The sequence below is a fragment of the Schistocerca serialis genome, chromosome 1 (genome assembly GCF_023864345.2).
Source record: "Schistocerca serialis cubense isolate TAMUIC-IGC-003099 chromosome 1, iqSchSeri2.2, whole genome shotgun sequence".
Lineage (NCBI taxonomy): Eukaryota > Metazoa > Arthropoda > Insecta > Orthoptera > Acrididae > Schistocerca > Schistocerca serialis.
The window spans coordinates 734,562,928-735,716,360 of NC_064638.1; the positions used below are offsets into that span (position 1 = coordinate 734,562,928).

Below are 1,153,433 nucleotides of genomic sequence, written 5' to 3' on the forward strand. Positions count from 1 at the left end.
TCCTTTCGGTGAACATCGCTTTGCAAATCAATTAGTTCGAAATGTAAATCTGAAGGCGCACTTTCAATATCCATCGAAAAAGGTTTCACAAAAACATCGAGAATTGGCTGCAGGTAGGTAATTTCCTGAAACAATAACAAGGCCAATGTTAATAAATGAAAGTAATGTAAGCCGTTGTTTCGAAGTACTAAAATGCGATAGATTTTAATAAACATATTATGTGTACTATTGGTTTTAATGTAATGTTGCACTTGCATATGTAACGCAATCTCCTTTATTTAGCTGTATGTCATATACCGGCACATTACCTGGAATCGGTCGTTAACCGCATTTTCAAGGGATTGTAGCACCTCGACGTGTTTTTCAAAGCGCGCTCCTTCCTGCACAGTTGCTGTCAAACAAAAACATAGTACCGTTTTGATTAGAGCGGTTATAAAAATCAGGCTGTTTTAATAAAGGTACAATTTATATCTCGCTTACCTAGTTCAGGAAAGTGATGCGTATTTTTCTCTGGAAGGTTGTTTTTGAGGAGCTTCAGTTTATACTGGAAAGCGTTTATTTTGCTGATCATATCGTTGATGAGTTTGTTTTCTTTTTGGAGTTTCAGACTTAAATCATTTAGGAGAGCCATAATGTCTGCTAAAAGTCCTAAATCAGCTACCCATTCAGGGTCATGAAAAAGTGGCTCCGGACGTCCTTTTCTCTCCAAAAACTGAGCCACAATGTGGCGTAGTCGAAAAATTCGGGAAATCACTTTCCCTTTGCTCAACAGCGCACCTCAGCGTGGTAGGGAATATCTGGATACTCCTCTTCAAAGGAAATCAAAAATTCTTTGAATTGACGATGAGTGAGTCCATAAGAACGAATGTAGTTCACGATACGCACCACTACCTTCATCACATCTTGAAGACCGATAACTTTCGCACAAAGAGCCTCTTGGTGTGCAAAACAATGAACGGAAGGTAAATTCGGCATGTTAAGTTTTTTCCGCAGTAGGCCAATGAACCCTTTTGCTTTACCGCACGTTGCTGGTGCCCCGTCCGTGGTTACGGAAAACAGCTTTTCCCAAGGGATTCCTATTCCTTCAGCTGCCATTTCAACAGCTGCTAAAATATCCACCCCTGTAACAGTGTCCAGGGGCTCTTCCGTTACATGTAGGTCGTCGTCCACGCCACGCAAAAATATTGCTAACTGAGCCGTGTCGTTAATATCCGTGGACTCATCAAGTGCGATGGAGTACGCTACGAAGTTTCAATTTTGGCTGCCAGTTGTTCATGCAAATTCTCAGCAATGTCGTCGATTCTCCGATGAATTGTCATTCGGGAAAGTGGTATTCTGCTGTACGCGGGAGCTAATGTGAGATTCATTGTCTCTACTACGTCCAACATAATGTTTTTTATTAATGGCCCGTCCATAAATGGCCTCCCCGCTCTTGCTAAACGTAGAGCAACTTTGCAACTAGTTCTGAGAGTCCTTTCGCAACACCCCTCATCTTCTTCACCCTAACGTAGAGAAAAAAAGATATGTTAGAAATAATTTATGCATAAACGAAAACTAAGGAATCTAAACAAATGTTATTTCGTTTCGCATGACCTTTAACCAAAATATACATGCTAAAGTACTTGCAACAAACCTGGTTTGTAGATACAGAATTCTCTTCTGCAAGAGTTTGCAACTTCCGTAATTGTTCCTCTTTGGCATCCCCTGTTAGATCACTATACTTTTATGAATGCAATTTGCTGTAGTGCCTTTCAATAGACGATTTTTTGACACACGTAATTAGTGTACCGCAGATTAGACATTTGGCTTTATCGTCACAACGCACAAAAAAGTAGGAGAGTTCCCATTCCAGTTTAAATTGACTTTCGGCAATTTTCCCTTTTTTTGGAGCATATGGTTCCATTATTCCGGTAATTGTCTTGCGCTTACGTATTCCAATGTTGAAGCCGTCTGGCAGCGCATTCGGCAGCGCACAGCGTCAGCCTCACCTAGCAAGCCGAGTTGAGGCGAAGTATGCCGAGTTGAACCGATGCACTGTGCAGGCACTCGCTGCACCTCGCTTTGCACGCGTGCGGTTTTCCGTGTTTGTGCGGCCCTGCATTAAAGTGTTGTTTCGAAGTGATCGCGTTCCTTTGTGTGCAGTGGCCAAATTATTATTGGAATTTTGTATTACATGCGAAACAGTTTATTGTGGTGACGAGTGGGTAGCTGCCACAGGTTTTTATTCGCAGCTCTGTTACCAATGCAGATTAGTTTCAAAAATTGCTTTCTTCCTTACACTTTCAAAAAGAACTATGGCAGTGATTCCCCGGACCAGGAACCACAATAAACGATTAATCGTTATACACGCAATGGTTACATGCTTATGCAGTGAGTTTTCGCATTCTCCAACTGTACAAAAGCATTACTTTAATTCAGACGACGCATTGCAACCGTTACTCCAATATTAACTTCATTTCTTAAAACAAATATCTCTTGAATTACAAAATGTAACTAAGATAACTGAAATATCTCTTCATTTGCTTCTGTTTGTAACCAGGTAGTAGTAGTAGTAGTAGTAGTAGTAATGACAGTGATGGTTTTTCAAATACATTCATACTAAGTGTAGAACAAAGATTCTTTATTGGACAAGTATAATCAAAATAAGCTATTGACTACTGAGGAAACATAGAGACAAATACTTGACTTGCTCAACAACTAGAAAATTTAGTTATTACGGCCATGATTTCCAACATACACGCTGTAGAAATGAGACAGTTACATTTATATGAGCCTTCCACAGACCGGCTGTGGTACCACGGCCTTCCGCCTTTCCATTCCTACTCTGATGCTGCAGAAAAGGCAGGAGACACTCGAAATGAGATGAGCTGATTACCTATTCATGAACGTGGCCAGATTGCACTCGTGGACGCTTCATAGAATTGAAGTCTCCATAGGATCAAACTTTCATACTACTCGGTCCAGGACCAGCGGTTAATAAGGCTGCATGATTGTTTTCATATTCCAAAATTAAATAACTGACCTTCTAAAACTAATGCATTACATTCTTCAGGAATACTAAGTATATTCACTTTTTATACTAATTTATGAAGCAGCCTCTCTACGTTTCCGTTTATCAATCGTCTGAACTATTTCGAACTGACAGTCACTTGTAGCCACTTGACTGAGCCAAAAATCCTTTGAAAAACGTTACTGTGAGCTCGTATCTTCCTAAAAGGCATATATGACACATCGTAGCCTATTTCTGCATAAATTGCTTTTAGCCTACGGGAAACTGTGTTGAAACGCAGACAACTGGGTTAGAGTGTTGCTACCGAATCTGAACAACCCACTCGTTCCACCATAATAAGCTTCTTTTCCACAAACATTTCGACAGTCAACGAGGGCGTTGCTTCTTTTTCTTCGGCTTCTGTACCTTTCCTGCTTCTTTCTTCAAGTGGTAGACATTATGTCTTTTTCAGTGCCTCTACTACGAGGGCTGTCCGGAAAGTAAGTTCCGAGTGATCGCGAAATGTAAACTACAGTGAAAATCAGAAATGTTTTATTTGTAACAGTTAGCTGCACCTTCCAGCTACTTCTCTACGTAGTCGCCGTTCTCACTTAGACATTTGTCGTAGCGTTGTGCCAACTTTCCAATACCCTCATCATAGAAGGAAGTCGCCAGTGCTTTCCGCCAATTCTCTACGCTGGCCTAAAGATCGTTGTCTTTGCCAAAATGTTGTCTTCATAGCCAGCGGTTCGTGTGAGCAGAGATGAAACTCAGAGGGAGACAATTAAGAGCTGTATTGTGGGTAATCAAACATTTCCAATTGAAAACGATGCTGAATATCTTTGCTGCCCCTGCAGAATGCGGCTGAGAATTGTCTTGAAGAGGAAACCGCTCGACAGTTATGTAATGTTGGCAGTATAGCTTCAAGGGAAATTTCTCACCAGGCCCTCGTACTTGGCGGGAGACACTATTTTCTAGACATCTTTACGCGCTCGCTGTGAGATCAGGAATGAAAAGAGCGACATAATGCAACCTAGGGTCATACTAGAGACACTGCCCAACACATCTTTGCAAAGCTTTATCGGATTTTCATAGTCGTTTCCATTTCGCGACCGATCGGAACTTACATTCTGGACAGCCCTCGTATCGTTATTTGATCTCTGCATCTCTTTCTTGGTCTACCTTTTGATTTTTGTCCATATTCTTCAATAATTTATTACTATTTTAGGTATTCTATTTTCATTTATTCTTGTGACGTGATCCCTCCATTTATTCTGTACTGTATGATTTGTTCGTTTATTCCTTTGTAAGCCGAGCCATTGTCTGATTACTGTGTTTCTAATTGTATCAGGTAAACTTTAGTCAACTGCTCTTTTCCGCAGCTTGTATCCTCCGTTCAGTTCCAGCTGTTATTGTCCAAGTCTCACTCCCGTAAAGTATAAATGGTACTGCCGTTGTTTTGAAGAGCTTTACTGATGCTTATTTTCCTACCATTTTATTTACTGTTTTGTATATGGTTCAGTTAATATAACTGAATCTTTCAATTTTTTCGCTGTCTTTTTCGTTTGTGAACGAAATAGTTTTTCCCAGAAAGTTGAATTCTCTCTCTCTCTCTCTCTCTCTCTCTCTCTCTCTCTTTCTTTCTGTTACAATTTTGTTTGGGACCGGTCTCGGCCTTGAAAAACCATGACTTTCGTTTTTTGGATAGAGATTGTTAAGTTATAGCTCTTGGTAGTAACATTTAACTTATGAATGGCTCATTGAAAAGTGTACTCTTTGAAAGCTATAAGACGTTGTTCATCAGCAAAGGGTGTTCTCGTTACATAATTTCATTGGTTTAAGTTACAGGTGTAAAAAAACGATTGCTTTCAGCCATTGTCTCAGATTATGATCAGTATTTATATTCAGTGTAAGAGACAAACAGCCTCTTTGCCTTAAGCCTAAATTTGTTGTTACATTAACATTCTCTTTTCCAGCACTGTCAATTTTCGTGTCTTGGTGTATTTGTTGCATAACCTTCCATACATAATTGGTGGTAAACACTATACGAACTCTGCTGAGGGATTGAAACTGTTTGTTGGGACTGGAATTCGTATCTTTTCATTTCGCGGGAAAAAAGTTGGCAGACTGAAATTCGAGTCCGGTCGTGAGACGAGATCAGATGGCTGACTTGACAGAACGTTATCTCCAGAGAGATAAAGATCCAAATTCTACTCTCCAAGAGGCACACAGTAACCTGGTCTCTAAAGCACAGTTAGTTGTGCGGGTGAAGGCACAATAACACTGTTTATTTTTTGTTCCTTTTTGATTTTCCTTCTCTGTTGGAATTTAGAATCCTGTCGTTACATACTGTCGATGGTCCTGCTTTCAGGACCTGCATGAAAGACGTAGCTTTGAAGTTTTTTAAGGAACCATTCTTAAACTGCCATTTAAATGTCCACTAATCAAAAGCAAAGAAAATGTAAATCAGATGAGCGAACTGGGATCCGAGTCACGACGGAACTTCAACTCTCCAGTGGGGTTGAAGTCCAGCGGCACTATAGAAAGTGAACAGATTCGTATAGTATTGCTGTTGTACCTATTACGACAACCATAAACACTGGCTATGTGTCATAATGGCTCTGAGCACTATGGGACTCAACTGCTGAGGTCATTAGTCCCCTAGAACTTAGAACTAGTTAAACCTAACTAACCTAAGGACATCACAAACATCCATGCCCGAGGCAGGATTCGAACCTGCGACCGTAGCGGTCTTGCGGTTCCAGACTCCAGCGCCTTTAACCGCACGGCCACTTCGGCCGGCTGTGTCATAATGAAAGCACAGCAAGTGACGTTGAAGTGTTTTTACGCTGCAACGCAATGCAGAATCCTTGGGAATGTGGACGACATAGCCTTCTGAAAATACTCTTTGGAGATTACTGCTGCTGAATAATGCCAACTTCTGCGTGTCGTCTCTCATCTCGTAGACCCGAATCGAGCACTATGGTTTTTTTTGCTTCCATAACAGATGTGGCTGTGTCGCAACGAACTAAAACAGTTGGAATGGTCAGAAACATGTTTTTTACGAATATGGTAGCTTTATGTCATTACACGGGAAACACTTGTATTAAACCTTACACTGTATCTTCTAACTCTAATAGGATCTTTCGTTTTTGTTAGGTACAAAGTAATATTCTTCTTGCATGAAACAGAAAGTCTGTTGTCGGTATTAAGTCACTTTGTTGTGAAACATACGTGTTGTAACATAAAGAATAAAAATTTTATTCCAAGCAAAACATAGATTTGCGTAGCTGTCATCAAATCCAGTTGAAGCTTCTCAATTAAATAGCTGATTGGTTCGTTACCTTTTTACCTGATAGAAATCTCACTAGTAAATAAATCTGTTTTCCATACCACATGCACATTTTGAAAAGGGCTTCAGTTTATTTTACGAACATTAAATTTGTACTAATTTCCTCTCTCTGCTTATTGATGTGTCACTAAATTGCAAATAGTTACTTTATTTTTGCATCGTTCTCCTACACTCCCCAATTCTATCATTTAATATTTTTTTTTATTCACCTCAGATTTGTGAAGTTCATTCATTTCTCTCGCAGATGAAAACTTCATTACGTCCGACAGTTTCTGATGTCACATCGGTTCGCACGTCTTTTCATAGGCTGTGGTAATGAAAGCCGTCACCCGACGGAACGTAGCGTTCATCACGGGGGGCGCGCAAATAGCAGATCGCCTGGAACACTTCCCTAACTCTTCGTGATGAATGTTGCGTTCGCCCTTTGTTGTTGTAGAGTAAAGGCTGTCCGGCACTTACTTCAGCTAACAGTAGTAGTTTCAATTGCCAGTGATCTAATGTTGTTCAGTAATGGTCTAAATTGCACTGACTGCGGGATTTAATAACGGTTGGGTATTAAGGTAGTCTACACAAAATAAAAACGTGTCAGCTGAATACGACCATTTCAGGAGGAAAAGAACAAACGCCAGGAAGTTGTTGTGTCCACCATTACGAAGAGGAAACATGAAATAAAGATATGCCCTATTCTCATTTGTTTGCAAGTTGCAGTTAATAATGTTTGCTACGTCGTCTATATGAATGTACATGCGTCTTTACTATTTCAAACTTCTCAGGCGTCTTTTTGTGAACCATTAGATTATCCTGATGAAATATTTTTTCTGTTGTAATCGATGTTAATTTTCCCAAGTTTTTCATCAGTTTGTTCCAGGAAATTAGTATTGAACATCCAGTTTCTGTTTTATCTTTAGAAACATGATGCCTGTTGCCTCTCGAGAAACACTGGCTTTTGCTAGCCGGCAGATGAATCGACTTAGCCTCACATCTTCTGCCACCTAATTAGATTGTTACTCCATTTGTGGAGTAAAGTGGTTGCCGCACAGTCCATCTACAAAATTAAGACTCTGCACAGAATCAGGTGGATTCTTTTCAAACCCGTGTAAAAATTACTAAGAGACTAGTTTTCGTATTTGTTCTGCGTCATAATTCCTGCACAGAGCTTTCTCGCATTTTATTCTTTAGGCAGAAACTGCAGCATTCTTTCTCCTCAAATGCTTGTGGCCTTGAGGCATTTTACACACCTCTAATTACCGACCGTCCTTCAACAAGCTGCCGGCCGAAGTGGCCGTGCGGTTAAAGGCGCTGCAGTCTGGAACCGCAAGACCGCTACGGTCGCAGGTTCGAATCCTGCCTCGGGCATGGATGTTTGTGATGTCCTTAGGTTAGTTAGGTTTAACTAGTTCTAAGTTCTAGGGAACTAATGACCTCAGAAGTTGAGTCCCATAGTGCTCAGAGCCATTTGAACCATTTTTCAACAAGCTGTGTGCTTTCTCGGTAATTCCATCTGTGTTGTCAGCTTTCAACCGTGGTTCTCGTCCATCATCTCCAACAAAAATACACTGACGGAAGAAAAATCGCAACACCAAGGAGGAGTTGTGCGGCATGATCGAAAGTTAGTAGGCGTGTTTCTACGCCTGAAAGATGTCTATTCAGTTTCGCACCAGCCGCATAAGAGAGCACTACGAGGGTGCAAATCCGGTTTGCTTTAAATACCCGCTGTAACGGTCGTGAGCGTTATTTACTTTGAGACTGGACGTGGTGAGTTGATGTTAGTCAAGAATCCTTTAAGGCGACAAAGACGCCATTATCAGCACCTCACTGAGTTGGAACGAGGCCGTGTAATAGGGCTACGAGAAGCTGGATGTTCCTTCTGCGATACTGCGCAGAGACTTGGCAATACGTGACTGCTGGCAGCGGTGGTCACGAGAATGTACAGTCGCAAAATGACCGGCCTCCGGACGGCCACGTGGCACTACCGAGATGGAAGACCTTCATGTTTGGCTTACGGCTCTGGCGCACCGTATTGCATCTGCAGCAGCAAATTGAGCAGCAGTTGGCATCACAGTGACGCAACGAACGGGTACCAATCGGTTACTTCGAGGACAGCTCAGAGCCAGACACCTTGTAGTGTGCGTTCCACTTACCCCAAACGACAGCCATTTGCGACGTCAGTGGCGTAAGGCGAGAGCTCATTGGAGGGCAGGATAACCCATCACACTCTACAGAGTGTCGACATGTTGGCTTGACCTGCTCGGTCACCAGGTCTGTCTCCAGTCGAGCTCGTATGGGATACCATCGGACAACTACTCCAGTGTCCTCCACGAACAGCATTATCCGTCCCTGTGTTGACCGACCAAGTGCAACAGGCATCTCCGCACCTGTTCAACACAAAGCATGCGCGTTTGCATGCTTGCATTTAACATTTTGGCGATTACACCGGTTATTAATGAACCAGCATTTTACATTTGCTGTGGCTTATCTCACGCTTACATTAACCTGTGAACTTGCAACGTTAAACACTTAAATATGTTACCTAGAGAAATGTATTCCCAAAATTTCATTGTTCTACATTAATTATTTCTCGGTCTTGCGATTTTTTCCGTCTGTGTATGACCAGATAACTGTGGCCGTTACCAGTCTCATACCATTATCAATTTTCAGGCGTTGCAATATTCTGGGAATTATAACAGCCTGAACATCATGAAATCCACACTAAACAGAAGCCGAAGACAATCACGTAGCTGCGGAAGAAGAGGGGACAAATATCGAATGGAACACGTAAAGAGTTCACACAAGCATTCTGAGTTACGGATGCGCATTAATGCTCGAGTCACAGAAACAAAGCACACGGTGTGATGAAAAACTCTATCAGCATTCGAGTTCCACGAAAGGCAACTCTAAAAAAGTGCACTTCGAAGTTACACCGCTCCGAGATTTGATGTAGCTGACAGACCTCCTTGTACCGGCAGTGTGCCCGCGCCAGCACGGCCTCAGCAGGCACGCCACCGCCCTTTGTGTTCCGCAGCAGTGGCGAGCAGCCTCACTGTATGGAGGGAACGTGTTCCAAATAAAAGTGGCTCTGCGAGAGCTCTCGCGTGGGACCCCTGCCGTGTGATTACGCTGCTCGGGGCGCCGTAAAACGCAGCGCGGCAGCGGTAGGTACTCCAGGCGGCGCGGCGCCCTGTCCACTTCTTACTGGGGACCCGCCGCTGCTCGCTGCTCCTGTAGACTTCTCACTGTGCGGCTGCGTGCGCTCCTGAGAGTGTTCCTCAGCGACGCAGACCTCCTCACGAGAAAGGGGGGGGGGGGGGGGGGGGGCACGGACACGAGGTATTACGTCACAGCAAGCACAGCATGGAAATGTGCATCTCCATATTTTTGCGGCGCAATAATTGTTCCAAAATATTTCGGGCGTGCAACCGCATGAATTTCGTTTCTCCTTCTGATATTTCAGCTGTATACCGTTCAGTCATCTTCAGCGTGACCCAGTCTTTTAAATCCCCGGACCGCGTCACTGCGCATGCGGCCACAGACACAAAGGGCGCCAGAGACATTGATAGGCGGCAAAGAGATAAAACAAATGCATGAAAGTAGATCTGTGGCTGCAATCATTTAGGTAAGGGCCATAGTCGAAGTAAGACATTCTGCGAATTTTGAAAAAGTTTCCAACGAAAAATAGGGGTCGCCACGATTTTGCGTTTGATGCGTATTACATAATATGTTGCTGCGTATGAAACTTCGTTAACATACTGAATTTTTATTTAGATTTGGGTGGAGGTCTCTGTCACCAATCTCTAGAAAATTCATCTGACGTGGCACGCTCATTTGCGATAGCGCCGCGCCAGCGACAAGGCCAGAGTTAAATAGCCATAACATTTCTTATATTTCATAAACGGTTTGAGATATCGATATTAGATTTTGGCAAATGATAGCACGAAAAGAGGAGAGTATTTTTCCGTATGGTTATTATGCAAAACTTCATTATCTACCGTATTATTCCACTAACTCCTGGCTTTTTCGATGTAACGTAGAAGTGAACATCCTCGGATTAGTGAAACAACTTAAATCACTTAATAAAAGCAAGTCTTGCTGTCCAGACTGTACCAATTAGGTTCCTTTCGGAGTATGCTGATGAAATAGCTCCATACTTAACAATCATACACAACCGTTGCTCGACGAAAGATCCGTACCCAAAGACTGGAAAGTTGCACAGGTCACACCAATATCCAAGAAAAGTAGTAGGAGTAATTCACTAAATTACAGGCACAAAATGGGTCAAATGGCTCTGAGCACTATGCGACTTAACTTCTGAGGTCATCAGTCGCCTAGAACTTAGAACTAATTAACCCTAACTAACCTAAGGACATCACACACATCCATGCCCGAGGCAGGATTCGAACCTGCGACCGTAGCGGTCACGCGGTTCCAGACTGTAGCGCCTTTAACCGCACGGCCACACCGGCCGGCTTACAGGCACATATCGTTAACGTCGATATACGGCAGGATTTTAGAACATTTATTGTGTTCCAACATTATGAATTACCTCGAAGAAAACGGTCTATTGACACACAGTCAACATGGGTTTAAAAAACATCGTTCCTGTGAAACACATCTAGCTCTTTATTCAAATGAAGTGTTGCGTGCTATTGACAAGGGATTTCAGATCGATTCCGTATTTCTGGATTTCCAGAAGTCTTTTGTCATTTTACCGCACAAGCGGCTCGTAGTGAAATTGCGTGCTTATGGAATATCGTCTCAGTTATGTGACTGGATTTGTGATTTCCTGTGAGAGAGGTCACAGTTAGTAGTAATTGACGGAAAGTCATCGAGTAAAACAGAAGGATTTCTGGCGTTCCTCAAGGTAGTGTTATAGGCCCTTTGCTGTTCCTTACGTATGTAAACGATTTTGGAGACCATCTGAGCAGCCGCCTTCGGTTGTTTTCAGATGACGCTGTAGTTTATCGACTAATAAAGTCATCAGAAGATCAAAACAAACTGCAAAACGATTTAGAAAAGATACCTGAATGGTGCGAAAAGTGGCAGTTGACCCTAAATAACGAAAAGTGTGAGGTCATCACATGAGTGCTAAAAGGAACTCGTTAATCTTAGGTTACACGATAAATCAGTCTAATGTAAAAGCCGTTAATTCAACTAAATACCTAGGTATTACAATTACAAACAACTTAAATTGGGAAGGGCACATGGAAAATGTTGTGGGGGAGGCTAACCAAAGACTGGTTTTTATTGGCAGGACACTTAGAAAATGTAATAGATCTACTAAGGAGACTGACTACACTACGCTTGTCCGTCCTCTTTTAGAATACTGCTGCGCGGTGTGGGATCCAGATAGGACTGACGGAGTACATCGAAAAAGTTCAAAGAAAGGCAGCACGTTTTGTATTATCACGAAATACGGGAGAGAGTGTCACAGAAATGATACAGGATTTGGGCAGGACATCATTAAAAGAAAGGCGTTTTTCGTTGCGACGGAATCTTCTCACGAAATTCCAATCACCAACTTTCTCCTCCGAATGCGGAAATATTTTGTTGACACCGACCTACATAGGGAGGAACGATCACCAAGATAAAATAAGGGAAATCAGAGCTCGTACGGGAAGATGAACCCTCTGCCAGGCACTTAAATGTGATTTGCAGAGTATCGATATAGATGTAGAATTATGTAATTTTTAAGGGCATCGACAGCTGGTGAAACGAGAAACGTTATGGGTTTTGGAAAAACATAACTGAAGACATTACACCGGCCGGTGTGGCCGTGCGGTTCTAGGCGCTTCACTCTGGAACCGCGTGACCGCTACGGTCGCAGGTTCGAATCCTGCCTCGGGCTTGGATGTGTGTGATGTCCTTAGGTTAGTTAGGTTTAAGTAGTTCTAAGTTCTAGCCGTTTTGGCTAATCTGTAACGTCATATGATACAATGTTTCTTCCCAAATGGTTATGCTGTGTTCCTAGACAACAGGACCCCTGTCCACACAGCTCCCATCGTCCAGAACTGGTTTTGTGAGTACGAGGATGAATTTTGGCCACTACAGTCACCAGATATAATTATTGAGCTTTTGTTGTCTAATTTGGAGAGAATGTTGCGTCATCGCCATCCGCCTCCATCGTTGTTACCTGGGCTTGCCACTATTTTGCAGGAAGAATGGTATAAGATTCCCTTGAGAACCGTACAGGACCTGTATCTATTCCATGTGAACTGGGAGCTGTTCTGAATACAAACGCTTTTCTTACACCGTATTAGGCATGGTAATGTCTAGTGTTTTAGTGTTTTCATATTTTTGTCACTCCCTATATTAGTCTATTTGTTGGCTACGTTTTCATTCTCCGTCGTATCTACATCTACATATATACTCCGCTAGTCACCAAGCGGTGGGTGGGGGAGGGCACAATTCGCGCCAAAGTCATATTCCCCCCTCACCCCCCCCCCCGCCCCCCACCTCCCTCTGTTCCATTCACGGATCGCGCGAGGGATAAACGACTGTCTGAACGACTCAGTACGATCTCTTATTTCCATTATCTTTGAATCGTGAACATTTGGCGATTTGGAAAGTTGGTGGTAATAATATATGCTCTACATCCTCGGTAAATATCGGATTTCGGAATTTAGTGAGCAGCCCCTTCTGTTTAGCGCGCCGTCTCTCTGCAAGTGTGTCCCACTTCAAACTTTCTATGAGATTTGTAACGCTCTCGCAATGGCTAAATGTACCAGTCTCGAATCTTGCCGCTCTTCTGTGGACCTTCTCAATCTCTTGAATCAGACCCAAAGAGTCCCATACAGACGAACAATACTCCAGGACTGGACGAACTAACGTATTGTAAGCTATTTCCTTTGTTGCAGGACTGCATCGCTTCAGGATTCTACCAATAAACCGCAATCTAGAGTTCGTCTTACCCGTTACTTGTATAGTCTGATCATTCTTTTTGAGATCATTTCGAATAGTCACACCCAGATACTTGACGGACGTTACCGCTTCCAAAGACTGGACATTTATTTTGTACTCGTACATTAATGGGGATTTTCGCCTTGTTATACGCAGTAGGTTACACTTACTAATATTGAGAGATATCTGCCAGTCATTACACCACACATTTATTTTCCGCAAATCCTCATTGATTTGTTCACAACTTTCGTGTGATACTATAAGTGGAAACACGTTTCAAACATTTGCTAGAGGAGGTTTCTCATTGCAGTTGCCACTGCCCTAATATCAAATTCTTGTCGTAGATGTATTGTATAATTGACGAAGTATTTTCCATCTTTTACGAAATGCATGAAGGGCAGCTGTCAGCTGTCTCTATTTATTTCAGTATCATAAAATGAATAATGAAGGACATGCCGAAAGCTGCCTGTCTTGCATCTCATTAGCTACTTAGCTGTTGAAAATCGCTTTCAAAAATATGTTTATTTCCATTATCAGTTTCACAGTACCCCGGCTTTTAATCCGTTGCTATCGTCTTACTTGTCAGGTCCAAAACAAATAGAGCTGTTATTGTGTTTGCTGTGTCTATATGGGAGGCTCTTTTACTTCTCAGCTCGGTATTTTTGTAGCCTTCCCTCACAGTCATGGTAAGTTCCATAAAGCTGAATCCAAGCGCTACAGCCTCAGCTTACTTTTGAAACTATCAAACTGTTATGCTGCTATAATTATGTAAGAACTGGAGGCAAACAAAAGCGTCTGTGCTGCATACTTAAGTTTAATATTAACCTTAGGCGTGGTGTTGACTATTGGCGCTCGTCTCGGGATCTTCCGCCGACGGCTGTTTAGCGATTTTTCTGACGTTTCAGCAGCACGAGTGGCTAACATTGTTAAAGATTCACTCTATATTGCGACACAAGTAAAGGAAGCAGGCCCGAAAGCCTCAACAATTTTATGTTAACGTTCCTCTTCAGCCAATTTCCTCCATATGCCGCTTCAGTGTTCCCTCCTTTAATGAACACCAAGTCCCGATCGCTGTACTGCCACACCGATATGTGCAAATTTGATTGACGGCTGCAGTGTATGAAGATTCCTAAAGAACAAACATGCGTAACCAGCAACGAGTGGAGGGCTATGTGTTATTACTTTACCATATCTGTGTTTCACACAAGACTTCCACCTTGTTTATGATTACATTTTGATCATATCTTCCATTGGCACCAAGCTTAATGTTTACGTCAGTAGGCATAAGTACCAGTTGTAGTCAGTTTTCTTCTTTAGGAAGAATCTAGTGTGAATATCGGAACGTCATGTTTCAGTCAATCACTGACGTGGCTAGTCTACCAACAGTCCATAGTACAGGACTTTGCTGACAACTCATGTAATAATACGGTACAGAGAAAAGATATGGAGGGGCAGGAGAACTGCACTCAGCAAAATCATGTGATGACAAAAATTGTGATTACCACGCGTTTTACTTGAACGTACGATTAGGATCGGTTTCTCTTCGGGACATTCCACGAGTCCGTTCAGACATTCCTCCCTAAGCTTAGCTTGCGGTTCGCTAGTGTTGGAGATGATGATATCCTACACCCAATACACTTCCCGCAACCGCTTCACGCTTCTTCCGTGAGATTCACGTCAGGGGACTTGCGGAGTCACCATTTTGCATTGCAGTACCGTGATGATGAGCGATTCCCTCTATAAGATGAGAGGAGCTAACTGCACTGTAGACAGTCGTACATACGTCTGATGTCGAAACAATATGGTCACCCTGTGACATATTCTTTTGTAGGATTGGTAGCACTGTTCTTGCATTGGTGATGATACCAGTCGTGCTATGGTTTAAATCCAACTATCGTGACGCATTATGTTTCCGGGTTCATATCATGATGCTCGAATTCTTGCTGAAGTTAAAATTGCTCATTACATTGGTTCAGTACTGACCACACGTCATCACCCTGCTCTGCTGCCACAGCACACAACCACGACGTTAAGTTCCTTACTACAATACGACGCAGCGACTGGTGCTGTGCGGTAGAACACAACGCACGAAATTTGTAGTGTACACCCCAGCACAGTGAAATCGCGAAATAGTCGTTACTGCATCGTTGCGATGCCTGTCGAAATTTCTTCAAGCAGTGGCTTAAAAACTTCAATTTACTTAATGTCGGACAATGTATGACGCATATGCAGTGCCTCGCGCTAGCACAGTAACAACTAGAGTTGAAACGATTTTTAGAACGAGTTGGTGTATTTGATAAAATACAACCTTTGTTTTAAACCGTTCAGTACAAGGTATAATTGGTTAGATTGGCAGTTTTAATGCGCGTAAAGAAAAATAACTTATCAAAGATGTTACAGTGGATATTTTATTTCTGAGATACATTCTATAGTCAAAAACTTAAAAATACGTTATTATTCTATATGTAATTCCAAATTGTGTGTAAGCCTTACTTGTAAAATCAGGAACAGAAAATAAAGTATAAGAAAACATCCTACAACGTCTACCTCACGTAGGCAATGTACATGGTAGCAAATTATGAAGAAATAATTTTCATTGAGAAAGGACATGAACAAAGCAGTTACCGTTTAATCTCTGCAATAGAAATAAATCTACTTCCTGGTTGTTGTTGTAGTTCCTGAGACTGGTTTGATGCAGCTCTCCATGCTACTCTATCCCCTGCAAGCCTCTTCATCTCCCAGTACCTGTTGCAGCCTACATCCTTCTGAATCTGCTTCGTGTATTCATCTCTTGGTCTCCCTCTACGATTTTTACCCTCCATGCTGCCCTCCAGTACTAAATTGGTGATCCCTTGACGCCTCAGAACATGTCCTACCAACCGATCCCTTCTTCTAGTCAAGCTGTGCCACAAACTCCTCTTCTCCCCAATTCTATTCAATACCTCCTCATTAGTTATGTGATCTACCCATCTAATCTTCAGCATTCTTCTGTAGCACCACATTTCGAAAGCTTCTATTCTCTTCTTGTCTAAACTATTTATCGTCCATGTTTCACTTCCATACATGGCTACACTCCACACAAATACTTTCAGAAACGACTTCCTGACACTTAAATCAATACTCGATGTTAACAAATTTCTCTTCTTCAGAAAAGCTTTCCTTGCCATTGCCATTCTACATTTTATATCCTCTCTACTTCGACCATCATCAGTTATTTTGCTTCCCAAATAGCAAAACTCCTTTACTATTTTAAGTTTCTCATTTCCTAATCTAATTCCTGCAGCATCACCCGACTTAATTCGACTACATTCCATTATCCTCGTTTTGCTTTCGTTGATGTTCATCTCATACCCTTCTTTCAAAACACTGTCCATTCCGTTCAACTGCTCTTCCAAGTCCTTTGCTGTCTCTGATACAATTACGATGTCATCGGCGAACCTCAAAGTTTTTATTTCTTCTTCATGGATTTTAATACCTTCTCCGAACTTTTCTTTGGTTTCCTTTACTGCTTGCTCAATATACAGATTTAATAGCATCGGGGATAGGCTACAACCCCTTCTCACTCCCTTCCCAATGACTGCTTCCCTTTCATGTCCCTCAACTCTTATAACTGCCATCTGGTTTCTGTAAAAATTGTAAATAGCCTTTCGCTCCCTGTATTTTACCCCTGCCACCTTCAGAATTTGAAAGAGAGTATTCCAGTCAACATTGTCAAAAGCTTTCTCTAAGTCAACAAATGCTAGAAACGTAGGTTTGCCTTTCCTTAATCTTTCTTCTAAGATAAGTCGTAGGGTCAGTATTGCCTCACGTGTTCCAACATTTCTACGGAATCCAAACTGATCTTCCCGGAGGTCGGCTTCGACCAGTTTTTCCATTCGTCTGTAAAGAATTCGCGTTAGAATTTTGCAGCTGTGACTTATTAAACTGATAGTTCGGTAATTTTCACATCTGTCAACACATGCTTTCTTTGGGATTGGAATTATTATATTCTTCTCGAAGTCTGAGGGTATTTCGCCTGTCTCATACATCTTGCTCACCAGATGGTAGAGATTTGTCAGGACTGGCTCTCCCGAGGCTGTCAGTAGTTCTAATGGAATGTTGTCTACTCCCGGGGCCTTGTTTCGACTCAAATCTTTGAGTGCTCTGTCAAACTCTTCACGCAGTACCATATCTCCCATGTCATCTTCATCTACCTCCTCTTCCATTTCCATAATATTGTCCTCAAGAACATCGCCCCTGTATAGACCTTCTATATACTCCTTCCACCTTTCTGCTTTCCCTTCTTTGCTTAGAACTGGGTTTTTATCTGAGCTCTTGATATTCATGCAAGTGGTTCTCTTTTCTCCAAAGGTCTCTTTAATTTTCCTGTAGGCAGTATCTATCTTACCCCTCATGAGATAAGCCTCTACATTCTACTTTCTGGTAGATATTAATATTAATCAGCTTCGTCTTCACACGGTGACCGAAATGTTCACTTGACCAATGTACGTGGGGTTCCACTGAATATCCAACCAGTTTTTAGTTGTACCTGGAGATAGTGTGTATCGTAGTGGGGTGTGAATTCGTCCGTGAGCGGGCCAATTATGCTCACTTGCTGCTGAGAAAGGTGGTACATTAAAAATTCAAGAAGCAAATGGAAGAAGTGGTTGTTTGGTACAAAATCTTTGCACCATCCAGAAGGACATACATGTTTTGCAACAGTCCATGAAGCATTCTGTTGGAAAAAGCCTACGGCTGCCCGACGTAACGCCAGATTGCCCTAATAACACCACTGGAATATATCAGTACTTCACTAATTGTTGCGATAAAGTCTAGATCCTGCTTTTCCCTCTCCTGACTATGAGTTTCCTTCGTAAAACGGGGATCCAATATATTTGCCGCAGCGTGAGCGGCTTTACATGCATAGTTCTGCGTCAGCGGTTACAGCTTCTTTAATGGAAGATTTTTCTAGTGGAGAAAGTCTATTACATTCTATAAGTCAGCGTCTACTTCGCTAGAAATACTATTGAACACTTCATGTACATCGGAAAATTCAGCAGTACGACTGCAACTTTGCGTATGGCTTATGATATTGGTTACAAGAGACGCCATGCTTCATCAAATTGCAGCCGTGTTTCGTCTGATAATACAGGAGCCTTACGTGTTCCGTCGCACCCCACAGTTGGGCCTACAATAGTTTCTTACACAGCCTCTTATTATCATTCGTAATTAAACAGTGCCGCGCGGGATTAGCCGAGCGATGTAAGGCGCTGCAGTCATGGACTGTGCGGCTGGTCCCGGCGGAGGTTCGAGTCCTCCCTCGGACATGGTTGCGTGTGTTTGTCCTTAGGATAATTTAGGTTAAGTAATGTGTAAGCTTAGGGACTGATGACCTTAAAAGTTAAGTCCCATAAGATTTTACACACATTTGAACATTTTGAATTAAACAGTCCAAGCAAATCACAGTATCTGCCCAACGGTTTGGTGATGGAAACTTTAGTGTCACAGAGGCATGCCTGTATTTCTCTTTGCTCTTAATAAAGCGTGGGGGACATGGCACTCCTTACACAATTTTTTCTATTTTCTTCACTAGGTGGAAGCACTCTTTTAGCGTTCTCCGTGACTTTGTGTTCTTTGTTAATAAGTAGTAGGTAAAATATTTGTACTAAACAGCACGTTCAGGACATGTGTGTATATTGCTCCTCTACTATCCTGTTTCACAAATAACTTCACTCAGTTGCGACGCGATCTACTATGCAGTTTCCCTTTTCTCGCCAGGTCGCATACTTTTATACAATATTGGCTAAGGTGTTGTCACGATAAAGTTCACGACATTATTCACTGATACATCAGACCATACATCGGAAATCAATGTAAGAGTAGTTTAACACTCAAACTTCTGTATGACAAATGTTTTCACAAATGATATTAGGCAGAAAGCAAAGATGTGCGAAGCGGGTGCCGACTAGTATGCTTTTCGCCAATATTTCGAATTCAGCATAGATAGTGGAGCAGCTAAGGCATACATAGTCCTAGCAATGTCACTATCAGTTCCCTGATGCTTATCCTTATGCACAGATGAAGATGTTTGTGGTGAATCTATCGTATGTTGTTCACTGAGAGGAGAACCAGAAGGTATTGATATAGCATAGGTGAAGACGCTGTCATTGATACATTAATATTCTGCAGCACGTTATTTGCTGACTTTTTTTTACTTGCGGTGCATCATCAGAAGCTACCCATTTAACAAACTGAGAGCAATGATCGCGTATGGGAAGACGTTCTTTTAATCGTGATGCCAGGGCGTTATGTTATTTACTTTTTCAATATTTACGCATTGTCTCTGTTTTACCATCAACTTATCTCACATCGAAGTGATTCCACACCTTTGGTCGTGAACGCATTCCAATAGCTAAACTAGCCAGTTTGACTGAGCCCGATAGCTCAGCGTAACGTCAATTGAGGCGTGTCAGCATCTTTGTTTTTGCTGTGATCTGCATTCATAACTAACTTATACTGAGGTGACAGAGTCATGGGATAGCGACATGCACACATAAGACGGCGGTAGTATCGCGTACACAAGGTATAAAAGAGCAGTGCTATGGCGGAGCTGTCGTTTGTACACAGATGTTTCATGTAATAAGATTTCCGACCTGATTATGGGAATTAACAGACTTTGAACGCGGAATGGTAGTTCTAGCTAGGCGTATGGGACATTACTTTTCGGAAAGCGTTAGGGAGTTCAATATTCCGAGATGCACAGCGTCTAGAGTGTACCGAGAATACCAAATTTCAGGCATTACCGCTCACCACGGACAACGCAGTGGCCTAGGGGCTTCACTTAACGATCGAGAGCAGTGGCGTTTGCGTAGAGCTGTCATTGCTAACATACGAGCAACACTGCTTGAAATTAAAGTGCTTCAAGTGGCTCTGAGCACTATGGGGCTTAACTTCTGAGGTCATCAGTCCCCTAGAACTTGGAACTACTTAAACCTAACTAACCTAAGGACATCACATATATCCATGCCCGAGGCAGGATTCGAACATGCGACCGTAGCGGCCGCGAGGTTCCAGACTGTAGCTCCTAGAACCGCTCAGCCACCCCGGCCGGCACACTGCTTGAAATAACAGCAGAAATCAATGTGGGACATACGACGAACGTATCCTTTAGGAAAGTGCGGTGAAATTTGGCGTTAATGTGCTAAGTCAGCAGACGACCGATGCGAGTATCTTTGCTAACAGCACGACATCGCCTGCAGCGTCTCCCCTGAACTCGTGACCGTATCGGTTGCACCCTAGACGACTGTAAAACTGTGGCTTGGTCAGATTAATCCCGATTTGAGTTGGTGAGAGCTGATAGTAGGGTTTGAATGTGATGCAGATCCCACTAAACCGTGAACCCATTTTTTAAAAAAGGCTCTGTGCAAGCTGGTGGTGGCTCCATAATGTTGTGGACTATATTTAGATGGAATGGACGGGGTCCTCTGTCCACTGCACCGATCATTCACTGAAAATGGTCATGTTCGGCTACTTGAAGACTATTTGCAGCCATTCATGGACTTCATGTTTCCAAACAACGATGTAATTTTTATGGGTGACAATGCGCCATGTCACCTATTGCTGTTGGCTTGAAGAACACTCTGGTCAGTTTAAGCGAATGATTTGGCCACCCATAACGGCAGACATGAATCCCATGAACATTTATGACACGTAATCGAGAGGTCAGTTCGTGCACAAAATCCTGCGCCGACAACACATTCGCAATTATGGACGGTTATAGAGGGAGCATGGCTCAGTATTTCTGCAGGGGACTTCCAGCGACTTGCCGAGCCAATGGCACGTCAGCCCGTCCGGTTGGCCGTGCGGTCTAACGCACGGCTTTCCGGGCGGGAAGGAGCGCCTGGTCCCCGGCAGGTATCCGCCCGGCGGATTTGTGTCGAGTTCCGGTGAACCGGCTAGTCTGTGGATGGTTTTTAGGCGGTTTTCCATGTGGCTCGGCGAATGCGGGCTGGTTCCCCTTATTCCGCCTCACTTACACTATGTCGGCGATTGCTGCGCAAACATAGGGGTTACACTCGTCTGGTGTGAGACGTTCCTTGGGGGGGGGGGGGGGGGGTGTCCACCGGGGGGCCGAACCGCACAATAACCCTGGGTTTGGTGTGGGGCGGCGTAGGGGTGAAGTGGACTGTGGTAGTCGCCGTGGGGTTGTGGACCACTGCGGCTGCGGCGGGGACGGAGCCTCTCCGTCGTTTCTAGCCCCCCGGTTAACATGCAATGCAATACAATACAATACAATACAATGGCACGTAGAGTTTCTGCATTATTCCGGCAAAAGGAGTTCCGACGCAGTATTAGGACTTTTGTCACCTTAGTCTATGCAGACCTTTCGACTGTGGCCTTTGTCTCTTCTAGTTGTTTTCCACGTTTCGTTCTCATACCACATGCTGCTGTATGGCCTAGCATGTTGCGTGACAACCGGGTGAAAAGAACCGTTCCTAGAGGTTATAAACAGTTTAAAACAACATGTTTATCAATTCAGCGTTGTTAGACCGTATTTTTAGTCTCTGCTGCCAACTTCCAGCCATTTACAGCTCGTAAGTTACCTTGTCACTCCTGTTTTACGGCTCGCGAAGGTGACTGGCTGTGGCAGGCGGCTCTGACGGCAGTGACGCGGGCGCGGCGCGCCGTAAAAACTTGGCTCAGCAGCCGATCCGCTTATCGGTGCCGGCCCGGAGCTGCAGCTGGAGCGGTAACGGCGCCGCTTCTGAAGCGAAGCGGGCCCCGCCTCGCGTAACGAGCGCCCTGAGCAAACACTCCACGGCCGCCGCCCTCGCGTCTTATCGGGGCAGCCCTGCGAGCAGAGGATCAGCGGCAGCCGGCGCTTCCGTCACCGTGGCGAACCCCGCTGCACGGAGCGCGCCGCGGCGGGCCTCTACGGCACGGCCTACACAAGTTACGGTCGCGCGGACAAGATACTCGGCAAACACCGTGCGGACGTTTCGCTTCTTCCTCACTCATTTATAAGCCGTTGGGCACTTTCGCCTTCTGCTGAGAAGTATTTTCTCAGACGTGCTCGAAACAATATAAAGTAGTTGCAAAGTTTTGTATGCCCTCTTGAAGTCGTAATTCAGAGAGCACTCCCATTTTGGGGGGGGGGGGGGGGGGGCATCGCCACCTAAAGCAAGTCTTGTTTAAGGTGGCGGCTTGTCTGCAAAACCTGGAACATACAGAATTCTCAAGGAAATTGAATTTCCTCGATCTCAAGGAAACTGAATTTACTGGAAAAGTCAACGAATTCTGAAAGACACGGGTAATTCTGAAAGGCTATATCGTGTGCTTCAAATTAGTTGGCATCTGACGTTTAAGGGTCAAAGTAGGGGCGTCGTCGCTACAGGTACTGTCTTGAGGAAGCCGCCACAGTACTCTGCATTCCGTGGCGACAGTAAAACACTTTAAAGTCTTTATCTCCTACGAGAATGACGTACACAGTGAAATTCACGTATGATGTGTAAGTCTGTCGCGTCTCTAAGCCTGTAAAAAATCTGCGCTTCACTTTTATCTGCATCAAATGTATGTTAAATGTCTGTAACGGATGTATTTTTCCCGTCAGAAAAACAGCTTCAAATTCATCGCGTCATATCACTCAAAGCACTTACCTTATCAATAAAAACGTTTTACTTTGGTTACCAAAATACCCCGCCTGGCAACGGAGTTTACTAAAGTCGCATCTCACATCGCATCGCATTCCTTGGCATTTAAACCTTCAAGAACGTGGAAACTTCAAGGGTATCTTTTGATGAAACAAAGTCTGCATCCTCTCCTTTTTTATCAGTCTCCAAGTCTTTAATTGAAATAAACTGCACGCAATAACACCACTAATCGTATCCGCGCTCCTGCTAATCCCTCCTTACCATTTGCTGAATACTTAACACATCTCTCAATAACACCTTTGGTTTTAAAAGACATATTTATTCCTATATTTCTTCTACTACTTTTTTATTTTGTACTTTGTCTGTGCAGTTAGTTTGTAACATTCTTCGGTTCTTCTATATTCCAAGTACATCCACTTTATTGTTCTGAAATTTTCCGCAGTCCATGAGTTCAGTTTCATTTCCGCACAGTCCTGTGCGCTAGATTTGCAGTTTCAAAAATCTTTATCATCAGTTATGTGTCAATATTTGTTCTCTACATTTTTCTGTCAATATTGGATACTTATTGAAGGGAGTTCTCTTCATACTCGTCTCAGATATGTTCCTGCGTATTGATTTAGCGAATGCGGTATTTCTTGTTAAATTTTACAGTTCTTGTAATTTGTCGTTTTGAAATTTGGTGATTAGAGGGAATTTTTGAATTTTTGCGATTAGAGTGACTCTTCTCATTTCTAGTACTTTTCATCACTTTTTCATTCTTGTATTTATTCATAACTTTTATTCTGTAGCACGTAGATGACTATTTATTTACGCTGTCCAGTTACATCAATGTGACCACCTGTCAAAAGCCTGAATAACAACCTTTTGCAACCTGAGACGTGCAAGAAGAGAGTCAGTGAGATTCTGAAACGTACCGACAGGGATATGGAGCCCTGACGATTCCATTGCCGTGGCCATCTGCGTTAGGTTTCTTGGTTGAGGGTCCATGTCACGAACAGGCCGATCAAGGTGGTCCACAGATTCACGATTGGGTTAAAATCCGTGGAGTTAGGTGGCCATGGGTGTACGGTAGACTCAGTCTGAGGCTCTTCGAACCACGCACGTACACTGCGAACTGTGTGACACGTTGCATTATCCTGCTGGTAGATGATATCATGTCGAGGAAAAACAAACTGGATGTAGGAGTGGATATGGTACCTAAGGGTAGATTCATACTTGTGTCGGTCCATTGTGCCTTCCAGAGGGAATGCCACTAAAACATTCCTCAGGACGTAACGCTCCCTTCTCCCGCCTGGAGCTTTGTTGCAGGGTGTTTGCTTTCAGATGTTTCACGCCTTAAACGCCACCGGCCATCTCTCCGATGGAGCATAAAACGTGTCATCTGGAAAGTCACCAGTTTCCACCAGTGGACGTCTAGTTGCTGTACCGGCGTGCAAATTCCAGCCTTGGTCGCCGATGAACAGCACCCGGCACGGGTACCTGAACCAGGCGCCTGCTGCCCGGCCACATGAGCAGCAACGTTCGCTGGGTGGCCGTTGGGGAGACGCTTTTGGGAGCCCCTTGGTTCATCTCGGCGGTCAGTTTGTCAACAGTTGCACGTCTGTTCGCCCGTGCACGTCTCTGCAGTCGTCGTTCACCCCTCTCATCTATGCACCACATTTGCCTCGGCGCTGGTTTTGGATTGGTATTCTTCAACTACGGTGGCATGCGAACAGTTTACAAATTTAGCCGTTTCGGAAATGCTTCCACCCTTGGCCCGAAAGCCAATGATTGTGCCCTTCTGGACGTTAGATAAATTGCTCCGTTTTCGCATTACAACAATTGCACTGCTTTATATACCCTCTGCTGCTAGTGCTGCCACCTGCCGTCTGTGATTCATTATTACACGTTAGACGGTGGTCACATTAATGTGACTGGACCGCGTAGTACGTCTTCCGCATCTCCCTTCTCTACAAAAGGGCCACGTTGTCCGAATAGTGGTGCGAAGCTTACTGACCATGTACTGGCGAGAACTTACGGAATATGTTGTATCTATAAACGTGTATCTGACTTGGAAGAGAATTCCAAACTGTCCATATCACTTGAACATTATTGAGTCAACATGAGATTTTCGTTACTATTGTACTAACGAATTGAAATATGCAGTGTGTGTAAATTTGTGATTCTGTGTGTTCTCATAAACTAAATGTATTTAATGTGGGACGCACACATTCGCCTGATGCAGTTTCATAAAAAGAGCGATGCTGAAACGAACGGCATCCCTCTGTGTGACTGCAGCGAATTCCGAATATCCCGAGGAAAACGATGAATTATCATGGAGCATACTATGAGGGACAATATGAACCAAATACATGTCTTCAGATCTGAGATCTTTCGAAGGTTCATTTATCAGAGCAAACCAGTCATTTGTATCACACTTTTTTTAATTTTTTTTCTCCGAACAGAGTAAGAAGGAACTCTTCAAAGTACTAGTATACTCCGAAAGTCTCCTTTCTTGGATTAAAGGAGCAGCAGAAATCTGACTGGAGCAGAACCTGATAAGCGACGACAGTGAATCCTGTCTTAGCAAGGCCGAAATCCAGCGCTTAGCAGGCCGGGGGCGTAGCGTGAACCCAATGACTGTGGGGCAGCATCTGAGCCGTGTGGCGGCTTGAGGATCGCGTTTTTAAACTGTTATTTAAGTTACCTCCAATTTCGAGTGCGATAAGCTGTAACAATTTAAGTAATTCTTTGTAATTTGGCTCAGGTGAACCATCACAACAAGAGCTAAATAAAAATCTGCTGGAAGAACTAAGCTACTGTAAAAGTCACAACAGAGACCGTAGACGTAGCATCTTCCTGCAAAAAAATGTTACGCCTCTACCGTCGCCGCTAAAAAAAACAACTGAATTAAAAATAGCATTACCAAGAACTTGGCTTCAGCAACTATTTAAGAACTGTGCACCATGCAAAGCTACTGAACATGAATGGGCACATTTTCATGTAAATTCTTTCTGTAAAACCAACGATTGATCACTGAACGAAAACATAATATATTCTCGCTGTAAAATTACAGAAACTGCGCCTCGAAGTATTAAACTTCCTAACAGTCTTTAAAAATATAAATGATAACTGAAATACTTGTAGCGTGGCGCTACAGCAAACAGGCGAGCTCAGAATCGATGCAAAAGAACGACTGACTACATTATGTTACGATGTCATACTTGTCTCGATTCTTGAGAAAACAGCAGCTGGTTGTGGGAGCCGCCACGCATCTTGTTTTTGATGCCTGTTCCGCTCCTCCGCCGCATTCACTTCAGGGCACTGCATCCACCAGAACGCGTATCTGGCTGGCGGCTCGGATGTTCTTTCAATATACATGCGCTATTTTTAATAAAGGGATTATTTCCCACGTATCCCATTTCTCCTGTCACTCAGCAACAGTTTGAGAGATTTCATTATCTTCTGTTTTATATTTGAAATTAATATTTTAGCGGGGAATAAGAAAACGAACGTAACGGAATTGTTACATTCGTCAGATCATTTCTCATTAGTCACCTGAAGATTGCGGGAAGCCTCCTTGCAGAAAATTCATGCAGAGTCGTCAGCTACACCTGCGACATAAACGAAAGCTAGTGGGCTTCTGTATATGGAAGATGCCGTCTATTTTCATATTTAATGCTAGTCGCGTAAGAGGGCCGCTAATAGCGAGACTGTGAGGATGCAAATCAGCTTTGCTTTAAATAAGCGCTGTAACGGACGCGATCGTGATTTACCTTTGATATTGGACGTGGTGACTTGATGTTAGTCAAGAATGCCTTTAAGGCGACAAAGACCCCATTATCAACAGTTCACTGAGTTTGAAGGAGGTGTTGTAATCCTTCTGTGATACTGCAGAAAGACTGGACAGGAATGTAACCACTGTACATGATTGCTGGCAGCGGTGGTCATGATAATGTACGGTCGCAAGATGACGTGGCTCTGGACGGCGACGTGGTACTACCGAGAGGGAAGACCGTCATGTTCGACGTATGGCTCTGGTGCATCGTACTGCATCTGCAGCAGCAATCTGAGCAGCAGTTGGCGCCACAGTGACACAACGGACTGCTAAAAATCGGTTACTTCGAGGACAGCTCCGAGACACACGCCTTGCAGCGTGCAGTCCACTGACACCAAAACACCACCATTTGCGACTTCATTGTTATCTAGCGAGAGCTCTTTAGAGGGCAGGCTGGAGATCTGTTGTGTTTTCTGATGAAAGCGTGGTGATAGTATGTTGGTTACAAAGGTGGCTTTTGAGAGCCTGCATCCAACCTGTCTGCGTGCTACACACACTGGACCTCCACCTGGAGTCATAGTCTTAGGTGTGATTTCGTATGACACCAGGAACACGCTCGTGGTTACACCAACGATCCTCACAGCAAGATTGTACGTCACTCTGGTCATTCGATTGTTGTGCTGCAGCCATGAACAGCATTCAATGAGGTGTTTTCCAACAGGATAACACTCGCCCATATACAACTGTTGTAATCTAACAAGTCGTACAGAGTGTCGAACATGTTGCCTTGGGCAGCTCCATTAGCAGATCTGTCTTTAACTGAACACAAAGGGGATATCTTCGGATGACAACCGCAGCGTTATCCACAACCATCATCAACTGTCTCGTACCGACCGACCAAGTGCAAGAGGCATGGAACTCCGTCCCACAAACTGACACACATGTACAACACAATCCATGCACGTTTCCTTGCTTCCATTCAACATTCTGGCGGCTACACTCTTTATTAATATATCAGCATTCCACATTTGCAATGGCTTATCTCAGGCTTACATTAATCTCTGCTCTTGCTGTGTTAATCACTTAAATATGTTTCCTAGACAAATGTATTTCCGATATTTCGTTACTCTAAATTAATTATTGTTTGGTGTTCTGATTGCCGGCCGGGGTGACCGAGCGGTTCTAGGCGCTACAGTCTGGAACAGCGCGACTGCTACGGTCGCAGGTTCGAATCCTGCCTCGGGCATGGATGTGTGTGATGTCCTTAAGTTAGTTAGGTTTAAGTAATTTCTAAGTTCTAGGGGACTGATGACCTTAGATTTTACGTCCCATAGTGCTCAGAGCCATTTGAAACATTTTTTTGTGCTCTGAATTTTTTTTCCGTCAATGTATTTGTATCTCATAAATATACGGCTCTTTCTGTCATTCATACTTTCTAGAGCTCATCAGAAGCCCTCTGTGGCATGCAACATTCCTCTCGGTTCATTTAAAATCGGAAAAATCTCCAAGAGATCTTCTTTTCCTAGGAATATGGAGACATATCTTCATTTACTCGCGTCCCAAAGACACTACAAACTTCTAAGAGGAGAAATTTTCGGAAGAACACCTATTTCATTCAGCGCCCTTTTTTTAGGGCCAATAGAATTACCCCTGTGCAGTAGCAAATGCTGCTGGCGCACACTAGTTTAGTGTGTTCGTAGAGTCAAAGACAGGAGCCAGGTAATGCACGAAACAGCCACCTCCATATTTGGCCATCAAAGGAAGGAATGTGTAGGCGTAGTGGACTACGCACAAAATTGTAGCTTCAATCCGAAAGCTCTCCGCATTGTTTCGTGAAGTGAGCGCATGTGACACTTAGTGATCCTCCCGTTCTTACGGGAAGCTGAACCACGGTTGGGCTTTTACGATTGCTGCCTCTGGATCACGGGGTCCCGGGTTAGATTCCCGGCCGGGGTAGGGATTTTCTCTGCCCGGGGACTGGGTGTTTGTATTGTCCACAGCATTTTATCATCATTCGTGCAGTGGCTAGATTGGACTGTGTAAGAAATTGGACTGCGAAAAAGTCGGGACTTTGTACGAGCGCTGATAACAGCGCAGTTGAGCGCCCCACGAACCAAACATTATCATCATCTGAAACTTCCTGGCAGATTAAAACTGTGTGCCGGACCGAGACTCGAATTCGGGACCTTTGCCTTTCGCGGGCAAGTGCTCTAACATCTGAGCTACCCAAGCACGACTCACGCCCCGTCCTCACAGCTCTACTTCCGCCAGTACCTCGTCTCCTATTCAGATGGTAGAGCACTTGCCCGCGCAAGGCAAAGGTCCCGACTTCGAGTCTCGGTCCGGCACACAGTTTTAATCTGCCAGGAAGTTTCATATCAGCGCACACTCCGCTGGAGAGTGAAAATCTCATTCTATTATCATCATCATCAGTTGGGCTGTTGGTATTTCTGCTGCGGATTAAGCTTCGTGCTAGCGTTGGGTTTCACGTTCTCCTTTTCCTGTAAACACAAACAAGGCAATATAATCTGGACGCACTCACCACAGTGTTCAGTAAACTGTTAGTCTTAGACATGACGCATGAATTTCACTAGAGAAGGCCCAATCCACACGGATGGTTTTTGAAAAACCCTTTGGCGCCTACGCACCGGTAATGTCAATGTCTGAAAGAGAGAGCATTCGAAACAAATTAAGAAATTACGAATACTAACTAAAAAGTAGCATGATTTATGGAAGGTACAAAAATTTTACAGATAAGCGACAGCAAAAAGGAAATTTACTAAAATATCTGAAAGTGCAAAATAACCAATTGCAAGATCGTACCAGAAAGATTTTTCGTGGTAAGAATGAATCTATAACTTTCAATCGCTGTCATGTTGTCATGAAAATATTATGAAAATTTAAGTTAGAATAAGTGTTACGAATGCTAGCCTCGAGAAGAAAGGAGAAACAATAAATATACGGAAACGTATGAATCTTGTGAAAACATATTCTGATTACCTTTGGGCCGCAAATATACCTCGATGTGCAGCTCAACGCTTAGGGTGCAAGTTACTTTAAAGGGAACGCAATAGACGGGAACTTAATCCACATATCGGTTAATTACCGATAGTCTGGTACACCCAGAGGATTGGGTTTAATTTTTAGCCGTTATTCCTCATCAGCATCGTCACATGTCACCTTAAGTTTGTAACTACAACGTACTATAAACACTGTCGTTACTGGGCTTCAGTGAATCTTCAAGAGTTAGGATTCATTGAAACACAACTAACAACTTGTACTTTCGGGCTCGCTAAATCTGTCATCCTCGGAAATAAATGATCTTCATCTTTCGCAGAGCGTCGGTCGTACCCAGTGGATCATTGCCAACAATTTCAATCCAGCTTTTGTCATTTTTGTTCCGTAATGCAGCAACAACTATTGTTATTGTATCTATACCATCTGTCATCAGTCAGTATCGTAGATACTGCTGACAGAGCGCTTCAGTATTCTTCATTGAAAAGCTGCCTGAAGTACCAATACTTGTTGCAATAGATGACTAAACTGTATTCGAGGCGGACGGCAGGGTTTTTTTGCTTTTTTTCGATGGCGTGTCGGCATTGGTAGGGGTCGTGTGTGGAACAACCAGCGAACCGCCGAAAATAACCAATCACTGAGATAGCGCGCCTCTAATCCGGCTCTGGCCTGTACGAGTAATGGCGGGTCACGCCAGCCGGCCGGATAGCCCAAGACAAACGCGCCGCGCGCCAATTGGCCGGCGCCGATCTCGCTGGCTGAACGCTGCTGTTCTTCCTGGCCGCAGTCAGTGACTGTCGCATTTTGGCTACTACTAGGCATCGCTATTTCCATACTATGATATCAAGCGAAGGTGCAATCTGCGTGTTCTACATAAGTTCAAAATTAGCCTTCGTTTTCGTTAAACTAATTGTAGTTTTTGCGTTCCGTGGGTGATGCAAGTCATATCTGTCGCCACGGTCTAGAACTTACTAACTGATGTTCATCAGTACATATATCTGAGAATATCTGGTATCACGCGAATCTTTTACATCAGTGGCTGATATTATTACTGTATTATATAAGTCATTAACGTGCTTAATGCAAACAGGCACAAATGTTACTTGTTTGAAAATGCTATAGGGAATAGAGGAAGATTGCAAGTACGAAAACAACGTAAACACAACCCAAACCTGTCTTTTTTATTTTCAGACTGCACCTTCAACTCAAAGAGAAAACAATAGAACAATTTAAGGCATCATAATTTGCCCTTCTGTGTGCTTGAGTCAGTTTAAGATGTGAATACTGGCCATACGAGGTGTGTGAGGAAAACTGCGAGTGATCTGGCAAAGCCGTGTTGTTCTGCTTGTGTAGATGGTGTGTTCATCCCTACCGGATGCTCAGTCCGAATTTCAGCTCTGTAGAGCCATCGCCGGCCTGGGTGGCCGAGCGGTTCTAGGCGCTACAGTCTGGAACCGCGCGACCGCTACGGTCGCAGGTTCGAATCCTGCCTCGGGCATGGATGTGTGTGATGTCCTTAGGTTAGTTAGGTTTAAGTAGTTATAAGTTCTAGGGGACTGATGACCTTAGAAGTGCTCAGAGCCGTTTGAACCATTTAGAGTCATCACGTGATTTTTGAGAGCACCGTCAGTGAAGTTGTAAATCTTTTGTGCGCTGCAAACAGCAGAATTTAGAGCAACTTTATGCCTTCAAGTTTTGTGTTGTGCTTGGGGAATCCGCGAATGTGATCTTCGAAATGTTGAAACAGGCCCATGAGGAAAATTTCTTATCAAGAATACAACATTTTCGCTGGTTCAAATCATTTTTTGGAAGGTGGAAAACACGTTGAAGATAAACCTCGCTCAGGGAGACCTTCAACTTCAAAAACCGATGAAGACGTTGAACGTGTGCGTTCTATTGTGAGATCAGACCGACGTTTAATAATTAGGATGATGGGCGACCTGCTAAACACAGGCTAAGGAAAGGGGTGAAGCGAGTGAGATCGTACACTGTAGTCAAGTGGATGCTGCCTGCATCATGACAACGCCCCATGTCACACGGCCACTTTAATCATGGAATTTGTGACCTCAAAAGGCATCCCTGCTGTTCCACAGCTCTCCCCCCCCCCCCCCCCTCCTCCTCCTTCACCTGATCTGAGTCCTTGCGAGTTTTTCTTTTCCCGAAACTGAAAAACTTCTTAAAAGGATGCCATTTTGAGACTCTATAGAACATTCAAAAGAATGTGGCCGATATGTTGAACCCCCCTCCCCCTACCAGTTGAAGCCTTTCAGCGTTTCTACCAAGACTGGGAACATCGACTTCACAGGTGGATTAAAGGGGACAATATTGTTGTTTGAAAAAAATAAAAACATAGATTGATAAAAAATCAGTCTCGTTACTTTTCTCACTCACCGCGTATTTTTGAACGCTAACCTTTGTATTCAAACTGTGACTGGTAGGTGACGCAAACGTTTTAAGGGAGTAATTGTATTATTTTGATGCTAGTATGCCTAACTGCTTCGTTGTCTTTAAGAGGTTTAAAGATGTGTACCATATGCAACCCTTAGTACCCCTTTTTCTGTAATGGATATTTCGTAAGCGAAGAATATTATTTCGAATGAAATCTATGAATGGAGTTACACAAAATTAAACTAACATTCCGAAAGTTTCATCAAAAATTAGGAATTGTAAGCAGAGATAAAGTTCTGAACTTAATAGTTTAGAAGAAATGTTTCAGTACTTCCACTCAAAAATTTTAAATGTTTTTCCCTTTAGATACTGTCTTTTCCTAACAATACAGTCGTGTGCCTTGTGGTGTTACGTTTATTTAATTATTTTAATTGTAGGTTGACGATGTTTTGTAAGCTATACAAAAATATCTCTGCCCATCAGTGAAAATCAATGTGGTAATTTTATTATATATACAATCTCCGCTTCTACCCAGGCTCTCTTCTCAATTAATTTTAAAAATGCAGTTGCAGGCTTTTTTATCGCCATGAGAGAGAAAAGCTGATAGGAGAAAAGCAAAGATTGCGACAGTGATTACATTCTTCAACTTCCTCTGCCGTCATTTAAATCAAATATCTGGCTCTGGTCGACAGAGACACTATATATACTGTATACGCAAAAAACCTTCTGGATGTGCAGTATTGAAATCCTTTTACTCACATGAAAATCTGACCAGATTCATCACCAAAATCAGTCTTTACTTCTAATTTAAATATGCCGTAAGTCTCCCTCTAAGTTAGCAGTGGCGGTAAATAACAATATATCAGTCTCATGTTCTGCACATCAGTAAGCAGCTGCTGCTTGAGACTAACGTTAACCTTTATTCACCTCTAAATAACTCTGATTATAACTCAAGACGATCACAGTATTACGAAATAGATTCGCATTCTGCAACTATGCATTGAAGTCAGCTCTTCGTGACATACGAAAATTTGTGTCGGATCGGGATTCGAACCCAGATTTCCCGCTTATCGCGAGCGGTCGCCTTAACCACTTACTCTGTCCGAGCACTCCCGCAGCACCGATCCAAACTTACACAGGTCACTTAAGTTTGCACATTTCGTGATTCCTGCACAGGGAGAGTCAAATTTTATGCATCCGTGCCTCGACGGCCTAAAATGACGATAAAATTTGCCTCTCCCTGCGCGGGAATGGCAAAATGTGCACCCGTACGGTTTGTGGACTCCGTGACATATGGAAGTTTGGATCGGTCCCGGAGGCATACTTGATAGCTGAAGTTTTTAAGACGACCGCTCCCAATAAACGGGAAATCTTGTTTCAAGTCCGGTCCAGGATAAATTTCTATGTGTCGCAAAGAGCCGACGTCAATGCATCGACGCAGTATGTGAAGCGATTTCGTAATGTTTAACACAGCTGTAATCGTCAGTGACAGCTTCTGTTCTTTCGGACATGCGTGCATGTCTGAAGGGCATTGTATTTTGAAGGTACGGGCACTGTATAAACATAGACATTGTAACCTTCCTACATCCAAGAACTATCAAATTTATATGATATCTTTATTGGAAAATAATAGTTGAAGTTTTTATAACGAACGGAACGTCCGAGGGCAATACGAGCTCGCTTCCCCGAGGAGCTACGGACTTGAACGCGTTTGTAGCAGGTGATCAGCCACTCCGCACAGCTCGCTCTTCGGAGGCGTCATGTTTTCTCCCGCTGATCGTCAGTTTCATTTGTAGATGAAAGACTACTTTAAAACATAATCAATCTTGTTGAAATGCACAGTAAATACATTGGTCGGCTGGTGTGCAAAAAGTGTTGCAAATGAGATTGTGAACCTTATGAACCTTATTTTTGTTGCATTCAGCATGACGAAACTAACGTAGATCATTCCGAATCAAATCTCTGAATATTATGGTGATAACTAAACAGTTAAACTTTCTACCACATTGAAAGAAAGAGGGAAAAAGTAACAACAGCGGAGTGAGGTGTAGTTGTTCGCAGACCAACCACTTCACTATTCTTCTTCCAAGTTGTCTTCATCAGGTGTCCTCCTTTCCTCGAATATATGAAGCAAAAAAACAAAAAAAAGCGAAAAACGACAACAGAAACATTCTTAAATAAAAATACTGAATAAAAACTATATACTTACCATATTATTCTTGAACATCTAGACCGACGTCTATTCTTTCTGATACCACTATCACTTGTCCCCATGCCAATTCCACTCGCTAATGGTGGTTGTCATTTAACCGCTCTATGATCTCCAATTTCTAAAATTTTCTCGTCGTTGTCATTTCGCGAGACTCTGTGAGAGGAAGTAATACGTTGCCCGACTCTTCTTAGAACGCAGGCTCTCGGAATTCCAACACTAAACCTCTCCGTGATGTCCAATAACTTTGACACCGTTGTTGATTGCGCATCTCCGTAAGGCACTCGCGCCAACTATATATTGCTTTACTGTGCTTGTGCGTTTGTAACTACTCTGATGTGCCGTTTTTTTAAATGTGAAACGAAGCCACGACGCCCGTAGAAGATGGCTTCCACGTAATGGGATGAAACGTTGGTATCCTACGAAAATCCACTGCCATCGGCATAATATTCCAGGAAGATATTATAACTGCAAGGCTCTTCACTATCTGTGAAGTCCTGAATGTCAGCGAGGGTATTTATACAAGGGCTATAAGGCAGGAACGTATCTGACATGCAGCCTGTCGTATCGTTTGTTGAAAATGTGGTCGAACCTAATTCCGTCCGTGCCACGTTGTCCACCACAGACTGGACAGACAGTACATACATGGACCAGCGCGAAATTGCAGCAGTGAGTGCTGCGCAAGCAGGTGGCTAAAGGGCTGGACGCTCTCCTCAGTCTGTGCATGTTGTAAGGCGTCTGGAGCTGTCGCATGAGCAGGCGCCCTCACTCACTCGTTACTGGTGCTCCTCTTCAGAATACTCATTCCGTTTTTCCTCATTTTTAATGTAATGGGCCAACTATTTTATTTTTTAGTAAAGTAAGTATATTATCTTTCCAGTAGTTACTGTAAGTTTTACAGTTATTTACACCCGCTGCAAAGTGACGGCAAAAGTTAGTTACGTTCAGTTTTAGTCAAATGGTTCAAAATGGCTCCGAGCACTATGGGACTTAACTTCTGAGGTCATCAGTCCCCTAGAACTTAGAACTACTTAAACCTAACTAACCTAAGGACATCACACACATCCATGCCCGAGGCAGGATACGAACCTGCGACCGTAGCGGTCGCGCGGTTTCAGACTGTAGCGCCTAGAACCGCTCGGCCACCCCGGCCGGCCAGTTGTAGTCTCTTACGTACAATTACGTCTTGTGCTACGACCCACTACAGACTCAACAAGAGGCTGAGTTTTACAACTGCGGTTAGATAAGTGGGTAACGTATTGACGAAGTAATTTACGAAGATCGCAATTAATCTTCCTTTTGGTGATCTTGGTACCTGTGCCAGAGTCCCTCGGGAAAAAAGGTCCATCGTAAAGACAGAAAACTCCCCAGCCTCTCCACAAGCATTACCAGCTGCATGTAACCTCTTACAGTTTTTCCTAACGAGCATTTTGTTTTTTTACGTACTAGTGCGTCTATGGTTGCTACGACACGATCAGACCGTATGTCAGATTGCTTTAATTCTATGCACTAATGTATGGCACTATGCAGACACAAGCAGTGGTCCAAAATACTGTATTATAGATTCTTGGACCGACTCTGTGAGTTAAAATGTCCCAAAACAGGAAGGGGCCGACATGACTCTTACGTCTTGAATTACAGCAGCGCTCCGTACGTTAATTATAGGGAGCTTAGTGTACAAATAAAACCTGAAAAATATCTTTCTGTAATACAGTTTCCGTAGTTGATCAGTGCATAATGTACTCTTCTAAGAGATGTGATAACATTCGTCAAATCAGCACTGACTGCAAATTATGATCGTTTCCTCGACTCTGCAAAATACTTAGGGTTGAAATTTGACAGACAACTGGGATATAATCTGTGATTAACGGAGCGTGTAAGAATATTTCGGGCAACGAAAAATATTTACATTTTAGAAAAGAAGGAACACTAAGAGTTTGGAGAAAGTGTCAGTCATTAGTATAGTGAAGAAAATCGTCTACTTCCGACTAATTCTGGTGATTGTTTGCAAATGTAGAACCTGTATCAAATTTGAGTACCGGAAGCAATAGGAAATTTTGGAAAAGACCTGTCCAATTTGGAAGGATATGTTTAACCTGCGCGAAATCTTCGTAGAAATCCTCAGAATTCTGTAATGGGTAGCAACTACGGCGAAGAAATTGTGCGTTGCGTAAAACCTTGCTAACTGATTCTTCGATGAAACTTCCTGGCAGATTAAAACTGTGTGCCCGACCGAGACTCGCACTCGGGACCTTTGCCTTTCGCGGGCAAGTGCTCTAGCATCTGAGCTACCCAAGCACGACTCACGCCCCGTCCTCACAGCTTTACTTCCGCCAGTACCTCGTCTCCTACTTTCCAAACTTCACAGAAGCTCTCCTGCGAACCTTGCAGAACTAGCACTCCTGAAAGAAAGGATATTGCGGAGACATGGCTTAGCCACAGCCTGGGGGATGTTTCCCGAATGAGATTTTCACTCTGCAGCGGAGAATGGTTCAAATGGCTCTGAGCACTATGGGACTTAACGTCTTAGGTCATCAGTCCCCTAGAACTTAGAACTACTTACACCTAACTAACCTAAGGACATCACATACATCCATGCCCGAGGCAGGATTCGAACCTGCGACCGTAGCAGTCCCGCGGTTCCCGACTGCAGAGCCTAGAACCGCACGGCCACCGCGGCCGGCTGCAGCGGAGAGCTTCTGTAAAGTTTGGAAGGTAGGAGACGAGATACTGGCAGAAGTAAAGCTGTGAGTACCGGGCGTGAGTCGTGCTTCGGTAGCTCAGATGGTAGAGCACTTGCCCGCGAAAGGCAAAGGTCCCGAGTTCGAGTCTCGGTCGGGCACACAGTTTTAATCTGCCAGGAAGTTTCATATCAGCGCACACTCCGCTGCAGAGTGAAAATCTCATTCTGATTCTTCGATGGTTGCTTGTTAGGACAACTTCACGTTTATAAATAAAGAGCATAAAATTGTGAATACTCTACAGTATTAATTTATTTACTATGTACTTACTATGTATGTATGTACGTATTCTGTTGCTTTGTCATATATAAAGGATGTAAACGATTAGTGTTTACAATGTACCATAGTGGTGTAGGGGAATTCGAGACGTCACATTGACCTACAAAAGCTACCTGAGCTGCAGCGCATGCGCAGCGTGCGAGCTTTTGAATGTCCTCTCGCCCTTTTACGCCACCCGTTTAGGGGTCTTAACCGTATGGAGCTAAACTCGACCCTGAATACTAAACAGACCTTGTTCTTGCACTTACAGATTGTAAAATTAAGGTTTGTGTAAATCTTAGGTTAATATTTTGATAGTTTTAACAGGGTAAAATTAGCAATTAAATCGTATTGTTTTTCCGGTCTTCTTACTACGAGACTATCACGCTTGTAAGGGTCAAGCTTGGGTCAAACGTAATTAGTTTTTGCATAACGTGTATCACAGCTATTTTCCTTTCATTACATTCACGATAAAGTGTCCTATACAAAACTGTTAGTCTCGAATTCCCCCACACTACTGTGGTTCGTTGTAAGCAGTTACAGTTTTCACTCTGTAGAACTTGTCAAAAGTAAATGTATTTCGAACTATGCTGCATTTGCCAATAATATGTTTCACTCTTTTGTTTATCAGCTTTTCAAGCTATTCCCCATTACCACTACCTGTCTTCGCAAAAATGATTTTGCTGCCTGGGACGTTTGGAGAAGTATGGTTAGAGGAGGTAATATACAATGACGGGAAAAAAAAATCACAACACCAAGTAGGACGTGTGCGACATAAAACGATAGTTAGTAGCAATGTCTCTACAGCTGAAAGATGATGTCTATTCCAATTTCGCGCCAGCCGCATACAATGGCGCTAGTAGCGCCACTATGAGGCTGCAAATCAGGTTTTATTGTAATACACGTTGTAATGGTCGTGACCGTTAGTTATATTTGACATGGTACGTGGTGAATGGATGTCAGTCCACGACGCCTTTAAGAAGAAAAAGGCGCCATTGTCAATACCTCATGCAGTTTCAAGTAGATTGTGAAATAGGACTATGATAAGCTGGATGTTCCTTCAGCGATATAGCAGAAAGACTTGGCAGGAATGTAGCCACTGTACATGATTGTTGGCCGCTGTGGTCACTGGTCACGAAAATGTACTGCCGCAAAGACCGGGCTCCGGACGGCCACTTGGCACTAGCGAGAGGGAAGACCATCGTACTCGGCGTATGCAGCAGCTATTGGAGCAGCGCGCCTTCCACCGGCCCAAACCACCGCCATTTTCTACTTCAGTGGTGTCAAGGGAGAGCTCATTGGAGGACATGGGGGAGGTCTCTTGCGTATTCCGATGAAAGCTTGTTCTGCCTCGGTGTCAGTAAAGGCCGTGTGTTTGTTGGATGAAGGCCAGTTGAAGGCTTGCAACCAGTCTGTCTAGACACACTGGACCTACACCTGGAGTTAAGTTCTGGGGTGCGATTTCGTATGACACTAGGAGCACTCTCGTGGTTATCCCACGCACCCAGACTGCAAACTTGTACGTCAATGTGGTGATTCGACCTGTTGCGCTGCCATTCATGAACAGCGTTCCAGGGACTATTTTCCAGCATGATAACGCTCGCCCACATATTGCTGTTGTGACCCAACATGCTCTCGAGTGTTGATATGTTTTCTTGGCCTGTTCGGTCACCAGATGTGAGTCCATTCGAGCACGTATGGGACATCAGTAGACCACCAGCGTCACTTTAAACTGCATTAACCATCCCTGTATTGACCAGCCGGCCGCGGTGGTCTAGCGGTTCTAGGCGCTCAGTCCGGAACCGCGCGACCGCTACGGTCGCAGGTTCGAATCCTGCCTCGGGCATGGATGTGTGTGATGTCCTTAGGTTAGTTCGGTTTAAGTAGTTCTAAGTTCTAGGGGACTGATGACCATAGATGTTAAGTCCCATAGTGCTCAGAGCCATTTGAACCATTTGAACCTGTATTGACCGAGCAAGTGCAACAGGCATGGAACTCCATCCGAAACTGACATTCGACGTCTGTACAACGCAATGCTTGCAGGTCTGCATGCTTGTATTCAACATTCTGGCGGTTACACCGTTTATTAATATACCAGCATTTCACATTTGCAGTAGCTTATCTCACACTTACATTAACCTTTGATATTGCACTGTTGATCACTTACGTAGGTTATCTAGACAAATGTATTCCAGAAATTTCGTTACTCTACGTTTATTATTTTTTGATGTTACAATTTCTTTCCGTCGGTGTTTTTCTTAACTTGAAATAGGATCTGGTCTCAAGGAATTTCGAGAGGAAGGTTCTCCGCTATCGCCTGCCCGTGAAATATACCGAGCGTTTCTGTAGCCCTGTTAATGTAGATTAAAGTAGTGGGATACATATAAGAAGTAAAAGGAGATGCAATGAAAGCGTTCTCCACAGTGATTTAGCATTCCTCTACTACTGTTGCAGTTAGGACAAGTGCTTTCACTACAGCGGAACTCGAGGCGAGTCGCTGCTGGTTGAGCATGCGCATTGCAGTGACAGCACGGGGCTAGGAGAGCGGATCTCGCTCCAGGGGTCCCGGCTTCGGCGCCCGCGCTACCCGCTGCTCCCTGGCCTCTGCCCCTGCTCCCCGGAGCGCGTAATGAGCCGCCGCTAGCGGACAAAGCGCGCCCACAGCCACTCACACCCGCAGCCCTGGCCATTGATCACGTTGTTCCTATCGCCATTGTCTCCCGCTGAATGCCGCGTTCTGGGCGCGCGTTTCTTTTGTCCGCGCCGGCCCTCTATCATTATTATTTTATGCCTCATTTTGCAAGTATGCACTGGACCCGTTAATTCCATTCGCGATTCTTCGCCCATAATATTGTTGTTTTTACTTGCGTTTCTGCGATATTTGCTGACAATGCCGTTCGTTTTTTGTCCAGTTCGGCACAGTGCGGTAATTGCCGAACCTATGATTTGCATTTATGAAAATGTTTGCGCAGAAAACTGGCACTAGGCTCGTGTCATTCGTGAAAAAGTTTTATTATAAAACAAAGCCACAATTCACTGAAGACGTTTAGAACAAATTTCTGCTAAAAGTTGCGCGTGTACCTCTGCTGATTCTCGTTTTTAGTTCCTATTTTCTTACCGTTCCCTGTCCTCATAGAAAAGGTATTCTTGTTTATAAAATCAAAACATTTTCCCCGAATCTATGTCGCACTAACAGTGATTGAGTGAGCAAATGGGATGAAAATACGCGTGCTAACACGGTTGTAGTAGTATCAGATGTCAAAGTCGCGTCAGAGCCAGAAAAAAAGAACTAAAAGTGGCGCGTACCGAGCTCTGGATCTTACGATTAACAACTCCTCCCTTACCTGCTAAGGCACCAAGATCCGCATAATCTTCAGAAAATGATACTCTGAACTGTCAAAACTATGGAACTGTTAGGAAGTGACCGGGTCACTCGATAATTGTGAGACATTGGCTACTGTTTTGGCGCACTCTGTGAGCGTTCTGTTCTCCACCTTAGTTGAACACTTAAGTAGCACTCCCGCGCTTGTAATCTGCGGTGTTGTCGCCGGAGCCGGTCACTATCGCCGGCACGGACAGAAGACAGCTTGTTTGTGTCGGGACTTGCGTGAGCAGCTCGACAGCAACATATCGGAAAGTAAATCGTGTTAAGCAGGTACTCAAAATGGTTCAGATGGCTCTGAGCACTATGGGACTAAACATCTGTGGTCATCAGTCCCCTAGAACTTAGAACTACTTAAACCTAACTAACCTAAGGACAGCACACACATCCATGCCCGAGGCAGGATTCGAACCTGCGACCGTAGCAGTCGCGCGGTTCCGGACTGAGCGCCTAGAACCGCTAGACCACCGCTGCCGGCTAAGCAGGTACTGTAATCGTTTCTGTTAATAAGAGAGGCGACCAAAAAGTTTCCGTACGAAAGCCGTACACTACAGAATCGGTATGCCAGTCAGGGAGAATCGCCATGAGCACTGGGGCAATCATCACCCTGACTCACAGCCCCCTTTTCTAAGGGACCGAAGCCGTCATAATCGCATGGGGAGAGGTCAGGAATACATAGCGGATACTCGAGTGTCTCCCAGCTGTCCATAACTGATGAGGCTGGCCTCCCAGATCGACCGGCGTCTTGTGCCAAACCGCGACCAGCACGGAGCTGGGCGCACCATTCCACAACGGTGGTTTTCGACAGACACGGTGCCCCATACACATTCTTGATTCTCCGATGGGTGTCTACCGATGTTTGCCTTTCGGCAGCCAAGAAAAGAATAATAGCACGGTGAGCCTGTTTGGACGTATTTGGTAATAACGCCGCCGTAGTTCACGTTTCCGCATTTACCGCATGTACATTGCAAAGACACGAATGCTACCCTAATCCCTGTACTATATATCGGTGCTTATATACCCGCATCCGAGTCGCGCTACATTGCATATACGCTGCAGCATCGCCTTCAAACGGAAACTTTTTGATCTATCTATCTATCGCTTGACCCTTTGCCCCGCATTTTGCACGGGATTGGCGTGGTTAAATCGGATTTGGCATGTTAAACTGAAGGGGTGGCCGGATGTCCTTCCTACCGCCACCCCGTACCCCCTGGGACGGAATCAGAGTACCCCAACTGTCTGCGTCTACTGTAAATCATGGAAAAGTGCGGATGTGTTACAAATGTCTGTGAGTCGTGTCACTGAGGCGGGACGTGGGGACCAGCCCGGTATTCACCTAGAGGGATGTGGAAAACCGCCTAAAAACCACATCCAGGGTGGCCGGCACACCGACCCTCGTCTTTAATTCGGCGGGCGGATTCGATCCGGTTCCGGCGTGCTTCCCCGAGTCCAGGAAGCAGCGCATTTGCTCTCGCGGCTAACCTGGTGGGTAAAAAGGAAACTTTTTGATCGCCCCTTATATTTTATTGCAATGTGGTTTGTGTATTGTGAGGAATCGGACAGAAGTATTTTCATATAAGTTGCAGCCAAATGAAAATGATACAGATGTTAAAAACGGTAAGTAAACTATTTATTATTCCAAAAGTAATCGCCATAACTGTTAATGCATTTATCCCACTGTGACACAACAGAATCAGTACCTTCATAGATAAATATTTGCGGTTGCCCACGGAACCATGTGAGCGGTCCCACATGTTGCCGAAGTTGTTTCGACTACGCTGCAGAAGTTTCGTTGGGAAGCCCCTGCACATCCTCCATACAGTACGGATCTTACACCATGCAACTACCATATTTTTGGAGCCCTGAACGAAGACGTATGTCGCCGTCGATTTGCGTCGGACGAGGAGGCGCAAGTTTGGGTACAGTCATGGTTCCGTAGGCAACCGCAAACATTTTTCGATGGAGGCACTGACCGTGTTGTCTCAGTTACGGCATTTACTTTCGAAATAATAAACAGTTCACTTACTTCTTTCCATCTGTCTCGCTTTGATTTGACTGCCTCTTACAATAATAGTCTCTAGATAAATGACCTGGCAGACAGTATTAATACTAACCTCAGACTTTTTGCAGATGATGCAGTAATCTATAATGAAGTACTGTACACATTTTGAATCAAATCTTCAGAAGATTTCAAAGTGGTGCTAAGATTCGCAACTTGTTTTAAAAACGGTTCAAATGGCTCTGAGCACTATGGGACTTAACGTCTAAGGTCATCAGTCCCCTAGAACTTAGAACTACTTAAACCTAACTAACCTAAGAACATCACACACATCCATGCCCGAGGCAGGATTCGAACCTGCGACCGTAGCGATCGCGCGGTTCCAGACTGTAGCGCCTAGAACCGCTCGGCCACCCCGGCCGGCAACTTGTTTTAAAATTTCGGAAACGTAAAACTGTGGATTTCACAAAAAGCTGTAAAGTAGTATCTTATGACTGTAACACCAGCTGGAAACAGTCGACTTGTACAAATACCTGGGCGTAACGATTTGTAGTGATATGAAATGGACCTGTTGTCACATAGCGGAGACAGGTGGCTGGCTTCGGTTCACTGACAGGATACTGCGAAAAATGCAGTCAGTCCACAAAGGAGACTGCTTACAAATGGCCTGTGCGTCTTATCTTAGAATTTTGCCAAGTATGTGGGACCAGTACCAAATAGGATTCGCAGAGGACATTGAATTTACGCATAAAACGGCGACACGAACGGTCACTGGTTTGTTTGGCCTACGGGAGAGTGTCACTGAAATGCTGAAAAACCTGAACTGGCTGACGCATGAAGATAGACGCCAGGCATCCCGCGAAAGCTTGCTTACACTCTTCCGAGCGCTAATAGTAAATGAAGAATTCAGAGAGACATTTAAGCAGCCTCCTTCCCGCGTTCATTGCGTGACTGAAACGGACGGAAATCCTAACACGTGGTACCATACTAAGCATACCCTCTGCCATGCACTTCACAGCTGTCTACAGAATGCAGTTATGTATGTAGATGTAGATATTGTCGGCACTGACAGGAAGATAAGCTACGAGAATACAGTGCAAGTATTTATGTGTGGAAATGATTCGTGGACCGTGACCTCCAATACGACGGCAAAATTTTGAATTTTAGAGCTACGAGGACGTGCCGAAAAGTCATGTCTCCCAGTTCTTTATATGAAAATTCCTAAATCTTTTTAAATAAAACCAATATTATCAACACTTCGTATTTCTATTCTTGAACCGGGCGGAGTGGCCGAGCGGTTCTAGGCGCTACAGTCTGGAACCGCGCGACCGCTACGGTCGCAGGTTCGAATCCTGAATCGGGCATGGATGTGTGTGATGTCCTTAGGTTAGTTAGGTTTAAGTAGTTCTAAGTTCTAGGGGACTGATGACCTCAGAAGTTAAGTCCCATAGTGCTCAGAGCCATTTGAACCATGTCTACATTTTCGTTTCTGAAAATAGTCACCTTGATGACGAACACATTTTTCCCAACGAAGACCAGTTTGTTGATATTGTCACTGTAGAATGTTTGACTTTATTGACCGAGCCACAACTTCCCCTCTGCTTGCACCGCTTCATCACTATCAAAGTGAAATCCTCGAAGGTATTCTTTAAGTTTGGGAAACATGAAAATCGGATGGATCCACGTCTGGACGATATAGGGATAATTGAGAGTAAATCCAAGGTGTCGGATTGTTGCAGATGCTGCAGCGCTCTTGTGTGGTCTGGCATTGTCACACTGGAGAAGAGGGTGCTCCCTGTGTGGACGAACTCTTCGAATTCGAAGCTGGATTGCAGCACGGTCTTTCTCACGCACCGAAATAGTTAACATTACACACTGTCATCTTACATGCTACAATTCGGAGCCTTCTTGCGGCAGAGGGCTGCAGAGATGTACACATAAAGAATAAAGATATAAATGTTAATAAAGATTCTTTTATTTACAAAAGAGTTTTCACAGCAAAAATTGAGAGGCATTACTTTTCAGTGTACCATCGTACATATGGTGGTACGTCAAAGCGCGAACTAATTTCCTAGAAGGTAGTCTAGAATGAGCGTCAGATGACGCTCAGCGCTGTTAAGACTTTCAGCCAAATGATGACACAGCAGAAGCATAAAGCACGACTGGCTCTCTCTCCTCTCTGAGCGATACGGAAAGTCGGCTGTACAAGCGCACCTCCTAAGACACATCAATTGGGACTCGTATAGTGGAGCCCTGCGATCTCTGGTCATCTTTAGATCGAAATGTCTCACTGACTCGGCGTGAGTACCCAGGTGCCGTGGCACACTTCCCAGCGACCTCCGTTGGAAATTCGGGTCACGTGCCACGCTGAGAGCACACATAGTGATCTCTGCCAGCGCCTCCGGACCCTCCTACCCCTCCTGCGGCCCATTCGCAGGGTGAGATGGGAGCTGCTGAAAAGTATCCCAACAGACTCCTTACCGGAAAAGGCTTGTCTTCTGTTCGAGTATCACTCGTTGTTTTCACTCTACACCGTGTACTAGACTTACCACCTCAGTTGCAGAACAGTCATAGATATCGAAAATTATGCTTACGCCGAATCCATTAAGCCAATTCGGTTAAGAAATATGACAGTCTTCATTGGTTATAAAAAGCCTGACTTTATCAGGGACACATTTTTTGGTCTTCAACCTTCTCTTTATATCTCCCTATAAAAGAGGAAATTACTTTCAATAAACTAGTGGTGCACTGGGAGCGTCTTTCCATTGTCTGAAATTAATATTCATGGAACGAAATTCCTGAGTTTAGGGCTCTGCTAGCAAGGGTGTCCGTGTGTCACGTGCGATGGCTTACCAGACCAGATCGGATTACTGTGCAGCAGACGCAGGGCAGGATCCCGGCGCTCACTGCAAACTATGCAGACTCTCACACAACTGTTTCCTTGCCGAAACAGAAACTGGATTCGTCACTAAATACATAACATCACATCGCATTACATTGTACCTCAACTACATGGTCACCGTCTGATGCAGTTTAGTGCAACCTGGCACCAGTGCAAAGCACCTACATTTGATATGCATCGGTGGTAACACAGATGTTGGTGGCAGAAAGAATGAAGCATCTGTGAATAGTGCAGGTACATAGCAGGTCATGTGACAGGGCTATGCTACGTGTGCCTGGAGCCTGTGAAGATAGTGAAGTAGGTGAATCTACATAAACTTGTCGGAGTAAGATGCGATCTCATTTCTGGGTTTCGTGACACGCCGGTCTGGAACTAGGACGTCGAGTTTTCGTGTCTTCTTCTGCGCACTGGACCCAGAACTCCCGACGACTCTGCGGAAGACGACATGCGTTAGTGGTATTTTTAGAAATTAACTCCTCTCTGACGGCAAAGTAATATACATGGCGGCGCCTAACTATTTCTCATCAAATACATTTTGCCTCGTTTTAGACATGTCTAAGCTCTTCATATCAGGGATTCTAGTAATAAAGACGAACGCATTATCACAATTTCGTAAATGTCCGACTCTCAGGCGTCAAATTTGTTTTTCTTTTTGTAGTGAAACTAGATCACATTTTTGCTTCCCAACTGCAGATGTATATGAGATAAATTCAGTGACACAGCTCTTTGGTACGCTTACTCATATGCTACGAGGGAAAATACATTCAGTATGGGATTTTTTTTCTACTGTTAGAATGAAACAGTGCCCGAAGTTAACTCTACGTCGATGCGTGAATGTCACGGATCTCTTACGTTGACGGCGCCAGTTTTTCGTGGAGAGTGCCTTGAAATTCCGCAACAGCCGTGCAAAAATCCCCACATTCACTGTATTTTTAATCCGTAATTTCGTGTAAAAATGTTTCAAATGGTTCTCAGCACAACAGGACTTAACATCTGAGGTCATCAGTCCCCTAGAACTTAGAACTACTGAAACCTAACTAACCTAAGGACATCACACACACCCATGCCCGATGCAGGATTCGAACTTGCGACCGTAGCGGTCGCGCGGTTCCAGACTGTAGCGCCTAGAACCGCTCGGCCACCCCGGCCGGCAATTTCGTGTCAGATCTACAGAAGAGATATAAGACTGAACTAGCCTTACGCTAATTTGCTATTTTGTTCCAAAAAAAGTACCAAAATGCTATTTAAAAAATGTTGAAGTCAGAACGTTAATTTTTAAAGAACTTGCGAAAATGCGCTGGCCATCATTTCATGAGATTTTGGCCGGCCGGGGTGGCCGAGCGATTCTAGGCGCTACAGTCTGGAACCGCGCGACCGCTACGGTCGCAGGTTGGAATCCTGCCTCGGGCATGGATGTGTGTGCTGTCCTTAGGTTAGTTAGGTTTAAGTAGTTCTAAGTTCTAGAGGACTGATGACCTGAGAAGTTAAGTTCCATAGTGCTCAGAGCCATTTTTTGAGATTTTGGTCGCTATTCACCCAGGAGAAACGAAATTCCAGGTATCTTCCGCGAGTGAAAAGTTGATATGGAAAAGTTCGACGCCTCTGTGTGTGTATATGAGTGGTCTTGGATGTGGACGTGAATATGTGTGTGTGTGTGTGTGTGTGTGTGTGTGTGTGTGTGTGTGTGTGTGTGTGATTGTTTTCCAATACAATCCTTTTCCAACTCAGTCTTATAGCAATACAGCCTAGAACGCTTTGAGTAATTTCAACATTATTTGGAAAATATATGATCTGGTATGTGGAAAAAATACTGTGAGACAAGACATCGCTACAGAGTAGAGTATGGGTATGGACTTTCAGTCAGATTCGGCACACATGTCATGTCATGTGGAAAAAACTATTATCTGGATACGTCATCCCTGTTAGCTCTAATAATGTAGTAGGAAGGGAATACCATGTAAAAATAGTATAATGGTCGTATCGTTTTCTTGGTCGCTGCGCTAATTGCTGACAGTCCCGTCCTATTATACAGGGGGTCCCATGTGGAATGGCCAATGTTCAGGGATGTAACTGCAGCGATCATCCGAAGTAAAAACTCTAGTAAACATGGGCTCTATAATGCGTACCTCAAGAGCGATGAGCACTTGTTCATCTTCGCTATTGTGAAACACATGTGCTGCACAGAACAAGTGTTACAGTTCTTAAGTATACATTTAAGAGCCCTTGTTTACTAGACTTTTTTGCTTCGAATAATCGTTCCTGCCATATCCCTGCATGTTGACTGTTCTTCCTGGGAGAACCTGAATGTTTGGCTCACACGAGTAAAATCGGCAACGATTGAAAATCAAGTACTTACTTATAAACTGACTAGTTACTTATTAATACACAGTTCAGCTGGGCAAAGAAAGGATTCGGAGTTGGCGATATTGAAAGCACAATCCCAGCTTTCGTGGGTACTGGTTGGAAAGAAAAAGAAAAAAAAGCGCGAGAGCTTTCGGCGAGTTCTCCAGGTCGAAATATGTGCCTGGTGTCTTTTGTATATCATTACATTGTTTTACTGCTGCTACACTGTCTTGTTTGATGTCGACATTCGCTGAATAGGCTGCAGTGCAAGGCGCTCTTTAGTCAGCGCCTGAAGCAGTCAGACAGGCAGAAGAGAGGGAACGCACTAATTAGCCCACTTCAGAAGAAGTACGGTATGTGTGATCCAACCCATTCTCTGTTTAAATTAAAAGCATATATGCCTTACAGTATGCGTAATAAATAAGCACTAGAATTATCCGTCTCATTAAAAGCTTGTTAGTTTTATGGCACCACGTTAATTAAGTTTGCTTCAGACCGGAGATGTTGCGTTTATTATCCTAGTTAAGAACAACATTTTCCTCGATTTTGTTGCTGGCAGAAAAAAGTTGTACGCTTGCCTCATAAATATCCTACATCACAAAGCGGTGTTATGCACTCATTTATTTTAATAATTGGACTGATGTTGGCCGAATTATTGACCTTGTGAAAGTGTGGAGTAAGTCGCTAAAATTGATAAAACGAAGTGCAACGGTGTTAGAATGGGCAGAATTTTTATTTATTCTGCTGCAAGTCACAAAGAATGGGCAGTATATCTGGCGAGGCAGCAGGCACATAGAGCCAGGTGGACGGCCGTTACAGCAGCAGTGAAAAACGATAGTTCATGTATTTACTACATACCGTACAGTAGGAGACGGCTAGTGCCCAGAGTCGCCATGCGAGCCAGACGGCAGAGGTGAAGTTACGATGCCAGCGTCTTGCGGGTGTAGGGCTGCGTCAGGCCCAGGCGTGAGGCCAACATGCAGCGACATGCAATAGTAAGCCGGTCACACCGTATGGTTCAGATGCGTGGCCCAGTGCGGCGAAGGCGAACCAAGGCCCCACCCTAGGGTCCAACGATAGTGGCCCGCACACACAAGCCTGCATAGCAGAGTGTATGCACGCAGGCTAGGGTGCAAGTCAGGCCCAGGTGCGAACCATGGACGCCTGGTTGGCGCCCTGAAGTCGGCGGAAGTCAGCCGGCAGGTAGCCCCCGGCTGGAAGACACCAGTTCAGTCCCGGCGGCCTCATGAAGAGGTGCAGCCTGTAAATCTGCACGTAGCGGAGGAGGCGTTTAGTAGCAGTGTGTTGGTTGACCCACATCAGGTCGGTGACTGGCGTGGAGTACCTCTCGGAGCTGGCTGCAGATGGCGACAGGCACTGCATAGCTGGAATGGGTGGCACTCAAGGTAGCTCGTCACATCCCTATTATGATAGGACATCATCCTTCCTTGTGTAGACCAAGGAAGTGGCGCAGTTTCAGGCTCGGACGTACAGCAATCCAGGTCACCACTGCGACGGTCTGGTTTCCATACTTAGCTGTGCCGACAGTATTCCAGCTCTGTCAGTAGTATATAGGCTGGACGCTTGGTAGCCAGCTTTGCTCTGTTGTCAGAGCGGGGCGTTCCATCGGGTCAGCTCGAGCTCTCTACAGCTTCGTGCATCAGATTGCGGCGACAGCTTTCCTTTTGCTTGGCCACGTGCTAGACGTCAAGTTAACTGCAGTGGCGCAACAAAAGGTAATTGTTGAAATTTGATAGAAGAACCGTAATGAGTATTTTAATTATAATGGTTGGTGATGGGAGCGTCCCAAAAAACTTATTTGGAACAAGTACATACTTCGATGTGTTACCCAGTCCATTCTCCTCTAGCTGCACTCGAGCAGCAGAAAGCCACTTTCTTACTGTTTGTGTGTGATACGCGAAAACTGTGTGCTGGACTGCGATCTGGAGTCGTACCCATAGGTGGCTTTTGCGTTTAGCGCTTTTCCAGTTGTACCACCCGATAACTCTTCATGGCCCAACTCCAAACTGCCACTGTCTCCTCTGCATTCGGGGTTCTGTATTCGAGCCCTGGCCTGTAACCCAGTTTTTACTGCCCACATATACCCAATGCGGAGTTCACTCCTTCATGAGGAAAAAGGAATTACACCTCAGGTGCAGCCCTAATGCTTCCGTTGAGTCAAATTCTGCGCTGTGGTCATTCTCTCAGAGATGCTTCTCTGTCTGCTTCGTGGACAGAATCGAAAGGGCGGAGAGGAGCCAGTGACAAATCCAGGCTTTTTGTGTGCCTGTGAGGTGTAGTCATGTATCTAAATAGGACAGCACACGGCCGTTAAAGGCGAAAGATCAGGCCTGCAGTTTTTGGCAAATATTCAACCAACATGCATTTCGTCCAGAGTGAAAACAGTTTCATTAATTTCTTGTAATATTGGTCCACAGCTTTTACAGTGTTCTTAAATAACGTTACATTCGCTTTTAGCTGTTACTGGTTTTACTTCACTACTGCAGTTTCGGCATTTGTGCCACTTTCAAGCATAAAAAAACGTGTTTTGAAAAACATAAGATAAACAGTATGTGCAACCAATTTTACAGTTTTTAGAATTTACATAATTACAAGGCATTATGTTATGTCATAGAAATAGATTAAAAATAACGTCGTTCTAGGACTGTGTTATTCCTACTAGTAATACAGTCATTAGTTTTTATTGATGACGTGAGTAGGTTCGTTATTTACTTGTTACTAGAAGTAAGCCAACGTGAAGCAGAGATAACAATGAAAGATGTATCTACATCAAAGTAGAACTAGTCAGCAACGTTATGATACTCCATTTTATGCATTGTAATCTTGAGCGGACCAAGTGGACTTGCTAGTAGAACTGAAGACTGCCATTTATGAAAAGGAATGTGGTAATATTCTTAACGCGCAAGTGAAAGACAACGGAACGAGATTTCTTCAGGGCTTTTGAGAATCATTTCGACAGAAAAAATTGCAATACTTCTTTCACGATATAGTGAAGTGTTTGACGACCGTAGACAACACACCTACGGAAGCGTCGGCTTGACACACTTGGAATGCACAGCTGGTCAGCAGGACGCGGCCTGGTGCGCGGTACAGTGTGAGGTGGTACGACTGTGGACAGAAGTCGGCGATTTCAATCCGTGACGAAGACCCACAGGCCAATGTGTTTTTATTCTGTTTTATTTTATGAACCTAGCAAATGTGTTGATAGACTTTATTGTGGTTTGACCTCAGGAGTTGAGTTTGACAACCTGATGATGAGAGCATTGTTGAGTTGCGGTAGGATATAAAACGGTTGAATGCTACCATTATGAGTACAGAAATATTACAAACGCTACCTCACATCCTTAAAATGGATAGTATGAAACTGCAATAACAATATTTTAATATATTTCTGTGACATACCATCACATTTTTAAGGATATAAATGTTGACAAACTGCAAAAATTAGTTGTACATGTTTTTATTCTCACTTTATCTTTTCCAATGCTATTATTATACTTTGTAGACTCTTGAAAATGGCACAAATGCGGAAAATACAATTATGAAATAAAAAAGTAACAAGTTCAAGCGAATACCGTCGCTTAAAAAAGATTCATTTCAAATTCTTTTTGTTAAACTCTTCCAACTTAATCTCTGCAACTTTCTGGATTTCTCGTAAAAAGTGTGTCTCCTTGGCTTTCTCGCTGGCTGAAGATGATTTTTGATTCGGAATTCACATACAGCTTGAACCTACATCTATTCAGTCAGCTGTACTACTATAGTAGCTGGAAATGCGTAGCTCAGGGTTAATACAGTGTGTAAAACCTTATGGTATATGAGATATGTTGCAGGTTTTCTGTGAGGGCAGATGAGACTTCATACATGTGCTATGCACCTCACTATGTGTTGTGCAGAATACAAGGGATTCAGGAACTCAGAAAATCTCTCTTCGACGTTATAATTAGCAGACATAATGCATCTTGACGTTTTCTAGTTCTCGAAGGAGGTAACTGGTGGCTAAGACATTGAACGGTCCACTGCTCAGATCCCCCTCTGACCACTCGATTGTTCGTTTTTCATTGTTTGCTTTGAACACTCGAAGAGCACGGCGATGTGGTTCCTTAAACGATGCTGTGGTTATCTACTCGTAATTGTCCCCATCTTGTCACCTGCATTTAACACTCTTCTCGATTTCGACGGGACAATAATTTTTTCTTTCGTATTGGAATGTTTATTGTGACCACAGTTCTCATACCTTTAGTAACATTCTTCAAATGCGTTTCCCCACAATCCAGTATTCTCTAGTATTCTGCAATCAAGTATTATCTAGTATCTGCAAACAACAGAATCCAACATCCGCTTACCAGCGGAAAAAAGATCGGAGATTTCTCCATCTACATCTACCTCCACAAACATACTCCGCTGGCCACCATATGGTGCGTGGCAGAGTATACCTTGTACCACCAATAGTAGTTTCCTTTCATGCAAATAGAGCGAGGGAAAAACGACTAGATACGCTTCCGTATGAATCCCAATTTCTCTTATCTTATCTTCGTGAACCTTACGCGCAATTTATGTTGGCGGTAATAGAATCGTTTGGCAGTCAGCTTCAAATGCCGGTTTTCTAAATCTTCTCAGTAACATTATTAGAAAATAACGTCGCCTTCCCTCTAGGGATTCCATTTGAGTTCCTGAAGCATCCCAGTGATACTCACGAGTTGTTGGAACCTACTGGCAACAAACCTACCCTCTCTGAATTGCTTCGATGTTTCCCTCTAATCCGACCTGCTAGGGGTCCCAAACACTCGAGCAGTACTCAAGAATGGGTCGCATTAGTGCTCCCAACAAGCAGAAGTCGACCGTTCCCCTTCCCCATTGCAATCCTTACATTCTCGTTCGCTTTGCAACGTCACGCCTAGGTATTCAATCGACCAGACAGTGTCAAGTCGTTCACTGAAAAGAACCATCCCATTTTTCAAACGATTTCGAAGCTAATTTGAATCGCTTGATTAACTGTTATGTTATTACTTAGGACCCACATAGTCTACGTAATTTTGTCTTTTAAGCTCTGCAATGTGATTTTCAAAAATTTCGTGTCAAAGTGTTTGCTGACTGTACGTCCATCCATTGGCAAGAACATACATCGTCGATGTGCTTAGTAGCAACTTACAGACAATTGGATAGTAAAAAGAAGCATCAAATATATCATATTTTCTAATGTTAGAAACCTATAATAACTCTGTTTGTCATGCTGTTAACTTTCTATGCGATTGTTTAACATAATGACATCTAATTACTAACTAATTACTGTAATTCACAATACGAAATTAAACTGAGATTATAAACGAAGCGTGTATTTAGTCTACTGGATTATTTATTGAAATTCCGCCTACACTAAAAAATAATGGATTCATACCTGAAGCGGGAAACATGGTAGGAATACTTCACATATGTAGTTTCAATGTAGTCAGCAAAAATGTAATCAGCATTGTCTATTTGAATCATTTCACTTATTTCTCCATTAAAACGGCAGATATGTATTTGGCCTCGTATCGTATTTCACGTATTTCAATTGCAACCACCGAATGATAATGTTTTCTGTAATTTTAAACAACTTCTGTGACTTTAATTAATGAAATTACTATGTGTAACAATGTTCCGATTGTCAATGAAAGTATATACGACCCGTGAGAAATCGCGCGAGGGGGCCAATACAATGTCAGAATTCGAGCTGCACTGTGTGAGGTTGCATCAACTCAAGAAATAAACAGCATTCAGAGTTCTAAATCTGAGTGCACCTGGATCATTTTTTGACATTTAGTGTTATTAGAGAACGATGATGCTCTCTGGTCCGTCACCACTTAAGAAATTTGTAGGAAGAATCAGCTGCAGGGGGGCAACGAAAAAAGTTATTTTCACACCAATATGTTTTTTTAACAATCTGAGTTACACCCGTCCAACGTCAAGAACTTTTATTTCAGCTCTCTTCTTCAAGATTAAAATTCGTAAAGACTTTTACTTTAATTAATTAATTTATTTTTTTCGCCAATTATTATTCCCAGCAAAGCGGTTACAACGCAGCACAACCAAAGCTCTATTCGCTCATTACGGGATTGTTTTTCCTACTTATCTGCACTGACGTACATTTTTATACCTTTAGAACCAGTTGCCATTCATCACAGCATTAAGAAATTTAGTCTAAGTTACCTTGTATTCTCGTACAATCACTTAACTTCGACACCTTACCGTACACTACAGCGTCATCTGCAAACCATCGCAAATTGCTGCTCACCCTGTCCGTCAATCATTTATGTACATAGAGAACGACAGCGGTTCTATCACATTTCCCCGGGCCACCCCTGACGATACATGGTCCTATTACTTAAAAAGTCTTCGAGCCACTCACATATTTGGGGATATATACCGTATGCTCGTACCCTCGTTAAGAACCTGCAGTGGGGCACTGTATCAAATGCTTTTCAGAAATCTAGGAATATGGAATCTCCTTGCTGCCCTTAATCCATAGTTCACAGCATATCAAGATATCAAGTGACAAAAGAGCAAGCTGAGTTCCGCACGAGCGGTGATTTCTACAACCTTGCTGATTTGTGGACAGGAATTTTATCCGTCTCAAGTAATTTCATTGTATTCTGAGAATATGCTCAAGAATTCTTCAGCGGAGCTCCGCCATTACATCAGTGATGCAAGTGAAGCTACAAGGCGATGAAATCGCAAGTGATCAACTGTCATATAAAAGCCTTTCACGCCATTTTCACAACACGCAACTGATACAAAACTATCTGCATCCTGTACAGGCTGTGATATCATAAAAGATCAACCACAAGAAAAAAACTGGCAGAAGACATCAGTGACATCGGTTTCCGGCCATCCAATGCCCCCCCCCCCATCCCCACCCCAAATACCACACCAGCCACTACAGTAACAAACAATGGACAAAAAGTTCTAGGTTAATCTAGCTTTAGACAGTTTATTTTTAAGTAACGTTTCTCTGTATGTTTCCATGTATAAACGCCTGAAGATGAACAGAACATGTTCGAAACGCATTGTATTAAGTTAGATTAAACATAAAACAAAAAATAAAAAGTGTCTGGTAACGGAAATTGTAAATAAATAATAATAAAACTTCAGTTTTTCTTTTGTTATCGTCTGTTCCCACATCAGATCGGTCAATGAGTGACGGGGGTAGAAGCGATCAACCCGCGTATCTAGTTTAGGAAGGACCAGAATTTTCTCGGTTTCTCGGCTAGATCCTTTGCTAACGTAAGACTGGGGTATAAAGTTTATATTATACATTTTTATATTTATATATTACACACTTTTTTTGTTGTTGTTACGCTTCACGCTTCGATCTTTTTACATACTCACGAATCCATACTAACATTTGCCTGTCTTCATTTGCGTGTTCTCTTTTGAAACGAGAGAGCTACATTCTTTGCTTCATCAGCATTTTCCAAATTTTGTTATTAAACCGCTGTGGATCTTTTCCGACCTCATCCATTTACTCGGCACATATTTCTCCAGAGCGCGATTTATAATCTGTTTAAATTTGGCTCATAATTACTCTACCTCCTTTATACTGGATTTAAATTATGTCAGTTAATTGTCTAAGTGTGATGCTAACAACTGCATATCGACTCTTTGTAGTTAAAACGCCCTCCTAGCCTTCTTGTTTCACTTATCAACTTCAATAACCATCGTCGATATGATATCATGATCACTAATCCTTATCTCTGTACTGACATCATCGTTAAGGTCAGGCTTGTTTGTGGCTACAAGGTCTGAAAATATTTTCATTGCGGATGGGTTGTCTAAATGTCTGTTCAAGACAGTTTCCAGAAAACATGCTCAAAATTACTTCACAAGACTGCCTGTACGTGTCACCTGCAATGAATCCAAAGACGCTCTAATTTTCACTCTGTAGGTTAAAGTCGCCTCCATCTTATATTACATGATCTGCGTATTTCCGAGCTACTGAGCATAGACTTGCTTTGAATGACTCTAAAACTGTCACGGCATAATCGAATGGCATGTAAAACACAACGATTAACTTGCTTTCATCTAGGCCTGTTATACGCGCCCTCATAACTTCACAGCCACACTCAAAACCTGCGTCATTAGAAACATTATTTTTGTTGACTGCAGTCTCCTATGGTGACTAATCTGTCTTTCCGACACAAGTTCCGTGACTCGCTAAATACTTCAGTGCTTACAGCGTCGAGTTTAAACAAGCTCTTGGTCCCGAGAATAATTTGAACGCGACAGATTTCCTCGAGGACAGTAAATTCGGGTACTTTGTTAATAATGCTTCGGCGTTAAAATTTTGAACCAGCTTTAAACGTTGTAAGTCCTATTCTGCTTCTTCCTTCCTCCATCTGCAGGTATTTGTTCACGTACTCAAATTCGTCTCATTCGAAGAATTTAAAGCAATTCTGTAGACATGATTTCATTTCAGTACATCAATTATGTGACTAGAGATCCACTGAAAGACCTTCGAAAACTTTTCTCATTCAATTCCTATGTAATTACAAGGGTTCTACATGGCTAGAAGGACATATTGAGAAGTGTTAAAAGATGTTGTTCCCAAGGAAAAACGCTATTTTAGCGTTACAGACCTACATAGAAATTGTATTTCATATGTACTTCACTCTACTTTCTTTCTTTTTTCAAAAAGTTTGTTATTTTATTAGCTTATAAGTTTCCTACTCTACAGTTCCAAAAAACAGTGAATTAGTTTACTTAAACCTCAACTGTATCATTTGCTTGATGTTGTAAACTCTCTACAACGACATAGATGGAACAAAGCTGTAACACGCATACGTACCTCCCTTCACATTTTGCTACAGAAGTAGCAAGTCATTTTTTACAATTTTTATCCGTAAATGGCAGATTAATTTGGACCTCTGGAAACTACAATTTCTAGTGGGCAGAGACTGTGAATTGTTACCCTGTTGCCTAAGCGAAAGAAATGGTAAGGCTAAGGGATTTTGAAGTATTGCTTGCCTGTACCGTGGAGCACGCGGCGGCCAGCATTCGCTGTTCGTTGTCCGCTCGCCGAATGTTCCACATTTGGCAGAACTTTAGGCGGTGTCTCCCTCTGATGTATGGATGCTTTTACTCCCCTTGTCTCCGCGTCCATATTTCTCTTACAGCCACTTCCCGTCGGCACCGTTTACTTTACGTTTTGCATTTCCGGAATATGTCATCCGTGAATCGTTTTGATTGTCTTTTTTGTGCTCAACTTCCTGCTACACTAAAACTTTGTTGGTAGTGTTACGCATAAATTCTGTTAGAAAAGAAAAATATTCCTACACTGACTTAAGAATCGTTTCATATTTCACCCAGTCGTCGTAATTATCTTCTTCCATTGTATGTTTGCACGATAAGACTACGGACAAAAACTCCAACGCTTTTGTGCGCAATTCATCCTCTCCCCCTGCCCTCAGTATGAAGTAAGTGTCCACATTCACCTGGTGGTGATGTGCTAACTTCGTCCTTTGCACAGGCAGCATTTTCCGATACTGTCTCTATAATACTGATTGAAAAAGAATGATGACACGAACTGTGACGTCCACACGATTTCTACAGGCAGCAGTGCTGATACAATGCAGAACGGCACGCACGAGCTATAATATGGATCCATTCAGCCTCTCAAGGACAGCTGAGTAGCAAACTGTAGTCCAACCCCGGTTTCTATAACTCATGTCAGCAGCTAAGACAGCGGTGTGCTGAGTACATCGTACAGCTTCCAGTACAGTTTACCAACGTTGCCTTGCGGCAAAGCATGAAGGAGTGGTGCATCGATAGGTCAACATCTCGTAGGTTTAACTTCAAGGAAGAAAGCTTAGACGTTACTTTGAACTTAAACATACGCTTTGAGGGAAGTTGTGGTCGTTTCTCGCGATCTGTCTCCTACAACTGCATCTGTGTTTCGTAATAGCTGTAGATGCGCAGCTGTTGCATTGGTGTCAGTAACAAGCAGTACCATGTCCTTGTGATCCGAACGAAAATCGTCGAGTCTTTCAATGTGGATGGAGCCTTCTCGACTCTTTAGGGCGATGAGGTTGATGTTTGTTTGCATTTTCAGCATGAAACTATAAAAAATTATTGAGACACCATCCCACAATACTGCTACGAAACATTCTGTCAGTTTTGCCAACAGCAGAGAATTTGTATTTGGTAGCCAAGTTGTTCGTGAATAACTGTACACGCACTGCCCACACACATCTTCAATTAATTAGCAGTATCACTTGTCAATTGGAACACCCGACTGAGAGTGGAAAAATATTGTATAGGGAAACTGCATGTAAAGCAGCGTGTAGGTAGCCATCTAAACGTTAGAGCGATAATATTAGAAAGAAATAAAGGTAAGGAAAATATTATGTTGGGCGCTCTAAACTCTTGATAATAATTGCGTTTGGCTCAATGGCCGGATGCAACTCTTTTAAATGGACGCCACTTCGGCGATTTGCGTCTCCCTAATCAAACCCAGTTATCCAACAGTGGAAAGAGAGGTTGAAGTTTAAAATGGAATCCGAACCACGTGTCGTTTCTGGCGACTTCTGACATCGTCGAGAGGTGAAGGTTAGATCACAAGCAGACATAATTTCCGTGGTTCGGCCGGGATTCGATCCCGCGACGTCTCGGTTTCCTGTTCCACGCAGATCCACCACACAACGAGATCAATGTCCGGTGTAGAAAAAAAAGGAAATAAAAGGAGTTAGATTATCATGAAGACTTACATGAATGTTATTCTATACGTGATGGTCCATTGTTGTGCCCAAGAAAGTCGCCAACGGCAAATAAAAAAATAATAATAACTGTAAATTATAATAAATCGATCATGGCATCGATGTGATTCGTACTTTCGATACGGCAAAGACAGTCGTCTGCTGTGGACGTTCTCTAACTACCTTATAGCACATCGGTCCCTGCCGTTTTCGGATTCTGTACAGCAAAAAACATCCGGTTTCGTAATACGTCGTTAGCAGGGAAAATACATATAACAGATCCAAAACGAATTACTGCTGGTGCAGTGTTATTGTAGTATCATTTATTCAGCTGTCTTTTATTCCTTTTGGGGAGTATTGCAAACACTCAGTCGTACTTCGCGAAGAAGAAAAAGTAATGAAACCTATACACGCAGACAGACAGTTCCCGGTGACAGTATTCCAGTTTGCGTCATTGAAGTACGCACTGGCAAACGTCATTGTTCGGGACCAACTTTTGTCGTTTGCTCTCCCAAAGCGACCTTTACAACAGAGCAGTATCCCCAGTCAGTCTTTGCAAGTCGGGTAATGTAGGGCTAATGGAATTCAAGCAATATGTCAGTCCGTCAACTGCCAGCATCGGGATGTTTTCTGTAACCTCAGAGGGGAACGTGTTTGGAATTCCCGTTGTAGTTAAGCATCAACCGCTCACAAGGGCCGGTGTCCACCATGTAAATACACTGGTGTCCAAAATTAAAGCAACAAGCCGCTATCCCCCCCCCCCCTTCCGTGTTGTGCCTGATTCACGATACAACCGACTCTCTGCTGTGGAGGCAAGAGAGTCGCAAACTGACATGGCCCGAAGGCTTAATGTGCATCTTTCTGTTGTTTCTCGGATGTGGCGACAATTTACAGAGATCGAAACAGTATCCCGAAGACCAGGATATGGCTGACCACGCGTGATATCAAAAGAAGAGGACCGTTATTTGACCGTAAGGGCACGACGGTACAGCTTTTGAGAGGCGGCATGAGCCCCCTCTCATATGTCTATCTTACGATTTTCCTCTCTAATTGCATGCAGTGAAAAGTCGCTATTCCTTCACACGCGGACTTTCCACGCAGCGTCTCTCGTCACCCGGGTGGTCCGGTGACAGGCGGGCTCTGCTGATCTGGAAAGGGTTAAGCCGACGGGTGTGAGGAAGTCAAGTGAATGCTTTGCAGACGCCGACATTGTCAAAAGACACGCCCGGAGGGGTCTGAAGTAGCGGCTGGGCTAGAGGTTCCGTTACTTCGCAGAAACTTAGCGAAAACACTTTCTGGCGGGCTACCAGCGAGGCGTGGGAATGACTTGTGTACCCAGGCAGTTGTGGCGGGAAAATTCTCGCGCTTTCTGCAAAATAATAACTGTGATTGGCTTGCTCAGGGCATAGCTCCGTGACGTAGCAAAATCAGCGCAGAGTTTGGCGCCAAGAATCTCCATTGGTGGAATGGTAGTGCTCCGGCAATAGAGTGGAATTTTCCGCCGGTTTTCGAGTTGCTGATTGGAACGTTTAACCACGGCCACTGTCGTGGGGGCGGGAATGTTGTGTGTTTGGCCCGTACGGGTGCTCTAGGTAGTCGGCTCTCGCCTTTCGGTCGAGGACGTTGAAGCAACCAGCCATCGCCTCCGGTACGCCAAATCGTGTTCTTGCAGTTAAGAAGACAGATTGGTAATGTATGTCTGCAGCACCGGCAGACAGGGATTTTCCTAGGTGATAATCAGAGCTCAGCAGAGCGTGCCTGTTCGTATTTTTCTAACTTTGTTCTGTCTTGGATAGCACCAATTAATGTTGGGTTGGCTATGTGTTTTCTCTTAAGATTTGAGTTGCAAGGAATTGGCTCCACATACCACTTCATCATAATCCTCACAATCTAGTTTAGGGACAACTTCACATTCACAGCATTTGTTTGAGTATCCAATTTGAGCCAATTTGATGTATTGTAAATGTTTCATGTGTTTTTGTTTATTATTTTGTGTTTAGTCTTAATAAATCATATTGTTATTTTGGACAGAACTTTCATTCTGTTAATCGGTAGAGCAACCCTATCATTCCTCACTATGTTAATAAAACCTTCGCTTATTTAACTTATTTATCAAATTAAATTATTGCAGGTGCCAAACTCTCTTCTACTCTACTGGCAGGGTTGATTAGAGCCAGTTCGCGTATTTTTTTTAATCCTTGTGCAACAGCAAAAGTCGGAGTTAGAATAGGGGGGGGGGGGAGGGGCTTAGAGCATCATTTACATATGTAGATTCTAGAAGAATTTAGTGTTAAATACCCTGCTAGCCCCGGCACCTCGCACCTTAATACTGCACAGCAAGTGGCACCTAACCTCGCAGCATCCACTGGACATGTTGTATCGAGATAAACGGAGTACAGAAGGCTTCGGCAGAGTAGGCTTTATTGTCGGAGACCTTCTGTATATGTACCTCTGATGCGTCTTCATAGAAGGGAACGTCTAGAGTGCAGTCGTTAACATGCCACCTGGTTGGTCGAACAGTGGGCCAATGTTCTTTTCGCAGATGAGTCCCGATTTCCACTGGAGAGTGATTCTGGACGCATTCGCATCTGGAGGGAACGTGGAGCACGATTTCGGAATCTAAACATCGTAGAAAGAGAGCTATACGAGGGTATCCTTCATGGTGTTGGCAGGGATTATATTGGCGACTGGAACACCTATTCATGAAATTGCAGCGGTGGATCAGCAAGATTTAACTGCTGTCATGTATCGCGACGAGAGCTTGGGACGTAATGTGCAGTTGTTGCGAGGTGGTCTGGCCCAGATTCGTACCGACAGACGATGATGCCCGACATCTTAGAGCACAGGTGGTTGATGTCTTCTTGGAACCAGAAGATATTGCATGCATAGCGTGGCCTTCTTGCTCTCCTGACTTGAATCCCTTAGAGCATATCTGGGATGCGCTAGGGAGACAAGTTGCATCACATCAGCATCCACCAACGACTGTCAAAGACTTGCGAGCAGCTCTGCAGGAAGAATGGGCTTTATTGCCCCAACATGAGACTGATGACATCACTCACAGGGTGCCCAGTAATCGTCAGGCCTTTATTGCAGCCAGACTTGGTAACACCCCATGCTGAGCACATTAACCAGTTTGTGGAATGTGTGTGCATATCCGTTAAGTTGGAAAAAAACTATGAACATTTTCGTCTACCGTTATGCATGTTGCAGTTGTTTACGTTCTGTGTTCTTTACATTGTTTCTACTGTACTATCACCTGTTTACAATGTTTTAGGAAAATAAACGCAATCTCGCAAAATTTCCATTTGTTGCTTCAATTTTGAACACTAGTGTAGTTAAATGTCACTGGAATCGCATCAGACCGTGAATTTTTTTATGTTTCTGCTGCTCTCACCTGTAACACAACTTGCCTAAAACGCCCACCTTTACTTGTCTGAACGATCACAATCATTGTTTATTATAACATCAGGAACTGAGTACAGGATCGGTCACTAGGATCACTAGGAATATTAACAAGCGTTGCAGCAAACATTAAAAAAACGACATTTCTTATTAAATTTGGGCAGAAAGGAAAGAAGCAGCTACAAAATTTGTCAGTGTCTTATATTAAATACTGATATTTTATTTAAATATTGTTCTTACTATTACTGTAAAAACAATGAACACATCTGCCGCCGCCGTCACCACCACCAGCACCACCACCACCCACCCCCACCCCCACCCCCACCCACCTCCACTACCGAGCGTAGAGGCGCAGTAGCTGAGACTGGAACGTACTCCGTAACAATAGTTTCAAATCACCATACAGCTATCCTGATGCAAGCGTTGCATGGTTTCCCGCTTTCAGTAAATGATGATGCAATCTCTTTCTTTTTTTGTCTTTTTTTCACGAACTGAACATCTTTCTTTTATAAGCTGGACATCATGAGACTGGAACATTACTTCTACACTTTCTCTATAGCTAAGAATCACCATATTCGTATAAATTTAGAGAGAGGCATTTACCAATATGTTTCCATAATGTTAACTACAATTTCAGTAATAACTTGGGGAATAATTTCACAACGCCTTTGTACTACCTTCGGCACGTAATGAATTGGTATTGTTAGGGGGGCTATGCAAAGAAACAAGTGAGACAGCTATTCTTTTACAATTGTAAATTAACGAAAGGGAGTCCAATAATATTATAAGGCAATATTTCAGGGCAAATGGCAACTTTAATTGGAATATTGCCTCATTTTAGATGCATAGATCACAGACATTTTCGTAAAACCTTATTTTTAGTAACACAGTAAGACACTTCATTTTGTTGTTGTTGCTACCCATTTTAATATTAAGAGCGAAGATCTGGTTTAACGGCGACTAGGCGTCGCTGGATACGCACTATTTGAACTATTGCCTCCAAAGGCTTATGGGAACAGATTGCAACATTTACGGACAGCGGACTGGTGACAGTATGGGGAGAGCAGCAGAGGTGCTTTTGATCAACCGTGACATGCAGTAATCTGAAAAAAGAAACCATTGAAAACCCGTCCTCTTATTCTTCTTTTTTTTAGGGGGGGGGGGGGGGACTAGATAACCATAAAATGAGCCAAATAAAAGCTGACGGCTTTGGTTATGCAGCGTGGGATGGGTCGTAGTAGGAATTTAGGTGGCGGAATACAGTTGGCCCGGTTACTTCTTGTTATTGTTTGCCAGTGCACGTGGAACGAGTGCTGAGCGCACACCTCGAGTCTCGGTGAAGTGGAGGGCGGGCGCCGCACTGGCACGTGCCAAAGACTCGCCGCGCGGAGCGGGCAGATGGCTGCCCCGGCCTGTATTATTCGCAGCGGCCGCCGCCTGGGGGCAGGGAGGGGGCGGTAATAAAACGCGCGGGGCGCGCCGTCGCCCTCGTGCAATATTCACCGCCGACGCGGACGTGGCGGCCACGGTGCCTGTTGCCCTGTGCGGCGCGGCGCGGAGCACGGCTCATATGGCGCCCGCGGCGCGGATCGTGGTGTCTGTCGTAGCCGTGCCGCGTCCGCCACCCATTGAGAGCAAGGCGGGGCGGCCGGTCGCTCCACCAGGGGGGACACGACGTTGCATGGGGGGCGGCGAGGCGATGCGCCGACGTGTAGGGCAGTGCTGCGGTTCTTCGGTATCAAACTGCGCGAGGTAGTTCTGTCCTTTGACACAACGTAGGTCCGCAAAGTACTCTCCTCAGGGTTCACAAAGTAGCGTGTTCTTGCAGGGGGATCACTTCGGCTTAAATTAGTGAATCTAGAAAGTATCGGGTTGCATCATCTTGTAGCGGGGGTGGGAATGGCGGTGTAATTCTTCCTCCTATCTATGTAATTATGTAGTTATGTAGTTCTCAATTCGTTCGAGCAATCAATCATTCATAATAGGAAACACAATCATAACTCAGTCACTCAAAATGATTCAGAAATTTTACTTGTTAGAATGAAATCAGGCGATGATTCTTCTTCTCTGCAGGCTCGTGCTTTGCGGCAGTCTGCTAATCTGTACAAATAAAATGCCTCATAATTTTGGGAGCGTTGTATAATCAGTCGGGAAACCTCAGATCAAGCGGATATTTCGCTTCGGTGAAGTTTAACCTTCCGAAGAAGTAATGGAGCTCTTGGATTATTAAATGCAGGTTCGTATCCAGTCTTTCGGAAGTTCCCTTCTGATCAACAACCACGCAATATATCGATGAATATCCTTAATTCTCAAATGTCAAATGCACACATTTCGTATGAAGGAGCAATATATATATATTTCCCTTTTAATCGTACAATTTCGTATCAGTTATCTTTTGTCATAAATCTCAATATTCAGATTACAATTTTTCAAACAAAGCCTCAGGCTAATCGGCACGAAGACAGTCTCGTTAGCTTTTTTCTAACAACCACCAGAGAGAGTACTACAAAGAATAATTATGCGCTCATGGCATAGCTATTGTATGAAACTACTTTGCGCATGGATTCTGCGAGTATGAAGATAGAAAATTAGTAAACGTAATTCAAGGGTAGAATTGTATCAGAATAATTCATCGATTATAAAGAGATATTACAGCGGATGTAATTATTCTCCCCTCTGCAGGTCGCGATGGCACGAGTTCCTTAGCAGAGCAGCTGGTGCACGGAAGTACATCTACATCTACATGGTTACTCTGCAATTCACACTTAAGTGCCTGGCAGAGGGTTCATCGAACCATTTCCATACTACTTCTCTACCATTCCTTTCTCGAATGGCGCGTGGGAAAATGGAACCCCTAAATCTTTCCGTTCGAGCTCTGATTTCTCTTATTTTATTATGATGATCATTTCTCCCTGCGTAGGTGGGTGTCAACATATTATTTTCGCATTCAGAAGAGAAAGTTGGTGATTCAAATGTCGGAAATAGATCTCGCCGCAAAGAAAACCGCCTTTGTTTCAGTGACTGCCACCCCAACTCGCGTATCATATCAGTGACACTCTCACCACTGTTGCGCGATAACACGAAACGAGCTGCCCTCCTTTGCACTTTTTCGATGTCCTCCGTCAATCCTAACTTACAAGGATCTCACACCGCGCAGCAATATTCAAGTGAAATGTAGACTGTCTCTTTAGTGGGTTTGTCGCATTTTCTAAGTGTTCTGCCAACAAAACGCAGTCTTTGTTTCGCCTTCTCCACAATATTAGCTATGTGGTCTTGCCAATTTAACATGCTCGTAAGTGTAATTCCTAGGTATTTAGCCGAATTGACAGCCCTTAGATTCGTGCTATTTATCGTATACACCAAATTTATCGGATTTCTTTTAGTACCCATGTAGATGGCCCCGCACTTTTCTTTGTTTAGTGCTAATTTCCACTTTTCGGACCATGCAGAAATTCTCTCTAGCTCATTTTGTAATTGGAATTGATCGTCTGATGATTTTACTAGTCGATAAATTACAGCGTCATCTGCAAACAATCTAAGGGGGCTGCTCAGATTATCACCTAGATAATTTATGTAAATCAAGAACAGCAGAAGGCGTATGACACTACCTTGCGGAGGGCCAGATATTACTTCTGTTGTACTCGATGATTTACCGTCCATCACTACGAACTGTGACCTCTCTGAGAGGAAATCACGAATCCAGTCACACAACTGAGACGATATTCCATATGCACGCAATTTGATTAATAGTCGCTTGTGAGGAACGGTATCAAAAGCCTTCCGGAAATCTAGGAATATGGAATCGATCTGAGATCCCTTGTCGACAGCACTCATTACTTCATGGGAATAAAGAGCTAGCTGTGTTGCACAAGAACGATATCTTCTGAATCCGTGTTGGTTATGTTGTATAGCGGCTAAGTAGCTAGTGAGATCCACGCGTGAACGGTGGACCCTTTCTAGGCAGCACCCTGAATTCGATAGAAGTCGGCCCGCAGGTGGTCCCCCAGCTGGAAGGCACCAGTTCGACCTCCGGCAGCACCAGGCCCAGGTAGCTCGTAGTTCGCAGCTAGCGGAGGCGGCGTCTAGTAGCGACAGCTATATGACTGATTTCAGGTCGGCGTCTATCGTTGAGCACCTCTCGGAACGGGCTACAGGCAGTGACAGACACTGCAGAGCAAAAACGGGCTAAATTTGTAGTGGCTCGATCCGCAGCTGTTTTGCCTGGACATCACTCTTTGTCACATAGAGCACAGTAGCGTCGCGATGGACGTGTGATAATCCAGCGTCCACTGCCACAGCCTGGCTCCCATTCTTTGCTTAGTCAGCATTGTTCCAGCCTTGGCAGCAGCGTCGTGGCTGGATGTATGGTAACTGTTGTAGGCTGGGGCCTTCCATCACGTCTGCTCGGCACCTATTGCGATTTTTCGCGTCAGACCACCGTGACAACGTCATGTTCGCTTGACAAGGTTTTTCAACTGTCAACTAGAAGAGCAGTGGCGAAAAAAAGAACTGTACGCACCTAATAATTCAATAAAACCACCACCATCCGTTATGGATCAGTCGATTTTTTAAACATCACATGATGGCTCCTAGAAACTGTGATCGTACAAAAATTTTCCCGTAGTACTTCTGCACTTCTGCTATGTCGTATAGTGCTAAGCTTGAAAACAAAATGCATATTGCAGGGGCCTTTTCCCCTAAAGATGATACTCAAGAAAACAGTTGTCTTTGTTAGACGGGCTGTTAGCCTGTAATAAGTCTCTTGCTGTTACCGGATGAAACTGGACTCTTCATATACCTAAGTATGTTTCTAATGTTGCAATAAGTATAACGAGGACATGACATATATTTTCCACTGTAGATAAATAAAGTCTTTGAAACAGAGTATACCTCTCGTCTACACTTAACCTTGTGTGTCTTAGAACGGATATGTGGCTCACCTGAAGGGGTGGCACAGTGGCTAGCGTCCCCGCTCAACACATATGCGCCACGTCTTCGAAACCCGATTAACTCTTTTTCTATGTTTTCCAATTTATTTTGAAATGACGTTGTCCTTATTCGTCAGCTAATAGTATGTCTGCTGAATTACTTAAAAATAATAAGTGAATGTAAAAATATTTGAAATTGTTTTCGATAAAATTCTTATACGTAGTGTATCTTGATTCGTAATCTGTTGCAAGCGCTAATTTTCGAAAAAGCGATCCGTTACGCGTGGTTTGGCGCGAAGTTCGCTGTCGCAATCCTAACATCGCGCGATGCTCGTAGTGTTCCTAATTTTATGTTTCGAATGTTTTTACCATCCGTATAACCAAAGGGAATGCACAAAATCTTACTGAAGCATTAATATAAGAATTAAGAATGAAATACAACAATAATGGGAATTTAAAAAGATTGTACCCTGTGAATGTTCCACACACGCTTATAATATGTACTAAATGTATGACACCTATTGTGAAACCCAATTGTAATTTGCAATTAATATAACGCACTTCTATCCACTAACTTGTGAGTATAGTGACCTTCTGCGGACATGGGTAGATAAATGGAAAAATAAAATAAATAAAACAATAATCGCGTTTCGAACACAAGACACAAAACTGAGATGCCGATGCACTAGCCATTGTGCCACCAGTTCGGCTGAGCTTATCCCACGCTAAAAGCGACACAAACTACGTCGAAAACTTTGACGGTCGTTTTCCCACTGACTTGGAAAACTGAGGATGGCACCTTGCATCGTGTCAGTTGTACTTCGTTCTAACAAAAAGTGACATGCCAGAAGTATTGTGATGTTTTATTGGAATTGTTATTTGCAGTGACAGACCTGTACAAATTTCCCGTTTGTAGCATAGGCAAAACCATGTATTTCTACTTGTAATAGCGTACAAGTACAAAATTAATGCTTTGTGACGAAGTACTGGTTCAAATGGCTCTGAGCACTATGCGACTTAACTTCTGAGGTCATCAGTCGCCTAGAACTTAGAACTAATTAAACCTAACTAACCTAAGGACATCACACACATTCATGTCCGAGGCAGGATTCGAACCTGCGACCGTAGCGGTCGTTCGGTTCCAGACTGTAGCGCCTAGAACCGCACGGCCACTCCGGCCGGCTGTGACGAAGTACTGCTGTCATCTTCAGTAGACTCACGTTTAGAAGAAGCAACCCTTAAATACACTCCGTAACAAATTTAAAGGGTCATTTTTTAAAATCCTCTGTAACTCTGCATACGCATGGCACCTTTCGATGTCAGTCTCGGGCTGGCGACGCTTCAAACAGCAAGGTGTCGACTAATGCGAAAGAAAGCCCACAGCCTAGAAATTCGTTGTGAGATGTAAGGTGGGTGAATTGCGTCATATAGGCACCAGATTTCACCACAGTTCTGCCCAACCACACTATGTACGTGTAACGCGATCTAAATTCTTTACACCCCTCTTATCCACATTGAACCCCTTCGTTTGACGCTACCACACCATGCACGTGTAACACGATCTAAATGTCTTTACATGACGCCTCAGCGATGGAGGTTAGAACCGCGACACTCAGCGTTGAAATCATGTGGTTTTCTTACGGGTAGCCGCTCACAGTCGACTCGATAAGGCCTCGGGGTGGTTGCATAAAGGGCTTCAGGGAAACCACCCCTTCTCTTGGGGTGTTGATCCCTATACATTTCGCGGTCTGAAACGACAGTACCCTGTGCGATAAGCAACATGACGATGTTCGATAATACCGCCACCCCAAGGGTATTTCAAACCTACTCTATGGGCATTGTGGGCTGACCCCTTTCGTGTGTAGTGCGACTGCAATTTTTGCCTGGTATGCAGGGTGGAACCACTAGAGAACGTTCAATACCTTGATGCAAAGCATAAATACGTTTCAATGGTTTTTCATCCGTCGTTCTTCGCGCCCTATTATGGCGCGATCACAGGGGGTGGCGCGTGAGGGGGTGGGAGGTTCAACATTATAGATTTATAGATGTGCGTGAATAAAACGGCAATGGATCCCGCTAAGACCACCGGTTCGGCAAAACCCTCGGTGCTTCCCGCGCACCATAGTGTAGCACATTACAAATGTACCGGCCAGAATCCAACCTCATGGCTGCTAAAGCGCTCGAGGTTTAAGCAACACTTCGCCCCCCACCCCTGGGTGGTGTTCGTCTCCTTCAAGCGCTATAGCAAAGTAGAATATGTGTAGAAGTTTCTGACTGGTACTTATTTAATGTGTTCAGCTAAGTTGAGTGGGTGGCACCGTGGGTGTTGCCGAACTGGGGGGTCTCAGAGGGACCCTTTGCCGTTTTATTCACCACATCTATAATGTTGCAATCTTTCAGACATATTCGCCTAACTGCTGATTGAAGTACAAAGGTTGTCGTGTCCTGTGTGGGACAAGAACACTAAGACTCCTCAAATCAAATTGGTCGACGGAAGCTTGACGTAGCGGATCATGACCTCCAGACAAACTTAATGGCGGAAGGCAAATGCTTTAGCCTTAAAATTCATCACAATAACAAACTGAAAGTTACAGGACATTTTTTCAGATCACGGGCCAAGCTACGATTCACCGTGTTTGAAACACTACAGTACCCTCGGCAGAAGCAGGGCTCTTATTCCATTCCGCCCACCATGGAGTATTTGTTCATTGCAAGTCAATTCTGAGCTGGTTCCTTTAACAAGGGTACGGCCCATGTGCTTACACATTCTTGTCATATTTGGGCTGGTGCTCCAGCTGTAATGACCTATGGACGTCGAAGAGCCATTCTTGGTGAAACTTCCCTCCTTTCAGAGCGTATATGATATATGCTAAAGACTCGTCCTCATTGTTTATATGATTGGCAACTTGAATCTGAGCAGCTGTAGGAGCTAAATTCAGATACCTTGTTTTAAGAGAGAATCACTAACAATTCAACTTGTTTTCGTGGAACTTTGGATTAAGTCTGATACATACCCACGTTTATACTGTTTATTTATTTTAGGTATTATCTCTCATGATTGTAGCCGGACTCCTTTCTGACTCTGGAGTTACCGCTTTTCAAGAGGACGAATAACTTCTGCCGTAGTTTTATACACACTTTTGACCTCGATTTTTAGAGTCATCTTGCGAGACTCATACAAGAGGTTATGCTCTTAGGTATCCAGGTGAGTTATTCATTACATTTTATGCTCATTGCATCGATTCCCGGTTCCTTGCCATCTTAGATGCTGCATTGTGTATCTCAACAGTTACCCTTAAGAAAGTGAGTAGTGCAGTTGTTCGTATCGTGGGTGTAACGGGTATAAGTGCAAATACTTTTATATGAGGTACGTTAATATGTATGTGTTTATTGTGTCTTCCCACAAACATGTCACAAACTTTACGACCTGGTCTTTCCTGCACAGTCATACTACACCATTAAGTGGACTACGCTGGTCAGTATAGATTAACCGTTCTGTGTCCACACTTCAGCACCTGACCTGCTGCCCAAGGAAAAATAAGCATTAATAGTTTGCTGTTGCCACATGTACTTGGAGGCACTTATCAATCGTAATGGATGTAATTATTAGTCTTCAAATGACGTAAATACTGATGTAATATTGTTCATTACACCCTCCTTAGTCACAAAAAAAAGTATCTGCATTTGTACCGTGTGTAATGCAAAAAATTGCAGTGAAATATCCAGTTGTCTGCACAGGAATCTGTCTTTACGTTTACAGTAATTTATTTTTGGATTGTTTGCTTATTATATGTTTGTCCCCTAGCCTATGTTTCCCGCAGACGAAATCCGAATGTTCGAAATCGATGTTCGCTGACTACAGGTAGTTCGCATGTAGTATTTACAGGTTTTCAATGACATTAGCCGTATTTGGGTTCAAAAATGGTTCAAATGGCTCTGAGCACTATGGGACTTAACTTCTGAGGTCATCTGTCCCCTAGAACTTATAACTACTTAAACCTAACTAACCTAAGGACATCACACACATCCATGCCCGAGGCAGGATTCGAACCTGCTACCGTAGCGGTCGCGCGGTTCCAGACTGTAGCGCCTAGAACCGCTCGGCCACTGAAGCCGGCCCGCATTTGGGCATCGAAATGGAGCGATGATAACGGGTAAAAATTTGTGCCGGACCTGGACGAGGATTAATGCATGGTGCGACAGCTGGCAGCTTTCCCTAAACGTAGATAAATGTAATATAATGCGCATACATAGGGGCAGAAATCCATTCCAGTACGATTATGCCATAGGTGGTAAATCATTGGAAGCGGTAACGACCGTAAAATACTTAGGAGTTACTATCCGGAGCGATCTGAAGTGGAATGATCACATAAAACAAATAGTGGGAAAAGCAGGCGCCAGGTTGAGATTCATAGGAAGAATTCTAAGAAAATGTGACTCATCGACGAAAGAAGTAGCTTACAAAACGCTTGTTCGTCCGATTCTTGAGTATTGCTCATCAGTATGGGACCCTTACCAGGTTGGATTAATAGAAGAGATAGACATGATCCAGCGAAAAGCAGCGCGATTCGTCATGGGGACATTTAGTCAGCGCGAGAGCGTTACGGAGATGCTGAACAAGCTCCAGTGGCGGACACTTCAAGAAAGGCGTTACGCAATACGGAGAGGTTTATTATCGAAATTACGAGAGAGCACATTCCGTGAAGAGATGGGCAACATATTACTACCGCCCACATATATCTCGCGTAATGATCACAACGAAAAGATCCGAGAAATTAGAGCAAATACGGAGACTTACAAGCAGTCGTTCTTCCCACGCACAATTCGTGAATGGAACAGGGAAGGGGGGATCAGATAGTGGTACAATAAGTACCCTCCGCCACACACCGTAAGGTGGCTCGCGGAGTATAGATGTAGATGTAGATGTAACGCGAGCGGCCACCTTAACCACCTTGACAATCCGACCCAAATTCCCAGCGCGTTGCACACTACTAGCGTAGTGACGCCGCCTACTCATGAATGCTTTTAACTCGCCATTTCGTATCCCCTCAAGAGATTGGGGCTCGGTGTGCATCTGCACTGACGTAATGGATCTGTGGTCGTCGCACCTTAAGTAGTTTGCATGTTTCGAGTTTGGTCACCCCAGCCAAATATCGGTTTTTCCATCGTTAACTGTGTTACGTGAATGTCATCTGCAAATCAGCTGTTACAGTTTCCGATTTGGTTTCCTCTTCAGTAAAATATAGGAAGAGGATAACTTGTTGCTCAGTATAATATTTCTTCTTCTCCCCTGCGCAAAAAATAATTCCTTTCAGAGTAATCGATACATTACAAGAAAATAACATTCTAACAGTGTTTTAATAATGGTAGATGGTAGTAAATATCGATCGCGGAAGAGGAAACCCGACAGCTAGAACCGCATCACAAGAAGCGACAACTGAGTGTTTACATGACCATACAGAAGTAGTGTTGTGGAACAAGATGGAAACCCCATGTAAAAGTAACTAGTAGATGAGGGACCAGCAAGCACTTGTTTTATTTATGGGTAGGAGGAGGAAAAGGGGTGGAATGCAAAAAAAAAAATTACAATTCGTTTGACTGTTGATTCAGATTTTGGGCACTAATCCGACTATTGGCTCCAAACATGTGTAGTTACAGAGTTGCAGTCCCTGATCTCAAACGTGACATCTGGCAGTCTGTACCAACTTGAAACAAAACTGGGACATTCCTGTACCGCCCAGCACTTCCCATTGTCGTCACTTAGTCGTCCGTTTCTTTGGGACGTGGCTACACAAGGGCTAATGTACGGACCAAGTTCGCCGCACAGGTCCGCTCTCGTTAACCTTCAGGCCTTGCGCAAACTTGGGAAGTTTCGTGCAGAGACTGTCGGCGTCTAATTAGCAAACGAGCGTTTAAAGTGTGGCCCTTGAATAGCCGTGCTTCCTGGCGCCAACCCATTGTGCTCGCGCCGCAGCGGCGGCGCCGGCACAATGCGCGAAACACGGCGTCCGGCATAAACAAGCCGTTGTATACGCGTTGGCCGGTCGCCTTGGCCGCGTTATCTGCCGGCTCGCCGGACACAATCGGCCTGTAATTAGAGAGTGCCCCGCCGCTAATGTCCGCGTTAATTCCCCTGCAGCCGTGACCGTGGGGGGAGGCAGGCTGCCGCCGGGTCAGCACTCGGCGCTGCTACGGCTGCCTGCAGCTAACGCGCCGGCCGAAACGGAGCTCACCTCGCCAGATATCCTTTCGTTGTTGGTTGCTTTCGTTATGCCGACAACGAGAGCGCCCGCCTTCTTATCCGCAGTCGCTATTGCACACAGTAATTGCTGTGCCAATCGAACTGGAGGTTGTAAGGGTACTTCTATCGATACTGCTACGATGTGTCGAAGCTTACCCTTACCCACCTCTCCTATATCCAAGATCACGCGTGGAGCGCGGATGTCCCATTAAGTAGAGAGTGAGGGCGAGCTTTTGTCGCGTGCAGAAAATGTGCGTAGGAAGTCAGCTACGGAGTGAAATCACGGAGTGAATGGGCATATTTCATCTTTCTTATACAGAACTTAAACTTTCCTCGCAATCCATATTTTGCGTGTGGGAACGTTGCCCGATTCGACCGAAGAGAACAGATTTTAACTCAGTTGACGGTTATTCTGCAACTGCACCTATATTATTACTCTCCAGTTCACAATTAAGTGCCTGGCAGAGGGTTCATCGAACCAACCATTTTCCAGTTACTTTTCTCACGTCCCACTCTCAACCAGCGCACGGGAAAATTGAGCACTTACGTCTTTCCGTGCGAGCTCTGATTTCTCTCATTTTATTATGGTGATCATTCCTCCCTAAGTAGCTGGACGCCAAAAAAATATTTTTACCATGTGAGTACAAAGTTGCTGTCTGAAATGTCATGAGAAGATCCTGCTGCAACGAAAATCGCCTCTGCTTTAATGATTGCCACCCCCATTTTACATTCGTATCTGTGACAGTGTTTCCCCTATTTCGTGATAATACCAATCGAGTTGCAACAACTCTGTCATTCAATGCCAAGCCGAATAACTGCTTGGATGGGGGCCATAACTGGACCAGCGCGTTATTGTCATGCTCAATTTGTGAAACTGAAATTGTAATCATTTATTTGTCTGCATATCTACCTCACTTCTACCGGTTCCCGTCCCATTCGGATAATTCCTTCGTGTTGCGTCGTTTCTTTTTTATATTTTTTTGGCTTAGAGTATACTGGCAGTTTTTAACTGCTGAAGTATTGAAACAGCTTGGGCATTTCTTTAAATAGTACGAATCACGTTTTCTAGAAGCATTCGACAGTCTTTGAAGAGAAGAGTATAGTGATATTATTCTTGTAGAAGTCTGCATTGGACCGGCTGGTGTAGCCGAGCGGTTCTAGGCGCTACAGTCTGGAACCGCGCGACCGCTACGGTCGCAGGTTCGAATCCTGAATCGGGCATGAATGTGTGTGATGTCCTTAGGTTAGTTAGGTTTAAGTAGTTCTAAGTTCTAGGGGACTTATGACCTCAGAAGTTGAGTCCCATAGTGCTCAGAGCTATTTTGAGTCTGCAATGGAATCGTTCATAGGAACAGGGAGTAGGAGGGGGACGGAGTTGAGCTACATACGGAGCTACGACTGCCGCCACAGTGCAGATTCAGTCACACCATCCGATATTTATATCACAGGCATATTTAACTAGTTAACTCCGACACGACTGCGTATTCTCATCTTGTTGAGAGTTGCCGAAGCGGTAACTAAAGACATCATTTATGTGGTGCAAAGCGTGTAGGCACTCACAGTATGTAATAGATCACTCTGTTTCCAGAGGCGTGTGTTACAAAGCCGTTGCACGCGCTATAGGCTGCGGCCGCTGCAGCGTAGCCAGAGGCGTTCCCGCTGCTCGCGTGTCAACATTCCCTCAGGACACCGTGGCCAAATATGAATAGCGTGGGGAGTTTGCCGGCGGCGGCCGCGAGCGCAGGATTCTTGGTAGGCTGTGCGTTGTTTGCCGTGTGTGGCGGCCTCGAGTCGCGAGCCAGTAATACAGTGCTGCAGCGCGCGGCGCTGAAAGCCGGCTGCGGGCTCGCGGACCGCCGTAATGCGACGGCTGCCCAAATACGAATACAATGCGGGATCTAGCCAGCCGCCATATTAAACTGGGACGGCCATTGTGCGGCGCCACAGTCCTAATTCGAGTATTAAACGCCAGCTCGCATGCTTTATGCGAGCGTCTGGAATGCGCCCGGCTGTAGCCTGCGGACCGCCACCCCGAGGCGTCGCCGCTCTCGCTGGCTATCTGTCGCTCTTCTTATAGCTTGTCGCTCGCTCTTAGGCACGCAAAGTAGCTGCTGGTATTCGTGGTGTCCTGCCTAAAATAGCTGCTACGTGGCTGGACAGAAATGCCGCCAGGCATTGGGACAGCAGCAGGAGTGTTTTCATCGATAAGTCTCTGATAACTAAAAACAAACGTATTTTAATGTTTCATTTTCGCCGTATCTTTGAAATTTATGCGAAGTAACGTCAGTTTCAAAGTTCAGTTAATGAATTTGTATGGCGCGATTGTTGTTAGTTTTACCCTAAAATTATTGTGATTCCACCTACCTCTTTAGTGTGGATGACCTACCTTAACTGTGTGTTTCACGGATCTACTCATATGATAATAAAGCGCTAATAACCACATTGTCATGTGCCCTAGACCCCAACAACAAAAACATAACAGGCCGCCGGCCGGGGTGACCACGCGGTTCTAGGCGCTACAGTCTGGAACCGCGCGACCGCTACAGTCGCAGGTTCGAATCCTGCATCTGGCATGGATGTGTGTGATGTCCTTAGGTTAGTTAGGTTTAAGTAGTTCTAAGTTCTAGGGGACTGATGACCTCAGAAGTTGAGTCCCATAGTGCTCAGAGCCATTTGAACCATAACAGACCGAGTTTTTGAGTCAAGAACCTTCCAGTGTCGTAGATAGGCGTATATTCTGCTAGAAGAATTTGTCACTGATAATGAGGAATGACACCGGTGGTTTCAGCGAGCTCTGGACCGACTACCGTTTCACTTAAAATAAATACTCTGTCCATAATTTAAGGAGTACAAATATCTCTAAAACAGTTCGATAAACCGACTGGAGTAACATCATCATTTACACCGTTTCCAAAATGTAAGCATAATTAATGAACCTGAGCGTAATTCGTGGATGTAATGTTTGAGGATTAAACACGGTGTTAGAAGATTTACTGAATAAGCGAAAACTTAAGCACAAGGGATTTTCCATACAATATCGTGAAAAATATGTGATATGGGAAGTTCTCAAAGAGAACATACATATTTCTAAAAAACTACAAAATCAGAAAATCTCTTCCAGAACAAAACACTGGTTAGCGAGAGACATGTTTTCCGACATTTGCCACGCATGTTTCTCAACGACGTGGCATGCTCTCGACTTCTCTTGCCAGTAGCTCCCGTTCCTGGGAAGGGCGCTGCGGATGTTGGGAAGAGTGGCACACTGCGTTTCGTTCCCACAGAGCGTCCCACACAAGCATTGATATCTTACATTTGGGCGTTAGCATTATTCCTGTAACTATCAACGAAGATGTTCCTTCCGTAAACCCATCCGACATGATGCATTCACAATTCTACACGACACTTGCACGAAACTGATTCCCTTGACGTTCGTTTATTGTATCCTCTACCAGTCTTACCTGACACGAATGTGCAGCAAGAACTGAGCTGCAAACTGAAGCGCGATTCACCTGCGAAGGTCATATTTCTTTATTCATTCACAACCTATTCTCGATTTGTTGCTTCAGTAAACGGGCCCATGGCTGCACTGCCTTAGGAGAACAAACATTGCTAGATGCTTGGCGCACGGACTAACTGCCCTCAGCGTCCTATACAGTTTCGTCGGGAAACTACCAGTCCCGAGGCAGCTCTGACGGCAATTGTCTTACAGACGTCAGTAATTTTGTCGTGCAGTTAAGCCTCGTTATCGATCCTGTTATGCAGTCGTTAGTCGTAGTCGACGGCCTTCTGCATATGTCATGTTTCAAGGCATCCAGACATACAAAACTAGGTTACAAACGACATTTGCTGATAATGCGTAGGAAATTTGACGAAGCTTCTGGTACCCTCAGTACAAAACCCCGTGAAATATTGTAGGACTAATGCAATGGTTTTCGTTGTCTTTAAACCATGCACCTATTCTGAACAGGAACTACTCCTTTCCTGCGCAGTTAGCACAATTCCAGTTCGTGCGTAAATCTTTTACGATAATAGGCCACCTTTATTCTCTTCATTTTGCGCTTTCCGTGATTGTGCTTCACATTTGGTCTTTAATTTAGCACGAGAAATGCAAGTTCAAACTGCGAAAGACTTACGAAGCCACAATACCTATTATGAAGACAAGGAGCTTGTTGGAAAGGGAAAAACATCGATATGCCCATGGAAGGTAATGACTCCCCCTGCAGCTGCAACTAAGCGAAACTCAGATCAGAGAAAATCTTGTAATGATATATTCTACGACAACGAAAATTGTTATTTCCCGGAAACTAAGGCCAAGACAAAAAAGATACAAAGCAGTAATATTTTGATCAGAAAGATTGCCCTCTGATGGAACGAGCTGCCAACTCAAACGAGTTAAAGCCTTCGTAGGAGTAAAGCTCATTGGATCCACGTTTCTCGCAAGAAAGGCTATTTCCGAGAGAAATTTGTTATCAGAAGTTTGTGCTTGTTTTTTTTCAGGTTCTTTCATACGTACAGCAGGTGTGAGTAACGGCGGAAACTCCGATCTCTGGCCGAAAGATATTGCGTATCAGACCGCGCCTCGTTTGCAATACAGCAGGTTCTGATACTTCGGTCATGCGTTTCCATTATCTGAATTCAATTTCTCGTAGTCAGAGCATTTTATGGCCCATTTGACTCTGCACGCGTTGGCTGGGGACTACAATGTGTAGCTTGTTTCCGGAATGGCAGAATCAGACGACGCATGCTGGAAATCATGCTAAACCAAACTGCACACTTACATAAGAAAACTTCAAGTTATTGTATAGTCTGCATTTAAGGTGTGTTTGTGATAATCACCAAAGACGGAACTCTTGCGACCTCCAGACGAGTTCTAGCAAATTACTTGCTTCGGAGTACACTGAAACGCTAAACGATCTTTAAACTAAGACCTGTAACATCTTTGCACGAATAAATTATTTCGTCTTTTCATACTTTTTCTCAAAATCGTTTCATTTTTGTCTTTTTGGGACATTAAGCGTTTCCTTTGTTCATTGCTGGTCATTAAAATTGCAGCAGTGTGAAGAAGGCCTGCAACTAACGTCAAATTCCCGTGAAGTGTATTAGCTTTGAATATGTAAATGATTAGCATTCAGCGAAAGAGATTCATGCGTTAGCGAAAGGTATTGCCAAAACACGAGAAATATCTGGTCTTACTGTGAGGATACAGCTGAGGCATCAAAATATGTCGGTGGCTGTCAGAAAGAACCATACGAGATTATTTTACCGACAATCAGCTCGCTCCCCAAAGAATTACATGAATTTGATCACAGGTGTCACGCAAAAGATAGCTTAATGGAGTTTTATTTATTAAACAGCGTTGGACCTAGCATAAATGCAGCTTGGGTGCAGTACCTCAAAAGATGAGAAAGAAGAGAGTTTTTTTTTTTTCAAACAATTAAATGAAACAATGCTCACTATAAAAACCCTACTAACTGCAATTTGCTGTGGACTTCAGATTAAACACAAGTACACAAGGACATGAAATCTTTACGTTCATTGAGTATTAACACAAATGTACAACGGAGTTACAGTAACAGCACCTTGGCAAAGAACGGGTAATTAAGTGAATAAATTAAAGTCAGCACAACATTGGGGGGGGGGGGGGGGGAGGGAGATTAAGTTCGCGCAAATTGCAGTGTGAATGCCAAATGTTAACAAGAGGTGGGAAGAAAGAATTACAGACAGGATCTTTCATGTACCCACTATTTGATAGTGCACATACTGAGATCGTCACTGCTAATGTCTTAACTTGAATTAAAGACGTAAAAGCCTTAACGTCAATCTGAAAATTCCGTGTACATTATATCACATTGTGTGCGAACGCTGCAGCGACTCACCATCTCCAGCGTTACCGGTGCCTGCGAGTGGCGGCTGCGAACGCCGAAAATTCTATAAAGTCATCTGGCCTGCACCGAAAGGTGCTTTCTCTCGGAACCCAGAAGCATCCCCCGTCGAGTCTCGGATGGGAGAAGTCCAATAGAGTGCCCTCAGCAAGAAACAGTGCTTTTTGACTGTGTGTAATTTTGCACACCAAAAACAGTGAGTCTTCGGAGTGGCGGCCAATCATGTCTGTTATAATATTGTAACAGTCTCCCTTCCATACTCACTTTAAACATAATTATCCAGTTGTTTGCGGTATTAGTGTCCGAGTTCAGAAACAAGCAGCTCCTTATTCTAACCATCTATCCTGTCTCGTGTCTTCTCCCACTCTAGACTTTATTTATGTTATCCAATGGTAAGCTTTTACTAGTTCTTAACACAGTCAACGACGACGTAGTTAACTTAGCGCCAGTGAGTTCTGTGTTCTGAAACACACAAGCGCCGCATGGTCTCCCGTCTCACTCCACTTAAAAGATGTTTATCTTTGTATTGCTTTTTCAGCAGACGCAACACTGTGCCCTGTCGTTGCCTACTTGTGGCGCGTCTCTTCATCGTCACTGGACTGCCCATGTTAAAAACACGGTCCAATGGCTTCCCGTCATTTAGGACTCAACACAGACGGTGCCTCTTCTGCCAGCATGCAGTGGCCTACGGTCCCTCTTAACGGCTTTCCTCCCTGCAGGGCTGGCGTCTGCTCAGCCCGCTGTCAATAACACTACCAACTACATCCAAATATATTTCCAGGCTAAGACTTTAACGTGGAAATATTGTAATCAGATCTCGCAATCACTGACAATAACTTCTGCCGTATTTGTACTCTCGTTTCTAGTTTGCGGTTAATTTAGATTGGGTGGACCTGGTAATCGTTTGGAATGTAATTGTAGTAGATGACAGTGTCACCACAAACGGTCACGTAACTCTGCGTATAGAATCGCTAAGCGGGTTGGAGGCTTCTAGTCGATCACTCGTCGACTAGTTTGGTGTGCCACTGAAGTCAGCAAAAAGAAAGCTGAAGTTTCAAATTACATCATTCACACAGGAGGACTGTACAGACTTACCATCATTAGATCGTCGCACAGACTCCAATATGGACGACACAGAAATAAACGGCGCCGAGAAGCAAAAGAAAAGGTTGAAAATAAATAAGTCACCAGGGAGGGACGGAATCTCAGTTCGGTTTTACAGAGATTACTTTTCGACGTTGACCACGTACGTAGCTTGCATTGACGTTGAATCTCTCCCAAGTGATTGCAAGAAAGCGCACGTGACTGCCGTATATAAGGAAGGAAAAAGAACGGACCTGGGAAATTATAGGCCAATATCCTTAAAATCGGTATGCTGCAGAATTCTTGAGCCTATTCTAAGTGTGAATATAATAAATTTTCTTCAGACAGAAAAGCTTCTGTCCAAAACTTAGCTTGCCCTTTCCTCCCACGGTAACCTGAAAACCATGAATGAAAGGCAATAGGCGGATTCCATATTCCTAAAAATCCGGAAAGAGTTTGACACACTGTCCCATTGCTGACTGTTAATCAAGATCGGAGCTTACGCAATAGGTTAACATATTTGTAAGTGTCTCACAGACTTCTTAATTAATAGAAACCAGTAAACTGCCCGGGACGGCGAGTTTTCATGAGAGACATCAGGAGTGCCTCAGGGTAATGTGATACGACCGCACCTATTCTGTAGAAACATGAACAGTCTGACAGGTTGGGTGATCAGCAAACTGCAGCTGTTTGCTGAAAGAGCTGTAGTGTACGGGCAAGTGTCGTCGTAAAGTGGCTGCAGATAAATACGGGGTGACTTTGACAAACCTTCTGTTTAATGTGATAAATGCCAGTTTGCTGTAAATGTAGAAAAATGTAGATTAATGAAGATGAGTAGGACAAACAATCCTGTAAAGTTCGGATACAGTGTCAGTGATGTGCTGCACGATGCAAAGCGATATGAAACGGAACGAGCACGTAAGGTCGGCAGTAGGTAAGGCGAATGCTCATACTGGATTTAGTGGCAGAATTTTGCGAAAATGTAGCTCACATATAAAGAGTCCGCATACTGAACACTGATGCGATTCATTTTGGATCGCCACCAAACACTCCGGCCCGGATTAAAGGAAGAATCGGAGCAACCCAGAGGCGTGCTGCTAGGTTTATTACTGGTGGATTCAGTCAACAGGCAAGTATTACGGAAATGCTCTTTGAAATCAAATGGGTGTGCTGGATGAAAGACGACGCTGTTTTTGTGAAATACTATTGAGAAAATTTAGAGAATAGGTGTCTGAAACTGACCGCTGGACGATTCACTGCCACCAACGTAGATCTCGCTTAAGGATCGCGAAGACAAAATAAGAGAGATCAGTCTTCGTACGGAGGAGCATAGACACTGTTTTTGCTTTGCACAGCTAGCTAATGGAACAGGCTAGGAAACGACTAGGAGCCCGACGCTAACGACAATGTACCCCCCACCATGCACGGCATCTTGGCTTGCCGAGTACCTACATAGATGTAAATGAACCGTATAGACTAGGTAAAAAATGTCATGTGACTAGGGCCTCCCGTTGGGTAGACCGTTCACCGGGTGCGAGTCTTTCGATTTTACGCCACTTCGGTGACTTGAGCGTCGATGGGAATGAAATGATCATGATTGGGACAACACAACACCCAGTCCCTGAGCGGAGGAAATTTCCAACCCAGCCCGGAATCGAACCCGCGCCCTTAGGAATGACATTCTGTCGCGCTGACCACTCAGCTACCGGGGGCGGACATATAGTAGGTAGGGGTGACCGAGTGACGACGTTTACCTTCTGTAAATAAAGAAAGATTACGCCACGGGTTTGTCATTCAGAAATCATATTTGAATGTTGTTTGTGAGATCATCGTCTTACAGCTCGGGTGAGAAGGAGACGCAGCACGTGTCGGAATCCGACAGCGGCTGGATCGTGGACTACCGAAACAGGGCCGCGATATTGCTGCTCGTATTGATAAGGATCCCACGACTGTCACGTGGATGTGCAATCAGGGGGTTCGGCAGGGCCATACTGAACGCCATGCACAATTTCAACGACTCCAAGCCAATTGCAATGAGAGGGGAGACATGCGGTTCAATACAGCGACGTCACGTACCTTGTGTCAGAAAATGATCTTTGCAGCAAGGCAAGTATCCACATGGCCAGCGGGACGACATCTGGAGCACCAAGGACTTCCAGCACGGCGGCCGTTGCAGAGGCTTCCCACGATGCGGCAGCAGACAACAGCATGCCGACTGTGGCGCGCCAGAGGCAACACTGGACGCAGGAGGGGCACCATATCGTCTTTTCAGAGTGGTCCTGGTTATGTGTGCGGCATCCCGATGCACAAATCAGAGTATGGAAGTTCTGGGGATAAAGAACGTTGCCAGACTGCATTCACCATCGGCATACGGGCCCAATCCTTGGCGAGGTGGTGTTGGCACAGTCTAATATTTCCATTCACGACATTCTCCAGTGCGAAAATTGTTACCGTTTGCCAGCTGGAGCAACACTAGCGCTACCAGCGTTGAGAAATCAGACGGCTACATGCATCGAAAGGATAAAGTTTGTTTTTAATTATTTTCTACTTAATTAAGGAAATAGTTGTTACATTTTTGCGTTCTATGCGATAGTAAATTAAATGAATTGTTGTGAAATACACGTAAAAACACCCGAACCACGCCGATTTAATGACCTAAGCTAGAACTTATTCATGAAGAAATACTACAAAATATATTTATCAGCGCGTACTCCACTGCAGAATGAAAATATTATGCTGGACTTTCGAATATGTGTATATCTGCAGCCTATTCCGCTGAAAGCAAGAGAATATAAACACGTATTTCATGTATGAGTAACATAGGTTTCTGTTGTTGTTTATTGTTATATCGTAGGCACTTTCCTTGACAGTTAACAGAAATATGGAGTCTAATGAGTCACCCATTGTTAAACTTGACTCGATATTTTAATACACGATTTGTTTTGTAAATGTAATAACTTTTGCTTTAAAAGCAAACGTGTAACGTTCATGCCGTTAGTTGCTCAGATTTAGCAGTTGTTGTGGAATTAGGTACACAGTATGATTATCTCTGGCTCGCATAGCCGATAAAATGGGGAACAATTGCTGCACTTCTAACGTTTGAAGACCGGTGGTTCTGTTTTATCTTAAAGGTTCCCGTGTCATTCAACAAGGTAACGCAAGACCGTATCTCGCCCTTGCTCTACTGACTTAACTTCGATATAGAGGGTGTTAGATTGTTGCCTTGGCCACCACATCCTCAACATATCTCTTTAAAAAGTCTTGTCATGGGTTTCCGAGAGACTAACAAGAAAATGCAATTTATGAACACTGGCGTGGAACTAAAGCGGCATGGAGTGAACTACTCGTATATGTCATCTCTGTTCATTTCCACTCAGTACCCAACTGTGTTAAAGTTGCTGTTACTCCCAGAGAAGGTAGCGCTGTTTACTAAATTTCACCCCCTAAATTCCCCAAATACACCTACAAATGCAATCACAGATTCTTGACACTATACTTTATAAGCACAATAAGTAAAATTTCGTTATTTGCTTGTGGCGCTTATTTAATGGCCAGCTGTGTACGTTAACCTACATCCGCTCTGTCATTTTTCACGGGTTATGAGTGGCAGAGCATCGCCAGTCACAATTGAGAAATTTACATTTCCGTTCTACTACTACTACTACTACTACTACTACTGTCTAGCGTTACCTACCTGGGATGCCAATGAGGGCTGTAGTAGAAGTTCTTTCTTTCTAGGGATTTAGACAAATCCCAGTAAGCTGACGGTTTCTCAGTTGGTAATATTTGGAAAGCTATTTCCAGGTCCAACACTCGCCTGATAACCAAGAGACGTCTGCAGAATCTTAGTTGAAACCAGGATATTGCATTTTTTCCATTTTTTTCGAATTTTTTTCGAACAAGGTTCATCGAGACCACTTCTTCTATCACTGTTGATTGGGTCCCCTAAAATCAACAGATCACTTGTTCACCAAATTATAGTTGACGCGTTTTGGGAATAGCCCATCTGAGGAATTCCATACAAAATGTCTTCATGCTAATAGTTAAGTACATCATCACATACGTATGTTTTCACCATTAGTGCGCAACCTAGTGGTGAAAACGTACGAATATGACGCAATATTTACTATGAAGAGCCCGCATCTCGTGGTCGTGCGGTAGCGTTCTCGCTTCCCACGCCCGGGTTCCCGGGTTCGATTCCCGGCGGGGTCAGGGATTTTCTCTGCCTCGTGATGGCTGGGTGTTGTGTGATGTCCTTAGGTTAGTTAGGTTTAAGTAGTTCTAAGTTCTAGGGGACTGATGACCATAGATGTTAAGTCCCATAGTGCTCAGAGCCAGCCTACTATGAAGACATTTTGTATGACATTCTGAAGATGTCCTACACCCGAAATGAACAGTAGACGATCTGTTCATTTCAAGCGACCGAGTCAGCAGTGGTAGTTGTATCTGAGTGATTTAGCCCCTCATGTCGTTGATTAATGCAATTTCTTTTGCCCTTATGCAGTTTCCCACCACAGGGACAAGAGGATACAATGAATCTCTATTCGCTCCTCATTTTTTTACAGTTTAGTTGATAGAATGGGGGTGACTCCTTATAGCGGAAGTATTTAGTATTAATGAAGCTGATATTATCGCTGATTGCTTTTTTTCTGAACTATGTTGTTCAGTGTTTTGTTTAATAAACGTAATATTCTGTACATGTATTTTTTATTATAAGATTTGTGGAATCAAATACCTTGTACCACTCTGTGCGCCGATTTACCCCTCATACTGCATTTTTACCCGCTATATCAGGTAAAATGACGCAATGTGACAATTATCAGTTTTTTCCGAGAAATGTAGCTGTACATTTATGCTTTTAAGATATGTTACAGTAAACACATCCGACCAGTGTTATACGAAAATTGGAGCCTCTAGGTACTACAGAATAAATTCTACAATCGAAATGCCTTAGGTGCGCCAAATTCCCCACTCTCGTCAATGTGTGACTTTTATCGAGACACAGACTTTCTGAATACATCAGCGGCGATTGGGTTCAGTTCACCGTCTACCGGTCATTCTAGTTCAGTGCCAACGTAACTTTTCCCAGCGATGCTGCAACGTGAAACTGTCGGTGAATAGTATTGCGAACAAGTGACAAACGGCCGAACAGCGCCCGTATCTGACCTGCATCAGTATCGATACAAATGGCTGCGACCTTTTTCTTTATTAGTTTCCAACGGCCACCGATGTTTGCTGGGGATTCGCCAGGCGATTTTGCGGGGCGCACTTAGTTTAATGAATCTCGACTGGTGGTGTTTTGAACTGCGGTCCGTGAAGCGTGGTCCCGGCCGCGGCAGTCCGTGGCCCCGCGCCGCAGCACATAGCTCATCGGGCACAGCCGCAGTGTCAGCTTGCAAACAGGTCTATCGTACCCTACCCTATACTGCCCCGTCCTGGTGTGCTGGGCTGCCCGCACTGCGACCCCACAGACCAGCCGAGCGTTCCAAGTTAACGGCTGTCGTCGCTGTCCACTTGTTTTCAAATCCTGCAAAAAGCTAGCGCGGCTACCGTGCCAGAATCGACAGTTTGTGTTGCCAGCATTTACCGTTAAGTTTTCACGCTTGTCGCATTATAAAACGGAAACACACTCACAGGGAAAAGCTGCGTTCATTTTATCAAGAACCCTCCTTGTTTCATTACCACTGCATAACCCAGAATCCATTCTTCATTATTTAATTAATGCGTCAACGTATTGACAATATCTGCTCATATAGTGCTGGCCATTAAAATTGAATCACCAGCAAGGATACAAAGAAACGTAATTTGACCTATTACGCTTATACGGTATAGGAGGAAAAATACATTTTCGTATCTCGAGAGGAAGTTGAAGGACAATTTAAAGAAGTCAGGGCTTATTACTTGAGTAGACACAATAGACGAGAGAAAGCAGTGTGGGCTGCTTGTAGTACTCAGCCAGCAGCTCGGCTACAGGCTGGAAGTATTTCAGAGTAAATCTCAAGGAAGAAGAAATAAAAGTCAAACTGAATTCAAGATAATGGAATTCTACTCCAGACCTCTGTGGCTACGACCTCGTTAGCTAATTCCATGTCTGGCTCTGAATTCGTGCCGACATAAGCCTGCTAACTATTCTTCGGGATCTATTTCATTAGCATCGGCGGCATGCCGATACTAGCAAACTGTCGTAAGTCCGAGACTGGAGGACGAGCGATACAAGGGACCTGTACTCCCAGGGTTTCTTAGACCACCATATGAGAAAGTCATTGCACGTTCTTCTGACGTTTCTCTGTGCTCGACGAGGCTGGAGTCACGTGCGCAGTGCAGGTCGCCCGTCATCTGTGTGTACAAGGCCAGTTTCTCACTTGACGCCAGTATGTCGGTTGACTGGGAGGCTTGTTCAAACGACCTCGCAACGCTCCAGCTGGTTCTTGCTGCCAGACCCCACTTACTTCCTCGGAACAATTTCTGAGTTGGATACTCTTTTCCTCTTACGGGATCGGGGCTCACGACAGCATGATTAATTCTTAGGTGATTTAGGGGTATATATGGTGCGAAATTTAGTATACAGAATTGCCACTTCTGGCCGCAATAATGGCTCTCGCGCATCTGGGCATCAAGTCGAACTGAGCTTGGATGCTGCTTTGCTGCTTCATCCCAATACCAGAGGTCATTAATCGTAATGGCCAGTGAGTGGTGACGGGCCAGGCTCTCGGCAACCTATGACCAGATGTTTTGTGTGGAGAACATGACGGCCTGGACGGTATCTAAACAGCCTTTGTATCGAGGTAGATCAGGACACCAAGGGCGACATGCCAGCTTTACGACATATTGTTCAAACCTCTTACGAGAAGACTTGAAAACATAAGTTGAACATTATCATGGCAGGCCCAAGTAGCTTTTATCGAACACTGGACTACACTTAAAGGTGGCTGCTATTTTTCAACTTAGTCACCAAGTCTGTCTAAACAACGGTCTGTACGTCCTACCAGTCATTCAATTCCTCCGCTCCTGGGCACACAGCCATACGAGAACAGTGAACGTCGTCGTCATATGAAAACATGCAACTGCTGCGATTCAGTTCCTTGTTCATGTCGTTAGTGGTCAAATCGACAGGCTTCATTGCTTATAAGCATCATCAACGTCTGCGCGGTCTTGGTCACATTGTCACCATTTCAGTACGGCTTGACGTGACATTGGAATTTGGTCCGTATACCGCCATAATTTCACGATGAATCGATGTGCAAGCTACACTTTTGCCCACAAGGATCTTAGTGCCCTGAGTTCTTCAGCTTTGGAGTACGTTTCCAGTTGCCGTGTTATTCACTCCCACACTGATGCGTCTGTTACCCGTATCGCAGCAGGACTGTGCCTGTAGAAAAATCAGAAAATTAGTCTCCTCTGACATTACGCTACTCTTGTTGCGCAGTAGTTTTGGCATGGGAAGACTTTTTTTTTTTTTAATTATCCTCGTAGGTAGGGCGTACCCACTAGCCTTGAAACGTTAGAAATGTAATTTCTGCTGCCAAAATTACTGGCTATCCAACTAGAGGTGATCTTACTGTGTACCCACTGTCTATAAATACCATCACGTAGGTGTTGGGCACATTTGGCGGTGACGCATGCAGTCTTGACAACGTTCGTTCTCTTCCGAGCCTCCACACTCGGATATGGCCATCTTGGTTTTGCACTCAGAGCCAGGACTCATAATAAAAGGCGATATCGTGTCACACCTACGTCAAGTACTGTCGCCTCTGTGCTCTCTCTGCTACCGCGTCCAAGGAAGCCACAACACCGGTCGCCGTGCTGAACGTCCATGGTGCTGCAGACGACGTTGGGCAGACCTTGTGGATACTTTCCTTGCTGCAAAGAAGCTCATTTCCTGACATTATGTACTTGACATGTAAGAACGATGCTGCATGGCCGGCCGAATAGTATGTCTTCTCTGTCGGTCGCTAGTCTCGTGGAGCCTTAGGGATCCTGCAAGATGTTGATTACCGCCCTCCTGGTCCCTTCGATTCTACATTCGCATGTCAGTCAAGACCTCGTGGTCTTAAGAAAGGAGGGAGAAGCTCGGTAACAGAGTGTAGCAATTCTGGGGCAAGCAGAAGAGAAACTACGAAATTAACCCGTGATGGAACGTTGGTGCTGTGCGACCTAATTGTTAGGAGTGAAAGAAAACTTTGAAACCTAGCACTCCTCTCTATTAGTACCAAAGGGACCCGCGAGCTAAAAGTCCGTATCCGTCAGGCGGATGACCGTCAGCAGTGCCACATGCAGCGCGCCACGAGACATTTCGGACATTTCTGTGCTTCATACGGGGGAATACTGCACATGTGTATCACTCACAACTGCACGCATTCCATCTCCTCCCCCCAGACCAACTAATGCAATGTTAGACTTGCCGCAACGTTAAGAACACAGAGTTTCAGAAATGAAAACTTCAAAGCACTCAAAACAGCATAAAGCTCCTAACACTTACAACTATATGTTTATCTCGTACATGACAAAAATAAAGCATTGTACCACAGTAGTGAGGAGAGAAACACTTCATACCTCAAACGTCTGACACTGAATAAAGAAGGGTAAAGGGTGAAACTTGAATAGAAAGAGCTTAAGGAAAGTTGTTTGTGGAGGAAGACAATAAATGAAGTTCTATTGAGACGGGAAGGGACACAATATGTAAGACAAGACCGAATTTCTGTGGTGGCAATACACGAATGAAAAAAGGAAGGAAGATTAGTGGTTAACCTCCCATCGACAGCGAGATCATTAGAGACGGAACACAAGCTCCAATTAAGGAAGGACGGGGAAGGAAATCGGCCTTGCCCTTTGGAAGGAACCATCCCAGCATTTGTCTTACGCGATTAGCGAAATCATGGAAAACCTAAATCAAGATGACCGGACAGGAATTTGAGTCGTCGCCCTCCCGAATGCTTGTCCATTGTACTAACTGCGTACACGAATGAGGTAGAGTAGCACAGCATGCCTGAGCCACTCACCTCTCCTCAGAATGTGAACTGTCTACTTGGAGAGGACGGTCTATATACTTGATGACTTGCCGTGGTGCTTTTGTGTTGTTTTTTTTCTCTTGGACAGGCACCTTGTGTCGTTGCGAGTGTGGTGTCTGCCCCCTTGAATGGACCTGCGATCTGTGAATTAGTCTCCCGTTAAAGGATGAGGCGCGGCTTAGCCTGAAAAGGATCCTCGCCGCCTGGTCATAGTCCGCGTGTTATATCTTCTCAATATTGTGGAAGTCATTGACGTGGTGGCACCAGTATTATCGTGTGGGTGAAGTATCATGTTAGTTGTAGAAAGCCACTGCAGGTGTTCACTAGCGATATCTACAGTCTACACGGATGATACTGCGAACATATGAGTGTCCTTTCCGTGGTGGATGTGACTGTAGATTCCATCTAATGGATGATAATGTCAGCTAACCAGAGCTTGCGTGGAGGACGATTACTAGGATCTAATCAGACGTGGTTAACTCGTTCCCCAGAGTTGAGCATGGTTGGTAAGCTTTATGTGTGACAATCGCAGTCCTAACACGGTCACTACGTACCATTGCTGAAACCCAGACGGCTTTTGCCTCACAATGGAAGGCGCTACTGCAGGCCTTGTTGTATGCTATTGGGGGGGGGGGGGCATGGTCCATTCTGTACTGTCATACTAGGGGTTTCTCACCTCTTATTGCCGGCCGGGGTGGCCGAGCGGTTCTAGGCGCTACAGTCCGGAACCACGTGACCGCTACAGTCGCAGGTTCGAATCCTGTCTCGGGCATGGATGTGTGTGATGTCCTTAGGTTAGTTAGGTTTAAGTAGTTCTAAGTTCTAGGGGACTGATGACCTCAGTAGTTGAGCCCCATAGTGCTCAGAGCCATTTGAACCATCACCCCTTATTGAGGTGCTATATTCCACATACAGAGACATCATTCGCGGTAAGTGCTACGAACAGGCCACGGCTGGTTTTCCTGTAGGTCTCGTAGGGTTATGACTATTATGTGTCACAATATTTCCGCGGCGTCCCTTTCCGCCTGCACATTGTCTCTCTGTCTCATGTCATTGTTGGAACTTGAAAACCCTTTGACTGATACACACGAGGGGGTACTATTAAGTTGAAAGAGACTACAAAATAAGTTAAAAAAGTAACAAAATTAATTGTTTTTAAAGTAAGGACTATCCACAGAATAATAAAGTTTTGCAGACCAAGGTCATGAACTTCAGGGGGATTTAGCAAAAATTAAACATAATGACCAAGACCACCTGGTCTCAAGAAAGAAGAGAGGATCTCAGTCATAGAGTGTAGCAGTTAAGGAGGAAGCAGAAGCTGCGGTTTACAGTACGCTACATTAATTAAAAAGGAGGAGGGGGAAAAGAAGAAATAGAGATGGAGGGATAACCTGAAAAGTGCTTGCTCTGAGAGCTCTTGTTCTTAAATGTTGGGTTAATGTAGCTCATTGTCATATTTTGAAGTGTTTTCCTTTAAGTACTTTTTCTTTACCAATGTTTGGACTTAGCATAGATTTCTTCTCTCTCGAGCGCTTTAAACGCTGTGAGAACTTGTAAACTAACAAGTAGGAATATCGACTTGAGTGTTCTCTGGAAGAGAGGGTTTGATGCTGATTGTAAACGTTTTGAAGGAGCGAAACATTTTAATGAAAGCAAATACCTGTGAATAGGAGGAAGAATTTTTTTTTTTACTTCCATTAACAACACAGTGAAGGAACGTTCGATTAACGCCCTCCTGGCGCAACAGCTACGAAAGGAGGGGCGTGTATATGTTGGAAAGCGGCGGCGCCGCCCAATCCATTAGGCGGGCTGATGGTTGGGGGGCGGCGGGGGAGGTGGGGAGGGAGGAGCAGTAACGCTCTGCCGCGCCGGCTAGCGCCAAAACACCTCGCTGCCCGCTTCCATACTGCTGTACTGGCTAAAGTCAACCTAGGCGCCAAAGCTGTTTGTCAAAACCACACAACGTGGGCATCCACTACCCAGTTATAATAGGTGACCGCTATGAAGCAACCTTCATTACCGTGTTTTCTATCAGATGAGAGGCATACCAGTACATCAGTCAGAATATCGAGAGACGTACCTGTATATCAGCCAGCACTTCTCAAGGGCACTTCTTAATTTTACGTGAGATAGTTGGTATATACAGGGTGATTCTTACGTTTAAAAAAACCCGAATTGACTTAGATGACGCTGAGACGAGTAATTTAATATGAGACATGTGGGATCGCAAATGTCTGGAAAAACCCGAAAAGTGGATGACGAATGTTGAACACGTGATGTCACCAGAGACGTACCTTGCAGCACGTGCAGCGGTTAACTCTATCGGTTTGTCGCACAGGATCATCCCAACTCGAGTTAAGTATTCACATCAGTGTAATTCCGGACCTACGTGCTCAGGGTTCGAGTTTTGCGTGTGGCAGGAAATAATTTTTTTTTTTTTCATTGCGTTAGACGATTATTTGTTTACATGGTTCGAATTTTGCGTGTGGCAGGAAATAATTTTTTTTACATTGCGTTAGACGATTATGTGTTTACATTGGGCTAATTTCATTTACCGGTTTCGCGGTCCCCGCAGGTTTATTGCAAAGTACAGTACAGGAAAAAAATAAAATAAAAAACACTAGCGTATTGCATCACAAATAAATGGGCATAAGCTTCCGAATTGCGTCGCTACCAGTAAATGACCTTACTAAATAAACAATAAAAGGGACAAAGCGAAAGAAACTCAGCCAGCAAAATAATACTGTAACTTCTGTGTTTACAACAGATAAGGTTTGCAAAAGATGTTCGAAAAAGGAGTAGCCTAGCGGAGCGATGTGCAGCACTACCTGCTACGGGCGAGGGTAGGGTCGACAAGCCCAGTAGCTGCAATGGCTGCGAGGTACGTCATACGGTAGCGTCACATGTTCAACATCCGTCACCCACTTTTCAGGCATTTCCCGATATTTGCAATCCCTGCGTGTTTTATATTAAATTTTTTGTCTCAGAGTCATCTACGGCTCTTTGGGGCTTTTTAATCGTTAATAGGAATCGCCCTGTATATCATTTGGATAAGGCATACCTCACTTCGTGTAAGACAGACGTTAATCTAGATATGCAAATTAAGATTTCCGCGGCCTGTTAGTGCAATAAAATTTTCGCGGGTTTCTCGCGCGCGTCAGTTCCGTGTGAGTCCACGACGCTTCGCCTAAGATGGGCGCGGAGAGTTGTGTCTTTCGAATCGTTGCAGACACAGTGTGAATCGGCGCGAATCGCGAGAAAGTTGTATTGCAGGCTACAGTCTGTAGTCTGCGGCCGCTGTCTTCATGTATTTGACAGATAGTATAGTGTGTACAATAATAATTATATGGTGATAAAGATATGGCTAAATTGTTCTCGACAGCTGTGTCGAACCGCCGACTATGGCTACTATGGAGTCGTGCAACATTGCTTCAAAACTGTCGTCGAGTTTTTACTCATCTTTCATGACGGTTGTACTTTAAAGATCGCCGTTGTTACAGGTTTATTTAGTTCCCTGGTGACGGTGCTGAAAAACGAAGGTATGTCATTAAAAAAATAGCTCTGAGCACTATGGGACTTAACAGCTGAGGTCATCAGTCCCCTAGAAATTAGAACTACTTAAACCTAACTAACCTAAGGACATCACACACATCCATGCCCGAGGGAGGATTCGAACCTGCGACCGTAGCAGTCACGCGGTTCCGGACTGAAGCGCGTAGAACCGCTCGGCCACCGCAGCCCGGCATGTCATTAAAGAGTGCTTTCTAAGAAAGCCTTAAACTATCCCTACCCGGTTGAGTGCGGTACCCTCAAAGGTACTGCCAATTAGCTAGTCGTTATACATAAGATTGAAAAGAAAATCAAACACACCGAGCGAGGTGGCGCAGTGGTTAGACACTGGACTCGCATTCGGGAGGACGACGGTTCAATCCCGCGTCCGGCCATCCTGATTTAGGTTTTCCGTGATTTCCCTAAATCGCTCCAGGCAAATGCCGGGATGGTTCCTTTCAAACGGCACGGCCGACTTCCTTCCCCGTCCTTCCCTAATCCGATGAGACCGATGACCTCGCTGTCTGGTCTCCTTCCCCGAAACAACCAACCAACCAAAGTCAAACAAATTGGGATTATTTTCTTTGACCTCGACTCAGTGCACTAACTTACCAAATTTGAAGTTTCTGCTAGGACTGAAAGATCGATAGGTTTTTAATTAATCATGGACGTTCATGAACGTGCAGAAAATGTTCGAATAAAACTGAAGAATATTACCTCTTGAATCTTCGACTGTGGATTTTTAAAAAAAACTAATCGTTACTATGTGTCCACCGGTTGAAGTAATATGCTGTCTCATGAGTGACCCCTGTTGCCGGATTTGTGAAATATGAAACATGAAGAAAGTTTAACATGAAAAACGCAGTAATTATGTTTTCATCTGAGAAATCACAATAGCATCATGTAAATCATGTGCGAGGGCGCGATGAAAAGTAATGCCTCCGAATTTTTACATGACAACACTTAAAGACATTTAAATAAAACAACGTTTATTAATGTTCTACATTTTTATTCTTCTTGTCTGTTTATTTATTTCTAAACATAGTCACCCTTGCGAAGAACACATTGTTCCCAAAGACCAGTTTCTTGATACCGTCACTGTAGGATCTTTAGCTTGTTGACAGGGTCACAACCATATCCCCGCTTCATCGCTATCAAAATGAAGTCCTCGAAGGTGTTCTTTAAGTTCTGGAAAGAGATGAAAATCGGATGGGACCAAGCGGGGAATATACGGACGATGATCGATGACAGTAAACTCAAGGCGTCGGATTGTTGCAGATGTCGCAGCGCTCCTGAGTGGAATGGCATGATAAAGGGCAGCGTGCTACGTATGTGGACCAACTCTTCTGCGGTTACAAATTTGATTACATCACACTGTTTCTCACGCACCGACATACGAGTAGTTACGTTACGCACCGCCATGTTACAGGTTACAATTAGGAGCACTCGAGCGGCAGAGTGTCGCAGTTCCCGTCACCTAAGCGGGACAAACCGACCGAGCAATATGCGTGACATGTAATACCTCAACAGACATTGAGAACAGTAAAAAATTCGGAGACATTTCTTGTCAGCACGCTCTCGTAATTACAAAGATCGAGATCTATATTGTTTTCCAACACATTATGATAAATTTAAGATTATAGTTGATAGCTCTTGAAAGAGTACTCTAACAATTCTAAGACGTCACGAACGTCTCTAACTGGACGAGAAACTTTGTTGAGCATAAACTCTCATTGGTTTTGTAATGATGACCACGTGGATGTAAATGTACCTACGCTTGCCTTGATGAGTGGGCTTCAATGATAGTGCGAGACAGAAGATACTAACCGCATCAGCTGCGTCGCATCCGCGCTGGAAATACGTCTGCTTTCTCGCTAATATTGCTAGGGCAACATGAAAGTGAAGAAACCAAACAACTCATGTAAATTCAAAGTTACATCGAGAAACCTGATATTAATCTTATACGGAATAATTCCGTGATGATGTTAAAAACTTTCAGGGATGATGGGGAAGCATGTACCAATTCGAAGCAAGGGACCCTGGCCCGGAAACGACAGAGTCGACAGTTATAAGGGAAAGTCATTCTGATACACCTGACAGTGGAACACATGTACCGGTCCAGTTGTTGCTAAAATGATACGGTAGGCAACTTTCAGACATAGTATGGACCAAAGCAAAAAATATCTCGTAACACATGTCCTCTAAAATCTATACCTTACGAGCTATGAGCACTTGTTTATCTTCGATACTGTGAAGCACCTCTCATCTACTGCAAGCACTTAGGTTTTCGGAGATTTGGCGAAAGTAGCATGGACCAAAATACACTCCTGGAAATTGAAATAAGAACACCGTGAATTCATTGTCCCAGGAAGGGGAAACTTTATTGACACATTCCTGGGGTCAGATACATCACATGATCACACTGACAGAACCACAGGCACATAGACACAGGCAACAGAGCATGCACAATGTCGGCACTAGTACAGTGTATATCCACCTTTCGCAGCAATGCAGGCTGCTATTCTCCCATGGAGGCGATCGTAGAGATGCTGGATGTAGTCCTGTGGAACGGCTTGCCATGCCATTTCCACCTGGCGCCTCAGTTGGACCAGCGTTCGTGCTGGACGTGCAGACCGCGTGAGACGACGCTTCATCCAGTCCCAAACATGCTCAATGGGGGACAGATCCGGAGATCTTGCTGGCCAGGGTAGTTGACTTACACCTTCTAGAGCACGTTGGGTGGCACGGGATACATGCGGACGTGCATTGTCCTGTTGGAACAGCAAGTTCCCTTGCCGGTCTAGGAATGGTAGAACGATGGGTTCGATGACGGTTTGGATGTACCGTGCACTATTCAGTGTCCCCTCGACGATCACCAGTGGTGTACGGCCAGTGTAGGAGATCGCTCCCCACACCATGATGCCGGGTGTTGGCCCTGTGTGCCTCGGTCGTATGCAGTCCTGATTGTGGCGCTCACCTGCACGGCGCCAAACACGCATACGACCATCATTGGCACCAAGGCAGAAGCGACTCTCATTGCTGAAGACGACACGTCTCCATTCGTCCATCCATTCACGCCTGTCGCGACACCACTGGAGGCGGGCTGCACGATGTTGGGGCGTGAGCGGAAGACGGCCTAACGGTGTGCGGGACCGTAGCCCAGCTTCATGGAGACGGTTGCGAATGGTCCTCGCCGATACCCCAGGAGCAACAGTGTCCCTAATTTGCTGGGAAGTGGCGGTGCGGTCCCCTACGGCACTGCGTAGGATCCTACGGTCTTGGCGTGCGTCGCTACGGTCCGGTCCCAGGTCGACGGGCACGTGCACCTTCCGCCGATCACTGGCGACAACATGTACTGTGAAGACCTCACGCCCCACGTGTTGAGCAATTCGGCGGTACGTCCACCCGGCCTCCCGCATGCCCACTATACGCCCTCGCTCAAAGTCCGTCAACTGCACATACGGTTCACGTCCACGCTGTCGCGGCATGCTACCAGTGTTAAAGACTGCGATGGAGCTCCGTATGCCACGGCAAACTGGCTGACACTGACGGCGGCGGTGCACAAATGCTGCGCAGCTAGCGCCATTCGACGGCCAACACCGCGGTTCCTGGTGTGTCCGCTGTGCCGTGCGTGTGATCATTGCTTGTACAGCCCTCTCGCAGTGTCCGGAGCAAGTATGGTGGGTCTGACACACCGGTGTCAATGTGTTCTTTTTTCCATTTCCAGGAGTGTAATAAGAAAGAAATGTCCTCTAGATATAGGTTCTGAAACGCATACCTTAAGAGCTTTGGGCACTTGTTCAGTAGAAGATATTTGTTTCATTGTAACGAAGATGAAAAAGAGCTCATAGGTCTTAAGGTATCCACTTTAGAGCCCATATATACTGGACTTCTTTATTGTTCATAACTCTCAAAGTTGCCTACCCTATAATCTTAGCAATAGCGGTACCAGTACATGTATTACACTTGCAGAGGTAACAGAACAATTTTCGCTTACAACTTTCTACTGGACAGTTTCAGGATCAGGGTCCATTACCTCAAATTGGTACATTTACTATTCTCGTCATCCCTGAAAGTTTGTAGTATCATCAGGCAATCATCCTATATAAAGGACGTTATTTGCTCAGAACCATAATGTTCCTCATGACGGTTGTTGTGTGCCTATCGTAGTAAGTAAATGTACGCGCAGCTAACAAATTTAACAATACAGTCAATTAACTTATGTTAATTGTTACACTTTTACATTATAATAGAGGAAATTGTCTTAAGCATTTTTCTTTGTTTGGCTATAAAGTCAGTTGACTGTTGAGGTCATAGCAACGAATACCATTACGTATATGCTACCATAAATATGTGCTTGAATGCTAATTCGTATGTCAGTGAGTGATTATGTTCGATTGCATTATAATTTTCAAGTAAATAAGTACAGTTGCTCTGCGCACGAGGTGCTGCATTATATCAAATACAGCGTTATAATAACGTCTGAGATTGTTCATATGTGTTTTTTGGCACACCAAATTATTTGTGAGGCGTTCCTCAAGTTATTGGTGCAAATGTTGTACCAGACTGTTTCCGTTTTCCTGTATCCAAGTGGTTATTAATTCCACAGAAAGGGAGGTATATAACCTCAGCTTAGTCCGACTTGCTTATAGTTGTATTACTTGTATATACATTGGTGGGTGGGGTGGCATAATAACGTGCCACTGTAATACAGGTCTCTGCAGTAGATGGCGTGCTTGGGACGACGGCGACTCTTGATTGGCACCGTTCATTGTGTGTGCACATATTAAAAGCAGACGGCAGTTACAGATGTGATCAGTAACTATGTGCATGGAGAATCACCTAAAACTTGCACCGCAAATATTGCGGAATTCGGAAGTGCTACTGATGTGCGGTTTTCATAGAAACGATTGGTAGTACAGGATTTTGAAAATTTCCCACACCGTCACGTGTATAATACCTGTGGCAGCACACATTAAGAACAACACAAATGCATACACTAGTTATGTGGATTCTGACCATTAACGAGACAGCTGACTATCACATGTGGTGTTCAAAATGACCACGAGCAGTGGCAATATACGCTTCTAGTCAGATACGGAACGTCTGCTGCAAACGTGCTAGTATTTCACCGGAGATGTCCGAGCGGGCTGCAGTAATACGTCGTTACATACAGTATCAAATGGTTCAAATGGCTCTGAGCACTATGGGACTCAACTGCTGAGGTCATTAGTCCCCTAGAACTTACAAGGGGAGGCCGCCAATTGTGAAATTCAGATTCGATTCATACTGTGCATAACAAAAGCTCATGGCCAGAGGTGTAATGTGGCAAAGCACCAAGATGCACTTCTCAGCCGTTGCCGAGAAAATCGACAGTTAAAAGAAACCGTTGCGGTGAAATACTCTCGACGAATAATAATTCTCTACAGCGTCGTGGCGCAGCGGTAAGCTCTCGGGTTCGTGATACGAAGATCGACGGATCGAATCTTGCGCCATGCAATTTTTTTTATTATTAGTTTTTTGTAATTCAAATATATATATATATATATATATATATATATATATAATTAATGAATTGCTTGTGCATGTTGGTGAAGGCGGATCGCTCCCCAATTGTACCGCCTCCATTTTTCCGTTTTTTTTAACAGGGTGTACCAAAGCTCTCCCGTCCGCACTGATTTTCGACAATGTTATAAGTTGCGCTAGGGACCGCATCTACCTTCTTTCGAAGTTAGCAGGCAACTACGCTGTTATGCGGCGGCTCGTGTCGGCCCATTCAACATCTGTCATTCAAGTGTAACGAGCGAGTAACGGAGTTTATATTTCATACCTGCCACGGCAAATTTGTGTTCGTGGGGTCTCTATTCTAATTCGAACGTTTGACTTACGCTATACGTATTCGTTTCGGAATATCGTTTCTACGTCTTCCGTTAACTATACGTGGTTAACATTATGAAGACAATTAATAACATTTGTGAAAAACAACTTTGTTTGCGGAAAACATAATGATGTTCGAAGTCGCCAATTTTTCTACGACGAACGACTTTCAACAACTTATTATATGCATAATTGTTGCAACCGATTGCCGGGAATTATATATATTGAATTATAAAAAACAAATACTAAAAAAAAAAGTTGCATAGCGCGAGATTCGATCCGGCGACCTTCGCATTACGAACCCGAGCGCTTACCGCTGCGCCACGACGCTGGAGAGAACTATTACTCGTAGAAAGTATTTCACCGCAACGGTTTCTTTTAACTGTCGATTTTCTCGACAACGGCTGAGAAGTGCATCTTGGTGCTTTGCCACATTACACCTCTGGCCATGAGCTTTTATTATGCACAGTATGAATCGAATCTGAATTTCACAATTGGCGGCCTCCCCTTGTTAGAACTAGTTAAACCTAACTAACCTAAGGACATCACAAACATCCATGCCCGAGGCAGGATTCGAACCTGCGACCGTAGCGGTCTTGCGGTTCCAGACTGCAGCGCCTTTAACCGCACGGCCACTTCGGCCGGCACATACAGTATCATCGGATGTAGTTGGTATGTTCTTGTAGGCAGCGTTTTTCAGCTTTCCACACGGAAGAAATTCTATAGGCGTCAAATACAGGCAGGTCAAGGTACAGGTCCTCTCCGTCCAATCCAACGATTTGTAAACAATTCGTGAAGACATGCTGTAGCACTTCGTGCACTACGGGATGGACAGCCATCATATTGGTACCACAGGTTCCTCTTAGTCTGCAAGGGAACGTCTTCTAGCACCCGTGGAAGGTGGTCTGTCAGGGGACTACGATACTTGTGTGCGTTCAGTGTTTCGTCTACCAAAACCGAGCCTATGAACAGATGGTCATTATCCCACACCACACGTTTACACTCCATGGACGCTGACATTCCACCTGACGAAGCCAACGGGGATTGTCAACAGACCAATAATGCATGTTACGACGGTTCACCTGGCCATCACTGGTAAATGTGACTTCATCACTGCTCGTGTGCAGAAGTTAATCGTTTCCATACAGCACCTAGTGGAGACAGATGTGATGGGATGGAACCTTTGTCGATGGAGAACGTGTAGGACACGTGCCTGATTCATGCCAATTCCTCGTGCGATTGCGCAGGAGCTAACGTGCTTGTCAACTGTGACAGTAGCAACTGTTACTTTGTCTGGGTTTTACACTACCACTTCCACGTAACTGGTTGAAGAGGTTGATAAATAGTTGTTGAGGTGATTTACGTCTATTGGGATACATTGCCGCTCACACCGTACAAGAACGGACTGTATTCTTCCTACACTCTCATAACACCACGAACATGTTGGATTTTCTGCATCGTCCACTCACGACCTAATGCTTGGACTGTCACACGCTAATTGACTAGCAAGTCGTAATGCGCTCAAGGAACACACAAGCACACTGCAAGTAAAAATAGCGATATCGTACCTAGCAACTACTCAGGTTGACTGATACAAACAAGTGTCGCTGTGGAAACTTTTCAACATACGTTATCTCGCAAACGATTTGCACTAGAATCCTGCAACAAACACCACTGACATTCTAATTTACCCTAGGTTTAATTTGGTAATGTTTCGCTTAAGAAAGTGTATGTTTGCACAAAAATACGCTTTCGAAGTATTATTACAATCTGCTTATTGGCTAACAATGCGAGCCCCTTACTACCAGTCCATTCTGTGAAAATTGCACATAAATAGCACTTTCCATTTCCGCAATATTTATGGCGCAAGTTGTAGGTGATTCACCGTGCGTACAGGAGGGAGTCGGCCAGTTGCGGTGTTAGAGCGCAGAACGGGAGGCGAGTGGCGGCTGTGGTGCGGCCGTCGGCTTATTAGCCGCGGGCCCAGACGCCAGCTGCCGGGCTACGGGCGAGGTCGATGGCCGGCAGCCGGCAGCCGCCTCCCAGCCTCTGTGCCGGATCTCCGAGTTCCGAGTGCCCGTCTGCCGGACCTGCTGCAGACAATGCCAACAGCTGCGCTACAGAACCAACACCCCCTCGCTGTTCTCGACCACACGCCATAGTTCGCTGTGCGTTGCGGACTTGCGTAGTGCTGCGGTGTTACTGGTTTCTTTCAGTAACAAAATTCTAATACGTTGCTTTCTTTTGTTACAGGTAAGTGTGATCTGCAATGGAGATGGCGCTGAACAACCCTGAGGTACCTGTGAATGACGGTCGGTGAGTATGTAAACACTCTTCTCAAGAAAAGGTGCTGATGGTCCTGCTCCGTCTGCTTCTTGCAGCAATGTAACGCGCTAGTTTAAGGAGAGGCCTTTCAAATATGACCTGAACCCCTACCCTCCCCCCAGGAGATCACCGTGGCAATTTTATTCCCTCACGTTGGCTGGAGGTGGGAAATCGGAAACCTATTATGGGTTCCAGGTGATTAAGCATTCAACTGCTTGTTACTTCCTTGTTAAAAAAAAAAAAAAAAAGTGTAATGGCAATTGAGGACAACTAACATGGATTCAAAGAACCGAAACGAACGCGCACAAAGGAGGACAGAAATGGTGCCGTACCGTACCATATTACTCTGGTGTGTCAGTTTAGCGCCTGAATTGTTAACATTTATTTCTGCACGAGGTGCTGTAGCTTGGGGCGCTTCTCAAAGCTTCAGCGTGACACTGCACTCAGGTGACAAAAGTCATGGGATACCTCCTAATACCGTCGAGCTTATGGCTGGCGTAGTGCAATAGCTAGACGTGCCTTTGACTTAACAATTCGTCGGTACTCCCCTGCAGTAATATTCAGCCTTGCTGCCGGTATGACTCTCCATAACTGCGAAAATGTTGCCGGTGCAGAAGTTTGTGCACGAACTGACCTCCCTGTTATGTCCCATAAATTTTCGATGGGATTCAAACCGGACGATCTTGGTGGCCAGATCATTCGCTCGGATTGTCCAGAATGTGCTTCAGACAAATTGCGAGCTGTGAGCCGGTAACATGGCGTATTGTAATCCACAAAAAAAACCATCGTCGTTTGCAGCAAATGGTCTCGAATTAGCCAATCATAACCATTTGCAGTCAACGACCTGTCCAGTTGAATCAGAGAATCCAGTCCATTCCATGTAAACACAGCCCACACCGCCGGCCGGTTTCGGCATGGATGTGTGTCATGTCCTTAGGTTAGTTAGGTATACGTAATTCGAAGTTCTAGGGGACTGATAACCTCAGATGTTGAGTCCCATAGTGCTCAGAGCCATTTGAACCAACCAAATTTCGCTTCCCTATCCTAAAGGATACGTTCGTCGTGCGTCTTCATTGATTTCTGCGGTTATTTCACGTAGTGTTGCTTGTCTGTTAGCACTGACAACTAACTATACGCAAAGGCCACTGTTCTCCGTCCCTTAGTGAAGCGCGTCGGCCACTATGTTGCTTGTGGTCAGAGGTAATGCCTGAAATTTGGCATTCTAGGCACACTCTTGACACTGAGGATCTTGGAATATTAAATTCCCTAACGATTTCTGAAATGAAATGTCCGATGCGTCTAGCTTCAACTACCATTCTGCGTTCAAGGTCTGTTAATTTCCATCATGCGGCCGTAATCTCGTCGTACACCTTTTCACATGTTCACCAGAGTACAAATGATAACTCCGCTATTGTACTGCCTTTTTATACTTGTGTACGCGCTACTACCGCCGTCTGTAGATGTGCACATCGCTGTCCCATGACTTTTGTCACCTTGGTGTTCCGTCACTGTGTTTCCGATGGAGGCCGGCCTCTTTCGTACTTAGACACACGCTTTGAGAAACTCCTGGTGAAAGCTATGTTTTCGTTACCTCCATATTAGGCCTTGCTACCACTAGTATTTCACAAACACAAGGTATGTAAACAAAATGTTCGACGAGTGCTCCAGTTTGTTGCTGTGTCGTTACACGGAATGCCGTTTGAGTCTACCCAAATGGCGCGATAGAGTTTCTTTCGAAAACAGAACCATGAATTCTGTTTTACGAAATGTGATGGTTCCTAAAAATAGGAAAACAAGAGTCGAGCTACAGTAGTAGCATTATTTACAAAAAAGAAATGTCAATTTATTAGGATCTCCATTCCTCTAAAAATCTGAAATAACTAAATGGACGGTTTCTCTCGGTGATACAGTGTTACCTTAAGTAAACGATTGAGCTACAGAATTACTATGTGTAACTCAAACATAAGATTTTTTAACCGTTTCTAGTAGAATTGGTAACGTCTCCCCCCCCCCCTTTCACTCCCTACACTCCATGGAATCGGACGCCCATGTACCAGACAGCTTCAAACCTCTGATTGTGTTGAACATGCGACGTTAAGCATGCAGAGCTTTACGTAGATCCGTAAGCGAGGAAAAGCTTAGGAACGTTTGACATTACGTTTAAAGATTTCTTGGAAGTTGCTAAGTTCTCTCATTATCGAGGTACTGGTCAAGTTTAGTTTGGATAATTTACGCTCCGTTTTCAGTAAAAGCTAGTTTTTCAACCAGCTCCGTATTTATGAAGTCATATATCATGAACTACGTATCGTGCAATAACAAATTTTGCCGGTACAGACATTCAGTGGTATATGTGGGTATTGTTTGCAATATGTGTTACGAATGAAGTTAGTACTAAAGAAGATACGAATTTAAACGTGATGCCTGATGCCAAAGTTTTGATGGGTGAACGGTGAAAATTTAGTAAGCGATAAACGTATTTCCTTCAATTATTTTGTAGATGGTTTCAAAATAAAAGTTGCCAAATAGTTTGAAATTAATTATGAAGTATTCTCAAATACTGGATAAATTTAGTCTGGGTAATTTGCGTGTCACAAGTTTCCCTGCCTCAAGAAATGTACACAAGATGCAGCTTTAATACTGGATCTACTATGTTCAACCTGTAAAGTAAGATTGTACCTCTCAGTCAGTTGATTGTGACATATTATATTTTTTAACTCGGTCAGTAATTATATGAAGTACTGAAACTCAAATTTTTACTGACTCTGTAATCTGTTAGCCAGACAGTCTGCAACTGAAACTGGGTATTCTAGTCTTTTAGTAGTATGGATTATGACTTTCGATTTACGAACAAAGCAGTTACATCGAGTTGTTACTCAAATGTGGTAACTGGTTTCGGGTGAATTGTACGATCCTCAGATTTAACAAAAAGTATACAAATATCAACACTCAGACACGTTACGACACATGTTTTAAGATGTTCCACAATTGGTGCATTACTTCAGGTTAATTCTGGTCTCTCTGGAACTCGTAATAATGGAACAGGTTTGTCAACAAAAAACAAAGCATTACTGAATATGTAATTATAATTACGCAGTTACGAGGTAGATAGAGTTAATTCTCAGTGCTTCAACCCAATGTGCCTTCGGTCTGACGTTTTATATTCCGCGTTGTACCATTTGAATCTTTTGACTGAAATGACTTTTAATCACGTTAACGATAGTTGTGACTTGCATTACGCAGACTAATAGCCGTGAGGAACCCGTAAATACTGTCCAAAGTGTATTCATAATTTTATACACAAATTAAATGGATAAACTTTCTTACCGTTCCACAGTAGCAGAGCCCAATAATACGAATGGATACTTAGTACGTCTGATAAGAAATTTGGCTGAAATTTGTTAAAAATAGAGATTTTTGTTACATTTTTGGGTCGAGATGAATCACGTGCCATCTGAAAGTTTGTTTCCCTCAAGACCACCTCGCACTGTAGAGAACAGGATTGAGGGCAGTTGGCATACAACTGTTTCATCGTTGCCGAGTGAGGTGACACAGTGGTTAAGACGCTGGACTTGCATCGGCATCCTGATTTAGGTTTTCCGTGATTTCCCTAAATCGTTTCAGGCAAATGCCGGGATGGCTCCTTTGAAAGGGCACGGCCGATTTCCTTCCTAATCCTTCCCTAACCCGAGCTTGCGCTCCGTCTCTAATGACCTCGTTGTCGACGGGACGTTAAACACTAACCACCGCCACCACTTGCATCGGGAGGAGGTGGCTTCAAATCGCCGTCCGGCAATCCCGACTTGGGTCCGCCTTGATTTGTCTAAATCGCATAACGCTTGCTCTGGAAGGGTCACGGCCGATTTTGCTTTCCATATTTGTTCTGTACAAGTTTATGCTCCGTCTCGAGACTTCGTCGTCCGCAGAACGCTGAAACTTAATCTTCCTATTCCATCGTTTCAGTTTCACAGGACATTGATTTATGTGTCAAAATACAAACTTACACCCCACATCTCGCACTTCACTAAAGTAAAACTCATCTCCGTGCATCTGTTAAGTGCACATTTCGACACAATTCTGGTTTCATTTACCGAGTTCTCTTAATGCTCGCTAGAACAACTGCACACGTGTGAGGGAAAGCACAAAATATGAAAGTTGCACAGAAAATTTTTAAGGGAATGGGGTTATGTCCATACTTACAAAAAAAATGAAGCCGTAAACTAAAAGGAAAAATAATGGTTCTCATCGCAGCACGCTTGGGCAGAGCGTCTTGCCTCGTTACTATCTAGCACTCCTGCGTCATGAGAAACAACTGGCGTTGGTAGTTTCGAAACGCATTCATTAAAATGAGTTCCATATAAAATACAATGCTTTTACACACTCTCCAGTGAAACTCCCATGTCATTAAAATGCCAAAACTGCTCTTGTTAGATGACAGAACGTTGAACTCAGTCTCCGGACCTCAGAAGAAATTATTGTGTGTTTGTCTGTGTGTGTGTGTGTGGGGGGGGGGGGGGGGGCTGACACTAATACCGCACCCTTAGGTTTGATGCTGTCACAAGTTAAAAATGGAATGACAGATCGCTGTTGGTCGTTGACACAGGGCGAGCAGCTGTGTTCACGCTGCTCCTCTGCATTCAGTTTCCTCATTCAGAGAGTACTTCGCACATTTTATATCAACAATGCCAGACCACAGAATAGCGACATACTATTTCGAAATTATCTGTAGATGTCACCCAATTCCGGTTGACTGACGTCGTTCCTTCCTGAGAGTGTCTTCTTGCTTGTTATGTCGCATTTCAGCTTTAACATTCTTCAGCAGCGGCATATTTAACATGCTAGTCATTTTGGGTGGTAATGGCTTGCAAAAATAGAAACTCTCAACAGAAAGAAACGCCCCAAATGCTTCTCGCTGGCAGTGATGCAAAACCGGGAACGTAAGAAGAGCATTCACACCCCTGCTACCGAGCTAGTATTCCCTGGAGACTGCACATGAAAACTGGGGTGACGTGCGGCATCGTACAGAATTTATCTGTGCGCTGAAGCACCAGCAGACGCGTGGCGAGGGAGGAATCGTGCGAACACGTGGCGGGCGAACGGTTGGAGGCGTGGGAGAAGCGGACCCTCGTCAGAGGAGAGCCGGCGAAGCCAATTAGTGGCTGCACGCTGGTGAAGAGTTACTGCCAGTCGCTGCAGCGAATATTTTTCGCCACCCGAGCGAGGAAATTCTCTCGCCTTCCGTGGCAGCTGTGATAATACAAAGAGCTGCATTAAACGCGGCAGCTTTAATTATTCTGAATCTTTTTCGCTAGTATCCCCAGTCAGCTACAGTCTCGTGCCCGAGAGGATGGAATTGAAATTTCCGTCTGGTCGCGCAAATCTGTGTTTTCCGTGGTTGTCCTAAGTCCTTTCATGCTAATACCAAGACGGTACTTTTAGCGCGGTCACGGTAGTTCCGTATCTTTACCCAGCTGAGTTAGTGCTCCATAAGTAACAGCCACGGAAACAGCAGGATTTTAAATAGAAAATAGTAGAAAGTAGATCTGAAGAGGCGAGCTAGATTGGGTGACATTTGGAAGTTGATAAAAGAGGGAGTGGAGTGGCCATGACAAATACCGGGCAAAAAACTCGCCACCCCAGGAAACGTCGCGCCAGTGCCGTGTAACATGAGCTGTAGCCTTTAACGGACTCAGTTCGACGAGGAGAGGAGTCCAAAATTTTCTTCATCCATTCCATAGTCATTTGAAGCCATTCATTGGTAGCGGGCCAGTCGAGATGCAATGGCGTGAGGTGTTCGTCGAACCACGAACGTATGCGTACAGTCCTGTGATCACGCCTGTTACTCTCTTGGAAGTCGAGACTGACCACAGCATACTGATCATGAAGATGCAAAAGAAAGGGCAACACTTGGTTATATGAAATGTTGAACTAATCATCGTGGTTCATGTTTGCGGTGACCTGAAAGAGTGGGCGCATGGTACGAAAAACGCTACTAGAACATCACAGAATCACCTGCAGCCTGAACTACACGCTCCACACTTTTCGCGGAAGCTCTTTCTTTCAGTCGTTTATACCTTTATCAGTCCTTTTGTTGTTTTGCTGTTAACGGAGATTCTTTTCGTGTCTTTCTTTCGTGACTTTCCTCGATTTTATATTATAACAGGGTGGTATTCATTTATGCGTATTAGAAAATCTACGGTCAGTAGCGCTCAAACAAACAGATCATGCAATAAACGACTTTAACGTACCGAGTATAGACTGGTACGTCTATGGATTCATTGCAGGGAGTACAGACAGGCAGTCTCGCGAAGTATTTTTGAACACTTTTTTCTGAATAGTGTCTTGAGCAGCTAGTTCGACAGTCCACACGCAAAGGAAATATCTTAGACGTTGTAGCTACTAAAACGCCGCACCTTATAGATTGTGTTAATATAGAAAAGGGGATTAGTGATTGTGGTTTCATTACAGTGACTACGGTTACGAAAGTTAATAAATCAGTCAAGAAAGCTAGGAGATTGTTTTTGCTAAAAGAACAGATAAGGAGTTGTTAGCATCTCACTTAGACAATGAATTGACATCACTTAGTTCCAGTAAGATGGACGTAAGGGAATTATAGGCAAAGCTAAAACAGAATGTAAATCGTAGTCTGGAGAACTATGCGCCTAGTAAGTGGATTAAGGACGGAAAAGCTCACCATGATTTAAGAACGAAATTCGGAGAACTCTGAGGAAGCAAAGGCTGTTGCAGTCTCACTTCAAAAGAGAGGGCACAAATGATGACAGGCAAAGATCTCTGAGCGAAGCACACAACTACCACCACCACCGTCATACCTTAGCGAAAGATCTGGCAGAGAATCTGAGAAAATTCTGGTGCTATGTAAAATCACTAAGCGGGGCTAAGACTTCCATCCAGTCACATGTTGTCTAGACTGGTGTTGTTACTGAAGATAGCAAAACTAAAGTTTTATATTTCGCGTTTAAGAAATCGTTCATGCAGGAGAATCGTACACACACACACACACACACACACACACACACACACACACACACACACACACACACACACACACCGTCGTCTGACCGTCGCGCAGACTCCCGTATGGACGACGTAGTAATAAGCCTCCCAGGCGTAGAGAAGCAACTGAAATAATCGAAAACAAATAAGTCGCTAGGTCCGTATGGAAACCCAGTTCGGGTTTACAGGGAGTACTCTAAGGCAATCACAAATCTCGCTCAGCAAAAGGTCGCAAGCGACGTTAAGAAAGCGAATGTGTCTCCAGTATCTAAGAAGGTTGAAAGAAATAACGGGCCCACAAAATTACAGACCAATGTCCCCAGCGTGAATATGCTGCAGAATGCTTGAACACACTCTGTCAGGATATAATAAACTCTCTTGAGACTGAGAAGTTTATGTCCATGAATCAGCACGGTTTTAGAAAACTTCACACGTGCGAAATTCAGCTTGCCCTCTTCTCACATGATATTCAGCGTAGTATGGATGAAGGGCAACAGGCAGATTCTGTATTTATAGATTTTCGGGAAACATTTGACACGGTGGCCCTATGCAGACTTAACAAAGATACGAGCATATCGAATAGGTTCCCAGATGTTTGAGTAGTTCGAAGGCACCTTATGTCATACAGGGTGGGGCAGAGTTCAAAGAAACACAGCAGAGGAAAGGAAAAACATGACTATAGCAAATATTGAAAGTGACCACGATTCACCTCGTGGCACTTTTGTGCCCTGGTCACCAAATTGCTGAAAGCGGTTCGAAGATGAACTGCTGCAATTGCTGCCATCTCATGTGAAATGTTCTTATGCATTTCTCGAAGACTATGGGGGTTGTTGCAATACACCACAGACTCGAGGGCTCCCCACCCAAAGTAGTCGCACACTGACAGATCAGGTGACCTGGACGACCACGTAGGGCCACGACTAGACTGACCTCCGCCAACAGCTCTGCCACGTGCGAAGACTGTGTAAATGTGCTCTAGGGTTCGGCTGGCTGTTTTGAGCCGTTGCTCCAGTGTTGGAAGTAACTGTAGGTCTTTTCATCCTCTGATAATGCCGCCACAAATGGTTTCAAAATGTTGGCAATGTAACGCGCCGAAGTCAGCGTCTGATGAAAGAGGGTGGACCACTACTGCGGCGTATAGACACTGCACGCCGAACCCCAAATTTCTGATCATGCAATAGCTTTTCGTGAAAGTTATGCAGATTGTCTGCTGGCCAGAACCTGTAATTCTGTGAGCTGACATAACCACTCATGTGAAACCAGGATTCATCAGGCATTAAGAACAGACCCATTTCCAACCGTCGCGCGGACTCCCGTATGGACGGCGTAGTAATAAGCCTCCCAGACGTAGAGAAACAACTGAAAGAATTAAAAACAAATAAGTCGCTAGGTCTGGATGGAAACCCAGTTCGGGTTTACAGGGAGTACTCTAAGGCAATCACAAATCTCGCTCAGCAAAAGGTCGCAAGCGACTGGAGGCGCTAGGAGCAGGAGCATCTTGTGGTTTTAATGCACGAACAACAGATAGTCGGTAGGGGTGCATGTGTAGGTCCAGGTGGAGTATTCGTCCACATGATCGATGCGATACGACAGCATCTTGCGACAGGCATCGGGTTGATTTGGTAGGCCTCTGAAGCATTTTCTGGTGAAGTGCACCCACATTTTCTTGTGTGCGGGGATACGTTTCGGAATGTCCTTTGACTTGTTCAAAACAGATCCTGTCTGACGCTATTTTAGGACTAAGCACTCTTGCTGGCACTTCGACATCATTAAACTTCTCAGCAAACAACTGACCACACGTTTTTCACGACTTTGTTGTCACTTAGCTTTCCACATCGAACACCCGCTACACCACCATGAGTACCATCGTTCCCTTTGCACTGCTCCTCCCCTCGCACTGACACAGGCCGTACTACGCTCTGAACCGGTGTGCATCACGTGGCGGAGGTACACGTGGTGTGCGCGTCACGGGGTGTGTTTATATGCAGACATTCACGTCCAATTGTGCCCACTCGTCTGGGACATTTTTATTTGCAACCCCACTGAACAAGCCAGTAAGAGACAAGGGTACCATCAGGAGTATATGATTTGGCGGACAGGGTGGGCAGCAATCTGCACTTCTTTGCTAATGATGATATTGTGGTGTATGGGAAGGTTTCGTCGTTGAGTGACTGTAGGAAAATACAAGATGACTTAGACAACATTTCTAGTTGGCGTGATGAATGGGAGCTAGCACTAAATGTAGAAAAATGTGAGTTAATGCAGATGAGTAGGAAAAACAAACCTGCAATGTTCGGATACAGGACGAGTAGTGTGCTACTAGATTCGGTCACGTCGTATGAATGCCTGGGGGTAACGTTGCAAAGCGGTATGAAATGGAACGAGCGCGTGAGGATTGTGAAAGGGAAGGCTACTAGTCGAAATCCTTTTCTTGGGAGAATTGTGCGAAAGTGTGGTTCATCGGGGTAGGAGACCGCATGTATGGCGCTAGTGAGACCTATTCTTGAGTACTGCTCGAGTCTTCGGTATCCACACCAGACCGGATTAAAGAAAGACATCGACGGAATTCAAAGATGGGCTGCTAGATTTGTTACCAGTAGGTGCGAACAATACACGTATTAGAAGAGATGCTTCGGGAACTCAAAAGGGAACCGTGGAGGAAAGGCGAAGTTCTTTTCGGGAAACGCAATTGACAATATTTATAGAACTTTCATTTGAAACCGATTGCAAAACGATTCTGTTGCCTCCAACATGCATTTCGCGTAAGAACCACAATTTTTTAATTAGGGTTCGTACAGAGGTATATAGGCAGTCTTTCTTCCCTCACTCTATTTGCGAGTGGTACAAGAAAGAAAATGACTAGTAGTGGTGCAAGGTACCCTCCGCCACGCACCTTAGGATGGCTTGCGGAGTATATATGCAGATGTAGACGTATATGAGTATCAAATTAATCCTGGCGCGGACTCGTAGGTTGTGCATCAGGGGATGGTGTAGCATGCAGAGAAGAATTTTTCATTTTTTTTTTTTTTAGTTTATTGGTCTTTGGTCTTAACTGTTTAGCCAGAAAAGTGAGTAACTGCAGATTTAGCATACCTTATCATATATGCAGCATAGGCATTAGAAATTACATTAATTTCAGGTAAACTAAATGGTACAGTTTGTACATTCACACACCCAACACAGTCCAATATCTTACGCTGGAATATTTGTGTCTGACTTATAACTGGATATCCGCTTCTTGCAGAAACTGGGTGATACTGAGATAGTCCGATGTGGTTAGCTGTCGAAGAAGGTCCGTCACAGATGTAGGTTGGGGAATTCCTGCTCTGATCAAGGCCTTAAGAAACTTGCAGCGTTGCCTATCATAACATGAACACGGTTGAGGACTGTAATCTCAGTTGGTCGGCCTCAGTAGTACGGAGATGGCTGAACTTCCATCCTATAAAGAAGGGTAACAGCCGTGACCCAGCCGGATGCGCGTTATAGTTGTGGTATGACGCCTACACAGCTTGACTTGGGAGAGCCAAATTTTCTCCGAATACTCAGCTATATTGCTTCATAATGTCTTCCTCTGGGCTGTTGTGAGTTCTCCCACGCCTGTGACCATTCTTGATGGCCCTTTTTTATTATGCCAGAAACAAATTTGGTGTGTGAAAGACAAGTGTAGTAAGTTCTGTGGTGGTCAATTCACTCTAATCAGCCGATTGCTGTTGAGCGGGAGGGCCGGGCCACATAAGCAACATTCACGTTTATAACAACACTTTTATTAAACCTTTCTTTGGCAAAATAAAATTTTATCTTTAAATTTTTGTGATAAGGTAAGTTAGCAAAAAACCTTACAAGCACGGGCAACCGCCCTCTTCAAACAGCATTAATCTTTAAACAAGCATTAAGTGACTCGCAAATTAATTAAATTCTGTACACAGTAAAGCTCCCAAAAGGAGACTACAATAATGAGATAAACTTTAACCAATAATGGATATCACAAAAAAATTTTAACACAAATTAAAATACAAACAGATACGCCCCTGTGTGACACATTTTCAAAACAGGTGACGTCACATAGGCACGGGCTAATTGAAGTAGCAGAAGCGGGGCCCACTGGACCCAGACCAGAGGCGGCTAGACCCAGAACCCACAGCAAGCGGGCGAGCTGGACAGGGTGCCGCACACAGTACGCTATAACACACAAATATTTTATGAAATGCTTTACAGATCCAAATCAGGGCCGCACGACTCGATTCGGGTAATGTGGCCGAGTCCAGTTTCCACACTACAAGCCAGGTTCCGTCTTGCAAACGTGTTAAACACACCACAACCTCTGCGTCGTGCCCCGGCCTGCTCAACCACGCTCGCCTCCTATTCTCACGCGCCGCGCGGCTCTCCGGCTGTCCCTCTCTAGCGCCACACGCCCGTCGCGGCCAAAAGCCACGTCAAACGGCCGAGCCCAAAGATCACACCATGCCGACCCGATCGATCAATCGATACGAGCCAGCACGGCTCAAGTGCGGTCACCAATCACACTTTGTTTCGCCAGGTGGTGCGCCATCTAGTTACATGAGACACCAGATAGTCCCTTGATCCATAATAACTGGACACGCTTATGGTGACTTTCACACTGGTAGATTATCTCTGTTACATTGAGCACTTGGCGGTTAGTGTTGGAGCCCCATTGCTGCTTTTCCGGGTTTTCCAGTGCACTGCTCGAATCCATGACAATAATGATATCGTCGAGCTGATTTGCTGATTACTGAAGGGCTTCCTTAATTGCAAGAACTTCGCCGGTGAAGATGCTGGCTTCCGTCGGTAGCTTAAACATAGCCCAAGATAGTGGATTTCCGCAGAAGTAAGCGAAGCCGGTGCACCCTCTTGGTTTGGAGCCGTCAGTGGATATTTTCAATGATGAGGGCCACGTTGATGCAATCAGATGGGTAACACCAGTAGAAGTAGTGAAAGTTCAGTTCGACCCTCTGGACTGATAGAAGATTGTGGGTCGGTAGTTCAGCGCTTCGTATTTCAAGCTATATGCAGGAGGCAGAAAGTCGTTTAGGACTCGACATACCCATTGTCCTAAATGAACTGTTGGCGCTGCTCTACGAAGGATAAATTCCTGGACCAAGAAGGACCTCCGGAATTAAAGGGGTATCTCCCGTGCCTCCATCAAAAGGGCATTCTCGTGTGTAGAATTCATTGTCCCAAGGCAGATGCGTATGGCACGGTACTGCAGAGTATCGATCTACCTTGGTAGAGATGTCGAGGCATTGTCATATAACGTGCACGTATAATCCGGTATCGGAGAAAAGAAGGGGGAAGTGAGCTGTGGAGTGTTTGGGAGAGGCGGCAGCGCCCTGCCGCCTGCTTCGTTACCGGCGGCCGGTCATTTGCAGTGTAAACAGGCGCCTGCTCGTGGCGCGCGCCCGCGGGCGGAATGCCAATGCGCGCGCCACCTGCAGCAGGCGTGGCCGCCCAGTGCTAACGAGCGCCGCCTCGCGCCCACTGGCTGCCGCGCTGGAGGGCTGTGCCGGGCGCCTCACCTGCCTTCATGTGCTTCAGCCTTCCTCTGCAAGGCGAGCGCACTTTGGCGGTCATCCAGGAAGCAAAGGTACGACAGTAAGAGGAACTCGTCAGAAGCTCACGGACTCGCAGACAAGTTTGTTGGGGTGGCCGTTTCACGCAGCGGATATTTAGATATTCGTTTTATAACATCAAACGCTCCTTTCTTCCTGCAATATAATATTTACTTTCCAGATGCGTCTCTCGATTTACAGTAAGGGCATCTTCGATTGAATTTTTAGACACTTCTCTGTACTGTCAAAAATCTGCGTTTCCCATTATCTGGAATTAGGTTAGAGGTCGCAATTCCACTTCACTTCCAAAAATTCAGTACGTATGCTCGCATAGATCTGGTTTTCTTGTTTTCACATTTCTTGTTTCCCGTTAGTAAATTGTTATTTGAAGCCAAGTAGACAAATAGATCTTATTTGATTGTCCTTTTAGTGATTAATGTATATGTTGGCACACTTGTCTTTACAAACTTATTACTTTCCTTATCTCACAGCTTCTTCTGTGTGGTCCCGCAGACATTACTCTCTCTCTTAAAACATTACATAATTCATTTCTTCTTGGAACACGCGCTCCCTCTCTTTCACTTACCCGAACGTTATCGTTCATGACAGCCATTCACACACGAATCACTATACTGTCCAACCACAATACTGAACAATGATTTATAGCAGTTGAGAATGTCCTGTTAAAGTGACTCGTAACAAAGGCACGAGCTTTCCAGAAAGGTACACACACACACACACACACACACACACACACACACACACACACAAATCAGGCCAGCCTACTTAGCAAAGAGTGGAATGTCGGCCGATATAACTTTGTTCTTTCATCGCAGTTCCAGAATGGATAACCAGTTCTTGTCGGATCAGCAGTGAGATGTTTCACGTCATTTGGTCAACGAAACCAAGTGTGAAATCGAGACAACCAAAACGACGGCCGGTGTGGCCGAGCGGTTCTAGGCGCTTCAGTCTGGAACACCGCGACCGCTACGGTCGCAGGTTCGAATCCTGCCTCGGGTATGGATGTGTGTCATGTCCTTAAGTTAGTTAGGTTTAAGTAGTTGTAAGTTCTAGGCGACTGATTGCCTCAGATGTTAAGTCCCATAGTGCTCAGAACCACTTTTTTTTTAACAACCAAAACGTCTCGATGCGAATGCGTACCAAATTTTCGTAAGGGGATACCAAATTTTCGTAAGGGGAGGGGAGGTGCGGCCTCTACCTTATGAGCTGGTCAGAGGAGACGCAGATACAGCAGTATAGACAAGTAACTCAAAATTGAATGGAAGATGAGCTTAATGTAAAAGGCGAAACGCTTCTCGATAGTGATCAATAAAAACGCGTATAAATTTATAAAATGATAGTTTAATTTTTATTCTGTTCGCACAAATTTGCAATAACGTATCTTATCAGCTACTTGATCCGCTGGATAGCCTTGTATATATAGTTCTTTTAAGTAGTTGTATTGCAGCATTTTCTTTTATGTTGGCAAACTGAAATGTCGTACGCGAAATCGGTTTGGGCAGAGAAAATCCATGGCAAAGTGAGCATGGCGCGGCTGCTTCGCGCGTCTACGACGAACAATCACATTTGTTTTCATTTCTATAGCAACGCCCCAATGTAACCCCAGTTCCAGGCGATTGCGGTTTTTAGTCGGGCGGCGCGCTCATTCAAAAGGCCTTTATGGAGGTGCCACTTCACATATCACATCAGTGCCAGTGAACTCGTCTGGGCTCGGATTAAAGCAGAGGCTGATGAATGAAGCTGGCACACGTTGGACAGCGACAGCGAAAAAAGCGACACGAATGTCTACGTGACTACGATGAACTTGATGTTTCTATTCATCCTCAAGAAAATTAAAGGTAAGATCTCCATTCGTTATTTCGTACGTGGCCTTTGTTGTTACTGATAATTCTAGTAGGTGTGAAACTATTTTATCAACAAATACGTACCTTCTGTACCGCGGGCAACCTTTAGAAAACTAGACACAGCTACGTAGCTTAGCAATGACCCAGGCCATGAGAACCCGAGCTGCTCCTAGTAGGTTTTGTACTAACAAGGTTATACTGACCATCTACCACACCTACTTTCATCTGAACGAAAAAATTACTGTAGGTTACTGAGTATCTTCTTTCTACCGAGAATTGCTGTGCAGTCTTATACCAGTGAGCGATTATCATACTAACGTACGTATGAGTCTAACTGTCCTTCGACGGTGATGTCAATGTATACAAAGCACAAGCCGGATTGGACAAAGAGAGGGAAAGAGTTGACAGTGACCTGGCTTACATAATGTGTGGAAACCTTGAGAAACGTAAACTCGCTAGGCCATCTGCAAAAGATTTATATACGTTGGACAAGATTATTTCATTGCTGATGTTATGAAAGACATGCAATCAATGATCCTGGGGTAAAAATCTCTCGAATGAACTGGAAACTTCTCCAGAAGATAGCCAGGAGCGTGATTCACTTAACTAAAAATTACGAAAACACAAAAGTTCCTAGGGAAGGCAGGTAAGGCATGAACCGAAGCGAGAAAGAAAACAGCACCTGAAACGAATGCCGGAATACTGGGCGGCATTAAAGTGCGAAAACAGGGAGAGTTGAATTGACGTTGCCACTAGTTGGCCGAAACGAAGGTAAAAGAAAAAGTAATCCATCGATTTAATGGAATGGAGAGTGTCTCCAGAAGAGGTTACTGGATGAAAATCAGCAAAAGTGAAGCAAACCTAACCGTGTGTAATTGATGTATGTCACGTGGTACTGAGGGAGTTTGACCAGAAAATGAGATACTAATAGAAGGAGACGGATTTTGCTATTCACAGTAACTGACGATGACGGGACTAAGAGGATATATAATGTAGACTGACAGTAGTAAGAAGACCTTTCCTGATATTCTAGGCGCTGCATTATGGAACCGCGAGACCGCTACGGTCGCAGGTTCGAATCCTGCCTCGGGCATGGATGTGTGTGATGTCCTTAGGTTAGTTAGGTTTAACTAGTTCTAAGTTCTGGGGGACTTATGACTTCAGAAGTTGAGTCCCATAGTGCTCAGAGCCATTTGAACCATTTTTTTCCTGATAAATATCGAACGTAAGTAATGGAATCTTTTTATGAAAGTATTTGCTTGGAGTGAAGCCTCATATGGTAGAAGAAAGCAGAAGATTAAATAGATAGATCGGGAAACAGTTCTAAATAGAAATCGTGGAAAACAGATGGGCGGCAAACCTTGACTTAAAGAAGGTATAGGTTGAGAGGACACAAATAGATGCGTGAAGGATTAATTAATTTTACAATGTAAGGGAGCGTGAAGGATAAAAATTATAGAGGGAGACCGAGGTTTGACTACAGTAAGCAGGTTGAAGTGGATGTACGTTGGAAAGGTAATGCAGAGATCATGAGGGTTGCACAGGATAGACTAGCGTGGAGAGCTCCAGCAGACCGGTTTTTGGGAAGATGACAACAACAACAACGACAACAACACTTTTTGCGCTGCGTTGTAACCGCATTTTTTGCAGTATTTATCCTCGTGCCGCCACTTTGCAGCCACATGAAGTTGATGAAGTTCGTCTCATTGCGGTGGCAGTGTATCTGCCTCGCTCATAAGCTGCAAACTTCTCTGGCGGCTGTCAGTGAAGTGTGGCACGCGTGCAACTCACTCAAACGCTGCAGGTAGCGGCGCTGGCTTTGGCAGTGTTTACTGAAGCGTTAAGGTTAACGAAGCCGCCGTTTTAATGAAGCGAGGGTAGCTGGGAAATCCTTTCATTAATCAGACGCCGCCAAGGCGCGCCCGCCGCCGCCGCCGCCGCCGCCGCCGCCGCCTCCTCCTCGCTCTTTTCGACGCCCCCCTGTCTCGCGCTCTACTAACAGCCTCGTTACATTTTAGAATGCAAATGAGCAACGCCGCACCGCTAGGGTCTATCCTCTCCTGTTTGTCGAATTCCACACTAACAACGTCCTACTCCCTGGGACCAGTGCGTTCAGTTAGCAGACCCATCAAATGGCAAGACTTCCGTTTCTCGAATCCCCTTATCCCGTAAGGCCTTAGACTGCTAGCTACTGAATACTGAGAAACAAATCAAGGTCCTGGGCGGATTTTATATATACTGTCGATGTGGACGCTACCGAAGCGGAGTGCACCGGCTTACAAAAAAATTGTCGCATGTCAGGGTGACTTCGTACACTTACATACCGTCGGCGGCTATGCATATGAATAGAACTGCAATCGTCTGTGACAGGTAGAAGGGCCACCAGAGTTCAGCGCTGTTACCAGGCCTGGTAGAGAATACAAGGGGCGTCAGCAGCGCCATATGTTGAGTGATCACAGTGAAGGACACGAGGATGCCGCTTACTCGTGTGAGACAGCGTTATCAGCAGCTGACAGAGGTTGAAACCGGCCTCACTGTGGGTCTCCATTTGGGTGGCTGGTCGTATCGTGAAATATTCACATTTATGCAGCATTCGGATGTGACAGTGGCCCGATGTTGGTCTGCATGGGAATGTGAGGGTAGGCTCACTCATCGTCAAGATCCGGTCGACCACGTGCGAGCATCAAGGAGAAACGCCGTGTTGCAGACCACGCACATGGTAACCCCTTCACGTCTGCGCAGTTAACCCCTTCAAGTCTGCGCCAGCTATCCGGGAGCAAGTAATTACTCCATGCAGCACCATTAGTCGGAGATTAGTAGGAGACACACTAGCAAACTATAGTCCCATGCGTAAGCTGCTATTAACATCACAACACAAACGGCTGCATTTGGAGTGATGCCGTGACCGAGAACCGAGAACCGTGGACTTCTGATGAATGGCATCGCATTTTGTTCAAGAATGAATCGCGGTTCAGGACTTCTCCGCATAACCATCGTCGTCGAGAATGGCGTGACCCGTGTAGAGGTACCGTCTTCCGTTTATCAACAGGACAGTGCTTGTCTACGCATGGCACATGTCCCCACGAACTATCTGTGTGATACTGATGTACCCTCGCGGCTGGCAAGATCTCCAGCTCTGCCCCCGACAGAACATTTGAGGGAGCAACTTGGACTTCAGCTCCGTCTCAGTGCCAGTATGTAGGATATCAAGGACCAGTTAGCAAGAGTTGTGCGCCAGCCTGCATAAGCAGAGGATACAACGGCTTTATGGCACCGTTCCCAACCGGATTAGGGCATGCATCCAGGTCGGAGGGGCGCAATGTCGTACTGATACATGGGCTGATAGGGCCAAGTTCTTTTTAAATTTGATTCGATTTTGTAATCACTGGAATAGCATCACAAATCTTTTCATTTCGTTTCCTGTTCCCCTTCTGGGTAATGGGGGAAATTAGTACAGCAAAAGATTAAGGAACCACTCGTCTCGCTCCTCGCTGATATACTTGTGGGAGAGGGAGTGCAATATTAAGGAAGGAAACAATGGGGAAAAACTTTAGTTACTCATCAACATAGAGGTTATTAAAAGCAAGGTACTAGTCTGGTTTGTCAAGCATAAGCAAAGGCATCGTAAATAGAGTTCTTGAATTCACCATCCCGGTATTCCTTCGAAATAAACCCACAGGAAATGTCCATCAGGACAGATTTTCAGGGATTGCTACGCAGTTCCCTTGAAGACCATATCAGAGTCTCACCCACGGTGCCAATTAACTTGGCGATGAGTAAAATGAAAGAGAAGTGTTTCATTACAGCATAGTAAAGTGTCTGTGAATGGGTTACACAAGAGACACACGTTGAAGTCCACCCTAGATGGACAAACTCTACAATAATGGCATATAGCGCCTCCGAGGATACTTCAGATGCTGCATTCTTTATTTCTTATGCTAAGTAAAATAAACTAGAAATATAACAGTATGTGATAATCAAAATTCTTCTGGGTGTCGTACGCCGTGATTGTATAAAATAACTTAATTATTAACAGTCAAACCAATGTTTCTACCGTATTTCAACGGCCTTCCCTAGGGAAAAACAGGTTCTAGTGGAGGAAAGGTGCATCTGTGTTTTTGCAGACAATCAGTGTCATTACGTCATATTTGTGCAACGTTATTGGCCGTAGAATATAACAGGCTAGTCATCACGAAAAACGAGAGGGTAGGAAAGAAGCTACTCTTGGACTAGCCGCCGAAGCCTACATAGTTGTAACTTAGTGCTTCACCTGAACGACAGTCATAGACAATCGTGTACTTCTGACGCACAAAAGAAATTGTCTGACAAACAGTTTCAGTGCCACGGTTGACGAAATATTCCGCCATTCCTCTGGGTTCAGCATCCTCAAGTTGCTTGTACTTGTAATAGCGTTACTTTCTTTGCAGGAGTCAAATATACTGTATAAAAATTAACACGCCGTGGCATTGTCTGCATTTGTGTTGCTGACTCGTGAAGTAGAGATTTCTAGAGATGAGTTCTCCGGATTACTTATTGTCGGAAAAAAATATTTTTTTCAAACCTAGTTTGTCTTTAATTGATTTCATCTTTGTCTTTAGTGCAGAATGATAAATGTTATTAACAGCTACTTCTTGCCTGCCGGTTTCCTGTCTGGGAGAATCACCCATCCCCAAAAAAGTACTGAAGAGCCTCCATCGTTTACCTATGGAATCAAATGCTTTTTAAACCCTGTGTCCATTTAGTGCTATTCTTATTACCTGTCATAAAGTTCAAGCATGTTAATTTTCTGTTGTCGTTTATAAATAATCCATTTTTAAAATATTTATCATGATTTCGATGCTTTACGCTTTTCACTGGTTCGACTGTGTACATCCACCTATCCTTCCTAGTCAACTGTCCTAGACACGCTTACTTCTTTTGTCCCCGTTATTACTCTTGCATTTTATATTAGCAATTAAATTTGTAGTTTGGGCAAATTGTGGTGAATGAAGGAACATACGTTTCTGACAGTCCTTAAGGAATCAGGGTCATGCATTTATTGTCTTATTACTGAACATATTCGTACTTACTCAATACCAAACAATACTTTTTGCTTCACTCCAGTTTATTTCTGAATCCATGCATTTACGCTTTAGTGAGCAGACCCCTTAAATATACGACCAAGGCTGAAGGGATATAGGTAATAATTTAGGTGGTCAAGCAGTTGAACAAGGTACGAATCTCTTCTCAGTAGCTACTCAGTGAATTCGTTAGGTGTCCTAACAGTCTTATGCACGAAATATAATGTTATATCTGTACCCAATTTGGATCACAGTACGGTTAGTTCTTAGTTCGTGTGCTTATCCTACTAATTGAAAATTCCTTGATCCAAAATTTTCAAGCTTCCTTGTGATTTGTTAGTTACTTGTTAGTTCATTAATTTGCTTCCACGCTGTATTCAACTTTCAAATACCTGAATGTAGGAACAATTTCCGAAGTTCTAAAATATTTGGTTCACGTTGCAAGCGTAATTTTTAACGCTAAAACTTTTTAAGACATCATGTAACCACAGTGTTAACAGTGGCCACCAATGTCTTGATGTCTACAACGGAGCAAGACAGAATTCTTTTTTTAAACTTCCTAGATAGTGGAAGCAGCACATTTTGTTCCTAATTTCTAGTTCTTGGCTCAAGAGAAGAAAAATACGGTATAAATTTTGAGCCTTTTATTGTGAAAATGAGTCATTTCGTAACGGCTAAAACATTTGAATTTATGAATACCTTTAGCAGTCATCATATATGCGACAAACGATAATACAGTGTCATCTACTGACCTTTTGTTGCGTAGTTTGAGCGAAAAGTAATGCCGTTTTGTCAAACGGAAATATTCTTTGTAGCCTTCAGGAACAGTTGTAACATTACCGGAGACGCTGGCAACTAGCAGATCTCTTCGGTCAGAGTTATCTGCCGCCGAAAAATCTTCCGCCCTCCTCACAAGAAGTGAAGCGCGCTGGAGTAGCCTGAGTTTTGACAACTCTCACTTCTTCGGCCTGGCAGTGCTCGCCGTTAAGCGGGGGCGCTGGCCATTAGTCGGAATGGCTGTTGCAGGCGCCAGCCGGCGCTGGGGGCTGCTGTATCGCAGCCTGAATAATCTCTTTCCGGGCCACGCTGTTAAAAGGCGGGCTGTTAGCCCCCAGGTGCTGCATTGCGCCTCTCTTCGCCGAGAGCAGATAATCAAATTTACGCGTGCTCTGCAACCTCGCAGCGCGCAGCCGTACCCACAAACACATGAGAGGCAACACCCCACCCCGCTTCTGTCCGTAGCAGTCCTGCCGGAGACGAGTTTGTGGCCTGCGTCGCGAGCGAGGGCGTACGTTTCAAGCAGAGGCTTTCGAGAGGTAAGGCTAAAGGCTAACACTTAGCACTGTGATATCTGTGCTCACAATTAAGGTTTCACTCCCCTCCCCCCCCCTCCTCTCTCTCTCTCTCTCTCTCTCTCTCTGTCCTTCCCTCCCCCACCCTGTCTAAAGGTACCGCATAGTTTGTTTCTCACTTCATCAATTTACTGGAGTCCTCAGACGTGTCCTCATTTTGTACTGCCAGATGGTGATCGTAAAAACACAAATTTGACATTTTTTGATCAGGTGTGCTGACCCCAAAGGTTCTTACAGTGTACAGCATATCGTTTGGCGATCCGGAAATGAATAGGGGGAATTTCTAAGATATTAGCTAAGACTGTAACACCGCTACCAAAACAGGAATTTCCAGGAAATTAAGTACTCATATTATCGAGCTGCTTGGTTTTGGCCCGAAGTATTTCTACATCTACATTTACATAAATAGTCCGCAAACCACAGTACGATGCGTGGCAGATAGAGCGTGGGGAAAAACGACTGTCCAAAAGGCTCCGTATGAGCCCTAATTTCTCGTATCTTATCTTCCTGGTCCTTACCCGTAATGTATGTTCGCGGCAGTAGAATCGTTCGGCAGTTAGCTTCAAATGCCGGTTCTCTAAATTTTCTCCACAGTGTTTCTCGAAAAGAACGTTGCCTTCCCTCCAGGGATTCCCATTTGAGTTCTGGAAGCATCTCCATAACAGTTAAGTGTTGTAACAAATGTAGCAGCCCGCCTCTGAGTAGTTTCGATGTTTTCCTTCAATCCGACCTGGTACGGATCCCACGCACTCTGACAATAAACAGTTTTATCGGGCACAAAAAAGATTTCTTACGAGGAGAACCCGGAAAGTGCCATCACCCGATTTCCCAGAAACGTCGCTCAGTGAAAGCAGGGTCAAAGTAAATGAACACGTGTTTCGGCTTATCCTTTGATATCCGACCGTTTCTGGAAAAACGACGAGGTACTGTATGTGCCTTTCACGGTGCGATAGTCTCAGATAAAATTGTGGTTCGTGGCTACCGTCGTGGCTTCTTAGTTTTGCGGCCCGTCTTCGAAAACCGATTATTTCTTTCGATTTTTATTTGTACACCCGTATCCGTGAAAAATTACTACACGAATGTTTCTTGTTGTATATTGATATTAACGTTATCGTTATTCGTCTTCTAGTTGTATGTCACATGAATGAATTATAAGCAAAAAAAAAATTTCGGAAAAGTGATCCGTTATGCGTAGTTTGCCGCAAAGTTATTACTAACGCGAGAAATCTTCAGCCATGTTAACGACGTTTCTTTCCCAAGTGTCCCAAGCAAGATTTATGCGAAGAAATGTCACTGTGGCAAACCTGCCTTTTCGTGTTTCGAAAGTTTCTACGATCATATCATCCACGGCAAGGCGCCAAATCTTCCTGAAGAATAAACAATGAATAAAATATAAGAACTGATACGAGAATGAAGTATCAGAATATGATAATTTAAAAATATTGTAACACACACGCGCACACACACACACACACACACACACACACACACACACACACACACACACACATACATAATGTATATGTAATAAATATTGTATACTTATTGTGAAAACCAGTTGTGTTTACAATTAATATAACGCCCTTATGTCTCCTATTTGATAAGAAACACTTGTGTAGTAACTTCCTACGGACATGGCTAGATAAATGAAAACAATAAAAATAAAATAAAATTAAGACAATAGTCGCGTTTTGAACACGGGGCACAATATTAAGAAGTAGCGACGCTAAGCCCTGAGCCACCATTGCGTCTGCGAGGTAAAAGGCGCACAAAGCTCCTTGCAAGTTTTTATCGTCGTTTTCGCAGGATTGTCGAGTACCTACGGATAAGCCGAGCACGTGTTCGCTTATTTTGAACCCCTCTTCCACTGAGCGAAGTCCCTGGGGAATCGGGTGATGGCAATTGCCGTGTTCTCCTCGTTAGCAGATCTCCAGGAATAAGATTTATCATTTAACAGTTGGTGAGGATATATATTCTAGTGAAACACGAAAAGTTTCGAGGCATACTAATTATATCTGATATTCACCGAGAAGTGACTGTTTAAGAAATATAAACTAAAAGAGGTGGCGTAGTTGTGAACTGTGAGTCGAGATGGCATCTCTGCTAGCCTTGAACGCGATTATTGTCAAAATAAGCCATGTTAAAAATTATTCAAAACGTCGTAGTTGCTTATTTAGACAAGCAAACCAATTTATATATTCTGAAGAACTACACACTGTATTTTATTTACAGTGCCAAGTCAAATGTGCAAATATTTAAATCAGTCTTATAATTTGCAAAAGATGTTACTTTCAGAATGATGGTTTATATGTATTTATGGTGAGTCACCTTAATGACATTCTGATATACGATTACAATGAAAGCCCTTTAATTAAATCTTGTCTCTGAGCCGCGGGGGTGGCCGCGTGGTCTGAGGCGCCATGTTACGTTCCTTGCGGCTGCCCCCGTCGCAGGTTCGAATCCTGCCTCGGGCATGGATGTGTGTGATGTCCTTAGGTTAGTTAGGTTCAATTAGTTCTAGGGGACTGGTGACCTCAGAAGTTAAGTCGCATAGTGCTTAGAGCCATTTGAACCATTTTGCCCCCGTCGGAGGTTCGAGTCCTCCCTCGGGCATATGTGTGTATGTGTTGTCTATAGCGTAAGTTAAGCGTAAGTTAGTTTAAGTTAGATTAACTAGTGTGTAGGCTTAGGGATCGATGACCCCACCAGTTTGGTCCCGTAAGACCTTACCACAAATTTCCAAAAAAATTTTCTTGTCTCTGATTCTGTACCTTGCATCTGTCTTCCTTGCACGTAGTGGATTGTTTTTATTTTTATGAAATAATTGTTTAGCCGCTGACACTTCTTCGATAAAATTATACTTTACCACAAGAGATACGTCGATAATATCATTATACTTTGTAATTCTGTTGTCTGGTCCACCCCCGTTTTACAGCATTCTTAATAAGGTATCATATTTATAGTTCTATTCAGCAGTCCAAAGCATTCCAATAAATGCATACATAATGTTTCTTGTAAACATCTTGCAGATTAACTATAGTGAAGTAGGACAGTGTTCTTCCTACGTGGACGCCGTGGAAACTGAAATAAATACTGCCTCAAAATTAACATTGGCTAAGTATAACAATGATCAGAATCGTCAGTTCGGTTATGAAGCGACGAATGGAGGGTTAAAATTGCAGAGGGAGACTAAGATTTAAATACAGTAAGCAGGTTAAAATGTATGTAGACTGCAACAGTTAAATGGAGATTAGGCGGCTTGCATAGGATACATTAGCCCGAAGAGTTGCGTCACCCAGTCTTCGGACTGAAGACGACAACAACAACAACATAAGGAAAGAGTATTATACAAACTGTAGCACACAGATCAAAATAATAAAAAACCAAAATAATAAAAAATTGCCACCAAAAGACACTTGTGTCAAAACAATAAGAGTATGACACTGCAATCTAAACGTTGATAAAACAGCGATTTATTCGGAACGCAACTGAATCAAAGGGCCCTGGAAACGAAAGTCAAAGGGCATATTGAAGCGGCATTCGTGTCATCATACATAAAGGTAGCTGTGTTGCAATAGAAACTGTTAGCGTAGCACTTCAAACAAACAATTATGATTCAGCTGTTGCTGTGCAATGTTGGAGCAGTTATCAGGGTCACACGTCCTAACTCAAGCTGCTTAGGTGCAGTGGTGTCAATACCAAGCAGAAATTTTTATTAATACTATGGGATGTGCTAATGCTCATTGGAACAACCACTACTGATAATAATAAGATTTAGTATCTGTTATTGTCAACTAAATGATTCGGCTGAGGAAACGGAGTAGTGCTGGCCGGTGTGACCGTGCGGTTCTAGGCGCTTCAGTCTGGAACCGCGTGACCACTACGGTCGCAGGTTCGAATCCTGTCTCGGGCATGGATGTGTGTGATGTCCTTAGGTTAGTTAGGTTTAAGTAGTTCTAAGTTCCAGGGGACTGATGACCACAGATGTTAAGTCCCATAGTGCTCAGAACCATGTGAACCATTTTTGAAACGGAGTAGTGAAAACACAATTTTAAAATTATATCCTGCTAAGTAAGTGTAGTCACCCTTTTTATGTTCACTGTAGCGTATTTATATTGCCTTATTCCCATTCAGCAGGCCAGTTAGTAGAAGTGTTGAGGACATCACATCTTCTTTACTACACTAGGCACATTCACTGATGAGCCAGATCATTAAGACCACCAATCTACTATGGATATAAACCCGTTGAGGCGATAGCAGCGTCAGCTGACGAGGAATGACTGCTAGTCAGACACACGCACCGCGCATGTAGTATCAGTGAACGTGCTATTCATATGTAGAATGGGGAAGGCGAGCGATCTATTTGAGTTTGGGCGAGGGCAGCTGACCCGGAAGCTGGGCACGAGCATTTCAGAAACTGCGCGACTTGTCGGATGTTCGAGGGGTATTGTGGTGAGTGTCTAACACGTGGCGAAACCAAGGTGAAGCCACACCTGACGTCGTGGGATTGGGCAGCCACCCCTCATTACATATGTCTCTCGTCGCAGTTTGGGCACACTGGTAAAACAGGACAGGCCTTACTAATATCAGACTTTAATACTGGGCAGAGTACAGTTGTGTCTGAACACACAGTGCAACGAACACTCCTGACGATGGGCCTCCACAGCCGACGACTCATGCATGTGCCAATGTTAACACCACGACATCAGCAACTACGACTCAAATGGGTACGTGACCATCAGCACTGGACGTTGGCGCCGTCGCAGAGCGTTGCATGGTCTGGCGAATCCGAATACCTTCGTCGTACCTATGGGATGACGCGAATCCGTCGTTTCCGAGGGGAACAGCTCCTTGACACCTGTACTGAGGGACGGAGACAACCTGGCGGCGACTCCATTATGCTCCAGTGAGCATTCACGTGGGCATCTATGGGTCCAGTGGAGTTCATGCAGGTCACCATGATGGTCAAGAAGTATCGTACACTAGTTACCGGCCACGTGCATCCCTTCATGACAGTCATGTTTCCCGACGGCAGTGGCATTTTTCAGCAAGATAAAGCGCCATATCACAAAGCCAGGAGTGTGATGGAGTGGTTCGAGAACACAGTGGCGAGTTTCAACTGATGGTCCGGGCCCCCCAACTTGCCAGGTCTGAAGCCGATCGAACACATCTGGAATGTGATTGAACGCAGTGTCAGAGCTCATCGCCGCCTGTCCGGAATTTACGGGGATTAGGTGATTTGTGTGTGCAAATGTGGTGCCAACTCCTTCCAGCGACTTACCAACGCCTCATTGCTTCCATGCCACAAAACGCCGCTGCTGTTGCCCGTACCAAAGGTGAACATACCGGCTGTTAGGTAGGTAGTCATAACGTTCTGCCCGCATCTCGTGCTTGTGCGGTAGCGTTCTCGCTTCCCACGCCCGGGTTCCCGGGTTCGATTCCCGGCGGGGTCAGGGATTTTCTCTGCCTCGTGATGGCTGGGTGTTGTGTGCTGTCCTTAGGTTAGTTAGGTTTAAGTAGTTCTAAGTTCTAGGGGACTGATGACCATAGCTGTTAAGTCCCATAGTGCTCAGAGCCATTTGCCATAACGTTCTGGCTGATCCATGTACGTACGTCTGTCATCACGGTCGTGTGTCAGTTTTGCCTCTTTTTTTTTCGCCTCCCGGAAACGCAAGCGGTGGTTTCTTACGTTACTGCCCCTCGCTTAAAAGATATAAATTGACCATTTTTACATGTGAATAGTGCGTGTTTGGAGTAATATCACAGCTACATATTTTTGGATAGTCTGTTGACACAAAGCAAGTAGTTTCTTTCTCATATAATTATTTTTTTTTCCACACAATTTTCAGCAAGTTACGATAGTTATCCATAGATGACAACACTGCAGTACATTAGCGCAGGACGACAATTCAAACTACTGTACTAATAAACCATAACAAAGCTATAATTCAATGTTCGAGCTTTGTTGTTACGAATTGAGTCACACCTTATAGGTTAAGATGTGTCGGCTGCCACGCACGCTCAGTGAGCAATATTTTTTAAAATTCTAAATGACCACAGTGTGTACCTAACTGATGGGCAGATCGGAGAGTAGGAACAGTACTAGCGTAATACTCTCTCTCTCTCTCTCTCTCTCTCTCTCTCTCTCGCACACGCACACACACACACACACACACACACACACACACACACACCTCATTTTCATGCTTCGCGTCCTTCTCACTTCGTCATGCTCCGCCATTCTCCATTACTACTCTCATTTTCGTACTGATATAATAATTTTCCTACCTGCATACACTCTTTTGGGTAAGTTTCTCAGTTTATAGTTCTAGAAAAACTTTTATCTGTCCTTTGCAGGTCTCTTGTCATATTTCAGAGATCCTCTTTCGCTTTCGTACGCTAAAGAAACGTATCTTACGGAAGAAGGAACCGTGCAACAAATTGACCCCGATTATTCATTCTACGACTGTCTTACTCATAGCCTTGTTATCTGACAGGAGATTTACGACATTTTATACCATATTTCATGGTATTATGGTTTCAGTTCTTCATTTCCAACGCTGTATGCGTTTGGAACGCCGCCCACGAACCCAAATCTTGGCCTGCTTGCTCCATCGTCTTTGTAAAAGTGGATGCAAGAGAGTTATTCGTTACTTTTTCATTCAAAAGGCATTCAAATCCTCATATTTCACGTATACCACCTCTACTTATTAATTTATTATGCGGAATATTTATACCTGCTTAACAGGGCAAGCCACATAAGACGCGGTTCTAGGCGCTTCAGTCTGGAACCGCGCGACCGCTACGGTCGCAGATTCGAATCCTGCCACGGGCATGGATGTGTGTGATGTCCTTAGGTTAGTTAGGTTTAAGTAGTTTTAAGGTATAGGGGACTGATGACCTCAGATGTTAAGTCCCATAGTGCTCAGAGCCATTTGAACCATTTTGAACCACATAAGACGAAACATTCCTTTTATTTACTGATCGGGTCCAGATATCGAACCGACGTTTCCAGCAAATGATAGTATGCAGAAGGGCATGCGATTCTGTTGCTTGATTGTTTAGACATTGAAGTATTCCTGTAAATCAAACGGTATACTTTTTTACCGCCATCCGAAAGCTCTTGCAAAGACGAGTAGTATGGTATAATGCTTTTTAATCCTGTCCTTGAAATTTTTCATAAAGATTGATAAGAAAAGTGCATTCGGCAATGCTACGCAGTTGCGAAATATGTGTAGGAATTGGATGTAAGTTCTAATGTGGGATATCTCAGGAAATGGTATCAGGACGCATAATTCTGCTCCTCGTTGCGACTTCGCCCACTTTGAAGTTATGTAACTCGACGCTGTAATGAATCGTATAGAATATGAATGAAAAAGTTGTCGATGAGTTCTTACTTCAAATTTTACACGATACTGTAATAAACATTATGACAGATATAGACTATATATTTTTCTAAACGTTAATATACAGTTTTTCTGGTAAAACCGCCTGCGAAAAATTAAATGTGCTGTTCCGTGAAAATGTGCGGTTTCGTTTTCTTCCTTGCAGTCAAAACCTGTACATTGTTGTTCCAAAAAACATGCAGCCTATGTTCGCCCTAATGTTTATCAGAGTATCACATAAAAATTTGAATACAACCGTTCAAGAAGTTTTCAAGGTTTTTTTTTTTTCTGAAACCTACGTTTCCCCGTTATATATTAATATAGATAACTGCTAAAATTTAAGAGACAAGGCGTCTGGAATCTGCGTTTTCGATGTAAACAACGCCAAGCATGGCCCTCGTGCAAGGTTCTATGGTAATACACAGCAAGAAGATTTGCCAAGGTAACAAAGGCACAACAAACATCCCCTTGGGCCTGCTCCATACAAACGAAACATGAGGTCACATAACAGTTTCTGTAAATGGAATTTGTATTAACATTTAACACTATCATTTTCTGAAAACATCGCTTCGGTATGTTCAGCCTTTCAGCAAATAAAAGCCTTACGGGACTCGCCCTGTGTGTGTCAGCCATGGACCATTTTAATTTCGCGAACGAAATCATGGGAAGGAGTAATGAATTAGTACTACTTGCCTGGGACTAACAGACTTGAATACTTTTGCCTCGATTTCAACCAAATAAACACGGTCTTGATTCAGCAAATATCATTATATTGAATAACTTTCGTTTGACTTCGCCAGGATACTGGATATTCTGAACTGAGAGAGAAGCTAGGCAATAAGCTACAATTTCACCATTATCTATTCTAGGTATCCTTAGAGGACTTTTTCAGATCCCTAAACTGGAAACAAATAGGCAAATAGTATGCTTGCGAGATTCTCCGATGTACGCTGTAATCGACTGTGATTATTCGTACCCAGGTTATCGGAAAGGCATCGATTCCGAAAAAATTCAGCGGAAATGATGTGAAAAGTGTACTGTCGATCCTTAATAAGACAAGTATGTACACTGTCTTAACAACGAATGAGTGTAAACACACGTAAGTAAAAAGATTAATTTTGAACAGTTAGACGAATTTGTCATTAATAAAAAAGAACTGCAGCTTAATGAAATTTTAATTATGTAACTGTATAACACATTCCCCAGTGTGAAAGTTGGCACATTTTTCTTAAAATCATTTGGTTTTGATTAAATTTAAGCTTACATTAGTATTACGCATATGATGCGGGAGCTAATTTGCATAGGCTGGTGACACAAAATCAGTTACTCAAATCTAACTAGATATTCAAAACAGTAATTCTAAGTGAAAGCATTGAAGAAATCAAAAGTGACCGAATCACTGGATTACGCGATGCGATAATAATGAGGTTGTGCAACCTCACTATAATCTTTACTGTTACTAATATTAAGTAAGCAGTCGTTCCAAATAATTATAATTCACTCTCAGGAATATAACAATTAAATTTGAATGACTTCAAAACAATAACAAAGTACGAAGGCAGCGCCAAAATCCGACAGCCAAAATATCGATACGTAAGTTTACCAAAACCACACAAAAGTAAGTAGTATAGTTGAGACAAAAGGTGAAATTCATTATGATGTGTCAGATTCAGTAGCTTTCAGTAGTTATTACAAATATTCCTTTCGAAAATTATGAATATTGCAGTTCAAAATTTATGTAGTGACTTTAATTAACAAGGTACGAACTTCCAATCAAAGATAAAATTTTAGCTACACAGTCTGGCAAAATTATCATCTTTTAAGTCAACATATTTTTTCACTCATAACGTGATGGTTGGAATTCATTATACGATTTTGACTCTGCTCATGCTGACGACGACTTGGGTTATAATCACTGTAAAAATATGGTTCCAGTTCATATAAGTGCTGTGTTATCCCAAAAGCTCCAAAACAATGACAAGCGTTTTACAAAACTAATTCTCTGGAATGATTCGATCTCACCTTTTGCGAAGCTGTTGGTGCAACAGTTACACTAATCATGTCTCGTCTTGTAATGGCAAATGTTTCTTATGCCTGTTCTCGCCAACTGTGTTTTCTTTTTAATGCTCTTGAAGCCTCCTGGTAAATCACGAATATCCTGACCCACAAAAATTGCATAACTTCTCGCAACCACGAGGCACTGCTGCACGCATAGTCGCTACGCTAGGGACACGTATTTATGCGTCCACTTTTACTTGCAGCTGATTCCTTTTACTGGCTGCTTCTCTACGTGCGTATTGGAGAGAGTTTCTTTTATCCATTTAGGCCATGGATATATAATAAAGGGAGCCGTTATGACATCACATACTTGAAGCCGACATCCTCCATGTTAGTTCCCCAAACATTATCCTCTGGTGGAAGTGTTTTGATAAAAAATGCCAGGTTGCGTCATTTACGGGTGTACTAATCTTTCTGGTTATAGCCTAAAGCGTAAAATAATCGTATTTATTTCGTAAGCAGACTTTTTTAAGCAATACCTTCCTTTGTATACATCAGTTTGTTCGCTGTTTGCCTTTACCGTATGGTTTTATTTCTGTAATTAGCTTTCCTATCAAACACACTCTAAATGCTCTTTTGGCGAACGCTTTGAAATGGAAAGATTGGAAACCGACCAAACTTAGAAAAATATTCTGTTCCCATTTTCAGATAGAATGCTGGATTACGAAAACAACCTTTTCATATCAAATACTTCACTGCTTGATTATTCGAGATGTGTAATTACCGAGGTGAGATCCGTCGTATTCCTAGGTCAATAATCTGTTAAGACCAGAAAAACATCTTGCTTTATTCAAGAAAGAATTTAAACATTTTCTGTTTGAAAGAACTGTGCCTTCACACGACAGAAATTAAAGACAAGAAGGAGTCGTAACAAAAGTCTGCTAATGTTTTGGAGGATCTAACATGGCGTCGCCGATTTCAAAGCAACGTATAGCATAAGCTGTTGCACCATTTCCCCTTATTATACCTCCATGAGTAGACATTATCATTGTGTCTATACGAAACTACAACCCTTATATTGTCGATGTGTCTACTTTACGAAATTTACAATAACTTTTTAATCTTTATAACATTCGTTTCTCATGTTTTCCATAGAATCAACTCAATAGTGACACTGATCATATACAGGGTGTATCTAAAATGTATGTGGAAAATGAGAGTGTTGGTAGAATGGGCCATAACAGGCATATTTCACATGTCCGCATCCATCAGTACAGTCGTTGAACAGCGTCGCGCGCCGCCAACAGGGAAGCAAACAACATGCCATCCGAGTCGTCATGGTAGCGGGTCTGCAGGGCAACGTTTTCAATGTGTTTGTAGCATCAAGGTAAATGAGAAGTTTTATGACAACTATTTGAAAACAGTTACAGACCGTGCTCGAAATTACGCCCTCCTCCTTGAATGCACGCCGTGCGACGACGCTGGAGTGACTGACGCACTTTTTCAAACACTCCTGGCAAAGTAGAAATTGTATCGGAGACTGCCATAATGCGCGCTGTCAGCTCTTCGTCTGTCTCAATGGGTGTTTCATAGACAACGTATTTCAGGTGGTCCCAGAAGAAAAATTTAATGGGCATCCAGTTCGGGAACGTGCAGGCCCTGCCAACGGCCCACCGCGCTCTATCCAGTTTTCACCAAAGGTTTCATCCAAATGCATTCACACTGCATTTGGGAAGTGCGCATGTGCAGCATCGTGTCGGTACCTCATTCGCTGTCGCACGTTGAATGGGACATGTTCCAGCAACTCGTAAAAAGATTAAATATCTGTTTGCGTTCTGTCGCCGGGAGGAACATGTGTGGATCGACCACATTATCGCCTACCAAGCCGGCCCAAATTTTGGCAGGGGAGCGATCTTAATGACCACGAACGAAGGCAGTTTTTCCCACACATGTGGCCGTTGAACATACGCTCTCGTGTAAATGATGCCTCATCCGTAATAAAAGCACACGGTTCGGAAAGTCCGACTGAGTGGCACACATTTCAAAAACCCTGGCAGAATTCAGTTCGACGTGGAAAATCGTCAGGGTTAAGGGCATAAACCTTCTGTAGACGATAGGGGTGCAAATCATCTTCATGCACACACGCCCAATTGTGGAATGGCTTACAACCATTTTCCGTGCAACACACCCCGAGCTTGTTGCGGGTGTTTCCCATCAGTGCTAACGCTTCCTCTTCGAGCACTGGTGTACGCACTGTGCGTTGACAACCGCGTCCTTCAGGCCTTCGCATCTGTACGACAAAATAAATCAACCTGGTTTCGAAGTACACCTTAAATACAAATGTGCCATTACGAGAACGGACCAGTGGAAAACGTACCTCAAGTGAACCTTTCCGTCGTAGGGACCTGTGGATGGCAGTAAATGTGTGTGGATCTGTCACTCGACGATTCGGAAACCGCCGAACGTACAAACGTTGGCTTCGCCGCCCCGGAAGCACAGTGCATTGGTGCCCTCTCCTCTCAAGAATAGCGCTCCATTTCCTGTCCGCTCCACTCAGAAACACACAGAAGACTGTCTCTGATGACAGACGGACGCAGGGCGAACCAGACTCCGCAGTGTGCTCAGGTGCTGCCTTCTATGTAACACCTATCAGACAGGCGTTTGCACAGCCAAAAGCAACACGTTCACGTCCCGCTGAGAGGCGGGAAACCCGTAGTGTTGTCCCGCATGGAATATCCGCAATTATGTCGAGTACGATATTTTGCAAATAAGGGTCATAAAACTTCAACCCGACGTTTCTTTGACCTTGATGTATCACAAATACATTCAGATCGTTACCCTGCAGAACTGATGCCAAGTCGGCTTGGATGGTATGTTGTGTGCCTACTCTCTTGGCGGCTCGCGACGCTGTTCAAGGACGCCTAGCGCCGTACGCTAAGGGATGGGGACATGGGTTGCTGTGAGAAATATGCTTGTTGTGACCCACTCTAGCATCCCTCTCAATTCTTACATTCATTTCATATACATCCTGTGGAACAAAGACACATTGAAAAAGTTTACATTCGTTAATGGAAAGAGACTTTAGCAACTCAAACGTAATTCTGTATCATAGTGTAACATAGTGCGTTTTTCAGTTGTAATTTAAATTACTTTCGTTCCGCTGATGGCACTGTCCAGTTTGTCCGCACTGCAGATGCATCTTCATAACTAATGGAAGAACTTAAGAGAGCGTGTTTGAAAATAGGCCTCCATTACCAACTCTGAAATCAACTCAGCGAAAAGCAAAGAGTATAAATTAACAGTAAAGCTACAGAGCGCGTTATGGGTTTTTTTTGTACTTAATGCAGTTGAATATGATGACTGGATGAGTAGAAGAAGAGTAATGAAAGAGTAAAAATATCGTGTAGTGCCTTTGGTGCACAAAATAATTTTTTTCTAAAATAAGACGTCAGTGTTCAAAATGGCTCGGAGCACTATGCGACTTAACATCTATGGTCCTCAGTCCCCTAGAACTTAGAACTACTTAAACCTAACTAACCTAAGGACAGCACACAACACCCAGTCATCACGAGGCAGAGAAAATCCCTGACCCCGCCGGGAATCGAACCCGGGAACCTGGGCGCGGGAAGCGAGAACGCTACCGCACGACCACGAGCTGCGGACAGACGTCAGTGTGTCCGAAACAAAAAGCTTACAGTCCATATGTATTACCAATTGCGGCTTTTGCCAGTTTAAGATGGAAATTTAATACTTTTCTTTTTAACTGAGCACTGAATAGTTAGAGCGCCTGCTTGCTTGGAAATGCCAGAAGAAACAAAAACAGTAAAAGGAATAAGACAAGGAACCCGAATGGAAAGTGTCAGTATGGGTATAACTATAACGGGCGTTCAAAAAGAAACGAGCCGGAGTCTGGAATGCGCAGACCGGTGACAGTAGAGTACTATCGTGGCGTGTGTAACGAGGTGTGGTTCCGACCAGAACGTGCACGTCACATAACTATACATAGGTAGCAGCAGCATGCGCCTATCGTCCAACGCAGCCAGTCGCATTGCAAACAATGACATGGAAGCGTCAAATGAAGAGCATAGAGGTGTTGCGTTTTCTGACAGCGGAAGAAGAAGGAAGACTGGTCATTCATCGACAAATGTCACAAGTGTACGGTGAACGCTGCATGTCCCTTGCAAGGGTCAAGGTGTGGCACAAGCGCTTCAGGGAAGGACGGGTGTCGTTAGCCGGTCTGCAGCACCACACTGCGTTACCGATGACATCTTCCAGCTGGTGGATGCACTCATTACCCAGGACCGCCGAGTGACAGTGAAAGCCATGGCCGCCGTGGTCGGATTGTGCGTCGGAAGTGTTCGCATCATCATGGAGGAACGACTGCACATGCACGAAGTGTGTGCCCAATGGGTGCCCCACAGTCTTCAACTACACCAGGAAGCATGTCGAATGGCCCACTGCCTTGCTCACCTGCAGCGCTATGCTCGGTAAGGGAATGCTTTCCTGGCACGAGTGGTGGCTGCAGATGAGTCATGGTGTCATCGCATCGAAGCAGAAGCAAAACGACAAAGTCTCCAGTGAAAGCATCCAGGGTCAGCACCATCAAAAAAAACCAAGGCCATCCACACGAGTGCAGGAAAGGTTATGCTGACGTTCTTCCTTGACCAAGATGGCCTCCTCCTTATTCACTTCCTGCAGCACGGCACAACAGTGAATACCCAACGTTACTCGAAAACCTTGACCACTCTTCGCCAAGCGTCAAATCAAAACGACCAGGCGATCTCACCCGTAGAGTCATTCTGCTCCACGAAAATGCAAAGCCTCATACGACCAACACAGTCGCGGCACTCCTGCAGAAATTGAAATGGGAGGTTCTCGGCCACCCTACATACAGTCCGGACCTCTCTCCCTGTGGGTACGCCATTCTTGGTCCCCTTAAAAAGGCTCTGAGGGGCAAAAGATTCACGTTGGACGACGACGTCCAGCTGTGCGTGCGAAACTGGTTAACATCGCAGCCCCGGGAATTTTATGAGACAGCCATTCACCGCCTTGCGTCACAGTGAGGCAAGTGTGTCTACACCCAGGGTCAATACTTCTAACTTACAGATACTGATTTTTGTAATTATGCCTCCTGCTCGTTTCTTTTTGAACGCCCCTTGTAAAATAAAATGAAGGCAGAAGTGACGTATTACCAGAACAGTGGATGGTGGTAAAATTTGCAGGAACAACTTGGATGCACGTAGCTGAAGGTCGTTATGCATGGAGGAGGCGTTTATCCAGCAAAGTATGTCAGATTGATTATTATTACTACTATTATTCCGTGGATGATGGTGACGGACACTATATACACTCCTGGAAATGGAAAAAAGAACACATTGACACTGGTGTGTCAGACCCACCATACTTGCTCCGGACACTGCGAGTGGGCTGTACAAGCAATGATCACACGCACGGCACAGTGGACACACCAGGAACCGCGGTGTTGGCCGTCGAATGGCGCTAGCTGCGCAGCATTTGTGCACCGCCGCCGTCAGTGTCAGCCAGTTTGCCGTGGCATACGGAGCTTCATCGCAGTCTTTAACACTGGTAGCATGCCGCGACAGCGTGGACGTGAACCGTATGTGCAGTTGACGGACTTTGAGCGAGGGCGTATAGTGGGCATGCGGGAGGCCGGGTGGACGTACCGCCGAATTGCTCAACACGTGGGGCGTGAGGTCTCCACAGTACATCGATGTTGTCGCCAGTGGTCGGCGGAAGGTGCACGTGCCCGTCGACCTGGGACCGGACCGCAGCGACGCACGGATGCACGCCAAGACCGTAGGATCCTACGCAGTGCCGTAGGGGACCGCACCGCCACTTCCCAGCAAATTAGGGACACTGTTGCTCCTGGGGTATCGGCGAGGACCATTCGCAACCGTCTCCATGAAGCTGGGCTACGGTCCCGCACACCGCTAGGCCGTCTTCCGCTCACGCGCCAACATCGTGCAGCCCGCCTCCAGTGGTGTCGCGACAGGCGTGAATGGAGGGACGAATAGAGACGTCTCATCTTCAGCGATGAGAGTCGCTTCTGCCTTGGTGCCAATGATGATCGTATGCGTGTTTGGCGCCGTGCAGGTGAGCGCCACAATCAGGACTGCATACGACCGAGGCACACAGGGCCAACACCCGGCATCATGGTGTGGGGAGCGATCTCCTACACTGGCCGTACACCACTGGTGATCGTCGAGGGGACACTGAATAGTGCGCGGTACATCCAAACCGTCATCGAACCCATCGTTCTACCATTCCTAGACCGGCAAGGGAACTTGCTGTTCCAACAGGACAATGCACGTCCGCATGTATCCCGTGCCACCCAACGTGCTCTAGAAGGTGTAAGTCAACTACCCTGGCCAGCAAGATCTCCGGATCTGTCCCCCATTGAGCATGTTTGGGACTGGATGAAGCGTCGTCTCACTCGGTCTGCACGTCCAGCACGAACGCTGGTCCAACTGAGGCGCCAGGTGGAAATGGCATGGCAAGCCGTTCCACAGGACTACATCCAGCATCTCTACGATCGTCTCCATGGGAGAATAGCAGCCTGCATTGCTGCGAAAGGTGGATATACACTGTACTAGTGCCGACATTGTGCATGCTCTGTTGCCTGTGTCTATGTGCCTGTGGTTCTGTCAGTGTGATCATGTGATGTATCTGACCCCAGGAATGTGTCAATAAAGTTTCCCCTTCCTGGGACAATGAATTCACAGTGTTCTTATTTCAATTTCCAGGAGTGTATTTTTTCCATCTTTAGTTAAAATTAAATGCTGCAATCAAATAAAATATAATGCATAAAATTTTATAATATGTCTAGATCGCTAAGAATATTAGAAGACGATTGGTTGGAACTATTATATATAGACATCTTCAAGACATACAGTAGTTACCCCAGCAGCTCGTCACAGTTGTCCACTCAGAGTTTAACATGGCTTGAAACCAGTCGCCTTAAATAACTGTAGCGATCTAGATAAATAAAGAAGTTATGCATTACACTGAGATCGCTTGCTTCTCAAACCAAATGTCTTAGATTTTATTAAATAAAATTAAGTTTCTCACTGTACTGTGTCGCTAACGTAAAGCTCAGTATAAACTCAAGAGTAAGGATACTAATTTAACTTTATCTATAGATATTTACGTTTCAGCCGATAACGAAGTCATTACAGACGAATTAGCTTAGTTGCTAAAGTATCTGAGGATAAATTGATAAAGAAGCCATCCCAATATTCTCATGAAGTTAGTGAAGAGAACTACCGAAGACATAGATCAAATGTCGACTGTACGTATTGCGCCGAATCCGTCTTAGTATAAGCACACCGATTTAAGGCATATCCTACTTGGAGCGTAAATTAAGCAGCACCAGATGTCGTTAGTGTATGAGGGAATGTCGGCTGCATGACTTCCAGTTCGTTTAAAATAATGAATGTACTGTTTACCGTTATCAGCACGAGTGAACGAGTATCGCTTACAGTAGCTCGTTATTTTGTCATTAATGATTGTCAGTGTTTTTGGTCCCGTCTGCGTTTTCGTAGCCAAAGTCACTAACACACGTGACAGCGAGAGACATCTCCACAAGATCTCAGACATTGTCACATTGTTAGAAGTTATTCATACATCCAGGGGGAACACTAAGTTCCCTTCTGGTACTTTTGGAGAGAACCAGGGTGCGCCCTGCCGCTTCCTTTCACTTCATTTCCGCAATAGCTCATGCGACGTTGGCAACAGTGGTGTATCGTAGTCCAAACCCCACGACTAAAACCCAAAATATTGTCAAATAGGACAAGCGCTGCCTTAGACATTGTGGTGGAGTAAAATCTGTACGTTTTTCAGAACCCTCTTCATAGACTCGACTAGCATCTGAAGTGGATCCCGCAACACGCACCACTAGGAAACAGGTACATCATCATTTAGCGATCTGTGCAGCGCGTATCAGTAACTGCGAAACTGAACACTAGCTACGACTGCGGTGGTCAAAAAAGTGCTAGTGAATCCCAGGCCTATGGAGAGCATGCTATGGTGGCACGAATGGAGAAGCACGTTAATGGGATTCGACGGAAATCCATGTAGCTAGTGAGTGACTGAGTACTGTTTAATGGAGTAAGTTATCAGAACAAACTGGGGAGTACGAAAGCTGCTCACGTAAATACGGTACAAACTTGTTTACCTGAAACAGCCATACCGATATGAGTTTCCCAGTGTGAGCTCCCATCCCTTCTCTCTCTCTCGCTCATTGTGTGTGTGTGTGTGTGTGTGTGTGTGTGTGTGTGTGTGTGTGTGTGTGTGTGTGTGTGGTTTTGGAGCTTACGGGAGCTCAACGCCGAGGTTATCAGTGCCGTTACAGATATTAAGCGAATGTGGACAAAATGGCTGCCGGCAAATCTGCCGCTGGCCTCTGGTCCGAAAATAAAACACAGTCTAATAAAATGTAGCGCACAGGTATCTTTACGCCACAAGCACTACACTTTGCCGGCCGAAGTGGCCGAGCGGTTCTAAGCGCTACAGTGTGGAACCGCGCGACCGCTACGGTCGCAGGTTCGAATCCTGCCTTGGGCATGGATGTGTGTGACGTCCTTAGGTTAGTTAGGTTTAAGTAGTTCTAAGTTCTTGGGGACTGATGACCTCAGAAGTTAAGTCCCATAGTCTCAGAGGCATTTGAACCATTTGAACCACTACACTTTGAAGGGTCGTCGCGCCGGAGCAAGAAGCCATGCGTCATAGGGCTGTGGCTATGGGAAGATGAGTAAGGAGGACCTCGTCCTGTCGACGTGGATGAAAGGAGGTACGCCTCTGCCGCGTTGTGGGCTTTTCTAGAAGCAGCTTATTGTCTGTCTCTTCCAGCCACTCATCCTCCCATCGACACAAGACTCTGTACTTCAACAGCATGCAGTGGGATGGCGCACTGAAATGACAGGATCACAACACGCCTGCTTCGCTGCTAGATTCGCTCTTTCGCTCCCCGCATTACCCGTGTGCCCTGGTACCCAGCAGAAAGACACCTCCTTCCCCAGTTCGCCTAGTATCCTCAGAATTTACAATACTTACAACATACTCACTTCGCAAAAGCTATTACTAATGACCGATTTAAATAAATTTTGTATTACTATTACAGACAACGAATATAAGACAGCAAACTGGTGATGGACGTGCCTAGACTGTACTTACTTAATAATATACGTTACCGTATAGAATTGCACATTCTGTCTTAATTTCATTGAAAAATTGTTTGTTGCTTGTAATGTTAAAACTATTTAATGTATTAATGAATGGCACTCACAGGTTATAGTGGAAATGCCGTGTGGATAGGGCCTCCCGTTGGGTAGATCGTTCGCCGGGTGCAGGTCATTCGAGTTGACGCCACTTCGGCGACCTGCGCGTCGATGGGGATGAAATGATGAAGATTAGGCCAACACAACACCCAGTCCCTGAGCGGAGAAATCCCCGACCTAGCCGGAATCGAACCCGGGCCCTTAGGATTGACACTGTCCCGCTGACCACTCAGCTACCGGGGGGCGGACACAGGTTATAGTATAATCAACTATCTTACATTTGCCACCTTGTTTGCATTGGTAGCACCTCAGGTTCTCGTACAGTTAACTTGTTAAGGAAATTAGTTTAATATTGCTGTAACTTGCGTAGGTTACTTCGTATAAAATCATAATGGACTCTTCTCATTAGCGTGCTCGGTTTGGTAGCTTTGTAGGTAATTTAGCATTACTGGATCGTGTGACACTAAATGTCCAAGGTTTCTATGTAAGCATGTTTGTTTCAGTGAACATTCTCAAAATGACAGCCCCTCCTTTCTGTGCGTACCGATGTGACGTATCTTGACGGCAGGGCAATCCACAGCGTGTTCAGTGTCTCCCGCGCCTTGCCTTTTACGTGTTAGCACAGGCAACAGCCAGCAGTCGAGCTCAAGCTCCGCCCTTCGGGCTAGACTGTCACCTCTCCTTCTGACAGGCGCGCGCGTTTCAGATGGGTCTTCATCCGTTATGTTACACCACGTTTTCCCCCATAATTCCTAACACGTGCGGGCATATATCATCTTCGCACGCCAGTACCTGCGCTTCTATTTTGTAGCCCATTACTAAAGTTTGTGAGCCGACTTACTTAATGCAGGCCTTATCCGCTGCAGAGTATAGAGGGTAAAATTTGTAAAGTGAAGTTAATTATTACGTTTTTATTATTTTATTGAGGTTATTTTCATTATTTATATTCCCGAGTTGTTATAGTTCGATGTTTTTTTTTTTTTACTCCATTTCATTTTCTTTGAAGAAGTGCTGTAATTGTTACAACGTTTTGTATGAATTTTGTTAATTGACTCAGAGGTCGAACTGAATAAAAATTAATCGAATAAATAATTAAATTGTTCTTCTCATTTAGGATGAGTAAAGAATCATTACGAAGACGCAAAATTGTATAGTTCAATATCCCATCTACGTAAAAGAGATGGAGAAAGAACTGGAAGGAAAGCATCCTTGGCCTTTTTGAGGGAACTATCAATGAACCTGGTCCGTTGAAGGACCTATTATGGCATTTGTCTGAAACGATTGTGGAACACCTCAGACAACTTAATCGGGATGGCCGCTCGGGGATGTGAACCATGGTCCTCTCTTATACAAGGTCAATGCCTTAGCGGAAGTACCTCTATCTAGTCTTCTGGGGAAACCACGGAGATTAAGATGGCTATACAGGAATTTGAATTTCGCCGCTTCTGTAAATACATTCGGTGTTGCCACATTGCTGGTAGGCAACATGGTACATGCCTGTTTCTCGTGGTGTTTTGTTCCTGAAGGCTATTCAGCAGCATTATAGGCAATACTCTGCTATCCACGTGAAGGATAGTGATTTTCATTTTACAACGTTTCTATGTACGGAGGAGTAAACTCCAATGCAAAATGTGTGGTTTGGCTAAATGTAGATGGCGTATATCATAGTGCCGTTGCAACATTAGCCCATTACAGACGTCTCTTTGTTAATGGAAATATAGAACGTCTCGTTAGAATCTGTAGGCTATAAGTTAGCGTGTCCGATACGGAAGACACGAGTTCGAATTCCTGTTCAAAATGGTTCAAATGGCTCTGAGCACTTTCGGGCTTAACATCTGAGGTCATCAGTCCCCTAGAACTTAGAACTACTTAAAACTAACTAACCTAAGGTCATCACACACATCCATGCCCGAGGCAGGATTCGAACCTGCGACCGTAGCAGTCGCGCGGTTCCGGACTGAAGCGCCCAGAACCGCTCGGCCACCGCGGCCGGCTCGAATTCCTGTACTGCCTTGAATTTCTCCTTGGGGAGTGGAAAGGAACGACGCCCACTATTCGCCGCAGTGACAGTGGAGGAGCTACTTACGAGAGATGTAGTGCCTCCGACTCCGAAACTCGACGTTAACGGTCGGAAGAGCGGTTTGCTAAAACTAACTAGCCTCTCCAATACTGCAACACCGCCCATTGTCGCGTAAAGGCAGAGAATGACGCAGCCGTTATCCGGCTACAGCAATTGGGTCCGTGGGCTCGGTCGCGAACTACTTACGTACAGCACTTATCAGATGTGGTAATCACTTTCAGAAGGAACAGAAAAGTGCAGACGAAGAAGAAGGAAATGGAAAAATGTTTGAACATGTTAAATAACGTTTTGCCCAGTGTGAACACAAGTTCTGCATTTTCTTTGTAATCCATTTTGTATACACGTGTCGACTGTTTGTGCACATTCCAGAAATTCACATGCGGATAAATCTCGTTACAAGAGGAAGCGTAGCGGATTCTTTCCGCCTATCAAAACGCTCGCAGGAATTTCTAAAATGAGGATCTAAAGTTTTGGCGCGAGATATGTGCGGATACTAGTACAGGCGTTTTTCATAGCAGCTAGTGCGTGGACTTTGCGAAGAGGAAGTTATTTATTTACTTCACAAAATTAATTGAACTTGAGTTGTACTGAAACCGCTGAAGAATGGTATTAAAGTGAAATTACTGTACGCGCACTGGCGCGTTAAACGCGATAAACGCTAATGCGTTTGATGAAGTCTGCAGTAGCGGTGAACAAAGTACCGCGAAGTAATTATAAATTTTGCAGTTTTGTTTCGTGCGATAAACTCTACTAGTTGTATTCAGACTCCTTTCGCGTTTCCCATCACCTCACACTGAACGCCTTCCTAAAACAGTCATTTCTCCTGTATGGATGACACGCGTAGTGCTGCCATTTCCACCACTTTGATGGTAACAGAAAGATGCGAGGGGACGTTGTGAAGGACTCGCTAGCTAGGAACCTGGCTTCGAGCCTCAATTTCCCACAGTTTCAGTCCTCTGATAGCGCGACACTAAGAAACATAATGTTGCACGGGATTTACTCATTTGAACACACACACACACACACACACACACACACACACACACACACACAGTGGATATCGAATTCATGTCTCTTAGCTTCCTGCCATCCTGTCAAATCATCTACACGAGAACAACTGACGGAGCCATGTAATAGTGCCGAAATTGTCACATAGAAACTATATGGAACTGCGTGGCAGTTTCTATTTTTGACGCACGTTGAAGATCTATACGTCACTGAAAAAAGGAAATTGCTGAGGAGAAAAGGAAATAAAGCCAACGACATTTGCTCTTGTGTTACTTGCATAAACTAAAATCCACAAACAGTGCCAAACAGGCAAAAGAATTTCGAGTTTTACGGCGTACCTAGCACTAATAATATTTTAAATGAAGCATTGTAGCACCAGCTTGGCATGAGTTCACTATATGAAAAAAATCGTCATAACTTCTAAACGGTTTGCGCTAGGACGTTCAAACTGCATGGTTGGCGCGAAGCATGATGGGAATTAGTATGTGAATATGGTTTCGTTTAGCGACGAAGCCCCCATTCATTTGGATGGGTTCGTCAATAAGCAAAAACGGCTCATTTGGGGTACTGAGAACCCGCATTTCGCTATCGAGAAGTCTCTTCAACCTCAACGGGTGACTGTGTGGTGTGCAAATGTCCAGTCACGGGATAATCGGTGCGATATTCCTTGATGGCGCGGTTACTACTAGACGGTACGTGAAGGTTTTGGAAGATGATTTCATCCCAATTATCCAAAGTGAACCTGATTTCGACAAGATGTGTTCATGCAAGACGGAGCTCGACCCCATCGAAGCAGGAGAGTGTTCGATGTCCTGGATGAGCACTTTGGGGGCCGCATTCTGGCTCTGAGGTACGAAGAGGACATTGGCATGGGCCTAGGTTGGCCGCCATATTCTTCGGATCTGAACACAAGCGACTCCTTTTTGTGGGGCTATATTAAACACAAGGTGTACAGCAATAACTCCAAAACCTCTGCTGAGGTGAAAACAGCCATTCAGGATGTCTTTGATAGCATCAGTGTTCCCACACTTCAGCGGTCATGCGGAATTTCGCTATTCGTTTGCGCTGCATCATCGCCAATGGTGGCAGAAAAATCGAACATGTCGTAACCTATATCCGAATATCTGTAGTGAGGTTTACACGTTGAATAAAGTGTGTGCACGCCGTAGTTTACGTTTTTTTCATCTCGTTCAAGAATTGTCACCCTGCAATTTTCTGGCAGCCTTAGATGAACATTTTTCGGACCTCTGAGATTCACACTGCTGGAATAACATAAGAAGACGGGCTACTTCATATATAATGTGCATTTTTGCCTAATAAACAAATCTTTTGATAATTGCTGTCCTCTTAAAATAGCGTGCGGGAAAAGAACTCGAGTCCGGGACATTGCCCTTGTAGGGCAACACTTTCAACAGCTGTGCTATCCAGAAACGACAAACAATTCCTTCTTACATCATCACATCTACGAGTACCTGTGTCCTGCCTTCCAGACTTCGCAGCAGATATCCTGAATACTTTGCTAGATTGGCACTCATGAAAAAAGGATACTGCGGAATAACGGCCTAATCACAGCCTGGAAATTTATTTCCAGAATAAATCTTGCATTGTGCAGCGAAGCGTATGGTGTTTCGAAACGTCTTAGCAGATTAAAACAATATGCCAGACTGGGACTCGGACCTGAACCTTGCCTTTCGTGCCCAGTGCTGCTTCTGGCTGACCTATGGAGGTACGAATCTCGATTTGCCCTTATAGCATCACTTTTGGAAGCATTATCCGAGAGAGGTACTTTAAGAATTAAAGCAATTATGGCGGGTCCTGTGTCGTGTGTGGAAAGGTCAGCAGAGAAGAGTCTTACCACCGGAAGACGAGGTTCCAGTTTCGAGTGCCAGTTTAGACATAGCTTTGGTCTACTAGGAAGTTTCAAAATACCTCACAGTCCGCTTCAGAGTGCAAATTTATTCTGGAAACAAATTCTGTGCTGCTGTATTGAAAACTTTTGACTTCCCCTCTAGTTTGCAACGGATACTTGTCGCGTGTTCTTCCTGCCATTCGGGACTGCTTGTGCTGTTTAATGAAGTGATCAAATAGTTTTATCATAATCCATTCCAAAAAGCAAGATAAAACCATGTGAAACATCTTGGCAGTTTAAAACTGTGTGCCGGACGGAAACTCGAACTCGGGACGTGAGGACGGATCGTGAGCCGTACTTGGGTAGCTTAGTCGGTAGAGCACTTTCTCGCGAAAAGCAAAGGTCTCGAGTTCGAGTCTCGGTTTGGCACACAGTTTTTATCTGCATGGAAGTTTCACATCAGCGTACATTCCTCTACAGACCGAAAATTTCATTCTGGAAACATAAGATCACTTTTTCCGTTCGTACTGTCTGCACCTTTGATTCTGTCACGTCTGGTTTTCGTGAATAAGATTCGTAAACTCCTCGGCAGAGCTTGCCGCCAGTCTGTAACTGCTTCCTTCCAGGAGCGACGCTTTTGCGATGAATCTTGTGGATAGTGTTACGGACTACAAAAACAGTAACGTGTTAGATGGTTCTTACTACTCGACCACGATATTATTGCACTTAGTCTCGCGTGGCCGTTATTGGAAAGACATGGTGAATTACAGTAAATAAGTACAGTGGTGACTAAAAAAAATGCATTGCATTGTGAAAGATTTCAAGAGAGTTGTGCATGTGCTATCAAATGCTTCAGCATGTCCTCGTGAAATATCGCAGTAAAAACTCACTATAAGCTGACCGAACGCCCTCACGCCAAGGTTCACTAATATTGTGATCGGCTAATACCTGCCTTAACACTCGACAAACACTGGGTAAACACTGGGTATCGACACCCTGCGCCCTTCACTGGAAGTTCGTATAAAGGCCGCCATCCCCATCAACAGACAGGGCCCGCTCCAACATGGCGTGCCATTTAGCGGAGCGGCCGCCCCTGCGTGACGGTCCTGGGTTCGGCGCCGCGCTGACTGCTGACACAGGCTGCTAATTGGCTAGAGGCAGCGGCAGAGGCGCCATTACGCCGTGTTGACGCACTGCACCCCCGTACGTCCTGGTGCGCAACGCTGGCGGCTCAGCCGGTGCAGTATTTGCGGAAGGTGGCTACAGTTGTTTGCTCCCTCCTGCCGGGGCTTTACGTTACTTTGTGGCCGCCCCCATCATGCGTTTCACGACGTAGCAGTTCCATCCCCTGTCCAAGATGTTTCATTAATACAAGCTGTGAACAGCTTCTGTGGAACTAATAAATCGGACACTTACACAAAAAAATAAGATCTAAATAGGTTTTTGAGCGCGCTACGAGGTGCAAGAGAATTTCTGGCCAACATAAGTCTGTTAGTATCAAACATAGGCCTTAATTTTAGGAAGAATATTCTGAGAATCGACGTTTGGAGCATAACACTGTACTGTAGTGAAACGTGGACTGTCGGAAAACCGGAAAAAAAGGGAATCGAAGCATCTGAGATGTGGTGCCACAGAAGACTGTTGAAAATCAGGTTGACTGATACAGTACGGAGTGAGGAGGTTCTCTGCAGAATTGGCGAGGAAAGTGATAAATGGAAACACAGATAAGAAGAAGGGACAGGATGGTAGGACATGTGTTTAGATACCAGGGAATAACTTCGATGGTACTAGAGGGAGTGGTAGAGGGTAAAATCTGTAGAGGAAAACAGAGATCGGAATACATCCAGCAAATAATTAAGAACGTAGGTTGCAAGTGCTACTCTGAAATAAAAGAGTTGGTGATTTCAGATTCGTTTATCAACGCTGTATTGGAAACCGTTAGCGATAAAGCTACCAAAATTGAGATTCACTCAGGCATTGGTAAATAATACTGTCTTGTAGAGACCAAGCTGTTTACATCATGTTCTATATGACCTCTGAAATGCCGGCTGTTGTGGCCGTGCGGTTCTAGGCGCTTCAGCCCGGAATCGCGCTGCTGCTAAGGTCGCAGGTTCGAATCCTGCCTCGGGCATGGATGTGTGTGATGTTGTTAGGTTAGTTAGGTTTAAGTAGCTCTAAGTTCTAGTGGACTGATGACCTTAGATGTTAAGTCCCATAGTGCTCAGAGCCATTTGAACCATTTGAACATCTGAAATCAGATCGAAATAACGTGCTGTATGAATCTACATTTACATCTACTTAGATACTCTACGAGCCACCGTACGGTGCGTGACCGAGAGTCCCTGTATCACTACTTATCATTTCCTTTCCTGTTACACTCGCAAATAAAGCGAGGGAAAAACGACTGTCTGCATGCCTTCGTATGAGCCCTAATTTCTCGTATCTTATCTTCGTGGTCACTACTCGCAATGTATATTGGCGGCAGTAGAATTGTTCGGCAGTCACTTTCAAATGCCGGTTCTCTAAAGAACGTCGCCTTCTCTTCAGGGAATTTGAATTCCCGAAGCATCTCCGTAACACTTTCGTGTTGTTCGAACCTACCGGTAACAAGTCTAGCAGCCCGCTTCTGAATTGCTTTCATGTCTTCCTTCAGTCCGACCTGGTACGGATCCCAAACGCTCGAGCAGTGCTCAAGAATAGGTCGCGGCAGTGTCCTATACGCTGTGTCCTTCACAGGTGAACCAGTCTTTCCTAAAATTCTCCCAATAAACGGAAGTCGATTATTCGCCTTTCCTACCACAGTTCTCACATTCTAGTTCCACCTCATATGACTTTGCAACGTTGTGACCCGATATTTAAATGACTAGACTTGACAAGCAGGACACTAGTAATACTGTATCCGAACATTACGGGTTTGGTCTTCCTACTCATCCGTATTAACGCACGTTTTTCCACTTTTAGGGCTAGCTGCCATTCATCACAACTGTAAATTTTATCTAAGACGTCTTGTATGTTCTTAATCACTCAGCTTCGACACGTTAACACGGCATCATCAGCAAACAACTGCAGATTACTGCCCACTCTGTCAGCCAAATCATTTATGTACATAAGGAACAACAACGGTCGTACCACTTTTGCCTGGGGCACTCCTGACGATACCCACCGATGAACACTCGCCGTCGAGGACAACATACTGGGTTCTGTTATTTAAGAAGTCTTCGAGCATCTCACATATCTGTGAACTTATTCCAAATGCTCGTACCTTCGTTAACAGCCTGCGATGGGGCACCGTGTCAAACACTTTCCGAAAATCTAGAAATACGGAATCTGCCTTTGCCCTTCATCCACGGTATATCATGTGAGAAAACGGCAAGCTGAGTTTCGCACGAGCAGTGCTTTCTAAAACCATGCTGATTCGTGCTCATAAGCTTCTTTGTCTCAAAGAAGTTTATTACATTCGAACTGAGAATATGTTCAAGGATTCTGCAGGAAACGGAAGTTACGGGTATTGGGCTGTAATTTTGCGGGTCCGTTCTTATACGTTTCCTATATACTGGAGTCACCTGCACTTGTTTCCAGTCGCTTGGGACCTTGCGCTGGGCGAGAGGTTCACGATAAATTCAAGCTAGGTAAGGGACCAATGTCGTCGAGTACTCTTCGTAAAATCGAACTGGGATGGAATCCGGACCTGGTGATTTACTTGCTTTCAAATCCTTCTGTTCTTTCTCTACGCCAGGTACGCTTATTACTACGTCGTCCATACGGAAGTCTGTCCGATGGTCAAATGATGGTAATTTGTGCGATTATCCTGTGTAGACGATTTCTTGAACGTTAATATTGGTGTAAATAACTGTTCCCGCCTTCGTGTTAACTGGATCTTTTCCTAAATTTGCTAAAATAATTCTACATCTACATCCATACTCCACCTGGAGGGTACCTTGAGTACCTCTATCAGTTCTCCCTTAGATTCCAGTCTCGTATTGTTCGTGGACGTCATTTAACTTAATAAATAAATAAATGAAATGCCACAGATTTTTAAATAAATGCACTAAAAACTTCAGTTACTGAAAACTGCAGAACTATACGTAGAGCCAACCCCATAGCTTGTCTCCGTCGAGCCATACAGGTGTCAAGGAGCTGTTCCCCTGGAAGACGACAGATTCGCGCCCTCCCATCTGCGCGATGGAAAAGGTATCCTGAATTTATCAGACCATGCAACACTCTGCCATTGCGGTAACGTCAAGTGCCGGTGGTCACATGCCCATTTCAGTTGTATTTACCGATGACGTGGTGTGACGTGTTAAATACACCCACCATAGGTCTCGTCAAACACCCAACTAGCCGTACAGTTTACGAAATGCTCGTGCTGAGCCTCCGAGCCATTACAATCTGCCCTCGTTCAAACTCGGATAGCTCGCACGGCTTACATGATCTGTGCGTGTGTCTGACTAACAGCCATTCCTCGCCATGTGACGTTGCCATCGCCTGACGGGTTTATATCGATAGTAGGTCGGTCGTCATAATGTTTTGACTAATCATTGTGTGTAGAAGTATTAATAGCTCAGATTTCCCATTATGGCTGCAGCCATATGTTATGCTGACAATTAACAGTGCTAAGATCTGGTTGAAAGTGAGATAAGCACCTTTTCAGTAGGTCAGATCTGCTGCCCGAAGCGAGTAGTTTCCGCAAGTCAGCGTGACGTCCATTAGTCGCAGTGCGGCGCTGCGCGCCGTGTGCTGCCCGCCCCACGTCCAGCTACCGCGCTGCGGGGCAAATTGAGACGCCGGCTAACACGAGAGGTTTATTTGGGAGGGCGGCGACAAGAGTCGGCAGGCGGCGTGATTTGTGGCGCTTGGCGGGGGGCGGTCGCGGGAACGTATCAGCAGGGCAGAGCAGGGCACAGCAGAGCAGGGCAGTTAGCCGGCGCCGCGGTTATTTTTCTTGCAACGCGGTCGCCGGCCGTTACTCTGATATATGGCGGTATATCTGGCGCAGGTTCCTCTCCATTGCTGAAATACGGCCACTAAATTCCGGCTTTTCCGCGGCGGCTCGCGCGATCGCATACAGTCAAATTTGACTGTCCGCCCACCAGTTTCCCGCCAGCTGCGGTATCCTCAGATCCTCACGGTCTTCTTCCTTCATCCTGCTACACACTCGTATACTGTGTCAATTTTCTCGTGACAAGTTTCCTACGTTCCAGCTTGGGTTAATGCTGCCGTTTGGTACTTTGGTATCCCTCTGTCAAGCTTCCCTAAATTGCTTAACAATTCCGTTTTACGCCAACGTTCTTCTATGGTGATGAAGGAGACTGATCGTCAGGTCTTTGTATGTCCATCTTTATACACATAATTGCGGAACTTCGACTGGCCAGTGTAGAATATCGAATCAAAACGCCTTTGAGCCGCCTAAATTTACAATTATCTGTTTGAGCCATCAGTTTCGGCAATATTTTACGCCATCTTCAGAGCCCCTGACCGACATATAGGAAGATTCCCACCCCTGGTCCAGTCAAAATAGGGGCTAACATTCAGTGACTGGTATCGTAGATTTTTGACACAGCGATGATCGGAAGGATCGTCGTGTGAAAAATCTACGGGTGCCAGTCATTGAATGCTGGCCCCTAGTTTGACTGGACCGAAGGTGGGACTCTTCCTATACGTCGGGCAGGGGACGTGAAGATTGCGTAATAATATCGCCGAAACTGTTGCTCAATAAAATAACAACTGGATATTTAGACGGCTGAAAGGTGTTTTGATTCGACAGTCTGATCTCAGGTGTTCATGCCACAGTTTTCGTGATTTTTTTCAGCTGTGGCGAGTAGCCTAGTATCGTTTGAGGAGATATGATCATCCGCATAGTAAGAGCTTCCGTGAGGCCTGGAAAGCATATACAGGATGGGACCTCCTGACAGATTAAAACTTTGTGTCGGACAGAGGCTCGAACCTCCTTCACGCTGCGGCTAAGCCACGTCTCCGCATTAGTGTTAGCCTCTGCGTGGATTAGCACTTTTGTGAAGTCTAGAAGGTAGGAAATGAGGTACTGGCGGAAGTAAATGTGTAAGGGCGGATCATGAGTCGTGCTTGGGTAGCATAGTCGGTAGAGCGCTTGCCCGCAAAGAGTGCAGCTTGTCTTACGTCTTTTGCTCGTGGTGATATTTTTCAAACTGTTACTGCACCAAACCATCGGACATAGGTAGCAACATATGTATTTATTTATTTTGTTCAGGATTATACCCTGTTGCGTAGCGTTCTAAAGGAGGAAGCTTTTTGTCACTACCATTCTATCTCTTACATTTACAATGGATGAAATAAATCGCCACACTCACAGTTAAAACAAATATTGTTTTTATAAATACGTTATCACTTTTACTGTTACTGCCACTGCCTCTATTACGTTAAAGCACCCCGTCTTCAGGCCACAAGTGGCCCATAGGTACCATCCGACCGCCGTGTCATCCTCAGCTGAGGATGCGGATCAGTACACCGCTCTCCCGGTCGTTATGATGGTTTTCTGTGACCGGAGCCGCTACTATTCGGTCGAGTAACTCCTCAGTTGGTATCACGAGGCTGAGTGCACCCCGGAAAATGGCAACAGTGCATGGCGGCCCGGACGGTCGGTCACCCATCGAAGCGCGGGCCACGCCCGACGGCGCTTAACTTCGGTGTTCTGACGGGAAGTGGTGTATCCACTGCGTCAAGGCCGTTGCCCTCTATTACGTTACCTTCATTATTATTATTGTTACAACTATTGCTATCACTGTTGCCGCACTAACTAATCACTTCTGACTACTTAAAATAATTTTTAGTCATAGATTGCTCACCTTGCTACCATAAATACAAGCTTTTGTCTACGATAACAACTGCAGCTGTTGTTTCCTGTTTTACCAAACATCTCCCCACCCCCCTTCACAGTCCCATGAACTTAATGCTAGAGTAGTGAAAAAAATCGGCAGTGGTCGTTGTAATCGAAAAGTGAGCATTGTGACGCACTCTCTCTCATACTGGCATTGCTGGCCGCTTCTTTTACTTATTATTATTATTATTATTATTATTCGAAACGAGACGGACCCATACCACATAGTTGGACACACTGAAAAATTATGATTTTTCGCATTTTCCGAAAGAAACCATTTTTTAACGAAGGAAACATTTCCACGGAACGATAAAATATTTCCTTAGAGCATCAAACGGGAAGCGAATTTTCGTCTTGGCCCCCGTTATTCATAGTGCCTACCGCAAGTGACGGTCAGGTAGAGGTTTTTAAAAGTACTGTAGGCCATATTTGTTGTTACCGAAAAAGAATCACGTGGGGGTCACGACACTGAAATGTGGAATGACTCTTATGGTGCAATTTTTTAAGCATTTTCAATTTAGTAAACGTTTTGGGTATTCGCACTTTGCATGGGACGTCGTCCTGAAATTTGACAGTGGTTCTACAGAGCACCTGCTCCCCATTTCCCAGCTGTGATGTCCACACTGCGGGGATATTTCACCTACACAATCAACTCTACATCCTAAAGAGGAGGAGGATGAACGCCGTCGAAACACTATAAATTTTAGCCGCGCAACCCACGACAGTGGTGAATACGGCAATAACTACTATAGTGGATACCTAATCAGCATCGAAAAAACAATTAGAATAGCCAGAATGAGATTTTCACTCTGCAGCGGAGTGTGCGCTGATATGAAACTTCCTGGCAGATTAAAACTGTGTGCCCGACCGAGACTCGAACTCGGGACCTTTGCCTTTCGCGGGCAAGTGCTCTACCAACTGAGCTACCGAAGCACGACTCACGCCCGGTACTCACAGCTTTACTTCTGCCAGTACCTCGTCTCCTACCTTCCAAACTTTACAGAAGCTCTCCTGCGAACCTTGCAGAACTAGCACTCCTGAAAGAAAGGATATTGCGGAGACATGGCTTAGCCACAGCCTGGGGGATGTTTCCAGAATGAGATTTTCACTCTGCAGCGGAGTGTGCGCTGATATGAAACTTCCTGGCAGATTAAAACTGTGTGCCCGACCGAGACTCGAACTCGGGACCTTTGCCTTTCGCGGGCAAGTGCTCTACCAACTGAGCTACCGAAGCACGACTCACGCCCGGTACTCACAGCTTTACTTCTGCCAGTACCTCGTCTCCTACCTTCCAAACTTTACAGAAGCTCTCCTGCGAACCTTGCAGAACTAGCACTCCTGAAAGAAAGGATATTGCGGAGACATGGCTTAGCCACAGCCTGGGGGATGTTTCCAGAATGAGATTTTCACTCTGCAGCGGAGTGTGCGCTGATATGAAACTTCCTGGCAGATTAAAACTGTGTGCCCGACCGAGACTCGAACTCGGGACCTTTGCCTTTCGCGGGCAAGTGCTCTACCAACTGAGCTACCGAAGCACGACTCACGCCCGGTACTCACAGCTTTACTTCTGCCAGTACCTCGTCTCCTACCTTCCAAACTTTACAGAAGCTCTCCTGCGAACCTTGCAGAACTAGCACTCCTGAAAGAAAGGATATTGCGGAGACATGGCTTAGCCACAGCCTGGGGGATGTTTCCAGAATGAGATTTTCACTCTGCAGCGGAGTGTGCGCTGATATGAAACTTCCTGGCAGATTAAAACTGTGTGCCCGACCGAGACTCGAACTCGGGACCTTTGCCTTTCGCGGGCAAGTGCTCTACCAACTGAGCTACCGAAGCACGACTCACGCCCGGTACTCACAGCTTTACTTCTGCCAGTACCTCGTCTCCTACCTTCCAAACTTTACAGAAGCTCTCCTGCGAACCCTGCAGAGTGAAAATCTCATTCTGGAAACATCCCCCAGGCTGTGGCTAAGCCATGTCTCCGCAATATCCTTTCTTTCAGGAGTGCTAGTTCTGCAAGGTTCGCAGGAGAGCTTCTGTAAAGTTTGGAAGGTAGGAGACGAGGTACTGGCAGAAGTAAAGCTGTGAGTACCGGGCGTGAGTCGTGCTTCGGTAGCTCAGTTGGTAGAGCACTTGCCCGCGAAAGGCAAAGGTCCCGAGTTCGAGTCTCGGTCGGGCACACAGTTTTAATCTGCCAGGAAGTTTCATATCAGCGCACACTCCGCTGCAGAGTGAAAATCTCATTCTGGAAACATCCCCCAGGCTGTGGCTAAGCCATGTCTCCGCAATATCCTTTCTTTCAGGAGTGCTAGTTCTGCAAGGTTCGCAGGAGAGCTTCTGTAAAGTTTGGAAGGTAGGAGACGAGGTACTGGCAGAAGTAAAGCTGTGAGTACCGGGCGTGAGTCGTGCTTCGGTAGCTCAGTTGGTAGAGCACTTGCCCGCGAAAGGCAAAGGTCCCGAGTTCGAGTCTCGGTCGGGCACACAGTTTTAATCTGCCAGGAAGTTTCATATCAGCGCACACTCCGCTGCAGAGTGAAAATCTCATTCTGGAAACATCCCCCAGGCTGTGGCTAAGCCATGTCTCCGCAATATCCTTTCTTTCAGGAGTGCTAGTTCTGCAAGGTTCGCAGGAGAGCTTCTGTAAAGTTTGGAAGGTAGGAGACGAGGTACTGGCAGAAGTAAAGCTGTGAGTACCGGGCGTGAGTCGTGCTTCGGTAGCTCAGTTGGTAGAGCACTTGCCCGCGAAAGGCAAAGGTCCCGAGTTCGAGTCTCGGTCGGGCACACAGTTTTAATCTGCCAGGAAGTTTCAATTAGAATAGCGTCGCATAACATCCTTGTCATCAGTAGCTATCACTCATCCTAAGCGTACATGTAAAACAACATGAACTTGAGAAAGCTGACTGCTCCTTATCGTGTACGATTTCATCTTTCGTTTCGTTTGTAGTTGCAAGAAGACCTTCCCGCAGAGTACTGAATCGTGTCGTGCCGCAGGGCCGCCCCCGCCACGGCTGGCATCAGTGAGCACTCGCCGCCGCCTGCCAGTCCCTCACGGCACACCGGAGTGACGCGGTCCGCCCTGACAGTGACGGATGAAGTCCTGTAGTCCGGGGATCTGGCGCGAGCCCACGTCACGCAGGTCCGGCTGTGTACGTCCTCTACAGAGTAAACCCAGGCATCCGGAAAAATTTCAGAGATTACGTGAGGGGTTTTTTTCTGAATATTTCCTGTCAGGGACTCGAGATCTTCGGTGGCTCATTGCAGAGTAAGGTTGTAATTATTTTCGGTTCGCTACCTCAATTAACTTTGATTCTGCGAAAATATTCTCACAGCATTGACAAATCTAGTAATGTAAAATCACTAAAAAGTACAGATTACTTGTACAGCACAGAGCACCGTGAGGCAGATCCGAGATGGGGCTGCCACCGCTGCACAGTCAACATAGCCACCTTGTGCCGCTCTTACAATGCGTTCAGTGAACCCATGCAAGCTTGAGGGCAAAGAATACATCGGGGTGATGCCTCCTGATACCGTGTCGGGCCTCCTTTTGCCCAGCGTAGTGCAGCAACTCGACGTGGCGTGGACTCACCAAGTCGTTGGAATTCCCTTGCAGAAATATTGAACAGTGCTGCCTCTTTAGCCGCCTACGATTGTGAAAGTGTTGTCGATGTAAGATTTTGTGGCGGCCGGAGTGGCCGAGCGGTTCTAGGCGCTACAGTCTGGAACCGCGGGACCGCTATGGTCGCAGGTTCGAATCCTGCCTCGGACATGGATGCGTGTGATGTCCTTAGGTTGGTTAGGTTTAAGTAGTACTAAGTTCTAGGGGACTGATGACCTCAGAAGTTAAGTCACATAATGCTCAGAGCCATTTTTTTAAAGATTTTGTGCACGAACTACCCTCTCGGTTATGTCCCATAAATGTTCTATGGGATTGATGTCGGGTGATCTGGATAGCCAAATCATTCGCTCGAATTGTCCAGAATGTTCCACAAACCAATCGTGAACAATTGTGGTCCGGTGACGTGAAGCACTGTCACCCATATAAATTCAATCGTTGTTTGGTAATATTAAGTCCATGAATTGGTGTAAATGATCTACAGGTAGCCAAACATAGTCATTTCCATTCAGTGATAGGTTCATTTCGACGAGAGGACCCAGTCCATTCCATGTAAACACAACCTACACCATTACGGAGCCACCACAGCTTCCACAGTCCCTTGTTGACAACTTGAGCCACACTCAAACCCTACCATCAGCTCTTACCAACTGAAATCGCGACTCAGCTACCAAGGCCAAGATTTTTCAGAAATCTGTGGTCCAACCGGTATGGTCACGAGCCCTAGAGCGGCACAGCAGGCGATGTCGTGCTGTTAGCAAAGACTCTCGCGTCGGTCGTCTGCTGCCATAGCGTAATAACGTCAAATTTCGCCACACTGTCCTAACAGCTAGTTCGTCATACGTTCCACATTGATTTCTGAGGTTATTTCTCGCAGTGCTGCTTGTGTATTAGCACTGATAACTCTATGCAAACGTCACTGCTGTCGGTCGTTAAGTGAAGGCCGTCTGCCACCACCTTGTCCGTGATGAGAGGTAATCTCTGAAATTTGGTGTTCTCAGCACACTCTTGAGACTGTGGGCCTCGGAATATTGAATTCCCTAACGATTTCCAAAATGGAACGTCCCATGAGTCTAGCTGCAACTACCAATCTGCGTTCAAAGTCTGTTAATTCTCGTCATGTGGCCATACACACGTCAGGGAACTTTTCACATGGATTACGTCAGATAAAAATGGGCAAGAAATCGGATCATACGTAGTTACTCTGTAATTATCCACTGGACACCACGAGCCCCATACATCAAAATTCTGCAAGACCACTACGGTCGCAGGTTCGAATCCTGCCTCGGGCATGGATGTTTGTGATGTCCTTAGGTTAGTTAGGTTTAACTAGTTCTAAGTTCTAGGGGACTAATGACCTCAGCAGTTGAGTCCCATAGTGCTCAGAGCCATTTGAACCATCAAAATTCTCAGGAAGTGTCTCTGACAAAAAAAAAAGGCTCTGAGCACTATGGGACTTAACTGCTCAGGTCATCAGTCCCCTAGAACTTAGAACTACTTAAACCTAACTAACCTAAGGACATTACACACACCCATGCCCGAGGCAGGATTCGAACCTGCGACCGTAGCGGTCGCGCGGTTCCAGACTGTAGCGCCTAGAACCGCTCGGCGACCCCAGCCGGCTGTCTCTGACACATGCTGCGATATTTTATCAGCAGAGCTGTATAACGACAGACCCCTAATTATGGAACAGGCATGCAGTGTTCCATTGTTGAATGCAGCGTGGTACACAGACAGGGCATGAGTAGCCAGATAATTAGTATGTAAATTTTCTCTATACCAAAGTGTCAAAATTACAGATAGGAACTTTTTTATCATTTAATCCCACAGCAGCACGCTTCAAGATGCTCAGATGTGCAAATCGAAGATTTTTAACGCGAAAATTCATCGATAATATTAACGTAGTAAACTGCTCTCAGCTGAGGATTATGTGATGACATAACAGGTCTGTATCATAAAGCAACATTTTTCGCCCGTCGCAGCTGAAATTTTTTACGTCAAGCGAGCAGTGTCAAAGTTGTATTCGCTTTTGGATCGGTGCCTAGAACTCGAAACTCTGGTTTCAGAAGACACACGATGGCACTTGGAGATACCGGATGATGTTTTCTTAAAGAGGAGTTCCTTTGCTTAGAGATCCTGGACATTTATGGTTTGCTTCTGTCTGTGTATTTTCCCCCCGATACGTATTCAGCGCTACTGCCGTAAACCATCGTTATGGCTGTTTGTTGTCTCCGAGGTTTCTTCGCTCGTTGCGTAAGGATGATTTTCGCTCGTGTGCGCCCGAAGCGTACTGCCCGACCGCTACGACTAACTGCCGGTGCGAAGGAAGGGAGGACGATAATATAAGAAACGTAGGAAAGGAAAGTCAATATTTTCGTTGTCAGAGGCACCGTTTCACTGTTTCCACATCGGTGTCACGATGTTTTCCTTTCCTACAGAGCAGAAAATTTCACGAGCGAGCAGCTCCAAAAGTTGAAAGAAAGTGGTCTATCTTTTGTATAAGGCGGTGGCACGTCCAAGTCGGGGCAAAATATTTCTTACTGTAAGCAATTGAGCTGAGCGTCGAGAAAGCTTCTCGGAACTGAAGATACACTGTCCAGTAACGTGGATATGTTTATATAGACGGTGTATATTACAGTAATGTCATTTGATGTAGAAGAGTTTTGTAACTAATAATAAGTCATAAACACTAGCGAATTTAGGATACACCTGTTTGTAAGGTAGCTATCTGTACCTGTTGATAAGCCAGGTAAAGCAGCTGTTTGTTAAAATCTATGTGTGTAACTGTATTATTAGCTCACCACTGTCCACCACACGTTGAAAGTATTCCGTATGTTTCCCCTTTTTTTCCAGACAAGGGATAAATTGCTCCTCGAATGTCTCCGCCCGCAACTTGATATCTCCAAACTCATCCTTTTGGGCTCGTAGATGAAAGCTAATTTCGAAGCAGTAAAGCAGTTGATTCTTGATCTTCTGGCATACCCTTAATGTTGAGATCTTTGTTTCTTGTCTCATTCCCAACGCACCCCATGTAATAAGGACACTGAGTCTAAAGACATCGATTTCCTAATGGCTTAATATAGATTCAAGACAATCTTCGTAAATTTTAATCCATTCTGTCTCCTTTTTCACAGTATCTTCGTAGTATTGCAGCGCATGGAACGACACTTTGGCAAATGGTAAATAGTCTCGTCTGTATATTCCTTATCCCATGTCAGCATGGGTGTAGTGAATTTCTCGGCCGGCCGAAGTGGCCGAGCGGTTAAAGGCGCTACAGTCGGGAACTGCACGACCGCTACGGTCGCAGGTTCGAATCCTGCCTCGGGCATGGATGTGTGTGATGTCCTCAGGTTAGTTAGGTTTAAGTAGTTCTAAGTTCTCGGGGACTTATGACCACAGCAGTTGAGTCCCATAGTGCTCAGAGCCATTTGAACCATTTTTTGAATTTCTCATGCTGTTGTTTTTCCTACGTCGTTGCGCGTCGTACCACTTCATTTGAGTGTACAAAAGGGTTTGACAGAAGTATCTGGCCCCAAAGATATTTTTCTAATGTCTTAGAGCAACGGGGGCTCTTATGGTCTCAGGTTTCCTCTCATCGATTAGATGTTTGCTGGTATCATCCTTCCCGAGAGATTAAAAGTACGGTACGCTTTTCGCGGACTGGGTTACAATGTGTTGGAGGTAAAAGGCAGAGATCTGGATTATAAGTTCATAAGAAGTACACTGTTCTGAAATAATATTTCACTCCGCAGATTAGTAGTTAATGTAGTAAAACTTCCTGATAGACTAGCAAGCTTCTCAGAGCCGCAACAATGCTGTTACCAAATGTACGACTGACGGTCCAAAGGCATTTTTAAACTGACAGCGAGGTTCATATGTGACACTGAGAACGGTTTCCACGATTACAACCAGTCGAGATAATTGTGAAACAACAGGAGTTAATAAAAATTAAATCAAGGGTTTTCCCCTATACACGTACCTGGAAGGATGTCAGCGTGTAATCGTTTGTTCAGTATCAATCTATAGTGACTGCTTTGTCAAACGCTTTTCAGAAATCTGAAAATATGAAAATTTCCTTTGTTCATACATCTGCCACTTGCAAACTTTTAAGCATGACGCTTACATGAGGAAAACAGGACGCATTTAAGGCTCTTTCTTAATTAATGGTACGTACCAAATAACTATTTTAGCTCATTGCGATAATCCGTAGGAACATCACTCGAACAACACACCATTCTCTCTCTCTCTCTCTCTCTCTCTCTCTCTCTCTCTCTCTCTCTCTCGCACACACACACACACACACACACACACACACACACACACACACACACACACACAGAGAGAGAGAGAGAGAGAGAGAGAGAGAGAGAGAGAGAGAGACAGGTACGCGCTCACACGCACACGAACCTTCTGACGTTTACTTTCCGTACTGCTGTTGGTACTCTTACGAACGACTCAATAAACTGTCATTGTTACTAGTGGTTTACTTTCAATTTTCGCTGCATAAATAGACCTGTTAGCATATGTTTGTTTGCGCTCTCGCTGCAGAAACCGATTGTGTAATGCCGTTTACACCACCCTGTCTGCCAGAGAGAGTAAATTGACGTGTAACTAGAGACAACAGAGGCGCGCTCTCGCGCCATGCTGTGTCTGACCTATTTGTCTACTGCGCACTTTAACGTGAACGTCGTGCTTCATAGCATGTTTGGTGGTTTGATTACCCACACTCCAAAAATCCAGTTTCTCTTATTTTCCGTTCCGCTTTGTACCGCCATCGGTCCTATTATCAACGAACATGTTTCGGCATTCAGATGATTCAGAACAAACAGTCAAACTCACAAGTGGAATCTGCGCATGTGACTGGTCCTCTTAAAATCTAAGCGCAATTCTGCTACGTTTTTGGTCAGAAGTGTATTCGTCGCTACCTGAATGCTTTGATTAGGCCGAGTCTTCGTGAGTGTCACTAGACGGAGAAACTGTGATGTGGTAAACACGTCGACAACAGGACGCCAAGAATGTAATTTGCGATCAGATAGACTGTTCTTCGTGTCCTGCTGCTCCTGTAACACAAAAAGAACTCGCGCCGTAGCTGAGGTCGCTGACGCAAGCTTGTGCAGTGGCGCTCGAGCCGGACGTAAGCCGGTTCGAATTCTGATGATGGAAAAAATTTTTCCCGCCTATATTTGTCCATTAAGGGGAAAATAGATGATGGCGTTAAGTTCCTGATCACCAGTATTTGCGCAAATGTCCTGGATCAATTTCCAAACCTCTCCGCAGTGTCTCATGAAGTGAGCATGTGACACTGTTAACTGTGGTTTGTACCTCGTTAAGCTGTGCGGGCCTCTTCAGTGTTATTCGTGAGCAGCAGGCTGTGCGCCTGCACCGGCTTTCACCATCTGCCTTCTCTCATCATTATCATGCAGGACAAACATAACACTACACAATACTCGCATCCATTACACTCACCTACACCCGATTAATACGCACACGACAGACCTCTCATATATCCGCAAGGAAAGAGGCTAATGTGCGCAGAGGAAGAACGCCCTTCCCGCCAGAGGGCTGGACCAACCGTGAGATATCACGACCAACATCGCCAAACGACATTTACATTTTAACGCTAAAAGTAGTGGCATATTTTCGTCTGAAAATACGTACGGCACTCCTTTCGAACTTGAGTTTACGATGCAGCCGCTTCATGTTTGGTATCAAGCGTCCTCACAACAGCATCCGTACCTGAGTTACTCATATTTTGGCTCCTGACGCAGCGGATTTACTTGGAGCTTGAAACTTGAATGGTTGGTTTACAAATGAAACAAATTTAGTACTGAGAGCGTTTAATCGATATTATAACACCACATGAACGCCTTGTAACGTGTACTCTTGCATAGCGGTACTACAGAAACGGTCATATCTTGTGAGGAGAGACAGCGTCTGCATACTCTATGTGCGTTTGGTCGTTTTCCGAACTCTGGCAAAAGCGTTACACACTGGCGTGAGCGTTTCAGGTCTTTCAGGGCCACACTATTCCTTTTACATAAGGGGTGATCAAAAAGTTTAGTTCGAAGGCCGTACAGTCCAGAAACGGTATGCCAATCAGGCAAAATCGCCGTAGGCATTGAGCTAGTTATTCTACCGTGGCACAAGTTTGAAGACACACGTTTGGTAAAACACTGTGTCCAGCTAAATGAAGAAACTCTTAACTGTCTGCTGCACATACTCGTCCGACAGGAATCGCCGACCCCGCGAGGCCTTTATTGAAGTGACGGAAGGCTCACAATCGCATGGGGAGAGATCAGGAGTATAGATCAGGTTCACATGGTTCAAATGGTTCTGAGCACTATGGGACTTAACTGCTGTGGTCATCAGTCCCCTAGAACTTAGAACTACTTAAACCTAACTAACCTAAGGACATCACACACATCCATGCCCGAGGCAGGATTCGAACCTGCGACCGTAGCGGTCACGCGGTTCCAGACTGTAGCGCCTAGAACCGCACGGCCACTCCGGCCGGCCTATAGATCAGGTGCTCTAGGGTCTCCCCCTTGAGTAGACTTAACTTCTGCGTTATTATGAAGCAGCAACTCCTCTTGTCGCAATTTTACCGGACGTTTCGTCTCGATTGCACACCGTAATTTCTCCAGCATTGCGTAGTACCGTTCCTCGGTGATTGAGACACCAGGTTCCTTGAAATTAGTAAGCAATGGGCTCCGGTAATCAAAGAACAGGGTGAGCATCGCGACCAGCAAGAAACTAGGCGTACCATTCGGTTTTCGACATACTTCTCCCTAAACTTTATTCGTTCTTTTATGGATGTCTGCCGGAGTTTGGCCTTCGGCAGCCAAGATAAAAATAACAGCACTTTGTTCCTGTTTGGGCGCATTTCGTAATAACGTCGTCGTAGTTCACGTTTTCGCATGTACAGCGCACACGTCGGAAAGACGCGAATGCCACACCAATCTCTTGCCTGCATGTCGCTGCTTCTACACCTGCATCGGAGCCGCACTACGCTGCATATACGCTGCAGCAACGCCCTCAAACGGAAACTTTGGATCGCCGCTCATATAATTCTTCTAGAATACACGTTTTTACTAGGAAAATGGTGTATAAACTGAGCGAAATACCAAATTTATGGTTCATATAGACCTTTAAAAAGTAAGGCTGTCAGCAACAGTAAGCTTTATTTGCATATACATTGTTGTTCTAGTAGTAGTAGTAGTAGTAGTAGTAGCAGCTTTATTCATCCGTAAATCTCTTTTTACAAGGATATAGGACATGTCAAATTATTTACAAGTTTAGATCAATTTAAAATTAGCTAATTCGTATACACATACACATACACCTACAGACTTCTAGTTAGAGACTATCATTAGATTTACTCCTGGTGTACAATACTTTTTCTACAAATAATTTATTACACACACACACGCACGCACGCACACGCACACGCACGCGCGCGCGCGCACACAGTGGTGATCTCTCTGCCATTTCTCTACCACAGATTCCCATTTGCTATTCTGAAAAACTGAGTCAGCATCCCTCTATAATGAGAGATGTTGAGCTCAGAAAGAGGAAGCGGTGTTAGTATTATGCTATGCATAGCTTGGGGTAAGTTTTTCTAGAAAAGGAAAAAAACATAATGTGAAGGTGTTATGTGGCATGATTTATAATCATTATCATTATTTATTTCTATAACTTTTTTTAACCAGGCCCCTACTCTGTTTTGTCTAAGTAATCCTTCAGTGTATAAAATGTATTGCATAACAGGTACTTTTTAGCTGCCTTTTTAAATATGTCTATTTTTGCAATTTCTTTAATCTCTTTTCGTAGTTTATTGTACAGTTTTATACCTCGGTAGAAAACGCTGTTTTGAGTTTTATGTTTATTTTTTCTTGGTAAATGTGAGTTGAGTCTAGCTCATGTGGCATGGTCATGGACAGAGCTGTGTGTGCAGTAATTACCAGTGTTATTTTTGATGTGTACAACTGACTATTAGATGTATTCACACAATTCACACGGAGCAGTTAAAATTCCCAGTGTTTTGAACAGATCTTTACAATGAGCTCGACTACTATTTTTCGTTATTATTCTTATGGCTCTTTTCCGGAGTTTGAAAATTGTGTTCATATTTTGTGCATTTGCTCCCAAAAAAAGAATGCCATACCTAAGAATTGAGTGTACATATGAATATATGTAACTGAAAGACACTGCACGTTACACACTGGTGATAGGATTCGAAGGGAATAACATGCTGATGACATTCTGTTTGCAAGTACCTTTGTGTGTTCACACCACTTCAACTGGGAATCAATATTCATTCCTAGAAATTTAGCGTTTGTTACATAGTCTATAGAGGTACCATCTACATTTAATTTAATATTGTCATTTTCCCTCTTCAAACTGAAATTAATGGCATTAGTTTTCTTAATGTTCAATGTCACTTTATTACTTATTGACCAATCGCAAACTCCCTTGAGAGTTTCATTTCCTTTCTTTGCAAGGAGTTTTCTTATTTTCTCAATGACTATAATATGGCTGTCATCGGCGAAGAGAATTTTTTCACCATGAGTAACACAACTGGGAAAGCCATTGATGAATATCAGAAATAGTATTGGTCCTAATATGCTACCTTGTGGATCCCATATATTAATGTATTTTGGTTCTGATAAGTGCTTTACTAAATGTTTAGATCTATTTGAAGTATGTGTTATCTCTACTCTTTGTACCCTATCTGCTAGGTATGATCGAAACCAGTCGTTAGCCACCTCTCTTATTCCTAATGCTTCTAATTTATTTAATAGAATCTTGTAGTCGACTGTATGAAAGGCCTTAGAAAGATCCAAAAATATGCATGTGACACACTCATCTTTTTATCCAAGAGCATCAAGTACAACTTTTGTAAATTCTACTATGGCTGATTCCATATCTTTGCCACTTCGGAAACCAAACTGTGATACGTAATTCAATTATCTGTCTTTCATTATTGCTTCTATTATATTTGAGAATGGTGACAGCAGGGAAATGAGCTAGTAATTTTCTGTGTCTTCTGCTTTGCCTTTCTTAAGCAAAGGTACAACTCCTGCCTGTTTTAACTGCTCTGGAAATGTCCCTGATGTGAAGGATTCATTTATTATATTTGTTAAGGAGCCTTGTATAATCTCAATGCATTGTTTTTAGTACACACATTGGTACTTCATCTAAGCCTAGTGAGTTTTTATTTTTTAGTTTTTGAACAGTTTTATTGACTTCATTCTCTTTGGTTGGATGTGACATCATTGTATTTAGTGCAACATTATTTACAGGTGTTATATTTTTTTTTGGGGGGGGGGGGATTTTTGCTGTAACTTCTCTGCAATACTTGAAAAATGATCGTTTACATAGTTTGCTAAATGTTGTGGATCATTTATTACTTTATCCCCCCTCCCTTAGTAGTATGTCATTCTGTGTTTGTTTGCCTCTCTCCGTTTCCTTTCTTATAACATCCCAGAGTGCTTTGCTTTTATTCTGTGCATTGTATATTATTTTGTCATTAAATGGCTTTTTTGCAGCAATCAGCACCTTCCTATAGATCGTTTTGTATCTATGAAGAATCCTGGATCATTGAGACTCTTTTTTCATGGAACTGAGGTGTTTGAATGTTTGGGTGGACAAGTTTTTGGAGGTACTTCTTAATACCTGCTGTTATCCATCTGTTTTTGTGAGATGTTGATTCAGAGATACTCGCACATGCACATTCGGTACTGGGCATTGTTACTCTCGCTATTAAAACTAAGTTAAACCTGACAAAATAACTTACCAGTTATTCGCGGAGCAACACAAACGAAACCAAAACTCAGTTATTGAGTCACTGCGTCCGTTTTGTAGGTATGAACAGGAAATCAGAAGGATCACATTCGAGAGAGCTTACCATTGCTTGCGTGACACAATAGAATCACGTGCAGTGAAAAAACACTCGGGCAGTTATTCGTTGCACATTTTGAGTTGCTGCAGTGAAGGCACCTAGTGGAAGCATTTTGTTAGCGGAAACCGCAGTTCATTACGCGTCTCGTTTGTCGAGCGAGCTTAATTAAACGGCGCGTTGAAAAACGGCTGCATGCTTCAGCTAACAGCGACTGTTGTTTCTGGCGACACACGACGCTAATCAGTAAAACTCTTCGTTAAAACTAAATGCACATTATGGTAAACATTGTGACAGAGAACGCCGTTTCTAGCCCCCCTCTTCAAAGCGAGCTGTGCTGTTGACCGCCATGTCTCTCAGCACTCTGAGGGCGGCCATCTGGCTGCCATGCAACCCAACATCTCTTCTCGATCATGGTCCGCCTCCGTATAGCTTTGTAGACGTCATGCGACTTCATCACTCGCATTAGGCTAAGACACGGGTGTTATCCTGCGCACCTGTATCGCTTGATGATTATCACTTCTGTGACACTTGGAGAAGGACTCAACGGCAGAAACGGATCTTAACCTCATCACATTGGTATGTTCCAAGTACATGACTACACAATCAGTCTAGTATAAGAAATTGGTTGCGAGAGGTTACATCCTCCCCACCAGTGTTCCTGTTTTACTCCATCGTTTTGATAATGTAACTTGCTCACAGACTATTTGAAAGACACCGGCAACCAAATTTGATTTATGAGTTGCCGAGGTCTTCATTTTCAAATGGCATCAGCCCGGTTTGTAATCAGGAGCGTAATTTTGCGTTTTAATTTCTGTACAGACCTCTACTTGTACATTAAATTTTCATTGTTGCTCTCTCGTACAATTAATGTCTTTGTTCTACTGGCAGTATTGTACAGACCTTGGTTATATTGTGTTATATTGTGTTTGTAATTTTTTGTGTTTTACTTTAAGAGCGTATGCATGTTTGTAATGATGTTGCTGTATAGCGCTGTTTGTAATTCTGCTCCATTGTCATTGTCATCACTGCCGCCGACTGTCTGGTGTTTATCTAATTGCGCTTTTATTTTACTTTAACAGAGCGTTTGTATGCTAACTTTGTAATTTTGTGTTATTCTGCTTTTTTGCGATTATGTTTCTTTGGCACATTATAAACCGTTTTTGGCTGTATGGTTCTTGTAGCTCAAAGCCAAAATTAATTTCTTATTAAAGTTACTAAGTGTACTAGCAGTACCTCTTAAGGTGCTACGACTCAGTGAAGCCTCGTACCCCAAGAACCGTCCAACAGTTGGCTTCCGACACACATGATTTTCTGCTACAACTTACAGAACCAAGATGACTCTCAAATCGAATTTTTAGAAGATTATTTTCTATAAATAAGTACAAATAGCAAAATAATAGGAAAACTGGTGTGCTAAGAAAGTTAGGTGTATTTATCATTTGGTGCCTACTGTGCGAAGAGTGAGCCAGATTATTTCCATACTGACGGAGAGTTTTCACACGGTCAGATAATGATTTTAGTCGGCAGTTAGGCCTACTACTGGCCTGCTTCTCCCTTTTTGTCTGATTTACGCTAAAGGAGAGAGACATAAAGCATAATGCGTTCAAGTTCATGCCGTTCATAGGGAAGTTACTTAGAGATAGATGGCAGTCAAAAAACGAGCACACCCCTTAAAGAATGACGACGACGACGACGATGATGATGATGATGATGATGATGATGATAGAATTAAAAGAAGAAAAAGAAGAATAATAAAGTTTCAGCGCCCAGTGGATACTGGTTCTCATTAGACTTGCTATCGCACTAACACATCACCATCCCCTCTCTTGTTCGGTTCTTACTGAACCTCTTCTCGTAAATGCTTGCTTTATGAACAGAACATAAAAATAAATAAAAATTCTGAAAAAATGTCCACTTTTTCGCGAAGTGATCTGTTCTAGAAGTAAGAAACAAAATAGATCAGAGGAACATTTGTCTCACCTCTGAATGACGGTCGAACTCATATACAGCGAATGAGTTGCCGATTGAGAATGTATAAAGTTCGTTGTTTATCTTTGTGGTTTTAAAGAGAACTAGAGGATATTAGTCCGGTGGAATTTCAGTCAGTGGTCCCCTTAGGTAACTGATTTATGAGCATCTCAGCTGCTGTATATGATTTAGATCATCATTCAAAAGCACGTCAAATGTTTCTCTAATCTGTTTTATTTCTTTCTTTTAGACAAATCATTTCACAAAACATTTTACCTTTTTTTTCAATATTTTTATTTTTCTTCCATTCGTCCATTCCGGTCTTGCGTGTGTTAACTCGCCGCATAACTCAACTCGTAGTCGATCAGCTGAAATAAGATTAGTGCACAGGCATTACTGTACTAGAACATACTTCTAGTCCTCATTCTATTTTCGTGTATAAATATGTTGCAATTACTTCTAATTTTCTTGCTTTATAATTTTGCCATAACGTGTTCATTCTGTTAAGAGTTCTCGTTTTGCCTTGTAATACAGGTTAAAAATTTCTGTTGACGACGTAGATAACCTGTCTTGCTTTCCGTTATAAATTAATACTGTATAAAACTGTGCAGTAAACACGTTTCTCTTGAAACATGCTGTGAGTGACGGAAAAGAACGTTGCGGCTGCACGAGACTGCCGCTTATCAATGTTTATTTTACTCGCTCGCTTCCCTAACTGCAGATAAAGCAATCCCACTAATACTTCATAGTTCGTTAACTCTGTTCTCCCATAAATTCCGGTATCCTGTTTCGGTATGTCCGTGGCCTGTGAAATATGGATTCCTCTGTATTGTTTTTCTTGTCAATAATGTCGTTTCCTACTATAAACTATTTGTGTCTGTATTAATGTCTTGTTCTTCCTTGTGACGCTTTACCTGTTGTCACTGCCTCTTAAATCCTTTGTCCCATGTTGGTCGATGTCTTGCCACGCGCAGCAGCTTAACGGACTAAACCCTTTTTCTTCTAGTTTTTCTCATATCCATTCCGCATGGAAGTGAGTAAACTGATTGTACATCAAAGGCGCAGATTCTCGAGTTTCTTCTTCTTCGTTCGTTTTTTCCTGTAAAATGTGCACACTAATGAAAATGTGTTCGAGAATATTTCTTTGGACCAAAACGACGGAGTGAGAATTTGACTGTAACCTTTCGGAGCAATACATTTCCTTCCACACACTAGTCCATCGTTTTAGTGACAGAGCCGAGTGGGCCAGCGGTAGGATGACTGCCAATTACAGGACGTGTTGCCGATTCCAGAGACAAAAAAAATATTAGTCCTTCAGATATTCATTGCAATATCGTGAGAGAGAGAATGTTCCTATTCCCCCGAAGTGCTATTTAACGTTCAGGATTGCGGCGAACAAACGTTTATTACGCTTAAAGATTTCAGCTATTCTGTGGGCATATGCTTTGATTTGTGAATTAACGCAAACACTATTGTCTTCGTGTTGTTGACATGTAAATTGTGAAGGACCTGGAATTCTTAAGTTAGAACGAACGGTGTACAACGCTAATATTCGTAAAATGTTTCCCAGCGGTGGTTTAGAAAGTTGACATCATTGATACAAATTCAGATTACAACTGAATCTTGCAAAACTTCATCTTTGTGCCATATTAACATCTTCTGTCTAAGTCAGTACAGTTGTGTGGGTGTCCAAAATTAAGCAGAACTGATGCAAACAAATTCCGTGAAGGAAGCAGCGTACCGTCGTTATAAATGACGTCCGGTGATAACTATATAATACCTGTTGGACAGATGTTGGCGATATTTGGAATGTACTCGATCGACGTACGTATTAGGAGTTGTTGTTGTTGTGGTCTTCAGCCCTGAGACTGGTTTGATGCAGCTCTCCATGCTACTCTATCCTGTGCAAGCTTCTTCATCTCCCAGTACCTACTGCAACCTACATCCTTCTGAATCTGTTTAGTGTATTCATCTCTCGGTCTCCCTCTACGATTTTTACCCTCCACGCTGCCCTCCAATACTAAATTGGTGATCCCTTGATGCCTCAGAACATGTCCTACCAACCGATCCCTTCTTCTAGTCAAGTTGTGCCACAAACTCCTCTTCTCCCCAATCCTATTCAATACCTCCTCATTAGTTATGTGATCTACCCACCTTATCTTCAGCATTCTTCTGTAGCACCACATTTCGAAAGCTTCTATTCTCTTCTTGTCCAAACTAGTTATCGTCCATGTTTCACTTCCATACATGGCTACACTCCATACAAATACTTTCAGAAACGACTTCCTGACACTTAAATCTATACTCGATGTTAACAAATTTCTCTTCTTCAGAAACGACTTCCTTGCCATTGCCAGTCTACATTTTATATCCTCTCTACTTCGACCATCATCAGTTATTTTAGTCCCTAAATAGCAAAACTCCTTTACTACTTTAAGTGTCTCATTTCCTAATTTAATCCCCTCAGCATCACCCGATTTAATTTGACTACATTCCATTATCCTCGTTTTGCTTTTGTTGATGTTCATCTTATATCCTCCTTTCAAGACACTGTCCATTCCGTTCAACTGCTCTTCCAAGTCCTTTGCTGTCTCTGACAGAATTACAATGTCATCGGCGAACCTCAAAGTTTTTACTTCTTCTCCATGAATTTTAATACCTACTCCGAATTTTTCTTTTGTTTCCTTTACTGCTTGCTCAATATACAGATTGAATAACATCGGGGAGAGGCTACAACCCTGTCTCACTCCTTTCCCAACCACTGCTTCCCTTTCATGCCCCTCGACTCTTATAACTGCCATCTGATTTCTGTACAAATTGTAAATAGCCTTTCGCTCCCTGTATTTTATACCTGCCACCTTCAGAATTTGAAAGAGAGTATTCCAGTTAACATTGTCAAAAGCTTTCTCTAAGTCTACAAATGCTAGAAACGTGGCCGGCCGAAGTGGCCGTGCGGTTAAAGGCGCTGTAGTCTGGAACCGCAAGACCGCTACGGTCGCAGGTTCGAATCCTGCCTCGGGCATGGATGTTTGTGTTGTCCTTAGGTTAGTTAGGTTTAACTAGTTCTAAGTTCTAGGGGACTAATGACCTCAGCAGTTGAGTCCTATAGTGCTCAGAGCCATTTTGCTAGAAACGTAGGTTTGCCTTTTCTTAATCTTTCTTCTAAGATAAGTCGTAAGGTTAGTATTGCCTCACGTGTTCCAACATTTCTACGGAATCCAAACTGATCTTCCCCCGAGGTCCGCTTCTACCAGTTTTTCCATTCGTCTGTAAAGAATTCGCGTTAGTATTTTGCAGCTGTGACTTATTAAACTGATAGTTCGGTAATCTTCACATCTGTCAACACCTGCTTTCTTTGGGATTAGGAGTAGGACTGGGAAATATAGGCTCACAAAAGGTACACTCTAAAAAGTTAGACTAAAGTCTGACCAATCTATCACTAACAAGCCAGCACAAAGATATCTTGAGTGGCGAGTTCACTGGGATACCATCGAGCGTACAGTATTCTACCAGACGTAAGGGAACCTGCGAAAATAAATTATCCAGTTTCTTCGAAGGAGATGACTCACTTTTATGTATACAGGAATGCAATCCCGACAGCCCTTACAGATGCAGTAAAAGAAGCAACGACGTGTGCCGTTGTGCAGTAATTGTAATATCTAAATATGTAATGGTGCTTTTCATCTTTGGGGATTACACACGATGAAGAGACGGCATGTAGTGTGTACGGGATATCCATTCCAGGAAAGAGCTGGGAAAGTATACTAGTATTAAAGTTTGAAAGGAATCTGAAGATCGGTAATGACTAATAGCACTGTAACAAATAAAATTCAAGGAATTCTACTGTAATTAAATTTTTCAGAGTTGATAATTAAATATCCAATTTAAAAAATCTTTCCAGATTACGCCTACTTCCAATATGCCGTGTGGTGTGTTGAGGCACTACTTGTAAAGATCTCTATGCTCGACAAATGCGTCAGTACTCGGAGTGACTTCATAGAGAATTAGGTATCGGGCACAGTGTGTGTTCGGCTTCTACAACATTGTTAATAATCATCTCTGTGTAGAGAAGCGTTGCCTACTATCCGAGTGAGTGCCGTACTACGTGCCATTGTCTCACTTTACACTCGCCTCGGCATTAAACGCCGACGACACGGCCGCAGCAGGAAATTAAACGAGGCAAGCGCGGAAATTCTCCCTATTTACAGGTGAAATATTCAGCAACTGTAATTTAAAGTGCGCCGCCGACGGCAGGAAAGCAGGTCACGAGGCCCCGCAGACATGAAGATGGGTGATAAAGAGGTGTGTGTGTGTGTGTGTGTGTGTACTGGAAGCCTCGGCAGGCAGTGCACTACTGGTATGCGCAGGCCAGGTGGCAACAAAAGATGGGGCGCAGTGCGGGGGGTGGAGTATCGGCGCGGCGTGGGGGCGGCGGCGCACAATAGAGGCTCGGCGCCCACGCAGTACCGCCGCCAGCGGCGCCCAACAGCCCCCAGCGCAAACGCTGTTCTCGATTACTGCAGAAATTTTATGAGGGCCACGCCCAGCTGTTTTAAGAGTGTCACCTTCAGATACTTTTTTCAACGACTGGTGGCTGCTACTTTCCCTCTGTTGCCGGCCGCGGTGGCCAAGCGGTTCTAGGCGCTTCAGTCCGGAACCGCGCGACTGCTACGGCCGCAGGTTCGAATCCTGCCTCGGGCATGGATGTGTGTGATGTCGTTAGGTTAGTTAGGTTTAAGTAGTTCTAATTTCTAGGGGACTGATGACCTCAGATGTTAAGTCCCATAGTGCTCAGAGCCATTTCCCTCTGTTGTTGTTGTCGTCTTCAGTCCGAATACGAGTTTGATGCAACTCTCTACTCAAAAATGTTCAAATTTGTGTGAAATCTTATGGGACTTAACTGCTAAGGTCATCAGTCCCTAAGCTTATACACTACTTAACCTAAATTATTCAAACGACAAACAGAAACACTCATGCCCGAGGGAGGACTCGAACAACCTCGAACCTCCGTCGGGACCAGCCGCACGGTCCATGACTGCAGCGCCTTAGACTGCTCGGCAAACTCTCTACTCAGTCCTGGGCAAGCCTCTTCATCTCCCAATAATTGCTGCAACCTACATCCTTCTGAATTTGCTTACTGTATTCGTCCCTTTGTCTCCCTCTAAGATTCCCTCCCCCTCCCCCCCCACCCCCCTGCGCACTTACCTCCAGTACTAAATTGGTGATTCACTGATGTCTCAGAAAGTGTCCTGTCAACGGATCTCTTCTTCTAGTCAAGTTGAGCCACAAATATGTTGTCTCCCCAGTTCTCTTTAGCACCTCATCATTAGTTACGTGATCTATTCATCTAATCGTAGCACCACATTTCTAAAGCTTCTATTCTCGTTTTGTGTACACTCTTTATCGTCCGTGTTTCACTTCAATACATGGTTACACTCCAGACAAATAGCTTCAGAAAAGACTTCCTAACACTTAAATCGGTATCGATATTAATAGATTTTTCTTCGGCGGAAACGTTTTTCTTGCCGTTGCCAGTCTGCGTTTCATATCCTCTCTACTTAGCTAATCATCAGTTATTTCGCTGCCCAAATATCAAAACTCATCTACTTTAAGTCTCGTTTCCTAATTTAATGTCCTCAGTAAACGCTTTGCTTTTGTTGATGTTCATCTTCTTTCAAGATACTCTCAATTCCGTTCAACTGTTCTTTCTTTGGTTTCCTTTTCTTGTTGCTCAGCTTACAGATTGAATAACATCACGGATAGGCTACAACGTACCTCACTTTCTTCTCAACCACTGATTGCCTTTCGTGCGCCTCAACTCTTATAATTGACTTCTGGTTTCTGTACACGTTGAAAACAGCCTTTTGCTCCCAGTAATTGACACCTGCCCAATTTCAAAGAGAGTATTCCCGTCAAAAGCTTTCTCTAAGTCAAAAAATGCTATAATCGTAGGTTTGCGTTTTGACACCGGCCAGGAGAACGGTGTGGTGGCGACAAGCCCCTCCGTATCCGCAACCGGTGACGCCTAAGGGCTAAGGATGGCACGGCGGCCGGAGGGTACCGTTGGGCCTTCAAGGCCTGTTAGAGCGGTGTTTTTTTCCCCCTATCTTGTAAGAAAAGTCTTATGGTTAGCATTGCCTCGCGTGTTCCTACACATCTCCGGAATCCAAATTCATCTTCTCCGAGATCGGCTTATGTGTTGCAAACCTGACTTGTTGGACTGATATTTCGGTAATATTGATACCTGTCAACACCTGCTTCCTTTAGAACCAAACTTATCTCTGTTATTGATCAAAATACTGCTCATTAACACTTATGTACGTTCTCATTCTCTGAAAAGACATGCCTAAATTGATACTCCACATTTCTTGAACACATTCTTTCAACATACCACTGCAACCAGTGCAGCCTCCCCATAAAAAAAATGGCGTCTGGTATTTTCTTTGGTTGTTACGAATTGTTCTTTGGTTGTTACGAACAACAAGAAATTACAGTTACGCGGATCACCATGTTCGCGAATCCTCACGCTGCATTAAAATTTTGTGGGACTTCACCTTGTAAACAGGCTTCTCGGTGTGTTGGATAACATCGTAAGGAGTAGAGAGCAAGGAGCTGGCCAGTTTAGAGCACCCCCAAGAGTTGACGTGGGCGTTAGACCAGCCTTCGCGAGCTGTCCCATTCTCAGCATACCCCTACTGGAGGAGACTGGAGTTACCCTGGAGACCCCCATCGTGACTCGACAGCTGCAAACTGGGAACGCAGCTTCTGATAGCTTCGAGGTCTTGTATCGTTCGCAGCAATTTATCGTGCCCCCACACTACATCTACATCTACATCCATACTCCGCAAGCCACCTGACGGCGTATGGCAAAGGGTACTTTGAGTACCTCTATCGGTTCTCCCTTCTATTCCAGTCTCGTATTGTTCGTGGAAAGAAGGATTGTCTGTATGCTTCCGTGTGGGCTCTAAATAAGGTACATTGGGATATATGGGAACTGAGGACAGCAGCAGACGTTCGAGGACATGTTGCTGGATCCGGCGGATATGCGAGTTTGGGACTGAAGTACTACTCTGAGTAGACCTGTATGTAAAATCCTTGTAGAGCGCAAGGGTGTCGTTTTGCAGTTACAGAACTACATCTGCTTTTTTTCTTTCTTTCTTCCGACACATTAGCGACCCGGAGGGAATGTCACGAGACACTTTCCTCGAACATCTTTAATCAGTCACAGTGCGTTGCATTGGATACCAGAGTAGTGTACGACGGACATACTCGTAGTTTAACTTTTTCGTCTATTTGATCATTGTAAGAGACGGGCACAAGCGTTACCTCTTTCACTTCAAGTAACTGAAAGTAGCATGTCGACAGTGGTCATATGGTGACATTTTCTTCCCACATCTGCGAAGTCATTTCTTCTAGATGGATAGACCTTTATTGGAGAAGCTCCATGTAACAGACTTGTACTTGGTACCTGTTTAAAAGTGTGAATAGAGGTGTCCCCCTCACCACTCACTGTGGCTTTTTTGCGTATCCTTTGTCGAACGTTTGGAGTATGAATCTAACCCAGCCCACCCTTCTGTTACGTCACTGGAAACATTACCCAACGAACTCATTGCTCACTGAAATCTAAATGTTCGTGCTTAAATGTTTGTCATTGAGTCAATCCGATGTTTAGTAGCATTTTCACCTCCTCTCGTTCAATAACTTTTCTTGCGGTACCAGAATCCCTTGCGTCCATACCGTTGCATAGCGCCCAATCTCCAGCACACGGGTCATCTTCGAGAGAGTCCCATGTACCCGAACTCGTCAAACAACTTTACAGAGTCGCCCACCTTGCAGCACACACTTCCTAAAAACGTGTGTTAGGTAATATTGGCAGTCTTCTACAATCAAGCCTTTATTCATATAACTGTAAAAAGAGGGCGATGGTAGAAATCTAGTCCTTAAAATACCTGAAGTCGTAGTGGTAAGCTGAATGTAGCAAATATTTAAGTAACGTCAGAGGTGTTGAGTTATTGGAACCGGCGTAAAAGTTTGCGTTATGAAGTGTAATATCATTCGCATTTACATAGATGTAATGTTATGATACTCCAGTTTCTGCCTACATTAAACTTGTTGCCCGCATTACTTGTTACATAGTAACGTTTGTGCTGTTAACAAAAATTACGAGTAATTTGATGTACCCCGACCGAATGCAGTCACTAAAGTACTGGACTCGTATTCGTGAGGAGTCCTTTTGGTATCCTCATCCGGCTGTCGTTAGTTAAGCTTACCATGGTCACTTAATATCACTTCAGTGTGGGACGGTTTCTCATCATGTCTACAGAGGACCCTTTTATTCTGTCTGGCTTCGATTACGACAGCATTGTTTACGGTAATACAATAAAATCAATCTTGATAAAACTCGATTATTGGGTGATTCGTCTTGTTCTTGGACCCATGAAATAAACGCCTGCCAACGCACTGCTAGTGTTAGCGTCTGCAATGCAGCTAACCATGCGACGACAGATGTTGTCTAATATTTCTCTCTCCTGTAGGTCTTCGATATTTGATTGTCTCTCCCTGAAGGCAGTTTAATTGTGGGGACTCAACAGGCACCTCGCAGAAGAAGAACGAACCGAGCTCCAGTGCCGGTCCGCAGCTATGAGAAAAGGCGACATGTGTTACTACTGGTTCTACAAGACACGAAAGTTCTTTACTTTCGCCCTTCGTTTGGCATTTTCTCCAGTCCAGCCCGTTGTCGTACTTGGCATCCGATCTGGAAAAGGACGCGAACATCCATCTCTACCTAGAGCATTTCCTTTTCCGACATTGGACACAGTATGCTTGCATCTACACGGATGGCTCTAAAACTGAGGCGGGTGAGGGATACGCCCTGTTCAGCCTCACTAGCGCCACCTACTAAATGTCTGTACTTCCGCCAGAAAGGTCTGTCTACGCGGCGGAGCTATTGGCCGCCAGTGAGACCATTTGTTATGGTACACAGACGTTAAATCCGGTACTGACCCTCATCGATTCCCAAAGCGTGCTGCGGATTCTACAGCATCTGGCATTTGACAAACAGACTAACAGATATGTGTTGGCTGTCGTAACAGACGCGCGGACGTACGGAGCACAAATCGACAACTAAGGGAGCTGTTTATCACGACTGGAACTTTGAATGGCACATATCCCCGCACTATAAGAGCGGCCGCCTGGCGCCTATACAAGCGAACGTATCTTCTCGCCTATGGTTCGCTTTTTAGACGTCGCATGACTTATCATTCGCACGAGGCTGGGACACGGGTGTTACCCCGCCAACCTGCACCGGTTAAAAATAATCTCTTCTGGACAATGCGGTAAGGATTTAACGACAGTGACGGATCTTGGCGCGTACCAAGTACTCGGCCGCTCAAGCGGTCCTGTGCAGGAAACTGGTTGCGAGGGTTTGTGCCCTCTCCACAATTATAGCTGCTTTAGTTTTCCGGTTTGATATATGTAAGTACAATTTGCTCGCGGACTATTTAAAATATGCCAGTATCCAGCTTTAAACTGTATCTTGCTATGGGTCTCGTCCTCAAACGGAATCAGCCTGGCTCGAAAACTGAGCCGTAATTTTGTTTTTATTTTGCTTGAAGAACTTATGTTTGTAGGTCAAACTGTCTTTATTGTTCTATGTGAAATTTACAATTCTGTTACTATGGCACTGATGTAACTACTGGTGACTGTATGGTCATTGTTGCCCAAAGGCAAAATAAATAAATAAATAAAAATTTAAAAAACTTTCCATCCCTTCTTGTCTTCCGGAGGTACAGCTCCATCTCTAGTGCCGTCTATGTTAAATTCAAGCCATACTTTTGGTTTAGTCCAGTACAATAATGATGTGCTTGTAATGCTGTATTGCACTTTTCTCGACGACTCAAATTCCTAGTTATGTGTGACAATGCGAACATTTGAAGAGTTTTAAGATGTACTCAATATTGACTGCCGCATTTCTCATTATTATTAGGTATTGACTGTAGACCCTTCTCCTCTGTTTACCTTCGCGGCTATTTCCCCTACTGAGTCAGCAGAATCTGTGTTTTTACGCTTCTGTGCCTGATGCAGCTGTTCCTGGTACGGAGGGATCGTAAAAAGAAAGAGAGAGGAGTAATGAAATGGGATTCGAGGGTCGCGCAACAAAATTTGCCGTCACTTTTAGAGAAGGAGAATGCCTGATCAAAGAAAGGAGGCAGTCGTGCAATGAAGAATTCTCAGAGCGGGGAATTCTCTGCAGAGCCGTTACTGTGTTGATTGCATTCCGCGCAGCACCCTGTTAGCGGTCCCTGCCCTCTCAGAGAGGGTGATGCGGATCCCAGGTACACTGTACAGCGCACCGCTCGTTTCTCGGCGGCCTGTCAGCTGTGGAGTGCTTCGCGCCCAAGGCTTTCCGCCTGCCTCGTCAAAATGAAGTTTCTCTCCACGTCAGAGACTTTCGCCCCTGCTATCAATTCTGGACTACGGATCGGTTCAGAGAGGTGAATTAACAAGAACGTAGACGGCTGCAGTTGAGTGGGGATTATTTCAAACAGATTTCCTTACAGTACAGAATCGAATTAGGCATGTGTCTCGCTCATGGTATGTCCGCACGCTCGTTCGAATGCAGTATGGGCGAAACTGACATCATTGGTGAATTATTGTGAATTTCACTAAGCTCAGTATTTTTCCGATGTATTATGCGACGTGCATATGGTTCAAAATGGCTCTAAGCACTATGGGGCTTAACATCTGAGGTCATCAGTCCCCTAGAACTTAGAACTACTTAAACCTAACTAACCTAAGGACATCACACACATCCATGTCCGAGGCATGATTGAAACGACCGTAGCAGCAGCCCGGTTCCGGACTGAAGAGCCTAGAACCGCTCGGCCACAACGGCCGGCGCAGCATAGTGTTGTGCTGTAGTTGATAATGGAAAGGAATGAAAGGGCAGTGGTAAATGACATACTCCTCTGACACTGACGGTGTGTCGACTTGTAACTTTGCAGGCTGTCTGCTAATGTGGAAGTGTGTTAATTGGTCCTGTGTTCTGACGTGAATTAATTTGACACCCTCTAAAATAATGAATTCGGAATTCAATGACTATTAAATGAAACAAGAGTTAGAATGAATTCGGTTTATTACGATAATACGATAATACTATAATACTCAAGCACATCTAATAAAAGGGCCTGGGGTAAGATTCTTGTAATAGCACATAAAATGAAACAATTGCAGTCGCGAAGTTATACCATGATGGTTGTGGTGTCAGTATAAAAGACAGATCGTACTAGAGAAAGCAATGTATCGCATATGTGGTCGGAGTTGGAAGCAAACACGTCATTTTAATCTGAAAACAAGACATTGGAGTGAAGCTTGAGGTTATTTAAATTCTATAAAAAGGAATCTCGATCACACCGTATCATACTGTAGGTGGAAGCTGAGGTGGCTGCAAAATCAGTCATTGGCGGCACGAAAGACCCTCACCAACGGCTTAATTCAAGTGAGCCGGAAATCTTTCGAATTTCCCCAGTTCATATGCTCGGAGACGTCCCCGAAAAGCGTCGCAGGTGAGCGTAAGTGAAGTGTGACAGTGAAGGCTTGTCAAGACTGTCAGCGATCAAGAGGTGAAATAATTTTGTACCGAATACTTACTAAAATAAAAACCAGTATTTCCGCGTTTTGCATTCTTTACTCTGTCCTGTCTGGCTGGGCTACGGGTATTCCAGCGCAGACAAGCAAAAATATTCCTTATAATACAGTGGTGGCCTCTCCTCAGTTTTTGTGCAGGTGGTTAACCAGTAACGTTTGTCTTACAATTTACTGTTGAAGAAAGACGTCTCAATCGGTTCCTGTCTCTCTCTAAGGCCAGTGAAGTTGGTCCTTGGCATCACTGTCGAGATTCTCTCTCTAACTTCCGTTTTATATACATTAGTCAAAGCCTCGCAGTCATATTGCTTAAACATTTCGTTTTTGTGAAGGCAATGTTCGGCGGCGTCCCACGCTTTCAAAGGCGCCCGACGCTCCAGGTTCTCACTCCATTATCTAGATCTTATCTACATCGTACGGTGCATTCCAAAGAAATACATTCTGCGTTTTGTGCCCAACAGTGCCTTCATGGACCTCGCTAAAAGCAGTGTTCCTTCTCTTTCCATCTATGAGTTGTTAAACAGTCGCTACTGGAGCCCCTACGCCACAGGTTATGGCATCTGTGTTGCTGTGGTGCATACGGTGCCCATTTGCTGCACTGCAAAAGAAAGTCCAGACTTTATGGCCCCACCTGGCTCATCCTTTCGAGAACTCCCTCGAGGGCGGCTCCTGTGGTTCCTGTGTCCGCCAACATGACTCGGCCGATGGCCTGAGCACTGCCACGTTACTCCAATGTTCTTCCAAAGTCCTGTTACTTATATCAAGCATGCAGTTTCAACTAAAAGTGAAAATTGCATTAATTAACGTCTGACAATTGCTGTTACTACCTCTCTCGGTGTTTATTAATTATTCGTATCTCATGGGTCTTTATATTCTAATTTTATACCGGGTGTTCGGAAATTCCCGTCACAAACTTCTAGGACACGTAAAGTGAGAGGAACCGATATCCCGAAAAGTCATCCAACGATGCTTACAGAGCACTGAAGTTATAGGCATCGGCGCCTGTAAAAGTATGTGTATACAGGATGATTCCATGATGATGATACAAACTTTCAAGGATGATGAAGACGGATAAATGTATCAATTTGATGGAAGTGTCCCTGCTTCGGAAACGAAAGAATCGAAAGTTATAAGCGAAAATCATTGTGCTATCTCTGACAGTGTAATGCATGTACCGGTACTGTTTTTACAAAGAACTTAGTGTATGCAACTTTCAGAGGTGGTAGTATGGACCAAATGTCCAGTAAACATAGGCTATAAAATGCAGATCAGTGGAGCTATGAACACTTGTTCATCTTCACTATTGTGAAACACGTATCATCTATTGAACACGTGCTGATAGCTCTTAATATGTGCATATAAGAGACCTTGTAAAGCAGACATTTTTTGTTTTGTTTTTGTTTTAATCCATACTACTACCTCTGAAACTTGCCTACCCTAAAATTGTAGCAACAACAGTACCGGTACATGTGCACTACTGGTCATTAAAATTGCTACACCACGAAGATGACGTGCTACGGACGCGAAATTTAACCGACAGGAAGAAGATGCTGTGATATGCAAATGATTACACCTACAACGTGCTGACATGAGGAAAGTTTCCAACCGATTTCTCATACACAAACAGCAGTTGACGGCCTTGCCTTGTGAAACGTTGTTGAAATGCCTCGTGTAAGGAGGAGAAATGCGTACCATCACGTTTCCGAATATGATGAAGGTCGGATTGTAGCCTATCGCGATTCCTGTTTATCGTATCGCGACATTGCTGCTCGCGTTGGTCGAAATCCAATGACTGTTAGCAGAATATGCAATCGGTGGGTTCAGGAGGGTAATACGGCACGCCGTGCTGGATCCCAACGGCCTCGTATCACTAGCAGTCAAGATGTCAGGCATCTTGTCCACATGGCTGTAACGGATCGTGCAGCCACGTGTCGATCCCTGAGTCAACAGATGGGACGTTTGCAAGACAATAACCATCTGCACGAACAGTTTTGTTCACAGCATCATGATGGTCTCATCCTTGTGTGGCGTCATCGCGGTGAACGCACATTGGAAGCGTGTATTCGTCATCGCCATACTGGCGTATCAACCAGCGTGACGGTATGTGGTGCCATTGGTTACACGTCTCGGTCACCTCTTGTTCACACTGACGGCACTTTGAACAGTGGACGTTTCATTTCAGATGTGTTACGACCCGTGGCTCTACCCTTCATTCTGTCCCTGCGAAACCCTACATTTCAGCAGGATATGGCAAGACCGCAGGTTGCAGGTCCTGTACGGGCCTTTCTGGATACAGAAAATGTTCGAATGCTGTCCTGGCCAGCACATTCTCCAGATCTCTCACCAATTGAAAACGTCTGTTCAGTGGTGGCCGAGCAATTGGCTCGTCACAATACGCCAGTCACTATTCTTGGTAAACTGTGGTATCGTGTTGAAGCTGCATGGGCAGCTGTACCTGTACACGCCATCCAAGCTCTGTTTGACTCAATGCCCAGGCGTATCAAGGCCGTTATTACGGCCAGAGGTGGTTGTTCTGGGTACTGATTTCTCAGCATCTATGCACCTAAATTGCGTGAAAATGTAATCACATGTCAGTTCTAGTAAAATATATTTGTCCAATGAATACCCGTTTATCATATGCATTTCTTCTTCGTGTAGCAATTTTAATGGCCAGTAGTGTATTTCACTGACAGAGGTATGTGAACGGTATTCGCTTATAGTTTTCGACGCGTTCGTTTCCAATACAGGGACGCTTACCTCAAACTAATACATTTATCCTTGTCGATCACCCTAGAAAGTTTGCATCATCATCACTGAATCACCCTGTACACATACACGTTCACAGGCGCCGGCGCGTATGATTTCGACGCTGTACAGCGTCATTGGATTGCTTTTCAGGACATGGATTCGTATTCAAAATATTATGTACTCACTCCCCTCCATAAGTCCTACAAATTTGCAACGAGAATTTCCGAACACTCTGTATAGGCTAGAGGGCAGTTCTGCAAAACAAAAATGCTAGCAGAAAACAGGCTTAATGGTCCTCTCAGACTACTAGATCATCGGTAGCACAGTCACATGCCCTGATTCAAAGAGAGACTACGGACATGTCTGCGGCTAATCCCAGAACGCTGGTTCATAGTAGGGCGATAACCAGCTGCACGTCAACACTTCTCCCCCCTTTCCGGGCAAATCGCACAATGCAAACATCTTCTGTCCAAGGGATTCCAAATTACTACCTCCAAATCAAGTGCCACTGCAGTTTAAGATATTGGTCTACTGTTTATAAAACAAAAACCTAATACAGTATATATTTTAAAAACCGGAACACATTAAGATTGCTTTCATAAATTTCAATTTCTTAACATTTATTGTTATATTTCCCATGTTGTCACATTACGCATCATACAACTGCCATATAGTCCCTGAGATGTGGTGGGCTCTACAATGACAGGTATTTCAAGCGATGCCATACTAGTTGTTATTCGACCAAGAGTGTTCGTTAAAATTTATGAATAAGTTTCTCAGAGATCACTGCCAGTCATAATTCTTGTTAACTTTATTAAATTCTTTGGGCTATTATGCTTCTCTTGTTCCGCAAATAGATCGTAGCACTTGTCAAAACGGACTATATTTACTTTAAAAAAATGGTTCAAATGGCTCTGAGCACTATGGGACTTAAGATCTAAGGTCATCAGTCCCCTAGACTTAAAACTACTTGAACCAAACGAACCGAAGGACACCACACACATCCATGCCCGACGCAGGATTCGAACCTGCGGCCGTAGCGGTCGCGCGGTGCCAGACTGAAGCGCCTAGAACCGCTCGGTCACAGCGGCCGGTTTTGCTTTAAAAACTATGTGTATTTACGTTAAATGAATTCGCTGTTGCGAATAAGGACAACATCAGCTGTAGAATGGAATGACGACAATGAAAATTTGTGCCGGACCAGGACTCGAACCCGGATTTCCCGCATATCGCGAGCGGTCGCCTTACCATTTGGCTATCCGTGAGCGACTCATGGCCAGACCCAAAGTTCCATATGTTGTCAACCATGTGTCTACGACCTATAGTCGTACATCCAATGTATATTTTCCCGTACAGATCAGACGTTGCACTTGAAAGTCGCTGGCCCGGTATCAGCAGATGAATATAATGTTACAGTTCTGTGTTATTCTGATTACCATGCAAAGTTCCTTTAGACATACATGCATGTGTCATATACAATTAACTTTAAGTGTGAACTAACACACCATGTTTGTGCAAGGAAGTACAAGACCGAACTCACACAGTTCACCATGCAACCACGTCTTAAAAACCAGCAAAAACTGTAAACACCGGTTTTAATGTGCGATAAAATTGACGAAAAATGTGACAAACCGTAACTGGTCCTCGCACTCATATTATATCGTAGTGTGAAATCATATACATCAAGTGTGCCAAGAGTTAAAAATAACTTGCCAACCTAAGACAAGTATAGTAGGTCTCGTCTTGCCTCGTGTACCTTCTCATTTAGTGGATGGCGAGCGCGTATTTTATACGACAATTTCAAGAAAGAAGGCGGGATGTGTGTTATTTTCCCTCATGGGGATCTAATCACAGTTCAAGATCCGCAGTCCTCACATTGCAGCACTTATACAGACAAGCTGAGGTTAAATCTAATTGTAAACTTTCTATCTTCTTTAGGTCCGCTTGTTTTTTACCTGAAGATTTGACTTTAAGGTCACGAAAACTGTTGTGACTGAGTGATTAATAAATCAGTTTCTTGTGGCAGTTGCTGGAATTTCATTAGGAAAAATGAATTGCTACAGCTGCGGTTGCGTCACATACCACGTGATGTGTAGCCTCCTAATTTACACTGAGGTGACAAAAGTCATGGGACACCTCCTTTTTCTCGGCGTAGCGCAGCATCTCGACGTGGCATCGACTCAAGTCGTTGGACGTCCCTTTCAGAAATATTGAGCCATGCTACCTCTATAGCCGAAAGTGTTGCCGCTGTAGAATTTTGTGCACGAACTAACCTGTCGATTGTGTCCCATAAATGTTATTTTGGGATTCATGTCTGGCTATCTGAGAGGTCACATCATTCATTCGAAATGTCCAGAATGTTTTTCAGATCAGTTTGTGGGTTGGGTCCATGGTTTCATGGGTGGCGCCACACTCGAACCCTACCATTGCTCTTAGTGACTGAAATTGGGATTCATCTGACCAGGGGTCGCTTTTCCAGTCGTCTAGGGTCCAACCGATATGGTCACGAGTCCAGGAGAGGCGCTGCAGGCGATGTCATGCCGTCAGCAGAGGCACTCGTGTCGGTCTTCTGCTGCCACAGCCCATTAACGCCATATTGCGTCGCACTGTCCCACCATACGTTCGTCGCATGTCCCACACTGATATCTGTGGTTATTTCAGGCAGTATTGCTTCTCTGTTAGCACTGAAAACTCTACGCAAACACCGCTACTCTCCGTCGTTAAGTGAAGGCCGTCGGCCACTGCGTTGTTTGTGGTGAGAAGTAATGCCTGTAGTTTATTATTCTCAGCACAGTCTTGACAGTGTGGATCTCGGAATATTGTATTCCCTGACGATTTGCGAAATGGAATGTTTCATATGTATGGCTCCAACTACCACTCCGCATTCAAAGTCTGTTAATTTCCTTCGTGCGGCCATAATCATGTAGGAAACCTTTTCACATGAATTACCTGAGTACAAATGACAGCTCCGCCAATGCACTGCCCTTTTATACCTTGTATGCGCTTTACTACCACCGTCTGTATATGTTCATATCGTTATTCCATGATCTTTGTCACCACAGTGTAGGTTTTCCGTGATTTCAGGGATATGCCTGGAAAATTCCTTTGGAAGGAGACGGCCGATTTCCTTCCCAGGTCCTTCAAATAATCCTACCTCATGGTCCATCTGTAATAACCTCGATGTCGACGTGACGTTAAACTTCTTTTTAGAAATGACTGTTGTTTGCAGTGGCGTAGCTTCGATACCGCAGACAGCCTTCTCTGCTTCGTAGGTGAAATCAAGCAACAGCGCCGCCGGTTGTCAAGCACTCTGAAACGTCTTGGACCGTAAAAACTTGAGTGCGTTCTTGCACTAGTTTTCTTTGTAGCCGAACTCTGTCGTCCAGCATGGCTAAAAAGTGCTATTTATCCAAGACCTGCATCTAAATTTTTTTATAGTATAGATATCGCTGGTCATGCCGACAAGTTATTATAAAAGTGCAGCTACTCACGGAGGTCCGGTGTGGGGTGCAATTATCGTACGGTAGCGAAACTTGGTATATGTGCTAATGCCTTAATGCGGAACCAACTTGTGGTGGAAAAAAATTTTTACTATCAGGTGCTAATCTGCCGTTGCACAGCATCACAACGATGTCATCGTCGTTCATATTGAATAAACTGCGTAAGAGGCGGTTAGTAATGAAATTAGAATTATTTCTTTCTCGCTTTTTTTCTCTTTTCTCCCCATTTCCCGTTCCCAATCCATTACATAGGCAAACGTTTCTGTACTTCTTTCTCGCATTTACAGTGCCAGACTTCCACCTGGTAACCAACATCGGAACTAATTTTTTTCCAGCATAAACCGGTTCGGCATTAACTCACTAGAATGTCTACCAAGAGTCGCTGCCGTACGATAATTACAGCTCACACTGGACATGTGTGAGTAGCTGCACTTTAATTATAACCACCCAGTACCATGTCTCAGAGCCTCAAGACACAGGCGAGATGTATGCCTCGCGGAATAACGGCACGGGCACAGGAAAACAGCGGCGATATAAAAAATGTAGTGGGCGCTGGGAGTCGAGCTATTCTGTAAGGGCATGACACAAGAATATCAAACCTCTTATCTTGGCGTGAGCGCTTTAGTGCACAGTAGGTCGCTTAGCGTTGCTGGGCCCTACATCCACGTTACCAGAACACCACACCACCATGTACAAGTCGCTGCTCCGACCAGTACGCCGCTGTCGTGTCGAGCAACACATCGAACTTCACAAACAGGTAACAGAGCTTCCTGAAAATCGCGCATTGCGGCTGGCACTCCACCTGTCAAAGGTATTTCTCTACCTCCCCCTCCACCCAATCTCCTTCCCGCTGACTGTGCTTGTTCCTTAGACAACGTGTAAAAGGTTTCTGGCTTGTAATCGTACTAGAACTGGCATCGATTGGTGTACCACAATGTCAAAACACAGGTTCCAGCAGGATTACACGAAGTACGCGCGTTTATGAGATTAGTGGGAAGAACTATCCTACACTACGTGTCCCACATTAAGGAAGTTCTCTCGGTATTATTTCCCCTTTTTGAGATTAATCTCGGCCATTTTTGAAGAGTAAATACCTGCTGCCTGTCGAAGTTGTGTAGTCATTCACACGTAGCAGCTGTAAGAACTTGCATCCCGATAGTGCTGTCCAGAAGCTAAAGCCGGTACTGCAAGCTAGATTCGATTACCACTGTGGGCGGGTGCTCCCCACGGTCCGCTCCTCTGCCCCCGAGTCGGCAGCGCGCCCACTGCATCTGCGGTTTGCCTGCGCGCTGCGACAACCCATGCAGTCCGACCCAGCCTGCACGGCAGGAACAACCTACAGCTACCCTCCAAGCTTCTCCGATACACATCTTTGGACGCTTGCCAGCCGTTATGAAATGGGGAAGAAGATCCTTTGGTTTCCGTCCGTATAAGGTCTTCCAAATTGAAAATGCATGTAGCAGATAAATATTCCATTTTTGCTCTGATTGTATCTCTGACAAGTATAAGCACTGATTTTTAGTGATGTAGCGCCAATGACTTAGTGATGTGCGTCCAGCAGAGCAGCTAGAATTTCCTAAATGATATAATTCAGTAGATCTTCTTTACCTCTGGCAATAAATAAATAAATGAATAAATAAATAAATAAAATTCCAAAATTACTGCGTCATTGAGCGAGAGACTTAACATGATTTATTAGAAAATTCAACATTTATCTCCTGTTGAGCAAACATACATACCACTGGTGTGGTTCCGGGTGCTCTGCCGAGTTGTTTCCATTTTGTGCACAGTATTTGGACAACCGGCCCAGCTGTCTCATCCTCGTGCTGCTAATTGTGGTACTCGCTGCCTCGACTCCAGCGAGACTGTTGTGCGTAAAATGGGAACAACAGCTCTGCTGAACACTGGGAAGCATACCACTAATAAACGACGCCGAGAAAATCTGAGACGGCGTCATTATCTAGTGCTAGTATCCCCGCCATTATCCTAATTGTAAACCATCTTAATTTCAACAGCTATCTTATCTCTGTTTTTAATATTCTGTGAATAGTGCGACCGTCTTCTTAAAGTGTTGATCGTCTTCTCAAAGTGTTAGAGATGTGATTCTAGTCTATTCTCGATGTTGGTGTTTCGTCCAATTCTTTGGAAACTGATCTTCCAACAAAATTTCCACACTTCTTTTTTTCGCTTTTTTCTCTGTTAATCTATCTAGTTGTTAACAAAACTATGTAAAACGAAGAGCATTTTTATAATTTTATATTCTAAATAACAGTGAATTTAAGGACTCAGTTTATATAAAAATGAGAGAGATTAGGTACGATTTTAACCGAATTTCCGTGCAGATTTCGTTTCTTTCAATTTTATATGCGTTAACGACATGTGTCTTAGTCGATTTTAGCAATACGTAAACGTTTAATTTTCGTATTTGCAGTACTCAGACACGATACACGTATACTGAAATATCTTGCTGCTTACATCGGCTGACTGGACAGTTTCTGGTAACAGCAGTATGTCTCCGACGCGGCTTTCTTTGTTCTTGTGCAGTCTGTTAGTCTAGACGACGCTAGCAAAATAAAGACTGGATGGAAGTGAAGGCACCAGGGAGCAGCAACTGCATCCGGCAGCGCCGCCCTCTTGCGAACTGTCACGCCGGACTTACGAGGTCGCATTGTAGTGGCTGAGTCCCCCTCGTGTTCGCTCGCGCAAAGCTTTGCCAACGGCTCGGTATTTCCTTGCCGAACGGCGCGCGGTCGTTGTTTCTAGATCAACGACGCAAGCAGGCTCGGCCGCTAGCCCGAGCGAAGGCGGAAACGTCTCTAGCGTCGCCTTTGCTGAGGTTTCCACTTTCTCCGCCTAAAGGGGAACAATTTCCGTTTGTCTTTCTCTCAGCTATTGCTCATTTAACCGAGAATAATCAGAAACAAAGTGATAGTGGCAGGTAACATCAATCCACCTCGCTTTACGACGAGACTCCATTATTTTAGCAAATTGATTTATTGAACAAAAATTTAAATGAAACGATTGTAAGGCATTGATGGCCCCCGAGTTGCAAATCTTTTCAGTTGACGCCACATTGGGCGAGTTATTTGTCGACGATGATGATAAAATGATGATGACAACACAACACAAAGTCTCCGAGCGGAGAAAATCTCCAGCCTGGCTGGGAATCAATTCTTGGCCTGTCAGACGTGTTGACCACTTGACTAAAGGGCCGGACTACTCGACAAAAGAATGAAACCCTTGAAAGATGGTCATCAACATGGATGTAGCTCTTCGATTTTCGCATAAGATGGCGTTCCATCGGAATTACAATATTCGTTACGTCATTAGATGCCCTGCATGTCTATAGAATTGTGATTATTGTCGCAGCACATCGTACTTTTTAAAAGTATACGTGGTTACCAAAGCACACAATGATTGTGTCACCAATTTTATAACGTAAATAATTGTCGAGTGCCATTATTGCTGTTTTTAACATTAATGAATGAACAACGTCGTCACACAGCGTTACTCACTTAGGATCCGTTTATACACAGAATCATTTTTTCCACCGTTTACAAACATGATATGATACGGAACAAAAAATGTCTTATGAACTTATCCCTGGAAACACATAGTTTCAATGCTAGAGGCCATTTATTCAATCACACATTGTTACAGAGGCTGCGTTCTACTACGCGCTGCATAATGCAGCCATAGTTACAGTGTGTGTTGAAAATGGTTTCCATTTGCTTCAACACACACTTGTACGCGCCATAGCATGTTCTGTCTGACGCGTTTACATAGGCCAGGCTGCATCCGAACAATGTCAAAGGCAGCATGAATACGCTGCTCCAGTGTCTCCAAATCTGGAATGGACTCTGCATACACGATACTTTCGAGATGGCCCCTTAACCAGAAATCGCACCGGTTGAGATCCGGTGAACGAGCACGCCATGCAACTGCAACTCCTCTTCCGATCCATCAACCAAGGAAGACACGATTGAGATGCGTCCAGACTTTAACGGCCAAGTGGGCTGAAGCACCACCATGTAGCAGCCACATAACCCTCCGAATCATCAGTGGCACTTCTTCCAGCAGGGGAGGCTAAGTCCCGCGCAAAACACGCCAATAGTTCCGGCCTGTTAGGCGACGTGGAAGGAAGACTGGTCCCAAAATACGGTCGCCAGTTATCCAAGGCGACGTGGAAGGAAGACTGGTCCCAAAATACGGTCGCCAGTTATCCAAGCCCACACATTCCGGCTGCACCGATGCTGAGGATTCGCTGTCACTCTAACATGGGGGTTCTGCATACTATGCCAGAGATGCATATTATGAAAGTTGAAGACACCACTCCGAGTTAAGGTGGCCTCATCTGTGAGTAGGATGGATGACACAAATCATGGAATCGTGGTTGCCTGGTGAAGAAACAGTGATAAAACGGCTCCCGATGTGGAAAGTCCGTCGCCATTAAGTATGTCTCCAGTAAGCCCTGCACACCCTTAAAGTGATAAGGATATTAACAGTTGTCATGGAGAATGTTCCACACGGTCCTCTGGCTTACCCTGTATTGGCGGGGCAACTGCCTGTTACTGACACGGCAGTCGCCTTCCACAGTGTTAATCACATTTTCCTCCAAGTCTGGTGTCTGAACATTTGGGGTACGTCTTTCGTGATTTCCCCCTCCCTGAAACGACCCTGTACCAGGCCAACGGCGAAACGCTGTTGCAAACACTGAATGAATGTTGTGGTTGTTGTCGGCGGGGATAGGTCCCCTGATACAATGCCATTTCCCTTTCCGTAAGTGAACACCATGTCTGCAAGCCCTCGATTCGAATACGGAACCATTGTGTACAACGCTATATCACCTCCACTACAAGGTGATTTAGCAAGAGAAGTGAATCGGTTACAACAATACTAGTTCCTATGGCAAGAGAGGGCGCTAAGGCATGCCGTATGAGAACAGTACCGCCCTTTAAAAGGAAACCATGCACACTGTAAATGTGTCTGCATGGTATAGCGTGTAGTATCAAACTGCTGTCTCTATAGTAAAGTATAATTGAATAAATGGTCTCTAGCAAGGAAACCATGCAGTTCCGGACATAAGATCATCAAACTTTTTTGTTCCGTATCCTCTCATTCAACGTTCCGTAGAGTTTGTACACGGTGGAAAAAGTCACCCTGTATAAGAGAATGGTCTTTCTGTGAAACCTGTAGTACCTTTTTGATCCCCGAGTATAAGAAGATATACCGTGGGAAGAAGGTACGGTTGACACGTAAAACCAGAGCGCAACTGTCGTGAAACAGCTGTTCCAGTAACAGAATGTACGTGGCCCAAGACTTTCTCTCACCTTCCATACAGAATATTCCTTGCCGCCATAATTAAAAGCATGCTATCGAACGTCCTAACAGACTCACTCAGTGTACTCTTCATCATCTCGCCCTGTGCAAACTATTCGAAGGCAACAAGGTTATCGTTATGCTAAACAGAATGTGACTTCAAAATGGTTCAAATGGCTCTGAGCACTATGGGAGGTCATCAGTCCCCTAGAACTTAGAACTGCTTAAACCTAACTAACCTAAGGACAGCACACACTTCCATGCCCGAGGCAGGATTCGAACCTGCGGCGGTAGCATTCACGCGGTTCCGGACTGAAGCGCCTAGAATCGCTCGGCCACCGCGGCCGGCAGAATGTGACTATAAACACCGACTAGTAAACAACATATTGCTCAGAAAAGACAGTCAGTCATTGACGAAGACAGTGGTGCTAAAATAAGGGATGGCTGCCGAACAAACAGAAACAAGGTGCAGACAGTTCATTCTGTACCATGGCCGTCCATACTGCAGCTGTGTAGCGCGTTGTGTGCGCTAACCCTCCATACTCCCTGGTTCAGTGGACGGGAGCGCTAACCGGTAGACTCACCTCATGCATTAATGGCTAGTAATAAACACTCAATAAAAGAGGGTACGCTATGCAGCACACAGGAGGTCCAAATCATCTTCTGTTAGAAGAGTAGTCTCTAAATTTAAAGCGGTCTACTAAACGAAAGACACCACATCAGTTTAATCTGAAATAATTTAATTTGTAATAACAATTGTGTATCGTTTTTATGCTTGAATAAAATATTTGCAGTCAGTGGACACTGTACTGATGAATGTACAACATAATTCGACGATTCAGAGAGCTGTGTCTTGCAGACAATAACGGTACACTCAACACTCGAAGTAGAATTGTGACAGACAGCAGCCACTAATCCGAGACGCAAAACTCAGTACCTCGAGCAACTCGTAAATTGATGGGAGTGCAAAGACAGACTCTTAACTAGTGACACCATCATCACGTGTGATCTCTTGGACCATTAGCATAGTGCGCTATAGAAGGATATTTCCAGTTCCATTCCAAAATGAATGTTTTGAATTGGATCTGATTTGTGTTTGCGTGATTAAGTTATGGTCAACAGTGGTGATTAAATCATCTTCAGGATACCAGTTTCTATATCTGTTCTCTGGCAGACGCATACGGTGTTTGGAGGTGGTTTCACTAAACAAATGTGCTTGGAAAAGTTTCGTGATTCACTTTTCACAATGATTTTGCCCATTTCACTAGCTAGAACACGATCTTTCTGGATCTAAAAGCTGAAACATAGTACTATTAATGACTCTGGTGCGCCAAAAAGGGCAGCGACATCGGCCAATCAGTTGGCATTAGTTTTCTGCACTCTCCATATGCAACCGTGGCATACCTTTATCTATTAAAAGTTTAATCAGTTTAATTGAGCGTCTACAACTACAAAGCCGTTTCGTAAGTCGACTACTGTGCGAACAAAATTATTAAGAGCTACAAGATGTTGTTCCGCCGTACTCCTTTGAAACTAGAGGACAACGTATGCTTCAGCGTACGACAGTTCTGCAAATGGTCCAATCCGTATGCTGATACATTGATTTTTCCACTCTTGCTGTAGTAAATGTAATGCCACTGGGAATACTCTTGTGGAAACTGGCTCTTGTTCTGTTCCAACGTAATTAAGTCAGGGCAGAATCGATGCAAGGCTTGGGTGGCCGGCCAGTGGCACGAAACGAACTCCGCTCCGCAAGACTACAGTGGCAGTGGTTCGGCATAACGAACTTCTCGTAGCGGGACCGAGCTGCTGGCTTCTTCTCGTTACTGGTATCGCATTTAAGCGCAAATAGTCTAAATTTTCTTATATAAAATTAAAATATGAATACTGCAACAAAGCAGCAGGCCTATCTAAGAGGTTCGTTTTTACTGACCTCAAGCAATTTTTGTGCAGAACCACAGTAAGCAGTGGAAGGAAATTGCTTAAGGAAATTAAGCGATCAGGATATAGTATTGCATTGAGATACTCTGTTTCTGTTATAATACTGCTATAACGTGCCTTGGACAAATATTGATGATGAGGACTTGGTCATGCCGAATAATCATTGTAAAGGTAACACCCGACCACACTGCACGTATACACGTTCCGATTAAGGTCTCACACTCACCAGAAAAGGACACTGAACGCCTGAAAAGCAAGAGAGCGGTTGAGGCCACCAGAGGACAATGACGTAAGTGTCGCAAGCGGACTTCATTACATCCTGCGCATGGCACCAACTGTCAGCTTCTTACCGTGAGCTTGGGAATGTTGGGAAGTCTTCCCACTCAAACAATCTGATTAATTCGTACGACACACTCGTGTGATTTTATCCACGTTTTCTTTTTTGGGACGGATAGCTCCTAAGTCACTACACAATTAAAACAAGTAGTAGGATGTTCACTGCGGCAGCCTTCAGTATATATTTAGTCGCTGTCACCTCTGGAATTGAGTCGAGTTTATTTTCGTCCAACAAGTTTTTACGATTTCAAAACTTGTTTGCTTGCGAATCGATTCAGTGAACAATTACGTTGGATAGTTATGGGTTTCTTCTTCCATAGCTAATGTTCCACGAAATTCGGAAACGAAAAGAATATTCTTGAAGCTAAATTACTGTTCTGAAGGCTGCATGAGCTGCTACAACAAGAAACGAATTGGTTTGGTATGCACGATTCACCTAGCTCGATATGCATATCGAGGATTTTAAAAGATGACCGACAAAACCGCATCAGTTCGGGCCACAGGCGAAACAGCAGTTCTGGGTCCGCACCTGCTTCGATGAACCTCATTCAGCAAACAGAGATCTAGGGGTGTGAGTAAAAGAATGATTTGCATTTTTTGCTGAAGTGCATGAGTTACCACAATCTCAGATGAAGAAAATACGTTAGCAACCACAGTTTGGTAGGAAGGAAGAAAGTACGTCGATGAGTTCATTATAGATGGATCGCAAGCTCTGTTTGCGGAAAGAAACCGCTCATGTGCTCCTCGAAGAAACCATGTCGGCATTGGCTTTACTTCACTTGAGAAAACAATGGAAACGCCAAATATGGATGACTGGACGGGGATTTCAAACTCAGTTCTGCGAATGCAATTTCACTATTCCATACCAGTGCGCCACCTCGCTCTGAAGCAGTACGATGTGTAAGCTTCGCGTCAGAATCGGAGGGAAATGATCAGAGTGGGATATTGTTGCACTGATCGTCCCGTGCGCTGTGTTGTACGATGCGCGACTAAAGTTTTGCAGTGGTGTTGGAGGACACGTGTTCGGTCCCCTCCCTCTTTCCCCGGCCTATGGCGCCACACTGCAGTGTCGCTGTCCGCAGCGTGGCGGGGTGCACTACCACCACCATCTAGAGGTGGCTGTACCCTCACTTTCCTGCCGTGTCCTGTCCTGGAGCGGCCGGATCGCTACCGCCCCCGTACGGCTCCCATTTCCACAAAACAGCTTCTGCGTGAATCGATAGACAGTTACAGCTGCGACCTCTCGGCCAGCCTCTGATCTGGCTCTGTGCTCACTCCTGTCCCGCGGGAACCTGCATTAAATGCCAACTTACCGTTGACAGTTGGCGCCTCATCATTTTCTCCAGATTAACAAGGTCTAAATGTTACAACGTGTGCTGCTGCTCACAGAACATCATCCGCCATCTTCTTGTCATAGGCGTTGGTTGGGTGTCTAAACGCATTGTAGCTTATGTACTCGAACGCACAATGGATTTTTCACCTTTCCATTTCCTTCCAGCCGGCCGGAGTGGCCGAGGGGTTCTAGGCGCTACAGTCTGGAACCGCGCGACCGCTACGATCGCAGGTTCGATTCCTGCCTCAGACATGGATGTGTGTGATGTCCTTAGGTTAGGTTTAAGTAGTTCTAAGTTCTAGGCGACTGATGACCTCAGAAGTTAAGACCCATAGTGCTCAGAGCCATTTGAACCATTTCCTTCCACATAGAAGTACAACGGCGATCTCTCTACAGGCCGCAAGCTATCCTCATTGGCCTTTATTGTGCCAGTTTCTTGAGATCTCTGTAGTCAACATGAGGATCGTCCTGGTAATCTGGCTAACATGTTTGTAGTTTCTCTTTTAACTGTGTTCCTTATCGTACACGTCTCCGTACAATAGTATAATAGAGAATTGTAGAGGCGGCACGGTGTCGCTAGGAGAAGATATTTTATTTCATAATCTCTTTTATAAAACACAATGCACGTAGTGTATTTCCTATATTACAATGACCCGTGTAAAAAGCACGTAATCTAAGCTTTTCTTTATTCATAAAAAAGATGGACCAGGTATAGGATTAAATCTTCCCTTTGGAAACCTGAGATGTCACAACCTGCTTTCTGTTAATATGTGAATAATCGTAATCACAATATGTTGGTTTCTGTATGTAGTGATAGTCCGGTAATGAGTTTTCCCTTGCAGTGCACATGTCTGCTGACAATAGCGCCTGGATATAAAACATTCAGACTTTAGAAAGAAGTTCTGTCTTGCTATATACATGTTTATTTGCGGTGTTGTTATACATCTTTCTTAGAGAATCACCAACTTGTGTTTAAATTCGATTTCTGTATCTCGTTCTCAGCAACAGGTCACTCAAGTGTTTCAAGTCATCGACATTTGAGAAAATGAAAACGAAAGAAGGTTAAGTGTAACATAATTATGAAATATGACCTCAAGTACCATTGCAAATACTCTAATCCCATCATGTATTGTTTCGAATCAGATTTGTTACACAGTTTATGAGATTTTTTTTTACTGCGTTCCGTCTGCGCGAACTTGCCGTTACAGCTTGGGTTTTAATGACAACTCAAATTTTTTCCCTAAACTTTAGGGTGAATTCGACAACAATTTACTAACGAATTCAAGTGTTGTAGTGTAGAAAACTCGTATTTTTGTTGTGCGTATAAACTCATATTTACACCTTTTGTATGACAGGTCATAATCGGAGCCAGATTATATTTCGTGAACATTTTGGCAAAAATACCTGTATTTGTCGTATCTTTAACAACACAGGAATAAAAAGATGAAAATATTGCTCACATGGCAATGTTTCAGGGAATATTGTCACAAGAGCGGCCGTCACGGAATCAGATACCTCAAAGTCACACCCGCTCCCTGCAGTCTTCCGGGCGCTAATTGTATGATTTGCCCGCCTCATTGGTTTGTTGTCACAAATACACTGTTAATAGCGTAGCAGGTCAGCGCCAACTAAATGTTCTGTGTTACCGTGCGATATCTTGTGTTCAAGTGTCGTTTCAGTCTTCCGTGGAACGGTGCATTGACATGATCTGGACAGAGCGAGGTGGCGCAGTGGTTAGCACACTCGACTCGCATTCGAGAGGACGACGGTTCAATCCCGTCTCCAGCCATCCTGAGTTAGGTTTTCCGTGATTTCCCTAAATCGTTTCAGGCAAATGCCGGGATGGTTCCTTTGAAAGGGCACGCCCGATATCCTTCTCCATCCTTCCCTAACCCGAGCTTGCGCTCCGTCTCTAATGACCTCGTTGTCGACGGGACGTTAAACAACACTAACCTAACCTAACCTGACATGATCTGGCTAGGACCGAAACGCAGCAGCAAATGGCCTACGTATATAGCGCTACTCCGCTCGATGTGTGCGTAGTGCGAAAATACATTCGGAAACAATCTAAAACTGTCGTTTCGAACTTACTGAAGATTTTTTACTGATCTGGCTAACAGTGAAAAAGCTAAGTATAATGTAAATTTTACGCAAGTTCATAAAATGACAACAAAAGATTTTGGCATTTCCGAATCGACTGTGTTCCTTATTAACAGTGCAGTAACATATCAGCAGAACATCTAGATGTGAGCTCTTGTTTTGATTCTCCAAGAAAGGGATGCAAATTATTCTGACTCTGAGACCTGCATTCTTTGTCTTCTCCTCTCACTTCGCCGCGTAGTCTAGGGCGTTTAGTCACGGTTCGCGCGGCTCCCCCCCCCCCCCCCCCCCACCGCCCTCCTCTCTGAGGTTCGAGTCCTCCCTTGGGCATGTCTGTGTGTCTTGTCCTTAGCGTTAGTTAAGTAGTGTGTAAGCTGAGGGACCGATGGCCTCAGCAGTTTACTCCTGTAAGACCTGACCACTAACTCTCACTTCGTTTATGATTCAGGAAGAATAATGATGAACAGAAATTTTTAATGGTTTACAGGAACACGGCAGCAGCAAGGGGTTTTTTTTTTACTTCCTGCTTGCTGAGGACAACAGTCTTGCAGAATACATCGATAAAACAACACGATAAATATATTTTGCTCGACTTCAACGTAAGTATTGTCCGCCCCCGGTAGCTGAGTGGTCAGCGCGACAAAATGTCAATCCTAAGGGCCCGGGTTCGATTCCCGGCTGGGTCGGAGATTTTCTCTGCTCAGGGACTGGGTGTTGTGTTGTCCTAACCATCATCATTTCATCCTCATCGACGCGCAAGTCGCCGAAGTGGCGTCAAATCGAAAGACTTGTACCCGGCGGACGGTCCACCCGACGGGAGGCCCTAGTCACACGATATATAACGGAAATATCACTTACAATTATTTTTGTGTAGCGTATATCTGCTGTTGGGATGGCGGATGTAGTGACGAAGGGTCAATACGAGCGGGAAATAAACAAATTTAGGGATGTAGGGAATATTGCCTGGTGTATTAAGGCGAGCAGTCGTAACTAAAATCCTGATATCAGCATACAACTACTCGCGCACTGTCGCGCACTGAGTCCCTCGTAAATGAAATGTGTTCATACGTGACACAATACAGTAATGATGCCTCAAAAATGGTTCAAATGGCTCTGAGCACTATGGGACTTAACTTCTAAGGTCATCAGTCCCCTAGAACGTAGAACTACTTAAACCTAACTAACCTAAGGACATCACACACATCCATGCCCGAGGCAGGATTCGAACCTGCGACCGTAGCGGTCGCGCGGTTCCAGACTGTAGCGCCTAGAACCGCTCGGCCACCCCGGCCGGCAATGATGCCTCATATGTTACCAAAATTAATTTCGTATTTTTCTTAACAATTTTTTCGCAGGAAGTTTCTACAAGATTCGACATAAAAGCGACAACATTTATCGTTACACAGGCGGGATGGTTTCACACGTCTTACGGTATCATTTTGTTTTTAAATCTAGGAATACTTTTATATTTTCATGATAAAATACGTATCACAAGCATCTATAAACTTTGAAAATGTTCATATATTACTTTCAGTCCAAATATGTCAGTGGTTCTGTTTTTTCGACAGGGTAAAGTAAAAAAAAATATTTTTCTTCAGGATTCCTTGTAACGTAGCCTTTTTTACTTTCTTTCGTTGTATCTGGCAAGGATCTTCTTTCGGAAAGTACTTCATCTATTTTATTAAAATACAAATTTCTAATATTTTTTCGAACTTTTTACCAACATTTGAAATTATCACTTACCGGAAATGATTTAGGAGGGTGAGATGACCTTGAGGTGGCTATTTCCATGACGGCTGCTGAATATTCGGTTCGCTGATTGTTGCGCGAAGTCGATAAAACGTTCTCGAAGCCAACAAAAGCAGTTTCCTACGTAATAAACGTTGCTCGTGGTGTTCTAAAAGTTCCTCGTAACGTGTGAAGTTCTCAAGAGAGTAAGCAACTCGACAACTGCCATTTTGTTTGACAAATGGTTCAAATGACTCTGAGCACTATGGGACTCAACATCTGTGGTCATCAGTCCCTTAGAACTTAGAACTACTTAAACCTAACTAACCTAAGGACATCACATACATCCATGCCCGAGGGAGGATTCGAACCTGCGACCGTAGCGGTCACGCGGTTCCAGACTGACGCGCGTAGAACCGCACGGCCACACCGGCCGGCTTTTGTTTGACAACTCCGGGAACTATGACCGGCCGGCCGGTGTGGGCTAGCGGTTCTAGGCGCTTCAGTCTGGAACCGCGCGACCGCTACTGTCGCAGGATCGAATCCTGCCTCGGGCATGGTTGCGTGTAATTTCCCTAGGTTAGTTGGGTTTAAGTAGTTCTAAGTTCTAGGGGACTGATGACCTGAGATGTTAAGTCCCATAGTGCTCAGAGCCATTTTTGAACTATGACCGGATGCTGTGAACAAAGACAACATATTTCTGCTGGCAACAGATGGTGCTTCACACATGGCTTAAGCAGCCTCTCTACCACAGTTTGGCGTACGTCACTTGCCTTGCACATGTGTTACTTAGAGTTGCAGAAAAGGTGCGATCAAATTAAGCTAATGTGGAAAATTTAACTTCCTGTGCAAGAAAATCTTTGTTGAAGCTCCGCTAGGGGTGCAGAAATTCAAGGAACAAGCACCTTCACCGCCCCTGCCCTCTCAGCCTGATCTTGCATGACGAGATTCCTGGCTTAATACAGCTAAGTGTTACTGCACCAACTGCGTCAAAATAAAGACAGTCTTCTGTGAGACAACTTTTCAGTAGTATCAAAAACCATCATATGACTGGAAACTGCTGGTACATAAGTGAGTGACGCGTGGATATTGTGCAGCGTAGGCAGAATGAGTTGAGTCTAGCACGTGGTCATGTGGCTGACAAAGTGAACAATAAAGTACATAGTGTTCTCAAGGGGAATCTGGATATTCCACATTGTTCAAACTTAGTGACTGTCTTCTGGAAATGGCACAAAATTTGAAGACAATGACCAAAGTTGGCCTGCAGTGACCTCGCCACCTTCAGATACGCTCCTGTGATGTACAGAGGAGCTTTTCCCGGTACAAAATTACCCTATCTGAAGATGGAAAACCTAAACGCAACTTTTGATCCAGTGCAACTCTGCAGAAACTGAACATTGACAGGGCGTTTTACCTAATTTGGAATAATTTAAACAAATGGTGTGCAGTATTAAAACATGTTCTTATTGTTACGATAAGTGTTGTTTTCACTGTACTTCCTGTTTTTTCTTTGTTTTTTTTTTCAAACACATGCAGACATCCGAAAAATAAGTGCTAGCTAACGTCAAACACTGCAAAAAGTAAGTACTATACTCACAGCTTGTCCAGAAGTGAATTTTGTATTACATTGTATAGGGTCCGGCAAAAAGACGCCTAATATTTGGAGAGGCTGCTGTGTGAGTCGTGTAGTACTTACGCCATGGCTAGGTGAGCGTTGTGCGTTTGTTGTGGAGGAGTGTATTCGTAATGGTCTTTCTGTGATTACTACCCGGCGAACATTTCGAATTGTGTTCGAACTTGACCAACATGATTCCGTTCACGAGGCAAAAACTATTCGAGTTTGGCTATCAGAGCACGACTGAAAAGAAAATCTGCCGGCTGACCTCAGACTGCAACAACGCCGGAAAATCTAGCGCGTTTGAGAGCGTCCGTCCATCAGTCGCCAAAATCTTCAGCACTTAAACATGGACTGTCTGACATCAGTATGAGAAGAATCCTGCTCAGGGATCTTCACATGCACCCACACAAAATCATGGTTACCCCAGAATTAAGTGAGAGGACTCGCAGAGCTGTGTGTAAGGAAATTATTCGGGAAATCATCCTTGATGGTGTTTTAATTTCTGATGAAGAGAACCACTCCCACTTATCAAGTTCTGTAAATAAAAAAAATTTCCGCTACTGGGCTGCAGAAATCCTCAGAAACTTCACTGACGACCACTTTACAGCCATTGTGTGACAGATTGGTGCGTCGTTGCTGAATTTGGTGTGTAGCGTCCGTGTTTTTTTCGAAGAACATGCCGTAACGGTAATGGTTAAGCCAAATCCCTACTGTTACAGGCACAAAGAACTGTGGGCAACTTCCGGGAAAGGCTTGGTTCAAATGGCTCTGAGCACTATGGGACTTAACATCTGAGGTCATCAGTCCCCTAGAACTTAGAACTACTTAAACCTAACTAACCTAAGGACATCACACACATCCGTGCCCGAGGCAGGATTCGAACCAGCGACCGTAGCGGTCGCGCGGTTCCAGACTGAACCGCCTACAACCGTTCGGCCACGGCGGCCGGCTCGGAAAGGCTTCGTCAGTGTGTCAACAGTGGAGGACGCCATTTACCGAACATAATTTTTAAAACCAATTAATCTAAAACGGCATAGTATAGAGCCCGCCAGAAAAATGTATACACACTTTAAGGAACGAAAAGTATTGCTTACGTGTTTATTTTACATTTTATAATTGATCACACATGTTGTACAACCTTCAGTTTAGCACATGGTTATTTTAAACGTTCAAAATGTTCACCGTTAGCGGCTATACACACAACAGAACGACGAGCGGTCGCCGCAGCTACGTCAAAGACAGTGGAGATCGCTGCACGTGTCGCTGTAATCTCCTGGCGAAGTTCCTGCAGCGTGCGTGGCTTACGTCGAAAGACGTTATCTTCCACAGTCCCCTAGAAGTAAAAGTCAGCAGGTGTTAGATCTGACGACTGTGGAGGGAACTCAATGGACCCTCTTCGTCCAATCCAATGCCCCGGAAAATTGTCATCCATGAATGCTCGTACGGCTAGGTGGTAGTGTGATGTTGCCCCATCCTGTTGGTATTAGACCTCTTCATCAGCTCCATAAAGTACACGTATACCTGGCAAAACTGATGTGCGTAATGTTTCCAGGTTCACTTCTCCAGTGACAGTAGCGTCGTACTAAGCCCCTAGTTGGTAGTCCATGCGGATTTTCCGGTGCCCAGCACACACTGTTATGCTGATTCGCGGTTACGTTAAGTTTAAATTGTGCCTCGTCACTCCACACTACCTTCATCGCAAATTGTTCATCAGTTACCATTTGCTGATACCATTCGCAAAATTGCATTCGGCGACCAGCATCGTCGTTATTAATCGCGTGCAGTAATCGTGGAATGTGAACTTTCCGTTCTGCTGCTTTCAGAATTCTTCGTACACTTGTACTGCTAACCCCCACTTCACGTGCACTTAGCGTAGCAGACTTCTGTGGAGAATTAACAAACTTTTCCAACATGGGAACCGACGAAGCATGACTTGTAGCTGTACGCTGTTTCCGATCTTCCTTTGTGAACATCTCGAATCGTTCTATGCAATTCTAACTTTTCAGTGATGCGTTTAATTCTCAGGCGGGTTGGCGGTTCTGTTTCAAACTCCCGCCTCCACTGACGTTGCACATCAACGGCATTATCAAACTTCAGAAACCACTTCACAAAACATTTTCGTTGCTCGAATGTCAAGCGTGCTCCAGCCATCTTGTTTTCTTAATACCAAGATGAAAGTACTAACATCTGTTGAGCCAAAAACCATACTAAAACACACTCATAACTCAAATCTAACGACAATAGCGATCTCTCGATAGAGCTTGACAAAGAGTGTATACATTTTTCTGGCGAACTGCATTTTTTGTTCACAAATAAGAGTACTTCCTCAGTATCTTTCGTTGTAACTGGCTTTTGAGATATGGGAGGTCTTTTTGCCGGACCCTGTGTATAGAAAAAGAAGTCAGAATGTTTTTGAATAAACTTATATAAAGCCATATTTTAGTTTTATTGTCATATTTACATAAGTTTTAGGTCACAAATGTATATTTCTTAGGTCATTAAAATCTGGGCCCTGCTGATCACATACTTGTTGCCAGTATTGGTTTGCAAATAACTCTACAACAGAATTCATTTAATTCACCTTACTTTATACAGAGTGTTTCCGTGCGAACGTGCATAACAGAACATAGATGATGCTCCACTGAACAATTTGGGGTAGCGAATCTGATCAGAGAAGCCAGCTGAAGGAGATAATAGGATTAAAATCACGACACTGTGTATTTTTTTTTATATACGTTAGTTACAGTCTGCAAATAGCGTCATTGACACAAAGAATGTGCCGTGCTGAAACTGGCGGCCAACCTCAGTGCAAGCATGACATCGGCGAACAAAATCCTGACGCCCTGGCAAATATCCCGGGTGTATTTCGAATTACAAGGCAGGCAGCTACAATTTTGGCAACTAATTTCATCTCTGTATCCACTAGGATCTCAACCGCCCCTTACAATCCAGTGACCAGGAAATACTTCTTAATAATCAGGCTTGTCCTCCTCGATTCCATGCAGGAAATAAAGAACGTACATGTAAATAAACACCACAGCACGTGTAAACTTGTGTACCTGTTAGTTGTAAATACACTGAAAAACAGTAATGCTAGACAAAGCTATAGACAAGTATACTTCCATATCTCCTTAAGCTGCCTTCTCCGGTCTTAGATTTCCTACCTCAAATTATTCAGTGGAACATTCTCTATGTCCTGTTACATTATGCACGCGCTTACGGAAACAGCCTGTATATACATGGCATGAATAAGTGAGCATATGAACTCTTAGTATTTCTTTTGTGTCGCGTCCTGGTATGTAAATGATCCATCAGTTGGTGGGTCGTCCTGAGCTTAGCCAATTCATATCGACCTGGTTATTATACATTCTTCTCTTAAGCAAAAGTGGTAATATGCAGATTTTCAAGTTAACAACCGAGATTATGCTGCAGACCCTTTTTCCTAAGACTCTACAATCTATCGGATATCCCTCGGTAATGTACCAATTCATTTGAAATATTGCAAACTTCTTTATCCGTCTTTCTCTCTTAGTATTAGGGCCCCACATCTATACAGTAACTGATTGGTAGAGGCAAGTTTTGGAGCCTGAGGAGAATGGTATTTCTCCAGACTGTTAGAAAAGATTAAGTCAATTTGCGTCTGCTAGATTCTGTATCATTTCCGTTATCTCGACAATAAGGCTACCTAGATATTTATAACAGATAGCTCTTTTGAATTATGTTTTCTATAACTAGAGAAATGGCGTATCTGTTTTACTGATTAAAAGGTATTATATTCTTTCTTCCCTCCGTGTAGCACAGTGTTCATGGTAATTTTACTTAGATTCGAATAATATTTGTGAAATCTTCCCCTGAACTGCTTGGTAGTGCTGTCATACGCATCTTCTTGTCTTTGTGTCTTGTCCTTATCGCGTATCTTCACGGGGTCGGCATGTTAATCTGGATTTGGAATTGTTAATAGTAGAGGGTCGCCACGTTTGTGATGTCATTTGCATATGCTAACACATTGGTTTCCTATCTCGTGCACTGTGTACTTGTGTACAGCAATACTAACGAAATAGCGTTCTTTTGTCATTAACAAAACATTTGTGTGTGTGTGTGTGTGTGTGTGTGTGTGTGTGTGTGTGTGTGTGTGCGTGCGTGCGTGCGTGCGTGCGTCCGTCAGGGAGAGAGAGAGAGAGAGAGAGAGAGAGAGAGAGAGAGAGAGAGAGAGAGAGAGAGATATTATGCATGCGCCCGTCCAACTCGTTAGGTTTGTCTTCTATTTGAACTTTATTGTTGACTGTATTGCGCATCTATCACCATGCTCCCAATTCCCTCGGGGTGTTGAACAAGATAAAATTACTGGACATTGTCATAAGACTCGCATAATTTGATGAAAGCGGCGAAAATGGGTTTCAGAACTCTCACTACTTTATCCAAATTAACTCCATTGCAACTCCTTTTGGTTGATTATCTCTCTACCTGAAACCGTGCCTGATCATCACCAATAACATCGTTAACAAGAGGCTTCAATTTATCAAACGAGATTGCTGAAGGGACATTGTGAGGCATACACATAGTAGCAACCGCCCCCCCCCCCCCCTTCCTTCCTCACTCCAGTTGTTACAATCCGATTTGTTACTCTTCTTTTGTGTAGGAATAATTTTCTGTAACTGTCATTTTTCTGCTATCCTACATATTGTAGGAGTAGGTTTATACATTTGGCCGTTTACCCTTTTAGTGTTTTCGATTTACATTACCTGTTTTCAAGTCTATCTTGGTGGCTTCAGTTTCATCCACCATTCTCCACAGATGAAAACTGTTTTATGTTCCTTTCCGTTTCCCAAAAATATTCGTGCTCTCTACCCAATATTTTCTCTGTGTGGGTGTCTGTCCCTCTCCACTGTTCATAATCAATGGCTCGCTACTGTATCCATTACTTTCCAACCTTATGATAGGCAATATTTGTCAGTTACTCATATTCTCACCCGTTTTCCCTATCGTCTTTATCATGATCATCTGGAACCCTCCGAGAAATTATAGGTGTATCGTGTTTTCATTACTGAATGATCCCTTTCGGCTCACACTGACTGTCTGCTTCGATCCCAAGCTCCACACAATCCATAGAACAGTTTTTTCTTCGGTCTCGTCTTTTCCCTAATATTTTCTCTACTCGTATTTTACCATTGGTTGCGTCTCTCGTTTGTCTCTAGCAATCTGTATGCGTGTATCAGCCCTACCCGAGAACTGGCTTAAGCTTAGACAGTACTTATCGAAGTAATAATAATTTTATACACTGGAAGCAGGAATTAAAAAACGACTTCATTCACAAATGTCCGTGTTTTATTAAAAAATAGACGATGAATTTCGGACTGTGTGTGTCCATTCATATTCCTGTGATGAGGTTTTATGTTAGGTCATGAATTTCGTAAGTAAAACGCGGAAAATATGTGCGAAGTAGTGGAAAAAATGAGCAGTGTAACTCACACTTCATTCAAGAGCACAAATAAATCATGTATTATGACAAGTTATATCTGATGATGGACCCACAGGATCCGAAATGCGTCGCGTATTTAATAAAACACAAAAATTTGTGACTGAAGGCGGTTTTTAATTCATACTTCCAATGTACTGAATATCGCCACGTTTAAAGCTGCAAAATATGGATAAAAATTAAAGAAATAATTATTCTGGTTCATCATGGTTTGAAGAGATCATATTTGAGAAAGCGCGTTACCAACATTTTACTGCAGTGGTTTACATTGTTCGGAAATGTCACACGGTTCGTAAGTATTCGGAATCCCTAGATTCCATTGACAACAGCTAATGAAATTAAAATATTCGCCCGAACAGGGACTTGAACCCTGGACCCTTAGGTTAAAAGCCTAATGCTCTACCGACTGAGCTATCCGGGCTTCTTAAGGGATACTCTTCCTATGAAGAAACATATCGATTGATAATCAGTCGTCCTAGTGGAGCAGAGAACCGAGAGACTGAACATGATGGCAGCGCATTGTCTACAAGATTGATGTTGACCTACGCGTTGTCAGACGCAGGCGAGCCGTGATTCATTCCCGCTGCTTTGACGTCACCGCAGCGTGTCAGAAAACGGACGCGGGGCACTCTCCAGCAGTCTGTCGGGCGCATTGTGCGCGTTTCGTGCGCAGCAAGCCGTTATATCGGGAAATTGAGCCTTTCATCGCATGCGTCCGCCCAGGCGCTGTGTCAATAATTCATCTTATTTCCGTCAGCGGCGCTGCGATCGCGGCGCTCCGCCCCGCACTACTCCATTCCCGCGGAGGTGTTTAACTTGGCGGCGAACAAATCGTTGGTTTCGACAACGATGCTAGCTTTATCCAGCAGATTAAATTCCAAAGCCTCTCAAGCATTAACAACACAGGCAAAAAGAACCGGCACAATTTTTCTCCAGAAGATTATTCTGTCTGTGTAAAAGCCGACTGCAGTTCCCAGTGTATTTGGAATCCCTGCATTATCTTCATGATACATGTTGCACAAGAGAGAGACATTATTTCACATAATATGGTTTTAGATTCGTGAAAGATTATAGTGAGGTATGAAATGCAACACCTGCTACATAATTCAGATTATTTTTCTGCCTACATTATTTAAAGAACATTAAAAGGTTGTAATTATTTTAATACAATACACATTTTTCGATATCTGTTACAGCCACTAGCAACAACAATAACTGATCGCTTTTATTGCTTCAAGCATCCTAACTTGCAGCCTCATAATGGCATTTTTATTCACTTTAGTTTACGATCTCGTTTGTTTACTGTTAGTATTACACAGAATTTCCAAGACTGGTTAAAAATGGTTCAAATGGTTCTGAGCACTATGGGACTTAACTTCTAAGGTCATGAGTCCCCTAGAACTTAGAACTACTTAAACCCAACTAACCTAATGACATCACACACATCCATGCCCGAGGCAGGATTCGAACCTGCGACCGTAGTGGTCGCGCGGTTCCAGACTGTAGCGCCTTTAACCGCTGGTGTTCCATGGATTGTCCCGGGGATGATAGTGGTGCCTATTCTAGATTCTGTTGTAGACACATCTTTAAACAGTTGGGGGTGTTGACAGCACCTTCATAGTAAATTTACTCCCTTACGAAGTTTGTCAACAATCAATCGCAGATTAACATTGATAAAGATAATATGTCATGTTTGATAGTTGGCCTTTCTTTGTGCCCAAATTTGTTTCATCATTTCAGAATGAAGTATCTTTCTTTCATCAGACCACGATGTTCCAGTCCGTTTTCGAATTTCTCTCTGACCAACTTTCCAATCAAATATCTTTTGTCTGAATGTTTTCCTGTCTGTAAGGTCTGCCTGAGTTACACCGGCTGTTTTAAGATCCTCCTTAATCGCAGCAATCTATTTGATTGGCTCAGTTTTGGCCTTACTTCTGTTTTCGTAGAATTCTACTATTTGTTTTGTCAACCTAGTGGGTGTCATTCTTTTAATGTGCTCATAAAATTAAGTCTTCGTTTTCTCATGTCACCATGTATGTCTGTGTATTGTTCTATTTCTTTATTACTTCTCAGCCTTTAAGTTTCCCCATAGAATTTTTGGGCCTAATATTTTCCTAATAATTTTTCTTTTAAATTTCTTCAGTATTCGTCTTCCTATTTAAAATTAAAGTTTCTGCTCCATAAAGACATTCAGGTTTGATTACAGTGCTGTAATGTCTAAGTTCACTGAATTTAGAAAGTGATTTTTTATAATAAATATTTTGTGTTAATCTGAATGCAGTTGCCATCTTTTGAGAGCGAACTTTATTTGAAGCTTTTTCCAGACGGTTTCTTGGATGATTTCCCCTAAATTTTACACTGAGATACACTTTTTATTTTTCCATATTTCGTGTTCAAAAACTTTGGTGCTTGTTAGTTGCATGCCATGTATTCCGTTTTTTCGAATGATATTTGTAGTCCTGCGTTCAGTTTGTTATTGAACTGTAGTAACATCCATAGCTAAAATCGCCAGATCGTCTGCAAAGGCGAGGCAGTCTACTCTAATATCACTTCTACCTAACTTGATTGATTGGTCTATATTTTGAATCGATTTTTGCTCTCGCCATTCTTTAATTACCTTTTCCAAAACACAGTTAAACAGTAATGGAGAGAGTCCATCTCCCTGTCTAAAACCAGTCTTTATTTCAAATGGTTCAGAAATATCTCCCATGAATTTAACTTTAGATCTAGTGTCGGTTAACGTTTCTTTAATCAGTGTTAGAGTTTTATTACCTAGCTATGTTCCTTTAAAATCCACAAATGTACATACACTATTGTTGCTAAAAATCCTTTGGTGTCTGAGGATTAGTTTTAAAGCAAGAATTTGCTCCGGACGGGATCTGTTTGGTCAAAAGCCTGCTTGGTATTCACCAATTTTAGGTTCTAGCTGTTCTTGGGCTCGATCAAGTAAACATTGCGAGAGGATTTTGTGTGTGACTGGGAGAAGAGAGATTCCTCGATAATTATTAACATCGGTCCTATCCCCTTTTTTATGCACTGGATGAATTAGGGCAGTTTTCCAGTCCTCAGGTATTTTTTCAGTTTGCCAGATATGTCCTATTAGTTGAGTGATCTCTTTTATAGTGTTAGGGCCTGCAGATTTTAGTAATTCTGCGATTATACCGTCTTCTCCGGATGTTTTATTGCTTTTAAGTCTCTTAATTTGTTTAACTCTTTCGATTTTGTCAGGTGCTTTAGAGTTAGGGTTGGTGTTATTAGTTTGCTGTGGTTGGAATTTATTCGCTGGTTCTGGACAGTTCAATAGTTTTTCAAAATAATTAGCAAGTACGTTACAATTATCCTGGTTGTTGAGAGCCAAACTGCCATTTTCATTTTTGAAGCAAAAAGACGTTGAGGTTGGCAACCAGTCAGTTTCGTTTTGAATGTTTTATAAAAGTTTCTTGTATTGTTCTTTTGGAAATCTTTTTCGATTTCCAAAAGTTGCGCATTTTCGTTGTTTCTTGCACTCTGTCGGATTAATTTAGACGTTTCTTTTCTCGCAGTTTGAAAGGTGTTGTGCCTTATTCAGTTTTGTTACTATTCCAATTTTTTAATGTCTCATGCCTAGACTTAACTGCTGTTTCACAATCCGCGTTCCATCAAGGGTGTTTTTGTTTCTTTCGAAGCGGAATTAAATTTTGTGCTGTTTTGATGAACTTATCTTTTAGGCTTTGCCAAATGTTGAATTGTTTTTTGTCAAGCTCACTTGTTAGACTTTGGGGTTATTTTAGCAGTGTCAAATTTTGGGATAATATTTTTTGTTTTGAAGAGTTTCTGAGGTTGAAGTTTTACTTTTATTCGCATTAGATAATGGTCAGAATCAATATTATCCCCTTTCCTATCCTGGACATTTAAAATTTCTTTGTACTTAGGACTCCAGATTGCCAAATGATAGATTTGAAATTCCCCAATAAATGTATTGGGTGCCTGCCAGGTTTTTCGTTGAGAAGGGTTCTTTTTAAAATGTGTTGACATGATTTTAAGGTTAAAATTTTTGCATGTTTCAGCAAGTCTTTGGCCATTTTGGTTTGTTCATTTATGCGCAGGAAATCCACCCACCGTTTTCTTACATTTTTTCTCATTACCTAATTAAGCATTAAAATCACTCATTAAAATTTTAGCATGGTTTGAGGGAATTTTCGAGATGATGCTTTCTGATGTTTCCCAAGCTTCATTATCTTCATCAGGTTTTTTACGGTTGTTCTCATTGACTGGCATATGGGCATTAATTAAAGTGTATACTTTATTTGCGCATTTAAGATAAATTGTCATTAGTCTATTATTAATGGGTTTGACCTGTGTTGTTGAGTTTAAAATATTTTTGGTGACTGCAAAAGCAACTCCCAGATGTGGCGCATTATAAAGTATTCTTTTATCAGTTTTATTTTTAAAAAGACGATAATTGCCGAAATTCATGGTGTTATTGTCCGTCATTGGTATTTCTTGAAGTGCCAAAATTTGAACCTTCTGTTCTTTTAATGTATTTCCCAACATATGAAGTTTACCCGGTTGCAAAGGTGTTTGTATGGTAAGTGTTCCAAAAAAATTATTTGTTTTGGTTTTAAGTTGGCCAGAGGACTCCGACTTCCTCTGCTGAATCACGTTGCCTTTTAACCTGGCCCCCCAGAATCCGAAAGACCAGTTGCGCCAGTAATACCGGCGGTGGATTGACCACCTGGGGTAATATTGTGATTAGTAAAATGCTCCGTGATGATTGTACCTGGAATCAGGTGGGGTTGAGTAGACTCATTGAGTGAACTCAAAATGTTCCAGAACATGATTTTCTGCCGCACCACTGGTGAACAGACGCTGACCACTTCGCCGCTTGCTATAAGAGATACGCAAAGAGGATTTGGTTCTTTTTTCTCCATTAGGTTCTTCCGCTCTCTCTGCCGTTGGGAGTTAGGATTCCTCTTCCGCCTTTGAGACCGTTGACCGGGCTTCACCTGGAACCCTGGGCAGGGGCCTCCCAGGGTGCTACCATCCGGAGCCAGATGGGCCCAGGTATTTTTACGAGGTGTTACTCCTCCCCCTCCTCCTTCCTCATCGCTTGCGAAATGAGGCCCCGCGCTTGGGACCGGCAGTATTAAATATAATACTGTAAGGAAAAATGTCTTCCACTATTCATCGCTCAGTCTCATTGTGGCACAGAAAAAAGTGAAATATGAATCCATAAAAATTGTTGAATGCTTACGACGTGTACAACTGGTTCTGTTCCATAGAAGAATATCTGAATGTTTGCTACTTTAAAAAAAAATACACAGAATCTTGCATCTATTGCGTAGTACATTACTCATGATGGAGTATTTTCGATAGTCTATAGTCGCAACAACAGGCGATCGGGGCCTGTAGTCATGTACATTTCATTTCATACCTGTAATCTTACACCTGCTGATGTCTTAACTCTCTCTAATGCTAGCGTTTACAACACTGTTTCATAATATGAAAGTGAACTACAACTTAATAACAGTTCAAGAGAGAGTGTACATCCATTGTAATGGTATTCCACCACAGCTGCTTCTTTATGTGCTTTTTTTAGAGTTCCTTACCCGAATTGGTAAAAACGGAACCCTTATGGGATTACTGTGTTGTCCATCTATCTATCTATCTGTCTGTCTGACTGTTAAAAATCCTTTTGCAATGAATAGTTTATATCCCATACTAAGGTCTGCGCTATCTTGGCAATGTAAAAAAATTGAAGCTTCTAAATCAGTGCAATCTAAAGACACTGCCATTTATGTCACATATTTTGACACTCGCAAACATACTCATCAAAACCTATTCGGCACTTCCCGTTGACCTAGAATCGTGAAATTTGGAAAGAAGGAATGTTTCACAGTACAATAAAAGGAAAAAGCCGAAAATTTTTAATTTGTAATTATGTCCACGAAATAACATTTCTTTCTTCATTTGTTATCTGACTTCAGAGGTAAAATTGAAAGATTCTCGAAATTCTTGGAATTTCCGGGATCGATATTTTGCCAGTATCGATGTCGATAACAAGCAAAAATCCTCTAGATTCTCGATTCCCGGGATAGGTGAAGTGTCTGTATACATAATTAAGTTTGTTCGGATCTCTCAGAGCGCAAATACTACCCGTACCTGGCCAATTTATTATTTATTGCTACGGGTTTCGATCATGAGTCGTTTTCGAGCGTTACCTAAACATAATCACCGTATTACCAATGTGACACACACACATACACACACACACACACACACACACACATATATATATATATATATATATATATATATATATATATATATATATATATATATATTTACGCAATAAGCAGTAAGTGTTATTTTACAAATAAGATGAACTTCTTTATATTTGTACAACGTCTTTTTATTATTGATCTGTGTGTCAGAGATATGGTTTGGGTTTAATTTTTTGTCTTTGATGAAAATCCATTGATATCGTTTGTAAAATTTTGGTAAAATTTAGAATTGTATTTTGTTTTGAACTCTCCATCACCAATAAAAATTTCGTTGAAGTTTTCAATATTCTTTTATTTCTGAGTTCCGTTTGTTTATTTAGGATGTTGTTTGGATTTTTCGTCAGATACGTGTAGATTTCTATTTCTTCCAATATGCTCATGTAGCTTCCTGTTTCGGGTCTATGAAGAATGTAAAAGTCGGCCACTAGAACGTAAACCTTTCACGTTATGATAGATAGTGCGATTAGAGTTCAGCGTATTAAAGAAAACATGGAGACAAAATTAGATAAAATTAAAACTGTAGCCGTTAATAACGGCTACAGTCGTAACGTAGTCGAGAAAATGGACGGAAAGAAATACAGGGGCAAATCCACAAACTAAAATGAGGAAATAACATTAACGAAAACACTGCCATAGTGGGAAATATGTCGTCTGCGTAGATGAGTGGTTACGTGCTTGTCTACGATGCAGCAGGCCCGGGTTCGATTCCCGGCCGGGTTGCAGAGTTTCTCCGCTCGGGGACTGGGTGTTGTGTTGTCCTCATCATCATTTCATCCTCTTCACCGGCGCGCAAGTCGCCCAATGTGACTTCGACTGAAACAAGCCTTGCACTCGCCGGAAGAACTTCCCCTAGTGCGGCCTCCCGGCCAAATGCCACACGCTGATTTCCATTTTTTCGCAAAAAATAAATATAACATTTCGTAATACTGACGTTAAAATTAGTTTGTTCACAGATAGTAAACTAGGAGGAAAATAGTACACAAAACAGACGAACCTAAGAAATGCGACGTTAGGAATATACAAAATTAAATGCAGTAACTGTGATAAGATCTATATCGGGAAACCAGGACGAAAATTTACAGTAAGGCACAAAGAACAAAGAGAGAAAAATGAAAGCAACCTCTCCACATTTAGTATATATCTTCGAGAAGATCAACACTCTACAGTGTACATGAACACTAATCTTTCTGTTCTTCATAGAGAGTAAAGAGGAAGCCACATGAGCATTTTGGAGGAAGTAGAAATCAACATACATCTGGCATAAATCCAAATAACATCCTAAATGAAGAAAAAGATCTCAGAAATAAAAAAAACACTGAAAGCTTCCATAAAATTCTTATTGGTGATAATTCAGAATAAAAGACAATACTAAATTTATGAACTTAATGTGTAAGTAAAATAATATATCAAAGCTACATATTACAGATTTATATAAACATATGTACTGATAATAACTTGATTACGTTTGGGCACCGCTTGAAAGTCAGCCGTGACCAGAACCGCAAGCAGTACATAAAAAATGATACATAGAAAAGCAGCTTTGGTGGAATATCATTACAGTGCGTTACATGCAACTTATAGCTGCAGAATAGTGTACAAAAGATATATTCAAGAAAGGGTATTTCCCATGGCAACGTTTAAAAAACGGCAGAGAAGGAATTTCACTGCAAAAACTCCCCTTTTTCGCAGCAGCGTTCTCAGAATACTTAACCTGACCCGTGAATGAAACCGTAGTTTAGTTTAATTTTTCGCATGTTCCGTGGATCATATCCGCCATAACTCGTCATAATATGGAACATGTCAGTAGCTTCACAAGTAAAATAAACTTTCGCTGTGTAAGTATGACTCCATGCTGGAAGTTAAGTAACAGACTTTTTGTTTTACTCTGCAACTAAGCTTGATAAATGTAACCCAACCACATACTTACTCAGAAGATGCTTCGAAGGCCGAGCCGGCCGTTGTAGCCGAGCGGTTCTAGGCGCTTCAGTCTGGAACCGCGTGACCGCTACGGTCGCAGGTTCGAATCCTGCCTCGGGCATGGATGTGTGTAATGTCCTTAGGTTAGTTAGGTTTAAGTAGTTCTAAGTTCTAGGGGACTGATGACCTCGGATGTTAAGTCCCATAGTGCTCAGAGCCATTTCTGAAAGCCGAGATTAACCCAAACTAATATGATACACAGTCGTAGCTGTTGATTTTTTGAAAAACAAGTGACCGTCCCCCGCAAACCATCTATCCATATGGCTGTGAGTGTTCTAGCAACGGTGGAGTATCTCAAGAACGTATAAGAAAGCTCAAACCCGGAATAGACTTTGCTATGGCTTACTGAACGAATATACACTGCGGTTTCAGTTTTATTTCGGAATGTCTTCGGGTACGCATTGTAGATCTGGCTTTGTCGGAGGAACAACGACGGTATTTACGTTTGGTGAACTTGGGAAAGCGAATCTAGTGGTTCGTCACTCTAGCTTGCTAGTCGAGACGAAAGTTCAAGGTAGCTACTATTTCGACAAGATTTTTGGACATGCACAACGGGAGCAAGATTTTTGTTCACGCACAACGGAAGCAAATGGTTTTGCACGCAAAAAGCATGTAGTAGTCTAGACCTGGTCTGAGACAACAGTAAAAATCCATTCTACGACCCCTGGCTGCAACTCTTACGTACTGGTTTGTTTCATTGTAGAAAGAAACAGTTAACACAAAGATCGACAGAAAAAAACCTCCCGTTGGCATGAACATTATTACGGACTGAGCAGCAAAATGGTTCAAATGGCTCTGAGCACTATGGGACTCAACTGCTGTGGTCATAAGTCCCCTAGAACTTAGAACTACTTAAACCTAACGAACCTAAGGACATCACACACATCCATGCCCGAGGCAGGATTCGAACCTGCGACCGTAGTGGTCGTACGGTTCCAGACTGTAGCGCCTTTAACCGCTCGGCCACTTCGGCCGGCGACTGAGCAGCAGCTTACCCGAAGGATGATAGGGGACACAATCGACTGTGATCTTGCTATAGGAACCACCCCAGCATTTGTCCCGAGTGATACATAGAAATCAATGGAAACCAGTATCGAGGTATCTGGGCAAAGCAATTGAAACCTACTTTCACAACACGAGCCCTGTTTCGGAAGTGATGTACTAACAGAAATTTAGACTGCAGTCTAACGAAGTTGTGTGATGTACCGATAAGAAAATTCAATAGATTGCTAATTTCTTGATTCTCTTTCATGACCTTTTCACTGTCAGAAAGTAAAATAGTTGTTCAATCGTTGGACAGCATTGGGTCGTTCCTCTTCTTATATTTTATTCGGTAAGTCTTAAAGATAGGAAACTGAAGAAAAAAATTATTCATCGACTTGGTGCAACTTTTCGTAATGGACAAGCTAACAGTATAACCTTTCAGTTTGGTCTCCGCTGCCGTGAGAGAAACACTGACTGCTCCGAGCAAAAAGGTTTGCGACCATAAACTGTCCACGTCAGAATAAATCTGGAGGGGCCGAGCTGGCCATGTGTGACCATCACACCGTGTCTATTCAATATTGTGAGTTGTGCACACGATATAAAGTTGTGCTCCGCAGAGGGCTGTGACAGAATAAACTTCCTAACTGTACTGCAGAAAAAACTCAGAATATTTTCATATTTTTATGGAAGCCTGTGGCAACTCCGTGTGCACGAATGATTTATATGCCCAGGCGTGCTGGATTGACGCTCGATTACTTCCGACTGAGACGCCTCACACAGACGTGACGTCAAACCTGGTTGTGTGCTTTTGACCGCCACCTATCTCGATCAATACTGTACTTATTTTGGATTAAACTGAATATTAGAGTTCGACGTACCGTCGACGCTAAAGTCATTGCTTGGGATCATTTGAGACGGAGTGCAACCTTGCTTGAGAAGTAACGGGGGGGGGGGGCATAAGAATTGATCCCAACTTATATCTTATATGTAAAGCGATTCAGGGAAACAACAGAAAACTCAGAAAACTTGACCAGGCATGGCAGCCCACAGGTTTGAATTGAATCTTGTTCTTAACGAACGCACGTGCGATGTCTTAACTACATACAGCGCCCCGTCTCTAAGAGGGTGACGAGACTCATGGAACAGTTCTGACTAGCCACTACCTTCAGTTGGAACATATACTATGCTTTCACATGCAGAACACTGTTTTTCATATTTAAAAAAAAAGAAACAAGTCGTTTAGAAACACAAATTTCTCGAATGAGAAGTACAGTAGAATAAATTTGTAGATAACTGAGTTGCTCCTGACAGTTATTAAAAAGCAAATTAAATATTTGTATAACTTCGTCAATAAATCTTGCCATGCAAGTAATAATAAACCAGTCTTTTCGAATGTTTTCACTTCACAGCATCGTAATGAGATTAAACTTCAAGCCTTTGAAACTTTTCCTCTTCGGGACACTTCGAGAATTCTCGTACTTTGATCGTACACCTTGTTTATTTCTAAGGCCAATAAAATTTAAAAAAATGAAAAGACCTTCTTTTATTCAATGAATTCTTCAATTTAAATCATAACTAATAACACAGAAACCAAAATAAAATTTTAATAAATAATTAGTATCGTCAAATGTCCAAAAAGGCAATGTTTATAATAGTTTTTCGCCGAGTACTTCTCATTTCCCGTGGAACCCTGGTGTTCCGTGGAACACAGACTTGTAAACACTGCACTACGTACCTACATGGAGTTATTTTTAGTTTCTGTGACAAACTACACGCATAGTAGGATTCTGTCACTAGAAAACTGTATGCCAAACAAATTATCGAATTTTTCTCCTGAATATGCCTAAATATTTTGCTGAGAACCGCAGAGAAACAACATTTTATTATTTGGGCGTTGGAAAACGCCGTTTTGATAATATCAGAGTTACTGTAAAATCGCGTACACAATTAGTAAACAAAACCATATTCTACGAAAAGTTCCACGAAGACCTTTGTAAAATATGACAAAAAATCGCACTATTGCGCAAAGATGATTGAAAAAGTAAGCAAGCTCATTAACGGCTTCGGTAAAGTTCCAGAACGTAAAAGATCCTGTCATTGTACAGCTGTCGGACTTAAAATCCCCAGACCTTGCACCACTGAGAAATAACTCACTTCATTCCGGTTGGTCGGAGCCAGAAATGGCAGGGGCCATACCTCACGCATAGGATTCACAGAATACAATGTAGAAACTTCTAAAATTCCTTGAAGGAAAGACGGCAAACAGTAGTAGTAGTAGTAGGGAAATGATAAACATTGAGAGGACATGTATAATAGAATTTAGTAACAGTTGAAATACGTTTTTGAAAATCAAACATATATTTGATGAAGTTAATAAAACTGAAATAACATTAGAATTATTTGAACTGCTTTCAGAGTCTTCGCCGATGGAGGGTTTTGTGACAGGCGTCACTAGAAATTGCTTATCAAATGGATCAAATGGCTCTGAGCACTATCGGCATGCCTCGGGCATGGATGTGTATGATGTCCTTAGGTTAGTTAGGTTCTAAGTTCTAGGAGACTGATGACCTCAGATGTTAACTCCCGTAGTGCTCAGAGCCATTTGAACCATAAGGTTGTGTGTTTTGGAGCGATTATAAATATAACGAATTTTATATATTTAAGTGCTGCATCATATTTTATACCTCGATTTGAATAATGTAGTGATTGAGCATGGGAGGGGGCGATGCCGCCGGTCCACGTTTGTCTGCGCAAACAATACGGTAGTGGCAGCGGAAGTTGGGCATTTCTTTTCTGAATACTGTCACATGCTTCCAGTTGCTGTGCAGTATTCAGCCATCTCAAGCGTAGTGCCAGTTATGACGATAAGAATTCCAAGGACAACAAAACACCCAGTCCCCGAGCTGGCCAGGAATCCAACCCGTGCCCCATAGCTTATCAATCCGTCGCGCTGACTGCTCAGATACCAAGGCGACTGCTCAGATACCTAGGCCGGACTGCAGTGCAGTATTGAGTTCGGTTAACATGATAACGCCTTTCTACTCACTTTTACAACTAGTTTAAGACATTCTGTTGCGTCAAATTAACATGTCGCACAAGGAATTACTGCGAACAATGAAAATGCGTCCTAATTGTTACGTTACCGGTCGTCTGAAAACAACCGCTTCGAGTGGGGCATGAGGTTCTCTGGTTGCTTGGTGCTGTTTGTTGCTCTGGTGCAGCTACAGACTTATTTTGAGAATATTGTTACAGAACTTAATGATGAGTAAAATTCTGTATATTTTGAAAACTATAGTCCGATTAAAAGTACTTGATAGTTGATACTTCACGGGCTGGAACTGGTTTCCTCCGATAAGAGCGCTCAACACCATGCCCAAACCGTTCGCCGTTGTCGAACTGCCGTTAACAATGGCCCACCTTGTCCGAATTTCTTGTTTGTTGTGTTTGGATCCCAAATCCTAGATCTGGCGCTGTAATTACGTACTTCATCACACGTGACACAACAATAACGACACGCGTTTCGTACACAGAATTAACCAAACACTACTGATCCTTCCACACTACACGCAATTCAGCGTTACTTATACTGTTGTTATAATCACAGAGACCTTCTTACCTTGGAAAAGTCTCGCGCGACATTAAGTGAAGCCAAATTTTTGAAGGCTGGGATTCAGGCTATGCTACTGGAGTATTAGGGTCATTAATGTAACACCTATACACTATCGCTGTGTCGTAGAGCAATGGTTAGCATCGTGTATAAGGTCGTAGGATCGAAACTCGTGGAATGGAGTGAATTTTTTTATTTCTAAGTCTAATCAAAGACTTTCATTATTGTTTCTATTCAATTAATTAATTTAAATGTATTTTTTAATTTCTAATACTTTGCCGCATTATTTTGATTATCTTATTGCTTTTCTTATTTGCCCTTATTTTTCCTTCTGTAATTCTTTTATCGTTTGGAACCTGCCAGTATCGTCTATAATCTACAGACAAGTGCTAAACAACCATCGGTTGGTAAAGCAGCAGATCGTGAAGCCACTGTGAGGATAGTTCCAGGTAACTAATGAATGATAGCGAGAAATTACAGTTAGTTTTTTAGCCCTGAAAAAGAAAATTTTCTGCCTTGAATTTGCTCGTTGAGGTTACCTGAAATCGCCGGGAACAGAGCGATCGTGATTTTAGTTCTGCCACTGACTGCTGACCGCCATTTTCTCAGATACATTGCAGATCACTACATTGTGGTTATACTAGAACATGAGTTTAAAAATTCAGGGCTACAAAACTCGTCCGCTGCCGTAGTTCAGTCACTGGCCACTTAAAATCGGCTGTCCATAGAGCATCTCGCATTCCCGTCATACCTCGCGACGGCCACTAGCTACATTTCTCCGCGTTACACATTAACAGCATTTGGGAAAACACACGCCGTGTTTGTGTGTCAACTATAACCGTGCGGTAGCCGCCGGCCGATGAGGCAACGTTGGACCGGCAAGTGAAAGACGTCATATATCAAGTGATTTTAATCGAACTATAGCTAAATAACATGTGGGTGATTCAACCATACTTCGTCCGTCGTGCACCATTTGTACTTTGAATCGGAAGGTCTTTTTGCCATGAAAGACGTGATATTTGCAAATGAAATGGGTTTCTTTAATGTCTCAAAATTTAATCTGTCTCAAAAATGGTAATTTGCCTAAGTTGCAGATAGCTTCTATTTCAAAACGTTTTTATCTTGTAACTGGCTTTTGATAACACTTCTTCTTAGTTTGATTTATGTACTGATTGTTGGCGTCTAGTAGAGCAATAATGTAACATGTAAACAGTTAAATATGGTACTGACAAGATTGTTTCGATTGCAATGTTTTTAAATTTGAATGTAATATTTGTTCTTAGGTATATGACCCTGTTGTACCTAGATCACTTTTTCACATTTGGAAAATCGTTACTTTTCTGGAGTAGTTTTTTTTAGTTTCATTAAAATACTGCAGCAAGTAAATAGTGAATGCCATCATTTAAAAACAGAGAGAGAAAATAATTCAAATTCTATTACAAGACTGGCTGGGAACGAAACTTTTCAAAGTGTTTGAAGATACAACAGTCTTTCCTTTTGTTCTACATTAACGTTCGTATACAGACCACAATGATATTTTTCTGCCACGTGATAGAATTCTTACTGTCTGAATCACGTCAACTCGAAGAATTACAAGCAGTGGTACAGGGTACCCTCCGCGACGCATCGTACAGTGGCTTGTGCAGTATCAGTGTAGCTGTAGATGTGAAAATGTAGTTCCTCCATTTTTGCCACACGTCTCACAACCACGAACTCGCTGTCTGGCGGTCAACATTCACGTTTCTGTTTGCATGGAAAAATGTTCACCCCTTTCATAACCATATTAGCCGATGATTGTCGAGATAGTGAGGAAATAAAATGTAGACTGGCAATGGCAAGAGAAGCGTTTCTAAGGAGAGAAATATGTTAACGTCGAGTATAAATTTAAGTGTCAGGAAATCCTTTCTGAAAGTATTTGTATGAATTGAAGCCATATATGGGAGTGAAACATGGACGATAAACAGTTTGGACAAGAAGAGAATAGAAGCTTTTGAAATGTAGTGCTACAGATGAATGCTGAAGATTAGATGGATAGATCACGTAACGAATGAGGAGGTACTGAATAGAATTGGGAAGAAGAGGAATTTGCGGCAAAACCTGGCTAAAAGAAGGAATCGGTCGGTAGAACACATTCTGAGGCGTCAAGGAATCACCGATTTAGTACTGGAGGGAAGCGTGGGGGTTAAAAAAAGAGTGAGTCCAAGAGATGAATACAGTAAGCAGATTCAGAGGGATGGAGGTTGCACTGGTTACTCGGAGATGAAGAGAGTTGCACAGGATAGAATAGCATGGAGAGCTGCATCAAACCAGTCTTTGGAGTGAAGACCACAACAACAACACCAACCAGGTTCCAAATCGTTATGGAAGATTTATGCTCAGCTATATTCAGCTTATCTCAACACAGCTGTTTCTATAATTAACAGAGGGCATTTGTCATGACATTAGTTATTGTGAGTAATATTCATTTTTTCTATTCTCTTTTTAAATCATTGCATCTTTGCTGGTTCAGGTGTTTTTCTGTATCAAAATATTCTACTGTGCCTCACTTTTATTAGGTTATGCTACGTATTTATTATTAACATATTTATTTCTGGGTATGTAATAGTTTCTCCAAAGGGGTTCATAATTTTCCTGTAGGCAGTATCTATCTTATCCCTAGTGATATATGCTTCTACATCTTACATTTGTCCTCTAGCCATTCCTGCGTAGTCATTTTGCACTTCCTGTCGATCTCATGTTTTAGACATTCCCTTTCGCCTGCTTCTTTTTTTTACAACATTTTTATATTTTCTCCTTTCATCGATTAAGTTCAGTATCTCTTCTGTTAACCTAAGATTTCTACGAGCGCTCGACTTTTTACCTGCTTGATCATTTTTCATCTCTCAAAGCTACCTGTTCTCCTTCTACTGTATTCCTTTCCCCTGTTCTTGTCAATCGTTCCCTAATGCTCCCTCTGAAACCCTCTACAAACTTTATTCTTTCAGTTTATCCAGGTCCCGTATCCTTAAATTACTGCCTTTTTGCAATTTCTTCAGTTTTATTCTGCAGTTCATAAACAGTACGTTGTGGGCAGAGTCCAGCTCCTTGATGGAACAAAAATATTTAAGAAATTCGACCGATGAGAGGAGGATAAGTGGTAACTCCTTAATCACCATATTTTGTTCCAGCCTCCAAAGCAGGATTCCGACGTTCTACCTTTGTAAGTAAGAGGCACTGTTATGATAAATTTGTATCCGATGCGGACATGGAAAATGGCTGTAGTCATCGTATAGCTTATCAAGTGGAGCAAACTGTAAGCCTGCTCAAATGGCTCTGAGCACTATGCGACTTAACTTCTGTGATCAGTCGCCTAGAACTTAGAACTAATTAAACCTAACTAACCTAAGGACATCACACACATCTATGCCCGCGGCAGGATTCGAACCTGCGACCGTAGCGGTCGCTCGGTTCCAGACAGTAGCGCCTAGAACTGCACGGCCACTCCGGCCGGCTGTAAGCCTGCACTGAGAAGGAATAACTTCTCGTCGACTACTAGGTTATTAGAGAAGGATTAAGGACAGAATGGATGAGGATCAGTGTGCGATTTTTGCTTTTACCAGTTGGGGGGGGGGGGGGATGTCTTAGGGGGTTAGTATAATTATATACGTTACTAGCTTGGACCGTGGCGTTACCCATTGTTAAACAGTTATTTATAAATAGATGTTAATGCCGAAACTCACTATTTACGCGTATGCACTAACAGAAATGCACTATCAGAAAAGCCATCCCTTGTTATATCTTTAAAAGTACATTATAGGTAAAGCTTATTTACAAAATCATCTATCGACAGGGGATCTCAAGTTGATTCCGTATTTCTAGATTTCCGGAAAGCTTCTGACACCGTTCCTCACAAGCGACTTCTAATCAAGCTGCGGGCCTATGGGGTATCGTCTCAGTTGTGCGACTGGATTCGTGATTTCCCGTCAGGAAGGTCGCAGTCCGTAGTGATAGACGGCAAATCATCGAGTAAAACTGAAGTGATATCAGGTGTTCCCCAGGGAAGCGTCCTGGGACCTATGCTGTTCCTGATCTATATAAATGACCTGGGTGACAATCTGAGCAGTTCTCTTAGGTTGTTCGCAGATGATGCTGTAATTTACCGTCTAGTAAGGTCATCCGAAGACCAGTATCAGTTGCAAAGCGATTTAGAAAGGATTGCTGTATGGTGTGGCAGGTGGCAGTTGACGCTAAATAACGAAAAGTGTGAGGTGATCCACATGAGTTCCAAAAGAAATCCGTTGGAATTCGATTACTCGATAAATAGTACAATTCTCAAGGCTGTCAATTCAACTAAGTACCTGGGTGTTAAAATTACGAACAACTTCAGTTGGAAAGACCACATAGATAATATTGTAGGGAAGGCGAGCCAAAGGTTGCGTTTCATTGGCAGGACACTTAGAAGATGCAACAAGTCCACTAAAGAGACAGCTTACACTACACTCGTTCGTTCTCTGTTAGAATATTGCTGCGCGGTGTGGGATCCTTACCAGGTGGGATTGACGGAGGACATCGAAAGGGTGCAAAAAAGGGCAGCTCGTTTTGTATTATCAAGTAATAGGGGAGAGAGTGTGGCAGATATGATACGCGAGTTGGGATGGAAGTCATTAAAGCAAAGACGTTTTTCGTCGCGGCGAGATCTATTTACGAAATTTCAGTTACCAACTTTCTCTTCCGAATGCGAAAATATTTTGTTGAGCCCAACCTACATAGGTAGGAATGATCATCAAAATAAAATAAGAGAAATCAGAGCTCGAACAGAAAGGTTTAGGTGTTCGTTTTTCCCGCGCGCTGTTCGGGGGTGGAATGGTAGAGAGATAGTATGATTGTGGTTCGACGAACCCTCTGCCAAGCACTTAAATGTGAATTGCAGAGTAGTCATGTAGATGTAGATGTACATACAGGTATACGAGGAGAATTCAAAAAGTAAAGGCACATTTGTGAAAAGCTGTACTTATTCTGATGATAGAAAACTGAAACATGCGTTATTTTTCTGCGTAACCTCCCTGGGCTTCAATGCAGTTTTCACGACGTTTTACGAGTTTTTTTATTTCATCAGAAAATACGTTTATCGGTTGCATCTGTAACCAATTTTGCACCGCAGCAATGACGTCTTCATCACTTTCAAATCTTCTTCCCTGTAGTGCTTCCGTTAAAGGTCCAAACATGTGAAAATCGCTTGGAGCCAGGTCTGGACTGTATGATGGATGTTCCAGCACCTGGAATCTCAACTCCTTTATTGCGTCGGCTGTCCGTTTGGCAGAATGTGGGCGAGCGTTATCTTGCTGCAGGATGACACCTCCTCATAGTTTTCCACGACGTTTGGATCTGATTGCAGGTTTTAGTTTCGTACGCAACACATCACATCCACCATACAATACAGACCTGGCTCTAAGGCCTCGTTTACACTGGGGCGACGTGTTGCAACATGGTGGCATGCTACGGAAATGTGGCGTGAGTTGTCTTGTCATTTAGTTCTAAATGTTTTGAAATGCTTAACTACTACATAACACTTTTTTCAAAATTAATAAGCAAACATATTAACAGTATTAATAGTAAACTTTCAGTATTCGGTTCCACAAATTTAAATTATATGTAAAGTTTTACTCCAGTGCGTGGGAAATAAACATCCCAGGTTGGGATGCATAAACTAAAACCAGAGGAGTGGATGGTCTGATACAGAGGGGGGGGGGGGAAATCCCCCCCCCTTCCCCCCCTGCAAATCGCACACTGATGAGGATTTGGCAGGAAATCGACCATGGCATTTTCACAGGAACCATCCCCCGATTTTCCTTGAGGATTTACAAAAACCACAAAAAAACCTGATCTAGATGATTGGACAGAGATGCGGATTATGGTCCTCCCGACTGTGTGTCTAGTACATTAACCACTGCGTCACTTCACCTCACTGGCTTTTTAACCCCATTCATACTTTTGCTCCCATGTCGTTCGTAACAGCTTGACAGAAGTACCATCAAATTTAACATTCACTCATTACAAACATCAGTACCACACAATTACCTGCTTTCGTTGACCTATTGGGATCTGGAGGTAGCCAGAAAGAATCCCCAAAACGAAAGAAATTTTCGTCAGCAATATCTGGCCGAAAGGGGGAGGAAAGGGGGCAGCGCATAGTATATTATAATCAGACTTTATATCAGTTCCCTTTGTTAAGTCTCAGACGCAACTGCAATGTGCCACGATTGATTATACTGATTATGTTGGATGCGAACGCTGTTTAATGTGTTACGGTTATTAAGTGGCGTCATTTTTTCTTTATAAAGCTATAATGATTAGACATGTTTGTACGTCTTATCAAAATTTGTTGATTTCGACCCCTGTCACCATCATCAAGTGACTAATACTTTTGTAACTCCGAAAAATGTGAGTTTTACCTAAATATTTCTGATTTATCCTTACCCATTAGTCAAATGAAAATGTGCGCACAGGACGTAATCGGCTGACTGTATGAGACATACGCGTACGTTATGCTTGACAAATTTCGTGGAGCTAGTACTAGGTTTTACCCACTCAAGTTCCATGCATATGGTTAAACATGCATGCCAATACAGAAACGACACTACACTGCACAAGTTCTCAACATTAGTACGTAATGAATGCATCTTCGACATACTCCTTTGAGGGAAGTGTCACCCAGCAAACGAGGTACGAAAGGTATTACATAAATATCAGCTTTTTATTTGTTGTGTTTGCTTATTTTGCAAATGTAGCAATTATGGACCTTCCATTTAGTGTTTCAGTGTTCACGGAAGACAAGTGTGTTCTTTCTGGAAATAGTTCACAGTACATCGCAAATAAACGAAGAAACAGAATAAAATTCAAATGAAAATTGTTTGGCGTTACTCATTGTTCGACAGCTCGGTTTCGAGATAAATATAAGTTGAATTTTTCCTACTTAACCACAAATGCACGCAGTGTAAAACATGCTGAGGACCTACCAGTTGAAGAGTCTGGCGCTAAAATCTGTACGATAAAGACTAGACTAATGTGTTCTTCCAGGAGGGAATATAACTGTGGTTTGCTTAGATTGATTACAGAAATTGCATAACTGACATTAGCGGCTCACATTGGACGTCTTAATACATCACGGCACAGTTCGGGCGAAATGCGTGCAGTTGTGTGATGACCGAACAATCCGTTCCATCTCGTTTCATTACTAATGTTGAATCCAGTGAAAGTCGGCGGTGAAATGATGAACTGCAGTAGAAATTGTAAGGTCATTGACACTTATCAGTAAAAACGAACAGGAATAACAAAACGCTTCTCAAATTGAAATCCATTCTGGATTGTTCATTTATATGAGAGACTTTGCTCCTCCAATGAATACTCTGCGATGACTATATTGCAAATAAGTGGTAGGTACAGGAGGGCTAACAGTTCATTAACACAGGGAATAATTTCATTGTAAGTTTACTAACACAGTTATTTGTGCAAAACTTTCGTATCTGCACGGTTCCACATCCTCCTCCTCATCTGCAAGTATCGATTCTCAAGTGCAGTTGCATTGTGATCTTTTTAGTACCGAATTCTGGTCGACTTGAAATGTGAACGCACCACTGATGCACTAGCTTCAGCACATGCTCCCATTCGGGTTGATGGACGTCGACAGCGACGGACATCCAAAACAATTTTCACCGAAGAGCTTTCTTCATCCAAAACACTTTTCAACGAAAAGCTTTCTTCCTGCAATTGTTCTTCATCAAACACGGAACGGCGTACAATGAACTGGTCGACGCACAGACTGTTGTTCTCCTCCCAGGACAGTCACGTGGCTATCACGCTGCAGTTCGCATGAGAAGCACTATTACCACATAAATGATCGGTGTGGAAGGGTCAAATCTTAAATACCTTATCATCTTATTGTTACACGTGTTTAGTTCAGGTGTAGAGGGACTTCCTGGCCACACTGTTCAGTGTTGCGGACGCACTAGTTTAATGAAACGTGTGATTAGTTCCTTCGAAGTCACAGCGATGAGCAGTGTTAGCATTCGGAAGCTCAACCCTCGTTGCTGTGGCGCGCCACTGCAGTGTGACACATGTCCGCGATAGCAGTGTGGAATGAGGTATGTGACACCAGTCCTCGCCACGTGACACCCTCACGTCAGAGCAGGGCGCCGCAGTGCAAGAGGGGACCGCACCGCCATATGTATCTGGCAGCCTCTGCCGTGTCACTGTCACGCCTGTCTTCTCGTTCTGCTTGGCATCCACCAGTTTGTCGGAATATCTCTGCAGCTAAGTGCACCTGATGGTTAAAGTACCCATCCATATTTATATAATACCATGTACTCTATATTCTCTAAATCGCGTGTACTAAGGGCCCTAACACACGCTCAGACATTTATTTGCACAGACAAATCGTTGTGTCTGTATGAATCGTCGACTGAAAAATTTGTCTGTGTTACTATCTGTGATCTGCCTGTGCGAAGTCTGGCGGCGCTCGAACTGACGCAGACCAGATGTGCTGACCAGATGTAGTTATTTAGTACTTCACGCATGGACGATAAGTCTTTAGAATGGCTTGGCTCAGCAATGAAGGTGATATCACAGCAAATACTTTCAGACAAGCATAACTTCCGCCAGTTACCAAGTACCTCAGTGTTACTATAAGTCTTGATAAGCACTCACTGACTTTTTCATTACAGTGTCATTTCTCCTTATACAGAATGCTCCAGGAGGAATGGGCAGTGTTTAAGGATAAGACAAGAATGATCATTAGAAGCAAAAATTTCCAGTGATCACGGCCTCTTAAATGCATACCTTAATAGCTGTGAGCACTTGTTCATCTTCGCAACTGTGGGACACATCTGCTTACAGCTCTTAACGTATGCACTTTAGAGCTCATTTACAGGGTGAATCACTTAAAACTTGGACCGTAAATATTGCGGAAATTGAAAGTGCTATTCATGTGCGGTTTTCATAGAATGGGCTCTTATTGTTAGCCAATCAACAGATTCTACTAATACCCAGAAAGTGTATTTTTGTCCAAACGTACACTCTTTTTAATGGAACAATCCCTATTGACATTAACAAACTAAAAGTAGCGTATATTATAATGTCAGTGGTGCTTGTTGCAATATTCTAGTGCGAGTTTTTTTACGAGGTATCGTGTTATGAAAAGTTCCTAAAACGACACTTGCACACACCAAAGTACAACATATATGCATACACTAGTTATGTCGATTCTAACCAGTAACGAGACGATTGATCGTCACAGGCTGTATTCAACATGACCACCGGCAGCAGTATACGCTTCCTGTCTGGTATGGAAAGTCTGCTGCACATGTGCTTGCATTTCAGCGGAAATTTCCGAGCAAGCTGTCGTAATACGTTGTTGTATATCATCGAACGTAGTTCGTATGCCCTTGTAGACAGCGTGGTTCAAAAATGGTTCAAATGGCTCTGAGCACTATGCGACTTAACTTCTGAGGTCATAAGTCGCCTAGAACTTAGAACTAATTAAACCTAACTGACCTAAGGACATCACACACATCCATGCCCGAGGCAGGATTCGAACCTGCGACCGTAGCGGTCGCTCGGTTCCAGACTGTAGCGCCTAGAACCGCACGGCCACTCCGGCCGGCGTAGACAGCGTGTATCAAGTTTCCGCCTACAGGTGTCAAATCCGGGGAATGGGCTGACCAAGTTATGGTTCCTCTGCGTCCAATCCAAAGATTTGGAAACAATTGGTGAAGACATATTGTAGTACTTCTTTCACTATGGACTGGACAGCCATCGTGTTGGTACCACATCTTCCTCCTAGTATGCAGTGGAACGTCTTCTAGCATATGTGGAGGATAGTCTGTTGGGAGGCTGCGATACTTGTGCGCGTTCAGTGTTCCATCTATGACAAACAGGTCCATGAGCTTATGGCTCACCATTCCACACTCCATGGACGCTGACGTCCCACCAGATGAAGCCAACGGGGATTGTCAACAGACCAATAGAGCGTGTTTCGGCCGTTTACCTGGCCATGATTGGTAAATGTGGCTTCATTACTAAATAAGATACATGATACATCTGGAGTACCCTGTCTTAATGGCCAAGTCCAAAAGGTGTTACACTGCCACTTTCACTTAACTGGTTGAAGAGGTTGCCGTCTAAACCGTAGAAGAACGAACTGTATTCTTCCTACACTCACCATACACCATGAGCATGTCAGCTTTTTCTACTTTGGTCCCATCTTCCACTCACGGCCGACAGCTTGGACTGTCACACATTAATTAACTAGCAAATCGCGGTGCACTCAAGGAACACACACACACACACACACTGTAAGCAGACATAACAGCAAAGTACTTAGCAACTACGCGGGGGCCGTGCGGTTAAAGGCGCTGCAATCTCGAACCACAAGACCGCTACGGTCGCAGGTTCGAATCCTGCCTCGGGCATGGATGTTTGTGATGTCCTTAGGTTAGTTAGGTTTAACTAGTTCTAAGTTCTAGGGGACTAATGACCTCAGCAGTTGAGTCCCATAGTGCTCAGAGCCATTTGAACCATTTTTGAACTACGCGGGGTGGATGGCATAAACATTGTCAGTGTGGGAACTTTACAAAATACGATATCCCGTATACGACTCACGATAGAGCCCTGCAACAGACACCCCTGACATTCTAATTTAGCCTACTTTTAGTTCGTTACTGTCAGTGGACATTGTTCCATTTAAAAAGAGCATGTTTACACAAAAAATACACTTTCTAAGTGTTTATTGGCTAACAATAGGAGCCCCCGACCACCAACTCATTCTAAGAAAACCGCGCATCAGTAGCACTTTTCATTTCCGCAATATTTGCTTTGCAAGTTTTAGATGCACTAGACTTTTTTGCTTCGAATAATCATTTCTGTCACATTCCTGAATATTCAGCATTCCTCCTGGGACACCTGGGCGCCGTGTAGCACACTACAATAACACAAAGAATGCCTCTTATTAAACCAGTCTTCTTTTTTAATTTTTACCTGCTTTAAACGATTAAAATGCGAACGTTTTAGAAGCCACTCTTTTGTCCACCTTATCTGCACCGATCTTTTTTGTAGCTTCCGATGTAATAGTACTAGACAGAATAAATATCTTGGAAGCAAATTTACTTAATTTTGCCATGGCCGTAAAATACTCTGCACACTCTAGCTAGTGATTGAGAATTGTGAGAGAGCTGTTTTGTGGCTGGCAGGTGTAAATACGAATTGAATACCGCGGACCGGGTGTGTAGACGATAGTTGCAAACATTCTTTGGTAAGACAAACCTGAAAGTCTAGAGGACTCTATAGGCTTCGCTTTCTACACACGTTTCACATCGTCTATCCCGTATGTTAGGTTCAAATGGCTCTGAGCACTATGGGACTTAACTTCTTAGGTCGTCAGTCCCATAGAACTTAGAACTACTTAAACCTAACTAACCTAAGGACATCACACACACCCATGCCCGAGGCAGGATTCGAACCTGCGACCGTAGCGGTCGCGCGGTTCCAGACTGTAGCGCCTAGAACCGCTCGGCCACCTCGGCCGGCCCGTATGTTAGGTATCTGATTTGTGAGCTTCCTTTCCCACTCTGCGATTTCCACACTACATGGTTTCATCTGCTAATTTTTTTTAATGCAATGTCTCATGTTAACAAGAGACATCGTACAGGAAAAGCTTAACGGTTTTAATTACACCATTTGAACGCACAATGTCGCGGCATTATGGAACTATAACATACTGTAGGGTGACAAGCTGCGTCAAATGGTTTACAACGGACTGAGGTCAGTCACTATGGATAGAAAAGCGAAGAGCACTACTAAAACTTAAAATAGTACGCTTTAAGCGATATGACGCGCGTTGGAGCGAAGGAAGTTTTAGTAAGCCCTGTCTCACGTTTTGTTTTTCTTGTTAGATTCCCGCTTATGGTAATAGCTTTCTTATTTCTGTTTGTATGTGTGTTTCATTTCAAGCTTTTGCCGCTGGGTGTGCTGTGCTCAATTAAATTGCTTAAGTTCCTTCATGTCGAAACTATAGGTTTCTTTGAAGTCTGATTTCCGAAAAATTACAAAAAATTAAAGACAGTTTTCGGTTTCCAACATTATTATATAGTTTAATCAGCATTATGCTTTTTTACAAAATCAGTGTTCCATTTGAGGCGTCTTTCAACAACGAAAATGTCCAAATAAAAAAAAAGTATACCGGCACTGTAAATTTATACTTGCACAGTTCCTGTAATGTGGCGACTCTGTGTATAGCTTTGGCAAACATGTCAATATCTACGACAATGATTAAAGCAGAAGAAATGAGCCAAAATTTGTATCACGACCGGGACTCGGGGAAAATTTGATTATAAGATCTACTGTCAATATCGTTGCACTCTGTTCACACATTCAAATGACGTCGTCTTGTCTCAGAGATTTGTGTATTCGAGTCGGGATAAGAGCACTCGTGCTTCGCAAATGTTAAGTATCAAATACGCTAAATGCCCGCATGTATTTACAAGTAGTGGGGGATAGAGCATGATACGGTGTTTTATAAGTCGCCTGGAGATTTTAACTACCAGACTTGCACAGCCTATGCAAACTGAAACAAGGGATGTAGCGCAGTAAATAAGACATTCGACTCATACCTTGGAGAGCGCTGGTTCAGATCTCCTTCCGGCCGTCTATATTTCTGTTTCTGCAGTTTCCCGAAACCGTTTTAGGTGAAATCTGGGCTGCTTGCTCTGAAAAAGACACGGCTGACTTTCTTCCCCAACCCGAGCTTGTGTTTCGTCCTAATAATGCATGCGAGGCTGGTAATCGTTAAGAATTAATGCAAGGCAAGAATAATGCAGAACAGCTTTCTGACGAAAGACGCTTTACTAATTTAAGTAATTGTTAGCGGCTGAACAGGAGTTGTTGTTGTGAAGTAAGTAAAACTTACAATTTTTCAGATATTCATTGTAAAACTATTGAGAAACTGTTGATATTCGTTAGCAAACATGAGGTCATTTTAAAAACTGATATTGCAGATTTAATTGCTTTGGTAGATGTTAAGTCAATGAAATTTACACTACGCTGAAGTCATTGGCGGATATTGAAATAAACTGACTCGCAACCAAGATTCGAAACTTCACTCTCTTTATATTCTTCATGTTCACAATGTTTACACTTCACTATAAATACAACGTTTATAGTTTTCGTTACATCTCTAACAGGTTCCACAATAGTCGTTCTTTTCTGTAACATAGGCAATAGGCTGAAAATAAATGTCGGTGAACCAAAGGATATTTTTGTATTTGTCCTAATACCCCACGGGTCTTATACCGTTCTATATACGGTAACTATTACCAAATACAGCAAAATGAAACCAGATGTGTGGTAGGTATTTAGCAACGAACACTTATTTCCGAGCAGACACGTCTTCTTGCGCGTGCGAACCTAACTCGTCACTCTTCTACATTTTCGCTAACTGGAAAAACTCGTTTAATAGTAAATCTGTTTTAAAAACAATCAAAGGACTGGACGCAGAGGGAGTGACTGTAAATGCACGGTGCCTCAATTAATTACTTTTTATTCGCTTAGCCTGCTTTAATTTCAACCTTTTACCTCAGCTGGAAACGGTACCGTGTGAAATACGCTCTCGTGCTGCCCGAAATTAGGCTTAAATTTTCTCCTCATGTTACGCCTGCTGGAGCTTAATTGCGCTGGGTTTCAACAATTTCCCGCCGGCTGCAGACCGAGTGGGTAAGAGGATTGTTTTTTGCGCGAAGAATAGATTCCATTAGTGCCGATATTCAATTGAATCTTGGATAATGCGTTCGCAGCCAAATTTAAGGCGATTAAACGATCGAAGTGTAAGATGCGATATCTATAATACAGCCAGGGTTTTCAGAAAAATCGGCGGATTCGGTCAGGAGTTACGCTGGCCATCCCGTTACAGATTCGCGGCTCTAGTCGTGAGTTTTTTTTTTTGGCTGACAACGCAAAGTGCGCGTTCGTTTTTGCCTGTTGTTTTTTTTTTTCGTTTGAATCAGAGCGCACAGTAATCTCAAATTTAACCAAAATCTCGCATCGACTCAATTCGTGCGTGTGTTCTTTTTACTAGCTGTGTCCTGCTTTGTCACAAATCGGATGTGTTCTTGCTCAGTAGCGAAAATGGTTCTCGCCTGGAGTGCAAAAGGTACCCTCATCAAGTCACATTTATTTTCCGTTTCCCGGTGCTTTTCGCATTATTAAACCACAATAATCCAATAAAATAAATAAACCGTTTTAATATATGTTGCTCATGTGTACGATTTTGTAGACATGCTAAGGCACTATCTTTCGCCGCGCGGGATTAGCCGAGCGGTCTAAAAGGCGCTGCAGTCATGGACTGTGAGGCTGATCTCAGCGGAGGTTCGAGTTCTCCCTCGGGCATGGGGGTGTGTGTTTGTCCCCAGGATTATTTAGGTTAAGTAGTGTGTAAGCTTAGGGACTGATGACCTTAACAGTTAAGTCGCATAAGATTTCACACACACACACACACACACACACACACACACACACACACACACACTATCTTTCATTGGCTAATATAGTGTCAGAGTACGAGCTCCACTTTACAAGAACGGATACTGCAGAAACTGTGTACCCCGGATCCACTAAAATATAACCCCAAAGATTGCCCTTGAAATCTTGAGTAAATTAGCATACTGAAAATTTTTCTGTGCACCTGTTGATGGAGTTCTAGTAGACCTGAACTTACAGTTGCAGTTGTTGTTGTTGTTGTTGTCGTCGTCGTCGTCGTTTTTACTATTGAGATCTTCAGGCCAAAGACTGATTTGCTGGACTTACCTACGCTGGTATATCCTGTGCAAGTTTCTTCATGTCTGCATAACTACTGCAACCTACATCCAGTTGAAGCAATTCAGAGGTTTGCTGCTAGATTTGTTACCGGTAGGTTCGATCGACAGGCAAGTTCCGTATTATAGAGCTGCTTCTGGAACTCTAATGGGAATCTCTGGAGGGAAGGCTACTCAGGAAAATTAGAGAACCAGCATTTCAAGCTGACTGCAGAGTGGACCTACTGCCACCAACGTACATTTCGCGTAAGGATCACGAACATAAGGTACAAGAAATTAGGGCCCCTAGGGAGGCATAGCGATGGTCGTTTTTCCCTCGTGCTATGCGATAGTGGAACAGGAATGAAAATGACTACTAGTGGTACCACGTACGCTCTAGCACGCACCGTACGGTGGCCTGTGGAGTGTTTTTGTAGAGGTAAATGTCGATGTAGATGTAGAACCTGCGTACTGCATCCGAGCCTTACTTTCTCGCTACAATTTTTACCCCTCCACACTCCCGCCGGTTACCTAACTGATCATTCTTTGATGACTCAGAATATGCCCTATCAACTGATCCCTTCTTTTAGTCAAGTTGTGGAATAATTTTTTTTCCACCAAGTCGGTTCCGTACCTCTTCATTAGTTACTCGACCTACCCATCTAATCTTCAGTATTCTTCTCTGGCAGGCTGCGTACAATAGCAGTCAAAACTATGGTTGTGCTGGCCCGGGTGGCCGAGCGGTTCTAGGCGCTACAGTCTGGAACCGAGCGACCGCTAAGGTCGCAGGTTCGAATCCTGCCTCGGGCATGGATGTGTGTGATGTCCTTAGGTTAGTTAGGTTTAAGTAGTTTTAAGTTCTAGAGGACTTATGACCTCAGGAGTTAAGTCCCATAGTGCTCAGAGCCATTTGAATCATTTTGAACTATGGTTGTTTTATTATATATGACGCAATCGCACACCCATACGCGAAAACGTACGCACTTAAGTATGAGATTAGTTCAGGCTAAATTGTACAGTTAATTAATTGGTTTCGCGCCAGACTGATTGCAAAAAGCGAACTAAAACATACTACAGTGTGCAGACATTTTTGAAAGAGAAGATGTTAGGAATGTGATAGGGAAACATTGGGTATCAGGGAGTGAAACATTAACGGTGGTGAGTATATATACTAAACTATTGCAAATAAGCACAGACAATCTGAATAGCTTTACAGACGAATGACTGGCTTTGAATGAGTAATATTTACCAGCTGCTCAAATGGTTGTAAGCACTATGGGACTTAACACCTGAGGTCATCAGTCCCCTAGACTTAGATGTACTTAAACCTAACTAACCCCTTGGACATCATACACATCCATGCCCGAGGCAGGATTCGAACCTGCGACCGTAGCAACAGCGCGGTTCCGGACTGAAGTGCCTAGAACCGCTCGGCCAAAGCGCCCCTTCCGGCTGCCCAAAGAGCAAGATTTTCCCAGGTCATTTTGTGTGGTCAACACACGTTATATGAGCGTACAAATTCCAGTCTATAGAAAGACGAGGTGTAAGGGAACTCTGAGATAACAACGTTCTCCAGGATAGGTCGATGGCATGGTGCAGGCAGTAGCGAGAGTTGGACGGCCGGCGCGGCTCAGTTGTTTCTGATCGCCGGCTAGGTGTGTGGAACGTACATCTATGGAGAGAACATAGTCTACTGCGCATGTTCTCGACATCAAACCGGGCTACTCACGAGATTTTGGGACCATGCTGCTTGTCTACAATTTGTGCCGACAGCGAAACTTTAATGTTACACGTATTCGCTTTGTTTTATGTACGTTTCTGCATTTTTGACCTGTTGTAACATTTATGGTGCAGTACTGTCGTTGGTACGGATGTAAAGACAAGTACCGGTACGTGAAAGGAGGACCAGTTACTTTTAATACGTATGTACAAGAGACGTTTAATTGTAAATGGTGTATCAATATGAAGCACTCTATACGTTGAAAAATATCATGACAAGGTATTATAAAATAGTGTAGGGATAATTTCTGCTCATTTATGGCCAAGTGTTCACGAGACAAGTGCTATATAAGGTTTCGAGTGTGTTTGAGTAATCTGCAAGTCAGTGTATGCAGATAAAATTTCTACTTAAATCTGATAAATTTCCTGCATTTTATGCAGGTTCTCATACCCTTGTAAATAGCTAAGTATTTCTGCATAAGAGCTTCCTACACAGTGTCAATGTAACGCAATTAATTACAACAGATTCGACGCTGTCACTTCTTTTATTACTCTAAAGTTCGAGCATTGATCTTGCAATTTTATTTTATTTTTTATTTATTTATTTATTTATTTTTTGTGCGTTGTGTATGGTTTTCCTTTGCTGATGAGATGGCGAAAAAATGTCATATATTTTACGTGTCTATAAAAAGTAGAATCGTAATGAAAAAATGGACAAGCAGGTGGTGCACATCGCTTATCGTATTCCAAATTTCGTTTTTTCGTGACGCTTCGGCGCCATCTACACACAGTGTCTCTGTAACGTAATTAATTAAATTGAGATTCGACAATACGAATAAGTGCAATAGAAAACATAGAAAAATATTGCTGGCAGTCACGTCTTATCCCGTTCCCGAAAAAACGCAAATAAAGTGGAATTTGAGCTATGATACTGTGACGGAAAAACACAATATCGTTGTTCCTCATATCTTTAAGCCAACTGCAGCTCCTAGTATCAAACTGTTAAGATGTCTGTAAAATGCATATACAGAATTTCACGGTGCTTCTGAAGGACATTTGTGTGTAGCTGCGAGGTAATAATACTCAATAACATACGTTAAGCTCTGTAGGGCTAAAATGCGCCGTTCCAAAATCATGTGACTTGAGCTGCAGGAAAGGTTGCGGCAGAATTCTCGTTCTGGCATCCGAATGCTCACTCCATAAGTACAATTGCAATATATAGCTCAATAATTTGTAATCATCCTCTTCCGTTGACATACTCAAGAAGTCGCATTTGGTTTGTAGGCGCTATCTGTATTCCACTGTAGGTTGTTGTTTTGGATTAATATAGTCGTACAGCCACGATCTTTGTCTTAAATGTCGTATAACATAGTGCTCCTGTAACGCAACGTTTTTTTATACACACACACTTATAAATATATACAGAGAAAATAAATAGGGAAGAACCTGGGGTAAAATAGGCCAATTCTTTCCCTTTTTTTTTTCCTCGAATCGTTTCAAAAGCACGCTTCGCCATAGAACCATTTTATGTTACTGACAGAAAACTAACTTTTACAACAACTTAAGAAATAACTACAGCCTAATGCTCATGACTCGGTTTACTGCGAATTAAGGCAGACACTTATAACGTTAGTTAGTATTAGTCCTTTTTTAGAGTGGTAACTTCGTCTTCTCGCAGACACGAACACTGAAAATTAGTCTCACTTCCACAATGTCCTGCCGTCAGTGCTGTTTTGTAAGTAGAGCGTACTCTAAGAAAGTTTCGCCGACCTCGTTGCTATACATCAGCGATCGTAAATTCAAACTTGAGGACTTGTAACGAGGAAAATTCCATAATCAGGGAAGTTACTCATTCAAGGCGACAGGCAGTTACCGTCTCAACTCGTGACGAAAATTTCATAACTTCAAGTCGTACCAACTGTTCTGTAATTCACGCATATCCGCACATGACCAGCTTTCAGATAAGTGTCATTCATCGAGTTACGCAGGACTCGCAACTTCTGGTGTGTCAGAACATGTAAAGCGTTATGTACTTTATATCACCAAATATGGCATCAGTACTTTTTTGTAATTTGAATTTATAACTTTACCTTCGATAGATTTTTGAAAACTAAGCAAATGAACATCAAGCTCGACAAGATTAGATACATGGCGCGCATTGGGCAAAGCCTGGGTCCCGTGGGTGGTAGGGCCAGCTAAATCGGTGCAATGCTCGATCCCAAATGCCCCGACTTCGTTGTTAATGCTCATCCATTATCATTCAAGCACATCGATATGCAAATCGCATGCTACAGCATTGAGACATTCCAGTACGGAGAAATACAAACAATAAGTAGCGAAAATTCCTCAAAACCTCGAAAGGTGCCGAGAGTAGAACCGATTTTTGTTTCGATAGGGTTGTGTGGCACCAAGAGACCTTTCAGATTGTTCAGTCATACATTGTTGATCGAAGCCGAATATTTTCGTCAAGTGCAGTCTGTCCTCCACATTAACCCGCGAAGCACAGATACCGTGCGACCAGTCTTCCAGGAAACAGCCTGCAGTAAAAGAAGAGAAACAAGATACTTTGCCGAATGCTTCGGAATAAGAAATCTGTATTACTTCGGTGAAATTACTACTTTACTTTGACTTACGCTCTTTATTCTGTCTGTGAACTTGTGTTCTGCGGGGGAAATGCTATTACAAAAAGACAAATCCCTCGCAGATGTCGTCGGTCGTGTGAAGTCTCACGTGTGTCCACGAACAGAATCCACGCATCTGTAGCGGTCGTCGGCGCGCCAGACAAATTACTCTACGTACAGCACCACTGTTCAGTTAGGAAGCATTTAGCGGCAGACCCATATGTATTATCGGCATTTTTACATTTATAAAAGAGTCCCAATAAAAGTCACCAGCCTCGCTTTGCCGCACGAGGCGAGGTTAAACTAGTCTCTACTCGAACATCAATATTAAATGCCCTGCAGCAACACAACTGCGTTCAGAAAGATTTCGTACACCGCACAGTTCGTAAACTTTCTCCAACCAGTTACTTTCAGTTTCCACTGAAATATCGAAAAATCCATTCGTGGTAAAGGTTTCAAAGCTATATAGGTCGAGAACCAACCCAAACCGCAACATCGAATATCGACGGGAGAAAGCAGGTTATAAGCGTTTTTCAAACCTCGTCGCACCCTGCAGGTCCGAGGTTTAGAATGTTGTTGTTGTGGTCTTCAGTCCTGAGATTGGTCTGATGCAGCTATCCATGCTACTCTATCCTGTGCAAGCTTCTTCATCTCCCAGTACCTACTGCAGCCTACATCCTTCTGAATCTGCTTAGTGTATTCATCTCTTTGTCTCCCTCTACGATTTTTACCCTCCACGCTGCCCTCCATTACTAAATTGGTGATCTCTCGATGTCTCAGAACATGTCCTACCAACCGATCCCTTCTTCTAGTCAAGTTGTGCCACAAGCTGCTCTTCTCCCCAGATCTATTCAATACCTCCTCATTAGTTATGTGATCTACCCATCTAATCTTCAGCATTCTTCTGTAGGTTTAGAATGGGCCCGAGTTATTCCTGCCTGTCGTAAGAGGCGACTAAAAGGTGTCTCACACTTTTCAGCCCTATAAGTTCGGGTCCCATTTTCTGGTTTGTCCTACCACTTTCCAAATTCTACAGAAGTACGGGCCATATGGGGAAGGACGCCTTACGTGGTGCGTGAGTTATCCATAGTGCCCTTAAATTGTATCTTCTGAACCTCCTGTCATGGCTTTGCATCTCCACCTGCAATTCAACTATTTCGGCTAGGACACTTTCCGGATATGTCATCTTTTTCCGTTGTCTCTTGTCGTCTTTCACCCCATGACAATATTGGATTCCTCGGCGCCCAATATCCAGCACAGTAGCCAGCCCGTTGTGGTGGGGCCATCATGTACCCGTTAGGCGGTAGCCCCCTGACAACAAAGGGATCGCACTGCTGATGCCTGAACTGAAAACTCCCCATGTAAGCCAAGGAGTAGATTGCCCATCTTCATGAGGCATCTGGACTCCCAGCAACAGCCACCATGCCAGGTGGCCTTTGCTATGGCTGGGTGGCGCCTGTGGTGAGAGCGCCCCTAATAAGAAGGGGTGGCATCAGGGCGGATGACCCGCAATGAAGCGGACTAAGTCATCTTTTGCTAGGGATCGAGTGGCCCCAGCAGTCTCTAAGAAAGGAAATGTTTATCACGACGCTGACAGGTATGACCCTAAGTCGTTCCCCTCCCTAACAACACCTTGGGAGGAACGTAGGGCTTCAGAGCGACAGGATCCCTATTCGCCACGTTACTTAGTTTGCAGCGGAACTGATGGGTACTCCTGTCTGGAAACGAAGCATCTATCTTTTGTTGAGCACCTAGAGGATAAGTTTGGGGAAGTGACAGCGCTGTCCAAAATGCGTAATTGGACGATTTTGATTCAGATGGCACCCCCAACCCAGTCCCGGGTGTTACTCGCCTGTGTCAAGCTGGATGATATTCCTGTTTCAGTCACTCCCCACAAAAGCCTTAATTTGGTCCAGGGTATTATTTCTCAGCCGGCCGCGGTGGTCTAGCGGTTCTGGCGCTGCAGTCCGGAACCGCGGCACTGCTACGGTCGCAGGTTCGAATCCTGCCTCGGGCATGGGTGTGTGTGATGTCCTTAGGTTAGTTAGGTTTAAGTAGTTCTAAGTTCTAGGGGACTAATGACCTCGGCAGTTGAGTCCCGTAGTGCTCAGAGCCATTTGAACCATTTTTCGCCAGTCAATAGCGTCATTCTGCTTGTTCTGACAATCACGAATAATTTGTGTGGACGCTGAATCTTTCGGTGTTGACTTGGTAATGCAGTATGTGTTGTGCGTCATCAATAAAATAAATGCTAAACGACAAATACGTATATACGCAAAAGCAAGAGCCCTAGCATTAGTATCTCATGGTCGGAAGCGTCTTCACGTGGAGGACGCCGAAGCCAGTTTCTAGTAGCCCACTGCAGGAGAGAGAACAAACTGGAGTTCCTGGTTTAAATACAGGGAAGAGACGATCAATGCTTCATAAAATTTCTTTCTCTATTTTTTTCTATTTATTTTAGGAAGCCATCACACTGATCTTCATAGGTGCGTACTGGTCTATGTCAAGTGGACAAGAACTGAAGAATGGCTCCCTCTTTGCAAAATGGTTCAAATGGCTCTGAGCACTATGGGACTTAACATCTGTGGTCATCAGTCCCCTAGAACTTAGAACTACTTAAACCTAACTAACCTACAGACATCACACACACCCATGCCCGAGGCAGGATTCGAACCTGCGACCGTAGCAGTCGCGCGGTTCCGGACTGAGTCCCTCTTTGCATCAACTGTGAAAAAACTTGCCTGTCGCCTGAATCATTTTGGAGAAAACCAGGATTAGGATCTCCTATGCTCCAGTACAGAAACCTTTTATCTAAAGTAGCCCAGTATGGTGTTAGATGGTATAGACGGATTTAAATTTAACGCTTATGGGGGTCTGAGAAAGTACGACTTGAAATAGTGTTTACAATAAGGTCACACAGTTGGGAGAGGCCACACAACGCTTTTCATTGATTCTTCCTGTGTTTGCAATTTTTGGGTTGTCAAATGTATGAGGGTTGCCCGGGAAGTAATCCACCGCATTTTTTTCGTCAGCCGAAAACAATACTACGACCGCGAAACGTTACGTATGTATTATTTGAAGTCTCCTGAGTGAGAGCGCCGAGTTTCCGTCACTTCCGACAGATAGCGTAGCTGTAGTTGCAGGAACGTTTCAAAATAGCGTCTGTAGGTGTTATAGGTTACAAGCAACGTGCCGTTATTGAACTAACTATGCGGAACATCCACGAGCGCTTGTGCAAAGTCTATGAAGCATCTGCTGTCGACAGAAATACAGTTAGTCGCTGGGCACGGAGGCTGACGTCATCAGAGGGCGGTTCGGCGGAGGTCCACGATTTGCTGAGGTCGGGGAGACCATCTACGGCTGTCACACCTGACAGCTCTGGCCAAGACCTTCGGACTTCCACTTGTTTGGGCCATTAAAAGATGCCACTCGTGGAAAATATTTTGAAGACGATGAGGAGGTGATTCACACAGTGACCAGGACAAGGGTTGGTACCTACACGCCCTTGTTTCACGCTAGAGGAAGGCCACAGAATGGAATGGGCTTTACGTGGAAAAATAGGGTCTGTAGATAAAACGCCATTCTTTCGTGTGTGTAATTCTCATTATGTTTGATAAAGAATTGTTGAAGAAAAAATGCGGTGCACTACTTTCTGGGCGTTTCTCGTATTATTTTTCGTTTTATTACCTCGCAAAGCAAAATCATGCACGAGAACCTTTACTGAGAAGTAAAACCGCAACAGCCTGCTGTACAAACATCTCGTTTTCCTTCGCACAAGTAGTCAGTGCTTCACTTCCACTGTTGTCTGATACATAGTGTCATACTAATGAAGTAGAGCAATTATTGTAGAAACAACTGCGGAAAGCGACATCACATTCAAATATAATTTTAGCGCATAGAAGCGCATTCCAAATTCAGTGGGTGTTGAAATGCCTATCTCTACTACGAAAGCCTGAACTAACTATTCGTTAATATTTTATTAACTTGTTTGGATACTTGATAAACGCTGTATATCCTGTCGGCTTAAGTTAGTAATTAACGAGAAGGTTTAAGTAGAATTACAGAACCTTACTAGAAGTGGTTGTATTAGAACAAATATGACGCTGCTACAATTTTAACTACAATCGGGACATCCAGCGAATTATGACAATGAAATTACACTACGATATGATTTGTCGTTCCATTAACAAATCACATTAAGAGCTACGCAAGTGTTTCAGACCAATGCGGATAGTAGCTCGAATTTCTGGACCTATTTAATATCTTAACCATTTCAGCGACAAAAAAGGCATTTAATACATGTTCATTGGCCATCCAGATTTTTCGTAGGCGTAAACTTTAAAATTATTAATCCAGCTTTAGAAAATATCGAACATCGTTCATTAAAAAATATTTTAAATAATGTTCAATCTCTTTTTGTCATCACGCGCTAGTGCCTCCGCAATTAGCAGAGATCCTCATTTGCACGGCTGTTACAACGCATACAAGCCCCTGAAATGGTATCTGGCGCAACGGGATCACCATTGCAAATAAGACAAGGCTTCCAGAGCAGCCGGTTGTATAATTAATGAGAGTAAATACTGATAGCCGCGGCCGATTACTTTTTAGGCGTAACCCACGCTAATAAAACATTTATCAGCGGCAAATGTCACATTAACTATGACCAGAGACGAAATTTAGAATTTTTCATTGACCAATACGACCCACCACCAGTACATCGGAAAATTTTCATACCGTAAACAGATTTTATCTTGGTAATTTATATTGACAAAGATTTGGACAGAATTGACATGTAATTGCGTTGTGTCAATTTCCGACAAAGCTGCGGATACCCTCGGCATTTTTTAACACTGATGGGAGCTATTTTTGAGCAAAATCTGTGTATCGAAAGAGAACTAGTTTGGCGAGTCACAGTGTTGTTTAAGTTAAGCACGTAATACGATTGCCCACGCTGGCTGGTGCCCTTCGAAGCATATCCCGTAGACGAGGAATAAAGTGTTACGGAATATCGTACCTGAATATCTGCACAGACACGTCTGAGGCTGCCTAACAATTCAGTCGGATTGCCTACGTAATATATTTTAGACGTGACGAAATACATGGCATTTGAAAGACAATTTAAATCTTTCTTCTTTTTCCTGGCCTTTTTTGCTCTCTATTATATCAGCCCGGTATTTACCTAATCGGATGTGGGAAAGCGCCTGAAAACCACATCCATGCTCTGGGCGGCACACCGGGCCTCCTCCTTGCTAATCCGCCGAGTGGGTTCGATCCGGGACAGCGCGCCTCCCCCAATCCCGGAAGCACCGTGCCAAAGCGTGCGGCTATCCTGGCGGGTTAAAGGACATTTTAAATGTACATTTTAATAGATGCGACAATAACGCAATAAAGTGTGCCAGACAGTGTTAGTTCCCCAATGTAACTTAAATTAATGTACCATCCTAGCAATAGTCCCGTGCAAGATCCAATTCAGATTGAGTAGATTAATAAAAAAAATTGTAACAACTTTCAGATGTGTGGTTATTGTTTGTTAGTGGTTGTTATCGCACAACTTTATTCATCAACACACTTGCGTCTGGCGTCCAGCTTAATACATTAAGGTACTCCAATTTCGTGATCTACTCCATTATTTACGAAAGAGAATTTTACTAGCGGATCCGAAGCTGATAGAGCATTTGTTTTGGAGACAGACGTCCTATAGCTACAGTTGTTCATATTTTAATTACTCATCTTTCGTACTTTTCAACTAGTTTATGGGTGGCAGCCTCATTCTCTAGTTTTCGCCGGCCAGGGTGGCCGAGCGGTTCTAGGCGCTACAGTCTGGAACCGCACGAACATTACGGTCGCAGGTTCGAATCCTGCCTCGGGCATGGATCTGTGTGGTGTCCTTAGGTTAGTTGGGTTTAAGTAGCTCTAAGTTCTAGGGGACTGATGACCTCAGAAGTTAAGTCCCATAGTACTCAGAGCCATTTTTCTCTAGTTTTCCTTTCTACCATCAGTGAAGCAGTGAGGCTGGAATGCGGCTACACCGCTCGCTGGCGGCTTGGGTGAGGCTGCGACTCAGAAACTAGTTACAAAGAACGAAAGATAAATAATTAAAATATAAGTGAGCTGCAGATGCGAAAATTTTGTTTCCACAACAAATATTCCATTATGATTAGCAAATAGTTTAATTTTTTTTCCATAAGTGACTCCCTTATAGTAAAATAAACGGCCATCAGTAGTTACACTAACCCATAATTTGTCGAAATGTATTGCATCAAATAGAAATTTGATGATCTGATTTGTTATATATTATTTATGGACGCTTTTTCTCCGTATAAATTTCCCTCTCTTCGGAGCTTCGAAGTGTATCGCGTGGTCACCCTTTATATTGTATTAATGAATGAAGTTACCAGCAACACCAATTCCTAGATGCTAAAATCAAATCTCCACATTTGCACAACGTGGACACAGCAAATAACGTAACGTTGACAAACGCAGACGCTTGATACGTTGCGTGGTTCGACTTTATATGCTAATGTGCGCCCAACGGCGTCTGACATGACGTTGCCGCTCTGTGTCGGATGTTCACGTTAGGGTTAGCTAGAACCGACTTCTATTCTCAGGCACATTAAACAAATCGGCGTACAAAGGAGTTCCTACATAACATCTAGATCATTCGAAGTGGAGCACTATCTCAGTTGAACAAGAGAAAATGGAAGAGGACTTCACTGAAATCAAAATTACCGACTGGACAGGTATTTGAACCACAATTTTGTTCACTGTTTTCCAGTGTTCAGTACCTCTTCTTCAGGTCCGTGTCTTTTGATTGGGTGGATGTTTTTTGACAGCTGTTATTCAGATGTGTTTTCAGGAAGCACTTAAAATGCGCAGCTAACGTTTGTAGATTGTTTACTTTGCACGTATTAGCGTTTCAGTGGAAATACAGTATGAATAGCTGTTTTTGATTGTTACAAGGGGACACATCCACAATGAAATCGTAAAGAAAACCACAACACTTCTTAATGAACGTTCACTTTATACAGTTGACTTCTGACAGAGTTTGCAATGTTGTTATTGTGTATCAGTTCTTGGCTAAACGGGGAAACAGATTTTCAAGTTAAATTTCCTCTGAGATGATAAGATGTACACATACGCTTCGTAATTTTAGTTCTTGTTTTCGAAATACCCCACTAACATCCTTGAGGCAGTCATCACACCAATCGACACTGAAAACAAGGGGCTGAAGATAAGGTAAAAATCCTTGAAAGTCATTGCAAACAGTACTGTTAATACTTAATTTTATCCATTTCTCTCAGTGTTTCTCCCATAACTGTGTTACTTTCGTGAAGTAAAGAACAATCGTCTTCAATCACAATCGTGATTTTGTATTTTTCTTTCAACGCATAAATGTATCTGTCAAAGAGACAGTTAAAAGTATCAGAGAGAACCATATTAAACACAAACAGTAACCATACCAGAGATTTCAAAGTCGATCGGTCTGCTTAAACTAGTACTATCCCAAAACTACTTCTCTTTAAATGATAAAATGTGCCAACAGAAAGAAGGCTTAGCTATTGGCAACAAGTCAAGCCTCCTGATGTTGCAGTGAGGCACGTGCTTCTTGTTCTAAAGAATCGCATTTTTACGTGTGTAGACGTTGCAGTGCATACAGGGCGCGTGCACACGGCCCGCCCCTGTGTGCGGTGCGTTGCGCAGCAGGAGGCTGGCAGCAGCGCGGCGGCCCGCGCTCAGTGAGGTGGTGGTGGTATGTGTGTGTTGCCAGTGGCGACCGGCGCGCGGCGTCAGTCGGCGTCTGGTCCGCGCGCGGGGCGGTACGCGGTTCTGCTGCGCTGGCTCACTGCCTCGCTATTCGCCCGCAGGAGCCCGCGCTTCCGGTAGCAGGGCAGTCTCGCGACTCGGTCTGCGCGTGATTTTCTCTACACCGTGAGCCGTACGGACGCTCCAGCTGTGCGAACAGATAATAGACAAGAGACTCGCCCTCACAACGAGATGAACGTTAATCATTTTCAGAAGAAACAAGAAACTATACTGCAGATGTACAAACGCTCAGTCATTGCTTAAGGACTGTATTGACACAAACAGTAAAGTGGAGCAGGAAAGGATTTCGTAATTAAACAAAGTGAAGTAAGCTGGGACTCGGCATTCACAGCCCGTTAAGCGGTCAAGACAGCGACCTTTTGCTTTGTTGCCTGAGACGTTTCTTACAGAATCAGTGGGCCTACGACGTCCACACTTCCTTTCAGTTACGTCCTTGGATAACAAGTGCGTTTGTTTGTACTCCAATGGAAAACTTATCTGAAGTGCTGCCGACGTGAAAGATTTCCGATGTAAGACATAAGTAGAACGGTTAGAACTGATATCGATTGAAATAAATGCGGATGTAGCTCTCCGTCCGCATTCCGGAGTTTCGCGAAAGGAATTTTATGATTATTTCTATCTCACGTGTGCTAAATTTCTATCGTACATCCAGATCCGTTATTCAGATTGTAACTTCCAATCTGAGGTATCTAACGGTGATAAACCAAGCTTTATAATCTATCGAGGCTTGAAATTTACAAATGGAGAGTGTCTGAGAGTTAAAAGTGCGCGAGTGGTATACTGGTAGACGTATACAACAATCGATACAAATTTCACGTCCGCTGCATTATTACACAAAGTTCATCGCCACCCGTTCGGATTACTGGAAAATCGTTTGTGGATTGTGAATCAGTGCAGTGTCTTAGCTAGTGTCGCTTAGTTCATACAGGGAAGATGCACGCACGTGTCTGTGAAACGTCCTGCAGAAATTGTGCAGCGGATCCACCGCTCCGGTTTGTCAGGTGACTGGGATACCGCCCGACATGCTCTGCTACGTAAGTCCTGTGATACACTTATTCCCTTTGTGACATGAGTACAGCGTACAGACTCTATTTGCCACGAAGGTTATACGAACCGTCGTTGAGATTTCTTTCAACTCATATTACATGATTAGCATTGTTAGCGTATAGGAATGTGAATTCTTGTCTTTAACCCATATGTGCAATGATCAAAACTGATGTTGCGAACAACTTAGATACTTCTATAAAATAACTGCAAGATTACGAAGCTGCTTGTTTAACCGAGGCTTTGGCACAATACTAGTTATTAAAGATGCTACGTTTTGAAGAGCATCTGAAGTCCGCTATTCGCTTCTTTTCGTAGCCATAGTTGCCGAACAGTGTACAATTTGACACACCACAGTAAAGATACCTTCAAAACACGTCATTTTTAGTATAATTTGTTGTGATAACATGTCGGGAATCGTAGAGCGATCACAAAGTTCCATTAGCCCTATTGCGTATTCATAGACGGTCACATTGAGTAAATGTGGGAAGGCAGAGGGCAGTTTTGAGGTAGTGTGACCATCCTTTATTACTTATTCAAATGTGTGTGTGTGTGTGTGTGTGTGTGTGTGTGTGTGTGTGTGTGTGTGTGTGTGTACCATCGTTTGCTCAGAGTATGATTCTCCATGTACGATGTGGAATTCTCCTGACATCCCCGGCGTGATGGCAGTAAATGCTCATCGAACACCATCTTTATGTCGGTTAACTGCTTCGTAACATACGGCAGTAACCTTTCATTTAATGAACCGCCATAATACATTGTCGCAAGATGACAGATAAGGACTTCAGGGTCACCACTCCAAAGGCGCAAGCAAATGGACCGAACCACTTATCAGGAAATACCTCATTGAGATATTCTGTAACGGCAATAGCGTAATAGGCTGGTACTCCATCCTGCTGGAACCACACACGACCGAGCAGTCGCCGATCTCGCAGATGTAGAATAAACAATTCATGTAACATGGCGCGATATGCAATGTGATTCACAGCACCGTGAAAGAAATATGGAACCATCTAGTCGGTTGCAGACACTGCACCCTGTGGTGGATTGTGTTCAAGTTTTTCGTAAAAATGTACTTTACTCGAGAAATAAATGTTTTTCGCTTTTGCAGTGCGGTATATTGCACACTTGTCCGGGAAAAACGTCTCCCACCTTGAAGAAAGAGCTGTAAAGAATTCAGGCATTCGACTACAAGCATTATGACGTTTCTGCGTGTCATTATCACTCAATTAGCTTACAAACGAAGGTTTAAATGCCTTTAGCTGCAAATCATTCTTCATGTATTTCTGCAATGTCGAGCATGCAACTCCCAATTCCTGTGACCCCTTACGTTTGGAATCGTAAGTTTTGGTACGCAAGGTTTCCCGAAAACTTGCAGTGAAATCGTAAGTTTTGGTAAGCAGAGTTTCTGAAACTTTGCAGTGAAATCATGTTGAATATTTCTCTTTTTTCTGTGTGTGGTCGTTCATGAGCCCATTTGTTCATTACGATCAATTTCTCCATGGTGTAAGTGCACTCATCAACCTTGGGGATAATGGGACTTTAGTGAACACTTTGTGCTGTGTATCCTATATTGATTCTACTGCCATTTTTACTATTACCAGTTGCACTGATTTTGCTGTTTGCAAGAAGAAATGCGATTAGTTTGGCTCGAAAGATTTCCTGTTTGAATTTTATTTCCCATATTTTAACGTATTTATCTCCACCGGTTCCCATAAAATTATCTGTACGTTTTTCTTAAAACTTAACTATATGCAGGCCACGGGCGATATATGTCCATACATGAAATTAGAATCGTAAGACATTTCCAATTCCAAGCACATCAGTACATTCGCTGATATTGCATACACTGCAGTGTGTACCTATGTGATTGCATTTACTGTTAGTGTTCTAGAAGGTGTAGGATATCGACTTTTCACAAGTGTTAGTAAATAGGCTGCTGTTAATTCTGAAAGCCATTGGTTCGAGTCCCGGACCAGTCAGATTAATTGAAGTTTCCATTGTTTTCCACAATCACTCGTTCGAAACCGAAATGGCACATTTAGCACAGGAAGGTAAGAATTTGAAGAAGTTCTATTTTTCCGTACTTGTCTAGAACCAGATGTTTCTGTAGAAAGATGGCGGTCTCTGCAGTTTTCCTTAACTATTGTTGGAGAAAATCGAGGCACTATTTTTGTGTCCTCTTGGAGAACGTCTGAACTACCGATATCACCTCTGGTAACACTAAATTCGAAGTGGAAGAGTTTTTTCCTTTTTTTCGCGTTTCTGTTTCTCGCCAATTTGTGCTGGGCGAGTTGTGGAACACTGATTTCATTTTAGCTGTGACTGAGTCTATAGTAATTACAGTTGAGTGTGGTGTGTGAAAGATCTACCATTTATGGTATCTGCAATACAATCAAGGAATAAATACTGAAATCTTGTTCGAGAACCATGCGTTACTCCGTAAACCTTACAAAAGCAGTTTTTCCTTTAGAGTGTGCGAAGATGTAATTTATCTTTTGTGAAAATCATCGAGTAACGTTTACATACTTTTGCAGTTCAACAGTACGTTAAGTTTTAGGACGTACTAGCGACGAAGAAATACCTGAATTACAACCCCCGGATGTTTCTATCTTATGAATAACGTGTGGCACAAAACCATGCAATCGTTATGGTTATAGTGATTCAGATTTTAAGAGCCCTATCAGAAATTGAAAGTAAACTTACGGTGCTACAATTTATGTACGATATTGCCCTGCTGGCCGCTAGTGCTTCATTCCCTCCATTAGGTGACTTTGGACAATGTGGCAAGCAGTTGTCTGTAATGTTAACACGACCGTATGATTTCGTGTCCCTGAAATAATACACAGTATGTTTCCATTTGACATGATGATGCAGTTTGTGTGATACCTAGTATCTCTTAATATTTACCGTAGTCACAGTTTTTTACGACGTGTAACAGTTGCATTCGTTAGCATTAAAACAGATTTTATTAGAATATGAACATTACTCTGTCATACGTATTTAATGTCACCGTAACATAGTGTAAAATTTATATGTATCTTTCCTAACGGAAATTCAATGCTCTCCCGAAAGCGGAATAGATTCAGTGAATGCACACATCAATTAATTACGATTTCCGTTTGAAGCGTTAATCGTTTGCCGGCAGTAAAAAGGGGTTTGAGGCAATGGAAGGAAATGTTAGAGGAAGCAGCGAATTGTGGGAACTGAAGAGATTGTCGTGGATTTCCTTCTGCAGGGAGATGTTACAAAGTTTCTCTAGAGTTACGGAGAAAAGAAACCTGGCTATAAATAAATTTTGCCGTTTCCTCTGAAAAGTCTGAGGAACTTTCAGAATATTCAGATGAATTAATTCTTCTTGCAAGGAGGATGTTGCTCTTGGGCAAGACTAACAAAAGCGGTATCAGTTTCACGCTGGCTTTCGCAGTTCAGATTTCTTACTTCTTAACTGTCGCTTCTGCGCTCTGTGCTCTTCTATATCTTACTCCTCAGGGATGTAAGACTTATAACTTCTGTTACGTTGTGACGTTAATTTCATTCTGTGCCAATGATGTTTCTGTGTCTTGTGGCAGGTCGTATAATCGGCAGTGCCTTAAGTGAACGTCTGCATAATACATAAATCTTTGAATTCCATATTGATCCTGACTTAAATTTCACACACTCCCTCAATATTTTGTTTAGGCTAGCTGTATTTTATCATGTGTTTTGCCGTTGTTTATGAATTATTCGTATCTTTAAATGAAATCCTTTCGGAAAATGTGATAGTGGTAAGTATTACCCTCGCAACACCGTTCTGTAAGTTGTAAAAGTTATATTACTCTGTGCATTCAGGTTTCAGATGGACGGAAGAATTCTACTGCAAGAATATGTTAGTTGATAGGCTGCGTCCAATAACTAACTACTTCTGTGTTCAGTTGCTCTCCGTAGTGGATTCGTATCTGTAGGCTATCAGTAGCTACACTCGCAAAATTTCATTGTTTTCGCAGGAGTCTGTTAGTTGAATTTTAAAATACGGTCTACTCTAATATTCAGTATTATATGGTTATATGAATGATTAACTTAAGTAAGCTAAAAAATTAGATCACGTCAGCAAGTCGCTTGGACAGAATTGTATATTTCACAAACTTTCAGCAACTGAAAATGAAAATCAAGCTTGCTCATCAAATATTGTAGTGTACTGTTACTCGCATGTTACTGACGAAAAGTAAAAAATTCCATACGTCATGTACATACCAGAATTTACAAATCAAATAAATTATATACTCAGCTCAATCACCATCTACACATTTCCGTAAAAGTCAAAGAGCGAGAACGTTTTCTTTTCCGTTGTTCATACTGTGTGCTTGAAGTAAATTGATCGCAAATTCTGCTTTTCAATGGTAATATTTTGCCATACCGAGTCTCATTTAGATTTATTTTATAGTTCTTTTATGAAGAAATACGAGGTTCATAACTTTAGTAGTGGAAACGATTTATTTACAGCTCATACAAAATACATACCTGTTTCAATGTTTTGCTGACCTTCAGAGTAGTCGCCAGCATTGTGTATAACCCGTTTGCCAGCGACGTGGAAGTCGTAGTACAGTCTTAGCAGTGACAGTTGTGTTGACAGTTCGAGCGGCGCGGTCTACTGCCCGACGAATTTTTAGCAGTTCTGAAGCGAATGCCGTGAAGTGTTTCTTTCAGTTTAGAAATCGAACTTACAAGGGCTTAAGTCTGGGGAGAGCAGTAGGTGGTATAGCACTTAGCAACCCCATCAGTCAAACAAATCAGTAACAGCTTGCTCCTTACGTGCTTGACCATTGCCCTGCAAAATGATGGTCAGATCCTGCAGAAAGTGTAATCATTTCTGTCTCTATGCTGTTCATTTTTGGAACACAACCTTCGACCAGCTTAGAGGCAGAAGTGATGACACTTTCTGCAGGACCTGACCATCATTTGGTGTGTTATCTGCTTCTTCGTATTACATACTCCGCAAGCCAGTTGTACGGTGCATGACGAATGGCACGCCACACCAATATTATCGATTTCACTGCCTACTCCGTTCGCGCATTGAGAGACTGAAAAAATGACGTGTCTGCATGCCAGTGTATGTACCCAATCCCTCTTATGTTATTCTCACGATCCCTACGCGAGGTATGAGGTGGTGGGAACATAGTGGTCGCACAGTCTTCTTCGAATACAGGTTCTCTAAATTATCCAATGGGAATTCGTGAGAACTACGTCGACTTTCTTTCAAGGATTCCCATTTAAGCTGCGCTTTGGTACGGACTGTACCGACGTGTTGCGATCCTAGCAGCCTGTCTCTGATTTCTTTCATGTCTTGTCTTTCCAAGTCTGTTGTCTTATTTGCTTGACAGAGACTCCAAACACTGGATCAGCAATCTAGAATTCGTCACACTAGCGTCTCGTATGCGATTTCCTTTGTAGGTGCCCAACATGTTCGCCACTAATATTTTGATAATAGTTGTCGCTTTGTTTCTGCGTGGACATTATCGAACATTTTTCACGTTTAAAGAGACCTTCTGGCCCTTACACCAAGTGGAAATTTTATTTCAGTCTTCCTGTAATTCCGTACGATCGTCCAACGCTGGGTAAATTGAAAACATCAGATGCCCCATTACTCTTCCATGGTGCACTCGCAGTGCAACTTTAGTTTCTGTGGAGCATTCTCTTTCCAGTACAACGTACTGGGTTCTGTTAGTCAAGTAGTCTGTCAGACTGATCAGCCGCTCGTAGTGGGGAGGGACGTCGCAGCGACACTCGCTCTCTGGTGACTGGACCGAAATTTTTCCTTTTGTTTTATGCAGCTATTTAGGGTCGTATTTATTTTTTTCGTTTGTTACAAAATCGACATTGTATTCTCGATACAAGTCTATGATAGTGCAAAACAGCACAGTCATTCTTAGAGTACTATACGCGTTACAAAACGTAAAAAGCAGTGTGTCTGTACTGTATTGTTGACGAAATTGCACGTACGAAATTGTTTTCTAAGAACCCATTGTTATTAGCAATTCATAATTACAGGTGAACGGCCGACCGAAGTGGCCGTGCGGTTAAAGGCGCTGCAGTCTGGAACCGCAAGACTGCTACGGTCGCAGGTTCGAATCCTGCCTCGGGCATGGATGTTTGTGATGTCCTTAGGTTAGTTAGATTTAAGTAGTTCTAAGTTCTAGGGGACTAATGACCTCAGCAGTTGAGTCCCATAGTGCTCAGAGCCATTTGAACCATTTGAACAGGTGAACGATAATCCGCAGCAGGTTGTTGGACCTTTGCGTATTTCATTTGCTTTCTTGTTTGTGATCGGTAATAATCTTTGGAGTTGGTGCAACGATTCTGCGTTCTGTAATTCAATACTGCAGCCAATAATGTAACAATGTTTCATAATCGCCGTATTCACTGCATTGGGCATTAAAGGCATATTCACTGACGAGTAGGCAACTTTCTTTTGATCGTAACGCTGTATGCAAGTATTTGTGAAACACGTGTGCAGGATCTGTGGAACACTTGGTTTCCCTTTTAGTATCAAATTATATGCGAAAATATTTTTAGGACATCGCATTCGTCGTATTTATTTCACAATTGCAGTTTCGGCCTTTGAGTCATTTTCAAGAGGTAATGCAGAAGATTTGGCTTCAGCACGTATCAGACTTTAAAATACTCCGACATGTATACATATCATCGTCAAATGTAAGACTTTTCTCTGTCCTTGACGATGATATGTATATATGTTGGAGGATTTTAAAGTGTGACATGTGCTGAAGCAAATTCTGTTGCAGTACTACTTTGAAAAGGCCCAAAGCCCGAAACTGCAATTGTGAAATACACTGAAGAGCCAAAGAAACTGGTACACCTGCCTAATATCGCGGAGGGTCCCCGCGAGCTCGCGGAAGTGCCGCAACACGACATGGCCTGGACTCGGCTATTGTCTGAAGTAGTGCTGGAGGGAAGTGACACCACGAATCCTGCAGGGCTGGTTGGAAATCTCTTCTGAACAGCACGTTGCAAGGCATCCCAGATATGCTCAGTGAGTCTGGAGTTTGGTGGCCATCGGAAGTGTTTAAACTCACAAGAGTGTTCCAGGAGCCACTCTGTAGCAATTCTGAACGTGTGAGATGTCGCATTGCCAGCTGGAATTGCGTAAGTCCGTCAGAATGCACAATGGACGTGAATGTACGCAGGTGATCAGACAGGATGCTTTCATACGTGTCACATGTCAGAGTCGTATCTAGACGTATCAGGGGTCCCATATCACTCCAACTGCACACGCCCCACACCATTACAGAGGCTCCACCAGCTTGAACACTCCCCTGCTGACATGCAGGGTCCATGGATTCATGAGGTTGCCTCCATACCCTGTACACGTTCATCCGCTCGATACAATTTGAAACGAGACTCGTTCGATCAGGCAACATGTTTCCAGACATCAACAATCTAATGTCGGTGTTGACGGGCCCGGGCTAGGCGTAAAGTTTTGTGTCGTGCACTCATCAATGGTACACGAGTTGGCCTTCGGCTCCTAAAGCCCATATCGATGACGTTTCGTTGAATGGTTCGCACGCTGACACATGTTGATGGCCCAGCATTGAAATCTGCAGCAATTTGCGGAAAGGCTGCACTTGGGTCACATTGAACGATTCTCTTCAGTCGTCGTTGGCCCCGTTCTTCCAGGATCGTTTTCCGTAAGCAGCGATGTCGGAGATTTGATGTAATCTTGATAAGTTGCCATTGTAGCAGCAGTAACCGATCTAACAACTGCGCCAGACACTTGTTGTCTTATATAGGCGTTTCCTACCGCAGCGCTGTGTTCTGCCTGTTTACATATCTCTGTATTTGAATGCGCAAACCTGTACCACCTTCTTTGGCGCTTCAGTTCCTACAGTCAGTGTCGAATATGATGCACTTAACAAAAATTCCACACAATTGTGAACCCCGACCGTGAGAGGTTAAAAATAAGTCAGTTTCCCTACCGCTACTTGATATTGAATCGTTGCAGCGGATCATGTTACAGAGAATTCTGATGGAACGAGTCAGTTGATTCTTTTCAATAACATAGAATATGGTATCGATTCCAGAATTTTTACAGATTGGAACTAATGCTAATCTGTCGTATGTCTCTCTCGTTATACAGGGTGGTCCAAAAGTCCGGAAACACCCTCATAAAATTCAAATGGAGTAGCAAACAAGGAAACAGAGTCCCTACACATGAGGAACTGGAAGGGGGAAACTTTATACGCTATGCCACCAACGTGGCGGCCATCTTGAAATCCGCCATCTTGGATTCAACTCCAAAATTTCAAATAGGAGTGTGGTCATGTGGCATATCAAACAGATACAGAATTTCACCAGAAAAACAATGCCGTTGTTATTTTAAACATAGCTTTATTCATTCTCGGGTTATAGCCAGTTACATGTGGCAGCCGTGGGACGCTCGGCAGCATGTGTGTTATGTGCCGAAGAGGCATTCCACAGTCCCGAGAGACTACCAACAGTCATAGGAATGGCTCGATATGTAGTCCATTATGTTGGATTGTTAATGCTATCCTCCGAACCAAGTCCTGATGAACTTTGACCAACACATCTGGCTGAATTTGACCACACGCATCAACAATGCACTGCTTTAGATGATGCAAATCCCGTATTTTCACAGAATAAACCAGTGCTTTGACATGACCCCAAAGATAAAAATCCAAAGGAGTCAAATCTGGTGAACGTAATGGCCACTCCACAGCACCCCTACGACCAATCCACTTTTGAGGGAACTGCACATCCAGGTATGCTCGCACATTGCGCCCATAATGTGGTGGGGCTCCATCATGCTGGAAGAATTCCGGAAATGCCCTGTCCTCCGTTAACAACGAGGGAAACACTTCTTCAACCAATAACCTCAGATAACCGTTGGCTGTTAACGTACCATCAATAAAAAAAGGTCCAACGACTTTCGTACCCCACACACCACAACAGACCAATCACTTTTTTTGAATAGACCGTTTTCGAAGGATCAATCCAGTGCGGATTTGTGTCGGACCAGTATCTGTGATTCTGCTTGTTCACTTCACCATTGATAAAGAAATTGGCTTCATCACTGAAGAGCACATGATAGAGGAAACGTGGGTTTATCTGCAGCTGCTGTGTCACCCATTTTGCGAATTGTACCCGACAGTCTGGGTCATCCTCGTTCAGGTGTTGGAGCAGCTGAATTTTGTACGGGTGCCATTTGTGCTGCGATAAAATTCGCAGTATGGAGGTACGGCTACCCCACATTCTTGTGACAGGCGACGAGTACTCCGTTGCGGACTCTTGCTAAATGATGCCAACTCGCTCACTGTTGTTACTTATCAGGCATGGGATAGTCACTTTGCACCGTTTCAGCCTCCATTTTATGACTTCTCAGTACGTAATACTCACGCTGCCGAGAGTCCCACTGCTGCCGCAAGTAATTGGCTATAACCCGAGAATGAATAAAGCTATGTTTAAAATAACAACGGCATTGTTTTTCTGGTGAAATTCTCTTTCTTTTTGATATGTCACATGACCACATTCCCATTTGAAATTTTGGAGTTGAATCCAAGATGGCGGATTTCAAGACAGCCGCCATGTTGGTGGAATAGCCTATAAAGTTTCCTCCTTCCCGTTCCTCGTGTGTAGGGACTCTGTTTCCTTGTTTGCTACTCCATTTGGATTTTATCAGGGTGTTTCCGGACTTTTGGACCACCCTGTATTTTACTGCACTGTATATATTTAAGAAATTTAAAGCAGCAGTTTATTCCCAACTGGGGACGCCGTCTGTTGCATTAGTAGCTGGACTGGTGTCGCCTGAAAAGAACCGCCTCTCTACTGTGGGCCGGATCCAAAACAACTCTCGGCGTTCCTTAGAGTGGAGAATGAAAAGAGCAAAAATAATGAGTACAAACCTTCAGCGTTAGAGACATTGTACATATCATCGCGTCTACTCAGTAGGCACCTGAACAAATACATACACTAGGCTTCATGTTTTTTATCTGGGACACACCATCCCATAATTAAATTAAAAATATTTCCCAACGCCCGGTTTTGACCAAGGTTTTCGTGAGATTTCTCTAGGTTGTAAGGCAAACCCCTCCCAATTATTCCCAATTGGGACTGCCTTCTCCCCTCCAACAGCTCGCCTGGTATTAGGCTGAAAATTCCCTGACTCCGCAGCTCGCTCTACCTTCAGGGGTAGGAAATAAAAAGTAATAAAAAAAACACGTTTGAGAACCTGCAAGTACTATAATTCTGTTTTTGACTTTAAACTTTTAAATTAAAAAATGAGTTACGACTAGAGTGTCACTGATTTCTCCCATTTTGTAGAATACTAAAATTTAGTTAACGCATATGATTCGCTTTTTATGAGTAACAGTTCCGAAAAAGGAAAACACCTGTACGAAGAAAATATGAAAGGTCATACAATGACCGAAGTTGTGGTGGAAGTTAGGTTGATACGTAGAGTTGCTTGATGTTTTTATCTGTTGGGCCCCGGACTAACAGCAACGCACTTAAGGGACATATTTTTCATCAATAGGCACTGCTCGAAGTATAGGTAGCTTGTTTGAAACTAGACAAGTGTGTTCGATACAATTTGAAACGAGACACGTCCGACCAGGCAACATGTTTCCAAACATCAACAGTCTAATGTCGGTGTTGACGGACCCGGGTTATTGATTGATTGATTGATTTCTTTATTAATCCATGTAACAATTTACATTGTGTGGATTTCGTCAGGAAAATCATATACAATACAATATACCTACAATTTATACACATAAAATTAGTATTTACACACATTTTTAAGGTATCTTACATTAGTTTTATATCCTTATGTAATTTTCTTATAGTACTGTACAATTCTGGATTTCATATTATAATTATTTCCTCATATATTACAATGCAGGTTCCTTTAATTACACTGCATGTTTTAATTCGGATAGTCCGTTACGGCGTAATAACTTTTATTTAATAAAAAATTTTTTAGTTTTGTTTTGAACTGTCCAATTGTGTCAATATCTTTTATATTTTGGGGTAATTTATTCAAGTGTTGCGTCCCTACAGAGCGAGACGGAACACTTGTTGCGGCACCGGACCCACATGCAAAAGGAGACGGGTTTGAATTACGGCCTGCCCAAACAAATTTTAATTTTTCCTGCCGTTTATCTTAATCCCTGAAGTGAGCACCGGGCTGGTTCCATTGAAAAGGACACGGCCGATTTCCTTCACAAAAGTATCCAAAATGGTGGAAGATTGGGATTTAAACGTCCCGTCGTCAACGAGTAGAGATAGGGAATAGGCTGTGCTGTAGAAGAATAGGACGATAAATCTACAGTGTCGTCTTACAGGAACCATACCGACATTCAGCCTAAGCGACTTAGGGAAATCACGGAAAACTGAAACATGGATGGCTGGCCACCACCGTCCTCGCGAATTCGAGTCCAGTTTGCTGACCACTGCGTCTTCTCTCGACCCAACCATTCGCAGTTTTGACTTATATTTCATCTTTAGTGACCCCGTTGTGGACTGGACCATAAACTCCGGTTTTCCGTTCACCCACTTACAGTATGTTAGCTTCCGCAGACGAAAATGTAAAGCATAAACGGCCTTGCTGTGCTGGTACTGCGAACGGCTGAAAGCAAGGGGAAACTACAGCCGTAATTTTTCCCGAGGACATGCAGCTTTACTGTATGATTAAATGATGATGGCGTCCTCTTGGGTAAAATATTCCGGAGGTAAAATAGTCCCCCATTCGGGTCTCCGGGCGGGGACTACTCAAGAGGACGTCGGTATCAGGAGAAAGAAAACTGGCGTTCTACGGATCGGAGCGTGGAATGTCAGTCCCTTAATCGGGCAGGTAGGTTAGAAAATTTAAAAAGGGAAATGGATAGGTTAAAGTTAGATATAGTGGGAATTAGTGAAGTTCGGTGGCAGGAGGAACAAGACTTCTGGTCAGGTGATTACAGGGTTATAAATACAAAATCAAACAGAGGTAATGCAGGAGTCGGTTTAATAATGAATAAAAAAATAGGAGTGCGGGTTAGCTACTACAAACAGCATAGTGAACGCATTATTGTGGCCAAGATAGACACAAAGCCCATGTCTACTACAGTAGTACAAGTTTATATGCCAACTAGCTCTGCAGATGATGAAGAAATTGATGAAATGTATGACGAGATAAAAGAAATTATTCAGGCAGTGAAGGGAGACGAAAATTTAATAGTCATGGGTGACTGGAATTCGTCAGTAGGAAAAGGGAGAGAAGGAAACATAGTAGGTGAATATGGATTGGGGGGAAGAAATGAAAGAGGAAGCCGTCCGGTAGAATTTTGCACAGAGCATAACTTAATCATAGCTAACACTTGGTTCAAGAATCATAAAAGAAGGTTGTATACATGGAAGAATCCTGGAGATACTAAAAGGTATCAGATAGATTATATAATGGTAAGACAGAGATTTAGGAACCAGGTTTTAAATTGTAAGACGTTTCCAGGGGCAGATATGGATTCTGACCACGATCTCTTGGTTATGAACTGCAGATTGAAACTGAAGAAACTGCAAAATGGTGGGAATTTTAGGAGATGGGACCTGGATAAACTGAAAGAACCAGAGGTTGTACAGAGTTTCAGGGAGAGCATAAGGGAACAATTGAAAGGAATGGGGGAAAGAAATACAGTAGAAGAAGAATGGGTAGCTCTGAGGGATGAAGTATTGAAAGCAGCAGACGCTCAAGTAGGTAAAAAGACGAGGGCTAATAGAAATCCTTGGGTAACCGAAGAAATACTGAATTTAATTGATGAAAGGAGAAAATATAAAAATGCAGTAAATGAAGCAGGCAAAAAGGAATACAAACGTCTCAAAAATGAGATCGACAGGAAGTGCAAAATGGCTAAGCAGGGATGGCTAGAGGACAAATGTAAGGATGTAGAGGCTTATCTCACTAGGGGTAAGATAGATACAGCCTACAGGAAAATTAAAGAGACCTTTGGAGAAAAGACAGCCACTTGTATGAATATCAAGAGCTCAGATGGAAACCCAGTTCTAAGCAAAGAGGGGAAAGCAGAAAGTTGGAAGGAGTATATAGAGGGTCTATACAAGGGCGATGTACTTGAGGACAATATTACAACTTGACTAGAAGAAGGGATCGGTTGGTAGGACATGTTTTGAGGCATCATGGGATCACAAATTTTGCTTTGGAGGGCAGCGTGGAGGGTAAAAATCGTAGAGGGAGACCAAGAGCTGAATACACTAAGCAGATTCAGAAGGATGTAGGTTGCAGTAGGTACTGGGAGATGAAGAAGCTTGCACAGGATAGAGTAGCATGGAGAGCTGCATCAAACCAGTCTCAAGACTGAAGACGACAACAACAACAAATGTACCGGCGGACCATGAATTTAGGAAGATTGTATAATGTTCATTATTCACATTTACGTTAATATTTACAAGTCAAAATATAAATATTTGCCGTTTTCCACGGCGCTCGGCCACGCTATAAAGACAGTCGACCGACCGACGGAGGGTCCATTCACGCGAAGTCCTTACCTTCGCCGCGGCGAGTGTACCGTTCCCTGACCCTGGTGGGGTATTCTACTGACCATTGTCCTACAGCTACAGATACCACCAGAGAGGGCAGCTCTCTTCAGTGACTCGGTCGAAAGTAGCGAACGAACATTTTTCTTGCTACTTAGAATTGAGGTACCGACTTAGTTCTAGCGTCTCAACCACCTGACGGATCACAGTGAACAACGGCAGAGTGGGGGAGTGCGGACGTTAGCCAGCACAATATGATGATGAGGGATTGCACGCAAACATCTCTCCTCCCGTCACCCGCCAAATTTTTCTGATGGAGGTGCCCACCACCGCTAGCGCACGATCCGGGTCGAACGTTGCTGCCACAGCACCTGTGGTATACACATAACTGCCAGGTATATGATTGCTGAGGTGCGAGAAATCCCAGCCGACTGTGGATCACGTTGTGTAAAATGAAGCCACTGACTTATTGCCTAAGTAACGATGTATAACTGCCGAAGGATTAATTGTTGTATGTCTGTTACTTGTTGTTCAGTGCTGTATTGAGTAGAATTTTGTGTCGCACAGTTTGCGAGTTTCGAGATGGCAGAGTTAGAAGAGCAACGTGTCGCAATGTTGCGTGAAACTCGAGAAAACCTTTACAGAGACACAGAAAATGTTGCAAGAAGCCTACGGTCATGAGTGCTTAAGCCGTAATCGGTGTTACGAGTGGTTCACACGGTTAAAATGGCCGGACGGAAGTTAAAGATGACTCTAGTTGAGGACGCCATTCGACGTCTACCGACGACGCTTATGTCAGGAGCGTCAACGAAATTGTGCGTTGGATCATGTAATGAAATCCTGACACATCATCTTGTAATGCATCGTGTTGCCGCCAAGTTGGTCCCACAGCACACTGGTCAAGACCAGAAAGTCCTTCGCCTCGTAATTTGTGGATCGCGCAAATGAGAATGAGATGTTCCTTACGAGAATCATAACTGGTGATGAGACGTGGGTCTACGCTTATGATGTTCAGACCAAGGTTCGACCTTGACAGTGGGTCTGAAAAGGCTCTCCAAGACCAAGAAAGCTCGTCAGGTCAGGTCAAATGTCAAAGCCAGGCTGATAGTTTTACTTTGACGTTGAAGGATAAGCTAATCATGAATTCGTGTCACAGGGACAAACTGGTAAGCGATGGTGCTATCGGAACGTGTTGCGACGCATGCGAGAAAACGTGAGAAGGAAACAGCCTGAAATTTGGTGAGAAAATTTGTGGCTCTTGCATCACGATAACGCACTCGCACATTCATCCCTGTTGGTGCGCGTGATTATTGTACAAGAAACGAAATTACTGTGCTGCTTCATCCTTCGTACTCTCCAGACCTAGTCCTTGCGGTTTTTTTTTTTTTTCATTTCGAAAGTTGAAAACCCCGTTAAAAGGACGGAAGATTTATAACGATAGACAACATAAAAGAAAATTCGCAGTCAGTCATTCGCGCTATCCAGGAAAAGGCGTACCAAGACTGCTTCCGGAAGTGAAAACGGCGTTGGGAGCAGTGTATCAGTTGTAGAGGAGAATATTTCGGAGATCATGCACAATAAGTAAAACATAAGCGTAGATAAATTTTGTGAGCGAAGTTGGCCTTTAGTGGCTGCTCGTACTGACGACAGTTAATTGCAGTTATTATTGGTTCCAAAGGCTCTGAGCGCTATGGGACTTCATCAGTCCCTAGAACTTAGAACTACTTACACCTAACTAACCTAAGGACATCACACACATCCATGCCCGAGGCAGGATTCGAACCTGCGACCGCAGGGGTCGCGCAGTTCCAGACTGTAGCGCCTAGAACCGCTCGGCCACCCCGGCCGGCACAGTTATTATTCATCTGACATATTACCAGTTGGCTTTCTTCTCGTGATCTTCGGCCGTCGTTTGCATGAAGAAATATCATTAAACATAGTGACAATTTTGTCTTACCCATTTCTTTGTGTTTGTAATTCGTCCATCACCATGATTACCTACATCGTTTCTCATTTCAGTGTGTCTCATAAATTACATGGTATCTAGCCTTTCAATTCCACACCGGCGCATCGTGCCCTGTAGCTCTGGATACACCTCAGCTGCTCAGGATGTCCTATTTTAGATATGTCAGAAAAAAATGCCACTGTTGTGTTCAGGAAGGGTACTTCGCTTTCAAAGCTTCTCGGGTTGAAAAGTGATTGCAGCGCTACAAAAGAGCCTCATTTGCGTAAAAGAACGCCCGTCGAGCAACGCAAGGAGAGATGGCAGTTCAACAGATGAGAAACCTCACTTTTCCCTCAGAGGACACTCTTCCCTCAGAGGACAGGTAAACTTGAACTTCTGCGCTGCAACCTATGTCAGCTCAACCTGTGGATATCAGAAGGGCGGCGCAATTCAAAATAGCTCTGATTTAATTCGGGTTCCAAATTCCTTGTGTTCACTGTTCACAGGTGTTAACTTGGTCTTTCTAGATAAATCCCTTCACTGTAAGTATAGCCGTAGCAGTGCATAAAATGTACAGCACTAAAACTACGCTACTGCTACAGCTGACATATTTGCGCCCATGCTGCGTTCCCTCTGACTCTAACCCTGTCATTCTGCAGATAATGTCCACGCAATCTGCATATTATCTGACGGAACGCAGAATCGCGTTATCTCAGTTAGGTACCTTTTTTGAGGCAAGAGATGTGATCCAAACGAAATGTACTTCTCTTGAGGAGTTTGGCGTTCTGTTATTTGATTTCACCGTTGGCTGACCTTCTGGTTGGTGCAACCGATAACTACAGGGAATCAAGCGTCATCATAAACTCCTTCACCGAAATTTGCACTCCAGATAGACACAGGCTGCACGGGCGTAATGTGGTGGTGCGCTGCCTTGCTGGAAATACATCAGTCTGATCTGCAGTGAAATACCATCGTCACCAGTCTGGTAAAATACTATACGAGTAGATTAAGTTCAACTGTAATTCATCCATTTTACTGCCGGTTGAGTCCGTGGCTGTGGATTATATTATTTCAATAAATACAGCAGCCAGCCATGATGTGGTGAAGCTTTCGACAGATGTATTGGACAGTGTCTCTAAAATGCCCGTCGATCGCATCAAGCCGCTCTTTTCAGTTCTGAGCGCATAAAAATGGCTAGAAAATAGTGTCTTCTGCTAAGGCTGAGGGCCTGTTCGCCTGATGTCATACAAATCACGTTCGTATTTTCGTGTAGTGAGTGATTTTTCCTCGTTTCAGAAAACAGTGTTTTCGTCCGCTGACACGTAAATGTCTATATGTGAAATGTTGCTTAATCGATAAAAACGCTCGAATTCATTTTTGTTGTAACATAGCATTATATATTTAGCATCAGGTCACATGCGAAAACATTTTTTCTTTAACAATATTGTTTACAGACATTTAACACATAAAAATGAAAGTTGTGATTATGTGTTGATTAAATTTACAATATTTACAAAACACAGTAGGTCACAGGTTTATGACCAATGGCTGAACATACACAATTGATGCGTTGGTTGCTAACAGGAATTGTCAGTTGTGTATGTTCAGCATTTGGACATTGCTTCTGAAACACCTGTTTCCAAACTACGCAGTCCTTCCCTCCAAAACATTGCATCACTTCACAATTTTAACTTGTCGTAGATTATGATAGTGAATTGCTGTGAAAGAAAGGAAAGAAATAACCTTTTATCCTAGTTTGTATGCTTAAATTTTGTTGGTGGAGTGCCTTTTGACAGCAAACGTAAGAAAATACGTAAAAAATTCGTAGTGCGATCTAGATGGCTTAAGATTTTGAAGACAGAGAACGATTTTTGGTATATCATATGTATTAACTCATTGTACTCGCGCTGCAAAAGCTGGCGCAATGTCTGTTGTCTGGTATTATTTGCTAAAACAGCGTGTCAGCATAGCTTGTTACACCGACCCATTTTTCAGACCCGTTCTGTGATATTTCCTGTGTCAAGTGGGCTGTCATGGCAAGAGGATACGGCCAAACAACACTGTAACAACGCAAATTCCAACATTCGCCGGAACTGTACGCCTCGACGAGGTCGTTTGGTTCAGAAATTTTGTAGCCCGCTGCTCCTGAATACGCGTCTTGATCCACATCATCCGTGGGAGAGCAAATTGCAACGCACCATAATGATCTGGTTTATATTTTTTTTACTTTTTTTAAACTTAACGACAGTCGTTAGAGGAGGATTACTCTAACCCTACGTAACGACTGCAGTAATGTCGCATCACGCCAGGGTTGTGAATAGCGTCGGTAAACCGTAACACCCACGTCATTTAAAGCCCCGCTGATCAATCTAACCTCTGACCTAAAACCGAAATGGCTACCAGACTGCGTCCACTTTAACAATCCATCGATGTTTATGGAATAAAACACAATTTTTTCTATTTAAGAATAATTGAGGATAGTTTTTGTAACAGGGGAAAGTTTGGAAGAGTTGGAGAGAAATGCTAATAGACGATGATTTGTGTTGGTCGGTGAGATGTGTTGGATGGCTCAGCTGGCTGTTTCAGCGTAATTTCTCAAATCAGAAGTTATATTTGTAGGAAGTTGGTAACTGTATAAATACTCTTTATCTTGTAATTAATAAATTGACTGCCGGAATTTTATTATTCAAATTTTGTAGCATTGCGCACGAAACGTTGGTGTGGCAGTAAGAGTTCCGATCTGCACGCACTTTTAATCTGTCAAGAAAGTTAAAATCTATTAAGCAACTGTTTTACTTTACCATATTCGTCATGATAACGAATGTAAAAACCAGTAGAATAATATCAAAAAGTTATAGTTCCCGCCTTATCCTTTACTTTCATGTTAAAACCAACTTAACAATAAAATGTTTTGCTATGACTGGTGGTATATTTGTTTTCGTTTAAAGAAACTCTGCTCGGTACTACGTTCCGTGGTGACTACATAAACTCTGCCGGCAATGAAGCACTTACATGTGCTTGACAGCTATTATGTCCGCTGAAGTGAATTCGGAGCTGTAAATTAAATTTATGTGCAAGATATAGTATCGAAAGCAGTATTCATCAGCGCTCTTGGGCTGTGAACGTCTATTTTTAAAGTTATTGCAGCATGCAGCGTGACACATCAGGAACATGGAAAAAGACGTAAATACAAATGATACATTAAACTAAGAAATAGTTGTTGTATACAAATATCCAGTGCCCTTATCTATCATCTATATTCATACTCCGCAAGGCACCGTACGGTGTGTGGCGGAGGGTACCCTATACCACTGCCAGTCATTTCCTTTCGCCAGTCTCTGTGGCCTCACGGTTCTAGGCGCTTCAGTCTGGAACCGCGCGATCGCTACTGTCGCAGGTTCGAATCCTGCCTCAGGCATGGATGTGTGTGATGTCCTTAGGTTAATTAGGTTTAAGTAGTTCTACGTCTAGGGGACTGATGACCTCAGATCTTAAGCCCCATAGTGCTTAGAACCATTTGAACCATTTCCTTTCCTTTTGCACTTACAAACAGAGCGAGACAAAAACGACTGTCCATATGTTTCCGTACGAGCCCTGATTTCTCTTATTTTATCTTCTTGGTCCTTAAGCAGAATGTACGTTGGCGGCAAAAGAATCGTTCTGCAGTCAGCCTAAAAATTTTCTCAATAGTGCTCATCTAGAAGAACGTCGCCTTCCCTCCAGCGATTCCTACTTAAGCTCACAAGGCATCTCTATAGTATTTGCGTGTTGTTCGAACCTACCAGTAACAAATCTACCAGCCCACCTCTGAATTGCTTCGATGTCTTTCTTTAATCCGACCTGGTGCGGATCCCAGACATTCAAACAGTACCCAAGAGTGGGTCGCACTAATACCATACAAACGGTCACTTTTACAGATGAACCATGCTTTACATCGGTTCTCCCAATTGATCGAAGTCGACCATTTGTCTTCCCTATTACAGCCGTTAAATGTTCATTCCGTTTCATATTGTGTCAAGCAGCACACTTCTAATGCTGTACTCGAACATTATCCGGTCAAGCCTTGCTGGCGTAACCATGAAAGAAGTCGTTTGTATAAGTCAGGCAGTCTCTCACTTTGTACTCATCTACAGTGTGCCTGATGGTCTGGTTCGGGGCTCCACAATCGCAGGGATTCCTTACCTAATTTTTGCGGGCCTTATACACGCACTCCACGTCCTGTTCGGATGCATTTTTATGTACTTCCGCTCACGCCGTGGGAGTACAAAGCTCTTGTGTGTCTGTACAGGGTCAATAAAATGTCTCACTTCAGGTGGTGCATTCGTAACCCAAGCTTCACGCAGTTTGCTGTCAGTGCTAAAGTTGCTATCAGCAACCAGTTGCGCCAGTCCCAGGAATGCATTTCTGGAAAGAAGTAGTTTTCTTTTTTGTCAATTCGGGAATAATTTCATGAATGGTAAATTAAATTTTGTTCATTATTGTGGAATATTCTTTGAACAAGACTTCTTGTCTTCTCAACTGAGAAGGGGCTGTGTGGCTGAGTGTCTGAGTGTCGGAAATCAGTACAGTGGAATAGTTCCCAGAGATGATTCTTATGCTTCTATAGAGCTTGATTGTCTATATTATTTACGTGAGGGCTGTTCAGTCACACCGAAGCACAGTTTCAGCCACGGAAAACACAAAACCGAGCTCAGAAGCTCAAAGCGCATCATTTAGAACCACTCAGCTTTTTTTTTCATGAGAATTAATTCTGCATTGAGATATGTGATATTAGCTCCTATCTTCCACAGTTTCTCCTCTCTGCATTTGAGGTAAGAGGGAGGGATGGAGGAATACAGACGTTAATATCTGAGCGACGAGTTAGTCATTAGACAAACAACACAAACTCTAAGTGCACAACAACGTAAGAGAGACCTGCTTTGTCCTTGTTAAAGGAAGCATCGTATCATTCACCTCCATTGAAGAGCTAAAGGTGAATAGTCGGACGTGAATCCCGCTCTTCCAGAAAGCGTGAAGCAAGAGGACACGCAAACTCAATCGGCACTGCGAGGCAATCGGGCATTGGCCTCAGCCGGGCAGGAGCCGACTGCCTTTCCTAATGGAGCGCGAAATCGGCCTCGGCAGGACAGTCGAGGACGCGCACGTGATTAACGGCAACAACGGACAGAACCGCCGCATTACATTTTCCGCCCCGTGCACACAGCCCAGCCCAGCCCAGCCGAGACGATGGCTCAACTACGGTGCCCGTGACGGTTCACAACTGTGACATTATCGTACCAGTCCGAGCTCTGCTCTTCCACCGATATCGGGGCAATGTAGACACGCCTCATTTGTTCCCAATTGGCGGCGTGTTCGTCCTTCGAGGCTGGGGTCGTTGTGCACTGTTTGCAGGGGAAGCTTAGCCATGCTAGCAGTAGATAAGTCAGTTGAGTAATAGGCATGTACAATACTGGAGCGTGAACTCTTCATGTGTAGCGATCAAATTTTTGCTGTAATTGGACTCGCTCTTAACTCTGCTATTTAGATATTAATCATGTTTTTCGCTCATCAGAATAATGACGAACCTGGAACTCCGCCATGGGACTGGCTTTCTTTCAGGCGATCGCTCGATGTAGACAGTCGTAGAAGACGTTGATTATTATTTTTCCCCAGGAGAAGACAGTTTCATACGCAGACTGGCAATGTGTTGGTTATAGACTGCCTCGAGATTGCAGTAATTGTGTTTCGCAGGTGTTTCATTCTTGTTGCATCCACTAAAGCAAGTCCAGAGCCCAACATCTGAGGTATCAGGGAAGCGAATCTCCTCCCGCGGAATATTCGTTGAGGTACAAGGTAGCTGGCTTCCACGCTTTGCAACACATGTGGTCATAGAACGTGACCTCTAAAACAATTATATGGGCAAGCACAGTATGAAACACATTTACTACAATAATATAAATAAACAACACTCAACTTTCACTGTCGATACCCGTAAGTGCTTGGCACTGGCGTTAAAGTCCTATTCTTAAGTAGCTTAACACGCAGGATGTTACCTATTTAATCCAGAGAGATCTGTTTGGGCTGCTGGTTGGTTCAAATGGCTCTGAATACAGTCCCCTAGAACTTAGAACTACTTAAATATAACTAACCTAAGTGCATCACACACATCCATGCCCGAGGCAGGATTCGAACCTGCGACCGTAGCGGTCGCGTGGTTCCAGACTGAAGCGCCTAGAACCGCTCGGCCACAGCGGCCGGCCTTGGGCTGCTGTCTAGGACAGTTATTAATCTGAGTTGCACTAGACACTCGACTTTTGCCTGTCCGATGAGCACTCGTAAGTAGCGTCTTGCTATTAGGGCGGCTGCTGATGATCAGTTGCTGGAACTCTAGCACGAAGTACTGATGAATCGCAACTGTGGAAGTGTAGGAACTACTCGGTTCACTCACATCAGTCCGCGACCGGCAGAATGATGTTGCACCTGTGATCTCTTCAGCGAAAGCAGAAAACCAGTTGCGGTATGAGCGCCTCTGTGGCGGTTGACGGAACTAGCGGTGGATGGACCTGAACCTCGGAAGGCTTCGTGGCAGAAGCAGTAATTGGTTTCAGATTACGAGCGGCGTCTAGGCGGCGACTGTTTTGAGCCTTGAGGCGCCAGCCGTGAAGTATGCTTGGTGGCGCCCGCTGGTTCTGTCACTGTGCGTCGTGTGGCTGCGGACGCAGCAGTTATATTCTAAAGCATTATCAGTAGTCGCTGTACAGTTCTGGTTTCGCCTGCAGTTTGATCAAATAAGACCAGAAACATTATGCACGTCTGAAAGGGCGGTCTTCACACTTGATCCCAGAACTTTATTACAGATGTGTATGGATCAATTACCAGGTTCAAAGCAGTGTGTTTATCATCACTCCATTATCCAGATAGTACTACATCAATATGGACACTATTTTTCTTAATTCATGTTGGGAGAGCTAAGACAGCTCACTCAAAATACGGGCAAATATATCGAGGCACGATTGTCACTAAGCGGTAAACATGAGAAATTTTCTGGTATACACCGATTATTTGTAACGTTGATAGCTGCCGAGTTAATACACTGGTTTTTCTTCGAAGAGTGTTGGAACTTGATCCAAAAGTAAAAATAAAACACTGACGCAAGTCAGTGTCCCACTGTCAGGAGACAAGTACCCCCAAATGCCTGTCCTACTGTACCGAATGTAAGGCTATAAAGCAATCCCTGACTTTGGTAAAAAAATGTCTAACCCGAGAAGAGCGTCCAGCCATTTCGGTTTTCCTCAGTTTCTTTAAGTCACCTACTTCTTCCGTCATCCTTTAACTCAGCTAGTGGTCCGTCTCCAATAACGTTGATATCGTAGAAATACTTAACCGTTAAAATTAATGTAGGGTAGTCTCTGTTTGTTGTGTCATTTTACGTCTGCAGCTACTTCTGTATGACCATTCTGCAATTCGCTTATGCTTGTCAGAGGGCTCATCGAATCACATCACTCTGTCTGAACATTTTTTTTATAGAGAATATTTTTTGCTGTTGGTGGCTAGTTCTTTGAAGAGAAGTTCGGTTTCCTGGCACTTCCTGCTGCTGAAATGTCTCTTTAGTTATAATCTTAATTTGTTTTCTTTTTTATCTTTGTATTGACTAATTATTATCACGTACCAATTATAATTCCTCTTCTTTTTTTCGTTTATTTTCTGTTTTTTTCCAGTATTTATTGATCTCTTTTAGTTCCAGCGTTTGCCCTCGCGAGGCTCGATGTTAACAGATATTACTCTTCTAAAGCGTTCTGTCTCTCGTTTACCCGACAAGCAACTACAGTGAACGGAACAGAGTGCAAATTGACACTAAGCCAAGTATGACGAGGGAACATTCATCGTCTAGATACAGTGCATCATTCGCTGTGTCCTTTAACGACTGCGGGCATATATTGCGCATTCTTCCCGTTTCGGAAACGAAAAGGCATAAAACCTTATGTCGCCTCTCGCGGAACAGTGCTAAATGTGTCATGCGGCACCGTAACGCGCCAGCATAGCGCCTCTCCGCTGGGGAACATTTCGCTCGTTTTACCAGCCAACCGCGAGCATAATTAAAAATAACGAATAAAGCTGGGATAATAAAAAGCGAATAGAACGAGGGGGGCGTTTGGGTGTAGAAGGGGGGGGGGGGGTCTGAACGCTGCACGACCAAAGCGCCAGCTACGCACAGGGGGCAGCTGCGTCCAAAGCCGCAAGCGCCGGCTCGCTGGACGTATAAAACAGTCGACAGGCGGGCCTTTTGTCGCGCTCTCGCCATTTCTGTGTTTTAATCCCGCGGTTGAAAATTAAAGGCGGAGGTAATAGCTTTGTGTATCGGACGGGGCTGTCAATAGTCGGTTAATCAGCTGCCGCCGACCACAGCACAGCGGTGAAAGGTCCACTGTGATGGGCTGCGCTCCCGCCACTCACGTCACGCTGCAGGCTCCCTCCAGGTGGTCGAGCTGGGACCATTCTCTATTTTCCCGTTTGTCAAATCCAGCGCCTCGCTTTAATTGGGTGATTTTTCGCAGGTACTGGGAGGAGAGCTGTTGGCGAATAAATTGTGTTACCTTCCTGCGGATTTTGTCTATTTAACTTACGTAGGCGAGTTTTGGACTGCGCAGGATATAAGCAGGCAAACACGCAGCGAATAAAATAGAGGATCCAATATCTTGTAGATTTTTGGCACACATGCGAAGGGTGGTCGCAATGTTTCTACGTCATCTCGGAAAAAAATCTAGCTCCCAACATGAACCTTGGTGACAGCGCTAGTCCTCTGTACACATTCACCATTCAGTGGACACATATTTCTTAATGATGAATGACTCAGCTGTGACCGCGGCTGCAGCAGTCTGCTTTCTGGCTGTTTAGGAAACGTGAAACTTTCCACCTGGAAAATGGCTTCATTGTCTTTCTGGAACCGGTTGCTACACAGTGATTGCTTCATCCGAGGAAAGAGGAAGAAGTCACTGGGTGCCATGTTGTGATAATATTAGGGAGTCATACAAAATGTGTGTGTCGTGTACAGAATCAGCTGGGGCATTCTCATGAAGCACGTATCTCTTCAACAGCCTCCTGTAACTTAAGATATCTGTGATGGTTTTCCTCCTAAGAGCGTAATCTCTTAACATCACACCCTAGCAGTCTCAAAACCCTGAGCATCAGCTTATCCGATATGGTTGAGTATTCCACTTTTTCGGCAGTAGTGACTCCACACGTCTTCAGTGCTTGCTTTGCTCCTTTGTGTGGGCATAACAGCGCTACACCCAGCACTTTTTCGTGACGAGTAGACTGCTAAAGAAGACATCTGTATTGGCCTACCACAGCTGTAACATTTCCACTTCTCCCGCGGTTCGGCAGGCTTTTAAAAGTGGGTAGGGGATGTCGCGGCAACCAGCAGACGACGGCCTTTGTTGTCTTGTTTAAAATGTGCATGATATTGAAAACTTATGCAAAGGTAATTTTCACTTTTTCGACAGTCGCCTCCATTATGAAACGCCTGTCTTTGAGCTCCGCCTCACTTGCGTTTCCCGGTTCTTCACAGAGGAGATGGTTTGCCAGTTCGTTCTTCTTCTTTCAGACTTACTTAGATAACTTGAGGGAATTCAGCAGGGTGACGTCGTCGACAACCGCCGATATTTCGACAGGTGACCGCCCTATCATTTTCAAGGCGAAACTGCAAGAAGTAGCATTGTGCAAGTCAGTTTAAAATCTCGATTGCAGAGCAATACAGGAAAGATAACACACACACAGCATTATAAACACTAGCGGCACCACACAACCAAAGATGGCTGATGCCAAAAGTTACCCATAGTCTCAACTGTTTCCTTCATAATACTACCCCAATGCCACAATCTCTGTGTTGCTATATTGTGTAAGATCACTAGTGCCAAGACAGTGTTCTGCAGTAGCCAATTTGCTGGCTGTTGTAAGCCTCTGTGGCGCTTACGCTCGGTACACCGGTCCTCCGCGGTCCTGATAGTCTAATGTCACAAGCCATAATTGCAAAGAACAGGATAGATACCCGCCTTACTCAAACCAAGATCGTCCTTAACTGAATCTAAAAGGACCCTGATCCTAAATGGAAGTCGGAAGACGCATTTCACAACATGTTTCAGCAAAATATGACCGATCTTTTTCGAGACGCTCCCTGTGAAAGGCTTTTGTTCCAGCTCGGTATTTTTGTCACTCACCCGGTGCGCGTTGGCCTATAGCGCACTATATCCAATCTGACGAAATGTGACCTCAAGATTGCTTAACTCAAATAGCAAACTCACGGCGTCTGAAATGCCATGGGTCCTGTGAACCAAGGTACGAAATACCGCTTCATGCTGAGCCGGATATTAACAGAGCACTTGCCCGCGAAAGGCAAAGGTCCCGAGTCCGAGTCTCGGTCCGGCACACAGTTTTAATCTGCCAGGAAGTTTCAGCTATCAGGTTGTTGATACAAGTCAGCGTGTGTAGACTTCCTATAAACAGCATGTCCCGACGAACCAACAACCTTCCTCTTGACCAACACTTGAAGGAGCACTAGGCAGCCACCCTTTCCCTCCTCCATTGTGAAACGAATATGCGGGAGGATTGAATTCAAATGTTGTAAAAAGTCGTTCAAATTCTTACGCCATAAGACCAAACAACGAAAATATCCAAGAATTTTGAAGCAACTAAGGAATTAAAAAATTACAATTGAAGTACCGACTACATATCTGAAAAAACACACAAGTTTCAAAGTCACCGACTGCAAAGCACATTCGTCAAAGTTTTCCACAAACAAATCGGCAATAATAGGTGACATCAGGCTTCCCATCGCAAATTCATCTCTCTGTTCATAATAAAAAAAAAAAAAAAAAGGAAGTGGAAATCAACACATGACGAAAAAGGTTCGTTAGTAGCAAAACACCTAGCTACTCTGTTGAGCTCATTGGCTGGTCGGCGGATTTCTTACGTCGATTACAGGGAATGCGTTTGAATGACTGCGATATTCTAGTAAGTTTTGATGTGATTTTTCTCTTCACTTAAAATCTTGTGGACTCCCCCCAAATAGCTTGCTGACAGCATCACCTTGACGAGCAAAGAGCGTAAAATGTTCGCTGCCGGTGCCAGGCTGTGGAGAACGCAATCTCGGCCTGGACTTTTTGCTGTCCGGTTTATGCTGGCAGCAGGACGACCTTTGGCTTCCCAGTGGCCCCTCCCCCTCCGCTGTACACGTGACGCCGCAAACCGGTTCCCGGCCCTTTGTCACGGCCGTGTTGTGTGGCGCGAAACCCCAGCGCAGTTTTCGTTGACCTGCTTGTTCGCCACGCTGCGGGAATTAAGGTGAAGCGAGTTACACGGCTAATTATACGCTAAAAGCTTTTCTGTATTGACTTTTCAGAGATGTTCCTTATTTACGGGGACTATCCGACAAGTAATCCTCTTAAGCCTGTAAATAAAATAGTGGCTCAATAAAGGAAAATTTATTAGAAAAATATTAAGACCGCACCTTTGTATTACTCTAAACAGCCACCATTCAGCCTGAAGTATATGTAGTCCCTCGGCAAACTGAAGAGTGAGCGGCTTGTCTCCGCTCTACCAAACTACGTCACAAGGAGCAACTGCAGTCTGTTTCACAGTGTTATAAAGCCCTTTCGGTGCGCTCCTTTTAACCCTTAGCGACTATGGATGTTGACAGGAACACGGTTACTATGGAGTGGTCTCTCAGACCGTCTTTTTATTTATAATGTGCAAAGCCACTGTTTTGTTGAATTTATATTTTCATGACTTTCTGTTGTGCGTTTGCATTTTGTTTTTATTTTATGTATTAGTAAAATCACAGCACATAGTTACCTCTCTAGTCACTCGCAGACTGTCATTATGGAGATAGTATCACAGACTCACATCATAACTGTATGGAAAAACACATTTCGGATATGACAAATTATGTTTGGAATCAGCTTTGAGTTTACTACTCATCGCTTCAGCCTTAAGAGTGATTATTCCACGCCATAATTCTATCAAGAGAGAAATTTCGTCAAATTTTTATTTTAAAAATCATCACGAAGAATGTGATTACCTTATGTATGCTTCTGAAGCCCTGAATAAAATTTTAATTGCTTTCAGTTTGCCTTCAGCCAAATCGGCACACCTCATTGTTGACGTGGATGATATCTTGTTTTCCACTTCAAACAAGACAACAAAAGGCTGTTTTTAGTTTTTCAAAAAAATATTTCTGTGTTTGAGGCTCATTTCTTCGAGACTTTTCGGCATCGTTTGCAGTCCAGGCAGCTGCAAGGCAAAGTTGAGTTGCCTTGTTCTTACGTTAGCTAGCGATCTCTGTTTTATCCATCGAAAACATCTTTCTATTCTTACCGAAGAAATACGCTTCTCCATTGTCATCACCTGTCACATCTAGTTTTCACCAGCATATACCAAGCTAACCATCGAAGTGTGGTCGGAAAATTCGCTCTTTATTGTCAAGACTGGTACGCCTTCGCCGTGGATATATATGTCGGAAAACAGACAGATGAGATGTAAAAAAGTTTTGTAAACTTGTGCTCTAAAATTTATACCTTAAGAGCTATGAGTACTTGTTCACTGATCCATACTATCTACTCGCAAAATATGAAAATCAAAAAGCTTGCAGTGGAAGAGATGTGTTTCATAATATCGAGTATGAATAAGTGCTCATTCATCTTAAGAAATGGGCTTTAGAGCCATTGTGTACTGGAAATTTTTTCTTGATTTGGTTGCGGAACCTGTTCCTAAAGTTTATAGGTGGTTTTTTGAAACACTGTATATCAATTGAACATAGGAAGAAAGAAATTTCTTGTGACAAGTTGTAGTGTTAATGTTTAAAATAATATTGCCAATGCACAGAAACTGTACAAACTCGGGAAGACTTCAGTACAGTAATGTTAAATCACAGATTTTTTGCACTATAGCATTATTTAGGCTCTTAAACCTTAGCGTGTTTCCAACACCCGCGCTAGTATTAAAATTCTAATACAGTGCGCCAGTCCATAAGGCGTAAGCGGTCAGTGGAGAACAGTATTTTAGATGTGACTGTGTATTTCTGTTGTTTATCGTGGGAAGTATCCCACGAATTGTACAGCAGTTGCAGCAGGTCCTAGTGACACCTGGCTACATAATGCGCAGTCTTCTCGATCTGCCTGCTGTTGACGTCGGAATCTGATCATCTGTCCCCCTTCGGAGTCTGCCCGCCTACCTACTACTGCCGCTGCTACTGCTGCTTCTGAAATCGGACCGGAGGAAAACGAGTTATGTTCGGCTGATTCTGTTTCGCGCTTTCGACCGGCGGCAAAATGAGATTACATCTCCGTTTTTTGTTGCTTTTATGTACCCAGCTGGCTACCGTACACACTGCAGCGAAATTACAGCAGTAGCTTCAGGCCCTTTTGGAAACAGTAATTGTTTCTCCTTTGCGGGGAAATTACAAATGTAAAGGAATGTTTTTCTTTTTTTAAATAAAAATGTCGTGTTATTGTATTCCACATATCCACCACTGAGGTATGATTCGTTCTGCTGCAACGTTCACAGTCGTATCAAGTGTCACACAGCAGAATCCATTGGGAAATCTCACGTTTCGTACTGTAGTGCTAAAGAGGTACAAAATATAGGTACAGAAAATTTTTCTCTTAGAAACTCCAAATCTGACAGACGTCAGTCATTCATCTGATGCTAACCGCTTAAGCGACCGAAGTGGCGGACTGCCTAAAAGACTGGACTCGCAATTAGGAGGAGCTCTTAAGTAGTATATCTGTGCGTACAGCAACCTTTGGCATCCGAAGTGGCCGTGCGGTTAAAGGCGCTGCAGTCTGGAACCGCAAGACCGCTACGGTCGCAGGTTCGAATCCTGCCTCGGGCATGGATGTTTGTGATGTCCTTAGGTTAGTTAGGTTTAACTAGTTCTAAGTTCTAGGGGACTAATGACCTCAGCAGTTGAGTCCCATAGTGCTCAGAGCCTTTGGCATCGGTATGCTAACAGCCTCAAATGATCAAATGGCTCTAAGCACTATGGGACTTAACATCTGACGTCATTAGTCCCCTAGACTTAGAACTACTTAAACCTAACTAACCTAAGGACATCACACGCATCCCTGCCCGAGGCAGGATCCGAACCTGCGACCGTAGGAGCAGCGCAGCGGACTGAAGCGCCTAGAACCGCTGGCCACAGCGGCCCTGATAGCCACGCTTGACTGTCAAGAAGTAGTAACAAAACTACCTACTACAAGCTGTTTGCTTGTAGTAGGCCTAATAGGCATTACATATTGGTAATTCGTGAATTATAATCTGTCGTGTTATAAAAATGACCATTTGTGCCAAAACAGTCTCGTTTATTTGGTGAGTGTTACAACTGCTGCAATATTAGGCAGGCCTACTTCGTTTTATCTAACAGACAGTGACGAAATAAACGTAACCAGATCGAGAAACCACACCAGTCTTGGGTACTATTTGTATTAACAGCTTTTTCAGTATTAGAGAACGACATTTCTTTTTTCATGTAGCAAATCGTTTGACGAACTTTGATGAGGTAATAGATTCTTTCCCAGAAAGGAAAGCATGCAATGTAAAGCTGTAGCAAGATTAGAGAGAAAAAAATGGCAGGACTTAAGGATTGAAGAAATGTGCACTGTCTTGCTTGTCTCTTGTCTTTTTGTCATACAAAACAGCAAGTTGTTAGCTAATAGGCAATAGAGAGTGCAAATTTTGAAGACGACCGTCTAGAAGAATTTACAGGCCAGAAGATCAGACATTTATGTCGTTGTTAAAAATTTTACTGGCACATTTGTGTTGTTGTTGTATCCGGATCACGATCCAGCTACTGCCGGGTCTGGGTGCTGACGAGTCCTCTCCAATTGGCTCGGTCCTCCCACCAATTTTCTTCCTCCACTTGCTCCCAGGTCACACCTCTCCTTTCCACAGATATTCTCACTCCCGTTCTCCACCGTGTTCTTGGGAGACCGCTAGGTCTTTTTCCATCCATCTTTAGTTCTTCGCCGGCAGCTGTGGCCGAGCGGTTCTAGGCGCTTCTGTCCGGAACCGCGCTGCTGCTACGGTCGCAGGTTCGAATCCTGCCTCGGGCATGGATGTGTGTGACGTCCTTAGGTTAGTTAGGTTTAAGTAGTTCTAAGTCTAGGGGACTGATGACCTCAGATGTTACGTCCTATAGTGCTTAGAGCTGTTTGAACCGCTTTTTAGTTCTTCCATAATTTTGGGAAGTCTCTGCCCACGCACATTTGTGTGATTTATCTTGAAGTGTAACACGCACAAAAAAGATCAACATTATATGTGAAAGCTTAACTTGTCTTGCAGCTTATTAATCTTGGAGACTAATATTATATGTGAAAGCTTTATATATATGTATATTAATTTGTATATATATGTATATTAATTTCAACCATTAACTTTTACTATTTGTGTGTTTGCGCTACATAACAGTGATGTTGCTATTGGCTGACAACATCACGTGTCCTATGCTCAGAATATCCGCTGTCATCGGCTGGCGAGATCACGTGACATGAGCTATGAATGGCTTACAAAAGCGCGTCGGTTTTTGTTGGTATCCGCGTTTATACTATAGTAATACGAAAATATGGAGTGTACATGTTGGTGCACATCAAAGATCCTTCCAAAGCATGTTTTTTTTATTTTATTATTATTATTATTATTAAATGAGCCGGGGAGTTCTACGCCGGTGTATAAACCATAACCATTCAAAGGATTGATAAGTTTTACAGTCACTTAACTGTCACTTAATACGGAAAATGTGTGTTTTCTCCCGGGAGAAAGTATATTTTTAACCGGGATATCCGGGAATTTTTTTTCCTTGTCCGTGCGTACACACTGTCCAAGAACTATTTTTCAGAGAGGAAACAACGAATATGAAGATAAAGTCAGAACGCAAGGGAGAGTTCATTATTGACAGTTCCAGTCGACGTCCAGTTCATAATTGACAGACCACAAGTTCGAATGGGGGAAGGATAACAACCTTTCCGAAGAAACCGCCGCAGCATTCACCGCGATCGCACGGAAAATGTGATGCTGGATGGTCGAACGAGTTTCGGACCGCCGCTCTCCCGAACGAGAGTCTTATCAGTGAAAAAAATAGCAGAGCGACGTACCAGCTGTTGTTCTTTCTATACACCATACACGAATACAGTGGGAAGGTAGCTTAATGTGTGCTGTGATAAGAAGCATCTCCGGCTACTCACTTTGAAAGTAATTCAGACATTATACATGTATACACAGCTGTTGAACAAAATGACTAGCAGGTGCTGCGATGTAATACTCATCCTGTTATTACGCGACAAGCTGCCTGTGTCAGGTGATATAATGCAGCGGTTATTCAGCTGACTCGCGTCATTTTTACCCTCTCTGCAGAAAACGACGACTGTAGTGGCGTATAGTGGCTCTTGGGAACGAAGAAGTGTACCTATTACCTTAATAGCGGCCATCAGTCCTATTCTGCAACGAAATGCTTCCCACAGTGCGACAGCGGAGCTGGAGCTTTATGCACGACATACGTCACACGTCACTTGTGCAAAAACATGCCCGCATCTCGTAGTCGTGCGGTAGCGTTCTCGCTTCCCACGCCCGGGTTCCCGGGTTCGATTCCCGGCGGGGTCAGGGATTTTCTCTGCCTCGTGATGGCTGGGTGTTGTGTGCTGTCCTTAGGTTAGTTAGGTTTAAGTAGTTCTAAGTTCTAGCGGACTGATGACCATAGATGTTAAGTCCCATAGTGCTCAGAGCCATCTGAACCATCCATCTGCAAAAACATTGCAGCGTGCGTCTAGTTCGTCTCTTGGAGCGGCGGCGCGTCGCATGCAGACGGCCAAATGACTTGGGGCTAGGTAGGGAACTGTGGCACGTCATATCATCCCAAGTGCTCTCCTTCCGTCCTCTCCTCCTCCTCCTCCTTTCCTTTCGGTCGCATCCCCCTGAAGGCTTGCCGTAGCGCCTGACCTGCAGGTGGCCTGCAACTTCCTTGTTGCGCCGAGCTTTACTCAGCGGACGCGACTGCAAAATAGTTGCAGTCCCTGCTGAAAACAGCCTTTCACTTCAATCTCACGCTCTTCTGCTCCAGTTGATTACGGTACTCTGGCAGTGTCTCTGCTGTTTATGTTTCCAAACTTGTTTGTTTATCTTGGCGCACATGGTCTTCATTCTCTTCGTATTGGTCGACATGTGTTTTATTGTTTGGGCTGTATCACCAGGCGATCGTTATTAGACTGCCTGCATTACAGAGAGAGAGAGAGAGAGAGAGAGAGAGAGAGAGAGTGAGAGTGTATGTGTGTGCGCGCGTGTGCGCCTGTTAGGGAGGGAAGGAGAGGGGCTCTCGACTGACTTGCAACTGTATCTTTATCCGTTATTCTGGAACCGTCTCTTCACACTAGAAACCAAGTTTTGTCACTCTTAATATGTTGAAAATCCTTAGCTTTACTTTACTCTGTAATGATCAAGCTTACGGAATTTATATTAGAAGCTGGGCAAATCTTTTTATGTTTTTACCTGCCAGCGTGTTTAGGCACCTTTGAATCAACATCGATGGATCTCATATTTAATGTCTGATAAATCAAACTGACGTTTGGGCAAAATCTAAACAGCATTGTTTTTGCCATGAAACTTCTGATCTGGAAGAAGTAACGGAATCACGCAGGTGTAACAAGTGAGTAGGGCACACAGAGACCAGAGATTAAATCTGCGCCGACGATGAAACGTGACAGCGTGTAAAACGGGACGTACTCCTGCGAGTCTCTCGGTGTCGAGTGCCTTCTTCGACGCACTGCCCAGTGCGAATGACGCACTCTTAATTTCCGCAGCCTCTTTGATGAATGAGTACCAGTAGCCCCTAAGCGTTACTGCATTCTTGTGTTTTTGAGGTATAAAGACGGTAAGTTTCTGGAATCTTTGATAGATTTAATATATTCTGATCCTGATACCGCTTGGACCCATGTCATTAGATGAGTGATGTATCTGAAGGCATTATTCGATTCATACTTCGTTATTTAGTCTCACATCATAAAATATTTTGTCAAATTCTATAGTAGTATTGGAGCGCATACTTCTTCCATAACATCTTGTTGAATTGCTTCGACAATGTTTGACATGTACACGGAACCGATGAGTACACTTGACTGACTTTCATTTCAATTGCACCATCAGCGGAAGTCTTCGGTAAATCGTATGTCGCCGGCCGAAGTGGCCGTGCGGTTCTAGGCGCTGCAGTCTGGAACCGCGAGAACGCTACGGTCGCAGGTTCGAATCCTGCCTCGGGCATGGATGTGTGTGATGTCCTTAGGTTTGTTAGGTTTAACTAGTTCTAAGTTCTAGGGGACTAATGACCTCAGAAGTTGAGTCCCATAGTGCTCAGAGCCATTTGAACCATTTTTGAAACTGTATGCCATGTTCCATATTTACTTAGAAACGGTCAGCAGTAACCAATATTTCCACGTGTTTCATTCCATCAGTGTGTTGTCTTTTTCCCCATCGACCTCAATGCTTCTTCCGAGAGAGTGGTGCAGGGGCTAAGGCATTGAACTCTTCGGAAGGAGACTGAGTTCCCTACCCACAGAAAATGATTCATGATTTTCATGAATTTCGTAGTCCATTGTACTCGATTCCTGGATAACTCTAATGTAAATTAGAATTTGATTCAACGCAGAACACCGTATCCGGTCAGCAACTTTCAAGTCGCAGACCTACAGTAACGTAATAAATATTCCGATAAATCAACTCTAATTAAAAGTAATAGATGCAAACTATATTCACTTTCTCTGTATCTCGTGGGTTAGTCTTACCTACTAATTGCAGTGGCGCAATTAACAGTTTTTGTTTTCCACTTATTTGACTCTACGTAAGTACAACCAGTCGCGTCTAATTCCTCTTCCTCGCTGTTTCTCTTTGGAAGCTGCAGAGATACTCACAGCTCCATCTCAGATTCTCGATCCAATGTTGCACTAGCTCATCACCAAGACTTTAGTTCTCCACCGTCCTTCTGTGAGCCCCCAGCATGATCATCTTTAGTAAATTGTATGTAGTATCATCGATTACAGAAACCCGACTCTGTGTACTGCCCACTGTAAGTACGCCACTGGCTCTACCACCTACTCAAGTAAAAAATTTGCTACAATAAATTACCTGTTACAACAGGGAGATAGTCCCAGTCGTTGGATGAGGTTTCTGTCTCAAAGGATCCGATGTAGCTAGTAGTAACAAGATCCCTGTAACAGGCAATCGTAGACGTGTGTATTATCATTGCTTTAGTGAGTGAAAGCTGCCTCACTAGGATCCCAGATATGTTTGTCCCAATATCACTCACAGGAAAACGCCACATTGGTCACCATACATTTCGAGTTTGCGTTCGTGATTGTGCACATATATAGGAACCATAGGTGTCTGCGCAGTCTAAATCTTCATCTACACGTATACTCCTTGGAGGGCGCGGGGTTGCGTAGAGTAATTTGTGTATCCTGGTAACTCCTATCCTTTCCCTTGTCCAGGCGCAAATATGCCCTGGAAGAACGATTGTTGGGAAGTCTCCCTGTGAACCCGAATCTCTCTACTTTTACCTCCATGTTTTTTTTTTCGTGAGATATAGGTAGGAGGAAATAATATATTGCTTGACTCTTCTAGGAACCTATGCTCTCGGTATTTCATCAGTAAGCCGCGCCATGAGGCGCGCCTCTCTTGGAGCGTGCGCCATTGGAGCTGGCTGAGCGCCTCCGCGACGCTTCCGCGCTTACTGAACGAGCCTGCCTGGCGACGAAACGCGCTGCTCTTTTCTGGATCCTCTCTGTTTTCTCCATTAATCCTATCTGGTAAAGCTTCCACACCGAGGAACAATATTAAAGCATCGGTGGAGCGGGAGTTGTGTAACTTACCTCCTCCGTGGCTGGACTACACTTCCTGAGGATTCATCTAATCAATCTCTGTCTGGCATTTACGTTTTATATGGTCGTCTCACTTCAAAACGTCCCGTCCGCATACTCCCAGATATTTAACGGGTGTGACTGCTTCCAGTGATTGTTCGCAGACATGAAATCGTACAGTAACGGTGTTTGCGCTCCTTTATGCACAATACGTTACACTTGCGTATGTTCGAAGTGAATTGTCCATCCCTGACTCACGCGTCGATACTCCATAGGTCTCCCTACATTTCTTTAAAACGAAATACCTCATGGAGCTTCCTACCATATGGAATAGGTCATTTATATGTATTGTGAAAGGTAATGGTTGTGTAACACTGCCTTGGGGTACGTCAGAAGTTACTTTACTTCCGAAGATTTGTCTCGGTTAACAAAGAGAACATGTGTTCTGTTGCCAGGGACTACTCAATCCGATCACAAAGATGTTCTAATATTCCATAGACTCGTATTTTATGTATTAGGCGGCAGTGAGAACTTGTATGAAGTCAAAGAAGGTGACATCAACCTGGGGAGCCGGTATCTACTGCTTTCTCGCCTCAGACTAGCCACACAGCCAGTAATTGTAATCTAAATGCTGCGCAGACGGTTCATCTCATACTTGGTGTAGACCTCGTGGTTAAGTATAGCCATAGTCAGCTGGTACGAACCTGCAAACCTCAGTTCTCATCTTATCCTCCGTCACCGTGGTAAGGTACTGTTTGTAGCGTGGTATGTCTTTGAAGGCATAGTGGTACGTAAATAACGAAGGCGTCGCTACGGAGCGTGATGGCCAGGCGGGACGCGGGCAGGTAGACGGCTTGTTTTTCTGGTGCCTCGCAGCCGCAGGTGCACGCCGCTCGAACTTCCATTCTCTCCACGGCGAAGCGACCGGCGATTGTTCGTGAGGGAGCCGCTTTTGTGTCCGGTGCAGAGGTCCAGGCGGCTCTAGCGCTTTTTCACTGCGTAGCGCAGTCGATGCTTGTTCACAGAGCAGCTGAGGGCGCTCCAAGGAGACTCGCACTGGCTCAGGTAACGGTACACGTCCTTAGGTGTCGCAGCGCCAGAGCGTCAGTAAAGTCTATATCATTGTGGTGGTAAGATCGCCCTACCAAATACTTTGCATTGTCAGCGCATGCCCTACCCTGTTTCCTTAACGGAGCAGAAGCAACGTAGATAATATGTGCGTAAAATAAATCAAGATTGTACAAAACGATTCCATTAGCAATCACTTAAGAGATTCCTCTTATCTTTTAAAAAGGAACTGCTTAAATGTTTTTACAGTCGTTATGTCGTTTTAAACTCCGATAATTCATACCATATTACCCAGCTTTTTATCATCGTTTTTTCTCTCATATGGTAAGCCCTGTTTCTATGCTAATTGATCAGCGAAACCGATATGCAATAATTGTATGTAAAATTGATTTTCCTGAGGGCTCTAGGTGCATCGTCAGTTTGAGTGAATGCAAACCTTACTAATATATTCCAATTTCAACAATTCTAAATACTACTGTTCCTTTGCTAATGATTGAAGTATTTGGCTGGCTGGAGCTGCCATGTTGGATTGCATTCACGTACGAACCACGAGACCACCGCCTTACTGCTTGTTGTTGGGAACAGAATCTTGTCGGCTCGATCCTTAGAGGTGAGCTGCTTGCGGATACACTGGACTTGGTCGAGTCCTTCTGTGAGTTCGATACTAACGATTTGCAATTTACACTAGTACTTTTAATACGTATTTACAGGATTCCCGTTTTACACTTGACATAATATTCATCATCTTGTGCCCTGCAGCGGTATTACGATACGTTTATTACTTGCAATCCAATACACGCACCAGTTGCACTTTTGATTGCCGCGACCGGTTTCAGCACCTGGATGTCTGTCGTCGAGAGAATACACAGACAGTTCGCGTTTGTCTGTCTGTCTGTCTGTACTGCTACGACGATACACCGGTTTCGTTCAGTGAAAATAACCAGGTGACCTGCGGGTCAGCGAAATAAAAATTGGCTAAAAGCATAATCTTACTTGTCATGACGTCTTACTCCAAAGACAAAGCGAGAGACACGAATATCTATAGTAAACTTGCATTTCGCTATCGTCCTATGGCGTGGCAGCACTCCTACAGAAGATATGATCATTCGCGAATACCCTCATAGATCCAACAGATCATTAAAATAACTTGTCAACAGTATCCGCTTTGTTAAATTGCTTTGGTGTACTCACGAAATTACCTTTATATCTATCGATTTTTTTGTTCTAGAACAATGTGTTGATTTCTGTCCTCAAGGAAGGCCCGAATACAGGCACCAATCTGGTATGATTCGTTCACTAAATGACAGCCCCCCTCACCCCGAGTACGGGTCCAGTGTGTACCGCCTCACGACGAAGAGGGCTGTCAGGCGACTACCACACGGATACCCAAATCTCGTCCCAACTGCTCTAAATGATAAATGTACACATAACATACGAAGATACATTTCAAATAAAGCCGACGCAGTCGTGAGGTGTACAGTGCTCACGTCGCACTCAGTACCCACCTTGATTTCTTCATTTGTCTGTACCGGAAACCAACAGGACTATGTATAAGAAAAATCGGCTGATGGACTGGGTCGCGAGGCTGGTGGGAGAGGAAAGTCAGTCTGGCCTGATTCCTCATCGCGACCGGGCGTCTTGCCGCTGAGCTGTGCACTGCAGAAATCAAGACGAGTCTGTTGCACTGGTCCTTGAGTATTTGACTCTTGCGCGGTTCTTTCATTGGTTTGGTATTGTGGATCAAAGACCAACGTTGTTGCTGTCCATTTTGTTTTCCTTAATGTATGTTACCAGACGACATCGTTGGTTTCGAGAAGATATACTTTGAAGTTTAATTTTGATCGTTATTATGCGAAGCCTTGTGCAGTTGAGTTTCACACTTTTGTTGTTGAAAAAGTTGGAATTTCTTCACATGATATTATTGGCGTAGGCCTGCACCGAACGCAGTTGGCTACTACCGCTTACGTGGAAATTAAAGACTCGCGAATATGCAATTCTGTAACTGACGAGACAGGAGCCACCACGGAATTTATGCACGCTGACAGAAGAGTGAGGTTAAGATAACATCTTCCGGTTAGGGGCTGCGTACCTTAAGAGTATTGGAATCTCATGTAATGATGCAACCTTAAGTGAATACGAAGATTAAAAATGGCTCTGAGCACTATGGGACTTAACATCTGAGGTCATCAGTACCCTAGAACTCAGAACTACTTAAACCTAACTAACCTAAGGGCATCACACACATCCATGCCCGAGGCAGTATTCGAACCTGCGACCGTAGCGGTCGCGCGGTTCCAGACTGAAGCGCCTAGAACCGATCGGCCACAGCGGCCGGCAATACGAAGATTAATTTCTGTTGTTAAGGTAGTGGGAGATAGTGGGGTAACGCGTTTCTCTCGCCTGTTCTCAGTCAAGCTGGACAAGTTAAGATTGATTTATTGGAACGCGCCCCGTCATTCATAAACGTATGTAGCTGCCGTGCATTAGTTACCCACTACGGACAGACGAGGACAAGTGCAGTATGCAACTCCACTGAGCATGTGCGGCGGCGCATGGCCCAGCAAACGCTCTTGGACACGATCGAGTACAGGGCCGGCGCTGTCAAGATGCCACTGATATATGCGACCGTGCCTGGCGTGGCGTGGGGTCACAACCCCCCTCTCCCCCGCTCCCCATCCACCCCCTGTCCCACCGCCCCTCATATGTAACGAAAAACGAGAATGTCTCACAGACTGAAAACTTGGAAATGAACGTTGAGTCAAGACATATATATTACAGTCACTGGAAAATAGGACGTACAGAAAATGCCGAAAACTGTGCAGTTCTCCAACCGAAATCCGTACTGGATGACGTAAATAATGTGGAAGCGGACAGTAATACATCTTAAGACTTATGTTGCAACACCCTTTAAGAGTAGTAGGAGAAGAATGGATCATCCAAACTGACACTCCCACACAAACAACAAATAGCTTTAAATCAAGTTGAATGACAAAGAAAAAAATTAAATGATCAGATGGCACTGATAGCCGGTAGTCTGCACCTGGGGAAGGTTGGCCACCGAATTGCAATTTTTTTTTTTATTTGGCGCCATATTGGGCGACTTGCGTGTTCAAGGTGCTGATGACAACACAACACAGGGTCCCCGAGCGGAGAAAATCTCCGACTCGGCTGGGGATCGATCTCGTGTCTTGCTGCATGGTAGGCAGACGCGTTGACTATTCAGCTACGGGAGTAGACGGACAAAGAACAAATTCACGACGTATCAAAAGGAAAAAAAACATCGCTGATAATTGAAGAATCAGTCAGGACAAGGAAGACAACGGAAGCAAACCGTCTGTTAGTCCAAGTAAATGATCAGACATCGCAGGAGTCCCGGCAGCCAACAGATTCAACTCGGAGGAGGAGGAAATCTGAAGACAGAAATGAAGATGAAACAATAAAATATTAGATACACATGACTGGACAAAGGAAATGGAAGCCAAGGAGGAAAGTACACATCGACAACCAATACCTTTACAAATGTTGATCGTTACTGGAAATGATGGCAACACCCATTAATCGAATCAATCCTGAGTCATTGTGGTAAACAGTGGAAAATCAATGTTATGGATGTATTAAAAGAGCTAATGATCGCAGTTCCTTAGATACCATGCTTTAATCAAATTTTGTGTGTGGCTGTCGGTAACTTTGTCAATTATATGATCAATGAAATAGGATCCCACTCAGTTGAGGTTTACTATACTGGATTTTAATTCTGTGAAGATCGTAAGACAAATTTTGCCATTATGATAAAAAATGGCATTTCACAGTCAAGGAATAGATTAACATTGTAGTACGATACTTGAAGCAGGACATACGAGTACATTCTATTGCTAAAAATACTAAACAAGGATGAATACCACATCCTAACCGTTTAATTATATGTTATCTGTATGAAGAATGTTTGTAAAATCCATGAACTATGTGCATTGCATGTTAATTTGCTTGCAGCTCGTTTTAGACTGCATCATGTGCTTGATTTGACAATTATTTCATTTTCGTCAATCCAACTGCATATATTAACTTCAAGAGAAGAAGGAATAATTTATTTATATACATTTAATTTTTTTCTCTGAATAACACAGTAATTTAATGTGGAATGATATATATTTCATTATTTATTTAAGTTTCTCTTTATCATGAGCACGAGCGAAAAAAGCTCCTTTTTTTATGAAGATTCAGTTACTTTAAGAAGCGGAATTTATTTCGATTATGGCATTTTTTTAACCGAATAAGCAATTGTTTATTTTGTAAAGAGGCAAATACGTTACTATGAAGGAGCTGGTATTTAAGTTTTTGCAGTTTCTCTTCTTGATAATCAGCCACACAGAAAAATGTGGTACAGTGTCACATTAAAGATCGAAAGGTTTGGGGCTCGAACCGCGGTCAGTGTTAGGATTTTATTCTTTCGTTCACCATTTTGTTCATCCCTGCCAATGTTTGTTAATGCGAAGAATTCCGAGAGCAGCATCGTGGTTCGGAGCCCACTTTAGACTGTAGGTCCCACGGTGACCGCCTCGAAATGTCAGTTCAGAGATAAGCTGCATACGTTTCTACACACTATCGTCACCTTGATATCGACGGTTGCTGGATGCGGTTAAGAACGAAAGCTGTGCACTTACCTTCCCTCTGGCATTCAGATGTAGTACATCCAGAATAGTTACTCGAGCATGATTTGTCTACGATTACCAAGTTACGAATTCTGCTGTTAACTTTATATTGTGTGCTGTCTGTTGATTGAATTCACTGTGGATTGTCTAGAGCAGGGGTTTTCGCGGCTCCCAGCGGCGTCGCGGCCTTAGAATAGGGGGAAGGGGGTGGGGGTTGTGGTGATTGTATGAAAAAAATAATGTGGTTTATTTGCTTACTGAGTAAAGGAACGACGTGTGCGCTAATAGAGCTTTCTAGCCGGCAGCCAGTGAAGTGTTCTTACTTTGGCAGTCGAATCGTATTAAGCGACTTACTTGCTTTTATTCAGTAATAGTGATTTTAAAGGTTAGTTCTGACGAATATTGATTGCTTTTAATTGTTTGTCCCCCGTGATACGGTTCAAGTGGTTCAAATTGGCTCAGCACTATGGGACTTAACTTCTGAGGTCATCAGTCCCCTAGAACTTAGAACTACTTAAACCTAAGTAACCTAAGGACATCACAAACATCCATGCCCGAGGCAGGATTCGAACCTGCGACCGTAGCGGTTGCGCGGTTCCAGACTGTAGCGCCCGTGATATGCTTTTTTCTCTAACAGTGTGGGAAAACTTTGAACATAAGTGCAAAACGTGATATTTCAAATATATCATGCAGTTCGCACACGACACGCGGCCCAAAATGAGGTGTTCTAATAACAACAGTTATTCATGTATTAATTGTTGACGTAACCAATTTGTAATGTTATTACATCTTATTGTTGCAACGAAATCAATGGAAACGATGAGCTTTGTAGTTCATGAACAAATCCCTTATCCTTCCGGACCTCTATCTGCAGGGCTCACATTGAAAAGGTGTGCTGCGTAAAGAGTATAAGAACTGTCGCACTGCTTTACGAGTACTGGACGCATTTGTTACATCCTTATTATTGTAAGTTTATTAATGGCCATTATACTTGATTGAAGCCGAAAAGTTCGCTTTGCTAATTCTGCCCGCCCTTGGAAAAACTTGCTAGTTAGATCGGCGCTTGCCGCAGCTGCAAAGGGTCCCTCAGGGAGACGGCGATGGCCGTTGCTACTGCAGTCAATAGACGATGCTAGGCTTGTCGCATGGCGACCGCACTGCGCACCGCCTTCCGGTAGGACAGCCGGCCATCGCTCATTGCCCGCGACACGGCGGCTGGCGGCCTGCAAAGCGGTCGCAGGCGCCCATGCTGTTACGAGCCTCTGCCCCAGGAAGATACACAGCGGCGTAACTCCATCACTCGCATACACACTCGCTGGACCACTGCTTGACACACGCTATTTCCCTCGCAACGGCGCCTTGACAAATGTCCTCACGACCTGGGCTCAATATTTAGGATTCAAAAAGTGGTTCAAATGGCTCTGACCACTATGGGACTCAACATCTGAGGTCATCAGTCCCCTAGAACTTAGAACTACGTAAACCTAACTAACCTAAGGGCATCACACACATCCATGCCCGATGTAGAATTCGAACCTGCGACCGTAGCAGTCGCGCGATTCCGCACTGAAGCGCCTAGAACCGCTCGGCCACCGCGGGCGGCATATATTTAGGATTAAGTTGTTGGAAACCCGAAAATGCCGTTCCGTACTGAAACCTGGAACATTTCTGTGGCGGGCATCCTGTTAAATTGTGTTAGTTGAGGCTGCACGGTATCGTGTACCCGTGCTGATATCTCTACATTCGTACATTTCTCTTTAGATAAAGACCGTGCCAGATGATGAACTCTTGTCACGCTTGACTAGGATTGGTGTGATTCGTTGTTAATAGCTCCAGGATGGTGGGGAAGAACACGTTCAGCTGTCGATACTTAACGCTGCTGTATCTCTTGCGTTGCTACATTTCCGCCCTCCAGTTATTAAACAATTTATTACTAATTTTCTTGGTGCAGGTAATTCTTTGCACTGTACCCTGGTTTCCTCTACGCAGCCAATACAGCAGCTTTATACCTCGCTGTGGAGCCTGTGCGGTACATACCCGAGAAAACAACAAGATTCCTAATACACGTAATGAATGCATCACTGGCACAGGTAATTTTTCCACACAGATTAAAATACTGTGTGTAACTGGTAAACCACTTTGTTAAAAAGCTGAGAAGAAAGACAAATAATTATAGTACAGTTTCCATACAGACGCCTTTTCCCAAAACGCTCTAAAAAGTAATGTACTCAAGAGAAATCTCACATGTAAGTAGAAGAAATTTACTTAGCGCATCACAGTGTGGATTTCAGAGGGGTATGTATACACTCACTCACTCAATATTATAAGCGTTAAATGATGAAATATCGCTAGTTGGTATTTTTTGTGATCTTTACAAAAATAAATCGTGTTACACTCTTAAAAAACTCAAGTTTTTTCCACACACCTTCAAAACACAATGCATAAAGCTGTATTGAATAATTCAGTCAATGTTGGAAGGAGAGAAAATGTTAGTAATTGCGGACATATCATAAAGGGAGTCCCAAATGGTTCAAATCTGTGTCCACCCCTATTCGTTATATATGTGGATGATCTTCCACGTAACATTCATCAAGCAGAATTGATACTTTTTACAGAAGATACTAGTGTTGTAATAAATCTTAGAGATAAATAACCTAATGATCCTTTTTAGATATTTATTAAAATGGTTCTCTCAGAATGGACTCTTCCCTAAATTTTGATGAAACATACTATGTTCAGTTCTATACAACGAACAGTCATGCCAACAATTGAATGAGCACATGAACAGGGGCCAGTGCGTACTGTAGAATGCTCAAAATCTCAAAATTGTTGGGTTGATGAAGACGTGAACTGGAAGAAGCATAATAGCTTCTCAAACAGTTAAGTCCAGCTACTTTTGAATTTCATATAATTGCTAGTTTTGCCAGCAAACGAGTCACCCTCCTTGATATTTACACATTAACACATTTACACTCAGTAATGTCTTGTGGGATAATTTTCTGGGGTAACTCATTACTTAGGAACAAGTATTGATTGCAAAAAGCGAGCAGTAAGAGTAATGTGTGTTCGCCCGGTCATCGTGTAGGTACTTTTTCAAGGAACTGGGCGTATTAACTGCGCCAGCACAATCATATATTCGCAGATGAAATTCGTCACACATAATCCATCAAAAATAGAGAAGCGTAGTAATGTCCGGTACAAATTTTTATTTAAAACCTGATAGCCTGTAAAAAATAAAAATAAAAAAGAAGGAAAGAGGAAAAAGAAAGGCTAGTTTGTAAGTGTTGGTAACATGGATGGGACCAAAAAATGTGTTCATTGATGTTAACACTAATTATGTAAATTGACTCGTTCCATGTCACTTCGATGAGGGTCGTTCAAGTGATCAGTCGAACTTAGCTAAGTTGAAGCAGTGACTGGCAGCTCTCGCCCGCCCCCTACGTCGCGAGATGCAGAGCCGCTGCGTCCACACTCCAGCTGCGGAGTCTGTAATCGCAAAGGAGATGAAATCATAATATGCGATTAAAACTTAGCAGAGCCTACCTCTTTTGCAGTGTCTGCTTAATTAGTTTTATACAACTGTTTACCTTTCTTCCGCCAAAAATGATTATACTATGAAAACGTTTTGTTTAGTGTCTGCAAAAACTGTTACGTACCTCCAAGTAGTTTGTCTAGTAATGGGTGTACCTCTGTGTTTTACTATCGAGTACCTGGCAGGTGAACCGTTTTCCCTTTTGTATAACTTTTGTGTACTATAAGTGAGTTTATATGCAATGATAACTAATTTGTTACGGATGCACTACTGCCGTATTTGTTAGGGGAAGTCAGGTGTTCTCCTTTTATACAGTCTTGGGGTCACCAGAAAGTACCACTAAATATTCCAATGCAAGATCATATTCGTTGCCAGTGTTCCGCGCTAGCTCCAGAAATAGGCGACCTAGAGGTACATCCTAAAACAGGTTCACGGATTGAGGCTGTGATTACCCACTCTCTTATGCTTTTCAGGGCCTTTTCCTTCGTGGCCCGTTCGCTGCTCTAAATATAATGACCTTTCTAATTTTACAGAATTCGTGTACGTGATAAAAAATCACTTTTTTGCCGAAAGCAAGTTCTGCAACTTGGAGATACCTTAAAGGTTTGATAGGCTGGTGGTATCACCGCAGACCAGCAGACAATAGCATATTTGCTTTCCTCTGAATGGCTCGTTGAGATTCATTTGCTATAGCAGCAATAAAAACCCAACGTGGGAGATGTATCTGTTACCTTGGAGACTTTTCTTGGAGACTTAACGTCGGAATTTGTGTTTTACAAGCTCCTAAACTTTTAGGGCATTCTATAACGACAGTAGAGGATACTAAAATGAATATTTTAACGTAAGAAACCAATGGTGATAAATGAATATTTCTGTAGTTCTAGAGGTTGAATAAGGAGTGCATGATAGACACGTCTTTGCAAACTGCCTACGTTCTAAAACAGACTTCTGGCTGCCGCATAGACGTTAATGTTGCTGCCTTGAGAAATAATACAAAACGGTCTGAGGTGTGATACGTTCAGGACGTAGTTTACCAGTGGTTACAACTCACGACTAGCTGTCGAAGATGGAATCACTCGTTACAGGAACCTGTAGACACATACCTACTACATGGTGCCACAGGATGAAGTGCCATGAAGGTTGAACGGACATACAGAGAGAAATTTCGTGATTAGCGTTATTGTAACTGGATAAAAAATTCGTTGATAGTACAGAAGGAATAGAATCTTTCAAGCTACAAAGAGCTGACAAATGTTTTCGACGATTAAGTGTCCGCACATTAGAATTTTGTAAAGGTGTGGCAAATTTTGTAAAGGTGTGGCAACCCTATATAGGAGCCATTTTGTTACCAACGGTGCAGCGTGCACTGAAGTGCAGGCCTGCCACCTTCCGTGGCTGCGTCGAGGCCTGTGGCAGCGGCAGTTTCCTGCCTCCTGCGCGACGCAGTCGATTCGCTGTACAACTGACTGCTACGATGCGTGGTTAATTCATGAGTCACTTATGTAGGACATGAGCTACACAGTTTCTTCTTTAATTTCTAAATGTTTGCTGATTACTGTAAACTGATTTGACATCAATCGAAAAGCACATTCAGCCGTTTGTCATTCTTTCGATAATCTGAAATTGTACACTGTTGTAGAAAAATTGCGTTATATTCTCAAGGAATGAAAATGCCTTGTCCACTACTAGGAAATACACTACTTCACTAACTTCGTGTATCTGTGCTAGTACCAGTTACTCAGCTGTTCCATTATTAATTTTTGCCTGTAGCTTACGGTTTATATGTTTGCCATCTATGTGGAAAATGTGCGTTGTGGAAAATCCACTTAGTTTCGAGAATGGAAGTAATTTTTGTCAATGTTTCTTGGAAAAAAAAGAAGGAAGATTGGGTTTATACGTCTCGTCGACATCTATGTCACTAGAGACGGAGCACAAGCTCTGATTGTGTCAAGGAATGGGAAGGAAATCGGCTGCGCCATTTCAAAGGAACCATCCCGGCTTTTGCCTGAAATGATTTAGGGAAATCACGGAAAACTCGAATTTGGATGGCCGGACGCGGGTTTGAACCGTCGTCTTCCCGAACTCGCCACCTCGCTCGGTAATGTTTCTTGATTAAGCTCCTGTAGGTAAATAGGTTGGATATATTTCCATATTGTACGTGTTAGTTCTCAAACAGTTTTTAAGACTTTTCTTGTTGCTGGTTGTGTAGTTGCTGCTAATGCTTTTGAAGGACTCGCCGGAAGCGAAGTACCCGAAAAAAATTAATCTGTTAAAAGTTCGACCATCAGAGCCGCGTGGGTGACATTACGCAGTTGTCACGAAAATGTACTTGGTTATGTAGGTAGTGTTTAAACGCTATGTTTAAGCAAGTTCATAAGGAACAATTACTTCCTTCATCACACCCATCGTCGTTTACCATGCAAAGAATTTGGCTGTATTGTTTTCTGTTAAGCCTAAAGTAATTATTAAACTGGATGTCAGAAAAATCACGGGTCAACACGAAGTATTACAACCTGAAAGACTATACAGCAAAAGCAGATCTTCAGTGTCAAAATGAGATTCGGATTGTGAACTGCAAGACATTTTATTACAGCGAGAGTCTTCCTGTCGTGGTGAATTCCTAGCAAAGGCAACCTGTGAGGTAATGCGCTACCACTGTTATGACTAGCTCACCCGGCTGTCAGTGCGCCATTGTACCTGGTGCCGCGGGTGTGCCCCTGCGCAACTCTTCGACCCAAGGCACAACCATAGCCTCTGATCGTACCAGTCCACTGCCGTTAATCCGCCGCTTGGATTAGATTTGGGTTTGGCTTATTTGTTTGTCTTCGCAAGCTATGGTGCTGCGCGTTACGAGCAGGTAAATAACGGCCATTAACTCAACTAATCCTGCAAAACTGCTTGTGACATCTGTATAATAATCAATAGCTGCATCATTGGCGGTGTTGCTAGATAATTCTTGTTTACACTCAGGTGACAGAAGTCATGGGATACCTTGTAATATCGTCGGAGCTCCTTTTGCCCGGCATAGTGCAGCAACTCATTGTGGCATGGACTCAACAAGTCGTTTGAAGTCCCCTGCAGAAATATTGAGCCATCCTGTCTCTATAGCAAAATTGCGAAAGTGTTGTCGGTGCAGGATTTTGTGCACGAACTGATCTCTCGATTATGTCCCATTGTTGTTCTGGGATTCACATCGGGCGATGTGGGTGATCGAATCATTCTTTCGAATTGTCCAGAATGTTTTTCAAATCAGTTGTGGGTTGGGTCCATGGCTTCATGGGGTCTGCTCCACACTCGAACCCTCCTATCAGCTCTTACCAACTGAAATCGGGATTCATCTGACCAGGCGTTTTCCAGTCGTCTAGGATCGAACCAATATGGTCACGAGTCCACGAGAGGCGCTGCAGGCGATGTGCTTGTCAGCAGAGGCACTCGTGTCGGTCCTCTGCTGTCATAGCCCATTAACGTCAAATTAGGCCGCACTGTTCTACGGATACGTTCGTCGGATGTTCCACGCTGTTGTCTGTGGTTATTTTACGTAGTGTTGCTTGTCTTTTAGCACCAGCAACTCTACGCAAACGCCGCTGCTCTCGGTCGTTAAGTGATGGCCGTCGGCTGTTGCGTTGTTCGTGGTGAGAGGTAACGACTGAAATTTGATATTCTTGGCAGACTTTTGACTTTGTGGATCTTCGAATACTGAATTCCCTGACGGTTTCCGAAACGGAATTTCGCATGCGTTTAGCTCCAACTACCATTCCTTGTTCAAAGTATGTTAATTCCCGTCATGGGGCCGTAATAACGTCGGAAACCTTAACGAGCAACGGGAGCCTGTGGGCGCCTCGTACCAAGTTACTCGGAAGGTGTCCCTGAACAACCTCTGAAAATTTGTCGGTGGAGTTCTGGTTCACCCTGTGTATACTTGGTGTCCCTTGTAAGAGTTGCCAGGCGCATTTTCTCTGTTGTTTCGACAGATATTTGCAGTTTAGTTTTTGCAGCGTATAGCTGGAGTCAGCCCAAATAAATACTGCTCATTACGTCATTCATGCGACACCCGGTGTACGCGGAAGGCGTCTTGTTTTTTCCCCTTTATGAACAAAATAATTTTTAAATCGGGATTTTACGTGTCCACTTCGATAGAACGATCCTATATCAATCTAAAGCCATATTCGTTTAATAGATATGTATCAAGAGGAGCATTCAAACACGAAGAGTAACCAGTACTCTAACAGCTACTGAGCAGCGTTGCTGCTTTGCGATAGCAGTCAGCGCAGGCTAGGTCGCAGTTGGAATGTTTGCTTTTTTTAATGTTTTACTGTCCCTGTTAGTACATACCGATAAAACGAATATCGCTTTAGACTAATTTGGAGTCGCCGTATGGTATGAGCACCTAAGATTCGTAACGGGAACAGACTGATGCTTTCCGTGGATTGTCGAAATACCAAAGATAATACGTCTAGCGACTCTTCAGAGGGACACCCGGTTTATATAAGAGACGCATGCCAGCGTTTGAGGTGCACCATAGTCTCCTTTATTTTTTCTAATTTGGCTCTCAGTACAGAAATGCTAGAAATTGCCAGAATGTTTTCCATTTCCTCGATTAATATTTTATTGATTTTACATGCAATAAGGAGCGAGGCTTTCTATTGATGCCATTTGGGCAGCGTGCGTCCTAATGGATAGCATCGCGGGTTAGTAAAGCAAAAGTTTTAAGTTCGATCTCAGGTATCCGCATCGGATTTTCCATGGGTAGGAAGGTCTGCTACGGGACCCACTCAGCATCGTCTGGTCCAGTGGTCAACATACAAGTATTTTTAAGCGATCACTTCACATCCATTCAGACGAATGCCGGGTTGCCTATCTGTCACTTTTTCAAACAGTTAAATCATGAAAACACACCGACCAGAATTCGCAGACAGATGACGTGCACAATATTCGTGAGACAGATTAACACGATACTCTGGTGTCAAGCAGAACATTTGCGACAGAACAAGTGCCATGTAAAGCAGGATATTGATAATGCCCGTTTGCGTGAGTAGGAGTGTACCACATACGCTGTGTGGTGGCTCTGGCAAGACACCATTCAATAAGTCTTGTAAGTCGGGCAGCTTAATATACCGCTTGGACGATGGGAATAGTTTCTGCTGTAGCAACAGTAAAACCCGAAGATGTAAAACAAGTGTCTTTGGGAAGTAGACACACTTCCGATATACTCGAATTGTTGACTATCACCGATGTTATCACGCCGATACCGGAGGTCTTCCAAACATAATCCCGTCGATTATTCCCAATTTCATGACGACGATTGTTAACGTAATGAAATGCCAACGGACAGAATGTCGCCTCCACTGGTAAGAAGAAAAGCTAGGTAGGAATTTAGCGTTTGAAAGAGAATAGTATACTGTCAGTTGTTGTTTCTGAATGATTTTTTTACCCATCCAGCAATATGAAGTGTTTACACAGCCACGAAACATTTTAATCGCATCTTGACACAAATGTCAACTGCTGTAGCTAAATGCAAATGAATCCAATGTTGTTTAAAATGCATCACGTATTGCATTCCGAACTGTGACAAAGACTGCCAGGCATACAGTTGTTTCGTTGTTACTGCTGATGCAAATGTTTGTTTTGACAGCTTCAGCTTGCAAAAAAAAGGTAAAAAGGAAAAAAATCTTAAGCATACACCAAGAGCTGAAAAAGTTTTTCTGTGAGACCTGCAGTCTGTTGTAGCAGAAGACACTGCCATCTAGTGAGGCGTAGTGCGGAGGTTGAGGCACTGCCAACGACAGAAGCTGTAACCTCAAACGAAAAACTTAGAAAAAAAAGAAAAGAAATTTGTAAATGCTGGATAGGAGGACCCCGAAGTACATAGTGCATTAAAACCTTCGAAGAACCGATGATTGGGAAGGTTGACTGGAACTGGAAATTTATTCTAAATTCAATTTGTCGTAAAATATCTGTTCAGATGTAGCTAAATACATTAAAAAAATTTCATTGAATTTGTAGAGTTAAATAAATTATGTTATTTTCTCTGGATGTTCTTCTAGTGATGCATATTTAATCTTCATATTTCATCTGGTTGAACGTAATCTTTGCCATGAAGACCGGCGTTAACGCAGGCTGTTCGAAAAGTAGTGCCAAATTGTGGGAAAACGGCGGAAGTTACGAATGTAATTGAAAGTGGTCTCATTTGTGTGCTTCATATACTTGAATGCCATGTTGCATGTTCTTAAATACTGTTTTCACATTTGTTGAGGAAGTGCAGTAATACTTCATTCAATTTCTTCTCTAGGACTCCCTGTAGCTAATTTCTAGACGCCACGTTACTGTCGCATACACAAAGTCCTCGGTGAGCATTCTTTAGATTATTTTAAAAAGCTTATAAGGAAAATGGTCGTTAATTAATACATGACACAGAATTAGGGCAGCTCACTAGTAGGGCGGTACCGCAGTAAATGTACCACTGGCTACACCGAAGTAAAGCGGTCGTCAGCGAGGCGCACGTCATAATGCGCCACACATTTCGTGCATCGCTTGGTTTAATTGATTTGACATGTTTGAGCTACAGACGCAGGTGCCGGCCAGCACACAGGGGACGAAGTTAATTTCCAGACGTGGGTGCAGCATTGCGCCGCGGCTGTATTTCACCGCAGTGACGTGTTGTGACCATTAATCGTCGTTTCCTGCGACTAGCGAAATCCGACTCCACGCCACTGTGGCGTGTCGCGTTACGTTTCCCCCAGGAATTTATTTCGTCACGATATCAGCGTACATTGTTTCAGGGTATTAAATCAGCGTGAAATGGGCGTGATCGCCCTCACCACATTCCCTTACGTAAATTCCGTACAGTTCGGCGATTTCCTCACGTTTGATAGTCGCTGAACGCCATTTTTTCCCGTTACGAAGTTTTGAAGTCCTGTGCTTAACCTCCATCTTGTTGACAGTTATGACAATTCAGCAGAGTTGAACGCTTCCTTTTATCTACCCTGTTGAATGGTCTATCCACTGCATGCATGTAGATATTACAAGAACAAGAAATGTTCACGACGTTTCTCAGAAAACATGTACGATAACTTCATAATCTATTTTCTCGATCATCTCTTATTTAGCTAATGTTTCTGGACGCTTGAACTAACAGCCAACAATGCAGGTCTTCCACTTTTGATACCATACTTGCGTTGAAGAATTTAAACACTGCGTTATGGTAATGGTTGTTGCTTCAAGGACATGAGAATACATACGAGTCCTAATCTTTTCAATATTACCCAGAAATGGCGTTTAGCAGTAGCGAGTCGTTGAAGTGTTTTTTTCTGAGAAGTTCGCCGGAAAAGGGACTGCTACGTTGGAAATAACGAACAAAAAATTTTAAAAATTAGTAACAAATAAAATGTTGTTCTGAATTACGCTTAATGCTTCTAGGAAAAACAACCTACTGTCTACTGTCCTCAAGTGCAGAGAATTTGTATGTCAAGTGCGCATAAACAAATCTAAAGCCAAATATTAATATATGAGTCAAAGTACAAATCAACACCATACTCGATGCTGAGCTTCGGGATCAGAGCAGAAATTCAGTCCTATTTTCTTCGTAGAATTATAGTGTAGGTGGATTGTCGTTTTCTTTATGTAGGCCTGCTTGATCAAATGCGTCTCTGTATCGTGTTGAACATTGTAATGACGACTTGTGCAGTGTATTGATAGTTTGTAGGAATGAATGGGAAGGAGAAGATGAAGCCGGAGGTAGGCAAATAGCCGACTTGTCTCTGTCAGCATGATTGGGGCAACCGGTTTAACGTCCCCGTTCGATGGACGGATCAGCATCAACAGTTTCTCGTGTCTTAAGATTTTGCTGAGAGTTTTCTAAGATAATCCAGAGCATTATGCAGTAACTAGTCGTACGACAGAGGAGTGCCCTACACACAGAAGGAATAACCCACCGTCTGCAAGATATTGACCTCACGTGACAACAGTGTGGCTCACGTGACGTGTGTCACGTTGTCTCCAACGATAGCTGCTGACTCAGATACTGGACGATTTATATCCAGCGTTTTACAGATAAGGTGTTTCCCGTGAGCTCTGGTCTGCCTTCCAACTTCACCATGTCGTATACAGTACACACTTCCTTGAAATGGGACCAAGAGCCAGGAGTGTATTTCCAGAATGAATTTCCGCTCGGCAGCAAAATGTGCACTGATAAGAAATTTCGTGACAGATTAAAACTGTGTGCCGGACCGAGACTCGAACTCGGGACCTTTGCCTTTCGCGTGCCAGTGCTCTACCAGCTGAGCTACTCAAGAACGTCTCATGGTCTGCCCTCACATCTTCACTTCCGCCGACACCTCCCCATCTTCTCTTCTGTTGTGGTAACTCGTCCTTGGATCTCTGTTGGAGGGGAATTTAAGGCAAAGGTCCCGAATTCGAGTCTCGGTCCGGCACACGGTTTTAATCTATCATGAAGTTTCAGGAAGACGTTATTTCCCTTGTGGCCAAGGTCCGGTTGCAGTCAGTAGAGGTGTAGTTATTGGCGCTTAAACCAAGAATGACAAACACTGAGTTAAATATTCCGATAAGGTCTCCCTTATTTTACCATCGCAAAGTTTCCCGCGAGACTTTTGCAGGCCGTTGGTGGTAATATTACGATACGGGAAATGTTTACCTGTGTTTTACTAATGACCCCGACAGTAATGTTGTTGACCACACAGTCTGTGACGTCTACATCTGCCTAGGTCATGTTTTTCTGAAGCACAGATATACTGCGATTTAACTGGCATTGTCATGAATTTACCGTATATGTGTTGCATAAACACATGTGGGATGGATGTCATTGGGAGACGGGTTAGATGACACACAGCAATAGTATGTGGACATACAAAATTAAAACTTTTTCATTGGCATTTGCGTAGCTACGGACTCCACAAATCGAATTACAGCGGGAACACGACAAATTTGGACACGAAAAGGCGAAGATGGTAATGTGTGGAGAGTCTGGAAGAGCCTTGCATCCGGCAGATGATGATAAATGGCTAATTGTGATGGCAATTATGATAGTGATGACGACTTATGAATGAGAGTCAATTCATACAAAAGGCGAACTACAACTCTAGTAGGCGTTTAGTAATAGTATTCTTGCTGGTCATTCTATATATATGTGCTGAATGATGATGAAATAGCCGGCCGTTGTGGCCGAGCGGTTCTAGGTGCATCAGTCCGCAATCGCGCTGCTGCTTCGGTAGCAGGTTCGAATCCTGCCTCAGGCATGGATGTGTGTCATGTCCTTATGTTAGTTAGGTTTAAGTAGTTCTAAGTTCTAGGGGACTGATGACCATAGATGTTAAGTCCCATAGTGCTCAGAGCCATTTGAACCACTTTGACTGATGACCTCAGAAGTTGAGTCCCATAGTGTTCAGAGCCATTTGAACCATTTTGTAGCCACCAGTATGCATAATATTACTTAGTAATATTAGTTCATGTTCAAACACTAGCCTAGCGTGGACGATAAAATAAAGACGGTGGAATGAGGCGCTCTAGATCTCGTCAGTATCCTACGTGGCTTCGCCAGTCCGCCCGGTGAAGAGGCGCGCAGTCATTGCGACGTCAGAGGTGGCTGTTCTACCAACTGGAATGAGGCCCGCTGTTCCGTTCTGTTTACAGCACGCCTAATTATCGGGAGCGGAAGGAACTGCTGCAAGTTGGCGGAGCGAGGCATCGCGCGCCCTGCGGCGTGTTCTTAAATCAACGTCTGGGTCTGTCTGCCAGCAGACGGGCGCCGGCTGCCGGCTGCGCGCTGGCGGTTGTCACGTGATTAACTTCCCCAGCCGCTCGCCTTACCGCCCAACTTTCTGCCTTTAATTAAAACGGTATCGCCAGACAGATGGAGGAGGCAGAGACAGAACGGGGGCTCGGTTTCACACCTCAAGACGGGCGGGGGGATGGAATATCCAGTGTCGTTCATAAAACATAAACTTTCGGCGCCGGTGTGTGGTAGCGGTGTGAGTAGGATGGAAGCGGGGAGCTCCCATTACCTTTACATAGTCCACAGCCCAAGAGAAGCCGCCGCCAGCGGATGAAACTTCTTGTATCTCCGACTGCAACTCAAATGCAGAAGACGGGAACTAACTGTGTTACTGACGACGTTTGGTAGTGCGGTGATGCGGCGACCGTTTCCTTTCTTGCAATACTAGTGTACTGTTTGACTTCTCCTGCGCCCTTTCTTCTATACCTAAAGTTAAAATGGAGCAACGTTTGTTAAAATTTGAGGTGAGGAACGACGGCTGGACTGTTAACTAGCAGTGCTAGCGAAGAAGGATGGGTGTGAGGTGTGTTTCGATATCGCCTGAGACATCTACCTTTGTTGGAATATAAACCATGTGGTTTTGATCTCCAGTTTGTTTTGTAAAATTTTTCGACTGTTGAACGTGAAACTAAAAAACTTCGGATCTCCTTTTGCAATATTTATGGTAAGTAAATAGTTGTAGTTTGACTCAGTGGCTATCATCTTACAAATCAAAAGGTTAGTTATTAAGACTTATAATTTAAAACAGCAGCTAGACACAAATGTGCTTCAAAAAGGTTTATTTAAATCAGGTCATCATCTCTTGTATATTTATTACAAATGCATCCTCAGGTGGCTCTTATAGATTTTCATGCTTTCCTGCTGGGCTTCGTTTTTTAGTGGTTACAGGTTTTGGGCTGCGGTGGTCGCACAGAAATATGACTATAAAACGAGGCTCCTGCAGTACCGTAAAGAAAGAAGATCTATGAGAGCCATCTCTAGATGGATTTGTTATCAGTCAGAAACTGGTTAACTGTATGATGTAAATAAACTTTCTTGGACCATACTTGGGGCTCCTTGTTGTTTAAACCTTATACTTGTACTACAGTCACGGTTCCTATAATGTCTACTCTCGACAAGATAGCGCAAAACGCCAAGCTTTCAATCCTCTATAGCCGTATGATTTTCTCTGTCGCTTAACGCTTGTTATGTTTGTTACCCAGAAAAGTACCAAGCTGCACAGTCGTTCAGAGTCCACTTTAATCTGTAGGTCCCCATATAACTGGCTGAGTAAGTCAGTCCAAAGGTCGAAAGACAGCAGGAGCGTACAGCATCCAATAGGACGATACCAAGTAAAGCATTACGGTGTTAAAAATTTTTAAAACTGTCTTGATGACAACTTTACTTTTCTTAAATTCTTGTGACGCCTTACTCTGTTAATTGCTTAATTTACTTATCCCGTAACACATTGAGGTGACGAAAGCCGTAGGATACTTCTTTTTCCCTGCGTATTACAGCAACTCGACGTGGCATCGACACAGCAAGTCGTTCGAAATCCCCCGCAAAAATATTGAGCCACGCTGCCTCTATAGCCGTCCATAATTGCGAGGGTATTGCCGGTTCAGGATTTTGTGCACGAACCGACCTCTCGGTTATGTCCCATAAATGTTCGATGGCATCCATGCCGGACGATCTTGGTGGCCAAATTATTCTCGAATAATCCAGAATGTTCTTCACTCCAATCGCGAACAGTTGTGGCCGGTGCCATGGCGTATTGTCTTCCAAAAAAATTCCTTTGTTGTTTGAGAACATATCCATGAATGACTAAAAATGGTCTCCAAGTAGCCGAACATAATCAATTCGAGTCAGTGATAGGTTCAGTTGGACCAGAGGATCCGCTCCTTTCCATGTAAACACGGCTCACACCATTATGGAGCCACAACCAGCTTGCACAGTGCCATGTTGACAACTTGGTCCATGGCTTCGTGTAGTCTGCGCCACACTCGAACCCAGCCATCAGCTCTTCACAACTGAAATCAGGACTCACCTGACCAGGCCATGGTCTTTAGTTGTCTAGTCGTCTAGGGTCTTAACTGATACGGTCACGAGCCCAGGAGAGGCGCTACAGGCTATGTTGTGATGATTGCAAATGCACTCGCGTTGATCGTCTGCTGCCATAGCCTATTAACGCCAAATTTCACCACACTGTTTTAGCGGAGACGTTCTTCATACGCCCTACTGCGGTTGTTTCTGTTAGCACTGACAACTCTACGCAAACGCCGCTGCTCTCTGTCGTTGGGACCGATGATCTCAGCAGTTTGGCCCCTTAAGAATTCACACATCTCTGTCGTTATGTGAAGGCCATCGCCCACTGCGTCGGTCGTTATGTGAAGGCCATCGCCCACTGCGTTGTCTCAGGTGAGAGGTAATGGCTGAAATTTGGTATTCTCGGCACATTCTTGACGCTGTGGTTTGCGGAACACTGAATTCCGCAGCGATATCCAAAATGTAATGTCCCATGCGTCTAGCTTCAATTATCATTCCCGCGTTCAGTGTCTGTTAATTCCTATCGTACAGCCAAAGTCAGGTCGGAAACTTTTTCGCGTGAGTACAAATGACAACTTCGCCAAGGCACTGCCCTTTTATACCTTGTATACTCAATACTATCGCCATTGGTATATGCTATCGCATGTATTTTGTCACCTCAGTGTAATCATATACAAACCGCTGCTTGTTTTGATTTCATTGAGACATGGCTGTAAGAGACAAAGAGCGAACAACAAATACCAGAACTGGGGAGGACACGTGCATGGTGTTGCTACTTAGGAGTAAACACTGCGCAGGTGACTGAAGAAAGGACGAGAAGAATTGCTTGACAAGGGCTAAAAAGGTGTTTTTTAGCAGGTGAAAGCTAGCCATTGGAAATGTTTATCTAGAAAAAAGTGATGTTCTTAGAGCAGTATGTCTGCAACGCCATATTGTATCTTAGTGAAATGTGGACACTAAGAAAAACACAAAGAAAATACTTAATGCTACAGAAATGTGATAAACATTAAGTGTGCAAAACCTTTGTCAGAATAAGGAATAGATTATGGTGGCGTGTATTAAGAAGTCCACCGAGCGAGGTGGCGCAGTGGTTAGCACACTGGACTCGCATTCGGGAGGACGACGGTTCAATCCCGTCTCCAGCCATCCTGATTTAGGTTTTCCGTGATTTTCCTAAATCGTTTCAGGCAAATGCCGGGATGGTTCCTTTGACAGGGCACGACCGATTTCCTTCCCAATCCTTCCCTAACCCGAGCTTGCGCTCCGTCTCTAATGATCTCGTTGTCGACGGGACGTTAAACACTCACCACCACCTCCACCTATTAAGAAGTCCAAGAATAGTTTGCTTTGTACTGGAAGAAGTGAAAAATGGGCCTCAATTGGGGGTGACACGAGACTAAGAAACTTCGGTGAAGCAGGCACTCAGCACTGAAACCGTTAACACTGGTTCAGAACGATATTATGATTCATAACAGTATTAGACCACTCAAGATACTGATAACGTCATGGACCTCAACCCCATGTGCAAGGTTTTGGCCTCAACGCACCTTGCCCGCTTTCATGTCAAATTTTGCAGTTTCTTAGTCGACATGATGAAACTGATTGCACCTCGTCTACACCTACCGACAACTGGTAAAGTGAGGTGGTAACGGATAATGAGCCGAGGACGTCCTCTTCAGCAGTCAATTACACAACCACGAAGGAAGTAATCGATGTACTCCTATCTACAATAAAAAGGTTGCTTAACAGTAACGAATCCAAACGTGATGGAATAAGAAATGAATAATGGGATATGAAGAATGAATGTTGTAGTTGCAAATGACCCGCCCGGATAGCCGGACGGTAACGCACCCGCTTCCGGGTCTCTAACAGGCTCACCGGCGTGGAACTGAATCAGCCCGGCGGATTAATGACGAGAGCCGTTGTGATGGCCAGCCAGGATGTTAGGTTTCCCACATCCGAGGAAGTGAATACTGGGCTGGTGCCCACGTCCCGTCCCTGGTACATGGTTCGCATACACTGCGAAAGCGTTCACACACCTTCGTATGGGGTAACATTAGACGCAAACCGATTGCGTACAGACATTCTGTCCCTGAAGGAAGGCGTGGCGACAGAAGGACCTCCAACCACCGTCTGCCACTAACACTCTCAAATCCTGATTGACATGCAGACCCCGCGAAGATACGTCATAAAGCCGAAGCAAAGAAGAAAATGAATTTTGTCTTGGCAAAGAACGGAGTACGTAGGGAAGAATTCGAGAGAAGGAAGGGATGTTTAATGGCCGCCAGCAATGTTGTAATTAGAGACGCAGCACAAGCCGTCGTTAGGCGAAGAATTAGGGTCGGCCTTGACTTTTTCATTTACAGGGAAGCGTCGAGGCTTTGGCGTTCAGCGATTTAGCGAATCCAAGGATAACCTAAGCTGGATGACCGGAAGGGATCTCAACTGCTGTCGAATGTGAACCCAGTGTTCTGCTGCTGCACCACTTCGCTCGGTGAAGAATCGATTGAAGAAGGGAGAGACAATACTGAAACTTATTTGCTTCACAATGTTTGTATGAAACGTCTTTAAACTTTTTAAATAAAACAAGAGTTATTGACATTCTAAATCTTCACTCTTCATGTCTACGTATTTGCAGCTCTCTGCCGCTAGAACGAATCGAACTGCAGCGTGTAACATGGCGGTGTGTGACGTAACTACGCCGGTGCATGATAAACAGCGTGGTGTAATCGAGCTTCGAATTCGAAGAGTTCGTCCACACATGTAGCACCCTCTCGTCCAGACCACAACGAGCGCTGCGACATGTACTTTCATAGTGATGAAGTATCTCACGCTGGGAGAAATGTGTTCGTCGCCAGGGTGATTATGTTGAAAAATAGATATGCAGACATTAAAATAAAGATGTAGAATGTTAATAACGTTTGTTTTATTTAAAAAAGATTTAGGAGTTTTCACATGAAAACATTGTGAGATATTACTGTCCAGCACGCCGTCGTACTAGTTCTTCTTGGCGGATATCACCCCTATCGTCATTTGATGTGACAAATAGTGGGAGGAAATTGTGTACCCTATCTGTCTGGGAATCTTGTAAATTTCGTTTCGTATGTTTTCGTGTTTTAGCTGTATTTAAGTTGTACGTGTGAGAGCAAAACTGGGAAATAGCCCTATATTTGAAGGCTTTGGGAAAGCGGCTGGTGACACCCAGTTTCCATTCGGATCTGGCTCACCTGTTTTACTCGCAAGCTAGCGCCCTGCACATTAAGCCGTACGAGCAAATCTGATTTACATCTAAAATACACAAAATAAATGTTGTATGGGATAGTAAACAGTTATACTTATCCTCTAGCAGCTGACTCTGCGTGTCGCCTCCTGTGCGCTCGGCCACAGATGGCGGAACGGCCTCAGCTGATAGGCGAGTGGTGTTTGCCGGCTGCCCCTGTGCCGGCAGTCGCCGCAGCCGGTGCCCCCCCCCCCCCCCCCCCCTACCGGTCTGCGGTGCGCCCAGCACCCAGCACGTCGCCCGATACGTGCAAATCGCGGCCGCCGTGCCAGCAGTAAATACGCTTTTAACGGTCCACCGAGCTATATACTTAATTTATGGCGGCGCCTACCCCTTGCTTTCGGAAATAACGCCCGCGCTAGTGGATTCCTATTAATGGCGTAACTTCTCGATACCGACGGTGAAAATGCAGCAGCGAACGACGTAATTGCCCTAACTGCAGCACGATGTGCTGATGTGCGGCCAGTTGAAAATTGTTTGAATGCTTATAAATTTATAGTTACAAAATAAACTAAAGTTAGTCAGGCATAGTCATCTCAAAACACACTGGGATAGTTAGAGTACATTGATAACAGTCGTCAAATGCTTCTATTGGGAAAGCCGTTTAGTGCTTTCCGAGCTCATTCCTCAACTCACAAAAAGGAGAGTAAGATTGAGGTAAAGTGGTCGTTAAAAATCTGGACACGTATTAGGAAGATCGGGTTTCGATAACCGTCTCTGTAATCCAGATTTAAGTATTTCGTGGATTCCCTGATGGTTACTTCGAAAAGAGTACGGCCGAGTGCCTTCCCCGGGACCTTTTCCCAACCCGGCCTTCCGCTCATATTGTAGTGACCTCGCCGTGGACGAGGCGTTAAACCGTAATCTTCCTTTCTTTTATACACTTTATTGTCAGCAGAATGTCATATCCCAGCCAGTCTCCTTTTCGTACGTCATTACGTGTCACAATGCAGGTCCAGACCAACTATTGGCACAAAGAGACTCACTCCCCTGTTTGATCATTTGGGCGAAGTCTATAATTCGAGTCAATGAAAGGAACCAAGTTAGTGTTGCATTCTTGGCTCGCCACAACATGAAAACACTGGCGTACGAGGGAATGTACGACTTGTTCAGAGATGAACCACGTTCTCTGGGAAGCAGAAGACATTTGACATCAAATAATAATGCGTAATTTATTAATTCAGGTTTCCGTCAGAGTTGCATATAATATTTCTATTAGTCACTAGTTTCGGACATTTTCACTCATTCTCAAACCATTATCTGCATTTGTAATGTTTCACTGTACATAATACTTTGTGTTTCGAAAAGGACTTTACAACTTGAAGAATTTATATGAATTTATTGAAAGAATATATAGAGCAGGGTTTAGTGTTATTTTGTAGGGAAACACACTGGTTTTTTTTTTTTTTTTGTTTTACCTTAAACTAAAGATGTTGTGTGTGGCTTCCGTTGTTTATCCTGCACACACCCCATCGGAAGTCAGTTAACTCGCTATAGCATTTCAGGTGTAACTTGCTCTGTGGTGGCGTAAATTCTTGCTTTAAGTTCAGATAGAGAAGCAGACACAGGAGGGACAAACACGATATCCGTGATGAATCCCCTTAAAAAAGAAAACGAGTGGTGTGTCAGGACTGGGGAACGTGGGGGCCATGCAATTGGCACAACATCAAGGCCAATCCCTTGACCTGGAAAGCGGTCACTGAGAAAATCCCGGACGTCAGCCAGGTTGTGGGGTGGTGTACCAACTTGCATGAAGCAAACATTTCGTTCTTGGTTGTCCTCATCGATGTGTGGCATCAAAACTTGTTGTAACATATCCAGATACACTATCCCGTCGATGGTTCTGTCACGGAAAAAAAGGGACCGTACACTTCGTTCTTGCTCAACGCACAAGAAACGTTCAGTTTAGGGCTATCACGAACATGTTGCACTGTTTGATGTGGATTTTCACTGTCCCAAATCCTACAGTTATGTGTGTTAACTTTGCCACTTACGTAAAAAGTCGGCTCTTCAGAAAATATGATTTTGTCCAAGAAATGTTCATCCTCGTGTAATCGGTTTAACATACCCGCACAGACGTTCTTGCGAGCAATTTTATCAGTGTCTTTTAGTGCTTGTACAATCGTGAATCTGTACGGTTTCAGATGCAAACGGTTTCTCAACACACGCCAAACAGTCGTACGTGAGATTTGCAGTTCGCGAGATGCACGCCGGGTCGATTTAATAGGGATGTTGACAAAACGTTGTCTCACTAGCTCAATGACGTCAATGTGCTTGGACGACCTGATGATTTCCCATATCTTACCGAGCACCCAGCTTCTACAAAAATTTATGCCACTCTTTAAATTGTAGGCCTACTAGGACGATCTTTAGCGTACTTGGTACGGAAATGAAGCTGAACTCTTGTCGCCGACTTCGATTCTTCAATCCAAAATCCACAGCTAGCACGCTCGGGTCCGGTGAAGGCAGCCAATCAGCCCTCTTTAACGCAATTGCGGCTAGCGCTCCTTACGGTGCGATTCGGCACTAGCGAACTAGGCGAGACAAAACTTGATGTATTTCCCTACAATCACCTCTGTAGGTATGAATTGATTTATATTAATTTTCAAAGTTGTAAAGTCCTTTTTGTAACACCCTATACATTTAGTTTTATATCGGGTCAGTGTAAGAAATGTTATTTGGCTGTATTAGAGAATTTTCAGTGTACGAAGGTAGTCATAATATAGCCAGGTAACATTTGTTATATTGATGTGATGTAGAAACAAATGCGTTATATACAGTGAAACATTAGAAATCCAAGTAACTCTTTAAGAACGAACGAAAATGTCCGAAACTAATCACTATTTTATTTAATATTATATGCAAGACTGACGGAAAACTTAATTAATAAATTACAAATATATGGATACCGCCACAGTGCTGGATTACGTAATTAATCATGCGTTTTTCTGCTCTTAAAACAGAGTGAGATAATCGCTGCAGCTTACATAAAATTAGATGTACGTTCTCGAAATTTGACTTTTCGTAGTCTGTCTTTATTGTGCTTAAAGGAGACAACTATTTCTGCTTTAAAGGTCTTTAGGTCTACTTGGATGATGGTAAACGTCACTGGCAGACTATCTTCATTTGAAAAATTTCCATCTACGTGACTACTCCGCAATTGACAGTTAAACACGTGGCAGGGGGTTCATCGAACCCCTTAAAGCTGTTTCTCTAGCGTTCCACCCTCGGAACAGCGCGCGGGAAAAACGAATACTCCAGTCTTTCGGTCCGAGCACTGATTTCTCCTACTTTATTACGCTGATCATTTTTCTCTGTGTACGACGGCGTCAACAAATTATTTTTGTATTTGGAAGAGAAAGTTGGTGATTCGAATTAGTGAAAAGATCTCGTCGCAGCGAAAAAGAGTGTTTTAATGAAACAATCTGCCCTTCTTTGAACTTTTTCGATGTCTTCCGTCAGTCTTACCAGGTAAAGAGCCAATACCGCGAAGCAGTACTCTAGAAGAGGAAGGACAAGCGTAATGTAGGCAATCGCATTGATGGATTTGTTGCATCTTCTAAGTGTTAACTGTCAATGAAACGCAGTTTCTGGTTCGCCTTCCCCAAAACATTGTGTGTGTGTTCGTTCCGATTTAAATTGTTCGTTATCGCAATTCCGACATATAGTTGAATTGACAACCTTTATATGTGTGTGATCTGTTGTGTAAACCAAATTTAACTCATTCGTTTTTAGTACTCATGTGGACGACCTCATACTCACTCTACATTGTTTAGATATAGTTGCCACTTTTCACGACGTGTAGATATTCTGTTTAAATCATTTTGCAATTGCTTTTGATCTTCTGATAACTTTACTAGACGGTATACTACAGCATCATCTGCAAAAGTCTAAGAGGGCTGCTCAGATTGTCCCCTAAATCGTTTGTATGGATTAGGAACAGCAGAAGGCCTATAACACTTGCTTGTGGAACGGCAGATTCACTTCTGTTGTACTCGACGACTTTCTGTGAAGTACGATGAACTGTGACCTTGTGAACCATACACTCGTGAAACATACACCCTTAGAACTAAACAAGTACGAGAACTTAAATCAGAAGAGCAGTGTCTTTAATGATATGGACCATTGACCCTATCTTCACAGAAAAATGGCTTCCTGGCGTCGAAAGACACTAATATTGAATGCTCAGTATTTGGCAATTTGATGCTGAAAATTAGTATGTACTTATATAAACTGCAGGCGAAGGGTGTAAAAAACTTTTTTGTAAAGTCGGTTGACTTTGTTGGGTGAGAGACGCCAAGGGGAAGTACGTATAGAGGTGGGTTCGAAAAAGCTGTCAGAGAGGACGCTTGTGCAGGTCACATCACTTAGACGATTAACAATGAAACGCTAAGCTGTAGTGGTGCCCTGAAACTAATGGGGTGATACCCGTAGAAACATAGTAGAGACTGTGCTCTAAAAAACCACATGCGTACGATGGAAGACTTGTAATAAAATCTTTTCTGTCTCTATAAATTACGCAACATTCTTAAATATAATACTCTTGCGCAATTTTAAAGCATGAAATTTGTTGGAGTTTCCTCTCCCCCCCTCCCCCCTCCCTCCCTCTCTCTCTCTCTCTCTCTCTCTCTCTCTCTCTCTCTCTCTCTCTCTCTCTCTCTCTCTCTCACTCACTGTACAATAGATAGATAAAGAACGCGTCGAACGCTATCGTGAGAGACTGCTAGTCAGTCCAAACCCTAGTAGATTTCTCACACCCTATAAAAAACGGGCGGTACATAATGACTATTGCTTTTAAGCGGTTTTCCATATGTTTCCAAACAAATCCCGGAGTGCTTCACCGCCTCACCTCAGATACACATCACACATACAGTCAAAACACCAATATAAACCCAAAAATTTGCTCTATTCCGGTCAGATGGTATAACTTCCTTCACTACTTGCGTTAAGCCATGATGTTGCGATGGAAACGAAGTCTAATCGTAGTAACGAAAAGAATATTAAATGCAGAATACGAAGCGGCTCCAGATCCGTTGCGGGAGTAACGCTAAAAAACACGATAATGCCAATGTTGGACACGTTCACGAGTTTCCAGTTTCCACTGAAGTAGTCCGTAGCCGGCCACAAAATACCCATCTCTGAGCTCGTGTGCACTTTTGTCTCCTGCATGACGAGACCGTTCCGCAGGCCTGATACCGTGAAAAGACCCCGCATCCCCTCTACAACCTCCCCCCCCCCCCCCTCCCCTAGAGCCGGTAACCCACCCCGTAATAAATCAGGCGCGCGCTCTCTGGCGGCCACACCACACACAGGGATTCGGCGCGGCTGGCACCTTCACTCCCTGTACAAGAAAGCGTGCCGGCCACTGCCTCTGTTGTCGATGCCGGCCCCTGATTTATGTCCTTCCGTTTGTCTCTCCGCTGGCAGCATCCTCCCTACATCGCTAAACGTTCCTCTGCCACAAATTCCGGTGCTCGCACTACCACAATTCCGTATTACAAGCACCTGACGCAGTTTTTTTAATTTGTCGTTTGCTTATCCATTTACGTTATGTACACGGGTGGCCTAGTGTTGTGACCGTAGAAAATTTTAATTTTTATTCTTGCTTTTGTGAGCATAATAAGAGTCCAGGCTCCATAGGCAAACAGCCAGCCGATATTAAGAAATAGTCCACCAGGACGTAGGGACAAGATAAGCAGTGGAGGCTGCCGAGTATGGCTTGTTGATCAAATAACTTAGTGTTTGACTTCCTGCCACAGGAAGCAGCATGACTCAAGCTTGCGCAATGGAAGACGCAAATACCAGGGCGATAATACAGCAAGAGAGAGAGAGTGTCAGTCACGTGCGGAAAAGACTCGTGTGGAACCAAATTAAGTTGTGTGCAGCAAGAAACGAAAGAGTCGTGTGGAACCGAAGGCATTCTTGCGCATGCCGACCAATTAGAAACGAGAGTGTCGTATGGAACCATAGGCATTCTTGTGCAATCCGATTACTTAGAAATGAAAGGGTCGTGTGAAACAAATTAACTTTTGTGCACCCAAGTACATTAGAAACGAAATAAAAGGCCAGGCAGCGGAATAGCTAGAAGCAGAGATTGAGATGCAGATTCAGAGCCAGTGCCGGCAGTTTGGAGATTCCGCAGCGAGACGCCAGCGGTGCCGAGTAGGCCCAAAGCAGCCGACACAGCTGATAAAGACTTCAACTACGAGAAAACGGTGGTAGACTCTGGTGGACACTCAGGAACTGCAGGTCAAGTAGGATTTTTAGAGTTTCGTTGGAATAGTGTTGAACAGGGGCTGTCAGTCTTCGTCTCAATTACTTAGAGAGATTTCAGTGCTAACCTAGAACAAGTGATTGCTTTGTACTTGTTTCTTACATGTACTGGCAATTAGCTTTGAATTAGCAAGTCCGAATAAATAGACTGAATCTTACAAAGGGGTTTATGGTCCAACACCTCACATAAGTATATGTGAGAATAAACTTCATAGAAACTAACCAATCTTTTCTGCCTATTGCAATTCTGTAACCTATTTTCAGGGAACTTATTTGCTTCAAACCAAAGAGATTCTCTCCCTCTCATCTCCGATATAAAGGTTGACACCAATTTATAACTAATCCATTGTCTTTAACGTCCCGATTGCGCTACGCAGTTCGCACTTACTTCATTCTGGTATAGTGAGGCTGTGCCGGGACGCGACACTACATACAAGCCACACCTTTCAAAAAGATGATAAATTTTTTGCTTTGCTTGGGTTAACGTAATCACATTTGTGTCATTTGCTTTGTTCCTTCCTTATCAAACTTAAGTCAACACACTCATGCCAATTGGTGATTTGTGCATGTGGTTCTTGCATCATTTTCTATCGTTTTAAACCGACTTTTTGTGTTCAGGGGTGTATTTAACGATTGCAATTAGAGCTTGGCCTAGCCAGGGGCGTGTTCATAGCTGTCAGCGAGGATAAAGTCTGTGTCTAGCAGAAATCCCGCGAGGCGGTTAAGGACACTGTGGTAACGATTAATCGCTTTGCTCTGTATCCGACTTCTTCTTCGTCTTCTTCAGTGTCATCCATTGCTTTTTCTCGTCTCTTCTACAGGGGTCGGCATCGTTGCATGGGTTGAGGCAATGTTTGTGGTAGTCGGTGGCCGGATGCCCTCCCTGGCGCCACTAGTCATTACTAGCCCCTCCCCGCATCCCCAGGACGGAATTTGGGTACCCATCTAGCGTGTATCTGAAAAGAGACGTGAGTGGTTGTCGATAACAGGCGTGGCGGACTCGATCGGGGCCAGGTTAGCTTCCTCATATCACAGAAGTGGCGCTTTAACACGCTCGAGTATCCGGGCCGGTCGTCTGTAGCCGGGAGCTTGTGGAAATGTTTTCCTTCGGATCTCGGAGCCATTCACAATACGTGCTGAATGTTGCGATCGGGCTCTACTAACTACGCTTAAGACACGTTGCCCGTTAGCTTTTGTCTTGGGTTCTTCGACCGATGTCTGTTCTGTAATTTTTCTGACGTTTCTCCAGCACAAGTGGTTGGCATTGTCAAAGCTTCGCCCTCCACTGGTGGTGGTGCACTGGTAGTGGAGCTTTGACATTGCCAGCCCAGCCACTCGTGCTGGAGAAACGTCAGAAAAATTAAAACGTCTGCCCAACAACACGAGACAGAAGCCAACAGGCGACGTGCCAACAAGTGGCCACGAAAGTCTTAACAATTTTGTATCACGCTTAAAAGTTAAGAGATTTTGTGGTGACATGAGGCGTTCCCCAGAGACACTAACTGGGATATAATAACGCGAAAATTCCTGCTAGAGGCAGCACTTACCGCAGAAGGCTTATTAGGTGGTAGAAAGGGATTGGGCGTTCTCAGTGGGTGGTAAGTCAACCGTTCTGCAGTGCAAACCAAATTGACCGAAAGACGTGAAGGCTTAAACAATTTTGTGAATATCTTGGAGTTCCCGAAATCTGGGAGTATTTTTGTGGGCAGCTGTTACAGCGTTCGTATATGTAATTAGTTTGCGGTGTCTTTGTACTAGTTCTTCAGCTATTGGATAGCTGAAGGTGGTAGGAAAGACGTACTTAACAATGTTTAACTGAAGCTAGTAAACTGCATTTGTTTCCGGAGCAACCTGAAGGGTTTTGATTTTAGTGACACTTTCCATCTGCGTAGCTTTGGGCTGGTATCCCGTCCCCCCTTTCTCCCTGTGTGGAGTATCTGTGGGAGTCGCAAATAAACAGTTGTAGTTTTTGCATTCACTGATAGCTGGCCATGTGGTAATAGTTATGCAGGTAGCTACAGGATATTTATCAGTTCAGCTTTTCGCGCGGGTCATAGCCTGTTCGGCGACTGTTATTGAGACTGTTTTCAAGGATAGTAATGCCGAAAATTTACGCGACTCCGACAGTAATCTTTAGTCAGCGGTGCAGTACGGCACATAATCTGCCTTTTGCGTCGCACGTCCCTAACAGCGCGCATATCCCGGCCACGGACCCACGTGAGACTTAGTGTGACGCCACATCATTACAGATAATGAAGAAAGGAAACTTTCACTGTACACCACCTGTCAGTCATTGGCATAACTCCTAGCTATACAATGAGGAAAAAAGACTACCAGCTTTCATTGAATATCAGCACTGCTTCATCCGTTCAGTCGTGTCGTAGCTGTCAACTTCAAAGTACACTATATGACAAAATGTATCCGGACACCTGGCTGAAAATGACTTAAAGTTCGTGGCGCCCTCCATCGGTAATGCTGGAATTCAGTATGGTGTTGGCCCACCCTTAGCCGTGATGAAAGCTTCCACTCTCGCAGGCATACATTCAATCAGGTGCTGGAAGGTTTGTTGGGGAATGGCAGCCCATTCTTCATGGAGTGCTGCACTGAGGAGAGGTATCGGTGTCGGTAGGTGAGGCCTGGCACTAAGTCGGCATTCCAAAACGTCCCAAAGGTGTTCTATTCGATTCAGGTCAGGACTCTGTGCAGGCCAGTCCATTACAGGGATGTTACTGTCGTGTAACCACTCCACCGCAGGCCGTGCTCGATCGTGTTGAAAGATGCAATCGCCATCCCCCTATTGTTCTTCAACAGTGGGAAGCAAGAAGGTGCTTAAAACATCAATGTAGGCCTGTGCTATGATAGTGCCACGCAAAACAACAAGGGGTGTAAGCCCCCCTCCTTGGGAAACACGACCACACCATAACACCACCGCCTCCGAATTTTACTGTTGGCACTACATACGCTGGCAGATGACGTTCATCGAGCATTCGCCATACCTACACCCTGCCATAGGATCGCTACATTGTGTACCGTGATTCGTCACTCCACACAATTTTTTTCCACTCTTCAATTGTCCAAGTTTACGCTCCTTACACCAAGCGAGGCGCCATTTGGCATTTACCGGCGTGATGTGTGGCTTATGAGCAACCGCTCGACCTCCCGCCTAACTGTCATAGTACTTGCAGTGGATCCTGATGCAGTCTGGAATTCCTGTGTAATGGTCTGGATCGATGTCTGACTGTTACACATTACGACACTCTTCAACTGTCGGCGGTCTCTGTCAGTCAACAGACGAGATCAGCCTGTACGCTTTTGTGCTGTACGTGTGCCTTCGCGTTTCCACTTCACTATCGCATTGGAAACAGTGGACCTAGGGATGATTAGGAGGGTGGAAATCTCGCATACCGACGTATGACACAAGTGACACCCTATCACCTGACCACGTTCGAAGTGTGTGAGTTCGGCGGAGCGCCCCATTCTGCTCTCTCAACGATGTCTAATGACTACTCAGGTAGCTGATATGTAGTACCTGGCAGTAGGTGGCAGGACAATGCACCTAATGTGAAAAACGTATGTTTTTGGGGGTGCCCGGATACTTTTGATCACATAGTGTATCTTGTCCCTAATGAAGACATCTCGAATATCTTTTATCCATCTACATAATGATCGATTGTTAAAATAACACTACCCGTGTAAGCAGTGGTTTACTTTAGAAACCAGCCGTCTGTCTGGCTGATACAGATTCCGGCTTCAATCTCAATTCATGCTTTGCGTTTGTGTCTGACAGTTGTATGGCGTTACTCGTTCTTAAGATGTACTCCTGCAACCAGTATACATTCAGATAAAGATGGCAAATCTGAAAGACTGGTATTTCATGGTGGTTTATACAGGTATCTATCTCTGATTACAAAATCTTCATTGTTTTGACTGTAATCCCGTAAACACTTTCAACAACTATGATATGGATTGGAGTGATATATACAATCAGTAGAAGTTATTACAGACCTGAGCCGACAATTTTAGTCGGGCACAACCCTATTTTAGGCTTCGTATGGATTATGAGCCAGCCAGTGCTGAAGACAGTGGACTCGTCTTTGGGTGGAACTGAGTTTATTCCGCCTGCGGCCCTCGAGATTAAGTCTTCCCGTCGTTTCCCTAAATCTCTTAGCAGCAATTCTCTTTGCAACTATTCCACTGCCAATTTCGTCCCCCGGTATTGCCAGGTGAACTGGGGGAATGTGTACAAGACCCTAGACTTTAGCCTTTCCTCCGTTTCCCTGCTCACCCAGCGAAATAAGAGTAGTCTGTATCTGGAACACATACGTACGGACAACTCTTGATGTGAGCCACTGGAGATCGAAGGGCGACATTGAAATAGTTTTCACACCAAAGGACAATTTGTCACATTCAGTTAATGTAATGGTACTGTATCTGTTGTGACGTTACGAAATGAGTTTCGTAACGTCACAACAGATGCAGTACCATCACATTAACTGACTGTGACAAATTGTCCTTTGGTGTGAAAACTATTTCAGAAGCACAGTGGATAACACAGCAGCCCAAAAGTACCCAGTTTTTGCTCACAACATGCAAATACGAATACTTCGTAAGTTCGAAAGCGTTAAGTGAATCCTGAAAACCCCTTTTGCTGCGAAATACATACCAGAAATAAAAATAATGAAAAAAATACAGAAGTCGACGGACAATTATTCACGAAATGTATACCCAGATTTTTATTAGAAATGCAAGCTGTATGAGGACATCCAGATGAGTTATTAATAAACGTCACCTTCTGTGTGTCGAGACAAGTCAAAGCACTGTTTAAAAGAATGGTACACAAAGCAGAACATTCCAATAAGACGCAGGTGTTTGATTTGTTGGAAGTCAAAGAATAACACTAAAAAGATAACGATGGTTGTGGCAGGAGTGTTTTTGCGACTAACAGATTCGAGCACGGAAATGATATGGTTATGTACGCTAACAGCGAATGTTGCTAACGGTTGGTCGCAAGATGAGACTGCTAATGGTTTGGCGTTTGTTTATTTTTATTATTATTAGTATTATTATTGTTGTTAATTCATTTCCCCAGTTGGGGGGGGGGGGGGGCATGCTGGCAGCTCCTGTTTCCGTACTTCATCCTTAGGTGTACAATTTATGATGATATTATGGAAATAAAGATGTTTTTACATTAAAATTTGTGGTTCTGACATGGGAGTTGATACGTAAATCTGAATCATATTCTGATTTATGATTCGCAGGTGTTGATGGTGAAGTTTTGTGTTTTTCTGAAGGTGATAATACTGGTGCTGTTGCTGATGGAGTTGACGGTGCCGCATTATTCCTATTGGTATTGCTACTGCTTCTGGTAATCGATTGATACGCAGGTAGCTGCGATGAGATGTAGCTTAGGAGGTGGGAACGCTGGAGGGGATATATGTTTTGGAGGGTAATCGTGAGGAAGCGGATTACGTTTTCTGCCGTGGAGCTGGACAGAGGGAATTTCCTGGATAGACGAGGGTTATCAACTGAACGTAATGGGACTGTAAGTTGGGTAGGAGAGAGTGTGGTTGGGGGAGTAGGTGGGATGGAACTGGGGTATGGAGATTGGGGTAATGTTTGAGGTAGTGGGACTCCTTACACTGAGGGCAGGTTGTGGCAATCTTAGGAGAGGTGGTCGCTGTATTTGAGTCTCGTGGCTGGGTCGCGTCGGCCTTAATACTCGCCGACATATAGTACTACCGCAGGAGTGGACGTCGTCGAAGCGTTGTGTTCCGTAGAAGGCACGCGAATCTAAATACTTTAGCACCGGAGCTTTTCCAATGCATTGATACAAATTACACGTCGCGTCTCGTCGTCGATGCGAGGAGCAGTAACCGTGGAACGACCGCAGTAGCGCACCACGATCGCGTGCGGCGTGAGCTGTTGCGTTGTGTGGTGTCTGGCCTGGCTGCGGGCTCGGGCTTTTCACCTCCACGCGTTTTCCGGAGCGCGTCTCCAGATGCGGCTCGCGACGCGCGGAAATTCATTCTCATCAATTACTCTTTGTATGCGCGCCCTTGCAATCTCGCCGGCTTTATGGCGGAGGCGCGGCGGCGTGCGGCGAGCAGCAGACGTTGCCTCTGCTAAAGAAGAGAAAGAGGGCACAAGCACCAACGCGACGGCTGTGGGAAGTGGAAGGGCGAGAGGAGGTGGTAGCCATGGCTACGAATGTCTCGCGACTGAGTTTACTGTGCTCGGTTTCATCGCCTAAGTCGGCAGGAGGAAGACGTAACACTGCAGAATGTACGACGAAGACCGTGTTAAAGGTTTCCGGCAGGTATGGAGCTGCTGAGACGGATTTCTTTTATGTAACGTATCCTGCATCCCTTTGAATTAATGAAACTAAATTTGAGGTACGTGGTATTAACAGACCCACTTTTATTATGGGCACCTAAATCACTAGGCCCACGGCAACCAGGAGCGCAAGACGACGAGTATAACAAGGAATGTATTATACATTTGAGTGATTTCACCACATTAATTATCAGACAGTGTAACAAGAATTTAAACATGAAACAGGAATAATGTTCACATTCTGAAGAAAACATGAAAATTAAGCGAGAGTAGGGCAGGGGACGAGAGTAGGGCAGGAGACGTTGAATCGAACAAAATTTTCCAAATAATGACAGGTCGGAATGCACCATTGTGGAGTTGCGACTATAAAAGACAGGCAGTTGTCGATGAGGCCAAAGTGTGTGCATTTAAACTAACTTGTCCCAGTTAATGCCTGTTATGCTACAAATACCGTTTACTAATTAAATCATGATAGTGGTTTAAGCTGAACATTGGTAACCAAACAAAATTTAAATTCGTATCTTTTGCTAGTTACGTTAGACACAACTTTCTGTGCTATTTACTGGATAATGATTGTCTATCAAAACAACTACGCTGAAAGTAATGCAATGTCTTTCATTGCTTAGTTGGACGCACCGGCCTTCTAGACACACTTATACACGTTAGCGTACCGGACGAACTTCCGCGCGCTTTGCGCTGATTGGCTGTTGTTTTATGGCCATAGTCCCACAACGGAGCATTTCCGACCTGTGATTATTAGCAAAGTTTTACCAGATTCGACGTCTAATATCCCGTTCTGACCCTTGGTGTACTGTAGGGGTGGCAACTCGTAGTACACCATTGTGTGGTTGGTGACTGGACTACAGGCGAAGCTGAGGGTGTAGCATCCCTCTCTCCTAAACAAGAGATAATGGAGACACCTCGCTGCATGGTCAGTGGCTGTGACTTAGGTGACAGCCGAGGGTGCGGCACCTCCTCTTCCCCAAGGGAGAGAAGGAAGAGTAATATTGGAGGAAAGTGGCTCCTGAATGGAGGAGGCATCTCTTGACAGGGCGATAGATCGAGGAATGGGTGGTGGCGACGGTGAAGCCCTGGACCTGGAAGTGGGGCCGAAGACGGAAAACAGTCAGGTGGCCGCCAAAAAAGAAACTTCCGCTCAAGTGAGAAGGTAAGGAGCGAAAGTGGAAAGAAACGGCACGCAGAGCCGTCGTCGAGGAAGGGGGACCAGGATGTTGCAAATGGGCGTGACCTGGAAACTTCCAGGACCTGAGAACAGGAGTTCCAGAAAGTCAGTCTGGTGTCCCATGGAGGGTGTCCAGAAGAGGGATGACAGAACACTGTGCAAAACAGAGGGCCCTGGAGGTCATAGGAGACAATCTCCAGCAGAGATATCTGTGGAAGTGACAAGGCTGCGTGCGGTTCTAGGTGCTACAGTCTGGAACCGAGCGACCGCTACGGTCGCAGGTTCGAATCCTGCCTCGGGCATGGATTTGTGTGATGTCCTTAGGTTAGTTAGGTTTAATTAGTTCTAAGTTCGAGGCGACTGATGACCTCAGAAGTTAAGTCGCATAGTGCTCAGAGCCATTTGAACCATTTTTTTTTTTTTTTTGATAAGGCTGGGGCAGTACAGGGAAGAAAGCAAGAGCATGAGGCGAGTATGACCCACACTTGGAAGGGAAAAGGTGTGGGAGAGGAAGGAGGGCACCGAGGATGTGGGTTGAGTGATGGAAAGGAAGATGCAACAAGAGGGCGTCCAGTCAGCAGGAGACAAACCAAGGCCTTTCAGAATCGGAAGTGTGTGCAGCGACGCCACTGTTGGACAGAGTAAACACGTGCCGAAGGCACAAGAAGCAAAGGAGAGAGGTTCCAGTGGAAAGGAGTTTGCATGACCCAATGACTTGAGGGCCAGTGGTAGTGGCGCCGATGGTGCTGGAGTGGCTGGCATTGGAGCTGGTGGAGGCGTTGGAACCTGAGGAGGGGGCACCGGAGGCAAAGATGTGGAGAGGTACAGAGGATTACACAAAATGTGGAGGACCTGCAGGGAGTCCCAAAGCGACGTGAGAGATGACCTGGAAGGAGGAAGGTATGTAGGAACACTAGATTCATTGTGGGCAGCGTAACAAGCAGTGAGCTGATATTGTAAGTGAACGGAGGACAAGGCGTAAAGGTCCACCTAGACTCGAGTGCTGCGCATGATAAACAAAGGTGCTGGAATAGCCAAGAGACAAGTCCGCTGTTGAATGTCATCATGGGATACAGAATACAGAGGCCTTAATGAAATGTTCCAGCCTTGTGGGGAAGGTGGGCAACGAATCCACGGTAGCTGGGAAATGTTTGTACGTGAACTTAATCTGTGACTGATGCACTCGGTCGCGGCATGCGATGCAACCGGCTGCGACTGGTGGGCTAAAGACGTGGCCGCCATAAAGCCCAGAGTGTCCTGTGCTCTCGGCAGTTGGCGCTAAGGCCGAAGAACCGTGAACCCCAGGTGTCGACTGACTGAACAGTGGCCGAGCAGTATCCTATAAAGCTGTCTGGCAGATAAATACTGAGAAAGCATGATGGTGGCACTTGACTCGTGGGTACGAGGTAGCGCCAGCGGTAGCAGTGCTGCATTTAGCGAGTGTACCGCCTTTGGTACCGTGGCGGTTTGCTGGGGTGTGAGCTCTGCATTTGGACACCAATTGTACGGGTGGAAACCTGCGCTACGCAGCTGTGTGGCTCGTGGCTGGGCCTTAGGCGACCCCCAATCGAGGGTGTAGCACTCCCGATGACATTGTAACTCAAGTTTCAGTCAAATAGAACGAAGAGAACTTTATAGGAACTTCTAACACAGTGTTACCTTACCTTTCTGAGATCATTATTGCTGAGTGCAATCAGGTGTCGCCCACCAACAACAACATTAGCGTCTAACTAAACTACTGAATGAAAAAGAATTTTCTATCAATACTTGTATTTTTAAAATGATGAAAGATAAAAAATATTTAACTTTTGTAGGCGTTTTATCAAAATACGAGCTAACAAGTAAATGAGATATGGATACTGCTTATTTCAAGCAACATCTTTTATAGATTGATAAAGCAATTCACAGTGCATCACGGGCACTGCCGACAACTCCTGAGAAAGTGAAGTCAACTATCGACATTAAAGGGAGACACTTACTAGAGAACATGCTTCATCTGCACTACTATTCTCCCTAGAAATATCCCTTTCACCAACATCGTGCACGCACATTTAAATCAACCAAGTTACAGTGTGTGCATTGCACTTAGGCCTACGATTTTGTAAATCAACTGATTCCTGGTCTCGTTACTTATGGAACGGCAGAAATTGGAAGACTGCAGGCTTCCAGTGGTTAATGCTTTGTGTCTGACTACTGCTACTAATATACACTCCTGGAAATGGAAAAAAGAACACATTGACACCGGTGTGTCAGACCCACCATACTTGCTCCGGACACTGCGAGAGGGCTGTACAAGTAATGATCACACGCACGGCACAGCGGACACACCAGGAACCGCGGTGTTGGCCGTCGAATGGCGCTAGCTGCGCAGCATTTGTGCACCGCCGCCGTCAGTGTCAGCCAGTTTGCCGTGGCATACGGAGCTCCATCGCAGTCTTTAACACTGGTAGCATGCCGCGACCGCGTGGACGTGAACCGTATTTGCAGTTGACGGACTTTAGTGGGCATGCGGGAGGCCGGGTGGACGTACCGCCGAATTGCTCAACACGTGGGGCGTGAGGTCTCCACAGTACATCGATGTTGTCGCCAGTGGTCGGCGGAAGGTGCACGTGCCCGTCGACCTGGGACTCGACCGCAGCGACGCACGGATGCACGCCAAGACCGTAGGATCCTACGCAGTGCCGTAGGGGACCGCACCGCCACTTCCCAGCAAATTAGGGACACTGTTGCTCCTGGGGTATCGGCGAGGACCATTCGCAACCGTCTCCATGAAGCTGGGCTACGGTCCCGCACACCGTTAGGCCGTCTTCCGCTCACGCCCCAACATCGTGCAGCCCGCCTCCAGTGGTGTCGCGACAGGCGTGAATGGAGGGACGAATGGAGACGTGTCGTCTTCAGCGATGAGAGTCGCTTCTGCTTTGGTGCCAATGATGGTCGTATGCGTGTTTGGCGCCGTGCAGGTGAGCGCCACAATCAGGACTGCATACGACCGAGGCACACAGGGCCAACACCCGGCATCATGGTGTGGGGAGCGATCTCCTACACTGGCCGTACACCACTGGTGATCGTCGAGGGGACACTGAATAGTGCGCGGTACATCCAAACCGTCATCGAACCCATCGTTCTACCATTCCTAGACCGGCAAGGGAACTTGCTGTTCCAACAGGACAATGCACGTCCGCATGTATCCCGTGCCACCCAACGTGCTCTAGAAGGTGTAAGTCAACTACCCTGGCCAGCAAGATCTCCGGATCTGTCCCCCATTGAGCATGTTTGGGACTGGATGAAGCGTCGTCTCACGCGGTCTGCACGTCCAGCACGAACGCTGGTCCAACTGAGGCGCCAGGTGGAAATGGCATGGCAAGCCGTTCCACAGGACTACATCCAGCATCTCTACGATCGTCTCCATGGGAGAATAGCAGCCTGCATTGCTGCGAAAGGTGGATATACACTGTACTAGTGCCGACATTGTGCATGCTCTGTTGCCTGTGTCTATGTGTCTGTGGTTCTGTCAGTGTGATCATGTGATGTATCTGACCCCAGGAATGTGTCAATAAAGTTTCCCCTTCCTGGGACAATGAATTCACGGTGTTCTTATTTCAATTTCCAGGAGTGTATAATAGTAATGTGTAGGACCTACAGCAACGTAGTAGCCATTACTTAGTTACTGTTGTGTTGTGCTGTCAGTTCATTTATTGTTTTGAAGTCTCTCTCTCACACACACACACACACACACACACACACACACACACACACACACACACACACCTGCCATAGATACATGGTACAAAGGAAGTAAGTAGAGACAGACGGAAAAAAGTAAGTAAACTGTTTATTATTTCAGAAGTAATCGCAATAACTGTTAATACATTTATCCCACAGTGAGGCAAGATGGTCAATGTTGGCGGCCCTACATGTTGCCAGTGTTGTTTCGAGTACACTGGAGAAGTTCCTGATCTCTCCCAATGCGGTTTCCATGTTTTTTTGAACCTTGAAGAAACATATTCGTAGCCGTCGATTTGCTTTGGACAAAGCGGTGCAGGCCTGGATACAATCATGATTCAGCGGGCAACCACAGACATTTTTCCATCAAGGCATTGACCGTCTTGTCTCACAGTGGATAAATGTATTAACGGTTCTGGCGATTACTTTTGAAATAATGAACAGTTCACGTATTCTTTTCCCACTGTCTTGTTTTTATTTGACTGTCCTTTATACCTTCAACACTTTGTATCACGCGTTAATGCTACTATTTGAAATAAAAAAATATAACTATTGATAAATTATGTAATCAATGTAACAGTCTTACGAAACAGTGATAATATTAATGATCTTTTGAAAATAATTTAGTTTCGTGTTCGAGACATAATTCAAATCTTTTGTTTTTACCCGTCAAACAATTTCATTTTACCCCTCAAACAATTTCATTTTATCCGTCATAGGGGCAGTTACACCCAGTGTGGGAACCACTGTTCTGATAGGAGCTACTGGTTCTGGACTTGTCAAAACTTTGTAATGGCAATGTCTTAGTGGGAATTGGAGACGGCGAGACGGTTTTTATCTCTAGAATAGGACTCTCCCTTTTAACTTCAAGACATTGCGAATTCAAGCGAGATCAGGATTTACGTCAGAAGCCTGTGGAGTACGAACTGAGTGGGTTTGACATCGCCATGCTCTCCCCACGGATAACTTTGAGTTTTCATTAATTTGTTTTCTTATTTGTAATAAACTTTAGTTGAAAATTATTTTTTATGTTTAGTTTATTACCAGTATATCAACGAGTATGTCAAGGATATTACTTAACAGCTTATATAATGTAGCTGTACCTCCAGAAAATTGAAAATTCGAAATATTTAGTTTCAAATTTGTGGATAGATTTGTTTCCTTTTCACCTGTTGTAATGGATTAGAATAATCAAGTAACCGAACAAAGCCGATAATTCGGCTTGCCTACAGTAAATAAACATGAGGTTTTGTTCTGTAACGCTGAAATACATGTGATAATAACGGGATGATATTTTAAGTTAGCTGACGAAGAACGTTACGTGAATATTCTGAGGATCCCTTTTCATGATTATCTGTAGTCGGAAGCATGGTATGCCTTCCATGTTGCAAAACAACTCCTATGTGTTTTCCTCTTCTACTGTAGTTTTTCCCACTAACGCTTCGTGCAATCTTAGCCTGCTTGTGCCTGAATTAAAATCTGCTCTTTCTTTTTTTTTCAGGTAAGTGTCATCCCGTCTCCCATTGGTGCCAGATAAGGAGAACTTGCGATACGGCGAGCCGGGTAAGATCCAGCCAGCGGCGTGTGATATTAAACTCGTTGCACGCGCTTCGTGGGTTACTACCTTCAATCTACGTATTCATCTCAAGAGTATATCTGCCCATACTGGAGATGGAACTGTTATTGCTCGACGACGAAATTAAAAGTAATGTACTGTTGCAAAAGGGCGCTCTTGTTACGGGAGGACGCGTTTCATAAGGAGAGACAAACTCGGTTCGTGGTGAAGGCGAGTAGCGACCTGGAAACGGTAACGAGCGCCACTGGAGTCAGCCAGCCTGCCTTCTCCTTGTCTCCTCCTGCAGCGCGTGTCGCCTCATTCGCGCCTATGCTGCTGGAAAACAGCGGAGCGACACAAAGACTGTAACTGTAGCGTCTGTTAGTGTTATCGCCTGCTGGACACACTCCGTAAGTACTAGCCGGCAGAGTCAATTGTAGACCCGGTCAGGTGGCAGCACCGTCGTGGTTACAGGAAACGTTGTAATAGAGTATACTGCAGTATTCCTGCACTTCGAGAAGCGTTACTCGCTACAAATCTGTATGCCAATGCCGGCACTTTTGTTTGACAATGCTTCTCGCACACTACCACTATGACATCATTTATTCACGATGTAATGCTATGAATCCACGTTTCGGACGAATAAGCCACTCGTCGCTTTAATCTGCTACCTCATTTTTTTTCATGAAAATGAATTGTGTGCCTTTCTTGCAGCTATGTCATCTCGTTCGCATAGAAAGACTCGTTTTTCTAGCACCTTTTAAAACCAAATACATAGAAACAATCTTTCTCAAACCTTAACACTTCCTTCATTCTATAATCTTTCTCAAACTTTCATTGCTAGCTTCGAAACGTGAGAAATTTTTCGGACGGTTGGTGTCTCCTTTTATTGTTCATATCGTCACAGGAATGGCTGCCTAATAACACATTCGTCGATGCCGCTATTGGTATATATTCAATTTTTGCTTCTTTTCCCGAAAGTTTGACACCTAAATGCCACTCCGCTCAGCATCGTGTCCCTCCAGCCGTAGTTAACACACCTTCCAGTTTTTCACTTTCCATCCCCTTTTCCGTCAGCACTGTCAATCCTCTTCTACTTCAGTAAATATAAGGCAGCCGAGCAGAAGCTGCGCCTGCCGCAAAGGCATTTTTCGCGATCACTTATCATGCATGCTCTACGAGGTAACAATGCGCTCCACTTTGAACTGGAATAGGGCTGTACCTAGTCACGTGACGAACTTAGTTCCCGCTAGTTCCGGGCCGACGGTTCGTTATGACGAGTAACAGCCTGTAACTATAGGTTTGCGTGTCTTTCTGTACGTAAACATCTGCTTTCTACGGTCTTGAGCCCTCCGATGTAAAGAAAAATTATGTAAGTTGCTGATATGCCCGAAAATTTCATTAGTACGTACTGCTGGAACAATTAGATTAGGAAACAAGACACTGAAGTAGTAGATGAGTTTTGCTATTTGGGCAGTAGAATATTTAAGGAATTTTTTAACATATAAAATAAATTTTAAGGGCGAGAAGTATTTTTCTGAAGGTGTTTATTTGGATTGTAACCTCGTATAATTGTGAAACGTGGACGATAGGCAATTAAAAACAGCTTTTGAAGTGTGCTACACCTGAACATTGTATGGTTAGATCGAGTAACTATCGAGGATGTACTGAATGGAAATGGAGAGAAAAGAAATTTGTGGCTCAACTTGTCTAAAAGAAAGGATCGGTTGATGGGTCACATCGTGAGACATGAAGGAACGAACAAGTTGGTTACGGAGGGAAGTATGAAGGGGTAAAAATTGTAGAGGGAGAGTAAGGGATGGATACAGTAAGTGGGTTCAAATGGATGTGAGTTGCCGCCGTTATTCAGATGTGAAGAGGCTTGTGCAGGATGGAGTAGAATGGAGTGCTATTTAAAGCCATCTTCGGACTGAAGATAATAACAAAACTTAATGTTGTTGCAAATATACACATCTGGACCATTACGAAATTTCTGTTGTCCTGTACTCTCTCGGAGCATTGTAGTACCATTCCTGACCTCAGGTGCTGTTTTATGCAGATTACATGACATCCGCTAAACAGTTACGAGATGTACGATAATTGTAATTCCCCTTTTTTTGTACAGTTAACATCTTTGGCATTCCCTAAACTTAGGAGCTTGTGATGATCTGGTACACGTTGCACCAGTATAATTATCCTCCCCTTTTAATTCATTCGCGGATGGTACACGGGTTGAGAGTCTGATAGTATCCCTCTGCATGTGAGCCCGAATTTCCCTAGTTTTAGCAGAGTCGTCAGTAAGTGAAATGTATTACGCTCTACGTTTGCCGACTGAGTTTGTAAAGTGAGCCCTTAGAAGTTTGTGTAACGCTCTCGGCGCCGCACAGTGTTTTTCTTTGAGTTTCCCACAGCAGACAGGCGTAACCTTTATTCGAAAACACTTTTGGGAAGCATAGAATAGCGCCACAAAACCGGTTAGTAACCGTGACAAACTTGGAAAAGAAATGGCTTCACCTGCGAGAATTTCGGCTCTCGCAACCTGCCTCCGCCCCTCACGCAATTCCAGCAGACTGCGAACGCAGGGCCAAAGAGGCCGCTTCCTTTTCTGCTCGCCTGACGGCTCTGATGCGTCCTGTTTGGAGCCGAGGCAGAAGGGCGGAACACGGAGGAAAGGAGAGCGAGTGAGAAGCGAGCCCGGCCCAGCCTGCGATTGATGACGCTATTTTTGTGGCGCGGCGCGTCTGCGCCTTCAGCGAGAAACTTGCGCCGCCCCGCGCCTCGCCTCCAGACGGTGTTCAGACTTCGATACTGGCAGGCCGCTCCCTACGCTTCTCGCTACAACATTGTCGCGGTGTGTGGAGTCTGTAATTGCTACGGGAAGCCCACCTTATCCAAGACACAATAATACACTACTGGCCATTAAAATTGTTACACCAAGAGGAAATGCAGATGATAAACCGGTATTCAGTGGACAAATATATTATACTAGAACTGACATGTCATTACATTTTCACACAATTTGGGTGCATAGATCCTGAGAAATCAGTACCCATAGCAACCACCTCTGGCCATAATAACGGCCTTGATACGCCTGGGCATTGAGTCAAACAGAGCTTGGATGGCGTGTACAAGTACAGCTGCCCATCCGGCTTCAACACGATACCACAGTTCATCAAGAGTAGTGACTGGCGTATAGTGACGAGCCAGTTGCTCGGCCACCATTGACCAGACGTTTTCAATTTGTGAGAGATCTGGAGCATGTGCTGGTCAGGGCAGCAGTCGAACATTTTCAGTATCCAGAAAGGCCCGTACAGAACCTGCAACATGCGGTCGTGCATTATCCTGTTGAAATGTAGGGTTTCGCAGGGTTTGAATGAAGGGTAGAGCCACGGGTCGTAACACATCTGAAATGTAACGTCCACTGCTCAAAGTGCCGTCAATGCGAACAAGAGGTGACCGAGACGTGTAGCCAATGGCGCCCCATACCATCACGCCGGGTGATACGCCAGTATGGCGATGACGAATACACGCTTCCAATGTGCGTTCACCGCGATGCCGCCAAACACGGATTCGACCATCATGATGCTGTAAACAGAACCTGGATTCTTCCAAAAAAATGACGTTTTGCCATTCGTGCACCCAGGTTCGTCGTTGAGTGCACCATCGCAGGCGCTCCTGTCTGTGATGCAGCGTCCAGGGTAACCGCAGACATGGTCTCCGAGCTGATAGTCCATGCTGCTGCAAACGTCGTCGAACTGTTCGTACAGATGGTTGTTGTCTTGCAAACGTCCATGTTTGTTGACTCAGGGATCAAGACGTGGCTGCACGATCCGTTACAGCCATGCGGATAAGATGCCTGTCATCTCGACTGCTAATGCTACGAAGCCGTTGGCATCCAGCACGGCGTTCCGTATTACCCTCCTGAACCCACCGATTCCATATTCTGCTAACAGTCATTGGATCTCGGCCAACGCGAGCAGCAATGTCGCGATACGATAAACCGCAATCGCGATGGGCTACAATCCGACCTTTATCAAAGTCGGAAACATGATGATACGCGTTTCTCCTCCTTACACGAGGCATCACAACAACGTTTCACCAAGCAACGCCGGTCAACTGCTGTTAGTGTATGAGAAATCGGGTGGAAACTTTCCTCATGTCAGCACGTTGTAGGTGTCGCCACCGGCGCCAATCTTGTGTGAATGCTCTGAAAAGCTAATCATTTGCATATCACAGCATCTTCTTCCTGTCGGTTAAATTTCGCGTCTGTAGCACGTTATCTTCATGGTGTAGTAATTTTAATGGCCAGTAGTGTAATCTGTTATTGGTTGTGCCTAGCCGTTCTGAAGAAGCGTTGCTAGCAAAGGAGATACTTGATCTGTTTGTCCACGAAATGCAGGACGCGATAAACGAAGGTGCTGGGACTGATGCCGTGTTCCTCGTCTCCCGCAAGGCGGTCGATACAGTCCCGCACTGCCGCTTAGTGAACAAAATACGAGCTTGCTGGCTGTCGCGTTAGACTTATGACTGGATTCACGACTAAAGGTAGAACTCGACACATTCTTTTAACGAGATTAAATCGACAGATGAAGAGGTAATTTGTAGAGTACTTCAAGGGATGGCGCTTTTTTTTTCAGTCACTGCAGGAGAGGCCATGTGTATCATGGAGAAGTCTACTGTTGAAATTTCGACAGTGTACGTCCAAAGAAGAGTTGGTCAACATACTACGTCCTCCCACATACTGCACATCTCGCAAAATGTCTGCGACGAAAAAATCAGAAGAATTAGAGCTCACATGGAGTTTTATCTACAGTCCTCCCTGCCACACAGCAGTTGCAAACGGAACAGGTAAGGGCTAAAGTGATATGGTAGCAGAGGTACCTTCTGCCACACACCATCAGGATTCCATTTTGATGGGGGTCCAACCAATAACTTGATTAATTAGAGTACCCAGTCAACATCGCAGATGCGTATCTTGGACCCACTGATTCAGCCCCGTAACATTATGTTTACTTTGCAGTGTACGTGCAGCCTCACTGTGTAGGCAGTCCGCTGTCTCGCTTTGAGTGTATCGTCCACATTTTTGTCATGTGTTTCCCTGCCATCAGTGACATGCATCAAATCCTTGCAGTGCTCTTCTCAGAAACCATCACATTCCTTTACAAAAATGTCAATTCTTTTACAAATAAACAGTATGGTATACAAAATATAAGACCTTCTGTATACTGTTACTTATTGAATATCGTGTGTTGATATTTTAAAATATTAGTCATGTCTGGGTTCTTGGAAAACCTGCTAAATGTTATCAAATGGCAAAATCGTTGCTGCTTGCAAGCTGGTCATTAGTCATACGTGTTGTGTGGAAATCTCTCTTTCTCAGAGAGAGATTGAATCTGCGTATGTCCAGGGCCTCTTCCCAAACTCCTGGATCGATTTCAGTCAAATGTGACACAAAAACAGTAGGCCGTACAAGTGTCATCACTGTGGGGAGTATTACCTCCTAGCTCCAATAGGAGCAGAGATGCGGACAAAAACATGTTTTTTTTTTTCAGCCCCTGCTGTAAAGGCTGCCTAGCATGACAGGTGGTTTGTATGGGAATTGTATAGGCCAGCTTTATCGACCTACTGTCCAGAGCAGCCTACATATCAGGGGCAAGAAAGTTTTTCAGCCCCCAACATGTAGTCTGCCCAGCCCCAGCAGGCATGTTGTGTTGGCATATTGTCAGCCTGCATTATCGACTTGCTTTTTAGTGCAGTGTGCATGTGAAAGAGAATGTTTTCCAGACCCTGATGTGTAGGCTGCCCTGCACAACTGATGTGTTATGGAAGCAGTAGCAACCTACTTTATCCTCATTTTGTGCAGGGACTACATGAGGAGATTTGGGGGGGGGGGGGGGGAGGTTGAGATGGACAGAGGAGAGGATGGACATAGAAAGGGGGTAATAGGGGACAGGTACAGATGGAAGGGGAGGAGGAGATGGGCAAAGAGATAGAAGAACATGGAGGAATTTGAGAGAGAGGAATGGGAGAGGAGGAGATGGGCAAAAAGAATAGAGGAATGAGGAGATGGGCAGATAGATTGGGGAAAAGGATATGGACAGAGAAACAGGAGGAGGAGATGGTCAGAGTAGACTGTATGTGATGGGAAGAGGGGAAGGAAGGGAAGGCAGGGAGAGAATGGGGGAGGAAATTTATGGTGTGAGAAGGGGAGGAGGACATGGATAGGGAAAAAGGGCTGGAGGAGGTAAATAGGAAGAGGTAGGGAGTGGGAGGTGGATAGGGAGAGAGGAGAGGGACCAGGAGTAGATGGATAGGGAGAGGAGGCAGGAAGCAGTGGAGAGAGAGATGGCGACTGGAGGAGATGGACAGAGAGGGAGGGGGAAGATAAAATAGGCAGAGACAGGGAGGAAGATGTGGTCGGAGAGAGGGGAGGAGGAGATGAATGTAGAGAGCGGCAAGGAGGAGATGCACACACAGAATGGACGGGGAGCTGAAGATGGACAGAGAGACGATGGAGGAGATGTGTGCAATACATTTGACGAACAAGTACATGAGTGAAGTGAAGTGACAGGTATAAGGTTGGTTAAGTAATGAAATAATATCACCAAATTGCAGCAGTTTATTGAAAATAATGTTGATTTGCGGTGGTACAGTATCAGCTAAAGCTGGAGGGGTTTCTACAGTTTTCCCTTGTAGTGGCTGGGCACTTCTGTACCTGTCATTTTTGTTTTGGACACTTTCGTTTTGATGCAACAGTGCTGCACTCCACTCTTCTCCCCCCACTCCCTGCCCCGTCTATATTCAGATATGGTTTCCTGGTTTCGTATTGTAGGATCATGTCTGTTATTATTTCTTCAAAGATTTTTGTTATTTACACACCGAGCTTGTAATTGTGAGAATAAAGGCGGGCGCAGAATTACTGCTGTAGAACCTCCTCGGGTAATCCTTACAGCCAGCCGGTGTGGCCGAGCGGTTCTAGGCGCGTCAGTCTGGAACCGCGTGACCGCTACGGTCGCAGGTTCGAATCCTGCCTCGGGCATGGATGTGTGTGATGTCCTTAGGTTAGTTAGGTTTAAGTAGTTCTAAGTTCTAGGGGACTGATGACCTTAGCAGTCAAGTCCCATAGTGTTCAGAGCCATTTGAACCATTTTTTAATCCTTACAACTTTTAGAAATAAATATCTTTTAGCGGTCAAGGTTAGATGTAGTAGCCGCAGATTTTATAAGAGAGAAATTTGAGAACGGACGCCCTTTGGTGACGGGTTTATTAGAGATATGGCGCACGTTCGTACTGTGGAAAGACTGAGAAGAAAATCAGCAATCTCATTTCCATCGGGATTATTGTGACATTTTCGTAGGACGATTTAGGAAAACAACGGAAACCCTAAATTATGAAATGCATTCGCACATCGCGAATACAGTTATACGACGGCTATATGATTTACGTGCAACATACGAAAATGTGTACCGCACTGGGACCAGAACCCGAATTTCCCGCTTTACGCTGGCTGTCGCCGTAACCACCTCGGCCATCCGTGCTCGCTTCCAGGACCGACCCGAACTTTCGTATTTCCCAGTGTGTACATCACATGATGCTCGCATACAAATCGTATGAGTCCCGCACAGGGACAGACATTGTTTTGTTCATCAGATTGCCTTGCTTTGGCATGAAATACAGGAATGCACTGTCTTAATTTTGCGGTGTCTGTACAGTTTGATACAGTGTTCGTTCGGATATGTATGCTTGTCCGAAGGAACAGACACTATTGACAGCCGCATTAAATTATGAAATTCATACGCAAATTGCTTATGTAATTGTACAACGGTTGTAGGATTTACTAGTATCATATGAAAATTAGTTTTTAGTTGTAACTAGCAAATTCGCAATTTGCTAATGCATTTCATAATTTAATACTGTTGTCAATTGCCAGCAGTGTCTCTTCCTTCGGACATGCTTGTATACTTACAATCTAAAACATAGCCACTGCCCATGTGTAGAAAATCTGAACTCCGATGAGCGATGACCGATTTGAACTGCCGTTTTCCTAAATACGAGTCGCTTGTCTTTAAATACTGCAACAGCTTGCTCGTTGCGTGATATTTGCCACTATGGCGGTATCATACGAGCGTTTGTCTCTTACTGTTGCATTTTCTTTACATTTGATACTTCCGTATTGTCCTGGCACGTACGTAGATTCTCTCCAAAAGTTTGTGACCCTATTGTAATGACATTTCGCCACGTTTGAAGTAAGTGATAAACAGACATCAGACCATTACAGTGTGTCGACAATCGAATGCATAGGTCGGCTATGCAATTATGTAATTCATCAGATACGTCGCAATCAGTTTCGTATGAGTGATACCTTTCGACAGTTCTCACCATGAAGTCTGGCTAATACCATTTGTTCACAACTGTTCTGCTTAATAGTTCAAAAAATGGTTCAAATGGCTCTGAGCACTATGAGACTTTACTTCTGAGGTCATCAGTCCCCTAGAACTTAGAACTACTTAAACCTAACTAACCTAAGGACATCACACACACCCATGCCCGAGGCAGGATTCGAACCTGCGACCGTAGCGGTCGCGCAGTTCCAGACTGTAGCGCCTAGAACCGCTCGGCCACCTCGGCCGGCTGCTTAATAGTTGCTCAGTTTGTGTATCTGTTCTCTGAGGGCCATAACTGTGTTACCAAAGCGAAGCGTATAATTAAGAAACAAGTATAGAAACATACGACTCCATCATTTGATGTAAATAATACCATCTTCAGACATATGTTATCACACAATATAGACGAGGTTGTTTAAACAGTTTCTATTAACTGCAAGGCATGGCTCATTTTGCGTACGAGGGTCTGTCGATTTTGCTTACAGTATGACGTCAAACTGCGTTCACAATGGTATATTTTGTGCTGGGTACGAACAGTTCAGTGGTATTAAGTTTCATTCATCTGTCTATAGTGGTATACCCTGATCACCCAGAACATTATGACTATCTACCTGATAGCCGGTACGTGCACCTTTGGCGATAAACAGACATTAGACCTTTACAGTGTACCGACAATCGAGGCCTTGGTAGGTCTCTGTAGGTAGTTGGCACCACAAACACGCCACCTACTTCCCGTAAATTCCGGAGAATGGGGCGATGAGTTCTGACGCTACGTTCAATCACACCCCAAATGTGTTCGATCGGGTTCAGATCTGGCGAGTTAGAGGCCCAGCACATCAGTTGGAACTTGTCGCTGTGTTGAAAAATGTCGTTCCCGTCGGGATACATTATCGTCATGAAGGGGTTGTCATGGTAACTTTCATGAGCTCTGCTGGACCCGTGGATGTCCACGTGAATGTTCTCCACAGCATAATGGAGCCTCCGCCAGCTTGTGCCTTCCTGCCGTACAAGTGTCAAGGCGCTGTTCCCCTGGAAGACGACGGATCCGCCCTTTCATCGGCAAGAAGAAGGTTTCGAAATTCATCAGACCCTGAAACGCTGTGTCACTGCGCCAATGTCTAGTGCCGATCGTCAAGTGCCCATTTCAGTCGTAGGTGCCGATGTCGTGGTGTTGACGTTGGCAAACCCACGGGTCGTCGGTTACGGAGGCCCATCGTTAAAGAGTAAAGAGTGTTCGGTGCACTGTGTGTTGAGGTACATTTGATTTCTGTCCAGCGTTAAAGTCTGACATTAGTTCTGTCACAGTTCTCCGCCCGTCGTGTTTTACCAGTTTCCCCAGCCTACGACGTCCGACATCTGTAATGAGGGTTGGCCCGCCCAACCCCACCACGTCTGGACTTGGTTTCACCTTGGTGTTGCCACGTGTTGAAGACACTCACGTCAGCACTGCTAGAACACCCGACCAGTCGTGCAGTTTTCTAAATGCTCGTGCCGACCCTACGGGCCATCACAATCTGCTCTCGGTCAAACTCAGATGGATGGCGCGCCTTCCCCACCGTCGCTGACTTATATTACACGCACCGTGCCTGTGTCTGACTAGCAGTCATTCCTGACCAGGTGACGCTGCTATCGTCTGGGCGGGTTTATATCGATAATAGGTCGGTGGTCATAATGTTCTGGCTTATAACAGTGTAACGGGAGTATGCTTCCTTACGCATTAATTTGAATTAAATAGCAGTGTATTCTGTGTGCGGAAAGGAATTCACGTGCACTTCCAAAGCCATTGTACCCATAATAGAATGTGAGCGATTATTAGATTTTTTCTAATATTATTTAGTATTAGCTTTTGTGTAATGTAATATTTGTGTGTGTGCCCTCTTAGATTTGTGGATAAATGTCAGACGGCATACCGGCGGTTCTAATGAGCATCGAAAGCAATGTACTATCAGGGACACCTTGATTTACAGCTATGATGAACATTTAAAGAATTACATAGTGTACTATATAGCAACGTTACTTTAATTTTATGCCATATACGAACCTGGTGTAAGAGATTCGATGAGAATATCAGCATGTACGTAGAGTGATACCGAGAGGGCCTAAGTAGCGTGAAACATGCTACGTTGATACAGATCTCTTGCTCAGCCAGCCGGCCGGAGTGGCCTAGCGGTTCTAGGCGCTACAGTCTGGAACCGCGCGACCGCTACGGTCGCAGGTTCGAATCCTGCCTCGGGCATGGATGTGTGTGATGTCCTTAGGTTAGTTAGGTTTAAGTAGTTCTACGTTCTAGGGGACTGATGACCTCAGAAGTTAAGTACCATAGTGCTCAGAGCCATTTGAACCATTTTTTTTTTTTTGTCAGCCAAACGTAGTGAGTACAGTAGACAACACAAAAAACAAGTATCGCTATAAGGTGAAATAAAACCTGTGGTGGAAGCGTCTGATGTTGGTATACGCGTCCGCAGTAGAAGCAGAAAATGTGGAAACGGCTGGATGAAACGCTTTCTGGACGGAAAGGAAATTATGTGCTGTTTTCTGGTGAGTCGTCAACAGTTACGAGTAGTGTTATCTGTGGAAAACGTTGCCCAAGTACGGCATAAGCTGGCGCAAAAGCGGTGACCACCACGAAGGCTGCTATTGAAGGAATTGGGAATTAACGATGACAGCGTTGACACAGTGATTCCCTAAGATATGAGTAAATACGAGATGAGTCCCCGATTTATGACGTACTAGATGTCTATGGAAGGCATTAATCACGGCAAGAAACTGTTAGACATTTAATTGACACGTGTGCGCGAAGTCCATTTTTCTGTGCAATCCCGGTGCTATCATTTTGACGCAAAATGTAGTATAGTAACTGTCGCTAGCGCACTAGACTTCTGTCACGGCCAGGATTGGACAAGCGTCAATAGACGTGGCTCCAACGCTTCAATTGAATTAAAAAAAAAAAAAATGGTTCAAATGGCTCTGAGCACTATGGGACTCAACTTCTGAGGTCATTAGTCCCCTAGAACTTAGAACTAGTTAAACCTAACTAACCTAAGGACATCACAAACATCCATGCCCGAGGCAGGATTCGAACCTGCGACCGTAGCGGTCTTGCGGTTCCAGACTGCAGCGCCTTTAACCGCACGGCCACTTCGGCCGGCTTCAATTGAATTCCCAAGAGGCTATAGTTAGCTGTTCCGGTAGCTTTATGAACGTTAACAGAAGTAGGTTTTACTAAAGGCGATACCTCTGACATCGAAGAGAGATATTTTGCTTGTTGTTCGGCACCACACAGTATACGTTGTAGGTCCACATGATATTTCATTTCTATCAGTATGTTCCGCACCTGTGTAACGCCACAAGCTAAACGAATAAGCGTGTATTATCTTGTGATTGACATAGTGCATTCGACCGAAAATACGGGAAAATACGCGTGCAAATGCGCCACTCTAATCAGAGCCTGTGTTTGCGGGGTAACGCGATTAATAAAGCACTGGCGCACAGCGGTGCCAGCACTCGGCTGTGTTTGCCGACCCGCCTTCAGGTGAGGAGGAGAGATGCGCGTTTACAGCTGATGGGCCGGAAGCCGGGCCGTGCCCAGCAGCGGCGGTAATGAATTCGGCAGTGACCGCGGCGCGCCGCGCTGTGTGCGCTGATAATTAGTTTGCGGTGCGCGCCTATTAATAATCCTACGAGGCATACAATTAAAACACCGAGCGCGTTACAAACACGCTGAGCGGCGCTCGTTGTCGGTGGGTAGTTTTTGTTCCAGCAGGTGTACAGTATATGTTGCATTGCGAGTTTTCCTGGGTTCAGAGGTAACTGGCGTGAGCGAGTTTGGTTCACTGTTTCGTTAGGGACGGACAGGGGGAAGTAAAAACGAGCCAGCAACCAATCGTAAAGCGTGTTATAACTCATTTTTACCAGAATATCCAGATTGAGTTCACTCGCTTTATTCTGAAACATCTAAAGCACTATTAAAGTCACAGCAAGTATGCCAATAGCGCAGTCAGCAACGCTGCAGCCAACGAACATGCCAAGTTATGTTCACTTCTAGCGTTCTGGTTTGAAAACATAACGAAAAAACTCTTAAAAAACAAATTCCCATTCGAGATTGGCGGGATCTGTATCTACATAGATACTCCGCCAGCCATTGTACGCTGTGTGGGTCGACGGTACTCTGTACCACTACTACTCATTTCCTTTCATCTTTCACTCGGAAACAGAACGAGGGAAAAACGGCTGTCTATGTGCCTCCGTATGAGCCCTAATTTGCCGCATCTTATGTTCGTGGTCCTTACGCGAAATGTATGTTGGCGGCACTAGAATCGTTCCGCAGTCAGCTTCAAACGATGGTTCTCTAAATTTTCTGTCGGCTGGAGTGGCCGAGCGGTTCTAGGCGCTTCAGTCTGGAACCGCGCGACCGCTACGGTCGCAGGTTCGAATCCTGCCTCGGGCATGGATGTGTGTCATGTCCTTAGGTTAGTTAGGTTTAACTAGTTCTAAGTTCTAGGGGACTGATGACCTCAGATGTTAAGTCCTATAGTGCTCAGAGCCATATGAACCATTTTTGTCGAGTACAAGTTCCCGAAGAAAAGCAACACATTTCGTTAGAGGTTAATTCTTTAAACGCAGAAGCACCATGGAGATTATCGGGCAACTTCAGTAGCAAACGCTGCAAGAGAGGCGTTCTGGATCACACTGTGGTTTAACAGTGAACTACACTGTGCATGCAGAACGCACTTACTGCTAAACTTCCGAGAAGAGTCAACCAATATACTGCTTCGTCTTACATACATTTCACGAAAAGATTATGAAGATAAAATCAGAGGGAATCGAACTCACAGTAAGGCTTACCAGCGATTGTACCTCCAACGAGCCATTCGCAACGAGAACAGTAAAGAGGTGAAGTGTGACTGGTACACAAAGTAACCTCCCTCACACACCATAAGGTGGTTTGCGGAGTATAAATGTAGATGTAAATGCAGTTTCATGTGAGCTGTAGCGCCCTCTCTCTCGGTAGTAGATTGCAGAGGCATTTCCCAGCATTGCTGTCAATGTTCTTTTGTAGCCTGTGGTCTCATGAATCTTTCAGCTGGGCCAGGACGAAAGGAGGCTTTGGTAGGCATGTTACGTTACACTATTTACGCGGTTATCTTCAACGGCTCTTCCCTACCTGCTCCTCAGTTAATGTTGATTTATTTAGATAACACTGATCAGCCAAACATTGTGGACACTGCCTACCGCGACGTTGGATGCCGCCTCGTAGCGTTATGGGCACATGACGCGGTAACAGAAGCATGTAAGCGGAGCAGACACGGACGGGGATGAGTCTAGCGAAGATATGGGCAGCGAATGGGGACATCCATTGAGGTCAGTGGCTTTGGTAAGGGACATATTAATTTTACGCAGAGCCTGTGAATGAGTATCTCGAAAACGGCGAAGCTGTTAACGTGCTACTGTGTGAGCATCTAAGGAAAGAGATAGGACAGTGAAATAACCAGTAGGCGCTGGATAGTTGGACTCCCACGACTCTTCACAGAACCTAGGATTCGGAGGCTTGTCTCATCTGTAAAGTAGCATAGACGCGTGGCATCTCTGCCGAAAGAGCACGACGCTGGCGCACGCACAAGTGTTTCGGAGCAGACCGTTCACCGTACGTTATTGAACCGGTAGCTCCGCAGCAGACCACCGCTACGTATTCAAATGTTGACCCAACGACATCAGTTACGATTTCAGCAGGCACGGGACCATCGTGATTCGGCTGTCGATCAATGGAAACGTGTCGGCTGTTCTGGTGAATCACATTGTTGTCGATGATCGTCTCTACAAATGTCGCCATCGAGGTGAACGGCGGCTCCAAACTTGCAGCGCGTCCCGGACGCAGGCTGGTGGGAGCAGTATTATGCTATGAGAGACATGATCCTGTGGTTGTAATCGAAGACACGCTGACAGCTTCGAACCACCTGCCTCTCTTCATGCTTAAAGTCTGCCGCGACGGCGATGTCACCTTTCAGCAGTATAACTGTCCGTGTCTCCGAGCCAGAACCGTGCTACAGTGGTTTGAGGAGCAATATCGTGAACTCACGTTGGTGTCTCGGCGACCAGATTCACCTGATGTAAATCCATTGGCACCCATCTGGGTCGCTATCTCGTGTCATCATCGTGTACGCAAATCAGCGGTACGCTATTTACGCGAAGTACGTGAACTATGTGTAGACGTCTAATGCCACATACCATCAAAAACTTACTGACAAATTGTCGGATCCTTGGTACGCAGAATCAGTGACGTTTTTCGTTCCAAACACGTACAAACAAGTTATTAAATGGTTCAAATGGCTCTAAGCACTATGGGACTTAACATCTGAGATCATCAGTCCCCTAGAACTGAGAACTACTTAAACCTAACTAACCTAAGGACATCACACGCATCCATGCCTGAGGCAGGATTCTAACCTTCGAACTCAGTAGCAGCGCTGTTCCTTACTGAAGCGCCTAGAACCGCTCGGCCACAGCAGCCGGCCAGAAATTATGAAGCAGGTGATCATAATGTTTTGGCTCATCACCGTACGTATCGTGCAAATCCAGTGAATCCCAGAGTACTAAGATAGGGATCATTGTTATGCAAGGCTATATTATTAGCAAATAATCGGAATTGGGGTATTACTTTTGAATTAATGTACTGTTTGTAAAGTTTATTTCGCGTACAAGTAAAGAATAAAAAAAAGAGCTGTTATGGTGCGTGCGTAAGAATGGAGACACTTTTCCTTCGCCCCTTAGGCAAACTGGACAGGGAGTGGTTCGCATTGTTACGAAGTACCTTCCGCCATGCACTGTGCACTACACAGATTACTTGTAAAAGCCGATTGATGTACTGAGGATAGACAAAACTCCACAATAAGTCCATAGCAATTGAAACAGTTACAAAAAAAAAAACCTCCCTGGGTGACCTATGTCTAAACGGCGCGGGGTGTTTGTGATTCTTGGGGCGCAGGTCGCGCTGACAGACGGCGAGTAACGGCTTCTGCTCGGAAGGACACACACACACACACACACACACACACACACACAAAACTTGGCGGCGCCTGCCGCCTCGCCTCGCGCGAAGAATTGCCAGCGCATTAGCGCGCCTGGCGGCCGGCCAGCGCACCGCACGGAAAGACGGATTGGCTTGCCGCCGTATTTATAGGCGACGCGGCCGGGCCCGCCCCTCTTTTTAAGCCCGGACGTCAGACGGAAGAAAGCAGAAGCCAGCGATAACTGACACAATGGCCTTTCCCTGCCGTCACATTCTTTTTCGACACTGGATGTTTTCGACGCGTTCGGCTGCACAAATAAAGATTTAGGATACTGCAGTCACCTTGTAGGTTATGAGAAATAAGTACAGAGAGAACAATGAGAACAACCGTACCTTTGAACGACAGCTCATCGAACATAATATCACATTAGCCTTTCTGTTCAGTGATCCAGCTAAGTGCCAGAGCAACGAAGTCCTGGAGCATTTAAAGGCCTCGTCATATACATAGCATTTCACCTTAACATTCTTTCCTTCCTTACTTATTTCCAAAACCAATTCAGTTTTCTGTTCAATGGCACACCAACCAATGACTAAACCCCCAGTGACGCCAGAGCAGCGAATTTCTTATTTCAGTATCTATTACTTCAGCTGCTAGTAAAACTCAACGCTCTCACCCGTTGCTGATATGATCTCGTACCACCTCTCATGCCCACAGTCCGACGTACATATTAACATTTAAAGTTTCCAGTTCGTATGCACGCACTATAACCAATTCTCTACTCCAGACCTTCAGCACTGACCTGCCATTCTCTTTTTTTTATCTCAAACACAATTACTGGGACCAAGTTATCAACTGTCAACAACGCGGCTACATAAGGCACCATCGGCAGCAACTCCACCTGTTATCATCATCATCATCATCATCATCATCATCATCAAAAACAACAACAACTGAACCTATAGTGCCCCTCCCTCCCTCACCGACGGCGGACCTAGCGTGCGTCCTCTACGATATAGATAGAGATGCAGTAGGTGCAACCAAATCCTAGAAGAGAAGTCAGACAGAGGTTCCTAAAAGCGACGATAGCTTTTTCAGTGTTTGCAGAGAAAACAGTCTGGAAGACAGACTGATGTGGCCTTGAACGTTAACCGACACGGGTGAAACTAACAGAAAACTAAATTGTCATATTTACCGAGACCATTCACTTTTGATGACAATCGTATCCACCTGGGTAAGGCATTCCACAGGTAAAATACTTTGTGTTAAAGGCTGAATGTTTATTTTATTACACAATCGCCGTTTCGATGGATGCATTTTTGTGCATACTGTGACAGTTTCTGTACGACCATGTCGCACCAGCTCGGTGCTTGAGGAAGCGTTGAACCACATTTTTTACCTCATCGCCGGAGGTGAATCGTCCACCGGTCAGATGTTCTTTCACCTTACCGAACAGGTGGTAGTTTCTGGGTGCCTAGTCCGTACCATAGTGTGAGTGAGTGGGCGGTATTTTATTCAATCTTTTGCAGGTGAGCGGGCGACTTGGGGTCGAGCGTTATCATGGAGAGTGCTTACATCGTTCATCTACATCAGTGTTTCGCGAGCCATCTGACGGTGTGTCGCGGAGGTTACTTCCGGTACTATTGTGATGTAAACGTCTGTATTAGCCCTAACTTCTCAAATTTTCTGGTCGTGCCTAATTTGCGAAATATATGTAGGAGGAAGTAATATGTTGTCCGACTCTTGACGGAAAGCACTCTCTCGAAATTTCAATGCTAAACCTCTCCGTCGTGCACAACGCCTCTCTTCTAGCATCTGGCATTGGATGGAGTTCGTGAAACATCTTTGTAACGCTCTCGCGCCATCTAAAGGATCCCGTAACGAAATGTGCCGCTCTTCGTTGACTCTTCCCCCCCCCCCCCTCTCTCTCTCTCTCTCTCTCTCTCTCTCTCTCCCCCCCCCCCCTCTCCCTCCCCCTCCCCCTCCGACCCCTCCCTCTACCAATCCCACCTGGTAAGGGTCCCAGATTGATGAACAGTACTCAAGAATCGGTCGAACGAGCGCTGTGGGAGCCACTTCTTTCATGAATGAGTTTCATTTGTGTAAGATTCTTCCTATGAATCTCAGTTTGGCATCTGCTTTTCGTGCTAATCATTTCGTGTGGTCATTCCACTTAAGGTCGCTCTGGATAGTGAACCCTACATATTGGATAGTGAACCCTACATATTTTACGGTAGATACTGTTTCTAGCAGTTTTTCATCGATAGTGTAGTTGTAAGTAGTGGATTTGTGTCCCTATGTATGCACAGTATGTTACATTTATTTACGTTCAGGGTCATTTTTCAAAGCGATAATATCTTCTGAGGTCCGTACTTCTTATAGACAACAGCATCAGCTGCGAAGAGCTACCGACGCTTCCTAATATATCATTTATATACAATTTAAACAGAAACGGCCCTATCACACTTCCCTGAGGTACTGCGGAGATTATTTTTACATCTGCCATTTTGTTCCGCTCCGAGCGACGTGTTTAGTTCTGTCTGTAGAGAAGTCCTGGATCCAGTCGCGAATCTAGTCCGATTCTCGGTAATCTCGTATTTTTTCAGTAAACGGCAAAAGCCTTCCTGAATTCGAGGAACACGGGATCAACGCGAACGCCGTTGTCTACAGCGCTGTGGATCTCCTGGAGGAACAGAGCGAGCTGAGTTTCGCAGGATCTCTGTGCGCGGACTCCATGTTGATTTTCATAGAGGAGATTTTTATTCTCCAAATACATCATAATACATGAGCATAAAACATACTCCATAATTCTACAACTGATTGACATCAACGGTAAGTCTATAATGATGTGCCTCTGTCCTAAGAGCCTTCTTGAAAACTGGAATGACCTGCGCTTTTTACCAGTCACTAGGTGCACTTCGTTGCTCCAGCGAACTACGCAAAAATGTCTTCCTACCTTTCTTGACATTCCTTGCAAAACCCGTAGTTGCTGTCACGGCCTTATGACCACTGGTACCTTCCTCTACATTAACTGATTCGTTAAGTTCAGGGCTGTTCTTTTCTAGGAGGAAGACCTTACCTTCAAGAACTATTTCTCTAATTAACTAATCGCAGTAATTTTCAGACAAGTCATTCCACTAGAATCCCTTCCTCTAACACCAGTTTTGGTAGCATCACACTCCCGATCTATGCCTGGCAAGTCGAAGTTACTACCTACTACAACGGCATGATCAGGAAAGTTATCAATGATTCAGGAAAGTTATCAATTATATTCCGCGATTCTCTCGGAGGCGCTTTACCGCTACAGGTCCTGACCAAGGCGGTTCATAAAAGCATCCGATTACTATTTTTTACTGACCTTTGATGCTTAACCTCACACAGATTAATTCACACTCGGAATTCATGATAATATTGTTAGATATTATCGAATTCCTTACTGCAATAAATACGCCGCCGCCATTGGCGACTAACACATACTTACGATAAATATTCCAATCTGAATTTAGGATTTCGTTGTTCTTCACTTCCGCTTTCAACTAACTTTCTGTTCCTAATACTGTCTGGGTTTGTGGGGCGCTCAACTGCGCGGTCATCAGCGCCCGTACAAAATCCCAATTTTTTACACAGTCCAATTTTTACACAATCCAAATTAGCCACGGTCACGAATGACGACGACGATGAAATGAGGAGGACAACACAAACACCCAGTCCCCGGCAGAGAAAAATATCCAGCCAGGCCGGGAATCGAACCCGGGACCCCGTGATCCAGAGGCAGCAACGCAAGCCATTTTCTTTTTTTTTTAATTCTTTGTTGATCTCGTTTTATTCCATATCGCTCGTTGTATTTGTTCGAGGCGGACGTCCCATAACACCCGTTCAGGCACTTCGATGATCCGTTCACTCAGGTTTTTTCTTTTTTTACAGAGGGTAGCTAAGTCTCTGACCGAACACGCTGAGCTACCGTGGCGGCGCCACTTTACTACGAGCTGCGGACACAACTGATGCTAATTACAACAGTAGCGTCGTACTTTTTACAGGCTACCTTCTCTCTATGTACAATTCTTAGGTTTGCAGAACAGCAGAATCTGAGGAATTCGAAGACTACTTGAAGTAACAACTTACGTGATTCTGGACACTCCATAATTGATGGAGATAATAATTAAAATTAAATAATAAAAAGTCTTACACAGAGAAGTAAAGCGGCAGACGTTTTAAGCATTCTGGAAGAGATTTTAATTATGCCGAGTCTAAAGCTATACCCCCAACACACTCTTAACAGTTAGGTAGAGTTAAGACATTACAATATACTGTCGAAAAGCGATTGGCTTTGAAGGATATAGTGTTTAGTTGTTCGACTGCTTAGTTAATGATCCTGGGCTTGTTGTTGTATGCTCTTCCGTCTGGTCTATTTGGTTTTAACGATTTTTACACCTAAGTATTTTACAGTGTGTATGGTTGTGCTGTTTAGTGGGCGCCTCAGTCAGTACCTTTGTATCTGAATACTTGTGAAAATGTTGGCGAATTTCCCCTCTGCGTGTATGGTGGCGCTAGTGCCTTCAATGACACACACGAGCACGGTGACTAGCAGTGTGGCCCTGCACGGCGAGGCGGTTGGAGGGTTGCTGTCCGCCGCTTCCTCGTATGAAGCATGGACTTTCGATGTTGCTAGGTGGGGCTTTTTACCTTTTCTTTTTTCTTATTTTGCTCTTTTCCTTGTAGGGAAACGCGCTTTCAACATGTCAGTTTTTCAAATGCTCAGTATGAACTATGCTGCTTGTCGCGGGTAGGTGTATTTTATCTGGAGAAGGTTGAGTCCCTCTCCTTCCCGTACCAAGACTAACATGTTTCACTGACGTGCCAGCAGTTCGTATTGGTTGTCATACAGCGTAGATTATCGTTTATATCGAATTAATTTAATAAAAGATTTTATTAATAAAATTCTTATTCTATCAGTAGTTTTCTACCTACAGAAATGAAAATGCTTTGATTATGGTCTGTTATTAAATCTTACATTTATTCATCAAAAACAAAATGAGCAATATTCCTAACCTAAAACATTACAACAAATTAATTCCCTAAACTAACTATCCTACCATTGGCACAATGGAGACTCTATCCCTAATCGTCCCTCTCCCTAACTTACGTATTTTAATACTGGCCACGCAGGTGGTTTTACTTAAGTTCCACCTAGACGGATACAGAATCAGAGAGCTCAAGTAAAGAGCTAGTGGAACGCGTACGCAATTCCAGTTACAGTGCCCTACTTTGCCGGCTGTTTGCTCTAATGTCACCATAATCCAGCACGTGGATTACGACAGTCGTCCCAGGCACCAGCGTGATGTCGCCATTCCCCTGCGAGAGCTCTTGCGGAGCAGACCCTCAGCGTCCACCTAGCACCACCGCCGACACCATAGTCCCGATCTTGTTGCCGCCAAACTGTGCCGTTCCTCGCCCATGTATCCATACTCGTTTTTTGGCCAATAAGGACTCTGAATTTTCGCGCGGTTCTTGTTGCCGCCAAACTTTGCCGGTCCTCTCACATGTATTCCTACGCTTTTCGACCAACCAGGAGTCTAAAATTTCGCGCGGATCTCCCACCTTCGATGGGCGCGCCGTATCTGCGTCCCGTTAGCCGCAACGGCGAGAAAAAGTCTCTCTCTCTCTCTCTCTCTCTCTCTCTCTCTCTCTCTGTCTGTCTGTCTGTCTCGCACGTACGCCGTCTCTCTCTTCTTCCACCTGTGAGGTCTCAAGCTCCCCCAGTACCCCCTGTGATCACAGGTGCCAATCCACCGGCAAAGCAGCCGCCGTGTGAAGCACCGGCCAGCTGCCGGCCACCTCGCTTGTTCAGCATCACAAACAACTCTTTCCTGTATCCTTCCAAGCCACCTTCTCAATGATAATATGCACGGTTCTAAAATCTTACGTGCCAGTATTAACCTTGATATGTTCATACTAGTATCGTTCTGTCGTGATATTTGTCGTATATATTATTTTCTGAATAAATATCATGTAAGGTGCTAAAATCTACCACCTTATAAACGTACACTTGAAGATGTGATTTGACACTTTGAAACGGGTCAGTTCCTGTAACAGTTCATATACAGCTGAAAGCGGTTTATTTAAGAAACATGGTTTACTTCATCTGCGGTTGATCTCGTCAGAAGGCTATTTTTAACCTGATTTTGGAGCTTGCGCGTGATTGTGAAATGCCGCAGCTTGGGACCATTGTTATTTCATCTCACAGAGTTAACGTAATTATCGTTGCCTGAGGATGCAAGAACTTCCCCCTAACTCTGTATAAAGCGAATGGGAACCGTAGAGGTATATACGGCGGCATTATGATGTGGAGCGGGAACATAGAAGCGTGTGTAGAGCGTGCCGGGTGATGAGTGAGAGGAGGCAGTGGGGATTGCGGAAGAGGGGGGCGGTGGGGGCGGCACACAATTTGTGGCGCGGCTTCCTGCAGCACACCTACAAGCCGCTAACAGCCGCCAGGCGACGAGGGCGCACGCGCAGAGATTTACGCGCCGGGCCGGGGATCTCGCCGGCGAGCGTCTCCGCCGCTGTCGCCGGTGACGTCATAAATCGGCGGCCCCGGCAACTTGGTCGGTGCAGCAACTTGCGGCCCCTCGGAGGGCTGTCCGCCTCGTGGAACGAGGTCGCCCCCTGCCCCGCCGCAACACTTGACAGTTGCCGAAATTATCTCCGGAGTTGCGCGCCGCCTCCGAAGCGAAGCGCTTTCTTCTAAACACGGGGCAGCCGCCGGGGCACGCGCGCCATCCGTATTCCGGAGCGCCTGTCCGGCTGGGACGTGTGCCAGCAAAGTTACTCTATTTCTCTGCACTCGCTCCTTCCCGGGCAAGAGTCTCTACAAGCGTTTACGGAATGTACCTCTGTTATGTAGAGCCGTTTCCGGAGAACGAAGGAGACGCGCAAAAAATATTTCGTGTTTGTTATTTTTGGGAGTTTTGATCATGTGACTGCAGTACTATGAGGGTGAATCTGATGGAACACGCATGTGACGATATTGAGCGCCAGCGCTCGCCCACAAACCACCGTCCGGTAATTGATGGGAATTGCGTGACCTGCGCATGGACATCTGGTGCTACTTGCCTCCGGAAACCTGTCGAATCCGTGCTGCTGTATTGCGGTGTAAAGGTGGGCCAATACGCTATGAAGCACATAATCATAATTTTATGGCAAATTATTGTGTAAAAAGTAGGCCGATGCTTTCTTTCCTCAAGTAATTTAACACACAGCTACGGCTTACATGGGTAAATTAGATTCAGGTGACAAGTCATGGGACAGCGATATGCAAATCAAGGTGTAAAAGGACAGTGCATTGGCAGAGCTGTCTTTTGTATTCAGGTGTCGCATATGAAAAGGTTTCCGAATTGATTGACCGATGACCGTAGCAGTCTGGTCCCTTTAATCCCACAAACCAACCGAATTGATTATGGCCGCACGACGGGACTTAAGACGCGGAGTGCTAGCTGGAGCTAGAGGCCCATTCCATTTCGGAAATCGTTTGAGAATTCAGTATTCCGAGAGCCACAGTGTCAAGAGTGTGTTGAGAATACAAGATTTCAGGTATCACTTCTCACCACAGACAGCGCAGTGGCCGACGGCTTTCATTTAACGCAGAGAGCACCGCCGTTTGCTTAGAGTTGCCAGTGCTAACAGACAAGCAACACTGCGTGAAATAACTGCGTAAATCAATGTGGGACGTACAGCAAATGTATGCGTTCCGACAGTGCGGCGAAAATTGGCGTTAAAGGGCTGTCGCAACAGCCGACCGACGCGAGGTCCTTTGCTACAAGCACGACATCGCTTGAAGCTCATGTCCTGGGTTCATGACCATATCGATTGGACTCAACAGGATTGGAAAATTGTGGCCTGGTCAGTTGAGTCCCGATTTCAGTGGATAGGAGTTCATTGTAGAGTTCGAGGCTGACAAAGACCGCACGAAATCATGGACCCAGTTGCGAACAGGGCACTTTGAAGTTGATGATGACTCCATAATGGTGTGGGCTGTATTTACATGGAATGGACTGGATATTCTGGTCTAGCTGAACCGATCATTGCCTGGAAAGAGTTACTTTCGGCTACTTGTTGACCATTCGCAACCATTCATGGATTTCATGTTCCCAAACAACGATGTGATATCATCGGGCTACAATTGTCGTCGATTGATTTCAAGAACATTGTGAACAATTTGAGCAAATGATTTGGCCAACCAGATCGCCCGACGTGAATCTCATCTACCATTTATGGGACATAATCGAGAGACCGGCAACACTTCCGCAATTATGGATGACTATAGAGGCAGCATGGCTCAATATCTCTGCAGGGGAGTTCCAGCTGCATGCCACGTCGGGTTGATGCACTGCTCCTGGCAAAAGGAGAACCAACATGACGTCATGAGGAGTTCCATGACTTTTGTCGCCTCAGTGTAATATTTCAGTCTGTCCGGTAAATAGCACGGAAATGGGATAATACATTTCGTTGTCGAATTAATGAAGAACTTTTCCTCTATTACGTTGCTCTGTTTTAATGTTTGCTTTCTGTTTATGCCTTGTTTGTGTAACTGAGACTTTCTTAAGGTGTACGAACAGTAGTATGTAGTTTTAATCATTAGAATTTTCCTGTAATTCAATTGCGTGTTGAGGGCGTGTTTATCTCATGCGGTGCAATGTTAAAATGAATGCATAAATATTGTTTGGCACAGTAGCAACGTACATTGTAGCTGATGTTCCGGTACATTTTATGTGCTGTTTGGTCGTCCCTGCAGCTTGGAGACAACTATGAGGTCAGTCGTTACTCAACGATGCTGAGATGAAGCAACCCATCAGCAGTCTGCTGTTAACTGCAGCACAGTGGCCGAACACCAGAACGAGAGCGGAATGTTAGTTTTGATGCAAAAAGCGGCGTGCTATCGTGACTGGGACAATTCCAATTCATTCACAGGCCGTAACCACTGAAATAAAAAGGACTGCTAATGAAACACTCTTCCTCTTCTGCTACTTCCCCTGTTTAATCAGAATGCGAAATTGCTTTCGGGCTCCTGTCACGTAATGAATGCAGAAATGGTGACACACTAGTAAATAGAGAGATGTGGAAGCAAATTATCAAATGGTTCAAATGGCTCTGAGCACTATGGGACTCAACTGCTGTGGTCATAAGTCCCCTAGAACTTAGAACTACTTAAACCTAACTAACCTAAGGACAGCACACAACACCCAGCCATCACGAGGCAGAGAAAATCCCTGACCCCGCCGGGAATCGAACCCGGGAACCCGGGCGTGGGAAGCGAGAACGCTACCGCACGACCACGAGATGCGGGCAGCAAATTATCAATCTCATTGTGACGTAGTATATTACCAGCATTGCCTGGAGAGGCTGATGTGTTTGAGATGACGCTGCTAAGTTCAGAAAGCTTCTTTATATTTTAACAGTACTACATTTTAATTGCATGCGCGTTTTCTAATCTTATAAAAATAAACTGTAGGATGCAGTTGAGTTATCGGGAAACACAAGTAACTTTCAAAATAATACGAGCATGAATATATACGTATGAGACCAGCTCTGTAAGGAAATCATGCGTTTGAAAGACATGGAGGGCTACAGTTAAATATTTCATTATCGACGTCGCGGTCTATGGAGACGGACGACTGGCTAAAGTGGAGAAGGATGGGACTGATGATTGACCGTGGGCTGACTGAGGGAAGCATGCCAGCATTCGGCTCGAGTGATGTAAGGAAACTATGAAAAATCTAAATCTTGATGACACATCTTCCTCCCGAGTAGGATTCGCATGGCCACTGTTCACCGCTCGAGCTCAAATTCTCAATTCAAAAATTTGTTTAGCTAGACACGTGAGAAGGAAAGGGAGAAATGCAACACATACTCTGGCGTAAGAAAGTGGATCACTATAGTTTCGTCTGTTGTACGCGTTCACAATTACGCATTGGGCGTGTATTCACAGGTAAGTTCTGGAGGCGATTCATCGGTTCATAGGAAGTACAAAAATTATCAGGGGCTTGCCATATCATTTCAGCTCTTCGTTTAGTACACAAGGAGAAGAATGGCGAATTCACCTTCGCGACTGTGACGTCCGTGTAGTACAGTTTTTTTCGATATTATTAATCATCCTATGGAATTCTTGGTGTGCACTTCCCACAGTCTCTGATGAATTAAGGAGAAAGTCTAAATCTTAAAACCTGTAGGTTTCGTAGGTTTGAAGACATTGTTTGGGTGTTCGTTCTGGTAATGGTTATGGAACCTGGATATTAACGGCTTCATAACTAACCAACAAATACAACTATTGTAATTCATGACCACTTAAGGGAGTGTGTCAAGCTTCTTGTTTGGCAAACTGTTAGCGCGTCCGGTAACAAGCAAAGTTGAATTACGTTAGTGGTTAACATCTATCGGTATCAGCATTGTAAGACCCCTTTTCTATATATTATTTTTTGTGTGGAAGATTTCGTACATGGTTGCGGAAAGAAACATATAATTCATATTATATCGATTGAGGACCAAAGAGTCCGTATGGCAATATTTGTACTATGTATACAAATAAACAAAGGTCCAGCCCTCAAGTTTTTCTTCGAGGGCACTTAGGAGATGCCTGGCTGTTCGATATTGTCTTTTACCATCCTGATCTTGTTACGTACGCATCGTTGTCTGTAGCTCTGAATAATTACTAAAATATTAAGCTGATTTTCATTCAAAATATGTTGAATACTTTATTTCAATACATACTTATGTTAATAATTATTTGCTATTTTTTCCATTTTTCAGCATTTTTTGGGGGAAGAGACGCAGCACTTCGACGTGGTAACGATCCGCCATTTTCGTGATTTTGTTACTAATTACCAATACCTTTTCTCTTATCGTACAACATGAACCAGAGACATTCGAAGTAGTAGTCCGAAAAGTTTCACTAATTTCACAGCGTAGAGCGGTTATCAGATCGCGATATGTATTTTGCATTTTCAAAATTTCCATCGGTCAACATCTTTAGTTGTCCTGCTGCCAGCACCTGTCTGGGACAATTACGACGTGTATTTTTAAGTTCCTTCGGTATGTCTTTAGCGAGCGGAGATGGAAGCTAACTCTCGGCATGAACTTAACGAATCTATACTTGCGAAAATAGAACTATGAGGCGATACTGTAAATAGTGCTGTTACAGTAAAAACGAAACCCATTTTTCCGTATGTTTTCTGTCTCCTCACACCGAAACTTCCTGGCAGATTAAAACTGTATTCTAGGCACGAATCGAACCTGGAATCTTCGGCTTCCGCAGTTAATACCTACAAACTGTGCTGCTCAGTCACGACTCACAACCCGCCCTCACAGCTTTACTACTTCCAGTACCTACATTGTCATACAACACTTGGAGCACGATTTAAAATATAATCAGTAAGACGATATAAGCTTTCCTCGGGGGATGTTCAGTTCGGTTCAAACTTTTTGGCTGAGAGGTCATGGTCGAAGTGCAAAACTATTAACTGATGTTCGTCACCATTTGCGTGAGGCATGATCAGAGACAAATCGGCAGGTGCAGCTTCCAATTTATTCCACCAGTTTCCGATTCATCTCAGAGAATATCTTCCGCGGATGTGGACGAAACGCCTTCGAAATGTTTGTTACTCCGATCGCGACATCAGCCAGAAAGTTATAGCTGAAATATTAAACTTTCAGCTAAGCACATCAACTATCGGTTCTTGTGACTTTCTGGATTTTCTGTTTTTTTTTTTTCATATCTGTCAGTGTGAATTTTCCATTCAACTAATTTACTATAATTGCATCTTCTTTCAAACTTTCGTTGGAAACAGAGAGACGCTGCAGTTCTGCTTTGACTACTCTTCTCTCCAACACATCAAACTGAAAACATCTGTTTTATGTGCTTCTTCTTTTAATAGGATCTATTCAATAAACGAACTAAACTTTCTCGAAATGTTTACACTGGAAACTTTGACTTTAGTTTCTTTTTCACGATGTATGGTATGTTAACTTTATGGGGTAGTTAATAAAGTATAGCAATCCTCTGCCCAAACAAAAACTATGCAGCAGAAAATTTTGTATCCAGAATACCATATGTGGTTTTACCGACTGGTGAAATTATCTCGCATTGAACGCATGCGTTGCAACGTACTCATTAGGGTTTCCAATTGCCTGATAATGTCCCAGTAGCTTCCGAAATTTGTAACGGAAATAATGCACGAGCTGGGTTATCTCTCGTGTGTAATAACATTTTAAATATATTTTTCCGTCATTCTTTGACTTCTGTTACATCGTGTTCACATTTTAGTGAGAATTGACCGAGAGGCGGAGATGGATGCATCAGTGTTACGGAATAACGTGATGGACGTACACAAGAGAATCAAAGTTCGCAAATATCGTTTTCTTGGCACTGTTGACTATATGGATTCCCAGTGTCCGTAAAAATGTGATTTGAATCTGAGAGCGGTTCTGGCTTTATACGTTTTTCGCAAACTGCTCCACAAAATTCTGTGTTGATAAATTTCGCAAAACTATATAAATGTAAGCTATTTTAAAGATATTCTATGTCGGTCATTTCTTCCATCGCTACTCCCTAATATGGATAGTTATGGCGACTCTTACGGCACGTTTGAGAGTGAGTAGCACCCCTATGTTAAACAAACTCAGCTGTTTGAGCGAAAACTTGGATAAATATGCAGCTTTTCTCTTTTCGGAAAAATGGCAAGAAAAGCTGCACTTTCACGCCCTTTGACATGTAGTTCATTCGAGGCGGCTCACTAGCTCAACTCAACATTTGTGTGGGAGGGGCTTGACCATCGTTTTCGGATGTATTGGAAAACTTTCACTTTGGTCGGGTAGGCTTTTGCACCACAGTTCTCACGAGTGTGAATCATACGCAGTGTATCACCTCGCTGTGTTTGTCAGTAGCTTTCTGTTCCCACTAAAGCTATCTCCCGTGCGTAATAACATTTTTGAATATATTTTCATTGCTTCAAAAATTTAGGCGTAAAAGAGCAAGGATATCAATCAAAGTTAAGGAATAAGTTTAAGACTCCAGAAACTGAAAAACTGTATACTTAAACACAAGAAATGACGCTTTAAAAAATAATATGCTGGAAACAGCTGTATATGTTGCCATAGGAAAGATGAATAAGCAAAGCAAAATTTCAGAAGATATAATTCAGTTAGTAAAGAAAACAGTTTAAAGTAAATGATAATAGAAGTCCGGTGATGAATGCAAAACTCAGTTATTTGCAGAGTGTTTGCGTATAAGAACGACATGAGATCGTTGTAAAATGCTGGAATTCTGTAATTCACGAGGAAGACACCTTGGAAAATGTGAAGAATTGTATGCCCGTTAATGTTCTGCAAGTGCTACACAAGTTTTTTATTTTTTATTTTTTCCAAAAATCCGTATTAGTCGTATAGAAAAAGCTTTATACTCCAATCAGGAAAAAGAACAAGCTGGAATCAGAAGTGAGCGTAGGACAATGGATAGTCTTAACACGGACTACAGTCCTAGAAAGAATCAACAACAATCAGCTTTCACTTTGTATTGTGTTCATAGATTATGTGAAAGCGTTTCACTCTGTAGTAATAAAATCTGTGTTGGCGGCACTTGAGAACCAAGGGACAGAATCTACCGACATTGATTTGTTGAACAATATAAACAATAAGACGTTTACACCAGAGCTGTTTCCTGAAGCTTTCGAAGAGGTCTTCAAATCGCTGCACGATATGAACGTGGACTAAGCATGTACGGATCTTACGTGAGACACTGTCAATCTGCAAATGACGTTGTTTTGTTTCCTTCTGACCCTGAGCAACGTAAGTAAAAGAAGAATGGAAATTAAAAGAAGCGAAAAGGAAGAGGAGCGGGGAAAGATGGTCTGGTACGTTGGCAGAGGGCAGCAAACACACAGGCTGGGAGACGCGAATGGGAAAGACATGATAGGACGGAGGGGGTGGAAACTATTGGGTGGAGAGTGTGGGGAAGTTTGCTGCCGTAGACTGAGGCTGGGATTAAAGTTGGAGAAACAGTTGACGAATTTCTATTCTATGACTAAAAACAAAAATCGAATCAGCACTTACTACTGAAGTACAATGGAGGGTAACAATAACTTTGCGGCCATTTGGGAACTGAATACTGTACAAAAGTCTATACCCATTTACTGAGTTATGGAAATGAAAGAACGCTAAATACTGAAACTAATCAAAAATTGAAGGTTGCCCAGCGAATAGTGGGAAAATGCATATTGGAAAAAACAAGAAGGGACAGAAAAATAATAAATAAGAGAATAAACGGGAGCTAAAGACGTGAAAGTGACTGTTAGGCAAGTAAAGTGAAGTTGGGTCGTGCATGCAGCGAAATGAATTGCTGGTCCAATGAGATTGTTTGTCAGATTTGTCGTGATCAGAAACGACCTAGACAACGGACAATTGGAAGACAGACTGACGACATTAAAGAAACACGGATTTGGCAAATAATCTAGCCACATGTCTAGTCTGCAGTCTGCTTCAGTCCGCGTCTGTTGAAGTTCCCGGCTCGAGAAGAATTGGGTTTAAATTGTTCCACTTGTATCAACTTGAGCCAGTGTAGACGGAAAGCTATTTACCCAACTTTACAGGAATTATGTTCAGACTGTGCACTGCAGGATTTGCGTTGTTAGAATTGTTAATGTCATGAAGCGCCGTTAGGCGACGGTACTGGCACGGCGACGCAGGGTTGGCGAATATCGACGCACTGGTCGTGAGGTCACTCGGTTATTCCGTTAACACACCTGGAGAAAACCGAGCCATTGGCCGATCGTTCCAAGCGGTGTAGCCAACACGATCGTCAGACATGAACCCGTGTGATTTCTGGCAATGTGGTTACCATAAGGACAGGGCTAATCAAAGGCGCACTAACAGACGTTTGAGACTGAAGGAACGTAGCCAACACCCCATCTGAGGTGTTTCAGGCAGCAGTAGAGCAATTCCTACTGCGGTTCCGACTGTCGTGGATGCAGATGTTCGTAACGCTAAACAACGTTTGTCACCTGGAACGTAAACATGGCAAGCAATTAAAAAATGTTAACTCCTCACGAGGTAATTAAAATGTGTTTCCTGCAATGCTACAGCCGTTATTTCTCTTCCGCATGTACTTACGAATGTTTCCACGAAGTTTCATTGTCCTGCGATCAATCATTTTTCATGGAGGCTCTCTCAAGTAGCGAAGGTTTAATTATAACCAGCCTGTATGATACAGTTAAAAGAACCCTCTCCAGCGCTTTTTTGTGATTTGTAGAGAAAAGTTACGTAAGCTGGTATCTCTGGGAGAAAGAGTGGTTAAACGCATATCTCCGTTTCGTTCCTTCTGTGGCCAGTACAGTATCTGCCGACGTGACCATCACGCGCAATTGCAAATTCTCCGATTGCTGAAGGAGCGACTGGAGTGATCTCCTACCAACAAGAACGTTAACGCAAATCTTCATATCAAAGTAGTTGCGTTAGCAACCCGCCTTGTCTACTCAGACTCTAGTGTATGGTCCGAATAGACTAAATGGATTGCTGACTCAACTACTTAGATCTGAAGATGATCTAGAGCGATAGAAACACGTAAATTAAAAATGGGCAACTAAGACGAAATAATTGATGAGAATTATCTAAAATGTAGTTGATCATCATCGTAATTACTGTAGAGTACACGAAGAGAGGAACTTCCACAATAGGCCACTGCCGCTGAATTAACGGAGTCGAAGAGCACGACTGTGAGGTAAAGCAATTCAGACAGGAGCGGCGCGCGCGGTCGCCGGCGGCGGGCAGCGCCGGGCCGGCTGGCGACGCGCGACTTCCGCCACGCGCGGCCGCCGTCCCACGGCGGGCTGCCGCCGGCCGTCTTTCTTGTCGGAATTGATTTCCGATGGCCGCTGCGCCCCATTACGGCGATTAGTGGCTCCCGACCCTGCTGCTGCTGCTGGTGCTACCGCCGAGACGCGAGCCCCTCGGGATCTGGCCCTACTGCCGCCGCGCCGCGCAGGCACACACGGATGCTGCTCCAGCTCCGGATTATCTCCGTCCTCTGGAGGCCGGCTCGCCGGTTCGCGGGGAATAATCGTCCCGGAGAGCCACTGCGCGGATGAACAAGCACTAGATACCGAGCATCCCTTGATTAGCTATATCAAGTACTGAACTCGGTAGCTGCATCGCCTCTTTAGGGCATTCGCCAGACGACCGATTATTTCTTCATCTACTGCTTACGGCGCCACTTAATGGTCTGTTGAAGTTCCCGCCTCGAGAAGAATGGGGATTAAATTGTTCCACTTGTATCGAATGTTCGAATGTGTGTGAAATCTTATGGGACTTAACTGCTAAGGTCATCAGTCCATAAGCTTACACACTACTTGATCTAAATTATCCTAAGGACAAACACACACACCCATGCCCGAGGGAGGACTCGAACCTCCGCCGGGACCAGCCACACAGTCCATGACTACAGCCCTTCAGACCGCAGGGGTAATCCCGCGCGGCTAACTTGTATTAGTGCTAACTTATTTTACCTGTGCTCCAGCTCAAAAATGGCTCTGAGCACTATGGGACCAGCCGCACAGTCCATGACTACAGCCCTTCAGACCGCAGGGCTAATCCCGCGCGGCTCACTTGTATTAGTGCTAACTTATTTTACCTGTGCTCCAGCTCAAAAATGGCTCTGAGCACTATGGGACTTAACTTCTGAGGTCATCAGTCCCCTAGAACTTAGAACTACTTAAACCTAACTAACCTAAGGACACCACACACATCTATTCCCGAGGCAGGATTCGAACCTGCGACCGTAGCAGTCGCGCGGTTCCAGACTGAAGCGCCTAGAACCGCTAAGCCACACCGGCCGGCTGTGCTACAACTATTTCTGTTTCTATTATTACGTAAATAACCAACTTAAAAGAAATGCAACTCATTTTCGTTGTTCATTTTTAAAATCATTTGAATACTTTCAGAAAGACAGGAAGCAAAAAAAATGGCCGGATTGATGGTACACTTTGAAGCTGGCGAGTGACAAATGACGTATAAATTCAGTCGTCATTTCGCGGTGGAGGCTGGAGCGTGCTCGAGCTCTTGACTTCGTACTTTTGACTACTGAACAGATGTACTATCTTCTTGAGTAAACCGCTTCCATTTACTCTGTGTGTCGTCGAAGCCTCGCGTGGCGTCTACTGCGAATTATACCCGGTGTTCGTAGTAATTAGACCCGATTGTCTACATATAGCAGCTGCTATGAAGTGTCTATTTTCGATGTCAAACAAAGAACTTGGCCCATTATGCTATGTGGCTTGGTGGTGAGTTGTGTGATTTAACAAACAGAGGGGGCAAATTTGAGATACAGTAGCACCAAAGAGGGTTCCTTAGTGGAAGAGCTACAACGCGCATTCTCGTGCAGAGCGCTTGCCAATTTTCTTCTCTGGAGGAAAGCATTGCAACCTGTCACACAGGTAACAGCTACAAACTAAGGCAGTCGGCGGCGCGCCGGCTAACCCAGCAAGTACTTCGCTGCTTCCTAATTTTTAGGATATGACCGCAGTTCAGTATCTGTTACGCCGATTACAAATCAATATAGGCACTAGTAAGGTTTTGAGGACAGAACAACAGCTGTGTAAGCTGTAAATATTTTTGGTTTTATGTTGCAATCTTATTAAAGAAATACATTCATTTACACAGTTTACAATGTGACAATGTTACGACAGTTGTCAAACGAACGCATCTCGTCCTCAGAAAGTGAAATAATCCTAAACACAACAATGGTAAATTTTAACTAGATGTTTCTTTACAAAATTATTCTTACGGCTACGTCATGATGTTGACCAGTACTAAGATAAATCATCCGATTCCGGTTCAAAGTTCGGTGCTATTTAGGATGACAATCAAGTCTATGGAGCATGGTTAGTTTTGTGACAAGTTGAGCAAAAGATTACCCAATGGCGCTCGAGTTTACAGTGGACGCAAACTGGTGAATCAACAAGTTTACGCCTCTGCTCGCTGTGTTTACCTTAGCTGCTATGAGCTGTCGTCTGCATGGCTGCTCTCGTCCTCAGAAATTCCTATAAAAACTAATTAAGCCTTTGCTGATTTTCCCAGCAAAACTTTCCCTGTTTCTCGTTATGCGAAAAAACATGTACTCGTCCCTAGTCTTGGAATATGGCGATATGCGCACATGGCAGGAGCAGCGTGCATATTAAAATGCCCTCTCAGTTCTCGCAAGGACAATTAACTAACTGGCTGGTTCGTTTCTCCTCAGTTGGAGCTCAACTACGCTACAGCTAACATATAGCTGAATGTCAGCCGCAGTGAACGCAGTGTTCACTCAGATTTCTCCTCTGCATTATGCGCCCCATTCTGCACTTGACGCCAGTTGAGAGAAGAGTCCCCGAAAATCTACTTCTTGTCTTTCTCGTAGCCGAACACTCTCCCCACCCGGGTCCTTTCGTTCTCCATGTCACGGATTTTTCCGACCACTAGGAGCGTTCCTCTTATTTTGTGGAAACTTTCTCTGCCAATCGCAATGGCCCTACCATTAAACTGAGTCGAAATCTCAGCACCTTACGCCTTTCTCGTTCGTTTTCGCTAATCGGACGTTTTGTGCCTGCTCCAGACGCCTAAAAGTTACATGTGCATATCACACAATTCGCTGTTCACGAGATCATCTACATCACTGGGTTTTTTGGTATCCACTTGGAATTCCGAAACGCAGTTTTCTAAAGCTTCTTTGTGTCCTACTTCTGGTGGCCCGTTACTTGCACTTCAGTATGCGTCACCTGTCAGGTCGCTGTCTCTCGCCGCGGGGCGCCCCCTGAGAGCTTTTCGTGGTGCCTCGCATGATGTGGCCTCTGCTTCTGCCCACACCCGTTTCCACACAAAAGGGTTCCTCTCGCTGCTTGTTTCACCTTCTGCTCATTGACATGCATTATGTAGGAACGGTGTGTTAATACTGTCGATCGAGTGTTATCCCTTTTGCATTACATACTTATAGGCAAATCTGCTCATTACCACCGAAGTAAGTAAAGTGCCATATTCACCTTCCTGTTACGAGGTATAAAACTCTTACGTAAGGTGCGAAATTGACCTTCATTTATTCTGCCACCTTACACACTGTAGGCCTTGGGTTATCACCGTCACATAGTTGAGTGATTCATTGAGATGCTGTGACTCCAGATATCTTTGAACAAGCACCGCTTCTTCAGTAAATCGCTTCCATTTACTATGTACGTCGTCCAAGCCTCGTATGGCGTCTGCTGTGAATATTACCTGGTGTTCTGATTGCGAGACTGGAGCCGTTAGCGCTCTTTCAAATAGCTCCTTAGTTGTGAACCGCGTCCCAGCTTTTCCTGAACCACGTCCCAACTTTTCCACTAAGGAACCCTCTTTGATGCTATCGTGGATCAAATTTGGCCTCTCTGTGCGTTAAATTAAACAACTCACCACCAAGCCACTTAGCATAATGAGTCATAGCTCTTTGTTTGACATAGAAAACAAACACTTTACAGTAGGTGCTGTATGTACACAATCGAGGCTGAGTACTACCAATATTCACAGTAGATGCCATGCGAGGCTTGGACGATTTACAGAGTAAATGGAAGCTGGTTACTCAAGAAGCTGGTGCTTCTTCAGAGATATCTGGAGTCACGCACCAAGCCAAGCAAACAAAATCAGTTCTGGTCAGTACCAGTCCTAGGTGGACGAATAACCCGCCTAGATAATCGTAACATTACAGCATATCCTGACATGTAATTACGGAGCACAGATACTTCGTCTCGCCAGTCGAATTGTTTGTAAAAAAAATACTTCGTTGCTGTTACGCGACGCCCTGTTTTCCCCGCTCTAAAACACACACACACACACACACACACACACACACACACACACACACGCTAAGAACATATCTTCCTAAAGGCATTCCTGAGTAATCATATGCGAAGTCTAGTTTCCTGAAATCTACAAAACTCCCTTGCTTATTAAAAAAGTCCATTAGTCAGGTATGTTCGACATCTAAACTATATTGACCTCAAAGGAAAACTCACTCCGAGTGTACGCCCAGTCCGTCTAGGCATAAAATAACCGGGGATATTTGGGGAGGGATCCTGTCTGGAGCCACCGCTGTCAGAAGAGAAGCTCTCGCTCCGTGTATGGGCGACTTCAGCATTCCCTGTTACACAGACACCACAATCGTTAATGTTGCAAACTCATTGCTTTGCTAGTGACACCTTATGTGAGACTCGATTTTTGAGAGCATTTAAAACAAACGTACGTCCCTTACCGAGAAAACATTGTCTTTCCAGCGACACGTCATTAGAAGATGTCTTGCAATTTTCAGGCGGCGTAAAACTGTCAGATAAGCACAGGATTACACGCTGAAGCCCAGTATGGCGCAGTCAAGTACCTCAGTTTCGCCTATGCCCTAAACACTCAGCACGTGGCCCCCGGAGGCTACAGTATTCGTAGAAAATACAGAGACAAAAAAATACGTGGCACTAAAGAGAGGGAAGACCATCGTGATTGGCGTATGGCTCTGGCGCATCGTACTGCATATGCAGCAGAAATTTGAGCACCAGTTGGCACTACAGTGAGACAAAAAAAAAAAAAGAGGCTGATCCCGGCGGAGGTTCGAGTCCTCCCTCAGGCATGTGTGTGCGTGTGTGCGTGTGTGTGTGTGTGTGTGTGTGTGTGTGTGTGTGTGTGTGTGTGTGTGTTTGTTCTTAGGATAATTTAGATTAAGTAGTGTGTAAGCTTAGGGACTGATGACCTTAGCAGTTAACTCCCATAAGATTTCAAAAAAAAAAAGAAAGAAGACAAAAAAACATCGGTCACTTCAAGGACAGCTTCGAGCCAGACGCCCTCTAGTATACATTTCACTGACCCCGGACGATTGCTGTTTGCGACTTGAGTGATGTCAATCGAGAGCTCACTGGAGGGCAGGGTGGAGGTCTGTTATGTTTACTGCTGAAAGCTGTTTCTCCCTCGGTGCCAGTGACGGCCGTGTGTTTGTTAGAAGGTAGCCAGTTGAGGACCTGCAACCAACCTATGCGCTTACTAGAAATCTGAGGTCATCAGTCCCCACGCTTACTAGACGCAGTGGACCTACACCTGGAGTTATGGTCTGGGGTTCGATTTCGTATAATAGCAAGAGCACTCTCGTGGTTATCCCACTCACCCAGAGTGCAAATTTGTACGCCAGCCTGATGATTCTACCAGTTGTGCTGCCTTTAATGAACACCATTCCACGGGTTGTTTTCCAACAGTATAACGCTGGCTCGCATACTGCTGTCGTAACCCAACATGCTTTACAGAGTGTGGACACGTTGCCTTGGCCTGCTCGATCACCAGATGTGTCTCCAGTCGAGCACGTGTGGGACATCATCGGACTACTACTCCAGAATCATCCACATCCAGCATTAACCACCCCTGTATTGACCGACCAAGTGCAACAGGCCACCCACAAACTGACATCCGGCACCTTTACAACGCAATGCATGCCGTTTGCATTCTGGCATTCAAGTTGTGGCGGTTACACCGGTTGTCAATGTATCAGCATTTCATCCTTGCAATGGCTTATCTCTCGCTTACATTAACGAGTGACCTTGCAATGTTAATCACTTGAATATGATACCTAGACGAATTATTCCCGAAATTTCATTACTCCACTTTAATTATATGTTGGTGTTGTGTTTTTTCCGTCAGTGCATGTGTAATTTCTGTTAAAGCAGTGCAGCGTGGATTAGCCGATCGGTAGCCGGCACGGTAGCTCAGCGTGTTCGGTCAGAGGGTTAGCTGCCCTCTGTAATAAAAAAAAACTGAGTTAATGGATCAACGACGAACTTAAACGGGTGTCTTGCGACGTCCGCCCCGAGCAGATGAAACGAATAAATGAGATTAAAAAAAAAAAAAAAAAAAAAAAAGAAGCGGTCTAAGGCGCTACAGTCATGAACTGTGCGGCTGCTCCCGGCGGAGATTCGAGTCCTCCCTCGGGCATGGGTGTGTTTTTGCACACTTGTCCGTTGTCTCACTTCAAACTTAATCGATACTGTGCTGACAGGTGGAAAGTGAACTACGTACTACTCACCCAGCGAGTGCCTACAGCGAATCTAACGGCAGAACTCGTTTTCGTGTAGCGCGTCTTGGATGCTTCGCAGTCGTACTGGGACCACTTGGAGTATCGTTGTACCGCCACAGGCAAATAACTGCCGGCCGAGGGACGAAGCGAGTCTCTCTGGAGGGAAGTGAATTCCGCTGCCGATCCCCATACAGCGAGCGCACCTTTCCACGCGGGCAGGCGGCTACTCCGTTTATCGGAAATCGATTTCGCGGAGCGCCGTGGGCGGCGCGGCGCCTGCAGGAGTGTCTGCCTGGCCTGCCCGAGAGCACTAATGGAGTGGCAGCAGCAGAGGCAGAGTAGAGTAGAGTAGAGTAGAGGCACAGTGGAAGCGTGGCGACCGCCCCAACCGACTCGGCACCCGCCCGGCGTCCGGCGGCCCACATGGGGCCCCCTGCTAACGCTGTCGGCCGTCTTCTGCGGACACTTTGCGTCTTATGCTGCAGCCTCTGACGTATGCCTTACCGTGCTGCAGCCGACGCATAGCTGGCGATTCGTATAGAGCAGGCATGGGCAACCTTTTGTGACCATCGGGATTGATTAACACACTTACTGTATTACTTACTGTATTACACTATAAAATTTTCTTTGACAAAGAAATTTGATCAAATATTCATCGTATTTTCTTTGATAAAGATCTTTGACGTCACACGAAAGGGGGTATTACACTGTCATCAAATATTTCGTCACAGTCGCCTTACTGCACATGCGCCAACGTCGCCTGTCCGCACGGACTTTGCGGCCATGTTTGTATTTGTAAATACTTCATGAAACAGCTTACAGCTGCCAGCGACGCTAGCGCTCCAAGAGGTTACATTTCTCAATGCAGTAAACAGGAGACGAACGCTGTCTTTTATCATGTCTAAGGCGAGACGTTAGATTTGATCAAAGAAAATCTGACGAAGGCGTAACTTTGACAAAGTTTCCTCTTACACTATCAAATTTTCTTTGGCAAAGTTTCTTTGTCAAGGAAAATTTGATAGTGTAATACCGGCCGTCTCGTTGTGTCACACGAAGTGACGACAGCGCTTCTAGCGCTTGAATAGCGCCCACGACGTCAACGTTTATGGTAACGCACCGATGTGAATGGGACCCGTTTCTCGACGCACCACGCCACGCCACGCCAACAAGTGTTGTCTCAGATCCCGAGTTTTTGAGAGTAGATTCGTTCACCCCATCTTGAGATGTTTACATTTATTCACGTGTCGTGTATACTGTTTCTTTACACACGACGTTTTACGCAAGCTGCCTTGAAAACTTCCGTTACAAAATTCCCCAACGCCGTTAGTAAAGAAACTGTTCACTAAACGTAAATTAATGTAAACATCTCCAGATGAGATGCCAAGAAGCTTGAAATGTAATAAACGCCTATAAAAGCAAATGGTTGCAGCTAATTGATTAAAAATTAACTCCAATTTCAAGTCTAATTCGTCCACAATGGGCAAAAATTATTTACTAATGTTAATACAAGAAAGAATAAAACAAAATACTGCAATGAGACAGGCAATTTCAGTCGACAAGGAGTTAGGAGTAATTTTGCAGCAGTTAGGAGTAATTTTGCGGGTTTTGGTCACAGGCACGTAATTACAGTGTGTAATTTAGTGTGTCAGTATTCACAAAACCTCTTAGCAAACATTTGTTGAAAATATTTCTCCAAAAATTCTTTTGATGACTAATCACATAATGGGTTGCTTCGGTAACACTAAAGAAATTGAAGACAACATTTCCTCTTTCATTTTGAGAAGTTTAAATGTCTTACTCGCTTGAACTGAACGTACATCGGCTGTATTATATATAACCAAATTAGAAGAATGCAAACAATACAATGGAGGATATGCGAAAATGCGTCCCCGGCGGAGTACAATGTGACAGCCCTGCTCTCTCTCTCCCAGGGATTTCTTCCTCGGGCCACTGTCTGCCCAGCCGTGCTATAGAGCGTCAGCCGCAAAGCGTTAGTTGGCCTTCTGTGCCTGCACCAAGAGCATGTGTCAGCGCGATTTGTTGTGTTATCTGATGTTGGAAGAAGTTGAAGGAATTCAGCTGGTGCTATAAGAGGCAAATGCTGAAACACAACCGATTATTCGAAAAAGGACTGAGGAAGTTTGCTCTCTGAGGTTAAATGACGATTTTGGCGACAGGAATAACATCCGCCCAGAAAGTTAAAGATGTTGTGTTTACAAACTGTTCTTGGTGTCAAACATTGTGTGGCGGGGAAGAGAACTCCTTGGCACTGAAAGTAGTCGCTGTTATGCGGGGCTAGCATGCAGCAGCAGCTCTGCAGCCTCGCCAGAGGGCCAAATAGGGCTTGACAACATCAATGGCAAAATGATAGCAAAGTTTACAATAAATTATTTATAGTAACTCAACATTGCTTAACCCTGATGTGAAGATCGTGCGTGTCAGTAGTTGAGCATTCCCTTGCACTGGGCTGTATTTTACTCTGACCTAGTCCTGAATCCAGTGAAAGATAACTACGATCACTTGTAGAATGTCGTTTTGCTCTTATTGGCGGCGACTGTAGACAGTCGTGATCTTGTCGTGATGAGTGTTGATACTGCCTTAAGCTGTTGCGGATACTCACTAAGTAGGGCCGTATGTCGGCTTATATCCGCATTACGAGCATGGATGTCCAATTACGAACTATTTGAGTGACATAAGGTGGAAAGGTAAATTTTTTTTTGCCTTGTGCGCTCTTTGTTGGTAGCTAACTTTAGCTCACTTGCGCCTCAGTGGTAGGCAGCTCGTCCGACTGTCTTCCGCGTCTTAAGGAGGGCGCAGCAAAAGTAAAACAAATTTGTTAAATCATGAGAACGGGCGGATCTCGTACAACCCGATAAACCTCAGAAAAGAGGTGCTTGTCGTGATACGCCGCCCGACAGCAACAGGAGACTGCGATCCGACTTTCGGGAAGGAGCAGCGCGGCTCCTGCAATCAGTCTGCACTCACCCTATCCCGCCCCTTCTCTCTCTCTCTCCCTCTCTCTCTCTATCCCTCTCTCTCTCTATCTCTCTCTCCCTCTCTCTCTCTATCTCTCTCTCCTCTTTCCTCCTCTCCCCTCCTCTCCCTCCCCCTCTCTCCCCTCTCCCCCTCCCCCACGGCCTCTTCGCCACTATGACGCAATCTGAGTGCAATAGCTCTTCTCCTCTCGAGGGAAAAAGCTTTTGTGATATTCTCAGATATCTTCCGGAACATATTCTCTTGTTATAGCACATCATTTTCACATCTACTGCATTGAAAGCAGCTAGTCAGACCGGGGTCTTAGTGGCATTTTATTAAAGGTTAACCCATAAACTAGATCTTTAAGAAGGAATGCCTTAATAGATAGCTCTCAACGAGAAGACGACAGGTTCATCGCATTTTACTATAAAAAGAGTTCAGGAGGGAGGAACATAAGGAAGAAATGAATCTGGTCTTGTGTGGAAAGGCATCCAAACTTCACAAGAGGTACTATTTCAGAAAACTACAGAAAATTTGAGCCAGGGTGAACGGACATAATTAAACCGTTTCTATTTGACTATGAAGGTGGATTTTTTTTTTCATCAGTCTACTGACTGGTTTGATGCGGCCCGCCACGAATTCCTTTCCTGTGCTAACCTCTTCATCTCAGAGTAGCACTTGCAACCTACGTCTTCAATTATTTACTTGACGTATTCCAATCTGTGTCTTCCTCTACAGTTTTTGCCCTCTACAGCTCCCTCTAGTACCGTGGAAGTCATTCCCTCATGTCTTAGCAGATGTCCTATCATCCTGTCCCTTCTCCTTATCAGTGTTTTCCACATATTCCTTTCCTCTCCGATTCTCGGTAGAACCTCCTCATTCCTTACCTTATCAGTCCACCTAATTTTCAACATTCGTCTATAGCACCACATCTCAAATGCTTTGATTCTCTTCTGTTCCGGTTTTCCCACAGTCCATGTTTCACTACCATACAATGCTGTACTCCAGACGTACATCCTCAGAAATTTCTTCCTCAAATTAAGGCCGGTATTTGGTATTAGTAGACTTCTCTTGGCCAGAAATGCCTTTTTTGCCATAGCGAGTCTGCTTTTGCTGTACTCCTTGCTCCGTCCGTCATTGGTTATTTTACTGCCTAGGTAGCAGAATTCCTTAACTTCATTGACTTCGTGACCATCAATCCTGATGTTAAGTTTCTCGCTGTTCTCATTTCTACTACTTCTCATTACCTTCGTCTATCTCCGGTTTACTCTCAAACCATACTGTGTACTCGTTAGACTGTTCATTCCGTTCAGCAGATCATTTAATTCTTCTTCACTTTCACTCAGGATAGTAATGTCATCAGCGAATCGTATCATTGATATCCTTTCACCTTGTATTTTAATTCCACTCCTGAACCTTTCTTTTATTTCCATCATTACTTCCTCGATGTACAGATTGAAGAGTAGTGGCGAAAGGCTACAGCCTTGTCTTACACCCTTCTTAATACGAGCACTTCGTTCTTGATCGTCCACTCTTATTATTCCCTCTTGGTTGTTGTACATATTGTATATGACCCGTCTCTCCCTATAGCTTACCCCTACTTTTTTCAGAATCTCGAACAGCTAGCACCATTTTATATTGTCGAACGCTTTTTCCAGCTCGACAAATCCTATGAAAGTGTCTTGATTTTTCTTTAGCCTTGCTGCCATTACTAGCCGTAACGTCAGAATTGCCTCTCTCGTCCCTTTACTTTTCCTAAAGCCAAACTGATCGTCACCTAGCGCATTCTCAATTTTCTTTTCCATTCTTCTGTATATTAGTCTTGTAAGCAGCTTCGATGCATGAGCTGTTAAGCTGATTGTGCGATAATTCTCGCACTTGTCAGCTCTTGCCGTCTTCGGAATTGTGTGGATGATGCTTTTTCGAAAGTCAGATGGTATATCGCCAGACTCATATATTCTACACACCAACGTGAATAGTCGTTTTGTTGCCACTTCCCCCAATGATTTTAGAAATTCTGATGGAATGTTATCTATCCCTTCTGCCTTATTTGACCGTAAGTCCTCCAAAGCTCTTTTAAATTCCGATTCTAATACTGGATCCCCTATCTCTTCTAAATCGATTCCTGTTTCTTCTTCTATCACATCAGACAAATCTTCACCCTCATAGAGGCTTTCAATGTATTCTTTCCACCTATCTGCTCTCTCCTCTGCATTTAACAGTGGAATTCCCGTTGCACTCTTAATATTACCACCGTTGCTTTTAATGTCACCAAAGGTTGTTTTGACTTTCCTGTATGCTGAGTCTGTCCTTCCGACAATCATATCTTTTTCGATGTCTTCACATTTTTCCTGCAGCCATTTCGTCTTAGCTTCCCTGCACTTCCTGTTTATTTCATTCCTCAGCGACTTGTATTTCTGTATTCCTGATTTTACCGGAACATGTTTGTACTTCCTCCTTTCATCAATCAACTGAAGTATTTCTTCTGTTACCCATGGTTTCTTCGCAGCTACCTTCTTTGTACCTATGTTTTCCTTCCCAACTTCTGTGATGGCCCTTTTTAGAGATGTCCATTCCTCTTCAACTGTACTGCCTACTGCGCTATTCCTTATTGCTGTATCTATAGCGTTAGAGAACTTTAAACGTATCTGGTCATTCCTTAGTACTTATTACATCACAATAATTTCAGCTTTCGTCACTTGGTATTCCGACGTTCTTCAATGAAGAAGTCTTTAATCTATAATTTGTTCTCGCTGTTGTTCTGTCAGATTTTCGTAATCCGCAATATGATACCACTGCACTCAAGAGACAATAATGACAGACTGCCATTATTAATTTTGGGTTAAAAGTATTTTTGTTACTCTATTTTGTCTTCATTTACATTTTTATTTCTCTAGTTTAAAACTGCATTTTGTAGGACTACATCCACGTTGTGCGCCCTGTGTCTTGTTTTTCAAGTTAACTCGGTCGGACACTATTTTCCGTCTGCACTGACGAAAGATGTCAGTATTAGCATTTCCGAAATAAAAAAGAGAAGCAAAATTATGAAGTTATAGTAAAGTTTTAAGGTGGTAACGTATATAAATGAATGTTTGTCGCTATAGGTAGAAATTAAATTTTACTCCCACTGAACGCATTTTTGAATTCGGGGGTTGCTATCACTATTTCGTAAGAGTGTAATACTGAGCACATAATTCATCAATAATTACATTTTTTATTTCAAATTTAATAGAACCAAAAAAATGCAGGGACGGGTTCCTGATTGGAAACGGAGGACGGAGGAAAGAAGGTGCTATGAACATGTGTCTGTAAATGGACATGTATGTGTGCAAAGGCATTAAATAGTTCCGGAGCACAGTACAGATCTACATCGCATCCACACCGCGCCATATGGGATTGCAGGTAATTGGGATATCACGGTTGTCATGCGGGACACACATAATCGTACTTTGGCGTACGCGATGTTGGCGGGCCACATGCCTGGAGCTTGTACTGGGGTTCGTCTCAATACCCCGCATCATCCGGACTTCCAAATCTGGTGTACGGACTGTCCTCCGATTCCCTGCACGTTCGTCAGTCTGAAAAGACCAATTATCACACAAACACCCAAGAAATGCCATGAAATGTTGTGTGATGTGTTTGGTGTCTGTGTAGATATTTGTACTGATATAGCCGTGTTGCCTCTCGACCGTTTCCGTACACAAACACCACCTCGGCTTGTTCCCGGCATGAATACCGGACCACTCTGCTGCTTAATGTAGGTTGTCAGTCACCCACCCTGCAACACACAAGGAACACGCGACACATGGTTAGACGAACCGTCATTTGTCAGCGCCATCTACCTGTCAATGATACATTTCCGGGCACATGTTAATAGGATCTTTTTTCCTCCATTTCCAGTCAGGAATCAACCACTGCAGTTTGTCGATTTTATTAATGTTCACCATTTATTCTGGAAATCAAAAGAAAACGAGACAAACGGGAACATAAAGTAAACTGCTTATTATTTCAAAAATAATCACAATAACTGTTAATAAAAAATGGTTCAAATGGCTCTGAGCACTATGGGACTTAACATCTGAGGTCATCAGGCCCCTAGAACTTAGAACTACTTAAACCTAACCAGCCTAAGGACATCACACACGTCCATGCCCGAGGCAGGATTCGAACCTGCGACCGTAGCACTCGCGCGGTTCCGGACTGAAGCGCTTAGAACCGCTCGGCCACCGCGGCCGGCAACTGTTAATACATTTATTTCACATTCACAGGTAAGACGGTCAATGCCTTCATGGAAAAAAGTTTTCAGTTGCACAAGGAAATCGTATGGGGAGAGATAGGGACTGTATGGAAGTTATGTAAGAGCTTCCCAGCAAAAACTTGTGCAGTGATATGAATCCAGGGCTTGAACGTCCGAGTAAACCGATAGATGTGTTTACGGTCTCGCTACCGGGATCTCTTTCCGGTCCAAGGTGCCCATTCCCCAATTTAAGGCTACGGCACACTGAAGATTTGTAACAAACACGTCATTTTTTTCGTAAGATGATGTTATAATTGCCAGTTAATGACATATCAGTGCCGTAAAGCCTCCAGATATTTTAATAAAAATGTTCAATTTTATGTAACGCAAGCGTAGCATAGTGCGATGAATCCGGTAGTTAAGAAGCAGAGGCGCCCGATGATATTCCTTTTTTTCCATTTTTGCGTTTGTAAAAGATTCTCAAACTTTGGTGTTAATTTAATAAAAGTGCGTTGTGCAATAATCGATCTCATTTACATATAATATCACTTTACAACATAACTAAAAACTTGGGCTACGCTACAGGTCAGTGCCAGTGCCACCACAACCTAGATTTCAGGGGGGGGGGGGGTCAAATACCGTATGCTAGCCCGTTTTCATTGAGCACAGTTTCACTTAAATGGGGACGTCTGGGGAGGTACACATCGCCTTCTATTTTAACTCATTGATTTCAGCAACGTCATTCATTTGGAGTTGTGGGGTTTCCAGGTGAATTGTCAAACTTTGTTCACACATACTCTTCAGGAAAGACATATTTCGGAAACCTGAACGCCATAATCTGTTTTCACGAGCTGATGTTACAATTTTTCTGTAAATATCGTTACCGTCTCGTTGGAATGAAGAGAGACTAATGTGTGGTATCTGATCCCCTCCTCCTGAAATGTCGGTTGTGATGACAGGCTGATCCGTTGCATAGCCCGAGTCCTAGGTTATGTTCGAAGATGATATTTTGGTTGAGTTGGTCAAGGCAACGAATGTAAATGCTAAATAAAGATTGTGGTAACAGACTGACCTATAGCGTAACCTGATATTTACTTTCGCGCTCTGTTCAACACATTTTGTCATAATTGACCAACCTTTCACCATAAAAACTAAAACTGTTAGGTAAAATCAGAGAAACTTCCTTGCAGATTAAAACTGTGTGCCAGACCGAGACTCGAACTCGGGACCTTTGCCTTTCGCGGGCAAGTGCTCTGCCATCTTAGCTACCCAGGCACGACTCACGCCCCGTCCCCAGAGCTTCACTTCTGCCAGGAAGTTTCATATCAGCGCACACTCCGCTGCAGAGTGAAAATCTCATTCTGGAAACATCCCCCAGGCTGTGGTAAGCCATGTCTCCTCAGTATCCTTTCTTTCAGAAGTGCTAATTCTGCAAGGTTCGCAGGAGAGCTTCTGTAAATTTTGGAAGGTAGGAGGCGAGGTACTGGCAGAAGTAAAGCTGTGAGGACGAGGCGTGAGTCGTGCTTGAGTAGTTCAGATGGCAGAGCATTTTCCCGCGAAAGGCAAAGGTCCCGAGTGGAGTCTCTGTCCGGCACACAGTTTTAATCTGCCTGGAAGTTTCATATCAGCGCACACTCCGCTGCAGAGGGAAAATCTCATTGTGGAAATTCAGAGAACCTATATTAGATAATGGACAAATCTTAAGACGAGTGTTTTTTGTATATTTTGTCCACACTCGAAAATCGCGACAAAGTCGGAAATGAACAGACAGTATTTGTGACAAGGAAGAACGTAAATGTCATTGCTGCTGGTCTCACTTGCAGAAATGTAATCTTTCGTTTTTCAACCAGACTGATGTCACAAAATCTAACGCAGTCATTCCTGAGAGAGCTTTAGCGTAGCACAAGTCGTTAGTTATGTTAGAAGGTGACATTAGATGTAAATAACACGGAATATTGCAGGACACACTTCTGTTAAATTACTACAAAAGTCCAAGAGTCTTTTACAAACGCAAAGATGCAAAAAAAAAAAAAAATATATATATATATGGAACTTTGTCTGACGCCTGCAACTTTTGAACTGCCTCTCTAGTCGCACTACGCTTTGACAGAGTTGCTCGAAATTGTCTTACCAATATCTGAAGGCTTTTTAAAACTGGTATGTCGTAAACCGACATTTAATTATTGCGAAAGGTAAAAAAAAATTGAGATAAATCTAAAATGCGCCATTGCCTTGAATTGACTTCTCCCGAGCTAAACAGCAGGAATGGGCACCGTGGACTCGCAAAGGATGAAGGGAGTGTGACCGTGGAGACATCTATCGGATTGCTCGGTAGTTGAGTGTCCCCATTTCTCACGCCTGTCCCAGGCTACACCTCTAGCCGAGTAGCCCCGTCCGTTCCCGCATGGAGCCCACTCGGTCTGCGGGAAAATCTCCACATCGGCCTCTGCCCGCGCCAGACCTGGCGCCGAGCGCTCTGCCGGCGCCCTTTGTAATACTCCGCCACGGGTCTTCCTTTTCAGTCCGGCGCTCTGACTTCATATCTAGGAGACCAGCTGCGGTAGTTTATTTGTAGTTCCCTCTCTGTCAAATTTACTCTCTCTCAGACTGAGCATGCTGTGCAACAAAGCTATATCGCGTATCCACACAAAACAAAGTCCGATTGGATCTCCGTCCGGATTGCGAATAAAAGGGACCGCGGAGCTTTGATTTGCGCGTGGAAGATTTTTAAGTATCGGTACCAGATCTATCGTCGTGCCGTGGCGTATACGTAATTACGATTTTCTGTAACGAATACACTTTGATAATAACAACTGAGACACGACTTTTATTCAGATTCGCTTGAACTTTTCAGCTCGGGAGCGTGCCCTGCTGCCTCTAGTAACAACAATGCTATTCCACCTGGACGCCTGTTAAACGCACTGATTCTGTTTACCTACGACTGACATTTCGGCTATTTCGCCACTCTTCAGTAACATCTGGCTGTGAAGTGTGTCCCGGGATACTCGTTCATATGGAAGACGACATCATCCTCATATCAGTGTTATGCATATACTGTATGTAAACATGACTGACACGAAGACTATGCCCTCTTAAGAGGAATGAATGTGCACAGACTTCAGTCCGTGGTCCATAGTGAGATGCTACTTGATAGCGGCACAACAGCCGAAATCGCGATCGTAAATGAATAAATACATTTTACAGCACGTCAGCCGGAAAGCGTTGTCAGTTCTGAAATACTTCAGGGATTGCTAATCAAAATACAATGTTCTGGTGCACTAACAGCAAACTAAACTGTGACAGTTTCTGACCAAGGAGGCAGCGCGCTCGATTATAACCGAAGCTTTGTACGAGTATTTGTAGCTGTGAAGTACATAAAACTTCTCGACCGGGAACAATTGACCATAATCACTAGAGTTTTATGACAGTACTATTGTTTTCACGTTATTTCTCTTTGTTAATTCCTTTTAAGAAGAGTACTTCATGAAAGACATTAGCGCAGAATGAAGAAATTGGTAACGTCACGTGAATCGCATGTTGTTTTTCAGAAAAACTGTTCAAATGGTTCAAATGGCTCTGAGCACTATGGGACTTAACATCTGTGGTCATCAGCCCCCTAGAACTTAGAACTACTTAAACCTAACTAACCGAAGCACATCACACACATCCATGCCCGAGGCAGGATTCGAACCTGCGACCGTAGCGGTCATGCGGTTCCACACTGAAGCGCCTAGAACCGCACGGCCACACCGGCCGGCCAGAAAAACTGTAAATTAAGACCACGTTAATGTAGCTTCAGTACGAAAAGCGTTTCTCCTATAACTGCAACTTGCGCTGTTTGATAGATTTATGGTACCAAAGTTCTGTGATTATTACCTGTGCTATTACCGGAATCAATATATAACTTATTTCACCTGTGTATTAATTTCGTTGCGTAGAGTTCTACATATTAAGTGAAAAGTGCAGAACATGCAACGTCTTTATGAACAAGAACTCACCGCAGTGGCGACTGATCGACTTATCAGGTCTCAACGCTAAAGCGGACCCTCTTGCATGTGGCTGCCAGTCGGTCCACACCAACGATGCTGCGGTATGTAAACGCAACTGCCTTACCTCAGCTGCCATGTTCGGACGTAGCACTCCCGCTGGTGACACATGCACAACCTTCGAATGAAATTACGTGCCTGGGAAAATGTAGGTTGGCCAGCAAACAAGTACCCAACACGTCTCTTAGAAACAGACTATAGTTTTGAGGCCCTGTGTTTTCCGGTTCAGTTTGGTGTGTGTGTGTATGTGTGTGTGTGTGTGTGTGTGTGTGTGTGTGTGTGTGTGTGTAACAGCCTCAAATTAAATACAAATGTGCATCGCAGCAGAATTCATAAATCCTTTACGGAAGCCACTAATACAAAATAATCGTGTCTCCAATGTAACTTTCACGAACCTACAGTTGTGCAATATCAACGAAACAAATTGCCACGCAGGGCTTTGTATCTGAAACGCCCGGTTGTATTGTGTTGTATGGAACTGGGGACCTAGAAACGACGGAGAGGCTTTGTCCCCGCCGTAGCCCTCAGTGGTCCACAACCCCACAACAGGTTACAGCAGTCCACTCACCCCTCCGTCGCCCCACACCGAACCCAGTGTTCAGTGTTATTGTGCGGTTCGGCCCCCCAGTGGACCCCCCCGGGAACGTCTCACAACAGACGAGTGTAACCCCAATGTTTGCGTGGTAGAGTAACTATGGTGTACGCGTACGTGGAGAAAGTGTTTGCGCAGCAATCACCGACGTAGTGTAAATGAGGCGGAATAGGGGAACCAGCCCACATTCGCCGAGGCAGATGGAAAACCGCCTTAAAAACCATCCACAGTAACCGGACCTCGACACTAAGCCGCCGGGCGGATGCGTGCCGGGGACCGGCACGCCTTCCCGCGCGGAAAGCAGTACGTTAGACCGCACGGCTAACCGGCCGGGCAACGCCCGGTTACTTCTGATGCAGGTTAGCCCCTTGCCTGACAAAAATCTGCACGACGATTGAATTTTCACACTCACCTGCGATAACAAGGCCATCTGCGATTATCACACACATTACTGACTATATAAACAGTAAGATAATAAGCGTAGCTCTGCTTATTGGTAACAGTAGGAGACTTGACGCAACAGCACAGCACAGCATAGCCTTACTTCATCTAATCGAACCACGTCTGAACCAGTGGTTATTGTCAGAGCACGAAATATAACTTTCTGTGTTATATGAATGCGTGGTGTCTGTTCTTTCGAAGATGTTCTGATTCTCCTCGATCGACAATGAATCCACTATCTTCAGTGCGGATGCACAATTTCGTTCGAACTCTTGCGGTAATCTCAAAGTAGCGAGCATGGAGGACGTGGGTTGGACTGTGGATAGGTGGCTGTATGTGAGAATATGGGTCGGGCGAGAGGCGTGCCGAGGTAGTGTCCGGGTGGCTTAATGGTTAACGTAACTCCCTATTAAGCAGGAGATCCCGGTCCGCCACACATTTCCACTTGTCGCCGCTGGTTCTTCCCAAATTCCTGATGCAGCTGATATCATTAGTCCTTTCCCTTTCCTTTCCTTTCTCTCCTCTACACCTTCAGTTTACATAACTTTTGAGCACCAATCAAAGTCACTTCCTGCATTGTTATACTTTGCAAACATCGATGAACTAACAACGAAGCTTATTGCGCCGCTGAGTTTCAGATGCAACCATCTGTATGGTCTGACTTCAGGCAACTTCCATCGCGATCTGCCCAGAACAAGGGGCACTACCACGGTTTCCCAGCCTCTGACATTAGATGCGCCAATTTTTCTAATAGTGATAACTATGGTTTTTTAAGGTATTACGTCAGTAACCCTCACTTACACTCTCCCGGAATCCTCCTCCTAGTGATTTTAAGATGGATTTGACCCGTGCAAAATACATTTTTCCGAAAGGACTGTTTCTTCTCTCTCAGCCTGTTTGGCCCGGGGCGCTCTTCCCTCTAAAACTGTCTCTTACTTTTTCGTTTCGTTGGAACTATTCCTATGCCAGGCTTGTAGAACGTGCGAGGCGCCTCTCTTTCGCCGTCTCTGGGACCCCGCTTCCGTCCACTCCTGGACTCTCATCTCATGCTCTTCCTGAGTGATGATGGTCAGGCTTGGCTGCCACTCGCCCCCCCCCCCCCCCCGACCCCCCCTCCGAATACTGACGCGCTCTTTGATTAAAAATCATATAACACTTAAATCACGCATCGGACTTAGATGTGAGTTATATCAATAAATTGCAAAATTCACACCGCATATTTTACGATCTGTTCTACATCGTGTTATGCTTTTCCAAACACGATATTGAACACTGCACAGAAAAATCCTCCCGAAACTTAACATTTAATCATATCCATACTCCCTGTCTTATAGACAAAAAGGCAGATCAGATAAGGAAACGTTACGAAACTTTAAACTCAGAAATTTAAACGCTGTACCGAAACTAATCTCTCGGATGTTGCTATACGTCATTGTTACAGTCCGTATTACAGCATTGTAGCCGGCCTGAGTGGCCGAGCGGTTCTAGGCGCTTCAGTCTGGAACCGCGCGACCGCTACGATTGCAGGTTCGAATCATGCCTCGGGCATGGATGTGTGTGATGTCCTTAGGTTAGTTAGGTTTAAATAGTTCTAGGTTCTAGGGGACTGATGGCCTCAGCTGTTAAGTCCCATAGTGCTCAGAGCCATTTGAACCATTTTGAACAGCATTGAACTAATTATTTTGGAAACGCACATGCGACTATTTGAAGTTATCATGTTGCTTATGTTTCAGTAGCTTGAACAGTAATCCACGTGAAAACGGGACAGTGCAGACTAGATTTCACTAAGAACCAGTGTACCCAAGAAACCGTGTCGGATGCTAGTAGTATTATGGCCGGCTCTGTACCATCAACTGTTGAATTGTGCTGTAGAGGAATACACTGAGGTGAGAAAAGTCATAGGGTAGCAATATGCACATATACAGATGGCAGTAGTATCGCGTACACGAGGTATAAAAGGGCACTGCACTGGCGTTGCTGTCATTTGTACTTAGGTGATTCATGCGGAAAGGCTTCCGAAGTGATTATGGCCGCACGAAAGTGCCATCACTTAACGACCGAGAGCAGCAGCGGTTGCATAGAGTTGTCAGTGCTAAAAGAAAAGAAACACTGCGTGAAACAAGGGCAGAAAACAATGTGGGACGGGCGACGAACGGATCAGTTAGGACAGTGCGGCGAAATTTGGCGTTAATGGACTACGGCAGTAGACGACCGACGCGAGTGCCTTTGTTAACATTACGACATCGCCTGCAGCGCCTCTCCTGGGCTCGTGACTATATCGGATGGACCATACACGACTGTAAAACCGTTGACTGGTCAGATGAGTCTCGATTTCAGTTGGTAAGAGCTGATGGTAGGGTTCGAGTGTGGCGCAGACCCCAGGCATTGTGCAAGCTGCTGGTGGCTCGTTAAGGCTGTAGGCTGTGTTTACATGGAACGGACTGGGACCTCTGGTCCAGCTGAAGCTATCATTGACTTGAAGACCATTTGCAGCCATTCATGGAATTCTTGATCCCAAACAACGATGGAAAATTCCATCGAACATTTATGAGACATAATCGCGAGGCTAGTTCGTACACGAAATCCTGCACCGACAACACTTCCGTAGTTATGAACATCTGCTGAGGCAGCATGGCTCAATAGTTCTGCAAGGGACTTCTAACGACTTTTCGAGTCTGGTTGCTGCATTACGCCGGGCGAAAGAATGTCCGACACTATATTAAAATGTATCCGATGACTTTCGTCACCTCAGTGTACGAGGGTTGGAGCTTTAGTAGTGGCAACTATTTATTTACAGCTCGTACAAAATAGATACATGTTTCAAAGTTTTACTGATCTTCAAACTAGTCACCAGGAATGTGTATAACCCGTTGCCAGCGATGTGGAAGTCGTAGGATACTCTTAGCAGTGCCAGTTGTTACGAAACTTCCTGGCGGATTAAAACTGTGTGCCGGACGGAGACTCGAACTCGGGATCTTTGCCTTTCGCGGGCAAGTGCTCTACCAACTGAGCTACCCAAGCACGACTCACGCCCCACCCTCACAGCTTTAGTTCTGCCAGTACCTCGTCTCCTACCTTCCAAACTTTACAGAAGCTCTCCAGCGAACCTTGCAAAACTAGCACTCCTGAAAGAAATGATATTGCGGAGACATGGCTTAGCCGCAGCCTGGAGGATGTTTCTAGTATGAGATTTTCACTCTCCAGCGGAGTTTGCGCTGATACTAAACTTCCTGGCAGATTAAAACTGTGTGCCGGACCGAGACTCTAACTCGGGACCATAGGCAAAGGTCCCGAGTTCGAGTCTCGGTTCGGCATACAGTTTTAATCTGCCAGGAAGTTTCGTATCAGCGCACACTCCGCAGCAGAGTGAAAATCTCATTCTAGTGCCAGTTTTGTTGACGGTTCGAGCGACGCGGTCTATTGTCCGACGAATTTGTAGCAGTTCTGAAGCGAATGCCGTGAAGTATTTCTTTCAGGTTAGAAATCGAGTTGAACTTATGAGGGCTTAAGCCAGGGGAGTGCAATAGGTGGTGTAGCACTTAGCAGCCCCATCAGTCAAACAAATCAGTAACAGTTTGCACTGTACGTGCTTGAGCATTGTCCTGCAAAATGAAGGTCAGGTCCTGCAGAAAGTGTCATCACTTCTGTCTCTATTCTGTTCATTTTTGGAACACAACCTACGACCAGCTTCGTTTTAATTGCTGTCTCACGAAGATGAGAAACTTCAGATATAAAATGAAAACACCATCATTGCTGCTTAAGCAAAACTTAAAGAATAAGAGGTAGTTTCTGGACATTAACATAGTAAGATTCATGAACTGGGCCCCTTCGAAAATGTGCGACCAATTTCCTTCCCCTTTCTTTAGCAGTCCGAACTTGTGCTTTGTCTGTAATGGCCTCGCACTTGACGTGACATTAGGCCGTTGCTTCATCATTGTGTTTCTTTACACATTCAACGTATCACGCGAGGCAGTGCTGTACTGGAGTTTTGACCGGCGGAGAGCAGGTTGTCCAGATTCAGCTTGAATCCAGCGGCCCCTGACAGATGTCGGGCATCTGACAGCGACGGCTGATAGTTCGTAATTTAGCGCGCTGACAAGTCGTGCCGAAAATTTGCGGCTCAGCGCTACCTTTAGAAATGATTAAGTTAGTTAGATCGACCTGTGCGGACTTGTTAACTGCTGTTACTGTATCTGACATGAAGCGTGAAATCTGGAACAGTACTATTTTTTTTTTTTTTTTACTTTACTTACACATCATGTGCAAATGTCGTTATGGTACACCTCTGTACGCGCTGTCGTAACATCGAATATCGTCTTAGTCATTCCACACACGTGTATATCCAGCCTCGGTCTCATTTTTTTTACGTTGAAATTGTTATTAGGAGTATCCGAGCTAATGGATGTGTTGCCTGAAGCCCAGGACAATTTCATTTAGGTTGGAAAATAGATTGTACAATGAAAAAGAGAAAACAGACACCAAAATTTTCTTCTTCGAAATTGTTGGGACGATGGTAAATTTATCTATATTTTGCCCTTCACCTAAAAATGCATTGTGGAACTTGGTTTTTACTGCACAGTTTCTGTTGTTTCATCACGTTCCAGTCACAGATAGACGGCGAGGAAAATGACAGCTTGCATTCCACAGTACCTATTTTAACTAGCCTCAATTCGTCCGTACGACTCACCCCCACCGTTCCTCTGATTCTTTAAATTTTCTACGTTGGTAATGGGTCGTTCGTCTTGCGGTGCATGTCACTAAAATAGTTTTCAGTAACCGAGTAACAGCTTCTGACTAGTCAAACGTCTGGCCGTTCAAGCTTTCGATGGTGGTAGTTTATCTAATCCGATAGATACTCGAGCGCTATTCCGTTATTGATCTACAAGTTTTCCATAACCAGTCTCTTAATGTTGACGGACTACGTGCTAACTGTTTTATCAAAGAACGTAGTTATGTGATTTTTCCATCCAATATCAACACAATTGTTTATATGATGTGACTGGGTCTGGTTGTGATTCTTTGTCCTGTGTTGAAAAGATACCACGTTTCTACGCTTAATAAAGTGCATTAATTGTTATTTCATTACATGTAGTGCTAGGCTTGCACTGGTTTCAAATCTTGTAAGGTTTGGGTGGAGAGTTTTGAAATGATATTCACACGTTACCTACTAACAATGGAAACCGCACCTCCCTCAGATTTAGTCTTGAAGTGGCCCAGTGGATAACCCGTCAAAAACTGAATACAGATCGATCATGAAAACGGGAAGGAGATGTACTGAACTGTGAAAACCGAATCAAAATGGAAACAGTGAAAGGTCCAAGCTGAAGATGTTCAACATCGAGCGAATTGCAAGAATCACGGCGTCGCGTCGTGGTTGTGTGGTCACCATGTTGGACTCCAAAGCAGGAGTATGTGTTCAAAGCTCCCTCTTACCACACTTTTTTTTCACAAAATTACGAACTTTTCGTACTGGCATTGACGCGTCTGTTCTCCTGTAGTCTTGGCAGTTGTCGTACTCTACTTTATCTATAGAATGTGAGTCGTGTGGTAAGAATATATTACCATCACAAGTAAAAGTGATAAATAGTGAGAGTAGATGAGAAGTCGCGTAGACCTCTCACAGAAATGAAAACAACGAATAAACGGGTCTGAACATGTCACAACAAAGGAATTCAAGAGTCAAAACTTCCGAAACGGGACACAAGAGTCATAACATGGGGTACTTCTGTAGAACAAATAGGAAATAACGTACGTCTGGAGGTCCCTTCATTACACCTCGATGTTGCAAACGGTCGTTACACCACGACACAGAGACATATTCCGATTCACCGAACAAACAAGTCAGTGACCAGACGGGCAGTTCATAATTTCGTGAAAAAAAGGGGGGGGGGGGCACGAGCGGGTTCACTGTTTCGATGTTACTTCTTTTTCCACAATTCCGGACACGTTATTCCTGTTTTCATGCTTGTTCTGTGTACAGTTCTTGACAGGCTATCTACTGGGCTATCTGACCAATAAATCTGGGGGTGCAGGGGGGAGGGGGGGGGTGCGATGGGTAGTTTCGCCACAGCGTACCCGAAATTGAATTCTGTGCCCTTGTACACGACAACGTGCAGTGTTCTATCCATTAAGCCTCATTGTGGACGCATATCTGACGACATTTCCTGTACAAACATATTTTTGTTTTCCTAGGCGTTTATGCAGCCACACGAACCGTCAGATCTGCAATACGCATTAAAAGTTCAAATGGTTCAAATGGCTCTGATCACTATGGGACTTAACATCTGAAGTCATCAGTCCCCTGGAACTTAGAACTACTTAAACCTAACTAACCTAAGGACATCACACACATCCATGCCCGAGGCAGAATTCGAACCTGCGACCGTGGTGGTCGCGCGGTTCCAGACTGTAGCGCCTAGAACCGCTTGGGCACCCCGGCCGGCCATTAAAAGTGCATCGCTCATGATGTGCGGAGCCGTGACGAAGGAGTTACGGACTCTTACATCACGCAGAAGCTGGCGACTCTGAACTTCACACAGGCTTTAATCCCTCTTTACCCTACCGACATTTCTTTTTATTTTTTTGCAACCAGTTCATAAATTACGGAGTGAATTCAAACCACAGAAATGTTATATATAATAGCAGTCGAGGAGAAACTGAACATAAATGTTATAACTTGTTTGTTAAACTTGTCGAAAAATAATTACTGCTGTTAAAGTAGAATATTAATGACGTAACGTTTTATTTCCTTCATTCGAATAATTTTTGGTTGGCTGTTTATCAGTCACTATAATTTTTTCTCGTATGCAAAAGTTAAATAAGATTTAAGTCCCTTCTAATTTGTCTCTTATTTTTAATATTAGTTTTAGTTGGAGCTCACTTTCATTCAGGAAGTACTGAATCCGTAAGATCTGCCGTGTGCACACGTGTGCTGATGAGAAATATGCATCTACCTAGAACCCAACAGAACTGTCGGGAAAACGTGTTGATTCCGAAATGTGGATTAAATGGCAGAGTGATTATCGTTCTTAAGAAGTGTGCACCCCCCTCCCCTTTCCTTCCAAAAGGCAGTTAAATAGAATCTGCGTTATGAACATGGTGCTTGGAGCGGGTAGGTACTTAAAATTTGTCAGGAACGTGGATCAAAAATATCGTTATCAAGAATAGTTTTAAGATAATTTGCCATGTACGTTTATTACACCAATAATTGAAAGTGAGTTCATTAAAAAAGAAACTACATCTCTTTAGGAAAGTATCCGAGATTTTAACTAAAAACATTTATAATTATTTAATTCTGGTAGCAATATGCGTCCAGTGGTTAGTTTTTAGCTATAAGCGTCCAATTGTTGCTTTCTTGTGTTTATCGGTATTCTTGCCCCTAACGTACTTACAGAATGGTAGCCTGCTCTCTTTGTTGTTGGCAGTCGAAACGTTACACATCCTGGTATGCTTGGCGTTCTGTTTGTAGAAAAATTAATTTGTACTAAATTTTTTAGCAATGAAATAAAGAGCAGCACTCTTTCAAATGTTGAATGTGGCTTTCGCGAATCTTCTATGAGCGAAGCGAGCGTTCAAAAGCGGTACGAACGTTTACGAAATGGCCATGAAGACACTAAAGAAGAGAAGCACTCTGAAATTCCTGAAATATTAAAATCCCATAATAATGTCAAAAAAGTGAAGAAAGCTATTAAGTCTCCCAGTAATTCTTGTCAAGCTATTTTTTCGTATTCTTTGGGCATGAAACGTACGCTGGCAATACTGCCTCTAAAATTGTTGGATATCGAACAGAGTAATGGCAAATGAACAATACTCGTAGACTTTCTGAATGAAATCCTCGACGATCCACAGCTGCTCAAACTGGTGACGAATTGTGATGAAACATAGGTGGTTCAGGCTCATTTTAACCTTAACCTCCCTGGAGGGCAAAGGCAGGATACAGCGCGTTAAAGTGGACTAATAGATTCTGCTGACTGTGTTTTTACTTTTCATTCGCCTAGTGTACCATGATTTCTTGATACTATGAACGGTTAGGAGTATTTTGTAATTAAAAGTAACTACTGTCATTTGCTCCCCAGAAAAGGCACCTGTTTACGTATGGGTGGTCGTTTGTCAAAGTTTTGTCAAGACCACACTTGTGATGCCGTATTCTCCGCTTTCGGAGGACACTGCGCCGTGTAATATCTTCCTGGGAAGAACCATTAGACGATGACGTTTTTCCAACACTGAACGGATATAAAGTCCAAAACACCGAAGGAGCTAAACAGCGTACCGATATAGTGTCCATATGTGTTTCGAAAATTGGGAATGGCGCTGGTACAAACATATTCTCTCGTGGGTGTTACTTTGAATGAAACGGAATTAAAATCGGTGGATAAACGAAAATTATTGGTATGATAAGACATGAACTTGCTGCCTATCTTTATCTAAATGCATTTGTTTTTAATTTCAGACTGTAACGGTGTAGTAGCTATTCTGAATTTTTGTGTTTTAAATATAATAATTTGATATGTTTGATACAAGAGAGAACAACTTTGTACGGTAGGCGGCGACTAAAGAAGAGAATATTGTAAAGACGTTCTGCTCGTCAACGGAAAGAGCCTGGGTGTGTCTACGAGTTAGGTCCTGGTTCGTCGCCTGCCTGATTAATCATTCCGGAAGTAACAGTGCATCCATGTATCCCACACGCAATGGTTGGATCTTCCGTTGTGTTTCAAACCTGACACATTCCCAATCTAATGGATATTCTTTCCATGAGATACCAACCGCTAATTTTAATCATATCTTTATTTGTAATTAAATTTATTATATGCGAGCTGACGATATGATTTCAGGTTAATCTGGTGTCCCGAGCATCTGCTACCCTAAACCTTCTCTGCCATTAATTATCAGGGGGACACACGGTGCCTTTCTCTTACTTTGGTTCAACCGAACGAATACTTTGTTTGTACGACCGTAATATTTACGCTAAGTTCAGCTGTGATTTTCTTTTTTTCCTAGAAACACCCTTAATGTATATTATCGTTCAATATGTTTCTTGTTCTTGATTTGAAGCGTTCTTATGATGAATAGTCACGATGTTAAATGTCACATTTGCCTACGCTCTCGGCAGCGAATGCATACGGACGTATGTAACACGAAGAATACAGCTGCATTTCGCAACATCCCAGGTCACCCATTATAAACAAGGTAAAACATCGCAGCTACCGGTGCCAAATAAAGCAATTACAACCGGCCTCATCAGGCAATGTTTTATCTTTCCATTTATTTCCACGAACCTCCACAAGCGCTTTAAAATGTAATAACGTTAACCTGATAATTCACTAGCTTCCCATTCCATTATGCAGCGTTTGCTTTTTTTTTTTAATCCCACGTGCTTTGACAATCGTTAACAAACAAACATTCGATGCACTTTAATCTCGTTGAGACATGTCTTCCTGTTGTCATATTGTGTCAGCATAAATAACATTACTGCACGCTGTGTCACACATTTGTTCTTTGCTGCTAGTTTTCTGTAAAATAATTTTAAAAAGTTTCGACGACAGTGCAACAAATTTTTGACCCTGTACCACAGATCTCACAGTAAACTATACATAAAGCGAAATACTGCGGTTCATTCAATGCTTAATAAAATTACCGAGTTTCGCATAGCTCCTGTGTTGTGTAATTCAGTTAATACGTCATAGTAATGGCGATAGCTCTTCAGTAGTTAATAAGCTTCATTATGCAGTCAAAACAAAAAATATTAAACACAAAAGCAGGCGCTGAGAAATCGTCACAGAGCCATACGCGACAAACCTGTTAAAACTAGTATGCTTTTACTTTTAGTAATTGAAAACTACTACTTTTGAATTACAATTACAATGTCTGATCTAGAGTCGCCTTTCGCTCACTACTTTTAAACACGAAGTTACATTGTGCAAATTACTTTTGATGCGTGTGATATAAGTAAATCGAAACTGAATCTATCTGTAAATGTAATGTGAATAATAAGTACCAATAATACTCAGAACGACTTCCTCATGAAACACACACGGTGGCTAACTATTGCGTAGCGACTACTGTGCCCTGTTAGAAAACGCATTCACTGAATTTACACGAAATTTTGGTAGTGTAAACGGTTCCTAATATTCTCGTAAAAGATTCGTTTGGGCCTTAAAGTCGTATCTTACCTTGGCAACGGATACGTCGGCTCTGCGCTGCCTGCAGTGCTAAACTTATGAGCTGCAATAAATCACTGGGCGGCAGTTTGTCTTCTTAACTCGTTTGCCAGGCTGCGTTAGCAAATTAAACTTTTTTGCCCTATTTTCAAAAATGATAATTACTGTTCACGCATTGGTGCAATGGGTGACAGTACAACCTTTTACGAGATACATTTTTCATTTGAACGTGAGAATAAACTTAAGTGAAATATTCATGGACGAATAGGAAAGAATTCTGAAATTATATTAAGTCCTTTTAATGCCACAAAAGAAAAAGCGAACTAACATGAACAATTATCCTTTCTCAGCATTATAATACACCATAAATTTTGCTGCTAACAATATTTAGATTACATAAGATTTACTCATTACATTCGTAATGAAATACCTTTCAACTAATCTTGGTAGAGGAAAGCTAATTAGAATACTGAGCACATGACTGATAATTCTCCTTGGATAAGAACACGCAGATACTGTTAAACTCAGTGAAATATTTACACCACAGTAATTTCTAAACTAGCGCTTGCAGCAAAATAAACTCGACACAAATTACCGCTTTCATAGCCGTCTCTCTATCATCAGATCATCTTCTCTTCTCAGTTACGCATCATGGAACATCTCAAATAAAAATCTCTGTGCGGCACATCCGCCATCCAAACTCCTCACTCCGCCGTGGCACAACCCTCGCCCTCCCGCTCTGCCCGACAACTGCTTCCGACTGCTTCGCTCGCCCAAGTTCTGCTCATTACTACATCCTCTGGCAGCCAAAGAATACGTCCCATTCATGTGTTCGGCATGCAAAGATGCTCAAAGTATAGTAAACATTCCAAATAAACTGCCCAATATACCAAATAAACTGACATTTCCCATGATAGATACATCTTACATAAACAGTTCAGCTAATATGTAAACCCTTCACAGCTGCTTTCTATAACGCACTTAACATTGTAAAAATAGCTATCAGTGAGAAGGATTTTAAGAAGAGCATATGTTGCATTATACCTATGACCATTCTGGAATTTAGCTATGTGGGTGAAGAAAACACTGTAAGAACTGCGTGGTAGCTGACTGCGTTTTCAGAATAAGGATTTTGGCAGTTCTGATTGTGTCCGATACTAAGTACAGTACATTGTTTGTGTCCTTGCTTGAGACATCAAGTTTTAACTTACGGTTACATCAGTGTTCATGCGACATCACACATTTTATGCGATACAGTTAGCTAAGGTCTCTCTAGATGCAGTTTGACAAATTCCTGATGTAAACAAGAGAAAATACGATTATAGAGTAACACCTGGTGAAGATGCTGAAGAATGCTAACTTGAATGTATTTTCCAGTGCGCTCGCCGACCGCTGTTTACGTCTGCTTGTACTGTGCTTAAAAGAGGTAACACAATGTAAAGTGTGGCGTTGCTATATCCTCGACATGTAATTTTGTTTCTGGGACCAAGATAGCGTTAGAGAATCTCGTCTATTTTCGTGGCGAGACACTGTATTCGAAGTGTTGAAAAACTTCTCAGTAGATCTGTTTTAAACTTGAGAAGGTAGCGAATGAAAACAATAATTTTAGGGTTCCGTAGCACAGTCGACAAAAACGGAGCCCTTACAGGATTTCGTTGTTGTCCGTCTGTCTATCCATCCGACTGTAAAAAAATCTTTTTTTCGGAATCTGATAGACGTATCAAGTTAAAATTTATGTCACGTACTAAGGTCTATGGTCCCTTTGCACTGTAATTAATGTAAGCTTCTAAGTCAATGCTGTCAAAAGATACCGCCATTAATGTCACATATCTTGGCACTTGCAAATTAACTCATTAAAACCTATAGAGTATCTCCCGTTGTCCTAGAATTAAGAAATTTGGCAAGAAGCTAGATTTCGAAGTACAAGTAAAGGGAAAAAAATCCGGAAATTGTTAATTTGTTATTATATCACATGAAAAAATATTTCTTTTTTCATTTGTTATCCGGCTTCAAACATAAAATAAAACCTTCTCGAAAGGCTTGGAATTCCTGGGACCAATATTGCCAGCAACGATCTCGATAACAGGCAAAATCGTCGAGATTCTCTATTCCCTGGATGGATAAACTTTCTATACACACAATTAAGTTTTTTCAGTTCAGCCTCTTGAATGAAGTGATACGTGCGAAAACGATGGAGAAAAGAATGTTTTCTGGTGCTAAAACGTTAAAAACGCTTTTCTTGGGTTATGTGATAAGTTTACACTGTTTATCTTTTCCGCTTTTCCGCTGTTTCGCACATGGTTCAAATGGCTCTGAGCACTATGGGACTTAACATCTGAGGTCATCAGTCCCCTAGAACTTAGAACTACTTAAACCTAACTGACGTAAGGACACCACACACATCCATTCCCGAGGCAGGATTCGAACCTGCGACCGTAGCGGTCGCGCGGTTCCAGACTGTAGCGCATAGAACCGCTCGGCCACGCTGGGCGGCGTTTCGCACATGTTTTTCGCGTTTGACTTGCGAAATTCATAAGCTAAGATTAAACATTTTCGTGACAGGAATATGCATTTCACCTCATTCAAGGGAAGAAATAAAGCATGTATTAGAGAAATTACAGCTGATGATGGACCCACAGGGTACGAAATGTATGGTGTACTTAATAAAACACGAAGAGTTGTGACTGAAGGCGTTTTTTAATTCAGACGTCCAGCGTTTCTGAGTATAGTTACAAACGTACTGTTTTTTAGTGACCATCAGTGTCATGCTTCTTTGTCGCACTCCGAAGTTTGTTCAATTCATTATTCCCTCGTATAGTGACTTTGCCTTGTTGTTAAGACCACTGTTCGTAAACATTTGATGAAAGTGCCTGGAACTCTCTCTGTCTTATGGCAGTAATTATATGACAGTTGCATGAATGTCACTTCGGTATGTGATGAGTTTTATTCCTCTAGAGTGTAGAATACCGGTACTGTCCGCCGGTATGCCCATCGCACTATGCTAAACTTCAGTGCAATCACTGTAGGCTGACGATCATTAGAATTTACTTAGCAGTTGTCCTGGATTACGGAAGAGTCATAACCAAAGACAATGACCGTACATTTTTTAGCAGCCTAGTCAGTGGATCCTATTTGAAACTATCCTGACTACGTCGTGCCACTCCATTAGCTCCGGACGTTAAAGGTTTAAAACACAGGATGAAGTTTAATTATCCGAGCTGGTGGGGTAATAATATCGACGTTGCAGCAATTCGCTGTCGCAGCGGTCGATTGGCAGCAGCGGAAAACAAGAAATATATTATTTCCGCTCGGCGTCCGTTCATTACAGATTTTGCTTATTAATTTTTTCACGCTTTGGGAGTTTCATTCTTTGTCAGCTACAAATGATTTATTTGCTTACGTTCCGATTAGCTAGCACGGTGCAGTGTTTACAGGGTCATCAGACATCAAACCACTGCCAGCCGATCACATATCGGTTTTGTAGTTTGCTGTCGCGCATAGAGTGATGGGACATTCCAGCGATCGGATCCGTGGTGAACGGTAAACGTGTTTGGTTTTATCTAGATAAAAATAGTAATTTGACAAAAAAGACCTTATTGTACATACTGTACTTTATACACTCCCTCACAAAGTAAGTCACAAACGTCGACATTTTTCGTTCAATTCGTAAGCTAAAACTTTTGGAGGAATAAGATCTATCGTTCAGCCATTATTTTTTTTCTTGGACTGCCTCCATGGTCAAAAAGCGTTGTTGATGAAAGAGGACCAGGTCCCAGGATCGACCCCCGTTGCTTACTTCGAATTCTTCTGCTCTGGAATGATATGGAACGAGCTCATACAGCTTCGTGAGGCCTACTTGAAATCCTTATAAATTTAAGTTTTATTCTGAAAATATTTATTTCTGCTGCTGGTTCTGCTTTTACGGCGTATATTTATAATTTTTTTATTTAATTTCTTGTATCCATCTTGTTGTTATTTTCTTTTTCGAGAGATACTTGAAGATTTCTTTGGCAGTCTATTTTCATTCACACTGCATAAATGATCAAAAAGATGATGCTTCTTCTTATTATTGATTTTTATTTTGTGCTGTATTTTTGTGTATTTCATCGTCATTTTTCATTTCCTGGCTTCTGTTCTTTCTATTGGACGTGAAATGTTGCTCGTGACTCTTCTCTCTAATACTTCCTGGTTTGTCCATTTTGTAATTCGTTGCTACGCGGGATCGTTACGTTTCACTACTGTGTTGTAATGATTGAAGCGATTTCACAGCTCTACAATAAATTTATTATTTGAGATATTTCCACAATGCTTTCCACACACATACAAAAACTCAAAAAGTTTTTTTAAGCGTTCACAAATGATCGATATGTGCCCCTTTAGTGATTCGGCAGACGTCAAGCCGATAATCAAGTTCCTGCCACACTCGGCGCTGCATGTCCCTATCAATGAGTTCGAAAGCATCGTTGATGCGAGCTCACAGTTCTGGCACGTTTCTTGGTAGAAGAGGTTTAAACACTGAATCTTTCACATAACCCCACAGAAAGAAATCGCATGGGGTTAAGTCAAGAGAGCGTGGAGGCCATGGCATGAATTGCTGATCATGATCTCCACCACGACCGATCCATCGGTTTTCCAATCTCCTGTTTAAGAAATGCCGAACATCATGATCGAAGTGCGGTGGAGCACCATCCTGTTGAAAGATGAAGTCGGCGCTGTCGGTCTCCAGTTGTGGCATGATCCAATTTTCCAGCATGTCCAGATACACGTGTCCTGTAACGTTTTTTTCGCAGAAGAAAAAGGGGCCGTAAACCTTAAACCGTGAGATTCCACAAAACTCTCTACCGCCCAGATTCGCACATTGTGTCTGTTCACTTCACCATTAATAAAAAATGTTGCTTCATCACTGAAAACAAGTTTCGCGCTGAACGCATCCTCTTCCATGAGCTGTTGCAACCGCGCCGAAAATTCAAAGCGTTTGACTTTGTCATCGGGTGTCAGGGCTTGTAGCAATTGCAAATGGTAAGGCTTCTGCTTTATCCTTTTCCGGAAGATTTTCCAAACCGTCGGCTGTGGTACGTTTAGCTCCCTGCTTGCTTTATTCGTCGACTTCCGCGGGCTACGCGTGAAACTTGCCCGCACGCGTTCAACCGTTTCTTCGCTCACTGCAGGCCGACCCGTTGATTTCCCCTTACAGAGGCATCCAGAAGCTTTAAACTGCGCATACCATCGCCGAATGGAGTTAGCAGTTGGTGGATCTTTGTTGAACTTCGTCCTGAAGTGTCGTTGCACTGCTATGACTGACTGATGTGAGTGCATTTCAAGCACGACATACGCTTTCTCGGCTCCTGTCGCCATTTTGTCTCACTGCGCTCTCGAACGCTCTGGCGGCAGAAACCTGAAGTGCGGCTTCAGCCGAACAAGACTTTGAGTTTTTCTACGTATCTGTAGTGGGTCGTGACCATATGTCAATGAATGGAGCTACAGTGAATTTATGAAATCGCTTCAATCATTTGTAACAGCCCTGTATTTTTGCATTTCTTGATACGTACTTTTCATTGTAAATATTTTTTGTTATTGCATGTGCTCTTTCCATTTTTGAATCGATTCATTTATGACAGATTTTTTAGCCCATTTTCTTGCGTTACCTCCTCTAGCTACTTCAACCTTTTGACGTTTTATATTTGACCACTGTCTGTAAAAGTTGTAGTGCATTTTTATGTTAGCGATAAATATGATTTTCTTCCCAGAGATTCTTAAAGCTGTTCTACTCGTTATTTGTTACAAGAGGTTGACTTTTATTTCCGCATCTGGCAAGTTTTAGATAGTGCAGCTAAATGCACACTTGAAGAGGGCTGGACATTACTCAATCACGTTGTCTTACTGTGTATTTATTTTAAAGGGCTTAGGAACTTCGCCCATGAACGTTTCTTTTAAGACTGTCTCTATAAGATTATCACGAATTACTTTGTCAGTGTGCCAATATAACAGTATTATTTCATCACGTTTTGTCGTAGACGTAAAGTGAGTCTGCAGAGTGAGAGAGGAACTAATTATTAACAATTTGAATCGGTATAAACATCTCATAGTAAACAAGCACTATTTAATTATCTTCCTCAGAGAGCTAACGCCTACACTGGAGCCGTTGGTGGATTTTTTTCAGTCTATCTATATAAATTAAAAATGTAAATGTTTGTTTGTTCTAAAGCGTGTATTTCGGAAAGTTTTTGACTGATTGCTTTGAAATTTGGACACCATGTTGAATTCATATTAGCAAACCGAAAAGTTGTATTTATGGCTTATTGGCTTATGATTAGAATACTACCATATAATCTGAATTTGCAATAACAATAAATAAGCTCAAGGTCAGAGAAGGGGGGAAGAGGAGATGGGGCAGGAGTGGGAGAAAATGGGCATAGAAAACCGGAAGGAGGGGAAGAAATGGACAGCGAGAGGGGGAAGGAGGAGAAAATGGACAGAGAAAGGGGGGAGGAGGTGATACTGAGAGGGGGGGGGGAGAGAGGGGTAGGAGGAAATGGAGAGAGGGGGGGAGGAGAGTGAGATGTACAGAGGCTGGGGAGAGGAGATAAGAGGTATATCCAATACCCGTACATATTAGAATGCTGTGCTTCCTCTTTTCTTTCTTTTCTCTTTAAGCAGACTGCGCCACAGCAAAGAGTGACCGACCTGAATATTGTCATTTTGTTTGCGATTTGATTAATGGATAAATGCGGCATTTATATACTATTGATCGCTTTCTTATTTTCTTCATTCAGTTACCAGTACGTAACTGATCGAAACAGAGTAACGTTTCATGAACGTTTCCCCTGGAAACTAAAGCATTTACCAGCAGCCTCTGCTCTGCTTACCGCGCGCATTAGGCTCCGCGCTACTCCCGGCGCCACTGTTCCCGCAGGAAGCTGCTGCCATAGTAGAGAACGCGCAGTGGGAGATAAATAATTGGCCAACCGGAGCGGCCGCTGACTCGACGGCGAGGGCTCACGAGCCCGGAGCCCAGGGGACGCAGCCGGCAAGCGGGTCTAATCAGCCGCCTTCTGCTGCAAGGGGTGGGGCTCAGCGACAAGGGCCGCCACTCACCATTGCCTCCTCTGGCATTACCGTCTCGCCGCTGCGTGCCACCCAGCTCTTGTGTCCGCCACGCGAGGCAACACAGGCTGGCAGAGGGTACTCCTACAGCGGTTGGACCAAATAATACCGCTACCCTGGTTTGAATCAACTTGTTTCCTCATACTGTGAAGAATACACTGAGGTGACAACAGTCGTGGGATACCGCCTAATACCTTGTCGGACATCCTTTCTCCCAACGTAGTCAGCAACTCCATGTGGCGTGGCCCGGCAAGTCGCTGGAAGTCCCCCGCAGAAATATTAAGTCATGCTGACTCTACTGCCGTCCATAATTGCGAAAGTTTTGCTGATGCAGGGTTTTGTGCACAAACTGACCTCTCGATTATGTCTCGGAAATGTTCGATAGATTCATTTCTGCAATCTGGATGGCCAAATCTTTAGCTTCAAATCGTGAAAAACTGTAGCTCGGTGACATGACACATTATCATCCATAAAAATTCTATCACTGTTTGGGAACGTCAAGCCCATGAATGGCTCCAAATGGTCTCCCAGTAGCCGAACGTAACCATTTACAGTCAATAGTCGGTTCAGTTGGACCAGAGCATCCACTCCATTCCATATAAACAGAATCCACAACATTATGGAGCCACTTCCAGCGTGCACTGTGGCTTATTCACAACCTGAGTCCATAGCTCTTACCAACTGAAATCAAGGCCCGCATCTCGTGGTCGTGCGGTAGCGTTCTCGCTTCCCACGCCCGGGTTCCCGGGTTCGATTCCCGGCGGGGTCAGGGATTTTCTCTGCCTCGTGATGGCTGGGCGTTGTGTGATGTCCTTAGGTTAGTTAGGTTTAAGTAGTTCTAAATTCTAGGGGACTGATGACCTAAGGTGTTAAGTCCCATAGTGCTCAGAGCCATTTGAACTGAAATCAGTGCTCATCTGACAAGGCCACGGTTTTCCAGCCGTGTAGGACCCAACCGATACGGTCACGAGCCCGTGAGAGGCGCTGCAGGCGATGTCGTGCTGTTACTCGCGTCGGTTGTCTGCTGCCATAGCCCATTAACACCAGATGTCGCGTCGGTGCTCAAACGAATACGTTCGTCGTACGTTCCACAGTGATTTCTGCTGTTATTGCACGCAATGTTGCTTGTCTGTTAGCACTGACAACTCTACGCAAACACCGCCGCTCTCGATCGTTAAGTGATGGCCGTCGGCCACTGCTTTGTCTATGGTGAGAGGTAATGCTTAAAATTTCGTATTCCGGCCTTACTTTTGGCACTGCAGATCTCGAAATATAGAATCCGCTAGCGATTCCCGAAGTGGAATGTCCCATGCGTCTATCTCCAACTACCATTACGCGTTCAAAGCCTGTTAGTTCCCGTTGTGCGGCAATAATTACGTCGGAAACCTTCGCACACGAATCACCTGAGTAGAAATAACTGCTCAGCCAGTCCACTGTCCTTTTATACCTTGTGCTCTCGATACTACCGCCATCCGTGTATGAGCATTTCGCCATTCCATGACTTCTGTCATTTCAGTGTATAACAGAGGAAGTAGTTGAGAAGAGAGTGAGACAGGATTTTAGTACTGCCCAGTGTTATTCAACCTCTCCGTAAACCACGCAGTGAGACCAATCGAAAACTTGACTCAAGTTCAGGGAGGAGAAAGAAACCTTCGCCTGTGACGTTTCATTTTTGCCAGAGATGGTAAAGGACAGGGGAAACTCTGTTGAATGGAGTGAATAGTGTCTCGAAAAGAAGTAATAAGATGAACATGAACATAAATAAAGTAAAAGTAATGCAGCATATTTGAATTAAATCAGACGATGCCGAGGGAATTATATTAGGAAATGGGACATTTAAAGTAGCAGATGAGATTTGCTAATTGGAGACCAAAACAACTGGTAACTGCAGAAGTAGAGGCTTCATAAAATCCAGACTTGTTACAGCGAGGAATAGTTTCCGAAAATGAGAAATATGAGTACATTTAATAGAAATTTAAGTTGTAAGAATCCTTTTTTGAAACATTGGTTTGGGGTGTCGCTATGTACGGAAGTGAAACGTCGAGTAAAGAGTACAGATATGAAGGAATAGAAGATTTTGAAATGTGGTGGTGGAGAGGAATGCCGAAGATTAGGCGATTACTTCGGGTAACTAAGGAAGCGGTACTGGAGGAAAAGGAGGTTTGTGGCAAAACTTGACCAAAAGAAGTTATGTGAAAAAGGTTAACAGAACACGTTCCAAGACTTCAAGGGTTAGTTGATTTGGCAATGAAGGGAAGTGCGGTGATTAAAACTGTAGAGGGAGACCAAGTGTTGAATACAGTAAGCAGATTCAAATGCATGCAGGTTGCAGTAGTTAGGCAGGGATGGAGAGACGTGAGAAGGACATAGACTAGCTTGGATGTCTGCATCAAACTGGTCTTCGGGCTAAAGACCACAGAAACTCAACAGACTTCCGATGTGGGTATACTGGCAGTGACCACCGCGTTGATGGATCTGTAATTACTCTGCTGAGAGTATTGATACAAATCTACATCTACATCTACGTGATTACTCTGCAATTCACATTTAAGTGCTTGGCAGAGGATTCATCGAACCACAATCATACTATCTCTCTACCATTCCACTCCCGAACAGCGCGCGGGAAAAACGAACACCTAAACCTTTCTGTTCGAGCAATGATTTCTTTTATTTTATTTTGATGATAATTCCTACCTATGTAGGTTGGGCTCAACAAAATATTTTCGCATTCGGAAGAGAAAGTTGGTGACTGCAATTTCGTAAATAGATCTCGCCGCGACGAAAAACGTCTTTGCTTTAATGACTTCCATCCCAACTCGCGTATCATATCTGCCACACTCTCTCCCCTATTACGTGATAATACAAAACGAGCTGCTCTTTTTTGCACCCTTTCCATGTCCTCCGTCAATCCCACCTGGTAAGGATCCCACACCGCGCAGCAATATTCTAACAGAGGACGAACGAGTGTAGTGTAAGCTGGACTTGTTGCATCTCCTAAGTGTCCTGCCAATGAAACGCAACCTTTGGCTCGCCTTCCCCACAATATTATCTATGTGGTCTTTCCAACTGAAGTTGTTCGTAATTTTAACACCCAGGTACTTAGTTGAATTGACAGCCTTGAGAATTGTACTATTTATCGAGTAATCGAATTCCAACGGATTTCTTTTGGAACTCATGTCGATCACCTCACACTTTTCGTTATTTAGCGTCAACTGCCACCTGCCACAGCATACAGCAATCTTTTCTAAATCGCTTTGCAACTGATAATGGTCTTCGGATGACCTTACTAGACGGTAAATTACAGCATCATCTGCGAACAACCTAAGATAACTGCTCAGATTGTCACCCAGGTCATTTATATAGATCAGGAACATCAGAGGTCCCAGGACGCTTCCCTGGGGAACACCTGATATCACTTCAGTTTTACTCGATGATTTGCCGTCTATTACTACAAACTGCGACCTTCCTGACAGGAAATCACGAATCCAGTTGCACAACTGAGACGATACCCCGTAGGCCCGCAGCTTGATTAGAAGTCGCTTGTGAGGAACGGTGTCAAAAGCTTTCCGGAAATCTATAAATACGGAATAAACTTGAGATCCCTTGTCGATAGCGGCCATTACTTCGTGCGAATAAAGAGCCAGCTTCGTTGCACAAGAACGATGTTTTCTGAAACCATGCTGATTGCGTATCAATAGATCGTTCCCTTCGAGGTGATTCATAATGTTTGAATACAGTATATGCTCCAAAACCCTACTGCAAACCGACGTCAATGATATAGGTCTGTAGTTTGATGGATTACTTCTACTACGCTTCTTAAACACTGGTGCGACCTGCGCAATTTTCCAATCTGTAGGTACAGATCTATCGCTGAGCGAGCAGTTGCATTTGATTGCTAAGTAGGGAGCTATTGTATCAGCGTAATCTGAAAGGAACCTAATCGGTATACAATCTGGACCTGAAGACTTGCCCGTATCAACTTCTAAGGTATCTACTTCTAAGAAACTCATGCTAGCAGCTGTTCGTGTTTCAAATTCTGGAATATTCCATTCGTCTTACCTGGTGAAGGAATTTCGGAAAACTGCGTTCAATAACTCCGCTTTAGCGGCATAGTCGTCGGTAACAGTACCATCGGCACTGCGCAGCGAAGGTATTGACTGCGTCTTGCCGCTTGCGTACTTTACATACGACCAGAATTTCTTCGGATTTTCTACCAAATTTCGAGACAATGTTTCGTTGTGGAACCTATTAAAGGCATCTCGCATTGAAGTCCGTGCCAAATTTCACGCGTCTGTAAATTTTAGCCAATCTTCGGGATTTCGCGTTCTTCTGAACTTCGCATGCTTTTTCCGTTGCGTCCGCAGCTCGTGGTCGTGCGGTAGCATTCTCGCTTCCCACGCCCGGGTTCCCGGGTTCGATTCCCGGCGGGGTCAGGGATTTTCTCTGCCTCGTGATGACTGGGTGTTGTGTGATGTCCTTAGGTTAGTTAGGTTTAAGTAGTTCTAAGTTCTGGGGGACTGAGGACCATAGATGTTAAGTCCCATAGTGCTCAGAGCCATTTGAACCATTTTTTTTCCGTTGCCTCTGCAACAGCGTTCGGACCTGTTCTCTGTACCATGGGGGATCAGTTCCATCTCTTACCAATTTATGGGGTATGAATCTCATAACATAGTATCGTCGTTTTAGAATTGTAAGTAAACGCGGGCAACTTCGACAGCATATTTGCTTGCTCTACTAAATCGTATATCTTCTTCAACTTTGACAAACTTTACCTAATACTCATTAAAAAGATAAAAAAATCTTTTTCGTGTCAGACATTCTGAAAGCCATTGATGAATGGAGTCAGATGGATGCATATTTCTTGACTTTCGAAAAGCATTTGGCTGAGCACTAACTGAAGCACGATCTTACGAAGTATCAGCCGAAATCTGTGATAGAATTGAGGTTTTCTTTGTGGGGAGGACGCAGTGTGTTATCTTGGATGGAGAGTCATCCACAGTTATTGGAGTAACTTCCCGTTTGCCCTAGGAAAGAGTGTTTGGGCTGTTCCTCTCATGTTGTATGTTGTATATTAATTACATCGTAGATAAAATTAATAGGCTCGGACCTCTTTTCAGATGACGCAATTATCTATAACGAAGTACTTAAACAAGATGCACAAATATTCAGTCAGGCCTGGCAAGATTTCAAACTGCTGAACAGATAGATAGTTTGCTTTAAATGTTCATAACTGTAAAGCAACGCAAGACAAAAACACGTAGTACCCTATAACTACAATATCAGTGAGTCACAACGACGATCAATCAACTCGTACAAATACCTAGGTTATTAACCGTTTTTGGGGGGTGTGAAATGTAACGGTCGGATAGACTCAGTCGTTGGTAAATGAGGTGTACAACTTCGCTTTATTGGTAGGATACTTGCACATGGTAATCAGCCTAAGGAGGAGGTTGGTTACGAAAAACTCGTGCAAACATGTCGTAGGTTACTGCTCAGCTACCTATTCAACTACCAAACAGGATTAAAAGGATATGTTGAACGTGCGAAAGAAGAGTGGCATCTACGCACTACAGACTAGATGTCAAATAGATACAGCTGACGTCAAAATTCAAAATAGACTTGAAATTTTTGAGAAGAGTTCGTGTAATGTATTGTGGATTGTTTTGAAGGGTAAAACATCAGTTTGCTAACGTAGTGTGCGTCTGCTATAAACAGAAACCATAGTCCTCGCGATGTTGGAGAAACCATCTAGAAATACGTGGTTTGAGTATATCATTTCTCGTAAAATTCCGCCGCTAGTCAAATAGAACCTACTTTCAGGCATGGTTCTGAATACTCCAAGACTTGCAGTAATGGAAACATAATTTTTTTACAAATTGATTTACAATGATCTAATATGCTTAATCGAACAGTGATCTCGGCACATATATACATGACATTGACGTAAAGACGACATGAACTTTGATCTATACTCCATAGTTAGCTGTCAAAAACTCAGCATCGAATCTACTTCCAAAATAACTTGGATAGCAGCGAAAGAAAGTTGGTTGAGCAATAATAGTAACGTCGTCTAATGAAAACAGTTTTACTGCCAAAGTTGTTAGCTCGGGAGCGTTCGAGAGAGTTCGAGGTTCCATTAATATAAAGACCCAATCTGTGGAAGTGAGTCGTGGTGATACATGCTTTAAACACAAATGCAAGCCAAATGGTAGATTAAGTCCCGTGAGAGACCTTAACATTTAAATCAGATCCACTAACAAATATTCCATACGTATGTTGTTCCCACGGTATTACCGATATAGAACCTGTAAATATAATTTAACGTGATATCGCGATATTAGAACAAGTCGCATAGATAAGGAGTGACTAAAACAAGAGAGCAGTACATTCGTATTCAGCATGATTTATATGACTCTCGATATCAGCCTCCTTACGCTGAAACGCTACAACATCTAGTCTGCTTGACTGTCTGACTAGCTTACAGCGGAGCCCAGCAGTAATTACTATGTTGTCATATCTTAATGTACCAATCATGACTCTCGATCAACCGAGTGTGGTGATGCAGTGTTTAGCACACACTAGTCGTATGTGGGAGGACAGGGGTTCCAATACCCGTACGGTTGTTCAGGTTTAGATTTTCCATGATTTTTCTAAATCACTTAAGGCGAATGCTGGATGGTCTCTTCGCATCCTTACCCAAAACGAGCATGGATTACATCTCTAATGACTTCGTCGTCGACGCGATCCAACGATTCTCAGCAACTCTTTTACCGATCTGGAGATGCTCTTAAGATTCCTATAAGACTTTCTCTCTCAGCTGGGTTTCTGTGCATGAAGACGTCACTTTGCTTCCAGTGGTAAGCTTTTTCCTTAAAAGAAAATCTACAGCCAGATGCCGAGAATGGGGTGTGCTGTCCTGTCAGTTTTGTGTTTTCATGCTACGTAATTTGTAGAGCAGTTTGCGATTCGAAATTTTCTGAGTAACAATACGTGTCGTAGTGAGGGACGTATCTTCCTTTTGAAATACACGTTGTCCTTCTGAAATACACGTTGTCTGTTCTCAACCCTGTGCTTGAGTGGTCCCGCTAGTTCAATAAAATATTTTGGTACGTCACAGTATGTATAGGACCTATTCTTTCTTCCAGGCACATATTCCTAATAATACTTATCATGAAACACACGAAAACTTGTTCGGGAAGGCATTACGCAGAAGTACAACCTACCATTCTTATCAAGACCTGCTTTAAAGGTCGCATTTTGTCAAAACAAACCGTCACTACGATGTGAGATTTGGGCATGTTTTCCGCCTCACCTGTATGGAATCAACATCACTGCAGCGAGATTTGGTGACTGTCGCCAAGAGTCTGTCGGTGATCTACATGATCCGTTATTCCTCTTGCAGCAATTATGAGGTTGGGAGTGGAAGATATACGCAGAAGTTGAGTTCATCCTATGTTCAGTTTCCACACAACATTATTTCACTTTTCAAAAAGAATAGTTTGCAACTTATTGCCCCAAGTCATTGAATTCATATCGAACGCAAATTCCACTATTTGAATTTGAGTGAAATTGAATTTATAGCTAGAACTCCTTGGGAGATGATAATCTGTACGTCATCTTAAACAATCTTAAAAATTTCAAGTGCCGGCCGGAGTGGCCGTGCGGTTCTAGGCGCTGCAGTCTGGAACCGAGCGACCGCTACGATCGCAGGTTCGAATCCTGCCTCGGGCATGGATGTGTGTGATGTACTTAGGTTAGTTAGATTTAATTAGTTCTAAGTTCGAGGCGACTGATGACCTCAGAAGTTAAGTCGCATAGTGCTCAGAGCCATTTGAGCCATTTGAACCAAAAATTTCAAGTAACTTATATACAGGGTGTTACAAAAAGGTACGGCCAAACTTTCAAGAAACATTCCTCACACACAAATAAAGAAAAGATGTTATGTGGACATGTGTCCGGAAACGCTTAATTTCCATGTTAGAGCTCATTTTAGTTTCGTCCACCTACCCTCAATGGAGCACGTTATCACGATTTCATACGGTATACTCTATCTGTGCAGCTAGAACAAGTGCCTTTACAAGTACGACACAACATGTGGTTCATGCACGATGGCGCTCCTGCACATTTCAGTCGAAGTGTTCGTACGCTTCTCAACAACAGATTCGTTGACCGATGGATTGATAGAGGCGACCCAATTCCATGGCCTCCACGCTCTCCTGACCTCAACCCTCTTGACTTTCATTTATGGGGGCATTTGAAAACTCTTGTCTACGCAACCCCGGTACCAAATGTAGAGACTCTTCGTGCTCGTATTGTGGACGGCTGTGATACAATACGGCATTGTCCAGGGCTGCATCAGCGCATCAGGGATTCCATGCGACGGAGGGTGGATGCATGTATGCTCGATAACGGAGGACATTTTGAACATTTCCTGTAACAAAGTGTTTGAAGTCACGCTGGTACGTTCTGTTGCTGTGTGTTTCCATTCCATGATTAATGTGATTTGAAGAGAAGTAATAAAATGAGCTGTAGCATGGAAAGTAAGCGTTTCCGGACACATGTCCACATAACATATTTTCTTTCTTTGTGTGTGAGGAATGTTTCCTGAAACTTTGGCCGTACCTTTTTGTAACACGTTGTATAAGGACAATAATTGAAATTTCCAGCTGTCAGTAATTAGATACGATGACAGTAAGGTCTTATGATCCAAATGACAATAAAAATAAAACTTCTGGCCCAGCAAGGAAGCTTGCTGCTTAACTTTCTGTTACCGTAGCTCGAGTTTCTTGAGCGAAGTTCGTTATTTTTTTTATCTCCTCTAGACAAGAATTCAGTCTGTTCTAGCCTCACTTCGGAACAGAATTGGTCTGATGCTGTTATATACTCTCACTCCTTCAGTGGTCTGTCTTTATTGGTGTCGTGTTCGTATTTACGGTGACTGTCGATTTTTGATGGTTGCTTCACAATAGTTACACTTTTATTGCCGACTGATAGTACTAAAAAATCTCACGGAGAAAAGAAGGCAAACTTTTGTCAGATATTTATATTTCATCATCGTTAAAGACGAATGAGATGATGAGGGACGAGACAAGGAATTGTTCAATTTTTTTATGAAGGAAATAGTTCTGCAGTGCCTGAAATAATGTAGGATAACGACGGGAAACGTAAATGAGATTTTGTCACGCGGCCTATGAGATGGTTTCCTTTTATGATTGTTTCCGACAGTAAGATGTCATCTTCTGAGCACTATCACGGCTTACTGCAACAGTGATATTTAAACATCACCATGTCTGTGTTACGGCCTTACAGTAAACCTACTGCGCTGCCTCTGAAACTTGTTGTCCTGTGCTCTCCCTTGCCTCGTTTAATCAAGTACGCCAACGGACGCATGAGTTCCCTTAAATGAAAAATCTAGTATTAAGTTTAATGATTATTATGTACAGCGACGACGCCCGTTTACACTCTGCAGTGACAATGTGCATTTACGGAGAACCACAGGAGGTAGTCTGCAAACTATAGACTATTAACACCTCTGGAATAATCCCGTTCCGTCTACTCATTACAAAAACTGAGAATACTACATTTATTTTTTATTGCCAAATTTCGCACTCTTGCAGAACCTTCGGAATTCGCTTCCCTGTTGCGTAGCAGCTTTCGAAAGTAGAATCAGTCGAATGCAATTTTATCCATTTCGCTACTATGGTCATTGACGAGCGACGGTATAAGCATGAAGGTGAAAGACGGATGACTCGGGAGTCAACAGCAATTTAAAGTTCCGGCGACAGCAAACATCACATTGTAGGCCCGCCTTTGATCTCAGGCTGCTCTCTGCCTTCGATATTACTTTTCCAGGCGACCTTTCCCCTGTGAAGTATGAGGTTTTAAAGACGCACGCCGTACTTTTTCTTCACGGTGAAGTTTAATTTTCTTTCAGTTTCTTATTAAATTGTTATTAATCTGTAGTTTTCCTCTCAAGGACTAGAAATTAGTGAGGAAAAAAAAAAGCATTTTGCGTGTGTTCTTAAGCACTTCGGTGCGGGAGGCCACAGCTCAAGCGTTATGAGATACTATATCATCTTTAGTTTTATTGTGCTTCCAATGGCCTAACGCTTAATTTCAAGGACATCTGTACATGTTCAAATAACCATGTTTAGATCCAGAAAATATACCTCTACAGAATTTTATCTTGCGGACGAAGCAGCTCACTGACGCTGGATTTGTGTGAAAATTTATCCACGTCCGGCCATGTTACTCTGGTTTCCCGAAGTTTGTTCCTTCAACAACAGCGCCTTCATTTGCATGCGTCTGCTCTCGTGCGGGAAATATACGTGGCCGTCACACAGAGTCACAGAAGGGAATCGCCTTTAGAACTGGATAGGGGCTTACGTCGTTCGGTGATCGTGTTCGCCACCGCCGTATGCCGCTATACGCCTCATCAACGTACTCGTACTCGTCAACAAAAGCGCGAGCCGTGCGAAATGATACCATCTCCTAAACAACAGAGGGCTTGCCAGAAAAAAATTTTCCTTTTTAGGATCCCACCCACACAATGAAAATGGCAGACCACGGAATGATAAAAAATACGGTGTATAACTCGGCGAACCATATAGAACGGGTCATTTTGTAGACAGTTCCATTGATTCCAAACTGATGCAAGGACTATTCCATTATTAACACTTGGGAACCTCAAGACAGAGACCATTTCTTGTACATACCTCAGTGCCCCGACCGGCACGGGGAATCTCGTAGTTTCTTGATATACACTGTCTGATCAAAAGTATCGGGACACCTCTATGTAACGCGGAATTGGCCACTAGATGTAATGGGAAGCGGACTCTCCAGTATAAATGGAGCCGAGGGGGGGTACTGTGTTGCCAGTAGGGAGACAACAGCAGCAGAGTGGGCCGATCAGGGAAGCGCAGTGACTTAAACGTGGACTGGTAATTCGGTGTTACCTTAGTAACAAATCGATCAGGGACATTCGACCCTTCTAACGATGCCCAGTTGTACTGTTGGGAATGCGACTGTGACCTGGAAACGCGAAGGAACAACGACAACCACAGCCAAAGACCGGACAGACCTCATGTACTGATGGACAGGGACCGTCTAACATTGCGGAGGATGGTTTTAAAAATTCGTAGTCAAAAATAATTGGGTGAAGCGGTGAGCAGTTCACAATACTCCACACACTTCAGTGGTCAGTGCTAAGCGGCTCTTGAGCTGGTGTGAACACTGACGCCACTGGACAGCGGATGACTAGAAACGAGTGATTCGCAGTGATGAATAACGCTATACGCTGTATCAATCCGACGGAAGGATTTGTGTTTGTCGAATGCACGGAGAGCGTTACCTGCCATCACGTGTAGCGCCATCTGTAGGACTACGGACGAAGTGATGTTAGGGTATGAGGTCTTTATGGTGGTTAGGATGTTATCCTCTTACAGTGCTTAAGAAAATGCCAAATGCTCAAGGATTGAACCAAATTTTAGAGTATTGTGTTCTGCGTACAGTAGAAGAACAGTTCGAAGTCGATGACTGATTGTATCAGCAATCCAGTGCACTCTGTCATAAAGCAGCTTCTTCGAGGCAATGCTTTGTGGACAGTAACATTACTGACAATAACATTACTTGCCCAGAGTTCCGACCTCAGTCGAATGAAACTCCTTTAGGATGAGTAAGGGCGTAGGCTTCGGTTCAGACGCCAGCACACAAAATCACTCCTCCTCTGGTTTCTATTCGCGAAGATGAATTGGCTGCCATTGCTCCACAGACATTCAGACGCTTCATTAAAAGCGTCCCCAGCGGATTTCAAGCCGTCATAAAGACGAAGGGTGCTCACACCACATATTAATATCCACTATTTGCTGCTCGTATGCTTTTGAACGGATAGCGTAGATATTACTTTTGATCAGACGGTGAGATAGTCAACAATCGCCAGTGATAGACGCTGCAAGGGAGCAGATGTGCTTCACGTTGTGGTTTATTGTTAAAGTTCGGAGGCTGTGATACACAAAGTACCTCTGCCACAAACCGCGAGGCAGCTTTCGGAGCGTTGACGTACAGATAGCGTGTTAGTTACACTGGACTGGGCTGAGGCTCTGCTCAGGACAGCTGTACCGGAACGAGGCTGTTCGCATTGAGTACACGGTCTTAAAACACAACCCCGCTTTTAAATATTTCGAAAATGATGCTCCAGATATGAGAATCCCCATTCGGACAGCGCAGTCTCCACTGCCGTAAGCCTGAGAACAAATGAATGCAGTTATGAACACTACACATGATTTTTAGTAGTACTACAGCTTGAACTCCAGGGTAAACTAAACTATATTCGCACGAGGCCCTTGAAACAAATGGTACAAATGGCTCTGAGCACTATGGGACTTAACATCTGAGGTCATCAGTCCCCTAGAACCTAGAACTACTTAAACCTAACTAACCTAAGGACATCACACACATCCATGCCCGAGGCAGGATTCGAACCTGCGACCGTAGCAGTCGCACGGTTCCAGACTGAAGCGCCTAGAACCGCTCGGCCACAGTGGCCAGCTCGGTTTTAGTAAACCAAACTAAGAACATCGTCTCTGACGGGCGACTTGAATTTGTGTGCGCAACGCCCTTATTGCGTTGCTTCAGTGGAAAATAACTCGGAAAAGGCGCAACGTATCAATTTTTTTAAACAATTGTTTCTCATCACAACGTACCCTTCAAGACCCTTACAAGATTTTCAAACTGTTTCTAAGCACCTTGTACTTCAACAAGATAACGAAAGACCATATGTTGACCGTCCTGCCTTGACCCACCTGGATAAAGGAGGGTGTTGGGCTTTGCGTGGCCAGATTTGTCACCCTTTGTAAACATTTGGTCATGGGTTGCCGACACAACTCGCCAGCGACAGCGATTGCTGAATTGAAGCAGCATGCAATGACGTACCTGTATCGATTACCCAAGCTCAGTTAGACTCGATGCCCAGCCGGGTTAGGACCAGAGGTGGCATCTAAGTGTACTGTTTGGCCACGATAACGTGACGATTTCGCTAGTGCTGCCAGAAGCGGAGAAAATCGGGCTACGTGAAAGATTTTTAGTTGTTTCCGAGCGCTGCCAACATCAATCTTCTGTTAGATACGAAGTGTTACGAAAGGCTTGTGTCATTAGCAAGTAACTTCTGTATCCACATGCTCAGGTGTTTACGTTAGAACAAAAACTAACTCAAGAGTACTTCTTCAAGTCCCTGGGGCAAGGGTATTTCAGGAACTTGCTGCAACTACTAGTTGAAGAGGTGCAGTTATTCTTAAACTGTTGTTGCATTATTATTAATGAATACTGATGACATTGTCGACTGGCAGGGTTACTGCTAGAAAGTGCTGCAGCTGGAGCAAGAGTCTTTGTCCACGAGATGGAATAATCGAATTGGCCATCGATGAAGTTATCATCAGCACCACGCCCGCGAACGATGATGATGATGATGATGATGATGAATGAAACGCAAATGACAGTGATCTTCAGCAAACATCATTTAACAGTTTATGGTAAGAAAGGAAGAATGAATTGATTGTTGATGTTAATACCGATCATCCTCGTTTATTTCCTCTGCATTACTGCAGATGACGTGTCATTACTGCAGCCGGCCGGAGTGGCCGTGCGGTTCTAGGCGCTACAGTCTGGAACCGAGCGACCACTACGGTCGCAGGTTCGAATCCTGCCTCGGGCATGGATGTGTGTGATGTCCTTAGGTTAGTTAGGTTTAGTTAGTTCTAAGTTCTAGGCGACTGATGACCTCAGAAGTTAAGTCGCATAGTGCTCAGAGCCATTTGAACCGTTTGCAAAATGAAAAGCCGTCTCGAGTATTTGAAAACAAAATTTTGAGGAAAATTTTCGGAGCAAAAAGGGTTGACATTAGCGGAGAGTGGCGAAAACTGCACAACGAAGAGGTTCATGAATTCTATTCAAGCCCTGACATAATCAGTATTATTAAATCACGTAGGCTGCGATGGGCGGATCACGTAGCTCGAATGGATGAGGGCAGGGCGGCGCGCAGAGTACTGGTAGGGCACTTAGAGGGAAAACGTCCTGTGGGGAGACCGAGGCATAGATGAGAGGACAATTTGAAGGCTAATTTGAGGAGCCTAGGTATTGAAGGTGAATGGAAGGAAATAGCCCAAGACAGGGACAGATGGCGAAAATACGTTGCTTCGGTAATGGACTCTCGAGTCCGGTATGACCATTTGTTCCGCACTATACACGCCTCCATTCAGTGAAGAGCCTCTGAAGTACAGCTGTATCTCGGAGACGAATCTGTCGTCGCGGAACGCCGGCTCGTGTTCACAAGAACGGCGCCTCGAGCAGCGCTGTTTGCCGGAGTTGGCAGCAAGTTGGCCGCCGCGTAACGGCACGCGCTAATTCGGCGGCAGCTGGCGGGTGGCGACGCGACGCGACGCGCGTTCACGCAGTCGCGTCACGCACTCTGCCTGCAACTGCGCGAATTCGTCCCGTCGCCGCAACACCGGCGCATTGACGCTCTGTAATTAATTTATTATTCCGTCTTGTAGCCGGTTTCGTTAGCTTCTAACGGCTCACTCTTCCGCGAGAGCAAAAGGAGTCTCGAACAAAGCAAAATGTGTAGCCATCGCGCGGCACCTTCTCCACTGAAGAAAAGTAATTAAAATCTGTGACAAGACTCGGCGCACCGCCGAGAGGACGATGTGCGGGAAACGTGTTCTCGTTACTGCGGTGCAGGGTTCTTTTGTGCTTTACAGCGGAAGGCGCAGAAGGTTTTAAACGAAGTAATTTTGTAGCGGGACTTCCTCACTTGTTAAAACGTCTCTTTCAATGTAGACTGCTTCTGACGGCACTGACACGCCCTCGAGTGCCCTATGCTTACAATACCACTGTTGTACAAGTGACAGACTGTGAAATGTGTTAAGCTTCCTTTTTGTCCCATCAACGGGTGATACGGAAAGAATGACTGACTGCGTTGACTAATAGTAGTAACCTTGGCAAGCAGTGACGAACATTTCTTAACAAAAAGTGTTCAGTCATACTTGCGTGTTACCTGGCGGCCCAGCTGTAAATACAGGCGCAACTGATACGAATTTTTTCTATATTTCTATACTGGCTTTGAAGACTCTATCAAAGATACCCAGGGTAATCAACTCCCAACAGTTATTGTTCTCCAGAACCGCCAGTCCTCTGTGTGAATTGAACATTTCTTGCACTTCTTATTACTATATATTTCTCAACAAAATTCTGTTGTTATTGAATTATATTCTATTGCATTATGTAGCCCGTCAAAGGGAGGTGTCCGATAGCTCGCAGTACTGTAGATTGGATGTTCGGAAATTACGAATTCATGCGAGTTGAGAATACGCTTGTTTCGCTACCACATTCGAATATTTCTTGGAGGCCTCAGGGTAGCAGTGAGAAAACTTTGTTACACACGCTTTCCTGAGTACTTCTGGTTCCTGCCTATTTTACGTCTTGGTCTAGCTTGGGAGGAAAGCAAATGACAGTTGTTTCTAGACTTTGTCTCTTGGAACATTAATTGCTCTGATTACGTGAAGTAACAGGTCGAGAGTCAGTTTACTTTCCTCTACAGATTTTGTGAAGAGCTTTTCGAATTGTCCTTTAAGAGATTTAGACCATTATCACGCTTCAGAACGGACTAGGTCGAGTGGTATTTAACGTCTCGTTCGAGTAATTTGTGTAGCTCATTCGTCAGTTGGAACTATTGTCAGTTCGCGAAAGGAAGAAAGATTTAGAGTTTAACACCCCGTTGACATCAAGGTCATTACAGACAGAACATAAACTCGAAATATTTCAAGGTGGGGAAGAAAATTACCTTGCCATTTCAATGGAACTATCCCGACATTTGTCTGCGGCATTTCTGGCAAATCACAGAAAACATCAATCTGGATGGCTGGAAGCGGTTTTGAACTGTCGTTCTCCAGAATGTGAGTCCAGTGTGCTAACCACTGCGCCACCTCGCTCGGTGGCAGCTTACAAATCCGAAATTCTGGAATCAATTTTCCTTCGGTACGGTGTTTTTTTTCTGTCTCTTATTGCTTTTTTCGTCTCTGTCAAAATTAGCCTATGTGGAAAATCTCAATTTGCACAATGGTTCGGTGCAGCGCGTAACTGGCTGCGTAAATAATTTCAAAATTTAAAGGTAAGTGCATTTCAAATCCAATGAGACCATGCCCAGCGAATTACTGTGATAGTCAAACCAACTGTCAGGTACAAAGGCAAAGGTCCCGAGTTCGAGTCTCGGTCCGGCACACAGTTTTAATCTGCCAGGAAGTTTCAACCGTCGTGTTGATGACCCTTTTTCCCGGATACGACTCACGGCCATTTCCTGTGTTCTTACGTTGTTGAACTTTTAATCACCCAGAAAGGTATTAAATGTTTTGTGCGTGTATGTTTTTTTTTCCGACTGAAGTTTGACTGGAACCACGTTTTCGACGACTGGCTCCACCATCACGTCCGTTCTGTGCGTTCTATTACTGCGCACATAAAAGAAGAGATGAGATAAAACTATAATAACCAGTCTTCTGAAGGAGACAGAGGGGCAATGAATCCTGGAGAAATCCAATTTCAATTCGACACGACAACCAAGCATACATTTATTCAAGCATGCAGCCGGGAAATACTTCCTATCCATATCACGAAAAGGCCACGTTATTTATTCAGCTACCAGTAACGTGGTGTTAATGTAATTACACCAACTAACCTATGTATATAGAAATGACTGCAACATGCAGGCTGCATTTTGTTCACTTAGTAACGATCATGTCACTTTCGTACTTTAGCTTGAGACCAGTTGCGATTAGCAGTTCTGCTGGGGAAATGTGATTCGCCTACTCTCATCCATCGAACTGAGATCGGTCTGTTGTTTTCAAGTATCGTGTCATCACACTCCGATAGTTCAACAACAGAAATTACGGAAGGTATCAGAAAACGATGTCCTAACACTTCGGAGACACAGCAGCGCCGATATGAAACTTGTACTAGACGTTGGAGTAATAGCGCTCTCGATATTATGGAAGCAAGATACCCAGCAGAAAAAAAATGCTTTGTCTTCGTTAGACCAGGCTATTAGTGACGCCTGTTACCCATTTTTTCATTCACTGTTACTAGCATTTCCTGGGAAAGGATTAAACCCTATAATACATTTATTTTGTAGGTGCACTGGCGAGTATTTTACTACAGTATGAATCTTTTGTGAATGGAAGTTTGGCAGATGCTGATGAACTATTTTATTCTGAGATGTTACAGAACCGCATGCATATAAACGAAACAGTGGTAATTAAAATCAAATAAAGATTTCATCCGAAAAATACAGAGGATTTAGTCATGAAAGAGATTTCCTGACAGTGTTGTTTAGTACACACAAATTTCTCTCGTGCTTTACCCACTTTGAATATAAGGCAAAAAAAAAAAAAAAAGGTTCAAATGGCTCTGAGCACTATGGGACTTAACTTCTGAGGTCATCAGTCCCCTAGAACTTAGGACTACTTAAACCTAACTAACCTAAGGACATCACACACATCCATAACCCGAGGCAGGATTCGAACCTGCGACCGTAGCGGTCGCGCGGTTCCAGACTGTACCGCCTAGACCCGCTCGGCCACCCCGCCCGGCAATATAAGGCACTTTTGCCTCTCGTATACGAGTATGTTCAACTCTGAAAATAGATGAGGATTTGAAACTGGCTGGCCTGGCTTTGAACTCGAAGCATTTTCCCCTCTGGTTGATGTGCTGCTCTTAGCCGGTTCTATCACTCCATGCCAAAATCCTGAAAGTACAGATTTTTCTCAGTTTTCTTTCCACTGAAGTTTGCCACGAAACAAAGTTTATTTTCTTCGCGGAATATTGGCGTGTAATACCACGATCATAAAGCTTCTCTTCAATAGCGTGCTGCACGGTGGTGCTGCATAGCCTGGCGAACTTGTAGAAAAATATCTTAATGCTCGTGCCTGGGTAGCTGGAAAAAAAAACAGTTAGTCCATTGTGATAAAAAAATTAGATGTGAAGTGCATATTGTTCAGTAATTGATTTTGCATCTTTTCTTACTAGAACAGATTTCATGGGAATATGGGAATATATTCATAGAACATACGACTACTTTCGAACACACAAACACACACGCACACACGCACACACACACACACACACACACACACACACACACACACACACACACACACGATATATACTTCTTATTTGGAGCACGACTCAAGTGAGTGTTGTATCTCGCTTCACAAATAGCTCCATCAGTGGACTCGAGATATAGAACAAACTATCTTGTGTTCCTTAACAACATAACAGTGAGAACATACGGTTCAGCACGCAAGTTTAGCTGATGCCTAAGAAAAGTACCAATTGGTGTAACGAGTGCAGTGTCTTCACACTACTGCCTCAAAGCAATAAAAAAGTGTTGGAATATGCGAGATGATTCTCTGTTACAGCAACGCAGTGTCCGTTCAGAAGGAATTGTGGAAAAAACCGCCATGTAAACAGTACATTGTGTCGACAATTTAGGGACACTGGTTGTTTCTCACAAAGTTACCGGTCGACCGACTGTGCAATCCTGGAGAGGGTGAGGGAAAGTTTTGTACGCAGTAGCAAAGCATCAACGGTCCGGCCACGAACTTGGAATCCCACAGCAAACTGTGTAGAAGATTTAGCGATGGCGGTTAATTTCTCTGCAGCACCTGCAACAATTGAAACCGAAAGATTACGGCCGGCGCCTTCATTTTTGCATCATAATGCAGAAAGCACTTGAGCATGAACATTTCGCCTCCAAGCTGGTATTCAGTGACGAAGCAACCATGCATTTATGTGAAAAGGTTAATCGCTATAGTGTGGGAGAGTGGGGCACTGAAAATCCTCGTGATACTGTGGCGCATGAACGAGATTCGCCGAGGCTTAATTTTTGCTGTGCTGTGCCACAAACAAAGCTGTACTGGCCGTTTCCTTCTTTGAGAAGAGTGTGTCGGGCACCTCTTACCTCGATATGTTGCTCTTTTGGTTATTTCCACAACTGAGTGCTGATACAGAGACACGTCGCTGGACTGGACATAGGCCGCCTGACCTGACACCTTGTGACTTTTTCCTTTGGGAGTATATTAAGGACCATGTTTACGACCCCCACTACCAAGAACACTGGAACAGCTCGGAGAAAGCATTAATACTGCTGTGATGACCATTGACAGCATGTACCTACATAAGGCATTGAACGAATTTGGTTACCGCTTGGAACTTTGTCGTGTGACCAGAGGGGCACTTACAGACCATTTGCAGAGTACAAAATGCAAGCTTGGTGAGTCTACGGTTCTATTCATGCATCAGTGATACCTGTGCACGTAATACTTCGGAAAATACAGAGCTTTGAAACCGAATTAATCATTTATACTACCCCTGTACTTCACACAGCCAGGATTTGATGTTGCGAAATATACTTCATATCTGTAGAGATTTTAATATTACGCATCTACACTGTTTCCTCATTTTTTGTGAGTAATGAAGTAAATCAGTCTCAGAACGGAATTTAAATTATTAACTCAACGTTTACATTTTAATGCAAGAACGAGCTAAGTGAAAATTATTGTTCCGTTTTCTGGTAAACTGTGATTCTGAAGTCAGCACATTACCAGAGTTTGCGAAGTACTGGGTGAGAATGTTAGCGAGGTCTTTCCGAAGGGTCCGTCATAGCATTTAGGAAATAGCAGAAAGTATACTAATGATGAGTGGGCTTCAGTCTTCACCTGCGTCATCCTGACCACAAATTCACTGCGTTGCGACTGTAATATTAGAAATTTGGGCCGTGGCTTGTAATTAATTGCACCCCCCCCCCCTCCCACTGCTTCTCCCAACCAGCAAGGAAGTGCTGCCCTCTCAATGCCTGATATAGTTTTTGTTAGTAATTTCTGTGTAATCGTTGTTGATCAGGTCGTCTCTTTCTTCAAAAGAAATGAAGGAGGAAAGGAGAAATAGCGTAGGATCAACCGATTTTCTCGCACAGTTTCTGTCATTTGTAATCTGCTACTGCTCGCTACAATCATCAGTCATGTTTCTCCGTTTGATAGATGCTGATATACTTTTCTCGACGGTCTCCAGGGTAGCCTCAGTAACTGTTTTCCACATTTTAGTTTCTGAAATGGAAATATGTGATAAGGTCTTATGGGACCAAGCTACAGAGGTCATCGGTCCCTAACCCTACACACTACTTAATCTAACTAAACTAACTCACACTATGGACAACACACACACCCATGCCCGTGGGAGGACTCGAACCTCCGACGGGGGAGCAGCACGGACCGTGGCAAGGCGCCTCAGACCGCGCGGCTACCCAGCGCGGCTTAGTTTCTGAAGATCTTGGTCTACAAATTTCACCTTTTTACACATTTTCTCGGTAGAGGTTTTGCTGCACTTGTAGTTCCTCCATGACTAAATCATTTTTGTGCGCTGCTGTCAGAACAAAAATTAATTCGCATAATCAGTAAAGAAAACTTGTCGGAATCTACGTTATTAGATATGACACGTGCATTTCTCTTTACTTAGTAACATAAAAAAGGAAGTAATAAATCAATCTTAAGAATGGTTTACTCAGTGAAGAGAGCAGTAATGTCCTGATTTCGAAAAAGATAATTTGATTGTCATGTGTATCATCTGAAAGCGCAAAATGTATTGTCAGTATCAGGAAGCAAGATTTTGCAATTAAAAGGAATATAGATAATTAGGGGATATAAAATATAGATAATGTAAGAACGTAAAATATGATACACTTTCATTTCCCCTACCTAAGGAAAAACAAAATCTCACAACTGTAGCAACGGACTGACTTTAGTTATTTTCCCTTTGTTTTTATTTCAGTAGCTAATCACTCCAACGCTTTTCTTTAGAACCTCACCATTGTTTCCTCTACATAACATTTATTGCTTACTCTGGGAACATTTTTTTCACGTTACTATGGGGAAATTCTTCTTTCCTGTCCTTTGTGAGTGTTTATAATCAAAATGTGCTTTCTCCATCACAGTTTAAGACACTTGGCTTTATTGTTCAATTTCATCTTGGGCTTTGTTTTGCTTGAGCACAGTAAATAAATGGGTAAATGAAAATATAGGGTTTCCTTCCTGTATACTGAAATAAGATTTTAAGTAGTTACCACTGGTGCTCTGTTATCTCATCTTGGCGAACCGAGATGCTTAAAACATGGGAAGCACTCATTCTTATTTCGCGTTAATCTTATGAGCCACTTTACATCTCCGCACATTTGTCTCTCCTTAAAGTGTTCACACATTATATTAACGGGCCGGCCTCTCACGATATTAAGAGTGAGCTAGTGCTCCCTTTTTTAACGGAAAAATTCCCGGAATGGAGCAGCAGCGAGACAAGTCGCCGGCAATAAGCGCCGGTATTAGCGGGCAGACCGTATTAGAAAGTCCCCAGGAGGCGGCGGCGCGAGAATTACATTTTATTGTGGCTGCTCGCGGGCCGGGGGCCTCCCTCCCTCCGGACGAACTCCCGCAGGCCATAAAGCAGCATTGTGCCGCCGCCAATTCCACGGCGTTGCGGTTTTTGAGTCTTGCAGCAGAGCACCTCATCTTCAAACAGTTGAGGACATTCCCCGCCAAAAGACAGGATCTATAACTGTACTGTATAGCCCTCATTGCCATCTGCAGGCTTCAGAACACTATAAAAGTGCTACTTCGATTTTGGATTAGAAGTAATCGCTCCATTTTTGTTAGAGAGAGGAAGTTTACAAGGTACAGTGAATCATAATAATATAAGGCTTGCAGAAGGACCCAGGCTAGTCACGTGTATCAGACCCAGTCTGATATCTAGTACCCGTCGATTCACAACTTTTACCTTCGCTTTCTACACTATACGAGCAGTAATAAAATAATTATTTTTGTGTGGAATTTTAATAAATGTATTGCAGACACTTTTAGAATTGAGCCACTGTGAACCATAAGGGCCCAAAGCATTTTAACAAAGTCTTGCGAAAAATACATGTTTGTTCAAGTCAAATTTATTGACACCCATCAGTCTTAGGGCTGAACTGGTTTTTAATCGAGTCTCAGAATGCCGTAGGTCCTACAAAAAATAATGTACTAACTTTATGTTATAAAATATTAATTAATATTTAAAATTATATTTATTATTAATGTGAATTTACAAAATGTCCGTACATATGTTAGTGTCTATTGACAATTGTAATGTTTGTAATTAATACGAAACTAGAATCAGAAAGTAACAGATACTAAACACAACAGATATTAAATGTACCCTCCAATTACGACCTATTCCAACTGTTCATGGTCCTCGTTATCATTTTCATTAGGCGCATTCTGTTGCTTGAGGTTTAGATAAAACTGCCAGTCCTTGTCATATTATGAAGTATTACTACTACGCTGGCCAGAGCGGCCGAGCGGTTCTAGGCGCTACAGTCTGGAACGGCGCGATCGCTACTGTCGCAGGTTCGAATCCTGCCTCGGGCATGGATGTGTGTGATGTCCTTAGGTTAGTTAGGTTTAAGTAGTTCTGAGTTCTAGGGGACTGATGACCATAGATGTTAAGTCCCATAGTGCTCAGAGCCATTTAAACCATTTAAACTACTTGCATTATATGTACTCTAAATTATCTTGTCCATCTTATAAAACAATTGAGCAGCGCAGACCAACAAAGTTATACTTTGTGCGTTGGGCCCATATGGAATTGAATATCCGAGACAGCTTTTCATGAATATTCATATATACGGTAAGGGGCTGTAGATATAGGTAAATCTGGTTCGCCATAAGATCAGCAGATGAAAATCACTGACGATGTGCTTTAATCCCGTGGTTCTCAGCGCCGTGTGTGTGTGTGTGCGTGCGTGCGCGCGCATGTGCGTGCAGTAGTAGTAGTAGTAGTAGTAGTAGTAGTAGTAGTAGTAGTTGTTGTTGTTGTAATATGGGAAACCCACATTACTTTCGTTGAGAATCGTATCACTCGCTGCTTGTGGACCTCATGTTTTGCATTTATCACGCCCTCACTGCAAGTAGTAGGTCGTACAGGATGGGAAGAAAGAAGCCTCATACTACTCGAGGGTCGAAATCTACAAAACAGTAGCGTTGATAGCTACTTCCATTCACTGAATCAGATAATTGCAATGATGAAATGACCAAAGGTTGGCAGTTTCCGACTGGTGGTTTAATGACGCTGAGCGGACTTCAGTGGTAGACACTACAGGAACAACTTGCGCTGTCGTGGAAGGTCTACGAAACTGTACGTAGCGAGGAATTTAATAACACAGACTAGGCACACTTTGTCCCTGAGTGAAATACGAAAAGAGAATGCGATGTTGCTAAAGTACCGGCAAGCGTAAATTAAACAGTGTGTGGCTTATGGGAGGAGCATTTGTAGATAAAGGAGAGCGATATGAAAGTAAGCAGAAAGGGTACGAGAAAAAGTTGGAAGGTCAATTTCATTTGGCGCGGCGAGGCAGGGCTGTGTGTGGGCGGCCCACACTGCCGGGTGCGGGTGTCCGGCGAGGCGGCGGCGGCGGCGGCGGCGGCGTTTCCTCACTTGTGCCGCACGTGGGCCGCATTCTTTAGCCGGCCGCGCGGCGAGCTCTGCATGCCAAGAGCGCCCGCCCCGCGACCGCTAACAAGCGCCGCGATGACAACTCACAGCCCGGGCACAGTCGTTTCTCAGCGGCGCCGCGGGCTGCACGTGGACGGTCGGTGCGGAATTCCTCGCTTCGTTGCTCCAGCGAGCTCTGTGCTGCAGAGCCGTGCCTTAATACACAGCGATGTGGGCGTCGCTCAGCCGCGTTGTTTGCCTTAATAGAAAGCTTGTGACGAGGGCGTCGTTTGCTTTTCTCTGTCATGTCGCAGAAAAACTACGAGGTGTCGAGTATTTTAAGAGTGATAAGATGACGGAAGTTAAAGCTCAATCGATTACAGTGGGTCAGGAACCGCGCGACTGCTTCGATCGCAGGGTCGAATCCTGTCTTGGTCATGGATGTGTGTGATGTCCTTAGGTTAGTTAGGTTTAAGTAGTTCTAGGTTCTAGGGGACTGATGACCTCAGATGTTAAGTCCCATAGTGCTCAGAGCCATTTGATTACAGTGGATGCATTCAACCACTAACGCACATCTATCGCGTAACGCGTAGAGCGCTGTCGTGTGTAACAAGAATGTGAGACAGCTTGTAGAAATTTGTAGGGGATATGCAGCGTATACAGAGAAGACCCGCACTGATATTTAGACATCTTTATGACACGTGAGAGAGCATCGTGGGAATCCTGAAAAAGCTGAAATGGCGAACGCTTCAAGGTAGACGCCAACCATACCACAAGCCTGCCTAAAAAGTTTTCGGAACCGGTATTAGGTGAGGAATCTCTTAGTAACTAAAATTCCCTCCGTATCGCTTACTTACAGTAATTACGACAACACAGTGGCAGTTAGGAAATATTCTTTCCAGTTTCCATTCGCGAAACAATGGGAAGTACCCTCTTCCACGCACTTCTGAGAGGTTTGCAGATAACAGGATAAGCTTCCCACATTAAGGAACACTGAGTGGTTATATTGGACAGAAGTTGATCTGGTGCACCCCGTGGTCTCTCTCTCTCTCTACACACACACACACACACACACACACACACACACACACACACACACACACCCATGCGGCGCACGCATGCAGGCAAACGCGAAAGTACACGTGAAGCATGCAAATTGTTATTGCAGATTCGACCGTCAGATGATAACGATAAGCTCGGCGGCTTCCTTGGTGCTATTCAGACTTAGTATACTCTGTAACGGCACGGGCTTGTACAAATTTAAATCACAACTTTTAAATGGAACGATGAGACCTAGCATCTCGTTACCAGTTTGAATCTTTTTTCAATGGTAGTCAACTTTGTAATTATTCTGTATTCAAAATTCTACCCGCCTACAGGAAATGCAAGTTACTAAAAAGAATATGAAATGTGACATTTCTCTCGCGGCATTCGCCCTTGGTATTGCCCAGTTTAGAGCGCCGAATTTTCTCGCTTCCCGATCTGGCGCTCATTTGCCTCTCCCTCCACTGGTTCGCGAGGTGAGCGCTCAATCATACACTGAAAGCGATCCAAAGACTACTTAGGAATCGTAGGGAAATACTTGGCTGTTGTAATTAAACTTTCGCTGCTTGAGAGGGCCTCCATGAAAAGCGAGTGATCGTAGCACACTGAAACAGTGTGAAAACATTGCTAAGGGCGTACGGAATAGAAATGAAGACTAAACCATTCAAAGAAACACAATTGATTTCCACATGAGAGGGTAACATTACAAATCTTGGGCAATGTGACAATCATTTACATCCACGATAGCCTCGAACCGCACTAGACATACCGTTTCACAAAAGTTCGCAGCATTTTTCCGATAGTTTACGATGGAACGTCCTGCTGTTTTTCACACAGATCATGCACTGCTTGAAGATAGCACGTTGCGTCCAGAATTCTCAGGCATGCCAACAGAAACTTCTTCAGCAATTTTTGACGCAGTTGGGCGTCTCCCTCACGCAGTAGCAATTCCCAAATCGCCAGTTAATTCGAACTTCCGAAACATGTTCTTCAACCGCTGTCCCGGAAGAAGACCTATACGTATTCCTTTAATGCGACTATTCTCCCGAAGAGCAACAGCGTTTGCCAAAACAGCTTTATCAGTAAAGCCCTACTCACCTTGTCCAGACCCATGTTGACAGTCTGCAGCTGTAATGCACTCTGGTGCTTGGGTTTCAGCCCTACGCCACCGTACCAGTACATGCGCCTAAAGACATGTCATGACGCTAACGCTAGTAACAACGCAAATCCTGCAGCGCACAGTATGGATATCATCCATATAACGTTTGCTACCCATACGTAAATAGTTTCCCGTAAAGAAAGTTTAATTAAAACCACCCTGTACGACTTACGTTTTATTCATGATATTCTCTGATGATTGTTAAAGAGTATAAAATACTAAAAAATTTCCAAAACCTCAGCATTAATTTAATTCCTTACAACTACATCAAAAATTACAATTACTAATAAATGCTCCACGCGTATAGTTTTTGTGAACCATGAATAAACAATTAACGATCACATTTGACAGCCCTGTGAGTTGCAGAGTTCGACGTTTTCACATAATACTGACCGGACTTAGAAATGAGTTTGGTGCTATATTCATGTATTTTGGAGAGTGTCTTACATATTTAATCAGATACCGAAGCAAAGAGGATAAAAACTGAAACCAAGGCGAGAAAAACTGATAGTGAGCTGGTTCAAAATGGTTCAAATGGCTCTGAGCACTATGGGACTTAACATCTGTGGTCATCAGTCCCCTAGAACTTAGAACTACTTAAACCTAACTAACCTAAGGACATCACACACATCCATGCCCGAGGCAGGATTCGAACCTGCGACCGTAGCAGTCGCGCGGTTCCGGACTGAGTGAGCTGGTGATTGCAACTAAAGAATTGTAACGTGACTGGTTAAGATTACTTCACGATCCGGTATGAATTCAGTTACATTTATTTCATAAATAATAGAGAGCACTACTAACTGATTGGTGGTAGCTGAACAGTTATCACGTAAGCAAATGGATCTTGGGACATCCCGTGTTTACTACGGAGTTGCAGCAAAAAAGATTGCTTCAAGTAGGTTGGCATTCTAGGAGGTCGCCAAGACCAGTTCGGCGTATTCTGTAGTTGCGATTTCCAGTCGTTAATCCGTTACGTGAGGCTGCAGGCCCCAAGCGCCCACCTGAGATGTGGCAAGCATCTACTCTGCATGCATTTCAGCAAGTGCCCCGTCTTTCTGTTCCCACGAAACGTGAGACATTTAGAAGCTTCTCAACAGTATTTCTATTCGTCCAATCCTGTGTTTGGAATCACCTACGAGACACTGTAAATGCTACGTCAACCAATAGTAAAAGTCCCTTCAAACTCGATACCGATCTAGTAAATTGTTTTTGCGTGTTTGTACGCTATATCAGGGAAACTTTTGCAGCGTTTCCCACCACTTTCATGGTTCGAGGCACTTTCTCGTTGGTCACTTTTGCTACAAGCGTGCTGCCGCTCCTCCAACAGTTTTTCTGCTGAGAACAGAGATTTTTATATTCTTAAGATTCTTCCGGTGCTGGCTGTGTAGTACCAAGATGTGAGTTTCTTCTTTGTCATACGGAGTTCGAAATAATGATTAAGGGTTTTTGTGGCCTGCACAGGAACCTAGTTCGGAGGATTTCAGCACCAAGTCTTACGAGAACCGGCGAAACGCCGCGAGTAATGAGGATAATGGGCAGGGACACTACGTCAGTAGTATGAGGGTAAGTTCAGAATTTGCGTCTGGCGGGAGACGTGCTCGAAACATGGTCCGGCACAATTTTTTATGTTCCCCATTGATGTAAATCAATACCCACTAACAGCTAAATATCATTAATCCCTTTGTGTGTCAAAGGAAAAGAGCCATAGAGAAACGAATATTAGACACTCTCTTTAGGAAGCCTTGGGGCGTAAATTTTCTTCAGTGATCACTATGCTACGTCGCTCATGGGTACTCCGTGACCGGGCCGAGACGATGCCAACCGGCCACCGTGTCATACTGTGGAATATGGCGTTATTCGGATGCGACATGGAGGAGCATGGGGTCAAACACTACCCTTCCGGCCGTTATTGACTTCCCAGAGCTTGGAGCCACCACTTCTCATTCGACTAGTTCCTCACTTGGCATCACGAGTGTGAGTAGAACACGTTCCAATCACTCCACCAAGGAAAAGTCTTTGGCTGTACTGGGAATTGAACCAGGATCCTCGACATGGCAGATGGGGGTTCGCGCTGATCTGATCGTGACAACAGCTAGCGTCATCTAAGGTTATTCTACTCTTAGTCGTTTACGCTGATTTAGGAGCCTCCCTCTTTCGTTTTTATTTTATTTGTATTTTTTCATGTAACTTCCAGTGTGTATCGGTAGCTGAAATTGCGTATGTGAATTTTATGCGACGTTACTTCTGACAGACTTCGACAGGACAGAAAGGTGCGTTCATTTGGTAGGAAATCAGATCGACCACAGGTCAGAAATATTTATGTACGGACTAAAACTCTTGAAAACTGGTCACAGTGCTCGGATTAGAACTGATATCGAGTGAAAGAGTAAGTTGCTCTGCATTATGGATTTTTACGTTCAGTAAGATAAGTTATGGAGCCACTTGAACTCGGAGCTTATGAGCAGCTATAACGCTCCCATACGCAAAATACAAGCTGGAACCAGACGCAGTTATTTCGCCGCAGGATTCGTTGGTAGGCGGCGGCGAAGTGTCTGTGACATTCCGAACTGTGTCCCCAGGCGCCAGGTTTGTGGCCTGGTGTGGTATGTTCTGCTCTCCCGTTGCCTCCGGCCAGGTGCTTCCGCGCCCATTGCATTAATTGCATTCCGCTAGCGCTCCGTGCTTCGCTGGAGGCAACGGAGTAACATTTCAGCTGATCACTGACCTGTAAGCTACAGACGCCCAGCCGTTGCTGACGTGGCGGCTATATCATTGAAGCCTCCGGGGCGGTGTAAACGTGACAACTTGGTGTCAGTTCTGCATTACAAGGGACGTTTGACAAAGAGACTGCTGCAAAATAAGTGCCTACATCATTCATTTATTTCTATGAAAATAACAAGGATGGCAAAAACTTAAAATTACAATATTTCGTTGAGTGCGTTGAGACTGAGAAAAAGGAGATGTATGATGATGTCAGGTGTGGTACCTCAAGAAAAGACGGTTCTCTGTTATTAACGTTCCCATTAATTTTTATGATAAACGCATTTACACAGATATAAAAACCTATTAAAGCGTACAGAAGTTTGGCAAGAGAGAGAACCTGTAAAGTCCCGATTTCCACGACTGCAGCTTTTAGACAGGGGATGAATAGCATGCTAGCTATTTACGATGAACTGAAATAGGAATACATAAAGACAGTGAATCATTTACAAGCTTGTAACCTCCCCCTCACTTATCGACCTTAATGACAGTGAAAAATTAAACCGCGTGTACCTAATGGAAATTTGGGAAAAGCAATCGTCACCGAAGTTAATCTGTCGGTAAAGAGGGAGGAAAGGGTTACATCTAAATGAAAGGAAAAATGCAAATGAAACTGGTGGAAATTAATTGTGAAAAGGGGTAAAGTTAATGAAGAAAGTAAATGTGCGGCCGTTACGTTAACAATTAACTAGCGGTAATTAGATATTTGAGATTTGGGGGAAATTACGGTCGCCAGTCCTAAGGACAATTACTATAGTAACTGAAAAAGAAAGGTTATTACACATATAATTAGCACTAGAAGCGTGGCAACTGAAGGTTGACACGTGTAGTGTGAAAACTGAAAGTTTGTCAGAAGTAATAACTTTCGCTGCACTCTGACTTAATTTAGCAAAAGAATTAATAAAACCGGAAAACTGAAAGTTAATTTAGTGACTGAAATTAATAAGAAGCTTTCTTTCTTAGCACATCGAATTCAGTAAAATACGGTTAGTCTTGGACTACCTCAACAATCATTTCAAAAGCTACTTGAATCTACGCAATTTAGAAATAAGAGATTTAGCTTTGAACTTGAGTTAAATGATTCTGAACAATTAACAGTAGTAAGATTTGGTACGTACCAAGCTGAGCTGCAGTCACAGGTAAGCTAAAATACGGTAACAAAACTCGCAGTCTTAATTTGTGCTTGTGTAATCTAAATATTGTAGCCAGCTATAAATACTTAAAGTGAACTTTGAAATTAAAGCAGTGAAATGGAATTATGCTGGCGTTTGAATTTCAACGACACTCGGGTTCATTTCGGAAAAGGAAGGGACCCTGCTTGGTAATGCAATTGGGACAATGAGCAACAAAGGTTCATGCTAAGTTGCTGTAATTTTGCGAGGCAAATGGAACAATTTGAAAAGCTGAGGTCTGCCATACAGTTTTAAAACTTTACGTGCTTCCAGTCTTCCTTGTTGGTTGATTGAAGGTTTGAAGCCGTCGATCGAGGAGGCGGCGACAGTCACTCATTGTCGGCCGTCGTTGTTGCAGAAGCTGGATGTTGGCGCGCCTTCTTCTCGACACGGTCACCAGACGAAACGGGCTCTTGATGTGCGCCAGCTAATGCTTCCCGTCCGCGACACCATGTCAGAAACTATCATCGCAAGTCGAGCGCAATTACATGCTGCCAAACCCCGAAAGCGCGGCAACTCGCGGGAGCTTCACACAACACCCCTGCTCCACTCGCTACTCCCGCCAGACTCCCTCTGCCCGCGCTCCACGCGGCAGAGTTAACACTACCAAAGATCCTACACACTTTGATTCTTCACACGACCTATCGATGTAATCGTTCGATAGCAGTTTTCCCTAGGCAAGACCCAGCGTAAAATACAAATAATATCTACGAAACAAACCAATTATACATCGACATAAGTGCATAAATATATATATACAAACAGTAAAACAATTACAATATATAAAGGCACAGAAATGGCATATATTCAGGTAACAAAATAAGAAAAAAATTTACAGTACAATAGATGGAAATAGGAGGATATGCATTTCCGGCGTTACAAGCTTTACCCAACTCCGTCGTCGAGGTCTCTAAAGCTCGTTGGTGGTGTGACGTCAGACTCATAGGCTGCCCTTCCGATATTTAGTCTCGAACGATATTTCCTAGTAACCAAACTGAACATCAACAGCAAATGAAACTGAGACATCTACGTAGAGTGCCATAGTGTGAGAACACTGTTGACGGCAATAGATTCGCTATTCGAGAGGAGCAGATGTTGCTGTGCTGAGTTTCATCCACCCATTCCTTCATTCCACCCTCATCTATGATCACACAAAAACGTCTCTGGAATTCACTAAATAGACACAAAATTTACAGGTCAGGCTAAGGGAAGAAGAGGAGCTCCATTTCAGTTTATTTGTATGTCCCAAGTAAACCAGTTCGGCTTCAAGCAAATCACTCGAAGTACGCGGTTACGTCACACTGTGGAATGTATGTCTCGTACAGCCCTAACTATTACTTTTTTTATTTAATGGCGTAGAGTAGCAGACGCAGCTTTGCACATTGCCGGTTGAAACCAGCGCAAAACATTAAGTTTGTGTATATATTTATTACTGACTTATGTATTTGTCTCGTAGTAGGACAACATGTCGCCTGGTGCCGTAGGAGATCAGCGTCAGACTTCCCATCGAAGGTCCGGTTTCAATCTCCAATCGGTTCTACGACTTTCTCCTATCGTCTAAAGCTTCTTTCAGCTTTGAAAGTGATAATCGTATGTGCAAAATACCGAGTTGTACCTTGGTTCGAAGTCCATGGAGAACTGTAGGTCACGCTGATAACTGGATGGATAAGTCAACTGGAAGAATCTTATCTAGGAAATCACTGTGGTATTCAAATTAAAATTCGATGATGAAAACTAAATCCGTTAATCTGTTTACGATGTGTGTCAGCACGTGTTCAAATAACACAACTTTTCTTCTACACAGTGTTGTATGATTAAATTAGGCTCCTAGGATATAAGAACTCTAACAATATGAAGAAACAACGAAGTCGGTAATATTTATATCGAATGAGGTAGTTATTTATCAGTTAGTTTTCGGCCATTGTCCTATTTTCAGAGGGTGACGTACGTTTCTTAAAATTACTGGTACATGTTCTGCGTTGTGGGTCGCCATGTATCTGTAGTAATGTAAAGAAAGTGGCTTAAACAGTTTAGGAAGATCACGAAACAGACATCTCCGAGGTGGCACTAATGAAACCGAAAAAGTTTTTAAATCTCCAAATGTATCTAAAATTGTATTTTCTTCTGCTTTCGTGTTTTAGAGACATTTTGAACTTTTACAGGACAAAAACAGGGTGTTTGATGAAGACGTATTTCATAAGGACTGTGGCAGTGTCCGTTTCGTAACGGGAATATGTCGATTTAGGTCTGAGTTCACATCTTGTGCGTCTTCATCCCGAACATGCTGTTACTGCAATTCTGTCATTGCTGACTGTAGCTAGATACAAAGATTCTCTTCATACGCAATTTTACATGCTAAAACACGTTTCCAACTTCGCGTATACCTCCAGCTTCCTGTAACGGAACGAGTCTATTTGACCAGATACTGACAGAATCTGAAAAACATTTGCTGCGAACTGTGCTGCATGTGTAATATCTACTAAGGTAAATAAGATTAACTGCAGACATGTTGTCAGATGCTGGAAGTGCGTCTGCCAGGAGATAAGTTCCCGATTAAGGGGCTGCTGGAAGCTCATTGGTCGGAGCTCCAAGTGAAGTGCTGCTCGGTTTCCCGGGGCAACCATGGCTCACCGGCCGAAGTTTGCCCTGGACGTCCGTCGTAAGTGTGCCGCCGAGGGCTCTGCCTCATACCGCATAATTTGCTCTCCCCTTCCTTCCGTCTTCCCAGCTACCTTCCTGCAGGGTCTCCGTCGATCCAGGGGCACCATCTGAATGCATTTCGGCGCCGCCATAACTGATTTCATGTGCAGTAATTCACTGCCAAGTGCGTGTAACGTTTTATTGATTGACAAGTTTCTTCTGGTTCAGTATTTTTTTCCCAATTGTTTAGCAACAAGTGAGGCGGCTCTCAGGTTAAGACACAAGATTAGTCATCAAATCGCTCTCCCCATCTAGAATTACATTTATGTGGCTTTCCTAAATCATTTCTAGCGAATGTTAATAGGATTGTTTCTGCCATTTGTCTCCACTTGAGCTGCGTTATGCATTTCTGTGTACGGCTTCTCTCTCTCTCTCTCTCTCTCTCTCTCTCTCTCTCTCTCTTTCTCAAATGTCTGTAACGTTGAACTTATTTTCGTCGTAGTCTACCTTCTTTGGTGGTAACAATGGACCTTTACGTTTGGAATTACAAGTAAGTGATCTACCTATTCTTTATTCCCATACGCTATGTGATCAAAATATCCGGACACCCCCAAAAACATACGTTTTTTCATAAGATGTGCATTGTGCTGCCACCTACCGCCAGGTACTACATATGAGCGACCTCAGTAGTCATTATACATCGTAAGAGAGCAGAACGGCGCAGTCCGCGGAACTCACGGACGTCGAACGTGGTCGGTAGATTGGGTGTCACTTGTGTCACACGACTGTACGCGAGATTTCCACACTCCTAAACATCCCGAAGTCCACTCTTTCCTATGTGGTAGTGAAGTGGAAACGTGAAGGGACACGTACAGCACAAAAGCGTAAAGGCCGACCTCGTCTGTTGACTGACAGACCGCCGACAGTTGGAGAGGGTCGTAATGTGTAATAGGCAGACATCTATCCAGACTACCACACACGAATTCCAAACTGCATAAGGATCCACTACAAGTAATATGACAATTAGGCGGGAGGTGAGAAAACTTGGATTTCATGGTCGGGCGGCTGCTCATAAGCCACACATCACGCCATCACGCCAAACGACTCCTTGCGTGGTGTAAGGAACGTAAACAGTGGACGATTGAACAGTGGAAAAGTGTTTCGTGGAGTGACGAATCACGATACACAATGTGGAGATCCGATGGCAGGGTGTGTGTATGGCGAAAGCCCGGTGAATGTCATCTGCCAGCGTATGTAGTGCCAACAGTAAAATTCGGAGGCGGTGGTGTTATGGTGTGGTCGTGTTTTTCATGGAGGGGGCTTCCACCCCTTGTTGTTTTGCGTGGAACTATCAAAGCACAAGCCCACCTTCTTGCTTCCCACTGCTGAAGAGCAACTCGGGAATGGTGATTGCATCTTTCAGCACCTGTTTCAATGCAGGGCCTGTGGCGGAGTGGTTGCACGACAATAACATCCCTATAATGGACTGGCCTGCACAGAGCCCTGACCTGAACCCTATAGAACAAATGGTTCAAACGGCTCTGAGCACTATGGGACTTAATATCTGAGGTCATCAGTCCCCTAGACTTGGAATTACTTAACTAACCCAAGGACATCATATACATCCATGCCTCGACTTCTCAGTCGAGGGAAGACTTGAACCAATGACCTCTCGTTCCGCAGCTGCTCACGCTAACCACGGGACCACGGCGCTCCGGAGCTCATTCTCTCCTTGATGTTGCCTATGTTGCGCATGGACTACTCAGTTTGTATATTTTGCTTTTTTTTCATAGTTCCACACAACTTCTTCCAGTTTTCTCGACTTATCTGTGTTCAGCTTTTCAAGGCCTATCCACTGTGCCAACTTATAACTAAATCTGAGGGGGGTGCGATGGGGAGGTTCCCTTGTGAGGACAGGTCAAGCATGAAAACAGGTTCCCGGGTTCGATTCCCGGCGGGATCAGGGATTTTCTCTGCCTCGTGATGGCTGGGTGTTGTGTGCTGTCCTTAGGTTAGTTAGGTTTAAGTAGTTCTAAGTTCTAGGGGATTGATGACCATAGATGTTAAGTCCCATAGTGCTCAGAGCCATTTGAACCATGAAAAAAGGAGGAAGGTGTTGAAAACAGAAGGAAGGTGCACTGAACTGAAAAAAAAGTGAACGCTCCGAGCCTAACAAGTACAATATTAAGCGCACATTCAGAGACGCTGCGTCGCGGTTAAATGGCCATGTACTGTGAAGCAGACGCGCCCTATTGCAAATATTTCATGTCATTTGTTTTTATTTTATTTATTTATTTTTTCACAACGTTATGAACTGTCCGTCCGGTCATTGAAATATTTGATCTTGGCAGTTGTCATACTATATATTGGTTGCAGAATATGTGTCATGTGGTAAGAATACGTTACCGTCGCAAGTAAACGTGATGAATAGTAAGAGCAGGCGAGATACTACATAGACGTCTCACAGAAATGAAAACAACAAGCGGCTGTGAACTATGTTACAACAAAGGAAGTAAAGAGTCAGAACTTCCAAAACGGAACGCAAATTCGAAAACGTTAAAAACATATCTTTTGACAGAGCACAGAGAAACTGTGTGATTGCGAAACTGTTGCGTTCATTTTTTTGCAGCTTATGTGACAAACAGTTATGTTTTCATTATTCCTTTGGGAGTTATCACGTTCACATTCATAAAAATGTCTAAATTGGGCATACAATTTAGGTGCTTCGGTAAGAGATTCCTATCATATGAGACGCGTACTGTCACTAAGACCTTATATGGCACACCAGACGATTAATAGAGTAGTTGTGCAGAATGAACTGTCATTATAGGTCCCTTCCTTACACATCACGTTTGCAAACGGTCGTTACACCACGATACAGACGCAAATTTGAATACAGCGAGCAGCGGAAAAAAAGACAAACGATAGGTTTGAACACGGTTTCGCCTGCGTGGTAGTCCATCACCGTGACCATATAACCACGACGCCATTGGTCTTCCAATTTGCTCTATATTGCACTTCTTTTCCTTGGACCATTCGCTGTTTCTATTTTGCTTTTTTTCATGTTTCTGTACACCTTATTCCTGTTTTAATGCTTGATCGTGTACAAGTATTGACGGACTGTGCACTGGGCCTCTACCACAAAATTGGAAGGGGCTGCGATGGTGTTTCCCTTGTCAGAACCATGTTTGCTCACGACACAAGACAACAGTCAGTTACTGCGTTTTCCTCTATGACATTTTTCGCCCTTTACGTGTAGAGTTTTTCCAGACATCAAGTTTTAGCAATATTAAACATCAGCTTCATCCATGGAACTTCCTGGCGGATTAAAACTATGTGCCGGACCGAGACTTGAACTCGGGACCTTTGCCTTTCGCGGGCAAGTGCTCTACCAACTGAGTTACCCAAGCAAGACTCACACCCCGTCCTCACAACTTTATTTCTGCCAGTATCTCGTCTCCTACCTTCCAAACTTTACAGAAGGCCCCGAGTTCGAGTCTCGATCCGGCACACAGTTTTAATCTGCCAGGAAGTTTCATATCAGCACACACTCCGCTGCAGAGTGAAAATCTCATTCCAGCTTCATCCATATTAAACACGTCTCTTGGGTGATACAAAAGAGAGAGCTTGGACCGAAATTCCCGCAACAACTCATTGACATCTTCCTCGTTTACTCTATGTGTCTCCCCATAGACTGTCAGCATTGTTTCCTTCTTCTTCTTCTTCTTCTTCTTCTTCTTCTGTAAACTCCCTCAGAACACACAGCCCCAGAAATTTCCTTTTTCTGGGCGATTTTACGAGCGTTTTCTTGAAGCTTGGGGCCGCAGAATGGAATTTGTTGTGAGCGCATGTGTTGGAGTCAATCAAACAGCGAATACGTACGCCACTTCATATTTGCTTGGCGTAATGCGCCTCCTATTGCCATTGAATGAACTGCTTGCTAGATTTGCCTCTGTTTTCTGTCTTGAACATGTTATCGATGAGAGAGTAGACTTCGGGATCTGAAAGTTATCTGCAACCTGCGTTTTATTCCTCTCTCCGCTGTAGAACATATGAAGAATTTGCTGCTTGTGTTTTGGCCTCAGACTATTATGAGCTCGTTTCTCTTCCATCGTTATATTGCAAGCGACGGAGCGTAAGGAAAGAAAACCACGTTCGCTGTTCACAGAGGCAGAAAGCTCTCTGGCGTATCTCGCGCATGTGCGGTCTGCTGACAAACCCGTCTCTTCCTCTTTCCGCCTCCCCTTCCCCCCCCCCCCCCCCCCCCCCCCCCGCTGTGCGACCAGCAAGCGAGCATTGTTGCGAAATTGCAGTGTAGTATTTTATTTGAGAAAAATTATGTGAAATGCATAACGGAAAATACCGCTTCATACGTGCTTACCTATTCGGATTCGGTTAGATGAAGAAAATGATACGGATTTCGTAATATGGGGACCAATTTTTAGTTTTTAGTCCGAATTATCAATGATTTGGTAATTCTGCAGGAACCGAGTTAACAGTTTTTCGGTTTCTCAAATTTACTGCATCGAACTCACCCGGCTGTTACAAGTCGCAAGTCACTTGCACTTTTCGCCGGGCTCTGTCATCTCTAAGAACTATGTTACGTTTGATGTGGCATGTAAATGATTCAAACAAAGGCTTTTCTTTGTTTAAAAGTCATCTCTGCCTACACTAAGAAAGATCACTTGAATGACATGTAAAAATACAACGGTCACAATCGTTTTAAAAAATGGGACGTATTTTTTGCATCAGGGTAGCAGATCTGTACCAGTGAAACCCTGTGATATAACTCGATTGTGGATCAAACAGTCAATTAAGATTCAATAAAAACAATACCAATCGCCGTTATATAGGTTTATTTCTAGGCAACCAGTTTCGACGTTACACTACAGCCGTAGTCCCATAGTCCACTAGCAGATGGAGTTACATTCAGTAAATTAAGAGTTCGAGTGAAGTGCTTCCCAGACATTTACACCACTCTCCGCGGGAACCAGCGCCGCCGCGGCGAGCTTAACGTGATGTTTACATCACTTTACTTTGTAAATTCCCGAGAGGCCCATCTTTCAAACGACGGAAAAAAAACAGCATAGAAGTGTCCGTCTTCCTTGTATATTTACTCCGTAATTTCTTGTCAAATCTATGAATGAAATTGTCTTCTACAGATTTGCTGCTTGAGAGAGAGAGAGAGAGAGAGAGAGCATAGCTCCATTTAGAAAAGTGCTTGTGGCTGTTGTATTTTTGAGAATAGGTATGTGTTCATGTGATATTATGTAGAGTAAGCAGACACGGGCTTTGCACCAAACAACATTTTTCTGAACGGTTTTCCTGTCGCGTCAGAATTAACGTAGTGTAGCAAACGCCAGAGTTTGGTGAGACACGCTAGATGACTCTACCATCACAGCAGACCTGAGAAAACGGGCTTTTAAGGGCGAGTGTGTGTGTGTGTGTGTGTGTGTGTGTGTGTCAAGTTGGAGAAAATATTGATTTTGTGGTGAAGTTTCCAGGTAGCGGCTCGACTGTTACACCGATCACCCTGTTTCCTAGACAGTCATGGCCCGACTTGTCTCTTTCTCACATAGGGAAGACACTAGTCAAACTCACATTAAATTCCATGAAAATTATCCACGGGCAAATCAGGAATCGAAGATCGAACCTTTTGATTTGTAGTGTGATAGTTACCCGCTCATTGTCAGTTACAATAGCTGCCACTTATAGAGAGGCACAGGACTGTGAAAACCGCTACGGTGCTTATGTAACTCGAAATTGTCATACCGCGAAGAGTGTCGGTTATTACAGACAACCCGCACCGTATAAGCAGAGACGTTTATTTTTTTTTCATTATCTGCCGTGGCAGCTGTCTCTCGCGATTCTCCGTACTGAGAACTGAAGCGAGTAATTAGAAATGCAATTAGTTGGATGCCAGTCGCGCCAGCTGCGGCGGCAACACCTGCTGAGCGCTCACAGTCGGTTTTATTGAGATCCGAGATCGGCATTCAGTGCCGGTAGAGCATTCAGCGCTTTGCTTGCAGAGCCGTGAGTACCGCCTGCGACTTGCATATTACCCTCATTGGCATTGCTGAAGTGTCTGGGACGCTGGTGCATTTTAATTATGCTGTTACATCCCGTACAGTTGCTGATCTCGCTGGATAACCAAGTTGCTGTTTGTTTTGAAGTTTCCTATGCATTAGGAAAGGGAATATTCATTTGTTGAGTAGAGCCACGAGTAATGTCTTGCTCTGTTAAAATGAATTACAGAACAGTCGATAGAAGGAGCAGAGATGCCACAAATCAATATTTGGCATAGTCGTTAAGTGCTGCACCTTAAGCGTATTTCAAAATATTGATGTACTGAAATCTTTGTTGAAGATATTAATCGATCTGTAGACGATACAGTGACAACGTGAAGAGATCTTCAGACGATCTTGTGACAACGTGAAGCACACTCAGGACGTCACTGAACAACAGTAGTATATCCTGACTATTAGGTACGTGGTGAGGTGTCTTTCCCTAGCAATGATTCACATAGGAACTTCATACACGGTACGAATTTCTGCAGATTCGTTTGGACTTCTTCATAATACAGCAAGCTCTCGATGCCATAATTGTCCTGTTTGGTGTGCATAGTTTGACGATTTCTTTTAGATAAGGACAAAGACTGAAGTATTCTGCTGTAATTAAAACGCATATTTTCCTCATAATACACTGTTAAGCTTCTGACCTATCCCTTACCGCCGGAAGACATCCCGGAAGTATTTTCCCGTTATTTTCCACGTCATTTTCAGGTAAATGTTGGGCCACTAGCCATGTAGCACATCGCGGCCGATTTCTTGTGTATATGCTTGCCTAACCCTTTCACTAAGAAATAACCGTTGATAATTCCCACCTTTTATTCCCAGGGACTAACGCGTAGGTAATGCAGATGGTTTTTTAATATGACATTTCGAGATATAAACACAGTTGCGAACTTTAAACTTACGATGTTTCACATTTGACATAAGATTATATCTCGTAATGAGTAAATTATGACAGTACTACAAATTTTTAAATTTGGTCAATAATTACATGAAATTCTAAAAATTCTCTTTTTGTTGTCCTTGGAAGCCGTTAGATAGGCTACGTGCAACAGGGATAGGCTGACAGTTTTAGCCGTTTAGTGATATAGATTTTATCAACTATTTTTTCCTTCCAAAGTCTTTATTTGTCCATTTGGAAAAGCAATCGAAAAGTACTTTATGATGAGTAATAAACTATTAAGACTTCGAAGTATTACCCACAGAAACGATAAATGTCGTGCAGATGAAAATAAGTTCATCTTTTGAAAAATATTTTTCTAATTTTTTACAGTTCTTGTTTTTGTTTCTCCTACATTGATCAGTTGGAATATAATGACCATCCGTTTGCCTTGAGAATGACCAGGCCAGTTTACAGGTGCCAGGGAGAGATCATTCTCCCGATTGCTTGCACAACGGGACTGTATTACCTTTGAGAAACGTGACCATGTCTACCGCTTTGACATGTTACTGTGACTGTCTGGCTGCTTTGAAAAATTACCGCGGAAGCAGCGAGAGCCGTCCGACATTTACTTCCGGCGCCATTCCTAACCACAGAACGAATGAAGGTAGAACAACCTTATAATGAAAAGACATTACCCGCCCATGCCTCTTGCAAAAACATAGAAAGTGCAGGTATGTTATCTGTGTAATGTGCAGATGTCGAAAGCTTGATGTGTGAATGGATTTGATAGGGTTCGTCAAGAGACAAGATTTCTTTCAAGAAAATCACAACGAAACTGTCCGTTGACTTAATGTCTGTACCACTTCAGTATTGGTGTAATTAATTAAATGAATGGATAGATTGGGATGAAATCAGTGAAGATGTAATGGTATGATAAGGCACCTGTGCAGACTGTTCGGATGCTGCAGTGTAATGAACCTTTAGTGGCAGCTGAATATTTGTTCCTGACCGTAACTCGAAACCAAATTTTCTTCTCATCGTGAATAGTCGCCTTAACCGTTAGGTTGTCTGAGCACTCCGTCCAGGCATGACACTGCAGTTTCCACCTGCGATTTTCCTATCAGTACAACCTGTGATTTCACCGCCATCAATCGATCCCTTTCATTTTACTAAACTTAATTTAATTCACAAGTACCCATTGTGACGGGGTAAGCCATGGCCCACCACCGTTTCTGTTCCCACTGTGGTATTATTGTCGCACAAGCCGTCTGAGAAACTGTGGTTGTAGTGTTGTTCTCAGAAACTTTGGTTGTAGTGTTGTGAAATTATGGATGGAAACTGAAGTAGGAGTTCTCAGTCAGAGGAGAAATGATCAGGTAGTATAATGCTTAACGCAACTGCTCGCGATCAGTAGGTAAGCAGGGTTCGCTCTCTAGTCTGAAAAAAAATTTCTGTTATTTCTTAAGACATTCACTACATTTCAATATTCGCCTGTATTCAATGTGGTGTACTGCAGGAGATTTGCTCCTTTATTCCGGTACTGCCAGGATTTTCCTCTTGATGGGAGGACTAGAACTATGTCGAATGCGAGATTACTTGGATGAGAAGCTACGTTTCCAAAGTTCTGAAAGTTGTCAGCGGCTGGTAGAGCCGCTTGCAAAACATATGCTTCTCTAAAATGTTTTCACTAATAGCAGAGGATGACGCGGCTGCGACGGCCCGTCAGTATCGCGTTGTTCTTAGGTTCTGACCGCTGAGTTATTTTCTTGGAGACCCGTTTGGTACCAGCGTTCTGCTAGCGCTTGCGTTTACTCCTCCCCTACATCCTGACGGCTCGCGCAGAAATTGAACGGAAGCGCCGGCGCGTTTGCCGAGTGCGTGTCCGCGGCAGGTTAGGCGGCGGAAGCAGCGCGGCGCTTGACCCCGGCCCGGCTGCACGCAGACATCGGAGCGTCCGTCGCTGTGCAAACACGGCCTGCGGCGGCGGAGATTACGGCCGAGGCTCCATCTGTACCGCGTCCTTCCGCGCAAACTTGGTCGCCCACCACGCGCAGGCCTCCACCCCCTGGTCGATATTGCTGGACGCCGCAAGCCCGTTTGGCGAAGCAGTGTCCTCATGCTGTCGGTAAACCTCTCGGCGGTCAGTTCTCCATCCATACAGAGTAGCACAGTACCGCTGCAGGAAACTGTTAACTGCCGGCACGTCGAAAACTCCCTACATAGTTTCCAAATAGCGGTTTGTGAGTAGGTGCAGGCATACAGTATGGAAGCCAATAGCGGCGGGCTATAAAGGACTGCCAGCAGCTGACAGCAAAACGATCCGACACTACAGAAGTACGAGGTGGTATCCAGAAGTACCTGAAATTTGACTTCTGCACGCATATGTTCACGGGTACACTGCAAATACCGCTAGATGTCACCCCAACACGTCCTTGTCGAAACAATGTGGCAAGTGGTTGCGAGCTGACTCGTTTAGTTAGCTGTCACAGATCTGGTATCTGTATGATTTTTTGTTTTAATCTTGGGGAAACTGCTACGTACATCCACCAAATGTTGAAGCAAGCTGTCGGAGACAACGCTTTAGGTCAGACACACTTTTTTAAATTTTGTTTACTGGCGTATTTCAAAAACAGGCAAACATTAACTGATGATGACTGTTTCGGTCGACCGACAACTGGGATCATGCTAGGAAAGGTTTATAAACAGGTGAGTAGTCTCATTCTACAAGATAGTAGGCAGACCATTCAAGACCTCTGCAACATCTTGAGAATACGTCGTGTTACATGTGAACGTGTTCTCCCAATAGAACTGATCAGGAGAAGGCTTGCGGCAAGGTTTGTGTCATCCGCTTCAAGACGATCAGAAGCAACACCGCGTCTAATACTGCAAGGAGCGTAAACAACTGCTTCAAGCCGATCAAAACTTTCCGTCAAAGATATATTGTTTCTTCACTGACGGATGAACAAATGCTTCCGACCTCTTGTGGAAATCCCAAGAAGCGAACAGTGAGTACAATGGACAGGTGACGCTCTGTGGAAGTGTGTATCGGCCGTGAGGCGTTCCGAGATAGTCCGCGCAGTTGCGAGAACGCTGTGTCCCGGATGGCACTGTGGTTACAACTCCTGCCTAGTAAGCTGGAGATCCCGGGTTCGAATCCTGGTCCGGTACACATTATCGCTCGTCGCCGCTGATCCCGCATAATGTCCCGCTGCAGCTGGCAGCAGCGATCCCCTTCAGTTTTCATATTTCCTTCAAAGGTTGCGACTGCTACGACCCTGAAATTAAGCAGCAGTCGTCGCAGTTCAAGAGTCCTTCACTTCCCAAAAAATGAAAAATAAGTTCTTTAATAAAGTAATAAATCGTTTGCGGGAGCGAATGAGAAGAAAACGTACACAGAAGAGGCGTACGAACGAATGAAATTTTCTCTGTGCAATGGAGTGTGTGGTACAGAGTGCAAAATTTCGTTCTGGGAACATCCCCCAGGTTGTGACTAAGCCATGTCTCCACAATATCCTTTCTTCCAGAAGCGCTAGCTCTGAAAGGCGTGCAGGAGAGCTTCTGTGAAGTTTGGGCCGGCCACTGTGACCGAGCGGTTCTAGGCATTTCAGTCCGGAACCGCGCTGCTGCAGCTACGGTCAAAGGTTCGAATACTGCCTCGGGCATGGATGTGTGTGATGTCCTTAGGTTGGTTAGTTCTAAGTCTAGGGGACTGATGACCTCAGATGTTAAGTCCCATAGTGCTTAGAGCCATTTGAACCATTTTTTTGTGAAGTTTGGAATGTAGGAGACGAAGTACTGGCGGAATTAAATCTGTGAGGACGGGTCGTGAGTCGTGCTTGGAGAGCTCAGATGGTACAGCACTTTCCCGCAAAAGGCAAAGGTCCCGAGTTCGAAGCTTTATATCAGCGCACACTCCGCTGCAGAGTGAAAATTTCATTCTGAAGACAGAGTTTGGTTTTTTATGCTCTTAAGTCGATCTCATTCGTGAAAATGTTCACTATTATCACAATTAGGACTCCGGACTGTGGTTACACATTTAAAAGTGCGCGCATAATCGCCTAACTTGCGTAGTCTACATAATGAGAAATATACGGTAAGAGGCTGAATGTTTGTTGCCGTTTGAAGTGGCTTGTCATTTCCATTTTGTGATCTGTATGTCAGTCATTTTCAAGTTAAACTGACTTCTGATTTTTGTAAATAGCAGACAGTTTTATTTCATTTCTCGAAGTAGATAACTTTCACATTTTCATTTATTCTGATTAGATTATTTATGCTTTTGGTCTGTAGCTCCGTAGCGAAGACAACCGCAAGGGTGTAGAACGTGTCATAACCGTCCTTACTCTGGCCTGCCAACATGTTAGTAAGAGTTTTTTATCTTTTTCTTTCTTTCTCTTCTTTTTTTCTTAAAAAAGAAAGGTTAATTCGGCACATTCCTCATTATTATTCTCGAATCAGAAACATGCAAATTTACAGTAGCCATACACATCAATAAATATGTACATATATATATACACAAATTGTATTTATATTACATGTGCCCAGTACTTTGCAACCTCCAAGACGCTTGGAGTGGCTTGCAGGAGATCAATCTTCGTGCAGGATGTGGGGCACAAAAGGCACTGGAGCATGTGGCTTGTGGTTTGTTCTTGTCCACAATCACAGGACATATCTTCTGTTATGAAGCCCCATCTCTTCAGGTTGTCTCATTCCTCATAAACACTGTAGTACTCTGAGACGCTATTTGCAATGAAACTGGGACATAACATGTTTTGAAAGAACGTAACTGATGACATCAAAAGGTGCCGTCCGTAGGTGAAGGAGCTGAGTACCATCAGTCTCTCACATAGAACCCGCAACTGCCTGGTCTGCAGTCTTTCTTCTAAGTCATCGTTGTAGCTTCTGAACTGACAAACCTGAACTCATGGGCCTAATTAAGATTTCACCAAAAGAATAATTTTGAAGTACAGTGATGAATTAGCTTCATATTTTATGTACATAAATATTATCAGCCTTCTCTCTGCGTACCCTCGCATAATTGTCGTCTTTGAAACGTTATTTAATTCGTGATACTCGTATGATGGAATAAGTTCATAAAAAAGGCTACAGGAAAGAAAACAAATTGCCAGCTAATCAGATCCGTTAGTAATTGGATACATTTTGTCTCTCAGCGGAGAGGAGATTCTAAAAATTTAGTCTTTGAATAATATAGCTTATTTGTAAAAACAGTTTCTTTGTAATTTCTCAGCTGCAGACTCGTAATAATTATATTAACCAGAATGGTCCGTTTTAGTCTACAGATTAACATGCCGCAGGGATTGCTTTTACTTGGTATTTAACAAAAACCTATGAATACAAACATACCAGTGTCTCAGATTATGCAGTTTTTGTTTCATTCTTGCACTCATATGGAGTGTGTGCTGCTTGAGAATACTATCTGGACTTCATTTTGTCTCTCTTTTTTTTACACCATGTTTCATATTGTTTTTACGCCATGTTTCACACTGGGCTTATGCAGAATGTCTGCAACAAGTATGTGATTCAAAATTGGTTGCTACGGTATCGGTTTCAGCCTCTGAAACTCTCAGGTTATAGTCTTCTAGACAGCTGGTTTTTTTCAGCGATGACCAAGTTTTCAACGTTCTTATAGTATATCCAGGCTCCAAAATAGGATCAGTTTCCGCCTCTTTCAACAATCTCTGCAAAATGCACAACTCTCTTACGTGATAACTGGTGAATAAATAATTGTGCGCAGATGTATAAAACGTATCTGTAAGCAAGGCACAAGGGTTTCTGTTACAAGAAACAATTCATTTAGAATTTTATACCTTGAATTATCCATTGAAAAACCACTCAAGCGACTTGTAAGATTTTGAAAACATTGTGAAGAATTGTTCAGATATAAAGAACAGGCGTTTACAGTGGCTGTATGAGTGGCCGATCATATTCTGTTAGCAACGAACACCTATGATTAATGGGAAAAGCATCAAAACGAACGCTTAAGCCGCTTTTGCATTATAGAATAGAAATGATTAAAGGCTCAAAATGTACAACGCAATTAACGCTTTTGATATTTTGCTTCATCATGCAGAGTCGCGTTTATTTTCATACAATTGCCAGGGGAGCTGGTAGTGGAACAGAGGAGGTTCTCAATTGGGAATAAATGGGAGGGTGTTCCAGTTCCGGGATTTACTTGACAACCAATGGAAAGTTCCCAAAAACGTTGTTCGGAACTGTGGGATTGGAACCATTTTACTTTTCTTCTGCAGCAATATTCTCCGGTGCCCCATACAAAAATTAAAATTGTGTATATTTGTATGCGTCTTGTGTTTGTGCGTCTGTGTCACTGTAGGTTGGTTGTGTCTCAGTCACGGTAAAATCAGCCGCGCTTTATCATAAATCGTCTGTGGGAACTCTGATTTGTGCCGGGAATGTGCCATCGCGTCACGACGGTCGACATCCAAGAGAGCAGTGCTCCAACTTTACATATTCCGAAGCAGAAAGTGCGTGTAATATATTCCCTATACAACGACGAGTATGTTTTCCAAAATTCCTAGAGTGGAATAGCGCTCACCGTATAATAATAATAAAAAAAAAAAACGCTGTACTGCTTGGCCGGGTATCAGTAAATACCAAGGCTTGGACGTTATGTGCTGATTTCGCCCAACTGCGTATTTCAATATATCCCTGCGATCCATCTTTTCTTTAACATCTGTCCTTAGCTTTCCTATTCTCCACGTATTCGTGTGGAAGTACAGCTTTCGTTACAGAATCCGATGTCCAGCTGTTACAAAGACGCGTCCCATTTTCTCCGTCTCCCTAGACTTGCAGCTCGTGTGCTGCTCGCCGCTTGCGATGTTAACAAAGTGGCGAATTGACGGCCAGAGAGACTCCTTTGTTAGCGTTATCGGCCGCCACCGCTTTTGCGTCCCTTGCCCTGCAGCACTCAAGCAGTGCCTCATTTGTCACTGCCTCATGTAAAGGAAAATGGTTCAAATGGCTCTGAGCACTATGGGACTTAACAGCTGTGGTCATCAGTCCCCTAGAACTTAGAACTACTTAAACCTAACTAACCTACGGACATGACACACATCCATGCCCGAGGCAGGATTCGAACCTGCGACCGTAGCAGTCCTCATGTAATGGAAAGCATACTTTTGTAGCTGCCTGAATAAAGGATCAGTAATTGTACAAAACTGCTGTCATCTGGAAAAAAAAGTTTGAAGTAAACTTTTAGCAACGCATTACCGATGCGTGGTAGTGCTACGAGTCGGTTTCTAAGAAGTCGGAGAGTAGCCATAAGGACCGAATGCTCGACGGCAAAAACAATACACAAATCCGAAAGGACCAAGCGGGAATAATCCAAAATGTGTAAGCCAAGAATTGTCTACAGCGTACAACTAAAGCAATAGTAGCAAACAGAGAGAAAAACCATGATCAAGTGAGTAACCGCGTGCGAAAGTTACGCCGGCGATCGGAAAGCTCCGGAAATATCAGTAAAACTGCACCGGGAACGCGCGCACACTTTCCTCCTAGCTTACGCCGACAAGAGGGTTTTGCCTACTGGCGCGAAATTCACAGCGCCCGCAGTGCGGACGTGAAACGAAAAAAAATCTCTGCATGTCCAACGCTGGTGCGTTCATCTCGATCTCGATGTCCGAGTCTGGCGAGGATACAAAAAAAATCTTAATCCGAAAACTTTTGCCAAAATCCGTTATTCTTCGTATTGACAACAGGGGTAGTATTATTTATTTCGGGTTTTCCCATACATGTGATACTCGTGTAGACGTCAATAAGCGGACGACAGTACTGTTTGTTTATGCTATGAGCGCAGGCAGCATGTCTCGCCTGAACACGGCAAGTGTGTGCCGGGCTATGAGGGCAGCAATGTGCCGTGTTGCGCGTATGAAGAAACTTATTAGCACACACAGTGCAAATGGAAAGCGGATTATTAAGTACAAGTTTTATAGTCCGTAATATTCTCCGCCGTGGAAAAATTACATAGGAACATGAAGACAAAATATTGCTTTGTATGATGTACTGCAAGAAGTTTCAAATTTGAAATGGCCCATTGTCCACGGAGACACAAACTTGGATTGGTAGGGCAATACATCATCATATGTCCTATTTTAAGCGTGCTAAAAATGCTCGCAGACACATGCTAGCGCGGCAACGCCTGGGACATTTGGTAAAAATGTTCGTGAGTAGGGTCAATCACGTTACAAGTTTGATTGCACCCAGCCCGTGAGTCGCAGCCTAGCCCCTCCGATATAGAAACCAGACCGGCTGGCTCACAGAGCTGTGTAGTTGAGCGCAACTTGCACAGTCAGCATTACATATTTGGATTTAACTTTGTTTACTTGTAGTTTCTGAGGTATTGTGTTGCTGTACATTGACGCATTCTATGCACCTAGTAGTACTCGACCGGATAATCATTTTTTCTTCCTGTAAGTTTTAGGACGTTGCGTACGGATGCAAGTCGCGCCACTGTACAATAGACAGGCTGGGCTGGAGTGGCGAGTACGCTGAGTAGAGCGCACGGCGCAGCGGGCTGGCCTGGCAGCTGGCACTCTGTTCCCCGGCAGGTCAAGCGAACTACACTGCGTTGACATAGAAAGAGATACAGCCAGAAAGACGACATAATTGCGTTGCAATTCTCAGTGACAGGTAGAGCGGCCAGCAGAATACAGTAGTGTTGTGCGTGTTTAGCATTGTTACTAGGTTCAAATGGCTCTGAGCACTATGGGACTTCACATCTGTGGTCATCAGTCCCCTAGAACTTAGAACTACTTAAACCTAACTAACCTAAGGACATCACACACATCCACGCCCGAGGCAGGATTCGAACCTGCGACCGTAGCAGTCGCGCGGTTCCGGACTGAGCGCCTAGAACCGCTAGACCACCGCGGCCGGCGCATTGTTACTAGGCCTGGCAAGATATACAGTACAAGGGCCGTCAATAGCATCAGATGTTGAGCGATGGTTGTAAAGGACACGGAGATACCGCTTACTCGTTTGAAAAGAGCGTCATTGTGGGTCTCCAGTATCCAGATTTTTGGAACAGTGGCCTGATGTTGGACTGCATGGGAGCGTGAGGGCAGTCGCGTCGTCAAGGCTCCGCTCGACCTCGTCTAGCCACCACAAATCACTGAGTTGCGCATCGTGAACATCGTGACCCCATCATCTGTCATCCAAGAACAAGCGATGTGCTCCCTGCAACAGTGCGTGGCGTCCCATACCTTTGGTCAGACGCTAGCAACAATCGGACTACAGAATTATCATCCCACACGTAGAGAGCGTTATTACTACAAACAGACGGCTGCGTCTGGAGTCGTGCCGTCACCAGGAAATATAGACTGCTGATGAATGGCGTCGCATTGTGTTCAGCGATGAATCATGATACTGCGCCACCTGGGATGACCAACGTTGTCGGGTACGTCGGCGACCTAGGGAGATATCCCATCTTCCAGTGTTTTGAAGAAGCACAGCATTGTTACTCCTGTTACTCCTGGTGTGACTGCAGGTTACGACCAGAAGTGATTGAAGGAACTCTGACGGTACGTGACGGACTTACTGCTTCCCAGTGTGTGTGTGTGTGTGTGTGTGTGTGTGTGTGTGTGTGTGCGCGTGGGGGGGGGGGGGGGAGGAGAGAGAGAGAGAGAGACCAACCTGCTGAGTTCATCGGTCCCTAGACTTACACATCACTTAAACTAACCCATGCCCGAGGGAGGACTCGAACCTCTGGCGGGAGGGGCCGTACAATCCGTAACATGGCGCATAAGACCGCGCGGTCATCCTGATGTGTTTCCTCTCATGTAACAGTATCCTAGTACAATTTCTGAAGGGTACAATGCTCTTCCACACATGGTGCGTATCTCTATGAACAGTGTGTGTGGTGTTGAGTTACTTAAGTGGCCAACAAGGTCCAAATCTGCCCCCTATAGAAAACGACCAGGTCTGATGTCAAGTCCATCCCAATGCCAGTATTAAAGATATCAAGGTCCAGCTGCATCTTGCCTCAAGCGAGGATACAGCGACACTATTACACCTTTCCCAACCGAGTCCGTGCAAGCAGCCATGCCAGAATGGGTGCAACGCCATACTGATAAGTGGCACATGCTGCCAAGCTCTTTGGAAATTTGAATCGATTTTTAAATCACTGAAATAACATCACACATCATCTCAACCCGCGAATTTTCATGTCATTTCCCTTCTCTCATTCGCATTCGGAAGGACGACGGTTCAATCCCGCGTCCGGCCATCCTGATTTAGGTTTTCCGTGATTTCCCTAAATCAGTCCAGGCAAATGCCGGGATGGTTCCTCTGAAAGGGCACGGCCGACTTCCTTCCCCAATCCGATGAGACCGATGACCACGCTGTCTGGTCTCCTTCCCCAAACCAACCAACCCTTCTCTCGTTCTAGATGCTTCACTTTTTTTCTGGCAGTGTATATATAGCCCGTGGCCAGTACGGACCAGCGAACAACAGACGGGTAAGTTGGTCGGAAACCTGCACCGTGCACGTCACAAGATTCGTCACATCAGTAATTCAGAATTGCAAACTCTGCACAGATTGGAGTGCTACAAATTACATACAACTTTACCATCACAAATATGTTGACAGATAAATAGCTGAGGGGTTTAGAATAGTACTCCACAAGTTTGTGATTCCGTCCAATAGGATCTTTTTTTGATACGAGGATACTCCTTTTACGTGAGAACTGTACTCTGATTTCATATTGTGTGTACGAGAGGTTGTGGCTATCGCTTATAATTAAGTATGGCACTGCTACACACTGTCGCCACATAGAGAAGACTTTACTTACTCAGTTTCTTACCATCTGAAAAGTGAAAGACACATCATCCAGAGATATTAATACAAATTGTGAAGAAGTTTCGGAACAATCTGCAGAACAGTAGCAAGACACTCCCCATTATGCAGTGTATCCCGCATTTCAGCGACAAACTTCCAGGATCTTCTTTCCCATATGTAAAAAATATTCATTGGCCGCAATCATTACATTGTTATGAATGAGGACCTATTACAAAATCGTCAGTAGCTTGGGTTTCCACAACGTGTTCTCGTGATTGATCGCAGGCTAGTCAGTACAGTGATATTGTATGCTGCAATTACATGTGTTTGGGGTTACTTTTGCTCCCTTGAAGTTTCTGAGGTACCTAATAATTCTACCGGGCGACACACAACCTGAGGCAGAAACATGTTCTGTCTCAGCTCTACCATCTGTATCAGTAAACTGGGGAGAGACAGGGCTTACATAGGAAGTAAAGATTAAAGAAACTGAAGTTTTTATCAACGCGACGTCTGGGAAAAGCTGGTGTACTGCAGCATTCCTCTGATCTATGAACCAGTTCACATATGACGTGAGTACTTTTTCTGTTAACGAGAGCAAAATTTTGGGCATTTTCTCAGATACAAAGCGTTGACAGAAGAGAAAAATGTTAAAAGTCACCCAAAAGACGGTAGCACCAATCAAAGGGTTTCAGCTTGACACATCACCAACAAACAAATTTACCCTGACCACCATCAGAAATTTACTGGTATTATTTTCCCGACATCGCTCAAAAGACATGATACTTACGTCATCACACTGGTGTCTATATCCCTTACATCAATCCCTGTTCGAATTCACATATTTTGTATAGAAATATTGAATTCTGCAGCAACCCCCCCCCCCTTTCCCTCAATAAACCGATTTACTTTCTTCGTATCTGCTTACCTCCCACACTCTTTACCTCCTCCTTCGTGTCCTGTACGTGCGTTCTCTTCCTCTCTTTTTTCCATAGAAACTGCCGCTAGTAACGAGGAATAATAAAAAAAGCAGTGCAGTGCAGACGTATTACCCGATTCAATTAAGATAGAAGAGGCTTTTGTGCGTCATTCCGAGCGATACGCGTCACACCCCAGCACATCATACTTTGGGGGGTCGTTCAATAACTGTTCCAGGGTCCACTGTATCTTTTTTTCGGAACGAAACACAGCACAGTACAAACGTATTGGCAACGTTGCGCATACTCTGCCCGCCAGTATTTTACCGTCGCATCTGCCAGCTGCCTCCGCAGTTTCCAATAAACTTGTCGCTCTGTGCTCTTTTATTTGGAATTCGTTAAAGTAGGCGCCTAGCCCGACGTATTTCTTCTGTAGTCGTCGTATTGATTAACACACCGCCGGCACAACATGTACCCTTCGGCGTCACATGTTTTGCTACAGTCCCCCAAACATTTTTGCTCTATTTTTGTTGCAGACTTGTGCCACAACATACGCGCGTACAAGAGTGATATCATCCTGAGATAAAAGTTAGCACAGTAGCCCGTAGAAAGAGTGTGCCGGCAGCGAAGGTATTGGCCACAAGGCTCCTTGTTCATCAGAGGCAAGGGCCGCCAAAGGAGCCAATTGTAGGCCCAAATTAGGATTAACGGAGCCAGTGACATGGTTGTATGTTAGAATTTAATCTACTTCGACAGTTAATTTACTACAAAGAGCTGTTAGTTCAAAGCCACCGCTTACATTACTCACCTCTGTTTCTGTCAGTGTTACAGAATAAATTCGAGATTAATACAGTGACGTACTTGGAAACCGATCTCTCCTGGACAACCGGCGTCGATTTCCTAAACACCGATCATGAAGGAGAAAATTCGCTCATGATAAGACGGTAAGATAAAGAGAGATTTGTTATTTAACACTTTTCGTAGGCGATCCACAGCAACTGTCAATTTGTAAGAGAAATTAATGATGCGCTGCGGTATGAATATTTACGTTATAACGACAGGTGTCTGCCATCGATCATAAATAAAATTACAAAAATGCGCCATAAAGTGTTTTGTTTGCGCAGATTATGGCGCAAACTTTGTCCGTACATTTTGGAAAATACTTGTATAAGTGCCATATATAAATTGCGCATCAGAACAATTTTTAAGTTTGATTCTATTTTTTTGCATCACTTTGCATTCAGAAAAAGGCTTAAAACAAATTTAATAGAAGTATCATTATTGAAAACACGTTATCAAAACATAAAGTTAGCTGACAGTCTGAAAAAATTACATATGACAGACTACTGTATTACTTACTTTAAGGTAAATATTCTGAAGTGGTACCCTGCACAAGAATGCAAAGTCACAACAGTTAAAAACGAACAGGTACCACAAACGAAACGACTGTCTTGTATAATACTTACAAATTCATAGCAGTCAGGCTTGGTGTTAATCTTATCTGGTCAAGATATCTTCACAAGGATATTTATTAAATGATACCATCGAATTACACAATTGTCCTCTGGAAATTATTACTTATAAACACTGTTTACGCTCATTTTTATTTAACAGTTCGTGTAATCAACGACGCTTCGTCTTCCTTAGTCGTTACAGTCGTTTTCTCCTTCTCTTGACCTGTAAGTCGAACGAAAATATCAAACATTTCGCTTGACTTTCCATGTACAAGCTACGACGTTTTAACGTGCACTACTCTGAATTGGAACTTGGTTGTACCTGTGCTCGTTACGAAGTTAGTTCCCACTACGTTCGAAAATACACTCCGCGTTTCCGAGTAATACCTGACAAACTAAATTCGACGGATGTAGATGGCTGCGTTCTTGTTGCAAGCATTTAATCCAGTTACAAGCGTTGACTAGTGGAGACGCATGTTGGCGCTTCATGTACGTGTTACCTTAACGAAACGTTCTGCGCACAGTGCTCAGTGATAGTACATCCCCATTAGCTGTAGCCGTGGTACACGGTAGACCCACGGTGACCCGGCTTCTATCCCTGTGATTTAATTACAGGAAAAATGGCTCATTGGAGCGCCTGATATCTCTTGACTGTCCTTGGTTGAACCATCTGAATGTCGAAAATGAGACTGGGCACTTATCCATGGAGACACGCTCATCTCAGTACAGACAACATGAAGTCCTGAAAGAGGTCAGCAGTCATGTTACACATATGCAATGAAATTGCACCTTATCTATCCACGGAATTTACGTTCGGATGTGCATAAACTATATACGATATACGCTCAGGGACAAAATTCATGAGATACTTCCTAATATTGTGTAGGACCACCTTTTTCCCGGAGGAGTGCAGCAGATTGACGTGGCATGGACTCACCAAGCCGTTCGAGAATTTTTTTTTTTTTTTTTCTTATGGGACTTAACTGTTAAGGTCACCAGTCCATAAGCTTACACACTACTTAACCTAAATTATCCTAAGGACAAACAAACACACACACACACACACACACACACACACACACACACCCATGCCCGAGGGAGGACTCGAAACTCCGCCTGGACCAGCCGCACAGTCCATGACTTCAGCGCCTGAGACCGCTCGGCTAATCCCGCGCGGCCGTTGAAAGTTCCCTGTGGAAATATTGAGCGATGCTGCCTCTATAGCGGCCCATGTCACCGGTGCAGTATTTTGTGCACGAACTGACGTCTCGATTAGATCCCATAAATGTGCGATGAGATTCATGTCGGGCGATATGGGTGGCCAAATCATTCCCTCGAACTGTCCAGAATGTTCTTCAAACCAACCGCGAGCAGCTGTGACCCGGTGACATAGCGCATTGTCATCCTTAAAAATTCCATCTTTTTTACGGGCATGGAGCCCGTGAATGCCTGCAGATGCTTTCCAAGCAGCCGAACTTAACCAGAGGATCCAGTCCACTCCATGTAAACACAGCCCACACCATTATGGAGTTACCAACAGCTTGCACAGCGCATTGTGACAAGTGGGTCGATGGCTTCATGCTCTCTGCGCCACACTCGAACCGTACCATCATCTCTTAGCAACTGACCAGGCCACGGGTTTCAGTCGTCTGCTGTCTAACCGATATGGTCACGAGCCCAGGAGAGGCGCTGCAGGCGATGCCGTGGTGTTAGCAAAGGCACTCTCATTAGTCATCTGCTGACATAGTGCATAAACGCCAAATTTTGCCACACTGTCCTAACAGCTACGTTTGTCGTACGTCCCATATTAATTTCTGCCCTTGTTTCACGCAGTGTTGCTTGTCTGTTGGCGCTTGAGAACTCCACGCAGACAGTCGCTGCTCTCGGTCGTTCAGTGAAGGCCGTCGGCCACAGCGTTGTACGTAGTGAGAGATGACGCCTGAAATGCATTCTCGGCACGCTCGTGACACTGTGGCTCTCGGAATATTAAATTAACTACTGATTTCTGAAATGAAATGTCCCATATGCCCCATAGCTCCAACTATCGTTCCGCGTTCAGAGTCTGTTAATTCCCGTCGTGCGGCCATAGTTCGCGTCGAACACCTTTCCGCATGAATCACCTGAGTACAAATGACAGCTCCGCCAATGCACTACCCACGCATACCTGGTATACGAGATTCTGGCCGGCCGGTGTGACCGAGCGGTTCTAGGCGCTTCAGTCTGGAACCGCGCGACCGCTACGGTCGCAGGTTCGAATCCTGCCTCGAGCATGGATGTGCGTGATGTCCTTAGGTTACTTAGGTTTAAGTAGTTCTAAGTTCTAGGGGACTGATGACCTCAGATGTTAAGTCCCATAGTGCTCAGAGCAGATTCTACCGCCATCTATACGCGTACATACCGCTATCCCAAACTTCTGTCACTTCAGTGTTGTTATTTCATGGTATACATCTGTGTGAGTTGGAACTGGCACCCATGTGTCAGTAGCTCTAGGCGCCTCGATATCTATCTAACAAGATGCCTACCCCAGCTGTCGAACCTAACGCCAATTGAAACTTCCTGACAGATTAAAACTGTGTGCCGGACCGACACTCGAACTCGGGACCTTTGCCTTTCGCGGGCAAGTGCTCTACTATCTGAGCTACCCAAGCACGACTCACGCCTCGTCCTCACAGCTTCACTTGTGCCAGTACCTTGGAAGGTAGGAGACGAGGTACTGGCAGAAGTAAAGCTGTGAGGATGGGGCGTGAGTCGTGCTTGGGTAGGTCAGATGGTAGAGCACTTGCCCGCCAAAGGCAAAGGTCCCGAGTTCGAGTCTCGATCCGGCACACAGTTTTAATCTGCCAGGAAGTTTCATATCAGCGCACAATCCGCGGCAGAGTGAAAATCCCAATCTGGTAACGCCAGTTGCCGCCGTTCTGTTTTACATGTAGTCTTAAAACCAATTAAACGCATTGAAATGAAAAGAATGGCTCGATGAGAATGAAATCAGTTAAAAAGATAAAGTGTGATCAAATGCTATCAGTGCAATCCATTCAGATATGCTGAACATGAAATGAATATTTAGTGACAGTTAAAATATTTTCCATACAAGGAGTCAACAATTTCCTGCCTGTCATGATCAGCCGCCTTAACTACTAGGCTATCTGAGCACGCCCCAACCCTGACGTTAAACTGTTTGCCTCTATTGTTTCCTCCTACGATTTCCGAAGACTGCAACACGACGTTCTGTCGTGGATGAATACCAGCATTGATGAATCATTGACAATGAAAGTTTGAGTCAAGTCCGAAGGCGTGCTCAGATCCTCTAATGGTTAAAGTGACCGACTGCACGCGACAAATAAGGTGTCCTGCCCAGGCACAAATTTTCAATTGTTACTACATATTGACAATATGCAGCTGTCAGATTTATTTTATTTATTTATTTAATCGTACGGCTAGCGCCCCCGTCGGGCAGGCCGTTCGCCGGGTGGCGGTCTTTCAATTTGACGCCACTTCGGTGGCTGATAGGATGAAGATATGAAGATGAGGACAGCACAACACCCACTCCCTGAGCAGAGAAAAATTCCCCGACCCAGCCGAGAATCGAACCCGGGCCCAGAGGAGTGGCAATCCGTCACGCTGACCATTCAGCTACCGGGGGCGGACAGCTGTCAGATAAGTAGAGGTGGTGCGAGAGGGTTTTAGTGTCGCTGCTTTGCGCATGTCAGTTGTCCTGAGGGCATTCCAAACTATTGGTGCTGTTGTGATTTATTCCTAATTTATGGAAATAAGTGTGTGTACTGCAACTATTAAACGTATCGAACACTGTTTACGGTGCTTTCTTTGACAATGTAAGGAGTGGTCAGTGAGTACTGTTTGAGAGCGTTGCTACAGCGGATATGCAACATTTCGCGACGCCGATGCCCATGTATAATCACCCTTATGCGGCATTCCTGTGGACATGTTTATAGTAAACGCGAAAACATGAACCATAGCGACGTTATTACCAAATGCGTCCAAACAAGACCAAAGTGCTGTTATTCTTTTCTTGGTTGCCGAAGGATAAACAGCGGTAGATATCCATCGGAGAATGAAGAGGAGGAGGAAGAGATTAGTATTTAATGTCCCGTCGGCAACGAGGTGATTTGAGATGGAGCACACGATCGGATTGGGGAAAGACGGAGAATGAAAGCGGCCGCGCTCTTTCAAATGAAGTATCCCGACATTCACCTTAAGCGATTTAAGGAAATCGCGGGAAAGTTAAATCACGATGGCCGGACGCGGGTTTGAACCGACGTTCTCCCGAATGCGAGTCCAGTGTGCTAACCACTGCGCTACCCCCCTCGTCATCGGAGACTGAAGAATGTGTAAGAGGCACCGGCCCTGTAGTCCTGATCTCTCCCCATGCAATTATCAAGCCGTCAGTCCCTAAAAAAAAAGGCCTCGAAGGGTCGACAGTATCTGTCGTACGAGTATGTGCAGCAGGCGGTTTCGAACTTCTTCACGCAGCAAGACGCTAAAATGTTTCATTATTATTTCCCTAATTTTTATTAAAATAATTGATAATGTAATGATGTTTAAAGAAGGAAAAGTGTACTGTAGTTATAAAAGTAACTATGATTTTGTGTCATATGTTCAAAGATTGCGTTTAACGTACAGAAACTTCCAGAAGTTGTAAAATTGTTGAATGTAAAGCCACTGAGAAAGAACTTTTGTCGTTTGGATATCGAGCTGAGCGGATGTAAGTGTTGTAGATATATCTATATTTGTGTGACAAAAGTGGTTTAAATCTATCTGTTATGTCGGCTTCGTTATTAATTCAACCCATTACCTTGTTTGTTAATCATTTACGCTGTTTTCTCTCCATGTTACTGGCAAACATAGGCTATGTTGGCGACGAATTGTTCGGACGTTTTTGAACGGTCAGACATACTTGTTGTACTTTCGGTAATTGCTTTTCCGTTACGTGCCCGAATGCACCTGAGTTATTCGTTCCGATCATTTTTCGTATGAAATATTTTGCGATTAAAACTGGGCTTGTCTGATCGGATTCCGTTTCGGATCAGTGACGTCTGCCAGCCTACTCAGTGGTCTAATACCACGCCAAGTATCTGCAGATAAAAATAAAGAGAGTGGAATTCAGTAAGGTGAATTGTTGTGTTAAAGCAGGGAATTTTCCTATGACGCACTATGTTGTGCACTTTTTAGCAAAATTATCCATCCTCAGTGAAGGTTCCCTCCATGTCGCAGCAGTGCTTTTGTTCTTAATTGCCCCAATTGTTAACTGATAAATTCTTGCCGCTCCTTTGTGTAATGTCTCATCTGGCTCTCATCTAAAGACTTGTGGGGGGGGGGGGGGGGGACGCTTCAAATTGGTACGTGCATCGGTGGGACGATTGCCTCAATACTCACCGCGACTAGCATACCGAATCTGGACTTTCAGGCCTTTGATCGGAAACTGCTTGATCGCCTCTTCTAATAAATATTGGCTGTGAAAGGTGGCATGAGCTTCGCGGTTGAAATACTATTTTATTACTGATCTCGCGCTGTGCAGTGTTCGGTAGCGAGCGAAGGCTGCCGCCATATGAATACGGGAGTGCTGGGTTGCCGGGGTGTTCTTGGCCGGCCGCAGAGCCAGTAACCGGTGGTGACCCACGGAGGGCCTGCGCTGCGAGCCGCCTTGGCGTGCCATTGTCGCGGCCTCCAATTTACATGGCAAAGCGCGCAGCGCGGCGCAGCTCCAGATTTGCATGCCGGGACCGCGCAGGCCGGGCCAGCCGGTAGGCGCCTTGCTTAATACCGCACCGCACCGCACCGCCCATTGTGGCGCCTCCACTTCCTATCGGCACTGGCTTACCGCCCTCTCGGCGCGGCGTCCAAATTGCGTTCTTCGTCTAAACGACTCTCCTTTGTCCTCGGCTCTGCCATCAGCCCCGGCGTCTGCCATTCAAATGAACTCCTAAACGTCAGCGATCCCTTGAACCGCAGTGATGGCTCCAGCGTCTAAGAATGTAACCAACTGTCTTTATAATTTGTGAATAAGTTAGCCTCTGTACCATTACCCCCCTTCTGCGTAATTATTGTGATGTAGAGTTAATTTAGTTATTTGGTTTAATTCAGTGCAGGCTGCTACGTGTGGTTGAAACACACGCGCAGGCGTCGGTCGCAACCTACAATAATGATAATGTAACGCAGCAGTTTAAACTCTGAATATTGTTTTTGGAACGCCATGTATATACTGAGCGCGAGTAAATGCGTCTTAAATATACGTAGCCTCGTAATCCCAATATGCAGGCAAAAAGTTATTTATTGTTAATAGGAATGTTATGCTCTCTTTCAACAATTGAGAACGTAACTTAACCCGCAACTAAACCATAGAGTAAATATCTCTGGAGTGAGCATTCACATGCGCAGAACAGATTTTGTGTTGTCAACATACATTGCCGGCCTGGTCAAGTGTTCTCGGGACGTCATGTGTTTGTCCGTATAGCGCCCTGTATATTTAGAATGTCACTACATCCCTAGTACAGACGGATTCTTTTCGTATGTGTCGTGGATTATTTATATATGTTGCGCAGACATTTTAACAGTATCCATTTGATACCGGGAATAGACCAGCTACGTAACTTTTAAGGGCAAGTGATATCACTTCCTGCTTCTTTGCGATAGATGTCACAGTTCAGATGCACTCGATTTTTGGTAGTTTTCGGTATGATACGGCACTTTATGGTATTATAGAGCCTAAAGTACATTTTTGCAGTGATACTCCTGCAAAATGACTTGACATTACGCTAGTACTTTTCAAGTGTCCGAAAAACACCGAATTTGCCACACATTAGCGATTATATCCCTGCTAATTCATCCTTTTTTCTTGTATTTCTGCGTATTTATTTTCTCGTTTTTGCGACCTAAAGCACAATTCTTCTTACTGGTGACACTTTGAAGTATTTATTTAACGCATTTTACGTACTTGCTCCCAGTTTATTAAATAAATAGTAGACTGAGTAATCTATATACATAATCGACAAGTCACTGATAAATGCATGGAGGATAGTATTTGCTGAAACAACTAACCATTCTCTTTCCTGATCCACTAGCAAATTTACGAGGGGAAGCGATTGTAAGCTTTTGTACGAGCCGTAATATCTATTATATAGTCATAAAATCGTAGAAAAATAGGTCTACAGAATCAAGCCTTAATTATAATGCGTCTCGAAATTTTTAAACATATACAGTGTCTGTTACTAATATGATAACTATAGTTAGGGCTACATGGTATGTACCCATGAAGTGTTACTATCCCTCCTTTCAATTATTTTTCTTTGCATCCGTAGCAACAACAGTAATTCACCATCGCTATTACACTATCAACAAACGGTGAAACACAACAAAAACTCTTGATATTATAAACTTCAAACGCTGCAGAAAGCACACACGCACAGCGAAGTCCCGAAAACACGTGACAATCCTGATTTAATGTTGACAACATGCGCAGAACTCAATGCTCACTCCAGAGATATTTACTCTATGAACTAAACCAGCGATAATATAGAGCATGAAATGATTTCCCAGCAAATTAATGTTACACAGAAAGAAAGAATGGTACAAACACTTGCGCATTATTGAAATAATTGCAAGGAATTTCTTTAACTTTATCTCTTTAAGAATTGAGTTAACATTTGATACTTTAAATTAACTGAAAATATTTTAAACTAGAGGTGAAGCCTCACCTAAGCCTTGCTGTGTTAAATCTCTGAATAAGTCTCGTAACCAAAAATATTAACTGACTTTAATATTGAAAACTGACTGTAAACATTCATAAAAGCACTTGCAATTATTTTCCTTTCTGAGTGAAGCTCGCAAACACTAAAATATTCCTTAGTACACGTAATGGCGGACTCAGCGCCACCGAAACAGTCGAAGCCAGATGGGCAATCGACAGCAATATTATTAGCTTTAAATAAATTTCACGTGGAGGGAGGAGTATTTTTGAAAGGAAACATAATATACTTTCAATCAACAATATATTGTAACTTTGAAGATCATACATTTGTACAGATAGCTAGTTACACATACATCGACCCACAGGCGAGAGAGAACAAACAGACGAAAAACAGAGAACAAAAAGGGGCGAGGAACATGGCTCTTGTGTCTATATTGCACTAGAAGTTCCATGCTTTCATGGAATTTTTTGAAATACCGTATTCTTTACCTTTGAGATTAATGGAAAATATTAAAATATTTGTCACAAATTATTATCAGACTCGACAAAATGACTCATAATGTTACTGGCACTATTTTCTCGGTTTACATTATATTCATATCAGTCGAATGAATCGCGTCATACATTAGACAGGCTTCCAGGTGACGCCACACCTCACATCTTACTCCATCACCAGACAGAATTTTTAATAATTCGTCTTGTCTTAGTTTGCCCTGCTTCTTTGCTTCTAAAAAGGACTTATTTTGTAAGAAAACATATTCTGAAAAATCAACTAGTCACAAAAATAATCACGTGCATAAAAACCTTCTTTGTAGACATCAGTTTGCGAGGAATAAGCATGAACATATGACCTTCTTAATGTTGGGAACTTAGTTGTTTTTTGTTTTCCTCACAGGAGCACTGTAACGTCGCCACAAGGCACCAAAGAAGTGAATAATAATTAAATAAAGTGAATAATAATAATAATAATAATAATTTCCGTGGAGGCCCGGGAAAAGATTAGGCCTCTGGTATGTTCTACCAGTCGTAAAAGGCGACGAAAAGAACAAACCACTAATAGGGCTAATCCCCCTTTTAGTGTGATTAGTTGGTTCAGGACAGAACTAAAGAAGCCTCGGACAAGCGCCGTCATGGTCGGGGACGACGCTTGATCCCTATGCCCGCCCACAATGGTAACGACACTGCTAGCCAACTGGAAAATGATTTAAATCCAAATAGAGGTGTTTTGCAAGATATGCTTCCTGCAACCACCCTAGAAGGAAAACAAAGACAGAGGATGAGATGGTCAGGTGAAGTTAATCGACACCTCATGTTCTGTTATTACCAAGCAACAAACCTAGGAACCAACACAACTGGATACAGATCACAAGTATACACAACATTTATTACCAGATTCCCAGAATTAAAATTTTTAACAGAACAACGACTATCTGATCAGATCCGTGTAATAATAAAAAATAACAGGGTACCCCAGTCAGAATTAGAAAACATCAAACAACAAGTACAACAAATACTGGAACAAAATAATGTGCAATCAGAAGAAGAAGAAAATACAGTAATGGACTCAAACATCCCAGAGCAAACAAACAAAGAACAACACACACCAATTAAACAATCAGAAGAAAACGAAATCTTAAGACAGCCACCAGAACAAGCACAAATCGAACACGAAGTGACACACACATTAGATATAGAAGAAACATTTCAGCTGACATATATAGAATACAAAGACACAAATACAGACATTAGACCATTCTTGCATAGACCACCAAATAACCCACAAGTCGAAACAACAATAAAAACTATCAACACAATCATACACAACAAAATAAATGAAAACACAACTATGGGAGAGTTACAACTACTGGTTTATATAGGAGCAGTCACTACACTAAATATACACACTAGGCAGAGATCAGAACCAACCAACACATAGAAGAAACTCACAAAACCAGCATGGCAACACAGGCTACAGGTCAGAATAGAAAAACTGAGAAAAGACATCGGACAGCTAACACAATTTATAAGAAATGAAATGTCAGAAAAAAACGAAAAAGGTTAGGTCAGATCACACAACAAGAAGCGATAGAGCAATTAGATGAAAAGAAGCAGAAATTACAAGCATTGGCCAAATGACTTAGAAGATACAAAAAAAGTGAAAATAGAAGGATACAAAATCAAACATTCAACACAAACCAAAAGAAATTTTACCAGACAATAGATAACACACACATTAAAATACACAATCCACCAAACATAACAGACATGGAACACTTCTGGAGCAACATATGGTCAAACCCGGTACAACATAACAGGCATGCACGGTGGATACAAGTAGAAACAGACACATACAAGATGATACCACAAATGCCTGAAGTGATAATTTTGCAACATGAAGTCACCCAAGCAATTAATTCTACTCACAATTGGAAAGCCCCTGGAAAAGATAAAATAGCAAATTTCTGGCTACAGAAGTTCACCTCAACACATTCACATCTAACTAAATTATTTAACAGTTACATTGCAGACCCATACACATTCCCTGATACACTTACACATGGAATAACTTATCTGAAACCTAAAGATCAAGCAGACACAGCAAACCCAGCTAAATATCGCCCCATAACATGCCTACCAACAATATACAAAATATTAACTTCAGTCATTACATAGAAATTAATGACACATACAACACAGAACAAAATTATAAATGAAGAACAAAAAGGCTGTTGCAAAGGAGCACGAGGATGTAAAGAGCAACTGAAAATAGATGCAGAAGTGACATATCAAGCTAAAACTAAACAAAGGTCGCTACACTACGCATACATTGATTACCAAAAAGCTTTTGATAGTGTACCCCACTCATGGTTACTACAAATATTGGAAATATACAAAGTAGATCCTAAATTGATACAGTTCCTAAACATAGTAATGAAAAATTGGAAAACCACACTTAATATCCAAACAAATTCAAATAATATCACATCACAGCCAATACAGATTAAGCGTGGAATATACCAAGGAGACTCATTAAGTCTTTCCTGGTTCTGCCTTGCTCTGAACCCACTATCCAACATGCTAAATAATGCAAATTACGGATACAATATTGCTGGAACATACCCACACAAAATCACACATTTGGTATACATGGATGATCTAGAACTACTGGCAGCAACAAATCAACAACTCAACCAATTACTAAAGATAACAGAAGTATTCAGCAATGATATAAATATGGCTTTTGGAACAGACAAATGTAAGAAAAATAGCATAGTCAAGGGAAAACACACTAAACAAGATGATTACATATTGGATAACCACAGCGACTGCATAGAAGCGATGGAAAAAACAGATGCCTATAAATGTCTAGGATACAGACAAAAAATAGGAATAGATAATACAAATATTAAAGAAGAACTAAAAGAAAAATATAGACAAAGACTAACAAAAATACTGAAAACAGAATTGACAGCAAGAAACAAGACAAAAGCTATAAATACTTACGCTATACCAATATTGACCTGCCCATTTGGAGTTGTGAAATGGAGTAACACAGACCTAGAAGCACTCAATACACTTACACGATCACAATGCCACAAATATAGAATACATCACATACATTCAGCAACAGAAATATTCACATTAAGCAGAAAGGAAGGAGGAAGGGGATTTATCGACATAAAAAACCTACATTATGAACAGGTAGACAATTTAAGAAAATTCTTTATAGAACGAGCAGAAACTAGCAAAATACACAAAGCAATCACTCATATAAATACATCGGCTACACCACTGCAATTTCATAACCACTTCTACAACCCTTTAGATCACATATCATCAACAGATACGAAGAAAGTAAATTGGAAAAAGAAAACACTACATGGCAAGCACCCGTATCATCTAACACAGCCACACATCGATCAAGACGCATCCAACACATGGCTAAGAAAAGGCAATATATACAGTGAGACGGAAGGATTCATGATTGCAATACAGGATCAAACAATAAACACCAGATATTACAGCAAGCATATTATTAAAGATCCCAATACCACAACAGATAAATGCAGACTTTGCAAACAACAAATAGAAACGGTAGAGCACATCACAAGCGGATGTACAATACTAGCAAATACAGAGTGCCCCAGAAGACATGACAATGTAGCAAAAATAATACATCAACAACTTGCCATACAACATAAACTAATAAAACTACACGTTCCCACATACAAGTATGCACCACAAAATGTGCTGGAGAATGATGAATACAAATTATATTGGAACAGAACCATTATAACAGATAAAACAACACCACATAACAAACCTGACATCATACTCACCAATAAAAAGAAGAAATTCACACAACTAATCGAAATATCTATACCCAATACAACAAATATACAAAAGAAAACCGGAGAAAAAAATTGAAAAATACATCCAACTGGCTGAGGAAGTCAAGGACATGTGGCATCAGGATAAAGTTGACATTATTCCAATTATACTATCAACTACAGGAGTCATACCACACAATATCCACCAGTACATCAATGCAATGCAGCTACATACAAACTTATATATACAACTACAGAAATTCGTAATTATTGATACATGTTCAATTACCCGAAAGTTCCTAAATGCAATATAACCTATACCGTACAGTTAAAAGGAAGTCACGCTTGGTCAAGGTCCGCGTCACTTTCCATTTTTGACCAGACAGAACGTCTGAGAAAAGAAAGAAATAATAATAATAATAAGTAGAAGAAGAAGAAGAAGAAAAGGCAAAATTACTACCATCACTTTAGTGTCTGTAAATACTGTCGATACACAGGCTGAAACAGAGACGCCGCTAACGGTTGCCATGGGGTGGGCCCGCCAAGACGAACATGTCGTCAGCTCCACTCCGTGTGTGCTGGGCCATACCCCTTGCGAAAAACAGGATATAAGGTCGGCAGCAAACAGCAGCCAGCAGACCGATGCCTTCCGCATGCCAAGCCTTAGCAAACTCACCGGCCTGTTCAGACTTTCTCTTCTTCACACGGACTCTCCCACCGGCTGCAATCCACACGTGACCAGGACCAAAACTTGTATTCTTCTTGTGGTTTGTATCAGCATTTGTGCATTAATGAGCATCGGCATGCCACCGAGAGATAAGTTAATTGTTGTTGTTATTGTTTGCAGGGCCGGTCCGAGAACATTTTTCCACAAAAGCAACTTACCATTTGCCCCCCCCCCCCCTTCTCTTAACCACCTCTTACGTTTCACCCATGTCAGTTTTCACTTGCTAAGTGTGATGCAAATGTCGTAACAACCGTTTTCGTGGCGGCCCAAGCGCCTGCAACTAATTGTTTTTATAACCTGTATGGAAATCATGCCGTTGTGGTGCCTCTGGTACCGCTCTTATCTTGCCATCCCAAGCGGCGGCTTAGTCCTTAAACCGGCCTTGATTATGTATCTATACAGGACGAAGAAAAATACGCACACTCGGTCTTGGCAGTGCTATTCGTCATATACTCCCAATACAAAGCCGGCCGGAGTGGCCGAGCGGTTTTAGTCGCTACAGTCTGGAACCGCGCGACCACTACGGTCGCAGGTTCGAATCCTGCCTCGGGCTTGGATGTGTGTGATGTCCTTAGGTTAGTTAGGTTTAAGTAGTTCTAAGTTCTAGGGGACTGATGACCACGGAAGTTAAGTCCCATAGTGCTCAGAGCCATTTGAACCAACACAATTCAAAAATATCTCTCACAAAATTTCGTCCTGCGCATATTTCCGGCAGTAAATGGACGTTACAGATTGGCAATCTGGCAGCACTGTAATCACATGTACGGTAACTGCCTTAACTGCGTCTGTCAGTCGTTTGTAGTAGTACTGAGCAGCTGCAGTAGTGGGTAGCGTTCTGGGCTAGCCTGCAGGAGGTCAAGAGTTCGATTTATTTTCTAAATGTAGTCTGCGTGGTACAGTAGCTGGTGTCTTAATAGTCATACAGCGATTACATTGGGTCTTCTGCAAAACATTAGCACTACTAACACAGAAATGGAAGTACAATCGTTTTCACTGCTCATCTTCTAAAAAAGCCTTCTGCAGTTTGTGAATATGAATTCTTTCACACCACTGCATCTACTAGATTCCATACGTGTTTTCTGTGTACTCTCTCCCAGTGGTCCCATCGATTAGTACCAATTGTTAATCTTGCCACGTTCAGGTCCATACATTTCGTTACGACCTTATGTCACCAGTAGGGCTACCAATGCGCTTTGCAAATAATTTCCAAGCATCTACTATGTGAATGTCGGATACATGAGGCTTAAGAAACGGTGTATACTACAGTATTATATGGCGAAATTAAATTGGCAAAAACCTCTATCCAGAATCGAACCCTCGACTACCTGTATGCTAACCCAAAACGCTGTTCACTGCACCAACAGCATAGCACTGATATTGTATGCTGACAGAGGTAGTTACTATACATGTGATTACAGTGTCGCCAAATTCTCAATCTTTGAAGTCCATTTACCGCCGGAAATATGCACAGGACGAAATTTTGTACGAGACATATTTGTACTGCTGAGGGATCGCGCTGTGAAGTCCGAGTGCGTGAATTTTTCTTCACCCCGTGTAACATACCACCACCACCTCCACCACTATCTTTCCCACAAAATCTACGTGTCATTGCATTTTCCTTTTCCAGGAGTCTGCTCATTTTCTCAAAGTTGGTCTGTTGTCCCTTTATGCTGTGCTTTGTATATTTTCAAGTCGTAATTTATATTTGATAGCTGGCATTATTTCATTGTGTCTTTTCTATAAAAGAAATATAACGGGCCATGAAAAAGTTTCCGTCCGAAGGCCTCGCAGTCCAGAACTGGTATGTCAACCAGATAAAAATCATCGGAACACTTGGGCAATCATCATACCGACGCACCATATTGAAAATACTCGTGTCGCATAAGTCCGTAACTGCCTACTGCACTTCCTCGCCGCACAGGAATTGTACATCGTTCTGGCCTTCGTCAAGAGACCTAAGGCGTGATAATCGCATAGGGCTGCGATATGGGGACAAGCGTTGTCATCAAGCAACAGCACCCCTATGTCGCAGTTTTCATTCCACAACGGTGGTCTCCGACAGACATGCTGGTTCATTTCCTGATGAATACCTACTGGTGTTTGTCTTTCGGCAGTCAAGAAAAGAATGACAGCACGTTTGGACGAATTTGGCAATAATGCTGCCATAGTTCACGTTTCCGCTTTTACCACAGTCACGTCGGAAAAGCACGAATGCCGCACTACTCCCTTGTCTACACGTCGGTGCTTACATACCAGCATCGGAGTCGCGATATGTTGCATATACGCTGCAACAACGCCCTCAAGTAGAAACATTTAGATGGCTCGTTATATAAGGATCACATTGAAACAGTATCCGCTATTGTGAGTTCAGAACCTCTGTCAACAAAGGGAAGGAAGCGAGTGTCAGCCGATGACCTTGCTCAGCGAGTCGATCAGGCGATTCCTTAAAATCGTATACAAAGGGCAGTTCAGAACAAGCGAAGAGGAATGTTGTCATCAGGCGTAGTCCATGTTCAAGACAGTCTTCGGCCGCACATTGCAGCTGCAACAGACAGTCCTGCCGCGTTTTTGGTGGGAAGTGTTTCATCAGCCACCATAAAGCCCGAACTCGGCTTCCCCTGATTTTCATCTCTTTGCTTACGTGAGCAGTTAAATATGAGGACAGTATATTCGCACAGACAACGAGCTACAGACCAGCATAAGCACGGACGGCTGGCGGCCTTCTCTGACGAGAATACTGGGAAGTTGCTACCACACTACGAAATGGTTCAAATGGCTCCGAGCACTATGGGACTTAACATCTGAGGTCATCAGTCCCCTAGAACTTAGAACTACTTAACCCTAACTAACCTAAGGACATCACTCACATCCATGCCCGAGGCAGGATTGGAACATGCGACCGTAGCAGTCGCGCGGTTCCGGACTGAAGCGCCTAGAACCGCTCGGTCACAGCGGCGAACCGGGGTGATGCAAAACTATATATACTGTCTGGTCATTCAACATACCCAGTACTGTCTTTTTAACTTAGGTAAAACCTTTTCGAAAATTTTTTTCTGCTTTACAAAAATACAATAAAGGTCCTTCTCCTTACTGATTGTTTTCGTACCGGAGTCGCTGCTACACGCTACCCGCTATCCTGTAGTCGGACCGAATACCGGCAGTGGAACAAATTAATGTCTCCGTCGGTTGGACGATAAGAAGAGCAGAGCAGCAGTGTATTTCTCGGAAACCAGTCGTGTGACTGCATCCCAGGTTAAATGTTCTGCATCTGTTTCATGGATTCAGGGCAATTGTTTCTTGATGGATATGCCTCTGCTGAAGACGGGTATTGAAACCGGCGCTTCCGCTTTTCCAGAGAAGTAGGCTTTGTGCCACCCTCTTGTAAACTTTCATTTCTGTGATCTTCGAAGTGAACAAAAATTCTACTAGTTTCTTCAGCTTTTTTTGGCGCGAAAACTCCTCTCCATAATATGATAGTAAGCAGTATTATGATTCAGCTGACAATCATACATAAACTGGGACCGATGACGTGGCACTTTGGCCCCTTCCCCCCCCCCCCCCCCCTCTTTTAAATCAACCAACCATACATAAACTGTTTGGCTGGTAGAGGAGACTAATCTGCAGTGAATAAAAAGTGTAACAAATGAAGTCTGCAAGAAAGTGCATACTGTTGTTTTGCCCTGTTATTAAACTTTCTTCTGTTCTTCGGTATGTTTCTCTGTAACGATGCGTTTTGTAATGGCAAACTATCATTCTCCGAAATGTGGCAGAGAAAAATGCGGACTCCATCTGGTAGTATGTAGTACGGCAGAATTTCCGCAGGCTATTTTTTTTTTTCTGCGTTACAGCCAGACTCATCGTCTGCCACTCGTAACCATTAACAGCATTTACAGTTAAAAACCGGAAATTTATACGCTTCATTTCCTCAGTATACGCTGGTCTGGCCGAAACAAAAGAGCCGTATAGGTGTTAGTTTTTTCCGCGCGCTATACGAGATTGGAATAATAGATTATTGTGAAGGTGGTTCGATGAACCCTCTGCCAGGCACTTACATGTGATTTGCAGAGTATCGATGTAGATGTAGTTTCCCTTTTATCGATTATTGGGGATGTATTCGCGAGGCCATGTACCTACTGTTTTTCATCCTCTACTTCCTCCTCAAGTACGGACCTGTTATCTGCATCGTGCTGGACGTGTTTCTCGCGCCCTGACTTAACTACCTCCCCGGGTCCCTCGTAGGCTTCTGCCGAGAAACACCGTGTAGACAGGGTAATTTCCGCGCCTGCTAAGCGGCCTCGTAACACTCGGAGGCCCTAAAGTGTTGCTCGGGCCCTGTGGCTGCGACTGCGGCTGGCTCGCCGTGCTGCGTCTCAACTCTGACCCCTGGCGCCGTGCGGTCGTTACGAGGTGCGAATGTGCGGCTACAGCTTGTCTCTCAATGGTAAGTATTAGTTTCGATTATTTTCACGTTGAAGGCGTCAGATTTTATGTCATACACTGACATAAGGTCATATAATGAAGTTACTCACGAAAATAAGACCAGTCTACTTAACGGGCATACAAATTGCGTGAACAGATAAGATCAGATACACAATCTGTGCAAACAGAACGGATCTGAGAAATGGCAGAATCCAAAATTCTGTTGCTTTGTAAGCCATTTCATTAGAGTTTTGCAAGAGTGTCACGTGCCAGAAATATGTACATATCGGGTTCCTCTTGCGTGGCCGGCCGGTGTGGCCGAGCGGTTCTAGGCGCCACAGTCTGGAACCGCGTGACCGCTCGGACATGGATGTATGTGATATGCTTAGGTTAGTTAGGTTTAAGTACTTCTAAGTTCCACGGGACTGATGACCTCAGCCGTTAAGTCCCATAGTGCTCAGAGCCATTTGAACCTTTTGTGTCTATATTCGTTCCTCTCACTGCCCAAAATATTACTGCAGTTAATTTTCTCGAGACTGTGTAGCAGTTTTTACTAATGCTCTGTCTCATCAAAAGTGTCCGGTCACCACTACGTAATGCGAAATCTACCACTAGATGTCACTAGACGCGGGCCCGCCGGTGTAAAAGGAGGCATTAACAGCAGAGCAGAGTGACGTCAGACGTAGTCACTGGATGGCATCTAAGCAACAAATCCTTTAGGGACATTCAGTCATTCTGAAGATATCACAGTTGGTTCCTGCTGCTGTGGTTGTGGAGTGGAATGCTGAACCAAGACCAGGCAGACTTCATATACTGATGGATACGGATCGTCAAGTATTGTGCTGGTTCTTGCAGAAATACGCTTGAAGTCAGGTGAAGGGATTACTCGTGAATTCCAAAGTGGTACTAGTATACCAACTACACTCATCCTCATAAATTACGGATAATTGCAGAACGTGGTGCCACACAACGTGGCGCTACACAAAACTGGTGTTAATAGCATAGGCCCATAGGGAACACACACGACACAGATCTGTAAGTCCATGGTATTGGTGATAAGTTGAGAAAACCGTCCCGAAACACATGTGCCTCAATACGCCACTCTTTCCTGCGCATGTACCCCGACATCAATATGGGATATGATCACCATGCACACGTACACAGGCCGCACAACGGGTTGGCATTCTCTGGATCAGGTGGTCGAGCAGCTGCTGGGGTATAGCCTCCCATTCTTGCACCAGTGCCTGTCGGAGCTCCTGAAGTGTCGTAGGGGTTTGAAGACGTGCAGCGATACGTCCACCGAGAGCATCCCAGACGTGCTCGATGGAGTTTAGGTCTGGAGAACAGGCAGGCGACTCCATTTGCCTGATATATTCTGTTTCAAGGTACTCCTCCACGATGGCGGCTCGGTGAGGAAGGTGGGACCCACTACACCCCTCAAAAAGTGGACATACTGGTGCAAAATGATGTCCCAATACACCTGACGTGTTACAGTTCGTCTGTCAAAGACATGCAGGGGTGTACGTGCACCAGTCATAGTCCCACTCCATACCATCAAACCACGACCTCCATACAGGTCCCTTTCAAGGACATTATGGGGTTGGTATCTGGTTCCTGGTTCACTCGAGACTATACCTGGACTCGTCCGTGAACATAAACTGGGACCATTGTTCCAATGACCATGTACTCTGTTCTTGACACCAGGCTTTACAGGCTTTCCTGTGACCAGGGGTCAGTGAAATGCACCTTGCCCGTCTCCGGGCGAATAAACCATGTCTGTTCAGTCGTCTCTAGACTGTGTATCTGGAGACAGCTGTTCCAGTGGCTGCGGTAAGGTCCCGAACAAGGCTACCTGCAGTACTCCGTGGCCGTCTGCGGGCACTGATGGTGAGATATCGGTCTCCTTGCGGTGTTGTACACTGTAGACGTCCCGTACTGTAGCGCCTGGACACTTTCCCTGTCTGCTGGAATCGTTGCCATAACGTTGAGAATCACACTTTGTGGCACATGGAGGGCCCATGCTACGACCTGCTGTGTTCGACCAGCATCCACTCGCCCTAGTATTCTACCCCTCATATGGTCATCAATATGTGTCTTTTGAGCCATTTTCAACATACAGTCACCATTAGCACATCGGAAAACGTCTGCACACTTACTCGCTGCACCGTACTCTGACATGTACCAACACACCTCTGCGTATGTGGACTGCTGCCAGCGCCACCTTACGACGACCGCAGGTCAAATGCACCGCATCGTCATACCCGAGGTGATTTAAACCCAGAAATCCGCCCACTAGAGCGTTGTTTCACCATGTATCAGCATTATCCTTAATTTATGAGCATGAATGTAGCACGGTGATTGTGCGTAGGGCTTTAAAAAGAATGCAGTACAATGATCCAGCAGCGACGCTGGAGGAGGTGTAAAAAGCGACTCCACTGAACAATTGATGACGGGAAACGAGTGATTCGGAGTTATGAATCACACTATACCCCGTGGCGATCCGATGGAAGGATTTGGGGTAGGCAAATGCAGGAGAACGTTACCTTGTGTCATGTATAGTGCCAGCAGTTAAGTACATAGGTAGTGGTGTTACAGTACGGAGGTGTTTCCGTGGTTAGAGTGTGGTCCCCATATTGCGCTTAAGTAAACGGCAGATGCAGGAGGATATGATCATAGTTTACAGCATTGTTTACTTCGTACAGTAGATGGACAGTTTGCAGACGATCATTGTCTGTATCAGTAAGACAATGCTCCCTGTCATAAAGTGACATCTGTGGGGCAACAGTGTGTGGACAACAACATTCCTGACATGCACTGGCGTGCCCAGAGCTCCGACCTGAACCAAATGGACCAACTTTGAGATGGGCTAGAACGTCAACTTTACTCCAGATCCCAGGATTCATCAACACTGCTTTCTCTGGCTTCGTTTCTCAGGAAGAATGGGCTGCCATTCCTCCACAGACGTTCAAAAACGTCACTGAAAATATCCCCAGCAGATCTCAAACCGTCACAAGGCCGACAGGTGGACACATCCCATATTAATTAATGTCCACTAACAGGTGTCTGAACACATGTCACCAAATTCCCAGTAATGCGAACATTATCACTTCATTTGTGCCATGGTAGCGTACGTGCTTCCTGTCACCCCCACACGAGTATCGTGTCATAACAAAGCTTAAAAGACGTTGTGCACAACCTGGCCGAGAAATCTTCATTATTGCTTCCAGCGGCAGCCTGTCTTTCCCTTTTCTACACCCGTATCTAAACCGTCTTACAATCTTCATATCCCCTAACCTACTAGATAAGCAGATAGCTACATATTACAACCCTTCCATCGCTGCCCAACCTTGCACGCCTTCACTTAAACTGGGAAGTGCATTGTACAACAACGCCTTATTGTGAAGAATATCAGTATTTACATCAGCCAATTGCGTACATGTTAAACGTTCTTGTTGCTGTAGACACTCGTGCAAAATTAACAAAAATACCTCACGCGCAGAAGTTCGACGACGTGTTCCCGACAGCCCCCTCCCACGTTTGAGGAATAAAATGGCAAAAAATTAGGGTAAGAGTAGCTGGCGAAAATGTTTTTCACTTGCTGCCATACAGTATTGCTTTGCTAGGACCCTGCTGTTGGTGCATGTTACGTGCTATTAGAGGAGAGGAGAGGAGAGAGAAAACGGTTAGCTCTGCAGCGCTGTGGCACTGCCACTGCCCACAAATCTCGCTGCCTCCCTTCACCGGCAGAACGAAACATCGGCGTGCAGACGTGCGTGGATTTGACAATTTACAGAGTGCGGTTAGAGCAGAGCGAACGCGCGCGCTTAAAATATTGGACCTGTATTGGGAACGACAGCACCGCTAATGCTGCTCGGCAAACATGCCATTTAATTAGTCCCTCGTCGGCGCTACATATCATCAGGGCATACCTATTTCACCTTTTCAGAAAATTTTCCATGGTTTCCAGCGTGAATTGCTTGGTTGTCGCCTCAGCATGAAATACAAGCAGGTTCTTACTAAAATTCAGACTATGACAAGGCTTGGACCTCTAGTGTCCTCTGTTCGGGCACAATTCATATACGTGTACAAATAATTACATACGAGTTTGAAGAAAAATCTCGTTCAGGTAATATCATCGTTCTAGAAAGGAGCTGCTGAAGATGGCCGCGCTAACTAATATATAACACGTTTCGGAAAAAAGAATATTTTACTGTAGTTAAACATCGTAAGTAGCATCCATCGTGCATACTGCAACGGACTCTGTTAGTAAGCGCAGTCGTACCATGAGTCACTGAAGTCTGTTAACCGAAATGCTTTTTTCTCCCTCCGGCACAAGTGTATTTTAAAGAATAAGTAATTCAAAAAATGGTTCAAATGGCTCTGAGCACTATGGGACTTAACATCTGTGGTCATCAGCCCCCTAGAACTTAGAACTACTTAAACCTAACTAACCTAAGGACATCACACACATCCATGCCCGAGGCAGGATTCGAACCTGCGACCGTAGCAGTCGCGCGGTTCCGGACTGAGCGCCTAGAACCGCTAGACCACCGCGGCCGGCAATAAGTAATTCCCTACCCGAAGATCACAGTATATGCAAAGGTAAAAAAGTTGTCGTAAATAAGATCCACAAAGTAAATGTGCTTTCAAAAGTCACAGATTTATAGTTAGCTGCTTCTTGTAAACTGTTCTGAATTCGTCCTTCGCCCCCTGTTAATGACCCTTTTCTTTGCCGATGTTTTGCCCCTCCTGATTTAATTTTGAGTTATTGTAGAAAACACATGTTATTTAAAATTTTGCGTAGTAGTATTTGAGGCGTCACGCCATGAATATGAGGTCCAAATGGTTACATAGAGCAACCTAGATTTGTGGTAGCCAACATAATAAAGTAGCACCTGTAAAAATATAAGCTCACTCGTCTCCGAGGACAAAGTCGTTAAATCGCAAAGACAGTACCTGCAGGAATATGCGTATGAACATCATTCTCTCATGGCTTAGGAAGTCGGAAGTGTAGGAAGTGGGAACAGCATTGGCTGGCTGCTAAGTGACTGACTGCTGGATGAGCATCAACGAATTCATTGTTTTTAGAGAACCGTGTTTATACTTTCTGTCTAAGCACGGTTACACAGGCGTTGTCCTAGCGCCCCGGTGTGAAATTCGATAAATTGGGGATGAAAGAAAAATTGAATTGTCTCAAGTTACTAATAAATAGTCTATAGGATGTAGAACGAATAATAAAACATGCCGTGCCACGCTATAGCACTTATGTGGGAAAATAGCAGGTCGCTTACGAATGTGCAATGGTGGAAACATAACGTGTATAGTACAAATCGTACATACACTTTTAACTACGCGCTTCCAAGAAGTCCAGCGCAGATAGCCACACGAAAATATGCGGCTTAATTTTAACAGACGTTACCTCGTTACACAGCACTCAGAGGGCTCACACTGATACGCTCCCCACAGGACACAAATACTGAGTGCGTAAAGTTGTTTGGCTGTCGCAGTTACACAAGGAACGCATACACCAGTCGTAAACACGCCGCCCGGTTGCTTTTCGGCCGAGACGATGCAGTGAAAACAGCGGCGGGGCTAGCTCCAGGAATCCCCGTACTTTGATGTCGTGGCGCGACATAGTTCCCAAGAGTAGCTGCGCATGAACTTTGTGTGACATGCTGCGCGGAAATAAACGCGGCCCGTGCTGTCCTCTGAGGCGTGCTCGCCTTTATAAAGGCCGGCCTGCCGCGCCGGGACCGCGACATTTCCACTCTGCCGTGTCGAAAATACAAGTAGCCTCAGCATTCGAGCACGTGGCCACCCAATTCACCAACTCGGCGACTGATTAATTCTGTAGCGCAGAGAGGTACACATTAAGAGACAAAAACTCCTGCAAAAGTGTGTGTGTGTGTGTGTGTGTGTGTGTGTGTGTGTGCGCGCGCGCGCGCGCATGTACATGTGGGTGCGTGTGTCTCCGCGCGTCAGCTCACAGAGATACATATAAAATAATAACGCATAGAAGTAGAGAATATGTATCTTATGCACTGTCAAACAAGCATTTCAAGGGCAACATAAATACCGTCTTGCGAACACTTACCATCTCTTAAAATATACTCTTCCTTGGCATGCTCAGTTGAAGTACCCGAAGACCAGCTTGAACTCAATAAACCAGTATTACAAATAGAACTTATAACATTTGTTGAGTCGACGAATTTCACGATTAATAGCAAGTATAGCCCGGTCTAAATGAAAATAGCACCGAGTGATAATCAGTGTTTTAAAATATTCAGTGGAGAAAAACTAGATATAACTAACAGCCTTAAATAAAGGATATTGAGAGCGTAACGAAAAAACAAATCATCCCACATGAACACCCTTCGCTGTCTGTAATATGAAACCCACAGTTACTAAAATAAACTGTACGTATAACGAACAGAAGGGCTGTAAATCTCGTTGGCTCCGTGTTGCGACGTACGTCCCCCCCCCCCCCCCCTTCCCCCTTCCCCCGCAAGAACTTGTGACATCAGTCTAGTCGACAATGAGCGTCGTATGAAGTACGTGATGAGCACTGTTTTGGCAGACTGTAACTACACAATGCAAAAACGAAGTTACAAATAGCTGCTGAAACGCCAGAGAAAATGTGCCGACGACTCTTATGAGATATCCCGGCATGTCATTGTTTCGGGCCTTCAATTAGAAAACTCAATACGGAGTCTGAAGTTACAAATGAAGATTCAAGATTCCAAAATACATCAGATCAAAATTGAAAAGATGGGTTTTTCACGCTATGCCTCTTTCCTTGAAGCTGCAAAGAAATCATTTCCTTCACGATGGGTATCGGTTTAAACTTGGTTGTTTACTAAAGAGAGAGGCATTCATTAATATGGCTGAACTTCAAAAGCATCGGCGTAGATTTACAATACGGGTAGGAACTGACCAGAATCATTTACTTGTTGCTGGCACGGGAAGTCAAAGTGTAACGAAAGAGCAGGGCTGTTTTATCTCACAGTAGAAAAGGTCATATGTCATAATATTTCTGGGTCCAGTTATGTTTGTGAGGCTGTAAAAATCATACACAACGGATTTGATGTGCTGAAGTCAACCCGCTGCCGCGGGAGGGTTCCGAATTGTAGCGTGTAAATAAAACCGTCTTCTTCGTCGGTTTCTTTGTTAGCCGGTGGGTGGAGGAAGATGCCTGCGTTATAGATAATTTGATCAAACTCAGGATCGTGAGAACTAAGAAGTTCTTGCGAACGCCTTTTGTACGATGCTGAAGAAAACAGGTACTTACTTCATGAGACGCGGTCTGCGAGGCCTCATCACCTTTCATTAATACGCATCGACAACAAAGAGGGCAATAATGCAACCGACAGCAAAACATTGTAGGGTTGGTGATTTAAGGAGGATTGGGGGGGGGGGGGGGCGTGAGGCATTCCACCAAAATTGAGAATGACTTTGAGAATTTTCACGCGGTCTGAGAGAGAGAGACCACACCTCTTGGTATCACAGTGCGGATGGATGTAAAGTTGTATTTAAAAAGGAGACGAACAAGTTGTATCAGGAAAAGTGGGACGGAAGTTATATGTGGCTTAAACCCGCTAAAAATGTGTGCAAAGCACATTTCTCGTTTTGTGAAACGAAATGTAGGGTGTCTCATCACAGCAATGCGAAATACGTCCAGAATCCTTTAAAAAACAGGGAATGAAAAAGTCACATCGCCGAAGTGACGGTCAAAATATCTACATAACTAGAACTTAAATAACTATGTTGGCTGCACTCATTTATATGTTTATTAGCTAGGGGAAATGATATACCTTAGGTCTCGTTTTTCTGGTGCTATTTTACGTTTCTACTATGTGAATGATTATGGAAGTTGCGGCAGCGCGGTTCCCTTCGCCCTTTGTACTCGCAACTACCTGGGAACTTGTTGCAGCAGATCGCCGGTAGGAAAGCCGAGCACAAACCTACCGTACTGCAAGTCACACCAGGCTACATACAACGTAACTATTCTAAGAATCGGGAAAAGGTCTTAATTTTGAATGAAAGGTGAAAATACTGGCAAGACTTCGGCATATTCGCCGGCCGGAGTGGCCGAGCGGTTAAAGGCGCTACAGTCTGGAACCGCACGACCGCTACGGTCGCAGGTTCGAATCCTGCCTCGGGCATGGATGTGTGTGATGTCCTTAGGTTAGTTAGGTTTAAGTAGTTCTAAGTTCTGGGAGACTTATGACCACAGCAGTTGAGTCCCATAGTGCTCAGAGCCATTTGAACCATTTTTTTCGGTATATTCTGAACCTTGAGATGCAAACGTTCGCTGTCAAGCCCGTTCTAATCTTAACATAGTCATGCACAAACCCTTTCATTCGCGTTAGCAAGTTTATCTGAACAGCTACTAAGCACGGATTGTTCTTAAATGAAAATTAAGCACGGATTGTTCTTAAATGAAAATGCTTGACATATTATTAAGTTCATCAGTTTCTAATGCGCTCAAGATTTTAGTCACAGACCTGCTCAATATGCCACGCGGAATTACCCGCTTTTCTTATAAACAAAATTACTTAAAAATCCGTACTTTCTAAAAAAAACCCATCGGAGTAAATATGCCTTCACTTTAAAACACTTTTGAAGCGTGTAGCACAGCTAAAACCTGCAAATTATAACTTCCTTCGGAGTTCATGTTACACACGACCGTACCATTGAAAGGCCGGGCTCCGACTGCCTTAGACTGCTGTAAGCATTCTCTATCTCCAAGAGGAAAAGACTCGCAAGAACACTCCGTTCTGATTGATCAGTTTTCTTTAAGGCCAATAGTAAAACATTATTCTCCCGCGCTAGCCCGCCCTTTTCAAGGGTAACCAATCAACAAATAACACATTTTCGAACTGTACTTTTTCCCGAAATAAATATTTAACCTTCTGATAATTTATTTATACTTTACGTTATTAACTACTTTTATTTGCACTCTAATTAGTTTTCCTTTTAACATAAACTTACTTAAAACATTTTGATACAAAATTCCCCGTCGTCTGCATTCACACTGTCTTAAAAATTTCTCACGCCAGTTCGTACAGTGTGTATCAATAGAACAATGATCTACATAACTTTAGACCACATTCACGCATCATTCACACTACTAAAGGCATATACAAAACTCTACAAACATAGCAGAGGTTGGAAATACCGCTTCAGTTGTAAGTTACTTTATTTTCACACGACCGGTTCCGGACTGTTATAAGGCCATTCTCAGGTGCTGTAGCTGTGCTGTGGTACCCGAGCGCCTGGTACACGCAGCGTTCGGGGACCACTGCACAGTTACAACACCTGAGGATGGGCTTTAAACAGTCCGGAACCGGTCGTGGCAAAATAAAGTAACTTACAACTGAAGCGGTATTTTCAACCTCTGTTATAATGCTCAGTTGCGGATTTTCTTCCAAAGGATTGTTTGTATACAAACATAAATGAACAAAAAATCCTTCAAGAAATGAACAATTCATAAAAAAAAACATTCTCTTGGCCTGTTTCTTGATTGAACCCGCTTCAGAGCATCTGTCACTGTGCACGCATGAGTCATTCTCCCGATACACAGGCTCCAGACAGGAGCAATAAAAGGTGCCACGCCACAAAGTGTGTGACAAAGTGTACTTTTTATAGGAAATCAACTTTGCATTATTAATGGCAGATTACCTCAACTGTAGGTAGATGAAAGAAAATATCTAGTATAGGGAATTAAAACGATAAATTTTTGGTATAGTGTTAATGCTATGACGCTTAACTATCGCATTGATAAAATATCTGGCCAAAGCATTACAATGCTGTGTAAAAGGAGACGCCGGCCGGTGTGGCCGTGCGGTTCTAGGCGCTACAGTCTGGAGCCGAGCGACCGCTACGGTCGCAGGTTCGAATCCTGCCTCGGGCATGGATGTGTGTGATGTCCTTAGGTTAGTTAGGTTTAATTAGTTCTAAGTTCTAGGCGACTGATGACCTCAGAAGTTAAGTCGCATAGTGCTCAGAGCCATTTGAACCATTTTTTTTTGAAAGGAGACGAATGGACGAAATTCGTTGTATGGAGTGTAAATAGACGACTCACACTTATTCAGTAAATCCTACTAGCGGGTTGTACAAGCAATGATACAGTGTTAGACACCATTACCACGTCGGACTAAAAAGAAAATGTAAGAACTGCTAAGCCATCCTGCAAGATTTGGACTAACATCCAATCGACGATGTGGTAATCAGAGATGGAGCACAAGTTCTGACTGGGGAAGGATAGCGGCCGTGTCATTTCAAAGGAACCTTCTCGGTATTTGCCTTAAGCGGTTTAGGTACCTTAATGTGAACATCCGAACGGGGATTTGAGCCGTCGCCATACCGCATACGACTACCGTGCGTTCCCATTGCACCACATCGCTTGGCAAAGTTTGTAACCGACCGATGTAGTCTGTACGATAGCGTTAGAAGGGTGATGCAGGATCTTATTTGTAAAGCTTTACAGGGAACACAGTATTATTTCAGCGAAACGGTGTTGGTCATGTTTAAAGATCTAATGTAAAACGATTCTATATCCCCATCGTATATCTAGCGCAAGAACCAAACAACAGAATCCTGTAAAAAAGGCAAGTGCTCTTACGATGACATACAATTAGTAATTTATCCTGCTCTCCATTCGCGACTGGCACAGGAAGGAAAGTATAGGAAATAACCATCACGTGGTTTACTGTTACCAAATGGGGAAAAAAGTATGAACATCAAGTATTTTCCAATGTTCAATACTGATGACCGTTATGAATAACTTTTATTCCTGGAAGAACATTATTACCAGTTTCGGGAACGTGGTCTTTTATTTTATGCTTAGAAGATGCGATGAAACCAATACGTCAGCTCCTCTCTCTCTCTCATTCAAATACTTCAGAGAAGACACAGTAGTTAAATTGCTACCACGTGCTTGGGAAGAGTCGATTTATGTTTGTGTCCGGTTTTACTAATTTAGGTTTCCCGTGTTTACGTGGAATGTCTCGATGGTTCCTTTAAAAAATTCACGGCTGGTTACTTGTGTCTCTTCTGTCCAGCCTACTCAGTGTTCTGTCTCTACTGGTGACATTAAACAGCAAATTACCTTCCTGTCCAAATGTTTCATTAGGCTACCGTTTGTATGCTTAATAATAGAAACTTCCATTCATTGCATTTTTGCGTAAAAATGTCACAGGCTTTGTCTTCCAACGATTACATCTTTCTTCCAAAAATGTAAATCTGTCTTGTCTACCAAAGAGAACGAGAGTGTGATTAATTACACGGTAATCTAAAAGTACAAAGCTTTTACGAGGGACTTTCCGAAAGTAAGTTTCGTCATTGTTTTTGAAAGAAAAGATAGTACACCAGGTGATGCAAACGAACGCCATATGAATCCACAACCGTTGCTGGTTCAACGACTGAAGGTGCGTCAGCGGAGGAGAAATGAAGCATGTGCAGAGCGCCGAAGAAGAGAGATTATCATCAGCAGTAGAACAACGTGCTCGAGAGTAATCGAGTACACATCACGATGGCAGACGAACATCAACTGACAACCTTGTCGCCAAAGGGAGTGCGCGCTGTTATCCTGTAGGAATGGTCACGTGAGACTAGTGTGTGTCTCATCCATGAACGCCTACAGACCGTGTATTGTGGAGAAGTCATGTTTCGTCAAATAGTTAGTCACTGATGCTCCATCTTCACAGAAGGAAGGCAGTATGTGGAGGATGAAAGTCAAAGCGGAAGTTCCTTCACAACCACGAATAAAAAGAACGCTGCTAGAGCATAGGACATGGTGTTAGCGGAGAGGCTCACAGGGCACCAAGTTTTGAGTGTTTGCTTCAAACCGACTGTACGCTACGATAACTCTCTCAGTGTCAGTGGCGACCTGAAAAATAGTGCAAAGCGTGTAGTTCAAGATGGCATGGTGTATTTATTTTTGGCAGTTAGCGTGTGAAAAACAATGGCGAAACTTAGTTTCGGAATGTCCCATGTAGTTAAGGTAGATCATAATTCAATAGTACAATGCAACTTTCTGCAGAGGTGTAGCAATGTAAAATTTATGGTCTGCTTCTGAACTGTTCTCGAACTGCTTTCTCTTCTGTTTAATAAATCCATTCCTATGTTGCGACGCTTTCTGTTCGATAGCGACCTTATTGGGGTTGCCTATACTTGTCTAGACTCAGATAGTCCATCTGTTTAGAATTGATAACGGCTTTGTCAACCTAGTCTATTACGTAAGTTGTTGCTAAATAAAGCGAATATGCTAGGGCGAGATTGGTGCAAAACTTGTATCCAAATAGCCGCCCATGTGTAATTGGCTAGACAAAAATGAAGAAATAAATAAATGAAGTAATAGGTTAAACCTTTCCGCTGGAAATACAATTAGGGGAGGAGCCACTTTCCATTCTGGTTCGTCTATTTTATATCTCTGTTGGCAAATACACTTTCAGGTAAGAGACAGCTCAAAATGACCTTGCGACAAAATATACTACATTGTAAAGGTCAGCTTGCATATTTCGTTATGAAATTGTTGCTCTCCTTTTCGGTTAGTTTTTTTACAAGGTGGACAAAATGAAAGAGGTCGGAAAATATTTACAGTAACACTGACACAGGACTCAACCTTGTTAGTGAACATCACAGAAAATGTTCGAAATGACCATCTTTGTCTCTGATTCAGCGATGTGTCCGATTTATCAAACAGAAATGTGCGTGTAGAACCTCTGCCTGAGGGATAGCAGCAACAGCGTTCCCAATGTTCTGCTGTAACTCTTACAGTGTGTGAGGATTATTTGAGTATACCTGATCCTTTTCAATATGCCCCACACGTAAAAGTTACAGAAAGGGAGAGAGAGAGAGAGAGAGAGAGAGAGAGAGAGAGAGAGAGAGAGGTGGCCTGGGTTTTGCGCTAGTTCTCTCCTCACTGAACACCTCATGCACCCCTGACAAGGTTGTTGAGGCGGTGTGTGCAGTTGATACGTCTAGCTGAAAACATTCATACAGTCGTTCATCATCTGTGAGTCGATCCACATGTTCATTAAGTAGTTTCTGCGTTTACCGGTTAGCATTAATTTTGACGAAAGGATAGTGTCACGCCACGGGCACCAGACATTACGCACAAAGCACCATACTTAGTTTTTATTCGCTACAGAGCTCGTTTCGCGCCATTTTATCAGTAAGTTTTGCCTTTCAGACTGCGTTGGAGAATTCGCCAAAACACTTCCAGTTTCAAACTCTAGCGCAAATGGTTTTGCACGCGTTATTGATACATTTGACGATGAATACGCGCTTTTTTTATCGCGAGCACCATTTTGTGTCGCATTCAGCTTGTCACTAAACACGTCTGCTCGTGTCACTCAAATGTAATGACACAGTGAAGTACTCGGGACACAGCATGCGGGGGATGTGCGTGCGCAGACGATGTGACAGCAACCGGTTGGTGCACTGAAATCTCGGTTTCCATCCATCATTCTTCGTCGGGGGCCGTTCTCCTGTTCATTAACAAAGCTCAATTATGCGCCAGTCTTGTAAATATTTCTGGGGCCACTTTTACTTTGCCCACCCTGTACAACCTACTTGCTGTTTAGTTAGTTTCGCTGTCTCCATTTCTGAGAGTGAGTTGAACACGAAGGAGGAAACACATTACCGCCCCATGACGTCGAGAACGTTATAGAGTTCTGCAAGCATGGAGCATGGGATCGGCTCCGGTCTGCCGGAAGTCATACATGGAAACCTAGCTAAACCTGTAGTTCGGCCCTTTCAGACCGAAGCATGCCTCTTCCGAACAGCAAACTCGATCTTAACCAAAGCGCTACAGACTTGGCTTTTCCTCCTTTTCTCAGACAGTAGCTATGCCTGAGAGTTTATTAGTGAACTGGAATTTTTATGGCTTCTCATTCCGCCACCAGACGTTACCAGATGATGAGACGCTGTCATGGCTTGGTTTAAGTCCATCAGTTTCATATTGACAGAAATTTTTGCAGGTGAAAATATTCACCTCCCTCTTCAAAAACAAGATATTGTCATTCAAGATCTAACTGAAATGGTCGCTGACATTGCGGCGTCTTTCTGTGTTATACATCTTATGATAGATCCACAAAGTTACGTCGCTGATGTATTAAAATTAATGGTTCACCGATGCCTCGCAAAACTTTTGTTTCACGCGATGTTTCAGAAAAGTGTCTCTCACTAGACGAGACGAATGTAATTACCGATCTTCTGCTGTGGCACTTCCATTCTTCTTCTGTGAAGTGTTCTCTGTCTGCCGTTGTCACGTTACATATCCATCACTTTCTTATCGCCCCAGCGCAGTTCATCTTTCATGCCAGCGAGACACCCGTGACGCTTCTCCCGTTGGTCCTTCAGCTGAGAGAATTTGCAAGGTGACAGTTACCCTGTGTTAAATTCTTGTTTTTCTGATCGGTATAGTTTTTGGGGGGCTAAAATTCTGTTTCTAGAAAATCATTGTCGTTTGCTAATATATTTGTTCACCTCATTCGATGCTAGTACCTCTATGCGATAGGTCTCAGTTGTCATTAAATCATTAAACCCTTACAAAATATTAAAACGTATGTTAAGCTGAATGCCACTCTTGGACGTTAGTCGTTAGTGCGTAACTTACAAAGTAGGCCTCATGGTTGAATTTCACCTTTTTAGCGTTCCATCCCTCAATCGGAAAAAAGAAAAGAAAGCCTTTGTAGGATCGCTTTGTTACCCATTTGCCTCTCCATCGTGTCGATGCGCCTCTTAAGATCCCTTTCTCTCAGGAACGGGATGACGTATATAGTTAACATTTGCATCACATACTAAACTCTACGGTCCCTTGGCGGTGTAAAAACTCGAAGCTTCTAAGTCAGTTGCAATCAAAAGATACGGCCACTTATGTCATTTTTTTGAAACTCGGAAACTCACTCTTCAAAACGTATAGGGCACTTCCCGTTGACCTAGCTGCATGGAATTCCAGGCGAACGGTCTACCCGACGGGAGGCCCTAGCCACACGACATTTCCATTTCCATGGAATTCGGCAAGACACAAGATTTCACACTACAAGCAATGGAAAAAATGCGAAAATTGTTAATTTGTAATTATATCACACAAGAGAATATTTTTTTGCCATTTGTTATTGGGTTGTTAAAACCCCTTTCTCTCAGGAATGGGTAGACGTGTATCTTGCCAGTATCGATATCGGTAACGCGCAAAAAATGAAATCGTCGAGATACTTAGTTCCCTGAACTATGTATATACATGATTAAATTTGTACGAAACACTCGACTCCCGAATCCTAGAGGCAGTTTTTTCTTTCTTCTTCTTTTTTCTTCGACTACCGTTTCTACTTTGTAATCGCAGTTGCTGCGTAAAGCACGTTAAGTTCAAAAACAACTTTCTAAAATATGGTTCAGATGGCTCTGAGCACTATGGGACGTAACATCTGTGGTCATTAGTCCCCTAGAACTTAGAACTACTTAAAGCTAACTAACCTAAGGACATCACACACATCCATGCCCGAGGCAGGATTCGAACCTGCGACCGTAGCGGTCGTGCGGTTCCAGACTGTAGCGCCTAGAACCGCTCGGCAACTTTCTAAGACACTCTCACACACACACACACACACACACACACACACACATACACACATACTGATTGATTATGTTTTAAAGCCATCTTTTAACAAGAATTGCATGTGCAATTTATAATTAATTGTTGTTGATAATAGTGGTAAATTCGAGGGATGGCCTTGCTTCATTTTAGCCAGTTTCGTAAGTAGCCACAGACCGATTCTTTTGTGTGTTTAGAGCAGCCGAAGTATTTTTGACTGACGTCTTGGATCCCCTCCATGGTCGCAGTGTGCTGATGGTATGACGGTAATTATCTGTTGTTGTTAGCATCCGTGGTTGGATTTCAACCGCCTCTTGTTCCCTTTAGCACTACGCTTCATTCCCCCTTTCAGCGTACCATTGTGCCTTCAGGACATATGGGTGGATTTGTCTGTACTAGATGCCTTTGTGCTGGTCTTTGTCTCCCACTCCTTGTTCCATTCGCTTCTGGCCATCTTCCTGACCACACAATTAGGTCCCCATCTGAAATGCACCTCTTTCAGTCTATTTCTTCCTGCGTTCTTTGCCAGACGGTCGCCTTTCTCGCTCCACACAATAATTTCCTTAAGCATTCAGTACTTCTGTACATTACGTGGCTAACTTTTCATTTGGGCTAAATGTGTCCTGTGTCACCAACACTTTCAAACTCTTATACCACTCTAGAAACAAACACTAAACGAACATCACGTAGCCTTAACAACATGTGAAATGGCGGCAGCAACCTTGTGCTTCACTGCTAAAATATATCAAATGCGAGTGTAACAGCTAAAACAGAGAAGGAAATAAGTTTTTAGTACGTCAGAAACAAGGGAAGCAAAGCTGTGCAGTCGTGTATTTAAACGAATATAAAAAATCGGCCTCCTAATTACTGCTTCTTTGTACATTTAATTAATTTCAACCAAAAATTCATAAACCTACACACGATATTAACATGTAATAATAATTTTGGGAAAAGAAACAGAAGTAGATCTTACTGAAGATAGCACATAAAATGCTGAAGCATGTATGGGGTAGTAACAAAACTAATAAAACGGTGTCTCGCATAAAGTCGTCCTCACACGAGACCAGAAAGCGTTCGTGAACGAGGAGCTTGTTTTGTGACGTCACAGCATGGAATTTCACGTTTCACAACATTCCGCAGCACGAACGACTAAATGTGAGACGTCAAATTTTTGCTTCCAGAAGACGAACGTGGCCAGTGAGATGCAGGATAGCGTTGTATGTTACAAGTGGAGCTGTGGAGACGCCATATTGGATTTCGTCTTTTTCAGGTGAAGCCCATATTTGGTAGATTTTGTATTACAAGTTACGTCTTATGAATATATGCTGTTTCAGAGAGCAGCACACTGAGGCTCTCTCAAAAACGCATCGTTATTGGTACGATTTGCTGAAATAAATGACGGGAAACGTCATACTGCTGGCGAAAGAATTTTCGTATTTGGATGTTTCCATTTTATAGCTTGCGTGGTATGAAAGTACGCCTGTCGAAAGCTATGCAACGTTAAAAATTTACCAAAAACGCGTTGTTCTTGATATAATTTGTTATAATTAAACGCCAGTTAATGACGTACTGACGATTGAAGCATTCAAAAGATCATAACATGACAGACATTACTGCGTGTTACATATGTTTAACGTGGTGTAGCTGATTAAGATGTGGAGTTATAAAAGTGTAACGGGTTTCTATCCTGCTGCATCCAGCTATTTTTTCTTCACCTTCAGGTTTCTGATAGGGTCTACGTCTTTCTTATTAATTTAACAGAAGTGTGTTTTGTAATATTTGATGTTATATAAGAACGCTTCGTCGCTGGAGTGAGTTTGTTCGATTTTATGAACATGAGAGGAAACATGGACGAACAACTTGCAAGGTTGCTTTCTGTGTCACTGTTTTTATATATATATAATCTGAAGAATTGACATAGTAGTAAATAAATATTTTAAAAAAAAACATACTTTTCCTGTAAGAGAGCTTGCACTAATTGCAGTAGAATATTCTGATAACCTTGTTCCAAGTCTTCTGCTTCTCATGTTCTAAGAATTCCTCTGTTAAATAGAAGCAGTGGTGTAGTAAGAATGACCTTAGAGTTATACTAAAAAGTGAGAAGTCAGTCTTGTTTCCCGTTATTTGAAACAGGACTTTCGTAAGCTGATGTCCATAGTGGCCGGACATCGAATTTTCTTTTTTGCTTCATAACATGTTCATGGGTGTTGAAGCTTTTACGTATGTATACTCCCGATAGCAGTTCTCCTAGCATATTTTAATTGAACTAACGCAGGAATATTAAGTCTGTCTATTTTCGTAAACAATGGTCTACGCGTCAGATGCAGCCGACAACTGCCGGTGGAGAGCGCTACAGTCCAAAGTTATGACGAGGAGCGAATTCCGTGTGATGCACCATCTTTTTTCTGAGCTTGTACCAAACGCGGGGTGAATCACATGTGACAGGATCTCGAGTTTTTCTCAGTGAGCATACGGCAAGAAGATGACTAAGCAAGTTTATTTCTCTGAGGTGGTGAGTAAAACTGTCCTGCCCCTCGCCGACTGTGTTGGGATAGGATAACTGAGACTGCCGGCAGCTGCGGTCCCAGCGGTGTGTGAGGTGGGCGCTAGGGAGCGGCGCCAGAGGTGGGCGTGTCGTTGGCTGTGTGGGGCGCGACGGGAAGGCCCTCGACGGCGCGTGCGCCGGACGCGCGGCTGAGCGCGCCGTGATGGATGGACGGGGCGGCGCGCCGCGCCCGGGCTGTCCGTCAGCCTCTGCCAGCCGCACTCTCCCACTGCGAGCCGCAGCCGCCACTCCTGGCCTCTCTCTCTCTCTCTCTCTCTCTCTCTCTCTCTCTCTCCCTACCCTCCCCTCCCCCCCCCCCCTCTCTCTCTCTCTCTCTCTCTCTCTCTCTCTCTCTCTCTCTCTCTCTCCCTATCTCACCCGTCTCTGTCCCCATCCCTCTCTGTCCCCCCCTCTTTCCTTCCCTGCACTCCATCGCCCTGCGCCAACTATCCTCCCAATATCTTCCACCTGGTCATATCACGCCTCCGTTGAGTATGCTGTTACACTCGGTCGTGGCACGCCGCCCGACGATTCATAAAACGCCTCTGTTCCAGATATCATTAGTGCAGTTGGGGAGGGATTTACGAAGTGTATTACACAGCTATATTAAAATATTAAAAATATTATTAGATGTTATGGCCATAAATGATACTAATAAAAAAACTTTAACTATTTTATTTGGCGTCTGTCTGCGCTGTTAAATAAATAATGAAATTCGTGGCACGCAGCTGTACGAGTATTTGCTTTATGCTGTCCGCTTTAATATGTTATATAACTCATCACGGTATCTACATAAAGAAATGGTACAAAAATGCCCGCTTCGTTGTTTGTTGACGCAGACTGTGTCATAAATTTTATCTGCTATTTGTGGAAAAGACTCACAATAATGTCATACATCCTTTCTGACACAGTTCTCTAGTATTTGTGACTTTTCAAAATGTCCAATGACTTCACGTTTTGATAATATGTTTTCATATAATGTTAGTTTTATTTCGTTAGTTTCTAGCATTCTTTCGAAGCACAATGATGATATGAAATTGGATTCCAAGCTCGTGCACAAATGATTCATGCCAGTTTCGTAAGTGCACTCTGAGAAAAAAAGAAAAAAAAAAACGAAGCCCACGAAGGAATTAACCGAATGGGACGGAAATCGGTAGATGCGATGTACACGCACAGACTAGCAAATGATTACAATTTCAAAATGCAATTTCAGAAAAAAGTTGGATGATTTATTCAAGGCCAACAGCTTCACTGATGGAACAAGTCGGTAACGCGTTGCTCCATCTCTGTCTGGCCCTTATGGAAACAGTTATCCAGCTTAGCATTGATTCATAGAGTTGTTGGTTTTCCTGATAGATCGCCCCAGAGTTTGTCCCAATTGGCGCGTTAGAGCCTCAAAATCCCGAGCTAGTTCGAGGGCCCTATGCCTAATGTTCCAGACGTTCTCAGTTGGGGAGAGATCCGACAACACTGTTGGCCAACACAGGGTTTGGCAAGCGAGAAGTCAAGTAGTAGAAACTATCGTCGTATATAGGTGGGCTTTGTCTAGCTGAAATGAAAGTCCACGATGGCTTGCCATGAAAGGCAACAAAACGGGGGTAGCATGTCGTCGACGTACCGCAGTGCTGTAAGGCTGCCTCAGATGAGAACCAAAGGCGTCCTGTTATGAAAAGAAATGCCACCCCAGGTCAACACTCCTGGATTTCGGGGCGTACGGCGGGCTACAACCAGGCTGGTGGTGTCCCACTGCATCTCTAGACGTGTCTTCGGTTCGAACTCTTATTGACTGGAATAGAATTGTCTTGAGCCCCGATGACTAGCGATGAATCGTATGAACAACTCTATCAATGCCAAGCCGAATAACTGCTTTCATAAGGGACAGAGGTATTGATTTGCTCAAATTGTGTCGCTCTTTATTTTGAACTAATCATCCATTTTTCTGAAATTGTAACCATTTGTTTGACTGAACGTGTACATCAGACTTACTTACCAGTTTCCGTCGTAATCGTATAATTCTCTCGTGGTGCGTCGCGTTTTTTTTTTTTTTTTTTTTTTTTTTTTTTTTTTTTTTTTTTTTTTTTTTTTTTTTTTTTTGCCTTGGAGTGTATTTTCTACTATGAATGGACAAAACTTAAGCTATTATCTCTGTAAGCAAGGTACGTTACGGAATATTTTTAGTTTCAGTGTTGTCTTCACACTATGTGATTAAAAGTATCCGGACACCCCCAAAAACATACGTTTTTCATATTAGGTGTATTGTGCTGCCACCTTCTGCCAGGTACTCCATATCAGCGACCTCAGTAGTCATTAGATATCGTGAGGGAGCTGAAGGACTTTTTTTTTGATCAGGTGATTGGATGTCACTTGTGTCATACGTCTGTAAGCGAGTTTTCCACATTCCTAAACAACCCTAGCTCCACTATTTCCAATGTGATACTGAAGTGGAAACATGAAGGGACACGTAGAGCACAAAAGCGTACTGGCCGACCTCTGTTCACTGACAGAGACCTCCGACAGTTGAACAGGGTCGTAATGTGTAACAGGCAGACATCTATCCAGACCATCACACAGGAATTCCAAATTGCACACGATCCTCTGCAAGTACTATGACAATTGGGTGGGAGGTGAGAAAACTTGTATTTGATGGTTGGGCTGCTGCTCATAAGCCACACATCACGCCGGTTAGTGCCAAACGACGCCTCGTTTGGTGTAAGGAGCGTAAACATTGGACGATTGAACAATGTAAAAACGTTGTGTTGTGACGAATCGCGGTACACATTGTGGCGATCCGATGGCAGGGTTTGGGTATGGCGAATTCCCGGTGGACGTCAACTGTCAGTGTGTGTAGTGCCAACAATAAAATTCGGAGGCCGTGGTGTTATGGTGTCGTCGTGTTTTTCATGCAGAACTTGAAAAGCAATCCAGGGGTGGCGATTGCATCTTTCAACACGATCGAGCACCTGTTCATAATGCATAGACTGTGGCGGAGTGGTTACACGACAATAACATCCCTGTAATGGACTGGCCTGACCTGAATCCTATAGAACACCTTTGAGATGTTTTGGAACGCAGACTTTGCGCCAGGCCTCACCGACCGACATCGATACCTCTCCTCAATGCAGCGCTCCGTGAAGAATGGGCTGCCATTTCCCAAGAAACCTTCCAGCACCTGATTGAACGTATGCCTGCGAGAGTGGAAGCTGTCATCAAGGCTAAGGGTAGGCCAACACCGTATTGAATTCCAGCATTACCGGTGGAGGGTGCCAAGAACTTGTAAGTCATCTTCAGCCGTGTCCGGATACTTTTGATCACATAGTGTATGTATGAAGGTGCCATGCAACCAGTGACCAACACTGGTTGTAATAAAGTAAATGCTTACACCTTAGAGTGTGCCATGAGTATCTTTAAATGAAAAGTGATTCCTTGACCTCAGGTATATTAAAATACAGTAACATATATCCCTTCTTATGCTCGTCTTCATAGTCAGGGCCATATGAGTGGCAAGCAGGCAACCACTACTGCGGGGCCGGCACTGGGCGAAGGGAGCACCGTGTGGTTTTACAGCGTCGTTTCAACCCCGTCCATTTCCGTTCGGGAGCGGCGCCTAAGTGTAAGGCGAAAAGTGTCATTTTTCTTTCTTGGTCATTACGCGAGGTCTCTGTATTTGTTCTTGACCAGTCTTGGAACATCTGTTCTAGAAATTTTAAAAATATGCATTTCCGTGATGCACGATGTCTTACGGGTAGGATCTGCCATTAGGTATTGTTGAAAATTACCGTGAAGCTCTACCGCAGACCAGACAAGCTCGTGACGAATCTCGCAGCTCTCTTCTGAGTCTTGTCCCTCTTCCTTTCACCCAACGGAACTCAAGAGACCGTCAGACCAGAGTTTTGTAAAGGCGTCCACCGCGGATCAATTGCTGTCTATAGGACTAGTCCAGTTAATTATAATCCGGTTTGTGCATTGCTCCCAACTGGATTCGGTGATAGTTACGCTTTACATTATTTCTTTTGAATATTCATGTACCCGTTACGGTTTTGACTGATACCTGTGATAAGCGACACTGGTGTATTCAACAGAATCTCATGTTTCTACCATTTACGTAGAATGTGTTCCATATTCGTGATTTGAGGGTCAGCTTGCCGGTTTTTCAACCAAGGCTTTACCATCTGGACGTCCTTCACTAAGTGTAACACGCAAGGTTAGATATTTATCAAGAGCGATTTAAATTGGAACGACCACATGAATCAAGCTGTATGAAAGACAGATGTCAGTCTGAGATGCACTGTACGAATACCGGGAAACTAAAATCAATCCATGAAAAAGATCTCCTATAAGCAGCTCATTATACCGAGTCTAGCGTTATTCAGCAACTTCGCGCATGAAAGAAACTTCATTTTCGCGAAATCGAAGGATAATTTAGAGGAGATTGGGGCATTTTGTTTCATCTTCTTTATTTAGCAAGACAGCTGCTAAACAAACTTTAATTGGAGGTATTACAAGGAACACATTACGGAAAGGGCTACTCTTGAAATTCGTTAGCAGGAGTTTATATGAAGTATCATAAAACATACTCGTATTATTCCCTCCAAATATCTTGCGAATGTTGAAATGCGAGAAGTTTGGGATATATAAGGAGGTGTACCGAATGAAGGATAGTGATACTGGAGACGCTGTTACTCTGTGTGCCTGCGGCATACGCCGTTGCTTGGCTTACGCTAAACGGATCTAGACTTTGATTAATGAAATTTTCACAAGTAATCCGGTCTTGAATTTCCGTAATTAAATTTATACTATGAATTAAATTTGTGCAACATAAGTAAGTCTTCAATCGAGCGTTTCCCAGTCAAGCTTCCGCATCTTTCTCTTACAGTTTGTGTAGTCTGAAACGCCCTTTGTTAGCGTTGTCGACATTCATCAGATTTGTCACAGATCTGATACACGCAATCTATGATTTTTATATTCTTGTTTGAGGCTGCCACGGATGTTGTAGCTCCATTACACGAATCCCATCCTCTGTGTGAAGAGGCTTAGCATCAAGCGATTATCACATTTTTGTTCATACTAACGAAGCTCATTCTGCAGTTCGTAACTGATTGATACGTTGCTGGGTGGCGGAGAGCTGAATGGTGTTATAATGCTTCGTAGACTATCCCTAACGTAACTGATGCGTCCGTTTTTTTTCCGAAATGATTAATTTTGGATGGACTCATCAGCCTTTCTGTACATGGCATAATGGGACCCTAGAACACATCACACCCATTGGCTACTGCCCACGTATACTGTGGCTGACGACAAAGGCTTCGATCGTCCCTGTCGTTAAGCCGATTATAACTCCCATTTTGAGCGTCTACTACAAAGCTACTGCTCCCGTTTTGAGGAATTACGAAAGGAAATTATGGTTCGGCATTTTGGATAAGCCACGTTTAAAGTAGGAGCGAGTCTTGCGTAAAAATATCAGCCGTGTGCTTGAGTTTGGGACCAAGCACTTACGCAAGCCGATTCAAATTGTGCAAAGGTTACTTTTACGGGTTTTAGTTGTGCCTGAACTGGGCTGCTTGTCGTAGAATAGATTCCATTATTGTTAGAACTGTTTGCGACTGCGCATCCCTCTGATGTTGTAACAGATACTTCGTGAACGCACTCAGGTCAAAGATATCACTGTAACTGTCGTCAGCTAAGAAATATTTGCCTTTGGAATATGGAAGACAAGCATAGTGGAAGTGAAATAACAGTTACTGTCTTGGGGCGGGGGGAATGTCTCGGTGTTCTGGATTAATTCTCAGATTTCTCTTAATTTATTTCATTCGCTTGTTACTTTATACTAATTTCCATATGTTTCGCAAACTATCCCGACCACTGTCCCCACCAAACAACTGCACGCTGCACACAAATTGTATAAGGGCACTGGCAAATCACCTTCCAGAAGACCTAACCAGGAGAGAAACGAGACCGGTCTCACACACTTACAACTCTGAATCGTTGAATAAATGGACATAAGTGGCGAAATATTTTTCTGATTATTTCAAATTAAATGAAACCCAGCGTTAGATGCTCCATGTTGTTCTCTTGGTTGGGTCTTAGTGGAGCAATTTAGCTATCGCCCTTTTTTTTTTTTTTTTTTTTTTTTAATCTATGCATGCTATGTAACTATAATGTTAGGCTGATTGCACATCCACCATATCTTGTCGGGGCAAGGTGTCAAATTGTTCTACTAAACAGGAGGTATGAAATTAGTATCTGTTGAACGTACATGATGCTGTGTAAAAAAAGTTTATCCAGTAGTTTACTAACCGTATTTCTGAAAAGTTGCAAGCTTAATGAGCGAGGGGATGGTACGGAAATGATTGAGATCTTTTAAAGATAACCGTATGAATGTGCGTGATGAACGAAGGGGACAGCCTTCAGTCATGACTGACGATTTGCTGCAGGAAGTTGATGAGAAAGTGAGAACGAATAGACCCTCTACGATTTAGATGTTATGTGATGTTTCCTTAGGTGTCAAGAAGTGTACTTTATGCAGTTTTTTACAGAACGTTTACGTTATCGACAGTTATGCCACAGGGCAGATTCCTATGAGGATGGTTGTACGATACGATAAGTGCCTTAATATTGGTGGGAATTGTGTAGAAAAGTAGACTGAAGTACAGACTTTCATGTAAAAATGAAATCACTAAGCCGGCCGGAGTGGCCGAGCGGTTCTAGGCGCTTCAGTCAGGAACCGTGCGACAGTTACGGTCGCAGGTTCGAATCCTGCCTCGGGCATGGATGTGTGTGATGTCCTTAGGTTAGTTAGGTTTAATTAGTTCTAAGTTCAAGGGGACTGATGACCTCAGAAGTTAAGTCCTATAGTGCTCAGAGCCATTTGAACCATTTTTTTAAAAATCACTAAGAGAAGTATAGATGGTTTCCCACGCTAGTTCAGAAAGATGCTCGTCTGATCCCAACTTCCGCCTCAGAGGATGTTACTGTTGTGGTCTTCAGTCCGAAGACTGGTTTTAAGCTGCTCTCCATGCTATTCTGCCCTGTGCAAGCCGCTTCGCCTCTGAATAACCATCGCAATTTACATACTTCTCAATCTCCTTACCGTATTCGTCTCTCGGTCTCCATCTAAGATTTTTACCACCAACACTTACCTCCAATACTAAACTGGTGATCCCTAGACATGTCAGAATGTGTCCTTTCAATCGATCTCTTCTTCTAGTCAGGTTGTGCCACAAATTTCTTTTCTCCACAAGTCGATTCAATACCTCCTCATTAGTTATGTGATCTACCCATCTAATTCTCGGAATTCTTCTGTATCACCAAATTTCAAAAGCTCCTATTCTCCTCTTGTTTAAACGGTTTATCGCCCGTGTTTCACGTCCGTACATGGCTACACTCTATACAAATACTTTTCGAAAAGACTTCCTAACACGTAAATCGATATTCGATATTAACAAATTTCTTTTCTTCAGAAACGTTTTGTTGCCGTTACCAGTCTACATTCTATATCCTTTCTACTTCGGCCATCATCAGCTACCAAAATAGCAAAACTCATATATTACTTTAAGTCTCTCGTTTCGTAATCTGATTCCCTCAGCATCACCTGATTTAATTCGGCTGCATTCCATTATCATTTCTTTGCTTTTGTTGATGTTCTTCTTATATCCCTCCATTCAAGACGCTGACCATTCCGTTCAACTGCTCTTCGAAGTCCTTTGCTGTCTCTGACAGAATTACGAGCACACTGTCATCGACAAACCTCAAAGTTTTGACTTCTTCGTCCTAAACTTTAATCTCTTCGCAAAATTTTTCTTTGGCTTCCTTTACTACTTGCTCAGTGTACGGGTTGAATAAAATCGGAGATAGCGTAAAACCCTGTGTCTTTCCTTTCTCAACCACTGCTTCCGTTCATGCCCCTCGACTCTTATAACTGCCGTCTGGTTTCTACACAAGTTGTAAATAGCCATTCGCTCCCTTATTTTGCTTCTGCTACCTTTAGACTTTCAAAGAAAGTATTCCAGTCACCATTGTCAAAAGCTTTTTCTAAGTCTACAAATACTACAAACGTAGGTTTGCTTTTTCTAACTTATCTTCTAAGATAAATGATAGAATCTGTACTGCCTCGCGTGCGCTCACATTTATGCGGAATCCAAACTGATCTTCCCAAAGGTCAGCGTCTGACAGTTTTTTCCATTCTTCTTGTGTAGAGAATTCGTGTTTGTATTTTGCAATCATGACTTATTAAACTGCCGCGCGGAGTAGAGGCGCCATGTCACTGATTGCGCGGCCCCTCCCGCTGGAGGTTCGAGTCCTCCCTCGGGCATGAGTGTGTGTGTTGTTCTTAGCATAAGTTAGTTTAAGTAGTGTGTAAGTCTAGGGACCTATGCCCTCAGCAGTTTGGTCCCTTATGAATTCATATACATTTGAACATTTTTAAACTTATTAAACTGATTTTCGGTCATTTTCACGTCTGTCAGCACTACTTTGCTTGAAATTGGAGTTAGTACATTCTTCCTGAACGCAAAGAGTATTTGTCCCATGTAATATATATTGCACACTAGGCGGAATAGTTGTCTCATGGCTGGCTCTCCCTAGGCCGGTAGTAGGTCTGACGGAATGTCGTCTACTCCCGGGGCCTTGTTTCAGTTTAGGTCTTTCAGTGCTCCGTCAAATTCTTCTCTCAGTTTCGTCACTCCCATTTCCTCTTAGTCTACGTTCTCTTTCACGTTTGTAATATTCCCCGCAAGTTCATCTCCCTTGTATAGATCCTGTATGTATTCCTTCCACTTTTCAGCTTTCCCTTCCTTTCTTAGAACTGATTTTCCATCTGAGTTCTTCATATTCATACAGCTGCTTCTGTTTTCTCCAAGGCTCCCTTTAACTTTGTTGTAGGCAGCATCTGTCTTTCTGCCAGTGACATATTGTTCTGAATCCTTAGACGTCCCCCTAACCATTCCTGCTTAGCCATTTGGCATTTTCTCTCTGTCTCATTGTTTAGACGATTGTATTCTCTTTCGCCACAAAGGATACGATACGCGAAAAGTTGGAATATGATAACACGCAGAACGAAGTTTACACGATTCAGAGACATGTGGCGCACACGACTTCCCTCCTTTATGTTGACTTGACGGCTGCGGCGTCTGGAAGGGCATCTGGCTACAAAGTTAAATAAAAAAATGAAATTTACCAAATGCAAAAAAGTGGTCCGTGTAAGAAACGGAATAACTGCTATGGAAAAGAAAGAAAAAAAGGAAGGACACAATGTAGTGGCAAAGAACTGGACTACACCATTTTTCCTTCAGTTTCGGGTATACCGCCCAGCTGCACTGCAAACTGGTGGCGCGTCCCGACGTCTTACGAGCCGGGAGCTCGTACAGCTGTCGAGCGACTGCTACATAGTAGCAAATCGTGGCGCTAGGGGAGAGGGACTAACACTACACGGTAATGTATGATAGTCACTCTGTTCGGCCGAACAAGCTCATTCCGTGGCGGGTCCGTCCCGTGATGCTGTGAGCTAGCTCGGTAAGTGCATTAAAGATGAAGAGCGCCGCAGATGAGGATGTGGGTAATTAAAAAGGGCAGTGCGCTGAGCTCGTAAAGCGGCCGTAAAAGCGCCTTAAGCCCGCCTCCGCAGGAAGGAAGGACGGAGATGGCAGGAGGAGGGCAGCGGGGGAAAGGGGAGGGCAGTCATTTCCGCGGCTTCCGGATTACCGCAGGCCGCACCAGGGCAGAGCACTGTTCTACGCGGCGCCACCGTTCCACAGCCCGAGGCACCGCCGCGGGAGCAGGGCCAGCCCCTCTGCCGGAAACCGTGTTTTACTTCTGTGCTGAGGCTTGCTTCAGAAAGTTACTTTGTACACAGTCCACGAACGACTTTGCCAGGCCACAACTATAACATGGGATCTTACCGGAAGTTCGATTCTCGACCGCGCCAAAAAAGAATTGCCTGTCTGCAGGGCGTTCCCTGCGTGTAGCGCAAACCAGCTGAAAGGTGGCCAGAAGCTTCCTGCAGAAAGTACTTTTGATGGTTATCAACAGAGATACTTGTACAGGGTGTTACAAAAAGGTACGGCCAAACTTTCAGGAAACATTCCTCACACTCAAAGAAAGAAAATATGTTGTGTGGACATGTGTTCGGAAACACTTACTTTCCATGTTAGAGCTCATTTTATTACTTCTCTTCAAATCACATTAATCATGGAATGGAAACACACAGCAACAGAACGTAACAGCGTGACTTCAAACACTTTGTTACAGGAAATGTTCAAAAAGTCCTCCGTTAGCGAGGGTACATGCATCCACCCTCCGTCGCCTGGAATCCCTGGTGCGCTGATGCAGCCCTGGAGAATGGCGTATTGTATCACAGCCGTCCACAATACGAGCACGAAGAGTCTCTACATTTGGTACCGGGGTTGCGTAGACAAGAGCTTTCAAATGCCCCCATAAATGAAAGTCAAGAGGGTTGAGGTCAGGAGAGCGTGGAGGCCATGGAATTGGTCCGCCTCTACAAATCCATCGGTCACCGAATCTGTTGATGAGAAGCGTACGAACACTTCGACTGAAATGTGCAGGAGCTCCATCGTGCATGATCCACATGTTGTGTCGTACTTGTAAACACATGTTCTAGCAGCACAGGTAGAGTATCCCGTATGAAATCATGGTAACGTGCTCCATTGGGCGTAGGTGGAAGAACATGGGGCCCAATCAAGACATCACCAACAAAGCCTGCCCAAACGTTCACAGAAAATCTGTGTTGATGACGTGATTGCACAATTGCGTGTGGATTCTCGTCAGCCCACACGTGTTGATTGTGAAAATTTACAATTTGATCACGTTCGAATGAAGCCTCATCCGTAAAGAGAACATTTGCACTGAATTGAGGATTGACACATTGTTGGATGAACCATTCGCAGAAGTGTACCCGTGGAGGCCAATCAGCTGCTGATAGTGCCTGCACACGCTGTACATGGTACGGAAACAACTGGTTCTCCCTTAGCACTCTCCATACAGTGACGTGGTCAACGTTACCTTGTACAGCAGCAACTTCTCTGACGCTGACATTAGGGTTATCGTTAACTGCACGAAGAATTGCCTCGTCCATTGCAGGTGTCCTCGTCGTTCTAGGTCTTCCCTAGTCGCGAGTCATAGGCTGGAATGTTCCGTGCTCCCTAAGACGCCGATCAATTGCATCGAACGTCTTCCTGTCGGGACACCTTCGTTCTGGAAATCTGTCTCGATACAAACGTACCGCGCCACGGCTATTGCCCCGTGCTAATCCATACATCAAATGGGCATCTGCGAACTCCGCATTTGTAAACATTGCAGTGACTGCAAAACCACGTTCGTGATGAACACTAACCTGTTGATGCTACGTACTGATGTGCTTGATGCTAGTACTGTAGAGCAATGAGTCGTATGTCAACACAGGCACCGAAGCCAACATTACCTTCCTTCAATTGGGCCAACTGGCGGTGAATCGAGGAAGTACAGTAAATACTGACGGAACTAAAATGAGCTCTAACATGGAAATTAAGCGTTTCCGGACACATGTCCACATAACATCTTTTCTTTATTTGTGTGTGAGGAATGTTTCCTGAAAGTTTGGCCGTACCTTTTTGTAACACCCTGTATAAAACAGGGGTTCATGTCGCCATTTTCTCCACACGTGCACAGCTTGACTTCGCAACACACAAGAGCGATTTACAGGTTTCTGTATCACATCTTGTGGCATTAATGCATCGTAAATGGGAGTTATGTTTACTATTAGTAATAACCCTTTGACTGTTGTGGATGAGTTAACTCGTCATGCTGTATGACTCCCAAGGCGCTGGTGGCATCTTAATGCGGCCTCTGGGTTTTCCTTTAGTGCTACTGACGTGTTTACGTGTCCCATTCTGGCGGCCCACTCACTGCTGCTGAGGAGTTACTTCCCTCTCGGTGAATAAATGAATTCAAGTATTCATCATACAACATACGTGCCTTCTTGCGTAGCATCATTTGCAACAAAAAAAAGTTAGATATCTTGAACTGTTTATGAAATAGGACCATATGATTCCCAATACACAGGGGCGAAATTGGGCGCGACGTGCGCGATTGACCGCCGGCTACAAAACCAATCATTGGGGAACGAAATGAGATATCGTTGTATGGTCAATTTTAAATAAAATTTCGATATCTTATCTGAAATTCATATCCAGAAATGTATGCTCTAAAATAAACCATACGCAAAGTTTACGCAATGCGCTTTTACCTGCGCAAAATCTTTGAAATTTCGTGCAATGCTTTACTTAATTTGATGAAGCATAGTAAGTATAACGAATAACGAAAAGAAATCCAGCATTTATCGAGCTAAGGTATCGTACTGTAATATGTACAAACAACAATTTTTTTACAGAATAGTTTTCTTAAAATTGGATAAGTATTTCAATAGCGGCTGCAGTGCGGTCTCTCAGCACAGGTAGCAGCATTAGGCAAGCAGTACAGCGATAACAAAGCCGCACTCAACAAACAGAGAGCAGCCAAGGGAATAATATTGACTAGGCCTATCTGGACAGGGCGTTTTGCATTCAAGTTTTTCGGAACTTATTTTATTTTACACAGTTCGAAGTACTCTTTCACATATTTTCAGTATTTGTAATGTTTATTGAAGGCAGGCAAAGTAACGACTAGATTTTGTGCGTATGTGTTCGGTGTTGCCAAGACAGATACCTGTTACAAAGTGTTCGTTCCTGGTTACTTTCATAACTGCTCATGTTTAATGATGTAGCCATTACACATTAATACGTTTTTGCCATCCTAGCAAGTTCTCGATATAATTGTACTCATGATTGCGCCATTTGAGTGGGTTCTCCTTCTACATACTGATGAAGTCACCATACTTAAATTAACGATAATAGCAGCAGTTGTAAGATTTGAACTAATTGTCATATCGAAATAATTCTACAGTGAACCGCCACGCATCTGCCTCGCGTAGGCAGCTGCAGGAAGACATGGTAGTTCTGCTGAACCGTCACCGGCCTCTGCAGTGGCACGCCACGAGAGTTTGCCACATGCGGAAACGTGTGAAACGATGGAATTGTCGGATTACAAATACTGCAATTTCACTCGGGGAAGTAAATATAACCAGTTACAAAATGGGTTTGGTACTCGATGTCACTGCTGAGAATAAGAAATTGGTTTACGAAAACTACCGATTCGGCCAGAATCGGGCACGAACTGCGTGCTGGGAAGAAAATATGCGATTAACGAAACTTATGAGGCAGTAAACGAAACAGCACTACAAATCTAGTAGAATTCTCATTACTTAGTAACGGATACATACGATACCTAATAGCCCAAGCGGTGGCTCAGGTTTGACATGTCATTATATAAGTGTCTTCTCGGCATGTATAAGAACTTTTCGTGCACCCTTATTTTGGCTTCTTCATCCTCATCGAAACGCCAAAGGCTGTTTAGCTTCCTCAGGCGACCAAAGAAATAAGTCACTTGGTGCTTAGTCACAGTCGTGGAGATGATGAGCAAATTCTTCCCACGAAGTGACGATCAAACGTCTTGTGTTTTGTATGAGTGGCCGAGCGTTGTTGTCACAACATAAGGACCTTTCTTTAACATTCGGATCATTATCGGTCCTATTTTTCCTGAAAATATCCTCACTTACCAAGTCATTCTTATAGATCCACACTCACTTAATGGTGAATGTCTATAGATCTAAAGCCCTTACATTGAGGAACAAAATGAAAAACAGATCAAGGTTCACCGCCTTTGGGCCTCAGTTTCTTGAATATTTTAAAAGCGCTTAAAAATTCTACAATTACATGGCGCTCTGCGTTACCGCCAGTGACTTACTGATTGATGAAGGACGCCATTGAAAACTTCTAGATCAAGACCACGGCGCTGCAGTGGCGACTCTGTGAAAGTGTGCCTGTTTTCACGGCACATCTCTCTATAACTTTGTCGGAACCCCAGTCACTCATGGTCGGACCTTCATAATTCAAGACGTAGATAATCTTTACGAAGGGCGGATTATAGCTGGATCAGAAAGCTGTTGACAGTTGGGTACAGAAGAGAGCGGTGATCTCCGTGTTCCATTACCCAGGTGCGCAATATCGCTCCGGTAGTAACAGCAGTGCGTTTCCGTATTGAATCCTGTCGCACATTCCCCTTCAACGTGACTCACGGAGCTCGTTTTGCAGGACTCTAACGGTTTAATCACTTTCCTGCTCATTTCCATCGCTAGTTTCAGACATTATGTTGCGTAACATCAAAACAAATCACAACAGGTCCGTAAGTTAGCGGCTGCAATTGTTGTCAATGGTTTGTGGTAACCGCGATACTCCTGTACCAGAGCGCTATGACTGCGGTGGACAAATAGCAGGCCCGGTCAAGCTCTTTCTCCGTTTAGTTCTTGCTACGGTAGATCTCTTCCAAACAATTAGCTGTCAGTCACTTTGTTGTATTGGTAATACTACAAAGGCAGCTGCTACATTACCCGGGCTTCCTCCTTTGAAGCGAATAATCACGTGGATCTCTGTTCTCTTCCACGTTTGTTATGATACACAACTAGTTCTTGATTCTCACGAAGTAATGAGTGCTGTCGAGTATCGTCTATCGACTATCGAGTGTCGTCTCGGTTGTGCGACTGGATTCGTGATTGCCTGTCAGAGAAGTCACAGTTCGTAGTAACTGACGGAAAGTCATCCAGTGAAACGGAAGTGATATCCGACTTTCCAGAAGGAAGTGTTACAGGTTCAAAAATGGTTCAAATGGCTCTGAGCACTATGGAACTTAACATCTGAGGTCATCAGTCCCCGAGACTTAGAACTACTTAAACCTAACTAACCTAAGAACATCACACACATCCATGCCCGAGGCAGGATTCGAACGTGCGACTGTAACAGCAGCGCGGATCCGGACTGAAGCGCCTAGAACCGCTCCGCCACAACGGCCGGCTGTTACAGGTCTTCTGGTGTTCTTAATCGAGATAAACGATTCACGATACAATTGGAGCAGCCCTCTTAGACTGTTTGCCGATGATACTACTTAGTAAAGTCATAGGAGGATCAAAACCAGTTGCAATATGATTTAGGCAAGGTATCTGTGTAGTGGCAATTGACTCTTAAATAGTAAGTGTGAACTCGTCTTCACAAGTATTAAAAGAAATCCGTTAAATTTCATTTACACGATACATCACACAACTCTAAAGACTGTCAGTTCAACTAAACCAGTAAGAATTATGAACAGCATAAAGTAGAACGACACATAGATAATATTGTGGGGAACGCAAACCGAAGACTGGCTTTTTATTATTGGCAGAAGAGTTGGAAGTTGCAACAGCTCCACTAGAGAAACTGCCTGCATTGCGGTTTTACATCATCTTTTGGAGTATTGCTGTGCAATAAGGAAGCCTTAGCTGACAGGATCGACAGGGTACATCGAAAAACATCAGAGAAGGGTTCATTTTGTGTTATCACGAAACTGGCGCGGCAATAATTTTTTCCGAGGCTGGGATGCGAACCAGGGTCTTCTGCTCACTAGGCAGATGCGTTAACTGATACGTCACTCCTGCACTGTGGCTTTGCACAACAGCACGGCCTACCCCAGCCCGCTCCCACCTCAGTCCAAATTCCTGTTCACGCCTCAGCCCACTTGCCATTGCCCCTACACTCGAACAGCATCGTACAGGCTCTCCAACTGTATTGGAATGCCACCTCAGCATCGAACAAAACTGGGGGTCCTGCCTGAAATTCAGGCATAGGTGCTTTAGTCAAATGAAACTTTATGGTTGCAGGTATATGCAGACCGAAGCGATGAATGAAAATTTGGACCAAGGCGAGGGTGGCGTAGTGGCTACCGCATCTGCCTAGTGAGCAGGAGAGCCGGGTTCGAATGCCGGCCATCCTGGCATAGTGGCTTTGGGCAAAACCGCTACGGCACGCTGGCGTAGCGGGTTGTGCATCTCCCTAGTCAGCGGGAGACCTAGGTTCGAATCCCGCTGCTGTTACAAATTTTCATTCATCGCTTCAGTCTGCATTTGTACATCATATATTTCCGAGACTTGAAGAGGTCTCCGGAACCATATAGTTACATTCAAATAACTTTTTTGTTGCGGCGGTATCTTTTCACAAAATTTCAATCACCATCTCTCTCCTCCGAATCTGAAAACATTTTTGTTATATGCCGCCTACATAGGGAGAAATGACCTTCTTAATAAAATCAAAGCTCGCACAGAAATATTTATCTACATCTACATGATCATGATGATGTTTGCTTTGTGGGGCGCTCAACTACACGGCTATCAGCGCCCATACAAATTCCCAACCTTTGCTCAGTCAAAGTTCGCCACTTTCATGAATGATGATGAAATGATGAGGACAACACAAACACCCAGTCATCTCGAGGCGGGTGAAAATCCCTGACCCCGCCGGGAATCGAACGCGGGACCCCGCGCTCGGGAAGCGAGAACGCGACCGCGAGACCACGAGCTGCGGACATCTACATCTACATCATACTCCGCAAGCCGCCTAATGATGTTTGGCGGAGGGTACTTTCGGTACCACTATCTGATCCCTCCAACCCTGTTCCACTCGCGAATAGTGCGTGGAAAGAATAATTGCCGGTAAGCCCCTGTATTGGCTCTAATTTCTCGAATTTTCTCCTCGAAGTCAATATGCGAGTGTATGTGGGGGGAAGTAGTATGTTGTCCGACTCCTCCTGAAAAGTACTGGCCCGAAATTTCAGTAGTAAATCTCTCCGTGATGCACAACGCCTCTCTTGTAACGTCTGCAAGTCGAGTTTGTTTAACATCTCCGTAACGCTCTGTCGCCAGCTAAACGATCCCGTGACGAAACGCGCCGCTCCTCGTTGGATCGCCGGCCGCGGTGGTCTCGCGGTTCTAGGCGCTCAGTCCGAAACTGCGCGACTGCTACGGTCGCAGGTTCGAATCCTGCCTCGGGCATGGATGTGTGTGATGTCCTTAGGTTAGTTAGGTTTAATTAGTTCTAAGTTCTAGGGGACTGATGACCTAAGTTGTTAAGTCCCATAGTGCTCAGAACCATTTGAACCTCGTTGGATCTTGTCTATCTCCTTTATCAGTCCTACATGATAGGGATCCCAGACAGATAACAATACTCAAGAGTGAGAAGCTATTGTGAAGAAAGCTTCTACGACTGCGCTTGCGGCTTCGTCCTGTAACGGAAATGGTTCAAATGGCTCTAAGCACTATGGGACTTAACATCTGAGGTCACGAGTCCCCTAGACTTAGAACTACTATAACCTAACCAACCTAAGGACATCACACACATCCACGCCCGAGGCAGGATTCGAACATGCGACCGTAGCAGCAGCGCGGTTCCAGACTGAAGCGCCTAGAACCGATCGGCCACAGCGGCTGGCCCTCTAACGGAAGCTGCATTTGTGGTATAATGGGCAGAGACAGGTAAGACTGGGAGCGCAACATCGGACCCGCTATGCGGCGTGGTAACGGCATGCGGGAGGATTCGGAGGCCGATACCGCAGTCGATAGTCGTAGCCAGAGCGGGAGCAGTGCTAGCCGCTAGGTGAGGTGCGGCGCGGACCGCTAGGCTTGGCGCTGCTGGCATTGTGCTGGGCGCGCCACTTCATTACTCAGCAGGCCGCGATACGCCGCCGCATCGACCGCAGCCGGCCACCTCGTCAGCGTAACGAGCCCGCGGCCGCCGTTACGCCTCCTCTGGCACGACCTCTGGCCACGCCACGCCACGGCGCTACGCGTGGACGGGGTGCAGACCTTAAGGGGCACGCCGCGGCCACTCTGAATAACTTAGCGGCGCACCACGCTGCCACCGCGACTGGCGTCTCCACGGCTGTGTCATCTGCACCGGCCGTCCAGGCAACTTCGTTCAGCAAAGCGCCACAGGCGAAACTGCGAAGCTGATTTAAATCTTCAGTCGAAAAACATTTAAATCTCAGACGTTTCCAAATTGTTTTATCTAGTTTTTACGAAAGGTAATTGACGTCAAACATACGTAAGTGGGGCATGACGAGGACTCCGCTGGAGTAGTCGATTGTGAAGAGGTGGCACGGTTGCAGGCGGCAACTAGACCGGTTCGTCACGGGGCCAAATAGGGTCAGACAACAGCTATGGCAATACCTGCGGCAACTCGACTCCGCGTGGACTCACGAAGTCGTTGGAATTCACCTGCAGAAATACTGAGCCATGCTGCCCCAATGGCCGCCCATAATTGCGAAAGTGATGTCGACGCAGGATTTTGTGCACGAACTGACCTCTCGATCATGTCCGATAAATGTTCGATGGGATTCATGTCGCGCAATTTTGATGGCCAAATCATTCGCTCGAATTGTCCTGAATGTTCTTCAAACCAGTTGCGAACAATTGTGGCCTGGTGACGTGACGCATTGTCATCCATAAAATTCCATCCTTGTTTGGTAAAATGAAGTCCATGAATGGCTGCTGGTGCGCTCCAAGTAGCCAAACATAGCCAGATGATCCAGTCCATTCCATGTTAACGCAGCCCACGCCATTATGGAGCCACCAACGGCTTGCACAGTGCCATGTTGACATCTTGGGCCCGTGGCTTCTTGGGGTCCGTGGCACACTCGAACCCTACCATAAGCTCTTTCCAACTGAAATCGTGACTCGTCAGACCAGCCCTCTGTTGCGTCGGTCGTCTGCTGCCACAGCCCATTAACGCCAAGTGTCCTGACGGATACGTCCGTCGTACATCCCATACTGATTTCTGCGGTTATTTCACGCAGTGTTGCCTGTCTGGTAGCACTGGGAAATCTACGCAAAAGCCGCTGCTTTCCGTCATTAAGTGAAGGCCGTCGTCCACTGGCGACTGGTGAGGGGTAATGCACACTCTTTACACCGTGGATCTCGGAATATTGAATCCCCCTAACGATATCTGAAACACGATCTCCCATGCGTCTTGCTCCAACTGCCATTCCGTGTTGAAAGTCTCTAAATTCTCGTCAGCATAAACACGTCGGAAACCTTTTCACATGAATCACCTGAGTACAAATGGCAGCTCCGCCAATGCACTGCCCTTTTATACCTTGTGTACTTGACACTTCCGCCACGTGTATGTGTGCATATTGCTATCCCCTAACTTTGTCACCACGGTGTATTTGTGTGGCCTAAAGCAGCCTATGCAAGTTCAATATTTATTGACAGTAGTATTTTGTCTAACCTTAAATATACTGAAGCAACGTAGACGCCATCAATATTATTGTGAATATTTTCAGTCGGCAACGCGAATTCGAAAGGTTAAGATGTCGAAAGTCCCTAAGGAAAATGAGTACCGCAATTTTTATTAGCTGTAACAACAGAAAACAAGAGAAAAGAGGAAATTGGGTATAAAATCGCTGAAAAATGGAGCGACTTGTCACGTGTTAGTTCAGTGACTGAAATGAGAATAACGAACTCGAAAGATTTCATAAACTATTTTCGGATTAGTCGTACACCGTACGAGAAATGATTGTCGATACTTAATCCGGTAGCAGCTCGGCGCTCTGCTGTGTGGCTTGTGTTCCGTGTCTTCTGGAGGACACAGCACAGACACACACATCCAAAAAAAGTTTTCCATCACCCCAGTTTCCAGAACTCCCGAAGATAGACGTTGACTGTGGATATTGTTCAGAGATGTCACTAAACATGCCCAAAGACGTAAACAACCATGCATGAGCAGCACCTATTAGACCTATTAGAGGTCCGACAGCTGATCAGTTCCAGTCATTCCACCAAGAAGAAGGTACACGGCTCGTGTTGTCTGTAGTTCAGCCATGCCTAGACGGTCAATACCACGGTTCGATCACGTCAGCATTGTTACTTTGTGTCAGGAAGGGCTCCCAACAAAGGAAGTGTCCAGGCGTCTCAGAGTGAAGCAAAGCGATGTTGTTCGGACATGGAGGAGATACAGAGAGACAGGAACTGTCGATGACATGCCTCGCTCAGGCCGTCCAAGGGATACTATTGCAGTGGATGACCGCTACCTGGGGATTATGGCTCGGAGGACCCCAGGCAGCAACGCCACCATGTTGAATAATGCTTTTCGTGCAGCCACAGGACGTTGTGTTATGACTCAAATTGTGCGCACCAGGCTGCATGATGTGCAACTTCACTCCGGATTCCATCTTTGCAACTACGACACCATGCAGCACGGTACAGATTGGCCCAACAACATGCCGAATGGACCGCTCAGGGTTGGCATCACGTTCTCTTCACCGATGAGTGTCGTAGATGCTTCAAATGGTTCAAATGGCTCTGAGCACTATGGGACTCAACTGCTGAGGTCATTAGTCCCCTAGAACTTAGAACTAGTTAAACCTAACTAACCTAAGGACATCACAAACATCCTTGCCCGAGGCAGGATTCGAACCTGCGACCGTAGCGGTCTTGCGGTTCCAGACTGCAGCGCCTTTAACCGCACGGCCACTTCGGCCGGCGTAGATGCTTCAATCCGACAATCGTCGGAGATGTGTTTGGAGGCTACCCGGTCGGGCTGAACGCCTTAGACACACCGTCCAGCGAGTGCAGCAAAACGGAGGTTCCCTGTTGCTTTGGGGTGGCATTGTGTGGGGCCGACGGACGCCGCTGGTGGTCATGGAAGGCGCCGTAACGGCTGTACGATACGTGAATGCCATCCTCCGACCGATAGTGCAACCATATCGGCAACATATTGACAAGGCATTCGTCTTCATGGACGACAGTTCGCGCCCCCATCGTGCGCATCTTGTGAATGACTTCCTTCAGGATAACGACATTGCTCGACTAGCGTGGTCAGCATGTTCTTCACACATTAATCCTATCGAACATGCCTGGGATAGATTGTAAAGGTATGTTTGTGGACGACGTGACTCACCAACCACTCTGAGGGATCTACGCCGAATCGCCGTTGAGGATTGGGACAATCTGGACCAACAGTGCCTTGATGAACTTGTTGACAGTATGCTACGACGAATACAGGCATGCATCAATGCAAGATGACGTGCCACTGGGTATTAGAGGTACTGGTGTGTGCAGCAGTTTAGACCACCACTCCTGAAGGCCTCGTTGCATTGTGGTACAACATGCAATGTGTGGTTTTCATGAGCAATAAAAAGGGCGGAAATGATGTTCATGTTGGTGTCTGTTCCAATTTTCTGTACAGGTTCGGAAACTCTCGGAACCGAGGCGATGCAAAACTTTTTTTGATGTGTGTATAACTTGGATTAATAAGACAAACATTATAGGGAATACCGGGGCAGGTTGGCCCACTTCTTTCATGATTTTACTAGCTTGTATTTTAAATGTTCCCATTGATATTTTTACGCCGAAACATTGGTACATTGTTTTACCTTATTTACAACGATGTAATGAAGGCTTTCCACAGTTTGTCTATTCATAAAATAAATTTAGTACAATAATACAGTAGTACTATTCCCTAGAAAAGGCTTGGCCTTTGAGAGAGTCTTGTTAGTCTTCATTAGGGAATATTTTACAAATTTCAAGGGACATGTAGCCGACTTTGTGTCGTTTCCAGGGAACAGAACGACGAGATTCTTTATAGCCTTTGTAGTCGTTTGTCAGTCTTCATTGCTGACTTTTTTTCCATCAAAGTTTAAAATTAGTCGGTCAGACTGGTATCCGTGGTACTCTAAATCTTCTCGAAGATTTTTCACCAATGAGTAAACTTCGGATGAACTTTTGATATTAACTTATTTATTCTTCGGTTCCATCCTTCTGAGATGTTATTAGTGTGATGGCGCCTTCAACCGCAATTTCACTTCTCTCTTAGCATATGTTCGTTATCGAGCCACTGGTCAAAAAAATAGCCATAAAAGTCCTGAAGCTTTTGGTTTTCGGGCAGCTCACCTGAATACACAGCAAACCATCGCCCAACATTTCCAGGGAAGATATGCTAGAGCGGAACATGTGTGACAGCGTATCTCCTCGTTTTACTTACAGGCTGGAACGAGGCCGGTCACTGAGCTTGTTTCCAGCAACATTGATTAAAATTATAATTGCAACCACAGTCTCTGCCGGCCGGTGTGGCCGTGCGGTTCTAGGCGCTTCAGTCTGGAACCGCGTGACCGCTACGGTCGCAGGTTCGAATCCTGCCTCGGGCATGGATGTGTGTGATGTCCTTAGGTTAGTTAGCTTTAAGTAGTTCTAAGTTCTAGGGGACTGATGACCACAGATGTTAAGTCCCATAGTGCTCAGAGCCATTTTGAAAATCACACTCTCTGTTCCAGGAAACAGACTGTTAGCTGCTTGGACGATGGCAATTTCGAAGTCTATCATCAGATATGAAGTTTTCCATCCAAGCACGTTAGTTTTAATAACTTTAAAAATGCTCATACGTTTCTCACTTTTTATTTGGCAGCAAAGCGTAAACAACTGGAATGGTGTTCATTTCCTCCCAAGAACTATTAAGGTCGGCAAGGAGTGTAAACAACACTCCAAACTGCTTGCTCGAACTCTTGGACGTTCTGTCCAGAAAGAATGATTCGCGATTTGATAAACACGCTTTTTCCTTTTCACCGGCTAACACCAGTATTTTGTCATTCGGTTCCATGTTACCATATGCAAGTAAAAAATTGCTATGATCGCTCATCATTTTCTTGGGATCGTGTGTGGTTCCCATAATTTTCGCTTAATGCAAAGTAACGATTGTTTCGCAGTTCTATGTGATAGTAACGATGTTACTAACCCATTATTGAAGAGCTGCCCTGCTTCTTCAACGTAGACTGATTGAAACTGTAGCGCCGGCCGGGGTGGACGAGCGGTTCTAGGCGCTACAGTCTGGATCCGCGCGACCGCTACGGTCGCAGGTCCGAATCCTGCTTCGGGCATGGATATTTGTGATGTCCTTAGGTTAGTTAGGTTTAAGTAGTTCCAAGTTTTAAGGGACTGATGACCTCAGATGTTAAGTCCCAGAGTGCTCAGAGCTATTTTTTTGCCTATAGGTAGACAAATGACCAGTTGGTTCCCAACTCCGCTTCAGTAGTACATTACACTAACGGTCGTTACACACTTATCAGTTTGTCGGGTGGGCACTTTTCACTACAACACAGCTGCCGTGTAAACGCCGCGGTAGCTTGCGCCGACAGTACCTGACAAGCTGTAGCCACTGTAGCACGTCACATTTTCAAACCAACTAGTTGAATGGCAGTACTGTACTATCGAATTTAGTCTGTCAGCAACGCATAAAAAGTGAGAATTTTAACGCATTGTATTTAATACAATAAATACAGGACAGTACTTATAGGCGTTTCTTTCATTTTCATCCGCCTCTTCACAGCAGTGACTTAATTCTTTCAATACCTCTATCCTAACATTTCTTGTGAGCCTTCCGTCGCTATAAAGATCTTGAGTTTTGTCCCATAAAAATGGTCGATCACGCATTAATGTAATTATTATTTCCAAGTGTACATACACCATCATAAGAGCAGATGAGAACCGTTTAAAGAAGCAGAATTTCACTCGGACGATCACTCTGAAAGTGAAGACTAGAAAGACAGACGTCAAGTATCGCCGTACAACGCTCTGCAGTCACCACTCCACTGAACTGTCGGTTGTAGCTTTGTGCCAGTGATGAGGGGGGGGGGGGGGGGGGAGTAGGAGGGGAGAGGGTGGTCTGTCGGTCTCGCACAGCAGCAGCATTGCAGTCGTGTGCCATTAAACCGGCCACGGTGTTCGCGAGCCTCATGCGATGTGTTTCCTGACAGCCTCTTACTGGTGCCATTTACGCGGACGCTGGACAAGTGTGAAACGGCCTACCAACAGTTCATATAAATGGTATTCAGGTTTCTTATTTTCCATTCACGGACGGTAGTGTGAGTTGGTTTTAGCGTTATTTTCTTCGCGATCTTACGGAATCGATGAGTCGGAGGCTCCATTTACACAACCATTCAAAATAAGTCAATTAAATTTTACGAGTAAACACAAACTTCACCCCACTTCCACTTTCAAAATTTAGGCAACAAGCTCAGTAGTTATTCATATAAACGACCTAAACTTAGCCGAACACGTCACTTTAGAAATTAAAAAGATACACAATAAATACAAACAGTTACATAAATCCTTTCACAAACCCTCATTTTCTAGACCACACTAACGCAGTCTGAAGTCAGGTGAGTACAGCCCTGCGGCTCTTCAAAATTAAAGTCGCTTCTCGAGTGACTGGGATTTTCATTAATTTCGCTCGTCAAATTGACTTTTGGAAATCACAAAAAAGTATTCCGAGAGATGTAGAGATCCTTTGTCTAGTATTCGCACGTTCGGATATTTTGCACGTTCATGTGACATTCTCCAGCTCGAGACGACTGTATTATGAATTAGCGCGTCACACTTTCATTAGACCACGTGAAATTGTTTCTGTTTCAAACGACACTACGTACATTTAGTTAGGAAGTGTCCAGAGAGATTCTGTGATAGTCATGAGGTTAGCAAACACACTAAGGTGGCGCGCCGCGAGGATATGGTACTGCCGTCCAGGAGGGGAGAGCTGCGAACCCCTGTCCGTCCAGGCAGATTTAAGCTATCTACACTTTCTCTAGATGTGTTCAAGGGTGTGCCGGAACGATTCCCAGTCTTGCCATATCCGAGCCTGTTCTTTGTGTGTAATGACCCCCTCATCGATGGAACGTTAATCTTAATCGCTCTTCCATCGTTTGCTTCGATGATCGATAAAAAACTTACAGTTCTTATGGTGTCGCTAGAAACTTGATTTCCACGTAGGTGGTAAGCATTGGGAAAAACACATAGTTTTTATCTGGTTTCTGCTTGCCCATACGCGGTGTCTCGGGTAGGCTGTAGAACGATTTGTGTACAGAATTATCTTTGTTTTGATATTAAAGTTATTGCAGATTACATACATTTTAACTGCTACTGCCTAGCTGGTATTCTCACGAAAACAGCCACTACAAAATTATTATCTCTAAAAACAAAAATTGGCTTTTCTGCTTCTCCTCCTCTCTTTACTCCACCTCTTCCCCCCTCTTCCTTTTCCTCTACCATCGTTCTTCTCTCCCACCGGGCGAGATAGCGCAGTGGTCAACACACTGGGCTCGAATTTGGGAGGACGACGATTCAAATCCCCGGCTGGCCATGCAGATCCAGATTTAGGTTTTCCGTGATTTCCCTACGTCGCTTAAGGCATGTGGCAGGGTGGTTCGTTTGAAAGGGCACGGCCGAGTTCCTTCTCCATTATTCCTTAACCCTAACTTTTGCTCCGTCTCTAACAACCTCTTTGTCGATGGGACGTTAATAATCCTTTTTTTCATACCTCTCTCCCCCCCCCCTCTCTCTTTCTATCTCCTTCTTTATGTGTTGTCAGCTACGTGGATAAAACTATCGTAGCCTATAGATTACCTTAATAACATTTTTCTCTAAATTTTAGCTCTGTAGATAATCTTTATCCATAATGATAAACACAGTTTAACTCTAGCATAATGTAAATTACGAAGACCATCGAGCCAAACTATTTCTCTGCGAATCTAATTTCTTAATGGAAGCCGATGGTGTACGATACTGGCCATGGGCGTTTTAGTTCGTCTAACTTCCCCGTCTCGGGATCGATTGACGTCTGCTCACAAATCGCGTGTTGAAAATGTTAACACAACTTTTATAAGAAGTCGACACTCATACTGTTCGGTTTACGATCTCTGATTTAACTCTCAAAACATTTATGTCAGCTGCATATCCAAAAACATCGAATTTTAATGTCAGACACACACACACACACACACACACACACACACACACACACACACACACACACACAGAAAGAGAGTATTCAGGAGGAATGGTCAATTTCAGGGATACTACAAGAACAATCGTTCAAAAACTTCATGTGGACATATGTCCTATTCAGAATGGTTACCGAGATGGAACGCATTTAATGTGCGTTGTTATATATTTTCTGTGTTATTTAGTGGATTATCAGGTTGACACGTGTACAACAGTTAGTAAAAGTTAGAACATGCGTTTCACACAAGGTTCAAAAAATGGCTCTGAGCACTATGGGACTTAACTGCTGAGGTCATCAGTCCCCTAGAACTTAGAACTACTTAAACCTAACTAACCTAAGGACATCACACACAACCATGCCCGAGGGAGGATTCGAACCTGCGACCGTAGCCTAGAACTGCTGGGCCACCCCGGCCGTCCTTTACACAAGGCATCAGTGGAAAAGTAAGTAGGCTATTTCTAACACATTCACCTTTAAGCATTTTGGCACGGGTCACACTGCAGTTGTTGTAAAATTCGCAATAAATGTTTGAGTATCATACCGTCAGCTTCAGTGCATTTCTGAACTCTTTGGAGAACACGTTTATCTTGCCTCTGAGCCTCTGCACGTCTCCTAACGAGGGCTGCGGCTACTAGCCCACAAATAAATTTACTTTAAATGTGATCTGTCTCGAAAACCATTCGAAATAGGAGATATGTCCACATGATGTTTTTTTGCCTCAAATGAACGTTCCTGTAGTATCCCTGGCCTGCCGGTGTGGCCGAGCGGTTCTAGGTGCTTCAGTCTGGAACCGCGCGACTGCTACGGTCGCAGGTTCGAATCCTGCCTCGGGCATGGATGTGTGTGATGTCCTTAGGTTAGTTAGGTTTAAGTAGTTCTAAGTTCTAGGGGACTGATGACCTCAGATGTTGAGTCCCATAGTGCTCAGAGCCATTTGAACCATTTTGAAGTATCCCTGAATATTCACCATTCCACCTGGACACCCTGTATAAGTAATATTATATGACTGTTGACTGTAAACTCCACGTCTTCTGATCGGACTCGATTGTGGTTTGTGTACCGGTTCAGTAATTGCTATCTTCACCATTACGGATGCCAATTGGTGAATCTGTGACGTTCGTGGCCTATTTAAAAGCAAAATTAAAATTTTATCGAAACACCTGACTATCGAAACAACTATACGGGTGTTGTGTGAGCATGAATGTGGACAAATTTACAGGTTGACATTAATACAGTAAGTATTTGGCAAGAGAGGCGCTTGTGTATTGAGTGAAAGCGAAGGAAGATTAGGACGGAGCACACGCTCGAGTTGAGAAGAAGGAAATCGGCCTTATTTTCAAAAGAACCGTCCAACAAGTTACTTCAAGTCATTTAATGAAACCACAAGTCACGTACATATCGATGGTCGGGCACGGATATGAAGCGTTATCTTCCCAAATGCGAGTCCAGTGTGTTACCACTGCACCAACTTATCCGGTAATTAACAACTCAAGTATCAAACAAAAGATAACTCCTTTCAATGCCAACTACGTTGTAAATATTCAATTTCTAGTTTTGTTTGTTTTGTTTAACTTGCATAGGCTGGTTCTCAGAAGAGCATTACGCAATGGTGTTTTTCAGAATCAAGCATACTTTTTATCCCCCTTTAAAATTAATTGATTAGTACATAATTCAAGTTGTCAGAAATATATCACGTGAGACGTAGGAACCGACTTAAAATAACAATCTGAATGATCTACGAGCAATGTGGCTTTCCAATTCTGTCTAGTCTTACAACGTCCACTCAAACAGAAGCGTAATCTAGATATTGGAACCCACACGTCCGAAACAGTTACACAATCAACGAGAAGTATCGCTACGGTTCTGTAAGCGAACAAAAGTCGTTTAATAATATTCACGAGAATTGTATATTCACCGTCTTTGGTTCATGGACGCTCCATTTTTATTTTTTATTCTTTATCTATTATTATTATTTGTATCTTTAAGTTTACTTTATGTGGAACTCATATTTAGATGCGAACACACAAATATGCGTTGAATGCATATACGGTTAACAGTTTATAAGAATTAAGTACAGGATTCACCAAAATTATTTTTGCGCTGTATCCAACAGTTTTCTAAAAGTACTTTTAACTAAAGGATTCCTTTTCTTGTAGCAAACTGTTCCGTTTCCGTCATTGAACCACAGGATAAATTAATCACTTGTATTCAGATGGTAACACATGAATCTTATGAAACAGTCTTTTAGAATCTTTAATATTCTTCACACCAATGCACTAATCCACAGTGGGCTGATTAGTATTCAGATCGTCAAAATATTCTTGTTGAAAGTTGTTTTAATCTTGCGTATAAATATAGGATGTTGCTATTTGTAATGGTAGATACAGGAGCTATTAAATTTGAAGCAATACCCTGCTATTGTTCACAAAGTAGCCTTCTTCTGGACGGTTGTGAAACAGAAATTTTCTTTCTGTCTTCTTGTATTTTTCTTAACCTTTCCGCAACTAAAAAGAATGGTGCCACGTTAGTATGGCAAGTGATATCTGTCTTCAGGTAGATGAAAGTAATCTTCTGATGATTTAAAATGTCTTCTTGTAGGAACTGATATTGGCTCCTTGCCAAATAAAGTAAAAAAATAAGAAATAATGATATAAACATAGGATAGTTTTGTAAGTTTTGCTGTTTTTTTCCATGTTCTTGTGGTATGTTGGTTTGTACTAAGTAATGACTTAAATAAATTGATTCACATCTGCTCCATACTTTTCAACATGTTACCGTATGTGTCAACATAATCTGTTTGTCCTCTTATCTTTGCGTGTTCATATTCTATATACGCACAGTATTGTTCAGTTGGTGTATGGCGATGATTGATAATATAAGCAGCGGTGTGACCTAAAATCCTTGGCGGCATTTGCTTCCTGCGGGGGTATCGTATTTTTTTCTGTTCTGGTTAATTCCATGATGTCGACGTTGTGCAGTACCGTGCGGTCAATTATCGCCAGTCTGCTTCGCATGTGTGCCGTGATCAGTCCGGCTGTACCGCAGCTGAACATGTGAACTACGGCGTCCACGTGAAGGCATATCGTACATGCGGGCGTGGGACTCGTGTGGATGTGGTGGGGGTTCTCATTGGTTGGAACTTTGTCGTTGATGATTAGATACCTTGTACACTGGACGCGTGATGGCAGTATAGGCCTATGGATGTTTCGCCAGATGGTATTCCACTTAGCTTGGGGGCGTTTTTGAATGACTCTGTTCTCTCTACCATCTGTAGTGAGAAAACTATAGATTTTCGCGTTGGTATGTGGTGGATGGATGTTGTCAGCTTGTCGTATGTGACTGAACTTGAAGTAGTGGAGTCTAATACGGCGAAAGGTTATTGATGTCATAGCTTCATTAATTGATGGCATTATACTGCATGGCCTCCATTTTAGCGTTAAGTTCTTAATTAAGCTCGGTGTGTCATTGGTGATACTTTTATGCATAAGGTTGATTAGTAAGGTCCGACGCTTATGTCTGGCACCCATGAAACCAATTCCCCATCGTGAGATTCGTAGGGTCATCGTTGCAAAGCTTACTTTGAAAATGTGGCCTCTGAGGAGATACCAACAGAACGCTTTCTGTATGTTGTCTGCTATGTGATTTGAGACTGGTGGGATTTGGCCCAGGTAGTACATTCTGCTCGCTATACATATTCTGACTGTGTGTACTCTTTTGCGGGAGATCTAATTCCCTGTAAGAGTAAATGCATGTTATGGCTCTGATCTTGTGCAGCATGTCGTCCAGTTTTTGTCGCCGTCACTTCTGGTACTGCACCCCAGTAGACTCCGATAAATTTTTGTTGTGTCCTCGTTGCACACCAGTCGAGATGGGTAGCATCACCTATGCCTCTTACATGGAGCAACGTCGTCTTTATCTTGTTTAAGTTTCGCACTGGTGACCGTATTGAAGTCGTTGACGAGGTTCTTCTCTTCCGTCACATTTGCTATGGATCGTACTGCTAAACTGACGTCAGCAGATGCAACGCAAGCCACTTTCTACGTTCCGATGCTGATTCCAAGTGATCGCTAGGCTATGCGTTCAAGTAAGGGTCCTACCGCGATGGCGTACAATGTCATTGATAGGGGCAGCCTTGCCTGATAGATTTCCTAATTACAGTTTTGTCGGACATGTGGCCAATAGTTAAGGTACGTGATGTGGCATTGCAAATAAAGTGCTGCAATAGTTTACTCAAACCTATCTTCGTCAGTACTTTATTAATCAGATATTCATGGTTTATGCGGTCATACATTTTTTCAAAGTCTAAAAATAGTAGCGCGCCAGGGTCTTTATTGTCCGCCAGAGTACAGATGACATCACATACATCACAGGCAGCTGATAGTACACTGCGTCTAGTTATCGCACCATATTGGTGCTTTACTAGTATTTTATGTAACAACGGTTACATGTCGCTGTTTCACAGTACGTGTTACGATTTTAAAGTCTGAGTTAAGTGAGGTGATAGGTCGCATTTCATGTGTCCTTTTGCTGTTTCCTTTTTTGGGTAAAGACACAGTGAAGCCTTCTTTGAGTTCCTCTGGTGCAGATTCAAGCTGCCACAATTCATTAGCAAGTTGAGTTAATGTAGGGGACAAGATATTCGAATAGATTTGATACAATTCCGCGCCGAGACCGCCAGATTTTCGTTTCGTGGCGCTGAACACTGCCTGATTTTACATTGTCTTCGCTGAATGGGGCCTCGAGCGTATCACTGTCGTCACGAGAAAATACGGAAACTATTTCATTGAAGTACTTTGGCTGCAAAGCGTGTCACTGATCTCCTGCCTGTCGTAAAGTTCTCTGTAGTAGTTATACATTTGTGATGAGATACCGCGTTGCCTTGTAACTTCAGTCCCCGTCCCATCAACAACCTCTTCAATTAGCTTCGCTTTTGACCCGGTGTCCTTTGGTTGGGATCGCATTTCATGCCTTCCATGTGTTTGCGATACAGGTTCGTAATTTTCGGCTTGTGCGTCTGTATGCGGCGATAAGCGTCATAAGCTGTGATGTCGGTGGCTCAAAAATGGCTCTGAACACTATGGGACTCAACTGCTGTGGTCATAAGTCCCCTAGAACTTAGAACTACTTAAACCTAACTAACCTAAGGACAGCACACAACACCCAGCCATCACGAGGCAGAGAAAATCCCTGACCCCGCCGGGAATCGAACCCGGGAACACGGGCGTGGGAAGCGAGAACGCTACCGCACGACCACGAGATGCGGGCGATGTCGGTGGCGTGGTATAGTTCACGGAGACATTCTGTGATCCTCATTTCTGTCGGTCATCCACCAAGGATCACTCGTTGGTATGTTTCGATTGTCGTCGGAGTCCATGGGCGGTAAAGTGGCAGTTGCCGACCGGACACTCCGCCCTAAAGCCGTCGGCAAACGGACCGTGCATCCGAACGTTGATCGTTGAGCTTGCCGAGTTTGACGTTATAGCGTGGAATAGCACGTTGGGGAGTCTTGCCTAGGGTGCAGAGCAAAATCTATCATGTCTGTTTGAACGTTGACCAATGAGTGTCTGTTTGAACGTTGACCAATGAGATGGCAGAACGCCGCCTGCGTCATATGCACGCCCTCTCCCTTCGGTGCAGAACTATGAGGCGCCATATTGGCTTCTAGTTGAAGCCCGTTTGCGTATAAGCCGTTTCTGAGCACCAGCAAACTAGGGAGCTCTCGAAAACCTTCCGTTAATTTTAGTATGATTCAATGTAATAAAATGACGAGAACCGTCATATTCGTGGTAAAAGAATTATTGTAGCTTGCGTATCATGAGAGTAGCCATTTGAAATCAACAGCATGTAGAGCAGCCATTAAAAACCCATTGTTCTTGGCACAATTTGTTATAGTTAAATTTCAGTTAGTGATATAACTACATTTAAAGTTTTCAGTCATTTAACAAGCTGTTCATGGTCACTAAATAATCGTGCACGCGGTAGCGCAATGAGTATCGTCACAGATTCGTGCTGTTGTGCACGAGTGTTCGTGGTTCGCGTCCCACTACACTCAACATTCTTTTTCCTAACCTTAGCGTTTTTGTTTAATGTAAGTACATATTTTAATATTCGATATTATGTAAATACAAGTGCACTCTATTCGAGGGGTGAGTTTGTTCGATTGGTTTAATCTACAGAACACCTTGCAGTACTTGGAGTAAGATATTTTGCCGTCTTATTCTTTTAAGTTTTGTAAGTCACCTACAGAGATTCTGTTACTGAGTAGGAACAGTGATCAAGTAAAAATGATGAAAGAACTTTTATCTTATGTGGAGAACTATTGTAAATTTGTATCGTACTATTTGTAATGGAACTTTTATAAGCTGATGTCCTTACTGACTGTGCGTGATACTTTTACCTGATAATATTTTCACGGATTTTTTATTTGTGTTTACCACAGACATCAACCTGACTAGCGTATGAAGAACGGAGGAAAGTACGTTCTAATAGAGCTGACGCAGGAATTTTACACCCGTTCATTTCGTAAACAGTGTGATTTACAGGCGAGATACAGTCGACAATTGCCGTTTGAGCGTGTTACGATTGCATGTATCAGTCATGTTGGGGCCCACGTACCGTATGCACAAGTCGCATCCTTTTTGAGCGTTCAGCAGGACGTTGAACTCGGCACGCTCAATGTTAGCGTTGACAGCGCGGTCCGTGTGCCGACGGCTTAAGGTGACCGGACGTGTTGCAGGCAGAACGAGTGTATGGTTGCCCCACGTAAACCACGAGAGCTTTGAAGCCACACACATTGATAAAGGTTGGTACGTCAGATCGTAAATCAGTTTTGACAGTTATCACACCATTATCCGCTTCGTAGTGGATGCTACCTCCCCTGGTCGCCAGTTGCTGTATACATGCAATCAAATTTAGAAAGATAAATGATGCCAGATCAAATTAAACGTACGGATGTACTTTTACGGTTCTGAGACGTGTTGCAGTATAAGCAATGGTAACACGACTCACCTCTCCTATGCTTGCCTTGTACTCTGCATCCCCGTTCGCCATGTTCATAATCCTTTGGCAGTTTTCCTCGTTCCTCAATTTCACGGTTATACGTTACTCAGGAAGTCGTTTGTCATTCCAAAAACGTCTTCTTCCGGTACTTTAAACGTTCCGAAGAACCGATCGTCAAATTCGTAAATTTTTGAACTCTCAATACCAAAATTGAAGCTGAACTTCAATGTATACTTTCGCGGTTGAGACTCCATTTCCCAGGAGCGCTGTGCAAACACAGCCGATCACTACGGCGGCGCGGCGGCAACTGCCCCCTTTCATCGAACATTAGCAATTGTAATAACAATTTACAGCATTTGCAATGCAATCTGGTGACTAATAGTACTATCACATCAACGTCTCCGCAATCCGGGGTTGCCTCGACACGTAGGCGTTTGAGCTCAGGAACAGTGAGCGTATATATATATATATATATATATATATATATATATATATATATATATATATATATATATATAATTTTTTTTCATTTCAGGTGTGAGCAGAAATGTGGAGATATCCTCACGTCAATCGATCGAATATGAAACATCCCCTTTTGAAAATTATAAATTACTGTGCTGGTAAACCTCTTACGTTATTTGATTTTCAAACAGCTGAGCAAAACTGAACGTGCTCAGACATTTCTCTCTTTACTTATTCTGATCACTAATAAACTGACACACAATATTTTTAGCGCAATGCAATCTGACTTTCAATAATCCCTACAAAAGAATGGCCCTGACTAACAATAACCTGTACCTTTCATGAATCACTTACCTCACAAAAATCTTCGTTAGTCGAACAACTGCAATACAGCGAGCGGCAATACTGCCAGCTAAATAAAAGATTCAAACTACTGAAGGCGCTAACTACTGATAGGCATAGTTAGCAAATGAACGATTTTGGTAGAGAATAAACAATGTATTTACCTTAATAGTGTTGAAAAGCCATCATATATATATATATATATATATATATATATATATATATATATATATATAAAATCAGTTCATGACATCTGGTCTTACAAATTTCCTTTTTCTGACGGACACACGTCCACACCGTCCTCTCTCAAAATTCTGGCATCTCTCTCCCCACATCCACCACTGCTGGGGGCTCACCTCCAACTGCGCAACGCAACGCGCTGTTCACATCCAAATGCCCAACACCACAATAGCGAATATTCCAAGAATGCCAACCAGCCACAGATTGCACACAGCACAGTCAGTGATTTTCATACAGAGTGCTACGTGGCGTTACCAACATAAAAACCTAAACAGCCTACTTACAAATTTCCTCGACCGTCTCTGTGAACCACCACTGCATACGGTAGAACTTGGAGGTCAGAGGCTTGACCACTATGTAGAGCAGGGTAGGCGGCCATCTGTGGCAGACCAGACGACGGAGTACTGTGCTGCCGCAGGCACGTGTATTTCGGAGCGCGCCTTTCAGCGCACATTATTGAACGCTGGGCTCCGCAGCAGGCGCCTCTTCGTGTTCCCATGCTGACTCAACAACATCGTCATTTACGCTTGCGGTGGGAACGGGATCATTGAGATTGCGCCGTGGATCAGTGGAAACATGTCCCTGGCCGGATGAATCACGTTTCCTGTTCAACCCCGTCGACTATCGTGTCCCGTTGCGCCGTGATCCAGGCGAACGACTGCTCGAATCATCCGCCGCGCTACTGACGCAGGCCGGTGGGGCAGTGTTACCATGTACTATGGGGGACATTCCGTAGGACTTACCATGAGACATGTGGTAGCAGTCGAAGATGTCATGAAGGCTGTGAACAACGTGAACAATGTTGCTATCAGCTCGGCGGACTACTAACCGAAGGGGCTTGGGTTCGATTCCCGTCCGGGTCGGAGATTTTCTTCGCTCGGGAACTGGGTGTTGTGTTGTCCTTACGTTCGTATCGTCACAATAGACATTCCAGTTCTGAGTTGGCTAAATGGGCACGTCCCGGAAGCCAATTCGCTACATTCCTTCATACTTGACGTCTTCCCCGACGTCAGTGGCACCTTCCAGCAGGAGAACTGTCCGTTTTCCATGGGATGAGGAACACGACAGTGAACTCACATTGATGTCTTGGCCACTAAATTCCCCTGACCGGAACCCTGTGGAATACATCTGAGACGCTATCAGTCGTCAGCTCCGTTCCCAGAAACCACCGGCCCGTAATTTATTGGAACTGCGTGACCCGTGAATAGAAATGTGGTACCACATAGTCCAGAAGAAACTCGTCGATTCATGCGAGGCAGAATCGCTGCTATATTGCGTCCCACATATGGACCAGTACTCTGTTTAGCATGTGGTTATAATGTCTTAGCTCATGAGTGTAAATACGAAGTAAATTTTCAAGGAGTTGAAAAGAGAACTGGAGCCATAATAGCATATTGGTACTGTGTCTTGTTAGACGCTGCTAAGTAGTCTAATTCGACTAGTGGTCGAAAAACATCCCATTTCTCGGCTAGGGAAGACACTTCAGAGAATCGTAGGTAGGAAACTATTACTGGTCTCTGCTCCTGAACTCCTGTCTTCAGTAAAAGACAATAGTCGGGACTAGCTTTTTATTGAAGTGCTGCAGTGTTTGAGGACGTCCTTCGTTGTGCACATCGCCGACGGTGCTGACTTAATCATACATTCAGCATCCAGCTGATATTCCTGAGGTTCCTGCCTCATACATTTTCATTGCAACATGCCTGTGTGTATTTGCGTAGTTTTGGGACGCATGCTCGCATCTCGAAGTAGAATTTACATTGATGGTAATTTGCAGCATTAGCAGAATGAGGTTCGTGTTATCTGACGTATCTCTGCCAATGGTAATTAGGTTCCTTTGGTATCTCATCACCTTAATAGAGCATATACCGCGAACTGAATCTTTATAACTAAAGCACAGCGTTTGAACATTCTGTCCCATTACGCTAAGTTTGGAAATTTGCTTATTGCAATCTGACAGAATGTGCATTACTCTTCCTTCAGTCATGTCGAGTATGACACGATAGAAATCATCAGTCGGTTAAACAGTATTTCTATTTTCTTTGTATTAAATGTTTCATGTCAGAATATTAATTACTCTCCTGTTGTGAAATAAATGAAATCCGGCCCGGGCTTAAGAAGATGCGGTTGGCAGATAATAAAGACTATAATAATGGTGATATAGGAATGTTGCACACGCAAGCCTGTTGTCGCAGATATAAGGTTCATCGCTAGTATTAAAACTCGCAGAGATGCAGAAAATTGTCAACTTTAATGCAAGGCGTTTGGTCTAGATGAAGATTGTTAGGCTTGACCTAAGCTTTCAGTGAAACTGTAAGTCGACTTCAGGCTTCACTAATCAACAGGACCATTATGACCTCACACCTAAAAGCACGTTGGTGCACGTTTAATACTAAAAGCATTTTGTATTTGCATAGATTCTAATACAAATATCATCACACAAGTCGCCAGTTCCTACGGACTACGAATAGACCGTTTGTGAAGCACAAGCTGTTACTCGATGACATTCCAGACCTATTTGATACATCGAGCGAACGTGAGGCCAGGAGTTCAAGTGCAGTTTACGCTGTTGCTTCTCAGACAGCTGTAGAATGGTTTTGTAACGCTGCTGGAGAAATTGTCCTACCGGAATTTGCCAAGCCGCTAAAGAAGAAATTAGCCTTGATTGCAATTATACTGACTAAGCCAACCATAGATCCCAGTTAGATCTAGGAAAATGCCCTCAAAAGCATGGAACTACCGTGTCTGATTTACGACAGTGTCTAATGAACGACATGATCCAGTTATTTTGGACGTTTGTCGTGCGGGGTAGCCGCGCGGTCTGGGGCGTCTTGTCACGGTTCGCGTGGCTCTACCCGTCGGAGGTTTGAGTCCTCCCTCGGGCATGGATGTGTGTGTTGTCCTTAGCGTAAGTTAGTTTAAGTTAGATTAAGTAGTGTGTAAGCTTAGGGACCGATGACCTCAGCAGTTTGGTCCCATAAGACCTTACCACAAATTTCCAAATTATTTTGGATGTTTCACTGCATATAACACAGATACCTCTTAACGCACCGATCACTGACTATAGAGCAGACAAGCTTTTGAATGTCACGTTCTCTGAAGACTCATACCCACCGAATCCCATGGCTTGTGGTTGCTCAAAAATGGCTCTTAGCACTATGGGACTTAACATCTATGGTCATCAGTCCCCTAAAACTTAGAACTACTTAAACCTAACTAACCTAAGGACAGCACACAACACCCAGCCATCACGAGGCAGAGAAAATCCCTGACCCCGCCGGGAATCGAACCCGGGAACCCGGGCGTGGGAAGCGAGAACGCTACCGCACGACCACGAGATGCGGGCTTGTGGTTGCTAACGATAATGCTTCTCTCTTTCCAGTGATAGGGGCGTCAGAATGCTGCTGTCTCAGTGAATACCAACTCGCAACTTCTCCATTTTCTGCTCGCGAAGTCGCCCAAAATCCTTATATATATATATATATATATATATATATATATATATCTCGAACCACGCTACTGACCTCCACTTGACCCATTTATGCTCTTAGCTAAGGTAGGCGAATGGTTGTGCAACACATGCGCCCGAAGTAGCGGGAGGCGCCAACATCCATTGCAGTAATGTAGGAGGTGGACAGAACAGTATGAACAAAAACCTAATATACGTTAGGGCCACCAATGAAACTACGACAACCCAAGTCCTGTTCTTATAGATGCTTATATATCCAGAATGATGGCCAATTATGTTGAACGGTATATCCCTCAGTGAGCTATTCCAATGGCCTCAGACATCCGCCGATGCTGGAGGCGCATTTAGACGTGTTGGGTCCGTTAAGTAGAAGTGTTGGCGCGTCCAAGTGCCATGGGGAAGACTCTTGTTGAATTCTGGTATAGCTAGGGATTTATCCCTGGTGTGAGAATTGGAACAGAGTGCTCACAGCCTCGAGAGGGCAGTTGAAGAGTTACTTGGCCGAGAAGCAGCGCCTCTGAGGTCTGGGAAGCGGACATCAGGGAAACCACGTCCATCCATACCGCATCCAAACGACATGGCGGCCGGCCGGCACTGCCTTTCCCGTGAGGATAGACGCATTGTTTCAGTCTCGTTTTCATCCACCGAACAATTGACATTTTTACCGATATAAGTGACAACACTGACATCTTATGGAATGCAGTCCCTGATGGGAACACTGGGAACGATTTCCAGGCCATTCAGTGAGCATTGTCACGTAGAATAGTTCAATGGCCTCTAAGAGTTACTTTTACTTTCATTGTGGCCATAGGAGGTACTAACAACCACAGTATGAGTGCTGAAAGCAGTCGCGAAATCCCCACCATACATCGCATGTGGGAGAAGACGTTCTGAAATCTCTGCTCTCCGTGACATTCTACGCAAGTTAACAGGCCGTACAATAGGGAACAGTAGAAAAGATGACTCATCGGTCCATACTGCAGTTCCCCATCGCTCGCGTTTCCAATTTTGTGATCACTTGCGTTGTGATACGTTTCCTTTGCACTGATCTCGCGTGACTTACAAATGATAAGGAGTAGTAGCAGTTATACCATGGCCGTTTTGTTTGCGTACAATCACCTCGACTCACACGATTAGTGCTATTATTTAGATGCACGATCAACATTCTCTTTTTTAGTAGTGGCCGTTGCATTATAGATCTTATACCATTCTTCATAAAGGTTTGTGGCGGTAGGTACTTCTCGTAGCGCTGTCATTTTCCTCGTCTTTGATGAACTCCTGATGATGCCTGGGAAGAACTATTGCCGGTAACCCTCTGTATTACCACGAATTTATCCAATTTTCCGTGCATGGTCATTTCAAGGCACGTATGAGGGGAGGAATATCATTTTCTATGACTCTTGTAGATTTCGTTCCCAGAACTTTAAAACAGTAGGCTAATGTTTTACGTGATGCACGACGCCCATCATGTAGGTCTGCCACTAGACTTGCGTCAGTATCTCCGTAACACCCTAGCGCTCATTAAATGAATCGCGCCTTTTATTTCGCTCTTCCTGTATTTTTTGCATTAGTCTTACCCAGTAAAGCTTCAAGAATGCCGAACAGCACCCATACAATCTGGCGAACGAATGTTTCATGAGCAACTTCTTTCGTTACAGTTACTTAGGATTATTTCAATGACACTGTCATCTGATGTCCTACAAAGAGTTTCATGTCATCGGTCCACTCCAGATAGCTCCGGACGCATACTCCCGAGTGTTTTACGTTTCTTACTGTCTCCTGTGTTTGATTGTCAGTCAAGTAAAGGAATAATAAGGCCTTTTCCACCTATTGATGGCAGTGCGTTATATTTGCTTCTGCTGGAGTTAACTGCCAGTCGTTGCACGAAGCGTTGATTAGAGAATTTCCTGTATTCCGCAAAAATTTTATGGCGTTACGATGTCGAACAAGCAACGCCATTTACTGCCAACATCCTCCCGAAGCTTACAGCATTTTCCATGGGATCGTTGTTATTCTCTACATCATGAACGGTGGGTACCCGGGAAATTAATTTTACAGCTGACGAGTTTGCCTGTCAAGAAATTCATGTTGAGTTCTGCTTACGAAAAAGGCCTCAAACTCAGTCACAAAACTGGTCCGATAATCATTAATTAAATGCTTTGCTCATTAGGTGACTGTGCGGAAATGTATCGAACGTGTTGCGAGAGGCAAGAACCACGGCAATCATTTGAACATCGCTGTGTGCTACATTACGAATCTCAAGAACGAGCTGAATTCATGTTTATTTCTACAGGACAGATTTTAGATCTCTGTAAATGAGAACATGAAACGAGTTTCACCATTATACAACAGACTGACGTCAACTAATTAGGCCTATTCTTATGCCTGCCTGTCCGAGAACTTTTTCCAAAGGGGAATGACTTGTGGCTGCTTCTAGTCGCCTCCTCTCTGCAGCGGCCTACAGTGATAAGCAAAGCGCGTTTTTTACACTGCTTTTGCGTTGACTTACCCGATATAACGTGAGTGGCTGCGTCAAGGAGCCGAAAACAAGATTGAAGAATCTCCGTACCAGGTAGAAGTACGTTTTATAGCACTGTTGTTCATACGATCCAATCCGAATTACCTTATGATTTTCGTTCATACATCTCCGCCTTCTTCCCATTTTAGTGCCCTCCAGTCCTTTTCTTTCTTCCTCTTTTATGTACTTTTTAGTATGATAAAAAAAAAACAAATAGGTTCAATGTATTTCAATTTTTTTCAATTTTTATATATATATATATATATATATATATATATATATATATATATATATATATATATATATACTGTGTTTCACACTAGAATGTCGTGTTCCCAGTTTCGCACAGCTTTGCCACAGGAAACACAAAAGCGGTCGAAGACGCCAGTCTTCTGGTCGGCTCCTGATCGTTGTAACGTAGTATTAGCACTGTATTCAAGTCTTCGTCATTAATGTTGTTACTCCATTCCTGCCGCACAGCATCTTGTAGGGAGTGATAAGATGCTGTGATTAGTTTTCCGATGTTGAATAGTTGGTGGTACAACCATTGTTATTCCTGTCAGGTTGTACACTCATTTCAGTTGATTGCGGCGAATAAAACTGAGTGTTGTCAATTACTCGGGTATCAAACTGTGGTGGTTCATTTACTGGATTAAAAGTCGGAAGATTGTGAGCTTGAGTGAAAAATACCGGTGGGTTGTACCGTTTCCTCTGCATTTGGTTATTTCCTCTGTTCTGAGGTTCAAATTGCGTCTGAAATTCTCGTTCATGCATTTGTTGTTTGTTTGGCGCCGATGTTTGAAATTGCTTATTATTCGGCTTGAATTTTCGCTGAATATTATTTGGGTTTGTATGTTGGTAGTATACGTCCGCGCTCCGCGCTAGATGCGTATCTTTACAGTTACGTAAATTATATAAAACAAATGTATTTCAAAGAATAGGTTTCATCTCATAAGTTGATCATTTAATATACAGATAGGTGAATGCCTTCCATGTACTCACAGCTTTCATACGACGGAAATCCCGATAATATTACAACTTGTTCTTCTCTCACCTATTTTGCTCTCCCTCTCTGTTTTGCCCTTCCTGGTATTTTGCCTGTCACAAAAAAGCGCCCCGAGAAACAGCGGCCAGGGCACGCGCCTTAGGTACCATACTCCATTTACGCTGTAGCTACCCGTAGAAGGTTTACGATTGCTGTCACAGTGACACCAGTTCATCAGGCATCGACTGACGGTGTTTTGAAACGTGGTTTCTGACGGTATGACTGCAGTACAGTGCTGCAGCAGTAGCACACTGTGGAGGACACTGCCAGGGGTGTGAACGATCACCAAAAAACACAAGGCGGCATGAATCCCTAACACGCATACACTGATACGACAAAAGTTGTACGATAGCGAAATGCACATATACAGACTGCGGCAGTATCGCGTGCACCAGGTATAAAAGGCAGTGCATTGGCGGAGCTGTCATTTGTTCTCAGGTGATTCACGTGAAAAGGTTTCCGAAGAGGTTGTGGCAGCACGGCGGGAATTAACAGGCTTGGAACGCGGGTGGTAGCTGGAGCTAGAAGCATGGGACATTCTTATCGGAAATCGTTAGGGAATTCAATAATCCGAATCCACAGTGTCATTAGTGTGCCGAAATACCAAATTTCAGGCGTTACCTCTCACCACGGACTGCACAGTAGCCGACGGTCTTTACGTAACGACCGAGAGCAGCGTTGACGTGAAAACCGTGCGGCCTGGTCAGATGACTCCCGATCTCAGTTGGTAAGAACTGACTGTAGGGTTCGAGTGTGGTGCAAACGCCACGAAGCCATCGACCCAGGTCGTCAGCAAGGTAATGTGCAAGCTGGTGGTGCCTCTATATTGGTGCGGGCTGTATTTACATGGAATAAACTGGATCCTCTGGTCCAAGTGAACCCATTATTGACTGGAAATGGTTATGGTGGACTAGTTTGAGACCATTTGCAGCCAATCACGGAATTAATGTTCCCAAACAACGACGGAATTTTTATGCAGTACAGTGTGCCAAAATTGTTCGCCATTAGTTTGAAGAACATTCTGGGTAACTCGAGCGGTTTGATTTGGCCATCCAGATTGGCCCACATGAATCCCATCGAACATTTATGGGACATAATCGAGAGGCTGTTTCGTGCACAACATTCTACACCGGCTACACTTTCGTATTTATGGACGGCCATAGTGGCAGCATGCCTCAGTATTTCTGGAGGGGACCTCCAACGACTTGATGAGTCCATGCCGCGTAGAGTTGTTCCTCTACGCCGACCGAAAGGAGATCCGACACGATGTTGTGAAGTATTCCATAATTTTTGTCTTCTCATTGTATAAGAAGCGAAGCATCGGAAAGCAGGTGTTTGTTCCAGGCTGTTGGCCCCGTTTTATCCAACCGCTGTAGGTGGCCACGTCTGATGGACGAGTTGATCGCCGTCAGATCGCGTCACGGCAAATCCTGTTGTTGCCGCTGCACCGCCGATACCCGCCCACCCCCTGCCCGGTCATTTGCATTTTTCATGCAGCGAAATTATTTTAGCTTTGAGCCAAACAAGACATTGAAGCTTAACAGACCGATGAACTGCGCCAATGAAATACGGACAACTGCGAGATGTATTTTATTTTATTTTGAGGATTTAGCAATGTAAATTTTTCATTATTATACATATTGTATTTATGCTGCGGCATGTATGTCGCCCTCGCTGTTCTGCACACCCACAGTTACATTCAGTTGAGATTTTACCGTATTGGGGTTACGTATTTGCAAGCAGTCACTGCTCAAAGTTTCATTCTGCTAAATGCTAAATTAAAATATTCTCCTCCCGCTAGCGGCTCTGTTAATTAAAAAAATAATATTTGGCCGAGGCTGCTCAAATAACGATGCTCTGAAATATCCTCATTAATTTTCATTTACCCGATTATAGGCTTCGTATTCACTAGTATTTGTTATAGTGTATTAATAGAAATTTCGGGTTGATATCTTCTGTTTTGAGTATATGAATTACTGGTCAGTGATATTCTGAATACCACCAGTAGGGCTACTCCCCAACTGTCATCCACCAGTCTAACGTTTATATAGCGAACAAAATTTTTGTTGCATGGAAGAGAACCGCCAGTGACGATTGCTTAAATCGTTATTTTACTGGCTTACTGATTTTTATTTCAGATAGCTTTAAGCAGTCGACCATGCAACCAAGAACTAAATTCAGAAACATGAGTCAGAGTTAAACTGAAGTTTCTTTATACGTAGGATATGAACAGTTTTAATATCTGTACATCGTGTTGTAATGAATTAAAAGGCACTAAATGTTGCGTCATTCAAACTTAAGGTTATCCATAATATTATCAAAGTAAGAACAAAATAGATAACAATAATAACCCTAAATTATCCTTACAGGTCGCTTTTACATAGTCTACTTAACTTATAAAATGGATTTACAGGCTTCATAATTGAAAGAACTCAAATATAATCAGAGAGAAAAGGAATCAATAGTTTCGAGATCTTCGTTTTGCTTTCCCCCCGTATGCTTTTTATACGTTACGCATTTCGCGAAGGATATTAAATTTAAGAGGTACTTAGTTGTTTGTGATGGTACCGATATCGCCTTCTCTTAAAGTATTGCCGGCCGGAGTGGCCGTGCGGTTCTAGGCGCTACAGTCTGGAGCCGAGCGACCGCTTCGGTCGCAGGTTCGAATCCTGCCTCGGGCATGGATGTGTGTGATGTCCTTAGGTTAGTTAGGTTTAATTAGTTCTAAGTTCTAGGCGACTGATGACCTCAGAAGTTAAGTCGCATAGTGCTCAGAGCCATTTGAACCCATTTCTTAAAGTATTAATTCTGACAGCCTCCCCCAGCTTGAGGCCATAATTAAGAAACCAAGGAGTGTGAGGTATATGGTGTTGTATAGCCCAGTACTATGTTATTTTGAATTTATTTTGATGTTCTCATTTCATAGCAGGGACCATTCATTTTTTGCCACAACGGCAAGTTGTTGATGGTAATCACATTGCGGAGGGATATTAAACTGGGCCCGAGTATTTCACGTTGGTAAGTTGTAGTCCTACTAAAAATGCTTGATAGTTGTCTCTTCACGCGTTGGAGCTGGTTTCCTCCAATCAGAGCATTCCACATCACTCCCGAACCGTTGGCCGTTGCCACACTGTCACAGTTGATCATATCACTTCCAATTGCTTGTCCGGTATTATTTGTTGATGTTATGGATCCCGAATCATGGGTCTCATAAATATGCTACTTAATCCGGTGTTGTGACGTAGCACGATGGTTAGCGTATTAATCTGACATGTAGTAGGTCGTAGGTTCAAATGTCGTCAAAGGTAGCGGATAATTTAATTTCTAATTGTAATCAAAAGAGTTTGATTATTATTGTTGTTCAGTTAATTGGTGTAAATGTAATTTTTAATTCTAATTCCTTGCCGCGTCATTTTCATAATGGCATTGAATTTATTTTGCTTTATTTTTCTTCCAATCATGCTTTTTTCGGCTGCGTATGTCGCCTATAATCTGCAACCAAGTGTCAACGAGGACTGCTCTTCGGTTGATAACGCGGCAGCTCGCGTAGCCAGTGTTGGGATAGTTTCTGGTGACCAGTGATAGCGAGAATTTCAGTGTGCTTTTAGCGCTGAAACTGAATTTTTTATTAAGTGTGCTCTTGGGTGTTAGCTTTAGTCGCCGTGAAAAAAGCGGTCGTGATTTTAGTTGTGCCGTAGATGGTAGACAACCGTTTTCTCGGATGCATTGAACATCACGAGGCTGTGGTTACCTTAGGACACGAGTTTAATTAAATTCAGGGCCACAAAACGCGTTGTCTGCCGCATTTCAGTCATTGGTCACTTAATATCAAATGTCGACCGAGCATCTCGCATTTCCGACATACCTCGCGTCGGTCACTTCCAACATTGCTCCGCGTTACACATCAATGTGACTCGCCGTGTTGGCGTGTCACTATTAACCGAGCGGTAGCCGGCAGCCGATATGGCAACTGTAGCGGCAATTGACAGACGTCTGCAGTCAACTAATTTTAATCGGACTATAGCCATGATCGCTTTCATTGATCCTTATGCCGATGTGGCCCGGTATACACGGGAAACAAGTTAAGGAGATCTTTCCGTTTCATATCTTCGGGTGACATTCACAAGAAAGTTCACAGTTCTCTCCGAAGCTGCTCTTGCAAGGGACGACAGGGCACCAGCGCAACTAGTACATATCAGGATCCTGTCGACTTGTAGTTCTCTTGCATGAAATATGGTCTATGGCATAGCAAATAACTCAGCTGTTAATGCGGACCTTTGTGTGAGTAGCAGGAAGGATCGGCCAAGTCGATCTGCCTCAGCGGAAAGTGCAGTTGCTGCAGAGATGCCTGGTATTTTCGAACCACCTGCAAACACTTTGTGCCAGTCAACCCTGAGTTGACGAAAGTGACAATATATCAAAAGAAGCCAAAATCATTTTCCAGCTGAGTAAAGGGGCAGCAACTTTTTTTTTATGGAGGTGCGGGTGAGATACCATCGTGATATACTGGTATAAGCTGGTGGTGCCTCTATATTGGTGCGGGCTGTATTTACATGGAATAAACTGGATCCTCTGGTCCAAGTGAACCCATTATTGACTGGAAATGGTTATGGTGGACTAGTTTGAGACAGGTTCATGGGGCGCAACGTTATTATATATTTTACATCGTGATTTGTAGCAGAAGTGAACAAGATTGACGCCGAAACAAGTGCTCACTATGAGACCAGCGTGTCAGCTCTCAAAGTGGTCAGTGCGATGACGAAAGTGCACGAGCGATGCTTCGAAATAATTGCCTACGGAAAAAAATTCGCTCATTTGGCTTGGTGTTACTTTTTCCTATGTTCTAAACTTAAAAAAAAAAAAAGGACTGGGAGAGAAAATCATTAATTGTTTAGATTATGGTGTAGACGTGAAAGGGGTAGTAATGAAATACTAACAAAATTAATTGAAATCTCAAACCAACTTCTGTATACAATGTAACACACTTGAATGCGTTACAGAAGCTCGTCAATGTATCCGTATATAAAAGTTGGTTCGAGTTTCTTATTTATTTTCGTAATGTTGTACTATTGCTCCCTTTTTCTTTCATTTTAAACAGATTATCTGATTATGACTTTGAAAGAAATCAAAACCGGTTATGATACCAATCGTGTGCCTGATACTGAAACACCAAAAAAGAATTTTGTTTAACAAGAGGGTAACGGTGTTTGCCTTAAGTAGCTTGCTTAGTCTGTGTAGAAAATTTTGCCGTTTTTATCGCTCTCGTGTGTGTCTACAACAGTAAACCGTTAAACTTCACTATGTCTGAGTGCGAGGAGGGGGAAGAGGGGAAAACCGCGAACGCGCCACATTTAATTGGCAGTGCAGTTGCACTGTATACTGCTTGGTTTTGTGTTTCACATTTCTCAGCAACAAAGGTAACAAACAAAACAACTTTCAGTGTTATTTACTTATTTTTGGTACACTGAAAACATGATATAATTTTTCTATGGTACAAGCTGTCGGCATACAGAAAGAGTAGTTATTGAACAATACGTTTATTATTTTCGTAATCTCGATCCTGAATAAGGAGAAAAAATTTCACAATGAGATTGAAAAAAAGGCATACTTTCCAAAGGAGACTTTCCAATCAAGTCAGTATAGTCATTTTTAGTATTATTTTATCTACATATGGGGCAAGTATAATGTGTAACATATGCACCATTTTACGAATCAGGATGATACTGATCATAGAAACGTGGTAAACAATAGTTACTGCGACATACAGGACTTGTAAAACGCCGAATCTTTTGTATGTGCATGGCTTTTTTCAGTGTGTCTGTTGCAAAACAAACTTGGGTTACATTCGGAAGCAGCGTATCACGCTTATCTGTTGTTAGAATTACATGGAAATTAAATAAAAAGAGTACTGCAAGCAAGATTCGATCTGCAGATCTCGCGCTTATGAAACCAAGAGTGCGGAAATCGTGGTTACTAGCGACCATATGAAGTATGAAAGCAAGCGTAAAATGTTGAGTCTAAATTTTCTCGAAAACGGTTGGAAGTTGCGTCTTGCTATTGACACATATTGAAGTTCTGTTCGTGCCCTGAACGTGGCGTCAGTATTAATGAAATCAGTAAGGGGAAGTTCTTACAGTCACCCTGTTTAGATGACAGACGCAGATACCGTCTATCGATGTTGCTCCAATTCTATGTTGAAGTTCATTGCAGGTAGTGGCTCCCACGCCCGGGTTCCCGGGTTCGATTCCCGGCGGGGTCAGGGATTTTCTCTGCCTCGTGATGGCTGGGTGTTGTGTGCTGTCCTTAGGTTAGTTAGGTTTAAGTAGTTCTAAGTTCTAGGGGACTGATGACCATAGATGTTAAGTCCCATGGTGCTCAGAGCCAGGTAGTGGCTGGAGAGTGATGGCCTGCCAGTGTTTCGGCAACCGATTATCACAAGTTTGCAGTGGGTGAGAGGTATGGAGAACGTGCTGGCCAGCGCAGAAGTCGAACTCCCTCTGTGTCGAGATAGGTCAGGACAGAATGGGAAACATGCGGTCTTGCGATATCCTGTTGAAAGATAACGTCACAGAGACCTCAAAGATAGAGCATAACTATCCGCCTTAACACTTCAGAAATGTGACGGCTGCTGTCCAAATTACCAGCTACGCGTACCAGAGCTGATGGTGTTGCGCCCACAGTGGCACCCAGTGTCACGTCGCCAGGTGCTAGGCCCTCACGACAATGACCAGTGCAGTTTGGCAGCATTTATTCTCCTCGGAGCCTCCACGCATGGATGCATCCTTCTTCACCACTCCCGTGCCAAGTGTTGTCATTGTGCCTCTCTCTCGCGCCGCGTCGAGGGAAGCCGCACTCACAGTCCTAGGTGCTCAGACGAAGTCGCACTGTATACGTGGATACTTGTCTTGCTGCAGACAAGCCCATTCCCTAACACAAGGTACGTGACGTGGCTGTGGACCATAGCACGGCCGAACGAAAAATAAGTCTTGGCCCCTTTGGCGCTAGTAGCCTTTTCACGTTTCTTGCATGTCGCCTTCGAGGTGTTGCAGTTACAATCTCGTGAAAAGTGACGATTAATTTATCATGTCCCACCCGTGGAAAAGTTTGCGACCTTTTGTCATTCTTGGTGAGGAGAGAGCGTGACCGGACGTGATAGAGGCCTACGATCCCTGATTGCTCATCTTCCTCGTCACTTCAGACCAGCTTATCGTATCTGTCAAAGGGAGAAAAACTACACTGCTAATGGCGATTTGTCCACCCGTGGCCGCGTCTTCTTAATCATGGGTAAACAGTGTCTTCCATGGCTCACCTTAGAGTGACTGACAGGTGCACAGTCGAGATATCGTATAGTAAATGGCAAATATTTCAAAACGTCAACAATTATTTTCTCCAGAAAATACATACGCACAAATACAGGAAGACGACTTTTTGAAGGCAGTGAACATCGTCTGTTTGCTTTATCGTATGCGCTTTTTTCTTTCTAATTCTCAAACAAAGAAAAACAAATTTCCCTCTGTCAATAGAACTGAAATTTGTTAGATTGAGGCAACTATCAATGTAAGAAAAAACTTTTACATCTATTTATGATCTTAGTTATGAACAGTGGAGGCTTTTACTTTGTAAGGTATTGTAATACCTAAATCATTTTTCTCTTTCAGACAGTGAGTCTCTTTATGCCGCGAAAACCAAATAATCAGCAGAATAAGGATTAAAGCACGATATCCACTAGTGGGTTATCTGATTGGACGCGCGGGTATACTGTTAGCTTCCTATTCCAGTAGATGACGCCACCGTCAAAACCAAGCGTTGCTCGTGAACTGGTGTTCTGTTCTACACTCTCCTTACAGGCCGCCAGCTGTCGCTTCTGCATGCTGCTCCCACTTGGAGCGCTGCAGGTTGTACCTTCGCGGTATGAAGTGCACTTGCGCAAGAATGCCTTTATGGTTATTACGTTTTCCTCGTCCTCTGCGACACATTTTATCTAAGATGTTTGGCAAACGTTTTTTTTTATGACTTCCTCTTAAAAAAGAAACTGGAAATTCTCCAAGGCTCTCTGAGAGAAGCATCCGTAAATGCGAGAGTTTGTAAACCCCCAAAGTTGGTGAATTCTTTAGTGCGTGAGGCAGACGTGTGTATCATGCCGAGAGTAGGAAAAGAGCTCCTCTTTGTAATCGCTTTATGATGAACGGAGCAGGATTTCGGCGGTAGTGGATATCACAGCGATGGGGTTAATAAATTGTAGTGGACAGAGAGCGCACTGCAAAGCTGGTAATCGGGGACGCATCTTTGTGTTTTGTGGCGGAGAGCTTCGGAGGCCTGTTGCATACGTCGGCAGTAGAAATAACTGTCACCCTTTTAAGTTGGACACGTAAAATATTACTGTAATGAAAATGGTGGCTGGGGCATGTAACGAAGCGAATGAATTATACTGAACGAAGGAAGTTTTTTGCTGTGTTCCAGGTGTCTTAGAAAAGACAGAGACTACGAGCTTATGAAGTGGACAGGTAACATTAAAAAACACACTGAAGCAACACGGCTGTGTGTTTCAGAAGAACGTATTCCATAGAAAAATCTTGAGGAGGTCTATATCTAGCAGATGATGTCAAATTCCTGTAGTCGACGAAAACTTACACAATAATAAATTTCATAATGATTGGTGGACGCATTTAGAAATTTGTCCTGAAAACCACGCGTACTGCAAATACCTTCCGCTGTTTGTTGAGTGCTTTGGAAACGAGATTTGCGAATAAAGGAGAATTTCTAAAGAAACTCATTTGAAGTGCTTTCCCTGTGCTAAGCAAAAAACCTAAAGATAACCATAAATAAAAAAGTTATGTGTAGAAAGTGTCGAAACTTGGGCAAAGTTTAGGGTATAGTATACGAGGGTTGACTGAAAAGTAATGCCTGCACCTTCGTAACTCTTCAACAGTTGGTAGCATTGGTATGCGGCAAGTACTGGCCTGTTCCGTAGCCTCTTGTCTAGAGCTCCAGTTGACGGGAAGCCTTAGTTAGCACTGAACGGTTGTGTTGTTAACTATGTTAAGTATGGAACCCTGCGCAGACGGTCGGTCACTGCGATTTAAGCAACGTGCAGTCATTGAATTCTTGACAGCAGAAGGTGTCACACCAAAGGAGATTCATCAGAGAATGAAAGCAGTTTATGGTGATTGAGTTGATGTGAGTACTGTGCATCGTTGGGCGAGTAAGTTTAAAAATGACGAGGCGGGAAAATCTGACCTGTGACAAGCAAAGAGTCGGACGTCCTGTGACAGCAACCATCGAGTTTCACAAGCAAAATGTTGACAGATTGATTCAGGACGATCGCCGTATCACTCGGAGAGAACTTGCAAGCTAACAAGGCTAACGACGGCTAATAAGGGTTCGAAAAAAAAAAAGGGACATCTTTTCCTGCAGCATGACAATGCCAAACCACACACTTCACGTGCCACAACAGCAGAACTTCAGAGACTGAATCTCACCACCATACGGCATCCTCCATGCAGTCTAGATTTAGCACCGTCTGACTTCCATCTGTTCCCGATAATGAAAGATGACCTGCAAGTACATCATTATGCTTCTGATGAAGACGTTGAGAGAACTGTGAGACTTTGATTGCGGAAACAATGTATCGACTTCTTCCGTGACGGCTTCAGAAAACTTGTTCATCGTTGGCAGAAATGTACCCACGAATATTGGTAATGAAAGATCACATTCTAAGTATTATTTCTGCGCTTTATTTGTTAAAATATTCCCATCCAAACCAAATTAACGAAGGTGGAGGCATTACTTTTCATTCAACCCTCGTACAAAACGTGAAAACACAGTCGCAGAAGGAAGCCCGTAGAACATTGTTGAAATAAAATGGTGCGTTGCATACAGGGTGATTCTGAACTCGGGCTACAAAATTCCGTTGGTTCTTCAGGGATATTTTCTGCGTGTTTCGGTATAATGAACCTGTGGGTTGTGTGAAGTTTACCTTTAACACTCTTTACTTTCAGTTTCATTGACTTTTAGCTTGCGTGTAGGTGCTCTTTGTATTATTACGGGAATACATGGTTACCATATTGCTGTTGTGTCTAAAGAGCATGCTACCAATCCGTTACATTGTCGTACTCCAAGCACCCTCCGCCTCAAACTCATAAAGGCGGTTTGCAGAGAATAGTTCTAGTCGTAGATCTAGATTGTAGACCAACTGGACGCCACGCCACGCAGCCTTACTGAGTTCTTTGTTTCGCGGATGCTGCGCCTTCCCAGAGTTCTGTGCCAGCAAACTGAGCGATGGATTCCGGACGGCACCCCAGGGAGCGAACTTCCATTGCTTCCGACTCCTGTCTTGTGTTACTACCTGGCAATCCAGGGACCCACGGCGCCCATTCCCTTCACTATCGCACCCGCCCATCAGTCTACCTGCACATTCACTAACAAATTCCGGCCGTTGCTTTTTTGCGAAGTTTTTGTCGAATTTAGTTTATGTCTTTCTTTCCAGAACATCGCGTTTCCAGCTGTACGCGCGGTTAACGCTGTCGCATCCTGATGTTTTCAGGACAATAAAATGGTTCAAATGGCTCTGAGCACTATGGGACTTAACATCTGAGGTCATCAGTCCCCTAGAACTTAGAACTACTTAAACCTAACTAATCTAAGGACACCACACACATCCATGCCCGAGGCAGGATTCGAACCTGCGACCATAGCGGTCGCGCTGTTCCAGTCTGAAGCGCCTAGAACCGCTCGGCCACTCCGGCCGTCTCAGGACAGTAAGATTTTGAAAATCTGACGTACAGGTATATATTTTCATCAATATCTCACACTGTAACTGCAGTTCAGGCAGCGAGTAAACGTTAGAATACTAGACCATAGCTCGCAGGACTTAAAATGTTAAGTGAGTCGTCCAAATGTGCAGGCAAAAGAATTTTCCTCTCAACTGCACAACCATAAATATATATTCTGCTTGACGCCGGTTCAGTAGTGACATAAGGGTTTAATCAATGTGCAAGAACATATACAGGAAAGAAACACCCTTGACCTCAAATGATGTGTGCTAACAGCAGTCTTGTTTCTCGTTCATGGAAGGCATCGAATCTCCTTAGAGAGAAAATATTTCTTCAGCTGTTGAGTAGTAATAATTTCGTGTGATTTAAAGGCCCAGTGCAAGTCTTACAGTTGTACGCCACTTCCGCGCCCCTAATTTGCCGCAATTGTCCAACCAGAGAAAGAGGACCTACAATTTTAAGGCGGAATCCGAACCACATATCGTTCCTAATGTCTCCTCTCGTCACTTACATTAATAAAGGCAGACTTAAAATTTCTAAGGTCTGACCGGGATTCGATCCTGTGACCTTTCGGATTCCAGGCACGCACTTTACCACCATCTTCATTGTCTTCTTCTGCAGATCTGTGCGGATGTCGCATGACATCTCTCAGATTCCTTCGGTGAAAACTTTGCGCACTTTTTTTGTTTTTGTTACAGATGTTGGCCAGTCCTCTGGCCAAATATCCTGAGCCACCCTTGCCACTAGGCACCTAGCCCCGACACCTGTTAAACAAAAACATTTGTATTATGTTGAACTACTAGCGTATGACACTGTAGCGGCGAACCGAAGAAAGAAATTCCCCTTACAAACAAGAACGTGTTTATGACTATAGAGTCCACGTGTGATTGTTCTTCTGTGATGTTGACATTCGAAAGTGAAAGTGAACAGTATAAGCACCGGACAGCAAAGAAACATCAGTTGCAAGTTGTAACATCTTGGCATAATGTCATTTTAGAGTACCTACTAAAGCACAGACATAAAAATTTATATTATTCGTAGATTTAATAATTAAATGACACTTCGGCGAGGTGGATAATATTTGCTTTTGTAGGGATGGCTCCGTGTGGCGTTCTCACTCATGTGTAGTTTGATCAGTATTTTCATATAATGAGCGTTCACAAAATTTGGAGCTGATGCCAGTAATATAAGACATAAAAGCAAACTTTTAATTCTTGTTCTTGATTTCGTGTATTATGGAAGTAAATAAAACACTTGAACAGTGTATGAATGAAATATTCACACACGTTCTTCGCCTCCACGACCATCAGAAACACTTCGTAATGCAGTGTTCGTGTCGCACTAATCTGTACAATATTTGCACTTCGTAAGTGCTCGATGTGTGTAATGAGGTCACGTCCCACACATCCGTTTAGGGAGGTAGGAAGGAAAGACGTTACATCGACGACGAGTTGACTATACATCACCAAAGAAGGAAATAGGCCGTTGTTAACAAACCCATGCGTGCGTCCAAGCGCATGGCTATTTCAAGGCCGTTATATAGTCGTTTACGTCGATACATAAAACAATTAATCACACAGCTAACAATTATAATTGCATCTACTTACATGATTACTGATTGGCCGTAGTCTGTTGGGAAAGTAGTCATCTCTATAGCCGTTAGGCATACATATACGTAATCGGCTACGCGTTGATATCCGATCTTCTACCTTCTGCGGCAGATTGACTGAGATAGTTATCTGAATGTCGAAACTAATTATGGTTCCAAACTGATTCAATATACATATCCTTCTCCTTATACTGAGCTAATATGAGCAAGCTGATTCGAAGTTTTCTTGGCACGCAATTCATTAAGTATTATCAGAAAAAGGTAACTAGAGCATTTTCCTTATTCTGCTTTAATTTCTTAATAATTATGTATAACTGAAGAGCTCTTCCAACAGTTTAATAATTTCTTCCTAGAATACAGAGTGAGTGCTATTGCTTGTCACGGAAGAGCCAGCTCTTGTTTCGCTTGTAGGCTGCGGTATAGCTTCCTGCTTGAACTTTTCCTCAGGCTTCCTGTGAAGTGCTTCTTGCATTCTTCATCGACTATAGAAACGAACTCTGCTTGTCGTGCTGTTCAGATGGCAGAGATTCTCTTTCTCCGAGCGCTTTGACTTCTTATTCCTTGTGTTTGCTTCCTCAGACATCATTTAATGTAGACAAACCTGAAGAATGCAGCTACATTGTTTGACGTGCTTTCTTTGAGACAAAACCTGTTTTCTTCCACTGCATGTGTCGAACTAATAAGTACTCCTTTCTGCGCGTTGTGTTTCACTCTTAAGTGTCGCAAATTCACCTTGTCTTTCAGTAATTTATAGACCCATTTACAGTAACGTAACTAGTTCGTTCCTCTTATAACTACCCTTATCCAGTTTTTAAAGTGAACCCTTTATCTCCGAAGTAAATATAGAGAAGTGCTAAACGTTTATTGAGAGAAGCTGTCGGCCATTTCTTCATATCTTTTGGCAAATTGGCAATGGAGATGATAGCTGCATACCTATTATGCAATGTCTTGAACATGGCGATTCATCTTAGAAAGCCGGTCGGGGTGGCCAAGCGGTTTCAGGCGCTACAGTTTGGAACTGCGCGATCGCTATGGTCGCAAGTTCAGATCCTGCCTCGGGCATGGATGTGTGTGATGTCCTTAGGTTAGTTAGGTTTAAGTAGTTCTAAGTTCTAGGGGACTGATGACCTCAGAAGTTAAGTCCCTTAGTGCTCAGAGCCATTTGAACCATCTTAGGAAACTTTTACTGACATAATGTACAACGAAGTAACTTGACACGCATTTTCCACCACAGAAAGTAAATGTTTACAATTGCTTATGTAAGAGTTAAGATACGAGGCACATGGAACAAAGTTTCCACCAATCGAAATAAACTGGTGTATGGTGTGGAACATTCAGTAAGCGTATTATTTTTTCTTCGATTTCAATAAAAAAATTGCTTTTGTTCCAGAAGTTCTTTGTTTTGGCATGTATACATTAGTGCACCGATTTATTGACATATTTGGAGGAGGGTGGGGGCGACGGTATAATGTGATGGTAGTAGATCCTTGGGAGGTTATTTGTTAACTCTGTATCCGTCCCTTTCTGGGATCTAGTTGTGTCTGAGATCTAGTTGTGATCATTCGGCAAGAGAAACTAAAGTGAAACGCATGGTGCGCCTAAACACGTGTGACACACGGAGGCCCCAGACGAAAAGTAACAGCGACAACAAAGGATGGCGAAGGTGATGTTACGAGTATCTGCTGTGGTGTAGGAACATAACTTATAACGCCTCACAGGCTTTGCGATTAGCGGGTGCGGTTATGCCGACGTCGTAACTGTTTGGCAACGCTACAATGCAGACCGACGAATCAGGTGCTGCTTAGTGGTATCGTAAAATTCTGAAAATGGCTTCCGCCGCCAGGCAAGTTACTAGCGGCGGTAAAGTCGAAACGAGCCACAAATTTAATGACAGTACTTGCTTTGCTGCGCGCCGCCTTGAAACCACCATTTCTATAGTTTTATAACAGCGTCTTCGCTGTCAAATTAGCTGTAATTTTGATCTTTGTGTTCGGACCGAAGCGCTTTTGTTCAAGGGAGGCTGCCATTATGAGTCGAGTCTGCGCTGTAAAATAGTTGCATCCTTATTTTGTCAACTATGTACTTAGCTTCAACAGTGTTCTCCTGCACGTACTCCTGAACGTATCGTTGTCAGCGAGGCAGTTAACCTGAAGCGTCGAGTATGGATAATCTCGAGTCTCGTCGTCGAGAGCACACACACACACACACACACACACACACACACACACACACACACACACGCACACACGCGCGCGCGCGCGCGCGCGCGCGCGCGATGCAGGAAGGGAAGTATATAAGCGGAGTATGAGACGAAGCGCGAATCATTCTGGCTACAATATGGACCGCAAATGGGGAAATACGCTGACATGAGTGACTTCGACAAAGGACAGGTTGTTACGACTCGGCACCTGCGAACTAGCATCTCTGAAACTGCGAAGCTTGTCGGCTGGCGCTTGCTTCTTCTATGAGCATCTATGGAAAGAGGTTGAAGGACAGTGAACAAGTAGGCGACAAGATGTCGGACGTCCACGCGTCGTCATAGGACGTGCAGGTCTCTGGTTTGCCGGCTCTGCCAAGCAGAATAGGTGGCGATCTGTGGCAGATCTGAGAACAGAATGCAGTGCTGGAGCAGGCACATGTGGTTTGGAGCACCCCGTTCAGCATGCATTGTTGAACGTTAGGTTCCGTTTCAGACGACCGCTCCGTCTTCCCATGATGACCCAACGATATCGTCAATTAAGATTACGGTGCTCGATGGATCATCGAGAGTGGATCGTGTATCAGTGAAAACATGTCACCTTGTCGGATGAATCACGTTTCTTGTTAGACCAGGTCTAGTGTGATCTCATCCAGTCGAACGAACAAGTGGTTGAAACATTGGGGACCATTCCTTAGGACTTCCGTGGGACCTGTAATAGTAATCGAAGGCAATACAACTGTGAACTGCGCGAACGTTGTTGCTGACTAGCTGCATCTCTTCATGCTTGAGGTCTTCCCCGACAGCTATGGGATCTTACAGCCGAACAAGTGCCAATGCCAGAAGTCCAGAATCGTGCTACCTTGGTTTGATTAGCACGACATGGAATTCAAATTGATGTATTGGCCATCAGATTCACCTGATCCGAACCCGGTGTAAAACATCTATTATTCTGTCGGACGCCAGTTACGCGCCCGCATACCACTGGGCAGTAATTTCGTGACCTGTGCAAAGACATCATGATACCACATACCTCCGGAACCACACCAAGGGCTTGTTGCATACGTGCCAACGTAGTCGCTGCTGTATTGCGTTCCAAACGTGGACCAACTCGCTACTGACCAGGTTATCATAATGCTTTGGCTTATCGCTGTATACTCCGCAAGCCACTGTACAGAGTATGATAATAGATTTTATTTCCTATTCCACTCGCGTGCAGAGCAAGGGAAAATGACATTACGCAGGGTATTTCGGGAGGACTGGACAGTATTCAAGGCTATGAGAGGGCCGATCATTAAATAAATAAATTAAAAAAAAAATATGGGTTCTAAACTGCATACCTCAAGAGCTATGAGCACTTTTTCAGTAAAAGAGAGAAATGTTTCATAGTACCGAAGATGAATAAGTACTGTTGTTGTTGTTGTGGTCTTCAGTCCTGAGACTGGTTTGATGCAGCTCTCCATGCTACTCTATCCTGTGCAAGCGTTTTCATCTCCCAGTACCTACTGCAACCTACATCCTTCTGAATCTGCTTAGTGTATACATCTCTTGGTCTCCCTCTACGATTTTTACCCTCCACGCTGCCCTCCAATACTAAATTGGTGATCCCTTGATGCCTCAGAACATGTCCTACCAACCGATCCCTTCTTCTGGTCAAGTTGTGCCACAAACTTCTCTTCTCCCCAATCCTATTCAATACTTCCTCATTAGTTATGTGATCTACCCATCTAATCTTCAGCATTCTTCTGTAGCACCACATTTCGAAAGCTTCTATTCTCTTCTTGTCCAAACTATTTATCGTCCATGTTTCACTTCCATACATGGCTACACTCCACTAAGTACTAATAACTCTTAAAGGTTCGCATTTTAGAGCCCATGTTTACTCGACATTTTTTTTTGTCATTTTAGCCCATACTACGATCTCTGTCAAGATACGGAAACCGAAGAGCTTGCAGTTGGAGAGATATGTTACGCAGTATCGCAGATGGAAAAGTCCATGCAGCTCCTAAGGGATGCACTTTAGAGCCCAAGTTTACTCGACTTCTTTGCTTCGAATGATCGTTGTTATAACAACCCAGAATATTGGCCAGTCCTCCTGGGATACCCTCGCTATAGCACTGTACGCGCCCTGACCTCTGTTGTGAGGCCTACGCTAGATGTTGTTGGAGGCAGTATAATGGTCAGACAGTGATCTTCGAATGCAGGTTAACTAAATTGATCCACGGGGTTTCGCGAAGACTATGTCATCTTTTTCACAACTGTTCCCATTTACGTTTTCCAAGCATTTCTGTTAGTCTTTCGTATGGGCTGTACCGACACTTTAGAATTAATAGTCGTCTGTAAATTCGTTAGATGGCTGTTGTCAGGTGTACTTCGTAAGGACTTCAGACACTAGACCAATACTCTACTCTGCGCAGAAGCGTCATGTATGGGATTTCCATTGGAGATATATTCAGTTTTCCCAGAACCATTCCAACAAATCTAAGTATTTGATTCGCCTTCCCCAATACTAATTTTTTATGGTCGTTCCATTTCATATTGCTTCTTAGTATTATCCCCTGACGTGTTCAGGATGTTCACCACTATGTATGCAGATTACTGCACTACTGGCCATTAAGATTGCTACACCACGAAGACGACGTGCTAAGGACGCGAAATTTAACAGACAGGAAGAAGATGCTGTGATATGCAAATGATTAGCTTTTCAGGGCATTCACACAAAGTTGCCGCCGGTGGCGACACCTACAACGTGCTGACACGAGGAAAGTTGCCAACCGATTTCTCATACACAAACAGCAGTTGACCGGCCTTGCCTGGTGAAACTTTGTTGTGATGCCTCGTGTAAGTAGGAGAAATGAGTGCCATCACGTTTCTTGATAAAGGTCGGATTGTGGCCTATCGCGATTGCGCTTTATCGTATTGCGACACTGCTGCTCGCGTTGGTCGAGATCCAATGACAGTTAACAGAATATGGAATCGGTGGGTTCAGGAGGGTAATACGGAACGCCGTGCTGGATCCCAACGGCCTCGTTCGTATCACTAGGAGTCGAGATGACAGGCATCTTATCCGCATGGCTGTAACGGATCGTGCAGCCACGTCTCGATCTCTGAGTCAATAGATGGGGACCTTTGCAAGACAACAACCATCTGCACGAACAGTTCGACGACGTTTGCAGCAGCATGGACTATCAGCTCGGAGACCATGGATGCGGTTACCCTCGACGCTGCATCACAGACAGGAGCGCCTGTGATGGTGTACTCAACGACGAACCTGGGTGCACGAATGTTAAACGTCATTTTTTCTGACGAGTCCAGGTTCTGTTAACAACATCATGATGGTCGCATCCGTGTTTGGCGACATCGCGGTGAACGCACATTGGAAGCGTGTATTCGTCATCGCGATACTGGCGTATCACCCGGCGTGATGGTATGGGGTGCCATTGGTTACACGTCTCGGTCACCTCTTGTTCGTATTGACGGCACTTTGAACAGTGGACGTTACATTTCAGATGTGTTACGATTCGTGGCTCTACCCTTCATTCGATCCCTGCGAAGCCCTACATTTCAGCAGGATAATGCACTACCGCATGTTGCAGGTCCTGTACGGGCGTTTCTGGATACAGAAAATGTTCGTCGCTGCCCTAGCCATCACATTATCCAGATCTCTCACCAATTGAAAACGTCTGGTCAATGGTGGCCGAGCAACTGGCTCGTCACAATACGCCAGTCACTACTCTCGATGAACTGTGGTATCGTGTTGAAGCTGCATGGGCAGCCGTACCTGTACACGGCATCCAAGCTCTGTTTTACTCAATGCCCAGGCGTATCAAGGCCTTAATTATGGCCAGAGGTGGTTGTTCTGTGTATTGATTTCTCAGGATCTATGCACCCAAATTGCGTGAAAATGTAATCACATGTCAGTTCTAGTATAATATATTTGTCCACTGAATACCCGTTATCATCTGCATTTCTTCTTGGTGTAGCAATTTTAATGGCCAGTAGTGTATTAAACCAGTGGCGTGTTGCTACAATGCGCGATAAAGAATTAAACCACGGTAAGAAGGTCGTCCTTCCGTACTCGTGTCTCTCAAAATGTCCAGTGTCACCAGAGAAAACGATGCGTCACTTACCGACGCTGTCTCCAAGATGTGGTGTTGTGCTTTGATGTATGTGCTGACCGTGGTCAACCTCTGTGCGGGCGCTGATAGCTGCCTACCGTGTACCCCGTGACCGCATACGTGACGGACGGCCGTGTAGCAACGCCGGCGTGCTGGAGGCGTCGGTGCTGAGCCGGGACCCGCTGCAAGTGCCTGGCACGGTGCCCGGACGCTGGACAGGGCCTCGTGTCTCCTGTAACGAGCAGCTGCCGCCGTTCGAGCCTCGCCTAACGAGCGACGCTCCGTGTCACGTCTTTCTGCCTCACTTTACGGCTTCCTTAGGGCTGCAACCTAGGCGGCTGCTGTCCGCCAAGCAACTCGTGCGTTCGTCGTACGTCTGTGGACACGGCTGTGTTCCGATTATTACGAGGGGTATTCCATATCGATTTACACTTTATTTATTCTCATAATTCGTGGTACTCCATCTGACGCGTCATCACAGTTTGAAGTATGTAGTACTTTGAAGGCATGGGTTGGGTTGTTTTTGGGGGGGGGGGGGGGGGGGACCAGACAGCGAGGCCATCGGTCTCATCGGATTAGGGGGGGGGGGGATGTCGGCCGTGCCCTTTCAGAAGAACCATCCCGGCATTTGCCTGGAGCGATTTAGGGAAATCACGGAAAACCTAAATCAGGATGGCCGGACGCGGGATTGAACCGTCGTCCTCCCGAATGCGAGTCCAGTGTGCTAGCCACTGCGCCACCTCGCTCGGTGGTGGGGCAAATAGAAGTGGTCCGGACGAGTGGATACGATTGGACGTGAAGGTATGTATATAACCACACCCCGTGACGCGCACACCGCTTACCTCCTCGCTATGTGATCCACACTGGTTCAGAGCGTAATGCGGGCTGCGTCACTGTGAGTGCAGGCGTGCAAAGTGGAGCAGCGGGTGTTTGCTGTGGAAACTTCCGTGAAGCTAAGTCGTGGAAACTGTGTGGTCGGTCAGTTGTTTGCTGAGAAGTTTAATGGCGTCAAAGTGCCAGCTTAGTCCGAAAATGGCGTCAGACAAGTTCTGTTTTTAACAAGTCAAAAAACATTCAGAAACGTGCCCGCATACCAGAAAATGTGGGTGCACTTCAGCAGAAAATGCTTCAGAGTCGTCCCAAGTTAACCCGACGCCTGTCACAAGAGACCAAAATATCACGTCGATCATGTGGACTAAACGCCACCTGGACCTGTACCTGCACATGCATCCGTCACGTGTGTCTGTTGTTCATGCATTAAAACCAGCAGTTGCTCCTCAGCGCCTCCAGTTTTGTGAGCGGCTGCTCACTGAGCTGGGTTGTACATGGATCTGTTCTTTATGTCTGATGAAGCCTGGTTTCACCGAGCGGTTTTGTCAGCTCTCAGAATCACATATTCTGAGCAGCGGAGAATCCGCATAACTTCCACGAAGCATCATTCCATGATCAGAAGGTTGGGGTTTGCTTTTCAGTATCTGCACGCCGCATCGTTGGTCTCATTTTCTTTCATCAGATGCAGACTTCGGCGCGCTTCATTATCAACATTTTGAAATTATTCGTGGCAGCTTTAACAGAGGAGGAAAGTATCAACAATTACTACCAAGTGGATGGAGCAACTGCCCATACAGCCGGCCGAACCTTGGAGCACATTTACACAATCTTCACCCTGACAGAGTTGTTAGCAGAGATCAGTCTGGTCGCCGCCCTATTTGGCCACCCCAGTCACCTGATCTGTCAGTGTGCGACTACTTTGCGTGGGGAGCCCTCAAATCCAAGTTGTATCATTACAATCCTCGTAGTCTTCAAGAACTGCAGCACAACATTTCGGATGAGGCTGCACCAGTTCCAACAGTCCACCTTCTGTCCGCCTTCAGCAACTTTCTCACCAGGGCCCATAATTGCCGAAGATGAAAGAGGGTCATTTTCAACATCTCTTAGAGTCAGGTTAGTACAGTATTTTCTTTTCTCTGCTGCGTTTCTGTATATCCTGGAACTCTGTTCTACGGGCCACTCTTATTTGCCCCACGCTGTAGAAGTGAGATGCCTGCACACAGTGCAGCCCATTTTCCCAACTGCTATCACTAAGTGAGCGAGCAACGTCAAATATGAGCAACAAGAACAGCGCTGGACAACTTGGTTTCTGTGGAAGGAGGGTGTAAACACTGTAAGTATTCAAAGGCGACTGGTGGCTGTGTGTGGAGAATGTGAACAGTCAAGAAAAACCGTGTACAGTTCGGTGAATGGCTGGAAAAATGGCCGCATGTCAACGGAGAAAGGAACCAATACTGGAAGGAGAGTGACTGTGGTAAATCCAGTCAACATTTCAAGACTGGAAAAGCATATTCGTGAGAACATATGCATATCGTTCACGGAACTGGGGGGGGGGGGGGGTTTACCAGAAGCATTCTGCACCGTGTGGTGCATGAACACCGCCAGTTGGGTTCCCAAATCCCTGAATGCAGCGCAAACACAACAGCGTAAGGGCCGTGCTGTGATCTTAAGCGCCACAGCCAGTATCCAGCAAGTTTCATGTCCAGACTCGTGACTGACGACGAAGTTTGGCTCCACTACCATGAGCCGGAGACAAGTCCATCCAACACAGGAAGCTCTGCACCTAAAGGTTCCGTACAGCGCTTTCTGCGGGAAAACATATGGCCACAGTGTTTTATGGCAAAGGTGGAATCCTCATTATTGATTGGCTGGCTGCAACCAGGGAAAATTACTAACAGCAAGGCATATATATGAAGACTCTTCGGAGATTGCGCCGTGGAACGTAAAGGAAACGGTCAAGAAAATAGGCGAAAGAAGTGCACTTGCAACATGACAAAGCTGCTCCCCATACAAGTCGGACAAACAAGGCTGTCATCGCCGATATAATGTTCCGGGTACTGCCACACCCACCGTATTCTCCTAACTTGGCCCCTTCCTATCACCACGTATTCGGGGCTGTGAGGAAATCCTTATGTGGACATTATTTGTGGGCGCGACAGACTCCAAGAAAGTGGTTCGAGGAGGCCCTACAGAAGCTACCACACCCCAAGTGTGTGCAGCTTAATGCAGACTGTGCTGAAAGCGCACACACACACACACACACACACACACACACACACACACACACACACAGAGAGAGAGAGAGAGAGAGAGAGAGAGAGAGAGAGAGAGAGAGAGAGATTGTGAGCGTGAGTGTGTAGAACACTCCTCCTATATTTCAAATATTGGGATGATGTGGATCCTCAGTTACGATTTTCCCATTTCCATATTTAACACTTTTCCTTGTTTTTGTAATGTGTTACGATTTTAGCAACTGCATTGAACTGTATACTTTCCAGAAAGACTTCCGTACGCCCCGACAAGACGAAGGGGTGTATGGCAATGGGGGCACACTGTGCCGTGTATCTTCGGAATCAAGTAATCTGAGATATTCATGTATTCAGGGCAAATGAATAATGCAAAACTAATTTTTAACTTTTTGCGCCTAATATTATTTTTCTCTCCGCAGAAATAATACAAAAGAAAAAGGAACGAAGACGCCCTGGGAACACTTTTACCCAGCTGATTGCAAAATGCTCCGTCGTACATGCAAGCTTACACTTCGTGTTATCGGGCTGCAGCTAGACTTTCGTGTGTGTACTGAAGAAACTCGAATTGCTGTACGTACTTGCCTTCCTGGCTGCTAAATCCATCTTTCGCGTTAGATAAGAACTCAGTTGCAGGTAGATATATGTAGTGCGCTTCATCTGAATTTCCGATGACTTCATTAGTGCTATTATGCCCTTTAAACGAATTTCCACATCCATACTGAGAAGGATGGACGTACCCCTTTGAGGCTGTAACAGAAAATTGCTTTGATGCTGATACATATATCCGTGGTTTACTTTTTGCTAGGTGCCATACTCTCACGGTCCGTTAACTGCCCGAATTTCAGCATAAGCGTTTAGACTTGTCTTGCAAATGTCGTTGGTGTTTGTTGCGTTATTCTCTGTTTTATGCTCGCTAAAGCACGTAACCACTATCATCTCTGGGAGCTTCGTAAAGATTTGCGATGTACTGTGAAACGATAACTAGCTACTGTGCTTTGCCTGTTTCAGTCGAAGATAAGGATTACGTTAGAAAAAAAACAGGTTTTAGTAGCGAGGTTTGGTAGTCTTTCGTGCTCCCAATCTCTGTTCTAGAGTGCCCGGCGAAATTGGGGCAAATTGAGGGCGAAAAAACAGGGTTCGCAGTGCCTCCCTGAAATGTTTATTCGCAGGATACATGTGAGCACATACCGTATGCATTAGGCCGTGCATAACGCATAACCAAGGCGTGCTTTGCCCCTCGCGCCCTTCGCTATACTTTCGCTAAACAACGGTTTTTCCTCCGTCTCAAAGAAGACTGTAGCGGCATTAAGATGTACTGGTTTAGCTACTATCGTGCATTCTACGTGCCTGTTACTGCTGATGTCTAGCTTAGCTGTGTAAATTTGGTCAGCTGGATAAAACAGAACCTTTACTTCAGGTACCGCTTTTATTGCTTTTTCAAATTTCGACAGAGCAACTTGAGGAACCGAGACATAATTTTACCTACATTAATACGTTTAATGAACAAACATCATTTACTGTACTTTGTTGCAGTGGTTTAGAGAGAAAGTAGATCTGTTTCTAAAAAAAGTCAGAAATCAGGTACCTTACTGAGAAGTCAGATGTCTCCTGGGCACCGGAACTTAAATTTTTAAGCTCATTTTCATGAACTGTTATATGACGAGAAACCTTAAAACTAGTATAGCAACGTCGCTAATTTGGCTCCGCTTTTGCACAGTTGCAGAAAATACTTAGATATAACAACTGCTATTGTAGTACGATGGGCACTTCTCGGTGTTTCGAAGACATCACTGTTAAAAGTTCTAAAGCCTGTTAAATACTGTACGAGAGCGCCACCATCGAGGAGCGCAGTAAACACAGCCAACTCAAGCGACCTGCGCACTTACAGTTTTTATTGACAGTGATAGATCGTCTAGTGTACATTTATTGAAGCAACCCACAAATCATAAATATTATTGAAAATTTTTTCAGTTAGCAACATTATGTTAAAAGGTTAAGAAGTCGAACACACGAAAGAAAGCGTGTGCTGCAATTATATTAGCTGTAACATCAATGAACAGAGAAAAAGAGGAAACTGGTTCCAAAATGGCTGAAAAAGAGGATCTAATTGTCGCATGTTAATTTACTGATTGATATCAGCACCACTTTTCCGTAAGATTTCGTAAAATATTTTCAGTTTAGCCCTGCATAGTACAAAACGTTATTAGTGTGGATACGTAATAGAATAGAGAAGAAAGTACATTAGGCAGCGATAAATTGCTGTCGACGAAAGATTAGGAGTAATTTCGCTCTTGCTGGCGACAGGCGGGTCATCCGAATGCTCGAAGTTTAGTTTTGTAATAGCAGCAAACAAAATAACCAGAATTGCATGGAGATCTGGAAGCAATTATATCTGCTTGGCAAGGATATACACTATGTGATCAAAAGTATCCGGACACCTGGCTGAAAATGACTTACAAGTTCGTCGCCCCCCTCCATCAGTAATGCTGAAATTCAATATGGTGTTGGCCCACCCTTAGCCTTGATAACAGCTTCCACTCTCGCAGACATACGTTCAATCAGGCGTTGGAAGGTTTCTTGGGCAATGGCAGCCCATTCTTCACGGAGTGCTGCACTGAGGAGAGGTATCGATGTCGGTCGGTGAGGCCTGGCACGAAGTCGGCGTTCCAAAACATCCCAAAGGTGTTCTATAGGATTCAATTCAGCACTGTGCAGGCCAATCCACGCACACACACACACGCACGCACCTTTTATACAGACAACCTAGAAACGACACATTGTTCTACAATAGCTAGACATCCCTAGGAGCACTTTATCAAGGGTGTAACCGGAGTGGAAAGGATGCAGTATGCAGCGAGGGAAAGCAATGGCGATCGGGCTCGACTCATGGAAAAACCGCTCACTTGTTGACACAGTGGTCTCGATGGAGACGTACCAAGTACGACTGCGTAACTGACATTTTAGAAACGAGACGGTGGTGGCTCTATAGCTTCCACGTTCAATTTTTTCTGCTCAACAGGTCCCCCACCCCTGCCCAAACCAAGGGCAAGCACGTCACACTGTTACATATACTCCCTAAAGCAGCAGACGCGCATTGGCGCCGCTGACAAGAGTCCTGGTATCCCTCCACCAAAAGGTCCCCTCTATAACGCACCAAGACTTTCGAAGCAGCTTTCCAGCACTTATTTGCTACATTAGTATTAATTTAAATAGATGTGTCATCTATGTCGCACTTAATGGGGTGAAATTGTAAGTGGGGGACATTCACTAATATGACCAGCTGTTCTAGCACTTTACTATGTTTAATAGGAAACACTTTCTGATGTTCTGCAAAATTGTATTTATTTGCTCACGAACCAGCTTTTCGCTTCTTAGACCATCTTCAAGTGACGACTGAATGTCGCAAACGTAGATAATATGATTTGCGACTAACATATATTATTTATACAGAAGATAGAAAAGATACATGTAGAATGTACACGTAGGAAAGGAATGAATTTTTTGGTCACACAGGATGTCACATTAACAAAAAGAAAAAAAAAAGAAAACATGACATTTTTATGTGAAGATACGTTCAAAAACTGATGAAAAATGAAGTTGAATTTACGATTTTAATCTATTATTTGTAACTAAAACTTAATTTCAGAGAGGGGAAATAGGATGTCCACATGAACAATGTAATGTTTTTCTGTGTAAACACTCTCCATGTCATGATATTTGCATCTTTTACCTCTTTTGTAAAAATAATATTTGAGGGGGTCGCACGTCATGTTATACGTGTCCGCGACATTCGGTTGTCACCTGAAGACAGCCTAAGTAGCCGAAAAGCGATTCGTGACCAAATAAATATAATGTTGCAGAACATTGGGAAGTTTTCGCTATTTAATGTTATTACGTTCTGCGAAGTACGGTTACTGTTGCAATTATTACGTCTAATTAGCAGATCACAGATTGATACTCCAAGGATAAGACATTTTAATCAGTTATTTCCCATGAATAGATTCGTTGTCTGCTACCCATTCCTTTCTCTAATTAGCAATACCTACTGCAGGGTTATTACAAATGATTGAAGCGATTTCACAGCTCTACAATAACTTTATTATTTGAGATATTTTCACAATGCTTTGCACACACATACAAAAACTGAAAAAGTTTTTTTAGGCATTCACAAATGTTCGATATGTGCCCCTTTAGTGATTCGGCAGACATCAAGCCGATAATCAAGTTCCTCCCACACTCGGCGCAGCATGTCCCCATCAATGAGTTCGAAAGCATCGTTGATGCGAGCTCGCAGTTCTGGCACGTTTCTTGGTAGAGGAGGTTTAAACACTGAATCTTTCACATAACCCCACAGAAAGAAATCGCATGGGTTTAAGTCGGGAGAGCGTGGAGGCCATGACATGAATTGCTGATCATGATCTCCACCACGACCGATCCATCGGTTTTCCAATCTCCTGTTTAAGAAATGCCGAACATCATGATGGAAGTGCGGTGGAGCACCATCCTGTTGAAAGATGAAGTCGGCGCTGTCGGTCTCCAGTTGTGGCATGAGCCAATTTTCCGCGGGCTACGCGTGAAACTTGCCCGCACGCGTTCAACCGTTTCTTCGCTCGCTGCAGGCCGACCCGCTGATTTCCCCTTACAGAGGCATCCAGAAGCTTTAAACTGCGCATACCATCGCGGAATGGAGTTAGCAGTTGGTGGATCTTTGTTGAACTTCGTCCTGAAGTGTCGTTGCACTGTTATGACTGACTGATGTGAGTGCATTTCAAGCAGGACATACGCTTTCTCGGCTCCTGTCGCCATTTTGTCTCACTGCGCTCTCGAACGCTCTGGCGGCAGAAACCTGAAGTGCGGCTTCAACCGAACAAAACTTTATAAGTTTTTCTACGTATCTGTAGTGTGTCGTGACCATATGTCAATGAATTGAACTACAGTGAATTTATGAAATCGCTTCAATCATTTGTAATAGCCCTGTATTATGTGTATCTACACTATGTTTAAAGAGAAAATAGTAGTTACTGTCTCTCGGACTTGTTTTTTAGGAACGAAGTGCTACACTATGACACTGTACGGATACGTCCGAAACTACGCGAGGCAAACCATCGCACTTACTATCGTGGCTTCGTTTAAGCTGATGAGGGACATGTTCTCGAATGGCAGGTGTTAACAAGATACGAAATTGGACATATTATACGTATGCCGTCGCCTCTCACCGATACAGAAACCTACTGTCCAAGTGTGTGCATCCGTTAGTTCGCTTCTTGTAACTGTGGAAATACATTACACTATTCCTTGCTCCCGTAATGTGTTACAAAGTTTTGTAAAAGGTGCTTGTATGACTGCAAGTTAAGTCTCACGAAGCACCTCCGCGGTGCTGCACAGTGGTTTACGGAGGACGAGGAGCCCAAATCTTTCGCTGCAAATGACTTTCTACGCGTTGGTGATAATTGTAATATCTTTCCACCTAAACGAATAGTGACCAGAACTCTTCAAACTGAGATCTACACGTTTTCGTAACTTCGTTACCATTCGCGATGAAGGCGCAAAGTCCGCAGCTCGTGGTCGTGCGGTAGCGTTCTCGCTTCCCACGCCCGGGTTCCCGGGTTCGATTCCCGGCGAGGTCAGGGATTTTCTCTGCCTCGTGATGACTGGGTGTTGTGTGATGTCCTTAGGTTAGTTAGGTTTAAGTAGCTCTAAGTTCTAGGGGACTGATGACCATAGATGTTAAGTCCCATAGTGCTCAGAGCCATTTTTGAAGGCGCCAACTTTAAGTGTAACTTTTGCTTTGTTTCGCGCCAGGATAGCAGATTTTTGTGAAATAAATCTGCAACTATTTTGTGGCTGGAACAAGAAATTGCGGAATAAAGGTACATTGCACGTAAGGAATTTTTCAGCCTGCACGAGACTTCCAGAGCACCCTGGACGACATCGAGGGACGCAGTGCACTGGAATAATTGGCATTGCAGCGAATCTTCGAATGGAAGTTTTCACCTTTCTGAACAGAAATTAATGCCTCCGAGACAAGCGATACTGGGCGTTTACGGCCTTCTTGACGGAGTAACAACAGTATTGCAAACTGTAGTGTCAGACTGCTGTGGATGACGTGGCCAATACAAAACAGTAGCTATCTGAAGTCTCAAACTTCTGCCGACTTCGAAATAGAGACTGCAGTGTTCAAGAAAAGGGTTTTAGAGAGGTCAGTATATGGACGGTAGTGGGTGCCTAAGGAGGCAAGCGTTTGCACGAGATCTACTGAACGCAACTCAGGTCACAGGCGTCACGGTAGTTTTCAACCACATTATTATAGGCAGGGGTGAGGCCATCTTTCGCCGCTGGGTACATTTCCATTCTCTTGATATAGTATTTTGAATGAGTCAACAGTTGTCAGCACTTTAGAAACTGATAACGCAAATGACGTTGGGCTATATGACTAGAGACATTAGAAACAGCCATATAATGTGTAATATATTGAAGTAAGTTATCCCTTAGTTACCATCGTCGTAGATTTCGTTTTAGTTATAGCACGGTTTTGATTCCCCCCCCCCCCCCCCCCCCGCCTTTCTTTAACTTTGATTCAGAGTTTAGTTTTAAGGCTTGTAAGCAATTTACAAGTCTGCTGGGAAACATACCTTTCACTACGTGACTGTTTCTGATGCTCAATTCGGCTGCAATTTGTTTCCAAAGCTGTTCATCAGCAGGCTATGGTCATAGATAACTATAGACTGACGATGAAAACATGAGCCACAAACTGGGTACAAGATAAGTGCTTTCGAACATTCGTGGTTTGTGTTTTTCGTTGATAAGCTGTTGCTGAAAATGATATTATTATTGTGTGGTTTCTGTCCTTTAATTTTCTGTCTTGACCTATTAGATGTAGTACAATAAAAGTCCTATCTTTGAAAAGAAGTGACTGACAAGTATGTTGTTTCATGAATAATGGCAACCAAAGACGCTGTTCTGAGCAGGTAAATAAATGCTTAATAAACAAAAAATGGATGAATAAATAAAATATAAACTTCCTTACCAGTTAAATACACGCATGGTACATCGAGCAGAGGACATTGTATCCTGGTATCGCTAAAGTGTTAGGAGAAGAAAGATGTGTGGGAAAAATCGCAGATGTTTACGACTGTCACAGAGGGAAGAAATGAGCAGACAGACCAATCGTGGCACGGTTCTCTTGAATTTGCATACGAAGCTTTACCTCGCGGGACACTACTCCCGTTGCAGTCCCACAACTCTGAGCATCGTGAACATTGTGTGTGTGTGTGTGTGTGTGTGTGTGTGTGTGTGTGTGTGTTTTAGAGGAGGAAGTGGAGAGGGCGAGTGGCGCGGGATGTAGAGGGATCGGCATAATGCCCGGGATTTCGCTCCTGCGAGTAACTGCTGTCCCTCGGGACCGAGCAACTGTTGGCCTGCTTCCGCTTGCGCTGTCTGCATTACCTTTTCCGTTGCGATCTCGGTCAACAGGGACAGGAACGGAGTTTCCCTGGAAGCATTCCAGCGTCTTGGACGCCTGTTGCCGGTAACAAGGATCTCTACAGAAAGGGAAGAATGAACTAGCTGGCTGCTGTCTCACTTAGGTGCGTTGTTTAATTCTGTTGATCTGTTCCTGGTTTCTCATAAAATGAGGTAACAAGGATTTTCACCAAGTCCTCATGTTGCAACATTTTGAAGCTATTATTAGACGAATCAGTCTTATATACATGCCATATGCGTCGGTAACTGTTAGCGAACCCGGAAAAGATCACAGTGCTTGTAAGATGCTGTTGACTTCCTCCAAATTGTCGCGAAGTGTCAGACGTCTGCCTGTATCGTGGGGAAGGCTGTGATGATCATGTATGTACAGAATAGTGTTGTGTTTTCGGGTGATATCGGTTGTTCCTATATGACCCATTGCCCTCGAGTAATAACGCTGAGTAGCCGAGATTAACATTTCCATCCGATGGGAGGCTCACCAGAAACACTTTCAGCTACGGAGGTTAGTTATTTCGTGAGTACGTCTAGGAAATTGTCGTTGTTCAATGCTATCGCTCAAAAATGTATGACCAACACTATACACTACGAAATATAAACTTAAAATTAATTTCTAACGTAATATCTTTCGAATATTGCCAGGTTTGTAAATTAGGCGGTTTTTGTGTAAATCTGTTCGACTATGATGTTTACCCTTTCTGAATAGGTCGATCGAAGCAAAGATAGTGTGATCATGGCGTCTATACCATTCTATGCTATACACGCCATGTCACAGTTCGATAAAAACAAGAAGAGTAGTTATGCGAGAAAGGGGGAACACAATAGAGAAGCCACAGACAATTGCAAACGTATCCCTAGACACGTTTGTATAAGGCTTAAGTATTTTGCACCAAAGCGCATGTGCAAATCTTGTTTTATTTCCTCTAGAAAGTGACTAACAGGAGGAAAAAAAATCCACTTATTATTAATAGAAATCAGCTGAAAATTGTGGAACTAGATCCAGGGGACTGCGTGAATGGAAATTGTACGCAATCACTACTCCTCTCCTTAGATAGAAGTTTAGTTTTGAAAATTGGTTTCACTCTCAGGAACCGAATTGCTTACCCGCAGGTAACGCCACCGATGTCGTTGTACACGACGTTTGTCTTTATTAACCTGGGACAAGATATTCTTTTGTAGATGCCAGTCGATTGCCCTTCCTGTTTAAACATTAGTAGTGGTGCTGCAGATCGCTTTTAATGAACAAGTCTCGTCTGGATTATTGTAAGCACCGATCTCAAGTGGTGATGTGATTTGGGGGGGGATACGGCTGCGAGTTACCTTGCTGGGCATCGGCAGTTCATTCTGCTACGACCTCTGGGCACCGGCGCACAGTTTGTTCGTATTGCGGTCGAGCGTGGACGAATGAAATGGGAACAGCGGTTGGGGGAGGGGGAGGGAAATTAGTGCTCGCTTGTCCACTCGCCCTCTCTTCCCCACTTTGATGTGCTGCATCCGACAGTTTCGACAAATGCTGGAACAAAATTGCAATGTTGTTTTTCTTTTTTTTTTTTCCCCTTCCTCCCACTGTTTCGGCTTTAGGGCATAGAGGTGCGGGCATTCTACACATGACATCGTTCGCTTTGTTAAACCAAATGCGTAAAGTGATATGCTTTCTGGCGGTGGAAAGTTCTCATCACACAAGCGTACATCGTATGGAGCTTCAGTGTCCATTTTTTAACAAACAAAAGACACTTTTACGCATTCTGCTTCACATAGCAGAGCTTTTTCAGTTTCGAAAATAATAGAGTACCAAATGTCATATTTCACCTGTTCGATTACTGAAAAAGCCGTGTGGGCTACCTCATAGTGTTGACAGAACTTAAGGAGAAGCTATGCATGTATAAAGGAGAGTTTTTGACACGTCGAGCTCAACATTAATGCGAAGCAGAAGTTGCCTTATAATTTCTGTAAGGCTGAGTACTGGTTCTGGACATAGTGACAGGGATGACTGAGACCACTAGGCGATGCTCTACCCTAATTTAAGCTCGCACGCAACTTTCCATCAAATTCCATATAATCGTAAAACTTCACTGTTGTTGCAAACTCCGCATCGAGTGAAATGGCAGAGTAGTTGCGTCACTGGACTCGTATTCGGAAACAACAGGGTTCAAATTCTCGTTAAGTCATAGAGACTTAGATTTTCCATGGTTTCCGCTAACCACTTGGGGGGCGGGATGCTGTTATCGTCCTTTCGCCTTTCGAAAAGGCAGTGGCCCATTTTCTTTTTCATCATTGTCGAGTAGCAATTTATGATCCGACCCAAATGATGAGGGGTCAACACTGTGGCAAATGGAGGTTTGGATCAGTTTTAGAAGCGTGCACGGATAGCTGAGATGGTTAAGGCGACCGCTCGCGATAAACGGAAAATCCGGGTTCGAATACCCGTCCAGCATAAATTTTCAGTTTCCGAACTTATACGTATAGGCCTTTAGGCAGTAAAGGATCCAATCAAAAGTCGGCGCGTCAACAATTATAGTCTTCTTCATATACACTGAAGTTAACTCGACATTCGAGATAGCTACCGAGTGCTCGTAAAACAATCTCAAGTTTTCTGTGTTCTGTCAGAGGATATTCCGAGACGTAAATGGGAACCTCCGTGAACATTCGAGTGCTCAATGCCAGTGCGAGAGATGTTGTTAGAAGGCAACACCATACAGAGAAATGCTAACAGTGTGAAAGGCAGCAGAATGCCTGTAACACGAATAAAAGTCAGCGAATCTCTCCCACACTGCTCGTTGGCCGACTATTTTGTAGCGTTAGGCTGAACTCGAAAGTCAGGAAGATAGTGGTGTGTACCTTCCTAGATCGAGAAGAGCACAGTTATGAGACAGGGAGCAAAAAAATCAGGTCATATCGTGGTTAGAATTTTGTGTTAACCTCGATCACAAGTGGTCATGTCCATTTCTGCTAAAGCATTGTGATACTAAAACCAGTACTTACCTCTCAAATCAGACTTACCGGTGCCTTAGCACTTTGATCTCAGTGACACCGAAGATGTGACGTGAGGGACCACGTTGCTGTTGCAGGCGCTGCTACAGGCGCACGACGTGGTGGCGCACGAGGTGTACGGGGAGGACGCGCTGCGCGTCACGCCGCCGCCGCTGCTGCCCTATCTCAACGGCGGCGACGACCTGGACGGCCCCAATGGCGACATCGACATGGAGAACGTGACGCGCGTCCGGCTCGTCCAGTTCCAGAAGAATACGGACGAGCCCATGGTGAGTACGCTGCCCGCCTGCGCTCTCTCCTCTCCTCCCTCCCCCCCCTCTTGCCCTTCCTCTCATCTGCCACTCTCACCCTATCCCCCCCTCTCACTATCCCCTCTCCCCCATCATCTCCCAACTATCCTCTCTCTGTCCCTAAACCATTTCTCCCCTCTTATCCCCTCTCCCCCTTCTATTCCCCCTCTTTCCCCTCTTCACTCTTTCCACTCTTTCCTCCTCTCCAACCTCACCTCTTGTTCTTCCCTCCACCTCTCCAATCCCCTCCCTCCCCATCCCCTCAAACCTGCCCTTGTCTCTCTTCCATCCCACACTCCTACTCTTTCCCTCCCCTCATCCCCTCTTTACACTCCTCACCTTCTCTCCCCCTCAACTCACCCTACCCCTTCCCTCCTCTCCACATAGCCCTCTCCTGTATCCCCCTCCCACTCTCTTTCTCTCCTTTTCTGTTCTTCTCTCTTCTATTCTGCCTCAGTTGTAAAGGTGTGACAGTTTCCGTTGGCTTTGTTTCTGCACACTTACCAGTGATAGTCATAAAGTTTTATTACCCTGGAAAATTATGCTGCGACTGTGAAACTTAGTGATGAAGTTAATTCTGTAGACATCCATTGAATCTGTAACATATTCCCCACCAGTGGATGGCTTGGTGGAAACCTTGCTTGTAGAAGTCTTGGGTTTTCATGAAATGTTCCACACTGAAAACCACCTCGTCGTCGTTGTGGGAATGCCTGCTGTAATCCAATCAGGAGTCTCTGTTGGTATGCTTCAGTGATAGTTGGCTCCTTACGAGCAAAGTCTGATAGCACCACACCACGATGATCCGAAAAAAAAAAACACTCCACATCACCGTATCCTAGGATGGCCCGGTCTTGGCTGTTTTTGGCGATGGTGAATCCACATTTCCACTGCATGTTTCACGCCTTTGTTTCGAAGTCATAGTGATATACCCACCAGTCGACCATGGTGATAAAGGCGGCTAGCAAAGACGTCTGAATTGGCCTTGCGACGGTTCCTAACGGTTACTGCTGGTTTAGTTGCTTTTCCAAACAGCATCCCACACTTGTTAACCAGTGGCATCTATACCTGTGGTTACTAATACTGTAGGCACTTGGGCTGTACACAGTTCTGTTTAAAAAGAATAGCTCGATGTAATCATAGGGTCACGCCGCGCATGTCTGCTTTTATGCACCCTGCAGCTATCCCAGCGCAAATAATAACGTGTAGCCGTAATCCTACAGCCAGATAATCTATGCGTTGGCTAGAATTGCGAGTTAATAAAGTACACAGAAATACGAAATAAAAGTGAAATTACAAGGGCTCTATTCTAAACACTGTGATTGATGTAGATGACAGAGAATTGTGTTGAATAATGTTTACCCTCTAAAGGACATCGAAAATAAACGAGAAGTGGTCATATATTGAATTAAAATGTAGACAGAAAAATTCTTATCAAATCCAGTTAAGTTACATTGAGACCGTTTCAAGAATGGTAGCGAAATCCCCAAGCTAAATAGTCCTCAAATATATGCAAAACTAAGAGTCCTACACTGAAGCGCATTCAAACATATCGAAATATAAGTCCCTTCAGGAGTTGAAGTATAGTAGCAGCCATTCGCTGCCCAGCATCAATCACCTACACAATCAAATTTTACTCACCACAGATAGGTGAGCCTGCATCAGGCACAGATGTGAAAGTATTCAGAATCGCGCCCTTGAGCTCTTCCCGCAAAAAGTCTCAGTCTCCACTTGACCCCCGTAGTGTTCTACTACTGTCTGCTTTTCCATCGCCTGAAGGCTTCTCCACCAAAAATAGTCGTTCTTAAGCTCTACAACCAGTCATGCCTGCAGATTTTAGACCTATGTTATCGTGTGGGGATTTGCAGGATTCCCATTGATGTCAGGGGTCCACTACACAAAGGAAGCAGTTACCCGTGCAGCAGAGTACTTGTGGAGTGCACATGAGGGTTTTTTCGGCTAGGCCGTAGTTTGAGGTGCTCTGATGAACACTCGCCAGCCGGTACGCAGCAAGGGAAGTCAGCTGGCGTTCGACTATCAAATTTTTATCGATGAACTGTTGAAGTAATCGTAATAAAATTAGCCAATTTACTGCCCTTCAGGAAAGTTCTCATACACAAATTGTTCTTGGGGACCGAGAGCTGGCTGAAATCTGACGTGGAAAGCTTTGAGATATCTAGCGAGTCGTAGAACGCGTATCGGAAAAGTAGATTAGAAGCCATAGGAAGGGGAGCGTTTCGTTGCAGTTCACAAAAATATTGTCTCTATTGAGGTCGCAGTTGAGTGTGACAGTGAAGTTATCTTGTTACGTATGATAGGTGTAGGTGAAACCAATTTGTTGGATGTTTTTACCGGCCACCAATTCCGCTGTGACATTTCTAGAATCATTCTAAGAAAATCCATGATCAGTAGTGCATAAATACTCACGTCATGCGATATTAGTTAGAGGTGACTAACCTACCGAGTATAGAGTGGGGTACCTATGGATCCATTGCAGGGGTACAGACAGACAGTCATGCGAAATACCTTTGAACACTTTTTCTGAACACTGTCTTGAGCAGCTAGCTCGGCAACCCACACGCAATGGAAATATCGTAAACCTTTTAGCACAACAAATAGGCTGGATCTTATCGAAAGTGTCAGAATAGAAACGAGGATTTGCGATCATGATGTCATTACAGCAACTATGGTTATGAAAGTTAATAAATCAGTTAAGAAGGATAGGAGAATGTTTCTGCTAGATGCAGCAGGTTAACGGTTGTTAGCATCTCACTTAGACAGTGAATTGACATCACTTAGTTTCAGTAAGATGGACGTAGCGGAAGTATGGGCTAAGTTTAAACACATTGTAAATCGTGAGCTGGAGAGTTGCAAGTCTAGTGAGTGGATAAGGGATGGAAAAGACCCATCATGGAGATAACGAAATACAAAAGATGGTGAAAAAGCAGAGGCTGCTGCTCTCTGGTTCAAAAGAGAACGCACAAACGACGACAAGCAAAGGCCAGTAGAGATTGTGCGTTTGTGGAAAGATCTATGTGCGAAGCATACAACAGCTACCACCGTCACACCTTAGCAAAAGATCCAGTAGAAAACACGAGAAAATTATGATCCTTTGTAAAATCGCTAAGCGGGTCTAATGTTTCCATTCAGTCCCTTCTTGACCAGTCTGCCGCAGCAGTTGAAGATAGGAAAACGAAAGCCGAAATTTTAAATTTCACATTCAAGGAATCGTTCACACATGAGAATCGTACAGACATACCGTCATTTGACCATCGGTGAGACTCCCGTATGGACGACGTTGTTGTAAGCTTCCCTGGCGTAGTGAAACAACTGAAAGATTTGAAAGCAAGTAAGTCACCACGTCTGGATGAAATCCTGTTTCGGTTTTACAAAGATTGCTCTACAGCATTAGCTCCTTGCCTACCCTGCATTTATCGTGAATATCTAGCGCGCCAACTCCCAAGCGACTGAAAAAAAAGCGCAGGTGATTCCAGTATACAAGAAGGGCAGAAGAACGGACCCGCAAAATTACAGACCAGTATCCTTAACTTCGGTTTGCTGCAGAATCCTTGAACATATTCTCAGTTCGAATATAATAAACTTTCTTCAGACTCAGAAGCTTATGTCCCCGAATCGACATGGTTTAGAAAGCATCGCTCGTGCGAAACTCAGCTTGCCGTTTTCTCACGCTATACACTGCGAACTATGGATGAAGGGCAGTAGGCAGATGCCATACTTTTAGATTTCTGGAAGGTGTTTGACGCAGTGCCCCATAGCAGACTGTTAACGAAGATACGAGGATATGGAATAAGTTCACAGATATGCGAGTGGCTCGAAAAACTTCTTTAAGTAATAAACCCAATATGTTGTCCTCTACGGCGAGCGTTCATTAGAGACAAGGGTATCGTCAGGAGTGTCCCAGGGAAGTGTAATAGGACCGAAGTTGTTCTCTACATACGAGGTGCGGCTAGAAAAAAACCGGACTGATGCTGGAAAAAAAATTTATTTAGAATTATTTACAATTTCATGTTATCTCCTTCAATGTACTCTCCTCCTCGGTCTCTACACCGCTCCATACGAATTTCCCACTGTTCATAGCAATGCTGCAGATCATTTTCGGTAAGTCCATACATTACTTCCGTCGCTTTTTCTTTTACTGCTTCAACAGTCTCAAATCTAGTTCCTTTCAAAGCTGACTTGACTTTAGGGAAAATAAAAAAGTCACAGGGGGCCAAATCAGGTGAGTAGGGTGGATGATCTAAGATGGGAATGTTGTGTTTTGCCAAAAACGTCTTCACTGACAACGCACTGTGAGCTGGGGCATTGGCTTGGTGAAGGATCCATGACTTTTTTCTCCACAAATCGTTCCGTTTTCTCCGTACTCGCTGACGTAGGGTAGCCAGGACGCTAATGTAGTAATGCTGATTCACTGTTTGTCCCTCTGGTACCCAATCAACGTGCACAATCCCTTTGATGTCAAAAAAAAACAATCATCATTGCCTTGAATTTCGATTTTGACATTCGTGCTTTTTTTTGTCATGGAGAACCAGGAGTTTTCCATTGCATCGATTGGCGTTTAGTTTCGGGATCGTAAGTAAAAAACCACGATTCATCGCAAGTAATAACATTTTGTAAGAAGGTGGGATCACTTTCAATGTTTTCCAGGATGTCAGAACAAATCATTCTTCGGCGTTCCTTCTGTTAAATTGTGAGACACTTTGGAACCATTTTTGAACACACTTTGTTCATGTTGAAACTTTCATGAAGAATCTGCCTAACACTTTCCTTGTCATCTCCTAACTCAGACACTGCTCTGATTGTTAAACGGCGATCTTGTCGAACAAGTTTACAGATTTTTTCAATGTTTGCATCAGTTTTTGCTGACAATGGTCTGCCAGTGCGAGTGTCATCACTGGTGTCTTCGCGGCCATCTTTAAATCGTTTAAACCACTCAAACACTTGTGTTCGCGATAAACAATCATCGCCGTACACTTGTTGTAACATTACAAACGTTTCACTTGCAGATTTTCCTAGTTTGAAACAAAATTTGATGTTAACACGCTGTTCTTTCTGTACACTCAACATTTTCCGACGCACAGACAAAACGTCAACTACTTAAAACAGACGCCACGGGCAGACTGAGTGCAGGAGGCAGATGAAACTCGAGCAGTAGGCGGAGCGAGAGTCACGTGACAGGCCACGCGACTTTCAGCCTTATTGCATTCGTTTTATTGTTTCACCAGTACTAGTCCGGTTTTTTTCTAGCCACACCTCGTACATAAATGATTTGGCGTACAGGGTGGGCAGCAATATGCAGTTGTTTGCTGATGATGCTGCGGTGTACGGTTGAGGCGTCGATGTTGAGTGACCGTAAGAAAATACAAGACGAGTTAGACAAAATTTCTAGTTTCTGTGATGAATGGCAGCTAATTCTAAATGCGGAGTCCGCCTCCGTAGCGTAGCGGTAGCGTTACCGCCTACCACGCAAGGGGCCCGGGTTCGATTCCCGGCAGGGGACTGGGTGTTGTGTGTCCTTCATCATAAGTGACTCGCAAGTCGCCGAAGTGGCGTCAACTAAAGAGGTTGGTTGGTTGGTTTGGGGAAGGAGACCAGACAGCGTGGTCATCGGTCTCATCGGATTAGAGAAGGATGGGGAAGGAAGTCGGCCGTGCCCTTTCAGAGGAACCATTCCGGCATTTGCCTGGAGTGATTTAGGGAAATCACAGAAAACCTAAATCAGGATGGCCGGACGCGGGATTGAACCGTCGTCCTTCCGAATGCGAGTCCAGTGTGTAACCACTGCGCCACCTCGCTCGGTACTAAAGAGGACTTACAATACGGCGGCCGAACTCCCCCGAATGGGGCCTCCCGGCCAACAATGCCATACCATCATTTCATTTCTAAATGTGGAAAAGTATGGGTTAATGAGGATCAGTAGGAAGAACAAACCTGTAATGTTCGGGCACAATATTACTAGTGTCCTGCGTGACACAGTCAAGTCGTTTAAATATCGGGGCATAACGTTGCAAAGCGATATGAGGTGGAACGAGCATGTGAGAACTATGGTAGCAAAGGCGAATGGTCGACTTCGGTTTATTGGGAGAATTTTAGGAAAGATTAGTTCACCTGTAAACGCATAGAGGAAGCTGGTGCGACCTATTCTTGAGTGCTGCTCGAGTGTTTGGGATCCGTACCAGGTCGGATTGAAGCAACACAAGGAAGCAAGCGGGAAGCGGGCTGCTAGATTTGTTACTGATTGGTTAGAACAACACGCAAATTTACGGAGATGCCTCGGAAATTCAAACGGAAATCCCTGAAGCGAAGGCGGCGTTCTTTTCGAGCAGCACTATAGAGAAAATTTAGAGAACCGGGATTTGAAGGTGACTGCGAAACAATTCTACTACCACCAACATACATTGCGCATAAGGACCACGAAAATCAGATACGAGAGATTAGGGTTCATACGGAAACATATCTACTAATTTTGCCCTCGCTCTGTATGCAAGTGCAACGGGAAAGGAAATGACTAATTGTGGTACAGGGTACTCTAGGCCACGCACCGTACAGTGGCTTGCGGAGTATCTGTGTAGATGTAGATTTGACTCAACATGACCATTTTCCGGGCTAAACTAATATTTTACAGCAATACTTGAATAAAGAAATGTTATAAACATTAAGTCACACGAAAACAATTCAGAATAATTATAAATAAAGGTTTTTTCATGAATAAATAAGCAAGTATCTTTGCGCAAATGCGCCCATGATAAATGACCACAGATTGCCCTGACATATGGTTTAAACAATTATTTAGGCCTGCTTGTCAGAAGCGTCCTTTGCACTCTTTTACAAAGGTGGTGTCAGCTGACATATGCGACTGACCCCTTCTTAAATTACCTTGATTTTGTGTTATCAGTTGTAATTAATATTTAAATAAAGTTACTGGCAAAATGGTAAACTGTTAGTTAAATAAATGAACAAGCGTGACAAAATGTGAGTTATTCGTGCTGTAATCATTTTCTGTGCAATTGTGGAGGATATGATGATTTGACAGACATATGCATAATGAAAAGGTTGCAAAAACGTAATAAATGAAGAAATAAAATAGATACAGATACGTGGCTTCCAGTGATGATAGCTATAGTGCACTGTCATCGTGTGAGATATCGTATGTTGATATCGCATGAAGCGTTTAAAATTGTTAATTCAGGAGTTCACTGTGAAAATGTGTATTCGCTGTGAAATATTAACTTCTGTAGTTTCAAATATATTGAAATATTGCTGCATCATTGGATGCGCCTCATTTTTCTGAGATATCAAATGTATTCAGATTTGCTTTAATACACTACTGGCAATTAAAATCCCTACACCACGAAGATGACGTGCTACAGACGCGAAAGTTAACAGACAGGAAGAAAATGCTGTGATATGCAAATGATTAGATTTTCAGAGCATTCACACAAGGTTGGCGCCGGTGGCGACACCTACAACGTGCTGATATGAGGAACGTTTCCAACCGATTTCTCATACACAAACAGCAGTTGACCGACGTTGCCTGGTGAAACGTTGTTGTGATGCCTCGTGTAAGGAGGAGAAATGCGTACGATCACGTTTCCGACTTTGATAAAGGTCGGATTGTAGCCTATCGGGATTGCGGTTTATCGTATCGCGACATTGCTGCTCGCGTTGGTCGAGATCCAACGACTGTTAGCAGAATATGGAATCGGTGGGTTCAGGAGGGTAATACGGAACGTCGTGCTGGATCCCAACGGCCTCGTATCACTAGCAGTCGAGATGATAGGCATCTTATCCGCCACGTCTCGATCCCTGAGTCAACAGATGGGGACATTTGCAAGACAACAACCATCTGCACGAACAGTTCGACGACGTTTGCAGCAGCATGCACTTTCAGCTCGGAGACCACGGCTGCGGTTACCCTTGACGCTGCATCACAGGAGGAGCGCCTGCGATGGTGTACTCAACGACGAACCTGGGTGTACGAATGGCAAAACGTCATTTTTACGGATGAATCGAGGTTCTGTTTACAACATCATGATGGTCGCATCCGTGTTTGGCGACATCGTGGTGAACGCACATTGGAAGCGTGTATTCGTCATCGCGATACTGGCGTATCACCCGGCGTGATGGTATGGGAAGCCATTAGTTACACGTCTCGGTCACCTCTTGTTCGCATTAAGGGCTCTTTGAACAGTGGACGTTACATTTCAGATGTGTTACGTCCCGTGGCTCTACCCTTCATTCGATCCCTGCGAAACCCTACATTTCAGCAGGATAATGCACGATCGCATGTTGCAGGCCCTGTACGGGGCTTTCTGGATACAGAAAATGTTCGGCTGCTGCCCTGGCCAGCACATTCTCCAGATCTCTCACCAATTGAAAACGTCTGGTCAATGGTGGCCGAGCAACTAGCTCGTCACAATACGCCAGTCACTACTTTTGATGAACTGTGGTATCGTGTTGAAGCTGCATGGGCAACTATACCTGTACACGCCATCCAAGCTGTTTGACTCAATGCCCAGGCGTATCAAGGCCGTTATTATGGCCAGAGGTGGTTGTTCTGGGTATTGATTTCTCAGGATCTATGCACCCAAATTGCGTGAAAATGTAATCACATGTCAGTTCTAGTATAATATATTTGTCCACTGAATACCCGTTTATCATCTGCATTTCTTCTTGGTGTAGCAATTTTAATGGCCAGTAGTGAGATCCGGCCCCGTTCTACCCTGGTGAAGTTAGATGTAGAAGGTGCTTGCATCGTCGGTACATGACACGGTACTAAAATTTTCCCTCATTTGTATAATATTCTCAGATGTTCTTTACTCATCTATTCTGGATGGAACTGTTTGTTTACAATTAATTTCAGTTGCCTTCCAAAGTACTACATCCAAATCGCAGGTTATTCTCCTTACAATAATCTAGTGTTCGTTTTTCTGACATATAACTCAATAATACTTTCAGTCGCTCACTACACTTGACAGTTCCTTCACAGAATTGATATTTAGCAGCTTCTTACGTTAATTTCATTTATTAATCCTAGTTTTAATGCCATGCTTTGTTGTTTACAGTTATTACAAATCATCCTTATTTACTTTGTTGTTGAATATTACTTTTACTGTGAGAGTTCAGTTTATTGTAGAATCAATTTTTCCATTTCTGCCCGTTGTGTTCACTCTTCGATCACAGGACCCTTACCAGACAAACGCAACAAAATATAGTCTCAGAAGTTTTGTGAGCCAGATCTGTGGGGATATACTTATGATAGAATTATTTGTACTCTATGGTGATACATGTATGTGCTGTTGTTCACGTACAAGTAACACATCAGGTGAATACCAGACTGCTGTATCCTCTTAGAAGTTTTCAAAGATGAGGCAACATAAACCAGTGCAAGTGAGAATAACGGTATTGCCATCCGTCGCGGAAAACGGTAGTTTTCCTAATGTTATATGGCATTAACGTTTTGTTGCTTTTTTGGATAGAAGTGGCCTTTTGAGGTTTGCATCTGTATTTCCTGTTACCTTGCATAATTTTACAGAAAACACATATAGTATTTTATTCTCCTAATCTCTTGATTTTCTAGCAAAATAGGGATGAAATGCACATTTGAGCATATTTTAAGCTATTTTGAGGATCACAATCTGATTTCCTCCTCGCTGTTTAGTTTTAGGGTAGATTTACAGTAAATGTGGTAGAACAACTTCTTGATGATTTTATGAACAATCCCTGCGCTTATGCCTTACATCTAGATCTGCGGAAATTATTTGACATTGTGCCACACGAAATGCTAGAGTGGTATGATATCAAGAATAATGAACTGGTATTAATTAGATCATACTTGACTAACAGAACTCAGGTTGTTAGGGTAAATAACTCTCAATCAAACGCCCTATCAGCTTGTAGAGGTGTGCCACAAGGTTCAGTGCTTGGACCCTTTCTTATTCTGGTGTTCATCAGTGACTTGTCTACTTCCTTGCTTCACAAGTCCACAATATATGCTGATGCCACTACCCAAGTTACCATTGATAACAACATGAAGGATGTGAAGCAAAAATCAAAGCCAGTGCTAGAAAAGTCTGTCATATGGCTCCACAATAATAAGCGTATCCTAAACAAGAACAAGTCTGAAACTGCTGTATGTACTTCTTCCTCCCCATGCTGAATGAAAAAGTAAATGATTCTGCTCTGTTAGACTTCTCGGGATACTCCTGGATTGCAGACTTACTTGGAACAACCATAACGAATAGTTATGTACCAAATTATCCAGAGTAGTCTTTTTGTTAAGAAATTGAAAAGTATTAGTTAGCAAACAACTGCCATTGCCCTCTTACTATGCCTTCTTTCAGTTTCGTCCGTAGTATTCAGTAAAACTGTGGACCAACTCTCATGCTGCTAGTACAATCTTCGCATGTGGGACAAAGCTGTGAGGACAGTTTCTGGAGTTGAAAGCATTTAATGTTCTAAACATCTTGTCTGCATCCTCCCTTTAATTAAAACACATTTTCTCTCCACAAAAAGCAAATGAGTGTATCACCTTGCAGAACAGCTATGTGTGTTCCGATGAAACTAGAAGTAGAAATAACATAGACATGAAATTTACAAAACTTTGCAAGATCCAAAGTAGTTTTAAAAACAAAGGGATGAAGATGTATAACAAGCTGCCACCATTAGCGAGTGACGTTTGTAGTGATGTTTTTGAGATGCACCTTCATCAATTGTAGGTTGATAAGTGTGTTTATAGTGTTAGGGAATTTGAATGTACATAGTAAATCTTCTCATCCTCATGTATTGTTCAAACCCATCATCTACTGTAAAAATTAAGCTCAGAAGGAAATAAAAATTCAATATTGTGTATTCCTCAAATTGTCAAATTCTGTGCAAAAACTTCAGATTTGTATAACATAAAGTGTGTATAGTCTTACTTACCAGTTCCAAGGGCACCACATTAATGTGATAGCTATACAGCAAATTTCTAGCCGTAAGATGGCAAACTAGTAAATGTGATTTGGAGCTTTCATTGTAAAGTTATCAGTGTCAACAGATATTGGGTAAAGACAAATAAATAAATGAATATAAAATTTGTATCCAATACAAAATATTAATACAACATTATGTTTATTTTAGGGTATAACGCTGAAGATGAATGAAGAGGGAAAGTGTATCGTGGCTCGTATTATGCATGGAGGCATGATACACCGACAGGCCACCCTTCACGTAGGCGATGAAATCAGAGAAATCAACGGAATTCCTGTTGCCAACCAGTCGGTCAACGCCTTGCAGAAGATACTGGTAAGTACTGATAGTTGACTCACGACACAGGTGATAAAAGTTGTGGGATACCTCCTAATATTATGTCGGCCTCCATTTGCCTGGTGTAGTGCAGCAGCTCAATGTGGCATGAACTCAACAAGTTGTTGGAAGTCCCCTGCAGAAATATCGAGCCATGCTGCCTCTATAGGCGTCCATAATTGCAAAAGTGTTGCCAGAGCAGTATTTTGTGCATGAACTGACCTATTGATTGTGTCTGTAAAAGTTTTGGTGGGATTCATGTGGGCCAATCTGGGTGGCCAAATCATTCACATGAACAGTCCAAAATGTTCCTTAAAAGAATTGCAAATAGTTGCGGCCTGGTGAGATGACATTGTTTTTTGGGAACATGAAGTCCATGAATGGCTGCAAATGGTCTCCAAGAAGCAAAACATAACCATTTCCAGTAAATGATCAGTTCAGTTAGACCAGAGGACCCAGTCCATTCCATGTAAACACAGCCCACACCATTATGGAGCCACCACCAGCTTACACAGTGCCTTGTTGACGACTTGTGTCCAAGGTTTCAAGGGGTATACACCACACTCGACCCTTACTGTCAGCTCTTAGCAACTGAAATTGGGAGTCGTCTATTGACCAACCGATGTGGTACAAGCTCAGGAGAGTCACAACAGTCTAGTTCGTGCTGTTAGCAAAAGCACTTGTGTCAGTTGTTTGCTCCCATAGCCCATTAACATCAGATTTTGCTGCACTGTTCTAATGGATACATTAGTGGTATGTCCCATATTGATTTATGTGGTTGTTTCATGCACCATTGCTTGTCTGTTAGCACATACAATTCTACACATATCCATAATCACGTCGGAAATCTTTTCACATGAATCACCCTAGTACAAATGACAGCTCTGCAAAGTACTGCCATTTTATACCATGTGTATGTGATGCTATCGCCATCTGTGCATGTGCATATCATTATCCCACGACTTTTCTCACCTCAGGGCATTATATTCCATTCTTTAATTGGCTTACTGATGACTCACTCAAGCAACTACCAATAACTTTTACAAACCAGCATTTAGTCATTCAAAAAACCATGATATAATTCAGGAGGTTATCATTTTTTGGTTTCAGGTATAAAAGGTTTTGTTCACTTATTCAACACAAATACATATAATAACATTTAAGTCATATACAATAATTTGCATGAAAACAAACTAACAAGGGAAATCAGAAACACGCAAACACCATGTCTCATTGCCACCATTGCACAGATGCTCCGTATTCTGTCATGGTTAATTCATACATTTGTCAGTGAAACAAGACATGTACAAAGGGCGTTCAAAAAGTTTTGCACAGTCGTCTCTAATTTTTTTATTTTTGACAGGAGGAGAATGAATTTTTTTGTGAACATACTTGGAACATTCAGCTATACATTGAGCCCACTCAGTGTAGCCTCCATCAGCTGTGATGCATCTGGCCGAACGTTCTTTCCATGATGTAAATGCTCTTTGGTAAAATTCTGGGGATTGACTTTTACACCATTGCTTGACACAGGAAATAAGGTCTTTCTCACTATCAAATGTTTTACCATGCAGGTGGGCCTTCAGACGACCAAAGAGGTAAAAATCAGACTAAGCCAAGTGTGGACTTAGAGAGGGTGAGGAACAATTTTCCAACCCATTTTCCTGATTTTCTCCTGCTTCATAAGGGCTGTGTGGGGTTTGGCATTGTCATGGTGTAGTCTGATGAGCTGACCTTGAAGCTGTGCTCGATGGTCTTGATGGCATGTTGCAGCTTGTCCAATGACAAACAGTAATGGTCCGGGTTAATTGTGGAGCCAGGTACCAAAAAGTCAATGAAAATGACACCACACTGACCCCAGAAGGAGGAGGCCTTCATCTATTGGCCTGCTGTTCGTGAAAGTCTTGGTTTCTTCTTCTGAGGGGAACCCGGATGACGCTACTCCATGGATTGGGTTTTTCTCTCAGGTTCGGACAAAAACAACCATGTTTCATCCTGGGTAATGACGCTGTCAAAACACTGTTTCCACTCTTCAGTAAAGGTCTTCATGAGACCCTCACACACATTCTTCCTCATCCTTTTCATTTATCTTGTCAATAATCTGGGCACCCCACGTGTACAGATTTTTCTGTACTCTAGTGACTGTACAAGTGATACCACACTACACAATGACAAACGAGTCATTTCAGCAAGCTGTCATGTCATCACACATCTGTCATTTTGGATGATTTGATCAATGGTCTCCTTATTCCCATCACTCACTGCCGTTGATGGTCTACCGCATTGTAGATTGTCCAGTAGAGAGAAATCGCCTTCTTTAAACCTCTGTAACCACCACTGTATACTACTGCGATCCACTGGGTCCTCCCCGTAAACAGGGAGCAATTTCCTGTGAATCGATGTGGCAGAGTCATTGTCGGTCTTGAAGAGGAACTCCATCACTGACCATTGTCGCAAACTGACATCTGCTTTATGGTCCATTGTGACTCACCTGTAAATAAAAGAAAATACTTGTATATACCGACTTATAGCTAAATGTTCCAAGTATGTTCACAAAAAATTTCATTCTCCTCCTGCAAAAAATAAAAAACATTAGAGGTGACTGGGCAAAACTTTTTGAATGCCCTTTGTACAATCCCTTGTCTGTACCCTTCCTTGCCTCAAAAGGAAAAGCAGTGCCCAGTTTTAAAAGCTTTGAATGTGGATCATTTGTATACATAATGAGACCTAGCCTTTGTTGTCAAATGATGTATCTTTGTATGTCCCATTGTCAGGCAGTTTATTTTTTTAATTTTATTTTCTTGATATTGCCACTTTCTAAATCAGGAGAGAGAGAGAGAGAGAGAGAGAGAGAGAGAGAGAGAGAGAGAGAGAGAGAGAGAGAGAGAGAGAGAGAGAGAGATTAGGGACAGGGGCATGTTTGACTGTATGACCTTATCCTTGAAGGTGGGTTGTTCTAAATTTTCCAGTTAGTTTGTTTAAAATTGAATTGAATTGGATTTTGGATTTATATGGCTAGGGATAAGTTCCAGTTAGGAGTTACGCTGCGTATTGGAATGTGTTAACTGGGTGGTTGAAAACAAATAGTTTAACATAAAGTTATTCTCAAACTGAACATAGGTTCTGTTGTGGAATGGACAAGCTGGGACGGACAAGCACAGCAGGAGGTGGTCCCGGTGAGGACACAATAACTGCTTCACTTATTTTTTATTAATTTATTCATCTTAGTTCCACCCTGTCACTGTTTTGAAGTCGCTGTGGACAGGCCCAAGGACAAACACAGCTCTTTAATTAATGTAACCAACTGATACAGTCATTTGAGTGTGTTTCCATCTTCACATAATAGTTTGGCACTGTAGGAAGCAACAGACAAGGTAGTGCAGTGTACAGTGGACATGTGCTGTTAAGTAGATGGCATGGTGAGCTGGCATCTCCAGTGTGCTGGTGCTAAATTGACAGCAGTGGTGAGGCACTTCTTGTGGATTTCTGCAGAGCAGGGCATTGGCAACTGGCTTAGTGGAAGGTTGCAATGTTCCAGCTACACAGTGATGACTTTGCCCAGAGTCGAAGTCTGGACTGATGTTGAAGAACAGGGGCAGCCAGTTAGCTTAATGTTGGCTTCCCAGGCTGGGCAGACAGGCAGAGGTCCTCGTTTGTGTCCCAGCAGTGGCAGTGGTGATGGTGGTGGCTCCAGTTGACTCAGATTAGACATCGTATACTGCCCAACTAGCCAAATGCTGAAGGGCTGGTTTAAGTGGGCTTAAATGCTGTGACAGCTAACTGACTTTGTGGGAGGCATGGCATTAGTGTGTCATGTTGAATTATCTGAAAGAAGGCAATGACCAGTTGTTGTCGATGGCAGTGGGTTAAGTTGTAGTTCTTCCTGGTGGTTGGCCGTGTTTTGTCACATGGATGTCTCTGGTGCGGAAGTACTAGAAGTCCATTCTTATCAGGAGTTGCTGACTGGTACCTGGCTGACTCCAACGTGTGGCCTAATTACCGTCCTTGTACTCCATTGCATTTAACTTATCCTCCTTACAGTTTGAACATCTCAGTGCTGTAACAGACAAAAAAGAAAAACAAAAGACATGTTTGTAATCTAGGGTGTATGCCCTCACCCTTCTGACATTTCAAGTGGCTGTATTCCAGTTATCAGTGCCCTACCATTTGAAGTAAACAGTGAAACACGGTACAACAGAAAAGAAGCATATGATTAACCAAATCTCTCTCCATCGATTTCCAAGAGAGCTTGGTCACTTGCCTTTAACATGTACGTAGAAATGAAGTAAGTGTTTATAAGAATGTCTAGGACAGTGGCAAAGTTAATACGTGGCCTGCACTACAGACACATTTCTGGTTCCCGTCCTTTAATAAATCATGTTGGTTCCCCCCTTCTCCAAGGAAAGCCTCAGGGTCACATACCTCCTCTTTCCCCAATCTACTTCATATCAATTCAAGGCTACTTACACGTGTTGCTAGTAAAAATCCAACATGCTGTAACTAAGTCTCTTACCCTATACAAAATTTGTGATCAGAATCCAAGCTGGCAGAAGTGGCTCACTTGTTCTAAGTAAAAATTCAAGGGAGTGGAACTATGACAAGTGTTCAACAGAAAAGATACAAAACAGCACTATGCATATAATTGAAGTCTTTATTCAAAACTAATCACCAGAGGTCTGAGCACAACTAGCTCGCTGTTTCTTAAACCGAAGGATTCTCTGACCCCAGAATTAAGCTGCTATCATTTGAAGTTGACTATTACATTTTGTGTGACCTTGGAGATGAGCAGACACACACTATTGTCGAGCAGAAGCAGTACAGCCATGAGCAGCTCAGGCCATTTGCTCTTGATGAACTTGTGTAGACTATGGAGTCTCTCAGTATACCTCACTGGTAATGGTTTTTCTGTGCTCAAGGAATTCAGATGGCGAAAAACATGGTGAGCATCACCTTACTTGCTGAGAACACAGCTCTGAATTTTTTAGGAGGAGATGATGACACTACATTCCTGGCCTTAGATGTCTTTCTACACTATCCCAAAGCGGCATATGCAAATTGCAGCCAGTCTGGTTGTTACGGCATTTTTATCTTTTCATTTGAACACCCCTTATACAGGGTGTTAAAAAAAAGAAAGTCGAATACCTTGAGAGGTGGTAGTACTCATCGAAACAAGAAAAATAAATCCAATAAACATATAAACATGGATCTGGACATAGAGGTGGTAGTACTCATCGAAACAAGAAAAATAAATCCAATAAACATGGATCTAGACATGCATACTTTTTCCGATAAACATGTTTATAGGAGGTGTTCAGTGTGGCGTCCATTCACGATAATGCACCCCTATGTCCTGCATCATAAGGTATGATGCGCCCTTTTGAAGTATGCCTGGTTGTTGTTGTACCTGCTGGCACACATTGAAGATGCAATCCTGTAGTGTCCGCACATCATTGATTGGGGTGATGTAGATTCTGTCAGGGACAGTAAATGCCTTGGAAGAACACTTGAATCAGAATGGACGGTGTCTTGAAATGAGGTTTTAGGGATAATGGAATGAAGTTGAAATAAATCAGGCAAATAGAAGATGAGTTTTGCTATTTGGGCAGCAAAGTAACTGATGCTGGGCAAAGTAGAGAGGATTTAAAATGGAGATTAGCAATAGGGAGAAAAATGATTCTGAAAATGGGGAATTTGTTTACACTGAATGCAAATGTGATTGCGAGGAAGTCATTTTTGAAGGTATTTGACTGGAGTGTAGTCTTGTACAGAAGTGGAATGCGGACTAGAAACTGTTCAGGCAAGAAGGGGATTGAACATTTTGAAATTTGGTGCATCAAAGGAATGCTGAAGAACAGATAGGATTAGAAGATAAATTGGGTAACTAATGAGGAGGTGCTGAATCAAATGGAGAAGAAAATAAATTTATGGTACAACTTGACTAAAAGAAGGAATCAGATGATAGGACACATCCTGAGGCATCAGGGAATCAACATTTTGGTAATGGAGGGAAACGTGATGTAAAAATTGCAGAGGGGGACCAAAGCCTGGCTACTAATTCGAGTGAATGAACATCACAATACTTGTGAAGAGATGAAGAGGCTTGTACAGAATAGACTAGCAAGGAGAGCTGCATCAAACCAGTCTTTCAACTGAATATGGCAGTGACAGCAACAACACCAATAAGAAAACATTGACCAAGGTACATGGAAAAACAACCAGATGTGGTGTTACTGAAGTGTGGGTACACCGACTACAGTCAAGTTGGAAAGACATACGTACTGTAGTGATGATGTTATCCCAGCTTCTCAGCCAGTTCTCATGACAATAATGCTACTGGTATTAAAGTACCCAACTTCAACTGCTTGTGATGAGATACACCGTGTTCAGATGTTGACATTCGGGATGGTCTGTTGATGGCAGTGCCAAAACCAGTAATGTATAAATATAAATAAGTAGAATAATAGTGATCTAGACTGAACTAACTTTGAAAAAATGCCAAAATTATTGCTGCCTCTTACATAGACCTCTTTTGGAGAGATTTATCTTCTTGTGTTTGGTTGACAGTAAAGCAAAGTAAAGTGTATTCTCTGCCACGCCATGCAGTGGCTTGCAGAGTATATGGTATGTAGACATAGATGATGATTAATCTCTAGGGGAATTCCACACAGCACCTCAGGGTGTCCTGAGGACAATATACTGTAATTCAGTAGAATTGTTATTGAACAAGTAGGCAAAAAGTTCCTGCTGATAAGTACTCTGACACAACTAACTGAATTTTAAATAAAAATGGTTTATCTTAATGAACGTAGCACTTTCTATGTGGTGTAGCACCTGAATACTTTGTAAGGCAAAAGAAGAGACCTGAAACCTGGCAGTGCTGTTGCCTTTAGTGAAGTCGTCTGTAGATGTGTGGCAACACTGAGGTTTTGCCATGGAGATACGTATAAAATCATGTTAGGTGATTGGTTGTGATGGACCCTGTAAATTGTGGATTTCCTCAAACTCACTAATTAATGAGCTAGGTGAAAACAACAATATGGTAACCAATATAGAAGGTCCATGACACATCTGACAGGCAACTGAAAGTGTGAGGCACATGGATTAATCAACCTCAAGAATTGTAGAGGAAACAGTTGTATACCTCATGCTGGGTGCTGGCAAAGTTTTGCTATCACAGTGTAGACTACAAAACAAGTTAACAGTAATATAAGAAGCAAAAGAGTAACAAGAAATGGAATGTGAGTGCTGATAAGATACCAAACTTAGCAAATGAAATAATATTCATTTATAAAAGCAGGGGTGGTGTACTGTCATATAGTAATGGTAGTGAGCACAACAAATGGCACACATATAGAAAAACAAACCAATACACAAAAGAACATTGGTGCATGGCAGACTGAAACACATCACAGAAAACAGTTAACACTAACTTCTTTTGAGCTCTTGCTCTTTTTCTAGTACGGGTGCACGTGCGGACACACACACACACACACACACACACACACACACACACACACACACCTAAATGTACATGCTTGCTGCTACCACGAGCATGTATGTTTGGGTGTCAGTGTGGATGTGTGTGAAAGTGTGTGGGTACTCTGAATAGAAAAAGGACAAGAGATTGAAAGTTAATGTTAAGTGTTTTCTAATACTTTTTCTGTGTGACACACACACATTTCTTTATAGGTAAATAGTTGCCTTCCTTTTATTTTACATATTTTTCCATCCAGGAACTTCCATTATTGTGTTTCACAAAGGAAATATCCAGCAACAATGATCTTCAGTAACAAAATATTGTGGCCTTGTGGATTCAAAAGCAAAAGTCAAATAGGAAGGATAATAATGTGTGTGCAGTTGCTTGTTAACATCACTTGGTTATAACTTGTCAGCAGTTTCACTCATCTAATGTGATTATCTAACACCACTTCTAAAAATTGCATACAGAAGTTCACTCAACAAGGCTGCTTTCTAATTATATCACTATGTAGCATAGCTTGCCACTCTGGTTCAGTTATGAGTAAAGTTAATCTATATTTTAAATTTTCTTCACTTCCAAGAAAACACTTTTTACACGTTATTTTTACTTTAGTGTTGTAGAAGATTTCTTTTGGAGATCAGTGGCATTATATAAATTTTTTAATGCTATTATCATCTTTGAACAATATTTCTGAAACCATTTTGTGCAATTTATTCTTCTTCAAAAAGTTGTGCAGTCTTTTGTGAGTGAGTGTCTTTTATCTATGATCTTTCAGATAATAATAATTCTAGTGTGTCATTTTGGGTATTGAAAGTACCATACTTGCCAGAGTTATCCAACAGATTATATTTATAAAGCCAAATTCAATGAGGTAATATAGATACACTGAGGCTTAACAGCCTTTACATTATTTCTTCTTATGGGCTAATGAAAAATTCTATTTTCTTATCAGTAATTAAGAAATTATGTTTCATGAGATAGTCAAATTTATAATTTTAATTTTTATCCTTCACCAAATTTTATTGTATTAAGCTCCAGGAATTCATTTATTGAAGTTAACACGAACTTGTGAGTATAAATCTTTTACCCAAGTTTAAGAAGCTTGGACAGAGGACAGTCAGTGTAATAATAAAAGTAATTCATTCAAATTGGTGAGGTAATACTACTTTCTGTTTGTTACAGAGAGAAGCACGAGGATCAGTCACCTTCAAAATTGTTCCATCATACAGGAGTGCTCCACCGCCCTGTGAGGTACAAGTAAGCCCAGCTTCATCACAGCAGTTGCTTGATAGGAATAAGCTTGCCAGCTCTGCATATGAATGATGCATTCTGTGCTCTTCTAATTAGTTTACACCTTTTTCCCCTTCTATGAACATGGGAAGCAGGCTAATTTATTTGTATTTTAGAATATATAAGTAAATAATTGGCCAATATAAAATTAAATATGAAAAAATATTAATTAAAAAGTACCATATTCTTTTTTCCTGCACAGTGCTGCATTCTTATTTATCACATATATCGACAGTATGGCAGTCACAGTTCTGTTGAGGCACTCAAAACTCTAATTCTCCATGCACTCTGATAATGGAAAATTTACACAATCACTTCACAGAACTCATAAATTGTTGCATGTGAGTGTCCAATGAATGGATGTAAATGTTCAGATTCTACATTGTGTGCTGCTGATCATGTGCCTTGTTTCTTTTTTGTTTTATTCTGTATTTTTGATTTCTTCAGAAATACACAAATTTGCTAGTAGCCCAAACCTTGAGAAGCACAGTGATTATCTCAGTTTTATTATGTGTGTTGTATCTCACTTCCTACAAATTTTCCATTTATTGCTTTGAGAAAAACTAAAACTTCATTCTGTCATTCACTGCTTCTGTTGTAAAAGAAAGATATCAGCTTATGGTAAAAAAAAAAAAAAAAAAAGAAACAAGTTCTCAGCTCTGCAAAAAGCCATCTTGCATGTTTTTAAAGTTGTTTTCTAGTGTTGAATGAAGTATGCATTACATACATAAATTCAACTTAAAACTGAAGCTGTGATGATATTCTCAGGAAATGTAGGTGTATAGGCTATCAAGGCCAGTAACTATTTTAATAAAATCTTTTAGGGCTTTACAGCTGGATCGTTCTGATAACTAAATAGCAAATACAAAATAAAATCCAACATTTCAAACAACTTGCAATGGCCCTGTTTGGGATGATGGAAGTACTCTGTTGTGAAAGTGGCCTATATATTGCATCTTATTTTAGTTATCACAGCCCTGGGACATGAGTGAACTGTCCTCAATAACGTAGCAGTTTTGTCACCTGTAGAAAACTGTTACTTGTTGGGTGAAATATTTGATTTCCTTTGTTGGGTGCTATTTAGTTTTCAGAATGATGTGACCTACTGTCGTTAAGGATTCCTGATCTTCTTAAGGATTTTATTCAAATTGTTGGTAAATATGTGTAATAACTTCAGAAGAACTACTTCCATCATTACTTTGTACGCACATTCCGCAAAGAAAGTGTGCGTAATTATACAACTGTTGAATAGAAAATAGTTCCTGCAAAAAAATGTGATATGAAACAACGTTTTGTGTTGAGATATGTTACTACATAAATATGAAAGGAAAGTTTGTTGCACATAAATTGACACAAAGGAGATGGATGGACTTTTGTTCCTCCTCCAAAGAAAATGAAGGGATTGAAGGAAAAGCAATAAAATGCATGTTAGATTTTAACACAAACTACTTTATCCCCTCCCTCCCCACACACCACACATAAACACTTGTTGCACAAATAATAAAGCTTTATGTATGGCAAAACTGATTGAATGAAACTGTAAATATTGTTTGTACATGTTCAGCCCTACAAAACATCACCTTGTGCACAGTACTCTATTAACTATTGGATGTTATAGGGCTGTGTAAACTGAGTAAGACCAAAATGCACCTTTGAATAATTGGTTTATTACTCTGTTTTATTTAAAAAGAAACATATGAACTGTATGCACTCCTGGTACAGACCAGTAGTGTGAATTTTGAGAAAGTTGGCATTAAATTTAAGGAAAAAAACAGATTGGCACATCATTTGCTATGTAACAGACTTCCCTCAGCAGAACAAAAAAAATTTCTTTCAAATGTTATAAATTCATCTACTGTTGAAACTATTTTTACAGAGCAGAATACTGACACAGCACATCCATTTAAATCGTGATTTAGCACAAACTTAAGAAGTGAAGTTCATCACATAGTAGTTGGAAGATAAAAAGGTGAAGATGAAACTTTACTTGGTTAGCAACTTGAGAAACCACATACTTGATGTATTTAGCTTTCTGAAAGCATGGGGCTCATATCAGGGTCTTATTTTTTGGTTGCGCATTTACTTTTGCTTTTTGTGGCTGGATGCCATTGCCACATTGATTTAAGGGGAGGAATGTCGTTTACCATATCCTTCAGCAAATTTCTAAACCGTGTTGTCTATGTTTCCATGTGTTTTTATGTTTGTTTTTTAGGCATAGACTTAGTAACCAACCTGCTATTTCCATATGTGGTGTGACAGACTGCCTGAGCCCAGTCTCTGGGTGATTTGTGTATGAGGCCAATGTTATTAATCCAGAATGCCAATTCGGTCATGATTTGGGTAACCTCCTTGCAAATGAAAGTTGAGCCCTACTCATCGTACTGTATGAGCAAGTAATACACCGAAAGCCAAAGAAACTGGTATATTTGCCTAATATTGTACAGGTCACCCGTGAGCATGCAGAAGTGCCACAACACAATGTAGCATGGACTTGACTAATGTCTGAAGTAGTGCTGTGGGGAACTGGCACCATGAACCCTGCAGGGATGTCCATACATCCTTAAGAGTAAGAGGGGATGGAGATCTCTTCTGAACAGCACATTGTAGGGCAGCCCAGATATGCTCAATAATGTTTACGTCTGGGGAGTTTGGTGGCCCCAGCGGAAGTGTTTAAACTCGGAAGTGTGTTCCTAGAGCCACTCTATAACAATTCTGGATGTGTGGGGTGTTGCATTTTCCTGCTGGATTTGCTCAAGTCCTTCGGGATGCACAATAGACATGAATGGATGCAGGTGATCAGACAGGATTCTTATGTACATGTCACCTGTCAGAGTCGTGTCTAGATGTATTAGGGGTCCCATATCACTCCAATTGCACATTCGCCACACCATTGCAGAGCATCTACCAGCCTGAACAGTCCTCTGCTGGCGTGCAGGGTCCATGGATTCATGAGGTTGTCTCCATACCCATACACATCCAACCTCTCGAGACAATTAGAAACAAGACTTGTCCACCAGGCAACATGTTTCCTGTCATCGATGGTCCAATGTTGGCGTTGAGAGAGCCCAGGTGGGGCATAAAACTTTGTGTCGTGCAGTCATTGAGGGTATACGAGTCGGCTCCGAAAGCCCATATTGATGATGTTTCATTGAATGGTTCGCATGCTGACACTTGTTGATGGCCCAGCATTTAAACATGAAGAAATTTGCAGAAGGCTTGCACTTCTGTCACATTGACTGATTCTCTTCAGAAGTCGTTGATCCCGTTCTTGCAGGATCTTTTTCCAGCCACAGCAATGTCGGGGATGTGATGTTTTACCGGATTCCTGATATTCACGGTACACTCATATGGAAAAATCCCCACTTCATCGCTCCCTCAGAGATGCTGTGCCCCATTGCCCATGCACCAACTATAACACCACATTCAAAATCACTTAAATCTTGATAATCTGCAATGCTAGCAGCAGTAACTGATCTAACAACTGTGCCAGACACTTGTTGTCTTATATAGGCATTGACGACCGCAGTGCCGTATTATGCCTGTTCACATAGCTCTATAATTGAATATGCATGCCCATACCAGTTTGTTTGGCACTTCACTGTGTATAAGGCTCTCAAAATTCCATGTGTGCAATGAAGCTGAAATGTCAATCAGTTGAACAATTTTTTCAAGTAAGTCATTTATCTCATTTAACTTTCTTGTTCTGTTGAAACTCTTACATTTCTTCTATAGTTGTTTTATGTTTTTCATTTATAATTTGTGCTCAATCATTTCTTTTATTAGATGGTGTTTTTAAGTTATTTATAAATCATGTTGCATGTTTTATTTTTTAAAAATCCAACTTTGTTTTATTAGACCGAGAGTCTCATCATTCAGTTATTCCTTTGTTTAGACAAAAGTCTACAAATGAGATGCATTGCTGCCTACTTGTAGTCATGTAGACCAGGACGTCATCCAGGTTGGTTAGCATTTTCTGCTGAACTGTAATTTGAGATGTTTTTAATCGTTTTGTAATAAGCCATTTTCACTTCTTATCTCCTTTGTTGATTTTCTAGCTAAAGCCATGTTTCCATGGTAACTTAAGTTTTGGTCTGTATTACTGTCATTTCATGAATATTTTTTACTTTAGACGGTTTTGGGAATGAGCATTGTGTACAACCTAATTATGAGCTAGGTATTATCTGGTGGTCATCATTAGATTACTGACAACAAAATAGTGTGACATGTTAGATTTACTGTTAATTATTTTGAATATATGGTTCTCAGGTCTGCTGCAGGATCACATTGTGTAACTCCTACAATATGTAATAATGGGTATTGTGGTCATTGTTGACAAAGAACAAGCTCCCCGTAATAGGGACCGAAGTGTTGTCTTCCATGCATATGCAGGATTTCCACTGCTGCTGTGGGATATTCGTGTGGCTGGGATTTGATTGAACCTTGCTTACTGTGTGGGGCATCTACTATGCTGCAACAGGGTTACTATAAGAAAGTCTTGTCCTGCTTTTTGTGGCCTAGTCATGGAAAGCACATTGTACCAGGCCAGAGTCTTTGGAGCCCATTGCCAGCAATTTTGAGGTGAACATTGTGCCACAATTTAAACATATATTTACTTCATTGACATACACAGCTATATTGACATAATTACTCTAAATTCCCAATTAACTGCCTGGTAGAGTGTTCATTGAACCATCTCCATGCTATTTCTCTACCATTTGGCTCTCAAACAGTGTATGGGAAAAATGAACACACAAAACTCTTATGTCTTTTATTTTATTACAGTGATCATTTCTCCCTGTGCAGTATGTATTTTCACACTCTTAGTTGAAAGTTGGTGTTTGAAATTTCATGAGAAGATCTTGCCACAACGAAAAACGCCTTTGTTTTAATGATTGCCACCCCAATTCACAAATGATGGCACATGGCACACTCTCCCGTATTTCACATTAATACAAAAAGAGCTGCCATTATATGAACTTTTTCAATGACTCCATTTTTTAATGTCCTCCATCAATCCTATCTAATGTGAATCCCACACCACACAGAAGTGCTCCAGATGAGGGACAGGACAAGTGCAGTGTACGCAGTTCTTTAGAAGATACATTGCATTTTCTAATTGTTCTGCCAATAAATCATGTTCTTTGAATTGCTATCCCCACATTATCTTTGTGATTGTTCCAGTTTAAATTATATTTTTAGTTGTAATCCCTAAGTATTCAGTTGTATTTTCAGCCTTTAGATGTGTGTGATTTATCGTGAATCAAAATTTAGTGGATTCCTTTTAGTACTCATGTGGATGACTTCACACTTTTCATTACTTAGTGTCAATTGTCACTTTTTGCTACATACATATATCTTGTCTAAATCATTTTGCGACTGGTTTTGATCATCTGATGACTTAACAACATGGTAAATGACAGCATCATCTGCAAAGAATCTTCAAGAAATATTTTATTGAATGACAAGTAATTTTGAGCAAGCAGACAGGGTCTCTGTAGGGAGCCTCCTACCTCCTGTGGTGCCCAGTTATTTTAGAGGAACTTAGAGGTGAAAGGGTTAACTGGGTTGCCACAAGTTCTGAAAATCAGGGAAATATCAGGGAGTTCAAACATGTCAGGGAAATCAAGAAAATATCAGGGAAATTTGAGAAAAAAATTGGAAAAATCATGTTTTTGCCCCAGTAGACGAAATGGTTTGTATATTGAGATGTCACGCATTGTCACTGGCCAGATGCAGCTGAGTACATGTGGCACTTCCTACTCCCTCATTCTTACTGCTTCTCCCCTTCCTACCACTACCATCAGCTTGCAGTCAGTGCTGCCACCACTTCTTACCACTAGTGTAGCAGCTGCCGACAAGAGGCAGGGAGGCATGGGGAATGGTTTGTTTGGACCTGCTTCTCAGATATTGTTGACGCAGTAGCTGGAGATGGCAGTCACGTGTGCATGAGCTGTGTCTGAGTGATTGTGTGGATATATATATATATATATATATATATATATATATATATATATATATATATATATATAAAAACAAAGATGAGGTGACTTACCGAACAAAAGCGCTGGCAGGTCGATAGACACACAAACAAACACAAACATACACACAAAATTCGCGCTTTTGCAACAAACTGTTGCCTCATCAGGAAAGAGGGAAGGAGAGGGGAAGACGAAAGGAAGTGGGTTTCCTTCCATTATATATATATATATATATATATATATATATATATATATATATATATATATATATATATATATATAAAAACAAAGATGATGTGACTTACCAAATGAAAGTGCTGGCAGGTCGACAGACACACAAACATACACACAACATTCAAGCTTTCGCAACAAACTGTTGCCTCATCAGGAAAGAGGGAAGGAGAGGGAAAGACGAAAGGATGTGGGTTTTAAGGGAGAGGGTAAGGAGTCATTCCAATCCCGGGAGCGGAAAGACTTACCTTAGGGGGGGAAAAAGGAAAAAAGGACGGGTATACACTCGCACACACACATATACAGACACAAGAAACTAATTTATATATTAGAAAGTATGCATGATAAGAAGAAAATTGTGGCAGTCGCTTGTGGTTTGTACACTAGGTACTTGTACATTTCTCAAAAGAAAATTCACACAATACCTGTAAAATAATAGACATAACACAGTGGGTAATAACTGACAATAACGAACATAGTAGAACTAACATTTTATTTGTGGTCACTTTAGTGTTGGTTTACACAGCTCTTCCCTGCCTGATACACTTCTTGCCAGAGGCCTACTTTGCTCTGAGGTTATTTCTGAAATCAGTGAAGGTGATTTAAATATGTCTTGCAACTCCAAGGAAATGCATATTTTTGTCTCCAAATGTGTTTCGTTTTGTTGAAATAAAATAACAGTTGCCTTAATGAGACATGTATACCATTTGGCTTGCTTTCTCCATCTAAAAGTAGTTCATTAAAAAATATGTTTATGTTAGTACTTAAGATTTTGGCTCACAGGAGAGAAATACAGAACTCCTTACATTTTTTTGACAATTTATATCTTTACATACCATTGATATCTCAAAATTTGTCAGGGAAAAATGCTAAAACTTGTCTGGAAATCAGGGAAATATCGGGGAATTTCACTAGGAGAAACTTGTGACAACTCTGGTTATATTCAACAGCCCTAATACTATGATATGATATTGTAGTGGCTATGTTATTTGTAAGTGTGATGCAATGTTCAGCAGCCCCGATCCGTTAGAGATACCCATAGAAATGGTCTGCAGTTTCGCCCCATCGTGGAAGTCCACTCATGTGGACAGCTATTCATGGGTCGCAGACATAATGTTGTTGAAATGAGACCACAGTGATCAATCCATGCAGCACGTAACTTGCACAAATACTCTGAGAATCAATACTAATGCATGGCATTGCAGCTGTTATGAAATACACAAAATGTATCCGCAGTTGCAAATATGAGCAATCATCAGCTGTATAAAGGAATGACGGGAATATAAATCTGTGCTGGATCAGGACTTGAACCCGAATTTCCTACTTATTGCCAGTGGTCGCTTTACTATTAGACTACCCAAGCATGCCTCATGGCCAGACACAAATTTCCATACGTCATCAACCATGGTTGTACAACCTGAACACTCACATTCATTATGCATATTCTTGTACAAGGGAGATCATTTAATTTAAAGTCACTTGCCTGGTGTCTGTAGATAAATATGATATTGCTGTGCCTGTGTTGTTCGTAAGTATGATGCAGTGCTCCTTTGCGTGAATTAAATTTGAATGGAAGAGAGAAGACTGTTTCTATGACGTCTGTGAATAGCTAAGATGTAGAACAAAGAAAAAAGTATGCTTTTCTTTTGGAGTGATCCTTTTGATAAGGTGAACATCTACAACTGAGGAAGATATTAATAAAATAAAACATCTGCTTCAGTTGCCAGTGATTTCTTATGTACAAATTGTTTCGAAGCCTAAAGCTTCATCTTCAGGTGACACCAAAAAATTATGGAAACATTAATGTGTTGTGATTGTGCGAGTCAGTCAAGAGGGTTGCACCCACATCAAACATCAAACAGCATGAAGCTTTAGGCTTTGAAACTGGTCATGCAATAAACATGAAATTACTAGCAACTGAAGCAGATTTGTGAATGGGGGCCTCCATATGGTTCCCAAGTTGTGCAGCGACCGTAGACCATAAAATTACCAAATAAGCAGCAACCAGTTGCAAGATCATGTTTTCTTTATTTAATTTTGCATATCGATTTCGACTGATTAACAGCCATCATCGGTGCTACAAATACAAGAATAAAAATGAAAATAAATAATAACAATGACCAAACGAATAAATGTACATAAAGCAAAATTAAATGTATATAGACTCATTAAACCATTTAAAATGCACATACAAATTTACCTTTCAATGTGTATGTTCCCTGGGTAATAACACTGTCTTAAACAGACGTCAAACATGTAGTGATACATAGAGAAATGACTATGACAATGAGAAACCAAAAGTGGGTGCTGCAAAGCAAACCTGCCCTCTATGCAAAAATATAGTTAAAATAAAGATGAGAAGAAAAAATGACATACAAAGTGCGGTAAAATATAATGAAAAATACTGAAAAATTTACAAAAATGGATACATTGACAAAGATTTTGTCAATGTGAAGCTCACAAAAAAGACTAAGAGACTGAAAACATTGCTAAGCTATCAGACAAAGTCCTTCTTCAGCACTAACTAGTATGGAATATACATTGCCAAACATTCACACACATACACATACACTGCTACATTGTCTTGGTCCGCTACATCATACCAGCACTGCAGATTTACTTGGGTGTGGGATTGTATCAGGTGGAGTGGGTGCTGCACCAGCACTGCAACCCTTTTTGGGTGAGGGATTATATTAGGAGAAGTTTGTAAGGGCAGAAAAGCGGCAAGGAGGGTTGGCAAGAAGGGTTGATTTATGGCTCAGAGGGAAAGGTAGCAGGCAAATGGGATAGAAATGTCACACCATTGAGCTTGCTCTGGCAGAGGGAGGTCTATTTGTGTGTAACTCCTTGCCGAATTGGCCACACTTCTGTGGAAGATCCAGGTCCAAGACCTGTCCAGTGCACCCGTCCAGTACATCCTCTTCTAGTCCTGTCACAGGTATATTCTATTCTGTTCGAAATAGGGGTACCTGTGAAAGCAGTCTTGTCTTATACCATCTGCGCTGTAACTTCTGCATGCTCGTTCTTGTTGGGATGACTACCGACCATGTCTCCACCCAAATGAATGGCCACCACCAAACTGTGGTCAAGGCAGAGTTGCTCACGTAATGGCAGTACACCATGCTGAGCATGTAGTGCGTGACTTTTAATAGTTGATTCATGACCTGTGCCATCTGTATTCTCACCTCCAGTAACAGATGCTCTTAACTGCACAGACGAGATTTGTTCTTATAATATATCATTCAGTTACACAATCTTCCTGTCCTCAATTTCCGCTAGCCCTTGTTCCAAACCCAACTCCACCCAAGTCCCCAGGCCTCCCTCTTCACTCATTGTACTCGCATTCTCGTTTCCACAGTCTCCGTCTTCCTCTGTTTGATCTCTACTTCCCAGGTAATACCTCCATGTCATTGTGTGCCACACACAAACTCCCCAGCTTGCACTAGAGCGAACTCATTGGTGCCACATTCGTATCCTGTGCACCTGCTGCCTCCTCCTCCTAGCTGGTCAGCCACGCTTCCCTCCAGTCCTCCTCCCTCTCTCCCTCTTTCCTGACTCTATTCTCCTCTCGTCTACTCCAACTAACACACAACCCGTCACCATGATGAGTTGAGGTGTTGGAAACAAGGAATCAGCTGAACATTGTAGTTGTGTAGGTGTATGGATGTCAGCGTATATTCTTTTCTAGTTAGTTCTAAAGGATATTGTCCAAATGTTTAGCAAATTATTCAGTGCTGTTTATGTTTCTGTTGACAGTATGAACTTTCAGCAGTGCAGCAGATGAATAATCAGCTTTCTGCTTTCCTGCAATTAAACCTAGATGTTGACATGATTCTGAGCGTGGCATGGTGAACAAGTCTGCCATAAAGCAAGACGAGCGCTGTAACAATGGGCCAGAGGCTTCTCATTTGTGACACGGGGAAAACGCGGCTGCAAATAGCGGCACAGGGCCTGTCCAGGCAGAGTGTTGGTGTCCAGTTTAAGTGTGCGGATTCTGGTTCTCCGTCTGTGTTGACTCTCTTTTGTTCAACTGTGGCTGATAATGCCTTAGTACCGCCAGTGCTGGTTCCCATGCCTTGCTGAATTGAAATCCCATGTGTGTATTGATCAGGTCGTTACTTACACAATTTTTGAATGGTTCTTTAATGATGGAACTCTCCACAGTTCATGCTGTGTCTCATGTGAAGACAGTGTTCAGCCACAGCAGACTTTTCTGGCTGACCCAGTCTGGCGTAACGTCTATGTTCAGCACAAGTATCCTTAACAGTGTGACACGTCTGGCCAATGTATGATTTCCCATACAGGCACAGGATTTTATATATCCCTGGTCTCCTTAGACATAGTTTGTCTTTAACAAAACCCAGCATAGTTTGCACTCACGCTGGAGGGCGAAAGACACATTTTATTTGATGTTTTTTGAACAGCCTGCCAATCTTATAGGACACGCCACCAACATACACGATAGAAAAACCATCCTTGTGGAGTTCTATGTTTCTTCTGGCTGCTCTAGAGCTTTAGTGCATGCATGTTAAAATGCACTATGGATCTGTTTATTGGAGTACCCATTTTGTACAAACACAGAGTGAAGATGGCTAAGCTCTGCTGATAAGCTCCCTGCATCAGAGATAATTCTGGCCCTATGAACGAGAGTCCACAACACGCCTCTGCAATGAGATGGGTGATGGCAGCTCATAGCTCGTAAATATAGGTCAGTGTGAGTTGGTTTGCAAAACACACTGTGATCCAAGGAACCATCTTCTTTTCCACAGATCAAGACATCAAGAAACGGGATCTCTCCATTTTTCTCCACTTCCTTGGTGAAGCAAATGCTGGGATGGAGGGAGTTAAGATGTGCCAGAAATGCTGGAAGCATTGCTGCTCCATGTGGCCAAACAACAAAACTGTAGTCCACACATCTCCAGAAACATTTAGGTTTCAACACAGCTGCCTGAAGTTCTTTATCCTCAAAGTTTTCCGTAAAAAGCTACTATGGAAGGCAAAGGGCTACCCATAGCAACACCGTCAGTCTGCACAAAATATTATTCATTAAATAAAAAGTACATCAAGGTAAGCACATGTTTGAAAAGATTAAGATATCCTCCTCCAACTTAGTTCGTGTAAATTGTAATAAGTCCACCAAAGGCACTAGTGTGAACAAAGAGACCACATTGAAACTCACTAAAATGTCAGATCGTTCAATGTGATGTTCACATTTTCCTACCACTGGACTTAGGAGAGAAGCCAGATGTTTTGCCAGGTAATGTATCAGGGCTCCTATATTGCTCACGATGGGGGAAGAGGAACCCCTTCCTTATGGATCTTAGGCAGCCCATAGAGTCGTGGTGGAACTGGCACTTGTACTATTAAGCTCTTTTTAAGATGTTCTGGAAACTGGCTGGATTTGAGGAACATGGATGTCTTCTGTTGTACTGCATCAGTTGGATCTTTTTGAAGATGGCGACACACAGAGTCCTACAGTAAATCCATCTTGCTGAAATAGGATGTTGCAGGCAAAAGAACAGTAGCGTTTCCCGTGTTGGCAGGTAAAATAACTGTTTCTGTGTCTTCTCTTAAGGAACAGGGAGCTTTCCTTTCTTCAGTGTTGATGTTCTGCTTCGGTGCGGAATCCTGGTTATGGCCCTGCAAGCCACTTGCCTTATTTCTTCATTAAAGAAGCATTTGAAATTTGTATAGGTAATGACCTGATCAATAGAGACATGGGATTTCAATTCAGCAAGGCATGGGAATCAGCACTGGTGGTACTAAGGCATTGTCGGCCGCAGTCGAACGAATCTGAGTCAACACAGACGGAGAAGCAAAGTCCGCACTCTTAAACTGGGAGCCAACCCTGTGCCCGCACATGCACTGTGTCCCTATTTGTGGCTGCACTTCTCCCACTTCGCGAATGAGAAGACCATCACCCATTTGTACGGCAGGGGCACTGGAGGTCGCCGTGCTTTATGATTCGTCTATGATGACGTTACAGCCTTAACCCTTGGCGCCTGTGCATCTCCAGCGAGCCAGCATATATATTGGCGAGCCATTGCAGCAACACGTCAGTCAGCACCTGAAAATGACGAGCAACTGTCTCGTCGAAATATTGTGCAACTTCCACAACATTATCACACACAATGCCTGTGAACCAAGGAAGCAATATTTACATTGGTTGTAAACATGTTACTTACGTCATGATGTGGTTCCATCATTGCCATTAGATGTCACTTGTAACACCAATTCAATATGGCACACACACCATTTGTGCATCCAGACATCTTTCCTGCCTTGCGCTTCTTACATCGCTTAGGTTATATGGAAGTGATAATATTCAGTTACTTAATGTTGTTCTTTGAAACTTATTCATAACTCTGCGGAGTGGCTCGCAAACAAAATATGCAGTGCCACACAAGTTGTCCGGCTGTAGATACCTAATGCTACGTGTGCGAAGCCAGACCAGGTTGCTAGTCTTTGATAAAAGTGAAATGCAAGTGCAACACAGTTAACGAAGCTGGCTGTTCAGTATAGTATTTTATATCTTGATCACATTGCAGTTATTCTATAGTGGTAACGTAACTTGTGGGTACACTGAATGTATATTAATTTAAACCAGTAACTTTTCCTGTTTACATCTGCATATTTACAACTACTGGCCACCAAGCAGTGTGTGGCGGAGGGCACAATTTGCACCAAAGTCATATTTTGCCCCCCTCTGTTCCACTTGCGGATCGCACAAGGGAAAAACAACTGTCTGAAGGCCTGAGTACGAGCTCTAATTTCCCTTATATTTGAACGGGGATCATTGTGCGATTTGAAAGTTGGTGGTAATAATATATACTCTACATCCTCGGCAAAGATCGGATTTCAGAATTTAGCGAGCAGCCCCTTCCGTTTAGTGCATCATCTATCTGCAAGTGTATCCCACTTCAAACTTTCTATCAGATTTATAATGCTCTCCCGATGACCAAACATACCAGTCACGAATCTTGCTGCTCTTCTTTGGACTTTCTCAATCTCTTGAATGAGACCCGACTGGTAAGGGTCCCATAAAGACAAACAATACTCTAAGACTGGACAAATTAAAATATTGTAAGCAATTTTCTTTGTTGAAGGACTGCATCGCTTCAGGGTTCTACCAATAAATCGCAATCTAGAGTTCGCCTTGCCCATTACTTATATTATCTGATCATTCCATTTGAGATCATTTCGAATAGTCACAGCCAGATACTTGATGGATGTTACCATTTCCAGAGACTGGACATTAATTCTGTACTCATACATTAATCGGGATTTTTGCCTTGTTATACGCAGTAGGTTACACTTACTAATATTGAGAGATAACTGCCAGTCATTACACCACGCATTTATTTTCTGCAAATCCTCGTTGATTTGTTAACAACTTTTGTGTGATACTACTTTTCTGTAGACTACAGTATCATTGGTAAACAATGTAATGCCACTGTCAATACCATCAACCAGATTGTTTATGTAAATCGTAAAGAGCAGCAGACCTGTTACACTGCCCTGGGGCACACCTGAAATTATGCTTGTTTCTGTTGAAGTCACCCCGTTCAGGACGACATATTGCTCCCTGTCTGTTAGAAAACTTTGTATCCTACCGCATATATCATCGGATAGACCATAAGCATGCACTTTTTGGAGCAAGTGACTGTGCGGAACTGATTCGAACACCTTTCGAAGGTCAAGAAATACGGCACCAACCTGGAGCTGGTATCAAGAGCCTGTTGTATATCACGCACAAAGAGGGTCAGCTGTGTCTCGCATGAACGCTGTTTCCTAAATCCATGCTGGTTTCTGCAGATGAGGTTCTCAGAGTCTAGAAAGGTCATTATGTCTGAACACAAAATATGTTCCATGATTCTACAACAAATTGATGTCAGTGAAATTGGCTGTTAATTATGTGCATCAGATTTTCTACCCTTTTAATAGATTGCTATGACCTGGGCGTTCTTCCGTTTCTGTGGAACTTTCTGCTGTTCCAATGATCTCTGATAGATGATGGATAAGACTGGTGCTATATTTGTAGCATAGTCAACATATAATCTTACGAGGATACCGTCTGGGCCAGATGCCTTCCTGGTGTCTAAGGATCTTAACTGTTTTACAATCCCAGATACACTAAACACTATGTCAGCCATCCTTGCGTTTGTTCAATCATTGAAAGGGGGAATGGTGCTGCAGTCCTCTACTGTAAACGAGTTTTTGAAAGCTAGATTTAGAATTTAGGCCTTCTGTTTATCATCATCTGTTACATTACCTGTTCCATCAGCAAGAGAAGGTATTGAATTATTTGTCGTGTTCATAAATTTTACGTACGACCAAAATTTTTTGGGGCTATTTTTAGAATCTGCTGGTAAGATATTGCTTTAAAATTCGTTAAAAGAATCTCTCACTGACCTTCTGACAGCTGTTTTCATTTCACATAATTTCTGTTTGTCAGTGGGGCAGTGACTACGTTTAAAATGACTGTGCAAAATTCTCTGTTTTCTCGGCAACTTCCTAATATGTTTGTTGTACCAAGGTGGATCCTTTCCCTCCCCTATATTTTCGCTAGGCACATATTTCTCTAGCACGTGGCAGACAACATCTTTAAATTCCAACCAAAAGTGCTCAATAGCTTTGTGTCCCGCAGTGAATGCTTGGAGCTGACTATACTTCCACTGACATAGAAGACACAACGACATTATGTCATGTTGCTGTTGACTGACTACACTGTGTGCCCTATGCTGTGAATATCTGCCGTCATTGGCTGTTGATATCATGTGACCTGAACTATGACTGGCTGACAAAAGTCCGTTGTTATCTTGATTTCATTCCTTTGTAAGCTATCGTGCTGTATTTGATGGAATTAGTATTTATACTTTTATAATATGAAAATATCCTGTGTACATGTAACCATGCTTCAAAGATCTTTCCAAAAAGAGTTGTTTTTTGCTGGTTTCATTTCCTGAAGTGCCATGAGGTTGTACGCCAGTGTATGAGGTTGTACACCAGTGTGTAAAATCCTTACTATTCAAAGGGTTGGTAAGTTTTACAGCTCTGAGGGAAAGCATATTGTCACTTAACATGGAAAAAAATGTACTTTCACCCAGGTTATGGTGTATTTTCACATGGGGAAAAGTGTATTTTCAGCAATGAAAAAGTGTAATTTTAACCGGGAAGGACCTGGGAATATTTTTTTTATCCACATATACATTCTGATCTTCACAAAATTTATATCCATTGTTACTGTGGTCGGTATAGGTCTCTCTATGTTTTGGTCTGAGGTTCAAGATTTTTGCCTGAGCAGTCTTTCATCTCTCATTCCTCTTGCTGAAAGGAGTGTGGGGAAAAACTCACTGAAGTGGAAGGAGATTTTAGCAGAGGAGGAGTTAGAAGTGAAAATGGTTGGGACACATGATACCTAGTCTTAATTATTCACTTAGAGCTTGTCCATTGAAGGAACTCCAGCCGCTATAAGATCTGCATGTGGTCCTCCATTCTTACCATGAGAATTTGGAAATTTGTGGGTGGTACATAAATGCTTAAAAATGGTAGTGAACTGTAATGTGCTTGGCCAGAAGAATAATGTGAGCCAGCCAGTTGATTGTACAGCCATACCCAGAGACAAAGCTTTGTAGTGTGTAAAAAGATTGCCTTCAAGCTGGGAAAGAAGACACCCGTTGTCCTAACAGGAAAGGATAGACTTCCTACCAACGAGGGAGAGGTGATAGTTGGTTGATGAGTGCCTTCTGCCTCACATACAATGCGGGACACGCAGCTCCGGCCATGGCCAGACTCTCCTCACTCACATGCTGCTCCCGAGATGGCTGCCAGCTGTGTGTAGCATGCTTTCCTCAGTGCCTATAACAGCCTTATAACTGCCAGGTAAAAGGCAATTCGCATCTCAGCCCGTCTACCAGGTCCCTCTGTCTCGTAGCAACTATGATTTAAATGCCCTGGTAACAACCCTGAGAATTTTTTAATTGATAATGGGCAAATTATTAATTCCTCTCCTTGTGAAGAAATGTATTTTGTAAATTTATTTGAATACCTGTGGTCCAAAGGCATTTTGCTTCTACAAATACATTTTTATGACTAGTGTCTGTAAATTCTTCCTGCTGGCATTCCTGCTCATTTTTACTGAATATGCTAATGCCACACTCAAGTGCAATTTTATAATGACCTTAAAATTTTGACTACTACAATATTTTGTTAATTACTAACTTTAATTGGTTTGGGTTTTTAACTTAGAAGGGCATTGTTTTGATTTAATGTCGTATTCACTTTCTTGTATTTGTGTTATTATTTTATCGTCTGCAAATAGTAGAACACTAAGATTAGTGTGTTTATCTAATTTAATTCATGGATGATTCTCTGATTGCCGATTTTTAAAAATGTAGTCAGTATCGAAGTTAAATGAATGGGTAAAAGAGAACACTCGTGCCTCATCCCTTCTTTGATTTTATCTCATTTGTACTGTCTCTCTTTTATTTATTGCTGTTTTTGTTTCTCAGTATAAATTGTGATTGGTTACGAGATATGTTGGGTAGCTACTGTCATTCATTATTGCGCATCATTTATTTTGATCACATCATCAAGAAGTTTCTCAAAATGTGTGAAGGCAGTGTGGAACCTAATACGAAATTCTGTTTGTTCTGATATAACTCATTTTATTTTAAAAATACTGCCATTATGTTAACTTTTTTTCTAAATCCACTTTGATTTTCTTGAAGAAGTGTGTCAGCCACAATTGTTGTTAAAAATTTTTGAGTAGATGTTACATGCAGCATTGAAAAAGTCAGTGTCTCTGTAGTTTAAACATTCACTTCTGTTGCCCCTCTTTTAACAGAGAGAGAGAACTTCCACCTCTTTTATCAGTTTGGAATTTCATACTTTTGCCAGAAAATGCTAAAAAGACGCAGATATATAGGATGCAAGGCAGCAACTGTATGTGATTAAATTTGTATTTATTGTGTCTATTCCAATTGGTTATTTCGTGTGTTTTGCAGTTCATTCATTGTTATATTGTCAATATTCACAGGTTCCTTTTCCTCATCAAAGTACATTGGCGTCTTTTCTGCACCTTAACTCTTGGTAATATATAATCTGTTGATTTTCATTACTTATATTAAGTTTTGCTGTTTCTTTTTCTGACTAATTTATGTGCTTCATTACTTTAGTATGCTATGGTTTAGTGTTTGTCTTCCACATTCATTGTGTTCACTGTTTGAGGTGAATTTGTCCCACAGTCATTGATGGCCCTGTTATTTGTCTAACATAATTTCACTTTTGTTTATAGTGGACTTCTAGCTCTCGTGTGTTCTTATGTAGGAGCTCTCCAAGTGCCTTTTGTTGCTATTTTGTAGTTGCCTCTAATTTTTCACTGTGAGTTCTACAGAGAAATGGAGCACTAAGTTGACTGAGTCTTTTTCTTGTTATCTGATAACATATAGAATTTGTTACTGAGAATACATTCCAATTTACAAAAAGCTGTGACTCTTCTGAATGAAAATCAAGTTGTTCTCTGTAGAATTTATCATCAGGATTAAATCCCGTATGGCAATTGACATTTATGTTTTCTGTGGTTTCCCTAAACAGTTAAGTTGAACACTGAAATAGTTTCTTTGAAACTGACATGGCTGATTTTCTTCCCTTCCCTTGCCATGATTGAGGTCTTGTGAATCTTTAATGTCCTCATCGTTAATGGCAGGCTGAACTCAAACCCTCCTTCAGTTTTATTTGCTAGCCACTGGCACTAACCTTGCACACAGTTTCTTTGTGTAAATGTTCTGATGCCTAACAGCTGTTGCATTTCATATGCTGCTTTTTGTGAAAACTACTACACTAAAGAATATCATAGCTAAAAAAAATCATTTTACTGTAGGTGACGAACTTTTATCATAAAGTACATGTGAATTCACTGTTGAAACTGCTCAACAATTTGGTACCGTGAAAATCAATTATGAGCGTAGTTTCAAGCACAGCAAAAGAAACTTCTAGATGGTATGTCATTAAATGAAGTACTGGAATACTTCTGGACCTTTTCTTCAGCCAGACATTGCTAGGCTGCTTCAGTTAAATGGGTGTTGCTGGTATTAACTAATGAGCCTATCTCTGTGTTAGAAAGTCGTACTTATAGTTGTTCTATGACATACCAAAAGATAATGGAGGTGAAGCAATGAGCAGTATTCACTGTTTGTAGTACACTTCTTGTGCAATCTGAGAAATACAATAGGTATTATCCAACTACACACATATTCTCAGTACAGTGTCATCAATGTCTGTGCGACTTTGCATGTTACTCTCTACGATGACAATAGTCATTACGTGATTCAGTAATTTGAAGTGTGATTTTCCAGTAAAGATGCCTTGTTGCAATTTTACAGACTGTTACTTGCATTTTTAGGCCACCACTGCAGTCTGAACAGTCACTGGTAGTTAAAAAACTAGGAGACAATTGATAAGTCTCTTGCAAGAAACTTAAGTAAATGATGCAAGCAAACAAATTATTCTGAACCAAAATGGTGCCGTAACTGGGCAGTTCATGTTGGTCAATTGGTGAATGAGCCTCCCCTTTCACTTCGGTGAGTGTGTAGTCCTATGTCAGTTAGCTGATGGGTGTGAGCTCTGCTTGAAAAGCTCTGACTGAGCATTAAACAACTAGAAGAGCAATGACAGTGACTATCTTATCATCTGGCGAACTCTTTATGACACAAAATCTTCATATCAATTAACATCATCAAAATATGTTTTGCCTTTTAAATGCAGGCTGCACAAGCAGAACAAGGTACCATAACTTTCTGACAGATTAAAACTGTTTGTTGGACCAACATTCAAGCATGAACACTTATGTTTTATGGACAAGAACTCTTTCAAAATGAACCATATTGAGCAAGACTCATGGCAGGACTCAGATTAGATCTGACACTATCCCTTCCTGTTTTCCAAAATGCACTCAACATGTGTTGTACACAATAGTTCTGCAATCAGTGGTTGTTCAGGAACATTTTTAATGCACTGCCTTTGAAAGAAAAAAGTCTGGATTTGATTACAGGTACAGCACACAATTTTATTATTATTATTATTATTATTACTATTATTTGTTATGGAGTGGCGGTCTGGGCTAAATGCCACTTCACTATGAAAGATTCTTCTGGAAATCCAAGTTCAGTCATTTGAGGCAATATTGCTTCCTCTGATTGGCACAGGGAGAATGATGAGCAGTTTGCTAAACTCCTTTCCTTATGAGCAAATATATTGTCCTGCCAGAATTTTATGTTATTTTGATAGTATGTGAAATGCAGAAATGGGGAAATATTTCCGAATAATATTTTGTAGGGGCTACCATCAGCTAAACCAAGAGTGGTAGCACAGTGGTAAGACAACGGGCTTGCATTCGGCAGAATGGTGGATCAAATCCCTGTTCAACCATTTTAATTTAGGTTTTCTGTAGTTTCTCTAAATTGCTCAAGACAAATGCCAGAATGATTCCTTTGAATATGACATAGCTGATTTTCTGTTTTCATCCACCTCAACCTGAGCTTGTGCTCAGTGCCTGATGAGCTAATAATTGACCAGACAGTAAACATTTATCTTTCTTCCATACCAACATTAGTCTTTGAAAAGTCAATGGCCATGCTAAGGTGGACACACTTGTTCCCGTCAGAGCACTGAAGTTAAGAATTGTCTGGCATGGCCAGTCCTTGGATGGGTAAAGATCAAGGATGCCACATGCTACTGACAATTTTCCCTTCACCTTAAGGGGAGAGGGGACATAAGGGGTGGTGGCATAATGTCCTGTGTCACTAGCCTTTATGCCAATCCCTCTGCAGTGTTTCCATTGGATGGAAACAATAAGCTCAGAGGCCCCCTTGGTGCTCTTTGATAGAACGAGGCTATGTGCTGGTACTGTATTTTACCCTCTCCTTTGTATCATCATTTCCAACATGAATATGACTCTCTCTCTCTCTCTCTCTCTCTCTCTCTCTCTCTCTCTCTCTGGGAGATATGATATGGCATGAAGAATTTGACAGAGCACTGAAAGACCTAAGTCGAAGCAAGGCTCCAGGAGTAGACAACATCCCATTAGAACTACTGATAGCCTTCGGAGAGCCATCCATGACGAAACTCTACCATCTGGTGAGGAAGATGTATGAGATAGGTGAAATACCCTCAGGCTAATGAGAATGTAGTAATTCCAATCTCCAAAGAAAGGAGGTGCAGGTGTTACAGGTGTGAAAATTACCAAACTATCTGTTTAATACATCATAGCTGGAGAATACTAATACAGATTCTGTACAGACAAATGGAAAAACTGGTAGAAGCTGATCTGGGGGAACGTGCAAGGCAATCCTGACCCTATGATTTATCGTAGAAGGTAAATTAAGGAAAAGCAAACTTACATTTCTAGAATTTGTAGACTTAGAGAAAGTTCACTGGAATACTCTCTTTCAAATTATGAAGGTGGCAGGAGGAAAATACAGGGAGCAAAAGGCTATTTACAATTTGTACAGAAAATAGATGGCTGTTATAAGAGTCAAGGGAATCAGTGGTTGGGACAGGAGTGAGACAGGGTTGTAATCTATCCCTTATGTTATTCAAGCTGTAAAGGAAACAAAAGAAAAATTTGGGGTAGGAATTAAAATCCATGGAGAAGAAATAGAGACTTTGAGGTTTCCCGACTGTCAGAGACAGCGAAGGACATGAAAGAGCAGTTGAACAGAAAGGACAGTGTCTTTAAAGGTGGATATAACATGAACATCAACAAAAGCAAAATGAGGATAATGGAATGTAGTCGAATTAAATCAGGTGATGCTGAGAGAATTAGATTAGGAAATGAGACACTTAAAGTAGTAGATGAATTTTGCTATTTGGGGAGTAAAATAACTGATGATGGTTGAAGTAGAGAGGATATAAAAAGTAGACTGGCCGTGACAAGGAAAGCATTTCTGGAGAAGAGAAATTTGTTAACATCAAGTAAAGATTTAAGTGTCGGAAAGTCTTCTGAAGGTATTTGTATGGAGTTCAGCCATGTATGGAAATGAAACATGGACGACAAATAGTTTAGACAAGACAAGAATAGAAGCTTTCGAAATGTGGTACTACAGAAGAATGCCGAAGATAAAATGGGTAGATCACGTAACTAATGAGGAGGTACTGAATTGAATTGGGGGAAGAGGATTTTGTGGCACAATGTGACTAGAAGGAGGGACCGGTTGGTAGGACATATTCTGAGGCATCAAGGGATCACCAATTTAGTATTGGAGAGAAACGTGAAGAGTAAAAATCGTAGAGGGAGACCAAGATATGAATACATAAGCAGATTTAGAAAGATGTAGGTTGCAGTAGTTACTCAGAGATGAAGAAGCTCGCACAAGATAGAGTAGCATGGAAAGCTCTGGACTGAAAACCAGAACAACAATAACAACTCTTTAACAGACACCCTTACACTAGCAGTTCCCATACTTCACAAAGGAAAAGTGTCTGTTGGTGCAGATGATAGGAAAAACCTTTCCGATTAGGCAGTTGAAACTGCTCTTTGGGGTTTCCCAGCCATTCATGCCATACAACTTTACATTTTAGTGATTGCAATTAATTCGAAGGTAAAGTTTTATCAGCCAGTCTGAGTAAAAAACGTATGAAATTTTGGTCGTACATAAAATCAGTAAGCAGTTTGAAACCCTCTGTTCATTCACTTAGTGACCATACTGGCATTGAAGCAGGAGATAACATAGAGAAGGCCAAAATACTGAACTTGGTACCGCCAAATTGTTTCACCCTGGAAGATAGTAACAAGGTCGCCCTCCTTTCAGGCATCATACTAATGCTGAAATGACAGATATTGAGATAAGCAACTATGAAATAGAAAAGCAATTGCAATAGCTTAGCAGTGGAAAAGTTTCAAGACCAGATGAGATACCTAAAGATTCTACACAGATTATGCGAAAAAACTTGGTTCCCTTCTAGCAGCAGTTTATCATAGATGACTGGAGCAATGAAAGGTACCTAGCAACTGGAAAAAAGTGGTTTGTTCCCAATTTCAAGAAGGGTTGTGGGACAGATGCACATAATTATAGACCTATATCATTGATGTCAGTCTGTTGGAGAATTATGGAATATTTTTTATGCTCACAAATTATGACGCTGTTGGAGACTGAAAATCTCCTCTATAAAACTCAAGATGTATTCTGTAAACAGAGATCCGAGTTGCTCTGTTCCTCCATAAGATCCGTAGCACTGTAGACAATGGTGCTAAGGTTGGTGCAACATTCCATGACTTCAGGAACACATTTGACAATCCCACACTGTTGACTAGTGGGGGGGGGGGGGGGGGGGGGGGGAATTACGAGCTTACCGAGTGTTGGGCTAGTTTTGCGACTGGATTTGAATATCCTTGCAGCTAGAACTCAACACTTTGCTCTCAATGGTATCAAATTGACAGTTGTAAATCTTATCTCCGGAGTACCTCAAGGAAGTGTGATAGGGGCATTACTGTTTACAATGTATATAAATGATCTAGTAGAAAGAATCAGAAGCTCTTTAAGACTGCTCACAAAATTTAGGAATTCGAGCTAATACAGAGGCTTAACAATCATTCTCCCCACACACTATATGCGAGTGGAACAGGGAAGAGGGGAGATCAGTTAGTGGTACCAGAAGTCCCCCCGACACACACCATTACGTGGCTTGTGGCATATGATGTAGATGTGGGGATATTCCACATTTGTAATAGTATTTGTCTCCATGATTAATGACACATATGAAGTTAATCTAACAGTAAAATTCATAGGGACATGAAATGAAACTAGTTGTATAGATTTTCTGATGGTGAAAGCGAGTGGCAGAATACTGGGAAAATAAGGTCCCTCTGCAGAGAAATTATTTACAAAATTTATGCAATCTGTTCTGTGATACCTTCTGAGTGTGTAGGTTCTATATCAGATTGAACTAACAAGGGTCCTTAACGTGCAATAGATATGAGAAAGAATGGTTGCAGCTTTCTGTCATACTGAATGATATAGAACATCACAACTATCTAGCAAAAATGTATTGCACAGAATATCAAGAAAGGAGTTTTCTTTATGAATTCATGATGATTTGGAAGCTTCCATTACACTTCTCAGTTTGGCACCACAAAGTTTGGATTATTGTATCTTGCATGGAGGGATTCATGAAGTTATTATTTCATGCTTCTTTTGTAAATGCCTTAGGAAGAAATTCTAAAACATGGAAAATGAGACATACTTTCTGCTTCACATTATGCAGCAGCTTAAGTATTACTTGCTTAAACAAAGCTGCATAGCAGCACTACTGCCTGCTTATTGCCATTTCACTACCAGAAAACATGATTTACACTTGTTAGTACCACACTGAAATGCAAATGCCAACTGTAAGTAAGTTTCGTTGCATCTCCTGTGATCGCATCACAGTTTTCCGTATCTTTGAGGCCCATGGAGCAACTGTCGCTCACATTTTTTTCCCCCTTTTTACCTTAGAAGCGATGTAATAAGGACGCACAGTTGTTATGGCAGATGCCTAGTACTGAAGAGGAGCAACATTCGGATCCTCTTTTGACTATCCTGACTTAGGTTTGCTGTAATTTCCCTAAATGAGTTGAGATGTTAGGATGGTTCTTTCAATAATGTATAATTTCTTCTCACTTCATCGTCCAATATGAGTTGGTATTCTGCCTGTAATGTCATTGATGTCAGTGAAATATTGAACTGATAGATATATATTTGTTAAGTTCAGCATTAAAGTCTAGTATTGGTCAGTGCCACTTATTGATTGGCTTAAACAAATTAATGCTTTGAGTCAGACTGGGACTCAAAACCAGAACCTTGTCTTTCATGGGCAACACTGTTACAGACTGAGCTGTCCAGGCACGACCCACAACCCAAGCCCAAAGTTTTAATTCTGCCTGTATCCCCTCCGCTTTTTAGTCTTTACGGAGTTTCCTGTGTAAATTGCTGTACTAACATGCATGGAAAAAAAGGAATTACTGAGAAATGGGTGAGCCACATTTTTGGGTTAGCTTATAGGTTTATAGAGGAACTTCTGTGAAGTTTGCAAAGTAGGAGAGAGGAACTAACAGAACTGACAGGGGAAAAAAAAGCACACATTCCACTGTGGCAGGAAAAGACTGATTACAGAGTACACAATTTTTACTAGATACTTGTACATTCCTCATGTGATTTGTTTGACACCATCAATCTTAACATGTTCTGACTCTACATTGAGACCATTTTGCAGGAAGTATTTTTACCCATATTATCTTACTGAAAATGGATGACATACATAGATTCGTGTATTTATTAGTCTGCTCATTGCAGAACATTTTGTGACTTCACTATACCATAACTTGATCCATAATACCTGTCATGTCAGTACTAAATTTTCAGCTTGCATTTCTTCCCTACAGCATATTACAGCAGAAATTCATTTGTTCTAGGAGTTTTCCATTAGTAGAATCAGTAACAGTACATATAACAACTATGCACTGAAAAAACCAAAGGCCTGTGGTCACTGGCAGATACAGAAAAACCTCAAGGAGGGGGCACTAAAGATATCTCAAGCTACCTTTACTTTTACTGTAATAAACAATGATAGTCACATGCAAAGTTTAAGACAGTTTTATTTAAACTAATTGTACACATATACAAGACAATGCCATATTATGATATAAAAAAGTTACAATTGTGGTTGTCTTCCTTAAATAAGGAATTCTATGCCCCTATTCTTCCTGTAAATTGGTTAATTACATCAATCAGATATGATGACACGGACACGCGTGCAACATAGGAAAGTACTACTACTCGATAACTCGATTCAGTCAAGAAGAAAGAAACAAACAAAAAGTGTGCCAGCTGACTGCCCGGAATGGCGCGGGGGGCAATGCGGGCAGCCCCGCAAGGGGGTGGTGGACGCCCCGCGTGCCCCCCATATGTATTCGCAACTGCCTTTGGTAGAATTTCCAGTGATACAACACCAGCATATTGTTCTTTCTCAACGTAGGTGATATGGGTTCTGACAATAGGAGTACTCTGTTGATAAGAAATTGCTCTCAATAAAGATGTCAGTTACCAGTAATGAAACTCGTAGCTTAAGTTACTGTCTTATTTGTGTTCCTCTGTCCTTTCCCACTTCTCTTTCAACTTACAGTTCCTTTTGGTATAGTATTCAGAGAATCTCAGTTGCGTTCCCAAATTCCCAGTAATTCAGATCTTCCTTATTGCAGTCTGTGATTTCAGATGCATATCTGTGTCCCTCTAAACTGACACATGTGAGTGACTTATCTGTCTCTTTTTTAATTGTGATAATTGTGTATATTTTTATTTGTTTCAACCCATTTCCCCTTAGTTACGATTGGTTCCAGGAGCTTGAGTTGTGTCACTGCCACCACCATTATGTATTTCTTTTTCAATAAGTAATTTTCCACCATACCTGTATGTCACTCACCTAGTTTAGAGATTGACTTTAAGTTATGTTTTCTGATTTTGCATTAATTAATGTTCTTTGATTAATGGTGTGTGGTAGTTGTTGTTATTGGCATGACATATTTTAATTTTAATTTCAGTTAATAAATATTTCCTTCAGCGTCACTCTCTTCCATAGTCAGTTTGTTATAGAGGTTCTATCTTGGTGGTCTTCTCACTTGTGGAATATCTATTCCAGGCACTTGTATTTTTATGTTTATTACTGAAAGTATAAAACAGTATCAGACTTTGTTCTTCTGCCCATACATAAACACATAATTAAGTATTAATTATGCCAAACATTCCATTTTGCATTATATTTCATGCCAATTAATTTAAAATGTGAATTCACACGAATGAAAAAAAAAGAAATGTACTGTAGTTCATATTTCTTTTGAGAATTCCTTTCTGGGTATCAAATATTTATCTGCATTTGAAAGTGAACAAACAGATGTATATACGAATATTTTGCATTAAACGTATAGTGGTAGTGTCTTCAGTTATATTTATTTATTTTAATCTAAAAACTACATGAATACAGTCTTTTTAAAATCTTCTGAGCTGAAATGATCCTTGATTTCTATTGAAGCTTGTTTTACAAATTTGGTCTGTATGGAGTCTCAGAATATACTGTCACAGTGCTGTAAAAGTCTGTAGGATTTTTAGCCCAGATATGACAATTACAGTGTTATGGGCCATCTCTTGCCTGCATAAAGATTGTTCGATGTTTCTGTTACTTGTATGTAATACATTTAATCTGAAAATAATTGTATTTTTGCATGTCATGTGTGTGTCATTTAATAATTTGTTTGCATGCAGTGGATTATAAAGAGCATGATACTCTTACAGGAATAATGGTCCAAGGTGAGATAACTTGTTTTCATTTACTTCACAACTTTGATTGTTTATCAGAATATGCACTTCATATCAGAATGAAATTTACCTCACATTTTATTCACAAACACCACAATTTAGACTCATGCATTTCTTGTACTTAAAAAATGCTAATATCTCTTGTTACATTGCACAACTCTCCTACCAACTAATCTGCACAAGTTTTACAGTTCCTGTTATACTTTGTGTTGAACAGTATTCATATGTGTAGAAAGCACACCTGGAATTAATCAGTAAGATAAATTGCTCATTTTAATTCAACAATGGATAATATTATTCGGTACTGAGATGGCTGTGCTTCATATTTACATGTTGTATTGTGTTCACCACGGAGAAAAATAAAATGATCTGAACGGATCTAAAGATCTCGGGATTTAAACAACAGCTTTGACTCTGCTTTCACAGAAGGGAATGAAATTTAATTTTATGATTATAAATGGCCAAGTATGCTTAAATTAAAAGATATAGCACACACCTGCTTACAGCACACAAGAAATTGGAGAACAGCAATATTCCTCAATAAAACTCTGCTTTTCCTTCTGCGTAGTCTTTTGTGTGCCAGTGTTATTCAGCATTTGTTGTGATCCTTTACACCCAAAAATCCACAGAATCTCTGAGCATGTGGGCGTGATTTGCTTTTCTTAGGTGGCAAGTAACTTCATCCACAATTCATTCTAAATTCACTATTTTCTTTATTAATGACATACACAGCCCTATGTAATGCGAATAATGCGGAATTGACAATAGGTGTCACGAGAGGCGTACCCGCCGGTATAAAAAGAGGTGGGTAGTATTGTGTTGCCAGTAGAGAAGCAGTAGCATTATTAAGGGTTGATCTGGAGATTTCAGAAACTGTGACTGTGAATGTGGACTGGTAACTGGATGCACCTGATTAAAAATCCAGCAGGGACATTTCAACCCATTTGAAGCTGCCCAAATGAAGTTGTGGTGATGTGATTGTGAAGTGGAAACACCAAGGACCAACCACAGCTAAACCAAAGCCAGGCAGACATCACATTTTGGCAGACACAACTATCGAAAATTGCAGAGGGCGGTCGGAAAGAATCACATGAAATCAGCGGAAGGAATCGCTCATTAGTTCCAAAGTGCTACCAGCAGTCCAGCTAGCACAGTGACTGTGCATAGGGTGTTAAAAAAGAGTGGGGTACAGTGGTTGGGCAGCTCCTCGTAAGACACATATTTCTGTAGTTAATGCTAAGCAGCACTTGATATGATGTAAAGAACAATGTCACTGGACAGTGGATGACTGGAAAGAAGTTCTATGGAGTGAGATATGGCAGTCCGATGAAAGGATCTGGTCTTGGCGAATGTCTAGAGAACGTTACCTGCCATCGCGTAGTGCCAATGGGGGTGTGTTTCATGGTTATGGTGTGTGGTCCCCTTATTACAATTAAGATAATGTTAAATATAACAGGATATGAGCAGATTATACAGCATTGTGTAGTGTGTGCAGTAGAGAAACAGTTTGGAGACGATCGTCAGCATGATGATGCAACCTGTCAAAAGCAGTATCTGTGAGGCAGTGATTTGCAGACAGCAACACCCCTGAAATAGACTGGCCTATTCAGAGCACCAACCTGGTCCCAGTGGAACACTGAGCTAGAACGTCGACTTCACTCCGGATCATACAGTTCAACCTTACCTGGTTTTGACTCTTGAAGGAGAATGGGCTGTTACTCCACCACAGCCATTCAGGCACCTCATTGAATGTGTTCCCCGCAGCGTTCAAGCTGTCATAAATCTGAAATGTTGACACATCCTAAATGTCCACTAATAGGCGTCCGGAACTTTTGATCAGATAATGTGTGTATTGGCACGTAAGCACAAGATTCCTTAGGTCCCTCATATTAGTTTTTTGGTGTGTGACAATAATAATTTGAGATTATACAAAAATAGCTTTGAGTCTACTTATTATCAATCAGTATCCATTATATGATCAGACTTTCTTCAAACTGATAAATGTTTGATCAGCAGGGGATAGATGCTCTCCTCTGCCCCTCAATGAATGGATACATCCTTAAAAATACAGGAAACAAGTAAATGAATTGGGGAAGAGGCCAAAGTGGATGAGGTAGTTATATCTTTAATGAAAATGAAATGGATAGGATATTTTGCATGATGAATATATGATAGACAGAGCAAGAAAGGTCATTGCTGCATTCCAAGAGATAAGTAAACTTTGACATGATGAGCTGATGGAAGGTGGGCAGATGACATAAAACAGGCAGGAGCTACATGACTATATATAGCTGTGAAGTCTAGAGGAACCCATTATCCAGCAGTTCATGTCAGTCAGCTGATGATGGTTGTTATTAATATTCTCTAGCTGCTTAATATAATGTAAGATAGTCCCTACTGGTGGCGTATAAACTGCAAGTACCCTTCTACCAAATTGTGTGTATAAATACCATGTAATGATGAAATATTCCTACAGCTGTTCAATACAGTATTTTCAAACTACTGCTTGAAGCTTGAATGACATTTGTATATACTGGTACTCCCCTCTTTCTTTGTCCACAGCATTGTTCATCACAACATTCTCTCCATAAACTACACAAATTTTGAAGTGAATGTCTGTGGATTCTTACTTCATTGCCTACAGGAAACAAAGCAGTATGTGATCTTTATTTGACAGTGTGTGTAGTTGGTTCCTTTGTCACACAAGATACAACACTGCAGCAATGTTTTCTCTCCAGTTTCTGGAGGTACATTTAGCTGTTGGTACTGATTCAGGCTGCAATAAAACTCACTGTGTGCCTCTTTTCTTTTGCAGAATGCAATTGGAAAATGCACTTCAACTTTCCTTTGTGTAAAATTTTTACTGCAAATCATTGTTAAGTCTATGAAGGGATAATGAATATTGTCTCAGTAACTTCACTGACTCTGTTAGCTGTAAGATAGATAAGTGGAAAATTAAAATTTCTTATATTCAGTTGTGCTAACCTAGGTTTTAGGGAGGTTTCCCTTGGTTATCAGCTGAATGCCGGAAAACTGCTCCCCATTGGGATTCCTTTGCCTACTGGTATATTTGCCTTGAATGGGCAGGATCTCAAACAGCTCACTGTACTAAGTAGAATAAGGAAGTGGAGGAGGAGAAGGAGGAGGAGGAAGCGGGAGGGGGTGGGGAGAGATATCTTTCAAAATGAGCTGAGCTGCATGCAGATTGGATTTATGGCTATTACGTTGAAGCAATTATTTTAAGAAAACTTCTGGGGCCTGTCACACCCCAGCTGCATCAGTCTCATCCATGTAAGTGGAACCTTGTTTAGGTGGATAACATCTCTCTTATGTTCTTCACGGTTATGCTGCCAGATACGATCGTCTTCACTACACAAAATTTCGGCGATCCCTGTGGCTGCCATTTCCAGATGTTATCGCTGAATATACAATCACGCCAGAATTGAATGAACATCAGAAACGGCGGCTCCTTTATACCCCGGTTCCAGGCCACTGCACCTGCGCGTGCAGTGGAAGAGCTACCCCTGCGAAGTGAAGAATTACAGTGCCTCTCTCTCTTGTAGGGTATCTCAATGGTTTGGGGTGAGCCAGTAGAGAGCATGACTATCAATGTAACAAATAGAGTACAAGAAACTAGCCTTCCCTGAAAATGTGTTAAAGAAATCAAAAGATGTCGTTACTGTAATAGAGTGAGAAGACAAAACTCTCCAGAAGGTATTTCCCTTCTATGTCAACAAGAAACCTGAATTTTGTTAAATTGTTACAACTGGTTGCTCCTGGTCAACTGCATCACCCTGGAGGAGAATACTTCTACACTATAAGAATTTTGATCAGTATTATATAATGCTAGAAAAGTACAAAAAACAGACCTCCAATAAGGATGTCATACGCTGTAAATACTTTGTGACATGAATCCTGTTGAAGTGCAGAAGTTCTGCAACAGTGCGTAAGTTATAAAGTAGGATGCTATTGATCGACCTACCCCTCTACTTAAATACAGTTGTTTTACCAAGTTGTAACATGAAAAATATATTTGACTTATAACTGGATACCATTGCATATCTCTCTCTCTCTCTCTCTCTCTCTCTCTCTCTCTCTCTCTCTCTCACACACACACACACACACACACACACACACACACACACACACGATCCAGCAGTGTTCAACCTATGATATCCACATCTGAATGTCTTCACCCTTCTCGCCACCCTACATAAGCTACATTTCCTTCTTACATTCATCTTTATACTACTCATTCTGCTCCAACTACCACTCTTTCTATATTTGATTAATAATGATTTCTTCCTTGTCCTTACGTATTACATGCTTCTGCAACTTTCTCCTCTATACCCAATTCGCTTATCAACTTTTCCTGTTTTCATCTGTTCTATGCTTCTTGTTATATTAACATATTTGATCCTAGCAGAGCCATATTGTTCAGTTTAGCATATGTCTGTGTTCTAGCTTCTAGTACAAGCAGGATATTTTTATTTATATGCAATTGCATAAAATGAGAAATTGTGATATTAAGACTTAAACTAACTAGTTGCAAGCTTGTTAATCTGTCATCTGAGGAGGGTTTGGTATAGTTGAGTTTGGGTCTTTGATGAACATCCTTGGGTGATCAGCAATCATTTGAGTTTTTGTTTAGTCATTTGGCATCATGGGACAGTCTTTTGTGTACTGTACATCAGGAACAGGAATGAACCAAGTGCCAAACCTCGTGAGCGACTGCAATTTGTACTTGCCAGTTCTTAGTTTAGTTTTATTCCTATGTCTGCTTTTGTATTCTGAAAGCCATTGTAAGTTATGAGGCAGAGGACACTTAGTGCACCAACATTATTTTCCTCTTAATTCCATTAATAGGTGATGTACGAGAAGAAACATCTGTAATATCCCTATTTCTCAAAATTTACCATTGTGGCCATTACAAGAAGTGTATATTGGAATAATTAATATGTTTCTTGGTTGGTTTTGAAACTAGGGCTCTCAGTTTTTAGCTCAAGTGCAAGAACAATAACATTTTGTGTAGTGTGTTTGACTGGAGTTTGTCAAATATTTCGCAGACTTCCTTGCAGTGATTAAACAGATGTTTGACAAACTGTGTAGCTCTTCTCTATCTCTTTCAGAAACCTAACTTTTTTAAAAATTATGTTTCAGTTCTCTTCCCTTGATGGGTGGGGGTTGGGGGAAGAACAGGCTGTTCTAGAGTATGTGACTGCTCTTTGTTAAGCTCTGCATAGTGTTTGCAGTTATTGCTCTTTCTTCATTTTGGTATAATGATTGATGAGAAAGATTTTTGTTCTAATTGAAAAGGGAAAAGGATTTTTGATTGTTTCCCTGGTCTAACGTCAATGGTCTATTGGGGAGCTTTGTCAAGTAGTCTAAGTCATTGCACACTGCTCATTTGGTCCTGCTTTTCCAATATGGTGCCCAGCAGTGCTCCGGCATCCACCTGCTGTCACCAGATCAGCTGCTGCATCGCCTTTTGTCTTCTTCATATGTTCATTGTATTCATTGGAGTTATTCTTGTTATCAGAAGACCATTTTGCTTGACAACCTCTGTGGTCTGAATCGACTTGAGAGTCATCTTTGGCCACTGTGTTCAACTGTGATCTTCTTTGTGTCTGTGGTTTGCATTCCAGGTTGCCCACCATTTTGTTCTTGTTGTCTAGAGATGTTTCTGTCTCTTGGTGTTGATGAGACTCATTTTATGTTTGAGAGGCTGCTGAGTGAATGTTTATGTGCTTGTCTGTGCCTCTCTGGATTCCCTTTGCTGGCTTTGTTGGCTTCTCTCAGCAGAAGACAAGTCGCCTCCATTTTGGTATGCCATCCTGAAGCATGACACTGCCTCTTGTAGCAGTGCATTGATAACATGGCACCCTATTCTTCCCAATGTCCCCTTAATGTTGCACCATTGACTACCACCATGGTGACTTGCACCTCACAGCATGTTGGTGCTGACTGTCTCTGCTCTGCAACTTGCAGCTCTCTCTCCCCACCATCAATCACACTGGTGGTGAGGATAGCAAGCCACACAGTAGGGGAGACCACTGCCCTGGAGGGCTCTGCCACCATGCCTTTGGACCACTGCCATCATGCCTTTGAACTACTCTGAGGGTGAGGCTGTGGCTCTACCAAGCATCCACCTTTGTTGACATGTCTTCTTGGCTGGCTCGGTGACATTCAAGCTCACCTGAATGGTCTTTATTCTGACGCTAATGCTACCGTACCCAGAGAATGCTGGGTAACCGCACTACATGTGGCCAGACACAGGGAGCGCATGTCAGCCTGTCATCTCTGCTTCTGGGGCAGATGTGACTATTGTGCTGTTCCGAGCACTTCATGCAGTTTAGTATGTTGTGGCAGTATTTTACCACATGTCCTCCTCTCTGGCATCTAAAGCACTGAGGCTTCAGGTCCAGGTGTGTAGTGAGAATTTTGATGGTCACTGGGAAGCTGAGACTCTTCTGCAAGTTGAAGATCTCTCTGCAGATCTCTCTCTGAAGATCTCTCTTTTCTGTGGCTCAACCATTTGCCTCATCACAGATCCAAGGTAGTCATCATCATATGAGTGCTCTGGTTTGCTTGCCTTGGTCATTGTTTCGGGGGCAGCATTTTCTTCTGTGTGGGCACTGCTGTGGTGTGTTCTGCAGCGACCGACTTTATTGCTCTGTGGTCATCTATGTTCTGTGCCTGAATCTCTCTTATGGCATCAAGGTCCATCAACTTGACGCCAAGATTGCGCCAGAAGCAGGTTTTCAGGATGTTGTGCGGCTCTGTCCACCCATTTTCTCTGCATTTGATAAACAGAGGTGAGATGGTCAGGTCATCTTCACCTTTGTTTTCTGTGGCAAGCATATGCTTAGGCTGATGTGTTCTTAACCCTCGGCAGAATTGGAATCGTACATTTCTGCTTTGCATCAGCTTGTTCTTTTGTGGAAATGTCTTTGGCCATGCTTTAGAGATAAATGACAATTTGCTTGTGTTGTAAGAATGACACCCATCAATTTTGCGTCTGCTACAGCACGGGCATGGCAGCCTAACAATGACACAACTCTCAAACAGTTCCAGCAGCAGTGTGCTCAGTCACAGTGGTGCGTTCTCCATGGCTGCCCATGTGGAACTGAACCTAGCATTGTGAAGGTCTCCAAATGACAAGTTCAAAAGTTGGTCGAAAAAGATTTTGTAGGCAACCTCTTTCATGTGTAAAGTCCACTTCCTTTGGATTCTTCTGATAAAATGAAGTCTGGAACCAGCGTTCCCCATAGTTAGATTCATGTGGGCACTTGACATTAAATCTTTCTACAAAGATATGGTCATGGCCACTCGCTAGTTATGAACCATACAATGTCACGTATTATCATCTTCTAAGCATAGGCTTCCACAGCGGTTTTCGCAGTCTATAGATTTCTCCTGGGTATGTGACCACATTGTCAGTGTGTAAAATTCTCTGTTGTTTTGGCTGCTGTTGCAAATGGCCTTCCTCATTGTGGTTTTACTAAATGGAAATAAACCCTGAGGATGGTCATTTGCAACATTGACTGAAACAATGGAGATTTTTACACATTGACAAAAGAATTTTATTGTTTTTGTCAGCTTGTTATGTGCACTGCGTTACATTGCATTTATTTATACTTAAAGTCAGCTGCCAGTCTTTATGCCAATTGTTACTCACATCTCATATTAAAGTCTCCAATTTTATTTTTCATTTTCAACACTTGTTTTCAATTGGTCATGCTTATCATTTAAGCTTAAATTATCTGGGTAAATGAATCGTAATTTGTGCTGAAAGAGTTTTGCTCGTTTTCAGTGATTAGTTCTGTTTTACATCTTACTGGCATTTGGTCACAGTATATTCTAAACCCTTTAAGACTGACATGTCACATTTAATTTTCTTGTTTTGTGTTAAAAATACAGGGACTGTTTGAAAAGTGATGGGAATTTTTCTGGGAAAAAGTATTGAAATCAGCTTCAAATACATTTAATAATGTCCTCCAAAATAGTCTCTCTCTTCTCTCTCTCCCCCCCATCCCCCTCCCTCTCTCTGTTTTTCTTACATTTCCTTCAGCAGTTAGTGGCCATTTAGCTAGAGTCTTTACTCTGCATTCAATGTTGCTGCTACTGCCTGTAATAGGAACTGAAGTCTTCAACAGAAGTAGTTTTCAGTATAATTGTGACAAGCAGTTAAATATTTGTTACAACTCTGCATTGGTTTTTTTTAGATTATACTTGATGTATGGGAAAGAAGACTTGTGGGACATTATACGGCTTTCAGAATAGAAGTGTCCAATCCTTTCTCTCAAACAGTCATGGTAAAATGCTGAATTTCTTATTCGTCCTGTCACCACAAACTTCACGTCAATAGTTTGTCTTCAGCCGTAAAGACAATGAGAATGCCTTCTGTTTTTTGCTTGGTCCTTCTTGTCTTCTTTCTTGCAGTGAAACCAAGTATGAAAACCAATTCTCCATTTTTGTTTCTGAGCTGTACTTTGATGTCTGAGTTTCATGATTGTTTTTCACTCTCTGAAGAAAATTGTGTTCAATTGTAAAGCAGTGAGTTACTGTGGTACGAACCATACATTTTCTTTCAAACCATGGAAAACTATGTCAAATTTTTCTCATGCACTTATTCTCAGAAACAGTGTAATACAAATACTTTTAATGTAGTCCAGTAATGTACACAGCTATTCTGAAAATTGTTTCACATGTTTTGTGCCCAGTTTTTGAAGTTCCATGTAGGGGTGCTCAAGTGTACACTGCATTTCGGTGAGGGACACATCCTTAAAGTAAACTTGATTCAACTTGCGATCTGAACTCAACAGAATCACGCAGACAACTGAATCAGGCTTATCCATACACCTGAAACCCAACCAGCTGCTAAAGTGGAAGCATCTCTTCCCCATACTCCTGGAGGCTGAGGAAAACCCATTTAATTACTTTTTAAACAGAACTTGTACAGTAATCTTCACTCTCAATGCCATTTGGTCATTTCCAGGTCAGTTTTCATTTGGGCTCTTTCTTTAAATATGTTCTAGATGATGTGTATGAAAAGGAGCTGTAGTCACATAGACAATGGTTGTGTGTGTTCACGTATTTTCAACTTTCATACAGTGGGTAACATAACTTTCACCCTAAATTGCTTATGTATTGCTGTGGCAAGTTAAGCATTATGATAGCATACTGTGCACAAAATTTTAAATAAATGAAGTGATGTGTGTCAAACTGCAGTCAGTGAAACCAACATTGAATCAGTGTCATCTCTGATCATCCACGTGGATGTTTAATATTGCTTTAAGCGAGCTACTTATTTTTAGAAACATTTACAGTCTAGTCTGTTTAATTTACAAAACTGCATAAGATACCAGTAGCTAAATAAATTTGCAGTCTAAATACTAATACTAGTATGATCACTGACTTATGTCTAAAAATCGAACACTATAAACTGAAGGACTGAAATGTGTGCAAAAACCTCTTATATTGGCTCCAGTGTTCTGACAGAATATGTTTGCTTGTAAATACTTTACAGTGAGATGTGTAGTGTGTGCTAGTTTGTCTGCATCTGAGGCCACTAAGAATGAATTCTTGTCATGTATAAAGCAAATTGATTTTGTTTTGTGAATAGTTAACTAAATGTAACTGAATATCCTTGACTTTCAGCTTTGCAGTTTTCTATCCATCATTAATTATGCTATGCAATCACTGAATTGTAACCATCTGCCTCTGTTTCTGTACAGGAGTGTTTTGACATGGTAATCTGTAATGCAATGATGGACATTATCTTGTGGTATAGCCAGCCACAATATATGGAGTATAACTTTCCCATAGCAAATGGCTTCATGATAAACAACAAGTGTTCATTAGGAATACGACCCGATAGTTTCAGTAGGTCACTGAAACAGAACTTCCATCAGCTGCAAACATTTTGATGCTGTCATCTGTTGTGCTGGTAGTTATCCAGTTTCTTATGAAACTTGATTCTCAGTGAGCCTAAAAGCTTTCAAATACCTTTGAAGTTCAGCTGTTTGTTGGGTTAAAGTGTGAGCTATACAGGTGCATACAGTGTGTTCTTCATTGAACTATGGTAATGCTTTTATTCCCCAGCCATATTGAAAAGTACACTACCTGCTGACTGTCTAATCTTGAGAATGATTAATTGTATCACAAGGGAACACTAGCATGTCTGTAGGTTGACCAGGTGATCATTATTCAGTAACCACTTGTGTATATCTGTTAATCAGGGAACATGTTCTTACTCACTGCACAAGCAGGAGCAAGAGGGTCAACGTTCATCAGTTTACATGACTAGAAAATTAGTCCTCCTGGCTCCTGTCACATTTTGACAGGGATTCAAATAGTCCTGAAGAAGACAGTGGCATATTATTACGGTGTGGTACCCGAAATATTTATTCTTCTCAGTACCCTTGGCCATACTCCCTTACACATACCTGCATTCTGCTGTGTCAGTTGTTTGATATTTATCTCTGGCTGTGCTTCTGTGTTGATCAGCACTTGCAAGATTTTGTGCACAGTGTTTTGTTTGTTTGTAGATTCCATTGTATGTGCTACATACTACCCCTTTCCTAGTTGACCTGTACCTTCTCAACTATTTCCAAATTTTCTGCTTGTGAATAGCAATAGTGTATCTGGCATATGCCAGAAGTCTTTCTCACACCTTGCATAGTGACCATTGCAACTCCTTAAGGTATTTCTGCTATAATCTTTGTAAACCACTTTACTGTGCTGCTGCCGCATTTTTATACTTGTTACTATCAACTGTGCAAAATCAGACTGTTTACACATGTGCAACAGCAGTTGTGGAATGACATTCATAATCAAAGAAAGAGTAGTGTTTACCAATTTTTACCAAGAATTATACATTTTTCTGCGAAGATGTAATGTATCTTAAAGCAGACTTTTCATGTAATTGAGTCCTCATTATTCAGCAAAAGCACTTAATACTTCTGACAATATTTTGTACCTCCTAGATTTATCATTGGTACCATGATTTCTGAGCCATTTGTCCTTCCTTGCTCAAGATCTTCTTGTAAGACCTTGTAAAATTTACGTCTGACTCAACAAATAAGTCAAACAGTCTCTCCTCTTTAATTTTATTGCTGCATCTGATGTCATCTATCATCAGCTACTTAAAAGCTTGAGGTACATCTAACAGCTTTAGTACAAATACTTACAGGAATGGTGAACTAGAGGATAACTGGAAAAACAGCAACAACAACAACCATTTAGATTTATTTTTTAAATTCCCAAAGAGATTGATGGGATGGCTAATACTTACCCTCAGGAGGTGGAATTCCAAGTTCATCAGATAGAAATACATGAAGCTAAATAAAGGCTGTACACTTAGATTTCTTCACCACAGGTTTCTACTTCAGGACAGAAAAGAGGGAATATTTAGCAGAGATTGGGGATGAGAGTTCCTGATTACCAGGGCTGCGGATGATATGCCCATCCTCCCACCCATCTCTCTTTCCTGTTCTGAGTAAGAAACCCATGGTTCAGAAATATTATTTTTATACAAAAATTGTTAGCTTTATTGGGAGTTGTGCCTCTTGGAAGGTAAATAGCTTCCAGTCCGTATGTTAGTTACTACAATAATTTTTTAAACAATGCATTGCTGTACAGTGGCACCACAGATTTATTGTTAGGTCACACTTATCACTAAATGATGTGCACTACATGTAAAAATGCAGAAGGTAGTGACATTACGAGATAATGCATTGTAATTCTGTGCACGTGTTACTGGGTCAAACCAATACCCAGGATTACAGATGTAAATGAATGAGAATACAATACGACAACATTACAGCTGTACTGAGCAGAATAAAATGTGGATCCATGTGACATATTTCTCTTTCACTCCTGTTAACTTCCTCAGCTTTGTTCATTTTGGATTGAACATCATTTACAAATTTTTTGAACTGATTTTTACAGCTGTCAGCACTTTTGTTTCTCCTTTCTTTTTGTTGGAACTGGTCATATTATGAGTTTTCCCTGCATAGATTGCATTAGATGTTGCTGTATTAACATTTGAACAATTGTTTAGTTGCTGGATCAGAGGATTAAATAAGTTTTCTCTTTTGTTAGAGAAATTCTTGACTTTTTGAATTGATATAATAAGGGGCTAGGAAAAAGAAGAAAGTTGTAAGTCTATGGTTTCCCCTATTTCAATGATTTTCACCATCTTAAGAAATTAACATGGTTTAAGGGGGAAATAAAATAAAATAAGTGATAAAATGGAACATCTTGGACCATTATGCCTTCTAAACACAACAACATGCTCTTACATGTATTTTGTTGTAGATTTTAGGTATCATCACACCAGATATTGCTTTTTTTCTGTGTAACTTACTATAACATGTAGGGCATTCTCAGCCATCAAGGAGAAAAAAGTAAATTCAGGGGATTCATTATAATATTTCTGAATAAGCATTGTTATGAGCACACAGTGATAAGACGTATTTCATATTTTCTAATACAGACTAACATAGTTGTGCCAGTTTTCAACTATTGGTTGAGTTAACTGAAACTGCATAATGTTTATTTTACTGGAGTTGCCAAATGCTTTGTTCAAGGTTTAGTCATTAGTAATTTATTGACAGCATAATTTTGCAGATGATAAAGCTGTATTTTTCCAAATCAGAATTAATTTGTTTTCACTGTCACTTTGCTACGTTATAGTTCATACATCATCTCCTTCTACATGCATGTGTTGAGGAATTCTTTGTCATTTGATGTCTTAGAGTCTATACTTTATTCTCCTTGAGGTATAGTTACACTTTTATTAATACATAGATTTCAAAAGTTCTATAAGGGAAAGGAAAATAATTTCATACCTGTTTCAAAAGGAATTAAAAAATTGTACATAAAGTACTTTTAAGTCCTAATTAATAGATCTGTTTTCCAAAACCTGCTTTTATCTCAGATCTGTAGAATTTTTCAATCCTTTCGTATTTCTGTGGCTTTTTCTTACTATGCATAAAGCTACAAGGCATCTTAGCTGGCACAAGAAACAATTATTTATGTATCCTGCAGTAAAGCTCCTTGTTTCTGAAAGAAATTTGTATTGTTTAGAGTGCAGGAGTGCATGATTGCCCATTATTCTTTAATATCTAATTCCTTTTTAGAAACACTGCTTTATATTTAACACATAAATTTCACACAGCAGGTCATACCTTGCCATTATTACTGCAGTGCTTAACACAAACTCTGCCAAAATTAACACACTTGTAATTTCTGCAAGTCATATTATGTGAGGATAATTATAGAATTCCACAAAGAAAACACAAGTTCGCTCCTTAGAAAACAGCATAATCAGCTCTTGAATTTGGGAAAAAATTATTGTTGAGTGACACAATTCAAAAGTGCTCTTTCTACTGATATAATGCAGAAATGGTGGCAAGTGTGAATTGTAATGTGTAAGTTTAAACTCAGAACATTTATGTTTATCTAAAGTTCGTGATTTATTTTATGTGATTTTATAAACAAATAATTAATACTAATTAACATACAAACTATAATTACTTAATCTTCCAAACAACTAAATTTATGAATTAGATTTTTAATTAAATGTTTTTCCTTTTTTCCTATCACACTATAGTTGTTCAGGATTAGGCCTCTGCCAGTATTAGTAAGTATATCTTTGCATCTGGTGTGATGTTCCATAGCCTCTTTTACCAGTTAGTTCTGACTTTGCATGAACAAAAACCCTCCTAGTTACATATGTATATTCTCAGAACACCTGTTTTTCAGGTAGATTTTTAACTAATTGCTTATATTGTTTTCCCAATGGCCCAAATTTTTTATTGCCTATATGTTAAGTTGGCATGTCTTGTGTAATGTTCTTCAGTAGAATCTGTGTTGGGAATTTCTTTAAGTTGTAAATATTTGTCAAAACTACAAGCAAAATTACATAGCATATCTACAAAACTGCATTTTGTTTAGTATTTTTTCAAGATTGCATTTTTTGGAAGCAATTATTAAAATGGTATGTGTATTATATAACACACCCTCTTGAGACAATATGTCAACCCTCATACTGTTTATCAGCAATATGATTCCATTCTGATGGACTAGCTTAGTCACAACTATTTTCTTTATTATTTTACAAGCAATAAGTGGCATTGATATTGAAATTTTCATATTTTGGATTTCTTAAACTAACAGTAGCAATGCAGAAGGTGCAGTTGTCCGCTAATAGGTGCACAAACTGAGATGCAAATATCTTGAAGATTAATGATCTACAGTTGTTATTTGAAATAAATGTTCATCCAAGATGTACAATTTATGAGAAACCTAAACAACACATACAGATACATTAGTTGTCTGTTGGATTATGGGACCAATGATTTACAGTTATGCTCATTTTGAAACTGTTTTAAATGTTTTGAAATAAAATGGTTTTTTGATCTCTGAGGTCACTGTCAGGTGCTGAAACAGACATTGCAGCTTCCAAGAAGTATGCACAGGTGTAGTGCGTGCGTGTGTGTGTGTGTGTGTGTGTGTGTGTGTGTGTGTGTGTGTGTGTGTGTGTGTGTTTGTGAGAGAGAGAGAGAGAGAGAGAGAGAGAGAGAAAGTGTAACAGCCTTGCACTACTAAATAGTGCTGTGACAAAATTTTGCTATTAATGGTCAGAAGCATGTCAAGATATGCAGGAAGTTTGTGATGATGGCTCGCTTTACTGTAAAATTGTGTTTGGCATTTAAAGAGGGAAGGAGCCCCCAGAATTAGCCGCATACTGAATCATTGGAAAGGAAAGCTTTTGCCCATGACAGTCAAGTAACCAATAAGTTTCTTGCTATTAGGCATGTCAGTATATAAGTTCATGAGAAAGGCTACTAGTGTGTAGCCATTGTATATAGTCTAATTCATATTAAAAAGTAATAAATAGTTATACCCAAAATATTGTAAGAGTGGTTGGAGAATTTGCAGTTCAGTTTCAGTAAATGCTGTTTACTATTGGCATACCTTAATTAAGAAACTAGATCCATAAAATAACATTACAGTTAAATTAATATTTTACATTTTGCAGATAACTGTCATTACTGTAGAATATTGAGGTGTGGGTACCACCCTGCACATTTTTTTAAATTGCTTTCATTGTATATGAATTGCAAGGAGCAAAAAAATGTTTGGATGATGACTCATATGGTTTGCCATTGTTTATGTTGTGTGGGTTTGTAAATGGTTCTTTTTAGTGACCTGCAGTTACATGACTTATTCACTAATTATGATGGTAAATTTCCCAGAAAGTGAAAGGTTCTTGTGCATAAATAGTAAATTCTGATTGTGGCTTGTGCATATGTAAGCTACGTTACATGCATTTTTTCATATTTTAAGAACCAAAGAGCAAAGGAAAATATCCAAGGATTATGGAAATCGAGTAAATATGTGTATACTTGACACACTGCTTTGGTTTCGTGTTATATATTTTGTATTTGCTCTTGACTACATCTCTGATGTAAACATTTTGTCCCAGACATAATCTATGTGAAGTATTAACAACCTTTGGTCTGTTACACCAGTCCTCATGAGTGCAGTTTTTTGGCAACTTCACGCTCATCTCTACTTCTAAAACACAATCCTCAAACAGCTAAAATATGAACAGAGTACTCAGCTTTCCTTGACTAGTGTCAGTTGAATAAAATTCTTCTGACTGATAGGCTGTCACATTACGTATCACTAAAATAACTAAAAAATCAATGTTTCAGTGTTCTGCCAGCCAGGGTGGCCGAGCTGTTCTAGGCGCTACAGCCTGGAACCGCGCGACCGCTACGGTCGCAGGTTCGAATCCTGCCTCAGGCATGGATGTGTGTGATGTCCTTAGGTTAGTTAGGTTTAATTAGTTCTAAGTTCTAGGGGACTGACGACCTTAGGAGTTAAGTCCCATAGTGCTCAGAGCCATTTGAACCATTTTTCAGTGGTCTTTACAGCAGTTTTCTTCACACTGCTGCAGGGCAACTAAACTACTTTTAAAAGGCACTCATTCCTTCTCACTCGTGTTGTAAGTGACAACTGCACCAACAGGAAAGGCATCCAGCCACAGAATAAAAGTAAAAATAACTCCTAGATCATGGAAAATTGCTGACAGCAGACTAGCAGAAATGGACAGTGGATGACTGGCAGCAAGTGAATGGAGTGATGAATCATGCTATACCATGTGACAGTTCACTGAAGGTGTTTGTTTGGGTTTCTTGAATGCCTATAGAACATTAGTGGACACCAGAGAGAGAGAGAGAGAGAGAGAGAGAGAGAGAGAGAGAGAGAGATATCCCAGATACTTGGGAAGTTTTTGCTTAATTGTGTGTTTGAGAGGTCGCAGATCGTAAAACTGATTTCAGTAATATCCCATCACTTGCAGGGATTTTTGTAAAATGAAAATAAATTTTTAATAAAAACATTTATTTGTTACAGTCAACAAAATGTATTATATTTTCTTACAGCTAATAAAAAAAAGTCTAATTTATACACAAATTGTAGGTCTACTTTTTTTTTTTTTTGGAAATATTCTCTTCTTCTCTGCATTCATTTCTGAATTCCTTATCTGGTTTCTGGATTGAGCATCCAACAGTAGTCAGCTAACATAATGGTATCCCATCTTCCTTCATAACTCCTTTTGTTGTCATAGACTTCATGTGGAATCATTCATCCTGTTCTTCACTGCAAGCCCCCAATTTTTCTGGAAAGTAGTCAGTATGGGAGAGTAAAAAAATGAATTTCTATGCTCATGTTGCATCCCTTAGCTTCAATAGTTGCCAGCACATTTTATAATGATTTTGTAGTCGGGATCCCTAGTATTTCTCAAAAAGTTGTGCACTACATTCTTGAAAGAGTCCCACACTTCTTTTTTTCCCATTGTTTCCAGAAAAGGAATCAGATAAAAGATTTTTTACGTTGGGACCAGTGAAAACTACCTCTGTCTACATGACTTCAGACTGTTTCTGGTACTTAGAATACAGATATCTGAAACAAAGCCCATCTATTGCCAGTGATTTGAAAACTGCTTTATAAGCCCCAATTTAATATGAAGAGGTGGTAATAAAACTTTTCCTGGTGGAATAAATGTTGTATTGATTACTTTTTCCCAATTTGCCCAGTCAGTTTTTGTGTGGTGCAGTTGTCTGGCACTACTATCCCGTAAACAAAGAAAGCAAGGATATTTTGTATAATCCCCTGCTGACTAAAAAAACATCATTAGTATTTTGAAATCTCTACAAACCATCCATTGATGCATGTAACATTTGATTTTTTCAAGAACCATAATGAAGTCATTATAGTTTTCTTGCACATGAAACAAATGTTCCATAGGAAGAGATACAAATAAGTTTCCTTTTGCAGCAAGACTGCTTTGAGGCAAGTTTTCAAAGAACCAGTGGATATGCATCTTTCTGGTGAAGCATGTTTAATTTCAGCACACATCGTGAGCCCATGAACAATCATTACAATAAACCAGATTGCCCTCCTTAGGAAATGACAGAGTCAATTCTGTCTGTCAATGCCTGTACTAACATGAAAATGAGGTCACAGATGATAACTAGTTTTTCGTTTCAGCCTTGATTCTAGCAATTTGACAGCATCTTTTATAAAACCTAGGTCTCTTACTAAGTCGTTCAGCTCACTCTAAGAAAAAATTTGAGGTCTCTACCAACAATAAAATCTGAGCTAGATTCATTCTGGGAAGTGGATGTATCTGAGTTCTCTGACTCACTCTGGATGTCATCTGAATTAGAACGTAGCTGTGGAGCTGATATTTCATACCCATGAAACACTGAATGAACAGCTGAGTCAGGGTCGAGGTAAGATTTTTTGTTCCTTTTCTGTATTAAATCCTTTCACATCTACCGAGCAGAAGTAGCAGAGGGTTGTTTTATTTTTCTGTTCGTGTCATATCATAGCAGTGCCAAAACAAAATGAGATTTCTTACCCAATAAACCAGAAACAAAGATCTTCCTCATAACTTCTGTGCACCTTATGTTTAACCCAAGCTTTGTCTTGATCTCCAAGATTCAATCTGAAATTCACAAAATAAACTTCCTTCAAAAAAATCACAAATTTTTCTTTGTTGATCTTTTACTGTGTATTCACCACGAGCATAACAAAAGCAGTCGGGTTGAAATTACACAACCTCTGTAAGCCAGATTCCAGAAACAAAAACACAGGCACAGTAGTGTTTAAATGCTGGATATAAAGTGAGTGTGGTGTTAGATAGCTACTGAGATATTGCAGTAGATGGCTAGTGAGATACTGAACTTAATTAGCTCACTGAAACATCATCTAATAACATGTTGTTACAGATAACACATCGAAACATGTTCAACATCACCAGTAATATTACTTACAGTAAACTAATTTCACATGTTTAGACACAGTCATGTGACCTTCCTCCTAATGAAAAAAAAAACTACTTTATCCACCTCCTCCTACCACTACCCTCCTTCAACGAGTAACAACTTTTTTTTCATTTATTGTCAAGTCCAGCATTAATTGATAGATTTAATGTGTTAAATTATAAAGAGAATATTAAAGTTTAAGTTACTCAGGAATTTTATGCTAAATATAAACAAAAACCTGTGTTAAAAAAAAGCTGACATATTGGAACTTTTTTGGGGATTTTTTTCATTTCACCACATTGAAATCTATAAGAAAGTGTATAAAAAGGTCCTATGCAGTTTTTTACCTGTGTTATGTTTAGCTAATGATGTGGCTCAGTAGGTAAGTGCTAAACTGTGAATACAGATGACCATGGATTGGATCACCAATTGGTCCCAGTACTTTTTTCTCCCGCTGCTTACATCTTTTGCCTCAGACAATGATTTTGGGATAAAGATAACATTATCATTTCATGCCAGAATGGTTACCAGACATGTAGTAGTATGGCTTATTGTTCTGCAAAAATAATGATTTTGAGTCAGTTATGAGTTTACTGTCATTGAATTTTTTAAAAATATTATTGGTCAGAGCCAATATTTTTTTACTTGTTGTATCAGAAAACATGTATGTCATCGTTCTTAATTTATTTTTCCTGCTTTCTATGTCTAAACTAACAATATTCCTGTTGCTTTACACTCATCAGCAACCTTCAGACTTATCTATATGTTTCTAACAGTTGTATCATATAAGTTTCATCCTCGTAGAAAACAAAGAATGATTGTATTCTACTAAACATAAAGCAGATTCACTATTATGAATTTGAACATACATTAACATGGTAATTTCTGAAGATTTCTATGTCTAAATGTCTCAAAAACTTGTTACAGAAATAGAATGGCGTCAACTTGACCAAGGTATTTGAATTTCATGTCCAACCAAAGGAGTCAGATTCTGACTGAAATTGTGTGAAACCTACACATGAGGAAGATTCACCCTGTGATAGCACTGTAATGTTGAGTGGTGCTGAGTTATGCAGTTGTTCAGTGGCAATTTATTCTGACTGAAAGCTTGGTTGTGACACATTGTTTTATCACTGGGGTTTCTGTTATATTTAATTTTTGATTTACTATCCTTTTGGAATAATTTTATGTACTTGGTCTGGCATTTGTCTGAGAACTGGAGGAAACTAGCAGAAAAATCTTCTGCAAGGACTGTTGTTCAGCTCTTCTTGTTTCTGTTCTTTTGTCATTTGTTGTAGTTTGGATTCCATTTTTGAGTTAGATCTGCATAATAAGAGCATTGCTAAGGTTGGTTGTAAGGTGGGAACAGAGTATGGAGAGGCTGTTTGGAATCATGCCATAACAAAACCACACCTTTAGTGCAATAGCTGATAATAGATTCTAGTCCATTGCTGAATGTTGTAATCAGAGCAATCTTTTTTCCTTGTTCTGCTTGGACATTGTCTGTCTATATTTGTATATTTTCCTTTTTTCGTGTTTATTTTATTCTCTCTTCTATCTTTTGTATTTTATGTCTCTTTTAAGAATATAGGTCACATTTTTAAGTTGGCAGTTAACAAGACTAGGGTGAACACAGTAAGGTGGGTAGTAAGCAACATTTCAGTATTAAAAGTGTCAAGATACCATGTGGCATAAAAGCCTATCGTGTCATTCTGCCACATCTGTCTCTCAGATGTGGACTTTGGGTATACACTGGATGTTAGTTAGTTAGTTAGTTACATCTTCCATTGATCAGTCTCACGGTAACAGTTACGATGTGGAACATGTCAAGTGCATAAGAAATGTGCACATGAGTCAAGGTTTTTTTTATTTTAATTTTTTTTAAGCTTAAAATTTTTGTTACCTACCTCACTCCCTTAAATGGCACAAAATGCATATATTATACCTGTAGATTTATTTATTCCTATTCAAGAATTCATCTATGGTACAGGAGGAGTTGTAAATGAGATATGATATTAATTTATTTTTGAAACTATTACTGCTGACTGTCAGACATTTTATTTCATCTGGTAATTTATCAAAAAGTTTTACAGCATCATATTTTACTTCTTTCTGTACCAAAGATAGGTTAAATAGAGAATAGTGTAAGTCTGTCTGTCTTCTGGTATTATAATCATGAATATCACTGTTGTTTTCAAACTGGCCCATGTTGTTGAAAACAAATTTCATTACTGAGTAAATGTACCGTGAGGCTGCTATAAGAATTCCTAACCTTTTCAACAGGTGCCTACAAGATGTGCGACTATGAGCCCCACACATTATTCTAACCACTTTCTTTTGAGCAGTCAATACTTTTTGCCTAAATCTTGAGTTACTCCAAAATATTATTCTGTATGACATCAGAGAGTGAAAATATTCAAAGTATGTTAGCTTACTAATTTCTATATCCTCAAAATTGGCAATTATTCTGATTGCAAAAGTTGCTGAACCTAGTCACTTTAGGAGACCCAAAATATGAATTTTCCAATTAAGTTTCTTGTCTATATGTACACCCAAAACTTAGTATGCTCGTATGCTCTACCCTGGATACTGACTTCTGTTTATGTGCTATATTTATTGAAGGAACTTTACTCCATGCAGAAGAAAATTTGATGTACTGTGTTTATTCAAAGTTCAGAATGAGCCCATTCGCAGAAAACCAATCGATAACTTTTCCAAAGACATTATTTGTGTAATTTTCTATTGGAGTTTCTTTTCCTGGATTAATAATGATGCTTGTATCATCATCAAACAGTGTCTATTTAGCGTCTTGTTTCAGATATGAAGGGAGGCCATTCCCATGTATCCAAAACAGAAGGGGACCTATGATTGAACCCCGTGGAACACCTAATGTAATTTCACCCCTGTTAGATGTAGTGAGAAACTTCCTTAAATCACTTGAACCATATAAAGAAAATTTTTGCTTCCTGTGCTGTAGATATGACTTAAACCACTCATATGCTGTTCCACTTACACCATAGAATTGTAATTTCTGTAACACAATGACATGATTCACTCAATCAAATTCTTTGGATAAGTCACAGGAAATTCCTTTTGGTGACATTTTACTGTTTAAAGACTCTGTTATGTGGGAAGTTAAATTGTGTATTGCTGTCTCTGTGGAGCAGCATTTTTGAAATCCAAACTATGATTTACGAAGTATCCCATTGCTGTTGAGATGGCTAACCATTCTTGAATACATTACTTTCTCAACAATTTCTGAAAATGCTGTAAGCAAGAGTAATGACCGGTAATTATTGACATCTGTGGTGTCCCCTTTTTTGTAGAGAGTCTTGACAATGGCATATTTTAACCTGTCTGGGGAAATACTGCTCCACATTGTTTTAATATCTCGTTAGGGATGTCATCTACTCCAACAGAACATTTATTTTTAAAAGATTTAATGATTTTCATTATTTCACGAGAGGTTGTTAGATGAAAATTAATCTGACAAGTATTTCTCAAAACTGACTCTCCCATGTACTGCTTGGCTTTTTCTTTTGAACTATTCTCACCAATTTTTTCACCTACACTTAGGAAATTGTTGTTAAATGCATTATTTACTTCTGCACTGTTGGTTAAGATGGTCTAATTCTCTTTCATAGTAATAGTACCTACCCCAGTGATTACTTTTCCTGTCTCTCTTGTAACACCATTCCACATTGATTTAATTTTATTGTCTGAGTTGTTAATTTCATCTCTAATATACATACATATGTTATGATTTTCTGACAACTTTTCTCAGTATGTTACAATAATTTTTATAGTGTATAATTACTTCTGAGTCTGTACTAATTCTTGCTGTCCCATGCAATTTTTATTTCTTTCTGAAGACACTTTAATACCTATAGTAGTACAAGGTTTCTTTGAAAACTGTTTGGTACTAAATTTAGTAATTTTTTTGGGGCAACATTGTTCAAAAAGGGATATAAATTTATCAAGAAAAATGTTGCATTTATCATTAGCATTTGTCTCATTATATACATCTCTCCAATCAACATTTCTTAATCTTTCTCAGAAGTGCTCTGTAGATACCGGGTTGACCAGCCTTACACTTTTACTTAATGGTCTCTGAACTGTACACCCTGCTAGCTTTTGTAAGTTAATCAGTTGGGCATCATGATAAACCATTTATCACAGGGAAAGCAAGTATTAGTTTTTCATCCTCTTCTTGTGTAAATACATTATCTATTAGAGGACTAGTGTTTTGAGTTATATGTGTAGGGGAGTTGATCGCTTATTCTAAGTTATATGCCATTAATAAAACTTCTAGTCCACTTTTACTATCTGAATTTCTGAGACATTTTACATTGAAATCACCACAGATTAATAACTCCTACTTTTTGTCTGACAAACAGCATAATAGAGTGTCAAACTTTTTTATGAATAGCTCCCGATCTCCTAATGGGGACTTGTACACTGTTGCCAATGTCAACACTACATTATCTAGCTGTAGTTCACATGAACAAACTTCAGAGTGCTGATCAACACAAAATTTGCTTACTTCTACAGTTTTGTACTTATACCTTTGTTTTGTGTAAATGACAACTCCTCCTTTATCCATGCTAGACCTGCAAGTGTAAGATGCTAAATTATACCCATTTATACTGACACTTTACATCCCCACAGTTACATGGTGTTCAGGCAGATGAAGTATATAAATTTCATTCTTGTTTTTGAGATCACCTAAATGCACTGACAGCTCATCTACTTTATTTTTTATTCCCCTGACATTTTCATGAAGTAAATTGATACTACCCTTAGCTTTATCCCTATAGAGTGTATATGAAGCTTCTATTTTTCTTGAATGTTGTCTGTCTGGACTTTGGCTTTATCCTAAAAAACCTGTCTGCCTGGTCCCATTAACCACAGGAATCATCCCTTGTGTAACTGTGGCCCCCTTGTTAGTGATGGTTTTCATGTTAGTGCATGTATGACAGTGACAGTGACAGTGTTGCTGTTGGAATGTTCATTATGGCTGGAATATTGTGTTAAAACTGCTTGAAATAGTCTTGAAGCTTTTCACTATTGTGGCAGGATATGACTGGCCTACAGCTGCAATCTTCATTATATAAGGATAAAAAAATTAGCCATGCAGCCACTAAAAAAAGATATGAACTACAAATGACTTCCAAGTATACTTCTGAATTTACTGATGGCAAATGTGATGTCCATGCCTAGTTGATGTTTGATCAAGATATGTAAAATCCAGGTAAGATCATCAGTACACATTCAAGAATGAGTCTTTCATTCTACATCTACATCTACATCTACATTTATTCTCCACAAGCCACCGAACGGTGTGTGGCGGAGGGCACTTTACGTGCCACTGTCATTACCTCCCTTTCCTGTTCCAGTTGCGTATGGTTTGCGGGAAGAACGACTGTCTGAAAGCCTCCATGCGCGCTTGAATCTCTCTAATTTTACATTCGTGATCTCCTCGGGAGGTATAAGTAGGGGGAAGCAATATATTCGATACCTCATCCAGAAACGCACCCTCTCGAAACCTGGCGAGCAAGCTACACCGCGATGCAGAGCGCCTCTCTTGTAGAATCTGCCAATTGAGTTTGTTAAACATCTCCGTAGCGCTATCACGGTTACCAAATAACCCTGTGACGAAACGCGCCGCTCTTCTTTGGATCTTCTCTATCTCCTCCGTCAACCCGATCTGGTACGGATCCCACACTGATGAGCAATACTCAAGTATAGGTCGAACAAGTGCTTTGTAAGCCACCTCCTTTGTTGATGGACTACATTTTCTAAGGACTCTCCCAATGAATCTCAACCTGGTACCCGCCTTACCAACAATTAATTTTATATGATCATTCCACTTCAAATAGTTCCGCACGCATACTCCCAGATATTTTACAGAAGTTACTGCTACCACTGTTTGTTCCGCTATCATATACTCATACAATAAAGGATCCTTCTTTCTATGTATTCGCAATACATTACATTTGTCTATGTTAAGGGTCAGTTGCCACTCCCTGCACCAAGTGCCTATCCGCTGCAGATCTTCCTGCATTTCGCTACAATTTTCTAATGCTGCAACTTCTCTGTATACTACAGCATCATCCGCGAAAAGCCGCATGGGACTTCCAACACTATCTACTAGGTCATTTATATATATTGTGAAAAGCAATGGTCCCATAACACTCCCCTGTGGCACGCCAGAGGTTACTTTAACGTCTGTAGGCGTCTTTCCATTGACAACAACATGCTGTGTTCTGTTTGCTAAAAACTCTTCAATCCAGCCACACAGCTGGTCTGATATTCCGTACGCTCTTACTTTGTTTATCAGGCGACAGTGCGGAACTGTATCGAACGCCTTCCGGAAGTCAAGAAAAATAGCATCTACCTGGGAGCCTATATCTAATATTTTCTGGGTCTCATGAACAAATAAAGCGAGTTGGGTCTCACACGATCGCTGTTTCCGGAATCCATGTTGATTCCTACATAGTAGATTCTGGGTTTCCAAAAACGACATGATACTCAAGCAAAAAACATGTTCTAAAATTCTACAACAGATTGACGTAAGAGATATATGGCCAATAGTTTTGCGCATCTGCTCGACGACCCTTCTTGAAGACTGGAACTACCTGTGCTCTTTTCCAATCATTTGGAACCTTCCGTTCCTCTAGAGACTTGCGGTACACGGCTGTTAGAAGGGGGGCAAGTTCTTTCACGTACTCTGTGTAGAATCGAATTGGTATCCCGTCAGGTCCAGCGGACTTTCCTCTGTTGAGTGATTCCAGTTGCTTTTCTATTCCTTGGACACTTATTTCGATGTCAGCCATTCTTTCGTTTGTGCGAGGATTTAGAGAAGGAACTGCAGTGCGGTCTTCCTTTGTGAAACAGCTTTGGAAAAAGGTGTTTAGTATTTCAGCTTTACGTGTGTCATCCTCTGTTTCAATGCCATCATCATCCCGGAGTGTCTGGATATGCTGTTTCGAGCCACTTACTGATTTAACGTAAGACCAGAACTGCCTAGGATTTTCTGTCAAGTCGGTACATAGAATTTTACTTTCGAATTCACTGAACGCTTCACGCATAGCCCTCCTTACGCTAACTTTGAAATCGTTTAGCTTCTATTTGTCTGAGAGGCTTTGGCTGCATTTAAACTTGGAGTCGAGCTCTCTTTGCTTTCGCAGTAGTTTCCTAACTTTGTTGTTGTACCACGGTGGGTTTTTCCCATCCCTCACAGTTTTACTCGGCACGTACCTGTCTAAAACGCATTTTACGATTGCCTTGAACTTTTTCCATAAACACTCAACATTGTCAGTGTTGGGACAGAAATTTTCGTTTTGATCTGTTAGGTAGTCTGAAATCAGCCTTCTATTACTCTTGCTAAACAGATAAACCTTCCTCCCTTTTTTTTATATTCCTACTAACTTCCATATTCAGGGATGCTGCAACGGCCTTATGATCACTGATTCCCTGTTCTGTACATACAGAATCGAAAAGTTCGGGTCTGTTTGTTATCAGTAGGTCCAAGATGTTATCTCCACGAGTCGGTTCTCTGTTTAATTGCTCGAGGCAATTTTCGGATAGTGCACTCAGTATAATGTCACTCGATGCTCTGTCCCTACCACCCATCCTAAACATCTGAGTGTCCCAGTCTATATCTGGTAAATTGAAATCTCCACCTAAGACTATAACATGCTGAGAAAATTTATGTGAAATGTATTCCAAATTTTCTCTCAGTTGTTCTGCCACTAATGCTGCTGAGTCGGGAGGTCGGTAAAAGGAGCCAATTACTAACCTAGCTCGGTTGTTGAGTGTAACCTCGACCCATAATAATTCACAGGAACTATCCACTTCTACTTCACTACAGGATAAGCTACTACTAACAGCGACGAACACTCCACCACCGGTTGCATGCAATCTATCCTTTCTAAACACCGTCTGTACCTTTGTAAAAATTTCGGCAGAATTTATCTCTGGCTTCAGCCAGCTTTCTGTACCTATAACGATTTCAGCTTCGGTGCTTTCTATCAACACTTGAAGTTCTGGTACTTTACCAACGCAGCTTCGACAGTTGACAATTACAATACCGATTGCTGCTTGGTCCCCGCATGTCCTGACTTTGCCCCGCACCCGTTGAGGCTGTTGCCCTTTCTGTACTTGCCCAAGGCCATCTAACCTAACCTAAAAAACCGCCCAGCCCACACCACACAACCCCTGCTACCCGTGTAGCGTGTAGTGGACTCCTGACCTATCCAGCAGAACCCGAAACCCCACCACCCTATGGCGCAAGTCGAGGAATCTGCACCCAACACGGTCGCAGAACCGTCTCAGCCTCTGATTCAGACCCTCCACTCGGCTCTGTACCAAAGGTCCGCAGTCAGTCCTGTCGACGATGCTGCAGATGGTGAGCTCTGCTTTCATCCCGCTAGCGAGACTGGCAGTATTCACCAAATCAGATAGCCGCCGGAAGCCAGAGAGGATTTCCTTGGATCCATAGCGACACACATCATTGGTGCTGACATGAGCGACCACCTGCAGATGGGTGCACCCTGTACCCTTCATGGCATCCGGAAGGACCCTTTCCACATCTGGAATGACTCCCCCCGGTATGCACACGGAGTGCACATTGGTTTTCTTCCCCTCTCTTGCTGCCATATCCCTAAGGGGCCCCACTACGCGCCTGACGTTGGAGCTCCCGACTACCAGCAAGCCCACCCTCTGCTACTGCCCGGATCTTGCAGACTGAGGGGCAACCTCTGGAACAGGACAAGCAGCCATGTCAGGCCGAAGATCAGTATCAGCCTGAAACAGAGGCTGAAACTGGTTCGTCAGACAAACTGGAGAGGCCTTCCGTTCAGCCCTCCGGAATGTCTTTCGCCCCCTGCCACACCTTGAGACGACCTCCCACTCTACCACAGGTGAGGGATCAGCCTCAATGCGGGCAGTATCCCGGGCAACCACAGTCGTAGTCTGATCGGGGGATGCGTGGGACGAGCTGGCTGTCCCCGACAAACCCCCATCCGGAACCCCACAGTGATGCCCATTGGCAACAGCCTCAAGCTGTGTGACCGAAGCCAACACTGCCTGAAGCTGGGAGCGAAGGGATGCCAACTCAGCCTGCATCCGAACACAGCAGTTGCAGTCCCTATCCATGCTAAAAACTGTTGTGCAAAGAAAGTCTGAACTAATCTACAGAGAGCGCAAACCAATCGGCACAAAATTTAAATGGTTATTAAAATACAAGATTGCCTAATTAATGCAGTAATGCTGCTATTTGCGCACTACTGACACTGCTCGGCGGCGGAAGGAGACTACGCGATTTTACACTATTCAGGTACTAAAACGCGATGCTTCAACTCTCAAATACTATAATACGCCCGAAATTTATGAATTAAACAATTCAAGTACCAAACACACGCAAATAAAGTAAGAATTAAACTATGTAACAAATGAGTGAGCTAGGAGTATACGACTTGCTGCTGCAGCTGCTTATCCAACGGCGGCACAGTGGAGTGTGCACTGTTTAGAAACTTAGCGAGAGATTAAGGTTTTGAGCTTGATTGGAACTCAAGCCCAGAACTTTGCCTTTTTATGGAATAAGCCACTTTTTTGAAAGACCTAAGTTTCACCTCCAATCATTATGAGGCCCAGAGACTTTTGAATACAAAACAAGCCAATTCCACATTATGTTTTTGGCTGTCTAATGTCAACACTATCTGTCCATGTACCTCAAAGTTTTGATTTCGGCATCTCTCAAGTTTTTTCCTTGGCATCATCATCTTGTTACTCAAGCCACACTGAATACACCAGTGATGATTGAAACTGTAGGGAAGAAAGATCAGGTTCACAACTACTGTAGCTGTAGTATATAACAAACTCTATACACTGTGTAATTTTATTTCTCATATGAGCTATGTTCGAGGTGTGTTCAAAAAATTTCAGAACTTTTTCCACAAAATTTTTCTACACTTACCTTTTACTTATGTCCATGGTTTCCTTTGAAATACTCTCCTCCACAATTTATACACCGCTACCAATGCTGTTTCCACTTTCGAAAGCAGTCTTAGTACACCTCTTGCTGGATCACATGAAGCACATCTGCAAATTTTCTTTTATCTTGTCCATCGTTGCAAATCTCCGTACTTTCAATGGCATTTTCAACTATGGGAATAAAAAAAAAAAGTCTGCAGAGTGTAGAGGATGAGGCAGCGCAGAGATTTTGTTTTTTTTGCAACAGTACGCACCAACAGGGATAATTGTTTGCAGCTGTTATCGTGATGCAAGAAGCATGAATTGTCTTGCCACGTTTCATGCCATTTACTTCTCGCATTTTCTCGCATCCATCGCAATGTGCCCATAGTACCATCAAGTAACAGTTTGTCCCTGTGACATGAATTCATGACAAATCAATCCTTCAAAGTCAAAGAAAACTATCAGCATGGTTTTGACAATTAGCTTGACCTGATGAGCTTTCTTTGGCCTTGGAGAAGCTTCAATCTCTTGGACAGTCAGTCTTCGATTGGCATACACAATTTTGCTGATGTCCCTGACCTGAGCATTGTCGGTAGACATCAAAGGGCGTCCTGAATGAGGGGCATCTTTAACTTCTGTCCGCCAATTTTTAAACTTTGTGAACCATTCGTAACACCTAATGTGGCTTAAGCACTCGTCACCGTAGGTTCCTGCAACATTTGGTGTGCCTCTGTAAAGGTTTCCTTGAGTTTCACAAAAAATTTAATGCTGACGCGTTGCTCCTCTAACTCTGCCATCTTGAATTTCGCTAATTGTGCGACACATTGATCTTCTCAATACAACATTGAACAATAACTAACAGATATACAACAGTGAAACTCCTGACAGTAATGCATTAAATGCAGGCATGTGCAGGGATGCCTACCGCATGTCGCTCCAACACACTACTGGTGGGAAATTATGAATGTTTAATGGTATTCTATGAACATGTATCTGGCATTTCTTTAATCAAAATTGAGATGATAATGTTTCACCTGTAGGTGTAGTAAGCATTGATAGAGAATTTGGACAAATGATAGTCACTGATATTGTGATACGATTATGAATATTTCTTCTATTTTCTGAAAGTATCAATATTGTAAGTGAATCAAAGAAGAATGTGGTGATATGATGTATATGTAATTGTAGGCTACTTACTTAGAAAATTTTGGGAGGGAGCATGGTTGTCTTGGCAAACATATTACTTACTCTAACAATGTAAGAAAAACCTTTCTTGTATAAATATATTACTTGCTATAATAACAGTATAAAAATCCATTACAGCAAAATACACCATATTGGTAACATATTTCTGTTGTCATGTGAACACAGGTAATAGTATTTATTTGCAGGTGAAAAACATGTAGATCACCCCCCCCCCCCCCACCCCCCACCACCACCACCCTTTCTTTTCAAGTGGCTATTCTGTGTTTTCAGATGTGCTAAAAGTATTTCCACTGAAACCCGAATTAATTCTGCATATGTAATTTCATACATTTATATTACTTGTCTAATGACACTTCTGACATGTAAAACAAGTATCTTTTAAAATAAAGAATACTTCTGTTTTCTGGAGATGTTTAGCATGATGATATTCCCCTAGGCTACATCTAATATTAGCAAATTTAAAATATTTGTGAAACTAATAAAAAACCAAACTGAATTGTAAATGATAACATTAGAGAATAAGTAGTTATACACAACATACTAGGTCTGTTCAGAGAATTCCAGAACTGTCCGCAGAATTTTTCTACACTTACCTTTTACTTATTGTGCGTGGTCTCCTTCAAAATGCTCTCCTCCACAATTGATATACCGCTCCCAACACATTTCCAAATCCAGGAGCAGTCTTGGTACGTCTCTTGCTGGAACGCATGAAGCGCCATCTGCAAATTTTCTTTTCTCTTGTCTATTGTTGCAAATCGTCATCTTTTCAATCGAGCCATCCCCTTTGGAAATAAAAAAGCAGTCCACAGGGGTGATGTCTGGAGAGTTTTTTGTGCATTAGTTACACACCAACAGGGATAAATGTGTGGGTATGTTAGCATGGTGCAAGATCCATGAATTGTCTCGCCACATTTCCAGTCGTTTCCTTCTCACATTTTCTCGCAAGCATTGCAGCACATCCTGATAGTACGATCGATTAACAGTTTGTCCCTGTGGCATGAATTTTGTTGATGTTCTTGACATGAGCATCTTTGGTAGACATTGAAGGTCGTCCTGGATGAGGGTCATCTTTAACGTCTGTCCAGCCATTTTTAAACCATGTGAACCATTCGTAACACCAAGTACGACTAAGTAAACATCACCATAGGCTTCCTGCATCATTTGGTAAGTCTCTGTAAAGGTTTCTTTGAGTTTCATGCAAAATGTAATGCAGACGCGTTGCTCCTCTAACTCTGCTATCTTGAAATTCGCAAACTGTGTGACACAACATGCTACTCAATACAGTACTGAACAATAATTAACAGACATACAACAATGAAACTTACGGCAGTTACACATTAAACACAGGCGTGTGCTGGGATGCCAGCTGTGTGTCGCTCCAACACAAAATTGTCACAAAATTATGAATGATCTGGAATTTTTTGAACAGGCCTCATATAATAATAATAATCATAATACCAATTAGAGGAAACAAAGAGAAAGCAGCATGAATGTCTACAAGGAACAAGTGAAAGCTTGACAACCACAACAAGCAATAAATTGCCTAATAGGAAAGTGAAGAAGAAGACTTTCAAACCAAATTCAAACCTCAAATACTTGCAACTTTTATGAAATTAATATGACAGTGTGAAGCCCCAGGTGGACTATCAAAAATAAAGTTTTAAGTAAACTTTTGGACACTGTCCTTACTCAGAGATAACAAAGAAACACACTTACACACATATGCAGCCAAGTTGTCCTGGAACTGCAGCTTCGATAAGATGACAGGGTGTTTCAGATGGAGAGAACAAGAGAAACAAAGAAGAAGGAAAGGTCAGAGAGGAGAAGAGAGGGTGAAGGGAATGAAGGATGAGAGATGGAACAGAGGAAGATGTAGATTATGTTGAGAAGAGAGGACGAAGGCCACAGAGGAGAAACAGTATGAGTGCAAAGTGATAGAGGAATAAACCAAACAGAGATGGTGGTGAGGTGGTGCCTGGGGTAAAAACGTATAGAACATATGAATTAGTGTGTAAGGGTTGGGGGCTAATATAGTTAGAGCTGAGGGGATTGGGGATCCAAGTAGCACAGATTTGAAACAGGCTTTGAAGTTGAGAATAGTTTACTGCTGGGTGGTCAGCTTTGCTTGTACCCATATGTTGACAGGGCCATTCATTTGGGTGGTCAGCTAGATGGTAGTCAGGCCTACATAAAAGGCTATTAAGAAGTTACAATGGAATGATATATAATTGTTGTAATTTCCGTTCCATGCTTCATAGTTCTTTAGTGGATACAGGAACGAGGACCAGATGTGGTTCATGGACAGAGAATTCAGATATTAATTTATTCTACATCTGATAACAAATAGTAAAAGTTATACTTAGCTTTGTTTGCTGAAGTTGCAGTGTCAGTTGCTAACAGTATATTTGAGTGTTTATACACACACACACACACACACACACACACACACACACACACACACACACACACACACACACAAAGACTGTCAGAAAGTAACGTTTCAGCAAAGAAAGCCTCCATCGGTAATTCGGAAATACACACACACACACACACACACACACACACACACACACATACACACACACGTGCGCGACCACAGTCTCAGGCTGCTGAGGACCAGGATGCGGCCTCAGCAGCCAGAGACTGAGGTCATGTGTGTGTGAATTGTGTTTGCGCATGCGTGCGTGTTTGGGTGTATGTGTTTTGTCTATTTCTGCTGATGGCCTTGTTGGCTGAAAGCTTTGTTTATCATAGTCTTTTTGTTGTGCCTAAATATGACTCAGCATCTCTGCTATATGGTGATTAGCAAACTATCCTTTTCATAATATTGATGTTTGAACTTATTAAGTAGACCCACAGATGGAGCTCCAGAGAGGTGATTCTTGCATGTCATTGGCAGCGGCCTAAGTGTTTGTGGCAGTGCCTTCATGCCATGGTGGCAGCTGTAGGAAATGCGAGAGTGTCTTTTAAAGTGCGGCCAACTGAATGGTGCTCAATACTGCAGTAATATGGCTGCTTTCACAAGTGAACCTGCCTCTGATGCAACAGGGTGTACTTTATGAGGGAAGGGACAAGTCTTGCACTTTGATTTGTCACATGGGTATGCCTCATGTCACAAGGAGTTGCCAGCAGAAGGCATAACATCTTTTATGGCAGATTCATGTGTAGGTTCTCTGTCTCTTCCTTATTGAAAGATCTGTTTAAGGCATCTTGCCCTTTATTACATTAAACTAAAAAGACAGTTTACAACACCACTTTGTTTTACCTGTCTCTCATTAAGTTGTGGAATGTTTCAAGGTATTTTGAAGAGTGAAGTTTCCTTTCGCTTGAAGTTCACTTTCAGATGTTCATGTAAATTTAATTCCTCTTACAGGAATCTTATAAAATCTCGACTGTTCTTATGATTTCTGATTTTTCTTTCTCACACTGACTCATAGCTGAAAATGGAAAAGATTGATAAAATTTACAAATAATGTCTTCAAATAATTATATACATAAGAAGATCCTGCTCTCTCTCTCTCTCTCTCTCTCTCTCTCTCTCTCTCTCTCAATTTCTTCTATCCGTTTTCTTGTAGTGCACAAGTTTTCTTGCAGTATCCCAGTATTGCATGTAATGTCATTTTCTTATTTCGTGGCTTGTTATTCTGCTGTGATATCTGAAGGTCTAGGTTTGTAACTTATGCATTTCTTGTTAAAGCTGTAGTATGTGCACATACTTTAGAACTTCTAATCTTTTGTAGATGTCTATAACATACTTAAAAAACAATAAATTTACTGTCAGGAATACCATTATGTAGATGTCACATTGCAGGCTATATCTAAATATTTTAGGCAGTAATTGTTTACTTTCCAAATATTTTGTATTTTTGTTGTCAGTGAGTGCAGAGCTTCTATAAGACTTGCACTGTAGGCTTGTAAGCATTTTGAGATTATTTTTCTTGTGCTGCTACAAAAATGAACTAGATTGTGTTTATAGTTCTGGAGCTGTGAATTAACACCCCCCCCCCTCTCTCTCACTTTCTCTCTCTCGTGTGTGTGTGTGTGTGTGTGTGTGTGTGTGTGTGTGTGTGTACGCGCGCGCGCTCGAAAACAGGAATACTTAGCAAGAACCTAAGTACTGAAGACGAATGATTGCTAATTCCATTGTATGGGCCTTAAATCTGCACAGTGTGCTTAAACATATCAGTATTCAAATCATATTCTGTTCCTGAAATTAATATAAATAATTATTCCAGATGTTTCTGCAGTGTGACATTACTGGGGATTGTTTCTTCAGATATTTTTTCTTACTGTCAATCTTTTGTGATGATAAATATCTCCTCTTATTCAGCAATTTAATGTACAAAATCAGATAGAAGGTGTGCTTTTTATTACACTTTACATAGTGTGTGAAAAGTGGATGCCTGCACATGTTGTATGTGTGTTTGGGTATTTTTGCATTGAATATATGGCAATGGATGTATTCCTTGAGGTAGTTTTATTATATGATCTCCCTTACTCTTCAGTTCAAGTCCAACTGTTGTCAATTTGGAAACAGTAAACATTAACTTCATCCACTTCCCACAATGCCCTTCTGATGGGTGATGAAATTTCTTTCGTATATCTGTAACATGTTATGTTCCTTGGAATGAATCTACCAATCTTTGATAAGGCATTTTGTGATTTGTATTACTGATTCACATTCAAAATATGAATTGTCTTTGTGATCTGAACAAGATAAATGTTCTATGTGCAGTATTTACATGAGTGTTTTGTATCTCACAATTCATAATTGTAAAGTTTCCACCTCTGTGTTCTTAGAGTGTATTTATTTAGAACTACTGAAATAAATCCATGCAAAGATCCTGTGATAAGTCTAACTGCATTTTTAAAAGAAATTTTAGTATTCTTTTTTAGTCAGAGTGATTAAAGGAAGGGAAAAAAGCTGTTTTGCTGGAAAGGAGGTGCTGTCACTTCTGTGTTTTTCACAGATTTCAGGTGTGGCACACCTTGAAACCTACCGTATACTCTTCCCTTGAGTATCACAAAAGAATGTGAACAGTAAAAACGCTATGTCTGATAGGATTGTGTTAATGTTGAAAAAGTCCTTCCATATTATCACCATTATATAGTAAACCTCTCAAATTGCCATCGCTGGCTTTTGAGCTGGAAAAAACAGAAAAGTGCAATGGGGCAGATTTTGAGAGACCAAATCATATAAAATGCCCTATCAAGTGAGAGTTTATTAGAAGCAAAAGGAAACAAAGTGAAGTGCAGTAGAATCCCATGATGATATATAAGTATTCAAAGTGCAAATAAGATGATTTTTCAGCAGGCATGTGATTTCATGACAATCTCGGATAGTCTTTAATCTGGATTGTTTTGCTTGAAAATCAATTTCACAAAATTAGGCTCTTATGCTATGTTTCACAAGTTCTCCCTCACACCTTATAGGGCTAGCACTCCTGGAAGAAAAGGTGTATGGGTTAGTGACAAGATTTCTTCCAAGAATGCTAGATCCAAAATGTGTGCAGGAGAACTTACAAGTGGAAGGAAAGCTGTGAGGGCTGATTGTGGGTTGTAATTGGGTAGCCCCACTTGAACACACAGCTTTAATCTGCCTGAAAGTTCAGATCATTGAACACTCCATTGCAGAGTGAAAATTCACTCTGGAATCTTTGTTCTGACTTCAGTTTAAAAGTAAAAAGGAGTAAATGGACTGTGTAATTTCTACAGTACATATTCATGTATTTACAATGTCAGCAGTAGAATGTTTGTATAGTGTCATAACTGCATCCTGCAAGGTACTTAAGTTCATGTACCAACCAGACTAGACGCAGACATTACAGCAGAATTTTATTTCCATATAATCACAGAGGGCATCACATAGAATAACGCATAAAAATTTAAATCCCATTTGTTTCACACACATATATATATATATATATGTATATATATATATATATATATATAACAAAGATGATGTGACTTACCAAATGAAAGTGCTGGCAGGTTGACAGACACACAAACGAACACAAACATACACACAAAATTCAAGCTTTCGCAACAAACTGTTGCCTCATCAGGAAAGAGGGAAGGAGAGGGAAAGACGAAAGGAAGTGGGTTTTAAGGGAGAGGGTAAGGAGTCATTCCAATCCCGGGAGCGGAAAGACTTACCTTAGGGGGAAAATAGGACGGGTATACACTCGCGCACACACACACATATCCATCCACACATTTACAGACACAAGCAGACATATTTAAAGACAAAGAGTTTGGGCAGATGTTTTAAGTTGGTAGCAGGTACAATTTTTTGTGACCATCAAATACATATGTATGTACAATCTGTACATACATGTATATTTGATGATCACAAAAAAATTGTACTTGCTACCAACTTACTGAAAATCAGTAAAGGAAACCAAAGAAAAATTTGGAGTACAATTTAAAGTTCAAGGAGAAGAAATAAAAACTTTGAGGATTCCCTATGACATTGTAGTTCTGTCAGAGACAGCAAAAGACTTGGAAGAGCTGTTGAATGGAATGCGTAGTGTTTTGAAAGGGGGATGTAAGATGAGCATCAGCAAAAGCAAAACAAGGATAATGGAATGTAGTCAAATTAAATCAGATGATGCTAAGGGAATCTGATTAGGAGACAAGACACTTGAAGTAGTACATGAGCTTTCCTATTTGGGCACCAAATTAACTGATGATGGTTGAAGTAGAGGGAATATAAAACTTTGGACTGGTAATGGCAAGAAAAGAGGAGAAATATGTTAACATTGAATATAGATTTAGTGTTAGGAAGTCTTTTCTGAAGGTATTTGTCTGGAGTGTAGCCATGTATGGAAGTGAAACATGGACGATAAATAGTTCAAGATAAAAAGAGAACAGAAGCTTTCAAAATGTGGTGTTACAGAAAAATGCTGAGGATTACATGGGTTGACCACCTAACTAATGAGGAAGTACTGAATAGAAGTAGGAAGACAAGAAATTTGTGGCACAATTTGACCAAAAGAAGGGCTCAGTTGATAGCATGCATTTTGAGACATCAAGGGATCACCAATTTAGCACTTGTGGGGAATGTGAAGGGTAAAAATCATAGCGGGGAGACCAAGAGATGACTACAGTAAGCAGATTCAGAATGATGTAGGTTGCAGTATTTATTTGAAGATAAAGAGGCTCGCACAGGATAGAGTAGCATAGAGAGCTGCGTCAAACCACTCTTCGGACTGAAGACAACAACAACAACAACAACAACAACAAATACACGTAGAAACAAGTAAGCATATTTCATAATGAATTGTCCTATATTTTGCAACTAACTTTCGGAATATGATTTCTTCTTTTTTTGGCAAAAATGTGCTACAGTAATTATTGGGAAACATTAACCAGATATTTTTTACTATAAAAACAAAATGATGTTTTAGTAGTTTTGATGTATTATGAAGTCATCATTGGATGATATGAAAATGTTATGTCAACTGACATCAGTTACTATGTAACATACTCAAATCATCTGATGACAGCTTCCTAATATGTCAAAATTGGTAATGATGCTACTTGTGCAATCCGAGGCTGAAATGTATAATATGAAAGAATTATGTTATGGTCACCGTGTTTCCCTAATAGCTGAGTCAATGAAGGAAAACTGGGGGGAAAATTTTTGTAGTCACAAATAGGAGAAAGTGTCATGAACAACATACTGAAAATTCCTACCAGTGGGTTGTGAGCTGGAAAAGTACAGCTTCTAGCAAAAAGTTCCCAGTACACAACTAAAACAACATAAGATTTCCTACAAAAATGGTTCTATCCATTATTTTCTCTTGGACTAATAGTTTCCACATTGTGGGGGATGTAAAAGTCGCAGAGTATTAGAAATATGGAAAAATAGCAGATTATTAAAAATAGTATTTTAATGGTATAAAATTAATGTTTATTTTTGAGTGAAATGGATTAAGAACAAATATTAAATGTGAGTACCACATCTAATTGTAGTAGAGTCATATTAAGGAGAAATTGTGCTCTGTGGGTGTAAAAGGGTGGAGAAGGTGGGGGTGGATGGTAAAAGCATGAGGTAAGGTAGGTTGCAGGATAGATCTGAAAACTGAAGAGCAAGCAGGGGAAACCTCACTATGTCACAGGAAGAAACTTCATAGTGCATTAACACTATATGAAATATAGGTATGAGTTACTAATAATACTAAAACAACAAGTGCATATGGACAGATTCTGCTGACTGTTCTATACTGATAGAGGTGAAATTGATTTTTAGTCATAGTGTACAGCAGCTTCCTGTCCCATTTTGTTATGTAAGCAAACAAAATAACTTCACTTAGCTTGTGTTTATATGGTGGAGTTATTTCCAGTTTATTTAATAAATACTTATTTTCAGTTATTAAGTGAGATTTTATGTAATATATGTTCCTAAAAACAATGTTGTCAGTGACATTTGTAGTGTTGGCTGGGAAAGCGACTCAACTGGTAAAATGGTACCTTTCTTCCATCAATTATAGGCAATGTATTACAAAGCTGAGTCATTGTCTTTAGTCACTCGGGTGGGTGTTAGCTGCAGATTGTATAAATCTCTTCCATTCAAGAATGGCTGGCACTTGTAGAGTGGGCTGCACTGATTGGAACCTCTTACCATTCATCCACAGTGCAGTATATCTTCCACGGTGGGTTGAATATCTCTGGTAGAGTTCAACTGATCATGTTCAAGCATAGAACAGTAGTTACTGTAGTGCATTGCTTGACTTGTGCTGAAATATTTGAAGTTTCGTGACACCTAAGGGACCTACTTTTGTTACAGAGGGAGATAATTTAAAGCTCTGAGCCTCTTCAGGCATTAGTAGAACTGAGGTTTGGATGATGCATTTGATACTCCTCATGCTGCAAAGAGTATTCCAGCCTCTGATAGTGGAGACAATGAAATCAATATTGCTGAATACGTATTGACAGCATGTTACCCTTGGGTAGCTTCAGTATGGTGAACAATTCACAGCTCCAGTTGTCGAACTTTTTTACTTGATAGTTCACTTAACATCTACAAATAAGTACTCATTTAATAAACTGAATATAACTCCACCATGAAGACATGACTTTACAGTCATTTTGTCTACTCACGTAAGAGAACTGGACAGGAAATGCTGGGGAGGTACAGTTTGTGTGTAAACTGAAAAGCGAGCAGCACTTGTGCTTAGGGGAAGCTGCATTTCCTGGAAGAATTCTATATTTGCTGTGCAGAATCATTAGGAATAATTTCCCTTCTAGCAGTGTAGAACAGTGTGGAGATTTCTACACAGATTCTGTCCATAAGGGTTCCTTGTATTAGTATTATTAATATCATATATCTGTATTCTATGCGCTATGTAGGAAATAAACCTTTCCCAGGCATGTCTGTGCACTGTGTTGCCTGTGATTTAAAAGGCAAGCTGATGAAGGTCAGTGTAATTCTTTGAAACACCCTGTAGTTGCTTCTTGTGATGTAGTGGGTTAGATGGAGGGGGAATCATCTGGTCACTCTTCAGTTCGCAGACCTATGAAGGAGGGCAACCTACCTTCCTTCATGCGTTTACCCTTTGCCCCAGCCCTCTCCATCTTATTAACCCCCAGAACACAATTTCTTCTGTGGCTGTGCTGCACTTAGATGTGGTACAAATATTTAATATTTGTTCTTGACCCACTTCATTTAACAGTGAACAGTAATTTTATACCATTAAATGCTTCTTTTTTAAAAAAATAATATGTGATTTTTTCCATCCCCTACAGTGTGAAACTGTTAGTCAAAGAGAAAAACTGGATATGGCATCTTTTGTAGTAAATTTTATGTAGTGTAATTGTGTACTGGGAAATATTGTCACAAGTGGCCGCAGTTTTTGAGTTACTCAAGAAAAACATAAAAAAGTGACTTTATTTATTGCCACCTGCAGTGCTGATAGGGATTTTTGGTATGTTGTTGATGGCAACCCCCTACCACTGTACAAAAATTTGCAACTACACAATTCTTTCCCCTATTCATCAATTTTCAGTCTTCAATGACTGGGCTATAAGACCGTGAGTAGGCTGAAGGATGAGTCACATTCGTATATAGACCACTCTGTTCTAACTTTGAGAGAAAATGTTCTCTTAATCTCTCCTTATATTTTTGAAAAATATTTGAATGTTGTCTGTAAGTATCATGTGCAATATAATGATAACAAAAAGTTACCTTTAAAAGATACTTTACTCAAAATGTGTAGTGTTTAACAAACTGGATTGGTTCAGTAATGATGAATGATACAAAAAGTTATTATGTTGTCACAGACTATTACTAAAATATCCTTTTAATAGAGGACAGATGAAGTACACACTGCAACCATCTTGACCGCCATACTTGCTGGGATGCCTTTTATAAACAATTTATGTGCCATAATTCACACAATGTCTGAAAAAATACAATATTGACATACATTTTATTGTATCTGTTTTTTCAATCTTCATTTTACCATATTAGAATTGAAATATGGCTGGTTCTTTAAAGTTGAAGCCAATTATGCTCCAGAAAAAACTGTACCTCTTTGTTGAAAGATTATTGAAATCTATAGTATGCTTCTTTGTACAGTGTAATTCTCTGCAGGAAAAAATAAAATGATCCCCTAAAGTGAGATACAGCTACAGCACAAAATGAAAGCTCTTATCTTTGACATTCACATGGTGGTGCCAGAAATGTGGTCAGCTAGGACTTCTTTTCTAGTTTTCATATTCTTGGTCACTGAATAATATATTTGCCTTCAAATTATAATATTGATATTATTTATTGGCCATTTTAAATGTAGTCTTTCTGACTGTTGTACTACTTCAAAATTATGTTTCACTTTTGTATAAAAAAGTTGTCTAATGTTTGTTGACACACATCTGAGTAAATCCTGCTTCCTGTGGTCATCACAATTTTATTGCTGTAGTTTTTATTTTTAAAGGTATATTATGTTTACATATTACTGCTTTTAATTACTACAGTATTATGAAAAGGATAGAGGAGACATTGAGCTGCAGACAGAAACCAGGAAAAGACTGCTATACGAGCAGCAATGAGTAGTAATGTATGCTTTTCATAATATTATTGTTATTCCTTACTAGATTTTCCATTATTTGCTTTTAATTACTTATACCTTTGTGGCTTTAAAAGAACCAGTATTATGTGTAACTTATTATACATAAATAACTTTTTCAGAGAAAAACCATTTCATGTATTTTTATTCAATACAGTGACTTGTAAAATAAATTATCTGTACTTTAGTAGTGAACTACTTTTATCTTTCTGTACAAAACACTTGCAGATTCATTTTAGGGTTTCAAATACATAAAGTGCAAGTGCAAGTACGAGTGCAAGCAAGCCACTGGTATCATTTGGTGTGATAAATTCTTCTTCATAATCAAATCCACAGTCTACAATGTGAATCTTTATGATAATGTTAGGAGATGCACAGAGGAAGTGTTGAGCCTCAGTAAATGGTAATGAGACTGTGTTTGGCCAAAACTCAAGATTGTCTATTCACTGCACTGTTGTCACACGACTACCCACCTGTTGCAACAGTTGGAAGAAGGTCTCCAATCCCATTGTGTATCTGGAATGACAACTGAAAATTCAAAGCTTGATTTCTTGTTTCTCACTAGCAGTCACCTTGCTGTTAGCTTATCTGAGTATGTCTCCAGGTTCTGGCACAAATTTTTAGTTGGTTTTTCAGATGCATATCAGTGGCATTGCATTTATAAGTAACATTGTCATTTAGTCTTAGTTTCATGTTTCATATGTATGTACAAATGCTGTCATTCAAACAAGGAGATAACTACAACTGAATCATTAATACAGTGCATGATTTAGATTGCTTACAAGATCTTCGTAGACAATGTCAGTAGCAATGATGACTGTTACAAGCACTGGCACAGTTCTGGAGGTAGTCAGTGCCTATCCAGTGTGTGTACCATGCTTTGAATTAGATTGTATTTAAAGTATGAACATTTAGTCCAGTGTGTCTGCTGGTGAATTATTGCTAAAGTTTCATTACTTTACATTTCATGAAGGATCCTTGTTTCAAATTATTCCAGAATACTTCACAAATTCAACAATCTTTACAAAAGTGTATCTTTTGATGCAGCTTACCTAGTGTGACATCGGTGCACTATGTCCTTATTTTTCCACACTTCATTACTCACAGGACACTGATTTGGAAGAAAAAAGTCTTCTTAAATGTTCAAGATAAACTGACTTTAGCCTTTCTATTTATTTTTTAGTTATAATTTTCAGTCCAAATCTCCATAAGAAGTTAATAATACTAGTTCTGGCTGTTCTCGATGTTCTCAGCTGAATATTTTTGTTTTATATGTTTCTCAGATGACTAGTTTCACTCATTAGCCATCATCAGATATATCAAAATGAAACAAAATTTACTGCTACAATATAAGATAAAACAGAAGGAGAATACACAAAAATAATGAAGAATGTCATACCCCTTTGACAGAAACCCTCTGGTGTAAAGTATTCCATCATGTATAAGATGCAGATGGCTACAGATTAATGGTCAAGAAATTTCAATGCCGTAATCAAGTCATCAAGCTTAATCTTTTTTATTTTCACTGGTTTCTTCTTCACATTTAACAGCCGTATTTTGCTATTAGTTTAAGAAATGATGACATTTATTCGCCTGCATTCAGTTAAATTGCTGATATACTTACCCTTCTGGATGTTTTCCAAAAAGATCAACAGTTTTTCTGTATGCCTACTTTAATTCATTTCAGGCTTACTTGATGCTCTGTAGGCAGTATTTAGTCATGGAAGAGGAAGAATTTGGCCACATTACTTCCTTTATTGATGGTATTACAGTAAATATCAAAATATTCCATAGTCATTGTGATCTTTGTTGTGATGACAAAATAGCCATTTGACTTTCAGTATTCACCTTCTTGATCAAATATGGAAAATCTTCTTTATACAAACAAGATTATATCAGAGCATTGCAATGTCTTTAATGCTACTTTTCACACCAGTGTGGAGCTGTGAGAGGCAACCCTCATTTTGATGTCTTCAGTGTTTAAGAATAATGATGACAGAACAAAACTTTGTCGTTAGTTTACAAATGTTGAGCACCTCTTCACGTTCAAACAAATTAGTCTTCTGTACGTCATGTACTCTTCGCTAAATGAAAGTTTTCAGAATGATTTTCCAGGAGAATTTTACTTGACTGTAATAGTGATGCAACTGTACCGGGGCAAAACACATGGCTTGTATTTGGGAATATTAAAAATAATGTGCAAGTCACAGCTGGCAGATTAAAGCTGTGGCAGCAAGGGCTTTTGGTACTTTCTACAGGTATATATTATCATGAAAATAAAGTATCTCCTCATAGTTTTACAAAATTAACTGTACAATATTTCTGATTTTTTGGTCAAACAAAACTACTAGGCATTTGTTTTGTTTTGTTTTTGTTCCAGATTTTTGTTCGTGCACAGTTTGATTATGACCCGTTGGATGATGACCTGATACCTTGTGCACAGGCTGGTATAGCTTTCAAAACAGGAGACATCCTGCAAGTAAGTACTTATGTTATGTAAATAATAATTTGTAGAATGACAGATAAAAAAAAAGTTAAATCACAGATTTAAGTTAGCTTCAGAACTAAAATTACATATAAATATCTAGCTTCAACATAATACCTATACTGCCATCAAGCGTCTCCAGATGAACAATGATGTTTGTTGACTGCCACCTGAACTGAATCATGCATTATTTTTAGCTCTCCTGGGTGCATGATTATTAATGCCCCCATTACTAATAATTATGTGACCATTGGCGTGAGAGCATTATCATTACACCCCCTCACTAATAATTATGTGAACATTGGACATAAATTACATAGTAAAACACGTAGAATAAGAAATGCTTCAAAATCTCAAGCAATAATAATCATAACAATAGTAGTAGTAAGGATGTAGTAAAAAAGGCTTTAAAAGCTTATGTGCACAAAAATCTGCAAAATGAAAAAATACATTGGTCTCATATTTAATTCAGCATTCCTTCCCAAGAACTTTGGTAGGAGCTACTATAACAAAGCAGAAGTAGGCTGCCCTTTGATTAGAAAGCATATTGCACTCTTCCAAAAAGTGATATACTAATATTAATCTATGAAACACACTACACACCGGTGCATCCTTTCACTGGAAAAGTGGTTTATGCGTTGATACGGAATGCCTAATCAAGAAGTGAATAAGAGCTCTTTGTGTTGCCTCAGTAACTGGAAGGAGCTACATTATGGCTTCATTGTTACAAGAATGTAAATGGGTACACACTAAAAACCAAAAATAAATCTTGAGCTATTGTAGCCAAGCATCACGAAAAGAGTTGGTTCTGCTGAGAAATTTATTAGTAGAGTAGGAGTTGGTCATGCATAAATCCCTTATGATGAAAACAACACCAAGAAGGTTTACAGGACCTTCAAAGATGAGCTACAGGGGCATCAACCAACAATCTGTGCGTTAGGTGAATTGATGGGAGCATAGTTACAAATGACAAAGAAAAATGTCAGCTCTTGGCAAACTATTTCAAAGTGCTGCTAAACTGTGAAGAACCCCAGGAAAGATCGTATGCACGGGAAAAAATCCGCAAGTTAGATTTCAAACCACAAAGCTTCAATGAAATTACGCAGGTAATCAAGGAGCTCAAGGATAATAAGGCATCAGTGAAGCTGGTATTGTGGCAGAAATGTGGAAGATTGAAGAGCAAGTCACCTTATAAAAGAATTCTGGAAAAGTGAAATGACACCGATGGACTAGAAATGTTTGCTCATATACTCACTTCATAAAAAAGACAACCGAGTGGATCCAAACAATAGAGAGAGCTCCTTACTTTCATTTGCTTATATGGTACTTGCCAGAGTCCTGCTAGGAAGAGCTGAAGAATAACCTGATCACCTCAATGGAGAATATCAAGCTGGGTTACAGAAAGGCAGGTCATGTATGGAACAGATATTCAGGCTCAAAAGCATTCTGAGAACTAGAGCAATAAAAGATAGAATGCAGTAGTAATTTTTGTTGACTTCAATAAGGCATATGCCTCAGTTGACAAACAAATCTCATTTAGTATTGTAGAAGAATTCAGAATTGATAGAAAAATGAAGGAAATAATAAAACAAAGTTAAGTTTTTTGGAGAAATCTCTGAAATCTTTTGAAATAAATTTATGTGTCAGGCAAGGAGAGGATTATCACCAACTCTCTTCAATAACATTCTGAGGAAAATAATGAGAACCTGAGCAAAAGCTCTGAAGTTGGAAGGAATAAATGGAACACACCTAGGGAAGAAAGGAAACTCCTGGGAAATGAGCTGTTTAGTTTTTGCCAATGACCTCACCATTTTAGCCACAAACCGGAAATACTCACAAAGAATACTGGAGATTTTGCATGAAATAGCTGGGAAAGATGGACACATGGAACACAGACACCAGGAGAGAAATACTTGGGGGTAAAATATGGAATGGTTAAGACGACAGATAAATTCAAATATTTAGGAGGATGGATCCATCCCAATGGACAAGATAAAAAGGCAGTCAAAGAAAGAGCCAGAAAATTAGATCTTGCTTACAAACTAACACAAAATAGGTACATCAGATGAGCAGTATCCTACAAGGCCTAAAATCGGTCACTGTAATGAAGTTATAAAGCCAGAGGGGTCTATACTTCAGAGTATCTTATTCTGAATTGAAGAGGACAGTTGGAAGAAAAAAAAAAATGTGAAAAGAAGAAAAAGGAAATCCTCAGGAAAATTCTGGGACCTCAGAAGACGATTGATGGAACTCAGAAGAATAGGAAGAATGAGAAGCTTTGCAAGTACACTGGAAATTTAATGAACACAAAGCAGAAAGTATTTATTGACACCTACCAAGAATGGATGAGCACTGACTGAGCAAAAACATCTTCAATTTGCATCACATCATTAAAGTGGCTAAATGATAAGAGATTACGAGAAACTGTTATTACACTAGAGGTGATCCAAAAGAGAAAATAATTCAGAAGCAAAGTCAAAATCATCTGAAGAGAAACCATTAATGAAGAGGTCCACACATTACATTTCTGAGGAGGAGAAAAAGAAAACAAGAAAAAGGATGAAGCGGTTCTGGGAAGAGAGGAAAATAAAGGCAATAAAAGCCTTAAGTGCTATGCAGTCCATGGTTGGCCAAATTCAGAAGAAATAAAATCCCTTAGGCTCCTCTTAACCTGTTCTTTACATCAGCTGGTATTTAGATTGCCATCTGACTTATTGTTATCTGAGAGGGTAAACCAGTCTTCTGCTTCATACTGTTTGCAGAAGACAGAAAACAACTGATTTTCCTTATCCATAATTCTGTAAAATTCTAATATTTTCTGAGGTTTACTCTGTACGGTATGTTACATATGTAAAAGAATGATGTCAACAGAAGATCCATTCCGAAAGCTTTACTATGAATCTGTAGGTTAAATCCAGAATGAGATTTTCACTCTGCAGCGGAGTGTAGTTTAAGTGTGTCTAGAGGACTGTCTAACTACTGTATTGTGCAAGACTGTTTGAAACACTGACAATGGTGCATTTTATCTGTTGTTATCAGCTTCATCATGTTTCCTTCACCACTGAATATTTACATTTCTTTGGGGAAGGACCTGCTCGAAAATATATGTTACACAAGCAGTTAAATACATAAAGCATTACTGTCTTATGTGACACCTATTCTTAAACTATTGACAGCAAATATTATAGTGATGGAAACAATATGCTCTATGAATTGTTACAATTGGAGGTGGTGTTTGTTGTATCAGTACAAAGACGGAAATATGTCTTAGCAAATGAGCCGCTCCATGGAAATTGGACCAAGTTCCAATCTATGATCGAAAATGAGTTGCACGAACAGAATGTGTCCTAGCTGCATCTGTGATCAGTTTGCAGGATATTGTGTTTATGTCTTTCTCTACTAGATTGCATATGAAGTTTGTTTTGAAGTGTGTCACTCCAGTGTTTGCACAGTTGAATGGAAGAGGGGCCCATCAAAACTTGAAGCACATTTCTGCATTGTTGCTGCAGCAAAAGGCAGACCCTCATGTCATCATAGTGGCTACAGCATACCTGATTTATCGAGTGTGTGATCTAATGTAACTTGTGACATCGGTAGTGAAAATAAATCCAAGAAGTGGAAATGAATGTTTATGAGTAAAACACATGTATATCTAAATCCCGGCTCTCTTTGATAAAAGTGAAATGCAAGTGCAACACAGTTAATGAAGCTGGCTGTTCAGTATAGTATTTTATATCTTGCATCACATTGCAGTTATTCTATAGTGGTAACTTAACTTGTGGGTATACTGCATGTATATTAATTTAAACCATTAACTTTTCCTATTTACATCTACATATCTACAACTACATATATACTCCTCTAGCCACCAAGTGCTGTATGGCAGAGGGCACTAATAATAATAATAATAATAATAATAAAAATAATTATTATGTTTATTTGTCCATGTTAACTTTACAGTCTTGGACGTCGTCATTTTTTGTACAATTATATCAGTATAATGCCATTCCAAGAATGAATATACACATCAAGTAGCACATTGTATATCATTCCATGCAATAATGTTATAAACACATTAGCACATTATATATCACTCCATACATCAATTAGCCAATTATAACAATACCACCACTAATATACTGCAGTATGTAAAAGAATAAACTAACAGTACTGCAGCTCAGAATTCTTTTAATGAGTATAAACATCTTTCTATTAGCCAATTTTTCAGCTTGCTCTTGAAAAGATTGCCTTGGAGTTGCTTTATATTTTTTGGCAACTTATTATAGAATTGTCTCCCAGTTACATATGGACTGTGGTCTGTAGCTTTCTTGTTAGTCCGTATCCTATGATAGTCACTTTTGGCTCGAGCATTGTAATTATGGGTGTCACTGTTCTTTACACTACTTTCCTCGTTCTCTTTTACAAATATTATGGTCTTAAATACATACAATGAGTACACAGTCAGTAATTTATAATTTTTGAAATAGTCCCTACAGGACTGGCGTTTGCTTATATTAGCAATTATCCTAACTGCTCTCTTTTGAAGCCTGAAAATGCGATCCATATAGACAGTGGGTGCCCCACCCCAGACCTCAATCACATATTGCAGATGTGAGTGTATTAACCAATAATACACTTGTTTAACGACAAGGGGAGCTATTATATTTGCAAGACGTTTTAGTAAGTAAATATTATTAGAAACCTTATTACAGGTGGAGCCGGTATGCTCTTTCCAAGTGAGATGTTCATCAATCAATATGCCTAAAAACTTATGTTTGCCAGATGTTTCAACTGTAGAAAGGGATCGAGTATGAGTATTATTAAAATGTAGCAAGAACTTTATTACTGCAGTCTTCTGTGATCATTTCATAGGTCTCCTTGTTGCTTTGGAATGCTGCCCGATCTGTACAGCCCCAGCTAATAAAAGACGTATCATCAGCATAGTTCACTAGTTTGGAGTTTTGTGGCTGTGTTATATCATTAATATATACTATAAACAAGAATGGTCCAAGTATACTTCCTTGGGGAACTCCACAATTGAGAGTTCTGTATGCTGACTTAACTGTTTGGATCTTACTTTCATTCTTATAATTTAGTTTTGTGCACTGTTTTCTATCATGGAGATAAGAACATAGTAATTTCCTCTTATCCAGTAATTTTCTAAACTTGGATAACAGTACTGCATGATTCACAGAATCGAATGCTTTAGACAGATCTAGGAAAGTCCCTTCAACTTTGTTTCCTTCATCCAGCCTGTTCAGTAGTTCATGGAAAAAAGTTGCTAATGATGTTATTGTAGATCGTCCTTTTCGAAACCCATGTTGTGTTTTGTTTAATAGTTTGTATTTACAGGAGAGGATTCTATTCGATCTAGAAGTATTCTTTCAAGCAGCTTGCCAAATGTTGAAGTCAAAGAGATTGGCCGGTAGTTATTTATGTCTGTGATAGCCCCCTTTTTATACACGGGTTGTATCTCAGTGATTTTTAAAAACTGTGGAAAGGTCCCCTGGCCAATTGAACTGTTAATTAGATGTGTTATTGGTTTTATTAACTCATTTTTGCATTCTTTAAGTAGTGTGGATGATATGTCATCCCAGCCACTAGATGATTTTACTTTGAGTTTTGAGGTTATATTCATGACCTCAAACTCTGTTACACTCCTTAGGAAAAATAGATTACTCATTTTAACTGTGTTTATTTTCAGGACTGATTCCTCTTTTTCTTCTCTGCATGCCTTACTAAAATGTTTAATGAAGGCCACACACACAGACTTTGATTCATTCAACAGTATTCCATTTTCTTCTGATGCAATGTTGCTGCTGCCTGGTTTTTCTCTATGTTCACATTCTTCATTTACAATATGCCAGGCTGTTTTGCCAATGTTACTAGTTTCTCTTATCTGTTCAGCATAATGAAGTGCTTTTAGTCTCTTCAGGGATTCCCTGTATGTCTTTCTGGTGTTTTTGTACTTATTCGTGCCAAAGTTATATTCCCCCCACCCGTTCCACTCATGGGTCGCACGAGGGAAAAGCAACTGTCTGAACGCCTCGGTACGAGCTCTAATTTCCCTTATCTCTGAATGGTGATCATTGCATCATATGAAAGTTGGTGGTACTAATATATGCTCTACATCCTCGGTGAAGATCGGATTATGGAATTTAGTGAGCAGCCCCTTACGTTTAGTGCATCGTCTACCTGCAAGTGTGTCCCACTTCAAACTTTCTGTGAGCTTTGTAATGCTTTCACGATGGCTAAATGTATGAGTCACGAATCTTGCCGCTCTTGTTTGGACCTTCTTAGTCTCTTGAATCAGACCCAACTGGTAAGGGTCCCGTACAGACAAACAGTACTCTAAGACAGGACAAATTAAAGTATTGTAAGCAATTTACTTTGTTGAAGGACTGCATTGCTTTAGTATTCTACCAATAAACCGCAACCTAGAGTTCACCTTACGTGTTACTTATGTAATAAGATTGTTCCATTTGAGTTGCTTTCAAATAGTCGCACTCAGAAACTTGACTGATGTTACTGCTTCCAAAGACTGGGCATTAATTTTGTACTCATATATTAATAGGGATTTTCAATTTGTTGTACACAGTAGGTTACACTTACTAATATTGAGAGATAACTGCCAATCATTACACCATGCATTTATTTTCTGCAAATCCTCATTGATTTGTTCACAACTTTCATGTGATACTACTTTCCTGTAGACTACAGTGTCATCAGCAAACAGTCTAATGCTGCTGTCAATACCATCAACCAGGTCGTTTATGTAAATCATAAAAAGCAGTGGACCTATTATGCTGCCCTGGGGCACACCTGATGTTACGCTTGTTTCTGTTGAAGTCTCCCCATTCAGGATGACACACTGCTCTCTGTGTGTTAGAAAACTTTCTGTCCAACTGCATATGTCATCGGATAGACCATAAGTGTGCACTTTTTGGAGCAAGCCATAGTGTGGAACTGAGTCGAATGCCTTTCGAAAGCCAAGGACTATGGCATCAATCTGGGAGCTGTTATCTAGAGCCCGTTGTATATCATGCACAAAGAGGGCCAGCTGTGTCTCGCATGAATGCTGTTTCCTTAACCATGCAGGTTTCTGCAGATGAGCTACTCAGAGTCTAGAAAGGTCATTATGTCTGAACACAAAATGTGTTCCATGATTCTACAACAAATCGACATCAGTGAAATTGGGCGGTAATTATGTGCATCTGATTTTCTACCCTTTTTATAGATTGCTATGACCTATTATATGTGATACCTTAATGTGTACACACGTCAGTGTGTTGGTCATTTTTTTCTCTGTGTTGAATGGCACAAACTTCACGACCTGATGTTTTCTTCATGATCTTAACTACACCATTAGATGGACTGTGCCTATCAATATAGCCCCAAACTGTTTTATGTCCACTCACCCTCACTTCAACACCTGACCTGTTGCCCAAGGGAAAACAAGCATTAATGGTTTGCTCTTGCCACATGTACTTGGAAGTACTACCCAACCTAAAAACATACTACTACTAGTAGCTATAATTATTAGTCTGTAAGTGATGATGTTTGTTTTGTGGGATGCTTAACTGTGCGGTCATCAGCACCTGTACAAAGTCCCAATTTTTACACAGTTCAATCTAGCCACTGTCACGGATGATGATGATGATGATGATGATGATAATGATGAAGACAACGCAAACACACAGTCCCCGGGCAGAGAAAATCCCCAACCTGGCCGGGAATCGATCCCAGGACCCCATGATCCAGAGGCAGCTATGCTACTAGACCATGAGTTGCAGACTGTCTGAAGTGAAGCAAATATTGAAATAATGTTGTTCAGTTCACTGTCCTCGGTCAGCAACTGAAATACCTCCACTTATTGGGGTGAGGGTGGGGAAGAAAAGAGGGTGACATAGGAGATGGGCAGAAAGAGGGTTAAGAGAGAGGTGGACAGAGAGTGGGTGGAGGAGGAGGTGGACAGAGATTTGTGACATATATATACGCTAGTGAAGCCATAGGTAAGAAGCTAGTTGAAGGATAAAATTTTCCTTTGAAGCATCTTTGTGGCACTGTACAATGTTGCAAGATGAAACATTGTGCTATCGGACATTTTCAAAGGGAACTGTTTTCCATGACCTCTACAAATTACATTAATGTGGTGTTCAAAATGCGTAATTATAATTTCTTGTCGAGGGTCGCAGATGGAAAAAGCCTGCAAGGAAGACAGTGTACAGCATGAAGTTAATTATTTCTTTAAGGATCTGGAACATGGCTACAAACCATTATGCAGCAGGTCATTTTGTGCAGTTCATGGCATTACTAACAAATGCTTGAGCACTCTGTATTAAGTTCTACCTCAGTTTAATTCCTGAAAAATGGCTTGCTGTGTGGTGTTGCTTCAGTGGCAGTCACGAGTTCAAACCTTATCATCCGCAGCTATTTGTCACTTAGTATTTATCAATTCTGGAAGATTCTTGAAATTTCTTATGTTTGTGTATTCAGAAATATGTATAGTTTGTATAAATAGCTGAACACACTGTCCAGGAATTAATTCTGTTTCATCTATATGTAGATTTCTGTACTAAACATACTTTCAGTGCTAAGTTTTGTATTATTTTGGTAACCCTACTTTTGGATTTGAACTTAATTGTGGTTATGATGTGACACTGTTTAGAGGAGACGTGAGGTACTTCAAAAAAATCTATATCGCCATGGCTCCAGTTAAGCAACATAAAAGCCATTGCTTACAAGGATAGGAACCACAGTAAAATCAGCACATCATTTCCAAGGTCCATATATTCAGGACACCAATGGATTCCAAAAGAGCAATAAGTCAGCTGCACATCAGGCATCCATCAATGTTCTCTGGAGATGCAGGTTAGGACCTGACGAAATTCAACTCAGATGCCAAATGCAATAGGTGGGATGATGTGTACTTATACTTGTATGTCACTTGGCCCAGCTGTGGTTCCATGACCAGTGAAGAGAATCTCAGTACCTGCCATAAATTCCAACCTGAACTGAATAAAAACATTTGCCGACAGTAAGTCCTCTTAGCAATAGAACAATTAGGACCACGGCACACTATGTGAGGAAATGATGCAGTCCTACATACAAAATGTTTTGACGATTGTGAATCCGAATATGACAGAAGATGATGAAATTTCACTCTGACAAAATCTCACACTTGATGAAATGGATTTTAGAAGACAGGTACCAAGCTCTTCTGGTAAAGGATGGTAGAACAACAGAGGAATCATCAAGCGGAGCCAGCACATCGTAAACTGCAAAAAATGAGTTCGATGAAAGACGTATGACCAAGTCCTGAATGTCATCCCTGTAGCATTGTAGATGACCATCACAGTCTCTCGCTCTCATATGCCAGGTAGTGATAGATGAGATACAGCAATTCATGCTCCCAGAACTGTCAGACCAAGTAAGAGATGGCTAGCTCTATACCTCAGGAGGTAATAGAGAATGTTAAAGAAGAGGTGTATGGGTCTTTAGCTCCAATCTCTGCCACCAGTCATATTTGCCAGTAAGAGTGGACTCTACCAACTCAGACTTATGTCACAGTTGTCAGAGACAACCCAGCACTTAACCAATGCAGGTAAAACCCAACTCCTCTGCTAAGTATAATATCCTACAAAAGCACGGGTATTTAGAGCACGGAGGACAACATGCCTGTATGTTTCCACAATGGACACTCGTGGCACTTTGCAGAGAAAGATGATAATTTTTGATGACCATCATGCTACCATATTCAACTCTCACATCATTTCTGTTCAATCCAGTCAGCTTCTGATTATTATAGTCAACCTGTAGGATGAAGCCCATCATCACCATTGGTGACCATCCTGTCTGGGAGCTAGTTGACTTGGGGGTATAGTGTCAAATGCTTATCATTGTCATTTAAATAAGACTATATTCTGTGATATGAAAGTGATTGTGCTGAAGTTCACAAATGGGAAATAGGTCCAGCCTACAGGAACGTGTACAGCAAGCATAACTGTCAGTGACATAATGCAGCCCTTTGAATCTGGTGTTTTAGCAGAATATAGTCAAATATTGTTCTCAGATGAGACTTCTTGCAGACGTCACAATCTGTCATAGACTGTGGAAAATCAGAGCTTCAGATTGATGAAGCTATTTCAACACACACACATAATGAACATTGCTCTGGGCATCACAACAAGATGAGTTCTATTTGTCAGTCAAGACACTTGGTTAAAATGTGAAGCTTTCCTTGATTTCAAAAAAGCTATTCAGGCACACAAAAGAAATCTACATACCGGCAATGACCATAGGCTTTGTAGGTGGTCAAGGAGAAGAACTTCGGATCACTAATTGTCATGAGCAGCCACAACTCATTCATAAACGTATGTGCCTAGGGGCAGTCAACCAGTCTAGAAAGGGCAACTTAGTACTCTGCTACCACTACATGCAACACAGGGGAAGAAGGTACTGTCAAACTACCAAAAAGACCTGGCCTGAATGAGGAACAACATCAGTGAGTATTAGCTATTCTGCAACAATTTTCGGATGCTTCCAAATCTAGAGTTGAGAAAAGACAAGCCAAGTGTCCCATGGTAGAACACTGTATCAACATTGGTTCAACAGATGGATGCTGGACAATCAGGGAGGGAGTGGAGAAGAGGCTGCAAGATGACTTCATTGAAGCTTCAGAGTTCTTGGTCTACCACTGTGATCCCTGTGGAGGAGGAGGATGGCACATGGCATGTGTGCATTGATTACCAGCAGCTAAATAAAATCACAAAAAAGACGTCTACCCATTGCTGTGTATTGATGACACCCTACTCTGTTTGAAAGGCACAAGGTATTTCTTAGCTATGGGCATGAAGGCAGGCTACTGGCAATTTGAGGTTGAAAAGACTGACAGGGAAAAGATTGCCTTCATAACACATGATTGCCTCAGCGAGTGCAAAGTTATATTACTTGGTGTGTGTAACACTCCACCCACCTTAGAATGTGAGACAGAAAACCTTCTTCAATACCTTAAATGGACGACTTGTCTTTGCTGTCTGGATGACATTATTTCTTGAAGACATTGGAAGATTTCTTGAAGACGTTGGAGGAACATCTAAGTCTCTTGACAACCATCCCGAAGTGTGTTCAGGCTACAGGCCGCTGTCTAAATCTGATAGAGGGCTGTCAAAAAAATAAAAACCTCGAGACATCTACGGAATGGCAGTGGAGTCTGTCCCAATCCAGAGAAAATAAGAGCAACCACAGATTTTCCAACTCCTCAGCACACACATAATGTGATAAATTTCCTTCTAATGTACTTGTACTGTTCGTGTTTTATAAGGGACTTCTTTACCAAGACAAGAACTACTGCAAGGAGATGATAAATTGAAATGAGGTGCAAAAAAAGATCTTTCCTTTTAAAGAGGCAATAACATGTTGTCCAACAAGAGAAAAATACCAAGACGGAACTTGACACTAATGTTGTATAGATGAAGTTATAGTATAAACTCAGGACAGAGCTGGAAAGGTGATACATTATGCTTCCAGAGTACTCTCAAAGTCCAAGAGGAACTATTCCACAACAGAGAAAGAGTTCCTTGCAGTTGTTTGGGCCATCAACAAGTTCTGGCTTTATCTGTTTGACAAACTATTCACCGTTGTGATGGATCGCAATACTCTGTGCTGTCTAACTAGAATGAAGGATACATCAGGTTGACTGGGGAGAAGGGTGCTGATGCTTCAGGGGTACAGCATTAAAGCTCTATGCAAAAGTGGATGCAAACACAAGGGTCCCACTGCATTTTGAGAAAGCACAGTTTTCGTTGCACTAAATAACATTGCTGCTGAACACAAGGGTGATCCAGCACTGCCTGAAAACCGTAGAAGCCTAGAAGGAGAAGGAACCAACTGAAGGGGAATTCCAATTAATAAGCAAAACAGTGTATAAGAGTAACTATGACCAGATGGGAAGGAAATAGTTGGTTGTCATACCAGCTTATGTGTGTCCAGTTAGCCTGAAGTATTATCAGGATGCTCTTACATCTTGTCACGTAGGATTTGTGAAGATATCACTGGCAGGTCTCTAATGATAGATTAGACACGATGTGATCCATCGTAAGGGATACCAGTCACAGAAGCAGTTACCTCCAGGGTATCTGGTGTCATTTCCACCTGCAGCAGTGCCATTACACTTAATTGGAATTGACCACTTGTGGAAGTTCTCAGACTCAACAGGTGGGACATGACGGAACAGGTGGGACACGACGGATAGTCTGCTTTAACTGCCTCACTGACTATACTGTCACCAAAGCTGTGTTGACTGCTGAAAATGTGGAAGTTGTAAGATTCCTTGTAGAACACATAATTCTGAAGCACAGAGCACTGTGATCTCCGGCCGTGAAAAAGTTTCCCTGTCAACAATAGTATTTAGGTAATTTTGCATTGAGACATCACCCACAGGATGATAACTGCCACTCACACATTGCTGTCTTCACAGAACACTTAAATAAGATGTTGGAAGATGTGCTCTCGATGTACATTGATGTTGAACAGAGTTTGGGATACAATACAGCCCATCAATATAGTTGCATACAACACAATGAGGCCCATAGGCTTCACATCATTCTGTATGCTCCACAGTCACAAGAATTCCAATTAATAAACAGAACAGTTTATAAGATGAGTTATGATCCGATAGAGTGGAAATAGCTGCTTGTCATCCCAGCTCACCTATGGCCAGGTATCCTGAATTATTTCCTAAATGCTCTTGCATCTGGTCATCTGTTATTTGTGAAGATTTGTGAATGGGTATACTAGCCGTGTTTCAACTGGACCATTCTCAGGATGACTATTTGAAACATCTCATCGCCAGGACCAAAGAAGGAAGACAGCTGGTTTGCATACAGACTATGACCCCCAGCAGAAAGATAGAGTGCTGTCATGCCAAACAGTGGCCATTGAGATGTAGCTCAGCAGAATTGGTGCATTTTTGTGGAAAGTGGGACTATTGGAAAAGTTACTAAAGTGCTGCTTTGGGCTGTATCCTATCCTTCACCATATGCTGGACATCACATATGAAGTAACGTATCATTTGGCACTTGTTAGACATCACATATGAAGTCAAGGATTATGACCCTTCATCGAAAAGACAAAATCACAAAGCTGTAACCTCTATGAAGCCCTGCTATGCTCTCAGGTGCAGATTATAGAGTAGGGCTTTTCATTCAAGAAACTGAAGACTCACTGAACAATTGTGAAGGTTCGAAGGGAGGGGCTACCTTCAATAGTCGGTACAGCGAAGAGGGTGTGACAACATGACCAGAATGTTAGGATCTGCCATTGCTGTCATATGCAGGACCATTGACAAAATCTAGATCCAGGGTACTGTAGTCAGTTTCTGAAGCAGCAGGTCACTGTTCCTCCAGGAGAGGGGGCAGTGCAGTGAACTGTGCTGCAAGCAGTGTGTATTACAGTTAGCTCCACTGGCGGGCATGCTGCTGATTGCCATTTTAAACCCAATCATTTGCAATCAATTGTCATCAGTTCTGGATGGTTCCTGAAATTTTTTAGGTTTCTAATGTTAGTATATTCTGGAATATTCAATATTTGTATAAATAGCTGCACTCTCCTTGCAGGAGCTCTGTTATGGGTGTACATTGGTGTAATAAACATGCTTCTGTACTTCATTGATGACCTTGCTTTTGGATTTAAACCCAATCATTTGCAATCAATTGTCATCAGTTCTGGATGGTTCCTGAAATTTTTTAGGTTTCTAATGTTAGTATATTCTGGAATATTCAACATTTGTATAAATAGCTGCACTCTCCTTGCAGGAGCTCTGTTATGGGTGTACATTGGTGTAATAAACATGCTTCTGTACTTCATTGATGACCTTGCTTTTGGATTTAGAGTCGAGTATGGTTACAACGTGAATTAAATGTAACAGTGGAAACTCCAGGTTGGAATATCAAAATGAAAAGATGACACGATGCATTGAGTTGCTGACAAGTACAATGAATAGTGTGTTACACATTAAAGCTTTATGCCAAAGCCTTCTACAGGGAAGAAAACACACTCACATTCACACAAGCAAGCATACCTGATGCACTCATGACCATCTCCTCTAGCATGTTCATTTATTAAGAATCATATACCTCTATTTATTGACCTCCCATTTTGAAAAACGAATGTGAAGACTCTATAAACAGTTGCTTGCCAGGAAATTTATAGCATTGTCATGTATTGCTTTCTCAAGAACTTTGGATAAGCTTGATAGGGTAAAGATGGACCTGTAGTTGTTAACGTCACTCCTTTCACCTTTTTTGAAGAGAGGAACAACTTCCACTGTCTTAAAAGTTTTGAGGAACTGGCCTTAAAAGCAATGAGCTGTTTATTATATCTGGCATGGAATAAGACACATGATGGCAAATGTGTTGAGAAGGTAATTTGATATGTCATCAGTACCACATGAGTGTGAGTTTGGTTTCTGTTTTATAATATTTAGTTTCTGTTTGATGACATGGTACATTTCACATGGTGTGACTGGATCAAGGAGCAATGTTTCAGGTAATAATTCTTAAATCTGAACAGATAGAGAGCACTGGAGCAGAAATTTGAGAAGACAGTTTGTTGCCAATGTATATGAAATGGTTATTGAACACTTCACTTATTTATTTAGAGTCAGAAATGACGCTGTCTATATCCTCAATGGATCTTATTGAAAAACCCCTGCATTTGTCCCCAGCTGTCTTATTGAAAACATCCACATGGCTTTAGATTTATTCCATGTGTTGACTAAACTGCTGGTTATACAGCATGTTGGCTTCATGAATAACCTTGTTGAGAATTAATGAAATTGGGAGGCACATATAAGGTGACAGAAAGACATAATGCTGGATATAAATCAAAAAGCGACAGACAAAAACTTCAGGGAAAAAAAACAGGAAGACTAGTGTGTTGATGGCAAGTAGATAGTAAGGAGCCTAATATGGCTGAAAAGCTAGTACCCATTTATGAATTTTGTAAATGCTGTGGTTGGGAGAGGAAATCCAAATTATATGTGGTGAAAAAGGTGCAAAAGTACATGTTGTTATATTCCTAGCAGACTCAGCAACAGCACATAGTATTATCTCTATGTAGATAATTTATCTGTGGTCATTGAGTCTTATTGGTAACTTAGTGAATCTCATGTTTGTGCAAAATAATGGTCACAGATAATCTGCCAATCTCTTCCTCCCTTGGTAATACCTGTTTTGCCAGTGGTAGGTAATGTGGGTATATTTTCCTCATTTTGAAAGGGGTGTTAGTCTAATTAAGGTTAAGCCAAAACAACTTAAAAGAGACTTGCTTGTTTGCTAAGTCATCAATGTAGTTTTAACATTCAAAAGCATTTGCAAGACAGCTGGTGTATTTATTGAAGGTACATAATGAAACAACTCTATGTGTAAGAATGGTACCTGGCTGTTAGAACACTTTGTGAAAGACAGTGACTAATAAAATAAAGTGCTGGCCTTTGTAATTATATCAAATTAGCGAGTGGGCTTTTACTAGTTTTAGAAAATCATTATTGTGGTACATGACGGCATTGGACTATATTTTGTTCACATTAATTTTTTATTAGTGCCAACAATGTCATAATATTTGATGTCTGTGTTATTACAGATAATAAGCAAAGATGATCACAATTGGTGGCAAGCAAGGAAAGACAATGCTGCTGGCTCAGCTGGTCTTATTCCTTCACCAGAACTCCAGGAATGGAGAACGGCCTGCATGGCGATGGAAAAGAGTAAACAGGAACAAGGTAAGCTATGCTTATGTTGCCCTTTTTTAAAATATTTGAATGTCTGGAATGTTTTGTGCAGATTAGTGTAGAAGTTGTTCAGCCACCATTTACAAGTTCAATTTTTCAAGAAGTTGATTGTTATTCACCACATCTTTCATATAAATTTAATCTGAATCTTTACACCAATCAGGGGCAGCCTACTTTCATCTAAATGTTCTAAAAGGTGTTTCCTGAACTGAAATGCAGCAAAGCATTAAACCAAGTTGGAGTAAATCTGTGTTGTAGATCTGAGTGACTTGAGTAGAGTATCACAGAGTAAGCCACACAACTGGTAAAATTGACAGCAAATATTTGACGACTGGAAAATGTAGGTGGAAAGTCAACTTAAGAAATTTTTGATTAGGTAGCCAGTTTTTTCCTTAAATTAGATGATTTTGTGTTTTTAATACCAGTGTCATACTGAAAAGTTTCACTGTAAATGTACAAATTGTGTCTCCAAAATCTGGACAAATTTGAATTTCCCACAACATCCTTCTCCCATCATACGTGATCACCACCAATTTGCACTGCCAGTGGTTTCTTGTCAATATTCATGATGTCAAAATTGCCAAGACGTTGAAAAAGAAGTGCAGTATATGATAAAAGAGCTGTGAATATCGAAGGCCTTCTTGCTGGGCAGTCGGCAGGAAATATAATTAACTTATTTCAACACCTGAAATCCACAATTAATGATTTGTTGCAATATTCAGCTTCAAAACAGTCAAATGAAGATTCCAGTGTAATGGTAAGCAAGCTTCACATGGAAGGCTGCATCATAAGGATCTTTTAAGTCATCAAAATACTGCAAGTGCTGATTTGTAGTATCCAAGGCAATCATCGGCAATGATTATTGGTGTGAGGACACCAACAGTCTACATATACGTACTCTGCAAGCCACTGTGAAGGCCATGGAAGAGGGTACTTCTCATTACAGCTTCTACCAGTTCTATCTACTTAAGTGCGAAGGGAAGTGTGATAGGACTGCTGTTATTCTTTACATACTTAAATGATCTGACGGACATGGTGAGCAGCAATTTGCAGCTGTTAGGCAATGATGCTGTCGTGTATGGGAGGGTGTCATCATTGAACGACTGTAGGAGGATACAGGATGACTTAGACAAGGTTTCTAGTTGCTGTGATGCTCTAAATGTAGAAATATATGAGTTAATGCAAATGAGTTGGGAAACTGTGTAATGTTCAAATACAGCATTAGTAGTGTGCTGCTAGACACCGTTAGGCCAATTTAGTATCTAGGAATAACAGTGTGAATGATATGAAATGAAGTGAGCATTTAAGGATTGTAGTAAGGAAGGTGAAAGGTTGAATCAGTATATTGGGAGAATTTTCAGAAAGTGTGGGTTATCTATAAAGCATACTATGTATAGAACACCAGTGCAACCCATTCTGGAGTACTACTCAAGTGTTTGGGATGCCTACCAGGTCAGATTAAAGGAAGGTATGGAACCTGTTCGTAGACGGGCAGCTAGATTTGTTACTGGTAAGATTTGATCAGTGCGAAAGTATTGCGAAGATGCTTTGGGAACTCAAATGGGAATCCCCAGAAGGAAGGCAATGTTCTTTTTGAGGAACACTAGTGAAAAAATTTAGGAAGCAGCATTTTGAAGCTGATTGCAAAATAATTCTACTGCCACCAGTATAGATTTTGCAAAGCAGAGGCACGTAGACAGTTACTTTTCCCTCACTCTGTTCACGTTTGGAACAGGAAAGAAAATGACCACTAATTGTATAAAGTACCCTTCACCATGCACCATACAGTGGGGTGTGGAGGATGTGGATGTAGCTGAATGATTGCTTAAATGTCTCATTGTGTTCTCTAATTATTGTGATCTTTTCTTGTTGTTCTGTATAGTAGCAAAACAATTGTAGATCTCAAACTGTCTTTTGAGGCACAATTTGCATCTATCATCGTGCATCTACCATTGCAGATTTTTTCAGCATCATGGTAACAATCTACCATGACTAAAACAAATCTGTGACCATTTGTGTTGCTCCTTTTGTGTGTGTTCAGTATCCCACAATAGTCTTACGTGGTATGTGTCCCACACACTTGAACAATTTTCAGTGCATAGAACTCCAGGTAGGATGTTCGGTACAAAGTATTCACATTCAAGGTAAGACAAATGCTCTGATCCAAGGTAAGACAAATGCTCTGACCCTTCGAGATCAAAGTGGGCCAGTGACTGCAAATTGTTCATTTAAAAATGATGCTGCAGGGAGAATGATGAGAAGATTGTAACGATAAATGCAAAAACTTTCATTCACACATTGTATTCCATAAATCCAATAATAAAGGAGAGCTTTCAGGTTTGTCTAAGTTCAGTATTATCAGACAGTAGCAACCATTGCTGGCTGTTTTTGTGAAGTATAACAGCAACAAATTATGACTGGCACTAATTTACTCAGACAGATAATTATGGTAATCACTTCTAGATTGCGTGCTTGTAGGGGAAAAACAGCTACTTTTAAAAAGCCTTTCTCCTACACTACATAACAGTTGTTTTCATATAATACCTCAAACAAAGTAATAATGAAGTTTTATACTGATCAGATGTTTATGTAATAGTTAAATAAAGACCTGTTTAATACAAATGTTGGAGGTATGCAAAATTTAAGTGTCTGAGTCTACATATCCTGATAAATTGGGTGTTCTCTGTTTTGAACTCTTGGGACTTCCAGTTCTTTCTTGATGTGTACTAGTAACCTGCTACAGACTTTTGATCTACAGTATAAGACACCATTATGAACATTAGATAGGTACACTTAACCTATAATGAAATCATTTTTACTTTTAATATTGTGATAGGAAGTGTAAATTTTATCCCAAGTTTACTCATGCTGTTAATCTCAAATATGATTAGTATATCTAAAAACAAAGAAGATGTGACTTACCAAATGAACACAAACATACACACAAACTCTTTGCCTTTACAAATGTCTGCTTGTGTCTGTGTATGTGCGGATGGATATGTGTGTGTATGCGAGTGTATACCTGTCCTTTTTTCCCCCTAAGGTAAGTCTTTCCGCTCCCGGGATTGGAATGACTCCTTACCCTCTCCCTTAAAACCCTCATCCTTTCGTCTTTCCCTCTCCTTCCCTCTTTCCTGATGAAGCAACCGTTGGTTGCGAAAGCAGAATTTTGTGTGTATGTTTGTGTTTGTTTGTGTGTCTATCAACCTGCCAGCGCTTTCGTTTGGTAAGTCACATCTTCTTTGTTTTTAGATATATTTTTCCCACGTGGAATGTTTCCTTCTATTATATTCAAATATGATTAGGGAATATATGTATTGGTGTGTAAGGAAAAGAATCCTCAGATTCCTCAAAAGGGTTCTGCAATATGTTCGATTATTCTTTTCACATTATTGTTATTGCTTGCCCCCGTAGAATAAGTAGTTTCTTCACCTTAGATCCAAAGTGCAATAAAATTATGTCATAGGGCAGAACTGAGTGAAAGTGTGCAAGATAAAACCAAACAAAGAAAAAACTGTTGGCTTGTACACAATTCAGAGACATAACTGCTGTCAGCAGAACAAAATTTGCCCCCAGTCTTCTGCTAACTGTTGGTGGTCAATGAGGGTTATGTCATATCCTCACATTTCTTTTTTTAAAAAAGAAGGTGTCACACAATAAATTTACTTGAATGTTATTTTAGGTGTTGTGAGGCATGGATGGAAACAGCGGTTCCCAAGGTGTCATTAAAAATATTGCTTTTTGTAATATATAATACATTGCTAGTAAAAATTTATTTAAGGGAACTGTTACATTTATTGGGTGTTGGTAGCACACCCTGCATATGAGTGGAGCACATGGAACAAATGGTTCTTTTGTTTGGAGTGGGTCCTCAGAAATGGCAGTAACATGTACAGATATTAAGACGTTGGTACAAACACAAGGGAGATATACAAACTCTGATTTTTGTTCTGTTGATTTCTTGCATGTGATGTTAAAAGTGGCTTCCCTGACAGACATGGGGCAACATGTTATGCTTAATACCAGCCAATATCTTCACAGGCCTCAGAGTGATTTACTTCTTGGTCTTCCATTACAGTTACTTGGCTATTGGTTTACATGTGATACACCCATTATTTCAATGTGACTCACAAACAAAATTGTATATCTGACAGATCTTTGAGGGAGGGGGTGATGGAGGGGTGGGGGCAAGAAGACAACAGTTCAGTTTTTGAGCTGAATGAGGTTAACACACCAGTCTTGTGTTCTGAAGGAGTAGGGTTCAAATCCCATACAACTAACTAGATTTAATTTCGCCATGATTTCCCTAAATCACTTCAGGCAAATGCTGGTATGGTTCTGTTATCAAGACTAAGGCCCATTTGCTTCTCCGTTCTGTATAATTTGAGTTTTCACTCAATGTTTCAACATCAGTGGGATACTATAGACCATCCTTCCATTTTCCGCTATATATGAAAAATATGATGTTAACTGTACATGCTGCATGCAGATCTATACTGTTTTACCCTTTATAGTTGGAAATAACTTTGTACAACTCCACGACGGTTCAATTGATTAAGGAAAGTCTGAAAACAAAAATGTGCAGATACACTTCTGTTGTGTCTGTCAGTGAAAGGCATGATGTTGCTTACCAGTCCTCAGTCCTCGTGAAGAATTAACTTCTCAGGTTCCCTTACATGTCTGATTTTGAGAGTTTCATTTTATTGAAATGAGAACCTCATTAATTTACAGGCGATATAGGAACCAGCAATACTTATTTATGGGCAAAAACATAACATCTGAGACATCATAACAGTGCTCTTTATATTATACATATCCAGAACTTCATTACATCCAATTCACTTAGGATGGCTTGGAAGAGATCATCATATATGGAACATGTTGGGCACAGAGGACAAAAAAGCATATCAATTTTTGTTTTCCGTTGTCCACAACTACAGTTTACATCACCTGTATTGGAGTGTCGTTGTTTCTTGTTTGAGTTGGATCATCCCACTCCCGATCACATATTATCCAGTGCCTTCTACACCAGCCAGCTTTTAATGCATCCAATGGCAGATGTTCAGCTGCCTTGATTTATTCATAGAAGGCAGATGTTCTCTTTTCCATAATTCTGTCCCAGCCTTTTCGGGTGGGATGAGAAGTTCTTTAGATAGTTGATGAAAGCTTCTGTGGTACCACACCAATTGCTGAAAAGGGTTATGTCCATGCATCAGATCACTGCTTGTTCAATTCCATCAGAAACCTCTCATTATTGGCAAACACTCCTCTGCATACAGAGATGATGCTATCTGTGCTAGGTTGCAAAATTCAAACCTTTAATCAATCACAGGATTTTTTTTCAGCACTGCCCATACGTATCTAACTTGACATTAATTGTACTAGATTGAGAAATGTATCCAGTACAGACCATCACAATTCTATTACTGGTACCAGATAAATGAAAACATGATTCATTCATTAGGCATTTTATTCCAGTATTGCCTGACTAATAATTAACTGCTGAAACTCACTTTTTGCTACATTTTGTAAATTTTATATTTTTATTTATTTATTTTTTGTATCATTCTGATTTTGATCCTGCAACACAGCATTACAATGGGCATGTACTCTCTCTCTCTCTCTCTCTCCCTCTCTCTCTCCCTCTCTCTCTCTCTCTCTCTCTCTCTCTCTCTCTCTCTCTCTCTGTGTGTGTGTGTGTGTGTGTGTGTGTGTGTGTGTGTGTGTGTGTGTGTGTGTCCCTTAATTTCCTGAAAACATGCCTGTTTGAGTGAGAGATACTGCCTCCCTTTCTTCCATGCAAGGTATCACAACAGCTGCATGAGCTCTGGACAACAGTTTCATACAATGTCACACATCCCTGACAATTTTGTTCATATTCTTTCAAGCAGAAGTGTCATTGTTATTGTTGTTTTAAGTGTACACACAATGTTTCGGTTGGGACTCTTAAAGGCACTATATCAATCAACACATTTCCTTTCACACACTCTCAAGGAATGCTTCATTGAATGTTTTTGACTATACATAAGTATACATTACAGTCTCTCATGGCTTGTTGCTGGATAATTACACACTGCTCATTCACTATCTTACAATAGACAACTGATTTCAGTCATTCACACAATAATAGCACAAAGAGATGGTACTTGACTTCAGTTATCACTCTTCTAAGTTCCACGATACGTGTGAAATTATAACTGACATGCCAGTCAAACTGTCTAGAAATGGATCTAAAACTGTTTCACGAGTTTCTATTGCTTGGGTAGCAGCTTTTATTTCAGCCATTAAATTATAGGATGTTGCAAGGTTCAAAAGAGCCTCTCTGTTTCTACTATTTGTGAGGAAATCAATATTGAAATTGCCACGGGTTACCAACTCTCAATGCATTTTATTTACTTTATTTAGCAATGGCTCCATTTTGCTTAAGAGAAGTTCAAAATTTCCAGATGGCGACTGGTAAAGAGTAACGATATAATTTTTATAGGTGCAATTTCGTAATCCTTTTCGACATTTGTTCTGGTTAAGTCAAGTAGTGTGGTCTGAAAAGGGGGCAACAGTCTGGATGATTGTCTGATCTGGCCTTATATCGTCAAAAAAAACGGCCTTCCTTTGCTGGTAATGTGAAATGCAGAAAGCTATAATTTTTCCCGAGAACATGCAGCTCTACTATATGGTTAAAAGATGATGGCTTCCTGTTTGGTAAAATATTCCGAAGGTAAAATAGTCCACCATTTGGATCTCCAGATGGGGACTGCTCAGAAGTATGTCATCATCAGGAGAAACAAAACTGGCATTCTATGGAATGGAGTATGGAATATTAGATCCCTTAATTGGGCAGGTAGGTTAGAAAAATTAAAAAAGGGAAATGGATAGGTTGAATTGATACACAGTGGGAATTAGTGAAGTTTGTTGGCAGGAGAAACAGGACTTCTGATCAGGTGACTACAGGGTTATAAATACGAAATCAAATAGGGGTAATGCAGGAGTAGGTTTAATAATGAATAAGAAAATAGGAATCCAGGTAAGTTACTATGAACAGCATAGTGAGTGCATTATTATAGCCAAGACAGACCCGAGGCCCACACCTACGATGGTAGTTTACATACAACTAGCTCTGCAGATGGTGAGGAGGTGGAAGAAATGTATGATGAGATAAAAGAAATTATTCAGACAGTTAAAGCAGGTGAAAATTTAATCACAATGGAGGACTGGAATTTGATAGTAGGGAAAGGAAGAGAAGGAAAAATAGTAGGTGAATATGGACTGAGAGAAAAAGAAAGTTGTGTATGTGGGAGAGACCAGGAGATGTCAGAAGGTTTCAGATTGATTATATAAAGGTTAATCAGAGATTTAGCAATCAGATTTTAAGTTGTAAGACTTTCCCAGAGGCAGATGTCGACTCAGACCACAATTTAGTGGTTATGAACTGTAGATTAAAATTGAAAAAAATTCAAAAAAGGTAGGGAATTAAAGAGATTGAACCTGGATAAGTTGAAAGAACCAGAGGTTGTGGAGTACTTCAGAGGAAGCATTATACGATTGTTGACTATAAAATGTGAAGGGAATACAGTAGAAGATGAACGGGTAGCTTTAAGGGATGAAATAGTGAAGGCAGCAGAGGATCAAATAGGTAAAGAGACAAGGCCTAGTAGGAATCCTTGGATAACGCAAGGAACATTGAATTTAATTGATGAAAAGAAAAAAATTTAAAAATGCAGCAGATGAAGCAGGCGAAAAGGAATATAAACATTTAAAAAATGAGATTTACAGGAATTGCAAAATTGCTAAGCAGGAATGGCTAGAGAAAAAATGTAAGGATGTAGAAGCACATTTCTTTAGGGGAAAGACAGATACTGCCTACAAGAAAATTAAAGAGGCCATTGGGAAAAAGAGAAGCAGCTCTATGAATATCAAGAGCTCAGATGGTAAAAAACAACGAAGGGAAAGCTGAAAGCTGAAATATGGAAGAAGTATATAGAGGGTCTATACAAGCAAGATGAACTTGAAAGCAATGTTATAGAAATGAAGTGGGTGTAGATGAAGATGAGATGGGAGATAAGGTATTGTGAGAAAAATTTGACAAAGCTCTGAAAGATCTAAGTTGAAATAAGGCCCCAGGAGTAGATGATAATCTGTCAGAACTATTGATAGCCGTGGAGGCACCAGCGGTGACAGAACTCTTCCATTTCGTGCGCAAGATTTGTGAGACAGGCAAAAGACCATCAAACTTCAAGAAGAATTTAATAAATCCAATTCCAAAGAAAGCAGTTGAAGATGTGAAAATTGCTGAACAACCAGTGTAAGAAGTCATGTATGCAAAAGACTAACATGAATTCTCTACAGAAGAATGGAAAAGCTGGTAGAAGCAGACCGTGGGGTACATCAGTTTGGATTCCGGAGAAATTTAGGAACACACAAGGCAATACTGACTGTATGATTTGTGTTAGAAGATGTGGTTGACAAGGGAGTGAGCCTATTCCTGATGTTATTCAATCCGTATATTAAACAAGCTGTGAAGGAAACCAAATAAATATTTGGAGCAGGAATTAAAGTTCAGGGTGAAAAAAATAAAAACTTTGAGGCTTGCCAGTGACATGGTAATCCTGTCAGAGACAGCAAAGGACTGGAAGAGCAGTTTGATGGAATGGACAGTGGCTTGAGGGGAAGATGCAAGATAAACATCAATAAAAGCAAAACAAGGACAATGGAATCTAGTCACATGAAATAAGATAATGCTAAAGGAATTAGGTTAGGAAACAAGACACTTAAAGCAGTACATGAGTTTTGCTATGTGGGCTGCAAAATAACTTATGATGGCTGAAGTAGAGAAGATATAAAATGTAGACTGGCAATGGCAAGGACAGCATTTCTGAAGAAGAGAAATTTGTTAACATTGAATACAGATTTATGTGTTAGGAAGTCTTTTCTGGAGGTATTTATCTGTAGTATAGCCATGTATGAAAGTGAAATGTGGGCAGTAAATAGTTCAGAAAGCGAATAGGTGCTTTCGAAATGTGGTGCTACAGAAGAATGCTGAAGATGAGATGGATAGATCATGAAACTAATGCGGAGGTACTGAATAAAATTGGGGAGACAAGAAACTTATGGCACAACCTGACCAAAAGAAGGGATTGGTTGATAGGAGACATTCTGCTGCACCTAGGGATCACCAGTATGGTATTGGAGGAAAGCGTGGGTGGTAAAAATTGTAGAGAGAGACCAAGAGATGAATACAGTAAACAGATATACAAAGATGTAGGTTGCAGTAGTTATTTGTAGATGATGAAGCTCACACAAGACAGAGTAGCGTGTAAAGCTGGATCAAACCAGTCTATGGACTGAGGACCACAACAACAACCAATCAAATAGTATAGTGAAGACTAAAAATTGGAAATTAGCTATTTTGTTTGTATTGTAGCCTCAGTCATGTAATGATTATGAAATCAAGTCTCCGTCACATGAGTTATTGTGCCTGTGCACTAACAAAAACATACAGATGTGAGGAGGGAGGAGGTGGAAGTAAACTAGTATTTTTGTTTTGGAAAATCCACAATGGAACAATGAAAAGAGAGCATGTGGTGCTGTTTGGAAGGTGATAGGTAAAACAGAATAGAAGGATAATATTATGAAAAGGGAGTGTGTGGCATGACTTGGAAGGCAACAGGTAAAACACAGAAAATATTGCAATAGACAGTTGGTTTTGATCATGCACACATCATTGATCTGTCCTCCAAGACATAAGCATCATTATTGATGATCACACTGTGTCGTATGCTACATAGTTCTTTAAACTTAGTTTCAATTACTCCTCACAACAGGGAGGAAAATAATTTCTGTCATGAACACTTTGGGTGTATTGAATACAGTGGAATAAAATATCTCCTTTTTATGACAATGTCATTGACCTGTTGCATTCTGAAAACTTTGTTAGAATTGTCAAAAATGGGATTACAGCAAGCTAGTTCAAGAAGATTTTTGCAAAATTTGTGGTGAATTTTACATCAGTGTATTTTGGTATTCCCATCAGAATATTTCACTTGACAAGAATGTCCTGAACTGTGATCAAATCTAGATAAATTTGTAATTCAGACAGACAAAAAGATAAAGAGAAAAGGGGGGGGGGGGGGGGGCAGAGGAGATGCAACAAGATACAGTGATGGTACTCAGATATATTTCTGTACATTACATCTATGCAGTTTGTAAGGGCATAAAGATGCTTTGAGTGTGATATATTTCAGCAGTACGATAAATAGTTGACAGTGTGTGACATATGCTGTGCTATTTTTGCTTCTTCTTCAAGAGTCCTTAAGTGTATGACTTCAGCTGAAGACATACAAAATCCCAATAAGGTCTATTGTTCTCTTACGAGAAGGAATGGGCAATGAAGTCTGCCCTTCACGTGCCAGCATCAGTTTGTTGAAAGTCCAGCTTTACCTGTGGGTATATCAGCTACACCTGATCAGACCATTTGAATATGCCTTCAATATTTGTATTTATTTTTTAATTCTTGAACTCATTCACAAAAATTTAATCTCTCTCATATGACTCCACAACCTGTGTTAGTAATAGTAACCTGAATATGCCTTCAATATTTGTGTATATTCTTTTAATTCTGAACTCATTCACAAAAATTTAATGTCACTCCTATGACTCCATGGCCCGTATTAGTACTTGTAACCATATCTTCAAGATGTCTAATTCTGAACTTTGTGGTTATCTGAATGAAATGATTTTTTTTTTGTCTCTCTAATGTTGTTGTTACATGACAGTAGAAGGAATGCTACCATTAAAAATGTACACAAAATATGTACATCTACATCTGTACTCTGCAAACCACGATGAGCATGGCAGAGGGTACGCCCCATTTTACCAGTTAGTAGGGTTTCTTCCTGTTCAGTTCATGTATGGAGCGTGAGGAGAATGACTGTTTGAAAGCCTCTGTGTATGCAGTAATTATTATAATCTTATCCTCACGATCTGTGTGTGAGTGATATGCAGTGAGTCGTAGAATATTCCTAGAGTAATCATTTAAATCCGGTTCTTGAAGCTTTGGTAATAGATTTTCTCAGGATTGTTTACATCTGTCTTCAAGAGTCTTCCAGTCCATTTCATTCAGTGTCACCCTGACACTCTCCCATGAATTAAATGAACCTGTCTCCATTTGAGATGCCCATGTCTGAATACATTCAATTCACTTGTTAGTCTTATTTGTTACAGGTCTCACACACTTGAGCAATATTCTAGAACTGGTTGCATGAGTCATTTGTAAGCGATCTCCTTTGTAGACTGATTGCACTTCCCCAGTATACTACCAATAAACCGAAGTCTACCATCTGCTTTACCCAAGACTGAACCTATGTGATCAATTTATTTCATATCCCTACAAAATGTTACACCCAAGTATTTGTATGAATTGATCGATTCCAGCAGTGACTCATTGATGTTATAATCGTAGGATACGACATTTTTTCGTTTTGTGAAGTGCATACTTTTACATTTCTGAACATTTAGAGCAAGTTGCCTATCTCTGCACCATGTTGAAATCTTATCAAGGTCTGACTGAATATTTATGCAGCTTCTCTCAGATAGTACTTCATTAGAGATAACTGCACCCTGTGCGAAAAGCCTGATTTTACTATTAATATCGTCTGCAAGGTTATTAACATACAACATGAACAGCAAGGATCCAAACACACTTCCCTGAGACACACCCGAAGTTACTTCTATATCTGACAATGACTCCCCATCCAAGATAACATGCTGTGTCCTCCTTACCAAAAAGTCCTCAATCCAGTCTCAATTTTCACTTGACATCTCATATGATCATACTTCTGGCAGTAAGCGTAGGTGCAGTACTGAGTGGAATGCTTTTTGGAAATCAAGAAACACTGCATCTACCTGTTTGCCTTGATCCAAAACTTTCAGTATATCATGTGATAAAAGTGAGAGTTGGATTTCACATGATGGGCATTGAGAAGGTCATTCTGTTCAAGATACCTCATTATTTTTGAGCTCAGAATATGTTCAAAGATTCTATAACAAATCAATGTCAAGGACATTGGGTGATAGCTTTGTGGATCACTTCTGCTACCCTTCTTGAAGATGGGTGTGACCTGTGCCTTTTCCAAGAACTGGGCGAGGTTTGTTGTTCAAGGGATCTATAATAGATTATAGTTAGAAGAGGGGCTAACACAGCTGCAAATTTGGTATAGGGATTCCATTGGGGCCTGGAGCTTTGTTCACTTTTCATGATTTCAGCTGTTTCTCACTACCCTGACACTAATACTTACTTCATTCCTCTTTTCTGTGGTACAAGGATTAAATTGGGGAAATTCTCTTGGGTTTCTGATTTTTAAAGAACATTTAAAAACAGTGTTAAGCATTTCAGCTTAGTAGTGAAGCTTTCATAATGTTACCCAGATTCTGTAAGCTCACTGTAACAGATCTCTATGCAAGAAACAGTTAGAACTATTACATATGAAACTGGAGAGTAATACTAATTCTGTCCATATTCAGGACAGATTTTGTTTATCAATTACATAGTTTGTTTCAAACAGAGGGTCCCACATTTTTATAGGAGAGAGGGCTGGTTGGTCATGATTGGATATGAGATCATGGCTGAACTGTAGACTTAGCCACACACTGTGCTAAAGCACTAATTTAACAATTTACATAATCAGAAATTTCTACACATGAGGGTCTTCATTACATGGAATACATATACAAATGTTCATCGATACAAAGTCCTTACAGTAGTGTAGAAGAAAAAGGAGTCCCATCATTTTAACAATTTACTGCAACTTTGGATCCAGTCTCACTTAATATCATAGACTCACTTCCCAGTCAGGCACAGGGATACTTTACAAGACTGAAACTGTGCCATCAAACAACCAGCAAAGAAAAAATAACAGCTCCAAACAGTGTTAAATCATTTAAACAGTCATATATATATATATATATATATATAATTATGAGCTAAATGAGTATGTCCATCTGCTTAATAGTGTGTTGGTCCACCACTGAAATACAATACAGCAGTATTTGCATCGTATGGATTCAGCAACTCCTTAGAGGGTTTCTGGAGGTATGTGACACCAGATGTCCATGCACAGGTCATGCAGTTCCCATAATTTATGGGTCAGTGGTTTTTGGGTGTGGATCTTGTGCCCAGTAGCATTGCAGATTTGATCCATCAGGTACAGGTCAAGCGGATTTGGTGGCAAGTACATCAGTGTGACTTCACTATCATGCTCGTCAAACCAGACAAGCACAATTCTAGCTTTGTGACGGAGATAGTTATCATGGCGGAAGATAGCATAACTACAAAGAAAGACATCAAGCATGAAGGGATTGGGTGATCTACAACAATGTTGATGTAGTCCACAGCTATGATGATGATTACTACCATAGATTCTACAGAAGCCCTTCTTCTACATCCATGAAGTGGTGCATGTTTAGAGCAGTTATTTACCTGGATGGCCACGCGTCTGGACACAACTGTTGACCTGTTGTAACAAGAAATGTAATACATCTGTCCAGGTGACATGTTTCCATTGATCCAGAGTCCCATGTTGACCATTCTGCACCTTCTGTAATTGACGTCATTGTATCGCCATGGGAACACACAGCGGCCATCTGCTGCAGAGACCCATGTTTAACAGTGTGCACAGAATGGTGTGCTCTGAAACACTTGTTTCCTGCTTTACAGGGTGGCAAAACTCGAACTTAAGCATTCTGTAAAAATCTTATCATCTGTTTGTGGTTTAACCACACTTCAACTGCTTAACATAGCTGCTTATGACAGTAGGATATGAACAGCCGACCTATTTCATCATTTTGAGATACTTCTTCTCAGCTGCTGGACTGTACCAATTTACCCTGTGTCCGAGTTGCTTATGTCAGTAGATTTCCCCATTTTCAGTCCATATTGTCACTAGAATGATTATCCATTCATCTTTCTTCCACTTACATATTTTTCTTACTGTGTAACATTTCTGCATGCCACCAGGTGACATGCATTGTCACAGTGGGTAGTAATTACAATGTTTTGGCTTGTCACTGTATGTCTTGAAACAAATACTTGTTGAGATATCTCAATGTGGTTACCACTTATTCTCAACTTCCTTCAGCCCACTTGTTAATAGAATCACAAACCCATGTGAATTCACCTGGGTATCCTCGGATTTGGTCACATGTCAGTGAGTGTGAATGGATCAATGGCTTCAAATGTTCAATAACCAGAAGTCTAGGGGATTAAGGTTAGATGAACCAGTCCATTGTTTGTGAAAATATTGTTGTATGAAGTGTAAAAAAATTGGATGGTGCTCTCTTCAGAAAAAACCATATCCATTGTCTTTGTGCAAGAGTTATGTTTTTTAATAGCATGGGTAATTTATCACTCATAAATTGGTATAACCAGCACCAGATCATTTGTCTGATAGTCTATGGCTCTGCAAGCCTTTCAAGTCTTTTGCTCTCACTTCCTTCCCACCCACTGATAGCAAAGTGAGCCTGATGCCTTACCTTACTTCCACAATTGCTCAAGCATCTGCATCAGCTCACTTGTTGTAATTACAGCAGTGATTTATTATCCCAACTCTTTCATAAACAAAATGGAAATAGTGAACAGTGTATCTTTGGTGTCCTGTCTAAGAATCAATTGCAGAACTGTAATTTAGCATGGTGATATCGTGACCTGCGAGCTCGCTTATGGTATAAGTGATAGTGATAAAGTAACTGATGACACAGAAATGACCATGCCAGAGTGTGGTTTGTGCTGTCGCATAATCATGGGAGTGAAAAAACACACATGCGCACAAAAGCACAACTCTCACACATACATAGCCACTTTCATTTCTGGTGCTAAGGTCCGACTGCTACAGCATCTGATCTGAGTAGCAGCCTAGCTAGGACAGATTGTGGGGTTATGGAAGAACGTGTGGTGAGGAGGAGGAGGGATTGCAAGGTAGCAATGGGGGAGGATACTAATGCTGTCTATGGGAATGTGCAGGGATATGATAAGGACAGAATAGGGCTGTTTGGTGCAGCATTGGGAGTCTGTGGAATGGGGGAGGGAGAGGGGAGAGGTGGCAGAGGGAAAAGCAGAGAAGCAGAGAGGGGAAGGAAATATTTACATGCATTGGTGGGATAGAAGGAGAGCTAGAGTGAAATCAGAGAAGGGGATAGATGGGTAGAGGACAGGGACTAGCAAAGGCTAAATCGAGGAAGATTACAATGAATAAAGGATATGTTGCATGAGAGTTGCCACCTGTGTAGTTCAGAAAAGCTGGTGTTGGTGTGAAGATTGCAGATAGCGTGGACTGTGAATAAATTGTTAAAGTGAAGCAAACTGTGTTGGGCAGCATGGACAGCAACTGGGTGGTCTATATGCGTCTTGGCCACATTTTGGCAGTGGCCACTGATGTCAACAGACAGCTTGTTGGTACAACCCATGTAGAATGCAGCACAGTGGTTGCAGCTACATTTGTAAATTTTATGACTGCTGTAACAGATTGCCCTGCCTTTGACAAGAGATGCCAGTGACAGGACAGGAGTAGATGGTAGTGACAGGATGTATGGCACAGGTCTTGCATTAAGGCCTGTTTCAGTGATATGAGCCCTGGGTTAAGGGTATGGGAGTAGGAATGGAGTAGGGACGGACAAGGCTATTATGTAGGTTTGGTGGGCAGCAGAATACAACTGTGGGAGGGGTGGGTAAGATAGTGGGTACAGTAGTGGAGTGATACTTCTTATTTCAGGGCTCGATGAGAAATAGTTGAAACCCTGTCAGAGAATGTGATTCAGTTACTCCAGTCCTGTCCGCCCTGATAGCTGAGTGGTCAGCGTGACAGATTGCCGTCCTGCGGGCCCAGGTTCAATTCCTGACTGGGTCAGGGATTTTCTCTGCTCAGGGACTGGGCGTTGTGCTGTCTTCATCATCATTTCATCCCCATCCAGCTCGCAGGTCGCCCAGTGTGGTGTCGAATGTAATAAGACCTGCACCAAGGCAGCCGGACCTGCCCCGCAAGGTGCCTCCCAGCCAATGACGCCAAATATACGTTTTCAGGTACTAGATTGTAAGACATACCCAGGAGCAGATGTAGACTCAGATCACAATGTGGTGGTGATGAAGAGTGGGCTGAAGTTCAAGAGGTTAGTGAGGAAGAATCAATACACACAGAAGTGGAATACGGAGGTACTAAGGAATGAAGAGATATGCTTGAATGTCTCTAAGGCTGTAGATACAGCAATGGGGAATAACTCAATAGGCTGTACAGTTGAAGAGAATGGACATCACTAAAAAGGGCGATCACAGAAGGTGAAAGGAAAATGTATATACAAAGGAAGTCACTGTGCAGAATCCACGGGTAACAGAAGAAATACTTCAGTTGATCAATGCAAGAAGAAGCTACAAAAATGTTCAGGGAAATTCAGTAAAACCAAAATACAAGTCACTGACGAATGAAATAAATAGGAAGTGCAGGGAAGCTAAGATGAAATGGCTGTATGAAAAATGTGAAGAAATCAAAAAAGAAATGATTGTCGGAAGGACTGTCTCAGTGTATAGGAAAGTCAAAACAATCTTCGGTGACATTAGAAGCAAGGGTGGTAACATGAAGAGAGCAGTGGGAATATCACTGTTACATGCAGAGGAGAGGGTGGATAGGTAGAAAGAGTACATTGAAGATCTGTATGAGGGGAAAGATTTGTCTGGTGTGATAGAAGAAGGAACAGGAGTAGATATAGAAGAGGTAGGGGATCCAGTATTAGAATCAGAATTTAAAAGTGCTTTGGAAGACTCAACATCAAATAAGACAAAAGGGGTGGATAACATTCCATCAGAATTTTTGAAATCATTGGGGGATGTGGCAACAACACGACTCTTCTCATTGGTGTGTAGAATGTATTGTTCTGGTGACACACTGTCTTACTTTCAGAAAAATATCATCCACTCAATTCCGAAGACTGCAAGAGCTAACAAATGTGAAAATTATCACACAGTCAGCTTAACAGCTCATGCATACAAGTTGCTGACAAGAATGATATACAAAGGAATGGAAAAGAAAATTGAGGATGTATTAGATAACAATCAGTTTGGCTTTATGAAAGCTAGAGGCACCAGATAGGCTGTTCTGACATTGTAGTTGATAGTGGAAGCAAAATTAAAGAAAAATCAAGACATGTTCATAGGATTTCTCGACCTGGAACAAATGTTCCACAATGTTATATGGTGCAAGATGTTCAAAATGCCGAGAAAAATACGGGTAAGCTATAGGGAGAAACGGGTAAAATACAACATGTGCAAGAGCCAAGAATGATGTGCTTGGATTTAAATGGGTGTAAACAGGAATTTAGTCATTCACTTATACTGTTCAATCTATGCATAGAAGAAGCAATAATGGAAATAAAAGAAAGGCTTGGGAGTAGAATTAAAATTCACTGTGAAAGGATATCAGTGATATGATTCACTGAGAACATTGCCATCCTCATTGAAAATGAAGAAGAAATACATGATCTGCTGAATGGAATGAACAATCTAATGAATATAGAATATGGATGTAGTGCCTTCAAAGGTGAAGTAGTGGTGGTGAGGATATAGTTGATCATAGCAACCAGGAGGGAGCTTATAGGTTGTCTTCTAGGATGTCAGTTTGGAGTTGGGAAATGTAGTTTTCGATAGCAGTAAGACCATGGATGTTGGGAATGTTAGTGTAAAGGCAGGTAGCATGGATAGTGATGAGCAGGGTGTTGGATAGTAAAGGAACAGAAACTGTGGAGAGTTAGTGGAGAAAATGATTGGTATATTTTATGTAGGAGGTTACCTTATGAGTTAGGGCTCAAGGTGGTAGTCCACAGGGGTAGAGATTCTGTCAGCGAGGGCACAGAACTGGCCACAGTACAGGTCCTATGTGATTGGGTTTATGTACATCGGTAAGAATGTAGAAGCTAGGGGCGCTGAAAATGGTGTGCATAAGGAGAGAGACAAGACTCAGGGGAGGGGTCTGGGATGGATCTAATGGTTCACGGAGTATGTGGATGTATCTGACAGCTGATGTAGGGTCTCCTCCATGTAGTTCCTGCAATTCATAGCCACAGTGATGGTGCCTTTGTTGGAAGGTAGTATTATAAGTTTAGGATCAGTTTTTAGGTGATGAATTATGGTTCTTTCTGCAGATTTAGATTGATATCCACGTTCAGATATTCAGGAAATGATGTCAGGGCAAGGTTTGAGGATAGTAAATTATGGAAAGTTAATATGGGTGACTTCGTGACATTGGGGGTGGATCACAGTTAGATGGAGCAGTAAACCAGGCACGTTCCAGTTTTGACTTTGGATTGTGTCTGATTGGTAATGTTAGTGGTAAACAAGTGTTTCTTTTGTAGGGACTGGGAGGAGAGAAGGTTTTTAACAAGTCCGGCATGATTGAATGTGGGAGTGTGGCAAAAGGTAAAGTCTTTGGAAAGGACTAATACTTCTCTGGAACTGAGGTTTTACGTTCATGACTGTATTGTGTGTCTGTTTAGGCTCAGGGTTCTGTAGGGATGTGGGAGGGAATTCCTGATGGTGCAGTAAATGTAGAATGTCTGCAAGGCAGGGTTTGATGGCTATGATGGGTTGTGGGAGAGGTTTCATGGAGGCTCTTGTAGTGGTGGCAGTCCATAAAGTAAGATAAAACTGTTTTTTGAGGTGGCAGTGTGCATATTCATGAAAGGCTAAGCTTTCAGCTTTGGAGATGAGGTGCAGGAATTCGAAATTACAGAGTAGCAGAATGTTAGGCGTGGAGATGAGGTAGGGCAAGGGGTTTTGGATGTTATGTATATGGTTTTACAGGACTGCATCAGTGAAAGCTACTCCATGAGCTAGGTAATAATACAGGAATAGTATGGGGGCCTGGGTTCTAGCTAGGGATACGGAAACTTATATGTGTTGGATGGAAGGCATAAGGATCCATAATGTAAGATAAAAGTTGCATATGTATACTTGAAATTAGGTTAAAATTAGTGGGAAAATCACCAAAAATATGAGATGGATGAAGTATAGTGAAAAATAATGAAACCTGAGCAAGCAGGGCCTGTAGTGGCAAACGAAATAAAAACACCATCTCTGGGCATTACGGCCTATTTGCAATAGCGTCTGATATAAGCAGCAATCTACCATTGATAGGCAAAGTTGTTGTGGGAAGGGGGGGGGGGGGGGGGTTGCAAGGTCGAGGTGGGGAAAGATGCTTTGACTGCTAGGTGCAGGATAGGGTGTGTGTGTTGGGAGGAGGGGGGGGGTATCATTGAGGCCCTCACAGACACCACATATCCTCTGTCTGGCCACAAAGGAGCAGCACTCCTCTTGTGACTCAGTACCACCTAGGACTGGAGCAGATGAATCATATTCTCTAACCGGGTTTTGACTATCTCTCATCCTGTTCTAAGTGAGATATATCCTCACCATACCTCCCACAGTTGTATTCTATGATCTGTCCAATCTACTAGATATCCTTTTAACTCTTGCTCTCATCCCCTTTGTTGCATGGCTCATATCCCTGCAACAGAGCTAAATGCAAAACCTGTCCTGTACATCCCCCACTACCACCTACTTCAGTCCTGTCACAGGCATATCCTACCCCATCAAAGGCAAGGCCACCTGTGAATGCAGCCATGTGATCTACAAGCTTAGCTGCACCCACTGAATTGTATTCTATGTGGGCATGACTACTCACAAGCTGTCTGTTTACATGAATGACCACTGCCAAACTGGCCAAAAGAGACAGCTGGACGATCCAGTTGCTGTGCATGCTGCCCAACTTGATGAGCCTCACTTTAATGATTGCTTCACAGCCTGTGCTATCTGCATTCTTCACACCAACACCAGCTTTCTGAACTGCGCAGGTGGCAACCCTCCCTCCTACATAACCTTTATTCCCACAACCCTGTTTGGCTCAATCTTTGCTAGTCTGTGTCTTCCACCTTCCTATCCCCATCACTGGTCTCACTCTAGACCTACAAATGCTTTCTATCCTACCAGTGCATGTACATAATTAATTCCCCTTATCTACTTCTCTATTTTTCCCTTTGGCACTTCCACTTCCCCTTCCCCTTTCCACAGACCTCTATACTGTCCCCACAATGTCATGCACATTCTCATAGGCAGCACTGGCAGCAGCTTCCCCCACCCCCTACCCTGCTAACCCTCCTCTCCTCACCCCACAGCTATTCCATATTCCCCATCAACTGTCTACCCCAGCTACACTGCTGATCACCTCAGACAGCTGCTGTCAGGCCTTAGTCCCAAGAGACAACAGTGGCTCTGTGTGTGTGTGTGTGTGTGTGTGTGTGTGGTTTTGTTTTCTAGTTTAATTAAGGATTTAGTCCGAAAGCTGAACATTTCTAGCATTCTTTTCATTGTGCCTGTCTAGGACTCAACACCTCCTCTCTCCATTTTGGACTTTCCATTGTTTGATTTTTGTGTTCAGGATATCACGTGAGAAAAGTGGGCATTGGATTTAACGCGACAGAGTTTACCAAATCCAGTCTGGTTGGTGTGGAGGAGGTGATTCTGTTTAATGTGCCTCATTAAGGTTGTACTCAGAACCTGTTTTAAGATTCAATAACACATACATGTTAATGAGACTGCATAGAAGTTTTGTTTACCTACATCATTCCTCTTTACACTAGTATGAGAATTAAAACAAGGCAGAACTTCTGAATTTTTTTAAAAAAATGTTTGAATGTGGAGTTCAGGATATTTTACTTCTGATAAATGCTAAAACAAATATCTAAATTATATCAAAAAGTATATATAGTCAGGAAAATTATAAATTATATGTCAGAATTTCTGACCAGTACTCATCTTCAGCAGGCGAAAAATTTAATAGTGCTGGTAGATACATATAAAAGTACACAGCACTGTCCTAGCTTTTGGAAGTGTTAGTTTCTTTCTCATGAAGGAGAAAGGGTTAGAGGGGGAAGGTGGAAGTAGAAGGGCAGTTTATCAGACCTCAGAATGAAAGGGACCTATCTGTTGTGAGGACTACAAGATACAGTGATTGGGGAAGGGGGTTTATCAGATAGACTAAGAGGTCAGTCCAGGAATATATGCACAAAATCACTTTATTATTTTTATTTTGTTTACGTTTTCTTCATTTTCTTTTTCTCCTAGTTCTTAATTGACCTATTCGCTCCTCTTCTCTAACCTATCTTTACACTTCAATCTGTCATTATCTCAGGACTGAATCTGAGACAGTGCTTACCAATGTACTACCTTTGACTTCCTTTTCTCTGTGACACCTCTCTATTCATCTTTGTATCCTCTTCTTCTTACAACAGGTAGGTCCCTCCCATACAGGACTCTGAGTGACTTCCTGCTTTTTTAGCCTTCCCCAAACTATCCCTCTCTACTTGCTGAGGAAGGAACTAATAGTTCTGAAGAACAGGATAGTGTCTATGTGTCTATTGGGCAGTACTAAATTTATTACGTGCGTTCACAGCTGTGCTGACCAACAATTCTGTCTCCTAGTTTCCCAGTTTGCCTAGCTGCTGTCATGGATAACTGTTAGTTGCATCTGAGAACATGCAAACCAATGTTAAAAAGGGAAAAGTAGTAGGAAAACATTATGGAGAAGGGTGTAAATTGAGGCTGGGCGTGGGGAGGGTGACAAAGATAGGTGATATCACCAGGGATTACAACACAGTGAGGTCATGAGGCTTATGGGATTTAAGGATGTGTTGTTGACCTGGAGATCAAATAAGCTGGTGTTGGGGGATAGAATGTGAAGTGGTCTATGCAGTGCTCAGTATGTGAGAACTGTCTTCCTTGTAGACAAGGAACAAAATATTTATCAATAAAAACATAAAATCACACTTCACATTTCAATAATAAACTGTTATATGAGATAATACAAAAAGGTCACAAAAATTTTTGTTTGTGAAGATGATTGTCTCTGTTGGTGCACTTTAATAGTATGATAAATGATGGTAACTGTTTGTTATAGCTGACAAGTTGATCGACTTGAAACTGGCAAAAATCTATGTCCAGAAGGACCACAATTAAGGACATTTTTCCAAGAGCTCAACAAAGTAATAAGTTGTTGAATAGGCTTGTTGCCAGAACGTTGAGAAATCATGTTGCAGCATAGGGTAGACTCGGACTCTTGAGAGGTGGAATTCTACAGGCTGGTGAGCAGCTTTCAACTGTCGGATATGGCGATGTGGCATCTTAAGTACAGTTTCAGTGGAAGAATCTGTTGTGGACTATTTGACGCCACGCGACAGTGCAGAAGCAAATACACTCCTGGAAATGGAAAAAAGAACACATTGACACCGGTGTGTCAGACCCACCATACTTGCTCCGGACACTGCGAGAGGGCTGTACAAGCAATGATCACACGCACGGCACAGCGGACACACCAGGAACCGCGGTGTTGGCCGTCGAATGGCGCTAGCTGCGCAGCATTTGTGCACCGCCGCCGTCAGTGGCAGCCAGTTTGCCGTGGCATACGGAGCTCCATCGCAGTCTTTAACACTGGTAGCATGCCGCGACAGCGTGGACGTGAACCGTATGTGCAGTTGACGGACTTTGAGCGAGGGCGTATAGTGGGCATGCGGGAGGCCGGGTGGACGTACCGCCGAATTGCTCAACACGTGGGGCGTGAGGTCTCCACAGTACATCGATGTTGTCGCCAATGGTCGGCGGAAGGTGCACGTGCCCGTCGACCTGAGACCGGACCGCAGCGACGCACGGATGCACGCCAAGACCGTAGGATCCAACGCAGTGCCGTAGGGGACCGCACCGCCACTTCCCAGCAAATTAGGGACACTGTTGCTCCTGGGGTATCGGCGAGGACCATTCGCAACCGTCTCCATGAAGCTGGGCTACGGTCCCGCACACTGTTAGGCCGTCTTCCGCTCACGCCCCAACATCGTGCAGCCTGCCTCCAGTGGTGTCGCGACAGGCGTGAATGGAGGGACGAATGGAGACGTGTCGTCTTCAGCGATGAGAGTCGCTTCTGCCTTGGTGCCAATGATGGTCGTATGCGTGTTTGGCGCCGTGCAGGTGAGCGCCACAATCAGGACTGCATACGACCGAGGCACACAGGGCCAACACCCGGCATCATGGTGTGGGGAGCGATCTTCTACACTGGCCGTACACCACTGGTGATCGTCGAGGGGACACTGAATAGTGCACGGTACATCCAAACCGTCATCGAACCCATCGTTCTACCATTCCTAGACCGGCAAGGGAACTTGCTGTTCCAACAGGACAATGCACGTCCGCATGTATCCCGTGCCACCCAACGTGCTCTAGAAGGTGTAAGTCAACTACCCTGGCCAGCAAGATCTCCGGATCTGTCCCCCATTGAGCATGTTTGGGACTGGATGAAGCGTCGTCTCACGCGGTCTGCACGTCCAGCACGAACGCTGGTCCAACTGAGGCGCCAGGTGGAAATGGCATGGCAAGCTGTTCCACAGGACTACATCCAGCATCTCTATGATCGTCTCCATGGGAGAATAGCAGCCTGCATTGCTGCGAAAGGTGGATATACACTGTACTAGTGCCGACATTGTGCATGCTCTGTTGCCTGTGTCTATGTGGCTGTGGTTCTGTCAGTGTGATCATGTGATGTATCTGACCCCAGGAATGTGTCAATAAAGTTTCCCCTTCCTGGGACAATGAATTCACGGTGTTCTTATTTCAATTTCCAGGAGTGTAGATTTGCATTAGCTGCATCTTATAGGGCAATGTGGCTGTCAGTGAGATGAGCACCCCAGGTTGCAGTGGTGGCATCCTGAGTTTCCCTTGACACCACACTGTGGTTATTATTATCATTTGGAAAAATGTGTTGTTTTGGCTATGCATTTGGCTATACATTGATCGGCCAAAACATTATGTTCACTGTCCATTGTGACATTGGATGCTGCCTGGTGGTGTTGCAGGCATGTAATGTGGTAACAAAAGTATGGGGGATCACCCTAGAGAAGACATAGGATGGGCATCAAATGGGGAAATCCACCGAGATAAGCAACTTTGACAAAGGGCAGGTTATTATTACACAGAACATGTTGAAAATGGCAAAGCTGGTCGAATGTTCACATGCTACTGTTGTGAGCATCTACAGAAAGAGGTAGAAGGACAATGAAACTACCACTAGGCAATAAATGGCTGGATGTCCACGACTCTTCACAGAACGTGGGTTTCAGAGGCTTGTCTGCTAGGATAGGGTCATGATCTGAGGCATTTCTGTCGAAAGAGCACAACGCTAGTGCATGCACAAGTGGTTAATAGCACATCATTCATCGTACAGTGTTGAATGTGGAGCTCCGTAGCAGACCACCCTTATATGTTCACATGTTGCTCTAACAACATTGTCAGTTATGATTGCAGTGGATGCAGGACTGTCGGGATTTATATGTCTATCAGTGTAAATGTGTCGGCTCTTCAGATGACTCACATTTTTGTACACTAGATTGATGGTTGCCTCCACAAACGCTGTTATGGAGGTGAACAGCACTCAAAATGTGCAGTGCAATGAGGACGCAGGCTGTTGGGAGCAGTATTATGCTATGGAAAACATTCTTCTGTGCTTGCATGGGATATGTGTTAGTAATCGATGACATGCTGACAGCTGTGAACCACCTGCTTCCCTTTGTGCTGTAGTCTTCCCCAATGGCGATTTCATCTTTCATCATGTAATTGTCCATGTTTCAGAGCCAGAACTGTGCTCCGGTGGTATGAGAAATATTGGGGAACATTGTAATGAAATCATATTGATGATGTCTCTGCGGCTAAATTTGCCTGATGTAAATCCTATGGAACACACCTGGGTTGCTATAGGACACCATCACTGCATATGCAAATCAGTAGCTTGTTATTTCTATTAATTACATGAACCTGTGCATAGACATCTAATCCCACATAACTCCACGAACCAGCCAACAAACTGTTGGATCCCTGATATGCAGAATCACTGATGTATTTTATTCCGAATACAGACAGTCAAGCAATTAAGCACATCATCATCATGTTTTGGCTCTTCAGTGTATATATGCCAGACACACTTGAATGCACATAACGTAATTTGTTAACAGCATTTCAAACTGTGCTGGGCAGTACGTTCATCTCTGTAGTGAAACTTACCCTTGGCCATTGCTTGACAATACTCATTCATATAGTTAATAGCTGGATACTAGCCATACCCATGAAAAACTGTGTGGTGATTGTAGCAGAGTGAATGTATGACATGACTGCTTTCACAAGTGGCTCTGCACCCAAGGAGTGAGACAGTATCAGTGAGTGAATGGATGTGTGTAGAGAAACTGTCCTTCCACCAAAACCTTGTGTCCCACATCTCTCCCCTAGCTTCATTATTTTGCTCTTATGATGCTGTGTATTCTCAGAATCCTAGCCCCATTCTTATCTATTCCCCCTACACCTCGTCAAAGGGCTCCCTTACCAGGGGCAATGGGTGGACCAGTGCCCCCTACCCCCTAGTTGTCAGGGAAAAGAAGAGATATAGTGGAGTCAGGACTTTTTCTTTCAATTAATGATTTAAAAATTTATGTTATACACATTTTTAACAGGGTCAGAATTAGAACATTTCTTGCTACTTAACAAGTTGCCATTCATCCAACTACTCCGTACCCCCTAGGTCTAACACCCCCCCCCCCCCCCACCCCCACCCCCCAAAAAAAAATAAATAAAAAAAAAACAAAAAAACCTCTGTCTTATGGGTGCTCAAATAGTAAATTAATTAATATTAATCAATATAATAAAAAATATTTCAACCATATGGTCCTTTCGTACTAATATGGATTAATAATCTTAGGATAGAAACCGACCTGGCTCACGCTGGTCTGAACTCAGATCATGTAAGAATTTGAAGGTCGAACAGACCTAATTACTGGGCTCCTGCGCCCAAAATTTTTCTTAATCCAACATCGAGGTCGCAATCTGCTTTGTCGATATGAGCTCTCAAAAACAATTACGCTGCCCCCATCCCTTTCCCATCAGTTACAAACTTCCCCTCCTCCTTACTTAAGTTATATATTTAGGCATATATTTAGGCATACATATTTTCTGACAAAGTGTTTTAGTAGAGGTTTCATTCTGTCTGCCCGCTGTCCAACATCCTCCTTTTCTACATCTTCGTAAGCAACATGCAACCACACCTCCATGCTTCCGTCATACCATACTTTATATCTGTATATCCCTATATCCTTATCCTTTCCCCTGCTGACCTCCCTCACTTTATCCACGGTACCTATTTACTTTTCATTTTTTTTTTTCACCACGTCTACACAATAAAGATAACCATTCACTATTATCAGACTGAGCATCTTATATGTACACTTAATGTGTTGCAAAAATATCATTTCAAAAATGAACTGAATTAAGGACAATTCTATAGTAGTTTGCTGTGGGGATGATGCTGACATGTAACACGTACTCCAAAGATTTTGAGGAACTTTCCATATGGATTCCTTCTGAGTTATTGAATCCATTGATCATATCTCACAATCACTGCACCACAAAGAACATTTCAGTTGTGTTAAACTAGTATGGTCACTTGAATTTACATGAATGGATAAAATGAATGAAAGTACAAAGACGTGAAATGAAATCAGTGAAATAATCTCAAAATTTCTGAGTTGCTGTGCACATCATCTTTAGAACTTATATTTTATTTCTGATGTTTGTGGAAAAATGGTAAAAATTTCTGAAGATGGTATTACTTACCATTTTAAATGAATTTGTATAAACATGTGCCACAATTTTTGTGGATTTGTTGTACAGTTAGTTGAACAAATTCACATCAAGTAAATTTGATGTGAATGATTGGGAACAAATAACACACTGAATTAACTAATTTGTAAAACCTCACAGGTAACTTACAGCAATTTAAATAAAATTTACAAAATATTCACTGCTGTTTTGAATATACTTTTCATCTCTCTGCATAACATTACATGTAATTTCCCTCAGAGAGGACATTATAGTGCACTATTTTTATCCATCACCATAATCATTAATTTAATCAGGTAAGGTGCAGTGATCTTGGTGGCCAATGTGTATGACTGACTGATCCATCTGTTAGGCAGTATAACACTCAAGTGATGTGTTACCTGAGGACAGAATTCTAAAGTGCTGATAATACTGAAAGAACATGTTCAGATGAAGGAAGCAGTGGTAACTCATTTTGCCAGCAGTCTTTATATGGGAGGCATGTGAAATAAATTGATAATAAACCAGGTTCTGTTAGCAAACTGTGCCATACATTTGTGGAGATGGATGCTAAAATTGTGTCTCCTTAGTGATATGGGGATATTAATTTCTCTTCTACATAAATTGTGTGTGTTGTTGATGCTATTGTGTTTGAACTCAGACTAATCAGTCGATTTTTTTGGTCATGTTTGCCAGACTTTAGTATATGAAACAATGATATGTGCCGAAATTGTTGATGTGTTTGACATAATACTATGCTCTCCGAAGTCAAGACTGGTTTGTACTTTATCCACATGTTGGTTGGTTATTTAGTTTTAAAGTGCTTGACATAGTGGCTGTTACAATCTCTACAAATTTTTTATTTGGCGGGTGATCTCAAAATTAATAATATTCACTGATTTGAAAATCTCCATCAAGTACATGTGGCTGACTGTTCACTATTGTAAAAATGGAAAAGACAAGCCGTACCACGCACTTGCACACACGTACGTGTGTGTGCCATGTTCAGAAGAAATATGTGTAATGGGAATTGTTCCTGTCTCACAAGATTTGAATAAACTCTCTTGAATATGGTAGACTGTTAGACTACCATTAGAATACCTGCATTCACAACCAGCAAGAACATTTGCAACACAAAACCCATAAAAAGGATGTCATGTCATGAAAAATTGTCATATGAAAATATTCATGGTATTCTTTTATATACTTGTCTTATCACGGACATCAAGCTTGGAATTGCTATCTTATTTGATTTGTACATAGATGATGTGACTGCTAGTTATTAGTGTACATGTGAGCTGTACATCTCAGCTTCATGTAGGTGTATCTCCATACCCATTGAAAATTCGACATAAATTTGTATGATCTTTCAGACTACTACTGAAGTATTTCCAATTCCACGTGAAACACACTATATGTAAAACCAAATGATGAATACAGCTGTGTGGTAATTACTATGGTTCCTTAATAATAAAAAAAAGAACCCATCAACACACTATTCTGTGACGTCATAAAATCTATTCTCACAACTAATTTTATATTACTAATGTGTTAAAAAATTGATTGTGGGCATTGTCTTTATGCCAGTATGCTGAAAAGGTGGAACATATGTTCTTTCTGTGTAGTTCATTCTCCCTGTTTCTAATTAGTTGTTGTCTTGTTATAGCATTTGTTGGATGCTATGTTTCGTGTTCTCATTTATCTGGTTGTTTACATCAAAATATGATAATTAATTCTCAGAAATATCATTTCACTAAAATGCTCCAATCTGATTTTCACATTAATTGGCTAGTGTCTTTGAAATTTGTCAATTTGTGTTAGTAAAGTCTCATTTGATCTAGACTTCTTGGACTTTTGAAGTAGCATCATCTGTCTGTTATGCCTAAACTGACTTTTATAAAGCCACCTATAGACTAATGTTTACTGAAGTAGTTTTAACTGTGAATGCTCTTATCTAGTTTGTAAATTTAATTGGTACAGCTTCAATTGGCATGACACTTGTTGCATGATGATTCAGAGTAATAATTTCACTAATACCAGAGAACATTGTATTTAATGTAATACAGGTTGGGGCACAATATTGAGCAATTTTAAAAAGGATGCGAATCAAGCTGCGTTGGAGAGAGGTGGAGTGGATAGCATCAGTTTCATTTGGCGTGAAATATCATTTAGTCATAACAGAGTGCTGAATCCCTCAGCATCAGGTGTATGCTTTCAAACCATTTCATCAAAACGGTAGTTCATACCAGCTAGCATGTCATGCATTCTGCAACCTCTTCAACATTAATCGCAACTGGCCCATGCCATCTGCCTGTGCAATTAAAAAGTGGATTGAGAACTTTGAGCAGACCGTGTCAGCAACAAAGAAGAAAACTGAGAGACCAAAAACTGCGCACACACCTGAAAACATTGAACGTGTAAGAGGTGCCATTGAGAGAAGCCCTCATCTCTCGTCTCATTGGGAGCCAAAGCCGCTTCTGCTTAGAATTTTTGGACGTGATTATTCAAGATGAGGACATTGTAAATCATTTGTTGATGAGTGATGAAGCTCCTTCCATCTGTCCAGTCATGGGAACAAGCAGAACTTTCAATTTTGGAATAACGTTGCTACTAGAGAACTGAATCAGCAACCATTACACTCTGCAAAAGTTACCGTGTGGTGCGCCGTGTCTTCATTAGGGATCATAGGGCCATACGCTTTTGAAAATGGCCTTGGCAATGCTGTAACAGTGACTTTGCAGAGATATCGCGGACATGTTGGAAAACCTTTTTACTCCACAACTTGCACACTATGAAGTGAACGATGAGATATTTTTCCAACAGGACGGAGCAACCTCCCACATTGCTCGAATAAGCATGAATATTGTCAATCATTTGTTTCCAAGTTATGGAATCTCCCAAAATGGGGACATTGCAGGGCCCTCTCATTCACTGGACATCACAACATTTGACTTTTCCTTGTGGGGTTATCTGAAAATCAAAGTTTTTCGAGATAACCCTCCTTGAACAATTGAAGCCCTGAAATAGTGGGTCCAACTGGAAGTTGTTAAGATCCCACTGGCAATGCTGCGCAGTGTGATTAGTCACTCAATGTCCGGCTGGAGGAATGTGTCCATTTAAATGGTCACCATCTTACCAGAGTTATCTTCAAAAAATAACCAATGTTTTACTATTGCAGAAAATGCTTTTCCATGTGTTTGAAGATTATGAAATAAAATTTTTTAACTAAGTGTTTTTACTTAACAGCCTTTTAAAAATCACTCTTTGCTATGTCTCACCTTGTACTTGATGTTATTACAATCTTAATTTAGTGTTAAACACGTCTCTATAGTTCTATCAGTTAACTGAAACACACACACACACACACACACACACACACACACACACACAAGTACATTCCATTTTAATGAAGCTCACTTCAGTCACAAATAAAACAGAAATTAAATCTGCTTTGCTTGTTGGAGTTCATGATTTACAAACTTAAAATTACATGTGATACCAGAATAAATGAGCATTTAGTTACATAAAATTCATGTAGCCACACGAGACACTGTTTCATTAATATTGTTCAATTTCTTCTTGAGTTAAATAGTGTAGCAAATTAGAGACAATTTCTTATTTCATGCATGCATAGCCTAATATATGTCACATTTCCTCCTTGGAAGTGAGGTAGAACTTTAGTAAAATGTTCTGTCCCATATTGCTCTCATGAACCACTTCAGCTAGTCCACATTCTAGTGAAGCAGAAACCATATTAACCATCAGTGAGCAGTTATATGGGTTACTGAAGACATGGCTAACAATATCTAGTACATGCTTTTAGTGACTTGGCATTTCTTTTAAATTCTATCAATGATGTTTATGTACGTGCTTGAATCCAGCACAGTCGACTTACCCATTTCAAAATACGGCTGAGTCGGTAAAGTGTAGAAATGAATTTTTGCATATTATTAAACACACTATAGGTCATTAAAGTCGTGTTTCTGTGTCTGATGCCTTGTCTCATTCATTGTTACACTAATACTTTATGCTGTTACCAATACACTATAAATATGTGTTTTTCTCTGCTTAGTGTGACCCTTATCCCATATTTTCTTTGTTGTAAATCTGTTTCTTAAATGAAATTAAGGAATATATTGCTTGGTAAGAGTCTTTTTGATTGGGGGAAAAAAATCCCCTGTGAAGTTTCTTTCAGGGAGACTCCCAGTCACTGCATCTGCTCCAGACATTTCCAGTTTTATTACTTACCTTCTTAAGCTTCATATCCTTAAAATGAGTGATCAGTAAGTCTGGTTTGATCAAAGACAGGGGCTTAAAGCCCTATTGTGTTCAGGATAAATAAATAAAATTAAAAAAAAAACAGTGGTTGGTTGCTGTATCTACTCATTATCACTTTGTTTTGTACAGTCATATAGTATCATGTAACATTCAATATGGATGTAGTTAGATTCTTAATGTTTTTATTTAGCCCTGTTAATAGTTTTGACAATCTGTCGTTTGTTGGTGTTTACTGTGATGGCCTTGTATCATATGAATTACATATTGACACCCACAAATGTAGAGGGAATTCTTACCTGTTATTCTGTGTTATAAGATAATCAATGATTATTTTACCTTTCCTGCTGTACACTGCTGATTCCAATTTCCCCAGTGCATCATCTGAATTTCTGCCCAGGGAAGCCTTTGGAACTTTGACCCGGGCAGTGTATATGACTTTTTGTAGCATTTAACTGGGTCTCAAGTAAATTTTGCGAGCTCTATATTTGAAGTACAATACTGCATTAGTCCTCCATGTCAATATTACTATTGTGATGCCATATTTTTTCAGAGTGAAACTTTCGTATCTCTCAGACTTTTTTTTTGTTTTAAAAAAGTAAGTGAAAACCCCTCCAAAGTTAATGGTTGTGTAAGACCACCTGCAGTGTATTCTCTAATTAGTACAAGTGCTAAAGACCTAGGTGTTGAACATCCACAAAAGACTTCATTCCAATTAGTGAAAATTAGAAATTTCCCAAAACAGTGTTTGTCCTTAGCACTTTTTTCTGGAAGAAGCCGAATGAAAAAAAAGCAATAAAAAAAGAACATGGCAAGGACAAAATAGAACTAAAAAAGAACTGACTGTATTTTATCATACAGTTAAGAAATTGTGTAGAATCTGATCTTCGTAACTGACTTCAGAGTATCACATGTTCATTGAGAGTAAAAATAAATACAAAGATACAGGGACTCAGACTCATCAGGAATAAGGTAAAAAATGTAAATTATGAGAATCTATTCATGGCTAGAGAAGTATGTCAGATTAAGTTAAGTAATAAGACAGCATCTAAGAAAATAAAATGACGCACATTCATAGACACAAGGGGACACTGATTTAGTGAACATACTTATGTAAATAGCAAAATATGATGCATGTATGAAGAAAGTAAAATATCCATAAAGTTTCAAATGGAGCAATATTAATACTCAATAGAAGGTGAGCGTTTCAAGCAAATAAATCTGAGAACATGATAGAATTTACTGAAACAAAACTACCAATAAATGTCTTTAAGGGCATGTGTTATGTTAAAATTAAAATTTGGTAATAGAAACAATGATAGTATGATAAGAGAAACAAGTGAAAATGATAAGCAGGGGTGAAGGCAAAACAGAAACTTATGGTGGGGAGATGCCAAATCCAACAGTTAAGATTACAGATGGCACAACAACTAACAACAGAGAGAAAATTGTCCAAGCATTCCAAGACGTGTTTAAAAATCAGTGTAGTTCAGGAAACTGTAGTGGTTACCCCTAGTGCAGATTAATTTCAGCAATAGTAATCCTAAAAATCATTTATAGGAAGACTTTAATAATGTTAAATGGACACATAAAATAATTAAAATTAACAGCCAAATCATAGAACTAGTTGATGAGTTTTTGAATTTGGGGATGTTGAAGAAATCAACTGGTTGGACAGCAGAAGGAATAAGGTTGCTTCTTCTTTTCATCATTTTTCAGTGTCTCATTGATGACTGCTAGGGATTCCATCAAGATTTAGATAGTTTTTCACAATGCCATTGAAGTAAATTTTCAAGTTTATACATATTTATTATTGTTATCCAAACTAATTACAACCAGCTTTACCATAAAAAGACAGATACATAGACTTAGAAATATTTAACATAAGTTAATAAATAGCTGTTCATAATTGTGCAGGTAAGTGACATCATTTGTCTTTACTGAGCAACAGGCACATTTTACTGTACCCTATGAATGCTGAAGCAGAAGAGTTTGGACAAGTGAAAAAAGAAATAATCATATGGCATTTATTGGCCGGGATATCCCCTTCGGGGTTTGGCCACCGTATTGCAAGTCTTTTTAGTTGACGCCACTTTGGTGACTTGCATGTCAATGATGATGAAAATGATGATGATGGACACACAACGCCCAGTCCCCTGTCGGGAATCGAACCCGGGCCCCCTTGCTTGGTAGGCAGTAGTGCTACTGCTGCGCTATGGAGGCGGACTGTTTGACAAGTAAATGCACATGGCTGTAGGTTGATGGTGACTGACTTCATGGAATTATACAAAATGAAATTATCATATGGTGCTGCTGGTTGGGAGACCCCCGTCTGGGGTTTTTTGGCTACCTAGAGCAAGTCTTTTTATTAGGTACCACTTTGGTTACTTGTATGATGATGGTGTGAACAAAACACCCAGTCCCTGAGCAGATAAAATCTCAGACCTGGCAGGGCATTGAACCTTATCCCCCCTCCTCCCCCAAACCCATCCTGCCGGATGGCAGTCAGCCATGTTACTACTCAGCTACGAAGGCAACATGAAAGTATATAAAATGCAAATAATTATGACTGACTGTATCACTGACCCCATGAACATTATATGATGACAGCTAATTGGGTACTTGCTTGTTGCCTTGCCCACAATGCCTGTGTAAGGACATGTGTAAGAATGGTTTTTCTCATTATTTGAATACAGAATAATTACGTGAACTGAATCAAACAATGGAAAATCCAGGTTGGAATATTGACAGTATTATGAAAAGGATAGTTGTTGCACACCGTATAGTGGAGTTGCTGATTGCATATTTTTCAGATGGCTGAGTACTGGATTTATTTTTATGAGCAGAATCCACTTTTATGCATGAGATGTGGCAAAACCCTACCAAGAATTTTCTGGAAACGCAAATTTTGTAATTGAAATCTTTCATAAACAACATGTTATTGTAGTAAAACTACAACTTTTTCGATACAGGAAAATCAGGACTACAAGACTATGGTAATAATTTTTGGAAAGATTAAATTTAAAGATTTGAACAGTCTAGATTTCTTATTATAATATTCAACTAAGATGTGTCAATCCTAAAACTAACTCTTATGAATGGAGTCATATTTAGGAATAATAAATTTGGACTATTTCTTTAAATAAAATTTACATTAGCAGGATGTAAATAATATACTGATTAATAAAGTTTAGAAAGTTGCAGCAGGGATAACAACTTGGAGATCTCAGATATGGGTAGTTTGCATCTACATGCATACTCAGCAAGCTACTGTAAGGTTTATGGTGGAGGGTACCATGTACCACTATTAGTCATTTCCTTTCTATTCTACTTGCAGATGGAGAAAAGGAAAAATGACTGTGTGTATGCCTTTGTATGAACCCAGTTTCTCTTGTCTTGTCTTCATGGTCATTATGTGAAATGTATGTTGGAAGCAGTAGAATCACACTGCAGTCAGCTGAAAATGCCTGTTCTCTAAATAAATGTTGTCAATGGTGTTTCATGAAAACAGTGTCATCTTCCCTCCAGGGATTCCCATTTGAGTTCAAGGAGCAGCTCTGTAATACTTCCATATTGATTGAATGTACCAGTAACAAATCTAGCAGTATACTTCTAAATTGCTTTGATATCTTCCTTAAATCCAACTTGGTGGGGATCCCAAACACTCAAGCAGTACTCAAGAATAGGTCTCACTATTATTCAGTGTGCAGTCTCCTTTGTAGATGTGTTATACTTTTCTAAATCTCTCCCAATAAACCTAAGTTGACCTTTTGTTTTCCCTACAACCATCCTTACATGCAATGTTATGCCTAGATATTCAGCCAATGTGACTGTGTCAAGCAGCACATCACTAATACTGTATCTAACATTACAGGATTGTGTTTCATACTCATATGCATTAACTTGCATTTTCCTACATTTGGAAGACGCTACCATTCATCACACAAAATAGATATTCTAAGTTATTCTGTACCCTTCCACATTTACTCAATGACAGTATCTTTCTGCGTGCTACTGTGTCTCAGCAAACAGTCACAGATTGCAGCTGCTCACTCTATCAATCAGATTATTTATGTATATAGAGAATAAAAGTAATCCTCTTCTACCTTCCCTGGGGTGCTTCTGACAATTCCCTTGTCTCTGATGAACATTTGCTGTCGAGGAAGTGTACTGGTTTGTTACTTGCGAAGTCTTCGAGCCATTTACATATCTAGGAATATATTCCGTATGCTCGGACCTTCATTAACAATCTACAGTGGGGCACCGTGTCATATGATTTTCGGAAATCGAGTATTATTGCCGGCCGCGGTGGTCTCGCGGTTAAGGCGCTCAGTCCGGAACCGTGCGACTGCTACGGTCGCAGGTTCGAATCCTGCCTCGGGCATGGATGTGTGTGATGTCCTTAGGTTAGTTAGGTTTAGGTAGTTCTAAGTTCTAGGGGACTGATGACCACAGATGTTAAGTCCCATAGTGCTCAGAGCCATTTTTTTCGAGTATTATTGAAGAATCTACCTGTTGCTCTTTATCCGTGATTCTCAGGCTATTGTGGGACAAATGGGCAAGCTGGATTTCTCACGAGCGGCACTTTCTAAATCCATACTGTACATGTACATGTGTTATTTATGGAACAGAAGGCAGAAAAGAAAAAATGGTATGAGGTCTGTTCAAAAAAATCTGGAACATTCGTAATTTCATGCCAATGGTCTGTTGGAGCGAAGTGGGGTAGGCATCCTTGCACGTGCCTGTGCTTCATTTGTAACTCCCAGAAGTTTCATTGTTGTATGTCTATTAATTATTGTTCAGTGCTGTATTGAGCAGCGTGTTGTGTCACGTAGTTTATAAATTTCGAGATGGCAGAGGTAGAGGAGTCACGTGTCTGCATTAAATTTTGTGTGAAACTCAAGAAAACCTTTACAGAGACAAACCAAATGATGCAGGAAGCCTACAGTAATGAGTGCTTAAGCTTTAGTTGGTGTTACGAATGGTTCACGTGGTTTAAAAATGGCTGAATGGAAATCAAAGATGACCCTTTCTCAGGGCGCCCTTCGACGTCTACTGATGACGCTCATGTCAGGAATGTCAATGAAACAGTGCATGCCAATCGAAGACAAACTGTCTTGGATCATTTCACAAAATGCTTACACAGCATCTTCAAATGCATCGTGTTGCCACCAAGTTCATCCCACAGTTCATGAGTCAAGACAAGTAAGAACTTCACCTCACAATCTGTGAAGAGCTTTTGGATTACACAAAGGAGAATGAGATGTACCTTAAGAGAATCATAACTGGTGATGAAAGGTGTGCTACAGTTATGATGTTGAGACCAAGGTTCGATCTTCACAGTGGGCCAGGAAGGGTTCTCCAAGACCAAAAATAGCTTGTCACGTCAGGTCAAATGTCAGAGCCATGCTGATAATTTTCTTTGACTTTGAAGAATTAGTTCATTATAAGGGACAAACTGTTAGTCGATGGTACTATCGGGACGCGTTGTGACGCCTGCGAGAAAATGTGAGGAGGAAATGGCCTGAAATGTGGGAAGACAATTCATGGCTCTTGCATCACAATAACATCCCAGCACATTCATACCTGTTGGTGCATGACTATTGCACAAGAAATGAAATCACTGTGCTGCCTCATTCTCTGTATTCTCCAGACCTGGCCCTGTAGACATTTTTTTTTATTTCTAAAGTTGGAAACCCCATTGAAAGGATGAAAATTTGCAATGATAGATGAGATAAAAGAAAATTCACAGACTGCCCTTTACGCAATCCAGCAAGAGGCACACCAAGACTGCTTCCAGAAGTGGAAATGGCATTGGGAGTGATGTATCAATTGTGTAGGAGAGTATTTCAAAGGAGACTATGCCCAATAAGTAAAAGATAAGTGTAGAAAAATTTTGTGAACAAAATTCCGGAATTTTTGAAAAGGCCTCATATTTGTGTTAGAAGTGACATCATAGTAAGTGGGGCTATTCCATTTTGATGTATTTAAAGTAAAATGGGTTGGAGCGCTTTTAATAATTTTTTTAAAAAAAGACTGAAAGCTTCCAATGTGTAAAGTAAAATTTAGAAGTGATATATATTGTCACTTTTGGCCTATTTCAGTGAGACATGGACTTTAAATGTGAAAACCATTCAAAAAGTGAAAGTCTCTTAATGAGCAATGAATAACTGGTATTAATAGGAGAGGCAGGAAAAAATCGGACTGAAGCGTAAAGTGTCGATATGATTGCAATGAAAATCAAACGGTGTTTGATGAGACATATTATAGGGGTATGGATGGTAAATGAACCAAGTGAATTCTTTGCTGTATTGCAAGAGATAACCTAATGTAACATGGATGGACACCATTAGAAAACATGCTGGAGCAACCCATATACACACAGCTGAAGACCATAAAGCATCAGAAAGTTAAGAGGCGGCCCTTGTTCAGCAGTGGATGGACCATTTCTTTCCCATACACAGTGCAGTCTTTAATTTTCTTTTGTTTGCATTTATCACTTTAACTACAAGGTAATTTTCAGTGTTAAGTGTTTAGTAACTACATGCACTCGTATCCTACACATCTTCTATTTCTCTGTATATTGGTAATCAGATTGGTCCTCCTCTTATTCCAAGAGTTGAATACATACAGCCCTCTTTGTTTTGTTGTAATTTTTTTCATACTTATGTTACCTTGATGTTTTATTCAGTAATGGACAATAGTTGGTTTACAAATAAATGATTATAACAGCACTTATAGACTACTTTTTTTCATGGATATTATGATATAGTTTTCTGTTATTAATAACTTCAGGATGTAGTCATCCAAGTTTTTTGAACCTTTACTAACCTGTAGCACAAATTTTTGTTATTAATTCTCTTCTTAATTAGTGACCAAAAAACAATTTCTATGGCAACAGTAGTGGGTAATTCTCGTAACTAATATCACTTTGTACATAAAATCTGCAGATTAAACTCACCCTGTAATAAATATTGTAATTTATATACATTATTTCTATATATGCAATAAATATCAGCTGAATGAAAGTGAGACCATAATTAAGAAATAGAAAAGTGTTAACATTGTACACAATGCTTTTAGTGTCTTATTGCTCTCTTTCTTTTTTTCCCCTGTGCAGAACATAACATAAATTATTTTGGATTGTCGCTCTTAAATTGGACACTGCAAAATCACGCATTTAATTACAGACTATTTTTTGTTCAGTCTAAACAGACTTCATTTTTATAATACTGAACGTAATTATGCAACACTTTCAGTCAGCCACTAACAAAACTAAGCAGCATTTATATTTACCATCTACATTGTTTGCAAGTTACTAATCACATACATTTTTTCTCAAGCTATAATCATCTTTAGCTCACTGTTGGCATTGAAAATATAGTAGTACTTCCATCTAAATCACAAATTCAGTGACTTACGCATACCATTCAAGGTGTTAGACATACATGTTAACTGATAACAGGTACAAAATACTGCACCACAGATTCATTCACATTATTTCACAACTGAGTTGTGTCTGTCTTTCACTGTTGGCATTCCTTTAGATGGGGAAACTGATGGAGGATGCTCGTCACATAAAGATGGATGTGATGGCAGCACAGGTACGGCGCATGCTGTACCTCAGATGGAAATACACAAAAAATTTACATGTTTGGTTATTGTTTGTTTGAATGTTTAAATGCTGTTGATGTTTTTCAGTGCAAATGCTATTGCTTCTTCCTATAAAAAGTCTTCATTTAATTTTTTGAACATTAGGGATGTATGAGAGTCATTTATTTGTCACTCACGAGCTTTGTTATGTCTTGTGTTGCATTATGGTACAGAATGAAATACGTAATATTGGAATGAAAATTATCTCAATTTCTTTTTGAGATTTAGAATTTATGCTTCTTTCTATAGTTTATTAAGACTACTTTTTGACTTGGTATGTTAGGTCAGGCACTATCACAAATGCAGATTTTTATTTTGAAACATATTCATAAATGAATAATGCATTCATTGCAAAGCATAACAATTTTACTGCAGCATGTGACATGTCAGACTGTAGCTATTTATTTTTTCACTGAGTAGAAAAAAAAACTTATTTTCTAGTTATTCATGGATATAACAGGATAACTGAGTTTCATAAATTTCATATGAACTATTAATGATGATGTTTGTGGGCTTTATTCTGTGAATGTCAGTCTGTTATCATTGCAAAATATTCTTGTGAAGAATTTTTTCTCATAACATCTGTGTAGGAGAGTCATTTAGTGGAAACAAATTTCTGATAACCACCATAAGCCCAATGTTGTATGCTGTTCAAAAGGTGTACAGTACCAGCAAATTTATTTGTAGAAGTATTGGTTATAAGATCCTGGATAAATATTAGCTGAGCCGTAATATAGACTGGGGTGAAAGCATCATGGAGCCGTAGTTTCCGCCATTGCCATATTTTGGCACGATAATATACATATTTACTTCTTTATTCCTTGTTTATTTCTATTTACTGTGTTTCACTGATATTTCCTTCTTCATTCTGTTACCCTAATTTTAAATGTGAACATAAAAACCTTCATTTCTGTTCCCATAAAATGTTTTCAGTCTGACCCACATCTACAAGTACATTCACACCCCTATTCTGAAAACCAGTATGAAGTGCGTAAGAGAGTAAAATTTCCATTCTATCATATATTAGTTCATTTCAAGTGGCCCAATGGCTGATTCAAGCGTTTAAATTGGATTCCACTCCAGTGACCTGTGTGTTCCTAATCTACTTCGTTTATTCAACTGGTGAAAGAGTACCTTCAATGTAAAATTGAATCTGAACTGTGTGTTGTTCCTGGGGGTACCTCACATTGTTGAATGCTAGATTGCAGTCAGATTGAAAATTTCTGTGACCGGGATTCGACCATACATCTCAGTTTTCAGGCATGTGCTTTGCCACTAGACCACCTGGCCCTGCATGTCCTGACTGACAAAGGTAAATGGCCCAAATGTAGCCTTCAGACAAAAGCAGAGCTTGACAAATGATCACATCGTACACAAGAATTTTCTAATTTTGCAAAATATCATTGTATCAATTCTTATAAAATGATTTCTGTTTAAAGAAAGAAAAATTAATGGTGTTGAAAAGAAATAGTTGTAAGTAAACACACAAAATATGCACAGAACTGCCGTAACCATACAGTAATTGTATAAATATATTTAAGTATCTGCCTGATATATCTCCATAGACTACTTTCTTAACAGGTGGCACCATATGTGTGTTTTTCCTCTGTAATGATAAATGGGAAAATAGGTTCACATAATCACAATTCTAAGATAAATAGGTTCAAATGCATGTATGTAAATAGACAGCATGTAACCACTGAAGCTTGAATGATCCATTTTTATATTCCTTTTGTAAAATGTTTATGTATTTCATAATACCATAATTCCTATCATAAAAGCCATGCAACAAATAAATAAATACTTAAATAAAAGGAACAGTTTGAAATAATATGTGAAAGAACTGTTAACTTGCTTAGAGGAGTTACAAGCAGAAGTGTGAATTAATTTTTATTGCAATATGCTTTATATTCAACCATCTCAAGTTCTGTGTTGGAAGCTTCTTTCTGATAGGAATAAAATGGTAATCAAAGCTTTAAAGAGGTAAGACAAAGTAAAATCTAACTGAGACTCCCTTTATAAAAGAAACATTGTTTTTGGCCAGTATCATGATATACATAATTCTGTCTCAAGAATTTTAAGGTTTAGATAGCTAGAAGCAATCTAAAAAGGGTGTATTTTGGAAGAACTGAAAATTCAAAATTTGACTACTTATGGCATAATTTTTGCTCAAGTCCATAAATGATTCTGGTTTCTTTGATGTTTGTGTGTACCATGTTAATATACACTTCCAGTAATGACATGACATTCTTATTTAAAGCAAAGCTTAAAACTAGACTGGTAAGAATTCTAAAATAATGTGGTAAACATGCTTAGGGCAGTGAAATGAAGTAAAACATTAAGAGAAGCTCATAGAAGTCCGTAGAAATTTAATCAAGAGGGGACAAGATCCTAAAACTAACACTTGTTTTAATAGAACTGATTCTGCGAGTCTGTGAACATATCATGTTTCATGAACTACATTTGACAGGAAGTTCACAAAGTTATTGTATCTCAAACAAATGATAGGTATCTGTTCAATGTTTTTAGGGTAGATTACTTTGATAGCTAAGTGTTAAGCAGGTTACATTAGTATAAGGTAAATTTAATATTCTATGAATATAAATGACACCTTTTTTATAAAAAGTCTCAAAATTACATCATTCTCATTAACATATCTACAGGTCCCAATGAGTTATTCACAAAAATGATTAAGAAATTTCTTTTAGGCAGGAACAAAAGTAACCAGCAAAAAATGACATGTCACTTCTTTCACAGTGGACAAACAGGAAATAAACTTTTAAAAATGCTTTCTCAACTGTGATGCCATCGTAACACTTCATTGGCTAACAAAACTTAACATGTGATGAGGTTGCTAACAAAACTTAACATCTGATGAGATTAATGGATTTATTTCATTATTTTCACATTCTCTGTTATTCAATCTCAAATAGTATAATTAAAGTTGAACCTAAATGTGTTTTAAAAGCTACATCTTTGAACAGGGTGTACCCAAGGACCAGCATTCGACAAGATAATGTAGGAAATCTCCTGAAACTACCCTGAAACTGGCCATTTGAATAGACTCTAAAGCATGAGACTCAACCAAGACAGTCCTTGTCTCCCCAATTTGTCACATTACCATGCAGCCATGCCAAGTGAGCTATTGTTGTACGTTGCTCTGTGTTGCACCCTACATAGCTTGAGTGAGGACATAATTTTGACTTTGAAATTTCTCACCTTTATCTTCTCTTCTTGACTGAATCATTTGGGTCGTAGTTGTACACGTCCACTGTATGGAACAGCTGTGTTTTTCAGAACCTACTATAATAGTTCTGCTGTGCTAAACAGATTTTAGACGCAGCAAGTCATCGTAGGGCTTTGTCCACAGAAAAATGGCATACAACAGTAGTGATTACATTGTGCAGCAAGGAGAGGGGGTGTCTTTCTGGAATTTGATAACAGATGTCAGGTGTGCTACCAGTATGTATCAAAACACTATACATAAAAATTAGATTTTTCTGTAGCTCATACCTTGTGTTTTGTTGATAATAGAAAGGTAGGGTCAGGTGTTTTGAATATCTCTTGGACTAAGGACCATTTACATATCCAACAGTAGGACTGCCTTACTGCAGCTATCCTACAGTACAAGGTTAAAGTTAGAATATTACACACTTCCTACAGATTAGGCGAATTGAGAAAATTGGATGATTCTTTCTACATAGGGTACGCCCCATTCTACCAATTATTAGAGTTTTTTCCTGTTCCATTCATGTATGTAGTGCGGGAGAGAATGATTATTTGAACACTTCCGTGCATGCAGTAATTACTCTAATCTTATCCTCACAATCCCTGTGTGAGCAGTACATAGGGTGTTGTTGTATATCACTAGAGTAATCATTTAAAGTTGGTTCTTGAAACTTTGTTAATAGACTTTCTTGGGATACTTTACATCTGTCTTCAAGAGTCTGCCTTCAGTATCTTTATGACACCCCCTGTTAGTCCTATCTGGTACAGGTTCCACACTCTTGAACAATATTCTAGGATGGGGCGCACAAGTGATTTGCAGCCAATCTCTTTTGTAGACTGATTGCACTTTCCCAGTATTCTACCAATAAACTGAAATTTACCACCTGCTTTACTCATGACTGAACCTATGTGATCATTCAATTTCATATCCCTACAAAGTGTTACATCTAGGTATTTGTATGAGTTGGCTGATTCCAACAGTGACACATTGATATTATAGTCATAGGGTACTATGTTTTTTCATTTTGTGAAGTACATAATTTTATATTTCTGAACATTTAGAGCAAGTTGCCTATCTCTGCACCATGTTGAAATCTTATCAAGGTCTGACTGAATATTTCTGTAGCTTCTTTCAGCTAGTACTTCATTGTAGATAACTGCATCATCTGCAAAAAGCCTGATTTTACTATTAATATTGTCTGCATGGTCATTGATATACAATATGAACAGTATGGGTCCCAACATACTTCCCTGGGCACACCTGAAATTACTTCTACCCTTGACGATGACTCTCCATCCAAGATAACAAGCTATGTCCTCACTACCAAAAAGTTCTCAACCCAAACAAAAAATCTCACTTGATACCCATTATAATAATACTTTTGACAATAAGCATAGATGCAGTACTTAGTCAAATGCTTTTTAGAAATCAAGAAACACTGCATCTACCTAGCTGCCTTAAGCCAAAAGTTTCAGTATGTCATGTGAGAAAAGTGCAAATTGGGTTTCACATGATCAATGTTTCCGAAAACCATGCTGGTTGGCATTGAGGAGATCATTCTGTTCAAGATACGTCATTGTGTTTGAGCTCGGAATATGATCTAAGATTCTACAACAAATCAATGTCAAGAATATTGGATGATAGTTTTGTGGATCATTTCTACAACCCTTCTTGTAGATGGATGTGACCTGTGACTTTTTCCATTATCTGGGCAAGTTCCCCCTCCCCCAAGGGACCTACAATAGATAATGGTTAGAAGAGGGGCTATCTTAGCCACAAATTCAGTGTAGAATCTGGCAGGGATTCCATTGAGGTCTGCAGCTTTGTTCAGTTTTAACTATTTCAGCTGTTTCTCAACACCAATGACACTAATACTTATTTCATTCATCTTTGCAGTGGCACAAGGATTAAATTGGGGCAATTCTCATGGGTTTCCGTTGGTAAAGGAATATTCAAAAACAGAGTTAAGCATTTCAGCTTTTTCTTTGCTACCCTCAATTTCAGTTCCTGTCTCATTCACAAGGGACTGGACACAAACTTTGGTGCCAACAGCCTGTACATATGACCATAATTTCTTTGGATTTTGTAAATGTCATTCGACAATTTTCTACTATGGTAGTCATTGACGGCATCACACATTGCTCTCTTGATGGCCAAAGACATTTCATTCAGCATCTATCTATCTGTAGCCCTTTGTTTTTTTTACACCTATTATTTAGTAATTTCTGTTTCTTTAGAGGTTTCTTTACAGTGACTGTGTACCATGGAGGTTCCCTCCCATTATGACCTGTTCTACTAGGCACATATCTATACAGTGCATGGTAAACTATTCTTTTAAACTTGAGCCGGGGTTCCTCTACATGCTCCCGACCAGTGCTGAAAGCTCCAAGTTCCTCATTGATATATGAATACATATCTTACTGCTTGTTTTAGTTGCCCTTTGTACTTTGGTTATCATTGTTGCCACAACTGCGTCATGGTCATTGATACCATTTGCGATGTGGATGTCCTCAAAGTGGGCAGGTCCATTTGTTGCCATTATATCCAATATATTTCCATCATGAGTGGGATTCCTAACTACCTGTTCTAGGCAGTTTTCAGAGAAGGCATTTTGTAAAGTTTCACATAGTGTCTTATCACGCCCACCACTAACATAATTGTAACGTAACACTCCTGAAAACACCCAAAAAAATTGTTTTGCTCCATTTTTTGGCGTCAGCAGTGTATATCTGAATAAATAACTGCAACAAATTGCCCAAATTTTAATGGTATATTCTCTAGGCATTTTTTCAGAAGGACCATCTTCCTGTTTTCAAAAATCTCTATCAGTTACTGAGAAACACTGCAAAAACGTGGTTTTGGATTGCCAGAACTGAGTCCCAGATTCCAAGATGGCTAATACACAGGGCAAAGGGCTGAAATTTTACAATATATTCTTAAGGTCCAGATCTCGAACAACCTTGAAAATTTTCTTGATATCTTTATCCATTTTGGGGATATGGTGGTTCCAAGTTAGCCTACTTGTAGGTGTAAAATACACATCTAAAGTCCAGTGTTAGGTAGCATGGAGAAATGTGCTGTAAAGTACCCCTGTCGTCATCAGAAGCCCATGTTTTAGTTCTGAAGCACAGGCAAATTTTTGGCATGTAAAATCTGGCCTGAGATGTAAAATAATTAGTTTTGTGTTATTTCAGTTTCACAAAAGTAAACTGTGAAAAATTTGCTGATCCATAAAGTTCTCTTCATATGAGTGACATGCTCTGCTGTAGCAGGGAAAAGAAGGGAACCAATAGAAAAATGCTCCTATCAGAACACAGAAAAGGCAAATATGCTCCTGTTTAAATTAAAACACCCTGGCTGAAAAATGGATTATCAGCTGCCCCATTTTACTTTCCTCCAAATCTTTAACAATGTTCCCAAAAATTTTGGTATGCAAACTTATTTACCCATTTTTAAGTTGAGAGGGAACATGCAAGTAGCAGTGGGAAGGAGATGGAAAAGTAATATATACTGTCAGATAGTAGACACTGGTTGTGGTATAGAAAGAGCAAAGTAGACAGTGGCAGTGTCAGAGAAAGAGAAGGACACAGTGGCAGTGGAACATAGTTGACAGTGACAGAACAATGCTAGGAAAAGAGCGAAGAAGACAGTGGGAGAGGAATAAAGAGAAGGAGAAAGTTGATTTGGGTGAGAGAAAGTGATAATGAGAAACATAATCTATGACAATGACAACAAGGAAGAAAGAGTTAGTGAAGTGGGAAGGAATGAGTAGAAGAGTAGCAGTAAGATAGAGCAAGAGGAAGACAGGGGCAGTGGGAGGAGACAGTAGTAGTAGTAGTAGTAGTAGGACAGAATGAAGGAGACTGTGGCTGTGAGACAGGAGACATGTCTACACATGTAGTATTGGCTGCTTAGGCTCTCTAGTTGTGGTAAAGAACTGGCTGTCAATTGTGTTAACTGCTGATTTTGCCAGTGGCTGGATTCCTAACCCCTAATCGCGGGCCCTTAAATCTGAAAGGTTCACTGAAGACATTTATTATCTTGATGGATTATAAGGTCCCCTTCCTGACACTTTATAGACTACTGTAAAAGTGATACAATCATGTGCTTATCATTTTTTCTTTAGTTCAAACTTTTCAGCGGTTGACAGGAGTACCTGTGTATTCAGCTCCATCAGAATTTATGTAATATTGTACCCATCAACATAACAGCAAACAGTTTAAAAAATGAATAGACATTTCTTTCTTATAATATACTGAGATTCGTTATTGATGATACTCATCTCTGAGACTTAACTGTATAGATTATTGTGAAATTTAAAGAGTATTGGAAAATGTCACTGATTTAGAGTGATTTATTGAGACGGAAAGAACTACGATAACATTATTATTCAAGTAGACAATCATTTTTATTTATATAGTGGAAAACACTTTGAACACCAAAAATAAAAAGTACAAGACAGTAAACGAAATACAAACAAATAAAATATGCAGTGAAAAGAAGGAAAATTGTGCAATTTTGTGTTCAAACAAAGAAAAGTTAATTGGAATTTTGTACATGTAAAATAGTTGGATGAGTGAAGACTATGGTACTAAATTATGAGAGATGCTAAAAATTCCTCTTGAATGTACACAAAGAAATCATGTCTTTGTGAAGGAAATCTGTAGCTATCAAACTGCCTTCATTTATTAGCACACATATTCTCTTTTCTGTTTGTAATAGCAAAAACTGAAGTTTCTTTTAATTCTTCATTTGAAATATCTGTGAAGAAATATGTAGACATTTCTGCTTGTTTATGTTTTTTAACATGAAGAAATAATAATCTGCATCCTCCTCCTTGACATTTTTCTCGTTTGAAATTGGAGCTATTAAATATCATCTCTTGCCGTTTTGTTATAGTCATATCATGGTACAAGTTATGTATTGCACTGGTATGTTTTGAAACTTCTTAATTAAATTTGTACTTAAACTGGTGAGTGACTTTGACTATACTGTCTCTTTGCTATTCTTTATCATTTCAACACTGACCTACAGAATTTGCCCTGACAAACAGAACTCAAACTTTTCCTATTCATTAATTACTCACAATATTCAAGGATAACATGATCTGACTGCTTTACAATTGATAACCTGACTTCAAATAAATAATACAAAAGAATGGCCCTGAATAAGAAGAAATCCTAACAATAACCCATCCATTTCAGAAGTCATTTACCTCACAGAAATCTTCATTACCTGAACTACAGCAATGCCACAAGCACTAATACTGCCAGCTCAATAAAAGATCCTAACTACTGAAGGCTCTAACTACTAATAGGCATGTGGTTAGCAAAGGAAAGATTTTGTTGGAAAGCATACAATATATTTTTACTTTAATAATGTGACATCCAGTTAAAAAATATATATATTTATACATAATCGTCCATGACATCCAGTTCCAAAAATTATATAATCATGAATAATGTTCAGTCTCCAAATCAGACACGTCCAGATCATCCGCTTTCACTAACACTTCAAACCTTTAACCTCCATTAGTGCTAGCTACTCACCTCCAACCTCAGTCACTGCTGGCTGTTCACCTCCAACAGCTATCACCGCTGACTGTTAACTTCAAACTGCTAGTCCGACCAGCCACAGAGTCTCTTACAATGTGTGCACAGTGCTGTTAGACTTATTAATGCAGTCTATCGCACTGCCAACTTACAGACACATAAACAGGCTACTTACAGTTTATGGTGACAATTGAGAAATTTTGTGTTTTGTGTGTACATTCATGTGTACTATTTTATCTCTTGGCCATGTCAAGATTTTTGAATCAAGTATGTCTGAATTGTGACTGGCACAGTTTCTTTATCTTTTTCTTTTGTTATTTCCTACAAAAAATTCTGATGCTTTATGCAGACATGTGATGTGTTACTTTAGTTTCAGTGTGTGTTGCAAAAATATTCAGGATGAGTCACACACAGGATTAAACACATTTCACTGTTAGAAATAGTTAAGAGGATAACTGGAGAGGTTTATACATAGCATTAAGGAGTCCAATGACAGTACATGCCCCCCCCCCCCCTCCTCCTCCTCCAATCTCTCTCTCTCTCTCTCTCTCTCTCTCTCTCTCTCTCTCTCCTCTCTCTCCTCTCTCTCTCTCTCTGTGTGTGTGTGTGTGTGTGTGTGTGTGTGTGTGAGAGAGAGAGAGAGAGAGAGAGAGAGAGAGAGAGAGAGAGAGGAGGGGGGGGGGGGTCAGCATAAGATCTGATACTGTAGCTTCTCATTCTGTCACTGCCTTGACAATGTGTCATACATCCCTTGTGAAAAATAATCATACTGCCAAGATAAATACACCCTGACAGGTCTCACTGCTGCAAATGGACCCATCCTGGAGCATTTGCTGTTGCATTTGGGGCAATGCCCTTCAGTAGTTGTAGAGTGAATCTAGCAGCCTCAGACATTGCACCATATCAGCTCTATCCAACATTTCCTTTAGCATTGGCAGGTCTCGATAGTGGTACATGTACAGCGTGGTGCATGCTGCATCACCCACATACGTAGCTCAATAGTGCTTTTCTAGGAATGCTTTGTTGGAATCACAAGTGAAATAGATGAATGTTTGATAGACCCTTCTTGAGTGTCGTCCCCCTAGTTCTTCTGATTTAGTAGTGTTGGATTTCAGTCTGTGGAACCTGGAAATACTCCTCTTATTTCGTTTTTCAGAAGATTGTACTGACAGCCTATGTCTAGACGAAATGAAAATGTATAGGAACTATGGTACGCACCACCTCACAAGAAAGTGCAATAGTAATTGTTATGTGATTCGTTGCCAAATAGTCTGGTATCTTTGGTTGTATTGAAATAAAACTTATTTACTGCATTCTGGACCGTTGTGTTCATTACAAATACAAGTCTCACTGCTGACTGAAGTTCATTTCAGGCCACATGAGTGACATGACCTTGCAACAGTGACGGCATGCATACTGCTTGTCCTGCCAGCAGTAGAGTAATTCATGTAAAAATGATTTTGCAAATCGCAGAAAAATGGTTCCAGTATTGTAGATACTGACTATACTTCTCTGGAAGGTTGAGGGTTAGGCTGACAATTGTTATGAGCAGGGTTAGGATTTTTAGGTGCACACCTTTTTCTTGGGGTAAATTAAAGCTGTTTGGGAAAACATCACAGAGTGAAGTTTTTGTTTCTAGTTGTGAAAAGATGCATTTTTTTTCACACACCTTTCTCCTGTTTTTGGGACTTCATCCCTTTCTCCTCTAACCATTCCCATAATCCCCTTTGTCCCCCTTAAATTTAGTTCCAGTTTATTCTATAATATTTCTAATTAATACAAAATATTTGACTTTCAATTAACGTCTCCTCAGCTTCCTGTGTATATGCGAACATTAAGCCCATCTGTTTCAGTAAATGCCGCGTGGGGAGTTGAAAGCGCACTTGCAACAATGGTAAATAATTGTGTGTTCGACAAAACATCTTTCTCTCACTTTACCACACTAATGTGGTTGACAATGAGTGATTCTATCCCACCAGTACGAGTAACCTGCTGTTCGTGAATGTCAGTTTGTTACTGTGAGAGACATGACCTTTTCATGTGGAAGCAGAGGTTCGTCATGCAGAGACGACAGTTACTGCACCCGCGTAGTTCTGAGAATTGAGACTGGGTCATGCTCAAAGATACTATAAATCGCTGAGACTGCAGGTCCAGCAAGAACGAGAACATTTTTGTAATTTTTTCAATGTTATAGAAGAGAGTGTGGACATCAAGTGAGCAAGTGGGTGCAAAGTATTGTGTGACAGTTGCATTGAGTTAGCAAGTGAACTTGTGTTAGAGCTTTGTTACATTACTAAACAAGTATACTACTAGATTCTACCATGCCAGAGATGTCCAGTGTCCGATTTATTATTCTGGCTCAGGAATTCAAACAAGATTTCATACACACTCGTGGAACTGTACGCAATGTTCTATTTGCAATTCAGGAATTTTGTTAGATGAAAAACACCACCAAAATCACATCAAACAACATATTTCCAGCTCTGAGCATAAAATGAATAGACTCTTCAAGCAAACAAATTGTGGCAACCTCTGTTACGATATGTGTTTCAACAGAGTTCCTCAAAAGCTCAGAATTTGAAGGAATTAAACATTGGTTTGAGTGCAGCTCTTACACAGGCAGGAATTCCATGCAGTAAGGTGGACCATCCAGCCTTCAAGGATTTCTAGAAAAATACACAAAGATGTTAATGCCTGATGAGAGTACTGTAAGAAAAAACTACGTGGAACCTGTTTACCAAGAGCCGGCTGTTGTACCCGAGTGGTTCTAGGTGCTTCAGTCTGGAACCGTGTGACCGCTATGGTCGCAGGTTCAAATCCTGCCTCGGTCATGGATGTGTGTGATGTCCTTAGGTTAGTTAGGTTTAAGTAGTTCTAAGTTCCAGGGGACTGATTACCTCAGATGTTAAGTCCCACAGTGCTCAGAGCCATTTGAACCATTTTGTTTACCAAGAAACCATACAAAGAAACCAAGAAACCATACAAAGAATCAAGGAGAAAATGTCTGATTGCGATGTGGGAATCATTGTGGATGAAACCATAGACTCAATGGAATGATATGTTTTGAACATTTTAGTTTTTCCTTAGCAGAGGAGAAAGTTAAGCCCATGTTGTTAAAAATGTATGAGCTACAGAAAGCCAAAACCATTACAGTAATGCAATCAATTATAGACTTCTGCCAAAAACTCTGGCCTACTGGTACTGAGTTCGGAAAACTACTTCTTGTGGTTATGGACCATGCTCCATACACGGTTTCAGCCGTTAACCAATTGAAACCATTATTGTTTAAGTTGGAGCATGTGACATGCTTGGTTCATGGCCTTCGTAGGGTTTGTGAATCAATAAAGAAGGAATACGACATAGCTAATCAATTCATCTCTGCCCTGAAGAAGATTGTACTGAAAGCTCCTAGCCGTGTCATTGCCTAAGAAGCCTGCCCCTTCCAAATTTCCTGGTCATTTAGGGATCTTGGATTGAGTTTGCTGCCATGTTGTGTGAGAATTTTAACACTGTCTGTTATGGGAGAAAATACATAATTTGCAGAGAGAAGTATATTGTGTTCATAGTTAGCAGTGCCCGACTGCAGCTATTAAACGACAGGAAGAATGAGGTCTGGAAAAGGAAAAACAACGGGATATTGTTACTTCTGTGAGTGAGCAGTTAGATGGCTTTGCGAAAGACAAACTTGAGTATAGTCTTCAGAAGAATCAAGAAATTGAGGAATTTGTCACATCTGTAGATGTAGCATTTGGTCAAGGTGTTGGTGGTGCAACACTTTCTGTTTCCACCAGTATATTATTCACACATGCAGTAGATCAACCAAAGGAACTTTGGTTTAGTCTTCTGATAACTATATTAATAAGTGGAAACAATATTTCTTTACATAACAACATGGAAATAGTTCAGTGACAGATTGTTGGAATCAGTTGTTAGTGTTGACAAAGCAGTCGTCTTCAACATTATTCACAAGTTTATATGTGGGTAAATATTATTGAAAATTATATCTGAAGGTGATATAATTGGATAGATAAAAAAATCTATTCACCGAGCAGTGGCAGGAGAAAACACACTATATAGTTAAGAAAATGTGCACACTTTCAGATCCATTGGCTCCTTTTTCTGGTAAAATGGTTGAAGGGGAAGGAAGAGGAATGAAGAAAAGGACTTGTGAGGCTCTCCCTTCCCCTTAAACCCTTTCACCAAGAGGAGGAGCACTGGCTTTGAAAGCTTGTACATTTCTTTAACTTTTATGTGTGTTTTCTCCTGCTACTACATAGTGAGTGGATTTTTCGTTGCTCCACTTATGTTTTCAGAAGTTGATTGCTGTTGTTGATATACACTCCTGGAAATTGAAATAAGAACACCGTGAATTCATTGTCCCAGGAAGGGGAAACTTTATTGACACATTCCTGGGGTCAGATACATCACATGATCACACTGACAGAACCACAGGCACATAGACACAGGCAACAGAGCATGCACAATGTCGGCACTAGTGCAGTGTATATCCACCTTTCACAGCAATGCAGGCAGCTATTCTCCCATGGAGACGATCGTAGAGATGCTGGATGTAGTCCTGTGGAACGGCTTGCCATGCCATTTCCACCTGGCGCCTCAGTTGGACCAGCGTTCGTGCTGGACGTGCAGACCGCGTGAGACGACGCTTCATCCAGTCCCAAACATGCTCAATGGGGGACAGATCCGGAGATCTTGCTGGCCAGGGTAGTTGACTTACACCTTGTAGAGCACGTTGGGTGGCACGGGATACATGCGGACGTGCATTGTCCTGTTGGAACAGCAAGTTCCCTTGCCGGTCTACGAAAGGTAGAACGATGGGTTCGATGACGGTTTGGATGTACCGTGCACTATTCAGTGTCCCCTCGACGATCACCAGTGGTGTACGGCCAGTGTAGGAGATCGCTCCCCACACCATGATGCCGGGTGTTGGCCCTGTGTGCCTCGGTCGTATGCAGTCCTGATTGTGGCGCTCACCTGCACGGCGCCAAACACGCATACGACCATCATTGGCACCAAGGCAGAAGCGACTCTCATCGCTGAAGACGACACGTCTCCATTCGTCCCTTCATTCACGCCTGTCGCGACACCACTGGAGGCGGGCTGCACGATGTTGGGGCGTGAGCGGAAGACGGCCTAACGGTGTGCGGGACCGTAGCCCAGCTTCATGGAGACGGTTGCGAATGGTCCTCGCCGATACCCCAGGAGCAACAGTGTCCCTAATTTGCTGGGAAGTGGCGGTGCGGTCCCCTACGGCACTGCGTAGGATCCTACGGTCTTGGCGTGCATCCGTGCGTCGCTGCGGTCCGGTCCCAGGTCGACGGGCACGTGCACCTTCCGCCGACCACTGGTGACAACATCGATGTACTGTGGAGACCTCACGCCCCACGTGTTGAGCAATTCGGCGGTACGTCCACCCGGCCTCCCGCATGCCCACTATACGCCCTCGCTCAAAGTCCGTCAACTGCACATACGGTTCACGTCCACGCTGTCGTGGCATGCTACCAGTGTTAAAGACTGCGATGGAGCTCCGTATGCCACGGCAAACTGGCTGACACTGACGGCGGCGGTGCACAAATGCTGCGCAGCTAGCGCCATTCGACGGCCAACACCGCGGTTCCTGGTGTGTCCGCTGTGCCGTGCGTGTGATCATTGCTTGTACAGCCCTCTCGCAGTGTCCGGAGCAAGTATGGTGGGTCTGACACACCGGTGTCAATGTGTTCTTTTTTCCATTTCCAGGAGTGTATTAGATGCTAAGGTGGGATTTACCTATGTTTATTTTCTGGTATTTGATCAAGCTCCCATTAATAGATACTAAAACTTGCAGCTCGTGTTGATATACTTATCGTAGTTCATATAGTTTTGCTCAGAGTTTCAGATCATTGCATAGTTTGATGTCTTAGGTCATACTGAGGTTTGAATAATAAACAAAAATAGACTGTTTCTTTATTTGTTATTCTCAGCACAAACAAGAACATGTATCTGATGCACCCCAATACAGCTTCTATCAGTGTTTTGCTTAAACTATTAATACAGTGCCATCTGAAGTAACTCACAGCTCTAGCTGTCACACCAAGCACTACCTGTCATTCCTGCCATTCTGCTGAGCCTTCTTCAGCCGAGGTGCTTCTTTTGTAATGGTAGCCTGTTATGTCATTCGTATGGAGTCAACCAGCCTATTCATCACAATTACAAAATGACTTTTGATTGAAATTATCTTTTACAAAAATTCAGAGTACATTGTAGGCTAAATTTATGGAAGATTCAGTGCACCAAAATAAAAATTCCTCACAGATGGCCAGATAGAAAATCATTAGTAATATGTTGATCAAATGGGATTGGGGTAGGGACAAAAAGGCTAGAAAAAGTATCAATAAATAGACTGAGCAGTACTCTCGTACCATACAGAGCTTAGTTAGATTAGTTTGTTTTACTATTCCCAGCTAAACTTTTGCATATCACTAAGAATAAGAGTGATTCTGACTTCCAATAAAAATTAGGAATGTTTGGCATAATTGATGTAAAGGCAACTAAACGCAAAATCTTGAATCGCACACTGAGAGCTGGTAGTGTAAATATAACCGAAATGACTGGTATGAAAGGAAACCAATAATTACAAGCAATTTCAGCTGTTATTTTACATTAAAACTAACTTCCACTGCGTGAAAATTCGTGTTATTTTGAACTGAGAAATTTGTCAGAAGCAATCGGTTGGATGTACATCAAGTGTCTCCAGTCCATGTTAGATGGACAAAAAGATTGAAGAATTTTATGACAAGGATAGCTCAAAGCGGCATATTTTGTGGAACTCATGGTTGTTTCCATTTTGAATCAGTATTTCGTGATGCTACCTACCCTTGACAGACAAGAGGAACAACATATGCTCAAAATCAGAAGCTAGGAGATATGAGAATGCAGAATACAGTTGGAAAATTACAATAAAGAACAATGTAAAATCGCACATTAAAGATGACATAATAATGAACTTTTCTTTACTTATTTAAAGAGAAAAAGACAAACAGGAAGCATGGAATCATAAATAGGAAAAAAAAAGAAAAAAAAACATTTTGTTGAAAGAGTGTGAGATATTCCAAATCACTGATTTTAGTTGGGGTGTTTCATTATGTTACATGCAGGGGATGGGAAAAAAAGAAGAAGAAAAATGGTGAGAAATGGATGCTTCAACATAAATGCAGATGCTAGCCAAGCCTGCAGCTTGCACTGTTGTACTTGACTATGAAAAGCACCTGTGAAATGTCCTCAGCATGTTGCAAGTCTTTGTTGTGGCTAGAGCAGAGTTCTGTGTTATCATGACTCCATTATATTGGAGCTAAGTGAATTCAAATGTGGGAAAATTATTGATGCTTTTGTGGTTGGCCTTCCATAACCAAGGCAGCCAAAGTGTTTATTTTACAAGAGATACTGTACTGAATATTTGTGCCCCATGCAGTGAAAGAGAAGAAACATTGTCCAGTAAGTCACACCATGGATGAAAGTGTGTGTTGAATGATCATGACAGGTGGGAATTGAAGCAAATTGTGTCTAAAAATAAAGAGTGTGGCAGCTGCAAAAATCACTAAAAACTGAATGTTACACTCACAAACTCTGTCAGCACCAAAGCAACAAGGAAAAAGGGTGACCCAGAAATCCAAACCACTCATCAGTGAGGCAAATGCTCGTAACATGAAAACAAAGTGCTGAAGCCATAAAACCTGGACTATGGAAGAATGTTACTTGGTCGAATGAGTCTTGTTTCATACTGTTTCTTGTGAAACTTTGCAGGGGTTCAGTGATGATTTGGGCAGCTATATAGTGGTGTTCCACAAACCTCATTGGTATTCTGCAAGATAATATTACTGTCAAGGATTAAATGAACATTTTGGCTGACAAGGCCCATCCCATTGTATAGTATTTTTTCCCAATGGTGGCACTGTGTTCCAGGAAGATAGGGCCACTGTTCACACAGTTCACATAGTCCAGATCTGGTTTTGTGATTATGAGGATGAATTGTCGGATCTTCCCAGGCCACCACAGTCACTGGATCCCAGTATTATTGAGCCTGTGTTGTCCACTTTGGAGAGAAGATTGCATGATCACTATCCATCTCTATCCTCGTTATCTACACTTGTCACTATTTTCGAGGAAGAATGCTATAAGATTCCCTTGGAAATCATACAGGACCTTCATTTATCCATGAATGGAGGCTGTTTTGAATGGCAATGATTTTCCTACACCATTACAGGCATGGTCATTTATTGTGTTTTCAATGTTCCCACATTTTTATCCGTCCACTTTATGTCACTGGATGAAAGTTCGTTTTCATGTGTCAACATCAGACTAACCGGGGAAGGGAAAAGAAAACCCTCAGCCTGCACAAAGTACATGCACAATGTTCTAAAATATAATGGCCTTACAAGCAATTGTCACTGCTTAAACTCTTTTTTTCCAATGAGTACTATTTTGTGTTTCAGGAATGAGTACAGTGATATGTCTATGCATGAGATGCATGTTGATTGTTCAGGCTGTATCCCAATAACTGACCTATAGGATAAGATCCTCAAATTATGCATTATACCCACTTTCTTCTTGGCAACCCCCCTCCGCCACAACTACTTCTGCTGTCCCTGCCCTGACCTCTCGCTTCTCTGTCTGCCTCCCCTTCTCTCTCTCTCTCTCTCTCTCCCTCTCTCTCTCTCTCTCCTTCTCTCTCTCTCTCTCTCTCTCCCCCCCCCCTTCCCTCCCCCTCTCCCTCACACACACACACACACACACACACACACACACACACCTGCTACATTCTTCCATTGTTCTTTTTCTTTTTTGACTGGGGTTAATAGTCTTGTAATTAACAGATGAAATGGAGCATGAATGCAATGAGTGTGATAGTGCTCACCATTCACAAAGTAACCACTGTGATCTGTCAAAAGAATCATAAAGTCTTTGTCTACAATAAGGTTGGTCGGGTTGTGACCTGTGTGGAGGGTGTATATAACTGACATTTCAGCTGTTGTAAGACTGATGGTATTGGAAAGGATATTTGGAAGAAAGATGAGGCAAGTTTACAAATGAGGATTCCTGAAAGGTAATTAACTCACATGGGTGGGAATTTGAAGATTCATGGTTGGTTGAAAATACAAACTGTATTACTCAAGGTTTGTGGGGCTGTGGATTGGTTTTGATCTGTGGTGTGGATGTGAAAGTAGTGTTTCTTGTATGTTGAGTGGGTAAAGAGAGTATGCTTCTGATTAATCCAGCACAATTGAATTCTGTGAAGAAATTGAAGATGGGGTCTTTCGACAAAAATGAAGGGATTTATAAGTCCACTAGACTGTTTAGTTCCATAGTATGTAAGTTGCTTTTTGGTTCTTGGGGAGGAGAAAGGAAGGGTTGGTCTGTGGCAAGTAATCATGTTCTGAAGCAGGAATATGAAGACAGAAAGTTGGATAATTAGATACTTTCTTGAAGTATTTTCAGAACATTGCTCCGATTTTTGAAGGGTGAAGGTTCCATTCAGAAGATATGGGTGTATATGTTTGGAATAACAATAGAGGTGTATCTCTTATAGGGATACTGTGTCATAACAGTCTGTTTCTGTTGTGTTAATGTGGTAAGTATAAAACATGTTCATGATTTTTTTAAATATGCAGAATAATGATTGAAAACTGTGGAACAATAAGAGCAGTATTTCACGAATTATGGAAATCAAGGAAAATAAGACATGACAACAAGGTACAATAGAATATTTAAGAAACAAAACAGACAAAAATAGGCAACTCTTAGACACACAGACCAGACTACAAGCCAGAATGAATAAATATTGAAGATAATAACATTTAAATAAATAAAATAACTCAGCTACGATGAGCATATAAAAATAATGACCATTACATTAGTGGGATACTTATTTTTAAAATAGCTAGTACTTGAATATGAAATTCTTACTTAATATTCTAGAGCTTGGATGTGAAATTAAAGTTTATTTTACAGAAAATGACATCCTATCTTGCTATTGTATTTCATATAATTAATATGATAAATCATTCTGATCTTCTGCCTTGATAATAATAATAACAATAATAAATGGTTTATTTGTCCATAATAACTTTTACAACAGCTGTTTAACATATGAACAATAGTAAGAGTTTAAAAATAAAGATAAATTATACACAACAACATTAAAAATTCTTGATTGAGTACAAACATTTATCAATTAATAGTTGCTTTAATTTTGTCTTAAATATGTTTCCATTAAACAGTTTTATAGCATTTGGCAGTCTGTTATAAAATGTCTTCCATCAGAAAATGGACTATGATCTGTTGCTCTTTTATTACTAAATTTTATGTGGTAATTCTGTCTTTTTTTTGTGTTATAATAATGGATTTCAATATTGATTATACTATATTTTCTCCTTTTTGTGCACTAATATACACCACAGTAATGGCTTAATGATACCCATCATTAGAATATCATTTGTTGTGCTACATTACAAAGTATTAGACGTGGTCATCTTATCATTATTTTTATGCCTTTGATATCACTTTTCACTATTGGGTATTCACATAAATCTCATGTATGGTTGTAATGTAGCTGGATGGTAAAACTTACTGTTTAGTATTTTTTCTTGTAGTGGAATTCCATATGCACAGCTTAATATCAGACCATCACTGTTAATGTATGCAACAAGTAGTATTTTAAATGGACACCGGATGAGAAATACCATTGTAACAAGAGATGAAAACAGGGAACACTCTATTTATGTAAATTCCTGTGTGGTTCCCCTAAAGTGATTAAGGCCATTGCCATTATTGTTGTCTTGAATGGTCAGTTTCATTATCCAACAATAATTGTTGACATAACATTAAATCGTAATCTTGGTACCTTTAGTTGGAGATTTTCCTTTCTATTTTTCCTTTTACCTTTTAAATTTCTCTGTCATAATTTAAGAAAATAAAATGTCCTGCAAAATATGCAGAAAAACTTTGTAGACGCTGGGAAGCATGAAAGAGGCAAAGGTGGAAGCGAAGCTGTGAGGGCGCGTCATGAATCAGCCCTGGATAGCTCAGATAGTAGAGTATTTGTCCGCAAAAGGCAAAGGTTTTGAATTCGAGTTTCATTTGGCAAACAGTTTTCATCTGCTAGAAGGTTTTGACCTAAAGTATGTTAATACAGACACAAGCATAATGCAAAAGATTTATAAATATATACTGTTCATTGCTAAACCATACCATTTATGTTTTATACATAAGGAAAACAAGTAATATGTAGTTATCGGTATGATTTAGTTGAGTAACCAATGGAATTATAAATTTCTCTCAGATAGCATGCTCTTTAGTATTCTCGTTAACCATCTGCAACTTGTAAATTCATTTTCTTAATGTTATGATCATCACTTGTTTTCAATTTTTGGACTATCATCTATATATAATTCTAATGCCGTAATTACAGATAATTATTATGCAGCTACTATAAATAATGATCTTTTTTGAGATTGTATTTTTGATGCTGTTGTCTTCTCTGTAATTATTTGCTGGATAGTAGGAGTACACTGGCAGCTAGACAACACTCAGAAGTCACAGAAGAGAAGAAAATAACAAAGAGCATAGAAGTTAACATATTAGATACTTGAAGTTTAAAGGAAAGGCTGGGGATGGGGAGAGGAAGGTGGAAACGACATCAGAGCAGGAACAGTACTTTTTCATGTGTAAAGTCAAACAATGGAAAATCCAGGAAGGAATGTAACAATATAACGAAAAGGGTAGTTGCTAATCAGTTTGATGTTGTTTGTTTATTTCATGCATTATTGTGAGATGAACAAAGCAGCATATAAATCGTATGTTCGTACACCACAGTGTCAGACATTCTGAAGCAATTTCTGAACCTAGCCTTGAGTTCTGAGTGTTTTATGTTTATAATATGCAATATATGTTACAGTTCTGTTTGTATCAATGTTTCGTGAAGCATGAAAATTGTCAACGTTACACCGTAAGAAGTAACTCGTGAAAAAAGTGAATTGTAGCTGTCATTTGACTTTTGGTTAGTAAATGCATTCTCATAATATTTGTATTTTCCTTATTTGCAGTGAATTGCTCAATATTTGGCCGCAAGAAAAAGCAATACAAGGACAAATACCTTGCCAAGCATAATGCAGTGTTTGACCAATTAGATTTGGTTACCTATGAAGAAGTTGTTAAACTACCATGTAAGTACAGAGTTACAGTAGTGTCAAGTTGTGCTTTATTAGCAGATAACAGTTCTTGCAATTCTGTTTGATTTGAAAATGATTTAAGAATTTGTTTATCCGTTAGCTGGAGGAAGTTAAATGAGGTGTAAAATACGAGCCAAAAATAAATATCTGCATAATACCACTAGAGTGATGTACAGTGCACTGGGCACACTAACATTAAAAATATATCTAAAAACAAATATGATGAGACTTACCAAACAAAAGCGCTGGCAGGTCGATAGACACACAAACAAACACAAACATACACACAAAATTCAAGCTTTCGCAACAAACGGTTGCTTCATCAGGAAAGAGGGAAGGAGAGGGAATGACAAAAGGATGTGGGTTTTAAGGGAGAGGGTAAGGAGTCATTCCAATCCCGGGAGTGGAAAGACTTACCTTAGGGGGAAAAAAGGACAGGTATACACTCACTCGCGCGCGCGCGCACACACACACACACACACACACACACACACACACACACACACACACACACCCATCCGCACATTCACAGACACAAGCAGACATTTGTAAAGGCAAAGAGTTTGGGCAGGGATGTCAGTCGAAGCGGAAGTAAAGAGGCAAAGATGTTGTTGAAAGACAGGTGAGGTATGAGTGGCGGCAACTTGAAATTAGCGGAGATTGAGGTCTGGCGGATAACGAGAAGAGAGGATATACTGAAGGGCAAGTTCCCATCTCCGGAGCTCTGACAGGTTGGTGTTAGTGGGAAGTATCCAGATAACCCGGACGGCGTAACACTGTACCAAGATGTGCTGGCCGTGCACCAAGGCATGTTTAGCCACAGGGTGATCCTCATTACCAACAAACACTGTCTGCCTGTGTCCATTCATGCGAATGGGCAGTTTGTTGCTGGCCATTCCCACATAGGAAGCTTCACAGTGTAGGCAGGTCAGTTGGTAAATCACGTGGGTGCTTTCACATGTGGCTCTGCCTTTGATCGTGTACACCTTCCGTGTTACAGGACTGGAGTAGGTGGTGGTGGGAGGGTGCATGGGACAAGTTTTACACTGGGGGCGGTTACAAGGGTAGGAGCCAGAGGGTAGGGAAGGTGGTTGGGGGATTTCATAGGGATGAACTAAGAGGTTATGAAGGTTAGGTGGACGGCGGAAAGACACTCTTGGTGGAGTGGGGAGGATTTCATGAAGGATGGATCTCATTTCAGGGCAGGATTTGAGGAAGTCGTATCCCTGCTGGAGAGCCACATTCAGAGTCTGGTCCAGTGCCGGAAAGTATCCTGTCACAAGTGGGGCACTTTTGGGGTTCTTTTGTGGGAGGTTCTGGGTTTGAAGGGATGAGGAAGTGGCTCTGGTTATTTGCTTCTGTACCAGGTCGGGAGGATAGTTGTGGGATGCGAAAGCTGTTTTCAGGTTGTTGGTGTAATGGTTCAGGGATTCCGGAGAGGAAATTCTGGAGTTCTTCTTCACTGTGAGTCCAGATCATGAAGATGTCATCAATAAATCTGTACCAAACTTTGGGTTTGCAGGCCTGGGTAACCAAGAAGGCTTCCTCTAAGCGACCCATGAATAGGTTGGTGTATGAGGGTGCCATCCTGGTACCCGTGGCTGTTCCCTTTAATTGTTGGTATGTCTGGCCTTCAAAAGTAAAGAAGTTGTGGGTCAGGATGAAGCTGGCTAAGGTAACGAGGAAAGAAGTTTTAGGTAGGGTGGCAGGTGATCGGCGTGAAAGGAAGTGCTCCATCGCAGCGAGGCCCTGGACGTGCAGAATATTTGTGTATAAGGAAGCGGCATCAATGGTTACAAGGATGGTTTCCGGGGGTAACAGACTGGGTAAGAATTCCAGGCGTTCGAGAAAGTGGTTGGTGTCTTTGATGAAGGATGGGAGATTGCATGTAATGGGTTGAAGGTGTTGATCTACGTAGGCAGAGATACGTTCTGTGGGGGCTTGGTAACCAGCTACAATGGGGCGGCCGGGATGATTGGGTTTGTGAATTTTAGGAAGAAGGTAGAAGGTAGGGGTGCGGGGTGTCGGTGGGGTCAGAGGGTTGATGGAGTCAGGTGAAAGGTTTTGTAGGGGGCCTAAGGTTCTGAGGATTCCTTGAAGCTCCGCCTGGACATCAGGAATGGGATTACCTTGGTAAACTTTGTATGTGGTGTTGTCTGAAAGCTGACACAGTCCCTCAGCCACATACTCCTGACGATCAAGTACCACTGTCGTGGAACCCTTGTCCGCCGGAAGAATGACGATGGAACGGTCAGCCTTCAGATCACGGATAGCTTGGGCTTCAGCAGTGGTGATGTTGGGAGTAGGATTAAGGTTTTTTATGAAGGATTAAGAGGCAAGGCTGGAAGTAAGAAATTCCTGGAAGGTTTGGAGGGGGTGATTTTGAGGAAGAGGAGGTGGGTCCCACTGTGACGGAGGACGGAACTGTTCCAGGCAGGGTTCAATTTGGATAGTGTCTTGGGGAGTTGGATACATCTCGGGAAATGGTGTTGTGTGTGTTTTTTTGTGCTCTTCGAAAGAACACGTTTTGATTCTGCAACCATTATCAGTCAAGACACAAAGGAACTGCACATGTAGCTGCTAGTGGGCATTGATTCATATCAATGGGGAAAATTAAAAATTTCTCCCCAACCGGGATTCAAACCTGGGTCCTCAATCAATCAAATTTTATTGTAGTTCAGCTCATAAAGCAATAGACAACGTCAAGATAACTTACATTTTTAACATAAATTACTAAATACAATTTAGTTTGGGTTACATAAGGCCATCCGCTAGATACAGTGTTGAAAGACAGTATTTTCAGTTTCAAAAAATTTGTCTACTGTGTAGAAAGGATTATTTACTAGTATCCTGTACAACGTAGCTTTGAAGATATTGACAGGTAACTCTTTTAAATCTGTACTTAACTTATTGTACAACTTAAGTCCAAGAACTAAATATGAATTCTGTGACTTGGATAGTCTTTGATATGGTACATCTAAACATGATTTGTTCCTGGTGTTATGGCTATGTACATCCCTTCTTAAAGATATATTTGAAATATTGTTCCTAACATACAATAGAACATTATAGATGTACAAGTTTATTACCGTCAGGCATTGCAATTTAACAAACAAGGGTTTACAGTGTTCTAACTTATCTGAGTCGGTTATTATTCTTACAAATTTTTTTTTGTAAAAGTAGAATGCCCTGTACATGACTGCTATTGCCCCACAATAAGATTCCATATGATATGATACTTTGAAAGAAAGCAAAATATGCTGATCTTATGTAACTATTAGGGACATGTCTTTTTAAGTTTCTAATTAATGATATGAATATAATAGAGGGAAAAATTCCACGTGCGAAAATTATATCTAAAAACAAAGATGATGTAACTTAGCAAACGAAAGCGCTGGCATGTTGACAGACACACAATTAAACACAAACAAACACACAAAATTCAAGCTTTTGCAACCAACGGTTGCTTCATCAGGAAAGAGGGAAGGAGAGGGAAATACGAAAGGATGTGGGTTTTAAGGGAGAGGGTAAGGAGTCATTCCAATCCCGGGAGCGGAAAGACTTACCTTAGGGGGAAAAAAGGACAGGTATACACTTGCGCGCACACACACACACACACATATCCATCCGCACATACACTGACGCAAGCAGACATTTGTAAAGGCAACTCTGAGACTTTTCTTTTTGCTCAGCAGATGTGAATGTGTTAAATATCTGAACTGAAACCATCACAGAATGGAAATGGTACGTTTCCGAACATTGGTTCCTATTCAAAATATTATGTACTCACTCCTCTCTACAAGTCCTAGAATATTGTAACAGGAATTTCCGAACATTCTGTATTATTTTCATAGGATACAAAGTATTTTCATTTTGTGAAGTGCCCAATTTTACATTTATGAACATTTAAAGCAAGTTGACAATCACTGCACCTCTTATAAATCTTATCAAGGTCTGATTGAATATTTGTACAGCTTTGTTCAGACTGTACTTCATTGTAGATAACAGTGTCTTCTGTGAAAAATTTGACATTACTATGAATATTATCCACAAGATCATTAATATACAATATGATCAGCAAGGGACCCAGATGCTGTGACAGTCACGGCAGTGGCCAAGGAGCCCTTCGACAAAAGCTCATGGATTTTAAGCTACTTGACACAAATAGAAGCCCAACAGAATTTTATCAGTATGTATAGCCCTGAACCCATGCATTTATCATAGATATTTGCAATTGCATTTATTTCTGTGTGTAGGTGGAATCAGCCCAAAATAGCACTGCACAGCTTGTGTTTTATGCAATGTCGATTATGAACAGAAAAAATTGTCCTTTTTCTCAATATGGACAATAAATTTTTAAAGGGAACTTGCTCCAACTTGTGTGCCAGTCTGCCACATGTTACACTGCCTCTCTGCTAATGCCATTCAGCACCACTGCTCGGTTGTTGCTGGCACACTGGTTTTCCTTCAAGTTTTGCTATTCCTGTTAACACATTTCATCAAACTAAATACCACACTAGACTAATTTGACAGAAATCCAGTATTGTGTTGGAGGAGAAAACAGTGATTTTGTTTTATAATGTTATGATAACCAGTGTCAATCAGTTTGGCCACATTTACATCAGAAATGTAGAAGAGTATGATAGTTATCATTGCCATCAGTTGGTATCCATTGTTACAATTCTTGTAGCAATGCATACTGTCTAAAGCTAATGATAGTTGCCATTGTGTCCTGTATTTTTAGATTTGACTATAGCCTAATTCTACTAAAACTGATAGCAGAAACTTAACAACAACAACAACAACAACAACAACAACAACATGATGATGATGTAGACTGCATTTTGTTCACAACAGAGACAAATTCTAGATCATTCTATTAAATTCCGCTTTACAACATATTTTGCTTGCAACAAGAAGTGAACCAACATTTTCAATTGAGACTGGGTATTATTGGAAACGTGTACAACGTAGGAAAATTGTAAAAGTTAACTGAAACAGTAGAGATGTTGTACCTGATGAGCCATAGGAAAGACATTCAGTACATTCTAAATATATGTGGTGGTGCAAAAATTGGAAACTGACATTTCTGCTGTTTTATAGGAGCTGATGAACGCGCTGCTGGAAATAAACATTGCCTGTAACCATAGTTGTCTTCAAAAAGAGCAGTAATGGTCAGAAATGACCAGTGTTAGAATAATTTGTGGTCCCCTCAACATGTTCATGAGCAATACTAATCGACTTTACCATTTTGGAAAAGGCATAATTCACCACATTTTTCATTGACTGAATGATTTATTTTTACATAACTTTCAGCAGGATTCATTTCTTACAAAAATTTTACTTTTCTCTCACAAAAATAATGTGTTTTATGCAAAAATCGTTTGTTGTGGACTGTTTTAGATGAAGAAACTCTCTTAATAATAAAAATATAAACTCTGCTGTTTGATGCTAGGACTGGGATTGAAATTAGTTGTGGAATAATGTATCAAAAAAGATGTCCTCAGAGAAAATGGTATAAGTGACCACAAGGCGGTTGTGGCAACAATGTTTACTAAGTACAAAAGGACAATTAAAACAAACAGGAAGACATATATGTTCAGTAAATTAGATAAAAGATCAGCAGAGTCATATCTCAATGAGGAACTTGAAACTTTCACCACAACACAGGACAGGAGTATGTAGAGCAACTATGGGTCAAGTCGACCATGCATTGGATAGATACGCAGCCTGCAGGAGAAAAGTTCATAATGCTATACATTCACTGTAAAGAAACGGAGACTATTGCATAATAGGTCTAAAACAAAGCAAAGGGCCATAGATAGAGAGAAGCTGAATGAAACATGTTTGGCTGTCAAGAGAGAAATGCGTGAAGCCTTGAGTGACTGCCATAGGAGCATATTGTCAAGTAGTCTTTCACAAAACCGAAAGAAATTCTTGTCATATGTAAAGGTTGTTAGTGGCACCAAAGGTAGTGTCCAGTCACTCGCAAATGAGACAGGACAGGAACTGAAACTGAGGGTAGTAACACGGAAGCTGAAGTGCTTTAACTGTGTTTTCAAATGTTCCTTTACAAATGAAAACCCATAAGAACTGCCCCAGTTTCATCCTTGCGCCATTGAGAAGATGAGTGAAATAAGTGTTAGTGTCATTGGTGTTGAGAAACAGCTAAAGTCATCAAAACTGAACAAAGTTCCAGGGTCCTATGGAATCCCTATCAGATTCTATATTGAATTTGTGGCTGAGTTAGCTCCTCTTTTAATTATGACATGTTGTAGATCCCTCAAACAAAAATCCATGCCCAGGAGTTGGAAGAAAGTGCAGGTCACACTTGTTTACAAGAAGGGTTGTGAAAGTGTCATCCAGTAGTCTTGACATTGATGTGTTGTGGAATCTTAGAACATATCCTGAGGTCAAACATAATGAAGTATCATGAGCAAAGTGACTTCCTTCATGTCAACCAGAATGGATTTCAAAAAACATCGATCATGACAAACCAAACTCACACTTTTCTCAAGTGACATACTGAAAACTTTGGATCAAGACAGTCAGAAAGATGCAATATTTCATAATTTCCAAAAAGCATTTGACTTGGTACCAAATCTACACATATTATCAAAAAGGGGCATCAAGTGAAATTTGTGACCGGACTGAGGATTTTTTGATAAGGAGAACACAGCATGTTATCTTGGATGGAGAGTCATTGTCAGGTGTGTATCCCAAGGAAGTGTGATGTAACCCTTGCTGTTCATGTTGTATATTAATGATTGGGTGGACAGTACTAATAGCAATCTCAGATTTTTTGCAGATGATGCTGTTATCTATAATTTAAGCACTGACTGAAAGAAGCTGCATAAATATTCAATCAGATCTTGAATAAGATTACAAAGTGGTTCAAAGACTGGCAGTTTGCTTTAGATGTTCAGAAATGTAAAACTGTGCACTTCACAAAACGAAAAAAGATAGTATCCTTTGACTATAGCATCAGTGAGTCTGTGTTGGGATCTGCCAACTCATACAAATACCTGGGGGTAACACTTTGTAGGGATATGAAATGGGATGATCCCATAGGCTCAGCCATGTGTAAAACAGGTTAGCAGGTAATAGACTTCGTTTTATTGGTAGAATACTGGGGAAGTGCAATGTCTACAAAGGAGATTGCTTACAAATTGCTCATGTGACCCATTCTAGAATATTGCTCAAGTGTATGGGACCCTTATCAAATAGGACTAACAGGACATGTATAGAGAAGGGCAGCACAAATGGTCAAACGTTTGCTTGACCTGTGGGAGAGCATCACAAAGATGCTGAAGAAACTGAATTGGCCTGAACTGGCAGACTCTTGAAGATGTACATAAACTATCCCAAGAAAGCCTACTTAAAAGTTTCAAGAATATGATGTAAATGATTACTCCAGGAATATACTATAGCCGCCTGAGCATCACTCCTATAGAGATCATGTGAACAAAATTAGATTAATTGCAGTATGCACAGATGCATTTAAACAATTATTCTTACCATACTCCATAAATGAATCGAACCGGAAGAAACCCTATTAACTGGACAGTGGAATGTATCCTCTGCCATGCACTTAACATTTGTTTGCAGATTATAGATGCAGTTGGCTATTTGCACTGTTTATATCAATAAATGTTGTGCTTAACAGAAGCAGAGGTTTTAAGTTATCATAGATAAAATAATACTATGGACTCTAGCAAATATTTCTGTGGTTGGATGATAGCCAAAGAAATGATGATATCTGTGACTATCTATTACTAAGAAATGTCAGCATGGTATCGGATACTAATGCAGTTTAATTTTGTCTACTGTAAGGCACTGTTTTTGCTGCAGAAAATGAATTACCTTCAGTAATGTGTTAATTCCATATGTTAAAAGTGGATTTTTCTCCAGATGCACTCAAAAGTGAAAATGGAATTTCAAGCTTTGTGGTGCAAGGAACTTACTTTTCATGTAATAAATTGTAGAAGCATTTGGAAAAAGAGTGGAAGAGTGTAAAGTGAACAGTGAGGATCATATGTAACAGTGTACAAAGATTTAGTCAAAACCTCAGAGCTTCAGAACAAATCTGACTTCCGAAAAACACTTGGTAAGTATCACAGTGATGCCTATACAGAAGATAGTTTGCATGGGGAATCTCACAAGATTTGTGACTAAATTGAACAGTTATTGGCAGGTGGCACACGGCTTATAATCCAGGCTGGTCTGTAATCTACTAGGAAAGTAGTTTCTGTTTTTGTTATGGATTAATGACTTAGAAAATTGTGTTAATTATAATCTCAAGTTAGGCAGATGGGGTGATTATCTCTACGCAATACTTTCCCGATAAAAACAATAATGGTATTTAGGTAGATCTCGGCAAAAGATCAGCAGGTACCAAAAGCTGACCATCCATGAGTGATTCTAGTGGTGAGCCACAGTTATTGTCGACAGATTCTTGAACAGTTCGAGTCCCCGACTGTGCATTAGCGAAGACACAACCTTAAGACTGTTACCCACAGTTCTCAGAACCACTGATCTGGCCTCCCATCAGTTACACAGACTTGGGAATTTCTGCGATGGACCTTGTTCAGGAATTCTGACACACTACACCAGCAGAGTGGTGCAATTATGTCAGCTACCCTGCAATGTTTTCTCACTTGGTTGTAAAGAAACTATTTGGTAAAGAAAAAAGGTTTTTATGTTAGTTATAGCTTTATATGTCAGCTTCATGATGAAGTGCCGATCATTTTATTAATGATCATAGTTATTGTGATGTTTTGTGTATATGTACCACACTGTGTGAGGGATCCCTGTGAATATGTTTTTGGTGCATATTAGATCACGTGTTCCTGCATATGAAATTTAGCTGTTGAAGTTTTCTTGAAACTTGGAAGGAGATCAATATCTAATTCCAATCTTGAGAAAAAAAACTGTATATAGTGGCATTTCTGCCTGTGAATGAAGTTTTCACAACTTCACTCAAATGTTGTAAATGTTTCGAGATATGGAAACTATATTTTGGCCAATAATAGCATGCAAAGAGGAGAATATTTTGCCAATGGTAAACATGCAAAACTTTCTTAACGACCACAATATATGAGTGACTGCAGACTTTTGCAGTGGAATTATATATGTTTTTAAGATTCATCGGTATCTGGTGAAATGAGAATTTGTGTGGCTTTGCAACAAGAAAAGTGAAGAAATTACATGTTTATTTTTATACCGAGACTGTGCCTTTTCATAAGCTTTTGACCTTGTTTAATAAACCAATGTTTCAGTATTCTTTCGCAGTTGCAACTGCATTAGGTTTTTAGTGAGGTGACATTGTGTAAACTCTGCTTTATTTTGCTAAAAGAAGCAAATTTTTACTTGGCAACAAGTACTGTAAATTTGCTACTGATGACTGAAGGGTTTTCAGATGGCAGCAAGTTTTAGTTGCTACAAGTACAGTGAAGGGCGTTGAGCACATCAAAAAAGTTATATAGTTGTACAGTGACATACAATGTTTGTGAAAGTTGACACTTAAACACTACACAAACAAGAATATAAAAAATAGAGTATGCAAATAAATGTTTGAAATATTTCTAGATGGTATTCTAACTGTAGAACAAAATATTGTAAAAGCTAAGCTACAAAAAATTTAAGTTTCAGAAAAAAATCTTCATTTGTGTGACCATATTTGCCATATGTGCTTTATAATAACTGAACAATGGACTATCCAAGATGGAATAATGGCAGTATTATGAAAAGGATGGATTGCTATTCACCATATAGAGGCCAATGTTGAGTGACACACAAGCACAACAAAACGACTGTTATATATGCGAGCTTTTGGTCATAAGGCCTTCTAATTCAGAAAACACACACATGTGCAAGAGAATGCGCGCATGCACACACCCACCCACACACCCACCCTACCACCACTAGCTTCTCTGAACTGCAGAGGTGGGAACTCTCCCTGTAACATAGCCTGCATCTCCTGCTAGTCCCCCTCCTTCACCTGCCTATCCCTTCCCCACTCCCACTCTAATACTACACATCCTTCTATTCCACCTTTCCACACCATATCCCTGCATGCTAACACAAACAGCACTACAACCACAACCTCCCCCTCCCCTGTTACCCCTCCCCCTCCTCACACCAGCCTCCTCCTTAACCTCACCACCCTGATTGCTTCTCCCATCAACACAGTTGCTTGCAGTCTGTCCTCAGTGGCCAAAGACAGTGGTTGTTTGTTTGTTTGTGTGTGTGTGTGTGTGTGTGTGTGTGTGTGTGTGTGTGTGTGTGTGTGTGTGTGTGGTGGGGGGGGGGAGGGGAGATAGTTGTGGTTCCATGAATTCATGATTCTGGTTTCATGAATTCATGAATACGTTTGTGTTTTCTATGTGGGGAGAAGGCCTTTTGGCTGAAAGCTCGTATTTGCAGCAATGTTTTGTTGTCTGTCTGTGACTCAACAGTGCCTCTATATGGTGAGTAGCAATCTATCTTTTTATTAATGTTGTTGTTACAATAATTGAAGGTTTTGTAAGTCTGTCTTTGCCACAAAAACACAGTGTAAAACTGGAGAATACCTGAAAAACCTGCAAGAAAACAGCAGACATGATATATCATAACGCCAACATCTTTTGTAACAAGCTGTTTTTAGATGCTGAAAGAAAGACAGATTGTAAATATGTTTCATTACAGACCACTGATGATACTGTATTTTAATAGAACAAAACCCATTTGCTGACAAAAGTACGCATTTTGTTGTAGATGTAAAGACAGATTTAAAATACCTTCAGTTATGTCAGAAACAACATCAGAAAGATTTAAGCCACTTGAAAGAAGCCTGAAATGGGGGGGGGGGGGGGGGGGAGATGAGTTGTATAGACCTACATTATAATGAATGACAGTAAAATGTTACTTGTACTATGTTCATTATTATAGGCACCCACAACTTTGTTATGTTCATTATTTTACATATATTACAAATTACTGTATGTTGCAAGGACACCCTCTTCCTAGCATATTGAATCTCCATGATTGTCAGAGGAATGCCCACAGTTCTGAATCAGATCTTCATGTCTGGAATTTTTCCTTTTGGCAGTCCATTTTTTTTTACACACTTTGTGAGACTTTTTTGAGAAATATATGAGTGCACAACATATGAACAGCCAGCACCTGCCACAGAATATAATTCCATGCTAATTACAAATCTGAAGTAGCTGTGATATACTACTTTCCTTATGGTCATGCAGGTGGTTCACACTAGCAAAGGATTTTGATAGGTCACAATAATAATAATAATAATAATAATAATAATAAATGTGGCATGTAGGGAGTTGTTTAGAGAGGAGCTGATTTCATGTGCAAAGTGGTAGACAACAGATATTGCACTTTTGGCTTTTGGAAATCAGTACTGATTTTTTAAAATGATATTAAATCTTCGTACAAAATTTGGAATTTGTGACATCTTTCCAAATATTTTTAGAGTATTGGGCAAAAATTTCCCATATATTCTTTTGTATCATTTTTAAATATTGTTTTAACTACTGTATACTTCAGAATATGTGGTTAACAACTTTCTTCAATGGAGTGATCAACTGTTGTGGATACTGGCTGCAGGAGTATTTTAGAGACTGCTTTTAACATGTTTGTGGTATTCCATACCACCCTGCTGATTTTCTTTTTAGTGATAGTATAACATTTTATATATCTTTTCGTGTAGTTGTGCTGAACTTACTGAAAGGTTCACCTTCAAACTGCTCAGTGCCAAAGAAATTTACCTTACCTGTGTAATTTTCTACATCAATCCCAAACAATTTGATGGTGTGACTTATGGTCTTCTACTTCATCTTCAATTCAGAAAAGTATTAAATAGTTCATTTAAACTGACTGAATGCGTAGTTACAATTTTTATACTACTGAACTTGCTGAAGAATTGCTAATTTTTGCTAAATCGAATGTTGATCTGAGGAGAGATGGGCAGAGCCTCATCCTTACTCTGTAAGCTGTGAGTTTGGGGAAGAAAAAGCATATCTTGCCTGACATCAGTTGTTTCCATATGGTATCATTTGGTGGGCACTACTATTTTAATTGAAAATCTGTAGATCTATCAGTCATGATCACTGTGGAAAATGTAGTGGACCTCTGACAATGCATTTTTATTTTTGTCAAACAAAGGACTGTATCTCTTGCTGTATGAAAATCTAGTAGATAAGTAGTTATGTACTGTGAAGAATGTTACTGTGCAGGTAAAATAATCCAAGGAAAGTTTGATGTAATGATTAATATTATCTTAAAACGGATTTAGTTGCCAAAATTTGGCACAGATAAATTGGTTGGTTAAGCAGAAATTGATTTGTAATTAAGTCTGTATTCTTACAGCATTCCAGAGGAAGACGCTGGTTCTCTTAGGTGCACATGGTGTTGGAAGAAGGCATATAAAAAATACACTAATAGCAAAAAACCCTGACAAATACGCATACCCAATTCCACGTAAGTACTGTGTAATGTAATCTTATGCACTGTATAAAATTCTCCAGAACTTTAGTAAATGTTGTAAGTCTACTACCTTCTCCTCTCAGTGTCCAGTTAACAGATTCTTGGTGCTACAAGTAACTTTGAAATAACTTTTTACAACACCATCAAAGTAGATTTTTCAGGATATTACTACTGTTCCTGGTTGATGATCAGCTTTTATATAGTAAACTTTACATTTGTAATAAACAGATCAGTGGACTCATGAAGACTTCATTGAATCCAAATTACACAAGCAATTGGCAGTAATGCATAGTCTATACTCATAAAGTGTCCAGTTAAAACTTTATCCAAGTGACTGTCCATTACCGTTACTTAACAAATATTAATGATCCTTTGTATGTGTTAGAGTGGAGTCTGCTATAACTTGCAGCTGACTGATTAACATAATGACTATAGTCTTTGCATGGATTGACTAAATGAAAACTGAAAACTGCACGATGACTTCTTAGTATGGACTGACTATGGCTTTGTGCACAGTACTTATTTAAAGATGCATGTAGAACGGCTATCACATAATATTGGAAGACAAAATTATAACATTTTCAGTTTAATCATAAAAGACGGGAAACAAAGGAAATGCAAATATGTATTATGGAGTGGAACAATTTTGATTAACATTGGTTAAATATCCTCAAAATGGTATAAAAATAGGTTCTATTTTATGTAGCAGTATTTTGGTAGTTCTCTTTATCCCAGGGACTTAGAAAAGTTCAACCAAGAGTTTTCTGAAAACTCTTAATTTTCTGATGAAAATGTATCATTAAATAACATGTTATTCTAGTAAAATGATGCATTTCAGGATACAGAAAATTTGGAGCTACAAGACAGTGAATCTGGCTTTTTGAAAGATTTGCATTCTAAGATCTGACAATTCTGAAAACCAACAATTTTGAATAAAGATAACTTTTTAATTAGACAGTTTTCAGAAAATTAGATGTTGCTTAGAGAGATGAGAATGAGAACTTGTGTATTGGGTAGGCCAATTGTAAGTTAAACAACTACTAGTGGGTTGAGTTTTCATGTCCACATGGTTCACATTGCTACATTTCAACGTCTCTTTCTGTAAAAAGCATGTGGTGAAGAAAGTAACTTTGCCACATATTCATTAGACTCTCTGGTACTGAAACAAACTGTATGCAACTTTGAATTTTTAAAAATTGTCCGTTCAAAAGTTGTTTCACACAGGCCTTTCACACTATGCCCTTATAACAGTCAGTGATCTGCCTGGGCATGCTGAGAAAAAACTCTGGTGTACATCCAACACAGTAGCAAATTGAAAGGCTATTCTTGTGCTCTTTAGTCCAAAGACTGGTTTGACGCAGCTTTCCACAACAGTCTGGCTTGTGCAAGTCTTTTATATCTAGACTAGCTTAGTGCCCACTGCTTTGCTCATGTCGACTGTATGGTCTCCACAATTTTTGTTTTTATTTAATCAAATTTTAATGTTGCTATGCCCACTGCTAATTTGTAAATCAATATACTGTGCAATTTTCGTGGTTCTAGCTTGAAAACTGTCTTAATAGTGACATATTTTCAAAAAACCTGTCATCCCCTATTTTACCCAGGTGGAATTTTGAAAAACCGCTTCTTAAATGACGCTTACAGTGTAAAATCAACATGTTACTCAAATTTCAAGTTACCATTCTTTGTGTGGTTTGGGCTGGTCAGTGAGGAATCAACTAGTCAGTCAAGACATTGCCTTTTATGTATAGAGATAGATAAAAAAATATTTTCAAAGATATTTTGATCCCTCATTTCACCTACTTAGGAGTTGAATTTCTAAAATCATTAAAAAGCATATTTTTTTATTTGTTAAAGAGAACTCAAATACAAATTTTCATAGATTTGACTTTGAAAAAGCTTTCATAAAAAAATAATTTCATACAACTTCTCATCCCCTATTTCACTTCTTGAGGAGGTTGAATTTCCAAAAACACTGAAACACATTTTTTTTTTTTTTTTTAATTTCTAAATGAGAAGCCATATATACATTTTCATGGATGGAACTTTAAAATGCCGTTTTAGTTCTTTAATAATGGTTCATTAAAAAAAAAATCCCCCCACTATTTAACTACTTTACCCCTTAGTGGTTGAATTTGCAAAATTGCTGAAACATATATTTTTGTACTTCTTAGTGAGAAACCAAATACCAATTTTCATAGTTTTAGCTTCATAATTGTGTTAATAGTCATGTATTTTCATAAAGTCTTTCAGCTCCTATTTCACTCCCCTTAGTAGTGAACAATCCCGTCTTAAATGATGCCTACAGTATAAGATCTACATCCCTCAAAATTTCAAGTTTCTATCCTTACCAGTTTGGACTGGGCAATGACGAGTCAGTGAATCAGTCTGGCCCTATTTCATCCCTAAGGGGGGTTGAATTTCCAAAAACAGTGACATGCATATTTTTTGTCTGTAACAGAGATGCTAAATACAAATTTTCATTGATTTAGCTTCAAAAATGCTTGTGTAATGAAATACTTTCACAAAAATTTTCATCCCCTATTTCACCCCCATAGGGGTTAAATGCCCCCCATGAACCATGGACCTTGCCGTTGGTGGGGAGGCTTGCGTGCCTCAGCGATACAGATAGCCGTACCGTAGGTACAACCACAACAGAGGGGTATCTGTTGAGAGGCCAGACAAACGTGTGGTTCCTGAAGAGGGGCAGCAACCTTTTCAGTAGTTGCAAGGGCAACAGTCTGGATGATTGACTGATCTGGCCTTGTAATAATAACCAAAACGGCCTTGCTGTGCTGGTACTGCGAACGGCTGAAAGCAAGGGGAAACTACGGCCGTAATTTTTCCCGAGGGCATGCAGCTTTCCTGTATGATTAAATGATGATGGCATCCTCTTGGGTAAAATATTCCGGAGGTAAAATAGTCCCCCATTCGGATCTCCGGGCGGGGACTACTCAAGAGGATGTCGTTATCAGGAGAAAGAACACTGGCGTTCTACGGATCGGAGCGTGGAATGTCAGATCCCTTAATCGGGCAGGTAGGTTAGAAAATTTAAAAAGGGAAAGGGATAGGTTAAAGTTAGATATAGTGGGAATTAGTGAAGTTCGGTGGCAGGAGGAACAAGATTTCTGGTCAGGTGACTACAGGGTTATAAACACAAAATCAAATAGGGGTAATGCAGGAGTAGGTTTAATAATGAATAGGAAAATAGGAATGCAGGTAAGCTACTACAAACAGCATAGTGAACGCATTATTGTGGCCAAGATAGATACGAAGCCCACACCTACTACAGTAGTACAAGTTTATATGCCAACTAGCTCTGCAGATGACGAAGAAATTGAAGAAATGTATGATGAAATAAAAGAAATTATTCAGATAGTGAAGGGAGACGAAAATTTAATAGTCATGGGTGACTGGAATTCGAGTGTAGGAAAAGGGAGAGAAGGAAACGTAGTAGGTGAATATGGATTGGGGCTAAGAAATGAAAGAGGAAGCCGCCTGATAGAATTTTGCACAGAGCACAACTTAATCATAGCTAACACTTGGTTTAAGAATCATGAAAGAAGGTTGTATACATGGAAGAACCCTGGAGATACTAAAAGGTATCAGATAGATTATATAATGATAAGACAGAGATTTAGGAACCAGGTTTTAAATTGTAAGACATTTCCAGGGGCAGATGTGGACTCTGACCACAATCTATTGGTTATGACCTGTAGATTAAAACTGAAGAAACTGCAAAAAGGTGGGAATTTAAGGAGATGGGACCTGGATGAACTGAAAGAACCAGAGGTTGTACAGAGTTTCAGGGAGAGCATAAGGGAACAATTGAAAGGAATGGGGGAAAGAAATACAGTAGAAGAAGAATGGGTAGCTCTGAGGGATGAAGTAGTGAAGGCAGCAGACGATCAAGTAGGTAAAAAGAAGAGGGTTAGTAGAAATCCTTGGGTAACAGAAGAAATATTGAATTTAATTGATGAAAGGAGAAAATATAAAAATGCAGTAAATGAAGCAGGCAAAAAGGAATACAAACATCTCAAAAATGAGATCGACAGGAAGTGCAAAATGGCTAAGCAGGGATGGCTAGAGGACAAATGTAAGGATGTAGAGGCTTATCTCACTAGGGGTAAGATAGATACTGCCTACAGGAAAATTAAAGAGACCTTTGGAGATAAGAGAACCACATGTATGAACATCAAGAGCTCAGATAGAAACCCAGTTCTAAGCAAAGAAGGGAAAGCAGAAAGGTGGAAGGAGTATATAGAGGGTCTATACAAGGGCGATGCACTTGAGGACAATATTATGGAAATGGAAGAGGATGTAGATGAAGATGAAATGGGAGATACGATACTGCGTGAAGAGTTTGACAGAGCACTGAAGGACCTGAGTCGAAACAAGGCCCCCGGAGTAGACAACATTCCATTGGAGCTACTTACGGCCTTGGGAGAGCCAGTCCTGACAAAACTCTACCATCTGGTGAGCAAGATGTATGAAACAGGCGAAATACCCTCAGACTTCAAGAAGAATAGAATAATTCCGATCCCAAAGAAAGCAGGTGTTGACAGATGTGAAAATTACCGAACAATCAGTTTAATAAGCCACAGCTGCAAAGTACTAACACGAATTCTTTACAGACGAATGGAAAAACTAGTAGAAGCCGACCTTGGGGAAGATCAGTTTGGATTCCGTAGAAATACTGGAACACGTGAGGCAATACTGACCTTACGACTTATCTTAGAAGAAAGATTAAGGAAAGGCAAACCTACGTTTCTAGCATTTGTAGACTTAGAGAAAGCTTTTGACAATGTTGACTGGAATACTCTCTTTCAAATTCTAAAGGTGGCAGGGGTAAAATACAGGGAGCGAAAGGCTATTTACAACTTGTACAGAAACCAGGTGGCAGTTATAAGAGTTGAGGGACATGAAAGGGAAGCAGTGGTTGGGAAGGGAGTAAGACAGGGTTGTAGCCTCTCCCCAATGTTATTCAATCTCTATATTGAGCAAGCAGTAAAGGAAACAAAAGAAAAATTTGGAGTAGGTATTAAAATCCATGGAGAAGAAAAAAAAACTTTGAGGTTCGCCGATGACATTGTAATTCTGTCAGAGACAGCAAAGGATTTGGAAGAGCAGTTGAACGGAATGGATGGTGTCTTGAAGGGAGGATATAAGATGAACATCAACAAAAGCAAAACGAGGATAATGGAATGTAGTCGAGTTAAGTCGGGTGATGCTGAGGGTATTAGATTAGGAAATGAGACACTTAAAGTAGTAAAGGAGTTTTGCTATTTGGGGAGCAAAATAACTGATGATGGACGAAGTAGAGAGGATATAAAATGTAGACTGGCAATGGCAAGGAAAGCGTTTCTGAAGAAGAGAAATTTGTTAACATCGAGTATAGATTTAAGTGTCAGGAAGTTATTTCTGAAAGTATTCGTATGGAGTGTAGCCATGTATGGAAGTGAAACATGGACGGTAAATAGTTTGGACAAGAAGAGAATAGAAGCTTTTGAAATGTGGTGGTACAGAAGAATGCTGAAGATTAGATGGGTAGATCACATAACTAATGAGGAAGTATTGAATAGGATTGGGGAGAAGAGAAGTTTGTGGCACAACTTGACCAGAAGAAGGGATCGATTGGTAGGACATGTTCTGAGGCATCAAGGGATCACCAATTTAGTATTGGAGGGCAGCGTGGAGGGTAAAAATCATAGGGGGAGACCAAGAGATGAATACACTAAGCAGATTCAGAAGGATGTAGGTTGTAGTAGGTACTGGGAGATGAAGAAGCTTGCACAGGATAGAGTAGCATGGAGAGCTGCATCAAACCAGTCTCAGGACTGAAGACCACAACAACAACAACAACAGGGGTTAAATTTCCAAACATGCTGAAACACATATTCCTTTATTTCTGATCGGTAAAACAAATATTAATTTTCATTAGTCTAGCTTTAAAGTTGTGTTAACAGCAACATATTTTAAAAAACCTTTCATAGGTGTGGAATTTTGAAAAATTCCTTCCTAAACAGTGCCTACAGTATAATAGCAATGCCCTCTCCAAATTTCATGTTTCTGTCCTTGCTGACTTAGGCTGGTCAATGATGAGTCAGTGAGTCAGTCAGTTGGGACATTGCCTTGTACATAACAACTTCTTCTTGCATTCCTTGGAAACTGTTTCCTATTTACTACAACCAACCTCTTGCCTTCCTCCGTGAAGATGTCTTTCATCTTGTCCTTATAGCTTTCATGGTGCTATGTGAAGCATAGAGTACTACTTGGGACTGCAATTCAAGTCCCTGCATCCTTAGCATATTTTGCCTGACACACTCATCACGATATTGCGCTGAAGATTAACTGGGAATTGGCTAACCAAGATTCATCCTCTGCACCTCCACAATATTAAATCAGTCTACCTTGCAACATGGCTGACTCCCTTTCAATTATGAAATGAATATGGTTTAGCAATTTGAGGTTACAGTAATTAGAATTAAACCTGCTTTGCACAGACTTTCGAGGAAAATACATTCCAGCAGTTTCAGTAAATGAATTTCCCCATGGAGGAAGAACCAGCCAAAAGCTCAGTTCTGCAGCATAATATTAAGCGCACTGTCAGGGATTCTAATGAGTGATCTAACAGGTGTGTGTGTGACATAGTTATGACATGGGCCTACCTTCAGAAGCTGCATACTTGAAGTTCAGCCACACATTCTCTAGCTGTTAAACCTATTCTACTTAGCTCTGCTGCAGTTGTGCTTAGGCTGTGCTCCCATGTGTCCACCTAATTGAAACTTGCATGTCTACTACAGCACTCAGAGTGGGGTCAGTGCACCATTACAGAATGAACAAACTAGTCTGTAAAATCGAATACCGAGCGAGGTGGCGCAGTGGTTAGCACACTGGACTCGCATTCGGGAGGATGACGGTTCAATCCCGTCTCCAGCCATCCTGATTTAGGTTTTCCGTGATTTCCCTAAATCGCTTCAGGCAAATGCCGGGATGGTTCCTTTGAAAGGGCACGGCCGATTTCCTTCCCAATCCTTCTCTAACCCGAGCATGAGCTCCGTCTCTAATGACTTCGTTGTCGACGGGACGTTAAACTCTAACCACCACCACCAAAATCGAATATATGAGGGCTTGCTGAAAAGCAATGCTTCCAAACTTTCTATGTGAAAACTCTTGATGGTTTTTAAATAAAACAAACATTATTTATCAACATAATCACCCTGGCTGTGAACACATTTCTCCCAACGAGAGACCAGTTTTGTTATATTGTCACTGTAGAATGTCTGACATTGGTGGCGGAGCCACAACCTCACCTCTGCTTTTACCACTTTGTCACTATCACAGTGATGTCTGCAAAGATGTTATTTAAGTTTGGAAACAGATAAAAATGAGATGGGCCCAAGTTGGGACTGTATGGAGGATGATCAATGACAGTGAACCCAAGGAACTGGATTGTTGTAGATGTTGTGCCACTCATATGTGTTCTGGCATTATTATGCTGAAGGAGAGGGTACTCCATTTGTGGATAAACTCTTCAAATTAAAAACCTGTTTACAGCACATTGTTTCTCATGCAAGAATGCAGCTTTATTACACACTACCATGTTACATGCTACCAATATGTAAATGTGAAGAATAAGATGAAGAATGTTAATAACGTTTGTTTTTGTTGTGTGTTTTTTTTTATTTTTATTTTTTAACAGCTTTATGAGTTTTCACACAACAAATTTGGATGAATTACTTTTTCAGCATGCCCTCGTATTTTATCAATGACAAACCTTCAGTTAAGTTGGCGTACATGTGTTTGCAGACTTGATGCAAACGAAAATAATCAATTCATGACAGTATAATGTAATCGCACAGTTAAAGAAATTACCCACCAAGTGGCGGTAGGAGAAAACACATAAAAGGAGGCTATACTTATGCAAGGCTTTCGGAATTGGTGGTTTCTTCTTCTGGCAGGTGGGTTGAAGGAGAAGGAAGAGATGTGAAGAAAAAAAGGAATGGATAGGTCTAGATAAAGAGGTAGATCTCAGAAAAGTCCCACAGAATTGTGGGTCAGAAGAGACTTTCGGGGCAGGATGAGAAGGAAAGACTGAATCACTGGCTCCAAAAGCTTGCATAAATATAACCTTTTTTTATGTGTGTGTTCTCCTGCTGCCACACAGTGAGCAGTATATTTACCTGTCCAATTACAGTGTAGATCCATGCAAAGTTGACAATAGTATTCATCGCAGTTCAGCTAATTCTGACTGACAAGACAATTCTGCCCTACCGAATTAGTTACTTGCACATAACACTACAAACATTCTGCTGCTCTGGTACACGGGACTGAAGACACAAACCATTAGTATAGTTTTGGATCTGCTGGTATTAAGTCACACAATATCTTCAAGACACAAAATATGCTAATCCCATAGTCACAACCGTATGGTCATTATCGACAAGTGGCAGCAACCATGAGCCTGTACACAACTGGATAATTAACCTCATTGAACTTACCGACATGGTTAAGTGATATCGTATGATGCGTCATAATTTTTATTCAGTTAACCATGGCTCTTTTTATCACCAGCAAAAATATTAAAATCACTGACTACACAACTGTATGTACTCTGTATTATTGATATGAAATGAAGAGATGCCAAGCTTTTGATATAACCAGTCTGAGGTAGGTAGGCCTGTTCCACACAATGGTCTGTCACTCTGACCTACAACTTTTGAGTCTGCTGTGACATAACACAAGTGACTTAAATAATTATTTACTTATCAAAATGCTAGTGCCCTACGTTTGTTTCCCAAGTGAAAACTTTTTCGGAACACACTCTAAAATAATTCTTGCTGCATTCTTATTCTATAATGTGTGTGTTTCTGATGGAATATTTTTCTCTCCTTGGTTATTCATTCCTAGGACTCACCCATATGCTGGTTGCCAAGGAATGTCTGCCCTTGGAATTTGTGTTTTAACCTTGAGATTGTGCTTTCAGCTCTCCAACGATTTTCTGTAAATCTGCTCCAAAGCCTGCCATGATGATCCTTTGGTGTACTGTCATCCCACCAGTACAACATTGTCACCTCTTGCCTTTACGTGGTATTACAAATTATGATTTTTGTGTTTAATTGAAACTGAAATGGTTCATGATCTAAAACTCTGATCAACATGTGGTTTTCGCCAAACACTTTTAAATAGTCAAACACACCCATACACCTGTTCTAACCTCTGCTCCTGTTGCTCAGTTCTTATGTTTACAGAAACAAGTACATCAACAGCGTGCGTAGCCCGTGATTACATATCACTGCCACATCTCAGCCTGCAAAATAGAATTACCATTGTCATTACTAGTATATCAATAATAAATGCCCTGTAGCAATTCATCTACTTTCAGAAAGATTCCATGATCTGACTGCTGGACTGGATAATGCATACACAGCTCATAGACCACCTCATGCTCCTAGCAACTTCTGCTAATAATCTCCACAGAGAAAACTGGTCAGAGTTCACTGGAAACAAATGGGGAATTTATTTGCTTCAATTAGACCTCACCAAGTTGGCATTCTCCATTAAATACTATCTCCCACTAGCTAGTGGCTCCAGGACCTGTAACAATGCTTCTGCCTTCCGAACGCATGCATGCTCACTAAACCTCAACACTTCCTTAAATAACCAGAAAAGGGTTAATTAAATAGAAGTCTACTTCCACACATGGGGATGCACCTGCAAACTTTCTTAAGCTTTCCATATTAAAAAGTAGAACCTTGGATCACAAAGGGTCATTCAATCCCAAGACTGGTTTGATGCAGCTCTCCATGCTACCCTATCCTGCGCAAGCCTCTTCATCTCCACGTAACTACTGCAACCTACATTCTTCTGAATCTGCTCACTGTATTCATCTCCTGGTCTCCCTCTACAATTTTTACCACCCACACTTCTCTCCAGTACTAAATTGATGATCCCTTGATGCTTCAGAATGTGTGCTACCAACAAATCCCTTCCTGTAGGCAGGTTGTACCACAAATTTATCTTCTCCTCAATTCTATTCGGTACCTCCTCAATAGTTATGTGATCTACCCATCTAATCTTCAGCATTCGTCTGTTGCATCACATCTCAAAAGCTTCCATTCTCTTATTGTCTAAACCGTTTATTGTCCATGTTTCACTTCCATACATGGCTACACTCCCCACAAATACTTTCAGAAAAGACCTCCTGACACTTAGTTCTATACTCAAAGTTAACAATTCTCTCTTGTTCAAAAATGCTTTTCCTGCCATTACCAGTCTTCATTTTATATCCAGCCTACTTCGACCAACACATTTATTTTGCTGCCCAAATAGCAAAACTCATCTACTACTTTAAGTGTCTCGTTTCCTAATCTAATTCCCTCAGCATCACCAGATTTTATTCGACTACATTCCATTATCCTCGTTTTGCTTTTGTTGATGTTCATCTTATATGCTCCTTCCAAGACACTGTCCATTCCGCTCAACTGCTCCTCCAGGTCCTTTGCTGTCTCTGAGAGAATTACATCATCAGAAAACCTCAAAAGTTTTTATTTCTTCTCCTTGGACTTTAATTACTACTCCAAATTTTTCTTTGCTTTCCTCTACTGCTTTTTCTGTAAGCAGCATCTATCTTACCACTACTGATATATGCTTCTACGTTGTTACATTTGTCCTCTAGCCATTCCTGCTTAGACATTTTGCACTTCCTGTATCTCATTTTTTAGACATTTCATTTCTCTTCTGCCTCCCTCATTTACTGCATTTTGGTATTCCTTCTTTACTTCATTTAAATTCAATGTATCTCTTGTTTTACACAAGGCTTTCTACTAGCCCTCATCTTTTTTCGTACTTGGTCCTCTGCTGCCTTCACTATTTCATCACTCAAGGCTACCCATTCTTCTTCTACTGTATTCTTTCCCCCTGTTCTTGTCAATCGTTCCCTAATGCTCCCTGTGAAACTGTCTACAGTCTCTGGTTCTTTCAGTTTGTCCACATCCCCTCTCGCTTAAATTTCCGCCTTTTTGAAATAATTTGCAATAAGTGCTCAAAGTGAGACCTATATGGAATCATGTTTCACATAATGAGATTCTAGCCTGTATTAGACAAAACACACATTTTTAAGAGTTTTGGATCTTGATACCCTTGTATCTACATTGGGTCCTGTTCTTGTCCCAGGTGATTTATTTCTGTTGTCAGCATAAAAGAACTATCTGTGAACATTACTTTTAGACCTCGAAACATTCTTAACCATCTTCCTAGAAGCTGCTTGGCAGAGCATATAAAGATGGATAGATGATGAAACTAGGGAGGTTACTTTGAGGTGATATAAAGATAGTCTTTTATAAAGCAGAAAGTTTTATTTTCTACGGACGCACTGAGTGACCCTTGATGAATGTAACATAATAAGAACAGAATACTGAATCTACATGAAATTTTTTGTGCTTCAAAATCATAACTGATTTTTCGCATATCTGTTTTTAAATGTGTAGGTTACTTATCACTGAATGCATAAAATAATAACCTATGTAAGAGAAAAATGCAGTAATGCTATTACTGATTTTGAATTTCAGATACAACGAGGCCACCAAGAAATGATGAAGAAAATGGTAGAAATTATTACTTTGTGTCACATGATGAAATGATGGCAGACATAGCAGCAAATGAATATTTAGAATACGGTGAGTATCAGATAATGTATATGTTCACATAGTTTGTTTGCTGTACACACGCATGTGCGCACACACACACACACACACACACACACACACACACACACACACACACACACACACGCACACGGCTACATTGGCTCAGCTGATCTGTTGGCAGTGCAGCTCGACTGCCCCAATCATGTGTGTCACTAGTCATATGGGGACCATTTCAGTATTACCAGCACTTGTTCGAACATGCAGCACTGGAGTTACATGTGGTTGCCTCACTTGTTGCCGGACTGCATAGCTTTGCCACAGTGGTCCAATAGTATAGGAAGTATTATTACTTCTGCTGTTCAGCTGAATGTACTTGAAGTTATTCATGGTGACTACTTAGAAATCACAAACAATAATTGTACCCTTATTAGCTTACGACTTTTCATTGGTCTCCCCCCCCCCCCCCCCTCCCCAACATCCCTAATTTTACAATTTTTGCAATATTCTTTTATCTCTTACTTCATGGAAACTGGTGAATCAACATCTCTATTGTGCAACAAACTTTTTATAATGTCAGAAATTACTTCAGAAGCAGTGATGGTGTCTGTGCTGACTTTATGCTGTGTATTTCATCATTACTGCTTATGAAGTGTGGTAGGGTCTTGAGAATATGACACATGGTGCCATAGCTTCAATGCAGAGAAGACCAAAAAAAGCCCTACTGATTATAAAAGTATCAGCAGCACTCATTTTTAACATTAAACTATACTTTGCTTTTCTTCCCTGTCCAGTTGTTGGGAACTTATTGCCTGCTTCTGTTGAAACAGAAGCCGAATCATTCCACATGTTACTTGCCTATCCTCCAAAATATTGTATTATTATTTTCTATTTAACACTTTCTTTGTTTTTCAAAGATCATCACTCATGTACTACCGTTTTTTATACAACTTTCGTGTTCTTGACTTAACAGTGCTAAATACATATGTTTTTAATCTTGTTTATGTGCCTGTTGACCATAGCAAAGTGGCTGAATAAAATCAGCAAATAAAATGAGCATTACTTTGGGTGTGTGTGTTAAGACAAGCGAAGCACACACAATAAATGAACAAAATGAGATGATGAAGGGTACCTGAAGGTAAAGTGAAAATAACAAATATTCTACGTAACAGCTTTGAGGATGTTATAAGAAACCAAAAGAATTGAGCATTTTATGGGACACGGAAGAATCGTATTATTCACTGGCTGTAGAATCTGCAGCTGAATGGAACTTAGTCATGATGAAATGTTACACTAAGTTTGAGACAAATGAGTGAGAATATGATTTCCCACCTCTGCTCATCAGAAGAAACATTAGCATATTCCAGTGTATGGAAAAGAACAATTGTATTATGACTGACTGGCAGCTCAGGTTTCCAGTTAGTCATCATTTATTCCAGGGAAAAGCTGCACGGTCATCAACAGTAACTGTTCTTTTGAGAGCAAGTTACTGTCTTTGTATATATAGTTAAAGGCTACCCAGCCATTGACCTTCGTCTGTGCGAATGCGCACAGGTTGCCCAAACTCTTACGGGAATCGCCAAAGCGTGCGCGAGTAATGAGTGGTTGGGCAAATGTCTACAAGGTACAATACATATGTAGAATTGTGGACAGTTGGGAATGTGAGTCTCACGGGAAGCGTGCAAGGGATAAGTCCCTGCAGTCGCGCTATTCATTTGTGTCCTTGGTGGCTCAGATGGATAGAGCGTCTGCCATGTAAGCAGGAGATCCCGGGTTCGAGTCGGTCGGGACACACATTTTCAGCTGTCCACATCGAGGTATATCAACAACACCTGTCGGCAGCTCAGGTTTCCAGTTAGTCATCATTTATTCCAGGGAAAAGCTGCACGGTCATCAACAGTAACTGTTCTTTCGAGAACAAGTTACTGTCTTTGTATATAGAATTATATTATGTATTAATACATCAAGTTTACCAACTTTGGAAGTTGTTAAAGATGCTCTAGTTCAGTACACAGGCATGTAAAAATGTGTGCATGTGTGTGTGTGTGGGGGGGATATACAACAGATAACTTTTGAAAGCATCATTTGGTCTCAAGACAGATATTGTATAAAATTTAAATTGGATCCTAATAGCTACTTGATGCCAATAGTTAGCTAGCTCTTTTAGAAAGAATTGTGAGATTTTTGTTACCCCAGTATCCTTTCTTACAAGAGTGCTAGTCCTGAAAGGTATGCCAAAGAACTTCTGTATTGTTGGAAGATAAGAGATAGGTACTTGTGGAAATAAGGCAGTGAGGGCAGTTAAGTAGTCATGGCCTGGGCCCTGGACCTCAGTTGGCAGAACAAGGACAGTGTTCTATGTTTGAGTCTCAGTCTTGCACAGTGATTTAATTTGCCAAGAACTTTCAACTGCTATAGAGAGGAAATTAATCCTGAAATAACCTGTGCTCCTCTCCCCCAACACACTTCACCTGGTCTTGCTTAACCCAAGATGCCACCTTCATGGACATTGACCTCTACCTCTCTGTATGAAACTTACTAACCACCAACAGTACGTGTATTCTGATAGCTGTTACCCGTTCTACCAAAAAATCACTCCCATACAGCCAGGGCACTCATGGGCAGCATATCTGCAGTGACAAGAATTCTCTTGCCCATTACGCACTGAAGGTCTAATTAAGGCATTCAGAGATGGACACAAAACTCCCCCCGCCCCCACTATCCAGCCTAGTTCTCAAAAATATTTCCTGTATCATATCGTCAGACATCTGTAGTTCTCCCACCACCCCCAAGACTCAAATACAAAAGAGCACCCCTGTCATCATCCAATATTACTGTAACCTTCGCAAGGGCTGTGATTATTTATTACCTTGCCCAGAAAAGAGGGACACCCACTGAAGACCCTTACCACCACCTCCTATAGCGGCATTACATCACCCACCCAACCTACACAACATCCTAGTCCATCCTTATGCCCCTCCCACTCTCCGCCCCTTGCTACAGCGATTATATTCCTGTGGAAGATCCAAGTGCGAGACCTACCTGATCCACCCACTCAGCATTTCCTACTACAATCCTGACACAGTCTCCTTCTGCCCCATCAGAGGCAGGGTCACCTCCGAAAGCAACCATGGCAATGTCAACTCTGCTGCAGTCACTGCACAAATTTTTATGTCGGCATGACAACCAAACCAACCACCACCAGATTGAGGCCAAAAACAACATTGACCACCCAGTGGCACAACATGCTTGAATTCAATGGCTGCTTCATAACCCATACCACTAAAACCTCCCCTCCAGCTTATCTGAACTACACAGACCTCTCCACAGAACGTTACTAACTCAGCAGGTAGACTTTTAAAGAATTTGTACTTGTGATGGTGAGGGCAATGTTATAAATTTGAACTATGCATTTACTTGATGATATGTGCTTGTTGTTATTTTAACTTTCTGGAACTCAAAAAATGTTTACAGTTAATGGCATTTTACAGTGAACTTTTATATAGACAAGGCTAATGATATTTAACTGAATTTAAATGAGCCTGTAATTATTTACAGTTATCAAAGATTTTTGTCAGAGAATATAGAAAGAAAAAAGCAAAACTTATTACGTAATTCACTATAAATGTAATTTATCTTCAGCAGTTATTTATGTGCAAATTGATGTTTATCAACCAAAATATGCATGATTTTGATTTCATTAGGGACACATGAAGATGCAATGTATGGTACAAAACTGGAGACAATCAGGAAAATTCACCAAGAAGGAAGAATGGCCATTTTAGATGTGGAACCACAAGCTCTTAAAGTATTAAGAACAGCCGAATTTGCACCATATGTAGTTTTCATTGCTGCCCCTGTGCTTCAGAACCTTGCTGACGTAAGTATTTGATATGTGCTTGTGCTTGTGATCAGCAAGTTCACAGCATTACAGTATTTTTATCTGTTGTAATTAACAAGAGGAATATTAGTGTTGATCATCCCACTTGGCAATGTCATAATTATACATCTAATAAAGGAAAAATTAAAGATAATTTCTTAAGAGTATTTGCCATATTCAGGTTTCATGCAAGGAAATTGTCAGTAAATCCACAGTAACTGTGAAGGAATTGCCATGGAATTGCGATTAAATCACGAGAGTACTGTGATACAAATTTCTTGAACAACTTGTACATTTACAGTTGTTTTCCATGTCTTCTGGTCTATTAGCTGACCACAATAAATTTTTAACCACAATATAACTGAGAAAATCCTCATGTATGTTTGCTGTGACACTATACACAGTCCAAAAAAAGTGACATGGTCGGTTGCCTTGGGATATTTTGGTCTATAACAGTGGTGCTCTTCACTGTATGTTGGCTACAGTGCATTGCATTCTTACAATCTTTGATTGGAAAATATTCCCTTTTTCCCTGTACAGGTGCAACTCATCCCATCTCATTTTTACATCTTTTGCCACAGAAAGCTTTCCTTGCTGGCAAAATATTTCAGGAGGCTGATGATGATGTCTTGTCTATCATTACTGGTGGCATTGTTCTTCGACTTGGATACACAAATATGGTTCATTCATTTCAACTCACATGGCAATTATGTTGATTTAGCTCATTCCATTTCATGTCACTTTGCAACGTGATACCAAAATATTTAATCAACTTGATTGTGTTAAGCAGCACTTACTAATAACTGTATTCGAACATTACCAAATTGTTTTTCCTACTTGTCTGCATTAGCCTACATTTTTCAGATCATTTATGTATATAGAGGATAATAGTGGTCCTAACACACTTTCCAAATTGTTTTTCCTACTTGTCTGCATTAGCCTACATTTTTCAGATCATTTATGTATATAGAGGATAATAGTGGTCCTAACACACTTTCCAGGAGCTCTCCTGACAATACCATTTATGTGAATGAAGAGTAACTGTCGAGAACAGTGTACTGTGTTCTATTACTTAAGAACCTGTTCCTTATGCTTGTACCTTTGTTAACAGTTTGCAAAGGGGCACTGTGTCAAATGACTTTCAGAATAGGAATATGGAATCTGTCGGTTGCCCTTCGTGCTTGGTTCCTAGGATATCATGTGAGGAAAGGGCAAGCTGAGTATTACATGAGTGATGCTTCCTAAAACCATGCTGATTTGCGGACAGAAACTTTTCCTTCTCAAGAGAATTTATTACATTCGAACTGAAAATATGTTCAGGAATTCTGCAGCAAACTGACATTAAGGATATGTTATGTAATTTTGTGAATCTGTTCTCTTAACCTTATATACTGGAGTCACTTTCACTTTTTTTCAGTGCATTGGGACTTTGTGCAAGGCAACAGATCCACAATAAATGCAAGCTAAGTTAAGAAACTGTACACCTTGTAAAATCGAATTGGGAGTCCATCTGGACTTGGCAACTTGCTTGTTTTCAACTCTTTTTTAGTTGCTTCTCTATGCCAAGGCCATCTATGCCATAAGGGAGTCTGTGCGATGGTCAGATAGCCGTATGTTTACATGATTTTCCAGTGTGAACAATTTCTTAATGCAAAATTGAAACTTGATATTTCCTTTTGGTACCTTCTATTGCCACAGCAGACTCATCAACAAGTGATCTTCTATCCACTTAGCAAGTTTCGGTGGGATCAGAATTTTCTTGCATTCTTGACAAGATCTTTTGTGAAAGTATGTCAGTTGTAGTTGTTGTATGTGTTGTGCATCACTCTTTTTACAGGCGCATGAACCTCAAATTTTTGCCTACTGCCTGTGCGCAATCTCTTTTGAACTAAGAGTGCAACAGTCTTTGTTACCTCAGAATTTTCTGAATTTTGTCAGTCCTTTATGCACTCACTCATACTTACTTCTCTAGAATGTGATTTACAATCTGTTTATGCTTTGACAAGTATTCCTCTGTGTCTGTCCTACCGGAAATAAATGATGTCCATTCACTGTATAAGTGGAATGCTAACAAGTGCTTACTTGCGCTTTCTAGCAAAAAATAATCTCCTGAGCTTCTTGATTGATTTATTAATTTCAGTAATCATCATTGCTGTGATGACATCATGATCAGTAATCCCCGTCTCTATACTGACACCATCAATAAGATAATGCCTGTTTGTAGCTATGACATGTAAAATATTCCTGTTGCACTTGGCTTGTGTAACTATCTGTTCAAAACAGTTTTTGGAAAACATGTTCAACCAAATTTCACAGGTCTCTCTGCCCTTGACATAACCTCCTCTCTAAAAGCCTTCTGAAGCTTACCGTAAGTTGTCGTCACGTTTTCACCCAATTTAATGTGAAAAGAAATGGCTTACCGTTGCACAGTATTATGCGGTTCCATTTCTGTGATAAGAGACACAAACACGTGTTTACTTCTTACAGCACAACTCAAGACTGAGCAGTTGCATCGATGTGCCGCTTGGACTTGAAGCAGCTTATAGACCAAGGTCAAAGATATTGTGGATATGCAAGCCTTCAGGGTTGCCACATTTTGCAAAGAAAATCAGTTTGATTACTTCATTGTCGCACCTTGTAGAGAATTTTGGGCTTACTGGGCGCTGTGTGATGGTGCTTTTTCTTAATAACAAAATTCTCTGTTGTTTTCCCATTTCATCATTGAACAATTAGATCTCCTTCAAAAGATATAATCCTAGTACTATCTAGGGTTCCTTCAGAGCGTTAGAATGATATCTTTATGTGGGTTTAATCAATGCATGATTATAATCTATGTTTTGTATCATTCAGAGGTGCATGTGTGAACTGAAGCTTGCTTTGGTAATTTAAATGCACATGTTACATGACTCATTAGTTTTTGTTGCCACCTGTACGGTATTTAAAGGTTTGATTATAGCAGCTCTGTATGGGTCACAAGGCATAGAATAATTTTTGAATTGTTTAGAGGACTTGCTAGATAATACATCAGTGTATAAAATGTACATGATGTTTGTTGGAAACCTCAGCGTTGACTCATTCAATAATAGCATTAATTATTTCCATCATGTCAACTTACTCCAGTGTTCTAACTGTAACCACATAAACTCAGTACGCCAACATGCATTGATCATGTTCTCACAAACATAACAAGAGATAAAGTAAACATAATCACTCTTGATGCAGAGAATGTAGACATAAGTAGAAGTGATACATTTTTATATAAGAGAAAATTTAATTTTAATAAACTTAAGAAGATATTACATGTACATTACTGTTCTGCAATTCATATTTGAAGTGGCTGGTAGAGGGTCCATCGAACAACCTTCAGACTACTACTATGCCACTCCACTCTTAAACAGTGCATGGGAAAAACAAACACTTAAATCTTTCTATGTGAGCTTTGATTTCCCTTACTTTGTTATGACCATCAAGGAATGATATAATTGGGATAATTTGTGTGAGTTATTCAGTGACACTTACATGATATGTGCCTTTTAGTAAAAGACACAAAGAAACACAGCTATAAATCATAAAGCTGAAAATTTTGCTCCTGAAATCACTGAACTGAGAGAGAACATGAAAGATTGATGTATGCACTTAAGCAATATAATATTCTCGTAGTGGGTCATGCACAGCTGTTAATTGCATTGTTCTTGATGAACAAAATCTGCCGCAGTTTTAATTTTGAAGTTACTTTATTTGCATAAAGACATGTCAACAACCCAGGTTTCAGGCTGCTAATCTTATCTTCAGATGCTACTGTAACAGTTTGTAAGGACTTGGTAGCACACTAAACAAAATAAATGAATATAGAGGGGCCATTAAGACTAGGCTGCAAACCAACCACAGGACATACCTATATTGCGTATGACAAACCTGTACAAATCACATGCAAAAAATAAAAAAAAAAATTGCAGTAGTATGAGACAGCCTGTGTGGGTGAGGCATGAAAAATGTGGAGTCTGCCAGTGAGACTCAAGGTAAATGGGGCCTCACCAAAGAAAAACAGGACTAAATCTATAAATAAACACTCATAGACAAAAATAATACAACCTTGTGACCTACTACAAATGGTCAGGGATGTGACATTGACTTAATAAAGCCAACATCAAGGGAAAAATGATGTTACAAACAATCAAAATGCATGTTGCTAATCTGCAAAAAGTAGCTTACCATATAGTGGCTCTGGCAGCTGCATCTTGAGTACACCCAGCAGATCTGGATAATAGACACTTGAGCAGAAAACAAGTAGGCACCTCCCTATTGAGAAAATACAGTTACTAATAACATCAATGCCTCACCCCCAGACTACCTCACAAAGTAACCTGATGCAGATGTTCTAAAACAGTATTACTAAGAAAATCCATAGAATCACACTAAAACAAATGAAGTGCAATACAACAAATGCATTTGACAAGAAATAATAATTAAACATTAATGTAGGCTGCATACCAAAAGTAAAACAATGATGCAAAATATATTAAAGATAAAGAAAACTAAAATATAGAAAATTGAAAACCATGACAACGAAGATGTGACCTATCGCAGTTGGACGGATATGTGTAAAACCAAAAACGTGACGTACACAATCCGAAGTAACAGGATATCCATAATTAAAGTCAGCTGCAAATGACAGATGGTTGCAATATGACAGCTGTTGGCATACTACACCATCCATACTGTTCAATGTGAATGACTATACAGGTTTGGCAGTCAACAGTTGCGGCAGTTACATAAGCCCATCTACCACAGCAAAATCGAATCACATCAGATGGGAAAAATTGGTTTTTAATTATCCTTATTACAAAAACTGCATAAAATCAAAATGACATTGGTTTCTATTTGTTCTGGGGCCAAAAACAGCAAAAAAGGAAAAGACATTTGTTTTTCTAATTGTTGTGAAACTGGCGCAAGGCATGTTGAATATGCTGTCCACCATTTTCTGCCGCAAGTTGAAATCCACAACAGGTCAAAGTGTCTCAGGGGTCACATTCAGAATGTGTTGTGCAGATTGTGCCTTCAATTCAGCTACATTTGTAACTGGAGTACTGAACACATCATCTTTTAGATAACTCCAGAAGCAGAAGTCACATGGATCAAGATTAGGTGATCTGGATGGTCAGGCTCCAGGGAAATGATAGCTGATAATTCTAGCATTTCTGAAATGTCTCTGCAGCAGCCTGTTCACTGGCTTTCCTCAATATGCGAAGGAGTACCATCTTGCACACATCCATACTATTGTACCTTTTCGACAAATGTCAGATCAACTGCTTTTCTCGCTCTGCCACACTGCACTTCCGAGGAACCTGTCTTTTCAAATTTTGTAATTATTTTCTCCTGACACTTAGTAGACATTAGACCAGTGCCTTTTTTCATACCCTTGAGTGTCCGGAACTTCTGCAGGGCTACTGATGCACAGTCACAGTTCATGTGAAAGATGCACGATTCTTCGCAGTGAGAATAGTTCAAAAGAAAAAGCTAAACAGTCCATGGAAGAGTCAGTTTTGAGAAATCTTAGATTAATTTTCACTTAACAACCTCTTGTGAAGTAAGGAAAATCATTAAATCTTTGAAAAATAAATGTTCTGTTGAAGTAAATGACATCTCTAACAATGTGTATTGGTTGCAGCTTATGTTCTGAGTCACATTCATAATGCATCACTAACTCCAGGTATTTCTCCAGACAGGTTAAAATATGCCATTGTCAAGCCTCTCTACAAAAAAGGGGACAGCACAGATGTTACAGCATTTTCAGAAATTGTTGAGAAAGTAATGTACTCAGGAGTGGTTAGTCATATCAACAGTAATGGGAACTTAATAAATCACAGTTTAGATTTCAAAAATGCTGTTCCACTGAGACAGCAATGTACAATTTCACTGTCAACATAATAGAATCTTTAAATAGTAAAATGTGACCAAAAGGAATTTTCTGTGATTTATCCATAGCATTTGATTGTGTGAACCATGCCATTATGTTACAGTAATTACAATTCTATGGTATAAATGGAACAGCATATGGGTGGTTTAAGCCGTATCTACAGAACAGGAATAAGTCATATCTGAAGAACAGGAAGGAAAAAGTTTCTTTATATAGTTTAAGTGATTTAAGGAAGTTTGCACATCTAACTGGGGTGAAATTACATTAGGTGTTCCACAGAGTTTAATCATGGGTCCCCTTCTGTTCTTGATATATGTGAATGACCTCCCTTCTTATCTGAAACAAGAAGCTAAACTAACAATGTTTGCTGATGATACAAGCATCATTATTAATCCAGTAAAAGAAACTCCAATAGAAAATGATACAAATTTTTGTGTCATTTCGTTGTCACTATAGGCTTGTACCTAATGGTAAACAAGGAGAGGATGTTTTTTGATGACCAGTATCCTCTTCCATAAAACAAACTGCATGCATTTATTAACAGGGTTTGTTATTCAGAAGAACCAGATGTTGCGTAACTTGACAGCCAGTTGTTGCGGTACAAGCTCTTCTGTAATAGTCCATGTTAGCCTCACTGCTAGTGAAGTGCAAGTCTTGCTACATACACTAATCTGGTTGCTAGGTACTGACTTGACTGGCTGGGCCCTTGGGTCCATGGCAACAATCTAAATACTAGCAGTCGAGAGGGTGTTGGCAATGTGTTGCTTGCGAGTCTCTAGTTGGCCTTGATCCTGATAGGCACGTTGCTTGCATCTACTATCGATCTTCTTCGAACCTCTTTGCTGTCCGGTGTGTGGGTGACAGCTTACGCCAGCACACAAATAATGTCTTTGGAAAAGTTATTAATTGGTTTCCGGTGAATGGGCTTGCTCTGCTGCAAGGAATATATTTCCTTCAATAAATACAACACATCAACAGAAGTCAGTAGCCAGGGTAGAGCATACTAATTTTTTGGGTGTACGTATATACGAGAATCTTTATTGGAAAATTTCAAATTTTTGATCTTCTAAAGTGACTAGGTTCAGCAACTTTTGCAATCAGAATAATTTCCAATTTTGAGGATATAGAAATTAGTAAGCTAACACTCTGCATACTATCAATCTCTGATGTCATATGGAATAATATTTTGGGGTAACTCAACACTTAGGCAAAAAGTATTGACTGCTCAAAAGAAAATGATTAGAATAATGTGTGGGGCTCGTTGTCACACATCTTCTAGGCATCTGTTTAAAAAGTTAGGAATTCTTACAATAGCCTCAGAACACATTTACTCAGTAATGAAATTTGTTCTCAACAATATGGACCAGTTTAAAAACAAGTGACATTCATAATACCAGAAGAAAGACAGACTTACACTATCCTCTACTTAAACTATCTTCGGCACAGAAAAGGATAAAATATGCTGCTGTAAAACTTTTTGATAAATTATCAGATGAAATAAATTGTCTGACAAGATAGCAGTACTAGTTTCAAAAATAAATTGAAATCACATCTCCTTGACAATTCCTATACCATAGATGAATTCTTGAATAGGAATAAGTAAATCTATAGGTTTAATATATGCATTTTGTGCCATTTAAGGGGGTGGGGTTGGTAATAAAAATTTCAAGTGTTTTTTTTTTTAATTTTTTAAGGGGGCCTTGATTCATGTGTGCATTTCTTATACACTTGACACATTCCCCATCATAATGGTTACTGTGAGATTGATCAACAGAACACGTAACTAACTAACTTCATGGAGACAGTCATGGTGGGCATCTCAGACACAAACTGAGGAACACATGTTCTGGTGGGCATGTGTTGGTGTGCATATTCTGATGCTTACAGCGCCATCTATTGGTAAAATTTTCATTTATTTTTTTTGTTTTTGTTTCATGACGATTCTCCTGGGACTCAAACCAGGATGCTCCTCTTCTCTAAAATAATTGTCTTAACTGCCTCGGCCATCCTAGCATACCTCCCTTCCAGCCAAAATTCCTGCAAGCTGCACATACAGATGTAGTGCTCTCCATCCATTTGTTTGCAGCTGTTCAACTGAGTCCCGCAGCAAGGGTTCAAATAAGTGAGTGCACATGCACACAGAAGATATGTTTTGCCATCAAGGCACATATACAAAGACGCAAAAAAATGCTTCACCAAAAATTAATTAATGTAGAGTAATGAAATTCAGGAATACATTTGACTAGGTAACATATAAAGTGATTAACATTGCATGATCACAGGTTAATGTAAGTGCAAGATAAGCCACTGCAAATGTGAAATGCTGGTACACTAATAACCAGTGTAACCTCTGGAATGTTGAATGCAAACATGCAAATGTGCATGCATTGTGTTGTACAGGGGCTGGATGTCAGTTTGTGGGATGGAGTTTCATGCTTGTTGCACTTAGTCGTCAGTACAGGGATGGTTAATGCTGTTTGCGGATGTTGCTGGAGTCATTGTCTGATGATGTCCCGTATGTGCTCGATTGGAGACAGATCAGATGATCAAGCAGGCCAAGGCAACATGTTGACACTCTAGGTTACAACAGCAGTATATGGGCGAGCAGTATCCTGTTGAAAAGCACATCCTGGAATGCTGTTCATGAATGGCAGTACAGCAGGTTTAATCACCAGATTGACAGACAAATTTTCAGTCAGGATGTGTGAGATAACTTCGAGAATGCTCCTGCTGTCGTACAAAATCACACCATGAACCATAACTCCTTGTATAAGTCTGGCACTGAGGCAGAACCAGCTTTCATGAGAAAACACAACAGACCTCCACAATGCCTTCCAAATGGGCTCCTGCTTGACACCACTGAAGTCACAAATGGTGATGGTTGTGTGTCGGTGGAATGCACAGCACAGGGCATCTGGCTCGGAGCTGTCCTTGAAGTAACGGATTTATAAGAGTTTGTTATGTCACCGTGGTACCAACTGCTGCTCAAATTGCTGCTGCAGCTGCAGTATTATGTGCCATAGCTTTACTCTGAACACAATGATCTTCCCTCTCAGTACTGCCATGTGATTGTCCAGAGACCAATACCGTTGCGATCAAACATTTTCATGACCACTGGTGCCAGCAAACATTTACAGGGGCTACATTCCTGCCAGATGTTTGTGTATTATACAAGAGACATCCAGCTTCTTGTAGCCTTATCACACTACCGTCTACAAACTCAATGCGGTGATAATGGCACCTTCACCTCTGTTGTCTTATAGGCACTCTTAACTAACATCAGCTCACTGCATCAAGTCTCAAAGGTAACTAATGTTCACGACCTGCAAACCTGATCTGTATCTTCATAGCGGTGCTACATCTTTCAGATGTAGAAGCACACCTACCAACTTTTGTTCATGTCACACAACTCCTTGGTGTTTGTGATCTCTCTCTCACCCCCCCCCCCCCCCCCTTTTCAGTATATGTACATATTTATATTGAGATTTCCCATCCTCTCTTCTGCCATTCCCATTCTTTGTTAAAGGTTTGTGACGACAGATTGCTAGACTGCCTCTTTTTGTGCAAACAGCCACTGGAACTGTGAAAACAAATAGTGAAGGTTAAGCTGCACTGACACCACAATTCTGCCATACAGAAGAGAGTTGTGCCAACCATAAAAAGATACATCATAATACTAAATGAAATCTCGAGCTGTACTGACTACTTCTGGGCAGGAACGAACTAAGCTGAGACAGGCAGAGTGTTGGCCTGTACGTGGTCTGTACACCCAACCTACATGAAATTTGGCATGCTGGGGCCAGCCCTGGTTACAGCCTTCTTTATTTTGTTTAATGTCCTACCTAGTCTTCTATAATTGTTACAGTAGCACTTGAAAATGGGATTTGTATCCAGAAACACAGACAATGTACATGTGTCTATGCAAATAAAGTAAATCTGAAGTTACAACTGCAACGGATTGTATTCATCTTTAACAATTTCAGAGATGTTAAATTACAATATTTTTTAACAAAATAGAAACTACTCAGAAAAGGTCACAAATACACCTGTCAAATAATGCATAAACACAACAGCATAACTTTAACAGAAAGTCATGAAATAATAAATGTCCAAAAAGAGGTATGTGAGAAATTCAAACAAAAATTCAGTGTTATTGACACAAATAAAGTACGTGGATGGGCACCCAATTTTAATGTTAGAAACACTAGCCAATCTTTTTTCATTCGTGGCTTACTGGGAGGGATCTAACGGCAATAATATCAAAACTTGAAGCAAAAAGTCTTGCATCTGGGATGACATTCCACGTAAGCTTCTAAAGGAATGCAGAAGAGAATCAGTGAAGCCTGAGACACACCTAATAAATAGCTCCCTCGGCCTTGGAGAATTCCCTGAGCTGAAAATCACTGAAATTCTACGATTGAATAAGAAGGGAATAAAAACAAACATAGAAAGCTAGCAGCCAATATTGTTCACTTCAGAACTTGGAAGATTGCCAGAGAAAGTAATTTCATGACAGCAGTAGCAACTTTTATACAAGAAGTATTTAAAAAGCTAGATAAAGGACACAAGCCAACAGGCACTTCCTGCATATGAGTAAAGCTTTCAATACTGTGAATCATACCACTCTATTGCATAATTAGAAAAATATGGGATGAGAGGAGAAACCCTACTTACCTCCTAACTACCTACCACCTAACTAACTTTATCTTAACACAGAACTATTTCACGTTTGAAGGAAAGGTACAGCACAGTGATGGGCACCCACATGGCACTCTTCAGTGTCAATCTATTTATGGGTCATCTAGAGGCAACCTTTGGAAACTCCCAAAACCCCAAACCCCTGGTCAGGTTCAGGTTCATTGCATTGACCTCCTCCCTCTCTGATGGCTCTATCCACACCTCTATCCACATTAAACACACCAACCACCAACAGTACCTGCATTCTGATAGCTACCATCCCTTCCACACTAAAAAATCCCTCCGATACAGCCTGGTCACCAAAGGACAGTGTATCTGCAGTGACAAGAACTCCCTTCCCCAGTATGCTGAAAGTCTCACCAAAGCCTTCACAGGCAGACATATCATCCACAGACCAATCACCCACAGCTAGTCCGCAAACAGATTTCCCATGCCGTTTTACCACCCACCCACAATCCTCCCACCACCCCAAAGACCCAGCTGCAGAAGAGTGCCCCTTTTTCATACAATACCACCCTGGACTGGAACTAGTGAACCACATCCTTTGTCTGGACTTTGATTATTTGCCATCATGTGCTGAAATGAGGGACATCTAATACAAGATCTGTGCAATATTGCAGTACCTGTGTTATACCTAATTATCATGCATGTCCAAAGGAACCTTGCATCGTAATTTGGAATAACACAAGCACTGCAATATCATATATACCTGTTCTGCTGCCAATCATTGCGTAGCTTTTTTTGTTGGTATGACCATTAACCAGCTGTCCACCAGGATGAACACCCACCGCCAAACTGTGACCAACCTGTGGCACAACAAGCTTGATTTCAACAGCTGCTTCACAACTCGGGCCATCTGGCCATCCACCACCAGCTTTTCTGAATTTTGCAGATGGGGGTTACCCTTATAGCATATTCTTCAATATGCTCCCAAAATTATCCCAACCTCAGCCTAGGGTAACCTACTGTCCCGACATCCACCACACAACAGTTTATGCCCCCCTCTGTCCTATCACCTCCTCCCTTTCCAAAGCCCCTTACTGTGTGCTGCTCTCTGCCAAAGCATCCACCTGTCCTTTCCCCATCCTTGCTCCCTCTCCATTTCCAGTCCCCTTTTCTTCACCCACACCCCACTGAGAATTTCAAAGAGTATATTTGAGTCAACTTTGTCAAAAGCTTTCTTTACTTTTACTGATGCTATAAATGTAGCTTTGATCTTATTTAACCAATCTTCTAACATAAGTCATATGGTCAGTATTGCCTTGCATATTCCTACATTTCTGTAGAGCCCAAACTGATATTCCCCAAGGTCATTTTTTACTGGTTTTTGCCATATTTCTGTAAATAATTCATATCAATAATTTGCAACCATGACTTCTTAAACTGATTATTCAGTAACATTCACACTTGCCTGCACCACCATTCTCTGGAAAAGAAATCGTTACATTCTTCTTCAAACTGGAAGTTTGTATACCATGTACATTAGACTGAATAATTTTGTCAAGTATCTCGATTATTCAGAGGAAATATCATTTATTCCAGGCACCTTGTTTTGATTTAGGCCTTTCATTGTCGTGTCAAATTAGGCTCTCAGTATCATACTGCACACATCATCTTCAGCTTCTTTCTCTGCTCTTCCCATAATATTGTCTTCAAGTTTGTTTCCCCTCTATATATTACTTCTACATTTCAGCCCTCCCTTCTTTTCTTAGTACAGGCTTTCCATTTGAGATATTAATATTCATATAGATGCTTCTCTTTCTGCCAAACTTATCCAGACCCCATCAATTTAATTTCCTAACCTTCTGCAGTTTCTTCAGTTTTAATCTACAGTTCATAGCCAATAAATTACAGTCAGAGTCAACATTTATTTCTGGAAATTTATTGCAGTTTAAAATCTGGTCATGAAATCTATTTCAGTGTCTTCAGGTCTCTTCCACTTATACAACCATCTTTCTCGATTGTTAAACTAAGTACAAGCAGTGATTAAATTGTGCTCTAAACATAACTCCACCAGGTGGTTTCCACTTTCACTCCTCTCCCACAGTCAGTATTCTATTTTATTTTCTTACTACTATTTTGTGTTGGCAACCCTGCACCAGAAGCCCTCTTCTTCCTGGCACCACACTTCTCTAATTCACACTGTATCTGATTTCAGCCTTTAAAGACTAGCATTATATGCTCTGATCCATTGACTGCCAGTATTAGTTTTCCTGACATCGTCATCTTCCTGAGGAGACACACAATCTGAATGGGGGGCTATTTTACATTGAGAATATTTTATCCAAGAGGATGGCACCACCATTAAGCCTTCCAGTAGAGCTGCATGCCCTCGGGAAGTATGACAGCTGTAGTTCCACTTACTTTCAATTGACTAATGTCATAAGGCCAGATTAGTCAGTCTTGCAGACTGGAGTTCCTGCACCTCCTGGAAAGCTTGCTGCCTCTCTTGAGGAACCATATATTTGTCTGATCTCTCAATAGATACCCTTTCAAAGTGGTTGCACCTGTGATATGTCCATCTATGTCATAGAGGCACAAAAGCAAAAATTTGTAATTCAACAGTTATTATGAAAGTCTGAACTGTTATTTTACCTAAACTATTCAGCAATTGGTTCACTGTAACATTTGCATGTTTCAGTTAACAAACTGTGAGTGATATGCAGTTACAAGTGTTCATCTTATATGCACAAATAGTAATATTTTTGATTAGAATTTTTAAAGTAAAATATTATCAAGCTATGCAAGTAATGTAATAAAGAAAGTGCACAAATACTATTTGAACTGAGCACACAAATCTCAATAGACATTCCAAGATCAGTTACAAGTTCCACAATAAATAAATAAATGCATTTAAGAAATAAAAATGAATTTAATGGAAATTACTCTGCACTGCAAAAACCTACTATGTACACCAAATCACTATTTTGTGAAGTAATTTTTCTTTTCTTTCAGTTAATTTATGTTTTGATCGTTGTCACTACTATTTCTTTTTTTCTTCTTTTTTGTTGGAGATCAGTATCATGTCAGAAGTGACACTGCAGTTGGTTCAAATATTTAAACATTTATGTACACTACACAGAAAAAATATTGGCTTTGTAACAATTTGCTATTAATATTTAAGCAAGTCATATCTTTTTTTAAAAAAAGAATAGTGCTTTTTACATACCACACAAATGCAGTTTCATATGAGGTACTCACTTCTTATTGCAGTTATTAGAGGTGTTTTTATGGTGCTGCAGTCTACATGGCGAATTTATGTATTACACATTCTTTATACCATTAAGTGGAGGATCTTGCTTAATCTTATTCTTTTTCTTTGCAGTATGATGGAAGCTTAGAACGATTAGCGAAGGAATCTGATCTTCTGCGGCAAGCCTATGGGCATTTCTTTGACTTAACTATAGTTAATAATGATATAGAAGAGACAATAGCTGCCTTAGAAAAAGCCATTGAACGTGTTCATACTACACCACAGTGGATACCTGTCTCATGGGTCTACTGACAGAAGACACTTTCAGAGTCTACAACTTCAATAAAGTGAAAATGGGAAACAGAAAAAGTGATTAAGTGCATGAATAAGAAGTTACTGTGTTTGTTATGCTCAATTTCAATTCTGGTATGTGTATGTTAATGATCTTCCTGTGGATAACTGCTGAATCAAATAAGAGTGGTATTATGTTTATCTTCAACTCTTTTTCAGGAAAGTTGTGTCACTTTATTTCTCAGTTCATTACTGGAACACAAACATGTAGCTGTAGTAAGTGATTCCAATCCTAAATTTTTAAAATTTCATAAAACTTGAAAGACTTTTATTTATACAAATTTATGTTCTGTGAACAATTATTATTTGATTGTAATATGAACTACAAGGCAGTGTTAAACTCCTGGTTTGAAATATTAGGAAAATAGTTTTGTTTATTGTAAGGGAATATGGATACACATTTAACTATGTTGTTGAATAAGTTTTGTTTGTCCTCCATTGTAAGAAATAATTTTCAGAAGTAGGTGACTGACTAAGTGTCAGTTATTTTGTTGCAGTATTTGTGAAAGGTAGGCTGAATGTTTGTACTGTACTGTTAAGTTATTCCATTGATCCTGAATTGTGTACTGATTGTTATGTCATCAACACAACACTATTGTTTGAATGCAAAGATCAGCTCTAATTCAGAGACATTCCAAACATATTGTTAACATTCCTCCTTCATGTTTCTTCTTCTTTTCTATCATTTACTACAGCTCCAGTTTCTGTGTTCATGTGAATAAATTACTGGGCATTAGCAAATCTGATTTTTAGTTGTTGGTAACTTTTCAGTTTTCAATGATGCTAATTGTGCTGAAGCTGAACATGTTTCAAAAAGCAATAGCACTGTACTGATTTTTCATGAATTAATTAATAACATCCTATTATTTATAGTGGACTAGAACTGCACTGGAAATCCCATTTGTCACATTCTATATTAGTTTACTAAAGAATAAACACTAATGTTTGAATTCTTTTATAGCTATGTTTTCCTTTGTATTACATTTTGAGATCTATCCACAAAAGCAATCTGAATATCCAAATAATTATATAGTTTTTAAGAAAAGGTACTAAAATATTTGGAATAATTATCAAAATTTGTAATTCAACAGTTATTCGAAAGTCTGAACTGCTATTTTACCTAAACTATTCAGCAATTGGTTCACTGTAACATTTGCATGTTTCAGTTAACAAACTGTGAGTGATATGCAGTTACAAGTGTTCATCTTATATGCACAAATAGTAATATTGTTGATTAGAATTTTTAAAGTAAAATTTTATCAAACTATGCAAGTAATGTAATACAGAAAGTGCACAAATACGACCACTGTTATAGAAACAGTGCTCTATAAAATTAAGCACAAACTTAGTGTATGCTCAGTTATGAAGTATTTTACAATACAACTGAAGTGCCATCTTGAAGTACTGTGAATAAAATTTTGACTTAATCTATGCAAAATGACAGAACATTAAGTATTAACATGAACATTCTGCCTACAATATTTCATGCAGTATATATGAAGAGGATGTGGATAGTGCTTTGTACGTGTAAGGTGTTAGGGTAAATGGTGGACTTTCCCAGACGTTACACTTCTTGACTGCTCATGAATATGTCAAGTGTGCAGAAGAGGAAGTATTCAGCAGTGTAAGCAGCAGAAGTGCATATGTTTGCATCTGATGTGTGTTTGGCTACTGTGCTGTTTATCTGCAGTGATTTGGGCTGTGAGTGATGAAGCAATATGCTTTCAAGAATGAATTTGAGTGTTGTCCATTAAAGGTGCAAGAAAGTGGGATTTAAAATTAAGAAATATTGTAGTGAATGAGGAAAGATGTTTTCACTATAAATTTGGAAAAACTTCAAATACTAACATTGTTATTGCAATTTAACAAAGTGACACAATCTGAAGAGCTTCAGCTGTGTAAAAATCTTTTCGTGTCATAAATACCTACAACTACTGAAAGAAATATTACAATCAGGATATTGATGCAACTATATGTAGATGGATCAAGAATGTAGAAGCAACATGCAAAAACTAGAAAACTTTATTGAACATATGGGAATGAACTTATGTGGCTTGTTTAATGTGAATAGATTGAGACTCAATAAACGAAGTTTTATGTGCATCTGTTTCTGTCATACATACATGTGTTTCAGTTGCTTAAGGGCCTGTGTGCCCTTCTATGATTTTTGAAACTGACCTGCAGATTAAGTACAAGCAGTGAAATGACTAATTTTTTCTCTCTCTATGTACTTGAAATTATTGTTTTGTATGTATTCTTACTTAAGTCAAATCCTTCTAATATCAGACAAAATCAGTTTATTGCTGGTGTTACGTGATTTCATATTCACAAAAAGATACTTTGCTGTAAACAGTCAGTAAATTTTGTAATTGTGTGTATGTTTTTTTCTATTTTAATAATAATCTGGATACAAACTTTGGGGAAGATATCTTCACTGGACAATTTACCATCAAGAAATTGTTGCGGGAGATGCTACTCTTGTGAAAGATACAGATTTATCTTAATTTTGTAGTTAATGTAGCAGTGTTTTATTTATTACCAGTTTCCTTTTATACCAGCTGTTTTGTTTTATTCCAAAATATTGCAGTAGTTTTGACACTAATATTTTCATACTAATTTTCTTTTTCTGGGAGGAAATACAGTAATAAAGGTCAGTGTGTCGTTAGTCTGAAGCACTATACATCAACGCTATGTTTTGATTATGCATAATGTTGTGTTTGACCACTAGACACACGAATTTATATTCTGTGCCCAGCATTCTGAAGTAAACAGTCCAAAATGACCAACAAATTGTTTACATCAGCATAGGAAGATGCTTATAGAATACATTACTGGAAGTGGCCTTTAAGCACAATCAGAAGTCCTGGGACTGCAGCAAGATCTGCTGTGTAATGTTGAACTGTATTACCACTATAAAACTCAAAGCACTGAATACATATTTTTAAAACTTCAAGTTTATGTTGTATTCTACTTCCTAAAGCAGAAGTAAATTTTGTTGCTTATTTAAGGGTTCTCAAGAAACTGAAGAAATATGTTCAATAAAAACATTGTCATTGTATCACATGATTGGTTATAGATAGATGGTGTCACCCTGAATATTTTGTACTGTGAATTTCTATTACATGATCTCCATTCATCATGAGGTAACTTCAGATTTCACTCTACATCAGCAGTGAATAAAATGGTCTCTACAGTGGTGAGCTGAAACTGGTCTGTGGTCAGAATAATGGATACAAAATTTATCTCTTGAAACTGAACATTGTCAACTCAGTGATAAACATCTTCTCTCATGGATCTCCTACTGGGACATGCTCAAAGGAAAGTTGGATATGCTGACAAATAACATTCAGTACACCTGTGAATATGTCATTATTTGAATAAAAATAAATTGTTATTGAGATTCAGAACTCTAGGAAACTAAATTTTCATTCTTTTCCTTTTTGTATTTTTGTGTATGAGTGACACAGTCATATCGTCCAGTGACTGGAGACACTATTACCCAAATTAGGAAGTTTGACTAGAGGTTCTTTCCTTCTTAGAAATATATTTGATGCCCAGAAGGTAAGATACTTAGTGTTTACTGAAGAATATTTAGTGTGAATTGTCATATTATGATCTTACCAATAAAAACATTAGTGCAAAAAATTCACATGTTAAGCTCATATGACAATAAAACTACATAATCATGTATTGCAAATAATTGTGTTATCATGAGTATTGATATTTTTATTTGAAGTTATCAGTCACATGGATTGTATTGAACAAGAGCTGTTTCTAAACTTGAGCACTAGTGATAGTACCTCTTGTGCCACTGCAGTACGAACTACAGAGGAACCAAGACCAGTAAGATGGTTTTGAATCTAAACAAGTGTGTTTTGGAGAGGTAAAAAGTTATCTGTTTCTAGTGATGCACTTAACTTTGGAGTGTTGTGTTATGTCTGCATGTAAGTAATATCAAATTTCTGTGTTACCTTCAGAGACAGCTGGTATTATTCTCCATATTGTAGGCTGTATGTCTATCCTAAGTAATAACAATCAAAATGTTAAAATACCACAGCAATATGTTCGGGTTGTATTGGACAACACAATTTCGGGCTGTACCTGACATAATACATAAAATAAAACTGAAATGTTCCGTGAAGGCACAAAACAATTAGGGAAACTAATTTCAGCTGAAAGAGGCCGAAATGTCAACAATTTTCTCTCTATCAGTGCTTACAGAAAACTTGTTTATATCTCCAATTACTGTTTATTCTTGTGCCAGACTAGATACCGATTTGAAAGAGAGTGAAGAGGAAGTGAATTTGATTTTTAATTGAATGGTTGCACAAATGCTGAGGGGTTTTTTTTTTTTTTTTTTTTTTTTTTTAGTGGCTGAAACTTTTTAAAGACTGGGTGAATCTAAATAAGAAAGATCCTGCCTTATGTGTTGTGGATAGTTCATCAAGCTACAAAGACCTAGCAATGATGACCTTTGCCAAAAGCAACCGCATCTACATGTTAACTTTGCCCCCTTCCCCTTATTTCACAGAGGCTGCAACCACTTGATAAGATGGTTATAACGTCCTTCAAAAAATGCATACCATGAGGCATGGTCACTCTGGATTCAAAAGTATCCAAACCTGAAAATTGGCCTAAAAGACATAGCTGGAATGTTAAATTATACCTTTTCAAAACACACTGACTGGAACTAGTACAGTTAGGTTTAAAGTGCATGTACATCTGGAACTAGTACAGTTAGGTTTAAAGTGCATGTACATTGTGCCATAAGACAAAAGTGTTTCCAGTGATTTGAAGTGTACCTCCTCATGGAACAAGTGTGATGCTTTTCAATAGTCTTACCCTGTTCCCTACACATCCACCGCAACAAGGCTTATGAATGATAAAGATATGCTTGCCATACATCAACTGTCTGTGACAACATTTAGTTTCCGTAGACCCTCCTTTTCATAACCATTGGATGTGTGTTCAGAACCAGGAGCCGATGAACAGATTGAAAAAGTCCATGAAGAACAATTGGAAGCAAACTACCCTTTGGCTGTCTCTTACAGAGCAACAATTTTACCTCTCCTAGCAGTTCCAGCACAAACTTTACAACCATAAAGAACAAAGAGGACTTAAAGAACAAAGAGGACTTAATACTGATGAAATCTAGCTTGAGCAGAAGAAACAAGATAAGGAGGAGAAAGGAAAGAAACCTAAGAAGTAGAAAATTGCCTGGGAAAAAGCTTGAAAGATCAATTTAACTGACTGAAGCAAAATATAGTCCTCAGATGAAACTGAAAAAAGCTCAATTCTAAAACCAAAACCTAAAATAAAAATGAATTTTATGAAGAAAGACAGGAAGAGGAACAACTGACACACTACATAATTTGCAGTGTCTAGTATCCCCACCAGTGAACATATAAATACGGGTCCAGATGGGCTAGTGTGAGTCTTGTGGCAGAGTAGGGTGGAAAAGTACCAAGGAGGGTGCATGTGGATCATTTTATTTGCAGAACCGCTGATCCATGTGTTTACTTCCTAGCGGCAATTGGCCAGGTCAGTCAGTTGTTACTACGAGTTCAATTAACAAGGACCAACTTTCGCATTGTGCCATGATCTTAGTTCCACATGCTAGTTGTTCCTGTCATTTGTCCTGTCATGTTTTGTGCTTTTCTCCATGTCAGTCTTTATGCAGTGTTTGGACTCTGTGCTCCTCCATAGACTGACCTGCTTGTCAAGGTTTTTCCTCTTCTTGAGTGCAGCTCCCTGGTCAAGCAACCACCAGAAGCTAGAGTAGTGACATTTGTGCCAAAAGGACAGTTTCACAGCATTGTCATGTCCCTGCATCTACAAAACAGTGAAACATTCGCAGAGGACTGGATTCAATGATACATTTGTGGGAGTTGAGCCCGGGAGAATTGTGCGCATATATGGTTCAACAGTCTTTACTACACATGTGATAGATGTTTTACTAAAGCCTGTTCTGTTCAAGACCAGACATTCTGGCCTGAGCTGCCAGAGATGGGGTGGTAGTGTGCGCCTGAGGTGTGCTTATTCATGTGAATGAATGTGTGTGTGTTTCTCTTTCTGTTTCTTTTTCTAATGAAGGCTGTGGCTGAAAGACGAAGTGTAAGTACCTTTTAATTGTGCCTGTTGGCAACTTAATGTGCCATCTTTAAAAACAGTACATAGCATTACATTATTGATATTCCAACCTGGAGTTTTCACTGTTTGACGTACATAAGAAATGACACAGGGTTTTATAAATCTCTTAAGTAAGGTGTCATACTGTTTAATGTGGAGAATCTTACAATAAAATCTTCAGAGAAATTACAATTTTGAACAAACTTATGCATCTGATACTATCTGGTCTTCACCTTGTGATAGTTGAAACTTTGTGTCGCACTTGAACCCAGATTTTATACTTTTTGTGAACAGTTTGTAAGGCACTTTAACCAATATCCTTACTAAATACTGGTATTAACAGTTCATTTCTAGGGGTTGTGAGGTTGCTGGTATGAGCGCTCTGGATGTTAACAGTTTCACCCCAACATTTGGGGAATCCCAGGTAGAGATACCGGACTTTGGTGTTTAGTGGTCAAGGGTGAGGGAGAGGCTGTGTCCAAGAAGTGCAGACAAAATATTAATTTTGGAGAATAAATAGCTCAAAAGTGACAAGAAGAAATATTTAGTCTTGGCAGTAATTGAATATTCATGGGATAATTCTGTGAGGCTAGCTGTGAAGAATCATTAGTTACGAGCAGTTGGAAGATTGTGGTATGATATGTTCATGGCAGCCATTAATAACACATGGCAAATTAATATATGTATATGTGAGTGTGTATAATAGTTGAACATCTGAAGGCCAGATAAAAGAAACTGACTTTTGTGGCTAAAGATGATGAGTGATGTTGGTCTCAGAGAGGCTCTAAGAACCCATAAACTTGATCTGTGTGAAATGAAAGTATGTTTAAATTTAGTGACTTATCATTTCACAACAGTCATTAATTGTAGTTCCCAGTAGGTAAAGGATGTAGTGCATAGGTTGGTTTAGGCATAAAGTATAAATAAACACTCATCTGTATATCTAATCTAATGAAAACCTTTCACTTGTCCAATTTCAGAAAGCTTGATTGGATATTATTGTTCTAAAATATATAGGAAATGTTTAAAAGTTGTTTTTAACCATTAAGTTATATGAGCACACCTCTCGGTTTAACTCAATATTTATTGTCACTGATGTTTCCACCTATAATATCCAAATTCTACCACCATAGGTTCACCAATGGGCGAACAGCAAGTGGAGGACAATGAGTTATCCTGTCTGAAGGAGTACATACACAGTGTCCCAGGAGGAATTGTCATTATTCAGGGATAGGACAGGAACAACCATCTGAAGCAGAAAACTTCATATGGATATATGCCTTGTTCCAAATGGATTCCTTGATAGAACACATGTAATGTACATTGCTATTTGTTTTCTGTATTATTCAGTACCTTGCAGGTTTACACATGTACAACAGTTAGTAAGCAACAAAAACATGTGTTTTTGACAAAAATATGTATTTTTAATTGAACATCACTGGTAATGAAAGTTTGAATGAGGCCTGGATGCATGTTTGCAAAAAACAGGAAATCTGCATCCAAGTTCTGGTCTGCCACAAAATTGCAGTTACTGCTATAGGTTTATGACAATGCAGGTTCAGTATATGTGAATGGTTTGCACTGAAATAATTTCACCTCACTGCACCTTCATTTATGTCACTCCCATTGAGCCATTCATTTCATTGCATTGCATTTAATTAATTTCATACACATAATACTGTTTACAGATGTAAAATTGCTGCATTCTGTACACAGTATTGTTGAAAAAAAGAACTTGCCATATACACTACAATACTGCATTATGGGCAAGTGAAATGCATATTATTTTCCTCTGGTTGTTCATGGCATAACAATTGAATGCCTAAAGCTTTGTCCACTGGAAATATTTTTAAAATGTGAGTAGAAACTTGAGCCTGCAGAAAACTTCAATACCAATAAAGTATCTGAGCCAATTAAATTGGGGAGGAGATGCAATTCTTTAATTACTGGCAGCTCAGATGCTTAACAGGCACATTCTTTATGGAAATTAATACTAAGAGATGGCAGAACTGTACTTTGAGGAACTGATTCAACAAGATAAAATTGAGAGAAGAGAGAACAGCAGGATGTTACCAATCCCATGTGAGAATCCACAATGGTTAATACTAAAGTCTCGCAGTTTTACTATGCCTTTTCCATGAAAGCGTAGAAAATAATAATATAATTAAACTCAATACACTGTTTAATATATTGTAAATTGCAAACATGTTATTGCAATGTAAATCAGAAAGTAAATGTTTGGGGAATATGGCAATCAGTCATGAAACTATCTCTATAAACAAGACTGCTGGGACATGGTAATTAGCCAGTTTGAATTCTCTTAATGGGAGAAACTTGCACCACCATGTTTCAGCTGATGAGGGGAAGAGAGATGGTAGTTTACAGTTATTCATTACCAGATTGTGTTTCATTTTCTGGGTTAGATCCTAAATGTGCCTGTAGTCTCTCATAGATGTAGAGCATGTGACACAGTGAACTGTAATCTGTGTAGCATATTGGAGGACTTGAAAACAGCTTTTGTGCTATTTGAGGAATGTGCCAGCAATGAGTTTTAACTTTTTCTTTATTCGTCAAAAACACAAATTCAGCACTGTAGCCTAATTAAAAATATTTCTTAGTTGGCATCTGCTACGTATTGCTACAGTGTTACCTCAACGAACTCAGCTGTTACTCAATTAAGGCTAAAGTTGCATGGGGAACTAGTTGCTCGTAATGATAGAGTTTGCTATTTCCAGCTGCAGTTAGTGATCGTCAAACAGACTGTGGGCAAGGCTCTGTACTCCAAATGCCAAATGACACTTTTTGCAGTTATTTAAAAGGCCGTGCAGTTCAAATAATGTAAGTGAATGGCACTGGTTAACACTGTGCTTGATGATGATAGCTCTGAATGTAGGAACTCATTTCTGAGGCATGAAGTGGCAACTAACTAATGATTTTATAGCAGACTACATACTCTTTATGTAGAGCTCACAGCCACCACCTCTTATATAGATATGTACACAGATATAATGTATATAGGAATATAGCTGTAGCACAACACATGCCATATTAATACCCATAAATCCACTGGATGACAGAGGTCTGAACCTCTAAAATCCATTGTGGGAAAAAATAAATAGTGACTGGTAACAATAAACTTGTTTTATTATATCGCTCACAGAGTAAAACCAAAAACGTTCACGTTTTATATAAAACACACATTGTAAAAGAGAGGCGTCAATGTGTGAGAAAGAAGTCTGTTATAGCTATGCAACTGACCAACTGCTCAAGGTCTCCAAATCAACAGTGCCATATTCTCACTTCCTTTTGCTGAAAATTTGGTGTGAAAAACTGCAGGGATTTGAATGTGGTGCCCTTGAGAATGTGATAAAGAAAATATAGAACAACATAAGCTACTGCCATCACTGACAATTATGTCAAAAGCTTTTGGACTTCGGTACTCTGCCATTTTTATAGAATCTTCTAACATGGTTGTTTGGTTTTCTTGGTGAGTACTTCCAGGAACTAGCTTCACCATATAATATGGCCCACTCTCAAACTTGAACTAATTTAAGGACAAACCTACAGAAATGAAAATTTGTGCAAGATTGGGACCTGAACCCACATTCCCTAGTTATTGGGAGTGGTCCTTAACCATTAGGGTTTCTGAACACACCTCTTGGCCAGGCCTCACTCAAACCTACACTGCCACATGTTTCCACATATGATTTCTGAGCACTGTTACTGGAGGTCCTCCCATGCATTATGTGGGAATAGCACCATTGGCGGAAGGGAGTTGGTGGAGGATGTTGACCTATCTACCACAAGAGATTTATATGAAATGAATTAATTGTTCTGAAATGAAATAAATGGATCAGTAGCATTGAAAGTGATGGTGGTAGTGTTCAAGAATTATGGGTGGAAACATCAGTGACTATAAAAGTTTGGATTAGATCTGGAAGTGTGCCTAGATGGCTTATTGGTTAAGGCTACTGCTTCTGATAAGCACTAAATCTGGGATGTAGTCCCAGTTGGCACACTTTTCTGTTGTCCCTATTGGTTAATTATAGTGCAGGTTCAAGATATCTGAAAGGTTTGCAGTGGTATTATTTCAAGTTGTGTAATCTCCATCAATTTCAATTTAAGTACAGGATTATCAGCATTTTTTTCACAATAGATGTTAATACGGGCTGACATTGTCATGACTGGTGGAAGCATTCATTAGTGTACTAGAGGCTGGAGAGGGGGGCAGGAGTTACACTTGGTATGCCTGTCATGTCTTTGTACCACTGACAGCAAGTAGCCATGCTGCCAATAGTTTAAAGCCAGCATCATGATGAAAATTTTGGTTGCCTCTGACTTTTAATTTACATTGCTAAAATATAAATCTGTCTGGATAGCTGTTCATGTTAAAGGACCGCTTCCAGGAGAGGAAGCTGTGCCGGCCATGGATGAAATCCGTTCCTCAGATTAATATCCAAGGTCAGTATGACAGGCAGCCTTGATGCGATCTTTAAGCATTTTCCAACATATGACAAAGTGAATACCAGGCTGGTACCCAAGTCCTATGTAGGTTACATGATTAACAAACATTTATTAAATTTTCCCACACTTTCACCTGACTAACATTAAATGCAGACAGTGTGATACACACATTCCGTCTCAAGGAGTAATGGGAGAGGTGAAAGGAATTAACCAAGCCAAATGTGTTTATAAGCATGCCAAACGCTGTGTGCAAATGTTGGACAAAGGCACAAGAAAAAGAAGAATATCGTTAAAACATGACTATTAGCAAAGTCTATATTTTCACCATATTTTTCACTGTGTTCAGCTAAGGCTGAATTTCTGGGTTGCTTGAGGTGAACATTGTTGTTCATGCTCTTAAATTGTTAATTAACTGGACAATTTGTCTCTCCAATGTACATTTTACTACACGTGCATGTAATTTCATGCACTCCAGCAGTCCGTAGTAGTTTTGGTTCATCTTTTATCAGTTTCATAATATCTTCCACTTTATGGTTGGTGGAGAGGGGGCGGGGAGAACTGATTCAGACCTTTACAGTGGAAAACGTGCGGTCAGTTGTAGACACGTGCTTAAGATTCCACCCTCCAGTATACCAATGAAAGCTAGCACCTGCCACAACAGAATCATTCAGTAACCAATATCATCAGCGTCTGTGTTGACAAAAATGGGAGATATTGTCCTTAAACTTGTACAAGTTTGAATGTTCTGCAAGTAGATAGATATATCAGATCATGAATTTGTATAGGACTCATACAGTACCTAGATCAAAGACCTTCTCAAGCAAACAAAAATGTTCTCTGGCATGACCATTCACATTATATACTGAATAAAGATGCTATTAAAATCACAGTGCAATGTGTTAACCTGTTGTCAAAGCAATCAGCAGACTTGAAGGTGACCTTGAAAATGCCCTGATCTAGTGTTACAGAATTATCATAGATCATTATCTATATTTATATTACACACATCAAAAAAAGTTTTGCATCGCCCGTGTTCCCAGAGCTCATGAAGACAGACATTGACTGTGGATATTGTATCACAGACATAGTCTCTTTGACTGTTCAGAGATGTCACCAATCCCTCACAAAGATGTAAACAGCCATGCATGAGCAGCGCCTATTAGATGGAGGGGATCCAACAGCCGATCAGCTCAGTCATCCCACCAGAAGGAGGTACATAGCTCGTGTTGTCTGTAGATCAACCATGCCTTGACAGTCAATACTGCGGTTTGACTGCGTCCGCATTGTTACTTTGTGCCAGGAAGGGCTCTCAACAAGGGAAGTGTCCAGTCGTCTCAGAGTCAACCGAAGCGATGTTGTTTTGACATGTAGGAGATACAGAGACACACGAACTGTCAATAACATGCCTCACTCAAGCAGCCCAAGGACATCATGTTATGACTCAAACTGTGGGTAATAGGCTGCATAATGTGCAACTTCACTCCCGACGTCCATCGTGAGGTCCATCTTTGCAACCACGAAACCATGCAGCGCGGTACAGATGGGCCCAACAACATGGTGAATGGACGCTCAGGATTGGCATCACGTTCTCTTCAACGATGAGTGTCGCATATGCCTTCAACCATACAATCGTCGGAGCTGTGTTTGGAGGCAACCCGGTCAGGCTGAACACCTTGGACACACTGTCCAGCAAGTGCAGCAAGGTGGAGTTTTGCTGTTTTTGGGTGGCATTATGTGGGGCCAACGTACGCTGCTGGTGGTCATAGAAGGCGCCGTAACGGCTGTACAATACATGAATTCCATGCTCCAACTGATAGTGCAACCATATCGACAACATATTGGTGAGGCAATCGTCTTGATGGATGACAATTTGATCCCCCATCGTGCACATCTTGTGAATTATTTTATTCAGGATAACGACATCGCTCGACTAGAGTGGCCAGCATGTTCTCCAGACGTGAACAGTATTGAACATGACTGGGTAGATTGAAAAGGGCTGTTTATGGACAACATGACCCACCAACCACTCTGAGGGATCTATGCTGAATCGCCGTTGACCAACAGTGCCTTGATGAACTTGTGGATAGTATGGCTCGACGAATACAGGCATGCATCAATGCAAGAGGACATGCTACTGGGTATAGAGGTTCCGGTCTTTACCACCATCTCTCATGGTCTCACTGTATGGTGGTTCAACATGCAATGTGTGGTTTTCATGATCAGTAAAAAGGGCGGAAATGATGTTTATGTTGATCTGTATTTCAATTTTCTGTACAGGTTCCAGAATTCTCGGAATCGAGGTGATGCAAAACTTTTTTTGATGTGTGTATAACAGGCAACACCAACATAGTCCCTCTCTGTTTGCAGCGAATACTGTTACTGCAGTTCAAAGTTATAGTATTAAAATGTAGAAGGAAATGGCATGGTTGTATCTGGAATAAATCTTATGCACCTAACTAAGTACCCCATTCAAACCTCTGCAAAAATGAAAGTTGCAGGAACAGTCACAGAATTCTACCTTATTCTTAATGCATAAAATAATTTACGATCTGATTCATATGCTTTTAATTTTTACATTCGGCAGTGTTGGAAGAACTCATTGCTAAAGATTAAACAAAGGGGAAGTAATTCCTAATGATGATCTAAATAACATTTCATTAATATCTCAACTATATTAGCATGAGCACATAGTTTGTTTCACTGCAATGTTAATGTGGCGGCTCCTGCGTAAGAGCACAAGTGCACGTCAACACCCTAACTTTCGACATGTTGCCGATTTATTGGTTATTTTTCTTCGAATGTTGTTAAACGTAACATATATGCCATAACCTGAAAGAAATGGCACTTAAATCTACTGTGCTACTGTTCTTCCAGACTGAAACTTGGCAACAGGGTCGCGGGCACACGTTCAGTTCTGGCCGTTTTAAGGAGCTTCTGCGCATGAGCAACACATGTGACATAATTGCTTTATAGGCCAAATACATACAGATTTGATAAACAACGTGCACGGTTCACAATATGCACACCTAGCCCTTGCCACTCAACTAGAAGTTTACGTCACTACCACCAGATGATAGCCAACTGCAGCAGACTTTTATCTACGTTCGCTCAGAATGAACACTGCTAGATGATAGCATACTACTCAGATATGCTAAATCATAAAATTAGTTATAGTACCGTATACTAAGTTATGAATTTTATCATACAGTAAACCATTTGAGGTGCTGAGAATCATAAGGGCCTAAAGCACATCATTGTCTGTTGTGAGAATGTAGCATTCATTCATGATTCTCACATATGTTGATCTTACGGTGAGTCAGGTTTATCTGTGCTGTAGGCCCACATTGTATATATGAAAATTCACAAAAAGCTGTATCACTGGTTTCTCTGATATTCACTTAAATGTGGGATCGATGGCTGTGTGCTTTAGACCCTTATGGATCTCGGTGCCTCATTTGTAATCTAGTCAAGTGACCATGTTGGTAGAAATTACTGTTTGAGTTTAATCATTTCCACAAACGGCACTTTGAGGTTGGTTGTTTACTGTATGGGAATCTGCTTTTATGTGCAGTGACCACATGAACTGTATTGAATCTATTTTAAATACTAACAGAAAAGTAAAGTTGTGATAACGGATTATGAGTAGCGCTTGGGGCACTTTGCTGGTAGAGCACTTCCCCGCGAAAGGCAAAAGTCCCCAGTTCGAGTCTCGGCCCGACACACAGCTTTAATCTGCCAGCAAGCTTCATATCAGTGCACACTCTACTACGGAGTGAAAATCTCATTCTGGGAAAAGAAAAGTAAATTACCAGGAAAATTTAGCCGCAAAAGAAAAGATCCTTGTACTGTGAGCGGGACGAAATCAATTAAGCGTGACTACAAGCGAACAGTAAACAAAGAAGTGAACAGTATGAACTTGCTGATCAGTGTAACTATTATACTGCAGATACTATTAATTTCACACTCTCAAATTTAACTGAATCTAAAAATTTGTGAACACCCAAAATGTACACTCACGGGCCGCCATTGGTTCTAATATGTACATATTGACCCAATTTAATTTCTTGATATTACTACTGTAGTTATTCTAAAACCAATTTGTTTCCACCCTTCTAAAATTATTTTTCCCAGCATTTTTCTTTATAAAGACAACATGCTTAGTATTTCTTTATTGGCCACTGCCATCTTACTCCAAATGAAAAGCTCATTGTCACCATATGCAACCCGTCAACGGGAACGCACAAATTTTATTGAACAACAGAAAATTGTGTTGGTAATCCATGGAAAAGGCCACATACTACCTACAAATAGAGAATTTAGAATTATGCTCTATTCTTACGGACAAGAAAAATTTCGCGAAAACGATAACGCGAACTTAGCGGCTTCTAGTGAAATATCGCGAAATCATCTACCTTACGAGATTTTACTAAGACTTGTAATTCTGCTGTACAAAAATTTTATAAATCTGTGGGCGGCAATCTACTAATATTAGTAACTGATTGATAGCTGTTGAATGTTAAAACTGGACTTTGACTTCCGATCTTTTCAAGGCTGAAGTTCGTGAATAATATTAAAATGAAAACTCAACTATCGCGTAGCGAACTTCGATAAGATGACGAAAACGTCACTGAATTTAGAAAAAAAAAACATTGCGTTGAATTTGTCAAAAAATCGCCGAATTCGACAAAAAACAATTACTAATTTGGTAAAATCAATACAGAGTCGGACAAAACTTTGCAAAAACACGGAATTTGACAAAACTCACCAAATTTTGCAAAAACAGCAGCGAATGAAAAAAATAACACAAAATTTAAAAAAACCGACATTGAATATGGCAAAAAACACGAATTTGGCAAAAACTACACTGAATTCGGCAAAGAAATAAAACTAATTTAACAAGAACAACTAATGCAGCAAAAAACAATTTCGAAATCGAAAAAAAAACTCGGAATTTAGTAAAAAACACAGAATCTGGCAAAAACAAAGAAAGTAGCAAAAGAATACATCTAATTTTGCAAGAAACACCAAATTTACCAAAAAATAAACCGAATCTGTCCAAAAATACCATCAATTTTGCCCGACAGTAACATCGAAATTTGCCGTAAAATATGACTTTTTCCTCTTCCTTATTTATTCTTGTCTCATACACTTCAAATAAGATCTTATACAATTAGCAAAACGGGTATTATTAAAACCAATCAGACTGGTATTCTCCTGCTTATTAACTACTAGTAAATACTAACATTTATGTGAATACTGATTGCGACTGTAAAAAGACACTCTACTAAGAGCTGGAAGGAGAGCTGTAACTATAGGGCTCTGAGCACTATGAGACTTAAACATCTGAGGTCATCAGTCCCCTAGAACGTAGTACTACTAAAACCTAATCAACCTAATCCGCGACCGTGGCGCTGTAACTATTCTCAGTGAGCATTACGGGCACCAATCTCAGTATATCCCAATGTCCAGTTCAGACATCCAAATCCACATCCCATTACCGGTAGCTAATAATATTGATAAATTACTTTATGCTATACTGTCCAACAGACTTTCAAATCTGATTGCAAGCGAATATTTGTAATATAGTACTGATCATTTCTAGAAGGTTCTCAAAATTTTGTATGTCTGTAATGTTTGCATATTCTTGAATATTCAATGTATGTACAAACGGCAGCACTCTCCACTCAGGAGGCGGTTGCTGTTCTTACATTGGTATCCATAGCAAATGTGCTTTCAGTGCTAAATGTTATATTTCACCAGTAACCATGCTGCTTTTGGATTTGGACTTGCTTATGGTTACGATGTGACATTTGGTGGAGATACCAGGTAGTTAAAAACATCTACAGACTCTAATTATGCAATGTGAAAGCTGTCACCTAGGCAGACCGGGATTGGAATACAAACAAAACATCATACCCAATTAATTCCAAAGCAGCAGTAAGTCAGTAGCCTAACAGACATGGATCAGTGTTCTGGAGATGGTTGTCAGGAATATATGAAATGGCGGAAAAAGATTAGATTAGATTAGATTAATACTAGTTCCATGGATCATGAATACGATATTTCGTAATGATGTGGAACGAGTCAAATTTTCCAATACATGACATAATTAAGTTAATTTATAACATAATTAAGTTAATATAACAACTTTTTTATTTTTGTTTTTTTAATTTTTTTAATATTTTTTTTTTTCCTTAATTTATATCTAAAAATTCCTCTATGGAGTAGAAGGAGCTGTCATTCAGAAATTCTTTTAATTTCTTCTTAAATACATGTTGGTTATCTGTCAGACTTTTGATACTATTTGGTAAGTGACCAAAGACTTTAGTGGCAGTATAATTCACCCCCTTCTGTGCCAAAGTTAGATTTTATCTTGAATAGTGAAGATCATCCTTTCTCCTAGTATTGTAGTTACGCACACTGCTATTACTTTTGAATTGGGTTTGGTTGTTAATAACAAATTTCATAAGAGAGTATATATACTGAGAAGCTACTGTGAATATCCCTAGAATGTCTGCAGGATGATCTTGGGTGGACTCCAGCTATTATTCTGATTACACACTTTTGTGCAATAAATACTTTATTTGTCAGTGATGAATTACCCCAAAATATGCCGCCATATGCAAGCAATGAGTGAAAATAGGCGTAGTAAGCTAATTTACTAAGATGTTTATCACCAAAATTTGCAATGACCCTTATTGCATAAGTAGCTCAACTCAAACGTTTCAGCAGATCATCAATGTGTTTCTTCCAATTTAATCTCTCATCAATGGACACACCTAAAAATTTGGAATATTCTACCTTAGCTATATGCTTCTGATTAAGGTCTATATTTATTAATGGCGTCATACCATTTGCTGTACGGAACTGTATGTACTGTCTTATCAAAACTCAGTGAGAGTCCGTTTACAAGGAACCACTTAGTAATTTTCTGAAGACATTATTGACAATTTCATCAGTTAATTCTTCTTTGTCAGGTGTGATTACTATACTTGTACCATCAGCAAAGAGAACAAACTTTGCCTATTCATGAATATAGAATGGCAAGTCATTAATATATATTAAAACAACAAAGGACTCAAGACTGACCCTTGTGGAACCCCATTGTTGATAGTTCCCCAGTTTGAGGAATGTGCTGATCTTTGCATATTATGAGAACCGCTTATTTCAACTTTCTGCACTCTTCAAGTTAGGTACGAATTAAACCATTTGTGCACTGTCCCACTCATGCCACAATACTTGAGCTTGTCTAGCAGAATTTTGTGATTTACACAATCAAAAGCCTTTGAGAGATCACAAAAAATCCCAATGGGTGGTGTTTGGTTATTTAGATCATTCAAAATTTGATTGGTGAAAGCATATATGGCATTTTCAGTTGAAAAACCTTTCTGGAAACCAAACTGACATTTTGTTAGTACTTCATTTTTACAGATATGTGAAGCTACTCTTGAATACATTACTTTCTCAGAAATTTTGGATAAAGCTGTTAGAAGATTGGATGGTAATTGTTGACATCAGATCCATCCCCTTTTTTATGCAAAGGTATAACAATAGTATATTTCAGTCTATCAGGGAAAATGCCCTGTTCCACAGAGCTATTACAGAGGTGGCTGAGAATCTTACTTATCTGTTGAGAACAAACTTTTAGTATTTTGCTGGAAATGCCATCAATTCCATGTGAGTTTTTGCTTTTAAGCAAGTTTATTATTTTCCTAACTTCAGAGGGAGAAGTGGGTGAGATTTCAATTGTATCAAATTGCGTAGGTATGGCCTCTTCAATTAACAGTCTAGCATCTTCAAATGAACACCTGGATCCTAGTATATCTACAACATTTAGAAACCGATTATTAAAAATATTTTCAACTTCTGACTTTTTGTTCATAAAGTTGTCATTCGATTTGATGGTAATACTGTCTTCCCTTGCTCTTCAATCTAGTCGCAAAATACGAGTGGGATGGCATGATGTGTTTGGCAAATGTATACTTTTACTTGGATGGCAAAGCTCAGCAGTGGCTCGAGAACAATGAAGAGAAGCTCAATAAATTGGGCAAATTCCAGTCCGAAATGAAGAAAACACTTGGTGACATTTGGCAGCAAGTCCACTTAGAAGAAGAACAATTGAAGACCAGGGCGACCCTGGGCTGCATTGTCAATGTCAAAACGACAAAAGCCTATAAAATCTCACATTAAATGAAAGGAGTCACAGCAGACATGTTGGGGGGGGGGGGGGCGGGGGGGTTGATTTGGGGGAAGAGACCAAACAGCGAGGTCGTTGGTCTCATGGGATTCGGGAAGGATGGGGAAGGAAGTCGGTCCCGGAATTTGCCTGAAGTGGTTTAGGAAAATCGCAGAAAACCTAAATCAGGATGGCCGGACATAGGATTGCACCGTCGTCCTCCCAAATGCGAGACCAGTGTGCTAACCACTGCGCCACCTCGCTCGGTCAGAGACATGTATCAGATTCATGTGTTAAATGATGTCACAATATGACAGGAATTCATCAGCTGGCCAGTGCATCGCGAAAATGCAACAATAAAGAATTGGATGAAAGAGGTATGACCAAATGTGACCCTATGGCAGTTGTGGAAGACCACCACCATGACGTTGCCTCTCTCATATGCCTGACAGTGCGAAGAGTTACACTGATTTATATCAACCAAGCCCACGCCTACTACAGTAGTACACGTTTATATGCCAACTAGCTCTGCAGACGACAAAGAAATTGAAGAAATGTATGATGAAATAAAAGAAATTATTAAGATAGTGAAGGGAGAGGAAAATTTAATAGTCATGGGTGACTGGAATTCGGCAGTAGGAAAAGGGAGAGAAGGAAACGTAGTAGGTAAATATGGATTGGAGGGAAGAAACACTTGGTTCAAGAATCATAAAAGAAGGATGTATACATGGAAGAAGCCTGGAGATACTTACAGGTTTCAGATAGATTACATAATGGTAAGACAGAGATTTAGGAAGCAGGTTTTAAATTCGAAGACATTTCCAGGAGCAGATGTGGACTCTGATCACACACTATTGGTTATGAACTGTAGATTAAAACTGAATAAACTGCAAAAAGGTGGTAATTTAAGGAGATGGGACCTGGATAAACTGAAAGAACCAGAGGTTGTACAGAGTTTCAGGGAAAGCACAAGGAAACAATTGACAGGAATGGGGGAAAGAAATACAGTAGAAGAAGAATGGGTAGCTTTGAGAGATTTAGTAGTGAAGGCAGTAGAGGACCTAGTAGGTAAAAAGACGAGGGCTAGTAGACATACTTGGGTAACAGAAGAAATACTGAATTTAATTGATGAAAGGAGAAAATATAAAAATGCAGTAAATGAAGCAAGCAAAAAGGAATACAAATGTCTCAAAAACGAGATCGACAGGAAGTGTAAAATGGCTAAGCAGGGATGGCTAGAGGACAAATGTAAGGATGTAGAGGATTATCTCACTAGGGGTAAGATAGATACTGCCTACAGGAAAATTAAAGAGACCTTTGGAGAAAAGAGAACCACTTGTACGAATATCAAGAGCTCAGATGGAAACCCAGTTCTAAGCAAAGAAGGGAAAGCAGAAAGGTGGAGGGAGTATATAGAGGATCTATACAAGGGCAGTGTACTTGAGGACAATATTATGGAAATGGAAGAGGATGTAGATGAAGATGAAATGGAAGATATGATATTGCGTGAAGAGTTTGACAGAGCACTCAAAGACCTGAGTCGAAACAAGGCCCCGGGAGTAGACATTAGAACTACTGACGGCCTTGGGCCAATCCTGACAAAACTCTACCATCTGGTGAGCAAGATGTATGAGACAGGCGAAATACCCTCAGAATTCAAGAAGACTATAATAATTCCGGTCCCAAAGAAAGCAGGTGCTGAAAGATGTGAAAATTACCTAACAATCAGTTTAATAAGTCACGGAAGCAAAATACTAACGCGTATTCTCTACAGACGAATGGAAAAACTAGTAGAAGCTGACCTCGGGGAAGATCAGTTTGAATTCCGTAGAAATATTGGAACACATGAGGCAATACTGACCCTACGACTTATCTTAGAAGCTAGATTAACGAAAGGGAAACCTACGTTTCTAGCATTTGTAGACATAGAGAAAGCTTTTGACAATGTTGACTGGAATACTCTCTTTCAAATTCTGAAGGTGGCAGGGGTAAAATACAGGAAGCGAAAGGCTATTTACAATTCGTACAGAAACCAGATGGCAGTTATAAGAGTCAAGGGGCACAAAAGCGAAGCAGTGGTTGGAAAGTGAGTGAGACAGGGTTGTAGCCTACCCCCGATGTTCTTCAATCTGTATATTGAGCAAGCAGTGAAGGAAACAAAAGAAAAATTTGGAGTAGGTATTAAAATCCATGGAGAAGAAATAAAAACTTTGAGGTTCGCCGATGACATTGTAATTCTGTCAGAGACAGCAAAGAACTTGGAAGAGCAGTTGAACGGAATGGACAGTGTCATGAAAGGAGGGCTTAAGATGAACATCAACAAAAGCAAAACGAGGATAATGGAATGTAGTCGAATTAAGTCAGGTGATGTTGAGGGAATTAGATAAGGAAATGAGACACTTAATGTAGTAAAGCAGTTTTGCTATTTGGGAAGCAAAATAACTGATGATGGTCGAAGTAGAGAGGATATAAAATGTAGACTGGCAATGGCAAGGAAAGCGTTTCTGAAGAAGAGAAATATGTTAACATCGAGTATAGATTTATGTGTCAGGAAGTTATTTCTGAAAGTATTCGTATGGAGTGTAGCCATGTATGGAAGTGAAACATGGACGGTAAATAGTTTGGACAAGAAGAGAATAGAAGCTTTCAAAATGTGGTGCTACAGAGGAATGCTGAAGATTAGATGGGTAAATCATATAACTAATGAGGAGGTATTGGATAGGATTGGGGAGAAGAGAAGTTTGTGGGACAACTTGACTAGAAGAAGGGATCGGTTGGTAGGACATGTTCTTAGGCATAAAGGGATCACCAATTTAGTATTGGAGGGCAGCGTGGAGGATAAAAATCGTAGAGGGAGACCAAGAGATGAATACACTAAACAGATTCAGAAGGATGTAGGTTGCAGTAGGTACTGGGAGGTGAAGAAGCTTGCACAGGATGTAGTAGCATGGAGAGCTGCATCAAACCAGTATCAGGACAGAAGACCACAACAACAACAACAACAACATATCAACCAGTAATGTCGGACCGAGTACACAAGAGGCAACAGTCATCAAGTCATCAATGCCTGCCCCCATACGTCTGGAGGTAACAGAGAATGTTGGGGAAAAGGTGTCTCAGTCTTTAGTACCAATCTCCACTACCATCCAAAGCATTGGGAAGAATGGACTCGACCATAACCATCAAAGGACAACCAAGCAACAAAGGTACAACCAGCACCTCCGCCAAGTGCAGCACCCCACACATGGAGAGACATTTAAAGAACAGAGGACAACACGTCAGTATGTTTCCACTGTGAACCCCTGGATGCTTACACTACTGCAAGGAAAGAAGACAACTATTACACCTCAGGCTATCAACCATCACAACAATTCTACTCATTCCAGTAGATTGCAGACGATTGTATGACGGTAGTTTGATAAGTGTGGTAACTTTCTATGAAAGAATGGAACATTTTGTTGCGTCTTCATGGATGGTAAGCTTGATTATTCCAAGGATCACATAAAAAATTTCAACTACATACAGCACACAGTTCATTGTTGACAGCCACTGGTATTTGTCAGTGTGTAGACTGTGACTGAAAACAGAGGAAACCAAGTTTCACGCCATTCTAAACATTTTCTTTTGAAGGATTAGACTTCCACACAAATCAAAACAGAGTTGTATGATATACTTATATGGATATGGTGTCTGTTCTTTCAGACATGTCTGAAAGAACAGACACCATATCCACATAAGTATATAGTTCTGGCAATACCGGCCATGACTTCCCCCTTCTGTGCAGATGCACACATATTATCCAAACTCTTACGGGACTTGGTAAGAATATCTTCCACGAGTAATGAGTGTGTTGGGTAGAGACACTACGAATGTAGTGTGTGGACATATAAGGTGAGAATGTGGGTCTCGCAGAAGACATGCGCGAGACAGTCCCTCCAGCCACGTTATCCTCTGTGCCCTCGGTGGCTCAGATGGATAAAGTGTCTGCCATGTAAGCAGGATGTCTCAGGTTCGAGTCCCAGCTGGGGCACACATTTTCACCTGTCCCCATTGATATATATCAACGCCTGTCAGCAGCTGAAGAGTTGCATGAAGTTCACGTGGATGCTGCACCATCATTGAAGACCATTTACTTTTGGATTAATAAATTTAAACGTGGTCAGACAACCACTGAAGCCAAAATGCAATCTGGTCATCTAATTCAGGTCACCACAAAGGAAAACACTGACAAAATATGTGTTACAGTGATGCAAGACTGCTGCATGACTGAGCGAGTGTGTAATATACTGCATGGATAATTTGTTACAAAGAAGCCGTGTGTGATGTGGGTGCTGCGATTGCTCACAGTCAACCAAAAGTGCATCCAGCACAACATTTCAACACAATGTCTGGCGATTTTAAGACCTTTTGCACTAATTTGTAACTGGTGATGAAACGTGGATCTATCGCTACCCAACATATTAAAAATGGCAGTCAAAACAATGGACAAAGTCTGGTGAATGCGAACCAACAAAGGCAAAGATCATTTTATCAGTTGGTAAGATGTTGACCACAGTTTTTTGGGATTTCTGAGAAATAATCGTCATAGATTACTTGGAAAAAGGCAGAATCATAATGGGATCCTTTTGTGCTTCATTTTTGGATTGTTTGAAACTTCTATTTGCCAGAAAAAGACTAAGGCTGGCACACAAAAACGTGCTCTTTCACCAGGTTAATGCAACATCCCACACATTAGCGATAAAAATGATGTAAGTGCATGAATTTGGCACTGAATTGGTTGCTCATCCACCGCATTCATCAGACATAGCCCAAAGTGACTTTTTCCTGTTCCCTAACGTGAAACACTGGCTTGCTGTGAAGAAATTTTCATCAAATGAGAGTTTGGTGGGATGACGGGATAAAAAAAGCTGGAGGATCACTAGACCAAGCGTATATCCCTCAAAGGAGACTGATGGCAAGTAAGGTGAATTGTTTACAAAACAAACATTTTATCTTGCTTCTTTTACCAGGCTTATCAGACACTCATAGTTGACCCTTGGGACAAAGTCCTTTGCCATAGTCTAGACAAGATCCCTTCCCAAGATGCCACAGCCTTTCCTCATCGCCGCAAAGTGGTACCAGACACTCTCCTATCTGCCAAATTGAGGATAACTAAGGGAGGTGACCATCTATGATGGTGGGGTAAAACAGGTGAAAATCCTCTATGGATGACAGTTACCGATATGACAGGAAATCTCTTCAACCGCCGACTAGGCAGTAGTTGCCTCAGGAACTTCTTTTTCTGTAATGTCAAGTGATTATCATCACCAGCTAAAGAAGACTATTTTCCAAGATACGAAAAAAATTATGCTGAAGTTCACAAGTGGGAAATACCTTCAGCACACAGGAACGTGTATAGGAAGAATAACAATCAATGATTGAACGCAGCCCTTCATTTGTTGTTATAGCAGAATGCATTCATAAAGTTATTCTCGGATGGGGCTTCTTGTAGGCATCACAAGCAGTCACAGTCTTTGGAAAATCAGAGCTCCAGATTGACAAAGCTATTCCAACAAGCACACAAAATAAAGATTGCTTTGCACAGTCATTTCCCATTGCCGACACACTTATCCTCCAGCATCAATTAGATGAGTTCCAGTTGTCCTTCTAGACTCTCAGTTAAACTGTGAAGCTTTTGCCAGGTGTAAAGAGGTTCTCAGTTCCACAAAAGAAGAAAGAAGTCAACATACCAGTGACAACTGTAAGCACTGTAGGTATTCAGTGAGAACATTGGATCAGTAATTCCCATGCGCATCCACAACTCATCCCTAAAGGGAACAGCCAAACCAGTCCAGAGCAGACAGCTGAGTGTCGCTGATGAAGAACTGTACTCTACTAACATTACAGACAACATAGTGGATGAAAATACTATTGAGCTGACAAGAGGAACTGGCCCAACTGAGTAACAATATCAGTGAGCGTTCGCCATTCTGTGCCAATTTTCGGATGGTTTAAAATCCAGAGTTGAGAAAAGTTCGACCAAGCTGTCTGTGGCAAAGCACTATATCAATACTGGGGTTAATCCATCAAGTAGCCTGTGCTTGTATAGGGTATTGCTGGCTGAACAATACATAATTCAGGAGGAAGTGTAAAAGATGCTGCAAGATGACATCATTGAACCTTCAGAGAGACCTTGGTCCTTGTTGAGAAGGATGGGACATGACATTCCTGCATCGACTACCGACTTCTGAAAGAAATCACAAAAAAGGTCTACCCATTGCTGCACATTGATAGCACCCTATATTACTCGAAAGGATCCAAGTATTTGTCGAAAGTGAAGAGGCAACTGATAAATCAACTGGGAAAATATTGCCTTAATGACAGCTATAAATGGAAAGTCAAGTCATTTGGATTGTGTAATGCTCCAGCCACCTTCAAGTATTTTATGGGCACCTTGAATGGAAGATTTGTTCTTTTATGGGGATGATGTCATTTTTCGAAGACATCTGAATAAGATCTAAGCTACATGTCTGACGAAGATCTAAGGCACATGACAACCATTTTGAAATGTGTTCAGATTACAGGCCTCTACCTCAACCTGAAAAAGTTGCTATTTGTCCTCCCAAGAAATAAAATCGTAGGGCACATAATTAAAGGCGATGGAGTCTATCTCACGCCAGAGACAATGAGAGAAGTCACAGATTTCCCAACTTGTTGGTACATTCATGATCCGAGACATTTACTCAGAATGTGTTTGTACTACTGGAAATTCAAGAAGTACTTCTGTACCATGAAGCATCCCTTGCAAGAACTACAGCAGCGAAGTGCCATATTTTCCTGGAAGGAGATGCAAGAAAGATATTTCTTTGTCCTTAATAAGCACTGACATCTTCTCCATTATACAACCTCTGACAATAAAGTTCGGTGAATGAAGTCAGAACAGTAAATCGAGCAACACTGGCGACTCACAACGCTGCACCTGCGCAGCGGCCAGTATTGACAACATGTCCCCACCGTAGTTCAGTTGAGCATCTTGTGTGTCCTGTGTTAGACCTGTTGGACGAAGTGCTTCTTTAGTGTTTTGGTTCTGAACTGAGAACAGGACAATGAACAAGCAAAGGATCAATTTAAAGTTTTGTTTTAAGCTTGGCAAGACACCGAAAGAAACGCATCCAATGCTGGTAAGTGCTTATGGAGATAAAGCACTGTCCATGAAGTGTGTGTAAGAGTGGTTTGCCTGTTTTTGAGGAGGCCGGAAAAGTATTTCTGACAATCCTCGGAATGGACGACTGGCGACCGCCATCAGTGACGAAAACATTGAGAAAAAAAGGACATTAATTACAAACGACCATCGATTGACTGTGTTCATGACAGCGGATGAACTGCAGGTGAACTGTGAACCAATGCAAGAAATCCTTCTCCAAGAGTTAGGGAAGAGGAAACCATGTTGTTGTCTTGTGGCACATCACTTGACTGATGATCAGATGCAGGCACGTTTAAAGGCTTCACAGGATTTTGTCAAAACGGTGGATGCGCCACCCAATGTCTTGAGGGTGAACCTGGTGTCTCCGGTACGACCCTGAAACGAAATGGCAAAGCATGGAATGGTGTTCTCCGACATCAGCTCATCATAAAAAGGTCAGAGCAGAAAAATCATGGATCAAAACGATGCTCATCACCTTTTTCGATAGTAAAGGCATTATCCACAAGGAATTTCTACCTGAGGGAACGACTTTGAATGGTGCATGGGACGTTGAAATTTTGACCCGTTTCATTCAACATCTATGCAGGGTACGACCGCAGTACACACAGCCAATATCGTCGAACAGTTCCTGGCAAAAAAGGGGGTGGTGCAACTTGAACATCCACCATACCCGCCGGATCTCAATCCTCCAGACTTCTTCCTATTCCCTCGACTCAAACTCGCTTTGAGAGGAAAGAGATAAAGGAAGACTTCATGCCAAGCTTGCAAGACATGTATTGCAGACCTCAGTGGTGCATAGTTATGGGGGTAACTATTTCAAAGGACGGTAAGGTAACTGTAGTTCATAGTTCATCTATGTTAATGTTACAGGACTATTCGCCGAACTTTATTGTCAGAGGTTGTATGATGACAATACAAGACAAAATTTCACACCAACACTAATGATTATGGGACAAGAGCAGTTCTAGTGTCAATTCAGGAATGTGCTGAAAAGATAATAACTTACGCTTCCAGAGTACTCTCCAACTCCAATATGAAGTACTCGACAGCTAAGAAAGAGTGCTTTGCTGTTATTCGTGCCATTTTTATTTAACAAAAAATTCACATTTGTGATGGAACACTACTCTCTATACTGGCTGACAAAGCTGGAGTATCTGTCACATTAGATGATGAGTTGGGCACTGAGACTTCAGGAGTATGAAATAACTGTGATATACAGAAGTAGGCACAAACATAAGGATGTCACTGCCTTTCAAGGAACCCTTTGATGGAACGCAGCAGTGTGGATGAGATTTTATTTCATTACTGCATTAAATGGCATTGCTGCTGAACAGAGATTATATCCAACACCGCTGAAAACCCTAGATGCCTTAAAGGAGGAGGAATAGAGTGAAGAAGAATTTCAATTAATAAATGGAACATTGCTTATGAGGAACTATGATCCGATAGGATAGGAATGATTGCTCATCATCACAGATCATCTAGTGCCAGCTGTTCTGAAGATTTCCATGATGCCCACCAACAAGTCACTTGGAATCAGGGCTGGCGTAAGGCACGTGCGAAACGTGCGGCCGCACGGGGCGGCACTTTCCGAGGGCGGCAAATCTGCCACCCTCCCCCCCCTTTTTTTTGTGGCAGCACCGTCATGTTTACGCCAGAGGAACAGAGAGGGGGAAGTAGTCTGGCGTACACGCCAGTATTCTTAGAGTCGAGCGCTGCCAGCCTGTTACACGCTGTGTCTTTTTACTCACAACTAATTTTGCAGAAGACGAAATCTAATTTGGAAATTCGAATGCGAAGTTCAATACTGCGGTTACATGTTAAGCCTGAAGCAATTATGCTAAGCCCTTCAATGTCAGTTTCCGAGTGTTTCACTCTTCCCGCATTACCGGTATGGAAAAAAATGGTTAAACATTACTGCAATCAAACATGTCCAACACCTACAATGGCTAGAAGTATTCCGAATGGGTAAATACGCTGTGAGTAATTACAAGGGATAAAGACATTGCTAATAAGCCTGGCATAAGTTGGGTTTCGATGTATTTTTGAAAATTTTTGCTATCCTTTTCTGAGTGATAGTCGGACGTTTTGGTTTTTGAGCCATGAAACACCTGTCTCCGCCTGCATGAACAATAATTAAACTCTGACCGGCACTTTTGTTTGACAATACTACTCACACACTATCACTTCGCCAACATTTATTTACTGCATAATGCATGTGAATCCATGTTTCATCTTACAATTAGTAAACTACTGGTCGCTTAAATTCTGATGAAAACCTGAGAAAGTATGGTCTTTTAGCAACAATACCCTCTCGTCCGCACAAAACAAAATGGTTCAAATGGCTCTGTGCACTATGGGACTTAACATCTGAGGTCATCAGTTCCCTAGAACTTAGAACTACTTAAACCTAACTAACCTAAGGACATCACACACATCCATGCCCGAGGCAGGATTCGAACCTGCGACTGTAGCGGTCGCGCGGTTCCAGACTGAAGCGCCTAGAGCCGCTCGGCCACAACAGTCGGCCCACAACACAAAACGTTAATTTTGACACCACCTAAAACGGAAAACCATAGACAGAACATTGCTTGTAAGTGTTTCCTTGCTAGCTTTGAAGCTCATTTCTGTTTGACAAAAGTTGTGCAGTTTTCCCAAAGTTCGTATTTCTTTCTATTGTTCATAATGCCATAGAAATTGCTGCCTGATAATACGTTTATCCATATCATCGGTCTCATACTTATTGTGAGCTTCTTGCTCCTTCTTCTTGGGCACTAGTTTAACCGTAGCCTCGCTGTGCCTCGTCACGTGACCTAGTTCCTGGCACTGCTGCATCACCACTTCGCCTTTCCAGGCAATAGGTATTGTTACATTCTCTACAATGAAAACTACAGAATTCGTTTCGATAGTTGGCCGAGGGAGTCAAGATTGGTCAGAAGCACTTTCATTGAGTTTCGTAAGAACAGAAGAATTGGTGCGTCCGAATTTCTTGCGACTTGGGACGTAATAGGTAAGTACTTTTCATATAACGTACAATTAGAATTGCGCATGCACGTTACTCAAAAGTTTGAATTATTCTATTTCAAGATTTCAGAATAGGAAAATTTATTTTTCTTATGATCTGTTACTTCATTTCAAGCTAAAGAGAGAACGACCTAGCAGCGGCGAGGGTGGAAAAATAGATCCTGAAAGTACAGAAACTAGTGGAGCTACTGCAGCTACATCTTTACTTCAGGACATGACCAGAAAGTTAACGAATACAGTACCGCGACCACAGCATACAGTAGCAATGCTGACGGTGGACCATCCACAACATGTTCAACAGACCTCATCTGGACTCAAGACCTGCTTTGTGACGAAAGCCCCGAGATTGAAACATCAGGCAGAACTGAAATTAGGCGACCCGATTCGGAAAATACTGGAGGAACACAGCCGAGGTACTTACCACCGGAGAAGGGATTGAAGGCGAGCCTAAACTAGAAAACACAATTGACTCAGATCCCAGAAGATGGCCGGAAATTATTACCGACTGCATTCGAACGACTTTGGTCATGCGAGGGTCTCCCAAGTGCATTAAGGAAGCTGAAGAATGTCCTAAAAACGCGGACAACCGGTGTTTCAGCCCTGTGCACTAAAGCTATTCTTTGAAGAATTTACAAGAAGCAGATCGACATTAGTTGGTGTACTCAAAGAGCAAGAATGCTGTGTTCTGCTTTTGTTGCAAACTTTTTTCGTCATCTACAGTAAAAATTGTAAAGGACGGTATAAGCGACTGGCGGCAGGTTGCTTCATATCTCGAAAGTCACGGGAAGTCTACCGAGCATTTGAATTCACTGGATCGTGTTTTCTGAGGGACTGTAAAAGTCACGAACTGTCGACGCCAGTCATCAAAGGCTTCTGAATACTGAAAGCAAACATTGGAAAAATGTTATTGAGCGCTTAATAGCAATAACTCATTTCCTGGGGTGGCAATGTCTGCCTTTGAGAGGAAGTACAGATACACTCTTTCAGCCTGACAACGGAAACTTCTTGAAACTCGTTGAATTATTCGGAAAGTTCAACACTGTGATGATGGAGCACATGAACAGAACAAAGCAAGGTGAGAACAAGCGTCATCATTATCTTAGAAAAGAAAAACATAATGAGATAATTCATCTTATTGGATCATTTATAACCAACAACATTCTATTAATGATGAAGTCTGCAAAGTATTGCAGTATAATTCAGGACTGCACACCAAATATTTCAAAAGTTGAGCAGATGACAGTTGTGGTACGATTCGTCCAGGAGACAAGACTCAACGGGGTATACAATGTCTGAATTCAGGAGCATTTCCTGGGATTTCCTCCAGTGCCCGATTCTTCATGCTCCACATTGACGCAGGTCGTACTCAAGTTCTTGGAAGATAAAAAAATCCTATTGTGTAATGTGAGAGGGCAAGGATACGACAATGGAGCAAACATGAATGGAAAGAAGTCTGGTCTCCAGAAAAGAATTTCAGATATGAACAAGAGAGCATTTTATGTACCATGTAGCAGTCACTCATTGAATCTTGCTGTAAACAATGCCGCTATGTCTTCTAAATATGCTGTTTCCATGTTTTCGACAGTGAAAAGCTTGTATGACTTCTTCTCGACCTCCGTTCGACGTTGGGATGTCTTGAAGTATCTGCCTAACCTGCCACTGAAGCCAGTGAGCGATACTAGGTAGGAAAGTCGCATCGATGCACTTACTCCCGTGAGGTTTCAAATTGGAGGCGTTTATGATGCACTGGTACAGATATCAGAAGAATTTGATGGCATGACTGCTCACGTCACTTGTGAATCAAATAAAAAATTACACCTGTCTCACTTCTCTGGTAATCTGGTATGACGTTCTGCTTCACATCAGTGTAGTCAATAAGACCCTCTAGACCATCGACATAAATGTTTCTGAGGCTGTGGAAATGCTTGAAAAAAACGAAAGCATATTTTGAGACCTGCAGAACAGAAGAAAATTTTGTGTCTTTCTTGACAGATTCCAAAGAATTGGATACAGAGTTAGAGCTAGAAGATTTAATGTTACCACGGATAAGCGTTTGCCAGCGATAAAGTAAGAAGCCAATACACTTTACCTATGAAGGAAGGGATGAGACAATAGATGACTCAACAAAACGTTACAAGATTGAATTCTACTAATATCTTTTAGATATACTAACCACATCTTTGGATGAGAGCTTCAATCAACTGAAATCTCATTGTGATTATTTTGATTTTCTCTACGACATCGGCGAGCTAAAGAATGCACCTCCTGACAGCCTGGACACACAGTGTAGAAACCTCACAACGATTTTGCATGATCATGAGTTAAGCGACATTGGTGCACTGGAGTTGAGGGAAGAACTAAAAGGGCTTTCACCATTGTTGAAACCTGGAATAAGTCCAAAAGAGACTCTGAAGTTTTAGGAAGACATAATTTTTGCCCTAATGTTAACATTGTTCTGAGAATTCTCCTAACACTCCCAGTGACAGTTGTGAGTGGAGAGAGGGGTTTCTCAAAACTGAAATTGATAAAGACATACCTCTGATCAACGAAGAGCCAAACATGTTTGAATGATCTAGCGACAATATCGATTGAGCACGGGCTTGCAGAGGAGCTAACTTACACAGATCATGTGAAAGAGTTTGCAAAGCAAAAGCCAGGAAGGTTCAATTTGTCTAGTATTTTTTTAAATTTTTATATTGTGATCAATGTCTTGGTTATTTACTGTGTCGTTTCTTATTTTATTCAACATTAAATAGTTACGATAAATATTATTGTTCAAACCAAATTATCATTAAATTGTACATATATTTTGTTTTCCGTTGAATTCATTATCTGTTCACAACCATTGAAAAATGTTCATTTACACTAACTGTAAGTTCATGCCGCGCGGGATTAGCCGAGCATTCTAAGGCGCTGCAGTACTGGACTGTGCAGCTGATCCTGGCAGAGGTTCGAGCCCTCCCTCGGGCATGGGTGTGTGTGTTTGTCCTTGGGATAATTTATGTTAAGTAGTGTGTAAGATTAGAGACTGATGGCCTTAGCAGTTAAGTCCCATAAGATTTCACACACATTTGAACATTTTTGCAAATTCACAAGGCTTATTAAAATTAACTATATATGTGGGGGGGGGGGGGGGAGGAGAAGAGAGTAGTAGAGAAGGTGAAAGGACTACAGGATGCAATGGCACAACAGAAATAGGGTTTGGTACTGGAGTAGAAACAGGCTATGGGATAGGCAGTCAGAGGTTTCGCATCTAGGTTTATTGCTGGGACAAGAGGCAAACAAATCCTGCATGATTGAAGCCCAATAGTATCAGTCCTTTCCAAAGCCTTGTTAAAGACTTTCTCTTGGTCTCAGTGGAAATATGTTTACAACACTAACCCTACCAATCCCAAAACCAATATTGAACCTGAAACTGCTAGTGAGGATTTGGGTGAGCGGAAGGTACAATAATAAGGAAAAAAAAATTCTCAAACCTTTATTTCAATTTTCAATTTAGCAGGAATCACAAGCAACAGCAAATATTGTTGAACTTTAAATCATTTACACCAAGTTGAACTAACTTGACCAAGATGTCTTGAAAACTTGAAATCAATAAACATAACAGGAAAGACATTACTTTGAATTCCGGGATGAGGTTGTGTGTAAAAACTGTACAAGACTTTCATAATAGCATTTTGGAAGCCACTTCAGTCTTTGCCTCTGCTCATGGGCACAACTGTTCAAATGGTTAAATACAATTCAATAACACAACTAGAACAGAGAAAAGTTTAAACTGTACAATGGTTACAAGATACAACTTATTAATGCAAGTAAACATGGTGGGGCAAAATCCTCTCACTGAATGAGTCAATTAAAAACATAATGATTACACAAGCAGAAGACTGATTTCATTTTAATGTGTCTCCTCTAATAAAAGTGTGACAAACCATAACTATTTAAACCAACAGTCTGAACATTAAGTATTCGAACCATTCTAGTTCTGTAGCATGTAGCACAAATATTAATTATTTTCGTAATAAGACTAATAAACATTTAACTAATTAGCTAATGCACATAGTTTAGTGCCCAGAATTGTTTTATAAATCTTTTCTTCTTTCATTAGCACAAGAGGGAGTGTGAGGCTACTGGCTGTACCATACAGTCACTAACATAACACTGTAATTCCTTATAACCACTTGCAAGAGAAATCAGCATTGTATGACTGATAATAAAACGAGGGGGGGGGGGGAGAGAGAGAGAGAGAGAGAGAGAGAGAGAGAGAGAGAGAGAGAGAGAGAGAGAGAGAGAGAGAGAGAGAGGAGGGGGGGGGGGGGGGGGGGAAAGGGAAGGAGAAGAAAAAGAATAAGAAGAAGAAAACCATAACCATTGTAGAATCTGGCTCAGCTACAGAATTAACCTTTAATTATACCATTAATATGCTGATGTACCTAACAAATGTAACACTCACGTTTATGAGTGAACTTCTCCGACATGCTTAAATTAGTTCCACAACATGTCTCAATCCAATGGGCAACTGCAGATTGTAAATAATGTCAAATCGCTGCACACAGTGTCTGGTACACCTTGCACTAACGTGAATTTGCTATGCTCTATTAGACCTTGGTCATATCACATACATCATCAAATGATGGCGAATACACAGATAATGTAGTTAGAACAGTCTGCAGAACTTGACCACCAAGTCTGACAGCCTTGTGGTGACTTAAATCAAAATCATCACTGCCTAACTTGCAGACATGTGGTTTAACCGTGCCACCACTAAGCACACACTGACTCTCTGAATATCATAATGCCTTCATAGCACTATGACACGTATGTGGGCACTGCAATGCATGTTGGCCCATGATAATGTGGAGAGATGATCGATCACAATCAGTCTTGAGACAGTACCAAACTGTTTCACAGCTTTGCTTGACTCTTTTTATTACTCCATCTTATTGTGATTCACTCTCATCACCAAGCCACCTCCTGTTTACATTCCAGAATTTCCTAACCTTGAACATTGCTCTCCATCATTCTCAAATCCCTGACCATGGAAACTAACATCATATCCACAGAAAAAATTGCAATCCACCACCCCCGGTGGTCCCATTCCAAAACTACAACAGGATCTCCAGCCTCCCTTCAAATTCATAGGTCCATCCCAGAACCTCTCCTTTGAGTCTATCTCCCTCCTCACCCCTACCACTCACCACACTCCTACCTCCTATTTGCTTCCTGAAGTCCATAAACCCAACCACAAAGGGCACCCCACCCTGGCCAGTTACTGTGTCCCCATTGAGAGAATCTTTGCTCTCACGGTCCAACACCTATAAGCTATCCTATTTTATAGAAGACACCAACCATGTCCTCTATATATTCTTCACATTTTCTGTTCCTTTACCACCCAGTGTTCTGTTTGTCACTGTCGATGCCACCTCCCTCTACACTAAAAACCTCGATGCCCATAGTCTTGCTTCTACTGGAAATTGCCTTTCCCAATAAGCAACTGACTTCAAACCCACTACCTCCTTCCTGGTCACCATGACCAACTGTATCTTCACCCACAGTTACTTCTCCTTTGCAGGCCTCATCTAAAAACGAGTCCATGGTACAGCAGTGGACACCCGGATTGCATGGGTCATTTAGAGGAATCATTCCTGACCATATGGGATTCCGAGCCCCTCACCTGGTTCAGATTCATTGACAATATTCTCATGATATATCTACAGTCCTTCACGACCTCAGTTCTTTCTCCTCCATTCACTTTACCTGGTCCTCCTCAGCTCAAGCCACCTTCCTCACTGTTGACTTCTACCTCAAGAATGACTAAATCAGTACCTCCACCCACATCAAACCTACCTACCACCAATAATGCCTTCACTTTGGAAGCTGCCACCAATTCTGTACCAAGAAGCCCCTTCCATACAGTGTAGTCCCCCATGATTGCTATAACTGTACGATGAGCAGCTCATCACCAAATAACCCAAGAGTTTCACTGAGTCATTCACAGACCAAAATTACCCTCCCAACTATGTACAGAATTGTATCTTCTGCGTCTTGTGTCCCCTGTCACTTACCATCTCCCATATATCCACAGTCTGGCCAAAAAGGAGCACGCCTCTTGTGACTCAGTACTGGAGCAACTGAATCACATTCTCCACCATGGTTTCGACAATCTTTCTTTGTGTCCTGACACGAGATATATCCTCCCACAGTGATATTCTGCCACCCACCATACACAATATCCTTGTATGTCCCTATTTCACTCCTGCTCCCAGTCCCTTGCCTCAAGCTCATACCACTGCAATGGACCTGAAAGCAAGACTTGCCCCCATACATCCTCCCACTACCAACTACCCCAGTTCTATCACACGCCTCCCCTACTCCATCAAAGGAGGCGCCACCTGTGAAAGCAGCCAAGTGATTTACTCATTTAGCTACAACCAATGTGCCACATTCTACATGAGCATGACAACTAACAAACTGTCTGTCCACATCAATAGATACCACCACACTGTGGCCAAGAGAGAGCTGGCCCACCTAGTTTCTGAGCATGCCGTGCAACATGACATGCTTCATTTTGGCAACTGGTTCACAGCCTGTATCATCTGTATTCTTCCCACCAACATCAGCTTTTCTGAATTGCACATATAAGGGGCATTCAAATGAAACCCAGTCACTAGTGTAACAGTAATGATGTTATTAACTCAAAAATGTAGTTGTACACAGTACACATACTCAACAATAGTTGCCAGAACTGCTGGCACATTTATCCCATTGAGACACTAGCAGGTCGATTCCATCCTTGAAGAAGCTAGTAGGCTGCTGTTGGATCCAGGCCTGGACCCAGTCACACACTTCATTGTCCGTTGCGAATCGATGTCCGCAAATAGCTAGTTTTAGAGGTCCAAACACATGAAAGTCACACAGCGAAAGGACGGTACTGTAAAGTGGATGTTCCAGCATTTCCCACTGAAACTGCTGCAATGTTGTCTTCACCACATTGACCGTATGTGGGTGGGCATTATCATGCAGGAGGGTAACGCCATTGGACAACATGCCTCGGCATTTCAACTTGATGACTCATCTAAGGTTCTGTAAGGTGGCTTGATAATGCTGGGCATTGGTGGTGGTTCCCTGTTCCAGGAACTCGACAAAAAATGGGCCTTTGGGGTCAAAAGGTCAAAAAGGGACCTTACCAGAACTGGTGTGCACGGCCTTTGATTTCGTTGGAGGTGGTGAAGCTGCATGTTTCTATGGCTCGCTCTGACACTTGCTTTCTGGTTCAAAATGGTGACACCATGCTTCATCACCTATGAAAATACATGACAGAAAGCCATATTCCTCCTCATGATATCATTGCAGACGACTCAGAGAGAGCGCCATTCGAATGTTGTGCTGTTCAGCAGTCAGTCAATGGGGAACCCACTGCACATAGATTTTTTGAAAGCTCAAGTGTTGATGCATTATGGTGTGGGCAGAGCCCACGCTAATACCCAGTAGCCAATGGATCTTGTCCACGGTGATTCTGTAGTTGTCCAAGACTAAAGCATTCACTTCCACAACCATTTCTGGTGTGCTGACACAATGAGCCTGTCCAGGACGAGCATCGTCTTCCAGTTACTTATGCCCCTCAAGGAATCGTTTGCACCAGTTCACAACACTTGAATAACTCAGACTGTACTCATCATACATGGTCTGCATCTGTCGATACATTTCACAGCTTCCAACTCCCTCCACTGCCAAAAATCAAATCACTCCTCGTTGTTCCTGCTTATTCGCCTGCATGTTTTGTAGTGGATGATAACTTGTGTGACCATCTTCTCTTTGGCTTGAAACCACACTGGTGCTATGCAACATCAAATGGTGCACACGTGCCAGTCCCACTACCAATAGATGGCACCACCATACCCGCAGTTACGTGGTGACACTTTATGTGTAAGGCACAAGTAGATGCACTGACCAGGTCTCATTTGAATGAACCTCATATTTTTTGTTCTTGTGACCCCCATGGGCTCAGCCTTTGCTAGTCACTGTCCTGCACCTGCCTATCCCCTATACTGCTCCAATTACAGTCCTAAGTATGCACAATGGTTAGCACACTGGACTCGCATTCAGAAGGACAACGTTACAAACTCATGTCTGGCCTCATCCAGATTTAGGTTTTCCATGATTTCCCTAAATCACTTCATGCAAACGTGTTTAAAAGGTCACAGCCAATTTCCTTTCCCACCCTTGCTACAATTCAAGCTTATACTATGCCTCTAATGATCTCGATGTTGATGGGACTTTAAACTCAATCTTCCTTACTTCCTACACATACCTTCTATCCCACCAAGGCACCTGCATACTTGTCTCCCCTTCTCCTCTTCTTTCATCCTTCCTTACCCCCATCCCAGGCAAAGCATTCCGATGCTGTATCTAGCCTCCCTATCCCATCTGCATCTGGCAGCCATACCCTGTCCCCACTGCATCTGCGCACACTCCAGTAGGCACTTCATCAGACACTATATGAGTCACTGTTTGGAGTTCCACGCCACAATTACCTCCAGAGTTTCTGATGACAATTCTGTTAGCAGCAGTGCCATTCCACCAAACTGGAATCTATCTCTTGTGGAGGTTCTCAAGGTCGACAAATGGGAATTAATACATAATAGTTTGCAATGACTACCTCACCTGCTACACTGTCACCAAAGCTGTACCAACTGCTGAGGTTCCAGAAATTGCTAGGATCCTTGTACAAGACATCAGTTTGAAATGTTAAGAATCCCTGGTGATGACCTGTGATTGTGGAAAAGTTTTCCAGTAAAGACTAGTATCAGAGGTAGTTTCATGTTTTGGCCTCACAGAACTACTTAATAATTGGTTAGCAAACATGCTGTCAATGCACACTGATGTCAAAAGAGAGAGAGTGGGATACAGTACTACCCATAATGACAGTCACATGTAAGACAGCAAAGCAAGACACTATAGGCTTCACAACATTCTTTCTGTGGCACACTTGTGAGGCTGAAACGATGATGTTTACACGGTTACTATTTCAACAGCACAATAATCAGGATGATTCCATGAAAAACCTCATAACCAAAACAGAAAAAGCAAGACAACTGGCTTGCATACTGTTTCTAATGTTCAGGAGAAAGACAGAGAGAGTTATAACACCAAGGCCCGGCAGTGAGATACAGCCTGGGAGACTTGATATGAATTTTTAAGCCCGTGTGGATAGTGAGTCTACCAGAAAAATCACTAAAATGTTACTTGGTGAAGGTATCAAATCTTTGTTGCTAGTTGGATGTCAAGAACATGAAATTGCTGAGACGTCATTAGTGACTTCCATAATTATGAAGACCTACTACAATCCCAAGGCACAAATCATTGATGGGAACTTTCCACTCGAGTAAACCAAAGACCTGCTTGACAATAATGGAGTTTTGATGGGAGGGGCTACCTTCAATGGTCATCAAAGTGAAAAGCATGTGACATGACCAGAATATGAGGATCTGCCAGAGCTGCCATATGGAGGACCAGTGACATGATCTATATCCAGAGTGCAGTAATCAGCTCAAATGGAACTTCAGAAGCAGCAGTTTTCTGTTTCTCCATGAGAAGGACCAATGCCATGAGCTGTGTGTGTCACTGGCTGGCATGCTGATACTCAATTACTTGCAGTTATTTGTCATTAGTACTTAGCAGTTCTGTTAGGTTGTAAAAATATATTATGGTTTGGAATAGTGCATGTTTGTCTAAACTACAGCACACTCCATCCAGTAGGCAGTTCTGTTCTGTCTCTGCTGGTGTACATAATAAATCTGTTTCCAGTGCTAAGTGTACTTCACTGACAACTGTGCTTTCAGCTTTGTACCTGAATGTGGTTATGTATACAATCTATAAAAGAACTCTTGTAGCAGCACCTTGAGGGATCTCGATACTCTTACAGTCAATTGCCAATACATGTGTTCACTAATGGTGTTTGTGGTTAATCATAAGAGTGAAAGTCAATTAACGAGAAAATTCAGAACCACAACAAAAAGAGGTAAAAGCAGGTTCTATATGGACAATGTGTTCCTGTGAACGGTTCAAAATAGAGTTTTGCATTCTGGTGCAATGAGGAATGGAAATAGCCAGACATTAAAAAACAAAACAATAGAATAACTTATTAGATCTATAATTTATCTGAATATTTGGACTTATGGATAGCTATTATATTTAACACTGTGGATAAAATTAAACAGGTTTTAACTTTTCAAAAGCGTAGCCTGCTGACTGTATTTTGTAATCATGAATGACACATAAATGCTCCATACAAAGAAGTAATACAGACTGCAGGTGAGTAGTGTAGGAGAAAAAGAAGTGTGTTTTTCCCCCAAAGTAGGTGATTTTCTCTGAATGTGTGTGTTTGTGTTGGTATAATACATCAGACTTTGATCACAGTTCTTTTATAATATAAAACAAACAAAAATGAAGACACATGACCAATAACATACGGCTGATTTATGTTTGGCACATAGCGTGAGTAATAGTTTAGACAAGTGTACAAGTTTTCAGGCTTTGAGTATTACCAGTAACAAGTTTGTTTGTTTGTGTGTGGAGAGAGAGAGAGAGGGGGGGGGGGGCGAGAGGGGGAGACAGAGGACACACGTACCAAAAAGCAAGTGAAAGTTTGGTGCAATATATGAGCTGTTACAAATGTTTATGTGTCACCACCTACAGATCATTTTTGTCTATTGGTTCCATCATTGAATTTCCATTAATATAACATTTAGTAACTTTTGGGGCATTGTTCCTGGGAAACAGCAATCAAAAAGTTGAAAAACATTTATGAACAAAACTTTAAGAACTCCAAGATGAAACATCAGCAATATTATGAAAAGGATAGATTGCTACTCACTATAAAGGTGACATGTTGAGTTGCAGATAGGCACAACAAAAAAAAAAAAAAAAAAAAAAAAAAAAAAAAAACTGTTACACATTTAGCTTTTGGCCAATGCCTCCTTCAGAAAAGGAAACACACACACATTCACACTGGTATGCCTCACGAACACAAGAGGGCTATCTCTGGCAGAAGGCTTTGGCCAAAAGCTAAATGTGTAACAGTCTTTCGTTGCGCCTGCCTGCAACTAAGTGTGTCATCTTTGTGATGATTAGGAACCTACCCTTTTCCTAATATTGTTAATATTCCAACCTGGGGTTTCCATTATTTTATTTTGCCTAACAGTTTTTCTTCCATTTCACAACCTTGTGATGTTTTCTTTTGTTATTATTCTCTAAAGCATTACTCTTCTCAGTGTCTGTTCTGTCTCTTCTTTTCTGTGTTTTTCATCGCCTTCCAAACTGCACACACTCTGAATTCCAAGCTACACTGTATCAATGATCTCGTATGAACACAACACAAGGTTATGTGACCCCACGGATTGTTGGTGTAGCATCTCATGCCCAAATTTTCCCGTCAATAATTCTAATTATTCCTATTGATCTCATTTTCTCCCTCATAATCACATTTTATTTTATGTATTCATCTGAGTCATATGCACTTGTGAACCATGGCATAACCAACCCCTTGTCCCCCTCTCTCCTTTCTTAACCTAAAACGTGCATACTACCATACCTCATCTGTTTCTTTTTTCCTGCATTTTTGTGCATGTTTTTACATGTCTGTACGTATTTTTACCCTCTTTTTCTGTTATCCAGCACCCCTCACAACCATTATTACCTTCATTTGCCCACTTCCTATGTTATTTTCCATTTCTCCAACATCATTCCTGCCAGGATGGACCCCTGCTCCAAAACCTTGGAACCTTCCGCCCCCCCCCCCCCCCAATGGCCTAACCATAAAAATTCCTTTCTCTGGATTCCACTCATCCTTCTGCAGTGACCTCCAGTAGGTGCAGCTTGTAATTAAAGAATCTGAGGCAGAACTGCCCCAGAATATATATTAAAATAAATTTTTCAATAACGCATTACAAAATTTAAATTATCGGGACACATTTTCCATATTTCCCACATAATTTTAAACTATGTTGGTCAACATTTTTGGAACTATTGATACACGATGACACGTAATGTTTTTTTGGACAGGTAGTAGCTAATCTTAATGCTGTGGTCAAGGTGGATCTGATAATGGTCATAAAAGGTGTTGTCAGAGGTCACACGATAACATCGGATGTCAGCTTGGTCACAGTGCATCCGATTTCATTCATCAGTTTTTGACGGGATCGAGGAGGTTAGGTTAGAATCTATTTTATGTATGATGTAGGTTATATTTTAATCTTCACGGTCGGTATGGATACCCCGACACCTCTGTGCCTGGAGACGAGTGCTGCAGTGTGGCTTTTGCTATTGTAATATGCATGAAAATGAGCTGTATCTGTCTCAAAACGAACATGGCAAGTACTATACAATCTGTTCTCAGTTAATAGAATAACCAGACCTGCTTTATGAATATACGAGATGAAGGCAAAAACATTATGGCACAAAAGTTAGGAATGCTCTAACTTTGTGACACCACTTCCCTCCACCAACCAGCAATTAGTGTCAGAAGGAGCTATCACGTTAGAAACTAACAGGCCATAATTGATGTTTCACATATTTATTGGCATGTATTATGAAAATATGAATTTTCAGTGATATACTGCACTAATGATCTTTCCAAAACACGTTCAGTGTGTGGTTTATTATGATACAGGGCTCATGCCACAGCTTCGGTCTGTAAAGTTTCTGCCAATGAGGTTATGAGCACATGGTTAATTTATGAAGTGAAAGTACATGTTTCTATTATATGACGCATGGATAAAATTTGTATGTAAGGAAGGTGCATTATCTAATTAGTGAAAGATAGGTTTGTGGTTTCACAGCAGCTCACTTTATTCTAAAAATGGTGAAAATTAAGTAGTACTGGCTGGACATTCAGATAGGTCTAATCAGATTCTCGTACACTTCACTGTTCTCTAAATACTTACCTAGTGGATTTGAGAAAGGAAGTAACAATATTCCTGGTGGCAGTATTATTTCACATTGAGTGTAGCTTTTAATAAAGAGAATCAATTTTATTTTAATTGAATCAACTGTGGGTTCTTGGTGAAACATTGTAAATTAACTAAACAAACACTGTTTTTAGCCTTGTTTCACAATTTTTTATCAATTTTTATTGCACAACCTAGGTTTAGCGTTATAAGCTCATTTTCAAGTACATTACTGATTTCCAAAGATGACAATACATAGATAAATATGATGACAAGGCAAAAATAATCTCCACTTCTTACGTATCGATCCATAGCTTAATTTACACTTACATCAATGACCATTTTTTTTAAAAACTACATCCATTATAGGAACTAGGCCTAAGCACAACGAGAAACTCAGACAGGAGAGTACTGCAAATGTTAGAATAAGGAAAGGTTCTCATAAAAGTATAATTAAAAATAATGTAAGAATATTTCATCAAAATATTGGGAGTTTAAAGAATAAAGTAGATGAGCTTCTGGTTTGTTTAGAAGATTTAGAAGCTGAGAATGAAATAGATATACTATGCCTGTCTGAGCATCACATTGTTACCGATATGGATAAGGTAAATGTAAGTGGTTATAAGCTCTCTGCACATGTAATGAGAGAAAATATGGAGAAAGGAGGAGTTGCCATATATGTCAAAAGTTATCATTGTGCAAAAAGTGTAGAAACAAAAAAGTTTTGTGTAGAGAAACATATAGAAGCATGTGCCTGTGAGCTTAAATTAAACAAAGGCACATTTATAATTGTAACTGTATATAGGTCCCCATCAGGAAATTTTCATCTATTTCTGAAAAATTTGGACTCCTTGTTGTGCTATCTGTCAGACAGGGGGAAGCAAATTATTATTTGTGGGGACTTCAATGTAGATTCTCTGAAAGAGGGTAATAGGAAAAATGACCTTGAAGTATTACTCGGTTCTTTCAATTTGACACCCGTTATTGATTTTCCTACTTGGGTGGTAAAGGATAGCAGCTCACTGATAGATAACTTCTTTATAGACCAAGGTAAGTTTAACCAGATAAATGCTCAGCCTGTTGAGAATGGTCTTTCTGATCATGGTGCACAGCTACTTACAATATATGACATAGCTCCATTCAGCAATACTAAACAGTCCTCCAAAGTAGTACGTTCAGTCAACGATTTAACAATTGCAAACTTCAGGGAAAGCCTACAGCAGTTAGACTGGGATGAGGTGTACCGTGAACCTGATGCCAATTTAAAATATAATTTATTTCATGACATTTTTGTAAATGCATTTGAAAACTGCTTCCCCAAGAAAATAGTTAAATATACTCGTAAGAAACCTTGTAACAAACCATGGCTTACTAAGGGTATAAAAATGTCTTGTAACCGGAAAAGGGAAATGTATCTGACAGGAAGAAAGAGTAGTGACCCAGAAACTATTAAAAATTATAAAAACCACTGTGTTATATTAAGAAAAGTTATTAAAAAATCCAGGAGTATGTGTATCATGTCTGAAATCAGCACCTCTCATAATAAAATTAAAACAATTTGGAATATTATTAAAAGAGAAACAGGTCAACCAAGAGCAGAGGAAGACAGTATTACCATCAAATTGAATGAAAGCTTTACGAACAAAAAGTCAAAAGTTGAAAATATTTTTAATAATCGGTTTCTAAATGTTGTAGATATACTAGGATCCAGGTGTTCATTTGAAGATGCTAGGCTGTTAATGGAAGAGGCCATACCTATGCAATTTGATACAATTGAAATCTCACCCACTTCTCCCTCTGAAATTAGGAAAACAATAAACTTACTTAAAAGCAAAAACTCACATGGAATTGATGGCATTTCCAGCAAAATACTAAAAGTTTGTTCTCAACAGATAAGTAAGATTCTCAGCCACCTGTGTAATAGCTCTCTGGAACAGGGCATTTTCCCTGATAGACTGAAATATGCTATTGTTATACCTTTGCATAAAAAGGGGGATAGATCTGATGTCAACAATTACCGTCCAATCTCCCTTCTAACAGCTTTATCCAAAATTTTTGAGAAAGTAATGTATTCAAGAGTAGCTTCACATATCTGTAAAAATGAAGTACTAACAAAATGTCAGTTTGGTTTCCAGAAAGGTTTTTCAACAGAAAATGCCATATATGCTTTCACCAGTCAAATTTTGAATGATCTGAATTATCGAACACCACCCATTGGGATTTTTTGTGATCTCTCAAAGGCTTTTGATTGTGTAAATCATGAAATTATGCTAGACAAACTCAAGTATTGTGGCATGAGTGGGACAGTGCACAAATGGTTTAATTCGTACCTAACTGGAAGCGTGCAGAAAGTAGTTCTTGTAACATGCAAAGCTCAGCACATTCCTCAAACTGGGGAACTATCAACAATGGGGTTCCACAAGGGTCGGTCTTGAGTCCTTTGTTGTTCTTAATATATATTAATGACTTGCCATTCTATATTCATGAATAGGCAAAGTTAGTTCTCTTTGCTGATGGTACAAGTATAGTAATCACACCTGACAAAGAAGAATTAACTGATGAAATTGTCAATAATGTCTTTCAGAAAATTACTAAGTGGTTCCTTGTAAACGGACTCTCACTGAGTTTTGATAAGACAGTACATACAGTTCCGTACAGCAAATGGTATGATGCCATTAATAAATATAGACCTTAATCAGAAGCATGTAGCTAAGGTAGAATATTCCAAATTTTTAGGTGTGTCCATTGATGAGAGATTAAATTGGAAGAAACACATTGATGATCTGCTGAAACGTTTGAGTTGAGCTACTTATGCAATAAGGGTCATTGCAAATTTTGGTGATAAACATCTTAGTAAATTAGCTTACTACGCCTATTTTCACTCATTGCTTGCATATGGCATCATATTTTGGGGTAATTCATCACTGACAAATAAAGTATTTATTGCACAAAAGCGTGTAATCAGAATAATAGCTGGAGTCCACCCAAGATCATCCTGCAGACATTCTAGGGATATTCACAGTAGCTTCTCAGTATATATACTCTCTTATGAAATTTGTTATTAACAACCAAACCCAATTCAAAAGTAATAGCAGTGTGCATAACTACAATACTAGGAGAAAGGACGATCTTCACTAGTCAAGATTAAATCTAACTTTGGCATAGAAAGGGGTGAATTATACTGGCACTAAAGTCTTTGGTCACTTACCAAATAGTATCAAAAGTCTGACAGATAACCAACAAGTATTTAAGATGAAATTAAAAGAATTTCTGAATGACAACTCCTTCTACTCCATAGAGGAATTTTTAGATATAAATTAAGAAATAAAAAAGAAAAAAAATATATATATAAAAAAAAATTAAAAAAATAAAAATAAAAAATAAAGAAAAAAAACACAAAAAAAATAAAGTTGTTATATTAACTTAAGTATGTTGTTAAATTAACCTAATTATGTCATGTATTGGAAAATTCGACTCGTTCCACATCATTACGAAATATCGTATTCATGATCCATGGAACTAGTATTAATCTAATCTAATCTAATCTAATTACGCATTCACCAATTACACTACAATGAGCGGACTGAAGTTATGCATCACCTAAGATATTTTTAACAACGATGGACTGGGGTCCAATGTTTTACTTCTATCCTGGGGTTGTGATCTCATATAAAAGAGGTGAATAATTGAAATGGGATTGCTCATTTAATAATATGTGTGGGTATATACACATCTGTTGGCACCGGTGGCGACACCTACAACATGCTGACATGAGGAAAGTTTCCAACCTATTTCTCATACACAAACAGCAGTTGACCGACGTTGCCTGGTGAAACATTTTTGTGATGCCTCGTGTAAGGAGGAGAAATGCATACCATCACATTTCCGACTTTGATAAAGGGTGGATTGTAGCCTATTGCGATTGCAGTTTATCGTACCGCGACATTGCTGTAACGGATCGTGTAGCCACGTCGCGATCCCTGAGTCAAAAGATGGGGACGTTTGCAAGACAACAACCATCTGCAGAAACAGTTCGACGATGTTTGCAGCCACATGGACTATCAGCTCAGAGACCATGGCTGCGGTTACCCTTGACGCTGCATCACAGACAGGAGCGCCTGCGATAGTGTACTCAACGACAAAACTGGGTGCACGAATGGCAAAACGTCATTTTTTTGGTTGAATCCAAGCTCTGTTTACAGCATCATGATGGTCGCATCCATGTTTGGTGACATCGCGGTGAACGCACATTGGAAGACTGTATTCATCATCGCCACACTGGCATATCACTCGGCATGATGGTATGTGGTGCCATTGGTTACATGTCTCGCTCACCTCTTGTTCGCATTGACGGCACTTTGAACAGTGGACATTACATTTCAGATGTGTTACGACCTGTGGCTCTACCCTTCATTCGATCCTTGCAAAACCCTACATTTCAGCAGGATAATGCATGACCCCATGTTGCAGGTCCTGTGCGGGCCTTTCTGGATACAGAAAGTGTTCAACTGCTACCCTGGCCAGCACATTTTCCAGATCTCTCACCAACTGAAAACATCTGGTCAATGGTGGCCGAGCAACTGTCTCATCACAATACGCCAGTCACTACTCTTGATGAACTGTGGTATCGTGTTGAAGCTAAATGGGCAGCTGTACCTGTACACGCCGCCATCCAAGCTCTGTTTGTCTCAATGCCCCGGTGTATCAAGGCCGTTATTACAGCCAGAGGTGTTTGTTCTGGGTACTGATTTCTCAGGATCTATGCACTCAAATTGCGTGAAAATGTAATCACATGTCAGTTCTAGTATAACATATTTGTCCAATGAATACCAGTATCTCATCTGCATTTCTTCTTGGTGTAGCAATTTTAATGGCCAGTAGTGTATTTTCACAAATTTATGGAGATGTCTATTGGAACCTTTCCACATACAAAGAATATCATCTACATATCTGTATCAATACACAACATGTTTTGCCAGTGCGCTCTTTTCAAAAAATCAGTCTGCAGCTTGTCCATGAACATTTCTGCTAGTAAGGGGGATAAAGGTGAGCCCATTGCCAGACCATCTATTTGCTGATAATAGGTCCCTTGAAAGCAGAATTAATTTTGATTTAAACAACATTCCACTGTACTAACAATGCTCAGCTACTCTTCTAGAAGAGTTCAGTGTGTGGTTTATTATGCTACAGGATGTGTGGCTTCAGTCTGTAAAGTTTCAGCCAATGAGGTTATGAGCACATGGTTAATTTACATGTTCAAAGTACATGTTTCTATTAGATGATGCATGGATAAAATTTATACGTAAGGAAGGAGGTATTATCTAATTAGTGAAAGATAGATTTGTGGTTTCACAGGAGCTCACTTTATTCTAAAAATGGTGAAAATTAAGCAGTACTGGCTGGATATTCAGATAGGCCTAATTAGATTCTTGTACACTTCACTGTTCTCTAAATACTTACCTAGTGGATTTGAGAAAAGAAGTAACAATATTCCTGGTGGCAGTATTGTTTCACACTGAGTGTTGCTTTTACTAAAGAGAATCAATTTTATTTTAATTGAATCAACTGTGAGTTCTTGGTGAAACACTGTAAATTAACTAAACGAACACTGTTTTTAGCCTTGTTTCAGAATTTAATATCGATGTTATTGCACAACCTAGGTTTTGCAGATTCCCAAAGATGATAATACATAGATAAACATGATGACAAGGCAAAGATAAACTCAACTTCTTCGGTATCGATCCATAGCGGAATGTACACTTCCATCAGTGATCATTTTTTAACAAATTACATCCATTATTACACATTCACCAATTATACTACAGCAACAGGACTAGAGTTATGCATCAGCTAAGATATTTTGAACAATGATGGACTGGGGTCCAAAGTTTTGCTTCTATCCTGGGGTTGTGATCTCATATAAAAGAGGTGAATAATAGAAATGGGATTGCTCATTTAATAATATGTGTGGGTACATACACATCTGTTTTTTAATTCCTAAAATTTCTAACTGGTAGAGTGTGGCCCCTTTTCCTCTGTGTGTAGGACTTGTACATCTATTGTGTATTTGTGATTATTGTTCAGGCAATGTTCTGCAAAGGATGAATCAGGCTTCTTCAATCTCCAGCTTCTGTGGAGTTCCTTAAGCTTGGTACAGACTGACCTCCTTGTCTGTCAAATGTAACAAGACTCACACTCCCGGCACGTTCTTGGACAAGTGGGTGACTGATTTTTTGAAAAAAGAGCCCCTGGAAAAACATGTTGTGAATTGATACAGATATGTAGATGATATTCTTTGTATATGATAAGATTCCAATAGAAAACTTCGTAAATTTGTGGAAAATATGAACCAGTGTCACACTAATATCAAGGCCAGCATAGAGTTGGGGGTCCCAACATAAATTTCCTGGACATTAGCTTAAAAATGGAAGACAGTAACCATAAATTTAAATTTTACCGAAAGGATTCCTTCACTGACACTTTCATCCCAGCTTCCTCCCAACATCCTACTACGGTACCTACAAATCTGCAGCATTCCATCACATGATCCACTGTCTCCTTTCTATCCCTACGTCCCAAGAAGACTTTGACCAGGAACTTGACACAATAAAAATAATAACCATAAATAATGAATTTGACCCCAAGATTATTGATAAAATTTTAGGCAAAAAGATGAAGAAGCAAGCCTGGTCCATACCATTCCTAATGAAAAACACAAACAGGAAAAGAAATGGTGCAGATTACCTTTTATAGGGAAAACATTAAATAGCATAAGTAACATCTTGAAGGCAAAGCGTTTCACTGTGTTTTTATATGTCCCTCGACAATGGGTGGTTTCCTGTACAATGCAAAAGACAAACAACCAGCTATCACAAAAGGTGAGGTTTTTAAAATCACATGCCAGGAGTGTCAGTCTTGCTACTTTGGATAGATGGGGCGAGGTCAATCTGTACCAGGCTTAAGGTACACCACAGAAACTGGGAGATTGAGGAAGTCTGATTCAGCCTTTGCAGAACATTGCCTGAACAATAATCGCAAATACACAATAGATGTACAAGTCCTATACACAGAAGAAAAGGAGCCACACTCGACCAATTAGAAATTTTAGAAATTAAAAAAACAGATGTGTATATTCCCACACCTATAATTAAACGAGCAAACCAAATTGAATTATTCACCTCTTTTAGATGGGTTCACAACCCCAGGATAGAAGCAAAACTTTTGACCCCAGTCCATCATTGTTAAAAATATCTTAGATGATGAATAACTCTAGTCCGGTCTTTGTAGTATAATTGGTGAATGTGTAATAATGGATGTAATTTGTTAAAAAATGATCACTGATGGAAGTGTACATTAAGCTATGGATCAATACCGAAGAAGTTGAGGTTATCTTTGCCTTGTCATCATGTTTATCTATGTATCATCATCTTTGGGAATCCGTAATGTACTTGAAAATGGCCTTATAAAGCAAAACCTAGGTTGTGCAATAACATTAATAATAAATTGTGAAACAGGCTAAAAACAGTGGGTTAGAAAAAATTGGAAATTTCATAGAACAAGTATTTGATGTGCAAGAGTGAAAATATTATATTTTTAATTTGTATTCAGAGCACTGTACATAACTTCTAACGTATCACACAAAAACTTTGAAACTATACTTTTTGGAACGTGTATAGGTCTAATTATTAGACAGAGAACCAGAACTGCATCTGTAGTGTGAGACTTGGATTTTTAATCAAGCTCAATTCACACCTCTACAAGTAGAGGCCTGCTTGAAATCTGTTTTGCTGAATTTATTTAACATTGTACAGGCATATGTCAAATAACATTTTATGAATGTCATTCAGTAAACGTATGACAGACAAACATAAAGTTCAGTGAAAGATATTCTGAACACCCAAAGCACTGAAAAGTGTAAACACATACGTACACCACATCTGCAAACCACTTCATGTGGCACAATCACCACCTTACTGCCATAAAATCAACGCCAGTATGCAGTAATAATAATCTGCTGACAACTGACGTCCACCTACCACAATCCAAAAAGATCCACTACAGTAACTTTACACAAAAGATAAGCCATACTTGTCACTTGAACTATTATTTTTCTGGGTTATAATTGCACACCTAAAAAAGCTTTCCCGTCTCGTACGGAACATGGCGAGTACTATACACTCTATCCTCAGTTAATGGAATAACCTGTCAAGTTTTATGATTATATGAGATGACGAGAGAATCGTTCTGTTACACACTCGAGATAATTCGTGGTGACCTTAAAACCCAAGTTATAAACACTCTGTTTTGCTGTATCTATTTAAGGTTGTGCTGACGTACGTCAATTAACCTTCAGTGAATGTCATTTAGCACATGAGTGAAGTGTAGGCTACGGTACTCTGAACCCCCCCAAACACTTAAAAGTGGGAGTAAATACTATACGCCATATTTGCAAACCACTTCAAATTAACAGTAACACTACCCTACTGGCATAACATGCCAGTAAGCAGTAATACTAATTTGCAGACATCTAATGACAACCTACCACAAAACAAATCCAGTACAGTAGCTATAAGCATGTAAGATACGTCATGCACTTCACTTGAACAAATTAATTCTTTTTATTTTTGTGATTATAGTCTTTGCCTAATATTCCAGTAAAAATTTTGCCTACATGAGGTTTTGAATAAACCTACGATTTCAGTCCATAGATTCCAAACTATATCCTGATTAAGAGATTTTAATTTACAGGATGCCACAAACTCACTCTTTCTTGGACTAAACTTATCAGTTTCTCCCGCTCCATATTTCATGTGCGAGAACGTCTGTCGATCTGGCCAAAGTAAACAAACTGATGTGAATTTCAGCGGTTGTCGTCTGAAGTCCGTATGTTCAGGAGATAGGATCGGCTGTAGTGTAACCGCGCACATGGTGGTGTACTGATTTAAAAAGGTCGGCCATCTCTGGCCGATGTCGGCGGAATCCACCAATATCGGAGCGAGTGTGACTGCAGCCTTAAAATCCTGCTTATCTCCATGTAGCTGAGCCTTGGGGCAGCCCCAGATCTATGATATTTCCGAACCAGGGCAAAAAATTGATAGGACCCCTGCTCCCAAAGCGTTTGAGATAGAACCACAACAATGAAAAAAAATCGAGTTTTCAAAAATTTGTTCATTTTGTTGCACACAGCTTTCTGATATTAAGTGTGTGAATGTGCAGTGCCACACCTCTTCATACAGCATACTTCTACAGCACATCACTGTATTTCACCCTGTGGAATTCATTTTGTAATGGAAGCCATCAAATCTATATTCAGGACAGTGGAAACCTTTGGTACTCTCCTGCTCCCAGTCAGCCGATCTGATATTTTGCCCTCCTTAAAAACTTACAATTAATACCGGGTGAGATTAATTATTTATAACTGGGAGAGTACAAATTCTTCAGAAAATTTGCACACTTTATTGCCTATTACCTAATATCTTTCTTGTGTGTGATATAAAATTAAATGTTGTTGTAGTTGTTGTTGTTGTGGTCTTCAGTCCTGAGATTGGTTTGATGCAGCTCTCCATGCTACCCTATCCTGTGCAAGCTTCTTCATCCCCCAGTTCTTACTGCAACCTACATCCTTCTGAATCTGCTTAGTGTATTCATCCCTTGGTCTCCCTCTATGATTTTTACCCTCCACGCTGCCCTCCAATGCTAAATTTGTGATCCCTTGATACCTCAGAAATGTCCTACCAACCGGTCCCTTCTTCTTGTCAAGTTGTGCCACAAACTCCTCTTCTCCCCAATTCTATTCAATACCTCCCCATTAGTTATGTGATCTACCCATATAATCTTCAGCATTCTTCTGTAGCACAACATTTCGAAAGCTTCTATTCTTTTCTTGTCCAAACTAGTTATCGTCCATGTTTCACTTTCATACATGGCTACACTCCATACAAATACTTTCGGAAACGACTTCCTGACACTGAAATCTATACTCGATGTTAACAAATTTCTCTTCTTCACAAATGCTTTCCTTGCCATTGCCAGTCTACATTTTATATCCTCTCTACTTCGACCATCATCAGTTATTTTGCTCCCCAAATAGCAAAACTACATTAAGTGTCTCATTTCCTAATATAATTCCCTCAGCATCACCTGACTTAATTCGACTACATTCCATTATCCTCGTTTTGCTTTTGTTGATTTTCATCTTATATCCTCCCTTCAAGACACTGTCCATTCCGTTCAACTGCTCTTCCAAGTCCTTTGCTGTCTCTGACTAAATTACGTCATCAGTGAACCTCAAAGTTTTTATTTCTTCTCCATGGATTTTAATACCTACTCCAAATTTTTCTTTTGTTTCCTTCACTGCTTGCTCACTATACATATTGAATAACATCGGGGAGAGACTACAACCCTGTCTCACTCCCTTCCCAACCACTGCTTCCCTTTCATGCCCCTTTACTCTTATAACTGCCATCTGGTTTCTGTACAAATTTTAAATAACCTTTTGCTACCTGTATTTTACCCCTGCCACCTTTAGAATTTGAAAGAGTATTCCAGTCGACATTGTCAAAAGCTTTCCTAAGTCTACAAATGCTAGAAACATAGGTTTGCCTTTCCTTAATCTTTCTTCTAAGATAAGTTGTAAGGTCAGTATAGTCTCACGTGTTCCAATATTTCTACGGAATCCAAACTGATCTTCCCTGAGGTCAGCTTCTACTAGTTTTTCCATTCGTCTGTAAAGAATTCATGTTAGTATTTTCCAGCCGTGGCTTATTAACCTGATAGTTCGGTAATTTTCACATCTGTCGGCACCTGCTTACTTTGGGATCAGAATTATTATATTCTTCTTGAAGTGTGAGGGTATTTCGCCTGTCTCATACATCTTGCTCACAAGATGGTAGAGTTTTGTCAGGACTGGCTCTCCCAAGGCCATCAGTAGTTCGGATGGAATGTTGTCTAGTCCCGTGGCCTTGTTTTGACTTAGGTCTTTCAGTGCTCTGTCAAACTCTTCACGCAGTATCGTATCTCCCATTTCATCTTCATCTACCTTCTCTTCCATTTCCATAATATTGTCCTCCAGAACATTGCCCTTGTACAGACCCTCTATATACTCCTTCCACCTTTCTGCTTTCCCTTCTTTGCTTAGAACTGGGTTTCCATCTGAGCTCCTGATATTCATACAAGTGGCTCTCTTTTCTCCAAAGGTCTCTTTAATTTTCCTGTGGGCAGTATCTATCTTACCCCTAGTGAGATAAGCCTCTACATCCTTACATTTGTCCTCTAGCCATCCCTGCTTAGCCAATTTGCACTTCCTGTCGATCTCATTTTTGAGACGTTTGTATTCCTTTTGCCTGCTTCATTTACTGCATTTTTATATTTTCTCCTTTCATCAATTAAATTCAGTATCTCTTTTGTTACCCAAAGATATCTACTAGCTCTCTTCTTTTTACCTACTTGATCCTCTGCCGCCTTCACTACTTCATCCCTCAGAGCTACCCATTCTTCATCTACTGTATTTCTTTCCCCCATTCTTTTCAATTGTTCCCTAATGCTCTCCCTGTAACTCTCCACAACCTCTGGTATAGTCAGTTTATCCAGGTCCCATCTCCTTAAATTCCCACCTTTTTGCAGTTTCTTCAGTTTTAATCTACAGTGCAAATAGAGGAAACATAAGACCAGTAAAGACAAGAGACAAGCAAGACTGTACACATTCTTTAATCCTTAGGTCCTAGCATTTTTTTCTCTAACCTTGCTACAGCTTTACACAGCATGCTTTCCTTTCTGCGAAATAATCTATTACCACAACAAAGTTCATCAAACATTTTGCTGCATGAAAAATCAACATGTCGTCGTCTAATACTGTAAATACGAATAGCACTCAAGACTGGTGTGGTTTCTCAATTTGATTAAGACTATTTTGTCACTGTCTGTTAGATAAAAAGAAAAAGGCATCTCTATTATTGCAGCAACTGTAACATACGCCAAATTAGTGAGACTGTTTTGGCACAAATGGCAATATTTATCAACTCATTTACACAGATAACACGACAGAATATAATTCACGAAGTACCAATATCAAATGCCTGTTAGGCCTAATACAAGCTAAAAGTTTTACGTTAGGAAATAGTTTCACATTTAGTTCATACGCTTCAGTTTCTCAAGCATGAGATCGATACATAGTAGTATGACTTTTATATATAATTGGAATCGTCATATTCTTCTATATAATTTGTGTGATGTCCCGTTTCTTCTACTTCCTTGTTATAACACAGAATCTTGCTATCACTAATTCTGTAACTATTCCTGCAATTGCCAAAACTTATTCTCCAGTAAACTTCACTAACACTGCCAGAATCACAAGTTTAGTTTCCCGCGTTATTTTCCGGTTAGGCGTTATAATGTGTTTGTACAACACGTTTTCCAAGAATTGAACTTAAGCAGCTGCTAACTGGCAACTGTACAATTCCCGTTAGTTGTTTACTTCGACCCTGGTAGTTGTAATCCATGGATATCACCAGTAATTATAAAAAAGTTGAACATTCGCACATCAGATCATATATATATATATATATTTCGAGTTTATTTGGATCAGCTCGTGTAGTCCCCATCCCCTTTTGTCTGGTCTGCATGACATTTATTTATTTCTAGATGTGATGGGAATTCCCCTGGTAGAGACATAAAGTATGCTATACAAGCATTCAAAAATCAACTTATGATTCATTCAGAAAGCTGTGAGTACTGGGCGTGAGTCGTGTTTCGGTAGCTCAGATGGTAAAGCACTTGGCTGCGAAAGGCAAAGGTCCCGAGTTCGAGTCTCGGTCGGACACACAGTTTTACTCTGCCAGGAAGTTCCATATCAGCGCACACTCCATTGCAGAGTGAAACTCTCATTCTGGAAACATCCCCAGGCTGTCGGCTAAGCCATGTCTCCGCAGTATCCTTTCTTTCAGGAGTGCTAGTCCTGCAAGGTTCGCACGAGAGCTTCTGTAAAGTTTGGAAGGTAGGAGATGAGATACTGGCAGAAGTAAAGCTGTGAGTACCGGGCGTGAGTCGTGCTTCGGTAGCTCAGATGGTAGAGCACTTGCCCGCAAAAGGCAAAGGTCCCGAGTTCGAGTATCGGATGGGCACACAGTTTTAATCTGCCTGGAAGTTTCATATCAGCGCACACTCTGCTGCAGAGTGAAAATCTCATTCTGGAAACTTAGAATGTGTTCAAAAATGTTCAAAAAGCAATAGGGATGCGTTTCTTTGAATAATCGATAGACCAATGTGCACTGGATAGTAAGCGCTTGGTGAAACAAGGTTTTTTTCTTCAAGAATATGAATTTGGAGTCCCCCTGAAATTGCCAGCTGTGGCAGATACCCCAGTTTGCTTCCCCTTATATCTGGGCCTGTTTTAGGATCATGGTTTCTGTTTCTTTATTGTATTTCAATCCCCCCCCCCCAGAAGGGGGGAAGGCTGGCAGCAGCATAATAATGTGACGCTCTGCAGCCCTGGCAGGCTGGCAGCAGCATAGTATGACGCTCTGCAGCCTACAGATAAAGTTGAAAAACATAATGAGGACACATATTAATAAAAAGAGCTGATAAAACGTTGACTGTATAAAACTGGTACATGGAAATCAGTGATGCTGATCAAAAACACTTAGGAAATAGACAGGCACAAAAAAAAAAAAAAAAAAAAAAAAAAAAAAAAAAAAAAAAAAAAAAAAAAAAAAAAAAAAAAACATGGCGACAGTCTGGTTTCTGTTCCCAGCACTTCTGAAAGGGGACACACAACACTCACGGAAGACACTGCACTATAGAGTACGAAGGCATGTGGTTATGGGGGGGTGGGGGAGGACGCAGACTGATGAAGGGAGGGAGCTGATGGACGGAGAGGCCACAGAAAAAGGAGGGGAAGCAGGACGGATGCGAGAAAGGAGTAGGGAAGACAGTGAAGGGGAAAGAAAAAGGACTCGTGGGAGAGAATGGCGTCAAGGAGTGGGTAGGTGGAGAAAAATCAGGATGAAAGGGAGGGAGAGGGAACCCAGGAAAATGACAGAGGGAGGGAGGGAGGGAGGGAGGGGGGACGGGGTGGTGAGGATCACAGTTGACAGGAGCGATAAATCGAAGGAGAGAGGGCATCATCCGGGAGGGGGAGTTGATGGAAGCCACCTCAGGAAAGGAGATGAAGGGTGTAGAGGTGGAGGGTAGGGGGGACACAATGGTGAAGGCACGGCAGTGGTTGGGGCTTGGAGAGGTGAGGAGCTGAGGAGCAACCAGGGGATGAGGGCGATCAACTCGGCGAGAGGTGTAGAGGACAAGGACATGTTCGAGAAAAAGGAGCAGATAGGACGGATTAAGGATTTGTAGGTGTGGAGGATGGTAGAAGGGTGCAACCCCCATATCTGGCCAGAGAGGAGTTTAAGGAGAAGGAGGCAGTTGTGGGATTTGGATTGGATAGAGCAGAAATAAGGGATTCTGGTGAGGTGATGGTCAATGGTGAATCCAAGGTAGCTGAGGGTGGGGGAGAGGCAGACAGGACGAGTGCAGAAGGTAAGGGAAAACTCAAGGAGCCGGAAGGAGTGGTACGACATATGATGATTGCCTGGGTCTTGGAAGGATTGATTTTGAGGAGCCACTGGTTACACCATGTGGCAAACAGGTCAAGGTGATTCTGGAGAAGGTTTTGGGACCGTTGGAGGGTAGGAGTGAGGGCAAGGAAGGCAGTGTCATTGGCATACTGCAGGAGGTGGACCGGAGGGGAGGTGGGGTTGGGGCATATCTGCCATGTGCAGAAGGTAGAGAAGAGAGGAGGGGACAGAGCCCTGGGGCACACCCGCAGAGGGCTAGAAGGTGTGGGAATTGGTGTTATGGATGGTAACGTAGGAGAGGCAGCGGGAGAGGAAGGAGTCAGCACTCTGGTATTCCAGCCAAAGCGTGTCCTACCAACCTGCATAAATGTTCACTTTACATTGCTTAGGGGAAAAAAAACTGGTGAAACTTCGCTATCAAATCCCTGTCTCTCCATATCTGTATTATGCTTTGATGTGTCTTTAAACAACATCTAGTATTATTGTTGTGATAGTGTTTTAGACAGGATTTATTTATTTACTGCCAGTGGTATTCTGTCCAATACCCTAATATGTTTGCACATGTCTTGACAGAGTGCACTAGAGTTCAGTAACACAAGTATTACCACCTGGCGAGAGTTTCATGGATGGTAGAGAAAAAGCATGCAAAATATACTCCTTGCATGAAATACGTCCCGTTACTTTAGTTTCCTTGCTCGCTGACTGTGGGTAATGCGTGTTATTAGCAAGTATCTTTTTGTTAGTGTATTATGCATAAGTTTAGTGAGTTTTGCTTTTTTGTGAATAACAGTAACATATCACGAGTTTGAAAACAACACAATATGAATTCAGTGTTCAATTTATCACATAAAATTTTCGAACATGCAGTTACGATGAAAGTGAAGGAACTTGATGCGCCCAGATTCAACGTTAACATGGATTAGGAACAAAAACAGTGTAAATCCTGGCAAGGATACACACACAATTTTGAAAGACGTACACGGCAGTTTAGTGGTAGTGTGCACTGTATCACTGAAATAATGGAAATGTCGTGTGGCTAGGGCCTCCCGTCGGGTAGACCGTTCGCCTGGTGCAGGTCTTTCGATTTGACGCCACTTCGGCGACCTGCGTGTCGATGGGGATGAAATGATGATGATTAGGACAACACAACACCCAGTCCCTGAGCGGAGAAAATTTCCGACCCAGCCGGGAATCGAACCCGGGCCCTTAGGATTGACAGTCTGTCACGCTGACCACTCAGCTACCGGGGCGGACACTGTATCACTTAGAACACATATTTTTGCAATGCGTAAGTGTAAATACGAAAAATACGGTCTGCACATTTCCATGGCGGTTGCTCAGGTTGCTCGTTTCACCCAGTCACAGCACAAGATTTGTGACATCAATCTAAACATCACAGTTTCGTCACTCGAACTCATAAACACCACAATCTGAGTGCACAGGCATTTAACATCTGCAGTTTGGACATGAAAAAACCAAAATTATAAGCACGCAACAAAGCTAACGCACACACTGTATTAAAGATCTCTCCAAAATATGGGTTTTAGTATGATTTGTTGCGGCACACTGTCAGGAAATGTGACCTATAGATTTTATCTTGGAGTTAGCATTTGATGTTATTTAGCAGTTGATTATGCAATGGAAAAAAGATACAGTATGTAAAGGTTTGGCTATCTTGTGACATTGCCGCCGCCCCTCCTCCTGAAATTGTGGTTGTGGTGACAGACTGATCTGTAGCGTAGCCTGAGAACTAAATTTTGCAGCCTTCCCCAGTACGGAAACCACGAGCCGCGCCTGACCTTCGCCTATCCAGATTCCACCAGTCCCTGGCCCTCACAAACCTGGTTTTGTTCTGCTTCTCCTTGATGACAGTTTTGTATGCTTGCATTTCTTGAAGGTTGAAGCATTGTCTAAGGAGCTTCTATGAAGAAATATTCCTGCACTATTATGTAAATGTAGCCCCCCCTTTTTTTTTTTTTTTTTTTTTAATTTTAAGTTTGACAGACCCCGACCCAGAAATCTGGATTTAATATTATCTAGTTTCATGAGGTTTTTTAGCATCATATAGGTCCATGTTAGTTAAATTCCATATGTGGTAGCTGACATAACTTTGGGCTTGAATAGTGTTATTGCAGTTGGTAGGGATAAATTTTGTACCTTGGAGATGATGTACACGACTTTTGTAGTGGCTGTCACTCGAACTTGTACATGCAGAGAGAAAGCAGTTCCAGTTGTTTGTAGAATTACCCCCATGTATTTAAAACTGAATACAAATTCTAATGTTGAATCAGTTGTTTACTTCCATCATGTTTTCCAGTGGCCACTTTCGCATGGCCACCATGGCTGTTCGTAGATCTTCTAGACTCGTGGAGAGGATGACCATGTTATACACATATATAAGCACTTTTAGTTTCTTGTGTCTATAGTCTGCCCAATGTCCACTATCATCAAGTTAAACAGTACTGGGCTCATTGGGTCTCCTTGTAGACCCTTCTCGTTTGGATGATGTCTTTCAACATCAATATGCCATTGTATACTGCTACACGGTTTGCGTCTAGAACTGACTTGATTATTTCTAGTTTTCATGGCTTGATTTACCTGGTATATCCTCTAGCTTCTGGATGAAACTGTCTAATTCTTTAGAGTAGTCTATAAATATTGTGTATGTTGAGGTAGTGGGTTACACTAGTCATTATTTTGTGAACAACCTGCAGTGTTGATCTGCCTGGAGTGAAGCCATATTGATTCACTGGAATATTAGAACACAGTCTTCATTCAATGTGCCCCAAAACGAGGTCACAGGAATCTGACTCATCTTTGCTGCCTCTGCCTTTGTAGAACACAGCTGTAAGTAAAAAGATGGCATTTTCCATTTTTACTGTATGTGGTTTTTTTTTTTTTTTTGCTCACAATTAGCATCACCCCTCTAGGCCATTCTCAGGTGATTTTGTGGTTCTGCAGTAGAAAACCAAACCTTACATATTGAAATGCCAGCATCTTCACATGTGTGTGTTTTATTTGTTTTGGTTTACAAATGCTGTCTTGTTGGTTTGATGGCTTGACATTTACAAAGGTATTATATCGATCACAGAGTACAGATAAGCACATAATAAATGGAATAATAATTTCAAATGCAATGGATGTATATTTATGTGTGCAGCTGAGGAAAACTAAATACCAGTAAGAAACAAAATAACCCACAGAAAAAACTAAAATTAAATATTAAAATCTTTGTTGCCTTTTTTAATTTCATTTTATTATGCAGGTAATTTCTGATTGGTCATCATCAGCAGAATGTGACTGAACTAATGGAGGAATTTTTTGTTCCGAGGGTCTGCGGGCTCATTAAGAAATGCATCAGGTTGATTTTTTAAATGACTGAAAATTTCAATTTCGCCCAAGCTATTCATTTGCTTCCCTTTCTTGGCATAAGGGTCATTCCACACCAAGTGGTCTAAAACTGAAAAAAGTTCCCACCATCATGGTCTCCAATTTTCGTCAAATTTTAACTGTAGCTTTAGTCAAGTGTTGAAGTAAGTTTCCCAAGATTTCAGGCCTCTAGCTGCAATAGCTGCTGATCTAGACCCCCTTGTCTGAAGTGTACTTAGTCCGTGTGCATGCAACATAAAAAAAATGTCATATTTGGAGTCTAATAAAATCGAAACTAATTCATAAGAATGGTTAGTAAGATGCGACCCTGTACAGTTTTTTTTGCTGATTCCAACGAAATTATGTATAACATTACTCATGCAAACCCCGGTCAAATAACTCGACTCAAAGTATACTTCAAAATTTGTCGTGACACAACGCGACAAATTTTGACCAATATTAAGACTGCAATGATTTCCTTGCAGTTGAAGATATGGACTTGAACTTTTGGCCAAGCTTCATGCTTGTGCTAGACATAATGCAGCCGGATTTGCAATGATCCAGGCCATATGGTCGCCCTGCAGTATCTCTTCAAATTAGGCAGTGTCAGCACAAACGGTAAAATTTACCAAAGTTTCAAGCCAATTACTAAAAAATAGTTGGCCTGAATCTGCTTGTGAATAGTATCACCTAAAAGAGAAACTCTTGCTCTACAAGACTGACATTTGTTTTTTTTGCAACGCGACCATTAAGTACTCATTAACTCACATCAAAGTTGTTATATTTTGTATGCGCGATGCACTAATTTTTCTTCATTTCTAGGAATTTGAATCTTAATAGTCGCTTAGAATTACTGATATAATTGGATATTTCATTCGTGTTTTATTCAGTGATTGGCCAGTGAGAGATGTCAGAAGTTAATGAAGAAGAAGAATCGTTGGCCCCCTGTTCAATTGGAAAAGATGCTGCTGCATCGAAGTGCCATGTTATCTTCTATGCTAAGAAGACTGGATTCAAAGCGTTTAGTGATTTCACAGAATGTGACCAGAAATTGCTTGTTTCGCGTTCAGAAGCCAAACTTGACGAAAATTCCATCATTTGCTTCCACCATGAAGCCCTCTTCCTACATGAATATCAAGCGATGCAAAAGAAATGTTGCAATCCATTCAAGAAGAGGAATCACAATGTAAAAGCTGGACTTAGACTGCTTGATAATGAAACAGCTGCCAAACTTTGCCTGTTAAAGAAAAAAGAAGTGATTGATATAAAACCTGGTCAGAAGCTTTGCCCTCGCTGCATGTCGGCACTGAACCAAAAGCTAGAAGATTCATCATCACTATCAACCCAATCTGAACAAGATTTCACAACGGATGAAACTGAACCAGCCATCAACAAAAGTTTATCATTTATTGGTGCTTCACCATTGAAAAGAAGACAACTAAGTAAAAGAGATAAGCAAAGCTATGCAAAAAGAAAGATCTTGGATGCACAAAGTTTAATTGGGAATCAAATTGCTGCTGCTGTAGGAATCAATTACGATGAACAGCCAAGTTCAAGTAAAAGTCGCCCATGCAATAATTGTGCAGATCTTGATAATCTTATAGAAGAGTTGAAAGAAAAATGTAAAGTGTCAAATCGTAGGACAAAAGTTCAAATATTGACCTTGGTTCCAAGAAGCTGGACAATTAAAGATACGACAACAGCATTTAATGTATCAGAAAGAATGGTAAAGCAAGCGAGAAAACTGAAGAATGAGCAAGGTGTTCTAGCTTTTCCAGCAAATCGGCAAGGAAGGAAGCTTTCAGATGAAGTTGTTCAGAAAGTACATGACTTTTTTCAAGATGACGAATTCAGCAGACTTTGTCCAGGGAAGAAAGACTGTGTGCCTGTGAGAATTTCAGGAACAAAGGTGTACAAGCAAAAGCGGTTGTTGCTTTGCAATTTGAAGGAAATGTACGTGTCTTATCAGAAGCAAAATGGACCAGAAATTGGCTTCTCAAAGTTTTGCGAGCTTAGACCAAAATGGTGTGTTACAGTTGGCTCTGCTGGAATGCACTCAGTTTGTGTCTGTACAATACACCAAAATGTCAAGCTTATGCTCACTGGTGCATCAATCAATGAAGACTACAAGGAAATTCTTAGCAAAGCTGTTTGCAGCTTGGAAAACAAGGATTGTATGCTTCATCGTTGTGAAAACTGCCCTGGTCCAGAAGGTGTAGAAGCAGTTATTGCAACATATTTTGAAGATAATGACCCTGAAGAACTGATTGAGTACAAACAATGGATTCATACCGACAGGGATACTTTAGAAACAAAGCAGCTTTCAACAGAAGAGTATGTTGAAGATATTGCAGCAAAAATTTGGAACCTGTCTTGTCATCACTACATTGCCAAGCATCAAAGCCAGCACCTGAAAGCTCTCAAAACTGATTTGAAAGAAGGCGAATTCATAATACTAATGGATTTTGCTGAAAACTATTCATTTATTGTTCAAGATGCAGTGCAAGGCTTTCACTGGGAAAACAGTCAAGCAACAGTTCATCCATTTGTAGTCTACTACTGTGAAAACGAAGAGGTGCAATGTGTGAATCTTTGTGTTATTAGTGACTGCCTTCGACACGATACGATTACTGTCCATGTTTACATTGGAAAAGTAATCAATTACCTGAAGATGCAATTTTCCAAAATAAGCCACATCCACTACTTCAGTGATGGTTCAGCTGCACAATATAAGAATTTCAAGAATTTTCTCAACTTATGCTATCACAAAGAAGATTTTGAAATAACAGCAGAATGGAATTTCTTTGGAACAAGCCATGGAAAGTCGCCTTGTGATGGCATTGGAGGCACAACAAAACGGTTGGCAGCAAGAGCAAGTTTGCAACGTCCATATGAAAACCAGATTCTAACACCCAAAGATCTTTTCAACTTCTGCAATGATAATATCAATGGAATCAAATTCTTTTTCATCAGCAAAGAGGAAGTTGAAGAAGAAAAAGCTTCTCAAGAAGAAAGATTCCTGCAAGGGCACACTCTAGCTGGCACAAGAGAAAACCACCATTTTTTGCCCATTGATATGACGACAATTAAGGTCAGTAGAGTTTCTAATGATGCGACATCTTTTTTGGCCAAAATTAGTGCTGCTGAAGTAGTAGTTCAAGTCATGGATCTTCAGCCTGGGCAGTATGTTGCTTGCATTTATGAAAAGAAATGGTGGATTGGAAACATCGTTGAAATCTCAGTCGAACAGAAAGATGCTTTCATAAGCTTTATGCATCCTCATGGTCCTGCAAGTTCATTTTATTGGCCCTTAAGACGTGATACTTGCTGGATTCCAGAACAACTTATCATTGGTGTTATTCCAGCTCCATCAGTGACATCATCTGGTCGGCAATACAGTTTTCCTGAAAGCATTCTCTTGCAAATCAACGATGCTTCCAGAATGATGAAGTAACTGAGGAAGACAGGCTTGGGAACCTGCATAAAGAAACCCACAATCAGGCTTGGGATCCTGTGGTAAAGACACCCTGTAATCAGGCTTGGGAACCTGCAGTAAAGATACCCACCCGTGGCTGTTACTGCATGGCTATCGGGCGTGGCCCCTATGGCGATGGGGATGCTGGTTTTATTGTGATAACCAGTAATGGCTCAGCCATCATGGACCAACGCAGGGCACTGCGCACACAAAATATAAGATACTTTGACCTGAGTAAATAAGCACTTAATGGAAGCGTTGCAAAAGAAAAATATATCCATCTCGTAGAGCAAGAGTTTCTCTTTCAGATGATACTATTCACAATTAAATCCAGGCTGACTATTTTGTAGTAATGGGCTTTGAACTTTGGTAAATAAAGCCATTTGCGCTGACACTGCCAAATTTGAAGAGATTTTGCAAGGCGACTATAAAGCCTGGGTAGTTGGAAATCCAGCTGTATTATGTCCAGCACAAAGATAAGACTTGGTAAAAAGTTCAAGTCCATATCTTTATCTGCAAGGAAATTATTGCAGTCTGAATATTGGTCAAAATTTGTCGCATTAAGTCACGACAGAATTAGGGGTACACTTTGAGTCGACTTGTTTGACCGGATTTTGCATCAGTAATCTTATAATTAATTTCGTTTGAATCAGCACAAAAAACTGTACAGGGTCTCATCTTACTAACCATTCTTATGAATTGGTTTCAATTTTATGAGACCCCAAAAATGGCATTTTGTCTGATGTCGCGCGCATGCGAACTTACTACCCTTCAGACAAGGGGGTGTAGATCAGCAAGTATTGCAGCTAGAGGCTTGAAATCTTGAGAAACTTAATTTAGCACTTGACTAGTGCTACAGATAAAATTTGAAGAAAATTGGAGACATGATGGTGGGAAGGTTTAGACCACTTGGCATGGAATGACCCATAATGCAAAATTTGGAGCTTTACATTTTTTTGGATGTATGTTTATTGTTTACGAGATTTTGTGCAAAGGCATTAGTACTTTTATCATTAGATTTTATGTGCTCTTTAAAATGGGTCTAAAAGCTTCTACCAGCCAACCCAAAATATGCTCTGTCACATCCAATTTTGTAGTTCCATGAGTTGTTAAATGGGTCTGTTATATTGGTAGTATGTCTTATAATATTACTTATATTGTTTTCAGCATGGAACCCATAAAAATTGAAATTAAAGATGTAAAAGAATGCATAGTGCATAGTTATGAAACTCAGAACCCCAACATTACAAGCTCAACCAAAAATCCATAAAAAGGATGTGGGAATGTGATTGGTTACTATCCCAGAATCAAACACTTCCACTTTATATTTCGATACAGATGTATATTTAAGTACAATCATCTACAAGTGTATATACAACAACAGATTGAATCATCTCAAACTCTTTGTCCTAAGAACTCGCGAGCAGAGAGAGTTTTCATTTGTGGGTCGATGTTTATATCGGCGACACACAGCCCGTCCGGCAATGAAGTTAGTGGTGGAACACGAAGTGGTATGTCCATCATGAAGTGCTGCAGACGGCTCGGTTGGGCAAGTCTATGACCAGCTCAAGAGAAAGCCAGTGGGCCAAAGTGTGGAGAAGAACTGAAGTGCAGAGAGACAATTCGAATCTTGCCGAATGGAGAGATGAAGGCCCCTAGGAGGGCGGGGTCGTAGTATTGAGTGAGGGCAAAACATTGTAGTAACCCAACTTCCAAGCACTCGTCTGGTATGGAGTCCATCAGAAGGATGAGGACTTGGCCATTATTTACTACCAGCGAGATGTCTTCCATGCAGTGTGGCGGAACTGAAGTGTGAAACGTGATCGGATGAGGGTCAACCTCAGCATGGGTTGGAAAACCTGGGAATGGAGAGTCACTTGAACTGTCTGGGAAACCAGCGAAAAGCGAGTTGCTAGGGCTGGATACTGCTGAGGGACCGTGGGTCTGAGTGACTTGTGCCATATCATTCAAGGAGACTAAAACATGGTGGGGGCCTAGGTCGTCAGCCGTGTTAGGAAGAGAGCCTGATGCCAAAGAATCGGAGTCCACAAATGCAGGTTTGACCTGATGCAGTGAAACTGTCTGTGGTAAGTCCTTGACGAGAATGTCGCATGTTGAATCCCCATGTTGCGAAATGACCTGTTGAGTTTGGTAGCGAGGTGATCAGGCGATAACCAATTACTGTCCGACAGCTGTGGTATACCTGTAGCTAATAGATCATTAATTTGTTGTCGTGCCACATGTAATTTAATAGAGTTAAGGCTGACCTTATGCCGGATAGTAGGGCCATCAGTAGTAACTATCTTATGTACTGTCCTGTCCGTGACAGAGAATACTGAATGTTGCACACGAGGGGGTTCCTGGTTAACAAACTTGTCTGTTGTGTGGGGAGTATGCCCATGGGTTGAAATATGACCATGGAAGCAAGTAGGGAATGGCAGAGAGAAAGTGACATATTTGGCTCACGAGTCTGATGTACCCGAATGCCGGAAAACCGGAAGTGAGTGCAGCGAGTGGTGAGCAGGACTGCGTGGCAAACGTCAACTGTCACTAGTATGTATGGAAGCTGCAGTGGGCATGAGCGGCACTGGGTGAGCATGAGAAACAGAGATGTTGGCTGAGTCACATGGCTGGCACGTGGGGGACGAGGACTGTTTATGAACACACAGCGTGGCAGTCCATGCGGAGGAGGTGTGCGTGTTGTGTGTGTGAGGGCAGGGATGGCGTTCGGGCACACTGACCTGTACACATGACACAGGGAGCGGCAGGCATGGTAGGAATGGTGTGCCTGCCATAGAACCCAGTTCGTCACATGCAAAATGTTTCATAGGACTGACATGAGAAGCAGTCAGGCTGGAGCTGGCAGAAGAGACTTTTTCTGTCACTGGTGTCATGACTTGCAAGTTCTGCAGCTGAATGTGGGCAGAGGAGAGCTCGCTGGAGGTGAGCGAAATGTGGCATTGGAGTTTGTCCTTCTCCTGACTCGCATTCCAAGAGTAAAATGTTCACAGTCCTCAGAATATCATCTGCAAGGATGGAACACTTGCGCACCAAACTATTCGCTGTGAGAACACTTGAACAGGAAAACGAAGGGCAAGCGCAATATATGTGTGAGTTTGTAGGGTGTTCAGCACCATATACTGAACGAAGTTCGGAGAAAGTTTGTGACAAGGAAGCCATACTTAGGATGGGCTCGTCTATGTCGACTATGTAAAACGTCTAGGGGAAACACAAGGATTGTGATAGGTGAACTTTAACTCTGACCGAGCCCAAAGTTTTTTTGGGTCAAAGCATTGATTGCTCAGAGGAGAAAAGTTGATGGAGAAGACGCGGGTCGAGCCATTGATGTAGGGATGATAGATACGTCTGCGCCCCTGGCAACCAAAAAATTGAGTTTCGAAGAAATGTCTGTTACATAAAACTGACTGTTGGGAAAAATGGGGGAATGTACGGAGTGCAGCATAGGACGACGCCTGTCTGATCCTCTGCAAGGTTCAGCATTTACTGTGCCCTGCAGACGGCATTTTGGTGCTGGCAAGGTAATCTACACTTCTGTGCTGCATCGTTGAAGACCTTGTGATACCAGCAGTATGGGTGAGGTAGTTGTGGCAGAGGCAGAGACTTAGCAATAAGGGGTGGCTTGTCGTCATCGATTGCTTCTGGTAGGTATACTGGCATGTACGGGGTGTGCACGATCTGGGAATGTTCAGGGAGCTGGCCCTGCCCCTATCAGCGAACAGGCGAATCTCCAGTGCAGGCGTACCAACCTGTGGCAGAGAACGCAGAGGTTGGTGCTGTCGCACGAGAGAGTACAACTGATCGGCAATCTGTAAGCGTGATCCAATCGACTGGAAGGAATGTGGTAGCAGGTGTATCTGGAGATTGATGGGTAGCTTAGCAGACCACACCGCTCGTAGCTTTATATTTGGCATAGTTTGCTCATTGACCAGTAACTGTAGGCAGTGCCAGAGTTGTGAAGGTGTCCGGTCCCCAAGGTATTCTTTGCACAAAATTTTTAGGATGAGCTCCTACAGGGAACAGACAAGGTGCTCGATAATCGTCTTCTTGGCGAAGTCATACTTCAGAGCCAATGGCCGAGAGAGGAACAGATTACTGATCAGATCTGAGTGATCATGAAGGTGTGTCATGAGGCACAGAAAACTAGAGTTGTCATCAGAAACGTGATGTAGCTCGAAAATGTGTTTTACCAAAGCGAACCATGACACAGGGTTGTCTTCTGACGGCGGTGGTAACTTCGGTAGGGACCCAGGGGAAGGAGATGGAGGAGAATTAGGAACCTCCGGGAACACCAAATCATCTTTGTGAGCCGCCAAATCCCATTCTGGCCAGAGAATGGTAGCACAGCAGTCCGGCACAGCAGGTACGGGTGGTCACACGGAGAAAATGGGCGTAACGGTGAAGGGAGTACAGGTCCAAAAACACGTTTGTTACAATTGCCATGCGTGTGATCACTGAGCATACTTGCTGCATCACAGAAGGCCATTGCGGCAGGCACAGTTGGTACTGTGGAATGAATGGGCAGAAAGGCGGCAGCAGACAGGGTCCCCAAAACTGATATGCCAGTCAGAGGTGCTGCGTTGAAATATCAAACTTTGGAGAGAACATGGAAGGTCGTCACAGCAGACACAGCTGGTGCTGTGGAAACAATGAGCAGGTTTACGGCAGGAACCGGAAGAGGATGTGGATGAAGATGAAATGGGAGATATGATACTGCGTGAAGAGGTTGACAGAGCACTGAAAGACCTATGTTGAAGCAAGGCCCCAGGAGTAGACAACATTCCATTAGAACTACTGATAGCCTTGGGAGAGCCAGTCCTGACAAAATTCTACCATCTTGTGAGCAAGATGTATGAGACAGGTGAATACCCTCAGACTTCAAGAAGAATATAATAATTACAATCCCAAAGAAAGCAGGTGTTGACAGATGTGAAAATTACTGAACAATCAGTTTAGTAAGTCATGGCTGCAAAATACTAATGCGAATTCTTTACAGACAAATGGAAAAACTAATAGAGGCCGACCTCTGGGAAGATCAGTTTGGATTCCATAGAAATGTTGGAACACGTGAGGCAATACTGGCCCTACGACTTTTCTTAGAAGCTAGATTAAGGAAAGGCAGACCTATGTTTCTAGCATTTCTAGACTTGGAGAAGGCTTTTGACAATGTTGACTGGAATACTCTCTTTCAAATTCTGAAAGTGGCAGGGGTAAAATACAGGGAGTGAAAGGCTATTTACAATTTGTACAGAAACCAGATGGCAGTTATAAGAGTAAAGGGGCAAGAAAGGGAAGCAGTGGTTGCAAAGGGAGTGAGACAGGGTTGTAGCCTCTCCCCGATGTTATTCAATCTGTATATTGAGCAAGCAGTGAAGGAAACAGAAGAAAAAATCTGAATGGGTATTGAAATCCATGGAGAAGAAATAAAAACTTTTAGGTTCGCCGATGACATTGTAATTCTGTCAGAGACAGCAAAGGACTTGGAAGAGCACTTTAACGGAATGGACAGTGTCTTGAAAGGAGGATGTAACATGTACATCAACAAAAACAAAACGAGGATAATGGAATGTAGTCGAATTAAGTCAAGTGATGCTGAGGGAATTAGATTAGGAAATGAGACACTTAATGTAGTAAAGGAGTTTTGCTATTTGGGAAGCAAAATAACTGATGATGGTTGAAGTAGAGAGGATATAAAACGTAGACTGGCAATGGCAAGGAAAGCGTTTCTGAAGAAGAGAAATTTGTTGACATCAAGTGTAGATTTAAGTGTCAGGAAGTCGTTTCTGAAAGTATTTGTATGGAGTGTAGCCATGTATGGAAGTGAAACATGGACAATAAATAGTTTAGACAAGAAGAGAATAGAAGCTTTCAAAATGTGGTGCTACTGAAGATTGCTGAAGATTAGATGGGTGGATCACATAACTAATGAGGAGGTATTGAATAGAATTGGGGAGAAGAGGAGGTTGTGGCACAACTTGACTAGAAGAAGGAATCGGTTGGTACGACATGTTCTGAGGCATCAGGGGATCACCAATTTAGTATTGGAGAGCAGCATGGAGAGTAAAAATCGTAGAGGGAGGCCACAAGATGAATACACTAAGCAGATTCAGAGGGATGTGGGTTGCAGTAGGTACTGGGAGATGAAGAAGCTTGCACAGTATAGAGTAGCATGGAGAGCAGCATCAAACCAGTCTCAGGACTGAAGACCACAACAACAACAACAACAACAACAACAACAACATTTCCTTAATTTAGATTTAAATACAGATGGGTCATTAATGTGGACTTTAATATCTGATGGAAGCGAACTGAAAACTTTCGTGGCGGAATAGTGGATACCTTTTGTACAACACTTAGATGTCTTAGATCCCTATGTAAATCATTTTCAGACCTTGTATTGTGGTTGTGATATGCATTATTGGATGTACAGAGAGAATGGTTATTACAGACAAAAACCATCTGAGAAAATAAGTACTGAGAAGTGGTTATTAATTTTTGGAGCTCACTGAACAGGTTTCTGCAAGTATATCTTGGATGAATGCCACTCATGATTCTAATTGCTCTCTTTTGCGCAATAACTATATTTTTGGCTGAAGGTTGATTACCTCAAAAAATTATACCATATGACATAATAGAGTGAAAATAGCAAAAATCAGTAGCTTTTACAGCACTCACCAACAGGGGTAACTACACATAGGGCATAAGTTATCTCACTGAGTTTTTTTGAAGGTGTAGAATATGCCTGGACCAATTTAACTTGCCATCAATTAGAATGCCCAGGAACTACACAGATTCACAAAGTAATATATTATGGTTATCACAGTTCAAGTGGATTACTTCATTTTCCTGTCAAGATTCATGAACTTACATGTAATGAGCTTTTTCAACATTCAGAGTCAATCAATTCGACTTAAACCAGCATAAGATGTCTACAAGTACAGCATTACATTTATTTTCTAGTTCATTCAGTATCTGGCTTTCAAGAGAAATAGTAGTGTCATCAGTGGAAAGAGTAAATTTGCTTGTTTGTGCAAAGTGGGAGATTGTTGATGAAGTTAAGAAGCAGTAAAGGTCCCAAAACGGAACCTTGTGGCACTCCACATTTTAATGTGCCCCAGTCAGATGAAACAGGACACCCATCAGTACCATGAAGTATCACCTTCATCACCTTCTGCTTTCTATTGTGTAAATATTCCATCCACCTCCTGGTGCTACCACTCAAACCACAAAATCAGTGTTCCCTAAGAATGTGTTGTGGTCTACACAGTCAAAGGCCTTTGACAAGTCACAGAAAATTCCAATAAATGACATTTAGTTATTTATTGACTCAAGAGTTTCATTTGTTACAGAAAAACAGCCTGCTCTGTTTTTTTTTTTTTTTTTTTGGGGGGGGGGGGAGCCAAATTGGTTTTTGTTGAGGATGTTGTGAGTGTTTAGGTAGTCTACAATTCTTTTATACATCAGTTTCTCTAATATTTTCGAGAAGCAACTTAGCAGAGACATTGGATGGTAGTTGGAGACATTAGTTTTGCCACCCTTCTTAAAAACTGGTTTTACTGTAGCAAGCTTTATAATCTCTCTGGGACAATACATGCTGCAAAGATTCATTGAAAATGTAACACAGAACTTGACACAGACAATCACTACAGAACCTTATAATTTTGGATGAAATGTTGTCAATGCCTGTGGCACCGCATTTACTAACAGCAGCACTTCATTTGGATTAGCTTGATCAGCAGCTTTCATTCGCACAAAGATATAATTAATGGCGACCCTTTCACTCCAAATTTTCTTAGTAATGTCAGTATTTAAAAGATGGATTAACCAGGATCAAAAAATAAGGACAAATCAATGCATTACTAAAGTAACTAAAGTGTGTTGTGGAAAGAAATGGAATATTTATGTACTTGTTAGAAAAGTTACTATCTTACAGTGATTGGACAACACAAATGTTACTACAGAAGTGACCCATCTTGGCTTCACATGAGTAGCAGTAAGTATCTCTGGCTGGATGACTTTTGTGGTGTAGTGGTAAATATGTTTGCATGCCACTGCGTACAGTTGTGTAAAATTCAGAGAACAATGTTAGGCAACTGAAGATAATCACTTTCATATAAATTAAATTATTTAAACAGCAGATGCCAGAAAAGTTCTTAGAAGGCATGAATGTTATCTGTTTAATACTTAATTGGCTTTTGAGTGACATCTTATGTGCAAGATTGTATGCATATTTTCATTTGAGACTGGTTGACTGGATCATGTCCAAAGGCGGAATGGTGGGGCGTATCAGGGTGTGGCGTGGCGCGGTATGGCGCTGTGTGGCATGTGAATGCCATCATTTGAACAACAGAGGAGAATCTTTTGACATGACAGTGATGTTCAGTCAAGTGTGATTCCACCTTTGCTCAATGCATGTCCGCATTGTTCTACAATCTCACCAGCTGCAGTCCATATAGGTAGAGCACAATGCTTGCTCCCCACCATCACGTACACAAATCAGACAGCTGCCACTCATTCCGTAAGTTTCCTGCACCCATTAATTAAATGGCATCCGCGAGATGAGACAACATTCACACGCTCAGCAAGACAAGCGTCCATTGTCTTCCACAGCCACAAGTCTGTACTGTGCACTCAGTCACTGAGGATGGTATACCCTCCGGGATCAGCTCACCACGGTCACCTGACTGCCCATGCAGACAATTCCAGTGTAACTATTATAACTTTTTGAGTCATGATAGGCACAATAAAAAGATTCACACAATCATAGCTTTTGGCCATTAATGCCTTTGTCAGCAGCAGACACACATGCACGCGCGCACACGCACGCACATGCACACACACAAGCACACACTCACGCAAGCGCAACTTGCACACACATCTGCAGTCTCAGAGAGCTGAAACTAGTTTCAGGTGTGACAGGTAAACAGCCAGTGAGACAGGTAGCATTGTCTGGATCTTGACTGGAGATTTGTCGTCAGTTGGTGAGTTGGCTAACTGGAGACAGGGTCTCAATGGCAGGTTGCGGTGGTGAGTGATTTGATGTCATTATGGTGCAGTGCGGGCGTTTGAAGTGAACACAGCTGCAGGCACGCGTGACGTAGTCTGTCGGCCGGTGCAACTGGCTGGTGTGCCTGTGTGAGACGCAGTCCGGGAGGCTGTCTGGGTGGGGTGGGAGTAGGCTGGGGCACACTTTGCTACTCAGCGACAGCTGGGGGCACACGAGTCACCAGAACCTGCTAGGGCGGTCTCTGCATGGCCAGTTGCCTGCGGAGCATCGTCCGTTGCCAGGTCCGCTGCTGGGTCGAAGAAGTGCGTGGTGGTGGGTTCTGTCAAGAGGTATGCCAGTTTGCCTTTGTCTATCGACTCTTTCGCCAGGCTACCATTATAAACAATCTCCAACATCTTCACACTGTGGGTTATCACAAGGAGAGGTCCCGAGTAGTGCAGCGAAAATGGTGGTTGTACTGTCTCTGTGCACAGCATCACATACTTGCACTACTGTAGATCTGGATGGACAAAGGCTTTGCCGGTGCTGTGCTGTGTCAGTGGGTGTGGTTGGAGGCCAGCCATGTGACCATGCTGGCATTCTGCTAGTGGCAGGGCCAAGGCAGCATGTGGCAGCGGTACTTCCTCCCGGAATTCTCTGGTGATGGTGAGCAACTGACCAGAGTTGAGGTCAGCAGGTGAGATGCTAACTCTTCCTTTGGTGTCACTCAAAGGCCAAGTAGTATGAGTGCTTTCATCTAGGCAGTGTTGTTGCACATTAGGGATGCCTTCAGCATCTGATAACGCCTCTTGACCACGTCATTAGCCCCCAGATGGTAGCTTGTCGTGGTGTAACAGGGCCACAGAGTAAGGTGAAATGTTTGAACAGTGCACAGGTAAACTGGTGGTGTGTCACGTCAGGGAAGGCGCCAATGGGCACCTGGGTGTGTCTCCCAACTTTGGCGTGCTATCAAGCTGTGCAGGCGCATGCCCACTGATGACTGTCCTTCCAGAGTCCAGACGAGGCAAAACATGCTGCCCAGAGTTACACCGTGGTATTTGAACCAAGATGTGATAACCTGTGGACTGAGTTGAGAGCACTACGCAGGAATTTTTTCTGGAGAAATAGGTGATGTGTGCCTGTCGCAACATTGCACCAAATCTTATGGGAGCAGCCAGGTGTTGGCTCCAGGTCTAGATGTAGGACACTGGAGGAATCATGTCAGAAGCTGTCCAGTTCTCTGTCGCCCTCCTGTTCTTGTGCGAAGCCTTTGAAGTTCACTGGACAGGAGATGAGTTCATAGTCGCAGGACAAGCAGTTGGTGACAATGTTTTCCATCCCGGAAATGTGTAGGATGCCCATTGTGAACTGGGACACATATTACAACTACTGTAGTTGGCACAGTTGGTGTTATTGGTCTACAAAGTGTGTGTTATAGGTTTATGGTCAGTGAAAACAATGAAGGGGAGAGCTCCTACTGATGCATGGAAGTGTTTCACTGCCAGATACGAGGCGAGCAGTTCATGGTTGTATGCTCTCAAAGAGTGCTGCAGTGCTAACAACTTCCGTGAGGAGAAACCATGTGACTGCCACCTGCCTTCAATGCGTCTCACTAGTGTCCACAATGATGGCTAATTCTGCATCATATATTAGATGAGTAAGCAGTGCTGCTTCAGCGAAGCACTGTTTAGGTGTAGTAAAACTTTGATACAGTTCATGAGTCCAGGTAATGGGAGCCCTTTCTTTTCCTATGGGGCCACCTTTTGCTGCAGTCAACAGTTTTTCGCACCGCAGCAACATTACCCAAATTACATCGACAGAGGTTAACCATCCTGAGATAATAGCATAGGCCTTTGAGTTTCTGGGTGTGGCATGTTCAGCATTACCTGCATTTTGTCTGGCAGAGGCATGGATGACGGGTGATTAGGTGACTGAGAAACTCAATCTCACTGACCCCACATACACATTCCAATGGATTGATCACTACACCAGCCTCATTGAGGCACATGAAAACAGTTTAGGTGGCTGTGGTGGAGCTCAGGCGTCTTCAAGAACACAGGGACATAGTTCAGGTGTGTGAAGCAATATGGTAACCCTCCACAAGACGCCATCCAGGAAACACTGCCAAGCCTGGACAACATTCCTAAGGTCAAATGTCATGAACATTGTCTCGAAGAGACTGATGGTAGTGGTAATTGTGGTTTTTTCTATGTCCTCACGTGCCACAGGGATTTGTGTGTATGTCTTCATGCAGTCAATTTTACTGACCAGTGGCACCTGCCAAGGCATGTGCAGATATGCCACGGGATATCTGTCTGGCATTGTCCTTGAATTTAGTGTGTAGTCCCCACATGGGTGTCACAGATTGTCCTTTTCGGGCATCAAATGTAAGGTGGAAGACCAGGAGCTCCTCAATGGTCAGACAATCCTTGTTGCAACATTGCCTCAAACTTGGCCTTTGTGACCGCAAGATTGTCAGGTGCAATGTGATGTGGGGGCCACGAAATGGGAGGACAAGGGTTGGTGGTGATATGGTGGAGTGTTGAATGCTTGATGTCCCACGGTGCCCCAGATGGGTGAGTTTGCTCTGGAAGTTTGTTTAGAAGGCCTGTGAATTGTTTGGAGCACACCATGGGTTTAACAGTGAAGAAAGCAGCCTGATGTTACTGTCCAGCTATCTTAAGACTTATCATAGTGTAAATCAAGTGGCCATTTCCAAAATCCGCAAGCAACTGGTGGTAGTGTCCTAGGAAATCTGCACCTAGGATCAGCTTGATGACATCAGCCAAGGTGAACCTCTACATGAATATGTGGTGTATTCCAAGATCCACATTACAATTATGAGTGCTGTACTTTTTATGTCGGAATTGTTTGATGTGGCGAGGTACAGTGCTTGGCTTCCTAACATCTCAAAATGAATATATCCGACCTAGTGTCAACCAGGTGCCTCATGCCCCCACTCCATTCTGTCACAAACACATGCTTTGGTAAAACACTGCTGCTGGGTGTGTCTATGTCCTATCACAGCAGGGAAGAATGTTTTATGAACAGTGTGTCTCCACAAACATTTTGTTTGGTGCTTTTTCCCACAGTTAATGAGACCTTGTTATTTGCTTATGAACTCAGTGTTATGAATAGTGCGTCTTCACCATCACTTCATTTCTTATCCTTCGTAGCAGTTAACCAGAGTTTGTTCTGTGTCAGTGTTCTCTGAGCTGACATCTGCACACTGGAGCTGCAGCCACTCATCATTACAGACAGCTCCCGCGCAGCGCCGCTGGACACTGCTGTTCTTGCGGGCTGCAGGCAGCATGGCAACATACCCCTGCGTGTCTCATCAGCAGCTCACTAGATCACATACCGCCCCCTTTGTGCTCGCACTGACACACTGACATCATGCACTGCCATCACTGGGCTCTCACTGACATCACCTCAAGCGTATGAAGCAAAAACATATTCTGGTCGCAGAAAACATTTTCGCCTCTTGCACCTACCAAGCTCTGCTCCCCAAGGGGGATCTGTGTGGCAGCCTCGAACAGCAGCACAGCAATTGCAGATGACATAGTCAATGTGCCTAGATTCGTCCATGTATAAACGTACTGTTAGGCCAAAGTAGGACAATGATATGCACTGACAGCTGTGCAGGATGCAAAGGGAGAAATCAGTGCAACCTAGCTGCTGTTACTCAATAGATGACTGAATCACTGTGTGATCTTGCCAGCTGTGGTCCACGTGCGTCGAGCATAATGCATGCTCCCCACTGTCACATGTACAAATCAGACAGCTGCAACTCATTTGCTACATTTCTAGTGCCCGTGAATGAACATTCGCATGCTCAGCTGGACAAACGTCTGCGGCCATGAGTCTGTACTGCACGCTCTATCACTGAGGAATGTATACCCTCCAGGAGCAGTGGTTGAGCAGTTCACCACGATCCCATGATCACCCATGCGGACACTTCCAGTATAATTATTATAATTTTTTGGTGTATGTATATTGCTGTGAATAAATGTGTTGTGTGTAACCACGTGTATATAATTTCCATCACCCCTGCCTACAGCTTGGGCTTAGTGTGTGGGTGTTACAGTATGACTGATTTGAAAGTGGCAAAGACCAAGCTTGCTCACTTCAAGAGAAATGAGTGAAGTGTTCAGTGACTTAGAAAGTAAAATTCTGTCAGCCAATCTGACAAAAAACCAAAGAGGTTTTGATTTAATGTAAAATCAGAAAGAAGTTTGAAATCATCTATTCAGCACCAAAATGGAAAATGACAGAGAGAAGGCTGAAATACTTAAAGTCTTCTGAAATTATTTTTGCACAGAATAATGTAATACAATCCACCCTTTCAATCATTGTATGAATTTTGAAATGGCATATATTGATACACCTCATCATGGAATAGAAAAAAAACTACAATCGCTTTACAGTGAAAAGGCATCAGGACCAGATGAGATACCTGTAAGAGTCTACAGAGATCATACAAAAGAGTTTGCTCTCTTTCTAGCAGCAGTTTATCATAGGTGGCTGGGGCAATGAAGGGTAACCATCCACTGGATAAAGCACAGGTTATTCCCATTTTCAAGAAGGGTCTTATAGGCCTCTGTCGTTGAGTCAATCTCTTATAGAATTACAGAACATGTTTTATGTTATGTATACTGACATTTATGGAGAACAGAAAGCTCTTCTATAAAAATCAACATGGATTCTGCAAACAGAGATCTTCCACAACTTAGCTGATTCTGTTCCTCCATAAGGTTCACAGTGCTGTAGACACTGGGCTCAGGTTGGTGCTGTGATCTTTGACCTCAGGACGGCATTCAACTCCATTCCGCACAGTCAATTAGTGAAAAAATATGAGCTAATGAGTAAAAACTGATGGATGTAAAAGTAATTTTGGGAGTACCCCAAAAAAATGTATAGGGCCATTACTGTTTACAATGTATATAAATGATCTAGTAGAATGCATCATATGCTCTTGAAGTGCCTTAGTTGACAAAATCATGGAAATAGAAAACTCTGACCAAATGACAAAATAAGACAGTCATTCTGTATATACAGCAAAAAGACCACTTAAGAGTCAGCCTATGAAAAAAAAATTATTGCTTTCTGACAGTTGTGGTTTAAAATGTGCATCATTGTTAAATGACTGTGCAACATATTTTATTAAACCTAATGTATGTCTCATCAGTGTGGTTGGAGGAGTGTCCAAACTTGCTAATGATTTTAAATGTGGCGATGTAGTTAATATTTTTGCAGTGACGAATGAGAGTCATAATAAAAACAGTTCTTTCAATGATTTTGAGAAGGTGACCTCAAAAATTCATCATACAAAAGGGGTATTGGTATGCGCCATTCCTTAATGTTATGACATACCAGCAGTCAACCAAATTCCTTGTAAGTTTAATAGATATATAATGAAATATCATCATCAAAGTTTGCTAATGTGAAGGTAATTGATGTCAATCTATTCTTGCAAAGAAGTGACTATACTGATCATGAGCTACATCTGAACAAAATAGGCTAGTTTGGATTGTACAAAAACATTGAAACAAGAGTAAGTAATAAAAACACTTACAACTAACTCTGTTGGAGAAGTCTGCCTTTGTGCTGCAGAAGCCACTCCAGACTCAGCTAACAAGAGCACATATATGGATGCAAGGGCATGCATCGTAAGTGTTCTTCAAAAGCTGTGATCAACAGTGATATAACTGCATCACAACATCACCTGCAGAAACAGCAGTGTTACATGATACTTCATCCATAGAGCATCAAGAGCTTGAAAGTATTTCTGCTGCTTCATGCACAAGTAAAAAAAAACTGCACCACAAGCATCAACAAGAGCAAGACGAATTCCGAAGAGAAGCAGTGATTTTTTATGGCTAGCACCTTCATGACTACAGCAACATCACCAAGTAGACAAACCCCCAGCTGCAACGTAGGTCATGGTATAAACAACCCAACTCGAAGCAAACAGTGAAGTATGGTGCGAACATAGAAAAAGACCAGGACAGTGAAGATAGCTTGAACAATCTTACTATTTTTCACCAAAATATCAGAGATCTCAACAATAAATTAGATATTTTATCTGTGAATCTAGGCGATATGGATCTTGTAGATCGTGCGCATATTTTATGTCTTACTCAGCACCATTTGACAGTTGGTGTTGAGGGTCTGCAGCTTGATGGGTATGATTTAGGTACTCCCTATTTCAGATCAAGCAGACAGAAGGATGGTGCTGTAATTTATATAGATAACACAATTATTTATAAACCACTATATTTAAACAAATATTGTACAAATCAACACTTTTAAGTCTGTGGTATTGAAATTACAGTAAAGGACATACTGGTTACAGTGTTTACAATTTACAGAGCTCCAGCTGGGAAATCTATTATCTTTATGAATGAATTAGAATCTCTGTAGGCTAAACTTTTTCCCAAAACAGAAAAGTAATAGTTACATGGGAGTTTAATGTTAACTTCTTAACTGATAACACTTGTAAGACTGACCGTGAGCATTTAATGAATTCTTACAACTTGGCTGCTATGGTTAACTTCCCCAAGAAAGTTACAGAAAATTGCAAAAGTCTTATACACAATGTTTTTTTTTAAAAAAAAAAAAGAATAGAAGAAACAGTGCAAGTGTAATTCAAGTCATAAATTGTCTTTCTGATCATGATGGCTAACTGCTTAAGGTCAACAACATCAATGTGTGTAACAAAAGTTTCCCCACACCTATCAGTGCTTTAGATGTTTAAACACTGAAACTGATTCAGCCTTTAACCACCATTTGTCAGCATTTGTCACAAACTGATTGGGATTCAGTGTATAGGATAACTGATGTAAATGACAAACTTTATATTTTCTTAAACAAATTCATGTCTATATCTGAAATGACTTTTCCAAAAAGAACTGTGAGGAAGAACATTACAGTTTCTTCCAGGAATTAAAATTTCTTGTGTAACTACACGAGAATTACATACCTCTTTAAGAGCATCAAACAAACCCCCTGAAAAATCCTATTATACATTGTACAGTAAAGTTTTAAAAGAGTGATAAATAAATCCAGAAACTTGCATATTAAATCTGAAAATGATAACCTTTGGCGCAAAATAAAATCAATTTGGAATATCATGAAGAGAGAGGGTAGCAAGAACAAGAACATACCAAAGAGATAAGCTATAATGACAATGTGATACATAATCCTGTAACAATTTCTAACATATTTAACAATCACTTCTTAACTGAAGTGGAATATGTGAGCTGTAAGAACTCATTAAATATGGAAATTAATTTATTGCAACGATGTGATCACAACTTGTATGACCCAATTTGTTAGCTCCATTCACTATTAGTGAAGTTAAAGATATAATCAAGGCCTTAAAAAATAAAAATACCATATTTATCTGATTTTAAAAGGACTTTTTTCCCAGAATCATCATTCCAAAAGTACAGGGTCGTCTTATATTTGCAGATTAAACTATCGTTGCCAAGATCAATGTTTTTATATTGTTTAATAGATCAATGTAGGGGGTCATCTTAAATTTACAGATGAAGGTTTGCCTACTGAGGTTTCGTACAAATATATTTTCGAGAGTTCCAAATGAGTGGGGCTCCGCAAACAATGCTTTATGTGAACAGGCTCAAGCTGTCCCAATACGCAGAATTGCTCAATGCAGTATCACCCTTGTTCGAACGGTCACGTGACATCTGACTTGCAGCACTATAGTCTGATCCACAAATGAAAGTGGTTTGAGGCACAGACGGGAATGACATTGTTCACGATTGCAAGCGGTAGCCTGCAAATTATGTCTCTTGCTTGCTTATGCAGAATGTATTACTTACCACCACTATCAGCAATGATAACTCACAACAAATGAAATACAAAATCACTAAACAATGTTATGATCACATTTATGCTCACATTATCTACAGCATTCAGAGCAGAGCACTCACAACATTACTGCACACTCATTGGCTGTAAGAGTATGTGTGATGTAGGTGCGCAGAACAATCCTAAACTCGACCGTCATCATTTGTGACTCCAACTATAGTACAAGGGGCACACGAGAAACTATGAGCTAGCCACAACAACAATCTAATGTTCTGTTTAAAAATTGACAATTTTGTGAAACACTGGAGGAAACAGCATTAAATTCTATAAGTGAACGAAATTTTGTTGTACTTTAACAGGTTTGCAATAAAAGTTCACATATATGAACAGATGCAACATATATTCATCTACGGGGCTTTTTAAGTAAAGTTGACATTCATTTTGTCTTTCAAAAACTATTACTAGATTCTTAGTCCAAGACAATATCTTATTTGGTTATGAGCAACCGTAATGATTTACCAAGTGATTTGCAAATGAGAAATTCAGTCTCTGTTCATGTATTAGAATACCGGGGGAAAATGTCACCTGCTTTTAATAAGCTTTAGAACAAGATGGTGGCATTAAGATGAAACGAGAAAGAAAATTAAACCAGAATTAAATGTGCAACAAATGAAATAAATCACATTAAACTGACTGCAATTGTTATCACAAGAATAAATTACAGTGGAAAGACCCATTGTGGGACAGTGCCAACAGATGTCACTAGATCTCGAGCCAAGCAAAAGTTTGAGAATTGGACTGAATCATGATTGCAAACTTTTATTTATGTATCATTTGCTGTTGTTATGTATGACCTACACTGTAGAAGATACTGCTGTCCATGTTTCACTATTGCTCAAGCACTGCACTACCGAATGGTTAGAGGGGGAACCACAATAAGTGCAGGGAGGGGAGTGGTGAGTGGGCAGCAAATTTCGTGGTGCTGCAAAGGATGGGAATTTGTACTGTGTACTTTGACTTCTTATAACATCTACAATGTTTAAACTGCAGTTTACCTGGATTCATTTGTACTTGGAATCAAACTGACTTTAAAACTGGACAACATTAGCACACATTTCTGCAGGAAATGCTAAATTCTAGACTGGGGCCAGTGGCTTACTTACATAGTTCATGCAGCAATGTTGTCAACACTCACAATCAGTTTTGATTGACAGGAATGATAGGTTTTTGTCAGCTGCTGCTTCTACACAGCTAATCAGAGAGTGGTGGGCAGACAATATGGTCGGAGGCAAGAGACACTGTAATACTATCACGTCAGTATAAAAGAAAAATCTGCTGTGTGTTCAAAAATAGAAAACAGCTGTGTCCTCAGGTCCAACCATAACCAAAACCTCAGAAATGACAATATATTCAGAACAAACACCCAAATATTTGTGACAATGAAGATACAAGTTTCACAGTTGTCTTGTTAGGATGCCAATGATGATTTACAAAAATAGTGACACCAAAGATGACAAAAAGAAGTGAAGGTAAAAATTAATGTAAACAATTCCTTTTTGTTTGTTTTATTTCCCCTTGTGTTATCAAAATGTAGACAATGAATAAATGGCATAAGTTTGGAATAGGCGTAATAATAACTTTTTAGGCAGATACCTTACACATCAATGAAAGTTGTTCATTTTGATTAGATAGAATATATTCCAAGAAAATTTTTCTCAAGGAGCCTCTTTAAAAAAAAAGAGGGGCATCTTATACTCAAGTAAATACTGTATTCAAGCAGCAAAACACATTACGTAAAGTCCTACCAACCCTACTACATTTTTTTACTGTGTGTGACTTGATGTATGTTTAAGCTGAAAGCCAAGTATATCTATTTGTTGCACTGTATTGGACACTCACTTGAAAACAGGTACATGGCAAAGCTGTGCAGAAGTGAATGCAAAATGAAGGGATATTTTAATCCAACCAACGATGGCCAATGCATATGAATGTCACTCAAAAAATTTACCAAGAGTCTTTTCTATACAGGATACACAGATTGAGTTCTATCTGAGATATTCACCACATATTAAAATTGTTTTCAGCAACTTTAAATCTCTGATTCTTTCAGTAATTGTCTTCTAACTGTCATTGTTTGCCAGGGACCTCTTGCCTTAGCTTGATCTCTGCTAATGGCAAGATTTTTTTTTCTGGTTCATTTACAACAACACTAATCATGTGACTGCAACTCCATGACCTCACACATTTGTATAATTTCTTCCCTAGATCTGAATGATATGGGGAAATCTTTAGCACATTCCAAATGAACTTATCTCTGACTTTAATTTTGCCAGAGTTCTTGTTGAATATTTCCCTCCCTTTCTTGCTGCTAGTCGAACACACATGATAAATTACTGCCTTGCATCTACCTTATAATTATGTCCAAGCCCTCTGTGGTTTATTCCACAAATTTCACATTCTCCTCAATGCTACTTAGGCATACTGTAACTTGAGCAATAAGTTTATTGTGTATTCCAAATTCAAACAGGCATTTCATTAGACTTCTCATGTGAATAATGTAATGATCATTTTTTTAAAGTCCAAAAAAGCACATTCAGATTTTTTCCATACTCCCACGGCTTCTTGATCCACTGCTACAGAAAATAATTGTGCTTATAGGGTGTACAGAGAAACCACCATAGGCCATATGTCACATATTATTTATTTGACTAGTTTTGTTCATTGAATGCGAGCATCCTCAGATATGCTGTCTACATATGCTAAATTACTGTGCATTGTAGACAGTGACTTTAAAATTGGTATCTTATGAGAAATGAGTACTTGAGCCCACAAACAAAAATTAGTGTAAATTAAAAATTACTGGTCTAGAGCTCTCTGATTACTCTGTTGCACATTTAGTATACTGATAAAAATCCACTGCAGCAGGCTACATTGCAATATAAGAGCTTATTGACTGAAAATGGCATTTTCAGAACAACTGTTCATGAATAATAGCCCCAAGAATAGAATTATTGCTATTCATTTGCAGTTGTGTACTTGTTCTATGGATCCTGACATTTGAGGTCTGGAGAAGATGCTGCATCAGCTGATAGTTGAAGCTGGAGGCAAAGTAATACAAAAGTTCACGAAAGACTGTTTACAGGATGTTTGTTGAGGAAGGCTGGAACAATGCTGTAACCATTTTACATCACAAAAAAGCAGAGTAACAAAAAAATAGAGACCAGTCAGCCTCCTCTCGAGGGTGTACAAAATATTATCACTAAAGACAGCAAAAAGATTTTAACAAAGCAAGGAAACAAGTTGAACATATAAGTGGATATAGCACAGTCAATCACTTGCAAGCTATGAAGAAAGGTATGGGACGGAGTAATGAGCATCGATTACCACTTAGCTTGGCAACTATAAATTTTATGGAAGCTTCTGACTCAGTTTCAACAATATTTGTACTAACAGCCTTTGTGAAACAAGACTTTTTGATTCAATCTACATTAGCATATTGAGTAATACAGACAGATATCAAGTGCAAATATGTCAATGAATAGAAGAATTTAACAGAACTTGGTTGAAACTGAGGGAGAAGTTTGGGTCGGTTACACCAAACAACACTCCCATTTTGCAGTAGTTTGTTTATTCACCTCTTTTCACAAGCAAGGCTTACAAAAGAACTAACATGGTGGTTTCGCCCAAAGATAATCTTAGTTTAGTTCAAAGACAATACTCAGATCGATGCTGGTGTCGACCTCATCGGCACCACATAGCCGCCCCCCCCCCCCCCCGCCCCCCCCCCCCCCCCACAATACGGAGTACTCTTGAGTGGCCAGGGCGAGGGGTGACTATGTATGTCGCTAGGGGTGGTCCGCGGGAGCCGGACCATGGTCAGCTCGACAGCGTCGTCGGGTAGCTGTGTCGGTAGAAGTCGTGAAGGAAGGTTCGGCCACCGAACCTTGAAGTCGTTGAAGCGCGCTGGGCGTCGTACTGGGTGTGCTGGTCATGCGGCAACAGGGAGGCCGGTGGTTTGCAAGTGGAACGGAGCGATGACGACGATGTCTCCGGTGGGCGTGGCGAACACACGAAGCATGTCCAGGTCGACGTCGGGCGAGAGGGGAACACATTTCACCAGGTGGCAGGGAATGGCGGAGGTTGTCATGAGCACTGGATGAAGGGAAACACACGACAAACAGTGTGTCATCGCGTAGTATTATAGAGATTTCATGGATTATGTCCGGGGGGACAGGCACAAACACCTCAAGCGAGGGCACGTTCAAGATGGGGGGGCGTGAGAAACCTCGACAGGGCGAGGCAGGCGATGGGGGAGAGGTCGAAGGGACCGGCAAAGGGCCCGGCGGCGAGGGCGTGATCATAGGTAAGCTCGACGTGGGGAGCATGTGATCACTTGACGGAGTAGAGGGCGAGGTCAGAGAAGAGCTTGACGATTGGCGCTGGAAGTCACTCGACCGAGTGTGTAAGTCCAACGTGGAGGGAGTGGTCAGTGTATCGCGAGCCACGACAGTGAGTGGCGTGGTCATGGCCTGAAGGGGGTAGAAGCAGGCTTGACATGAGCAGGTTTAAGTCTGTTGAGAGAGACTGTAACAGCTGAATCTTTTATCTGGATGTCATAGGTGTTGGCTGAGTGCCGAACTTGGTACATCGGGGTCACCAGTGAGGGAGAAGTTCGGGTCAGTTACACCAAACACCACTCACATTTTGCAGCAGTTCGTTTATTCATCTCTTTACACAAGCAAGGCTTACAAAAAACTAACATGGCGGTTTCGCCCAAAGATAAGCTTAGTTTAGTTCAAAGACAATACTGAGATCGATGCTGGTGTCGACCTCATCGGTGCCACCAAACAAAAATCAATTACAAGAAGATTAGTACAATGAACTCCCTGAAAAGAAAGTAATATGATTAATAATGAGATCATAGTGCCTGTTGCTTAGTTTTAGTATTTACGACAGTTGATTATAAAGCCTATATGTACAGCAATATATGTAAACAGAAGAGTAAAAAATTGTCTGAAGAGCTTTTGGGAAATTAAAAAATGTTTTGCAAACTAAGTTTCCAACATATTCGAAAAAGGTACACACCATGGAAATTACTACCGCAAAGGAAGCAATAAGTCACATTTACACTACACTAAATGTGGATGACTATTTGTAAGATAACAGGCACTTCTTGGCCAATAACAGCCATGTTTTGTAGACATGGAGTGAGGACCACTGAAGAATACAAAGGGCAGATAGTGAGAAGATGTGCCCCAGAAGAAAGATATTTTAACAATATAGTGGCAGTAGGCAGAGGGCAAGGGATCAGTTTAGTACCTCAGTGAACTAAGCAAGAGACATAGTGCTAGGATTTTCATGGGTACATTGTAAACTATCCTGTTTCCAGTATACAACAGAGGCCACAATGGCAGGCCAAGTGTTCAGATAGGTAAACAATCCTTTGTGGACAGAACTGGAATTTTGCTCCAGTCTTAGAGCAGAGAGGTACTCACAGCAACATCCCCAGAGTCAACAACAATAGCACATAGCTTGTACACATTGTTTACAAGAGAAGTGTTTTTATGTGCTTTTAACAAGGGAACCTCCCCATCGCACCCCCCTCAGATTTAGTTATAAGTTGGCACAGGGATAGGCCATGAAAAACTGAACACCGATCAATCGAGAAAACAGGAAGAAGTTGTGCGGAACTATGAAAAAAATAAGCAAAATATACAAACTGAGTAGTCCATACGCAAGGTAGGCAACATCAAGGAGGGTGCCGGCTTACAAGCTCCGTGGTTAGCGTGAGCAGCTGCGGATCGAGAGGTCCTTGGTTCAAACCTTCTCTTGAGTGAAAAGTTTAATTTTTTATTTTCAGACAATTATCAAAGTTCAGGCACTCACACATAATCAACTTCGCTCTCCAAAATTCCAGGACATGTTCAGATTTGCTTGGACATATGCAGGATTTGACGGTCTACACACAGAAACATTTTAGAACGTAAAAAACATATGTTTTATATATATGTTTTGACAGAGCACAGGGAAAACGGTGCGACTGTGAAACTGTTGCATTCATTTGTTGCGGTTTATGTGACAAACTCTTATGTTTTCATCACTTTTTTGGGAGTGATTATCACATCCACAAGAAAACCTAAATTGGGCAAGGTAGAAGAATCTTTTTACCCATTCGCCAAGTGTGCAAGTTAGGTGGGTTGACAACATATTCCTGTCATGTGATGCACATGCCGTCACCAGTGTCGTATAGAATATTTCAGACGTGTTTTCCTGTGGAGGAATCGGTTGACCTATGAATTTGCGATCAAATGTTTTTGGTTCCTATTGGAGAGGCACGCCCTTTCCTCTACCAATCGCACGGTTTTGCGGTGCGGTCGCAAAACACAGACACTCAACTTATTATAGTGAACAGAGACGTCAATGAATGAACAGTCAGATCGTAACTTTGCGAAAATAAAGTAAGTAAAATTTTCACTTGAGGGAGGACTCGAACCAAGGACCTCTCGTTCCGCAGTTGCTCACTCTAACCACGGGACCACGATGCTCCTCGGGTTACATTGTCCTTGATGTTGCATATCGTACACTTGGACTACCCAGTTTGTATATTTTGCTTATTTTTTCATAATTCCACACAACTTCTTCCTGTTTTCTCGATTGATCTGTGTTCAGTTTTTCAAGGCCTATCCACTGTGTCAATTTATAACTAAATCTGAGGAGGTTGCGATGGGGAGGTTCCCCTGTAAGAAGTGAACAGTTACTATTTATTTATGTGTTTTAAGTAATGTAATTTATTTTATTGTAAGAGAATTTATTAATGTAGTGAGAGCTAATCTTGTTTGCAGATTTTAGAACATCTGACAAACATAAATAAACAATAATTGTGCATTTGAAACTGGATACTCGGTTTTATAAACACTTAGGAGGGGACCCTGCATAGGTTCATGATCAGGATAAAAGTTATCGTTCCAAACACATATTTATAGCACTTGGATTATTATTAAAATCACTCACACAAATTAAATGATCAATGCTCTGGTACATATCTGTATGCATGAAGTTGGTGGAGCAGTAGCGAAGTAGTGGTGGCAAGTGACATGGTGGTTAACTGTATTCATGGCTCTTGATGTTTGAATGCTCTATACCAGTGGTTCCCAACAGGTGGTCGGCAGACCACCAGGGGTCCGTGAGCTATGCTAGAGGGGTCCGTAAGATGCTATTAGAATAAAAAATATATTAAATATATTTTGTATGATAACAGATTTTTTGTTTTGGCCGCTCAATATTTTTTCAATAATGAATTTGTCAATGTTTTTTCTAAGTACCAAAAATAGAAAACGTATAAAAAGACTCTTGATTTGGCTTTTTTAGGTACATGATGCTGTGATATGACAAGGTACCACTCATGTTCAAGGAGAGGGCCCTCGAGAAAAATTTTGTTGGGAACCCCTGCTCTATACAATTCCTTCTTGGCGATGGATTTTTAATGTGTTAGAGTCATTCCTTGTTGCTGAGAGTACCATGGACAGCCAAATCCACAGCCAAATCCACATCCAAGGCAAAATTCCTTGCAAAGTGGCTTCCGATTGCCTCCACTGGCACTGTCGACGTGTACCATGCAATGGATAGCCACTGACTGCGTACCATTCCCACCAAGTAGCCGCCTGAGTTCGACTGCCAAAACCACCTTTTACATCGCGCTGAGCCACTTCCGTTGCGGAGGGACTTCCCTACATCTTTTACATTTTACAATACAAGTGCCCTAAGTGTGAACCGGCTTCCAGTACACATAGTTTATCTTATAAACTTACACATATTACACAATTTCATTATTTTAAACAATCGTTTATCTTTTTCCATATATATACCAAACTTTTTAAATTTCCTGTCACAAATCAATGACCTTAACTAACAAAGAATAAACACCATGAACCATGGACCCTGCCATTGGTGGGCAGGCTTGCGTGCCTCAGCGATACAGATAGCCGTACCGTAGGTGCAACCACAATGGAAGGTTATCTGTTGAGAGGCCAGACAAACGTGTCATTCTCGAAGAGGGGCAGCAGCCTTTTCAGTAGTTGCAGGGGAAACAGCTGGGATGATTGACTGATCTGGCCTTGTAACGCTAACCAAAACGGCCTTTCTGAGCTGGTACTGTGAACGGCTGAAAGCAAGGGGAAACTACAGCCGTAATTTTTCCCAAGGGCATGCAGCTTTACTGTATGGTTAAATGATGATGGTGTCCTCTTGGGTAAAATATTCCGGAGGTAAAAGAGACCCCCATTTGGATCTCCGGGCGGGCACTACTCAGGAGGACGTTATCAGGAGAAAGAAAACTGGCGTTCTACGGGTCGGAGCGTGGAATGTCAGATCCTTTAATCAGGCAGGTAGATCAGAAAATTTAAAAAGGGAAATGGATAGGTTAAAGTTAGATACAGTGGGAATTAGTGAAGTTCGGTGGCAGGAGGAACAAGACTTCTGGTCAGGTGACTACAAGGCTATAAATACAAAATCAAATGGGGGTAATGCAGGAATAGCTTTAATAATGAATAAAAAATAGGAATGCGGGTAAGCTACTACAAACGGCATAGTGAACACATTATTGTGGCCAAGATAGATACGAAGCCCATGCCTACCACAGTAGTACAAGTTTATATGCCGACTAGCTCCACAGATGATGAAGAGATTGATGAAATGTATGATGAGATAAAAGAAATTATTCAGATAGTGAAGGGAGACGAAAATTTAATAGTCATGGGTGACTGGAATTCGATAGTATGAAAAGGATGAGAAGGGAATGTAGTAGGTGAATATGAATTGGGGGTAAGGAATGAAAGAGGAAGCCACCTGGTAGAATTTTGCACAGAGCATAACTTAATCATAGCTAACACTTGGTTCAAGAATCATAAAAGAAGGTTGTATACATGGAAGAATCCTGGAGATACTGAAAGGTTTCATGTAGATTACATAATGGTAAGACAGAGATTTCGGAACCAGGTTTTAAATTGTAAGACATTTGCAGGGGCAGATGTGGACTCTGACCATAATCTACTGGTTATGGACTGTAGATTAAAACTGAAGACATTGCAAAAAGGTGGGAATTTAAGGAGATGGGACCTGGATAAACTGACAGAAACTGAGATTGTAGAGAGTTTCAGGGAGAGCATTAGGGAATGATTGACAAGAATGGGGGAAAGAAATACAGTAGAAGAAGAATGGGTAGCTTTGAGAGATGAAATAGTGAAGGCAGCAGAGGATCAAGTAGGTAAAAAGATGAGGGCTAATAGAAATCCTTGGGTAACAGAAGAGATACTGAATTTAATTGATGAAAGGAGAAAATATAAAAATGCAGTAAATGAAGTAGGCAAAAAGGAATACAAACATCTCAAAAATGAGATCGACAGGAAGTGCAAAATGGCTAAGCAGACATGGCTAGAGGACAAATGTAAGGATGTAGTGGCATATATCACTAGGAGTAAGATAGATACTGCCAACAGGAAAATTAAAAAGACATCTGGAGAAAAGAGAACCACTTGTATGAATATCAAGAGCTTAGATGGAAACCCAGTTCCAAGCATAGAAGGGAAAGCAGAAAGGTGGAAGGAGGGTCTATACAAGGGTGATGTGCTTGAGGACATTATTATGGAAATGGAAGAGGATGTGGATGAAGATGAAATGGGAGATATGATATTGCGTGAATAGTTTGACAGAGCACTGAAAGACCTAAGTCGAAACAAGGCCCCAGGAGTAGACAACACTCCATTAGAACTACTGATAGTCTTGGGAGAGCCAGTCCTGACAAAACTCTACCATCTGGTGAGCAAGATGTATGAGACAGGCGAAATACCCCTCACACTTCAGGAAGAATATAATAATTCCAATCCCAAAGAAAGCAGGTGTAAACAGATGTGAAAATTACTGAACTGTCAGTTTAATAAGTCATGGCTGCAAAATACTAATGCGAATTCTTTACAGACAAATGGAAAAACTAATAGAGGCCGACCTCTGGGAAGATCAGTTTGGATTCCATAGAAATGTTGGAACACGTGAGGCAATACTGGCCCTACGACTTTTCTTAGAAGCTAGATTAAGGAAAGGCAGACCTATGTTTCTAGCATTTGTAGACTTGGAGAAGGCTTTTGACAATGTTGACTGGAATACTCTCTTTCAAATTCTGAAGGTGGCAGGGGTAAAATACAGGGAGTGAAAGGCTATTTACAATTTATACAGAAACCAGATGGCAGTTATAAGAGTAAAGGGGCAAGAAAGGGAAGCAGTGGTTGTAAAGGGAGTGAGACAGGGTTGTAGCCTCTCCCCGATGTTATTCAATCTGTATATTGAGCAAGCAGTGAAGGAAACAAAAGAAAAAATCTGAATAGGTATTTAAATCCATGGAGAAGAAATAAAAACTTTTAGGTTCGCCGATGACATTGTAATTCTGTCAGAGACAGCAAAGGACTTGGAAGAGCACTTTAATGGAATGGACAGTGTCTTGAAAGGAGGATGTAACATGTACATCAACAAAAGCAAAACGACGATAATGGAATGTAGTTTAATTATATGGGGTGATACTGAGGGAATTAGATTAGGAAATGAGGCGCTTAAAGAGGTAAATGAGTTTTGCTGTTTGGGGAGCAAAATAACTGATGATAGTCGAAGTAGAGAGGATATAAACTGTAGACTGGCAATGGCATGGAAAGCATTTCTTGTTGTTGTTGTGGTCTTCAGTCCTGAGACTGGTTTGATGCATCTCTCCATGCTGCTCTATCCTGTGCAAGCTTCTTCATCTCCCAGTACCTACTGTAACCTACATCCTTCTGTATCTGTTTAGTGTATTCATCTCTTGGTCTCCCTCTACAATTTTTACCACCCACGCTGCCATCCAATACTAAATTGGTGATCCCTTGATGCCTCAGAACATGTCCTACCAGCCGATCCCTTCTTCTGGTCAAGTTGTGCCACAACCTTCTCTTCTCCCCAATCCTATTCAATACTTCCTCATTAGTTATGTGATCTACCCATCTAACCTTCAGCATTCTTATATAGCACCACATTTCGAAAGCTTTTATTCTCTTCTTGTCCAAACTATTTATCATCCATGTTTCACTTCCATACATGGCTACACTCCATACAAATACTCTCAGAAACGACTTCCTGACACTTAGATCAATACTCGATGTTAACAAATTTCTCTTCTTCAGAAACGCTTTCCTTGCCATTGCCAGTCTACATTGTATATCCTCTCTACTTCGACCATCATCAGTTATTCTGCTCCCCAAGTAGCAAAACTCCTTGACTACTTTAAGTGTCTCATTTCCTAATCTAATTCCTTCAGCATCACCCGACTTAGTTCGACTACATTCCATTATCCTTGTTTTGCTTTTGTTGATGTTCATCTTATATCCTCCTTTCAAGGCATTATCCATTCCATTCAACTGCTCTTCCAAGCCATTGCTGTCTCTGAGAGAATTACAATGTCATCGGTGAACCTCAAAGTTTTTATTTCTTCTCCATGGATTTTAATACCTATTCCGAATTTTTCTTTTGTTTCCTTTACTGCTTGCTCAATATACAGATTGAACAACATCGGAGAGAGGCTACAACCCTGTCTCACTCCCTTCCCAACCACTGCTTCCCTTTGATGTCCCTCGACTCTTATAACTGCCATCTGGTTTCTGTAAAAATTGTAAATAGCTTTTCGCTCCCTGTATTTTACCCCTGCCACCTTCAGAATTTGAAAGAGAGAGAAAAATTTCTCAAGAAGAGAAATTTGTTAACATCGAGTATAGATTTCACGTGTCAGGAAGTCTTTTCTGAAAGTATTTGTATGGAGTGTAGCCATGTATGGAAGTGAAACGTGGACGATAAATAGTTTAGACAAAAAGAGAATAGAAGCTTTCAAAATATGGTGCTACAGAAGAATGCTAAAGATTAGATAGGTAGATCACATAACTTATGGTGAGGTATGAATAGAATTGGGGAGGAGAGAAATTTGTGGCACAACTTGACTAGAAGAAGGGATCGGTTGGTAGGACATATTCCTAGGCATCAAGGGATCACGAATTTAGTATTGGAGGGCAGCGTGGAGGGTAAAAATCGTAGAGGGAAACCAAGAGACGAATACACTAAACAGATTCAGAAGGATGTAGGTTGCAGTAGGTAAGGGGAAATGAAGAAGCTTGCACAGGATAGAGTAGCGTGGAGAGCTGCATCAAACCAGTCTATGGACTGAAGACCACAACAACAATTACAGACACATATTTACATGATATAAACCTACTTCTAATCGATAAAAGTATTACACTGGATTCCCTGCATGGCAGTCAGCCGTGCAGACCACTAATCTCAGGAGGTGGACTTCATTCATAGGAGCATGGCAGTTAATGACTGTGTAATTTATGTTTCTACATCACAGTGTTAGAAGGAACTGTCTTACTGATGGAGAATAAAAATTTGTCAAGGAGTCCATCAATTAACAACTGGTGGCAAATGCTGTTAGCAGATCTGAAATTTTGCACATCTGACTATTTCCTACGTTTCAGTTTAAGGATGCAATGGAATACATATACAGGCTGAGGCAAATGAAAGTGGCCAGCAGGACAGGTCCAGTTGGAGTATTCATACACATAACCGATGTGGTATGCCAGTCTGGTATGACAGGTGTCAAGTTGATTTGGCAGGACTCTGAAGCATTTACTGGTGAACTGCAGACACATTTTCTGGAGTTTGGGCACATTTCGGACTATTCTTTGACTTGTTCAAAACAAATTCTGTCTGACACCATTCTCAAACAAAGTGTTGCATGGCACTCTTTGCTGGCACTTTGACACCATTAAACAACTGACCACACCATTTTCATGACGTTGTTGTCATGTAACAAACAACCCCTGTTCCACTGTGAGTACCATCACCCTGTTTGCACTGCTCCACTCACACTGACACAGCCATCACTATGCTCGGAACCAGTGTGGATCATGTGGCAGCTGTACACATGGTGTGCATGTCGCAGGGTGTGGTTATATGTATACATTCATGTCCAATCATATCGACTCATCCAGGCCACTTTCATTTGTTCCCCCAATACTATGTATCTACGAAATCTCCTAGTTCTTATCCGAGCTGTATTTTCCAAAACTTTATTATTCAATATGTAGTTTCAAGGCTGTTGGTAACAACAGATAATTCATGTGTAGGTACATTTTATGTAATGAAATATTCGAACTATATGATTTATTTAAACCACTTGCACTTCAAAATCTGATTCTGGAAATAAATGTTTTATTGACCTACCTTGTCTGAAAGCTTCATTTCTTCTTTCTAAGGAACATCTTACCTTTTCAGAAAACTATACAGGGTGGAGAAAAATTGTGTCACAAAATTTTAACCGTTGATAGCTGATGCCAGTAGGAAGCAAAATTACTAATGTTGTGTAGGTCGACAATGCACCATTTTTAAACTACGGAAACTTCGCACCACGTGCTCCGATTAGCTGTGGGATTGCCCTGTTGCCATTTGTTGGGTTGTTGGTTCACACATTCAAAGATACGTCACCCCGTCACTGCCACAATGTGATACGCAAACGTCTTGAATAGGTCTCGCTGTTTGTCTCCACCTCACGTCAGAGGCATTCACACGTAAGCTTAGCTTCGAAGCACACGTCTCCTGCGATTTAATCATACAGTAAGCATGGCAATACAATATTTGAAGAACAATGAGATATGGTTTTTGTTTATGGACTAGCCGATGGTAATGCACATGAAGCTCGATGGTTGTATGAAGAACGGTACCAGCAAGACGCCACCTACACCTGCAAATGTTTACAGCAATTCACAGGTGACTTTGCAAAACAGTATCATTAGCAGGATATCATGGTGATGCTGGAAGACCTCAAACATGAAGGGGTACTGCATTTGAGGAGACCGTTCTTGAGCGCTTCGAGGAAGCACCTACAACAAGTACTGGAGTGGTTGGACACAGTAGGGGAGTCACTCATCGGTTAGTCTGGGAGGTTTTGAAGGATGACGGCCAGCATCCATTTAGTTTACTTCCTGCCCAAGACCTAAATCTTGTGCCAGACTATGAACACAGGCTAGGGTTTTGCTGGTGGTTTCTGCAACGTGTTGCACGAGATCCTGACTTCCCCGCCATTGTGTTATTTACTTATGGGATGGCCTTTACAACACTCAAAACATTCATTACTGGGCAAGGGGAAATCCTCATGTCACATACATCCATGGACACCAGGAACGATTTTCGCTCAACATTTGGGCAGGCATCGTGGGCGACCATCTAATTGGGCCGGTTCGTCTACCTCCTCGACTTACAGGGGCCAATTATCTTCACTTTTTGCAAGAAACTCTACCTGGCCTGAAGGAAGATGTTGCCCTGGACATACGGCTACACATGTGGTTGCAGCATGATGGGGTGCGTGCACGTAACAGTCGTGCTGAGCGCGGATATTTAAATGAACTCTGCGACGGCCGGGTAATTGGTGGAGGTGCTCATAGGAGAAGGCCCCTGCAATCACCAGACCTCTAGCCACCACACTTTTTCCCGTGGGGATTCTTCAAGATTCTAGTTCACCCACCCAGATGCGAACCACCTAGAAATGAAGAGGAATTAATGGATTGAATTCAACATGCCACCAGTCACATCAGGGGATGCCAAAAATCTTTGGAAGAGTTTGGCAACTCACCGTTCGACGTTACCAAGCTTGTGTCACGTCAGTGGGTTGCCAGTTCGAGCACTTGCTTTAAGTAAACAATTTCCTACCAACAAAAAAGGCCATTTTCAGGGCCGACACAATTTGTAAAAGACTTTCTGTACATGAACTAACAGTTGTTGACAGGTTTGTCCCCAGTATATCTTATCATGAAACGATAATGGATGTGTCGGGACCCAGCAGATTCCCCCGCCAGGCCCCAAGAGTGGAAGGCTGGCGCACTACCACTGAGCGTGGAGACCACCTTGGAGACATCGTGATCTCTGGCAGGCAAAGCATTCGTGGTCATGGGTTGCCCAGAGCATCCTGCATCAGGGCAATCCTGTGGCCAATCTGAGCACATGGCACCAAGTTTCCGTATTTAAAAATTGTGTGTTGTTAACCTACACAACATTAGTAATTTTGGTTCCTACTGACATCAGCTATCCAGGGTTAAAATTTCATGGCAATTTTTCTCCACCCTGTATATTTCAAAAGTTATCCCTAATCCAAACTACTGTTGTGATAAATATTCCAAAATTTTTGAATCTTAAAATGCAATCCTTTCAAAAAATCTAGTGTCACTGTTTTATAGGCCTCATTTGTCACCTTTCAAGACTGTATAATTTTACTAGAATGATGTGTCAGTTATTGAAACATTTCAATTAGTAAATTTAATTTTCTGAAAAATCAGGATTTTCTAAATCACAGGGATCATTCCTCTGAAATATGCATGTCTTTAACTATTATTCTGATTATTGTTGCTGAATATGTAATTAGGCTGTATTTTATCATTTTATAAAAAAGCTTACAACATACATCTTTAAACTGGTACTGTGCACAAAACCACGATCTGACTATGTTTGAAGCTGAATGTTTGTTGCTGACAGACGTATGTAACCAAAATATAACAATAATTAATACACTTTTTAAAAACCCTTTATTCATGTATTAAGTATAAACACAACATTATGAAGATTAAACTTACGCAGGCTTGGACTTCATTTTCATTACACAATGATTTCAGTTTTAATATTTATGGGGCCCTTTGAAACACGGGGAAAGATAATTAAATAACAAATATTTAGTCTCTCACTGTACTTAGGTTGTGGTGGACTGCCATGAAACAAACAGCACGCCATCGACAATGAATCATGGGTGTTGCCATTTCAATTAACTTTGTTTGTTCTCTACAGTTCTCCATTTAAGATACCTTAAAAAGTTTACTATTATTGTTTTTAAATCAAAAGCTAAATATAGCACAAATTTTATTCTACTTAAAATTGTGTTTAAAAAAAAAAAAAAAAAAAAAAAAAGTTCAAATGTGTGAGAAATCTTATAGGACTTAACTGCTAAGGTCATCAGTCCCTAAGCTTACACACTACCCAGCCTAAATTATCCTAACGACACACACACACACCCATGCCCGAGGGAGGACTCGAACCTCCGCTGGGACCAGCCGCACAGTCCATGACTGCAGTGCCTTAGACCGCTTGGCTAATCCCGTGCGGCTAAAATTGTTTTTTTTTTTTAAATGACATATGATGAAAATTATATTAAGTTTAAAGTTCTAAAAATACCACATAAATATGACCTTGAACTATACAATATTACCTTAATCTTGAATTTTATTTTGAATACTTTCTGAGCTACAAGTCTCAGAAATGAGGTGATTTTATAAATTACAATAACTTTGACCCTAAAATAAAAAAAACCTTCAAATTTGCGAAAGATATTAACTTAACGTCTACTTTAGAAGACAAAAAACAGAACCGCCACAAAAAAATGTAAGATTTCCTGCTGCCTGAAGAGAAATGGAACAACCCACATATATGTTCATAGTCCGCAATAAGCAATTAATGAGTGATGAGTGTTGTTCATCTAACGAATCTACATCCAACATTTATTACGTAAAGTCCAATGTCAGTTACTTCTGGTTGCATATTTGTAGAGTAATGTTTAAACAGTCTGTTGCCACAGAGTTTTTGTCATGTTCAATCAGCTGTGTTGGACATAGGAGGAGGAGGAGGAGGAGGAGGAGGAGGAAGAAGAAAAAGATTAAAACTTCACTAAAGTTGCAAATAGAGACCCTTAGGAAAATAGTGGTCAGGATGGGAAAGAAGACCTGTCTCCACTCGATATGTAGGCTGGGATGTCTCATCCAGGACATGGAGGAGGCTCTGAATGCGGGAATTAAATACACTGAGTGCAAACAACTGCATATCATAGCTCATGTTGGCACAAATTATACTTGCTGCCTGGATTCTCAGGCCCTCCTCAGTCCTTTTCAATAGTAGGCTGGTTTGGTGAAGGGAGCATCCCATAAGGGATGCAATAACAGCTCACTTTTTGTAACATTGTACGAGTACCCAGAAACAGTTGTGGTCATTTGGTTTGGAGTTGAGTGGAAGGGTTAAAACAGAGACTCAGATGTTTCCACGAACATATTGAATGCTAATCTCTTGACATCTGGTGTTGGGTGGAGAACTGAACAGCCTCTTTGATAGTTCAGGCATGTGCTACTTGTGTAGCTGAATGTGTGTGGTGTGCACATTGGGGCTTTTTATGTAAGAGGATTCCGTCCTTAAGGAGCATGACGAATTGGCTGCTTAAAACGAAGACAGATCAGCCACATTAGTCTCAGAAGAAAACATTTAGCCTTGCACATCAGAAAATGAAAATGTTAATGTTGTACTAGCAAACTGCAGGAGTGTCCATAGTATGATTCCAGAATTACTATCAATTGCCAAATGTAGTGATTCACATGTATTATTAGAAACAGAATGCTGCTTGAAACCAAAAGTAAGTAGCAAAAAAAAAAAATCCTACATTTGGACTGAAACATTTATTGCTTAGATGCCAGCAGTGGTAGCACATTTATTGCTGTAAAGAAGTCTATAGCACCTAGAGATGTTATTACAACAGATTCAGATCATGAAATAATTTAACACTAATGTCAAATTTTATTAATATAAAATGTGGCATAGCTATGAAGAAAGGAGAGAAGCTATAATGTGCTGATGATGCTTAAGGCATGATGCCAGGTGGGTGTCTAGAAGGGAGGTAGCACTCTGTATGAAGTAAGACTTGTTGACAAGACTGCTGAGGTCATGGCAGTGGGATAAGGGCTGGCAACAGTGTTTTAGTTGGGTTGTGAGAGTGGGGGTGGGAGGGGAACAGCATCCCCAGAAATATCTATCCCAAATAGTATACATAAATTTTATTGCAATCAATGATCAGGAAGGAGATTAACAGATGAAACAGAATCCAGGAACCAAGAGGATAAAGTAGAGGTTTTTAAATATCTTGCTCTATAGAATGGAAAAGAAGAATTATACATATCAACTATAGGAAGGCACTGTTTGCATGATGAGAACAATGAGAATAGTCAGAGGACGATCAACTTAGTTATCTCAAAGAACCTGAGAGTAAGTTCGACTTACTTCAAACACAAGGGAATACATAAGGGAACATGGTGCTCACCGGATGGAAGAACAACCAACCAGGTAGGCTAGATCACATCTCAGTGGATCAGCGCTATAGCCATAGAGTCATGGACCTCAGGTCATATAGAGGAGCCGACTGTGTGTCGGACCACTTCCTCATTGTGAATGTTGAGAAACTATGAGGAAGTGTCATTAAAGAACAATATGCGATAGAAATCAAAAACTGTTTAGAGGTCCTAGAGACCCTGGAAGCAAGAGAGAATGTGGAGGAAAAGTGGAAAGAAATAAAGTCCATGGTACTAAGTGTATCAGAGGATACATTGGGAACAAAGAATGTAATGAAGAAGAGGAAATTTTTCAACGAGACATGCCAGAAGGCTACAGAAAAGAGAAGGAAGATGAAGGAGAAGTGGCTAGATGACAGGTGGAATGAGCAGAAAAGGGAACATTTTATCAGTGTCAGAAGGGAGACAAAGTGAATCCTAAGAGCAGAGAAGAGAATATATATAAACAGTTTGCTAGAACAAGTTGAGGCAGAGTGCCAAAACAAGTATTCAAGGCAATTCTTCCGATACATAAAAATCGGAAACGTGGATTTCAGAGCCCAACTTTTTTCATTAGAGAATGGCAACTTCATAAATGTCAAGGAAAGAATTGTAGAAAGATGGAAAGAATACTTCTCAGAACTGTTGAATCACCCAGACCCATATGAGATATTATCTGCAGACACTATGGAGGAAAGGAAAGATGAAGAAGAATGGGAAGTTAGTGAAGAAGACATGAAGATAGCAATCAAAGGATCAGAAACAACAAAGCCCCAGGGGAGGACAGAATAACATCAGAATTAATCAAGGAGGGAGGTGAGACCTTACACTTAGAGATATATAAACTGATCCAGTTGATATGGGAGAAGGAGCCACTCCCGGAAGAATGGAAATTGGCTATAATATGCCCAATATACAAGAAGGGAAGCAAAATGCAATGTGGTAACTACAGAGTAATCAGCTTGTTGAATGTAATGTATAAGGTATTGGCCATCATTATTCTCATAAAATTCCAACCATTCATAAAGAACAACATACAGGAGTACCAATCTGGCTTTTGACCAAACCGATCAACAATAGATCACATTTTCACACTAAGACAATCGTTTGAAAAACACTGGGAATATGATGAAGATATCTACAGCCTGTTTGTCAATTTTCAATGTGCATATGACAGCATCCACAGGAATAGCCTATACAATGCAATGCGTGTCTTCAGAGTCCCTGAGAAGCTAGTGAGAATGGTGCAAGCTTGTATGGAAGGATAAAAGACAGCACTACGTTTCTGAGGAGCCACATCAGAAACATTTGAGATTGAGACAGGTCTCAGACAAGGGGATGCTCTCTCATGTGTTCTGTTCAATTTCATTTTAGAGAAAGTAGTAAAAGAGTGTAGGCAACAGGAGTGGGTTGGAGTACAGATGGATGGGAACTTCAACTGTCCCACATATGCAGATGACATAGTGCTACTAAGTGAATTCAAGCAGGAGTTGAAAGGAATGTACCAGAAAATGGACAATTATGCAAAGAAGGTAGGGCTCAAAGTGAATCAAGATAAAACAGAGTTCATGCAATTAGGAAGAAGGCAAGAGCAGGAAGATTTTCTTGAGATAGATGGCAAGAGGTTCAGGAGAGTACACCAGTTCAAATACTTGGGATCTTGGTTTACCACGGACAACAACATGAAAATGGACATCGAGGAAAGAATACCAGTGGGAATGAAATGCATACATTCCCTCAGAGAGACCCGTGGCTCTAAATCAATCTCAATGAACACAAAGATGAAAATCTACAACACAGTTATATGCCAAGCAGTAATGTACGGTTCAGAAACATGGAGCATGACTAAGCGAGAAAAGGAAAAACTATAAATATTTGAAAGAAGAGTAATGAGGAAGATATGGGGAACAGTTTTAGATAGCGGAGAATGGAGGAGGAGGAAAAACGAGGAAATCTACCTTCTGATGTGACAACCAACTATCCTACAGAAGATATAGAGCAAAAGAATACAATGGGTGGGCTATGTAGCCCATATGCGAGATGGAGGACAGGCGAAGGTGGCACTAGAAGGGAAACCAAAAAACAAAGCCCCATTGGACTACCAAGGTAGCGCTGGATGGACAACCTGGTGAAAGCCCTAGCAGCGCTGGGGATTGAAGACATCTCGAGGAACTGGGCACAAAACAGGAAGGAATGGAGGCAGTTTGTGGAAGCAATGTGTGGTCTGCAGGGCCTGTGATCACTGGATATCCATCTTTCTATCTCTGTAAAAAACACTACATTAAAGGTGAGTTCCTGTTAATATTTTTTTCCAATTAAAGCAATGACTAGTGAGGACAACCCCAGTGTGCCATCAAGAACAGCTAATGGGGCCTACAGCCACAATGTTTGAGAAACTTGTGAAACTTTCTGGAAAAATTTTGGTCCTCGGCATGACCTGCGGTAGAATCCAGAAGCCCCTGAAAAAAACAATATATAACTGACTAGTGCACAGGAGCAAGGCAGTCACGGTCAGTACCATGAGTTAGGAGGAGTCGTTACCAGGAAGCAGCTAGGAATGGTACAACAGCAAAGTCACTGCAAGCAGTGACACACTGATGCCAGTGCAGTAAAAACTATGACAAGTCTATACACATTTGAGAATGGAAAGAAAAGAACAAGCTCTGTATAGTTTGCCTCTAGTATTAGGGGATGAGTAACAGTTGACATTTTTTGTGTCAGAATATAAAGGGGAACAAGAACTGTCTCCCAGTTGTCTTGTACTGTTAAAGTTTGCATATAGCCACAATGAATAATATTTGATATTTTTCATGTGTCAGACTACAGGAAGGAACAAGTGGCGCCTAGCACATATCTTCCATTGTAGTTAAAGTATTTGATGTGTATTGTCAGAATGCATTGCAAACAGAGCACTCATCCTTGACAGGAACTAGGTAATGCTGGGAAGGACTAACATGTAGTGTGTCAGAGTGTACTTACTGATTTGCAAAGATATAAAGTCACAGTAAGACACCTCCCAAATAAGGCTGAACTATTGGGAAATGAACTGTTCTTAAACTGTATCCTTAAGTGTTTGTACCCTTATTCAAGTCCTATGAAGTCAATAGCGTCTCTGTTACAAAATCACCCGTGATAATCATTTTAGGCGACTTTCTCCCTCTCACTCTGTTAAAGCTAACTTAATGAACTTCAGCCCACATTTTTGTCAATGATGTCCTGGTTGTGCCACACAGGCCACAACTTAATCCAAAATAGAAGATAGGGCATGTGCCAAGATGCATCAAATTTAGACGAAATTAGCAACAAATATGGGTCAACTATGATAATTGGTTGCTTTAGCATACCACACGCATCACGAGTTGTAGTGGCAGAGCAGTTCAGAAACAACTTGGAGGACAATGTAAGCTCATCTCCTGATCATGTTATTTGATAAGAGAAGACTTCCACTTATAATCAGTACAATGAGAGAGTAAAGCATTGAAAACTGGAGCCAGAAACAGGAATGTGTGTGGGATTGATCTAAATGTCTCAGTATCTGAAAATTACTTCTAGCTGATAGAGAATCAAGAGAATCATGTCATTAGGACAGTCTTAAGACATCTTAAAATAAAATCTAACAGATCCATATTTTTTTCAATCAATTAACTTGAATGAGGGCATGAATGATCATAAGGCAGTTATAGCATGAGTGAGTATGGATGTTGCAAGCAATGTTGAAAAAGATAGGAAAATATTTTTGCTTATCAAGAGTGACAAGGTACAAACTGCAGAGTATCTAAGTATTCAAAATCATATATTCATCTCAGAGAATGAAGATGTGGGGCACAAATGGTAAAAGAGAATAACAGTGTTCATTATAAATTATGCCTTCATGTGATAAGCAAGGCTGTGAGGGAAGACCCTCTGTAATTCAATACACACACTAAGAAGTTGCTACAAAAGCAAAGAGAGCTCCACTGCAGATTTAAGTGAAGTCAAGGCCTAGTTGACAAACGAAAGCTGAACAAAGCCAAAACTAATGGAAGGATAGCAATGTGAGAAGTGATCAACTACTCTGAAAGTAAAATTTTCCCACCTTGTCTGACTAAATAACCTTAGCGGTTTTGGTGTGATGTAGATTTCATAAGTGGACTGATATCATTTTGGACCTTCATGGGGATATGACTGCTCCATTTAACTACTCATTTCTTGTTCATTGGTCAATTGCTTTTACAGAAAATATAGTCACAAAAGCAATATCACTAAGTATTTCACATCATTCCTCAGCATCATCTTCACAGCTCTTCCTATTCAGATACCTCCTTTGATCACCATTACCATTTATCTCTCCAAAATTAGTACTCCAGTAACATCCACTATGTTAATTCTGCCCTGCTTTGTTTTGTAAACTTACTTTAAAATGCTACTATGTTGCTTATGTTTATACTCATGACTCCTGTCAGGTGTTATTGTTTTGGAGCACACATTTTAAATATTTCATTTTTCACTGACATTAATTTCAAGCTAGTACTTGTTTTAAAATCCAATTAGCAATACGCAAATGGCTAGCACAGCCTCGCACTCCCGCCTACATATTTGTTACTTCCAACACAGGGGGCACAGCAAGCAGGTTTTGCACACAAATGTTGTTGTATTAGCAGGAAGACTGGTCTATAGTGGCCAAATCAAGCACAAACTTCACGTGCCAACTATAAGGTGGTGCACAGACAAAACTGGTAGTTACAGCACTCCTCTTCTTTTGCAAAAAAGTGAGAAATGTGTTCACATCCATTTCTTCTGTGGTTAATGTAGATTGTTGAGTCAGGTGACGGCTGCCACTGGTACGCTGGGTCATAAATGGCATGAGTGCTGACAGGTGGGGTGTCTGCTCCCCGTGAGAGGCAGTATGGTAGGACAGGTGACACTGGCACAGCATCTATTTCCATGTCAGAGTACAACCCCCAGGAAAGAGGTTGTACCAAAGGTAGCGAAACACATGGCACTGACTGGGATGATGACGGCAACAGCAGAGGCATTGGCGTCAACAGTGCAGGAGCTGGAATCCTGTTGTGGGGCCCGACAGCCGATGGGGGCGCCTACAGCAAAGGAGACAGTTGTAATAACATAGCAGTGGTGATGGATAAGGCGAGGGCACTGGCCATGATAAAGGAGATGGCCAGGCGGACTGAGGATGCGGGAGTGGCAGAGGTGCATCCTTTTGTAACAGCCATCATGAGATCATTGACATGTCACGACGCCCTCACCTTAGCCGCGGAGACGATGCAGAGGTGTTGGCCATAGGTAACCTCAATTACCGCTGGCACCCATTTTGCCTGGTGGCCAAACCCATGGGCCCAAACAACTGTGCCACACCAGAAGCACTGCGGCACCTGGTGTCAGCCAAAGCAGATGTAGTGGAGTACAGGGCTGGTGACAATGTAACAACTCCGCTGGACCCTTATCACCAACAGAAGCGTAGCTGTAAGAACCAAGGAACCAATCAGGAGCTACTTCTGGTGATGTATCCAAAACACATTTTTTCATCTGAGTCTTAAACATTCCTACTAGTCATTCTGCTCTCCCGTTCACGTGAGGGTGGAAAGGAAGAGCTGTGACATGGCAAACACTACTTTTTTTACAAAGATCTTCAGATTCCTGTAACGTGAACTGGGGCTGTTGTTGGTACGTAATGTATACAGAAGACCTTCCATTACAACAATTTTTGACAAACTGGAAATTGTTGCCACCGCAGAAGTGGATAGACAATGCACCACATACAGAAACTTGAAATAAGTATTTACTACAACATGCCAGTAGCAATTTAAAAAAAGGGGCCTACAAAATCTACATGAATTTGTTCCCATGGCTGCTGTACATGCAACTTCGGTGACAAAGAAGCATGGGAGCTGCCTGATGGGTGGCACACTGCGGGCGGCTGCAAAAAAGTGTGCTATTTCCCCATCAATGCCTAACCAAAAAACATGTCTGCATGCTAAGGCTTCTGTATGTGATATACCACATGGATCCACCTGTAACAAATGCATAAACTCATGTCAAAGGGTGGAAGGGACTACAACCCGAGAAGTGGTGTCCTCTGTAGCTAACAGCAGCACTCTGTCCCAAACAGAAAGATGATTTTGTAATGCAAAATAATTTCCCAAAAGCTCAGAAGCACAACCCGGAAGTTTATCTGGCCAGCTGTGTTGCACAAAAGAAACAACTTTACCTGTAAAAGGATTCACAGCTGTTGTGGCTGCAATTTTATTGCTTGTAATAGGAAAACCATCAACATTTTGAGCTTCCACATCTAGATGAAAACAAAGTAACTTTTCTTTATCAAACTCTGGATCCAGACCAATCGACAAACACGATAAGGCATCAGTATTTGCGTGTTGCATTGTAGGTCAAAAATGTGTCTCATAACTGTTTCATGACAGGAAAAGAGCCCACCGCCAGAAGCGTTATGCTGTATCATCTGGAAAGGATGCCAACGGGTTAAAAAGAGACACCAGTGGTCGTTGGTCTATCAGATGAAGCTTAGACCCATACAGAAAAACATGAAATTTTTTTAGAGCATACATGATCACCAAAGTCTCTTTCTCTCTCTGAGAATAGTGCTAAATTTAAACTTAAAGATTTAGAGGCACATGAAATAGGAAGTTCAGAACTGTTCAGATACTCACCTGCAACGATGGGCCAAGGAGACTCACCTGTTTGCTAACACAAGGTGCCAGCCTGGCTGAAAAGTGAAAAAACAAGGGACCGACTACAGCTTAGATTTCAACAAATTTAATGCCTGGTCACAAGCTGGGGACCGAAAGGAACATCTTTACATAACAATGCATGGAGTGTTTGTGCCACAGCAACAGCGCCCAGTAGGAATTTGCGACAGTACGCAATTTTGCCTAAAAATTGCCAGAAATACCTTCATGGACGTGGGGTGTGGCAATGTGGCAATACCATCAATATATCGGCACAATGGTTTAAATGGCATACTACAAAATCTAAACAATGTAAAACAGAAAACAGAACACGGAACATGAAGGTTCTGCAAATGTTCCTTTGTAGAGACCCCTGACACTATTGTGTCATCTAATTAGTTGATGCAGCATGAAACACATACAGTAAGTTGCTCAAAAAGGGTTGAAAAATAGCTAGTGTACCTGCCACACCAAAAGGCACATACTAGTATTGATAAAGCCCATTTGGGTATTGATAACTAAAAGGTGTTTATATTCTTCGTCGAGCAGCGCCTGTAAATATGCCTCTGCCAAAACAATCTTTGAAGACTAATAGCCCCCTGATAATTTTGCTTACAGCTCATCAGGGCGCAGCAGAGGATAGGTATCAATGATTGACTGTGCATTAATAGGTTTTTAAAAATGACCACAGAGGCGTAATTTTACTGGCAGGTTTTTTGACTATCACCAGTGGTGCTGACCATTCACTGGAAGAAATAGGTTGAATAACATCAAGGAATTGAAGATGATCTAATTCTGCTTTTACTTGATCCTGGAAAATTACAGGTTTTGGGCGGGTCCAGAAAAAAAAAAAACAAAAAAAAACGATGCGGGTAAACTGTTTCATTGTAATATGAGCCTGAAATTCCATTGCACAATAAGGTCCTGGAGAAAATGGAGAGGAAAATTCAGCCCAGAGAGCATCTCAATGAACGAACCACAGCCTTGTAAGTCACAGGTGCAGAAAACTGCCCAAGAACAGGAATCTGTTGTTTGTTATAACTTACCAGCCTCTGTGACACTGCAGTCGAAGGGGGAGAACCCAAATACATGTAAATCTCATAATTCACCAATGTTGCTGCTGCACCTGTGTTCACCCTCATTCTCTATGATTTGTTAAACACTCGCACTTCAATGTATAACTTGCTCTGAGACACCATCACTGCTGACACACAGTTCGCATTCATGTTCATTTCGTCCTCACTCAGGTTTGGAAAGGAGTTACATACAAGAGCAATGTTTCTTTTATTATCGTACCTATTACATGTTGCCCAGCACTTGGGACGTGCTCTCCACTCATGTTGAATGAAGGAGTGTGGGTATGAAGGCAATGGAGCAGAAGGCTGTCACTGTTGTGACATGGACTGTTTTAGTTACGAACGCTGATTACCAATTCAACACTGATGCATCTGCTGGATTGCTGCAATAGCTCTACATTCCCTTGCAAACTAACTGAAGGCTGGGAGAGGTGAGAGGAACTAATTACTGAAATTTCAGACAAGGCTTCTATCTGGCTACCTGCAGCTCATGAAATTTCCAATGACTGAGGTATGTTCAATACTTCTGTAAGCACAGGATTTTCATATTGTAGAGCTTGCTCTCAAATTTCCCTATCAGGGGCAAAACATAATATTGCATCACAAATCATCTGATTGGCATAGGATTCATCATGAACATTTGTCACGAAATTATGATGGCTAAATCCATGTAGTTCCGCTGCCCCTGTGACTGTTCTGGCCACTTTTGGCAGTGGTAAAACTACACACAAGCAGCAATAACATGAGAACATTTACAGTGATATGTAGAATGTAACTCACACATCTGATCAAAAGAAGACTTGTAGATTTTTGCAAGGCAGAGAGTTGGCACAAGACCTGATACACGCGAGGTGAAATCCATGACAAAAAAGGAGCCTAGCACAAGTTTACGACTGTTAACCAAATGCCTGGAAATGCTGCTAAAGGCAGCAGTTTTCTGCTGCACTGTTGAATGCAGGAAACGGCAGTGTATAAGCGTATATGTTGTTGGGGGGGGGGGGGGGGGGGCATGGCACAGGTTGTGCCGATGTACTTGCTAAACTGGAAATAGCATCATTCCTTTAAATAGCACTGGCTTTCATCAGTGGAAATATGCACCAAAGAAATTCTCTCTCATTATCACTGGGGTGGGAAAAAAATCCTATTTACTTATACATTGGAAGTTCTGTCTCTACTGGTGTATTTAATATATCTGAAAGTACTATCAGTATACACAGAAGCAAAACACCATACAATGTAAGCTTTCATGGCTAGTGTCTCCTTCAGTTAAAACTTCCACACTGAAAAAACTTGGTCAATGTATAAAATTGCTCCCTGACGTTTCATCTATAACTAGGGGAGACGTCTTCCAAGGTACAATGGCTACTGCCATTACGGTTTGAGGGGCTTCTGCATTAATAGAGCACATAGAGGGTAACACCATATGTCACTTCGAACCTCCTCCTTTTCTATTAAAATTATTATGATGTTTGCGAATCTCTATTGCTTCTGGATACATGCGTGCGTGATAATGTGATATCCTTGCTAAGACACACATTTCATTAAATTTTATTTCATAGTTCACACCTTGAAAAATATGTTCTGTAATGGTAAATTTTTTGATATGTCCCAGATAACACTTCCTTTCGTGATCAGCTATGCAGGTGTTGAGAATCCCTTTTGCAGTTCCAATATACACTTGTCCACAGCTGCATGGATTTACATACTCCAGGTGTTGTTAGCATCTTTTGGCCATTCTTAAATATTCACAAATCTTCTTGTTGGTTCTACAGATCGTTACGACCCCATACTTAGCCAAAACTTTCCTGATGGCAGCCACTGTTGCTCAGTACTTCTGGTTTTTCGTCGTCTTTCATGGGATGCTCAATCAATCTCTTAACAGCATATCAATTTTTCTTGAAGATTGACTATAAGTGACTCAGTTCATCCTACAAATAAATTGGCTCATTTTAATGACACCTCTTTTTCTTCTAGGATGATGGTTTGCTTCCTTGTGGAGGTATCTATCAGTGCATGTGTCACTCCGGTATACCTTAGGACCCAGAGTCCTGCTCACCCATTTAATTACAGATACAGCCAGGAAATTAAGTCGACCATTGCTTTCTTTTTCTATTCTAAACTGTACCTTTGGCTTAATACCACTGAGATGCTCTAAGAAGATGTCCATCTCTTCCTCATCACGAGTCCATGCTACAAAGGTATCATCCACATAGTGATAGCACTTAGCTGATCTTTTACTGGCCATCTGAAGTGCTCACTGTTTGAAGAACTCCATAAATAAATTGGCAGAGCTGGACTAAGAGGGCTGTCCATTGCCACCCCATCAATTTGTTCATATAATTAATTGCTGTACTAGAAACACGTTGTGGTAACGCAGTGGCTAAATAAAGCCATTAAGGATAAAATAAACAACCAATATCGCAATAATATTTGTTTATTATGACTGGTTTTGGCTTAAGTTAAAGTCATCCTCAGAGTTTTTGGGTCCCCTATGGCTGGCGCTGGTGTTTCCTCAGTTTTTCCATGTGATACCACGATCATACATGTGAACAATGGAGGAACTGCCAGCACCAGCCATAGGGGCCAAAAAACATCTGAGAACGGCTTCAACATAAGCCAAAACCAGTCATAATAAACAAATGTTATTGCAATCTCGACAGTTTGTTTTAACCAAAGTATAGCAGCAGATTGCTGTGCTCCAAGGACAATGTTGCCTAAATTTATGATAAAGCCACTATGTCATTAGAAAAAATATCTGCTATGTATGCAACAGCTTCATTTATAAGAATAGTAGTAAACGGGGACACTACATCAAAGCTGGCAAGAACATCACTTGGGCTGATGTTTATCTCCTTCAATTTTTCAATAAAATGTACAGTGTTTTTAATGTAACTGTCAATTCTACCAACATAGGACTGCAGCAAGATAGTCCACCTCGCTGTTGGGGGATCTAGCTGCATTCACGATCTGCCTCAGAGGAGCAATTGGCTTATGCATCTTTGGTAGGCCATAATTGTATTCTTGGTGGATAAGCTTCTGTAATGCAGATTTGTTTTTTATCATATGAAGAGAAAGAAGACTATTTTACCAGTTGGATGGTGGTTCTCAAAACTTTCATTTTCGGATCTTTCTGAAGCTTTTTATAAGTAGTGCAATCTGAAAGGTCACTAATCTTCTTGTGATAGTCTACACTCTTCGTCAAAACTATGGCATTATCTCTGTTAGGTGTAAGTACGATGATGGTCTTATCCACACTATCTCCTTGAGCACCTTCCTTCCCTATGGAGACAAATTACTGTTGCGTGGCTTCACTTTATGTAATGTTCTGGCTGTTTTTGTCCTATCTTCATCAGCAGATTGTCATCAAACATGTCTGTGCTTTACACCCAGTAGCCATGATTGTTAAACAATCTTTAGTATGTTGTGATCCTATGGTTTAACAAATTAAGCACAGGCAAATTATGTGAATTAATAAATAATAATAATAAACTGCATTAAGAGCAAAGACTGGAAACGATAAAATTGGGAAATATTTGCAAATTAATGTAGGTAGTACCATAAGTTAAATGTTCCACATGTCTGATAATTTATTCAGACAAAAAAATCTTACTCAGAAATGGTTGTCCTACAAAATTTACTTAAACAGAACTATAGAATAATAAATATTAAACAGCAGTTGATATCACATAAAACATAGCATGAATGGTAGTAAAATCACCAATAAATGAATTATTCATTACTAGTTTGAAATTTACAACTCCTACTTGTAGCTGAATTTCACTAAGTATAAGTCTACATTTCTGTTGCCCTAAAACAGATGTCTTACAAAACTATCCTGTCACATGAGGTATATTACCAAATCCTACATTTTCCTATAGCACAACATGAAAGTAAAAATTTGCTGACATCTCTTTCCAACAGCTCATACAGAAGGGTGCTTCTAATGTCTCCCTCATGCCCAAGAGCACCTACACTTCCCAGCATTCTCCAGCAACCTATTGCTCTTGCTGAAGAGGATCCACATTAAAAGCAGGACTTTCTTACAATGTCAAAAAATGCACAAAATGGACCACAATTTTAGTACTAAAAATCCTGCGAAGTAGACATATATTTCAAATCAAAGTTTACTTGATAATTTTCTGATGACACTAAACAAACTATTCTTCAAATCAATGGTTCCATTTAAGTAAATACATGCAGATCTAGTGCACACACATTTAATAAAACAACAACAGTTATGTTAAAATAAATGAAACAATCAACATAAAAATGACACGCTGCTTCATTTTGTTGTGTATATGTGAAGGACTCTTCTGGTAACACACATCTTCATAATAAAATACTTAAAACCACTCAATATGCAGGAACTAAAGATTGTATTGTAATTTTGCTTGTTGCAATAATGGATATGGTGCTATGCTATTATCCAGCAACTGGTAGATCATGCTTCACTACATTGTTGGTATTTAATATTTGTAGAAATGTTATTAGTTTGGCTGTAATTCCTAATTTCTACGTTGTTATTGATAATATTGTGGTCAGCACTGTCTTAGATGCATCACATTGTGGTGATTATTTTGATATGCTTAGACTTGCCCCTACCATTATCATACAAGTGCTTCAGAATGTCCATCTTTAGTAAGTCTTATATTATTGTCAGTGTCCAGATTCACTCAACTGAGAGCAGGCAAGCTGTCGGCACCTATACCACGGCTAATAGGGTACAACCCACTATGTCCTCAATTTAATCCTCCCATTGTCAATGACTGCTCGGCCTTTGCAGTGGATTCCCAGCCAGCAGCCTGGGCCCAAAGCTCCTCCATCCAGAACACCACTGCAAACAACCTCGAAATATTTTCATTGGTCTGCGATTATCCAGCATATGTTTGATGTTATACACCTCCATTTAAAGTGGCATTTAGTTGGCTAAAAAGACACATGCAGTAATACCTAACATTGTCTTATTTAAAACCACATATACAACAGCATGACTTAACTAACCTACCTAAAGAGAATTAAATATAAAATTAATAAAAACTGACATATTGATTAAATGTCAAAATTAGAAAGAAAAATTTGAATTTTAACGACACACAGCTTTAATTTTCCATAAAATCAGAGTCTGTTGCACAGTTGCGCTTATTTGAAATGAATCTTTGCTTAGGTCATAAAACAACATGTTGTCTACAGCAACATCTGAAATATGACCAAGGTATAGCTTCCAGTATAATTATATTATAAGAAGTCCCCATAGATCAGGTTCTGAGCGCCCTTCCCAGTGGAGCCGATGCATTACACAAGACAAAATAGTGATGCAAACTGACTTAAAGCTTTGAAAAAATATCCTTAATTTTATGCATATGTTCCTCTAACATATCCTCCACATTTCCACAAGAAAACACACTTTCATGTTACAGATCCGTTAAACACAGTAACCAACAAATCTTTCCACAATCATTCATAAAATCTGCATAAATCCAAAACTTCCACTGGAATATTCCTGTGCAGAACACTCTCCACTATACTTTCTCATATCGGCAGATATGCTACATTACACAAATCGTTTCTTAGCTATACAATTAATTTACTATTTTACCCACTAAACAAATTTTTTCCTCAATGAATCATTTGTACACATTAACACAATAAAACCCTTCAAAATTAGCACATTACTGAATAACATTACCCCAACAAAATTAGCCGCAAACACCTTCCCTCCACATAGCAACTGAAATTTACTTTTTTGTCCAACAGAAAACCTACAAATCTGTTGATCGTCTTAATTCAAATTTTGTTCATTATAATTTCCCTACCTCCACACACCTATAAATGTACTTCCTAATTCATTTTCTGTACCTTACAATACCATTCAATTTTCACAATATTACAAAACATAAATGTCCCACCCAAGTTTTACTAAATTATAAGGAAAACACACACACACACACACACACACACACACACACACACACACACACACACACACACACACAAAAACAAACAAACAAACAAACAAACAAACAAACCCTCCTTTCACAAGGAGAACTCTGCCACTGTTGCCTCCCATAACATTTTTCTCTCCAGTGTTGGTACCTTTTGAATCCCATCTTCTTGCACTTTTAGATCTGCTCAAATTCAAGGCCTCTTTTCTTGTTTAGCAATGGACTCGTACTTTTTACACACAAAATATTTGTCAATGGCTGGAACATCAAATGTTGACTTGAGAAACCAACATTTACTTTCTTCACGAACATCGATCTTTGTATTTGTAAGTTGTAAATTATTAATTTAATCCCCTTTTACTATATTGCTCGCTTAACAAATCCTTTTCATTGTCCTTTCATCTCTCCCCCATTGCCACAACACATGTTATAAGTAACTGCTGATAAATCTACCATATCATCTTTTCCTCAAATAATTCATTAGATGCTACAATGCTACGATGGTCGCCAGTTCAGTTCACTTCTCTTCTCAGATCCCCTTGCCACTTTATTTTTATTAACTTCTCACAAAAAAGCAATCTACCATATTATCTTTACATTCATATTTCAGCATCCATTCAAAATTCATATCTCTGTCAAAAGCCAATGGTTCACTTCTTTCAACAGAAATAAAAACACAGATCCCTTCCTCCGAAATATCTGTCAACCTTTACAACTTCCTCACTGTTATCTCCTGCTAATGATAAATCACCTACTTCTGCCAATACAACATAAACTTCTCCACATACAACGTCAACATTTGTCAATACATTATGAAATTCATCTCCAGCTCATGAGATCTCTGCTTTGCCACCTTGACAGATAACTTCACCTACTTCTGCCAATACAAAATAAAATTCATTTCCAGCTGATGGCACAACTGTTAAATCACCTTCACTGACATTTTCACCTAAATTACTCCCACCTGCATCACTAAAATTGTCATCAGTGACTAGTATCTCATTGGAATTCTCAACACATTCAACTTCCACCAGGTTCAGATCCCCAGAATAAAACAAAACATCCAGTTCCATATTCTCATTATCTAATTCAAAAGTGTGTTTTTCTAACTTCAGTGCATTCTCTTTTCAACTCTGCCACTTGAAGCGGCTTCAAAATTTGTCTATCTCCTTAGTGATATTCATCTCTGACATGTGAGTCTCATCTATCACATTATCACACATAATCAAATGTCGCCCAGCACTTTTCTATTTCCAAACCAGATAATCTTGCCTCCCCTTGACCTGAGATGTGGCGGAAATCGCTTTTCCGATGTCTTAATTTTGTGGTCTGTCAATTACTGGCCCCTAAAACATATGCTTACAATCCTTACATCTATGTTGTAAATCCTTGTGATACTGAAAATTCTTATTATTATCATCATCAACTTGATCATCAGCACGATACTTAGTATCTATTTCCTGTTCTTGCTGTGTTCCTTTGTCACTGACCTCACCATCAACAATATTTCTGTATTTCACATTTTTAATCTCTGAATCTACTACTTACTTCTTTGTATCAGCTTAATTCTGATTGTCAGAGGAACACAGAATCTGTACCTGTTGTGCTGCTTCACTACTGCCTTCGCCTTCACTATCATTTTTACTTTCTACTGCTTTAATCAGGAAATCAACTGCAATGGCCTTTAATTCATTGTTTACCTGCTTAGTCAGCTGGCTTCAAGTGTATTTTGTTTGGTTCGCAGTCCTCCACACCACAAAATGTCTCATCCTGTAAGCCGCTGATTATACTTCCTACTGACTTCCAAACTGAATAGACTCAAGCATGTTAACGAGGTCGACACTGTCTGAAATTTTGTCCCCTTGTACTCTGATATCTTCTCACTTATCCTCAAGTATCCCCTCAATATCTTTAACTTATCTTACTTCTGATTTCACACTCGTAATGACTCAACAATAATACAATCTGATCTTCTGAAAAATTATTTCCCCTTTCTGATTTCAAACTATTTGGTCCACTAACATTTTCTGATCCCCATATGTCAAGTGATTGTTTAATCTCATTACTCTCCATATCTGATGATAGAGCTGCAAAGTCATACACATACTACATTACTGTTGCCAGTACTTAGCTTTTCCACCATGATGTCTGACTCTGCTGTACTGCTGATGCTGAAGGTGAAGTACTGCCACCATTGATGCTGCTGCCAAAGATTAAGTTCTTGGAGCTGTTGGGATAGCCCTGCAATTCTCTAGCCACTGTTGTAGTCACTCCGCTGACTGCATTCCCTTTGATGGCTGCCAAAGCACAGCATGCCTCTTCATTGCCTTCTTTTTCCTTGCAGTTCTTCCATGTCAACTTTTCCCTACGCCTAACTTTCAGCACACACTCTTATATTGTGCTGCTGCAAATTCTAAGCTTGGTGCCCCCAAGCAAAACTGCATAAAATTCTCGTGAGATCTAGATCACAAAATTTCACTTGTGGGTGCAAAAAGTGATTGAATTTAAATCCACATCCCGTATGAGAAAAACCACATTTCTGACTTACCGGGTTTCTTACGCTTCCTACACACTCAGTGGTGCAAATTCACAATAACAATTGGTACTGGGCAATATACGGTTCTAATTAAAAATGTGTCTAGCTGATGTCATAGGGTCGAGCCACACATGTCTGCTTTGTTCCCAGTTGCTGCAGTAGCTAAATAAGTTGAAGTATATTTTTATCTTATGGTCTAATAAATTAAGCACAGGCAAGTTATCCAAATTAATTAATTAATAATAAATTTCAATTACGATCAATGATTGGAATTAATGATGTAATATTCTGTAGGTTGGGTGGGTGGGTGGCAAAACTATTTTGGGTGATGTGGGTAGGATATCCTTCATCTCAGAGAGTAATGAAATGTATCAAAGCCCTGATGAAGGCTGTGGTTGAGATTTCTAAGTCCAGGGTGATACTGGGTGATTAGAGAAGTGCTACTTCATGGCTATTTAACAGGATTATTGGTGTGTGTGGAGAAGATTGCACAGGAGATCTGTTTATTGATAAATTATCTACAATATTATATGTCAATAATTGCTCTTATAAGGTTATCAACGCCCCCCATGAACCATGGACCTTGCCGTTGGTGGGGAGGCTTGCGTGCCTCAGCGATACAGATAGCCGTACCGTAGGTGCTACCACAACGGAGGAGTATCAGTTGAGAGGCCAGACAAACGTGTGGTTCCTGAAGAGGGGCAGCAGCCTTTTCAGTAGTTGCAAGGGCAACAGTCTGGATGATTGACTGATCTGGCCTTGTAACACTAACCAAAACGGCCTTGCTGTGCTGGTACTGCGAACGGCTGAAAGCAAGGGGAAACTACGGCCGTAATTTTTCCCGAGGGCATGCAGCTTTACTGTATGATTAAATGATGATGGCGTCCTCTTGGGTAAAATATTCCGGAGGTAAAATAGTCCCCCATTCGGATCTCCGGGCGGGGACTACTCAAGAGGATGTCGTTATCAGGAGAAAGAAAACTGGTGTTCTACGGATCGGAGCGTGGAATGTCAGGTCCCTTAATCGGGCAGGTAGGTTAGAAAATTTGAAAAGGGAAATGGATATGTTAAAGTTAGATATAGTGGGAATTAGTGAAGTTCGGTGGCAGGAGGAACAAGCCTTCTGGTCAGGTGACTACAGGGTTATAAACACAAAGTCAAATAGGGGTAATGCAGGAGCAGGTTTAATAATGAATAGGAAAATAGGAACGCGGGTAAGCTACTACAAACAGCTTAGTGAACGCATTATTGTGGCCAAGATAGATACGAAGCCCACACCTACTACAGTAGTACAAGTTTATATGCCAACTAGCTCTGCAGATGATGAAGAAATTGAAGAAATGTATGATGAAATAAAAGAAATTATTCAGATAGTGAAGGGAGACGAAAATTTAATAGTCATGGGTGACTGGAATTCAAGTGTAGGAAAAGGGAGAGAAGGAAACGTAGTAGGTGAATATGGATTGGGTCTAAGAAATGAAAGAGGAAGACGCCTGGTAGAATTTTGCACAGAGCACAACTTAATCATAGCTAACACTTGGTTTAAGAATCATGAAAGAAGGTTGTATACATGGAAGAACCCTGGAGATACTAAAAGGTATCAGATAGATTATATAATGGTAAGACAGAGATTTAGGAACCAGGTTTTAAACTGTAAGACATTTCCTGGGGCAGATGCGGACTCTGACCACAATCTATTGGTTATGACCTGTAGATTAAAACTGAAGAAACTGCAAAATGGTGGGAATTTAAGGAGATGGGACCTGGATAAACTGAAAGAACCAGAGGTTGTACAGAGTTTCAGGGAGAGCATAAGGGAACAATTGACAGGAATGGGGGAAAGAAATACAGTAGAAGAAGAATGGGTAGCTCTGAGGGATGAAGTAGTGAAGGCAGCAGAGGATCAAGTAGGTAAAAAGACGAGGGCTAGTAGAAATCCTTGGGTAACAGAGGAAATATTGAATTTAATTGATGAAAGGAGAAAATATAAAAATGCAGTAAATGAAGCAGGCAAAAAGGAATACAAACGTCTCAAAAATGAGATCGACAGGAAGTGCAAAATGGCTAAGCAGGGATGGCTAGAGGACAAATGTAAGGATGTAGAGGCTTATCTCACTAGGGGTAAGATAGATACTGCCTACAGGAAAATTAAAGAGACCTTTGGAGATAAGAGAACCACTTGTATGAACATCAAGAGCTCAGATGGAAACCCAGTTCTAAGCAAAGAAGGGAAAGCAGAAAGGTTGGTTGGTTGATTTTGGGGAAGGAGACCAGACAGCGAGGTCATCGGTCTCATCGGATTAGGGAAGGATGGGGAAGGAAGTCGGCCGTGCCCTTTCAAAGGAACCATTCCGGCATTTGCCTGGAGCGATTTAGGGAAAAAAGCAGAAAGGTGGAAGGAGTATATAGAGGGTCTATACAAGGGCGATGTACTTGAGGACAATATTATGGAAATAGAAGAGAATGTAGATGAAGATGAAATGGGAGATACGATACTGCGTGAAGAGTTTGACAGAGCACTGAAAGACCTGAGTCGAAACAAGGCCCCCGGAGTAGACAATATTCCATTGGAACTACTGACGGCCTTGGCAGAGCCAGTCCTGACAAAACTCTACCATCTGGTGAGCAAGATGTATGAAACAGGCGAAATACCCTCAGACTTCAAGAAGAATATAATAATTCCAATCCCAAAGAAAGCAGGTGTTGACAGATGTGAGAATTACCAAACAATCAGTTTAATAAGCCACAGCTGCAAAATACTAACACGAATTCTTTACAGACGAATGGAAAAACTAGTAGAAGCCGACCTCGGGGAAGATCAGTTTGGATTCCGTAGAGGTGTGGGAACGCGTGAGGCAATACTGGCCTTACGACTTTTCTTAGAAGAAAGATTAAGGAAGGGCAAACCTACGTTTCTAGCATTTGTAGACATAGAGAAAGCTTTTGACAATGTTGACTGGAATACTCTCTTTCAAATTCTAAAGGTGGCAGGGGTAAAATACAGGGAGCGAAAGGCTATTTACAATTTGTACAGAAACCAGATGGCAGTTATAAGAGTCGAGGGACATGAAAGGGAAGAAGTGGTTGGGAAGGGAGTAAGACAGGGTTGTAGCCTCTCCCCAATGTTATTCAATCTGTATATGGAGCAAGTAGTAAATGAAACAAAAGAAAAATTCGGAGTAGGTATTAAAAACCACGGAGAAGAAATAAAAACTTTGAGGTTCGCCGATGACATTGTAATTCTGTCAGAGACAGCAAAGGACTTGGAAGAGCAGTTGAACGGAATGGATGGTGTCTTGAAGGGAGGATATAAGATGAACATCAACAAAAGCAAAACGAGGATAATGGAATGTAGTCGAATTAAGTTGGGTGATGTTGAGGGTATTAGATTAGGAAATGAGACACTTAAAGTAGTAAAGGAGTTTTGCTATTTGGGGAGCAAAATTACCGATGATGGTCGAAGTAGAGAGGATATAAAATGACTGGCAATGGCAAGGAAAGCGTTTCTGAAGAAGAGAAATTTGTTAACATCAAGTATAGATTTAAGTGTCAGGAAGTCGTTTCTGAAAGTATTTGTATGGAGTGTAGCCATGTATGGAAGTGAAACATGGACGGTAAATAGTTTGGACAAGAAGAGAATAGAAGCTTTCGAAATGTGGTGCTACAGAAGAATGCTGAAGATTAGATGGGTAGATCACATAACTAATGAGGAGGTACTGAATAGGATTGGGGAGAAGAGGAGTTTGTGGCACAACTTGACCAGAAGAAGGGATCGGCTGGTAGGACATGTTCTGAGGCATCAAGGGATCACCAATTTAGTATTGGAGGGCAGCGTGGAGGGTAAAAATCGTAGGGGGAGACCAAGAGATGAATACACTAAGCAGATTCAGAAGGATGTAGGTTGCAGTAGGTACTGGGAGATGAAGAAGCTTGCACAGGATAGAGTAGCATGGAGAGCTGCATCAAACCAGTCTCAGGACTGAAGACCACAACAACAAACAACAAGGTTATCAACATATTTTGACAACTCTTGCTTTTCACTGAAGATGTGGCATCTGAGGGTGGCAAAGCTGTATGGTAGAAACTTTTTGGCATGGAATGGATGACAGCTGACAAGGTGGAGGCACTGTTGATGATTCATGTGCTTGACATGAACATAAGTATTTATGGAGGTTAATTTATAGGGAAGTGGCTCACTGAGTTGAGAAAGACCAGATGAAGTGGATTTGGGATTAGATGTTAAGGTTATGGAAGCAAGGCAGTCCCTACCATGAGTTCCGAACATGAAAATATCACTTTAGGTGTTTACTCTACAGGAAGGATTGCTCCAGAAGGCCCATAAATATATTGGCATAGGATAGTGCCATGGGAGTACTGATTCAGAACCACCGATTTGTTTATAGATATATTCTTTGAAAATGAAATAATATTGGGTCTGGTGCGGTTGGCTAGGAGGGTTAGGCAAAAGATGGTGGGTCTGATATCAGGAGGGCACTGGGGAAGGTAGTGTCTTATAGCTGTAAGGCCATGTGCGTGGGGGATGTTGGTGTATAATAATGCCACATCATGCGACCAACAAGGAGTCTGTTGGTAATGGGACAGGAACTGTGGAAAAGCATTGAAGGAAGTGAGCAGTGTCTTGAATGTAGGATGGGAGGTTATGAACAACGGTTTGGATATGTTTGTCAACAAAGGCAGAGATTTGTTCAGTGGGAGCACTTTACACAGGCACAAGGTGATGATCATGGGGATGCCTGTGGGATTGGGTTTGTGGAGCCATTAAAAGGTACGTGTTCAGGGGGTTGCTGGTGTGTCCATGGAGATGGATTCAGGTGTCAAGTTTTCATACAGTCAAAAGGCCTTAAGGAGCTGCTGGAGGTGCTATTGGACTTCTGGAATGGGGTCTTGATCGTAAGGTTTGTACACAGAGGTACCGGGAAGTTGGTGGAGACCCTCAGCCACATAGTCACTATGATTCCTGACCACTGTAATGGAGCCTTTGTCTGCGGGAAGAATAGGGACTGGACTGGTTTTCCGTTTACTGATAGCTGCGTGTGCCATCAGAGTGACACTTAACCCACTGGGGAGGGATTTAGAAAAAGAAGGTTGGGTCAGTTTAGATGCCAGGAATTCCTGAAAGATTAGCAGGGGATGACTGGGTGGAAGGGGAGGAGGATCACAGTTGGAGGGAGGTTGGGATTGTTTTAAACAAGGTTCCATGTGGGGTTCTGGTTAGCTGTTGCCATTGGAATGAGTGGCAAAGAAATGTTCCCACTGCAGAGAATATGTAAAGGAAAGAAGTCCTTTACTAGTCTAATGTGGTTGAATTTAGGTTTTGTGCTAAGGTGAGGCCTTTTGAAAGTGCTGAACCACCTCCAAACTGTTGTCTGTAACCTCCCATTTTACATTCAAGACACTGCTCACTTCCTTAATTGCTTTTCCACAGTTCCTGTCCAATTACCAAAAGACTTTTTGTTGATCATGTGGCTCCTAGCCAACCACACCCTGACCCAAAATTATTTCACTTTCAAAGGCCAAATCTGTGGTACTGCCGTGGGTGTTTGTACAGCACCATGATATGCCAACTTATTTGTGGGCCATCTGGAGGAATCTTTCCTATTCAGTCAAAACCTAAAACCCCTTGTGTTGTTCACATTCAATGATGAAATTTTCATGACCTGGCAGGAGCAACCCTTGCTCCTTCCTTCGTAATCTTTACACCTACTCCTAAATACATTCCTCGGTCATTCCCAACTCAACGGGCCACCTTCCTAGATGTCACTCTCCACCTCTCAGATGGTCCCATAAACATGTCTGTTCATATCAAGTGCAACGACCACCAGCAGTACCATCACTTTGACAGATGCCAACTGTTTCATGCCAAAAAGTCTCTTCCATACAGCCTTGGCTCTGCATCTGAAATGGAATGCAGGTGATGTTGAAATATACTGATAACCTTACCAGACCCTTTATTGGCAGACATTATTCTATCACCAGCTCATCCATAAACAGATTTCCTATGGCATCTCCTCCTCTGACACCACCAGCCCTGTTCATCAGCCACTAACAAGCATTCCTCTAATTGCTCGGTACTGTCCTGATTGAAAAGCTCAAAAAAATCCTTCACCAGGGCTTTGACTATGTCCTGTTGTGCTGTGAGATGAGGGGATATTCTAGCCGCATCATTCAAATTAGTGCTCTGGTCCCAATCAAACTACGGAATATCCTTGTCGATCTTTACTCTAGTCCTGCTCCCAATGGGTCATACCCTTGTGGTCGAGCAAGATGCAAGGAGTGTCCCATACATCCACCCACCTCCTTTTACCACAGTCCAGTCAAAGGAATCTCCTACACAATAACTGGCAGGGAGAAATGTGAAAGCAGTCATGTTATGTATCAGCTACGCAGCAGTTACTGTACAACACACTGTGTCAGCATGACAAGCATCCCACTGCCCATTTGCATAAATGGCCACTGTCAAACTGTGGCAAATTCAAATTTGACCAACCAGTTACTGAACTTGCGCACTACAACACTAATGACTTTAACAGCTGGTTCTCAAATGGGTCACAAGTTTCTCTGAATTATATTAGTGGGAACTGCCTCACCAGCATATCCTGTGCTCCCATTATCCCTCTGGCCTAAACTTCTGTTAACTTGTTCCTCATTGCCTCAGCTTACCTTTTCTCTTCCATTGACACCACTCCTCCCCACTTGCACATGCCTAATTCAATAATCACTGGTATTCAATAATCAATCTTGCTGCTACCATGGGCATGTCTGTGTGTGTGAAAGTGTATTCTCTTACTGGGAAAAGAGCAAGAGCTCGAAAGCTAGAGCTAACTGTTTTCTATTACATGTTTGTGTGTGCCACACATCAGATTATCATATGAGATCTTTCCAAAAAAGTCAGGAACTTTGTCCACAAAATTTTTCTACACTTACCTTTTACTTATTCTGCATGGTCTCCTTCAAAATATTCTCCTCCACAATTGATATGCCATTCCCAATACCGTTTCCACTTCCAGAAGCCGTCTTGGTATGCCTCTTATTGGATCGCGAGAAGCACTGTCTGCAAATTTTCTCTCATCTTGTCTGTCATTGCAAATCTTCGTCCTTTTGATGGGTTTTCAACTTTGGAAATAAAAATAAGTCTGCAGGGGCCAGGTCTGGAAAGTATGGATGGTCATAGAGCACAGTGATTTCGTTTCTTGTGCAATACTCACGCATCAATAAGGATGAATGTGTGGGGGCGTTATCATTATGGAAGAGCCATGAATTCTCACAACATATTTCAGGCCGGTTCCTTCTCTCATTTTCTTGCAGGTGTCGTAACACATCCCAATAATACCATCTATTAACATTTCATCCCACTGTTATGAATTCATGATTAATTAATCCCTCAAAGTCAATGAAAACTATCAGCATGGCTTTGACATTTGACCTGACCTGACAAGCTTATTTTGCCCTTGGAGAACCTTTCCCAACCCACTGTGAAGACTGAACCTTGGTCTCAACATCATGACCGTAGACCCATGTCTCATCACCAGTTATGATTCTCTTAAGGAACATCTCGTTCTCATTTGCATGATCCAAAAGCTCTTCACAGATGTGAGGTGAAGATCTTTCTCGTCTCATGAACCGTGGGACGAACTTCGCAGCAACACGATGCATTTCAAGATGCTGTGTCAGGAATTCATGACATGATCCAAATCAAATGTTACATTCCTCTGAAATCTCTTGGGCAGTTAGTCTTCGGCTGGCTTGCACAATTTTGTTGACATTCCTGACATGAGCATTGTCAACAGATGTGGGAGGGCATCCTGAACAAGAGTCATTTCGCTAGTTTCCATCCGGCCATTTTTAAACCATGTGAACCATCCATAACACTGAGTACGGCTTAAGCACTCAACATAGTATGCTTCCTGCTTCATTTAGTGTGTCTCTGTAAAGGTTTTCTTGAGTTTCATGCAAAATTTAATGCAGATGTGTTTTCCTCTAACTCTGTCATATCAAAATTCGCGAACTGTGCAACACAATGTTCTACCAATACAATACAGCACTGAACAATAACTAACAGACAGACAACAACGAAACTTCCAGCAGTTACACATTAAACATAGGTGAGCGCAGGGATGCCAACTGAATTTCACACCAACACATCACTGGTGCGAAATTATAAATGTTCAGAATTTTTTGAACACACTTTTATAGGTCAGTGGTTGCCTTTCCCTTAATTTAACTATTTAACATTTGGGCTGTGATTTTCACAACCACAATATAGCATCTGGTTGGCAAGGAGTGCAGAGGTGGAAGTGCACAATGTCTGACCATTATTCTCTGCTTTAACGAAGTGGATTAAATACCGAATACAGTTCACAATACCTCATGGAATGAGGGCATGTGGTACAGTTGATGGTGATCTATCCACTTGCTTGGTACATTAAGTTCTGTGGCCTATTTAGGGTTACTCATTCACTCATTAATGTGTCAAAGATATAATCACGGAGGAAAACTGTAATAGATGTGCAATGAGTGAAGGTGTTTTGAAATTTCTTGGGCCAATACTTTAGATATTTTAGCTGTCATACTTTAGCAGCTTTTTTCAATGTGCCTGCTGTATCTCTTCTAAGCAGTGACTAGCAATCCATCCTTTCTGTATTGTTGTTATCCCACCCAGGTCTTCCTATTATTTAATATTTACTCGATTACATGGGTATCTCTCTGAGAGAACAAGACTTAAGCTGCTTGCTGCAAACTAGCTGTATGCCTGTTCAGCTATTATCTGAACATGTCTGGTAGGGACAAGTTTGGATCTTTGGCTTTGGTTAATATGCATGTGTCATCAGTGCACATTAGAGTTTTTGAACCATCCATTAAACTTATTGGAAGATCGCTTATATAGCACAAGAGTGAGGTCCAGTATGGATTCCTATGGTATTTCACGCATCATGTTCTTTCCTCTCTGAGGTTATTTTCACACTTGTGAAACTATCTGTCATTGTGACCCCTCTGTGTTCTGTTACAGGTGACTCCATCCTTGCAAGGACTATGCATAATATTTTAATTTGCCAAGTAGAATTTTATGTTGGACAACAAGCATCTTGGAAAGGTCACAAAATATGCCAACAGGATAATTTTTCTTGTTTATCTCCACCAGAATTTACTTTGTAAGCTTTTGTATTGCTTTCTTACTGAATAAAATGACATTCTGAAGTCACAGTATTATGTTCGTCAATAAAAACAGTAGCATTTTCTTTCCTCTCTCACACAATTTATAATAAAATTACCTTTTAAGGATTTACAGAACCAGCTTTCGTTATTACAACATAGTGGACGACTTCACTTGAGTGACTACACTAACTTTTCCTTTCCTTTTTAATTTTTTTTTCTTTTTCTTTATTTGCTATGTATCTTTTGTTGTCGGAAGTCCCAGGGTACTGTTCTGGTTGATGCAGTCTATTTATGCTGTTGGTAACAGCATAAAATTATAATTGTTCAGTGATGACTCATGAGTATACATTCTGGGTGTTCACATATTTTTCTATTCGATAAATCTGAGAGTGTGAATTAATAGCTTTTACTGTATAACAGTGTTGCTTATCAACAAGTTTATACAACTACAGCCACTGTCAGTAACAACAACAATAAGATGCAGAACTTAACTGAAAACAAAACAAAAAAATTGTTTTTTGTGGAAATTTGTTATTTTGTACACAATTAAGTACAGTTTAAGGCAATCACAAAATAATGTGTAAACTTTTATAACATTTTGTTTCAAATTTTTGTGTACATGGGAGTTTTCATACATTTCCATTGTTTCAGACAAATGCACAAGATCCCTAACAGATGCGTTAGTTTACGGATTTACTTCCAGGCTGAAAATTAGATATTCTTAAGCTGCACATGTGCCAACTAAACACTTCCTTGTTAAATGGGAACTTGCAGTCATGCTTATTTGATTTCGTCACTCTCCCAATCAAAGGATCTGTTGTTAAGAGTCCCTAGTTCTTTTGCGGCTAAATTACCCGGAATGGTAGTTTACTTTTCTGATCCCAGAATGAGATTTTCACTCTGCAATGCAGTGTGCACTGATATGAAGCTTCCTTGCAGATTAAAGCTGTGTGCCAGACTGAGACTCAAATTAGGGACCTTTGCCTTTTGCAGGCAAGTGTTCTACTGACTGAGTTACCAAAGCACGACTCACAACCCGTCCTCACAGCTTTACTTTTCTGTTAGCATTTAAAATAGATCTGACATAGTTCATGTTTACACTACATACGAAAGCTGATTCCCACACTGTAAATGATCAACCCCAAACACAAAGTGCCATTTGTGGAAATGACTATACTCTAGCAGTAATTTCTACTAATATGTACAATTAACTAGAATACAAATGAGATGATGAAATCCATAAGGGCCTTAAGCACACCGTCATCAATCCCACATTTATGTGAATATTAGAGAAACCATTCTCAGCGCCTCAAATGGATTACTGTATAATAAAAGTCATAACTTAATATACCATAAATCATTCAGAAACACACAAAACAGGTTTACTGTCACTACAACTTTTAACATACTTTGACGTCCAATCTAATTTTACTCTAGTGTACAGGGAATGAATTAGCATATCTGAGGAGTGTGCCATCATTTAGCAGGATTTATGCTGAGTGAACGGGGATGAAAGTCTGCCACAGCATGCTATTACCTAGTGGCATTGACGTAAACTTCAAGGGCTAGCTGTGCACATCATGAACAGTGCACATCATGAACAGTGCACATCATGAACAGTGCACATCATGTATCAAATCTGTAGGTATTTGGCCTTTAACACAATTATGTCATGTGAGTTGTGCATGCTCAAGACCCCCTTACAACGTGCACAACTGAAGGTGTGCTCCCTCCCCTGATGCCAAGTTTCATGGAGTCTAGAGGAGCAGTAGCATGGTAGATTTAAGTTCCATATCTTTCATATTGCAGCATCTATGTTACGTTTAATATCATTCAAAGAAAAATAACCAATAAATCAGCAAGGTGTTGAGAGTTAGGTTGTTCATGTGCTCTTACACAAAAACCACCACTGTAATTGTAGGTGATATTAACACAGATGTTAGGACAGTAGGAAAGGTGAATTACACTGTAAATGTTGTACTTAAGCCCACTAAAGATGTTCATCTAGCTTAATTAGTAATGTTCACAGAGACATTCTTTCATGTGATGATGTAGATTTAGAAATATCACGTATTGTGGCAACTTGAAACATATTTTCCTAGCTGATACCCAGCACATAAGAGTATACCTGCCCCAGCTGTCAACAAAAGATGATCCAGCAGTGTGACTCATAAACAGCTTAGCATCAAAAAATATACATTTCAGAAACAAACATAAGATACTGATAATCATTTTGGAAGATTAAGTCCAATACACTACGGAAAGATGCATAAGTCTCTGGTAAGTCTATTCTGATCTGGAGTTCTGGGTGCTTTTCCGAACTCTCCTAATTTCCAAAACTTCGACAGTTTTTTTCCCTTCCATCACTCTTAGTTCTCCTTCAAACCTTCTGCAAAGAAGAAGCAGCCACTGGCTCGGAAAGCTTGCACATATCTTTAACTTCCTGCTGTTGCTTGGTGAGTAGATGATTTCATCTAACCATTTATGTTATATTTAGTGTAGTCATTTAACAGTATGTTACTCGAGTACCTTGCAATGAGAAACTTTCCACTCATGTTCAGAAAGAGAAACATTATGGTGATCAAATTACAATTTTATAAATTAGTCTAAGATTCTATACCTCAGTTTTCTTTTGAATGAAATAACATAGTTCCCTCAAGTAATAATGACAAATTTTTCATACAACAACACACTGATTTCCAATATAATCTATAAGGCTTTTCAGTTTTCTCCATCTGGTATGTTCTACCAATGACAGTTATAGGGTAGAATTTTCTACGTATTAAGTTTTTTTAGTGCAATCAATTTATCTAGTCTTCCTGGGTATGAAAAAGGAGCTGGTGCAAATGGAATATTTACTTGTCCTTTTCATCTTTTGATAGCAACACTACCTTTCCACCATCTGCTGTTACGCCACAAGGAACAAATCCTTTAATCTGTTCAAACACTCACAATTTGCATTTGGGCCCCATTTGAATTTTATGAACATCAAAATTATTACAATCAGGAACAGTTTTTGACTTAATTATGGCTTTACTCATACAATTAAATGCATAATAATTCTGAATCCCTGTGACTGCTATGGCTTCATAAATCATTCTGCAAAGCTCCTTTCTTCTGCTGCATGCTCATCATTTATAACATAGAAAAAAGTAACTGGTGAGATATTTACTTTCTTCCACGGAAACAACTACAAGGGAGTTGACATTTGTCATGTTGTGCTCCACAGCTGGTTAATATCAATGTCACAAAAACCCATAATCTGTTATTTTAATTGAATTTATTAAGCATTTTAAGTCATGGCATCAGCTCATTTCTGCCACGTACTTAATGAGTTATGAATTATACATACATGCAGCAACCTGCTCTCCTTTCCCATTCCAGTGCTTTGCTAATTTTATCTCAACAAGTCTTCTCTGGTAAAGCAAATCGCCACAGTACTGTGTAAATGGAAGTGAATATATTTTTGTTTCCATTATAGTTTGGTGATATACATTTTCCATTATTCTGCAAACATAAACTACAATTAAATTAAAAGTTATATAAAATTAAAAAGACATAATATCACTTACATTTATGTTAGTTCTTTATGGCATAGTTAACTACATTTTTAAAATTATAAATCAAAGTGTGCTTAACTGGTATATAGTAATTTCATTTTAACCTTAAATTTAAGAAACCAGCCTGCAAACCATGTGCAGTTGTGGTACAGCTGATAGAGAAAACAGCTTCTTCTTCTTGTACCTTTGCCCTGCATGAGCACATGGTTGGTATGATTATTAATGGATTTGGCATGGTTAATTTCAGGGGTGCCTGGATGTCTTTTCTGTCACCACGCTGTTAATCCTTAATCCCCCCCCCTTCCCCCCAAGGACAAAATGTGTGTACCCCAAATGTCGGTGTCATGAGGAAGTTTTCTAAATGTAAGTGAATCAAGTAAATGAGGCAGAACTTGGGTACCAGTACAGTATTCAATTAGAAGGGGACTAGTGTAGCAGGGGATACAACCCGTCGGCTTTGGACATTGACGTCACAAGTCGCCAATCGAGAAGCGATTCTTCTTAGTGTTGTAGCTCCCTTCAGTGGCTGATAAGTGTTTTTTGGCTTTAAAAAAAAAAAAAAAAATCTCACGAGATAGAATAAACAGATCCACTTTATTAAGCAATCAGTAAAAAAACGAAACTGAAACATAACAGCAAAAGCGAAAATGGTAAACTGCTATCTGGCGACTTGTGACGTCATTGTCCAAAGTCGACGGGTTGTATCCCCTGCTACACTAGACCCCTTAGAAGGATGTGAGAAGTGTCTAAAAACTACACCCAAGCTGGTTGGCAAGCCAGCCCTCCTCGTTAACCTCCCAGGTGGATTCGATCTGGAGGCCCCATCCCATAAGCGACACTTTAACATCCACAGGTATCTGGGATGGTGGCAAAATAAAATTTATTTCAGCATTTTCCCATTGGAACAATAGAACGAAATTTGGCATACACATTAATAAATACTGTATGACTGACATACAATGTTTTTTTAAAGCCTGATTAAGAAATTTTAAGAATGAAGTAGTTTTTGGTTTGGGAAAACAGCAGTTTTATGAATATGGGCAAGTAGCATATATTTTTAAATCTTCTAAGAAACTGAATAAAATTTCAAAAGTATAAGGTATGTACATCAAATAGTTTTTTTAGATATGGCCATTTTGAGATGTCCAAAAGTGTCAAAAACTGCACAATTTTGTAAACTTAAAAAATTAGTAACTAAGAAACGAAAGGCCCAAAAAACATTTTAATTTGGGATTTTTCTTGCAAACAACTATGACCATTAAAATAAAACAATTACCAATCCCTGAGATGTCAAGAACCAGACTACTGGTTGATTTTACATGGACTGATTCAATATAATCGTCATTTGCTTTCCATTTAACAAAATTAGTGTTAGATTTGTACAGTCTCCTCATATTTATGCATCCTCCCTTGATCCCACTGTTTTTATTGGACTAGATCTTCCAAAATAATTAGCAGTGTCCCCATGTTTGTTTCTGGAATGTACAGGTTTTGGTACAACACTGCTAATGAGTTACTATTGGGGTTGTATTTTGCTGCCAGCTGGACATGTGCCATCTACTACTGTCTGGGTATCAGATAGGATACGTGCTTTATTAGTATACAGTGTAGGGGAGAGTGGTGAGACTTGATCAGTGGGGACACTTGTTCCTCCCATTATTTTGGCCATTTTGGGGAATTAAATTTTTTTTTGTTGGCATCAGTGTTTCTTGCCATCCACTTTCCATTGTTGTAATTAGCATCTGTGAGTTTAACTGTTGTTGCTGTCCAGTAAGAGGGAAAGAAAGATTTTTCAACGAATTAACTTTTATTTTGGTAAGTGAATCCAATTATTTTTACATATTAATTCTGTAAGAAATAATGCTGGTAATTGTTTCCTATAAAAGTTCATACTTTAAGGCATAAAGTATAACTGAAAATAAATGCTAATTGTAGGTTAGGGAGCATTCAGAAGCAATTTTGTTTACTTGTGCCTTATGGGGGGACTTGATCCTCAAGAACTTGGTGAGACTTGATCCAGGGATCAAGTGTCCCTGTTCAAATGTTTCCCAAAGATTTAATTGTTTTCCTGGTATCACATTATTGTAAGACATACAACACCCAACAAATGATAATATATAGACATTTTATTGTAATATAATGCATTGAATTATACAATATGGGTTAAAATGAAACTTAGGTCTAATAAATTAAAACAAAAAGTATCGTAATTTTGCTTTATATTGCAGAACTATGGGTCTTACATATAAAAGGAAAGAGGGAGTCAAAGCTAGGAAAAAAATTGACTGTAGAAGTATGGAACTTGCAGTAATGGCGTGCCTTGGGGGAAAAAGTTTCCGAGGAGCATCAAAGGAATTTCAAGTCCCACTAATGACCTTAAAACGCTATGTTAGGAAGCAGTTAAGTCAAGATACTGAAATTTCTTATTCTTCTACATACAACAAGTCTCAGGTGTTTTCAACTGAGGAGGAAAATTCTTTATGTGAATACTTGAAAACGGCAAGCAAATTACACCATGGCCTGAGTGCAAAAAGTGTGCGTGCATTTGCATATCAATTTTCTTCTGAAAATAAAACGAAAATTCCTGAAAATTGGAAGAAAGAAGGCAAAGCTGGAAATGACTGGTTCAGAGGTTTCATGAGAAGGCATCCTGAACTCTCTCTTCGTACACCAGAAGGAACCAGTATAAGCAGAGGAAGCAGCTTTAATAAACACAATGTTAGACAGTTTTTTGATAATCTTCGCCAGATTATCACTAGGGAAGTTCTTGGACCAGAATCTATTTGGAACATAGACGAAATGGGTCTTACTACAGTCCACAAACCAGTGGAATCAGCCAACTGATACAGATGCCTTGATGTAACACTTTGCAGGGATATGAATTGGAATGATCACATAAGCTCAGTAGTGGTAAAGCAGATGACAGACTTCGATTTATTGGTCACATAGTGGCTGTAAGGGGAGAGAAACAGGTAGGAAAAGTGACTTCTGCCGAGAGAGGTGAACTTGTGACAGCATGTTGTGCAATAAATGCTATAGGAGGCCACATCCCACCTTTCATGATCTTTCCACGTGTGAACTGGCAGGATAGGATGCTGCATGGAGCTCCTCCTGGAACCAGTGGTTCCACTCATTCCAGCGGTTGGATGACAGCTGATAATTTTGTTTTGTTTTTAAAACATTTTCATAAATATGTAAAATGCAGTGCTCAACACAAAGCACTTATCATCATGGACAATCATGATAGTCATATTAGTTTGGAATCCTTACATTTTGCAAAAGAAAATGGAATTACTCTTTTGACAATTCGTCCCCATACATCCCATAAAATGCAGCCCCTTGATAGGTCAGTGTATGGTCCACTGAAGGCATATTACAATTCTGCTGCAGGAGACTGGATGACAGCGCATCCAGAGAAAACTATATCTATGATATCTCCGAGATTTTTGGTAGAGCTTTCCCTAAAGCTTTTACACCCAGCAACGCGATCAGTGGTTTTCGTGTTTCAGGCATATGGCCATTTAACTCTGATATATTTACAGATGATGAATTTTTGTCTGCATATACAACAGACCACTTACAATCTGTGGAAGTCTGTGATTCTCCAAAAGAGTTTGTTTCATTATCAACACCTTCATCTTCCGGAATTAGATCTAGTGCTATTGGATACAGATCCTTTGAAGATATCAGACCACACCCTAAGGCAGCAGCTCACACTACAACTAGATGAGGAAGGAAACGAGCATGTACCGCGATCCTAACAAACACTCCGGTAAAAGATAAACTTGAGGCAGAACTCAGAGCAAGAAATGCACGAAGATTGAAACCTGTGGGAAGACCTAAGAGGCTGAACTTTGAAAACAAGAAACAAACGTATAAGCTAAAAGTAGAAACTTCTGAAAGTGAAGAACTGTCTCCATGTGAGTTTGATAATGACTTGGAGAGTTTGAGTAACAGTGATTCTGATGAAATTTTGAATGATGAACCAGGCACTGGAAAATGGATCATTGCTACCTTCCAAACAAAGAAATCTGAAAAACGTTATGTGGGAGAGATTGTCAATGTTCCTGACGAAGAGAATTTCACCATAAAATGTGCGAGGAAGATAGAGGGCCAACGGTTCAAGTGGCCAGAAACTGAAGACATATGTGACATTGAAAGGAACCAAATTGTACGAGTCATTCCATCTCCAGCATTTTCTTCAAAGAATGACAGAGTTACCAGTTTCATTTTTAACAGTGTCAAATTTGAGGGCTTTAATATTCAATAATTTGTATGTTTGTCTATAATTTCATCATGTTAAATACTTCAAATACAGGCAGCCATTATTGACTTTCTCAAGAAGTATACTTGTTTTTTCTTTGTATGAATGTGCTTTATCTCGTATATGATCTTGGATACACTAAACATGCTAATTCTAATTTTTTGACAGTAACTTCAACTATTTAAAATACATATTTGAAAACTTAGTGACTTTTTTATGATCTCATAACATGTTTTGTAGCCTACAGATCGCACTTCAAGCAATGCCTCTAGAGATCATGAATGAATTTGTTTTCTAAAGTTATTATGTGAATTTCTTTTGTTAGTAAACCTCAGTTCCTCTTATAAATCTTATAAACAAAATAAAATTTGGTTTGAATAATGAATAAATTGTTTCATTTACCACAACGAAGTGGCGGATCAAGTCTCCCTGTAAAAGGGATCAAGTGTCCCACATATGGTGAGACTTGATCCATTCTGCTTGGCTTTAGTTTTTAATTTTTTATGATGATAGTAAATGGCAAAGGATTGAATTAAAAATAGGGACAGAAAGAGGTAAAAACTGACTATTTATTACACATTTTCGTTCTTTCCTGATGTTTATACCTACCGGTGTAAAAAATAAAATGTAAAAAAGGGATCAAGTCTCACCACTCTCCCCTACAAAGCCAGTCCATTACTTCTAACTACTTTCTTATATTTGGTTAAGTTAGTCCCTTATCGTAGTAATGGAAATTGAATTTTTTGTTTTAAGCTGCAACAATACATCACATGGAAACAGTCTGTGTACATTACATTGTTTAGATATTCATCTGTCTTAGTGGGCAGAAATCCAACATTTACCTACATCTACAGCCACACTCTGCAAACCACCACAAAGTGCATGGCAGAGGATACATCCCACCGTACCAGTAATTACGGTTTCTTCCTGTTCCAGTCATGTATGGTGCATGGGAAGAATGATTGTTTGAATATCTCAGTGGGTGATGTAATTATTCTAATTTTGTCCTCATGACCCCTATGTGAGCGATACACAAGGTGTTTTTATATATCCTTCGCAGCAGCTTCTTGAAACTTTGTTGTTAGACTTTCTCTGGATAGTTTACACCTATCTTCAAACAATAACACTCTCCCACATATCAAACAAGCCTGTGACCATTCATGCTTCCCTTCTCTGTAAATGTTCAATATCCTCTGTTAATCCTATTTGCTAAGGCACCCCACGCACTTGAATAATATTCAAGAATGGGTTGAATGTGTGATTTGTAAGCAAACTCTTTTGCAGATTAATTGGACTCCCCCATTATTCTACCAATAAATCGAAGTCTGTCATCTGTTTTACCACTACTGAGCTTATGTGATCATTCCAATTCATATCCCTGCAAAGTGTTACACCAAGGCATCTGTATCAGTTGGCTGATTCCAGCTGTGACTTACTGATATGTTCAGACAATACCTCATTATAAATAGGTGTATCATCTGCAAAAAGTGTGAGGTTACTATTAATATTGTCAGCAAGGTCATTAACATACAACATGAACTGCAAGGGTTCAACACAGTTCCCTGGGGCACAGCCGAAGTTACTTCTACATCTGACAAATGACTCTGCATCCAAGCTAACATGCCATGTCCCCCCTAACAAAAAGTTCTCAATACAATCACAAATTTCACTTGATACCCCATATGATTGAACTTTGGACAATACCGGTAAGTAATTCACTATTTTTCTTCTTCTCCTAACGTTTGTGTTAATATCATCTACAATTATGATGCTGTTATCAGTTAAATTTAGTCGTTAACGGCGACGTAGAGGTTAATAGGGTAGTCAAGAAACATCTATATATTTCTAACCCATTGACAACATCCACGTTTTTTTTTTCCCCTTAGTACTCCCCCGTACCAGCTGAGGATGCATTAAAGAAACTTTTTCCGCGAGTACTTCCAAGGAAACGCAAAGAAACTAAATCTCAACGTTTTCATTACTGGGGGGACGGAAAGCCAGGTAAATACGTAGCACTGTTTTGGTACTGCATTGGCATAAGGACGACAACGCTGATCTGCCTTATTTATCTGTCAGCAAACACCACAATTACAAATAGGACTTTATGCCGTTAATATCCAATATTTTAAGACCACAATGATTTAAGTGTCATATCAGCTTCCTGGCATAAAAATTTCTGGTGAATGAAATCCGACTATAATGCATTATAAACTCTTGTAAAAATATATTATTTCTTGTGATACATGCAAGCGAAACAGGTAAGGGCACTTGGCACGCAAACCTCTGAGATGAATAAGAACGTGTTCAATTCCGATTTTTCTACAATTTCAACTTTTATAAAATTCAAAATTCTTCAATACAAACTGCCTCGAAGAATCAGTGATACACAGTCCCGTTGACTGGTTCTGCGTTACTTTAAATAGAACTGTAGTGTCTAAGATCTTCATATTTATTACACGTATAAGCTCGAGAAAATTCATGTAGTGTGTCCGCAGAGATGAATCAGACGCTTATGCTTTGGGTACCAACTAGAATTCAGACGTTCGTTGATGACTTACCCTCTAACTGCTATCGTTGCTCCGTGCTCTTGCTGGATTGCAAGGTTTTCGTAACATTTTGCTGGTTTGAGAAAGAACATGTGAATATTGCTCACCAGTCGCCCCTATATTGTCGAGAACTTGGTCTCATTGCAGTCTGTTGTTTACTCTTAGACGACAGTGTATCGCGTTTGTGAGCAATCTCTTTTTAAGACAAAATGCAATTTCTCAGTATGGTTCCATCGAATCTTACCGACCGACCGACCGACCGACAAACTGGACGTGAGTGGACGAGATGCGCAGACTTGTTGGTCAACAGACCGACCAACTATTCTTCTTGTGCGGTTGGTTGGGTGTTACATTCCGACAGCCGAACCCCCCACCATTACACACAACAAATTGTGCTGTGTGCATCGCTGCCGTGCCGACAGCCCAACAGATGTGCGTTAGCTATCTGTGCAAGAGAAAAATACAATACTGCAACTCGCTAATAACATGACAGATTGCGAGGCTGATAGAAGTAAAATGACTGAACTGTTAGAGAAATATAGAGAGAGCAGATGCTTGTGGGACACGACTTGTGAAGAATATAGTAACAAAGAAGTAAGGTATGGAGCATTGACTACCTTACTGGAGATTTACAAACAAATCAACCCCAACGCCACATTAGTAAGCTTAAGACGTAAGTTGGAAAATATGCGTACGGCGTATAAAAGAGAACTGAGGAAGGTAAGTAATTTCATGCAGTAGAAATGTAGGGCTATCTGATTACAGTGAATAGCGCATAATAGTGTCATAAACTGTCTGATACATTTTACGGCTTTGTTTCGAGATTGTGCACTAATTTCACTATTGTATGGGATTTTAGGTGAGGGACTCGATGTGCTCAGGAGTAGAAGAACAAATTTATACTCCACGGCTGTGGTACTATGATCTTCTTTCTTTCCTAGATGAAAGGAACATAAACACAAGAGATGGGACAGATACGATGCAAGAGGAAGACGTTGACATTAATGTAAGAAAATTTATGTTTTTCATTTACATATTTTACTTCAATTATTTATATCATTTACAGAGTTTTTTTCAATTTTTACTTGTTGACATTTCTTAGCATTGCGTTTTGAAGTGGTACTTGCCCCTCAGTGTTAAAGTAATTCGGAGATACTTTCCGGATTTCGTTTTCATTTTCGTTTCATAACCCTTGTGTGGTTTGTATTAGAGGAACAATGAACTATAATTGGCGCTAGTCAGCTGATAGAAATGTGAAATTGACGACATCCTCTCTGTCAAAACTAGAATCTGTTATAGAAACGGTGTTTCTCTTTGTAAATAACTGTACAACGCAGAGAACGTAAAAAGGATGCTTTAAAATTCACCGATTGTCTGATGCAACACACACTATGTCGATACCACTGTAGTAGGTCTATGCCAAAGGCATTTTCGCATCAAGAGATATGCTCGATTTGAGTTGTTGGCTTTGGCCAGTGGCGTAATGTTTATGGCTGCTGTTCGTCACCTTTTGGTGCATATATTTGCAGTTTTATTGTTAGATGGCGAAGCCAACGAATTTGAAAGGGAAAAAAATAATGAAACTGGTTGTGGTGACACTCGGATCTGTAGCTTAGCCCGAGGTATAGGTTAGGTTGGAGGGTAACATTGAGGTTGTGAGTTTACGAAGCCAACGAATGTAACGTAATAAAGACTGGTTGTGGTGACAGACTGATCTGTACCTTAGCCAGATCGAAAAATCGCCAATAACATCACGTTATAGTCGCCACACTGTTCACGGCGTTTGTCTCAGGTTCCTATGCTATTAGTATATCCAGCATTTTCCACAACTCTCCTTGCTCGAGAGAGCCTGTAATTAAAAATTCATTTATCCATCACAATATGTTTCAGAGGAAATTGTCATGATAAGTCTGTTTAACACAAATGCAGTGTCCCCCACAAGTATGAAGAACTTTTTACTGTTTGGCAGCGGAGATTAAGTTTTTCAGTACGGTACTCCAGTTCCCAGTTTCCTATAGAAATTAGTCTTGTGAAGTACGAAATCATCGGAAGCATAACCATGTGCCCCACCATGTAGAGCTAGCTCAAGATAATTTGACCCATGCGCGGAAACGCATTCTCATTCTCAGTGCTGCCCTAAAGTCACCCCTCTTATCCGAATGCTGCTTCAGGTGCTTGCCACCTACTGAGGCGAGGTCACAATGGCATCGATATCGATGGATTCCGCCGACGACCGACGCTGGCCGGATTTTTCACGTCATACGCATGTTACAACGTGCGCGGTCACAATGTAGCTAATCTTACCGCCCGAACTTACAGATTTCGGACGGAAATGGGTGAAATTCAAATCAGTTTGTTTTCTTCGTCCATATCGACAGACACGACACGAAACATGGAGTGTGAGAATCTGACAAGTTTACTCAAACGAGGAGTTCGTGGCATCTTGAGGACAAAAATACCATAACCGGCATATAGTTCGGAAATTATGGACTAAAATCCCAGATTTTTTGGAAACCACAAGTAGGCAAAATCTCTATTGGAAATTTAAAAAATGGCTCTGAGCACTATGGGACTTAACATCTATGGTCATCAGTCCCCTAGAACTTAGAACTACTTAAACCTAGCTAACCTAAGGACGTCACACACATCCATGCCCGAGGCAGGATTCGAACCTGCGACCGTAGCGGTCCAGACTGAAGCGCCTAGAACCGCACGGCCACACCGGACGGCGGAAATTTGAAAAAAATTATTTAAAAAATAATTTGTTCAGTTGAGAAGGATGGCATATCCTATACTAAAAGTTTCTTTGGTTGTGGTAGGTGGACATGAGCTGTCTACATATCATTATTATTTCTTACTCGCGTTTTTTTGCCAGTAGAGAGGTGATTCTGTCTGTTACATTAAGTGGTTTGCATATATCGCGTATGTTTTTCCACTTTCAGTACTTTAGGTGTTATTCTAAACTTTACATTTGTCTTTCTTACATTTCCTGAGCGACGATCATTGAAAGTTAACTGACGTATGTCTGCACAACTTTAAATAAATTCAGCAAAATAGAGTGTTTGTACTCTTGCTTTTCAAGGTCAATACAAATACTCTCGAGTACTTATGTAAAGTTCAAGATTTATATATGGAAACCGAAATGACGAATGAAAGTTTGTACCATGGCTGGGATTTGAACCAAGGTTTCCTGTTCAGTAGGGAGATGCGCTATCCACTGCTTTGTGCAAAGCCACTGTGCCTGGGTGATTAGCGCTTCTGCCTACTGAAAAGCAGACTCAGGTTCGAATCCTGGCTGTTGTACAAATTTTCATTCGTCGCTTCAGTCTTCATATACAGTATACATCATAGATGTTCGAGACTTGAAAAGGTCTCTGTAACCATACAGTTTTATCCGATTAAAGCACATATACTTGGGTTTCAGGCAAGATCCCCCGTTCAGTTCAATGCTGAGGTGCTATCCCAAAACAGTTGGAGAGTGTCTGCAGTGCTGTTCGATTTTAGAGGGAATACCAAATGGGTGAACAGGAATTTGGGTTGAGGAGGGAGACATGCTGGGGTAATCTGTGCAGTTGTGCAAAGCCACTGTCCCAAGGTGGCTTAGTGGTCAGCACATCTATAGAGTGAGCAGGGGACCTGGGTTCGAAGTCCAGCTCAGTACAAATTTTCATTTGTCACTTGAGTCTGCATATATACATCACAGATGTTTGGTACTTGAAAAGATCTCTGGAACCATATAGTTTCATTTGATTGAAGCTGAAGACCCCTACATGAAACACTTGCGTGTTACAAAAGCTCATTTCTAGTATTTGTAGACATGTGATTTGACCTCTAGTAAAATAAATCTAGAAGAGGCACCTCAGTATTACACATTTGGCGATTACATCTTTCCAATGTTTAAGCCTGTACCACCTTCTGAAAAACACAGATTCAGAGTTTTTGTGTTATATGTTGGATGCTATTTACGATACCCTAAAGACTAGTTTAAAAGCTAATATTTTCAGTCTTGCACCCCAAATACTACTACATGTGAAACATAGTTACTTCGATTCTCTCATCCTATGGGCCAGTGTTTAAAGAGCATTGAAGTTTCCAATGCAAGAATCAGATTTTCCGTGTTGCATTAATTTTTAGAATAATGTGAGCTGCTGTGAAACCATAAATCTACCCGTCATTAATTAAATATTATTTGCGTACTCACTCACAAATTTTATCCATGCATTTTGTAGTAGAAACATGTGCTCAAAGTAACCTTTATATGCTCATAACCTTATTGGCAACACCTTTGTGCACTGAAGTTGCACAGCATAATAAATCGTACTCGCAACAACGTGGTTTGGAGGGAACCTTAATATGGGGCATCACTGAAACTACATATTCTCGTAATGCACGCGTGTAAAATACCGTATATAAAAATCATCAGTTGCGGCATGCTAGTTTCAAAGGTGGTGGCCCCTTCTGATGCTAATGTGTGGTGGAAGAGGGAAATCGGCGTCACAAAGTTAAAACGTTTCTAACTTTTGTGGCATGGTGATTTCCCCTTTATCTCATACATTCGTAAAACTTGTCTGGTAATTCCAATAACTGAGGGCAGAGTATAAGTACCTAGATATGTGCATTTCGAGACAGATATGGCTCATTTCATGCATTTGGCATCTTTTTAATAACAAATGTCGCATTGCAGCACTCGTCTCCAAGCACAGTGGCGTCGTGGTATCCATTCCACCCTTTAAATCAACGTACTAGATACATAAAATAGGTTCCAACTTGATCTTACCTAACCGAAAGTCCTTGATCCCCCCAAAAACTGATGGAGGACATTGGATGCAATGTGACCAAGGAGTCGGCCGATGTTATTGGGTGACCTCTGGCGACGACGTCTGACAACCGTTGTCGATGCCACCACAGTACCACTGTGACTGCAGCCGAGTCGTGTGCTTCGTCCGCTATGTAGATTCGCTGTCTTCCGCCTCGGCTACATAGTCCAGTCAATGAACGCACTGTGGAGAGCATGGAATATGTGAGAATTTTTGACTTTATGACTTTGCTAGGAATAGTTAGGAGGTAAACATAATAAGTTCCCGATTCTGGAAGGTGAGCTAAAGGCGGGAGGGGGTGAAAGGGTCCCATTTTTTGGTTTTTCGCTTATATCTCAGAAATGGTGCACTATAGAAAAATGTTGCAAATAAAAACGAAAACTAATTGAATTTCCTCCGTAAAATTATCTCGATACATATTTGCTGAATTCCCTACGGTTGTCGAGATTTACGTTATTGAAAATCACATATTTTCAAAAAAATCATTTTTACCTCATTGTTTTTGTCAAATTTTTGCTTCTGCTGCCTCCCACAATCGTTTCTCGTTGTAGTTGTTCGAAACGAAGTTGCAGAGCATTAAATTTCCTTCAGTTTGATACACTTTTGCCACTTTATCTTCAACCAATCAAAAGTTGTAGAATTTCTGAGACATGTCTGCTCAGTTTTGACATTTCTGTAGAAATCAGTATTTTGAGAGCCCGTTGCGTTTTGGCTCTGAGCACTATGGGACTTAACATCTGTGGTCATCAGTCCCCTAGAACTTACAACTACTTAAACCTAACTAACCTAAGGACATCACACACATCCATGCCCGAGCCAGGATTCGAACCTGCGACCGTAGCAGTCGCGCGGTTCCGGACTGAGCGCCTGAACCGCTAGACCACCGCGGCCGGCCCGTTGCTGTAACATGCAGTTACGATGGATAACAACACTTGAACAATGGAAATGAAGTAACTACAATTGAAGTACAACACTTCTTTATAATTATAGCTATTATTATATTGTTACGTATCAAACAACGAAAGTGTTTACATGGACTGATAGTCATTCAGAAATGAAAAACATGTGCGTTCAAGGCAACATCTTGATTTATTTTTTGAGGTGATTGGGTCAACGCTCATTTATCTTCGTTAACAGTGGAGACATCATCCAAAGAGACCGGTACAGTATCGATGTCTTTATCGTAGTCACATTATTCCTCAATTAATGTCGTGACTCTATTGTTTAAATTTCACTTGCAATACGAGCATGTGACAGAGCAATTTAACGATGCTTTTCGACAATCATACTTGCCACTATTGCATCCATTTGAGCATAGGCAAAAAATCGTATTTAAGATTTCGTCAGTGTAAGGATGCAAATACGTCATTCCTCTTCTACTAACCCCAGTTCCCCTCAGGGGATCATCATTCAGTTGCTGGGTATGGGCCTGGCGACCCTGGGGCTCCTCAGCTGGGGACCAGTAAGCGCCAGCAGTCCTCTGTCACCGTAATTCTGGGCATGGTTCAGTTACCACAGTACAGCGCGACGGTGTAACGTTGTGTGTCACAGAGAATGGGGATCTTGGCTTGACCACCTGGATCGTGAGGATGGTGAAAACATCTATAAAAAAAGCCATCAATCTCATGGTGTGTTGTGCACCGATGAGATGCATAGCTGTTGACACTGGACAGTCGTTAGTGGGCAACCTCTGCAGCACCTCAGTTGTATAAGGCTTACCTAGATATGTTGGGCTCTGTCTAGGTGGACTTTTATTTCCCTAGCTGCTTGTGGGTTTGAGATGGAACCTTCAAAATTCTCTCTTTCTCCTCCTAGCAGAACAGGTGGGCTGCTAGTAGGCATCAACAAGAAATCAATCCTCCAGACAGGGGAATGTTTCATAGTCCTAGCACCTACAGTAACAGAAGCCATACTGCTAGTCAGAATTTGTTTTTATTAGTTAAAACGAGACGGAAATTTTGAAAAAGTCTCGCCTTTTTACATTCAAAAGGGTTTGGAAGGGACTGAAGTACATTAAGATATATCAAGCGGTTCCGAAATGGGCACTGCTGGTCGAAACCTCAAGTTCCCAAAAGCGACAATTCTGCAGAAAGCCAAAAATCTTGGGAATATGCCACTGAAACTGAGCTCCACATCACGTTGAACTACAGAAAAGGAATGAGATTTTCACTCTGCAGCGGAGTGTGCGCTGATATGAAACTTCCTGGCAGATCAAAACTGTGTGCCCGACCGAGACTCGAACTCGGGACCTTTGCCTTACACGGGCAAGTGCTCTACCAACTGAGCTACCGAAGCACGACTCACGCCCGGTCCTCACAGCTTACCTACTGGCAGAGGTAAAGCTGTGAGGACCGGGCGTGAGTCGTGCTTCGGTAGCTCAGTTGGTAGAGCACTTGCCCGTGAAAGGCAAAGGTCCCGAGTTCGAGTCTCGGTCGGGCACACAGTTTTGATCTGCCAGGAAGTTTCATACAGAAAAGGAGTTTGTGATGTGCAGGAAACTTGTAGACATCCCCAAAGAAGACCTGAAAGTTATGTGGTCTGCAGAAGGCATTGTAGACATGCAGAGTACCATGTAAAGGGTGGAAGGTGATGTGATCAAATCCGACTTATTCATCCACATTTTTAATAGCACGAAACTCCCAGAGCATATCAAGGTAGGTTTTCTTCACTTAAACATGTGGCCCTATGTCTCCAATTCAATGGGCTGTTTTGAATGCGAGCGCTTTGGGCACACCACTCCAGGATGTAATACAGGAGTAATTTATAGTAAATTTGATAAGTCTGCCTGCAAAGGAGTCAGACTTTCACCTCCAAAGTGCGGCAATTGCTCTGGCAATCACCCTGTCTGTAGTAGGGACTGCAATGTCTTTGCTAAAGAAAGGTAGATACAGGAGATCAAAACAACGAACATAACCTGTATGGTGAGGCCAAAAAGTCCATAAGGCCACGCAGCATCCCTCCCTCTCCCCCATGTTCTCCGGCTCCTTTGCTCACGTTGTAATCAGCCAGTTCCAGAAACCAATGCTGATACACAAACAGAGGTTGCTAGTGTCAGCATTAGTACCCGAGTTTGTCAATGTGCTTGTGCTGCTGCAGTTACTTTGAAGCCCATATCTGCTCCTAGAACGTCAGATAAAGCCATCGTAGCTGACATTGCAGAGCTCCCTGCTCCTCCAAAGATTCAGTCTGGTCCATCGTCCAGAACTGCTACTACCACCTACGTGGTGGTGACTCCAAAGCCTCTTTAGGCAAAAAAAGTCATAATTGAAGGCAAAGAATCAGCCACTGACAGAGAAAGGAAGTAAGCAGTCTGATGATGTCAATGTTGCTCCCTCTGACGTCTCTCACGATTCATCTTCGGAGCTGATGGACCTTGATGTCGGCCTAGGGCACTGATCTCGCCCCAAGACCGAGCTTCCACCCACAATGGGTTCCCCTCCCCAGCGGAACCAGGATTAAAGCACAACCCCCTTGATAAATGATTCCCATACTACGGTGGAACATTAATGCGTTCAAGATACATGTGGAGGAACTGAAACCCATTGCACAGGCACACCCCCTGTGCTTGTGTTTGCAGGAAATCCATTTTAAATCGTCTGATACCCCTGTACTATGGAGCTATACCCATCATTGCATGGGTGAACTGACTGGGAAAAGAACCAGGGGAGGTGTTGCTGTTTCTGTCAACAGCACACACAACTCCTCTATTCTCTCCTTGGTTCCTGACCTACAAGCAGTTGCAGCTGAAGTTCATGTCTGTCAGAGGATCATTGTTTGCTCACAGTATTTACGTCTGCAAGATGCGATTGACTCTGAGGCTCTCGCAGATCTTATAGAACAACTCCCTTGACCATTTTTCCTATTGGCAGACTTCAGTGACAATCATGTATTATGGGGCTCGACCTCTACTTGCCCGCAGGGTCAGATTTTGGAGAGCCTCGTGATGTCTCATGAGCTGTGCATCCTGAACACAAGCATTCCCACTCATTTCCGTTCTGTTACTGGGTCGTTTTCAGCCACTGAGCTCTCTTTGTGCTCTCCAGGGCTCGCAGACTGTACTATGGAGCTATACCCAATATTCCATGGATGACCTGACTGGGAAAAGGACCAGGGGAGGGGTTGCTGTGTTTGTCTACAGCACACGCCACTCCTCTATTCTCTCCTTGCTTCCTGACTTACAAGCAGTTGCAGTTGAAGTTTGATGACATTCATTCCAGTGACCACTTCCTAGCCCTCATTCTTCTACTGGATGGAGCTCTCGCCGAAAGGATGAAGTCAAGATGAATGATCAGCAGAGCTGACTGGACACTGTTCAGCCAGAAGGCTATGCTTGAATGCTGCTACAGCATCCAGAAGTGGGTGGATCACATGGCACAAGTAAACCATCATACCACTGACTTCTCCATCCATCATGATGCCTCCATCCTGTCGTAGAGGACAGCCTGTCCCTTAGTGGACTGCTAAGTGCCTCTCAGTAATCTGGGTTAGGCATGCCACGGTTTAAGTGCCGCCCAACGGCGGGAAGCCTCGCACCCTTTCAAATAGTAAGGGCCAAGGTTCAATGCATCATCATGGACAGCAAGAAAAGGTCATGGCAAGCGTTTTTGAATTTCATCAACCATTCCCCTTGTTCTACAACAATATAGGAAGCCATCAGGAGGATTTACGCTAAAAGTAGTCAGTTACCTATTGCAGCGTTGTTGAAACAGGGTTTTCTCGAAACAGTGCATGGAGACATTGCTCAGACGATGTCAGAGCATTTTGCAACGACTACTGCCAATGCCAGCCAGGATCCAGCGTTCCACCACCACCATATGACTGTAGAGAGGGGCAAGTTGGACTTCAGTTCCAACAATTCTGATTCTTGCAACTGCCCATTATCCATGTGAGGACTGGACTAGGCGCTATCTGACGCTTGTGACACAGCGCAAGGTTACGACCAAATCCGGTATAGCATGCTGCAGCACTTGCAATTGGTGTCCAAGGAAATCCTCTTATGATGTCCAGTTCGATATGGTTGACAGGTCAATTTCCCAACTCATGGCGGGAGGCAATTTTGATCCCCCTCCTCAAACCAAGAAAGGACCAAAAGTGTTTAAGTAGTTATCGGCATCAGCTTAACAATCTGTGGGGGAAAGTCCCTGGAGTGCATGGTCAACCATCATCTGGTCTGGACATTAGAGACGAGGTATCTCCTGAGCAGCACTCAGTGTGATTCATGAGATGACTATCAATTGTCGACAACCTGGCCCTGCTAGAGGCGGAAATTCAGCAGGTCTCCTTCCATTACACGTTGTCTAGGGGTATTTTTTTGACACCAATAAGGCAGATGATACTACTTGGAGGAACAGTAGTCTCAGTCAGCTACACCAGTGGTGTTTTCATAGACATGTCCCTTCTGCTCTTCCTCTCAGGACGCATTTTTAGGTACAGAGTCAGAGATATGCTGTCAGATAGTTAGTTTTGTGCAGGAAAATTATGTACCTCGGGGCAGTATTTTAAGTGTTACTGACTTTGGCTAGCCATTAACAAGATCACGTCCACAGTACTGAGACCTGTTCAATACTCCTTATTTGTGGACAATTTCGCGGTCTTCTGCTTTTCCTCCAATATTATGAATTTCAACAGTAAGTTTTCAGCTGCAACTTACAGTGAAAAGTTTATAGGAGTGGGTTGCAAATACTGACCTTACATTTCTCGTTGGGTTTTTAATTCCCTTGACTTGCATATGTGGGACACCATTCTCATTTCTAAAGACTCTGTAAGGCTTTTGGGCCCTATTTTTGACCCAGAACTGTCGTGGTTACCACATTTCAAGGGCCTGAAGGCAAGGGTCCAGAAGGCACAACATATTGAAGTGTCTTCACTGGTCCTGGGGAGAAGACAGGGTTCGTCTGCTCCAGTTTTATAAGGCCTTTGTGCAATCACGGCAACACTATATACACCATGAGAGTGTCGGGCTGGCCATGGGCGCTTGCAGGAGCAATCCCATACCTAGTCTTTGTGCTGAGGCTGGTGAACGACCACTTGCTATCCAGGAGCAGCTTCTTATGGTGCATCAGGCTTGTGCATTCCTCGCTATTCACAGTTCACGAGCATACCACACCACTGCTCGCCCGTCTGTGGGATGCCTCTTTACCAATTGCCCATGGGCAACACATATTGCAAGGATCCATGCAATATGTGTTGGAAACCCTTTGTGTGGTGCAGGAAACGCTCAAATCCAGGGTTTTAACCGACTGCTAACCTCGTTACTGCAAAGGTTCAGAGTAATTTTAGATTTAGTGCAGTAGAGGACTGGACTCCTGATTACGTTTTTAAGTAGATATGGTGACAGAAATTATGAAAAAAACACAATTTTAATTTGCTTATTTGAAAGTAAATATAATTGAGATTATTACCCCAAATTTTTTCTTTGAAATTTGAACTACAAATGGTGTATTAAACAAACGAAACCATAAGCAGTATAATGCGCCCTGCCCACTTTTCAAGGTACCTAGTGGAGGAAAAATTTTCTTGCTTAATTTTGCCTGTGAACCTGGAAAATATAACAGTGTTGTAAAAAAGGCTGTGCAGCCATTTTGTGGTCCAAACAGTGTGGTATAGAAGGCTGTGGAGCTATGTAAACAAATTTTGTGCTGTTTAGTGGAATTTGATTGAAGTTGGATTTACTGTGTAACTTTTTGTGCAAGGTTGAATACACTGATCGTTTTTTACAATGCCTAGGGCTGGTAAGGTATTTAAAAGATGTAGTAAGTCCCATATTTCCAGTAAATAGCGATAAACTAATTTTGAGATTAGGATTGGGCCTGAAAATGCAAACATTAGTTTGTCTCCAAGTGCATATAAACTAAAACTCGCGAAAGGTATTGTGTCAGAAGAAACAAATCATGACAGAAATATAGGTTTCAGAATTGTGGATCTGGAATTAGTGGCAGAGGCACTTTGAAAAGACTGCAAGTGCTCTTTTTGTGGAGGAAATGTGAATTTGGTGAATGATGGAAAGAGAGAAGATTTGGTTTGCACAGTGCACATTTTATTGCAAAACTGTGATGCTGACACATCATTCAAGACTCGAAGGCCATTAACAATATATGAAGCCAATATGAGATTTGCTTATGGACTAAGATGTATAGGGATTGGAAGAGATGATGGAAACCTTTTATGTGGTATTGTGAACATGCCTGGTCCTCTACTAAAATGTTCTGCAATGAACACTACTCTTCTCAATGCAGCCGGAGAAGTAAGTGAAGAGAGCATGAAAGTGGCACTCCAGAGGGCAATTCAAGAAAACTGTGAAGCAGCTAATATCAGGGGTATAGCAGTTTCCTGTGACAGTTCCTGGATGAGGAGGGGGCATACTTCATTTCCTGAAATTTGAAATGAGCACCACAACTGTGTAAGTGTATTCACAGATGGGTGTAAACAGGGGGAATCCGTTGGTTGCTCTGTTGTTTTCCTGGCTAATGCCCTCAAGATTGGGTTGCCTCCCGAGTTCACTGTATTTAATGCAAAATTGCACGCAATTTTGAAGGCGCTGCAGCAGATGTGTTGTGACATGCCTGCTAAATTCCTCGTCCGTTCCGGCTCCCTGAGTGCCCTTCAGTCTGCAATGCTTGTTATCCTGCCGATAAAGTAGTCCAGGATATCCAGAACACCCTGCTGGGTGCCAGGACACATGGGTATTGTGGGGAATGAAAGGTCAGACCTAGCAACCAAGGATGTGTGTCGTGATCCTCAGCTTGTTCAGTGTGCCATCCTCCTGCATGCTATCACCTCGCTGTTGAGGTACAGAGTCATTTGTCTAGGGGAAGATGAGTGGATGGAAGTGACAGACAAAAGCTCCATCTAGTAAAGCCCACAACGCACCCGTGGTGTACCTCATCTTAGCCACGCAGACAGGACGAGGTTCTCTTTATGCATCTTTGCATAGGCCACAGCCCTACGACACACGGCGTCTTGCTCTGGTGAGAGGACCCTCTAGTGTGTAGTGCTTCCGGCGTACAGATCACTGTGCTCTCCATTTTATCGGACTGTGTTGTATTTTCAGGCCAGCAGGCAGTGGCAGATGTGCTGACGCATCTACCCTCTTAAGTAAATGTCGAACAAATGTGGTGAGTGTTTTAAGGTTTTGTGATTTGTCCAACATTTCCTACAATGTTAGGGAGAAGTTCTTAACGTGTTAACAAGGTGTCTGGCTCACCCATGTTTTTTGTAAGTGGTCAGCTAATCATATTTCCCTGTAACTACCTTTTAGCCCCTCTGTCGCTTTACTTATGTTTTAATCTCAGGTATAGCACCTTTAACCCTCTTTCCATTGTGTTAAGGCGTGTGAGATGGAAGGAAAATAGATGGAGTTTAATGTCCCGTTGGCTCTGGGGTCATTAGAGGTAGAGCATAAGCTGGGATTGTGTCAACGTTGGGGGAAGGAAATCACACATTCCCTTTCAAATGAACCATCCCGACATTTGCCTGGAGTGATTTAAGGAAACCACGGAAGACCTAAATCTGGAGGGCTGGACGCAGTTTTGGACCGTCGTCCTCCAAAATGCGGGACCAGTGTGCTAACGACTGCACCACTTCGCTCAGTGTGAGGGAGATAGGGTAATTGTGTGGGTCAATGTGAGTGAGGTGGGAGGGAGTGAATGATTGTCATGTTATAGGTTTCCCACTCACTGTGAGACGACAATTTTAGTCATTTTATACACATTCATTTCTTTTAATATGTATAAGGGCGCTGATAACCTCGTCGTTGAAAGTCCGTAAGCTCCAAATACACACACACACACACACACACACACACACACACAAATTGGTTCAAATGGCTCTGAGCACTATGGGACTCAACTGCTGAGGTCATTAGTCCCCTAGAACTTAGAACTAGGTAAACCTAACTAACCTAAGGACATCACAAACATCCATGCCCGAGGCAGGATTCGAACCTGCGACCGTAGCGGTCTTGCGGTTCCAGACACACACACACACACACACACACACACACACACACACACACCAATTGAGCGTCCCACCATTATGTTCCTCCCTTACCCAAAGGTGTACTTGGTGGTACATCTGGAATGCATGCAGCTTAACAGCTCCTTCAGTTGGAGGAAGAGCTGAGATATCCGGCTTCAGCTTTCCAGCTGCTTTAATAAATTATTCGTAGCGGAACTCGTTGAGGGATTTTTCTGTGGCTGCAGCGCCATGCCATGAGAGATTACAAAATATTCCAGTTGTTTGAACGGAGTCAGGGGAAAAAAAAACACTGTCAGCTCAGATGTATGTTGTATGATTTTAGACTTCTGGCACATTTTGACAAAACCAACTTTACTCTTGTGATCAGTGTATATGTTATGTCACAGCCTGTTACTGCATGGAAAATTAGCAAATGGGCATTGTTCTTCATTTTCAGCTCCTACTACAGTTGTTGTGATGAATGTACACTCGTCTTGAGCTTTCCTCTTCCAGGTTTTACCAACAGAATGTCGCGATCAGTTGGGATTTTGGCAACCAAGATAATAGTCAAATCGACATCCTGTCCAGAAACAAGAAATTTTGCGATTTGTTGATAGCTGTCTTCAGAATATCAACATTATCATCGCCTTGAGTTTGGAGTGTATTTATCACATTTTTCTGCAGTTGCATCATCGACAGATTTAGCAGTTGACTCTTATTATGAAAGTCGGAAAGGAAATTCTCTTGTTTGACTTTAATTTCACTTTCCAAACTGACATTGATGTCCATACACCTCCCAAGTCGATGTCGTTGACTCTGTTCAGCTTCTTTTGTGTCTCTGATGTGTCATGTACCCATCGAAAAGCACTGTACAACTTCTCCCATGATAATAAATCTTCAGAAATCAAACGTAACGATCACAAATGGTTGACGCAGTTGTTTCTTTTGCCGAACAACTTTGTGGACTTCGAAACCCCGTCAACAACAAATTAAAAGGTAGTTAAATCAAAGTGCTCATCAATTTGCTTAAACAATGTGCACAGTGCTGACTTCTTGTACGTCCTCGTTCCACTTTCTTCGAAGAATGCCGTGGGGTAGAAAGACAGTTCATATTGCATATAATTATTAAAATCCTCTTCTGATTACTTGGTAATGGAGATGCGCGGAAGTAGCAAGAGTGAATGCACGACAGATTTTTCTCTGTCAGTCTTGACTGTCGAATTCATGGAGAGAAGGGTAAGCGTGCGATCCTTCTGTGACAGTTTAATATTTGTGAATGGCAAGGGTTCTATTTTTGCCATTGTTCACTTGCCATTTGTAACTACATCATGACATAAGACATTATCATATGTCGCTACTATCATGATCTTCTCGGTCCTCAGAAAAGGAAGTAGATATCAAACCATTTTGTAAGCTTGCCAGTGTCAGTTGCGTCTTGACTTTGGCAATCTTCTCAAAAATCCTTGGGCTCACACTTGATGAAAACGAAACACCACAATATTCTTCGAGTAAAGCGCATATGTCTTGAGTTGAAATCATATTTTTCTACCCATTTACTGAGAGCACTATCTGTCATTTCTCTACCAAGTGTCATGACACGCTGGCTTGAGATTGACGGAGTCAGGGCTGTCTCAGTGGTCATGTCAGACCATATGTCGGACCAGGACCGGTCATTCCTTCTCATAGTGAACTTCTCGTGTTCCTATGCTGTCAATAGAATAGAGAGGCTTTCCATACCCTGTGCATATAAGTGGCAAGACTTGGCGTATGAAAAGTGTCCAGCAACGTGAAAATTGGGTATCATTCGCTTACAGCAGTTCAGATGGGCAAGGAAATCGCCAGACCTCTCTGCATGGATGTACTCCTTTATCAAATTCGCTACTTTGAACTAGTGGATCCATAGTATTGCAGTGGTTCCATTGTTGCTGACCATGTCCATCACTTATTCAACTTCGATAGCCCCTAATTCGAGTAATTTGTTTCAGTTCAACGAATTAATTGAGGGAGATTCGCGAGGAAATCTGACATAAGGGTGCTGATGCATGTCTGCTATTTTTCCGAGAGTTCTATTTCGTCTAATAGCATGTTTGACAAGGTATTTTCAACAAGAAAATGACGTCGCACTGTCCTGACAAAGGCGTACCCATTCAGCATTTTGTCCACTGATAATGGAGCATATACAGGGTGTTACAAAAAGGTACGGCCAAACTTTCAGGTAACATTCCTCACACACAAAGAAAGGAAATATGTTATGTGGACATGTGTCCGGAAACGCTTACTTTCCGTGTTAGAGCTCATTTTATTACTTTTCTTCAAATCACATTAATCATTGAATGGAAACACACAGCAACAGAACGTACCAGCGTGACTTCAAACACTTTGTTACAGGAAATGTTCAAAATGTCCTCCGTTAGCGAGGGTACATGCATCCACCCTCCGTCGCGTGGAATCCCTGATGCGCCGATGCACCCCTGGAGAATGGCGTATTGTATCACAGCCGTCCACAATACGAGCACGAAGAGTCTCTACATTTGGTACCGGGGTTGCATAGACAAGAACTTTCAAATGCCTCCATAAATGAAAGTCAAGAGGGTTGAGGTCAGCAGAGCGTGGAGGCCATGGAATTGGTCCGCCTCTACCAATCCATCGGTCACCGAATCTGTTGTTGAGAAGCGTATGAACACTTCGACTGAAATGTGCAGGAGCTCCATCGTGCATGAACCACATGTTGTGTCGTACTTGTAAAGGCACATGTTCTAGCAGCATAGGTAGAGTATCCCGTATGAAATCATAACGTGCTCCATTGAGCGTAGGTGGAAGAACATGGGGCCCAATCAAGACAGCACCAACAATGCCTGCCCAAACGTTCACAGAAAATCTGTGTTGATGACGTTATTGCACAATTGCGTGCGGATTCTCGTCAGCCCATACATGTTGACTGTGAAAATTTACAATTTGGTCACTTTTGAATGAAGCCTTATCCGTAAAGAGAACATTGGCACTGAAATGAGGTTTGACACATTGTTGGATGAACCATTCGCAGAAGTGTACCCGTGGAGGCCAATCAGCTGCTGATAGTGCCTGCACACGCTGTACATGGTACGGAAACAACTGGTTATCCCGTAGCACTCTCCATACAGTGACGTGGTCAACGTTACCTTGTACAGCAGCAACTTCTCTGACGCTGACATTAGGGTTATCGTCAACTGCACGAAGAATTGCCTCGTCCATTGCAGGTGTCCTCGTCGTCGTTCTAGGTCTACCCCAGTCGCGAGTCATAGGCTGGAATGTTCCGTGCTCCCTAAGACGCCGATCAATTGCTTCGAACGTCTTCCTGTCGGGACACCTTCGTTCTGGAAATCTGTCTCGATACAAACGTACCGCGCCACGGCTATTGCCCCGTGCTAATCCATACATCAAATGGGCATCTGCCAACTCCGCATTTGTAAACATTGCACTGACTGCAAAACCACGTTCGTGATGAACTCTAACCTGTTGATGCTACGTACTGATGTGCTTGATGCTAGTACTGTAGAGCAATGAGTCACATGTCAACACAAGCGCCGAAGTCAACATTACCTTCCTTCAATTGGGCCAACTGGCGGTGAATCGAGGTACATACTGACGAAACTAAAATGAGCTCTAACATGGAAATTAAGCGTTTCCGGACACATGTCCACATAACATCTTTTCTTTATTTGTGTGTGAGGAATGTTTCCTGAAAGTTTGGCCGGATCTTTTTGTAACACCTTGTATAGTGGATAAAAAGACTTTCAAACCAGCTGCCCTCATGAGGTACCCTACACACTCCAAAAAATGACAATAGCAGATAAAGCCGCAACACATCTCGAGAGCTTGCGATATGTTCGCGGCATCTGCAACAGTATCCTGACTTTCCAATACAGATGTTGACCGAACATTATGAATACACGTTTTTGATCTATTTCGTTACACAACTTACATGTATAGTGTAGCACTGTATAAACTGGTTAATATTCTGATGGAGGGCGTTTATAAAAGGAAGGGTAATCACTCGAGTCTTCTCACTTGGTTTTCCACTTGTTATACGATGCGTGTACCCCTTCCATTCTGGCATTGCAGTACCTTGTTTTTGGCAACAAACCACAGGATGCCATGTGGTGCAGGATGTGGTGGCTCTTCTGGTATATCAGTTGGTGCCACAGTCACATTTTGTAGACCACCTTCATCGTGGTGTACGTTTCTAGCAGAATTGTTTCGAGCTTTTAAGTTTCAACGGGCATAGGCATCGTGTTCAGTCTTGGTATTTCTGAACCTCTATCAGGATGTTTGGATGGAGTGACACATTTGAGTCCACTCATGGCGTGAAAGGTATTAAGCCTGGCCGGCCGTTGTGGCCGAGCGGTTCTAGGCGTTTCAGTCTGGAGCCGCGCGACCGCTACGGTCGCAGATTAGAATCCTGCCTCGGGCATGGATGTGTGCGATGTCCTTAGGTAAGTTAGGTTTAAGTAGTTCTAAGTTCTAGGGGACTGATGACCTCAGATGTTAAGTCCCATAGTGCTCAGAGCCATTTTTATTAAGCCTGTCTATGGCGCAAACTTTGAAATCGACGTTATCAAAAACAAGCTGATTCAGTGCAGTTGGTTTAAAGGTTAGCTAAGCGCGGGCAGTCACAGATAACTCCAAGTTTCGTGCTTTACAGCTTAATGAGCTGAAAGCCAGACTTGCTAGAGGATCAGTCAAATTATTCGAGGCGTATTTCCTGTGGAGCAGAAAGGAAATGCCTTTTAGTAATGGTGATAAGAAGATCCTCAATTTTCTTCTTTTTCGCAACACGACCTCCTCAGGAGAGGTTTGGAGGGGTTGGCATAGAGAATCTGCATCTTTTAAAGAAGTTATATCTTGGTAGGTAAGTGTTGTAATTGTACACTTCACTCAAAATATCAAGCCTTATTATCTCAGCAGCGTTTCAGTCGACTCTGAGTGGCCCTTCTTTTATTTTTCTTGTTATTATAGCAAGTGTTGGTTTACCATTTGTACTTGGTATGTCTAAAAAAATTATTAGTACCTTGAATCTCTTGGATCCTGCGTTCATGATTATGCAATCCTCAGACCTCTTCAGCAGTTTTGGTTTTGATAGTCCTCCACTTACGTTTTTTCCCAGTAATAGCGCCCATAATTTATTTACAGTTAACTGACAAACACTACTCCCCTCCAGTAAGTCACTAACCTGTCCCAATGCGTATGATACATAATCTTCATAGGTGGATGTTGAGGGTTTCCATCATAGCGACCTCATCAAGTCCAACCGACGTTCATCGCGATTCACAGCCTCCTTCGCAACTAAATCACTTAAGGACGAAAGACGACCCATTACTTAATCTCCACATTGTTTTTCTCAAACCCGAGCAGCATTCATACTCGTTCCTTCTATGCCAGTTTTGTTGCGTCCTTTTGGGATTTTAGCAATTAAAAATATCTTCCTACGTCCCTTCTTGGGCTTCTTCCGCTCACCCTCAACACTTTCGGAACAAAAGAAACTGTTTTAAAACCGAATTTGAATCATTTGGATCTCGAAGCAGCTGACTCAGGTGGTTCAGAGGACGTTGAAGATACTCTTTAAATAAGCCTTGATGGATTGTGGTCTGGTGTAATTTTTTCGACATTCAGTGTAAGTGAAAAGGACATCCAGCAGTGGTGAATAAAGCCGGGGGGGGGGGGGGGGGGAAGAATGTTAAGCTTGATCCGTGGGGGGGGGGCATGTTATAGGCTTCAGATTTTAGTAATATCACACCAAAAAAATAGCAACAGTATTAATATTTAAATATTTCATTTCACCTCTGATATTTAATTAAATTATTTGTACTAATTAAGCATAGGCTATGTTAATTAACTACCATTAACAATAAATTTATGAAAGTCAATATAGTAATGTTATTGCGAGGAACAACTACAGTTACAACAAAACACTTACGCGTCAGATCTTTTTTACAGCATATTTGTTGATGACATCATATCGAAAGTTTTTGAGTTCCTCGTCCCCTTCTGTTGACACTTCCACACAGGCTTGAAGCGTACCTTGGTCCATCCTATTTCTTAATTTTGTCGTCACCCCATTTATTTGGCTTTTCTACCTAGAAGTGGAAACGGCAATGCACAGCACACGTACAGCGAGTGTCCTTAGTGCTTCATAGCCGATGTTGTCTCTTAAGAAGCAACAGCAGAAGACGAATCTTGTGATTTATTACGAGCAGCATATTTAAAAGAACGCAGGTCTGCAATAACAGCGTCAACATTTTTAATCCTAACATCATGCATAGTTTTTTACAATCATTACCACTGAATTCTTGAAATGTTTTAAAAATTTCGAAGTATGCACTTTCGCAGCCTTGCCATTGAACCGTTGCTCAGTTGCACTAATTATGCTTTAAACAAATTTCCTTAAGTTGTTCTAAAGCACACTGAATTTCATGCAATACATTTTCCCGTTTAGGAAAAGCACTAAAAAGTTTATGAATATCCTTACAAATGTGTTTTATTATAAGATGTTTATTCCTACAGTTTGGGCAGCAATTTGTAAAAAAATGTGCACTGCAGTGGATCATGGCAGCTCGTGTGCCGTTATGTCTGGTAACTGAGCGTGGACCCCAGTGAGAAAACCATAAAAATTAGCAGCACCATCGAAAGAGCATGTTACTAATTTGCTATAAGAAAGTTATTGTCCCTTTAGTTCACTATCAGTTGCTGTAAATTTAGATTCACCCGTCGTACTTTTCAGTTCAACGACAGATTAAAACCTTTCCTTCACTTTAAAAGATGGAGACGGCGCCACATAACGAACTAGCAAAGACAATTCACTTTGGCTAGTAACACTTGCAGATTAGTCTGCCATTAAGGAACAGCATTTATCATGGAGAACTGTTTCATCTTGATTGTCTAAAACTTCACCAATGCAGTTTAATGATTCTGAAGCAGTACATTTGGTAACATATGTGGATCTTTGACTATGAAATTTCACCACCTATCAAGATTAATGTCGCTTTATAATAGTACTTTCTTACAAATTAGAAGTTCACATTTTGTGTGTGTGTGTGGGGGGGGGGGGGGGGGAAGATTTCTTCCTTATTAAGGAAATAAACTCTTCTTCCTTACTAAGGAATTAAAGGAAACACTGTTTGGTGATTTAGGACTTTTTCAATTTCGTTTTGTTGTAAACTGGAGCATTTAATCCTCATAATTTACAATTTTCAAGTGCAACAGCTTTTACATGGTTTTCTAACTTGGCGTGCTTTCCTAGTTCTCCTGTGCTTCCAGCAACTTTTCTAAATTTAGTGAAAGGTACAGAAATGAACACTCCTCCTGTATTTTTTTTTTTTTTTTTAGAGCTTTGATAACATTTTTAAAATGCATTTCGCGCATTTTGCAGAACGGCCCACCCCAATCGTTGTGCAAAGTACAAACAATTGTACCTACACTACAATTTTTTATGGTAGGTAATAACACGATCAAAACTTTTTTTACGATGGCGACATACGGATGGGTCAGAAATAGCACATTTTCCGTTCGAAGACTGTGGAAGAATAACTGAAGATTCAGAAAGCAATTCACCATCGCATTCACTAGCATTTCTTTCAGTAGACTCACACTCATTCTCATCTTCTGTTATAAGTTGCCTTTCATTAGAAAAGAAAGCAAATAAAGTTTGTTGTTTCGATATTGTACTGTATTTCGGCACTGATGCTTCCTTTTATGCGATGAATTGACGAAGACCGCACTTACATTGCATAATCACAATACTCTCCCATAATAAGCTGTTGACTGACTGTTAAAATAGCTGCGTACAAGAAGTTTAAATTTATTGCTTTGAATGCACATTTCTTCATTTTTGAATTATTATCAGTCCAGGTAAGCACTTTAATTAGATGATTCGTAATAATTTAATAATAGCTATAATTATAAAAATGTATTGTGCTTAAATTGCAGTTACTTTTTTCCATTGCAAAGGCATTGTTTTTTATAATTACAGCAAGTTACAGCAGTCAAAACACAACAGGCTCTCAATATACTCATTTCTAATGGAACATTGAGTGCACATCTTAGAAATACTACAAATTTTGACTGATCAACGATAAAGTGGAAAAAAGTCTATATCGAATTAACGATTATCAATAACATATATCTCGAAAACCGTCCGGAATTCTACAAATATGTATCCAAATAGTTTTATGGCAAATTTAATTAGCTTTCATTTTTATCTGGAACATTTTTCTACCGTGTACCGTTTCTGAGATACAAGTGAAAAACCAAAAAATGGGGCCTTTTCTCCCACCTCCGGCCTTCAGCTTTCCTCCCATGGGACGCGACTTCAGTATAACCTTCTAACAAAGTCCTGAAGTCAAAAATTCTCGCATATTCCAACACTACACACCCGTGTTTCGAGCACTCGTTGATTGGAATATACACTGTGGGAAAGGAGACATGCGCACGCCTGCTGCACTGCAACCAAGGGCGTACCCAGGATCTGAACTGGAGGGGGGGGGGGGGGGGTGTGTCATACTAGTCTCAGGAAACAAGGACTCGAGACAACACACAGCACTTCTTACTAAATAAAACAGTAAACCAGTGAAAAACTGCTTCTAATAAACATTTTAAATACAAAAATGCACTTGTACAATCCGAGAAAACATGCAGCATTTCTTATTAAATAAAACAGTAAACTAGTGGAAAAACTGCGAATGTCATCTAAGGGGAGGGGGGGGAGGGGCAGTTGCCCCCCCCCCCCCCTGCCCCTCGCTGGGTACGCCCATGACTGCAACCCTTCTCAAACGATTTTAAAGAAATTATTCAGTAAAAAAGTTTGATGCTCACGCATCTTATAGTATCATCGTTAGCTTCGTGAAGAACTGCCTGCCATTTCGTTAACAGCCATAGTTCTTGTGATATTTCTATATGAAGCAATGTGCTAGTCGAATACTTTGCAGTGAAAGATAGGTTACTATGAATTTGCGTTTGGTGTATGTTAGGCTACGAAACGTAGCTAACATATTGCATTACCCTTTAAACTGGAGACGAGGTCCATATCTATCGCCAATATCGAGAAAATTGACCGTATGCAGTGCAGTGTACTCACTTCCAATCGTGTGCATAAACGATAGAGTGTAAGTGAAATATTCGTAACATCGCTTAGATCTCGCAAGTGGTTCGAGTCATCGAAACGAAATTTTTACAATGATAGCATGCAAAGTAGAGCGTGGCATGCAGACCTTTTTTATCTACTGCGACATATGAGTGACTAAGGATTTTTCGGTGAAATAATGTCAATATATTGAGAGACATCGGCTACTGGTGAAATAATAGTTTTGTAACAACAGGAGTGAAGGAATCATACTTCCATTTTTATGCTGAACATGAGCTTTTCATAAGCTATTTCAGGATTCTGTCACATTTGCAGCTGCATTAGTTTGTTAGTGAGGTGAAATTGTGTTAACTACGCTGTGTTTTGGGAAAAGAAGCTAATTTTAACGTGACAGAAAAAGAAGTGTACAGGACGGGCGGAAATAAATCGCCCCCTCTGCTGCAATTTCAGCGTAACGCTGTGCCCATTGTGTTTTTAATAGTAAACCGTTGACTTGTCGAGTTATCGGTCGTACTGCCTTAATCTGCGTTTGCAGACTCGCTATCTGTAGCTTACAAGTTCCACGTAATAGGCGTTTGTGTGAAGGTTTGACTTGTACTACATCTATCCTACCGCGCCGTCTCGTCTACAAGGATGCCACCACCAGTACCATTGTAGCCGCCCCTAGACCACTATCTGCGCAGCTGTAAGTAATATTGTACGAACTCCGCATACGTTAACTCGCAATCTGCACTAACTACTGCAAATAATACAGTAAAACTGGTTGTAATTGTAATATAGGGCCAATTGCCGTGCCACAGTGTTAAAATCTGTTCCCGTCGGATCACCGAAGATAAGCACAGTTGGACTTGGCTAGCACCTGGCTGGGTGATCATCAGGTCTGCTGAGCGCTGCTGACAAGCGGGGTGTACTCAGCTTTTGTGGGACAAATTGAGGAGCTTCTTGACTGAGAAGTAGCGATTTCGGTCTCGTAAAGTGACAACGGTTGGGAGAGAGGTGTGCTGACCACCTGCAACTCCATATCCGCATCCCGTGATGCCTATAGGCTGAGGAGGTCGCTCAGTACTGTTGGGCCTTCAGAGGCCTGTTCCGACAGAGTTTAGTTTATAATAGGGAGCTCCACTCCCAGGTAGGTTTGTTACAGCCACGTGCCATCTGTCCATGGCACCCACACAGTAACTAAAATTCCATTTCTCTTCAGAACTTGCTGTAATAACTTCCCGATCAGCTGCTGACTATGGCGTCGGAAAAAAAGTTTATTTACATGAAAATATTGTGTATAAAACGTATTTCTTTACGTTCATTTTCATTATTTTCAGGACTCTTTTATGGAATCGCAAGAAATGAGGCATATAAGTAAGAGGAAGAGAGAGGAACAGAAAAACAGAGAGGAATTAATTACTTTGACAAAAAAGTTAATTACGTCAAAACCTGACCAGTGGGACGGACTAGCCATAGCATATACTGAGCAGCTAAGGGAGTTGCAGCCTCAACAACAGGCAATAGCTCAGAAACTTATATCTGAAGTTATTTGTTTTGGCAAGTTAGGCCTCCTGTCCACACAATCCACTGTTATTCTTCCGGCCCAGCCACATTCTTTTCCAGTGATACAAACATCAGTTGTCTCAGTTCCATCCACACCCTCTGTCACACACATCCCAACCCTTGCCCCAGTCCCATCTCCATCCCCAGTCTCACACATCCTGTCCTCCTCTTCCACTAACACACAACCATCTCCCTGTCTCTCGTCCACCATAAATACATATAACACAGAGTGAAGGTGGGGACAGTATTCTGGATGACCTTTTTCTTTCCACATGTGAGTTTCGTTTGTTTTATTTTGTTTCATTTCATTTCAACATTACATTATGTTAATGTAAATTATGTAAACAGCATGTAAAATAAATATATTTTTTTCCTATTTTAGGGCTACATATGTAATAAAGTATACCTGAATATTATTTGATTGATTTGTTTTGCATTACCTCGATGTATTTCCTCAGGCAACGATAAATCATTTTGCAGGTTTCAGGAATTTTTCGATAATAATTGTGGATATACAACAGCACCAGGTTTGAGGTCCTCGTAACTTCCACCAGTGGCTAGGAACTGTAATGTGGCTAACAACCTCTATTCACAGCTTACAGCTACAGCCTTCCTCATGTTAGAATTCTGTTTTGTTAAGAACGGTTTCACGATGTTCACTAGCTCCGAAAAGCATGTTTCATCCATTCTAAAATAACTGCGAAAATCATCGGCTCCCGGCTTCTTAGGTAAAAGAGCGTGGTAAATCTCGTTCTTTCCATTAACTACTTCTTTGCCCACTGCTTTCTCTCGGCTTTTCTTGGCCATGTTATCTCCAAAACAACCAAGGCATATCTCGACTTTTGTTCCTGCTTGTTAACAAGTGGCATCTCGTCAAACCTAACCTTAGTGAATCTACTATGAACAATTCCCAATCAGAAGTAGGAACAGGATGATACTGGAGTTGCTGAGTGAAGCTGCTCTGAACGTGTGTAGGTTGCATGTAAAGGTCAATCAGTTGTGTTTGTGGCATTTAATTTACCTACAGCTTAGCTTATGTGGTCACAGTGGTGCACTAAGCCCAGAAGAGGTCCAGGGTGGTGAAACTAAGTGAGGTTCCTGTTCTGCTTAAAACTGACGTATTTATAGTGTACATTTTCTAAAAAAAAATAGATGTAATACCAGTGAAAAAAATACAAGTATTTATAATGTTTGAGCAGGAGGGCAGTGTATGCTCTGAACAGAAAATTTCTGAGCTTAGCACTTTTCTTCTGGTGCCAGAAAACAGCTCATGCAGTTGTCCTCCTTATATTCAAGGTCACCCCCTACCCACCCCTGTCCATCCTTCTCTCCTCCCCTCCCTCCCCTCCATTTATCACTCACCCCCGCTTTGCTCTGGGCCAATTGTGTTACAATGACCTCAGCTAATGCCCTGGGGGCGACCCCACTGCTCTCAGCAAGCAGGGCTCATTCGAGATCTGTGCGCTGTGGTGAGAGGAGCAGGGTGCAGGTACTAATAATAACAAATTAATTTAATTATCATTCCAGTTAAGAGAGTTTCATCGTTTGTGGTCTGCACATCATAGTTAAAGGATGCTATTCGCAGGAAGCAGCCACTGTCTCCTGCCAGAATAAAAAGCAGATTTGAAAGTAAGTATTTGTCCACCAGACTACAATTGATTGGGCCACTTGGCAGCGCAGGCCATAAAATTGGCAAACTAGTGGGATAGGAGAAAATACAGATGCACCTGCCAATAAATTGAACATTTTTTGTGAAAAATTGGTATCCAATATTACCATAACTAGTGAGGCAAAATTGCCACCTTCGTGTTTGGTTTCTTAATTAACACTATTACCAGCAAACTACCGGCCATTTTTCTGTAAGCACTTCACTTCCCATTTTAATCTGAGGATAGGCCAATCTCTTTACGTAAAATGGTGCAATAAAAATTAATGTGATTCTTATTATTCCATTTATGCGAGTTTCGTCATTCGCTTGTGCACTGTAGTGAAAAGATCATCAACAGCAGAGTTATTCTACATTCAAGTATTACCATAGGTTATGATGTAAGATTTGATTTGTACAGGGAGATAAAACCAATAGTAGTCCTAGCCCACTATTGCCCACACCGAAACAACGTTTATTGTGTATTTTCATTCCCTGTGACTCTACTAGAGCCAACCAATACCCTTAGAGTCTAGCAGGAATCCCATTACTAGTTATTTATTAGGTACAGTTTCTTCAGGACTTGATGACCCGAATAGTCTAAGTCTTTTGATTTCCAACACCTCGCATTTTAAGGTTAGGTGTAGTGTGGTTTCATCACCTACACCCAGAGGCTTCATTCTCTATACCAATCAGGTGTAGGTGTTAAGTTCTCACGGCCTGTCATTAGTCTCACTATGAGTTTAGGCTGTCTCCTGTTCAAACCTTGGTTTACAGAACTTCTCTTAAAACATGGCTTGATACCACTAACTTGCCATATTTTTGTTAATGGATCGTAGTCGAATACTCTACATGCTGCCTTCTGATCCAGTTTCGTCGTTTTTATTTAATTATCGCCTTTGTGGTGGTTAGGACAGGTTCCAGTCCAGTAAATGAAAACGTCACGCCTGTCCAGCCAGACTACCAGCTTGTTCACTGTCACTGCTTCCTGAGTGACCATTGACACTTAACAGGTTTATCCTTTCACCTTTCCCGCAGTCTCTCAAAGGCTTTGTTGCACTCTCAAAGGCTTTGTTGCACTGTGTAACGAACTCTGATGTCGTTGCAGGGGCTGACAGATTTCAGAGCTGCTTGGATGTCTGAATAAATGTAGAGGCTATAATCTTGGTAGCGTCTAAGCAAATTCTCCTCCACGCGCGACCTGCGGGGATACTTCTGCTTGCAAAACCGTGGACAGCTTCCCTAGACATATTACACCCTTTATTCTAGGCTGTGTACCTTGTATACTCTGGCCCCATCGCCGCCTCCGTGTTTGGCCCATATAACGTAAGTTACTTTGACATTACAGTGTGCCGGCCGCGGTGGTCTAGCGGTTCTAGGCGCGCAGTCCGGAACCGCACGACTGCTACGGTCGCAGGTTCGAATCCTGCCTCGGGCATGGATGTGTGTGATGTCCTTAGGTTAGTTAGGTTTAAGTAGTTCTAAGTTCTAGGGGACTGATGACCACAGATGTTAAGTCCCATAGTGCTCAGAACCATTTGAACCATTACAGTGTGCGTATAATTTAATAACGACATGGCAGATTTTGCGAAAACAGGTGGTAGAGTTGTTGCATGCGCGCCGCATGATGTGTCCAGTCTCCATGATGAGCGTCAGCCTGCATCTGAGGTACTGGCTATAACCGAGTCATAGGAACCTACCTGAGTGTTATCGACACATGGCACCACTATTTCTGTGACAATATGTACTGAGAGCACAGTTCTTGGAACTGCTGCCTCAACAGTCGACAGGGTCCAACATACAGACATCACGCCAGCTGTAACGATGTTTTATTAAGAATCTGCATACTAGCTAAAAGTCTCCTGTACATTAAACATTTTGTCCAAGTCATCTGTACGAGAAAAAAGAAAACTTGGACTTTGACGTCCTTATACATAAATTTTTAGTTGACTTTGGTGCATGGATGCGTGTCAACCATACAGCAGTGCTGGTGGTATGTTTTATCTTATTTTTATTTATTTCTTTTTATTTTGTGGCAGCGTGATGTTGAGGTTAAATCACATATGGCGTTGGGTACACCTGTGAGCTGCACAATCTTTCAGTGTAAGTTTAATTTGATATGACCTTTTCTTCTGATTAATTTTTTTTGTTGTCTGTTTCCATTCTAAGTTCCGTCACTATAAGAATGTCTTAGAGACGTCCATCAGATTTAAAGTACTGGACGTCAACAAGTAACACACTGCAATAAATATGTAGCAATTATACATTGTTGGTGCGTGTGACATCGCTGTAAGACTGCTTTGCCGGCCGCTGTAGTCGAGCGGTTCTAGGCGCATCAGTCTGGAACCGCGCTGCTGCTACGGTCGTAGGTTCGAATACTGCCTCGGGCATGGATGTGTGTAATGTCCTTAGGTTAGTTACATTTAAGTAGTTCTACGTCAAAGGGACTGATGACTTCAGATGTAAAGTCCCATAGTGCTTAGAGCCATTTGAACCATTTATTTGCTTTAGAAGTCTCGCAAACAAACAGTGGAGAAAATATGTAAAACTTACACTCTAAAGACACAATTACTCCTACGAGCACAGGATGGGAACTGGATGGACAAACACTTTATTTAAAATAAATTACGATAGCGGAGACCTACACATAACTGCCCATACTTGACTTACCCAGCAGCAGGTGCTGCAGTCGCTTGCCGTCACGCCTTCGACCGCATAGACCAGGCTGTTCCAGCTCGTGGGCTCCGCTGTGAGCCGCGGAGCGCTCCCTGCTCCAGGGAGCCGCGTCGCTCGCTGTGACCAGTCAAGTGGGCCGGCACGTGGCACGGCTGGTTGAGGCAGGCGGCAAGGCACGGGTTTTGATGTGCCAGCTGCGTCTTACAAGATCGAAAACCTCACACTCTCAGCTGCTAAGACGTGGTGACGTGCTACACCAGGAAATACGATCTTCAGGAAATAAATAAGAAACAAATGTTTTACAAGAAATTGCATACTAAATTTATTGGGCCTCTGTAGTTTGAAATTTTCTTTTCATTGCAAGATCGGAAATATCAGGCGTCAAAGTGTTCGCAGCGTTAATGCGGAGGATGGCCTTCATTGTTGCATCCTGAAGAAGCGATCGTTCCTTACTTTATAACTGTTTTCACTGCTCAGAAAACTTGCTCACATCAAAACGTAAATCCAAACATGCACATGATCTGAGAGGCATTGTTGTGAAGTTTGGGAAATGTTTTTTCTGTAATGAACACTACCATCGTGACAAATACAACGTGATGTAGTACCTCTCTTTCAACAAAGTTGAATTTTGCAAATCAATAATCCTCAATAGAAGCGACGATGAAAAGTCATCGGTGGAAACTGAAAAAGGATTGCTGAATACCCTAAGTTCCATTTCGAAACTAGTGAGGTCTCGGAATCGTGTTTCAAACGACGTGATGAGCTGCTTTAACTTTGTTTGGTAATCGCCGAAAGTAGTACCATCAGGTAGTTTTAAAGAAGCAAGATGATTGAAGAACATTAGATGTCCATTACTCATCTGTCTCTCAAATAAACGTAACTTTTCCATGAACACTTTGATCTGGTCGTGCATGTCAACGATTAGCTGCCCTTTGCCCTGCAATGACAGATTTAAATTATTCAGATGCATAGTTATGTCAGCTAGGAACGCCAGGTCTGATATCCATTTTATATCTTTCAGACAACGCATTTCTTCCCCTTTCATTTCGAGAAAATGGGTATTTCCTCACTAATGGCAAAGAAAACATCAAGAACTTTTCCCCGACTCAGCCAACGAACTGTACTGTGGTAAGATATATCCCCATACTCCGCTTCCACATCTTTCAGGAATCCTTTGACGACGCACAAAATTCACACAGTTCACGACATCTTTCATTACGCCACCTAGCTCTACTGTTTCAGCACACAGTGCCTCTTGGTGCATTACAGAACACGAACTGTGTTGCATGTTTTGATACCGTCCGTATTACGAATCCGTTTTTAAACATACGTCTACTGGTATGTCGTTCTTAAGCCTGGCTACCAGTTCTCTGCGTGCAACGCCTTCTACCTGACTGTATTTAATTCTGTATATTGTACCTCTTCGCAGAATTAAATACTTTATGACATACAAAACATTGCGGTCGACCATCCCTCTCAATGAATAGAAAGGTATCCTCCAATAGATGTACAGAGCTCCCGCGGCTAGTCATAGCTGTCATTGAGCACGGATTATTACGGCTGCATGCGGCCAGGGGGCAGTGAGTTCGCTTTCCCCCTCCACGCGGGCTCCGAGCTGCCGCAGTGAGCGCTCCGGAGCGCTCCGGCTCCCTGGAGCTCGGTTGGAACAGCCTGGCATAGACAGTACCGTATGTATGTCGTGCAGCGTCTGACCGAGGAGAGAACCGCAGCAAACGTGCAGCCGTGGTATGCCGTAGCTGAAGGAAAAGGGGCAACACAGGCATTTGTGTTCATTCTACTACTTCAGCGTCTGCCCCGGGACACCAGATAGGAAGCAGCTGAGACAACACTATCAGGTTTCATCTCGTCAGCCCGACCTGTGAACACGCAGCACGCAACCAGTCTAAAAATTATTTTATTAGAACTCCCTCTCTCCAAACACCAACAATATTTCCAGTAATGATGTTTAATTAACAGTCTGCATACTAGCAAAGGGCTTCTTATATTCTACTTCAGTACACTGACGTGGCAAAAGTCGTGGATAGCTCTCGAATACACTGATGTGGATCTGTGGATTAATGCGTTTAAACGATTTTCATGAAATTCCGATTATCTTCCTGAAAGTAGATCTTCCTTTAAACGAGAAAACCATTTTCTTGCAGTGCTCTGTACAATGGTATTATCCCCACGCACGGTGCAAATGTTTCTGAGCGCCTCCTCTGTTGCCACCCTTTTATTGAACTCAAACAGAAGAATATGTTCCGATTTCTCCACTCGGCACTCCTTTGTGTAGCGTCCACAGCCCAGATCACGTAAGAAACAGATTGACCGTCCTTACGGCGGAACAGGCAACCGTAAAAATAGTTTTCCCGTCGGTCAACAGATGTCGCAGGCGACGCTACAATGCTAACTGACCTGTCCGTGTCGCGGAATTGACAACGCTGTATCTTCCGTGACGTGAATGACGCTGATTTGTGTTCGGCTAGAGCGCTGCGCGCGAAATGCATTCGTCACACAGCTGACTGTAGACCATGATGGGCTATGGTTTTTCCCGAGTTTTCAATCGAAGAATGTAGATTAGCTCCTGTAATTCCACAAACCAAGTTTATTTCTACTGTAGGGATACTTCTCACAATCATATGCGAAAATAAAAGTAATACACAATCTGCTCTCGCGCAGACATGTTACTATAAGCAGTGTTGTTTTCGAGTGAAAGCTGTGTGAGGATTATTAGCGCACAGATAAAAAAAAAATTAAAATAGGCAGCGTCTATAGTTTGCATGCTATGCTCGTTCTCTTCTATCCTCCTACCTTCATTCCAGTATAAACGTTTGTTCACATGTATAAACGAATGGAACTGAACATTGGCGAATTATCTATGAATACTCATTTGCAGCAGTGTAAACGAGGTTTTACACTCGTTCACTTCGTTCGCTCTAGTATATACCAGGATTTAGAGGGTCCAATGACCTAGCAGTTAGATGACGGCTATTATTCATTTATTTCACTGTTGCGATCTCAGTTCTAGAGCCATTTTCAAGTACCAGTGGAAAGGTCTTGTAAGGTAATGCTTCTTAAATTGTTTACCAAATGCTACCACACTATGATTTGCGTTTTGTTATCCATATCTTATATTGGTTTCAGTTTTCACATTGCACACAAAATTGCCTCTACAGCCAAAATTACGATAGTGAAGTAAATAAACATTTTAAAAAAAGTCCAAATCGCAGCAAAGATTTCATTTAAAAATTATATGATATGATTCTTGTACAGGAAGGGCTGCCACGTTATATCAGAATATAAGATCGACAAAATTTAGATAAGATCGAATGCTTAGGGATCTTTATTAATTCTTACTCGTAACTGATTTATAGATTTACCTGAATTTAAAGTCCACTCATGTAATCTTTCTTTATTTTGGACGGGAATCTGAACATTTTCAGTTCAGGATTTGTTCGTCTACTCCTTCCACAGTTGATATACTCGCAGGCCCTCGGCATGACGCCTCGATCCACTACCACCGGTATGTCAGAAACAGCTGTACTTCAGAGACGCCAAATAGTGGAAAGCTGCACGCGTTCGGCCGATGTTGCCACATATTTCACAGAACGGAGTGCCATCTGGTGGTTGATTCCACAAGTAAGGGTGTGACGCTGCTGCCGCCTGGTGGCCGTTGCCTGACAAGGGTTGCCTGCTAGACCAAGCGATTGGGCAATCTGTTTCTTACGTGATCTGGGGTCCACAGCTCCACTCACTATCTCCAAATGATAAAATGACAATACATAAACTCAAATAGCAACAATGAACTACAAATAAAAAAATGACAATGGAAAAATAAACCCGCAGCAACCGGAATACCAACATGTAAAATAAAAATGCAACGAATTTATGCACCAACCTAATACATTAATTTCTAGGTGTTATTGGGGTAAATGAAGTCAAGATGAAGTCGTGTGTACCGTTAAGTGTGTCTGTAAGCATTCGGATTTGCTGAGGAAGTATCCGTCACTGGAATGCAATCTATCAATTTTGGCTTCTATGTGTGTTGGGACAAAAACGGAGGATGTTAAAACGAGAATAAAGGGAGGAAAGCAAGTAAGCACAGCGTTTTTTTGAAAATATTCCACTCTTGACAGCAACACTTATCTGAAGATACAAACAATGGTATCTTTAACATAAACAAACGCGTAAATATCGTTACTCTACGAAAATACGGGTGGTTATTAACGATAAGCCTTGCTATACATACGAGTAAAAGATTCATGAGCATGTCCTACGAAGTTACAAGTGCGTGCCACTACACTACGCTACAAATCTGGAGCTGTCATATCAAAAGCTTTTGAAAAGCTATATAAATAGTAGGAGAGAAGACAAAATTTGGAGCTAGCATATCAAAAGTTTTTAAAAAGCTATAGAAAAAAATGATAGGATAGTTCCTGTGATTCTGCAAAAAGATTTGGGTAAATAATTTTATAATTCGAAAGCTAGATCTTTAATAAAGAGAACGAATTCTTATCAATTATTCCGTTTGTTCTGATTTAAAAGGCATCTGTTTCTGAATGATTTAACAGCTTGAAAGGGCTTAATATTCAAAGAGTTTACATGTGTGTGTTCTGTCTGATAGCTTGAAAGGGCTTAATATTCAAAGAGTTTACATGTGTGTGTTCTGTCTGATAGGTTGACATCCTCCCAAATGTAAATTTATAAATATAATAAAACAAGGCATTCGGCTAATAACCTGCGACCTTGTGATGTTAATGACAATCACTTATTAATAGTTCCCAAAGAAAAGGCCATGCTTGTGTCTCTCTCTGTATTTTGTGTTTGCTGAATCTCACTGTATCACCCATATTACATTTATTTTCTTTTAACTTTTTACTACATATAAAATATTAATTATATAAGAATAAGGAAAAATATAGAAAAATTTAGAGAAGAAATTGAGACAAGTAAAGAAGGTGATTGCGTGAACTCCAGATGCAAATAACTCAAACAGCAGAGAAAACTTTAGGACTGGCCAAGAATAAAAAGACGTGGTGGAATGAGGAGTGTGAAGAAGCACTAATACAAAGAGCTCAAAAATGGAGAAAACAGAAATGTTCGAAAAAAGTGGAAGACCTTGAACAACTCAGACAACAAAGAAAAAAACCATCTAAAATAATCCGGAAAATCAAAAGAAACTTTGAAAATTCTCAGCTTATTGAAATATAAGAAAATTTCACCAAAATAATACTAGACATTTTTACCAAACTTTTAAACATGTACTTAAAGGAAATCAGGCACCAAGTATTTGTTTCAAAGATGAAAATGGCAAAATGGGATTAAATAACAAAGAAAACTGTGAAATCTTAGCAAAATGTTTTGAAAAGGTGTTAAACTGTTCAGTCCCAACAGTTAAATTAGAATTTCCAGTGACACCTCAAAATCTAGAGGACGATTTCCCGGCAACAGAGTTAGGAATTCATGAAGCCATAAAAACACTCAAAAACAATAAAGCAAGTGGTGAAGACTCCATTACAGCTGAATTATTGAAATGTTCAGAACAAAAAATCATAAAGGATCTACAGCCGCTTTTTGAGAACATTTGGAAAACTGAAAAGATTCCAGTTGAACGGAAAATAGCATTAATCCACCCGCTACATAAAAAGGGAGACAAACAAAACGTCAATAATTACACAGGAGTGTCACTTCTGCCAGTGACATACAAAATGTTATAAAAAAACCTACTAGATACAGTTGTAGATACTTTAAACGAACAACTGGGAGAATATCAGGGTGGTTCTCGAAAGGAAAGATCCTCTGCAGAGCACATTTTTAACTTAAAGACAATAATTCGCCTACAATATTAACCAGCAAACCAATAATAGTGTCATTTATTGATTCCAAAAACGCATTTGATTGTATAGACAGGGAAACAATAGAGAATGTCGTTAGAGAATTTGGTGTTGAATCAAAATTACCAAATATAGTTTGGGCAACACTAACAGGTACAATATCTAAAATCAAATTTATGGGAGAAGTATCTCAGCCATTTGAAATAAGCTGTTTGATTGTGTTCTAGGAAAAATTGTAAGGATCTGGAATTCGGAGATAAAAAATCACAAAATTGAACCAATAACTCTGGGAAGGAGAACAAATAGAATTAAGGTAAACTGCTGGGCTTTTGCGGATGATTTTGCAATACTTTCAGAAAACCTGACAGAAGCAGTTATTCAAATAAACCTTCTGGAAAAAATAGCAAACAGAACTGGTCTCAAAATTTCAGCTGAAAAAACAAAATTCATGACAAGTATAAAAAATGCGTCAAATTTCATAGAAACACAAATAGGTAAAACTAGAGCGAGTAAATAAACTTAAATATCTTGGAGAAACTATACAACAGAATGGACTAGAAAAATCTGCAATACATGTAAGAATTAACAAAATGGAAAGAGAATATGGTTAACCAAAAATATTTACAACAAGAAATGTATATCCAGAAAAACAAAACTGAAACACTACAGCACAGCGGTACGACCAGAATGTTTATATGGATCTGAATGCCTAACGATGAACTATAAGATGGAAAAACTAGAGGTACTGGAAAGAAGCATTATTAGAAAAGTAATGGGTGCAATAAAAACAGCAGATGGTTGGAAAATAAGAAGTAATGAGGAGATCTACAAAAAATAGAGAAAATATCTGAAGTAACGGCCAAACGAAGTTTAACCTTTTTTGGACACCTCTACCGAATGGATGGAAATAGACTAACAAAACTACTCCTATATTTCTGGAAGATGAAATCGGCAATAGCATGGATTACAGAAGTAAGGAAAGATCTACAAAGAAACAACATCGAAGAATCAGAAATAGCATAAAGAAACCATTTTAAAAATAAAATACTAAATTTGTAAGGCTATCAAAATCAGGTACGACATGGACAGAAGAACGGAAATAACAACAACAACAAAAGAAGAAGAGGAACTGAAGTTGTTAACGTGATCCTAGTTGGTCAATTATATATACAATAAAGATTAGAAAAGAAAATAAATGTAATGTGGGTGATATGGTGAGATTCAGGAAGCATCAAACACGGAGACACAAGCATGGCCTTTTCTTTGGTGACTATTAAATGTGGAAGGATTTCAGGCCATCAGACAGGACCGACGGATGTAAATTCTTTGAAAATTAGTCCATTTTTATTTCTGTTAAAACATTCAGCAAAAGACACCTTCAAATTAGAATAAATGGAATAATGATGGGCATTCAGTCTCTTCATTAAAGACCTAATTTTTGAATTTTAAAGTCCTTCACCTAGAGCTTATTGCTGCGATACAGGAACCTCCCACCATTCGACAAAGGAGTGGCCACTGTTAGAAAACTTGCTTAAAGAATGAAGCTTACGTCGATAGCACTACATCCGAGGAAATCCCTCACAAAGGATTAGAGACGGTCATGCACAGGTAACTCTTTTGAGTGAGCACAGTGTAAGGCGGGCCTCAAAATGAGACGCAGGCCCGTGAGGTGACGTAGGGGGGCTCACGCCAAATTCCTCGCGGCAGCCTGAGTCACGGCGACAATCACCGCAGGTTGGATCGCAGTTTCAATACGCAGTTTGCTGAGGAACTTTGGCTCTGGCAGAGATGGCGACTACTTCTGCTATGTTAATAGATCTGACTTTGAGTTCGAAACGGCGTGTTACATCGCTTTGATGAAACAAAAAGCAGAAAAAAGTGTGTATATGAAAAGAAGACTAAGTCATGGGGAATTCGCTTTAACTAAGGAATTTGATGATGAAAAGTTCACGAACTGTTTTAGATTAAACAGTGATCAATTCCAAGAAGTGCATGGTCTCATCAAGAATGAAATTGACAGACAGGTATGCAACGCTACAAGGCCGATTGGAACCAAGGAGAAACTAGCTGTGTTTTTAAGGTAAGCTATTATGATTAACATACATCTCTATATATAAAAATGTTCTGTTGGTTTGTGTATAGCCACTAACCTCCGAAAGCTCTTGACCGATTGCTTTGAAATTTTGACACAACGTTGCATTCTAATCCAGGATGGTTTCTAGGTACCTATTTCTTTAATAAATAATATATAACCTATATACATGTAATTTTTCACGATTTTTCGTAACAATGTTTCCCCGCTATAAAATCTGTATAAATTCATATATTACAGCTATATATATTTATATAAACGCGCATATTCTAGTAGGACGTTGTGTCAAAATTTACATGCGCGTAGTCCAGTGCAACGTTGTGTCCAAATTTCAAAGCATTGGAACTAGGGTAACCATATATCCAAATGAAGTAACCGAGGATATTACAGTCTTTATGTGAAAATAATTGCTTAATTTTTTTATAAATATAAAAGCATATTTCTCGCTTCCTCGAACTTTCTTAAGTAACTATTCCTTGGATTAATTGTTTTTATAGATTTGAGAACATGTGAGGTCTTGATATGATGAAGGCACTGTCCTGATTGACTCATAACGCCCAGTCGAAACCATTGACGATAGTGTAGGATGTATACACATTTCCCATCCATATTTAGCAACTGCAGAAGTATAGCCAGGTCCGTTAGTTGCCTTTACTTCTCTATGCAATATAATATTGCCATCACCAATGACAGAGGGTAACAGTTTAGCGTTCATAAAAAACTCTTTATTGAATAAACATATTATTCAAATGGTCAAAATATTCTGTAATAACACACAAAAACCGTGTGCACAGCAAATGTAAATAGCAAAATTTTTACTAACATTCAGTTTTCAGAAAAATCATTAATAAGTGTGAACAAATCATGCCGATTTAAGGCCGTAGTTGAAGTGCTTTGTTGAAACTCACAATCATCTTGTGTAGTAAGCGATGAGCTGTTGGAATGTAAAGAATGGGATGAACTAGAGTAGGATGGACTGGGGGATTGGTTACTGTACGGGGACAACTCGAGACATGATGGCCGCTGAACTGTGTTGGACTGTCGAGTTCTCACAGGAATGTTCAGCAACGAGGCCTCCATTTCTGTAACCACACGGAAAATGTCATTTCTGATGACATACTGAAATGACAGTGGCATGCATCTGGTCATTTAGTACATTGACATGAAGAAGCGGTACAGAGGATCACTTGGAGCACTCGTTTGTGCCAACAGATTTCTTCTTTCTTCTGATCTCGATCTTTTTCGTTCATCATGTTGTTCAATGCTTCGTTTGAGTAATCCAGCAATAGTGTCTTTCTTAATTTTTTTTGCAGATGTCGGTCCTTGTGGCGGAGGTGACATTTCAGGAAGTGCCCGTGATTGAAATTCGTCCCGAGCACTTATGATTACCTGCTGCATGTTGAGTAATTCCTCACCCTCGTCGTCTGCATCAGTTGGACTATCAGTGACACAATTTTGTGATGTGGTTTCATTATCATCAGTGTATTCGTTTAGATTCCCTTCTCGTGTTTTATTGGCTATATATGGTTGTAGATATCCCATCTGCTTCTGAAATTTCCATTCTTTAACCGATTCAGCCGGTGCCCCACTTTTCATGGATTTTTGCTGTCTTCTGAGAGCATCTCTCAGCGAATGTCTCAATTTCTCCCACAACGCTTTCGCTTCAACACCTGTAACAATGATGTCAAAAGAGAATTTCGCTATGTCAATTATTCACTTTTTAATTAAAAAATAAACAAATACAGCTACAAATCTATCACTCCTTTTATGCTCTAGGTATTTGGCGACAGGAAACACATACAGAACTATTGCATACAGCTACAGAATGGGAGAATGAACGGTATCTAACATCGTATCGGATGTATCTCAAGCCGTATGGAAAGTAATGCAACCAATATTTATGCCATAACCCACAAAAGAACAGTGGGAATCAGTCGCAGCTGGTTTCCAACGAAGATGGCAATTCCCACACTGCATAGGCGCAATTGATGGGAAACATGTAGTAATAAGAAAACCTGGTAAAACTGGATCCTCCTATTTCAATTATAAACACACTTTCTCCGTCGTGCTAATGGCTACCGTAGACTACGAGTATAAATTCATTACTATTGATGTTGGGTCACAAGGGAGGTTCAGTGATGGAAGCATTTTCAATACAAGTGTTTTGGCGAAAAGAATGATGAAACGCACTTTACAGCTTCCGTCACCTGCAGCACTACCTCCAATACAGGAGCAAAGCCTTTCGTATTTGTAGGCGATGAGGCATTCCCTTTATGTGAGAATTTGATGCGACCTTATCCAAAACGGAGCGTCACTGACAATTATGAAAACTAAGTGTTCAACTATAGACTGTCAAGAGCACGCCAAACGGCAGAGTGCGGTTTTGGTATACTTGCTTCGCGTTTTCGGGTTTTTCGAGCACCATTTGAAATTAAAGTAGATGGTGTTATCAGTGTTGTGAAGGCAGCTTGTGTGTTGCACAACTATTTAATTACTTCTAAAGCTGGAATAAGTGGAGACGACACTATGGAGGATATGCCAGAGGATCAAATGCGACCATTATTATAATCAAATGTAACGCGAAGTTCATAGAAAGCTTTCACAATTCGACAGAACTTCACTACATACTTCAACACTACAGGAATGGTTCATTGGCGACATAATGTTTCAAATACATAAATTAATTCATAACACTTATGTCCTGCTTCTATTTTGTGAAACAATACATTGGTACATGTTAATTGCAATAAAAGTCTTTATGTTGGGATCAATATTAACTAAAAATTTTAATTGATTCACTCGAAAAATGTTGTTATTATAAACCATCCCGTACAGCCTGCAAATTCAACCAACTCACACTAACACCACCTATTTCTAAACCCGACCAATGGACATCCCTTTCATATCGCTAGGCCTGCTACAAGTGGGCCACGTAAAGACACAGTACCTACTGCCCCAGTGTAACGAGTGTACAGCCGACTACGTGGATGTGCCAGTGCTGGAGCAACCACAAACATGCCGCACCCACAAAATTTTTAGTTTGATAAAAATAAAATGAATATTTCTCACTTCCCCTTATAAAAAGTAGAGAACTATTATAACACTGAGATAGAAGTTAAAATTTCTGACCTCTAAACAGTGTCTTTTTTTTTCCAGAAGGGTTTGCGCATAGCATGGAATCCCTTCTTTTCGGCTTGCTTTCATTTCCTGACAAGTGATACGCTACAAGACGGCTGATTCCATTCGTCAACAGTTTTTTAAAATATGTCCTTGCCAATATTGAGCAATAATAAAGAATAATCCGAGATACAAAGAAGCCGATTGCTATTTTTTAAACATAACAGCGGTGTCGTTTAAGAGTTAAGATTTCAGTGCAATTGTTTTCACCTAATCTGGATTGTTATCGATTTGTTTGTTGATACCATGGTTTGAAGGATACCGGAGCTTTTATTGTTGACTGACATGGTTGTAAGCCCTTATGTGGGAGAGATTTTTATTAAATTTTGTTTTTTACGTGTTTAACAAAGTTTGGTAAGAGTGGCTGGCTAGCTGGCTGGCTACAGGTTCTCACGCCGAAGAAGGCACGAGGAGGACCATATGGCGTGAGTCAGAAGGGGCAGAGTAGCTGATGACAAAAGCCCTTGCTGTCGCCAAGGCTACTGTATATATAGCGAGAAGTGGGCAAATTTTATTATTGTCGCCGGCCGCAGTGGCCGAGCGGTTCTAGGCGCTTCAGTCTGGAACCGCGCGACTGCTTCGGTCGCAGGTTCGAATCCTGCCTCGGGCATGGATGTGTGTGATGTCCTTAGGTTAGTTAGGTTTAAGTAGTTCTAAGTTCTAGGGGACTGATGACCTCAGCTGTTAAGTCCCATAGTGCTCAGAGACAGCCATTTTATTATCATCAATGAACAGAAAGCGTATTTTCTCATACAGACATTAGCAGAAACAGAATCCTATTAGTCATCAGGACTATCCAACAACAAATCAATTTAAACAGTGCTCATAGAACTTTGTGTCATTCTTTATATATATATATATATATATATATAGGGTGGTCAGAAAATGTGTGAAATGCTTGTAGGGATGTTACAAGGCAGGTTGCACTGAGACATAAATGTTAAGAAAAAACTTCGATACGTTGCTCCGTTTCCGAGTTATTTAGTATAGAATTCAGCCGTCGCGCGCTCACACTCAAGCGGCCTGCCAAGGGTGGTGTTGCCCAACGAGTGCTTTGTCTCGTTAGCTGAAACTTGAATTTACGCGCGCGACGATCTGATTGGCTAACTTCAATGCTAAATAACCCGGAAACGGCGCAACGTATCGATTTTTTTTTTTTTTTTTTTTTTTTTTTTTTTTTTTTTTTTTTTTTTTTTTTGCAACATTCATATCTCAGTACAACCTGCCCTGCAACACCCCTACAAGCGTTTCAGACATTTTCTGACCACACTATATATATCAGAAATGTACTCGGACGACAGTTTCGATTCTATATTGATATCAAAGACGTGGTTAAATCCATCTATTCCGTTTTCACTGGTAGATATGGAGGGCTAACGCTAGTAAGGAATGATATTGTAAGGGACCTAGGCATCTTTTTTGATAAACATTTAACCAGGACAGAGCACATCACGAAAATTTGCTACAGAGTTTTAACAATGTCAATGTTAACAACGAATTACAATGCAACGTAGCATTTCGTATGTCCGTTTCCTTGGCCACTTCCTCCCACTTCTCAGCTTTCAGCTTCGTTTTCAAGTAATCTTCATGGCTTGTATCATTCAGAACTTTGCGAACACGTACGGCTTCAATTAGCTTTTCCTCCATTTCGAACTACTACAGCCAGAACCACCGTGAGCCGCGCAGTATACTGCGTATAGGAGACTGCTGTCCGCTGGGTCACCAAGCGCAGGAACTGCGTCACGTCACGCTGCGTTCTAACGTGCGCAGGACCATTCAGTTGTGTGGTTCGCAAAAACTCACCGTGAGTCACCCTGCGTCACCTCATGGACCTGCGTCTCATCTTGCGGCCAGCCTAATAGTACGTTCTTGCAACATCGTAAGACACGGTTGCGAATTGTTTACTCATATGTAGAGCAAGGCTTTCCGTTAATAGGCACTTGGATTTTTGTAGAATAGCGATATTTAGGCATTTGGTTGTGTCAGAGGTAGCATTGTTTATATCTTCTGCAAAGGACTGATGTCAATAGCGAAATATTTTCAAACAACAACGCTACAACTGCTTTTTTCTCTCCTTTTATTTTCGTTTTCATATCCTGCCATTCCCGTTCCAACACACATAGAAACCAAAACTGATGTTTGAGTTACACTGACGGACACTTCCTGAGCAAAATCCGCCAGCTCACAGACACAGTCAACGGTATACGTGACATGTTCCCGACAGCATCATGCCGCTACAAAGTAAAAAACATACTGCCAGCACTGCAGTATGGCTGACACAAACCGATACACCTACAACACCTAGAAATTAACGTATGTGGGGGTGAAAGAGTTTTCCAGTTTCCACGGAATGAACACTTGCAGACGTAAATTACTTGTACACCCGCCCCTACATACTGCTGAGGCGGCCGGAGTGTGTGAGAAGGGACCTGCTGGCTGAGCGAGTTCCTTTTTGAAGGACAGTCGACTTAAACAAAATGTTTATTGTACAAGAGACCTTCACTAATACGCATATTATTACTAATACGTAGTTACTGGAAATATTCTTGGTATTTAGAGAGAGACGTGTAATAAAATAAGTTTCAGGGTTGGTTGCATCCTGTGTGCCCCCTGCTGGCCATTCTGACAACATGAAATCTGCTAGCACTGTCTCAGCTGCTTCGTGTCGGGCGCCTCGAGTCAGACGCTGAGACAGCAGAATGAATACCATTGTGTATGCGTGCACGCGTGCGCTGTGTGTGTGTGGGGGGGGGGGGGGGGGGGGGGTGCGTGTTCGGCAGACCTAGGCTGCGGGACAGCAGTTTCTCTTCTCAGTCGAGCGCTATGGGACATATGTATAGTGGTGGACGGCGTGACAGGTGATTTCGGCAGTGTCTTGCCAGCTTGATACCATATAAATCGAGTGTGGACCATTATGAGTAGGTTTCCACTATCTTAATTAGTTTTAAATAAGGTGCTCGTCCTTCCTGTTCCCATCCTATGGTCACACGGGATAGCCGCGAGGTCTAGGGCGCCTTGTTACAGTTAGCGCGGCTTCACCTGTCGGAGGTTTGAGTCCTCCCTCGGGCATGGGTGTGTGTGTTGCCATGTGTTAGCGTAGGGACCAATGATCTGAGCAGTTTCGTCCCATGGAAACCCATCCTATACTAGCAGGAGAAATTGTGTTTTCAGAGTGAAAAGTTTGGATTTTTCTGCATTGTACGGTTATGAAGATACAGATACCAGTCTTTTAGCGACGTCACACATGCTGGTCATGTATACTTGGAACGTATTTGTTATAGTGTGTTGTTTGTTCAGGTCCAGCACTTCAAACCATATTGATGTCTCCTACTAGTATAGGATGGGTTCCTATGAGACCGAACTGCTCATTTCATTGGTCCCTACGCTAAGAACAATACACACACCCATGCCCGAGGGAGGACTAACCGTACTAACCGTAACAAGGCTCCTCAGACCTCGCGGCTATCCCGCGCGACCATAGGATGGGAACAGGAAGGACAAGCACCTTTCACCTTGAAATAGAAACAAACATCAAAGGTATTAATCAGAAGAAAACTCCACGCCAAATTAAACGCAAATACTTACATTGGAAGACTGCATCAGCTCACAGAAGCGCACAATGACATACTGTGAATGATTTAATCCCGACAACATCACGCCACCATCAAATAAAAATAAAAGATAGTCATACTGCCAGCACTGTGGTATGGTTCAAACATCGCATACACCGAAAATGAATATAGACGTCAAAGGACGAGTCATTTTAGTACAGTCTGTTTAAGCAAGCTTTTTCGTGTACAAGAGACTTTTGCTAGTATGCAGACTGTTAATAATACGTCCTTACTGCAAATAGTCTCAGTATTAGACAGAGAGAGACGTGTACAAAAAGGTTTTGAGGAAACCTCCATATTGTGTGTTTGTCCTCTGACAATATGAAACATGCTAGCGTTAGTCGTCTCAGCTGCTTCAATTTGGGCGACACATGTAAGGTGTGTGTGTGTGTGTGTGTGTGTGTGCGCGCGCAGCGCAGTCGCGACTTCTGGAGTTCTGACAAGTAAACTTTGTTGGCGTGATGGCTTCATCTGGCCCCTGTTAATTGTTATTGTTAAAGGAAGTTGCACTTATCTGAGGAACCATGCTCTCGGTATGCATTTGTTAAAGAAATAATGGTCCCACGTGTCAAATAGACTTACTTAGGTCTATATGGCTCGAATATTAGTTGGTTAGTGCTGCTTCTTCAATGACAATGTCATAGACGTTGTCAGATCTCTTACTGCTATAATAATACATGCAAAACATTACAGGAGAGCTTTGCTAGTATGTGGCATGTTAGTAACACACTATTTCTGAATATATTTGAGGTATTTAGACGGAGAGGATACAGATACGCAAGTTAATTCTTGAAAGATGTCAGGTAGGGACGATGGACCATACATACTGTGTACATATGCAGAACAATTATCAAAATTCATTGCAAAAATGTCGTCTGAAGTGTTCTGATGGGTAAGCTCTGTAAGTCCATACTCACACTACCTGAGACGCTCATTCACAGCGTACTGTACTGTTGAAGTAGCGCACGTAATATTTTTTTTTTTTTTTTTTTTTTTTTTTTTTTTTTTTTTTTTTTTTTTTTTTTTTTTTTTTTTACTGTAAGTGAGCACACTCATTTTATGTTTTCACTGTTCTCTGGTAGTCGCCAACCCATACTGTGGGTAGTAACACAGAAATTGTTTGTTCATTTTGTTAGAAGTTATCACATAATCCACTTCATCCGTAGTGTGAAAGTGTTACATTCATACTGCTACTTTCGATTTTTCACACTACTTTTAAACTAGGATCTGATGTTAGACCTACAACCAAACGGTTAGTACTACTCTTATTTAGATTGTACGTTGGGGAGAATGACATCACTTTAATAGCTGAAGTATGCCATGAAAGAGGTCTGTCAAGTAATGCTGCTGGTGGCAGTAACGGGAACTCGATGTTCACGAACAGGTACTGTCTGTCAGAGAGCCCGTCATGTGCTGCATTTCGTCACTGAGTAACTCAGGTATGTGTTGCAGTGGCGTAGCAAATGTAGCACACGCCTGGAGCACTGCACATCATTGGCGCCCCCCCCCCCCCCCCCCCAAAAAAAAAAAAAAAAAAAAAATCTGCGCCCAGGGCACAACACACCATTAGCGCCCTCCCTCCTCCACAAACACATATAGTAATATAATATATAGAATTTACTCTTTTTTTATAGTTATCAGTCTTCTAACTGGTTTGATGTGACCCGCCACGAATCCCTCTCCTGTGGCCATTTTTCTCATCTCAAAGTAGCAACTGCACCCTACGTTCTCAATCATTTCTTACCTTATCAGTCCACCTGGTTTTCAACATTCTCCTGTAGCACCACGTCTCAAAGGCTTCGATCATCTTCTGTTCTGTCTTCACCAGAGTCCATGTCTTACTACCATAAAATGCTGTGCCCCAGACGTACATTTCTTCTTCAAGTTAAGACCAACGTTTGATACTAGCAAATATCTCTTGATCAGGAATGACTTTTTCGTTAGTGTGTAACACGCCTGGGGTACAAATGGGGGTGCACCCTTTAACTGTTTTCGCTTGCCGCTTCTTGACCGTCCACCCTGTCCACACCACGTACCTGATAATCCCGCGGCGGTCGTATTATTCTGCTCCACACTGCTGCTGGCTTGACCGAAATTATATATTTAAATATGCATGCGGGTTTAGGGGAGCCACTCAACGTTAAGCACAACACTGTCCTACGTCTGGTACGAACATGTATATTCTGAGACGATATGAAAATCACAGGTTGCACTGTTTACACTCTAAGTCATAAGTGACTATGCCAATCAACTTATTGATGATTATCTGTCCACAATATCACTTGGACGAGCGTACACGTAACTGACACGACGCGGGTGATTGTTGATGATGCGGAAGCCGAATGATCGAACGAAAGTTCTTACACTCGTCATGCATAGACAAATATTTGGCACACTGGTCATAAAGCTAATTTTTCAGTTCTCAGTTCTCACTTGTACGAGCGTGCGCGTAACCGTCGCGGTATGGCTGATATTTATGCGGAAACGCGATGTTCTCACGCTCACTACAAGACACTGGCACTCGAATGCTCGCTTTTTGTGGTAAAGTATATTCCTGATCGACATTAGTTCATTCTGAGAGGCCGAACACGGAGTGGATGATTGATGTACGGTGCGACACGCAACGAGAGGATACACAAATACGTTATCGGTGGCACTGCTCATTTTTAATTACTTCATTACGCACTTCCCTCTGAATCACTTCCATATTTCATCACTTTACTGTAATAGCACTTGTAGTAACACTTGAACTTCCACAATAACAATGCCTCTCACATGCAGGGCTACCCACAACACAACATAAAGTTCCGTGTCCTGTGCTCGACTCTGCAGACGCGGCTGCCCGCAAAGATACTCCGCAACCAATCCAGCGATATGGCAATACACTTACAAGTGCTAGTCTGCTTTTTACGTCCTCCTTGCTCCGTCCATCATTGGTTATTTTGCTGCCAGGGTAGCAGGATTCCTTAACTTCGTCGACTTCGTGACCCCCAATTGTAATGCTGAGCTTCTCGCAGTTCTCATTTCTGCCTCTTCTTATTAGCTTCGTCTTTCTTCGATTTACTCTCAATCTCTATCCTGTATCAATTAGACTGTTCATTCCATTCAACACATCGTGCAAACCTTTTTCACTTTCATTGAGGATAGCAATGTCATCAGCGAGTCTTATCATTGGTATCCTTTCATCCTGAATTTTAATCTCACTTTTCCATCTTCCTTTTATTTCCCTTGTTGCTTCCTCGATGTGTAGACTGAACAGTAGGAGGGAAATACTACATCCCTGTCTTACACCTTTTGTAATTCGAGCACTTCGCTCTTGGTCTTTCAGTCTTATTGTTTCCCCTTGGTTCTTGTACGTTTAGTACCAGGTGATCAAAAAGTCAGTATAAATTTGAAAACTGAATAAATCACGGAATAATGTAGATAGAGAGGTACAAATTGACACACATGCTTGGAATGACATGGGGTTTTATTAGAACGAAAAAATACAAACGTTCAAAAAATGTCCGACAGCTGGCGCTTCATCTGATCAGAATGGCAATAAATAGCTTAACAAAGTAAGACAAAGCAAGGGTGATGTTCTTTACAGGAAATGCTCAATACGTCCACCATCATTCCTCAAAAATAGCTGTAGTCGAGGAATAATGTTGTGAACAGCACTGTAAAGCAAGACCTGAGTTATGGTGAGGCATTGGTGTCGGATGTTGTCTTTCAGCATCCCTAGAGATGTCGGTCGATCACGATATACTTTCGACGTCAGGTAACCCCAAAGCCAATAATCGCAAATGGGAGGCCAAGCATGACGAAAGTGCGGCTGGGCACACGATCATCACCAAACGTGCGGGCAAGAGATCTTTCACGCGTCTAGCAATATGGGGTGGTTTTTTTTTTTTATTCTAATAAAACCCCATGTCATTCCAAGCATGTGTGTCAGTTTTTACCTATCTACATTATTCCGTGGTTTATTAAGTTTTCAAGTTTATTCTGACTTTTTGATCACCCGGTATATTATCCGCCTTTCCCCAACGCTTATCCCTATTTTTCTCTGAATTTCGAACATCTTGCATTACTTTACATTGTCGAACGCTTTTTCCAATTCGGTAGATGCTATGAACGTGTCTTGATTTTTCTTCAATCTTGCTTCCATTATCAACCCCAATGTGAGAACTCTCTCTTTGGTGCCTTTAGCTTTCCTAAAGCTCAACTCATCGTCATCTAACAGATCCTCAATTTTCTTTACCATGCTTCTGGATATTGTCATGTAGAGGAGGGTGTAAGTAGATGAATGACTAACACTAACTTCACTTAACGAAGGTTTATTCAGCACTTGCACATACAAGAGCGTGGAGCGAACTGCCTCCGGCCAGAACACATATGGTATATATACAGCTACAGAACATTCCAGTGCAATGATTCTTGCCATGTGTGGATACTTCTAGAATGTACTCGAACCGGCACTATGGTGACTGCGCTATTCGGTTTCTTCTGCGACAGTATTGTTCTTTTCAGCAACTTGGATACAAGAGCTGTTAAGCTGATTATGCTCTAATTCTCGCACTTTTCGGCTCTTACTGTCGTCGGAATTGTGTGGATGATGTTTTTCCGAAAGCCTGATGGTATATCGCCAGTCTCAAAAATTCTTCACAACAACGTGAATAGTCGTTTTGTTGCAACTTTCCCCAATGATTTTAGAAATTCTGATGGAATGTTATCTATCCCTTCTGCGTTATTTGATCTTAGTCTTCCAAAGTCTTCTAAATTCTGACTCTAAAACTGGATCCCATGTCTCTTCCCTGTCGAATCCAGTTTCTTCTCCATCATCAGACAAGACTTCCCCATTGTAGAGGTCTTCAATGTACTCTTTCCACCTGTCCGCTCTCTCCTCTGCTGTTAAGAGTGGAATTCCCACTGAACTCTTAGTGTTAACGTCCTTACTTTTAATTTAACCGAAGTTTGTTTTGACTTTCCTATATGCTGAATCTGTCACTCCGATAATCATTTCTCTTTCGATTTCCTGATATTTTTCATCCAGCCATTTTGCTTTAGCTTCCCTGCACTTCCTATTTATTTCGATCCTAAGTGACTCGTATTTCTGTATTCCTGAATTTCATGAACATTTTTTTACTTCTTTCTTTCATCGATCAGCTGAAATGTTTCATCTGTTACACATGGTTTCTTTGCAGCTGTCTTCCTTGTGCCTGCGGTTTTCATTTCCAGCTTCTGTGTTTGCTCTCTTTAGAGATATCTGTCCCTCTTCAACTGTACTGCCTACTGCGCTATTAATTATCGCAGTGTCTATAGCCTCAGAGAACTTTAACTGTATTTCTCCATTTCTTAGCACTTCCGTATCCCACATGTTTACCCACTGATTCTTCCTGACTAGTCTCTTGAACTTCAGGCTACATTTCATCATTACTAAATAGGGGTCTGAGCCTATGTCTGCTCCTGGGTACGCCTTATAATTCAATATCTGATTTCGGAATCTCTGCCTAACCATGACTTAATCTAACTGAAATCTTCCTGTACCTCCCGTCCATTTCCAAGTAAATCTCCTCCTCTTGTGATTATTGAATAGAGTATCCGTTATTACGTGCTGAAACTTATTACGGAGCTCAATCAGTCTTTCTCCTCTCGTTTCTCCTACCAAGCCCATATTCTCCTGTAATCCTTTCTTGCACTCCTTCCCATACAACTGCATTCCAACCTCCATGACTATTAGATTTCCATCTCCCTTTACGTACTTTAGCTATACAATATCCTCATATACTTTCTGTCTCTCTTCACCTTCGGCTTGCGACGCCGCATGTATACCTGAACTATCGTTGTTGGTTTGGTGTCGATGGTGATGAGTACAACCTTATCACTGAACTGTTCACAGTAACTCACTTTCTGGCCTACCTTCCCGTTCATAACGAATCCTACTCCCGCTACACTATTTTCTGCAGCTGCTGGTATTAGCCTGTATTTGTCTGATAACAAATCCTTGTCTTCCTTCCATTTCACCTCACTGGCCCCCACTATATCTAGACTGAACTTTAGCATTTCCCTTATCAGTTTTCTAGCTTCCCTATCACGTTCAAGCTTCTGATGTTCCGCGCTCGGCTCGTAGAACGTTATCCTTTCGTTGGTTGTTCGGTCTTTTTCTCATGGTCACCTGCCTCTTGGCAGTCCCCTCCAGGAGATCCGAATGCGGGACTCTTCCGGAATCTTTTGTCAGTGGAGAGCTCATAGTGATACTTTTTCAGTGACAGGCCACATGTCCTGTGGATATGCGTTGTGTCTATAATGCATTGGTTTTCATTGCCTTCTGCATCCTCATGTAGTTGATCATTGCTGATTCTTTCGCCTTTAGGGGCTGTTTCCCATCCCAAGGACAAGAGAATGCCCTGAATCTCTATCCGCTCCTCCGCCCTCTTTGACATCCCCGTTGACTGTATGAGGGTGACTTCTTATGACGGAAATTTTCGGGAGCCATTGCTAATGATTTTTATTCGGAATTTAAGCGGTGGCGGGTTGGAACCCCGGACCAAGGATGTTTTGATTACCAATCAAAGATCTACCCCTAGACCACGGGTACAAACTACGATTTGTATTGTATTGTGTGGAACTGAGGACCCAGAAACGACGGAGAGGCTTCGTCCCTGCCGTAGCCCTCAGTGATACACAACCACACACCAGGCTACAGCAATTCACTCACCCCACCGCCGCCCCACACCGAACCCAGGGTTATTTTGCGGTTCGGTCCCCAGTGGAGCCCCCCGGAAACGTCTCATATCAGACGAATGTAACCCCAATGTTTGCGTGGTAGAGTAATGATGGTGTACGCGTACGAGGAGAAAGTGTTTGCGCAGCAATCACCGACATAGTATAACTGAGGCTAAATAAGGGGAACCAACCCGCATTCACTGAGGCAGATGGAAAACCGCCTTAAAAACTATCCACAGACTGGCACGCACACCGGACCTCGACACTAATCCGCCGGGTGGATTCGTGCCGGGGACCGGCACGCCTTCCCGTCCGGAAAGCAGTGTGTTAGACTGCACTGCTAAACGGACGGAACTACCATTTACTCTAATACTATTATATTTTTGGAAAATCTTGTTTGTCTTGGTGACCATTTGGCGCCCCTCTGCAAGTGGCGCCCGCGGCATGGTAAGCCGCCTTGCTACCCTCGTCACGCCACTGTACTGAGGCGCATGATATTCGAACGGTTGTCATTCGTAGCAATAGTTTTAAATATTTCAGTGTGTTTATCATCGAGCCTTTTTTTTTTTTTTTAGTTGCATCTTTGGAATATTATGGAGAAAACGAATTGGTCAAAATAAAGTAAATGTCGATGTGTAGTGGATGGGTGTACATAGATTCCATTGTTTATTATGTACTACTACATCAAGGCAGTCTTATAGTGACGTCAACTTGGTAATGTGGGGATAATGTAGAGTTAATACATATTTGTTTTTAAATAATGTATTCCGGAATTTGTCAAACATTCAAGCGGCTCTTATTAACGTTTGAGTTTTGAAATGCAGGGCTGTGGCATGATTTGGAGGGCTTACGGACGACGCTGTGACGTTATTAAATTGTAATTCTGTCAGTAGGACGCCATACTCTTTTTAACGCACAGTATGGCGTCTCACACATAATAATAATGGAGAGGTGACAGAGATTTGGTGTACAGGAAGAGTTTATTTGTTTAATTATCGTGTTGTGCTATGTTAATTGCATTTACTTATACTATTACTCTTTTTTTTATTCTACCTGAGAATGTTCGTCATTTACTCATTTACACTCAGAAGTAGATAGATGCTATTAATGTCCGGCTACATTTGATCATATATCGTTTATTGAGTTCGTATAATGCTGAAATGGAAGCATGTTGCGGAATACTCACACTACTGTGTATTGTCAATAAGAAGATCGCGGTAACCGCCAGGAGACCTGCTGGAAATTGGGTACCCTTATCTAGAGTCAGGTGGTCAGGCAAGCCGTGGGCGGATGTGGGTACGCTGTTGCTTTGTGCGCAATAACTCAGAGGCAAGCCGACATATCGCGCGTCGTAAATGCAACAACCGTACCATAATTGTTTGCAGAATTTGGCATGACGGCATTAAGTTACACACACATTGTAATGTCAAAGTATCTTATAAATTATGCCAATATTTGTAGGTAGGGTAACTCTGCTGTTAATGTTATCCTGACTACAGCATATAGACATCGAATGGTGAAACTCGTGTAATTGGAATAACAATAAAATTAGTTTATGTTACACCATTTTCATTTAAGGCGACTGGCCTGTCCTTAAATTAGAAAGGGGGGTGAAATGATTACAGACAAATGTCCAGTACTTTGCTGCTAATGGAGTTAATTAAAATACTAAACATGAAGGTGGCTATTTTGCACAATTAATTAACAAATAGAGAGGGCCTTATGGCCCTAATCAGATCATGTTAAACAAAGAAGGTATTAATTTTTTGGCAGGTTCGTCAGCATTCTGTCTTATGCTACTAATTTACGAAACTTGTGGCCCGTTCTCTTAACTGACCAAATTATTAAGGTCCGATGGACAAGTGGTTGCTTTCATATCTAATAGTCTTTCTCTGATTTTTATTCTGGCTGGAGGTGGTGGCTGGTCCATGAGTGTAAATTAAGAATCTAATGTTTACAAAGGATTATAGACCTTGAAGTATCCATGCATTTCTGATCCTGATAGTATGTACTAGAAAATTTCGTATAATAACAATCTAATTAGAAACATAGGTACTTACTGTAACAGAACAGTATGAAAAAGAATGCGCAGCCTCCCAAGATCTGAGATGATGTAGAAATTATAACCTCTGTGTAATATTTTTGTTATGTTTTTGTTTTTTCGCTTATTTCCTGCCGCCTCTCCTGTGTTCAGAAAAACCAGAAGATGGTAGTGTGATTCGATGTACAACTGAAGTACGTATGACCTAAAGCTGAGTTACTTTTGTTTAACATCACTAATATTTCCCGCCCTAACCTTGTTTTTAAATGTATTTTTTCAGGACTGTAGTAGGCGAGTGAAAAATTACGTTGGTGTTACTAATACGGTGATGCTACCGATTGACTAACATTGCTGTAGTCTTAAATGCATGTTGCACGATTCAAAGCCTAAACGGTACTGGATGTTCATTCTAGGCTCATTAGCCTGAAATATTGGGAATTCGTGTCATCTTGACCCCTAAATGGAATAAATATCAACTTCTCTCCTTCAGCAAAGAGTTTAGGGTTAATAGTAGATGAAAATCTAAATTGGACTGAGCACGTAACTACAGTGAGCCAGGAGGCATCAGCATCCCTATAAAAGTATAAATAGTTCTTCCTTCTTGACCTGAAAAAGAAACTTGTACAAACACTCATAGTTCCAATTATTGATTGATGCGATGTTATCCTGGAAGGTCTCTCTCAGGAAAGCTCACGGCGCCTGTAGCTGGTTATGAATGCCTGTCTTCGTTATATCAGTATTGTTCGACTCTTTGATCACATTTCACCATCATATGCACAGTTATCCTGGCTGCGTGCAGACAGATGCACGGATTTCCATACCTTCTGTCGTCTCCACTGTTTTACTAACGTACACTGTCCCTCATATCTCTCCTCGTTCTTAACGCTCCTGTCTGAACAAAATGGCAGATATACTTGTCATATCAAAGCAAAATCCTTGCTGTACCACTCCATCGTTCAGCAACTTTCTCAAAGACTTTCTCAGTAGTAGGAACCCAACCCTGGAACAACCTCCCTCATTATAACGTAGAACTAAATAACATCTCCAGCTTCAGAAGACAGATAATGATGTATCTACTAAAGCAACAATAAGGATTATCGTAGCTCCTGTAAGCACTCGTTACTCTTGTACTAAGCACTCGTTACTCTTTTTCCAACCTGTTCTTCGCCATTCTATTATTCTTAGCCGATGCAGTCTCTTCATATTTTCTTTTCCCAGAATGCACTATATCAGAAAACATCTATTTTGTATACTCATAAATTTTTCTTATATCTCCCACTATTATTACTGTTATTAATGTCGCAATTATTGTCGTTATTACTATTATCACTATTAGTGGCAGCAGCTGCAGTATTACAAGTACTGCCAATATTAACATTATTAGTTCATGGCCAGTATAATTCATTTACACTGTCGCTCCAGACACTCTAATATTTTTGATAACAAGTATCATATTAAATTTTCCTTTCTTAGATAACTATGATGTAATAGATACTATATGTGTAAAACCCTGGTCAGATGTGAGAGAGGGCCTGTTGGCCCAAATTAGATCAGGTTAAATAAATAAATAAAAGAACCTGCGTTTATTCAAAATTTTTTACGAAGTCCGATCTATTTTAAAAAAAACATTGTTATGCAAGACAGATACTAGAGTTGAAAAACTTATATTTCTTTCCACAATCACGCATCACTATCACTAACGGACCAATAATCACTGCCTGTGCCAATTTTTAAAGCCAGTCCCGTCCTTAAGATAATTACGTCTTCTTTCCTTGCTAATCACATAAAATTTGTATGGTTTAATTATTCACGAAAGACGGCGAGGAATTATAATTGCGATACCGTGATAGGACTTATAAATGTCTTACATTGTTTATGTTTCATATCCGATATACAGGTATAACCAGAGTACTGAAAATTATTAAGATAGAAATGAGAGGAACCCGCCCCCCCTACCCCCCCCCCCCCCCTGGATTGGAAAATAAAACTAGAAGAATTTTTATGATAAAAAATTAACAGAAATTGTGACTGAGAATAACAACACGCCACACATGAGGTAGGGATAACAGGCTTATTTTCATATCTTTAAAGTGCGTACTGCTTTTGACATTAAGATCTTCGCCCATTACAAGTAAAAGATTGTTAACTAAGATAAATTTCATTATGCAACAATTTATTCTGGTTACAAGATGGCTGTTATAGTAGCATACTCCGTGTAATGGCGAAATCACGCCATATTGCTGTATGCATGATGCTTCATTATTGATTTAGATAAAAGTGATTTTGGAGTACTGTTACTAAGTAGACCCTTTTTCAGATCATATCGAGTCTATTCATGTAAACTCACCTAGTACTCCCTGCTCGACCATCACGGAGTAGGATGAAATTTTGTATTCACATTCGCACATGTCCTCAATGAATATTGGTAACTTTTAATGTTTGTAGAAGCAATATTGGCCGAGACATAATCACTACTTTGATTCTATGCGCGACTTTGCGGAGAGTGAGGGTGAATTTCTGGAGACTTTGAACTATTATACCTCCGGCAATATTTTATTGAAAGAAATGAAATTTGTCCATCTTGTACAACTTAATGCGTTCGCTTAACAAAAATAATGAAAGGAACTTTACGAGCCATATTCAACCAGGAAAGTTTAGACAAAATCGCCCGAAAAATTCAGCATGGGAAAAATTGTCGAAGTTTCGCTTCTTATATCTCAGGGATTAAAAGGTATGGCGAAAGTAAAACCTGATATGTAATAACCTAATAACACAAGGTTCTCAAATGTCTAGTTTTGTTTATGTACCACTTTCCAGTAATTCAAGTGCAAAGTTGAAGGTTTTGTGAAAAGATAAAAAAGATGTTTTCGACCTGTTTTTGCGAAAAATTATGTTCCACAAGTCTTTCCAAACTTGGTTCACTAGAAATACCATGGTTTTTAGTGTCAAAGGAAGTGTGTGTGATTATCCAACGCAGGCTAACAAGGCTAGATAATTTGAATCAAAGTTGGGGGTGAAAAGCACGACAGGAAAAGAATGTAAACTTTGGATTCTTATGTCGTAGCGTAAACAGATACTGAACTTAAAACTGAAGCACAAATGATTTGGAATACAAAATTTCATTCACCTACTATTTACCGATAATCCATAAATTCATTGAAAAAAATGATGATCTTCGTATATTTAAAAGATGAAATGAGGTAGCCTATATGTAACACGTATCTTACAAATACTGTTTTCTATTAAAGATTTTAAACCAACTCATTCGAAACAACGTGTTATAAGCCCCCCAAGAGAGCGCATTTAATTTCCAACATGGACTAACAATGCTGCATAAACTGAGGCAAAGCTGCGAGAAAAATCGCACCATGAATAATGTTTTAACTCTGGTTTCTTATATCTCGTTGATTAAAGACAAGATAAACGTGAATTTTTGGACACAACAACTTAGCAACGCAAGGTTTTCAATATTAAATATCATTCACGTACTGCTTTCTAAATTTCTACAGAAGTAGTACAAACATTATTTTTTCGTAAAAAGTACATAACTAGGTCACATTTAATTTGCCTTTAGAAAATCTGTTTTCCTTAATACACTTTAAACTTATCACTGTTGGAAAGACCATGTTTTCAGGCATTCAGAAAAACATGTATGATTTTCCAATGTGCGCAAATAATACCTGAAAATGACGGATAAATTTGAAGGAATGTACCACGGCAACAAGATACATTGCAACAACCTGTTATCCTTGTTTCGTTACTTATGGTTTTTGTTTTTAAATTGACAAGGAACATCTCATGTATTGCACTGGTCCATGGAGGTGTTGTCACTACCGGTTCACGAATATAAACCGGCAGACAATAGCCATAGGGTCACGCCCGATAGCTGTGCAATAGGCGCCACGGGCTGTTTTTTTCATCCAGATTCCCAAACTTTAATTTAGGTTCCAAAGGCTTTTGGTGACACCTGTCTGCTTACAAAGCCATTTGCTAAGTACCTTATATCATATTCTCAACATTACAGTTCACATTTTTCGAAATTTTTGAGCCACTTTCTGTTTGCCGCCTATATGAGGTACTCCTACATCGTGACAATCGGAAATAAGGTACGTAGCAAGTTGCTTTGTTAGCAGACAGGTACACCACAAGGCTTTGGAAACTAAATAGAAACCAAATTAGCAGACTGGGGAAACTGTATAAAGAAACGCACCTGTAACTGGCATTGCACAGGTATCGCGTATAACCCCTATGGCGATGAGGTTGTCGGTTCATGTTCTTGAACCGGTAGTGACAATGTATGTCACCATCGACCAATGTAATATAGTGAAATACGGGGTGTTCTAAAAGTCACTCCGCAGTGCCGTATGATTCTTAGCCGCGCGTGCCGTATGCCGCAGTGAATATATCGAAATGAAACTCAGTGAAATACAAGTTATTAATTTATTGAATATTCATTTTTACTTACAAATTTTCACAGTAAATGTTGTATCCCCCCTGTTGTTGAATACACAATTCAATCGTCTAATAATGTTTCCAAACAGAAGCTGTAAAATTTCTTCTGTAACAGAAACAGTGAACGTGAATATTGCAGTTTTCAGTTCATCGATGGATTTTGGACGGTTTTTATACACAGTTGCTTTCGCTGTACCCCAGAAGAAAAAGTCATGTGGTGTTAGGTCAGGCAATCGTGGAGGCCAAAGTTCCTGTGAAATTATGCGTTCACCAAAAACATCAGCAAGCAGTGACATTGAAACGTGAGCTGTATGCGCGGCTGTACTATCGTGTTGAAAATAACCGTTCAGTATTTCAGTTAACACAAGTTCTCCTATGAATGGGTACAGAATATCACTGCAGTATCGTTTTGCGTTTATTGTTTCGTTGAAAAATATGGGACCCACAATCGGACGTCTAGAAATTGCAATCCAAACTCCTATTTTCACAGAATGAAGTGGTTCCTCATGAATACACAATGGATTTGCAGTACTCCACATATGAGAATTTTGCGAGTTCGTATATCCGGATAAATGAAACCAAGTCTCATCAGTGAAAAACGTTTCATTAAGAATATCCCTTTCATTTTGTTAAACGAAATTTTTGAACCACTGACAATAATGCAGTCTCTTGCCATGATCAGTATTTTTAAGTTATTGCGTGACTGTCACTTTATATGGGAAAAGTTCTAATTTTTTCCTTACAGCTGTGTGGGCCGTTCTGACACTAACATCGATTTCCTGTGCGAGTTTTCTTACTGACTTGTTCTGACTCATGGACATTTTATTGGAAATATCGAGTAGTTCATCCTCAGACAACGCTAGAACGACCACTTCTCGGTGCATCTGTCACTGAACCCGTACTTCGAAATTTGTTAATCAAATATTGCACAGTATAGCGATGTGGGGGTGTTGTCTCCCGGAAAACTGAATTAAATGTTTGACGAACTGAAACTGTGTATTTACCGCCTTCTTTGAACACTTGATCGACTAAAAACACATTAAAAAAACACGTGGTTAGCATTTTAACAGTGTCAAAAACGAAACAAACGAACAAAGGAACTAAAACGTTCACGTCAACACTAACGGCACACACCAACGATACTACTGAAGCTGGCTGAGCAAACGAAACACTGGAATGTTGGGAGAGTCCACTTGAAGTAACCCAGGTTGGCGAACAATCATACGGCACGCGCGGCTAACAATCATACGGCACTGCGGAGAGACTTTTTGAACACCCAGTATTAATTCTCGACTTAAAAACAAAAACCAAATGCAACAAAACAGAGGCAACAAGTTGCTGCAATGTAGCCTGTTGCCGTGGTACATTCCCTCAAATTTGTCCATCATTTTAAAGCATAGTCAGCGCAAATTGGAAAATCGAATGTGATTTTCTGAATGCTTGAAAACATACTCTTTCCAGTTTTGATTTTTGAAATCTATTATGGAAAACAGATTTTCTAAAAGCATATTAAATGCAATCTAGTTTTGTAATTTTTACGAAAATAATGAAGTTTCGTAGAAATTTAGAAAAGAGTACCCTGAACAATGTTTTATATACCTTACGTTGCTAAGTTGTGTCGAAATTTTCATGTTTACCATCAACGAGATACAAGAAGACGAAGTTAAAACTTTATTTGCAGCGCGATTTTACCGACTAGTTTGCATCGTTTTAGATGGCATTATTAGCCCATCTTGGAAGTTAAATCCACTCCGAAGTTTCTCTTGCCGAAATTTTCGCGCCCAACTGTGATTCAAATTATTTATCCTTGTTAGCCAACGTTGGATAATCACATACACTTTTTTGTCAGTTAAAGCCATGGTCTTTCTAATGAGCCCAGTTTGAAAAGTCTTACAGACAATAATTTTTTTGCAAGAACTTGCCGAAAATACCGCATTTTTTAATCTTATCATAAAGTCTTCAACTTCGCACTTCGTTTATTGGAAAACGAACATAAATGAAACTTAATATTTGAGAACATCGTGTTGTTAGGTTACTACATGTCTAGTTTAACGTTTGGCATATCTTTAGTCACCTAGACAATAAGCCAAACTTTGAAATTTTTTCGGGCGATTTTGTCTTAACTTTCCTGGCTGAATGTGATTGGTAAAATGCTTAAGTTGTACAAGATGGCCAATTTCCTTTCTTTTGACAAAACAATACCCGAGATGTAACAGCACACTTCTCCAGAAATACAAGCTCGCCCTGCGCAAAGTCGCGCAAGGCGTCAAACTATAGATTATCTCTGCCACTATTGCTCCGACAAACGTTGAAAGTTACCAATATCCATTGACGACTAGTGCGAATATAAAATTTTTTTATCGATATTCGTGATAGTCGAGCATGAAAATGTTCCGAAGTTAGGTGATTTGACATGAAATGACCATTAAATGTTTTTGCTTAAATTTGATGTTATGAGAAAAATTGAACAGAACGCAAAAATAGGCAGCAGCTTTGAGCTCAATAGTGAGTAAAGCGAATTCGCTAACAAGGAAACTGAAAATTCACACAGTTCAGAAGGTGATCTAGAGTCGCGCTTTGAAAGTGATGTAAATATTTTAACCAATAATCTTGTATGTAAAGTTGATACTGACCTAGACAATCCTTCACGTAATGTAATTGTTCAGCGCGATGCAAACGTGAAGTAAGTGTTCTAATGGACGATATTTCACGTGAATCGAATGTGCAAATAAGCGATCAGACAACTGATCCAACTGCACTATGTAATAACTCTTTTTAAAAACTTATTTTGAGTCACTTAAGTGCTGTTTTATTATTAATTCTCGAGTCCATATGATTAATTTCATTATTCACTGTATTATGAGTTTTATTTTTTTTTTTTACTAGCAGTGAAGAGACAACACTTCCAAGTGGCACCTATCAGCCATTGCCGAGATTTTTTTACTAAAATGGAACGTCTATTCTTATCTGTTGTATATGTGGAACCTGCAGTTATTCAGTGAAGAAGTCAGAGTTTAAAAAAACAGTCCAGTCGGTCCACATCCTACTGCACTGCTCCCAACACCAATCTGGGCTCACAATCTTCATACTGGCAACGAAATTTTAAAATATGTCAGTTGGCAGAGGGGGAAGCCAACTTACACTGGCGACTGTGACAAGATAATTATTCAATAACGCCTACTGTACGTAATTGTCATTATTTGCATTGTACTAACTGTTTGTATTATCATCGTCGAGCAATCGCTTAAAATACTATTGCTTCAACACAACGTAAACAAAAACTTGAAACATGTAGAAAATATAAGGAGGAAATATAAAGGAAACATATGAAAAGAAACAAGATGATAATACGAAACCAGAGTGAAAGGATTTCAGATAATAGAAAATTCATTATTACATTTTGCCGCTTGGAGTGGTGAGTGATAGACTACGATCTATTGAAACACATCAGCAGTACATTGCCTTTGTAGCTTAGTTAGTAACATATCGTCGTACAACATAATACAGCACAGTAACAATGACGAAATTAACAATATGGAGTTAAGCGGTAAAAGATGGACGATTTTGTTGCATCTCGCGGGTAACAGCTTACCCCATTATTTACACAAATGCAGGTTATTCAGCAGCGGTTTTAATATTTTCGGTGTCAGTTTTTCAAAAGAGTTTTATTGCGATTCATCAATCTTTTGTTATTATGGTGAAAATTGGCAAATAACAGAAAATGTCAGAAACCAGTTTTAGTACCTCGTCTTCAAAGGAGGAAAGTAACGAGGTGGAAATGTACGTAAATATGGAAGATATTAACACTGGTGTGAGTGAAAGCAATATGCATTCCGAAAATGCCACAGCACAAGATGTGCAACCATCCACCAGTAACGAATTTTAATACTATGACAGCTATTTTGTGAAGAGAATAAAGGAAGGTCATGAACTGATAAAAACACTATGTACAAATAGTAAAAAAGGCCTGAGAATGACGTCCTGTCAGGAAATGAAAGCATTTATACGGATACAGCGCACTGTGTCCCATGTATGATCGAAACTCATGATCACGTGCATGTATGTAATGTACTAGTCTATACACAAAGAAAATATCAGTAATACGCCTTCACAAAACACGGCTAAGCAGCCTGAAAGGTAGTGCACTGCTGATGCGAAACTTTTAATTAGAGGCTCTTTCCTCTGCTCCATTTTTGATGGGCATTTGTTTGTGTTGTATTTGAATCGTTTTTAATAGCAGGTATGTTGCTACTTTGCGCTCATGTACATTAGTTAGTGATTTATTGTAGTGACGTTTCTCTAACGTGACTTCTATAACTATGTAATTACTGGAAGTGCTAACTTAATGACATGTGAATACTAAACCCAGATTCTAAAGCCTATTTTAAAAAGCTGAAAAATGTAAGAAGAACATTTAGAAACATTTGGTGGGTGATAATATTAGCAGATAAAATGATTGGACAGAAAATTAATAAATAAGGAAGCCCACATTAGACAAGAAATTATGTAATAGGTACCGAGAGTTCTGTAATAGTCGCGCGGGATTAGCCGAGCGGTCTCAGTCGCTGCAGTCATGGACTGTGCGGCGGTTCGAGTCCTCCCTCGGGCATGGGTGTGTGTGTTTGTCCTTAGGATAATTTAGGTTAAGTAGTGTGTAAGCTTAGGGACTGATGACCTTAGCAGTTAAGTCCCATAAGATTTCACACAGATTTGAACATTTTTGAGTTCTGTAATAGAGACAAACAAAATTAGTGGTGTGCGTCTAATGATCAGTGCATTCGCGCCTGGAAGTGTACTGCAGAGCGTCTTAATGACTTTGTGACCTCAGTGTATGAAGTGATGAAGCAGTCGGGAGTTGAAGCAAGAGTATCCCTGTCCCATGAAATGAAAATTATGTCCTTCTCAGAGCATAAACCGCTGATTTCCTGTCCTCTGAATGTTTTTCGATTTCTATCACCTATTTCCGTTTTATAAACAATTTCCATCACAATTTCCCTCAATATTACGTCCTCTGAATTGACAATTGAATTATACAGTGACAATTCGGAATTACCGTCGAAATTCGAAATTCCCGCCAATAGGGTAAGTGTGAAGGTGGAGGGGAGGGGGAGAGGGGAGGGCGCGGGGACCCACTGAGGAAAACACATGACATCATCTGGGAGTGGGTAAGGATGGGTGGAGATGAGGGGGGGATGTGGTGGTGGAGGTAATTAATTGATCAATTTAATTAATTTGCATGTCAATTTGATATTAAAATTGCGCCCGTGCCCCCGTCTTCCTCCTACTACTGATTACCAAGCTTCGTGGTGTAAATTGTTACACCTACATTTACCGTGTTGGGCATTGGTTTTACAAGAATATTTATTGGAAGTAATTCTCGTAACAGGAAACAAAACATTGTAACTGATGCATTTTCTAGACTGCCACCAAGTCTTTCTTCCCAAAAATGCAGAAACACAAGGAAAGTAACAGAGTAATGCAATAACTGATGAAAGACAAACACTACAGACAATACTATATTGACATATGCAGAAACATGAAAGAATTACAAGAAGGAGATTTGTGTTGGCGCAAGATGAGAACACAGTTAAAACAGAATAACGCAGACACATTGGGTCAGACATTGGACACAATAACGTTTTTTCTGCAGGTGACATTGCAGCCGAAAGTCTAGATAAACTTATGTGATACACAAATCATACCTGGGTATATTATGGTACCTCAAAGTGTGTAATGAAACTTAACGTATTTTGTTACCTTCCCAATATGCGACAAAAAATACATCTATTATTACGTACTAGTGACATGTCAGAAAGCGAAAACCATCAACAAAACTAGTAACACTGCATTAATTCTATTTTGCCTAGAAAACCACTTTAAATTGTAGCCCTTGATATCGTTGGTCCACATCCAAACGCCCGTGGAGGTATGAAATACTTTACTGCACTGTATGGCATTTTTTCCGAGTTTGTAAAGCTATATGATGCAAAGTCTTCTATGGCACACCAATAATAAAAAGAAATCCCTAATGATTACATTTCCACTGTAGAAAATCCTCTCTCTGTTCACAGACAGTGCATCTTACTTTACTGGCTGTAAATAGAGGCAAGTTTTGCAAGTCACTGGCATGAAAATAGTTTTAATATCATGCTTAACCCACAAGTAAATCCCTGCGAACGGATGTTTCACGAATTCATCGTGGTTATATTCGCTCACACCTATAGTCAACAAACGCGTTGGGTGCAATATCTTGAATGGTTTGAACAGGCAGTGAACCATTTCCCTATTTGTGGCACACAATACACTCCTGTAGATTTACTGTTGAATATCAGAGAAAGCAACGAATGGGTAGATCCTCTTCCGAAATTTCCTAGACAAGTGGAATTCTACAGAAAGAAGATAAGAGCCGCGCGGGATTAGCCGAGCGGTCTAGTACGCTGCAGTCATGGACTGTGCGGCTGGTCCCGGCGGAGGTTCGAGTCCTCCCTCGGGCAAGGGCGTGTGTTTGTCCTTAGGATAATTTAGGTTAAGTAGTGTGTAAGCTTAGGGACTGATGACCTTAGCAGTTAAGTCCCATAAGATTTCACACACATTTGAACTTTTTTTTTTTTTTTGAAGATAAGACCCGTGTTAATAGCACTTACTCGCCAAGCACATTTTAGAAAAATCACAGTGTGACAATAATCTCAGAAAAACGCAAAATTATGAAGTAGGAAATTATGCCTTACTCAGAACTTACCAAAATCTTTCACAGCCCAAACGAAAAAAACAGGAAGTGGGCATTACTTTACGAGGGACCATATATCATCCCCCGCATTCCACACCCAGAGTGTTATTCGCTCACAAGTCTCAGAACCAATAAGATTCGGGGTATATGCCCACATAAAAATATGAAGAAGTTTCAACGTACACAAATCCAATAAATAAATATTACGAAATGTAATTAGCAGCTATGAGAATATTCACCGTACTGATCGCCGAATGAAGTAAAACGTATGAAACATCACATATCCTGACTTAGTTTAGAAATGAGCATTAAATTTGCAACACACTTACGTAATAGTGGTACAAGATTTACCCTAGCTGTAATTACATTCACCTGTCTACATACATATACATGCAAAGATTTGAAGAAAATATACTGTAGCACCAACTAGAAACACTCTACGATTTTCTATGTTCGTTATAATGTCAGGTATTTGCACCTGTATAGATATAAGATCCTTTCTCTGAGTGCATTGTTCTACGACAGACTTACACGTTGCTGAATGCTTCATATGCTTTACGCATTTTGATACTATGGTGGTTATTTTGTGAAGACAGTAAAGGATGTTCATGAACTGACAAAAAACTGGTAAATAGAAAACGGCCTGAGAATGACGTCCTGATAGACACTGATGGTACGAACTAGGAAACACTGTTTGTACTCTTTTGTATGCACACAAATCTCTCTAATTGTAGCGTCATGGCTATGATCCACGATGCCTGTTTGAGATAGTAGTATGCTTCTTATCCTGAAATATGGGCTCTCAGACTCCCGTGTTGTGCATATTCCCTCTCTTGTAGTGCAGTTTGTTGAGCATTTCTGTGACACTCTCATTCTGACTACAAAAACGTGACAAATCGCCTATTTCTTCTTTGAATCTTTTCCCTCGATTTCGTTAATCCAACTTGGTGAAGGTCCAGTTTGACGAAAAGAGCTCAAGAGTTCGTTGAATGAGGTTCTTGCAAGCGACTTATTTTGTGCATCAATTATTCTTCCTGAGGATTTTTCCAACAGGGCAGTTTTTGGCAACTGCTTTTCTCATTGCTAATTTTATTTACTTGCTATGGGCAAGTCCTCCTTGGCACTTGAAAGTTATGACGATTCCAGGGATTCATTGCATAGTCAAAAGTATCGAATTGTTTCATCTATTTATACGCATTGTATTAGATTTGTTTACGTTTAGAGTCAACAGCCTTTTTTTGCACCTGGCGTTGGTCACCTGCAAGTCTCTCCACATTTCGTAACAAATATCTAACGATGTTACATACCTGTGCATAACTGTATCGTCTGGGAACAGCTTCATAAGCTTCATTGGCATTTCCAGCGAGACCGTTTAGGTACATGCCATAACAAGACGACAGCAACCAACCTCAAGGGGTTGCAGAGTGTGTCAGCAGGAGAAAATAGAGGATAGGATCACATGTTCGGAATCTCCGTCCTATGACGCCACAGTCAACACATGCTACTACACCGGCCACCCCTTCGGCAGCAAACATGAGTTTCCACGCTGACTGACAACAAGTAGGATTTCTCGCAAATGGGCCTATAAGCAATTTGGAAGTTATTTTCACAGCTTCATCCATACTCTGCAAACCACTGCGAAGCGCATAACGTGGAGTATGGCTTCTTCAGGCTCCATTCAGGTATGGAATGGGGGAAGAATGTTTAAACGCCTCTGTGAGCGCTCTACTTAATCTAGTTTTGTCCTCGCGATCAGATAAGCTTGAGAATCCTAGGTCCAGAAATTGTACGTTAAATTTAAACTAGCTTTTTCTGTGTACTGGATCAACACCTTGCGCGAGCCCTGCCATACTGTGTAACATCTTATACTGAGAGCCGCGAAAAACGTATTTTGTGCCATTGCATCATCTCTAATCAACATTTGTGCTTTACACAATTTTTGCAGTAGTATCGTCATGAAAAAAATCGTCCCTCCTCCTCCCCTCTCCCCTCCCCCATTTAAGTGTCTATCTTCGTGAATAAAAGTATATTTTTGAGAATTATCGGTAGTTATGAGTGATGGGCATAATTTATTTGCAGTGTATCAGTGTTTGTGATGTATAGGAGTGTATGTTGTCTGTATTTGTCGTTTATTAACGCTACTTTCGACTTTGTAAGCAACAACAGCCTTAAAAATGTTTCAGGATATCAGTGACTTTTATCCCAGGTCTTCCTGTTTCTTTAATAAAAACCTCATTATGCACATTAATTGTTTCAATTCTTCAATGGAATTAATAACACTTATAGATTAACAGATCCATAAATTACAGCAGAATCAACAAGCTCATTTCAGAGTTACGTGTTTACTGCCCTGTAAAACGTTGCACGACTGTTATTGCTGAACACAAGATGAGTTATTCGACGATAGCAACTGGAAATCGCAATAATTGTTAAGTGGTTGGAAGCTGCTGCGAATGGGTGTGTCGTACGGGCATCTCAGAGTTGTGTATTGGAGATGCCAAAGGTACCTCAAGTCGTAACTTCGCCAATCATACTGTCATCATCAGAGGAGACTTTCATCATCCTACAATCAATTGAGACTTTAATCATCCTACTATCAGTTTGATATATATATTGCCAGTTGGTTTTATGATGGTTAAAGCCTCCTCCGAGATACACACACACACACACACACACACACACACACACACACACACACACACACACACACATATTCTTAAATGGAATTAATATCACTTATAGAGTAACAGATGCATAAACTAAAATAGAATTAACAAGCTCATTTTAAAATTACTTGTTTACTGCTCTGTAAGACATGGCACCACTGCTACTGCTGATCACACACACACACACACACACACACACCTACACACACATATATATATATATATATATATATATATATATATATATATATATATACTTTTGATCTTTTTGGAAATAATGTTTCCTATTATATACGTTAGAGAAATGTGTAGTCTGTGCCCGTCAGAATGTTCATTAAAGTATTGTATAGAAATTTGATGTAAATCGGTCAAGAACTTTTCGAGAGTTTTGGTAATAATCTCTCCCATTTATATGAGGGGGCGTTCAGTAAGTAATATAAAACTTTTTTAATCGGCCAATTTTAGTTGAAAAAATGCGGAATTTGTTGTGGGACGTCGTGAAATTGTCCACTTCAGCCCCTATAGTTTCGTGAAATGTAAGCCAACGTCGCTTTCAACATAAAGTCATGTTTTTTAAATGGTAGATGTATGTTTTTTTTACAAAAATGAAAACTAGAGGTACAGTTAGCGATGACAGAATTGTTTTCACTGTTCTAAATCTCATACATTCTGAATATGAATATGAATGGCTTCAGGACAGTGGAGGCAACCCGAATTATGGCATTGCAACAGAAATGTGGCATCGTTACCATTATTTTAGATCTAAGTGTTTCTGAAGGTTTAAGGTTTAGAGAAGTGAAACCAAGGCTGCTATCACCAATTGCACCGTTTTCATTCCAATAGGAAAAAAATGCATGTGCCATTTGAAGCGACTTGCTAGTTAAAAATGAACAAAAATTTGAAAAAATCTTTCTGCTCCATAGAAAAGAGCATTTCACGCCGTTTACAAAAATATGTATTTTATAGAGATTTGTTGCTAAATTTCGTTTGAACGTAATGTTGTATAGGAGTCATGTCCCTCCTTAAAATGAGTCAGCATACGTAATATGTTCGTCTTTTCCTTACTTTTTATATAGATCGTAAGCACAGGTGTATTCTAGAAGGCTCTCACTACAGGAACCTATCACAGACGTATCTAGCAGTCTGTGGCTTACTTGCAACCAAAGATATTGATAAGCAAATCCAGTAGTATGTCACATAGCTCCGAATAAATCGTGACATTAAATTAACCAAAGTAATACGAGTAACGAGTGAGCAAATGGAATACCACAGACTAACACAAGAATGCCTAAATGCATGTCATACCTTCCCACCGTGAGACAGACGCAGTTCCGAGGGGAGAAACTAGAACAGAAGCCGAGAGCAGAACCGTGTTAAGCTGGAAGGCCCTACGATAAGGGACGGACACCCACGCCACCAGCTAACCGCTACGACCACACCACCCGCAAGTTTTCAGCGTGAGACTTTTTCACGTCTCTGTTACGTTAGGACCACCCCCCAGCCCATGTTAAAAGCTAGAGCCCTCCAGAAGAACAGTATAGATCTTACGATAACACAAAAAGGCCCACACCACCCGCAAGTTTTAGCGTGAGACTTTTTCGCGTCTCTGTTACATCAGGACCACCCCCAGCCCATGTTAAAAGATAGAGCCCTCCAGAAGAACAGTATAGATCTTACGATAATGCTAAAAGGACCACACCAGCTGCAAGCTTTAGCATGAGACTTTGTCGCGTCTCTGTTACGTTGCAAACTTTAAAAACATTGCCCCACCACGAAAAGTATAACGTTTCTCATTGGATAAACAGAATTTTTGTAGGCAGAGCTTAAGGTTAACATCGAGACCCTGACTGGTCTCATGAAAACACAGCCAGATAGTTTTTTTAAAACCAACTTTGGTAAATTGTAGTAAGGAGAAGTTAGGACAGGGAGTTGCTTCCGAGAGTGGGCACACAACCCAACGTATATAATGAAGGAAGCTATGAAGCGATAATTAGAGCATTTAGATGCAATTATGTGGAAGTAGCGACGAAGAAGGAGAAGATAGACGAGGATAAGGAAAAAGTAGAGGATGTTGAAGAAAGCGTAAATGAAGGAAGAAATAGAGAAGAGGAAATAAAAGAGAGAGAAGTAGCAGTCGAAGCTTATCCTACAGAAAGTTCGAATTCACAAGGGAAATTCCTAAAAAGACTCATGTATGATTCAGTGGAGGATTCGTTGATGCAAAAAGAAGAAGAACAGAACCAACCCTTTCAAATTCAACCAATTGTGAAGGCCATGGTAAAGCAATCCCAGTCAATATTGTAATTGAAAGCGGAAGTGAACTGACTGCGATCTCAGAAAATTTATTCATGCGGTGTAATGCCAATGAGGAATTGCCAGTTCTGAAAACACGTAAGATTAAAGTAAGAGGTCCTATTAGAAACAATGCTGCGGAAGTTACGAGACAAACAAGGTTAACTATTTGGTGCCAAGGTCAAAAGATCGAAGCCAACTTTGTGATTATACCTAAACTAACTGTAGATTTGATTATAGGTGCAGATTTTTTAAATGAGAGACAAGCGATAATAGATATGGGGAAAGGTAGCGTAACATTCGGGAATGTCACACTTCTCTTTGAGCAAAAGCTAAAATTAGAAGAAATACCAGTTATAAACAAACAATTAAGAATGACGCGAGATAAAGAGGATGAAGAATTAGAATGGTATGCACAAAAGGGGGAATCGCCTAAACTCATGTTAGAAGTCCATAAAGAAATCGACGAAAAATTGCAAGAAGTTCAAGGTATTTTGGAACACAGTAAAAGAGAATTAGAGGGTGTTTTACCTAAGACTGGCAGTATTAAACACTTTCAGTACAAGTTTGAAGATTACTTTTATTACTGGTAAATAATCAGCTCAATATTTCAAGATTATGTTGCAGATAATATCGTCAGGAGAAAGAAGAATGAAGAGAGAGGAAGGTGGGAAAAAGAAAGTAGTTTCAATAAAAACAAAAACAAAAATAACACCAATAGTACCATAGATTAAGGTGAAGTAATAAAACGTAGATAGTCTAACAGCATGGAATACTAAAATGCTATACACCACGACACTATACAAAAATAAAAAACGAATTTGAGGTTTCTTGTAGAATTTAAGACTCAAAATATCTTAGAAATGTAACATGGAAAGGGCGCCAAAATTTGTAAAGCTTTTTAAGAAGGCGTAAAACAATGTAGGTACTAGACATATGTTAGATGATTATAAGTAAAACTTTTTGTAAGAACCATTGTAAAAACACCAGCAAAGACCAGATGCAACGACCCACAAGTTGCAATGCAAGAAGTATCAAGAAAGAAAAGGATGTAATTAGCAAGACACGATTCCTACAAGGCAGAAGCGTCGAGAGAAGGGAAAGGACAGCGAGACCAACAGAAGGCCCTTGTAACTGAAGTGGGCAATAAATCTAACCGCTAGGCGGAACCCTGCTGGAACGAACATGGAGCCGCACAGGGACGGAGCCCTGCAGAGACGGGACGCCGAACGCCGAACACCGGAAGGGTGTCTGAGTGCCCCCACTCAGCGGAGCGAGCAAAAAACGCCCCGACGAGAAGACTGAGACCAAGAAAGAAGATGGGTGAAGAATAGACGACATACCTTCCCAAATCCCTATCCTATTGTAAACTAGTCGTCTGCGAAGTATTACAACGGAAAACGACCGCTTTCAGCGACGCATAACGATGACTTTCACGCATACAAAGCCAGTAAACCATGAAATTCTGCACTCACAGCTCCATTCCATTATGGGACCTCCACAACAGCAACACACACTTGCAAAGCCAACAAGGAACGACGAACGAAGCTGTACATCAAATACTTGCCCACATCCATCTCGCTCAATTCCATCACCTTCGTGCAAAAACATTCGCCAACCTCATGCTTAAACATTCATAGGATTGTGTGAATGTGTGAAATCAAATTATTAGATGTAGGAATTGTGCAAAAGAAACATGTGAAAAACTAAATAAGTTAAGCACACCAGATAGCTAATAAACTACAAAATAACAGTCATTGACTATGGACTTAAGTAAAACAATAGTCTATCGATAAAAATAAGTCATTAGTTCTGAAATGGACAGTATATAAAGAACAAAAGTAAGGCATAATAAACACTAAAACTATATGCCACTTATTTTCTCCTCATAAAAATAAAAGAATAACTATATTTTACTTATTTTCTCCTTATAAAAACAAAGAATAAAAAATTATCACCGAGCGAGGTGGCGCAGTGGTTAGACACTGGACTCGCATTTGGAAGGACGATGGTTCAATCCCGCGTCCAGCCATCCTGATTTAGGTTTTCCGTGATTTCCCTAAATCACTCCAGGCAAATGCCGGGATGGTTCCTCTGAAAGGGCACGGCTGACTTCCTTCCCCATCCTTCCCTAATCCGATGAGACCGATGACCACACTGTCTGGTCTCCTTCCCCAAACCAACCAACCAACCAACCAACCAAAAAATTATCTTGTTGGATGTTTTCCCTTTTTTTAAACATTTGTACCATTTGTTAGGATAATATCTCAATACTTGTGTATGTATATTTCTTTGTCAAAGCAATTCTTGGAAATAATTCTTATTTCTTAGTGTAACAATGTTGAAATGAGTGTCTAGAAACAAAAACATTTTACTTGTACATGATATTTAGAAAATGTGTTAGGAATAGATTTTACTTAATTACTTAATTTATGAAAAAAATATATTTCTAAGAAAATCGATGTGAAAGACTCCCCACATTCGATAGCAAACTTCTTAAAAAACAAACTTCACACTTACATAAAGAAAGAAAATAATTAAAAATTAATAATAGCATAAAAATATTCTTCTCTTGTCATTTTTGAGAATAATTTGGAAGAATATAAAAATATAAAGTAGTAATACAAACTAGCATAGAACCAGAATAACGTGGCTGAACAGTAGGCAACAAAATTTAGATAAAGAAATAATTTTTGACTGGCTTAGACAATGATTCAATCATTGCCTAACTTCAATGCAAAAATTAAGTTCGAAGGGTGGTGATATGTAAGGTGTCAGGCAAATCCAGCACCTTCCATGAAAACCCTGACATGATAAGCAAATCCAGTAATATGTCACATAGCTCCAAATAAACCGTGACATTAAATTAACCAAAGTAATACGAGTAGCAAGTGAGCAAATGGAATACCACAGACTAACACAAGAATGCCTAAATGCATGTCATGCCTTCCCACCGTGAGACAGACGCAGTTCCGAGGGGGGAAACGAGAACAGAAGCCGAGAGCAGAACCGTGTTAAGCTGGAAGGCCCTACGATAAGGGACGGACACCCACGCCACCAGCTAACCGCTACGACCACACCACCCGCAAGTTTTCAGCGTGAGACTTTTTCACGTCTCTGTTACGTTAGGACCACCCCCCAGCCCATGTTAAAAGCTAGAGCCCTCCAGAAGAACAGTATAGATCTTACGATAACACAAAAAGCCCCACACCACCCGCAAGTTTTAGCGTGAGACTTTTTCGCGTCTCTGTTACATCAGGACCACCCCCCAGCCCATGTTAAAAAATAGAGCCCTCCAGAAGAACAGTATAGATCTTACGATAATGCTAAAAAGACCACACCAGCTGCAAGCTTTAGCGTGAGACTTTGTCACGTCTCTGTTACGTTGCAAACTTTAAAAACATTGCCCCACCTCAAAAAGTATAACGTTTCTCATTGGATAGACAGAATTTTTGTAGGCAGAGCTTAAGGTTAACATTGAGACCCTGACTGGTCACATGAAAACACAGCCAGATAGTTTTTTTAAACCAACTTCGGTAAATTGTAGTAAGGAGAAGTTAGGACAGGGAGTTGCTTCCGAGAGGGCGAGCTGGACGGAGCTGTGCTGTCCGCCGCCCCCTGACGAACACCGACAAGGTAATGAACGCACGCGATGCCGCATTTTTGAGCGTATAAGGCTTCACTCAGAACTGTGGAAGTCTCATCTGTTACATCCCCTTTTTGCGTAATACTAGTGTCAATCGTCAATTAAAGCTCATGGTGTTCACATTTGCCACTTGAAGTAAAAATCTGAAACGCGATGATTTTTCTGTTATATAGTTATTGAGAAGCCACATCAGCCACTGTAATTTACGACAAGTTAGATAAGTAATTAAAGATAATTGAGGGTCACTGTAGACCATTTTGATAGTTTTCTCTTTTGTGAAACTTAATTTAAACCTAGATTATAGATGTGATATGGCATAGGTCATCCTTCTATCCATTGTAGAACTTGGAAACTCATTCAGGGAATATTCGTTCACATTTTTGTTGAACGCAGTTGGTTTTTACCATCCTGTATTAAAACATTTCCTTTTATCAATAGTGCAATTTATAAACGATGTTTTGTGAATAGAATAAAATTTCCAATGGTAAACTTAACTGCTGATTCGACGTTATTTTACCAGCAAACTAAAAATAGGAAAGCCTTGAACCCCTTCCACTAAATTTAGTTAGTATTAAGATTCTTTTACAGGGAGTGCAGAGGAGCTGACGCTGAAATCATTAAGTATTTGGTTGTATCATCGCTAGTCTCACTGAACTCTTCTGAATTCTACATGTCATGTGTGGTCTGGCGTCTCCTTACCAGCAACAGGTCCCAGGTTCAAACAAGTCAATTCCCTAAAAAACACGCTCAGAGCGTCGTTGCGCGAAAATGGTAGGGAGACACGATATAGAACAAACAGACACCACGCAGACTGTTAGATGTTTATTTCATGCTTCCGGAATTTGAAATATGTCTGTTTCGTAGTTACGCTGTGTCGTTCTATTTCGTTGAATGTATTTTCTGTGTTAGAAATTCCGATGATAGAGAAATTTAACAACAAACAGGAATTTCGAGGCAACCAGTTCAAAGCAACGTCGAATAAGACACATCATTCGATTCAACAATCACTTGCAGAAATTGGCTGTACAGGCGTACTGCACACTGACAACCATTCCTTGCTGTTATGGATGCTAGTAAGCCTAAATAAAGGTATCTAGCAAGCAGATATCTTCCTAGGAGGTATCTCAATGATCTCTCACGGAATACAAACGAAAGCTTTAACACTGTATACGGGGGCGAATAACGCGAACTGTGTCTGACGGGCTGACAGTTTTGAAGATAGCTGTAATGGATGCTGTAACAACTTTCAATGATGGGGAAATTGCTAGGATTCATATTCTGAAAAAATTAGATATCCAGGCTAGTGGGAATATGGGTCAAGTTTTGTTATTGACCGACTCCGAGCAAACGAAGCGAAGAGAGTAGCAGAAGCTGTTACCATGGAGACTAAGATAAATAAAAGAATGAAGAAAAAGAGTGGAGGATAAAGAAACAGGTGACCAACAGGAATACGCAACTTGAATATTTTGAAACGGTGTAGTGCTAAGCTAGTAAGTTCGTGAATCTTCTTCTGTGATTTACCGGAAACCTGAATTTTTACAGTCAGGTACAGTTTTCTCCTAAGTGACTGAAGTTAAATTCACCAAAATTTGTACACATAATTAGAATGACCTTCTCTACCTCTCTCCCTACTATTTTTAGAACATTCTACGAAATGGTGATCATGTGTTTAATTAACGATATAAATTTTTAAATATATTTCTCATAGTAAAACAAATGTTGTACATTTTTCGCAGATTAACAACGGGAGAGGAAACTGGAGGCATAACATACGTCTCTGAATGTTGTCTGTAGGCTGACTGTTTTTCTAAGCTGTGCAGTCAGTGGTACCAAAGAAAACAGTACCTCAGTTAAACAGAGTTCTGTTTTGTAACCTTTAATAAATAGTTTCCATAATGAGATTTTCACTCTGCAGCAGAGTGTGCGCTGATATGAAACTTCCTGGCAGATTAAAACTGTGTGCCCGCCCGAGACTCGAACTCAGGACCTTTGCCTTTCGCGGGCAAGTGCTCTACCATCTGAGCTACCGAAGCACGACTCAGGCTCGGTGCTCACAGCTCTACTTCTGCCAGTATCTCGTCTCCTACCTTCCAAACTTTCGCAGGAGAGCTTCTGTAAAGTTTGGAAAGTAGGAGACGAGATACTGGCAGAAGTAAAGCTGTGAGCACCGAGCCTGAGTCGTGCTTCGGTAGCTGAGATGGTAGAGCACTTGCCCGCGAAAGGCAAAGGTCCCGAGTTCCAGTCTCGGTCGGGCACACAGTTTTAATCTGCCAGGAAGTTTCATATCAGCGCCGGGGGCTCACGAAATAGGCAGGGATGCACAACCTCTGCATGAACATAAAAATCACTTTCAACACTGAGTTACGTTTCTTAAAATGGAGGCGTCCCAGAACGGGCTGCGTTTCTAACATTTTCTCCCCCCCTCACAGTATTACGCATCTATAGAGCAGAAGTACCTCAAAAGTTGTAGAGACAGTTAGAGTTATTAGTGAAAGTATTTCTGATAAAATCAGTTAGATATCTATTATATTGTGATGTAGACAACACTATTTATAAAAACTTCCTGGCAAATTAAAAATGTGAGCCCGACCGAGACTCGAACTCGGGACCTTTGCCTTTCGCGGGCAAATGCTCTACCACCTGAGCCACCGAAGCACGACTCACGCCCGGTGCTCACAGCTTTACTTCTGCCAGTATCTCGTCTCCTACCTTCCAAACTTTCGCAGGAGAGCTTCTGTAGAGTTTGGAAGGTAGGAGACGAGATACTGGCAGAAGTAAAGCTGTGAGCACCGGACGTGAGTCGTGCTTCGGTAGCTCAGGTGGTAGAGCATTTGCCCGCGAAAGGCAAAGGTCCCGAGTTCGAGTCTCGGTCGGGCTCACATTTTTAATCTGCCAGGAAGTTTTTATAAATAGTGTTGTCTACATCACAATATAATAGATATCTAACTGATTTTCTCAGAAATTATGTTCATGCAGAGGTTGTGCATCCCTGCCTATTTCGCGAGCCCCCGGCATAGGTGCATCCATGGCCAATTGCATTTGATTTATTTCAGGAATACATGAGGTGCCAAACCTACGTGCATTCGAACGTTGATTAGAATTTCATGTAAAAATTTGTCGTAAATCGGTCAGGAGCTTTGAAATAAATTGGTCAAGAACTTTTTTAGATTTTTGTTAACAGCGTTTCATATATTCGTTCACTAGCAGCTTTCCGAAATTTTCGGTAAAAACCATAATCAACGATTTGTCTTTGTGTAATAATATAGATTTTATACATCTATTTATAGACCACACATATTAAAAATATGTAGCCTATGTCCACCCAACCGTATTTTCATGTATCGTGTAAAATTCGAGTACATTTATTAAAAATATGTAGACTATGTCCGCCCCAACGTATTTTGAAGTATCGTCCAAAAATCGGTGAAGAACTTCGCGAGATTTATGCTAACGTCCAAATATTTATTAGAATATTGTGCAAAAATATGAAATTGATCGGTCGAGAACTTGTCGAGATTTTTTATAACACCGTTAACCAACGATTCATCTTTATATAGTAGTACAGATATATATGTATGTATTATATATATTAAAAATGTATGTAGTCTATGTCCGTGCAAACGTTCATGAGAGCGTCGTGTAAAAGCTTGAAGTAAGTCGGTCAAGTACTTACGGAGCTCTTCGGTAACAACGTTAAACAACAACTTGTATTTATGTAGCAGTGTGAAAGATAAATGTGCGAAATGCACTTGGCTAGTATCGTGATACCTTCCACACTACAATGTCAAAGATGAACACTGTAGCGTCAGTACATCTCACAAAAAAACCTAAAATGTGGAGCACAATAAAGCCCGTCCTCTCTCTGGGACGACTAACAGTGCTCTCGGGTACTGGCATCAAACGCGTCCATGCCTCTCAAAAGAACATTATTTCAGCCGTGGCACTGTAGTACGCACTTTGAGTGCCATGTCGATTGCAGTATGGTGCCTCCCCTACGCCTTCCTCCAGTTGCAGCAGCAGCCCATAAACAAGGCGGTGATTACATGCTCAGGCTCCCAGCGTCCCCTGCAAAGGGGTCAAGTTATATTGTGCATAAGCGAGGGCGTACTAAAAAGTAACGCCTCGAATTTTTTTATGTGAAAACTCTTAAAACTTTTTATTGACATTCTACATTTTTCAGATGTTATTGACATTCTACATTTTTATTCTTGATGTCTAGATATATGCAGCATTCTATAGCCAGAGGGCTCCTCATCGTAGCGTGTAACACGGCGGTGTGTAACGTAACTATGTCGGTGTGTGAGAAACAACATGCTGTAATCGAGTTTCGAATTCGAAGAGTTCGTCCACGCATGGAGCGCCCTCTCCTTTGGTATGATAATATCAGCCCCACAAGAGCGCAACGACACTTGCAACAATCCGACGGCCGCTGGTGTGGCCGAGCGATTCTAGGCGCTTCAGTCTGGAACCGCGCGACCGCTACGATCGCAGGTACGAATCCTGCTTCGGGCATGGATGTGTGTGATGTCCTTAGGTTAGTTAGGTTTAAGTAGTTCTAAGTTCAAGGGGACTGATGACCTCAGATGTTAAGCCCCATAGTGCTCAGAGCCACTTGAACAATCCGACGTCTCGGATTAACTGTCATCGATCATCCTCCATACTGTCTCGATTTGGCCCCATATGATTTTTATTTGTTTCCAAAACTTAAAGTACTAGTTCGAGAACTTCACTTTGACAGTGATGAAGTGGTGCTAGCGGAGGTGATGTTGTGTCTCCGTCAACAAAGTCAAACATTCTACAGTGACGGTATCAACTAAATGGTCTCTCGAAGGGGGAAATGTGTTCGTCAACAGGGTGACTATGTTGAGGAATAAATATGTAGACTTGAAGAATAAAGATTTAGAAGGTTAATAAAGTTTCATTTTTTAAAAAAGCTTTAAGATTTTTTGCATAAATAGTTCAGAGACATTACTTTTCAGCACGCCCTCGTAGTTATCAACACACGTTTGCCAGCGACAGGGTAGCATGGCATCTCTGACTTAGCATTGTTGGATAACGTATCTGGACATGGTTCATCAACACAACCTGGTGTAGGTGGTGACCGTTTTGCTACACGCTGCACATCGCTCACAGCAGTGGCTCTATCACATTACTTCGAGCTACTCCAGATGCTACATTCGCCTCTGATGATGCTTTCTTATTAAGAGTGATACAATGAATTTGTTTTCTGTGAAGCCTTGGTCCAATTGCATCACTGTTACGATACTCTACGCACGTGTTTGTGTACTGGGTAACGATTCAGACCAGTGTCAATAACCATAGCGACAACCTAAACTCCGAAATTCACTTCTTGTGGATGTCAGGAATGAACAGAGCGCGTTCTGTTTCGCTGAAAACCATGTTGATTACTACATAGGTGTAGTACGGATCGGGAAAAGTCATCATATGCGAGCACATTATGTTCTACAAATCGATGTCGGTAACGTAGGTCTATAGTTCTCAGCGTCCGTCTTGCGACCCTTGTTACAGATTAGAATGACATGCGTCGTTACCCAGATCCGTTCAGGGCGCAACTAAAGGCACTGGTTATCTATCGTGTACAGCTTGTAACAGTAGGGAGTAAAATACAGCTCAAGAGTACCGCTGAGGTGGCAAGTGTACGTTCTTCGCTGTAATATCGGGATACAGGCACGTGTTACGAGCGTGTCAGAATCTTGTCGATGTGGCAGTCGTCTGGGACTTCCTCGTGGCTAGGTTGTGGAAGCATTGCGCTAGGCCATAACAGCAGTTCCATGGAAGTGGTAAGACATCTATCTAAAATAGATGTTCGAGATTGCTGCCATTTGCGGCAAATGAGTTCTCACAGTGTTTCCTTTCTAGCCAAAAATTATTTGGAGGCCCTTAGTCAATAAAACGTCCAGTGAAATTCAACAGCTGCAATGGTAAAACTTGAAGGCGCTGCAGTCTGGAACCGCAAGACCGCTACGGTCGCAGGTTCGAATCCTGCCTCGGGCATGGATGTTTGTGATGTCCTTAGGTTAGTTAGGTTTAGCTAGTTCTAAGTTCTAGGGGACTAATGACCTCAGCAGCTGAGTCCCATAGTGCTCAGAGCCATTTGAGCCAATGGTAAAACGCTTAGTGTGGTCCTTATCTTCAATCCATGTCTATCTCGATGAAATTTTGCATGTCATCCATTAATTTATGTGTACATAAAATAATAGCTGTCCTATATACTTCCTTGTGGCACTTCTGACGATACCCTTATCTTTGATGAACACTTGCCGTCGATGACAATGTACTGACAAGGGAACCTCCCCATCGCACCCCCCTCAGATTTAGTTGTAAGTTGGCACAGTGCATAGGCCTTGAAAAACTGAACACAGATCAATCAAGAAAACAGGAAGAAGTTGTGTGGAACTATGAAAAAAATAAGCAAAATATACAAACTGGGTAGTCCATGCGCAAGATAGGCAACATCAAGGAGAATGTGAGCTCAGGAGCTCCGTGGTCCCGTGGTTAGCGTGAGCAGCTACGGAGCGAGAGGTTCTTGATTAAAGTCTACCCTCGAGTGAAAAGTTTAATTTTTTATTTTCAGACAATTATCAAAGTTCAGGCACTCACACATAATCAACTTCGCTCTCCAAAATTCCAGGACATGTTCAGATTTGCTTGGACATATTTAGGATTTAACGGTCTACACAAGGAAAAAATTGAAAACGTTAAAAACATACGTTTTGACAGAGCGCAGGGAAAACTGTGCGACTGTGAAACTGTTGCATTCATTTGTTGCAGTTTATGTGACAAACTATTATGTTTTCATCACACTTTTGGGAGTGATTATCACATCCACAAGAAAACCTAAATCGGGCAAGGTAGAAGAATCTTTTTACCCATTCGCCAAGTGTACAAGTTAGGTGGGTGAACAAAATATTCCTGTCATGTGACGCACATGACGTCACCAGTGTCGTATATAATATATCAGACGTGTTTTCCTGTGGAGGAATCGGTTGACCTATGACCTTGCGATCAAATGTTTTCGGTTCCCATTGGAGAGGCACGCCCTTTCGTCTACTAATCGCACGGTTTTGCGCTGCGGTCGCAAAACACAGACACTAAACTTATTACAGTGAACAGAGACGTTAATGAACGAACGGACAGATCGTAACTTTGCGAAAATAAAGAAAGTAAAATTTTCACTCGAGGGAAGACTTGAACCAATGACCTCTCGTTCCAGAGATGCTCACGCTAACCACGAGACCACGGCACTCCTGGGCTGAAACTGATCTTGAAGTTGCCTATGTTGCGCATGGACTACTCATTTTGTATATTTTGCTTATTTTTTCATAGTTCCACACAACTTCTTCCTGTTTTCTCGATTGATCTGTGTTCAGTTTATCAAGGCCTATCCACTCTGCGAACTTGGAACTAAATCTGAGGGGGGTGCGATGGGGAGGTTCCCTTGTGAGCTCCATTACTTAAAAAGTCTTCGCACCACTCACCACTCACCTTCGTTAACGGTCTGCAGTGGAGCACAGTGGCAACGGATTTTCATAAATCAGTTGCCTTTCATCCACAATTCGCAGGATGTCACGTGACAAAGGGGTGAGCTGGGTTTCGCACGAGCAATGCTTCCTAAAACCGTGCTGATTTGTAGGCAGAATCTTTTCGGTCTCAAGGAAACTTGTTGTAATCGAACCGAGAATATCAACATGAAATGTATGTTAACGATTTTGTTCTGCAATTGTACGGATCAGTTCTTTGCTTTGTTTTATGCAGCTCGTATATACTTTTTTCAGTTGCTTGGGACTTTGTGCTGGGCGGAAGAATCGCTACATGCTCAAATTCAGTAAGGAGCGAATGCCGTGAGTACTCTTTATAAAACCGCATTGGATTCCATCTGCATCTGGCGACTTACTTGTTTTCTATTCTCTCAGTTGCTTCTCCACACTGGGTTCAAAATGGTTCAAATGGCTCTGAGCACTATGGGACTTAACTTCTGAGGTCATCAGTCCCCTAGAACTTAGAACTACTTAAACCTAACTAACCTAAGGACATCACACAGGCCCGAGGCAGGATTCGAACCTGCGACCGTAGCGATCGCACGGTTCCAGACTGTATCGCCTAGAACCGCTCGGCCACCCCGGCCGGCTCTGCACTGCGTATGCCTATTACTACATCCTCCAAACGCTGGTCTTTGCGACGGTCAAACGACGATTTGTTTGTACGATCCTCCTGCGTGAAGGATTTATTAAACGTGAAATTTAAAACTTCGGCTTTCCTTTTGCTTCCCTCTATTGCCACACCAGACTGGTGAACGAGTGACTGGACAGAAGCCATCGCCTTACCGTCTCAGAATGATTCAGCAACACTCCACGGACATTAAATTAAGGTGCCAAGCAGCCAACAAGGTCACCTGACCTCAGTGCAATAGAGCACATTTCGGACGCCATCGACTGATATATGTGAGAACGTGGGATCCAGACACCATCAAACTCCGTGAACCGAGGTCCCCTGTTATGCTGTTATGGATCATAAGCCCTCGGTGTCTCATGGAATTACAAGTTGCTAGCTATCAAATTCAATCGACATGTAGAATGTGTATTTTAGTTGACGCAGTCTTTCTCTGTCTGTCTGTCTCTCTCTCTCTCTCTCTCTCTCTCTCTCTCTCTCTCTGTGTGTGTGTGTGTGTATGTCAGAGAGAGGAGGGAGAGAGAGTCGTGGTCCCTTGTTGTACTTGTTTTATACCTCATTTGACATGAACACTACAGTCACCGATTCATTACCTCTTGTTTGTCTCTATTAACGTAACATTAGACTGAATCAAAATGGAAAAGCACTGCAAGGTGGCACACGTTGAAGTACGGGAAGAGAAGAGGAATCGTTGACGATAGCGCTTTCCATAGTCTTTCTGGCTCTGAGCACTATGGGACTTAACAGCTATGGTCATCAGTCCCCTAGAACTTAGAACTACTTAAACCTAACTAACCTAAGGACAGCACACAACACCCAGCCATCACGAGGCAGAGAAAATCCCTGACCCCGCCGGGAATCGAACCCGGGAACCCGGGCGTGGGAAGCGAGAACGCTACCGCACGACCACGAGATGCGCATAGTCTTTCTGATTTAGACTTTATGAGATTACGTAGATCGTTCTCAGGTAATCCTACAATACGACCCAGAGTCAAGAACAGAGATGTTACTCTTTCCCGTGCAGACTGATAAACCTCCTTCAATCGAGAATTTCTGTCTGGAGTTCTAGTTGTTTTCTAGGAACATTCGATTTCAATTATGATCTCAGAAGAAAACTGCGCTAGGAACGAATTGTTGACGGGAGCAGAGAAACTAGCTGTTAAATCGTAGCTTCATATCTTGAAAAGGATATCTCGTTCTCTGCAAATCTAATAAACGAATCGTTTGCATAGTTCTGCGGCGAAGGGAGACTAAACTTCATCTCTCCTAGAAATGCATTTTCGTTCATGTGATGTCATCACTTTTTCCACTGCAGGACTAGAATAACGGCTGCCATAAAATCAAAGAAACATCGATGTATTAAACTATTTATAGTACGTGTTTGTATGTCCATTCTTATCACTGAAGGTTTGTGAGACGTCGGCCGTTCACTTACGTAATAAAATTGAATACCCGCAGCCGTCCTTTCGGTGTTATTTATGATATGGCAACCAGTTTTGGTGATTCAGTACACCATCTTCAGGCTTTAACTGACGCTGAAGGGATGAACTCCAGTCGTATACACTATTCCATCAGTGGCCAACCTCTATGTACTGGCTTCCGTACACTACTGTAAAAGTGATGTTGGTAGCTGACGGTTGCAGACACAACAACGCTGTTATATCAGTCTACGGAAGCCAGTTCATAGCTGTTGGCCACTGCTGGGATCGTGTATACGACTGGAGTTCATCCCTTCAGCGTCAGTTAAGGCCTGAAGATGGTGTACTGAGTAACAGAAATTGGTTGTCATGCAATAAATAACATCGAAAGGAACGCTGTACGTGTTTCATTTTATTACGATTTAAGGTACGGTTGCCTACGTTCAGGTTGGTGTGGTGAACATTTTGTTGATTTGCGTCATTCTTCTTCTAGTGACCTTCATCATTACAAAAACCGTAGAATGTTTGTAAGCTTACAGGGAAATCCTGTTAACAAAACTTTGCCTTACTCCTCCTGACTCGTCAGCTCTTGGAACCTGTCCTCTAACTGATATCTCATGACAGTGTTACTTAAAATATGTCTCAAAATCCGACTGATGGCGAAGAACGTGACGTTACAAATCGCGAAAGAAAGGAAGCTCTCTCAGAAAGCAATGACCGAGCTGTAACACAGAGAAAATAGTCATTTCGTATTCTCCAAATACCTCGCACCAGGGAACAGGCTACTTCGTGAATTTTAGAAGTTGCATCTCCCCTCTCATAGGCATCTTCTAGGACTGGAAAACAGCTGTACTGTTCCGTTATTTTTGTTAGCATGTACAGAGAGGTTCAAAAAATGTAGACAGTCTTTGATAGTTAATATCGTTGGAACAAAACGACATATCGTTGCAGTTTTCGCGGTAGCGTAGCCTATTGTTTTCTTAACAGATCTTGGCGCACATTTACCGGCAGATGACAGTGCAGAAATGAGTGGAGTAAGATTGTCGTTTGAGCAAGGCAATGCCTTATTGAAGTGGTACTGCTACGGAACTCAGGCACCAACACGTACAACAATCTATCGTATTCCGGATAAATTTGAAGCATTGTTCGGGGTGTACATAAGGGAAGTCCAGCTTCCAGTGCTGCTCCATTGCACCATTTTACGTTACCTCAAAAATCTGTGAAGCAGGGTGTACGTGAAAGCGAGATAAACCGATGAAGCGTACGACGAATTCTGTAGCTGCAAAGTGGAAAGTGTGCCTCACAAGATCGCTGCACGCTATGAACGATGGGGACTCGGACCGAAGGATACGAGTACTGCGTGTGGTTTGAAGGCACATTTCGCGAGGATGAACGGTTAGCAGGGACGGTTATCTGGTTTGACGAGGCGCAGTTTAAACTGAACGGCACTGTAAACCGCCACAACTGCATGTACTAGGCTCCTGAAAATCCTCACGTTCACGTGGACAAACATGTTAATCTACCAGATGTTAATGTGTGGTGTGGTATGATGTGTCATCGCGCGGTTTGATTGGCTCAGTCTTCGTTGAAGGTATCGTAACTGGTAAGGTGTATCTTAATATGCTGCAAACATCGATTTTATCTGCCATCCGAGAGGTGTTTGGATATGAAAGATTTTACTTACAACAAGTCGGCGCTCCGCCTCACTACCACAGAGATGTCAGAGCCCACTTTGTTGAAAATCTACCTGGACGGTGGATAGGTCGAAGACGAGCTGTTGAGTACCCACCACGGTCTCCAGACCTTACACCAATTGGCTTCTACTTACAGCGGACCTCGAAAATAGAAGTTTATCAACAAAAGCCAGCTGCACTGAATGAGCTACGAGAAACCATCGAGGTGTCCTGTGTGGCTATCAGACCAGCAACACTGACAGACATAGTTCGGTCAATAGTTCAGCGGCATCGGCGTTGTTTGGCTGCTAATAGGGGTCACTTTGAACTCATAAGATAACCTTCCTTCCCCATCCAATAATCGTAACATTATGTCATTTTGTTCCATTGCTATTGACTAGCAAACAGTGTCTAAATTTTTCTGGACCCCTCTGTATTTGAATAGCACTGTACTGTGTACGCGGATATTATATTAAACGAGAAACTGGGTACCACTTATTTTAAGCGCTTTGTATTCTGTGGACCAGAAGAACCACACAGCAACAACCGAAATGAAGAACAGTAATAGATACTGAGAAGTTTGCTAACGAATTTCTTCAACTGTCGGAGCAAGGAGTTAACATAGTAATTGAAAGTGTCCGGTGTCGCCGAGCGGTTCTAGGCGTTTCAGTCTGGAACCTCACGACCGCTACGGCCGCAGGTTCGAATCCTGCCTCGGGCATAGATGTGTGTGATGTCCTTAGGTTGGTTAGGTTTAAGTAGTTCTAAGTTCTAGGGGACTGGTGACCTCATATGTTAAGTCCCATAGTGATCAGAGCCATTTGAACCACTTTGATCACGGATGGACAAAAATATGGAAGCATCAAAACCACAACACTTTACCATGCCTAATACGTTCTAGGAAACCCGTTGCCATTCAAAACAGCTTCCAGTCGTCTCGGAATGGATAAATACAGGAACTGTATGGTTCTCTTTTGAATCTTATAGCATTCTTCCTGCAAAATAGTGGCAAGTTCGGGTAACGACGATGGAGGTGGATAGCGATCACGCACTGTTCTCTCCGAAGTAGACCACAAAGGCTCAATAATATTGAGATTTAGTGACTGTGGGGGCCAGGGGAGATGCGACAATTCATCCCTGAGCTCAAGAAACCAGTCCTGCACAGTGAGAGCTGTGTCAACATGTCTGTCGTCTTGAAACACAGCACTCCATTGGGGAACAAACTTTGTACCATGGCATGACCAGATTAGTCAAAATGGTCACGTAGTCCTTTGCAGTAATATCTTCCAGAGAAACTATGGGATCTGTGGAATACAGTGATTTCTATACTACCAGGATGTTGAACTTCAGCTGTCTGATCGTGCCAGCCATAGATGCTCATATTCCGTTTCTTGCCAAACTACAACATGGGTGCTTAGATGTGTCATTAGAACACGAAAAGAAAATACTTTTCTATTCCGCCCCACATGACCCTATTACATCACATGTTGACGTAAAGTTCAAGACAAGAAATAAGTCTCCAATTCTCCGTCACGTACAGCCCGATGCAAATTTGTTTGCCAAACTACAACATGGCGGACGATGCAGAGCACATGAATCTGCAGACACGCTGCAGGTCTATACTCAGAGACCAGACTTCTACATTCAGGTTGTATAGAGATCATTGGTGGAATACCACGATATGGATTTCCAAATCATCACCGAACCACTGCATTGTTTCATTCTTGGGATGTAAAATCGGCCAGAGGTTCGAAACAGTGTGAAACAGGACTCATTCGAACAAATGGCATTCCTACAGTGCTCCACAGTCCAGGTTTTATGGCTTCGGCACCACGTTTTCCTGTTGTGGGCATTCGTATCACTGATGAATGTTTTTGGAATTCCAGCTCGATCTATAATTTCCTAGTTATGTAGGTAGCTTTGATGCTGGCAGAGTTCGCGAGTGCGACATTGAGCTCTATAATGTCCTTTGCTGCTGTCATCATCTAATTTTTCTTCACAATTCTCTTAAATGACTGTTTGTCACGCTAACTCAACACACACTTTCGCCCGCGCTGTGACTTAGCGGATGATATTTCTTCCTTCCCTGTATGAGGCATAAACCTTCAGTACGAAGCCTCTTGAAACACCAAACATTTCGATTCCCTTGGTTACGGAAGTATCCTTCATACGAGCACCAACAATTTTTTCTCTTTCGAATACACTTGGCTCCAACATAATGCGCTTACAACTACACAGGACGCTGTTCTGACCACGAATGAAACCTGCAACGTATTGAGATCATTGCACAGGTGCAGTTCGTGGTCAAATACAACAGCACAACCTGCGGGCTTGGCTGCCTCTGCATTTATGTTCAAACATGAATTTCTCACGCTGTTCCCGTACTTTCGTCCAGCACCTATATACAACATTTTCATTCAGTAAAAAAATTAAAATCTAGAACTGAAGGAAACTATAAATACATTGTTTTTCTGCCAGGGCTCCTTTGCAGACAGTTGCACCAAATAGTCATTACAAATTATTAATCATTACTAATTACTAATATTTACATTAATTCATAAATAAAAAAAAGAAATTAAAATATTGACAAGCTTTATTAATTGCTTCTAGAAAATCGGAAACCAACAATTTCAAAAAATATGTTTTTGAAACACGACAAAATTGGAATTTAAGTCTCCTTAAGATTCATAATAACATATAAAATTCTTGCAAAACTTGTGGTGAGTGAAATGATTTAGTATTACCGAGTGCATTCCGTTTCGTGGATGTTAAATTCCCCGCCCACGACGACGGCATTAGAGATTGTATTTTGAAGCTGAGCATCTGCATCTACATCCATGCTTCGCAAATGACTGCCAGGTGCACTGTAAAGGGTACATCCCATGTCCCAGTATTAGGATTTCCTCCCGTAACATTGACGTATGGAGAGCGAGAAAAATGACTGTTTAAATGCCTGTATATGTGTTGCAACCAATCTAATCTTGTCCTCACGATCCCCACAGGAGCGACACGCAGGGAGCTGTAGTGTATCCCTGGAATCTTCAACGTCATTATGATATATACTAAAAATAATAATTTTTATTTCTAGTGCGGAGGTAGACGACAGCTGAACGAACTATATGGAAAGAGAAATGAGGGAAATGTATAAGACTGAAGATGCTACGATCATTTGATTTGATGGACTACGCGAAACCACTCTAGTTACTTGACGTCCTTATTACGTGTACTACTAGTCTATGATGTAATAGCATTTAAACAGCAGGCAGAAACAAGGTTTTAATTTAGACGACAGTATCTGTCTGGAGATTCCAGCTGCGCTTACCACAGCACACCTGATTCCAAAATCCAATTTTAGTTTCCGAGTATACAGTATTATGCAGCTAGGAAAGATGCACAGCTCCTTTAAAAACCCTTCCAGAATACGGTAGTTAAATATTATTCGTGTGCCTAGCGCCATTCCTCTGTATTAACGCAGCGGCTCCACCACACGATAAAAATAGAATCCTGTTTGCCTCCAACAGCCCAGATTTATCGTCAGACAGCTTAGATCTGTGATAGAATGATTCATAGCTTTGATGAAGACCCACTAATTTCATGCTCGGGAGAAAACTTCAATCTCTCTGGACTCACGACTAACGATTTAGTGTGATTGTTTTTCTGTTCGTAGCGATATTCAGAGCACTATTAGAATGAAACATTTGCGTATAGAATGCTTTGTTGGTCATTAACTCAACATTAGTGACAGAATTTCCATCAAAACTAACACTTCATTTACACTGAAGAACCAAAGAAACTGGTACACCTGCCTAATATCGTGCAGGGTCCTCGCAAGCACGCAGAAGTGCCGCAACACGACGTACCATGGACTCGACTAATGTCTGAAGCAGTGCTGGAGAGAATTGACACCATGAATCCTGCAGGGCTGTCCGTAAATCCGTAAGAGTACGAGGGGTTGAAGATCTCTTCTGAATAGCACGCTGCAAGGCATCCCAGATATGCTCAATAATGTTAATGTCTGGGGAGTTTTGTGGCCAGCGGAAGTATTTAAACTCAGAAGAGTGTTTCTGGAGGCACTCTGTAGCAATTCTGGACGCGTGGGGTGTCACATTTTCCTCCTGGAATTGCCCAAGACCGTCGGAATGCACAATGGATACGAATGGATGCAGGTGATCAGACAGGATACTTACGTGCGTGTCACCTGCCAGAGTCGTGTCTAGACGTATCAGGGGTCCCATGTCACTCCAACTGCACACGTCCCACGCCATTACAGAGCCTCCACCAGTTTGAACAGTCCCCTACTGACATTTAGGCTCCATGGATTTATCACGTTGTCCCCATACCAGTACACGTTCATCCGCTCGATGCAAATTGAAACGAGACTCGTCCGACCAGGGTACATGTTTCTTGTCATCAACAGTCCAATGTCAGTGTTAACGGCTCCAGACGAGGTTTAAAGCTTGTGTCGTCCAGTCACCAAGGGTACACGAGTGGGACTTCGGTTCCGAAAGCCCATATCGATGATGTTTCGTTGAATGGTTCCCACGCTGACACTTGTTGATGACCCAGCATTGAAATCTACAGCAATTAGCGGAAGGGTTGTACTTCTGTCACGTTGAAGATTCTTTTTAGTCGTCGTTGGTCGCGTTGTTGCAGGATCTTTTTCCGGTTGCAGCGATTTTGGAGATTTGATATTTTACCGGGTTCCTGATAGCCACGGTACACTCGTGAAATGGTCGTACGGGAAAATCGCCACTCCATCGCTACCTCGGAGATTCTGTGCCCCATCGCTCTATAACAGCAGGTTTAATCATGATAACCAGCCATTGTAGCAGCAGTAACCGATCTAACAACTGCGTCGAACCCTTGTTGTCTTATATAGGCGTTGCCGACCGCAGCGGTTTATTCTGCCTGTTTACATACCTCTGTATTTGAATATGAATGCCTATACCAGTTTCGACGGCGCTTCAGTGTAGTTTTTGTTGGTTTCCTTGTATTATTTAAGGAATATGCCGACTTCCTTCTCTATCCATTTTCAGCCTGGGCTAACGCGCTCTCTCTAAAAAATGGTTCAAATGGCTCTGAGCACTATGGGACTTAACACCTGAGGTCATCAGTCCCCTAGACTTAGAACTACTTAAACCTAACTAACCTAAGGACAGCACACACATCCATGCCTGAGGCAGGATTCGAACCTGCGCCCGCAGCAGCAGCGCAGTCCCGGACTGAAGCGCCTAGAACCGCTCGGCCACAACGAATTGAATTAGGCCTGAGGCAATACGATTATTAGATAACAATTCGAAAGGAAACATAACGGAATATCCATTTATAAAATGGTTCAAATGGCTCTGAGCACTATGGGACTTAACTTCTGAGGTCATCAGTCCCCTAGAACTTAGAACTACTTAAACCTAACTAACCTAAGGACATCACATACATCCATGCCCGAGGCTGGATTCGAACCTGCAACCGTAGCAGCAGCGCAGTCCCGGACTGAAGCGCCTAGAACCGCTCGGCCACAACGAATTGAATTAGGCCTGAGGCAATACGATTATTAGATAACAATTCGAAAGGAAACATAACGGAATATCCATTTATAAAATGGTTCAAATGGCTCTGAGCACTATGGGACTTAACTTCTGAGGTCATCAGTCCCCTAGAACTTAGAACTACTTAAACCTAACTAACCTAAGGACATCACATACATCCATGCCCGAGGCTGGATTCGAACCTGCGACCGTAGCGGTCGCGCGGTTCCAGACTGTAGCGCCTAGAACCGCTCTGCCAGCCTGGCCGGCTATCCATTTATCAGTTAAGCACATTTGTTGGTATTAACACTTACAAATTACCTATTTACATTATTCCAAAACGAAACCCAGCAAACTGTTCGTACAGAGCAGTACTTATGCGTTACAACAGCTTCTCGATGTGTTAGAGACATTGTACCTATGAAGCATGTTCTGGTACACTCTCCATCTCACCTTGCGACTCTTGAGTTTATAGCGCAGCGGACGGAACTCGTGTCAGCAGATCATCCTCTGTCTCTATAGGAGTCTAGCGAACTAAACTTTGAACACGACCCCAGAAGAAGCAGTACACATCCATATTGTATACCCCACTGCAACTGGAACGAGCAACTCTAAGACTTTTCTCATTCCCTCAGCAGGCATTGACATGCTACACATTTGAAATGAAACCGTTGTAGAACGGAAATGGTACTTTTCTCGACGTAATTTCCTATTCAAAATATTATGTACTCACCCCCCCCCCCCCCCCCGCCCTACAAGTTTCAGAGGTTTGTAAAGGGAATTTACGAACACCCTGCAGAGGAACTGATCTTAGTGAAAAGAAGTAAACAAACGTCTGTGCAGGAGAATCGTAGTTTGTGCACTCTCGGTGCACTGTCACTGAGTTTAAAACAAAGTTTTTGAACTGAGCAAATTCTGTTGATATTAATACATTATTAAATTACATTTCTTCGGAATGTTTTTGAGATGATCCGTTATACTAATAATGCATCATGTGTCTTATATATATATATGTCTTATATCTTTTTCATCCGTTATTTCTTGACCATGTAGACTCGTCTTGTAGCTGTGCGCAGAGTGCTGTGCGGCGCTACGCGCATGCGCCTGCCCTTTCACCGGTCGACCTCCGCCTGCTGCAGCTCCGCTAAATTCAGAATTAATACTGAGCGTAATTTCGCCGGAGATGCGGAAGCGTATTTTAGCATACCTCCAGAAGCTCCGTAACAGGTAGTTATTGCAGCGGCCCGGCATTCGCCTACACCGAAGACTCCGCAGGCGCCCTGGGCGCTGCTGGATATAACCGCATCTCGGGCTGTTGCCGAACTGGTGAGTTAGTGTAATCAGGTGCAAGGTAAGGAGGTGTGGCTAAAATCTGTTGTTGAAGTTATCTTATACCATCTGCGCTAAGGCAAATATGTTATCTTCTGCTGCTCATGCTATGGGGGAAGTCTTTCTCTCTCCCATTCGGGCATCCACACGAACACATTGAGAGAGACAGGGAAAAAGGAATCAGTAATGTAGGTACCTAAAATCTCAACTGATGTGCAATTTTTCGATTCCTGTTATTTCGTTCCCATGGTCAGTAATGGACTTACAAAGAGTAATTACGGCTTTTGATCGCCAGAGGTACAATTTTTGCAAGGTAAAGGTAGCAGAGCAATATGTTTTAGAGTTACGAGGTGCGACAATAAAGTAATGAGACTGATGTGAAAAAAAATGTTGCTTACCGTTTTAGTCAAGCTTAATGTTGTCTCCTTCAAAGTAGTTCCCTTCTGATTGCACACACTTTTTCCAGCGCTTCTGCCATTGATAACATTTCTGGAACTCATCTTCTGTAATATCCTCCAAGACCCTCGTCACAGCTTTTTGGAAATCTTGTGTTGTTTGAAAATTGTGTCTCTTGAGCGCCGTTTTGACTCTTGGAAACAGAAAAAAGTCGCACCGAGCGATATCTGGTGAATAAGGTGGCTGTGGTAGTACTGAAATTTGTTTTGAGGTTAAAAATTGCTGTATTGGCAGAGCAGTATGGGATGGTACATTATCGTGATGCGGAATCCAGTTATTACTAGACGAACCGTTTCTCGATTGATGTTCAGTTCTTCTGCAATCATTTTCAAAGATAATCTTCGATCAGATCGGACGAGTTCACGCACCCTGGCCAAGTTGACATCCGTCCGTGAGGTTGATGGTTGTCCACTGCGGTCTTCATCTTCAACATTCGTTCTGCCTACACTAAACATTTTATGCCAACGAAAAACTTGAGCTCTTGACATAACCTCCTCTCCAAAAGCCTTCTGAAGCTTACCGTAATTTTCACCCAATTTAACGCAAAAAGAAATGGCATATCGTTACGCAATATTATGCGGTTCCATTTCCGTGACGACAGACGCAAACACGTGTTAATTTATTACAGCACAACTCGCGACTGAGCAGTTGCATCGATGTGCCACTTGGACTAGAAGCAGCTTATAGACCAAGATCAAAGATATTGTGTCTACGCAAGCCTGCAGGGTTGCCACATCTTACAAAGAAAATCAGTCTCATTACTTTATTGTCACATCTCATATACTTTCTCTATCTCTCCATCTTTAGCTTGTGACGTTGGCACATATGCCAGAACTATCGTTGTCTGTGTTGGTTTGCTGTCGATTCTGATAAGATCAAACCTTTTACTGAAATTGAAGACTGTTGTCTTAGCCTGGCACACTCTCGGTTTAATGTTCAAGTCACTTTCTGTAGCGTATCGGGTATAAATAGTCATAGGTAAATTGCTTTGCTCCAAAACTGCTTGTTTTGTGACATGTAATATGAAACTGTGTGACGGAAAGTGATTAATAAAAATATCAAATCTAGTTCCATCGCAGTGCTACTGTTCTTAATAAACTGATGAATCCTGAATATTCAAGTGATGAATACTACAAATCATCTTGATATGACACTCTCTGAATATGGTCTACGTTTTTGGAAGAAGAAGGAGGTGTTACAAAGCATACCCCCATCGAAAAGTTTCAATGCCTCGCGAAGACTACGACAGCTACACAATTTTCTGATACATTAATTGATTCACATTACTATGCATATTAATAAATACTGGACATTTGTGTGTTCAAGTTTTTAACTGAGTGAGTAATTACAACATCACAACTACCATGATGATTGCCACATTGGTCAAAGGCGACATGTTGATCGCAAACTTGATTTCATCACGTATGGCACCTTTTAACTGCTGTTACCACTGACAAACTGGAATATTGCTGTTAAACTGGTATGTGAAACATTATTAGGATAAAATTATGATCAGTGAATAAGGATTTTTGCATGTGCATAGCAGTAGTCTGTCTTATGAACGAAATTCAGTGTTACTTTAAAAAACTTGTCCATTCACAAACATACATACATTCCAGAAACATGGAGCATTCATAAAAATAGTCAGCCATTCATCAAAATATTATCACAAAGAGATGAAGAGTTCACTGACATAAGACACATCCTCCGATGATACTGGTACCGTAGGCCGACGTCACAATCCCGCCACAGCGGCTCAACAAATATGGCGTATTAGCTACGAAAACACGGAAATCAGTATGGCGGCTGCTCGGTTTGGTTCTGTCAGCCAGTCACAGTACAGGACATGTGACTGAGACTCACTTCATTCTCAGCCACAACCTCGATCACGTGTCCTGTGCTGTAATCAGCTCTCAGAAGCAAACCAAGCACAGAAGCATGTTGATTTCAGTGTACAGTTAACAAGGAAGTGTAGAGCTAGCACAAGTTGTTTTGTGAATGCAGCGTAAGATAATCTGATTTTCAGCACAGAAGAAAATTCATAAATTAATACAGCTGTTAATGATCTTGTACATTGTACGAAAAAATGGAGAAGCACGGAAACTCCCAGTTAAAACAAAAATGGGAAATGGAGAGGTGCAAAAGCTAACGCATTATTTCGATATTTCCCTAAACTTTAATTAATTATGTACAAAACAACAAAGTTCCACAATTCTTTCGTCAGATATTTTATGCATCTTATTGTTATTGGCAGTGACTGTAATTGTATTGTTGATAAGCATAACTGTTATACATCAGATGCTATTAATTTCACACTCTCAAGTTTATCTGAATCTAAAACTTTGTGGACACCTAGAATGTATACTCATGAGCCACCACTGACAAGATCTTCCAACCTTGTATCCAGCATGGGAGCACGTTGCAGAGCATGTACTGCCTTCTGTGTTGATTGCAGACACTATTTAGAACCATGTTCCGCCTTTTGTAGCGGCCAGGGGAGCTTCATAAATCGCGGTGACTTAGTACAGTTATTGTCTTTGAATAAAGTATAATTTATGGGCGTCTCATTGCGTATTTATTTTAGTTAACTTCTGTACTGTACTGAAGCTGGTTCTCTCTAGGTACCAGGTGTACCGGTATGAAGTCAGCGTTAAGATACAAATGTGTCGATAGGGAACATTAGTTGTGAACGAGCCTTAATTTTTTTTGTTTGGTTGGTATGACATCTGTCAAAGATATTTAGTATACATCAAGTCATGGAACAAACAACATCATATGTTTTCATCGTGTTAACAATGTCGAATTTTGTACCAGAAAGTGATGATTTGCGGAAAGCATTAATTTTTTGTTTTCATTTTAAAAAAGTGCTGCAGAGTCGCATCGAATGCTTGTCGAGGCGTATGGTGATCATACTCTATCAGAAGAAACATGCAATAGATGGTTTCAACGGTTCAGAAATAATGATTTTGATGTAAGAAATGAAGAACGTGGAAGACCATCAAAAAAGTTCGAAGACGCCGAATTGCAAGCAATATTGAATGAAGATGATACTTTGAGTCAGAAGCAAGTGGCAGCAATGCTATATGTTGCACTACAAACAATTTCTGACCGTTTAAAAGCTATGGGAAAGATCCAAAAGTGTGGAAAATGGGTGCCACATGAATTGAATGAGAGACAGGTGGAAAACCGAAAAACCATTTGTCGAATTTTGCTTCAAAGACATGAAAGAAAATCAATTTTGCATCGAATTGTTATTGGCGATGAAAAATGGATTTATTTTAAGAATCCTAAACGGGAAAAATCATGGGTTAATCCGGGACAACCATCAACATCGACTGCAATACCAGATAGTTTCGGCAAGAAGACAATGCTCTGTGTTTGATGGGATCAGAAAGGTGTGGTGTATCATGAGCTTCTAAAACCCGGTGAAACTGTGAATACTAATCGCTACAGACAACAAATGATCAATTTGAACTATGCATTGATCGAAAAAAAGACCAGAATGGGCCAGAAGACATGGCAAAGTAATTCTTTTACACGACAATGCACCTGCACACAAAGCAAAAGTGTATCAGGATACAATCAAAACACTTGGCTGGGAGCTGCTACCCCACCCGCCATATTCACCAGACTTGGCCCCTTCCGACTACCGTTTGTTTTCACCAATGGGACACGCATTGGCTGAGGAACACTTCGATTTCTACGAAGAAGTCGAAAATTGGGTGTCTGATTGGTTTGCTTCAAAAGACGAACATTCCTATTGGCGTGGTGTCCACAAATTGCCAGAAAGGTGGTCAAAATGTATAGAAAGCAATGGTCAGTACTTTGAATAAAATGTTTTTACTTTTCAATTCAAAATTAGTCTTTCGTTTTCACAACAAAAAAAAAACGCTCATTTCATACCGGTACACCTGGTATAGCCCAAGTTTCATGGAGGCGTGTTTCTTGGCAGTGACACATCATGCATTTTCTGTGGTGTTTTAGCAGATATTTGCAATTTCGTTCTGACACTGTGTAACTGGGATCAGCGCAGACATATACTGCTCATCATGTCTCTCTCACGATTCCCAGTTTGTTAGGAGACCATCGGTTTATTTCCCTTTACAAACAAAATGATTTTTCAAAGCGGAATTTCATGTGGTCAGTCAACAGAGAGATCCCAAGTTGGTCCAGTGCGTTATTCGTTTCATCAATGTGTATTAACTGGGGCAGCGCCCGTAACGTAGTAGTAGCGTTACCGCCTACCACGCAGGAGGCCGGGTTTCGATTCCCGGCAGGGGGCTGGCTGTTGTGTGTCCTTCATCACTTTCATCATCATTGACTCGCAAGTCGCCGATGTGACGTCAACTAAAGAGGACTTGCAATACGGCGCCGAACTCCCCCGAATGGGGCCTCCCGGCCAACAATGCCATACGATCAATTCCATTTTTCCAACAGGGACAGCAAAACACGAACCCAATACTTCAGAGCGACAGTACTGGCCTGGCCGGTGCTGACTGCTACCGTCACGGAGCTACGCTGTTGCACATTCGCTGCTGGAGTACTGGTTATTCTCCGTGCTATAATGTCACTATTAATATATATATATATATATATATATATATATATATATATATATATATATATATATATATATCGGCAAAGCAAATATCGCACTAGACTAATCTGGGACCGCTCTATCGAGTGAGCAACTAAAATTCCGCTTTAAAAATAATTTTGTTTGTAACAGAGAACAAACCGGCGCTTTCCGCCGACACTGGGCGTCGCATGAAAGACGTGATGAGCACTGTTTGTTCGGGTTGACTCCAGGTTCACAACGCAAAAACGAAACTGTAAATTGTTCAAATGTGTGTGAATTTCTAAGGGACCAAACTGATGAAGTCATCGGTCCCTAGTCGTACACACTAGTTAAACTGTCTTAAAGTAACTTATGCTATGAACAACACACACTCAAGCCCGTGGAACGACTCGAACTTCCGGCGGGAGGGGCCGCGCAGTCCCTGACATGCCGCCCTAGACCATTTGGCCACTCCGCGCGGCAAGAACTGAAGGGGAGCCAAAAGCACCTGGTGGTACCACGCGGTCATCCATCCAAGTACTAAACGGGCCCGATGTTGCTTAACTTCGGTGTATTCAATATAGTATGGCCGCTGGCGAAACTGTAAATATCTGCTGAACCACCAGAGAAAATGCGCCTGACGACACTTAGGAGTGACACCGTACATCCCATATCTGTGTCCATCTCTCCCTTCCCACTCTCTGTCTCTCCATCTCCTCCTACCCCCTTCTCACCGCTATCACACCCTCCAAAATAAGAGGTTCTTATCCTCACAGTATTTCTTTCCAGAAAGTTTGTTTTGAGTCGATGCAGCAGTTTAGAAGGCGCTATTTACTCACGGCTTTGCCCGCATACGCAGATATCAGATGTATTTAACGCATTTCACACATATTTTACCACATATTTCATGTTTATTTCCAGCGAGTTTCGTCCAGTTATTTCGCTTTCATGCAGCTCTTTGTTTACGGCATCATATCTGTTTAAGGTGTCATATGTCTCGTACAGTGATATAATTTTGCAGCTACATCCAGCGGTATATGCGGCTACCGTCAGCGAAATGTGTTGCGAATAGAGTTAGTAGTTCAAATGGCTCTGAGCACTATGGGACTTAACTTCTGAGGTCATCAGTCCCCTAGAACTTGGAACTACCTAAACCTAACCAACCTAAGGACATCACACATATCCATGCCCGAGGCAGGATTCGAACCTGCGACCGTAGCAGTAGCGCGGTTCCGGACTGAAGCGCCTAGAACCGCTCGGTCACCGTGGTCGGCCCACACACGAGTACTGTGATTTATGTGACAATCGGACGCCCTGGGTTCTCCTTCACCGGTCATCCTCCATACAGTCCTCACTTGGCCCTGTCCGATGTTCATATGTTTCTAAAACTTAAAGAGCGCCTTCGACGACTTCACCTTGAAAATGATGAAGCGGTGCAAGCAGAGGTGAGGTTGTGTCTCTGTCAAAATGTCGAACATTTTGCAGTGACGGTATCAACAAACTGGTTTCTCGTTGGTCGAAATGTATTCGTCCCCAGGGTGATTATGTTGTGAAAAAATACGTGGACATGAAGAATAACGATCTTGAAAGATAATAAAATTTGTTTTATTTAAAAAACTTTAAGAGTATTCAAATAAAAAATACTGAGGCTTTACTTTTCAGCACACCCTTGTAGTAAATGATAAATTATTTTCCTTTCATCATTTTCTGAGGAGCGTTAGCGAGAAAAAGTCTCGTAAAGGTTTGAAATTATGTGTAAAGCTTGCTGCACGTCACTGTGTGCTCACGTTCTCAAACACACGACGAATATAGTCTGACTATTTGCGCGTCATGACCTTCGGTTATTTTTAACCCCACCCCTTTGGGATGTAAGTGGTTCTTACCCACATACTAATTTGACATTCACAAAAATCACACTCAATTTCTTTAGTCAATCGACGATATAGCAGGAAATATTTCATAGAACACATAATCGTCCAACGGGACGGGGTGTTATAAAGGGGAAACCTACGGATTTTCTGCATACTTACAGTGATTTTGAGACCAGTGCCCAGACATAACTTTCCTAAAGCAATATGACGGTATTCTGAAACTCGAAAATCGCCTTTGAAGATTAGAAGATATCGGAGCGCTGTTAAATATAAAACATTTTGGACATTTTAACACAGCTGCTAGTAGTCGAGTGCGTGGCAGGTCCTACAACCGCGAAATTGCTGGTTCGGTTCTCGGTTGTAGGAACTTTCTTTTTAATTTTATTTAAATCCTACATTTCGTTCGAAGTGGAACTTTCAGCTAACAAATATAGAATCATGATATTTTAAATACACTACTGGCCATTAAAATTGCTACACCAAGAAGAAACGCAGATGATAAACAGGTATTCATTGGACAAATATATTATACCAGAACTGACATGTGATTACAGTTTCACGCAATTTGGGTGCATAGAACCTGAGAAAACAGTACCAGAACAACCACATATGGCCGTAATAACGGCCTTGATACGCCTGGGCATTCAGTTAAACAGAGCTTGGATGGCGTGTACAGGTACAGCTGCCCATGCAGCTTCAACACGATACCACAGTTCATCTAGAGTAGTGACTGGCGTATTGTGACAAGCCAGTTGCTCGGCCACCATTGACCAGACGTTTTCAATTGGTGAGAGATATGGAGAATGTGCTGGCTATGGCAGCAGTCGAACATTTTCTGTATCCAGAAAGGCCCGTACAGGACCTGCAACATGCGGTCGTGCATTATCCTGCTGAAATGTAGGGTTTCGCAGGGATCGAATGAAGGGTAGAGCCACGGGTCGTAACACATCTGAAATGTAACGTCCACTGTTCAAAGAGCCCTCAATGCGAACAAGAGGTGACCGAGACGTGTAACCAATGGCACCCCATACCATCACGCCGGGCGATACGCCAATATGGCGATGACGAATACACGCTTCCAATGTGCGTTCACCACGATGTCGCCAAACACGGATGCGACCATCACGATGTTGTAAACAGAGCCTGGATTCATCCGTAAAAATGACGTTTTGCCATTCGTGCACCCAGGTTTGTCGTTGAGTACACCATCGGAGGCGCTCCTGTCTGTGATGCAGCGTCAAGGGTAACCGCAGCCATGGTCTCCGAGCTGATAGTCCATGCTGCTGCAAACGTCGTCAAACTGTTCGTACAGATGGTTGTTGTCTTGAAAACGTCCCCATCTGTTGACTGAGGGATCGAGACTTGGCGGAACGATCCGTTACAGCCATGCGGATAAGATGCCTGTCATCTCGTCTGCTAGTGATACGAGGCCATTGGGATCCAGCACGGCGTTCCGTATTACCTTCCTGAACCCACCGATTCCATATTGTGCTAACAGTCATTGGATCTCGACCAATGCGAGCAGCAATGTCGCGATACGATAAACCGCAATTGCGATAGGCTACAATACGAACTTTATCAATGTCGGAAACGTGATGGAACGCATTTCTCCTCCGTACACGAGGCATCACAACAACGTTTCACCAGGCAACGCCGGTAAACTGCTGTTTGTGTATGAGAAATCGGTTGGAAACTTTCCTCATGTCAGCACGTTGTAGGTGTCGCCACCAGCGCCAACCTTGTGTGAATGCTGTGAAAAGCTAATCATTTGTATATCACAACATCTTCTTCCTGTCAGTTAAATTTGGCGTCTGTAGTACGCCATCTTCGTGGTGTAGCAATTTTAATGGCCAGTAGTGTAAAAATAACCAACTCATAGTTAAATTGTCACGTTCTACCGTAACCTAGATCTTCGGCTACCCTACAAATCAGCCGGTCACAACAGTTAAGATTACAGGGATGTGCACTATCACACTCTAGTCTTTTTTCTGTTTTTTATTGCTATTCACAAGAAAATAAATTAAATTTTAATACAGAAATGTGAAATGTATTATTGTTATACGAAAAAATTATGGATACCATGATACTGTTAAATCCGTATAAACAGAGCAGGTCACTCCACACACACGTCGCGAATGACCAACACCGACAAGACGGCGCTCTCCAGCAAGCAAGACAAAGCTACCTGTCGCGGCGCGAGGATCGGAGTGTGTGCTGTTGGGATGAAAAAAAAATCGAACGGTTAAAACCGATGTCGGTGTTTTAGGTCTGAATAACCGATATTTTTCGTATTTGTCTGGTTTCGTTTATAACACGTGTTTTTTATTTTTTACTGATAACCGAGTAACAAAACCGAAATGTCAATTAGCCATAGCAGCAGTGGTAAAATTTTTCGTTTTTAAATATACCTTTTTTTAAAAAAAGGGGTAATCTTTAATCGTAAAATCTGCATTGGTTTGAAATATTGCGTTACTACAGAAAATGGGAGAACTGTCTTGATAACAGTGTCGACAGAAACGAGCAAGAAACACCTGGCATAAGCATCAGGGCAGCACTGCTGAGACAATAATGTCCGTGTTGCGGTGTGTCGTAGCTTTTAAGGTATGCGTGTACGGGCAGTTTGCAAGACTTGTCCATACTTGGTCTACACGGAAGTTTTTCGCTATTGGTTCAAATGGTTCAAATGGCTCTGAGCACTATGGGACTCAACTGCTGTGGTTATCAGTCCCCTAGAACTTAGAACTACTTAAACCTAACTAACCTAAGGACATCACACACATCCATGCCCGAGGCAGGATTCGAACCTGCGACCGTAGCGGTCGCACGGTTCCGGACTGCGCGCCTAGAACCGCGAGACCACCGCGGCCGGCTTTTCGCTATTGTCACCGGACATCCGTTGTACTGGAGAAAGACACCAACCTTAGTCTGGGAATATTTTCACGGAATGACGTAGCAGTGAAGTACAATACTCCAGTAGCTTTAAAAGATTAATGATCTGTCTGCCATTTCTGTGAAATAATAAAAGAAGAACGAAAGTATGCAACAAGTAATAAATTAAGAACTTAAGAACAATTCATTCGCAGTATACACAAAGAAACAGAAAATAGCTGATGTACTGCCCGTGTCTACATAATATGCCTTTATCTGCTTGTAGACCTAGGAAACGAAGAAATTAACATCAAAATAAAGTTCTCCAACCTCAGTTTTCACCGTTTAACACTGACTATTCGTAACGCTCCGGTAGGAGAATTCTGGTGATTCTTTTTGCAGTATTCAAACACTTATCGCCCTTCGAGAAAAGCTAAAACGGTGGATGGATAAGTTTTCTTTCATTTTCCTATTTAATTTAATATTTTGATTGTTATGTACCATGAAACTGTGAGAGTCAAAACTTTTCAGTGTTAGTTGGATTTCTATGTTTATTACGGAAAATATAGGATTAAAAAACCGAAAATCGTCTATTTCAAAAACCGATTATTTTAAGCGGTTTTAACAGTAGGGTTAAAGTGGTGTGGAAAAAACTGATATAATCGAAAACCGGTTTTTTCAGCGATAACCGCCACCCGTGGTGTGCAGGTGTCGCATGCGCTTTACGTAAAGTAACCGATGGGACGATAACGGTATACACTGAGGTGACAACAGTCATGGGAGAGCGATATGCACACATACAGATGGCGGTAGTAGTGCGTGCACAAGTTACAAAAGGACAGTGCATTGGGGGGCCTGTCATCTGTACTCAGGTGATTTATGTGAAAATGTTTCAACGTGATTATGGCCGCTCGACGGAAATTCACATACTTTGAACATGGAAAGGTAGTCGGAGATAGACACATGGGATATTCCATTTCGGAATTCACTAGGGAATTCAATATTCCGAGATCCACAGCGTCAACAGTGTGCCGAGAATATCACATTTTAGGTATTACCTCTCACTAAGAAGGACAACGTAGTGGCCGCAGGCTTTCACTTTATGACCGAGAGCAGCGGCATTTACGTAGAGTTGTCAGCGCTAGCAGACAAGCAACAATGCGTGAAATAACCGCAGGAATCAATGTGTGACGTACGACGAACGTATCCTTTAGGACAGTGCGGCGCCTTCAGCACCCCTCTTGGGCTAGTGACCTCATTGGTTGGACACTAGGCAACTGGAAAACCGTTGGCTGGTCAAATGAGTCCGGATTTAAGTTAGTAAGAACAGATGGCAGGGTTCGAATGTGGCGCAGACGTCACGAAGCCATGGACCCAGGTTCTCAACAAGGCACTGTGCAAGCTGGTGGTGGTTTGAAGAACATTCTGAACAATGTGAGAGAATGATTTGACCGTCCAGATCGGCCGACATCAACTTCACCGAACATTTATGGGACATAACCGAGTGGTCAGATCGCGCGCAACATCCTGCACCGGTAACACTTTCGCAATTATGGACGGCTATAGAGGCAGCGTGGCCCAATATTTCTGCAGGGAACTTCCAACGACTTATAGAGTAGTTGCCACGTCGAGTTGCTGCAGTATGCTGGGCAAAAGGCGGTCCGACACGATATTAGGAGATATCACATGACTTTTGTACCCTCAGAGTATTATATGATGATAGTTACTTATCTTGTTATTGCGCACACTAAGAAAGAGTCTTATCTTTACATGAAGGGAACCGTTTATTAAGTACCTAAAAGTATTTGATTTTTTATCCGATGTTTCGCATTTTTCAGGTAAATTTTAATCTACTGTGAATACTGGCAACTTTGTGTGATTAGTAACTAAAACGAAATAGCATTTAAAAAAAATTATGATTCAATATTTATCAATTAAAATTTCCAGTTGAAAATAAATTTTGAATTAGAACAAATCTAAAAAATTTTGCTAATACTGAAAACTGGAACAGCTACTTTACGGTATGAGACTTCTGCGCTTTAAACAAGTCTAACGGCGGCTTTATTAAAATACTCGATATGTTCTATACTTAATAGTGCTCCAGAATCTTCAAAATAGATTTTTCGAGTATTTTTGGTAAGTGCATCATATCGCCTTAGGAAATCGATGTTCAGGTACTCACCTCCAAAGTGTGAAGGAAATCGAAGAGGTCGGTCCTTAAGATCCCCCCTGCTAAGCTGCAAATCATACACACCACTTCGCACCTCTCACTAAATGTTCCCTGCTTCTCGAAGGTGTCAATGAAGTGCAGCAAAGGTACGATGGGATGCGTGTCTGCTGTCAGGAGTCCAGTGCTCATGGAGCATCTGTTCCACTGGCCCTGGGCATACTGCAACGCTTAATTAAGTCAGTAAGCTTAAATAATTCGCAGTTGTTTAAAAGAAAGACGCTTTAGGTATGCTCCACATTAATTTTTTGTTTTATTTTTGTACCCATACACGTTTCACATTATTTACAAGACATTACGGCGGGTGTCATATCAGTGTTATTTGTAAGCCAAACTGCTTTCTCTCATTTGGAAAACTGTTTGAGAGCTTGAAATTTTTCTTGTGGTTGCTCTGTTTTCAAGACATGGCAATGTAACTGCCACTCTTTGTGTCACCTGAAATTGCAGTTGCAGTGCTATAATTGAAATTGGAGTTACAGCGCTATGTTTCGGAAAACGAGTGACCAAAACAAAAAATTCAAGCTTTGAAGCAGTTTTTCACCGCCAGAAAGCTGTTCGGCTTACAAAAAATCAATTCGACGCTGATCCGACACCACTGAAGATGCCTTGTGAATGCCAAGAAACGTGTCTCAATCCAAACTAAATCAAAAACAAATATTAGCAGCATACAAAAGCCGTCTTTCTTTTTAAACTCCTCAATTTGTATTTACCTGCGGCGAAAATGGCCACCACAAGAAACATGTTAAGTATAGCGGGCGATCGAAAAGTTTTCGTTTGAAAGCGCTGCTGCAGCGTGTACGGAACGCGCCGCTACTCCGGTGCGGATATACACTGAAGAGCCAAAGAAACTGGTACACTTGCCCAATATCGTGTAGAGTCCCCGCAGAAGTGCCACAACACGACGTAGCATGGACTCGACTAATGTCTGAAGTAGTGCTGGAGGGAATTGACTGCATGAATCCTGCAGGACTGTCCATAAATCCGGAAGGGTACGAGGGGGTGGAGATATCCCAGATATGCTCAATAATGTTCATGTCTGGTGAGTTTGATAGCCAGCGGTTGTGTTTAAATTCAAAAGTGTGTTCCTGAAGTCACTCTGTAGGAGTTATGGACGTGTGGGTTGTAGCATTCTCCCTCTGGAATTGCCCAAGTCCGTCGGAATGCACAATGGACATGAACGGGTACAGGCGATCAGACAGGATGTGTATCTATGTATCACCTGTCAGAGTCGTATTTAGACGTCTCAGGGTCCCATATCACTCCAGCTGCACACGCCCCACGCCATTACAGAGCCTCCACGAGCTTGAACAATCCCCTGCTGACAGGCAGGATCCGCTCGATACAATTTTAAACGAGACTTGTCCTACCAGGCAATATGTTTCCAGTCATCAACAGTTCAATGTCGGTGTTGACGGGCATAGGCGGGGTGTAAAACTTTTTGTCGTGCAGTCATCAAGGGTACACGATTGGGCCTTCGGCACCGATAGCTCATGTCGATGGAACTTCGTTGAATGGTTCGCACGCTGACACTTGTTGATGGCACAGCATTAAAATCTGCAATAATTTGCGGAAGAGTTGCACTTCTGCCACGTTGAACGATTCTCTTCAGTTGTCATTGGTCTCGTTCTTGCAGGATCTTTTTCCGGCTGCAGCGATATCGGAGATTTGATGTTTCACTGGATTCCTGATATTCACGGTACACTCGTGAAATAGTCGTACTGAAAAATCGGCACTTCATCGCTGCCTTGGACATGCTGTGTCCGATCACTAGAGCGCCGAATATACCTCCACCTTCAAACTCACTTAAATCTTGATAACCTGCCATTGTAGCAGCCGCAACTGATCTAACAACTACGCCAGACACTTGTAGTCTTATGTAGGCGTTGCCGACCGCAGTTCCGTATTCTGCCTGTTTACATATCTCTGTATTTGAATACGCATGCCTATAACAGTTTCTCTGGCGGTTCAGTGTATAAGCAAGGACTTGTAGGCTCGGGATTAGTGTTGCATTCGTGTCTTACCGATGTGGATGCGGTAAATGTGGAAACGTGAACTATGACAACGTTATTACTAAATGTGTCCAAACAGGGTTTGGCTGCCGAAGGACCATCAGCGGTAGACATTCATCGGAGAACGCAGCATGTCTGTCGAAAACCACCGATGGAAATGGTGCGCTAAGTTCCGTGCTGGTCGCGATTCGACACAAGACACATGTCAGTCTGGGAGGCCAGCCTCTTTCATTACGGACAACAACTCAAGTGGGAGACACTCGAGCACATGCGCTGCAGTCTCCACGTCATTTTCCCGCCTTTGGTCCCTTAAGAAAAGCCTTGAAGGATCGGCTATTCCTGTCGGACGAGGATGTGCAGCAGGCAGTTACGGACTTCTTCAGGTGGCGGAATAGAGTGATTATCAAACGGCCATTTTCAACCTAGTGCGTTGATTGGATGACTGTCTCAATGCTCACGGCGATTTTGTGCGATCCGCTTACCGATTATGGACTGTACGGCTTTCGATCGGAAACGTTTTGATCGCCCCTTACACTTCCTTTTCTCTTCTAGAGTCAGAACTCCGTGTGCAAATAACAGCCGCAACTGCCGGCCGGAGTGGCCGAGCGGTTCTAGGCGCTTCAGTCTGGAACCGCGCGACCGCTACGTCGCAGGTTCGAATCCTGCCTCGGGCATGGATGTTTGTGATGTCCTTAGGTTAGTTAGGTTTAAGTAGTTCTAAGTTCTAGGGGACTGATGACCTCAGCTGTTAAGTCCCATAGTGCTCAGAACCATTTGAACCATTTTGAACAGTCGCAACTGATGGAAGCAAAACAACGATCACTAACGATTTGGCTATGATGCATTGTGTATCATCACTAATGAAACTCATCCATTCACACTACTCACAAATTATGGGTTAAAAAGAATATGTTACTTAACAAGATTCTCAGTGTGTGAAAGCTTTAACGGCAGCAATCTGCATCATTGGTTCGCCTCTTCAGGAAGAATGGGTAACCATTCCCTACAGACATTCATACACCTCATTGAAAGTGTCACCAGCAGAGTTCAGGGCACCATAAAAGCGACGATAGACACACCCCACATTAGTATCCACAATAGGTGTCGGATACTATTGATCAGATAATTTACTCCACAATGTAGTTTTGTTCTGGAGCAGCCGTGTGATAGAGAAAATATCGAAGGTCCTCGCCACCAAAGAACCCTTCACGCTGTATGATGGAGGAGGCAGTCCAGCCTGCAGCCTGCAGAGTGCTGTCTGCAACGGGGATCCGTCTCTGTCGGCCGTCACGTCGGTTCGTGTCGCGTCGCGCTGTTCCACGAGGCCAGCTGCCAGTCGCCAGCCCACAGGCCAGCTACCGAACGCGAATCTCCAACACGCGGCACCTGCCACTAGATGTATTTTATAAGCAAAACTGCAGCGGTGCGCTCTAAATTTACTTTTATTTAAAACCATTTGGTATCAGACATCATCAGTTTACAGTTTCAGTACCTACCTCCAAGTGGTGTGCGCCTGTAACTATTTCAAAGTAAATCACTGTCGCCGTGATTGCGTGTAGTTCAACATAGCCCTTGACAGCAACAATATTGTGTTGCGGCATGGACAGGACACGTTTCTGGATACAGGAAACATCAGTGTCCACACGCTTATAACATCCCACGTATCTTCCGCTTTCCAGCGTGGATAGAAATTATACCGTAAATCTCTAATAAAATATTAGGTAGTAATTCAGTGAGTAACCTGGAGCTAAGATTACCTAAGGTCTCATATAAGGTTCAAACGTACATCTCTGGCTATCTCCTTCTCCATCCCCTCCGGCAGAGGAAGATGGCACGTATTGAAACACGTATGTAACGCAGCAGCGATGGCGAGGCATTGTAGCATCTGTGACCAGAGAGTATGCGCTTGACCGCGCGAGTGTTGCGAGCGGTTCTCAGTCAGTAGTAGTCTTTGCGAGTTAGTTGTCGCTGTGCAGAGTAGCAGTCAGTCAGTCGTTGCGAGTCTGTAGCTCTGTCTAGTTGAGAGCAGTACTCAGTCTGTAGTCGTCATGCAGAGCGGTCGGTCAGTAGTAGCAGCCCAGTGCGGTTGTGTGATGTAGGCGGTCGGCAACAATGGTCAAGATGAGGAATAAGGTATACTGTTAATTAATATAATCATTAGATAATGAAAAATTTTATTTATTGTAATTATTCTCCAACAAGTCTCCCAATAATAATTTTTTATTTCAAAAGCATTTTTTCAAAAGTTTAATTTTTTTGAACTAAAGATCTCGTTACACTTCCCATTTCATTCCACTTCTTTTTGAAGAAAAATTTCACTAGAATTACAAAAAAAAAAAAAAGGAGAATATTATTATTTGCAATGTAGTTCCTCCAAGTGGTGCGCAACAACAAGAGCAGATATGTGACATCCATTTATTCTGAGGTAAGACTTTAATTCTGATTGTTTTTACACAGGGCCAAAAACCGATATTTCGGTTTAATTGAATTTTCTTGTCACTGAATGGACTTTAATTTTTTGAAGGATTTATAATTGAGTCAGATTGCGAATTTCACATTTGTTGCCATTGTCAGTACATTTGATTGTGGGCAGGTTACGCATAGAGCCATGTCCATCAGCATTTCTAATTAGTATCGTTATTTTCTTTTAAAATTTTTGTGGGGAGGTTACACTTGGCCCACATTTCTATTAAGTATTGCTATATTTTCTTTCTTTTAAAATTGCGGTAGGGAGGTTACACTTGGCGACACCCAGTCCAGGATCGTATTTCGTTGAGAGTCTTTTGAGCAACAGTCAGATATCTGCTCTTATTTGCTTAGATATAATTAGGATTTAGCGCAACGCTTTTAATAATATTGTGACTTTCTCTCTACAGGTCAACGGCAGTTTGTTGCTTTGTTGTATTTGTGTTGCTTTTGCACTGTGTCGATTTGTTTTGTGAAAAATTTTGACTATTGTAAAAATGCCGCGCAAGACTGTGAATAGTGTATCGCGAAGTATTGTGAATGAAATTACCGACTTAAACAACGTGACCGATAGTAATTGTGATACGCAACGTAAAGATGACAATCCTGCGTTCACTAACAATCAGTGCATTCCAACCACTAATGATGACTTTCACCTTAATGATGAACAAACGAACTCAATTGTCTCGTCTGTTAACTTGACGACAATTGATGACGCAGAATGCTCTATGGTAATGAGCGCTGTAGAGCTTAACACACCCGATTTGGAAAATTCAAGTAATGTACAGTCAAATCTGTCTAATGAAAATGAACAGATCACACAAAGTAGGACAGATGTATTTAATTCCGAAACAATGACTGATAGTATACATTTGACTGACAAACCTTTTTGTAAATTTCAGAATGACCAAATGGTTACAGAAAGTGAAACAATTCCAGATCCACTATTGAACAGTACATATAATAGAAATGGTAATTTTGGCTCGGATCCAATTATGGCATTTTTGCGGGAAAATTTCAGACAACAGAGTGAAGATTTTAAACAACTTAGGGAACAGAACAAACAAGATAACGAAAATCTTAAACAACAACTCAATGAACAGGTCAAACAACTTAGGGAAGATAACAAACACTTAAATGAAAAACTTGACAATAATGACGAAAATTTCAAACAAATTAGTGAACAAATTACAGCCGTTGCCGCGCAGTGCCATGACACTAAGGAACAGTTGCGCGCGGAAATTGAGGCGTGTTCACAAAAAAATAGCGAAGAAATTAAATCTGTTGCGCAAGAATTAAGAGAAATGCAAACAGTCGCAACAGAAACACTCAGAGACGAAATTAGCGGAGTCGCTAAACAATGCTCTGAAAAAGCTGCACAATTACGGGACGAGTTTAAAGCAATGACGGTAGAACTTTCGCGCACTATGGACGCAAAGATAGACGCGAAATTCGAACAGCAGAACACTCAGATTAACGAGCGCTTTAGTCAGCACATACAGAACAGTGATACGCGTTTCCGCAGATTTATTCAAGATCAAAACAAAGTAAAACGACAAGTCATGGAAACAATCACTGCACAGAGACAAGAGGACAAACGTAAAATATTCGCGAAAGCGAAGACGTATGTAGACAATAATATTACTACAGTGTCCGACAAAATTAATACCATAGAACAATTGAACGCGGAATTACGGGATGAAATTTCTGATCTTAAAGCAAAAACGGATACACACACAGTAAATATTCAAACAGTGACAGATAGATTCGAACAACTAGATCTAACACAGGATTGCGATGTCATCAAAGCTGATGTTAAAAAACTGAGCGAAACTACGCGCAAGTTGCAAAAACAGATTAATGCGTCTGATTCTAAAACCGATGATCAGGTTAAAGTACTGACTGAAAAATGTGATGAATTGGCCAGTCGTATTGATGTTATCGAAAATACTAATGACAATAAATCAGACGATACTGCACCGGTTTCTTTTATCCAAACACCTGAATTTCAAAATTTACAGCTGACAATTAATGAAATCGATTCATCTAACAACACGTTACGTCGGAAGTTATCAAATTTACAACAAGAAGTAACAGAGATGAAAAACATTTCAGTTAATAACATACCACAACAGACGCCACTTTATGAACATTTGTCAGACTCACGCAGCGCGTATAATGTGAGCAATTTACAGAGACTGCGAGACGTAAAATCCGAAAAGCCACGCGACTTAAAATATGAAAAGCTACGCAACTTGAAGTACGAAACGACACAGACGAACAGATTCACACACAAACCTGAACGTGTTCTCAAATTCAGTGACGAGAGCGTTGATAATAAGCAATTTGTATTTGTAAGAAAATGTAAAGAATTTAATAATGACAGAACACAGGTACACGCTTTGAGCTATATACGACAATTTGTTTTTGTACTTTCACCGCTATTATCTGTAATGGAGAAACTAGCTTTGAATCTGAGGCGACAATTTGGTATTGTATTTTCATCAGCATTATCTATTAGGCAGAAATTTGAATTAACATGGTTACAACAATTTGGTTTTGGAATTTTACCGCCATTGCCTGCAACGCTAAAGCTAAAATTTATTTGCAGTGCGTAATAGACCTCAGGGGATTCATTACGCTTTAATGAATATGTGCCGTAGCGAGCATAGGGCCCCGAGCTGTAGTAGTGCTGTTTCATCTTTAGTTTTCTGCACTGCTGCCTTTTCTTCTACTATCCTTTATATCTATCTAAACTGCTCTTTAACTATTGCTCTACCTAGTATTAAGAAACGTATGTAATGAAAACCGGATACGACAAATCTTTTACCGAATGTGACAATTTTCAGTAGGCACTCCAGTACCACCGTAATTTTAATTACAGATAAAATCGTAATCATCAGTATGTATAAAATTTTGAGCAGTCGGAACCATATTTTTGTAACAATAGATGTTTTGCACCACAATAGCATGAAAGTCAGCCGCTTAGCATACCTAACCAACAATGCAGTCTACAAGGTCAACCAAACTTTAATGTTTCGCCGCGTGCATGTATAGTCTCAGCGCCAACAAATAGTAACGCATGGGAGCAAAGAAATAACTACGTACAGACAACACACTATTTCAACTCGCATCGCTATGCGCCGTATAGAAATTACTATCATGACAGACGTAAAAATGATGAGCACAATTTTCAGCGTACATTTAATAACAGTCGATCTTTTCAGCAGCAAGAACATTAGCAACAACACATTATCATGAATGATCCAGACAATAGGTGTCATCCATAGCGTAACACGTCAGTATGAAATAACAGAACAGTTCATACAGTGGATATGCCACAACATTCTCCCGTAAATAATAACACGTACGATAGAATTTAACCAGATACAGCACAGATTGCATACTACAGTAACGCAAACATTACTTTTGACAAGCAGAATTTTGCTCACGAGAATGTTATTTGAAGCATGCTTTGTTGAATGCACCACTTTTATCGCACCCAGATCTTACTAGAAATTTTTTCATTGCCACCGACAGTTCCAACACCGCTTTAGGCGTACACATTTTCCAGGAAATAGAAGAAGATGGTTCTACAGTAATTAAAAACATCGCATTTGCAAGTCGCATTTTGTCACCTGCTGAACGAAATTATTCCGTCACAGAACTTGAAACATTATGTGTTGTATGGGCTTTCACGAGATTTAGGCACTTTCTTTACGGCAGACATACCACCGTTTACACAGACCATAGAGCGATACAATTTTTACTTTCAGCTAAATTCACTCACGACAGGTTAAGCAGATGGAAACTATATTTACAGGAATTTAATTTTACAATAGTTCACATTCCCGGTACGCAAAATGTTATAGCAGACGCACTATCGCGTTCTCTCAGTAACAATCAGCAAGACGTAGCAACCAACTTCTGCAAAGCAAATTTCAGTGTCATGTACATTCAGCAGGTTGCATTTGAAAGTTTTATTTCATCGTCATTACAGGACATAGCACAAGAACAAAATAAGGACAATGTGTGGAAAGAAATTAAACACCTTTGGCAAGATAGGAAAAATGTTACGATTAGGAACCACTACACTGTACGCAATGACATTCTGTTTCGCCGCTCTCATCCTGACAGCAACATTTGGTTATTATGCATTCCTGACGAACTGGTTAACAAACTAATTTGGTACACTCATTTAAGTTACGCACATTACGGAGCACGAAAATGTTTTCTTATACTGAGACAGAACTGTTATTTTACCAACATGGAAAAACGTATACGACGAGTTTTAGCGTCTTGTAAAATTTGCCAGAAAGCTAAATCAGACACCACTTCACATATTCCTCCTTTATATCCCATTATACCTGTGAAATTAAGACACATGGCCGCAGTAGATATTTTTGGTCCGATTCCGAGAACTAACAGAGGTTTTTGCTACATTTTTGTCGCTGTTGAGCTCACTTCAAAATTTGTTACTTTCACTCCGTTACGCAAAGCTACTGCTAAAACTGTTTCGAAAGCATTTGTAAAACATTTTCTATTTCATGTAGGGCATGTAATGAAAGTAATTTCTGATAATGGATCTCAATTTCGTAGTAGTGTATGGACACGCATGTTACGAGCTAGAAACATTTCTCCGATCTATATATCCAAGTACCACGCTTCTTCGAACCCTTGTGAAAGATTAATGAAGGAAATTGGTAAGCTGTGCAGAATATACTGCCACAAAAGACATATTGATTGGGATACACACATACTCTCATTCCAAGATGTAATTAATTCCATTCCAAATGAATCCACTATGCTATCTCCGACTGTTATACTGAAAAACGTTGAACCACCGAACAAAATTAAAGAATTAATAGAATTCCCCAAAAATCGTCGCCTACGACACCACGAAATAATTGACATTGCGCTGAACAACATCAAACGTGCCGCAGAGCGCCGGAGAAGACAGCAAAAACAGGTTTGTACACGCCGCGACTTTCACGTTGGACAGAAGATATTAGTACGTACACACTATTTATCCAGCAAATTAAAAGGTAAGTGCAGTAAATTTGAACTTCTATACGCAGGTCCGTATCGGATTCGCAGTATCCCTCACCCCAATGTTGTACACGTCGAAACTTTGAGAACCAGAAAATCGAAAGGCAATCACCATATCTCAAACATTAAACCGTTTATTGAGTGAAACCACTGTATGATTCAACACACTATGATGCCATTTACTAATGCAATTATATTTATGTGACTAATTATTGATGATTATCGTATTTTTTTTTCTTGGCAAGTGCCCGGCAAGGTAAGGTTAGCAGGTCGCTCTTCTTGTCGTTACACATCAGACCGTGCATATTTTTCCAGATGAATTTACACATTTACGACTATTTCTGCAATTATATTTATGTGACTACTTATTGATGATTATCGTATTTTTTTTCTTGGCAAGTGCCCGGCAAGGTAAGGTTAGCAGGTCGCTTTTCTTGTCGTTACACATCAGACCGTGCACATTTTCCATCTTTTTTGTGTATATGACTGTACTCCAGTTTTGTTTGTATGCACTATGAAATAGTTAAGATATAACACACACCAGTCGACTTTGACATTTTTTTTTTTGCCTTATGACATCTCAACATCGTGACTGTTTCACATTTTTTTTTGCTACTGCATTGTATTATTCTGTGTACATTTTTTCGCATCCGAACACTGTCAATGTCTTGGACATATTACGTTTTCTGTCATGTTATGCTGTATGGTTAATTGTGTCACCATAAACCAGTCATTATTTAGTGGGTATAGGATTTAAATGCAAGACATTAATCTTTGTTCATCAATTTCAGAAAGGAATGATGATTCTAAGAAATAAATTTAACATAAATGGGAATTTCACCTACGGAATAAACGAAAGGAGATGCAATAACTTTATGAGGAAGAGTAAAGGGATCAGGATTAACAAGCATTAACAAGACTATACTATACTCATCACAGAATAGCAGTCTTAACTAATTTTTTCTTTCAGAATACAAGGTGATTGATGCAGGCTGTCAGAGAGAACTACACATCTTAGTTTTAGTGATGAAATATGCTAGAGATAAGAAATAGTTATGTAATGAGTAACGAAGTGATTTTTTGCAGATGATAGTGAATACTGATGAATAATGATGAAGGAAATGGTATTATGAATAATGAAGTTTTTCTCTACAGGTGATGATAATGGTGAAGTTATGATGATATGGATAATGAAGTTTTTTTTCTTTATGCCACGTAGTTATTTAAGTATTTGTTGCGGTTTGCTTTGACAGCAGGTGTTACATTGCATAGTAGGATGACGGAAAGTTTTGGAAAGGACAGCTATGGAACACATTTTATACACATTTCACTACTTGTTAATTCGAAGTTCACTACTTTTCAGCATAGTGTGCGTTTCTTCTTTCAGGTCAATAATCCGTTTTTGTATTTTTTCCAGGAGAAGTTTTTCATGACACTTACTAAACCTGTTACTTATTATACCTGTTCTAGTACTTGCATTTTTATATTTTTTACCCATTTGTGTTTATCATTTATAAATGTGATCACATGTACTGCCTTGTTACATAATCTTGCTACAGCTGACTCATGACGAATGACGTTACCTATCCTCATTTGCAGCAATAGGTCAAAAGCAAAAAGTATTATGCCTCAGCAATTAATTATCGATCCCAACGCAATGCATTGCTACAAAAAAAAATGTATTACCAGTCCCACATAATGTCACTAGTTTATGATAATTCTGAATAATACTGATCAACTCTGAATAGCATGTCACTCGAGTAATGACCTCTTAATGAGACTATATTCAAAATAATGCTTTGTCACTAGCTAATAACTGCCACTGTTTATTGTAATGCCTGTGATTACTAATGATTTGACTGTAACTAACTGATTTTTAATAATGACTTTGTAATGATCTGAATAATACTGAATGATGAACTATGTTTTATTCTATTCAATACTTGATGGCCACTGAGTGCCAATAATTAATGTCAATCAACGAAATTGTTATTAATTATGCCATTAATTAACTCTTGTTTTCAATGTTCATACTTTGTAATTGGAAATAAATGTGATTGTTTCATAATGCTTTGTAATTAGGAAAAGACTAATGATTCTTAATAGATTGGAATGACACATAATTAATTAACTATGGTACTGTTTAATAATGCTTTGTAATTAATTAAGGCTAATAATTCTTAGTATATTGAAATGACAAATGATTAATTAATTAACTGTAATTAGACAAATGATTAATTAACGACAAATGATTAATTAACTGTAATTATACAAATGATTAATTAACTGTAATTAGACAAATGATTAATTAATGACAAATGATTAATTAACTGTAATTAGGAAAAGGTTAATGATTCTTAATTATACTCTGTAACTGAAAAGAATGTGATTATTTCATAATATTTTGTAACCAGGAAAAGAAGGCTACTGATTCTATGTAAAACAATTAATGAACATTTTTCTGTAATACTACATACTTGGTACAGAAATGTTCAATAACTGGGCTATGAATGCCACGAACTATCAATGAAGACTGTAATTGTCAATATTATGTGACTTGATGTCCTTCACCTCATAAGCTGACTACCCTGAATTACTGCAATGTCCATTTGTCCTGTTTATCCCAGTGATCATGGAGCACTATATTTGGTTTTGCACTAATTCTACGTTGGTGTGCCTTGTAAGAGTGTGGTGTTGACACGACATGCTGTCCACCACCATGAGCGATGAAGACACTATTATGGTCCCACTGTTTGGTGTACCTAATGTACTGCCAAAATGAAAACATGGAACATTACTACGACAGTTCAGTGTCTTGGCTACACTGATAAATTCTGATGGGAAAAGAACTTCAAGTTGTGTCACTTGGTGTTGTACTACTGTGGAAAGATATGGACTTTCAGAGCAGCTGTGTGCAATCTAAAAGTGCTACAACCATGATGCAATCCTTCCCTTTCCTATCCTGATTCTTGTCACATAAAGAAAAAATTTTTTTTGGTAACATCATTTATGTTCATAGGTTATACATTTTTCGATTCGCTAAACTCCAGTGTGAGTACACTTATGTCACTGGTCGACATGATGTTTGCCATTATGTTTATTTGTTGTGAAAATACTAAAGACATTTTTCAGTGCATGTGCACTTTGGACATGAATTTTTTTTTTTGCCATTATGTTTATTTGTTGTGAAAATGCTAAAGACATTTTTCAGTGCATGTACACTTGTCAACATAATATTTTTTGCCAGTCTGTTTATTTGTTCTGCATATGCTAAAGAATTTTTTCAGTGCCTGTGCACTTTGTTATCTGTCAAATAATTTGTATATACTTTTCTGATTTGCTACTATGTTTTGTACTCACATTTTGTCTTTGTCTGATATATTTTGTACTTAGTGCGTGTGCACAACATTTACTTTATGTACTACATCTAATTATTCTTGCCAGTCTGTTTATTTGTTCTGCATATGCTAAAGAATTTTTTCAGTGCCTGTGCACTTTATCTGTCAAAAAGTTTGTATATACTTTTCTGATTTGCTACTATGTTTTGTACTCACATTTTGTCTTTGTCTGATATATTTTGTACTTAGTGCGTGTGCACAACATTTAAATATTCTGTAAGTTGTAGGATTTTGTTAATTAAAGAAAAATTTTGCCGCGCTTGGCAAGTCCAAATGACTCACCATCGCTGCCAAATTTTTGCCCCCCGAGTGGAGGGTTATGAAACACGTATGTAACGCAGCAGCGATGGCGAGGCATTGTAGCATCTGTGACCAGAGAGTATGCGCTTGACCGCGCGAGTGTTGCGAGCGGTTCTCAGTCAGTAGTAGTCTTTGCGAGTTAGTTGTCGCTGTGCAGAGTAGCAGTCAGTCAGTCGTTGCGAGTCTGTAGCTCTGTCTAGTTGAGAGCAGTACTCAGTCTGTAGTCGTCATGCAGAGCGGTCGGTCAGTAGTAGCAGCCCAGTGCGGTTGTGTGATGTAGGCGGTCGGCAACAATGGTCAAGATGAGGAATAAGGTATACTGTTAATTAATATAATCATTAGATAATGAAAAATTTTATTTATTGTAATTATTCTCCAACAAGTCTCCCAATAATAATTTTTTATTTCAAAAGCATTTTTTCAAAAGTTTAATTTTTTTGAACTAAAGATCTCGTTACACTTCCCATTTCATTCCACTTCTTTTTGAAGAAAAATTTCACTAGAATTACAAAAAAAAAAAAGGAGAATATTATTATTTGCAATGTAGTTCCTCCAAGTGGTGCGCAACAACAAGAGCAGATATGTGACATCCATTTATTCTGAGGTAAGACTTTAATTCTGATTGTTTTTACACAGGGCCAAAAACCGATATTTCGGTTTAATTGAATTTTCTTGTCACTGAATGGACTTTAATTTTTTGAAGGATTTATAATTGAGTCAGATTGCGAATTTCACATTTGTTGCCATTGTCAGTACATTTGATTGTGGGCAGGTTACGCATAGAGCCATGTCCATCAGCATTTCTAATTAGTATCGTTATTTTCTTTTAAAATTTTTGTGGGGAGGTTACACTTGGCCCACATTTCTATTAAGTATTGCTATATTTTCTTTCTTTTAAAATTGCGGTAGGGAGGTTACAGTATACGTTTTTTGCAAGAGAGTTCGATTTCGCCCTCAGAGAGAAGTGTTCACAAATGGGCTATTGTCGCCATTATATGTCGTGCGAGTCTTGAAAAACAATAAAAAAGCATGTAAAGCACCAGTCTTACTATTTAACAAATGATAATATCTCATTTACAGTTGTTTTCTCAGGCCCTGTCTCAACTTTACAGTCCAACTTATTTTTAGAAGATCTGCCCTACCTTTAATTGCCTTTCCCTACACGCACCGAGCGGTTCTAGGCGCTTCAGTTTTTGAACCCTACACGCACGAACCGTAAATTTTATTTCACAGTAAGCTGGTAAAGCAGAGATGAACATTAGATCCTTATCTGTGACTACGTAATCTCAGATCGACGTTACTAATTCAATTTCTACTTTTTGTTTCGTTAAAACTTTGCGACATAGTTCTTATTCATGACGGAAGGCAGAAAAATATACGAGATAATAGACCTTCTTAGCACTAGAACTCGTTCTGAGCGACCGAATAGTGCGGACACTGACTGGCGTTTGTAGCGTTGTTCCCGAGCACCTCAGTTGCATGCAGGGGCGACCAGATTCGGGGACCCGTTGGTCAGTTGGCTGGTGCTAAATGTTTCCGTGCAAGCAAGCAGTTTTAGCCCAATAGACTAACTAATGGTCGTCACGGAAGATAGTGTGATTAGGCCCGTTTCACACAGGGACACTGGTGATGATCGCCAGTGATGGAGACCGCTGACTGTGGTGAACATTCTCGGATCACTGGTGTCCGACACCGCAGGTATTGTCAACTAATTAGTTAGTGAAATGGGCTCGTACAGGGGTAGCAACTAAATTTCGCTAGCGTCTTATGGTTCGAAAAATCGAAAAATAAGTTATTTTAAATTGAAAAAAGAACATACAATTTACCAATTTTGTTTTTCTTATCCATGTTCTTCTCATTGAAATCAGGCACAAACTTCGTAATAATTTCTTGCCACGCACTCGTTTACATCAGTTTGTTGCTGTAGTCATCGCTTTTCACATCCCAAATAGCAGGATGGCTTTCTATTTCACTTGCAAAATCTTTCGTGTTAATCAAATCTAGACTCATGAATACAGTGTGTACAGTATAATGTAAAACGAATATTTCGCGTCACTGTCTCTGAAATGACTGCCTTCTGGTTGGCAAATCTGCAGCGCTGTGTCTGTGATCAGTGTTGTGTGAACACTCCAACTCAAACTAATGCATGTACGGCGGTGACTGCTGTGAACACAGTGGCGTTGTCCGTCATATGTGGCGAGGGTGAGTCACTGCTGGGTCACAGTGGCTCGGTGGGGCAGTGTAGTGTCCCGGTGTGAACGCTCCAGTTCAAACAAATGTATCTCTGTCGGTGACTGTCGCTGGTGACCGTCACCAGCGTCCCAGTGTGAAACGGGCCTTGTTGTTACCGTCCTCAACAAGGTAACAAATAAACATTAACTATAAATAGCATTACAATTATAGAAAGTTGTCATTTCAATCAAGGACTCAATTGCGCGTTATCAGAGCATACCCAAAATTTCATAGAACCTACTCCAAGGTCTGCGACCCATGCGTGCAGTCGTCGCTTAAGGCCTCCTGTGGCGTTTGTTGAGAACAACACCACACGTCAGTCACATGCAAACACTAAAACGATTACTAGTTTCAAGTTCTCCATAGTCCAGTGCTAGTTCCTTTTCGCCCACCGACCACTATAATTAGGAAACTTCGTGGGCGGGGGTGAGGATGGTTTCTTCACGTACAACTCTGCTACATGTTTGCAGCCGACGCAATTCCCTCTGAAGTTTGTGATGTTCCAGGAGTGGGGAACTAAGAATGAAACAAGTCTTTGAAATGCGTGTAAATGAATCTCAGTTCTATTTTCCTTCTGATGCCGTGAGGTAGGCCCATGAGTGAAATCAGAATTATAATTACTCACCTTATTATGCTGATCTGAAGCACCTTCTTACCGTCTGTTGCAGGAACTTTCCCGACGAATCTTCTTTCCTGGACACAGCTAAGATAGATCTAAATTCACGAGAAAAGTGTTTGGGAAGATTTTCTGGTTAGACTACAAGCAATCGTTGAACCAAATCTGACCTAAACGTAATTTATTTCAAGATGCAATGGCCTCTGTAAAGCTTTCGTATCAGAAGTAAAACCATTTCGATGATTTCTACGCCTGGTGTCATATCACAAAGAGCTGATACAGCGAATTACAATGTCAGAACGATACACCTTTCCAAAGTGCTCTTTAGCACACACATAATTTTAAAAAAATAAATTTTTTCGATGTGACATTTCTTCAGTCTTAGAATTATAAACTTCTGTAAGAATATGTTTCCTCAGCAAGGTACGCCTACCATAAGAATTTCTCGTTTTACGAACAAACATTATTACGCCGTCGCAAGCAGTGTGTACCATTCCCATGTGTATCATACCCACGGCGTTATTAGTTGTTCCAGTGCGCAGCAATGCCGAGCTGAACGTTCTATAGTTCCTTCACTATTCTGGTCTTGTCTGAAGTCGTTTTGTATTCATTCATTAAAAAAGTGCTTATTCACTGGTCAAAATATCTCACCTAAAACAACACACCCTGTATCTATGGATCTTCTTGTTCATAACAGCGTCTCCTTTCCGCTACCGGCGGCGTTCTCTAGCGCTACCGTTATTTATAACCTTAGGTAAGCCCCTGTTACAATTTTCGACATTTATTATTATGCGTTCCTCAAGATATTTTAAGTTATACAAAATAGAAAGGCGTGAATTGTTGTCACATTGGTGCTATCTTGACAAATCATCAATCTGTCGCGTTTGAAATGTTGCTTGAGAAGTGGGTAGGAGAAGACGAGGGTTGTCATTCTACAGGAAATATTGATTCGAAGAGGACTTCCAGCCGCGAGCCCGGATACACGCCATTGATGACTGGCCGTCATAATACTCTTTCTTTTCTGACGTGAATTTACTGTGGAGCATGAGGTCGGCTGTTACCTGTAATCTTATAGTCAGTACGCGGTGGTATGTAGCTGATGGAATCGCTCAGCTTTGACCACTGACTCACATTGGTATACACGGCGAGCGAGGACGGCGTATTTCTGTTCTACTCCACCAACTTTTCCACGTAATAAGGCTCCCTACGTTAGACGTAATTCTCTGTTTTGTCGTTTACGCACTGCACAAAGTAACAAGACCTGAAAAGTCAACTGATTAGTAATATTGATCAAGAATATCTTGTTCATATGTGCGTGCAGCGTGTATAGACATCAAAAACACTGTGAGGTATTTTCTAGCATATTTTGAAAAGACTAAAACGAGGAAATGAAATTAGTTGTCGTGAATTGCTTCAGTAAGACCTAAAATTTCGTTTAAGGAGGAAACGTTCACTTGCTGACATATTACCTCAAGGGAGCTACTGTTGCGCACAATTTTACACATAGTTCATAAACAGGCGGTGGGTAATCCATTGTTCATAAACTTTCACTGAAATCCATTTACAACTACTTTCAGGATGTATAGGTAAATATTGCCTTGTTGATTATTGGAAAAGTTGTTTTGTTGATCTTTTGGAATTTCAGCGCACTACTTAATAGTATTGATAGTTTCGGTTTCAAGTTTTCATGGAGTTAAACTGATTTTTTTTACTGAAAAATCTATCTGTTTTTGACACGAACCTCGCTCGAACATCAGCGAGTCTGCATATCCATTCCCCACGCAACTGCCTCGTCTCACTGAGGTTTTATTTATTTATTTAGAGGGATTATGGTTGCGGGGGCAAAGAGGCCAGGGATCATTTTAGGAGGTCTGACCACAATGTCTCCATCGCCAAACAGAAAGAAATGAGATGATTAAACGGCCACAGGAGAATACCAATTTATTTATTGACAAAAAATAAATCTGATTTTTCCATGACGTGTCTCTGTGGCCAAGATTTTACAAGAAGAAGGGATACGTACTACTGGCTTAAAAAAAAGAAAACAAACACAAGATAATACTTCTGGAACACGCACATGCGGCGTCGATACTCCACGAATGCCGCCGTCCCATCTTCATGGTTTGTCTTTTCGCAATGTCGTGTAGGTACCGTTATCTGTTCAGTCTTCTACGTGTAGATGTATCAAATTCATCTCCTACCATGAATGATCCAGCTACGGGGCCGATCGTGGAAGATGCTCCGCAAAAAGTTCGAATAGTATTGGCTGTACCTAGGGCTCTTCACAACAGGACATTGACTCTCGTTTAAATAGTTCCAAAAGTTCATGAGACCTATGACACTACCTCCAAACAAATAATGAATCACGTGACGTCTGATCCACGTGATGGCGTTGTGTTTCGTCACCGGGTAATAAACAGCGTCCGTGTAGGAGAGGGTGCGTGAATTGACATAAGCGGGCAACATGCATAAAAAGAGAGCCAAAATTTGCCACACAGATCTCTTCCGCCGGCCCACAATGTAGCCGGTGTTCGTCTGCATCCCGAAGGTTGCAATGTACACAAAATAAAGGCGAATAGGCAAGATGGATCGTATGAGGTCACTGTCAAGTAATCTGTTTTTTGTTCACCGTCACGTACCAGGTCGAAAGTACGTTTGAACCTAGCGTTACCGCGTTGACAGTGTGCCATTCTATCTTCCAGTGCACGGCAGGATATATCAGTTTGACGACATCAGGCTACCAGCGGCGAAGTAAGTTGCGGTAGATGTCGCAGGCCGTTGGTAAGCAAGAGACAGGGAGAAGTCCTGTAGGTAGCTATATTCCAGATAAAACTCCCCAAAATAGGAAAATGAGACAGGTAGCTCAGTAAGCTTCACTGAAGGGTCAAAAGAGCTAGAGCTTCCATTAGCAAGCCCGTGAGAATGGTCGGGCACCGACGTCTGAGCTTGAAGTGAGATATAGAGACACTGCTCGATGATGCACACTGACAAGTCCGCCGCGTTCTTTAGAAAGAATGAGAGAGTCTTATCGAACCTTAAATATCATCCCAGCGCTGACATATGAGCGAATGCTACCATGAAGCTCTGGGTATGTGTTTAGGCATTGGCAGTGTCTGTGCTGCATGCTGAATATGTGATGCCTGATAGACCTCATCATCTTGGCGTACAAGCGTAATGGTACAGATGTAAGCAGTGTAGTCAATACATGCTGGCGGCCACAACTCGGCTGCCGTAACCGAGTCCCTGAGAGAGCGGGAAGTATATACCCGCCAATTCTTCTAGACGAACAATCCGTAAAGTGCGCGTGCAACCCGGTCTATCAGCAAAGAAGATGTCCCAAGTGTCTGCCAAACTGAGCTCACCGAGTCCTGGGCATGGTGAATGGCGAGAAATTTGGTTTTTTGAAGACTGTGTACAATTAAAATCGCCGCCGATCACCTTATCATCTTCCCTGCCTTGGCATAATTGCGTTAATTCCTCAGCAACGAACGGCGAACGTTCAAGCCCCTTTCTATTACCCGACGGAGCATATACATTGACAAGGTGTATACTTGGGACCGTAAGCGTCGTGCCTCTGGCATTCGATAGGTAACGTATATCGGTGGCTACTAAATCTTCTTTGAGCAGAACTGCGACACCACTGCCCGTAGCCGACGCATGAAATATGCATGTCATGTATCTAGAGATGCCCAAGAAGCCAAGAGAGTATACCTTTTGCAATAGTGCCACGTCAATGTCGACTGCATAAAGTATGTCGTGCAACAATGACAACATCGCCTGCGACCGGATGGTGTTGATGTTGAAGTCGCGAATCGATATCTGTCGTTCGCCATCTGAAGCAGTGGCAGCCGTCAGTATGAGCAGTGACGACGAGTGAGGTCACCTCAGCGCCAACATGTCGTCTCTATTATCAGGCCGTCTGCTGGAGATGGGTGGGTGGGTGTAACTCACCCTCTGCTACCAGTGTTTTGCCCGCCAAAGAGTCGTCTTCTATTTCGTTTGCCCACGAGTCACTGGAGAGAGACTGCCTGTGTGTTACAGCGGCTACCAGGGAGGCTCTTGTGTTTTCTTGCGACTGCGACGGTGTGCCATCGTCCCCTCCATATCCTAACGAACGTCCAGGAGAAGAAGAATCGATCATCTCAGTTCCGAAAGGACACGAGTGAGGTCAGTACGATCATGCGTACCTGTCCTCTAGAGAGAGTTTTCAGACAGTGTACGTTGATGTTTCTTGTGCTTGCGAGGAGAAGCTGCTTTTGAACGTGTGTCTCCGTGTGAGAATATATGTAAGTCCGATTCCTCTGCGCCCTCGGAGGTGAAAGCTTGGGTGGACACGACTCATGGATCGACGTCCATCCGCTTGTTGTGTTTAGAGCCACCCCCTGCAATGACAATTGCTGTTCGGTACTATCTGTCGACTCCCACTGCAGCGAGCGGACAGTGTGCGCCTCGTCAATAACGTATCCGCCTGTCTGCTGTGGTAATCTGTCCCGAACCCCACCGCCAGATGTCGTAGGTGTCGTCAATTGTGCACAAGTAATCGCCAGAATCGAAGGAGTCACATGTTGTGTCTCTTCGTCTGGTGGAATTTGGGTATCCGCCGCTGCAAACAATCGGAGCGAACATGTCCCTCCTGTCCACATCCTGAGCATGTGCGCGGTTATCCATCGTACATGATAAGTGCAAGACAACTGGCGATATTTGTGTATGAAGGAATATTCTTTGCCATTTCGAGTTCGAGCTATCTTACTTCACTGAGTGCGGAATACGTTGTAAAAGTCTGCCACCTCTCAGCCACATGGCTAATGACAGCCCAGGACAACTTAGAGCGGAGATAACGGAGTAGGTGCGCACCTCAAAAGGTAGCTCGAAAACCCAGAGGGTCCTCATGACAAGACCTGCATGTTCAACGGGAACAGCGCTGGTATGTTCATCTGAGTGGCTAAACAGAAGCTTACCGGTAGCGCCGGTAACAACCTTCGTGCACGCTTCTTCGTTGATCACCTTAACATTGACGACACTGGCCGTGATCGAAAAGTGATGTGTGTGATGTAGTTAACCGCGCACCAAGTTTTCTGCTTCAAATGCTCGTGGTCATGGACGTTCGGCTTGTAGCGTAATTTCGATAGTGTTACTTCTATAGGAATTCGCCATGTTGTTGCGAAGAACTTGAAATACGGTAAGCGACTCGCGTTCGCGGGAAGCAAACAAAATTGCGCACGCCACTACATCAGCTGGAGGCTAGGTAAACTCGTCTTCGTCGCTCCGTCGACGACGACAGATTGTTATCAGTAACACCGCAGATTGACTTTTTTTTTGTTCTCACAGCTTATCGTGAGAAAATATACAGTGTGGGAAGCATCCAGAGGGTTTCGAAACAAATATTTATTCAAATTTAAAAATACTGTTCCGTGCGTTACAAGTTCTGCTACCAATACGAAAGCTTTCAAATAAGTTCTAGTAAGTTAATTGTAAGATTTCATACAGGCAGTTTTAACTTCCTGAAAAAGCTGACACAGGCTTCTTAGATAAGATGAGTGTGTTAGAATGAGAGAGTAATAAATACTCATAGGAACCTGCTGAGCTAGCTATCAATTCAATCTGTTTCACACAGAAACACGCTAAGCCGAAATATTTGTGGTTGTAGATGCTTCCCAGCAGTCAAATAAAGTGAGGTGCAAACTTTGAGCTACGAGCACGTGTTTCTTTAGACTTTCAATGGTTGCAGAAAATGTTAAAACTGCAATTCTCTTCAGACCTGTTTTAAAAAGGAGCAGTCGACCTTTTACTATTTCATTTTCTGATGTAAGAGATTATTATTAGATATTTGTTATTAAAATATGATGATTGATTGCAATTTGTAATGCAGATTGTTTAGAAGTCAGATGTGGTTGGCTCACGACGTGAGCTCTTGCACACATAAAAATAATTAAGCATCAGATTGGGAAGGGGAAGCAACATATACTTGCGTGGCTCCCTTTCCCGTTTAGGAAATGCAGCGGCCTATTGTGGAACAGCGAGGCTTTGTGCGAGCGACCGATGTGCGATCTGAGAAGTGAAGTTTGCTAAGAAATTCCCGGACGTCACTCGCACTGAATATGTACCTAAGGGCAAGTTTAAAGCTGAGTTCGAAGAATATTACAAGGGGGGAATATAAGTAGTATGTTAACGTCAGCCTCGACTGTTTTGTCCACACAATGACACGAAGGACACGGTTGGCTCTGTAAAAAAAAAAAAAAAAAAAAAAAAAAAAAAGAACTTGGCACATAGAAAGTAAATGATTAAGGTTGTCCAACTACCAAACCAAACACAAATTTAGAGTAATAGAGACTATAATTACGAGCTTGTATTTAAAACACATATAACACGTTACCACTTACGTCAATAACAATAACAGAGCCTCAGTGGTTTGTTGTGTCCATAAAAGTTTATAAATCACGTAGAAATGTCCTTTCATTAACCACTTCGTGTTTTTCACACACACTAGTCTCACACGCAACAACATAACAGAATTTTTCAATAGATTTAAACAAATTACAAATCTTATAATGACGCCTATATCAAGGCAGTGGACGATGTTTTTTTTTTTTTTGTAATATTCATCTACATCTACATCTACGCGATTACTCTACTATTCACAATAAATTGCCTGGCAGAGGGTTCAATGAACTACCTTCAAGCTGTCTCTCTACCGTTCCACTCTAGAACGGCACGCGGGAAAAACGAGCACTTAAATTTTTTCTGTGCGAGCCCTGATTTCTCTAATTTTATAGTGATGATCATTTCTCCCTATGTAGGTGGGTGCCAACAGAATATTTTCGCAATCGGAGGAGAAACCTGGTGATTGAAATTTCATGAGAAGATCCCGTCGCAACGAGAAACGCCTTTGTTTTAATGATTGCCACTCCAATTCACGTATCATGTCTGTGACACTATGTTCCCTATTTCGCGATAATACAAAACGAGCTGCCCTTCTGTGTACTTTTTCGATGTCATCCGTCAGTCCCACCTCATGCGGATCCCACAACCCACAGCAATACTCCAGAATAGGGCGGACAAGCTTGGTGAAAGCAGTCTCTTTAGTAGACCTGTTGCACGTTCCTAAGTTTCTGCCAATGAATCACAGTCTTTGGTTTGCTCTACCCACAGTATTATCTATGTGATCGTTCCAATTTAGGTTATTTGTAAATGTAATCCCTAAGTATTTAGTTGAATTTACTGCCCTCAGATTCAGATTTGTGTGACTTATCGTGTAATCTAAATTTAGCTGATTTCTTTTAGTACTCATGTGAATAACTTCACACTTTTCCTTATTCAGGGTCAACTGCCACTTTTCGCACCATACAGATATCTTATCTAAATAATTTTGCAAGTCGTTTTGATCATCTGATGACTTTACAAGACGGTAAATGACAGCATCATCTGCAAATAATCTAAGACGGCTACTCAGATTGTCTCCTATGTCGTTAATATAGGTCAGGAACAATAGAGGGCCTATAACACTTCATTGGGGAATGTCTTCGGAGTCTGTCTTTAATATCGATGTTTTTTACATGCGCGCTGAATTAGTCTATAGTTTCATTGGCGCGCCAGTAGCGCTGGATTCATTTCTCCTTATAAATCTTCATTACAATGAGTAGTTAAATATTATACATTGGCAAATAAATGGCTCTTGGCCTCTTTCACTACTCAAATCAGTGTTTCATGTGACGAGATGTGGCGGTGTGAAAATACATCTCATCGCCTCCCGTGTGGCGAACGAGAACTGCTACTGGGTTCTTGTGATCCACACGTAATTCCAGTGATGTTGTAGTTGCACGCAATACGTGCATTCATGTAAATTGTCAAAATCACACTCTAAAATTAATTAACATAACATGTTGTTGTTGCTGTTGTTGTGGTCTTCAGTCCTGAGACTGGTTTGATGCAGCTCTCCATGCTATCCTGTGCAAGCTTCTTCATCTCCCAGTACCTACTGCAGCCTACATCCTTCTGAATCTGCTTAGTGTATTCATCTCTTGGTCTCCCTCTACGATTCTTACCTTCCACGCTGCCCTCCAGTACTAAATTGGTGATCCCTTGATGCCTCAGAACATGTCCTACCAACCGATCCCTTCTTCTAGTCAAGTTGTGCCACAAACTCCTCTTCTCCCCAATTCTATTCAATACCTCCTCATTAGTTATGTGATCTAAGCTTCAGCATTCTTCTGTAGCACCACATTCTGAAAGCTTCTATTCTCTTCTTGTCTAAACTATTTATCGTCCATGTTTCACTTCCATACATGGCTACACTCCATACAAATACTTTCAGAAACGACTTCCTGACACTTAAATCTATACTCGATGTTAACAAATTTCTCTTCTTCAGAAACGCTTTCCTTGCCATTGCCAGTCTACATTTTAGATCTTCTCTACTTCGACCATCATCAGTTATTTTGCTCCCCAAATAGCAAAACTCCTTTACTACTTTAAGTGTCTCATTTCCTAATCTAATTCCCTCAGCATCACTTGACTTAATTCGACTACATTCCATTATCCTCGTTTTGCTTTTGTTGATGTTCATCTTATACCCTCCTTTCAAGACACTGTCCATTCCGTTCAACTGCTCTTCCAAGTCCTTTGCTGTCTCTGACAGAATTACAATGTCATCAGCGAACCTCAAAGTTTTTATTTCTTCTCCATGGATTTTAATACCTACTCCGAACTTTTCTTTTTTTTTTTCTTTTCTGCTTGCTCTATATACAGATTGAATAGCATCGGGGAGGGGCTACAACCCTGTCTCACTCCCTTCCCAACCACTGCTTCCCTTTCATATCCCTCAACTCTTATAACTGCCATCTGATTTCTGTACAAATTGTAAATAGCCTTTCGCTCCCTGTATTTTACCCCTGCCACATTCAGAATTTGAAAGAGAGTATTCCAGACAACATTGTCGAAAGCTTTCTCTAAGTCTACAAATGCTAGAAACGTAGGTTTGCCTTTCCTTAATCTTTCTTCTAAGATAAGTCGTAGGGTCAGTATTGTCTCACGTGTTCCAACACTTCTACGAAATCCAAACTGATCTTCCCCGAGGTCGGCTTCTACCAGTTTTTCCATTCGTCTGTATAGAATTCGCGTTAGTATTTTGCAGCTGTGACTTATTAAACTTTAATTTTCACATCTGTCAACACGTGCTTTCTTTGGGATTGGAATTGTTATATTCTTCTTGAAGTCTGAGGGAATTTCGCCTGTCTCATGCATCTTGCTCACTAGATGGTAGAGTTTTGACAGGATTGGGTTGGCTCTGAGCACTATGGGACTCAACTGCTGAGGTCATTAGTCCCCTAGAACTTAGAACTAGTTAAACCTAACTAACCTAAGGACATCACAAACATCCATGCCCGAGGCAGGATTCGAACCTGCGACCGTAGCGGTCTTGCGGTTCCAGACTGCAGCGCCTTTAACCGCACGGCCACTTCGGCCGGCTGACAGGATTGGCTCTCCCAAGGCTGTCAGTAGTTCTAATGGAATGTTGTCTACTCCAGGAGCCTTGTTTCGACTTAGGTCTTTCAGTGCTCTGTCAAACTCTTCACGCAGTATCATATCTCCCATTTCATCTTCCTCTACCTCCTCTTCCATTTCCATAATATTGTCCTCAAGAACATCGCCCTTGTATAGACCCTCTATATACTCCTTCCACCTCTCTGCTTTCCCTTCTTTGCTTAGAACTGGGTTTCCATCTGAGCTCTTATTATTCATACAAGTGGTTCTCTTTTCTCCAAAGGTCTCTTTAATTTTCCTGTAGGCAGCATCTATCTTACCCCTAGTGAGATAAGCCTCTACATCCTCCAGCCATCCCTGCTTAGCCATTTTGCACTTCCTGTCGATCTCCTTTTTGAGACGTTTGTATTCCTTTTTGCCTGCCTCATTTACTGCATTTTTATATTTTCTCCTTTCATCAATTAAATTCAGTATCTCTTCTGTTGCCTAAGGATTTCTACTAGCCCTCGTCTCTTTACCTACTTGATCCTCTGCTACCTTCACTATTTCATTCCTCAAAGCTACCCATTCTTCTTCTACTGTATTTCTTTCCCCCATTCCTGTCAATTGTCCCCTTATGCTCTCCCTGAAACTCTTTACAACCTCTGGTTCTTTCAGTTTATCCAGGTCCCATCTCCCTAAATTCCCACCTTTTTGCAGTTTCTTCAGTTTTAATCTACAGTTCATAACCAATAGATTGTGGTCAGAATCCACATCTGCCCCTGGAAATGTCTTACAAATTAAAATCTGGTTCCTAAATGTCTGTCTTACCATTATATAATCTATCTGAAACCTTTTAGTATCTCCAGGGTTCTTCCATGTATACAACCTTCTTTCATGGTTCTTGAACCAAGTGTTAGCGTAACGTATATATCATAATATCCTTAATATTTATCAAATAAGTGCATAGAAGTGTTTATGCCTTGAACTTAAAGTCCATTGTTTTCGCATTATTATGCTTCAATTCATTGTTGTCGGTGCCACGGTCGTTTATGTTCGTCTGTTAATGGACAGGCGGTGACCTTCATTCCTTGAAAAATAATTATACAACACTTTGATCTAGCTTTCTTATTCTCAAATTTAATAAATTCAGTCCTGCTGAACTTATAATCTAACATGGAAATCAAAGGTATATTGCTCATACACTGATCATTGTTTGTACATTTGTACGATCTTTGAGTTAGTTCATAATCAGCTGGCATTGTCAGAGGCGACGCATGCCACTGTTGCCGAACTTGCGTAGTCGTTCGCGCGCAGTGCAGGTTTGGCGGTTGTCGCCGGTACGCGCTGGTTAGCTAAGCTGCCTTCGAAATATTGCCTTTTCGTTGATAACTCCTTACTTGACTGCGTCGTGAGTCAAGCTCACTACAGGGCGAACTTCACTTTGTGGTCCTTGGATCGCTGCTGTGGTTCTTCGTCTGCAAGCTGCAAGGCTCGCCTCCAGGTAAGTACATTAAAAATTTTCAGCATGCACGCTGGAGTGCAAATCGTAGCACTGGTTATAATTTTCACTACCTAACGTGTCTTGTGATGTTCTGTGTTAATCGGTTATTATATCCGATTCACATGAGTAAAAGACAAGTTCATAATTTTGTCACCCGTTGATTCACATGAGCAGTGCATTTGTCCATTTTTTTTTTTGTTTCAATTTACGAAGAAAACTTGCTACTAGTCACAATGTTTGCTCAATCACTAATGTGTACAGTTTATTTACAAGTCAGTCCTTTTGGTGTCGGTATAGCCATTCGGTTTCGCTTTCAGAGTAATCTTAATTTTGAATTCTGTCACAAAGATACTCTTTAAAATTAATGGGGTTTTTACAGATTTCTATTACTTTCTTGTTTATGATTTCTACACCATTTACTTTCATTGATTGTGCATTAGAGAGAATTGTTTGCCAACAGATAAATTGCCTACTCGCAACAGCGAGAACGTGACTTTATCCAACTGGAAGTGTTACGGCATTTGGATTTTCAATATCATGTGTTCCAGTCGATAAAAGTAATAAAAGAAGAAAAATGACCGATAGCCTGACTATTCGCGGTGAAATCCTATCACAAATTATGCGATCGCGGAACGAAAGTTATTGAAAGGGGTAAAAGAAATTTGGAAGATATGCGGAAACGCGAAGTGTTAGAATCCGTTGCATCCAGTGTGTGTTCGCATTCGGCTTACATGTCCTCCATTCAACTACTGATGCTCCCTTTGGATGGGAATAGGATAGGTAGGAATTCATGGATATATACATATATACATAGTGAGAAGAAAATGTTAAAGTTCCTTGAAGTCTTCAAGACAAAAAAATTTCGGTGACACTTCTGCCACATCAAAAGTATCAATGAAATCAAATTGCTTCTAAATTTACCTCTAATACTATTCTCTATCTATTTACATTTTATTTAGAATGTCTGTATCAGGTTAGCCTCCTCACAGGTGGTGGTATTTACATTTGGCTTCTAATAGTAGAACAGTACAGATTAAAATTCGTATACTTTATGTATCATTCGTTTGTATTGGTTGCACACTTCTTGATAAATAGCAAAAGATTTTGGTCTTCGTTCTTGTAACTCTTCAATATTATAGTAGCTTGATCATATCTTTAAGTGTGGAAACTTTCTTTTGAATAGGTGTGGTCGCATTATCCCGTTGGGATAATGTAGTAGAAATGGGCAAACTCGTTCATCCTTGGGAACTAGTTCACTGGTGATCGCTCCTTTTTGGAAACCATTCATTTTTACTCGTTCACCGTTCATTTGTTTTTTGTATATGGTTCTTATGAAAAATTGATAATTAGTAGCATAGGTGACTGAAGATAGAAGGCGCCAAGAGATTTTATTCATAACAGAATTCTCACATACTTGTAACTTTCGTGATTCTGCAAAACCTCTCATTTAGCCAACTGTAGCGTTATGTGGCTGATCGGAGTGAAATAATATAAGGTGGCGCACGAAAAACAGGCCCTGAGTACAGACTGCTCGCCAGTTACGTACGTTTTGTTGACCACGACGAGCAGAATAGATAAACATGTAATAATTAGGCAGTGAATAAATAACAAATAAGCTAATGCAAACAACAACTCCGAAACAATAGATGAAGATCGGTGGGCGACAATGAGTAGTCTAGCACTCGGGGCCGATTTTACATGCGCCACCCTGTGCCACTGAAATGGTATTGTAGAAGTTATCATATTCTCTTTTCAAAATGTGACACCACATTCTCGATTATGGAGCGCGGGCTTCATTCGACTGTAAGTCGGTCTGCCTCGCATAACAATGAACATACTCTCTTACGTTGGATCAATTTTGTATGTGTTACATACCACGTAATTTTTATGTAATTTACGTAATTATAAAATACATTTTAATTACCGGTCATGGACGCTGAATGGGATACGAAAGGAACTAGAAGTTCAGAGTTCAAAAAAGATTTGAAACAGATCTAGAATGGGCGTGCGCAGTGAACGAAAAAACTCGATACTGAACTATCTGTGGAACTGCGACGAGTGGTCAAGCGAAGGACGAGTCCGGCCGAGCGAGACCGAGACAGACGGGAATGGGACCGTCCGGACGACGTGCTGTTGGGGGAATGAGACGGACCGTATCCCGTTCCCGGCAACTAAGAGTAGAAATCCGCGACCGAGACCGAGACAGACGGGAACGGGACCGAGGCTGGAACGAGACCGGCCGACGTGCCGTTGCGGGCACGAGACCGGCCGTTTCCCGTTCTTGGGAACTATAAGTAGAGAGCCGCGACCGAAGTGAACTATGAAAGACAGTTCCTTAGAGTTCGTTCCTCGTTCGTTCCGTTCATGTTGATGAACCGTTCCTTTGGACCCGTTAGCTCGCGAACGACCCATCTGTACTGTGTAGTATTCGCTTCGCGCGGCGATCCGTAAATATTTAAGCTGGGCGTGTCAATGGACAAATGACTGACAAATTCCGTGCGTGTTTGCCATCAGGGTCACGTCGTACGTTGCCTTGTTTTTCTTCTTACCACTCAGTCCACGTGGTTCATTATCTCACTTGCCGTTGGAGTTTCTTTCGTCATCCGCGTGTCTATATCTGTCGTTACATGCGGTGGTTGCGAATAAATGTTCTCTCTCCATCGTGTCGCGCCGTCTGTTCCTCGGATAAAATTATCTTCGTCTTAAATCTAACAAAATTCATCATGTAGAATGTCGGAAGTCGGCTCACCGGCTACGCCCTTCCTTTGCATTCAAATAAAGTCTCAATATAAATCGGCATCCATGGCCATCAGTCGCGTAGCACTTCATCTTCTTAATAACAAACTTAAAACTAATCCGATAATTTCCCCTGTAAATCTGGTCGGCGACTTTCTCAAGTAATTTTCTTCTTTCCTCTTCTCTGTGCGGCAGTGTCTTGACTCGTGGATTCATTCTTCTTCTTGTCTTTCAGCGGTCTTTTTGTAGATATGATCGGCAAAATCTTCCTCAATGATCATTATTATTTCCTCGGCTCGAAGCATACTTCTTAATGTCCTGATGGAGGTATAGACCCTTTATTCTTCCAGAGACGGGATCGGTTATCAGATATCAACCAATTAGTGGTTTGCGCAAAATTATGTACGGTCCCTAGTACAAGTAACTCCACTTTTTATTTAGACGGTACAGTAATGAAGATCTGTAATGCGTCCTCACTAATATTTTTTCATTAAGTTTGTAGACTAGCACTTTCCCGATCTTCTTATCGTGTGCTCTTTTTCTGATATTCGCATGAACAGTAAGTGAAATCATGGTCTGTCATAGTTTTTAATCGAGTTCTTCCTCATCCCTCTGAATTTTACGTATCGGACCGATCCCCTCCTCTCGTTGCGTTCCCTTTGATTAGACATTACTTCTGCTGGCGTGGGTTGACATGTGGGGTAGGTTGTTGACTACCTGCTCGAACGGGGTTACAAATTCCACCCATTTTGTTTGGTGTGTCGGAATATATGTGCAGATAAATCGGTTGTATTCCTTAAATACGCGTTCCGTCAAGTTTGACTGGGGTCTGAATTTCGAAGTCAAAATTTGCTTCATGTTGTTCAGCGAGAACACTCTCCATTGTTTGCCGATAAAGTTCGAGCCATTGTCCGAAAGTATGGCCTCCTGTTTGCCGAAACGTGGGAAGTAACCCTGCTCTATTCTTCTTTTATTTCACACCTCTTCTTCCTGTCGCGAGCGTTCCAGTGAGGTCTGTACTTACTATCTGCCCTGGTTTCTGGGTTAATATGGGGTTTCATGGCAAAGCATTTGACAGATTAAATGGCTTGGCTTTCTGGCTTACTGGACAACTTCGTAGGAGTTTGTGTATCTTTCCATGCAAATTAGGAGTGTAGCAATACATCGATATTTTCTTCTTGCATCTTCGAGACCGAAGTGTCCCCAAGACAGGTGGGTATACCACAACAAATGTTCCACATAGGCCTGGGGTATGCAGACGCACCATCTTCTTGTTTCTGTCGTCCGATGAAATAATAGTCCTTCATGTAATTTATAAAATTTCGCTAACTGGTGTTGATTTAACGTAAGTATTCCCTTTACTTTATTCCATTTTCTATCGGCGTCTTGCAAGGTCTTCATCTGTCTACATAGCTGTAGGTAGTAGTTCCGGTGAATCGGGTCTTTCATTAACAATATCTGTCCGTTGCGCAATTGTTCCTCGATTTCACAATTTTCGGGCATTCCCTCCGGCATGCGTGATAGGGCGTCGGCTATGACGTTGTCCTTTCCTGTAATGTGGACAATTTCAAACTGATAATCCTGTAGGAAAAGGCACCACCTTGTTAACCTCGGGTGTAGTAGTTTCTTGGCATCCGGTCGAATTCCTTCTGAAGATATAACGTGGCCTAAAATTTGATCTCTTGTGTCCCGAATTTTGACTTCCTGAGGTTGGCAGTAACTCCGTAGTCAGTGAACCTTCTGAATACCTTCTCTATCAGCTGGATGTGCTTTTCCCATGAATCGGTGGCAGTTAGCAAGTCATCGACGTACACCGTCACTTCGTCTAAAACTTCTGGTCCCAGTACGTGATTCAAAGCCGCAGTAAAGATTCCGGAACTGATATTCAAACCAAGCGGAACTACTTTGAACTGATACGTCCGGCCGGCAAAAATAAATGCAGTGTACTTCCTCGATTGTTGTCAGGCGGACCTGCCAGTATCTTAGATCAACGCTAGACAGATACCTTACACCTCTAAATTTCTGTAATTGCTCTTCGAGCGGTTCAGGCCTCGAGCAAATTGGTGGTATTATTTTATTAATGTTGCGAGCGTCCAGTACCAACCTTATGCTGCCATCTTCCTTTAAAATAGAAACTAAGAAGCTGCAATAGGGTGAATCAGTTTTCAATAATTTCCACTTGATCATTTTTCTTATTCGTCTCTGACGGCTGCCTTCTTGGATTGCGGTTCAAAGCCTCTTATCATCCCTCGCTTGGTAGAAAATAAGGGTGAATATCTCATTAATAAGTCTTGCTGTTGGGCGTCTGTTAGTTCACATGATTCCATGGTTTTCTGGATTATTTCTTCTTGAGCCGGTATTTTCTCGTCTTCGTCACAATCGGCAATGTGTTGGCTGAAATGCAACAGGTGATTGTTGCGCACTTTACCCTTCCTGTACAGTCAGCGCATCAAAACATGACATTGATCTGTTACTTTTATCTTGTCACGCAGAAGTTGAACCATAATTGCTTTCTCGTTGACTGTTTACTTGCCTGTACCGTTATAAATATAAATTACTGCTCTTGTCTTGCGGAGAAACTCCATACTGAGTACGGAAGGAACGGATAGATTTTTCACAACTGAAAACACACATGCGATTGTCATTGATTCTATTCGGACTGGTATTTGGGTTTGAAGGTTTACTCTTTGAATCATGGAACAGCCAGCACCGGTGACTGTACAGCCTTGAACAGGTAGAGTGGGTACTTTGATTAATGCAGACACTTTTCTGAAAATACACAACGACATTGCATTCACGTTAACACCTGTATCAGTAATCGTAATGATGGGTAATTCAGCGATATATATCTGCGCAGAACCTTGTACTAGGTCTTCCCATAAGTCTTCCGTTGGCTTGGTCACCTTTTCTCCGATTAATTCTTCGCATATATCTTGAGCTCTGAGATTTATTGACTCCGACATGAAGTCGCCCCCTGCGCATTCCGCAGCCAACCCGCAGAAGCTTGGACTAGTTGCGTCTAGTTTTCCGCTCTCATTTGGGCTGCGCTACTACCGTTTGATGTAGCGCTCGTGCTATTGTATTCAGTTATCGTCAAGGTAGGGCTTGGATACCATGTTACCGTTGGTACGAATTCCATTTGGTTGGCAAAATTAAAGTTCGGCGGAGGACTGACTTGGGTGTAGAATGGGCTGATTGTATCTTCCATGCGGCTTCTGATTTTGTTTAAACTGCTACTGATTATTTGCATTCGTTGCTTGCTGTGGTGGCGCATTTTGTTGGTATTGCATGACTTGGTTCTGCTGCTGAAATTATGATTTCGCGACCGATTTTGGTAGCCTCCATTGTTTTGTTTGCCGTATTGGTTCCCACCGTAGTCGTTACGTTGGAAACCGCTGCCGTATCTATTTCGCTTGTTGCCATTGCCATAGTTTTCTGATTGTCATTAGTTCTTGTTTCCCTGTTGGCTACCCCGACTGATCTGTTCCCGCTCGCGCTGCCGTGGTTGTTGGCGGCCGGTGCACTTGGCGTTTGATATCCGTAATTGTTTTTGTTCTGAACACGCGCGTCTTCATGGATGAGGTTTAAACTGTCCAACACGGATAAGAACATCTCCTGGTCGACATCCGGAACGTTTAGTAATTTTTCCCTTATAGATATAGGCAATTTCGACTTGAGAATCATTATTATATCTTTAGTGGTGATTGGTGTATCCCAATAGCGAATCTTCCTCAAGTACTTCTCGAAATACTTCCTTAGACTCCCAAATACGGCGTGAAAAGGTTCGGCAATGTACACTTCTTTCCGAAGTCTCTGCTGTATTCCTGTGCTCCAAAACTTATGCAAGAATTCGTGTTAGAGTTCGGCATTGGTATGACATCTATGGAGCATCTCTGTTCCCCATAACGCATTTTCTCCTTGAATGAATCTGATAACAAACTGTATGCGTTGGCGGCCTGACCAACTTTCTGGGAATACGCCAGAAAATTAAAATACGACAGGGTGAATCTTTCTTTTCTCTGGTATGAATGTTTGAAAGACTGTGTTTCAATACGCTCTCTTCTTTCAATACATTCGCGAGCGATACTTGAGCGATTTGTTCCTGTTGTAAAGGTTGGTAGTCCTGCTTCGGTGTTGATAATGCGGAAGCTTGATGCTGGCGGTCGAAATATTCCGACGAGTTATTTACTGTTGGTAATACGCTTTGGTATTCGTCCTGCGCGTCATTGTTTTGGAGATCATCTAAGCGGTGTTCATTGTCTCAATTTGACCGTCAAGTTTGCGTTTCCACTCTGGTAAATCTCCCATGAAGACACGTCGAATCTGCCCTAACTCGCTGCAAACTGTGTCTCCTGAAGTTCCTGTGGCTGATTTTACGGCGTCTTTGAGCTCGTTCGTTACCATGTCGGAAATTTCACTGTCTTTGGTCTCCACCCAATCTTCGTAGCTCTTATTCAGTTCTGTGGAGTATGTGTCTAAGCCATGCTTTATTTTACTTTCAATATTCAACTTAGACATGTCATCTAACAATTCTGTCATTTTATCGCATATTTTCTTGATATTGTCAAGTTTGTTGACGTTTCCAGACACTTGGTACTTTTTCAGCGTCTTCGCCACCTCATACTGGCAAGCGGTTACTTGAAGCTGAAGTTGGTCGGCCATTGATTTCATGCCATCTTCCAACTTCACAATTTGATCTACTACCGTTGAAATTTTACTATCTATTTGCCCACGTAAGTCGGTTTCAACCGCGTCTACTTCATGTTTGAGACCTTCTTTTAATTCGTCCTTTACCGAATCTATCTTGCTTTCCACTGTACCAAATTTAGTTTTCATATTTCTCTTTACCGAGTCGATTTCTGCCGTTACTGTAACCACTTGTGATACGAGTTTACCAATATCCGCTTTTAATTCGGCCTTCAAATTATTATTCATTGAGTCAAGTTTAGTTTGTACATCTGCCTTTACCGAACTTACTTCTGCTTTGAAGTCTGCCTTCAAGTCAGTTCTTAAATCTGTCTTCAATTTACTTGCCATAGAATCAAATTTATTTTCCATGTCCGATTTTAAATTGGAGAATAACAAGGCTTGTTTCTCGTCCCACTCCTCTTCGGGTTGTCTTTTCTTCTCATCACGTTCGCGTTTTTCTCTCTGTTTTTCCTCTTCCCGTTCGCGTTTATCTCTCTGCCACATTTCAATACACATGTCTGCTATGTTTGTCCGAGTCTTAGCTCACGCTCCTCGTCCTCAATATTTAACACGTCATGGCGGGACTCCGGGCGATCAGTAATTGCACGCGAGTAGAGCTGGTATGTACCCGCGTTTGTTATCGGAAAGTTCATCTGCGGAATTACCCACTCGCTTGTCTTCCGCCATGTTTGCAACCAAAGATTTCGCGATAGAACCACTCGTAATATTTTTAGATACATTACTGAACTGCTCACGCGGGGTGTCTATCTCTGAGTTACTAAAATACTCAGTTGTCACTGACGGCAATGAAAATTGGATAGCACAACACGAAAGAGGCAATGTGGATTCCACTGAATGTAAACAATTAAAGACAACGCTGCTGCCCGTCACCAACGGTGTATTTCCACCATCTTGGCTTTGAATGACAAGAATGACAACAAGAGAACATTTACAGACAATTACAGTACAGCAATAAAAATTTTGCACTTTAACAAAACTGACTTTAAAAATTGCAAAGAAATGTTTTTGAGATAACTAATCTAAATGAATTTACGAAATGAAGCGGCGTTGGCGGGAAAGCTGGATTTTAAATGAACACTACATTTGAATGTCAGAAAATGCATTACCAAAGCAGGGTTTTCGCAAACACAAAGGATTCTACTCACTTTACGTTGTCTTGAAACAGCGACTCGGAACTGCAATTACGGCCTCCAATTGTATTTTACCGTTCTTCTGGTAGTCACTAGTATATTTTCCACGTCTGTCTTTTTCAGAAAATTTCCGCCTCCGGTCCCACATGAAATTAAAAACAAGAGGATTAGCTATGATTTTGATTCGAGTCCCTGTTCGGGCGGCGCCACATCAGATGCAAGAAAATATTATTAGATATTTGTTATTAAAATATGATGATTGACTGCAATTTGGTGCTGTAATGCAGATTGTTTAGAAGTCAGATGTGGTTGGCTCACGACGTGAGCTCTTGCACACATAAAAATAATTAAGCATCAGATTGGGAAGGGGAAGCAACATATACTTGCGTGACTCCCTTTCCCGTTTAGGAAGTGCCGCGGCCCATTGTGGAACAGCGAGGCTTTGTGTGAGCGACCGATGTGCGATCTGAGAAGTGAAGTTTGCTAAGAAATTCCCGGACGTCACTCGCACTGAATATGTACCTAAGGGCAAGTTTAAAGCTGAGTTTGAAGAATATTACAAGGGGGGAATATAAGCACAGGGTGTATACGACCAGCCGGCCGATGTGGCCGAGCGGTTCTAGGCGCTACAGACTGGAACCGCACGACCGCTACGGTTGCAGGTTCGAATCCTGCCTCGGGCATGGGTGTGTGTGATGTCCTTAGGTTAGTTAGTTTCAAGTAGTTATAAGTTCTAGGGGACTGATGACCTCAGATGTTAAGTCCCATAGTGCTCAGAGCCATTTTTTTTTTTTTTTTTTTTTTGTATACGAACCAGGACAACCGGGAGATCTGGGAAATGCTCGCGAATTTTTTCATCCGGGAGAAAACCGGGAAAACCCGTGAATTTTTAAGAATTCTGGGAATTTTTCATCGTTTTACTTTTCAGTTAGATTTTTGTAATTTTGACTGGTAAGAAGCGATACTCCAACGAAGGATATTACTGTACCCTGCTACTGAAGAATAGTACTCCAACAATACAACATAAACGAGAGAAGAAAACGGAAATAACTTACATTGCAAAGGAAATGCGCCATATACAACAACACATAGTGTTCATGCAAACGTCTGCCAACAGCAAAATGTGTCAAAGGCTTTAGGAAGACTATGCAGTGCTTAATTGCCTCTGATGAGCGTGAAGTCACAGCTGTTTTGCATTAGATTCAAATGGTTCAAATGGCTCTGAGCACTATGGGACTCAACATCTGAGGTCATCAGTCCCCTAGAACTTAGAACTACTTAAACCTAACTAACCTAAGGACATCACACACATCCATGCCCGAGGCAGGATTCGAACCTGCGACTGTAGCAGTCACGAGGTTCCGGACTGAAGTGCCTAGAACCGCACTGCCACCGCGGTCGGCACATCAGATTCGTTTTAGCAGTTACGAGCGGGCGCATGCGCATTTGAGTCGCGTTTGAGTAGTAGATTCCCTCGCTTCTGGCTACAGGAATGTGGCTGTTGGCTGTTCAAGCCGGGTTGGCCGAACGGTTCTAGGCGCTACAGTCTGGAACCGCGGGCCGCTACGTCGCAGGTTCGTATCATGCCTCGGGCATGGCTGTGTGTGGTGTCCGTAGGTTAGTTAGGTTTAACTAGTTCTAAGTTCAAGGGGACTGATGACCACAGAAGTCCCATAGTGCTCAGAGCCATTTCTTGTGCAAGCAGTCGCAGCAAGCAGCCAGATGCTACCGGGAAAAGGGGGCGCTAAATTCATATACTTATGGAAAAACTTGTTTCACAAAGCGCCTAGCTTCCAGCGCACGTTTGCCTATTATTCATATGATTTTGAAACGCTTCGTGTTGGTTTTTGAACATTTTTGAACACATTTTAAGTTGATTTCTGAATGAATCATAAGTTGATTTTTGAATGCGTGCATAGTGTACGTGATTTCTCTGTCAGGAGAATCCTCGTCGCATCTAGAAATAAATTTTATGCAGACAAAAGGGGACGGGGCTATATGAGCTGAGCGGAGCAAAGCCGAACGGATGAATGCTAATCGCTGCCTGATTATGTGGTTGATTGGGTTTGCAAATGATCGTTGTTGTTGTTGTTGTGGTCTTCAGTCCTGAGACTGGTTTGATGCAGCTCTCCATGCTACTCTATCCTGTGCAAGCTTTTTCATCTCCCAGTACCTACTGCAACCTACATCCTTCTGAATCTGCTTAGTGTATTCATCTCTTGGTCTCCCTCTACGATTTTTACCCTCCACGCTGCCCTCCAATACTAAATTGGTGATCCCTTGATGCCTCAGAACATGTCCTACCAACCGATCCCTTCTTCTGGTCAAGTTGTGCCACAAACTTCTTTTCTCCCCAATCCTATTCAATACTTCCTCATTAGTTATGTGATCTACCCATCTAATCTTCAGCATTCTTCTGTAGCACCACATTTCGAAAGCTTCTATTCTCTTCTTGTCCAAACTATTTATCGTCCATGTTTCACTTCCATACATGGCTACACTCCATACGAATACTTTCAGAAATGACTTCCTGACACTTAAATCTATACTGGATGTTAACAAATTTCTCTTCTTCAGAAACGCTTTCCTTGCCATTGCCAGCCTACATTTTATATCCTCTCTACTTCGACCATCATCAGTTATTTTGCTCCCCAAATAGCAAAACTCCTTTACTACTTTAAGTGCCTCATTTCCTAATCTAATTCCCTCAGCATCACCCGACTTAATTAGACTACATTCCATTATCCTTGTTTTGCTTTTGTTGATGTTCATCTTATATCCTCCTTTCAAGACACTGTCCATTCCATTCAACTGCTCTTCCAAGTCCTTTGCTGTCTCTGACAGAATTACAATGTCATCGGCGAACCTCAAAGTTTTTATTTCTTCTCCATGAATTTTAATACCTACTCCGAATTTTTCTTTTGTTTCCTTTACTGCTTGCTCAATATACAGATTGAACAACATCGGGGAGAGGCTACAACCCTGTCTTACTCCCTTCCCAACCACTGCTTCCCTTTCATGTCCCTCGACTCTTAGAACTGCCATCTGGTTTCTGTACAAATTGTAAATAGCCTTTCGCTCCCTGTATTTTACCCCTGCCACCTTTAGAATTTGAAAGAGAGTATTCCAGTCAACATTGTCAAAAGCTTTCTCTAAGTCTACAAATGCTAGAAACGTAGGTTTGCCTTTCCTTAATCTTTCTTCTAAGATAAGTCGTAAGGTCAGTATTGCCTCACGTGTTCCAGTGTTTCTACGGAATCCAAACTGATCTTCCCCGAGGTTGGCTTCTACTAGTTTTTCCATTCGTCTGTAAAGAATTCGTGTTAGTATTTTGCAGCTGTGACTTATTAAGCTGATAGTTCGGTAATTTTCACATCTGTCAACACCTGCTTTCTTTGGGATTGGAATTATTATATTCGTCTTGAAGTCTGAGGGTATTTCGCCTGTTTCATACATCTTGCTCACCAGATGGTAGAGTTTTGTCAGGACTGGCTCTCCCACGGCCGTCAGTAGTTCCAATGGAATATTGTCTACTCCGGGGGCCTTGTTTCGACTCAGGGCTTTCAGTGCTCTGTCAAACTCTTCACGCAGTATCATATCTCCCTTTTCATCTTCATCTACATCCTCTTCCATTTCCATAATATTGTCCTCAAGTACATCGCCCTTGTATAGACCCTCTATATACTCCTTCCACCTTTCTGCTTTCCCTTCTTTGCTTAGAACTGGGTTTCCATCTGAGGTCTTGATATTCATACAAGTCGTTCTCTTATCTCCAAAGGTCTCTTTAATTTTCCTGTAGGCGGTATCTATCTTACCCCTAGTGAGATAGGCCTCTACATCCTTACATTTGTCCTCTAGCCATCCCTGCTTAGCCATTTTGCACTTCCTGTCGATCTCATTTTTGAGACGTTTGTATTCCTTTTTGCCTGTTTCACTTACTGCATTTTTATATTTTCTCCTTTCATCAATTAAATTCGATATTTCTTCTGTTACCCAAGGATTTCTACTAGCCCTCGTCTTTTTACCTACTTGATCCTCTGCTGCCTTCACTACTTCATCCCTCAAAGCTACCCATTCTTCTTCTACTGTATTTATTTCCCCCATTCCTGTCAATTGCTCCCTTATGCTCTCCCTGAATCTCTGTACAACCTCTGGTTCTTTTAGTTTATCCAGGTCCCATCTCCTTAAATTCCCACCTTTTTGCAGTTTCTTCAGTTTTAATCTACAGGTCATAACCAATAGATTGTGGTCAGAGTCCACATCTGCCCCTGGAAATGTCTTACAATTTAAAACCTGGTTCCTAAATCTCTGTCTTACCATTATATAATCTATCTGATACCTTTTAGTATCGCCAGGGTTCTTCCATGTATACAACCTTCTTTCATGATTCTTAAACCAAGTGTTAGTTATGATTATGTTGTGCTCTGTGCAAAATTCGACCAGGCGGCTTCCTCTTTCATTTCTGTCCCCCAATCCATATTCACCTACTATGTTTCCTTCTCTCCCTTTTCCTACACTCGAATTCCAGTCACCCATGACTATTAAATTTTCGTCTCCCTTCACAATCTGAATAATTTCTTTTATTTCATCATACATTTCTTCAATTTCTTCGTCATCTGCAGAGCTAGTTGGCATATAAACTTGTACTACTGTAGTAGGCGTGGGCTTTGTATCTATCTTGGCCACAATAATGCGTTCACTATGCTGTTTGTAGTAGCTTACCCGCATTCCTATTTTCCTATTCATTATTAAACCTACTCCTGCATTACCCCTATTTGATTTTGTGTTTATAACCCTGTAGTCACCTGACCAGAAGTCTTGTTCCTCCTGCCACCGAACTTCACTAATTCCCACTATATCTAACTTTAACCTATCCATTTCCCTTTTTAAATTTTCTAACCTACCTGCCCGATTAAGGGATCTGACATTCCACGCTCCGATCCGTAGAACGCCAGTTTTCTTTCTCCTGATAACGACATCCTCTTGAGTAGTCCCCGCCCGGAGATCCGAATGGGGGACTATTTTACCTCCGGAATGCAAATGATCAGCGTTGTTATAATTACTAGCGAAATCCATAGATTCAGACTACCAGAATGGAAATAAACGACTGACAGGAATAACAAATGAGAAAGATTACGTATTATCTTCTTGGTGTATTCAAGAAAATGAAATTGTGACAGAAAATTTTTGGCCAGATCGCTACACTAGTACATTCTCCGGCTTGCAGCCGCTTAAGCTCTATTCTGGAAGTAATGCGGAAACGTGTTGTAGGAACACGTAATAACGCCTAACCAGAAAATAATCGCGGGATAACTAAAGCTGTGATTCTGGCAGGGTCAGTGAACAAATTTTGACAACAGCAGGAATAGCTACAGTATTGGTGATGACAAGATTGTTTGTTAGAACGAGGAAGGAGAAGAAACGGGGACATCACACAAATTATCGAAGAATGAGACATTCCAAAGTTATATAAAAATTTCGTAATACTATTCGATCTCATGCTTGAGAAACTGGTGCATATGAATGAAATGTGAAACTATTTCCTAACATAAAGCTTTTTGCTTTTAGTAGGCCTAGTAGGCTTTTGATATTGGTACTTAGTGAACTATGCTCTGTCGTGTTATAAAAATGGCCATTTGTACCAAAACAGTCTCGTTTATTTGGTGTGTGTTACCAAACTGGTGCAATATTAGAAAGGCCTATTTTATCTAGCAGACAGTGACAAAACAGATGTAATCAGATCGAGAAACAACACCAGTCTTGGGTATTATTTGTGTTGACAGCTTTTTCAGTATTAGATAACGACATTTCGATTTTTCATGTAGCAAAAAACGTTTGACGAACTCTGATGAAAGGAAAGCACGCCATGTAAATCTACAGCAAGATTAGAGAGGAAAAAATGCTAGGAGCTAAGGATTGAAGAAATTTGTACTGTCTTGCTTATCTTTTGTCTTTATTGGTTTTATGTATCTTATATTTAATTTTATGTCTCACAAAACAGCAAGTTAGAAGCTAATACGCAATAAAGAGCGCAAATTTTCTGAAGAGTTCTTTTGTTCGCCCGATTACAAATAATACCATCCGCTATTAATTGTGAGATTTTTTTAAAGAGGGGCAGGCCGTCAAACCGGCCGACTGGGAGCAGGAGAGGCATCACAGGGCATTTCTATTTCCACTGTCCTGAATATAGTTTGATGGCATCCATTACAAAATATACACGTTTCAATTCCAGAGCGGAATACAGTGACGTGCGATAGAAGAATGCTTTATAAAGAGGCGCAGCACTGCACTTTGGCACAGTTAAGACCAAATAACATGTGCTACATTTCCTGGAACGCGTATGTTTTATGTTTCAGACTTTTCAAAAAGATGTGCACTACAAGACGAACATATTTTTGAAAATTATTTTTTTTAATTTTTTTTTTATTGACCCGGTTAGCAAATATCGTTGATCCGGGGCTGATGCGCAGATCAGTCTGAGTCTCCACGTGACCCGTGTTTACATTTAACGATTTTGCTGTTTCCCCTTCATTACTCTGACGTCAAATGAAAACAACACGGATATCTGTGGCCGGGAGTTATCAAGTGAATTAAAATACATTCACATAATTACGAAAGGCTAAAATGTGTCATTAGTTTCAGATTTTATTTTATTTCCATCTTTCTGACAGTAGAGCATTAATAGCCTTGCGGAACAATGAAGTTATTTTGGTCTGTTTGCTAAAGAAATTTGACTTTGAGTAACCTTTTCTGCAGAGGCAGTCGAAGTATTTGAAACGAAATGTTTAATTCCACAATACTGACTAGTTTCAACTGTTCGCTGCATTTCAAGTGCACGTTTTCATCTTCTAGCACGTATGGCATTGATTATGCCATAATAAACAAACATGATATAATACATTAATGGTGCTCCAAGAAAATTTGCTTCCCGAAAACGACACTGGAAAGCTTAATATCAGGTCGAGGTCTACTTCATTGGGAATCTGGACATACGAATAAGTCCGATGCTCTTGGAGTATCCTCTGATGTCTTGTTTCATTTATGACGTAATGTACGATCGTTTAATGTTTTACACGTACGTACGTACGTACGGGCTTCCTACGTCATGATAGCTGCGCAAAAGGCGGTGTCGCCTATTATCTGCGCTCTTTGGCAACTGCTGAGACGAACCTATTTCTTACAGGTCACGGGAAAATATTGCGAATGGTGGTTTGAAAAGCGTTACTTTCAAAGTAAATATCCATTTACGCAAGTTGAACTATGTGCGAGAATGTACCATGAATTTCTTAAATCACAGGGCGTTTGACTCTCATTTAAAAATTAACTCTTTGATGACGAACCATTTAAAAGAATTTCGAACCTTGAAGATCAGACATTTATGCCAATATAAAAAATTTTACTTTCGCATTTGTGTGAAATATTTTAAAGTACGTGCAAAAAAGATCTACATTATATACGACAGCTTAGCTTCTCTTGCAGCTTATTAACCGTAGAGACCAATATTATAAGTGAAAGTTTTGCTTTTCTTGTAGCAACACTATGTATATTAATTTAAACTATTAACTTTCCCTGTTTGTGTGTTCGTGCTACTTAACAGTGATGTTTCTGTTGGCTGACTACATCACGTGTCCTATGCTCTGAATATCCGCTGTCATCGGCTGGCGAGATCACGTGACATGAGCTGTGACTGGCTTACAAAAGCGCGTCGCAATCTCGATTTCAATGATTCGGAAAGTAACATGCGGTTTTGGTGGAATCCCAAAGTATACTTTCGTAATACGAAAATACGCTGCGTACATGTTGCTGCACATAAAAGATATTTCCAAAACATATCTTTTTTCCCGAAAATACGCAGCGTACATGTTGCTGCACATCAAAGATATTTCCAAAACATATCTTTTTTCCCGGAGTTTCGTTTTCTAAAGTGCCGGGAAATTCTACGCCCTTGTATAAAACCATAACCATTCAAAGGATTGATAAGGGAAAAATGTAATGTCACTTAACACGGAAAAAGCGTGTTTTAACCAGGGAGAAAGTGTATTTTTAACCGGGAAATCCGGGAAAAATCCCCGAATTTTTTTTCCTTGTCCGCGTATACACCCTGAAGTAGTATGTTAACGTCGACCTCGACTGTTCTGTCCACACAATGACAAATGACACATCGGACACGGTTGGCTCTGTGTGAAAAAAAAAATAATTTTAAGGTTGTCCAACTACCAAAGCAAACACAAAGTTAGAGTAATTGACACTATAGTTACGAGCTTGGATTTAAAACACATATAACACGTTAACACTTACGTCAATAACAATGACAGAGCCTGAGTGGTTTCTTGTGTCCATAAAAGCTAATAAATCACGTAGAAATGTCCATTCATTAACCACTCTGTGTTTTTCGCACATACTTGTCTCACATGCAACAAAATAACAGTATTTCTCAATAGATTTAAACAAATTACAAATCTTATAATGACGCCTGTGTCCGGCTGTGGACGATGGGTTGCGCGCTTGTTTTTTTGTAATATTCAAATGTCTTCAGAGACTGTCTTTAATATCGATGTTTTTTACATGCGTGGAGAATTAGTCTATAGTTTCTTTGGCGCGTCAGTAGCGCTGGTTTCATTTCTCCTTGTAAATTGTCAAAATACATCATTACAACGCGTAGTTAAATATTATACATTGGCAAATAAATGGCTTTTGGCCACTTTCATTACATAATCAGTGTTTTATGTGACGAGATATGGCGGTGTGAAAATACAACATCTCAATTCATCTGCCATATATCGGCGGTGCTGTAAGAGATTCAGTGTCATTTTAATGATAATTCATAGTTTTATTCAGATAGACAAATCTTTCATATGTAGTACATTTGAAGATGTTTATGGTAGAAGCTGTCGAGAGAAGGGTAGGACGTGGCGGCTGGAAGCAGATGCTGAAGGCTACTTCACCAGGTAATGTTTTAGCCGATTATGTTAATCTACGGTACTAAGGGTTGTGCACAGTTTCCAGCACTCTTTCAGAGAATTCTATGCGATATTAAGCGAGTGTTTGCACGTCATTTCGCAACTCTCTCCAACACTTCTACAGAATTTCGATCTTGCCTTTCAGATGAAACTGATTGTAACAGTAGACCTTTCAGACCTTAAAAATTGTTCGCAACGAAAAGTTGCCTGCCGGCGTTTGTTGCATAATAGTACCAAGCACGGATTACTACTCTGAGAGAGAGCGCGAACTAATTCGAAAGAAGTCGAGTTCAGATATCCTCCCACTTGTGTTGTCTAGTCATGTCACCAGTCATTTTGATATAGTTTGTTGTAATGGGCAGGTCCAGTTAGACCACTTCTGCGATAATGTTAATGGCGGTAAACGTTCATGTCTGATGCACCTCGGATTACTTCCTGGCACTTATTCTCGCTCTAGTACGCATCCGTCGGTTGTCAAATGCAGTGATGTGTGACCAACTCTGCGTACTGTCGTAGCAAGGGACGTTGTAATACCTACAAGACTGTATTCATTCGAGAATCCTAAGGTCCCGCGGCTGTTATTAGTTCTGTGTGTGACTTAGATTGATTTTAACTACAATCACAACGACCACACGTATTCTGCCAAAGGGCTGTCGAGACTCAAGCACCTAGGTGGGGAGTGTATGTTAGGTGACGAGACGGGACTGCGCGTACGAGTTAACGGCTGGTTCTAATGTACTGTACTGTCTAATACAGGTAAGTTACCAGATGTAACGCCAGAATGCAATTGGCTATACGGCAGGCGATGTGAGCGAGAGTATCAAATACGGCGCGCAACAAGTTTTGTGGCAGCAGCCGACAGTTCGTCGACCATAGGAATCGTATGACGGTTGTAACGCTGTTGTTACTTACTTAATGTAAGTGTTTTTACGATTGTTCGAGTTCTTGTGGAAGTGTTTTCGTGGAAGTGTGTCTAGCTTGTGTAATTTCGACTGAGCAGTTATGTTAATGCTGTCTGCGTACTGGAGTAGGCAGTCGGTCGGTTGAGACAGTGCAGCGAGGAAGTCTCCGCGGCGAGGGCATTAGCGCAGTGCCCCGCAGTGTGTTTTTCCTCGCCGTGTTTATGCTGTCCGTACGGCACGCAGTTTGATAGCCTTTGGTGCTGTTCATATTTTTGATTGGTTATTGTGCCTAGGACGTTTTAGACGCCACATTTGAAGACGTAGTGCTGCTGCTATCTTTGTCCTCGGCTGATATTTTCCGTTGTCGTGCCGTTGGTCGGCGCAACGGAATTTTTTTTTTTTTTTTTTTTTTTTTTTTTTTTTTTTTTTTTTTTTACTATGGGACTTAACATCTATGGTCATCAGTCCCCTAGAACTTAGAACTACTTAAACCTAACTAACCTAAGGACATCACACAACACCCAGCCATCACGAGGCAGAGAAAATCCCTGACCCCGCCGGGAATCGAACCCGGGAACCCGGGCGTGGGAAGCGAGAACGCTACCGCACGACCACGAGATGCGGGCGCAACGGAATTGATTAGGTTGTTGGTCGGTCCTTCAGCCGTCCCTGGGTCGGGTTGCCGTCTGATTAAGTAATCTTGTTCTTGTCTGCCTGTCTCACCTCACCTTACATTAGAGTTACCTCCTCAGGCCGACCCTTGGAACACTTCTGAGCACCATTGTTCTGTTGTTTTTAGACTGTGATTTTTGTCTCAAGTACGGTGCGAGGCCTTCAGCCGTCTTAAGTTAAAATTTGAAAAGTCACTAGTTTAAAACCTTTTTAAATTTTCTTCTCTATTGGAAATTCTTGTTATCCAGGCCTTAAGCCTCAGTTCTTCTGTGTCCAGAAGAGTATTTACGTAAGATTTTCTTTTTTAAAGTAAGGCCTTCAGGCGCGTGTATTTCTTAAACCAATTGTAATAACTTGTGTTCGGGTTTTCAGCCGTATTGTTTTGAATCCTTTTTAGGGGCGTGTATGATTAAGTGTGTGTTTTGTGCAACTGACAGTAACTGATTTTGGCCCCTTTCCACAACCATAACCTGATCCGCTCTGTCCTGCGAAACCAGATTTCAGTAACATTACGTCTGCCTCCGAACTTTCATTTGACTCGGTTCCTGGTGACGCAGCGATGGGGCTGCTTGACGACGCAACAGAGGACGAAGTCCATGATGCTATGCAGGCGGGTTCTACAAACAAGTCGCCTGGCCTTGACGTCCTTCCACTAGAGTTTTACTGGACATTTCGTCCCCTATTGGCGCCGGTGTGGACGGAAATTTGTCGGAACCTTATGTCGCCTCTCGTGCAGATCCCAGACGGTTTCCTTGACGGTCTCCTCATTCCCATCCACATACATCACGGACATGCGGTGCTGAGGTCAGGGAATCACTGTCATGGTTTACCTCCTATTGCGAAGCTTCTGGTAGCTGCCTTAACGTCCGCAAATCGAGCGCCATGGCAATAGGTACGGGGCTTTCTGCGAACAGCGCTGCTCCATTGCATGTAGCTGATGCTATCAGAAGCTTAAGACTCGATTTCGCAAATGATGTGCAATGCACGATTGTCATCAACTGCAGGCGCCTACTTTCCTAGCTACAAGGTGCCCTCCTAGTTGACCGTTTACGAGCACGCTATCTTCTGCAACGGACACAATATGTAAATGTATATTTGGCGTCACGTATCTGAAACGTTATTCGACAACGGAATAGGGAGACAAATAGGAAGGACTGGATCCCTTTTGTTATCACTCGCTTTATTTAACAATCATATAAACAAATTCCTTATAAACAACAATATTTTAATCCCAATTACTTTAGGTGATAAGAATATTAAGACATAAGAATTTGCTGAATCTGCTACCAATGTCCTTTTATGAAACAGTCTATCTCATATACAGGGTGTAATTTTTAAATTGACAAACCAGAATAACTCGAAAAATAAGCTTCACACGAAAAAAATGTGTAGAATCCAAAGTTGATTATCTTCATGGGGGACATCTGGGGGTGCTAAAATTAGCCCGCCACACCAGCCCCCTGGGGGTGGGGCGGAAGGCAACTTTAAAATTTCAAATAGGAACCCCCATTTTTTATGCAGAATGAGATTCTACATAAAAAACTACGTACATTTTGTCTTAAACATTTGCTTTGGTACTTGGTAGTTGGCGCTGTAATGCAAGAAAACTCATGTTCTCATTTTTGCGTGGAAAATGGTTACGGATAAATAAAAAATACTTATTTACTTCGTAGGACGTTTGGTTAGTTAGTTAGCTAGTCAGATGATTTGTTTGATACTTAAAAGTTGTGTGGCCTCATGACCACGGAACAAACAAAACTTATCCGAATCTGCGGAAAAAATTAATATTTGGGTCAACATTTGTAGAACTGTAATTCCTCTCTCTCAAACCCCAACCTATTCGCGAATCAAAATTTACCAAGTAAATAATTATTTTTTATTTATCCATAACCATTTTCCAAGCAAAAATGAGAACATTGATTTTCTTGAATTACAATGCGAACTACCAAGAATCAAAACAAATGTTTAAGAAAAAATGTACGTAATTTTTATGTAGAATCTGATTCTTCATTAAAAAATGGGGGTTGCCATTTGAAATTTTAAAGTTGCCTCCCGCCCACCTCCAGGGGGCTGGGGTGGAGGGGTAATTTTAGCACAAGCCAATGTCCCCCTCGAAAATAATCAATTTTGGATTCTACATATTTTTCGTGTGAAGCTTATTTTTCGAGTTATTCTGGTTTGTCAACTTAATATTTACACTCTGAATAAGGAAATTTTGAAACCATTAACAATTATGCGCCTGACGGCTTAAATTAATTCACAATTGTACGTTGCTCTTCAGACAAAGTTTAATAAATATAATAAACAGCCAAGTAAACATAATTAGCACCAGAATTAATTAGCGAGGAGTGACGCCAGGTCGCTCGAAGGCTGAACGAAAACTTAACTTGGAAAAGCCAAGGCGGAAGGAGGAAGCCGGCAGTTCGTGTAAGACCCACTTCTCGAACTTCGACCTGGAGTCACCTCCCGCTACCCAGGACTTCACAGCCCCGAACACCCATAAGTGGAAAGGTAGCCCTTACTCCAAAACACCAGCCAGCCATCTGTAACATTTAACAAGCGCACAGAACAGGTCCGCAGGGACAATGTAAACAAACGCCAAAAGATATTAAATATCATGTTAAATTATTCACTAATAGTATGACACACTACCTTTGCCCCACTACGAGTGAACTACACTGGTAAGGTACAACCAACAGCGCAAATGTTATCAATAACCTTAAGGAAAATTGCCTGCTATTAAGATATTAAAAAAGTTACGATTACTAACAAGACCAGCAGGCACTCCAGTCTTAGTCACAATTAAAGTACGTGAACTCTTGTGCCCCACTGTTAAGTGAAAACCTTAACGAGCACAACTCTGGAAATTTCATTGTAAGTTTTACTGGGGCTCACTACGCTAAGACTACCAAACAGTCGAATCCAGTATATTTGATAAACAGATTAAAGTCTTGCAGCAGATTACGTATTACATCAAACAACGATTCCCCACGAGCTGGACGAGGCACGCTCGTGCATTATATTAATATTTAACACCTGTCTTAAACACCATGAACTATTTATAGGCACACCTTTACTTCCATGGTAACACCCATGCGCTTACTACTACCAGAAGTGAGGTACCAGCCCTCAACACCTTCACACATATGCCCTAAGTACAATCTCACTTAACTTTTCGCTGGACGTCCGATATGGCTTGCATCGGGCACAGCAGGCTGTCCGGAACTAGCAGCACGCGACCCAAGGCAGCAGCAAGTCTCCTCACAGGCGGCAGGAAAAGCTCTCCACCCAGCTGCCCCATACACGTTGTCGGTTCCCACTCCACCCCAAGCGCACTCCGGCCTCAGGTAACATCGAACGCCAACTGTCACGTCCTTGGCGAGAGCCTCCAGTTAACTCCCCTGGCAAAGATAAGGCAGCCAAGACTCAGTACGCGTCACAAGCATGGATCAGAGCGCGAAGGCGAGGTACTTGCAAATACGCTGGCGCGCCAGCAAAACGCCACGGCTCAGTATCCCCCACGTGTCACAGACATTTGCTTTTTCGCCGTCCATGGCCCGCCGCAGGCTAGCGCCATTGTTTAGGATAAGGCATTGTTTAAGCCAAGGTACGAGACCACGAACCTCCCACGGTGCAGAGGCGGTTTAGGTCTCTGTCATGTCCGTGTCAGTTCTCAGATGGTTCTGTGACGCCGTTCTCCTGCGTGCCTTACCAGCTTCTTGCTGGAGGCCCTTGCACCACGCTCTCTCACAACCCCTATACAGCTTTCGATTCTGCCGTCCTTCTATTACTTCCGCCATTTTATCCTCGAACTGAGCTACGTCCATACTGCAAGACTGCCAACGCGCTTGCCAAACACGAAGGAGATCTATGGTTTTCTCCAGCTACACGGATCACCGAATGTGGTTGAGGGGAAACATCCCCACGTCGACTGGCATCCTGTCTGCTCCCTACCTTGCTATTGACGTCAAGTCTGCATAGTACCTTACAGTCAATGGGAAGCAAGTACTTCTGTCACGCATTCATGGGATTAACCTTGCAGACACCTTGTTGTATGTCGTTTGTGGTGTTCTGGACACGGACGAACATCGCCTAGCGTGCGGACCAGCGGCAGGTGCTGGCCCTAATTACCCGTTCGACACCTCGTCAGATACCTCCTGGCCTCCTTCCGGTTCAAATGATTCAAATGGCTCTAAGCACTATGGAAGGCCATCAGTCCCCTAGACGTAGAACTACTTAAACCTAACCAACCTAACGACATCACACACATCCATGCCCGATGCACGATTCGAACCTGAGACCGTAGCAGCAGCGCTGTTCCGGACTGAAGCACCTAGAACCGCTCGGTCACAGTGGCCGGCCCTCCTTCCGGATTCGGGATGTTTCCCACAAACGAAGACGACTCCGTGATTGGATTTGTCGACACGTAGTTCACTACTTGTTTGCTGACGACGTGAAAAATGTTCTTGATTTTTGGCACCTACTTAACGAACGCCATTGTGCAGTTCCCCGTAATCCCAAATATAGACAAGTTTTCTCTGTTTCCTTCGTAGTGTCTTCCTTAACGGACCCCAGAGCTGGGATGTCACTGACATGAGATGCTGATCTCCGTCTCTTCCGCTCTTAGAATCGGTGTATTCTCTGGTCATCGGAATGTCCTTCTCCGAGAAACTATGGCGTGGTAGTCTGAGTTTGGCGTTTGGCCGCGCCCTTCACTTCGCGTCGTCGGTTTCCTGCTATTCTCGGTGGTATTAATGAATATATAAAAAAGAAAAATTAATAAATAAATCACTGATGTTCTTTGTAACTCTGTTCCACGTTACCTATCCTTTCCTTGGTTCCTGCGGGGTGGCCACGGGACATGGTGGCGAGTCCTCGGATTGCGACCCCTGCCCACTTTGCCCTTTGGGCGCCAGGAAAGTTCCTTTGGGAAAAGAAGAAGGCATAGTGATCAGAGCACTATCTAGTAAGCAGGAGACCCATGTTCGAATCCCTGTCTGGCATAAATTTTCAAACTTCCCTATTGATTTAAATCAATATCCACTGACAGCTAATGTCTTTAAGTCCTTGTGTCTTGATTCATAGGCTACAGGATTAAAAATGATGTCTGTTCTTACGGACATGTCCAAAAGAACAGACACCATATACACTGATCAGCCAGAACATTATGACCACCGACCTACTATCTATATAAACCGGTCCACGCGAGGAATGATTGGTAGTCAGACACATGCACGGTGCATGTAGTACCAGCGAGCGAGCTGTCATCTTGTAGGATGGGGAAGGCGCAAGATCTATCTGAGTTTGACTGAGGCCAGATTGTGATGTCCCGGAGGCTCGGCACGAGCATTTCGGAAACAGTACGTCTTATCGGATGTTTGAGGAGTGCTGTGCCGAGTGTATTCAACAGATGGCGGAAACGACGTGAAACCACGTCCATACGTCGTGGGTTTGGGCGATCACCCTTCATTACAGTTGTCGAACGTCGTAGGCTATGGAGACTGGTAAAAAAGGACGGGCGGCGATCTGTGGTGGAACTAACATCAGACTTGAATTCTGGGCAGAGCACAAGTGTGTCTAAACACACAGTGCACCGAATGATCCCAATGATGGGCCTCCGCAGCCGATGACACATCCATGTGTACGGTGAGTTTAGTATATCGCATTACATCCCTTTAACAGGTGAGGAGGCACATTAGAGCTTATGAAAACGTCAGTTCAGGTTAGAGTCCACTTGGGGTGGATGGTTTTTATAAAATATTTGGAGTTGCAGGATAGGGAAATTCGACTTGTGTTTCTGGCTAGCTACAACAGGTGAGAAACTAGAAAGAGTAAAGTGTTCGAATATTAATAACAACCTCTGTAGATGTTATGTTTATAAAGTAACTGAAAGGTGGTGATTTTGTATGCAGTTTCAGAAAAATAGTTTTTATATATTTGGTTAGCAATGACGTCTAGTGGATAGAACTGACCTCGAGTATCACTGTTCACTCACTCCACCGAAGCAAGCTGTATAAATATTCACGAACCATGGCGGAACAGAGCACCGTGCTGGACTGGGAGTACAGCAAGGCGGCCAGCGCTGCAGGATGGGCACAGCAAACACCGGTAGGTCGGCGCCCTTGGCAGACACTCCACAGCAGTGCGGTTTCTTTGTCAACAGACGATACTGTGGGGCATTTCCCAATGAAATGTTAAAACTAGTCAACGTAAAATTTCAGTCTGGTGAGATAGAAGGTGGGTTTTTTAATTCTCTTTTCTTGGGGTATATCAATATGGAAGTTTTGGATCACCACCGACACTTGCATAGGTATAAGCATTAAAATAGTAACATAATGACATAAATATTCCACGATTTCAGTGACTGCAGCCTAAAAAGCTACTGCATTCTTTAGTGTTTTCTTATATCACTTTTCACATTGATTACCGTATAAGATTCGAGATTGGTTTTATGTTGTTACCTTTATTATAAGATTGTTTTACTCAGTTTGTTGTGTCAAAAGATATCGAATGACTTTACATTTATATCGATTAATATCTTGTGAATGAGTATATTACTTTTGTGTTATGAATTTCTATTGTTTATTTTTAGGTGTGTGAGGGTTGATAGAGTTCAAGGTCAGAAACTTCGTTTATTTCAGTGTTAAGTATTTCTTGGAAAATTGTGAAAAAGTTTTCTGGGAAAGCATTTATTATGGTTGCCTGTTACAACTGGCTTCAGTAGAAGTTTCGAGTAGCTTCGAGCATGGTGATCACGTGTCAATTTGAAACAGTCATTCCCCAAGTGTTCGGCAATGCCCAATTTGCCGTAGGCAGTCAGAGGAAAAGTCAGTGTCACGACGAGGGGATACGTGGATGTACATGTTTCATAAAATGATAAATTATTGTTGTCGTGGTCTTCAATCCGAAAACTGGTTCGATGCATATCTCCAGGCTAGTCTCTCCTGTGGAAGCATCCTCGTTACTGAACAGCTACGACATTGCACTGCAATATCGTAAATATCCGCCGATACCAGACAGCGAATTTCAATTATAATGTCCTCCCCTGTACGGGAATTACATAATATGCGTACGAGTATAGGTTGTAACACAGGAACAACGACATATTTTTCCATAATTCAAAATCTTCAAGGTTTTTTTTCTACCAGTTTTTCCATTTTTCTGTAAACACCGTATTATTAGATATGTTGCATTTATATTCTGTACAATAATCTTTGTATGTAAGGATATTGTAGATATTGTACTTACGACCTCCTATGTACCTGACAGGAAATTACAATATGTGTTTCACATCAAATTATGTTTTATATAATTTTAAATCGATCTGGATGCCAATTTTAGCCAAGATTCAGTGTGTCCCAAAAAGGAGAAGTCTTCAGAGATTGTCACTGCTTCTGTGACGACTCACAGTGTCTTGAGCCATACTGTGTGTTTGTAGTAATAGTACTGAGCGTCACAAGCACGTGAACTATTCTGCCCAACTGTTGAACGTAAATTCACGTGAGGCAGCACAATATTAACACGCTTGATTTTAAATCTGTTCCACTTCCAAGAACATTTTCGGAATCGAAGTCCGCAAGATTTGACTTCGCATAAGCACAGATGAAGAAAGAAAGAAAACGGCACTATTAAATTAAATTATTCTCGTGTAGCGTAGACGGTCTTAAGCGACGTAGGAGTATAATATTCACATAAATCAAAATAAGCCGTCAAACTTATAGTAACTTATAGTAACTCCACGTGTAAGTGTAACGATGTCGTCAAGGCCAAAAACATGTTATATTTGCGGAAATGCACAATGTTTGTAACCGAAGTTCCTCGCACTTTCTTACTTCCACAAAGAACTCATGCTATCGTTATGTATTGGAATTTCGAGATGCAATGAGAATTCCAGAAAATCTCTCTGCTCCCTACAAAAGTTTGCACTCGTCATATAAAGTAGTTCTAATTGAACTTATAGTCATCTGCAACTGCAATAACGCCTTTGATGTATATAGTATTGATTAATTAAATGATCCAAAATAAAATAAATAGAAACGTATCTCACCTTTTGCTTACAGGAATGTAACTATTGTTGAATTTGACCTCGGCGAGCTTGGTAAAAGTTGACATGACTCCAGTGAATGCTTTAAATTTCGTGAAAGTGCAGAGATATAATCTTGTAATAGATTTTATTTCCAAAGATGGGTCTTGCTAAACAGAGCAAAATAATTCATTTTCCTGAAAGATTATTCCGTCTGTGTTTGTTTTGCAGCTCTTTAACGGCAACGGAAAATGCAGATCGCTAAAATGGTGACTACCTGTGCCCATTGCCATTAACTGAAAAAAAAATCAGCATTAATTAATGAAATAATCGTACAGATTAGTCGAAGGTACATGGTAACGTTAAACTCGAGATAAGTATTTGATTCTGATCATATATTGAATATCTTCAGAAGAGATACGAAATGTCCCTTAGTGCATCTAAATCATTTAAAGCAAAGCTTGGATCAACGATCAGCCAATGGCCTTGCTGCAGTGGTGACACCAGTTTCTATCAGATCACCGTAGTTAAATCGCTGTCGGGTTTGGCTAGCACCTGGACGGTGACCGTACGGGTGTGCTGAGTGCTGTTGACAAGAGGGATGCACCCAGCCAGAAGCTACTTGGCTCAGAAGCAGCGGCTCCGGTCACGAAAACTGACAACTGGGAGACTGATGTCCTTTTTAGAAATCAGAAACGGAGCGAGTACAAATCTAATGTTTGGGTTGCATACTTCACAAATCAAGGTGTCGCTGTTACATCAATGCTGACGGGCCTCCTGTGCTCCCGCTGTAGTTCACCAGTATGACGAGTCTGACTGGGAACTGTGGCGCTGCGGTCGCTTCATACTCGTCGACTCGTTCTCACTTACTGTAGCGTGCAGGAGTGTAAAGTCGTCAGCACACGGGCCGTGCTGTCGAATGTTAGCGTTGAGCGTGCCAAGTTCAACGTGCTGCTGAACGCTCAGGAACGACGCGACCTGTGCGTTCGGAATATGGGCCCCAACGTGGTATACGCGATCACAACACACTCGAGCGGGAGTTGCGGGATGTTTCTAGTTCGTAAATCACACTGTTTACTAAATGGGAGCGCGTAAAATTCCCACGTTAGCTCTATTAAAACGCACATTTCCTCCAGCGGCCACGATTAGGAAAGTACCATGTCCAAACAATAAGGACAAAGGCTTATAAAAGTTCCATTAGAAACGCAGCGATCCAAATTTGCAGTACTTCTCCGCATAAGATAAACATTATTTCATTATTCCCACATTTTAGTAAAACCCCAAGGTCAGATTACTTGATCACTGTTCCTACCCAGTAGCAGAATCTTTGCAACATGTGAATTACGAAGCGTAAAAGAAAAAGGAGTAAAATATCTTTATACAAGTAGCGCAAGCTGTCCTATAGATTAAGCCAATCGAACAAAGTCATCCCTCAAATAAAGGTGAACTTTTATTTACATAACATGAAATATTATAGTAGATACTTATATCAAACTAATAATAAAGTATCAGAACCTAATAAAAAAGCAAATGTTAGGAAAAAATTTGGATTCGTCGAGTCCGAAACATTCTATTGCACACAGTTCAGAGACGCTAGTCGCTTCGCTAAACCACCAACAAGCTAATAATACTCAATCATAGCATGTTAGCACTTGCTGGAAACCTTAATCGTAGATATGTTACTAATTGAAATTTAATTATAACAAATTGTACCAAGAACAATGCGTTTTGGGTGGATCTTTAGTGTGTCGCTGCCTTCAATTAGCATATTCTCATAATACACAAGTTACAACAATTCTTTTGCCACTAATATGATGTTTCTCATTATTTTATTGGAACGAATCACACGGTTAACAACGGGTTTTCAAGTGATTCTAAATTTGCTGGTGCCCAGAAACGGCATATACAGGTTTGAAATAAATGCCAATATGGAGTCTCAAAACACAGTACTGAAGGGAGACGTCGTGCGTGTGACGTAGGTGGCGTTGTGCCATCTCATTGGTCAACGCTCAGACGCACGCTCAGAATATCTGACGTGCTGGGTATTGCTCTGCACATTCGGAGAGACTCCCGAACGTGCTATTCCACTCTATGACGTCAGAAACTCGGCACTCTCAACGCTCAACGTTCGGTTGCACGGTCCGTGTGCCGACGGCTTAACTGTTGAAGCGGAAAATGAGAAGACGATCTCCCTGCTGTAAAGTAGCACTGACAAGGCGAAATGATAGATTGTCGGGATCAGATGGCCTTTAACGAAGTTGTGTTTTGTGAGACTGTGGAGGTTTTAAGACGAAAATTAGTTGATGCAAATACACAATTGGAAATGTGCTCCATTACGGGAGGAATGATATCCGATATAAGTTTCAAACTGTAGTCCACGATTCAGACCAGAAACAAATAAATTTCGTCCACTGTAACCAAAATAGTTATATTCTCGTTTATTCCGTCTCCACCATGAGAAGACATACTTGCTGCGTCAAACGAAAACTGGGCACAGGGCAATGTCACTGTTATATCTGTGCAACAAAAGAGCGCGCTACTTATGTATTCATTTGGTCATGGCAACTTACATTTATGGGCTAACAGCGAGTTGTGTAGCTTATCATTCATTTCTGTAATTTATTTCAATACTTAATCACCATTTCAAGATTGCATTTCATCCTCATGTCATGTTTTCTGATACAGCATTAGAGACTCAGTAAAGCCTCGAAAGTGTGTACATTTCAACGTAATTGTTATATATTCTCTGAATAAATGTTAAATATTAAAATAAATTTACAGCAGTATTCGAAAAAGTTTTATCTATTCACAGTAAATGTATCTATAAACAGAATAATAGTCAATGCTAACCCATCAGTTGTTGTAGTGTTATACGAGATTTGGTTTTGTCATTTAGGCAAGTGGGACATTATGTGACATTTCATCCTGCATATGAGAATGGCTATAAAGCCGAGATGATTGTGTGAAATGAGTAGTGATTTACAGCTTAATGGAGAAATTTCTAACAAAACGGTTGTCCATGCAGCGGGAATATCGTGAGTTGAGTCCGCTTGTAGCAGACAACAGACACAAGTGACAGACAAGTGGGATGCGACGGAGACGCACGAGCAGAGTCCACGAACGCACGGAGACAGCGAGTTCGGAGACGATGTCACAGGCGAGTTTAAAGCGAGTATACGGGGCTCACTTCAGAGCTGTGGTGCTGAACATATGCCCCTCCACATAAGCATCCAGTGACACGTATCGGCTGAGGGTGACACGGTTGTCGGTCGGTCGGTACCGTTGGGCCTTCAGTGCTGTTCGGATGGACTTTGTTTGGCTCAATGACTACATTTACATTTAAACACAATTATAGAGTTTCGCACAAAACACCTATTCCGTAATAGTCTTAACCAGTACGGAAAGTACAAATGCATAATTGCTGCTTGGTTCTGATTTATTAAAGTCACTATGTTTGCATACCAGTCTTTTATAAAATGGCTTCATGAAACCGTACCTTACCAGAACCTGCCCCGGAAGAGGAAGAAATGAGAACATTAAGTTTACTTCTCTACAACAAATTAGTTTTCATTGTTAAAAATGGCACCTTTCACTTCACAAAAAAGACAGACACTGTAAATAAGTTTTTTTTGTTATTCGCAGACATTGTATGTACATTTTTAACGTGAATTTATACAATATTAATTCCATATAAAGACATCTCTTGGAAACCGGTAATTTAACCTGGAGGCCGTTAGGTATCTCTCACATCGCATGCTAAATTGGCAACACAGTACAGTATCACTCACACGGAGAAAATTTAACGACTTGGAGTCAGATAAGGCTGTGTCCAAGTGCTTCTGTGGTTGAAGTATTGCACGTAGTACAATGTAGGATATTTTAGCAGGCTAACGGTCAGCGCTACGCGTATTATATTTTACTTTTAAACTGTGGAAGTATTCACCATAAATTGCGAAGACTGCAACCCCTAATCACAGGGTCACGAGCGTACAAAAAAATTCCATTTCACAGAACCATCATAAAAAAGCGTAAGGAAGTTATTTAATTGCAATGAAAAGTCGCCCAGTAAAGTTTCGTTTGTGGGGTTGAAGGGACCAGACTACAAAGGCCATCGGTCCCGACCAGTAAAGGTAACAGTGTCAACAGACTTATATTTTTCACCTCCTTGATTTACAGACTATATCGGCACTTCTTTAGACAGTGTTCAAAGCTTCTGCAGATATCTCAGCATTCTATCAATTCTACTTCCCTTTGGTCGTAAGCTAACAGTAACTCCCCTTTCCCGGTGCGAGCGAATTTAAGAAAAGCAACTGAACGGCAGAAGCCCAGCAGATACAACAAGCGCTCTTTGCCTTGCGCTCTTTAATGGATCAGGGGATAAATGTACGAGTATACTCAAAGCCAAACAGGTAATAAGTATAAACGGGCATTATAACAGACAGGAGTTTTTCTCGAGATGAACATGGCCCGTGGTAGCGTGAAGAAGAGAGAACAAAGTATAAATATTTTTTCTTATCGTCTAAAATATACAGCTTAATTTTATATTGCAGTCAGAGTAAAGGAATAAAATCGCTGTTAGTTGTTCGTTTACGTATATTCAGCAGCACTTGAAATAACAACGAAATGACAATGTAATAAAATACGGTCACTGATTAAACAGTCATATAACTGAAATGGTAAAGGAAAATTGCTAAAAATATCTCGACTGTTTTAAAAATGTACATATTCTCCTGATATCAGAGCTATTCGTTACACTGGTTACTTGCAGATTATCTTTATAATATGTCAATTGAACAGCGTTGACATAGGCTGGAAGGGCTAGAAACAAACATAAATAGAAAAACAATATAAAATTACAAAAATAAAACTAAAAAAATTTCATTATTATGTGCATTAAATAATTGCATTTGATTAGGGGAGTAGAATTTGGAATCGGATTTTTTCAAGGCAAATTAATTTGAAATTTAGCGATGTATTTTTTTATAGATTTGCAGTTAGTTAATTAATATCAACATTTTGAACATGGCTGCACCTCAGCAACGGTTACAGAATAGCAGGTGAATAAGATAGCTAACCAGTTGCAATAAAATGGTTTCCAATTAAACTTAACCATGGTTTCAACGGAGTTAAACTCGTCTCCTTCAAACGGACAAGAAACAAACTTCACATCAGCATACGGCCTTAGTTTTTACAAATGGATGTACAGATCGTTGTCGACACATTTCACGTGGAGGTGTTAGATAGCTTTTACGTAGACAGTGATTTGAGGCAATCAAGTAGATATACATTGGCTACTAGTAATCCGCATCAGGTTACCTTCCATTCGGTCTTACCTTGATTAAAAACAACAGAAAACAGAATTATATCACTGTCTCACCACAACTATGGGAGAACATAGAAACTGAAGACTGCGGGAGTTGATCATGTTAACAAACCACTATTGGCAGACAACTATTTATCTTTCGATATTCTGCCGCTATTGACATGTTCTTTAAACAGGAATTCAGTAAGTCTTTCATAATTCTGCAATTTATCAAATCTGATAGATAAAAAGTTCGGGAAAGGATTTCCTACAGTAACATAAAAACACACAGATCAGTTGGTAGAAATAAACAGATTGTTCCGGGAAAATATGGATAAATTTAAATGCCTGTAATGTAACAGGAGAAGATATGATTAGTGAAGGACTGAAAGACGCGATGAATATTCAGACGACCTGCTGTGTGATCAAAGGATAGCACAATAAAAAGAATGTATGAACATACGCTAATATCAGAGTGTACGTAGCAACAGCGGGGATTGCAGTGCATTTTTTGAGCAGTTAACGTTAGAAATATCTGATGCGCATCACATAACGAAGAAAATAAAGCTTTCCGAAGGTAGTGAGTCCGAAATAGAACCTAACAGACGAGAGCTGAAATGAAAGAAAGTGCTGTACCATAGAGTTAGTTCCTGAAAATAGCAACATTTGCTAGTTTTGTTACAGGATGGACAAGGATAGAATGATCCGAAATTTATTGTAAGGCCTACGCCTTATGAACCGTAAGTGAAAATCCCAAGAGTCTGCTTACCTCGTTTCTTCTATAAATGTCCCTATGTGGTTATCTTTTCCATTGGCCATAGATTCTTAACCGAGAAACAGTAAAATTTAGGATGGTAACGACGATCGCTGCTTTTATCTCGAATGATGGAGTCCATGTATTTTGATTTAAAACAGTGGTTCCCAACCTGGGGAATGCGACCTCCTGGTGGATGTGGGTGGGGAGGGGGGGCTGAGAGATTTATAGGAGAGAGAGAGGGGGAAGGGGCACTGACAGCTCAGAAGAAAGCAGAAACATGCGGTCATACAAGTAAAAAATTTTATATTCTCTATACAGTTAGACAGCACATTTTTTTGTACAGTTGGCAGCATCAACTTTGCCTCGCGAATCCCCAGGTTATTGCTGACACAACACTTTCTTCATTCTGTGCTCTGTATTCTTAGCTCAGTATTGCACTTGTTATGCTCTTCAGAAGTAAATAGTATTTTTATTGGTTTTGTATGTGGAGTGAAAATGCCTGCTAAAATCAGATTGTATAGTGATGAATATATTACGTGTGGATTCACGTTTACTGAAAAAGACGATATCTAGCTGTCACAGTGCGTTACGTGCCATAATGACGTGAGGCGCTGAAAAATAAACCAAAGAGCCTCTTTTTGGTGAAAGAAAAACTCTACTGAGAGCTTGCAGCAGGAAAATGAGAAAGTTATGCGAAATTTCTCTCTCAATAGTAAAAACAAAAACCGTCATACTATTGGTGAGACGTTTACCAACCCTTCCATTCTTAAAGAAGCAACCGCAGTTGTTTTTGGAGAGGATAGTCAGCGAAAAATGGTCAATATGCCTCTTTAAAATAACAGTGTGCAACGTAGAATCGAAGAAATGTCCCTCAATGTGAAAGAACGGCTAGTTTAAAGCATGTGGATTAGTGATACTGACATTAAAAGACTGAAAAGTCTATTTTTGCTATGCGTTGTGATGATTCTACTGATATAGCTCAACAATGTCAATACTATAATGTACTGCCGATTTGTGGACTAAGAGAAAATAATGGAAGAACTACTGTTTTTTAAAAACTTGGAAACATCATCAAATGGTTCTGATGTATTTCCTTCCATTAAATGATTTTTGGTTGAAAACAGTGTCTTGGCAAACTGTTATGGGAGTTTGTACCGAACGCTGCACTGAAAGTGGCTGTGAGCGTTGGTAACAAAATTAAGTTTTTTTCGAGTCTTTTAATGATCTCAATGCTGAACAACCAATCTTCAACAGTTCTTACACAAATCCTACGGGTTTTTCGAAGGGCAGTACACTTAGCTGGTTGTATGAATTGAAAACAGTGTTAGTCAAGGGAAAGCTCAGCTTCGTCGTTCATTCACTGACGACAGCTTTATATTTCCCCTAGCATACTTGCAGACTTCTTTGAAACCCTGAATAATCTGAATTTGAAACTAAAAGGTAGAAAAACCACAATAATGGATGCCAATGATGCCATATGGGTCTTCTTGGAAAAGGCACAACTATGTAAGCATCGCATGGATGCTCCCATTACTAACTTCTAGTCATTCCCTCGGTTCAGTGAACTTCTACACAGTCAACAGCACGATGTCAACCAATGGAGAGTTATCATCAGTGAACATCTGGAACAGCTTCAAGAGGGGATAACTTATTTTCCTCATTTGTCTTCAGAAGACTAGCAGAGTAAATTAGCCTTCACAATTGATGTGCATGCACTTCCTGGTGAAATACAACGGGATGCAACTAAATCGAAAGATAATTAGAGTGCTAAAGACAGTGTTAACAAACAGAAGAATTTTAGGCCAATTCCCTTTCTATTTATCCAGAAGTGACAAAGGGCGACTTAAAAGTCTACGTACAGTTCTCATCTACGTGCCTATGTGAGACTAAATTTTCCACACTAGCCATAATAAAACAAAACACTGTAGTCGCCTGAACGTAGAGGGTGTCGTTGGATTTGCTTCAACTAGTCTGAAATCAAACATTCAGGGAGATGCTTAGAGAAAAAGGGTTTCAACCGTCTTATTGACGCTTTGAATTTTTCTTGTTACTTACATCACATAAAAACGTTAGATGTGAAAAGTGTTATCCATTTGAAAACAATATCATTAAGTATTTAAGTAAACTATAAAGACATTACAATTTCAGGTACCGAGTCCTTTGAAACACTATAGTTTCGTGTTACTCTGAATTTGATAAACCTCTGTTACGAAAGTGTGCGTTGCAGATTATTGTGAAACAAAATTTTTCGAAAGAAGTAAATAAATAAATAAATAAACACAGGTGGCATAAGGTATTCTTGAGTTAGCAAAGGGAGGCACCAGGTAGGAAAGGTTGGCTCTATGAGAAGGAAGATTTATCTGATGTGACAGAAGAAGAGACAGGAATCGATTTAGAAGAGATGGGCGATCCAGTATTAGGAACAGAACTTAAAAGAGCTTTGGAGGGCTTAAGATCAAATAAGGCAGAAGGGATGGATAACATTCCATCAGAATTTCTAAAATCATTGAGGGAAGTGCCAACAAAACGACTAATCACGTTGGTGTGTAGAATGCATGAGTCTGTCGACATACCATCTGACTTTCGGAAAAATATCATCCACACTATTCCGAAGACTGCAAGAGTGGATAAGTGCGAAAATTATCGCAACATCAGCTTAACAGCTCATGCATCGAAGTTTGCTGAATAATATACGGAAGAATGGATAAGAAAATTGAGGATGTGCTAGATGATGATGATGAATTTGGCTTTAGAAAAGGTGAAGGTACCACAGAAGCAATTCTAGCGTTGCGGTTGATAATGGAAGGAAGACTAAAGAAAAATCAAGACCCATTTATAGGATTTGTCGACCTGGAAAAAGTGTTCGACAGTGTAAAATGGTGAAAGATGTTCGTAATTCTGAGAAAAATAGCTGTAGGGAGAGACGGGTAATGTACAATATCTGCCAGAGTCGCGAGGGAATAATAAGAGTGGTTGACCAAGAACGAAGTGCTCGGATTAAAACGGGTGTAAGACAGGGATGCAGTCTTTCGCCCCTACTGTTCAATCTGTACATCGAACAAGCAATGATGGAAAGAAAGGAAAGGTTCAGGGGTGGAATTAAAATTCAAGGTGGAATGATGTCAGTGATACGATTCGCTGATGACATTGCTAACCTGAGTGCTAGTGAAGAGGAATTACATGATCTGCTGAATGGAATGAACATTTTAATGAGTACAGAATATGGATTGAGAGTAAATCGAAGAAAGACAAAAGTAATGAGAAGTAGCAGACATGAGAACTGCAAGAAACTTAGCATCAGGGTTGATGGTCATGAAGTACATGAAGATAAGGAATTCTGCTACCTAGGCAGTGAAATAACAAATGACAGACGGAGCAAGGAGGACATCAAAAGCCGACTAGCAATGGCAAAAAGGCATTCCTGGCCAAGAGAGGTCTGCTAGTATTAAACACAGGCCTTAATTTGAGGAAGAAATTTTTGAGAAAGTATATCTGTAATAAGTCACAGCTGCAAAATACTAACACGAATTCTTTACAGACGAATGGAAAAACTGATAGAAGCCGACCTCGGGGAAGATCAGTTTGTATTCCGTAGAAATGTTGGAACACGTGAGGCAATACTGACCCTACGACTAATCTTAGAAGAAAGATTAAGGAAAGGCAAACCTACGTTTCTAGCATTTGTAGACTTAGAGAAAGCTTTTGACAACGTTAACTGGAATACTCTCTTTCAAATTCTGAAGGTGGCAGGGGTAAAATACAGAGACCGAAAGGCTATTTACAATTTGTATAGAAAGCAGTTATAAGAGTCGAGGGGTATGAAAGGGAAGCGGTGGTTGGGAAGGGAGTGAGACAGGGTTGTAGTCTATCCCCGATGTTATTCAATCTGTATATTGAGCAAGCAATAAAGGAAACAAAAGAAAAGTTCGGAGTAAGTATTAGAATCCATGGAGAAGAAATAAAAACTTTGATGTTCGCCGATTACATTGTAATTCTGTCACCAAAGGACTTGTAAGAGCAATTGAATGGAATGGACAGTGTCTTGAAAGGAGGGTATATAAGATGAACATCAACAAAAGCAAAACGAGGATAATGGAATGTAGTCGAATTAAGTCGGGTGATGCTGAGGGAATTAGATTAGGAAATGACATACTTAAAGTAGTAAAGGAGTTTTGCTATTTGGGGAGCAATGCAACTGATGATGGTCGAAGTAGAGAGGATATAAAATGTAGACTGGCAATGGCAAGGAAAGCGTTTCTTAAGAAGAGAAATTTGTTAACATCGAGCATTGATGTAAGTGTCAGGAAGTCGTTTCTCAAAGTATTTGTATGGAGTGTAGCCATGTATGGAAGTGAAACGTGGACGATAAATAGCTTAGACAAGAAGAGAATAGAAGCTTTCGAAATGTGGTGCTACAGAAGAATGCTGAAGATTAGATGGGTTGATCACATAACTAATGAGGAGGTATTGAATAGAATTGGGGAGAAGAGGAGCTTGTGGCACAACTTGACTAGAAGAAGGGATCGGTTGGTAGCACATGTTCTGAGACATCGAGGGATCACCAATTTAGTATTGGACGGCAGCGTGGAGGGTAAAATTCGTAGAGGGAGACCAAGAGATGAATACACTAAACAGATTCAGAAGGATGTAGGCTGCAGTAGGTACTGGGAGATGAAGAAGCTTGCACAGGATAGAGTAGCATGGAGAGCTGCATCAAACCAGTCTCAGGACTGAAGACCACAACAACAACATATCTGGAGTATAGCATTGTATTGTAGTGAAACATGGACTGTGAGAAAACCGGGCCAGAAGAATATTGAAGCATTTGAGATGTGCTGCAGACGAATGTTGAAAATTAAGTGGATTGATAAGGTAAGGAATGAGGAGGTTCTGCGCAGAATCGGAGAGGAAAGGCATTGTGGAAAACACTGATAAGGAGAAGCAAGTGATATTCTGAGATGAAAAGGTTGGCACAGGAGAGGAATTCGTAGCAGGCCGCATCAAACCAATCAGAAGACTGACGACCCCAAAAAAATAAACTACCCTCTATCGACCATTCTGTAAACTTTGTCACACAGCAAATAATCATTCCCAAAAGCAGCAGGTTCTTGCATTCTAGTTTTGTAAGCAATTTGATCATCACAGCATGTTTCACACAACCTGCCTACCGAGCGAGGTGGCGCAGTGGCTAGCACACTGGACTCGCATTCAGGAGGACGACGGTTCAGTCCCGCGTCCGGCAATCCTGATTTACTTTTTCCGTGATTTCCCTAAATAGCTTCAGGCAAATGCCGGGGTGGCTCCTTTTAAAGGGCATGGCCGACTCCCTTCCCCGTCATTCCCTAATCCGATGAGACCGATGACTCGCTGTCTGGTCTCCTCCCCCAAAACAACCCGACCCTACAACCTATTCACCTGTGGGAGAAAACACCATCATTTCTAGGTTCTACAACGAGCTAAAATTCAAGTGGCATCAGATTTATAACTAGAGGTTAAGAAGTATGAAATAAGATGGATGCAGCAGGGCGCGGATGGTACCTCAAATACTTGTCGTTTTTTCATCACTCCGTTTCCTAGTGAGACATAGCCAAGTCCTTGAAAATCGTTACCACTACTACTATTACTACTGCTACTACTACTACTACTACTACTACTAATAATAATAATAATAATAAGCACGACTCCTGCAGGAAATGTGATTGAGGGTACATACATTCCCGACTTAAAAAGAGGTATAAAATCCTTTAATTTCCTAAGAGACAGAATAGCTGTCTCTTGACTTCATTATAGTTGGTTTATAAGCAGCGTGAGTGACGGATATACACTGACGATGCCTTCTTAGTCCGCTGCTGCCGCTGTATGACGGGGTCTCAGGTTCGATCCCCGACCGGATTGGGAATTTTCTCTGCCCAGGGACTGGGTGTTTGTGTTGTCCTCATCATTTCATCATCATCATTCGTGACAGTGGCTAGATTGGACTGTGTAACAAATTTGACTGAGTAAAAATTGTACGGGCACTGATGTCCACGCATTTGAGCGCCCCACAAGCCAAACATCATCGATGCCTTCCTAGGGCACTAGAACAGTGTGGAAGGAAGTAGTTTTATCATTCTGAAGTTTGTCACCGTAGTGACTTGCGTAGGACACTTGTAGGGTAGTTCTGTGTCTGATGTTGGGCAAGTATATCCTGCATTGGAGCATTAAAAGTGTTGTATTCCACACGACTAATACTTCAGAATCCATATGGCTTTAACATTGTAGCATTTTTAGGTGCAGAACCCTGTAGCCATAAGAGTGTGTGTTTATGCTCTGTGACCATTTCTTTCATGCCAGTACCTTCCTGGTATTGACGCCAGACAGTGGAATAATATTTCAGAATTGATAGCACATTTGATTTTCGTGAAATGTTTCAAACTCCATCCATCTGGAACTCCATAATGTATAAACCACACGTTTCTTGTTGATTGCTTGTTATATCACCCCAGCACTATCATGTCTACTATACACCGATGAGAGGTGCTACCCTCCTTGACAAGCATGCATCCGAGAGATCTTCTGCGTCTGTGTGGATGCTGTGGGTAAAATTGGCGTGGAACAGTCTTCGCTTAACAATAGTTACAGACACAGCTCGCCCTGATCCTTCACGAGACATGGAGTGTAGTGGGTGTAGCATCCTTATACTTCTGATCAGTTGCAGATTAAATTGCCGACGGTGTTGCAGTGAGGACTGGTCAAGGATAATGTGGAAGCGATCTGCCAATATCCAACTTTATCCTGTGAATACCAGAATACTCTGTCACACCCATCCACATGGGGAAAGGTGGCAGGCAGGTTGTAATCGTAAATTCTGCACTATGATCGATGTGCAGGAAATGTGCAGATAACCTAATTGCATGAGTATAGGACGCTGTCTGGTCTATATGACAATGGAGCTACTGCACAGCCATCTACCTGCATTCGTAATCTAGTATGTAACACTTGGAAAGTAGTGGGGGAGTGATTTAGCGGTGATACAGGGATTGGGAAGCATTCTGCTATGTCATCGGCTGGCATTGAAACTACAGAAAAACTGGTAAAATTGCTAAAACTGATGACACTATCAACTGCTGTGCTTATTACAGTACATCGTCCCACATCAATGGGTTCTTTCCAATCCCGTCCATCCACTGGTATGCTGTTGATTACCACATAATGATTGACTGACCCCATGTGGTTGAGATGGAGAAAGCCTTGGTGGAACACTGGATATTTGCTACTTGTCACTGTGGAGCATGGTATTATACGGACGTTCAGACAGTTCCCAGAATGAGATTTTCACTCCGCAGCGGAGTGTGCGCTGATATGAAACTTCCTGGAAGATTAAAACTGTGTGCCCGACCGAGACTCGAACTCGGCAGACGAGATACTGGCAGAAGTAAGGCTGTGAGTACCGGGCGTGAGTCGTGCTTCGGTAGCTCAGATGGTAGAGCACTTGCCCGCGAAAGGCAAAGGTCCCGAGTTCGAGTCTCGGTCGGGCACACAGTTTTAATCTGCCAGGAAGTTTCGTTCAGACAGTTGTTTGGCAGCGTTCCCCAATGCTGCAGGCTTGTCCTAGTTTCATATGCTGTGATGCTCTCCACTCGTTTTTCCACCAGTAAGATAACAGGACCTCTTTTTATTTCTTCTACCACACGCATGTTGCGAATAGCACCTTACAATGATGGTCAACACCAGAACAATAATCATGTACATGACTGCAAAATGAGGAAGCAATGGTCTTTGAAATGGAACACCGAGACTTCTGCTACCCCGATACTGCGGAAGAAGAGACTAACTGCATGGGTCACCACCTTTGGTTAGCTGTTGCAAACACTCTGCAGTGTCCATGTGTTGTGAAGTCTTCTACATTTTTGTCAATGCCAAACAACACCTCTGTGTTTTATTTCTACCAACCTGGTTGTTGTGGGAGCTGCATAGTTTACACCATGCGATGTTGAGATTTCTTTGAGAGCCAATGGATCAAAAGGTTTTAATATCAGTTTAGCGCCTGTCACAAACCTCGAAGTTATGGCAGAAAAAAAAGTGTATCGCGGTGTACAAAGCTGTAGCTGTACATTGCTTGGATGTGTTACAGTCGAAAAAACCATGTATTAAACTGCTTATGAAGGAACAATATAGGAACTCCATCTTGTGGCTGATAGTCCGTTGGATATCTCTTGATCCAGTACAGTCGATAAGCCTTTATGCAGGTCTGTGCAAGCAACTTCGACTACTGGCCACCAGCTCTAGTGGAGCAACAGGTATTCGTGTAATATGCTCGATGTCACCATGCAGACAGTATTTTTTTTCGACACATATCAGAAAACAGCGATGCTGTAAAGTCTTAGAGGAGGTGTAACTGGTTAAACTGGTATAACTTCTCTTAAAACTACACCGATTTTGGTCATAAAACTAACAAAAATCGGTTGTATCTTTTCTTCTGTAATCATTACTCTTTTTATTATTATCGTCACAATTGTGTGTTCCACTTGAATTATAACTCATTGTGAAATCTAGGAATGATAGTGTTTTTCCCAGCAGGTGAGTAGATTGCATGAAACAGCCTGTGATGATCAAATTTCTCAAGAAACTAGAATACAAGAACCTGCAGCTATTGTGAACGATTGTCTGCTGTATGATAGAGACTTTATAGATGGGTCGATAGATGGGAGTTATGGAGCAAAAATGTCAAAAATAAGCACACAGATGGTATTTGGTTTCGTAGGATTGGAAGAGAGAGACACGATAAAATCTTATAAGAGGTTCTATTACAAAAAAGGGCCTCTCAATTTTTTTTGTAAACGATTGTGTGATACAGTATTACATTGGTGAAATGGGTCCTGCCATAGTGTACTAAACAGCAATGTCCTCTTGAATTATAGCTTGTTTTTGTCAAACATAAAATGATTGTGTTTTTTCTGACAAGTGAGCAAATGGCATGAAAGCCCTTATTTTATGTTATTTCAATGTCTGAAATGTTTGTAATACACATGAACATGACAATTTATTTACAGACATTGATGTGAATGTGAGAAACACTTTCTCATGTCATGTAATTCGTCCATCAAGCTGAAATAAATTGCTTAACGTAATTGTTTTTTCTTTGGAATTTAAATTCTCGTTCTTTCTTTACTCCAGTGATGGTATCGAAGTAATGAGGACATTCTACAGTGATCGATAGTTTTTGCAGCAAAATAGTGGAAGTTGTATTTCCCGATTTTCCCCCAGGTTGGACATGTATAAGGGATAATAGGTAAGTTAATACATCTGACACGTATATAGCATTAAACTTCTGCAGTCTGGTCATCTGTAATCGGTGGCAGTAATGCAGTCTTTTTTTCACTTCATTGGATGTCGGGGCCCTCATTTATGTGTATTTCTTAGTTGGCTTTATATCCTTTTCTGTTGACGAACGGCCGATGGTTGGACTGTCGCCTCAAGGCGGACTGGGCGCCGCTCGTCCGCCGGTGGAAGGGCAGTACGCTGCAGAGAAAACGAGGGGCGCGGCAGCAGTTGACTGAAAAAGCCATGTCCCCACCGTAGATGGAGGGAGGGAGTGGGTGAGGAAGGTAGAGAGAGAGATGATGGAGGTAGGGGTGCCTGTAATTTCACTAGTTCCTAGCTATACCTTGACAAGAATGCACATTCAGCTGCCGCCCCTCTACAATCTGTTGGGACAACTATTTTCCCCAGTACTTGTGTTGCACTATGACCCGTTGTTTACGTGTGCCTTTTTTTCATGACAATTTCAGTGTGTTAATTAGAACAGTGAAGCATTTTGCACTAGTTGTGGTAGCGTGTGTTGGCTTCGATTACTTCTACTGCAGGGCGATTGTCGAGCAATGCATGGTGGAGGTGTCTGTAGTGAACTTTGACGTCAAACAGCGACAGATACAATCCTCAGCTGTATGCTTACAGATAATACACATGTTAAACTCCTCTCTGTCCAACACCAGCATCTCGTCAGTTGAACCCTATTCCCGCCAAAAAGAAAGATAGTGACTTATTGTAGGTGAAGGGTAGAGTACGTCTGCCAATAGTTTCGAATAGTATTGTGATTTTTTTACCCAGGAGGATATCACCAGCTGTATGGCATCGTCAATTTTTGAACTGTAGTGCTACGCATATAGCAGTACCGATCTTTATGATTAATTATGTAGTTAGGACTGATTTCCATTTCAGTTTTAAATCACAATAAATAAAGTGCAGTAACTTAACCTTCCTCTCCTGCATCTGAACTGTTTCCATGTTTTGGGGGATGCATTTCTGCTTTCTGTCTGGAAGGACCATTGTTCAGGTCCCAGAAAGGACACTGCCATTTTTAATTTCTCGCCAATTCCCGGGTGGGGGGTGGGGGGACGGGAGGGGGGGACGACGACGACAGCTTCACAGCCAAGAAACTCTTCGTATACATCTACACCTACGTGATTACTCTGCTATTCGCAATAAAGTGCCTGGCAGAGGGTTGAATGAACCACCTTCAAACTGTCTCTCTACTGTTCCACTCTCGAACGGCGCGCGGGAAAAACGAGCACTTAAATTTTTCTGTGCGAGCCCTGATTTCTCTTATTTTATCGTGATGATCATTTCTCTCTATGTAGGTGGGTACCAACAGATTGTTTTTGCAATCGGAGGAGAAAACTGGTCATTGAAGTTTCGTGAGAAGAACCCGTCGCAACGAAAAAGCCATTGTTTTAATGATTGCCACTCCAATTCACGTATCATGTCTGTGGCAGTATCTCCCTTATTTCGCGATAATACAAAACAAACTGCCCTTCTTTGTACTTTTTCGATGTCATCCGTCAGTCCCACCTGATGCGGATCCCACACCGCACAGCAACACTCCAGAATAGGGCGGACAAGTGTGGTGTAAGCAGTCTCAGACCTGCTCCACCTTCTAAGTGTTCTGCAAGTGAATCGCAGTCTTTGATTTGCTCTACCCCTAACATTATCCATGTGATCGTTCCAATTTAGGTTATTTGTAATTGTAATCCTTGAGTATTTAGCTGAACTTAAAGCCTTCGGATTTGTGTGTCTTATCGCATATTCGAAATTTAGCGGATTCCTTTTAGTACTCATGTGAATAACTTCCTCAGGAAAACACAAGACGTCATCTGGGGGTGGGAATTAGGTTGTGAGGTTTGATTAATTGGTTTGACTATTGCTTTCATCAAGGTCAGCTAATTATTTAAATGCGTTAAATTATTAGTTTTTAGAATTTAACTTTATCCAGCTTGCCACCAATTTCATGGGATCTTCACGCAGAACTTTGGTCTGAATAATACTATGCTTAAGAAAGTGAACAATGATTTAAAAAGAGTACAGTGTTAACAGAGAATTTCTATAAAAACCAAACAGTAGGTATGTTAATGCATGACCCAAGGAAGCAGGGCGGTCTTTCTCTCAATTCTGAGCAAGTGAACGAAGTTAATTAGCCGACAACAATCATTCCGACAAACTAACTGCGCAGTGCTGCAAACTTAATTGAAACTGCAAAAAAAAGTTATTCAAAATTTATATTCTTTTCGCCTTTCAACGTATACATCGTATTCATCTTGTTGTTCTTCACAACATATCTTTCTTCATCTAACCGATACAATCACAAGTCAACAATACACCGGGGTGTGTGAGTAGACCATCTTCTAGTGGTAAGCCCCTGTATACAGTACAACGGTATAAAAAGTCTAATCAGATCGAAAAGCACAATCAGAGAGGCTATTTGATGTCCAAAATGAACTGCAGAAAAAGTGGTCACCCTTATGGCCACTTGGTTAACTAATCGGACCCTCAGCCTGGAGGCTACAGTTGAATTGTTAAAGCATGTCTAGATTGAAAGACAAATGCATTGCACTAATTATTGAGGAGTGCGCCGACATTATCTGCCTTCAAGAGCTCCATATAAATACTACCAATGAGCTAATAACTGGGCAAGAATTGCAGGGTTCAAGATAGCAACCTACGCCATGTCTAGCACCTATGGTCGGGCAATCTACGTAAAAGATAATCTGACTCAATTTCATGCAGAGCCTGTTGTTTGTACTGAACATTGTCTGGAAACCTTAAAACTTCAACTTCAAAATATAAAAATAGTTTCGTTATACAAGTCTCCTAATGTAAGAGGGCCTAAAACCATCATCACCACTATGCCTCACCCTGTTCTTTGCCTAGGTGACTTCAACAGCCACAATACCTCCTGAGGATATACATATAACAACAGGGATGATGAGACAGTGGTGGAATGGGTGGAAACTAACAACTTGTATCTACTATATGACACCAAAGACAGTAAAACTTTCCACTTGGCTAGGCGGTAGAAAGAATACAACGCAGACCTCTGTTTCGTCAGTAGAGACGAATTTGACAGCCCAATACCCTCTTGCTGTAAAGTTCTGAACAGTTTCCCCTAACAGTCAGTATAAGCCTGCTGATCATTAAAATGGTCAAACTGAAACGATGGAATTTTAGAAAACTGGGACATGTTCCGTAAAGAGATCGAATTAAACAGTCAAAATGTTCTTTCTACTGTAGGCAACTACAAGACATTGTAGCTGTCCTGAAAGAGGCAGCCGAGAAGAATATTTCCTGGGGTTTACGTAAGGATTATGCACCAAGTTGGTCAAGGGATACAGAAGTATTGCTAAAGAGATATGAAGAAACTGGAGTTATACTGATTGGAATCCAAATAAGAGAATTATTAAATTCCACCAGGGCATGCAGATGGAAACAGACTACAGAAAAAATAAGCTTTACACACTCTAGTAGGAAGGGGTGGAGCCTCCACAGGCGTTTGGTGCTGCTGCTCCCTCACTGGAGGAGACAGATCACATAAACTCCAACAAAATTCCTGGTCGCCTTGTGAAAATTTCAAAATCATCATCTTCAGATAAGACGTTCACCTGGGAAATGAAAAATGCAGTAACTCTAACAGCTCGTTTACTCCCAATGGTCATGGGCATTCTCAACAGAAGACCTAAATTCAGCTCCAAAGCAAATGAAACTCAGGAAGGTTCCTGGCCAGGATGGTGTGTTCTTGAAAAACCTAGGTGGGTATGCCAAACGGTGGTTGCTGAATTTCTACAATGAGATCCTCCAGACTGGTGACATCCCCAATCATTTTAGGAAATTCAAAATCCTTACTCTTCTCAAACCAGGCAAGTCATTAGATAGTCCATCGCTCAGTCCACTGCTCAGCATGACCTATAAACTTCCAGAAATTATTGTATAACAGAATTTCCCCCAAGATCGATAAATTAATCATTCCACATCAGACTGGGTTTAGAAGTCGCCATTGCTGTCCTGACCTAGTTATGGCACTAATCTCATTTATAGAAGCTGATTTTCAAAATAGACTTAAAACTACAAGCATATTTATAGATTTGTCTGTGGCATGTGACATGGACTCGAAGTGGGGGATGATACACAAACTACAAACAACTGCATGTAAAAAGATCACTGGATTAATCCAGAACATACTTAGTAATAGAAAATTACAGTACATTTTAATGAAAGATCTAGTTGTACCCATACACTCAAAACTGGCCTACCCCAGGGGTCAGTTCTGACTCCACTTCTTTTTAAAAAATATAAAAATGATGTACCACATACAGCATCTTGAAATTTATCTATGCTGACGATATGGCACTGGCAACCCATCATGCAACATTGTAGGAAGGAACAGACCAACTAACAGAAGACCAGGAAATATAGCACAAATACTACATGAAATGGTGCCTCAAATGTAATCCTCAAAAATGAGAGGTAAGTACTTCCCATCTTAGCAACAAGCTTGATGAGTACTTTGGCAGAGAAAGAGTATGGCACAACACCTGCCCCACATACCTAGGAGTCACTCTGCACAGATCATTGACATGTAAGCAACACCTGACAAAAACTGCCCATGAAATAGTCTAGGAACAAAATCCTCGGTTAACTAGTTGGAATCTCTTGGGGCGCAACTGGGAACACATTGAGAAGCTGGTCTTAACCTACTCTGCCGCAGAATACTGCATCCTGGTGTGGTATAGGAGCCATCATACCATCGAAGTCGATGTCCAACTAAACGAAGAAATGAGGATCATAACAGGCCCATTGAAATCCACTCCCATTGTGTGGTTTCCGATTCTAGCCATTATTACATCTCCGCAACTTCGCAGAATGGCCACGGCTCAGAAGGCGTAATTGAAAGTAAGTAGTCAGAAAAATTAACACCCCATCCAGAAAACTTTTCACCGTACTCCGACAAACTGTCTTAGGTCTCGTCGCCTTATCCGGAGAGACACCGATTCGGGAGTCAACTATGACGTTATTGCCAAATGGACTGAGCATATTGCCAGCAATAAGACAATTAGAAACTTGGACATTATCTTACAAGCAGCAGACAGGACGCTGGGAATGTATTTAACCCATCAAATATGGAGCCGCCTGAACCGGTTTAGAGTAGGTGTTGGTAGATGTCGAAACATGTTATTCAAATGCGGCATGGAAAGCTCACCAGAGTGCAGTTGGGAGCGCCGAATCAGACCATGGACCACTTCCTAAATGAGTGCCCTGGAAGATCTTTCCCATGTGGTATCCTGGAGCTGCACTCCGCTTCTCTGGCAGCAGCGGGTTGGCCCTCTGATCTGGAGGTAACTGTTTAGGTTTAGGTTTCCATTACTGTAATTTTTTTTGCTTCACTTGTTCAGACTACGTATATTTCATACCCAAATGTGTACGTTTTAATTTTCTTAACTGCGTATATTGTATATCTATAACTGTTCATTTTAATTATCTTATGTTTTATGTAATATCTGTGTACTTAATATGCATCTGCTTGGTGCTAGTCGTTGCTGTTATGTAATACTACAATGTTTTGTGTATTGTAATTTTTTGTGCTTCTCATACCATTTGTATATATGAATAGAGCACTACTGAATAAGTTCACCACCTACCACACTTCAACTAAGAATGTACCAAAACAAGACCAATGGTTATTTAACATAACATAACTTGCTCTCTGTCTCTGACGTGCACGTCGATAACTTACAAAAATAAAAATAAAAATGACATGTCCACCTCATAGTCTGTCTCCCCTTTGTGAAGAGCACATATGTCAGTTCATGTGACTCAGCGATAAAATAATGACCCCGAAATGGCACAGTCGGCACTGTTGGACTGAAAGAAGGATGAAAATGACCGGCAGGAAGGTAACAGAGTCGCTGATAGACGTGACAGGAGTATGCTGGAGATCTAAGAAGAAAAGGGGGGGGGGGGGGCGGGGTAAGGAGGGAAATGACGACGAAGAGTTTCTGCGAAAATAAAAAGGAAATCGAATCATGGAGGTGACGGTGGGCAGGTGAGTGGTCTACCCATCATCCTAAAGAGAAAAGGACGAATACAGGCTGACACAGGTTTCTAACTGTAGTAAATAGTGTTAACACAGTTTTATGGGATTCTGCCATATATCCCCCAACTAGATGATTTACGTGTACTTTTTTGTTTGTTTGCAGGGCCAAAAGCAGCAAGAACGGTTAAACGTGTCGATCCCAGGATCTAGAGATAATGTTAACCGTCGCACCTTGGACAGTGATGTCGCTGAAGCGATACGAGCACTCAAAGACTGCCTGATGCTAAAGGACAAACACGTACACAGGTACTTTTGTAAGCGCGGAATTAGGGACAGTCATTCGAGACGCCCCTTTGTACCGAAGCGTGCGTGAGCCCAGTAAGCGAGACGTGAGAGAAAGCAGTGTTCAAAGCGGCGCGAGGCCGCCGATCCGTGCAAGCGGAGCGCGCTGCCGGCTGCCGGCCGCTGGCTGCTGTGGCGGCGCCGGCGCCGGAGCACGTTAATGAAAACACATTCCGTCCGGCAGCGGCGGTCAAAGCGCGGCGCGGCTGCCGCAGTCCGACTCGCACCGGTTCCCAGCGTTTCCAACTCCCAAGGACGGGACCAGAACCACATCCGCGGTCCAAAAGTTTTATTTCAATCTGACTGTTGACACTATTACCTGACACAGTGGCTTACTGTGCTTGCTCACACAAAAAATTGACAATCACGTTGCAATTATAGCAGAAACAATAAAGAGTTATCAGCTGTTGCTTTGTCGTATTAAGGGGACTGCACCAATCGATAGCAGGAAACAGGCAGATACGACGCGGACACCGGGACTTGGTCTAGATCCAGCGACCAGCAGAAAGCTCTTGTTTTTTGCATGCGACAAACACGATTCATTCTATTCGTCTTTAGGACGAAAGAGTCATAGATGTGGGAAGAGAGGTTATGATTTAGTGTGCCGACGACGGAAAGGTCTTTAGAGACAGCGTAGGTGCATAGCCTACTACGGATTTAAATTATGGCCAAGAGTTTGGAGCTACGATAACACGTTCTGAAATAATGCGGACAAACTGCCGTGTGCACAAACCTCGATTAAAAGTTAACTTCGCTAAAGTTTGCATTTATCCCTGTTCAACGCAAAATTCTGGTGCACTCACCTCGATCAAAGTTAAACTAGGGAATTGACCACGGTTAAACTTGAGCCGCGAGGGATTAGCCGAGCGGTCTGAGGCGCTGCAGTCGTGGACTGTGCGGCTGGTCCCTGCGAAGGTTCGAGTCCTCCCTCGGGCATGGGTGTGTGTGTTTGTCCTTAGGATAATTTAGGATAAGTAGTGTGTAAGCTTAGGGACTGATTACCTTAGCAGTTAAGTTCCATAAGATTTCACACACATTTAAACATTTTTTGTTGTTGTTGTTGTTAAATTTGACTGAGGGCTCACGCCCAGTTTTAACGAGATGACCAGGGTTTTATAAGTGTATGGTATTAAGATGCTCGTGCGTTTCGGTATATTGTAACCGCTTAGTTAAGCGCCCCACACAGACTCAAAGCGTCATGTACCGTGCCATTTATGTAAGACGAACCCAGAGCGTTTGGTAATATATGAATCAGATTTACCAGAAGTAAAATTAAATTGTGGCTTCACATGTAGCTGCATTGTCTGTTTTTCTTCAACAAGGGTACTCGACAAGAGGAGTTTTATATTTTTTTACATTCATTCTACGTGGAGTTAAAAACTTAAATACGCCTCACCCAAAGAAATTCGATGCAAATTCTCGATGAAATCGACTTCTCAGTTTGCCACACATGTTTAACATGCTAAAATACCTCTGAAGTTTTCAGACGAACAGTGTGGTTCTCTGGTAGTGTGCTTTTTCGCAGCGTTGGGGCCCTGCATTCAATTCTAGGTGCACTGAAATTTTTGAACTAGGTTCATGTTCTGTGAGCATTTACGTGAATCGTAAAATGCAGAAAGACGAAAAAATAATCTGTAGTTTTTTAACTACACAATTGAAAGAGGAAGCCGCCTGGCAGAATTTTGCACAGAGCGCAACTTAATCATAGCTAACACTTGGTTCAACAATCATAAAAGAAAGTTGTATACATGGAAGAAGCCTGGAGATACTGGCAGATTTCAGATAGATTATATAATGGTAAGACAGAGATTTAGGAACCAGGTTTTAAATTGCAAGACATTTCCAGGGGCAGATGTGGACTCTAACCACAATCTATTGGTTATGAACTGTAGATTAAAACTGAAGAAACTGCAAAAAGGTGGGAATTTAAGGAGATGGGACCTGGATAAACTAGAGGTTGTACAGAGTTTCAGGGAGAGCGTAAGGGAACAAATGGCAGGAATGGGGGAAAGAAATAAAGTAGAAGAAGAATGGGTAGCTTTGAGGGATGAAATAGTGAAGGCAGCAGAGGATCAAGTAGGTAAAAAGGCGAGGGCTAGTAGAAATCCTTGGGTAACAGAAGAAATATTGAATTTAATTGATGAAAGGAGAAAATATAAAAATGCAGTAAATGAGGCAGGCAAAAAGAATATAAACGTCTCAAAAATTAGATCGACAGGAAGTGCAAAATGGCTAAGCAGGGATGGCTAGAGGATGTAGAGGCTTATCTCACTAGGGGTAAGATAGATACTGCCTACAGGAAAATTAAAGAGACCTTTGGAGAAAAGAGAACCACTTGTATGAATAATAAGAGCTCAGATGGAAACCCAGTTCTAAGAAAAGAAGGGAAAGCAGAAAGGTGGAAGGAGTGTATATAGAGGGTCTATACAAGGGCCATGTACTTGAGGACAATATTATGGAAATGGAAGAGGATGTAGATGAAGATGAAATGGGAGATACGATACTGCGTGAAGAGTTTGACAGTGCGCTGAAAGACCTGAGCCGAAACAAGGCCCTGGGAATAGACAACATTCCATTAGAACTACTGACGGGCCTCGGGAGAGCCAGTCCTGACAAAACTCTACCATCTGGTGAGCAAGCTGTATGAGACAAGCGAAATACCCTCAGACTTCAAGAAGAATATAATAATTCCAATCCCAAAGAAAGCAGGTGTTGAGAGATGTGAATATTACCGAACTATCAGTTTAATAAGTCACGGCTGCAAAATACTAACATCAAATTCATTATGGAGGCTGAAACGGAGGGTAAATTACCTTTCCTTGACGTCTTGGTCAAGAGAAGGCCTGACGGCACCCTAGGTCATGGGGTGTATCGGAAGACAACGCACACTGATCTGTATTTGCACGTAGACAGCTGCCACCACCCTTCACAGAGGAATGGGGTACTTAAAACTCTAGTACATAGGGCGCGCACTATCTCTGACGCATAGAGTCTGCCCCAGGAATTGGAACATCTGAGAACCGTATTTCGGAAAAAATGGGTACTCAGAGTGGCAGATTCAACGTGCTCTCCGCCCAACCACTACAGCACAACCTGTGGAGATGGATGAAATCACGAAGGAGGAGGTAGGCACTGCGTTTATTCCATATACAGGCGCACTCTCGGGGAAAATCAGCCGCATTTTGAAGAAACGCCGGGTCGGAACTGTGTTTTTCCTCCGAATAAAACTAGTACACTGGTGGGGAGCGCCAAAGATGACCTCGGTTTGAGGAAGGCCGGCGTGTACCAGATTCCGTGTCAATGTGGCAAGTCGTATATTGGTCAGACGATGCGTACCGTCGAGGATCGATGCCGTGAACACCAGAGGCACACTCGACTGATGTATCCGAGCAAGTCGGCGGTCGCTGAACATTGTTTGTCGGAAATCACGCTATGGAGTATGAACGCACGAGGATTCTGGTACAGACGTCGAGATACTGGGACAGCGTTGTTAGAGAGGCCATCGAAATTCGTACCAATGACGACCTCATAAACCGTGACTGTGGCTATAATCTTAGCAAGGCTTGGGAACCAGCGATTGGGTTAATCAAGAGTAAATCGAGCAAACGTATAGTTCTGACGACCACGGCGGACAGAGCCATCACACCGACGTCATCTCAGACGCCGTCGCAATCTGTTCCACCGTGCGACCGTGGCGCAGGGCGCGGGCGGCGGAGGGAGCACGCCGCGGGCGGAGGGTATTTTAAATCGCCCGCCGCCGCGACCGAACCCAGTTCCCTCTGAGCAGCCATAGCGTACGGTTCTCCGTGCCGGCACGTTCACAGGAGCTCAGTCCGTCAGTTCACCTGATGATGGCGACATGTATGATCGCCGAAATATTGTGCACGTTGGACACTGTAGACCGGCAGTACACCCGTGGATATTTTGATTATCAAATACGCCGGGAGAAACTCAAGAATCACATGTATTCTTTTGTTTTTGGCTGTCCCATAATCACTGTCCAGGAAAACCCTATCGTTCCTCCCCCTTCTTGGAGAGGAGAAAAAAAAGTAACCCACCTCCCCTCTCACGTCTCTACCTACATACAAGACAATTTCACTAACTCTCTCCCTCCCCCCCCTCCCTCTCTCTCCCGCCCTCTCTCTCCCTCCCTCTCTCTCCCTCCCTCTCTCTCCCTCCCTCTCTCTCCCCTCCCTCTCTCTCCCTCCCTCTCTCTCCCTCCCTCCCTCTCTCTCCCTCCCTCCCTCTCCATCCCTCCCTCTCCCTCCCTCCCTCTCTCTCTCTCTCCCTCCCTCTCTCTCTCTCCCCCTCCCTCTCTCTCTCTCCCCCTCCCTCTCTCTCTCCCCCTCCCTCTCTCTCTCTCCCCCTCCCTCTCTCTCTCTCCCTCCCTCTCTCTCTCTCCCTCCCTCTCTCTCTCTCCCTCCCTCTCTCTCTCTCCCTCCCTCCCTCTCTCTCTCTCTCCCTCCCTCTCTCTCTCTCTCCCTCCCTCCCTCTCTCTCTCTCTCCCTCCCTCTCTCTCTCTCCCTCCCTCTCTCTCCCTCCCTCTCCCTCTCTCTCCCTCTCTCTCCCTCTCTCTCTCTCTCTCCCTCTCTCTCTCTCTCCCTCTCTCTCTCTCTCCCTCTCTCCCTCTCTCTCTCTCTCTCTCTCTCTCTCTCTCTCTCTCTCTCTCTCTCACACACACACACACACACACACACACACACACAATATCGTTTCATAGGTTGGTAACACTCAAAATGTGTACGAAAGCAAACGAATAGGCACAAACACTATAGCAGTGATGAATAGAAAATAGTTAAGAATGTCAATTATAAATAGTGCACGCACTAACGCAAAATGCCAAAAGCTGCAGATGTCAAATGAAGCCTGCCGACATCAACCACTTCTAGCAAGAGGGGAAGGTACAGACTACGTAAGGAGACACTGCAAGTAGCTTACAGATCAACTTCATAAAGAAAAAGCTGTTTTTACTCTAAAAGAATCAAAACATAAATGTACAAATGTGTGTCCAATTTACAGAATACCACAGAAGATGCTTTGTAAGTAAAAGCGAAACGCGTCTGGTGGAATTCTTTTGAATTACACTGCAACCAGCTCAAGACAGATAACCTATAACAGATGTTAACAGCTGGTGCAGAAGATGGTCACACAAACAAATGTATCGAGTTTCTATCCGTAGCGGTTTGGTTGGGCGATGATGAGTCAGTGAATCACTCTGGCCATATTTCACCCACTTAGGGGTCGAATTTCCAAAATCAGCGAAACACGTATTTTTTGTTTCTAACCGAGAATTCAAATTCCATAGTTTTAGCTTTAACATTTCTTTTATGATGAAATACTTCATAAAACATTTAATCTCCTATTTCATTCCTTCAGGGGTTGAATTCGAAAACTATTGAAAGACGCACTTTTTTATTTGTAGCCGTGAAGTGAAATACCAAATTTCGTAGATGTAACTTCAAAATGCTTTAGTAGTGTTAATAATAATTTATTTTCAAAAAATCCTTTCACCCAATATTTCACTCCCATAGGAGTTAAATTTCGAGAAGTTCTGAAACAAGTATTTCTTTGTTTCTTATCGAGAGACCAAATACCAGTTATTGAGTTACCAGCACCAAAACTGCCTTGACAGCGGCATTCTTTCAAAGTATCTTTTATCCCCTGTTTTACCCCCTTAGTAGTGGAATTTCGAAAAATCCGTTCTTAAACGAAGCCTGCAATATAATATCATTACCCGTTTCAAATTCAAGTTTCTGTCGTTAGCTGTTTGGGCTGGTCGATGACGGGTCGATAAGTCAGGACATTGCATTTTACATACATGAAGAGCTTAACATAGACGCTACAACACTACAACACATGATCCGCAGACGGGTACGCAAAGTTTATAGGATGTATTAAAGAAACAGCACTGCCTCGTTTGGGAAACCACATGTCCAAACAAAAAAATAAAAAAAATAAAAAATAAAAAAAAAATGGCTCTGAGTACTATGGGACTTGACATCTGAGGTCGTCAGTCCCCGAGAGCTTAGAACTACTTACACCTACCTAACCTAACGACATCACACACATCCATGCTCGAGGCAGGATTTGAACCTGCGACCGTAGCAGTCGCGCGGTTCCGGACTGAAGCGCCTAGAACCGCTCGGGCACCACGGTCTGCCCAAAACTACAGCTCCATCGATGTTGTCAGCCACAAATTTTCAGCAGCTGTGGCGGAAGAAAACATACGACTGGTCTATAAAAAGAACGTAACCCAACCAAATTATAGCGACTTGAATCACGTATTTAGTTACGTGCTAGTGAAGCGTGGGAATGCCACGAGTTGGTTTCTGAGAAATAGCGAGTAGCCGTAGGGATTGAGTGGTCGACGACGAAAAAAGGACTCAAATGCGGAAGGACAAACCGACAATAATTCAAAATGGGAAAGCCAAGAATCTTCAACAGCGTACAAACAATGCCACAATAGGAAACCGAGAGAAAAATCGAGACTAAGCGACTAATTATGAGTGACAGTGATGCCGGCAATCGGAGAGTTTTGGAAACATCCATACAACTGTATGAGGAAAGGCCCCACCCTCTTCTCCTATTTTACGCCACCAATGGATCTTTCCAACTGACACGAATCCACGCCGGACGCTTAACCAATCAACTCTGGGTAGCCAGCGCTGGTGCGTCCACGTCGATCTCGATATCTGTGTCCAGCGAGGATACTATATGTGTAAAATATTCATTGAAAAATCAAAGACTGCTCAAGCACAGAAAGCGGGAGGCGTAGCTGGACTTAGGTTATTCATTACCTTCGGAGAGGATTCGGCCTCAAATGGAACGAGTGCGCCTGGCGTGTAGCGGCAGCAATATTCTACTCGAATTGCGAAAAAAAAGCTGTCACGGGTTAAAAGTACAGCTCCAGGTCTAGATAACATATGTGCTTGTCGCACCTGTCATTGCAAGCGTGGTCTCTTTTTCAACAAAGTATTGATAATTTTCGGATGATAGCAAGTTAAAAGCTAACCTTCGTTCTAAAGATTCTGAAAAGGATATTACGACTGTTACGCCACAGAAAAGAAAAAGGCAAAAAATTAAAATTTTTCTCAAGTTCACACTAGCACAGCCACAGGCGACACCAGGTAGAGGTGCTTACATACTATGTAGCACAAAGAATTAACACTCTAAGTCGGTCGAGCAAACGAGCACACGTTTCTACATCAGTACCAACCACCAGACACAAATTAGTCATTCAGCAGAAGGTCCACTATGAGATGGAGGGATGGAGACGTTCGTATGGGCGCACAACAGCAAGGTCTTCAGCGCCGGCGCGAAAACAGATTGAGACGAGTGTAGGTAAAATACACAAAACAGGAAGACAAAACAGCACGTAAAATACAGGTAACAAAGTTGGCAAACTATGTGTGTACGCGCACAGAAGCACTGGACGAGGCATTGCGTCAGTAGTAAGAGTTAACTACACGGGAAGAACGTTGTAGAAGGAACTAAAACAATATAGCAGATGGATGTGACTGCCACTCTGCAACACACTAAAATCTCCAGTGCGAAAGTGTAGGCCAGAGTCCAACATATCACAAAACTTTAAAACCATAGCCACACTCATCATCAGCTAAAATAGAGAGCAGATCCCCACCAACATTTGCTCCTGCTCTTGCATAACGGTATAAAATGCACTGTGTTAAAATATGGTGGATAGAGATGTGCACCCCACAAACATCACAAAACGGGGGATCCTCTCGCCGTAGTAAAAAGCTATGTGTGAGAGGGCAGTGCCCAATTCTAAGAGGTGTGAGAGTCATTTCAACCCGCCTAAGCAACTGGCAGCAAGAACGCCACGTACGCGTTGTTGACTTCACCAACCTTAGCTTATTGGCCGTCACCGCCAGCCATTCCTCATCCTACAACTGGATCAGAAGTATATTCGTCAGCTCTTGTTACGTTAATCAACGATCAATACTTGGCAAACAACAACTACTACCAGATACTTGAAAGTGGAGTTAAGAGCCTGTAACAAATGGTTAAGTAAACACAGCGTAACGAGGACTGTTAACAACTAGTAAAAAAGAGGTGTACATAAGGGTCATAACGAGAGAGCCTCACGTCATGGCCTCCCGACAATTCCCGTAAATACCCATTTCTCCAGCTCTGAATTCAGTTGGCCATTAGAATCGAAGGTGTTTGCACTGATGCACTCAATTCAGTGATTATTACGGTGTAGTGCCATCCATGTATTTGATGTTCCAACACTTCTCGTGAGCACGCTGTTTGCCGTTCCCAAGCAATTCAAGTAACCAGGAACTGCAACTCGTGGGACTTCGCATTGGTCACCTACCACCTAGCTGGTTGGATGACTGCGGGTTTTCCGTCACATCTCACGGTGCACTAACATCATCGTCACTGCTGGGTGAGAGGGCCATCCAGTGCCTCTATTCGTGACAGACGCTGCAGACATTTCCGGGTGCCAAGGACCTTCCTGTCGGTGGGACCAGGACCATCCCACTACACGACTTCCGGCAGCGCGGTACAGCACGATGGGACATCACAGGTCATCGTCGTTCTCTGGAGCGGCCTCAAGGACGCTCTAACCCAGTGTGAGGCCATACTCCAACACCACTGCTTTGCCTGCTAGAAGGCAGCACGCCAGACGTCGGTGGATATGCTATAGGTGCGGCCTAGCCGTCCAGAGGCGCCGAGCCGACAACAGGAGTCATCTGAGTCTCCCCGTGTCATTGGGAGGAGGTGTCAGCCGAGGCTGACGAGGAGACAAAGAACTGTAAATCTGCGTCAATAAATAATATCTTGCTAATCAGGTATTGTTAGCGCCGAAAGACTCCCTACAGATTCCACAACAATATCCTGACAACGTAGAAGTGTCTCCGTTCGGCATCCCTACACAATGTTCAGTTGGATCCCATGACATCTTATTTTTTGAAACACCGCAACACCAAGGATATAGCACTATTGCTACCATACTACTTCCAGACATTTAAAATGTACACCTTGTAGCAAAATTTAGAAATATAATTAGTGCATATAATAACTTAGCCAAGAATTTGCGGACATACGAAACACTGCCACTTTTGTAAACGAGAAAGGTTGTGATCAAGCCGCTGCAAGTGGTGTCAGATAGATCATTGATCTCAAAAATGGAAAATAAGCAGGAAGGACATAGAAGAAAGCGCATTAGTATTCCATGGAGACGATTGCTGCTCTTGCTCTCATTTAATATATCTACGACTCACTTATACGACTCCTTAAGGCAAGCTTCTGAAATGTGGTGAAGACCTCCGGATTTAGGAACAGTACCACTTGGCGGCTACATTATTCTCACACTTGGTCGTCAAGGGGATTAGCATTTAACATAGATAATCTTCAGTCATAATATTTATCAGGCACCAGTTAGTACAGATTCACACTTTGGAACGAGCAGAACGCGACTTTCAATTCCGAACAGTTTTCAGACATCCAGGTATTTTCATTTCAACAGAATCCGGCGGAATTTACACAGTAAATATGCTGCTGTTACAAAGCGCGAAAAACCAATAAACGTACTACGTTCACTAATGGGATACGCCTGGGAAACAGAGCAGAAAACTGAACTTAAATTGTGTCGTGCTTTAGTACGTCCCGGTTTTGGTTATGCCTGCTTTTGCTTTGGTTACGCTTCTGAAGTGTGAATATAACGCATTCGAAATTTTGTGTCCGCCATGATATTCACGCCACTGTATTACTCGAGAGAGCACCCTCCATATACGTCAATACTTTATTGCATCAGGATCCTAAAGGTCGAGGCAGTGAAGGCAGGACACCCCACATATATCGAAAAGGACTAAATGTATCGAGGCGCCATTTTCATTACATTATGGTGGATATCGTGCAAGTCATTTTTTAAACTTAGATCCCCCGAATTATGGCATCGAATTTTAAAAAAGATGGAATTACATACTTTTTATGAGGAACTGAAAAGTCTTCGAAGGGGACGTCAGAGACATAATGTGTGTTTAACGTCAGCAAGTGAATACTGGTGGATCTATACGTATGGCTATAATACTCAAATATGGTTACTGTATACCGTTCACATGTTCTAGGTAGATAATACTTATAGAGCTGCACAGCTACCTAATTATCTATCCGCAGATTTTGAAACAATTCTTACAGGACATACAAATATGTAACGATGACGTTTTCTCATTTTTTGGTGTGTTACTAGTCGGATTTTTATACTATTCTATCTCTGTGAATTCTGTTACATTTTCGCCTTGTTTACTACTTCAATAAATTGTGTATGTAAAATTTGCTTTATTTCGGAATCAGTTCTTTGTTTATCCTATGTGACATCGTGCCAGGGTACGACTTAATTTTACAGCTCAGGGCCGCATTACACGGGATTTCATGTCTTCGGGAGTCGTAGGCGTTTCGTTATCGATCTTTTGTTCAAATTGTCTCCAGAGACAAAAGCCTATAAGTGTTAAGTCTGGTGAGCGTACAGGCTATTTTGTATTTCTCGAATGACCAACCCGACGATGTCCAAATGTTCCTTTAAGATCATCTGTAATTGTCTGCGTGGAATGGACAGGACATGTGGCATGTTGGTACCACATGGACTGTATTATTTTCAGTGGGATGTCTTCCAAAATCTGCTGCATCATAACTGTTAGGACATGTAGATACTTCTCACTATTTAGAGTAACATCAGTAAAACAGGCACCAGGGATGATATTCTTGAAAAGCAAGCACGTTGCAACTTCACAATTGCCGTTTGTATCCGCTCCTCTCAGCCATGTACAGGAGATATCGCTCACTTACTCCCACAGTTCACAACTGTATCATTCTTGTCAAGAATCATCCGTGGTAATCTTCCTTGAGATTATTTTGTTCCTAGATTAAAATACACAAATTTTTCCAAATGTGGCCGTTATCATAATTACGGTAAGACAGACCTAGTTTCTACAATAGAAATAACCTTTAAAACATAATTTACACTGTCGTATATGACACTCATTTTACGCTTAAACTTATCCCACAGGAAAACGGGCGCCGTGGCAGGTATTTGTACATGTCCAGCTGTTCTGTCCGTAAATTACATGAAATAACGGTCCTCTATCAGTCTTGAAACAAGCGGTAACGATAAAGATAATTCTGGGTTAGGAATGCAACACTGGCTGTGGAAACCAATTGATCTTTAGTTAGCAAATGCATGACGTCATCAAGCCCCATTCCTCTTATAAACCGCACTCCCCTCCCCACTTCTCCTGCGACTCCCACCCCCTCCATCCTCCACCCTCCAAAGACACAGCCATTCTCCTCCCCTCCAGCCACTGTGCAGTATACTACTGGCCTTCTGTGGGCACAGTATGTACGCATGCTCAACGTAGAAGTCAGTATTGTTGTTACTGACTGCCAATATCTTGTGTACCAACCCACCGCTTCTACCAGAGAACCTTTCGCCCATACTAAGACTATACACCTCCTCAAGTGGTGTTAGAAGTTTGATTAGCATAGGTACTACGATCGTCAGCAACGCAAGTAAGCAGCAGTATGCGTTTATTGTAACCGCTAGTGAGGTACTTTTTTTCTCGTTTTGTATCCATCCAGTTTTTCCTTTTCTGTGTAAAATATGTCGGAGGCAAGACTGAGTAGTTTGTGTAAATAGTAGACGAGTGTAGACGTAACTTAATGTTGTCATCTAGGTTACAGGTTCAGGCGTTTTGCAAGGGTCTACGCTAGTAGATAATCATGTGGTTTGACCTCTACAGGGTGCCAGATTCACGTGCGGATTTCCTTTCTTCTATTCCGTTTCTGCTTCGCACTCCCCCTGCATATTCTATTTTCCAATAATCCAGTTGCAACCCGTGGAACGGCCCTGAATACGTGAAACGTACATCATTGTCGTCACAGGAGCGTACGGTTTGGGTTTTTTTGTCTTTGCGTCATGTGGCACTGCTTCAGAGCAGCAATGCGCTGAAGTCAGCACACGGATGTGAGACAAATCATTTGCCCTGCTTCGTCAATTAAATTGTTCCGTGTTTGCCGATAAACAGTGCAGTGCACATGATATCACGAAATCAGCCTGGGGTAACTGACGGAGTCAGTGTAAGGGGGAACGTATCGGGTTCTAGGAAATCTTATGCAGCAACATAGGTTTACTAAGAGACAGGTTGTAGCTAGGAAAGTACTTGTGGTTAAATTAGTCGGTGATACGGAGGAGCCGACCGGTCTGGCCGAGCAGTTCTAGGCGCTTCAGTCTCGAACCGCGCGACCGTTACGGTCGCAGGTTCGAATCCTGCATCGGGCATGGATGTGTGTGATGTCCATAGGTTAGTTAGGTTTAAGTAGTTTTAAGTCTAGGGGACTGATGACCTCAGATGTTAAGACCCATAGTGCTTAGTCATTTGAACCATTTGATACAGAGGAGCTCATGCAGCGCGATACACTGGGCTAGTCTCTCAGATAATTGTGAGTTGAGACATTGAAGTATATTATGAAGTATTGAGGATTTATAGTGAAGATGATGGAAATTAAGACGAAGGACGATTATGGAGTAGTGCTGAATGGTATTGAAGAGGTACAAAAAAAATTGGTTCAAATGGCTCTGAGCACTATGGGACTTAACTTCTGTGGTCATAAGTCCCTTAGAACTTAGAACTACTTAAACCTAACTAACCTAAGGACATCACACACATCCATGCCCGAGGCAGGATTCGAACCTGCGACCGTAGCGGTCGTGCGGTTCCAGACTGTAGCGCCTTAAACCGCTCGGCCACTCCGGCCGGCAAAGAGGTACAAGTTGTAGCTGGGAAAATACCTGTGGTTACATACGTCAATGGAATTGCAGGGCTCATGGAGTACGATACGTTGGACTAGTCTTTAAGGGTGAGAGGTGCAGTTGGTTCAAGTGATAGGTCGCCGGTTGTTGTGGGCATTATAACACCAGTGTAGTGACTCTAACGCGCATAAATTACCTTTTGTCGATAGTTTACTTTAAGATTTTTTTCTGGAAACATGTTGCGTGTACGTCAATCCTTGAATGCATTTAGGAATGCCGAGATTTAAATCACAGAAGGTGTTGCATTCGTGCAAGGGGTTTGTGTAGGAGCATAAAGGAGACATTTTGGTGTAGCTGTAATGGTGTGACATACGCAGTGGAATATTATCGCTTTTAATTTAGTTTGATAGGAAAGCGTTGATGTTATGTATTGCAACATGTTGATCATTTTGACAAGTGTGAGATCTAGTTTAAAGAGGATAAGTGATACATATTTAAGTTTACATACGTGAGAAAGAGTAGGTACATAGTTTCGTGATGTTATAGGATGCGTGCCAAATGCCAACACTCTTATTCTTAGGAAATGGTGTAACACTGCTACTGAATGGACAGAGCAGTGCCGTGGACTGTTTTATAGACTAGCTTCGCCTTGAGCCTTAGTGGGACAGCACGACAATTTTGCACGAAGCAGTGAATGGATTCTGGAAAGTCGACCGGAGGGTGAATGGCATGCACAAGGGTAACCAGTGGAGTCTAGTATAGTAACTTATATTGCATATACCGGGTGGCTATAATTAAAGTGCAGCTACCCAAGGAGCTGCAGTGTTGGCTGCAATTATCGTAGGACAGCGAAATTTCGTAGATATGCTAATGCATTAATGGGGAAGCGATATACGCTGAAAAATTAGTTCCAGTTGTGGCCACTAGTAGCAAATCTGACGCTGTACAACGTATGCATGACGGTATTACATCCACGCTACCATCTTGCAAGCCATAGAGTACATCTACATCTACATTTATACTCCGCAAGCCACCCAACGGTGTGTGGCGGAGGGCATTTTACGTGGACCTTGCGCTGTTAGTGAATCTGTTTATGTGTACAGCAGCAATCGCAGTAGAGGACTGAGACCGTGTCTTCGACTGAAAGGTCTGAGGAGAGGTCCGATGCCATTAAATGGTTTAAAAGGGATGATAATGAAATTAGAAAACACGGGTGAGCTTGGTGAGGCACCTGGAAGAGGGAGGCGCCCTATCCCGGTGGAACTCACTAACGAGGTTGCTGTTGCCGTAACTGACCACGCAGCACGTGCCCCGGGTAGTGCTAGTGCTCGTGCAGTGTCAGGGGAGCTGTCCATACTATGCTCAACGGTACCGAACGTTTTGCAGTCTATATCACACTGGTATCCGTACAAGACGAGACGGTGCAGCAGCTGAAACCTCATTATCTGGAGCTCTTCGGTTTCTGGGGCAACGGCCTTGCCGCAGTGGATACACCGGTTCCCGTGAGATCACCGAAGTTAAGCGCTGTTGGGCGTGACCGGCACTTGGATGGTTGACCATCTAGCCGCCATGCGCTGTTGCCATTTTTCGGGGTGCATTCAGCCTCGTGATGCGAATTGAGGAGTTACTCGACTGATTAGTAGCGGCTTCGGTCAAGAATACCATCATAACGACCGCGAGAGCGGTGTACTGACCCCACACCCCTTCTATCCGCATCCTCCTCTGAGGATGACACGGCGGTCAGATGGTCAAGGTAGGCCACTCGTGGCCTGAAGACGGAGTGCTTCGGTTTCTGGCATGGACAGAAGTTGATGACATGTGGCCGGGCAATATTCTTTGGAGTGACGAGGCACATTTCACACTACATGGTGCAGCGAATACTAGAACTGTCGGATTTCGAGTACTGTTAAGCCACGTGTTGTGCATACATAGTCACTGCACTCGCTGTATGTGACTGCGGCATGGATTCACACGAACCTTTGTTCTCGGTCCGATATTCTTCGATATTCTTCGAAGAGAGTGCACGCAGAGGTGTACCGTGACGTCTGGACGTTATCCGGCATGTTATTCCCGCTTTGGAAGAGCGCAGCTATGTGGAAACTCTTTTCATGGAAATGGAGCAACCCTTCATCTAGCTCGCCCAGCGAACGATCTGCCTAATGCAACCTTCCACGAACGTTTTATTTCCAGAGGTTTTCTAGGTGCACTGCCTGATCACGTGATCTGAATCCACGTGGCTTTTGGCTCTGGCGATATCTAAACCAGGGACACGCCGGTCTCTGCCGGATCCGAAGGCCAGTATACAAGAACACGTCGCTGATTCCACTGGAGTTGCTGCGAATGACTGTTGTTCACGTCGTTTTATGGACGCAGCGTCTCTTGGACGTCTCCAGTGCTCATATTGAACAAACTGTGTAAGTGCTGGTTAGTAATAAAATCAACATTATGCCTTTCTCACTTGTTTAACGTTTTCTGCCCACATCCTGCTCCTAATCCATGACATAGGAAACATTTCTGTACGTCTTTCTTGCATTCACAGCGCCAGATTTGCACCTGATGGCTAAAACCGAAACTAATTTTTCCCAGAGTAAATCGCTTCCGCCTTTGCGCATTAGCGTATCTACCACGTTTCGCTGCCATACGATACTTACAGTCCGCACTGGACTTCTGTGAGTAGCTAGTGTTAATGTGAAGGTGCTTGTACATACTAATTATCACAACAAAACACACACACTCACACTCACACACACACACACACACACACACACACACACACACACACACACGCATACACGAACAGATCACAGATACTTCAATAATTACACTCAAAAGTTTGGCAATAACATTCGATCTTTGGCAAAAACATTTCATAGTCGGCAATAGAAACAAAATCATTGCATTGAAACAAGCGTTCAGTTCATAGCGCTGTGGAATGTGAGGAAAAAGCCGCAATTTGGCATTCATAAGAAGAAGAAGAAAAACACCAAAAATGCAACCGGAGCGTAATATGTAAGAAATTGTTCACGCAACCTGTAAGTACAGTTCAAAACATTACTACTTAATAGGAAATACCAACTACCAGAACTGTTTATAACCTATAGGTACAGTGACAAAAATGTAAATTAAATAGCAAATATGTACATATTCCAAGCCACTGATGATGCCTTGCAGAAAATAAAGGCGAAACGCGTATGGCACTACAATTGTTTTATTCAGTTGCTGTCAGAGGGTCCATAAGTAAAAATTATCAATATACCGTGCTTGTACATAGTTTACAGATCCAACCAGTCACTAGAACTATAAGGACTATAGAGCACCTTGTGTTTCGTAATGTGTCTTATTGTCTGAGTGGAACAGTGGGAAGTGTGTACGTGCAAACAGACGACCAAAGAGCACAGACATATGGCAGCTAACTTAGGACTTGTACTCTGGACTAGTGTTTCATAAAATCCGAGCGTAGGAATGGCTCCAGACTTTAGCCACTCAAGAATTCGGTAGGCCGAAATTTTCCAGGAAGGGAGGAATGTAGCGGTGCAGGCTAAAGCCGAGATTCGGTAACGAAATCTGAACGCCTTGACGTCCAGCACGCAACACATCCCAGCAGCTGCCGCGTGGGGTAGCCGCGCGGACAATGGGCGCCTTGTCACGATCCATGCGGCTCCCCCCGTCGGAGGTTTGAGTCCTCCCTCGGGCATGGGTGTGTGTGTTGTCCATAGCGTAAGTTAGCTTAACTTAGTTTAAGGGGCTCCGGAAAGGCTCAAAATCATGAAAAGTTCAATTTTTACTTTTTTTGCGTTTTCTGAATCTGCAGACTATTACCTTTTAATAGATATATAATTTATTCAATTCCGAAGTCTACAACTATTTTTAAATTTTTTTGAAATGTGTTCTACATGGGCGTGACCCACTGTGGCGCTGTTAAACTGCTGTCAAATGGTGTTATTATTAACGTCCGTGTTCATCAGGTACATTTTAGTGATGTGAGATAAAGTATGTGTTGTGGCTAACCTGTGATGGTTCAGTATATATCGCTGGTGTGATTGTCGATTGTTTAATGTTTATTTACTCTGTCGTTATCTCGAAAATATTCTTAATTAATTCTGTTTCTTGAGTCTCTGTTTTGTTGAAGTATAATAATGAGTAGAAGTAAAGTTATTAGAAATCCTCTGAAGGCTTTTAAGAAAAGGAGAAATGTTGGTAAGCCAAAGGTATGTGTTATTACTGTAAACAATAAAGACGATAACCAAGTGAGTGAACCTAACCTCTCAAGTACACCTGCCCATAGCAGTCAAAGTGGGAAAGAAAATACTTCACAGAAGAAGCTTGGTTCAATGAGTGAAAACTATGAATCTTTTATGGGCGAATCGGATGTGAATGAAATGTTTGATATGTCGGTTCTCAAAGGAATTTTTTCAAACTGTGTAAGATGTATTCATTGTAGTGAAGTTGGTCTGGAACTCTCCATAATAAAGCACGTAGGACTTGCTAGTGAAATACAACTGAAATGTGATAAGTGTTCATACATGACCACCTTTTGGAACAGTGTTGCAGTAACTGCAACTGAAGAAAACGGTAGCAAAATCTACGAACACAACGGGCGATGCTTGCTTTAGACAAGGAACGCCTTCGGGCTGCAGACAGGGCTGTAAAGAGTCTAGAAATACAAGCAAGAGTAAACAGGAGGAGGAACAAGAAGAAGCTGGAGGAGGAGTTTGCAGAGGATGAAGATAATCCATCCTATGGACCTGGAATGCACTAAAAAGTTAATCCAATCTTTGTCGCTCGATTCCCAAAACTTTTATTTTCTCATACTAATTACATGTTTTCTAAGGATCTTCCAAACATATTTGTTTCAAACTTTCAGTAAATGTTACACAGTACCTTCTGCATAATTTAACACAGCTTTTTTCCAAAAAACTGTATATTTTTGAATATATAAATAAAAAATTGCAAAAAAATGTTGTGAATTTTCATTACAATTGAAAAAAAAATCATCTTTAATAACTGAACTAAAATTTTGTAAAATCCCTGTGTCAAGTTGTAGCCCATACTCCAATAAATAATCTGTAAAAAGTTAAACTTCCTACCTCAAATACTTCGTGAGGAAAGATGTAATTTATAAGCGTTATTTTAACATTGCAAGTATAGGGCGTTCCGGAGCCCCTTAAGTAATGTGTAGGTTTACGGACCGATGACCTCGGCAGTTTAGTCCCATAAGACCTTAACCACGAATTTCCGAATTTCCAGCAGCTCCGCAGTCGCCATCCAGACGCCGAGGCATAAGCAGCATTTCAAAACATTTCGAGAGCACTGCAACAAAACCTGCCTTGTTATCAAAACAGGCCGTTCGGGCAGGCTGGGCACGTCGGCACAGCTGGGCTGTGAATCAGTTTTCGCTGTGTGTTGTTTTCTGCCAAGGTCCGTCCGTCACGTCGTCGGGACCTCCTGTTGGAGTCCAGTTGCGGCCTGGAGGGCCAGGGGTCAAGCTAATGTCCTCTCACTGCCGCCGCCTCGAGTCCCCGGTCGCCGACCTCCATCGCCGTCCGCCTCCTACGGAAAAAGTATCTAACCCTCTCCCACCCAGAATCAACAAATTGTTTGTCACAGAGTAATCCAGTACGTATCGTGCTGGCTCTTACAGACGCCAGAGCGTTTCACTTGGCGGTAGAGTGCGGCAGATAGGTAGCGACCCTCACGGAGCCCCAGCCACTTGCTCTGGTAGCAGGTGCGTTGCGCGAGTCCCGTACTGACCTCTTCGCGCCTCTTTCTGGAGGCGGACGCTCGGGTCGATACGTTTTACGCTCACCCAGTAGCAGGCGCCAGCCACTCGACCGGCATGTTGCCAAAGGTCGCATCCAGTGCCCGGCGTAAGACGCTACTGACGTTTCTCGTTGGCATCTTCGATCTCTGAATTTGTGTGTTGCTAATTACCGATAGCTATTGACGCCTTAGCTATTGACGGGAGAGTGTTATTTCCAAATACGTCCGCAATTCAATGATTTCCAGATGAAAACTGTGTGCTTGATACGTACAACGAACTCGGATTATCAGATGACGGGACCGTCATATCTCACCGCTCGTTTTACGACTTTAATGTGCCGGTACCTTTCACCTATACTGACAAAAATGGCAGGTATTACATGCCATGAACACCTTGATCGAACGCTACCAAACTTTTACACCAGTATGTCCATTCCTGTGGGATACATTGATTAAAATTTCATACCCATGCGGGCCTATATTTAATAAAGAAAAAAACTATCTCAACAATGATGGCTAACGGGTGGGCGCAACGTTACTGCAACATTTCAGTGCGGCTTCGTTACACAGCGTGACTAGAGGACGTGCGCGCGCAGTCTGTCATTGCAGCCTGTGACCATCTTTCGAAAAGGTCGGAACACTGGTTTTAGGGACATGCACATCGCACAGATAAGACGGCCACACACGAGCGGAAATCTCGGACGGGACAGAACCACTGGACAGTTCCGGGGACATTTTTGACGGATCCTGCCCGCTGATCTCAGGTCCATCGGATCTAGCCTCTCAGATCTGCTCCGACGCCGGGTCCCTTCGTGTGTGGGGTAGAGCGGCCAATTTTGATGATTTATCCACTGACTCAGGACTGTAGTACATGCTCGACTGGCCAGAGGGCAGAGGCGACAAATTCCAAGGCTTCCGACTACGTCTCGCCGGAAGTACGTCGCACAGTACGGCGTTTTTTAGACATTATTTGAGTGTAATAAATTTTCGTATTTTGAAACTCGTTTACATTGTCGATAAGAACGTATTATAGGCGATACTAGGAAGGAAATTGCTCCAATCGCTGGCGATTTGTACGATATGAACTCGTATTTCTCGAAAGAAAAATCGCACAAAATGAATGAAAAATAGATGGCTGAAAGGCAACATTCCAGACATATAGAACTGATTCAGAAACGTGGGAATGCCGAGATGATCTTCTGAAAGTGTTTACTTCCGTGATACAGGAGTGTATTCATGCCCGTGTATCTCACACCTCATACTCTGACTGCAGCCGGCCGCGGTGACCAAGCGGTTCTATGCGCTTCAGTCCGGAACCGCGCGACTGCTACGGTCGCAGGTTCGAATCCTGCTTCGGGCGTGGATGTGTGTGATGTCCTTAGGTTAGTTAGGGGCTGGTGACCTCAGATGTTAAGTCCCATAGTGCTTAGAGGCATTTGAACCATTTTTTTCGTGATTGGTCGTAGTCAGGGCGGGAACCATACAACACACCTACTATTTTCCTAGCGCGTTGCACAAAACAGCACATAAATCGATATGCAATTTGGATAAACATGCAAAAGAGGTCTCTTTTTCAACCTCCGATAGGTCACGAAATGCAAACCATAGCGAAAATCAAAAATATTTTATTTGCAATATTTAGCTACACCTTCCTGACACTTTTCTACATAGTAAGCGCGCAGACTGAGACATTTGTCGTAGCGTGGTACCAACTTCTCAATACCCTCCTCGTAGAACGCAGACGCCTGAGCTCTCAGCTAATTCCCTACGCTGGTCTGCAGCTCACTGTCAGTGCCAAAACGCATTCCTCATACCCTGCAGTTCATGTGAGCGCAGAGATGAAAATCAGGGGGTGGCAAGTCCAAGCCGTAGGTTGGGTGATCGAATACTTCCCATCGAAAACGCTGCCGCAGCGTCTTCGTTGCAGCTACAGTATGTGGCTGAGAGTCATCACGAAGAAGGAAACGCATGACAGTTGCGTTATGTGAGCCGCGTGAAATAAGGCTGGCATTTTTACTTGCTCTCTGTCCGCTCAGCACTGAAAAGTGCAACGTAACGCGGGTGACGGGTATACTAGAGATATTATGCAACATATTTGTGCAAAATGCCATCGTATTTTCACTGTGGTTTTAATTTCAAGTCCTATCGTAGAAAGAAAAAAATGGCACTCGTAATTATAATTTCAAAGCCAAATACCGACACACACAGTATTTACAGAGGAATGGAAAAGCTTGTAGAGCCGACCTCGAGAAAGATCAGTTCCGGTGCTGGATAAATGCAGGAACACGCGAGGCAATACTGACCTTACGACTTCTTTTAAAAGACGGATTAAGGAAGAGAAAACCTACGTTTATACCATTTGCTGACTTGGAGAAATCTTTTGACAATGGTGACAGGAATACTCTCTTTGAAACTCTCAAGCTTGTAGGGGTAAAATATAGGGAACAAAATGTTATTTAAACAGAAAGCAGATGGCAGTTACAAGTATCGAAGGGCGTGAAAGTGAACCAGTGGTTGAGAAAGGGTGAGACAGGATTGTAGCCTATCAACGAAAAAGCAGTTTTTAAAGAGAATTAAAGTTCAAGGAGAAGAAATGAAAACATTGATCAAATGATAGCATATTATTTACATGTTTTGCCTTGTTGAGGCATTGTCAGAATTTGTTTGGGAACTGCGAGTAACACATTACTCATAAATTGCCAAAATTTTGGTATGTATCTTCGACGAAGGCGTGCATAAATAAAGCTTCTGCTAACATTTGAAACCTAAAGAGTTTTTCTCACTGAAAATACACTGAAGGAAAAATAATCGTAACACCAAAAAATAATAAATGTAGGAATGAAATTCCGGGAATACATTTGTCTAGGTACCTTATTTAAGTAATTAACATTGCAAGATAACAGGTTGATGTAAGCAACTGATATGCCGTTGCAAATATGAAATGCTGATAAATTAATAACCGATGTAATCGCCAGGAAGTTGAATGCAAACATGCAGACATGCATATATTGTGTTGTACAGGTGCCAGATGTCAGTTTGGAGATGGAGTTCCATGCCTGCTGCACTTGGTCGGTAAATAAAGGGACGCTTTATACTGGTTGGGGATGACGCTGGAGTTCTCGTCCGATAATGTCAGGTATGTGCTCGATTTAAGACATGTCTCTGCTGTAACTGGGTTACAGCAGAGATAGTGGACTAGCGTTATACTGATGGGAAACACCTCCTTGAATGCTGTTCAAACACGTCAATACATCAGATTCGCGTCCAAATTTTCAGTCAGAGCGTGTGGACTAACCACGAGAACCACGAGAGTGTTCCTGTCATACGAAATCGTACGCTAGTCTATAACTGCAGGTGTAGGCCCAGTGTGTCTAACACTCAGACAGGTTGGTTGCAGGCCGTCAACTATCCTCCTTGTAACCACCACACAGCCATCACTGGCACCGAGGCAGAACCAGCTTTCGTCAGAAAACACAACAGACCTCCACCCTACCCTTCAATGAACTCTCGTTTAATACCACTCAAGTCGCCATTGGTCGTGGTTTGAGGTCATTGGAATGCGCGTTACAGGGCGTCTGGCTCTGAGCTGCCGTTAAAGTAACCGATTTGTAACAGTTCGTTGTGTGACTCTGATGCCAACTGCTCCAGATGCAGTACGATACGCCAGCGCCCCACGCCCAACGCCATGGTCTTTCCTCTCGGCAGCGCCACGTGGCCGTAAGGAGCCCGTTCTCCTTACGATTGTACATTCTCGTGACCACCGCTGCCAGGTAAAGTGGCTACATTTCTGGTAAGTCTTCCTGCAGTATCGTAGAAGAAACACCGTGCTTCCCGTAGCCCTGTCACAAGACTTACTTAAAATTCAGTGAGGGGCTGATAATGGCATCTTTGCCACGTAATAGGTATTCTTGACTAACATCAACTCACCACGTCCAACCCCAGAGGTATCTAACGCTCACGGCCGTTACATCGTACATTTAAAGTAATCAATATCTGTATCCTCATAGTGGCACTACTAGCGCCACTCTTATGCGACTGGCGCGAAATCTGAATAGACGTCGTCTTTCAGATGTAAAAGCACGTCTAACAACTTTCGTTTGTGTCGCACAGCTCCTCCTCGGTGTTGCGATTTTTTTTCGTCGGTGTATCTCAGAAATGTTGCTGCACCAAAGCCATGGCGTTGGAGGATTTATGTAGAAAACGTTGAGGTTTACCGTTGGCTTTGTCATATGTGAGAGATAGCAAACGGCTTGGAAGCGCAGTTGAACGGAACAGTGTCTTTAAATGCGGTTATAAGATGAACACCAACAAAATTAATGGTTAGGTAATGGAATGTTGTCGAATTAAATCAGGGGAAGCTAAGGGAAATAGACTGAGATAAAGGGTCTTCGAAGTAGGGGATGAATTTTGCTTTTTGGGAAGCAAAACAGCTGATGATGGTCGAACTAGAAAGGTTATAAAAAGAAAATAAGCTGTAGCAAGACACATATTACTTAAAACGAGGAGTTTTCTAACAACGAATATAAATCTAAATTTCTTAAGACATCATAGTCACCGTTGACTGTATGAATTATTTATTATTACGATTGCAATTTCAGCCTTTTTACTTTTTCAAGTAACACTGCAAAAGTCACTTTCTGTCAGAATAAAAGACTATCTGACATGAGTCATTCCGATCATGGTGAATCCCAACCATGAGAAGTTAATACATCTAAATGTTAGGAAATGTTTTTGAAGGTACTTGTTTGAAATGTAGCCTTATACAGAAGTGATACATGGATGACAAGCGGCTCAGACAAGAAGAGAATTGAAGCTTTAGAAATGTGGACCTACACAAGAATGGGTAAATCACGTAAGTAATGAGGCACTGAATAGAATAGGGCAGAAAAGAAATTTATGGCGCAACTTGTCTATAGGAAAGTATCGGTTGATAGAACATATTCTGAGTATCCAGCGAATCATAAATTTACTGCTGGAGGAAACAGTGAGGGGTAAAAATTGTAGAAGTCCAAGAGATGAATTCAGTAAGCAGGTTCAAATGGATTTACGTTGCAGTAGTTGTCCAGAGGTAAAGAGGCTTACACAGGATTGAAAAGCGTAGAGAGCTATATCAAACCAGACTTCAGACTGTGTACCACAAGAAAAACAGTAAGAAAGACAATAATTACGATCTTAATATCGAGATAGGGCTGAAAATTTAGTGTGAGAAAATACTGAAAAGTAACAAAAATTGGTCGTGGGGGATGGAAGATGTTGCTAGGTAAGCACTTCGACTATGACAAGGTGGACACTGCCCGAAGGTGCCACTTTTTCTGCATATATGTGCTTGTATTAAATTCACGTTTCATGCGTCTGCCGGTCTAGTCTCGGTGTTAACATATTTTTCTCTTATAAGCGTTAATTTTAATTGTTTGTTCAAATGGTTCAAATGGCTATGAGCACTATGGGACTTAACTTCTGAAGTCATCAGTCCCCTAGAACTTAGAACTACTTAAACCTAACTAACCTAACGACATCACACGCATCCATGCCCGATGCAGGATTCGAACCTGCGACCGTAGCGGTCGCGCGGTTCCGGACTGTAGCGCTTAGAACCGCTCGGCCACCCTGGCCGGCTAATTGTTTGTGTATTACTGTAATTAGCACAGTTCTCTGATTTCGTGAGCAGTATTTGCTGAACATTTTTTCCAGACACAGCATGCAGCACGTTACCTGCTCCAGCATTCTGGTCTATGTGGTCACTTCCGATCATCTGCAGTGTCTTTGACGTGTAAGCAGTACCACAATACGCCTGCGGTATGTGCCCCACACAGCACGGAAAACCCACCGCGCTGTTCAAAGTGCCTAGCACGTTTGATTAATCTTTTAATACCTTTAATTGATACAAGGGGGGATTTGTATAGCCATAGTTTGCTGTTGCAAGTACTCGAGATATCTGAATGGCAATGGGAGCGCTTGAACGGGCTGTTTATTAATGTAACCGTGATACTAGTAGGCTGTCACGTGTGAGGCCACCGAATGCCGTGTGCGAGGTCCCCGTCCCTGACCTCGGCTGCGGCGACGCTGCGGGGCTGGGCTGGGGCTGCTCCGGCGGCATCGACCGCCACTGCCGCCGCCGCAGAGCCTCCCTCAGTGGGTCAATGCCGGCGACCAGGAGGCCAGGCGCGCCCCTCGCCCCTTGCAGGCGGCAGCCCGCGACACGCACCCAGGCGCGCCGTCTGCAACCCGCACAACACAACACGGTGTGGCGCGGCTAACGTGGAAATCGTGTCACACACAGCGAACCTATCCATTAAATTTATTCTTCTTCATATTTGTTATAAATATGGTATTGTTTCAGTAAGTAAGCTATTTCAACTACTTGGTTAGTCAACTTTAATAAGCCGAACGGGTTCAGCGGCCTATTTATTTATTTACTTATTTATTTACATAGTTTACGCCCACATTGGGGCACTAAAATCAAACATAATACAACAGAGTCTACAGTGATTAAGTTTAGGTCTTAGCAGTCAGCAATTTCTTCGTTTCCCAAAACTTCTTCATTCGCTGTGATCTGTCTGCTTGTTCTTCTGCAGATATGACATACATCTTCCGTTCTGATGGTTTGAATGTCAGCCGTGTGTATTTGTTCTTCAGCAGCAGTTTCCGTTCTCTGTGCTGAATTTGGTGTGTGACGATGTTCAGTTCATCCAGATCACTTTGTACTTCCGTAAACCAGATGTTTCTGGTTTTACTGTTCCAGAAGTAGTCAAAAAGTTTGGTAGGCGAGTTAATTGAGAGATATCGTTTTTTGTAGGTTGGCCACGTGGTTCTCTGCACGTGGTTCTCTGCTCTCGCTGAAGTTTTCATGTTCTACTAACTATCGATGCTCTTTCATTAAGATTCCAGGTAATAATCTCACCAAGATATTTAAACTTTTTTTACTACTTTAATTTTTTGATCATTATGGAGTATGATATGGGATGTGTCAACTGGGAAGCTGGGCATCATTTCTGTTTTCTCAAACGAAATTTGCTATCCGACCTTTGCCGCTAATCGTTCTAGTTGTTCAATCTGATCCTTTGCTTCATTAATATTGTTTGCTAACAGCACCAAATCATCTGCAAATGCAAGGCAGTTAAATTGAATCTTTCTTCCAATCTTAAAAGATGGTGGGCATATCTTGTTCTATTCACGCATGATTTTCTCCAGCACACAATTCAACAATAATGGAGACAGTCCACTGCCTTGTCGAAGGCCAGTATGAATCTCAAAAAGTTCAGAGAATTCATTTCTGAACCTTACTCTAGTTTTCAGTGGCCTATACAGGAGACGGAAAATTCTTCGAGTCCCTCCATATTCTTTTTTTATTATAAAATCGTGGTAATTACTGGAGATGCATGTTGGAGAACAGTGCGTGTTTCGTGATGCGTGTTGGTACGTAGTCTCTCCGAATTTTGAGAGTAAGGCCCTAAGTTATACGCGACGTATTTCTGTTATCCTCTGGCGCTCTCGTAAAGATACCTGTTACCAACAACTCTTCTTCGAATCTCTTCGCCTGTACAGCATCAGAAGGCTTACGAAAACTCGAAAAATATTCAAGACTTGATAGAAGGTGAGGTTTGTAAGCAATTTCCTTTATGGATGAATCACAGAACCTTAGGATTCTTTCTGTAAGCCTCAGTCTGACATTTACCTTTTTCTCTCCGTTTTTCCACTTTAAACCACGTTGTACAAATGTTAATTGTTGGCTGTGAAAAATTCCGTTGACTCATCGGCCATCGTACAGTCTAAGTCAGTGATTCCCAACAGGTGGTCAGCGGACCCCCAGGGGTCCGCGAGCTATGCCAGAGGGGTCCGCAAGATGCTATTAGAATAAAAAATATATTAAATATATTCCGTATGATAATAGATTTTTTGTTTTGGCCGCTTCCTTCATGAGCAGAGATTTAGCCAACGCTAAATTCTGCGTCTATTATCTCCCTAGCACCAACTAACACTAGCACACTCTAGCGCAAAAATAGAATTAGATAGAGGCTGCTGTATGCCCTTAGACTGCGCGCGCTGCCTCTTAAGCTCAATAATTTTTCAATAATGAATATGTAATGTTTTTTCTAAGTACCAAAAATAGAAAACGTATAAAAAGACACTTAATTTGGCTTTTTAGGTACTTCATATTGTGAGATGACAAGGTACCAATCATGCTCGATGAGGGGGTCCTCGCGCAAATTTTGTTGGGAACCCCTGGTCTAAGTTATCAAATCATTAAACATGTTAATGGATATTAAATTATATTTTCTATATTTAAGGTCAATTCAAATGGGGTTTTGTCATTCACGTGTCCACAAGTTCCAGATGCTGCCTCGGAAACTAGCCCAGGAAAATAAGGTGCAGCGTCAGCCTATGGACAGTGTTAATAAAACCGCCTATTAGAGCTCATGCTCATGCCATTAGAAGGCATGCGCTGCCTCCGTAGCAAAATAGTTCAAATGGCTCTGAGCACTATGGGACTTAAAATCTGAGGTCACCAGACCCATAGAACTTAGAACTACTTAAACCTAACTAACCTAAGGACATCACACACATCCATGCCCGAGGCAGGATTCGAACCTGCGACCGTAGCGGTCACGCGGTTCCATACTGGAGCGCCTAGAATCGCTCTGTCACAACGGCCGGCGCCTCCGTAGCATCCGTTCAATAAGTGCACACATAACGGACCAAGTGATCCATATTAACCCACTGCCTAGCCTAAGCTGCTGCAGGTGCTCAGCCAATTCCCATGAAACCCAAGGAAAGTGGGTAGTACACAAACTACTTTAAGAGGGATAGGACGTTAAACGGGCCGTCTTGGAGCAGGACAGGCACCAAGGACATTTTATTTTCTACTGTGTATACTTTTACAAATAAATTCTTAAAACTCTGTCAGCATGACCAGGAAGGATTCAGGATTCACACGCATAGCAGTGGAAGTGCAAAAACATAACAAAATAAATTTTTTTCAGATATGAAATTTCATCATTTTTTCACTTACTGTTGGCTGCATTTGTTGCTATAGGTACATTTTTCTTCACAAGTAAGAGAGATTCTTTGATGAATTTTGCACAGCATACAAACCATACTTACAGGTGTATGAAACTCTAGAATTTTCCAAATCTATTAAAAATTGTGGTAAAAATTGAGATAATTAACTACATAATTTGATTTTTTCTAAACATAAAGTTTAAAACGTAACAGCTCATTCATTTTTTCATAATTTAAATAGATTGTGGAGTTTCAGACAGCTGTAAGTATGGTTTGTATGCTGTGCAAAATTCATCGAACAATCTCTCTTACTTATGAAGGAAAGTGTACCTATAGCAACAAATAAGTGAAAAAATGATGAAATTTCACATATAAAAAAATTATTTTGTTATGTTTTTGAACTTCCGCTGCTACGAGTGTGAATCCTGAATCCTTCCAGGTCATGCTGACAAAGTTTTATGAATTTACTTGTAAAAGTATAGACAGTGGAAATTAAAGTGTCCTGTGGTGGCTCTCCTGCTCCAAGTCGACCCGTTTGACGGCCTACCCCCCTTAAGGGTAAAACCGTGCGGTCTGCTTGGACCTTCGACTCGGCACAGAAGAACCTTCGTATACGGGTGACTTCCACAACGTGTGCGCGCTGGCATCTGAAATAAAGGCCTCTGAATGCCATGCAGACAGCTTCAGGGAGCTACAAATGTTACTGTCAAATAATTCATATGCAGAGTGTTTCAGTAATGATTACACAAACTTTCAGGAATGAGAGAGGCGAGCAACTGATTCGATTTGACATCCATGAACAGATGATGAAAATCCAGGTAGACTCACTTTTGTGATAATTTTAATTGTCTGCACAAGCTGCACGATGTTCTGTCGTACACATTCCAAATTAACCGGTATTGTTATAGACCTAGAGCAATGTCTCAGACATAGAGTTTTTTTGCCAGGAGATCCTCTCCAGTCTCGAAAGGTGTATCGCATTTAGGAGTTTTCACGTGATCCCAAAACAAGAAATCAATCTCTCTTACCGTTTCCACATATCCTAAGAATAAATAAAGCCAATTTGCTATGTCAAATTTATGGTACACTTCAGCTTATAAAGCCATACTGAATGCCTGTAAACATTTGCAGCAGGAATGGTCATATCAGTGTAAAAAATTATGCCATTTGTAGTGAATTTGTGGATTATTTATCTCCATAACTAATTATGTACTCCTATGTTGATCAGACTTGCTACTCTGCAATTTTAGCGACAATTTACATAATAAATTATTTAATAGCTTCGTGAAAATAATGATTTGTAGTACATTTCATGCTATAGAAGCATATGAAGTTCATATTGATTGCTACAAGTGACTTACTTGGTCTTAAAAAAGTCATACATGAGTGCAAAACGTCAGCCGTAGATCTTCAGCAGATTGACGCATGGTGTATAATTCTGTGGGTTTGTCCTCTGATCCTCCATGGGCACTTGATGCGTGGTTACATTGATCGATAAACAAAAAGAGTGCAGAATTACTGCGTCGTGGGATAACAACATTGCTGAAGTACTGAGGAGGGAAGGTGTCAGCGTGCTCTGAATGGATACCTTGTCCAGGCAGTTTAGAATTTTCATCCCTCGATTATTCGATTTTCGGTGTCATAGTTAAGTGTATCATGACGGTGGAGTTGTACAATTGATAGGTGGGCTTTCATGCATTTTAATCAACTTCACCTGTGGGGAAAGCCCTCTCCTCCCCCTCTCCCATACCTTCCCCACCACAATCCCGCGATAATGGCATGCTCACATTTTGAGGGGGCAGGTGACCATGCCGTTGATCCGGGTACGGAGGATATGAAAGCTAGACATATCGAGACGCATAAAGAGTTCTTGACTACAATAGTATGTTCGTTCCATACGCTGACCTAAAACAAGTTCCTGAAGCAGTGTATTTGAACCGCAGGCCTACATAAAGTGCATGAGAGACTGTTGGGCCAATTTTATAGGTAACAGTTCGCCTTACACGTAGAGCTACAGATTTGTATTATAAATAAAGTCGATAACTTAAGAATTAAAAAGATTTACGCAGAGAAGGTGAGGAGAGAAATTATATACTAGTTGGAGGAACATGCTGTCGGAATAAATACTAGTAGGGACAAGACTGTCTTTCTATGACACTTAAAAGAAAGGATAATCTGTAACAGATTCTCAGTACTCTAGATTACTATAGCGCAAGAGCCTCGTCAATTGGTTTTAACAATCAATGAGAACCGACCAACAAATGTTATGAAAGTAAAATTGTGTTTGAATGTGTACGAAATCCTACCAGCGCAATTTTCGTGTAGAGGTCCCAAAAAAATATCACATTATCCACGGTGCAGAAGGAACAGACGATCTGTATCCGTTCGAGACACCGGTAAGGGAAAGCTGTTGCACTCCACTCGCAGTGATGTCGGTCTACAAAGAGGAGTGAGGAGGTGTACGTCTGGGTGCAGACCCAGTACGAGAAGGGCAGAGCCGTGTGGTGCGCGGGACCGGCTGGGGAGCCCCGGGCGTCAGCCTTGCAGTGAGCGGGTCGATACCCGCCATAGGCACCAGCCTTGTGGGTCACCAGGACCACGGCCACCGCTGCCCGCCACGTGTCTCTGTTTACTTACGCACGGCGCTCTAGACAGAGCGCCAGTCCACTGCTGTGATGCACAAGACGCTCTCCCATAGCTCGAATACAAACAGTGATACGATACGGTCACTGAGGTGAAGGTAACAACAATGAAATATTTTTTAAAATTATTGTCCATAATTAAAAGTCAAGTGTTAAATTCATCAGCGGAACATTTTTATTTTGAGGGCTAACTGAAGTAGATGCATTCTGCTTGTTTGTTTCCAACGGATAAACTGCAACACTCTGCTGCCGTAAAATTCGTTGTTTTATCTACATCTCTCACCTTACGCTGCATGACAGAGAGTACTTCTGAAACTACTGCCATTAACATTTCTCTTCTTCCCTGTTCCGTTCGCGAATGGTGTGTGGGACGACTATCGATAAACCTCTGTGTGAGCTCTAATTTCGCTGATTTTCAAGTCGTGGTCACTTCGCGGGATGTCTGTGAGAAGAATTAAGACGTTGTCCCACTCATGTTGGAACGTTCACCCAAGGAATTTCAACACTAAACCTCTACAAGATCCGCAGTACCTGTCTCGCAGCGTCTGCCACTAGAGTGGCCGCTTACTGTTTGATCTCTTGACGAAACGTGTCGCTCTTCGTTGGATCTTCTCTTTCTGTCTCATCCATTAGTACAGCGTGGATGCCGCTGTTGTAGTCTTCAGTCCAAAAATTGGTTGGATGCAGCTCTCCACTCTGCTCTGTCCTGTTCAGGTGTCTTTACCTCTGAATGTCTACTGCAATCTTATTCTTTTCGGTCCTGCTTACTGTATTCATTTATTGGGCTCCCTCTACGGCTTTTACTTCCCACACTTCCCTCCAATACTATATATGTGATTCCCTGATGTCTCAGAAAGCGTAGTTTCAACCTATCCTTTCTTCTTGTCAAGTTCTGCCACAAAGTTCTATTCTCCCGAATTCTGTTCAGTACCTTCTCAGCCGGCCCTGGTGGCCGAGCGGTTCTAGGCGCTGCAGTCTGAAAACGCGCGACCGCTACGGTCACAGGTTCCAATCCTGCCTCGGGCATAGATGTGTGTGATGTCCTTAGGTTAGTTAGGTTTAAGTAGTTCTAAGTTCTAGGGGACTGATGACCTCAGAAGTTAAGTCCCATAGTGCTCAGAGCCATTTGAGCCATTTTTGAGCCACTTTCGCACTGCATGTGTATCCACATACCCTCATGTATACAGTGAATGTGCTAGTGATACACTGTTGATGTTGAGGTTTCATAGGACGCATGACGCTGTTAATTGCAGTTTTCCTAACTGGTTAGTTCATTGACCAGTGTATGTAAAATCACTCGTTATGCGAATGATGGGTAATAGGTGGTCGGTAAACCTTTTAGACAGCAATTTTAGTTCAAATTATCATAGAACTTTAGAAGTAGAGATTTCTAGCAAAATCTCATCTTGACAAAATGTATTGTTTGGGTAAGGACTACTGAATGATTTATGTGACGAGAATTAGTTGTCTCAGATGGTAATGAAAATGGTAACACTTTTGCAGTGTCACTTATTGTAATAAATCTGAAGTTACAAGCATTAAAGACTGCCTTATCTCTAATAAAACATTGCCTTATATTTGCAGTATTGTAGTATTAATATACATCTGGACTGTTACACCGAGGGATATTCTCTAGGAGTCTCGTGTGTTAACCATTTTGTAAAGTGAAACCAACTGTACCGAAATGAGATTAGAGAAGCTTCAAGAATGTTACGTTATTTGGATTACATGAAAATCAGTCGGAAAGCAATTAAGTTTGTTCAAGTTCAGATGGCTCTGAGAACTATGGGACTTAACATCTGAGGTAATCAGTCCCCTAGAACTTAGAACTACTTAAACATAACTAACCTAAGGACAACACACCCATCCATGCCCGAGGCAGGATTCGAACCTGCGACCGTAGCGGTCGCGCGGTTCCAGACTTAAAGGGGCCAAGAACCGCTCGGCCACACTGGCCGGCTTTGTTCAAGTACATTGAAGGATGATAGTTCACTGGTGTGCAAAGTTTAAGGACTAAAGTAACTTTTTCATGATGTGTCATTGCCAAGTGACATAGCTCGGTGGAACTTGAACCACACACAGAAAAAACTGCTAAAGTATAGTACAGAAGTTAACTGAAAGAAATACGAAATGAGACAAACAAAAATGACACATTTTTCGAAGAAAATAAATACACTGAAGTCACTGCGATTTATGATGCTCATCTGGATATTACAAAACGAGGAAGATTTTTCTTAATAGGGTGTGTGATCACCAACGACAGGAATGCATGCTTTGCAATATGCCTCCATTTGGTCACACGTTGGTAAGGAATCATTGTAGCAGACCGCTACATTCCTCCACCAGCTGAATGGTCGTTGGTTGATTTGAACGTCGTGTAGTACGTCTCCCGAGCGCATGACGTTTAAAAAGGGGAATGGGCAAGCCAGTCCAGTCACTGAATATCTATGCGGTCGCGCACTGTCATCCATAAAAATGAAGCCAGGGGCAAACGCACCCATGAACAGACGGATATGGGGAAGGAGTGCAGTGTCGAAATAACGCTGACCAGTGAGCGACCCTTGTTCAAAGATTTTGAGGTTAGTACACCCATGCAACATTATGCCGCCTCGCACAGTAGCACCTGGAACATCAAAACGATGATGCATGACAATGTTTCTGGATGCGTTACGTGTTCCCATCTCTTGCTATATGATGTTACGTTGTGCGGGAAGCCATAAAATTGAATGGGTTTCTTTTCAAAGCGCATTCGATCCTGACTTCACTTTTACAGATAACAATACGACCACACCGAAGAACGCAGTTGGAGGGGATATTCAGTGAATGAACTGACGTGCTCATTCCCCCGACTTTAAACATCATAGAGCTCATATAGCATGCGTTGGCGACACGTCCACGTGCACCAACGACCGTCCAGCAGTTGTCAGAGCGCTTGTAGAACAACAGAGCGCCCTACCACAAGAATTCCTAACCAACCTTGTGGAAACATTTGGGTCCGTTTTGGAGCAAGCATATCTGGCAGAGGAATGGAACGACCTAACACAACGACTTCTTACCAGTCTTGTGATCCCATGGACGCACATTGCTGAGCATGCATTGCTGGTGGTGGAATGGATCAACCTACCACAGGAACTCCTTACCAAGGTTGTGATCCCACGTGAGCACATTGCTGAGTATGATATGCTGGTGAAAGAATGCAACTCCCTACCACAAGGACTCCTTACAAGCCTTGTGTCAACCTTGGAACATATTGTAGAACATGCATTGCTGGTGGAGGAATAGAACATCCTATCACAAGAACTGCTTATCATGTTTGTGGCCACATGGGAGAACGTTATGGAGCATGCATTGCTGATGGAGGAATAGAATCGCCTATTTCAGAACTCCTTACTAAACATATGGTCACATGGGAAAACGTTGCGGAGCATGCGGTTTTGATGGACGGTTGAAATGGTGTACCACAAGAACACCTTTCCAGCCTTATGACCACATGGGAGCACATTCTAGAGCATGTGTTTCTGTCTGTGCTGATCAGACGCCCTATTAAGAAACATGTCCTACCTTTTGCATCTTCCACGGGACCATCATAAATTGCGATGACTCCACGGTATCTATCGTCTTTGATTAAAAGCGTCATTTATGTTTGTCTCATCGCGTATTTATTTTAGTTACCTTCTGTACTATACTGTAGCAGTTCTTTCTATGTTTGGACCAAGTTCCATCGAGCTATGTTATTTGGCAATGAGACATCATGAAAAAGTTACTTTCGTCCTTAAATTTGCACATCAATGTACTTTAGATACCTTTGAAATAATTATAAATGGTTCAAATGGCTCTGAGCACTATGCGACTTAACTTATGAGGTCATCAGTCGCCTAGAACTTGGAACTAATTAAACCTAACTAACCTAAGGACATCACATACATCGATGCCCAAGGCAGGATTCGAACCTGCGACGTAGCGGTCGCTCGGCTCCAGACTGTAGCGCCTAGAACCGCACGGCCACTCCGGCCGGCAAATAATTATAAGAATGAACGAAGAAAAGTGGGAGATATTTTGAAGTATGAATTGTAACAGAAGTGTACTGATAAATTTCTATGTGTTTTATAGGGTATGTCATGAGAAACATATTGAAGACTGGAGCCCATGTTTGGAATAATCCAGCGACGCCACAGAGCATCTAAAATTATGTGTGTCAATACCTGCTGCTAGATTACGCCAGGAAACGGGAGTTTCTGTACGGTTGTACCCCAAGTCAGTCTTCTACCTGCATTCAGGACGTTAGATGGCCTGTCACGGTAACGCTGTCTGTAGACCGTCACGTTAGCTCAAAAATTTTTAAACATGTATGAAATTTTATGGGACTTAACTGCTAAGGTCACCAGTCCCTAAGCTTACACACTACTTAACCTAAATTATCCTAAGGACAAACACACACACTCATGCCCGAGGGAGGACTCGAACCTCCGCCGGGACCAGCCGCACAGCCCATGACTGCAGCGCCTTAGACAGCTTTTTTTTTAAAACATATACATTACCATTATTTGCACGAGGATTCTGATGGTGTAATCAGATTCTCAATATCTTTATTAGATTGAAGTTTAGTATCTGACTGTAATTACACAACCAGCAACGAATTTCCAGAATCTAAAGGGCTCATTTGCCTTCTTCTTCTTTTTTTTTTTTTTGGGAACAGGAAGGCAGGCTAAACAAACAATCTTTATTCATACAATTGTGCTATCCTAGGGATAAGAAAAGTATCGAGACAGCAAAAGCAAAGCAGAAACAATGTCTAAACCATAAAATAAACGTAAAGGCCGCCTTCTTTTTCTTTTTTTTTATTATTTTTTTTTGTGTAACATGAATAAAGTAAATAACAATCCTAGTCACGGGCGGGAGTGAAAATGAAGTTATCATCTGCATCACAATCCCTGCAGCACACGGTGTCGTATCATAAATCTGGCAGAAAGCCATGTAATCTTGACACTTTCTGCCTTTGTGGGCGGCATGTATTTCTCCTGCGCCGACCATTCGAAGGACCATTTCCTGAGGCGGTTTCGGTGTTTACCATCGTTGTCTGTAGTCGTTCTGCTGCAGGAGTCTTCTCAGTTCTGGGACACCCCAGCTGTCAGGCGGATTGTGAAAAACATTTCCTAAAAAATTGGAAAAGTAAGTTCTGTATTTCGTATGACTCCGTATGAGCTCGTGTTATTCTTGTAAATACATCCAAAAATCCATCACGCACTTAATATCGTACGAATACAAATATTTCGTCGCATGTCCAGCGATCCAATTGACCGCATACGTGTTTTGTTTGGGAAAAAAGGTCTTGTCCGGTAGAAAAAGTACATCCGATGTGGTTTCTGTGTAGTTAGTGCGCCGAAGGAAGGCCAGTATTCGACGCGTCAGCATCCAGACGTCCCTCGCTGCGCCACACTCTAAACCATGTTCTTCCGTTGCTAACAGTCCACATTTTGTGCAAAGAGGAGAATCGACCATATGAATTGTATGTAAGCGACTCTTGGTCACAAGTTTACGGTTTATAAGAATATACCACATCGATCTCGCCGCAGTTGACAGTAATGGAGTATGCACTGCACACCAAATGTGGTTCCACGTTCTCGACGGGTATTTGAATTCCATTATGTTGCGGCCATGGTGATCCATCAAGCACCTATAGATCTCCCGAGTCGTGGGTATTCTCGTCGAAGGTACTTTCAGACGAACATAACTGTAATCAACAAGAAATGAGGCAATGTGTGCAAGAGAAGGCGAAATATTGCCCACCGCAATAGGGGGTTCGTACGAAGGCGGAGCAAGTACTTCTATCAGAGCTGACGTTATGGCATGCTTTCGTTGTTGCCAATTTCGTATCATCGCTCGCATGTAATGCGCCAGAGCTTTGTTTCGCACGTTTGTGAGGTTGAGGCCACCGTTCCGGAACTGTAGCATTAACGTGTCATATTTGATCTTAAGTAACATCCCAGTACTAACATAGTAACCAAAGGCAGCCATGAGGCGGTCTGCAATACCCTTCGGTATTGGTAGGATCTGCGCTAAATGGGGCAGTCGTGACGCTATGTGACCGTTAGTGTATGCCACATTCTGCAGAAGCTGCCGAGAACTCGCCGCCGCTGACCGCCGTAGTGAACGGGTAAATGTGATCCCCAGACATCTTAGCGATTCCACCGTCTGAAACGGTCCTGGTACGTCTTCCAGACCCCGTCCAATGTGCATAATTTTGGATTTCGTCATGTTAACGACACTGCCTGCTGCCGTCCCGTAAGAGTCTAGATGTTCAACAGCCCGACGCACTTCATGTCCTGATCTAACAAGAAAGATCAGGTCGTCCGCATATGCGCGACGAACGAAAGAGCTCTCATTAAGCGCTATCCCAGTAAGTGAGCGCCTCATAACACACATCAGGGGCTCAAGCGCTATCGCAAACAGCATCATGGAGAGTGGGCACCCTTGTCGGACTGAGCTGTTAATAGGAATCGACCCCGCTTCCCGACTGTTTACAATCACCTTCGATGTAACCCCTCGTATTAGCCTCATAACGATGGAGATGAAAACAGGTGGAATCTCCATTCGGCTCATGACTGATGCCAAGAAGTCATGGTTTATCCTGTCGAACGCACGATCGAAGTCCACAGATATCATCGCTGCTCGCATTTTACACGTTTCCGCAAGGGCGATAACGTCACGGTATTCACTTAAGGCCGAGGAGATGTTGCTTCGCACCCCTAGGCAAGCCTAATCAGGGGATACTGTCCCAGATATAGCCAGCTTGAGACGAGACGCTACTAGTCGTGCAAAGATTTTATAGTCGGTGTTTAGCATAGTGAGAGGCCGATATTGATTAACACTGCGACTCCCCGCCATCTTCGGGATGGGAAGAAGGAAGTTCGTCATAAAATCCGACGGTAGGCGAATGTCCGGACGCATCGCCTCATTGTACATCGGCACCAACTGTGGCATCATCATGTCCACGAATGCTCGATAAAACTCTACCGTAATCCCATCTGGCCCTGGTGATTTATGGGCCGCTCCTTTTGTGAGTGCGACCTTTATATCGTCTTCTGTGAATGGCTCCATAAGCGCTGCCTTATCCGTCTCTGTCAGTGTCGTTTGCAGATGTTGCAGTATCTCTTCCCCCACCCGGCGGTCCGTCGGTGTACCGGCATAGAGATGGCGGAAATGCCTTAAAAATTCATTTGAAATGTCCTGTTGTGTTGTCAGTTGACGGCCATCTAAACCGTGGAGCACTGTTACCAATGCCCGGCGGTAACGTTGACGTTCCCGCGACACATGGTGCATCGAGGTACAGTCGCCAGTGATGGTGTCGAGACATCTTGCCCGTATTGGGATGCCACCCGGTCGTCGTTGTGTGATCGATAGGATTTGTGCCTTGATACGATGAACTTCCGCATGATGTTCTGCAGACGGCACCTGGAAGGACAGCTCACGAAGCATGCTGTAATAATAATCAAGAGTGTCTCTTTGCCATCTCGTCTTATCCCGACCATACTGTATTAGAGCTCTTCTTATTGCCGGCTTAGTACACTCGAGCCACCATTGAAGCACGGAGGTATATGTTGGTAGACGGCGTTGAGTGTGGCCCAACTTCCTCGACTCTCTGAATACATTCGGGGTCCGCCAAAAGTGACGAATTGAGCTTCCTTGTCCCGCCGCTTCTCCACACACTTTGCCTAGGGAGTGATATTGTACAAATGTAAGCCAGATGATCAGTAAATGCCGCATGCCATCGTTCCGCGTCGACCACCTTATCCTGTAGGCCAACTGAAACATATATTCGATCGAGTCTGCTCGCCGAGTGACTGGTAAAAAAAGCATATCCCTCACGGTTCCTATGAATCATGTCCCAGGTGTCGCTTAACTCCAGATCCCGGCATAGCACATGCAATTCACGACAGGTATTGTAATGTGGAGTCTGGTCTTTTTGGGCTAAAACACAATGGAAGTCACCACCTATAATGAAATGATCGAATCTGCCGGTAAATAAGGGCACAATCTCTTCCGAATAATATCTCGCACGCGCCCGTCTGTTGTCTGTGCCGGAAGGGGCATAAACATTGAGAATGCGAATTCCATTAACAGTTATCGCCAGTCCTCGTGCCGAAGGTAGATAAGCCAGGTCGCGGACCGGAATCCCGTCCCGGACCAATATCGCCGTTCCTCTGTCGTTGTTCGAGTGCGGCGAGGTGTAGGAGATGTATCCATGTACTTCCTGGAACTCAGGAATGCAAATTTCCTGCACCATCAGTATATCCACATCCGACGCGTGTATCATGTCCCTAAACAACTGCTGTTTCACGGGCGATCTAATGGTATTTACATTCACTGTCCCTGTTCTGTATGCCTGGGGTCGAGTAGCTGTCATCTCCACATGATGTTAAAATGACAAAGTTTCACCGTGTCGATAGTCCCTTTGCACATCAGCAGAGGGTCGCCCCGAGGAACGTGTCCCTGCGGCATTAGGTTTTTTGAGATGCGGACGGATGCAAGTCCCCACCAATAGAATGGTCCGCATCGGTGATTTCGTCGTCCTGCTCATACCAGCTGATATTACTGGGATGCTCCAAATTTTCCTGTGCGGCATTGATGTGTAACATCTGTTGTTCTTTCGCAGTTTTAGACTCCACCGCAGAAGGGGTAGCAGGCCCCTGGGCGGATGCGTCGTCTGAACGACATGACATCTTTTCACTGTCCGAATTCATATGGTCGGCGACATCCGAAGCTTGCGGTTCCATGTCAGACAGGTCCATAGTGTTAGACTCATCTGGGCTCCCAAGAAGAGAAGGGAGCGTCTCCGCAGAGTTTAGTCGGCGCTTCTTGCGGTGCTTTGGCGAGTGTTGTTTGCGGGCCCTAACCTCGGCCTCTGGTGTTGGCGAATCTTGCATCTCCTGCGTTCTCGCCGCCGCCACAATGCCCTCGGGCCGCTCCACTTCAGCTTCCATGCCTATTGTGATGCTGTCATCCTCTTTCTGCACCACCTGTAGTGTCTGAGGAGGTTGGTCGGAGCCATTCCTTCTTCAGTGAGGTCCGAAGGCGCCTCAATCAACTGCGGCGTCGGTTCGATAGTGCGCTCCGACCTCGGCGTCACCTCCCCGCGAAGCGCCGTCACGTAAGTCATCGGCAGTGACGTTGGTGTAGCCGGATTCTGGAAGTCTCCGCTGGGGAGTTGCACGAGTCTCCTCTGCATACACGCAGATCGAAGATGTCCTTCACCACCACACCCGGAGCATGTCCGGGGCTGTCCATCATAGATCACAATAGCTCAACAGCCGCCTATGTTTATGTACGATGGCACATGTTTCGTAAGGGCAATTCGCACCTGTCGGACACCATTGAGCATTGGATACGTGCTAAAACTTGCCCAACGTTCGGCCGTATGACAAATAACTCTGCCATATGGCTGGAGTGATTCAGTGACCAATGATTCGGGTACCTCGAAAGGCAGCTCGAAGACTCGAATCGTACGCACGCCCAGGCCCGAATGAGCGACTAAAACTTCGCCAATATGACCATCGGAGTGTCGGAACTGGAATCCTCGTTTGGCGGCTTCAATGATCCTATCACATGCTGCGTCGTCAATCATCTTTACGTAAAGAATGCTGCTCACGATCGATAAATGAATTCCAATAATCTCCGTGTAATTAAGATGCACTTTGTCCCTCAAGAAACGTTCGATTTCGAAAGCCTTCGGTCTTGCATACTCGTTACAGAACGTGAACTGTACCGTGGTTTTTCGGAAATTGCGTGCCATTGCGTTCGATTCAAACAGTAACACACGCGAGTGACGACGGTGTAAACACCGCTTCCTCCGCGAGCGTTCGCAGCTGGGACGTAAACAAGTCCGAGCTGCTCCGCGGCTAAAGGCGGACTGTCGGCTAATCCCGCGCGGCCACGTTAGCTGCCAGTGGGAGGGCCCCCTATAGTTTCAACGTTCTGTACCATACCGGGTGTTTCAAAAATGACCGGTATATTTGAATCGGCAATAAAAACTAAACGAGCAGCGATAGAAATACACCGTTTGTTGCAATATGCATGGGACAACAGTACATTTTCAGGCAGACAAACTTTCGAAATTACAGTAGTTACAATTTTCAACAACAGATGGCGCTGCGGTCTGGGAAACTCTATAGTACGATATTTTCCACATATCCACCATGCGTAGCAATAATATGGCGTAGTCTCTGAATGAAATTACCCGAAACCTTTGACAACGTGTCTGGCGGAATGGCTTCACATGCAGATGAGATGTACTGCTTCAGCTGTTCAATTGTTTCTGGATTCTGGCGGTACACCTGGTCTTTCAAGTGTCCCCACAGAAAGAAGTCACAGGGGTTCATGTCTGGCGAATAGGGAGGCCAATCCACGCCGCCTCCTGTATGTTTCGGATAGCCCAAAGCAATCACACGATCATCGAAATATTCATTCAGGAAGTTAAAGACGTCGGCCGTGCGATGTGGCCGGGCACCATCTTGCATAAACCACGAGGTGTTCGCAGTGTCGTCTAAGGCAGTTTGTACCGCCACAAATTCACGAAGAATGTCCAGATAGTGTGATGCAGTAATCGTTTCGGATCTGAAAAATGGGCCAATGATTCCTTTGGACGAAATGGCGGCCCAGACCAGTACTTTTTGAGGATGCAGGGACGATGGGACTGCAACATGGGGCTTTTCGGTTCCCCATATGCGCCAGATCTGTTTATTGACGAAGCCGTCCAGGTAAAAATAAGCTTCGTCAGTAAACCAAATGCTGCCCACATGCATATCGCCGTCATCAATCCTGTGCACTATATCGTTAGCGAATGTCTCTCGTGCAGCAATGGTAGCGGCGCTGAGGGGTTGCCACGTTTGAATTTTGTATAGATAGAGGTGTAAACTCTGGCGCATGAGACGATACGTGGACGTTGGCGTCATTTGGACCGCAGCTGCAACACGGCGAATGGAAACCCGAGGCCGCTGTTGGATCACCTGCTGCACTAGCTGCGCGTTGCCCTCTGTGGTTGCCGTACGCGGTCGCCCTACCTTTCCAGCACGTTCGTCCGTCACGTTCCCAGTCCGTTGAAATTTTTCAAACAGATCCTTTATTGTATCGCTTTTCGGTCCTTTGGTTACATTAAACCTCCGTTGAAAACTTCGTCTTGTTGCAACAACACTGTGTTCTAGGCGGTGGAATTCCAACACCAGAAAAATCCTCTGTTCTAAGGAATAAACCATGTTGTCTCCAGCACACTTGCACGTTGTGAACAGCACACGCTTACAGCAGAAAGACGACGTACAGAATGGCGCACCCACAGACTGCGTTGTCTTCTATATCTTTCACATCACTTGCAGCGCCATCTGTTGTTGAAAATTGTAACTACTGTAATTTCGAAAGTTTGTCCGCCTGAAAATGTACTGTTGTCCCAAGCATATTGCAACAAACGGTGTATTTCTATCGCTGCTCGTTTAGTTTTTATTGCCGTTTCAAATATACCGGTCATTTTTGAAACACCCTGTAAATGGATGACGTTTTCGGACGTTGGTTCCCATCCTCGTTCTATTGCAACCAGTGCAGTGGGATTTTTAATAGACAGTTTGAATCTATACAAGAATATCGTAAATTAATAACGGAGCATTCGAAATCTTCCTTTTGAAAGCAGCAAAATTTTCGATAAGCACATGACAAACATTCCACAATAAATTTTCTTCGAAAGACGTGAGTGCATCAAATGTCTCTTTTGACTTTGCAAAAATTCAAAATGGGCAATGGGAGAGGTTCCCGAAGCTTGATCCCTATTGAAGCCTTGGAAGAACGACAGAGTGTCCACTATACACAGAACTGTAATCATATGGCGTATCGAAAAATAGTAAATTTTCTGTTGTAATCGAAAGTGATTTACCAGTCCAGTAATAATTCCTTTTTGAAAAAATAAAAGGTATTCGTATTCATTGCTTTAAAATAAGGTATGATTTGATTCTTTAACAGTACTTTCTGTTATTTGCCTATTGTTTAAACTATTTGTTCGTTGTTACGTGACACCATGACACCATGTTCACAGTTCGAAATGGGTAATAATATTTTATTCAATGAACTACAATCTAAGGCAACGTGAAAGTATCAATTAATAAAGGCAGCGAATAGAAGAAAAATATTCAATTAAGACTGAAATTAAAAATATCGAAAACCATCCTCAGTAAAGATAGCGATCTGGAACTTAGTACAGCATGGGATCCGGCCGTCGCGAGATTCAATGCGGAACGGGGCCTTATCTGAGTACGAATTGAGTACCCATCACGTCGATATGTAAAGATAAGGGAATCCACAACACTGCAGTCGTTTATGGATATATCCCGGGGGAAGAACATTCCAAGTGCACCTCCAAATGTGTTGAAATGTGTGTGAATTTCTAAGGGACCAAACTGCTGAGCTCATCAGCCCCTAGACTTAACACACCACTTAAACTAATTTATGCTAAGAACAACACACACACCCATGCCCGAAGGATGACTCGAACCTCCGACGGGAGTGACCGCGCAGTCAGTGACATGGCGCCTCTAACCTCGCGGCCACTCAGCGCGCCAGTGCACTTCCAACATGATATCTTTTCGGACTGACACACTAGTGCTGCATGAGTTGGTCCTAGGGATGGTCCTCCATACTCTTCTCATAGGTGACGAGAGATTGTCCGTAGATGTAGCACTATAAGTAGTCGACGCGGAAGTCTTCTGATGGGGCGTGGCGGTCAAACACGTTGGCTGACACTTGAAAGGCTCGGTTGACTGCATTATGAACTGGGCCCTGAGTTGGGCTTGGCTTTCATTGCAGGTAAATGCTAAGCCGTTACCATCAGCCAGTGGAATATCTCGATCAACCTGCAGCCCATCCACTTTTGAGAAAGGCTTGTGCGATCGTGCAAAGTTGGAGGCTCCGTCCGCGTCGTATAGGGTAGAGTATTCATATGACATCAGCACATACAGGAAATACGGGGAAGGGTACTGGGACGTCTCGAGAACCTCTTCCCCTATCAACATTATTGAAAGACTTCAACTTCATCCTTTATTAGTCAGTGCTCAAATTGGTCCCTGAGTATTCTACTGCAGTGTGGTGTAATGCAGTGATTTCACACGTCTCGCTCATATGACGATTCCCTAAACGAGCACTGCTATGGGGCTTACTCCACCTGTGGAGCACTTGGCTTCCATTGGTAGCTGGTGACGAAAATGACAAAATATGCTGAAGCATCTTTACAAGCTGCACAATACAACAACCACAAAAGAAAAGTGTGTGTATAGGCAAGACAAGTAAATACCGACAGGGATTTATTGTGCAATTACACACTCTAACAAGACTGAAATTACATTTCCATCTCAAGATTTCTTTATTTTCAGGTTGAAGTGTATCTAGTGTAGGGTAATGTCGGTTGAATCGGGTCAAAGCAAAAAAGAAGACATATTTTAACATGAACACATTTTTATTGTAAATAATTAAGATCTATGTCTTTTGTCTACCAATTCTAAAATATAACACAACCTAAATGTTATACGCAAAATTAATTTCAATAAAAAGTTGTATCACCTATTCACTTGCTTCAAGCGAGGTGAATCGGGTCATAAATCCAGCGAACAGGTGAACAGGGTAAATAAGTATACTCATAGAAATGTTAACAAGTAAGTTACAAATATCATCCTACACTAAGGACCATTCCGCAAAAAGGGTCGCGCATTCTCAGAAGAGAGTATATACTCTGGTGTTTCTGTAGAAAATTCTGCTGCGATGCGGATAGCAGGTGGAACACAGTGTGGGAGTGAAATAGCGTGGCAGCTGAAAACATACTACAAAGTTGAAGTATACGTCACAGTACGATTCTTGTGGTCTGATTCAGGCCAAAACTACTCAAGATTTTAAATAAATTTTAAAAAAAGTTGCCTAGAATACATGAATCATTTGGAACGTAATACTTCTCAATGAAATTATTGTCTACTGATAAAATAATGCAATAAGTGTGTTATGTTTCTGGCACGTTGCTCTAAGTGTGTGTTAACAGAAATCACATTAACAATGTACTTGATATACTTAATAAACAGGAAACTAATAGAAAATTTGCTGTCGAGTGTAGAAAGAATGGTAGCACTTATTTCATAGATCTGAAAATTATCAAAGAAAACAACAAACACACCTTGAAACAACAGGCATCTTCATAACAGCACATTCTGCCACCTGTAACATACAAACATACTGCATACAGAGCACTAATTAACAGAGCTGATAACTTACCACTTTATATGGCTCCGCTGTCACACTTATTGACGATCTCATAAAGAAAAGCAAAAATATTCCTTACATAAAAAACATACAGTGAATACATAAATGAATAACACACAACAATTATTCTAAATCAGCTATTACCGCCCACGTCAAAGACATTGGCCACACGTTCCGTATTATTAAAAATGTCCTTCATATAGTACATATGGACAATGGACTTCAAATAGATTTCAATGAAGAATATGAAATTCTCATCAACTGCATCATACGTGGTAACAAGTTGGACAATGACAAGCTAGAAATTAACAATGTGACTTTCTTTAAAAGCTACCGCAATGCTGAACGGTTATTCCTTTCAGAGTAAAGAGACTTAATGCTTGTGTACTAATAGTAAAGACACTTAGTGAGCGCTAATACTATTATTTTCGATTTATTATCTAAATAAATACCAAAAATAACACTGTACATCATGTTAAATGATGTAAATACTCTGTACAAAATAATATATGTACCTCAAGTGTACGTTTCATCTTAGCATGTGAAGAATGTTTGGTATGCTCCAGTCACTGCACTATAACAGTGAGAAAGTGTGAAGTGATGGTGCTCTGTCTGTTCCTGAACTGTGTGTTCCTTACGTAAGTAAAAATACCTATAAGATTATTTAAATAACATAACACGAAGACTAGTGCACACTAGTAAATTGATCTTTATGGACGAGACAACAATACTTCAGAACATAAGCTCACTGGCACAGTCAGCAAAGAATTGTTTCGTACTTCACAGAAATTTGTAATATAACAATTGATGTATAGTGTGAAAAAGACTACGTATACAAACTTTTAACTGTTTTAGAAGATAAAAAGAAACAATTTTTTTCTGTGACAAAAAGTCAGTGCACCGCTTCCCCGCTTGGGATCCATGAACGTTTGGACTCTACGACGGACGCTGCAGTGTAAGCGATGCCTCCCGTAATCAATTGTTTGTGGAATGGGACAGGTGCATCGCCAGTTTCTACGAATATACTCCAAAAAGACACACGACGTATAGCCTTCACGTGTTTTTTCTGAAAGAGAACATGAATGCACTGAATCCGTCTTACAGCTTTGTAGCGACTGTAAATACCAAAGGTTTGTCACTCTTTGCTTCTTACTCATTTAAGACGTACATTTCCTTCCACCGCGGGTCGGCATCTCATGTATTATCCGGAAAAGCCGAGAAAACTTTACTCACAACATTAACTGGGCACTTACGTCGCTGCTCGCAGAAGTGGGTGTTCCGACCTCTAAAGCAGCTGCATCCACTGGTTTTGTTGTTCTTCGGTTGCTGCAGCAGGTTCGCCGCATCCCACGATTCTGTTATCGTTGAGTGTGGGTTGCTAAATAAAATGTCGAATATTTTTAAACGTGGTAATAGTGAAACAAGAAAACTGATTTGAATAAACATGGGTCCATAAAAACATATTTGTGAGATGTGAACACTTATTGATAGGAGTAACTGAAAGAGAGGTTGCCTGATGTGATGATTTCTGCGTCAAAGTTTTTGAAGATTGTGCTGTTTGGTAAATTCTGAAAATATTCAACTTTCAAATAGTTTGGATTGAAATTAAGGTAAATCTGGCAAATTCATTTAGTTATTACTCGAAAAGCCTAACGTAACTTTCTGCATTCTGTTTCTTAAATAAGAAACAAATCAGGTATTTTCTGATGTGTTCCATAAAAACTTAGCTTCTCTAATAGAGTATTGTGATTGATACTATCATCCGGGTTCCCGGGTTCGATTCCCGGCGGGGTCAGGGATTTTCTCTGCCTCGTGATGACTGGGTGTTGTGTGATGTCTTTAGGTTAGTTAGGTTTAAGTAGTTCTAAGTTCTAGGGGACTGATGACCATAGATGTTATGTCCTATAGTGCTCAGAGCCATTTGAACCATTTTTTTGATACTATCAAATGCCTTCGATATATCACTGAATAAACCAGTTGGTGACGTTTTATCATTGAAACATTTTATTATGTGCTCAGTAAATGTTAGTGAGTTGTTTCAGGTATCAAATTCACGATAAACGTCATGATGTACAATATCTCAACAAGGCACTGTTAAGGACCAAGCTCTTTAATCTACATTCGAAAACATTTCTGTTACGTGTTAGACATTTTATTTCCACAGGTAGATTCCCAAAGAGTTTTGTAGCTGTATATTTCACCCCTTTAGATTCATTGAAGGGTAATGAAAATCATTTATTCCTTCTAACGTTATACTTGTGAATATCTCTGTAACTCTCGAATTTAGATGGATTGTTGATAACAAATGTCGTAAGTTAATAAATGTGATGTGAGGCTGCAGTTAATATTCGAAGCTGCTTAAAGAGATTCCTGCAAGGTTTACGGTGTGAACTCCACACATAATTCTAATTACTTTATTTTGTGTCATGATTACTTTTTGTGTAAGAGAGGAGTTATACTATAATATATTAATGAATGAGAATATGCAAAATCTCCCAAAAACTGTCAATTATGCTTATGATGGAAGTACCGGGACCAAAACGTTGTAGTAGGAGTTCTGCTATATTGGTTTTCCCACTTTGTTTCCAACATCATGCACTCTTAAGAACTTACAATTTTCTATCCTGTTTATTATTTCTTCTTGGCGTACTAGATTAACTGGACGTGGGATACATTTCATAAAACAAAACTGGGTGAACAGCATTGTTTCAAACTTTAAAGCTAACTCATTTGCGCAAAGCCATTCAGTAACATTCACAAAATAACAGTTAGGCACCTGATGGTATCGAAATGTGTGTGAAATCTTATAGGACTTAACTGCTAAGGTCATCAGTCCCTAAGCTTACACACTACTTATCCTAATGTATCCTAAGGAAAAACACACACACCCATACCCGAGGGAGGATTCGAACCTCCGCCGGGACGAGCCGCACAGTCCATGACTGCAGCGCCTGAGACCGCTCGGCTAATCCCGCGCGGCCAGTGATGGTATCAGAATGCTGCGTCGCACCCATAAGTATTGGAATAGATACACGACTGAATCTGAAAAAGTTCAAGCTGAGAGCGACACCAGTGTTTTACTCAAAAAGTAGTGAGAGAACATCGACATACAGTATCAAAACAGCCATGGGAAAGAAAGACTGATGCAACAACAAGTAGACAGTTAAAAAGCTACGCCATATGCCAGCGCATGGCAAACTGCTGCACAGCCTCTTCCAGCAACCTTAGGTTACGGAGGCAAGATGGTATCTCCTGAACGCTCACTGGATTCTAAAATCCTGTCAAAGCTCTGTTTGACTACTCAATCAAATGTTTTCACTAGTCAGCTAAGTAGTGGGACACTAAGGCAACTGCTATCATATTCACAGTCTCTTCCTAGAATATAAAGCGAAATTAATGTTTTTTCCTAATTCTGGATGGTATCCTGCTACCAAATCTTCAGTAAAGAGTTAAGGTGCTTTTTCACCATATTGTAGCGTATTCAGTCACAAACAAATATCGTATTATTCGCTTCAAACAATGTCTATTACAGCTCCCACATAGAAACGAGGTAGGTTAGTTGTGGCAGTAGCCGTGCGTACTATGACCACAGCTCCTTGGGTACGTAAATTAAATTTAATGTCTATTCTATCACTCGAGACCATATAAAATGATGGATTACATACGTGAACTACATAGGCTACTTGAAAAAACAACTGCCACACGTACTGGAAACGCCATAAAATAAGTTCCGAACTATCAGGGGTGTCGCCTACTGCTTATGGTTGGAGAACGCAGGCACTCAATTAGAAAAGTTACTTTATTATTTATGGAATCGAAGAATTTGATCCGGTGAACATAAGATTTATTCATAAAACGCAGCAATAAAGCAAAATTCACTGAAGGTGATATTAATAAGAATATTAAAATGACTTTACTTCAACAAAATAAAATAGAAAATGAATGTTTATTAGCGTCATCACCAGCATGATGCTACAGAATTATGTTTGAAATGGTGCCCAGATACATATGGGCCACAAAATTTTGAATTCAAACTACGATATAAAAATTTAGAATAAAAAATTACAAAAAATATATGCAACAGAATTGAGCGCACAGTAGGTTAAGAAATAATGAAAGGATTAGAAAGATCATCACAAGGCGCATGAATTCCAGTGAATGAACTCAACAGCCGATCGAAATTGTGTGGTTGTCTGGATACAGAAAAAGATACCGTTGAAACAAAAAATTAAACTTACGTGCATGAAGCACATAGAGCATATGGTACGCGGGGTAAGACTGTGAAACTCGGAAGTGAAGTTTTGTGTCGTTTCACTCCTTCGCGATTTCCGAAGTTTGATGAGCTCAGTGCAGTCGCGGTCTTACCGTGGTTGCGACTGAGACGGTTGATACGCCGCCGTGCGCCGTACTGCAGTAGCTGCTGGCTGGGCTGAGGTGTTGGGACTCCGAGCCGCGGAAATCTTCACCTCTAGGATTACCGATTGCGGATGCGGAAAAATCTCGAAGTGCTGAGGAAGTTCAGTGTTAAATTTCCAAGACTCAGCAGCAGGCCAAAGACAAGAAAAAACGGAAGAGTGATGAACCATGAGTCCTCTCGAGCCCCAGAGCAAGCCTCTTGAAAATTTTTGTAGCCTTCCTTCAGACCGCTGGAAAGACCCAACCGCACAGTCTTTCTAGCTAGTCCCCTGAGTGCTCCTCCAGTGAGGGATCTGGAAGTCAGTTCACCACCTCCACCCAATAAGTAAATTACGTATCCTCCAATGGGCTTCGTATTTTCAGAAACGAGAACAGTGTCGCCACAGTCCCACGGCCGGACCCGCTTGTACGAAATTCTGGAAGTTTTTGTGTGAGCTTTAGCCTCCGTTCCCACGAAAAGGCAGAGTTAGGAAATTATGCAGTCTCACGTGCGGCCATATGTTTAGCTTATGGAAGAGAGTATGAAAACCAAACACAGTAGGGTATCGGCAAAAGGTCAGCCGAAGACTCCGCCCAAATTTTATTAACAAGCAGAACTTTCACCCCTACCACATCCAGTCCCCCATTCTGTTATTCAAAGCGCTGGACTCTCCTTCAACCGTCCTTCTGTTCTATTGTCCAAGTACTGCCAAGAGTGGCGCTGAAAGCCCGCTCGTCTGCCTGTGTGGTCTACTACCGCGAATACCGTACTATGAGTGACGACTGGATCCTCGGAGCGTAAGAAAGCCTCACCTGTAGCCCGTCCCAATATAAGGAAGTTCCCGTAGCCCAAAGCCAGATACTTTAAGGAGAACAACTACTATACGCATGAAATGTTAAATTAAGTGCAGAGAGATGGGTATCTACATTTCTACAAGCATCGTCCTAACAACTCATAAGATCAGTGCACAATTCACGTGACATAAACGCAAATAAAAAGCCAAATCCGACACTAAAGGAAATAAGAAGAATCTCGTATGCAAATCAGGTAAGGAAATAGGATAAAATGTCAGAAAAAGGCCTGAAACAGGTCACCGCCGCACAGTTCGTGAAAATGAGATTATAGCTACCCACTTTCGCAACTGTTCAGTGATGGAGAACTCATGGGGTCTTGTACGATGTCGTGGCAAGAGTGAAAATATTTAGCCATTCTTCATACAAGCTGAAAGTTGTCTATTATAATTTGCCAGCGTCCATGAATTAAGTTTTGCGTGATTACTATTCACAAGCAACCTTTGCTGCCATAACCGCGCCACTGAATAGCGAACCATATTCTCGCCGCTCGTTCTGCTACATTAGGTTATTTCGGTTAAAACCTCATAGGCGAGAGCGGGTCAGCTAATGAGGATTGAGAGCTCCGTTGCGGCCAGCATGGTTTAGAAGTTCCTTCGTTCCATTCGATTCCATTCTGGAGTAAAGATGTGGTTTTGTTTGTATGTGGTATACGGTGCTACTGGGTGTGGCTGCATTGAATGATATTGAGAAAGAAGGAGAGCGATGTATGAAAGCACCCTGGGGTTTGTTTTCATGAACGTACACCGAGAATTGTACTAAACATTTCTCTACGCGCGTGCTCTGGAAGACAACTTAATGTTTTCTGAAATTGAGAACTTAGTGAGACATATTGAAATGTAGTATTCGTTGGATACTGAATGAATAGCACCATGCGTGCAGTTTCCGTTCTGTAGACATGCTGTATTGATTCATAAACGAGTTTAGCAAGCCAGTATTTCATTCGATGAAGATTTCTTGCTCATTGTACATTTCATGCCACGCCTGGCGTGTGTGCTACTGGATTCATGCAATATTAAACTTATTGTTCTATGAGGAATAGCTGCATTCTTTGGGATTTAATAATCACAAACCAGAAGAAAATCTCGTATACACTCTCGGAAAGAATCACAAAACCAAAAAATAATTAATGTAGAGTACTGAAATTTGAGTCTAGGCAACATATTTAAGTGACTGACATTGCAAGATCGCGAGGTAAGCTACTACAAAGGTGAAATGATGGTATATTAATAACTGGTGCAACCGCCAGAATGTTGAATGTAAGCATGCAATCGTGCTTGCATTGTGCCGCACAGGTGGCAGATGACAGTTTGTACAACGGAATTCCATGCCTGTTGCACTTGGTCAGTCAATGCAGGGAGGGTTAATTGTGTCTGTCGATGACGCAGAAGTTGTCGTCCGATGATGTCTCACATGTCCTCGACTGGAGACAGATCTGGCAATCGAGCAGTCTAACGCAACATGTAAACACCCTGAGAGCACATTGGATTACAATAGTGGTATGTGGGCGAGCATTATCCCGCTGGAAAGCACCCCATGGATTTCTCTTCATGAATGGCAGCACAACAGGTCGGATCACCAGACAGACGTACAAATTTGCAGTCAGCTTGTGTGGGGTAACTGCGAGAGTGCTGCTGCTGTCATATAAAATCGTATCCCAGACCATAACTTACGATGCAGGTCTAGTGCGCAGACAGGTTGGTTGTAGGCACTCAGTTGGCCACATTCTAACCAGCACAAAGTCATTACTGGCACCGATGATGATGATGATGATGATGATGATGATTGGTTTGTGGGGCGCTCAGTTGTGCGGTTATCAGTGCCCGTACAAATACCCAACTTTTGCTCAGTCCGATCTCGCCCCTTTCATGAATTATGATGAAATGAGGAGGACAACACAAACACCCAGCCATCTCGAGGCAGGTGAAAATCCATGACCCCGTCGGGAATCGAACCCAGGTCCCTGTGCTTGGGAAGCGAGAATTTTCTCTCTTTCTTTTGCTGGTGCCTTGTCCCGCGGTTTCGCAGGGTCGGCACAATTAGGAACGGATTTGGCAAGGATGGTTTTAAGGGGTGGCCGGATGCCCTTCCTGCCGCCACCCCAATCCCCCCGGGACAGAATGAGTGTACCTCAGCTGTCTGCATCTGGTGTAATCCATGGCATAGTGCGAACGTGTTCAGATGTCTGCGAGTCGTGTAACTGAGGCGGAACGTGGGGACTAGCCCGGTATTCACCTATCGGGATGTGGAAAACCGCCTAAAAACCACATCCAGGCTGGCCGACACACCGGCCGACATCGGTAATCCGCCGGGCGGATTCGATCCGGGGCCGGCACGCCTACCCGAGTCCAAGAAGCAGCGCATTAGCGCTCTCGGCTGACCTGGCGGGTCTCTTGGGAAGCTAGAACGCGACCGCGATGTTGGCACCGAGGCATTACCGGCCATTACCAGAAAACACAACAGACCTCCACTCAGCTCCCTAATGAGCTCTCGCTTGACAGCACTGAAGTCGTAAACGGCGGTGGTCTGGGATTAGTGGAATGCACGCTGAACGGTGTCTGGATCGGAGCTATCCTTAAAGTAACCGATTTATAACTGTTCGTTGTGTCACTGTGGTGCCAGCTGATGCTCAAATTGCGTCTGTAGATGCAATACGATGCGATAGAGCCACACACTGAAGACGATGATCTTCGCTCTCGGCAGTGCCACGTGGCCGTCCGGAACCCGGTGTTCACGTGACCGTACATTCTCGTGATCACCGTTACCAGCGAACATGTACAGTAGCTACATGCCTGATAAGTCTTTCTACGATATCGCAGAAGGAACATCCAGCTTCTCATAGTCTCACTAAACAACGTCTTTCAAACTCAGTGAGGTACTGATAACGGCATCTTTGTCGCCTTATAGGTATTCTTGACTAAGGTCAACTCACCACATCCAATTTAAAGTAAATAGTGGCGCTACTAGCGTCACTCCTATGCGACTGGTGCGAAATTTCAATAGAAATCTTTCAGATGTAGAAACACGCCTACCGACTATCGTTCACGTCGCACAACTGCTTCTTGGTGTTGAGTTTTTTTTGTCAGTATATTTAATTATATTCAGTTCTTTTATCTATTTAACTGAATAAATTATTTTTCATGATGGTTGCAGTGAATAACCATGAGGCCTTGCACTAATGCCTTGCACAACAATAATAAGAGAAACGATTTTATGCCTTCAACTCAGTTTGATGTGAACTACTTTTTACTTCGTACGAACTGTACACACGGGGAAGACTTCTATTACATTAATAAATTGTTTTCAGAATCCCGAGGTAATTTTGCCTCGAAAATTACAGACTAGCAGTTGATTAGCCCTATTGATATAATTTTTTGTGGAATCGTTACATTACCAGATCCGAACAGCCAGTTGCTACAAACTATAATTGAACACACAGTTGTGATACACGTTCTTCCCAATGGGAATAATCTAGATGATACTTATGGGATCGAAGGTTAGATTCAGTGATGAGAAATTTACTCAGTTAACAACAGTAAATGATTTCGTATGCCAAAGAATATCCGTTGTGCTAAGTAAACGTGTTGTACCTAATCATACCTGAAAAACAGTCAAATATCATAACAGTATTATCTTTTTTGGGTTTATTCACTTAGTAAATATGGCATCTTTAATCAGGAAAATTTTATATGGAACTTACTGCCCGCTGCTACAAGTAAAACTCTTTTTACGGACACCTAACAGCATGTCGCTGAACCACTGAAAGAGGTCCGTCGTATAATTTCCATACTTGTATGGAACTGATTGATAGATTTATCTGTTTATGAATTCCCACCAAAGTATCTTTCACTATCCTTATCTATACGCTTACGCGTGGTCATTCTAACCTGAATTGCGACAATATATACACTGATGACCCGAATAAACTGGTACACCTGCCCAATATCATGTAGGGCCTCCGCAAACACGCAGAATTGCCGCAGCACGACGTCGCATAGATTCAACTAATGTCTGAAGTACTACTGGAAAGAAATGACACCATGAATCTTGCAGGGCTGTCCATAAATCCCTAAGGTTACGAGAGGATGGAGATCTCTTCTGAACAGCACGTTGCATGGCATCCCAGATATGCTCAATAATATTCATGTCTAGGGAGTTTGGTGGCCAGTGGAAGTTTTTAAACTCAGAAGAGTGTTCCTGGGCCGACTCTGTAGCAATTCTGAACGTGTGGGGTGTGTCATTGTCCTGCTAGAATTGCCCAAGTCCGTCGGAAAGCACAAGTGACATGAATGGATGCAGGTTATAGGACAGGATGCTTATGTAAGTGTCATCTGTCACAGTCGTATCTAGACGTATCAGGGGTCCCAAATCACTTCAACTACACGTGCCCCACACCATTACAGATCCTCCAGCAGCTTGAACAGCCCCTTGCTGACATGCAGGGTCCATATATTCATGATATTGTCTCCATACCCGTACACGTCCACCCGCCCGATACTATTTGAAACGTCCAACCAGGCAACATGCTTCCAGTCATTGTGTCGTGCAGTGAGCAAGCGTACAAGAGTGGACCTTCGATTCCGAAAGCCCATATCGATGATGTTTCGTTGAACGGTTCACACTCGTTGATGGCATATCATTGAAATCTGCAGCAATTTGCGGAAGGGTTGCACTTCTGTCACGTTGAACGATTCTCTTCAGTCGTCGTTGGTCCCGTTCTTGCAGGATCTTTTTCCGGCCGAAGCGATGTCGGAGATTTGATGTTTTACCGGATTGCTGATATTCAAGGTACAGCCGTGGAATGGTCGTAGGAGAAAATGCCCACTTCGTCGCTACCTGGGAGATTCTGTGTCCCATCACTCATACGCCGACTATAATACCACATTCAAACTCACTTAAATCTTGACAACTTCCCATTGTAGCAACCGATCTAATAATGCGCCAGTCACTTTTTGTCTTATATAGGCGTTGACTTTCCGCAGCGCCTTAGTGTTACTGTTTAAATATTTCTGTATTTGAATACGCATGCCCATATCAGTTTCTTTGACACTTCAGTGTACATGAACCTTCAAAGTGCCGCTCGGCTGGTCTCGAGTGCAGAGCGACATGTTTTGTTTCGTCAGTCGTGAACTCTGCTTTCTGAGAGTTTCTAAGTTTTACGGAGTGGAACAGATAGATAAAGTAGAAGTGACTGAAGCCATCGAACGAATCGGAGACACGTTGCTAGGACTATAGCTGGTTTGTACAATAAACCTCATCTGAAATTGTAACGTACGTACTCAGGGAACTAAAATGAGATTCCGTGGAAAGAAGAGGACTTTGTTGTCGTGAATCCGTGTTGGATAAGTATGGAGAAGGATTGTGTGAAGGATGACTGTCTGACGGTTCTGTTGCTTCCGTTATATATCATGCTTAGGGATCACGAGAATTAGGTAACAGAAAATAGGACAAGTATAGAGCCATACTGCTAGTCATCATTCCCTCTCTATACAAGATGTCCCAGGGGGATCGGTCAACATACAGGGATACGACGAAAACGCTCATTTGAAGCAAAGAACTTCATATTGGCTTATGCCCTATTCCAAATGGTTTACGAGATACAACACATTCAACGTATATTTGTTTTTGGGCTAGTGGCACGCATGTATGTACCTTAACCCCCAACGTTTTTTACGACTTATTTCAACTCAACCTAATTCTCTGTTTTCAACCTCTTTACTCGAAATAACTTTCTGCCATTAACCTATCCCATTGAACGAGGAGTTGTCTATGGCGTGTTATGAGTGAAGTACCACGAGGGAATGAGAGTTTATCGGAGAGAAGCATCTGTTAAATTGGTTTGTATACGCGCTGGCTAAAATGTCACATATCTTCACTGATGAAGAATGTACAGATATGGTGTGTGTTTACGGCTTCTGCAATGGTAATGCTCCTGCTACTGTAGAAGAATAGCTTAGCGTTTTCCGACAAGTCGAATAACTGATCGTAGAGTGTCTACTCAATTTTCTTCTGAACGTGTCGTTCAGCAACAATATGTGCAGGAACAACAACAGCTTGTTGAAATGGTGGAGCGTGGTCCTGCTGCCGGCAAACAGCGATTTCCTGCACGTATCAGTGTCCCATGAATACGTGAATGACTAACATTACATGCGGAAAACTTGCACCATTACATTTGGAAAACTTGCTCCCATTTCTCGTGTAGCTTATCCGCACTCTTCACATTGGCGACGTTGCCACACGGCTTGGAATTTTCTCACTGGTTGCATGAAAATCGTCATTTGGACCCAATACTACTGCTCAGTGATGAAGCAATGTATACATGGGATGGAATCAACAATACACGCCAACAACGCTCATCATCCATGGTCGCTGGAAAATCCACGCGCTACACTGTAAACCAATTCCAAAGTTCGTTTTTCGATCATGTTTCGCGCGACATAATCGGTAACATGTGGGTACGTCCAGTCGTTTTAGAAGAGCAAAGGATGGGGAGGATTACTTGCATTTTTTGGAAAACTCATTTCTTGAACACACTGAGGATTTATTTTGGCCACGCGTACTGCAATGTAGAAAGGGGTTATAGTTAAACTTTCGCTACTTGACTTGGATCCAAAAAACGTATGATCGTAGGACAATGAAACCTCATGAAAAGATTTGTAAAGACACGCGGAAGAGAAATAGCGAATAAACCGTTGAAAGAAACACATTGCAGTTTCCACATGAGAGAGTAACAATCGTTAATTCCATACCATGTTTACATTGCTCAGTATGACGACCATTTGCCTCCACAACAGCCTGGAACAGCGCTAGAGATACAATTTCACAATTGTTCGTAGTACTTTTCGAACAGTGGACCATGTATGTTCAGCTGTCGTGACACAGCTCGTGCCTGCTTGAAGTTCGCACAGACAGAAGATTTATTGGAAATGTACTCGGAAGTGGATGTAATTGTACTCCCGGTTTTCCTGACTTTCATGTCAATATTTTTGGAAAATTGACCCATCTTACACAAAACAGAGTTTTAAGCCACTGGTGTAAAACCGTTAACGGTTTTCATTATTTGCTCTAAAATTGTCAGAATCAGTTAAATTTGTTTTTTCACACTCATATTTCCTGATGTTCTTTCCTGTTAACATAACTGTATGAATCAATAAGCATATTATAGTCATGCGACTAACATTTCGGTACGTGTTTGAACGTTCTTATATTACAAAATTAGCAGAAAAGGCTGGTTTGGTTTACTAGACTCTTTCTATTTGTCAGTTGGTATAAGGTCGAAGGGCTATTGAAGCATTTACACGGACATATGAATGAAAAGCCAGAAAAAGAACCGGCCGGTGTGACCGAGCGGTTCTAGGTACTTCAGTCTGGAACCGCGTGATCGCCACGGTCGCAGGTTCGAATCCTGCCTATGGTATGGATGTTTGTGATGTCCTTAGGTTAGTTAGGTTTAAGTACTTCTAAGTTCTAGGGGACTGATGACCTCAGATGTTAAGTCCCATATTTGGTTGGTTGGTTGGTTTGGGGAAGGAGACCAGACAGCGTGGTCATCGGTCTCATCGGATTAGGGAAGGATGGGGATGGAAGTCGGCCGTGCCCTTTCAGAGGAATCATCCCGGCATTTGCCTGGAGTGATTTAGGGAAATCACGGAAAACCTAAATCAGGAGGGCCGGACGCGAGATTGAACCGTCGTCCTTCCGAATGCGAGTCCAGTGTGTAACTACTGCGCCACCTCGCTCGGTTAAGTCCCATAGTGCTCAGAGCCATATGCACCATTTGAACCAAGAAAAAGAACGTGCATGCGAATAGCGTACATCTCTTTTAATATAAATAACTTAAAATTCCAGCTGTTCCAATGCATGCAGTTGAATGCGTAAGTATGTATTTCTCTGTGAGATAGGTATTAATAAGATACTTTTCTGCTGATTTGATACATGAAAATTATTTCAGTACGTTGTTGTTGTTGTGGTCTTCAGTCCTGAAACTGCTTTGATGCAGCTCTTCATGCTACTCTATCCTGTGCAAGCTTTTTCATTTCCCAGTACCTACTGCAACCTACATCCTTCTGAATCTGCTTAGTGTATTCATCTCTTGGTCTCCCTCTACGATTTTTACCCTCCACGCTGCCCTCCAATACTAAATTGGTGATCCCTTGATGCCTCACAACATGTCCTACCAACCGATCCCTTCTTCTGGTCAAGTTGTGCCACAAACTTCTCTTCTCCCCAATCCTATTCAATACTTCCTCATTAGTTATGTGATCTACCCTTCTAATCTTCAGCATTCTTCTGTAGCACCACATTTCGAAAGCTTCTATTCTCTTCTTGTCCAAACTATTTATCGTCCATGTTTCACTTCCATACATGGCTACACTCCATACAAATACTTTCAGAAATGACTCCCTGACACTTAAATCTATACTCGATGTTAACAAATATCTCTTCTTCAGAAACGCTTTCCTTGCCATTGCCAGTCTACATTTTATATCCTCTCTACTTCGACCATCATCAGTTATTTTGCTCCCCAAATAGCAAAACTCCTTTACTACTTTAAGTGTCTCATTTCCTAATCTAATTCCCCCAGCATCACCCGACTTAATTAGACTACATTCCATTATCCTTGTTTTGCTTTTGTTGATGTTCATCTTATATCCTCCTTTCAAGACACTGTACATTCCATTCAACTGCTCTTCCAAGTCCTTTGCTGTCTCTGACAGAATTACAATGTCATCGGCGAACCTCAAAGTTTTTATCTCTTCTCCATGAATTTTAATACCTACTCCGAATTTTTCTTTTGTTTCCTTTACTGCTTGCTCAATATACAGATTGAACAACATCGGGGAGAGGTTACAACCCTGTCTTACTCCCTTCCCAACCACTGCTTCCCTTTCATGCCCCTCGACTCTTATAACTGCCATCTGGTTTCTGTACAAATTGTAAATAGCCTTTCGCTCCCTGTATTTTACCCCTGCCACCTTTAGAATTTGAAAGAGAGTATTCCAGTCAACATTATCAAAAGCTTTCTCTAAGTCTACAAATGCTAGAAACGTAGGTTTGCCTTTCCTTAATCTTTCTTCTAAGATAAGTCGTAAGGTCAGTATTGCCTCACGTGTTCCAGTGTTTCTACGGAATACAAACTGATCTTCCCCGAGGTTGGCTTCTACTAGTTTTTCCGTTCGTCTGTAAAGAATTCGTGTTAGTATTTTGCAGCTGTGACTTATTAAACTGATAGTTCGGTAATTTTCACATCTGTCAACACCTACTTTCTTTGGGATTGGAATTATTATATTCTTCTTGAAGTCTGAGGATATTTCGCCTGTTTCATACATCTTGCTCACCAGATGGTAGAGTTTTGTCAGGACTGGCTCTCCCAAGGCCATCAGTAGTTCCAATGGAATGTTGTCTACTCCGGGGGCCTTGTTTCGACTGAGGTCTTTCAGTGCTCTGTCAAACTCTTCACGCAGTATCATATCTCCCATTTCATCTTCATCTACATCCTCTTCCATTACCACATTTCCATAATATTGTCCTCAAGTACATCGCCCTTGTATAGATCCTTTATATACTCCTTCCACCTTTCTGCTTTCCCTTCTTTGCTTAGAACTGGGTTTCCATCTGAGCTCTTGATATTCATACAAGTCGTTCTCTTATCTCCAAAGGTCTCTTTAATTTTCCTGTAGGCAGTATCTATCTTACCCCTAGTGAGATAAGGCTCTACATCCTCTAGCCATCCCTGCTTAGCCATTTTGCACTTCCTGTCGATCTCATTTTTCAGACGTTTGTATTCCTTTTTGCCTGCTTCATTTACTGCATTTTTATATTTTCTCCTTTCATCAATTAAATTCAATGTTTCTTCTGTTACCCCAGGATTTCTACTAGCCCTCGTCTTTTTACCTACTTGATCCTCTGCTGCCTTCACTACTTCATCCCTCAAAGCTACCCATTCTTCTTCTACTGTGTTTCTTTCCCCCATTACTGTCAATTGTTCCCTTATGCTCTCCCTGAAACTCTGTACAATCTCTGGTTCTTTCAGTTTATCCAGGTCCCATCTCCTTAAATTCCCACCTTTTTGCAGTTTCTACAGGTCATAACCAACAGATTGTGGTCAGACTCCACATCTGCCCCCGGAAATGTCTTACAATTTAAAACCTGGTTCCTAAATCTCTGTCTTACCATTATATAATCTATCTGATACCTTTTAGTATCTCCAGGGTTCTTCCATGTATACAACCTTCTTTTACGATTCTTGAACCAAGTGTTAGCTATGATTAAGTTATGCTCTGTGCAAAATTCTACCAGGTGTCTTCCTCTTTCATTCCTTACCCCCGATTCATATTCACCTACTACGTTCCCTTCTCATCCTTTTCATACTATCGAATTCCAGTCACCCATGACTATTAAATTTTCGTCTCCCTTCACAATCTGAATAATTTCTTTTATTTTGTCATACATTTCTTCAATTTCTTCGTCGTCTGCAGAGCTAGTTGGCATATAAACTTGTACTACTGTAGTAGGTGTGGGCTTCGTATCTATCTTGGCCACAATAATGCGTTCACTATGCTGTTTGTAGTAGCTTACCCACATTCCTATTCTCCTATTCTTTATTAAACCTACTCCTGCATTACCCCTATTTGATTTTGTGTTTATAACCCTGTAGTCACCTGACCAAAAGTCTTGTTCCTCCTGCCACCGAACTTCACTAATTCCCACTATATCTAACTTCAACCTATCCATTTCCCTTTTTAAATTTTCTAACCTACCTGCCTGATTAAGGGATCTGACATTCCACGCTCCGATCCATAGAACGCCAGTTTTCTTTCTCCTGATAACGACATCTTCTTGAGTAGTCCCCGCCCGGAGATCCGAATGGGGGACTATTTTACCTCCGGAATATTTTACCCAAGAGGACGCCATCATCATTTAATCATACAGTAAGGCTGCATGCCCTCGGGAAAAATTACGGCTGTAGTTTCCCCTTGCTTTCAGCCGTTCGCAGTACCAGCACAGCAAGGCCGTTTTGGTTATTGTTACAAGGCCAGATCAGTCAATCATCCAGACTGTTGCCCTTGCAACTACTGAAAAGGCTGCTGCCTCTCTTCAGGAACCACACGTTTGTCTGGCCTCTCAACAGATACCCCTCCCACTGGACTCGCATTCGGGAGGATGACGGTTCAATCCCGCGTCCGGCCATCCTGATTTAGGTTTTCCGTGATTTCCCTAAATCGCTCCAGGCAAATGCCGGGATGGTTCCTTTCAAAGGGCACGGCCAACTTCCTTCCCCGTCCTTCCCCAATCCGATGAGACCGATGACCTCGCTGTCTGGTCTCCTTCCCCAAACCAACCAACCAACCAGATACCCCTCTGTTGTGGTTGCACCTACGGTACGGCTGTCTGTATCGCTGAGGCACGCAAGCCTCCCCACCAACGGCAAGGTCCATGGTTCATGGGGGGGGGGGTATTTATGTATAATACATATTATATTATGAATGTATTTTTAAAGGTACATCGTTTAATGTTACCTCCTCGTGTCTGCTATGTCACTGAACTTTCGTTTTCCACAACAAACCCAATCACTGAAAATTTTAATAATTTTTGGGGGTACGTATTACTAAACATTTGAAACGTCCCCTTTGAAAAATTTGTACATGACTGTGCTTAAACTGACATACAGTATTTTTAGTGCGACGCAATCTGACTTTTAAAAATCCCTACAAAAGAATGGCCCTGTCTAATATTAACCTATACGTTTCACAAATCACTTACCTCACAAAAATCTTCGTTACTCGAACTACTGCAATACAGCGAGTGCCACTACTGCCAGCTAAATAAAAGATTCAAACTACGGAAGGCACTAACTACTGATAGGCATAGTTATCAAAATGAAAGATTTTAATAGAGAACAAACAATGTATTTACCTTAAGAGTCATAATATATATAGCAGTTCATGACAAATTACAAAACTCCGCCATCTCTCTCCCCACATCCACCACTGCTGGCGGCTCACCTCCAACTGCGCAACGCTACGCGCTTTTCACATCCAGCTGCCGCTGCCCAACACTACAATGGCAGACAACAATGCAAACTAGCCACAGACTGCACACAGCACAGCCAGTGATTTTCATACAGAGCGCTACGTGGCGTTACCAATAAGAAAACCTAAACAGCCTACTTACATAGCCCCCATGCTCCCCACAAAAAATTTTACAAATTGTTTTGGGCAGTGGCCAATACAGATTTAAAAAATTTTTTCATAATTACAATAACAAAGAAATAGAAGGCACACACTTATTGATACAATGTTGGTCAAAAGCTAAAATTTTCTCACAGTCCATAAAGACAGTCCTGATCATTCATCATAATAGTAATTACAATTTTTTTTTCACAAAGTCTCATTAGTAAAAGAAATTGCACACAGAAGTAGTGGATTTCCATGCAGTCTTGAAGAAGTAGTGTTGTCCTTCCAACGGAAAGACAGTGCTGACTCTTGACATGCAGACAAGTAATGGGCCACAACAGAGCAAACCCACAGCAGAGTCAGTCGAAGTTTGGAAGAATATTGGTAGGTAGGTCATCACAGAGCAGACCCGCTGTAGTCCTGCTAGAGTGTATGGTATTGGTGGGTCACCAGAGGTGCAGACCCACTGCAGTCCTTGTAGAAATAATGGTATTTGTGGGCCATCAAAGATGCAGACTCACTGTAGTCCTTGTAGAAATAATGGTATTGGTGGGCCATCAAAGATGCAGACCCACTGTAGTCCTTGTAGAGATAATGGTATTGGTGGGTCATCAAAGATGCAGACCCACTGTAGTCCTTGTAGAGATGGCCAGCAGCCATCTGTTGCGACTGTGCAGGTGCACAATCACCATCAAAGAGTTGTGGATAATATAGCAAGTCCATAACCACCACTTGTGCGCTCACAAAGTTTTTGGAATTGTCCTTAGAACCAGCAATGCTGTTATCCAGTCCCTTGCTGAATTATTAACACACGTGTAAACACTAACAGTCCCTACTTCTCACATATTGTCCATATACTATGACCAACAGAAACGTGTGCAGTGAAATGGAACTTACAAGTTACTTAATTTGATGAACTGGTGTCAATTACAATTTGATAACATAAGAATACAATAACAAAGGTACAAAATACATCATTAAAAACATAATAATACAGGTAACATTTGTAGTAAAACAGGCTTTACAAAAGAATAGAACTAACATATACATCATTGTTACAGGAATTATGACATAAGTAAATACATAAAAGATCAGAATAACTTTTGAAACATCAACTTTACACATGAGCATTAAAACAAAACAGAATATATAATGTCTAAGCATATTTACAAGGTAAATAACATATAATTAATGCCAATTATATTTGAGGATAACAGTATTCCTCATCATAGTGAATGTAGCTTAGTATTAGAAAAATTCTACAACATAAGTCTTATCAGATAAACATATAAATACAGGAAAAACATAAATACCCAAGGGTACACAAACATATAGTGGGATAACATAAAAGGAAAGGACAGGGTTTGTTTTCAGTGTAACATTTGGTACTGCAGTCCAACCCAAAACTTCATTCCATAGATCTTTCGTCTTATTTCAACCTTTGCTTCCACCAAAAAACTCCTATCCAAGCATGCTTTCTGTATTTATTTCACATATTTCTTACCTCATTATTTATTTACAAGAAGTCCTATCTATACCTGCTTTCTGTATTCTATTCATATTTCTTTCAATATAATTATTTCTCAGTGTACAATACTCATTTTGGCCCAAATCTTTTTCATATAACTTCGCAACGCATTCTTTACCTACTCTCCATAGTCAGTTTCTTATATAGTCTACCCCTCTTAAGCTAACTTAAATCTACTGAGCTCAGATGCTAAACTAAGGGACGAGGCAATGCAGCAGCACAAAACAACTAACGCAAACAGCAATGAAAAAAAAATGGAAATTTGCAAAGCAAGCTACAGTAAATCTAAATTACCAAGCAATTCAACATTACAACTAATATGAGGCAATGCGCAGCAAACAAGAAAAATAAATCTGGCTTAGCAGAGTAACACAAATTGAAATTTAGTAGCACTATGCCTGGCAACCAACAACAGAAAATGAAATAACTTATACCTAAACATGACAAAGCTCAAGCAGAAAAAATAGTACACTAAAAATGGCCATGTCTAATACCTATGTCACATCTTAATACTAGAGTGATGCAGCACAATTTATTCTACAAAAGAAATTACCAAGTACTTGAAAAGAAAATTATGAATGCAGTTCCTGTGAAGGTATATGTCGTTTTGTGCTCCCTCATTTTTTTGAAAAAAATTATTATTTACTCGATCTGTAGACAGAAAATATTTATATTAGTACATCTATAAAATTTTATTTTAACCAATGCTACAGTGCAGCTAGAAACTAGATATCAAATGAAATAAACAACTATGTACAAAGTAAAGCATATGAACATCATTCAGTAGTCATTAGGCATTTCATAAGTTAGTAGAAAAATCTCTCAACTAGAGAGACAGTAGTCATAATCAGGTGTATAGACATAAAAATATTTCTCGTGATTTCATTAGGCATTTCAGTAAATATCATAAATTAAGAGCTCCACAGTGTAATCATATGTTATCAAGTTCGACCGTGTCGTTTTTGTGATGCTTTCTACAAAGGAACGTCAATAGCGAGGATAATGGCCTCCCTTTTTTTTCCACCTGTGCCTCTGGAAGGCACACGCTAATGGCTTTTTTCAAGGTGATTGTCGCCCAGCTGGGTGCCCACGACGCATTAGGTGCAGGTGGTCACTTAACTTTCTTGCCGAAATATTTACGACACCAGTTTCCGCTACAGTGACAGTCTCATATAAAAATATTTCACAGGTCAAGAATTTGGGTTACAAATCTGTAGGAACAAAATCCTATAAATATAACAGTGTCCAAAAAATTTTCGCCAGCATTGTGATACATTCACGCATATACACACATTTCATAACTCTTAAAGTACGATTCTTGGTTTCCAACAACCTTTTTCACAAACCAGAGTCCCTAACCACTACTCATAATTCCTTACCTTATTCGTTGACACTTTTTCAATATTTCATCATTACAGATATGTAACATAATCAAATAACTCATATAGCATCAGCTTACTGATCATAAACATACTGCAACAGCATAATACACATAGTCATCGTAATAATAACATCATAACACCTCAGTCAACTCTCAAAATCGTCGTAGCTTCCTCCAATAATTTCAAAATCTAAAAAAAATTCTCTGCTCATTTCAATAGTGTCTTCTACATCAAACGTACTTTAAAAATCATGATCCCATACCAAATGCATCATTCAAAGCTCTCATAGTATCACAATGGTTCCGAAAAATATATGAACAGTTCACAAAGGACAGACAGAATACAATTTCATAAGTGTGAAGTTAACCATCTGTGTAATTACATAAACATCTGTCACTGAGGTAATAAAAAAATTTTGTTTCTCCATTAAATAATCAGATAGCTGTGTAATTTATGTGTTAGAGAAATATGGTACCGATGTGTAAAGTTGTATAAGCAAATACCATATTAGCTAGGGCTCCTTGTGCTTGCCAAACACATGGTACACAAAGTAGGCGTGTACCCCCCTGAGGATTAATGTAATTATACCCTCAGGTGTTACAGATTACAACAATGGAATGAAATTATTACGGAAAACCTTTGTATCATTGTACTTCAAATATCTTTAAAAATAAATGTTTTAAGTATAAAATTAATCACTCAAATACGTGTACTGTAGCGCTAAACTGTGCGTCTTGTTGTGAGATAATCTCTGTGGAAGTGTCGTAGTTATTGTCCTCCGAAAGCTAAGTTCTGCAGAAGTCAATGTACTTACCTCATGATAAACAAAAGTGAAATGCTTTGCGTATAGATATCTTAGTTATTACGCTTATTGCCGTGATGAGGAAAGTACTGTGCTGTAACGTATTGTTGTCCTACTTAAAAGGCTGTCTCCTTGTAGCTATAACACAAAAGTTATTACTAAAACATGTTTTACTTTCCAGAATAATTCAGAAAAACTGTGCAGATATAAAACAAACACCGCAAAAGCAACATTGTAAATTGTCACTCATTAGAAGCGTCGTGATACAGTCGTGTAGCTGTCAAATAAACTCCAGAATGTATTTTCAAGTAAACCAAAATGTTGCATTAAAATCTCATTAGCAGTACCGGTACATGTTCGAAGTATGTAAGCCTGATAGTCGTTACGTAATCGTGCAGCTAACAAGCAAGAATGTACAAATAACAACACTGTGTCGTCTGTTCACTATAACAATGCATTCGTAATTTCTGTTTAAATACGTTCTCTTGGTTCTTGATTGGGTATTTAACTTCAAACATTGTTGTATGTTAACAGATTCTAAGTCTGACAAAGCATACTAGAAATGTGAAGCGAAAAATTTTATGGCAAAGACTAAGTTAAAAAGCAGATTATCTTTCAATAAACGGTTTTACATGTGAAATGTGGTGTAAACCTTTACTCTTCCTCGTACGCAGGGTTTCAACTTCAACGCAATTATCATGTGGTATACGTCGGATTCTGTAAGGTCCATTGTAAACTAGAAAGAATTTGTGACTCAAGTGTTTCTTCTTATGTGACAATGAATGAGCTTTAATGAGAACTTTCTGACCAGTATACAATTTCTTTGCATTTGCTTTACCGTGTAGTTTTCTCCTTTTGTCTGCTGCAGATTTTATATTTTTAAGAGCCAAATCAATTATGTCTTTGTGTCGAAGTTTACGTGTATTTGGGAAAGGTACAAGCTCTCTGATTCTGTTCGGTGGTTCTTCATTCTTTAGTACAAGAGTAGGTGGTAAAGCAGTGGAATCATGAGGCATTTCATTCAGCACATTTTGAAATAAGTGTAAATATCTGTCCCAATGCTGATGCTTTCTGTGACAATAAAGTCTGCAAAGCTTATTGATTTCTTTAATAATCCGTTCAGATGGGTTACAATGTGGTGAGTACAATGAAATAAAAACAGGTTTGATTATATGATTCCGAAGCATGCGTGACCAAACAACAGATCTGAATTGAGGTCCGTTATCTGAAATGACTTTGCTAACGTGTCCAACTTCACGTAAGAAATTTTTAACAAAGGCGTTGGATACAGACCGTCTAGTGGCTTTACGTAACGGTGTGAAAGAAACAAATTTTGAAGTAAGTCCAACAGCGACTAGAACGTACGAAAATCCATTAGATGTTCTGACAAGCGGTCCCAAGAGATCAACAGCAGCAAATTCTTTTAATTTAGAAGGAATGATAGGAAACAGCGGAGCACGATGGGAGATAGTAGATGGTTTCGCCTTTTGACAAAGTTTACAAATAGACAAGACTCTTCGAATTCTCTTTTCCATATTGTTAAAATAACAAGTCGTTCGAAGAATATGATAACAGTTTCGTGGGCCAAAATGTGCGTAGCTGAAATGAATGTACCAAATGAGCTTATTAACAAAATCGTCAGGAATGCAAAGTACCCATAGCTTGTCGTCAACAGTGCAGCGTTTGAACAGTATGTTGTTTCTAACCAGATAATAATGCCGAATCTGTGTGTGTGTCTTTTCATGCCATTTACCTTTGATGTCTTTCCAAATCGGATCTTTATCTTGTTCATGAGCAATGTCCTTTAAAGATGTGGTGATGAAGTTTTCAAAGGCGACTTTCTGAATGTAAAGAATACTGAAATTTTTTTCGAGGTTGCCTTCTGTATTACTTTTCTCCAGCCCAGCCGGTGCGCGTGACAGTGCGTCCGCAACAATGTTCTCCTTGCGGGGAATGTAGACTATTGTGAAGTGGAATTCTTGCAGAAACAATGCCCAACGTTTTAACCTGTCATGATTTAATTTTGAAGACATAAGAAATTATAATGCACGATGATCACTGTATACTTTTACGTGCTTACCAGAAAGAAAGAAACGGAATTTGTTAAATGCCCAAACGATTGCTAAAGCTTCTAATTCAGTAACTGAATAATTTTTTTCAGATTTTGTTAGCACTCGGCTAGCAAAAGCAATGGTTTTCTGAACAGTAGTGTCATTTTCTGTGGCTTCTTGAAATAAATGGGCACCAAGACCGACTTTAGAAGAATCTGTGCTAAGGCAGAAATCTTGTGACAGATCTGGTTGAGCTAGTATTGGCCATTAAGTAGCGATTCTTTCAAAGAATTGAATTCCAACTGTGCTTGTTCGTCCCAGTTCCAAATAGTATTTTTTCCAGTGAGAGAACAAAGTTTTGGTGAAGATTTTGCATATTCAGAAAACGACGGTAAAAATTTACGAGACCTAGAAAACTGCGGACCTGTCTTTTTGTGGATGGAACTGGAATGGCTCTGATTGCTTCTAACTTTTCAGACAATATGTCCCAAAAACCTCACCTTTGACCTACCGAATTCAGACCTTTCCAAGTTAACTGTAATTCCAGATTCTGCAAAAATACGTAACAAACTGTTGAGGATGCGATTATGTTGTTCCCATGAAGCTTCTGCTATTAAAATATCGTCCACATATAAGGTGAAGTGACGTGTTAAGAACTCAGGTAATATGGAATTTAGGCCGCTAATGAATGCTGCCGAAGAAATGTTCAAACCAAAAGGAAGTTTCCGAAACTGATAACAAACGCCGAAACAAAGGAAAGCTGTGTATTTTCTACATTCTGAATGAAGTTCGATCTGATAAAAGCTGGATCTGAGATCAATGGAAGACAACACTTTTACACCATTAAAATTTTGAAGAAGTTCTTCCAACGTTTGCGGCCTGTCTGTTTCAGGAATAATTATAGTATTGATTTGTCTCGAATCTAAGACAAGCCTGATCGATCCATTTTTCTTCTCAACAACATGTAATGGATTGTTGTATGAGCTTACTGCAGGCTCAATAATGCCCTCATCAAGCATAGATTGTATTTCTGTTCTAACACGGTCCCTATAATGTGCTGGAATGATGTATGGTCTAACACAAAATTTAGTATGCTCACGAACACGAAATTGGTATTGAAATCCCTTGATTGTTCCTGTTTTGTGAGTAAAAACTGTGGAATGTTCTTGTAAAATCTCAAAAAGGTCCTGCCTATCAGTGTCATTACAATTCTCAATTGTTTGAATTTTATTCTGAATGAACTCATTAATTTCAAATATGCCGTCGATATCATCCCTGTCAGTACTTGCAGAGTGACTGTTAGTGTCTAGTTCCGTAGAAAATTCCGAACTGTTGTCCAACAGAAGGTAAAGTCGATTAATTTCATCGTCATGGTTTGAGAGCCAATCTTCAAATTTCAAAGCTATTGACTTACTTTCCTTCTCTAAACTTATTTCAGCATCGTGAAAGTTTAAGATTGCTTTATATTCATTCAGAAAGTCTACTCCCAATATAATTTCCGTCGACAATAATGGAACAATAAGAAAGTTCATAGAGAAGCTGTGGCTTTGGCAAAATAATTCTAAATTGGTTTGTTGGCGTACATCTACACTTTTTCCAAAGATTGCACCTTGTAATTTAATCTTACGTAACGGAAGTGTGGGGCAATCGTTCGATTTGTTGCATTTGCTAAAAGCTGTTTCACTAATTACTGAAATGGGACTGCCAGAGTCAAGTACTGCCGTAAATTTTACCTCATTTACAGTAATGTGAATCACAGGATATGCAATGTTGTTATGTTTTATGTCGTGTTCCTGGAGTAAGATGTCCCTAATGTCTTCCATTTTTACGTAATTACTAGCTACGGCAGCTGCGTCGTTAGTTTCATAAGTACGTTTTGTGGCTGCCAGCGGTGTGAGTCATTGCCTATTGTCTCTTTGTTGGCGCGCGTCGTTATTGGGATTTGGAGACCTAACTTCTACAAATTCACCTCCTCGAGAGGGCCCTGCTCTGTCTGAATCCCGCCAGTTCTGATGCAATTCAGGTCTGTCGTTACGATCATATCGTCTGTCGTCATGTCGGTAGATGCCATAGTTTCTTTCTTGTCGGTCACGTGGTGGAGAATTTCTCCCTGAATCGTAACTGTGCGCTGGACCGTTGCATCTAAAGCTATTCTGTCTCCCTTGATAATAATTATTTTGGTTCCCAAATTGTCTGTTTCTCTGATTGTCTCTGTGATAGTCACTACCGCGGAGAGGTGATCTTTCCCTGTAATTATTACTACTCTGCCGACGGTTGTCATACGGGTGGTGTCTGTTTTGGTCACGATATGTGTTGTGAGAATAGCCTTGTCGTGTCCAGTTATTGCTTCTTTCATTGCGTAATTGTGATAGATGTGACCTGTAATTGTTGTGCTCCTGTTTCCGTGTTCCCCGATTGTCAGTGTCAATTTCCAGTTCTTGTAACAGTCCCTGAAAAGCCTCAATGTCTTCTTTGCAACGTCCTGCTAAAATAATATGTCGTAAATGTTCAGGTAATTTGATTAAGCAAATGCGGATGAGTTCTGAGGGGCTGTATGGGTTTGACAGGTACTGATTCTCGTGCAACATGTCTTCAAAATATTTCACAAGACTGGAGAATTCAGATTGTTCGAAATGTTTCATCATTATGATGCCATGTTTTACTCGGTCTTGTGTGGCTTGAGACCAATATGCTGAGAGGAAGGCATGGTAAAATTCTCCTTCACTGTGGCAATCGTGAATGACCGATCGAATTCTTACAGCTGGTTCATTCTCTAAGTAGCCACACATAAATTCTAATCTGTGTTCTAACGACCAGTTGGGAGGAAAACAATGAGAGAATTGATGGAGCCATGCTTGTGGATGAATGTCGTTGCCAGAATTCTTAAATGTTCTGAATTTACGTGTAGTAATGAACAGCTTATAGTCAAAATCATCATGTCGGCGAGTCGCATATCGGTCATTGTTGGGTCGTGTCGGCCGTTCCATCTCAAAATTCGGTGCACATTGCCAATTTCTTTCACAACTTCCCTGTGTTATTATTTTGCGGCTTTTCCGTATTTCTACGTCCCTCTTCCCGCGTTGGAGCGCGAGTGTCCTCTGAAATACGTAATTCTTGTATTACCTGCGTCAACTGATCTTGTACTTCCCGGATTTCTCTTTTGTACTGTGTATTGATTTGATTTTGATTTTGTTTGAATTTTCTAATTTGTTCATACTCTTCCGTGTCAGTGAAGGCTACAGGTCTTGTGTCATTCAGATCATCATCTACCTTTGTAGATAAGTTAGTGACCTGATCCGAAAGTTCGGCTACTTTCTCCGATAGTAAACACATTTCCTCAGTGTGTTTTTCTGAACCAAGTTTCAGAGTGTCCATTTGTGTTGAAATCGAATCTACTGTGTCCTTCAAGTTTTCCTGAGTTTTTGCAAGTTGCGTAACCGAATTGGTAGATGCAACTGAGTCAATTTTAGCCCACAAGGTCTCATGATTTTCATGAACAATGGTTTGCAGTTCTTTTATGGCTGCTTCGTGATTCTGTAATCCATTTTCATGCCGCGAAAAAATAGGTTGAAAATGCTCACAAATTTGTGTTTTTACGTCATTACAGACTTTTTGACATTTCGATTCAATGTTATGTAACTCAGTAGTTAAATCTTCACGTGTTTCTTCAAGTGTGGTGTCTAACTTTTGAAGATTTTGTTCCATTGTGTCTAACTTTTTAAGATTTTGTTCCACTGTGTCTAACTTTTTGAAATTTTGTTCCACTGTGTCTAACTTTTTGAGATTTTGTTCCACTGTGTCTAACTGTTGCTGTGTTTGTCTCTGGTGTTGTCCCATTGTGTCTAACTGTTGCTGTGTTTGTCTCTGGTGTTGTTCCATTGTGTCTAACTTTTCAAGCTTTTGTCCCATTTGTTGCATTAATTGTAATAACAATGCACTGGTGTCTGAAACATGTTCCTCAGTGCTTTTCGGCAGTGAATTTGCACCGGCAACATTCACATTTTGACAAGCGGAAAATGTGTCTTGACTCATTTGAAAAAACGGTGAGGACGCAAAACCTGAATCTACAGTATTTGCAAAATTGTGTCCTGTCATTTCGGATTCCTGAGGCGAGCTGTTGCCGAGCGATCGATCGATAATGCTTCCCTGTGCACTACCTGTTTCACTGTCTACGCCATTGTTTGCAGCCCGCTCCATTTCCCTATGCAGAGTTACCAAATTACTACTTTGAATGTCTGTTAATTCATTACACAGTGGTGCTGGCAAGCTATGCTCGTCGTCACTATTATTTCTCAGTTTACTCTGGAGCCTAGTGTTACGTTTTTCACACGCCATTATTGTCACAATATTTCACACGATAACACAGAAAAGCACAATTTGAAGAGCAAAAATAAGAGAACACATTAACATAGCACTGAAAATAATATGTAGTCAATTGCAAGCGCAGCTGCGAAATACTTGGTGCAAATCTACATGCATGCCACAACTGTTTTACTGTACAACAATAAAAGTCTGCAACTATAAAGGAGATTCTCTCTACAATTATGTGCTAGCAATAAACAATAGCTACACTAATTACACAAACTACAAGAAAAAAATCAGAAGATTCCAGTGAGGTATCCTGGCAGGGTCACCATATGAAACGTCCCCTTTGAAAAATTTATACATGACTGTGCTTAAACTGACATACAATATTTTTTGCGCAACGCAATCTGACTTTCAAAAATTCCTACAAAAGAATGGCCCTGTCTAATATTAACCTATACATTTCACAAATCACTTACCTCACAAAAATCTTCGTTACTCGAACTACTGCAATACAGCGAGTGCCACTACTGCCAGCTAAATAAAAGATTCAAACTACGGAAGGCACTAACTACTGATAGACATAGTTATCAAAATGAAAGATTTTAATAGAGAACAAACAATGTATTTACCTTAATAGTCAAAATATATATAGCAGTTCATGACAAATTACAAAACTCCGCCATCTCTCTCCTCACATCCACCACTGCTGGTGGCTCACCTCCAACTGCGCAACGCTACGCGCTTTTCACATCCAGCTGCCGCTGCCCAAAACTACAATGGCAGACAACAATGCAAACTAGCCACAGACTGCACACAGCACAGCCAGTGATTTTCATACAGAGCGCTACGTGGCGTTACCAATAAGAAAACCTAAACAGCCTACTTACGCATTAATGTGACTATCGTCTCTGTTCGACGTCAATGTTTAGTAATAACTCAGAGACGGCAGATCGCAGCACTATCAGTGGAGGTATACAAGCGTGCCGAGGTCGTGAGGGGGGGGGGGGGGGGGGAGGGAGAAGGGCTACGCGAAAACAATACAGTCGTCTTCGAAATGCGGAAACAGAGCAATTTATCTGACATCGTCATTGGCTTTCGGGCGAAGGGTGGAAGTATTTCCGAAAAGACTGAGTTGTTGAACTATTCACGTGCTGGCGTGGTTAAAGTATGGTGTGCATGGCAAAATGGCGCTATCCAAAACTGGCGCGGTGGCAACCGTATATAGGTGACAGGGATGAATGACGGCTGCGGAAATGTGTACGGGCAAAAACAGACGTGCAAATGTTGACCAACTGACCGCCCAGATGAGCCAGTGGATTACGAGCAGCATCTCCTCAACGACCGTTCAGCAAACCTTACAGCGTATGGGCTTCTGAACAGGCTCCTCATTCAAGCACCTATGCTGACTGCTATTCATCGACGACGAAGCCGGATGTCCATTGAGTGGCGACAAGTGTCCTTTTCAGATGAATCACGTTTTATGCTGTATCGGACTAATGGCCATTTGCTAGTATGGCGTGAAACGTCTGAAAGTAAACACCCTGCAACAATTCTCGGAACTGACGGAAGGTTCCAGGTCGGAAAAGGGAGCGTTATGGTCTGGGTAATGCTTTCGTGCCATTGCCACTGGGTGACTTCGCTATTATGGACGGTAGAATGGACCAAACTAAGCATGCATCTATCCTTGAGGACGATGCCCACCCCTACATGAAATTTTTTTTTGCCTGGTAGGGTGGCATCCACCAGCAGGTCAATGCAACGTGTCACGTCACACAGCTCTTAGTGCGCGTACGTGCTTCTAAGAGCATCAGGATGAGTTTACCTTACTCCTCTGGCCACCAAGCTCCCAGGATTTAAACCTAATTGAGAATTTGTGGGACCAACTCTAGCGGGCTGCTGGTGCCATGGAAACCGAGACACCTAGCGCAGCTGACCGCCGCACTGGAGCCGGCCTGCGTCCACATCTCTGCCGATACCCTACAGAACCTCTTTGACTCTCATCCTGAACGTCTCGCAGCTGACAGGTCAGGATTTTGACAGGTGGTCATATTAATATGACTGGACACTGTATAACCTCTCTGGAAGCAGAATCTTGCATGTAGAACTAGTTCCTATAATCACAGTTTCTGATTGAGACATAGGTTTAAGATTAATAACGAAATTTTCAATAAAATCAGCCGCAAAGGTATGAGAATAGTGTATGATTGTTTGTTCACTAATCTAGAGTCGTACACATGAGTGGTAATGTAACTGAGAAACGTGCAGCTAATTTTTAACTACAGCTTATGTAAATTATCTTACTTTGAATTAGTTCAACAGTGCCACTCCCAGTTGCACTGTGTCAGGAATTAAAGTTCCAGTCTGATGATAATTCCGAGTTTCAACAGCGCAAGCTAAAAATCTATCAGAGTCCCACCACGGACACCGTTCAAAACTTCGTTCTTCATAGTAAACTACTCAGTTTGGGAGAAAAATTTTATGTATTAGAGACTAACCAAACGCCCCTACAACGGCTGGAAACAGAGTGGACCAGAGCGACTCGCACTGTGCGTCTGCCTTAAGATCAGACAGTGCTTGTGCGACCTGAGACTTTGTCATGATGACAGGAGAAGTGGTGTGGTCATAATCTGAGTGATGCGTCTTTACTTGAGTGTTATGTCCCACGTTGTTTTTTAAACGTTAGTAACTGACGGTTGTCGGAGGAGTATGGTGGTTCTTGCTGTAATGAGCTGACTGCCGTGGACCCAACGTCTGACCCGTAGAGAACTGCTAGAAGTATAATTCTTTATATTTTTATGTGATGGCATGTAGTGTAACTCTCATCCAGGTCGCATCTTTTTACAGAAATACATCTACAGCAACTCTTCTTGCTAACTGGCATCAAATAATGTAGTTATAGATTATTGAGTAACAGTACAAATGGAGTATTGTTTTTTTTTAAAAGAAGTTGCCATGTCATATCCTGCTTCTTGCAGAAGCCGAACGTAGGAGCAAACAATAAATTTTGAGCACATCGGACAGGTTATTAGTCACCCTCAGGAAACATGAGGGTGACACCAGGTAGCACCATCGCCAGCCTACTAAATGCCTTCATCTCGCGGAGAAAGACACTCCACAAGTTTCTTCAGTGATGCCACATTCAGCTGAAGCGACAAATTGATGCTGGGGTTTTGATTACAACGTCGCACTCGCTGTTGCAAATAGTCACAGCTATTTACCGTGGGATTGAGATCAGGTGATATAGCGCGCCAGTTGAGGTGCGGTAGGGGTGCCTCAGTGGTCGTGAAACGAGGAACGTAAGCGTGCAATCCTGTCACCACGACTGTTGTAGCTTTGAAGGTGAGATGCCACGTCATTCTTACCATGAAGATGTAGAAGAAAGGGCAACCCTTGGTCACCGAGAATATTGAAATAAACGTGCCGGTTCATGGACAGGTGTAATCTGAATAAGAGGGCCCAAGTCACGGTACGAAGGACAATCCCAAAATATCACAGAACCATCTTCTGTCCAAACTGTATGCTCCACACACATCTGTCCGTCGGTGCACTCCACGCCTTGCGTTATTTCAAGAGAGGGAAAATCACGATTCGTCGAAACGACACTACACGCACCCAGTCAACGACTGTGCAGTTTTAGTGCTGTCTGACCCACTGAAAATGTGTAACTTTATGCGCCGCTACGAGCAACGACCTTTTGCAAGATACCCGACACCAAATGTCTCATTGCATGCTGTTCCATTTGCACCCTGCACTCACAACCTGATTGAGGTAGACTTCCATTCGCTCACCCTTTTTTCACATGATATCTTGCGAACCATGGATGAAGGGTATCAGGCGGATGCCATATTCCTTGACTTCCGGAAAGCGTTTGACTCGATGCCCCACTGCAGACTCCTAACTAAGGTACGAGCATATGGGATTGATTCCCAAGTATGTGAGTGGCTCGAAGACTTCTTAAGTAATAGAAAACAGTACGTTGTCCTCGATGGTGAGTGTTCATCGGAGGTGATCATCTGGAGTGCCCCAGGGAAGTGTGGTAGGTCCGCTGTTGTTTTCTATCTACATAAATGATCTTTTGGATAGGATGGATAGCAATGTGCGGCTGTTTGCTGATGATGCTGTGGTGTACGGGAAGGTGTCGTCGTTGAGTGACTGTAGGAGGATACAAGATGACTTGGACAGGATTTGTGATTGGTGTAAAGAATGGCAGCTAACTCTAACTATAGATAAATGTAAATTAATGCAGGTGAATAGGAAAAAGAAGCCTGTAATGTTTGAATACTCCATTAGTAGTGTAGCGCTTGACACAGTCACGTCGATTAAATAATTGGGCGTAACATTACAGAGCTATATGAAGTGGGACAAGCATGTAATGGCAGTTGTGGGGAAGGCGGATAGTCGTCTTCGGTTCATTGGTACAGTTTTGGGAAGATGTGGTTCATCTGTAAAGGAGGCCGCTTATAAACACTAATACGACCTGTTCTTGAGTACTGCTCGAGCGTTTGGGATCCCTATCCGGTCGGATTGAGGGAGGACATAGAAGCAATTCAGAGGCGCGCTGCTAGATTTGTTACTGGTAGGTTTGATCATCACGCGAGTGTTACGGAAATGGTTCAGGAACTCGGGTGGGAGCCTCGAGAGGAAAGGAGGCGTTCTTTTCGTGAATCGCTACTGAGGAAATTTAGAGAACCAGCATTTGAGGCTGACTGCAGTACTATTTTACTGCCGCCAACTTACATTTCGCGGAAAGACCACAAAGATAAGAGAGATTAGGGCTCGTACAGAGGCATATAGGCAGTCATTTTTCCCTCGTTCTGTTTGGGAGTGGAACAGGGAGAGAAGATGCTAGTAGTGGTACGAGGTACCCTCCGCCACGCACCATATGGTGGATTGCGGACTATGTATGTAGATGTAGATAGTAACTATTTCTGTCAGATTTGACGTGGGCTTTCACTGACAATGCCTGACACTCGTCTCTGGTCCCTGTAGCTTAGCGTCTTTTTACGACTTCTGTTGCGTCGCGTTACATGGCTGCCAGTGGTACACCATCCATCGAAGAAACCGCAGTGCTACACCAACAAATCGGAAAGCTTCAATTTCGGTGTGGTCGTGGGCACGTCTAAACACTATGTCACCTTTCTGACATTCTGTCACGTCTACACGTTGACCCACGTTATTGCACTGATTCTACACACACGACTGGCATCTGTACACAACTTCACTGCCAAGTTTTACTGCAGCGGAGGAGGGTCACGTGACCACCTGTTACCAGTTCTACACCACATACAGTGCTCCAAAGCGAGTAGTGAGCTCTCTTATGGGAGTGTCTATTATTGTGTGCGGTGAGCTCCTGTGCAGACCACAATATCTTAATAAGTGTTGTGAGCAGATGAAACTTCAACCAGCCGGCGACAGCTGTGTGTTCTTTGACCGCTCTGAAAGATGGCTCATTTTTAATCACAACAAATGAAACATTAATTCACTTTCTTACATCGATGGATAAAAAAAATTGCTTAACTTGACACTGTTCTTTCCCACAGCAGAATGTAGAATATTTACAGCTGTCATTGACTATGAAAGCATCACTTGATGTTTACAATCATAAACTGTTTTCTTGAAGCACAATGTTCAAATTCAAGTAAAGTTCATGTTCATCTGAAACTTCACGATCACTTTTCCTTCACGATGTTGTTGATTGATGAAACTGAGGTCACAAACAACGGCAGAGATCTTCCTAGCTCAGCGCCGTGTTGACCTCAGTGCGATGGCGCTGAAGTACTGAGAGACGAGGCGTGGTCTTCAGGAGGGCCTCCTATTCGTCGATATGGATTGCAGCGATTGTCTGGTATCCATGCGCGTTACCGACTAAGTCGAACAGTGGGTAGAGACAGAAGAACAGGTACAATCGGGTAATTCGCCTTTCATGGCGAAAATTGCTTTCCCTTGTATAGGCTGGTATCGATGAGCGTTACAGACTAAGTTGAGCAGTAGGTAAAGACAGTAGAACAGGTAAAATCAGGTAATTCGCCTTCCATGGCGAAAATTGCTTTCCCTTGTATAGGCTGTCAACATTCGTGGCTCCCGATTTTACGTATTAATCACTGCAGGCAAAGAAAATACGTTTGATTACTTATCTCATAAACTTGGTTATTAAAATCTAACACTCTATTGCGTGATCGCCAGTTTACACGCTTCAGTTTATTAAATTGAGAGTTACTTTCCATTTCAGTTTCACTCTATTTCTTCCAGCTGTAAGAAGTCAGTGTTATCATTAATAATTCAAAATTTAAGTGAGCTGTTTACTTTTGAAATGTGGACATCCTCGTAGACCTAAATTTTGCGATCCAACTGGCGATGCAGTTGGTTAAAGGTTTTAATTAGTTTACATATTTGACTATGAAATTGGCCCTTTAGCAACTGTTTACATAAAATGAGTTACGTTGTTGACTCTCATGCACTTCCTCAGTATATCAAACAGCTTTACTTCTGCCAGTACCGCGTCTCCTACCTTCCAAACTTTACAGAAGCTCTCCTGCCAGGAAGTTTCATATCAGCGCACACTCAGCTGCAGAGTGAAAATCTCATTCTGGAAACATCCCCTAGGCTGTGGCTAAGCCATGTCTCCGCAACATCCTTTCTTTCAGGAGTGCTAGTTCTGCAAGGTTCGCAGGAGAGCTTCTGTAAAGTTTGGAAGGTAGGAGACGAGGCCCTGGCAGAAATAAAGCTGTGAGTAGCGGGCTTGAGTCGTGCTGCGTTATCTCACGGACGTGATGACGAAAATGAAGTTTCCGGAAAGTTTTGTCACCGTCGTCATGAGACTACTCCACGGAGCCGCATCCAAAGTGCTCATCAATGGACGCTTGGTGGGGCCCATCAACATCTCACGATCGGTCAGACAAGGGTGCCCGCTGTCAACGATATTGTATGCCATCGCTGTCGAGCCGCTGCTTTGCGGGCTCCGGAATCGACTCCAAGGAATGACGATAAGGCACAACAAGTTTATATGCCGAACATACGCAGATGACCTAGTGTTTTTAGCACGGTCAGGCGACGAGGCAAGAGCGGCCCTGCATTGGATTAATTTGTATTGTATGGCTACGGGAAGTCGCCTGAACATGGTAAAGTCGGGAGCGATGAACATCGGGAGAGGACTCCCGACAGGAAGTGTAGCACCATTACAGCCGATCACGAAGATGAAATGCCTAGGAATTATCTTCACTACAGACGTTCGACGCACGGTGGCACTGAGTTACAGACATCTTCTGCAAACAATTCGTGCGAGTGTCCGATGTCACAGGTAAAGGGCACTGGATATGATACAACGGGTCACCTTTGCCAACACTTACCTTGCCTCTCGCATCCCCCACGTGGCACAAGTTCTTCCTATGCTGGTAGTGTTGGCCCGCCGAATCCTGGCGGCACTAGGATATTTTGTGAGCACAGGTCTGCTTTTTAAGGTAGGATACGAAACCCTCACCCTTCCTAGTAGTCGTGGAGGTCTTGGACTAGTCCACGTACGTGACCGAGCAGTGGCTATTTATGTAACCACGATGATAAAGATGTGGACACGACACCAGACAAGTCTGACGGGCAGCTTGATAGACGAACTCGCTCCACCTTCTCGTTCGGCTCCGGTAGCGGTGGCTCACATCTCACCATCGCTTGCCCATATGCGAACCTTCTTTGTGGAACACAGTTATGTACATGTGGAACTACAGACTACCAGGACGGCAACGGCACGTGATATATATCACATCTTGACTCGACGACGGCCGAATAATGCCGTAGAGCGCCGCCAACCAACGGTTACGTGGTCAGTGGTATGGCGTACAGTGCACCACCCACACCTTGATACGGGAACGCGCGCACTGTGGTATCAGGTGGTAAATGGGAAATACGTGACTCGTTCCAGGTTGCATACAATTCATATGGCGGGCGAGCCACTGTGTCCGCAGTGCAATGTTATAGACACTGAGGAGCATCGCCTGTTATGCGGTCCTTCGGCGGACGTATGGTGTTTGGTGAAAAAAATGATCGCCTTCCTCCTTCGGGTGGGGCCGCAAACAATAGAACCACGCACACTACTTCTCCCAGATAGGACATACTATCCCTGAACGAAGACAAACGCAGTGACTTGGATTCGAGGTTTGACTGTGCGTTATCTTTTCCGAGACGGCAGTAAGAATGTGCTTGACTTTTGGGCCTTACTACAGGAACATCACTCACAGCTTATGAGACATCCGAGATATCGAACATATTACGCAAATTTTTTAGGGAGTGCCTTGCTTGATCCCCCACCCAGTTGAGGTGTCCCGGGTAGGAGAATGTAATTATTGTCTATAAGTATCAGAACAAGAAAGGGCCAGGACAGTGGAGAGGATCCACAAACACACGTGAAGACGTACCCGACACCAACGCGAGGTATGACGGGATTAGCGAGGTACGCGCCTAAAAGAGGAACGTAGAACGTTATTGTTTTGTACTGACAGAAGCAGGATATTATATTTTATTTTTTTCACTATTATGTAAAAAAAAGTCCACTTATTTACGTTTCCCAGAAAAATTTTATTTTATAAAGTCATCGTCTTATATATTTAAAGAAAAAGTGCTAGAAGCAGTTTATGTTTGTTATTGTTCCACCGAATGTAAAAAAAGCGGTCTTAACAAAAAAAAAAAAAAAAAAAGATGGTAGAGCACTTGCCCGCGAAAGGCAAAGGTCCCGAGTTCGAGTCTCGGTCGGGCACACAATTTTAATCTGCCAGGAAGTTTCATATCAGCGCACACTCCGCTGACAGTGAAAATCTCATTCTGGTAAGATTTT

The 1,153,433-nt window shown here is 42.0% G+C and overlaps 2 protein-coding genes, 4 non-coding genes and 1 pseudogene across 8 annotated transcripts; 5 read left to right on the forward strand and 2 right to left on the reverse strand.

The window, feature by feature from the left end:
• The first annotated feature begins 113,454 nt into the window (after positions 1-113,454).
• Positions 113,455-763,920, forward strand: LOC126481650 (peripheral plasma membrane protein CASK). Of its 3 annotated transcripts, none has more exons than XM_050105572.1 (12): positions 113,455-113,514; positions 552,990-553,181; positions 564,339-564,503; positions 573,166-573,234; positions 613,446-613,475; positions 642,808-642,906; positions 658,555-658,693; positions 718,217-718,336; positions 730,712-730,822; positions 742,399-742,506; positions 746,178-746,353; positions 760,294-763,920. In XM_050105572.1, the coding sequence occupies exons 1-12, from the start codon at positions 113,455-113,457 to the stop codon at positions 760,471-760,473; spliced, it is 1,449 nt and encodes a 482-aa protein (XP_049961529.1). In that variant the 3' UTR covers positions 760,474-763,920. The 3 variants fall into 3 exon arrangements, with proteins under 3 accessions (XP_049961529.1, XP_049961537.1, XP_049961545.1); XM_050105588.1 differs by lacking the exon at positions 113,455-113,514 and adding an exon at positions 245,244-246,294; XM_050105580.1 differs by lacking the exon at positions 613,446-613,475 and having other exon boundaries at positions 573,166-573,240.
• On the forward strand, positions 196,244-196,316 carry Trnaa-cgc (transfer RNA alanine (anticodon CGC)). The gene has a single exon. It is a non-coding gene; the product is annotated as a tRNA-Ala (tRNA).
• Positions 205,798-205,870, reverse strand: Trnak-uuu (transfer RNA lysine (anticodon UUU)). The gene has a single exon. It is a non-coding gene; the product is annotated as a tRNA-Lys (tRNA).
• Positions 233,823-233,906, forward strand: Trnas-gga (transfer RNA serine (anticodon GGA)). The gene is given in 2 exon segments: positions 233,823-233,862; positions 233,872-233,906. It is a non-coding gene; the product is annotated as a tRNA-Ser (tRNA).
• A 137,908-nt stretch (positions 763,921-901,828) lies between the features above and the next one.
• Positions 901,829-901,903, forward strand: Trnas-uga (transfer RNA serine (anticodon UGA)). Its single transcript has one exon. It is a non-coding gene; the product is annotated as a tRNA-Ser (tRNA).
• A 128,865-nt stretch (positions 901,904-1,030,768) lies between these two features.
• LOC126428225 (repetitive organellar protein-like) lies at positions 1,030,769-1,031,731 on the reverse strand. The gene has a single exon (XM_050090174.1). It carries the CDS (start codon positions 1,031,729-1,031,731, stop codon positions 1,030,769-1,030,771), a length of 963 nt encoding a protein of 320 aa, XP_049946131.1.
• A 55,174-nt stretch (positions 1,031,732-1,086,905) lies between these two features.
• On the forward strand, positions 1,086,906-1,087,022 carry LOC126425417 (5S ribosomal RNA; annotated as a pseudogene).
• Positions 1,087,023-1,153,433: the final 66,411 nt, after the last annotated feature.

Excerpts from the sequence above, each read along its gene's own strand:
- LOC126481650 (XM_050105572.1), top strand. The coding sequence starts at position 113,455 with ATGTGCTTCAGCCTTCCTCTGCAAGGCGAGCGCACTTTGGCGGTCATC. Across the intron at positions 642,907-658,554 it reads AAACAGGAGACATCCTGCAA|ATAATAAGCAAAGATGATCA; the intron begins GTAAGTACTTAT and ends GTGTTATTACAG. Across the intron at positions 658,694-718,216 it reads AAAGAGTAAACAGGAACAAG|TGAATTGCTCAATATTTGGC; the intron begins GTAAGCTATGCT and ends CCTTATTTGCAG.
- LOC126428225 (XM_050090174.1), bottom strand. The coding sequence starts at position 1,031,731 with ATGTGTATTGAAATGTGGCAGAGAGATAAACGCGAACGGGAAGAGGAA.